The following is a 1033463-nucleotide window of genomic DNA, read 5'->3' as shown; positions in this document are numbered from 1 at the left end:
CTGCTTCCTTGGCATTTAGTTTTACACTTAGCATGGGTTATATTTATACTTTTTGCCTATTGGTGATGACCAACTTGGATGACCCACTTTGAGGTCACTCAAACAACCTAGGCATAACTGATTCAAAAATATCTTTAAAACAATAAATACATCACTGTATGAAAACATGAACACTTCTATTTTCTGAAACAACTATTCAGAGAACACCTTTACTGATAGCTAGAGGCTACATGGATGAGAAAATTATACCAGTGGGGTGGAGAACTCCATCATGAAACAAAAATAAACTTGCATCCCAAAACAGAATTCTACGACCCTTGATTCAGCCGTGTCTGCTTGAGTTTGCATGATTCAAAATGTAGATGTGGTAGTTCATTTACCTAAGGATGTCAAACCATCCTTAGATAAGTGGATGCATCACTACAATGCCCAGGTGAATAACGTGAGATGAAAGCTAGATATTTTTAATGCTTTTATGTTAAATGGGAAGGCTGAAGCATGTTTAGCACATTTAGCATCATGTGTAAAAGTGAGGAGAAGGAATATGATCTCCAAAGGGTAAAATGTGAACAGAAACAAATTATCTGTAAGAAAAGTGGAATGTCCTGGATGTGGAGGTTGGCAGCTGGTTCTCAGAGCCTGGGCCTGGGACCAGCAGCATCAGCCATACCTGGGAACTATCTAGAAAAACAAATTCTCAGGTCTCACCCCAGACCTGCTGAACCAGAAACTCTCTTGAGGGAGCTCAACAACCCATAGTTTAACAAGCTTTCTAGCGATTCTGATGCACGCTCGTGTTTGAAAGCATCTGAATTAGGACACGAAGACCCAAGTACAAGAGAGAGAAAAGCAAGACAGAGCGAACCATCTTCCCCTAAGTGGGATTATGAGGGCAGAACTTCAATGTCTCCAAGGAAAGAAACCGTAATGCTGGAGTCTGTAAATTATTCGAGTCTAACAATCTAAACAATGCTGATAAAGAGATGGAAACTCATTAAAGTAAACTTAAATTGTTTTTCAACTGAATGGGTGACAGACATGATCCCTGCCCTTGTGACATGTGCAGAATTTCTACAAATTCACTGTCAGCAGCGTTTTCATCCCCAAATTCTTAAGTGACTGAAATCAGCCTTGAGCCCAGGCAGCCTGAAGCTTTTGTGGTCTGGCAAGTGTTTGGTGTGACTCTCTTCACCTGAATCTGAGCATGTTCCCTCTGAATCGTTCACTGAGTGAGAAGAATTTAAAAAGGAGCTATTAAAATACCTTCTTTGTGGTTGGAAATTATAATATCCTCTGATCATGGACTGGCTAAGTCAGTACAAGCAAATGAGATGCAGATAAGAAACACACAACGCTTCTACATTGTGTTGTCTTTCTAATTATTGTACACATCTAGAGAAACTCCTAGCAGAGGTCACTGGTCAAAGGGCATGTTGAAGACATTAACAATTCAAGAAGGGAAAAACGTAGTAAACAAAATAAGCTTGAGTATAGAGTGAATGGGGTTTGTCCAACCTAAAGCTAAGTGCCAGACAGATTTCTTCATCCTCCTTACCACCCCAAATATTACAAGCAACTCTGGGATATTAACAAGAAAGGGTTTTATGTGAATGGAAGTTTCCTTTTTCTTTTAAGTTCTTTCATTTAGCGTAGATTAAAATGGCACTGGGTGCTTATAAAAGTGACATCCATTTGCTAGTCCAGTTCCCCCAGGCTAGAAAAGTAAATGGATGTTTTGGCAAAAAGTCGTAACTAACCCTCAAACTTGGTATACCAGTCATGTTTGAGAAACACTTTATTTAGTCAGTGTTTCCTATTTTGGAAAATGGTACAAGATTACATTTTGAAAAGACTGGGAATATTCTAATAAAATTTCTTTTTTGATATGCCTAACTGGTTTTCAAATATTATTGTGAATCTCATATCTCTCCCACAAATAGACATTTCTAAAGATCCTTCAAGAAAGACAACCAAGGCTGGGCACGGTGGCTCATGCCTGTAATCCTAGCACTTTGGGAGGCGGAGGCAGGTGGATCACGAGGTCAGGAGATCGAGACCATCCTGGCTAACACAGTGAAACCCCATCTCTACTAAAAATACAAAAAATTAGGAGGGCATGGTGGCGGGGGCCTGTAGTCCCAGCTACTCAGGAGGCTGAGGTGGAGAATGGCGTGAACCCAGGAGGCAGAGCTTGCAGTGAGCCGAGATTGCGGCACTGCACTCCAGCCTGGGCAACACAGACTCTGTTTAAAAAAAAAAAAAAAAAAAAGACAACCAAAGATGTTAGCTCCAGAGCCATCAGATCAATTTAGATCCAGAATACAGAAATTATTTCACTGAAAAACTAACATTTGCTCAGCCAGGCCCAAGAATCTATGAGTCCATATTCAATTTCCTCTGTACATTCTCCTTCCTTCCTTCCTTTCTTTCTTCCCTCTTTCCTTCCTTCCTTCCAAGGATGGCAGCCTATGGTCATATATCTGCCAACATTTTTGAGGGCACTGAAAAGAAATATGCAAAATTAATAATCTAATATTTTCAACCTGTAGCTATAATCCCCCTTTAGTATTGTTCTTATGCTGGCAAAACACAGATAATGCTTTAGATGAGCCTAAATTTTGTAACTTTCCCTACCATCTTATACTCACCACCAAGAACAGACAGAATTGTTTATCACTTGTTTTAAGATAATGCAATTTTACTCTGGGGTGCCATGTCATTTCCACAGATCATCAACCCAAGCTCTAGTGTAGTTCATTCCCCATGCTCTTCAAAGCTATATAATATGGTATGGAAACTAGTTCAGACTTTGCTAGCCTCATAACTGCTACTGATGAGAAGATCTCTAAGAAGCATCAGTCCAGAGGGCTGCTCAAAGGAATTCAAGAATCTGGCTGAAGCTAAATTTCCTTTGGGACTTAAAAAGTTGACCTGTTATTTGAGCTGGCACATAGCCAGCTTTGTTGTAATCTGCAGCAAGTAGCTTTGCATAGGGTTAAGAAAGTCAAATTCCTCAAACAGAGGAGGACCCAGGTACCTAGTGAGTCAAGACTATGTCACACACAAACACAGACATACACAGTCTAGAAACCCCGCATTCCTGTAGCACAGCATGTCTCCACCTCAAAAGCATGGTGCTCTTTTGTTTTGTTCTCTTTCTTTCCCTTTCAGCTAAATGGATTTTGACAGTGATGAGAGCCATGTGGGTGGTTGTCCTTCAGGTTTTGTCAGTTGTATAAAACTGACTTTCCATTGTTCACCTTCTTCTAAATTTGCACTTTTCACTATAGGCATGATGTATGTCAAACCTCATTACAATGAAAACCTTTGAAAGAGACATTTTCGTAACTCTTAACTATGGTTATGGGTTTTTTTTTTTTTTTATTTAGGCAATACACAATACAATAGGTTTTCCTTTTAACAAAATTATCTGGACAATCCTTGGGAGTTAATCTAAAAAAAAATTGGTAACTATAAGTAAGCACAAATAATTTTAGAAGAAACCAAGTCTTGTCACTGACATTGCACTTATTTTCTCAATATTATCCCAGAAGTTCTGCTTATCAGTTACTGATTTACATGGAGATACAATATATGGGAATGTTTCCATGTGAACCTCAATTTGCTTTCCTTACCATCTCCTGATTCCATCCCTTATTTAAACAAGTTATTTTACTTGGATAAACTACTTGTTATTCTTGTTTTGTTTTGTATTTACATGAAATGGATAGATTGTCTCTTAATTTCTTTGTCTAATGGGACCCAAATTGATAAAACATTCTTCTGAACTTGAAGATATCTATAGTGTCAAGGGGATGAGACCAAATTGGCCAACTAACTCCCTGGTGTAAAATGAGGCAATTGGCCAACTAACTCCCTGGTGTAAAATGGGGCAGTTGGCCTTTCTGTTCACTAAATTCCTTTCTATACCCTAAAATCTCTGATACTCCTCTGAAGGATCAAATATTCACATTTTCCAACATATTTCATGAGTTTTTTCTATAAGGTCCAAACTACTCCGTTTAATTCTGTTTAAACCAATTGATTTAATTGACTCATTTAACAAATACATATTGAGCATTTGTATGTTCCAGGCATTTTGCTAGATACTGCCCTTAAGAAGTTCATAGTCTATAATTTTACATATTTTATATCTGACATATATTTATGTTTTTAAAAGCTCCATATACTCTTATGTAGCAATTTCTCCATTTCGTTTATGTGTGTTAGTGTAGACATGCTCAACTAGGTCTAACACCCTTGAAACTACAGATATTTTCAAGTTCAAAAGAACGTTTTGTCAATTTTAGACCTATTAGACAAAGAGATTAAGAGACAGTTTCATATAAAAACAAATAAACCGATAATAAAAAAATAATTTATCCAAGCACATTAAGGGAATACTATAGCTATTTTTATTACATTTTTCAGGTAAGGTAGAAATCAGTAATTTAAGTGCCTGACTGTGAGTGAAGATGATTGGAATGAAATCCAAATGAGATTGGAGCAACATATTTTCCTGCAAGTTCTTTCTCACTAATTCTTAACTATATTTGCCTGGAAGTGCTATGTCACAAATCTTTAACCACTACCAATCATTACTTAAATTTGTACAGAAATCTAGTATAAAGTTAGATCAATCAGGCAAATAAATTCAGATTTTATTTCTGATTATATTTTTATCAAATTCTAATAGGCTTCAAAGCCCATTAGCTAGATTTAGAATTCTAATCCAATTCCTGTAAGATCCTATAAAGTGACCTATGAGTTACCAGTATTTCTAAGTATGCTAGACTATTATTTTACCATTGCTTTCCTTACTATATCTTAGAAAACACAAAGCTGTTCATAGGCGTAGACATTTTAATTACATCAGATTTAAGAAACACTAGACACATCATCATGCCTCTGAATACCTCCCCAACTGACAGAAAATCATATTCTGAATTTCTCTATTAAAGATACCTTTCTTGGGGTTCAGATGCACAGTTATCAAGAATGGCCTGATTACAATAATGATAGCTATTATTCGGTGTCTAGGCTGTCAGACATTTCTCAAAAGAAGACATTCATACAGCCAACAGACACATGAAAAAATGCTCATCATCACTGGCCATCAGAGAAATGCAAATCAAAACCACAATGAGATTCTTTCCGACTCATTTACAATTACATTATTGAGAATACCATCTCACACCAGTTAGAATGGCAATCATTAAAAAGTCAGGAAACAACAGGTGTTGGAGAGGATGTGGAGAAATAGGAACACTTTTACACTGTTGGTGGGATTGTAAACTAGTTCAACCATTATGGAAAACAGTATGGCGATTCCTCAAGGATCTAGAACTAGATGTACCATATGACCCAGCCATCCCATTACTGGGTATATACCCAAAGGATTATAAATTATGCTGCTATAAAGACACATGCACACGTATGTTTATTGCAGCACTATTCACAATAGCAAAGACTTGGAATCAACCCAAATGTACATCAGTGACAGATTGGATTAAGAAAATGTGGCACATAATTTACACCATGGAATACTATGCAGCCATGAAAAAAAGGATGAGTTTGAGTCCTTTGTAGGGACTTGGATGCAGCTGGAATCCATCATTCTTAGCAAACTATCACAAGAACAGAAAACCAAACAACCGCATGATTTTATTTCTTCATAGGTGGGAACTGAACAGTGAGATCACTCGGACTCAGGAAGAGGAACATCACACACCGGGGCCTATCATGGGGACGGGGGAGGGGGGAGGGATTGCATTGGGAGTTATACCTGATGTAAATGACGAGTTGATGGGTGCAGCACAGCAACATGGCACAAGTATACATATGTAACAAACCTGCACGTTATGCACATGTACCCTACAACTTAAAGTATAATAATAATAAATAAATTAAAAAATAAAAAAAAAAAAAAAAATAAAAAAAGATATTGTGATTCCCTGTATGTATCTAAAACATTCTTATAAAGTATTATCTCTTTTTTTCTAAGATAAAGGAAGTGAAATGAGGGTGGTCACCTAGATGGGATGTGGTGGACCCAGCATTTAAACCCTATGATCTTTCACTATGGCATCTTGGGTCACTCTATTCAGCCACCATCAGCTTTCAGTGGTCCATTGTAGAAAATTTTATTAGATTATTCTTCAAGATGTTTGAAAATAATGCCAGAAATATTTTTAATAGTAGAAAAAAAAAAACCCAAGTGATACATCTGGGAAATGGGGCATTTCTCAAGATGATAATAACTGAACTTGGTTCTCTAAATAAAGTTATTAGCTAGAAAAAGACACACAAGACTGCAAGATTTGGAGAAAACAAATATAATAATAACAGCTAGCATTCACTGAAAACTTACCATGTGCATCCACTGTTCTAAATGCTACACATATCTTAACTCATTTAAGCCTTTAAAATCAGAGAAATATACCAAATTTGGAGAAATCTCAGGGAAACAAGTAGACAGGAAAATAAGAACATGCCAAACAAACTCTTCCTACTTCAGGGACATTCCTTTGCCTAGACAGATACCTTGAAAAGTGACCCTGTAACTATCTGGACACATCACACTCTTCTAACCAAGAACCAACAATCTTAAATAAAGTATATTACCTATATAAGAAGCAGAGACAAATCCAGGTTTGCTGGGCTTAACAGTTATACAATTTGGGAATCCCCTCTCTAAGAAAAAGAGTTCAAAATTATGGATGCAAAAGTGGTTGTGAAAATACACAGTGTTTCTAACCGATTGCTAGTATTTCACGTTTTGAATTTTACAAGAACATATGATCACATCAATGCACCTCAAGAGCTCCTTTTGAGATTTGGAAGGGACCCATGCAAGTGAGGAGGTTTAAAGCTTGAGTTTCATTTACTTCACAGTATAGCTGCCTCTATCAACAAACAAGACTGACGTTAATCCATTTAGCATGATGAGGAAAATGAAGTCATCAATGAAGTTGCAAGTTTAGGATATCCTTCACGTTAACCACCAGTAGCCCAACTACTTAACTAAAGAAACTTTGTAATATCTGGACTCAGAAACTGAGATAAATGCCATAACCAATCATCCAACTGGAGACCGAGGTACATGTAATCAGGTTCAAAAGTGACTCTAAAGGTACTTGCCTGGCAGCATGACAAAGTGGCAGAAAAACTCCTTATACACTTTCTGAGAAGCCACAGTCACGTCTCCCTCCTAAATGTGTCCAAACACATCAGAGCATTAGACAAACAACTCAGACATTTACCACATTTCCATTCTTGTATATTGACCCAAGGGATAGGGAGGGACAAGACTTGGTGAGACAGAGAGCATCCTGTTACACATAACCCGCCCAAAAGTACAGAATTCATTCCTTGAATTGCTATGACACTCTGGGCCCCTTTGTTTCTCAATAATAAATGGACTCATTTTTCCTTCCACCTTATAAAAATTCCCTTAGAAGGAATTTAAATGCAGTCAGAGAGCATTAAAACATGCTTTAGTGGGTCCACCCATTCATAATGCTACCCTAGAAAAGATAAAGAAAAACGAAATCTAGATATAAGAATCAAAGGGATCCGATGAACAGGATCTTAATAACTTTCATAGAGAATAATCTAATGAAATGAACTAGCATGGTTTTCCTTTCAAAAGCAATCCTGAAATGAAAGAAAAATGTCTTATGTTGGGGTAAACATACATTTTTAGATGGTAGACACAAACTGAATTATTTGCACCCTTAGAATTTTTGAAGGCCAGAGAGATCAAACATTTCCCTGCTGTTTGTTTGATTTGGTCTGAGTTGAAGCCAAGAGATGTGGTGATGGAAGTTTGGAAAAACAATTAAAAAGAAATGTATGCAGTGGTTTTTCTGGGATCCTAATTAACTGGCCCATTTCTAGGTAACATTAGGGAAGTTGTGGGCTGTGATTATTATCTCTTTAAAGTCCTAATTAAAATGTCAAACTGTAAGGTAGAATGTCTTCAAAGCTGCATGTAATTTGATTGTGTTGGCTTATTGGAAAAATGGCCTTGGAAATACAAATAAACCAGCCACTAAAGAGATCCCAGAAGTCCAGGCTTTATTCCAGAAGTATAATCTGTTGAACCAATAGCATTTTATAACTAACCACTCACCAAGTGGTAGACATCCAAATGTCAAAGCCTGTTTCATAACATGGTAACACATAACATGCTGCAGAAGAATGCCTTTCCATTGCATATTTCAGTTTGAAAAGGGTGTTTGGGGTTAGTTCACCTACAAATGCTTATGTGCTTATCACCCAGACTTAAATGTTCTTACTTGGTGAGCTTCAGAAGTTGCCGGCACCCTACCCACTTTCTAAATTAGTCTGCTAGAGTTTTGTAACTCTAAAAGAATCCCTGCATACTGTGGCAGACTTCTGTTACTCTGAAGTGTCAAAATCTCAGCAGAATGAATTCCCTATCACATCTGTGCATGGCTATTAGAGAAGCTGCCCCTCACTTATAAAACTCAGGCAGATACGACACTTTGAGATGTTAATAACAAAAAAAAAAGCTGATCAAAAACTGGCTTAAACAACAAAGACACTGGCTGTCATATAGCAAGTACAGCAGTGAATACAATATCTCAATGACATCAAATGACCTACTTTCTTTCGATTTTTCCACAATGCCATTCTCAGACAGTCAGCTGCTCCTCTCATCATCACACCGTGGTTACATCAGTTCTAGGCATCGTCTCCTCATAACCATTTTGAAAGGGAGGAAAACAGGAATGTTGCCTCCCATGCATGTCCTTTTATCCTTTCCTAGAAACCCTTCAGCACACTTGCCACCACACTTCATTCTCCATACCTGTATCACATGTCCATGCCTAAACCGAACATGTTCTTTCAATGGCAATACTGTGACTAGAGAGCTAATCAAGACTCATCTCCACTCCCACGGCTAAGGGGGGATTCAGTCTCCCCTGATGTACATGCATGCCATACTGATATTGAAGAACAAATTATAAGTGTATTTGTAAGAAAAAAACGGAAGAAACACTGGGTAGGACACCAAGAGTGCCCACTCCAGTAAGTGGTAAATCTACTGCATCACTGTCAGTAGGTTCCAAGCATGGGCAGATTTGTATTGGCACATTGATCACAGTCTCTCTTCTATCTCCACTCATGGCCACATGTTAATAAAATACCTAGTCAAGGCCTTTGGCCATGAATAAGAGAAAAAATTATTTCCACCTTGAAGTCCCTTTATTCATTCACTTGTTTATTCACAAATATAGATTGAGCAGGCCCTGTACTAGACATAACAAGAAAAGCAAGACATGATCTGTAATAGGAGTCAGCTTATAGTCGAGTGGAGAGAATACATAAAGACAAATGGGCAGTGTCACATTCCCTTTGATGGGGAATGTACAGTACTCTAAAGTACTTTAATAGTAAAGTATCATAAGTGCTTTGATAGCAAAAGTCCTGGGGAACAATATAGATGCACATAGATGTACTTTATCCAGTCTCCTAGATGAAGAGATCACTGAGGTAAGAAGCCAAGATATAAGGGTGAGTTTTAAGTAGAAAGACTTAAAAGAAGACTAAAGGAATCCTCCAACCTTGGTGCTTCTCGAATTAACTTTGACTAATTTAGTTAACTTCTCAAGAATACCTATACTGCTAAAACAGGAATTCTTAAATCGGGGTACATGAATATAATTCAGAAGATGAGTAAACTTGAATAAAAAAAAATCCTTGTTTTATTAACACTTAACTGAAATTTAAGATTTTTTTTCAATAATAAAAATATTGGCAAATAATCAATCTGTCCTATAGGGTCCCAGACTTAGGATTTTACTTATACCAGGCTTGTGATTTTTCAAATTTCCAATGGTGCAAAAGCAATTTGCATTCAGTATTAACTATACTTCAAATTTTGAATTTTGATTTTTTTCCCCAGGCTAGCAATCCATAGTATGATACTCTGTCATGATTTTGAGCAGCAGTAGTGAGCCTCAGATTCCAGTCAGCCACACGATCATAAGGGTAACCAACTGATTCTCTACAGTGTACTATGTTCCCAGATGATTTTGCCCAACTGTAGGCTAATGTAAGTATTCACAGCATGTTTAAGGTAGGCTACACTAAGCTATGGTGTTCTGTAGTCTGGCATATAAAATGCATCTTAAACTTAAGATATTCAAATTATTATGGGTTTATTGGGACATAACCCCATCGTAAGTCGAGGAGCATTTGTATTATCATTACCCATGACTTTGTCAACAATAGAAATCATAGATATTTCATATTAAATTACAGTTGGTGCAGATATGTCAAAAATATTCAAACGTATTTCCCTTATAAGACTTACCACTAGATATTGTTCTTTAAACCATTAAATAACATTTTTTAAACATTTGGTTACTATATTCCAATATGATTTGTCTCATATTTTGTTTTCTATTTCTATATATTTCATTTTATTTTATGCATCTAAAGCAATAGTCAGAAAAGAGGTTGATACATCTCAGCAGACTGATAGGGATGAATTTTTTCCTCAGATCAGACATGAGGCATTTGGAAAAGGTATAAATTTACTTTTGTTATAATTAACCTGCCCAATTAAATTTTGTGTTTGATTTTTAGCATTCTTAGCTGATATGGTTTGGCGGTGTCCCCACCCAAATCTCATCTTGAATTGTAGCTCCCATAATTCTCACATGTTGTGGGAGGGGCCTGGTGGGAGGTAATTGAATCCTGGGAGCAGGTCTTCCCCATAGTGTTCTCTTGATAGTGAATAAGTCTCATGAGATCTGATGGATTTATAAAGGGGAGTTCCCCTACACAAGCTCTCTTGCCTGCCACCATGTAAGACATGCTTTTGCTTCTCCTTTGCCTTCTGCCATGATTGTGAGGCCTCCCCATCCATGTGGAACTGTGAGTTCATTAAACCTCTTTCCTTTATAAATTACTCAGTCTTGGGTATGTCTTTATTAGCAGCATGAAACTGAACTAATACATTAGCCCTGTGGAAATAAAATATTCTTTTAGGGGAGGAGTAGAAGCTCTCTGAGTCTATGAGTTTGTCATTTTCTTTTTATAAGAGATTCAGTGCTATCAGAAAATCCATTCCACATCAGAGTTCTTATAATTGTTGTTACTGCCATAATGGTCAAGTTCAGCAGCTTCTTAGGCAGTTGCCTTAGTAGGCACTCCATCACAATCACTAATAGTGGTAATTTGATTGAATGAGTTGCTACTACATGCCATAGATTACTAGTATATAATTTCAGCATTGTGTTCAAACCCAAGAACATGAAGAAACCAATTTTCAAATCCCATTTTGGAGTGTCTGTTACCTGAGATCACTTGTGGAATCAATTTCTATATCAGTCAGGGTCCAAGCAGGAGACAGAAATTATATCAGTTATTTGAATGGAAAGAATTTAATATTTAAAAAATTAGCTCAGTATAAACATGTTAACTAACAAGGCAAGACTGGAACACTGAGTTATTGTTCAGTAAACTTTGAAACAAAGTACTGTTAGCAAATATTTTACTATATTACTGATAGTAACTATTTTCAGCTTTGCAGTCATGTGATGTCAAGTACTGAACAAGGTCTGCAAAAATATCTCAAGCACTGATCTTAAATTTTACAACAGTGACGTTATCCCTAGAAGCAATCTGAGGAGGTTCTGAATCTTGCAGCCTCTGGCTACCTGACTCCTAAACTGTAATTTCCAATCTTGTGGCAAATTTGTTACTCCTGTAAAGATGATATAGCTCCCAGGCAGGAAAGGGGTTTGTTTTGGGAAAGGAGCTGTTATTATCTTTGCTTCAAAGGTAAACTATAAACGAAGTTTCTCCCAAAATAAGTTTGACCCACCCTCAATGAACAAGGACAGCATGGAGGTTAGAAGTAAGATGGAGTCAGTTAGGTCAGGTATCTTTCACTGTAATATTTGACTCAGTTATAATTTTTGCAAAGGCAGTTTCAGGATAACCCAACTCTGCAAGGGTTGAAAAAACAAAAACAACAAATGACTTCAGCTGTTGTTATGGGAAGGTATTGCTGCTGCAAATGTGAAGTATTGCACAGTGGGAAGACCGTGCAAAACAAACAGGAAGAAGAAAATTCCTTCTCCCTTTTCCAGCCTTGCCATCTTCCTGTAGTGTCCCCTTTTGGTAGAACCTAGCAGGGGCCAGCTGGCCATGCTGAAATGTAGTTTACAAAGTTCTAGCCCCACCATCACAACATGGAGTTTAGAAAGGTTGGCTTGGAGCTGAGAAACAACACGTTTATAACAGGCACACAAGTGGTTCGGGTGCTTCACTAAGCTACCAAAGGATACTCAGTGAATAAAAACAAGCTAAGAATGAACCTGCTCAACTTTTTCATGAACTGTGATTACTGAATAACTCCATTAAATAGTCTTCATGAACTGTTCTCTTCAGTATAGCTCATTTTTGACACACCTATGTTCTAAAAGAGTATTGAGAGTATAGTCTCCTTTCTTACCAGGTTGAAAGAAAGCAACTATAACTAATCAGTAAAAGCAATGGTCCCATTTGGGCCACTTTTGAAAGAGAAAAGGCCACCAAGACTGAGGCAGGTTCTCCTAGTATTATTATTACCACTTCTGGGCATACACAGATGGTTCTGTAATCTCTTCAAAGTCTCCTGGGAAATTAAAAGGAATACTAAATTAATTTAGCATTTTAAATAAAATAGTAATGTTTTTTAATGAAGTGCTTCACTGCTTTGGGTGGCAGAAATGGACTCGAGATGGAAGAGATGATAATTAGTAAGCTCTTTTATTTATGGAATCTGGTCCCTCGTCAGAAGGACCACACATTCTTTGCCCTTGGATGATTTCCACTATTAATAATTACAGGGATTCTGAGAAATAAAAGAAAATACACCACACTCCAGGTTAACATGCCATAGTTGGAGGGCTCATCAAATATTCCAGGTTCCAGTTTCCCTAGGATGTTTGCACCAAACAACACAGTGGGCCACATAACATCTGGAATTTTTCTTTCCTGTTGCTGACATTCTAAGCCTTTGAAAAACAAAGAAACAAAAACCTTTGCAAAACTATATTACCTTGTTTAGAAACTGTCTGACTAGTGCCATTCAATTCTTGATTATTTCCCTATACATTACATGGTTGTGACATTTTATCTTATTTTATCTTATTCAATATGGCTTCCTCTGTCGACAAGCATGTACTATGGGTTACTGCTTGGTGCCCAGTGGCTACCACTGTCAAAATGTTTACAATACAATTAGGAAAGCAGAATGGAAATATATGAAATACTGGATTTAACAGAATGTTAAATGTTAAATGAGATCAATTCTTTCTCAGAATCCTAGTTAATAGACTTATTCCTGGAATGAGAGACTAGAATATATCACTCCAAAAGATGACTATCAGTGACCTAAATATGCTATCCCAAAACAGTGCTCTCAAAATATTTTGTGCTGATTATTTTGAGAAACTTATTTTGAGAAGTTCTGAAAACAGAGTAGAAGTTTCTCTTTTGTAAAGAAAATATATATCTATAAAGGAAATCTCCATGTGTAAGGGTATCTCTCTCTCCGTACCAAGAAAAGGATGACTTTAAATTACTAAAAACTAATGTCAACAGAGAAGGCACCAACAAAAATCTGTGTAACAAACCTTGCCCTTGTTCACCAAGCTTTTCCTGATCATCTCCTCCTTACAGCCTCCCTCAATATGCTCCTTTCTTTGTTTTAGTTGAAGATGGTATTTCAGCCAGAACTCAAAGCCACTTCTTTAAGATTGACTTATTTTCCCTGGGTATCACCCATGTATAAATGAGGTATATACTCTAACAACTTTCTACGGGCTTTTTCCTTGTTAATCTGTCTTTTGTTACAGGAACTCATTCCAACTAAGAACTCAGAAGGGTAGAGAGAAAATTATTTTTGTCTTCCCCACACTAACAAAGAGAGAAAAAAAAAAAAAAAGAGCAGTCACAAGCTGAAGTATGTAGCCCAAGGTTTCCAGTTAAAAATAGAATGTATAATCTGTCCCCAGAATCAGAATCATTTTTTAATGTTTTTTAAAATTGATTTTTTAAATATAGAATTTAGACAGGGCCCTGAATAATAAGTAGAATCTAATTCAAGGGAAGTAGGGCTAAGAAAACAGCTGAGCAAAAGCACAGAAGCACAACTAAAAATTCTGACCTAGGTGAGGCAAGGTCTAAAGATTTGATAAAAGAACTATTAGACTGGTCGCGGTGGCTCATGCCTGTAATCCCAGCGCTTTGGGAGGCCGAGACAGGCAGATCATGAGGTCAGGAGATTGAGACCATTCTGGACAACATGGACAACTCCGTCTCTACTAAAAATATAAAAATTAGCTGGGCATGGTGGTGCATGCTTTTAGTCTCAGATATTTGGAAGGCTGAGACAGGAGAATCACTTGAACACAGGAGGCGGAGGTTGCAGTGAGCCAAGATCGCACCACTGCACTCCAGCCTGGGTGACAGAGTGAGATTCTGTCTCAAAAAAATTAAAAATAAAATAAAATAAATAATAAAAATAAAAAAATAAAAAATAAAAGAACTGTGAGCAGCAGAATGTATCTGAGACATGGCACTAAAGTGTGTTACCAGCAATGAATCTGTGTGGGTTTGTGGCAACCTCAATTCTTGCCTCTTCAGAAGAAAGAATGTGACTGAGGGGCATAAGACAGAAGGAGAGACTGAGGCAAGTTTTTAGAGCAGGAGTGAAAGTTTATTAAAAAGCTTTCGAGCAGGAATGCAAGGAAGTGAAGTACACTTGGTAGAGGGCTCAAGCAGGTGACTGTGCAGTGCACAAACAAGTGCACTGTTTGACCTTTTAACTTGAGGTTTTCTATGTTGGCATACTTCTGGGGTCTGGCATCCCTTCTCCCCTGATTCTTCCCCTGGGGTGGGCTGTCTGCATGTGCAGTGGCCTGCCAGCCCTTGGGAGGTGAGCATGTGCAGTGTGTTTACTGGAGTTGTACACAGGCTCACTTGAGGTATTCTTCCCTTACCTGTCGAATGTCCCTGCAAGTTCATCTACCAGTTAAACTCCACCATGTTGCCTCTTAATGTGCATGCTTGGGCCCACTCACCCAACTCCTGAGATCTTATCAGGAAGCTACTGATCACTAGTTTCAGGTGTTTCTATTGGGACACTGCCCTTCCTTGGCACCAGCTGTTACCAGTTGTTATTTTAACATGACACTGTGACAACTGCCTGACCATCACCTAATGGTCGCCTGAATTCCTGGCGGGGTGTGGGGAGCCCTCTCCTGCCCTGTTCATGCCTCATTAGCTACCTACTGTAACGGAACTGTATGAAATAAGGTTCGTAACAATTCATGAAACAGTTTGAAGAATTATTTATCTAGGGGCGAAAAGTATTTTTCCTCCCCCTCTGAAGGTTCCAGACTGCTGAAATGAACCAACGGACAGATTAACAGGAGAGAAGGCATACACATGTATTAATATGCCAAAGCACAGAAGCCACACAAAATGAGACTCAAAAAAGGGATAGATTGTGGAGTCTTAAATACCCTCTTCACGGTGGAGAGGGAAATAGGGGATGTAGACAATTGTGAGGAGTATTTAATGATTTTCAGGGGAAATGAATAGGCCCCAAAAGAAGACAATAGTTTGTAAATGATTCCCTTAGGAACCTTAATGGAACCTACAAATTAGAGAATGAGGAGGGACAGAACTGCATTGCAAACAAAGGTTGTCCTACCATACAGATGAAGTCTCTTGGTTAATCTCTTAGAGCTGCCTTCAGAAGAATAGATGAAAAGTCTGTCTGGGTGTGGTGATGACTAATCTTCCCTGAATTTTTAATGAGATTCTTAAGGAGGGTGTTTAAGACAATTGCATTTCTTTTGGATAAAATTTCCCCCATCAGGTAAGAAATTCCAGGGAGAAAGCCCCTCCCTGCATTAGGCAGGGAGAGGAACAAGAGATTTGAAGTCCATGGTTCTGAGGCAGCTTATAAGGTCTTTCAATTTCTTTTAATTCAAAGTGTCCTGCAGGCCAAAGCATCATACTTTTGCGTATCATTTGCTGAACCCCAATGTTAGTAAAGCATGAACTTGAAGTGGAACTTCAAGGAGGCAGAGTCAGCCAAAGCCGAAAGTGAGGTTTGCCAAGATCGATCATTGATGTAAAAAGATTAATCATCAGTGGTAAGAGGGCAGGCCCTGGAAGGGTTACCACATAGGGGTCTAGTGTGGTGGCCCAAGCATGGGTAGAAAATAATCCTACTAGAATAGCAGCCACGGAAATAAAGAGGGAGACTTTGTGAATTGAACAATTGAGGTCACAATGGAAATGACACACATATAGTTGATTAATAGCATCTTTCTCAGCATCCTGGATCCCCTTGAGAGACAGGACTAGCTGGATTTCCAAGGCCGACTAAGATTTCCTAAGCCTAGCTGGGGAAGATGACTGCACTCACCTTTAAAAAAGGGGCTTATAACTCAGCTCACACCTGATCAATCATACCAATTAGGCTAAAAGCAGGAGGTAAAGAAATAGTCAATCATCTATCCCTGAGAGCACAGAAGGAGGGACAATGATCAGGATATATAAACCCAAGCATTGGAGCTGGGAGTGGCAACCCCCTTTGGGTCCCCTCCAGCTGTATGGGAGCTCTGTTTCCACTCTATTAAATCTTGCAACTGCATGCTCTTCTGGTCCGTGTTTGTTCTGGCTCAAGCTGAGCTTTTGCTGGCCGTCCACCACTGCCGATCGCTGCCGTCACAGATCCGCCGCTAACTTCCATCCCTCTGGATCCAGCAGGGAGTTCGCTGCTCTTCTGATCCAGCCAGGCGCCCACTGACGCTCCCGATTGGGAGACAGTCTCGCCATTGTTCCTGCACCGCTAAGCGCCCAGGTTCTGTGCTAATGGAGCTGAATGCTAGTCGCTGGGTTCCACGGTTCTCTTCTGTAACCCACAGCTTCCAATAGAGCTATAATACTCACTGCATGGCCCAAGGTTCCATTCCTTGGAATCCATGAGGCCAGGAACCCCAGGTCAGAGAACACAAGGCTTGCCGCCATCTTGGGAGCTCTAAGAACAAAGACCGGCCAGTAACACCCTTCTAGTTCATGGAGCTTTGGCATGTCCCTTCCCAGCCTTACATGCAGATGGTGTCAGGATCCAAACAAAGATAGCACCATGCCCCTGGAGGAGGAGGATGAACTCTTTTGAGTGTTCCACTGCTCCTGCTGATCCATAGCCTTTAGCATTTTTTTCATTATGTTCCTATACTGTAAGGATTTTTAATTTTCTGTATATTATGATGTTTTGACATCTTAAAAAAATTTTGGGTTGAGAAGAGGCTGCTTTTTTCTGGGCTACCCAACTCAGGGATATAACAAAGGACCCAGCTGGGAGCATGTCTTTGATACACGAACTAAGCAGTTCAGAGCCACATCTTTATCTGGCCCATACTCTCTAGGAGGCAACATTCTTCTGTCTTAATCATGCCAGGGCCAGGTGCTAGGTAACTAAGGACCGCTCCTGTAGTTCAGAGCCCACCGAAATTATTCAAAGGAGTCAATCCTAAACTGTTGGCTCTGACCTGCCCTCCCTTTCCCTTGGAAACCTAAGGCTGTGGTCTAAGGACTCCCATTGCTCCTGTTTTCTGCCTCCTTACCACCCTGGTGTTTTTCCCATGTGGCTTTTTGTGGCATATCATACTACTAGTCTCTAGGACCTGTGAGCATAATAAAAAAGAATTTCCCCAGAGCTTGTCCTCTATCTCCCTGTGGCTGCACCTAATTTACCATATCACAAAATAATACAAAACCGTTCCCCTACCCGGTATATATACAGACCAAGCATCTCCTAAAATCTTCCTCTCTTTCTCTTGAACTGAGGAAATTAATATAACTCCTGCTTTATAATTTGATGGGGGAAAAAGGGGCATCTGAAATCATGTCTGACCACTTCATGCTTTCCTTTCAAGCCCCCATCTCATTCAGAATCTTTGGCTCCTTGCACAACATAACATATTCTTACTTTATCTGACTCCTCTAGTCACTGTGCCTGTAGCTCCTCGAAAACATCTCCACAGATTATATAGATATTCAATGTTTTGGTTTTGTCTTGGTCTTAAGCAGTTTGGATATATAAGGCTGCATAATAGATATTTGTACTATATCACTATAACCTTTTTTAATTATATTTTTATCTCACTACTTGAAATCTAAAATATCCAAGAACAAGGACTCCAAGCACTACATCCAACACAGTATTACCATTTTGCATCTCAATAAAAATTAACAAATGAGCTAATCTTTTGCATGTTTATAGTCCTTGCTAGGGAGCTGGAGATACAGATATAGATGTCATGATAAACTCTGAAATCTCTGAACTTTAAAAGGCATGGACCTAACAGTTGAGTGAAATTTCATAAAAGAGGTTATCTCTTTAATATATGCTAAGAGATAAATTGTGTATATACATAAAGTCCCCAGCTTTGAAATAGCACATCTAGAAACAGCTCTAACAGATTTCCTTGAAACACAACTTTAAAGTCAGAGTCCAGTATGAGAAAGATTTCGCTCTTTTTTTAAACAAAAAGTCATTTGTTCTTTAGCACAGTAATACACAAATAGCAATGTATAATATAGTAAACTCTCATAGGACAAAAGCTTAGATTCTTCACATTTAATAGGCATTATCTTTTCCTGTTTGTTCCACCTGGCACAGATCTCCATGAATTTTCTTTTGAGTCCTGTCATACTTCACATGTCTCCTCCCCTGTCATTCTTTAACTGGTCTTGTTCCTGATGTCTCCCGCCTCTGCAAACTGCCTACTAAACATACCCAACTTCTCAATTTGTGTGTATTTAGCTGCAAAATTTTATTGTTACTACCTGTGATGATTGTTTAGACAAGATGAAGATATTAACTCAGTCAGGCTATTAGTGTAAAAGCAGCTAAAATTTTTACTAACTTTATTTATTCGCCAAACCCCCTCATCTTTAAAGAATATATCCTTAAGGGCCAAGTTCCTGATATATACTTCTCTATCTCAAATAAAAAGCAGAAAGAGAAAGACGAAATATCTTTGATAATCAGACACTTACAGAAATAATAACTATAAAATAAAATTAGATAAAGTATATCAAAAATGTTTAATTTTATCTAAAGATGTGTGTGTGTGTGTGTGTGTGTGTGTCATTTTATATCATAAAAGCACAAAAAGGAATAGTTGGAATATCTTAGATATAATGAGGGATGTTTAAGAATAAATAATTTGTTGCCAAAAAAAAAAAAATTCTGTCCTTTAAATATTTTCCCTAAGCACCTTCAGGTGAATGGCCCTGTGTAGGTCCTGTGGAAGATACCCAAAAGCAAAATTCAGGTTCTACCCTAAAGAAGCTGACAATTCAGTTAGAGAAACAAAATAAGCAGAATAAAAATTAAATTGAATATGAAAATCTATCACATGGTGCATGCCTTTTGACTCAGATATGCTACTTCTCAGATATGAACCTAAGTAAAAAACTATGGCTATAACTACATGGGTTTATGGAATAATTTTTGGAATTACTAAACTTAGAAAAACAAAGAAAATTAATTTTAAAGGGTGGTCACATACAATAGACTAGCATGTAGCCAGTGATTAAAGTGATGTAGAAAATACTGTTTAATAGCATGGAAAAATGTTTGTGGTATACTAGGGGAAAATCAGGCTAAAAATTAGTAAGCTTGGTATGAACCCTTTGGTATCAAAAAATAGATACAAAAGGTCGCATATTAAACTCACAGTTAGCATCACATTTAATAGTGAATATCAGAAACAAAACAGGGATGTCTGCTCTTGTCATTTCTATTCAACATTGTATTAGCAATTCTAGCCAGGGAAAATAGGCAACAAAATTAAATAAAAGGCATCCACATTGAAAAGGAAGGAGTAAAGCTATCTCTATTTTCAGATGACGTGATCTTATATATAGAAAATCCTCTAGGAATCTGCTAAAAACTATTAAAACTAGTCAATTAGTTCAGCAAGTTTCCAAGATACCACATAAAAATGCAAATATTAATTATATTTCTATATAGTAGTAATGAACAAGCCAAAAATAAAACCAAGAAAATAATTTGACTTAAAATTCCATCAAAAAGAACAAAATACAAATAACCTTATCAAAGGAAGTGTAAAACTCATGTACTGAAAACCACAAAAATTATTGAAAAAAGTTAAAGACATAACTCAATGGAAAAATGTTTCATGTTCATGGCTCAGAACATTTAATATTGTTACAATGGCAATAATCCCAAAATTGATCTACAGATTCAATGCAATTCCTATAAAAATACCAGTTGACTTCTTTGCAGAAATTGAAAGCTAATTGTAAAACACATATGGAAAGGCAAGGGTTGCAGAATAGTCAAAACTCTCAAACAAAATTGGAGGACTCACACTTCCCAATTTCAAAACTTACAAAGCTACTGTAATTAAGACAGTGTAGGTCTTACCTAACATTACTAGCATAGGTGGAATAGGATTTAAAATCCTGAAATAAGTCCTTATATTTATGGCCAATTGATTTTCCAAAAATATGCCAAGCATTGGACCCCTCCCTCACACCGTACACAAAAATTAATTAAAAATGGATCCAAGAAAGACTTAAATGTAAAAGCCTAAATGATAAAGCACTTAGAGGAAATCATAGGTGTAAATCTTCATGACCTTGGATCAGACAATAATTCCATAGATAAATATGATGCCAAAAGCACATGCAACAATAACAAAATAAATTAGATATCTACTCTGATTTTTGTTGTTGTTGTTGTTTTCTGTTGTTCTCTCTGTTTCATTTGTCTTATCTTCCTGTGGATTTTTTTAACAGGTTTTAGAATTCCATTTTTTGATTTTAGTTGTGCTGAGTTGAAAGAATAGGGAAAAATACAGCTCCTGCATCTTCCCAGAAGCAGAAGTTCTATATATAAGTTTTACTGGGACATCTTTAAAAAGTACCTGAGGTTTTAAATTTTTTTCTAAGACTCTACTGTAAGCCAGAAATTCTTCCTCACCTTTGGTTGCTACTGCACATTTTTGTGCCTACTTTTGGGTAGAAGGTTTCTTCTCACTTAAAATTATCTCATAGGGGTTTGCATATTCCACCGTGTGTCTTAGAGCTGTGGTTTTCTGTCACGCTAGAAAAATGCTGTACTCCTATAGATAATAGAAGCTGTTACCACAGCTTAAAGTGTGTGTTTCTGGGTGGGGAGTAGAAAGTGTGTCCGCACCACACACTGCAAATAGTGCTTTTTATTTATTTCATTATTTTATTTTATTTTATTTTATTATTTTTTGAGACAGCATCTTGCTCGGTTACCTAGGCTGGAGTGCAGTGGCACAATTAAGGCTCACTGTAGCCTCAATCTCCTGGGCTCAAACGATCCTCCCAGCTCAGCCTCTCCAGTAACTGGGACTATAGGCATAAACCATCATGCCCAGCTTATTTTTGTATTTTTTGCAGAGACAGGATTTAGCCATATTGCTCAGGATGGTCTCGAACTCCTGGACTCAAACAATCCACCTGCCTCAGCCTCCCAAAGTGCTGGGATTACAGGTGTGAGCCACTGCACACAGCCAATAGTGATTTTTAAAATGAGCCTCTGTATAGTTGTACAAAACCTTTTGTCTGATCATAATCATCTCCTAGGATGTTGGCGTAGCCCCTGATTAAGATGCACTATAAGATCTTGTCTCATGAAAGAACCTGGTGGCCCATGTGTATTATTATGAGGTCATGCCCATCCACTTCCTTTGGCCATTGCCTTGGGTCGGGTTATATTGAAAAACCTAAAACAAAAGTTTGAATTTGGTGTGGAGAGGAAGGAGGGCTGGTGATGGCTTCATGATGGGCAAGTTGAGTTTAGACTTGGTTCGAAGGCCTTGATTAAGATTCCCAGGCCCCGAGAGTTGCATGGGAAAGTGCAACAGCACCTGTGGACTTTTAAGGGTCATGGTCTTCTTAGCAGCAACCAGAATGAAGCCCACAACCCAGAAAAGCCCACTTTGCTAAAGATTCCTTGCATGACATTTGTAATAGGTAAGGAGTCCCAATAATAACTCAGAGGGAATTTGCCACCATATCAGTGGTATTGGAACTTGGAATCAAATTTAATTTTATTTAATGAAAATAAAGCAAAATGTGTCTTGCCAACTTAGCTTTGTAAAACACAACTGAAACCCCTTATAATAGTTTTAAAAACTTTTTTAACCTAATTCTAGCAAGAGAACAGAAACTCTTGATTCCAGGACAATTATACTTATCCCTTCCCTTTTTTTTGTTCTCATTTGTTTCTTTAGTTCTAGATCACTATAGTCTTCCATGATAATGATAACGCTTATCGTTTTTAAAAAGACATCTAGCATAAGTCAGCTTTTTTTTTTTTTTTTTTTTTTTTTTAAAGGTAGTCAGAATTTTATTTTAATCTGCTGAGTGTCATGTAAAGGCTAAACACTGAATAGGAATTCCTTAATTGCAATATTGAAGTAGAAGAAAGATATTGAACTAAATTATTTCTAAGACACTTTTCTTTTTTTTTTTTAATATATATATTTTTATTATTATTGTACTTTAAGTTTTAGGGTACATGTGCATAACATGCAGGTTTGTTACATATGTATACTTGTGCCATATTGCTGTGCTGCACCCACCAACTCGTCAGCACCCATCAACTCGTCATTTACATCAAGTATAACTCCCAATGCAATCCCTCCCCCCTCCCCCCTCCCCCCTCCCTATGATAGGCCCCAGTGTGTGATGTTCCCCTTCCCGAGTCCAAGTGATCTCATTGTTCAGTTCCCACCTGTAAGTGAGAACATGCGGTGTTTGGTTTTCTGTTCTTGTGATAGTTTGCTAAGAATGATGGTTTCCAGCTGCATCCATGTCCCTACAAAGGACACAAACTCATCCTTTTTTATGGTTGCATAGTATTCCATGGTGTATATGTGCCACATTTTCTTAATCCAATCTGTCACTGATGGACATCTGGGATGATTCCAAGTCTTTGCTATTGTGAATAGTGCTGCAATAAACATACGTGTGCATGTGTCTTTATAGCAGCATAATTTATAATCCTTTGGGTATATACCCAGTAATGGGATGGCTGGGTCATATGGTACATCTAGTTCTAGATCCTTGAGGAATCGCCATACTGTTTTCCATAATGGTTGAACTAGTTTACAATCCCACCAACAGTGTAAAAGTGTTCCTATTTCTCCACATCCTCTCCAGCACCTGTTGTTTCCTGACTTTTTAATGATCGCCATTCTAACTGGTGTGAGATGGTATCTCATTGTGGTTTTGATTTGCATTTCTCTGATGGCCAGTGATGATGAGCATTTTTTCATGTGTCTGTTGGCTGTATGAATGTCTTCTTTTGAGAAATGTCTGTTCATATCCTTTGCCCACTTTTTGATGGGGTTGTTTTTGTTTTTTTCTTGTAAACTTGTTTGAGTTCTTTGTAGGTTCTGGATATTAGCCCTTTGTCAGATGAGTAGATTGCAAAAATTTTCTCCCACTCTGTAGGTTGCCTGTTCACTCTGATGGTAGTTTCTTTTGCTGTGCAGAAGCTCTTTAGTTTAATTAGATCCCATTTGTCAATTTTGGCTTTTGCTGCCGTTGCTTTTGGTGTTTTAGACATGAAGTCTTTGCCCATGCCTATGTCCTGAATGGTACTACCTAGGTTTTCCTCTAGGATTTTTATGGTGTTAGGTCTAACATTTAAGTCTCTAATCCATCTTGAATTAATTTTCGTATAAGGAGTAAGGAAAGGATCCAGTTTCAGCTTTCTACTTATGGCTAGCCAATTTTCCCAGCACCATTTATTAAACAGGGAATCCTTTCCCCATTTCTTGTTTCTCTCAGGTTTGTCAAAGATCAGATGGCTGTAGATGTGTGGTATTATTTCTGAGGACTCTGTTCTGTTCCATTGGTCTATATCTCTGTTTTGGTACCAGTACCATGCTCTTTTGGTTACTGTAGCCTTGTAGTATAGTTTGAAGTCAGGTAGCGTGATGCCTCCAGCTTTGTTCTTTTGATAAGTCAGCTTTTCTTACAGAGGTAGTGTTATACAGTGGAACTACATTAGCCTGGGCCCCAGTGTTCAAAGAAAATTTATCAAAGGAAACATGAAATTCAAGTGTGAAGTTTCTGTCACCTTGCACTGGAATGTCATCATGACTTTAAAGGTAAAAATTTCTCCTTTTATAAACTCAATTCCCTCTGTGGTTTAGGAAATACAGACAAGTTGAATCTACTTTTATAGCTTCACAAAAACAGTGAACATTATTTGTTCTACCTAAGATTTCTGGCATACCATGTATTCTTCCTAAGGCAGCATTTTCTATTGTTTTTTGCAGTGTCCTCCTGAGACCTCCTTCCTCCTCTTCCTCTTAAACTACCTTTTAAGCTATGCTTGCTTGCATTTTCTCCAATTATTTTCTGTTTTTAATTTACAAAACTGTTGGATGCCCAGTAGGTACCATAGCTATAAATGTACTCTTGATTTTCAGATCTTTATCTCTAGGCTAAGTCTGTCTCTTTAATGTCAAACCTATATAACTTCTACTACACATGGGATTCTTCCCTAGGATGTATATGTCAGAAGTTATTAGCAAGTTCTAAAATGGTAATTCTCCAAGTGAGCCAGCAGCTTAAGCATCACCTGGTGATTTGTTAGAAATTCAAATTCTAGAGCCCCACCCCACACCTAGAGAGTCAGAAACTCTAGGTGTGGTGGCCATCAATCTGTCTATTAACAAGATCTCCAGGTGACTCTGAGGCACATGAAAGCTTGGGAGAAACTGTTCTAAAGCCATGGTTCTCAAAACTGCTGCACATGAGAATCACCTAGGGGGGTGTGTACCTCTGTGCATGTGTGTGTTGTGAATGAAATGAAATATCTGTATCTCCAAAGTAAATATGTTGAAGCATTAACCCCCAGTGCAATGGTATTTGGAGGTGGCCTCTGAGAGGTTATTAGGTTTAGATGAGGTCTCAAGGGTAAAGACCTCATAACGGGATTAGTGTCCTTATCAGAAGAGAAAGAGAGACCAGAGCTCTCTGTCTCTCTCTCTCTCTTTGCGTGTCATATGAGGACACAGAAAGAAGGGAGCTGTCTACAAGCCAGGAAAGCGCCCCTCACCAGGAACTGAATCTTCTGGCACCTTGATCTTGGACTTCCCGGTCTCCAGAATTGTGAGAAATAATGTATGTTGTTTAAGCCACCTAGTGTATGGCATTTTGTTATAGCAGTCTGAGCAGACTAACACAGTGTGTGTGTACATATATACAGAGACACATACATTTATCTACATATAAATACATATATAGCAATCCTTGGTCTATCCTTAGAGATCCCGATTTAATTTGCACTGCACAAACACTGGCTTTTCTTGGCACCTGGAACGCTTGGGGCCACGTCTCAGAACTCCTAGGTTTTCTTATTGTAAGGAGCAGGTCTGTGTTCTGAAACCCACAGATTTTACTGTCCCCCAGAGTACTACATTACTGTTCATCTCTGCCCCTTATCCTTCACTTTTTTATTTTGAAGGAAGCATGGCTGGGATAAAAAGAATATGGACTTTGAAACCAGACTCCCACATCCTGCTTATATCCCTTGTGAGCTCTACCACTTGCTGGCTTTGTGAGCTTGAACAAGTCACCCAGCCTTCCTTAGCCTCAGTGCCTCATCCAATAAAAGAAAAGAAAAAGATAAAAGAAGGGATAACACCTACACTCTGGATAAGGCCATAATTAATTTTAATTAAATTAGAATTTGACATAAAGTCCTAGCATGGTACATATAGTTAAGCATATGCCAGTTATCTTTTAAAATAAATAGGCATTTCTCTAAAAGATTATATTGTAGACTGAAAGGTTTCCCCAAACTTTATAATAATAACAAAATAAAACAAGGTAGCTGTTGTCATTTCTGATGTGCATATTGAAGCAATAGAACATAGGGCATTTTTTGTTTTAGAGAGTATACTCTCTTCAGTGACACAACACGCAGAATATCTTCATATTCACTAACACATGATGTTAACCTTGACATCCAATGACAAAATATCAAGTGAAACAAAACCTAAGGTGATACTTTTAATAAAGAGTTTTAATAAAGAGTCTGAGACATGTTTCAAAAACAAAACAAAAAATCATGCTTTAAGATAGTCTTGCTCCCTTGGTGAATGATCCCAAGAAATTATACCTTGTGTTTATATTTCCCCTAAGCTAAGGACAATTTTGAGTCGTATTCTTGTTCATTTTGCCTTCTGATTTTGCCTCCTCAGAAAGGGACCAGAGACATGAGGCTGCGCTCTTAGTCAAAGTATAAATTACTCTCACTTTTATGAAAGACAATTGAGTTTTCTTTTGTAAATTTTTAACAATCAGCTTCTTTGAGGTATAATTTATGTACTATAAGATTCATACTATAGGATTCACCAGTTTTAAGTGAGCGATTTGATGAGTTTGGATAAATCTCCACAGTTATATAAATACCATACAATCTGGTCAGGCACAGTGGCTCATGTCTATAAACCCAGCATTTTGGGAGGCTAAGGCAGGAGGATCACTTGAGGCCAGGAGTTTGAGACCATCCTGGTCAACATAGCAAGATCCCATCTTTATGAAAAATTTAAAAATTAGCTGGGTGTGGTGGTGCGTGCTTGTAGTCCCAGCTGCCTAGGAGCCTGAGGCAGGAGGATCACGGGAGCCTAGAAGTTCAAGGTTGCAGTGAGCTGAGACTGTGCCACTGTACTCGCCTGGGCAAGAGTAAGACCCTGTCTCAAAAACAAAACAAAACAAAAAAAAAACACAGTCATGATAAGAATATTTCCACTACATAAAAAAAGCTTTCTTTCTCCTTCCCAGTTAAACCTCTCCCCCAAACTCCAGACCTCAAAACCCTAGATCTGTTTTCTATCACTGCGTCATTGCCTTTTCTAGAATTTCATATAAATAGAATCATACAGTCTTCTTTGTTTGGCTTTTACTAGCATAATGCTTTTGAGGACATTTGGTTTGTCTTCAGGTTTTGGCTATCATGGGTGAAGTTTCTATGAAAATTCCTGTACAATTTATTCTGTGGACATACGTTTCTATTTGTTTGGACACATAGGACTGGGATTGCTGGATCATATGGTGGGTACATGTTTAACTTTATAAGAAACTGCCAAACTGCTAACCAAAGTGGCTGTGCCATTTTGATTCTCACCAGCAATATATGAGAATTTCAGTATTCCATATCCTCACCAACACTTGGTATTATCAGTATCTTTTTATTTCAGTCATTATACTGTACCTGTATAGTATCTAGTTGTAGTTTGATTTTACCTTTCTCTGATGACTAATAATTCATTCATAAGATATGATATCTCTCCCTTTATGTAGATGTTCTTTAATATTTTTCAGTTTAAAGCATATAGGACTGGCATATTTTGTAAATTCATCCCAAAGTATTTATTATTTTTAGACTATTATAAATCATACTATTTATGTGACTCAATTTCCAATTGCTTATTGCTCATAGATTGAAATACAATTTATTTCTGTGTATACACCAGAGAGCTATCCTGCAACTTTGCCAAATTCATATTAGTCACTAATATTATGGATTTTTCCTTAAGGTTTTCTACATAAACAACCATGTAGTCTGAAAATATAGGCAACTTTACTTCTTTCTTCTCACAGCCACACCTAAAACTCATGTGAACACTTACATAATAACTTTGTTTAGCAACTCTTGAAGTTATATCACATTTTGGACAACCTTTTATCAGGTTTTTTCCCTCAAAATTAACTAAATATACAATAAAAAGTGATATTTTGACATTATACACTCACAAATTTCTTTGACATGAACATTTCTAGTCAAGGAATGGAAATAAATTTAAATTATGTCCCTAATTTGTATGAACTCCAAATGTTTTGCTTGGATACATCCACATACATACAAATGGTTTGCGTTTGCATATGCACACAAAGTGAGAGGGATGGAAAGGGAACATCTTCTACTACTCTTGTCTATACAAGTTGGGCACATGCTATTTTCACTTGTTTTTCAGTATTTAATCTTTATTTTGCCCTAATAATAGTTTTCTGTGCTATAACTTTTCAAAATGTAGTTTGATTGCAAAATAAGCATGAGCACCAAAGTACTGCAAATTGTTTGCTTCCTACCTGTTCCTGTTCCTATGAGCATTCCCCTAGCAGTGCATTTATCTTGGTAACAGCAGTTACTTCCTGTAACAGAAGTTGCATCCAGTTTTCAATTTTTCCAATACTTGTAGAGCTAACCTCATCACCCATCACCATCAGCTAAGCAGAGCCCCCTCACCAGAATTCTTAGTTTCAATACTACGGGTCCCTCCTTCCAGCTTCTAGGCTTTACAATTTCCAGTTTCCATGCTTTGTTCCCCCAGTCATAGCAATGGTGGCTGCTTCCTGCAGTTGCTACCTCCACGCACCTTCATGTTCTCTTTTGTTTTTTGTCTTTTTATTTTATATAAGTAATATATTTAGACATAGTTAATAATTCCATAAGTTAAATCATTTCTCTTTAAAAAACTGATGTGCTTTTTATTTTTGATGGACTCTGATATATATTTTCAAATTAGGAGATAGATGACCATCATACACAGTAATTGAGGCTTAATTTGGTCATTTCTTCGGCTTGCCTGAATGTCTAGCTACTTGCCAATGAGAAATGGATTAATCATGCACTGGCTTATGATTAATCAAGTATCACTTGGGATTGATTGTGGTGAAATGCCAAGTGACGCAGATCCTGGGGAGACTGAGCAGCTGCTGCTCTTCAGCACTATGGGAACAAAGATGACAACAAAGACTGTAGTGTGGAGAGGATTCTCTAAGTGCACTGGAACACTCACAGAGTGAAAATGAGGAACACTGTGAATGGATTCTAAGGGTGTTAGACCAAGCAGGCTGCAAAATAATTCAGAAAAGGGTCAAATGTATTGATGAAGCACTTACGAGTGTTTTTGCATTTAATATGTTAGCTGGAAATGGCTCCAACAGTTTACTTTGGTTGAACGACACTTGGACTCTTTGACAATCTATGTTTAATGAGACTAAGATCCTGTAACATCCTGAGTAAAATGTGGAAGAGCAGATCTAAAGGCTTAGGAAGGTAAGAATGATGGAGTGGATTTATCATGTGTGGCCTTCATTCCCTCCTCTCAACACTCTTCACCCAGCTACATTCACTGAAGAGCTCAAAGGACACTCCCTTTATATTGGTAAGGACAAAACCAAAATCTTAAGAAAGCTCTCTGGTTGCTGTCCTGCGTAAGCTAGTTATGAAAGTGGGAGATCTTTGGGAGGCCGAGACAGGCGGATCACGAGGTCAGGAGATCAAGACCATCCTGGCCAACACGGTGAAACCCTGTCTCTACTAAAAAATACAAAAAACTAGCCGGGCGAGGTGGCGGGAGCCTGTAGTCCCAGCTACTCGGGAGGCTGAGGCAGGAGAATGGCGTAAACCCGGGAGGCGGAGCTTGCAGTGAGCTGAGATCCGGCCACTGCACTCCAGCCTGGGCGACAGAGCGAGACTCCGCCTCAAAAAAAAAAAAAACAAAAAAAAGAAAGTGGGAGATGCTGTCATTAAGTGGACTTCCTGATTTCAGTTGGATCCTGCAGTTGCAGATTTGCAGAGGCCAAGTGACATATCAGAACTTAACTGACAAAGACAGTGTGGACATATCACCAGCTTATTCCTTCTGTCCATCATGGTAGAAGGAATGAACTGGTAATGTGTTCACATTGTCTTTGTGACCATAACAGGCAGAAAGAATCAACTGGTAACTGGTATATTTTTACTGCCATATTATATTACCTGCAGATATCTTTAGGTGGTAAATTGATTACAGTGTATCTAGGAATGAAATACACCGACGGTTTACTAAAAATGTTACTCGATCTATAGTAAGAAAAGTTCAGGTCTGCTAGAAACCAAATGTTAGTTGACACAATGTATTGTCATAGCCTCTCACCTAGTTTTCATATGTAAGCCTGGAACTCCTTGATCGAAGGGGAGGGGTTAGGTTCATTTGAGGATAGAGACTGATACATTGCCCCATATATATGCTAATAAACTTTCCTTCAAGCCTTCTTCAAAAGGACTTGTAGCCATTTATTAGTTTGATTGTGCTATGGGAAAAAAGAAAAGCCCAGATCTTTTAGGAACTGTAGGCACTGGCTTAACTTCTAGGAACCCTAAGTACCAGTTGGTCCACCAGTCATATTAGAGGTTTAAGGCTGCCGTGTCATTGGTGAGCTACAAGTGGTGTGCTGCAGAAAGATGTAAGTTGGAGATATAAATTTGGATATATATCCTAATGGCTCTAAATACTATCCATATACTGATGGTACTTAGAGCCCTGATACTGGATGACATCACCAAAAATTCGCATAGATACAGAAAAGAAGTTCAAGCATGAAGCAAGGAGACATTTCAAATTATAGGTATGAATGATATGAGAAGGAACTATAAAAAAGAGATTGAGAGTCAGTGGCCAGAAATACAGTAGGGATAACAGGTGAAGGTGATGTCCGGGAAGCCATGGAAAGAAACATGTTTCTAAAGGGAGAATAAGCAGCTGTGTGTCACATGCTGCTGATCAGGCAAGCCCAAAAAGGGCCAAGAAATGACAACTGGATTTTAGCAAAGTGGTTACCAGGAGTAAAAGCATTTCAGAACAGTGACTAGTGTAGAAGCCTGACTAGAGTAGGTTCAAAGAAATGAGGGGATACATTCAAAACAGCAAGTACAGACAACTTTTTAAAAGAGTTATGCTATAGAGGAAAAAAGAAATAAGGCAACAGCTAGGAGAAGAAGTAGGGTTGGAGAGAAGGTTGTTTGTTGTTATTGTTGTAATACGGTAGACAGAATAATATTTTTTCTATGCTAAAGGAAATATTCCAAAAACAAGGGGGGAATATGATAATGCAGAGAGAAGTACTGTTTGACAATAGTTTTGAGTAGGAGAAAGGAATACAATTTAATGCACAAATAAAAGGGTTACACTTAGCTCGGAGCACAGAGTTTATCCACAGAAATAGGAGAGATGATAGAAAATATTAGTACAGATTTAGGATACATAAAATTTTAATAATCTACAAACAAAATTTTTTGTTCCACTGGACACAGTAGTATGTGATTGTAATCCCAGCTACTGCAGAGGCCAAGGCAGAAAGATCACTTGAGTCCAGGAATTTAAGATCAGCCTGGGCAACAGAAAGAGAACTCATCCCCTCCCATCCCCACCTCCAAAAGTGTTGGTTCCTTGAAAACACTTACTAATAGAACACTGGCAAAGTTGACCAACTGAAGAAAAATAATGATATGATAAGCAAAATTAGGAATAAAACAGGGGACATAATTTCTTTAAAAGGCTGCAGAGATTTCCAAGATAATAAAAGAATATCACAACCAACTTTCTGCCAATAAATTTTAAAATAAATTATAGAAAAATGTAACAGCAAAATTTTCTAATAAAGAAACAGAACATTAATAGTTCTATAACGTTTTTAAAAAAGTGAATCTGCATTTTAAAATATTTCCTACTAAATACACTCACACTTAATGATGAAGTAATTAAATCAATTTCTTTCAGACAAGGAATGAGGGTAAGACAACAAACTATCACATTTCTATTTATCATTGTACTGGTGAACCTAGCCAAAGCAGTAAGGCAAAAGAAAGAAACAAAAGTTATGAGACTCAGAAAGACAGTACACATAAATACTTTCAATACCCTGAGAAGCTATTATTGCCTATAGAGATAATCTAAACAGAATCAACAGAATATAAAATAATTAATAAGAGGTTACTGGATTTATAAATGAATATGGAAAAATCAATTTCAGTTTTTACAAACAATCAGCAGTTAAAATCATTAATTTTTTTAAAAAATTATTCTAATAGTAATAAAATTATAAATACTTAGAAATGCATAAGACCTCTATGGAGAAAATTGTAACATACTTGAAATACAGTAGAGACCTAAATAAATAAAGATATACTATATTCATGGTTCAGAAGACACAATATCATAAAGATGTCTTTTGTTTCCAAATTCATGTACAGTTTCAGTGCAACTGATCAAAATCTCAAAGGGTTAGCATGTATATTTGAGCAGGGTGGGGGTGAATGTGCAGCCATGTATATATAATTGAAACCTGATAGCTATTTCAAACATCAGTGTAGAAGTGCAAGGTATAATACCCAAAATAGTCTTAAAGAAAAGAATAATAATTGACAATAGATATTAAGGAAAAGATAATAAAAGTTACAACCTTAAAAAATCTTCGAAAGTAGCCTATGAGATTTTTTAAAACAACTTTATTGAGGTATAATTGAAGTACAATAAATAATACATATTTGAAGTGTACAATTGGCTAAATTTTGACATAAGTTTATACTTGTGAAACCACTGCCTTCCAAAAATCTTTTTGTCCCCCTTAGTAATGCTTCCTCATCCCATTTCTAGGTGCTCATTCGATCTACTTTGAGTCACTATAGATTTATTTTCATTTTTCTAGACTTTTAAATGAATGGAATTGTACATAATGTTGTGTTTCTGTCTGGGTTTTTTTTTCACTGGAGATATATATATATATATATATATATATATATATATATATTTTTTTTTTTTTTTAATGGACTCTTGCTCTGTTGCCCAGGCTGGAGTGCAATGGCATAATCAGAGGTCACTGTAGCCTTGAACCCCCTGGCTTAAGCCATCCTCCTGTCTCAGCTTCCTAAGTAGCAAGGACTACAGATTTGTACCACCACACCCAGCTAATTTTTCAATTTTTTGCAGAGACAGGGTCTCACTATGTTGCCCAGGCTGATCTTGAATTTCTGGCTTCAAGTGTGGATATAATTATTTTAAAACTATCCACATCATAGCAGGCATCAACAGTTCTTTCCTTCTTGTTGTTGAGTAGTATTCCCACATGAGATTTAAAATGGCAACCTCCTGAAAATACGGGAAAGCAAAGACCAGGAGGATGACCTCCCATCTTGGAAATTCTCATACCAATGGACCTTCATGAATTTTCCTACGTTGGTCCTGATTTTGCTGCCCTACTTCAGAAAGCTGTGGTTTTAATGAACCATATTGTTCTCAAAGAACCTGTTGCTAAAAACCTTTTTTCCTCTTCACAGATTTTGATTATTTAGCTGAAAAGAGTACATTGCTACAAAACTGTAGCTATGAATGTATTTTCCCTATGGGACATTTAGGCTTTGCTTTATTCTATTTTTATACATTGTGCCCCTGTGCACCAGCTAGCTGATATGAGATGTTGAAGACAATTAGGAGGTTGTGGGTAAGTCAGCTCTTGGTCAAGCTACTACAAGAAACGTAGTTCAAGGGCAAGTTGACTGATTTTCAGGAAAACAACAAAAGTAGTAAAAATTTCTAATATATATAATTTAATGTGTTCAGGAGCAGTCATGATAGTAGCTAAAATTCACTTGAATGTTGTCTATGTACTCAGCACTGTTATAAGCTTTACAGGTATTGTCTCATTTAATCTTTAAATCCTAATGAGATTGATGGTATCAATTATTCTTACTTTATACAGAGAAAACTGAGGCATGGTCAGTAAGGTCAGAGAATAAATGTCATAACAGAGCAAAGCCTAGAGACAAAATGACCAAGACATATATATCTTGGTGTGAATTCCAGCCCTGCCACTAAGTAGTGCCTGGTTTCTGTTCCAGCTAAGCAGATATGTGTAAAATAAATTTCATAAACTAACAGTACCAGCTCATATGGTTGTTGTATGGCTTAAGTGGTATAATAATGCTTGAAAAGTACTTAGCACAAAGTCAGTAATAAACAGTAGCTATAGTAAGAATTATTATTATTATTACAATGACCAAGCAGTAATGCCTTCAACCATTATTACCCCGAGTCAATTACTCAAAAGTAAATTGTTTTTAAACCTAATAATAAAAAATGAGCTTACATCACTTCTAAATATTGGACATTTTGAAAGCATGGGAATTAATATTAATTCAAATGCACTCTGATTTTCTACCAGAAGTGTTGATTTATGCTATCGCTAAGTGTGTTTCCTGACAACATATTAAGACAACTCCTAATTTTCTTTAAAACACATCCAAAGAGAAACACACCTAATATTTTAATCCAGTGACAAATGTGTTTGCCACATGGGTATTATCTGAGAGTTAGCAATTAAACTCCTTGATCAACAATCCCTGCTTTACTTTGCTTAGTTCAGCCAACTCCCATTTCTTTTATTTTCCTCAGCACATAATGTGATAAATGTTCCCAATGCAACGTGCTTCACAGGGTAGCTGCGGGGTTGCCAAGGCACACACACAGAAAGTCTCACCAGGCAGAGATGAAAAGGAATGTAATATAGCAAGGCTGCCTATGACATTCTGGAATTCTTCATGGCTAGGGAATGCTTGGGGGCTTACTCTTGAATATGCAGTTAACCTCACTGTGATTTTTAGTGTGTGTCCCTCCCCATATATCTCAACATGACCAAAAAATTATAGACTCTTATCTTAGAGCATTTGGGGACCACCGACTTGCCACATGCCCTTGCATGCCACATGACAAAATTCACCTTGCCAATGCATCTCTCTCCATCCCCATGCCAGCTCAGGATTAGTGCAATGACCTTTCCTAATTAGATGGCACAAATTCCTATCGGGAGTCTTATTCTGAATTGTAGTTACCAGTCATATGACTGAAAGAAAATACTCCAGGCTGTTATCACCAGGCAGCTGGGGGAGAAAACCAGGGTAGCAATCCTCACTCTACAAAGCCGTCCTTGGCTCTTTGTAGCAGAACACAACTGGAAATACTGTCTGGCCTTGAGGGAAAATAAAGACAAGAACTTGGCTGTTACAGTTGTAGTCATCGAATCCTTCTGAAGTACCTACATGGAAGATTATTTTACTGATTTTGTTCTCTTCTTGGAAACAAGCAAGAGTTGGAAGCGGCCTTAGTCTAGACTTACCACTAGTTTGCATTAGGTTCATCATCCCAGTGATTTGCATTTAGGATCCAATGCATCATTTGCCTATCTCTCCTTCAGTAATACCCTCTCCTGCACACACAAACACCGAGACCCCAATACCATCTAGCAATACTGTGAGGACCCTTTTGTTTTCCATTCATTAAAAAGAAGTGTGCTCAACTCTGTACTCCCCTTAAATCCCTAGTTTCCCCATTCCCCTACCCCTCCCCTTGCGCTGAATCCTTTTCAGTTAATGACCTTATCCTTCTACTCCACACAGAAAATTGAAGCCTTCCCAATGGATATCCTACACAGTTTGTGCATTGATGGATATTGTATCCTTCCACAATGAGAAATAGATGGCCTCTTTATTTGAACAGATAATCCCTCCACCTGTGCTATGAATCCTCTAAAAGTCCAGCTTTTTAAAGAACCTAACCTTATGAATTTCCCCGTCTCTTTATTTTGTCTTTTTGTCTTCAACCTTTTTTTTTTCTCCTGTGGCCTCCTTGCCATCAACATTTAAACATCCTCAAGCTCCCCTTCCTCTAAAAAGAAAAAAATCTCCTTCAACTCTTTTTCTCCTATAAGCTACCTCTTTCTGCATTTTTAATTCACTGGTACTACTTCTATTGTTGTCTTTCTCTCTGTTTCATTAGCTCCTTGCCTCACCACAAATCCCATGAAACAGGTCTTGTAATGTCACTAATGACTTCTATGTTATCAAATATAATTAGTTTAGCTCTGCTTACCTGGCTTCTCTATGGTATTCAACATATTCCTTCCTGCTTGAAACATGCTCTAGTCTTGATTCCAGGAAACTGGTCTCCTGATTTCCTCCTACCCCAGACATTTCCACCTCTTCTCAACTTTCCCAATTCTTTCTGCTCTATCTGACCAGTACATGATGGAGTTTTCCAAAACTTAGTTCTAGGTTCTCTTTTCATGTCAAACTCTCCCTAGATGATTTCAACTGTTCTACACAACGTCACTTACCAGAAATACGCTATTAAATACAAATTAACTTTTCTGCTAGCCTTCTATGAGGCCCACAACTATACTTTCAACTGCACATTCATCTTTATTCGCCTTTATTCCAAAGGCATCTTGACTCTAACTTGCCAAACCAATGGGGAAATCTCACTCTATTTTCCAAAAGTAGCTCTTTTAAGTGTTCTGCATCTAAAAGCACTAGTACCTATCTGTTTGTTTATACAAGAGACTAGGGAATTATTCTTCAGATTTTCTTCTCCCTTAACTGCCACATTCAACCAACCATTAGCTTCTCCCTAATAGGAAGAATCCCTGTTGCCCTCTGGTTGTGCTGTCCAAAAGGAACTTCTGGCCCTAGGAGAAAATAATATTGAAATAACACTTCTAGTTTTCATTCCACTGGTCCTCTCCATATCCTCCTCTTTTATGGGGAAAGGGAAGGTATTATCTTATTGGGGAGTTTAGAAGGAGCCAGGCCATTATGCATTCTCTCTCTTTCTCAGTTCATTCTCCAGCAGTCCTGAAAAAGTGGCTCTACAGAATGAAATCTTCCTTTAGAGGTTCATTTTGAATCCTAGGCTTGGACAAAAGGCATTAGGAAACAATTGGCCACACACTTAAGCTTCCCCGGAATGATATTGTTCATAGGTCCACTTTTTTCAATTGATTCCAAACTCAAAGGTTAGAGAAAGAAGATAAATTACTACCTGTAGAAGCTCACAGCATTGCTTTTGTCTTCTGAACACCTCTCATGAACACCAATAGTAAAAACCATCTTTACTGTCACTATCTTACTCCAAGCCTGCATCACGGCTCACAATAAGATTATTAAATGGCTACTTTGCATACTTTCTCTTCTTTTCTTCTAATCCATTCTCTTAGATGCAGCCAGAGTGACCTTATCAAAACGCCAAGTGACATCATGTCACTCCCCTGATTAAAACTTCACTTTGTTTCCTGGTACTGTTGGGATGAAAGTTTTAAGTGTCCTGCATACAATGCCACATGTCATGCTCCATTTGAAACATTCCTCCTCTTGTTCATTGCATCCCAGAGTGCTCAAGCACTGCTTTTTTTGCTAGTTGGTCCTCCTTTTCCCTCACTCTTGACCAGGATGATCCCAGCATAGCCCAACAATCTCAAATTAAGCTTCATTTCCCAGAGATCCAATTAAAAGCAAGAAACTTGTTAACATTATGTACATTTTCTTTAGTGTCTTGTCCTTTTCTTTTGAGGTACTCAACACTATTTTATTTAATGTTAGTATTAATTAATATTATTCATCACTTCCAATCCCAACTGGTGCATTACTACAGCATTACCATTGCATGAGAGAAAGTAACTGAGACTCCACTGTCCCAGGCAGCCTTACTCCTACCAGAACAATTCTATGATAACCAAAAGAGAAATGCACCCTGGGAAAAGTGACACAGTTCATATGACTGCATGTTATAACATAATCTGGTATCCTCTGTCTGGTGGTGGAATTAATGGACAAAATAGGACTATGCACATACATATAAAATCAGATCAAAATAAGCTCATTAAAAATAGCCGTATTATAGAAGTTAACATTTTAATGATATATCTCATGATATAATAATAAACCATCCATTTATTTTTAATGATTGGAATCACCGAGTTGAAAGGGACTTCAAGATATTACTAATTTTTAAAAGTGATTTATATGGAAGTAATTTATATGGAAAAAATGTATAAATAAGCAGCATAGACAATGAAAGAATCTTTAAATTTGACTCCTGGCCTGGTGTGGTGGCTCACGCCTGTAATCCCAGTACTTTGGGAGGCCAGGCAAGTGGATCACCTGAGGTCAGAAGTTGGAGACCAGCATGGCTAACATGGTGAAACCCCATCTCTGCTAATAATACAAAAACTTAGCCGACATACTGGTGCATGCCTGTAATTCCAGCTACTTGAGAGGCTGAGGCAGGAGAATCACTTGAACCTGGGAGGCAGAGATTGCAGTGAACTGAGATCATGCCATTGCCTAGCCTGGGCAACAGCAGTGAAACTCTGGCTCAAAAACAAAACAAAACTTTGACTCCTGACTATGCCACCTTCTAACTGTGTGACCTTAGGTAACTTGTTTAACCTCTTTCCTCCTCTATCTCCTTATTTGTTTTAAAGTGATAATAATAACTCAATGGTTGTGAAGAGTAAGAGTAAATTATATTTGTGATGCAACCAGCACAGATGAATAGTAAACACAGTAATTTCTAGATTTGTGAATTACATGAAATATTTTTATAAGTGATACATAATGCATATTACATTAAACATATAATTTTAATTATATTCAAGCACACATATAATTGATTTTGGTTATATATATATTCAAATATGTATTCAAAGTGCACATGTAATTGATTTAGGTATTCAGTGTATATTCAAGTACAATATAATTGATTTAGGTAAGACACAGGGATATGATGCTGCTTATTTTGTCAAATATTATGAGAAAATCCATAGAACACTATTACTTTAGAAAAAGAAAAGACAGGTTAACAGCAAAGAAGTAGATCTTTACATTTAAATTGAATACATTGAGCTTTATGGAGCATTTCTCCACGGAAGGATGAAAACCTGATCTCAGACTATTACGGGTTTGTGAGCTGCACTTGGAGACTCACAATTAAAGTAGCTATTTAATAAATATTACTTGAATCTAAACCTATGCCCTGATATCAGAACATTGAGTGACTAAATCATTGAGGACCAGTTCTTTCCTGGGCTCTTTTTTTTGGGCGGGGGAGGGCGGTGGACTGAGTCTCACTCTGTCCCCAGCCTGGAGTGCAATGGCACGATCTTGGCTCACTGCAACCTCCGCCTCCGGGTTCAAGCGATTCTCCCGCCTCAAGCATCCCAAGTAGCTACAGGCGCAAACCACTACGCCTAGCTAATTTTTGTATTTTTAGTAGAGACGGGGTTTCACCGTGTTGGCCAGGGTGGTCTCGAACTTTTGACTTCATGATCCGCCTGCCTCATCCTCCCAAAGTACTGGGATTACAGGCGTGAGCCACGGCACCTGGCCTGCCTGGGCTCTTTAAGGTCTCAAGAGAAGACTCTCCTGTGCCTCATGGCACATGCAAATCCATAGGTTTAACTCTTCAAGTAAAGTTATGGTCATTTGTGTGTGTGGGTATGTGTGTTTTGTTTATTTGTTTGTTCGTTTCAGAGGGAGTTTTGCTCTTGTTGCCCAGGCTGCGGTGCAATGGTGCAATCTCGGCTCACTGCAACCTCCGCCTCCCAGGTTCAAGTGATTCTCCTGCTTCAGCTTCCCGAGTAGCTGGCATTACAGCCACGTGCCACCACGCCTGACCAATTTTGTATTTTTAGTAGAGACTGGGTTTCTCCATGTTGGTCAGGCTGGTCTCGAACTCCCGACCTCAGGCGATCTGCCCACCTCTGCCTCCCAAAGTGCTGGGATTACAGGTGTGAGCCACTGCACCCAGGCTGTTCATTGATTTTGATGGTAGAAAAGTATGCTTTTCTTTTGATTTGATAAATAATAATCACTTTTTCAGTTGTTCGGGAAAATTATAGCTAGGATATTTTACTCTGCCCAACTTTAAAAAATGGTTTGAAGGACTTTTAAAACTATGTATTAAGATCCTACATAATAAAACTGTAAATCTACCTACAGAATAGTTGAATTTCAAGACATTTTTTTTAAAAACGGCCACGTGTGGTGGCTCATGTCGGTAAACCCTGCACTTTGAGAGGCTGAGGCGGGCAGATCACGAGGTCAGGAGTTCAAGACCAGCCTGAGCAATATGGTGAAACCCCACCTCTACTAAAAATACAAAAATTAGCCAGGCATGGTGGCGCACACCTGTAGTCCCAGTTACTCAGAAGGCTGAGGCAGGAGAATCGCTTGAACCTGGGAGAAGGAGGTTGAGATTGTGCCATAGCACTCCAGCCTGAGTGACAGAGCAAGACTCCATCTCAAAAGAAAAAAAAAAAGGTTCCTCAGTGCTCTCATGGAATACAAATTGTATGACTTTTTGGAAAACAAGCTGGCAATAACACAGCAAAAATCTTAAATTATTTACACTTTCCAAAGCATCCTGTCTTTTCATATTTCATATTCCATATTTCAAATATGAAATTTAAATTCCAGTGCCCATAAATTAAGTTTTATTAGAACATAGCCAAGCTTATTTATTTATGTATTTTCTACAGTTGCTTTGGTGCTGCAACTGCACAGTTAAATAGCTGTGGCAGAAATTTTGTGGCCCACAGAGCCTAAAATACAGTACTCTCTCCTTGTCCATCTTTATCCATAGTGGATATGTTCCAAGTCCCCCAATGGATACCTGAAACCATGGATAGTACCAGACCCTATATACCCTATTTTTTTCCATACATTCATACTTATAATAAAGTTTAAGTTATAAATCAGGCACAGTAAAAGATTAACAACAATAACTAATAATAAAATAGAACAGTTAAAACAATATACTGTAATAAAAGTTAGGTGAATGTGGTCTCCCTCAAAATATTTTATCGTACTATATTTACCCTTCTTGTGATGATGTGAGTTGATAAAATGCCTATGTAATGAGATGAAGCGAGTGAATGACACATGCATTTGATATAAGTGGAAACTTCCAGAAATAATTCATAAGATTTAATTTGCCTGTTGTTCTAGGTAGGGTGATGTAACCTTGTGCCACCCCACTCTGTCCTGCTGGGATTGCCATTAGTCACGTAGTATCCCTCTAGGTTATCAGATGATTGACCATCACGGCATCCCAGTGTTTGTGTTCAAGTAACCCTTATTTTACTTAATAATGGCCCCAAAGTGCAAGAATTGTGATGTAATATTTTTGGACGTTAGTTGACTGTGGGTCACTGAAACCACAGAAAGCCTAACTGCAGATAAGTGACGAATACTGCATTTACTATGTGGCTTTTTACAAAAGAAAAAAAAATTGCTGACCCCTGTCCTAGAAAATAGGGTTATTTCAGGCTGGTCTGCTCAAAAGTTCCTTGCTCCATGCCACGCTGACCCTGATATGTATATGGGAAGAAGGTGAAAGGCAACACATAAAAATGTTAACAGAGGAAAACTATCTTTGAGAGAACAGCAACTAGCCCATTTACTTAATATTTTTTGAGTGAGTGAATGCATATATGACTACTAATGGATAGAGAGGGACTCATGTGGAATGTTCTTAAGAAGTCCTGTGTCATCTCTCCCTTGCCATTATCTATGGTGAAGTAGCCACTCAGTGAAGAAGCCAACAATCACTTGAAGGGGCCTTTGGGTTCTTTACTGTGAGAGAATATCCTGGCTTAAGAATTTCTAGAGTCATGGAATAACAGAGAAAGAACCTTCTCCTATTGCTGTCTGGTTTCTGAGAAGGCTGTTCTGATGTTACTGTGTTAGATAAGCCATTGGAATGAACCACGCTCAGGCCAAGGGCTATGAAATAGGAACTTCTGGTATATTAACTTGTGTCTAGACTGGTGCCACTAGTCACATGTGGCTATTTAAATTTATTCAAATTAATTAAAATTATGTAAAATTAAAATGTTAGTCTTCAGCCAGAACAGACATATTTCAGGTGTTCAGTAGAACAAGCAACTGGTGGCTTCTATTGTAGATGGGATAGAATATAACATTTTCATCATCATAGAAAGTTCGATTGGGCAATGCTGCTCTAGACATTGGTACAACTCTTTCACGCAACTGCTGTTATAGTGCAGGAGTTGAGTATTTTTGTCTTAAGTCATAAGCGTGCTTCGTCAAATTCACTTCCTAACCCAGTGTTTTACATCACAGTACATCCCTGAATTTAGAAATCATTGATAGGAGATTTGACTTCCAAACTTTTATTTTCTAAATTTCAAAAATCTGTGTGTACCTCTTTTGCTTAGGTTTGAGATCCAAAGATTAGGTGCAGGTCCATGCCTCACATTAAAAAGACAAGGGCTGATTTTTCACAGAGTAGAGTTCTTATGTAATTTGACATAAAAAGGCCTGTGGATGTACACTGCAATCATTTCTTTCTCTACTTCTCTGTAATGTGTTTAAAGCCTTTTAGGCTATGAATCAAGTAACTGATGAATGTGTACTGTCTTGCAACTTTACTTATAAGACTGTTCTCTACTCACAGTGCCTTTTATCCAAAGCTGAGAGTACTTTACATGTCCTTCCTTATTAGAACATCTCATTCTCCTGAATGGGTGACAGGGATTAAATCTGTTCACAGATGGGGAGACCAAGGGGAAAACAATTACAAGGACACTTTGTGACATTGACCATTCTAAGAACTGGATTTACTAAACCAACAATAACTGGACCCAGTGCTAATAATGATGCTTTGAACTTTGAAGAACATTCCTCATCTAAACATTTTATAGGATTTTTTTTTCCTGAAACTATTTTCTGAATCTGTAGAAAAGAGTAACTTTTCTTTTTCCCTTGCTTTTTTTCTTTACTTAGTAATTGTAAAAGTAGTAAATGCTAATTTGAAAACATTTAACAAGAGTAAAGAAGAAAAAATATCCAGGAAACAATTGTTTATTACTTCATTTTTTCATCCAAGTAATATTTGTTGAATGCTTACTACATGCCAAGCATCACCCTACTTGAAGACAACTTTCTCCTCTTGACCCTCTTGGTACTTATGTTTTTCCCAGTATACAAATCAGAGAGGTAGAACAAAGCAGTGGAAAAGCCATGCCCATCAGCATCACATCAACCTGGGTTCAAATTCTGGCTCTGACCCTTACTTGCTGTATGACTTTGGGTAAGTTATTTAAACACCCTGAACACAGTGGTTTGGCTCATGCCTGTAATCCCAGCACTTTGGGAGGCCAAGGCGGGCAGATCACCTGAGGTCAGGAGTTCAAGACCAACCTGGCCAACGTGGTGAAACCCTGTCTCTACTACAATTACAAAATTAGCCAGGCTTGGTGGCACATGCCTGTAATCCCAGCTATTCGGGAGGCTGAGGCAGGAGAATCGCTTGAACCTGGGAGGTTGGAGGTTGCAGTGAGCTGAGATCATGCCATTGCACTCCAGCCTGAGCAACAAGAGCGAAACTCTGGCTCAATAAATAAATAAATAAACAAACAAACAAACAAACAAACAAACAAACTCTCTGAGCTCCACTTCCTTATATGTAAAATCAGTATAGTAATAGCAGATCTACAGGTTTCTTAAAAGAATTCAAATAATCTTTGCTCCATTGGGAAGTATGTAAGCTATTTGGGACAGGGGCCCAAGAGCATGAGGTCTTTGCACAGTACCAATGTGGAGCAATACAAATCAGTAGGTTTACTTATTATTACTATTTTTTAATCATGAAAGGAAGGAAGGCAGGACCAGTGAATTGGGATATGGGCCACTGGACTTGGGGCCAAGATTTTCCAAGATCAAGAAAGGGAAGGCAGATATTTTCTTTCCCAGGCTACGCTTGTAAATTCCCAAGTATATCACCAACTATAAAGTACTCCATGTTAACACCATTCAGAGCAATGATTGTTAGGTTTTCAGGCAAACTTGTAGACTCAACACAGAAGAAGAGGTATGCAGGGCAAGTAGGGCTGTGTAATCTTAAATTATAGTGAGTTAAATGGGAGCCTTTGAGAAATGACTATGTTTATCCATAGTATTTGCAGGTCTCTCTTGCCAGCTTACATACTGCTGTCACAATGGGAATGAAGGAATCATGGAAGCTTCCATACAGCCTTGCCAATTCTCTTTTTTAGTAGGAAGCTGATTATTCAGTTTGGAAATAAACCCAGATTCCTTGTTTCTCTTTCTGCCTATTTTCCTCCAGTACTTTCTGATCATGTCACTTACAGAAGCTTTGCCAGAGGATAGAAAGGAACACGCTCAGGAAGTATTTAGTCAATGTTTCATTGTTTTCTGGTAACACAGATAAAAGTTATTTGGAAGACTATATTCCAAGACTATCCCTTACTCTTGATAATGCGAATTAGAGATCAATCAAAGCTCTAGTAAGATTATCTTGTTTTCTATACCAATATTCCACTCTTTAGAAGTGGACATTCAAGGACTAACCATCTCCTTTTTTCCTCATTACCATGGGTGAATTAAAATCTGGATGTAATGAAATTCTCTCAGAGGTTTTATATTTATTTTTAGCTAGACACATTGATCCCAAACTAGTTTTTAAAAATAAATTTAACTTTTGAACTGATGAGAACAATTTACAACATATTGAGCAACTTAGAGTTTTCATTGTGTAAGTCAACAATTAATATAGTTTAGTTTCCTGCCTTACTAGATTTTATAAAAAGTATAGTTGTTTGAAAATTTTTAAGAACATTATTTTCTAACCACCTTGCCACTATGCAATATTTATTGTTACTGTAGAGATTTTCTTTCCCCCTTAGCCCCAGCTTGAGATCATTTTATGCCCTAAAGCACATCACAGTATGCCCTGGAGCACATCTTGGGAATCAGAAGTGAGTCTTTAAATCACCTAATTTCACATCTCAGCAGCTTTGGTTTGGTCAATATCAGTGAAGAGTACACACTGAGGCAGAGGTTAAAAACACAAAGACAAAACTCCAAACTGAATGCAATAAATAACTTGCCTTCAAGTGGAAAAAGTCTATAATTTTGTTGATTTTGTCTTTCCTAAAATCTTTCTCAAAAGAGATGGTCACTTTCCTATCCACAAAACAACACCCTCCTCCCATCAAATTATTTTTTAAATAATTAGGCACTGTCTTTTTTACATGTGATTTGTCAAATAGAAGAGATATGTCTCTGGAATCAGCTTCTAAGTGATTTATCATTTCTGTTCTTTATTTGTTCAATTTGAAGATTATTGCTTTTCATACTGCCTGTGAGCCCTTCAGAATCCTTTAAAAAGGCTCAAATATACAGGTCCAACTGTGGCTAAATATATTTTCATTTTATTCTTAAAATTATAAAAGAATGTATATGACCTTTGGAGAATGACAAAAATTGCTATGTGATCTTCATTATCAGTTTAATTAGGAACAGCTTTTTCCATAAAATGGATTTACAAATACCCACTCCATAGGACAGTTGTGAAGTCTAAAGCAGTTCTCCTACGTACACTTCGCAGAATATTGCAGTTCATGTAAGAAGCACTCAAATATTCACTCTATAAGCAAAATTGAAGTTAGGTGAAGTTAGGTGCCTCTGAGGGAAAAACCTCAAGTTTTTCTGAGGTGTCCAGAAAACACTGTTTGGTTTTGGTTTTGGTTTGAGGTTCTGCTATATAGCACACATTAGGCTAGGTATTGAGCATTTAATTCTCTCTAGACTACAGCAATAGGGGCTGACTCCCAATTATCTATTCTACCCACAAATAATTGGCCCAAGCACTTAATGATTAATCCATACATCCTGTCTGTAATGGGTTCAGGAATAACTAATTCTGGGTAAAGAGGTATAGAGAAAATTTAGACAAGAGGACAACTGTTAAGAGATTGCCACATGATACAATAATTTTCCTCATATCTCTTGGTCATTTGGGGGCAAAAAGGTTAGCAATAAAGCAACTATCTTGCTACTAGCATGAAATAAAACTCATGAATGGGAGAGGGCACATCCTGATGACACCATTTAATTGCTGAAAAAACCAATCCTGGAGTATACCTGACTGCTGACCTTCTTAGGTATAAAATAATAAATGTCCTTGTTTAAGTTAGCTGGTGTTATTTTTATATTACTTGGACTTAACAGCAACAAGGAGATAGAAACAAAAACACCATTCTACCTAAAAATAGTGGCTTCCAAACTATCTCCTTGCTTCTACTCTTGCTTCTCATAGTCTATTTTCAGCACAATAGCCAAAGATCCTTTACACTCTTATCTTCCCCTGACTCAAAACCATCTAGTGGCCACCAGTAAACCTTAGAATATAATCCAAAATTATTATCAAAGCTTACAGCATCCAACACGATCTGACGTTTTCACTACCCCAGCATCACCTCTTTCCAGTCTGACCCTCTCTAGCTCAGCTAATGACCACAAAGGCCTTCTCCTTGAACAGCCATTTCTCATCTCAAAGACTTCATTCTTCCCTCTGCCTGAAATGTGCTTCTCTTAGTTTTACTTCATTCTATTCTCAGTTCAGTTATCTTCTCAGAGAGGCCTTTATCATCCTATCAACCAAACAGCTTGCATGCTCACCTAAACCCAGCTTTCTATTTCGTTTGCTATATTATTTACTTCATAGCATATATTACTCTCTACAATTGAATTGAAAGTAATGGCAAAAAAAATCTTCCACCTAACTAATATGTATTTGCTAACTTGATTTTATCTGTTGTCCACACTAAAAGGAAAACTTCATGAGGGCAGAGGCCCTGCCTACTTTGTTCACTCTTGTGTCTCCAGGGCCTTGTACAGTGCCTGGTGATGTAGTTTGGCTCTGTGTCTCTACCCAAATCTCATCTCAAATTGTATTTCCCATGTGTCAGGGAAGGGGCCTGGTGTGAGATAATTAGGTCATGGAGATGGATTTCCCTCTTGCTGTTCTCATAGTAGCAGGTGAGTTCTCACAAAATCTGATGGTTTAAAACTATGTGGCTTCTTCACGCTCTCTCTCTCCTGCTCAGCCATGGTAAATATGTGCTTGCCTCCTCTTCGCCTTCCACCATGATTGTAAGTTTCCTGAGGCCTCCCAGCCATGCTTCCTGTTAAGCCTGTGGAACTTTGAGTCAACTAAATCTCTTTTCTTTAAAAATTACCCAGTCTCAGATAGTTCTTTATAGTAGTGTGAAATGGACTAATACACCTGGCATGTAATAAGTACTCAATCAGTATTTGTTTAATGAATGGAAGGTAGAACTACTGTAGGGATAGGAGTACCTCAAAGCCTGAGATAAATAGAAAAAGACTGTAAGAAGAAGCAAAGTAAATAGAAAAACAAGATATTCAGGGAGGCTGAGGGAGGTGGATCATGAGGTCAAGAAATCGAGATCATCGTGGCTAACATGATGAAACCCCATCTCTCCTAAAAAATAGAAAAAATTAGCCGGGTGTGGTGGCGGGTGCCTGTAGTCCCAGCTACTTAGGAGGCTGAGGCAAGAGAATGGCATGAACCTGGGAGGCAGAGCTTGCAGTGAGTGCAGATTGTGCCACTGCAATCCAGCCTGGGTGACAGAGCGAGACTCTGTCTCAAAAAAAAAAAAAAAAGAAAAAAAAAACAAGATATTCAAAAGAAGCCTTGATTAAGTGATTAGAAAAATAAGATATTCAAAAGAAGCCTTGATAAAGTAATTAAAAATGGAAAAAGTACAAATAGAAACATGCAATACAAAACAAATGGCTATTAATATTGGTGACCAGAGGTCTAGGCCTGAGAAAATAAAAACTAATTGATGTTGCTTTGGTACAACAACAAATCTGAATATAAAGAGAAACATGTGACACGTAGTAAGCTAGTCTTCATCTTGGTCCAGTGGAGAAGTAAGCTCCACTGGCCCAGGAAGTCAAGAAGACCTGAAAGATCACAAATGTGAATTTAACTGTAGATAATAAAAAACTAAAATGTTTGAAATTGCATATGCCCTCACTTCTCTCTGGAAGAAAAATATGAAAGTGATATTAGCTTTGCCTCTAGTAAACTGCTGAAATCTTAGAGAAGCTTCAAAACATAGAGGAGCACAACCTCTAAAAAGTACCTCTTTACATAGTATTAGGATGCCCTGTGTGCTTTGGTATACACATAGAAAAAAATCAACAAATCCAAAAAAATAATAGGATATACAAGGAAAGAGATATGGAGCCACATGAAATGTAAAAAGCTATCTTTTCAATATAGCTGAAATTGAGTCTTAAAAAACTTAGAAATTAGTTGTATGGCAGTGAAAAAAAAAAGTGTTAGCTGTGATAGGAAGTAGCTAAAACTTGCTTGAAGGGAGTAACAAGATGCCACAACTTAGAAACACCTATTAAAAATATGTACAAAAAAGGTGTCAAGGAAGAGGTAAATTCAAAAACTTACAACATTGCAAGATTTCATTCAAATGAATGGCTGGCAAGAAAAAAGACAAAAGCAAAATTCTCATGGACTTCAAGCAATATGAAAACACTGAAGTTGGTTTTAAGGAAGTTTTCAATAATCTTTCTGAAGAGTTGGTGCTCCCAACCAGAGCCCATGATCTGTGACTCCACAGTTACACAAAAGTTTACCATTAAATCAAGGACAGCAGTATGATTATAAACAGATCAAGGGGGGACATGTATTAAGAACAGTAGTCTTCAAAAACAAACAAATAAACCTTAGAAAATGATATTTACCTGGCAGACTCAAGATGAGAAGAAAATAATAGAGCCATCTATGCTGACTGAAGATTCCTTAACTCTATCACTTGGTGCAGAGATCCTGGTCATCCTGGTTAGCCACAAGATTGGAGAATGAATTGTGAACAAAAGATAAGGAAGGCATTCCCAAAGGTAGTGCAGTATTGAAAATTCTAATCTTTTTCTTCCAAGTAAGACACTTGAGGTTATTCTGACCAAAATAATAATAATGGTTAACATTTGTTGAGGGCATACTGTCTACCAGACACTGTCTTAAGGATATTACGTAAAGCATTTTATCTAACTCTTATAATGATATTATGTTAGTCTCAATAGGATCCTTCAGAAAAACAACAAAATGACAACAGGAATAATTGCATAAAATGCACCAGAAATCTCAAGTGGCTGTAGTAATGTCTAACATGGCAGACAAGATGTAAAAACACACAAGGACAGTCATTTGGGAATGTGTTGCATATACCTGAGGCATAGCTTAGAGAGACAAGAGAAATAATTCAGCCTACTAGAAAAGATGGGAATTCTATAACTGGAGATACAAATGATAGTCTTTTCAAGGTAAGTACAACATTTTTTTAAAAAGGAAAATAAAAGAAATACTAACAAACATTGTTGATCCCTGTTGTATTTACATTGAATACTGGATATTCCATGGTATATGATTCTGCTCTGAAGGAAGTATCAAAAATTAAGGTAAAGCTAAGCGTACTAAAGCATGCTTTTTCTCTTCTTTGGAAATTTGTATAAACATTAACAAGAAATGTAACTTATTTTGTGTATGCTTGTTCTGGAATAAAGGATCATTCTAATCAGGACTTTGGTCTAATGAAGCAACTCTTTGCTGCAAGAACTGACAAAACTGAAATGTAGCATTACTTCCCAATGATATACAGGAAAATAATAAACAGGGTGACACAGGCTTTCAAACTGTGCTAAAAAGGGTACAGAAGAGGCCGAGACGGGCGGGTCATGAGGTCAGGAGATCGAGACCATCCTGGCTAACATGGTGAAATCCCGTCTCTACTAAAAATACAAAAAATTAGCCAGGCGAGGTGGCGGGCGCCTGTAGTCCCAGCTACTCGGGAGGCTGAGCCAGGAGAATGGCGTAAACCCAGAGGCAGAGCTTGCAGTGAGTCGAGATCCCGCCACTGCACTCCAGCCTGGGCGACAGAGCAAGACTCCGTCTCAAAAAAAAAAAAAAAAGGGTACAGAAGTGTAACCAGGTAGCGATTGGAGGACCGTACCTCTGAACACTTGGTAATATGTTGACAAGACGGTTGTTAAGACCATAATAACAAAAATTATATGTATTAAGAAGAGCACAAGGGAGGAGGAGGTGGAGCAAAATGGCTGACTAGAACCCTCCAGTGATTGTCCCTTACTGCATGAACACCAAATTTAACAAATATCCACACAAGAAAGCACCCTCATGCGAATAAAAAATCAGGTGAGTAATTACAGTACCTGGTTTTATCATTACATCAAGAAAAAAGGCACTGAAGAGGGTCTTGAATTGCCTACACCACTCCTCCCATATCCCCTGACATCACAGCATGACATGGAGAGAGAATCTGTGTGCTTGGGGGAGTGAAGTGATTGTGAGACTTTACATTGCAACTCAGTACTGCCCTGTCACAGTGGAAAGCAACGTAGGGCAGAATTCCACCAGTTCCCATGGGGAGAGCATTTAGAGAAACCCTAGCTGGAGGGGAATTAACCATCCCAGAGGTCAAACCTGAGTTCCCACTAGCCCTACCACCATGGGCTAAAGTGCTCTGGGGTTCTAAATAAACTGGAAAGCCAATCTAGGCAAAAAGGACTGTAATTCCTGGGCAAGTCCTGGTGCTGTGCTGAGCTTAGAGCTGGTGAACTTGGGGTGCAGGTGACTCAGTGAGACACCAGCTGGGGCAGCCACAGGAGTGCTTACATAACCCCTGCACCAACTCCAGGTAACTCAGCTTGCAGTTCCAGGAGGAGATGGAAGAGTAAAGAAGACTTTGTCTTGCAACTTGGATACCAGCTCAGCCACAATAAAATAAAAGCACCAAGTAGAGTCCTCAAGACTCCATTCTAAATCGTAGCTTCAGCATGACATTTCTAGACCAACCCTGGGCCAGAAGAGAACCAACTGCCCTGAAGGGAAGGACTCAGTCCTGGCAGAGTTCATCACCTGCTGACTAAGAATTCACCACCTGCTGACTAAGAATTCACCACCTGCTGACTAAAAAGCCTTTGGGTCTTGAATAAACATTAGTGGTAGCCAGGCAATAGTTACCATGGGCCTTGGGCAAGACCTAAAACCTTGCTGGCTTCAGGTGTGACCCAGCATTTTTCCAGCTGTGGTGGCCGTAACCCCTTTTGTTTAGGGAAGGGAGAAGGAAGAATTAAAAAGACTTTATCTTGCAGTTTGAGTTCCAGCTCAGCCAAAGTAAAATAAAGCACCGAGCAGATCCCCAAGATTCCAGTTCTAGGCCTTGGCTCCTGGAGGGCATTTCTAGACCCACCTTGGGCCAGAAGGGAATGTGTTACCCTTGTAGGAAAGGCCCAGGTCGGGCAAGACTCACCACCTTCTGACTAAAGACCCCTTGTGCCTTGAATAAACATCAGTGGTAACCAGGCAATACTCACCACAGACCTGGGATGGTGGTGGCCATGGAGAAAGATTCCTGCTTGAGAAAAGGACAGGGAAAAGTAAAGTGGACTCTTGCAACATGGGTACCAGTTTCACCCCAGCAAAATAAAGTACTAAGCAGATTCCTAAAGTCACCAGTCACCGGCCATAGCTCCTGAATGGCGTTTCTAAACTCACTTTGGGCCAGAAGGAAACCTGCTGCACTGAAGGAAAAGACTAACTTTTGGCTGAATTAATAACCTGTTGATTAAAGAGCCATTGGGCCTTGAATAAACATCAGTGGTAGCCAGAAAATAGTCACCACAGGCCTTGGGTGACACTCAGTACTGTGCTGGATTCAGTTGTGACCCAGCACAGTCCTGGTGGTGGTGGCCACAAGGGTGCTTGCTTCACAGCTCCCCCAAATGCAGGCAGCTCAGCATGGAGAGAGAGACTCCATTTGTTTGTGAAAAAGTAAGGGAAGAGAATAAGAGACTCTGCCGCATAATCCAGGGAATTCTCATGGATCTTACCTAAGACAACCAAGGTAGTACCTCTATGAGTCTCCAAGAGTCGCAGTGTTACTGGGCTTGGGGTGTCCCCTAATTCACTTATGGCAATTCCCTTTGAATAGTTGGAAAGTCTTCTCAAGAAGGATGGGTACAAACAACCCCAGACTTTCAAGACTACAATAAACACCTAACTCTTCAGTGACTCTTCAGTGCCCAGACACCACTGAACATCCAAAAGCATCAAGACCATCTAGGAAAATATGACATCACCAAACACACTAAATAAGGCAACAGCAATCAGTCCCAAAGTGACAGAGATATGTGATCGTTCAGAGAATTCAGAATGGCTGTTTTGAGGATGCTCAATGAAATCCAAGATAACACAGGGAAGGTATTGTCCTATCAGATAAACTTCACAAAGAGATTGTAATAATTAACAAGAATCAAGCAGAAATTTAGAAGCTGAAAAATTCAACTGACAAACTAAAGAATACATTAGAGTCACTCAACAGCAGAATGAACAAGCAAAAGGAAGAATTAGTGAGTTTGAAGCAAGCTATTTGAAAAATATACAGTCAGAGGAGTCAACAGAGAAAAGAAAAAATATAATGAAGCTTGCCTTCAGGCTCTAGAAAATAGCCTCATAGAGGCAAATATGAGTTATTTGCATGAAAAAGGAGGCAGAGAGAGAGAGATCAGGGTAGAAAGTTTATACAAAGAGATAATAATAGAGAACTTTTCAAACCTAGAGAATATCAATATTGAAATATAAGAAGGATATGGAACACCAAGAAGATTTAACACAAATAAGACCACCTCAAGACACTTAATAATCAAATTCCTAAAGGTTAAGAATAAAGAAAGGATCCTAAAAGCAGCAGGAGAAAGAAAAAAAATAACATATAAAGGACCTCCAATATGTCTTGCAACAGATTTCACAATGGAAACCTTACAGACCATGAGAGAAGTGCATGATGTATTTAAAGTGCTGAAGGAAAAAAACTTTTATCATAGAATAACATATCCACTGAAGATATCCTTCAAACATGAAGGAAAAATAAAGGCTTTCCCAGACAAAAGCTGAGGAATTTTGTCAACACCAGATCTGACCTACAAGAAATGCTAAAGTGAACTGTTCAATCTGAAAGCAAATAACATTAATGAGGACTAAGAAATAATCTGTAAGTACAAAATTCAATGGGAATACTAAGTACACAGACAAATACAGAATATCATAACACTTTAATTGTAGTATATAAATTACTCATATCTTTAATAGGAAGTCTAAAAGACAAACCTATCAAAAAATAATAGCTACAACAAATTATAAAGACATATTCAGTATAATAAGATATAAACATAAATAACAACAAGTTAAAAACTGGGGAGGATGAAGTTAAACTGTAGCGCTTTCATTATTTTTCTTTTTGCTTGCTTGTTTGTTTTTGCAATTAGAGTTGTCATCCATTTAAAATAATGGGTTATAAGATGTTATTTGCAAGCCTCATGGTAACCTCAAATCAAAAAGCCTGCAACAAAAAAATTTAAAAAGCAAGAAATTAAAATATACCACCAAAAGAAACAGCTTTCATTAAAAAAAAAGACAGGAAGAAGGAAGAAAAGATCACAGAATAACAAGGAAACAAATAACAAAATGATGGGAGTCAGTCCTTACTTATCAATAATAACATTGAATATAAATGATCTAAACTCTCCAAGCAAAAACACAGAGTGGCTAAATGGATAAAGAAACAAGACCCAATGAACTGTTACCTACAAGAAACACACATCATATATTTTCAATCTTGAAAATAAAAAGGGTGAAAAAAGATATTCCATTCAAATGGAAGCCAAAAAGAGCTGGAGTTGCAATACTTATATCGAACAAAATAGACTTCAAGACAGAAACTATAAGAAGAGACAAAGAAGGTCATTATATAATGGTAAAGGGGTGAATTCACCAAGAGGATGTTAACAATCCCAATACTGGAACACCCAGATGTATAAAGCAAATATTATTAAAGCTAAAGAAAGAGGTAGACCTCAATATAATAATAGACTTCAACACCTTGCTTTCAGCACTGGACAGGTTATCCAGACAGAAAGATCAACAAAGAAACATCAGACCTAATCTGCAGTATGGACCTAATCTGCAGTATAGACCAAATGGATCTAGTAGATATTTATAGAACATTTCATCCAATGGCTGCAGAACACAGATTCTTCTACTTAACACATGAATCATTCTGAAGGATACAGCATATGTTAGGCCACAAAACAAGTCTTATGACATTTTTTAAAAATTGAAAACATCATATCTAAACATAGTTTAGATATTTGTCACTGCCCAAATCTCATGTTGAATTGCAACTCCTAATGTTGAAGGTGGGACCTGATGGGACGTGTTTGGATCATGGGGGCAGATCCCTCATGAATGTCTTGGGCCACCCCTTTAGTGATAAGTGAGTTCTATTCTAAGTTCACATGAGATCTGGTTGTTTTAAAATGTGTGGCACTTTCCCACCTACTCTCTCTCTCTTGCTTCTGTTTTTGCCATATGATGGACCTGCTCCCCCTCTGCCTTCTGGTATGGTTATAAGAATCCTAAGATCCTCATCAGAAACTGAGCAGATGCTGACACCATGCTTCCTGTATACCCTGCAGAATCTTGAGCCAATTAAACCTCTTTTCTTATAAATTACCCAGTCTTGGATATTTCTTTATAGCAATGCAAGAATGGCCTAATATAATCAAGTATATTTTCTGACCACAATAAAACAAAAGTAGAAATCAGTAACAAAAGGAACTTTGGAAACAATATGAACACATGGAAATTAAACAATATACTCCAGAATGACCACTGAGTCAATGAAAAAATTAAGAGGGAAACTTAAAAATTACTTGAAACAAATAAAAATAGAAAAACAACATACCAAAACTCATGGAATACAGTAAAAGTAGTACTAAGAGGAAAGTTTGTAGCAATAAGTACTTCCATTAAAAAACAATAAAAATTCAAATAAACAACCTAACAATGCATGTTAAATAACTTTAAGTAAAGATTCAGAGCCAAGATGGTTGACTAGACAGAGCCAGAAAGAATATCTCCCATTGAGAGACCAGGACATTGGGAAGACTGACATTCTAAACAGCTCTTTGGAGGGAAGGCATCGAGAGTGGACAGAGGGAGGACACAGACCCTAGACTGAAGCAGGGAGGAAGCTGGAAACCCTGCACCCAGCTGCCAAGCACTGAGACTTATTCCTGGTTCCCAGCAGCTCCTAGGTGAAGGGGTGAGTTAAGCAGGTAAGAAGTGGCCCACTTATGTCACAGTCCTCCAGAATTCTAGTTACAGGAAACCTCTCACCCCCAATGGACACTTGAGCTGGCAAGCAGAGCTGCTTGAAGAGGGAATACCTCATTCAGAAAGAAAAGCACATTAATGAGCAATAAGAAATCATCTGAAGGTACAAAACTCACTGGTAATAGCAAGCACACAGAAAAGCACAGAATATTATACCACTGTAATAGTAGTGTGTAAATTACTCTTATATTATAGAAAGACAAAACAATCAACCAATAAAAAATAATAACTGTAACTTTTCAAGATACAGACAACACAAAAAGACAAGGTGAAACAACAAAAAGCTTTAAAGCAGGGTGAAAAGGTGAGAGTTGCTGTTGGTTTTCTTTTTCCTTGTTTGTTTGTTTAGGCAATCAGTGTTAAGTTGTCATCAGTTTAAAATAATAGGATATAATATGTTATTTGCAAGCCTCATGGTAACTTCAAATCAAAAAGCCTGTAATAGAAAACAATTAAAAACAAGAAATTAAAACATACCCCCAGAGAAAATAGCTTTTACAAAAAGGAAGACAGGAAGGAAAGAAAGAAGGAAGAAAAGACCACAGAACAACAAGAAAACAAGTAACAAAATGACAGGAGTCAGTCTTTACTTATCAATAATATCACTGAAGTAAATGGAATAAATTCTCCCATCAAAACACATAGAGTGGCTAAATGGATAAAGAAACAAAACCCAGTGATCTGTTGCCTACAAGAAACACACTTCACACACACAAATACATATAGACTAAAAATAAAAGGATGAAAAAATATATTCCATTCCAATGGAAGCCATAAAAGAGCAGGGGTAGCTATACTTATACCAAACAAAATAGACTTTGAGACAAAAACTGTAAAAAGAGACAAAGTAGGTCATCATGTAGTAATAAAGGAGTCAATTCAAAAGAGAATTACTAGAGCCAATGATACATACAGACCATCAATACAATAATAGCTGGAAGCTTCAATACCTTGCTTTCAGCATTGGACAGATTATCCAGACAGGAAATCAACAAAGAAACACTGGACTTAATATGCACTATAGAACAAATAAACCTAATAGATATTTACAGAATATTTCATCCAATGGTTGTAGAATACACATTCTTCCCCTCAGCACATGGATCATTCTCAAGGATAGACCATATGTTAGGTCACAAAACAGGTCTTAAAACATTCAGAACAGATGAAATAATATCAAACATCTTCTCTGAACACAATAAAATTTACAAATCAATAACAAGAGGAATTTTGAAAACTATGCAATACAAACACATGGAATTTAAGCAATATGCTCCTGAACGGCCAGTATGTAAAGGAAGAAATTAAGAGGGAAATACAAAAATTACTTGCAACAAATGAAATATTAAATGCAACATACCAAAACTTATGGGGTACAGCAAAAGCAGTACTAAATAGGAAATTTATAGGCATAAGTGCCTACATCTAAAAATAAGAAAAAATTCAAATAAATAACCTAATGATGCATCTAAAAGAACTACAAAAGCAAGAGCAAACCAAACCCAAACTAGTAGAAGAAAAGAAATATTTAAGATTAGAGCACAAATAAATAAAATTGAAATGAAGAAAACAATAAAAAATCAATGTAAAGGTTTATTTGAAAGGTAAATAAAATTGATAAACCTTTAGCCAGACTAACTAAGAAAAAAAGGGAGATGATCCAAATAAGTAAAATCAGAGATGAAAAAGGAGACATTACAATGGATGCCCCAGGAATTCAAAGGATCATTAGTGGCTACTATGAGAAACTATCTGCCAATAAATTGGAAAATATAGAGGAAATGAATACACTCCTAGGCACATACAAACCTACCAATATTGAACCATGAAGAATTCCATAACCTGATCAAACCAAAAACAAATAAAGAAATCAAAGCCACAATAAAAATCCAGTAAAAACAAGCCCCAGAAGTGGCTGGGCATGGTGTATCATGCCTATAATCTTAGTACTTTGAGAGGCCAAGGTGGATGGATCATTTGAACCCAGGAATTCTCAATCATGACCAGTATGGGCAACATGTCGAAACCCTGTCTCTCCTAAAAATACAAAAACAGCCAGGTGTGGTGACATGCACCTGTAGTCCCAGCTACTTAGGAGGCTGAGGTGGAAGGATCGTCTGAGCTTGGGTAATTGAGGCTGCAGTGATCTGAGATCATGCCACTGCACTCCAGCCTGGGCAATGGTAATGAGATGATCTAGAAAAAAAGAAAAAAAGAAAAAGAAAAGAAAAGAAAAGAAAAAAAAGGGAGGAAGGAAGGAAGGAAGGAAGGAAGGAAGGAAGGAAGGAAGGAAGGAAGGAGAAAAGAAAAGAAAAGAAAAGAAAAGAAAAGAAAGAAAAGAAAAGAAAGAAAAGAAAAGAAGAGAAAAGAAAAGAGAAAAGCCCATGATGCAATGGCTTCACTTCTGAATTCTACCAAACATTTAAAGAACTAATACCAATCATACTCAAATTACTCCTAAAAATAAAGGAGAAGGGAATACGTCCAAACTCATTCTATGAGGCCAGTGTTATCCTGACACCAAAACCAGATAAACACAAAACAACAAAAGAAAACTATAGGCCAACATCTCTGATCAATATTGATGCAAAAATTTTCCATAGAATACTAGCAAACTGAATTCAATAACACATTTTTTAAGTCATTCATCATGACCAAGTAAGATTAATCACAGGACAGAAGGATGGTTTAACAAACACAGATCAATCAATGTGATAGACCATATCAACAGAATGAAGAATAAAACCATATGATCATTTCCACTGATGCTAAAAATCATTTGATAAACTTCACCATTCCTTCATGATAAACAAAAACCCCTAGGATTAGAAGGAACATAACTCAGTACCATAAAAGCCATAAACAAAAGACCCACAGGTAGTATCACACTGAATGAGGAAAATCTGAAAACCTTTCCTCTAAGATCTGGAACATGACAAGGATGTCAACTTTCACCACTGTTATTCAACAAATAGTAGTGGATGTCCTATCTACAGCCATCTGAAAAAAGAAATAAAAAGCACCCCAATCGGAAAGGAAGAAGGCAAGTTATTCTTGTTTGTAGATAATATGATCTTCTATTTGGAAAAACCTAAAGACTTCACCAAAAAGCTGTTAGACTGATAAACAAATTCAGCAAATTTGCAGGATACAAATTCAACATACAAAAATCAGTAGCATTTCTATATGCCAACAGTGGACAATGTGAAAAAGAAATAAAAAAGTAATCCCATTTACAATAACTGCAAATAAAATAAGATACATAGGAATAAACTTCATCAGAGAAGTGAAAGATCTCTACTATGAAAACTACAAAACATTGATTCAAGAAACTGAAGAGGACACCAAAAAAAAAAAAAAAAAAAAAAAGGAAAGGCATTTTACAGTCATGGATTGTAAGAATCCAATACTGCTAAAATGTCCATACTACCCAAAGCAATCTACGGATTCAAGGCAATCCCTATAAAAATGCCAATAACATTTTTCACATAAATAGAAAAAAATGCAAAAATTTATATAGAACCACAAAAGACCCAGTATAGCCAAAGCCATCTAGAGCAAAAAGAACTAAACTGGAGAAATCACACTACCTGACTTCAAATTATTCTACAGTGCTACAGTAACCAAAACAGCATGGTACTGACATAAAAACAGACACACAGATCAATGGGACAGAATAGAGAACCCAGAAATGAATCCATACATCTGCTTTGTTTAACTTATTTTCAACAAAGGTACCAAGAACATACACTGGAGTAAAGACAATCTCTTTAATAAACGGTGCTGGGAAAACTGAATATTTATATGCAGAAGAATGAAACTAGACCCCTGTACCATGTACAAAAATCAAATCAAAATGGATTAAAGACTTAAACCTAGGACCTCAAACTATGAAACTATTACATGAAAACTGTGAAAAAACTCTCCAGGACATTGATCTGGGCAAAGACTTCTTGAGAAATACAAGCAACAGGCAAACAAAACAAAAATGGACAAATGGGATCATATCAAATAAAAAAGATTCTGCATAGCAAAAGAAACAATCAACAATGTGAAGAGACAACCCATAGAATTAGAGAAAATTTTTGCAAACTATTCATCTGACAAGGGATTAATAACCAGAATATATAAGGTGCTCACACAAATCTATAGGAAAAAAAATCTAATAATCTGATTTAAAAATGGGCAAAAGATATGAATAGACCATTACTCAAAAGAAGACACAGAATGGCAAACACGTATATGAAAAGGTGCTCTACATTACTGATCATCAGAGAAATGTGAATCAAAACTACAATGAGATATCATCTCACCCCAGTTAAAATGGCTTTTATCTAAAAGATAGGCAATAACAAATGCTGATAAGGATGTGGAGAAAGGGGAATTCTTGTACACTGCTGGAGGGAATGTAAAGTAGTACAGCCACTGTGAAGCACAGTATAGATGTTTCTCAAAAAGATAAAAACAGAGCTACTATATGATCCAGCAATCCCACTGCTAGGTCTATACTCCAAAGAAAGGAAATGAGTATATCAAAGTGATATCTGTGCTTCCGCATTTATTGCAGCACTATTCACAATAGCTATGGTTTGGAAGCAACTTAAGTGACCATCAACAGATGAAAGGATAAAGAACATGTGGTACATATATACAATAGAGCACTCAGCCATAAAAACGAATGAGATCTTGTTATTTGCAACAACATGGGTTAACCTGGAGGATGTTATGTTAATTGAAAAAAGTCAGGTACAAAAAGACAAACTTTGCATGTTTTTACTTATTTGTGGGAAATAAAAATTAAAACAATTGAACTCAGGGAGGTAGAGAATAGAAAGATGATTACCAGAGGTTGGGAAGACTAGTAGGAAGTGGTGTGAAATGGGGATGGTTAATGGGTACAAAATTATAATTAGATAGAATGAGAAAGACCTGGAACTTGATAGCACAACAGGGTGACTACAGTCAGCTATAATTGTTTTGTACATTTCAGAATAACTGCAGGAGTACAATTGGATTTTTCATAACCAGAAAGAAATGATGAATGCTGTAGGTGACTGAAACACCATCTACCCTGATGTGATTATTACACATTATATGCCAGTGTTAAAATATCTCATGTACCCCATAAGTATATACACCTATTATGTACCCATAAAAATTTAAAATGTTAAAATTTTTAAAAAGAAAAAAAGAACAGCACAAGGACTACGAGATATATTCAGAAATTTGTCAGAGTGGCCCCTACCTCTCTATCCATAGGCTAGATCCACCTAAAATGAGCACTTAAATTAGCATTGGCTGATGGTCTGTGTGAGCTTGGACTGACTGGATGACTAGCTGTGTAACCTGGGGCAATTTATATAACCTTTCTGGAATTCAGTTTTCAGCTTATATAGATGAGAAAACTATATAAGCCAGGAATTACATTGGTTGATCAGAGATGTTGCTTCCCATTCAGAAAACAATTCTGAATTGACTTCCAGCAAGAACTGGAAGAGTAACCATTGCAGGAAAGACCAGGAAATAACCAATAGGGCAAATCTCAGTGAAAAAGTCCAACTGCTGCAAAGATAGACAATTTCAGGACAAATATTTCTGTGCCACATGGTAGTCTTTTGCAAAAGTGACTTGTTGAATTTCAGAAACTCAGTTTAAAAACTATTATGAGATTGTATGAGTCAGGGCTCTCTAAAGGGATAGAACTAACAGGATATATATACATATGAAGGGGAGTTTATTAGGAGAACTGACTCACATGATCACAAGGTGAAGTCCCACAATAGGCCGTCTGCAAGCTGAGGAGCAAGGAAACCAGCCCGAGTCCCAAAACCTCACAAGTAGGGAAGCCAACAGTGCAGCCTTCAGTCCGTGGCCAAAGGCCCAAGATCCCCTGGCAAACCACTGGTATAAGCCCGAGAGTCCAAAAGCTGAAGAACTTGTAGTCTGATGTTTGAGGGCAGGAAGCATCCAGCACGGGAGAAAGATGAAGTCTGGAAGACTCAGCAAGTCTCTCTTTCCAACTTCTCCTGTCTGCTTTATTCTAGCCACACCGGCAGCTGAAGAGATGGTACCCACCCAGACTGAGGTTGGGTCTGCCTTGCCCAGTCCACTGACTCAAATGTTAATCTCCTTTGGCAACACTCTCACAGACACACCCAGGAACAATACTTTGCATCCGTCAATCCAATCAAGTTGACACTCAATATTAACCATCACTGAGATGATGAATATCACAGTCATAGTTTTGAGTACCTGTGAATTTTATGTGTTTACCAGTTTTAAGAATTATCCCCCAAGCCCCAGGATAGTCTTCCTTTAGCCTTAGGTTACCATGATGATATAGCAGCTTGAGACACAGGTTCTTCTCACAGCAATAACAAGATCTATTCAAGCTTTAACTGTTTTCACACACGCCACTGTTTTGGCCATTATATAGTTTGGATAATTGTCCTTCCAAATCTCATGGTGAAATTTGATCCCCATTGTTGGAGGTGGGGCCTAAAGGGAAGTATTTGGGTCATGGGAGTGAATGCCTCATGAATACTGTGGAGCCATCCTCATTGTAATGAGTGAGCTCTCACTCCATGAGTCCCTGCAAGAGTTTCCCCCTACCTTTCCGGAGAGCTGGTTGTTGAAAAGAGCCTGGCACCGCCCCCTCTCTCTTGCCATGTGATCTCTGCATAGTGTGGTTCCCCTTCGCCTTCTGCAATGAGTGGATGCAGCCTGAAGCCCTCACAACAAGTGGATGCTGGTGCCGTGCTTCTTGTACAGTCCACAGAACCAAATAAACTTTCTTTCTTTATAAATCACCTAGCCTCAGGTATTCCATTAAGCAACACAATGGGACTAAGACGACACATGAGATAGGGTCTATCAGCTCCAATCAACTAGATGGCTGAAGAGCAGCTCCAACAAGAAGAATGCTTCCCTGGAAAGGTATTGTTTCTGTTTGCCCAACATCCTTTCATTACAGCATCATTTATCTCTAATGGCATGAAGTCGTGAAGTGGTTTCAATGGCAGAACCCTGCCCCCTTAACTTCAGAGTCCATTTATTTTTTTTTCTTCTGGGAATTTGAATCTTTATTGGAAACATGCAGTTGCACGAGGCAGTTAAAAGAAGTCCTCCAATTGAGTGCCCTGGAAGGAAATATACAAACTTTCTCTTTGGTTTTCCAGCTCTTCCTTGACTCTATGAGCTACTTTGTGCCTAAACTAAACAGGGTCAGTTTCACTTGCTTTCAGACGAAGAATCCTGATGCCAAAATGCAAAAGTGGTGGTCTTTCCAATCAAGTTTCTTGAAAGGAAATGTCAAGATTGTGTTGCATTCCCTAGTCATTTGCTAAGGGGGAGAAAAGAGTGACTCAGAACTAGAACAGAAACCATCTGGCTTAACAAATTTTCCTAATGAGACAACAATTCCAACAATAAGAGACTGATTGGAGATCACACAATTAGTAATTGATAGACCCAGATTCAAAACACCTGATGATTAAGTCTGGTGCTTTTCTCCAACTATCAACATTTTTAATGGATAATTCACAAAATGAGTAATTATCTAATAATTGAATGCAGACTCTATTTCTAACATTAAAAAAATGTATCTCTATATAACAGCGGTTACTTTGTTTTTCAATGTTTTAACACATCCATGCAGTTTAAAAATGTATTTTTTAAATGCAGTATAGATGTTTCTCCCACACCTGCCCCACCTGTCCTGTCCCTTTCTATCCTAAGGTAACAACATTTATTCATTTCTTGTGTATGCTTCCAGGGTTTTATTATGCAAGTAAAAATATATATGTTTCCTTCTTTTTTTTTTTTTCTTCTAAGTCAGGGTCTCATTCTGTTGCCCGGGCTAGAATGCAGGGTGCAAACATGGCTCACAGCAGCCTCAACCTCCCAGGCTCAAGCAATCCTCCTGTCTCAGCCTCTTGAGTAGCTGGGACCACAGGTGTGTGCCACTACACCTGGCTACTCTCACTTTGGCCTTCTAAAGTGCTGGGATTACAGGCCTGAGCCACCATGCCCGACCTGTTTCCTCCTTCCTTACACCAAAAGGAGTATATCCTACATGCCTTTATGCACCTTACTTTTTTAACGAGAACTTTTATAAATTTTCCACATCATTACATGAAGAATAGTCTTACTTTTGCTGGTGCATTATATCCCACTATATGGACATATATTTATTTAAGACCTCCACAGTTGATGGATATTTAGGTTATTTTCAGACTTTTGCTGTTCAAACAATACCCTTGTAAATAACATCATTTCATAGCTAAGCAGTATTTCTGTGGAACAAATTTCCAGAAGTGTATTTGCTGAGTCAAAGCAGATGTATGAATTTGAAATTTTGATAGATATTAACTAAGTGCCTGCAAAGGGTTCATGTAGGTTTGTATGCTACGCCCATGAATCATCAGACCTGTTTCCCCACAGTTTTGCAAACAGTATATTACAAAAACAGTAATTGTCCAGTTCAGCTATGTAAGGAAAAGTAACTCAGAAGAGTTAATTTTTTTAAGTAGTAAAAAAAATATTATTTAAAGCAGCTTACCTGTAGCTTTTCTACCTTGGCCGTATAACAAAGAGAGTGTAATAAAAAGCTATCCTCTGCCATCACTCGTTGCAATTAAGAGATTTGCTCTCAGGAAAGGAAGCAGGATGCATTAGGTTAGCTGCAGAAAGCGTTTACCAAACAATAATCTCTTTTATGTTTAAGCTGACCAAGTTGAAACTGCTCAATAAAATGGACTTTTCGAATCTTGGCTCTTCCACTTCCAACTGCTGACCTTAGGCAAGTCATTTAAACTCCTTTTGCCCTATCTTCAAAATGAAGATTCCTGAGATAAAACATATAAATCACATAGAACAATGTCTGAACACATAATAAATGTTCAGTTCATACAGCTATTGTCATCATATAATTTGCATATCTCTCAGTCATCTTTAATGTGCCTGGGGATATGTGGTAATGAGAATGCCAGGGAGCATAATCTCAAATGCATTTGAAGGTATAGAGGGTGAAAAAGGAGAAGTAGATAACGTAAGGAACAGGAGGATGTATGACCTGTCCACTGCATTCAAATTCAAATTAAAAAAAAAATCTGTTAGGCAAACAAAACAATTCTGCATGCTAATTCTGCCTTGGAGATTGCAATATCAAAAATAATTTCAAGATCCTATTTAGCTTTACCATTCTATGGTTACTGAAATAGCCATTTTAGCCAGTAGTGCCAGCATTCAACCTGGACTTCACCACTTAGTCAGCTTTGACTCCCTTCTCCCTTGCTGCCTCTTTATGTGATCGTTCTTATATTCTCTTCATGCCCCCATTCAATGAGCCCTTAGCCCTCTTTCCAACATAATTTCTGAATGCTCCATATCTCTGCCCACTTCCACATCTGTATTAGTCAACTATTGCTGCAAACCTCGAGTTTTACAACAATAAAGCTATAATTTTCTTGCTCCCCAGTTTGAGGGTCAGCCAGGGAAGGATCTGCTTCAGTTTGTAGTTGGCCGGGCTTCGGGCTTTGAATCACAGTGCAATTTACATTATATGTCTCTCATTCTCCCTGTACCAGCAAAAGACAGGAGCAGAAGAGAGTGGACAGAAAAATACAATGCCTCTTGGGGTCTGATATGGTTTGGATTTGCATCCTTGCCCAAATATCATTTCGAATTGTAATTCCCATTGTTGGAGAAGGGGACTGGTGGGATGCAATTAAATCCTGGGGGCAGATTGCCCCTTGCCGTTCCCATGATAGTGAGTTCTCATGAGATCTGATGGTTTAACAGTGTGTGGCACTTCCACCTTTACTGTCTGTCCTGCTGCCATTTGAAGAAGGCACTTGCTTCCCCCTCACCTTTTGCCATGATTGTAAGTTTAATGAGGCCTCTCAGTCGAGTTTCCTGTTAAGCCTGCAGAACTGTGAGTCAATTAAACCTCTTTTCCCCATAAACTACCCAGTCTCAGGTAGTTCTTTACAGCACTGTGAGAATGAACTGATACAGAAAATTGGTACCAGAAGAGTGGGGCATTGCTATAAATATACCTGAAAATGTGGACATGACTTTGGAACTGGGTAACAAGCAGAGGGGAATAGTTTTGAGGGCTCAGAAGAAGAAAGGAGAATGTGGGAAAGTTTGAAACTTCCTAGAGACCTATTGCATGGTTTTGACCAAAACACTGACAGTGATATGGACAATGAAGTCCAGGCTGTGGTGGTCTCAGATGGAGATAAGAAACTCACTGGGAACTGGAGTAAAGGTGACCCTTGCTATGTTTTAGCAAAGAGACTGGTTGCATTTTGCCCCTGCCCTAGAGATCTGTGGAACTTTGAACTTGAGAGAGATGATTTAGTATATCCAGCAGAAGAAATTTCTAAGCAGCAAAGCATTCAAGAAGTAACCTGGCTGTTTCTAAAATTGTACTCCCATAAGCCTGAACAAAGAGATAATCTGAAACTGAAACTTATATTCAAAGGGAAGCAGAACATAAAATTTTGGAAAGTTTGCAGTCCAGCCAAGAGGTAGAAAAGAATAACACATTTCCTTGGAAGAAATTCAAGTCTGCTGCAGAAATTTGCATAAACAAAGAGGAGCCGAATGTTAATACCCAAGATAATGGGGAAAATGTCTCCAGGGCATGTCGGAGATCCTCACAACAGACCTTTCCATCATAGCCTCAGGGCTTGGTAGGAAAAAATGATTTTGAGGGCCAGGCCCAGGGCACAGCTCCTCTGTGCAGCTTTGGGATATGGTGCCCTGCGTCCTAACCTCTCCAGCCCCAGCGATGGCTAAAAGGGACCAAGGTACAGCTTCAGAGGGTGCAAGCCCCAAGCCTTGGAAGCTCCCACATGGTGCTGGACCTGCAGGTGGACAGAAAACAAGAGCTGAAGTTTAGAAATCTTTACCTAGACTTTGGAGGATGTATGGAAACACCTGGATGTCAAGGCAGAAGTTTGCTGCAGTGGTGGAGTCCTCATGGAGAACCCCTACTAGGGCAGTGTGGAGGGGAAATGTGGGGTTGGAGACCCCACACAAAGTCCCCACTGGGGCACTGCCTAGTGGAGCTGTGAGAAGAGGGCCACAATTTTTCATACCCTAGAATGGTAGATCTGACAGCTTGCACCATGGACCTGGAAAAGCCACAGGCACTCAATGCTAGCCCATGAAAGCAGCTAAAGGGACTGTAGAGCCACAGGGTTGGAGCTGCCCAAGGCCTTGGGAGCTCACCTCTGGCATCAGCATGCCCTGGATGTGAGACATAGAGTCAAAGGAGAATATTTTGGAGCTTTAAGATTTAATAACTTCCCTGCTGGGTTTTGAACTTGCACGGGGCCTGTGGGCCCTTCGTTTTGGCCAATTTCTCAGATTTAGAATTTAAGCATCTACCCAAATACCTGTACCCCCATTGTATCTTGGAAGTAACTAACTTGTTTTTGATTTTACAGTCTCATAGGTGGAAGGAACTTACCTTGTTTCAGATGAGACTTTGGACTATGGACTTTTGAACTAATGCTGAAATGAGTTAAGACTGGGGAACTGTGGATAAGGGATAACTGTATTTTACCATGTGAGAAGGACATAAGATTTGGAAGGGGCCAGGTGTAGAATGATATGGTTAGGATTTGTGTCGCCACCCAAAATCTCATGTCAAATTGTAATTCCAAATATTGGAGGAGGGACCTGGTGGAAGGTGATTGCATCATGGGGGAAGATATTCCCCTTGCTGTTTTCATGATAGTGAGTGAGTTCTCATGAAATCTAATGGTTTAAAAGTGTGTGGTACTTCCTCCTTCATTAGCTCTCTCTCTCTCTCTCTCTGTCCTATTGCCATGGGAAGAAGGTGTTTGCCTCCCCTTCTGCCATGATTTTAAGTTTCCTGAGGCCTCCCTGTCATGCTTTCTGTTAAGCCTGTGGAACTGGGAGTCAATTAAACCTCTTTTCTTCATAAATTACCCAGTCTCAGGAAGTTCTTTATATCAATGTGAGAACAAACTAATACAAGGTGTTAGCCTGAAACTGGAACACCATGACTTCTACTTATATTTCACTGGTCAAATCAAATCACATGGCCAGTTCCAACATCAGTAGGGCTATGAAACATACTCTATTTATTTTAGAGAAAGGTATTACAAAACCATATGGCAAAAGTTGCAAATATATAATTTGAATGAAAGGGGGACATAATTGTAAACAATGAATGAATCACTATGCCACAGCTTATTCTCTTGATCATAATTGTTCCTGTACTTACCACATCAAAAATACAATTAGCCCCTCCCCAAGACATCAACCACAAGGATGGAGAGATGTGGATTAGACCTAAACCCAAACATAACCCAGAGTCAACCCTAACTCAGGTGACCTGCAGCCCAAAATAGTCACTTGGCTAAGCCAGTCTAAATCAGCAGATCTACAAGTGTGAAATAAGTGTTTGTTGTTATAAGACACTGAGTTTGTTACATTACCTAACTAATAAAATGCATTTTCTCGTATTTGTTTCTATAACCTTGACATGACTTTATCACTTCCTTAATTTTCTCAAATCCTTCCTATGTCTCAGATTGATCCAAGTCTTCTTTCAGTGCCTGTTTCTTCATCTCATCTTCATTAATATATAGAGAGGAAATGCCACTCATTTTGTGCTTTCAACATTGATCCTCTATGTTTTTTTTTTGAAAACTTACTATTCACTCATCTTTCAACAAAGACTTTTGAACACCTACTGTGCGCCAGAAGCAATAACAGGAACTTTAAAAACAATAACGAAAAGAGAATCCATCCTCAAGGATTCTAGAGTTTAATAGGTATAAACAAGGAACAATTAAGAAGGGATATAAATGCTCTAATTTCCAAATTATTAATCTTAGCTCCTTAATTAAATCTGAAGCTAGGGTAAAGAGTTACAGGCAAAATTATTTTATTCTTTTTAAAAAATTTATTTTTTAATTTATGCATTATAGATGTACATAATTTCAGAGGACATGTGATAATTTAATTCATTCATATAATCTGTAAAAATCAAATGAACATACTTGTGATATCTACCACATTAAATATTTGTCTTTTCTTTATGCTAAAAACATTCAAATTTTTCTCTTCTAGCTATTTGAAAATGTACAATAGATTATTGAAAACTATGGTCACCCTATTGATCTATCTAACATTTAGGTCTTATTTCTTCTATCAAACTGTATATTTGTACCCATTAATAAACTTCTCTTCAAACACTCCTCCCCACTACCCTTCCCAGTCTCCCATTCTTTTTTGATCATTTCATAGTACCAAGCACAATGACTTGTCCAGAGTAAGTGTTCAATAAAGAGTTGATTTGTTTTGTTGTTAAATGACATCACAACCCAGTGGCCTTTGTGCTATGTCTAGCAACTGAGTATTTAGTCTATTGTTCCCAATAAACATTTGTATAGTGTGCCAAGCATTGTGCAAGGCTCAGATGTTCCTGGTTGTCAAGAAGAGCACAGTCTGGGTAAGACAGGTGTATAATTATGATAGCACTTACTGCACTATATTAAGATTCACGAGTGTACACTATGGGACCAAAGAAGGGTGGCCAACTCCATTTGGGGAAGCAACTTTACAACTTCATAATTATAATTGCAACTTTAAAACACATAGAAATTTTCCAGGCAGAAAAAAAGTGAGAAAGACTACTCCAGGTCACAGGAATATCATGTACAAAAGTACAGAGTCTTGAAAAAGCAGACGGGTTTGAAGATTAGCAAAGCATTAAGTATACATAGAATTTAGGCTGGTTAGGAGTTGGGTGATGAGAGATGAAGTTGCAGCTGAGGATCCTTGTATGAGGCCTAGGGGAGCCGATGAACTGAGATATTATTCTGAGGAGATCAAGAAATGAGTGGGAGTTTTTAAGCATGGGTGAACTGTAATTGGATATTTTATTTGAGGGTGACCATCTCATGACAGTGAGGAGATTAGAATAAGGAAAAATAATTTGAATATAGAAAGACCACTTAGGAAACAGTTGAAATGATTCAAGTCTAAAATGATAAAGGCCTGGCTATGATGGGCCTGGCTATGATGAGGGCTGGACTGGAAAGACGTTTTTGCAATAGAGTTCATAGGACCTGCTAAGTCAGTGGATAGAAAATGTAGAGGGGATGAAAATAAAGCAAGTCTGCACTTTGCCTAAGTTGGGAGCCCAATGGGAGCAGTGACCTAGAGTAGGAGAAAAGGCAGGTTCCATCTGCAAAGGACAGGGCTCTGAACTTGAGCCTTGTCTGTTCTACCCATTGCTCTGCAATCCTGAGTGAGATACTTCACTTTTCTGAAACACAGTTACACCATCCATAAAATGGAAAAATAATATCTACCTCATGGGATTGTTTTGAGATTAAATAAAAGTAAAAGATAAAACTGTCCAGCTTACTGCCTGGCCCATAGAAGCTGTTTGATAAATGTATTTTGAATAAAGCAAACAGAGAAATAGAATGAATAGCAGAGACTGGGGTTTAAATCTAGTTGGTTATATAATGTTGAGTGTGTTACCTAAATTCCTTGATATTCTGTTTCTTCATTTGTGAAATAGTGAAAATTTGAGCTGCCTCATTGGGTTGTTGGGAAGATTAAACCTGAAACCGTATGCAGAACCTGATGTACACTGACAGATCATAGGTACTCAATCAATGTGTATCGAACAAAAGTATGAACTAATTCAAATGAGCTTAGTAATCTTGTTTAAAGAAGCAGAAAAATATAGACCCCTTTAGTAAATATTACATACACTTGCATACACTCACTCATAAAAGAGGATGTTACATCTCTTTAAATGGTAAGTTTCCATTATTTGTAAAGTCAAGTTACTTTAGAAAAGGGTATTCTTCAATACTGTAAAAAAAAAAAAAAAAAAAAAAAAAAAAAAAAAAAAAAAAAAGGCAAGCTTCACTAATCTAATTGTATTGCATGAAAAAAAAAGTCAAGTACACAACGAAATCTTCCTGCAGAGTATAGGTGATCTGCATAACTTTTACCCCAAAGAAGTGGTAAACAGACTGAAAAAACTTGAGAACCATGATTTTTAAAGAACCCAAGTGTTACCAGCATTGACTGTCTAATTGTGTGTCTTTAATTTGTTGCTGATACTATTCCTGCTTGAATAAATGCATTGTATTTTGTATATTGTGGCTACTGTAGATACTGCTAGCTGCACCACACTCCTGTCTACGCTACTCTCTTTTAGTAATCGAGTCAATCTGTATCCAGTCTCCATCATTCCCCCCACCTCCCCACTTTTAGGAACATGGCCTCCCAGCTACAGACTACATTTACCAGCATCCCTTGAAGCTAAGGATGTTCATGTGATGAGATTCTGGGCAATGAATGAGGAGTGGAATTTATGTCACTTCCTTGAAGACACCTGCTCTGAACTCTTTCTCCAGCAGCGCTGAGGAGTGCGACATTCGGCAAATGGCAATGCGGCAGTAAGGAAGGAATCTGTGCCCTTTAATGACCTAGAAGAGTAGATCTACTTCGCCACCTGGACCAGCCAGACTAATGTGAGAAATACACTTCTGTCCATGTAAGCCAATACATTTGGGGGTTTCTTTGTAATAGCATCTCAACCTCTATTCATGGAATGCAAGGTTTTGTCTTATTTTTCAAGAAAAAAAAAAAAGTCATTTCAATGGTAAACTTTGCCTTTAGGACTTCTAGGACAGATGGATTTTTAAATGACACAGTCTGATGTGTCAGGCTGAAGTTCCCAAATACCCATTATCACACCAAGGTTATTACTAAGGGCCTTTCTATCATCTTTTATTTGATAATGGTATTTTGATTTTGAATGGGGAGATCTTATGTGCCAACTGGGTTGATTTTCATTATGATTGTTTTTTGTAATGAAGTAGCAGTTTTTCAATTTCTTTTACTAACCTTGCCAGTGAATGCTTGTTGAATAATACAAAGACTGTTCAAGTTGCCTTATCTCTGTTATTGGACTTGACCATAAATTAGATTTTTAAAAATGGAGGGTCTCAGAAGAGAATGTCTAAAAAATAAGAAATGGTTCATCAATTTTTAATTTTGAAAAAACAGTATCAATTTTGTGCACCATATTTACCAATTTCCGTCTGAAAATTTGTTTTGACTAACAGGCAGAACTGGAAATAGAATTTTATTATATTGTTTTGCCACTCTTGGCAATTGGGAGAAAATAGGATTCAAGATTCTAGTTCTACATACCTTTTGTAATAGGGTACCCTGCATCAGTACTTTTATTGCTAGTGTAAGAGGAGCTATGAGATTGTTTAGATGTCAAAAATAAGGTCAATAAAAAGATATGTAACATAAAAGAATGAGAACACCAGATGATGGTGGAGTATAACATAATATAGACAGAACATATCGAAGTTACCATACATGGCCACTTACACAACTTATCTGAATCACAGATAGGACTGTCCTGGATCAACTGGCCTGGAAAATAACTACACTGCTAATATTTCAGTCACTACAATTCTCAGATTCAGAGAAGCCAAATCAGTTTCTTCCCCTGGCTTTCCCAGTAACCACTGACAGCTGCTGTGGTGGAAAGAACTCCTGGCTGTGACTCAGGAAACTTTATTGCTAGTCCTGGCTTTACCACTTACTAAGCATGAATTTGGACAGGTCATGTAACCTCTGTGTAGAATGATTATGAACTTTAGAATAAGATAATCTATGGGAAGTATTTTGGAAAATAATAAGATAATCTATGGGAAGTATTTAGGAACTAAAAAGTTTTATGCAAATATATGTGTGTGTGTGTGCGTGCGCAAAATAACTCACATTGTAAATTCAAAGCCAACTATAAATTTATATTTGCTTATATATGAAAATATAGACATATGATATATATACACATACGAGCACAAATATACATATATATACACATATATATACATGACCACACATGTGTGTGTAAAAACACATTACCTAAATTAAAAACTTTTACTCCTTAGGATTTATGCCCTGGCTGCTTCTAAAATGACTCGAGGCAGCAGTTTATAGATTAACATGCTATGCAAAAGCACAATGAGAAGCTCTAAAACAAAACAGAGTCTATGTAGATGACATTTAAGGAGTAAGTACTTTTTAGTGGAGTCCTCCTGCTCTTTTTTGATGGCTAAAAACCAAGCATAAAGGGACTTCTACAGTGATAAAATAACAGTTAACTAATAACATATTTGTCTCCTGTGAATTTTCACCTTCCCCTTCCCAAATAAAAGCTAGAATCATAACAGTGACCTATGGTTTCACCCATATCCCATTCCTCTGTCTCTTGTTCCCCGGGTAATAAAGTTAATAGCCCAGTTCCACTAGAGTATTCAGGAAGTATGATCTGGGTGGTAAGTTCCCGTAGTGGAATAAAAGGCACATATTACGCTTGCACCCTAAAGTCAGTAGGATTGTTACAAGCAACATTTTATTGACTTTTTTTCTCAGTGATCATTAATCAAGAGATTAAGGAACAAGATGACAGTAATGAGAATAACCTGTCTTTCCTTTACTGAGGTCCCAATAATTTTCCCTCCTAAAAATAATTTTAAGCTAGTTACATTTTTAAAATACATGTAAGTAAATTAGGAATTAACTTCTTGGTGGGGTGGAGAGTAATACATATGCCTTTGATTCATTGGCTCAGACAATCGCATTCTATTCTGAAAACATCTCTCGGTTTCCTTTGCTCTTCATTGTAAAACAAACAAATGGAAAGCATTGCATTTTATGGCCTTAGTTCTCAACTTGAACACCAAATATATTAGACTATAGCTTTACTGGACAGTTTAGTATTGACAACGTATATTAATACGAAGATAACTCTCTATTTCAAATTAAAACTTGCAATCACTAGATTTACATTTGCACTAGCAAAGAATGGCATTTAAGAGATTTGCCTCTCCCCTATCTCTTTCTAAAATGATAATGTAAAATGTGTTAACAATCTCTGCACAGATAGCTTGGAAATAAAGAACAAGAGCTGATCACTGAATACCATTCGATACATTGTTCTAATGCTGTGGTTGTCCTCATCACTCAACCACAGCACCACTCCAGCGGCCCATGCATCTCCAGGCATTAGAAAATGCTCACAAGTGAGACAGGTCTTTCAGAAGCTGAAATTTATTCTTCTCCAGACCAACATTTCTGTTTTCTAAGCTTTACAAGAAAATGGTTTCTAGAGAAGACTGTATTTAATATTTGCCACCTTAGAACCATAATGTGCCTTTCTTCCAAGGGAAACCTCCAAAAGCAGTCTCTTGTTTAGTATTAGATAGTATACTCGCTAAATAGGCTGCGAAGAATGCCAGCCCTGTTTTACAAATGGAGGCCTAAGTGTCATGAGTCCCAGCCTCTCCCCATGCAGAAAGAGCAAGAGGAAGCAGTGGACTTGCACTCAAAGCCACACATTCCACTCATTTCTTAAATGTGCATTTGTGAGCTCACACATCAATAGCAGTCTTGTTAAGCATGTGGAAACAAATAGAATATACTGTGAACACTGGTGGTTGTGATAAGAATTTAACCTGTTTCATAAAGCAACTGCAATGGGACAAATTGTATGCAAGTAAAAACCATCTCATTGACGCCAGACTCACCTGACCCCTCTTGTCCTCTTGGAGTTGTAAATACCTTCCCAGATTGATGGAAATCTGCTAGAACAGACTATGGAGACAGAAGCCCCAAACTCTTAGTCTTTATATGCCCCTGTTCCTCTGTTCACACATCTCTTTTCACTCTGATTGGTTTGTGGCTCTCTCTCACTGCTCCTTGCCTTTGAAATCTTCTCTGGTCAGCAGTTCTCAGGGTTAATCTCTCCAACTTCCCCAGAGCTTCTACGCACATCCTGGGCATGTATGTGTATTTCCAGTGGCCCAAAGTGACAGTCTGTGGTAGATAGCTTCTTCCAACTCCTTTTCCTGGAGACTTGCTTCTCCTTTGCATGGCTTGTCTTGGCTCTTCTAACAGGCTAAGGGAGGTAATCTATTCTCTTTACCCACAAGTTATAAATCATAATGTGGTTCTGTTTTAGAGGGGTGGTCTGCATGACTGGCATATTAACTGCCAGAAAGAAATCTCAGGTTCCACATTTGAACCTCTACCTCATCTTTTAAGTGAAGTACTACCAAAAAAATATGATTTACATTATTGCCTTTTCTCTTTGTCACCTTCCTACCCATATTAGCAATATTTTCCATTCTGAATCAGATTTTTTTTCCTTTTTTCTTGTGTGTCTTGTATAGTTTCCTTTAACACAGTTCACACTACGGGTTGTTTTCTGAAAAAAAAAAATTCTTTTATTCTTCATTTCCCACACCATATAGGTTCATATTACAGAATGACCTTATATGATTTCCAAGGAGTAATAACTAGAATAATTTTGTCATTTCCACTTCACTTCTTGAGTTCACAAATGAATGCTTAGGTCAGATTCTGTCATAAAAGGCAAAGGGAGTTTCCAAGTTCCTTTATTTGTGTGAAACTTGATTTATCCATTATTGGGTAAAAGCAAGAGAGGAGGTTAGGAAATCTTCAGCTATGCAGAGCTTGCTGTTATGCTGTTATAGGATTGTTGAAGTGGCAGATATCCAATATGCCGTTTTTGAATGTCATCATGATCATTTCTGATCACCAGAAAGTGAAAGCATTATTACTTAACATGTAATTGAGCTTTATAGCCTTGGTCTATACACAGAAATGGCAAGAACATCTTCTTAAAATCATGTTTACTTGAGCTTAACAGATTTCTGCCTAACAGATAAATATCAGCTTTCCCTGAAGTTCTTCATTTTTGTGAAATTCAATTAGTGATGAGATTTAACATTTTCAACAATAAATTCATAACATCCTAAGTTTAATCTGTTGAAATCTTGAAACAGACTAACTCATGCCTCCTTCCCAATTTCTCTGGATGGAGATGTAGTGAATGTCCTCTCAGAATTCTCAAACACTGAGTTATTTTTGAGTCAGAACATTTCCACTGGTTGCCCTTGGGTAGATATGCAGTATTATCACATTACCTTTGAAATCTCTCTAGACTGTGACCCACATTCTCAGTAAGGCAACTATATATGAACACCTTGTTCTCCATCAACTTTTTTTTTTAAATGACATCTCCCTTGAGTATCTGGTCACTTTGTAAGGTCTCCATCCATTGAGTTGAGTACATGTGATACATATGTCTGTAAATTGGATGGATATTTTCTTTGCTCAATTTAGAAGTACCAAGAACTTTATTAATATATCCCCATATATTTCAGTTGTAAAGTTCACAATATTGTCCTAGAGAATTACATTTATCAGTGTTTCTTGTATTTTTTTCTTCTTACTCTGCACCCCAGTTATACATACGTACATGTTTTATATTTTATAGTTAAAAATATATTGTCTATCTATCTCTCTAACTCACAATTCAGGCTTTGATAAAAGAAATGCTTCACTTAAATACAAGATCTTGATATTCATCATTACTCTCTGTGGATACAGATCTTGGTGTGCTTGCTTTCTTTCTTTCCCTTCCCTCCTTCCCTCCCTCCTTTCTTTCTCTTTTTCTTTCTTTCTTTTCCTTCTTTCCTTCCTTCCTTCCTTCCTTCCTTCCTTCCTTCCTTCCTTCCTTCCTTCCTTCCTTCCTTCCTCCCTCCCTTTCTCTCTTTCTTTCTTTCTCTCTCTCTCCTTCCTTCCTTCCTTCCTTCCTTCCTTCCTTCCTTCCTTCCTTCCCTTCCTTCCTTCCTTCCTTCCTTCCTTCCTTCTCTCTCTCTCTCTCTTTCTCTCTTTCTCTCTTTCTTTCTTATGGAGTTTTACTCTTGTTGCCCAGGCTGGAGTGCAGTCGCGCTATCTTGGCTCACTGCAGCCTCAGCCTCCTGGGTTCCAGTGATTCTCCTGCCTCGGTCTCCCAAGTAGCTGAGATTACAGGCATGTGTCACCACCTCCGGCAAATTTTTTGTATCTGAAGTAGACTCGGGGTTTCGCCATGTTATCCACGATGGTCTCGATCTGACCTCAGGTGATAAGCCCACCTCAGCCTCCCAAAATGCTGGCATTACAGGAGTGAGCCACCGCGCCCAGCTGTATCTTTCATAATAATATTTTTCACATGGGCTGTCTGAAAAAAATCTTAAGAAGTCATTGTCTCATTGTCTTGTCCTACCATCTCCAGATGCCCAAACCAGTATTCAGAAGCGGGTTTAGCTAACAAAGGCTTCAAATGTTTTGTCTACCCCAAGATACCTTCCTTTTAATCAAGAATGAAACTAAATACATTTCTAAATGGCAGGTTTCCAGATACCCTTGATGGGACTGGGGAAATTGGGGTAGAAATATTGCCAGTGCTTTGAAAGGGACACAATGAAAGAGGCAAGATAGCTTGCAACTTTAATGACTGAAATTATTCCAATTAATAATAGTACTTTCATATATTTTTTCTAATATTTACCCTATAAGGTGGGTATTGTTCACAAATAAGGAAGCTGAAGCTCCCAGTTATTATGTGACTTGTTCAGGGAGACAGGGCAGAGAAGTGGTCAAGCCAGGTCTGTCAATGCCCATGCCTACCCACCTGTTCCTGTACAAAGACCCTGTCAGAAGGTGTTGAGGAAAGGATAAGGGAGAGCTAAAAATATCCAAGTATCAGCTACAAGTAATTTGAGATTTTTATAGGAAAAAAAGTTTGGACCAGAAAATATATCTGGAGAACCTAAAAACTCCCCTCTCAACATTTTCCTAAAATCTGAAAAAAGTGAAATAGTACAACAGAAAGAGCAGGGAATTAAAGTCAGAAAGCACTGCATCAAAGTCTGCTACTGCCTCTTATTATACTTCCTTGTACCTTGAGTAAAAATACATAGTGTTTTGTATCCATGTTCTCCCATTGAGTAAAAGAATACAATGTCAACTCCATAGGGCTACTATGAGGACTGAATGACGTAATTTATATGAAAGTCTCAAGATAAGTGTCCTGTTTATAGTGTAAACTCAATAAATGGTCTCTACCTCTCCTTTAATCCATTGTTATAATTTATTTACAACATTTTATTTTATATTATCTTATTTTTTTGAGACAGGGTCTCACTCTGTCACTTAGGCTGGAGTGCGGTGGCATAATCACGGCACACTGTAGCCTCAAACTCCTGGGCTCAAGCCTTAGCCTTAGCCTCCCAAGTAGCTGGGACTACAGGCATGCACCACCATGCCCTGCTAATTAAAAAAAAAAATTGTAGGCCAGGCACAGTGGCTCATGCCTGTAATCCCAGCACTTTGGGAGGTGGAGGCGGGCAGATCACGAGGTCAGGAGATTGAGACCATCTTGGCTAACACGGTGAAACCCCGTCTCTACTAAAAATACAAAAAATTAGCTGGGCATGGTGGCATGTGCCTGTAGTCCCAGCTACCCAGGAGGCTAAGGCAGGAGAATCGCTTGAACCTAGGAGGTGGAGGTTGCAGTGAGCCGAGATCGCACCACTGCACTCCAGCCTAAGCATCAGAGCAAGACTCTGTCTCCAAAAAAAAAAAAAAAAAAAAAAAAAAAAAAAAAAAAAAACACAAAAAACCACATTTGTAGACATAGTGTCTCATTTTGCCACCCAGGCAGGTCTCAAACTCACGGCCTCAAGAGATACTCCTATTTCAGCCTCCCAAAGCACTGGGATTTGAGGTGTTAGCCACCGCTCCTAGGCTGCAACCTTTAAATAGCTGCAAAGGAAGAGGCTTTTCAAGTCTGTAACTACATATACCTAAATGAGTGCTAGACAACAGCTGTACTACCTTGGTTAAGAGCATCAGTTCTAAGTTGTAGCTGCCAGTTCAGATCCTGGCTCCTCCCTTTACAAATTTTGTGATTGTGGCCCACTGGCTCAACACTACTGTGTGTCAATATCCTTAGGGAAAATACTGGCACTTAGGTAGTGAGATTTTCTGAGATTCAATCAAATTCATTAATAAAAGTAAAGTGCTTAGTACAGTAGCCAGAATTCAGTAAGCTCCATAAATGCTAGCTGTTATTACTAACCAAGCACATAATAGATTTAGAAGAATCATTTTAATAGGGTTGATTTTGCTCCCAGAGGACATTGAGCAATACCTAGAGACATTTTTGGTTGTTGCAACTCAGTAGGAAGCTGCTCCTGGACTCTAGATTGTAGAGGTCAGGGATGCTGCTAAACATCCTGAAATATACAAGACAGCCTACTCCACAAGGAATAATTCAGTCCAAAATGTCAATAAAGCTGAGGCAGAGAAATACTGAGCTAGAAAAATCACCCTTAGTCAACAAAGATCTTGAGATGTTTTCTCCATAGAGCATTAGATACCACTAACCAAACATTGCTGGCAAACTAAATAACCCTATGAAACTGTACCCCATCCAATACCAAGTAAGCTAATGCTGGAGAAAGTCAAAATGATAATTGGATATATGGAAGTATAACACTCTAGTATGTCTTAGAGTTATTTAAAAATACTCCTTTGAAAGAGTAATCTTTATTTCTAATTAGAATCACTTTTCTAAAGTTTATTGAATAGAATTCTGAGAGTGATGAGCAAGGATATAAAAAAGCTTTAGAGGTCCTGTCAAAATTAATGCTTGCAAATTCATCTAGATTTCTTCTCCCACAGGACCCAGCAAGAAAAAATGGTGTGCTTATAATGGATACTGGGTAGGAGAAAAAGTGGCCATGACTTTTCATGCTTCTTTATATTTTCATCCTCCTCAACCTAGCCTGGATAATTTTTGAGTGGTGGGATTATTTAAAGAAAGGTAAATGAGAAGGTCTCAAAGTATCTTTTTCCTTGCAGTCCTGATCTCTTAAATTTAGCCAGAGCTCTAGCTGAGAGGATTCCTTATCCATCCTTTCTATGAGCTTCTCTGTATCTCCTCCAGCTTGTGTGGAAGAGAGTATATTCTCCACTTGAACCAAAACCTACTAAGATCAACAGAAACACTTTCTTCATTAAAAAATAGCCTCTGAAGTCTGAAGTTCCATAAGGAACACATCATTGGCCCTGAACTTCATTACTTGAGAACTGATCATTGGTGCTCAGGGAACTGCTAAGTAACAGTGAGATCCTTTTCCTTCTTCAGTCTTGGTATGGAGGTACTGGTCAAACACAGAACAGGGTTCCGGTGATGACACATGAAAAGGTATGACTCCTTTCTTATGCTTGCAGGTGAGATTCACAACAGAGGCATATATATACACATATATATATATATATATATATGCATGCAGAATGTGCTCACTGTTGTCTACCATAATGTTAGAGGAGGACTCTATAATACACCAATTATAGTGGGCTTATTAATGGTGCCTAAAGAAATCATTCCTGTATTAGTCCATTCTCACACTTCTATAAAGATACTACCCGAGATGGGATAATTTATAAAGAAAAGAGGTTTAATTGACTTACAGTTCCATACAGCTGGGAAGGCCTCAGGAAACTTACAATCATGGTGGAAGGAGAAGTAGACACTTTGTTCTCAAGGCAGCAGGAAAGAGTGTGCGTGTGTGAGCGCAGGAAAAACTACCATTTATAAAACCATCAGATCTCATGAGAATTCACTCACTATTACGAGAACAGCAATAGTGAGTAGGGGACATGGGGGAAGCCACCCCCATAATCCAATCACTTCCCTTCCCTGACACTTGGGGATTATAGGTACCTCCCTCTACATGTAGGGATTACAATTTGAGTTGAGATTTGGGTGTGGACACTGCCAAACCATATTATTCTGCCCCTGGCCCCTCCAAATCTTGTGTCCCTTATACATTTCAAAACCAATCACGCCTTCTCAACAGTCCCCCAGTGTCTTAGCTTGTGGGAGTTCAGTCAGGCTGGTGGGAAAAATTTTAAAGATAGTTGTAAGAAAAAGACACAAACCTTCTTGGAAGGCAATGGGGGTTGGCATAAGCTCTAGTAATAGATCAGGCTGAAGGCAGTGTGATCCTTACCTTGAGTTAATTACTTAGGGTGTAGAGTAGTTTATCTGAATAGCTTGTTTACTCCGGTGGTCCTAAAACCATCCTTTGATAACTGTGGGTGCATAATTGCTCTCTACTTGGAAGGTGAGCAATGTCAATTACCCTCTAGTGGTGTTTACTCAAGACCTTTGTCATTTATGCTGAATAAAAGCAAGCTTCTTTGCTGGCTGATCAGGCCATGGCTCAACTCCTTACAGCACTCTCCTTGGTGTCTGTAGGTGGCCCGGACCCTTAGCTGGACTGACAGGCAAAATATCTGTGTCTGTGTAGGTTATTCATCTGTCATTGGATCTGGGTCTGGGGACAGACCCCCACAGCTGGCGTCCCATGTGAGGAATGCTGCAAAGGATCACGACGGGTGCCCCAAAAATGAAGGTGAAAAGGACCACGCAGTCAGTGAGTCAGTAAGTCAGTGGTGCCTGCTTGGCATTTCCAAGTTCGGGGAGGGGGGATTTGTTCAGGCTGAGGTTTCTTCACGGGACAACAATTATCAGCTCAACAGAAACAGTATATAAAAGTATTGAAATCGCTGCTTAAGGCTAGTGGAGCCAGGGTTTCGCAGGCTCAATTGAGGGACCTAATGAAAACTGTTGTAACCCATAATCCATGGTTCCCAAAAGAAGGAATGCTAGATGTAGAGCTCTGGGAACAAGTGGGAAGAAATCTTAAACAACATCAGGCATAAGGTCTATGGGTCCCAGTATCATCTTTAACATATGGGCCTTAGTAAGGGCAGCTTTGGTCCCATTATACACAGAAGAGCCTAAAAAGGCGAAGGAGGAGGAACCGTCACATACTTTACACCCCCGAGTTCCTCAGCCCCGCTACCACTGGGGAGAAATAACAAAGAGGAAACGGAGGTCTCGCCTGAGCCTCCTCCTCCAATAAATAGGAAAAAAGACAAGAGACACGCTCCAGCTGTGGGACCTTGTGTTAAGCAAGCAGCATTAGAAGGGGAGCTTTCAGCTGCCTGGTAGTGCAAGACCGACAAGGCAATCAGGAACATGAATCCATTTCTTGTAACGCTTATAAAGAGCTAAGAAAAAGCATTAAAGAAAATGGAGCCACTAGCCCATTTACAAAAGGAATGACTGAGGACTTGGTAGACAACTTCCATATGACCCCATGGGACTGGTCAATGCTAGCTAAAACAACCGTGGAGCCTAGCCAATACCTCCTTCGGAAGGCAGAATACAATGAGTTGTGTGACCAACAAGCCAATGAGAATCAGGCAGGTGGGCAAGACATAACAGCTGCTACGCTCCAGGGGAGGGGTCCCCATGCCGATGTACAACAACAACTGACTTTGATCCCCAGGCCTATGCTCAAGTGTCTTTGTGCGCTCTCAGGGCTTGGGACCGAATTCCCAAAAGCAGAGTTCAACAGGGATCTTTTATAAAATTCAACAAGGGCCTCAGGAGCCATGTGTTGAGTTTATCAATCAGTTAACCCAGGCAATTAAGAGACAAATTAGTCATGCCCAGGCCACCGGTATCTTATTGGTGCAATTGGCTTTTGAAAATGCTAATATGGATTGCCAGCAAGCAATGCAGGCAATCAGAGGAAAGGCAGCCACAGTTGGGGAACTTATATGAGCATGTCAGCTGGTGGGAACTGAGACACACAAAGCCAAAATATTGGCTATGGCATTAAGGCCTCCTAAAGTAAAAAGGGAGAGAAGCCAAAGTTGTTTTCTATGCGGAGGGCCAGGTCATATGAAGAAGGAATGCCCCCATAGTAGAGACCAAAGTAACTCAGGGAAAGAACCCCCTTCTATATGCCCCCAGTGTAAAAAGGGGAAACATTAGGCAAATCAATGCAGGACAAAATTTGATAAAAACGGAAACCCTGTAACTAACCGCATGGGAAACTTCTTGAGGCCCCGCTACAAACAGGCAATGCCAGCAGCTTTCCTCTGTCAGATGGAAAGCCCACAGTCCGCTCTCTCAGAGCAGGCACCACTGGGAATGCAGGACTGGACTTACTCTGCCCCAGTGAATTAGTGCTTAAAGAAGGAGAAGACCCTAAAAGGGCTGCAACCGGGATCTGGGGCCTGCTGCTTCTGGGAACAGTGGGATTAGTCCAAGGATGGTCTAGCCTATCCGGTAAAGGAATTAATGTGCTCATCGGGGTAACTGATAATGATTACCAAGGTGAGATATTGGTGATGATGGAATGTAAAGGTCTGCATATTCTTCCTCCTGGATCAAAGAGCTCAGGGACTGATTTTACCACACTAGGTCCCCAAAGCCCACAGAAAGGAAAGGGGAAAGGGAAGTTTTGGAAGCACAGGAGCCACAGGAGCATATTGGAATCAAATAATCACTGACCAGAGACCCATGATTACCTTAAAAATTGGAAATAAGAATTTTACTGGCTTATTGGTCACAAGGGCAGACATTTCAATTATTAGTGATCAAAACTGGCCAGAAACTTGGCCCTGGGTCAATCAGAAACAAAAAATTGTTGGCATTGGGGAAGTACACACGGCCAAGCAGAGCACGTGCCCCCTAACATGTTGCAATTCAGAAGGAAGAAAGGCAGTTATACAACCTCTAATCATGCCCATCCCTGTTAATCTTTGGGGAGGGGACCTATTAGCTCAATTGGGCGTCATTCTGCAGACCCCTTTCTAACAAAGGCCACTGTTATTATTCCTCCCCTACCCTGATGTGGCTCTTTCAAGATCCTATTTGGCTAGAACAGTGGCCTCAGAAGGGAGAGAAATTACAGAGGGCCCATGAATTAGTTGAAGAGGAATTAAAAGCTGGGCATGTGGAACCATTTAATAGTCCTTGGAATTCACCCATTTTCCTCATTCCCAAAAAGTCTGGGAAATGGAGATTTTTGCATGACTTATGTGCTATTAATGTCAATTTGCAACCCATGGGACCCTTTCAGCTGGGGCTCCTTTCCCCCATGGTGATTCCTCAAGATTGGCCTATAAACGTTACTGACTTAAAGGAATATATATATATATATATATATATAAATACTTTAAGTTCTAGGGTACATGTGTACAACATGCAGGTTTGATACATAGGTATACATAGGTATACATGTGCCATGTTGGTTTGCTGCACCCATCAACTCATCATTTACATTAGGTATTTCTTCTAATGCTATCCCTCCTCCAGTCTCCCATCCCCCAAGAGGCCCTGGTGTGTGATGCTCCTTGCTCTGTGTCCAAGTGATCTCATTGTTCAATTCCCACCTATGAGTGAGAACATACAGTGTTTTGTTTTCTGTCCTTAAAGGACTGTTTTTATATGATTTCCCTAGCAGAACAAGACAGAGAAAAAATTGCATTTACAATACCAGCTATCAATAATGAAATGCCAGCTTGTCAATTTCATTGGGAAAGTGCTTCCTCAAGGAATGCTAAATAGTCCTACCATGTGTCAGTATCATGTAAATCAAGCTTTGCTACCCAGTAGAAAAAAATTTCCTGATTGCAAGGTTATTCATTTTATGGATGATATTCTACTGGCAGCCCCAATGGATCCAATGCTTTTAAATTTATTTACCTCTGTCATAAAGAATACTCAGCTAAAAGGTTTAATCATTGCACCTGAGAAAGTATAGATGTTTTCTCCTTGGAAATATTGTGGGTACATACTAACTTCCCAGTCAGTAAGACCTGAAAAAGTTAAATTAAATATTAGCAACTTACACACCTTAAATGATGATCAGAAATTACTAGATGATATCAACTAGCTCCGCCCCACTCTGGGTAGATCTGTGGATAAGCCGCAACACCTGTTTTCTATCTTAAAGGGCAATACAGTCCTAGATTTTCCCAGATATTTAACCCCTGCAGCAAAAAAGGAAATAGAACAAACCATCTCTCAGAGGCAGCTAGATCGCATAGATCTAGTCTACTCAATTCAACTGTTTATGTTTCCCATCAAACACTCCCCTAAAGGGTTAACTGCAGACCCCAGGATTGTGCTTTCTAGAATGTTTTTTTTTTGCTCACATACCAGGACTAAAACACTATTTCCCTATATCCAGTTACTTAGTAAAGTCATCTATTCTGGCTGCAAATAATGCAGTCAGTTGCTAGGTTATGATCCTAATATCATCAGGATTCCTTTAAGTAAAAAGCAGTTAGAAGCAGTATTGCCCTTATCGATGCAAATAGCACTCTCCAATTACACAGGACAAATAGAGCATGTCCTTCCTGCTGATAAACTCAAATAGAGCATGTCCTTCCTGCTGATAAACTCCTTCATTTCTTATCTCATACTCCTGTGATCTTGCCTACACAAATAGTTCACTCCCCCATACCTAATGCTTTAACACTGTTTACTGACGGATCTGGTAAGTATGAAAAGGCAGCAGTCTGGTGGAGATGACATAATTCATTCACTTGATCTGGATTTACTAGCACTCAAAGAGCTGAGATTGGAGCCCTGGTATTGGCCTTGGAAACTTCTCCCACTCAGTCCATCAATATTGTTAGCAATTCTGCCTATTATGTTTATTTATTGCAGAACCTTGAAACAGCCCTAATTAATTTCACTCTGGAGCCCACCCTATGTGCTCTTTTTCTTTGACTTCAGCAATTGCTAGATTAATGTATACATCCTATTTTTATCACACATATTTGAGCCCACAGTTCACTGCCTGGCCTATTGGCTTATGGCAAGGATCAAGCAGACCTTCAGGTTATGATATCACTGCTTGACCAAGCCACCCAATCGCATCAATTTTTCCACTAAAAGTGGAGACTCTTATCTAAACAATTTCAACTTACCCAGAGACTAGCTAAACAAATTATCCTGCAATGCCCAGATTGCCAGCTCACAGGCACATCCCCACCTTCAACAGGTATTAATCTTAGAGGACTAGACCCCAATCAGTTATGGTAAACAGATGTTACACACATCCTTGAATTTGGAAAACTTAGATACATACGTGTATCCATTGATCCCAATTCTCACTTAATTAGTGCCCATGCTTTGCCTGAAGAGTCCACCCAATATGTCATTAAATATCTTCTTTTAACTTTTGCATTTATGGGAGAGCCCACAAAAATTAAAACTGATAATGGTCCAGTTTATGCCAGCTCACAATTTCAACAATGTTGTCACATGTGGAATATCCAATATTCCACAGGCATCCCATATAACCCCCAAGGACAGGACATAGTAGACCGTGCCCACTCCACCCTTAAAAATATGCTCAAAAAACAGAAAAGGGGGAGTATGGGTAAAGACCCTCCAACACTACTAGCACAAGCCTTATTTACCCTTAATTTTTAAAATTTAGATGACAAATTTCAATCAGCTATAGAAAAGCACTTTGCCAAAACCTCTCAAGACATAAAACCTGCAGTTTTATGGAAAGATATAAACAGTAACATATGGTGTGGTCCAAATGAATTATTAACTTGGGGAAGAGGGTATGCTTCTGTCCGCACCCCCTCAGGTCCTCTTCGGATTCCAGCCCTATGCATCAAACCATACCATGGCATGGCCAGGACCCAACCTGGTACCAGAAATGAAGGACCTGACCCACAGCCCCAGACGATGTGGCTTCCGTGGAAGACACAAGCCCCGGACATCACCTGGGGTATGCTGAAGGGGACAACTCAGGAACAAATTCTGCTCCAGACACAGACACCATTCACTTCAGATAATTTGTTTCTTGCTATGTTCTCTGTTGTACATTGCAATTCACATAGAGTATTGATCCTTTTTAGGCCCCCACTTTGTCTGTAACCTGCACCTGCTACACTCTATTGGGCTTATATCTTAGATCCGCCTTTCTTAGTCCTGTCACCTAGGCTTTAATAACTCGACTGCTTGGCTAGGAGGGATAGATTTACCCCTCTGTGGGATCCCTCACTAATGGCACACATTGGACCAAGATGCCAGATAACACTATGTATCACTCTGATATCCTCCCACTATGTGTAAGTTATAAAGGTTCTAACCCTTACTGTGTACCTGCAACACAATTTTGGCTACATCATGGCAAAAGAAATGCCTTAACAGTCTCAGCTGCAGGTAGCCTTAAACCGGGTAATGTAATCAGTGTTGCTTTCCCAAACATTCCTTCCTGTGCTCAAGAACAAAGCCAGGAAAGTAATGGATTCCACTTTAGCTGGGAGGTCTGTCACGGGGGACAAGCCCGTAGCCTCCAGTTAGGCAATGGTAACATCTTAGACTGGAGCCCTCATAGCCATTTGCAGGGCAGCCTTACTGATGTCCACATCCATCATGGCATCAGTCACAGTTTCATAGCCTTGTCCCATTCCCCTATGATTTGGGCCAATGGGGGGACGGGATATTCCAGACCTCAAGTAAAGTCCATGCCACCCCAAGACACTTTATCATGCCTGGGACATCTTAGTACCTCCTCTGACACTTGGCATGGGACATATCATAATTCCAGTAACAACTATACTAATACCTTTATTCACAATCACACTGATCAGTGCCTTATTTGCATTACCCATCCATATGTTTTCCTTATGGGAACTAATATTTCCACTACACCCCAAAACTCTGCGTTTGTGACCCAGGTGCAGGGACAGGCTTGGTTTGCCTCATGTATCACTAATTACAATATATCTAATTCAAATATTACTAGTGTCATGGTATTAAGGAGACAATCTGAAGCATTCCTATCAGTCAATTTGACATGTGATTGGCAAGGTTCCTCTGCCCTTGCCACCTTAGAACGTACCCTATCCCAGGTCAGACCCAAAAGATTCATAGGCACACTTATAGCCTTTACAGTCTCGGCCATAGTCATCCTAGCAACTGCTAGTGTGGCTGTAGCATCTATTACTGAATCAGTAAAAATGTTTCTGTAGATAGTTTGGCCAAAAATGTGTCTAATGAACTTCTCTTACAGCAGGGTACAGATCAAAAGATTCTTGGCCGGACGTGGTGGCTCACGCTTGTAATCCCAGCACTTTGGGAGGTCAAGGTGGGCAGATCACAAGGTCAGGAGATCGAGACCATCCTGGCTAACACAGTGAAACCCCGTCTCTATTAAAAAAAAAAAAAATACAAAAAAATGAGTTGGGCGTGGTGGCAGGCACCTGTAGTCCCAGCTACTCTGGAGGCTGAGGCAGGAGAATGGTGTGAACCCGGGAGCGTGAGCCGAGATTGTGCCACTGCACTCCAGCCTTGGTGATGAGTGAGACTCCGTCTCGAAAAAAAAAGATTTTTGCACGTCTGCAAGCCCTCGAGGCTGTCTTGGAATATGTGGGGGAGTGACAAGATGCACTGGCATTCTGTCAACAATTAAACTGCGACTGGGAGCATAAACATATCTGTGTCACTTCTCTACCATGGAATCAATCAATACATAGTTGGGATGAGGTGAAACAATACCTCTGGGGAACCTTTCATGACAATTTAACAGCAGATGTAAAGCAACTTAAAACTAAAATTTTAGAATTCCTTCACACAATACATCTACCCACCCAACAAACAGCCATATGGAAGGGTATGCAAGATCATCTCTCCTGGTTAGATCCCTGCTCCTAGGGGTTACTCTTTGACTGGAAAAGAATGTTGCTAATTATACTCATGATTGTCTTATGTTATTTATTTGCTAATACTAGGATGCAAAGCTAGAATAAGAGCAATGACCACCTCGCTAGACAGACTTGTTGCTGCACACATCTGTACTCTTCAGTCAACAGAACCCGATGCAAAGAACAGAAAAGGGAGAGATGTGGGATTTCAGACAGACTGGTGGTGTGTCTGGAATTTATTCCTTCTGGCGGTTTCTTGGTCTTGCTGACTTCAAGAATGAAGCTGCAGACCTTGGTGGTGAGTGTTACAGCTCTTAAAGGTGGTGTAGACCCAAAGAGTGAGCAGCAGCAAGATTTATCGTGAAGAGCAAAAGAACAAAGCTTCTATGGTGTGGACGGGGACCCAAGTGGGCTGCCACTGCTGGCTGGGGTGGCCGGTTTTTATTCCCTTATTTGTCCCCACCCACATCCTGCTTATTGGTGCATTTTACAGAGTGCTGATTGGTGTGTTTACAATCCTTTAGCTAGACACAGAGCGCTGATTGGTGCATTTTTACAGAGTGCTGATTGGTGCGTTTACAATCCATTAGCTAGACACTGAGTGCTGATTGGTGCGTTTTTACAGAATGCTGATTGGATAGGCAGAAAAGTTCTCCAAGTCCCCACCTGACCCAGGAAGTCCAGCTGGCTTCACCTCTCAGTGGGAAAAATTTTAAAGATAGTTATACGAAAAAGACGCAAACCTTCTTGGAAGGCTGGTTGGGGGCTGGTTTGCATAAACTCCAGTAATAGATGAAGCTGAAGGCAGCCTAATCCTTACCTTGAGTTAATAGTTTAGGGCACAGATACAAAGGAATGTAGAGTAGTTTATCTAAATAGCTTGTTTACTCATGTGGTCCTAAAACCAAACTTTGATCAACCATGGGTGCATAATTGCTCTCTACTCAGGAGGTGGGCAGTGTCAATTACTCTCTAGTGGTATGTACTCAAGACCTTTGTCATTTAATCTATACTGAATAAATGTGGAGCTTTGCTGGCTGATTGGGGCCACAGCTGCAACTCTACAGCACCCTCCTTGGTGTCTGTAGGTGGCCTGGACCCTCAGCTGGACTGACAGGCAAAATATCTGTGTCACTGTATGTTATTCATCCATTGTTGGGTCAGGGTCTCTGAGACAGACCCCCACATTAACTCATTCAGTATTAACTCAAAGGTCCAAGTCCAAAGTCTCATCTGAGACAAGGCAAATCCCTTTCACCTATGAGTCTGTAAAATCAAATATGAGTTAGTGCCTTCCAAGATACAGTGGAGGTACAGGCATTGGAAAATGCTCCCATTCCAAATGGGAAAAATTAGCCAAAAACAAAGGAGCTACAGGCCCCACGCAAGTCTGAAATCCAGCGGGGGACAGTCATTACATCTTAAAGCTCCTAAAAAATCTCTTTTGACTCCATGTCTCACATCCAGGGTATGCTGATACAAGTGGTAGGCTCCCACAGTCTTGGGCAGCTCTGCCCCTGTGGAATAATCAGGCCCCCTCCCAGATATTTTGATGGGCTGGCATTGAGTGTCTGTGGCTTATCCAGGCACACAGTGCAAACTGTCAGTGGATCTACCATTCTGGGGCCTGAGGGACTGTGGCCTTCTTCTCACAGCTCCACTAAGCAGTGCCCCAGTGGGGACTCTGTGTGGGTGCTCCAACCCCACATTTCCCTTTCCACACTGCCCTAGCAGAGGTTCACCATGAGGGCTCAAACCCTGCAGCAAACTTCTGCCTGGACTTCTGTAGCAGGTGTTTCCACACATCCTCTGAAATCTAGGCAGAAGTTCCAAAACTTCAATTCTTGACTTCTGTGCACCTGCAGGCCCAACACCATGTGGAAGCTGCCAAGGCTGGGGATGGCACTCTCTGAAGCAACAGCCTGAGCTGTACATTGTCCCTTTTTAGCCATGGCTGGATGCAGGGCACCAAGTCCCAAGACTGTACAAAGTAGCAAGGTCCTGGGCCCAGCCCATGAAACCATTTTTCCCACTAGGACTCCAGGCCTGTGATGGGAGGGGCTGCTGTGAATGTCTCTGACATGCCCTGGAGACATTTTCCCCATTATCTTGGCAATTAACATTTGGCTCCTAGTTACTTATGCAAATTACTACAGCAGGCTTTAATTTCTCCCCAGAAAATGGGTTTTTCTTTTCTATCTCATTGTCAGGCTGCAAATTTTCCAAACTGTTATGCTCTGCTTCCCTTTTAAACATAAGTTCCAATTTCAGATAATCTCTCTCAAGTTCAAAGTTCCACAGATCTCTAGGGCAGGGGCGAAATGCTGCCAATCTCTTTGCTAAAGCATGGCAAGAGTGACCTTTGCTCCGGTTCCCAATAAGTTCCTCATCTCCATCTGAGACCACCTCAGCCTGGACTTCATTGTCCATATTACTATCAGCATTTTTGTCAAAACTATTCAACAAGTCTCTAGGAAGTTCCAAACTTTCCCACATCTTCCTATCTTCCTCGGAGCCCTCCAAACTGTTCCAACCTCTGCCTGCTACCCGATTCCAAAACCGCTTCCACATTTTCAAGTACCTTTATAGCAGTCCCCATTCCTAGTACTAACTTACTGTATTAGTCTGCTCTTACACTTCTATAAAGATACTACCCAAGACTGGGTAATTTATAAAGAAAATATTTGATTCACAGTTCCGCATGGCTGGGGAGGCCTCAAGAAACTTACAATCATGGCAGAAGGAGAAGCAAACACCTTCTTCGCAAGGTGGCAGGACAAAGTGTGTGTGAGCACAAAAAAACCTGCCATTTATAAAACCATCAGATCTTGTGAGAATTCACACACCACCATGAGAACAACATGGGGGATACTGCTTCTATAATCCAATCGCTTCCCTTTCCCTTCCTTGAAACATGGAAATTACAGGTCCTCCCCTTGACATGTGTGGATTACAATTTGAGATGAAATTTGGGTGGGGACACAGAGCCATACCATATCAATTCTCTAATCCTTGGAATTTGTAAATGTTACCTTATTTGAAAAAAGGATCTTTGTAGGTATGATTAAGTTAAGGATCTTGAGATTTAGGACATTGTCTTGGATTATCTGTCTGGACCCTAAATAGCATCATTAATGTCCTTGTAAGAGGGAGATCTGACACACAGAGAAGAGTAGAAGGCCATGTGACCAGAGTTGCAGAGATTGGAGTAATGCAGCCACAAACCGAAGCTGGAAGCCATCAGAACTCGGAAGAGGCAAGAGATCGATTCTTCTATGGAGGTGATACCTTCATTTCTGTTTGGTGAAACTGATTTTGGACTTCTGGCCTCCAGAACTGTGACAGAATACATTTCTGTTGTTTTAACTCATCTAGTTTGTAATTTGCTTCAGAGGCCACAGGATGACTAACACAGTATACTGCTTATGACTGTGGATTCTCTTCTCACAGGCCTACATCACCCTAACCTGAAAAGGGAAAGAAGGATGTGAAGAAAATAATATAGGAGGAGGAAGAATGAAGAAACAGAGGGCAAGAAAAAGAAGAGACTAGGAAGAGTAGATGAAGCAAGATAAAGTGGAGGAGAAATCTCTTTACTGAATGGTAGGTCATATACAAATTATACTGGGGAAAAGTGAAATTTGGCCCGTAAATTCCACATCTACCTACATGGTGAACATTGAGGGTATGCCTAGGTCCTAAGAGGAATTTGTCTTTAAAAATCTTCATGAATCATTTAACAGTTTTAATGGTAACTGTGATGAGAAAAATTTCAGTAAGCTACATTAAAACTGTTAAATGATTTATTTAACTAAGGGGTCAAAACAGTGACCCCTTAGTCATCAAGCACTTAGGGTTGATTTGGCAATGCTACACATCCTTCAAGATTCTGTTCATAATCTACTTCCTCTATAAAATCTTCTTTGACCTCTACTTTTTCCATTTTCTGAATTTGCATTCCATGCACAGGAACTATGTCTGTTATTTCTGCTCTTCCAATAATAATAACAAAAAGCCCACAGATGCTGCTAAATATCTTAAAATATACAAGCAAATACTTATGATAGTTTTATATCTCCTCCAGCAGTCTGCATAGGGCAGGACTATAATAGAGTCCTTGTGGTGACTGATGGACTAACCACTATTCTGAGGCCAATAATACAGATGGTTTCATCTGTTTCATCTTGTATCTTCTACCTACATATCATACTGTACAATGATGATTGGTATTGAGAATTATATCCCTCAGGCATGCCAGGTCTAAATCATAAAAAAATAGATTGATAAAATTCATTGTCTTGCTAGTTGAGAAAAACTACATATATATTTTAGGAAGATTTCCAACTGGAAGAATTGAAGCCAGGATGCATTTCTCATCATCCTAATTTAATGCAATTAACTGCAACCCTCAAGTCCCAAGTATTCAAAGCATCAGAAGAATTGCTTTATTAACCAAAGATTCAAAGGGTTAGCCTATAAATATACCTGAAGGTACCTACTTTCTGGTATTGATTTCCCACTGTGTGGCAAGTCTTAGCGTAAACGTGGTATAAAACAAGCTTATTTTTTAGTTGATTATACGTTACCGGCTTCAAATTGCTCAGAGGAAAGTCAGGATTCGTGGGCTTGTTTATATTTTTTACATTGCTCATTTACATCCAGTGTAACTGAAATTGAAGTTCAGTTCTGTAAACTATCCCACAGTATGTACTCAGATAACTGCCCACATGCAAAACATTAGGTACACACAGGGCTAAATAATTTAGTCAAGAGGCTGGGCACGGTGGCTCATGCCTGAATCCCAGCAAGTGGATTACTTGAGGTCAGGAGTTCAAGACCAGCCTGGCTAACATGGTGAAAAGCCATCTCTACTAAAAATACAAAAATTAGGCAGGTGTGGTGGCACGTGCCTGTAATTCCAGCTACTCGGGAGGCTGAGATGGGAGAATCGCTTGAACTCAGGAGGTGGAGGTTGCCGTGAGCCACCTCCTGAGATGGTGCCACTGCACTCCAGCCTGGGTGACAGAGTGAGTCTCTGTCTCAAAAAAAAAAAAAAAAAAAAATTTAGTCAAGGACACACAACTGTTTGTAATCCTTCATGATTTTACATTTAATGTTTATTATTATTATTATTATTTTTAAGCATAAGAAAACCAAAGGCACATTGTTGGCATTCCTATCACATCAAAACAATGAATATAAATCACATCATACAAGTAAGAATCAGAAATATAGAGAATGGGAATAAATTATACAAGGAACTCATTAACATACCTCCAAACAGAAAACTAGGACCTAAAATAATGTAAACCTTAGTGAAACAACAGCTGCTCTTATGAAAATCCATATATTCTAATAGTACAGTATTATAGCCTTTCCCACCTTGGAAAAATTACATTATAGTTATGTGGCCCATATTAAGGTTTCTTTGGGCTTTTATTAATAAAAAAGTATTTCAAAAGGATAAGCTTTTGAAACTGGACATTTAGCTATCCACTAAGTCAAGTTGATTGAGAAAAACTTCCATTTTTTTTCCTCTGGCTCTTTTAGAATGTTCCAAAAGAATGATTCAGAGAAACTATAAATAAAAGAAATATGATCAAATTTGTAGAATGTAAAGCACCTCCCCATGTTATCTATATATCTAAACCATGATGCAGTAATGTCAGTCACTTGTCCCATGCATTTCTATTTTGATGACCTGAATTAGGCCTGAATAATGAGTATAACTAAAAGGCCCACACACTATGGAAAGCTTAGCAAGTTCTAAGCAGGGAGGGAAAGGTCCTTGCTTTGGCTGATTTTACCAGGTTCCTCTTTTCTACTTTCCAAAAAGAATCCAATAGGTCATAGTCTGTTTTTCTGTCTGTTAATGATAGTGTGCTTAAAGTTCTACTAGTAGTTTCTGGAACTCTTTAACCTCACAGTCATCCTGAGAGAACTCTGCCCCTGAAGGGGAAAATAATTTTTCTTCACCCAGGGCCTTTTTCCTTGTATTAATATTAATATCCCATGAGAATATTAGCTCTGGAGGAAAGAATTTGGTGGCAAAATTCCATATTTACTCATGAAATCCACCCCCAACTTCCACTCACACATTTTAATAGAACACTCAAAAGAAAAGCTCCCCATTCCTCCCTCTCTTCCTGGACACTTCCCTTCAGCTTCATCTGACACCCACGGTTTTCCCCCTTTTTCTCTGCTTGAATCAAAAAACAATTTTTACTAGCAGAGCCTTCTTTCAGTAGAGTGTACCCTGTATTTGATAGGGCAGAAAAGTATTTAAATTTTTTTTAAAAAATTGCTTGGCATTGGCTGGAGTGTAGAAACAGAAAATGGAGTCAGTTACTGCTTAAGCCCCCAGCATCTAACCCCACCTGGCTGCTCTTTGTTCCCTCTCTTGGGTCTCAGAGAAGATAGGCATAGCAAAACCTGACGCACCATCAAGGCTCCATGAGATTTAAGCAGTGTAGTGTGGTTGACAGCTGCCTTCCATCCTTCGTTTCCTGGAAATACTATTTAACACACCCTCTATGAGAGAGAGAAAAAGACTCATTGGTGCCATTGATTCTTTAAAATAATTTTTTAAAATGACACTTTGCATATGTAGCTGAGTGACCAAACATATGGATTCTAAAGCAACACATACTGTCCGCATTCCAATTTGGGCTCCATGCTTACCAAAATGTGATCTTGGGTAAGTTACTCAATTTCACTGTCCCTCAATTTCCTCATATAAGATACATTCTTGAATGAAAATGATAATAATATTAACCACATAGGGTTGTTGTGAGGATTGAGTTAAAATATTTAAAGCTCTTCTGAATACTGTTTGCATATAGAACATGATACTTGTTAGGTATAGAGTAAACAATATCCCATTTTTTGATACACAGGTAGATTTGAAGACATGCTTATAACAACATATCTATTTCTATGTATCTGAACTGGCATTCAGTAAATATTTGATGAATTAATGCAATCTAACAGAATAAATATGCTAATGCCAGAGTCCAGTGAGCTTTGTCACTCATTGTTCTACAGCTTCTGTGATTTGTTGCTGATTAATAAATAGAGACAGAACCTCAGAGTTTATGGATGAAGTGCATAAGGCCTAGATGGTAAGAAACATTTATGATGAGCCTCTGTGTGCCAGGTTCTAAGGCTGACACTTTTCATGAGCCATTACATATAAGTCTCCTAACAGCTCTTTTAAGGCAGATACAATTAGTTCCTTTCTAGAAATAAGAAAAATGAAGCTCAGAAATGTTAAGAAAATTATCCCAAATCACACAGTTAGTAAGTTGTGCAAGAGGAAGGATTCTAATCCTACACTATTTTTAAGCAAAGTATAACATGTAAAAAGGAGGTGGAGGGTAGATTATGCAAGTAAAATGATTTTACAGACAGGTCATTATTGAATAAAACATTGAAATACAAGGTATATTTTCATACTGCTGATAAAAACACACCTGTAACTGGGAACAAAAAGAGGTTTAATTGGACTCACAGTTCCACATGGCTGGGGAGGCCTCAGAATCATGGCGGGAGGTGAAAGGCACTTTTTACATGGCAGCGGCAAGAGAAAAATGAGGAAGAAGCAAAAGCAGAAGCCCCTGATAAACTCATTCAGATCTCATGAGACTTATTCACCATCACGAGAATATCACAGGAAAGACTGGCCCCCATGATTGAATTACCTCCCCCTGGGTCCCTCCCACAACACGTGGAAATTCTGGGAGGTACAATACAAGTTGAGATTTTGATGCGGACACAGTCAAACCACATCATTCTGCCCCTGGCCCCTCCAAACCTAATGTCCTCACATTTCAAAACCAATCATGCCTTCCCAACAGTCCCCAAAAGTCTTAACTCAGTTCAGCCTTAACCCAAAAGTCCACAGTCCCAAGTCTCATGACACATGGTAAGTCCCTTACAACTATGAGCCTGTAAAATTAAAAACAAGCTAGTAACGTCCTAGATACAATGAGGGTTCAGGTATTGGGTAAATACAGCCATTCCAAATGGGAGAAACTGGCCAAAACAAAGGGGTTACAGGGTCCATGCAAGTCATAAATCCAGTGTGGCAGTCAAATGTTAAAGCTTCAAAATGATCTCCTTTGACTCCAGGACTCATATCCAGGTCATGCCAACGTAAGAGGTGGGTTGCCATGGTCTTGGGCAGCTCTGTTCTTGTGGCTTTGCAGGGTACAGCCTCCCTCCCAGCTGCTTTCATGGACTGGTATTGAGTGTCTGTGGCTTTTCCAGGCACACAGTGCAAGCTGTTGGTGAATCTATTATTCTGGGTTCTGGAGGATGGTGGTCCTCTTCTCACAGCTCCACTGGACAGTGCCCCAGTAAGGACTCTATGTGGGGGTTCTGACCCCACAGTTCCCTTCTGCACTGCCCTAGCAGAGGTTCTCCATGAGGGCTCTGCCCCCGCAGCAAACTTTTACCTGGGCACCCAGGCATTTCCATCCATCTTCTGAAATCTAGGCAGAGGTTCTCAAACCTCAGTTCCTGACTTCTATGCACCCAGAGGCTCAACACCACGTGGAAGCAGCCAAGGCTTGGGGCTTCCACTCTCTGAAGCCACAGCCCGACCTGTACACTGGTCCCTTTCAGCCATGGCTGGAGTGGCTGAGCCCCAGGGCATCAAGTCCCTAGGCTACACACAACAAGGGGACCCTGGGCCTGGCCCGGGAAACCATATTTTCCTCCTGGGCCTCCAGGCCTGTGATGGGAGGGGCTGCCGAGAAGATCTCTGACATGGCCAGGAGACATTTTCCCCAGAAAATAGGTTTTTCTTTTTTATTGCGTAGTAAGGCTGCAAATTTTCCAAACTTTATGCTCTGCTTCCCTTATAAAACTGCATGACTTTAACAGCACCCAAGTCACCTCTTTAATGCTTTGCTGCTTAGTAATTTCTTCTGTCAGATACCCTAAATCAGCTTTCTCAAGTTCAAATTTCCACAAATCTTTAGGACAGGGGCAAAATGCCACCTGTCTGTTTGCTGAAACATAACAAGCGTCGCCTTTACTCTAGCTCCCAACAAGTTCCTCATCTCCACCTGAGACCACCTCAGCCTGGACCTTTATTGTTCAAATTGCTATCATCATTTTGGGCAAAGCCATTCAACACGTCTCTAGGAAGTTCCAAACTTTCCCACATTTTCCTATTTCCTTCTGAGCCCTCCAAACTGTTCCAACCTCTGCCTGTTACCCAGTTCCAAAGTCACTTCCACATTTTCAGGTATGTTTTCAGCAACGCCTCACTCTACTGGTAACAATTTACTGTATTAGTCCATTTTCATGCTGCTGCTAAAGACATACCCAAGACTGAGAAGAAAAAGAGGTTTAATCGGACTTACAGTTCTACATGGCTGGGGAGGCCTCGGAATCATGGCAGGAGGCAAAAGGCACTTCTTACATGGCAGTGGCAAGAGAAAAATGAGAAAGAAGCAAAAGCAGAAACCCCTGATAAACCCATTAGATCTTGTAAGACTTATTCACTATCAGGAGAACAGCATGGGAAACACCGGCCCCCATGATTGAATTACCTCCCCCTGGGTCCCACCTACAACATGTGGGAGTTCTCAGAGATACAATTCAAGTTGAGATTTGGGTGGGGACACAGCCAGACCATATCACAAGGCTTATAATTCAAAGATGGTTTGGTCTCTCTTAGCATTAGCTTTGCGAGATTCAGACTCTATATTGTCCGCTTTAATCCTGTGCTGAATGTTATTTTATACTTCAACAGTATATTCATAAACTATAGAAATGGAAAGTGACTCAGTTATTCAACTTCCTCAGTTAACAGCAAAGAGCCATGAGAGGTAAAATGGCAGGCTCAGTGTCACATCACAATTAGTGACAGACACAGACAGGATTTCTCTGGACCTAACACTAATCTCCTTACAGTAGTCAGGATAGCCAACCAGAGACTGCAGTTTTAAATCCATCCATTTAGATGTATGTAGATGCTAGTTCACCTTAAATAGCCGAATTCCTACTTTAGTATCTAAATCTAAAAAGGGTATTAGAGTAATTCTTAATATTATCTGGGATGACAAAATAAACACGAATATTCTCTAGTAATAAAAGTAGGTAGACTTAATACTTAGGAGCTTTTATTTTTAAAACCTGACCAAAATTCTGGTATAGCTGTTATCTTGTCAAGGGACAAAGAGAGTTAAATGTAGTTTGGGTGATAGAATACTTTTTTAAAGAAAAAGTGCCGCTCCTTTTTTTTTACGAAGAGAGGAGTTAAAAGCATCCTGTTTTTTCCAGATTGCATTCATTCACTAAATATTTATATTTACCCAAACAACTATAATAGCAGAAATGCTACATCCTTTGCACATTTTTCCGATATCTATTACAGAGCTGGGCTTTTAGTAGTCACCGATTGGTGGTGTCTTTTCCTATGTTTAGTATGTTGGATAACTTCAAAACAAAAGTCATTGATGTTATGTCAGCTACTACTGATGTACTGCTATAGAGACAAAGAAGCATATGGTTCTTGACTATTCCAATGCTTGTGTTGTCCAGAAACATGCAGTGTAGTATGCACTTTCTTAGTTATAATGTCATCAGTAACATGAAGTACAATGGCAGTTTCTTTCATTGTGCATGCACCAGAGGCTTAGAATGAATAGCACTCTTACCAGGCTGACAAGCATCAAGTTGCATTATGGTATCTATACTAAAAAACTGGCACTATCTAACTATAGCATAGGGCCTAGGAAGCTTTGTTAATATGAGTGACAAGACACATGAAAAGCACATTATCCACTGCTTCAACAACAGTGCATCACCCGACATATCAGCTGAAAAAGCCGAACCTTGGGAAGCTCAAACTTTATGACCTAAATTTCAAAATGTGCCAAACATCACTTTAGTAGAAAGGGTTGTGAATTGCAATGGCAATGTAGAGAGAGAGGAAATAGTAAAGGTAAAGAAACAAAGAGGGACAGAAGTACACAATTCTAAGTGATTTTCATAGCAGACACTTAGCCCAAGTAAGCAAATACATTGCTAAATGACAAGAAATTGGCATGTGAGGTAAGCAAGTTTCTCGAGCCAAATATCTTAAAATAAAAGATCACTGGTGGGATAAAGAGGCAACCAAACCACAACCAGCTTGTACATTAGCCAAATATTGGCAGGTCAAGAAGGCTCAGCAAAGATTAACCTGCCACATCCTATAGGGGGTGAAGCTCAACTTACTGAGGATGATATTGAAAAGTCAACGATCAGGGAACAATTGATGTTATTTATCATTATGAGTCTCTCCACTTTCCCTAAAAACCCACACTGCAAAGCCAACTTAGAATTTAAGGGAGCAACATTACAATCTCAGGATTTTGTTCCACATTAACCATCCAGTGGACAGTCCTGTGGAAGCATGTGATGATGACAGATATATATATATACACACACAGAAATCCACAAGTATAATGGCCGACACACACTCAGGCCTACAGCTGTAGACTTGCACAAACACAAAAGAGAAATAATGCATGCAATGACAGCACAGATACTCTACTAATATCTTTTAAGGCAAAATCAGCATATTTCATGCTCAGTAAATCAGTTATTAATAGTGGTGACATAGGGATGTTATCTGATTGGTGTGGTTATCATGCCATTCATGGCACTGAAGGCATGATTTAAACTATCACGCAGAAGTTCCAAGAACAACACTGTGATGTGAATTTAAATGAATACAATCAAGCTAGTGGTTCTGTGAAGTGCTGAAAGACTGCAAATTTGGCCACCAAAACCAGTTAATAAACACACTTTGCTCACTGTGGTCAGGAAAGATGGTTGGGAGTATAGATGGAGTTAGTTCAGTTAGTAAATGTATTTTGAACACTTACTGTATGTCAGCCACAGTACCAGGCAAAACACAATGCCTTTCTTCAAAGAGGTTACTGTCTAGTGAAACATTTTATAATTTAGAAATACAGTGACATGTTTGTAGCAGCTATATGTAATTTAACAAATAAGCTGCTTTCTAGGTACCATTAGTTATGTCTGGCAATTTTCTATGCAACTTTTAAAGCTTCAGATTCTGGATAAAATATTGATTGAAAGAGTTAAGAAGTTCAACAGGTGATGGTATCAAAACGATAAAACCCCTCATCTTGGTTCTCTTTTCTTTTTTTTTTTTCTCTGAGACAGGGTCTCGCTCTGTTGCCTTGGCTACAGTACAGTGGCACAATCACAGCTCACTGCAGCCTTGATCTCCAGGGCTCAAGCGATCCTCTCACATCAGCTTCTCAAGGAGATGGGACTACAGGTGTGTGCCACCATGCCCAACTAATTTTTGTATTTTCTGTAGAGATGGGGTTTTTACCAAGTTGCCTAGGCTGGTCTCAAACTCCTGAGCTCAAGCAATCTGCCTGCCTTGGCCTCCCAAAATGCTGGAATTATAGGCGTGAGCCACTGCACCCAGGCAATCTCAGTTCTCATTTATACAATTTTTTTCTATATGCTAGACCTCTGGCTACTAATTATAAAATGTATGGCAAATATCAAAGTGGTGATGATTTACCTTGATCAAACCTTACCAAGACCTGCTTGGGTTATCCATGTTACCACATGGGTCCTCACACAAATTATAGGTCACTTGGGAATTAGCTCCCATGATGCTATCAGCAGACGGTAATTATTCTGTTGGTAAAAGGCAGTTTTGCTTTGTTAAATTGATCAAACATTTATGTAAAGTCATGGTATTGATATCAGTATCAGAATGAACATGGATCTCACTCTGTTGATTGCCACTTTGATGGCATCAGTTATCACCTTAGGAAGGTGGGTAATTTCATACACATTTGAAAGGACGAAAGAAGATACCACTCACATCCATGCTTTCAACATGAGGGTTACAGCCCACAGGAAGATTTTAACTTATTCTCCTTTAGACTCCTTCTTTGTTTCCAGTTCACTTGTAATGACTCTCCAAGAAGAGCAATAAAGTATTGAACATTTAGCCTGAACATCTGTTGGAACGAATATTGCATGGGAAAGTTTTTCTATATCTGCTCTGTGGTATCGGTGTCTACAACTGCACATTCCTCTAAGAAATACAGTCCCAAAAGAGAAAGGGTAGAGAAATCTGACCTCAATTGTGGTCATTAGTGTGAGAAATAACACATTGTCTGCAGCTCAAAACCAGTGGAATCAAGGTAGCCCCAGGAAGAAGTTGGCAGCCATTGTGGACAGCTGTCCCTCAGTGGCTCCAGTACTGCGTTGTTCTCACGTGAGATCTGTCTATGAGAAGTTCAGTCTATATCCAGTAATGGTTCTGAGAATCTGAATCTCATCTTCAGTTAATACCCAACAAATGATACATTTTCACATACATATACACAAGATCCTTGCTTCTGGAAAGTAAAGGCTGCCCAAAAACAAAATGAGAAGAATCATTATTGGGTTGTATGGCTTTGCCTTTAGTATTTATCTCAAAATGGGTCAAGGATAACACGAGGGTCTTGGCTCTCTTATTTGATATTATCTCAATATACAGAACTTTTAGATCCCTCTTCCTTTCCAAAAGTCCAATTTCATTCCTTTTTCTGAGAAGAGCAATAAACAGTGAAACATGAATGAGTAATGAAAGTTTAGCATAGTCAAGTCTAGTTGTACCAAGTTCAAATTGTGTATAACTATTATAATTGCTATTAGGAATTATGAATTATGCATACTGAAACCTGTAGGTCTAGTTAACCAACTTTATCAGCATACCAAGTAAATAAGTTATACAGAAATTCTTAAAAATCACAAAGTTAAGACTGGTAATATATACTAGAGACTTTTTTAGCCAATTAAATAAGATTTGGCACATGATAGGTCCATAAGAATTTAGTGATGAATGAATAAATGGACAGATGATTGAATTAAGGGAAATAATGCTTTCTTGAGTGGAAGGCCACTAGTGCTGAGGAAACTTAGGAATTGAAGTATGTAATTGTTGGCATATGTGCCTGTTCAATGATGGGAAGTTTTTCCAAAGTAGATAACAGCAGGTGTAATAAAATGCATGTGTATATTCATGTAGGCTGTTTTTAAAAGACATTATCTACATTACCACTTGGTACAAATTCCAAACCATAAAATCACTGAAGACATTGTAAACACAGTTTGAGGAGCTATGCTGTTTGCTCCATTTACTTGGTTTTGTTATTTATGCAAGACCTGTACATTCTAGTACTTTAACCGTTGCAATTGGCTGGAAGGGTGGGGAGTCCTTAGCAAAGCTTCTATTCTTGAAAATATTTAGACATTTTCGAATCGGAAAATTCTGGGTAGGTTTTCCTGTAGTCCATTCCTAAACAATAAGGGGAGCGGCATCAACTTGATTACAAACAAATATTTCATATTATCAATTATATATAAGGGGGGTACACACTGTAAGATAAAAGGCCAAGACAAATCATATACGGCTATCAGCTATCAGTCTTTCAGGGACAACAAGATGGAAAGGTAGAAAAGAATCCCTGATCTTGATGTCGACATTGAAGTAAAGCTGGATGAGATTTAAATATCAAGGAATCATCAAATTAAAATCTTCCTTCACATGACAATGTCAAAGTCTGGAAATGTTACCCTGAAACACAGTGGTTGACTGTGAGCCACTGGTATAGAGAAGAAAAAATGAAATTGCATGTGAAATGTCAATGTGGAATCATTGCCCCAAATCAGGTTGCTCTGAAGTTCCTGGGAGAGAGAAAACAGAATTACAACTTGACTCTAAAGACATTTGCAACCTTTATAATCAAATACTACTTCTGTCCTTCAAACCAAACAGAAGAACTATACTATAGGCCTTGATTTAATTGGATGTCTTGATGATGATCCTGATGAATGGGGAGAGTCCTGGCAGAGTCTTTTAGAAGGAGGAGGTGGGAAGTAACTTCTAGTAGTTAATCAAGCATTTTTGGAAATGACTTTAAGACCTTCACTTGGGTGAGCCTCAGGACTGAGTCACAGCTCAGACACCTGGGAGAACACATGATACTGGAAATCAAATTAAAAAGAAAATACTCTTGTACTTCACCTGGAAAATAGCCACTTTCATATTTTTGTTTTGGGATAGGCACTAAAACTCAGAGAAGACTATAATAAAATGAATGTCAAGGCAGGGTTCTTGAAGTTGACCATTGATCAGAATCACCTGGAGGATTTGTTACAGCATAGATCGCTGGCGCCATCCCCAAAGCTTCTGAATCAATAGGTCTGGGGATAGCTAGAGAATATGTAATTCTAACAAGCACCCAGGTGATACTGCTGCTGCAGGTTTTGAGACCACCCTTTGTGAACCATTGCTTTCAGGAATCGTTGAACAAAAGGATATGTATCTTCCTCGCAAAACTATGATTTACCCTCAGTGGAATCCAATCCGTGAGTTTACACGCAGTTAAAATTAAGAAATGAGCAATGACCACCACTGTTAATTTGGAACAGTCAAACTAACCTCACAAAAGACTTCTCCAATGGAAAAAAAATGGGAAACTCTTTCCACGGTACACACTGGCTTTATTGGCTGTGGTCTTGGTCAAAGCACAGAATGAACCTTGGCCAGCAGCATGAGGTCTCTCAAGCTGCAGCTGTTGGGTGGAGGCTGCTCTGCCAGTGACTCTGGGCAGGAAGTGCCTCGTTAGAACTGTTGCATCTATTTTACTAAGGCCAGAGGGGGGAAAAGAAAGAAAGAAAGAAATCTGTAGGTTTCTCCAAACCTCTTTTAATGCCCACCTTCCTAAAGCCACCATGTTAGATGACTTTGCTACCCATCACTGTTTTATTTCTGGTAACTAACAGCTTGAGGTTCATTAAGATGGGAAGTTTCAAATATGCTAAGTCATAAATCAAGCCTGTATCTTCACTCACAGTGGAATTAATGACAGCATAAATAAAATGAAAATCCAAAATGACAGACAAGCACAGGGCACCCCGAATGAAAAACATCAGAAAGCTGATCACTTTGCACCCAGATCCAAACTGCTAGCCAGCAGTCTATAAAGAACATGAAGGATTAGCGCAACTTTCATCAGAAATGTGACTTTATAGAGCACATCAAGTTCAACAGGACTTCTCACAATGCTTCTTTCCAGGACCCTGCATCACATAAAGGATGAGGTGCTACCACAGTTTTTTCCTTCCAGTAAACAGTTTAAAATGTGTGTTATTAAAGGCAACCCAGCTTCCTCTGTGTTCATATCATTTTACAGAACTCCTGCCATCCTTCATTCCCTTATCCAGCTAAATGCTGAGCAACAATGGACAAACAAAATCTAAACTAGCATAACCACTACCCTAGGGATAACACTGAATAAGAGTTATGCAGTATGATCTGATAATAGCTGGCTTCAAGAGCTAAGAAGAAAAGGGAGGAAAGCAGCTTGTAAAGGGGATATATTTGAAATTGTAATTTTAAATCAAATGTGCAATTGGACACACATTTTGGGAATTGCTCTTTTGGCCATTAGGTGATGAAGGTGATATGAATAGGTTCTCTGATATATGAAGTACCTACAAATACTGTATTAAAAACAGCTGTGTATTATCATACAAGGATGAAGAGTAATGATCTTATTTTACCAAGAGAAGTCTTTCACACCTGGTTAATAGATCAGCTCACATCTTAAGAAAAATAACAAAAGTGTTTCATGTAATAATCTCACTAACTCCTTATGCTTGCGATTATCCTGTTATCTTAAAATACATGCACAGGGCAAGTGAGTATGACTCTAGCCCACAGGTGGGCCCTAAAAAAGGACAGAAAGTTGCTTCTAAAGATCACTGAGGAGAGGACTGGATACCGGAGAAGGATATCAAAGAGAGCCAGACTGGGAGAGATGAAATATTTCCAATAGAAATACAGTATCTCAAGGACAAAGAGATGCACTGTTTCGAAGTACAAATTTTCGCATTATTGGCAAAGTGTCTCGCACTTTTGAAAGCCATTTGAATGCTTGGTGGCTTCAAATGACTCACAAGTACACGTGACTCTCGGTTTAAAAATTTGTAAGAAAAAAAAAAGAAAACTGTATAATTTGATGGAAAACCTAATACTATCAAAATTAAACTTGGCATTTTTTTTAAGCAAGCATGATTTTAAGAAAATATTAAATCATTATGTAAAGAAGATTGTGAGCTAGTGATTAAGGAACATATAACATTATCCTACTTTCCCTCAGAATGTTTTTTTACTTTTAAATTGTAACATCCGAACTGTTGGTAGTTCAGTATCCACTAGTTTTGTTAAAATATATATATATATTGCCTCAAGCCAGTATTCTGATCTTTATTTCCAATGAAGTATACAGCTAAGATGACACAGAGTTCCAATATGTAAGGATAAATTGTAACTTTAATTTTATTTAAATAATACCAGTCAAACTGCTTCACTAAAAGTAATTAAAAATGAGAGGGCGACAAGTTGTGGGGTCATATGGGGCAACAGAAGATAGACAGCCTAGCATCTGTCTGTTTGAGAAAAAGAGAGCATTCGTCCAGAGAATGGCAATTGGCAACTGTGTAACTTCAGTTTCCTGAAACATAGCAAGTTATGTTGTAAGTACAGGTGATAGATATTGCAAGGCTCTGTTTGGACTATAGTAGCATTTCCCACCTCCCAACATTCTCATTTATATGCTCAGAGACATTAGGTTCTACATTATAAAAAATGGAGGCCATCAGATGATATATTGTTTCAAACATCTTCCTGAAAGGCAGCTAACATGTAGCTAACATGCAGTTTAGAAATCCAGTATATTCCTGTAGAGAGCAAGTTCACATCCACAATTATCACAGGGCTTTGCACCCACATCAGAATCCAGCTATGTTAGAGAAGAAAAGATGTCCAACCACAGAAGTATCCCTAGGGTTTTAGTCATAAGAATGGCCAAAGACATATGCAATATAAATCATTTCCTAATTTGCTACTTCTGAAAAGAAATGCAGGGGCTACAAACCCTAAAGTCGGCCCTTATAGTGTGGGTCGAACAGTTACTAGACTTCAGAGGTCCACAGTAGGGGCTATCCTGGTAGAACACTAAGGGTGACTTGTGCTGGGCTTGAATTTAGGTAGGATATGGCCATAGGTTTAGATATAGCAGGAGAAGCCAATAGGGGCAGATGAGGGCCAGATGAGGTTAGAACTAGAAGGTGCCGCTGGTTTCGCCAAAGAGCAGATTGGTTTACTTTGTTACTAACCAAAAGCTAGGGTGAATTTTCTGAATTTATTTGGGGGCTTGGAATCTAAAGTTCTGCTTTTCCATGTAAGCATTTCTTCCAGCCTTAAATTAGATGTGTCGTGTTTTGTAAGGAAATGAAACTAAATGGAATCTTTCGTGGTTTAAATTTCTTTTGTCAAATAGGGATAAGTTGATATGTTTCTATTGCTAAACATTTGAGAACTTAAACGTTGAAAGATGGAGCTATTTTCATATCATACTTTGGTGCATGAAATGCCTTTATATACAAACTTTCCCAAATTTCCTTTCCAGCTAAGGTTCATAATTTAGTTTTGATCCAAGAAAACCAGATGCTTTCGTGAGAACAGCTTCCTCATTTGAAGGCCATGAAAAATCACAAATTTTCTGTTTTGTTTTAAATTGAGAGAAAACACTGGAACAGTCTGTCTGGGGAGGGGGTGTAAGACTCTTGGAAAATTACTCAAAGATCATTCACATTCTTGGCTACCATAGGATGTGTAGCTGCATTTATAATAAGAACAAATCCTGAGTAAAACAATTTGAGGTATTTATTCCTTCCTAAAAAAAAAGAGTTTGCTAAGTAAATGTGCCATCTCCTTATATGTTAGAATTTGGTCCTATTTTAAACACGATGTGTTATCTAACTACAAAATTCAATACAGATTAGAGAAAATGCAACAACTACTAAATGGCTCTAAATGTACTTTGCATATCACTGAACCGAGACTCAAAATGAAAAATGCACTTACCATACTTGAAAGGAGAAAAATGAAGAAAAGTAGGTTCATTTTCTTAAGTAGGTAGGCATTTTTTATACATGTAAACTTTAAATGCTGTATGTGTACTATTTTATTAAGTTATAGATTTTAGCTCTTTATTAGTAAAAATAGGTAGGTAAACTATAACAATAAGAAAAGTTAGTGGTTCTGAGAAACTGGGTGCATAAAACGTTACATAACCAACTGGTTTTCAGCCTTCCAGTCAGACACTAGTCAAAGAAATAATATGACCTTAGCCAATGGGAAAAACATCAAGCCAGATTTCTCCCAGCTGTGTTTCTCCCCCTGTAGCCTTCAGCAACTTCAGTGGAAGTTCAGTGTGTTTAGGGAGAAAGATGGCCAGAAGAATCAAATTATTAAACCAAAAAGGTCAACCTTCAAATTAAGTATTGGACCAGGCTTACTGCAGAATAAGGTTTATCCTTCCCAGTGTCCCTGTGCTACAAGCAATATGGTGGACCAGCTACCATTCAAACAGGGCCGATATCCCATGTAATGGAGGCTATCCTGCCAAAAGGGTGAGTAAAGGAAAGAAGTTGTTGGCTTTAAGATGCACAAATCAAGCTATTAATGTTTCCTTGGCATTCTTTTTGATTTCCAACTCAAGGGTAGGGTAACTGCAAGAGATAGGAAAAATCCTCAGAGGAGACAGGTCCCTGGATTCAATTCTATATAAATAGGAGGCCAAGGAATTTTGAAAAATTATTGTTCACAAAAAGTTGACTTTGCCTTTGAAGTTCTTGTGTGTTCCATATTTAAGTCAGACACCTTCATTCATCCAACAGTAGCACAGGGCATTCAATAACATGATATAATGGGTTTTTTTTTTTTTTTTAGATTGAAAAAGTTATTTCATAAGATTCCTCTCCATTCTGTTATAAAATCACTGGCTACTATGTTTTCAAGGATTTCTCAAGTAAATAATTTGAGTTACTTTACATTTTCAGGTCTAATTGGTTTGGTGCAATTTTTTTTAAGTGAACACAGATGCACTAATAATGGTTTAAATCAGTTCTTATTGAAGAGAATGGACTGCATGAAGGCCCTACTAATACATAAAAGAAAAAGTTATTTAACTAACATTTATCCATAGGATTTAAATAAAACCTGTTGATTTTCCCTCGTATATTCTTCTCTGCTGGTTATTTAGGACCAGGGAGATAAAATATTTTGATGTTGGTCAAACCATCAATGGAAATAAATTCTCAATACTTTAAATATTACCATACAGTGATATAGTTTATATGGATCACCAGGACTGTGAGTCACACTGCATGGGATACTCCTAATAAATCCTCGTAATGCTCATTAGTACATTACATTGCTCTGAGAATTCCTGAAGTTAGATAAAAGAAAACCAAATCTGTTTAACGTTGTCTAACCCCAAATTTCTCCAGCTACCCTGAACAAATCACTCCTGTTTTCATGTAATTCCTAATGCCAACCAAACTTTGCGACGTGCATACCTGTTTTTGTATCTCATTTTTTCCTCCTAGCACAATGACTGGCATATAGTAAGAACTCAAAAGATTTTTAAAATGCATAAATGATAAAGATGCATAGCTATACTCTCAGGTTACATAGCTTGTGTTACGCAATTTTTGGATATGAGATATCTTCATGTTCTATAGGAAGAGTTGCATTCAATTTCATGGAAAGAGGTTGCCATTTTTTTCTTCAGTACCATCAAATACGGTAAGTTAGGACAACATATCTTGAGCGGAAGAATCTTTATGAAATGTGAGAACTCTAACGAGCAAGTGTACTTTAACGAACACAAAATAGTAATGCATATTACAAAGGTATTGCTTTATTGTCCTTGTCTGTGCAGAATCCATGACCCAGTAGGATTCAGTTCCTGAAAGTTTACTATTACTTAGCATTTACTATAAATCTTTCTCCACTAGGAGATCAGCACGTAAAGGGAATATGTTCTTAAACACTTTGATGAAAAAAGTTGGGATGGTAGAAGCAGATAGTACCAAATTATACAAGATTATATACATATCTCATGGACAAAGGAGTTTGGTGCTATGATTTTAGTCACAGTAAACCAAAGACGGTCCAGGATATGACTGAAGTGATCACAGTAGGATATTTGACCACAAAAAGACAAATAAATAAATTGTGCTATGAATTCTTCACAGTGCTCAACAGTTCAGATATCATTTATGAATTCTTTATTGCTATTAAAAATGGATGATTGGAAATAATTTTCAGCTACTGTATATAGTTGTGGACTGCTGAGATGATGGATATAAAAGTCCTGAGCATTTATAAAGTGGCCTGTCTAATGTTATATATGCACATCTCCATGACATGTTATAACACATGATAATTTATTAGGGAGAAAGCATTTTTCAAAAAATCAGTTGTATATAAATGCTCCCTGAATCTAAAGTGCTGGCAACTTTTGCCTCAAGGGTAACTCATTTTCCTTCTTTTTAGCCAGTAATTTTTGAAAGGCCTCAATTAGAAATCCAAATTTTGGTTGGGAAAATGTGACTGACCACACTTGAAAAAGGAAAATACAAAGTGAAAAAAATATCATTCTCTCTGTGCTAGTATAAGTTGCAAATAAATTAGCTGCACATCATTCATGAGCTGATATTATTTGGACCGGTTTACCATTTACAAGAACCAACAGTATTGTCACTTTTGTCAATGTTTGGCAATACCAAAGAGCCAAAGTTGCAGGTATGTCTGTTAGATAATCTGGGCCAAATTGCTGTAAGAATAGAGATGTTATTGTTTGTAAAACACTCATGTAAAATAACAAATTACATTTGTTTTTTTAGCTCTCATATTCCTCTTTTTTGGATTGTGAACTTGTTCCATTCATTGTGGCATCTTCCTTGTTTGAAGCTGAATCTGGAGCAACAGTTCTTTTGGTAAATGCTGGCAAGGTAAGAAGAAAAAGAGAAATAAACCTAGGTGAATATAAAACTGGCCTAAAAAATTAATTTTGCAGAAGGTAGTTAATGTATCATGGTATTTGATCTAGTTTTCTATAATTAAACTTCACAGGGACTAAGATACCTTCAACCTAAGAATAAATACATCCAATTTATGACATTTAAAAAAAAAAACACATGAGAATTAAAATTTTTCTTTTATTTGAAGAATACCTGAGAGTAAAAAGTGTGTGCTTCGTCAGGATACAATGATATAAACCACACATGGGTGCACGCACACACACATATGCACACTCGCACAGAATTTTAGAGGCAGAAATCTTAAGGGTTCCTTTTTATGGAATCCTCTTTGTTACAACTTCCAGTCTACTGAAAGTAACCTGGAGTCTGAGTGTACTATTCTTTTACTATCTCCTACCCCTCGTCTGAGCTATAGATGCCTGTATCCAACTGTCTGTGTGAAATCTCCCCTGTTCTCTACTCTCTGATGCCTGCTCATTCCTTACTCTTCTCCAACTTGAAAAATGATACGCCCATCTGCCCAGTTTCTCAAACCGTGGTTCCTCTCTTCCTTTGTCCTGTCCGACCCATCCATTCAGTTTAAGAGTGAGCTCTAATGACTCTCCCTACCAATTTCACCTGAGTCGTGATTCACACCATCCCCATTACTCTCATCACAGCCCCCAAGTCACCATTTTCTCTCTTTCTGTTTACTTCTTGCTCCCTTACGATCCTTTCTCCACACCACAACCACAGTCACCTTTCTGAAAAGTCAATCAAATTATGTCATTCTTCTGCGTGACTCCCTCAGCCTGCCCTTAATGGTCGCCCAGTGAACTCAGAATAAAATCCACACATCTGACTGTGGCTGCACCCTCTCCCTCACTCGCTCAGTAGCCCGTATCTCTAGGAGACCATGTCCCTTTCTTCTCCGGAGCTTTTGTACTTTTTGCCCCCACTATCAGGAAGACGCTTCCCATCCAATTTCAACTCAGCTGCTGCTTCTTGCCATTCGGGTTTCAGCTGTAACCTCCTCGGGAAGGCAGATCCTGATCATCAATCTAAATGAGTGCTACTGTTCCAGGTACCTTCTGTCATTTCACCTTGATAGCACCAATCACCGTTTTAAATTATTTGTTTACTTGCTCGCTACCTGTTTCTCCATGAGATGACCTTGCCTGTCCTGTTCACTACTGTATCCTCCAGAACTGAACACTGGACATAGCGCACAGCCTTCTAGTAAATACTGGTTGAACAAGTGAATATAGTTGAGGGATTTTAAAATGACAGCCAACTGGGGATTTTCTAGCTGGTTTCTGGAGTGCCTCTAGAGAGTACCTTGTCAACTTGCAAAAATCAGAATTCAGTTATTTAAAAATATCCGGCATTTAACCGATCAGTAAAAAATACCTGAACCACAGTCACATAAAATAAACCTGTAAAATGAGAGACACAGAGAGACTGCACTTTCAGAGAATTAAATCCTTTAATGGACAAGAAACGATTTTATTGCCTTTATCAGTGTCCTAGTGTTTTCATTGCCATTGATCTTTGGCATTTTATTCTACAAGGCTGAGGACAGGCTACATATGAATTATCTTCACAGTTAACCAGGTGGACCTTGAAGTATAACACAGAAACGAAAATAGTGTGCTATTCTTGCTGTGGATAAATTATTTTTCACCCCAGGGACTTAAACTACCATTAAGCACCTCAAAACACAAAGTGAGAATACTAACTTTTCTTTTGAGAGGAATGTATACTGAGGTAAGAAAGTGAAATAGTATTTTTAAGCATCTTTCATTAATTTGCTTTTCTAAGAATATCAAATTTAAATAATATGTAAAATTCACTTCCAACTCCTATACTAATCCTTAGATAACATATTTTCCCCATGAAGAATAACAATTCTTTCCTTTTTGGTTCATTTATTTTAACAAACATTATGTTTTGGAATAGTTTTAGATTTACAGGAAATTTATAATATGCATTTATTTTTAAAATCTGGTTTGGAGACACCAACTCCACAAAGATTAAGCATTTCAGTCTTAAAAACGAGAGATTTCTAGAAGTCGTCAGATTACTCTGGACCTCAGTGAAATCTGGTCTGGTCCCAGTCCTGGGATGTGATGGCTCTGTCCTGGAGTTGTGTTTCTTTAGTCTAAAAGGAGCTATACATAGTGACTAGTGGTCAGTTGCCACTTTTGAAAAGCAAAAATGACAGTTTCAAAAGCTGACATTATGTGTCTCTCTTACTAAGTCCCCACTGTCTACAGGCTGAAGGTAATGGAATCCAAGTCTTCTAAAAGAGTGTCCTGACTCATGGCCATAACTTCCAGCAAGCCAGGATAAATTTGGTAGTGATCATGGCTTTAAAGAATGGATTTCTGTGTTCCTATTTCCAATAGCAATATAAACTTACAATTTATACATTTCTTCCCTTCTTCCTGGCAGAAGGAATCTACCTTTTCTTGAATTGACCTGAACTACACAAAGCTGACATAAATTACTTCTTAAAACAAACTTTCATTAATGCTGGATCGCTTCAGAGACCACAAATTATGCAGTATTTTCCCATTTCCTTTGTTTTTTCCATGGTCAATGATTCTGTGCTTTAGTTTGGTCACAGTTTGACAGGGCATCTAAGTCAGCAGAATGAATGTCTTAGCATCTACAGCTTAAACGAAAGGGCCTCACTCAGTACAAATTCCGACTAGAGTAAGGAGCTGACTGTTCTGTGAGCCTAGAAACTCATGTCTGCCTAAGGACCTATGACTATCCACTCCCTAAGTCTCCATACAGATCTCAACTGCTCCAAACTCCAAACCCCAGCTTTCATGTTCCACCTGAAACTTAACAACAAAATTAGACATTTCCTAGTCAGACATAAAAGCTGGGGTTTTCTTAGTAACACTTGTCTTTGTAAGAATCATTTTTAGCCAAAGTGTATATACACATATCAGATAATACCAAAGGGTTACATAGAAAAGCAGGAGTTTCTTGTTCCACCTCTCTGATTTCCACAATCCCACTCCGAGAGTCAGCTCTGATGATCACCTCTTCTAGTTTTATTTTCTGTATTTATTTCATTTTTGTAAAACACGGAGAAGCTTATATTGCTATTTTTTGATTTATATTTTTAGACATTATCCACACTCACCCCCTTCTCCTCACCCCATACTCCCAATATAGTTACATATGAGCTTTTAGTTATGTGACTGTTTACATTATTATGACTAAATATGGCTCATGAAAACATAGTAAGTATACTATGAAAACATTTCTCTTCTTGTCCATTTTTTTCTCCTTGGTTTATTAACTGACTCTTGTTTCATTTCTTTTTATTTGCTCTTTCTCTGTGACCATCGTGCTTCTAAGTGCTCAGTTAGATCTGCCATATGTCCACTAGTAGTCTTTTTTCTTAAGTGTTCAATCGTATCAGATAATCTATCAGTTTTTAGTTTGTTTCCTGCAAATTTTCTGGATAGAATCTTTCTTTTCTTCCTTCACTATGGCAGAACTGAAAAATATGAGTGTCCAGATTAAAAGTAGCTAGAAGAATAAATAAAACAAGACCCACCCTGAGGCACATCATCACAAACTCACTGGGGCGAAAGAAAAGATCCTAAAAGTTCCTGGAGCGAGGAGTAGAAAGGATGTGGTAGGGTAGGAAGCAGGTGCAGAAGATGACTTCAAAGGAGTGACAGTCTCTATCTATGAATGAAGGATTTTTCAACAACACTGGATTTTGGAGGATAATTGTTCAATGACTTCAGAAAGAAAATCATTTTCAACTAGAATTTTATAGCCAGCTAAAATTTCAGTCAAGTGTTAATGGAAGAAATCTATTTTTAGAAATACAAAGACTAGAAATATTTACCTCCTTTTCTTTCTTTTTTTTTTTTTTGGTTGGAGTCTCACTCTGTTACGCAGGCGGGAGTGCAGTGGCATGATCTTGGCTCACTGAAACCTCTGCCACCCGGGTTCATGCTATTCTCCTGCCTCAGCCTCCTGGGTAGCTGGGTCTATCGGCGCCCATCACCACGCCTGGCTTATTTTTTGTATTTTCAGTAGAGATGGGATTTCACCATGTTAGCTAGGATGGTATCGATCTCCTGACCTCATGATCCTCCCGCCTCGGCCTCCCACCTCCTTTTCTTTTGTGTGCTGTAGAGGTAGGAGGTGGGACTAGACTCCAAAGGCAGGGCTTGGATACCTGCCCAAATTGAGGACTAGCTAAAACGGGTCTCAAGCAGAAGCACCTCCCCATAAGACACGCCCACAAGTGTGCCTGTCAGTTTATCATTGCCACGGCAACACCCGGAAGTTACTGCCCATTTTCCTGGCGACCACCCAACAACCTGAAAGTTACTACCCTCATCCTAGAAATTTTTGCATAAGCTGCCCTTCAGTTTGCATATAATTAAAAGTGGGTATAACTATGAGTGCAGAACTGCTTCAGGGCTGCTGCTCTGGGCACGCTGTCTATGGGGTAGACCTGTTCTGTAAGCGGCAGGACCTCTGCTGCTGCTGTACACTGACGCTTCAATAAAAACTGCTGCTAACACCACCGGCTTGCCCTTGAATTCTTCCCTGGGTGAAGCCAAGAACCCGCCTAGACTAAGCCTCAATTTTGGGGCTTGCTTGTCCTGCATCACTCTTACAAAAGAAAGGAGTGAAACAAGAAAGAGGAAGGTGCAGGATCCGGGCACATGGGCATCTATATAGGAAAAGAGCGAAGGAAAATCTCAGCATGGCCGCCGTCAGTGGGTGTTTGTTGGGTGGGCCTGGCCACTCCTGGCCTCTTGTTCTGTTTTCTCTGTTCTCTCAAGACTCACATTAATCATCTATTGTCCCTCCTGAATTGATTTTCTAAAAATTTTATCTTTTCTCTCTATTGTCCCATTCTTTTTCTTTTTCTTCTCCTTTCTTTGTGGTTATTTCACATTGTTTTCCACCTTTCTGGTTTTCTTTTTTCTTTATGGAAATTATATTTTAAAATTCTGACACTGCTTAGTCTGTGTTCCTTTTTCATAGTATTTTGCCCTTGTTAAATTTAGTGGATATAATATTTTCTCTTATCTCTGAAAGGGTATTAATGATATTCTTTAAAACATCCTCTGTTTCCTCTATTACTCATTTGCTGTAAGTTCTGTTTTCCTCTTTGTTGGTCCTGGCATCTCTTCTTTTTCATTTTTCAATTTAAAGGGAGATTAAAGAAAAATTACAGGACAATTTCTATAACTGAGCTGAAATTTTGCTACAAAAAAGAAGTACTCAGGGTAATCCTAATGTTTCTCACTGCTAATGTGCCCCATTATTAAAAACAGAAAACTTACGGCTTATCAGAAAAGCACATAAGAATAAATATGTTTTCTAGAAATAATTATAATTCAATTACTTGAAAGTAATTAATGACAAGGTACTTATGATTAAATTTTTTAAAGTATTTTTGAAAATATGGGGATAAGTCTGGGAAGAAAAGCATAAAACAAACTTGTACACGAGAAGAATAGTAAAACATAAGGCTATGGATTAATCAATTAATTAATTTTTTTACTAATTAAACTAATAAAGAGTTTTACTTTTTAGGCTAAATTTTTCAGTTAGATTTTACAATATAAACTATAATAAATGCTTTCTTTTTCAATTATGCTCTTGATATTTTTTCCTGTTTAACTTTCCTTTTCAGCCAGTGTATTTCTATAGAAACCTATCGTTGCTTGTGAGAACTGTATCTTAATTAAAGAAATGACCACAGTTGGTCATGAAATGCTAGTGTCAAAACCTAAATACAGGTTCTTTCACTGCCTATCATAGTAATAAATACAATTCCAAAAATCTTGATGTTTTCCATTTAATGTCTTCTAACCACTTCCCTCTAGGTGCCTTTCTAGGAAGGCTTATGAAGGTCATAATGGCAAAAGTAACAGCAGTATAACAAAGACCTCTGTGTTCACATCATGGTGTTGTTTATCTCCAGGCTCTTGAATGTCTTACTAGTTGGGACACTGTGATGTTTCATGGTGCTAAGTCCCTTCTTCCTCCTGCATGCTTGTTTATATTAGAAGGACTTGGAGAAAATTTTCTATTGCTAAATATGAAAGAAAAAGAAAATTGGCCTATGTGTATATCAAATTCTGAGGTGCCATAACCAACTTGAGGTCCATATTGAAGGGTGGTTCTTGGATTATGTAGATACAAAGTCACTAGGGAAAATGATTAGGACAGGAAGAAAAAATGCTCTGCATTTAGAATAAAATAATCATGAAATAATGAAAACCCAAACCATTTATCAGAAACTGATAAATATTTATTCAATGAATCCATGAATATAAACCAGCAAAAATGAGAGTTATCACCCTTGGATTTGACCTACTTCCTAGTGGCTTATTTTGGTATTTTATTTTAGAGCAATATAGCTATTTTAAATGACAGAATTATCAAATTTAATGTACAATCCTACAGGCCCATGGTAAACTGAAGAGTGAAATTATTTCCTAAATAAGAATCCATTAAATAACATTTGGATCCCAAAAGTTTAGATAAATGTGGACTTAACAAAAACAACTTACATGTATATTAATTTAATATTAATTGAATATTAGTTGAGTATTTACTATTTGCCAACTACTATATAGAGTGCCAAGGAAACAGTGGTGAACAAAACAGGCATTGCTCCTATCCTCAAGATAAAAAGAAAAATTGTAGCACACTGTGGGTGCTCATAACAGAGACTACACTTCAAACTGTGAAGCTTCTGTAAGGAAATTACATATAAGCTGAACCTTGAAGACCACATATAGGAGGGAATGGAGATGGCAGGGATAGATGGTGGCAGGTGGCATTTTGGGCCAATGGACTCATACCTTGTTGACATTGATGACATTTATCAAGATTTACAGAATATTCACAGAGTGAAATCTAGCAGTAATAGTATTCTTACTCTTTGTACAAGATTACATATTTCTCAACATTTATATTGCAAAGACCTTCAATTTTTTGATAATTTGAGTTTTATTATAAAATAACATTTTTTACTCACTCATCCATAGTTACTAGCAATCTCCAAACAAAAAATATGCCTAATTAAGATTTTTACCTTGGGTGGTTATTTAAGTTATTCTGAGAAGTATAAAGTCCAAAAAGGAGGGATTCTACATATTTTTAGTAAACTGTGTACTATTATGAATATCCTTGAACAATTTTTGTATGATTCATGAGGATTTTCTCAGACTTAAGAATATCACTATCATGTACTGGTCTTAAACTAATTTTTCCATGTGTTGCATTTTCTTAAATCTAATTTAAAAACGGGTACAGGACTTAATTACTTACAGTTCATGTATGAAAATCTTGGACTAGACAGGAAGCGACTGTGATCCTGCCAAGACGATGAGTGATCTAACCCATGAGTGTGGGAACCTTCTGGAAAGGTTCTGTCACCCTAAGGAAAAAAAGGCACAGCATTTCAATGATTACACAAGGTAAGGATCAAGACTCATTTAAATGTACTGAAGCTGAAATTAAATCTTAATATACAAGCTATGTTGTACATGCACAATTTAATATAACTATAATCACTGTAAAAATCAAATATGGGCAAGTTAAGGAAAATTTGGAAAAAAGGAGAAATCACCCATTGCTATAGCAGCATGACATATTTCTTTCCAGTCTTTTTTCCCCCATGAATAGAATTTATAAAACTTTGTGTTTAACTTAAACTTATGCCATAAACATTTTTGAAGTCATTATTTATCCTAACATTTAGCTTATGAGATACTCTTATACTATCCAGTGGATATACTATGTTTTACTCAGCCATATTTTATTGGCATTTAGGTGGTTTCCAATATTTTACCCATATACATGACACTGTGAGAAATATCTTTAGACATATAACCTTTTCCATATCTAGGACTATTCCTTATGATGAATTCTCATGAAAAAATACTGGGTCAATAAAAATAATTTTGATGTTTTAAAATACATTTAGGAAGACTGCTTTCTAGATTATATTCATCCTCTCACTCATTTAATAAATATTTAGTAAATGAAAATGAACCCAGAAAAGGTCCTTCTCCTTATGTATTATATGAATGTGTCCTTCTCCACATACCTCAGCTATAACGTTAAATAATTTTACTAATAAAATAAATAGATTTAAAATAGGTGTTTAATATACTTTCCTTTGATAAATAGTAAAACTGCACTTTCTTCCCATGAATGTTTCCTACTTATTTATCATACTTGTGATTTTTTTCCTTCTTTCACTCATTCATTCATTCACTCACAATAATTTATTGGGCACCTATGTGGTAGGCTAAGAGAAAGCAAGGCATTGGGGTCTACAGTCAGAAAGCCTTCAGGCTTGCAGAAGAGAAAGGCATTAAACAAATGACATGATTAAAAACTATGATAAGTGCTATAAAAACAGGTAATTACAGGAAGAACCAAGTTTAGATTTAGGATTCAGATAAGACCCCTCTGGGAGGTGATAGTTAAGGCAATGTTTGAATGTGGAATGTGAATCCACGAAATCAGCCAGGTGAAAATTTATTGGTGGGGCATGAGAAAGCGGAAGGTGAGGAGAAGGATCAGGGAGGGCAGTCAGGGAATAAAATTCCAGACTCAAGTAAGTGCAGAGGTGAGAAAGAGCTTGGTGTGTCTCAAGAACTGGAGGAAGGCCCCACAGCTTAGGTACACTGAGCCTGGAGGAAGAGATTACAGTGAGATCCAGGGCCATGCTCAGGATTTGAAACTTCTTTTTCTTTTAAAGTACAATCAGAAGGCAATCAGGACTTCAAAGGAGAAGGATGACAAACTTTATTTTTTTTTCCAAAGATTACTTGGGCCTCTGTTTGGAAAATGAATGGAAGCAGCACAGGATTGAAGTATGAATACCAGTTAAGACCATAACTGAGGATAACAGTGGGGTTCTAGGGAGATGAAGGCATCAAGAAATGTTGGCAAAAATTCCATATCTGTGGGTTAGGTGGCCCAGAAAGATTTCTCAAAATATGGTCCCCACATGGAGTAAGGCCTCATGTAACATGACCATCTGATGAATTAGCTGTCCTTCTCTATACCAAGTACCAACTATATTTTATTTCTGTGTCACATACAATGTACGTAAGTGCAAAAGAAAGGGCAAATATTTAAAAAAATGTTTTTAAAAGGTCCATATACTTTGAGCCAAAGGCACGAACATAATCCTCAGGTGGTTCAAGATCATTAGCTTTCATGTACCAAAGGGAGATGATATAGTTAGGGTATTTGCCCATGCCCTAATCTCAGGTTGAAGTGTACTCCCCAGTGTTGGCGATGGGGCCTGATGGGAGGTGTTTGGGTCATGGGGGCGGATCCCTCATGGCTTGGTGCCATCCTTGCAATAGTGAGTACTGGGGAGATCTGGTTTTTTAAGTGTGTGGCACCTCCCCTCACCTCTTGCTGCTGCTTTTGCCATGTGAAGTGCCTGTGCCTGCTTCACCTTCTGCCATGAGTAAAAGTTCCCTGAGGCCTCCCCCAAAGCCAAGCAGATGCCGATACCATGCCTGTAGAGCCTACAGAACCGTGAGCCAATTTCTTTGTAAACTACCCAGGCTCAGGTATTTCTTTATAGCAACACAAGATCAGACTAATACAGGAAGTTAGCTAGATTTAAGATGAAGACCCTGAAGTTTTTAACCAAGTGATTTTCAATTTTCACTAATTATGGGAATTTCATAAGAAACTTGAAGTCATTCACTGCAGGATCTCTAGAAAGGAAAGGATATACATTATGCCTCAAATGTATTCCAACAACTACTTTAGAATGAGCTGACATTGGGCAACTAGAGACAGGTAAACTAGCTACTGGAGTTCAGATGTGACATACTACAGGTGTGGCTGGAATTGGAAGATGTATAAATGGAGAAGAGGGTTATCATCTCAACCAATGCTAGAAATCTCCACTGAATCATGGTTTTGATATAAATCATGGTTTTGAAAGAGAAAAGCATAATAAATGGTTTCCCACTAAAAGATGCTTTGATGATTAGAGGTCAATAAGGGAAAGCAAACACATTTTACTCACTGATGCCACAATTGAGAAAGACAGTGAGAGGAAAAGAGTAGAGACACAGGTTTGAGTATCTTGTTGAAACAGATGGTGTCATGGTGGCCTCAAAATGTGCCTACCAGAGGAAGGATGAATTAAACAAAGATATTTAAATACTATTCATTCTTCCTAAAAGGCATGGTTTTAAATTTCTAAAACAAAGTCAACTGGCATCAAAGCATTGGTTATATATTTTCTATTTAGAGAAAAATAATAATTTGTTATTCATTTTTGTTCTCTTTTGTTTTTTTGAGACAGAGTCTTGCTCAGTTGCCCAGGCTGGAGTGCAGTGGCACAATCTTGGCTCACTGCAACCTCTGCCTCCCAGGTTCAAGTGATCTTCCTGCCTCAGCACCCCCAGTAGCTGGGATTACAGGCATGTACCACCATGCCTAGCTAATTTGTATATTTTGTATTTTTAGTTGGTCAGGATGGTCTCGAACTCCTGACCTCAGGTGATCCACCTGCCTTGGCCTCCCAAAGTGCTGGGATTACAGGCGTGAGCCACAGTGCCTGGGCTAATTTAAATTTTTAATGATAAAGCCAGCTACTTGGCATATGACAGTCAAAATATGGCACTGACATATTTCATTCTAGCAAATTTTAAAAATATGGGGAAAATTCTGGAGAAAAATCATTCAACAAATATTTTAAAATAAAAACTTATTAGCATAATTTAAGGATACATTTTCCCAGGTCTTACTTATAAATATCTGTTTATATGGAGATCACCTTCGTTGACAATTTTGTTTCCTATTTTTTCATAGGAATTTTCTCTATCATGATCATCGTTGTCATTATTAGGGTTATTTAGTATTTTAGTTTACTAATCTCATATTGTTCAAAATTTACAATTGATTTCAGTATTCTCTGTTATAAATAATGATTTGATAAACATCTTGGTATAAAAACTTTTGTCCATATTTTCATGTATTTAATATAAATTCCTAGAATTGAAATTACTGAATGATACATTTTAAGGCTTTAAAAAATACCAATTTCATTTTAGTTGAAAAATTTATTGGTAGAGTTATTCATAACATTTACTAAACATACGTTGTTAAAAATTATTTAAAACCTTTTTATGGGTACAAAATAGGTGTGTATATTTATGGAGTACATGAGGTATTTTGATACAAGCATACAGAGTGCAATAATCCTGTATTAGTCTGATTTCACACTGTGATAAAGAACTACCGGAGACTGGGTAGTTTATGAAGAAAAAAGGTTTAACTGATTCACAGTTCCAGACGGCTGGGGAGGTCTCAGAAAACTTACCATCATGGCGGAAGGAGAAGGGGAAGTAAGGGCCTACTTCACATGGCACCAGGAGAGAGCGAGCATGGGAAACTGCCACTTTGAAAACCATCAGATCTCATGAGAACTCCCTCATCATCACAAGAACAGCATGGGGAAAACCACCCCCATGATCCAATGACCTCCCATTTGGTCCCTGTATACCTAGAAGTGGGATACCTAGCTGGATCATCTAATAGTTCTACTTTTTGCTTTTCGAAACTCCTCCATACTGTTCTCCACAGTGGCTGTACTAATTTACATTCCAACCAACAGTGTATGGGGGTTCCTCTTTCTCCACATCCTTGCCAGCATTTGTTATGGCCTGTCTTTTGGGTAAAAGCCACTTTAACTGAGGTGAGATGATATCTTAGAATTGTGATTTACATTTCTCAATGATCTTGAGCCCATTTCCTACACCTGTTTGCCATTTTATATCTTCTTTTGAGAAATGACTATCCAGATATTTTGCCTGTTTTTAAATCAAATTATTAGGTTTTATCCTCTATGGAGCTGAGTTCCTTATGTATTACGGTTATTAATCCCTTATTAGATGGATAGTTTGCAAAAATGTTCTCCTATTCTGGGGTTGTCTTTTCATGAGGCTGATTGTTTTGTTTAATGTGCAGAATCTTTTTAACTTTATGTGATTCCAGCTCTCCAGCTTTGGTTGTCTGTACTTCTGGGGTATTCCTCAAAGTCTTTGTACAATCCAATATCCTGGAGAGTTTCTTTTTTCTTATAGTAGCTTCATAATTTGAGGTCATCTATGTCTTTAATTCATTCTGATCTGAATTTTGTATATGATAAGAGATATACATTCTAGTTTCATTTTTCTGCATATAAATATCCAGTTTTTACAGTAATATTTATCAAAGAGATTGTCTTTTCCCCCAATGTATGTTCTTGGAAACTCTGTCAAAAATAAGTTCACTGTAAATGTACGGATTTGTTTCTGGGCTCTCTATTCTGTTCTATTGGTCTATGTGTCTGTTTTTATGCCAGCAACCTGCTGTTTTGGTTACTATAGCTCTGTAGTGTAATTTGAAGTCAAGTAATGTGATTCCTCCAGCTTAGTTCTTTTTGCTCAGGATGGCTTTGGCTATTCTGGGTCTTGTGGTTCTATATAAATTTTTGGATAGTTTTTTCTATTTCCATGAAGAATGTCATTGATCTTTTCACATGAATTGCACTGAATTTGTAGATTGCTTTGGGTAGTATGGACATTTCAACAGTATTTTTACAATCCATGACTATAAAATATCTTTCCATTTTTTGTGTGTGTGTCCTCTTCAATTTCTCATATCAGTGTTTTATAGTTTTCATTGTGGAGATCCTTCACTTCTTTGGTTATGTGTATTCCTAGGTATCTTATTTGTGGGTACTGTAAATAGGATTACTTTTTTGATTTCTTTTTCACATTGTCCACTGTTGGAATATAAAAACGCTACTAATTTTTGTGTGTAGATTTTGTATCCTTCAAATTTACTGAATTAGTTTAACAGTTCTAATAGCTTCTCGGTACAGTCTAGATTTTTTCAAGTAGAAGATCATATCATCGGCAAACAAGAATAATTGACTTCTTCCTTTCCAATTTGGACGCCCCTTATTTCTTTCTCTTCTCTGATTGCTCTTAACTAGGACTTCCAAGGCTATGTTTAACAGCTAGGGAAAGTGGGCATCCTTGTCTTCTTACAGATCTTAGAGGAAGGGTTTTCAGTTGTTTCTTGTTCAGTATAATACTAGCTGTGGGCCTGTCATATATGACTTTTATTGTGTTGAGATATGTTCCTTTTAAAATCCCTCTAAAACCTGAGTTTTTTGAGGCTTTTTAATATGAAGGATGTTTAATTTTATCAAATGCTTTTTCATTTGAAATGATCATGTGAATTTTGTCCTTCATTCTGTTGGTATGATGTATGACACTGGTGGATTTGTGTATGTTAAACCATTTTTGCATCCCTGGTCTATAATGAATAATCTTTTTAATAGATTATTGAATTTGGTTTGCCGGAATTCTGTTGGAGATTTTTTTTCATCAATGTTCATCAGAGATATTGACCTGTGGGTTTTTTTTTTATTTTTATTTTTTATTTTTTTTTTTATGTGTCTTCTTCTGGTTTTGGTGTCAGGGTAATACTGGCCTCACAGAATGAGTTTGGAAGTATTCCCTCCTCCTCTATTCTTTGAAATAGGTTGAGTAAGATTGGTATTAGTTCTTTAAGTGTTTGATAGAATTCAGCAGTGAAGCCATCAAGTCCCAGGTTTTTCTTTGCTGGGAGCCTTTTTACTATGGCTTCAATCTCATTACTTGTTATTGGTCTATTCAGATTTTGGATGTTTTCAGGAAGTTCAATCTTAGTAGGTTGTATATGTCTAGAATGTATCCATTTTATCTAAGCTTTCCTATTTATTGGCATATAGTTACTCATTGAAGTCTCTAATGATCCTCTCTGCAGTATCAGGTGTAATGTCTCCATTTTCATCTCAGATTTTATTTATTTGGGTCTTTTCTCTCTTTTTCTTATTGTGGCTAAAGATTTGTCAATTTTATCTTTTCAAAAAAAACCTTTTTGTTTAGTTGATATTTTGTATTTTTTTCATTTCACTTTCATTTATATCTACTCTGATCTTCATTATTTCTTTTCTTCTACTAATTTTGAGTTTAGTTTTCTTTTGCTTTCTGGTTCTTTAAGATGCATCACTCAGTTTTTTATTTGCAGTTCTTCTGCTTTTTTGATGTAGGCATTTATTGCTCTAAACTTTCCTCTTAGTACTGCTTTTGCTGTACCCCATAGGTTTTGATATGTTATGCTTCCATTTTCATTTGTTTCAAGTAATTTTTAAATTTCTCTTAGTTTCTTTATTGACCCACTAGTCATTCAAGAGCATACTGTTTAATTTCCATGTGGTTGTATAGTTTCCAAATTGATTTCTAGTTTTATTCCCTTGTGGTCAGATATGATACTTGGTCTTTCAATTTTTTTGAATATTTAAAGAAATTCTTTTTTTTAAAGAAGTTCTTTAAAGAATTTTTAAAGAACTGTTTTGTGACCAAACATATAGTCTATCCCTGTCAACGATCCATGTGCTGAGGAGAGAAGAATGTCTTCTGCAACCACTGGATGAAATGTTCTGTACATATCTATTAGGTTCATCTGGTCTATACTACAGATTAAGTCTTACGCTTCTTTGTTGATTTTCTGTCTGGACAATCTATCCAATGCTGAAAGTGGGGTGTTGAAGTCTTCAGCTATTATTGTATTGGCATCTATCTCTCTCTTTAGCTCCGATAATATTGGCTTTATATATCTGGGAACTCCAGTGTTGGGTGCATATATATTTACAATTGTTATATCCTCTTGCTGAATGCACCTCTTTATCATTACATGATAACCTTGTCTCTTTTTATAGATTTTTGCTTTGAGATCTATTTTTTCTGACGTAAGTATAGCTACTGCTGCTGTTTTGGGTTTCTGTTTGCATGAAGTATCATTTTCCGTCCCTTTATTTTTAGTCAACATATGTCTTATAGGTAAAGTGTGTTTCTTGTAGGCAACAGACCATTGGGTCTTGTTTCCTTTTTCAATCCATTCAGTCATTCTGTGTCTTCTGATTGGAGAATTTAGTCTATTTACAATCACTGTTACTATTGATAAGCAAGAACTTACTCCTGTCATTTTGTTATTCATTTTATGTTTGTTTTCTGGTCGTCTTCTTCCTGTCTTCCTTTTTGTGAAAGCAATTTCTTCTGGTAGTATGTTTTAATTTCTTGCTTTTTATTTTTTGTGTATCTGTTGTAGGTTTTTTGATTTAAGGTTATCATGAGGTTTGCAAATAACATGTTATTTTTAACTAATAATAACACTTCAAGAACAAGCAAACTAACAAACAAGCAAAGAGAAAACTAATAAAAACACTTTAACTTCACCCCTCCCACTTTTAAATTTCTTTGTCTCTATTTTTATCTTATGCTATTTATGCCCTGAAGAGTTGTATTTATTATTAGTTTTGATTGACTTATCTTTTAGTCTTTCTACTGAAGACATGAGTACCTTATACACTGTAATTACAGTGTTATAATATTCAGATTTTTCTGTGTACTTACCATTACCAGTGAGTTTTGTACCTTCAAATGATATAGTATTGCTTGTCAACATCCTTTTATGTCAGACTGAAGGACTCCCATTAGCTTTTGTTATAGGACTGGTCTAGTGTTGATAAATACCCTCAGCTTTTGTTTGTCTGGGAAAGTCTTCACTTCCCCTTCACATTTGAAGTATATTTTTCCTGGATATACTATTCAAGCATAAAAGTTGTATTTCTTCAGCAATTTAAATATGTCATGCCTGTCTCTCCTGGCCTGTAAGATTTCCACTGAAAAGTCTGCTGACAGATGGATGGGAGCTCCTTTGTATATAATTTGTTTCTTTAATATTGTTGCTTTTAATTTTTTTCCTAATACTTGACCCTTGGGAGTTATATGTTTTGAGGTGGTCTTATTTGGGTTAAATTTACTTGGTGTTCTATAACCTTCTTGTACTTAAATATTTATATCTTTCTGTAGTTTTGGAAAGTTCTCTGTTATTATTTCATTGAAAGACTTTCTATTCCAATCTCTCTCTCTAGCTCCTCTTTAAGGCCAATAACTCTTGTATCTGTCCTTTTGAGGTGAAGACTAAGCTCTATTTTTTAATCTTGCCCAAATTCCTGTCTAAGGGGTCTGGGGAGTTGTGCCCTACAAACTATAAATTCTCATCAGATGGGTTTTATTTAATTCTATATATCATGACTTACTTTCCAATCTGACTCTGGCATAGCATTACAATACAAGGAAGAAAATAAAAATATTTTACCCCAAAACATGTTTTTCTGCCATATCTTGAAATGGCCCTGCAAAGCCATCCTTTGTGTGGGAAAAACTGCATTTGTAAAGAATCTCTATTAACATAGCTAGATCTTTTTCATCAGGCCCTCCCAATCCTGAAGAGATTAATTAAAAGTCTAGCACCCTTTAACGATCTGAATAGGAAATATTTGTCATCTATTGTCTCTAAGGGCAGCCACTATAAGACTTCAAAAAGACCTTGGTCTCCACAATCTTTTATCTTAACCTGAATATTTCCTTTCTATTGATCCCAGGTCTTTAGACAACCTCAACTAATTGTCAACCAGAAAATGTTTAAATTTACCTATAGCCTGGAAGCCCCTGCTTTGAGTTGTCCCACCTTTCTGAACCAAACCAATGTATTTCTCAAATGTATTTGATTGATGTCTCATGCCTCCCTAAAATATATAAAACCAAGCTGTACCCCAACCACCTTGGGCACATATTGTCAGGACCCTCCTAAGGGCTGTGTCATGGGCTAAGGTCACTCGTATTTGGTTGAGAATAAATCTCTTCAAATATTTTACAAAGTTTGACTCTTTTCATCAACAGAGGCTATTTTCTAGATCTTATTGGTATGCTTCATTATTTTTTATTTTTTTTTGTCTCCTCTGACTATATATTTTCAAATAGCCTGTCTTTAAGCTCACTAATTATTTCTTCTGCTTAAGCAATTCTGCTTTTGAGTGACTCATGCATTCTTCAGTATGTCAATTAAATTTTTTAGCTCCAGAATTTCTGCTTGATTTTTAAATATTATTTCAATCTCTTTGTTAAGTTTATCTAATAGGATTCTAAATTCCGTCTCTGTGTTATCTTGAATTTTGTGGTGCTATTTAAACAGCTATTTTTAATTCTCTTAAAAGTCACATATTTCTGTCACTCCAGGATTGGTCCCTGGTGTGTTTAGTTTGTTTGGTGAGGGCATGTTTTCATGGATGGTTCTGATGCTGGGGGATATTTGTCAGTGTCTGAGCCCTAAAGAGTTAGGTATTTATTGTAGCCTTGGCAGTCTGGGCTTGTTTGGATCCATCCTTTCTGAGAAGGGTTTCCAAGTATTCAAAGGGAATTGAGTGTTGTGATCTAAGTCTTTGGTCACTGAAGCTTTGTCTGCATTAAACGGCACCTGAAGCCCAGTATCACTGTGACTCTTGCAGACTTATAGAGGTATTGCCTGGTGGTCTTGAATAAGATCCATGAGAATTCCCTGGGTTACCAGGCAGTCTCTTGTTCTCTTCCTCTAATGTCTGCCAAATCAATGAACTCTCTCTCTCCATGATAAGCTGCCTGGAGATGGGGAAGAGGTGACAGAAACATCCCTGTGGCCATCACCACTAGGACTCTGCTGGGTCCATGTGACTAACTCCTGGCTACTGGTCATGTTCACTCAAGGCCTGTAGCTTTTCCAGTTAGCAGGTAGTGAATCCAGCCATGCTTGTGGCCTTTCCTTCAGAGCAGTGAGCTCTGCCCCAGCCCAGGGCAGATTCAGAAATGCCATCCAGGAGCCACGGTCCAGAGTTGGAAACTTTAGGGATCTACTTGCTGCTCTATTCTACTGAGGCTGAGCTGACACACAAGCCAGAAGACAAAGTCCTTCCTACTTTTCACTCTTCTTTCCTCATGAAGAAAGAGTCTCTCTCTGTGGCCACCATAGTCCCAGGCCCATGATGAGTACTGCCTAACTACTACCGATGTTCACTCAACAAACTGTCAACCAGATAATGTTGAGGGCTCTTCATTCAGCTTGTAGTGAATGCTGCCAGGCCTGGGTCTCTCCCTTCAGGGTAACAGGCTCCTAACTGGTCTAGGGCTATTTCAGAAATGTTGTCCAGAAGCCAAGACCTGGAATCAGCATCCCCACTGTGCCTGAGCTGTTGCCCAAGCTGCAAGACAAAGTCCCCTTTACTCTTCTCTTTCCTTTTCTCAAGCAGGAAGTCTTTCCCTGTGACAACTACAGCTGAGAATGTGCTGGGTCACACCTGAAGCTAGCACAGGCCTGGGTCTTACCTAAGGCCTGTGGCGAGTACTGCCTAGGTACCACTTAGGGTTTTTTTTTTTTTTTTTTTTTTTTTTTATGATGGAGTTTCACTTTTGTTGCCGAAGCTGGAGGGCAATGGTGCGATGGCAGCTCACTGCAACCTCCACCTCCCGGGTTCAAGCAATTCTCCTGCCTCAGCCTCCTGAGCAGCTGGGATTACAGGCGTATACCACCACACCCGGTTAATTTTTTTGTATTTTTAGTAGAAACGGGGTTTCACCATGTTAGCCAGGCTGGTCTTGAATTCCTGACCTCAGGTGATTCGCCCACCTCAGCCTCCCAAAGTGCTGGGATTACAGGTGTGCAAGACCTACAGGCTGCTCTTTAGTCAGCAGGTGTTAAATCTTGTCATGACTGGGTCCTTTCTTCAACAAAGCAGGTTCCCTTCTGACCCAGGATGTGTCTAGATGTGTTATCTGGGAGCTAGGTCATGGAATGAGGGCTTCAGGACTCTGCCTGGTACCCTATTCTACTATGGCTAAGCTGATACCCAAGTTGCAAAACAAAGTCCTCTTTACTCTTCTCCTTTCCCCAACTAAATCTGAAGGAAGGAGTGTCTCCTGGAGCTTTGAGCTGTATTGCCTTAGTTGGGGGATAGGTGATGCTAGCACTCCCTTGATAGCCCTGGCTATTGTCTTACTAGGTCACGCCAATGGCTCCAAGCCCAGCACGGTACCAGGCTTGTCCTTGTGGCTAAACTGCCTTTCAAGTTTATTTAGGATCCCAGAGAGCTTTAGTCCATAGTGATGGGTCTAGCTAGAACTCCGATTCCAACTATCAGGATGGATGATTCCCTTCTGGCTAGTGCTCGTCTAAATGCTTCCTCCATGGGCATGACTAAATTCTGACTTGTGTTGCTTTCCACTGTGACAGGGTAGCACTGAGTTCCCATGCAAAGTTCCACAATCACTGTTCTCTCTCTTCCCAAAACACACAGATTCTCTCTCCCACCACATGGCTGCTGCCAGAGGATGGAGGAGGAGTGGGGAAATGTAGGCAATTCAAGATAGTCTTTCCTACCATCTTCAGTGCCTTTTTCCTTGATATGATGTTAGAACCAGATGCTGTGATTGCTCACCTGAATTTTGATTCATATAGGAGTGCTTTTTTGTCTGGATAGTTAGTTGTTCAATTTGGTTTTCCTGAGAGAGAGATAGGGGGACAATTGCTGGAGGGTTCTATTTGACCATCTTGCTATGCCTCCTCCCCCTGATTATTCTTTTAATATCATTAGGAGCTGTAGTAATGTTCTTCTTTCATTCCTAATATTGGCCATTTGTATCTCTCTCTCTCTCTCTCTTTTTTTTTTTTTGAGACGGAGTCTCGCTGTATGGCCCAGGCTGGAGTGCAGTGGCTCGACCTCGGCTCACTGCAAGCTCCGCCTCCCGGGTTCAGGCCATTCTCCTGCCTCAGCCTCCTGAGTAGCTGGGACTATAGGCGCCCTCCACCGCGCCCGGCTAATTTTTTGTATTTTCAGTAAAAACGGGGTTTCACCGTGGTCTCAATCTCCTGACCTTGTGATCTGCCCGCCTCGGCCACCCAAAGTGCTGGGATTACAGGCATGAGCCACCGCGCCCGGCCGTATCTTCTCTTTTTTGTCCTAATCAGTCTGGCTAGAGATTTTTAATTCTTATCGATTTTTTCGAAGAATCTGCTTTTAGGTAATTTATTTATTTTTTTAATTTCATTGATCTTAAATGTACTGTATCCTTGCTTTTACTTACTTTGGGTTTAATTTGCTCTTGGTCTTCTAGTTTTTTACAATGGAAGCACAGACTATTGATTTGAAACATTTTTTCTTTTGTAATATACACATTTCATGTTACAGATTTCCCTCTGAGCACTTTTTAGGTGATCTCACAAATTTGGATAAATTGTGTATTAATTTTTATATAGGTAAAATATTTTCTAATTTTCCTTTTGATTTTCTTGACACATCCATGGATTATTTGAAGTATCATGTTTAACTTCTAAATATTTGGGAAAATTTTAGGTATCTTTCTGTTATTAATTTCTAATTTCATTCTGTTGTGGACAGACAACATATATTGTATAATTTCAATCATTTTAAATTTATTGAAATTTGTTTTATTGTTACTGGGGGGGGTCCTTGTTCTTAGAGCTCCCAAGATGGTGGCAAGCCTTTTGTTCTCTGACCTGGGGTTCTTGGCCTCATGGATCCCAAGGAATGGAATCTTGAGCCATGTGGTGAGTGTTATAGCTCTATTAGAAGCCGTGGGTCACAGAAGAGAACCGTGGAACCCAGCAACTAGCGTTCAGCTTGATTAAGATGAACCAGGATACTTAGCCATGCAGGAACAATGGCAAGACTTTAGCCTGATTGGGAGTGGCAATGGGCACCTCGTTGGATCAGGAGCGCAGTGGACACCCTGCCAGATCCAGAGGGGTAGAAGTCAGTGGCGGGTCTGCAACCGCAGCAAACAGCAGTGGTGGATGGCGAGCAAAAGCTCAGCTCCAGCCGTAACAAACACAGACCAGAAGAACATGCAGTTGCAAGATTTAATAGAGTGAAAACAGAACTCCCATACAATGGGAGGGGACCCAAAGGGGGTTGCCATTGCCAGCTCGAATGCCTGGGTTTATATCCTGAGCATTGTCCCTCCCCCATGCTCTCAGGTGATAGATGATTGGCTATTTCTTTACCTCCTATTTTAGCCTAATTAGCATTTTAGTGAGCTCTTTTTACTACCTGATTGGTCAGATGTGAGCTAAGTTGCAAGCCCCGTATTTAAAGGTGGATGCGGTCACCTTCCCAACTAGGCTTAAGGATTCTTAGTCGGCCTAGGAAATCCACGTAGCCCTGTCTCTCATTATGACTCAGAATATAGTCTACCTTGGGAAATATTCAATGTGTACATGAAAAATATGTGTAATTAGCTGTTTTGGGGGAAGTATTCTATAAATGTCAATTAAATTTACTTGGTTAATAGTATTGTTCAAGTCTTCTGTATCTTTACTGACTTTCTGCCTACTGTTTTATAAATTGCTGAAAAAGGAATGTTGAAATCTCCAACTATAATTATGGATTTGACTATTTTTCCTTACAATTCTATCAGTTTTTTCTTCATATATTTTGACACTGTTAATAGGAGAACGCACATTTATGACTGTTATTCCTTCCCTTTACAATTGTTGACTTATTCATGATTCAATCACTCACATTTCTTTCTTTCACTTTTGGAAAATGAGGAGGTTTAACTCTATTATATCTTTAAGTTCTAATATAAGTCTACAAAATATTGTCAGAATTTTTTATATTACCTCGAAACAAAACTAGCCAAGTTAACCCTAAAAGACTACCCTCAAATAAAAATATTTCAAAATGCTTTGAACAATCAACATAACAGAATATAAAAAACAAAACAAAACAAAACTGTCATCTCCTCTAATTCTATACTGATAATTAATTTGTGGAACTTCTATAAAAGTAAATTTTATAAGGTGACCATAAAATGAATGTTTCCAATTCCTAGCTATCTTTTCACCAAAAGCTTAAGTATTAAAAAGGAAATATTTGTTAAAAAGGAACATTCTTTGCAATTCTAATGATCTCAGCTTTTGCTTCTTACCAATTCTTATATACTTAGCACAAGGACCTATTTTCATTGCTGTCCTAAGTCTCAACAAACTAGTTAGCCAGAAATCTCTGCAAAAGTTCCACTGAGTGAAGGGACTTGCATTTTCTAATATTTTTCCTGGGTTTCTTCCACTTCTATTTCATAACCCACATTGTAATTGTTTTTTAAAAAGCTGTTCCAACCTGACTAAATGTCTTTGCTAAACTGATCTCTAATGATGAATATTTAATGATACCCACCAAGTATTTTTCTCTCTGGAATATTATAAGTTCAAAGTGTATGAGACAAATGATACATTTAATTTTTTAAAATTTTAATTTGTCCAGCCCTTCCCCTGGAGAGAAGGAACAAACACGTATGTATTTCAGATTCCCTGGCAAAAATATTTTCCTGAATTTGTCTCTAGCCTAATAATGCACTGTCCCTCCATTTCTGCCCTACTCTGAATTCCCAGTTCTCTATCAGTGCTCAAGAAAATTTAATCTCTTCCTCAGTAAACTACTTTATTCCTATCTGAAAGTTTAATCTGGGCAGATGTTTTACTTAAAGTCTGCCCTCCATATCTCCATCTGTGTGGCTGCTATTTTACATTTTAACTTCCAAAAGGGTGAGGCTATGATTGTCTCCATCTACCCATCTTTCCATCTACTCATTTTTCCATCTACCCATACAAATACTCCACAATTTAGCACTGTGCCATCTACACTAAAGAACTCAATAAATGGTCATATGATGATCATTTCTTGACCAAAGTGCAGAAATTAAAGTTTGCTGTGGTGGAAGCTGGGAAACAGGAGATTACTGCTCTGACATTCTCAGTGTCTTGATGTAAAAAAATTACGGGGCTGCACCAGATCATCTCTGAGTCCTCTCAGCCTTAACATTGTATAATTCTAATCTATCCAGACAGAAACAGTGAACAACCAGTACTTTTAACTATGCAAACTATGCAAATTTACCATTGGGAATCCAAATTGATACAACAATATTAAAAACCCAAAGCAAGCCAGACACAGTGGCTCACACCTATAATCCCAGCACTTTGGGAGGTGGAAGATCGCAGATCATCTGTGGTCAGGCATTGCAGACCAGCCTGGCCGACATGGTGAAACCCCATCTCCACTAAAAATACAAAAATTAGCCAGGCATGGTGGCACATGCCTGTGATCCCAGCTACCTGGGAGGCTGAGGCAGGAGACTTGCTTGAACTCAGGAGGCGGAGGTTGCAGTGAGCCAAGACCGTCACTGCACTCCAGCCTGGATGACAGAGTGAGATTCCATCTAAAAAAAAAAACCAAAGCAACACTCATCTACCATATTAACAGATTTATGAAAATATTCCTCTAGATAAATCCATTTGAGTCTCTTTGACTAGTTTTCATAATAGGACTAATATCTAATTGATGTTTTATTGTATGAAATTAGATATTCCTAGTGTGTCAATAATGAAAAGATTTTACTCAATTTTTTTTCTTTTTACTTACTTCAGACTTGGCTTCACATGACTTTAATCCATTTTCAGAAACCAAATCCACTCATAGTGGATAAAAATTTGCCACAAACAAGCATACTCAAAAAGATGTGCCATTGACATAAGAAATTAAAGGGAGGGGTGTGAAGATGTTTTTAATGATGGTTCATAGGAATCAGTGCTTAGTCTCTTAAAGTGACTTTATTGGTTTTTTTTTTTTTTTTTTCTTGAGATGGAGTCTCGCTCTGTCACCCAGGCTGGAGTGCAGTGGCACGATCTCGGCTCACTGCAAGCTTTGCCTCCCGGGTTCACCCCATTCTCCTGCCTCAGCCTCCTGAGTAGCTGGGACTACAGGCATCCACCACCATACCCAGCTAATTTTTTTTTTTTTTTTGTAATTTTAGTAGAGACAGGGCTTCACCATGTCAGCCAGGATGGTCTCGATCTCCTGACCTCGTGATCTGCCCGCCTCAGCCTCCCAAAGTGCTGGGATTATAGGCATGAGCCACCACACGCGGCCTTAAAGTGACTATTTTAAAAGAAACAATCATTGTTTGGATGAATATATCATGATGTTTGTTAAAAACTAATAAATTTAATTGGTTTTTCTTAGGTATTTAGTACCTAGAATTTTGAATTAGAGATGATTAAAAATGGCTTATATAGTTACATTTGTTCACAATCTTTCTTTTCTTAATATTTTTGTGGAGTAGATTATTGGGAAGGGTAAAAGCATGTGGCTTACTAAGGGAATTGGGTTTGATAAAGTGCGGCTCTAATAGGTTAAAATATTAATATGCTCATCTAAGTACCCATGTTGATTTCTGAATAAGCACTTTAGATCCATTACAAATTTCAGATTTTGTAACAAAGAAAAAAATACCAATTCAACTGGCAACCTTTTGTTTAATTTTTGAAGAGCAGGATGAAATTGACTAGTTAAATATGGCGAGCAGGTTAGTCTTGACCACTTCAAGAGAATAAACATATCTTCATATTTCAGCATGATTTGATTGCCTGTAAGGTTTTAAATGTGTCATGTAATCTTTACTGCAAAAATAGCAATTAAATTTTTGTTAGAATTTTAGAAAGGCTGAAACTAGAAAATGATTTTTTAAAAGTTTTTAAAATCACCAATTTAACATGTGTTGTACACTCACTGTGTGTTCTGGAGTCAAGGCAGTGCTTGCCTTCAAAAGCCCATACAATCTAGTAGAAGAGCATTTCCCTAACATCAATATTCACCTATAGTTTTACTACTGTTTTCTCTTACATTTACTTAAAAGTTAACCTTGCACTCTAAATCTCTGTATAGGAGAGGCTTAAAGGATGGAGAGAAGCACAGAGCTGTATTTGCATATTAGTTTACATATGACTTCTTATCAAAGCATGGAGTAGTTATAAATGAGATAACTGGAGTATTGTAGGGTTAATGCTCTCTCAAATTCTCCCATGGTTGCCACTACTATTCCTAAGCAATATCTGTAAAAATCAATGTAATAATCCATTAGTGATATATTTTTATAGTCATTAAAATAAAAATGTTTATACATCACCTACAATCTTGAATTGTACTAGGAATTATACATAGCATGCTTTAGAAGCTACTGTTGTAGAAGATTTAAGATATGTACAGAAATAGCTGACTTGAGAGAGAAAGTGCTAACAGCCATTAATTGCTGTGAGCAAGGTATAAACAAATCACAAAGATTCAATGAGAGAGAAATGAGTTCAAGGAACAAAAAATGTACTTATATCACACACGTGCTTACACTGAACAAATATGACAGGGCTTTGGCAAACTCTGCTTCCATGGACTCTGCCGAAAGCCATTATTAATGCTTCCTCACCTACCTCATCTTATCCCATAAAACATCTGTTTGTTTAAAAAGAAACTGTATACTAACTCTTCAACTACAAGTTAAAAATCATGACTTTTCTTTCAAGGGGAAGAAGAATGGAGAATAAACATGCCTTTTGCAATTTTACTAAAAAATTCCAATGTTAATTAAAACCATATATTTAGTATGGATAAAGGTAATAAATGGGGATGTCTTGGATAAAACCATGCTCCTCTGTGAATTCAAATTAGTGATGCTGTGTTACTGGCTGACTTTTGAACATTCTGTTCTATTTGAAACAGCTGAACCAGGAAGGAAGCCTGTATGTCCTACAGAAACCCAATTAGGCTTGATGAAAGAGAGGCCATGAAATGCTTTTCTTGTCTACCAAGACAGAGAAAATGTTGTGTTAGATTCAGCTTTGAAATGAATTCTAAATATAAGCTTTTAGATCAGGCTTTGTCCAGTTAGCTTGGTCAACTTAAGACAATATTACATTTGATGCTCTCACAATTGGGGATGATGGTCCTGCTCAAAATCCTGACAGGCTTCTAGAAAGCTGATCCTTTTTGTTCTGGTGATTGCCACAGGAATAAACAGAGGAGATGGCTCTAGCCTTGGAGTGATTGAAAGAGAACCTGACTTGCCCACTTCCTGCTAACCCTTCCCTACACCAGCAGTGTGGTCATGTTGGATGTTTCATTACCTTCTTACAACAGCAACAACATAAGAGAAGCCAGCTGCCAACACAGTCTGCTATTCCAACAGTTATTTGTCTGTCAACAGGAATATAGTCAGAATCTACAACTGAAATTCTAATAGTGATCCTCTCCCAAACTGAGATGTGGATAAATGTTTTCTTGTGCCTTGTCAGTATGAACCTCTTTTCAAAAGACTCTTGAGCATCTTTCTTTCCTCTGAACCCCCAATGCAGTTTACTGGGGCCACTTTTATGGGGCTATCTTTATAGCATTTAGCCCTTTTCTTTTTTGTGCCACAGTAATTTGTATGAAGGATTTAAATTCCTAAGGGTTGGTAATGTTTTTTCTTATTGTGCCATTCTCTTGAGCTCCTAGCACAGTGCCTTGATTTGCATTAGAAATCCAATAAATGTTTGATGAATTCTGTGTTTAGAAAAACAACAACAAAAACATGAATATTGTCCAATTACAACAAAAAAGTCAGAGATTTTTGCTTCATTTTGTTCACTGACGTGAGTCCCATGCACCTAGAAAGTTCTTGGCACACAACTGACACTCAATAAATATTTGCGGAATGAATAAGTATTATGACTTTCCAAAGAGCTTGGAGAGTATCTATTTGATTGGCAAATACAGAAAAGGAAATATGTCACATAATGTGTAAAGGAAGAAGTAGATTAGTGATTTCTTCTTCCTCTAGACCAGAGGTTGGAAAACATTTTCTATAGAGGGCCAGATAGTAAATATTTTAATCTTTGTGGGCCATATGGTTTCTGTAGCAACTATTCAACTCTACTGTTCAGTGCAAAAGCAGCCAAAGACAATATGTGAATAAATGAGTGTGGTTGTATTACAATAAAACTTTATTTACAAAAATAGTTGGCAGGCAAGAGTGGACCCATGAGCAGTTTGCCAACCTCTGCTCTAGAGCACCTGTGTCTGTTAGAATTAAGATAACTAGGTAAATATTCTCTCCTTTAATACCATGCTTTCTGCATCTTTACACATTTGTTCCCCAACCACACACCCACAGGTACTGTGATTTGCAACATGGTAGCTGTACAATATATGTTTGTTGCATTAAACTGAGTTTTACACTGATTCCCTGGAACTGTAGTTTTCAGTAGAACCAGTTAACTCAAGTCCCTGTAATTTGCCTTTTCTTTGAATTCTGTCTTAGCAAATGTGGGGAAAGTTAATAGCTGCTGAAATAATGTCTTCTGAAACTGATGGAGTAAGGGGCACATTCTCTCTTGAGTTCCTGTTTCTCTTATTTGAAGCATTTTCTTCAGGATGTCAATGAGGTATCATAGCTGGCTCTTCTGATTATCCATGAAGACAAGAAATGACTAACACACTTTCTCATTACTCATTTAAGCTCGCTGTTCTTTTAAAGCTGCCTTCTCTCTGTCTTTTTTAAAAACTTATTTTCATGAAAGGAGTATGAGAAAATGACCACTGGTATCTACAATTGGCAAAAATGTGTTCCTATATTTTCCTCTCCAATGACTACCAAAAATGTTATATTCCTGTGAGTTTTACGTCAGATTACTATATTATTTCAGGCCGGAACCTGTGACATATGGTGATAGTAGATATATCCATTGCTGAAATGTATCCGTTTAAAAAATATTTAAGTAGTATTAATGTGGAACAACGCCATCATAAAATGTGTTCTGCAGCTCTATCCTATATTTGCACTATCTACTTGCAAAATTTTCAAGCTTATTTTTCATTTTGCTAAGTGCTGGCCCCTCTTATGAACTAGGCCTGATTCCCTCTTCAGCTGCAAATGTAATTTTAAAAAGAACTCCAATGAGATTACTTGCTGAACATGTTAAACATTCATAGCTTTGCCATATGCTGTTATGGAAATTGCATTGATTTATAGCAATTTGGGTGCCACTAGATAGCACTGATTCACCTGATACCAACTCTAAGTGTACTGGAAAATAATGTTTTAAATGTTTCATTTGCATCTAGACCTCTGTTGAACTAAGAGGCATGTACTATGTTTATGCATTTTCGGAGAACACTGATTTTTACATATTGAAAATATATTCCTGTATTTGGTGACTTCTAGAAAAAATTAGGTATATAAGGTCTAAACTCATACTGTCATGGCACAGTGGTCAATGACGTAAATTACTAAAGCCAGGCAGACTTAGGTTTTAATCCTGATTCACCCATTTAATTACTCTACAGCCTTGCTTTCTTCAATGGTATAAAGGAAAAATAGTCATGCTTATCTGAGAGGATTGACGTGAATATTAAATATGATAATGTATATAAGGCATGTAACACCTACAAAAAGAGAAATGTCTTGTGGTTTGTTCTAAAATATGCTCAATAATCATTAGCTCTTGTAGCCTAAACTTTGTATTTCTGTTATAGATTAGCGGCACTCCTTTAAATGGTGGAGAAATGCTTGAGTTTGCAGGACCTGACTGGGAATGTTGGAAGATGATTTAGAGAACTTAAAAATTGCCATACGAGACAAGGTCACTACTATAGTGAATATACGGATCTATTAAAAACAAAGGTAAAAGGGAACAAAGTCACAGGATGTTCTCTTCACAGTAAGAGTATCAATAACCTGTCCTAATTGTGTTAATTTTTGTTTGGAAGGGAGGAAGTATAATGCTCATTTTAAGCATGCTAAGAAGGACTTATGGAAATGAACACTGTCTTTATATCCACTGAGCATTCTATCCAATTACATTCAGAGGAGGAAAGACGCTTCTTAGAAATAATTATATTTCACAGTAATAAGTGAATATATACAGTGTAATGAATATTCATACATATTCAAGTTTGTAAGAACACAAAAAAGCCAGAAAACCCTTAGCTTTTTTTTTGTAATTGACTTGGAGTGCACATTTGAATATAGATGGATTCTCTCTGGGTCAGCATTCTCAACAGAGGGCATCTTTGCCCTCCAGGGAACATTTGACAATGTCAGGAGACATTTTTGGATGTTACAACTTGAGATGGGAGATGTTACTGGCATCTAGTGCATACGTTTTAGGGATGCAACTAAATATACTGCAATGCATAAAACTGCCTCTACCACAATGAATTAACTGGCCCCAAATATCAAGAATGCCAAGGTTGAGAAACCCTGCTCTAAACTGAGAGCTGCCCAAGATCAAATGGATTTAAAATCACCCAGATCCCAGATGGATACTGGGTAGGCTCTAGAGAATGTATACTTTTTGTTAATATAGTTAAGTCTTCCCAGTGTTCTGTGCTGGCTCCATGGTAATGAAACAAAAGCTGAAGTATCAATACGGAGTTCATATCCCCTCTAGAAGAAAATGACTAGAATTCCAAAGTACAATACATTATCTGACCTACTGCAGACTTCAGTGTGGACAGCAGCTAGACTTATACATAGAAGAAGGTGAACATCACACTAAGACTTTGACCAAACAGTGACCAGGGGTTTCTTGGCTCTTAAGCAGCACCAGTTCCCGTGAACAAGTAACATATCAAGCAGTGATGGCATAGACTTAAGGCTTACTTCCCAGACAAAATGTGATAAGCACAAACTCTGGATTTTTATTCTCTATTTCCACAGAATTGAAAATCTATTTAATATATCAAGGAAAATATTTTCTTTCACAAGTGCCCTTACACAAACAGAGGCTGCTTAAGAGGTTGTAGCCTTAAACATGGATACTACTTAAAGACTAAAAATGTACATAAAGAACATTACTTTGAAACTTTTGGTTCTGTACTTGATGTCATCTTGGTGATGCTGAAGAGAATTTCTGCGAACTCTGTATTTAGAGTATCTTCCATCAGTTCTCTCAGATGAACTGCAGGAATCCTGGGGAAAAAAGCAAAGGGTCTGAACTGGTAGATGAAAGAAAATTGGTGCTTGAAATTAGAGTAAGAAAGAGTCTATATGTAGCTAAAAATGAAAATAAATAATTACAAAAATTTAGAGATATATAGGAGAATCACAGGCCACCATAGAGAAAGAAGGTTACATGCAGTGGCTCAAACCTGTAATCCCAGCACTTTAGGAGGCCAAGGTGGGAGGACTGCTCTACTCCAGGAGTTCAAGACCAGCCTGGGCAACATGATGAAACCTCACCTCTATAAAAAAATACAAAAACTAGTCAGATGTGGTGGTGCATGCCTGTAGTCCCAGCTACTCAGGAGGCTGAGGTGGGAGAAGGAGGATCGCTTGAGCCCAGGAGGCAGAGGTTGCAGTGAGATTGTGCTACTGCACTCCAGCCTGGGTGAAAGAGCAAGGCTCTGTCTAAAAAAAAAAAAAAAAAAAAAAAAAAAAAAGAAAAAGAAAAAGAAGAAAATTGTCACTGTGGATAAAACCATAAAAATACAATGCATCCTACAGTGGTTACCTGAATTCTTTTAACAACTAGTCCCTATGCCCATCTACAGTGACTGACACCCTTTAGAACAAGGTTCAAGCAGCAATGTACTGTCCAAAGATGTCATTAATGACACATGCCACATTTGGATGCTGTGTACTATCCCTTGGATTGGTACTTAGCGTCAATATATTCTTGTTTTAAAAAATTGCTACCTATAAAACTAGAGCCCTTTTACTTCACTTATCCATAAACAACATCCTACCTTTTAACTATTATGTCACGTAGATTTTTAAATTTAAGGATAGCTCCTTTGCCTTTATAAACAGAAAAAGATTCAGGTAATAAAAAAAATTAAGAAAACAAAAATTTCCAGGGCCTGCCTTTTTTTCTTTCTTTTCTCTTCATTTCTTGTGGGAAGAAGGAACACAGTAAACAAGTTACTCTAGACAATTATTTAGACATTTCTATTATTATTTAGGGAGAAATTAGAAAAACAATGAGGATAACTGATTTTGGTATGTAAAAAAAAATACATATAGGGATTTAGTGTCCCTCAACGTCACAAGAAACCTTAAACTTACTGAATGTTCAAGCTAGAAGGGGTATTATAATTCCAAAGTTCTCATGCTTAGTACAAAAACAAAACAAAACAAAAACCTCTAAAAACTAGAGCCCAGGGAAGTTAAAATGATTTGCCCAGGGCTGGACAATTTGTGGCAGTTTGGACTTGGAACTCAATGCTACTTCCTTTCCACCTAATCAAAAATGTAATGTTTAAATATGGAATTGTAGAGATAAAACAATTTTTTTTTGAGACAGAGTCTTACTCTGTCACCCAGGCTAGAGTGCAATGGTGTGATCTCAGCTCACTGCAACCTCTGCCTCCTGGGTTCAAGCAATTTTCCTGCCCCAGCCTCCTGAGTATCTGGGATTACAGGCATGTGCCACCACAACTGGCTAATTTTATATTTTTAGTAGAGATGGGGTTTTGCCATGTTGGTCAGGCTGGTCTTAAACTCCTGAACTCAGGTGGTCCGCCCACTTCAGCCTCCCAAAGTGCTGAGACTACAGGCGTGAGCCACCACCCCCGGCCAACAATTCTTTCAAAATAAATATGACCACATTTAAACAAGAATAAAGTCAGGCCATCCAAATAGGATAAGGTCTGTACTCACACTTAAAGTCATAGGATATGGTCTATGTATCAAGAAATACGTATATAGGAACCCAGAGATAATATTGTTCAAGTGCCTCGTCACATGAATGTGGACATATCTCCTGAGGCATTAAGTGATTTTTGTCTGGTGCATGAGTTTGGACCAGAACTTAGGTCTTTGTATTCTTGCTCACACCACACTGATTTTTAGAAGGTTTAAAGGGTTTGAATAAATATAATCTACATCTAATAATCTCAAGGCTTTATGTATTTCATTTAAGGCCATGTCTAGTCATTTTTGTTAAGTTGATTAAAATCAGCTCTTTGTAATCACATAGAGGACTTTAGAGTACATGTAGAATGGATTTTAAGCTAAAAGCAGCAGGGCGAAGCAGATGGGCTCTGCTGTTTTACACAGAATTAGATCCCACCTCCAGCTAGTTTATGGGCTCCAAGCTTCAGTGTCCTCATCTATAAAATGGGCGAAAATAATACCCATCTATAGGGTATCTCTGAAGATTAGGAAACATGTACCATAAAGTACTTAGCACCTGCTAAGTATCATGCAGTGTGTGCATAACACTTGCTAATTAAAATTAACTCTTTCCCTTTTCAAGCTAAAGGTTTCAATTTTAATATATTGGAAAGTACAATGCTGAACTCTGAAAAAGACCTTCCCCCAAAATTTCACTATTTAGGCATCTTCATATGTGAGTCTGTATGTATATGAGCTAGACTTGTAGATGATCACCAGCTCATAGGATTAAAAATAATAATAATTAGCCTTTTGGTAATAGTAGAGAATACAACTTTTAAACTGTACTTATGAACATTCAGTTCATTGTAGACAACTGGGGCAAAAGTGATCTGTCACTGGAGGTTACACTTTATATTTTTATGCTGGTATTAGACAGGTGTCTATTTCTCAGTGACGAGGGCCACCTGTTTCCCATACTTTCTCTTGTCTCCCCTTCATTTACTTGGATAATTTCTGTTAGCTACAGAGAAAAAACGAAAAGAATATGGATATAACATATTGCCTCCTAACACATCGGGTTGTTTAAGAGTAAACAGAAATTGCATTGTTTTGGATACTGGTTTCATAATTCTTTAATAGATATTTAAACTGCAAATATATAATCAAATTATGAGAAAGAATCAAAACTCAGTAAAATATATTTGAAACACTTGGTTTTGTTCAATTTGGGATAGTCTAGCTTTGTAGATGTGTCAGCTAAACTGGATCTCACTCAAAAATGTTAGTTACAGAACTACCAAAAGATGCTTAATGCAAGGTAATTTTAAGATAGTGTAGACCTTGGGAACCACATTTTATCAATGCTTCCAATAAATCAATATGGCATGATCTGGCTATTTTCCTATCCACTGTATCTTCAAATAATATGTCAGATCTAAACAGAATCTAAATATAACATAAGTTATATTTTAAGGTCAATGTGAAATATGATTACATGGTTGCCAAAAAGAAATCCTTCCCATTGTTAGCTTCAGCTATACACGGTCAATAAATTATAAATCATTAAAATTTTACATTGCATCTGCAGTCCTAAGGCTATATATGACATTCTTGGGACCAGACCTTGTCCGGCAGGACTGGCAACAGAGATATTTGTTTTGAGTATCTCCTCTACGAGGAATTTAAAAAATTACAGAAGGTAAATTAACACATGTAACAAATTGGCTTGATAATGAAATGCTTTGTGGTTAGAGGTCTATCAATAAATGGCCATGAAATACGAAATGTGAAATTTATGTGGGTTTGAGTTCATATGTCATAGTATAAAGATAACCTGGGAACTACCATATGTCTAAAACAAACAGTACCCATATAATTCACAAATTAAAATTGCTAATCAAAAAAGTTACCTACTGTCAGTGTAATGTGTAACTCCCTTTAATTCTTAGGCTTTTCTAAATTATTGTTAAAGCTTTAGGGGCCCAACTGAGCGTCTAGTAGTACAGTAAAAGTATCTTCCTATCTTGTGCCAATATATAAGTTGCACTTGTTTTCAATTCTAACTTCACAAATGTCAATAAACTCTGATAAGGTGGTATGTTAAAAGTCCCCAATGTTTTTTAGTCCTTCTTCCTTCACTATACTTTTCTTTGCACATCAGGAAGATGTCAAGTGTTCTCACTCAGATAAAATACTGAAAGAGACAAGCCAACTCTTTCTTACTCTGAAGTCTTTGAAATCTTCTAGTAGGCTCAGTTTCTCAGGCACAGACTCCAGATGGTCCAAGGCCACTCGGGTACTCTGAAATAGAAAACATAAGGAAACCAAACGTTATAAAAAATTGATTAATACTCTCAGAATCCACATACTAAAAGTCAGATGCACCACTGGAAGAAGCAGTTCAAGCTGTAGATTTAGACAGTCAAATAAGAACATATATAATAGTGTTTCCAAGATAAATGTATCTTTTGAAATCAGAAGAATTATTTCCTTTCAAAAACTATATGAGATGCATTTGCAAGACTGATTCAGATACAAAAATTCTTCCTGGATAATTGCTTTCAACTGATATGCTATGAAACTTTCTATAGACTATTTCATATTAATATTAATTTACAAACCTGCTTCAGTGAACATCAGAAATAAACCATGAGGTAATACTGAGAAATAGATGAATCTGCAGTTACTTATCTATGGAGCATACTAGAGATTCTCAAATGTTGCCATTATAAAGAAGAAAAGAGTTCTCGGCAATTATTTCAGTTAAAAGGGAAGGCAGAGTGGTTCTCAAGATTTGGAAGAAATATCTGAAATTAAACATTTGCTTCAGGGACACAAGATCCTGTGGATCATAAGTCAGTAACTTATTGCATAGTCTTTAATTAGCTGATCACTTACACCCACCTGTGAACATTAACAGAGAATGATCTGAAAATTATTTCAAAGCAAACATAAAATAAAAAGTTAAATGGTAAAATAACCTTAAGACTAGAGACTGCATATATATTATAAGCATCTCTGTATTCTCAGTTCTGTCACAAGGCCACACATCTTAGGCGGGTAACAGGTGCTAGCTCTTACATTTAAAATGAATTTTAATTGTTCAGTGAAATAAACCATAAACCCTATGGCTGACACATGGGAAGAAAGTGATGTGTCCTGCAAGAATCTGGACATGAATTTACACAAAGTTGCAGAGAAGTAAGTGTCCCCTCAGTATTCCATGTACTTCCCTACTTCTCCCCTGTGAAAGTTCTAAACAATGGATTCTGAGAGTGTCACTTCTGGAATGAGACAGTTGAACCTGAGCGTTCCCCCTTCTATCCCAGCCCCTGCCATGAGGACCCTGATGGCCACATGCTCCAAAAGGCATAACTACAAGATTAACATGAGAGCTGCCCACCATATTGGATTTCATGTGAGTCACACAATAACCTCTATTGTGTTAAGCCATAAGATTTCAGGGTTAGTTATCAATGCATCATATAGCATTAATTATCATAAATAATACCTACCCTGAGAATTAAATAATGAAATTGTAAGCTAAATAAGTAGTCAACTGGCTCATTTTGTGGAATGGGGAGTCTCTCAATTAAGAATATGTATTTTTTTTTTTTTCCGGAGACAGGGTCTCACTCTGTTGTCCAGGCTAGAGTGCAAAGGCACATTCACAGCTCACTGCAGTCTCAACCTCCTGGGCTCAAGCGATCCTCCGACGTCAGCCTCTGAGGACCTGGGACTACCGGCATACACTACCATACCCAGATAATTCTTGTATATTTTTTTCTCGGGAGGAGTTCATTATTTTCTCAGTTAACTTTCCTATTTGAAATCTCCTATTTCCCCGAACAGAGAGATGCTGTTCTCTACCTGGCATATCCAATCCAGAGCCTCATTGATGCAGGTTCCCCCACAGCATATACTTTACGTCTTTCACAGGGTTCAGGGGTAGAGGCAGTTATGGAGACAGAGGGCTGAGCGTCTAACCCTTCCTTACAGACACTTTCAATGTACCCATCCACCCCCTCCTTCAACAGTAACTGTGCTGATTATTCCCATGCAAAAGCCTTTCCAGAATTTTGCAGGGTGAATGATCTTCTATTGCTTTCCATTGCTATCCTCTTGGCAGGTCCTTGAGTTTCACCTTGTCTGTTCCGAGTCATTTTACTACTTTTCAGTGTTCTGTGACTTGGAGTTACAGATGTCTTCTAGTTTTGACAAGTGTAAATCAGTTTTTCTATTGCTTCATATCCTTATTTTTGTAATGAGATTTTTGAGAAGGGCAGAAACACCTTAACTCTGCTATTCCGAAAAGGAAATCTGCGTGCTGTTTCTTCAGGTTCATAAAGTTCTCTTTCTCAAGTTCCATTTAAAGGATTTAGTATTTTGTTCCTTCTGCTTTAACATTTATATTATTGTTAGTCTTTAGGCCACATGTACTCACTTACACTGCTGTGCGTTTTAGATGACTTTATTTAATTTTTTCATGTGTAGGAAAGATTCACCAAAGTGATGTGTTTGTTACTATAGGCCACGACATGTAGGCTTAGGAGCTTGCAGTTTTAGCCACTGTATATGCTATATTTATTTAAACAATAAAATTATAGGTTTTCTCAGGAATTATACTGACCCTTGAACAATAAAATACAAAGCAATGCCCTGATGATTTTAAAGCAAAATTTTATGCATTGCATAAAATCGTCTTCATAAACACACTCCAATAATATCTGTAGTATTAAAACTTTATTTCCTTTTTTTGCCCCTTATTTTTCTCATTTAGAAGTGATCTTCTGAAGCAAGGTTAAGTAAGTATGTAAAACTCATTTTGTGCTCAAAATAAGCAAATGATCTCTTGCCCTGCTGTAAAACGCAGCATGTTATGTAAATAGTTTTGCTTAAAATTTTCAATCAACCAGGTGACTACCTGAAACCATTCTTTTCCTTGCATGCGTTTACATACTATTTTTTGACTATTATGTTTTTGGATGTATATTCAAATGGCTATGTTTTTGTGAGTGAATTCTGAAAAACTCCTTAACTCCCTCTGTTCTCGGTGCAGTTATCTTTATTCTCCCCTCCCTTGCCTTCCCCCCCACCCCCATATCTCCATCAACCAATCTTTATACTTTCTCACTATTGATTTCACTTGTGGCTTATTTTATATTCCATTTATGCATTGCTTATAAATACTTCCTCAATATCAGAAACACTTTCTGGTACACATACCTTTCTTTTCATCCTTATATTCTAGTCAATTAACAACAATGTCTATCTTCGAGATCATAGAAAGATCCACAAACATAGACGGCATGGTTCCTGTTCCTCAGGAGCATTTAGCTTACCCAGGGGAGCAAAGGATGTAATAATTATACAAAGAAAAAAGTTATTTGTACTTATTTTAAGGGAAATGCATGCACAAATGCTGAACTAACTAGGGCATTTTCAACAAGAAGATAGATGTGAAGTAATGAAGATGATGAGTCCAATCCTACAGGCATCTCAGGTCTCATAATTTCATGATTAAGTGATTTTTTTTGGGAGAAAAATATATTTTCTGGCTCTTCTCTCTCTTTCTCTGCATCTATGTGAGTGTACTTAAAACTGCCACTTTGGCATACAGACTCAAGAACATGAATAACATTGCAACTTTTTCTTTTTTTTTAAATTTAAGATTGGCTGGGATTCTGTGATTAGAATCTTGTCGCATTACTTGAGATTTCAAAATTATTGTCACCCCAAAGCTCATAGCCAGAGAGACAAGATCCATTAGCAGATGAATAGTTCAAAATAAGGAACTTGCTGTATTTCAGAGATGTCATGAGGACCTATGTCATGTTAATTCCCAGGCAAATACTTTGTGCAGAGTCAGGGAAACATTTTGTCTTTTAAGTTGGTTAATTTTTTTTCTACCTTACGTTATCTAATGCCTTAAAGGGCATGGACAAGTCCCCACTGTTAAAAAATTAAGGGAGCAAAGTTTATTTCAATAATGTCACCAGCATATGACATGTGCTTAATTTGTCTTTAATTCTTTTCAAGAATAAATAAATCAGATGCTTACAAAGGGGTTTAAAATTAGAAAGCAAAGAAAAGTTCACAATTAAGATTCCACTTCATAAAGGGCCAGTACATTGTATATATTTGATTTATCTCAGAGGCTAGAAGAGCTGGATTTCCAGGGGCCTAGAAGTAGGGTCAAAACAGATGATCTGTTCATCTTAATCCTGTGTAGTAGCAAAACAAAAGACTGAACAATGAACACATAATTTGAGTTTGAATACACTTCATAATCCCTCACACCACCATACGAGGTAGGTACGTATTATTGTTATCATCATTATGCAGATGAGGCAACTGAGGACTGGAGAACATAAATAACCTCCTTACAGTCAGATGGTGGCAAAGCTGTGATGCAAATCCAAGCAGCCGAAATGCAGAAACGGCAAGGTTCTTATTAGGAAAATATTTTCATGGCAAATTGCCAGCTAAAACAGACTATATTGCAACTAGAAGCCGAAATAGTGAGTGCTTTATGTAAATTCCTAACCTCTCTCTAGCTATTAACTCTTAGCAGCTAGATTTTGAAGATGTGTCCTTGATAGGCTTATTTCTGAAAGAAAAGTTTTAAGATGAAACCATAAAGAATGTCATCTCACTGGTGTTAAAGAGTCTGTACTCAGGACCACGTGTCTAAACAGACTCTTGTGTGAGCAAATGCGCACGTGCATACACACACTCAGGGTCTGCAGAGTCCTTCTGTTGATTAGAGGATGTTAAATGTCAGAGGAGTTTTATGATACTAACACTGCCTTTTCTTTTTTTCATAACATTTAACACTAGTGAAGCATACTATCTGGCCGCTAAGAGGTGTTTCAAATAAATGTTGGCTGAATGCAGACAAAGGTAGACTTATCATGTTCTAATAAACTCACTGAATCTTGACCTCTTTATTAAAAACCCAGAAGCACAAGTTTGAAGTTTTATTTATTTCTTCTAGACTAAGGGCAAGATCAAGTGGTAGAAGCAACAGTGAAATCCAGAAATCTTGTCTAATAGGCCCTGTGGCCTTTGCACCTACAGATGTGTTTGGCTATCTGTTGACAAGGGCAAAGAGTAAGCTCTCAGTTTTGCCATTCCAAAATCTTCAACAAACACTAAACTCCTATGAAGCTGAGCTGTCTGTACTGTTCCACAGTACATTTTTCCTTAGGAGTTCTTTTATTTCTGACTGCAGGGAAACTAAATAATATAGTATGACAACATAAGTAGCAGCAATTAGGAATTAAAAAGGGGAAATACATTGCAATTCTTAGATTCCTGTCTCCTGTAGAGAAAACTTAAGGAACAGATTTAGCCATAAATATATTTTAGTATTTGTACTGCTCTTTGAAAAAAAAGGACATTTATTTTCTTATTAACATATAACAACTACCATTTTCTTATAGTGTTATTGAAATCATATGTGTTTTGAGGTTTAGATGATGAATAAATTAAAGGAGATGATATCTACATTTTTATTTCAAAAATAAATGTGTGAGTTTTTGGCACTGCACACATGTTAAATAAATAAGGCTATGAAGCAGTTTATTTGGGTTCAAAAATGCAATTCTATTTCATTTGGAAACAGATCCACTGCAAAACTTTCCTGACAAATGGCTGAAAGGTGGTAAAAGGACCTGAGTAAACACGTTTCTAGGAGAGGAAGGGTGAGATCATAAAAAGGATAGACTGTATGCCTTTTCACTTGGGGTAACTCGATCCAGCACAGCTGTATTGGCTTCATAGGGCCCTGTTTTCCAAATTGTATAAGACACTCACTGGAACCAAACCAAACAGTAGCAGAGAAGAGGCCAGCAAAGTCATGGTGCTGATGCACATCCTTTATGAGCCCCAGTGTTCAAAGTTGTGTGTATTTCTTGGGATATCAGAGGAGTCCTCTATTTCTAGACTGTATTTTAGAAGTAGTCTAAAAAATCAGATACCACCTTAGAAGTGTTTACATGTGTATTGAGGTAAGAGGGTACATAAGGCTTGTTAAGTAAAAATGCTTGTGAAGTTAACATGGCACTACGACATCAGTGTCTACATTTGGGCTAACATCTAGAAGAGTTTCTGTCAACAACAAATTCTATTTGTCTTCATATAACACTATTGTAGTCAAAAGTGGTAGAAGATCTTTAAAAAGCAATGATAAAATTTGAGAACAGGTAACATATCTTCACTGAAAACTGAGATACAGAACACTTTCTAGCTATTTTCCAACTCTCATTCACAGTATTTTTTTTAAGAGAGGAACTATATGAAACACAGAATCTGCCATTTCAGATTACTGCTTTCTTATTTTTTAGATATAACCAAATTACGTTACAGCTAATCCATTATCTTACTATTAGCTTAAAAAGATGTAGTGTTTTCTCCCAATGAGTGACTTGGGTTTTTTTTTTTTTTTTTCCTTTCGATAAGAAAACACCAAGAATGATTTGATGGAGAAGGGAAGACAGAGGAAATAAAGAATCATCTCTTCCACCGAGAACTCTTGAGATTGTCTCCTTTAATATCATTCTTGCCACTCCCTGATATAAAGAAAAAATAACAGACAAAGACAAACGAGGACTAGTTTAATGTTCTCTGTGTGCTGAACAATAAACTAGGCACTTACAACTGTTTTACAATGAGGGTCTTGAGATCTACAATCTACTTAATTGTAATCACTTCATTTCTTAAAACTGAACATAAAATGTACTCACAAGGGAAATAAATTTCAGAGAATTTGCAAAAAAACATTTTTTTTTAAGTGATTGCATGTTAAAAAATGAGCAAAGAGTGTAAGCCAAGGTTTCCTGGAAGATACTGTGTTTAGCAATTTTTGCTATGGTGACAGGTAAAGAAACTATGCTTCTAGATACACAGGTCCCAAACACGTGTAACCAGCTGCATGATGAACAGAGGTGGAAGATATGCTTCATTGGAAATCAGCATCCCTAATTTGTGGATATTCATAGTTCCAGTAATGTTACTTACTTGTGTTTTGTGATTTTTGGAATATGACTTTGCCCTGCCCTTCTAAGCTTCAGTATCTTACTTGGAAAATGGGGATCAATAATGATGGTCTTTATTATTCTACACTCACAGAATAATACATTCACATTCACTCTCTTACTTGTGACTATCAAGTACTTACTTGTGATAGTCACAAGTAGGAGAGTGAATGTAAATGTGCACTGAAAAGTGTCAAGTACTTTTCAAAGCAGATTTTTGTTTTTAAAGCTGAATCTCTGAGGTACCATCAACTCTAGTAACCTCTAAAAGGTGAAGAGGTCAGTGACAATCTAAAATTAGAGCTAATAAAAGCTAGTCAACAGAGCACAAAGCAGAAGCCAAACTTAATTAAAACTATATCTAATATTTAGAAATGCATTTACTATTCTACAGACATCATCTAAGATGTTAAAGTAATAGAAGTGTAATAGCACATAAATTACTTTTGTACATACTGTGCCTTCCATGGAGAATGTTCCCTCCAATTTCCTTATCTGGTTAACATTTTTCCCCACAATCCTATGAGCATCTTCAAGCATACAGGAAATGTGAAAGAAATTTACAGAACTCACCCGTATACCCACCACCTAGATTCAACTGTTAACATTATGTTTTATATTTGCTTTATCGTATATCAATCCATCTATCTATCCATCACTCTGTCTATCCTTCAATCCAACTTATTTTTGGGGTGCATTTCGAAGTACATTACATACATTAAAACACTAATTCAGCATGCATATCATCAACTCCACTCATTATGTTTTTAAATGTAGAATTTGCATCTAACGAAAAGTACAAATCCTAAGTGAACTGGTTAACTTTTATTTTCTTTCATATGTCAGCTTAGTCATCACTTCTTCAGGGAAGGCTCCCCGGCTTTCTCTGATACTGTGAAACAATCTCTCCATTGCATCATGAGCCTCACTATGGTAACACTTATTGGAGTACTAATATTATATTCATTTGTGTGACCGATTAATGCTTGCAGCAGCAGTGGGCAATAAACATTATGAGGGTAGGGAATGTCTGTCCCCGGCATTCCACCAAAGTGCCTGACCCAGGAGAGGTATTCAGCAAATGCTACATAAACAAATGAATGAATATTATTCGATGAAGGAAAGGTTTTCACATTTATTCAGTCTGCAAATATTTACTGAAGGCCTCACTGTTCTAGCAGTGAAAAGGTAAAAACTCTCTGTCCTCAAGAACAGAAATGGGAGAGAAACTAACATGTTCATAAAATGTGATGTCGTAAACACTCTGAAGAAGTGTAAAGCAGGGTAAAGTGGTAGTGAGTGACAGGGTTTTTATTTTAGACACAGTGGTCTGTGACAGCCTCTCTGATACAATGGTTTTGGAGCAGACGGAGTCATGAGCATTGCTAGAGGAAAGCAATGGGGACAGGATATGTTGTGGGAGGTCAGGGTCCCCAAATGGAGGGACCGGCTGGAGCCGCAGCAGAGGAACATAAATTGTGAAGATTTCATGAACATTTATCAGTTCCCAAGTAATACTTTTATACTTTCTTATGCCTGTCTTTACTTAATAATCTCTGAATCCTGTTATCTTCGTAAGCTGAGGATGTACGTCACCTCAGGACACTGTGATAACTGTGTTAACTGTACATATTGATTGTAAAACATGTGTTTGAACAATGTGAAATCAGTGCACCTTGAAAAAGAACAGAATAACAGCAATTTTTAGGGAACATGGGAAGACAACCATAAGGTCTGAGTGTCTGCAGGGTTGGGCAAAAAGAGCCATATTTTTCTTCTTGAAGGGAGCCTACAAACAGACGTGCAAATAGAAGAGATATTGCTAAGTTCTTTTCCTAGCAAGGAATATTAATATTAATACCCTGGGGAAGGAATGTATTCCTGGGGGAAGGTTTATAAACACCGCTCTGGGAATGCCTGTCTTGTGCAGTTGAGATAAGGGCTGAGATACGCCCTGGTCTCCTGCAGTACCCTCAGGCTTACTAGCGTGGGGAAAAACTCCACCCTGGTAAATTTGTGGTCAGAGCGGTTCTCTGCTCTCGAACCCTGTTTTCTGTTGTTTAAGATGTTTATCAAGACAATATGTGCACCGCTGAACATAGACCCTTATCAGTGGTTCTGCTTTTTCCCTTTGTCCTGTTCCCTCAAAAGCATGTGATCTTTGTTAGACCTTTATTAGCAGTTCTGCTTTTTGCCCTTTGAAGCATGTGATCTTTGTACCTACTCCCTGTTCTTACACCCCCTCCCCTTTTGAAACCCTGAATAAAAACTTGCTGATCTGAGGCTCAGGGGGCATCACAGTCCTACAGATATGTGATGTCACCCCTGGCAGCCCAGCTGTAAAATTCCTCTCTTTGTATTGTCTCTCTTTATTTCTCAGCCGGGCAACACTTGGAAAATAGAAAGAACCTCCATTGAAATATTGGGGATGGGTTCCCACAATAAGGATAAACTCAGGGCCAAGGCCCTAAGGAGGTCACCTGTCTGGCACTTTGCAGGAATGAATAGTGAAGAGTCTGGTGTGGCCAAGTAGGAGCTTGCTGCCAGGTGAGTCCAAAGATGTCTGGGGCAAGAGCTTTTAGAGCCTTTTTGGCCACAGTTAAAATTCTGTATTTAATTCTTATTGAGATGGAAGGTCTTTTGAGGGTTTGAGCAGAGGAGTGACATCCTCTTATTTACTCTCTAAATAAATATGAGGATGTTGTTTGGAGAGTGGACTGCTAGCCCCTCACCCCTAACCAGGAGAAGGTCTTGTGGAGTTCGGGAGTGCTGTGTGAGGGGAAGATGGGCATCTTACTCTTAGGCTGTGAACTTGCTGAACAGTAGCAGAAACTCTGAGACCCACCTCAGGGTGTCCTTGGCATAGAGCTCTGCGAAAAATTTACAGGGAGAATAGGCAGAATCCCCAGAAGGCCAATGGTGCCATACCAAATGCTCTTGATTTACTAAAAACACTCTCTCACCCCAAGACCGTGCATTTTGTCTGTAAACTTCTGAAAATGTCACGTATGTCCACAAAATGTTTTCTCTAATGTTTTTATTTGTAGTATCCTTCTGATTAAGGACAGGCAGCAAAACATAGTAAAAAAGATAATTGATAAGAAGAAATCAGGAGATACAAGGTTATAGCTCAGCTTTGACATTGCCAATTGTATGAACTTGGGCAAACAATTTACCCCAATTTCTAAGTCAGGAAGTGGGAAAATAGGATCTGAACATCTCTAATAACCTTTTTGGCAGCAGCTGTAGTCCACTGTAGCATTAACTTCTTCCTATAGCAGGTTAGGATCTGCTTTTTAAGCTTAAAAGGCTGGAAAGAGTATGGAGAAACAAAGATTTTATAAAGAGAAAGCGAACTAAGGAAAAAAGTAGATATGGGGTTCTTGGGGTTAATATTTACCCAAGTATACCTATGGGGTGGCAAAAGCTTCGCCCTTCTATGGCAGAAAGTGAAGCTAATGACTGTGTTAAAAAAAAAAAAAAAAAGGAAAAAAGACATTTTTGTTTCCTCGGGTGTTTACCCCATGAAATTACCAACTCCAAATATTTGTCATGGTGTATTTTTAGAAAAGATGCTTCCAAAAGTAGGCAATGAACTTGCTTTTCATTTTTTTCACTTTATAACTGGCCTAACTTAAAAAAAAAAAAAAAAAAAAAAAAAAAAAAAAAAAAAGATCTCACAATTTCCCCCTTATCTAAATACTGCTGATTAGCTTCTGGTTTTATTGCCACAAATGTTACTCCATACTTTTGCTTCTCTCCTGAAAGCTTCTATGCCATCGTGACTTTATACATGAAGGTCTATCTGTCTGTAATGTTCTCTATACATTGCTTAAATTAGCTCACTGATTCTCCTGCAAGATTGGGCTTGGTCACTGCCTCCTCTAACATGATAGTTAAGAGCTTGGGCTCTTGAGGCAGTCTACCTGAGTTTAAACCCTGGGTTAGTCACCTACTGGCTATGTGTCTATAGAAAAGTTCCTGATCCCTCTACAGTGGGACTCAGTTTCCTAATTTTGCAGAGTTGTTGTAAGGATCAAATACATTAACACATGTAAAGTGCTTAGAGCAGGGCTTGGCATGTGGTAAGCACTCAGTAAATGTTAGCTATTACTGCAGTGATAATACTAGTTATTATTCTGTGAGCCTTTCCTCTAAACTCTGGGTTAGGTGCCCATCCTTAGTATTTCCTGTGTGTATATGTACCTCCTATCCTGTGTGTAATTATTTTGTAATGTGTGTTTACTTGTCTCTGCAAATTCCTTAAAGGGAGGATGATATTTTTACCTATATTGCCAGTGCTGAGTACTTGGTATCACACACAAATAAATTTCAGTTTTATTAAATAAAACCTTCTTATAATGAACATACACAAAGATACATTTAGAACTTAGAAATATTGTGGCAAGAAAAATATTGCAAGATTATATTTTAAATGTGAATTTAAAAATCGACTATCTTTGAGGGACAGAGAATATTTCTCAACAGACTCAAAATTAAAGAAATAATAAAAACAAAAAACAGAACTGAAAGAAGAATGAGGGGACAGTAAAGTTCCCCATGACTTAAAGAGAGGAAGATGAGAACCAAGTCTTTTGTGGACCTAATGACGTGGCACAGGTGTGAGTGCTCTGAAGAGCAATGTGCTTCCTATGGATGAGTCGACAGAGCTTAGCCCTGAGGGACAATGATGGGGACACCCCACACAGGGCAGATACTGAGAAATGCTAATCATTTCCCTGAATCCTGCAAAGCCCTGGCCCCAAGTCCTCAAGTCACTCTCAAACAGGTAATCACATTTGTCTCTTCCATATTTAACCTGGAGCAGAGGGTCCTGATAAAGAGCTCTGATTAGGAATGATCATTGTTCTGGCTGAGGTAGGGCCCAGGTTGATTTATTTAAAAGCACCTTGGTGAGGTAAACATACTTAATCTTCTACATTCTCAAAATTAAGGGCTATTTTCTTTTTTAGAGATGTCCTGTGTTCTCAAAGAGAATGACAAAATAAATTAATCATTTTCCATTACTTCACACACAGCGCTTGGATGTTGAAAGACCATGTGAACAGCTAATCCCCCTATACGGATGAGTTTCTTGTGACAGGCAGATCAGATCTAAATAGAAATCCGGCAATGTATTTTATTTTTATCATTGCGGCATTGAGATTTATTTCAAAAAGAAGTAAGATCAACTATGCCTATATTTTTAAAGTTTACTTTCATAATTAATCCTTTTTTGAACACTCAGAAACACTCTTCTGGCTCTTGTAGCAAAGTGTTTCCCTGGCGACTGCTGCCAAAGCAGACAGAAGCGGAGACTATTAGGTATATTTTAAAACCTTCAAAAATCCAGCTGCACTATCTCAAAGAATCCTCACTACCAAACGATACTTAGTTAAAAGTACCAATAATCTGAAGTTAGAGCAATCTATTTTGACAAACAATTCATCTAAACGCTAATGTTAAAGGTTGACTTTAAGTATGATTGAGATGCTCTATTAGGCTATGTCCTAAATGGCTGAACAAAGGGTATTAAGAGGGTACATATGGAGTACATGTGAGCACATGTATGTATTTTTGAAGTTGGCCTAGTGCTGAATTTTCAACCACTGGCTGAGAAAAATGGATCATGAAAACCAATGGATACAATACAGCTGGCAATGTTATTTGGTGAACACATTCATCTAAGATTCGCCACAACCAATTGTTTTCCTGAAACTCCAATAGCTAGAAAGTCCTTCCCCTCCGCCCAAATGAAAGCCATGCATTCATGCAACTGGACAACAATGAAGCTTTGTGGCTGGTGGTAAGTAGGAAAAAGAGCTGGTCTCGCCAAAACAATTTCAAGTTTTGAACTCAAGCCCCCTCCCCTACTTCATTTTACATATTCAACTAAAACGAATAAGTCCTGCAGCCTTAGTACACATTAGTAACTAAAAGTAGCCAAAACCACACAACTTTGGACATTTCAAGTGTGCTATGAAAACTCTAGAAAACATGCAATACTCTGAAAATTAGGCAAGATTCCACAAAAGCTTATTAACAGAACTGGATACGGCATCCAGTCTTTCCTGTACTCAGCAAGCATTTACTAGAAACTACTATGTGCAAATGAAATCTACAACATCTCTATGCCAGACTTCATTCTGCTAAAGTTGACCAGATTCAGCTCAAGAACATTCTTTGGGTTTCTGAATGAAAACAGGTCAATAGAGATAAACATGTACATTATATCATAATTTTTCATTAGCCATCTTTTTTTTTTCCCCCATTAAATCGAAAACTCTTAAACAGAGGGACTATCTTAGTTTGGCTGCTAAGTAATAACATAAGTAATAAAAATACCACAGAGTGGGTGGCTTAAACAACAAACATTTTGTTCTCATAGTTCTGGAGGCTGGGAAGTCCAAGACAAAGGCTCCGGCAGATCTTATGTCTGGTGAGCACCTGCTTCCTAGCTTATGTAGACAGCCACCTTTTTGAGGTGTCCTCACATAGTCAGGAGAGAGACCATCTCTCTAGTATCTTTTGCTTCTTATATGGGCACTAATTCCATCATGCAGGCTCCATCCTCATGACCTCATCTAAACCTAATCTCCCAAAGGGTCTACCTAACTTGCCAGCTTGCAAGTTGGGCAAAATCTCAGACCCTCACGGATATACTTTGGGCAATACAATAAAAATATGAAGTATTATGTAATAGGGATTATTTAGCTCATTGACTCTAACATCCTTCTGTGTGATTCCACAATTCCTCTATTTTCATATTATTTTAGTTCTTTCTAGCACAGTTAGAAACAATTGATGAATAATGAGAAAATAATTTCCAAAATGATAAAATAGTAAAATACTTCAAGACTATGGGATCACCAAGATCTATTATGTATCTGCAAGACAGAATGGGACTTACTCTATTTTAAAAATAAGGAAAATCTCTATTTGTGTCTTCATAGAAGATCTTTTTAAAAAGGATAAATTTTTTTTTTTAAATCAACACTTAAAAAAACTTTAAAAACCAAGATTGGGTTCAATTGACCCTGATGGTAGACTGAGAAGTAAACTACCTTTGAAAAGCTCTCAACCTTTTACCATCATTCTCAGAGTCCTCTTCATCCTCTGAGTCTCAAGTTTCTCCTCCCTGTTTGTCTGCCCAAACCACTTCTATGGAGTCTGACAGAACTTCAAACAAGAAGTACTTGTCCCATGCCACCCTCCAGTGCAGTGCCTATAAGAAGGAACCACGCTTCCTACTCAGTCCATTGCATGGAGAAGTTGGTTATCACATGTTGAATGGAGAAATGAATGAAAGGCAATGAGTGTGATGCAACAAAGGATTAACACAAGAGTAGTAAGAGGAAAAATTAGAAAAGGAAGATGAGAGGGGCAGTTTACATAATCCTAATGTATCAGCAATTACACTGATTTACCATAAAAATAAAAAACAACCACTAATTTGTTTTTAACTGTTTATATAGTTTCCAAATATAATGGTTTTATAAATCAGTCCATTTGTTGTAATTTGTTAAAATAAGAGAATTTGTCATTTGGCGAGTTCATGACTGAGCAAACTGGTCCTTGAAGATAATTCCGACAAATTTTAATGTTAACAAAAGGCTAAAATTAAGCTCCCTAGATCCTTGGACAGTTATGGAAAATAATGTGTGAGAAAGAATCTTACAACTGTTGTTTCAATAGATTAAAAAGAAAAAATCCTGGGGAGAGAAGACATGATACTATCAGTAGAAAAGACATGAAATTAAGTCTGTGAAACTGAGTAGGACAAAATCCAACAGACAGGAAAGCAGAGTAACACCAGGTTTTAGGGGACACACTAAAGGCACATTCTTGAAGGACATGTTGAAGATGGCATAAATCAGTGATTCTCAGCCATAGCTGTACATTACAATCGTCTGGCAAGCTTTAAAAAATACTTGGTCCTACCCTGGGTCAACTGAATCTGGGGGTGAGGGTGTGTCAAACTAAAATTACTGGAGTTATTAAATAAGAACTCTAAATCTAAATTTCTTACAGCCCACATGTAAAATAACTGCACTGAATTTTGGAGGTAAAATTAATATAACACAGAGTGCCAAGGCACACAACCAGAGTGGCAATACTAGGACAGAATGCAAATGTCCTGATTATCGAGCAAAACCTTTCCAGTCCACACACCGCTCCGTGACTGGTAAAGGTAATGCATACATCAGGGAGGATTGTTTTTAAAATTTAGAAAAGGACTTTCCCATCCATTATCTCATCTGACCTTCGGAGCAAACCTATGACACATGCAGGATAAAAATTAGGCCCATTTCCTAGATAATAGAAAACAGGCTTGGAGAGGTTAAGTGAATCGCCCATGTGAAAAAGCCAGAATTCACAACCAGGTCTTCTAACTCCCATCCACCAGAGTTGGAGAGCACCAGGCTTTTGCCTTACCCTGTCACTTAATTCCTACACTTTTGGAACCAACGTACTCTTCTTCAAGCAAAAACTAATAGAGAAGTAGGAGCTTTGAAATATTTCACAGAAAAATGAGGTTTGAGTTAGAAAGTGTTAAAACGAAAATCAGAGGTTCTTGGAAAAGAAGATGTAAAGGAAGTACTTCACAGAATCCAAACATTTTAACTCAGTGAGTCTATCTATGTTTCAGTGGCTTTCTAAAGCCACTATATGGTTAATGCCTGACAGCAATCAACCAACCATGTCAAGGCCTTTGCTGTGGATAGAAAGCATAGGTAGCAGTGAGATGCGAGGAGAGAAAAACATTGCAAAAGCTCCAGAAAATCACTTACGGAAGACCAGCTAGCAAAATAATTAAGAAGTGAGCCTACAGAGAACAACGAGGGACAGGCTGTTTTGACAGTTTGGCCTTTTACTGTTTGATGTTCAAATATAATATAATTGGGGCATATGATAGGATGAAATCATATACTAGTGTTAAATAATTAACAAGAGAACACTTTGGGTATTTATATTAATAGTGCTAATAGAACAATTTATACTCTCGCCAGCCTTTCATCTGAGATCAAAGTTTAATAAAAGCTCTAAACAAACTTTATAAAATCTTGTGTAAGTGGTATTACAGCTGTTATGCAGATGCATAAAAAAAGGTCAACTGAGGTGTTTAATATCACTGACAAAGCTCAAGACATAACCAGGAATGCAATCTAGGGGCAGGCCAACTCTTCAACATTCAAAAGGAAGAAAACTAGATCAAAGTTGTTTCATGAAACTCCATTTACCAATGAGCTTAGGGCATATTATGACAATTTTAAATATGGTCCAAAAATGTCCATACCCTATTTCTTCTTACCCTGCTCAAGGTAAATATGGGATTTGATTGCACATGTTCTTCCTCTTCACTTTGTATCATTTAGTAGATACTTGCAAAGCGTTCCTCACACATATCTTCATTACTCTCACCAGTCACAAGTGGAGGATGTGGAATAGAAAGAATGCTGTGTTGCTAATCAGGACATCTGAATTTTAGCCCTAGTTTTGTCACATTTAGAAAATCATAAACTCCTTTGGCCTCTAGACTTCTCTTGAATAGTGTGAGGGGTTTTGACAAGGATTTCTAGCATTGAGTTCTAACATTATCTAAAATGTGAGAACCGTGGCAGCAGGAACCTCGTCCGCTGTATGCTTTATGACAGTGTTGAGACATGGTAGGGACTTAATAACTCATACATAATATAATATGATTAAACTAGGGTAAGTTGTTTGATAGTAACTATTGGCAACATAGAAATTTTGTGAAGACCCCAGATTTTTAATTCCTCCTATATTAGACTAAAGTCTACTAGGGAGAGGAATTTTGTTTTGTTTTGTTTTTTTGAGATGGAGCTTCTCTCTTGTTGCCCAAGCTAGAGTGCAATGGTGTGATCTCAGCTCACTGCAACCTCCGCCTCTCAGGTTCAAATGATTCTCCCGCCTCAGTCTCCTGAGTAGCTGGGATTACAGGTGCACGCCACCACACCCCGCTAATTTTTTGTACTTTTAGTAGAAACGTGGTTTCACCATGTTAGCCAGGCTAGTCTCGAACTCCTGACCTCAGGTGATTCACCCTCCTCGGCCTTCCAAAGTGCTGGGATTACAGGTGTGAGCCACTGCACCCTGCTGGGAAAGAAACTTTTAAAGATGATCTAGTCCAGCCCAATCATGAAAAATAATAATTGAAATTCAGAAAGGTTAAATAATTTGGCCAGGGTCATGTGCCTGGCTATGGTGGAGACATGACCAGTATCTAGATTTTCTGACTAATAATCAGATACTATTTTTTATCATATCACTTTCCATCATTTAAAACTAGTCATATAATAATTTTCAGCTAAAGACTGAAGGGAATTTGTTAAAATTAGATGCACAAAATGCAAATTCTCCATATCAGATTTTCATTAAAGACTATTTAAAATGTGTATAAAATATACTATTCTCACCTACTATATATTGTGAGTGTAATACAAATATCTTGTTTTATAGTTAAGTTAGGATCTTAAAAAAATATCAAATATACTATCATTACTCTGAGATTTCACCCAGATAGGCTTCTTAAAGAGAGCAGAAAGCATTTCTTATATGTGTTGTATTTTACAGAAAGATACTGCCATTGTGCTTTACAATATACATTCATATTATCTTTACAATATAAAGCAAGAGCTTTTACCAAGAGAATGCATTGTTCTTAATATTGTTTAGAAAAGGCCTATAAAACACATTATCAAGCAAGGAAGTTAGAAAGGCAGTATGACTACTTATCAGCATCAAATACGACGAGGTCAGACTGACCTCCAAACGCTGAGCAATTCAATAATACTAAATTCATCTGCTGGTGAAGTTGCATTCATTATGTAATTTCTCAGTGATACCTTTCCTATGTCATCATGTTTATGAAACATTTGACAGGGCTGTAGAAAACCATTTTTACAGGCTGAAAGAAGCCTCACATTTTTTAAGTTGGTCATCACCTTCTGCCACAAGGTTGTAACTCTGCATAAACAGCCCACTTGTTTTAGCAGTATTTTCTACATTTGACCATAAACAATCATGTTTCAGAAGCTTAACCCTTTGAAGATATCCCCATTACTGGAAAACGTACATAGCTTAATACTGACTAACATAGAATATGGGCTGTGTATTTTGGGACAGGGTGGAGAAAGGAGAATGTCTAGATTGTTTCACCCAAGATCCCTCATGAGAGATTCATGAGGATATTTCCGTTTGCCCTCGATGCGAATATACAGAAGGTAGACCAACATTAGAGCAGTGGGAAACTTGGCAGAACGGGCTAGGACAGGGTTTGTGCAAAACCTTTTTCCGGTTTCAGTTTGAATGGGTTCCCAGGAAGTGTCAAGTCTGAACAAATCCAAAATTTTACAATGTAGCTCAGCCAAAACTGCTGGGATTCACCTGATTCTGGGTCAAAACTGTAACAGAGCACACTGCGTTTTATTTGGTGTAAAGCCAATTGGACTGAACCTTTCAGGCAACTTCAATGAGAGGCTCATAGCCTTGGCAAAACCAAAAATGAACCTAGCTTGATCTTTGGTTTTAAAGCAGCAAGTTCTGGCTTTGTAAAGAGATAAAGGCAAGTTTTCCTTAGCTTCAAGATTCTTACAAATACTTAAGAGAGGCATTGCAAATAATTAACAGTTATTTGGCCAGATCTACATTATCAAGTCAGTTGTTTCCTGAGTTTAACAGTGGCACTTTAGTAAGTACTCTAACTCATTTGGGTCTATATATTCTTAAGTGCCCTAGAGCACAATTTAGTGTCCTAACAAAGAGTGATGGCTCTTCAACTGCAGTGCCTGTAGAGTGATTTGCACATGCAGTAGGATGAAGCACAATTAGTGTTAGATCCAGGGTAAAAAGGGAAAAAAATTATCTACTAAAAAAAAATACAAAAAACTAGCCGGGCTTGGTGGCGGCGCCTGTAGTCCCAGCTACTCAGGAGGCTGAGGCAGGAGAATGGCGTGAACCCGGGAGGCGGAGCTTGCAGTGAGCCGAAATCGCACCACTGCACTCCAGCCTGGGCGACAGAGCGAGACTCCGTCTCAAAAAAAAAAAAAAAACAAAAACAAAACTCCAACAGCAATTGTCTACTCCAACACAGACAGGTGAAGTAAGTATCTATGACATTACTTAGTCTGTAAGTTCCACAGACACATGGGCATCTTCTTATAATCTTGGACACCTAATCTTGAAGCTCAGCTAATGTGTACAGTTCAATGAATCTTTCAGAGATATGCTTCAGACTTTACAGTGTTTTTAAAAGAAAAGTCGTATTTCAAGAGTTTTCCAGTGTTTTGTAACATTTCTCAATATAGGCATATGAGTATATATTTTTCTCTATACAGCTTTAGGTTAGGATTTACCCCATTTTAAGTTGTGTTAGCTCTGTAAGTATATTTTGAAAATAAGGGAGATAAGATTTCTTTAAGTATTTGGGAAGCTGATTAAATGCTGACTATTTGCAACTACTAATTACACATTTGCTCTAAGTCAATGGTTTTCAAAATTAAGTTTTAAAGCTATGTATCTCTCTCACACACACGTTTTTAAGTTATCTAAATGTTTTTAATCATAAGCTTAAGTAGTTGCAAAGGATGACATTTTCTTGCAATATTGTAAAGAATGACGTTTTCAAATAAAACTCATTCATATAAATAATATAAACATATCTAGTAAACGTTAAATAACTCAGCAATTTGTTGCCACCATTTATCCACTTATGAAATAAATATGACCAGTTAAAAGAGATTTTTTTTCTGTTCCTTTTTTCCCTTCAGTTTATACTAATATAAAATATATTTATGTCCATAAGTGTTTTTATCATTTTGCTGTACTTCATCCTTCTCTGTAACAATGTATATATATAAACATAGAGAAAAAAAGTAGTTTTTAAAATTTTCTGAGACCATAAAGCTCTATGTTATACATTTTTATAGACTGGATTAGCATTATAATTAATATTAGGTATATTATAAATTTTGAGAAAAATTATTAAATGTGAAATGTAAAAAAAAAAAAATCCAAAGCTTCCAAAAAGTATATCTCTTAATGGAATAAATATAGCTTCCTCTTCTCCCACACTGAGTTAGTTCACATAACCCTAGCTGAATGTTAATTTTTGTTTGAATAAGACAGGGTTTCATTTCATTTCTATTCCTATTATTTCTATAGATTTAATCACAAATCTTGTTCACATAAAAAGTACATGAGAATGAAAGTTTTGTTATAACAATGTTACTCAATTCTTGAATGTTTTCCTACTCTTATGGTAAATATTACATAGTGATCTGTCATCAAAATTAATTTTAATAATCTATCAGCCCTACGAAGTTCTCTTTTGACTTTGTTGAAAGCAAAAAATGAGAAACCGCCTGACTTACCAAAGGACTATAATGCAGTTATTTAGACCATTTACTTCCTATTTCTCGAAGGTATGCCAAAAAGGCTTTATTTGTCAAGATTTATCATGTAACTGTTTTTCTTTTGTTTAACTCAACATATACAGGAAAGGTTGAGACAAATAAAAATCTTGCTAACTTTAACACTATTCTATTAGTGTAATATTTTTGATCTATTTATTTTATCTTAGCATTACATATGGTTCCATAGAAACCCCAGGCCTACAGATTGGCAAAGCCAGTCCTCGCTGTCAAACCAATCAGCCAAATCACGCTTGCTTTATGGTACAAAAAGGGTCTGACTTCATTTCTCAATTAAATGGAATGGTGTTAATGAGTGTCCTTGTGAAAACTGTCTCACTTTTGAATCAAAATTCTAAAACAGATAAATAGGTAAAGCATGGAGCTCTGCTAGAGTTTGTCACCTGGATGAAATAAGACACTGCTGCCTTTAATGATTTCTTATCAACACTCTCTTAGCTTTGATTTCTGGAGCTATACATCCTTTGATTATAGTAGAGTAGTGGAAGAGGTGAGGTTATTAAATAAAAATGTCTTCACCTCCCTCCCCAATAAACAGAATATATCTAATTCAGCACACCTCAACCCCAGTATCCCATGTATCAAATACAGCTCTTTGTTCTTAACAAAAATATATGTGCAACTAAGAAGGATAAGAAGTCTTACCTTGGGGCCTTGATTAAAGAAGGCCAGCAGGCACAGAAATCTTAAATTACCCCTTTGCTTGGCACCTTAAAATGTCTGGGGGAATTTGCTTCATGGAACTCAGGATGGGTGAGAAGTAGGCCTGTTTTTTTTTTTTTTTTTTTTTTTTTTTTTTTTTAAATAAAGTGGGAGAAAGTCAATTATGAAAGGTACGATGGCCTTTCAAAGCAGAGTCATTTTAGGAGAAAGTGTATCTAGAAACTGAAGCTATAAAAACCAATTCTCAGTTAGCTGGGCGTGGCGGTAGGCACCTGTAATTCCAGCTACTTGGGAGGCTGAGGCAGGAGAATTGTTTGAATGCAGGAAAGGGAGGTTGCAGTGAGCCGAGATGGCACCACTGCACCCCCAGCCTGGGTAACAGAGTGAAACTCCATCTCAAAAACAAAAAACTATAAGCCAATTCTCTTAAAACTATTTGTGCCTGACTACCTCTTGGAAGATCTCTGTATACTCCCAGGGTCATGCCACCCCAGTTAGAACATGCTGTTATTTACCAGCTGTCTTTGAACATTCCTGTTGGGGTCAGCATTAATCATTTTGCAGTAAAAAGCCTTTAAAAAGTTATACTAACATGTTTCAATTCCCTTTAGTTTTTAAATTTTTTTTGGTGACATATGTCATTGATACAAAATTATAAGTAAAATATATACATACAGTTTAAAGAAAATGACAATCGGTGGTTTTAGTGTCTCCCTGATTGCTAATGAAAAATGTCTTCTCGCATGTTTCTTTTTCAATAGAGATGCTTGCTTATGCCCTTTGACCTTCTTTTGTCCCTTTTAAAAGCTTGGATATCTTTTTCTAATTGTTTTTTAGGCAATAAGATTTGGACACAAATTGGTAGTCAGTTATATCTGCTACAAATATATTCTATGTGTGGCTTTTCACTCTTTTTATGTCATATTTTTATTTGGTTTAGAGAAGTTCTTAATTTTAACATGGTAACTTGAGTCACTTCTTTTATATGATCCGTTATTTCAATGCCTCGTTTGCCTTTTTTTTTTTTCTTCAGAAATCTCCTTCAGTGCCAGGGTTATGAAAATATTCAACAATTTTTTTTTGTTCTAACAATCTTATGGTTTGCCATTCACATTTTGGTTTTCTTTCTTTCTGTCTTTTTAAATTATACTTTAAGTTCTGGGATACATATGCAGAACGTGCAGGTTTGTTACACAGGTATACATGTGCTGTGGTGGTTTGCTGCACCCATCAATCTGTCATTTAGGTTTTAAGCCCCACATGCATTAGATATTTGACCTAATGCTCTCCCTCCCTTACCCCCACCCCACCGACATGCCCCGGTGTGTGATGTTTGCTCCCTGTGTAAATGTGTTCTCATGTTCAACTCCCACTTATGAGTGAGAACAATACATTTTTGCATCTGATATGAGATAGAGGTTCAGTTTAATATTTTTAATACCATCTATGGAAAAGTTCATCCTTACTCCGCCGATATGTGATGCCATTTGTGTCAGACATCAGGTTTCCACATGTAAGTATTTCTGTTTCTGGGTTCTCTATTCAATTACACTGACCAACTTATATATTCCTTTGCCAAGACAACACTATCTTAATTTCCATAGTTTTAATACATTTTGATATATGTTTAAGAAACCCCCCCCTCCTTACCTTGTTCTTCAGAAATTTCTTGGCTAGAGTGTCTTCTCTATAAAACACTTGTGACTCTTTTTAAAGTTTTTTTTCTCTTATGTACTTCAAATTTTTTGTTACTTTTGCGTTGGTATAGTGTTAATTACATTTTCTTAGTAATTGTTGCTTGGAGTTAGAAGTAAAATATACTGTTTTTTAATCAAAGAAATTGATAAACTCTATATTTTTTCATAATTTAACTATGAATTCCTTGGGCATTTTATATAAACAAGAACAGTATTTGCAAATATCAGTTTTACTTGCACTGGCTAGGACCATCTGCACAGTGTCTAACAGAAGCTGTGGAACAGCACATCCTTTGTTCCTGATCATAGAGGAGGATATCAGCATTTCGGTGCTAAGGTGATTTACCCATAGACTTTTTTTCATATGACCTTTATGAGATTAAGAAAGTTTCCCTCTATTCTTAGTTTAATAGAAGGTTGATGATGATGATGATGATGATGATGATGTTGATGATGGTGGTGGTGGTGGTGGTGGTGGTGGAATCAATGCTTCTTATTCATTTATGGGGATGGCCTTTTCAAATTTTATTTCTCCCTAACCTGTCACTATGCTATAAATTACATTGATTAATTTTCTAATGTTAAACCAACTTGTTTAACTCAACTGAACTGCTGGAACAAACTCAACTTGTTCATGATGAGTTATTCTTTTTAAACATTCCTAAATCTATTTCGCTAATCTTTTGTATAAATTTTTGCATTTGTGTTAATGACTAAGGGTCTACATTCCCTTACTTATTCTTATGCTTGGTTGTAGCACAAACGCTATGCTCACTCAGGATATAAATTGGGCATGTTCCCTCTTTTTCTAGTCTCTGGAAGAGTTTTGTAAAACTGAAATTATCTGCCCCTAGAACATTTGGTAGAACTTATGTATAAAATTATTTGGGCTTGGTATCTCTTTTCTGATTAAATTTTAATTGACTAAAAATAGTTGATTAAAATTATTTTTAAAAAATTTAGTCATGCTATTTCTTCTTCATTTTTGAAAATTATATTTTTCTAGGAATTTATTTCTCTAATTTATAATTAGAAAATTATTCAGAATACTTTGCTATGTGGTTAAATTCTCCAAGACCTATAGTTATATCCTTTTTCTCCAATCATAATGGACAATGGTCTTTTTTACTATGATTCGTTGGTCAAACAACAGACTTCACTTTGTTAGCCCTGTCTATTGCATGTTTTTTTCCTATTTCATTAATTTTCAGTCTTTATTTTTTCCCTTCTTGTGTTTTCTTTAGATTTTACTCTTTTAATTTTCTTTTAATATCTTAGGTTGAGTGACAAGCTCATTAATTTTTATCCCTTGTTTTTTAACATAAGCACTAAAGCCTTTACATTTCATCATAGATAACACTACTACTATATCCCATATATTTTAACACATTAATATTTTAATCATTCAGTTCTATACAAAATTTACCCTACATTTTTTGACCTGTGAATTGTTTAAAAGTTTGCTTTGTAATTTCTAAAAGCCTATGGTCTATATGGTTATTTTTTTGAATCTTAGAGCTAGATATGACTACGTCACTAAGTTCTGGTCCATGGATATGAACAGAAATGGTATGTGCAACTTCCAGTTTCCACTATTTTCAGTTTCCACTACAGGGGAGTTACATGCCCTCCCTTTCCTTCATTTTTCTAGTTAGTATGCAAATATAAGGGCAAGAGGTGGCATAGGCATTGGATAATGAGGACAGAGCAACAACATATTGAGGATCATGGTGCAAAAGACAGAAGGAACAAAAAGACAGAAGGAACGTAGTGTTCTAACACCATGGGGACACTATCTGCCAATGGATAGCTTATGTTTGGATTAGCACATGAGATAAATTAATTTTTAAGTTACTTAACCCACTATTATTTTGGGTGTTTCTCCGACTTTAACTAATACAAAGGTATGAGAATCAACATTATCATGGTATTAATGGAAATGAAAATAAAGACATATTTAAAGGGTGATATGAAAAACTGCATTTATATCACCAAAGTGAATTGCCTTACAATCCCTTTCACTTCCTGAAAGGACCCTTACTGTAGTATCTATATTTTCTTTTCCCCCATGACCTCCCACTTACTAAGTTTGCTAGTTCCTTTCTCTAAACAAGGGTATGCACTTTGCCTTTGCATGCACTCTGCTCTGGCACCAAACTGTCCCTACTCCTAATTTTCCAAGCACACTTCTAAGGCTGGATTCCCTTCAATGTGTACTTTCCCTCTTCCTGCTTGCAGTCTCTTCCTATTCCACACCGTCCTGCACACTGTCACTACATTTATAGACCCCATCCACCGCACCACGATCCCTCATTAAAAGCCACCAATGGCAGCCTATTGGTGTAATACCTATGCTCCCACTTTCTACCTCCCAACCTTGTAATGCAGATGGCAGAAAATGTAAGGTGATCACAGCACTCTTTCTGGAAGAGCAACCAGAAAAAAATCCTTCCCAACAGAATGTTTCAGTAACTAGTACTGACCAGTATGAACTAACATTTGGGAAGGACCTATTTAGATTCTGTTATAAAAGATCCCTGATGTAAAAGATATAAAACTCTGATATAAAAAAATCAAGTCTAAACTGCTTGGTTTGTATTTCAGAACACCAGAATGACCCCTCTTACTCTCTCAAACTGTTATCTATCTCTCTATACATTATCCCCTATGAACCTACAGGGAAAAAATGTGAAAAGGCTTTGAAATGGAACAGAAACTTACTGGGTATCTTCAGTGAAGACCTAGTTTTTGCCTAGCACACCTGTCTGGGTTTTCTGATTCTGTGGGATCTCTGTGCTCTCACCATCTTTGAGTTATTTATAACTCTATGAGTTGCAGATAACTGATAACAATACAAATAATTTTTGTTCACAGACAATAAATTTTGTCTGGTAGGGTACTATTGATTTTCCTTCCTCATTGTAGAAGAAGTCAATTTTGCCTTTATTTAAAACACATTTCAGCACTCTGTAGTGCCTATATATGTGTGGTTGTTTAAACGCTCCTTTAAGTCATTTGTAACTTCTTGTTCATTCCCTCATTAATTAATGAGTTAAATAAACACATTTGTTACAAGTTAATTTTATATGTGTATGGGAGTCATGACTTTACCTTAAAAAATCCTTTTAACAAACCCTTTTTTTATTACTGCCTTAGACTTTGATTACATCTCCAATATGAAAGGTCTTCTCTGGCTCTTTCTACCTGACTACTGATTCTTCATATTTCAGAAATAAATTTAAGCTCCTTATCATGTCCTCAAACTGCAAAATCTATCATTTTCACAATGAACCCAGATCACAATGATGCCTCAGTTTTCTTTACAATTATCTTTTCTTCAAAAATAGCTTCTGAAAATGCATTATCTTTTTCATTCATGGACTGTATTTTTTTGGTTATCTTTCATCATTAATTCATTTAAATGAATGTGTCTTCTTTACCTAATTAGAGTACAAATTCCTTGAAGGCACTGATCACAATTTACTTTCCTTTTTTCTTCCTTGGCATCAACACACTGCCTCATGTTGAGCCCAATACATTTCCACTGCTGAGTCCCATCCTTGGCCCATGAGCTGGGGCTCTCAATCAAGGTTTTTTTTTTTCCCATATAATCACTTAGCTTTATTTAGGGAATCAACCCATTCTATTTTGGCTGAAGGTGGTTCCATCCCAGTAAAATTTACATTAAAATTTAGTGAAGATGGTTAGAGCTTCTGTGAAACACCAAATATAATATAGCATTGACCGGGAATTCTAGGAAATAAAGAATATATTGCCATGCTTCTGGGGAATTTCTCACAACTATTGGACCAATGCTGTTTATTCCTTAGTACAGTCTTATGTGAGGTTGAGATACTTGCAGTTTGACAGTCATTCTTTCATTCTACAAATGTTTATTGATTGTCTACTATATATCAAACATTTTTGACACACCCTGGCAATGCATTTGCAAATAAAATGCAGTTTCTAATCCAAGGAGCTTACCTGCTATTAAAGAGAGGGAAAAGTTGAGGAAGACAGGGAAAAATGGGCATGGGACTGTGACCTAAGCAGATAGATGCTTAGGTGGCAAGCTAAATCAAGTTTCTTATTATGATGAAAAGGTGATCTTCTTTGCAGGTATTGTAACTATTGGACTGCTAAAATCAATCTACTGTAAATACTCCTAATGGAATGGTGAAATTTCAAACATTTGCAGATTGATAACACCATGATACATGCCCTACATGCAACACCTTCAGTACTGTTAATAACAACTGAACCAAATATGGACCAACAACATTTTTCTAAGTTTTAAGCCCTGACTTGGGAGAGAATAATAAATGATCTTGAGATAGCTTTCAGCATATTTGATTTTATGAACTATAAAGTATTTTATCAGTTGAATAGTCTAAACATTAAAATCTGTCCCTTAAAATGTCATATGAAATCAAAGGACTTCATAATATTTGATCATTAACATTATTACTAAGCATTTTAATTTTTATGGTTTTATTTATAATTATTTCAAATTGAAACTATCAAAAAACTACTGCTGTTTAAAACCTAGTCCATTTAATCAATTTTATTTTTCCCATGATGACTTTTTATTTTTAACTTTATTCTTATGGGAACTTTTAGGATAGGACATTTATGATTCTATTCCTATGTGCTTTGTTAGTGAAGAGGTTAGATAAAAAATATTAATAAATACAAATAGTCATTGTTGCTGATATAATTTTCAGTTTTGCATGGTATATAGGTAGAATTCAAATGATGAAATAAGAAGTAACAAGCAATCACATAATGGTAACAATAACATTTGTTTGGTCCTAAATATTTTCACATGTATTGTCTCTCTTAATTCTTAAAGCAACCTGATAAAATAATTTTAATCACAACCATTTTACAGATGAAGAAAACAAGAAAGAAGTCATCTGCTAGATGTTGCATAAGCGGCATTTTGTACACCAAATCCAGGTCTTCAAACTCAACAATTATGTTTTTGTTCAGATTTTTTAAAAAAGCATTTAATTCGCAGGCCAAATTCTGTTGGCAAGTCACTTTCTAAGGGTAAGTAAAATATATGTAGAAGAACACTAAATATTTTATTCACCAAGAATGTCATCATACTGAAACTGAGAATAGTGTACTTTCTAAATGGCCCAGTTAAATCTCAGGAAGAAGTTATTTATCCATAGGGTCTGGACACCGTCAATCAAAATCACTTGCTTGCATATTACTGAAATGTGGTCCATAACCATCTTTCCTCTCTTCATACTGACAAATAAACATTTCATTTTTTATTAACCTTATTATCTAAAGAATTTTTTCCTGCTTGTTAAAAATATAAAAAGAAAAAAAATCACCACTAAGATACTTCTAATATTTTATGTATTTTCTTAGTCTTTTTAAATGTAAAATATGCACATTTAATATTTTTATCACTCTTTATATATCTTTATATATCACTTTTTCATATATTAGCATGGTAATATTTACTTTTTTGAAAACCTGACATTTTATGGCTGCATAGTATTTCATCAAATACTTGAAAAACAGAAAGGAATAAAACTACAATCTATAATTCTTGTGTAACTAATCACTGTTGTGAGTTTTGCTTACTCTCTTCCATTCTTTTTTTATATGCCTTCATGTCATCATTAAAGTATACACAATTTTATATCTTGAAATTTTTTTCATTTAATATTATGAGCCTTTGCATAACCACTGTGGCATGTTGGGTGAAAATTCCATACACTACAGAACCATAATTTTATCGACAATAAGTTGGTTTCCCTTTACTTTTTTTTTTTTCTTTTTTTGAGACAGAGTCTTGCACTGTTGCACTGGAGTGCAGTGGTGTGATCTTGGCTCACTGCAATCTCCGCCTCCCGGGTTCAAGCAATTCTCCTGCTTCAGCCTCCCGAGTAGCTGAGATTACAGGTGCTCACCACCATGTCCAGCTAATTTTTGTACTTTTAGTAGAGACGGGGTTTCATCACGTTGGCCAGGCTGGTCTCGAACTCCTGACCTCAAGTGATCCGCCTGCCTCAGTCTCCCAAAGTGCTGGGATTATGGGCGTGAGCCACTGCTCCCGGCCAAAAATAATTTTTCAATGAGTATTGTACGCATGTAGTCTTTACATCTATGAGCTTGAAAAGTTATTTCTTAATAGTACATTCCTACAAGTAAGATTATTCAGAAAAAGCTGGCATGCTTTCATTGTTCTTTTTGTGACATTGGTGGGTGAAAATAATGTTTATAAAAACCAAGAATGTTAAAATCTTAGACATGAAAGAATAGCAACCTGATCTCAGTTTCTTACCAACCAATCCTTTTAGTGATTGTGAAATACAGTAAAAAATACACCAAGTATTGACTATATTTGATATATTTTTCATAAATTAGTACATCTTGACATGAAGAAGTACTGAGAGATGTGACCACTTAAGTATGCTCACATTTTTATTTAATTTTTTTCATTTTAAAGTCTATATCCACATACCTTTTAGATACAGTTTAGTTTGTTTTCCCCTTTGACATCTTAGATGTAGTTCTAGAAATGATTTCTGAAACTGCTTCCTTTGGTGTGCTCTGAAATCCACAACAGGAGACAGCAGTAATTCTGATACAAGGAGAAAGAAAATGCCCCAACTTACCGTTTCTAATGCAATTACACGGTCCTGCAAAGAAAGCATAATATATAATTATAAAACGAAGGCTGTTAAAAATTGTTTCAAGTTTACTTAATTTACAGGTATTCTATTTACCGTCTATTATTAATAATTTTTTAAAAAATGTAAAAAATTAGAACTACTCAGAATGATCTCTATAACAGAAAAACAGTCATCAAAGAATGACTGTACCTTTTTTCATCTCATTTAGTGTTAGGACTATAGGGTTTAAGAGTAAATACTACAATTCAATGAAAGGAATAGATCTTACCACTTTTGCAATGGTAAGATTATTTACAAGGATATAAAATGTTAGATTATATGAATCACAACTAGACAAGAGTAGTGATATAGACAAGGAATTAAGCACATATTTTAGCTCTTAATTAGGTATACAGTGAAAAAGGTGGTCTCCACAACAAGGTGAAATTCAGACATATCTTCATCAATTTAAATAAATGAGTAAATCATTATTGAAAACAAGGCAGGAAAATAAATCAGAAAGATATGGCACATGCAGCCAATCCTGAGCCCAGATAGGCCTTCATTGTCTACAGCATCTTAGAATGTTTATATGATTGGCTTTAAAAGGGGTCATTGATAACAGTGCATCAAAAGTTAAATGATTAAGAAAATGTTTGTATTCTCAAATCCATAGTTGTATTCTCAAGTCTTTCCAGAGGTGACATCTATAAACAGGAAGTCTTTACCAAATAAAGACTGAATCTGTAGGCCGGGCGCGGTGGCTCAAGCCTGTAATCCCAGCACTTTGGGAGGCCGAGGTGGGTGGATCACGAGGTCAGGAGATCGAGACCATCCTGGCTAACACGTGAAACCCCGTCTCTACTAAAAAAATACAAAAATTAGCCGGGAGCGGTGGCGGGCGCCTGTAGTCCCAGCTACTCGGGAGGCTGAGGCAGGAGAATGGCGTGAACCCGGGAGGTGGAGCTTGCAGTGAGCTGAGATCCGGCCACTGCACTCCAGCCTGGGGGACAGAGCGAGACTCCGTCTCAAAAAAAAAAAAAAAAGACTGAATCTGAGACAAAGCAGAGTGTGAAGATTTAACAAAATGAAAAATCATCCCTTTTAAGGAGGACCGAGGCCATTTGTCTTTGTTTTCTCTCATTTTAAGAACTGGAGGAGGACGGGTGCAATGACTCACGCCTGTAATTTCAGCACTTTGGGAGGCTCTGGTGGACAGATCACAAGAGGCCAGGAGTTCAAGACCAGCCTGGAAAACCTAGTGAAACACTGTCTCTACTAAAAATTTAAAAAATAGCCAGGTGTGGTGCTGCGTGCCTGTAATCCCAGCTACTCGGGAGGCTGCAACAGGAGAATTGCTTGAACCCAGGAGTTGGAGGTTCCAGTGAACCGAGATCATGCCACTGCACTCCAGCCTGGGCAACAAAGCAAGACTACAGCTCAAAAATATAAAAATAAAATAAAAGAACTAGAGGAAATATGTGGAATCTGGATTTTTAAAAATAATCATCTAAAGAAGCGTAATGGTTAACACTGAGTGTCAACTTGACTGGATACAAGGATGCAGGGTGTTGATCCTGGGTGTGTCTGTAGGGTGTTACCAAAGGAGATTAACATTTGAGTCAGTGGGCTGAGGAAGGCAGACCCACCGTTAATCTGGTGGGCACAATCTAATCAGCTGCTGGTGAATATAAAGCAGGCAGAGAAATGTGAAAGGGGAGACTGGCCTAGCCTCCCAGCCTACATCTTTCTCCTGTGCTGGATGCTTCCTGCCATCGAACACTGGACTCCAAGTTCTTCAGTTATGGGGCTTGGACTGGCTCTCCTTGCTCCTCAGCTTGCAGACAGCCTATTGTGGGACCTTGTGATCGTGTAACTTAATACTTAATAACTCCCATTTATATATATATATGTATGTGTGTATATATATGTATATACGTGTGTGTGTATATATATGTGTATATGTGTGTGTGTGTGTGTATATATATCTCCTACTAATTCTGTCCCTCTAAGAGAACGTTGACTAATACAAGAAGTAAAGAGAGAAAAATGGTGCACAGAATGACTCAGCCCAGGTCTCTTGCTGTCCTGCAGGGACCCCCATAGACCTATGACACTTAGAAGCAGAATGAACTCGGCCCCTACTGGCATTCTCTCAGTATCACATGAAATAGAGGGCTCACTTCTAAAGAGTTCTGCGAACTAACTTCCAGCAATCAGACTGGGAAACAGTTGAACATTTCCACCCTGTAAACATTTGGCTATGTGGACATGAATTAAATGAATACATTATGCAAAATTAGCCCAAAGCAGACTGTTTCTAGCAATATAATCTGTTTAATTGCATTTTGTTGGCATACTTAAGAGGGCCTCACCGTTACCCTCATAATTTTCATAAAATAACTGCTATTTTGTTGGTGACTTGTATATTGTCACATTTGAGCACTTCATAATACATGCGTATGATGCCTCAAGGGGGTTTTGATCTATTGTTGTCAGGCATCTTATTCATTGTGCATCTGGGACAAAAACCATTCAGCAATACTTTAACATCCTTTGCAGATTGAACAGAACCTCATTAGATGCCTTATACAGACAGAAACAGCCTTTGGGCAGTATCATATTTATATGAACCATCTTGGAAGGCTGAAAATATTTACAGCCCTATTTGGGCCTTAAGTTTTCCTTATACCATGGGTTTGTGGGTTGTTATTAGTTAAGATTAATGCATTTTAAAAGCATACCTAGAGCTGCTTTTAATATTTTAAATTTTCATATAATGTCAAAACAGAACAGAATTAAACTGTCTGTCCTAATTCATATCTTAGTGTTTAGCAAAAACAAACTGATAGCGTTTTAAGTTGTGTATGAGTCCCTTCATTTTACTTAATTTTTTATTTTAAAGGAAATATGTGCCTAGTTTTTGTGACTATGGACTCAAATGGTCAAGGCAACTCCATTTTGTTGAAATATGAAGGTCAAATATATATATCTACACATATACACACACACACACACACACACACACACACACACACACACATATATATATATATATATATATATATATATATATACACATACACTTTTTTTTCTTTTTTTGAGATGGAGTCTCACTCTGTCACCCAGCCTGGCGTGCAGTGGCATGATCTTGGCTCACTGCAAGCTCCACCTCCCGGGTTCACTCCATTCTCCTGCCTCAGCCTCCCGAGTAGCTGGCACTATAGGTGCCTGCCACAACGCCTGGCTAATTTTTTTTTTATTTTTAGGAGAGACGGGGTTTCACCATGTTAGCCAGGATGGTCTCGATCTCCCGACTTCGTGATCCGCCCACCTTGTCCTCCCAAAGTGCAATAAATAAATTTATTTGAATCCACTTTAGTTATGTTTGTTTGCCTATAACCTACTCTATTCCAAAATGGTACTGAGATAGCTTTCAATAAAAAAATCGTATGCCAAAAAACACGAGGAAATTAGAGAAATAGAAAATTTAGTTCATTAACCTGACTTTCAATAATTCCATATGCCAGTCAACAACAGCTAATAAGATACCAGCCATTGTAGTAAATTACTGATTTTGTCTAAATTACAGTTTTCAGTCTCAATTGTAGGCTGTAAATAAAGAGAAATTATTGCTAGTCTTTATGAACTTATTTGATTTTAAAATTTAAAAAATGCATTTTGAAAACTTAAGTGGTTATGGTTGACACTGTTTTACTCTCAATGGAAAATAAGCCTACAACAGTGTTCTTTTTTTTTTTTTTTTTTTTTTTTTTTTGGAGATAGGGTCTCCCTCTGTCATTCAGGCTAGAGTGCAGTGTCACAGTCAGAGCTCACTGCAGCCTCTATCTTCCAAGTGCAAGTGATCCTCCCACCTCAGCCTACCAAGTAGCTGGGAGTATAGGTGTGCACCACCACACCCAGCTAATTTATTTTTTACTTTTTGTAGAGATGGGATCTCACTATGTTGCCCAGGGTGGTCTTGTACTCCTGGGCTCAAGCAATCCTCCTGCCTCGGCCTCCCCAAATGCTGGGATTACAGGCATGAACCACCATACCCAGGCCATTATTGTAGCTTTGATATGCTTCATGATTAAAAAAGAAAAAGCCAGTATATGTCCTAGAATGAACATATAATTACAACAAAATAAATTATATCTCCATAACCTCTCCCATTTTACCCAGAGCTGCCTTTGTAATTTTTTCCCCTTTTTCTTTAATCTACAATTTTCATTTAAACAGATTTAAGTTCAACCTGCAGGTTCATTACTCCACCCACACTTCCAAACCACCAATCCCTGAACCCCACTCTCAACATGCTCCCAAGACTTAATCCTGAAAAGAAAAGCATTGCTAGAACAATGAAAGGGCATTAGGAGGTAGGAGAAGTAGAGAGGGAAGACCACCTCCAGGAAATAATGAAGATACTTCCATGCTATTTCAGATGGTTTTAATAAATCAGTGGCTCTTATTTTTGTAGTAATAGACTTTGAGAGTCTAATAAAACTTGACATTCTCCCTAGGAAAATGTACATTATATACAACACACATATATAATTTTATATATATTTTTGGGGGTAATGCAGACTCTTTGAAGCCTACCCATAAGCCTCCAAGTCTTTTTTTTGTTTTTTTGAGATGGAGTCTCACTCTGTCGCCCAGGCTGGAGTGCAGTGGCACAATCCCGGCTCACTGCAACCTCTGCCTCCTGGATTTAAGTGATTCTCCTGCCTCAGTTCCCAAGTAGCTGGGACTACAGGTGCGTGCCACCACATCCAGCTAATTTTTTTGTATTTTTAGTAGAGACAGGGTTTCACTGTGTTAGCTAAGATAGTCTTGATCTCCTGTCCTCGTGATCCACCCGCCTCGGCCTCCCAAAGTGCTGGGATTACAGACGTGAGTCACCGCTCCCAGCCCAAGTCTTTTTATTCCAAATAAAAACACCTACAATAAGACATAAGAATATTATAAAAATAAATTATTATATTACACTAAATGTATTTATTTATTCTTTATGAAACATGACTAGATAAATAACCTCAGTAACAAAGAAATAAACAATTATGACTATAACTAAGGGCTCTTATAGGGCAGAAGTAAAAATGTAAAATTCTAAGTAGGAGTGAAGTGTTAAACAAAAAACAAAGGAAAAATTTTCTTCAAATACTTGGAAGAAAAGAGCTTTCTGGGAAAAAGCCTGTTTTGCTGCTACTGTTTACATGTGATTGGATAGTCCCTTTTCTATTATTCTTTAGTTCTAAGAAAGGGAAAGTTCACGAAACACCTAAATTGACACAAATATTTTTAAAAATGTTTACTCTTGTACATGTAGTACAAGAGTACATGTAGTACAAATGTACATGTAGTCAGGGCATAGACATTGAATGACAATGGAGGGGCGCTAATAGCTGTTCTTACAAATAAGTGAATATTACACTTTCTAAGTAAAAATAATGTGGCTACACATCATGTTTTAATTTGTTCTGGGATTGACAGATCAGGTGAGGAGAAGCCATATGATATAGGTCTCCCTCAATATACAAATTATTTTGGGGGAAGCCTATAGCATGTATACTATAAAAAGATGTATTTTAACTTTTGAGGTTAATGAGGTTTTGAAACTACCTTTGCAAAATTATAACTGAGGAAATTATGACAGTGACAGAAATTAAACCTAACTGACTCTATCTTGCTTCTTTCTAACCCTTAAGCTGTCCGTGTTCATTCCTGGGTGTTGGCTGAACTAACTTTGGGAAGGAATTCAGTTCATGGTTTGACTCTGAAACAAAATTGATAACCGCCCTTTACCGAAAAGACTTTCTTCTTGCCTGGGGCCCACTCTGCCTTTGCAGGACTAACAAATTAGCTACAAGATAAGAAATTTAGGCCAGGCACGGTGGCTCACATCTGTAATTCCAGCACTTTGGGAGGCTGAGGTAGGCGGATCACCAGAGTTCAGGAGTTTGAGACCAGCCTGGCTAACATGGCTAAACCCTGTCCCTACTAAAACTACGCAAATTAGTCAGGCATAGTGGCAAGCACCTGTAATCCCAGCTACTCGGGAGGCTGGGGCAGGAGAACTGCTTGAACCCAGGAGGTGGAGGTTGCAGTAAGCCGAGATCACACCATTGCACTCCAGCCTGGGCAACAGGAGCAGAACAGTGTCTCAAAAAAAAAAAAAAAAAAAAAAAGAGAAATTACAATTTAGGGGTCATGCAGCCTCTGGCTTCCAGAGTCTGAACCTCCCCAAATTGCTCCTGTGGATAACATCATTATTGCATAAACCTAAGATCAGTGCTTGAGATAGTTTACAGACCCTGCACTGGATGGATCGGCTGACACCACCCACACCAGTAATCTGGCCCAACCAGTTCTGCCCTCCCACCCAAAAACAGAAGACATTAAGATAACCGAACTTAACCCCCTATGATTCCATCACCAGTCTGACCAATCAGCACTTCCCACTTCCCAAGTTTTTAAGGGTAATTTGGTGAGCCCCTACTCGCCAAATTATCTTTAAAAACTCTGATCCCCGAATGCCTGAGGAGACTGATTTGAGTAATAAAACTCCAGTCTCTTGCACAGCCGGCTCTGCGTGAATTACTCTTTCGCCATTGCAATTCCCCTGTCTTGATAAATAGGCTCTATCTAAGCACCTGGCAAGGTGAACCCATTGGGTGCATACAGTTTGTAACTAGCCTTAAGCTGTATATATTCATTTACTACCACAGTGAAGTGTACTTTAGAATTTAGGAATGGACCAAAGCAAATTCATTAGTATCACTGGAGATGAGCAAATATTTGTAGGCTGTTAGGAAATGAGCATTAAATGGATCATTTGTTATCAGAATATCTAATCATTAAAAGTTGATTTGATTCAGCTGAGCTAATCAGCCATATCGATTCATCCATCACATCTCAGAGATGAATTAGAAGCTCATAGGTCTAAATAATAAGAATTCTTCTGCTTCTGGTGAGTACAGTTGAAAGGTGTAGTGACTTTATTTTATCATAATCAGCATTTTCCAAGAATGCTTTAAATACATCATTAGCATATGAAAAAGCATAACACTGGCATAAAAACCTAACAAGAGTCTTCTACTTTTTCCAGGTCTTAGAAGTTTGAAGAGTATAGAATAATTCTGGCAACTTCTCTGGGACTTAGGGACCATGATGGACATACCCACATTGAGGACTCCCTACCATCACTATCGTAAAATACAAAGCCTGTCTTCTGGAAGAAAAAGCCACGCAGCTTCGCCCAAAGAGACCACTGCATGGCGTTCTTCCTTCCAATGTCAACTCTGTTTAATCCACACCCACACTTTACCTGCTACTTCCTAAATAAATCCTATAGAATGAAACACAAATATGTATATATTTTCTCCTCAGCATTTCCCCATGACAATCCACTACATTTAAAAAATTTGTCAGTCATTCTTAAATAATTAAAAGAGCTAGAAATCATTTTATTTGAAATTATTTGAATACATTTAAAATAGTATTCTTTGCCAAACTTTAAGATAATGAAAAGAAAAGGAAAAGGCTTTGATTAATCATCACACACAAAAGCTCAGCATTTCATATAGTGATTTAAAATTAAAACAAAACAGAGATAAAAATCACTATCTCAATGTAGCAACATCACAAAAGCTTTAAAATATAGCATAAGTTGGCTTTGAATATACCAAATGCATCTGTGATTTATATATAAAATTGCATGCTATCCATTACAAGTCAGTGAAAGAAGTTAGTCTATACATCAAATACTTCAGGATAGGTGGCATTGGAGCAGCTTGCACTGGTTTCCCAATCATCCTGTGTTCACTGTAACCATCATTAGATACCTGTAGTCAATTTCTGTTAATTCATTTCACTGGCTGCTTATGTGCCTTTTCAAACAACCTACTCAGCATCTAAAATAACACAACACACATACTGAAGAAAAAACAAAACAAAACAGCAAGGCTTAAAGATTTTGTCTGAAAAGTTATCAAGAAAAAAAAAAAAAAAACAACAAAAAACCCAACGTTTTGACTTAGGAAGAAAAGCCAATTTAAAGTGATATGTCATGTTCTAGCCTACAGGGAGGTTCTACAGTAATGGTTCTTGTTGCCTGATTTTCAACTTGGGTGTGGCAAATCTCTGATAGAACTAGAAGCAGAAACAATCACAGGATTTAAAAACAGACTCAAAGTGGGTGATCCACATTTCCAATATGTTCTCTCATTTACTACCGTTGCCTTGTCAGAGTCCTGAGGGCAGCCAGTTGTTCTTCTGTAGCTTTCTTCTGCTGTGTTCTCTGGCTGGTGTTTTAGTTTGTGGTTTTATTACGAGGAGATTACTGACCATTATACTTCAGTTTTGACATTGTTCAGGAAAGGCTGCGGTTGTATTTATATTGAAGTGGCATATGTGTATGGGTTTGTGGGGTGAAGAATGCAAGTGGGGTAAAGAAAGAAGATGAAGAGAAAGATACAGAAATGGGGGTCTATTGGTTTGCTTGGACAGATTTCAGACTGGAAAATACAGCCTGAGAGGCAAGGTAGGGTTTTATTTAAAATCCCTGTAAGTACTTCTAGGTAGCTGTATGAAACTGACACCAAAAATTCTGAGACTACCCTTTAAATTTCAAATCACAAAGCAAAGCAATGAGCTTTCTTTTTCTTATTTTCCTTTAAAATAACCATTTCAAGATTCTTCCTTTAAAGCACAATGTAATGTGCTACATAGGTGTGTGCTACAGAATATCACTACAGACAAAATGAAGGACAAGGGACAGAATTATCTTTCTCCAGGGACTGTCAAATTCTCCAGTGAAACTGCTCATAACAGGTAACAAAGGTGAGTGACATCTGGACTGGAGAACAACTAAAGATTATTTGCAGATAAAATAAAGACTGTAATGGTGGCTAGGGGCAATGCAAAGGACAACCAGTGCAATTTCAGATGCTAACTGTCCCCACAAAAAGATGGAGAAAGAGGAATTGAGGAGTACCACGAGAAGGCCAACAACTCAGAAACCGGCACACTATATTTTTCAAGGATTTACATTTAAAAAAAAAAAGTACACGATGCCAGTTGTGAGGTTAGTCATATATCAATGGAATATGCTCTGAACTACTATGCAAATCATATTGCAAGAGTGATTAGGGCCTAATTTACGAGCAGGCTTGTGTCATGCAGAACTTGTGGGAAATAAGAGGGTACGCTTCATTTTCAGGTACACAAAGCGTTCTGCATCTGACTGCCACTGAATATAGCTGGTCTAATGAGACTCCCTGAGGCTGACATCTCCTTTCTTTCCCCGAAGGGCACATATCTCCTGGGCTTCTAGGTGAAAGAGTTTACAGAGAAACCCATATAACCACAGAATCCTTCCTCCCACGCCGTGTTCTCCTGAGTCTTTGAATTACAGCACTGGGTTGTTGACTATGATGCATGTCACACAGCTGAGTCATTAAATGCTACAAGTAAATAGTCCACCTTGGGAATTAAATGACTTACCTTTGGGCAATTCCAGTAATCCACAACATAATTTACATGCAGAGTCATTTACAGGAACTAATGCACAAGGAACATTGTAATGGAGACTCTTTCTTTCCCGTCACTCCCATATTCTTTCTGTGTGCTTCTGTATTCAGTTACCTCTCAGCATTCTACACTAGAGGGACCGCTGATGAGGATGATCAACGTCGAAGCAGAAAGTCTTAAACTAATACAATGGCTGAGATGGGGTAGCTTTTTCTTGCTTCTTAATTCAGTTTGACTGAGATTGAAACTATTATTAATCTCCATTTCCCAACACACACGCACAGGTAAGAAGGGAAATGTAGCTAAATAATTTAAAGAAACTTCAGATTATCTGCCCTCTGATTATCAATGGTGCACTCTTCTTTCTAAGAACAACGAGGGAAAAAAACCCAACAACTTAAGTTTTTAGCTGCACTTCTGGGAAGCATACATGAAGGCTGACTTATCCTATATGCACTAAAATAAAGCAGATGTGTGTTAACTATTCAGTTCCAAATATCCTAAATATTCCTATGAAATACTTAACTGCTTTTTCTTCCAATTGAGCTTCACTCTGATTTCTCACTGCAGTCTGACTAGCATCTTCCCAAGGTGGAAGTTTAAACAGTAGCTTCGGCTGTTTGAGAGAGATGTGAGTTATGAAAAAGACTTGGAAAGCTCTATCATCTTAAAGTAATTGAAAATGTTATAAATAATAATAGCTATAAAAACAGCACTAATTTGACTATAATAATTTCAAACAAACTTCTAAATTTCTGCCTTTAGAGAAAATGATATGATGTAGTACTTTTAAAACGGTCCCCCAAATAATTCTTACCCAAATTAAAGTCACAAATTTTAGCGAAATTATTACTTTAAATTTAAAACATTTTACTTCTCAGGACTGTAAAGAGTAGTGATTTAGCTCAAAGCATCTTCAACTATATAGGTTTCAAAATCATCCCTGGAAGTAAGTGATCCTAAATTCCAAAGTCTATGAAATGAAGGAGTAAACTGGATGAGAGTTTGTTAACCGCTCCGCCTGGACAGTTTTCACTGGTAATGACAGCTACTCTCAGCACTCACAACCTTACCTGTGGATAATGGAATGCTGATACAGTGTGGTTGTAGGAGATCAGAAAAGTCTGATTACTCACAATTATAATTCCTTTCCTTTTACCAAATTATTTCAAATTCTACCAACAGAAATTTATTATTTGAGGAAAAACTCAAAAAATTATTCTCATTAGACTCTCCCTATGCCAGTTAACTGTTAAACTAGTTCATTCTAAAGCAGGTAAGCAAAGTCCAGGCAGGCACCTGTTGTTATAGGCCCATTATCTGAAAGTGGTCTTTACATGTTTATTTGGTTGAAAACCATCAAAGCAATAATAATATTGCATAACATAAAATTACCTAGACAGGTTGGTCAGCTTACATCCCTACGAAGAGGTAACATTTGAGCTGAAACCTAAAAGATGGAAATGAACCAGCCACTGAAAGAACTAAAGGAAAAGTATTACCGAGAGAGGCAGATGCAAAGATCTTGGGACAGGAATGGGTTTCTTTAATTTCAAGAACAAAAGGGACACTGGTATGTGTTATGCCTATTAATGAAAACATCCCTTTATCTGACTTATCTGATTTTTATCAGTACCATAAAAATCAAAACTATTTATTGTAAGTTTAATTGCCAAAATTGCAATTGGGTACTTTTAACATATGTTCTTATTTTTTATTTATTTATTTACTTTTTTGAGACGGAGTCTTGCTCTGTCACTCAGGCTGGAGTGCAGTGGCACGATCTTGGCTCACTGTAACCTCCGATTCCTGGGTTCAAGCGATTCCCCTGCCTCAGCCTCCTGAGTAGCTGGGACTACAGATGCGTGTCACCACGCCTGGCTAATTTTTGGTATTTTAGTAGAGACGAGGTTTTACCATGTTAGCCAGGATGGTCTTGATCTCCTGACCTGGAGATCCACCCGCCTAGCCTCCCAAAGTGCTGGGATTACAGGTGTGAGTCACTGCGCCTGACCCATATGTTCTTACTTCTAATGTTCACAAAAACTTCCAGTAGGAGGATATCATTAATTTCACTCATTTAAAGTCAGGAACATAGACTTCAAACACATTAAGTGTGTTGAAGTTCACGTTGTGATTAAATATGGGGGGTGGGGAGGGTGTGCTGGTCTGTAATCCAGCTCCATCTGACTCAAAACAGTCTATACTAACCTCAAAAACAAATTAAAAATCATGAGAGAGTGTGTGTGTGTGTGTGTGTGTGTGTGTATTTTTCTACTTAACAGCTCAGCAAAATGGAACTAATGGAAATACCATATGCATACAGTGAGGTTTTAAGAGCAAAGAGACAATAAATTCTTTTTTTTATTAGCATCAGGGCGATTTTGTGGTTTTGCATGGTAGAGGTTAGGGGATGCACTGGGTAACTGCTCTGGAGCCTCTTCCTTAAAGTATGCCAAAACAGACTTCCAGAACCTCATTTTTAACAGACATTAGGTAACAGTGTAATAAAACATACTGTATCAATAAAATTTAATGTCCAAATAAAAAATTATTTGTATACATTTTTATATTTATTTCACTATATAATAAAGGGGATATTATATTGTTGCCATATGCCTTTTCTAAGTAAGTTGCAACTCCTTACTTACTCTGGGTCTGACATCAGGGCAGCTGAAGCACATGCAGTCAATACCACTGGGAAAACAGCACAAGAAAGGATTGAGGAAAGCAAAGACCTAAACTTAATTAGCTGTAATATTCTGCAGCTAAATGACACCTATATTGTGCTGGTCCCTTTTTTTTTGGATCTGGACTGCAGGGGTTGAGATTCACCACTGAGACCATATATGGTGGCCTCTGTGCTTCAATCCCTGTTTCATTCGTGACCAATTTATTAGTTCTTTTCTCACAGTAAAATGAGAACTAGGGATTTCTATTACAACCAGAATGTAGTAAAGGCATGGAATCTCTTCTAGGTACTATTTTCTATTTTACTTTATGGGCAAATACAGAAATATTGCTAACAGGCATTACACGTTATTTATTAACATGCTAATAAGACTTCACACATTTAAAAGTAAACATTAAACTTCTAACAAATTAAATCTAGAAGAGTACGTGTAATGCAGAGACTCTAGAAAAGGAATGCACTTTAGAATCAATTTTTAAAAAGTAAAATAATCAACTGATTATAATAAAAGTAAAAAGTATAAGAGGAGATGCTTATTAGTCATTTTTCCAGCTCATTTTAGTTTTATCACTTTTTGCACAATTTAAAATTTATGGAAACATTCTAATGTTGCCTTTAATTTTTGCCAGAATATTTTGAACTTGGTTAAAAACTGAAATTGAAGAAGAAGGAAAAAAAAAAAGGAAGAAATTGAAAGAAAAAGAGGCCAGGATCTTAAACAATTAGAAACAAAAAAAAAAAAGAAAGGTGAAGAGATTCTGTTTTTCATTGCTCTTGAGTTAAGTATAGTAGAACAGAAGTCAAGCAAGTTCAAAAACAAGTACTAGTTCTCTCACTTACTGGCTGAGGAAGCTATGAGTCTCGGCGACATTATCCATAAAATTAGAATAGTAGTTATGGACCTTGGAAGATTGTTGTGAGTAATAATTTACATAAATTTAGCAGCTTTACCACAGTGTATGACACAAAGAATTGCTTGGTTTCATGTGTGACTTTTTCCCTCTCCTTTGACACACAGACCATCACCCTTTGGGCTGATTTAGCACAATCCTGACGGGAGTTAGCAAATGCTAAATAAGTATTTGTTAGTAGACTGAAGCATAAAATAAGTGAGTTTTCAAGATCCCAGACTGGGGAAATCCTCTGCAGTGTTTCTGTCTATTCTGGAAAATCAGCTAGAGATTAGGCAAGGAGATGGCCTTAGAAGTGAGAACTATAGTGTCTTTTAATCATATATTATTAGTACTTAGGATCTCAGAGATTTGTTTCATGAGTCAATGGAAATGTGTTTCAACCAGAAAGGTATTATTGCTGAGCATTTATTTCCAAATCTGTTGCACGCTGTAGTCATTACTTAGAATATTGCTTTTCACAATTGTCATTGTTATCCAGAGATAGACGATAAAATGGATTAACATGGATTTTTGCCCAAAGTTTGAGGTCTGTCTAGGGATGTGCTGTGACAGGTATAAGCAATGTACTGTAAAATATTATGGGGAATGATCTTGAAGTGATCACTTATGCTCTGCAACACAAATGAGATTGCCGCAAATTACAGGGTGCCCACTGACTCAAGACTGGCAAAAGCTCCCAGATAAACTTAAGACTGATACATCATACTGTGTTGAGATTTGGGAAAAAACCAAGAAAACATACGTTGCTATCTACATAAGCCCCAACGTCCACGAAGCCCAGAGCTCAGACTCTTGACAGCTGAACCAAGGTATGTTTTCTGGAAGCATTGCTTTTCCCAAAGTCAGCTGTAAAGGGGATAGTGTATGAAGATGCGTCAAATCATCTTCCCCCGGTGGGAGGAATTTACCAATTCTGTAAAACACACCTAGGTCACTTTGTTTGTTAGTTTATTTGTTTGTTTTGCTCTGTTGGCCAGGCTGGAATGCAATGGCGCGATCTCGGCTCACTGCAACCTCCGCCTCTCAGGTTCAAGCGATTCTCCTGGCTCAGCCTCCCGAGTAGCTCAGATTACAGGTATGGGCTACCACGCCTAATTTTTTTTTTTTTTTTTTTAAGTAGAGATGGGGTTTCACCATGTTGGTCAGGCTGGTCTTGAACTCCTGACCTCAGGTGATCTACCCACCTAGGCCTCTCAAAGTGCTGGGATTACAGGCATGAGCCACCTCGCCCAGCCTTTTTTACTGCGAACTTTTAAAATCAACTTTCTGTCACAGAGAAATATTTGGGCTTTTGAGCTCAAAGACTATGCTTTGATTTTGCATTTTAACAATGTTTCCAAATGATGTGTGTTTTTTTAGAAGCTTTTTTAGAAGCTTAATTCAAGGAGACTGCTGAGTCCTGGCGACTTGTGCTTTTCATCCCACTGGATAAACACAACCAGGCACGTTTTTATATTTCTTTTATTCTCAAAGGAAAATGACCCAGTCAATCAACTTCGATATATTCAGACACAAGAATACTTCTTTCACAGGGTATTCTATTTTTCAGTTTTATACTGTCATAAATTTGGGGTTAACATTAAGTCGCAAATTTCAGGTAAAACAGAGTGACACAGTTTAATGATCACTAAAATTTCCGTGGAATCCATTTTCCTGAGAGTGGGTCCCTGCTCTCATGAGGCTTCTTGACCCAGTAAATTGAAGGGTGTAAATCTAATTGGCTGAGACCCTGTTTGACTCCAAGGCAGACTGCTAATGTGTTCTTTCTGGTGGAACTTTGTACCAAATTGAAGGTTTGGTAAGTCTGTTCACCTTTGGAGAAAATAGAGATGTAAATGAGCTGTTAAGTCGCCTCTGCCTGAAAGTGGCAACGGGTGGCCCAACCTTCCATCCTCACAACACTATATCTTGTTTTGTTTATGCCATTGCTTAGAACAATTATTTTTAAATCACATTTCAGAAGAAGACATAGAGAAATGTAGTTATTTGCCTCGGCTTTGAGGAATGCACCTTCAGAAGAATACCTGGGTATGCATTACATTTTGGTTTCCAGAAAGATAAAAATTCTGTCATAACTCTCACGAGTCATCTTAGGAGTGGGTAGGGACTGTATTACTTTCTAGTTTAATGAAACCTTAAACAGTTAATCCCAATTTATCAATTTATTCAAATCAAGACTTCCAAAAATGTACTTTAGTGTCTCCCAAGAAAACGGGAATTTCTGGGGAAATGAATTACTTCAGTTCTTTCTGAGATCCAGCGGGAGAGCAGAGCGTTCCCCGCCACCCTCATCCTTCTAAAGCAACTCTGAGGGAACTCTAAAAGAGACTCGAAGCTGCCCCACCCTGCATTTCCACCTGCAACCTCTAAAAGTACTGGTTATGGGCACTCTATAGTCTGGCAGAAAGGACTGACAGCAAAAGCACAGAAATTATCCAGCTGGTCGATCCATAGCCCAGTTTCTCACATGGTTTCCTTACCAGGGGGATTAGCCATCTACTGGGTACTGAGAGGTTCATGCACTATCTTGCCAGCTTCTGGGAGGGTAATTTATTTGCTAATGACAGTCGCATTCTTTGGTGGTTTTTCCTGCCCAGTTTATCTCCAACTGTTGTGCCTGACAACTCTACACTGGCATTCTTTATATTATAATACCCTAATATTAATATTCATTAAGTTTGTTCCAAAAGAACCAAGAAGGTATATTCTATTTTTTCCCTTGAAACACTGTGTTGCCACAGGTTACTCCATAAGTAGCTGAAATAAATTATGCCTGGGGAAAAGATTCTCTTCTCCTTACTGCTCATTTCAAATGTTTTTGCCTAAGCACTATTGAGGTCACAAAAACAAAATCTAACACCTGTCCCTCTACAGTACTAAAAAGAAACAGTACTAAAAAGAAAATCAAACCCTTCAAGTGGGAGATTCCAGACTATTTTTCAAAGTCAACTGATAGAGAAATTAAATATGATTATGGGTCATCTGAAAAACAGCATGGCACTAATGACATTTAATATCCTTCAGGCAGAGCTTCTGGAATGTCTCAGAAAAATCGGTAACTTAAATATATATATTCAAGATTGTATATATTTTTATATATTTTATTATAGATTTATATAATACAATATTATATATAAATCTGTAATTAAAATCTATTATATATTATATGAAATATTCACATACATGTATATATACAAAATCTGTAAACCCATTGTTAAAAATTAAGTAAAGGATTAGTTCATTTCTAATAAAATTTCTAATAATGATACCAAATAATGGGTCCAAAAATACTTGTGACAACATTTAGATTACAGGTTCTACAACTAAAATGTTTCCCTTCTCCTCCTAAAATAATGAGATTGATATTCACATGTAGCCCAATAATCCATTTAATTATTGCCATATCATGACTTTTTTTTTTGATTTTTCTTTATATTTAGCAGCTGGCCAAAGACATAATACTACTTCCTTCAGCATAATCTGACGAAAATATGAATTTGAATTTCAGAGTTGACCATGGCAGGGGGAAGGTAAGAGAAAGGGCAAGGGTAGAAGGTGGCGGAAGAGGGAAGGAGGAGCCCAATGGGGGCAGAGACCTTCTCTGACTCGTTTATTGCCTTATCCCTTAGCATGCAGCATCATCTCTGACACACAGTAGGTGTAAACAGTCACTGTGTAGAATTAACATTTATTACAACCTGTCAGGCACCAAAATTTTCACATTTCTTATGGTAGCTAATCCTCTCAAGAGTCCTATGAAATCAGTATTATTATTATCCTTAATTTACAATATCTATATGTTGTGCTGACACAAAATAACCTACCAATGGCTTAGTATGAAAGGAAAATGAATAGTAAAAATTATGTTCATAATCATCTAGTTTTAACTCATTTCAAATAAAATGAAGAGAGATGACTGGAAGTTACTGAATGACTCATTTCAAATAAAATGAAAAGAGAGATGACCAGTAAGTTATCATATGAGTAAGGGCCATGAGTTTTGCAGATAGTCTGTTTAGTGACTGTCATAGGACCCACCGTGAAGCTTTCATAACTAAGCATGATACTAACTCTCCATGTGCGTTGCATTTGAGGATTTAGAAAGCAACATGGGGAAAGGTGAACCAGGTAGACTGGTATTTAAAAAAATAAAAACACGAAACAGCAGCAATACCTACCACTATTAGCCATCACCAGCAAGGTGTCAAGTCACTGAATACAATTCAACTAAATCAGGAAAAATGGATTACCTTGTGTGTCTATTTTAAAGTTTCGGCTGATCTTGAGAGGAATGAAAAAGGGATTTGCTTGTTTCAATGTAGCTCAAACTCATATGCAAATAAAACTCTGATACTGCACTACACATTTATAGTCAAAGACAATACTTTGTTTTTAAGAGGAGCAGTACACAATGTAACTGCAAATGAATGTCACACACACAAAAAGGAGCCAGACAATGTTAAGCTCCAATGAAGAATTTTGGTAATTCTTATTTTAGCTGTGTTGTAAAAATCACTGTCAAACATGTTTGTCTCCATTGTTTGTGATTCCCCTTAAGACTGAAAATGCTCTCTTCCCTGCGGCTCCGCTCCCTCTGTCGTTTTATCCTTTTCCACTGCTTACTACCGCTCATGTGAAATTACTCCTGCGTGTATATGTGTGTGTGTGTTTGTGTGTGTCTGTGTCTGTACAGGAATGGCAGAATTTGGATGTCTCTCCCTCAAAAATTTAAACAAAAAATGAACTCTAGGACAGGACAGGGATTGGTGGCGTTTTTTAATGGGTGGATCTTGAGGAGACCCGGGAATAGGAGCTATATAAATAAGAGACCAGTAGGGTGGCATTCATTTGTTTATTTAGTAAACAGAAAATTACTGAGTACCTAACTAAGATGAGGCACTGTGCTAAGTAGTGGACATCCGGAAAAGTGAAAGATGTGAGAGTTGATTGACAGGTATGATAGGAAATTACAGTTCATTGAAAGGTAAATTTTTGTTTTGAAACCTAAACCCCATAGCTAAATGGATCCAAGAATTTAACAAATATTTATTCAGTTCTGTTGATGATCTTCCCCTTGAAATATTCTTTTGCTAAACTTCATAGCACTATGTGTTCCTGAAATTATTTCCTTTATGTCTTAGATTCCTTTGCAAGATTTTCATCCTTAGCCTGTTGTTTAAATGTTGGTGTTTCCTAGGGTACTGGCCTAGGATTTCATTTCTCCTCATTCTAAATACTTCCCCTGGGAGTTCACATTCGCTATATGACTTTTAGTATCATTCCTATGATATGGATAACAGATATGATGGCATCAAATTCTGCATGTTCAGATCAAACACCTTCTGAGCTCCAGACTCATATGAACCAACCTTAACATTACCTCCTGGACATTTCAAAATATCAAAAACTGAACGGATCAACTTCCTCCTATATCACTGACGAGCACAACTATCTGTGAAGCTGCTGAATCGAGAAACCCAAGCATCATTCTTAACTCCTTCCCTTTTAGTTCCTAACAACCAGTCTCAAAGTTCCACGGACTTCATATTCTAAAACATAGTAAGAAGTCACCCACTCCTCTTCATGCTCTCTGATGCCAGCCAATCCAGGTCACCATCATCTCTTGCTGAGAGTCTCACAAACATCTGCTTAATTGGTCTCCCTGGTTTCAATCTTGCCTGCCTCTAATTATTTTTCACGTTACAGCCAGGTATCTCTTTAAAATGCAGACTTACCATATTGTTCTCTTATTTCAAACCCTTTTCCAATTTCTCATATACTGAAGGTAAAGTCCAAACTCCTCCACAAGGTCTTTTAGACCTCCATTTACTTAAAAAGTTCTCGTTTTGCTGCCCCTCTCTCAGATGCTATATTCCAATATACTGAACTTTCATTTCCTTAGACATGAAACTGCGCTCTTTTACCCTAGGCCTTCCCCTATCCTTTCCACTGCTGAAAACTTTTTTTTTTTTTTTTTTTTTTTTTGAGACGGAGTCTCGCTCTGTCACCCAGGCTGGAGTGCAGTGGCCGGATCTCAGCTCACTGCAAGCTCCGCCTCCCGGGTTTACGCCATTCTCCGGCCTCAGCCTCCCGAGTAGCTGGGACTACAGGCGCCCGCCACCTCGCCCAGCTAGTTTTTTGTATTTCTTAATAGAGACGGGGTTTCACCGTGTTAGCCAGGATGGTCTCGATCTCCTGACCTCGTGATCCGCCCGTCTCGGCCTCCCAAAGTGCTGGGATTACAGGCTTGAGCCACCGCACCCGGCGCTGAAAACTTTTATCTTCACTGTAAACTTGCCTAGCTAACTCCTAGTTATCACTCCAACATTGGCTTTCTCTGGGAAGCCTACTTGGATTGCCACCCCACTCCAGTTTAACCTACCTCAACTGTACTTAATTCCCTTTCAGTTCTGTCAACCTACACTTACCTATGACAAACAAGGACAGATGTTCTTATGATATGTTCCCACAGTCACTTATACTTTTCCTTTAATATGATTTTTGAGCATTTTATTATAAAAACTGATTTTTATAGTCTTCACTAATTGTAACATAGAGGGCAAGAAGCCATCCAGTATACACAGCTTACCTTTGTATCCCTAGCACCTAGTACAGTGGTGTGCACAGAATTGGTGATGGTAAGTGTGTGTTCAATGAGTAAATAGAGTACCTCATTTATAGGAAATTTTAAAGGGTTTAGAGCTAAATAAAATACCCCCTACCCCTAAGGGGAATAGCATAAAATGCAGAATGTCTGTTATATGTAATTATAAGATGATAATGAGTAAATAAAATTGACTCCAATTTGGATACATGAGGATGTGCTAACATTGTAAATTGGAATTAAATATTTAGCTCTCCCTTCTGGGATCATCTAATCCACACTAAACACTTCCGGAAGACAATTTTATGATTTTCTATTACAGATGAGAAAATAGGCACAGCAAAGTCAATTGAGTTATCCAAGGTGACCCAGTGAATCAGAAACAGAGCCAGGTACTATTGTGTCATTGTAGGATTTCAGCATGTATACTTGAATAGTATTCTCCAAACTATCATCTCTGATATTCATATGTGAATACAGAAATCAGGAATATCGGCACTTTTCCAAGGATTTTCCTCTAACCTTTAACATTAAAGGCTTTCTGTGATATGCTTCTGTACTCTTGTACATTCCGAGAGTTCCTTCTTTATTCATAATAGAGTGTTAATATCAGGCACCAGTTACCACTACAAAGTGTCAACATTTAACTCTTCTGCTCTGGGACATCAAATTACACATTCTCCAACTATAAATGTCCATAGCTAGTTGGCTGGTGCATACTATTGCACTGGATGGACATTTCAGTAGAAAATGCTGCCAGTATTTAATAAACGTTTGAGAAGCAACATAGGCTATTAAATTTAATGAGATTACTAGTTCCAACATTTGTACTGTGAAAGAAAAAATTACTTGTGCTGCCATTTCAAAAGGCCAGATATACACTTAATAAGTATGTTTATATATGTTATTCTGGGTAAACACAACACATAACCACAATGCCTAAAAAGACTTTCTCAATATACACATTTAGTGTACAAAGAGCTACGCTTTTTGTAACAACAAGCATTGCTGATATAAGTTTCACAGAGATAGGCAGGTCAAGTATACACTTGAGATTCTTCCTAGCCCCAGACTGGACCAACCAATGCTCTTTTTTTTTTTAACATACATATACCTGAATATAGTACAAGATGTTAAAATAATCTAATCTGTACAAAACCGCAGTTAACATGTACCATTTTTATTAGATGTATAAACTATGCTTCCTCTGCATTTTCAGATCAATTATATAATTTTCTCTTAATGGATATACCATCAAGTAGAAGAATCCCCAATCACAGAACATTTCCCTTGCTCTTTGGACTTTATGTGGCCTATCTTTCATTTGCCAAAAGCAAAAATCTTTACCCTTAAAGCACTCAAACCAGCTCATTACATCACTCTCCAGTCTTGCCTTGTAGCTCCAGGCCAATGAAGAACTCTAAATGTCCAAAGTATTTACTGTTCTTAATCCCCAACGTGACATTAAGTGAATTGGTTCTGTCATGGGAATATAACTGATTATGTTCCCCCTAATAAAGACAGACACTTGAGTTAGCCATTTGTAAGTTAGCCCAATGTGAAGGGAAGAGAGAACTTCTGTCAGATGTCAACTTAACATCCATTGCTCACGGAAGTGTCAATTAAAATTCGAGTGGAATCTTTCTAACACAATTTTCCAGCCCAAGAAATGTGAATAAACCTCTACTGAATTGAAAGGCTGTATAAGGCAATCTTAAGCTCTATTTATGTGTTAATTGGTTGGTCATTGGTAGATGACACCCATGGGGTCAGAATACTTTTGACTTTCACTTGAAAATGTAGATTCCATGAATTCATCCTCATTCATCAGTCCTGTTTTGAGGGAAATGACTATGAAGGCATACTGTCTTCATTTCCTAATGCTGCAGTTCCTGTTATGCTATACCAAGGAATAAAATTTCCTATCAAAAGTAGCATAGATGCTGATTTGGCTTCCTGCTTTAGATCACTGCTCTCAGAAGCACTGATCTAAAGGAAGCAAATTCCAACTTTATAGTTCTGACATTGTCCTTGTCACCCCATTTGCTATACCAGCATGAATGTGACAACAATAAAGGATAAAAGAGCAGAAAACAAATGTTTTCATACCAAGGAGTCTTGCCCTATTTAAGAATTTACCTGCAGAGATCCCATTTCTTCATCTTTTCTTTGCGTCTCTTCCAGTAGATCTGTAATAAGAAAGTAAAATATCCATCAAAATACAATGTAAAAATGAGTTGCCTCTTATCATTAAATGCAGTTCAGCCAGTAGCTTGTATAAACTGTTGCCTGAGAAGAGAACTGGATGTTGAAGTGTGAGAAGCAATGTAAAAGAAACACCCTCTAATCCCAACTGATGACATGCAGAGCGCTGGAGCCTGCCAACTCCAAGCTAGCTGAGAAGCCCTGGGACGTCTCTCAGCTTTACCTGACATACCAAAGGATAATAGTAAATCAATTAAAAATCTGTAATCATACCAATATTTTAGGAATTTTGGTCTCATGCTTGTATAACTAAACGCTACATAAAATTTCCTTTAGAAAAAAAAAGAAAAGCCTTTTTCTTTTGAAAGAAAAATTAGAAACAAACCATTTGCCCTTAAAATAAGCTCCCAAGCCAAGTTCCGCCCCTAGAGTCAATTTTTATAACCAAATTAAAACACCCTGGAATAATAAGTGTTATTAATGGAAGTGGAACACCACCTCATCCATAAAGTCTTATTAATTGTTGTTTCACATTGAGAGGGTGGGATGCATTGAAGATACATTTGACTAAGAGTTTGGCACCATCCCACAGAAATTAGTAGTTGGAAGGGAAGGTCGTCAACTGAAGAGAGCTCTGTCTTAATGCATGTATACAGCCACGGTGTCTCAGTGCCCTACGTTAATTTATGACCTTGTTATTAAGAAAACATATTTTCTGCCTGCAGCTATACCACCTTGTGCTATGATCTTATTATATCTCACAAACCTAAAGAGGACTAGGTTGAGTCAGAACTTGGATGAAAACTGGCAAGAAACACCTACAGCAGTGTATATTAATATGAGTATTTGCCTTACTGTCTCTTTGATATAGCTTACCAAGAGGCTGTTACATAAAAGGAAAACATAAATTAGAGAAGCCTAATATGTATCCCAGAAAGGCAAACTCAAATGTTTTAGCAAGTGCTATACTAGATATAGCAGGAAACAGTCATATAGTAGAGTGACAAAGTCATGCTGGTGTGTTGTAACTGTGTGTACACCAAAATTTCAGGAGACCTGGCAGATGACAGAACTGACGGTAATGACCCTTTGAGGCCGCACAGCTAAGAGGGTTACAGACGAGAGGTAAGCAATCTCCCAAAGACACAATATGCTGGGATTAAGGATAAGAGATTGTTTCTATTTTGTATGCTGTAGAGGAACTGACTTTGCTCCCAAAACCTCCTATAATCAGGTACATCAAAAAGTAAAAAGAGCAGGCCAGTGTTTTAGGGTGTATTTTTAAAGGGGTTTTGATTGGCATATCAGGTTCTTTAGCTATAAGATACAGAAACCAACTTGGGGTATGGAAGATTGTTTAAGTGCCCTCAATCATTCCTCTTCCTGCATCCTCACTCATTTGCATTGCAGTTTTGTAGCTACTTCCATCAAGAGGCCATGCACATCTGCTTCACTTCTTGCATCTGGGCTGGCCTCCTGACTTGATTTGGTGAGTACAATATAGCTGAGGTAACTCTGTTTCAGTCTGGACTGAGGCTTTAAGAGACCTCACACATTTCCACTTTTTCACTTGGAACCCTGTCACTGACATCTGAATAGGCCCAGGCCAATCTGCTAGATGACAACAGACACATGGTCTAGGACTCTTCCCACCTCTGTCACCCTGCAGGTTGCCCCAGCTGCCAGCCAGCAAATGCCCAGAAGCAGAGTTGCCCAGTCGATCTCAGGATGACTACAGATGACTGAGATGGAAACCCAACTGAGCAGACAAACTACCCAGCTGAGCCCAGTGTCAACTCCAACTCACAGAACCAAGAACTAAATAAATGGAATTCTGGAGTGGTTTGGTACCTGGGACTTGCCAGCTGATAGCAGTGAGTTGCTAATTGAATAACATGTACTTAGAAGTTATTAGAAGGATATAGAGGTAACAAATAGATACACTGGAAAAGAGGATCCCAAATCTGAAGGGAGTAACAACTAGAGCAGGTCTGGCTGGGTCGAGATGTGAGCAGGATGAGCTGATGAGCTAATGAGTATTTTATTCTGGGTTCCTCTAAACTTTATGTCATTCTACTCAAGATGAAACTGCATAAAGAGAACAGCTACCAAGCCTAGCTTAGATCTCTTGCCTACTGCTTGGCTAGGGGAAAGTATGGAGTACTTTCATTGATAATCCCAAAAGGAGTGGACTAAGAATAGAAAGAATAGTTTCCAAATGCAAAATTAGGGTTCTGTAACAGAAGGAACAACGGACATCAGGCAGGCCAACAAAACAGAGTTCTACACCACCTGGTTTCAGTAAACTGTGTCCTTACCCCAACTCTCTTCAATATTTGTGAGATATAAGATCACTGCTGTGTTCCTATGAGGATGTGGCTACTTAGCTCCATTATTTCTGGATATTAGGAGGTTCTCAGAGCTGGGCCCTTTGTAATGAATTACATTGTTTAATGGTGCAGTGTAACTGGAGTAATACATAGTGGGGTTCATCAATCACAAAAGAAAACTAATCTTGTTCCTCCAGAGTCAACTTAGTATGGCAACTCCAAACACCTTAGATAAAACTTACTGGATCAATAATGAGTATCAGATCTTTTATGCAGCCAAACACAACTCACTCATCTGATAAAATATAGATAGAAGTCCAGTCTACTCACAGAACTTCATAAAATTATAGGAACTTAAAAATTATGTTCTCAGTTTTCTCCAAATACATACGGGTCATACTACTCTTCTGACAAATCTGATGCCAATGACAATGCTTGATTTGGGATAGCTGAATAAAAACAACCAAAGAATTCCTAGAACTGGCATTTTAAATATATACATTTTAAATTTTAAATAAATATTCTCCCTGACTGGCCATCTTGTATAAACGGTATAAGCAGACATCTGTTTTGGGTTTTTTTTTTTTTTTCTTTGTGCCACATATCTTTCCTTTGATAACTCCTGTTCTTCTTTTCCATGTGATTTCCATGAAACTTTTGGTCAAGAGGCCTAACTAACCTTTCCTGCTGTAGGTCATGGCCCAGGCTAGCAAGTCAGAGCATCTTATCCCCCTGAACATATGAGCTAAGCAACACCAGAGGTGTCCTATTAGAGGATTAATATGGATGCCAGGAGAGAAATTGTTTCCTTCTGAAGCCACAGCTTATATTACCCTGGCGTTTCGAAGTCTGTATTTTCTACTATGTTGAAGAAACTTATTAAGCAATGAGGCCGGCAAAGAAGAAATGAGAGCCAAGAAACAGAATTGCTTGAGGACTACATCCACCCTTGACTGAAGCCCACAAACCTCCTGGACTTTCAATACATAATTCTTCCTCTATTCTTTTTCTTAAATTAGCTTTTGTTGGATTACTGCCATTTTTTAAAGTCTCCAGGGATGTGGTTGTATTGAACCTTCTTATCTCTATTCAGAAACCTAGAGAACTTAAGAGTTGAGAAGAACTTTCTAGTCCACCTTAAAATGTTTCATCCTACAACAAATATATGAAGACATGAGACTCAAAGAAATGCAGGTGGTTTGGCTGAGATCACCTAGTTAGTACAAAGCCACTTCTAGAGCTTTGCTCTCCTATCATCCTGCTCTGTTTAATCATGCTCGCATTTGTACCTCTCAATACTTAATTGCACCCTTCTTCATACTGACTTAAAAATAAAATACACACTTGTCTGTATTCTTCTGACCTGCTTTAAAAGTTCTCTGACGTCAAGTCAACAATCAGGGCGTCCATGACTTTTTTTTTTTTTCTTTCTTCAGACAGTGTCTCCTCTGATGCCCAAGCTGGAGTGCAGTGGCGTAATCTCGGCTCACTGCAACCTCCACCTCCTGGGTTCAAGCGATTCTCCTGTCTCAGCCTCCTGAGTAGCTGGGATTACAGGCACCACAGCCAGCACGCTGTGCTACTTTTTATATTTTTAGTAGAGACAGGGTTTCACCATGTTGGATGGACTGGTCTTGAACTCCTGATCTCAAGTGATCCGCCCGCCTTGGCCTCCCAAAGTGCTGAGATTACAGGTGTGAGCCACTGCCTCTGGCCCATCCATATTTTACATCCATGTTCTCCTTAACTACTGCCTTTCTATGTTTGATATTTAACTGATATCCCCAAAATTGCTCACTCCACCTACACCATTGTTGTATGCCACTGCTCACTCGTTAGGTGCATTGTTCAAGTACATGCATTTGGAATGATGAACAGGGTTATTAACCTGTGCTGATGAAATATGGCTACTGGGCATTGCTGAGAAGCACCACTCTACTGCAAACAGACAAAACACGAGAGAATATAGGTGAGACCCCTAGATAGTTGAAGTGACTTAATACTGTGATAACTGAGTGTGATTAGTATCCCTCATTATAATGAACAATCTTGTTGTTTGTTCTTATCAGCATGGAAAGAGCTGAAGGGCTGCTCTGCTCCCTTGCTCACCACTGACATGTTCGTGTTTTCTTTTATTATTCTCTGGTTTGCTGTTCCATACAAATAGCAACTCAACTACTATGCAAGTTGCTGTGGTGAAATTTGCTTCCATCAACACTAGTTAATGAAAGACCTTTGGTAAAAAGGACAGCAGTCCTGTGTATTTTCCTTGGATTGGTTCCTTTTTCCTTTTTTTTTTTTTTTTTTTTTTTTTGAGACAGAGTCTTGCTCTGTTGCCCAGGCTGGAGTGCAGTGGTGCGATCTCGGCTCACTGCAAGCTCCACCTCCCAGGTTCACATCATTCTCCGGCTTCAGCCTCCCGAGTATCTGGGACTACAGGTGCCCACCACCATGCCCGGCTAATTTTTTGTATTTTTTAGTAGGGAAAGGGTTTCACTGTGTTAGCCAAGATGGTCTCGATCTCCTGACCTTGTGATCTGCCCGCCTCGACCTCCCAAAGTGCTGGGATTACAGGCATGAGCCACCGCACCCGGCCCCAATTTTTTAAATGAGCTGATACTCACTCATTATGACATAAAGTCATTAGAGGGAGAAAAAGCCATATAAAAAAGCAGAGCATCATGAATGAGAATTGGATAATCCAGTTGTCCTGTTTTTTCTTGTTTCTGCTTTACATTTCTCTGGCACACGTAGGGTTAATATATCACAACCATGTTTTTGGCTAAGATAGTTTTGTATCTCTTCCTCTGCAGTCTTTGCAACCAGTGATCTGGCTGTTAAAGGAGGTTTGACACTTTTTAATGTTGATTTTGGTTTCTGGTAACCAAGAAGCAGATAGATTGTTTGTTTATTTTTAAAAGGTGAGTCATGTCCAGGTGTGTATGAGCAACTCACCCATCTAGTAACTTGAACCTTCCTAGGAAGACTGAAGATCAAACTGGGAAATGACTATTTTTTTCTTTAATCATTCCTATAAAATGCCTCATCCATATTATAACTCAGCCCAGCTGATAATGGAGAGAAAGTTATAGAAACAGGGGCTTCTGACACAGCAACATTTATAACAACAGCACTGGACAGAGTAACATTGGCAGCAGAACATGTTGAGTTACTGATTGCAGTTTAGAGAAAAGCATTTAGCTCTGGCTCTTGTAACTTACTGTAATTCAGTGCTCCTGTCCAGTGTTATTCTATGTGTCCCGGAATTTACTAAACACAATAGATAACGCAAATTCTCCAAATAATTCAATATTTTATTAAAAAGTAAATTTATGCTATTTCTACTTGTGAGTGGCAGTCATATAATTTCATATAATGAAATTCATCAAATAAAGCAGCACATACAACCCTTACGAGCCTATAAATGATGGACTTAGCCTTCTACCATTCCATTCCAGATACTCAAGACATTAGCTACATGCCAAAGATAATGGTCAGTTTCTCTTTTTCTTCCTTAGCTACCCAGTTATTGGAATCATTGACATTTTAGAAACAAGAGAACACAGAAATAATCTAATCGTAGGGTTCCTTTTTTTCCCCTAAAGAAGTACAATTCTGTCTTATAAGTGAAAGCATATATACTTTCTAATGTAAATTATAAATAGATAATTTAAAAAGCCGAGAAGGAGCTGCTTTCAAGGAAACAGAAGTGGAGAGCCTGGGGACCAGCCCACCAAGCTCCTTCCTATCCTTAGGTAGACCCCTGTAGTGGCATGGTGAAGCCGCAAAGCTCCAAATAATCCTAACTGAAAGCTACTGATCTAATCTAGTGTCCTGGGGTTACACAGTGGAGGACTGAGTTCCGAGATCAAATATCTCTGTCAATGTCACATAGCTAGTTAATGGTGCATCAATCTGAGCCCAGGGCTTTTGAATTGGACCAGGGTCGAGTACTTTTTTTTTTTCTTTACACAAAAGTGACTGCCGTGCTTTGACTCTCAAGATTTGTATTGAAATGACACAGTATTCCAATGCCTATGTATTTTCTAATGCCTCTCCAAACAGAAACAGAAGAAAACGTCATTAAAGCACTTGTGTAACATCAACAATCTGTGGGAAGACCTACAGTTACCAACTGTCCATGTTAAGATTCCTCAGTTTTCGAAGACAACATCTAAAAACATGGCTATGATGGAAAGCAAACACCTAGACACTTAAGAAGACAGTTGTTTCAGCAAGATATATTCAATATAGAGCATACAGAAGATTTCACAAAATCAAACAGCAACACAAAATCTGTTTCAATGAATGACAGTTAGTTTCTCAGCTTAATATAACATTTGCCAGCAAACGTTTTTCCTGTTTTATTGTACTAGTAAAGAAAAATAGAATAAAGGTATAACAATATGACTATATTAGCTCAAATACCTAAACAACAATCAAATGTGTTGGGCTTTCAGTTAATATTGTAAAACACTTAAAATAGTGCTTGGTATATAAGAAGCATTATATATGTATTTGCTCTCATTATATTTTTAAATCACATTTAAATATCTCAGCTAAAATCAGGAAAATATGCAAAACAAACAGTTGTAATTTAAAACAAACAAGCAAAAAAGGCCTATTAGTAAACTTCTTTTAGACGTCATCCCTTATAAGTAGCTACATTATTTAGAACTCTGCCATATCTACTGCCACCCACTGGTACATATCTGGATATACCACAATGAGTTAAGAGTTTTCTCATCCAGCCTTACCACAGAAAACACACAGGTTAAAATGAAGAACAACATTCAAAAAGTATGGCTATCCCTTGCGGTTTGTCTCAGACACTGAAACAACATGCTGGTCTACAGATGGAGCCCAATTGGTCCAATAAATGAAAGGTTTATAGTCCACTGTCTGTCTTGGGTATGTGGTAAAACATCCAAATACAGGTACTCATGTTTTTCTTTGATGTTAATTCATTTCTGGTGAAACTTTCCACTTCGACAGCCTTAGAGATTTAAAACCTCTTGCCACAAAACTGCTACAGTACAGAAAATAGCACAATAATCTACCCCATTCCACCTCATTCTTGAGTCTGGCACTGAGAAACACCCTGATATAGAATGAAAATTCTGACTCAGTCAACTATTAAGTTTTTTTGTCATTTCTATCGGTAACATGAGCAGAGAAAGTAAGAACATACTCATTAAGAAACACATCAGTGTTCTAAATCGGCCTATGGGCTGTCTTGGCCAACATGAGCAAGAGAAGTTTATGATCTATTATAAACATTATTTCAAGAATAAGTTTCATATGCTGAAATCCAGGCATAAAATCGTTTTTCTTCCCACATGTACTCTGCGTTACGTTCACATAATGGGAAGTTTGTTTTCATTTAAATTACTTGGGCTGGGAGAAAGTTTATCCTATGCTCTGTTCTTGTTCTAGATTCATAAGGTCAACTGGGTATACATTTTGGGGTTCACAGAAGTGCTGGGTATTTGACTTACTCTTTCATCACCTCTTCTTTACAGAAGCTACAAAAGTTTGTGCTGGTTTCTTGAGGTACCTACTTGAGGAACCAGATCTAGGCTTCTCAGGCCTTGTAGATTCCTGGGTCTACTCTAGATCAAAACGAAATTTGAAATTTTTAGTGATTTTTTTTTTCTAGTTTTTGCAATTCTTATATTCTAGGAGTAAAACAGCCCTCAGAAGTGGAATAATGGCATGATATATATCAGTGATGTGCACTTAGTTACAGAGTACAGCTCAATGTCAAACACCAACTGTTTCCTCTGGTAATTCACACACAGACAGTATGTACCCATGTATTTATATCTGGTACATCACAATGTAAACATATCCTGGGCTTAAATAGAGACAATTTATTTTAACTTATTCCTCATAAATGTCAGTATTTCCTACCAAATTTGGCCTAGTATATTGATATATTCCCTCAGGGAAGTAATGATTAGAGAGTTTTAAGGTGTATATGACATATATACAAAACATTTGACAGTAAAGGAGATACAACTGAAAATTTTGAAAAATTCTGAAATTTAAATCTTCAGTTTTAAACCTGATTGGTCAACAAATCTTAAACTACTAAAAGAAGTCCAAGTTCAGATATATGGTGTTTAATAGTTGCCCCATCCCCTCCCTACTTTGAGGCCATTTAAAATATCAATTATTACAGCTCAGTTCTATTCAAAGTGTTTGTATCTTACAAAATCCTTTCCTTAAAAACTTAATGTTAATATTTCTACATAAAAACATTATGTTTTCATTCAGTGAGCTTTCAAAAAAAGCATGGGACTTTTACTAAATTTTAGAAGTATTTTTGCTATACCTCCAGGTAGGCAAATGACTTAAATCCTCTTTGTCTCAGTCTCCTCATCCATAAAGCTTCAAAACACATTGAGTCTTATCTCACTTCATGAAGTAGCCATGAGGAAGAAAACGGGATAAGAAAGAAAGTGGGAATTAAGGTAGTTAATCAGATATCTGTAATATAAAGATTATCCTTAATTACACATGTGGGTCCAATGTAATAAAAAGACACTGTGAAAAAGACTCAACTGGTCCTTACTGATTTTGAGTATGGAGGAAGGGGGCATGAGCCAAGGGATGAAGGAAACCTCTAGAAGCTGGAAAAGGCAAGAAAACAGACTCTTCAAGAGCCTTCAGAGAATAAGGCAGCCTGCTGACATCTTGGTTTTAGCACAGTGAAATCCATTTTGACTTCTGACCTCCAGAGGTATGTTATTTTAAGCCACTAAATTTGTAGTAATTCATTATAGAAAACTAACACACCTCAGAACATTCATTAAGTGATAAATTCAACTCTAAGCAAATTTAAGGGTTCACAACATCTACCCTCAATTCTGGTATCTGGTAATCAAAATGTACTATACATGGTATATGGCATACCACATTCAGTGAAAGCCTTGTGAAGAAACCTGTGATTAGGTAGGAACAGTGAAGAGGAGGTCTTTCGTGGCAAAACTTGAATGTAACATGTTATAAGCTGTGACTCCAAATTTGTTAGTTTCCTCAGTGAAAGAGTCATGCACACCTGCATTTAGCTCCTTAAAAATTTCTTACTGAGTTGCTTAAAATTATCCCCACTTCTGCACCTAGGCTGGAGTGTAATTATGTAGACCAAGCTGTAAAGTTTAGTCATCCCTATAAAAGGCATGTGCTGATATTAACATTCAAGGTACAGTTTGGTATGCAATACCCCAAGGGTAAGAACTGTTTACCACTATATCCTCAGTGCCTGGCAAATACTATTTCTCTAAGTATTTTTAAAATAATTACAATATCTATAAGAAACTAGATAATAACTGTCTGACATGCAATATGATGTCATCTACCAGACTGTAGATGCCAATAAATTAGTTTAATATTACCCTTATTAAATTTTTTTTTTCTGGACTGAATTTGAAAATTCAGGTAACAAGCATTTTACAATTCTCCTTCACACAGTGGAAAAGAATGAGAATTCAGGAATCTGCTTCACATATAAAGAGCAAGTCCAGGATAATACCCAGTAAGTAGGCAGTAATGAGACACAAGAATGATCAGCTGCAGCATGACTTAGAGTAAATCTGTGTTGTACTGAAGCAAGGACGTGAATCCTCACAGAACTGGGTATTCATCTTGAAATGGCAAGCATGTGTTTACATACCTGAAAATTTCCAAACTTTGATAAGAGACATAACTCTTGGATTGAAGAACCTATGTGAACCCGAAAGAAGATAAACATAAGGAAATCCACGTGAAGGCACTTCATAGAGTTCTAAAAACCAAAGGCAAAGAACAAGTCTTGAAAGCAGTAAGACAGAAACAACAACTTAGTTATAGGGGGAAACAATTAGAATAATAATGAAATTCTCATTAGAAATCACAGAGGCCATTAAAAAAGTCACATTTTTAAAAAATGCAAAAAAACAAAACTGACAACCCAGAATCCTATATCTAGTGAAAATACCATTTAGGAATAAAGGTGAAGGCAAGATATTCCTAGGAAGAAAAATTAAGATAATTTATGGCCAGCAGACCTATCCTAAAGAATGACTAAAAGAAATTCTCTAAAAAGAAAGGACATGATAAGAGAAGGAATTTTAGAAGAGGAGAAAAAAAAGAAGGAAGACAAACAAAAATATAGATACATACAATAGAAATCTTTTGAAGTTTCTAGATTATGTTTGATGGTTGAAGCAAAAATTATAACAATATCTTATGTGGTCCTAAAAGTATTTAGAGGGAACATTTAAGACTAACAGCAGATCTCTTGGCAGAAACCCTGCAAGCCAGAAGAAAGTGGGGCCAATATTCAACATTCTTAAAGAAAAGAATTTTCAGCCCAGAATTTCATATCCAGCCAAACTAAGCTTCATAAGCGAAGGAGAAATAAAATCCTTTACAGGCAAGCAAATGCTGAGAGATTTTGTCACCACCAGTCCAGCCTTGCAAGAGCTCCTGAAGGAAGCACTAAATATGGAAAGGAAAAACCAGTACCAGCCACTGCAAAAACATACCAAATTGTAAAGACACTAGGAAGAAACTGTATCAACTAACAGGCAAAATACAGCTAGCATCATAATGACAGGATCAAATTCACACATAACAATATTAACCTTAAATGTAAATGGGCCAAATGCCCCAATTAAAATACACAGACTGGAAAACTGGATAAAGAGTCAAGACCCATTGGTGTGCTATATTCAGGAGACCCATCTCACATACAAAGACACACATAGGCTCAAAATAAAGGGATGGAGGAATATTTACCAATCAAATGGAAAGCAAAAAAAAAAAAAAAAAAAAAAAAAAAAAATTCAGGGATTGCAATCCTAGTCTCTGATAAAACAGACTTTAAACCAACAAAGTTCAAAAAAGACAAAGAAGGGCACTACAAAATGGTAAGGGAATCAATGCAACAAGAGCTAACTATCCTAATTATATATGTACCCAATACAGGAGCACCCAGATTCATAAAGTAAATTCTTAGAGACCTACAAAGAGACATAGACTCCCACACAACTATAGTGGGAGATTTTAACACCCCACTGTCAATATTAGACAGATCAATGAGACAGAAAATTAACAAGGATATTCAGGACTTGAACTCAGCTCTGGACCAAGCAGACCTTACAGACATCTACAGAACTCTCCACCCCAAATCAACAGAATGTACATTCTTCTCAGCACCACATCACACTTATTCTAAAACTGACCACATAATTGGAAGTAAACACTCCTCAGCAAATGCAAAATAATGGCAATCATAACAAACAGTTTCTCAAACCACAGTGCAATCAAATTAGAACTCAGGATTAAGAAACTCACTCAAAACCGTACAACTACATGGAAACTGAACAACTGGCTCCTGAATGACTACTGGGTAAATAATAAAATCAAGCCTGAAATAAATAAGTTATTTGAAACCAATGAGAACAAAGACACAACATACCAGAATCTCTGGGACACAGATAAGCAGTGTTTAAAGGGAAATTTATAGTGCTGAATGCCCACAGGAGAAGTGGGAAAGATCTAAAATCGACACCCTAACATCACAATTAAAAGAAATAGAGAAGCCAGAGCAAACAAAATCAAAAGCTAGCAGAAGACAAGAAATAACTGAGATCAGAGCAGAACTGAAGGAGACAGAGACACGAAAAACCCTTCAAAAAAATCAATGAATCCAGGAGCTGCTTTTTGAAAATATTAACAAAATAGACTACTATCCAGACTAATAAAGAAGAAAAGAGAGAAGAATCAAATAGACACAATAAAAAATGGTGAAGGGGATACCATCACTTAGCCCACAGAAATGCAAACTACCATCAGAGAATACTATAAATACCTCTACACAAATAAACTAGAAAATCTAGAAGCAATGGATAAATTCCTGGACACATACACCCAAGAATAAACTAGGAAGAAGCCGAATCCCTGAAGAGACCAATAACAAGTTCTGAAATTGAGGTAGTAATTAATAGCCTACCAACCAAAAAAGTCCAGGACCACATGGATTCACAGCCAAATTCTACCAGAGGTACAAGGAGGGGCTGGCACCACTCCTTCTGAAACTATTCCAAACAATAGAAAAAGAGGGAATCCTCCCTAAGTCATTTTATGAGCCCAGCACCATCCTGATATCAAAATCAGGTGGAGACACAACAAAAAAAGAAAATTTCAGGCCAATATCCCTGATGAACACTGCAAAAATCCTAAATAAAATACTGGCAAACCGCATTCAGCAGCACATCAATAAGCTTATCCATAATGATCAAGTCAGCTTCACCCCTGGGATGCAAGACTGGTTCAGCATACACCGATCAATAAACGTAATCATGTAAACAGAACCAATGACAAAAGCCACATAATCATCTCAATAGATGCAGAAAAGGACTTCAACAAAATTCAACAGCCCTTCATGCTAAAAACTCTCAATAAACTAGGTATTGAGATAACACATCTCAAAATGATAAAAACTATTTATGACAAACCCACAGCCAATATCATACTGAATGGGCAAAAACTGGAAGCATTCCCCTTGAAAACCAGCACAAGACAAGGAAGCCCTCCCTCACCACTCCTGCTCAACATAGCATTGGAAGTTCTGGCTATGGAAATCAGGCAAGAGAATTCCAGAAATAAATGGTATTCAAACAGGAAGAGAGGAAGTCAAATTGTCTCTGTTTGCAGATGACATGATTGTTTATTTAGAAAACCCCATCATCAGCCAGGCAAGGTGGCTCACACCTGTAATCCCAGCACTTTGGGAGGCCAAGATGGGCGGATCACGAGGTCAGGAGATCAAGACCATCTTGGCTAACACGGTGAAACCCCGTCTCTGCTAAAGAAAATACAAACAAATTAGCCAGGCATGGTGGTGGGCACCTGTAGTCCCAGCTACTTGGGAGGCTGAAGCAGGAGACTAGCATGAACTCAGGAGGCAGAGCTTGCAGTGAGCCAAGATCGCACCACTGCACTTGCACTCCAGCCTGGGTGACAGAGCAAGACTCCATCTCAAAAAAAAAAAAAAAAAGAGAGAAAAAGAAAAAAAAGAAAACCCCGTCATCTCAGCCCCAAATCTCCTTAAGCCAATAAGCAGCTTCAGCAAAGTCTCAGGATACAAAATCAATGTGCAAAAATCACAAGCATTCCTATACACCAATAATAGACAGAGAGCCAAATCATGAGAGAATTCTCATTCTTAATTGCTACAAAGAGAATAAAATAACCAGGAATACAACTTATAAGGGATGTGAAGGACCTCATCAAGGAGAGCTACAAGCCACTGCTCAAGGAAATAAGAGAGCACACAAACAAATGGGAAAACACAAACAAATGGAAAAACATTCCATGCTCATGGATAGGAAGAATCAATATCGTGAAAACAGCCATACTGCCCAAAGTAATTTATAAATTCAATGCTATACCCATCATGCTACTATTGACTTTCTTCACAGAAGTAGGAAAAAACTATTTTAAATTTCATATGGAACCAAAATATAGTCCATATACCCAAGACAATCCTAAACAAAAAGAACAAAGTGGGAGGCATCATGCTACCTGATTTCAAACTATACTACAAGGCTACAGTAACCAAAACAGCATGGTACTGGTACCAACACAGATATATAGACCAATGGAACAGAACAGAGGCCTCAGAAATAACTCTACACATCTACAACCATCTGACCTTTGACAAACCAGACAAAAACAAGCAATGGGGAAAGGATTCCCTATTTAACAAATGGCGTTGGGGTAACTGGCTAGCCATATGCAGAAAACTGAAACTGGAACCCTTCTTTACACCTTATACAAAAATTAACTCCAGATGAATTATATACTTAAACATAAGACCTAAAACCATAAAAACCCTAGAAGAAAACCTAGGCAATACCATTCAGGACATAGGCATGGACAAAGACTTCATGACTGAAACACCGAAAGCAATGGCAACAAAAGCCAAAATTCATAAATGGGATCTAATTAAACTAAAGAGCTTCTGCACAGCAAAAGAAACTATCATCAGAGTGAACAGGCAACCTACAGAATGGGAGAACATTTTTGCAATCTCTCCATCTGACAAAGGGCTAGAATCCAGAATCTACAAGGAACTTAAACAAATTTGTAAGAAAAAAAACAAACAACTCCATCAAAAAGTGGGCGAGGGATATGAATAAACACTTCTCAAAGGAAGACATTTACGCAGCCAACAAACATATGAAAAAAAGCTCATCATCACTGGTCATTAGAGAAATGCAAATCAAAGCCAAAATGAGATACCATCTCACACCAGTTAGAATGGCAGTCATTAAAAAGTCAGGAAACAACAGATGCTGGAGAGGATGTGGAGAAATAGGAACACTTTTACACTGTTGGTGGGAGTGTAAAGTAGTTCAACCATTGTGGAAGACAGTGTGGCAATTTCTCAAGGATCTAGAACCAGAAATAGGACAGCATTAGGAGAGATAAGTAAAGTAGATGATGGGTTGATGGGTGCAGCAAACCACGATGGCACCTGTATACCCATGTAACAAACCTGTATGTTCTTCACGTGTATCCCAGAATTTAAAGTATAATTTTAAAAATTAATAAACAGGAAGGTAAAAAACATGAACAGAAAGTTTCTACATTTCAATTTGATGATACTGTGATATCACACAGACTGTGATAAGCTAGGTGTATATAATACCCAGAGGAACTACTGAAAGCTTATATAGAGTTTTACTCAAAAACAAACGATAAATCAAAATGTAATTCTAAAGACTATTCAGATAACCCAAAGGAAGGAAGGTACATTAGTCTGTTCTCACACTGCTAATAAAAACATACCTGAGACTGGGTAATTTATAAAGAAAGAGGTTTAATGAACTCACAGTTCAACATGGCTGAGGAGGCCTCACAATCATGACAGAAGGCAAGGAGGAGCAAAATCACATCTTACATGGCGGCAGGCAAGAGAGCTTGTGTAGGGGAACTCCCCTTATAAAATCATCAGATCTCATGAGACTTACTCACTATCACCAGAACAGCATGGGAAAGACCTGTCCTCATGATTTAATTATCTCTCACTGTGTCCCTCCCACGACAAATGGAAATTATGGAAGCTACAATTCAAGGTGAGATTTGGTTGGGGACAGAGCCAAACTATATCAGCAGAGGGGGGGAAAAAAGAGGCAGGGGAGAGAAAATGCAGAACATAGAGAGAAAAAAGGCAGACTTAAATCCTAACACATCAATAATTATATAAAAACGGTTTAAATATACCAATCAAAAGACGGAGATTGCTAGAGTGAATTAAAGAACATGCCCCAATTTTATGCTATCTACAGAAAACTAAACTAAAGTGTAATGATATGGTTATTATATCATGAAAGTAAAAATAAATCATGTAAATATTAGGTCAAATTCAAAATTAGAGTTGGAAATTTCAATATTACTCTCTCAAAAATTGACAGAAAAACTTGACAGAAAACCATCAAGAATATGTAGAAGCATAAAAAAACCTATAAATAGTTAGAAACTAAATAAACCCTTCTAAATAATCCATGAGTCAAAGAAAAGGTCTCAAGAGAGGTTTAAAAATATCCCACAAATTGGATAAAAATGAAAACAGTTAGGCACAGTGGCTCATGCCTGTGATCTCAGAGCTTTGGGAGGCTGAGGCAAGAGGATCACTTGAGCCCAGAAGGTTGAGACCAGCCTGGGCAACACCGTGAGATCCCTTCTCTATGTAAAATTGTAAAAATGATTAGCTGGGTGTAGTGGCTTGCACCTAGAGTCTAGTCCTAGCTACTTGGGAGGCTGAGGCAGAAGGATCACTTGAGCCCAGGAGTTGGTGGCTATGATCCTCAGTGAGCTGGTTGAGCCATTGCACTGTAGTCTGAGTAACAATGGGACATTGTCACAAAAAAAAAAAAAAAAAAGGAAAAGAAAAAGAAAATATCACAAAAATAGCACATATCAAAATATGTAGGACAAAGCTGATGCAGTTCTGAGAGGAAAATTTATGAAACTAAATGCATGCATTTGAAAAAAGGAAAAGTCTTAAATGAATACTCTATGCTCCTACCTCAAGAACCTTAAAAAACAAATCAAAACAAAACAAAAAAAAAGACCAGCAAACACAAGTAATAAAGATAAGAACAAAAATCAATGAAATTGAGAACAGGAAACAATAGAGAACAAGAGGGAAAAAGTCAATGAAACAATGAGCTGGCCCCTTACATAGTTCAATAAAATTGACAAACTTTTACCAAGATTGACTGAGAAAGAGAGAGGGGGCAGGGAGCAATGGAGAGTGAAGAGAGAACACAATTACCAAAGTTTTGAATGAAGACATTCCTATAAGTCCTGCTGATATGAGAAGGATTTTAAGGGAAGACTGCAAACAACTTTACAAACATAAATTTGATAATTTAGAAATATGGAACACAAAGTAACATAACTTACCCAATGTAAAATACCTAATTTACATAGCCTTGTAACTATTTAGAACAATAGATGTGTAATTTTAAAACTCACAGAACAAAAATCTCCAGGTCTGATGGTTTCACTAGTAACTTTTACGAAATGTTTAAAGAAGAATTGGTAGCAGTTTATACAATTTCTTTCAGAAAACAAAAGAAAATGAACTATTTCCCATTTATTTTATTTAGCCTATTTCACTGATACCAAAAGCATACAGACAATTGTCCCACAAAAAAACAAAGAAAGAAAAGAAAAAAACTGCAGCTTTCTCCTGAGTTTAGAAAAAACATCTTTTTTTAATACTTAGCAAATAGAATTTAACAACTTAAGAATTACGTAACATGACCATGCTGCATTTATTCTAGGGATAAAAAGTTTGTTCAGTATTTGAAAATCAATGTAATCCATCATCTTAACAGGCTGAAGATTAAAAAAAAAAAATCACAGGATCATATCAATCAATGAATAACAAGTATTTGACAAAATTCATTGACCATTTATGATAAAAATAAACTCAGGAAAAGGAACTAGAAGGGAATTCCTTAGCTACAAAAAGAAAGAAAGAAAGAAAGAAAGAAAGAAAGAAAGAAAGAAAGAAAGAAAGAAAGAAAGAAAGAAAAGAAAGAAAGAAAGAAAGAAAGAAAGAAAGAAAAAAGAAAAAGAGGAAGAGGAAGAAGGAAGAAGGAAGAAAGAAAGGAAGAAAGGAAGAAAGGAAGAAAGGAAGAAAGGAAGAAAGAAGAAAGGAAGAAAGGAAGAAAGGAAGAAAGGAAGAAAGGAAGAAAGGAAGAAAGGAAGAAAGGAAGAAAGGAAGAAAGGAAGAAAGGAAGAAAGGAAGAAAGGAAGAAAGGAAGAAAGGAAGAAAGAAAACCCTATATACTACCAAAACCCCTATATACTACCATTATACTAAATGGTGAAAGACTGAAATGTTTTCCACTTAAGATGAGAAGTAAGACAAGAATATCTACTCTCAAAATTCTTATTCATCATAGTACAGGAAGTTCTATAATACAATGAAGAAAAGAAAATAAAGGCATAGAGATTGGAAGCAAAGAAAAAAAGTGTCCCTATTTGCAGATAGCATGGTTGTCACCATTAAAAAAAAATCCCAATGTACAAAACAAAACGACAATAAAACCCCACCTCTAACAACCAATAAGTGAGTTCAGCAAGGTCACAAAATATGAGCTAAACATACAAAAACTATGACATTTCTATATACTAGGAGTGAACATGTAGACATCAAAATTTAAAATTATTATACCATTTAAAATCACTCCATTTGAAATGACTCAAAAATGAAATATATAAGTATAAATTTAACAAAACATGTAAAGAATTTGTTTGCAGAAAACAAAACACTGTCATGAAAGGAATTAAAGGAGACATAAACAAATCATAAGACATACTGGATTCACAGATTGGAAGACTCACATAGTAAAGACATCAGTTCTTTCCAAATTAATATGCAAGTTCCAAACAACTTCTATCAAAATACTGGCAATAATTTTTTGTAGCTAACAAGATTACTCTTAAATCTATATGGAAAGGAAAAGGAACTCGAATAAGTAAAACAATTTTTAAAAATTAAGAATAAATTGGAAGAAATAAGTATACCCAATTTCTAGACTTATTATGAAGTTAGAGTATCACGACTGTGGTTTTGGTGGAGGGATATGCTCATAGGTCAATAGAACAGAATAGAAAAGTAATTGAGTGGAATAGAAAATCCAAATTATAGAAATGGAGAACAGATGAGTGACTGCCAAGGTTTAAGAATGGAATGAAGGTAGAAGAGAAGTGGATGTGGCTATAAAAAATATAAAAACATGGTAGATCTTCATGTTGATGGAAATGTTCTATATCTTGACAATATCAATGCCAATACCCTGGTTGTGATAATGTACAAGGATTTTATAAGATATTTCCACTGAAGGAGAATAGATAAAAAGATCTTTATGTATTATACGATCTTTCCTATTATTCCTTACTTCATGTGAATCTAACAATAACCTCTCAAGTTTAATTAAAAAATTCATAAGTATTTTAGGCACAACGACAGATAATGGATCTTAAATTTTAATTGGTTAATTAATTTTAATTAATTACCCTTTGAGGTTAACACCTCAATACTTGCCCTTCCTTGTGCAGTTCACTGCAACTACGCTAGTTCAGAGTCTTTTTTTTTTTTTTTTTTTTTTTTTTGAGACAGAGTCTTGCGCTGTCACCCAGGCTGGAGTGCAGTGGCATGATCTCAGCTCACTGCAAGCTCCGCCTCCCGGGTTCAAGCCATTCTCCTGCCTCAGCCTTCTGAGTAGCTGGGATGACAGGCGCCCGCCACCACGCCCGGCTGATTTTTTTTGTATTTTTTGGTAGAGACGGGGTTTCACCGTGTTAGCCAGGATGGTCTCGATCTCCTGACCTCATGATCCGCCCGCCTCAGCCTCTCAAAGTGCTGGGATTATAGGCATGAGCCACCGCGCCCGGCCGAGTCATATTCTTTTTTCTAGACTACTGCAGTTATCCATATTTCTAAAGCAAAATACATAGTTAGACACTATACTACTTTAAAAAAGAAAGAAAAAAACTTGGCCACACCAGAAAGCCCTGATGTTAGAATTAATACTCAAACACCTTAAATAGTTTATTTTAAATATCTACAAAAAAACCTAAAGGAAATCAGACCTTTAAAACTGAGGAAAAGTATGAGAATGATGTCTTGCAAAATAGAGAACTTTAATAAAGAGATCTAAAAAATAACCAAGTAGAACTACTGGATTGAAAAGCAGAGAAACTGAAATTTAAAAATAATTAAAGGGGCTAGGTAGCAGATTTGAGCAGGCAGAAGAAAAAGCCTGAAGATATTTGTGTTTTCTTTCACACACCATGAAATACAGAGGTAGGAGCTACAGGGGTGGGGCAGAGACTCCATGATGTCATCAGCACCCCAGATTCATTCTTTTTTGTTATCATGTCAACGTCAGAAGACAGGAGCCTGAAGAAAAATGAACAGAGACTTAGAGAGCAGTGGGACACCTTCAAGTATACCAACATATGCATAATGAGACTCCCATAAGGACAGGAAAAAGAAAGTGGGGAAGAAAAATATTTAAAGGAATTATTTGAAAGGTAAAAATCCCCAAATTTGATTAAAAACATTAATCTGCATAACTGATAAGTTCAATGAATTTCAAATAGGATAAATTCAAAGACATTCACACCGAGATACATCGTAATCAAATTCTCAAAAGTGAGAGAAAAAGAGAGAATTTTGAAAGCAGTGAGAGAGAAGTGACTTATCACATAGAAGCATTTTGTATCAGAAATCAAGGCTAGAAGGCAGTGGTTTACATATTCGAAGGGATAAACAGAAAAAAGAGAGAGAAAAGAAACTGTCAGTGAAGAACTTTACATGCAGCAAAACTGTCATTCAAAATAACAGAGATATTAAGACATTCCCAGGGTCCTTCACGGTGAAATGAAAGTACACTAGACAATAAGTCAAGTCCATACAAAGAAATAAATAGTACCAGTGAAGGTAACTATATAGATAAATATTTTAAAAACAGTGTAAATGTATTTTTTTCTTTGTTTATTTTAGATATTTACAAATACCTAAACATAGAGAAAATTTACTTTTTTCTTTGTAACTCCTTTTATTTCCCTACCTGATTTACAAGCCAACTATTTAAAGCAATAATTATAAGTCTGAGTTGATAAATATACAGTGTATGATATAATCTGTATCACAATAACAATACAAAGGAAATGTAAGGTAATAGAGTCATGGAAGAGCAAAAAAAACTGTATGCTATTGAAATTAAGTGGATATTAATCCAAACTAGAATTTTATACATGAAGAAGAAAACTGAAGAATATACATGAAGAAGATATATGAAGAAAAATCATTAAGGCAATCCTAGGGCAATCATTAAGAACAAACTCAAAAAAAAAAAAAGACAATAGTATACCGAGAAATTTCTATTGAATATCTACATACTTAATATCTAAATACGTATTTAACAAAAGAGAAGCCAATTATAAAGAAATTGAGGGAAAAAAGACATAAAACAAATACAAACAACTAGCAAATGGCAGATGTGTTTCCTTGTAAGTGTGTAAGTCGTGCATTGCTTAATGATAGGGATGTATTCTGAGAAATGTGGTATTCTGAGAAATGCATTTTTAGGCAATTTCATCATTTTGCAAACACTGTAGAGCAGGGGTGTCCAATCTTTTCGCTTCCCTGGGCCCCACTGGAAGAATTTTCGTGGGTTACGCGTAAAATTAACACTAATGACAGCTGAAACAAAACAAAACAAAAATCACACAAAAAAACTCATAATGTTTTAAGAAAGTTTACAAATTTTGGGGGGACCACATTCAAAGACGTCCTGGGCCACAGGTTGGACAAGCTTGCAATGGAGTATATTTACACAAAGCTAGATGGTATAGCCTACTGTACTCCTAGACTATATAGTATAGCCTATTGTTCCTAGGCAACGAACATGTTTGTATAGCATGTTACTGTACAGCATGTTACTATATTGAATACTATAAGCAAATGTAACACAATGGCAAGTATTTGTATATTTACAAATATCTAAACATAGACAAGATAATGCATTGTGCTATGACATTACGATGGCTATGATATCACTAGGCAATAGAAATTTTTCAGCTCTATCATTAGCTTATGGAAACACTGCCATAAATGCATTCTGTCATTAACCAAAACATTGTTAAGTGGCACATGACTATAATTACATTAAATATAATTAAACTCTCCAATTAAAAAGAGGAGATTGGAAGATTTATAAATGCATATAATTCAACTTTATGCTATCTATAAGAGAAACTGTATAGATTCAAATACAAAAGTAGGTTAAAAAAGGATGAAAACAGTAAACAAAGAGAGCTAGAATAATTATACTAATATCAAACAACAGAGACTTTTAGACAAAACTTGTTCTGAGACAAAGGATATAAAATATAAAAGGATCAATCAATCAGGACTATATAACAGTTATAAGTGTATATGCAAATAACAATAGAGTCTCAAAATACATGACAGAAAAATGGACAGAATTGACGGTAAAGAACACTACAATAATAGCTGGAGACTGTAACAATACCCCACCTTCAATAATACCCAATTTTCAATATAGGATAGAACAAATAAACATTTGAAGAAAGATCAGCAAGGAATGAGAAGGCCTGAACAATAGTCTAAACCAACTAGACCTAATAGTCATCTATAGAACACTTGATTCAACAACAGCAGAATACACATTCTCCCCAAAGGCATGCATTCTCCAAGACAGACCATATGATAGGCCATAAATAATGTCTAAATAAATAAAAAGGAGGCTGGCTGTGGTGGCTTATGCTTGTAATCCTAGCACTTTGGGAGGCCGAGGCAGGTGCATCACAAGGTCAGGAGATTGAGACCATCCTGTTTAACACAGTGAAACTCCATCTCTACTAAAAATACAAAAAAAAAAAAAAAAAAAAAAAATTAGCCAGACATAGTGGCATGCACCTGCAGTCCCAGCTACTTGGGAGGCTGAGGCGGGAGAACTGCTTGAACTGAGAGGCAGAGATTGCAGTGAGCCGAGATCGCGCCACTGCATTCCAGCCTGGGTGATAGAGCAAGACTCTGTCTCAAAAAAAAAAAAAAATAAATAAAACAAAATAAATTAAAAGGAATGAAAGTATACAAAATATATCCTCAACATAACAAAATGATTTTAGAAAGTAGTAACAGAAGGAAATATGGGGAATTCACAAATGCATAGAAATTAAAAAACACACTCCTAAAAATCCCATGGTCAAAGAAGAAATCAAAAGTGAAATTAGAAAAAACTTTGAGAAAAATGAAAACAAAAACACGACATACTAAAATGTATGGGATATAGTGTGCTTATTAAGGAGGACCAGAAACTTCACTTTCCAAAGGTCTTTTAAACTTAATGGGAGGAAGCAATTCTGCCATTTCTGAATGAGGCCTTTCATTTGTCCTGGCTCTGGAGTGTGGCCTCAGCAAATGAGACAATGGCCTTTCTGGCCAGCAGCATTATTCATGATAGCTAAAAGATGGAAACAACCCAACTGTCCATCAAATGATGAATAGATAAATAAAATGTGGTATTTCCATACTATATTATATCATTTTATTATATGAAATGGTCAGAACAGGCAAACCCATAGAGACAAAAGTGGATTTGTGGTTGCCAGAGGCTGGAGGGAGGGATATGGAAGTTAACTGTTAGTAGTTACGAGGTTTCTTTCAGGGCTGATAAAAATGTTCTGGAATTAGATAGTGATAGCTGCATGACCTTGCGAATGAATACACTAAAACGTATACTTTAAAAGGCTGAGTTTTATTTTATGTAAATCCTATCTCAGTTTATTTAGAAAACATGGGAAGACCACTATTCCTCTTATAAATGGAATACAGAGCATGGACTCTGGGATCAGTCACACGGGTCTACAATCTTGTCCATGTACTCCTCCTTCCTCCACTCTAAAATAGACACAATTAATAGCAATCTCTCAATTAATAGCAATTTTCATCATTATTATTCCATCATCCCTGTAAAAAGATACTGTAATTATTATCAATTATGAATACAAATTATATGTTGATGATTAGAGAGCCCTGCTTGCCAAGAGAGAAAATAATTGAGTAGAATCCCATACTGCTAGAATAAAGACCATCAATATTCTCTCAGGCATTGTCTTCTGTTCCAAAAAGTGAGATTCTATAGTACTATTGCTTCTCCCTCCCCATACCTTATAAAGTGGAAATTAAGTCCTCTCTTGCTAATTTGAATATTTAGGAATCAATTCAGTGAAATGTCGTGAAATGATGCTTTTGTTATATCTCAAAATGAATGTTACAGTTAAAAACAGAAAGTTATTACTAAAACTTTCAAAAAAGCAGTATTTTCTAGTTCTATACCTTCTACTTATAAAACATCTCTTGAAATTCTCCGCCAAATTATTATAGCAGCATCCTGTTGGTGTTTCCTACCAATGTTTCCCTTACAGTGCCCAGAGTCATGAATCTGAAATAGATCTGCTCATGTCCCTCTTTGTTCAAAGACATTCTGTGACTTTGAACTGCTTACAGAAATGGATTCCACCTGTGTTGATACAAGTGATTGATTGGTCATGGTTTGCTGAAGTGTATATGGTCAAGTATTCTACGGATATGCCTAAGTTGAATGAAAAGACGTTCTTGAATTCAGTTTTAATATCCTCAATGGATATGGGAATAGAGGAGAAGACTGAAATGTAGCTAGTGTTTCCCATGCTGAGATAAAGGTCAAACTCCTTAGCACATGCTTTAAAAAGGGTCTGTCAACAAATTTACTTCCAAGAGTGTTATCTTCTGTTATCATTGTAACGTCTCCTAGCATTATCTGCAATGTCCTTCCTGGCCTTCACTACCTAGACAATATCTAACATTATTCAAATCTCAGCTTAAAACGTATCCTCGGTTAGCTTTTACAAACCATCCCACGCCCAAACACCACTCATATTCCTGGAGATATTGCTGCTGCTTCTGTGTTTCCAGATCGCTTTGTTTCTACTTTTATTACAGTATTTATTCTATTATACTTCATTGTTATGCATTTGGATCTACCACGATATTCAAACTATTTGGTAAGTACCATGTTCAGGAGATTCTAGTTCAGAATATTGTATATACTTTTTCTGAAAGGTTAGGACTTCTGTTTCAAAAGTAGTTATCCTCTGGCAAAAGTCAGAAGACTCTAGACAGAACTGAAATTCAGATTAAGTTGATAATTAGGACAAAAAAGACAAAACTCATGGCTACACAAACCAGTCAGTAATATTCAAGTTTCTGGACAAGTTTCTACCATGCCCATCCAAAGTATACAATATGGTGAAAAAATATCAGAACAGAAGTTGGGAGACCGGGGTTCTCGTTCTTTCTCTGCTATTAGTTAGCTAAGTAGATTTTCAAAGATGGAAACTTAATCTTTCTTGGCCATAACGATCATATCAAGAAAAAGTGAGGTTCTATTATCTGCTAAATTATTGCAAAGATCTCCCTAGCTCTGAAATTTTAGGCACTGTATTTTTCTAGGTTGCTGCAAGGTCTCTAAGTGTTAGTTGTTGTCTCTTAGTTGAACGGCTCAACGTGTATGAGTAATAATTATTCAGAATTAATATGTATAACAATTATCTCCCTAAAATTTTTTAGGAATCCAAACAGATTTTTAATTTAAGTAATTATTCTCATTGTTAGGACTGTTTATAGATAATGAAGATGTAACAAATTCATTCTCATTCACCTCGAAAATCTGTTTTCTTTTACACCCAGGATAAATACACTTTAGATAATTGCAAATCTTCCCTTTTTGTTCTTCAAATCCTTACAATTACAGTAATTCTTCTATATCTTCTTATTCAGACTCTTTTTAAATTCCAAGAACAAATTAAATTACTCTATCATCTGGAAGTAGAAAACAGAACAAAGTGGATTTTTTCACAAATGGATTATATAACATGAATATTTTCATTTGTCAGATCACTTTCTTTTCCTGTCAGTGTCAAGGCAAAAAAAGGCCAAGAATGTCTTCCAAAAGACAGCTTTTCCCCAAACCAGACATCAGACAGACCTTCCAAAGGGCAGTCAAGCATATTAAATCCAGTTCATGAATATGAAGGTTTGGGATTTTAGTGGTTTTAATCCCTTACTATTAATGAGAATTAAAAATGTGTGTCTCATTTAAACAGAAGGGATTCAAAAAGAAACCAACTGGGAATAGAAAAATAAAACAGTTTCCAATAAAAGATTATAGTATAACATTAAAAAAAATATTTTTTATTTTATTTTTTTATTATAATTTTATTTTTATAAACTATGAAAATTTTAAATGAGTGTTTTCTTTGGTCTTATGTTCCAATGGCAAATGGTTTTCATGGATAATCTCATAGGTCATTGCTTCTTTTAATTAGTAGCTTTTGCTAAACATAAAAAAATTCTCAAGTAATTTTTAACACTGATTACAACTGCCTAGTCCATTAACAAATTGTCATATTAACACTGGCCACATTGTACAGCCTATCTTTAAAGTCTACTTGTTTCATTTTCATAGATTTTAATTAACTTTTCCTTTCCTATTAGAGTTGACCATTAAGCAGCAACAAAGGCATTTTGCCTTTTTTGCTTCTGGATATGCAGCATTTTGACTGAAAAAGAGATCCAGAAAATGCAAAAAATATAGATACCAAAGTAGATGGTGGTGAGACTTGCAGATACAATCAAAGAAACCAGGCTCCGTAAACACTACCAGCACATTGATTGAATCAATTTCATGTTGCCACAATACTTCTGGAAGTCTCTGAAATTTCCATCAGCAGTGTCTCTTATTTGCATTAGCTGGGAACAGTACATATAATCATAACTGACAGGCTAAAGGGAGTTTAGGCTTATGAAACAGAGAAAGGAAAGGAAAATGCTCATTGTTTAGATTCCCTAAAGTAGAAAATGTTATCTTTGTTTGGGAAACAGAATGTACTGTACTTGCAGTCTAATCCCTAAGGTTTAGGAAGGTCTACAAGTTTGGAATAGACCTCAAAGGTTCTCTCAAACAATGACCTCTTTTCCCAGCACTTTCAAATGTGTGCGTGTGTGTAGACAGCAGAAAAGCCTGGATCCTGAACAACATGTTATATCATATATAGGTAATATATACAATATAAGCTCAAATATCACTCTATCCAAAAGGACTTCCCTGATCTAAAATGATCTAAGATACATACTCTTCCCTTTCATTATTACTCTCTAAACTATTACCTTGTTTTGATACACACACATATACATATATAAACATACATGTACATATATCTTCATACATATATTTCTATAACACATATATGACACACATATATACATATATGTACATATATGTGTGCATCAAATGTATGTGTTATATAAATATATGTATGAAAATGAGCTAAATGTGTTTATCTTTAGAGAAAGACTTTGATATTGTTGATAAATGTGTTAAGTACATATTTACATAAATCTATATCTATATAGACATGTCTAAAGACAAATACATGTAACTCATTTTCAAAATAAGTATGTACTCTAAATAGGTATGAATTAATAAAGACTGAAGCTACATAATAAATATGACCAACTAGTGGGTAACCAAAATACACAAAAAAGAGAGAGGAAGGAGACAGACTGAGAAACAAAAGCAAATGTAAAATTAATAAGAAGAATTCAAAATAAAATATAGGCTGAATTCCAAGAGAAAGATCCTTTTTGGACACAATTTATAACCTTTCATCTTTCAAGGGAAGAGTTCAAAGTGTTCACATGCACAAAGCTGGTCTGACCAACTACCCTAGGTGTGTTACAATAAATGTAAAGTCTTGCAAGTTCCTTAACCAAATTCTACATGGATCAAGATACTGTTAATCTTTCAGAGAAGCATTCAGCAACTTAACCATGTTGGGCATAGTTCCAAAAAGCTTTCAGGAACTTCAGTGTAAGAACATTTAGGTCTAGTACGACAGGAGCAGGCAAGTTTGAAAAGAAAGGAAGACTCTTTCACAGGCCTAGCTTCTTCTCAAATTTACTGGTAGAAAAGGCTATGGAGCATCAACTAACTTTTTAACTAATAGACTTTCAACACCATTACTTTTTATAGATTATACAATAGCTTCCCCCACCTTCTCCTATAGTTGATTTCAGTTTTAAGTCCTACCCTCAGATATCCAACCAACCTTTCCATACCACCAGTAGTATTCCCTCTGCTGTCACCTATTACAAACTCCTCTGTGCAGTCTCAGCTCCAGTCCTGCTGGCTTTCTGCTCTTCCAAGAGCCTGTCATTAACATTGCCTCAGGGCCTTTGCTGTGACTAGTTCTTCTGCCTAGAACACACTATTCATTTAATCCTTCACTTCATTTATGTATCTGCTCAAAGGCCATTTATCAGAAAGGACTTCCTTGATCTAAAATGATCTAAAGTCAGCACCAGCACCCACATGTGTCCCTTCTACCTTACTCTGCTTTGATTTTCTTCATAGTACTTTTTGACATGAAGAACATTATCTATATATTTGTTTAATTGTTTTGTCTTTTCACCTCCACTAGGATGTAAGCACCATAATGTTGTTGAGATACTTGTTCAGGAACTAAATATCTCAGGCACCTAGAAAAGTGCTAGGCACATAGGAAGTGTTCAGTAATACATGTTGAATAAATGACTCAAATTCTATTATTCCTGCTAATGTAAAATTGAACTTTATACAACACGGACCACATCTCATTTTACATCCTCACTGTCCTCTAACACCAAGCTAGTCTTGCTTAAAATCAATCATTTCCCACTGCTTTTAGACTATAATCTACATTCCCAGCAGGACCCAAAAAGCTTTTCATGGATTCAACTCTGTTTAATTTTCTAGTCTCACCTTTCACCATCCCTTTCCCATATTCTAAATTCTGATCATACTATACTATTTGCAGCTCTTAAATGTATCATGCTCTCTTGAACCTCTAAATCTACATCTGTTTCTTCTGCCTGGAATGCCCTGCCTACTCTATTTACCCTGGCTAACTCTTACATGTCCTTCAGGATCCAGCAAAGCTTTCCCATGTGGGGGGTTAAATACTGTTAGTAACTGCTCTCACAGTCAGTACCCTGTGCCTTGCTTTAACGCAGCACTGTCACACTATTTCTAAAAATAATAATGGTTTCCTTATTTACCTGATCTCCCTCCCCTATTAATTGAGAGCTCTTTGGGAACCACCAGGCATCTCTTTGCACATATTCAACACAGTACCTGGAACTAGTAAACACTTAATAAACATTGAGTATAGGAATGCATATTAAAAATGTATATTAAAGATTGAAGTATATTACATTTTTTGAGATTTGAGAGATTTCTGAACCATGACTTGGGACTATTAGAGACATACTAATGATATTGCAAAGACTAAGATTATAAATTTCTACAGTAGAGCTTTCGTTTTCAATAAATCACAGAATCAAATATTTGTTATATGTAATTTCAAATATAAAGCTGAGATATTTTAAACTCAGTAAAAGCATTTGGATAAGTAAATATTATGTAATTGGGAAGGGCTAGGCATGACTCATTTTTTTTTTTCCAAAAAGTAACCTTGGTTAATATTTCAAGATTTGCTTATAAACTGAGCCTCCTTGTCTGTAACTGACTTTGAACCTTTTAAAACCAAAACATTAAATTAGGTATCTTGAACTTTCTGCACATATATAAGGAATTCTATATTATTAAGATGTGAATGTAGGGATCCCATTATTATAGTTCCCTCTGGCCCCCACCCCCATCCACTGGGCATTTGGGTGTCCATTTTCCCACATGGTAATGGATTTGCACTTTGCTTCATCAGGTCTCCCTTGGGCCAAGAACACATTTTAGCCATAATTATTGGAGCAGTCTGTGGCAGTGGAAAACCAAAGTTAACGGAACCACATGGAAATAAAACCCATGTCATTGGTGTCATTACCAGTACACCCTAACCAACAGAGTTAACCTCAATGTAAATAGCAGGCAAAAATAGCAAGACACTCCATCTTTTGGAGAAATCAGTCCGTTTGGAAAGAATGCAATAAGAAGGAAACACCTGAACTCATTTACTTTGGACTAAAAGGAGATACAAGTATTGATTTCTTTTTAAAAAAAATTATATATGTATGTGAGTCAGAAAAATATCAAACAGTTGGAAAAAAATGTTCACAGTGAAAAACATTCTTCACTCTCCAGTACTCAACACTGGCTGCCCATGTTTCAGGTACCCTCAAGAGTCAATCTCTATTACCACTATCTAAATTTTATTTCCATCTCAGTGTACTTGTTTATGATTATGCTATGTGTGTGTGCATGCATGCAGTCATCTCCCTTTCTTTTAACAAATGGTAGCAAGTTATATACCTATTTTTAAAAATAATGTATAAAACTTTCATCTGAAATTTATTCTGCTGAAAGCAGCACAGTATGAATAATACTTTATCTTTTTTTTTCCCAAATAAATGTCTATTGGTCAAAACCATGTATAGAATTATCAATCTTTCCCCAACTTATTTGAAATAAAATCTTACTGGGAACTAAGCTCTGTATATGTTTGAGTATATATCCAGGAATGCTACTGTTTTTATAATCTCTTTTTCTGGTCATTTACTACTATCACTAATTTAACACTGTTTTATGTTTTGATAATTTAGAAGAGGTATAAAGACTAACATATCATGTAGTAAGTGACATAGATTGTTAAGTGTGGTGCCATTTTATAAATACTAAAAACTATAATTCACAGGGCATTTTCATCAATATTGAACCTTAAATATTAGCACTTAATATGAGGATCAAACCTTTGGCTTAACAATCAAGTAAAAAGCATGAAGACAATATTGGTATTATATGGGAAAACATTATTTTCATTCACTCTTAGTAGGAGCATAAATCAGTATCTCATGGGAGAACATTACACAAACCCTACCAAAATTAACAATCTGTGTACTCTCTGACTTACCAATTCTACTTCTAGGAATTTATTCCACAGCCATACTTTCACTAGTGCAAAATGACTGACGTATGTTATTATTCACTGCAGTGTTACAGCAAAAACTGAAGGCATCTTAAATTTAAATCAGTAGGGGAACTTGTTAAATAAATTATAGTATATTCATACAATGGAGTTTCTACATAGTTATTAAAAAAGAACGAGGAAGTTCATTATACATTAATATAGAGAAATCTCCAAGAAATGGTAAGTAAAAAGCAAGATATTGAACAGTGGGTGGTATGCCATCATCTAGGTAAAAACGAATAGAAAAAAATGTATTCTTATTTACTCATATATGTACAAGTTATTCCTGGAAGGATACATATAAAAATAGGAACATGCAACGGTACAGCAAAGGAATAGAACTGAGAGTTCTATTTATTTTTCAGTAAATCTTTTAATGTATCATTTTAGTTTTAAATCTTGGGATTAACAGTAAAACATATTTATTGAGAACCTATTATGTTTGAAAAACTATAAGATGTTTTCACTTTTGTTTTAAATTATTCAATTAAGCTTTATTAAACATTCAAAGACTAAAGAGAAAATATTAAGAACCTCACATTGCCACGAATTATTGAAGAAAAAAAAAGCAAACTAGATACCAGCATCAAATAACAAAAAAAGGTGATTAAAAAAACTCAAAGGTCATTTTGAGTTTGGAATAAGAAAAAACAATTCATGTACTATAGATGATGGCCAACTTGAAATCAGCAGTAAAATCTAGCAAAAGATAACTCAATGAACTACACAGATAATTCAATTTAACACAAATGTGTTACAATATCGCAAATACCACAAATCTTAGATTATGGCTCTTTGAAAGTAAAAGAGATGAAAAGGATAGGAGGGAACTCGAGAGAGTATCATCACACAAGCCAAAGAAAAAGTTAAGCCTCCAGTATAGGAATGTGGATAGCAGTGTCAAAGGCTACAGAGATCTTAAATTTAAATCAGTAAGGATTAAAAATTATAGCTTCACTCCAAGTACTTCCCAAAGTTAAATGATAAAGAATATTAAACATGTTAAACATAAGATAAACCAGTAAATATTGTTCTTAAAAACGTAGATAGGCCAGGTGTGGTGACTTACACCTGTAATCCCAGCACTTTGGGAGGCTGAGGTGGGCAGACCACGAGGTCAGGAGTTCGACACCAGCCTGGCCAACATGGTGAAACCCTGTCACTACTAAAAATACAAAAATAAGCCAGCCGTGGTGGCCTATGCCTGTAATCCCAGCTACTTAAGAGGCTGAGGCAGGAGAATTGTTTGAATGCGGGAGGCTGAAGGTTCAGTGAGCCAAGATCCCACCACTGCACTCCAGCCTGGGTGGCAGAGCAAGACTCTGTCTCAAAACAAAACCTTAGATATACCAGTACCTGCTAATAGGACAGTAATGCTGTAATAGTAAAGCATGTATGTAGTACGAGAAACAAAAATGTAGTTTGCCTTTTAATTATTCTGAAACATAGTGTTTTTTGTCAACTATTCTTGATAGATTCAGAGTTCTTTCATTGTCTCTGATGAAATTATGTTAAAATCATCTCAGAAATCTCAAAATGATTTGGTAAAAGAGGTGAAAGAGAAAAGAATGTAGACAGATATACAATGAAAGGATGAAAATGAAGGATTCTAATTCTATTCTAATATTAGGAATAGTATGAACAAATACAATGATCGTGTTAATCTGACCAACATATTCTTATATAGAGATTCTTGTTTATTCCATTAGATCTTACCAGATCAGAACATTATAATTCTTATTCACTTGAAAATGCCATGAATTTTCAATTCAAAGTTAACCAGAATTTCAATTCAAGAATATCAAAGGATAATCACATTATTTATGAGTAAATGAATTACTTAATAATACTACATCTTGGTAACCGAAAGAAAACAGGTGTATCAAAATGCTAGTAATCAAAACTAATCTGAAGAGGGAAAATAGACTTAGCAATAATATTAGTGAAATTTAAAATAACAACACATTCTGAGTTATAGTTGACAATATTCAATTAAACTGAATCCTCCAGGCTAAACCTCCAATAGGTCCAATCACATTTTAAAGTAATTTATAAAATCCTTAAAGATCTCAGAAACCAGAAACAGTGTTTTGTTTTGTTTTTGTTTTTTTGTTTTTGTTTTTGTTTTCATCTCGCTCTGTCGCTAGGCTGGAGTGCAGTGGTACCATCTTGGCTCACTGCAACCTTCACCTCCCGGGTTGAAGCAATTCTCCTGCCTCAGCGTCCTGAGTAGCTGGGACAACAGGTGCATGCCACCATGCCCAGCCAATTTTTTTTTTTTGTATTTTAGTAGAGACGGGTTTCACCATGTTGCCCAGGCTGCTCTCGAACTCTTGAGCTCAGGGAATCCGCCCACCTCGGCCTCCCAAAGTGCTAGGATTACAGGCGTGAGCCACTGTGCCCGGCCCCCATTGTTCTTCCAAAAGTTTAGAAATAAAAGTACTTGCTAGGTAATGATGGTTCTGATCTCATAGTTATGTGTAGGACAAATATACAACTGCCATCTGCTCAAAACTCAAACAATGGAGAGCATTTTTAAAATGGAAAATTATATTTCCAAAATTATTATCCAAATGATGCTTTATAAGATATGGCCTTTTCCCCATCTCCCTATATGTACATATGCTATTTGTATTTCTAAATGTAAATTCTAACTTTGATTCTAATTTTGATGAAGAGTCATTATGAATTAAGATAGCAAGCTACCAAGAGATAAGACTAGAGTGAAACAAGGGGCAGAAGACAGCAAATAGGGCTTTCAGGAAATAAGAGTTCTTTATGATGGGCAGGTTATATGGAAATATAAATATGTCTATTTACTCATCATAATAAGGAAATTGTAAAGGAAGACATTTAATGATTTATGTAAAAAGATAATACCATTTAATAAAGAATAGGTGATTACAAAAATATTTTATGCATAATTTTGCATACTAAAATTATCTCTTTCATATTTGACAAGACTAAATTTTTAAATAACAGAGGGGAATCAGGGACAAAGAGAATGAGATATAAAAATTAAACAAGCAAGATACACAAAATATACATACAATTGGAAGAAAAAAATCGAGGTAGTTAAAAAAGAATGGAAAAAAAGGGCACCGACTTCCAAATGATAAAATGACTTAGAAGTATTATAGCTCATTTTGTTTCACAGAATTATATTATCATTATCATTACATAACTTCCATATTGTTGAAGCCAGTGGGCACTCTTCTATTTGTGTCTTATTTGGGATCTCAGAAGCATTTGACACTGCTGACTACATTCCTATACTCGAGGCTTACCCCCTTCCTTTGGCTCATGTGACAACACTCTCTAGAAGTCCCTCCTATTCTTTTTATCATTCCTTCTCAGTGTCTTTTGAGAATTCCCCTTCTATGGCTAAATATCAAATACTTCTATGAATATATCTTGGGTTCTGTCCTTTAACTTTTCAGTTTAACACCTAGCATCTCTGTAGATTTGGTTTCAGAATATAAATTGCCTAATTTCTGCTCTCATGTCCTGCCTCCAACCATACAAAACCCTATCCCACCTAGGTAGCCTGCTTTATGAGACTGTATTTTCATAGTGCTGCTCTTTCTTTTCTGAATGTCTTTCTTTGCCCAGATACCTTCTACTAAACCTTTGAAATTCAAATATAGGGTCATCTCCTCTAAATATTTTTTTCATAAATTCCAAGTGTACGATGACTTTTCTCTGTGCTTCTCCAGAAATCTGCTCATGTAATAGCATTCATCGTCTTGCTTTGAAATCACTAATTTACATGTCTGCTTTCATACTAGACTATAACTCCAGGTCAGACCACATCTTTTCTTTCCCTAAGAATTATGAAATGCATATAGCAAAGGTTATCAAATGTACAGCTCAATGAATTATCACCAAATATATATATACCTGTGTAACTAGTCCCAGAAAGACTGTATCTTATTTGACTTTGTATCATCAGTGACTCACATATAATAAACACTTAATAAATATATGACAAATAGTAACAAATGGTATTAATTGGGTTTGGAGTATGTTAATCATTGCAAGAAATCAGCTCAGTGCTATGATCCAAAAACCAGATTTTAGACACCAAGATCAAATATCACCTATAATGGGAAAACTCTATAGTCACACAAACTAGTGACAGTATAGAAATGAAATTTGCAATAAAAAATATGACATTAAATAACAATCTTGCTAGGAAACCAAAAATATAGAGAGCTTGGCATTAAAACCCAGAGAATGATAAGGGTCCACTACATGGTATTAATTTTGCCAGCAGATGATCCTCTTGGCTACCCAGTCAACATGAGATGGTGGTAGAGTATCTCCAAAAGTAAAACCCAGAGACAGGCAGTCTATCAGCAGCTAAGCAACTCAGCTTCTTAGCAGTGAACATGTGAAAAGGATTGATGCAAATGGAACAGCTACAAATCTGCCTCATGGTGAATGGTTGTGAAAGACTGTAATCCGGGGCAGTGGGGGGGAGGGGGGCAGGGAAAAGGCTACAAGGCCACAGACAACACAACTCCAAGAATAAATTGCTAAGAAGTGACGGTATTGGGAGGCCGAGGTGGGTGGATCACCTGAGATCAGGAGTTCAAGACCAGCCTAGCCAACGTGGTGAAACCCCATCTCTCCTAAAAATACAAAAAGTAGCCGGGCATGGTGGCATGCGCCTGTAATCCGAGCTACTCAGGAGGCTGAGACAGGAGAATCACTTGAACCCGGGAGGCGGAGTTGCACTGAGCCAAGATCGTACCATTGAACTCCAGCCTGGGCAACAAGAGTAAAACTCCATCTCAAAAAATAAAAAAAATAAAAATAAAAAAATGACAGCAGCACCAAGGTCCACCAGTGTACAAGATTGAGAAATAGATTATCTCGATTTATATCAGCACAGTCTGTGGCCTGGGAGGCTAAACAGCAGAAGGTCAAATACAGAAAGACTATCTAAGCAATAGCAGCAGCTGCTAACCAGTGAAACTAAAACCACATCTGCACTTTACTTACAAAAGGCTAACGGTCTCCAGTGGCCTGTTGGATTTCACTCTTGCTGATAGGGAGCTGCGTCTCTCATCTAATTATTTAACAAAACTTAAACGTTTGCATTCCATTTCAATATTACATTTTTACTTGCTTGCTAGTTGATTCAGTGAGAGTTATAATACAGAGGAAAGATCCTTAAGAGGAATCATCATAGTGACAATGACAATAATAACAGCTAAAATGTATGAGTGCTTACCATACCTCTAGTCACTGTGTGAAAGGTGTTCATGCATTTTCTCATTTAATCTTCAGGTAATTATACAGAGATGATTATTTTTCCCATTTTACAGGGGAGGAGGCAAGCTGAGAGAGATTGTTTTTACCACTGGGAAATAGCAAAGTTGGACATCAAATCCAGGTCTGACTTCAGAACCTGCACTTTTCTTGGTTAGGCTAAATTACCCAAATTCAACTATTTTTTTTTTTGATATGTGAATTTTTTAAATCAGGTGTTCTCATTTCTAGTCATGATGAAGGATGCTAATAAGATTCTTAAGAAGCAAATAGCAGGAGGGTCATGAAATATGTCCAAAGTTACTTTAATTCTCCCAACATCAGTAGTGATGTTTCAAATTTGCCTTGCCATACTTCAGAAAGTAGTATACGGAGTCTCAATCTGGGAAAAGTAGAAAATTTTAAAACTGTAGTTTTAAAAAATAAACCATTATGACTACTGGTATTGAATTAGAATAGCAGAGCTATATGGACATTTAGAGATCGTGTAGTTTAAAAACAAAAAAGAGAAAGCTGAAATGCAGGGAACAGAAATGATACACTAGAAGTCCCCACTGTCTAGTCAATCACGGAACAAAAACTACTGCTATTAAGTAGACCATAAGCCAATGATTCTTTCTCTTATATCACATGGTCCCAGCGGAAATTACTCAGTCCTCTAAAGAAAAAAACTTCTGATAGTTGGGCTGGCAATTCTGCAAGCAATAAACTGTATTATAACCACAGAGGAAAACATTTGGAACTAAGTAAACCAGCCCAGTTGCCATACAAAGGATGATTTGGCAAATTGCAGACTTGGGTTTAAGTTCTACTCTCTGATCCATTGGGGCAAATCACTTAACATATGTGAATATCATTTTTTTTTTTTTTTTGAGACGGACTCTTGCTCTGTCACCCAGGCTGGAATGCAGTGGCAGGATCTTGGCTCACTGCAAGCTCCACCCCCCAGGTTCACACCATTCTCCTGCTTCAGCCTCCCCAGCAGCTGTGACTACAGGCACATGCCACCACGCCTGGCTAATTTTTTTTTTGGTATTTTTAGTAGAGATGGGGTTTCACCATGTTAGCCACGATGGTCTCGATCTCCTGACCTCATGATCCACCTGCCTCGGCCTCCCAAAGTGCTGGGATTACAGGCGTGAGCCACGGCGCCCAGCCGTGAATATCATCTTTTAAAGAACAGAAGGCTGGGGGTGGACTGGTAATAACTACTCACAAGATTGTTGTAAGCATTAAATAGAAAATAGGTGAAAGTGCCTAGTGTGACACAAAATGCTTGTTTTTGGCTGGGAGCATTGGCTCATGCCTGTAACCCAGCACCTGGGGAGACCGAGGCAGATGGATCTCTTGAGCCCAGGAGTTCGAGACCAGCCTGGGCAACATGGTGAGACCCTGTCTCCACAAAAATAAAAAATAAACAACAAAAAAAGTTAGTTTTTCTTTTCTAAAAGGAAACATGTAGTGTACTTAGTTAAACTATTAGCTCTATTGGGCTGCATGGGTTCAAATCCCACTTCACGTAATAACCTGGTAAGTTAGGGAATTACTTACCTTCTCTGCACTATAGCTTTTTCATCTATAAAATGGGGATGGACTATTTTAAAGGATTTAATTAAATAACGCATGTAAAACACTTAGCTTACATTCGAAGACATGGTGAACATTCTTGAGGAGAATTACCTTGATTCCATTCTGTAGCATGTAAGAAACATAAGTATGCAACATTCCCATTTATTTTATATTTGTATAAGATACTATGTCAATACCTTTGCTTCAATATTTTTAGTTCAATTACCTTTCCATCAATTTTATTCCATATCATTTTTTGAAGATTTAAAGAACCTGTGATCATCAAGCAATCATGGGAGATATTACAACAAACAATCTATTATAATATAAAGAAAACAGAGAGCTACACACCGTTCTCAATCTTATTTTCAAATTTAAAACAAATCTCAATGTACATTCACTATTCAAGATAATATCAACACACAACACGAACAATTTAGCTAAGGCCTTCTGGCAACGACATGACTCTATGCCAGAAGGCTTCTTACAGTATACGTCTTGAAATGTGGGATAAAACAAATACATAGTTGAATTCACAAGAAAAAGGGAGGTTCCTGGATGCTCAAACAGCCAAATGAAAATGCACAAACAAGTTATTGTTGCAGCAGACTGTGAATGGAAACAGGACTGGGGAAGAGAACTATGAAATGTAAAGATAGGCCATAACTGCTAGAGTTTTAGATCTTAATATCCACTTAGTGACAGAAAATAAGGGCTTGCATTCCTTTTGAATGAGACAGGACACTGGAACCGAGATTCCTATATGAAGCTGGGACCCTCTCTAAAGCCATAGTACCCAAACTTTAGCAACCATAAGAATCACTTGGAGGGCCTGTTAAAACCCAGGTTCCTCAATCTAGCCCCAGAGATTCTGACCTAGCAGATCTGGGTATTTGTATCTCTAGTACATTCCCAGATACTGCTGATACTACTGGTCCATAAACCAAACTGTGAATAGTGTTGCGCTAGGTAAAGGCTGCATCATTAGTGAAAAGGGTCCTAAAAATTATCTTCCCTGATCCAAGGAGATGATAAGAAACATACTTTTGACAAGGACTCCTCCATTGTGTACTGGTTAGGGGTAAAAATGAACACTGCCCGCATAACATATGAGTGCTAGCCTAAGGAATTAAAACTGAAAAATCGGGCCTGGGTTGAAGATTCCTCTGAGGCATATGGAAAATGTAAACAAAAGACTGTTCTGCAGGAAAACTTTCACAACCCAAATTATGTGCAATCCCCATTTAGATAACTCAAAACCAATAATTAAGAAACACTCAAGGAAATGTTTATGAGCAAGAGTCTACAAAAATAATAGACAGACAGACTGGTACAACCAAAACTTAAGATAACAGAACAATTGAAAGCACTTATAAAATGTTTTAAATTATTTAAAGACGCACACACACACACACGAAAATAGAAAACAGGCCTGGCATGGTGGCTCACGTATGTAATCCCAGCATTTTAGGAGACTGAGGTGGGTGAATCACCTGAAGTCAGGAGTTCGAGAACAGTCTGCCCAGCATGGTGAAACCTCATCTCTACTAAAAATACAAAAAAATTAGCCAGGTGTGGTGGTGGGTGCCTAGAATCCCAGCTACTCAGGAGGCTGAGGCAGGAGAATCACTTGAATCTGGGAGGTGGAGGTTGCAGTGAGCTGAGATCGCGCCATTGCACTCCAGCCTGGGCAACAAGAGCAAAACTGTGTCTCAAAAAAAAAAAAAAAAAGAAAGAAAAAAAGAAAATGGAAAACATAAAAAATAACTTCTGGAAATAAAAATAATAGTCTTAAAATATAATAGCCTTTGCTATAAAATTTCAATAGACAGGTTTTAGGTGAGGCACAGGTAGGATGAGTAGGCCAGGTGCGGTGGCTCACCCCTGTAATCCCAGCACTTTGGGAGGTCGAGGTGTGTGGATCACCTGAGGTCAGGAGTTCATGACCAGCCTAGCCAATGTGGTAAAACCTCATCTCTAGTAAAAATACAAAAATTAGCTGGGGATGGTGGCAGTTGCCTGTAACCTCAGCTACTCAGGAGGCTGAGGAAGGAGAATCACTTGAACTCGGGAGGTAGAAGTTGCAGTGAGCCAAGATCACACCATTGCACTCCAGCCTGGGTGACAAGAGCAAAACTCCATCTTAAAAAAAAAAAAAAAAAAAAGAAACTGGGAGAGCAGACTAGGGAAATCACAGAGAATGTAGTGCAGAGGATGAAAAGATAAAAGGTACTAAACAGCTATGAAGTTACATTAAGGACAGGATAAGAAATTCCAACAGGTTAGCCACAGTTTTTGTGGTTGACTAAGGAGAGAATAGAGAGAAGCAATTTGAGATGCTATATAATGACAAAAAAAATCTTCTAGAATTGGAATCCTAGGAATAAAGAATTACAAAGAGAACCAAGCAGAATAAGTAAATAAGTCTATACCAAATACATAAAATAGTAAGACTGCAGAATACCATGGGCAAAAAGATCTTAGGAGAATTTAAAAAAAAAAAAAAGATAAGACAATTTATTTGTAAAGGAATTAGAATTTGGCTGACAGAAGATAGCAGCAACAACAGAGACTCTAAGATAATAAAATATCTTTCAAGTGTTAATAAAACACAACTGTAGTCTTAGGATTCTCTACCCGGATAAACAATTATGTAATAATGAAGAGAAAATAAAGATATTTCCAAGACACAGAGTTTACCACTCATTGAAAGAACCAGGAAATGATGATTTTCAGTCCAAAGGAAACTGATCCTAAGATCCTCTTAATATTTGAGGGTAGAAATATCGAGGCATTGTACACTTTAAGTCAGGTAGATATGCTATAGTTTTAAGAGTGTCTACTAAAATCATACAAATAGTATGTACTTTCAAACATGTAGCAATGTACATACAAATAATATGTACTTCCAAACACGTAGAGATGAAAAGTGTGCAGAAAATTCAAACAAGTTATGGGTACATACACAATAGTAAAAGTATAAACACGCACAGCATGATATATACCAAATTCAGGATAACTGTCACATCTAAAGTCTGAGGGAAAGGAAAGGAATGTGCTTAGGATCCTAGCAATACACAACACCAACATTTTCATGCAAATAAGGCAAAATGTTACCATCTGCTAAATCTGAGTGGCGCATATATGACTTTCCATCATTTGATTTCTGTATATGTTTAAAATATCTCATTTTTTCATGTTAAGAAGGTAAGTAAGTTTAGCTAAGCCAAAGAAAGAAGTTTAGTTAGTTGGAAAATTACCATGAATTCATTTTCCAAAAGAAGTCAAGAGCAGGCTAAATTAGTCAGGTAGCAGGCCCAATAAAAGCCAGGTTTTTAAAAAGTCTAATATGTATTGTCTTTCCTCTTGAATCTGTTTGGTTTGTCTAAGATTTTTTGATTGTGTAAGAACTTAAGATAAAATCTATATATAACAAAACATTGTGTTCTTATTCTAATGATAGTTTTGTTAATGGTTCAAAAATGGAGGCTAATGAATAAGAGATGATATTAAGTGAGACTTAAAGGAAATTCTACAGATAGGGCAAAACGTTGTAAAATCATTTGAAGGGCTACAGTAATATACTAACCAGCTTAAAATATACACATTAGAAAATTAGAAAGACTAAAGCGGGGGTACAGTCTAGATTAGTCTTTGAAAATCATTAGCTTTCTTTTTCTCAAATGTCAAGCTCCAAATCAGCTATGATATATTTTTGGCTTTGGCTTCAAAGGATCTCTCTAACTTCACCATTTTTTACCGATAACTCAAGTCCACTCCTGTTTGTAAGGGGTTTCTTGTTTCATTTTCCACTCATCAGATGAAAATCATGCTTGTTTTTAGTGACTCACATCTTACAGTATGTTGCTTATTAATTGCAAAACAATTCCTGTTAGTGACTGTTAAGACAGCCCCAAGAGAATGAAGGCTAAAATTAGACCTTTTGGCTTTTGGTTTGTTTATGAGCAGGTATACGCAGGCTGTGACCTATCCCCTTTACATCTGCTCATTTCTTATAAAGCAGCAGCATAAGGGCAGAAGTCAGAGAAATGGAATTGCCTCCCTAACTGTTAGCATTGAAGCAGACAGGTATAATGAAGTGAAAGAAAAACATGAATGCACAGATGTGGGATAGGCTTTGGGGAGCTGTGTTTAGCATTCTTTTTTTTTTATTATTTTTTATTTTTATTTATTTATTTTTTTTTGAGACGGAGTCTCGCTCTGTCGCCCAGGCTGGAGTGCAGTGGCCGGATCTCAGCTCACTGCAAGCTCCGCCTCCCGGGTTCACGCCATTCTCCTGCCTCAGCCTCCCGAGTAGCTGGGACTACAGGCGCCCGCCACCTTGCCCGGCTAGTTTTTTGTATTTTTTTTTTTAGTAGAGGCGGGGTTTCACCGTGTTAGCCAGGATGGTCTCGATCTCCTGACCTCGTGATCCGCCCGTCTCGGCCTCCCAAAGTGCTGGGATTACAGGCTTGAGCCACCGCGCCCGGCCGTGTTTAGCATTCTTTATGTGGCTTAAAATAGGTATATGTACTGGAGTGTTTTTGTTTTCTACGTTTTCTACTTTTAGACAAAAATGGCATCTTCGAAAGTTTTATTTTTCATTGAGATGAACCTCTAAGCTGTCCTCTCCCCTGCCAGCCTCATTTATTCAAAATTTAAAGCATGGTTTCAGGTTTCATCAGCTCTGGTCAGAAATAAAAAATGTTATAATTTATATTCATATTTTATATAAAAATATATATTTGCCAATGTCATAAAGCAAAAAAAAAAAAGGAAATAGGTCCAATTACTATTCCTTCGAATCGTCAATATGTAAAAGCAGTATCATTAAAGAAAGCAAGTAACTTAAAAGCTTGATACTCTAATTAGCACAAAGTGGATTTTTTAATGTAAAAAAAGTAATTTCCTTCCAGAAGTAAATTTTTCCTTTTTTTTCAGTTGACATGTAATAATTGTACATATTTATGGGATACAGATATGTATCCATATTCTGACACATGTATACAATATGTAATGAGCAAAGCAGGGTAATTAGCATATCCATCATCTTCAACATTTATCCTTTCTTTTTGTGGTGAGCATTCAAAATCCTCTCTTCTAGTTTTTTTTGAAAATATACAGTAAGTTATTGTTAAACATATTCACCTGACACTGCTACAGTACTTTACAATTTATTCTTCCCATCTAGTTGTAGCTTTGTCTGTTAACCAACCTCTCCCCATCATTCCCTCCCTCAATCCTTCTCAGCCCCTAATAACCACTATTCTACACTCTACTTCTACAAACTCAAATTTTTTAGTTCTCACATATGAGTGAGAACGTGCAGTCTTTATCTTTCTGTGCTTGACTTACTTCATTTAACATAACGTCCTCTAGGCTCATCCATGTTGCCAGGACTGGCAGGATTTCATTCTTTTTCACGGCTTCTTTTTTATGCCATTGTGTATATATAACACATTTTCTTTATCCATTCATCTGTTGATGGACATTTAGGTTGATTCCATGTCTTAGCTATTATGAATAGAGCTGAAATAAACATTGGGGTGCAGGTATCTCTTTGATATACTAATTTTTTCTCCTCTGGATAAATACACTGTAGTGGGATTGCTTGATTGTAAGGTAGTTCAATTTTTAGTTTTTTTGTGGAACTTCCGTACTGTTTTCCATAATGGCGGTATTAATTTACATTCCCACTAGGAGTGTATAATAGTTGCCTTTTCCCCACATCCTTGCCAGCATATGTTATTTTCTGTCTTTTGATGATAGACATTCTAACTGGGATGAGATATTTCACTATGGTTTTGATTTGCATTTCTCTGACGATTAGTGATGTTGAGCATGTTTTTCATATACTTATTGGCTCCTGTGTGTCTTCCTTAGAGAAATGTCTACTCAGACCCTTTGCCCATTTTTTAATGACTGTTTGTTTTCTGTTGAGTTGTTTGAGTTCCTTATATATTCTGGATATTAGTCCTTGTCAGATAAATGGTTTGCAAATATTTTCTGCCATTCCACAGATTATGTCTTCACTCTGTTGATTATTTCCTTTGCTATGCAGAAAATTTTCAGTTTGATATAGTCCTTTTGTCTATTTCTGTTTTTGTTGTCTATGGTTTTGAAGTCTTACCCATGAAATCTTTGCCTAGACCAATGTCCTGAAGTATATTCCCTAGGTTTTCTTTCCCTGTAGTAATTTTATAGTTTCAGGTCTTATGTTACAGTCTTTAATCCATTTTGAGTCAATATGTTTTGTATATGGTTAGAGACAGAGGTCTGGTTTTATTCTTTCACAAATGGATATCCAGTTTCCCGAACTATTTATTAACGAGATGCTTTTCCCCAATGTATGTTCTTGGCAGCTTTGTTGAAAATCAGTTAGTTGCAAATGTGTGAATTCATTTCCGGTTCTCTATACTGTTCCATTGGTCTGGGTGTCAGTTTTCATACCACTATCACATTATTTTGGTTAATGTAGTTTTGTGGTATATTTTGAAGACAGGTAGTGTTATGCCTCTAGCTTTGTTCTTCTTGCTCAGTAATGCTTTGGCTATTTGAGGTTTTTGTTCATGCTTCTATATGAATTTCAGGATTTTTTTCTATTTTTATGAAGATATCATTGGTATTTTAATAGGTGTTGCACTGAATCTGTAGATTGCTTTGGGTGGTATGGTCATTTAAAAATATTAATTCTTGCAATCCATAAGCTTGGGATGTCATTCCATTTTTTGTGTCCTCTTCAATTTCTTTCATCAGTGTTTTGTAGTTTTGTTATCGAGATCTTTCATCTCCTTGGTTAAATTTATTCCTATAAATCATTCTTTCTTCCTTCCTTCCCTTCCCCTTCCTCCCTCCCTCCCTTCCTTCCTTCCTTCCTTTCCTTCCTCTCTTTCCCTCTCCTCTCCTCTCTTTTCCTTCCTTCTTTTCTTCTTTTTTCTCTTTCTCTTTCCTTTCTTTCTCTTTCTTTCTTCTTTTTTTTCTGTTGCTCTTGTACAGAAGAAATTTTTACCATATCAGATTAGTTCTCTCATTCATGCCAATATCAAGTGAGCCTGTATTACTCTTTAAAAAGTCATAAAATACTAAATAGTAACACTGGTATATTGAATAATCAGCCCCAAAGATAGTCAGATTCTAATTTCTAGAACATGTGAATATGTAACTTTACAAGGCAAAAGAGACTTTGCAGATTTTAAGGATCTTGAGATGAAAAAATTATCATGGGTTATTCAGGACATCCCTAAATGTAATCACAACTGTCTTTATTAAGAGTAAGCCGGGAGAGACTTGACCACATACAGGAAAATGCAATGTAGTGACAGAAGCAGAGATTGGAGTGAGAATGGAGGAAGGGGCCACAATCCAAGGAACACAGATAACCACTAGAAGCTGAAAAGGGTAGGGGAAAGAATTCTCCCCTCAGAACTTTCAGAAGCAATCAGTCCTGCCAACACCTTAACTTTAGGCCAGTGAAGCCGATTTCAGATTCCTGACTTCAAAAAAATAAATCTAGGCCAAGATGGTGAAACCTTGTCTCTACTAAAAATACAAAATTTAGCTGGGCACGGTGGTGGGCACCTATAATCCCATCTACTCAGGAGGCTGAGGCAGGAGAATCACTTGAACCCAGGAGGCAGAGGTTGCAGTGAGCCAAGATGGCATGCCATTGCACTCCAGCCTGGGTAACAGAGCAGGACTTCATCCTCCCATCACCACCCCCAAAATAAAGCATACATTTTATCCACAGTTGAAATCCTCGGGATTTTCTCAGAAATTAAAGACTTTTCTTTTTTTCTTTTATATTCCATACAGTCCCAACAAGATACTTGTTAGACCCGTAGTATATTTAGCAAAATAAGTTACACATGGGTACATGGAGATTCCAGGAAACTGGTAACAGAAAATACCCTGATTTCTACAAGAAGCAACATCACAGAATAAGGAAGAGAAGAGACACAGAAAATGTTAGAGCATGGTAGCTTAGAATCAATTGTGCAAGAGCAAATAGTGCTGTATTTCTAGTTAATGCTGAGGACAATTATTGCATTACAGTACAATCATCAAGATTGAGCACAATTGTCCCAAGTCATTAAATAAGTGCTCATCATATTCTGCTTAAGAATGTAAGTGAAAGTAAAGAAATGTAAGAACCTGTTGGAAGACTCTTAGACGTGATTAAAATAAATACCCATGCTCAAAGATGTAAGCATGCATCATACGAAGTGTCCACCTATGTACAGCACTTCATTACTAATGCTGTTGGCATGACACTGTAAGGCCCATTGTAGATGTTCAATTAACATTTGGTGGCTAACTTCATGAATGAATAATACATTAAATGAATATAATCTGCTGTAGATATACTGCTAATAAGGTCAGTAAGTTACATGTTTATTTAGATTGTACACAAGAGAAATATTTAGAAACTATTCACAGGCAGGTTTGGAAGAAGAATAAAATGAGATATTAAAATAGTAAAGCAATTTAGAAAGTTCGTTTTTAATTAATTAATTATTATTTTTTGGCTCAGAAGGTAGAACGTCCATTTTTAAAAAGCCTACTTAATGAAGTAAAAACCAGGTCTGCTCACTGAGGTTTTTGATGTTAGATGTAATGGAGCTAGAGCAATAACCTCACTGGGCTATAAAACGAAAGTCCCATACCAGAGATTGTATTCTATTTCCCTTAAAAGATTTTCAAGTGACCTAACACATTTATCTCACTCAGGCTGTGTGTGTGTGTGTTTAAAACAGTTTGAAATATCCTCAGCACAGCTCTCTTGAAGGCAGTCTAGCTTCAGGAGTAAGCGTACTAGTGAAAAAGCTTAAATTGCAAGAACAGAAAATTCAGAGAACTTTATACTATTACAGACCCATACGGTGGTTTGACAGATCAAACTAACCTCCAAAGGGAAATTTCCATTTGAATAATAAGTAGATGACTTCAGACATGTGCTTGAAGTTTTATTTAGAAACACAGACTAATGCATCTGTTATCCTAAAGAGTGAAATGTGACAAAAAGTCTTTCCTTTCCTATACTTAGAAACATCCCATAGAGCAATTTGTTTATCAGTTTCCTCACTTTTTAAAACACTACTGTACATTTTATTAGCTTGACTGGCATATCTTTAGAGTGTCAAGTATCAAATTAGAAAATGGACTTTGCAAAATTGGTTACATGCAGTAAAAGCTAAAGAAATGAGAGTGTCTTTTATCATATGTAAACTAATTTCAAACTATGAACTGACATGACTTTAACAAGCTAAATTACAAACATAATATATAGCTAGAATGGACATTTGCTGTTTTTGCCTGTCCATTTCCCCCTTTCTCCTAAAAAGCATCTGCACAACTACCCTTCTCCCTCTCTCTCATTATGAAGTTATTATAGGGCTAAATACACTGTCTATTTTAGCTTTGGACAAATGACTGAAACCTGGTCAACGAGAGTAACACAACCTCTTGGCAACTGGGAATGGTTTAAGGGTAACATACATGATTAGGTAAGTCAAACAGCATCAACCCTGGACTTTCACTGGAGCTACTGGTAAGTAAGCTCTTGCTAGCTAAGATAGGATGTGAGCCTATAGCTCACATATATATGTATGGGGCCATGTAGTCACTTCTTACAGGCAGCATGGGAGAAAACGAAGTTTAAGTCAAGGAAAGCTTTAAATACAAAAGGGCTAACAGATGGAGGGAGTACGCATTTTAGATGCTACAAATGAATTTTCTTGTGCCACAGTTAGACTATATTGGTATTTTTAGTTCCTAAGTGAATAAATACCTCCCTTACTCTCCCTTTTTAAGCTCAAGCCAGTTTTTAAAACAAACAAACAAAACAGGTTTAACTCACTTAAATCAAGATTTCAGGCCAATACAATAGCTTCTACAATTCACTACTTTCTTTCCAAATGACTTTGCCATTTTATCATTTAGCAACAATTGAAAAAATTGAGCTGTGTCTTCTCAGTGAGGGCTTGATTCTGATACTGGAGTTCAGCAATGTGAGTTGCATGGTTTCTGACAAACTAAGTTTTCTGAGACTGGTTTCTTTGTCTGTAAAATATACATAAGAATTTGTATCTTGCAGAGGTGCAGTGAAGATTAACAGTGTGTTAAACATCTAGCAGGTAAACACTCGATGAATTGCATTTTCTTTTCCTTTGCGGAGAAGAAGAGGGCTTTTATGTATTTATTTATATTTCACGGGTATGAAAATGACAAAAAGTTCCTCTGAGAAAGTTCTCAAATTCAAAAGTCAAAAGTAATCCTTAACACTCCAGTAAGATTTTTTTTTTCCTTTTAAGGTAGGAATACCCTTTGTTGGGAAACTGACAAACAAAATTTTAGAAATAGGTCATTAATAAAGGATCTAAGTAAAATTCTTTCACAAAGTAAAGCCTTTTAAATGTACACTAATATAAGGTGTAGTCTCTATAGGCCTAGGGTTTGCACTGAAGTTGTTCTATGTGGTTTTTATTGTTTGTTGATTTTAATGGGCTTGAGGTTTTTGGCCCTTGTTTTCATCTTTTCTTTTCCATCAGTGACTTACTCAATCTGACTTTCTGTAACTTTTGAGTCACATATTTCTGGGATACTATAGTCCTAGAAATAACTTGAGAATTAGGTGCCCTGGTAACAAAACATTTTGAGTTGGTTTTAAGTAGAAAAATCTATTTAAGAGAGAATTGAATGTGTATAAGTCATGTGGTTTGCTATCCACTGACCCAACAAACTCCATGATGAATTCATCTAGCTTGTAAGTTCCTAAAATCATGCCATCTAACATAAAATTTTAGGATATTTTGATTTTTCTTTTTCCCTTGAAACCCAATCTAGATCACATTATAACTGTTATTTACCTTCTGCTTTGTTCAATTTTGTTCTAGTAATGGTCAATGTAGACATATCGGTTACATTAGTGGTTTAAAAGTTGATAAAAATCAACTATCACTGAAATATTCACATACTTTTACAAACTAAGGTGGATACTTTTCTTACATGACATTAGAAAAATAATGAATGAAAATTAGAATCTATAAACTCAAAGCAATTCATTGTAAATTAACCCACTATTTTGAAGAAATCATAAAATTCTGTAAGTAAATACAATTGAATACTTGTCAAGATTAAGTAGTATGGTGATGTGGCATAATATTTAATATTTAAAATTTTATAGGCATTAGAGTTTATACTTAGATGTGAGGTAAATTCATTAAAATAGTATTTATGGGTAGTCAGCGTAATGGTTTACATTATGAAAGCTCTTTAGCAGAAAAAGAAGCTCTGAAAAAATACCCCAAAGTCTATCTTGGCAGGAAATTAGGTCATATGGAAAAAACCACAAGTTACAATAGAAGTTCACTTGATACAGTAATATACATATTCCTTCTGAATTGTATAAGCAAAAAAACTCCAGCTCCCTAAGCCAACAACCAAATATTTCTGTTAAGTTCACATGATTTGCTTTCAGAGCAGAACCTCTGCAAGTTTTTATAGCGTAAGGACTGACCAATATAATGAAAATTAGTTATCCAATGTAGATGCAAAAAGACAAAGTCATATCTAATATAGAATCACAAAAAGTCACCATCAGTGCGCATTGTAATATGTTACTTTGTGTAATATGAACAGAAGGTAAACTTACAAACACTGTCAAAATAATTATCCATAACATGTTTTATTTGGGCTTCTATTTTTTACTCATGGGCAACTGTCAAAGAAAATATGCAGTGCTTACTTTCTGAAAGGTACTTTTTTATATTTGTATTAAGAAACTAAAAAATACTCATGTTTTTTGAGTCAATAATTCCACCTGGATGAATGTAATCAGAAACGTATAAAATCATATATGTGCAAAGACTGTCATTCTATTGTTATTCATAACACGATTTTTTAAAGAATTTAATGCTCATCAACAAATTAGTCACCATCTCTATTGAGAATCTGATGAACACTAAGTAGAGTCTTTAGCCCAGAAATATCCACCTATGCTTCATTTCTATAACACACACATATGCACAATATAAACATGATATAAAAATTACATTGCCATCTAACTTTGAAAACTATTACGAGAGTCAACAATTGCATGATATATAGGAATGACTTTTAGAATGATGGAAGGAAGAGAATGCAGTTATCAGAGAAGTAAAAAAATGCTGTACATTTACTGTTGAAATTAACATGACTGGTCTAAAGAACTTAGCAAGATAGCAGATAAAATTCAAATATTACAGGCTACAAAGAGTCTTATATACCATTAATCATGCTTATTCATTTCCATTCTTTATATTCAAAGATAACACTGCTAGTTTGTTTCTATATGTGATTCAGTATCTGCAAAGATCAATGAGTGAAGAAGTGCTAGAAGTCTAATCTTTGATTTGATGTTGTAACTGATCGACAAAGCCTGAAGCAATTTGTCTTTTCTCTTGTTCTACCAAAGTACAAAGTACCAGGCATTTATTCATGTAATATAATTCAATTTCATAAACATTCTCATCAATTCAATTCCATAAACATACCTACTTTGTGCCAGACTTAGGTGTCAGATATTAAAAAGATGAATAAAACACAGATGCTGTATTCCAGGGACCTCACCATATTAAGGATAATTCTTAAGAATTTATTTTCAATAGTTAGAATGTATACTACATGAGAACACCTTTTTTTCCCCTCAGTGATATATCCAAAGTACCTAGAACAATTACACAATTACTAAGAGACAGGAAGAATTTGAACTAAGGTTGATCTGACTCTAAAGTCCATATTGTTAGCTGATGTGCTATTTAGTTCTTCTGTACTCTGAATTCTTGCCAGTCTTCTGATTAAAAAGTTGATGCTTCTATAATGTATAAAATCATATACCTGAAAATCTATAGCAAGTATATTCCATAATAATTAACACAGAAGAGTCACAAAATAACTAAATACTATGAAAACTATCGCTCAGTATTTTTCTTCTTGGTTTTCTATGTATGCACATATCACCAAATAATACATTGTTTCATTTTCCTGTCTTTTAGTATTATATACATAGAATTATACTACTATATGTGTTCTTCGTTGTCTTGCTATTTACATTCAAAATAATACTGAGACTTTACCATGTTAGTGAGTTTATATATACTAAGCATATACATTTATAATATACTCTGTATATGCTGTATATAGTATATATGTTATATAATATGGTATATATATGAGTATATTATTGTATATGATACATATGATATATAGTATGTATATTATACAGATTACATATATAATGAAAATTGCAATGTTCTCCTTCGAGTCATTATATATGATATATAAAATCTATTATCTATATAACATACGCTATATATATTATAGTGCATTCACTATAACAGTTTTTTAATATTCTGTTCTGTGAATATATCCTAGTTTTCCTATTCTTCTATAAATGGGCATGTGGATCATTTCCAATTACTCTGTAATTACAAATGGTGACTACTTATGTGCATATCTCCTAGTTCGGGTGTGTAAGTTTGTCATGGGTGTATGCCTGGGAGTGGAATTGCTGAGTCAAGTTGCAAGTGCATACATTCAATTTTTAAAAATGATATGAGTTATTTTCCAATATTCTTGCACCAGTTTATAAATATGCACTAAGAATGAGTGAAAGGGCTATTGTTTTACTGCTCACTACATTTGCATTTAAAAATTAAAATAGGATGGGGGTTGGGGTTCACACCTGTAATCCCAGTACTTTGGGAGGCTGAGGTGGGAGGATCACTTGAGCCCAGGAGTGCGGGAGCAGCCTGGGCAACATAGTGGGACTCCGTTTCTACAAAAAAAATTAAAAATTAGCTGGGTATGGTGGTGTGTGTCTGTAGTCCCAGCTACTCTGGAGGCAGAGGCAGGAGGATCGCTTGAGCCTAGAAGGTCAAGGTTGCCTTGAGCTGTGATTGCCACTACTGCACTCCAGCCTGGGTGTCAGAGTTAGACCCTGCCTAGAAACAAACTAACAAACAAAAACAAAACAAAACAAACTAGCTTCTTTTGAAACTTTCCTCAAGAAGAATAATATACATTGGCACAGGGGTCTTATATGTCAATAGTAATACTTTTCATTGTAAATATTTCATATCTCTGTCCTGCTTAAAGCATAAAAGGTGTCAATCACAGTGGCCACATGATCAAGTTAATACCCCTTGTAGGGCTCACAAGTTCTCCTGTTTCTGTTATAACCTGCCTTCTTCTGCAGTGTCTTCTGCCACCTCTCTCTCTCTCTCTCTATTGCTTTCCTCCATCTCTCTCATATATGCCAGGGCCAAACTGAAGTTCCTTCATTTCTCCAACAAGATTTCCAATCTTAGCAATCAGTCCATCTGCGTTTTGCATTCCTATTCCCACACCTAGGACAAGCAAGACTTCCCACTATGTATTCCCATCCACAGTTTGGACTATGGATTTTTAAAAGTGAGGATCAGACTTACCTCATTCACCACTATATCTTCTTTGCATAGCTCATTGTCTGGTTCAAACCAGGTCCTCAACAAATAATTAAACAAATGGCTACCTGTTTCTAGTTAAAATAAATGTGTGCCCATGGGAGGTGTCCCATCCATTCTTGGTACTAAAAAAATGTGAATCCCTATGTCTAAGTATCAAACCTGGACCACAATGAATTCATCAAGGGCTATGTACACAGCCCTCTTGGACCACAGTCTTTCCTGGGTATTCATGCCTGAGGTAGGAAGTACCTAAGCCATGCATATCTTCCTTAATATTTGAAATATCAACAATTTCCCATGACTGGAAAGCCATATATGACGTCCTACAGAAAATGAGAATTACTATAAGATTTAAGTTTAGACAAGTCATGATTAATTGGTGTTTAAGATATACTTGTTCGACTGCTTTCAGAGGAAAAACTGTTGAGAAACAAAGATTCTTGCTGGAAAGCCAAAATGCCAACTTTCACTTTACACTCACTACATTCTAATAGATGAGTGAGTCTTTAATGTCTTCCTCTTGACAACATTTTTTGGATTGATGCCAGATTCTCGAAGGGCATTTCTGGATGGAAAGTTTTAAAGCAATAAAAATATTCTCCAAGGACATAAGACTATTTTTAAAAGTTTTGAAAGTGATACTAATATCAATATAGATGTTTATTGGAGACACAGGTAGAAAACAAGAAAAGCAAAGTAAAATTTTGAATATATTTTTTCAATATTTTGTATTTCACAATTGGTGAATTAAACTTAGTAGGCATTTTTTCCAGGTTGTATAAATAAGAAAACGTAACTCAAATGTTATTCTCCCTTTAGCCTGGTAATCATTTTTTCCCAACTTCTAGTTTGGAGAAGCCAACCTCGTAAGTTTAGTTAATTTTATCTCTGTCTTTTGCCCCCAGTTTTCCCTATTCTCCTACAGTTGTCACTCACATGTCTTTTTTTCCATTTCCACAGATACCACTTTAACTTACCTCTCAATGCCTGAATTATAACAAAGCCTTCCAACAGTTTCCTTCTCTACATTTTCTCTCCTCTGTGGTATATTCCCAAGACAGCTGTCATGATAATTTCCCTTACATAATTTTCATCACATTTTCTCTCTCAGATAAGAACCACCAGTTGCTTCCCACTGCCTGGTTTATCAGTGTGCACTCACCACAATGTCTGTGGTAGGCCACTAATATACGACCTTGCTCCCAGACTACCAGGCCTCCAAATTTATAACTTAGTTCAGTGTCTTCTAAAATATCTCCTCTTTTCATAGAAGCCAGTTCTCTCTGATCACTCCCTTCATTTGGCTTGCTCGTTCTAGCTACCTATAATGCCTGCTCCTAAAGAGCCTTACAGAAATGATTCTGGCTTTATCTCATACACCGCTGATCACTTCCTCAAACTGTCCATGAAAATTCATTACAATGTTCTCCTTGGAGCCCATACTCAATCATAGATGAGACACTTGCTAAGTGAATTTCCCTTTGATTTTGACCCCCTACACAGAATTCAATGCACAGTACATTATAGGATGAATTAACATCATCACTATCACGCAGCCCCACTGCATCCAAATGCCAACTCCACTGGGGGTAAAAAAAAAAAAAAAAAAAAAAAAAAAAAAAACCCAAATAAACAAAAAACTAGGTCCTTCTAGTGTCATCCCAGAACTGAAACATGATTCTGTTATTGCATTTGTTAACTTGTTATATAGTTTTTGAGGCTAAAATTTACGCTGCAAGAACAGTTTCTTCTTGTGCGGAGGAGACAGTGCCACACAATACAATGACTGACATTAGTAGGTTTTCAATAAATTAATCCATCCAGTTAAGGAGTATACATTATGTGTCAGGTATTGTCTTATGTAAAGCAGATTTATCAGCCAACAAAGGAACTTAATTCTGGTGACTTACCAGGTTCCTCCTAAAGGTTGAGCTTCCCTACTGTAAACATTTAAAATCCAAAATGCCCTAAAATCTGAACCTTTTTGAGCACTGACATGATGCCACAGTGGAAAATTCCACACCTGACTTCGGTGATAGGCTGCAGTCAAAATGCAGGTGCACAAGACACAGTTTATTCAGTGTCCTCAAGGGAAAAATACAGCTATCTTCAGGCTATGTGTATAAGGTATATATGAAACACAAATGAATTTTGTGTTTAGACTTGGGTCCCATCCCTGAGATTTCTCATTATGTATATGCAAATATTCCAAAATCCAATTAAAAAAATCCCAAATCTGAAACGCTTCTGGTTCCAAGCATTTTGGTTCAGGGATACTCAATTGTACTTATTGCTACTTATTTTTTCACTTGTTTTCTGAAATATTCTATGGCTATGCCTCCATCTTATGCTTTTTTGATATTACTCCACAGAATGGGAGCTGTTTGCATACGTGGTAGTCAGCGACTATTTGCTAAACAGTTGCATGGAATGTTAGAAAGCTAATGACTTAGTAAAACTTAAATAAGTGAGACTGCTACCTCCTAGCCTAAAATTCATTCCCTGCGCCCACTCAACATCACAGTTCTTTAGGAAGACAAGTTGTTCTATAGCATAAAGATACAACCTATTTAGATAGTCTAAAGATTCTCCTCTGTTTCTCAAATACAGTCAGTTATGCAGCTCTTACTCCAAAACGTCTCTCATTTTCCTGCTCTTTTTCTTCTACTATTGTTGCCTCCAGGCTTTGCAGAAACACATGTTATTCTCCCCCTAAAATCTGTTCATCTTCTAGTTTTCTTTCTGCCAGCAATTGCACCAAACAGTCTTTTAGTTTTGCACCAGAGGATTAGAGATGAATCCCTCATCTCTAATCTATCACAAGTTTCCTGTGATTTAAACTCTCAAATCAAGATGTTTCTCACCATTTCCCTTACCATCGTCCCCAGCTAATATTATATTCTTCCTGGGACTAGAATTAGTCTCCTAAATAGCCTCCCCATTTCCACTTTCCCCTCCAACTCTTCTCCACATTACTGAATTTTCCATAGAAAATACAAATTTGGCCAGGCGTGGTGGCTCACGCCTGTAATCCAAGCACTTTGGGAGGCCAAGGTGGGTGGATCACCTGAGGTCGGGAGTTCGAGACCAGCCTGACCAACATGGAGAAACCCTGTCTCTACTAAAAATACAAAATTAGCCAGGCATGGTGGCACATGCCTGTAATCCCAGCTACTAGGAAGGCTAAGGCAGGAGAATCGCTTGAACCCAGGAGGCGGACATTGTGGTGAGCCAAAGATCAGTTCATTGTACTCCAGTCTGGGCATCAAGAGCGAAACTTCATCTTAAAAAGAAAAGAAGAGATAAGAAAATACAAATCTGTCCACGTATTCCCAGCCTGCTTAAAATCCTGCAATCAGAGCTCTTAGAATAAAACGAAAATATTTAACATGGTCCATTCTACCCATGGTAGACAGAATTTTGGCCCCCAAAGATATCCACATCTCTGGAGCCATGATATGTTATATGCAAGGGGATATTAAGGTTGTGAATCAGTTGACCTCCAGATATGGTAACTGTCCTGGATTACCCAGGATGACCTAATGTAATCAGGAAAATCCTTAAAAGTAGAAAAGAGAAGCAGATGAGCCAGAGAAGGAGATGTGAGGACAGAAAAAAGATGAGTCCTTGAAAGGAGAATTCAATCCATCTCATTTTCTCAACTTTCATCTCATTTATAAATTCTATAAAGTTAAGGGCTGCGTTTGCTTTTTTGCCTACCAATGTATCCACTGCAGACACTCAGTAAACAGTTTCTAAATGCATAAAGAAACTATTCCTGATAAGAACTCTTACATATTTATAAGATAAATTTCTGTATTATTTAAATATGCTTATCTTTCTTATAGTAAACCGAATGGTGGCCCTAAAAAGAGACCAAGTCTTAAACCCTGAAACCTGTGAATGTTATCCTACAGGTAAACATCTTTGCAGATGTGATTAAATTAGGGTCCTTGAAATGAGGTTATCCTGGATTATCCAGTTGGGCACTAAAAGTCATCCCGATGTCCTTATAAAGGAAAAACAAAGAGATGATACACAGAAGAGAACACAGTGTAACAAGAGAGGCGGGTATGTGGACATGGCCACAAGTCAAGGAATGCCAGCAGTCACCAGATGCTGGAGAGGCAAGAAAAGGTTTCTCCCTTAAGGTCTTCAGAGGGAGTGAGGTCCTGCTGACACTTTGATTTTGTCTCAGCAAAACTGATTTCAGACTTCTGGCCTCCAAAATCTATGACAGGATACATTTCTGTTCTTTTAAGCCAACATGTTTGTGATAATTTGTTACAACAGCCACAGGAACTAAACGAATACACTCTCCTTTGGATTTCTAATCATCTCTTTCCTTTCTGGAATGCCCTTCTTCCCTTCCTTCTCTTCATATTTCAATAAATGGCCAAATCTTATAGTTCCTCCAAGTGCCATTTCTTTCATAAAGCATTCTCTGAATACTTCAGGCCATGTAAAACTCCCCCATCTGTGTGTAAAGATAATTGTTATATAATTTTGCAATCTGGGACTTGTAAACCCACTGGTATATTTTTCTTATTATCCCAAAGAAGCAATGCTGTGTTTAATTTTTCCTGGTGTCCCTCAAACTGTGCATGGGGCCCAATCCATGGGTACAGAGGACCTGGAATGCTCTTCTCCCGGATGTCCATAGGGCTCTGTAGTTCACTTCCTTCAGATGCTTGCTCCATTATCAACTTATCAGAGAGGACTTTGCTGACCCCTCATCCCTCTACTTTCTTACCCTACTGTATTCTACTCTAGTCATACCACCTGATTTATATTTTATATACGATGTCTTTTACCCTTCTACAATGAGTTGGTGAATTCCAATAGGGTAGGGGCAGTGACTAGCATATAGTAGGAATTCAGTTAATGTTTATTGGGTGAATCACTGAATATAAGGAAATGCCTAATATTTATCTTTCTATTGGCATCAGTTGACTAAGTAGTCTGAACACAGATCATTAAAATGGTAGCTCCTAACATTTCAAATACTATCTTTGAGCTTGATCAAGACTCAGAATTTCAACTCCAGTAGCCCCTTTATTAGGTTTTGGAAGTCAATGACTCATTATGAAACCATCAAGGTTAAAAAAAGAAGTCTTTCTTTTTCTTTCATTTCGTTACAAGGAAGTATTGAAAGTTGAGATGAGAAGAATAAATTATGTAATGCAGCTCCCTAACTCTCTAATATATGTATGATTATGTTTCAGACATACATTGCTTAACACAATGTTAAGCAATAACAAATCAACAGTGGAGTGAACTAACTTAAAAAATGGTATTTAACCAAAAATAATCTGTATTAATATTATATTCTTCATTCTATTTTCACAAATGAGATTCAAATTCATTTTACTTTCAAATAACTAAAATGTTTGATTGTGAAGTTATTGTACAAAAATAATTCAGATAATCCTCATTCTGGCAGATACGTACAAGATGGGGCTCAGAAGCTGAGTTCAGACAAAACAATTTTATGCAAAGGCTAACAAACATATGGGATAAGTTACCAAAAGAGAATTGCTGAAACAAGAAACACCAATACATTCCACTGAGAACAAGGAGGGTATTTACAAACAATCCAAATGAGGGGTGTGGAAGAAGAGTAAAATAAAAATTTAAGACCGCTGGAATTCTCCCCAGCAATGTGTGCCTGCAGTAAACCAATTGTCTTTACTATAATTAAAAGACAATGAAGTGTTCTATGCCCTTCTTAAATATGTTTATTGTTGACACTTGTTAGATCCCTTATATTGAAATCTGTGGACCACCCAAATCCTTTTATTCTAATATAATTTGTCTAAAATGAACACATTATTGAAAACCACATTCTTAGTTTGTACATCTTAGAAACAGCTGATTACCCTCTTTCTATGATGACTAGTCTTTACCTTGTGGGGTACAAAAGAGAAATTGAGGAGATAATTCAAACTTCCCCACTCCTTTGAGCAGAATTACAATCTTAAATGGAGCAACAGTTTGTTTTGATGAAGGAGTAGGTAAGAAGGTTGACTAGCAATTATTTCATGCTGTCAAATTTGAAGAACAAAAACCAAGTTAAGCTCAGTCTCTCCAAAAACAAAGGCAAATAACACATAATCAAATTCTTTCTTATAGAAAGTGACTTTTCCATGAACTGAGACCAAAGAAAGCACTCACTGAATGAAATTTATAGTAACCAGAAAAACAAAGCATTGTTTCAAACTTTCATCCTTTGGAATATGGAAAAATTCTTATTATTTTACTTTGAAAGAATATTCGGTAATGGAACTTTATTCTAAATGCGAAAGATCTCTCTGTGATTAGTTAGTTCAGCTGGCTAGATCAAAATGCAAGTAAGTCTGAATCAAGTCTATAGGACACACTCTCATCTTTCTTTTCTAGCACATAAAATACGTCATTAGTGATAGGTAGGAACAAACCAGAGATGAAGGGAAAGCTATTTTTTTAATCCATCATCATTATTGCTAAAACAAAAAAAATAAAAAGTTCACGATCTATTAATAATAGGTGAATACTATTTTATTCAAATATTATTTTGACTATTTCATTCTCTATTAATTCTTCAAGCTACTATAAAAGGGCTCTCATTTATTCTTAAAAGCACCATTTCCCTGCCAACTGTTGAGTCCAATGGACATTTTAAATTACTTACCTGACTTGACCTGTCTGCTACACAGAATACTATGAACCATATCCTCAATTTTTCTATTTTTTCCTCTCCTTTTACCTCTCCAATACCTCATTTCTCTATATGCTTTTCTGGTTCTACTTCTTTTACCATCCCCTTAAATGTGAATCCTCTCCAGGGTTCTATCTAAAACTCTCTTCTTATTCCAGACTTAACCTCTAAACAACAACAAATATGAAAATGGCTCTGACAAGTACCCATATAAAAACAACTCCCAAATTGGCCCTCTCTAAAGAAATCACCCTTTTGCTGATTTTATGTCCAAAATTCCAACAGTTCATTAGAAAACTTGACCCACATATCTTAAGGGTACCTCAAAAACAGTATCTAAATCTAAACTTCTTATTTCCTTCTATTTTCCCAGAGATTGAAGAGCATGAGTTTTGAAGTCAGATAAATATCCAGCTCTGTCACCACCTAGTTATATAGCTTTAATTAATGCATTTACATTCCTTGAGAATTGCTTCCTAGCTACTTTGAGGGGACATTATTATAAGAATTAAATTTGGTTATATAATGGTCCTTCACAAACATGTTCCTGAATTTAGTTTTCTTTTTTTGTAGACCCTCTCCAAGGACCTTAGAGTCATTCCAGAAATTTCTACTTCTCTCTGCATCCATAACCAATAGTAACACAATCTGAACCATTAATCATCCGTCTTCACATCTCCAGCATTTACCCCTTCTGTATAACTACTGCTCTTATTTTAGGTGGACTCCTCCTCATTCTCTAATGCAACTGCCCATGTATATCCCTTCTTCTAACTGAATCTTTAAACTACTCCTCTGAAATAAAAAATACTGTGACTTCTTGATGTCCAAGGGCTAATATTTTATGTTCTCAACATAGGGCCAGAGTGCCCTTTCTATTTGGCCTCCACTTGCCTTTTTCAAGTTTTATCAAGTCCCAGTTTCCCTGGTACCATATGCTACAGTCACCAACTGTTGATGTTGTATGTCCTGTGCCCTGTCAAAGGTACAGAACCTGTCTTTGCACCTTTCTCCTACAGTCTGATACAATGCCTGGTAGAAAGTATGCACAGAACAAATGCTTGCTGAATTAAAAGTCTCTACAGCTTAATACTGATTTTTAAAGTATTTATAGCTGCTGAAAGAGTGCTTTCTGAGACCTAATGTGAATGTAATATTAAAAGGTCAAAAAAGAATTTTTTTCTCCTTACTCAAGACTAATTATCCCAACAATGAAAGAAAATTCTATTACAAGTAATTAAAATAGCCATATCAGAACAGCTTAGTAATACAATTCAATTCAATTAAGTAATATGTTAGGGATGGACAAAATATTATACAAAGAGAGAGAGAGAGAGCCCTTCCTTAAACCTAAGCTACAAACTGCTGTGATTCCATCAGCCTACAGACATTTGAGCAGTAGTTACAGGGGGGACTGACAAGAAGCAGTTTGCCTGAAAGATGGAGGAGACTCCTAGAAACACCTCATTCTAAGAAAAGAGGGGATCAAGTTTTGTTCGGTAATAAAGCTTTAGCATTAATGAAAATGAATAATCCTTAGTAGAACATGGGATGTGTAACTAGGATTCATTGACAGTCCAGAAACAAAGGATATCAGTGACTTAAGAAAGAGAGAGACAAGGCTGATGCTGTGGCTCTCACCTAAAACTCCAGACTTTGAGAGGCCAATGCAGGAAGATTGCTTGAGGCCAGGAGTTCAGGACCAGCCTAGGCAAACACAGTGAGACTCTGCTTGTATAAAAAAATAAAAAGACTAGCCAGGCATAGTGGTGCATGCTTGTGGTCCCAACTGTTTGGGAGGCTGAGGCAAGAGGACTGTTTGAGCCCAGATAGTCAAGGTTGCAGTAAGCCTGGGCAACAGCTGAGACTCCATCTCTAAAACAAACAAACAAAGAAAAACAGAGAGAGATTTGAAATAAACTTGAAAGAAATGTTTCATTAAAAGAATTTAAAAGTTGTTTCATTAAAACAATTAAAAAGTTATTAGAAAACTTGACTTTTTTTTTTTTTTTTTTGAGACAAGAGTCTCGCTCTGTCACCCAGGCTGGAATGTAGTGGCATGATCTTGGCTCACTACAACCTCAGCCTCCCAGTTCAGGCAATTCTCCTGTCTCGGCCTCCCGAGTAGCTGGGACTACAGGCACACGCCACCACGCCTGGCTAGTTTTTTGTATTTTTAGTAGAGATGGGGTTTCACCATGTTAGCCAGGATGGTCTGGATCTCCTGACTTCGTGATCCTCCCGCCTTGGCCTCCCAAAGTGCGGGGATCACAGGCGTGAGCCACCGTGCCCAGCCGACCCACATATATTAAGGGTACCTCAAAAACAGCATCTAAATCTAAACTTGTCCATCCCCGATTATTGTCCAAAAGATTGAAGTGCATGAGTTCAAATCAATCCTCAATCTTTTTAAATTATGAGGAAATCGGGTGGCAAAAACAGTGCCTTAAAACCTAATTTCACTGGATAAACACAAACAATGCCATGTGGTTCCTTAAGTTTCTAATGCATCAGCAGTGGCACCAGTGAGGAGTACACAGCCCTGTGGGAGATGGGCCATGCCCATCAATAATGGAGGCCAGTGGCACCACAGCAGTCATCAGGGACAGCTAGGAGGCCTCTGCAAATGTGGAGTGCAGCACAGCTAAGCAATGAGGCTTAAGAATAGTGGTGGCTGCTCAGGTGCGGTGGTTCACGTCTGTAATCCCAACGCTTTGGGAGGCCAAGGTGGGTGGATCATGAGGTCAGGAGATTGAGCCTAGTCTGGCCAACATGGTGAAAACCATCTCTACTAAAAATACAAAAATTAGCCAGGTGCGGTGACGAGCTCCTGTAATCCCAGCTACTTGGGAGACTCAGGCAGGAGAATTACTTGAACCTGGGAAGCGAAGGTTACAGTGAGCTGAGATCGTTCCACTGCACTCTAACCTGGGCAACAGAGCAAGACTCCATCTCAAAAAAAAAAAAAAAAATTGTGGTGGGACTTGGAATACACAGCAATATACAGCCAAAATGGCACTGGTCTCCAACAGAGGCAGCAAAGCCTGGTGGGAGAAATCAACATACTCCAAGCAAGGATCAGATAGTTCAGCTCACACTAAGTAGCTAGTGACTAGTGACTAGTGACTAGTGAACTCCCAAATTTCACGTCTATCTAGAATCTCAGAATGGGACTTTATTTGGAGATAGCACGAGTCAAGGATTTGAAGATGAAATCAGCCTAGATTTTGAGTGAGTCCTAAACCAGGACTGGTGTCCTGGTATTTTCTCATATGAGAAAATAGAGTTTTAGATGCAAAGACACAGACATACAGAGAAGTCCATGTGAAGACAAAGGGAGAGAACAGAGTGCTGCAGCTGCAAGCCAAGTAATGCTAAAGATTGCCAGCCACCACCAAACGCTGAGAGAGACAAAGAAGCACTCGTCCCTACAGCCTGCAGAGCAAGCATCGCCCTGCCGACACCTTGGTTTCTGAGTTTTAGGCTCCTAAAACTGTGAGAGAATAAATTTCTGTTGTTTTAAACCACTCCGTTTGTGGCGCTTTGTTATGGTAGCCCTTGGAAACTAATATACCATGTTTTTTTGCTAATTAGGCACCTGTCATATGCACATTGGAGATAAACATTTAGTACTCCCCTAAAATACTTGCAGTGGCAGGAGAAAAGACTGCTGAATAAGTGGGGCCTGCAAAAGCAAGGAAGGCCACAAGCCAGCAAGACATGGGTGTTATATTATCAAGAGAAATATATTCCACTGAGATTTGTCTGCATTTTTCTTCTAATACTTGTTTCTGTTATTTTTAAAAGAAGATAGTGTTGATTTTCTCAGAAATCCCACTGATACAGAATAATGAGAAATCAAAACTCAAATATCAAAGAAGTGGTTAGTAATAACCATTATTAACATTAGGCTTTTCTGTTAATATTCAATTCAATGCAACAACAAAATGCATAGTAATATAACACCTTTCTTTTAAGGTAACAATTTAACTACTCTTTATTTCTATAAAATTAAGCTCATTGGAAAGGAAAAGAATTTGAGTCATGACAACTGGCCTTAATGTTTAATGTGAATTAGTTAGATAATAAAGACACAAAAAAAAGCACAATAGCATGCACTGCTCATGTTATTTTAATGAAAAAGAACATATTCAACACTATGTTCTGAAATTACTAATTTGCATTTTCTAGGAAAAGAATCCACTCTCATGGAACAAATGAATCATATCTCATTCAGTACAAATGAGAGAACAATAGCAGTTTTGAGGAAAGACTACAAATGTTGATAAATGAGACATACTTAATTCTATGTGATCTGGGCCAGATTATCAAAACATTCTGCATCCCAGATTTTTCATCAATAAGTTGAAAGGTCAAGTAGGTTCCTTTTGACTCTGACAAGTCACATGAACTAACTAAATATAACACTATTTCACCTACTATACAGTAAAAGTGAAGAAATGGGAATATACTAAGGGTACATAACCAAAAGGTTTTTACTTTTTAAAATGGTTTCCATTTCAAAACATAATCCCATGTTTTCATCCAATAAATGTTACTGTTTATATCTGTGGAAATGTATTAGGGTATTATACCTTGTGTAGAAGAATGGCTCCTATCATCAAAAGGTTAATGTTGTAATAGGAGAAATAAGACTCAAAGTTAGCAGCATACATTAAGTCTAAATGAATGGCAAAAATAAAGATAATCATTGTATGGAGTAGGAAGGTATTACTACTTAGTGTGTTATGACAATATTATATAAGATGCAGTGTCTTAATAGGATATGTAAAACGGAAAGGAATTAAAATAAGCAATAATCACCCCACCAAAAGCTGGTGAGGATGTGGAGCAAAAGGAAATCTCATTTATTGCTGGTAAAAATACAAGGTGATACAGCCATTTTGAAAGATAGTTTGGCAGTTTCTTACAAAATTAAAGATATTCTTACCATACAATCCAGCAATCACACTCCTTGATATTTACCCAAATGAACTGAACATTTATGTTTACACAAAATCCTGCATATGAAGGTTTATAGCAGCTTTATTCATAATTGCTCAAACTTGGAAGCAACCAAGGTGTCTTTCAGTAGGTGAGTGGATAAATACACTGTGGTAAATCCAGACAATGGAATATGATTCCATACTAACAGAATGAGCTATAAAGCCATGAAAAGACACAGAGAAAACTTAACTGCATATTACTAAGTGAAAGAAACTAATGTGAAAAAGGTACATTGCATGATATTCTGGAAAAGGCAAAAGTATGGAGACAGTAAAAAGATCAGTGGTTGCCAGGAGTTAGTGGGGAAGGAGGGTTAAATAGGTGGAGCTCACAGGATTTTTAGGGCAGTGAAACTATTCTGTAGAATATTATAATGGTAAATGCTTCATTACATATCTGTCAAACCCTACAGAACGTAAAATGCCAAGAATGAACTCTAATGTAAACTATGAACTTTGGGTGTTGTGTCAATATAGGTTAATCGATTGTAACTAATGTACCACTTTGGTGGGGGATACTGATAATGGGAGAGGCTGTGCTTGTGTGAAGGAAACTCTCTGTACCTTCCACTTAATTTTATTATGAATGCTCTGACAAATGAAGTCCATTTTTTTTTTTTAAAGCAATGCTTAGTGGAAGAACTTGGGAGAAAATGTATTCCAGGTAAATACAAAGCTATAAACAAAAGAATGGAGTTAGAAAAGGATAGTAACTATTAAGGATTCAAATGAAGGTCAGATTGGGCAAAACATGCAGTTCTGAATCAATAATAGAATCTTTCTTTAATGAATAGTATGATAAATAATTTGCCTAAATCTGTATATATAACATGTATATGTACACAAACATTATACATACTTATGAAATGAGATACTATACTTTCAATACTAGATACAATACATAACTTTTAAAAAATGTGCATATCTACTGTTAGCATTAACTAATCCTCAATGTTATCACTAAAAATGGATATATTAAAATTTCGATTAAATACATTCATGGATGTATTCAACAAACTTACTGAGTATCTACTGTGTCCAGGGATGGTTTAGATGCACCATAAATTATTCAGCACTCTAATTCTATACTATGGCCAATTATGTTAATTTTACTTGATTATTATCATAAAACTGAAATGAACATTCACATATATAAATTTCTCACACTTAAAAAATGTGTTTTTCAAAGAGCAATTTTTTAGAAGTAGAATCCTACGCCAAAAGGTGCTTTTATTTATAATATACATGTGTGTGTGTATATATATGTGTGTGTGTGTGTTTATATATATATATATACACCTTCATAAATACACACACACAAACACATACACACACACACACACACACACTGCATTCTAGAAACACTGCATGGAATGCTTAAGAATGCGTATGTCACCACCTCTTACAAACACAATGTATTATCACCTTAAAACATTTCTGTGCCCAAGTTTCTTGCCATCTGCTTTTTTCTACCTTTTCACTCCATTTTGCTGTTTTGTTCCCTCAGCCTGTTTTCTCTATAAGACTTTCTAATACCATTCTCTAATCCCTCTCATCTGAGGCCTTGCATTCTGTTGAGTACTTCAAATAGTCTAATAATTTTTTTTCTCAGAACCCTACGTACATACATAGTTTTGAAAGCTGTGCTTTTCCTCTGAGTTTTCAGGCAACAGCTTCTTTCCCTGAACTATAATATTTTTAAAATAGACTCTATTTTGATTGTTTTTCTTCTTTACTGATGTTTAAATAAGGCAATGGCTATCAAGACTCAATCATCTAAATTTGAGACCTACTGTTGCAGTGGTTCCCAACAGGGGAGATTTGACAAGGTATGAAGACATTTCTGAACTGGGGAAAGGAGGTTGTCTGGTGAATAGTGACCAGGCATGTGGTTAAATAGCCTACAATGTGCAATATAGCCCCACAAAAACAAGGAATCATACAGTTCAAAATATCAATGGTGCTGAGGCTGAGAAACTGCGTTAAAGGATTAGGTGAGTTGATATTCACTGCTTCACAGCTAATTCACATTTTGCTTGCATTAACATAATGCAGTTCTACTGGCGGAGATGTTATGCCTGATCACACTGCTTGGTTCTTAGACCCTGTAAATAAGCAGAGTATATGGAAAATTATATTTCACAACTTCCTATTTTCCAAACTTAACTCCAAGGTTCTTCTAGGCTCTACTGTAGAGAATACAGCTTAAAATAAGCACATTGTCGCAACCAGTTCACCTCTTTGGTCCTCACGAAGTATTTTCTAGAAATTATTGCTTATAAATTGACAGAGAAATATGGCTTCTCAAAAATCAGCAGCAACTTTGTGGAATGAAAGCTTACCAGTTTAATGTTGTTTTCAGAACTTGGATCTCTGAGTCAGAAGAGCAGTTGGAGTTTAAGCAAAAGTATCTTTCTACCTCTTTTCTGGGGATCTCTGATTAATGAAGTAAATCCTGATTTGATTTTCCTCAATTCTGTTTCACCTGCCTTATGGAATATCTATCAAGTGGCTTGATAGATATTTTGGTAGAATATTGAGAAAGGATTCATTAGTGGCTGCAACTAATCTACAATTACAAATCATAGTGTAAACTATGGTTTTCAGTTATCAATAATAATGGATGCACTTAACTAAACTAATACTACTAGCCCTCCTTTGGTAGACTTCACTTCTTTATTAAATTAACTTCTACTCCAACCTTTCCCTAAAGTAGAACATAAGATGGGTAGATAAAAATAAAAGTATACTAATAAAAATAGCATTAATTTTAATTAATAAAGGAAGTCTATAGAAGAATATCTACATATTTGTAAACTTTTGAAACTGTGAAGGACATAAGAGTAGTAGAAGTTCACCTGTTTATTCATTTTTTCACTAATTAATTAATTCATTTATCCAACTTTAATTAAACACTAGTTTAAAAAGCAAAGTGTAGCAAACACTAATAAATCAACATAAAATGGACACCATACTTCTTGCCTCTGTGACCTTATAATTTTTGTGGGGAGAAAAGGTAACACCTAATTTCAGCAACTAGGGAACAATGTTAAAGTAAAATATAAGCAAGTTTACAGTAACGTATAGATAGTATCAAATGGGTTTCCCTCATAGATTAGAACTTCTAAAAAAGAATTAAAAGAATTTGGGATCAAAGGTGCCTAGGTAATCTAACTGATGTAAGAAAGTAAAAAATACTGACCTTAATTATATTAACTGCAACAAATAATGAGTAGGAAAGGTTAAGGTTTATATAAACTTGTAGAAGAAGAGGCCTGGCAAGCAGGCAAGATGCTGCAATTGTTTCCTGAACATGAACAGGAGTGGGGAGAAGAAAATGGGGTGCACTCAAAAGGCAAGCATAAAGGACAGTGCTTCAAATTGCACCCTTCAATTTTATACCTTCATCCTCCTCCCCACCCTCCCTTAACTTGTGGGTACACAAAGAAGTGCATGTGCTACATTTGTCTTCTGAGGTCACTCACAATCTCACTTGTTAAAGAATGCCATACCTAGAGAGCATGAAAAAATTACAGTCAGCTGAAAAATGAAACCTGAAAAAAATAGAGATACTAGTGCAATAGAGAAAACTGCTTGGTGAAAAGAATGCTGAGTGAATAAAAGAGAAAAAGAGATAAAAACGGACAAGAAGCAGGAGTCCCTGGAACAGCATAAAGAAAGATAATGCCAGACATGATCTCCAGGTCACTTACATGGGGATTAATTGCGGTACTTGCTAAACAGCTGATTGATTCTATTGCCCCACCTTGGAATAACAAACTCAGAATCTCTTAGGGATGGGGTAAAAAAAAAGTTTGCATTTTAAGAAATCCCCCAAATATTTTATTAACATTTGGAAACCACTGGAATTGAGGATGAATCTAGTCCTGATGGAAAAGCAATTTTCTGAGGCGTCCCTTCTGTTCCATTGGTCTATATATCTGTTTTGGTACCAGGATCATGCTGTTTTGGTTACTGTACCCTTGCAGTATAGTTTGAAGTCAGGTAGCTGTGATGCCTCCAGCTTTGTTCTTTTTGCTTAGGATTGTCTTGGCTATGTGGGCTCTTTTTCGATTCCATATGAAATTTGAAGTCGTTTGTTCTAATTCTGTGAGGAAAGTCAATGGTAGCTGGATGGGGATAGCAGTGAATCTATAAATTACTTTGGGCAGTATGGCCATTTTCATGATACTGATTCTTCCTACCCATGAGCATGGAATGTTTTTCCATTTGTTTGTGTCCTCTCTTATTTCCTTGAGCTGTGGTTTGTAGTTCTCCTTGAAGAGGTCCTTTACATCCCTTGTAAGTTGTATTCCTAGGTATTTTATTCTCTTTGTAGCAATTGTGAATGGGAATTCACTCGTGATCTGGCTGTCTGTCTACTATTGGTTTATAGGAACGCTTGTGATTTTTGCACACTGTTTTGCATCCTGAGAATTTGCTGAAGTTGCTTATCAGCTTAAGGAGAGTTTGGACTGAGACGATGGAGTTTTCTAAATATACAATCATGTCATCTGCAACAATTTGACTTGCTTTCTTACTATTTGTATACCCTTTATTTCTTTCTCTTGCCTGACTGCCCTGGCCAGAACTTCCAAAACTATGTTGAATAGGAGTGGTGAGAGAGGGCATCCTTGTCTTGTGCCAGTTTTCAAAGGAAATGCTTCCAGTTTTTGCCCATTCAGTGTGACATTGGCTGTGGGTTTGTCATAAATACTTATCATTTTGAAATATGTTCCATCAATACCTAGTTTATTGAGAGTTTTTAGCATGAAGGGCTGTTGAATTTTGTCAAAGGTCTTTTCTGCATCTATTGAGATCATCACGTGGTTTTTGTCATTGGCCCTGTTTATGTGATGGATTACATTTATTGATTTGCTTATGCTGAACCAGCCTTGCATCCCAGGGATGAAGCCGACTTGATCGTGGTGGATAAGCTTTTTGTTGTGCTGCTGGATTCAGTTTGCCAGTATTTTATTGAGGATTTTCGCATTGATGTTCATCAGGGATATTGGCCTGAAATTTTCTTTTTTTGGTGTGTCTCTGCCAGGTTTTGGTATCAGGATGATGCTGGCCTCATAAAATGAGTTAGGGAGGAGTCTCTCTTTTTCTATTGTTTGGAATAGTTTAACAAGGAATGGTACCAGCTCCCCTTTGTACCTCTGGTAGAATTCGGCTGTGAATCCGTGTGGTCCTGGGCTTTTTTTTATTGGTAGGCTATTAATTACTGCCTCCATTTCTGCCTCAATTTTAGGACTTGTTATTGGTCTCTTCAGGGATTCAATTTTTCCTAGTTTAGAATTGAGAGGGTGTATGTATCCAGGAATTTTTCCATTTCTTCTAGATTTTCTAGTTTATTTGTGTAGGGGTGTTTACAGTATTCTCCAATGGTAGTTTGTATTTCTGTGGGATCTTTGGTGATATCCCCTTTATCATTTTTGTATTGCATCTACATGATTCTTCTCTCTTTTCTTCTTTATTAATCTGGCTAGCAGTCTATCTATTTTGTCGATATTTTCAAAAACCCAGCTCCTGGATTCACTGATTTTTTGAAGGGTTTTTCGTATCTCTATCTCCTTCAGTTCTGCTCTGATCTTAGTAATTTCTTGTCTTCTGCTAGCTTTTGAATTTGCTTGCTCTCGCTTATCTAGTTATTTTAATTGTGATGTTAGGGTGTCGATTTTAGGTTTTTCCCACTTTCTGATATCGGCATTTAGTGCTATAAATTTCCCTGTAAACACTGCTTTAGCTGTGTCCCAGAGATTCTGGGATGCTGTGTCTTTGTTCTCATTAGTTTCAAATAACTTAATTATTTCTGCCTTAATTTAGTTATTTACCAGTAGTCATTCAGGAGCAGGTTATTCAGTTTCCATGTAGTTGTGCTGTTTTGAGTGAGTTTCTTAATCCTGAGTTCTAATTTGATTGCACTGTGATCTGAGACACTGTCTGTTATGATTTCCATTCTTTTGCATTGGCTGAGAAGTGTTTTACTTCCAATTATACAGTCAATTTTAGAATAAGTGCGATGTGCTGAGAAGAATGCATATTCTGTTGATTTGGGGTGGAGAGTTCTCTGCATGTCTATTAGGTCTGCTTGATACAGAGCTGAGTTCAAGTCCTGAATATCTTTGTCAATTTTCTGTCTCATTGATCTAATATCGACAGTAGGGTGTTAAAGTCTTCCACTATTATTCTGTGGGAGCCTGACCATCTGATCTTTGACAAACCTGACAAAAACAAGCAATGGGGAAAGGATTACCTGTTTAATATATGGTGTTGGGAGAACTGGCTAGCCATAAGCAGAAAACTGAAACTGGAATCCTTCCTTACACTTTATACACAAATTAACTCAGGCTGAATTAAAGATTTAAATGTAAGACCTAAAACCATAAAAGCCCTAGAAGAAAACTTAGGCAATACCATTCAGGACACAGACATGGGTAAAGATTTCATGACTAAAATGCCAAAAGGAATGGCAACAAAAGCCAAAATTAACAAATGGGATCTAATTAAACCAAAGAGCTTCTGCACAGCAAAATTCATCAGAGTGAACAGGCAACCCACAGAATAAGAAAATTTTTTGCAATCTATGCATCTGCCAAAGGGCTAATATTCAGAATCTACAAAGAACTTAGACAAATTTACAAGAAAAAAGCAAACAACCCCATCAAAAAGTGGGCAAAGGATATGAACAGACACTTCTCAAAAGAAGACATTTATGCAGCCAAAAAAATATGAAAAAAAGTTAACCATCACAGGTCATTAGAGAAATGTAAATCAATACCACAATGAGATACCATCTCACACCAGGTAGAACGGCGATCATTAAAGAGTCAGGAAACAACAGATGCTGGAGAGGATGTGGAGAAATAGAAATGCTTTTATACTGTTGGTGGGAGTGTTCAACCATTGTGGAAGACAGTGCGGCAATTCCTCAAGGATCTAGAACTAGAAATACCATTTGACCAAGCAATCCCATTACTGGGTATAAACCCAAAGGATTATAAATCATTCTGCTATAAAGACACATGCACACGTAGGTTTATTGCAGCACTGTTCATAACAGCAAAAACTAGGAACCAACCCAAATGTCCATAAATGATAGACTGGATTAAGAAAATGTGGCACATATACACCATGGAATACTATGCAGCCATAATAAAAGATGAGTTCATGTCTTTTGCAGAGACATGGATGAAGCTGGAAACCATCATTCTCAGCAAACTATCGCAAGGACAAAAAACCAAACACCGCATGTTCTCACTCGTAAGTGGAAGCTGAACAATGAGAACACATGGACACAGGGAGAGGAACATCACACTCTAGGGCCTGTTGGCAGGTAGGGGGATATGAGAGGGATAGCATTAGGAGAAATACCTAATGTAGATGATGGGTTGATGAGAGCAGCAAACCACCATGGCACGTGTATACCTATGTAACAAACCTGCACATTCTGCACATGTACCCCAGAACTTAAAGTATAATAATAAAAAAAGTTGGAAGCTAGCAGAGGTCAGTTGATGAGGTTTAAGAAAAGAAGTGGTCTCTATAATACAAAAATGTAAGGTGAAGATCAAGTACCAATTGAGAATCTGCAGCAAGTTATCCAGAAGATCTAGCTAAGATATGTGATGAAGGTGGCTACACTAAACAGATCTTCTATATAGGCATATAGCCTTATGTTGAAAGATGATGCCATCTAGGACTTTCATAGCTAGAAAGGAGAATTTGTGCTTGTCTTCAAAGTTTCAAAGGACAGGCTATCTTGAGAGGGGCTAAGGCAGCTGGTGACTTTTAAGTTGAAGCCAGTGCTTATTTTCCATTGCAAAAATTCTAGGATCCTTAAGAATTATGCTAAATCTCCTCTGCCCGTGTCTATAAATTAAAAAACAAAAAACAAACAAAAAAAGCAATATTCCAAATCTCATCTAGAGAGTGTTTCAAATTGTGGGATGTGACCCATTAGGATCATTATATCAATTTAGTGTGTTCAGTAAGTTTCTTCATTTTGTAATGAAACAGAATGGCAGAATACAGTATTAAAAGATTATATCCTAGCATTAAGGAAACTATTGTTTCATGAAACTTTTGTGTCAGTCATAAATACGTGTGCAGTGTGTGTGTGTGTGTGTCCATTGCTACTCACATGTACTAGATTATGACGTACATTTCTTACAGAAGGTCATGGTCAAAAAAATGTGAAAACCCCTGCCTTATAGAACATGAATGAACATTCACGGGCCGTAGGAGGCTTGAGGAATTCAGTTTTGACCTCAGGAGGAAGAGATAGGCATTTGTGACTGGTGAATCCCTGCTGAGTGTTATATAGGCTTGTCATGATAAACCGAAAGTGTCATATTATATGTGACTTGATAGCTTCTAAAATCCACTGGCTGGTATTCATTATTTCTGATTCATGTGGCCATGAAGAATACAGTCAGGAAAAAAACGGAATATATCTATAGTGACTCTGAAGACCAAGATAGGAAGATGAAGGGCTCGGGAGATACAGTTTTTATTTTGTCTTTTAGCTGAAAGTCAGGACATTTAAACAGAGAGAGGGATATGGGAAGTAAAGAACTAGCTACATAGATAATATAGGACAAAATGGATTTAGTTTTCTGAACCAAGGATACGAAGCCAAAATGGATTTCTGGCAGGGAAAAGAAATTTTCTCATCATTCTTGAAAGAGTAAGTAGCGCTTGATGTTCCTACTTCATTCACCTATTTAATTCCTGTAGTTTGGCTTCAAATGGTCTCTCCAATATCATTAGTGACCTAATTGCCAAGTGCAATGTCCTTTCTTTTTTCTTAATCTTCATCTTAATGTTCTTGAAGTATTTTACCAAAACATTTTCTCTTTTCTTTTTCAAACACCTTTTGGCCTTTTATCTTTCTAATCCCCTCCTCCACTTGTTGGCTTGTTTTCCTCCTGCTTTCATTCATTCCTACTATGTGAAATTAACTCAAATCTCTAATCATCATCTCAATCTTCATGGGCTTTAACACATCCTTTATAGGCTACAACTGCTCTTCCAGACTTCACTGTCACAGTGCAGCTACTGTTCTAATTGTTCAGAGAATGGAACTGGTGTAAACAATCATGTAACTGACACCAAAATCATATCTTTTCTCCAAATATCGTAACTCTCAGTCACAGTTTGTATGTCCCTTTTTTTCTCTCACCCTTGTTAGTTAGATGGCAATTCCTTTTAATTCTTTGTTCACACTGGCTCACATCTGATCCCTTAGGTAATGTAATGTTTCTACCCCTGTTTAAGCTCTTATTGTTTCCTATTTCATATCTAGACTCTGACTGTCAAACCCAGGCAGTGGAATGGAGAATACAAGAGATTATACAGTGGAATTCAGGAATAAAATATTAAAACTTCCTTATTTATATCTCCATCCCTATCTATTTATATCTATCCATCCATCCTCTTCATGTTGCTACCAGAGTGACCTTACTAAAATATATATTGAGTATTGTCACACCCTATGTACCTCCATTAATTATGTATTTTATGATAATGTGCAGAATCCTTAGCTGACATGAATTCATAATCTGGTTACTTTTCTCCACTAATAGCCTAGCCACTCACCATGTGCCGTTCTCTATAAGCATATATATTCCTGTATAATTCTCCTACTCGCTTCCTCTCTGTCCCCTTTCTTTGTCTGCCTAGCATCCTCTTTAGGGGATCCAGTGGGTGAGTATATGATGCAGGTCTTGCCATTCAGAGAACAACCACCTCGGGCCAGAGTGACTGGTTCCCAGGAAGATAGCTGATTGACGCTGAGTTAAGAAGTATCCGGGTAACTTCTGTTACAACCTTCAGGAAAGAGGCACCTTCCCTTTGGGGTTGTTTGGCTGGTAGAAAGATAGATGGGTGCTGGTGGTGGTTATCTTTGCCACTACTTGGGAGGAATCTGTCTGAGGAAACACAAAAGAAAATGGAAAAGAGATAAAACCAGATCCCTTGTTCAAAAACCTCTGCTGGCCTTTTGAGTTACAAGAGCCAAAGGAAGTCCTTTTTCTGTTGTGTTTTGTTTTTTGTTTTATTTCACTTAGGCTAGTTTGAGTTTATCTTCTTTTTATTGCAACTAAAAGTGACGTACTAATAAGACCTACTCTAGGAAGGCTTTGCTGACCTTCTAGTCAGCTTTACTAAATCTCCTTCCGTGTTGAACATTGTTGCTCCTCCATTCCCAGTATTCTGGATCTGGTCACAGAGGTAGATGAAAACTGTCCTTTCAAAAGCCTATTAAACAACAGAGGAGAAACTGTACATCTTTGGCAAAGTCCCAAGTTAATTTCCTATAAGGAAGTTCTCCATCAAATTTAATGAGTTACATAGAAGAAAAAAAGGTCAATTGAAAGCGAATGATCCTCAAGTATTTCTCTCTCTCTCTCTCTCTCTCTCTCTCTCTCTCTCTATATATATATATATATATATATATATTTATATATATAGACATACACACACACATACAACTAATTCAAGCCAACAGCCCCCATGCTTTCAACATTCTTCCTATAGCTTGAGGTACAGGATGCTTTAGGTCAACTTCACTGAAAGCAAGAGCATGCCACCAGGATAGAATATGAAAGCCGTAAGTAAAAGCAAAGAGCACTGAAAAGATTGAACTCCTTTTTGCTTTCTCCACCTGAAAAGTTCATATCCCTCTTAACTGTGGTGTCACTCAGAAACTAAATGTAGAAAGTTCTAAGTTGCCATTGCAGAATATCAAATTTAGCTCTAGTCTACCTAAATCTAATGAGAAATTTGTAAATAAGCATTCTTAAAACAAAATCAACAGAAGACCAAATATAAATTTACCATTTTATGATCAAGAAACAGACCAGAATTAATATTTTTTATTAGTTACTAAATTTCCCTCCTCTGGTCACCACCTGAAATCCAGGATTGCAGTTTTTGCTGGTCATGGGTCCAACTAAGTTCCCTGTTCAGACCTTTCTTATCTTGGCCTAACCCTAATATGACATATACAGAACTGAACCAGATATACTAACAGAACATCTAGTCAGGTTTGACTAGTTGGAATTCCATTCATTTTCTTAGAATAAATTGCACTTTAAAAAATGGTGGCATGGGGGCCGGGCATGGTGGCTCATGCCTATAATCCCAGCACTTTGGGAGGCCGAGGCAGGTGGATCGCAAGGTCAGGAGTTCAAGACCAGCCTGGCCAAGATGGTGAAACACAGTCTCTACTAAAAATACAAAAATTAGCCAGGCGTAGTGGTGGGTGCCTGTAATCTCAGCTACTTGGGAGGCTGAGGCAGGGAATTGCTTGAACTGGGGAGGCGAAGGTTGCAGTGAGCTAAGATCACACCACTGAACTCCAGCCTGGGCGATAGAGCCAGACTCCATCTCAAAAAAAAAAAAAAAAAGGTAGCATGTCATTTTTCCCAAAAGGAAGAAATCTATTTTGGCCTCATATTTAATGGTCACTAATAAATGGAGATTAAAACCTCTCAGGGGGCTGGGCATGGTGGCTCACGCCTATAATCCCAGCACTTTGGGAGGCCAAGGTAGGTGGATCACCTGAGGTCAGGAGTTTGAGGCCTGGTCAATATGGCAAAACTCCATCTCAACTAAAAATACAAAAATTGGCTGGGCGTAAGTGGTGCATGCCTATAATCCCAGCTACTTGGGAGGCTGAGTCAAGAAAATCGCTTGAACCCAGGAGGCAGAGGTTGTGGTAAGCTGAGATCACACCACTGCACCCCAGCCTGGTTGACAGAGTGAGACTCTGTCTCAAAAACGAAAATAAAAACCACCTATCGGGGGATAACGTAAAGAAGTAGCTCCATTTAGTGTGTGATTTCTACATGTAATTCCCATTAATACTAGAGAACAAACATGTAAAAGCTTTATAGAAGGAAGAGAGGAGAAAATTTTTGAAACTTTTTACTAAGGCAACCAAAGATCAATTTTGAACAAGAAAAAGAAATCTTTTGTAACCAAAAAGACTAACAAGGTAACATGTACTGATGTTGGCAGGACACTAAAACGTACCTTTAGAAACCTTTTTTGAAGGCAAGAACTCTTATGGAAACCAAGTTTAAACTCCATTGAACATCTACTCTACTTTGGTGATAGTGTTAAAAAAAAGTATAAACAGTAATATGAGGCCTGTATTACTGTTTACAGTTTTTTTTTAAAGCTATCACCAGAGTAAAGTACTTTAGATTGATAATTTAGATCTTACAGAAACATGGAAAAAATTAAGAGTTAATTGGTTTTTAATTCACCTAGTACAAGTTTTAAAAAGGTAATTTGTCATTTCTGATCTGACATCGCTTATGGGCATGGCAACTACAGAAGAATTACGGTACGGGATATAGAAAATGATAGGGAGAGGAAATTGGTTTTGAGTCTTCTTAGATTTTATATCAACATTCTTTTGTTGTTGTTGTTTGCAGGCTTTACTGCCCTATTCATATTTATGCTTGTCAGCAAATTTCCCTTGGCTGCATTCAAAAGGCAGCTGTTCATCCACACTCCTCAGTGAATAAATATATCAAGTCAATTCTTGGCCTGGGGACATGATCTGATTTCTAGAAGAGTTGCCAGCTTCCTTCTTTTAAGAGACTCAGTATATCACTTGGACCCCAGCAGCTTACATACTTATTTATTTTTAAGTTAACTATTACTATATTCCAACAATAATACTACAAAAGTAGGGTAATCAATGTTGAGATGCCAAGGCTCAAAGAAACAAGTAATGCAATTAGTTAACATCTTAAAATAAGAATGATGCAGATTCCTTCCTAAAAGTTTATGACAGGTACAATTAATATGGTACCCTTATGAGAAGAAGTCTGGTTGATCAAGAATTTGAAACAGGCACAAGCAACTAGCAGAACCTGTCTCATGAGGTCCATCAGTGCTATTTTGAGAAGGGAACACCATGGGCAAAATCATATTAGCTACAAAGCTTTTCTACCACCCTAGATGAGCATTTAGCTCTCACAGCAATGCTTAAAGTTACATAATGAGACTGCTGACAGGGCACAGGGAGCAACCAGACTGCACAATGCAACTTTTGTTTCGATGTTAAGTGACCCACATGAGCAGAAAGTATAATAAACATGGCTTGTGAATACTAGAGGAAACAAATTTAGAGACATGTTTAGAAAGACAGTAGAAAGAGTATTGTGTCAAGTGGTAAAATGTTTTCAAAGGACAAAGTTATTGAAAAATCTAACTTCCCATCAAGGAAGTGGCAAACCTTTCACCTGAAAACAAAATTTGCTAATTAAGATAAAACTGTAAGGTACAAATAGGTCATAGTCCAGTTGGAAAAGAACATTCTAGAGAGAAAAGTGGCAAGAATTGGTAATAATTTTTTCCTAAGGCAGGAAAGCAGTCGGAAAAAACAGTTTCTAAAGTGGCCCTCTCTGTCTCAAAATAATTTATCTTAACATGCATTAAATTTCATCCTTATTACCTGCTTAAAGGTCTGGGTTTTCAACTGGAGTGTATGTTTCCTGAGTGCATGGAGCTTGGCACATAACAAGGGCACCGTATATATTTGTTAAATGAATAAATATGCATGCATTGGTATGCAAGTAGAAAATCACAGCATTAATGCCATCATTTATGGCTTTCCTTCACTTACATGCCTTACTGACATCTATAACTCCGTGGTTTACTCAGTTGAGAGTTCGCCTACTTTAAAAGTTTGAAATTATTACACCAAGTAAAATGAAAAGCACTAATCCAAACAATATGGTATTACTATAAAACCATAACAATGACATTTATATTTTAACCAATAGCAGAGGCCAGTACCAACTGGTTACTCTGGAAACGAGTGACTCAGGTGTGTAACATTAGCAGCATTTGCTTTTTAAGAATTTCTGTAAAACTATTCTAAATAATGATGACACCCAATTTCCAAGTCAGATGTGCAATTACATGACATATCATCCATACTTATAATTTCTCAGTTATTGTGATGGATTCTGACTACCCATGCTCCCTTATCAGGGGGTTTGGGAGGCCTTTTACTGAAGTACAACCCTAGATTTTCTTGGAATCCAAGTTCATTTAACTGAAATGTTCTCAGAACGGAACAGTAGGTGGTAAAGGCTATGTTGACCAGGGATTGTAGACCTGATGGCATGTGGCAAATGCTTACAAATGGATAGGTAGGTCTTCTGTGTACGCAAAAGTATTAACACTATGAATTAGCTGGGTTATACCATCATAAGTTTATTTTATCCCCTCTTCCTTTCTTTACCCATATACTCTAAATCTCTCAAAGATAGAACAGAATCTGATTTTGAGATACGAAAGGATTTAAATAACAGGACAGAGCTCATCGCACTTCAAACATGTCACTGTATTTTGTCTTTGTAAAATTTAAAGCCTTTGGCTTGTACATATTACTTGAATTAACATGTCGGTGTATATGTTAAATATTCTTTACTTATTGTATTAAATCAATGAGTTCTGAGATATAAATGGCATAGCTTATATCAATATAATAATTGTTAATCTTGAGCGAGTCATGTGGCATTTTCTACATGATACACTTGCCAATGATAAAAAATATAAAGTTACATCTCTTATCAGATCTTACAACTGCAGTGATAAACCTGGAAGAGCTTATAACTAATATAAATACAGCCTACGTCATATTTAGGTATAGACATACACATGCTAAACAGCAACTCAAAAGAATTACCAGAGCATGACCATGTTGACTGAAGTGCTTCCATGACAACGTTGATTAAATACTATTTTCAGGTACTATGCTAAGCACAGCGAATTCTCACAATAGTCTTATAAGATATTGAATATTATTATTTTCCATGTTTTATGCATGAGAGGAAACTGAGGGTTAGAAATGTTACTAATATGTAACATTCTCAAAGTCACATAGCAAGTGCTACACTGATTTGGCTATCTCAGCCATTTGGCTATCCGGCTTCTTCAGCACATTCTTCTTATATGTATACCCTGAGACATTCAGCGATATTTTATCTACACTACCAATTTTACTCTAAAAAAATTCTACTCAATAGCATTAGCTGAGTCACTGCTTTGCTCATAAAAACAAAATTCATATTCTTATATACTGCCTTACTCAGGTCTTTCCACAGACCCTTCACCACCTGTACTAGAGGAATCCCATAAAAGCCAGTACAGTGCTACACAGTCACCCAGCGTTAGTGAAGACATCATTGCTGAATAAAAGTTCATTTGCTTGAAGTTGGGGGTAGCTACTCAATGAAATAGAAATATGGGATTAAGCAATGCAACTCGTCAGTTTTCTGAAAGGAATAGTTTAAAATAAAACGTGCTCCCCTCACAGAAAAAGCAACAGAATCCGTCTTTCCTCTTCTGCTCCATTTTCAACAATGCCATGGCATTATTTGAACATTTAAAACCAAAAGAAATCTACTGGTTTGTTGTGCTATTAATGTCATTGCTGGATCACCCCTAGATCTTAAAGTCATCATCAATATACTTCAAGAGTACTTCAAAGATACAGGAGGTCCTGGCAACCACGGTGGAAGCAGGAAGCTGCTCTTAGGTAATGAATCTTTTTCACTGGAGATACAGTTCCGGTTGTGATAGAGACTAAACTGAAGCCTCCCTCTTAAGAATAAAAACAACAAAAATAGTCGAAATTGTTTTCTAGGAGAATATGCGTATAGTTGAGATGCCAAACTATTTGTAAGAACTTCAGATGCATATTTTACCTAGATACAATATAAATAAACTGTGAATACAGGTTAGCACTGCCCTTTATAAAAATATTCTGAAATTATAATCCTTAGCTTTTCATTAAAGCAGGTTTTGGCTAGGCAGTTGGACTTCAAATAAATATATGTATTAAGCAATATAAGTACTTTTTCCTAGAGTGCTTTATGCTTTATAATTCAAAATTTTCATTAATGTTGCCTCTCAACTTCAATTAATGAGATTTTTAAAATGATCAGAATAACTGACAAAATATGAATGCAAAGTAGTGTTGTGGTGGGTGAATAAAATTGCTTAATGGACTAAAAACATCAATTGCTTAATTATACAGAATACATTGAGCTGAAACAATATCACTCAGTTTCTATTAAATCTTCCATCAGCAGAGATAGAAGCTTCCTGGCTGCTTGGAGAAACATTTTTTCCAGATCTGGGAGGACTACACAATTTTCAGATACGAGCAACGTGATCTCAGCTGAATGCGTGGGAAACATAGCACTGAGAACATTTCAAATGACCCTGTATCAGAGTACATTTGTTGAAACACTGATGAAAAATGGGTATGTACATCATTTGTGAGCACTAAAATATTTAGGAAAGTTAGTCTAATTAGTTTATACCATGAAAAGTGGCTGATTTACATGCTTTATAGTGGTAAATCTGCTTGTTTCTCTTTAGAATAGAAAATATCAAGCACACTTTTAAACCTTTAACTTTAAAGTCTAAAATTGAGTTTATGCCTAAGAAATAACATTGCAGTTTCTAAAGACACCAATTTACTATCCTTCTTAATTATTGGCTAACTACAATTTTTTTTTAAATCAACTGTATTTGAAGAATTATTACTCATTGTAACCTCAGTCTTTGCAAGAGTGAAGACAGACTATAAAAGCCAATCTCTACCTTGTTCACTCAACAATATAAGCCATGTATCCAGCCTTTAATTTGACAGTGCACAGTTAAATAGAAGATTTGCAACACTGCAAATCAAGAAAAATAGAAAATAAAGAGTGGTCTATGTAGCTATATTCTGTAGCTTAAAATATAACGACTATTTTTGCATACATAATAATTAGATGGCAGATGATGGGATAACATATATTTTTTAAAACTGAGAGAGGAAAAATAACACATTAGACATGCTCCTTGAGGTAAAAGTAATCTCATGTAGGTCTTAGGGACCAGCACTTTACAACAGAACTTTCTGCAATGATAGAAATGTCCTATATCTGAGCTGCCAAATACAAGAACCATTAAACAAATGCGGCTACCAAGTACCCGAAATGTGGCCAGTGCAACTGAGACACTGAAATTTTCATTTTATTTAACAAATAGTCACAAGTGCCAGTTGCTTGTATACTGGAAATGCAGTTCTAAACTTCTTTTTGTACCATCCTTGACAATGATACTCTTGAACAATTCTATCACTATATTATGTTTTGTGACAGTAATAAACAATCCCAATGTGTAATTAGAAATTATTTTTCACCATGCTCCTTGCAGTCTTCACTACAGGCCCCAGGCTGAGAGAGCAGCCTCTCTGGGATATTGTCAGCCTCATGACAGAGGCAAAGAAAAGAGAAACTGCAGGCTGCAACTGGCCTTAACAGTTTCTGTTTAAAGGTAATTCATGTCACTTCCACACGTATTTTACTGATTAAAGCTAGCATGACCTCTCTTAATTTCAGTAGGATGGAGGCTAACGTCACCTGGCCAAACGGTTTTCAACGGGACCAGGCAATATGATCCTCCTCCAGGGAGAAGTGGCAACAGTTTTCAAAATAGTACAATCTACCATAAGAATAAAATTTTGATTCCAGTCAATGAACACATCTTAGGTTGTAGGATGCTTTGCTTCAAACTGTTTGCCAGATAGGATATAAAATGACCCTAGAGCTGATAATTCGCTATTTTCCAGCCACCTTTCCAATAATAATAATAACCACAATGATATCAATCACAATAAAAACAGCAGTAACAGAAATAAGAAGAGGAGCAATAGCACCAGCACTCACTGAGCCTCTTCTCTGTGCGAGGCACTACCAAAGATGCTACACATAGATGAATGCACTGAATTCTCACAACAACTCCATGAGGTTGGCATCATTTCCCTTACCCCCCTTATGAGGGAGGAAGCTGAGGCTCAGGCCTGCAGCCAGACAGCTAGGAAACTGCAGAGCCCAATTACAGTCACAGATGGTTCACACAGGATTGGCCTCAAGTCTTGTCCTTATTCCACAATACAGCACTGGTACCCCAATGCCTGGCATCAGGGTTGCTCTTTATTAATTGTTACACCAGTATTTAGAGGCAGCTCCAGTGTCAAATTTATCTACTAACCCTTACCCTAAATTGCCCAACCCCTACATCTCTACACTTCCAAAATTCTTAGCAGCTCCCAATATAAATATCACTCATATCTGCCCCTGGCAGGAAGATACTAAATCAATTTTCTCACCACCTTTCTTGGAAAATGTGCACTTCTAGGGCTCATGTGACACCTCACATTGCGGTTCAGCCTGGAATATGGGTTGACGTTAATTATGGACAATAATCTAGGTAATACCTAAAAATCAGAAACAGGAGATGCCCTCTGGTCTAGATGTCCTAAAAAAGATGGTGAGGGGATGGCCTCAAGGCCTTCTGGCAGCAGGTATCAGAAGCAATAGACAGAGTTCACATCAAACTCAACCCTTTGCAGGGCCTGAAAACAACCAAACTCACAGATTCTAAGGAAACCAGTGCATCAGAGAGCTCAGCAAATTAGCTATTTTGACAGTGAGCAAGCTGAGAAAGAGCTATCAGAGGGACGTAGCCAGCAAGCTGATGTTCTGACTAAATAAGAGGTCACAACGCAGAGATAGAATATGAGGGCAAAAAAAAAAAAAAAAAAAAATACTGTATTAATTATTGACCACGTAGGACCCTGTGCTGAACAACTACTTACAATAGCTCTAAGAGATGGGCATTATTTATCTTCATTTTGCAAATGAGGAAACTGTGGCCATGGGAGGATAAATTCATTGTCCTAGTCACAAAGTTGTAGAGAAGGGATTCAGTCAAAGCTAGGTCTATCTGACTTCAGGAATGAATGCTTGACTATACTCCATCACTTGACTATAGTGTGACTGCAGGATATCTCAGTGTATCTTAACATCATCAGTGACTCATCCAAACCTTAAAGGAGGTTTACTTTAACAACTGGAAACCAATGAGCAAAGGCCTAAAACCTGAGAACACAGTGAAAATCCACAATCCTAAAATGGATTTGCTCTAATAGTGCAAACTTCACAAAAAGTCAACTCAAAGTAGATTTTAGGTCACTTTAGATCATATCCTGCCACAAAAGGATATCTTACTGATCTTTACAAATGCCTGAGTTGACTCCTTTCAACTTTAATTATTAAACATTCTATGTGAAAATAAAGAAAACATAAATTTCTGATCCAGAATGCTGATTCTAAGAATTATTTAGGTGTCAAGTGCTTGAAGAAATTTGCCCCCATTTTAACGTGTCATATAGGATATACCTACATTGTGCAAGTAGATTGGGAGCAGTGCTGCTTTACACGACTAGGGGCCAGTGGGGTATGTGGTACAGTACTGAAACCTGGCCATAAATTAGAACAGATACACAAGAATTTCCTGATAGCACCAATAGTCAAAACTACCAATATGAGACTCCCTAGGCTAAAGCAAAACAAAATCTAATTAATTGGTGATGGCTAAGAGACATAGAAGTTAATTAACTTGGGAGAAAAGGCATAGGGCAGAGACTGAAAGGGAAAAGAGGAATGCTGGATTTAATTGACTATCCTGGCTTCAGCTCTAACCTCTTTATTGTCAGGCACTTTGGCTTGTGATGAGGTATAATCAAACTCACACTACCACACACACATTTTTAGCCTTATGTGGCAAGCAGCAGAAGTAAAAGTTTCAAACTCCATAAAAAGAAAAAGGGGATAATTCAAAGGTTAAGCATAATGAAAACATGGTAGTAAAACCGTCTTCCAAATGACCTGAATCACTGTCTAAACAACTGCTTTTTATTTCTAATCTCTCTTGGGGAGAAATTTATAGACAGGCAGATATAGAAAGATCCTTTTCTGAAAAAAAAATTGGTTTAATTAAGTGGAAGAATTGAATCAAGATGGCTGACTAAGAAAATGCACATTTCTCTGCTTCAGGTATAGACTCAAAAAATGACAGTTGTGAAATGAAATAAGTTAAAAAAAAAAAACATGTATACATATGTAACAAACCTGCATGTTGTGCACATGTACCCTAGAACTTAAAGTATATTAAAAAAAAATACAGCTATACCAGCACTAGAAACCAGAAAGGATGCCGCAGAATGACCAAAGTGTGAAAGATTATTACAACTTTCAAAGCAGATGGAATTGGAATTACGGAGAAAGAAGGGAGCAGTAAACATTATCCAAAAGGGAGAAGAGAAAATTACCTTTGAGGTATGAGTAATTCCAGGGCTTTTCCAATGGCAAAGTCAAACAGTTATTTAAAAATCAGGAGAGGACAACCACCAGGGTAGTTAATTTTACAACTCTATTAAGCTGGTTCAATCAAGTTTAGTTAAAATCAGCAGCAGAGGGATGTTATGTGCCCCCAGAATAAACCTCTAAGGAACCATTTTAAATAAAACAATAGTATGAAAAGAATAAAGAAGGACAAGCATAGATTAGATATATAAATTCTGCTGACAGTGGAAGAAGAAACCAAGGGAGGGAAATGCCTGACTCTAGCCTATGGGCCAGGACAAAGCCTGAAGCTGCCTTGTGCGAATGGAGTTCTAACACCAGAGAAACACACTTTTCATGAAACAAAATAAAATAGGCCTTCCTAATTTCTGTCCTTTAAGAAGTAGGAAAGAACTTGATTCCCAGGAAATCAGCAACACTCACAGGCCTCTGGTCATGGGCCCCTTCCCCAGTCAGAACCACTATTCCTTGAAGAATTATCATATCATATTCTAAAATACACATCACACAGAAATGCAACAATGATGACTCAACTCGGGAGAAAAACACCATCACTCATTCATTGATTCTACAAATGTCTGTTGAGAACCTACTGCATAAATAATAGAAACTTTCTTTTTAAGATGTGAGGGATATCGCAACAAACAAAGTACTGTACTCATGAAGCGTATATTCAAGTAGGAAAAGAGAGAGACAAAAAAAAACAACAACAACAAATAAACACACAAAATCAATAAACCATGAGTCCCAGGAGAAAACTAAAGCAGGGTAAGAGGGATAGGAAGTAACAAGTGATGAAGAACAAAATTAACTTCACAAAAGACAGAAGATGAGAAATAAAATAGAAAAACCTCAGCACTAATAAACTTCCAATCAGAATTGCATAGTAAGTTCAGGCTTTGACTGTCTGTCTTTGCTTCAAAAACACAGCAAGAATAAATACTATATCAAAACAAGAAGCCAGAAAGCCATTTCCAGGACCCCAGACAAAGCAAACATCTTCATGAACACAAACCCTCACGGACCTCCGAAGATGAGCATGGCTGGACCTGCTTGGTTCCAGATTGTGATGCAGTGGACAGGGCTTTCAGCGCTCACAAGATAGGGAGACCCAAAATGCTCATTCCAGTAGAGAAAGGGGCCCAGGATCTTTGGTTAAAGCCAGGAGCTTCAGGGAAGCGTACAGACATTAGAAGGCAGGCTGATGAAAAAAGCTACCTGAGACCAAGAGGCTGACTGAAGCTGAAGGGCAGCTACACACCTTAAAAATGGGAACAACAGTGTGGCCGAGGGGATCAATAATTGGATGTGAATCCAGCAAATAAACTCTCCAAAGGAAGCCAGAGTCAACTATAAGAAATGAATTAGAAATGTGGGATAGAAGTAACTATAAAACTGTTAGGGAGTGGGGAATCCAGAGTAAGAAGGTGAAAACCCAATAGCAATAACTAAACAATAAAAATGAGTTTTTGAACCCAAATTCTAAAATAAAACCTAAAAAATGCTAAAAAGCCAGCCAACGAAATCAATACTCAGAAATGAATTTCCTTCAAATTAAAATGAATTTTATACGGTGCTATGATGAAGACTTTTAAAAATAATACCCCACCCAAAGTACTGATAATGATGATGATGACACTGATGATGAAAACAACAGTGATGGTGATGATGGTGTCATTTCTGATGACAATAGTAAACAGCATTTAAAAACTTACTATGTGCCCAACATTATTCTAAGCAGTTTACATAAAGTAACACACTTATTCCTTGCATGATCCCCACAACAGTCTGTGAGGTAAATGTTTAAATTAGTCTGATTCTATCACTGAAGAAACAAAGTCACAGTCAAGTTAAATAATAGCCTAAAGAAACACAGCTGCTATGTGAAGAGCTGGAATTCAAACCTAGGCAGGATTCCACCAGAGCCTGTAAATTTATCTCTCTGAAAGAAGAAAGAAAATATGCTAAACATTTTGAAAGAATAAGAATTGTAAAACACAGAGGCATATATAAAAAAAATTTTTTTTGGATATAAAGAGAAACATTAGAAAATGAAATAGAAAACTATTCAAATAAAAATAAAATATGTGTAACAAATTCTTGGCTGAACAGTAAATTACAGAATTAGAAAATGACAAGGTTGGGGGATTCATTTTGAATACAGTACAGAGATAGATGGTTAAAAATAACATGAAACATCAATTATGTCACATGAAGAATAGATTGAGAGGTCCCAATAATTGTACATTAGGAGTCCCTGAGGAAGAGAATAAAGGAAATGCTTGACACAATACAGGATGAAATAATGGGTGAGAATCTTAAAAATTACAGAAAATTTTGAGTTCTCAGATCCCAAGCTGGCCTGAAATAGAAGGTGGGTGATATGGTTTGGCTGTGTCCCCACCCAAATCTCATCTTGAATTTTAGCTCCCATAATTCCCACATGTCATGGGAGGGACCTGGTGGGAGGTAACTGAATCATAAGGGTTAGCCTTTCCTATGCTGTTTTCATGATAATGAATAAGGCTCACAAGATGATGGTTTTATAAAAGGAAGTTCCCCTGCACAAGCTCTCTTGCCTGCCACCATGTAAGACATGCCTTCATCTTTCCTCTTCTACCATGATGGTGAGGCCTCCCCAAACGTGCAGAACTGTAAGTCAATTAAACCTCTTTTCTTTATAAATTACCCAGTCTAGGGTATGTCTTTATTAACAGCATGAGAACAGACCAATACCCTGGGAAAATTGGATATCCATATGCAAAAGAGTGAAACTGGACTCGTATGTCTCACCACATACAAAAATTAACTCAAGATGGATCAAAGACGTAAATGTAAGACCTGAAAATAAAAATAGTAGAAGAAAATCTAGGGAAAACTCTTCTGGACATGGGTCCAGGCAAAGAATTCATGACTACAACCTCAAAAGTATAAACAACAACAACAAAAATAGACAAATGGGACTTAATTTATAAGCTTCTGCACAGCATAAGAGAAATCAAAATAGTAAGTAGACAACCTGCAGAATGGGAGAAAATACCTCTAAACTATGCATCTGACAAGGGACTGATTGTCAGATTTACATGAAAGTCAAACAACTCAACAGAAAAATAAAACAAAACAAAACAGAAATAACCTCATTAAAAAGGGGGCAATGGACATGAATACAATTTTTAAAAGAAAATATACAAATGGCCAACAAGTATATGAGAAAATGTTCAACAGCACTAATAATCAGAAAATGCAAATGAAAACCATAATAACATACCATCTTACAGTAGTCAGTATGGCTATTATTAAAAAGTCAAAAAATAACAACGTTGGCAAGAATGTGGAGAAAAAGGAGCTTTTGGTAGGCATGTAACGTAGTACAATCTCTATGGAAAAAAAAAGGTATGGAGATTTCTCAAAGAACTAAAAACAAGTATACCATTTAATCCAGCAATTCCATGAGTAGGTATCGATCTGTACGCCATTCTCGCACTGTTAAAAGAAATACCTGAGACTGGATATTTCATAATAAGAGAGGTTTAACTGGCTCACAGTTCTGCACGCTGTACAGGAAGCACAGTTCTGCAGGTTGTACAGGCATCTGCTTCTGGGGATGCCTCAGGAAGCTTCTAATCACGACATAAGGTGAAGGGGGAGCTGGCACATTACATGCCAAAAGCAGGAGCAAGAGAGAGGAGGGGAGATGCCACATATTTTGAAACCATCAGATGTGGTAAGAACTCACTGACTATCATAAGGATGGCATCAACAGGATGACACTAAACCATTCATGAGAAATCCACCCCCATGATACAATCACCTCCCACCAGGACTCGTCTCAAACATTGGGAATTACATTTCAACATGAGATTTAAGCAAGGCAAATATCCAACTATATCACTATCCAAAAGAATCGTTATGTAAAAAAGATACCTTTACTCATGTGTTTAATTGCTGCACTATTCACAATAGCAAAGATGTGGATTCAACCTGTAGCCATCAATGGATAATTAAGACACAGTGATCTGTCTGTCTGCCTGTCTACCTACTTGCCTATCTACCTACCTACCTATCTATATACACACACATAGGAATACTACTCTGCTATAAAGAAGAATGAAATCATGTCTTCTGCAGCAACATGGATCAAATGGGAGGCCACTATCTTAAGTGAAATAACTCAGAAACAAAAAGTCAAATACTACATGTTCTCACTTATAAATGGGAGCTAAATAATGTGTAAACATGGACATAGAGTGTGGAATAATAGACATGGGAGATTTGAAAGAGTGTGAAGGGGGTGAGAGATGAGAAATTACTTAATGGATACAATTGTGTATTATTTGGATGATGGTAACATTAAAGGCCCGGACTTCTCCATGACAGATTATAGCCGTGTAACAAAACTGTACTTATAACCCCTTAAATTTACATAAATTTTAAAAAGAAATAAAAATAAATGTTAAAGAATGTATTTTAGTACACAAAAAAAGGAAAAATGAAGTAAGTCATGGAATGTAAGAAATGGAGGATGTTTTTTATCAGTGAGAGAGATTTTATACACACTTTGTATTCTTTATATACATTTGATTCAATGGTACTAATAGTTACCTCGATCTGTAAGAAAAGTATCACATTCAGTTGTTTTTCTTTCTTACTTTTAACTTCTGCTAAACCAGAGAATCCTTACTTAAACCAAACAGTCATCAGGGGAATGAGTACAATCATTTGGTGATTCTCTAGGATGTTGTAGATAAGTAGATCAAACAGAGATCCAGAAAGAATGCAGGGATATGCTATAGATAAGGACCTTCATTTTGTCAGATGGTAAGTTATCAGATATAACACATTAAAAGCTAGAAAGCTAAACATTTCCTGAAATAAATAAAAGCAAATAGATTTATTAAAGGTAGCCTATTAAACTGATTAAGTCTTTTTGAATTAAATATAGGGAATAAGGCTGACAGGTTACCTCTTTATAGTTAAATGGCCTTGGATTGTAGGTAAGATACTAGCAGTGTCAGACAATTTATGTTCTCTGACAGACTTCCTCATCAGTTATACATGTGTCATCGTTAATAAAAATGTCACAAGACAGACATCTAGGGAAGAGTATCAGGCTAAGATCAATTCAGTTATTCTCAAACCTTGTCTCATATCAAACCATAACACAATATAAGCTCATAGACCCTTCTATTCTTCATAAATAATTAAAAGTTAAAATCCCTTTTCTCTGTCAAGGACAAGCCATGGGGAATGAACAGAAATAAACAGGCAATCTACTAATAACAGACACAAAAACTTCAGATATGTATACAATTCAAACTGAAATTCACCACTCTTTTTGCAAGCTGGGTAAATAGGATGCTTTCCTTTAATGAGCCATGGAGAAAGACTGATTACAGAGGATGTTGCTTTATGGTTTACTGTTCACAAATCACTGATCTCCTTATTGTATTGTCTATATATAGTAATCTGTTTTCTCCTTCTTGGGTTTTTTTTTTTTTTTTTTTTTTTTTTTTTTTGGTCGGTGTGGGGGTGGTGGGTGGCAGGGAACGTAGAGGGGACAGGTGGGGGAGAATTTTGTATCTTCAAAATTATCCTCACATATCAAAACTGACAGGCCTCTGGAGTTTAAAAGCACCTTTCCCAATTCCAATTTGGTAAAAGCAAAAACAGAGATTTACACCAAAGAGATGACACATATAAATTCTGACCTTGAAGCCTGGGGCCTGCCAATTATAAATTACAGATTTCTAGGCCTATTTTTCTTGCAATATCAATAGGACATAAAAGCTAGCTATTGGATGTAAAATAAACAAATCTATACAATTCATCACAAATAAACTCAAGCAAGCTGGGGAAAATATTTTTAAAAACAGTCTTCACAAAAAGCATAGAAGTCTTCTCTTGTTTCTCTCTGAAATTCACATTATCATTAAACAAATTTTGAGACACTTATTAAGCCAAAACAAAAAAGGTGAACTGAAAGTGAACAGAAAAACATCTTTAAAAAAAAAATCACAGAATTGCTGATACTATACTCACTATATTAAAATACTAGTTGAAATCTAATTTCTATAAAATGCAGCCAAAAAGTTAACCAATCAGCAAACAAAAGTGACATAGCTAAGTCTGTTTAGGTAGAATATTCAGTTACAATGTGCATGTGTGCGTAGGCATGGAAGCCATAATAATTTTGAACCAAATATATCTTAAAGTTTTGATGTTTTTAACACTTTTCTAGGTCGCTTGTTTTTCATTGTCAACTACAGACATATATTCATGCCTATTAAATAAAGACATATACATATGGTTTATTGTCACATTTCTTTGAAAATTTCTTTGACTTCTAAATGAGTTGGTTAGGTTTGCTTCATCAGAACAGCCTGTGCTTTCTAAATAACAAATATTTATTTTCTAATTTAAAACTACTATAATATCTGGGGATAATAATACATTTACATAAAAAAATAAGCAAAAGTCAAAAGATAATATTTTAAGCATAATCATCCCATTAAAATTTGTGAAATTGAATTAAGTAAAAATTGTCAATGACAATTTAATTCCAATCTTTTTATAAAAATTATTTATTCTCAATCTTAAGGTTTAAAACTTTTGTCTCTAAGATTTTCAACATTAAAAAAAAAAGTATGTGATGGTTAGAAATCATCTGAGAAAAGACAAGTAAACATTTATGTATAGTAAGACCTATAGAACAGTACTTTCTCATATTTAGAGAGTTTTCTTCCCTGAAATGTATTTTAGGACCATTAGTAACAATAACAGGAAAACTTATAGTCTTAGCAAAAATGAGAAGATTTACATAATTATAAAGCATTTTAAAACAACTCCATTCTGAAATCATAAAATACGTCTTTGTGGTATTTGTTTGCTCTATTAAAGAAAGCCAGAGTATTTATTAAAAGAAATATATTATCATTTCTTGCCTCAGTAAAACAATTGTTTCATTAGAGTTGATGAGCATTTTTAAAATGCACTAAAGCAAAGGGATATCACACTCAGAAACGTAAAACCGCTTACAACCTATAATCCTGGTCTACCTTTGGTTTTCCTGAAGGAGATATGAACGCCTTTTCTTTTCTCTCTCTCTCTCTCTCTCTCTCTCTCTGTTTTTAGCATCAGAATGCTACAAAGATAAACTTTCATAAAGTCCCAACAACTAATTAATTCAAGAATATGCTATCTTCACTGCAGAAATAATAAATAATGGATTTTGAATCATTGGTCCTTTATAGGAAATTGTACCTCTGATTGGCAAATTTTGAAGCAGCTCACCAGAGACAATAAAATAAACAAAAAGAAATAGGCTTCTGAGAAAAAGGCCAATTACCTTTCTTTTCTTAGACAAAAGAGTTTTTCAGAGTTTCTTGCATACTAATTCATAGTTTTGTTTCTTTTTTCATTTGAGAAAATGCACAAATTTTTGGTACAGAGAACTGGTAATGAGCAAAGTTTTAATCTGAATACCTGGGTTCCAATATTGGTTTTGACAAACATCAGTTGTGTGATCTCTGAACCCAAGGAGATAATATCAAAATAAGGGACAACTTAAGGATTACTAACAGCAATGAACACTATGCTTAGTGTATAATAAGCAGTCCATGAATAATGTTAATATAATAAATATTCCTGCAAGTATTCCCTATCATCATCATTCTTATTATAGAGATTTTAGAGATCACATCATTATAATGCTTTCCATTTCTGCTTACTAACAAGTGATTCTTCAGTGCTCAAACTCTGTGACATATCCTATGATTTCTGCAAAACGTATTATGAGGTTCTGAACATATTTAAAGTCAAATGCAAAACATACTTTAAAACAGGTAAGAGAAAATGTGTAAGGACTTAATTTTCTTCTTATAAGAACATTTCTTTATTGAGTTTTAGAAAATCTCTTTACAGTCTTAAATGAAGAAAAACGTGCCTCAAAAATGTGTGTATGTATACACATATATATATATATATATACACGTATATATGTATGCATAACAGTATATGTGTTAATGAAATAGAAAAAAGACAATATTTCGGCCCATCTAACTTATTATTATTTTATTTACACCATATATATTGCCACTGAACTAACTCTATTACAAAGAAGACATTAAGGTAAAACAGTTACAAATGGCTTAACCACTAGAGATCTTAATTCATACTTTTCCCTGTAAAGTAACCCAAACATCTTGCTCCAATGCATAAATGCAGCATACAGATATATTCCATTAAAACCACCCGGATAAACTTATAAAGCTCCTACTCTCTATAGCACATTACTTGCATCTTGTTTAAAGTAAGGACCTGTTTCAAGGGTCTAATGGGAATTCTATTCCTCTGTAAATAAACGATTAAGCACAGCCATTTTGCTTTAATTGCACAATCACCTCGTCCTTTTTAACCTCTCCTATTCCCATACGTGAACCTTTTAATTTCAACCATTCATTCTTGATTTCTCATTTACAGAAAATGTCAAACATATACAAAAGCAGACAATATAATATAAGGCCTTGCTTTTCAAAGTGTGTTGATGTACATTTGAGTTCTTTTCTGATTTTTGTTATTATCAGTGTTGTTTCTAAGAATATTCTTGTACATACCAATGTTAGATACATGCAACAGATTTTCTTGGGTAAATACCTAAAAGTAGTATTACTGGAACATATAGTATGTAAGTATTCAACTTTATAAGATGATACAATGTTTCTTAAGAGAAGTAGGCCAGGTGCGGTGGCTCACGCCTGTAATCCCAGCACTTTGGGAGGCTGAGGCGAGCGGATCACGAGGTCAGGAGAGCGAGACCAGCCTGGTTAACACGGTGAAATCCCGTCTCTACTAAAAATACAAAAAATTAGCCGGGCGTGGTGGCGGGCACCTGTAGACCCAGCTACTTGGGAGGCTGAGGCAGGAGAATGGCGTGAACCCGGGAGGCGGAGCTTGCAGTGAGCCGAGATAGCGCCACTGCACTCCAGCCTGGGCGACAGGGTGAGACTCCGTCTCAAAAAAAAAAAAAAAAAAAGAGAGAAGTCACAAAAATTTACACTACGCCAATTCATGCAACCTTGGTGATCCATAACCTTTCAAACACGTGATGCTATAAGATTGAAATCTATACTAACTTGGTGTAAAAATGGGATTTTATTGAATTACTAACTTGAGATTATGTCACATTTCTTCCTAGGATTATTGGGTCTATGTGTCTTCTATGAAATGTCTTTAGCTCATTTTTGATTGAATTTTCATCTTATTGATTTGCGGGAAATCATTTGTTCTTGATACTAATCATAAGTAGGTTACATTTTAGAATTAATATCTGTAATTGGTCTCTTTCCTTTTTTTTTGTTTTTGAAACACGTTTTGATGAACAGAAATATTTAATTTTATGATAGTCAAATCTTTCCATGAGGGAGGCATACTTTTAAATATTTCTCCATACGGATAAAATTTTCCCTACCCACTTACTGAAGAGCCCCTCTACTTCCCCGTCAATGTTCAATGGAAACTGTTATATTTCAAGCTTTTACATATATTCCTGTGTTGCTGTGATTGTTATTGAATTGTTTATCCTTGAACCAATGCCACATACTAGTCTTGATAACTAAAACTTCACAATCAGCCTTGACATTTATTAGCATGAAATGCCATCTTTGTTCACTTCAGAATTTCTCTAGGATATTTTTTAATCTACACATTCCTAAATATTTTAGAATCAACCTGTTAAGTTCTATAATAAGTGATGAGGGTATTTTTATTAGAAATTTGTATCACTGCATCTATAGGCTCATTTTGAAAGAACTAAGCATCTCTAGGATGCACGGTCCTTCTATTCACAAACAGAGATAGATCACCTTTTATTTACTTTTTATTTAAAGTATTCTAAATATTTCAGTAGTTTTATGTAACTACACATTATACATCTTTTGGTAAATAGCTTCCATGGTACTTTATCATGTTTTCATTTTTGAAGACGGAATCTTTTAACTTATGTTTCCTAATTGTCTACTGCTAGTAAACAAATGTTATTGATTCCATATATTGGGTTTTACCTTCAGAAACTTGCAAACTTCCCTTATTTCTAACAATTTGTAAATTCTTTTTTAAAAACAAATAATCAGATCATCTCCAAAGCATGGCAGTTTTATTTCCTCCATCCCAATGTTTATACCATAAATATCTTTATCTTAGTTTACTGCACTAGCTAGCAGCTAAGACTAGTATATAGTTGAATAAAAGTGGTGATAATGAGTACAGTTCCTCAGTTCCTTCTACCTGATTTTTTAATGCTAGTATCTTCCTACTTAAAATGATGTTTCAAAGATTTTTTTTCCCACAGATACAACATGTTAAAAAATTCCCTTAATTTATTAAGATTTTTTGTAATACGAATTTGTGTTGGAATTAATCAGATGTTTTATGCAACTATTAATGTAATCATGTGATGTGTCTCATTTAATTCATTAATGTGGTAAATAACATCAATTTTCTAATATTAAATATATATTTGCAGGTCTGGGACAAAGCCAATCTGACCATTTTATATAATTTTTATACAATATTAGATATTCACATTTATGGTTGTGAATGAAATGAGCCTAAAATGCTCACTTCTTGTCCTCCTTTGCTGGCTTTGGTATCAGAATGCTATTGGCCTCACATTTCAGAATATGGGGAGCAAAACTGAAAAAGCATTACATCTAATGGAAGGCTTTTAAATAAATGCAGTAGATCTATCATCCCATGATGTGTAAAAAGTTTACTTCAATATTTCTTCAAACTGCTATGTGTAAGGAGGGGAGTACATACGTGTTTCCGTCTGCTTCTTGTCTTCATAACCTGTGTCTTATCTACAGATATATTAACGGTAAAAAGAACTAGGCCAGGCACGGTGGCTCATGCCTGGAATCCCAGCACTTTGGGAGGCTGAGGCGGGCAGATCACTTGAGGTCAGGAGTTGGATACCAGCCTGGGCACCACGGTGAAATGCCATGTCTACTAAAAATACAAAATCAGCCAGGTGTGGTGGTAAGTGCCTGTAGTCCCAGCTACTGGGGAGGCTGTGGCAGGAGAATCGCTTGAACCCGGGAGGCAGAGGTTGCAGTGAGCTGAGATCGCGCCATTGCACTCCAGCCTGGGAGACAGAGCCAGACTCCATCTCACAGGGAAAACAAACAAACAAACCAGAAAGCTCTTCTCCCACCCAGGTGGTTTTAATAAAATGCAGTCAAGTTTAATGGAAAATATTCAAAGTAATGCTACTTAGGTCAAAAAAAAAGAAACAACCACTTCAGGAAGTTGTGAGTTATAAAGAACTAGAGCCTTTGAAAATTTAAAGGAAGAAGTACTCTTCTTCAAGTAATCATCTAGAATTGGTGAAATGCATACCTTACCCAAGCGTGTTTCAGCCTAGTGAAAAGGGACTGATCTAGAAATAAATTAAAAGAAAAACATAGCAATATTATTTATCTTACAATAAAGCCAGAAAACCTCAATTGTAATTGGAGTATTAGATTGGCATTAAAACCAGAAATTTAGGACTGTGTGGACAAAAAAATTTGAATGTTCAAAAACATGTTTAAGAGACATCTTTCATATGTTTTAGAATTATAGAGCTGAGTACAGAAAACTTCAGTAAACTAACTTATATTTTTCAGATTTTCTTGGCTTAAGAAAAGATTATTTCTCAATTGCTATCCACCCTCTACTTTCAACATGGACAGTTACTCTGTAAAATATGTATGTGCTCAAGGAAACATGACACAGTAGCTGAAGTTATGAAGAACTGCCCATCTGTTACGCATATGAATTCCTGAAGGTAACCTGAGAGCCCTCATTTCAATTAAAATGAAATGGAACCGCATGTATACAGTAGATTCAGACTTTCTATTAGTTTTTTCTTGCATGTAGCCATTGGGGATAGTCCGTAATTTCACTGTAAAATAAAATAAATTCAAAGGGTACCTTAATATTAAAAGATCATCTATCAAAAATATCAAACACACCTTGACATTGCTTAATCCAAAATGTTCTCACTCCATTCCTTTAAAAAAAAAAAAAGAGGACTCTAAATCTGTATGAGAATGATCAAATACTTGTTTGTTTTTTTCCCCCAGAATGGCAGATTGAGGCTTTTAGCATGCCTCGGCCACTTGGAAACAGCAAGAAAGTGCATAAAGATCAACTCTGTGAGCTTTAATTCCAGAAGGAAAATGGGAATCCACTGGAATCCTAAAAGATACCCCAGATCCAGAGAAGAATGCAGACGAACAGCCCTTTTGACTCATCCAGCTGGTAACAGTGAGTGAAGTGCCATACATGAAAGAGACAGAGAGCTTCCCTCTGTGACTCATCTTTCCACTGGGGTCAATGGAGAGAACAAGCCCTGGAGTTAACACGGTGAGAGGCTTAAAGACACTGACAGGGAAAGACACCTGGAAAAGCTGTAGGCATTTTCCAAGACTCAGGACCAGGAGCAGGATGCGATTTTTAATTTGGGTCTATACAAAGTCAGCCAGTCTGTGTGGCAGCGTAGCTGCACGTGCAATTTAGTCTTGAGCCAGAGATTGGAATGCCTGCTCTGGAGCTGGGTAGGGGCCTTTGCAGGCAGAACAGAACTGTGGACAGTGCCCCAGTAGCAAGCGCCGGAACTCTGCTCTCCTCTGCAGCAGGCTTCGGGGTGGGATGAGAGCTGCTACAGCTGTGGTTTCTCCTAGGTGACAAGACTTGCAAGCAGAGCCAGCTTGGGGACCTGGAACCAATCTGCATGTGCCATTTCTAGGTGTCCAAGCACGCTCCCCTCAGATCATGGTAAAGTGGGACCTTCTCTGCTCCACCCTGAAGCAGAAAGCCAGGTATCTGGAGCACCCACTTGCCTAGACCAGCATCCCACCCTTCATGGATATAGATCCTAGTGAGCACAGCCCTCTGCGCTCCGTGCCCAGGAAGATCTCCAGGTATTCAGAGTGCTCGCTCACCTGGTTCAGCAGCCTGTGCAGCCCCATCCTTCCTGGACATATATCGTAGTATATATGCTCCACACACAGACAAATAGCCAGGCATTTGGAGCACCCACTCACCTGGATTAGCAGCTTGAGCTGTCCTACCCACCCTGGGCAGAAATTGTGGTACAGTAGGACCCTCTGCAGTCCATGCGTATACATATCTCCAAGCATCTGGAGGATGTACTCTCCTAGATTAGGAGTGTAGGCCACCCGTCAACACCCCATCACCATGCAGAGAAATTGGGGCTGAGGTTTCCCAGCTCTAACACTAGGCACACCTCTAGTTGCTTGGTGACCACACACTGGATTCTCTCCTAGCACTGGTGCTTGTGTTTACCATTGGGGGACCTGTATGCCTACCCAGTCTGGCTCTGCCAGTCATGCCCACTGAGCAGGGAGCTCAGACTACTATGCACCCCATGGCTCATCCCTTTGCCTGAGACAACAGGGACTCTCTCCCAATAAACAAGAATCAAGTATATATTACATGTATATACCATGCTGGCTATAGTTGACTCTTTCTCTTAAACACCAAATGCTACCTTGTAGGTCAAACTGCACAGCCAATATAAAATCTGCCAAAAGAAGTACATAGCACTATAAAAGCAAAGCCAAGACACCCTACCCATGATCCTGTACATCCACACTCCCTAGTGAGGCAGGGAAAAGGTAAAAAGAAAGAAAAAAAGTATTATAGGGCAAGGGAAAAAAAGAAAAAAAAAAATCCTACCTGCACAAAAATAATTACAAAAAGTAGAAATGTCAGCATCTCCAGATGAGAAAGAACTAGTGAAGGAATACTGGCACCATGAAAAAATCTGAATGTAGTGACACCACCAGTAGATCACATTAGCTCTCCAGCACTGGTACCTAACCAAAATGGAAACTCAGAAATAACAGACAAAAAACATTCAAAGGCCAGGCGTGGTGAGTGATAAGGTTTGGCAGTGTCCCACCCAAATCTCAAATTGAACTGTAGTTCCCATAATCCCCACATGTTGTGGGAGGGAGCAGGTAGAAGGTAATTGAATCATGGGGGTGGTTTCCCCCTGTTGTTCTCAAGAGGTGATGGTTTTATAGGCAATGGAATTTCCTCTGCTGGCATTCATTCTCTTCTCCTTGCCGCCTTATGAAGAAAGTTTCCCCTTCCCCTTCCACCATGATTGTAAGTTTCCTGAGGCCTACCCAGCCATGCTGAACTGTAAGTCAATTAAATATCTTTTCTTTATAAAGTACACAGTCTCAGGCAGTTCTTTATAGCAACAAGAGAACAGTCTAATACAGTGAGTCATCTCTATAACCCCAGGACACTGGGAAGCCAAGGTGGAAGGATTGCTTGAGGGCAGGATTTTGAGACCAGTCTGGGTAATATAGCAAGGCCCTGTCTCTATGAAAAAAAATTAACAAAAATAAGCCAGGCAGGGTGGTGCACACCTGCAGTCCTAGATACTCAGGAGGCTGAGACAGAAGGATCACTCGAACCTAGGAGATCAAACAAGGAGTTAGCTATGATCATGCCACTGCACTCCAGTCTGGTTGACAGAGTAAGACCCTTTCCCCCCACAAAAAGAAAAAAAGAAAAATAATTCAAAGCATGGATTGCAAGGAAGCTCAAGGAGATCCAAGAAAAGTTTGAAAACCAAATCCAGAAACTTCTAAAACAATCCAGTAAGTGAAGAAAAAGATAAGCTTCTTAAAAAACAATCAGAACTTCTGAAATTGAAAAACTCAAAGAATGTCAAAATGAAAGTTTATCAATAAACTGGCCCAAGCAGAATAAAAAAATTCACAGCTTGAAAATTGGTGTTTTCAACTAACCCAGTCAGACAAATATAAGGAAAAATGAATTTTAAAACATGAACTAATTCTTTGAGAAATATGGAATCATGTAAAGTGACCAAACTTAGGAATTATTGGCATTCCTGAGAGTGAAGGAGAAAAAGTAAATAACCTGAGAAACGTATTTGAGGGAATAATTCAAGAAACTGTTACTATTCTTGCTAGAGAAATAGCCACATACAGAAAACCTAGAGAACGCTTGCAAGATACTATACAAAATGAATGTCATCAAGTAATATAGTCAGCAGGATGTCCAAGATTAATGCTAAAGAAAAAGTCTTAAAGGAAGCTAGAGCAAAAGGGTACATCGTGTACAAAGGGAACCCAATCAGGCTAACAGAGGACATCTCAGCAGAACCCTTACAAGCCAGGAGAGACTGGGGCCTATGTTCAGCACTCACAGAGAAAATAAATTCCAAAAAAAAATTTCATTTTCTGCCAAACTAAGCTTCATAAGCAAAGGAAAAATAGTATCTTTTCCAGACAATCAAGTGCTAAGGAAATTTGTTACCACTAGACTAGCCTTACAAGAGAACCTTAAGGGAGTTCTAAACATGGAAACAAAAGAATGATAGCTAGTTCCCCCACCCCTCCGCCACACACACACACACATACACACACGTATACACACAAACACACTCACTTAAGTACATAGCTCACAGACCCTATAAAAAAACCATACAATAGAAACTACAACTTCACAACAGGATCAAAACCTCAAATATCAATATTAACCTTGAATATAAGTGATCTAAATGTCTAACTTTAAAGGCACAGAGTGGCAAGCTGAACAGGACCATCCATCAGCTCTTTTCAAGAGACCCATCTCAGAAGTAACAACACCCCTGAGCACAAAATAAAGGACTGGAGAAATAATATTATTTGGCAAATGGAAAACAAAAGAGAGTAGGGATCACAATTCATATATTAGATGAAAGAGACTTTAAACCAACAGTGTTAAAATGACAAAAAAGGATAGTACATAAAGATAAAGGGCTCCATCCAACAAGAAGACTTACCTATCCTAAATATATACACACCACCCAACATTGAAGCATCAAGATTAATAAAACAAATATTTTTAGACCTAAGAAAAGACTAAGAGAACCACACAATAATAGTGGTAGACTTCAACTTCTACAACATTCTGACAGCATTAAACAGATTATCAAAGCAAAAAACTAACTAATTCTAGAATTAAATTCAACACTACCAATTAGACTTAACAGACATCTACAGAATAATACAGCTATCAAACACAGAATATGCATTCCTCTCTTCTGCAGATGAAACACACTCCAACACTGACCATATGCTCGGCCATAAAGCAAGTCTCAATAAATTTAAAAAAGATTAAAATTATGTCAACCATACTCTCTGACCATAATGGAATAAAAATAGAAATTAATACAAAGAAAATCTCTCAAAACCACACAATTATACGAAAATGAAAAAACTTGCTCCTGAATGACTTTTGGGTAAAAAAACAAAATTAAGGTAGAAATAAATAAATTCTTTGAAATAAATAAAAATAGAGACATAACATACCAAAACCTCTGAGATGTAGCAAAAATAGCATTAAGAAGAAAGTTTATAGCACTAAACACCTACCTCAAAAAGTTAGAAAGATCTCAAATTAACAATCTCACATCACACCTAGAGGAGCTGGAAAAACAATAACTAAACCCAAAGCCAGCAGAGAAAAAGAAATAACTAAAATCAGAATGGAACTGAATGAAATTGACACCCAAAAATCCATACAAAGAATCAACAAAAGGAAAATTTCGTTTTTTGAAAGGATACACAAGATCGGTAGACCACTAACTACATTAACCAAGGGGAAAAAAATAGAAGATGCAAATAAGCACAATTTGAAAGGACAAAGGTGACATTACAGCCATTCTCACAGAAATACACAAGATCTTCAGAGACTATTATAAACACCTTTATGCACACAAACCAGAAAATCTAGAAGCAAATAAATAAATTCTTAAAAATTCAAAATCTTCCAAGATTTAATCAGGAATAAATTGAAACCCTGAAAAGAACTATATCGAGTTCCAAAACTGAATCAGTAATGAAAAGTCTACCAACCAAAATAGCCCTGGACCAGATGGATTCACAGGCAAATTCCACCAGATGTACAAGGAAGACCTGGTACCAATTCTACTAAAACTATTCTGAAAAATCGAGGAGGAGTAACTCCTTCCTAATGCATTATACAAAGCCAGCATAGCATCATTCTAATACCAAAACCTGGCACAGACCAACAAAAAAAAATAACTACAAGTCAATATCCCTGATAAACACACAGGCAAAAATCCTCAAAAAAATACAAGCAAACTGAATCCAGGAGCACACCAAAAAGTTAACTCACCAAGAAAAAGAAAGCTTCATTCCTAGGATGCAAGGTTCGTTCAACATATGTAAATCAATAAATGTTATTCACCACATAAACAGAATTTAAAAACACATACGATCATCTCAATACATATGGAAAATACTTTCGATGTAATCCAATATCCCTTCATGATTTAAAAAACCCTCAAGAAACTAGGCATCGAAGGAACACACCTCAAAATACTAAGAACAATTTATGCCAAACCCACAGTCAACATCGTGCTGAAAGTAAAGTTTTGGTATACAAACCCAATGTGCAAAAATAAGTGGCATTTCTATAATCCAATAACATTCAAGCTGAGAGCCAAATCAAGAACCTAATCCCATTTACAGCAGCCATGAAAAAAAAAAAAAATACCTAGAAATAAATCTAACCAAAGAAGTAAAATATTTCCAAAAGAAGAACTACAAAACACTGCTGAAAGAAATTACAGATGACACAAACAAATGGAGAAACATTCCATGCTCATGAATTGAAAGAATCAATATCATTAAAATGGCCATATGGCCCAAAGCAATCTACAGATTCAATGTTATTCCTCTGTCAAGCTACCAGTGTCACTTGTTCACATAACTAAAAAAATTAAAAATAAAAAAAGATTCTAAAATGCACATGGAACCAAAGAGAAGCCCAAATAGCAAAAATAATTCTAGGCAAAAAGAACAAAGCTGGAGATATCACATTACCCTACGTCAAACTATACTATAAGGCTGCAGTAACCCAAATAGCATGACACTGGTACAAAACCAGATACATGGAACAATATAACAGAATAGAAAACCCAGAAGTAAAACTGCACTCCTAGCACTATCTAATCTTCAACAAAGTCAACAAAAATTATTAATGGGGAAGAACTCCCTATTCAATAAATGATGCTGGAACAGCTAGCTAGGCCATATGCAGAATAATTAACTTGGACTCCTACCTAATAACCTATATAAAAATTACCTCAAGATGTATTGGAGATTTAAACATAAGACCTTAAACTATGAGAATCCTAGAAGAAAACCTAGGAAACACCATTCTGAACATCTGCCTTGGGAAGGAATGCATTAGAAGCCCTCAAAAGAAATTGCAACAAAAACAAAAATTGATTGTGGACTAAATGAATTAACTTTTGTGCAGCAAAAAGCTATCAAAAAATTAAACAGACAATCTACAGAATGGGAGAAGATATTTGCAAACTATGCGTCCGACAAAAGTCTAATATTCAAACAGCAGACCCCTCAGCAGAAACCCCCTAAGCCAAAAGAGATTGGGGGCCAATATTCAACATTCTTAAAGAAAATAATTTCCAGTCCAGAATTTCATATCCAGCCAAACTAAGCTTCATAAGAGAAGGAGAAATAAAATCATTTTTAGACAAGCAAATGCTGGAGGAATTTGTCACCACTGGCCTGCCTTGCAAGAGCTCCTGAAGGAAACACTAAATATGTAAAGGAAAAACCATTACCAGTCACTACAAAAACATACTGAAGTACACAGACCAATGACACTATGAAGCAACTACATCAACAAGCCTGTAAAATAACCAGCTAGCATCATGATGATAGAATCAAATCCACACATAACAGTATCAACCTTAAACATAAATGGGCTAAATGCTCCAATTAAAAGACACAGAATTGCAAGCTGGATAAAGAGCTAAGACCCACTGGCATGCTCTATTCAAGAGACCCATCTCACGTGCAAAGACACACCTATGCCCAAAATTTAAAAACAAAGAAAAATCTACCAAGCAAATGGAAAACAGAAAAAAGCAAATGTTGCAATCCTAGTTTCTGACAAAACAACCAACAAAGATTCTTGTTTAAACCAACAAAGATTTAAAAAGACAAAGAAGGACATTATATAATGGTAAAAGGGTTCAAAACAACAAAAAGAGCTAACTAACCTAAATATATCTGCACCCAATGCAGGAGGACCCAGATTCATAAAACATGTACTTAGAGACCTCCAACGAAACTTAGACTCCAACACAATAATAGTGGGAGATGTTAACACCCCACTGTCAATATTAGACAGATCATCAAGACAGAATTAACAAAGATATTCAGGAGATGAACCCAGCTATGGATCAAAGGGATCTGATTCTCTACCCAAAAACAACAGAATATAAATTTTTCTCAGTACCACATGGTACTTACTCTAAAATCAATCAGATGATTGGAAGTAAAGCACTCCTCAGCAAATGCAAAAGAACAGAAATCATAACAAACACTCTCTCCGACCACAGCACAATCAACGAATGGTTCTACCAAGAAGATTTTATATACTCATATGTTCATCACAGGACTATTCACAATAGCAATGACATTGAATCAACCTAGGAGCCCATCAATAGTGGACTGGATAAAGAAAATGAGGTACATACATCCCATGGAATATCATGCAGCCATAAAAAACGAATAATGAAATCATGCCCTTTGAAGCAACATGGAAGCAGCTAAAGGCCATTATCCTAAGCATATTAGTGCAGTAACAGAAAACCAAATACTGCATATTCCCACTTGTAAGTGGGAGCTAAACAATTGTTACTTATGGACATAAAGATGGTAGCAATAGATGCTGGGGACTACTCGAGGAGAAAGGAAAGGAAGGGGAGAAGGGTTGAAAACCCTACTTTTGGGTAGTATGCTCACTACTTTGGTTACAAGATCTATCATATCCCAAACTTCAGCATCATGCAATATACCCATGTAATAAAAGGGCATGTGTAACCCTGAATCTAAAATAAAATTTAAAAGAAAGAACAACCTGTCAGAAGTCGAAAAAGTAACACTGAACTCTCCGTCAAAATGAGATTGCACTCATGCATGAAAATAAACAACTGACGACTGAATGCCTAATCTTACCTGATAAAACATCTCACTCTTTAAAAACATAAATACATATTAGACTTTTTCCAGGCGCCAAAAATAAAATATATAGTCTCAGAATTAATAACAATTTGTATCCCTCCATTAAAAGCATTACGTCATTTATTTACTTCTCCTTTTTTCTGATAGTTGCTTCATGTTAATCTGGCTTGACTTTTAATAGAACAAGTTTCTATCTGATTACCTGAGTCTAAATATTCCTTAGCTCTTTTAGAAGACACATCCTTGCTACGGTCCCAATTTCATATCATTATTCAATATTTATCCTCTACCAAACTGCCTAAGTCTCTAAACTCTATGTAGGATAGAAAAAAATTATATATTTTATTAAATAGCAGCAAAAAATGTTCCCAGATGATAGTAACCCCTTAGTCAGGTCTTAATAATTTCTTCCAACCATTATGCTGACTGGGTTTTGTAGTCTGGTCCAGAATCCATACCGACCTTAACACTCTGCTCCCTGCTGCATCGTCTTCATTTTGGAAACAGCCTTGCCAACAAATACAAAGAATGTATAAATTCAGTTATTCACTAACCTATTCTGTATCCACATAACAAATAAAAATAAATGAAATCAGTATTCTTTATTCTGACTTATTAAATAGCATCAAGTTTAGCAAGAAGCTCATTGCAATAGTTCCCAAACCTAGATAACTAACATTATACTAAAACAAATTTTCACGTTGTTGCATATTTTCCCCAAATTGTTATAACAGATTAAGGCATCACCTAAAAATCTCTTGGAAGCCCACATTCACTTTGCTGTGAGTTGATGCCAGCTATTTCAAACATGGGTCAAAGTTCATTTAGAAATAATAACAATGTTACCATTCTCTATAGAAAAATAAGTGAGAGGAATCCTTGCTTGCCTCATACTCCATTTGAATAAAATAAATCACAGAACATTAGTAAATTTATTAGAACTATCTGAAAAGTGTTACTTTGTTATAATTTTACCTATACATTCCCTTACCATCAAGTCTGAATTACACCAAGTCCTTTTGGGGGCAGACATTAAATTGGGTACAAGAAAAGAAACCAAGACATAAAGATGAGGGAATCAAACGGTTAAGTTTTTCTAAGCAAACCTAATTATCCCAAATTTTCATCAGGAAACTCTTATATTACCTCACAATATAATACACACTAGAGATACAATGATGAATGAGAAATGCATCTTTATGGCTAGGCACGGTGGCACCCAGCACTTTGAGAGGCCGACGTGGGCGGATCACTTGAGATCAGGAATTCAAGACCAGCCTGGCCAACATGGTGAAATGCTGTATCTACTAAAAATACAAAAAAAAAAAAAAAAAAAAAAAAAAAAAATTAGCAGGGAGGCAGAGGTTGCAGGGAGCTGAGACTGACTCACTGCACTGCAGCCTGCATGCAGAGCGAGACTCTGTCTCAAAAAAAAGAGAAATGCATCTTTATCCTCAAAGAGCTTATAGTCTAAGTAGGAGGAGATCAAGCTACATCAAGCTAAAATTGGAAGGAACTGTTAGAAGAAACTGAGAACATGAACCTAAAGGGACCATAAATAGGAAACAAAAGAAGCTGGAGACAAAGAGAGCAAGAACAGTGGCAGGAATTCTAGGTTACCAGAATTACTAGTATTAATATTTCAAATTAAGTTCCACTCAGCTATATAGAAGTTGTATTATTAATCCAACTGTATTTAAATAATAAAATTGCTTGAAACTATGCTGAATATATGTTAGACTCAAAATATACACGTTATAAAGACATTAGGCTCTGAAGAGTTTAAACAATACTGGTGCATTTTGTGTGTGTGTGTGTGTGTATGTGTATACATATATACACAGACACACATGTATATGTACAAAATTTGTGTATAACAGGCTTATTATTTTAGAGGCCAGGGAAGTTCTTTTTAATGGCTATTACATTAAAATATTTCAAAATAGATTATCAATTAATTTTAGTGATTCACAAACTAATATCTCTTATGGAAACAATACAATAACTTGAGGAAAGGACAATAGAGGAAAAGGTACCAAAGTAAGCAAGTAGATCTGTGAGTAATTCCCTGCAATAATGGATATAAGGCATGGCAATCTTGAAAATATCAACCACCTATCCTGTTCTAATCCCTTCCACTTGCTATTGCATTAGGAATATGGTCTTGTTACTAAATTGTTCCAAGCTTAGTTACTCAAGAAGACAGTTTGGGCAGTGCGTGGTGGCTCACGCCTGCAATCCTAGCATTTTGGGAGGCTGAGGTGGGCGGATCACCTGAGGTCAGGAGTTCAAGACCAGCCTGCCAACATGGAGAAACTCTATCTCTACTAAAAAAAAAAAAAAAAAAATTAGCTGGGTCTGGTGGCACATGCCTGTAATCCCAGCTACTCAGGAGGCAGAGGCAAGAAAATCGCTTGAACCAGGAAAGCAGAGGTTGCAGTGAGCCGTGATCATGCCATTGCACTCCAGCCTGGGCAACAAGAGTGAACCTCCATCTCAAAAAAAAAAAAAAAAAACAGAAAAAAACAAAAAAAGAAGACAGTTTGATACTAACTAGCTAAGAATTTGATGTTAAGTATAATAGCTTAGCGTTCTCACAATAATAGGTGCTGACATTATCACAAATGCACTTATTCAGGATATTTAAAGAGAAATATAAGAAAAACTGTATCACACCATATACCTGTGTGACAAGAAAATATATTTCTTTTCATATGTATGAAATTTCAAAATAGTGTATAAAGACTCACTTCAAATTTGCTATTAAGGAATCCAACTATCTATTGCATATTTAAAACCTTGTTAAACAACTACTATTTAGTGGCTTCTCCACTCCCTTTACTGAATGACATCTCTTCAGCAAGAATCAACTTTGGAACACAAAATCATTTCATTATATAGTATCCTGAAATACTGTCTTAATAAATAAAAAATCCTAAATAAGATGAATTAATAGCTCAGAAATATTTTTTTCTTCAATTCATTAAAAATAAATACTCAATGTTAGGAATATAAATTTAGTTTAAATATTTGCCACATAAGTTAATAATACACCAAAAAACACAAATATACTTGTAATAATATCTCCGAGAAAATGACAATATTATAACGTTTTTCCTATTTCTCCATCACAAATCTATCCTAAAAGTAAGGTATTAAATAACCTCACAAATTTTTGTATATTCAATAAGAACATGCATTGTAACCTATGAATACTTGAAGTAGAGTCACATTTTGAAACCAGTATGTTAATTTTATGCTAAAATCCACAGACCAATAAATACAGTTATAAATAATTCTTATGTTCCTGGCCTTTCCAATACATTACAAATAACTTTATTTTCTTTTCCTAAATGTAGCAAAATTTACTTTAAAATTACTATAAACTGACCAAAACAAATGATATTAATCAGAAGTCAATTATCCTTTTAGGGAGAATAATGATGTGGTGATGGGGTGGGGTGGTATCTGGAGAGAAGAGAATTGGTAATCCCAAATTTCAGTTATACCACATTCTTCTCCCTGCTATTGGGGTTAGACTTTCGGGGGAGGATTAATCTCTGAAATGACAGAGAGACCTAGGACTATCACCTTACCAGCAGGTCTCAGCAACGAGTCAACAGCTGATTGGGGCTGTTAGGCAGGAAGAGAAAGAAAGAAAGAAAAGAAAACTGGCTTCTTCTCTCACAAACAATCCAGACTTTCCTAGATTTATAAAATTTCAACTTTAAAAATATCCAAGTAAAGAAGAATGAAAAGTAACTTATTGACTAAATTTTCATGAATAAAGGGCCAATGGACTAACTGCACACCTCTAGAGTTGAACCAAATGAAATTGCAGATTTTGGAGATCAAACAATTCAACCTAAGTTACAAGAAGCTTAAAAATTAGAAGATGATAATTAAAACTAAAGGAATTTTAAAATATCTTGTATTTATTACTGAGATATATTAAAATTGTAAAGTGTTCCACACCTACAAATATTTAATAAAATTTTGTAACCATCTTGAATCAGGAAGTATCATCCAAAATTACAAAGATATTTTGATAGGATAAAAAGCAAAGAAAAAATGCAACACAAATCAAGTAAGTAGGACACTCCCCTCTGGAACACGGACAGGCTGGATGCAAGGGGCACCCCCCAAAATTGTTACACATGATTACCCAGGAAGATGGGTTTTGGGACAGAAGGTAGAAATTCAGTTGAGGATTTGACAGTTTGCTGAAACAGAAAAATTGTGACTAGTTGTCAGGAAAGGTCAGCATCCAAACTCCAGCCAGAAAGAAGGATCAGCATATTGTTAAACTGAAAAGAATAATAAAATATTTATAAGAGTTGGTGGAGTGAGCAAAGCAGTAAACGGAGAAGTTTAGTTGGGTAAAACATTTTGCAAGAGTTAAATAAAGATCATGGCTCTAAATCATATCCAGAAATCAACTTCTATTGGTCATCTCTGTATTAGCTTACCTAAAAATCAAATTAACATGCTGAGTTCAATTATTGAATGCAATGGCTATAATGTTAGATGACAGCAAAGGAAGGATGTATGCTGTGAATGTTAAAAATACAAGCAGATATAATTCGCATGAAAACTGGAAGTAACAGCAGATTTAGAAGAAGTGCCAAATGGTGTGGTAAATATGGAATTTGGGGAACAGGTAAAATTAAAAACATAGCGTGGGATGTCCTCCATTATATCTCCTTAGTCAGTGGCATTAATTATTCTAGACTATATTAAGCAGATTACAACCTCAGCCAACAACAAATTTTATTCAATAAATATTTAATTTTACTGTTGGGGGCTTTAGGTTTCTAATTATAAAAAGATAGAGTTGGATTAGATAATCTCTAAGAATCCTTTTATATTTACAACATGATTCTGAGTAAGACTCCACAGTTTTCTCCAGACCAGCTTACTCTACCCGGGTTTTCCTTTAGATGAAGAAAGGTTGTTCACGTGGTGCTGTGGAAGTTCCCTGAATCCGTTTTACACAAAGCCTTTGCATCTTTCTCCAGTTAGGGAACATTATATCCCCATGGTCTAAGTCAGTGCTTCTCATACTTTAATGTGCATTTAAATCCACTTAGATCTTGTTAAAATATAGATTCTAATTGAGGAAATCTGAGAGGAGACCTGAGATTCTACTTTTCTAAAAAGCTCTCAAGGGATGCAAATGCTACTGGCCCACAGACCACACTTTTGAGTAGCAAAGGTCAAAGATACGCGGGGAGTATCAGTGGCTTTGAAAAAAGCAGCAGCAGTCTACACAAGCTTTCCGAAAGTCTACAGACCAATACCTTGACTCACATTATAGACAATATCTAGAGGATATTTACTAGTTTCAACCTGTTTTCAAGTCCCCTGTAAAAAGGTATAATTTCCTTTCCACTGCTAGTATTTCAATTGATGGTCATAATTTCATGATATTTCTTGGAAAGAAAACAATATCTACATGTCATTCGTGCAGCAGTTCTGAGAGAATAAAGGCTGTAAACATGTATGTTCTATTTCAGAAGTGATAATATTGTATTTGGGATTCACAAAAAATTGACTTTATTCCTTAATGAGACATAGAGTGATCTTTCAAATCTCAATCAAAATCTAATTTTTCCTATATTAAATTTATTTTGAAAATTAAAAATAAATTGCCATAACCATTTGCTTGAAAAAATAAGTTATCAAATATCTTAAAGATATTTTATGAAGCAAGAATTAGAGGCCATACTTCTTTATTTTATAAAAGAGAACAAAGAAGTTTCCAATACTAAGTTATCTAAAAATTTTAAAAAGTGTCATAAAGAGGCAGTTTCCTATATATGAATATGTTTAAGAGTATCTGTAAGTCAGTTGTCTGACCGAGTTAATAATGACACTGTCTCTTAGCTAGATCACCATGAATAATCAAACTTATAATTTGGTTGAAAGTTATGTTTGCCTTGTCAAAATAGATATACATCTGAAAAACTCACTAATAATTTAAAAGAAAAATACTGCAATTGAATAAGAAATCATTTTCAATTTCTTAGATGTTAATCCTTCAAAAAGGATGTTTAAAATGAGGATGAGTAGGGACAGAGCAGAAATTTCCATGTTTTCCGTCAAAAGTGTTTTAGGTTCTTCCTGATACATCACATCAGTTTAAAACTTCATTGTTTTCCAAATTTACAAGAAAAAAAACAACCCCATCAAAAAATGGGCAAATGATATGAACAGACACTTCTCAAAAGAAGACATTTATGTAGCCAACAAACATAAGAAAAAAAGCTCATCATCACTGGTCATTAGAGAAATGCAAATCAAAACCACAGAGAGATACCATTTCACATCAGTTAGAATGGCAATTATTAAAAAGTAAGGAAACAACAGATGGTGGAGAGGATGTGGAGGAATTTTTATGCTGTTGGTGGGAGTGTAAATTAGTTCAACCTTTGCAGAAGACAGTGTGGCGATTCCTCAAGGATCTAGAACCAGGAATACGATTTGACCCACCAATCCCATTACTGGGTATATACCCAAAGGATTATAAATCATGCCACTATAAAGACACATGCACACATATGTCTATTGCGGCACTATTTACAATAGCAAAGACCTGGAACCAACCCAAATGCCCATCAATGGTAGACTGGATAAAGAAAATGTGGCACATACACACCATGGAATACTATGCAGCCATAAAAAAAGAATGAGTTCATGTCCTTTGCAGGGACATGGATGGAACTGGAAGCCATCATTCTCAGCAAACTAACATGGGAACAGAAAACTAAACACTGCATGTTCTCACTCATAAGTGGAAGTTGAACAATAAGAACATGGACACAGGTAGGGGAACATCACACACCGGGGCCTGTCAGGGGGTAGGGGGCAAGGGGAGGGAGAGTATTAGCATAAATACCTAATGAATGTGGGGCTTAAAACCTAAATGATGGGTTGACAGGTGCAGCAAACCACCATGGCACATATATACCTATGTAACAAACCTGCACATTCTGCACATGTATCCCAGAACTCAAAGTAAAATTAAAAAAAAAAAAAAAAAAAAAAAAAAACTATTTTCCTTAAAACCAGAGATTTAGGTTCCATGATTTCTGCACATTAACCATAAATAAGAATAATTTGTTGCTTAAATTATTAAGATGATCTTATTAGTAATAGCTTATGAATGAGAAGGAAAGAAAAGGAACTACAGTGGAGATGTTTCCAAGGGAAAACCCTGGAATAGAAAAGAAAGAATAAATTTTTTGCAGGGATTGCATTTGTGCCTATGAAAAAGAAGTTGCCCATCATGGGAAAATGTGGAATGAAAGTAACAGAAAATTAAAAAAAAAAAAAAAACTTTGTCCCGTAAAGAAGAAGATATGTTTTGGGAAACATCTCAGAAATTTCTCCATTGGTCTAGAGAGAGTAGTTGGAAACCAAGCAATGTTTCAGAAAGTAGGTATATGTTGAGCTTTGAGAAATAATTAGTTCACCGTCAGTTGAAGATGGAATGTGAAGCAGAGGAAAAGCACTTCCAAAGAGTCAAGATATGAAATTGCAGGGTGTGGCCAGGCATGGTGCCTCACCCCTGTAATCCCAGCACTTTGTGAGGCCAAGGCAGGAGGATCACTTGAGGTCAGGAGTTTGACACTAGCCTGGCCAACATGGTGAAACCCCATCTCTACTAAAGATACAAAAAATTAGCTGGGCGTGGTGGTACATGTCTGTAATCCCAGCTACTTGGGAGGCTGAGGCAGGAGACTCACTTGAACCCGGGTGGCGGAGGTTGCATTGAGCCGAGATCGCACCATTGTACTCCAGTCTGGGCAACAAGAGACTCCATCTCAAAAAGGTAAAAAAAGAAAAAGAAAAAGAAAAAAAGAAATTGCAGGGTGTGTTCAGGTAATATCAAGCAGTTTGGTATTGCTTGTGGTCAAAGTGCCTAGGAAAGTAGCAGTATTAATAGACTGTCAAATGGTCCATAAAAGACTTAAAGGTATATATAACATTACTTCTTACGCATCAAAAAAATTTTTTTGAAATAATTTTATGGAAATATTTTAAGCAGAGGTAAACATATTCCAATTTATTTATGAATTAAACTCAAACACACACTCTGGCATCACAGAGAACAGATTGGGCGATAGCAAGACTGGAAACAAGAAATGTGCCCCGCATGGAATGTGTAAAGTCTGAACCTCCGTCCATTAGTAACTGGAAAAGAAGCTAAAAAGCGGTACAGGAGGTGCACTTTCAAGATTTTCAAGCTATGAGGAAGTTAAATTAGGACCAATTAGTGACTATTTGGTTACTGGGTTGAGAGGGCTGTTGGAAGGAGACTGGAAAGACCTAGAAGTGTCTAGATTGGTTGAGTGAGTAAACAAGGAATATCGTAAGACAAGTAGGATGTAAAATAAATAATAGGCTAAAACACAATACATTTGAGTGACTTATAGGACATCCAAGCAAACATATTTGAGAGACGGTAAGATCTCCAAATCTGAATTCTGAGGAAGATGTTTCAGAGGTCGTGAGCATTTGGATGATACTTAAAACATCAGGGTAGATTAAGTCTCTCAGGTAGAACATGAGATATGAAAAGATAAAGGGGAATGAAATCTCTATTTAGGAAACACCAAAATTTAAGGAATAGAGTAAAAAGAGCTGATAAAGGAGGTTGGAAAATGTTTAAAAATACACTTAGTAAGTAGAAAAGAGTGTTGTCAAGAGAGTTCAATGAGAAGAAAGCAGCCATGGCTATCAAGTGTCACAGAGAAATAAAACAGCAAGTAGACGAAAAGTGACCTTTGTATTTGATAATTAGGATATCATCAACGATCTCAGTGAGAGTAGTTTCATAAAAGCAGTAAAATGACACATCAGATTTCACTAAGGTGAAGAAAGAATGGGAGAGTTTAAACAAACAAACAAAAAATGGTGAGTGAGATGGTTCTTCTGTGACCTTTAAATAGGAATAAAATAAAGTAGAACCTAGATGGAATATAAAATTCACAGAGCCTTGTTTGTTTGTGTTTGCTTGTCTGTGTTGCGACAGAACCGACCTGAGCGTATTAATCTGCTGAAGAAAAGAGAAGTGTTAAGAACATGAGTATGAAGGAACAAGTTTCCAGAGGAGGTAAGATGTAATGCTTAACAGCAAAGACTAAAGATCAGCCTTCAAGTGAAATCCTGTTAGTAGACAGCGTACATCATCTAGATTCAACCTACAGCCTTACTCCTTGATATTAGCAGTTTCTTTGAACTTAAGTCATATCAAACTATTAAATGTTAGCAACTGAAATTTAAGAAATTTTTTAAAAAGTTTTCTAAACATTAAAAGTAAAAACTTTATAAATCAATTCGGCCTCTCAGAGATATAAAATTTCCTTCTCTTATTTTAGCTTTAATAGAAAACATCTTATCCATGAATTAAAATTATAATGGTTGTTCTCCTTACACAATAAAAAGAATTTACAGGTTCTAAAGGGCAGGTAATGGATTTTCTATTTTCATGCCATGATTATGTATCCCAAAATATATCTAACAGTCATTCAATTGAATACCTCAAACATATCTTTAGAAATATCTGAAATTGGGAATTCTTCATAAAATACTGCTGCCTGCTTTTCATTATTTAAAATTATTATTATTGAAATCACATTTGAGAAACCTCACAATTGATTTTATTCTTAAAATAAGAAGGCACAGCAATTTCTTTATTGTCTGTATATACATTTTGTTTTTAATAACTCAGGCTAATTTTAAAAATGCTGAATAGAAATCAGGCTAACAATTTTAAATAGAAAAATAGAGGATGTTACACTGTAACATCTGTTCCATCTGCTTACCTCAAAATGTGAAGATATGTTAAATCAGATTTTGTATGTCCTTTGTTTTATTTTATTAAACCAGAAGTTTAGGAAAGATTACCAGAAGATTCACTGAACAATGGGTTGATAAGCCAAATGCAGAAAACTAGATACACTTCAACATTTTAGGAGGTATCATTATGGCATTGAGCATAAATATATGTATGTGTGTATATGCACACATATATACAGATATATATATAAACTAGCTTATAAGAAATCTGGGCCCAAAAAATTCTTTCAGAAATTTTTGACTCTTTTATTCTAGCTTCACAAAATAAATATAAAACATAGACCTTAAAGTTAATGATACCCCATCTTTGGAACTGTGACTTTGTATTATATTACATTTATCATCAAATGTCTATTAAACTCTTAAAAATGTTTATGAATCATTAATTTTGGCTATTTTAAAAATACTTTATTTCAATTATTTTATTTTACATTGTTGGAATGGACATAGTACCTAACTCTGAGGGTTAGTGAGAGTAGTTTCTTCTTTCATCTTTTTGTTGTTGTTGTTGTTGTTGAGACAGAGTCTCTCTCTGTCACCCGGGCTGGAGTGCAGTGGCGCCATCTTGGCTCACTGCAAGCTCCGCCTCCCGGGTTCACGCCATTCTCCTGCCTCAGCCTCCAGAGTAGCTGGGACTACAGGCGCCCACCACCACACCTGGCTAATTTTTTTTTTTTTTTTTTTTTTTTTTTTTATTTTTAGTAGAGATGGGGTTTCACCAGTTAGCCAGGATGGTCTCGATCTCCTGACCTCGTGATCCACCCGTCTCAGCCTCCCAAAGTGCTGGGATTACAGGCATGAGCCACTGCGCCCGGCCTCTTCATTCGTCTTTTAAACATTGAGCACAATGTACTACTCTTACTAGGAATTAGACAGATTCATACTTAAGAAACTATTTACCTAAATATGCAAATATTACAAAATAGGATCCCTAAACAAATAATATCAAAAAGTGCATTGTATATTCCCAAATAGGGAAGATGTCTACCATTTGCCAAGCTCTATGAAGAGCATATGAAATTCTTTAAATTAATACTGATCACAATAACCCTCAGAGGTAGGTACTATGTCCATTTTAGAAATGTTTAAGAAACAAACTTAAAGAGGTTAACTTACCCTATAGTATGCAGCAGAATCAATTATCAGCCTCAACTACTGAACTCAAAAGACTATGAAAAATGCAAATACATAGATATTAATTATTGACTTCTTCATTCAGCACTTTTCAAAAATTAAAAGAGTCATTTGAATGCAGCCTAGTTTTCCTAATTTCCTGTTTTCTGTGGAGCACGTGGGAAATTTATAATAAAGGTGATTTCTAAGATTAATAGAGATAAATTTAGACCTATCTATATTACTCAAACCCCATTCTGAAAAAAAGTAAATATTAAAGTATCAATGACATTTAAGTTAAGCATTATATAATTTTTCATTTTCTCTTTTGTAAAAATGAAATTTTTTTCAAACAATAAGATGAAATCCTAATGTCATTTCATTCCCATTCTGGATTACTAGAGTGGCAGTAGACCTGAATGGCCTCAAAACAATGCCTAGACTACTCTCAAAGAAAGGTGATACTTGCCATAAAAGGCTTTTAACATTGGATATGGAATCTTGGGAAGAGAATGAGAGGGAGAGAAATAATGTCAGAGCTCTACTTGTAAACATAAAATCTGACAGACCTGATACTCAAACGGAAATTACTTTCTGTCGGAGCACACATTCCTGTCGGAGTACACCTTCAGTACAATGCCTTAGGGATACGTCAGCCTCTGCCACAATCTAATCTATAAGTATCTATGAATCTCGCCATTCCTTGTCAGCCATGCTGACAAGATGTGCGGAGCATGAAGTAGTGGGTTCCCTAGGCCCATCTCCAACTCCTCCTATCTCTATTCGAGTAAAAAATAGTGTCTCCCATTACCGCCCATGCACTATAGGCCGTGGCCATGAAAGCATTTTCCAAGATGGTGTGTAAAGCCTTACCTTTATACCATTGTTTAATGTCCTTACTTTAAACCAGGGAGTTTCTTTTTGAATCTCCCAAGGACACAAGTACTGCAAAGAGAGATAGATATATTCATTTCTACTAAAGTATTTCAACTCTTTCCTCTAAATTATGAAAAAAATTATTGACATTGTAACTTCATTTAGTATATGTCACCATTTAACATAGGTTTGTATTAATCAGATTATTAGAACCACACCTAGCACCTTAGGTGAGTATGCTACATCACTGATAATATAGAGAGAGATTAAACCTGAGCAAACGTTTATTTCTACCTCCTTGGTTAAGATGTCTAGAAATCTACAACTTCCCAGATTGCTATCTTAGGTGAAGAGAAATTCTGTGATTTATCTGGAAGGTAAGCCTTCTTTTACAAGACTGGACTTTCTAATTTTCTCCCAGGAAATGCTAAAATCTAATTCTACTTGAAGACCTAAAAGAATGGGGGTAGTTCCAAGCAGGGTGCTAACTTACGCCTGCAGCATGTCTCCATTAGGCAAGGAAGTAGTACATCTTCAAGCAAAGAGCTAACAACCTCTACTACAGGGACCAGTAGTACTACAGGGACAGGCAGGTGCTTCTAAGAACACAGAGGGCTTTAAGTGGGGAAGGATGGAAGTGATACCCAAACCTAAGTCCTCCCACAGACTCTTCCAATTCTTGGGTATACGTGACTTTAAAGGGAAAGTGTAAGTTGTGAACTTGAATAATGATATACTTCAGCAGGCACAGGATCAGATTTTCTGAGTTTAGTCTTTGGGATCACTGCTAAAATAATGCAGAAGGAAAAGTATATTTCATGAGCCACCCCTACTCTGTAATGAATCCCATCCCTCCATATTTACTCACTCAGGATGCAAGGTGTTTGGACTAAGCTGATGATTAGCTGGGCTGGTCACTTATCTTGCAGGAAAGACTCATGGCTTCTGCAACTGTCATAGTGCAGGGTGATAGGAAAGATGGGTGTCATTAATAGGTAATGATTCAAAAAACAAGACTAAACTGCAAACAGGAAAGAGGGGATGGTAGAAAATAAACTAAAAAGCCATATTTCAGAGACCATCTATGTTATGCTTAAATATTTTTAAATCAGTAATTTTTCCTTTTGTCTTTCTGAGTAAATGGGCTTTGTCCTAGTCATTCCAACTACCTATCTGAGTGGGAATTATGTGATTAGTAACTAAGAGTTTTGTTTTGGGTTAGCAATATAGGATTCTGTGACATAAGGAATTCAAAGAGAAAGAGCAATGTAATATTTAGCTTCTGGCATTCAAAATAGGATTTATCAAGCATAATAGGCTTGTAAACTAGACTATCAACTTGAGAAAATAATACTGTTTCTTTATATCCCATTTTAGCAAATCAACAGACAAGCTTGTTTAACTGACCGTATAGATTTAATATAAGGGATACCCAAACAGGAATAGGATATGACATACGGGAGAGTCTGCTCCTTTCGTGTCTCAAAGGAGGGCAGGGAAGAGAGAGGGAGCAGAACAAGATTGTTTGGCCTGTGAATTCATTTTCCCTTCTCTATGCTCAGCGTGGAGAGGAAGAAGCTCATTAGATTAGCCAGGGTAAAACTAAAGGCAGAGCAGGGGTCTAGCTTCTTGGCTCTTGTTCCAGACTCAGAAAAGAGACTGTCTCTGAGGCTGCTCCTGATGACAAAGCCCTATCACCTTGGCAGGAAGGAAGAAGACTCAAGATGTAATCTGTGGATAAGCCTTTGGTTCCTGTGTAGTCTGCAAGGGAAGTAGAGGCAGCTGGGGCACCTACCAGAGAGGCTGCCATAACTCTGCTGTGAAGGTATGGAACAGACCCTCCTGAGGAATCACACTGGACACACACCCAGGCCTCAGAGGAGTGAAGATCAAGCTGGTCAGTGCTACAGGGAAGCGCTGCCCAAGATGAAAGGCAGCAGATGTCACTTTATAGTGGCTGCAGACCACAACCAGACAAACGCCAACAGAACAACCAACAACCAAATGGATGGACTTCACTCAGTGGCAGAGGAGCCAGGGAACCCAAGACTTCTCTCCTGCCTCAAAGATGCATAAGCTGTCCTCTTCCTGGGCATCAAGGAAGTTATTTAAGAAACTAAGCTTTCTTGGCCCAAGACAGACTAAAAGTGACTGCCTGAAATTTTAAACTAATTCCAACATTTAGTTCACTTTTTCCTACTGATTTTCTTTCCTACTCCATCAGTCTTCCCATCTTAAACGTGGGATTTCTATGTTTCATTTGTTCAGGCAGAAATTTTGTCATCATCCTTGACTCTTTTCTTTCTCTCAAACCCCACAACTACACTCCTCTTGGCTCACCCTGCTCCAGCCACACTGGCCTCCTTGTGGTTCTGCAAACATGCAGGATATATTACAGCCGCGATGCCTTTGCATGGGTGGTTCTCTCTGGATCGGATGCTCTTCTCCAAGATGTGCACATGAATACATTCTGGTGCTCACATTCTTTCATTCTTGGCTCCCATGGCACTTCCTCAATGGAACCTATTCTGAACTTATTTAAAATTACACTTTGCTTTCACTGGCAGCTCAGCCCCCAGAAGCACCTTCCCTGTTTTCTCACCAGGGCAATTATTACCTTCTAACATACTCTATAATTTATGTATTTGTTTTTGTTTATTGTCTGTCTCCTGCCAAAAGAATGTAAGCAACACGGCTACAGGGATTTTTGTGTATTTTATTCACAGTTACATTTCCAGTTTCGAAAATAGAGCCTGACATTATAGTAGGCACTAAACAAGTATTTCTTGAAGGAAAGATTAATCAAAGGTTCAAGATTTAGAAGGAAAATCAGATTTGCTATAGACCAAATTGAAGAAATTACATTTTCCCTATACATCCATTTGCCCTTGACGTTACAGCTGCTCAAAGATGATTTATTGATTCCTTGTGTGTGCATTCCTGACCATATTCTTATTGTCACCCTTCCCAGTTTCCCAGTTCACACCCTGGACTGAGTGATGTCTAATGAGAGTAAATCCAAAATGATGACATTTGTATAAAAATAGCAATTAACATTTACTGAATACTTCCCAGATACTGTTCAATCCCTTTACATATATCAGTTAATTTGATACAGCCACTTACCGGGTAAACAATATTATCAACCTGCAAGAATAAATGAGGCAACTAAGGTACAAAGAGGTTGGGAAACTTACCCAAGTTGATATTATGGTAGAACCAGGACTCAAACCTAAGCAATGTCACTTTAAAGTGCATGTTTTTAACTTCACCCTGAGGTTTGTGTGTTTCCAATAGTTGCTTGGACACCTTGCAGCAACTGCCTGCTTATTTTGTGAACTCTGCTATATTAAGAGCTACTTCAGAATCAAGCAAAACAAAATTTCTTCAAGACATAAGAAACACAAATATATAAAGCAAAACACTAAACAAAATACCTAAGCATGGCACGGTTTTTAAAATCATATAAATGGCACCAACTAAAAATGTATGCTATAAAAAGATTATGTATGTATGTATATATGTATGTATGTATTTAAACTATTTTTACGGTAAATTTGGAGAGAATGGAACTAGTGAAAAATAAAAAGTTCTAAAGATAGGAAGTAAAAGTACACAGATTGGCAGATGAGGTAGGAAAAAGAAGGCCAAAGATAAAAGGTAGGCAAAATCAATCACTGTTGTGTTAAAAAACAGTAGAACCTTGGAAAAATCACTTAACCTTTCTGGGTCCAATCCTTCATTTGTAATGAGGTTGTTAAGAACAAATAAGTTATAAAAGGACCCTTCTCAGCTCTAAAAACTATGTCTCTAAGTCTAAATTAAGTATTGTCCATAAATTCTATAGCATCTTCCAGCAGACTGCATTCTCTTTAATATTCCATCCAGTTAACAAGCCTTCAGTTATTTAAGAGTTGTAACAAAATTTATGTTTTCATGGCACATTTAAAGGACTCTCTGCAAAGAAATATGTTTTTAAGAACTCATTCAAGTTCTACTCTAATTTAAAATTTTTTATTAGAAAAAAATGTGTTTACTATTTTACCTGTTTCCTATCTGATTTTCTTATAATAGTAATTTCCAATTCAAAAATATTAAAACCAATGTCACTTTTTAAGCTTATTATTGTGAGATAATAAGAAATAATAGAGATCACTTATATCTTTTGCTCATTTTCTCCCAATTGTACCATTTTATCTAACTGTCATTGGATATCACATTTAGAAAATTGACATTAATATAATCCACTAGCATTATTTGAATTTCACCAGTTTTTACACACACTTGTGTGTGTGTATAGGTGTATGTGTGTGTGTATTTAATTTCATGCAATTCTATCATTTTATCACATGTGTACTGTGAACTACAACACAGTCAAAACAACAGTTTCATCACAAAGATCCCTCATCCCACTAATTTATAGCCACAGTTACCACCCTTCCTCCCTATTTTTCTTTAAAATAAAGAGAAGCGAAGAAAATTATATGGGCAATAGCACCTTAATTTAGATTCAACCCACAAAATGGTTATTGATAAAACTTTAAACCACTAGAATTAAGAAACTATTGAGATTAACAAGAAAGATACTTATGTAATGAGAAAAACACACTAGAAATAACATCATTATCTGTTCCTTACCACACAATTAAATTTAGAATGAAAGCATCTCTGGGAAATAATTTCAATTATGTAGTCCTAGATCATTAGAAGATTTTACTAAGATTAAATTTGAACTTAAGCAGCCAGTATTCATTTGGAGAGCAACAAAAACAACAGAGTAAACATTCTAGCCAAAGAGTTAATTCTAGCCAAAAGACTATTCAAACTAAATTTTCCAAAAGAAGAAAAGATGCAACATATTCTAAATAAAATGGAGGAGTTCGTTAATTTTTTTAAAAAATGTTTGTAAGTGTAAAGTAAATGAAATGTCAAAGAAGACGTATATGCGTTCTCATATTTTCTATATATAAACATCATGTGTGTAGAATATATACACATTGGAATTTTAAGGCTCTAATGCAAATTTATATGGTTTTTCCACCACATCTGTATGTTAACAAATGCAAGAGAATGTATTTTAACGGAGATTTTTAGGACTATTCGTCATAAATGAAAAAACCACAGAACTACTTTAGGCTTACATTTTTACGCTTGAAACATGAAGAGCTGTGCTGACTATAATATTCTATAAAATTAGGATGGTAACAATAGTGAAGTATGTCAAACTTTAGCCTAAACTGAATCTCTCTCCCTCCTCCAGCCCTTTCCTCATTCCCTTCTTCTTCATTGCCTTCTTCTTTCTTTCTACCTTTCTCCCTCTTGCCTCTTTTTTCCCTTCTTTTTTAAACTCTTTTATTATAGAAATTTTCAAGCCTATTCAAAAACAGAGAAGTAGATCAGTATGAGCTGATATATACATTACTCCAACCATCATCAATGCATGACCAATCTTTTTCACTTGTATCCAAAGCCACTTAACTGCCCCATTCCAATAATTCTGAAGCAATTATCAAACCATATCATGAATCTGTGTTTGAGGATGTATTTCTAAAATAAAATTATTCTTAACTTGTAAACATAACTATAATGCCTTTATCACATCAAAAAAAAATTCCTTAACAGTATATCATGGAAGAAGTAGTCAGTATTCCTATTTCCGAAAATTTTTAAAAGTTTGTCTGTTTGGATTGGAATTATGCAATGCAATTTCATGCACTGAATTGTTTGATAGGCCTCTTAAATCCCTTTTCATCTAGATTCTCTCTCTAGCTCCTTTTATTCCATTTGTGTGTTTTTTTTTTTTTTTCTTAGTTGAAAACAGACCTTTTTCATGCAAACTTTTCCAGTCCAAATAATGATTAAAATGATTCCTATGTATTCATGAAACCCAGAGCTTTGATCACATACAGGTTCAATTTTGTATGTATAGGTGAGAGAGAAGTAGTCAGACTAATTCATAAAGAATGTGGTGGCTTTATAAACATTTGAAAATCTTCAACGCTTCCTCCATCAAGAAGTTGAAGAAAAGTAGGGCTACGAGTGCGGGATTCTGAGGAGACCAGTCCTTTCCCCTTGAACGTGGGTAGGCTTACGACTATTTTGTAACCAATAGAATGCAAGGAAGGGATGTTGTGTGACTTCCTAGGCTAGGTTAGAAAAGGCAATGCAGATTTTGCACTGTTGCCAGGGACACTTGTGCTTGGAGCCCTGGTGCAGCCGTCCTGTGAGGAAGTGGTGCCCTATAGAGAGCCATATGTGGATTCTCTGGTGGGTAATCCTAGTCTTCTTGTCATCCCTAGATAGGCTCCAGATGGGTGAGTCAATAAATTCTCAGATGATTCAATTTTTCAGGTGTAGAGTCAGCCCCAGTCTTCAAATCTTCCAAATTCATAGTAATAAAATGGTTAAGTCCTTAAGTTTTATGATAATTTTTGGTAATAGTAATGACAGGTATAGGGATGTTGTATAGTACCACAAGCAGGTATATATCATCTACATGCTTCTATTTTTGCATTAGCAGCTACTGATATCCATTAGTAAATTAATAAATAAGGAGTTGCAAAATAATGATAATCAATTTCTATAATAAATTGTTCACTTATTTATTAGTTGGAACTTCTAGAAGAAGAAACTTTCCCTCATCAGCTCTTTGGTTACTATAAGACAAAAAAAAATCACATAGAAAAGCAAGACAAATGATTTTTAATCTTAATCTACCAGTTTTCAAAATAATAAGGTGTTTCCATAACATCTTCCAAGAATGAACAATGAAATCTTACAAAAAGATCCCTGTACACTTTGCCCAGTTTTCTACAATGGCAACTTTTTGCAGATACATTTACAATATCACAATTAGGATATCGACATTGATATGATTCACTGATCTTATTGAGTATTCCTCAGTTTTACTTGTACTGGTGTGTGTGTGTGTGTGTGTGAATATGTGTGTGTGTGTATGTGTGTGTGTGTTTTAAGTTCTACACAGTGTATCACCTGTGAAGCCTAGGCCTCTATGATTTCAGATGAGAAATCTTCTATCATTCAAATTGCTGTTGCCCTATTAGTAAGCTGTCATCTCTCTCCGCTGTCAATACTTTTTCTGTATCTCCAGTATTCAAAAGTTTAATTATGACGTGGGTCTTTTAGGGTTTATTCAGCTTGGGTTCACTCAACTTCTATAATCTCTAGTTTTGTATATTTTACCAAAGTTGGAGCTTTCAATCATTATTTCTTCAAATATTCTTTCAGCACAACCTTCTCCTCTCCTTCTGTGAATCTGATGGTATAAACATTGAGTCTTTTGTTACTGCCCCTGGGGCTTTGTTCTTTTTTCTTCTTTTTCAATTTATTTTATCCCTACTGTTCAAATGAGGTGACTTCATTCCTCCAGTTTGTTGATGCTATCCTCTGTTATCTCATTCTACTACTCAACCCATCAGTGATATTTTTTCTTTCTGTTGTTGTATTTCTCATTTCCATAACATCCATTTGGTACTTTTGAATAACTCTTCTTTGTCGAGATTATCCATTTGTTATGGAGATTGCTCAGGAATTTTTATGATTCCTTCTTTAAGTCCTTGTTGATATTTCCCGTACCTGATTTATTTTAATGTTGGTGGCAGAGGATTGTTTTATTCATTCTCATGATTCTTGGTATGGAAAGTGATTTTTAAAATCATATTCTAGACACTGTCATGTTATGAGACTGTGGGTTCTATTTAAATGTTTTATTTAAGCAGGCAATCACTCCAGTTAGGTTTATCATGTGGGTCTTGACCTACTTTTGTAGGCTATGGTTCTAACGATAGTTTAATTTTCAGAGCCCTTGTAGTGTTGTTTTGTTCAGGTTGGTTTATCTGCTGGATATCCCACTGGCCCCTGCTAGAGCTGCCTGAGGAAGATAAGCCTAGTTTTTGATAGCTTCCTTGGCTTCTGAAATAATAAGGCTTTCCAAGTTTGACACGTAAATATTTATACCTGATCAGAATCAACCAATTCTCCAAGGAGTTTTGGGGATTCTTTTTCATGGCAAATGGTATTTAAATATCATAATCTTGGTACTATAGATACACTCATTGACAACTGCACTGGTCTCTGTTTGTGAAGCTGTACACAGTAGTCCCCACCAATCCCAAAATTTATTTAAGATAAAATCCAACATGAGGTCATACTGATACAATTGAAATTTACTACTACATGATTTTTACTTAACCTTAGTAATCTATCCATAAATCTCAGTTTTCAATAATACCTATATAAATAATCATTTGATTCATTCCTCAAGACAAACATAATTGTCTAAAACACCACCAATACCACAATAAAATACGCTTTTTAAAAATCTAATTTTTTTGCAATCCTTTTTGTCATTAAAGTACAACCCACTAAGGATATATAGCTATCTTGAAATTTCTTCTGCTCAACATTAACTTTGTTTCAAAATTACATGAAATGTTTACATTGTTCTAAAGTCGAAAATAGGTATATTCCTCTCATTTCTTAAATAGTAGCATATATGTCATTTATCTCATATTACAGTATATCCTGTAGATTAATGTGCCATTTGATGTAGAAATATTTGCATCCTTTTCATTGCTGCATACTACTACATACTCTGGATGTACCATTTTTTTCTTCAAGTCCTCTAGTGATGGACATTTGGGTTATTTCCAATGTTTGCTATTAAAGATAGTGCCACAATAAGAAGCATTATTTAATGGAATTTTGTATTGTTTCCACTGTATCTTTTGATATACATTCCTAAAAGGGGAACTGAAGAGTCAAAAAATGCTTATGAAAATTAACTAGATTCTGAGTCACTTTCAGAGGATTGCACCATTTTTGCATTCCTACAAGCAATGTTTGAAAGGGTCTCTTTTCTCACAGTCCCCAGCCTCACAGACACTGTCATGCATTTGGATTTTTTAATAAGTTGTTTATATATTAGGGATATGGGAATATCACTTCTTGTCTGTGATCAGACTTGCAAATATTTTTCCCATTTTGTAATTTGTTTTTGATTTTGCTTATGGTAAAAACGTTTTGCCATTTTTAAAAAATTGCTATGCAATCAAATTAGTCCATCCTTACTCCCTGATTGCCTCTGAATTTTAGCTAGTAGCCATGTAAATTTTATCTGTAGCCACATTATAAAAGCATTTGCTTCTTATAGTATTTGAATAATTACATTTTTTACATTTAAACTTCTGGCCAATTTAAAATTATACTGATGAATGGTGTCAGAATAGATCTAATTTTTATATTTTTCCATATAAATATCCAGTTGTCACAGCACATTTATTTAAAGGTATATCTATCTCCACTGATTTCAAATACTAGCTTGATTGTAAACTAAATTTCCTTAAGTATTTGGGTCTATTTAGGGAGATTTTCTATTCTGTTCTAGTGTTCCCTCTAGTCAATTTTTTAACAATTATAAGTTTTAGGCTGGGCGTGGTGGCTCGTGCCTGTAATATCAGCACTTTGGAAGGCCAAGGCGGGTGGATCACCTGGGGTCAGGTGATCAAGACCAGTCTGGCTAACATGGTAAAACCCAGTCTCTATTAAAAATACAAAATTTGCCAGGCATGGTGGCACATGCCTGTAATCCTAGTTAATTGGGAGGCTGAGGCAGGAAAATAGCTTGAACCTGGGAGGCAGAGGTTGCGGTGAACTGAGATTACTGCACTCCAGCCTGGGCAACAAGAGTGAAACTCTATCTCAAGAAAATAAAATAAATAAAAACTGTAAATTTGATATTATTATTAGTTTTAGGGGGTTTTTTTGTTTTGTTTTTGTTTTTTTTTTTTTTTTTGTTTTTTTTGAGACAGAGTTTCACTCTTGTCACCCAGGCTGAAGTGCAATGGCATGACCAAGGCCTCTGCAACCTCTGCCTCCTGGGTTCAAGTGATTCTCCTGTCTCAGCCTCCCGAGTAGCTGGGATTACGGGCGCCTGCCACCATGCCCAGCTATTTTTTTTATTTTTAGTAGAGACAGGGTTTCACCATGTTGGCCAGGCTGTTCTCTTTCCTGACCTCAGGTGATCTACCTGCCTCAGGCTCCCAAAGTGCTGGGATTACAGGCGTGAACCACTGAACCCAGCCAGTTTTATATTATGTTTCAATATCTGGATTAACTTTTTCATTGGCTCTTCTTTTTCAGCATTTTGCTGGATATTCTTGCCTTTTCATTCTTCCAAATGAGTTTTATAATCAACTTTTCAAGATATATTTAATACAAAAAAATCTGACTGTTTGTGGATTAAGACTGCATTAAATATATAATTTAACTTAGAAATAAATGATATTTTATGATGTTTGAGTCTTCCTATTTAAGGAAATATGTCTCTCAGTTGTTCCAGTATACTTCTGTATCTTCACATGTGTATTTCAGTTTTCCTCATATGGGTTTTGACATTTCTTGTTAAGGCTAATTACACCTAGGTAGTTTATTTTCTTTATCAATAAATGAATGGGGTCTTCTTTTGCATTTTATCAGCAGGTTTTTTTCTGATTGGTTCAGTTTTCATTATTAACAATTTTGATAGTTTGCATATGAAATGGCAAATGAGTAAATTGTTGTGTTAATATAAGAAATCTAAAAACTAGGAGAAAAATTAAGAACAACAGAGTAGCCAAAAAAGGAACTGTCTTAAAGAAAAAGCCAGCACAACAATTTGTATTGAACTAATAACTGATTTTGAACCCTGGGCCTTTTGAGGATATGAGGATAGAAACAGATATTCTATACCTACAACTATTTGCAAAATAGTGCTATTTGTTAAGGACATGTATGAACAATCTAATAATGAAATCATGCCATAAATTGGTGCAAACATAATTCCCATTACCAAAGGGGTTTACAATAGAGGCCAGTTTATCTGTTGTTCACATATCCCTCACTGGATATATGTTACTAGATAAGAGATATTATTGACTGTTTTCTCATGAGAAATCTCACAATTATAATATGATATATTGAGTATAGAAGAGAAGAAAAGTTAAGAAATTCAGATTAAACACTTGAAAAAGAAACAAAATATATTTATTTGCATCTACTTGGGTGTCAACGGAATTCACACGTCTCACCACCTATCAAAATGATAATTAAAATATACTGTGAAAACATAACAATAACTTATCAAATTCATAAAACATAATTTGTTAAATTCTTCCACAAGTTACTCTGGATATTTATAAGTATTAAAGAAATAGATTTACTTTATTTAAATACTTTCATTAAGTACTATACAACTGAATAGAAAATAAAACAAGTGACTTATAATTTAAAGTTCTCCTAAAAAATGACAATCAAATTAACCCCTTGTTGTTTGATCCTACATCAACCTGTCCAAATGGTCTACTAACTGGTCAGGAATTTTAGAGTATATGCATTCTATTGACTTTAATTGGATATTTTCTTGAACAGAATAAAAAAAATCAAACATGATTTAGAATAACAAGAACTGACAATGTGCAAACTCCAGCAAAACATTTACCCAAAACAATTTCAAGACCGTAATATGATTTTGGAAATAAACCATCTGACATTCAAATTGTCCAATAGTTTCCTCTAAAGTGACACAAAAAATTGTCGTCTGAAATCATTAACTTGCACACTCTGGAGCATTAAAGTAAATCTTGATAAGTTATCAAATACAATGAACATCCATCCTTTTCAGAGAAACAGTATAGTAGTTAAAAACAAAGCAGCTTTTTGGCTTACATGAGAAGCTATCTAATTTTGTTTGTTTTTCTGTTCTCAAGAAATGGTTTTCATTGTTTCTATAGATTGAGTTAAATGTTGGACTGAGGCAATATAACACAATGAATCCACTTAGGAGACCTTTCCAGTAACCACTCTAAAACAATCCTGTATTACTTGCCCTTTTTCTTCCCAGTGAAGAAAAAAACCACTCCCTCTAGAGTATGGTCTACAGACTGACATATAAGAACATGCTTTATGTGTGTGTACATGTGTGTGTGTCTGTGTGTGACTGTGTGTGGGTGTAACCACACTAATATGATACTTACATAGTATGAATTAACATCATAATAACAATCACATCCTCTTCAAACATACATAAGAGGCTAGTTTATAAGAGATAATACATGTAAAATTACAGTAGTAACATCTTCGTTATTTGCAGTAGTAAACAGCAGGGAGAACTCATGTAGATAGAGAGCACAAGGATGGTTACCAGAGGCTGGGAAGAGCGGTGTGGGGGTTTCAGGGAAAGTGAGAATAGCTAATAGGTACAAATACATATATTTAGAAAGAATAAGACCTAGTATTTAATAGCACAACAGGGTGACTATAATCAATAATTTAAGTAAACATTTAAAAATAACTAAAAGATTATAATTGAATTATCTATAACACAAAGGATAAATGCTTGAGGAAATGGATACCCCATTTACTATAATGTGATTATTGCTATTATATGCTTGTATTGAAGTATCTCATGTACCCCATAAATATATATACCTACTATGTACCTAAAAATTTTTTAAATTAAAAAGAATGTAAAAAATAAAAAATTCGAGTGAAAATAATTTCAATAGTGTTTACTTATTCAACTATTTGCAAGCCAATTCACTCTTCATTATTTTTTTCTGCTACAAATGTAAGTACATGAAATTTATTTGTTCCTTCTAATCTAATTTCAATGACTACATGTGGCTATCCTAGGGAATTAGTACTTAATATCATAATTTAATAATTATCTTTACAAACAAATTTTTAATTTGAAATTTTAAGAAATTAATTTAAGAGGGTAAGAAGATTTGAAAATATGAACACTAATGTTAGGATCAGCCTGCAACACAATAGGGAGTTTGAGATGGCAAACTGTAAGAAAAAGGAATACATTCATTATTTAAAGAGTTCTGTATTGGAGCTTCTTAATCATTTCAATTTGCATACTCTCAAACAACACTATTACTTCCAGGCAGGCTGTCCTTAATATTGTCAGGGTAGAAATATGTCCCCACAACCAGTGACCTTCTCATCTCACCCCAGGCTCCATCCAACACCATACGTGGCTCAAGCATTGAGTCCAAAAACACTGTACACATCCAACCCCTATTACTCCCTCAGACAACTACACTTCAGCTACCTCTTGGGCCTACGGAGGTGTTCACACTGTCCCTGGAAGGACTGACCTATGGAAGGGCCACAGATATTTGCTGCACATGGGCTCTGGCAGCTAGGTTGGGGTATTCCGGGGTCCTGGGTACCCAGAGCATGATTTAGAAAAGAGAGACTGTGGCTATCAGCTGGTAGCCACATATCTGTAGACGGAGGTATTTATTCCATTTGTAGAAGGCTTATCTTAAGTGGGAGATCCAAGGCAAGCACTCTGGCAGCCCCATCAAAGTCAGCTGGAGGTGACAGTAATCATCTCGAAGTTCTGCCAATAAGCCTATCTCTTTCAGAAACACATCAGCTATTTTACTGTTGATATAGTGAAATAAGAAATAACCAAGTCAGTAGCTGTGGGTGGACTTTTCCTGAGGCTTGCATTTCCCCATTATATCCAGCTTAGGCTGGACCAGAATTCTCTTCCAAATGCCATAAGCCAACTAACTCTAATCTGTAAAATACAATGTTGAATCAACCCCATCCTTAGATAATACCCTGACTGATCTGGGGGAAAAAAAACAATAACAAAAGTTGAATCTAATCATATCATAGACAATCAAGGCAGACACAGGCAGGCTACGAAGTTAAATGTTCCTTGTTACCAATAACAATAAAATAGTTATCAAGAAGGGCACTTTACATGGGAGGCATTGCAGGTAAAAAGCAGCCTCCCCATTGCTCCTAGCATTATCCTACAAATAAAATGAAATACCACACTTACTTACTGGAAAGCATCTGGTAGTTAATATAAAAGATTCTTTATAATCTAATACCAGACCACATTTCCATGGTGATCTTTTCTTATTCTTCCTCTCCTACTTCTACTTTGTTGAAATATACTACAACTTCTGTCTTTGGAAACAATGTTTTATTCTTGCCTCCTTGAATTTCTTCCTATCTCCTGGTCAAGCATGACCTTTTCAAAACTCTATGACTTTGTGTAGGCTGTTTCCTTTGTCTACTTCTTCACCTGGCAATCTCCTATTTAACCTTCAGAGTCCAACTTAAATATTATCTCTTAGTTCCCTGACCCATCCAAGCAGAGATGGTGCCTCCATTATCTGTATAAATAGCACATCATTAATATCTACAGCAACACATACAAAGCTGTATTAAAGTGAGTATCTACACTAGTGGACTGTAGCACATTCTAAGAGAGGGACAAGGTCTTACTGTTCTTTAATCTCCCGTTTTGCATATAGTAGATTGATTGTTGTGTATCCATTTAAAGCATAAATTTTTTAAGAATAGAATAACTTCGGTTTAGCATTACTTACAAGTACTGAGTAAAAGAGAAGGTTGGAAACAATGATAGTGATTTTATTTTTAATTTTATATAGATTGTATTTATCATTCTGCAACTAGCCTACTTGCACAAAGAATCAAGAGTCAGCAGCATGAAAAATATTGGTTATTAGAAACTATGTAAAAGCAACTGGAGCCTAGCCATCCAATGCTGCAGTTTCCTATTTTATTTTTCAGTATCTAGTGCTTATCTTGCTCATTCTGCTGAGTAGTAAAAAGTTAGGATAATCCAATTCTCTAAATATTATTGACGCACAGGGGATCCAATTGAATATTTGGAGAAGATAAATCTGCTTGGAGGAATATACTGAGTATTGTATTCTTTTTCACTATAGTAGAGGTGAGCAATTATCAAAATGTAGATTTCAGACATCTAATTGTACGATACACCACTCACTAAACAAGGCCATGTTTTCATTAGGGCTTGGATTAAAATTCCAATTGTGCATACACTTGTAATTTTAAAATTTCCTCATGAGTCCACATAGGTTGCATCACCCATTCAAGGCAAAACACACACACACACACACACACAAACACACACACACACACACACACACTTGAGGCTACTTTTCTCATTTGGGGTATAAACACCACCATTCTGAGCTGGGAAAGGCAGAAGAAAAGTAACAGAAGGGAGGCTGGGGCTAAAAGGCCATTATGTAAATAGAGCAGAAAGGTGTGTTTCTGTGTATATGTGAATATACACACGAGTGCATGTATGTGTTTGTCCAACTAATGAAAAGAACGCATGACTGACACTGCAAAATTTCTCACTGCCAACCAAAAATCACCTAATATCAGACAAGAACGGATCTAGAAAATTACCCAAGCTCTCTAACAGGCAAACCTCAAACTTCCACATTGTCTCCATGCTAACAGCAGCTATATCATGTCAAAGCCCCCATGAAACCAACAACCAGGAACTACTCTCCCCTCCACATCCCATACCCAACAATCATAAAACCACATCCTAAAAGCAGCAGATCAAGACTTAAAAAAAAAAGAAAAAAATTAAGAATAACAGTATTGCCCAATCGCTCAAATATCATCTTAACAAAAAGCAATTTCCACCCTAAACCAACTGAAGGGCAGGCACCATAACACTTAGAAAGACATCAATTACATGGAATTATTTTATTTTCATAAAAGTAATTATAGGCCAGGCATGTCTGTAATCCCAGCACTTTGGGAGGCCATGGTGGGCACATCACTTGAGCCCAGGAGTTTGGGACTGGCCTGGGCAACATGGTGAAACTCCACATCTGCAAAAAATACAAAAATTAGCTGGGAGTGGTGGTGTGCACCTGTGGTCCAAACTACTTAGAAGACTGAGATGGGAGGATCACCTGAGCCTGTCAGGTCAAGGCTGCAGTGAGCTGTGACCATACCACTTCCCTTGAGCCTGGGTGACAGAACAAGATCCTGTCTCAGAAAGAAAAAAAAAAAAAAAAAAGGAATTATAATAAAATCTGAAAACCATGAAATTGTGCTTACAATGAGTCTTTAATCAAGACATGCAAATAGTCTTCCTACTCTGAAAATAGACCTCAATCATAATTTGAAAAATATATAAAATCCTATTCTCCCACAAGTCAATCAGGCAGTAAACAAGTGTTTTCTTGAAATCCTGCTATTTGCCAGGCATTGTTCTATTAGGCAGTGGGTGAACGCATATGCAATTAAAACTTTTAAGATAATTGCAAACACTAATAAATGTAATGAAGAAGTATGAAAATGTGAGAGCAAGTTCGAGTTATTGAAGAAGGCCTCCCTGTGAAGGTGACATGGAAGCCAAGAACGATGAGAAGGAAAAAAACCATTTCAAACAGAAGGAGCAAATGCAAAAGGCCCATGGCAAAAAAAAATGAGCCTGATACAGTGGAAATTAGTAAAAAGGAGGGAAAAGGAGTAAAAGTCATTAGAGATCTTCAAGCAAAAGGATGCCTTGATCTGCTTTATGTAACAGCCACTTACATGTTAAGTGACCTTGGATGAATTACTAAGCTCACTGTACCTGAGTTTCTTCATCGATAAAATAGGGATAGTAATAGCATCTACCTCACAGGGTTATGGTAAGGACTGAGTAAGTTAACATGTTAGCACTTAGAACAATGCTTGGCACAATAAATTGTAAAATGAGTGTTAACCACTGTTTCATTAGCATTAATACTTTCTGTATCATCACCAGTAAAAAATAATCACTTGCTGGCAGATGAAATAAATAATTGGATGAATATAAGAGTAGAAACAAGGAGACCACCAGCTAGCAGGCCACTGCATTAATGTCTGGGCAAATGATGATTTTGAACCAAGATTACAGAATGGGACAGATTCAAAATATATTTTATTAAGTTGATAGGACCATTCAATGAATTAAATATGCAGAGTGAACCAAAGAAATTAAATGAGACTCCTGGTTTTTAACAACTTAATTGAGATAAAATTCACATACCATACAATTTATCCATTTAAAGTGTACAATCTAATGGCTTTTGGTATATTCACAGAGGTGTACAACCATCACCACAACCAATTGTAAAACATGTTGTTACCCCAAAAAGAAACCCCATATCACCCATCACGTTGACTCTTGTAGTCACGCAGTTATTTATTTCATCTACCAGCCAGAATCACTATTTTTTAATGATGATATAGATAGTACAACCATCAGTATCTAAAGATTTAACTGTTAAGGACATTTCATATAAACAGAACCATATAATAATGTGTTCCCTTATGATTGACTTCATATGCATAAAGTTTTCAAGGTGCATCCATGTAGTAAAATTTATTAATACTGCATTTCTTGTTGCTAAATAATAATCCATTGTATGACTATACCACGTTTTATTTATCCATTCATCAGCTGATGGACATTTGGGTTGTTTCTCCTTTATGCTATTGTAAACATTTGGCTGCTATATATATGTGTGTACAGGTTTTTGCGTGGCAAATGTTTTCATTTCTCTTGGGCATAATTCTAGGTTATATATAACTCTATGCTAAACTTTTTAAGTAACTGACAGACTGTTTTCCAAAGTAGCTGCACCATTTCATATTCTCACCGGAAGTGTATACAGGTTCCAATGTCTCTATATCTTCTCCAGCAGTTGTTACTATCTTTTTTATTACAGCTGTCCTGGTGAGTATAAAGCACTGTCTCTTTGAGGCTTTGCTTTCCATTTCGCTGACGGCTAATGTGTTCATTTTCATGTGCTCATTAGCCATTTTACATCTACTATGGAGAACTGTCTATTCAGACCTTTATCCATTTTTTAATTGGGTTGTTTGTCATTTCATTATTGAGTTACAGGGGCAAAGCAAAGCATCTTAAGCAAAGGCAAGGTTAATTTAGAAAGAAATAATGGTCCAATCTAATAGGTATGGTAGTGCACACAAGTTGTTAGCTCTTAAAGGCAGAGACTCAGCTATCATTTACTTTAAGTAATATAGTTGTCCCTTTCATGGCACCTAGAAGAACTGAAATCAAATATTGTAAAGAACATATGAAAATACTGGAATACTCTCAGAAAAAGTTGTTCTTCAGTTCTAATAGAAGGCTATAACATTTAAAACTAATTTCCTGCAGAGATTAACAAATGAATTTCTCTTCATGGGTCAATTCAAATCAGTTGGCAGTGACTACCTAGAACAGTGTTTTCAGAGTGATAATGAAGCTGTGGCTGACTCAGAAGAAACTAAGTATAATAACATCTTCCATGAGCATCAGAAGGGGTAAATGGGGGCATTTGTGGTAGAGCACCATCCCAAAGAAGGTTTATATATTTTGAAAATATAAAAGAAACTAAAGAAGATTGTTAAGGTGCAAAGGTTAAAAAAAAAAAAAAAAACTTGAGATATTTAGAGTACACACTTAATATCAGAAAATGATCAAATAAAATGCAAAGACTGTGCTTCTACCAAAATACTTACTTAGTGACACTTTCAGAATCAGAATATTAGATCAAATAGATCACTGATCTAACTCAGTATGTCATTTCACACATACCCAGAGCCTCTATCTAATAATCCTCTTTTTTTTTCTTTTTTTCTTTTTTTTTTTTTTTTTGAGACAACTTTATTGCCCAGGCTGGAGTGCAGTGGCACAATCATGGCTCACTGCAGCCTCGACCTCTCAGGCTCAATGGATTCTCCCACTTTAGCCTCCCTAGTAGCTCTGACTATAGGCATGCACCATCACACTCAGGTAACTTGTGTGTGTGTATGTGTATGTGTATGTATATGTGTGTGTGTAGATATGTTTTGTTTGTTTTGGGTTTTTTGAAGAGAAGAAGTTTTTCCATGTTGCCACGGCTGGTAATCCTCATTTTCCTATGACTCAACAAAGACAAAATGGTGAGACTTACTTTTTCATGTAGTTGAAGGTGTGAATGACATGAGGTGTGAATAATATCACCAACAAGTCTTACACAATTCAGTAGTAATGAAAGTCTGTATAAATTATCAATGTCAATTCATTAACTCTAATATAGAGATGATTTCACATTATAGGTATATACATCACATTTCATCTTTTCAGCAAAAGTTGCATAACATTTGCTTCTAAATACTACTTTCAAACTGGTGATTCAGAGAAAAATTTAAACAACTAGTTTTAATGACAGACCTCAAATATATATGGCATAAAAAGACAACAATTTTAGCAATTAAATCATATAGTCTACAAGTTTACAACTATTGTGTGTTATACACATATCATATATAGATATTTTACCTCTCTAGGTTTTCAGAAACCAAAAGGATGGTGAGAATTCGGAATATAGAATACACAGTAGCTGCAGAAGTAGAGCCACCATTTCCAAACTACACAAACTTAGTTTCACAAAATCTTGTAGTGATACTATTTTTTAATTTATCACAGGAAAGCAAAACGGATTCTGACAGTCCCTTCTGTGTGAAGTAAGGGATGTGACTGAGACCATTAATCTGTCAGGACTCTGTAGGGGAACAGCCAAGTCTAACCAGTTTAAACCAAAACAAGAGGGCATGAAAAGCTGTATCTGATCAAGAAGAGCGTTGCCATCATAAAGCAGGCTAAATGGGTACATGGGCTTAACACCAGCAAATCTCTCATTTGCCTCGCGTCTTTGTTTTTTCCTGAGTGTTGGCTTAGTTCTCTGCTATCACTGACAGTTTCCTCTTCTTCACATGAAATATGGTTTCTGACAGAAAATTTTTATAACCCTTTGATGAAGGAGATGGGCAGGACTTGTCTTCTGGACTTGTTGCTCTGTCAGGATTTGGTAAAGTGAGGCAAACAGCAGGAACTGGCAGATGGCAATGAAAGTGATTCTTAGCTGCCCTCATTGCTCATTGGCATAAGACACTCCCACCAGTGCAATGACAGTTTACAAATACCATAGCAATGACCCAGAAGTTACCACCCCTTTCCATGGCAACAATGCGGAAGTTACTGCCTCTTTCCTTAATTTGCATGTAATTGAAAGTGCCTTTAAGGAGTATACAGTTGCCAAGAGCCCATTCTTTAGACTCTGGGTGCAATGCCTATAACTTAGCCCTGCACCACAAGGAGCAGTACCGTTTAATAAAAGTCTGTTAACACCTCCAGCTCACCTAGTCCTAGAATTACTTCCCAGGGGATGCTAAGAACCCTTTTGGGCTAAGCCTAAATTTTAGGGCTCACCTGTCCTGTATCAGTTTCAGTGCAATAACCAAACCTTTAAAAAGATTATCTTTCCTATTTTCGACTTTGAAATTTTTTTACCAAGGAGGGACTAGGAAAGGCCCAGACTAGATCACATCTCTTGAAACAATCCCTGTGGTAAAATGAGTACTGGGCCAGATTAAGCCTGATTATAGCTATCCATGTGGGTGAGGAAACAGAATTCATTAGAAGAAAGAGGGGACATAGGACTAAAAAGTCACCCCAATGAATATTTATTACAATTTGCCAATATTAGCATATGAAACAGAGAAGTGAGAAAATGAAGCTAGGAAGAACAAGTTGGAAAGAAATTATGGCATTCCAGGAACTAAAAGACAAGTATTTGTTTTCAACACATAGTAACTATGCACCACCACAGCAAGGGTAACAGATATGGTTCCTTAGAGAATTTACAGTCTAATGGGAAAGATGGACAATATATAAATAAATACACGAGCATATATATGCAAATAAAATTGTAGTGCTGTGAAGTAAATTAATAGGTTGCAAAGATGGAAACACAGAAAAGGACCTACTTAGATTGGGTAATGGAATAAGGTCCCTCTGAGGAGGTGACATTTCAACTGAGACCTAAAGGAGGAAGCCAAAGCCATGTGCATAGGGAGGTGGGGGCTGCAGGGGAAATGAGGTGGGGACAAAAAAACTAGTGTGACACTTGTGAGGCAGAAATCGCCCCAGTATATAAAAGAAACAAAAATAAGGCCAGCGTAAAATGTGTCAGAACATGAAGGGCTGTTGAATTTTGTCAAAAGCCTTTTCTGCATCTATTGAGATAATTATGTGGTTCTTGTCTTTGGTTCTGTTTATATGCTGGATTATGTTTATTGATTTGCGAATGTTGAACCAACCTTGCATCCCAGGGATGAAGCCCAAAAACGCTCAATAAATTCGGTATTGATGGAACGTACCTCAAAATAATAAGAGCTATTTATGACAAACCCACAGCCAATATCATACTGAATGGGCAAAAACTGGAAAAATTCCCTTTGAAAACTGGCACAAGACAGGGATGCCCTCTCTCACCACTCCTATTCAACATAGTGTTGGAAGTTCTGGCTAGTGCAATTAGGCAAGAGAAAGAAATCAAGGGTATTCATTTAGGAAAAGAAGAAATCAAATTGTCCCTCTTTGCAGATGACATGATTGGATATTTAGAAAACCCCATTGTCTCAGCCCAAAATCTCCTTAAGCTGATAAGCAACTTCAGCAAAGTCTCAGGATACAAAATTAATGTGCAAAAATCACAAGCATTCTTATACACCAGTAACAGACAAACAGAGAGCCAAATCAGAAATGAACTTCCATTCACAATTGCTTCAAAGAGAATAAAATACCTAGGAATCCAACTTACAAGGGATGTAAAGGACCTCTTCAAGGAGAACTACAAACCACTGCTCAGTGAAATAAAAGAGGACACAAACAAATGGAAGAACATACCATGCTCATGGATAGGAAGAATTAATATCGTGAAAATGGCCATACTGCCCAAGGTAATTTATAGATTCAATGCCATCCCCATCAAGCTACCAATTACTTTCTTCACAGAATTGCAAAAAAACTGCTTTAAAGTTCATATGGAACCAAAAAAGAGCCCGCATCTCCAAGACAATCCTAAGTCAAAAGAACAAAGCTGGAGGCATCACGCTACCTGACTTCAAACTATACTACAAGGCTACAGTAACCAAAACAGCATGGTACTGGTACCAAAACAGAGATATAGACCAATGGAACAGAACAGAGTCCTCAGAAATAATACCACACATCTACAGCCATCTGATCTTTGACAAGCCTGAGAGAAACAAGAAATGGGGAAAGGATTCCCTATTTAATAAATGGTGCTGGGAAAATTGGCTAGCCATAAGTAGAAAGCTGAAACTGGATCCTTTCCTTACTCCTTATACGAAAATTAATTCAAGATGGATTAGAGACTTAAATGTTAGACCTAATACCATAAAAATCCTAGAGGAAAACCTAGGTAGTACCATTCAGGACATAGGCATGGGCAAAGACTTCATGTCTAAAACACCAAAAGCAACAGCAGCAAAAGCCAAAATTAACAAATGGGATCGAATTAAACTAAAGAGCTTCTGCACAGCAAAAGAAACTACCATCAGAGTGAACAGGCAACCTACAGAATGGGAGAAAATTTTTGCAATCTACTCATCTGACAAAGGGCTAATATCCAGAACCTACAAAGAACTCAAACAAATTTACAAGAAAAAAACAAACAACCCCATCAAAAAGTGGGCAAAGGATATGAACAGACATTTCTCAAAAGAAGACATTCATACAGCCAACAGACACATGAAAAAATGCTCATCATCACTGGCCATCAGAGAAATGCAAATCAAAACCACCACAATGAGATACCATCTCACACCAGTTAGAATGGCGATCATTAAAAAGTCAGGAAACAACAGGTGCTGGAGAGGATGTGGAGAAATAGGAACACTTTTACACTGTTGGTGGGATTGTAAACTAGTTCAACCATTATGGAAAACAGTATGGCGATTCCTCAAGGATCTAGAACTAGATGTACCATATGACCCAGCCATCCCATTACTGGGTATATACCCAAAGGATTATAAATTATGCTGCTATAAAGACACATGCACACGTATGTTTATTGCGGCACTATTCACAATAGCAAAGACTTGGAATCAACCCAAATATCCATCAGTGACAGATTGGATTAAGAAAATGTGGCACATATACACCATGGAATACTATGCAGCCATTAAAAAGGATGAGTTTGTGTCCTTTGTAGGGACATGGATGCAGCTGGAAACCATCATTCTTAGCAAACTATCACAAGAACAGAAAACCAAACACCGCAAGTTCTCACTCATAGTGGGAACTGAACAATGAGATCACTTGGACTCAGGAAGGGGAACATCACACACCGGGGCCTATCATGGGGAGGGGGGGGGGGGATTGCATTGGGATTTATACCTGATGTAAATGACGAGGTGATGGGTGCAGCACACCAACATGGCACAAGTATACATATGTAACAAACCTGCACGTTATGCACATGTACCCTACAACTTAAAGTATAATAATAATAAATAAATTAAAAAAAAAATGTGTCAGAACATAATACTCAAGTTGAAGGGGGAGAACGGGTGGAGCTGGAGAATGGGCAGAAGGGATATTGCAAATCATGGTAAAAAGTTGGGATGTTTCCCTAAGTGCATGGTCCATTGAAAGGTTGAAGGAGAGTAGTTCAATGTCACAAAATGAATACTGCAAGCTGCTGAGAGGTGAATGACAGGAAAGGGCCATGATTACATGTGGACAAGGAAATACTGTGTCATTCCCTGCATTCCCAGCCAAGTCACATTCTACAAAGAAATCTCTTCATTATCTATGGATTCAAGGCTTGTTACTTGAACTCTGTAAGTATTAACTTCCCCCTTAATAAAGCGGGAATAAAAATATCTACATCAAATGGAAGATTATCTGAGAAATTATGTAATGCAAGACTTGGTACATGGTAGGTACTCAGAATATATTAGGTCTCTTCCCACTTACTTCCTGTGTAGCTAATGAAAGCTCTTCCAAATTCATCAGCAGGTGCTAAGTTTTTCAAAATAAAAAACTAGACCCAGACAACTTGGTCTAGGCAGCGGAAACAAAGTGTCTAAGTAATGTAGACAATCTAGCCTGAATGGAAAATAACCTTGAGTTGATCAAAATATTTACTAACCTCTATATTCTCAATCAAAAATCTGAACTATGAATTTAAGAATAAACTCTAAATTCAACAACCATCCAAATTCTCTCCCACAATCTATACAACACAGAGAAAACCTAAGTATGAAGGTAAACAAATGGCCTTGAATTGTTCATCTTTCTAATTTGCTCGTTATCTTTATCTGCTACCCAGGTGCATAATTGTGTTATTCCCCACCTTTTTAAAAAGGTATATAGAAAATTTAAGAATTCAAAGAATCTATGAAATAATTTCTATATAGCTTTAATTTCTCTTCTTACATATTGGTATTATGGCTATAAATTGTCTATATTGTAAGATCCCTTAAATGATTTTTACGTATAAAAGATGTTCTCATAAATAGGATTAATATTAGAATATATGAGCTTCGGGTTACATTTATCATCTTGGACTTCCCAAAGAGATCTCAACAACCCTGGTAATCACACTACAGATGATTATCTTATAAAAAGAATAAGACCAAAAAATGGCCAGTATAGATGATCCTCTAGGGCTATGCTGTTCAATATGTTAGCCATGAGCCACATATGACTATTAAACATTTGAAATGTGGCTGGTTGGAATTCAGGTGTGCTCTAAGGGTAAAATACATGCCAGATTTTGGCATCTCAGTTGAAAAATAAACTGTTAAATAAGTCAATAATTTTTCATATTGATTATATGTTGAAGTGATCATATTTAGGATATAATTGGGTTACATAAATACATGATTAAAATTAATTTCACTTTCTTTTTACCTTTTTAGTAGTATTTTATTACCAGAAAATTTTAAATTACACATGTAGCTCGTGTTTGCCTTGTTATATTTCTTTTATATGGCACGGCTCCATAATTTTATACATTTTAAATAAAATCAACTGCATAAATCTGTTATAGAACAAGTCAGTATATAAATAAATAAGCAGGTGAATTCATGAATAAGTGGATAAAGCTCATGATATGATATCTCTGTTTCAGTGATTTCAAAACGTTGTTTAACAATTGTTTGAGGAAAGTGATAAGCATAGATAATTAGGTAAGTGTTTAAGTTAGTATTACATTTTGTCTGATGAATAAACATGAATTAAATTAAATGATAATGGGTCACATACTGTGCTAGTCATGGAACACCTATATATTTAAGACAAGGCTACTGCTATCATGCGGTTTATAGTTTTATGGAAGGATATAAACAATAAAACAAATAAATGCATTAAAATGTTTTTGATGCTGTGAGAAAGGCATTTAGTAGTTCTCTAAAAGAAATGTAAGAGGGTATTTTTCTTGTTTCAGAGCATGGACACTAATATCCATTTTATCATTTGGAGCCGAGGATAGCCAAATGTCCTTCAGTGTGTAGGGGTGGCCTGAAAAATCAAGGATGTTCAGTTCAAATTATTCATAGTGTCACTACTGAGAAACACCCAGCGTCATGCCATGCTGTGAACAGGATCACCACTGTAGAACACAACACAAATATCATAAGTATTTTCTGATGCTGGTTCCTGAACACTGTGGTGACTCCAGAGACTGGTTAAATACTGTGAGACACCATTCTAAGAATGCAATCAACATACGATTATACAAAATCATCTCTGTTCCTTAATGTGTAAAATCCATACACATATACACTAACATATGTATACGTGATATATGTATACATATTTATATATTACAGACACACATATATAAATACATATTATATATAAATGTAGCATGTATCAATAATATATTTTGCCATTTTCAACTGAGAAAAGAAAAACTAAGTTTACTGAAGCATTTAACAGTTATAAAACAGAATGTTCATATATAAGCTTCTCCTTAAACTTTTTCCTTTACAAATTCTTTTGTCACTGAAACAGGAATACCAATCTTGTCATTCTTATCTGATACCCAATTGACAATCAAGCAAACAGAGATGATGAAGAAGTCAAGGAGGAGAAGGAGGAGGACAGCATTCTGTCATCTGGCAGCAGACGTTACTCTTTATCTTTTAAACATTACTAAGAGTACTGCCAATCTAGAATGGTAGAGTGAGCAAAAGACAGCCCCCACGTAATACAAAAATGCCAGAATCCTTAAAGGTGAAATGAGTCAAACTACTACCAATAGACATTAAAGTAATCACTATTTGATAACAATAACTTTGAAGTATGTATGAAACCTATAAACGTGTCATACTTCACTGTCCAACCTGCTCATCGCTTTCACCCAAATCAAAGAAAGATCCTTTAAAGAACTCACATTCTAGAATAGTATTCAGGCTGGAGACCACAGAAATGTTTTAATCATTGCTTAAACCTAGGGTAGTAAAGTTATTTGCCTCAAAAATAACGGTGTAGTACCCTTTTCAAAATGTCTTACTACATAAACTTAATTGGCTCTATAAGAAGTGAAAACTTTGAGCCATAAATTATGGAGGGAAATCTAGCATAATGGTGGAATAGTGTCCAAAAAGTGATACCCTTTTTGCATTAAAATATTCAGGGCTAATTATGATTTTAGCACTTGTTTTTATCCTTGCTTTGTTCATTGGCCAAACTTAAACACTTCTCATCTCCTTCAATGAAAAGTGGTGCTATTATGTTCCTGGAAGCATGAGCAGGGTTCCTCAAAGCCTAATTTTAAGGTCTTAATTGGCTGAGGCAATGGGAGACCATACAAAGCCCACTTCACAGAGAAGGGCACGATTGCCAGGTCACTTGAGAACAGATGAAGAGCTAACTGGAAGCTATTGCTGAAACCTTACACAGTGTTCTGGGAAGTTTTAGCAAATAGTAACTTACACAGAATGGAACACAATCATCCATCATCATAAAACAGAACCCAGAGGGGTTGAAGTTAGCTTGTAGAAACAGAACAGTTAAAAGATTAAAACCGTTATCCTCATTTAATAATTGAGTACCATAATGAACCAGACAAGCCTTATGGAGATTGGGTACTGTGACTGGTTCTGTGGTATGCTATTGCTTTCAAATATTTGGCCTCCTCATGACCTTTAAGTCTCAGGAACCGTGTGCTCACAATTAAACAGGGTGGCTATTTACTAACATTTTTGTTCATTTGGTATTACTGGACCCAAAGTCTACTTTAAAATTTGGAATGCTGAAGAATAATTCATTCATCCGTTTATCCACCCAACATTTGTGGTGTGTTATGGAATAAAGGACACTTAAGACATTGAATAAAATCATCTCAGTCCTCAATCAGTTCAATACTTAATAATAATAATAAATAATTTATCCAAATATATACACTCTAAGAACAGCCGATCTGGAATTGTGTTAAGTAAATTATTTCCTTTTTCATCACCCCTAACCACTGATGACAGGTTCCCAAAACAAACAAAACAGAGAAGACCAAATTTTATTTGTGAAATTCAAGACTCTATGGGAAAAGAAAAGGTAAAAATCTGGAATTAACCTCTGAAAAACTTTTAAATTATTCTATGTTTACCTTAACAATAAAGACACATACTAGAAAAAGATATCCAATAATAATTTACACATCTGGGGTTGACAGTAAGACTTACTACTGATTTCCATATACCGTCTAGTGTTCAACTGAAAGCTCAGACACTCTTCTTGAAATTTCAGTAAGATGTTTATAAATGTGTTTTACCTTACTATTACAAAAATATATGAGAGGCATAATGTATTTTTTCTTTTTCAGGATAGTTCCTATGCTACTTCTGACTGTATATTCTAGCCTCCTCTCCTTGTTGTTTGCTCCTTTGTTCATTCACTCATTACTTAACTAAACAACTATCTATTGGGCACCTACTATATATATGTATGTCGGTGTTTGGAAAGAATAAGGAAAACCTCCATCTGCCCCTATCACACATCAAGGTTGTTTTATTTCTCTGTTTTTCTCCTCTATTGGCAACTGGAATTCCATTCTCAGGTTTAGGTTTACGCTTTGTCATTCTTATTTTCCCAATTTTTTTTTTTTTTTTTTGACACTGAGTCTCGCTCTGTCACCCAGGCTGGAGTACAGTGGCACAATCTCAGCTCACTGCAACCTTCACCTCCCAGGTTCAAGTGATTCTCGTGCCTTAGCCTCTGAAGTAGCTGGGATTACAGGTGCCCACCACCACGCCCAGCTAATTTTTGTAGTTTTAGTAGAGACAGGGTTTCACCATGTTGGCCAGGCTGGTCTTGAATTCCTGACCTCAAGTGATCTGCCCGCCTCACCCTCCCACAGTGCTGGGATTGCAGAGGTGAGGCACCACGCCTGGCCCCCAATGTTTTTTTCCTACAGATAATTTACTCTGCCTTTACCTCTATTAACTATTCCAGAACACAAGTGCCCTCTATTTCATGTTATCCACAACAAGAATGACCCACAATTGATGAAAATTTAATATCCAAGCAGGAAAAGTTATCTGACTCCAAGAATTATAATATGCTAGAATTTTGGTACAAGAGGAAGTTCATGCTGATTAGAGAAGAATGTAATTCACAAAGTTAAAATCCTGAAAGAAAAATCCCCTCCGGAGAAAGTATGCAGTAGAAAAGATCTCAAACTCTTAAATGATATTAATTCTAACTAATTAATTTATATGGAATAATCAGGCTTTGGTATTTTTCAGCTACATTGGTAGATCTTTCAGAAACCACCAATCGAGCAAATGAGATCTGAAAATGCTTTGTTTCCCAAAACCACATCTTCCCCAGTAAATGCTCTAACCATTCAATCATTACATTCCTTTACCTTGAATAAGAAAACGGAACAAGTAGTATAAGGTACTATCTATAAAAATAAATAAGTAACCTCTATAAGATCCTTTTGGTAGGCAACCAGAATATGTCTCACCCTTTCCTTCCCAATATCCAAATCCCCCAAAACAGAGGTACTTGTTACCTTCCTTTGTGATGTAGAAACAACAGACATCTCCTATCTCTGATGACCATGACGGCCATGATGTGCCTGATTTAGCCAAGGCTTCAGGAGCTTATAACGTTGTATTAATAGGGAAAATTCCTATTAACAAAAAGCATGAAGAAAAACTTTTCTTTATGAGTGATCCCGTAACCTGCAATTTATATTCCCTCAGAGTATTTATAGCATTTCCTAGTCATAAAAGACAGAAGGCAAGATCCCTTAAGTGGTTGCTTCTTTGAAAGCACCAAACCTACATCAGAAAAGAAATGTAGAACCAACAAGAGCTACTTCATCAACAACCCCTCCCTTTTGAAAAACATGCACCCACATCTATACACCCCTTTTCATAACTTTATATGTAAATATTTGTGTACATTCTTGTCTTTTATCTGAATTAACATTTTAAATTATCTAAAATCAAATATTGTCATCTTTCATATATGGAATTCAATGGAATGTCACACACTCCAAAGACACTAACAGGTAGTCTTTGAAAATAAGTTGCTTTTAGCTTGCCTATGGGTTGCCTGTGCAAGACAAGTGCTTGAGTCAGCACAAACTGAACTTAAGGAGAAAAATGTAAGTCATCCAATCAAATGTGCATTATATACTCATGGATCTCATTTAATACTTCTGCCTAGCTAATAAATAAGTGAATATTTCAAGGAAAAAGAATTTTAAAAGAAAGAGAATATAGTTGAATGAGTACATAATTATTAATATTTTACAAAATAAACTTTGGAAGTGAGTTGCTGGAAGGTGAACAAAATATTTGAGAACTGGAAATTTTAAAAGGCAGTGGCAGAGGCAGACATTTCCAGGTGCTCCTGGTAGAAAACGGACCTGAAAAAAGATTGCATACAAATTGCTAATGAAAAATAAACTAGGTATTTGGGTGGAATTAGAGCTGTGGAAAAGAAATAAGATGATTAGTCACCTGAGCATGGTTATGGAGGCATGGAAAGTGAAAGGGAAGTATAATACCACTGTGAAAGAGTTCTGATTGCTTTACACAGAGAAATGTACCTGAGGCCAAACAACAGGTATGCCTTGTCTAACATCGACCTTATACCAGGACTTAAACAAAAATAAGGTTACAATTCGACCTAGCAGGGAGGGGAATCATAAAGAAGTAGTGGAGTATCTTACTTTAACGTGAAAGAAAGATCAATTTACAATAAAGTAAAAAAAAGTAATAAATTTTAAAATTTTGCATTTAGAAGCCTCAGGGGAAGCACAGATATCCATGTCACCTCACTCCAGAAGTCCGAGGGAGTTACAGAAGTGGAGAGGCCAAATCTTACTGTAATATTTTGCCAGAAAATATGAAACCAAAAAAGAGCCCAAATAACCAAGGCAAAGAGTGCATGAGTAAGTCTCCAAAAGCAATTGCAATGAAAACAAAAATTGACAAGTGGGACCTAATTAAAGAGCTTGTGCACAGCAAAAGAAGCTATCAAACAGACAACCTACAGAATAAGAGAAAATATTTGTAAATTATGCATTCAACAAAGGTCCAATATCCACAATCTGTAAGGAACGTAAACAAATCAACAAGCAAAAATAACCCCATTAAAAATGGGCAAAGGACATGAACAGATACTTCTCAAAAGAAGACATGCAGCCAACAAGCATATGAAAAAATGTTCAACACCACCAATCATTAAAGAAATGCAAATCAAAACCACAATTAAATACCATCTCACACCAGTCAGAATGTCTATTAAAAAATCGAAAAATAACAGATGTTGGCATGGTTGCAGAGAAAAGGGAATGCTTACACACTGCTGGTGGGAATGTCAATTAGTTTAGCCACTGTGGTAAGCAGGCAATTTCTAAAAAAACTTAAAATAAAACTGCCATTCAACACAGCAATCCCATTACTGGATACATACTCAAAGGAATATAAATTATTCTACCAAAAGACACATGCATATGTATGTTCACTGCAGCACTATTTACAATAGTAGACATGGAATCAAGCTAGATACACATCATTGGTGGACTAGATACAAAAAAAAAAAAAAGTGACATGTAAACACCATGGAATACTATACAGACATAAAAAGGAATGAAATCATGTCCTTTGCAGCAACATGTATGCAGCTACAGGCTGTAATCCTAAATTATCCTAAGATAATTAATGCAGGAACAGAAAACCAAATATTACAAGTTCCCATTTATTAGTGAGATCTGAACATGAGTACACATGGACACAAAGATGGGCAACAGTAGACACTGGGGCCTACCTGAGGGTGGAGGATGGGAGAGGGGTGAGGATGGAAAAACTAACTATTGAATACCCTGTTCACTACCATGATAACGAAATCATTTGTATATTAAACTCCAGTGACACGCTATTTAGTCATGTAACAAATCTGCACATGTAACCCCTGAACCAAAAGTTGAAAAAGGAAAAAAAAAAAAGTACATTTTAAATGTTTGCTCCACAAATTCCAAAAGGAGGAGGAAAAGGGTATACATTGCTATGGGCTCTGTGTAAAAAGCGTTTTTATTGAATTTGAACCTGAGAGGTTGAAAGATATTCCAAACTCTTATTTATTGGTTCTTATTGTTCATGTATTTCAGCCAAAACTTTTTAATTCTCTCTTAATAGATTATGTCTCTGTCTGGATTAAGAGAAGAACCAAAAAAGTGATCATGTGTAGCAGTAATAACTATATAGGCAGAACATTATAAATATACTAGACCAAAGTTGCATTTTCTAACAAGATGTAACCACATATTAAATAGCTATATTTTTCCTCTTTTAACAGCTTTTTTGTCACTTCCATGCTGCCAAAGCAGAGGCACAGAATCTGCAGGTTCACGCTGAGCCCTTTTGGTTAAACACATCACTGAGGCAATCAGAATCTCCTTTTGCTGCCCTTTCAGTGGGAACAGCAAGTTCTGCCCTAGTCCCAGGCTGGGCCGGTGTGTGTGTGTACCCAGTGTTTAGTCTTTCATCCCTCACCCCTTCCCACGCTTTCCCCCAAGTCCCCAAAGTCCACTGTATCATTCTTATGCCTTTGTGTCCTCATAGTTTGGCTCCCACTTACAAGTGAGAACATACAATGTTTGCTTTTCCATTCCTGAGTTACTTCACTTAGAATAATGGTCTCCAACACCATCCAGGGTTGCTGTGAATGCCATTATTTCACTGCTTTTTATGGTTGATTAGTATTCTATGGTGTGTATATATATTATTTACATATATATGTATATACACCATATATATACACACCATATATATGGTATGTATATACACACACCATATATATACACCATATATATACCATATATACACACCATATATATACCACACGCATACACATACCACATTTTCCTTATCCACTTGTTGATTGGTGGGTATTCTATGGTATATATATATGTGTGTGTGTATATATATACACACACACACTCACATACTTACCACATTTTCCTTATCCACTCGTTGATTGGTGGGTATTTGGGCTAGTTCTATAGTTTTGCAATTGCAAATTGTGCTGCTATAAACATGCATGTGCAAGAGTCTTTTTCATATAATTTCATAATTTTCATAAATTCCCTCTGGGTAGATGCCCAGTAGTGAGACTGCTAGATCAAATGGCAGATCTACTTCTACTTCTTTAAGGAATATCCATATTGTTTTTTATTGTGGTTGTACTAGTTTACATTCCCACCAGCAGTATAAAAGTGTTCTCTTTTCATCACATCCGTGCCAACATCTATTTTCTTTTTGATTTTTTAGTTATGGACATTCTTGCAGGGGTAGGTATCACCAAATTTTGCATGAAGAATATTTGCTTGAAGATAGGTATTTAATTGAAATTACATTTACTTCTCCTTTCCTCCCTTAACAAACACCATTATGATAAACACATTTGGTGCAATATTTATGAGAACTGGTGTGTTTAGGGAATATCTCAGAAGACACAGTACATACTGCAGCCATTTTCTCTTCCTTGAACTGTCAAGCTAATCTCAGCATGAACAAAGATAGAAATATTAACTAGTACCCAACAGAGGCCTCACTGGCCTCTGTGGAAGAATAAGAGATGGTATTACTTAGATATATACCTCTTTAGAATGTACATGTTGAATAGCCATAGTCACAGCAGGCTTGGAAAATAAGAGCAGTCTCTTATTTCAATATGAGCTTACAATTGCACCTTAAGAAAAAATAAGAAAATGAATTTCTATATTTGTTCATAATCATTGGCATTTCATTGCAACGAAATCCTACTATATAGAGGTCTCCCCTTCTAAATATCTTTTAGGAAAGGAATCCTTCCAACTGCCATAAACATTTTAGTGTCTATTAACCTCATAGTTTCAAAGTATGCATTCTTACACCTTAGCTACATCCTCCCAACTGTAATTTATATCTCTTTTCTCAAGATTGAAAGTGCGTCTTAGTTAAGTTATATTGGGTCATTTTATACTCAGAATGGAAGAGGGTAAAGAGAAATGTTTAACGTAAGGGCAACTGCTGTACCATTGACAGACCCAGCTGAACTTCTAGCTGGAGACATGACTGTTTTAACAGCGAAAAGGAGGAAGAAACTGTGGATCATATATTATATGTACACCTCTTCTGGCCCCAGTGAACTTTGAAAGCTTTGCAGAGAGACAAATATTTCATGACCACAAAAGTATAAGTTAGTCAGACACAGCAGTTCTTGGAAAGAGTTGTTTTGTGGAATTTATGTAGATGACTACAAAAACTAATTTGTGCTCTTGAAAACTATAGTATCCATTAATCACTGTGAATTTCAAAAACAATAAAAAGGTGTGGTCTTGAATGACTGATTAGAATGTAGTTCTCACTTTCATGGTGGAGGCCCAAGAAAGGAAAGGTTTGATCTTAGTTTCCTCTTTATGGTAGAGAAAGGTTGTATACAATAATATTAGAATTAAATCCATTAATTGGGCCTTGAGGCTTGATGTTCCTGTGAGCTATTCAAAAACTTATAGGTTATCACATACTAAAATAATGTGAAAGAAAATTTTAGAAATATTATAGCTATCACAACGAAGGAGTTAATATCTAACAGTAAAACTACGGTTTCTGGATAAGAATTTCTAATGGTATAGTCATTAAGACAGCCTAAAGACTTTGAAATTTTGACAATTCCATTTTCTTTCAAACATTCTTAACAAAAAAACTTGATCTCTTTAAAAGTTCAGGGAAGAGATCCCAAGAAAGCGAGGAAAGCCAGGTTGGTTTCAATTTAAAAGGCTCATTGAGGTTGACAGAGTATTGCTGGTTTATTTTGATATGTTATATAGTAGTACAAACAAAAAATCGAGTTTCACAAACTCTGCTCCCATCTGTAACTCCCTATCAATCCTGGAGAAGTAACCTGCCCCCACTTCCCTCCCAGCCTAAGCTACCTCAACTGTTAAACGGGATTAATAATCTCACAAGGTTATTTTAAGAGTTACATAAGATAATACATTTAAAACCCGCACATTACCAAACCCTCAAGAAATGTTAGGTTCCTTCATTTCCCTAATGGTCATCTCAAGGAATGAGAGTAAGCAGCTGAACATTAAGATCTAATGTCACTTGTATAGGACTGTGGGTAGTGACCTTGTCAAAATACAAAATTACTTTTAAATATTGGAACAATAGGGTCAGTAGTCTCAACAGGGGAAAAAAAAAAAAAAAGCAAATCTATAATCTCTCACGGTTGATACAATGAAACTGTTTATCTGATCCAGGAAGGAGAGCATGCGCATCAAAACCTCTCCAAATACTATGAGGGAGAACTTCAAGGGCTTTACACTGGACAGATAAAAAGGGAAAAGATTCTTTGTTGCCAAGTATACTAGTTTCAAAAAATACATTGAAAACAGCTAAGCTAATAAAAAACATTATCAGACTAGTTTGGTGATAATTTGGAGTTATTCAATTCTTCATATTTGCTCCTGTGTTTTGAAGAAGCAGAAATAAGAATAAATCAATAAGGATATATGTTTTCTTTTTGGTTGATACAACAGACCTAAGTGTTGGGTGTTTTCTTTTTGGTTGATAGAATAGACCTGGTTAGAAATTACAGGGCCGTATAGCTTCTGTTGAAGATACCATAAAAATGGAAAAAAAGAGGTAGGAGGGAAATCTGTACCATCCATTTATCCATCCACCCATCTATCCACCTGCTCCCACACACAAACATCCATTAAATACGTTTATCTTCTGTTAAACATAAAACATGGTACCAGATGCAATGAGGAAACAAGAGATTAAAACCTAGTATTAAATAACATATATGCAGATAACCAGAGGAAACAGCAATAAGTGGCAAATGTCACGGAACCCTACCTGAAAGTTTTAATTGCAATGGAGTGGTAAAACAAAACAAAACAAAAAAACTGCACTAGCAAACATGATAAAAAAGGGCTAGAGTTTATATAGAAAGAGAAGAGGGAAAAAAATGGTAGGGCTTTTGTAACAAAATTGAACTTTATTTGTTTAGCAGTGGGAAAACCACTAAGGTTTCTAAGCTGGAGAGTCATGGGATCAAAGCTGTGTTTAATGAAGATTCATCTGGCAAAACTGATTAGAGCAGTTGAGTGTGTGTGTGTGTGTGTGAGTGTGTGTGTGTGGTTTCTCCAATAAAACCTGTTAGGTAGAGGTCAATTGTGGGTGTGTTGTCAGTAATTTATTACAAAACCAAAATTGGTGATTTACTTTTTTGTATTAATTTGAGAGTATTTGAGGTTATTTCTGTAAGATGTCACTCTTACCAAATGCTTTATTAAAGAGCAGATTAATGAATGCAGAAACAAATAGCTGGAGCCCCCAGGGCACAGTGTGACCTTGAAACACACACCAGAGTGTTCCTGCTTGGAAAAATTATCTGTGTTGGGCTTTAGCAGGCATATAGGTGAGGACAAGTCCAGCAGAAGACACAGATCGCAGGTTAGGAAGATCATGCAAGTAAGATGTTTCTATAATCCTTGTAGGTATGAAGCAATAAAGAGCTAAATAAGACAAAGTTGGTATAAATGTTAATTTTATATGTCAACTTGACTGGGCCACAAGGTGCCCAGATATTTGGTTAAATATTATTTTGAATATGTCCGTGAGGGTGTTTCTAAATTATATTAACATTTGAATCAGTAGACTGAAAGAAAAGCATATTGCCTCCACAATATGAGTGGGCCTCATCTAATCCACTGAAGGTCCCAACAGAGCAAAAACACTGAACAAAAATCACTCTCCCTCTGCATGAACATCTTCAAACTAGGACATCAATTCTCTCTTGCCTTAAGCTTGAACTCAGACTAGAACTTACACCATAACCTGTCTTGGTTCTTATAGCACTGGACTAAGACTGGAACTATACCATAGGTGCTCTTGGGTCTCTGGCCTGTGGACTACAGATCTTGGGACTTCTCAGTCTTCATAACTACATGGGTCGTGTGTGTATGTGTGTGTATGTGTATTTGTGTGTCTGTGTATAGAAACACACCCTGTTGCTACTGTTTCTGGAGAACCCAGACTAACACAGGTGGTCTAAACAGAAAGAGAGGAATGAATACATGACAAACAGTTAAGAAAAACTTTGTAAAGTTACCAGTTGTAGTGGACAAGGAAATGGGAGAATGTAATCTATTTCAAATCATAAATATAAGAGAGATTTTAAATGCTTTCAGGAAAACTCTCAAATTGATAAATTTTTTAAAAATTCCCTAAAGATTCAAATGGAAATTTCATGGTTATAAGGCATATGTGAGTTTCACATAGAATATGTTGGTGTCTTGTATTTTTAAATATTTCCATTTTATATTTCATGACATGCATATGTTTATTTTCAGCAACTACATCTAGTATGTAAACCATTCTGGACCCCAGTGTAATCAATAATAAAGAATAATTAAACTTCAAATACTTAAAATTCAATCATAAATTGAAGTTTAGAACCTACTAAAGGTAGACTAGGCATATGAAAATTCAGTCTGTTAGAGGACAGAGATAATTTTATTAAATTTACTAAGTGCAGTCACAACCTTTTCGTTTGCACTTTAATTTCCTTATTTCATGTTTCAGCCAAGTTCTTTCCCACTTCAACCCTTCATAAATGCTGTTCCCTCTGTTGGAATGGCTATGCTCATCACCCTTACCTGGCTAAGGTCAGGCATCACTTTCTAAGGAAACCCTGACTTCAACATCTTCCTCACCCATACTCTGTGAAGTTAGATCCTCCATATACTCTTAGAGCGTAACCTACACCATTACAAAGGACAACAACTCTAGTAGACACAGTGTCGATGGCCAACATGAAAATGTTTTAATGTATTTTAAAACAAGAAAAAAGAATATAATAATGAATATAGAATAATAAAACTAGCCTGCATTATTTGTGTCTTCATACTAACATAATCAAAAGTTTAATTTTTTTAAGGGGGGAAGGGGCCCACAAAAGCGAAAGTCTTTAGGATCCACAAAAGTCATAATATGTCACTAGCTACTTTGTATTATTGCTAAGAAATGACACCCTTTTTTTTTAAGCTGGATGATAGTACCTACCTGAAAATTAAATAAAATTATAAATAACTTAAAGCACTTAAACAGTGTCTGGCACATAGCAATAAATGTTAGATGTTATTACTGTTTAAAACAATAACTGAGAGCCAGGTGCAGTGGCTCACGCCTGTAATCCCTGCACTTTGGGAGGCCAAGGTGGGCGGATCACAAGGTCAAGAGATCAAGACCAACCTGGCCAACATGGTAAAACCCCATCTCTACTAAAAATACAAAACTTAGCTGGGTGTGGTGGTACACACCTGCAATCCCAGCTACTTGGGAGGCTGAGGCAGGAGAATCGCTTGATTCCAGGATGCAGAGGTTGCAGTAAGCAAGATCGCACCACTGCACTCCAGCCTGGTGACACAGCAAGACCCCATCTCAAAAAAAAAAAAAAAAAAAAAAAAAAAACAGTGACTGAAAACATTATTCATTACACATTACATTGCTTACAGAAAGATCTATATAATAGTTCCTCTTGAATTTAGTTTTCAAAATAAGTTTGCTTCTCCCAAGCAGTTTCTGTGCTCCATTTAAGATAATAAGAACCGTGTTACCTAACAGATATTCCTCCCAGATGTCAGAAAACTGAGAGCTAAATAAAGTGATAAACCAAAACAACTCTTTCTTGGTGCCTAGGACACTATTTCTCTGTTTCTTAATTTTTTTTCCTGGTTTTTATTTTTAGATTTCCATCTATGTCCATGTTAACACTATAGTACAAGTCAAAATAAAAGGATAAAATTTGAAAATATGACTACATAACATCAAGGGCCTTACAACAGCCTAAGCCAATATGGACTGTCTGCATTTCAGGTTCACTCATAATCCACGTAACTTCTTTGAATTTTCATAGCATATTTGAAGAATATCAAATATGTATACATAGGCATAAGGAAATCATACTCATTTTGAAAATACCATATTTCACACATTTCAAGAACTATCTCAGTATATGCCAAGGTTAATAGAGTGAAAGTAATTTATGAATATTCCTAATTTTCTGACAAATGTCCAAAAATGGATGCACATTTCCAAAGAGGGTCAAGCAGGTTGGAAAATTTCTTGATATACAGGGAATCAAGTAGCAGAGAACCTATTACAGATCTCTAATTTCACTATTTTATTGGTATATTAGTTTTCCATAGATGCTGTAACAAATTCCCACAAACTTAGCGCCTTAAAACGATGCAAATTTATTATGTTACAGTTCCGTACGTTAAATGTTCAATACAGGTCTTACTGGGCTAAATCAACTGTTAGCAAGGCTACCTTCCTTTCTGGAGGCTCTGGGGAAGAATGCATTTCCTTGTCTTTTCCAGGATCTAGAGGCTGCTCATATCCCTTGGTTCATGGTCCCCCTCTTCCATCTTCAATAAGCAATCTGCAGTTGAGTCTTTCTCATATTGAATCCTTCTCTGCTTCCCTCTTTCACTTTTAAGGACCATGTGATTACATTGTGCCCCAGATAATACAGGATAATCTTGTCTCTAGAACCTTAATTTTTTCCAGCTATAAAATTCCTTTTGCCACATAAGGTAACATACTCACAGATTCAACCCTGTATCCAACCCTGTTAGGTTGCGGACTTCTTTTGGCAGAGGAGGGAGGGAATAGGCAGGCATTATTACCATTTTGTATGCAACATTATAGAAAAGACAGATAGTACTCATTACAACACACCATCAAAGCAGAAACACCCTCCCAGAAATCCGTATCTTTAACAATAAATAGTTAAAATGTACAGTTTCCATCTGCATTTGTTTTAAGGTAGTTCTAATATAAGGCTTAAAAAAACAAACACAGCAAAGATATGCTTTGAATTTAATGAAAGCTACTTAGTAACCTAAAAGCTCAAATCAAATCTATTTTAGCACAAGGAGCTTTACCTTACTCATCTCCCTAAGTGTGCTCATGATTCAAGTTTAAGGAAGAACAGCTTTGCTATACAAATAATCTATAAGATGAAGAAACAAGAAAATCTAAGAATTCACATAATATATTTAATGTTTCTGAATTTTCCAGAATATATTTCAAAATACACACACACACACACACACACACACACACACACACACACACACACACACACAGTCTTTCTCCTCAATATTTTGGAAGAGGAAAAATATAAACTTTAAATATTTAAACTCCCCACTCAATCAATACTGGTCTGTTGCCAACTGAATATATTACTGGAAATATTGAAAATCTTTATCTCTAAAATTAGGTTCATCCAATAGAAGTATTATAAATTTTAGGCCCATTACACAAGAGGTGAAAGAGGGAGGGCTCAGAGATATTTACAGTTAACTAAAGAATAATGAATCATAACTTTCCATTGCCCATTTACTGACTAAAGACATGAATGTTGATTTCACATTCAATCACAGTTGACATCTGCACAGATCTGTGTATCAGCATCCCTAGGCATATCATTAATTTAATTCTGGTCCTAGGAATATTTAGCCAATGTAGTTTAATTTCAATCCCTGTTGACCTAGGCTGGATTTCAATTCATAACAGAAAACATATGAGAAACAAAATCACTGTAATGAAATATCTATAAGCAAAAGAAAATAAGAATAAAACATATTTCTTAAAAAATTATGATTTGACTCTAATCGTGGGCATAATTTTTTTAAAACTATTCTTTCTCAATTGGTTGTTAAAAACAATTATAGCCTGGGTGCAGTGGCTCACGCCTGTAATTCCAGCGCTTTGGGAGGCCGAGGCGGGCGGATTGCAAGGTCAGGCGTTCGAAACCAGCCTGGCCAATACGGTGAAACTCCTTCTCTACTAATAATACAAAAATTAGTCAGGCGTGGTGGCGCACGCCTGTAGTCCCAGCTACTTGGGAGGCTGAGGCAAGAGAATTGCTTGAACCCAGGCGGCGGAGATTACAGTCAGCCAAGATCGTGCCACCACACTCCAGCCTGGGCAATAGAGCAAGACTGTCTGAAAAAAAAAAATTATAAAGAAACAAGAAAATAAAAGAAAGGGTAACTTCATGTTAAATAACTGCCAAATTTCAATAATGTTTTCAATTTATCAATGAAAATAATAGTTATTTTAATTATCTCTAATGATCTACACCACTGAACTTTTGAACAAGCTGGTCACAATGTAAAAATAAGATGCTAAGGCCAGGTGCACTGATTCATGCCTGTAATCCCAATAACTTGGGAAAACAAAGTCTAGGATTATTTAAGGCCAGGAGTTTGAGACTAGCCTGGGTAACATAGCAAGACCTCATCTCTATAAAAAATTAAAAAATAAAAACATTAGCCAAGCATGGTAGCATCCACCTGTCATCTCAGCTACTCAGAAGTCTAAGATGGTAGGATAGATTGAGCTCAAGAGGTCAAAGCCACAGCAAGCCAAGATGGTGCCACCACACTCCAGCCTGGGTGACAGACCGAGACCCCATTTCAAGCAATCAATCAGATGCTAAGTCCAATTTTTAAAAATTAACCAGAGCACAAATAAATAAATATTACATTTAGAAATCATCGCCTATGTTACTTCAGCATGTTTCAATATTACACTCCAATATGGAATAGAAAAAATGGCTTCTCCCTATTTTTGGACTAAAGGACACATCTATGAGTATGATGATTGTAAATTATTTCTTCAATAAGACAAACCTGAAAAACTGTGCGAAACGACTTGCAGAATAAGTAATAGACAACTAAGTGACTGGGTGACTAGAAAAATAAACCAATATATAAATAATGTATAAGCACAACATAAAGTATACAATCCTAAGTCTAAACTACGTGTTAGAAAAGATGTCTACAGTTCAACAGTCCCTCCATCATTTCTGTCCCACAAATAAATTATAAGAAATTACCCTCTGTTAACAGCAATTGGCCACCAGCTGTAGACGTAGCATAGAAATTCAGAGGATGAGCAGGGAAAAGCAGCTTAAAAGCTGAAAAATCAGCTTAAAAGTTTCTCAGAACACTGAGAATGATGAAACCAAAAGAATAAACCATTAAAAGGTTGATAACACCATTGAAAAATCTAAAATCTATCAAATTACATTAAAATTAGATTTTTAGATAGAAAAAATCTAAGTCATACAGTTGTCTCCTCCCTTATCCACGGTTTCAATTTGGTTTCAATCACTGCCTGTCAACTGCAGCCCGAAAAGAGGAAAGTACAGGACAATAAGACATCTAGCGACAGAGAGAGAGAGATCACATTCACATAGCTTTTATTATACTATACTGTTATAATTGTTCTATTTTATTATTACTGTTAATGTTTTATTGTTTCTAATTTATAAATTAAGTTTTATCATGGGTATGTATGTATAGGAAAAAGCAGTGCATATAGGAATTATATAGGGATTGGTACTATCTGCAGTTTCAGGCATACACTAGGGTGCCTAAGTCCCCACACATAAGGGGAGTCTACTGCATCTCTTTATGTAGTAAAATAACTCATGCTCACAGCCATGTATACGGCCAGAATAATCAGTGCATAGTGTGCCAGATTCGTCACTAAGGTGGCTCCAATGCTTTGGATATCCATCATATGACAAGTTTTATGCTTCGGAAGCAGGTTGCCAAAAATACAGATTTGCCAATCTGGCTTAAACCACTCCTAAGACATTACCAACACAGGTCATGCCAAAGTTTTACATTGTAAATCCAGTGGCTACTTCTCATCCCTTCTCTCCTTTTCTCCAAATACTCATCCTTTCTTTGAGTATATACAAGGGATAGGGAAATAATATATCTTTCCTCCACTGCCTACTTCTAGGCTATGTATATGTTCATCCTTTCTTTGAGCTTACATAAGGCAAAGATCAATTAGACTCAATTACAGATGCTGAGAAGCTAACCGTCAAAATAAGAAAACCACTACAAAAATTATTGTGATAAGTGAATCTGCCAAATATACTAGCATATTCAAAACACTGAAAGGATATTAAAACAAGAAATCCCTAACTCTTTTGCCCTTGTTCTTTCCAAGATTCACTTCTCTACCTTTCCTTTTTTTAATTTTATTTACTGTGTGTGTGTGTGTGTGTGTGTGTGATGGAGTCTCGCTCTGTCGCCCAGGCTGGAGTGCAGTGGTACGATCTCGGCTCACTGCAAGCTCCGCCTCCCGGGTTCACGCCATTCTTCTGCCTCAGCCTCCCGAGTAGCTGAGACTACAGGCGCCCGCCACCACGCTCGGCTAATTTTTTTTTTTAGTATTTTTAGTAGAGACAGGGTTTCACCGTGTTAGCCAGCATGGTCTCGATCTCCTGACCTCGTGATCCGCCCGCCTTGGCCTCCCAAAGTGCTGGGATTACAGGCGTGAGCTGCCGCGTCCCGCCTCTACCTTTACTTTGGACCTCATCCACTCATACCTTCTGGGATCCTGCTATCCCAGTTAAACTTCCACCTGTTCAACCTCTCCCATTAACAGCCCCTTCTACTGAACATATATAATCAGGCTCAAGCTTTTCTATGACTAGTAGTACATAGAGAATCATACTCTAAAAGTTATAGTCATTCTACTCTTAAAGACTGAGACTGTTTTAGACACACACACAGTTTTAATATTCTTTTTTTTATATATATATTTAGGTATTTTGAATTTTTTTCACGTGTTATACTAGAGAGTTAACTCATAGTACACAATGGGGCTAGAATTAATACTAACAATGTTATTGTGTCCCTAAATGAATGAGGAAGCTCTTAGAGAATACTGTCACGAAATGAATAAAATATAAATTATTTAAACATTGCTACCATAAAATGTAATACATAACTGAAATATTAGAAAAGACAAATACTGTTATCTAATTCCAGAGTGTCATAAACAATATGTAAACAACTCTAATTAAATTACTTAATCAACCTCTGCCAAATATTTGCTGATTTTTATTTTGGTTAAGCAGAGTTTAATAAGTATCCAATAAATTTCAAAACAGGGAAAAATAAATAAATTTGGTCCAATGGCAAGATATCATCTCTTTCTAAATCTAAACTTTGGGGAAAAACTATGCTTTCTTTCACAACAGTGATTTTTTTTTTTCACTAAATGTTAATATTATGGCTCCCCTATTAACTGTGCTCCTTTAGTGTTTTCATTAATTCCCTTATTCATTCAGTTGTGCAACACATATTTTACATGTCTACTGTGCACCAGGTTCTTTCTAGGCACTGAGATACAGCATTTAGCAAAACATTAAAAAATCACTGCCTTCATAGAAACTCTATGCTAGGTGATACATATTAGAAAACACATTTCTCAACTGTGTGCCTGTCAGAAATTCATTGAGACAAGAAATAAAGTATTTTGGGCCAGGACAGGCCACACTCACAGCCATTACTAGGGTGAAACTTCAAACTAGTTAAATGTACACACACACACACACACACAGAGAGAGAGAGAGATTCGTATCTGTATCTGTATACAGATATAGATAGATAGACAAACAGACCCATAGAAATGATGTATATTTCTTTCACTGCCTACTTTTTGGCTAAGACACAGGTGTTAAGCAAAAACAATCTGGGCATTCGTTCTCTGCTGCAAAGGCATTATTTTCTGAAGAGCTGGAAGACCATTTTCTTTCTTCTTCATCCTCTTACCTGTAGTACTTTCCCTTTTATAACTATTCAGAAAAGATAACTCCCTAACAAAGAAACTTTGACAATGGCTTATTTCACCCTTAGATGTGCATTCTAACAAATGACACATGACAGCAAGGGACAGATTCAGGAAGATTTCGTACAGTACATGCTGCTGGGAATGACTATTTTCTATACATTGTACTTACAGCATGAGGACAGTGAGGAATTGGTGAAGATCCCACCTAATAAAACAAAGCCAAAAGAGTATAGCACCTACCCCAAACTGGAAATAGTAAGTAAATCAAATTTCATCTTTAAGGTAAAGGAATTTCAGGCCATGTCAATTTCTGATTATTCCAAGAAGGAAAGCTATGTACACATAATAGCCAAAACCACAACCACCCAGTGCCTGGAAAGCAAGATCCATCACCTGTTTAAAAAAGAGGCACTATTTCAGTTTCAGGAAAAAATAAGAAAATCGCGTTCTATATTTGTTCATATTCACTAGCATTGTGTACACTAAGAATACAACTATACTGTAGAAATGCCTCTCCTTCTGAAAACTTTTGAAAAATTCCTTTCAATTTCCACATAAATTTTAAGTTTTAGTAAACCTGATAGTTTCAACCTATTCTTATGTTATACCTAAATCCTCCCAGCTGAAGTTTACAGCTCTTTACTCTTGTCTTTGTTACCTCTTATAACTGAAGAATTTCTCAGTGAATAATTACTAAACTTCTAAGAGGTTCCTGACATTAACCCCTTAATAAATTTCCTCTCCTACAGGAATCTCCAAATTCCAAATTTCCAGACTTACAGGCCCAGAATACCCCAAAAGTGTATGACAACTCAGATCTATGAATATAGCAGCAATCAGTGGTGGAAACTCCTTGTCCCAGGGCCTCAGTTAACCTGGCAAATGTCACTTACTATGACGTTAAATCGAACTAAAAATATTAACTCTGAGATGGCATTAATTCTAGCCAATAGAAAGTGTATCTGTCATATTTCACTTATAGATAGGTAACTTTGTTCTAGTTAATAGATAAGTTTCTAAGATGGTAAAGAGAATCACCTATAAATTTGTATTAACAATTAACTTTGATGTCTCAGAAATATCTAAACTTAATCACTGCTGCCTTTTACCTTCTCTATGTGTACCACTGTAAAAAAATATGTTTAAATCACCAGGCAGATAAATTCTGCAGAAAATCTCTCTTCCTCTCTTCCTTATGGAAATCCTGCTTTGTTTTTAAGATCAAAATAAAGTGACATGCCCTACAAAAATGTCCCCACAGGGACCCCAGCAGAAGTAATCAAAACTCTTTTTACCAAGAGCATGTTGCTTATATTTCTAGTAATTAACTTGTTTATAAGTCCTCAACTTTAACAGTATTTGCTTGATAGCAGACTAAAATGTTCATTGCATCCAAATCCACCAGGCAGTACTTTTACAATATTTTTCACATACCAGGCAAAAGATTAAAATATCTCTTGTGACAAAAGTTTGGGCCTTCATAATACTTTTTTTTTCTTACAGTTTTGATTTTAAGAATTAGGTAAAAATGCATGCCCTCTTTTTCTCCCACCAAATCAACTACTTCCTGACTTTCCTCTTACAATGGCAAAACCATTGAGACCTTCGAATCTCCCGTGAGTCCTCTCTCTTCCTCACCTTGGGCTGGTCCTCCACAACGTCTTTTGCATTTGTTGCCTGTTTTCCAATTCCACAACCAAGGTCCTTCTTCAGTCCCTCTTTTCCTTTTATAAAGAACATATCATAGGCCTCTAACTGGACACATTGCCATAACCAATGCTAATAATTCAATAACAGAGTTCCAAAATATGTGAAGCCAAACTCTTCTTCCTTTACTCTACTGCTTCCTCCACTGTGATTACAACCTTCTCATATATTATATAATGTACCTATTTGTAATATTTATGTCTCCACCCAATAAAACATAAGCTAAATAAGGGTAGGCGGTTTGTTTTGTTTTTGTTTTTGTTTTCCGCTTTATTCACTGATATATCCTCTGTACCTAGAATAGTGCATACTTGAAAATGGGCACAAAATATGTATTGAATGAACTGAGGGGTATTTTGCTGAAGTAAATGTAAACTTCAGCATTTTACTAAGACAGAAGCAGTATGTCTTATCAATTAATTCCTGCACACAGCCAGTGAATGCAGGTATCACATACACAGGAGGAAAGCTGTGGCTGAAGAGTTTTCTCTTCTAATCCCAGAAGTGAAGAAAGATAAGACGACAAAGACAAGAAAAGGAGATGGGCTTGGAAACAGTTCAAACTGAATGCAATAGGAGTCGGTTTTTTCCAATCCTAGGATTAGGATTCCATAAATATAAACAAAGAAAAAGGAAAGAACAACTAACACACCTCTCTTCTCACGGTGTATTTCATCCAAAAGCTGCTCCTGCCTTTCTATCTGTTGGAAGAGACACTGCAGCTCAGATTCCTTGTGTTCAGTCACATTCCTGACTTGTTGTCTGCAGAGCATCAGCTGGTGTCGCAGATTTTTCTCTCTGTTTTCTCTCTCTTTCAGTTCCTCACAGAGCCACTGAAGTTTAGTCTAAAAAACGACATGTATATCTAATGGTTAAAGAAACCCAGAAAAAAGCAGCGTTTCAAACCAGGAGGAAAAAAATAAGTGACGTCACGATAATTTGAACACATACAGATAATTAACTAGCAAATTTTTGCAAAATTTTCAAATACCCATGTTTAATTTGCATAATGGTCTATATCAATCAAAAGCTGGTTCAGAAATTAAGCCATGATATTCGGAGATTTTTATAAAATCCCTTTAGAAAGACAAAGTTTGGCCTATTAAACTTTCAATAATATGATAGGTAATCCTCTGATTTGATATACAGGGCAGCCTAGTATAGGTGTAGGAATTTTAAAAACAAATACAGCCCAGAATAGAACCTACAGACTTTCTATAAAAGAAGTATTCCTTCAGAGAATTTTTTAAAAGAGAAAATTCCTAGCATGACTTCTAAAAATGCATATCCCCATTGATCTAGCTAATTAGGTATGAGGAGAGATTTTTTATTGACTAGAAGATATAGAGTTAATGTTTATGCTTCTAAGACACAAGAAAGGTGAATTCTGGCTACTCTTCTTCACAGATCTGGCAACTCTTCTTCACAGATTCTAACCTCACCTATCTTTTTTTCTTTCTCTCTCTCTTTTTTTTTTTTTTTTTTTTTTGAGACATAATCTCACTCCGTCGCCTGGGATAGAGTGCAGTGGCACTCTATTTATATTTCTAAATATTGTCCTGTGGCCATACAGCAAATGAAGAAACATTTATTCAAGAAAGTCTAGTTAACCTCATTAAAGTGGCACTTGAGGCATAACTGACTCCCTCCTTCTACCCTCAGTGTGACAAAAGCTCCACTCCTCATTCCAGAAAAACACTGCCAAGAAAACAGGGTTTTCTCTTTCTCCAGTTCACAGTCAAGGTACACCATAGCATACTAGATGGGCAGATCACCAGGATTTTTCAGCCTTGCAGCTCTGATTTGCATAGGCTAAATTCCTGGCCAAGTGCAGCAAGATGTTGAGAATCCCTTGCTCCCCCAATGTCCCACTGATAGGATGGTTACTCTCTCCAAGCACAGCAGGCTGAGAATACTGGGGTCCCAATTGCCATTTCCCCAGGCCACTTATAATAAAGCTGTACTTATGAATATGCCTGACGAATACAGATTTTTTTTTGAAATCCTCGAGAAAATACTAGCAAACAGAACTCAGCAAGCCATAAAATGAACATCACGATTAATATGGTTTGGCTCTGTGTCTCCACCCAAATCTCATGTCGAATTATAATTTCCAATGTTGGGGGAGGGACCCAGTGGGAGGTGATTGGATCATGGGGGCAGTTTCCCCCTTGCTGTCCTTATGATAGTGAGTTCTCGAGAGATCTGGTTGTTTAAAGGTGTGTAGACTTCATCCTTTGCCCTCTCTCTCTTGCTGCCATGTGAAGACAAGACATGCTTGCTTCCCTTTCACCCTTCCACCATGACTGTAAGTTTCCTGAGGCCTCCCCAACCAAGCATCCTGCACAGCCTATAGAACTGTGAGTCAATTAAACCTCTTTTCTTTATAAATTACTCAGTCTCAGGTAGTTCTTTATAGCAGAGTGAGAACAAACTAATACAATGATCAAGTGGAAGTTATCCCATGAATGCAAGGTTTAAGAGATATTAATGTAATAAACCATATTAATAGAACTAGGGACAAATGATATCTTATATAATTATATCAAAAGATACAGAAAAAGCATATAATAAAGTTAAACATTCCTTCATAAAAAAGACACTCAAAAAACTACAAATAGAAGAGAACCTCCTTAATATGATTTTTACAATTTCTATGGAAAACCCACAACTATTATCATACTTAATAGTAAAAGTCTGAATGCTTTCACACTAAGACCAGAAACAAGAAAAGGATAACAGCTCTCACCACTTCCATCTAACATTGTATTAGAGGGTTATGAAAAGGCAATTATACAAAAAATAAAAAGAAATTAAAAATATCCAGATTGAAAAGGAAGAAGTGAACGTATCTCTATTTGCAGGTAACAGGCTTATGTGCAGGAAAATCCTAGTAATTCCATGAAAAAAATCTATTAGAACTAATAAAAGAGTCCAGCATATTGCAATACATAAAATCAATACAAAAATTAATTATATTTCTATATATTAATATTTGCAATGAGCAATCCAAAAATAACATTAAGATAATCATATTTGCAATAGTATCAAAAATGAAGTATTTAGTGATAAACATAAAACTGCAAAACTTATATCTTAAAACTACAAAATGCTTTTTAAAAAACTGAAGACTAAGTGGGAAGATATCCTAGATACATGGATTGAAAGAGAATATTATTAAGATAGCAATACATCCTGCCTAATCTACAGATTTAACAGGATCCCTTTCAGAATCCCATCTGGCTTCTTTAAAGAAATTGATGAGTTGATCCTATGTTTCATATGGGAATTCAAGGCAAATTTCCAAAATAGCCAAAAACAAAAGATATTGGAAAAGAAGAATATAACTGGAGGATTCATACTTATCTATTCCAAAGCTTACTACAGAGCTACAGTAATCAAGATGGTGTGGTATTGGCATAAGGACAGATATACAGACTGAAGAAACAGAAGTGAAAGTCTAAAAATAAACCCTTACATAAATGTCAATTGATTTTCAACAAAAGAGACAAAAAAAATTTAATGGAGAAAAGAATAGTCTCACCAACAAATGGTGCTAAGACAACTAAATATACAAACACAAAAGAATTCATTTGTACCCGCTACTTCACACCATATACAAAAACTAACCCCAAAAGGATCACAGACCTAAATGGTTTTTTTTTTTTTTTTTTTTTTTTTTTGAGACGGAGTCTCGCTCTGTGGCCCAGCCCAGGCTGGAGTGCAGTGGCGCGATCTCGGCTCACTGCAAGCTCCGCCTCCCGGGTTCACGCCATTCTCCTGCCTCAGCCTCCCGAGTAGCTGGGACTACAGGCGCCCACAACCGCGCCCGGCTAATTTTTTGTATTTTTAGTAGAGACGCGGTTTCACCGTGGTCTCGATCTCCTGACCTTGTGATCCGCCCACCTCGGCCTCCCAAAGTGCTGGGATTACAGGCGTGAGCCACCGCGCCCGGCCGAGACCTAAATGTTAAGAGCTGAAACTATAAGATTATTAAAAGAAAACACAGGCATAAATCGTTGTGACCTTGACTTGGCAGTAATTTCCTAGGTATAACACCAAAAGCAGAAGCCATCAAAGAAAAAAAGCTGATAAATTGAACTTCTTTGAAATTAAAATTCTGCACTTCAAAGGCCACCACCAACAAAGAGAAGAGACAACCTGCTAAGTGGGAGAAAATATTTGCAACTCAATGTCTAATGAGGGAATTATATGTCGGATTCATAAAGAAATCAATAATAAAAAGACAAATGATGCCGTTTATGAAACGTACAGAGGATGTAAATAGATATTTCTCCAACGAAGATATACAAATAGCCAATAAGCACATGAAAAGATGCTGAACATCATTAGCCATCAGGAAAATGTAAATCAAAACCACAATGAGACTCTACTTCACACCCAGCAGGGTAGCTAATATCAAAAAGACAGATAATAACAATTGTTTGCGTAGATGTGGAGAAACTGGAACTCTGACATACTGCCGGTGGGAATGCACAGCAGTGCAATCGCTTTAGAAAATAATCTGACAGTTACTCTATGGGTTAAACATAGAGGTACCATACAACCCAGCAGTTCTACTCCCAGGTAAAACTCCAAGAGAAATGAAAAACAAATGTCCATGCAAAAACTCGGACAGAAATTACTCATAGCAGCATTATAACAACAGCCAAGAAATTGAAACAATCCAAATTTCCATCAAATGATAGACAGATTTTAAAAATGGAATATATTCAAACAATCAAATATTATTTGGCAATAAAAAACTGAGGTCATGATACATGCTAAAATGGATATATCATAATATAGATGAAACTCGAAAACATTCTGCTAAATGAAATAAGTCAATCACAAAAGACCACATATTATATGATTATATTTATGGTCGGGGACAATGGCTCACGCCTGTAATCCCAGCACTTTGCGAGGCCGAAGCGGGCAGATTATGAGGTCAGGAGTTCGAGACCAGCCTGACCAACATAGTGAAACCCCGTCTCTACTGAAAACACAAAAATTAGCCAGGCATGGTGGCATATGCCTATAATTCCAGCTACTCAGGAGGCTGAGGCAGGAGAATTGCTTGAACCCAGGAGGCGGAGGTTGCAGTGAGCCAAAATTGCGCCACTGCACTCCAGCCTAGGCAACAGAGCAAGATTCTATCTCAAAAAAAAAAAAAAAAATTATATTTATTTAAAATGTCCTGAATAGACAAATCTACAGAGACAGAAAGATTAATGGCAGACTAGAACTGGTGGTTGGATTTATAGGTGATGGCTAAGGTGTCCTGATTTTCTACTTGAGGTGATGAAAGTGTTCTCAAATTAAATGTGGTGATGACTGCACAATTCTGTAAATACACTAAAAAGCATTAAATGGTGCATTCTAAATGGATGAATTGTATGATATATGAATTATATCTCAATTAAGCTGTTATTTACACACACAAAAAAAGGAAGGGTAGAGAGTAAGTCAAGACAGAAAAACAAAGCTAAAATTATACATCTATGGATAAATGAAACCTGGCTTTAGTACACGCTATGGAATCTATAGGCCTCTGTCTTGTCTGGATGTCACTGGCTAAATGTAGGAAGTCTGAAAATTAAATTGGGCTGTGCACTTCCAGTTGATTGCAGAAATTTAACAAAGCCTACTTCACTTCTCAATACTCCCTTTGAAACATCCATGCGAATACAGAACAATAAAAAGCTTCCATAGGACAGAAAACCAGGAAACAGGGTCAACTCTTTGCCAGATAAAATAAGTACTTTCTATTATAATTTTCTGCTGAAGCACTAATGGAGAATACAGGAAAAATATGAGATGGTATACCAACATCCTCCTATGACAATCAAGGCAGCAAATTGGGCTATTTTTAGAAAGTGTTTTCTACGCAGAGTATGAAACACATGCTGAAGGCTGGAAATCAAGAGTTTGTTATAATACTCCAAGCAAGTGAAAATACAAAGGGAAGAACCAAAGTGTACATTTTTGAGATGTGGTAGTTCCTCACATGTTAGGGTTAGAGAGAGAGATCAGTAACGGTCAAGACATATAACCCATAATACCCATGTTTCTAACTTACAAAACTGTGAGACAGGCTTTAGGTGTAACCCTGTGTGCTCTCAGCTGAGGTGGGCACAAAGAGATACACCTTCTCCTTGATGAAAGGAGAGGGAAGAGTAAAAGAAACTTTGTCTTGCAACATGGGTACCAACTCAAGCCACAGTAAAATAAAGCGCAAAGTAGACTCCTAAAATTCCTGACTCCGGGCCCTATCTCCCAGGGAGCATTTCTAAACTCTGCCTAGGCCAGAAAGAAACGTGTCGCCCAGAAGAGAAACACGCAAGCCTGGCTGGCTTCACCATCTGCTGACTAGAGAGCCCTTGGATCTTGAATAAACATCAGAAGTAGTCAGACAATAGTCACCATAAGCCTTGGGAGAGACTCAGTACTGTGCTGGCTTCAGATCTGTCCCAGCATAGTCCCAGTGGTTGTGGACGCAGAGGCGCTTGTTTCAAACCTCCTCCAGCTCCAGCCAGTTCAGCACTGAGAGAAACACTGCGTTTGTTTTGAGGGAAAGTAGGGAAGAGAAAAAAAGACTCTACCTGGTAACCCAAGCACTTCGGAGAACAGTATGGAGGTTCCTCAAAAAACTAAAACTAGAGCTACCATACAATCCAGCAATCCCATTGCTAGGTATATACCCCAAAGAAAGGAAATCAGGATAGCAATGTCTGTGCTCCCACATTTGTTGTGGCACTAATCACAATGGCCAAGATTTGGATGCAACCTAACTGTCCATTAGCAGACAAATGGATAAAGAAAGCCTGTAATCCCAGCACTTTGGGAGGCCGAGGCAGGTGGATCACGAGGTCAGGAGATCGAGACTATCCTGGCTAACACGGTGAAACCCCGTCTCTACTAAAAATACAAAAAACTAGCTGGGCGTGGTGGCGGGCGCCTGTAGTCTCAGCTACTCGGGAGGCTGAGGCGGGAGAATGGCATGAACCCGGGAGGCGGAGCTTGCAGTGAGCCGAGATCACGCCACTGCACTCCAGCCTGGGAGACACAGCGAGACTCCGTCTCAAAAAAAAAAAAAAAGAAAGTGTGGAAATGTGGTGCATATACACAACGGAGTACTATTCAGCCATACAAAAGAGTGAAATCCTGTCATTTGCAACAACATTTATGGAACTTGAGACACTATGTGAAGTGAGATAAGCCAGGCAAAGAAAGACAAACTTCACATGTCTCACTCATTTCTGGAAACTAAAGATTAAAACAATTGAACTCATTGAGATAGAAAGTAGAATAATGATGGTTACTAGAGACTGGGAAGGGTAGTGGGAGAGGGAGGCAGTGCATATGGTTAAATGGGTATATATAGAATGAGTAATATCTAGTATTTGATAGCACAACAGGGTGATTATGATGAACAGTAATTTATCATGCATTTTTAAATAATTAAAAGAGTAGAATTGGAATATTTGAAACACATGAGAAACAAGTGCTTAAGGTGATAGATATCCCTTTTATAATGATGTGATCATTATACGTTGCATGCCTATATCAAAATATCAACTTTTAGCAGATAACAAATTAAACAATTTTGGCAAACAAAAGAAATATATAAGCACAGGATAAAATTTAAAACAGACAAACCTGAAGGAATACATTTAAAAAAATGGCAACAAGAACATGGACTCATAAAAGATATGACGTTTACAGTTGACCACAGACTCCACAGGAGTGAAAAAGAAGACAGTTTTTCAACCTCCTATCAATAGAAAGACCACCTGTTCTAGGAACAAGTCACTATTAGACAATATAGTAGGCTTTAATCTGGTTGGTATGCACCATAGATGGCAAATGTGAGTAGTTACAAGCGCAAGGTAGAAAACATCAATAAAAGAAGTTGATAGAAAATACAGAAACGTATCTGTTTCTCTTAAATCTACTTTAAGAAAATTAACAGAGCAAGCATAATGATAAAATGCAACACTTTTCCCCCATGTTGGAAATGAATAAAGAATGGAGGGGACTATGTCAAACCATAGTGTAGTTGTCCCTGCTAATGTGGTCAGGTCCATGGTTTTTCTCATTTCCAACTGTTTTCTGCCATATACGAATGAAACTCTACTTTTTTATCAGATCTTCTGATGTTTCCCACACAAAACTTCCATATTGTATTTATGCAATTGTCTGCTTTTTCAAATGTTTGCTACCAATTCAATTTTTAATAACCCACGTGGTCCAAACAAAATGGGTCCCAGCACAATCCTCCAGTAATCTCTTCTAACCCAGTGATTTAATTGCAAATTTAAAAAATCACTTCACATTTCCTTTTCTCCAATGCTTTTCCACCTATTCCATCCTAGTCTTTCACCTTTGTGTAATTACTACCTATGGTCACTGCTACTACAAGAGATGGTAATGGAGAAACAATAAATCTGTTTTGTCCTAACAATAATACTAACGGTTCTGGGGAAAAAACAAAAAAAATAACAACAACAACAACAAAATCCCTAACAAGGTATTAGTCAGATTTGATATGTGTTATGAATTGAATTCTGTCCCCTCCGACTTCATATGTTGAAGTTCTCACCCCACGTGTGACTGTATTTGGAGATGGGGCCTTTAGGGAGATAATTAAGGTTAAATGAGGTCATAAGAGTGGACTCTATCTGATAGGAATCCTGTCCTTACAAGAAGAAGAGATAGCAGAACACTCTTTCTCTTCCAGCCTCACAGAAGAAAGGTCACATAAGCACACAAAGAGAAGGTGGCCATCTATGAGCCAAGAAGAGAGGTCTCGCCAGAAACCAAACCTGGCACCTTGATCTTGAACTTACAGCCTCCAGAACTGTGAGAAAATAAATTACTGTTTAAGTCATTCATTGTGTGGTATTTCGTTATGGCAGCCTGTAACAGATTAATATAATATGACCTATGGCTTCAGTCTATTCTTATGAGGCCTTTATTCCATTGTCAAACAAAATTAAAAATAAACTATAGTTAGGAATTTTTTATGAATTGAATCTGTATGTAGAATATATTATTAATCCTACAAAATAAAATATCAACCTATGGAAATTTAATCAATCAATAATCAATTATGAGAATCTGTGTTTGTTGGATAAATACCCAACATCTGCATTAAGTATCTTGAGGAAGCAGCTTGGAACACTATATAGAAATAACTTTAACAATTCCCAATAATAATTAGCTGACAAGGCTATTAATCACAGAGCAAAAACCATTCTATTAACCACTCACCGGAGTATTTTACAGATTACATAATAGGATCATTTATTTAACTACATCAACAAGTATTGCTAAATAAACCAAGATAGAGAATGAATTTGTAAATATGTCTGTTTTGCTTTTTTTTTTTTGAGATGGAGTCTCGCTCTGCCGCCCAGGCTGGAGTGCAATAGCACAATATAGGCTCACTACAACCTTTGCCTCTTAGGTTCAAGCAATTCTCCTGCCTCAGCATCTCAAGTAGCTGGGACTACAGGCTCCGGCTACCACACCTAGCTAATTTTTGTATTTTCAGTAGAGATGGTGGTTTCACTATGTTGGTCAGACTGGTCTCAAACTCCTAACCTCAGATCATCTGCCCACCTCGGCCTCGCAAAGTGCTGGGATTATAGGTGTGAGCCACCACACCCAGGTAATGGCATTTTGTTAATCCTTCGTAGTTTAGTTGATAGCTTCTGATTAGGTGAAAATATTCATAAGTATCTAGTAAAACTACCAAGATGATCTTTTTAATCTGTGAGACTCTTCTACTGAGTCCTAGGGTAATAATATACTAAAGGCACTAAGAAATGACTCAAAGCTAAAAATCAAGGACCACAGAAAATTTAAATAAAAAGATTATAGCTTATAAAGGTAACAGTAATATTAGGAACCAGAATTTTGCTCCTTTAATTTCTGTGCTTCTTTTCCCAAACCTCTAGAAACAATTTTGAAAGGAAACATTTGTATAAGAACCAGAGATAAAGAGGATGGCAATTTTTTAGAACGTGGTCAGCCATCTAAACAAGAATTAAATTAGAAATGCAAGAGTCAACAAGTCAATACAAGTCAACCTAAAAATATGTAATTTTTTCAGTAATACTTTCTTCACCTTTTAACTAAGTTATAAATATAATCAAGAAAAAAGCAAACTAATCTCCACAGTAGTACATATATTTTTGCTCAATTAACTGAATATATTCCACGTAAATAATCTAAAGAGTATTTCCAACAAATCAGTCAAGATACTGAGTGTAACATTTTCCATTCTATATCAGAAGGATAAACTATTAGATATTTATCCACATCTATCAACAAGAATTAAGTACACTGGGCCTAATACTTCTCACACAATGTTTTAAAAAATCCACATCAATAAAAAGACAATATTTGTAAATGTAAGGTTTATATTCAAGTGTGGATTACACAACCAAGGGAGAAAAATGATGGAACAGAGTTCTGAGGCCAGAGGTCTAAGCCCTTCTCAGTAACTAATTAGCTTTATATCCTTAGGTAAAACTAAAAACATCTTGGGCCTCAGTTTCTTCAGTCTACAAAACGAGGCAGTCAAACTACATGATCTTTAAAGCTACATCACTTAAACAGTGTGGAAAAGCAAATGTTTGTCAATGCCTAGAATATACAATACTATAAAAAGTGTAACTCTTTGGCGTGATATCGAACAACACAATATAAAAAAATCTTCTCCCTAAAATTGGAAGTGTATTTCTTACCCATCTAATCTCCAAGTTTATAGCTATGATCAAATAACACCAGTACTGAGGAATTAATATATTCACTGAAATCTCATGTGCTTGTTATTTATTTTTCTATAATATTTAAGTTGAGGAAGTGCCTCAACTGGGAAAATGTAGCATGCCCAATATAATTACTCTTTTAAAAAATATTTATTGAACATTTAGCCAGGCATTGTGATAAGTGCTAAAGATGTAGTAAGGAACACGATAAGCACAGATCTTCCCTAGTCACATTTACAGACTAAAGAAACAGAAGCAGATGGGGAATTTCAATACAATGGGGCAAAGGCCAAGAAGAAAAAGTATAGCTTTACACCATCAAAAAAGTATATAAATTCACCTTTTTGTTTCTTAAGGGAATAAATACTGGATCCAGGAATTAAATGTGTTCTTATATGAACACCAATGCACTCAGGATCCTGCCTGATGTGGAAGCACAGCTAATACCAGCTTTTCTTTATTCTCTGTCACAAAACAATAATGTAACGTGGACTCACCAGTGATTCTCTCTAGTAGGTGAATCCATCTTGAGAGTGCTGGCCCGTGCTAGATATGACATGCTGTCCCTACCATCTCCATGTGAATATCTTTAGTACTTCTCACTTCTTGCCATGATGTGAACAAAAACTGTGATCTGTGTCTTTGTCCTTGCTTCTCTTGGGGCCTTCCTGTCCAACTAGAAATTTCTGACTATCAGTCTCCCTGGTGGAAACTCTTTCAATACTGCCACGAATTTGCCTGTCTGGGAGACTACCTGTTCATTTATTCAGATACTAACCCCTGACTGGAGTCTTCTACTTCGGCTAGAAAATCCTGGAAATTTCTTTCTCTATCACCCTAGAATACAACATCTCTCATCACGGGTATGCTGTCAACAAAATCACTCCAGTCTGTCCTTTCCTCTGAATGTCTGAACAATTTTCTTAATTCAGACTCTCACTCTAAGCTTCTTAACTGGTCTCTCTACCTCAAATCTTACCAACTCTAATCTACCTTTCACTTCACTACCAAAATATAAATATAAGCAATGCTACTCTATCCTGTTCAAAACTCCTTTGTGATTCTCCATGCAATGTAGATCTGAATCCAGGATCCTCAAAATGGCAAATAATGCTCTACTGGATGAACCTAATCCTAATCCCTCTGGAGCCCCATCCCCTGCCATTCTCCATGTCATATGTTCATATTTTACTATTGCCAAATCATTTGAGCTTTCTTTGCATTCATCAAATTGCTTCTGTTCTGTGCCTTTCCTAGAACTTTGTTCTTTGCATGGTTGCTCTTTGCTCTTTACCTGGATGGTTTCAATATTCATCTGGGAAATCAGCCTCCATGGTAGCTTCTGCATACTTCTATTACAGCTCTTACTTATAAGACTGAAATTATCTGCATATACGTCTGTCTTTTCTAAACACCAGGACAACGTCTTGGTTTTTTTCTGAGATGAAGTCTCGCTCTGTCGCCCAGGCCAGAGTGCAGTGGCGCGATCTTGGCTCACTGCAACCTCTGCCTCCCGGGTTCAAGCAATTCACCTGCCTCAGCCTCCCGAGTAGCTGGGACCGCAGACGCATGCCACCATGGCCAGCTAATTTTTTGTATTTTTAGTAGAGACAGGGGTTCCCCGTGTAAGCTAGCATGGTCTCAATCTCCTGACCTCGTGATCCCCTCACCTTGGCCTCCCAAAGTGCTGGAATTACAGGCGTAAGTCACTGTGCCTTGTTCATTTTTTTATGCCCACAGCATGTAACAGCCTCTGAGACATAGTAGTTTCTCAGTAAATTCCATTAAGCTGAAGAAAACATGGCCTTACCATACCTTGTTAGAACTTATTACAAAAACATACCCCTAATCTATGGAAACTGCTTACCTGGCATTCCTTAATGACCATGTGATGGTTAATACTGAGTGCCAAATTGATTAGACTGAAGGATACAAAGTATTGAGCCTGGGTGTGTCTGTGAGGGTGTTGCCAAAGGAGATTAACATTTGAGTGGATGGGCTGGGAAAGGCAGACCCACCCTAATCTGAGTGGGCACAATCTAATCAGCTACCAGCATGGCTAAAATATAAGCAGGCAGAAAAATATGAAAAGAGAGACTGGTCCAGCCTCCCAGCCTACATTTTTCTCCCGTGCTGGATGCTTCCTGCCCTTGAACACTGGACTCCAAGTTTTTCAGTTTTGTAACTTGGACTGGCTGTCCTTGCTCCTCAGCCTGCAGATGGCCTATTGTGGGACCTTGTGATCGTGTGAGTAAATACTTAATAAACTCCCCTTTATAAAGAGATCTATTCCATTAGTTCCATCCCTCTAGAGAACCCTGACTAATACAGACCATCTCAACCCTCTTCCTTCCTGTAATTTCTTATTACCATTCATTAGCTATTTTACCTGTAAGTATAGTCCAACTCTCAATTGGACTTCATACTTTTATTATGCCACCACTGCCAACAAAGCAATTGTGATGCAAACCCCACCCAATCCTTGTTTTCTAGAATTAATACTAACAGAACAAATTCACTTGGCAGATTTATGAAAACAATTACTGAATGCCCTCAGAGGTCCTTCTAATACTGCAAGATGTCAGAATGGACTATCTGAAGAGCAATTCTGCTTTCCATATAGTATTTTGTCCTCTGACTTAGATCTTATCTTCAATACTTATAGAGCTGTCCAGTCGTAGTTCATGGGAATTACAGTATTGTAGCCCATCAATAACTTAAGCCATCTTTCTAGTAAATAGATTCAATTCCCCCTTAGTCAGTTGGTCAGTGTGGTATTTTTTATCACAACCCGTTTACACTGTAGAAGGAACTGTTGTCTCATGCAGTATTAGAACTGGTCTGATCAGAAGTTCAATCCCATTAAAAGATAAGGGAAAACTGCTCACTAGCTCCCAAATTAAAGAGCTATGATTAAGAGTCATCTCTGACTCTCATAATTTAACTGAACTACAGCAGTGAAAGCTTTCTGTTCAGAAATGATAAAGACTTTAACTTGGAAGAAAATTCTAAGTACATTCCTCTTGTTGTCAGAATTGTGAAGTTGAGAAAAAGAAAACTGAGAAATGCAATATTAATGCACAACAGAAGTTTCTGGCCAAAACATTCTGAGGCAGCAAAACATTCTAAATTCCCTAATTCAAGTGGCATAAATATAAATTTGTATTTGTTTCTATCAAAAATGGCTAGAAATGCACAGGTTCATTGTTAAAGTTCAATGTTCAATCACTATACTTTCATTTTCTTGTTAAGAATGCTTTGTTTTAGGAGGCTTCCCTAATGTATAGTTGACCTTCAAAGGTAAACCTCATCTTTCCATCACCTCCCACCCATGTCTTACTCACCAATCTCAGGGTATTATCTGTGGTTACTCAAATATTCTCATCTTCATGTCATTGTTCTATCCATAACTAACTAACTTGAGAACTACATATTTTTGTAAGGCCAAGTTTAAATATAGCTTTTTTCCAGGAGCTGTCTATGACATGCTGGTAGCATCATACCCTACCTTTCTGCCAGCACAAACAACAGAATTAGTTCTTCCTTCTTCTGTGTTCCCTTGTCAATGTTCACATATATCTATAATCTGCTTCTTAATATTTCAACAGTTTTACTTTCCTTTATTCTCTCATTCTAGGCCTACATATTTAACTTTTAAATGTTAAAATAAAAAACATAGAGATTCCCTAAACGGACTGGAGGGATTTCTTCCCCTGCAATTAAGTATTATAGCTTCAGGTGTTCAGTTACATGACAAAATAAATGGCTAAACCAAATAGGATGGCTTAAAGATCATAAATATTACAATAACTTTAGGATTCAAAGATCAATTACCTTGCTTTCTGCTAACCAGCGATGTGGGTCATAATGTATATCAGGACCAGATGAAAAAACCTACAAAAGATAAAAGAGTCTATCAGAAATACATTTTTCTCTGACATAAATATATAAATGAAATTCTTCACCACAGCATCCAAAAGTATAGTCCCCCAATTTAAGGATTTGAAAAGAAAAATGTTTGCCCCAAATACTCAACCAGTTCCAAACCAGCATTCATTTACATGCCTCTTTATGTATGTATTCATTTATTTATGTATTGGCAATAAATATTGTTATGGAAAAATCAACTATCAAGTGCTATCATTGCTAGGATCTGTGGAGGCTGATTCTATGGAGCTCCATATGGCAAACAGTTTCAATTAAAGTCAGGTTACTTCATTTCTGTTTGTTTCCTTTCTTCAGCCTTGTTCTGCATAATGTATTTCAAAGAGGGTTATATGTGATTACATGGAAACAATCCTTTCTCTCATTTATCCTTAATTTAATACTAAATTTAACCCTAATTTAATACTAAAAGGGCCATTTTGTCTTATCAATGATTGTCAATAGACACAAACTCATCAACACGACTTCAAGCAAACATTGCTTTGTATTTCAAAATAATAACAAAATTCTACAATAATAGTTCACCTATACTAGCTGCTTTGACTTCCTTCATGCCAACTAATTTATAAAATCCCTTGCATCTGGTTTTGTCATATTACTAAACTGTATTCAAAGTTGGCAATGATTTTATAATTGTAAATACAAAAGTTTTTTCTCAATTTGTACTTTTGTTGAACTCCGTGCTACAAATAATATTTTTGAAGACCTCTTTCTCAAATTTGCCTGTTTAAAAATACCTTATCCCTCTACAAAGAGAAGTCTATTCCTATTCTCAAATACCTCTATACCTCCTGAGCTGTGTGAACATTGCTTCTTTGTCAGGAATATCATTAGTTAACTCATTTAGACAAATGCTGAAAGCATACTAAGTGCCTACCACGTACCACATACATGAATATTGTATTCCTATATCCAATTTTCTCTCATCCACCTTTCTATCTAAATCTCACCCAATCTCATATCCTCCCTGCCTTTTCAAGGAAATTTTCCCTAATCACTCGAGTTCACAGTATATTCTTCCTCTTCCAATTCTCTACTACATTGCTGAATATTTGCAAACATCCATTTGTCATTGATTAGAATGCACTTTTATTATTTTCTTTCTCATTTATGAATGTCATACATGTCAATTAAATTTTCTGTGGCCTAATAAAAATATTAATGTTTAATATCAAAGTAAAAGATAATTGGATACAATAAGTACAAGTAATGTTCACATTTTATTATTTGCTTTACAGAAATATCTATAGCTTCATGTTTAAGAAGATAGCCTTAACTGGGCGGGTGTGGTAGTTCACGCCTGTAATTCCAGCAGTTTGGGAGGCCAAGGCTGGTGGATCACCTGAGGTCAGGAGTTCAAGATCAGCCTGGTCAACATGGTGAAACCCTGTCTCTACTAAAAATACAAAAATTAGCTGGGCGTGGTGGCACATGCCTGTAATCCCAGCTACTCAGAAGGCTGAGGCAGGAAAATTGCTTGAACCCACGACACGGAGGTTGCAGTGAGCAGAGATCGCGCCATTGCACTCCAGTCTCGGGGGACAAGAGCAAGACTTTGTCTCAAAAAAAAAAAAAAAAAGAAGAAGAAGAAGAAGATAGCCTTAACTATTTAACAAATGGTGTCAGCACAGTGTCTGGCACAGAGAACACAATAAACCCCTGTTACTGGATATCAAGATGTCACTATCAATAAATAGGCTTCAAGGTCTAAGGTCTACTATGAAAAAAGCACTATAACAGGCATTTGTCATTACAAACATAAAGAAAGAGAAGCCATATGTATTTGTGAACATATTACCAAAAAAGGCAATACAAAATAATGATAGGTAACATTGAGTATCTACTAAGTGCAAGATATTTGACCCTATAATATGCACCTTCTATATCTTATCTTACTTTATCTTCTCAATGAACCAACTTATAACTGGGGACATGAACTCTTAGAGAGGAAAGAGCTTACATAACTTATCCAAGGTCATATATTAGAAATTTGCAATGACTTCCAATGTGAACCTATACCTGTCTTGATCCAAAGCCCATCATCATCATGCTCTAAAACTGAATTAATACTCAGACCAGCCGGGCGCGGTGGCTCACGCCTGTAATCCCAGCACTTTGGGAGGCCGAGGCGGGCGGATCACAAGGTCAGGAGATGGAGACCACGGTGAAACCCCGTTTCTACTAAAAATACAAAAAATTAGCCGGGCGCCGTGGCGGGCGCCTGTAGTCCCAGCTACTCAGGAGGCTGAGGCAGGAGAATGGCGTGAACCCGGGAGGCGGAGCTTGCAGTGAGCCGAGATTGCGCCACTGCACTCCAGCCTGGGTGACAGAGCGAGACTCTGTCTCAAAAAAAAAAAAAAAAAAAAAAAAACTCAGACCAAGTGTTATGGAAAGAGAGAGACTAAAATAAGTGCAGTGCAGAACTAATCTATTTACCTGAGCTCTTGAATTATCAAAAACTGGCCTGTGAGAATGATATATCTTTAATTCAGACACTTTCCTAATTGTTTTATAATTGTAGTGTACTTCTGTCCTTCATTGTCAAACACATACATTAACTAAAGTGGAATAAGTAACAAATAAATAAGTAACAAGTACAATGACTTGAAAAAGAAAAATGTAACTAAAAATAACATCAACATTCCCAGGACTTTTCTCAAACTCATTTATTACATATCTATGTTCTAATCTATTCCATAGCACTGCTACTCTTTACATACAATGGCTGAAAATCTCATCAGCAATATTTCAGGAATCAATAAATGACTAAATGGAATTATTTCTTTTTGAAAACATTTTACATACTTATTCCACACACTGTCAGAACTATAAACTATAAAGCAAAGAATAAATTTTATCTTTACCACACCCCTGGGTGGTTTCTTGAGTATGTTTCTTGAGTGCTATGTTCTTGAGCACTCATTTTTTTCACAGGTTTATAGCAATAAAACAGAAGTTACTAATGAAAAGAGGCCCACAATGAAAAAAATGTAGACTCTTAAAAAATTAATAAAATTTCCTTTCTTTTAGATTTATTTTCCACCCAAGACTTGGATTAAATTCGTCTTTCTCTAGGGGAAGAAGTGTAAACTACCACAGTCACTCCATGTCTGAAAGCCTATAAAAAATTGGATACTTTTTGGAATATTTTGGAAGGATAATTTGTGACTCATAAAGAAATAAAATATTTAAGCAATCTGCTATCTGCAGATCATGTATTTGCCTGCAATTGCCCATAAAAAAGTGTGCATATATACACATGTATGTGTGTGCATATATGTGTGTGTGTGTGTATATATATATATCTTACAACATGATCCAAATGTTTCCATTTTACCTTCCCACATGATTGAAAACAAACCATCCTGTTACAAATATTTAAATACAGAATACATATTGCATTGCTAATATATACTTCTTTGAGATAAAAACTATGATCTTCAAGGCTCCATATTCATTAAATAAATGCAAATATGACAAGTCTTAAATTTAAAAGCAGCATTAGACGGGAAAAAAAATAAGTCAGAATTATCACAGGCCCTACAATAGCTCTAAAAGAGTTAGTTTTCCCCCTAAAGCCAATTATTTCTCATATTAGACTCATAGTCCTTTCAAACTAATACTTGAACTTAAATAAAAACTGTAAATGGGAATACACATTGTAAAAATTCCATCAACTCTACCAAATTCTATTAGTTAAAATATTTCCATTAAAGACAAATTCTATAAACGACTTGACTGCAAGAGAATAACAGTTATATTTTCTTTTAAACACAATTTAAGATAGAAGAAAAGGCAGAAAGAGTACGAAAAAAGAGGGGAACATAGTAGTATGAGAAAGGAAGGTCATTCTAGAGGAGGAAAAAGACAAATGTCAAAATCAATAGTAGAAACTTCTGAAAAGTAAAAATCATTTCAGCATAATATCAAAATGTGAGTGCCATCATATCACCCAACGCAGTAAATAGAGGGGTAAATGATGCTAAACTGTAATGTATTATGGTTACACATATCAAAGCAACGTAATGCTCTCTGTATGTAAAATGGCAGCATAACCTACAGTTGACAGAAGTGCTTACCTGCAAGAAATTCAGAGCATCCATGATCACTTCTGTTTTTATTTATCATTTTACTATGACTCTAAATTGGGTAGCAGTATTCCATTTGTTAAAATAGAAAAACTACATTAAATATAGTTGGTTTAAATAGGGAAGGCAGATAACATAGTGGTTATTAATTTAGGTTCCAGCGTTAGACTCCATAGGTTTGAAGTCCTAGTTTAGCATTTAACCAGATGTACAGCCAAGGGCAAGTTACTTAAACCGTCCAAACCTCCTTTTCTCTTAAGTGGGTTTAATCAGAGTAACTAAAAGATAGGGTTGTTTCAGAGGATAATGGAGAGACTAAAGCACCATGCATACTACATACAGTACCTATACTAGAGAACTCAATAAATGTTAGCTGGTAATATACTAACAACAACAAAAATAGCCTGTGATAGTGAAAACTCAAATTCCAGGCCTCTTGAATCCAAGAGATACCTCTCTTATAAGGCTTTTTTCTTTTTTTTTTTTTAACAGAGTGGGACACGGCAATTCAATGAAAGAACACCATTCGTTCTCTCACCACAACTGTGCAACAGATCCAGTGCCTTGTTCTAAAAAATGCAAAATGTTATTTTGTTTTATAAAATTTTACATAATAATAATCTGACTACCATACATTAAAATCCTACTATAATTATATATTAGGAAACTAACTGAAAATATAAGGCACAATGAGAATTCATAATTACTTTTAATTTCTCCATTGAGTCCTTGGAGAATGTTTTACAGGCTGCATCAATTTCCTTTCCTATCACACCAAGAATGGATTCCTGTTCAGTCTCCAAGCAAAGAAGTTGATCCTTGAGCTGCAATCTGGCCTCTTCGGTCCTCCTTAAGTGCTCTTCTTCAATGCTTATATGTTTTTCCTAAGGCATTGACAAGAAATTAAACAACGTGATTACTATTAAGTGGAGGCAAGAAATACTTATAATATCTGTTCAACCAACTAGCAGTGGATTAGAAAAGAAATCTGATTCCATCAGTCCCCTTACTTTACCAAAATAAAACACTTTAATCTACTCATTAACTGAGGTAAAATTGTAGAGTTCCATCGTAGGGCAGTTTGGGAACTGGTGAGCAGATATTTGGCAAACAAAATTATAATTCCCTAACCGAAAGAAAAAAATAAGTAGAAAAAAGAACCTTTTCCCATTTTAATAACATATTCTCACTAATGAATGAGAGTAAAAACTGGTATCAGACACTGACTTCAAGCTTTCGCTGAACATTAGTAAAACACCAGAAAATATAAACTGCTAAATATGATGCTAGTTTCTTCAATTGAGGAAAAAAATAAGTGTTACCACCTTTATCTCATCAAAATATAGTTTCAGAAAAATTCTAAGTTTTCAAATGCAATTATACCACATAAATGCTTCTGAGTCATGAAAATTTGATAAGAGAAAGATGAAGGTACTTTTCATCTTGTCATTGTATACTTAATGAAAAGGGGTTTCTAAGGAGCCCTTTAAGAGATTACAAGGACTTGGGGACCCACTCTAGGCAAAAACAATTCTAAATCATTATGATTATACAGTTACATTACTAGAGAAATTGCAAATCATAGGGCTTGTAATAAAATAACAAAATCACTAGAACTATATGTCTAAATGCTGGACCAAATCTATGATGGCTAACTATAACACCTTCAGTCATCACACTGTAACCTAATCATCTTCAACTGGCCTACTAAATACAACAAAACCAGGAAAATTATGTGAGCAACAAACCCAACCTGAATTGAAAAAAAAAATAACAAGGAGATCCACTCATTAAGAATTAATCATTTAAGCTAGAACGATATTTTACTAAAAGAAACATACATGATATTTCCTTTCAATTCAACTTACTTTAAAAACAAATGAAACATCCTCTGCCAGAAAGGACAGACCCTTTCATAATCTATCTTCTGCACTTCTCTCTTGCCTCACCTTCCTCCTTTCCACCCTCTCGGAATTTGATTACTTACAGCATCTTAAATCCACCTACATATGTCTCCCCGGACCACATCTGACTTGTACAACCCTGCTTGAAGTTGTGCTACTTCAAAATGGGGCTAGTAGCCAAGAGACATTTATCTCGAGGAGTTCATCTTAGTCCATCATCCTGGTCTGGATCTCAGCTTTTTAAAACTAGGAACTGGAATTTCTTTTTGGTACTCAAGAGTGGTACTTTCAGCAGCAGAGTAACATTAAGCTCACAAGAGATTAATGTGTATGAACTAGAAAGCCACTAAACGACATTCATTTACGATGAGAACCATAACTACCATATGAATCGGAATGTCCATGTCAGCATAACCAGTACCTGTTCTCCCTACAGACAGATCTAGATGGGAAGGCAAACTATAATCAGACTATAGGTTAATGAATAGGAAATTAGAGGAAGGGGAGTTTGTTTTATGAAACAATGTTTAAATGGCATCCTGCTAATGGAAGTCCAGCATGTTCACCACACATCAGGAATTTACAAACCACAGTAACAGGATCTCCATTCTTCTAGGTAGTGTTTGCATGAGGGTACTGAGATGCATCTCCCTAACTTTCTTGTTTTTCTACATTGAGTTTCTGTCCAAACTCTCCCTACCGATTGATATTAATACATCATTTCTTCAGATTTATTAATATTTTCCCAAGTCTTGCTCGCATCTAGGAGTTTTCTGAAAAATTAACATCCCAGCTCTGAAGAGTATTTGATAATTGTATCATTGACTCATTAGAAAGCAACATTATTACTAAGTCTCTAGGTGATATTTGCCTCCCTACTGTTCCTATGTATCTACTACCTATACCTTCTTATCCTTCAAAAGTTATCCTTTAAGATGCTGCGTCCTTTCTTCCTGAACTCCCAAAGCAAATCATTCCCCTAGTATATTAGGTATATCATAATTTTTAATTTTTTTCAAATTGTAATATAATTATTTGCTTGTGCACCTATCTCCCCAAATAAACTGCTAACTTCAGGGGTCCACAAAGCATGCTTGTAATCATCTTTAAACTCCTCCACTTTGCTGAATAAATGATTTAAACATTTTTTGAAGACTCAAATTCAATACGTTAAAGATGATTTCATCAATTACCATGCACAGCTTATAACCTTGGAGGCTACTGAGGTGCGCTAGGAGGTTTCTTCCCACACATACATAGGGCCTCCTGATGGTGCAGTATTTTCACAGTCTGAAAGTAATAAAGAAAATAAATACCCTATCAGGGTATTAGAAGACTGCCCATATTTTAAGCAATTCAGAATAATGTTATAACTGATCTTTCTTTTCTCACTTCCCTCAAAGCCAACTCTCTTTTATCCACTACTACTTTTCTGTGGTCTCCATTACTGGTCTCTTATTAATAAGAAGACAAAACTATTTCAATCTTTTGATATTCCTGAGAATGTTGATATTGTCAGAAAAACCTCTGTAAGTTCAGTCTCTTTAGAAAACATAGAAAATTTCATTATCCACTTCACTATCCTCTGTGGGACAGTTGTATGCTATGTCCAAGCTCCCTTTGAAGTAAAAGCTGTAGGACTATGAGCTCACATGGATCTTAAAGATCAGTAAATTCAACTACTTGCTCCTTCAGGGTTCCCTTTTTTGGCATTTTTGACAGTTGAGTCATCCAACCACTAAATGAACACAAGTGTCCAGGAACAGAGTACCTGACAAAGCTGTAAACTTTCTCCATCAGTGTCCAAGCTATATGCAACAATTAAAGTAAAGAAACAGATCCTCCTCCCCCACTAAGGCTTCTAAACTTCCAGGTTAAGATTTCTGCTCTTTTCCCCTGTTTTTTATTTGATTAGGTTTCAGATGCATAGTGGTCTCCATTGTCTGCATGTACTCCAATACCCTAAATCCAAGAGTTAAGTAAGCTCTTCCATACCATACGTCAGCAGTTATAATTTCATTCATTCATTTGTTCGTTCATTCATTCATTCCCTCATCCAACAAATACTTACATAAGTCCTACTCCAGACAAGACATTCTCAGCCGGGCACGGTGGCTCATGCCTGTAATCCCAGCACTTTGGGAGGCCGAGGCGGGCAGATCGCAAGGTTAGGAGATTGAGACCACCCTGGCTAACACAGTGAAACCCCGTCTCTACTAAAAATACAAAAAATTAGTCGGGCGTGGTGGCTGTAGTCCCACCTACTCGGGAGGCTGAGGCAGGAGAATGGTGTGACCCCAAAAGCTGTAGTCCAACAACTTTTACTACAAAGAGAGCTTGGACATAGCATACAACTGTCCCACAAAGGACAGTGTAGTGGATAATGAAACTTCCTATGTTTTCTAAAGAGACTGAACTTACGGAGCTTGCAGTGAGCTGAGATCGCGCCACTGCAATCCAGCCTGGGTGACAGAGCAAGACTCTGTCTCAAAAAAAAAAAAAAAAAAGACATGCTCGTGTCCACTAGAGATGGAGTAAGTGATTGCTTCTCAGCCTTTTGGCTAAGATCAAGTGTGGAGATAGAGTAAATGACACAGACAGGTAAGCTCCTGCTCTCATAGAGTCAACAAATACTTGCACGAAATGTCATTACTTTTGCCCCATTCGTCTGGTTTGGGCATATTTATTTGAACACTAATTATGGTACCCAATGAATTAGTGCTTTCTCCCAGTTTCATGTTTTAGAAACAGATGTGCTGACTAAGCAAACACAGCTAATTCTGGGGGAAGGTTGGGGCTGGAAATTGGCCGAAGTTAATCCAAGCATCCTGTTAGATTTAGAGGCATTCAAATAAGAAAGGGAAGATGATAACATTTAGGCACTATTAAGGCTATTCCCTGGTCTTCTAGTCAATTCAGAGGGGTCAATATCCCCTGATTCTACAAGATTAACAAAAGGCTACCAAATTTCTAGAAAACCAGAGGCAAAATGTGGTATTTTCGAGAATGATTAGAAATATGGAAGACACAATCTAACTTCAATGATTCAGGGTGAATGGACACAGATGCCTGGAGCCAGGGAATGTAGGTTAACTTCTTTTGGAGGGTAGCGAGGACGACAAATAAAGCCGACTACAGCAGTCTATGAGATCCAAGAAGAAAGATATCCTAGATAATGGCTGAGTTTGAGAAAGAACCTCAGAGAATAAACCAACCCCTAATTTTACATTTTAGATAACCAAAGCTCAGACAGACTACATAACTTGACTAAAGTGAAAGAACTTATTAAATACAAGCCCATAACCTGATCCCCTGACTAGTATTCTCTCTTAAAATGCCAGAAAGGTCAAGGCCTTAACAAGAGAATTTAGAAAAGCAATGTGAAAAATTCAGAAAAGTTTTCAGCAGGTTATGTGAGGACTAATGACCTAAGGTAGAAAGGAGAAATCAAAAATTAAATTCTGAATGAGCCTTATTATAAATGAAAATATATGACATACTGACATATTCAGAATAGACCACAAAATCAAAAGCACACTGAACGTGCATAATATCCCAAACTTTTAAAAGGGCTATCCATCTGCGCTGAAGAAGTACCTGTGTACACAGAAAATCTGCTTTAGTCCAATTTTCAAAAGTGTGCTAATCACGCACTGAACAAGGTATACTTCCATCATCAAGACAGGAAAGGTTTTATGAAGCTTCTATTTTAGGACAAGAAAGTCTCATATTGTTGACACTTAAGTATAAAGAAAACATAAAATAAAACTGCTGACAATCTCATGATAAACACACACACACACTCTGTTGACTGGTTTGATGAACTGTCCTATAATTCAAAAGATAAGAAATGCTGTTGTAATTATAGATTTATGTTTCAGCATGCTCGTTACAACTCAGTGCATTCACTTTCCTAGAGGCTTTAAAGATTATAAGGAGACAGATCTTATCAGAAATATAAAAGTTTCAATAACACAAGAGCATGTCCAAAATAGTAGCTCTTTGGTAAAAGGTTATGAGATTCCTTCAATGTCTTAAGAGTTCCAGAAATGCCACTTTATTTACAATATGGCTATTACACGAAGTAAAAACGGTTCATCAAACACCTTAAACAGAATATTACGTTAAATAAAGTACACTGACGTGACTAAATAAATCATTAATTTACAAAGGTAATAGTTTTCCTTAACTGAAAACTAACTTGAGTCAACAAGTGTGACAATATTTCAGTCCCAAGGGCCATCTTTACATACATCAACAAAGGGTAGGGGGAGAGAGGATAAAAGGTAGAGAAAGAGAGAAATCAAATAATATTAAAGGTTGAAATAAAAACTAATGCAATTTAAGCAAAGTTACTGGAAATACAGCTTGTTGAAACTACCAACACGCACACATCCCTTAAAGAGTTTTGAGGAAGAATATTTTCATAACTCAAGATAACTGTTATGTCTAAGCTTTAAATCCAGGACACCAGCATTACAAGGGAAATTATGAAACTATCCTGAACAAAAATTGGATCTGTCTGGAAGCCATTTATCTGACTCTCTAAAGAAGGTTCACATTCTTACACCATCAGTTGACTCAGCTGCAAAGAAGTTAGGATACGACATGAAATGTCAACCAGGGCAGAAACTACAAGGGCAACTAAAAAAGAAGATATCTGCAATGGATACTATAGGAAACTTGGAAATAATTTAAGCTGGAAAATTACCACACAGCAGTTTCAACTGTCTTACAAAATGGCCAAAATAAAAAATAACACATCAAGTACTGGTCACACAATCACTTTTTTCAAGCTTATTTCTTACAATTAGATTTTTACCTATGGAGAGCTCCTTAAACTCAAAATGTGTCTATATATGAAATATCGAGACTGATATCAAAAAATAAACAAGGCAAAGCAAAAATAACTCTAAAATCAAGAGTTCAGATGAGTTTGAAAAATCTCCGTGGATTTACCCTACATATATCATTTGCCCTCTGGGAAACCAACTCTCCTCAGGAATATACAGGAAAAGGAAGGTGAATTCCTAACTCATTATAAAAGTCTAACACACCCCTCCTTCCTCACCCATACTGTTGTTGTAACAATGAAAGATTACCTGAGTTCTTGCACAGGAATATTAGGTGCCCCTTCTCTGTGCTACCATAAGAAGTCATGATTAATAGTGCATTAAAGCATGCGAGAGCCTTAGTAAAACAATAGAGCTAATAGAAAAAAGGAATGGAAAATGGAATCACTGGCTGTATGACTGATGCAGGTTAATACTTGGGTATGAAAGGCTTTGCAATCTATAACCTCTTTTAAAAATGTCTGCTCTGCCACTCACTACTCTACGTGTCTTCTATGCCTCTCCTCATCAGACTGTGAGTACCTCTAATGTGAAGATCTTATTCTTCTTTATTTAAATATCCTGGCCCCTACGAGACTGTCTCACATAGCAGTCATTTGATTAATCTTGCTGAAACATAAATAAGCTTTTATGTTCTACTCACTGACAAGCATTTTTTGAGCATATTAAATGTGTCAAGCATACAACCAACAATACAACAATGTTTTAAAATCACAGTGTTCAAAAAATGTAATCTCTGAACTCAAATAACTTCTTGTGCTACAATAAGTTAGTTTTCTTTTGTTGCCACAGTTAATTATTTAATTCATTGAGGACAATCATCTTGTCAGTATCAGGCTATTGTAACTATCAAGACAAGACGATAGCACAATAATGAGAACCCTGGAAGTGGTAAGAAGTATTCAGATGCAGAATCAATTTTAAAGTACAGTCAGTAAGATTGGCTGATGAACTAAATATGGGTCCATGTGTGAGAGAATGAGCTGGTTCTTACATGTATTTAACAAGCAAAGGAACACGGTGATTTCTACTCCAAGATTGGTTTCTAAAACAAAAATGCTACCATTTTGTGGGTTAGATACACTCTCTTCCTTCTCCTCTGATAAGCAGAGGATTGTTTTATACTATTTCCTCCAAAAGAGGGGAAGAAGTTATGATTAATAGCGTGTTAAGAGTATGCAAGAGCCTTAGTAAAACAATAGAGCTAATAGAAAAAAGGGATGGCATATTGAAACACTGGCTTTAAGAAGATTTGAAGCAGGTTAAAATTTGGGTGTGAAGGACTTTCCAATCTATAACCTGGTCTTAGGCAGGCTTACAAAGGTTTGTTTCCATTAACCAGAATCAAAAAATTGGAAATTCTAATTCAAACTTTTAACCATATTTAAAGAAATTATTCTGCCTCAGGCTTTTCAGTATCTTTTTCTAGGAAAGTATTGAGCAATACAAAGATGATTAACAGCATAATCAAAACGTGTTAGGATATGTATTGGATACACTCCTAGAAATTAATATTCAAAGTTGAAATAACAAATACCTTCTAAATGATACTTTATGCATTCATTAAGTTTTATTCTTATTACATATTTCTCTCAAGACAAATGCCTGGAAATAGAAATAACATCCATAATTTTAAAATCAGCCACTTTTGATGCATTTCTATTTCTGAAATGAAATATGGACAAGGGAACAAACAACTAGAGTTTCAAATTATGCACTTGGGATGAACATTGTTTAATTTTCAAAAGAAAAAAATTATCATTCATCTTAAGAGAAATGTTTATAAGGTTACAGTATCTTTAATAACCACCAAGATTTCTTCCTCTCCTCTTTCTTTTTTTTCTTAAAGGATACTGAAGCTTGCATTTATTCTTATGAAAGAATATTTTGTAAACTTTGAAATGAATGTCCAAACAAAATAACCTGTATATAACAAGCACCTCCTAGGTATTTTTTCTAAAATTCATTGAATATTGCTCGTTCAACATTAAACAACAAAATGAATTGAGTCAATAACCAATTTAAATGCTGATTAAAGAAAAACTCAATGAAAACAAACCCAGACATTCGCTTTATATTCCCTTTTAGGATCAACAAAGGCCAGCTAAGACTGCTGAACTGCAAGCAAAGCACTGAAACAGATGTGATACAGAACTTTCATGTTGCCTATTCCATTGGCTTTTTACACCTCAACCAATGGTATACACCATTATTTAGCCTACGGGGATCACTCACAACTTTGGAAGTAAATGAAATCAAGCTAATAGTAAAGTATTTTAATGGAAAGTGCAGAACATGTTTGCTTTCTCCTCTAGAACCTTGTAGTTATCAACCCCACAGTGAGTTAAGGATTTAATGGCAGGCCTCTCAATCAAGTCCAAGTCAGGGGTGGGTACAATTGGTAAACTTTGACTTTACTCCTGGAATTCACTTAAAATCAACCTCTTTGATTGTAAATAGTTGGTAGTAAAGTCATTGCCCATTGAATAATTTCAAAATGGCTTCATCATAGCTGTGTTTTAATTCAGAAAGTAGAAACTGGAAGTACTTCTATCCACCTTTATTTTTTTCCCTTCTTTTTGCCACAGCTGCACATATAAATGCATCCTCTCCCTTCCCATTGTATATTCACTTCATTTCTGCATTCCAAACTGTTTTCTTAACATCTGACATTATGTTTCATAAATGGGAAGCACTCTGTTATTTCAGCCTATTCTCTAGAAAAGTCAAGGACTACTCTGAGCTTAATGGCTACATGTGATTCAATTAAACATACTTTAAATGAAAACTCCTACAAATGTATCATTTGCCTTCAACCATTTCATTATTTTTATTATTGTTTTTATTAAGAAGATGGGAATCTAACAGGAATTACTCATAACATCCTAGTTAGTGTTTACTTAGAGTATCTGGTTTAAATTTGCTTCTAAATTAATGTGTGGTAACTAGAACTTTATTCTACTCACACAACTTAAAATAGCTGTAGTACCAAAAAAAAAAAAAAAAAAGACCACAATCTGCCTAAAAATGGCCTAAAGTGTAAACATTAAAGTAAATGCTAGGAGTCAACAGCTAATTTGCTTCTATTTTTCTGATTTCTCTAGAAAAATCCGAAGTCAGAAAATTCTGTCTGCTACCAACAAATACCTCTTAGCCAAAAATGTGACAATGTGACTTTGCAAAGTAGTGAATACTTCATAGAACAGACATCTGACAATTATATATATTTTTCCCCATCATCAAAAAATAGCAATCCTAAACAGATGGTTAAATTAGAACTGAAACACAAAGTTTAAAAACACTGATTCACTTTTTCCTCTCACAGATAATCTTTTATGTGGAAAGTTCAGGTTTTAATTAGATTTTTCTAACAAAATCATTGATGACTCATATTCCAAAATTTGTCAGACTAAAAAATAAAAGAGAATATGGTAATTTGTTGAATGCAATAACCCTAAATTTAAATTCAATGCTAAGAGTTCAATGAAAAGACACAAATGAGAGTCATTTTGCTGGCAATAAATAAAGGAGAAGAATACAAGGATGGTACGCTTATATCCTGTTTCTACCATGTTTCTATGCAGTGTTGAATAAGTCACTATATTCTCTCAACTTCTGTTTCTACCATCTGTAAAAATGGGCACCATAAGTATGCTTGCAAATGTGAATTATAATTAACATTTTTTAAAAGATTCATATGTTGTATAAGAAAATGATTTCAAGTGTTTTTATCCAACATAATGATAGCTTTAAAATGTGACTAAGTGTCACTTTATAGATGACTTAAATAAACCTTTTCATGGGAAGGAACAAAAATGCATTTCTGTGCATCCTGATCTATTCAACACAAGTTCCTACAAATTGCTATAGCCTTAGATGTCTCATAATTTGTGGTCCTAAAGTATCTCTTAATTGTTTCATTGAAGTTTTTCTCATCTTCTGAAAGAATTAACAGCAGAAAATAAGGTCCTCTAAAGAGAACTAAACATAGCTATTGAAATAAGTATTAAATGAGATAGCTGAGTGTCTCCAATTAACATTGGCCAGAAACAGTTCTTACTGATTCTGATCAATGGAAAGAATGGGACTGGTAACCCTGAGTCCTATTTCCATTTCTACCCAAGGATAGCTGGGAGCTCTTGGGTAAGTCAGTTAACTCTTTGGGCCAGATCCTCATCTATAAAACAAGGTATTGGGAGCTGACCTTCTGTTTAAGATCATGTTTAAGCTGACCTTCTGTTTAAAATTCTTATAAACTTTAACACTGATACCAAATGTTTTTGGGAATTACTGATATGGACAGTACACAAGGAAATACAGGGTAGAAGAGGGCAGCCGCCTAGAAAAGGCCACACCCTCTAGGCTGGAAACCCATGGCCCTAAATGAGAACAAAAATTCCTGTTTTGGTGCCCAAAAGTTGCCTTTTGGCCCACCCATCCCTCTATCTGGTACCCATATAAACCCCAAACCCCTGGCTCCACAAGCGAAAAGAAGATGAACAGAAGGGCAGAAGAATGGTGTGACAGACAAAAGAGAAGGAGCATCTGAACATGGAGAGGAGTTACAACAGGGACGACTGGAGAGGAGATCGGCTGCTGGATGGTCAAATTCCAGGGGAAGATCATCTTCCCACCTCATCCCCCTTCCAGCTCCCCATGCATCCTGCTGACAGCCACCTCCACCACTCAATAAAACCCTGCATTCCTCCTTCAAGTCCATGCGTGAATTGAGTCTTCCTGTATGCCAGACAGAACCTGGGTACCAAGAGAGCACTGAGCTGTTTAACACTTAAGTCATCTGCAGATGGCAGGGCTAAAAGAGTGCACTGTGACACCTGCCTTCTAGGGTCTCAGGAGTCACAGACACCCACCCCTGGATGCTGCTGTGGGGCTGGATCCCAGAGGTACTTGCCCCAACTCCTGCACCTGCCTGTCTGTGGGCTCCGCCTCCCGTTAAGAGGTTTCAGTGCGCATGGCAGCCCAAAAGACAAGCCACACCCCTGTCACATGTCCTGCAAGGGGGTCAGGGAACTCTCTCCTCTCATTAACAGCTTTGCCTCAGTAGTTCAATGCTACTGTGTAAACTCTGAGAAAAAGCTTGTTAAACAAAAGCTAATGCAAAGATTTTTCAGGGGCAGAAAACCTGAAAAACTCATGAAGAATCTCGCAACATTGTCAAGGCTAACTAACAAAAGGCATAAGACAGTATCTTTTGTAACAGAGGAAGCTCCATGTACGGAGGTGATTATGGGTGGATTAAAAGAGAAAAGTAAAATGAGGGTGGCAGGTATCTCAGACTTCCTCCAGGTTTGGGTACCTAGTAACAAGAAGCATATTCTCATAATTCTGCCAAGAATATCCAAGTAGAAGATATTCTCTATACCTATAATTTCTCAGATTCTTGTATATATAAAATGAAAACCATCAGTTGTTTCGGGAAGTCAGGGACCGCAAATAGAGGGACTGGCTGAAGTCATAGCAGAAGAACATAAATTGTGAAGACTTCATGGACATTTATTAGTTCCCCAAATTAATACTTTTATAATTTATTACGCCTGTCTTTACTGCAATCTCTGAACATAAATTGTGGAGATTTCATGGACACTTATCACTTCCCCAATCGATACCCTTGTGATTTCCTATGCCTGTCTTTACTTTAATCTCTTAATCCCGTCATCTTCATAAGATGAGGAGGATGTATGGCGCCTCAGGACCCTGTGATGATTGCGTTAACTGCACAAATTGTTTGTAGAGCATGTGTGCTTGAACAATATGAAATCTGGGCACCTTGAAAAAAGAACAGGATAACAGCAATGTTCAGGGAACAAGGGAGATAACCTTAAACTCTGACTGCCGGTGAGTCAGACGGAACAGAGCCATATTTCTCATCCTTCAAAAGCAAATAGGAGAAATATCGCTGAATTCTTTTTCTCAGCAAGAAACATCCCTGAGAAAGGGAATAAGCCTCTGAGGGTAGGCCTCTAAAATGGCCGCTTTGGGGGTGGCTGTCTTTTATGGTTGAAGACAAAGGGATAAAATAAGCCCCAGTCTCCCGTAGCGCTCCCAGGCTTATTGGGATGAGGAAATTCTCACCTAATAAATTTTGGTCAGATCGGTTGTCTGCTCTTAAACCCTGTCTCCTGATAAGATGTTATCAATGACAATGCATGCCCAAAACTTCGTTAGCAATTTTAATTTCACCCCGTCTTGTGGTCCTGTGATCTTGCCCTGCCTCCATTTGCTTTGTGATATTTTATTACCTTGAAGTATGTGATCTCTGTGACCCACACCCTATTCATGCACTCCCTCCCTTTTGAATATCGCTAATAAAAACTTGCTGGTTTTACATCACGGAACCTGCCAACATGTGACGTCTCCCCCAGACACCCAGCTTTAAAATTTCTCTCTCTTGTACTCTTTCCCTTTATTTCTCAGACCAACTGACACTTAGGGAAATAGAAAAGAACCCACATTGAATATCGGGGGTGGGGTTCCCCTGATAATCAGTAAAATTAAATTATTCCTTCACTAATACTGGAAAATAAATGTCTTTATGATGTTTATCTTAGACTTAGAAAAACAACATCATAATATTGCTATCATTTTCTTTTTTTCTCATTGTATATAAATTTTTCTCATTATATATAAATATATCTGCACAAAATATTGTGCATATTCTTTGATAAAACAGCCAAATTTATAAAACATAAGGATGAAAAAAACATATGTAGTATAAAAAGAATAATTTATAAAATAATGTCAATTTTCAGTATCAGCTATTTTAAAAATATACAAACATGTTCAAAATTAAAATCAATCTTTCTTTTAATATATCTACTACCAAACTACCTGACTTTACGAAGATAGCTGATGTCATTTATAAACTCATAACTATTTGCATATGAATTTTCTTTTAATTACATCAGGTGCAGATCCATATAGATCAGGCATTTAAAAAATTCATTATGTAAACTTAAATGCTGACTGGCTGAGCAAAAATGATGCAATTATGCAGTAACACTTGTTGATTGGCAGATTCCAGTGAAACTAATAAAAGTGTATTTCTGATAGAATAAATAGGTAAATGTCATGAAAATCACAAGATTAATATCAGTAAGATTCTTCTGAAAGAAAAGAAGAATCAAATATTTCACTGTAAAATGTAAACAAAAGGAACAGTAAATTAATGATACTATGGATGGGAGAGTATTCTTTCCATAATATTTCAGGGTAGCTTTTTTGCCCCGGTTAGAAGCTCATAATAAAGTACCAAATGAATACATAAAAATCTGTGGTTTGCATAACACGTGTTCTCTTTTGTTCTGTAAAACTGAAAAATAACATTTGACAAAGCAAAATCAGATGTTGGAAAAAAAATGCATTTTAATACCACATATCACCACTGAATACATGAGGAAAATATGCTAAAGTCAGTTATTCTGTAGATATTTAGCAACGGCAGTGTTCTACCACTGATTAATGTTACCATTGGTGCTAATGATTTATATGAATTTTGATGCAGTTTCAATATTTCTTAGCTTACCAGGTAATAATTACATGACAAGAAACACAATCTAAAACCACACAGTCAAAATAATAGCAAGGCTTTAAAAAAAGGTTGTGGGTATTGGTAGCCTCAGTAACATCACACATTGACATTGGGGATAGGCATGTAAAAATACCACTTTGTTAAGCAAATTAGAAAGCCACCCCCCAACCCTCGCCTGCCCCTTTTGATTGTAGCAGAGCTGTCCCTTCAACCCATAGGGCCTCATTTATCAAATTCATGGCATTGCTTACGTTGTAATCTTCAGGCTACTAGTCATTGGGTTTTCCCTCATTGAAAACATATTTTTATTTTGTTTTCTTGCTTTTATCTGCCCCAGACTGGCCACCTTATACATGTGTGTATGTGTATCCATATTTCTTTACATATATACATATGTGTGTGTGTGTGTGTGTGTGTACACACATACCTCTTTGTCCATAATTTACTTATAAATTACCTACTATGTGTCAGGCTCTATGCATGGTCTTGGAGATGGAAATATGACCAAGGTGTAATTTGTCTCTTCAAATATCAAGCATAATTATAAAAGTGCCCACCTGTTTGGTTTGCTTAACGCATGTGCCTTCAATATCACTTGCTGATGAACCTGCCAGCTATTTTCACATGTGTGCCTCCTCTGTTTCAAATGATTCAACATAGTCTGGTTCTAAACTTCCAATCAGCAAAGTTCTGCGGCTTTATGATTAGGGAAATCATAGGCACAGTATTTTAATTACTAACACATCATTAGGCTGACCGCAGGCAGTCATTCCATATACACCAATTAGTTGACTGCTTGATTGAACCAGTAGTCAGCATATATTTGGAAACATAACAATAACAAAATAATGGCAGCTACCATTAACTGATATCTTATTAGATACCAGATGCCATGCCAAGCACTTTACATACATTCTCACACTTAATCCCAATAAAGGTATTATTATGCCCATTTAAATGATGATAAAACTGAGGCTTTGAGTTTTAAATAACTTGCCTAAAGCCACACAGATAGAAAAGAATTCAAAGTTTTGCCCATAATCCTATAGCTATACTACCTCTCAAAGAAAAAGTCCCTATCTGAAGTTGGCTCAATACAACGTAATTTTGATTCACAGCTAACTATAAATGGATCAACACAAACAGCTAAATTGACCTAAAGTACATAGCAGTCATGTATATGAAAAATAAATATTAAAGATTAGAAAGCATATAAACTACATATATAAGAGTGTGTGTGTGTGTGTGTGTGTATCTTTAAGATTATACGCCATTTTAGGCTATAGAGACCATGTTTTCTCTGCATTAGCACCCATTGTCAGGACTTGACTATATAGTTTTAACAACTGAAAGAGATTTTATTTTTAAAAATCCACTATGTGTTAGCCAACAATAAACCTGTATCTTATCTCTGTCCTATCCTCAACATCCAGCACAATGCCTGCCACATAGCAGATGCTCAATACATAGCAATATTCAAATAAAATCATTAACTCTTCAAGCTCTGTTCTAAAGTGAATGCTCTACTTATATGAACGTGTGATAACACATGCACCTGAAATATAATAAATAGAATCTGTGAAGCAGCATTTATTCATTTTTTTATTTATTTTTTTAATTTTTTGAGATGGAGTCTTGCTCTCTCGCCCAGGCTGGAATGCAGTGGCACAATCTCAGCTCAATGCAACCTCTGCCCCCCAGGTTCAAGTGATTTTCCTGCCTCAGCCACCTGAATAGCTGGGATTACAGGTGTTCGCCACCACACCCAGCTAATTTTTGTATTTTTAGCAGAGACAGGGCTTCACCACGTTGGCCAGGCTGGTCTTGAACTCCTAACCTCAAGTGATCCACCCACCTCAGCCTCCCAAAGTGCTAGGATTAAAGGCATGGGCTACCATGCCCAGCTGACATTTTCAACATATCAAAATTTTCACCACTATTTCTTAAATGAAGCTATGGAAATATAAAATACATTAATGCAATCTTCTGGCTAACTTCATAATTTCATACAATAGAATATTATTATGGAAAAGGTGCAAAATTTAGCATTATCACCAGAGCAACTACAACCTGGCAATAGATACATTAAATACATGTGAACATTAGACACAATCAAAACAAAGCATGACATAGAACTAAATGACAGCTGTTTTCAAGACTGTAGGCCTAAATTTAGCAACATAAGCACATTTAATCATAAACTCCTAACTAACTTACATTTTATTTCCTTGACTTTACCAATTACTAGAGAATTTATATATATATATTTAATTTTATATTTATATGTAATTTTTAATACTATCTCTATATATTAATATATATTAATTATACATAATATATATTAATAGTAGCAACATTTTATACACAACAAAAAGCAGAAATGTAAGCAAAGCACTAAGAAAGTTTCTTCCTATAAGTTTATGAGTAGTTTTATGACAGCCCACCCAGTGCTAATTCCTTTCATCATAGATTTTAGTAACCCTGATCAAGCACATACGTGCATTCATTTGGCCCATGTATATACTGTCTTATCCTATTAACCATATTTTGATGGTAATTTTTTACATTTGACTTCTATTACCTTCGATTTCAAATCCTTTTAGGAAGTGGGTGAAAGAGAAAAATTTAAATATTCTATTATCTATTCTTAGTTGACTTTTTGCCACAAGAGAACCTCAAAAGCAGTGACTTCTAAAAATATTTACTATTCTATCCAACACATGATATATGAAGCCACTCAATAATTTTACACATCTACTCAAAGGAAAGCAGTGAGCCTGGTGGAGATGTACCAAAGTTACAACCTTCTTACTATAAGAATTAATAGTTACAGTGTCTAGCACATAAGTGAACATTTAACCATCAGGTAATTTGAACCTTAGTTTTGTCACAGATCAAAAGCGATCAATAAAACCTAATTGCTACAGACTGAATGTGTGTACCCCAAAATTCATAGTTGACCTAATCTCCAATGTGATGATAATTGAGGGTGGGAGGTGATTTGGGAGGTGATTAGTTCATAAGGGTAGAACCCTTATGAATACGATTAATGCCCTTATAAAAGAGACCTCAGAGAGCTCTCTCTCCACTTCCGTTGTGAAGACACAGCAAGAAGAAGCATCTGTGAACCAGAAAGGAGGCCCTCACCAGACACTGATTCTGCCAGCACCTTGATCTTGGACTTCTCAGCCTCCAGAACCATGAGAAATAAATATTTGTTGTTTTTATTCTATCCAGTCTATAGCATTCTGTTATAGCACCTCAAACAGACTAAGACACTAAGCCAAAGAGTTGTAGCAATTAAATGACCGGTAGACACAGGTAAACCAGTTGGCATAAATATCTGACTTATAGTAGATCCTCAGTAAACCATCCTTCCTTTTTTTTCTACTTCATTTCTAAATTTCTATTTTAAGACACAGAAAAAATTTAAAATCAACTTTTTACACTTCAAATGTATTAGAAGCTGAATGGGTGGCTGAAAGAATAAAAATCACAGCATTCTAATAAACTGCCTTTTTTGGGGGGGGCACCAACACAACTTTCCTGTGAAAGACTACAATTATCATTTATTAATATATAAAATATGTTCTAGAGGAAATTAAAATTGAAATTAGAATTTGAAATTAGAATTCACTCATATTTTTACCCTTTCTTCTAGTTGATCCTTCAAACATTGATATTTTAGCTTCAGTTTTTTGTTCTCATTTTCATTCTGGGTTAATTCCTCTGTCAGTCTGTCACACTGTGATTTCAATTTATCCAGCTGACCACGATGAACTTTAGCCATATTCTTCTCTTCTAAACTTTCAGCCTGAGAAAAAGAGAAGGAAAAAAGAGAAAGTCCACTAGCCATAGCCAAAATACACCAAACACATTACACATTTTATCAGTGGAAAAACACTGCAAGATTTTAGCTCGTTCAAAGCATTCATATATAAAAATTAAAATAAACATAAGGGAAATGTTCTTTGCATTTATTCAATCGCTGATCAGTATTCACCAGCATTTATGAAGTGGTAGATACTGGACTAGATGCTAAAGATAACAGATATGAATAGTAAAGAGAGTCAGATGCAATGATCTATTTGACAAGACTGAATGAGAAGTACTTATCAAAGGTGTAAGCTGGACATTTTGGAAATTCAAAGAAGAAATACCAGCTCTGCTGAGGGGAAGGAGTTATTAGAGAAGTATCCCAAAAAGGAAATACTATGAGATGTTACTAACTGATAAGTTCCCTTGTCTATAGACGGGGCTTAACATTCCTGTTTGACTTCACTCCTGGTTTCTATGAAATAATTGTGTACTTTTTATGTAAGTCATTATCAATACTACTCTTATGGGGCTAAAAAAACATTATGAAGTATAACAACCAAGAAACTACAAACTTAATATGAAAAAGTTTACCAGTTATTTTTTCAACATCAGTAGTGTAGTAAAATATCTATTTATTGATCTTTATATAGGGTATAACCAGAATCAGCTTTTAAAAAATAAACTTTGGGAATAATCTATTCTATACAGGAAATTCAGTAAAGATTTGTCAGGTATGTGAACTTAAAGAATTTTGAAATAACAATAATGTAAACACTATGTGGCGGACACTGCTCTAAGACTTTTTGTATACAGGTTTTCCTCATTTCATCCTCGCAACAACCTGTGAGAATGAAATAAGGTATTATTATTGTACTGATTGCAATAATAATAAGAAAAAAAGCAAGCTAATCACTTTCCCAAAGATACACAGTGAGTAAATGCAGAGTCAGGATTTGAACCCAGGAATTCTTTCTAATGTCCATGCTTTCAACTACACCACACTGCCTCCCAAAAGGTACAATACCACTAGGTTTTAAAAACCAACTGGGTGAAACTAGGAAAACATGAAACACACCTACCAGTTGCTAAGAGTCTGTAAGCAATCACATTTAATCTGTTTGAAATATATGTTTTAATGCCTAAAATATGTTTCTTTTATTTTTATAAGTTTATTATATGAGTTTAATTAGGTATATAGGAACACAATCAATGGAAACAATCTCCTGAAAGAAGTTTTGTGAGTTTTAGACAAAATCTATATTTTATTTACCTCACAAAATTTACCTAAGAGTTGATGCCACATTAAATTAACAAAGAAATTGATTTTTTATGAGCAATCCTATATTCACAGCCCAAAATAAATTTACAAAATAAAACCTCTCATCAGGAAAATTGTTCAATTACGATTTTAAGTTTCAGTAGAATGCTTTTACTTTTTTTTATGTCCTAACAAAAGCATAGGTAAATACAAAGAATTCCCCCTAAGGTCTGTAGTGTGCTGCAGCCAGCTCATAGACACTGTCAAAAGCCAACTGGCTCTTCTCTTCCCAACTTCACCCCTCTCCAATGATATCTCATTTGATAGCTTGAAATCAGCCAAGAAAGTGGTATTCAGAACTACCAAACTTGGCGAATGCTATAAATCAAGGGTTTTCCACCCACCGGAAGCTTGTTTTCAAATATTTATCAGCACACCAATGCTGAAGCCTGACTAACAACTTACTTATTGTTGTGGTTTTTATTACATTTATATTTCATTTCAGAATTTACAAACTGATGTTTGTGCACAACAACCCAGTGATATAGAAGGACATTACTATTCTTATTTTAACAGTGAGGCATAAAAAAGTGAAATAACTTGGCCAAGATCAAATGGTCAGCAAATGGCAAAAACACAGAACTCCAATCCTGCATCTTTTGATTCCAAAAAAAGGCTCTACAAAATGATTTTGTTGAAATTGCAATGAGGTAATAGACCAATATCCTGAGAATATTAATAGCAGAGCATGTCATTAAAACATTTTAAATTTAAATTTAAAAATAGGTATGAGAGGGGTGATTCTAGATGGAGGAAAAAATAGAACTAAAGTGTACAGAGAAAAAAATATGGATGACTTATCAGAGCTTATTAGACTCAAAAATGTAGTAAGTTAAAATGAAGCTGAAAAACACAGAAATATAACATTTGTAGAGCTATTTGTCTAAAACTCCATTGTGTGCATAATTCAGTATATTACATCTCCTGTGATGGCCTTTGCTATCAACTCATTTTAATTAATATAAATAAGTAAAAAGTATGGATATATTAATAAAATAGCATGAGGTGGCGATTGTTCCTTAAGGGTAAATTGTTTGGTTTCAAAGGAAACTGCTGGGCTCACACAATCTCTGGCCATTCTTCCAATTCTAGAGCAACTTCAATACCACACATTAGGGAATAGCTTTAACACCCCTCCCAGATCTCAATCTTTCAAATTTAAAAAAAAAAAAAGCCCAAAGGACTTAGAAGATCACCAGAATGCTTATAAATTCTAAATTCTTTACACATAGGGAATTTAGTAAAGCTTTGTTATCATCTCACAACAAATGAACTCAAAGCACTTCCTCAAAAAAAATGAGGAAATCAATTTTCCCACATTACATGGAGAAATCCAAACGAAACAGATCATAGAGCAAGTCAGGAGCAAATGCTCTGATTTCTACCTTTTTCAACATTTCAACTTATATCCACCGAGTATCTTCTGTATGTCTGGAACATTGTGCTAGACACCATAAGAGGATACAAAATGGCTTAGATCTAATGCCTGTCCCTCTAGAAACTTACGCACACTCAACAAACCAAAATAAAAGGCAGCCTAAATGTGCTGTACCTGAGGCACCAATAAAGACCTATGGACACACAGTGGACCAAGAGATTAGCCCCACCTCAGTTGAGATTTATTCCAACTTTAGTGGATCCATAAAAGAAGTAAAAAATTGGGCCTTAAAGGATTTGGCAGAATTCTTCTTCCTGCAGACTAGGAGGCCAATTCAGATAGAGAATGAGCAGTCAGAAGTATGCACAGTGATCTGTATTTGTACGAGGAATGTTGGAGAGCATAAAAAGGTAATGAATGAGCCGGACACAGTGGCTCGTGCCTGCAATCCCAGCACTTTGGGAGGCCGAGGCGGGTGGATTATGAGGTCAAGAGATGGAAACCATCCTGGCCAACACTGTGAAACCCCATCTCTACTAAAAATACAAAAAGTAGTTGGGCATGGTGGTGCACACCTGTAGTCCCAGCTACTTGGGAGGCTGAGGCAGGAAAATCGCTTGAACTTGTGAGACAGAGGCTGCAGTGAGCTGAGATCACACCACTGCACTCCCGGCTGGTGAAGAGCAAGACTCCATCTCAAAAAAAAAAAAAAAAAAAAAAAAAGGAATGAATGTACATGAGTAAGGTAGAATCATTTTAAGGGGGGTGCTGGGCTGGGCTGGAGGGGAGACTTTATTACAGAGACAGTAAATAACTAACAAAGGTTTTTCAGTAGAAAGTGACACACTCAGATATATATTTTGGGAAAGGAAATTAGAGAGTATCTGGGGGAATAAAGGGAGGGGTTGTGGGTAGAGAAAGGAACTAGAGGGAAATAGGGAAATTACTTAGAAGTATGGCTAGGTTGCAAGTTAGCAGTCTGCATTCTGTTTTCTAGTACAACATGATATATTGTCCATATGCCAATGTATCCATGAGCAAAAGCAATTACTATTTCTCATTGAAGAATGCATATCTGAATGTGAGAATTATGGCCTTATAGAGATGACCTTGAACATGCTCTAACTGAAAAAATTATTACTAACTCCTGCCATTGTGTTATTATACAACCTAAATAATGGTGATAAGACATAAGTACTAATGAGAAGGAAGGTTCTAGTTTCAACAACAGTCTCAAGAAAACTGCAAGCTTCTTAAAACAAACCATTGCTCTATGCCATGCCAGTTTCTCCCAACAAATCATTACATGCTTGTCCTCATGCAAAAACCCTGCCTTCCTTTCACATCACACTATTTCTCATCAACCCCCTCTACCTTGCTGTCAACAGCTGACTGATCAGTCACCCTCTTCACTGTGGTTTTTGGCATGTGACCAATTAATGCCTTCACAATATCTTAAATATCCAAGTGTCCATCCCATAAGATAGCTTCAAAGTTATTTGACCTGTTCTTTCCCAACTACCTACACCAACATTACACAATAGCAACCACTGCATGACCACACCTTAGACCTTAACTCTGAAAACTTTTAGATTGCACTGCAATATAAGAATTCCTGACCAAATCAACAACCTCTGACTGCAGATTTTTATCCTTCAGCTTTCTCATTCCTTTGCCCACAATCTTTGTTCTTCAATGTTAGCCACATGGAAGTACTTTACATGCTCCTAGACTAGTCTCGTTCAGTTTGTACCAGTCTTCATACCAGTTTTCATCTTCACTGCTCCTAATTTCTTGCTGCACTGCTGTCCTATTCTACTTCAAAGAGAAGAAAGGCTATCAGTCAAGATTCACATCAATTTCCCCAGATCATCCCTACCAACTTACCCAGTCTTACTGGTTTCCTCCAAATCCTTCAGAGGAAGGAGACCTTGTCTCCTGTTGAATGCTATATACTCTTATTTTTTTATCAAATCCCCTCACATCTCCTCATGTACTTTCTCCATCAACCTCTGTTGAATGGAATGAAGGCTTTTTATACTTCTTCTTTCAGCTTGCCTGTCACATTTATCATTCTTGATTATAACTTTCTTAAAATGTCTTAGCTGGATTTCTAAGATATCATTCTCTTTTGGTTCTCCTCCTATCTGTCTGTCATATGGTCTTTTATTTTCATTTGCTAGGCCTTTTTAGTAAATTCTTTCCTTCAAACATTAGTGTTTGAGAGTCTCATCCTCTTTTTATTATCTGCACAATCTCATCCAAATCCCATGACATCGACTACCACCCAAGAGTTAACTGGCTCCCAAATATTTCACTCCAATCTCAATTTCTCCCTCAACTCTTGACCCTACTAATTATTATGTACTAATTATGTGCTAATCTGTTCCACCTAGACTTTCTTGGTTAAGCTTAAAATTCCTCCCCCTAAGACAATATGCTAAAAAATAACAACAACAAAAACAAACTAGATTTGCCACTGTTCTCTTCAAATCTTCTATTCTGTCTGTATTCTCTATATTGGCAATAGCATCATTATCCACCTAATCACCCAAAGTCATTACCTACCCATCCTTGAGTCTAAACTTTTTTCCAGCCTAGCAAAGCAGTTAAGAACACAGTCAGTTAATTACCTGAGTTCAAATCCTTTCCCTACCACTCTCCTGCTCTAAGGCCGTGGGCAAATTACTTAACCTTCTGTATCCCAATTTCCTCATCGGGGAGAAAATAATACCACACAATCTGCAGGGGGAAGTGGGTATTAAATGATTAACACTTGTAAAGTTCTTAGAGCAGTGACTGGCATAAAGTGTTGAAAAACTGTTTGCTGGTAGTATTGTTATTGTCATAGCCAATCAATCACCATGTAATATATATTTTATTTTCTATAAGATCAGCTCTTCTTCTCCATATCCCTAATTCTACTTTTGTTTATATATTCATCAACTCTGAAAGATTATTATTCCATAGTTCATCAAAATTAAAATGTGTATCTTCCACATTTTACCATCTCTGACCTGGGAGTTCTTACACTTGATGACATATCATGGTTTCATAGGCAGGAGGCAGCATTTTTATTTCTTAGGATGACATGCATCTAGTAATAACAGCAATGATGCACCTGACAAGGTGTCTTAGGTTTAATGAAATATAGTAAGAGCCTCTTACCTATTTTAGCTTCCATTCTGACCCACCAACCCCAATTGAAGACCCCAAATCTTCATGCCAGAAGGCTATCTAGGACTGGGGAAGAACTCATAGACTAGCTACATCATTTTACAGATGTCAGTTGTTTCAATATCATTTCATCTTGCATCATAAGCATTTTCAAAATAGTAGTTGCATTTCAAAGACTTTTGAAAAACATTATAATAATTAACCTTTGAAGATTTATCCATTCATTCATTCACCTATTCAATAGATATTTACAATGTTCCAAAAAACTGTTGTAGGCACTGGGAATATAGCTAGAAGCAAAACAGACTAAAATCCCTATCCTCAGAGAGTCTTCATTTCAATAAAGGGAGATTAAAAAATAAATAATATGGAATCTATATCATATGATAAGTGTTATGGGAAAAAAATAAAAAGATGGGAAGAGGAACAGATTTATCACACTCCTGACAATCATGTTATAAAACGATTGCCCTGCATGGTGATAATGCTAATAACATTAGGCCTTAGAAACATTTCTTCAAATCCAAGATCCCAATTAGGCATTTACCCAGGCAACTTTGATTTGGAAAAGAAGGAGTAAATCTCAAAAGCCTTGGGTTTACACAGCCCATAAGCTGATCCACTTTAGTTACCATACTAATAAGGACTGTGGTTATAGCTCCTCTGGCCTTGACGAGTCTTTGCCTTTTATATTTTAGGAGGTCATAAATGTTGAATGAGGGCACGTTTCAGGTCCACGACTTACTGCCACCTCTGCCTTTCCTGAACTCCCCAAACAGCTAAACGTTCTTTATAAAGGGCTTCAATGCTCTGAAATAGGTGCTCCCAGGTGGCTGTTATAACTCATTTCAACCTGGCCGAACAGGCATGAATAAGCCTCTTTATTGTTGGTTTTATCTTTCCTTCAGTGCTTGGGAATACAGAATGATCTCTAAAAGTTTACGCTTTATTAACTTCATGAGCCACCAGAAAAATTCCTTCAGTATCATCAGGATAATTCAACAGAGGTACCTTCAGTGTCCTGATATGATTCTCAGCCTCACTCTTTTCTTTCTTAAAGTGCTTCATAAGCTCCTGGATATTCTGTTCATGTTTTGTTTTCACACTCTGCAATGATGATGTGAGATCTTTCAGCTCCCTCTGGTGCACATCTCGTTCCAGCTTTAACTGTGTGATGATTGTAGCTGTTTCTTCATCCCTGGATTTTGCCTGTGCAGTGAGGTCAGAAAGGTCCTTAAGCACTGCTTTCTTGGCTCTCTCTTCCTCGGCCAATTTATTAGCAAGATCTGCTCGGATGGCACTCAGGTCCTTGATGGACTCTTGCATCTCAAGAAGTTTAGCTTTGTCCTGGGCCTGGCTCTTCTTGAGCTCTGCAATTTCTTCCTCCAAGTGAGCTTTCTCAGCTTTCATTTGGCTTTGGATCTTACTCTGCTTTTTCAATTCACTTTCCAGTCTATGGATGGTATCCAGGGAATTCTTGACTTCCAATTCAAGGTCAGCTTGATGAGACTTAATATCACGTAGTTTCTCCTCCTTGGAGTGAAGCTCCTCCTCCTGAAGGGCACGCTTTGTTAGGACATCATTCAATTCCTTTCGAAGATTCTCTATTTGTTGTAATGCTGCATACATCTGGGTTTTCAATTCATCCTTTTCTTTTAAAATCTATCAGGTTAAGAACATGAAGCAAAAGAAAAAAATAAAAGTTACTGTAAAATTCACCATAGACTGTGCCAGTCAGCAAAATAAAGCTTAACCCACAAGGAGAAACAAAATTCATCAAATAATTTTTGTATTTTTTCCATTTTGTAATAAAAATACTTTTAGGCTAGAAAGCGGAGGGGCAGGGGGCAATATATAATTGTCCTGAAATAGCAACACACTGAAATATATATTTCAAATTTTCATCACCAAAACTTATTTCAATCCATGGTTACAAATAATTATTTAAATGTTAGATAGAATTGAGCAAGCAAATGTGGAAAGCAAAGACTCCCATTAAAAAGAAAACTTACTAGAGGTTGAAATAATACAGTATTACCTAAAATAATAATGATGTGCATTCCAATGATACACTTTTAAAAAGGAGAAATCCCAAAACAGAGATGGAAAATAATATAGGGAAGCATGCAGATACAATATAAGAAAGTTTACGGTACATTCAGCCATTATTTTCAAAATATCAATGGTGACAAAAAGTCACCAATATGCAACTGGGAGCCTTGAAGCCCACAAAGATAGAAATGAGATTAAGTCAGGGAAGGTGGGGAAAGGGCTCAAGTGAAAAGTCAAGGGCCTAGAAGTCCATCATTCTATGCCAGCCTCTCTACGATTTACATTGAGGGACAGAGGCCAAGGGTTAACTCTTCTGGCCTCTAATTCTCACCACCTAATCATTGCAAATAAAATAGTGGGCAGCCAAGGGAGCCAAGATTGTTTTCTATACAACACTGGCACCAAAGATAATCTCCGTGTCTACTTACTGATGCCCACACCATGTCTTGAAACAGGTGGGGGAAAAAAGGAACCAATTAAGACTCATTTCAGAATTACAAATAATGAGTTAAAATGCAAATATTTGCAAGACATTTCTATACTTCACATTCTATACTGCAGTGTAAAACAATTTATGATAAAAATTTAATGAGTCAATCACTCCAAAAAAAAGTTTCCCCAATCCCTCTCAGTTTTAACTGAAAGAAAGAAAGAGCACAAAGATAACATGAGAACTAATAAAAGGAGGTGAATAAGCAGTTGAGCTCTGACCAGAAAGAAGCGAATTTGATTCTCAGTTCAATCATGGGCAATTCTATGGCCTCAGAGAAATCATTTCTCTTGCTAGAGAAAAGAATAATAGCTATTTCATAAGACTGTGATGAAGATTAGTGAGAAAGGGGAAACAAAAAGTTGGAGTAGAATTTAAGTTCAAGGAGGTACTAGGGTCTCGGGGAGGTGTTTATGCAAGGTAGTGATCAAAACTGTAAAAAGAGCCAGGCCCAGTGGCACACACCTATAATCCCAGCTATTTGGAAGGCTGAGGTGGGAAGATAGCTACAGCTCAGGAGTTCAAAACCAGCCTGGGCAACATAGCAAGACCCCATCTCTACTGTGAAAAGACAGGATAACTGAAGGGAAGGAACTCTGAAACACAGATGAAGGAGTTCAATTTCAAAAGAATGTAAGGTAGGAGAAATATAGATGAGCCTAAGGGTAGATGTATTATTTTTCTACTGTTTCATAACAATTTCGAACAGACTTAGTAGCTTAAAACAATACACATTTTTTATCTCACTGCTTCCAATAGGTCAAACAGCCAAGCAAGGTATTCAGTTTAAGGCCTCCTAAGACTAAAATCAAGGTATCAGCTGGCCAGGGCTCTGGTCTGGAGACTCTGAGGAGAATCCATGTCCAAGTTTATTCAGGTTTCTGATACAACTTGTTTCCATACAGTTGTAGGACTTTGGGTACCCATTTCCTTGCTAGCTTTTGGCCAGCGATTATTCTGAACTTCTAGAAGCCAACCTTGTTCCTTGGCTTATGGACTCTGCCATCTTCAAAGCTTGAACAGCTTGATGAATCCTTCCCAAGCTTCAACTCTCTCCGACGTCCCCTTCTCCCAATAGCCAGAAAGAAAACTTCTATTGAGGGCTCATGTGATTAGATTAGGCCCATCCAGATAATGTGATCACAGGAGTAATGTCTTATCATATTCATGGATTCCAGAAATTAGAGTAACTTCTTTGGGGAGGGTCAATCTACTTACCAAACTAGAGAGCACAAAAACTGATAGAATCAAGTTTGGGCTGTAAAGATGGCGTGGGAGGGACTGAGCAAGGGTAGGGGCCTTCAGTATAGTGATATCCATTTGAAGCAGATAACTTAGCCCCCTTGGCATGAGTTGAGAGACTTATAGGCAGTGCTGAGGATTAAAATCATATTTTCATAATGAAGTCATACCATGTAAAGTGTCTTTAATTATGAAATATTATATCTTCCTGAAATTGGATTAAAAAGCAAAGGTATTTCTTTTTCTCACATAACAGGAAGTCCAGAGATAGGGTCGTTCAAGAAGAATCCCTCAAAGCTCAGGCTCTGCTACTCTATAACTCTCATCTTTTGCTGTCTTTGCAGTGTTCCAAGCATCACATCAATTCCTGACAAAGGTGACAGCCACAGGGCAGACCGTCACTGACCTTGTGGATCAAGTTTATAATATCTTTGGCAATACAGATACTAAAAACTAAGCTCTGTCAATTTGCTTCCGGTTAATTGCTTGCCTAGTAGCCACAGCTTAAGATTTTGTCTAGACATTTCTTTGAGTCTGAAAATGTCTTATGTCTTTACTACCATCTCAATACCCTGGACATACCCAGGGCCCTCAATTGAGTAGCCTTTATCTTGAGGAAGATCAGAACAGTGGAACTGGGTCCCCTTTGTCTGGCCAGGAATGCTTAAGTACTTGAAAGGATCCTGAGAAAAAGGCTTGATTTTTAACTCTTTTTTTTTTTTCTTGCTGTTTCCTGCTTCCCTCTTATGCTTGCACCAATTTCAGTTTGGATAAATAATTTGGCTTTTCCAAGCCTAAAGGATTCCAAATTATCAGACTCATAGTCAATATGGATTATAGATTGCAGACTTCAGGCTCCTCATCTTAAAAAAGGAAACAAACAAACAAACAGAAACGAACAAAACTCTGCTTTTAGACAGACAAGTTTCAACCTAAACTTGTCTTTCTCTTGTAATACCTTACTGAAGGCTGAAATATGCACACAACATACTCCAACATCCTAAAGTTTTCCTACCAGTCACTTAATACTATCCTCTTATTCACAGCATCAATGCCCCTAAATATGATTTCTCTTTAAACCAGTTGCTTCCAACCACATAGCAAAGTTTACCAACTTTCCCTTTAGAACAATATGATCCTCTCTTGCCCCTTACTCTATTTCTCCTCTCAGCCAATCCTACAATTTAGGTTATTTTGCTTATAGCTCCTTATTGCTAGAACTCAAAGTTTACATAAACGTGAATTTCTTCTGCTGAGGGTAAGAGAAAATCCCAATCCAAACTGGTTTAAACCACAAGAAAATCATTCCAGGCAAAACCACTCCAGAGACAGTATGTCAAAGCTCTGGCTCCACCTCTCTGCAATTCTGTACCTAGTGATGGTCTTGCATTAATTATTGAATGGAATGGATAGGGGGAGGGAGGAGGTAACCATGAATACTATAGAAGCCAACTGCTATTTCTATGGAAGTTTTGCTGTTACTGTTTAGGAGAAGGAATGGAAAAAGTGGAAAGTCGGGTTGACTCCAGATTAGAAATCGGTAAAATGTATGAGGGAGAAGAAAGAAATTGAAGATGTGATGAGAACGACATCAAAGTAGCTTTCGATGAAGTCCAATGTGACAGGAAGAAAACGGAAGCCAGGAACTGGATAGTAAACCAGAAGAATATAGAAAGATCAAAATTGGGTATTAATAGTTTAAAAAGCTAGGTGGTAGGGAAGAGAAGAATTCTGAAAGATCAGACACTGAGCTTTGGAACGGAAGGCTTGAACATGGAACAATTACAGATGAAGATAAAGTTTAAACACAGAAATTCGACACTGAAGTAGAATTATTTCAGTGAAGGTCACTATAAAATAAGACATTCGTGAATTAGAAGGATACAGACTTCAGTAGGTTGAGGACTTGAACTCTGAAGTTACTAAGGATGATGGCAAGAATTACATGACATAAAACAGGCTGATGCAAAGCCAAGCTAAAATCCTTGAGAAATGTAGGGGCATAAATGAAAAATAGCCAGCAGTCAAGAGCAAAAATGGGAAAAGAATGTTCTAACCAGGCAGTCCAAGCTTCCAAAGAAGGGGCAAAAGAAAAGATTATTGAAAAAAGGCCTTAAAATAGTTGTGTGAAGCCAAAAGAATAATACTATCTAAAACCATGGCGATTATAGAAACAGACGCCAAGTCCTCAAAGACCTGAACACAAAGTATTATATATACAGTTTGGTTTTGTTTTTTGTTTTAATTAACTAAAAGGTAGATGAGGGGATTACTCAATGTTTTTGTTTTGTTTTGTTTTGTTTACCTGCATGTGAGAGAAAATGCAGGCAGATGGCTGAATTATACTAATACATACTCTAGCATTTCTTGAACTGTATGTGATAGGACTGTATATGCATTCAAAAAATCGTACACTTTGGCACTTCTTACTTTCAACCATTCAAAAATTCAGATTTTACAAGATAGCATATATTACATATAACTCTTTTTTTGCCAGCAGGAGGGAAATATGCAGAAGGAATATATGGTAATTTAAGCTTCTTGAAGTCAAACACTATCAAGCAAAAAGCTCAATACATAAGCAAGCCAATTATTCTGCCAATTCAGCAGGGGGAAAAAAAAACCCTGGAAAGTATTCCCATTATCCATATTAAAAAAGAATATGAAAAAAATTGGAAACATTCAGAAAAGCATATACTATGATCAGAGTCCAATCTTTTCCTTTATCGTTTTCAAAGCACCCATACAAACCAATGATTTCAAACAGTACCTTAAAAGAAAAAGAGAAGCAAAAATACCACAACTTACAGCTAGATTATTTGTATCTATTAAGTTTTCGGTCTCCTAATATGTGTTACCTACATATCCCTGAAGTACACCACAATTCCCTGATGTAAATATCCATTTCATTGTCTTTGAGGAAAGTATACAGTTTGATCTGTCTGGGTTTTTTTTTTTTTTTTTTCTGCAGTGATATGCGATTTGATATTACACATCATTCAGTCATGAAGTAGTTTTGTAATATGATATCTTATAATCTTACTAAGATTCCAGAAATGTAAAAAGCAGGAAAAAAGAAATAAATCAGAGAAGTTTTTAAGAGAAAAAAAGCCTTTTGTCATTTAGTATATTTTTTAAGTGACAAATCTTAAAGCAGAAAATAAATTATGCTAGAAAAAGAGAACTGGCGGTAGACACAGAACCATACTGCAAATATGAGGAGAGCATCATATGAGCATATAAAATGACTCAGTAAGGGTACTTATTAAGTAATTTATTCTTTAAGCCACCATATGTTATATTTGTAAATCAGTATAATTTTTTTATTTTAATACACCCTTCCAAAATACCTTGGAGTCAGTTTTTGAAAATAATTAGCCCTAAAAATCAAAAAGAAAGTAGCCGTATTACAAATGTGTTAAGGTGGCTTTGTGATTTTATTAAGAATTAAATATCCCTTTGAAATAATATTCAGTAATATATTTTTTTAAAATTTTTCCAAAATTATTTACCATGTATTTCCACATCACAGATTTACTGAGCACATTTCTTACTCTTTTTCCTTGAAAAACCATTGCTCTAACTGCAACATGCTGCATTAATTTTTAAGGCTTTTAAAGGAGAAATTACAATGCCTGCTGTGATAATTGTGTTACGACCTTAACTGTGGCAATCACTTTAAAATTGCTTCTTTGCTTATCATTAGTAATGCTAAGTGATAAAAATAATTGGAAGTATTCTGGGAAATGATTGTTAAACAATTTTTAATATTCTGAAAACTCAATGTAGAAAAGTCTCAGCACCATGGACGGGAATACTGTATGATGACATGGACCCTTCTAAATCTCTTCTAATTAAGTAAAATCTCCAGATGAGATTTTCAATCAGTCAATTCCCTCAACCACTCCTCTTGCTAGCTACCTACCTACCTTACAGTCAGGCTCACTGAGCCAGTTGCCAGATCAGGCTGACAACAGAATAATCAAGATAGAGCAATTTCCTGGGATCAGATCAGTTCAGGCACAAGTCTGAAAGCTTTAGAACTGCTTTACTTCAGGGCAACCAGCCACCCAGTATGTGTCAGATGGGTTAAAATGAAAAGCAATCTGCAGTGAGTGCAAAATGATCATTTTTTTCATCTTCTATATGTCCGAGAAATTCATATGTAAAAGAGAGTATCTTTTCCATGACAGCTCATCTGAAATAAGCATCTGTCACTCTTAAAAGCTGAAAATTGATTTTATAAATATAATGCCCTACATTTTGTTTTCTTTTCAAAGAAAGTCAACTTATCCAAATGATTATTCTTTTGGAATGTACAGAGTTCTTGACAAGTGACAAATGACAAAGCACAAATGATAAACCAAGAATAAACATGGATAAAAATCAATCACGACTTTCCTGCTTATTATCTTATAAACATCTGGGTTTAATTCAACCCAAAGATATATCAGATGAGAATCAACATAGGAGCATAAAATCCATTTAAAGTAACTGATTATACAAGAGAAAAGTTAATGTGAAATGCATACATAGATGAGTGAAACGCGTTTTGTTGCTATCAAAAGGGCATAAAAGCAAAGTCTTGAAGAGGGTTGTGATCCCATAACACTGTTCAGTCAGTGAGATCCTCAGCGTACGCATTTAAGTAAGCCCATTACAGTTGCTGCCAGTAAATGGCCCTAGTAACTACTGCATTTTTTAAATGCTTCTTTCTAACCAATACCTAGTTGAAATATATAAATAAATGAGATTTTAAAATACATGCATTGGGAGGAAAGTTGTGTGAAAATAAGGAAGATTTAATAATTTTCTTCCATTGGAATATTAGGAGATTAAAGAATAATTCAATTTAGGAAACTTACACCTAAACTGGGGCAAGGGGTACATCTATTGATGGGCCAACTCCGAAAAGCCACATAATATTAAACTATGTAAAGGCTTAAGTAAAAAATATTTAAAAATTAACTTTTATACTTTGAAACAGTCAACCATAAGGATTCTTCTATCAAGGGCATATTGATTATATGCACAGTATGGCACTCAAGTGTTTTTTCAAAGGACAGATGAATGAATGGATGGGTCACATTGAAAACCATTCCTTAGGAATGTGGCTTTTATACCTGATTATTCTTGCCTGTCAGTTCATCAACTGTTTCAGATTGTTTCTCCAACGCTCGCTCTAACTTCTTATGTTTAAGCTTCCACTGCCTAATGGATTCTTGAGCTTTCAGTTTCAGGTCTTCCCTCCTCTTCTCCGCCTCCTCTTTCAGGGCCTCTGACTGCTGGAGCTCACTGAGGTACTGCTCAGCCTGCTTGGTTGCATCCTCTGCATGGCGAGTCAGCTCTGAGATCTGAAGGTCAGCATGCTTACGCTCGGCCTCACATGTGTCAAAGTGATTCTGGATCTCCTTAAGTCGATCCAACATCTGGAGTTGCTGTTTTTCCCCATTCTCCAGTTCACGTGTTAAAATCTAAGAATAAAGCATGTGAAACATTAGGAACAAATGCTTGTCAAAATTAGATGTGTAGCATATCATCAAACAAGAATCTCTAATGTCACTGAAATGGAAATCATCTGTATTAAAATTCATTAGCAATCAATTTAGAAAATATGAGTCATTTTCTTTGTATTTTATAACCACATTAGTTGGGAACAATTTTTTATATAAATATTCCCTCTTTTTTGGACTATTTTATTGTCCAAAAAAGGAAAATATGGGTTTCCAATTGACTGTCACTAAAATAGAAGGCACTTTTGAAGAAAACAATGTGCATTATTTTAGTAACAACCTAGTGTTCTGTCCAACTGAAGAAATATTAATGTTTTAAAATTTGTCAGGTTATCAGAGAACTATTAGTAGCAATCATATATAACATTTTGCTTTCTGGCAGCAAAACAAAATTATAATAAAAAAATAAGTAACAATAAAGTGACAGAAACATCAGCATAGATAACACTATATTAGGTTCCCAATAAAGTGCTTATACATTGATTATTTCCAGATAAACCAACATAATATTATATGTTGAAGCACTTATCCCAAGCTGATATGAATCACTACAGTACACATTTATAAATACATTTAATTTAACTTTATTTTGAATATTTCTCTAATCAAGAAAAAAAACCTTAAGTCTAGCTTCCCTAAAGCCAGGATGGTGATTATATATTTGGAAATTACACTAAATCATCATGATTAATACATATTTTAAGAATAAGTAAACATTTTAAGTTTAAAAATGAGAAGATATTGTTTTAAGTAAGTTTATACAAATAAAATAATCATTAACATTAAGCCGTTAAAGAATCATTAACATTAAGCCACTTTTGTAAAGCTTTGTAAGAAAGTGATAAATTCAGAAATAAAGTGCTTACAATGGGTCACATAAGCTGCCCCTCCTGAGCCTTACTTTCCAAATACTTAGTGGCAACAATGGTAACATAAAAATGTCATGTGTCCAAATAAGAATGGGTTCAAGGGGCTAGAATGAGGCTGTGAGTTGGATAAACAATAAATAACATCTCCACCGAACTAAGGCCCAGACAAATGAAACTAGAAACATTTACCAAGCTCCTTTGGCCCCAACAGCAGAGTTTCCAGGTCCAGATTCCATGATCTATGGCTCAAATAAGGTTAAATATAATCTCCCTCATGATTAAAATCATAGTCTGACATTACGGCAAACATTTTTTTAAATGCCTCAAAAACAAACTTCATTTTCTAGGCAACAGGTTCGCATTTGTCCAGTTTGCTAAATTCAAGGCAGCCTGGAAGACACTGCATCCACCCAAATGGGAAATTGAGAACTGTGTACTTGTGTGTGTAGAAAATTCTACAATAAGATCAGAAAAACCCCTGTAATTGTGGTTTACCTTTTGCTCTTATTCTAAAAGTATTACCAATATGCTAGAAATCAACTTGATTAACAAGCAGCAATCAAGTGATTCCTCATCAAAAGAGAAATGGAACTTATTTTTCTTTTCAACAAATCCTTGGAAAGAAAGTGGTTACACTTCCTGTTCATCAGGCATATGGTTTATAGAAAATTAATAGGACACAGTCTTAATACCAGAGAAGCTAACTCTAATTAGGGAGGTATTTTCATCAACCACTATCGTAGATAGTCCTAGGTGCTAAAACATGATGGAGAGTTACCTAAAGGCGTCTATAGTCTACAGTGTGGCTGCAGACAGTCTCCTATAGGAGGTGATGCATAAGCTGAGATTTAAAAGAAAAGGAGCAATAATAATCAAATAACTATGACTGTGACTGAAATGCATTGAGTTCTCAAGTTATACCAAGATTTAATGCTTTATATGAATTACCTCATTCAATCCCAACACAAATCTAAAATGAGACACTATTATCCCCATTTCAGTGAAAAGTAACCAACATTTGCTGCAGTTAATAATTTGTTCAAGATCACATACCTAATAAGTAAGGGCATAGGGATTTGGACCTGGATAGTTTGCTTCTAGAACCCATGTTATCAACCTATTGCTAAACTTCCAGATTCTCAGATGACCCCAACTCCACGCCTCTTCAGTCACCCACTGCCACGGTTTTATCTAGGTGTTTTTATCAGAACTGCCACCTTTAAAGCAAGAGGTTCCTCACTCCATCCTCTTCCCATAACTCTTGGATTTAATTACGAATCTAATCAGCTATTACACCCTCTTCCTTCTGTGTTATCTGTGCTTCATAGTCAAGGAGATGACCACTCCCTTGAGATTTCTTTTGCTAGTTTTAAATCCTGGCTTTCTAACCCAAACACTATTATTTTTTCACTTTAGCCAATCTCTTGCTTACACTGAGCCTCCCTCTTTAAACTGTTCATTTACTAAACATTACCAACAAAACCACCAACTCTAGGTGAACTTAAAAAATTACTAATTCCTACGTTGGGTTGAGTCCTGTAAGAAACATCACACAGGACTATCAGTTGATGTGACCACACACTGAGAGTCAAACTCATTGGCACCCAGAAAGTCTTCCACATGCCTCAACCCAGCTCACACAAGGGCCATTATTACAAAAAGTCTCATCTCTGACCCTCCCATTTTTACCCTTGGTTTTGGTATGTACTATAGTTCCTCCTTCAAAAGTAAAATTGAGGCAGGCAGTTAATGCAGGATACCCCAAATATATCCTACTTGTATTTTAAAATTTACCAATGGTCAATTTCTTCTCTTTTCCAGCCTCCAAGGAAAGGGGATTCTTCCTTAGACAAATAGCCTATCTCTGTGATTTTCCTACTTGACTATTCCACTTTACTTCTCTCATCTCAAAAACTAACAGTAAAGATTTTTAAAAATAAAAACAAAGAAAAACACCAGCAACAAAAGCACTTTTCTCAATCCTACATTATCTTCTACCAAGTACCATGTACTCATCTACCTCTTAAGCCAAGCTCCTGGAAAGAGTAGTTCATACTTGATGCTCCCACAACCATATTTCAGTTCTCTTGGTTCACTACATCTGGTTTCCATCATACTATGAAAATAGCTCTCATCAAGATGCCCCAAGATCACCTACAGCCAAATACGAAAACTCTTTCAAAACCTTACTTTGGGAGGCCAAGGTGGGTGGATCACTTGAGCCCAGGAGTTCGAGACCAGCCTGGACAACACAGCAAAACCCCTGTCTCCTACTAAAAACACAAAAATTAGCTGGGTGTGGTGGCACATACCTGTAATCCCAGCTACTCAGGAGGCTGAGGCACAAGAACAGCTCGAAGCCAGGAGGTGGAGTTTGCAGTGAGCTGAGCTTCTGCCACTGCACTCCAGCCAAGGCCACAGAGCAAGATTCAGTCAAAACAAAACAAAATAAACAAAAATTTCCTTCACTTAGTTTCCTTGTAGCATGTGACACTGTTAATAACCCCTTGCCCATTCTAACTCTCTGCTTCCTTAACTTTCACAATACCACTTTTCACTAGCTCTTTATCTTCCTCTTCTTCTTTCATAATCTCCTTTCCTGAGTCTCTTCTACCATTTAGCCTCTTAAATCTAAATAACTCTATAAAGTTCCAATATTATGAATCATCTCACCTACACAATATCCTTGGTAGATGAGTATTTAGGTAGACAGATATTAGTAGGTATTAGTGAGTCGTACATTCAGAAGCCATACTAACTCCTCATCTCCAGACTTTCAAATATCTAATGGCTTCATATCGGGGGAACCCCAACCCCGATATTCAGCATGGGTTATTTTCTATTTCCCTAAGTGTTGGCTGGTCTGAGAAATAAAGGGAAAGAGTACAAGAGAGAGAAATTTTAAAGCTGGGTGTCCAGAGGAGACATCACATGTTGGCAGGTTCCATGGTGCTCTCTGAGCCATAAAACCAGCAAGTTTTTATTAGCAGTTTTCAAAGGGGAGGGAGTGCACGAATAGGGTGTGGGTGACAGAGATCACATGCTTCACAAGGTAATAAAATATCACAAAGCAAATGGAGGCAGGGCAAGATCACAGGACCACAGGATGGGGTGAAATTAAAATTGCTAATGAAGTTTCAGGCACGCATTGTCATTAATAACATCTTATCAGGAGATAGGGTTTGAAAGCAGACAACCGGTCTGACCAAAATTTCTTAGGCAGGTATTTCCCCGTCCTAATAACCCTGGGAGTGCTATAGGAGACCGGGACTTATTTAATCCCTTTCTCTTCATCTTCAACCATAAAAGATAGCTGCCCCCAAAGTGGCCACTTCAGAGGCCTACCCTCAGGGGCGCATTCTCTTTCTCAGGGATGTTCCTTGCTGAGAAAAAGAATTCAGCGATATTTCTCCTATTTGCTTTTGAAAGAAGAGAAATATGGCTCTGTTCCACCCGTCTCACTGGCAGTCAGAGTTTAAGGTAACCTCCCTTGTTTCTGGAACATTGCTGTTATCCTGTTCTTTTTCCAAGGTGCCCAGATTTCATATTGTTCAAGCACACATGCTCTACAAACAATTTGTGCAGTTAACACAATCATCACAGGGTCCTGAGGCGACATACATCCTCCTCACAAAGATGACGGGATTCAGAGATTAAAGTAAAGACAGGCATAGGAAATCACGGGAGTATCAATTGGGGAAGTGATAAATGTTCATGAAATCTTCACAATTTTTGTTCTTCTGCCATGGTGTCAGTGAGTCCCTCCGTTTGGTGTCCCTGACTTCCTGCAACAGCTTCATAACTTTCTACACTTAGAAATCTCACAGGTGTCTTACATTTAGTAAGTCAAGAAGTAAACTTATCTGAGGACCAACTCCTAACAAAAAGGCAGTCCTTCTAAAATGGCAGGAAAGTAGCTCTCTGATGAGGGAGGACGGAAATGAGTTAAATTGTGTATTTTAATAGTGAGAAGATCTGAAAAAATCACTGTAGGAAAAGAGGAAATGAACAACTGATAGACGTTTAAAAGATGACAAACAGAAATAAGGTTCTAGTTAGATAGTCTCAAATTGATAATGGGCCCAAGAGTATACCAAATTCTTTGGATTTCTCCAGCAACTCACTTGAACCCAGAAGGAAAATAAGTTCAGGGTTATTTATTCTTCTGTAATTACAGAGCAACAACAGGGAGCACAGGATTAACATATTCAAGCCCAGAGCTTATGCAGACAAACTCTTTTGTTCTCACATTTTAAAATGGCAGACTCTTATATTAACATGCTATGTGCAATAATTCACTTTGAATAACATTTGAAAAGATCATGTCATTGATTGGGTATGTGAGTATAAAAGGACAGAAAACGGTATGGATCTTCTTGTAAATAATTGTGATTTTCACTAATCAACAGGTTTGAATTTGTCCTAGATGAACACCTCTTCTAACTGCCCTGAGTCTGGAAACTATCAGTAGCTACACCTTTGCTATCAGCCTGTGTTATTTTTAAGGTAAAATTCATTATAGAGGTCCTTCCTATATTCTCCTAAGGATCGTATTCAGCCATTGTTTTGGCATTTCTTTAATCCACCTTCCTCAAATAATCAATCAGAAAAATCTAACTGTAATAAATATTTATCCCACATCAATCAAAGGACTGTACTACAGAACCCTCATATCAATTCCCAACACACATACACTCTCACTCACATACACATGCACATATACCTAGAGCATGTAAGTGTACAAACACATAATAAATCCATGCATAAATGTTTTCAGGATATTTATAGTAAATATTAAGGCACAAGTAGTAAATATTATCTTCCTGATGCACTACAAGAAATGCTAAATGAAAAGCATTTTTCTTATTTATTCCATTATAATGATTTTCAGTTCCATTATTACTATTACATATTCCTGGAGGCATCTTCTACACTGAAGAACTTTTTATATTTAGATTGTGTGAAATTATCTCAGCCACTAAAGCAGAATGGTTAAATTTTGTATCACTTAATTAAGTCCATGTTTATTTCCGCTATATAAGCAGTGTCAAAAAAAGGAACAACTCAAAAACAGAATTATCCATATTACCATACATTTTTGCCCATACAATGCCAAAAGGCTTATAAAAGCTCCCTCTAAATCTAAAACGTTATACCTTTCAATTCCCCTTCTTTTCTCTTTCTTTCTTCAGGTGGGAATAAATGTTGATGGATAGTTGTGTTGAAGGTCTCAGGTTTGCTGGTAGTTAGAAGGATTTATAGGACTCAGCATAATACAGTCATAATTATGTTAAGATTTATTAAAGAGGAGAGATACAAAGCAAAATTAGCAAAGAGAAAAAGGCACATGAAGTGAAGTCCAGTGGAAAATAGGTGCACACTCCAAGAAATTACTCCCAGTGAAATTACACAGGGCATGTTCAATTCCTCCAGCAATGAATTCTGACAACACATATAAAGTGTTATCTATCTGGAAAGCTCATTGTGTCCAAAGTTTTAATTAGGGGCTGGTCACTTGGGCACCAGCTACCTGTATGGAGCAAAATTTTAGACTCTCAGAAATCAGGTGGTCAAAATAAACTATATTTTTTGTAGTCTGGACACAATGAATTCTCCTTATTATTATTTAAGTAAAACTTTATTTCAGTGTAGAAAACTGCTTATCATCCAAGTTCTCAAATGCCAGAAAAGAACTGTTAAGCCTGCATCTAAAACATTTTCCATGAGGGTTTAAGAGACATAAAGTAGACTACCATATAGGTGGCAACAATAACTACTTATTTGTTCACTGATGGAACAAAAGTATAATATAATATAATGCAATTTTTCCTCTACTAACACTTGACAGTGAACACACACAAGAGACTGGGCACCTTGGTGAACATTTAAAAACATATATCAAAAATGGAAAATCTACCCCCAAATAAGCCAGGATACTCTAAACAATACATATTTTAAATAATCATTTTCATTTATAGTATTTATGTACTTTGTATAGAAACTTGTAAGGGTAAGTGAGAAAACTGCCAGACTGTAATGACTCAAAAGTCACATCTCTCGGAAGACACTGGCATATCATGGAAAGAGAATGAGTCACTCAGGCTTGCGTTCAAATCCCAGCTCTATCCTGTGACCTTAGAAGGGTGCTTACCCTTCGTGAACCAAAGCAACGTTGTCGTGGGAAGTCAGGGACCCCGAATGGAGAAACCAGCTGGAGACGTGGCAGAGGAACATAAATTGTGAAGATTTCATGGACATTTATCAGTTCCCAAATAATACTTTTATAATTTCTTATGCCTGTCTTTACTTTAATCTCTTAATCCTGTTATCTTCATAAGCTGAGGATGTATGCCACTTCAAGACCACTGTGATAATTGTGTTAACTGTACAAATTGATTGTAAAACATGTGTGTTTGAACAATATGAAATCAGTGCACCTTGAAAAAGAACAGTGTAACAGCAATTTTTAGGGAACAAGGGAAGACAACCATAAAGTCTGACTGCCTGCGGGATCAGGCAGAAAGAGTCATATTTTTCTTCTTGAGGAGAGCCTATAAATGGACGTGCAAGTAGGAGAGATACTGCTAAATTATTTTCCTAGCAAGGAATATTAATATTAATACACTGGGAAAGGAATGCATTCCTGGGGGGAGGTCTATAAACGGCTGCTCTGGGAATGTCTGTCTTGTGCAATTGAGATAAAGACTGAGATACGCCCTGGTCTCCTGCAGTACCCTCAGGCTTACTAGGGTGGGGAAAAACTCCGCCCCAGTAAACTGTGGTTAGACTGGTTCTCTGCTCTTGAACCCTGTTTTCTGTTATTTAAGATGTTTATCAAGAAAATATGCACACTGCTGAACATAGACCCTTATCAGTAGTTCTGCTTTTGCCCTTTGCCTTGGGATCTTTGTTGGACCCTTATCAGTGGTTCTGCTTTCTCCCTTTGTCCTGTTCCCTCAGAAGCATGTGATCTTCATTAGACCCTTATTAGTAGTTCTGCTTTTTCCCTTTTGAAGCATGTGATCTTTGTACCTACTTCCTGTTTTACACCCCCTCCCCTTTTGAAACGCTTAATAAAAAACTTGCTGGTTTGAGGCTCAGGTGAGCATCACAGTCCTACCGAGATGTGATGTCGCCCACGGCAGCCCAGCCGTAAAATTCCTCTCTTTGTACTCTTTCTCTTTATTTCTCAGCTGACCGACACTTATGGAAAATCGAAAGAACCTACGTTGAAATATTGGGGGTGGATTCCCCCGATACAACGTCACTTATAAAATGGACTCAACACCACCAACTTCCAGAGGAATGATAACCTACATGAAGATAAAGCACCCAAAAGAGTAACTGACACATTTTAGAAACTCAATAAAGAGAACTTTTTGTATCTTGCTAGCAACAATGTTAGAATTAGTGACATAATCCAATGTCTTTATTTTACAGATCAGGAAATTGAGGCACCGGAAGAGTAATCAATCCAAGACAAGGTAGATAGTTTTTGGCAGAGAAAGTACTAAACACAGGTCCCTAATAGTCAATCCAATATTGATTCCACTTCACTATGTTAATGGCTTGGATACTATTCAAATGACCCCTTTAATAACTAAGTTGCCATGTTCCTTCCAGACAAGAGGAACTCTTGAATAGGAATCATACGTCCTTGATGCAGAGGTTTTTCTGAAATGTTTGTGAACTGAAAAAAACAATCACAGGATAAGGTTGACTTGTGTTACAACTAAACCAGGCATAGACTACTTACTTACTCCTTTCTATGTTAAAGACAATAGGCTAGGCACTAAGGAAGTACTTCAGTACAAGTACTGATTGGGGTGAATATGAATGAGCAGGAGAGAACAGACATTGCTGTTAACTAGTAGAAACCAGACTTAAATTAGTAGGTTTCAAGAGAAACTACTCTGTTCAGCAAGACCTCAGAAAGAAGAGAAATGAAACATGAGAAAGAAGGCAAACTAAAATGTGAAGAGAAGATTGGGTCACTTATGGAAAGAAATGAGCATTCACTACCATAAAAACGCACGAGCAACAGATTTCACTATTGGTAGCTGATTATGACAATAGCTTGAGAGGGCTAAAGAGAGATTTAAAAATAAGGTCAGGTTGCTTATCAGTTCAAGGGCTTTTTTGGCTGAGATGATGGGATTTTCTAAATATAAAATCATTTTGTCTGCAAACAGAGACAAATTGACTTCCTCTCTTCCTATTTGAATACCTTTATTTGTTTCTCTTGCCTGATTGCCCTGGCCAGAACTTCCAAAGCTATATTGAATAGGAGTGGTGAGAGATCTCCTTGTCTTGCATCAGTTTTCAAAGGGAATGCTTCCAGCTTTTGCCCATTCAATATGATATTGGCTGTGTGTTTGTCATAAACAACCCTTACTATTTTGAGATATGTTCCATCAATACCTAGTTTATTGAGAGTTTTTAACATGAAGGGATGTTGAATTTTATCAAAGGCCTTTTCTGCATTTATTGAGAAGGAACTTGAAACATATTTACAAGAAAAAAAACAACCATATCAAAAAGAGGGCAAAGGATATGAACAGACGCTTCTCAAAAGAAGACATTTACGTGGCCAACAAACATATGAAAAAAACCTCAACATCAGCCGGGTGCAGTGGCTCACGCCTGTAATCCCAGCACTTTGGGAGGCCAAGGTGGGCGGATCACGAGGTCAGGAGTTTGCGACCAGACTGGTCAACATAGTGAAACCCCGTCTCTACTAAAAATACAAAAATTTAGCTGGGCACAGTGGTGGGTGCTGGTAATCCCAGCTACTTGGGAGGCTGAGGCAGGAGAATCGCTTGAACCCGGAAGGCAGAGATTGCAGCCGTGAACCAAGATCATGCCACTGCATTCCAACCCGGGTGACAGTGCGAGACTTCATCTCCAAAAAAAAAAAAAAAAAAAAAAAAACAAGCTCAACATCACTGATCATCAGATAAATGCAAATCAAAATCACAATGAGAAACCATCCCACAACAATAGATGCTGGTGAGGCTGTGGAGATACACGAACACTTTTATACTGTTGGTGGGAATGTAAATTAGTTTGGCCATTGTGGAAGACAGTAAGGTGATTCTTCAAGAATCTAGAACCAGAAATACCATTTGGCCCAGCAATCCCATTACTGGGTATATACTCAAAGGAATATAAACCATTCTGTTGTAAAGATACATGCACACGTATGTTTACTACAGCATTATTTACAATCGCAAAGACATGGAATCAGCCCAAATTCCCATCAATGATAGACTAGATAAAGAAAATATGGTATCTATACACCATGGAATACTATGCAGCCATAAAAAGGAATGAGATCATGTCCTTTGCAGGGATCTGGATGAAGCTGGAAGCCATTCTCCTCAGCAAACTAACACAGGAACAGAAAACCAAACACTGCATGCTCTCATTCATAAGTGGGAGTTGAACATTGAGAACACATGGACACAAAGAGGGGAACAACACACACCAGGGGGGCCTGTTGGGGAATGGGGGGTGAGGAGAGGGACTTAGAGGATGAATCAATAGGTATGGCAAACCACCATGGCACACATATAACCTATGTAACAAACCTCCATGTTCTGCACATGTATCCTGTTTTTTCTTTTTTTTTTTTTTTCCAGAAGAAATAAAGAAAAAAAAAGAAAAGTAAGGTCAGAAATTGACTTAGATACTGAAATCCAGTTTAAGCTTTCAAAGGTTTTCCAGCAGGAGAATAACATGATTAGGTATGTACTTGAGAAAGATTAATCATCAAAAGACTTTATGCTAACACTAGGATATTAAATATTATGGTAACATTAAAAATAATTGAACATAATCCTTTTAAACAGGAATGGACTTTTAGAACCAATTCTTCTCTCATCTGAATTGAATTTCAGCAATCAAATTCAATGGAGCTGGCTTATCACACATAAGAACAAACTGTGGCATTTGAAAGACTGGAAAAGAACACATTTGTCAGTTTTTCTGAAGACAATACACATTTTCATTCAATTCAATAAATATTTACTGCACTCAGCAATATCCTAGTTGCTGAGACATGAAGATGAATAACATAGCATATTTCTGTGTTCTATTGCTCCAGAGAACTACAGGGCCTAGTAGGCAAGACAGACATCTCTCAGTTATTTTTAATAAATGTGATATATATGAACAATTCTTTGGGATCTATTTCAAATCTTGCCTCTCTTCCAAATTTATGCTGCCTACTATATGCTAACACTTCATTCCTGAGTGACTTTATCTGATTTTATGGTGAAGAAAGAAATGATACTTTCTTCAAAACAACAGCCATACGTTTAAAAAAAAAAATAGGTAGTGGCTAAGGAAACAAAAGAAGTTAATTTAACAGTTACTACAGAAAGTATTAAAGAGAAAAAGAGTGGGCAATGGGGAAAAAAGAGACAGAAACAGAGGTGGAGGAAATAAAATGAATTCCCATGCCAGCCAATCCAGGAAGTGACACAGCTCCCAACACCACTCATGCCAAAGTATGCCTAGTACTATCTTCTTTCATGATCAAAGCTCCCTTAACACCAGTGTGAGTAAGGGAAAGGGGCTTGAGAGGAAAATGGTAAAGAGGAAAAAGATCAACATGCAAACCTGATCAACAAGACGCGGCTCCCAAATATTCACAAGTAAAGCTTTTCGTAACACTGCAAACAAATACTGCACACAAAGCTAAGAATCACAAGGCCCCATTTAATTTTTTTTTTAAGAGATGAAGTCTTGCTCTTTCACCCAGACTGGAGTGAAGTGATGTGAACATGGCTCACTGCAGTCTTGGCCTCCCAGATTCCAGTGATTCTCCTGTCTCAGCCCTCTGTATTACTCCATTTTCACACTGCAGATAAAGACATACCCGAGACTGGGCAATTTAGAAAAGAAAGAGGTTTAAAGGACTTACAGTTCCACATGGCTGGGGAAGCCTCACAATCATGGCAGAAGATGAAAGGCACATCTGACATGGTGGCAGACAAGAGAAAGGAGCTTGTCCAGGGAAACTCTGCTTTACAAAACCATCAGATCTCACGAGACTTATTCATGATCATGAGACCAGCACAGGAAAGACCTGCCTCCGTGACTCAAATACCTCCCACTGGGTACCTCCCACAACACATGGGGATCCAAGATGACATCTGGGTGGGGACAGAGCCAAACAATATCATTCCGCCCCTGGCCCCTCCAAATCTCATGTCCTCACATTTCAAAACCAATCGTGCCTTCCCAACAGTCCCCCAAAGTCTCAACTCAAAAGTCCAAAGTCCAAAGTCTCATCTGAGACAAGGCAAGTCTCTTCCGCCTATGAGTCTGTAAAAGCAAAAGTTAGTTAGTTACTTCCTAGACACAATGGGGGTCCAGACATTGAGTAAATACAGCCATTCCAAATGGGAGAAATTGGCCAAAACAAGGGGGCTACTGGCCCCATGCAAGTCTGAACTCCAACAGAGAAGTCAAATTTTAAAACTTCAAAATAGGAGCAATGTGAAGAAGAGGCGAGAATGACCCCCTGACCGACCAAAGTCCATGCGCCACAGCATCCAGCGTCCAGCGCCTATATCCCGCCACCATTGCCACTGTCACCATGCCCAAGAGAAAGGCTGAAGGGGATGCTAAAGGAGATAAAGCCAAGGTGAAGGACGAATCACAGAGAAGATCCACGAGGTTGTCTGCTAAGCCTGCTCCTCCAAAGCCAGAACCCAAGCCTAAAAAGGCCCCTGCGAAGAAGGGAGAGAAGGTACCCACAGGGAAAAAGGGAAAAGCTGATGCTGGCAAGGAGGGGAAAAGCCCTGCAGAAAATGGAGATGCCAAAACAGACCAGGCACAGAAAACTGAAGGTGCTGGAGATGCCAAGTGAAGTGTGTGTATTTTTGATAACTGGGTACCTCTGGTGACTGCACAGTTTGAAATACTATTTTTTATCAAGTTTTATAAAACTGCAGAATTTTACTTTCTTTTTTAAGCTATGTTGTCAGCACACAGAACACTTCATTATTGGTTTTTGGGGGAAGGGGCATATGTCACTAACAGAAGGTCTCCAAAGCTGCACTGATGTGGGGAAAACACCTTTCCCTTCTAGTTCTGAGAGAATTCCTCTTGGTTCCCAGGGGGAGGGATTCCCTGACTTTGACACACATGGCCACCTTGGCACAAAAGCCTTGTGCTATGGAAAAACAAATTCATTTCTATGTCCTCTTCTCCCTTTCCATCTTTCAGCATAGACTTAACTCCCTTAAGCCCAGACAGCTACTGGGACCTGACCCCTAGTCACTGGTTACCAGTGTGTCAGGCAATCTGGACTTTCCTTCGATGCCGCTGAGATGGCAACTGTCAAAAGAGCAGTGGTTCCGTTTCTAGATTGTGGAATTCAGATAAATTCTCCCACTTTTATTTCACTTCCTGAAAGTCAGGGTCGGCATGTGAAAAGTTGTTAAACAACATGCTAAATGTGAAATGTCAACCCTTACTCTAAACTTTCCCTGTTCAGATCATCAGATGAAGACTTCGTTGGGTTTTATAGTGGCTTCTGATTTTTGGTAGTACATTGAAGAAGGGAGTTTGAAAGTTGTTGTATACTGTTAACGATTGTCTGCCCATGTCCTGCCTGAAATACCATGATTGTTTATGAAAAGTATCTTTAATAAAGCTGGATCAAGTTTGGCTTGGAAAAAATAAACAAAAACTCCAAAAGGATCTCCTTTGATTCCATGTCTCACATCCAGGTCATGCTGATGCAAGAGGTCGGCTCCCACAGCCTTGTGTAGCTCTGCCCCGGTAGCTTTGTAGGGTAGAGCTCCCCTCATGGCTGCTCTCGTGGACTGGCATAGAGTATCTGAGGCTTTTCCAGGTACACAGTGCAAGCTGTTCATGGATCTACCATGCTGGGGTCTGGAAGAGAGGACAGTGGCCCTCTTCTCACAGCTCCACTAGGCAGTGCCATAGTAGGGATTATGTGTGGGGGTTCCAACCCCACATTTCCCTTCCACACTGCCCTAGCAGAGGTTCTCTACAATGGCCCCACCTCTGCAGCAAGCACCCAGGCATTTCCATATACCCTCTGAAATCTAGGTGGAGGTTCCCAAACCTCAATTCTTGACTTCTCTGCACCCATACACTCAACACCACATGGAAGCTGCCAAGGCTTGGGGCTTGCACCCTCTGAAGCCACATCCTGCACTCTTCATTGGCCCCTTTCAGCCATGGCTGGAGCAGCTGGGATGCAGAGCCCCAAGTCCCTAGGCTGCACACCACACAGGGATCCTGGGCCTGGCCCACGAAACCACGTTTTCCTCCTAGGCCACTGGGCCTGTGATGGGAGGGGCTACTGCAAAAGTCTCTGATATGCCCTGGAGACATTTTCCCCATTGTTTTGGAGGTTAACATTCAGCTCCACATTACTTATGCAAATTTCTGCAGCCAGCTTGAATTTCTCCCCAGAAAATGGGATTTTTTTTCCTATTGCATTGTCAGCCTGCAAATTCTCCAAACTTTTATGCTCTACTTCCCTTATAAAACTGAATGCCTTTAACAGCACCCAAGTCACCAGTTGAATGCTTTGCTGCTTAAAAATTTCTTCTGACAGATATCCTAAAACATCTCTCTCAAGTTCAAAGTTCCACAAATCTCAAGGGGAGAAGCAATATGCCACCTGTCTCTTTGCTAAAACTTAACAAGAGTCACCTTTACTCCTGTTCCCAACAAGTTGCTCGTTTCCATCTGGGACCACCTCAGCCTAGACTTTACTATCCATAATGCTATCAGCATTTTGGGCAAAGCCATTCAACAAGTCTATAGAACGTTCCAAGCTCTCCCACATTTTCCTGTATTCTTTTGAGTCTTCCAAACTGTTCCAACCCCTGCCTGTCACCCAGTTCCAAAGTCGCTTCAACATTTTTGTGTATCTACAGCAGTTCTCCACTCCTGGTACCAATTTGCTGTATTATTCTGTTTTCATGCTGCTGATAAAGATACACCCGAGACTGGGCAATTTACAAAAGAAAGAGGTTTAATGGACTTACAGGTCCACGTGGCTGGGGGAGCTTCACAGTCATGGCAGAAGGTGAAAGGCATGTCTTACATGGTGGCAGACAAGAGAAGAGAGATTGTGCAGGGAAACTCTGCTTTATAAAGCCATCAGATCTCACGAGACTTATTCACTATCATAAGAACAGTACAGGAAAGACCTGCCCCCATGATTCAATTACCTCCCACCTGGTCCCTCCCACAACAGTGGGGATTCAAGATTAGATTTGGGTGGGGACACAGTCAAACCATATCACCCCCCAACTAACTGGTATTACAGGCACATGCTACCACTCCCAGCTATTTTTTGTTATTTTTTGTAGATATGGAGTTTCACTATGTTGCCCAGGCTGGTCTTGAACTTCTAAGCTCGGGCAATCCACCAGCCTTAGCCTCCCAAAGTGCTGGGATTATAGGCGTGAGCCATCATGCCCAGCCCTATTTAATTTATATGTAAAAAACATAAGGCAGAAATTATTATGGTTTCAGAAAACAAAGAAACTTGAAAATAGATATCTTATTTCTAAACTGTTTTACTGACATTCAAATGACAAACTAATGTATTAATAAACACAAACTAATTAGTAATTAGTAATAAATACAAACTAATGTATTAGTAATACATTCAAGAAAAAATTAAAATATTCAGTCCACTTCTGCATTCTGACTTTGTGGAAGTATCCACACAACTCAAAGAGTTAAAGAAAACAGAAAAACTACTTTTCTTCATAATTCCCAAAATTCATTTTTTCATACAGATGAAAGATCTGAGAATTAAACCAAGTCTTCTAATAGGTATAAAGGTTTATTTAGTTATAGGGTTTTTACTTGCAGAACATCTCGGCCGGGCATGGTAATCCCAGCACTTTGGAAAGCCAAGGCAGGTGGATCACGAGGTCAGGAGTTCGAGATCAGCCTGGCCAACATGGTGAAACCCCATCTCTACTAAAAATACAAAAATTAGCCAGGCCTGGTGGTACATGCCTGTAATCCCAGTTACTCAGGAAGCTGAAGCGGGAGAATTGCTTGAACCCAGGAGGCAGAGGTTGCAGTGAGCCGAGATCTCACTACTGCACTCCAGCCTGGGTGACAGATCAATATTCTGTCTCAAAAATAAATAAATAAATAAATAAATAAATAAATAAATAAATCTCTGCCAATAGTCATCTTTGTGAAAAATACAGAAGTATGGAGCATTTAGTAATCTGCCCACAAATCAGAGTAAATTTGGTTAATAACAGAAATAGACCTCCTTTCCACTAGATGCAATAACTTTATTAATAGCTTCTCTCTACAAAGTTGTGGCCAATGTTTGTGGCCAATGTTTGTTTTCTTTATAATCTAATCTAGGTATTAAAAATTACTTCCTATTCAGGTAATAGCATATTTTACAATATGCACTTAGATAAGGAAAAAATTAAGATTTTAAAAATGAAGTAGAATATGAAATTACAACCAGGGTAATTAAGGTCTCTAAAGTCTCTCTTTGGTCTCCAAAGAGGGTTTAATCTCATTATTAAAAGTAATATTGAAGCGGGCATTGTCATCGTACAGTAAAATGGTCAGCTCTATGGAAGAAATGCATGAATCAAGAGTTTATACTAAAAGAATCGTAACAGAAACAACCTTCCTTCTATTTGTATTGTACTAATCATAAAAATAAGGTATTATTGACTATCCTTTCTCTTTTCCACCATCCTCTTTTTTAAACAAATTAAAATTTCCCATTATAGTCTCAAGTTTCTGCTAATGAATTATCATGTCAGTTGTCACTCAATTATCACTTTCAACATTTAATCTAAATTATGTTCAGCACCTTTTTTCTTTCTTTGAAGTTCTTCCTTGAATTTAAAAGTCAAATATTTTTCAAGAAGAGTAAGTTGATGGAAGATGGAGGCAAAGATTAAATCAGGGGAAATCATTGATCAAGGATGCTTGGAATTCTTATGAATACAAATAGGCTATCAAAGTTAATGAGGTTCAACTTGAGTTTAGAAGAAGGGAAAAGTGTACTTAGTATTTTCTATGCATATACAGATTTAAGGCCTTAGGTACAATTTAAAAGGTAAATTATGCAAACTCAAATGTAGCTTCCTTCCATTGTTTTTTTAAGAGCCATTTTTACTGTTTTTCTCTAATGTAAAACAACTGCTTGAAATACATATTCTGGATCAACAAAAACTAATGCAATTAGTAAGATATAGATAGCAAAGGTCCTGTTAAATACTGACAAATCTTCCAGAAATGGATGTGCTTTTAAGAAATGACTAGAGAGCAAACATTAGCTTTAAAAAAAACCATAAACTTTTTACAACATATTATTTCATTCAACAAATACTAATTAAGTACCTAGTATAGGTAAGACTGTGTGGGAACACACAAGGACACAGAGATAAAACTTGGTTCTTAACCCGTTTATAATCTGAACAGGAATAGAAGCTTTAAATTCATAAGTGGCTCCCAGAATGCCACAACTCTGAATTATAACATCAGTGCATACTAGTAAGTGGCCCAGAGCAAAATCTGTGCACGGCAACATATCAAAAGAAAAATTAAACATTAGACTGAGCATCAGAGTGAAAGCATAGAAGATTGCTGGAATGAGAAGAGATGCCAGTTCAACACACTCCAGAAATAAAGACATAGAATCTAGCTGAAGTAAACAGTATCTCTGGTTAGAAGGACTCTGTAAAAAGGGAGGTGGGAGGTTGAGAAGTTCTACTATAACTGATTGGTGCCCTGCATAAGAGAATAATATTTTCATATCCGTATAGGACTCCCACAGGGTAAATCAGTGAAGTGGTACTCTTTTGTATATTAGGTCAGTGCAAAAGTAATCTCGGTTTTTGCAATTACTTTTGCACTGACCTATACTTCTCTCTTCTGAGTTTCACTGTTAATATGAGCCAGTCTCCTGGGTCACACACAGAAGACTCAAGTTTCCAGATATGAGGACAAGACCTTGAAACATGATGTCTCCACCAAGGTAAGGGCACCAAAGTTCACTCTGTCTTGGTGACAGTGCAGCTGGCTTTTTTCTGAGTCTCCTTTTCTACTTTATTTTGGCCCACTTGGCATTTTTATTTTTTTATTATTATTATTTTTGAGATGGCATCTCTGTCACCCATCCTGGAGTGCAGTGATGCAGTCTAGGCTCACTGCAACCTCCGCCCCCAGGTTCAAGCAATTCTCCTGCCTCAGCCTCCCAAGTAGCTAGGATTACAGGCACCTGCCACCACACCTGACTAATTTTTGTATCTTTAGTAGAGATGGGGTTTCACCATGTTGTCCAGGCTTGTCTCGAACTCCTGACCTCAGATGATCCACCTGCCTTGGCCTCCCAAAGTTCTGGGATTACAGGCATGAGCCACCATGCCTGGCCCCACTTTGAAATGTCTAACAAAACATACCCAGATTACTTCAAGAGACTATGAGAAAGGTGCCATAAGTATATTAGTGATATGGACAAAAGGATTATTCAGAAAGAATAACGATCACTTACAGCTGATATAATCCAAAAAGGCTTCATGGTGGAAAAAGTTTAGGATTTCCACAAAAAGAAAAGACATGCAAAGTTGTTCACAGAAACAATGAACAACTGGAACAAAGGAAAAAACAATGGTGGAACTGAGTAGGGAAGTTTAAGAAAAAAGGAATTATTTGACAATACCACATATGAGGTTCTGTAGGAGAGGTGTCAGAAAATGAAGGTTAAAAAGAAAGACATTAATGATTGAATAAGTCATAAGAACTGTTACTATATATATGTTCTTGGGCCTGACCAATGATCTCATTTTGTGCATCTTTTTTATTCATATTTGGTCTGTGAAAAGCAACTAAAGAAGAGTAATCTCTCTTTTTTAATAGAATGTATAAGGCAACATCTTCATACTACCCAATATTCTCTAAAAATAAAGCAGAGACAAAATTTCAAGAAAAAATTTCAATTGTTAGAGGTTACAATCAAGTAATCTATGACCTAATATCTCACAAAGTCTGCATGAGACATCACTTTGAGAATAGCTTGGGAACAAAGATATTCAAATGGCCTCCAAAAGGTGCCATAAGAACATTAGTGATACGGACAGCACACTTGTTCTACCTTAATAGTTCTTTTATAATGAAAAACAAAGCATAATCAGAAGTGTCACTAAATCAGAAACAATTGCAAATTTAGTTAACTATTTTATTCTTCGAAACAAGAAAATCAGAAAAAATAAGACTAGTTAATGTTAATGTCTTACAGAGATAAACACTGTCTTTGTGATGTCCTTTGCAATGGCAACTGGAAAAAAAAAAACTTTCATTCTCAAAAAGAAATTTATTCTTAGAAGCAAGACAAACTCAAAGAACTTTCTGCATCAATTTTATTTTTATTTACTTATTTTTTAGAGACAGAGTCTTACTATATCGCCTAGGCTGGAATGCAGTGGCACAATCACAGCTCACTGGAGCCTTGAACTCCTGGCTCAAGCAATCCTCTCACCTCATTCTCCTGAGTAGCCGAGACTACAGGCACAAGCCACTGCTCCCAGCCTGCATCAATTTTAGATCCACTGTGAGAAACAAGGAATCGGCTGCATTTGTGTTCTTTGCTATGTTGCCAGCACCTAGAACAGTGTCTGGCATGTAACAGGCAGTCAGTAATATTTGATGTGTTGTAAAGACCTTTCCTCCAATTGTTTTTCACACCCAAACTCTATACAACCAAACCAAACTAACCCAAGAGGACTCAAATTCTTCCCCTGACCCATATGAAATTGAAAAAGAACTATTCAGTTAGGACAAGGAGAAATCCAGGAATCTTGAATAAGAGCATTATTAGGCTATTATAAGTAATTTTTTTAGTGCTCACATATTTGAGATTTTTTTCCAATTTATATCACGATGGCAAGTGAAAAGAAACAATATGAAGGAAGGAAAGAAGGGAGGGAGGACCAACGTGTGGTTATGAACATAAAGCAAAGGGATTTTTCTACCTTTTAGATCTAACCAGCATAGTTTTTTTTTTTTTAATACGTGACTTCAGCAAAATAATCATATTTTAGCATTTTCATCAGCAAGATCAAGGGCTAAAATAATACCCATGAAGAAAACTTTAAAAGTTGTATAATTACCATTGCTCTGAGACAATTTCAAGTAAGTCTTTATTAAACATGTAGAGGGCTTTGTAAAGAGTATGTCAATATTTCATTATCTTTACAATCTGAATCTTGAACTAAATTTAAAAGACATTTTCTACTGATGTGCTGACAAGATGAAAGAGAAACGCAGCCGAGTAACATTAAATATTTCCTTTGGGTTATATAAAATTAGGTGCTTTTAACACCAATTTTCTACCTTTCATTTTAATGTTGGAAATACTTCAAATTAGAATACAACTTCACTCATAAAAACAGATATAGGGATGACTGATACATATCTATTTCCAAATGTGTCATCCATGTTTAATCTAATATAATTGTAATTTGAATTAAACCATTTCCTTTTATGAGGTCCTTTCCTTTGATTTTTAATATATACCAATAATTACCTCATCTATGCTAGATAAAAGCAGGAAATGGTAGCTGCCTAGTTATACTTCATTCATGGTTACCACATCATCCATGATTGCTACACAACTCTAAATTAATGGAGGCATCGCAATTCCACCTCATGCACAACAACTAGAGGTCTGAAAACCTTTATGGTTCCAAAGAAGAATTATCAGTAACACCTTTTCACTATGCATTATGCAAGTTTCACCCACAAAATAAATAATAATTCACTGTTCTCTCAAAGAAAAAATGTCCCTTCTGTCTATAGAAAGGGTTCAATTGCTATTAGAACAAAAATATTTTCAAATTTAAAAATAGTAAAGGATTTCTCTGTGAAATAATAAAGGAAAATAATCCAGGTTCCTAGCTTTGGGGTCCTGAATGAAAGAGAAATGAATACATAGGAATTTCTACATATAAGTAAATTAGCCATTAATGTAACTTTATATTATCAATGCTCAAACTAGAGTTCATAAAATAACACATCTTTATATTAAAATTTCATTACCCAATTCCATGAGATAAAATTAAAATACTTCAAATATGACTTAAAAAGAGCAAAGTCACCTCTACTTGTGATGCCAAATGTGCTTTCTCCTTGTCTTTTCTCTCCATGCACCGTTTCACTTCCTCTAACTCAGATGCCATTGCACTGAAGTTCAGCTGCACTCTCAAATCTGACATTTGCTTCTCCAGGTCCTGTTTTTCCCGCTCAACCCCTTGAAAGACAAAACGGAAGTCTCAACAGTTGTTCTTTATTCACAGAAGAATGTACTTTCAAATAGTACTGAGACCTGATGTTTCAATATTCTAGCTATCATAATCCACTTACTGACACTGTTATTCAACAGACTTTGCCAGCCTGTTGTTTCGAGTTTTATAACTTTCAAAAACATATACATTGCTATGACATCAAATATTATTCCAGTTTGATACTAAAACTTAAAATGTTACCTGATTTCTACTGCAATTTATTTCAAGAAAATCATACACATTTTTAAATTTAATTTTCCTCACATCTCTACATTATCTCCAAACAGTAAAACAAAAATACAAAAAGTTTTCAACAAAGCCACTTCATCTATAAAATAATTTTCTTGCAACATAAACAACAAATGATGCTATTAAATCTCTGATTGTGTATGGCCAACCAATTTACTAATCCTTACTAATCTGGAGATTACTACCTGAAATTAATATATCATTTAACAATATAAGTTGACTTAGTATTTAAATCAGCGTGAAATACTTGATCTATGATACACAGGGGACCTTCTTCTAATATAAGGACAAATAATATAAAAATTCATCCTCAATGAGATTACATCCTGATGTAATTTGGCTCTGTCCCCACCCAAATCTCATCTTGAATTGTAGCTCCCATAATTCTCACATGTTGTGGGAAGGACCAAATGGGAGGCAATTGAATTATGGGAGCAGTTCTTTCCCATGCTGTTCTCGTGATAGTGAATAAGTCCCATGATATCTGAGGGTTTTATAAAGGAGAGTTCCCCTACACAAACTCTCTTCCCTGCCACCATGTAAGACATGCCTTTGCTTCTCCTTTGCCTTCTATCATGATTGTGAGGCCTCCGCAGCCATGTGTTACTGTGAGTCCATTAAACCTCTTTCCTTTATAAATTACCCAGTCTCAAGTATGTCTTTATTAGCAGTATGAGAACAGACTAATACATATCCCAATAATAGAGACAAAATATAAATTACTTTATGGAGTCTAAAATGTCAACAATTGGAACATGTACTGTCATTTAAAAACTACTATCTTTCTAGTGGTTTCCTTTCCAGAAAAAAAAAAAAAAAGAAGGGAATGAAAGAAGAAAACACTAACAAATTAAATTTATACATCATTCGTAAAATACATTCCAACTTCAGAATACTAGTGTTCAAAATTGTATGTATTAGAAGGGAAAACATATGGGCATTTCAATAGGATGATAAGAGCATTGATAGATACATGTGGATTATACAGAAACAGTACAAACAGTAAAAGGGATTAGCGCTGTCTCAGTGAGGAACTAAGGTAGGAAGAACTGAGAACTAAGTCAGACTTAAAGAATGAATACAAAATTTCACCAAGCAAAGGAGAAGGAGTTGGGGTGTTTTTAGGGAAAGCACACACCTAGCATACAGGTACAAAACTGAATTTAACATTCAGGTAACTGCACACACAGTAGTTTTAAGCAGCCAATACATCTCATATGTTATAAGGGTGGGAGGGAGTGTCAACAGAGTTTATGTGTTGCTAGGAAACTTAGAATTTATCCTACAAACCAAGCATCAGCAAACATTTTCTATAAAGTATCAGATAACAAATATCTCAGCTGTATGATTTCTGTCACAACTACTCAATTCGACCATTGTATTGCAAAAGTAGCCTAGACATTGCATAAACAAATGGGAGTAGTTGTGTTCCAATAAAGTTTATTTACAAAAACAGGTGGCAGTCTGGATTTGGCCCATGAGCCCTACTTTCCCTACTTCTGATAGGTATCCAACCTGCAAATGTACATATTTATCTATTTGTAAATGTATTTGTTTATTTTATAAATATATGTATTTATAAAATACACATATAGTATACGTAATGAAACATTTCCCAAAGTTAAAATATTTAAAACAAAAAGTATAAAATATAAACAGCATTACAAACACTCGATTTTAGAGAATGTTTGGTCAATATAGGATAGCAGTTAAGATCTCAAGTTTGGGGAAAAAAAATTGGAGTCTGCTACTTCCCTCATGTGTGATCTTGGGCAAGTAACTCAACCTCCTTATTCTCAGGTCCTTTTTTTAATCATTAATATAGAAATAAGAAATAATAATAGTGTCCTTTAGTAGTAGAAAAGAAAATAGATTTCAGAGAGGCCAGAATAGGTAAGACAAGAGAGTGCTACATGTCCTATACTGGCCCAAGCATGCTTAAGCTGGGGGAGTGGGAATAAGAAAGAGAATGTTGCAAATTCAAGAGATATCAGGATGTATAAATAGGCATGAGGTAGAAACAAATTATATGGAGGAGAGAATAAATAATTTCTATGTTCTTTGTATTTTAGACTTGGATGTCTGGATAGAAGATGATGCCATACACTGAGAAAGGAAAGGAAAAACATGTTTTGAGGAGACGATGAATTCAGCTGTGTATCAACATGCATTCTGAGGAACAGCATACAGAGATAACCAATGAGCAACTCTATCTGGAGGGCCAAAGGTTAGGAGAGCAAATAGAGCTAGATTTAGGAATTATCACCTATAGGTGATAATTTTTAATCAATTCCCAGGCAGAAATACTAAGTAACAAAAGCCATGAATAGGATAGTGGGCAAAATCAACATTTAAAAGACACAGTGAACACAGCAAAAAGATTCTAATACAAAGAATGTAAATAACTAAGGCAGAAGAATTAGGAAAGGCAAGGAGCATGGAAGTCAGAGGAAGACTTTCAAGAAGGAAGAAGAAATAAGCAGGTAACAGTAAAATAAGTAATGAAATGATATCCTTGGAATTGACAGAGGAGATTGCTAGCAAACCATGCAAAGTCAATTTTACAAATAGAGGTGGAACCCATTTTGCAGTGGGCAGAGGAAGAAATACCAGCTGAAAATGTGGTAAGTATGATTTCTACTGTAGAACTGTCTTTAAATAATATAAGTATTCTGTAAAGAATGAAAAACTCTACAGTTGTTAAAAGGTGAAGAAGTCCATTATCACATATACAAAAAAACTTCCGAAATTTTTTTCGTACCTGATAAGTAGCTAAGAAAAGCTCAATATTTTAAGTCCTCAAAGACTTACAACAAAAATAATTACATTTTATGAGGTATCAAAACATACAACAAATGTGTTGGTCTTTTTTCCAACAATTCCCATGTACATCTTTATGAAATTTGATGAAGAAGCTAACAGCTTAGGATTGTTTAAAAATAAGTGATATTCTGGGTCAAATGATACTTACATTATATCACACGGAACTTAATGAAACTTAATGGCATACAAATAAAAATATGCTAAGGTTTGGATATAGTTTATTTGTCCTCACCAAACCTCGTGGTGAAATATTATCCCAACTATGGCTGTTAGGAGATGGGGCCTAGTGGGAGGTGTTTGGGTCATGGAGACAGGTCCCTCATGAATGGCTTGGTGCCCTTATTGTAGTAGTGAGTGAGTTCTTGCTCTCCTGAGGCTGGATTGGTTCTCAAGGGAATTGATTATTTCAGACAAGAGTGAGTTTTCAGAACTCCACGACATCCCTTAAATTTGGTCCCCCTTTACACATCCCCACTCCCCAATTGACCCCCTTTACATTGTTTTGATGCAGCACAAAACTCCTCCCCAGAATTCAAGCAGATGCTAGAGCCATGCTTCTGGTACAGCCTACAGAACTGTGATCTAAATAAAGCTATTTTCTTTGTAAATTATCCAGCCTCAGGTATTCCTTTAGTGTAACACAAAACAGACTAAGAAAATATATTAATTAGAGGCCAGGCGTGGTAGCTCACGCCTGTAATCCCAGCACTTTGGGAGGCTGAGGTGGGCAGATCATGAGGTCAGGAGATTGAGACCATCCTGGCTAACACGATGAAACCCCATCTCTACTAAAAATACAAAAAAAAAAAAAAATTAGCTGGGCGTGGTGGTGGGAATCTGTAGTCCCAGCTACTCAAGAGGCTGAGGCAGGAGAATGGCGTGAACCCGTGAGGCAGAGCTTGCAGTAAGCTGAGATTGTACCACTGCACTCCAGTCTGGGCAACAGAGCGAGACTCTGTTTCAAAAAAAAAAAAAAAATATATATATATATATATATATATGTATATTAGAATAGGTTTGCCAAAATTTGTCATCCATTGATGATTTTCTGGCAATGTGGAAATTCTAGCTTAGGCAACATATGGAGATGTATTTGGAAAGCCTGGGACAATATTTACCTTCCCTGAATTTAATACTACATCAAACACTTAAAAAAATTTCACCAATATTTTGAGCATTTGAGTAGGAAGCCTCATTATTGGAATAATATAGAAGCTGAGCAATGTGAACTCACCTAATAGAAACCATTATATAATCTCAATATTATCAGTATTAAGCCTGAACATACATCCAGTCATTAAATTCCATAATTTAAATTAACACCTCCACTGAGAAGGTATCCTAATATTTTTCAAACACAAAGTGTTCCTAATCCACATTAAGAGCCAGTGATACAGCTCATGGCTACGACTGAGTTGTAATTAATTTTTGTCACCAACTCCAGATCACAAAAAAGATAGGGTATTAACTTTAATTTCTCCTATATTGAAAACTGAGATAAGAGAATGTGAAAGACAGAGCAACATTTACAGTGTAAGTACAAAGACTGGTACATACATACACATAAGCACATATATTTGGGCATGGGAATAGGAGGCTGGAAAAACTACTGCTTTTGCAGGCTCCTTCTAAGTGAAAACCATCCATGGTTAAGCAGGTCTAATAACCCAAATGGGTTTGAACCAAGCAGGGAAGATATTAAAATGGGATGATGCTAAATTATTATCAACTTATCAGAAACTTTTTAATAGATCAAGAAACAGTATGACATGAGCATCACAAAGGAACGCAATTTCTGAGGATGAAAAGTATTTTCTAAGAAAGACCAAAAAGCCCCCACACAAATTATCACATTATTAGGTACAAATCTACATTTTACCTCTCCTAAATCTCCAGTCCTCCCCTTGTTCATCCTGATAGTTTGACTGTTGCTTGGAAATCTGAGACACTTGATGCTGTAAACCCTTTCGATCACCCTCTGCTTTCGTAAGTTGTGCACGCAGTTCTTCTACCTAAACACATCGTCAAAAATCAAACATCAGTTTTCACAATCAGTAAAAGACCTACTTCAAATGGGCTATTGTAAACGCAAGTTGAATCCAGGTTAATCTCCTTCCAAGCATAGTGGAACGGTTTCCTGCTCCATTTCCTCATTCCTCTCATTTATTCCACAAAGAATAAATGCATGGTTTTTCCTTCTCTGTGTCCATTGTGGCAAAGAATGTGATCGGATTTTTTTTTAATCACTTATTTTGTCCTCAGTCTACTCCATTACTATTAACCCAAATCAACTTCAATTAAGTATTATACGTTTTTATATTTTTCTATTTTCACCCATTTGCTTTCATGTGAACATGGTCTATTGGTTGTCAAATTCAAGATAAATGATCATGATTTAGCATATTTTGATATTAAAATAATGCTCAAAATAAATATGTAATAGATGCTGTTGAATAAACTCTAAACTCCTTGAAGTCAGAAACTGATTTATCTTTCTATCCTTAGACTGCCAAATTACCTAGCCCATAGCAGGTACTTCCAAATGACCATTAAACAAGTTAACAGTGACAAAAAGATTCAGCTAAAATCACAATGACAACCTAAACAAAGAAATATCTTGCTTCCATAACTGAAACTGGAGATTATAAGTCAGAGTTCCAAACAAATCAGAATGGAATTAAATACAAATATAAACTTCTAAAAAGGAAAGTTTGAACTCTGCCAAAATTAATTCCATGTGACCACTGGCTGCAGAACAAAGTCAGCGAATATTTTCAAAGATTTTGTAAAACAGGTGCTATCTTGTATTTTCAGCACCAATTGTCAAAATGTAATACTCCTTCTGAACATCTATAATGCCTGACATCTTTGCCTACCCCTAGCATATTCTGAAGGTGAGTTATATAACACACACTTCAAAACAGAAGGAAGTGTAATTGCAGTTTGTATTACACACAGACAGAGAGGCAGTTAGAAACCCATATGCCCTTATTCAATGTATGTAAGATGGTTATTTAAAGTTACTGAACTTTAAACATCAGAAGCACCAAACTCCCATTATGGGCTGATGGAATGCAAAATGTTATACTTAATAATTAAGCCTTATCGGCCAGGTGTGATGGCTCACACCTATAATCCCAGCATTTTGGGAGGCCGAGGCAGGGGATCACGAGGTCAGGAGATGGAGACCATCCTGACCAACATGGTGAAATCCCGTCTCTACTAAAAAAAACCAAAACATTAGCCAGGTGTGGTGGCGCATGCCTGTAATCCCAGCTACCGGGAGGCTGAGGCAGGAGAATCACTTGAGCCCGGGAGGCGGAGGTTGTGGTGAACCGAGATTGTGCCACTGCAGTCCAGCCTGGCAACAGAGTGAGACTGCGTCTCAAAAAAAATAAAATAAAATAAGCCTTATCTTTGGTTTAAAAGGGTCAAGCAGTATCTTGAAAACATGAATTAAAGACAATAATGTTATTCAAAGTAACATAAACATGCAAAGGTCTGTTTTATGTAGTTTACTTCTTCCTTTACTTCCCAATGCCTCCTGGAATAAAATTAAGCTCCTGGGAAAATTTTATCTTATACATTCAGTCTTACTTTTACACTGCTCATGCTAAGAGAGATAAGTAGTAAGTTGTAGCAGCAATCAGCAAGATACACCAACACAGTGGGGACTTTGGCTGATGTTTGTACTAGCTTTCTCTGAATTTCCCTGAAAGAATTTTATCTTTTGCTTAGTGTGCTAATATACATTCCTTAGGAACACATTTTTTTCTAGACCTAGTTTTTTTTTTTTCCTTTCACAAAGACATTTAAATAGAGCTACTCAATCCTGATTTAATGTAAAAGTATATTATAATAACTTGCACAGACTTACCTGATGCAAAAGTGTTTCTCGGCTGCCTTCAGATTGATTCAATAACTTTCGAGATAGCTCCAATTCCTGTTCAAGCTAGAGTTTCAACAAAGGATAAATAAAAATGTCCAATGGAATAGAAGATAACTAAATTATTACGGGCACAGTTTAAAAGGAGAAAAGTGGAAAAGTTTTCAGAAGACATTTACAGCTAACATAAAAGAATAAATCTCTCACTATGAACATATATCAATACTTCCATTAAAATAACGTTAATCGGCCGGGCGCGGTGGCTCAAGCCTGTAATCCCAGCACTTTGGGAGGCCGAGACGGGCGGATCACGAGGTCAGGATATCGAGACCATCCTGGCTAACACGGTGAAACCCCGTCTCTACTAAAAAATACAAAAAACTAGCCGGGCGAGGTGGCGGACGCCTGTAGTCCCAGCTACTCGGGAGGCTGAGGCAGGAGAATGGCGGGAACCCGGGAGGCGGAGCTTGCAGTGAGCTGAGATCGGCCACAGCACTCCAGCCCGGGCTACAGAGCGAGACTCCGTCTCAAAAAAAAAAAAAAAAAAAAAAAACGTTAATCGTACAACATGAAGTGAACTAGACCAGGCCTCAGGAAGTCAGGATCTAGTACGTTTCATCTCAACTGTGAGTCAGTCCCAGTCTCTTCTCCTTAGGCCTCCGTTCTGTCATCTCTAAAATAAAAATTTTATATTAAACAGTCTCTGAGATCCCTTCCAGTTCTAAATCACTTTAATCTAAATTCTAAGGCAATTTTTTTCTTTAAATTAGAAAATGTAGTGTCAAATTAACTAAATTAGAATAAAAACGGCAGGGACCCAATAACTCAAAAGTTTCATTTAATTGGTGATTTCCTACATTCCTAATATTTCTAATATTCATAAGACATTCCTTAAATTTTTAAATGTCTAAATTCAGAATGAGACATTTAAAATTTCCTTAATGATACTGCCATGAGATAAATATCAATAAAAAATGTGACCAGTTCAGGAGATCGAGACCATCCTGGCTAACATGGTGAAAACCCACCTCTACTAAAAATACAAAAAATTAGCCAGGCGTGGTGGTGGGCGCCTGTAGTCCCAGCTACTCAGGAGGCTGAGGCAGGAAAATGGCGTGAACCCAGGAGGCGGAGCTTGCAGTGAGCCATGATCGCGCCACTGCACTCCAGCCTGGGCAACAGAGCGAGACTCCGTCTCAAAAAAAAAAAAAAAAAAAAATGTGACCAGTTAAGTGACTAAATATTCTACAAACTCCTAACATGCCTAGATGATTTCAAGCTGAAATATGTAATAGGATAGAACACAAGTTTCTTAAAAATTTAGACCTTATATGTGCTAGACTTATTTGCATTCTGTAACATTAAGGTAGTTTTATAAAAATCGCACATTTATATTAAGACGCTCGTAAGTGCTTAGATTTGTAGTACTTATTCTAAATTATCATTTCAATTGAACAACTGCTATCTGTATATTAATCCTTTAATAATTGCACATGTGGTAGGCGTGCTTATGAAAGAACATGAGAGAGTCTTGTGGTGATGGAACAGTTCTGTATCCTGATGGTGGTAGTGGTAACAAGAATCTATACAAGATAAAAATGGATTGAACTTCACACACACCCACACACACACACACACACAAACACACAAAACACAAATGAGTATATATAAAGCTGGTGAAATCTGTATAAACTAAGTAGATTGCACCAACAACTTCCTGGTTTTGATATTGAATGGCAATTATGCAAAATGTTACCACTGAGGGAAACTGGGTGCATGGGACCTCTCTGTGCATCTTGTTTTACAATATCCTATAAATCTATAATTATTTCAAAATATATCTTTAAATCTCAGTATATAATTTTTTTAAAATTATACATGTGGCTCATAAAACAAATGTCATATTTTTAAAAAAGTAAAGTATATGTGGGGATCACAGAATCCACATAAAATACTGTCTGACCTATTCTTTAGTCTCTATGGAGAAATAGAGTGAAGAAATCATAATTGAAGCAAAATGACTTTGAAATCAACCAAAGCCCATATTGGTCATAATCCCTGTGTAATTTCAACATCACAACTCCCAAAGGGCAAATTTGATGACCTAACATACTTCGCTTACCCTGAAAGCAGCAGGGAAGCTGCCTTTACATGAATTGGTGAAATAAAATAAAAGAGGCAATGGTAGGTAGAAAAAAGCAATATGGAGTAAAGAACAGGGCAAATTTTCACTTCATCTTCCATTACTTTGAGCTCATCCTTAAATCTACTTATTCACAAATTAAGGAAGAGTTGTTTGGCCTCTGAATTCCTTTCTAACTCTAAAGTGCTAAGCTCTACGTGCTCATAGACATGAACACCCAGTTCATAAACATGAACATAGGTCAAAGGTCGTTGATATTTAATTTAATTGAATAGAAATAGAGAATGCTTTCAGAACTGGGCTGCTTACTGTATCTGTCCACTATAATGAAAATGAATATAACCAAAATATTCAGTCTCCAAATGACAGGTCTTTTCTAACCCTGCAACAAAGTCAAGTTCTTTAAATGTTTCCAACAAGAAAAGGTAAAGTTTAATTCACCTCTCAGAAGGCAGAGTGGTCATAGATGACAAGGTAGCAAACAACTTGCTTCTCTGTTTCCAAGAGTAAGTCCTAGCAAGCAGAAGAGCTGTTGAACCAATTGACTCCACATAGAAAGATAAAGAATTCACAGTGTTCTAAAGGATCCGGGGGACACTTTTCAAGGCACTCAACAAATACCACTGGCCCCAAACCACTTTATTCTTTGAAAGATAACTTTTAAAATCTTACTTGATTCTTCTCAGTTTCAGTTTGTATTAGCTTATTTTTTATTGCCCCCTCATGCTCATCTGCTTTAGCTTCTTGTTTCTTTAGTGCCTAGAATGAAAGAGGTGGGAAAAAAAAATTATTCCAAAATATGTACAAAACTGAAAGTCACTACTAGAATTTATTATGTATTAGGGCTGAGGAAGACATGGATATAAGTTACACAAAATCAATAAATTACAACCTGCTCATTCACTGTAACCCTAAGAACACTTCAGTGGGAACAAAATATAAACAATAAGCAATTCCTGATCATCCTAATTAATATTCACTTAATTTCCTTTTTTTCCCCATCTTTGGGAATTTTATTACATTATTTAGAGGGCCTAGATAGCTAATGGAAACAAATATTCTTTTCTACAGTTTCCCCTCTTTAATAAAATGAGGAAAAAGAACTTTAAGAAAATACACATTTCAAAAGTTAACTATAAAAGTGTTTGGTTTGTTTCTACGTTAAAACAAAATTAAACTTAAAGGGGAAAATTATACTTGGAACTGTCTTTCATAATATCTGAAATGCATTCCATTCGCTTAAAAAATATTTTTAACAATTTTAGTGTTTAGACTTAGCAAGGGGTATGTGTAAAGTCCATACGACTTGTGAAAAGCCAAGTTGCCAGAAGCTTTTCCAACAAGATCAACAGAAAACCAATTTTTAGGCAAACAGCAAAATATGTTAAAAAGTGCTTTGATGCAAGTATACTCAATCAATTTCAGCTCCCTCTGCCATAATTCCTACTCTCAAATAGAAATTGAGTAATGAGGCAGAGAAGCATCAACAAAATGAAAAATAATTTTGATTTGAGAATAACAATATTATCACACTTTTACAGTGTTTAGTATGTCCAGGCATTCTTCTTCTCCTTACATATAATAAATAAATATATTACATATATTCAAAATATACATTTACTCCTCATGATGATTCTATGAATTATTATTATTCCCAGCCCATTTTATTAAAGGGGAAACTGGAGCACAAGGAGTTGAATCATTTGCCTAACGTCACTCACCTACTTAGTGACAGAGACAGGACACAGATTATGGCTGCCTGCCTCTTAACAACTGAGTATACTGCTTCTTCATATTGATATAATAATACAAAACTTAAAGGGTAATGATGAAAACTCAATGGTTTGAAATCTGTAGAGCACATAAAGCAATGTCTGGCTCCCAGCAAATGTGCAATAAAATGCAACTATTATTATTGGTAACAATAATAGACTGGGTAACAGAGTGAGATCCTCAAAAAAAATTAAATAAAAAAAGTCAAAACTTCTATATTTAAGTTGGTTGAATAAAAGAAACTCTAATTCTCTTGGATACTTAGAAATTTGCTAAAATAATATTGTGCTACTCCTTTCTTCCTTGCTTTCCCCTTACAACATCTAATAAGTTATTTATCATATTGATTTTCCAAAATAATGTACTTTTCTATTATAGCTCTACTTGCTGCCTAAAACTGTATTTAATAGTCTCCTTTTTTCAATTTCTCCTTTTATTCTAAGTATATATAAGTTTTAAAAAATTTTTGTGAATGATAACTTAAATTCTATTGTTTTCAATAAGGAGCAAAAGTGAGATACTAAGGAACAATCCAAAGCAAATTACTACATTTCCACTATATCATCTAGAAATGCCATTAAGTTTGAACACTAGCTCTGCTTTCTATATACCATGAGTCAGTAAACAAGTAAACACAAATGCAATACTCTAGCCTAGAATACTGAATCGGTTTTTCTACATTATTTAGTTTAAAACGAAAGACAAGGAAAAGCTAACACTTAAGGCCCATTAAATATATGTTGATGCACCTGTAAACACTGAAAACACAAACAATACTCAAAGAGAGACATTTTTAAATTAACCAAATCAAAATTACAAGCCATTTCTTTAAACCTTAATAATAAACGTTAACTAATTTACTACCTTTTTTTAAGGGTGTAAGCCTGCACTGGATTTCTTTTCCATTTGACTTAAAACAAGCAACTTAGAATTATATTAAAACTGACCCAGTAAAAGCAGTTATAAAAGAAGAAAAAAAATTCACATGTCAATGAATTTCAATAATTACGTTATTTTGTTCTTGAAAGCTTGTTTGTTTCCTAAGAGCAGTTTAGCTAAAAGCTATCATGTGCCCTGCTCCAGGATTTAGATTGTCTTTTACATGTTCAAGATCACAGCAACAACACTGAGCCTTAATAGAGGATCCCCGGGGCACATTTAAATCTTTAATAACAACAATTTTTCTTCTTTCCCTTAAGTGTGTCATATCGTGTATTGTACTACTGCATTTCCTTAGAAGTAGGCGATTCTAAACTCTCATAGTTATATATAGTTTAAAAAAAAATGTAGCTTTTCCTTTCAGAGAGTAGTAAAAAGGGGAAAAGAAAAATGTTTGTAGACCTCTCACTTAACCATAAAAATCTCTACCACATTGACAACAAGCATGTTTATCAAGAGGCTCTAACAGACAACACACTCCAAGATGTAGAACAAATAGGGAATTAAAGGCCCTTTGTCTGCTTTAAATGGACCAGCAAGCTTGGTTAAGAATGATGGCATGGGAATGAAATAAAAATCACATGTTAATTCCCACACAGGCCAATGAAATTTCCGGAGAAAAATTATAAACATAACCTATCCCAACTTATCCTAATCACTCAGCAGTGCTACAATTGCACGCCTTTGGTCACAAGGGCAAGAACTTGTAGATCATTTACTGGTAAACTAACAACACTACAGAAAAACAAGTATGTGCTCATATTAAACAGTCAACATCATTTACTTGAAGGTACAAATTATCAAATCAGATTTTTTTCCAGTAACAATAAAAAATGAAGAAGTTATATCACTAAACACTAGAAAATCATTGTTCTTACTATATTTTGTAATTAAACTCTTCACATGGGTAGAAAATAAAAGCCAGTGGACAAATATTTTAAGCTTAACAGAATATAATGTGATTCCAATCCAAATTAGACCACATGAGCTATAAACTGAAGTTATATGTTGTTTATATTTATGTATATTAAAATTTTAAGGTAGCGTTAAGGACACTTTCAATCGAGCAAAAACTCCATTAACTCTAGTACTGAGTATGTATAAAACACTATCATGGAAACTTTATTTAATTAAAATTTTTTTTAAGATGGAAATCTGATGTTTATCTCAAAAATTCTTTTTGGACTTTGCCGAAACACAGGTCCAAAGGCATCAAACATTAATAAAATAATACATATATTTAAAAGGACTCTATATGCATAATACAGCAGGATTTTATTGCTCAGAACATGTACTACTCATTTATATTAACACATACTTTTTTTGTCATGTTCTTTGAATTTCTAAATTATGTTTTTCCCAAATCAAGTTAGAGATTCCTCCCCCATGAGAACTAGCTAAAGTAATGGAAAATTTTAGCCTTTAAGTTCATCCAGTTGGGGATTATCTGTGCCAACAAAAACCAAAACAAAAAAAATTAAGTTTCTTTTCAAGGCAAAAAAAAAAAAAAAAAAAAAAACAATGCATTCATATTCTAAATCCCTGAACCAATATCTAATTTAAAAATAGCTAAGTGGATATTACTTAAATTGTTCAAAGAAATTTATTTTTCAGCCATGACCAAGGAAAGGAAATTCTACAACAACTACAACTAAAAAAATAAAAAATAAAACAAACCACACACACCACACACTTTGGTAGGTGAAAAGTAGAAATGCTTGATAGAAGTCCAAAAGGAATTCAATACTGAAACTATTATGATACCACACAAACTTAAGGGATATCAAAGTAAGGAAGAAATTCAAAAATCTTGGTATGAATTGAACTGTGTGTATTTTCCAGATGGAAATGGTAAGCACATAAGTCACAAAACACAACAATTCCTCTTGTTCAAAGGGTAATATCCAATATCATGTAGTTAAGTAGGATCGATCATAAGTTAAATACTATTTCTGATAGTAATAGTAATCCTTAATAACATTCCTTAAAGATACCTGTGGTATTTAAACATAAAGCTCAAGGTTTTATTTTAAGAATGGCTTAGATTTTTTTTTCTCTCTTCTAATAAGATGTTTATTATTTCAAGAATCCCAAAAATACACAAGGGCTCTTATAGGAATTATCTTGGTGGAAGAGATGGATGCTTTTTACTGACCTATTTTCCCCAGTGAACAAACAAACTTCTTGGTTCCACTATGCCCATACCTACGGAATCTACCACTGTTTAGGGCACCCAGTGTCAACGAACCCAAACAAGGTCAAGGGTTCAGTCACGTGGACAAAATCTTTACCCTAAACCTAGCCAAGGGCCTCACAGAAGGCTAACTAGACCAGAGATTATGAATGAATCTGCAAAAATTCAATACCATGACTACAATAATAACTCAAAGATAAAACCCCTGTTGACTAGTGTCAGGATTTCATTCTTCAAATGTTGTAAACTTGCCAATCTGCAAAACAAAACCTTAATTACTTCATAAAAAAGCCAGTATGCTAAAAAGACATACAAGTCTTTTAACTTCTTTAATTCAAAAGCAACAATGGTAATGAGTATTATTCCCTAACATGCCATTGCTTTTACTGGAACAGATTATATTTTTATGCAATCTTTAACTTCATAAAAATCTTGCAAGTAAAGTTAAATGTGAGCCCAACAAGTGCACTTTCCAGGATTTCCTTCAAAATCAAAAAACAAATGCTCCTAGTAGAAGGTCTGTTTTTATCTGAGTAGTTTGCTCTCAAAAAGAGATGCATAGTTTTATTAGAAATCCACAGTAATATAATACTTCATTTGACTTTCTAAATGCAGGACCACTGAGTTAGGATTGTTGACAAATAGAAGATCATAGATAATCATGGAAATTTAATTTAGAATTTCTCAAGTTGTGTATCTTTGAACAGAAAGCTCTGTAAATATACAACATCTTTCAGTGTCCAGAGTTAGAGGATGTTATTTTATGCCTTTGGATTTAGGAGGATTTTTTTGTTTTTCACTATTTTCTAATAAAAATAAAACAGTACTAAGTCAATGAATAAGTCTATCTGTAGCAAAATGGTTTTTGTTTGTACAATATTACTATGCACTCAGTAGTTGCCCAATAAATATTAATTGATAATGATGGAAATGGGCTTTATAAACAGATGGCCTAGCATAAATTCACTGAAAACATAGACAGAAACATTCCACTCTTCAAGAAAAGCATAACATAGAAATTGAACAAGTCCTGCACACAGAAAATCTCAGTCTATTGTCAGGCAGCTGTTCAGTCAACAGGAGCAGCAGACATTTTTCATCATCATCATAGCATTAACAGCATTAAATGTCTATTTGCATATGGTGCTGCAAAAAGTGACTCACACAGATTCATGCTAGTCTTATTTGTTATAATTTACAATGACAATATTGGCAAGAACATATAAGTACACATAGCAAAGTAGAAGTGATTAAACATACTTTGAGATATAGTAATATGTGGTATGAACATAAAATATGTGTCAGGCTTAAACACAACTCACAGTAGCAATAAGAGTATTTATCTATCATATAAACTTCTACTATTCCCCAATAGAATTACAAGTGCTTTACAAGAACACTTACACATATGCTGAAATACTAAGTAGAATAAAGAAAGAAGTCAGAGGCCATAATAGAATAAGTAATGACTCTTCGAGAACCCAGAAAGTGAATATAATCCCAGTAGTTACCAGTGGGGAAAGAAGAGAGAAAAGAAGAACAAAAAAATCATATGGGGACTAGCTCATGGTTAATAGGATGGTAGGATCAAGGAACCTATAAGCAAATTTATCAACCCAGGAAGACATCCTGAAAAACACACATTTTACAAAAATACTTAAATAAGAAAGTGTAAGATAACATACATGGTAGAATTTTGGAGAAAGACCGTTAAAATGAGGAACTGAATGGAGCAGAAAGTACACTGCAAGCATTTAATAATTAATAGCCCTTAGTGTTATTTTCTTAATAAAGTAAAAAGCTTCAGAAGACATGACATGTTAATTATATAGAAATCAGATAATAAGAACTTCACGACAACTTACATTTATACATCATCTCATAAAACTGTACCCTTCAATGAATTCAAAAGCTAACAGCTGGCATGCTACTACTTCTATGATGTAGGATACATTTCTAAACTTTCAACTATTGTTTTATCATTATTCAATACTAGGCCACTGAAATAGATTATGAAACTGGAATATTCTTTAATCCAGCCAACGATTTCCCAATACTAGAAAGATAATATAGCTTGTGGAGACACTCTAAAATATCTAAGAAGCTAGCTTGCTCTGTAAATGGAAATTCAAATATCAAGTACAAGGTTGAAAGAGACCTCCTCCAAGGTCTCTTCAGAATTCTCTTCTATAGAATCTTTGGGGGGAAAAATGTCTTTCACTGAAAAAAATATTAAAAGTGTTTTAGTGTCATCTGTAAGAGGTGGAATAAGGGGGCAAGGATGGAAATCAAGAAAAAGACTAAAAAGGCGACTGAAGAGCATGATGTATCTCAGACCTGCATGTTTCAAGCTGTGTCAAATAGCATTCAAACGCCTTTGAAAACTAAATCCTATAATAGTCAATCGTTCTTCACCATCCATTTCCTTTTTATCAGCATGTTGACATTAATGGCTCTCTCACAGTCTTATAGAGAAGAGAGAACAGCGTTTATTTCATCCTTGCAAAGAAAAAAATTGTTATTTGTTACCACAAGTAACAAATACAAAGAAGAAAATAATTAGCATGATGTATGATGATAGGACGAAGAGCAATAGTTTGAATCAAAATGATAGTCAAAATTTATGTTTCAGCCATTGACTGGTAAAGTGCTTGACATGTAACAACAAGCAATGGGGCAGAATCACATTCATGAAGAATTTCCTAAAATAATGTAAAAACACAGTCTTAGCAAAAATGCCACCTCTCTCACCCAAACGTTTCCCAAGGGGCCATGTAGAGGTAATTATTTCCCCTCTGAGATATTCTATAGACTACACAAATGTGGAATAATGCCCTTACTGCATTACAATGACAGTTAATATCTCTATTTCCTCAACTAAACTAGGAGTCCCTAAAAGGTGAGACAGTATTTTAGGTATCTTTAAATCCCTAGTCCCCAGCACAGTACCTGAATGTATAGGTATTAGGTACATGATAGTATTGGCCAAATGAATATTTTACTGAATGAATAGTTACTATATAGTATGCAATATTTATTCATTCATTCCTTCAAGAAACACTTACTGGGCCCCTACTCTATGCTAAGCACTGGTCTTGGTACTGGGGATACAGCAACGAGCAAAACAGGTAAGTCCCTACCTTCATAAAGCCTGCATTCTGGTCAAGGGACAGACGACTGACAGATAACGAAAGTGTTAAGAAAACATACAACAGTGCAAGGGGCTCAGGAGTGAAGGAGTATTTTATCTATGATAGTCAATAAGGGCTTTCTGAAGTCGAGTTCTGAACATGAGGGTACAAACTGTACAATTGTTTCAGAGCTGAAAATTCTTAGCTGTGGGAACAGAAAGTGCAAATGTCCAGGAGGAGGAGGTACCTGGTATATCCATGGAAAAGCAAGACAGCCAGGATGGTTGGCCTACAGTTGGCAAGAAGAACAACGATAGAAAATTAGGAGCTAGGCGTGGTGGCTCACGCCTTTAATCCCAGCACTTTGAGAGGCCAAGGCGGGAGAAACACTTGAGGCCAGGAGTTTGAGACCAGCCTGGTCAACATGATGAAACTCCATCTCTACTTAAAATACAAAAAAAAATTAGCTGGGTGTTGTGATGCATGCCTGTATTTCCAACTACTCAGGAGGCTGAAGCAGAGAATCGCTTGAACCCAGGAGGCAGAGGCTGCAGTGAGCCAAGATTGTGCCACTGCACTCCAGCCTGGGAGACAGAAGGAGACTACATCTCAAAAAAAAAAAAAAAAAAAAAAAAGGAGGAAAGAAAGAAAATTAGGGTGAGAGGAATTCAGAAACCAGATCAGAGGGGCTCTATTTCTATACATAAACCATTGATTAGCCGGACATTGTGGCACATGCCTGTAATCCCAGATACTCGGGAGGCTGAGGCATAAGAATCACTTGAACCCGGGAGGTGGCGGCTGCAGTGAGCCAAGATCATGCCACTGCACTCTAGCCTGGGCAACAGAGTGAGACTGTCTCAAAAAAAAAGAAAAGAAACCATTGAAGGGTCTTGAAGAAAGATGTGACATTATCTGATTCTGTAAAAGATCACAAGGAGGTAAGAATGGAAGCAAGGAGGCTATGGCATTAGCCCGAGCAAGAGAGGAGATGTAGTGGTAGGAGATGAATAGTTTCCAATTTAAAAAAATATTTTTAAAATAGAGCTGACAAAATTTAATGATAGACTTGGTGTATAGAACAGGAGAAAAGGAAAGGCAAGGACATAAAGGAAATATATAAAGGTTTTAAAATATAAAACAAATTATTTTATCAAGATGGTTATCTAAATGTTTAAGAAGAAATACATGAGCTACTTATTTCAATAAACCACACAAAAAGGGTAAGATTTTGTACCTTCCAAACAAGTTCACAGGTCAGGAGGAGAAAGAACTGGAAACTGGGAGCTCCAGAGACCCAAGTTCGCCCACACTTTGTGGCTTTGAATCACAGCATCACTGTAACTTGATTCCCCATCCAAGACTAACACTGGTGTGGAAAGCTTCAGGATATCATTCTCGCATAATAAACATAAAACTGTAACTTTTTCTCATAACCATACAAGATCCATTAAATGATGAGATAATAAGGTTATAGTTCTAAATACTATCCTAATACTTGACCACAGTATGGACAAACGTATATTAGAAATAACCTTAACAGTTACTCGTTTTTTGAGCAATAAATAATTAATACCACAACTTTAATATTTTGTAAAAAGGGATTTGGGGTACTTAATAGAAATACAAATTAACTAGAAATGCAATGAGTCATGAGAGCTATAAAAAATGCTTTTCTAACAACTAAAGAAAAAAACAGGCAAAGGATATTCTATCTGTTGGATAAACTATCTGACAGAACACCAATAGAAAATAAATACAATTGGGTGGGTGGACAACAGTGTACAAAAGGAAATCACCAGCAAAAACAAGAAAATAATAATTAGGAGAAAGAGGTTTAGGTCTATATAAGATGAATATTTAGAGAAAGCATCTTTTGGAAAATGCTGCATGCACAGCTTCGAAATATTAAAAGTGGAAAAGGGAACGGGAATATATGATTCCGTGAAATAAATGCTCATATCAAATTATAACCTGTTTTACTAGATATAAATAGTTTTCTTCCATAGAGGGAAGGAGGGAAGGAGGAAGGAAGAAGGGAAAAACCTGTAACCCTGAAGAGGAAGCATGAAACTATAATACAAAGGCACAGAAACGACAGTTTTCACGATAAATACAGCAGGTGTCTTCACATAAAATACACAATGTGTCATACTTTTTAATAGTGGAGAGTAACGCCGTTTCAAATTTAAATTTTTAATAACGGATAGTTAAATAACTAGATTTTTTTCATTTCTGAGGCTAGTGCCAAGTACACTTTCAGAAAGCCCTAAGAGTTGAGAGTATACACACTGTAAATAATTGTTTTTCAGTAAACTTGGCCAACTTTAATAAACACTGCCTACTACGTCACAATTAATGGTTCAATACTGACGACTAGTGGTCAAAACATGTAGTAATTCCCTATCAAGTATTCTATGACTTGTATCTATTTATTTAAAATATTTAATGCAAATTATGTGGAAACCTAAATTAAAAGAGCTTGCCCTTACAAGCATTCAGAAAAACACACACAAAAAAGGAATTGTATCTGCAAAGTCTTTTTAAAAATTCTTTCTGTCCATTATTTGCAGTGTCTCAAAACCAAAGTCAATCAGCATTTGCTGTCAACTTACAAAGGGAACAGTTCCATGAAGTGTCAGTTTATCCACGCTCACACAGCTACATTAACACTCTTCAGAAATCCATAATTAATATTTCACAGAGGCCTACATGTACAGTGCATGTATCTGGGCATCTCCATTCTAAATTTCTTTTTCAAACTTTGTTAAACACAAAGATATCAAAAATCCAGCTGTCTTTATTAAGTTGTCAGTATGGTTTGAAAACCAGCAACCCACTGTACAAAAACGTTATTTTTATAGAGTTGAATTATGTTTAATTTAACTACGATTGAATTCTTGAAGAATGTTTGTGGAATTTTGATTATATCATTGTAACTACTATATAATTAAACTTCAAATAAGTTAAAATTGTTTAACTTTTACTTTCTGTCTTCAGGAATGAGAGCAGTAGAGTAGCACAAGGTATAAAACTCTTGGAGTGAAATTTATCAAGAATGTTATATGCAGCTGAACAATCATTTACATTTGGAAACATCAATTTCCTTAGCACCTGTTCAGTGAGCTCTGTGTGATAAACACTGTACTACATGTTGCAGAAACCAGGGTAAACGCGATGCACAAAGCCCCTCCAATGGAGTCTACATTCTTTGGCAAAGGCATATAATAGCACAAGTACACAAACAATAATTATAGTTTGTGTTAAATGCTATTTTTAAAAATAGAGTAATATGATACATGATAGTGAGCAATGGAGCTGAAGGGGCAATTTTAGAAGGGGAGGAGGAACAGGAAAGTTTTCCCTAAAGATGTGACAATTGAGCCTGAGGAATGAGAAGGGAGAAGTTATACCGAGTCAGAAGAAAAATGTTCCAGTAAGACACTGAAACGAACACAATGTAGCTGGAACATAGATATCTTAGACTAATAAGTACTGTATGTTTAAAATTTTAGAACAGCTATCAAAAGAACAGAAATATAATTTACAGCTCCAAAGCAAACAGAAAGTATCAAAATGAATATATAACATATTCCATTCCAAATAGAAATGGGAAAAAGAAACAAAAAGAGAAATTTTAAAAAATAATATGATAAAAACACTTTAAAATATTCCAATAATCACAGAAAGTATAAAATGACTAAAGTAACCATTAATTTATAAGATAAAGTTATTTTTAACTTAAGCAATAAGGTATTTTGTAAGAAACATGGAAAAATGGAAATACTAAGGAAAGATTAAAGGGGGAAAATAATATGCCATGAATAAGGTAATCTTAAGAATGTTAAAATCAAGAGGCACACCAGGTAATATTTTTTAAATAATTGACCAAGAAATAATTTAATTATACATGAGATACCACACGCACAAAACAGATAAAAGAAAACTGACACAAATCACAGGGAGAAACTGATAATCTTTATAATTATGAGAAGCTTTAGACTGATATATTTATTAAGAAAACAGAAGAACAGAACAACAAAATTCACAAATGATCTATTAAATGTATATGTGTGTATGTATGCATGTACGACATGTACAAGCACATAAAATTCTGCATCCAAAACACAGAAAAATATTTGTTTCTTACTCTGGAGTACTTACAAAAAATTGATCATAGACTTAGGTCAAAATGGAAGTTTCAACAACTTTCAAAAGAGTTAAATTAAAAACAATAAAGAATTTAAAAATAAGCATACATACATTTCTGAAAATACCAAAAGACATTCCTAAATAAGTCTTGAATTATAGAGAAAATTGTAACAAATTATAAAAGATTTTGAAAAAAAACTACCATAAAAGTATAACAAAGCATATGTTAATTTGGTTAAATTTTCATTACTTATTTTAAAAAACAGAAAAATCAATCAAGCATTCAATTTTCAAGCCTAAAAAATAAAACAGAATAATCCTTTAGATGAAGAGAAAGAAAGAGTAATGGAGTTAAGAGCAGAAGTTAATGAAGCAATAAACAAAGCTGGTCAAAAAGAAAACTAATAAAATAATACTATTTCTAGCAAGACATTAAACATGAATTACCAAATTGTCTTAATAAACAGGCTATACAAGCCAATAAACATTAAAAAAATTAGGAATCTGCTGCATCAAAAAGATAACAGGCACAAAGTTTCAACAAACATTCAAGAAATAGACAATCCCTCTCTTACACAAAACTAAACCACAAAATAGGAGAAGAAGGTTTCCACCTAATTCATTTTATGAGACTAATGTCACCATGCTTCTAAAACCAAAAACGTCAGTGCAAGGAACACTGATCTCAATCATAAACACAAATATAAAAATCCTAAGAAAAAAATAGCAAATTAATTCAGCAATGTATTAAAAAAACAAAACATTATAATCAAATAAAGTTCTCAGTAATGCAAGGAGGGCTCAATATCTATTGATGGAATCAACCATATTTAAATCAATATATTTAAATATCCAAAGTTAAGTGCACAGCAAGAATATTTGAAAAATTTCACAACCCATTCATGATTTTTAAAATAAATAAATAAATAACAACAAACATCTCTTGGCAACCTAGGAATAGAAGGCAATGTTTTTAATGTGACAAAGGTTAGCACTAAAAAGTCAGGGCAAACACCACACAACAGCATTTAACACTTAAGAATCATATAAATATGGAAGTAACACAGAATTCTTGCTATCTTTGCTTCCATTCAATACTAGACTTCAGGTTCTAACCAGTGTAATAAGATTAAAAAAAAAAAAGAGAGAGAAGAATTATAAAGAAAGAGACTAAATTGCCTTTAATTTCAAATGGTATGATTATCTATACACTAAGATAGTATGTCAGTAAAGCTATTAAGAAATTATAAGAATAAGGGCACTGAGCAAAATTGTTGGATACAAGAACCACATATAAAGCCAGTTGTACCCCTGTATACTATAAATAACCAATTAGAGATGCAATTTTTTAAAAAATCCCATTCCAAATAGAAAGAAAAGCCATAAGTACCTAAGAATAAGTCTAACAAAAGAGATCTAAGAAATTTATATAGACAGTTATAAAACATTATTGGAAAATATTAGAAAAGACCTCCTCTTTAAATTAGTCTGTACTTAATACAATCGTAATCAAAATGCCAGCATGATTTTTCATGGAATAGGACAAGAGATTTTCATTATCATTTACCAAAAGATAATAAAACCTATAATCATTAAGAAAGAGTGATATTATTATAGGGATTGACAAGCAAATCAATGGCAAAGCATGTAGAGACCAGACAGATATTGTAGGAAACTAGATATACAACAGATGTGGCATTTAAATTAGAGTGGAAATAACCAATTTTTATTCAAAAATGCTGCTGAAGCAATTGATGAGTCATATAAAAAGTGAATTAGATTCCTTCCTCTCTCCTATTAAAAAAAAAAAATCTCCGGAGGAAAGAGAGAAATCCCAAATGATCCAATATTTTTAAATGAGCAAAAGTCATACAAAGTCATGCTTACATACATGTAAGCACAAATGCAAACTGCCAAGAGATGTGTGAATAGACACTCAAATTCACTAGAGAAATGCAAATAAACATAAAAATGAGTTAACAATTTATACTCATCAGGTGGCAAAAACTTAAAGAGTTATAACCACTACTTCCGGTAAGAATGTGGGGGAAAGAGCTACACTCAATCATTGTTGGCAGAACAAGATGCAGTTTCAGAACCTCTGGAAAAACAAGATCTACCAATGGCAATAAAAGATTACATTGGAACCACGTCAGCTAGTTGGATGAATTTCCAGAAAGCGCTGGTGAAAAAAAGGAAAAAGCAAGAAGCGGAAATGTATACAAAATGTGATCTCATTTTCTAAAAACGAATACATGACCAAAAAGTGCCCATATATGCAAAGGTGTATATAGTCTATATACATCAGTCCAGGTAATTAACAACAAAAAGAAAAATATAAAGGGATACCTTCCAGGCCATCAACACTAGTTTCTTTTTTTAGGGGATAAAAGAAGTGGTTCATGATGAAAGGACAGAGTTGGAAGAGATGTAGGAAAAAATCAGCCATGTAAATAAATAAATAAGCCTGTATTGTAAGAGAATGTTTGAATATTTCACATGATCACATTTAGTTATGTTAAAAAATGCTTTTATACTAAATATTTAATAATGAAATGTTAAAAGAACTACGTGACAAATAAACCTAGTTAAACATAGGACCAAAACAGTGTATTAATATGGTCACTACTTAATGTATTAAACAAATATTTAGTAAGTGTTATCTTCAAATACTAGAAATGCAAAGTGTTCAAAATAGGTAAAATAAAAAGAGACAACATATCAAGAATCAGTAACATAAATAATCGGGGACAAAACTCTCACATAATATGTATTACCAGAAACCGGACAGTGAGAGAAAAAAAAAAAAATGCCATCTTTACAAAAGAAGAAAAATAGTCTGTGGCATTAGAGTTGGTTAAAAGAATAAAAAGTGTGGCTCAAAATAAGCCCCGATTTATACTACACACACAACTTTACCCCGTGAAGAATAAACACTGGAGTAGGAGTTTTAGGATTTTCACTTGCTACACGCATTTTCCAACGAAGTAGTACATGTGTGGTTGTCCTGTTGTGATAGTGCTTTCAGTCTCTTGGTGGTTTGAGGGCTCTGAGGCCTTGCCTGTGTTACTCTCTGCCTACCGAACCCCATGGGGCTCACACAGTCCTGCCCAAGGACTCAATTCTAGAGCTTATGTCCTAAGAATAAGAACAATAAAGTACATCCTCTGAGTTTTCCTCCTGCTTTCCAAAGGATTGTGTTTGACTTTTAAACTCTCATTTACTTATAAAATCTATTGGTCTTTCTCAAAGATTAGAGAGGCTGCTGGGATGATTAACGTGAGGGTGATTTTAATGGGCACTTAAAACATCTAACAATATCATAGGAAAGAAAAACTTAGGAATAACTGTATGCAAAATATGAATATGAATAACTCTATGCAAAAATGTAGGAGATGACTACAAAAAAAGGGGGCACTGGTTATGAAAACAAGAGGGAGGCAAAGTGAATGATCAAATGAAAGTTTTACAGTTGAACCCTGAAAAGGTAAATAAAGGTAAGTCCAAGATCTGCCAGTCTTGGAAAGGCCTCCCCGACTCCAAACAAAGTAGGGGAGTGTGGAAAGGAAGTGCAGGAAAAGGGGTAAATGAAGCCAGGTTAGAATATTTGCCTGACTAGATTCTCCCCTGCTGTGTGATACTCGAAATATCACAGAAGCCTCAAGGGAGACGCAAAAGCTATGAAGAACACATTAGAAAAATATCCTAGGTTTCATGGAAGCTTCTCCCTTAATGAGTCCAAACTAAAAACATTAATAAAGGGTACCTGAGGCTTTTCTTAGGTGGTATCTGTACTACTCAGTATCTCTGGGGTCACAATTACATTTCTGGACAAAAATGAATAGCTACTTCATCATTAGGTTTTTCAAAAAAAAAAAAGTGAAGAAAAATGTTGGAAAAAAAGTATCGATTAATGTTTCTTCATATGGCCTTATTTTATGGATGAGCTTCACATAACCCGGTTGTCCCTCAGAACAGACTAAAAGCCACTAAGCTGAGCTCCTAACTTAAACACTTAATTTATCACTTCATCTTCACCATCGTCTTTTAAGATTCCATGCCCTTGCCTATCCCACAGACTTCCCCATGAGACATCCCTTAATTTTAAGGCATCTAGATCATATGTAGGCATAGAATATTGTTGATGCAGATAAGGGAGAAACTAGTGACTTAATATGCTATAAAATGCTCGGAAGAGGGCCAGGCATAGTGGCTCACACCTGTAATCCCAGCAGGTTGGGAGGCTGAGACAAGCGGATCACTTGAGTCCAGGAGTCTGAGATCAGTCTGGGCAACATGGCGAAACCTATCTTCACAAAAAATACAAAAATTAGCTGGGTGTAATAGTGTGCCCTGTAGTTCCAGCTGCTTGGGAAGCTGAGGTAGAAGGACGACTTGAGCCTGGGAGGTTGAGACTGAGTGGGCCATGATCACACCACTGCACTCCAGTCTGGGCGAGTGTGACCCTGACTCAAAAAAAATGCTCTGAAGAGTGTGCGTGTGTGTGTGTGTGTGTGTGTCTCCAGCATTTATCTCATGTTTTTCTTTTTCCTTTTTTTTTTTTTTTTTTTTTTTTGAGACAGGGTCTCACTCTGTCACCCAGGCTGGAGTGCAGTGGTACAATTCCAGCTCCCTACAACCTCTGCCTCCCAAGTTAAAGTGATTCTCTTGCCTCAGACTCCCGGGTGGCTGGGATTACAGGTGTGCGCCACCACACTAATTTTTTTTTCTTTCTTTTCTTTTTTTTTTTTTGTATTTTTAGTAGAGACAGGATTTCACCATGTTGGACAGGCTGGTCTCAAACTCCTGGCCTCAAGTGATCTGCCCACCTTGGCTTCCCGAAGTGCTGGAATTATAGGCGTGAGCCACCATGCCCAGACATGTTTTTCATTTTAAGTAATTCCACTCAAGATGAAGAAATAACATTCAATGTATATGAAACAGCCAGTAAAAAATGAGTCGGGAATTTTCAGGATGCAAATCAGGAGTTTAAATTTTTATCTAGGATTTTATGTAAATATTGGACCTGCAAAAAAGTGGTTTTAGCTTGTGTTTACAGTCTAAATACCTCTTTCTCAACACTAGCACCCACCAAGCCTACCCCTACTCCACTAAACTAACCAATCAAAGCTAGGATACTATCAAGCACCTCATCAAAAGAATTTATAGTGAGATCATTTGCCTCAATGTTACATACTTGACTGTGTACATAGAAAAGGCTGATGGGTATAGGCTTAATAACACTTGAATTTAGGTCAGGCATGGTGGCTCCCTCCGGTAATCCCAGCACTTTGAGAGGCCAAGGCAGGCAAATCACTTGAGGTCAGGAGTTTGAGACCAGCCTGGGCAATATGGTAAAACTCCGTCTCTACCCAAAATACAACAAAAAAAAATCAGCTTGTCATGGTGACACCTGCCTGTAGTCTCAGCTACAAGGGAGGCTGAGGTGGCAGAATCTCTTGAACCCAGGAATTCAAGGCCGTAGTGAGCCGAGATCATGCCGTGGCACTCGTGGGCAATAGAGTGGCCCTGCCTCAAAAAAAAAAAAAAAAACTTGAATTGATTTAGTAAAGTTCAAAGTATCATCTACAATTTTAAAAAGATAATATTAAAAGAATATTATTGTCACAAAACTCATATAAAATACTCATCTCTCTTAAAGAAGAGACTTCTATGAGATACCAAACCAGGTTGTTTAAAATACAAGATATGAAGGTCCTTACTAAATAAAGAAAACCCTGCATTCATGTGACTTCAATAGCACATGAGTAGTTGAGGCTCAAAAAAGGAAGTGGATTCCTGAGCGTTCATGGCCCTTTTGTTCAAATCAGGATAAGAAACAGAAATGAGTGAACACTTCTTTAAAAACTCTAAAGAAAAGGAAAATGGCTTTCCCTTGATCAATTTCCAATGATTAACAACGTGCTTTTTCATTAAATGCGAAGAGGTAAAGCTCTGAGGACCTAAGGACCCATGAGATGACTAAAAAGCAGCAGGTTTTTGCCGAAATCACAGACCGCCTCCCTGTAATATACTATACCTTCAAATCTCTGCATCCTGTAATTTCAAATGAAAACTCTTAATGTCTTAAGTTTTAAATGTCATATTTTTCATCAACATTGGAAGATACATTTTAAGAAGGCAAAAGAGCACAGTGGCTAAAAGTTCAGGCCCACCTGCTCATCTATGGATTTAATTTCTCACCATAAACAGGAAAAAAAATGCATCAATTACTATTATCATATGGTATAGGAATTTCCATAAGTATTTTTAATAATCAAAAAGAAGGGAAAGTATTTCCTCTCGTTAAACATGACCTTTCCAGAACAGTCTAAGCCATTTAACATGGGAGCAGGAAAATACATCAGCTTAATCTTTCCTAGTTTCCACTACTGTTTATAATCTAAAACCACTTTGTAAAAATGTATAGGTCACTGCTTATATTAAAATGACAAAATATGAAATTAAACAGTTCTCATCAATAGTGATCTCCTATTGTATTGTCAGAGATGGAATTCCAAATCACAGCTGAAGCTTTTAGTCAAATTGACAATTACAATGCAAATACCCAGGCTCTGGTGTCTTAAGAAAAGGGGTGGGAATCAATCTTTCGCTCCCTCTTTCTTTGTAATTTTGTGCATTCTGCAAAGAGAGAAGAAAATAAGTACAGAAAATTTCTCTAATTTTCTCTTGCAGAAAAGAACAATTGTCTCTTTAGTACTATTCTTATGCTCACCAGATGTAATTTGCTTTGAGAACAAATGTATAAAAATCAAGGTTAAAAAAAAAAAAGCCTACCCACATGCTGTATCTAATTATTCAACAACATATCCTCTTCAAAGTAATTACCAACTTAAAAGATAATGAAATGGAAGGAAATGGAATTTCAGAAAACAAAAGCAGATTTTTCTATCAGCTTACATTAAATTTCAGTGTTGCAATTTTTGTTCCTAATTTTCAATTAACAGTGAAAAAAAAAACTTTTAAAAAATCTGTCGATTAATAAAGGTTAATGATCTACAAGCACACACAAGTATATTTTTAGAACTCTTAGAAAAATCATTTCATAAATGAAAATAATTTCCATTTGTTTTGAATCTTTTGGGTTTCTTGCTGTTTCTACTTTTTATATTTTATGTGTAGACCAAAGACACATTTAAAGGGAATTTCAACAAATCAATATTATAAATGATAGTCACAAAATATAACCAATATGATAAAATAAGAATCCATGAGTACACATAATAAAAAGTTCTTTCTTAGAGTAGGATTCTATAAATGTAGAACGAATCATATTAAATCACTATCTGGCACTACTTATAGTAGTAATTGTTTCAGATGAGTCAATAATAGATGCTAAAATTAGTGAGCAAAAGTACAATAGAAACAGGATATGTTGAAGTCCCAAAGAGTTATCCTATAAAATAGATAATTTTAAGAGAACAATTGTAACTTTACAGTGGATAAACCCACCCAGTAGGCAACACGATAGCCAAGTGTTCAGTTTTCACCAGTAATGTAACAAACCAACATTCTATGACTCCTAAGATGACACTATGGGAAGGACATAACTCCAATTATCTAAGTTTCAAGCCAAAAGTCCATCACCTGAATCTAGTCATGAACAAACATCAAGAAACCCAAAATGAAAGCCATTCTACAAAATAGTTTACGCCCTGAGAAGTCATCACTCATGATGACTGAAAAACCGTTCCAGATTAAAGGCAACTAAAGAGACATGACAACTAAATGCCATGTATGAACCTATATTTTATCCTGAATCAGGAAAGGACACTACTGTAGTAGCAAAATTTGAATAAAATGTATAGATTAAGCCATAGTATTTTATTGACTTCAATTTCCTAATTTTGATTGTTATACTGTAACTACAAAAGAAAACATACATATCAAATTATTTAGATGAAAAACAATTTATTTTTTAATCAGTTGACTTTAAGATTCACAGATAAGTATGTATATCATGTCTGCAAATTAAAAATGTTTCACAAAAAAATTACATATATGTGGATGTATCTAGAATAAATGATGAAACAAGTCTGGTAAAATATGAATAATAAGGGAATCTAGGTAAAGGTTGTATAGAAATTCTTTATTCTAAATTTTCAACTTTATCTATGTCTGAAATTTCACATTAAAAAGAGTACCTAAAGGGTAACTATTCTCCATTTTAAATTGGTTTGATAATAACCTAATTCAGGAGTTGTCAAACTTTTTCTATAAAGGGCCAACCTGCCAATACTTTAAACCTTGTGGGCCATATATTCTTGTGGGCTACAACTACTCAACTCTGCCACTGTGTCACAAAAGCACCAACAGACAATATATAAATGAATAGGAGTGGTTGTGCTCCAATAAAACTATTTACAGAAATAGACGATGGGCCAGATTGGACCTGTGAGCCATCATTTAATGACCCCTGGTCTAGTCTATGCCCAGAAAAATTAATCAGAATAATTATACTTTCAGTTAACATTTTCTGAGCATATGACAGACAGTATGTTAAGAGCTTTACTGGCATTAATTCATTTATCCTTGCACTATTCTAATTAGGTCAATAGTATTATTATTTCCATTTTCCACAGACAAAACTAGCACCTAGAGAAGTTAAGAAACTTGCCCAACTAATGTCACATGGACAGCAAGTATGAAACCAGGGAAGTCTGATTCTACACACTGAACTACAACCAATATGTGATATTAATACTTCTCAGATGGGTTGAATTATACTGTCACATGCAATAACCATTTTAACATGGCTAAATAAATATCCAAATTCAAGATTTACATTCCATGAAAGTGCTTTTCACAAACCTCCTGTAGCTGCAGGGACATGAGTCCCAGTTGATCCTGGCGTCTTTCCACCAGCTCCCTTTCTGTGCGCATCTCTCTCTCTAGTTCCTGAAGCCGCCGCTCCACCCGATCTGAAACCTTAATAAGAATTCAGAGAAACAGCAGCATTACAGAGCTAGCAAGCAAAACAGACTAAATTGAGAAGATAGTTTTATAGCAGATACACTACTGCTTGAAGCATTTAAGACTGTTTTGCTTGCAAAGCCCTGTCTAATGACACTAAAATGAAATAGCTGGCCAAAAAACTTATTGAAAGTTAGAAAAGAAAGTCATCATTGATCTCCAAATGATCTACATCTGGATCCCAATAACTGGCTCAAATTTTTTGAGGTATGAGATAATATTCAGTAGATCAGAGTTAAAAGCAATACACTAGAAAAGAGTGCCCTCTGGTGAGGTAGAATGAAAATACCAATTATGCTAAAAATTGCATTTGTTGGCCAATTAATGATAAATTGTTCGATCTAATTAGTTCTTTTCTACTTTTATTATCCATGAGAATGACCTGCCTATGAAGGTACTGATGTTTATTTGTAGTGAATAATTAAGAGGGCTTTACATTAGCTTGTCAATCTTTTCTACTGTGATCTGCTAAAAATAAAACAAGCTATAAAAGATCAAAAACTAAAGTCAAACTGAAAATGTTTAATTGGGACTCTCTAAAATAAACATGAAAGAATTTTTCTCTCTGACACAAAATTTTCCTTACTAAAAGTTGCATAAATTCAAACACATCTCATGTATTTCATTATACAGCCCACTAAATAAAATTTACACTATTGACAATGTCTATATTTCGTACAGAAGGACAAAGAAGACATTTGTATTCATATAAGAGAAGCAATAAACACAGCTCTGTTATAAGAAATCTTTTGTCACCAATTATTTATACGAGAAAGAATCAAGAAAAGTCCTGACAAGGAACCTTATTGGGGTCATGTAAATGTTCTAAACTGAATTAGGGAGGTGGCTGGATAACTCAGTAAATGTACGAAAGAAAAAAGTTATTAAATTGTACACTTAAAGCATTAATTTTATGGTGCATTATAGCTCAATCAAGTTTTTAAAAAATAAATAGATAAACATAAGTTTACTTAGGTGAGCAAAAGTTTAGTTTACTTTTGAACAACAGGGATTTTAACTGCAAAGATCTACTTATAAGTGGATTTTCTTCTGCCACTACCACTGCTGAGAGAGCAAGACCAATTCCTCCTCAGCCTGCTCAACTTGAAGGCAGAATACCTTTTTGATGATCAGCTTCTACCTAATGAATGACAAACATATTTTATCTTTCTTATAATTTTCTTAATAACTCTTTCCTTTAGCTTACTTTATTGTAAGAATACAATATACAATACATATACAAAATATGTGTTAATTGACTATGTTATTGTTAATGCTTCCTGTCAACAGTAGGCTATTAGTAGTTAAGTTCTGGGGGAGTTCAGATTTATACTGTATCCCCAGCCTCTGCCTTCAATAGCTTGCTATCTACTGAAGACTGACAATAAATGAGTAGTTAAAATTTCTCTGATTAAATTCAATGAGTTAAATGACTTCTATATTTCAGAAAAGAAGGCTGTTCTTACTAGAATCCTATCAAAATTAAAGCAGTCCAAGTAACCACATACTGAAATCAATATCCAAAAGTATTTAGACATCAGCAACTTTGCTACCATAGCTAATACATGTGATGATACAGAGTTACTATATTTGGAAGATTGTTTCTCTATTTTTTTTTTTTTTTTTTTTTTGAGACAGTCTTACTCTGTCACCCAGGCTGGAGTGCAGTGGCGTGATCTCAGCTCACTGCAATCTCCGCTTCCCGAATTCAAGCAATTCTCCTGCCTCAGTCTCCCTAGTACCTGGGATTACAGGCACCTGCCAACACGCCTGGCTAATATTTGTATTTTTAGGAGACATGTTGTTTCCCCACATTGGCCAGGATGGTCTTGAATTCCTGACCTCAAGTGATCCACTGGCTTTGGCCTCCCAAAGAGCTGGGATTACAGGCGTAAGCCACCATGCCCGGCCTTTGATTCCTTCTAAGTAACAGTTTTATTGAAACATAATTTCATGTATTAATATACATATACATTGTGAAATAACTATAGTCAAGCTAATTAACATATCTATCACTTTACTTAGCTAACATTATTTTTGCCAATACTATAGTCACAATTCTGCACATTAGCTCTCTAGAACTTATTCATCCTACATAAGGAAAACTTTGTACTATATATCCCCATTTTCCTGACCCCTCCCAACTCTGCCCTTTCCCTAGCAACCACCATTCCATTCTCTGCTTCTACGAACTAGACTTTTTAGAGTCCACATTTAAGTGAAATAATGCAGTATTTTATTTTTGTAACTGCCTTACTTCATTTAGAATAATGTCCTTCAGGTTCATCCATTTATTGTTGCAAATGACAGAATTTCCTTCTTTTTAAAAATTGAACAATACTCCATTGGGTGTATATATGTGTGTATGTGTATTTCTTTATCTGTTCTTTGGTCAACAAATACTTATATTGTTTCCATATCTTGACTACTGTGAATAATGCTGCAATGAACATGGGGTATGCAGATGTCTCTTCAAGACACTGATTTCCTTTGGATATGTATCCAGAAGTGAGACTGCTGGATCATTTGGTAGTTTTATTCTTAATTTTGATATTAATGTTTCTCTTACACAACTTCTGACATAGGTCCCAATGATCCATGCTTCTTGGTATTCATGCACCTGTGTAATCCTCTACCCTTGAGTGTAGGCTAACCCTCTAATAAAGAGAACACTACAGAAGTGATGGGGTGTCACTTCTATTATTAGGCTGCAAAAAACTGACTTCCAATTTGCTAGCATCTTCTCTCTTGCCAGTCATCTTCTTGTCTGTTTGTTCTAATAAAGCAGGCTGCCACGTTATGAGATGTTCTACGGAGAGGCCACATGTCAAAGAAACAAAAGAAGCCTTTAAACAGGTCGTGACAAACTGAAGTCTCAAGTCCAGTAACCTACAGGGAACTGAATCCTGACAATGACTTGTCATTGCAGTCAAGCCTTGAGAAGAATGCAGCCTGCAAGTGACCCAGAGCCAAAGGACCCAGCAAAGCCACACCTGTCTCTCAACCCACTGAAACTGCTAAATGAAATGTTCTTTTAAGCCAGTAAGTTAGGGGAAATATGTTACATTAAATGCTAACTGTACATACCCAGACGCCATGACCATCCTCTATGGACCCAGTATACAGGCCAGCCCCACAGATGCAGGCACCAGGCCTACCTCCAGGAACTCAGGTTCCAGGTGCATCTCAGTACTAGACTGGCCCCTGTAAGCACAGGCTCCAGGCCTTCCTCCATGGGCCCAGGTACCAGGCCCATCCCAGTACCAGGCAGACCCCAACAGACTTAGGCTCTAGTCTCACCATAGTGCCAGACCAGCTGCTATGGGCATAAGTTCCAAGCCTAGCCCTAAGAACCCACGCACTAGGGACACCCCTGCAGACCCAATCAAGTTGGCCCACACCAGTAGACCCTGGTGCCAGGCCAGCCCCAGAGGAGCCAGGATCCAGGCCCCCCAACAGATGATCCAAAGTCAGTGTCTGCCCCAGTGAATACAGGCTCTAGGCTCAAACTCATAAACTCAGACAACAGGCTAGCCTCTGGGACCCAGATACCAGCTCAGCCCACCTGCTGACCCAGTCACAAGGCCAGCTCCCAAAAAGACACCAGCAGCAAAGCTCATTAATGAACCCTGCCAGAGAGCCTACCAAAAATCTCCGCATAGACTCATTAAGTAAAGGGAATCCCCTGCCAAAGCCAGTCTGTAAAGTCTGGAAGAAGCGTCTGCTTCTTCAAATGCACAGAAACTAAGGCCATAAGGATCATAAATGATCAGGGAAACATGATCACTAAGAGAATAAAATAAAGCACCAGCAAACAATCCCAAAGAAATGGAGATCTTTAAACTGCCTAATAAAGAATACAAAACAATCATCTTAAATAAGTTCAGTGAGCTACAAGAGAATACAGTAGTCCCATTTTACTCATGCAGTATACACTGCACAATTCCCAGCAGATGCCTGAAACCAAGGATGGTATCAAACCCTATAGATACTATGCATAATTTTTCCCTTCACAATTTCACAGAGAGTAAATTTGTTCATATCACAGAAATTAAAAATCTCAGTGTACGTTTTTTTTCTTTCCTTATTAAGTTGAGACTTTCACATTTTCACTTAGAAGAAACACTTTATCCTTCTCTTTGGCATTGCCAAACTGTCAACATCACTACTCTGTACTTTGAAGCCATTATTTAGTAAAATGAGGGTTACTTGAACAAAAGCACTATCAGGTTACTGAGACAGTGAACCTGATAACTGACATGACCGCTAAGCAACTAATGGATGGGTTGCGTCTATGGCATGGATATACTGAATAAAGGGATGATTCATGTCCCAGGAGGGATGAAGTGAGACCACCGAAGATTTCATTACTCTACTCAGAATGGCATGCAATTTAAATCTTATGAATTGTTTATTAATGAAATTTTTCATTTACAATTTTTATATTGCAATTGACCACAGGAAGCTGAAATCATATAAAGCAAAACTGGGGGAAAGGACAATCTTCTGTACACACACCAAAATCAGAAAATTGTTGCATGAACAAAATTAGAAATTCAACAGAGATAGAAACCATCAAAAAGAACAAAATAAAAATTCTTAATCTAAACAACACAATGACTGAATTGAATAATTCCACAGCAATCTTGAAGCAAACTAGATCATGAGCTCAAAGACAAGTCATTTAAAATTGCCCACTCAGAGAAACAAAAAGAAGAAGAAAGAAAAAAAATTAAGAGAAACTATGGAATTTATGAGATACCATCAAGTAAAGAAATTTACTCATTATGAAAGTCCCAGAAGGAGGAAAAAAAGAGAAGGAGATGAGAGGAGTTTACTTAAAGAAATAATAGCAGAAAACTTCCTATATCTGGAAAAAGAACATCCAGATCCTTGAAGATCAAATAACCACAAATAGATTAAATATAAAGAGATCTTACTGAAACACACAATAATCAAATTCTCAAAAGGAAAAAACAAAGAGAAAATGCCAAAAGCAGCATGAGAACAACAACTCATCACATACAAGGGAACCCTTATGAGACTATCAGTGAATTTCTCAGCAGAAACCAGGAGAAAACGAGATGATAAACTCAAAGTCCTGGCAGGAGGTGGGGGGAGGGGGGTGCTGCCATCCAAGAATATCATCACATTAACTTGCCTTACAAGAAATATAAAAAGCAGTTCTTCAAGACAAAATGAAAGAATGCTAATAACACAAAAGCATATGAAAGTATATAATTTCTTATATTCACTGTAAAAGTACTAATATATTCAAATTTAAAATACTCCAATACTTACAATGGTAGTGTTTCAGTTACTTTTAACTCTAGTTTAAAAGTCAAAAGACAAAAGTATTAAAAATAACTATAGCTACAATAATTTTAATGGATATACAATATTTAAAGAGGTAAACTGTGATATCAATAATGTAAAATGGGAGGGGAAGTTAAGTGTAGACTCTTTGTATGCAGTCCAAGTTAAGTTGTTATCAGCTTAAAATAGATTCTTACAAGATATTTTATGTAAATATCATGGTAACCACAAAGAAAAAACCTGTGCATATTTAAAAGACAGAGAAAGCAGCCAAAGCATATCACTATAGAAAATTATCAAATCACAAAGGAAGACAGAGAGAAAAAATGGAATGAAGAAACTATAAAACATTCAGAAAACAATTAAGAAAACAGCAGTAGCAAGTTCTTACCTATAAATAAATGCTTTAAATGTAAACAAATTCTCCTATCAAAAGACATAGAGTAGCTACATAGACTTTTTCTAATGACCCCACTGTATGCTGCCTAAAGAGACTCACAAATAGACTTTAGAGACACAAATAGACTGAAAAATGAAGGGATGGAAAAAGATATTCTACACAAATGGAAACTAGAAGAAAACAGAGGTAGCTACACTTATATCAGAGAGAATACACTATAAGTCAAAAAATCTAAACAGAAACAAACAAGGTCATTAAATAATTATAAAGGAGTCAATTCATCAAGAGGATACAATAATTGTAAATGTATATGCACCTAATCAGAGCACCTAAATATTATAAAGCAAATCTTGATAGAGCTGAAGAAAAGATTAAACAGAAATACAATAGTAGTATTGTGGACAATGGACACACCATCCAGATGGAAAGGCTATAGAGAAACATTAGACTTGATCTACACTTTAAAACAAATGGACCTAACAAACATATACAGAACATTCCATCAAACAGCAGCAGAATACACATTCTTCTCAAACATACACAGACCATTCTCCAGGACAGACCATGTTAGGCCACAAAACAAGTCTTAACATATTTAAGAAAATAAGTATCTCTTTAGAGCGTACAGGTATAAAACTAGATATAAATGAACAGAAAAATTCACTAATAGGTGGAAATTAAACTACACAATTCTGAATAATCAATAGGTCAAATAAAAAATGTAAAAGAAAATGAAAAAATACCATGATACAAATACAAACAGAAATACAACACACCAAAATTTATGGGATGCAAAAAAGCAGCTCTAAGATGGAGTTTTATGGCAATAAACGCCTACATTTAGAAAAAGATCTCAAATGAATAACCTAACTATACCCCAAAAAACTAAAAAACAAAACAAAACTAAGCCACTGTCAGTAGAAGAAAGGAAGTCACAAAGATGGCAGCAAAAATAAATGAAATAGAGACTAGAAAAACAATAGAAAAGATCCATGAAACTAACAGTTTTTTGAGTTTTTTTTAACTTTTCTTTTAGGTTCAGGGGTACATGTGCAGGTTTGTTATATAGGTAAATTTGTGTCTCAGAGGTTTGATGTACAGATTCTTTCTTCACCCAGGTACTAAGTCTAGTACCCAGGAGTTATTTTTTTCTGCTCAATGTTAGTTTTTTGAAAAGATAAACAAAACTGACAAAATGCTAGCTAGACTAAATAAGGGGAAAAAAAGAGTCATGACTCAAGCAAATAAAATCAAAAGTAAAAGAAGAGACATCACAAATGATACCACAAAAATACAGTCTTGTAAGAAAATACTATGAACAATTTTATGCCAACAAATTGGATAACCTAGGAGAAATGGGTAAATTCCTAAAAACCTACAACTTACCAAGACTGAGTCACAAAGAAACAGAAAATAGAAACAGAAAATCCAAACAGACCAATAATGAGTAAGGTGATTGAATCAGTAATCAAAGACCTCCCAACAAAGAGAAGTCCAGAATCTGATTACTTCACTGGTAAAATCTATCAAACATGTAAAGAAGAACTAACGTCAATCCTTCTCAAGCTCTTCCAAAACACTGAAGATAAGAGACCATGTCCAACTTCATCCTATGAGGCCAGGAGTACCCTGACACCAAAGACACTACTAAAAAAGAAAATTACAAGCCAACATCCCTGATGAACAGATGTAAAAATCCTCTGCAAAATACTAGCAAGCCAAATTCAGTAGCACATTAAGAGAATCATTACCACCACGGTCACTTATAACTTATCCCCAGAATACAAAGCTGTAAATCAATAAGTGTAATATACCGCATTAACAGAATAAAGAATAAAAATCATGTGGTCGTCTCAATAGAAGCAGAAAAAGCATTTAATATAATTCAACATCCTTTCATGATAAAAAGAGAAACTTCCAATAAATGAGACATAGAAAGAATTTATTTTAGCATAATAAAAGCCATATACAACAAGCCAACAGCTAACATAGTACTCATAAGTAAAAACCTAAAAACATTTTCTCTAAGATCGGAAAAAGCCAAGGATGCCCACTATGAACACTTCCATTCAGCATAGTACTGAAGGTCCTGGCCAAAGCGAGTATGCAAGAAAAAGAAATAAAAGGCATCTAGATGAGGAAAGAATAAGTTAAATTGTCCCTGTTTTCAGATGACATTATCTTATATATAGAAAGCCCTAAAGAGGCCCCTAAAAAAACTGTTAGAAGTAATAAATTAAGTAAAGTTGCAGAAATCAAAATTCAGGATACAAGAATCAGCAGCATTTTTATATATAACAACTCAAAAAAAAAAAAATCCTGTTCACTATAGCATCCAAAAAATACAAAGAAATAAATTTACCTAAGGAGATGAAAGATTCGTTCTCTGAAAATAATAAAATATTAAAGAAATAGGAAGTCAGCAATGTAAAATCTTGGGAAAAGAAAATAGCCAGTGGAAAAAAAAAATCAAGATATACAGAGAAAGCCACATAATGTAGGCACTATAGACCATGGTAAGGGATTTGGAATAAAAGAAACTCAGGGAGGATTTTTAAACCTGGAGGAATAATTAAACATAATGACAATTAAAAAAAATAATTTGCCTGCAGTGAGAAGCACAGATAAAAGCAGGTATGGGAGCAGAGGAACCAACTTCAATGGACGCCACTGCAGTAAACCCACTGAGAAGAGATGGTAGCTTGAAAAGTAGTATTAGAAGTCAATGTAATTGAGCAAGATTTCAGAAATTAAAGGGGCAGGATCTTGTAACGGATTGGAGGTATGGTGTAAAGAAATGGATCTAGGTGAATCCTTGGTGACCAGCTTAAGATGCTGGATGGAATGCGATGCCATTTCCTGAGACAGGGAAGACCAAAATAAGTAAAAACAGCCCTAAATGAAGGTTGTGGACCTTAACCTAAAGACATATATTTATAGCTTTTTGAGTGATGACATAACTCCTAATAAGAATTATTTTAAAGAAAGCGTATTTTAGTACTTATTTTTTCTTTCTCTGAGACCTAACGGAAAAATGTTAAAAATGTAATCCAATACTAAAAAATTCATATTTATCAGGATACCATTTTCAACTACGTTTAATACTAGAATACCAAAAATTCCTAAATCTCCATATTTGGTTATAAAAATAGCAGAATAACAAGAATAAAAATTAGAATGGCTTTTAAGATTAGTAGTTAATGAAAGGTCAAACAAAAGAAAAAGCATTCTGTTTAAAAGATTGTATTATCACTTTTCAATATGTTGATTCCTCAGATCTTTAACAATACCTGGTGCTTCAAAGTCCACTTAAAGAAATATGTTACATATTTATATATATAACTGCTGCTGTAATCTATGCAATAATCATGTTATTCTAAATGCAGTATTCACAGAATTCTTAAAAATTCTATTAATGGTCAACCCTCTCAAAAACAGCTGGATCAATGTTTACATTTTTATTCTTTATAGTGACCCTACTACAGAAAACTAAAATAGAATTGACTTTTTCCTCCATAAGCAATCAAACAACATGCAGTCATATCACACTCAACTCAATAAAATCTAGACAACTAATAAACTGAAATTTCCCCCACGGAATAAGGCCTATGCAATATTGATTGCTTATCACCACAATTAAGTGTTAATAGAAAATATTTTCCATGACATCATACTATAAATGATAACTCTTCCCTTCCAGTGGGCAATTTGACATAAGCAAAAAATATTTATGATTCACAAAAGATTAACACATCAAATGTTGACATATATGACAGCAACCAAAACTTTTTGTCTCTCAAAGAAAAATATGTTCCACAAGCTTTCAAGATATATTTTAGTTACTGAGAAAATGCATGATAAACAACTGTAGCCTCAGAATAATACACAATAAATGTGATTAACAGTGCTTACCAGTAGAAAGTGAAATTGGCGAGAAATAGAGGCAGCCATTTATTTTCACTTTATATATGTACAATATTTAAGTTTGCCACAGTGAATGTGCATCATTTTGTAATTTTATTTTAAATTTAAATCTGAAGTGGGGGAAACAGCTGCAGTCTCTGAGAAGCTTAACACTCAAATAATGAAACCATCTTCTCTGACAGCAGGTTATGAATTCACAAATACAACACAACACGTCAACCAGTCATAAAACATGAATGTTGACTTCAATTGGAAGAAGTGAGTCACAAAGTCTATATTAAGCCCTGGAAACAAACATCAGGCGGCCTTCGGAAGACCTTCTTAATTCCAACAATTGTTATTAAGTTTTGCTTTGGACATTTTTTTCTTAATCAGGACCATACACACCCACAAGAAATTTGAGATGCCCTTCATGCAATTATGAGACAATCTTACTTTGACAGCAAATTCCAGAAAGCACAAAACAAGGTGTAACATCACAACTGATGTAAGGAACTGGCAATGAGCAATTCAACTGAGTGCACAATTATGTGGGCACAATTTTCTGGGTTGAGACAATACAAAAGGCTGTGTCCTCAGGAGCGGGGCAGAAGGGATAGTTGGGTAAACTAGCAAGTTTTATACAGCAATTACACCAATGAGCTGGGCACCAGGGAGGTGTGACAACCAGTTGCACTTTATGTGATGTAGAGTCATTCTTGATGCATGGCAATAAAGATACGAAACTTTGAGCTCTCTCTGAACTCAGCTAACTGCTAACTTTTTACTCAGTGGGTATATTTTAAACACAAAGTAAAACTGTAGAATGTATATAGATGATACTTACTAGTTTTATTTGCTATGTGAAAGAAATCCAAATAAAATGATAACTGTTTATTACAGGTTCTCTTGTCACATGGCGAAAGGTGAAACAATAAATGTAATGTGCACTATGCAAATTAGTACTATTAAACCCCAAATTGAAAACATCCCAACTATCTAACAGTTTCAAAAAACAGCATGACAGTAAAACTGGATATGACCATGGCTCACTCAGGTCTACAGGGACCTCAGTAGAATATTAAGGATATCCAAATTTAGATCAAAGCCCATTTACAAGTAATATAATAATTTGGCAGTGTCCCCACCCAAATCTCATCTTGAATTGTAACTACCACAATTCCCACGTCATGGGAGGAACCCAGTGGCAGGTGATTAAATTATGGGGGCGGGTCTTTCCTGCACTATCCTTGCGATATTTTTAATATCACAAATATTTTAAATAAAATATTTTAAATAAAATAAGAATATTTTAAATAAATTTGTTTTAAAAATGGGAGTTTCCCTGCACAAGCTCTCTTTTTGCCTGCCGTCATCCATGTAAGATGTGGCTTGCTCCTCCTTGCCTTCCGTCATGATTGTGAGGCCTCCCCAGCCATGTGGAACTGTAAGTCCATTAAACCTCCTTCTTTTGTAAATTGCCCAGTCTTGGGTATGTCTTTATCAGCAGCATAAAACCAAACTAATACAACAAGCATGTTCATAAGATGTATATCTAGGTAGCAAGTGAAAGAAGCCTCATGCAACAGTTGAAAAACTTAGTAAAATCTTGTGCATTAGAAACCATAGCCTGGGTGCAGTGGGGTGGCTCATGCCTATAATCCCAGCACTTTAGGAGGCTGAGGCAGGCTGATCATCTGAGGTCAGGAGTTCGAGACTAGCCTGGCCAACATCGTGAAACCCTGTCTCTATTAAAAATACAAAAATAAGCCAAATGTCATGGCACACACCTGTAATCCCAGTTACTGAGGAGGCTGAGGCAGGAGAATCACTTGAATCCAGGAGATGGAGGCTGAGATCACACCACTGCACTCCAGCCTGAGTGACAGAGTGAGAATCTGTCAAAAAAAAAAAAAAAAAAGAAAGAAAGAAAGAAAGAGAGAGAGAGAGAGAGAAAAAGAAAGAAAGAAAGAAAGAAAGAAAGAAAGAAAGAAAGAAAGAAAGAAAGAAAGAAAGAAAGAAAGAAAGAAAGAAAGAAAGAAAAAAAGAGAGAGAGAGAGAGAGAGAGAAGGAAGGAAATAGCAAAGATAGTAATGACATAGGATATGTAAAAAAGATTAAAAGATTAAGGAGTTTCACTTCCAGAAATAACAGACTAGATAATTCAGATGAAGGTAACTAGAAAGTTAGAAAGAATATTTTAAATATAATTGTTTTTTAAAACACTGGGAAGTTAAAAAGTAATAAGGAAATATGAGAATAATACGCAGAAGAAAGAAACCCAGAGAGAATGGTCTATCCTTTGAAATCACTTTTTCCCCTGAAATATCAGCTCATTTCAGAAAAGGCAGCTGAGACACTGAGAAGCTGAACAGAGTTTTTACCAGATTCTTAAGGTTAAATGAGAAAAAGAGTTGAGTTGAGAGACTTGCAAGTAATGGGTCCCTGATTAATCACTCTCTTAGCCTTTGGACTGGAATCCTGAAGGGCTATACACACGCAGTAAGGGTGAATCAGAAATACTCAAGATCCAGTACCAAAGTTTATTAAGTATCTCAACAACAAATAATAAGATAATCCACGATTGCTACTGACCCTAGTCTATAACAAAAAGTAAATGTCTATATTCTCATACATAACAATGTCCTAGGCCTCAAATTATCTATTCAAATTTTGTTGGCAGAAAATAAAGTAGGTTTTCTGTCATCAAACAACAATAACTAGAGAATCAAAAGTAAATAGTAGGACAAAGCAATGTGATCAAAGTCCAAGAAAAGCAAGGGATAATAGACAATCGAAACAGACACATAGAAGATCTAGGTAATGAAGTCATGAGACACAGATAAACAGATTGATGATTTTGATAAACAATTACAAAGTTAAAAACAATCAGATGACAATTCTAGTAGTGAAACTTGCAATGATTTAAAATGAAAACAGTGAGTGGGTTTAATAGGCTTGCCTCAGCTGAAGAGAGATTAAGTTACTAAATAAAAAGTCAGAAGAAAATATTCAAAATAAAGAAAGAAGAAAGAATTAAAACTGACAGAAATGAGCATAAGAGAAAAAGGGGATAAAGTCAAAAGTTCAAGATTATATGTAATGTGAAGTCCTAAAAGAAGAGACAAAGAATAAAAGTAATTTTTGAAGAGATAATGGTACTATAAGCATCAAGCAACAAGTCAAAACACACACACACACAAGTTTATCACAGTAAAACTATAAATAAAAACAAAGAAGAAAAACTCAAAAGCAATTAGAGAAAAAAAAATCTATTACACCTTTAAAAAAAAGCACTAGGCCGGGCACAGTGGTTCACGCCTAAAGGCTCAGCACTTTGGGAGGCCGAGGAGGGTGGATCACAAGGTCAGGACACCAAGACCATCCTGGCTAATATGGTGAAGCCCCGCCTCTACTAAAAATACAAAAAATTAGCCAGACGTGGTGGTACACGCCTGTAGTCCCAGCTACTTGAGAGGCTGAGGCAACAGAATCACTTGAACCTGGGAGGTGAAGGTTGCAGTGAGCCAAGATCGTGCCACTGCACTCCAGCCTGGGCATCAGAGCGAGACTCCTATCTCAAAAAAAAAAAAAAAAAAAAAAAAAAAAAAAAAAAAAAACCATCAATAAGACTAATATCTGATTTCTCAAGAGAAACAATGAAACCCCCAAATGATTAAATTTCTTTAAAATACAGAATGGGGGGGGGGGGATGGCTTATCTAGAATTTTATATCCAGTGAAAATTTCTTTCAACAAAGTAAGTGAAAGACATTTTCAGATACACACAGAGAAGATTTTTCACCAAAGCACACACTCTAAAGGAAATTATAGATGGGACAATTTCAGGCATATGCATGCTCACCCTAAAGGAAATTTTTAAATATGTTCTTAAGGTAGATGTACAATCTGAAAAATGCAAAAAAGAGTGAAGAACAAAAAACAGTAAATCTAGGGGTAAACCTAAATAAACCATTATTGCATAAAATAATAGTAATGTCTTCTAAGGCTCAATTAAATACAAAATTAAATAACAAAATAGCATAAAAGTGAAAAGCGAGGTTTATGGAGTTGAGGTGCAGTAAGATCTTTGCATTTTCTGAGAAGAGGTAAAAGAATTAATTTATATTAGTTTTGAAATATCAAAGACACATGTTGTAATCCCTAGGGTAACAATGGAATAACAAGATATAATTAGAAGCTAATAGATGTGCAATACAGAAAAATGAAAACTAATAAAACTAAAAAACACACACAAAAGAAGGAAATACAGTAAGTGGGACCAAGAGAAAGCAAATAGTAAGATGGTAAATTTAAATAAATGAAATCAACATTTACATTAAATGTAATACAGCAAATCCTCCAACTCAAAACAGTGTTATACTGACCTTTAAAAAAAATTTAATGATACCCTATAAAATAGCATGAAAGATATCAAATTCAAGAAATAAATTGTATTAAAAATGTATAAGATATAAAACTTCTTAGAGTGACGTCAGCAAGCTGGCCAACTAAATGCTCCTAGCACTTTTCTCCACCACAAGAAAACGCACACACACACACACAAAAACCACATTTTGAACCAAAATAACTACAGGAGAGCAATGAGAACAGCAAAGTAGCAACAGAAATTCTATAACAAAAAGCCAGAATGGCTGCACAGGGAAGGAAAGGAATCACCTTGCTCCACTACCTCATCCCCCCGTTTGGGGATCAGCCCTACCACCTAGGGACAAGCTACTTCAGAGTCACTGCGTATCCCTATCTCAGTTACCGCTGTATCCTCCCCTTAGGACCAAGCTGAAGGGATGCCCCACTCCCAGGGAACCAGAGTCTTCAAGTGCTGGAACAGTCTCACAACAGGTGCCAGGGCCAACGCATACCCACCCTCCACTCCAGGTACCTCAGGCCTTAGGCACACTGGAGAATTTATGCCTCTAGAGCCACAGCAGATGTGGCACCCTATCACCTGGGTACCTCAGACCTCCTACATACTGGAGAAGTGGCACCCCTCATGGCACAGCCAAGGTAGTGCTCTGCCACACAGGGACCTCTGGCCTCCTACACACCAGAGAAGTCTCCTTCAACACCATGCCATTGGTGAGGCAGCAGACCCTCCCCCTGCAGGGACCCTGGTCCTCCAGCATATTGGAGCAGTCGCGCCTCCCAGCACACAGGTGACATGACACCACATAGCCAGGAATCCAGAGGCTCTACTGACTCACGTAGCTGCACTTTAGCAGTGCCTCACATACCAGGGAATAAGAGCCATGGCTGAGCTGTGCCACCGCACCCTGCATGCCCAAGAACCACAACACACCCCATCTACCTGGAAATAGATTAGCCGTCTACTGTCTAATCTACTAAGGCACCTCATCTCTTCAAGGAACGGAGTCATCTCTGTGCTTCTCTCCACCACTTGAGACCCAAGCCACAGCGGTATATTGCCATTCCTCAGTCCTTGCTGCTGTTGCAGCTGGCCTCTTAAAGCTTGGGTTACTGCCATATCCCACCCACCATCACAGAGTCCAAAGTCACCACTGCATGGTTCCTCATATCCTGGAGTCCAGAGTCACCACTGCATGGTTCCTCATATCCTGGAGTCCAGCCTTCTACTGTGCCCTGTTGGTTTTAGGTCCCAAATTGTAGTTGTGCCCAACCCCAGGGCCTGAGCCTCTGGAGCACCTCTTCCTCGTTGGAGCCATACAAGTGTGGTACCCTGCTCCCATGGGTAAGAATCACAGCTGCTTCCCAACCCCCTGGGCCTGAGCTACCAGGTTGTCCCTTAGAGCAACAAATCTTAGCTTACTGGAAGAACTGCATCCACTCATGCCTTGGAGAGTGATTCTGTACCTCAAGTCCCAGGTGCTACAATAGTTTCAGAAGACAATGAGTACAAGAGCCTGACCTCATGACCACTCTGAGCATCTGTGCTGTGGATCCCAGTGCCACTGTAGCAGCCTGTGAACCGTGTCAGATCCAACTTCAAGAGAGATCCTCTCAGCTAAGAATCCCCACTCTAAGGAAGACAAAAGCAGGAGAATCCCTAAAACCCTTGCTCTAATAACCTACATAGCCACTGTCACTAACACAAATTCCTTCAGCCTAGACCACTGAGGCTCTGCAGGTATCACTAACATTAATCACAAATGAAAAAGCTTCACAGAGACTACAACGCTGCACTGACACAGAAGTAGAGCCACCACACTCTGCCACAGCAGAACCCTCAGGCCCATCTGCAGCTAAACATTTTCCCTTACAAAAGCCACTCTGTAAAGTTTGGAAGGAGTGACTGTACCACCAGATAGACAGAAATTAACACAGCGACACAGAAAAAAATGATAAAGCAAGGAAATATGACACCACCAAAGAACCACAATAATTATACAGTAATTGATCCCAAAGAAACAAAAATTTATAAATTGACCCAAAGGAATTTCAAAATAACACCCAAAAAACTCCAATGAGATGCAAGAAAATACAAATAGACAATTCAATAAAAACAGGAAAACAATTAATGATCTGAATGAGAAATTCAACAAAGAGATACATGTCGTCAAAAAAAAGAACCAAACATAAATGTTGGAGCTGAAGAATTCAATCAATGAGATAAGAATAAAATTGAGAGTTGCAACAGCAGAGTAGATCAAACAGAAGAGAGAGTTTGTGAATTTGAGATGAGTATTTTGAAATGACTCAACCAGAGGGGAAAAAAGAATGAAAAAGAGTAAAGACTTATAAAAAACCATCAAGCAAATAAATGTTCACAACTGGGAATTTCATAAAGAGAAAAGACAGAGAAAAGAATGTTTACTTAATGAAATAATTGCTGAAAACCTCCCAAGTCTTGGAAAAGATACAGATATCCAGATCTATGAAGCTCAAATGTTCCCAAACAGATTCAATTCAAAGAGATCCTCTTCAAGTCATATCATAATCAAACTGTCAAAAATCAAAGACAATTTTTAACAGCAGCAAGAATTAATATCAAAATTTCTTACACTCTGCCAAAAAATGGAGCTAGAAGAAATACATTAAAACACATTATCACTTTGAAACCTAAGCCAGATAAAGACATCACAAGAAAAGAAAGCTATGACAATCTTTCTGATGAACACTGATGGAAATCCTCAATAAAATATTTGCAAATCAAAGCCAACAACACACCAAAAAAATTATACACCATGACCAGATAGGATTTATTCCTGGCATACAAGGCTGATTAAACATATGCAAATTGATGTCATACATCATATTAACAGGACAAAATATAAAAACCACATTCTAATCTCAACTGATGGGGAAAAAAAAACCATTTAACAAAGTCCAACATACTTTCTTCATAAAAACTGTCAAAAATTTAGGCATATAAAGAAAGTTCCAGGCCGGGCGCGGTGGCTCAAGCCTGTAATCCCAGCACTTTGGGAGGCCGAGACGGGCGGATCACGAGGTCAGGAGATCGAGACCATCCTGGCTAACACGGTGAAACCCCGTCTCTACTAAAAATACAAAAAACTAGCCGGGCGAGGTGGCGGGCGCCTGTAGTCCCAGCTACTCCGGAGGCTGAGGCAGGAGAATGGCGTAAACCCGGGAGGCGGAGCTTGCAGTGAGCTGAGATCTGGCCACTGCACTCCAGCCCGGGCTACAGAGCAAGACTCCGTCTCAAAAAAAAAAAAAAAAAGAAAGAAAAAGAAAGTTCCTCAACATAATAAAAACCATTTATGAAAAGCCCACAGTGGACATTATAAAAATGAAGAAAAACCGAAAGCTTTTCCATTGAGATCCAGAACAAGGCAAGGATGCCCCCCTCCTTCTATTCAACATAGTACTAAAAGCACCAGCAAGAAAAATCAGACAAGAAAAAAATAAAATGCATCCAATTGGAAAAGAAGTAAAATTATCTCTATTTGCAGAGGAAATGGTCCTACACATCAAAAACCCCAAAGATTCCACACACACACAAAAAAAAAAAAACTATTACAAAAAATAAGCTCATAAAGGATAGAAAATCAACACATAAAAAGTACATTTTTATACACAACAATCTAACTGAAAAAGAAATCAGGAAAATAGTTCCATTTATGATAGCACTAAAAAAAAAACTGAAGAAGCAAGAATAAACCAAACCCAAAATTAGTAGAAGAAATAACAAAGATCAGAGTAGAAATAAATGAAATTGAAATTAAGAAAATACAAAAGATGAATGAAATGAAAAGTTGTTTTTTTGAAAAGATAAGTAAAATTGACAAACTTTTAGCCAAACTAACTAAGAAAAAAATAGAGAATACCCAAACACATAAAATCAGAGGTGAAAATGGAGACATTACAACTGCTACTGCAGAAATTCAAAGGATCATTAGTGGCTACTGTGAGTAACTATATGCCAATATATTGGAAAATCTAGAAGACATCTAGAAAAAAACTCCTAGACAGACACAACCTGCAAAGATTGAACCATGAGAAAATCCACAAGCTGAACAGACCAATAACAAGTAAAGAGATAAAAGACATGTCTTCTAGCAAAGAAAACCCTGAAATCCAATGGCTTCACTTTTGAATTCTACCATTTAAAGAACTAATACTTATCCTATTCAACCTATTCCAAAACATAGAGTAAGAAGAGTAATAGAGTAATATTGGCCATTTTACAAGGCCAATATTATCTTAATACCAAAACCAGATAAAGACACATCAAAAAAGAAAACTACAGGCCGATATCCCTGAGGAATACTGATGCAAAAACCCTCAACAAAATACTATCAAGATGATTTCAATAACACATTTTAAAAAGGTCATCAAGACCAAGTGGGACTTAGCCCAGAAATGCAAGGATGGCTTAACACATGCAAATTAATCAATGAGATACATCATATAAACAGAATGAAGGACAAAACCATATGATCATTTCAATTGATACTAAAAAGGCATTTGATAAAATTCAACAACCTTTCAATGATAAAAAGCCTTCAAACAACTGAGTATACAGGAACATACCTCAACATAAGAAAAGCCATATACAACAGACCCACAGCAATGATCATTCCAAATGAGGAAACAATGAAAGCCTTTCCTCTAAGATCTGGAACAAGACAAGAATGCCCACTTTCACCACCATTATTCAACATAGCACCAGAAGTCCTAGCTAGAATAATCAGACAAGATAAAGGAAGGGCATCCACACAGGCACAGGCAATCAGAGCAAAAACAAACAAATGGTATCACATCAAGTTAAAAACCTTCTGTACAGCAAAGGAAACAATCAACAGAATGAAGAGACAACCCACAGAATGACAGAAAATATTCATCTGACAAGAAATTAATAATCAGAATACATAAGAAGATCAAACAACTCTATCAGAAAAAAATCTCATAATCCAATTTAAAATGGGCAAAATAGCTGAATAGATATTTCTCAAAAGAAGGCACACAAATGGCAAGCAGGCATACAAAAAGGTCATCATTGATCATCAGAGAAATACAAATCAAAACTACAAGGAGATATCATCTCACCCCGGTTAAAATGATTTATATCCAAAAGACAGACAGTAACAAATGCTGGTGAGGGTATGGAAAAAAGAGAACCCTCCTACACTGTTGGTGGGAATGTAAATTAGTACAAGCACTACGGAGAATGATATGGGGGGTCCTCAGAAAACTAAAAATAGAGCTACCACATGATCCAGCAATTCCACTGCTAGGTATAAACCCAAAACAAAAGAAATCAGTGTATCAGACATCTGCATTCCCATGTTTGTTGCAGCACTATCCACAACAGTCAAAATTTGGAAGCAATCTAAGTGTCCATCAACAGATGAATGGATAAAGAAAATGTACTTATACACAACGGAGTACTATTCAGCCATAAAAAGAATGGGATGCTGTCATTTCCAACAACACAGATGGAACTGGAGGTCATTAGGCTAAACGAAATTAGCCAACACAGAGAGGCAAACATCACATGTTCTTACTTATTTGTGGGATCTAAAAATAAAAACAATTGATCTCATGGAGCTAGAGAGTACAAGAGTGGTTATCAGAGGCTGAAAAGGATAGTGGGAGGATGGGTAAGAGGAAGGAAGCTTAATGGGTATTTAAAAAATACAGTGAATAAGACCTGGTATTTCACAACACAAAAGGGTGACTACAGTCAATAAGAATTTAATTGTACATTTTAAAATAACTAAAAGAGTATAACTGTTGTTTGTAACACTGAGGATAAACGCTTGAGGTAATGGATACTCTATTTACTCTGATGTTATTGTTATACATTGCATGCCCATATCAAAACATCTCATGTACCCGTAATTATATACGTGCCTACTACCTACCCACAAAATTTTAAATAAAAAATTTGTTTAAATAAAATAAAATAAAGGCGGAATCTTTGAGAGCAGGGAAAAAAAGAAATAAAGGGCATCCAAATTGAAAAGGAAGAAGTCAAATTAATTATCTTTGTTTGTAGATGACATGATCATCTATTTGAAAAAACCCAAAAACTCCATCAAAAAACTGTTAGAACTGATAAACTCAGTAAAGTTACAGAATACAAAGTCAACATACAAAAATCAGTAGCATTTCTATATGTCAACAGTAAACAAACCGGAAAAGAAATCAAGAAGGTAATCCAATTTACAATAGCTAAAGATAAAAATTAAATACTTAAGAATTTAAACAAAAAAGTGAAAGATCTCTACAGTGAAAACTATATAAGATTGATGCAAGAAATTAAAGAGAAACTATTAAAAAATGGAAAGATATTCTATGTTAATAGATTAGAAGAATCAATATTGTTAAAATGTCCATACTATCCAAAGTAATCTACAGATTCAGTGCAATACCAATGACATTCTTCACTGAAATAGAAAAAAATCCTAGAATTTATCTAGAATTATAAAAGACCCACAATATTCAAAGCTATCCTGAGCAAAAAGAACAAAACTGGAGGAACCACATCACCTGACTTCAAATTATACTACAGAGCTATAGTAACCAAAACAGCATGGAAGTGGCATAGAAACAGAAACATAGACCAATTAAACAGAATAGAAAACCCAGAAGCACATCCAAACAACCACACCAAACTCATTCTAGACAAAGTTGCAAAGAACATGTATTGGGAAAAGGAACAGACATCTCTTCAATAACTGGTGCTGGGAAAACTGGATATGCAGAAGTGTGAAACTAGATCCCTACCTCTTGACAAAGACAAAAATCAAATCACACAGATTAAAGACTTAAATCTAATACCTCAAACTATGAAACTATTACAAGAAAACACTGGGGACCAAACTCTCCAGGACATTGGAGTGACCAAAGATTTCTTGAATAATAACCCAAAAAGCACAGGCAGCCAAAGCAGAAATGGACAAATGGGATCACATCAAGTTAAAAAGCTTGCACACAGCAAAGTTAACAGTCAACAAAAGGAAGAGACGACCCAGAAAATGACAGACAAGTTTTGCAAACTATCGACCTAACAAGGGATTAATAACTATTATACAGAGAGTTGTCAAGACGGTTCAATAGGAAGAGCTCCAGTCTGCAGCTCCCAGAGAGACCAACACAGAAGGTGGGAGATTTCTTCATTTCCAACTGAAGTATCCAGTTCATCTCACTGGGACTGGCTAGACAGTGGGTGCAGCCCACAGTGAGTGAGCAGAAGCAGGGTTGGGCATCGCCTCACCGGGGAAGTGCAAGGGGCCGGCGAACTCCCTTCCCTAGCCAAGGGAAGCCATGAGGGACTGTGCTGTGAGGGACTGCGCTATCTGGCCCAGACATTATGCTTTTCTCATGGGTTTCGAAGCCCACAGACCAGGAGATTCTGTTGTGTGCCTCTACCACCAGGGCCCTGGGTTTCAAGCACAAAACTGGGCGGCTGTTTGGGCAGACACGATCTAGCTGCTGGAGTTTTTCTTTTGTAGCCCCGTGGTGCCTGCAACCCCAGTGAGACAGAACCGTTCACTCCCCTAAAAGGGGGCTGAAGCCAGGGAGCCAAGTGGTCTCACTCAGCGGGTCCCACGCTCACAAAGTCCAGCAAGCTAAGAACCACTGGCTTGAAATTCTTGGGCCAGCATAGCAGTCTGAAGTCGAACTTGGTGGTGGGAAGGGCATCCGCCATTACTGAGGCTAGAGTAGGCAGTTTTCCCCTCATAGTGTTAACTCTGACTGTGTGTAACACTCACCACAGCAGGGCAAAGCACCTGGGGCCAGACTGACTCTCTAGATTCCTCTCACTGGGCAGGACATCTCTGAAAGAAAGGCAGCAGCCCCAGTCAGGGGCTTATAGACAAAACTCCCATCTCCCTGGGATACAGCACCTGGGGACAGGGGCAGCTGTGGACGCAGCTTCAGCAGACTTAAATGTTCCTGCCTGCTGGCTCTGAAGAGAGCAGCGTACCTCCTAGAACAGCACTTGAGCTCTGCTAAGGGAAAGACTGCCTCCTCAAGTGGATGCCTGACCCCCGTGCCTCCTGACTGGGAGACACCGCTCAGCAGGGGTGAACAGACACCTCATACAGGAGAGCTCCGGCTGGCATCAGGCAGGTGTCCTTCTGGAACGAAGCTTCCAGAGGAAGGAGCAGACAGCAAAATATTTGCTGTTCTGCAGCCTCCGCTGGTGATACCCAGGCAAATAGGGTCTAAAGTGGACCTCCAGCAAACTCCAACAGGCCTGCAGCAGAGGGGCCTGACTGTGAAAAGGAAAACTAACAAACAGAAAGCAGTAGCATCAACATCAACAAAAAGGAGGCCCACAGAAAAGCCCCATCCAAAGGTCATCAGCATCAAAGATCAAAGGTAGATAAATCCATGAAGATGAGGAAAAACCAGTGCAAAAATACTGAAAATTCCAAAAATCAGAATGACTCTTGTCCTCCAAATGATTGCAACTCCTCTCCAACAACAGTACAAAACTGGACAGAGAATGAGTTTGACTTTGACAGAAGCAGGCTTCAGAAGGTGGGTAATAACAAACTCCTCTGAGCTAAAGGAGCATGTTCTAACCCAATGCAGGGAAGCTAAGAACATTGATAAAAGATTATAGGAACTGCTTACTAGAATAACCAGTTTAGAGAAGAATATAAATGACCTGATGGAGCTGAAGAACACAGCACAAGAACTTCGTGAAGCATAGACAAGTATCAAAAGCCAAATCGATCAAGCAGAAGAAAGGATATCAGAGATTAAAGATCAACTAAATAAAATAAAGCATGAAGACAAGATTAGAGAAAAAAGAATGAAAAGAACAAACAAAGCCTCCAAGGAATATGGGACTATGTGAAAAGACCAAACCTATGATTCACTGGGGTACCTGAAAGTGACGGGGAGAATGGAACCAAGCTGGAAAACACTCTTCAGGATATTATCTAGGAGAACTTCCCGAACCTAACAAGACAGGCCAACATTCATATTCAGAAAATACAAAGAACACCACTAAGATACTCCTCGAGAAGAGCCATCCCAAGACACATAATTGTCAGATTCTCCAGGGTTGAAATGAAGGAAAAAAATGTTAAAAGCAACCAGATAGAAAGGTCAGGTTACCTACAAAGGGAAGCCCATCAGACTAACAGCAGATCTCTCAGCAGAAACACTACAAGCCAGAAGAGAGTGGGGGACAATATTCAACATTCTTAAAGAAAAGAATTTTCAATCCAGAATTGCATATGCAGCCAAACTAAGCGTCATAAGCTAAGGAGAAATAAAATCTTTTACAAACAAGCAAATGCTGAGGGATTTTGTCACCACCAGGCCTGCCTTACAAGAGAGCTTCTGAAGGAAGCACTAAATATGGAAAGGAAAAACCAGTACCAGCCACTGTAAAAACATACCAAATTGTAAAGACCATCAATACCAGGAAGAAATCGCATTAACTAGTGGGCAAAATATCCAGCTAGTATCATAATGACAGGATCAAATTCACACATAACAATATTAACCTTAAATGTAAGTGGGCTAAATGCCCCAATTGAAAGACACAGACTAGCAAATTGGACAGAATCGAGACCCATCTCACATGCGAAGACACACATAGGCTCAAAATAAAGGGATGGAGGAATATTTACCAAGCAAATGAAAAGCAAAAAAAAAAAAAAAAAAAAAAAAAAAAAGCAGGGATTGCAATCCTAGTCTCTGATAAAACAGACTTTAAACCAAAAAGATCAAAAAAGACAAAGAAGGGCATTACATAAAGGTAAAGGAATCAATGTAACAAGAAGAGCTAACTATACTAAATATATATGCACCCAATACATGACCACCCAGATTCATAAAGCAAGTACTTAGAGATCTACAAAGAGACTTGGACTCCCACATAATGGCAGTGGGAGACTTTAACATTCCACTGTCAATATCAGACAGATCAATTAGACAGAAAATTAACAAGGATATTCAGGACTTGAACTCAGCTCTGGACCAAGTGGACCTAATAGACATCTACAGAACTCTCCACCCTAAATCAACAGAATATACATTCTTCTCAGCACTGCATAGCACTTATTCTGAAATTATCCACATAATTGGAAGTGAAACACTCCTCAGCAAATGCAAAAGAATGGAAATCATAACAAACAGTCTCTCAGACCACAGTGCAATCAAATTAGAACTCAGGATTAAAAAACTCACTCAAAACTGCATAACTACATGGAAACTGAACAATCTGATCCAGAATGACTACTGGGTAAATAACAAAATTAAGGCAGAAATAAGTTCTTTGAAACCAATGAGAACAAAAACACAATGTACCAGAACATCTGCGATACAGCTAAAGCAGTGCTTAGAGGGAAATTTATAGCACTAAATGCCGATATCAGAAAGTGGGAAAGACCTAAAATCAACATCCTAACATCACAATTAAAAGAATTAGAAAAGCAAGAGCAAATGAATTCAAAAGCTAGCAGAAGACAAGAAATAACTAAGATCAGAGTAGAACTGAAGGAGATAGAGACACAACAAGTCCTTCAAAAAATCAATGAATCCAGGAGCTGGTGTTTTGAAAAGATTAGCAAAATAGATAGACTGCTAGCCAGACTAATAAGAAAAGAGATCTGAATCAGACAGACACAATAAGAAATTATAAAAGGGCTATGACCACTGATCCCACAGAAATACAAACTACCATCAGAGAATACTATAAACACCTCTATGCAAATAAACTAGAAAATCTAGAAGAAATGGATGAATTCCTGGACACAAACACCCTCCCAACACTAAACCAGGAAGAAGTCAAATCCCTGAATAGACCAATAACAAGTTTTGAAATTGAGCAAGTAATTAATAGCCTACCAACCAAAAAAAAGCCCAGGACCAGACCAATTTACAGCTGAATCCTACCAGAGGTACAAAGAAGAGCCGGTACCATTCCTTGTGAAACTATTCCAAACAAGAGAAAAAAAGGGGACTCCTTCCTAATTCATTTTATGAGGCCAGCATCATCCTGATACCAAAACCTGGCAAAGACCCAACAAAAAATGAAAATTTCAGGCCAATATCCCTGATGAACATTGATGCAAAAATCCTCAATAAAATACTGGCAAACCAAATCCAGCAGCACATCAAAACACTTATTCACCACGATCAAGTTGGCTTCATCCCTGGGATGCAAGGCTGGTTCAACATATGCAAATCAATTAACATAATCCGTCACATAAACAGAACTAATGACAAAAACCACATGATTATCTCAATAGAAGCAGAAAAGGCCTTCAACAAAATTCAACAGCCTTCCTGGTAAACACACTCAAGAAACTAGGTATTGAGGGAATATATCTAAAAATAATAAGACCTATTTATGATGAACCCATACCCAATATCATAATGAATCAGCAAAAGCTGGAAGCATTCCCTTTGAAAACCAGCACAACACAAGGACGGCCTCTCTCTCCACTCCTATTCAACATGGTACTGGAAGTTCTGGCCAGGGCAATCAGGCAAGAGAAGTAAATTCAAATAAGAAGAGAGGAAGTCAAATTGTCTCTGTTTGCAGAGGACATGATTGTATATTTAGAAAACCCCATCGTCTCAGCCCCAGAATTCCTTAAGCTGGTAAGCAACTTCAGCAAAGTCTCAGGATACAAAATCAATGGGCAAAAATCACAAGCATTCCTATACACCAGTAACAGACAAACAGGGAGCCGAAACATGAGTGAACTCCCATTCACAAGTGCTACAAAGAAAATATAATACCTAGGAATACAACTTACAAGGGACATGAAGAACCTCCTCAAGAACTACACCCACTGCTCAAGGAAATAAAAGAGGACACAAACAAATGGATAAACATTCCATCCTCATGGACAGGAAGAATCAATATCATGAAAATGGCAATACAGCCCAAAGTAATTTATAGATTCAATGCTATGCCGATCAAGCTACCATTGACTTTCTTCACAGAACTAAAAAAAAACTACTTTAAATTTCATATGGAACCAAAAAAGAGCCTGCATAGCCAAACAATCCTAAGCCAAAAGAACAAAGCTGGAGGCATCACACTACCTGACTTCAAAATATACTACAAGGTTACAGCAACCAAAACATGGTACCGGTACCAAAACAGATACATAGACCAATGGAACAGAACAGACGCCACAGGAATAACACCACACATCTACAACCATCTGGTCTTCGACAAATCTAACAAAAACAAGCAATGGGGAAAGGATTCCCTATTTAATAAATGGTGCTGGGAAAACTGGCTACCATATACAGAAAACTGAAACTGAACCTCTTCCTTACACATTATACAAAAATTAACTCAAGATGGATTAAAGACTTAAACGTAAATCCTAAAACCAAAAAACCCTAGAAGAAAACATAGCCAATACCTTTCAGGACACAGGCATGGGCAAAGACTTCATGACTAAAACACCAAAAGCAAAGGCAACAAAAGCCAAAATAGACAAAAAGGATCTAATTAAACTAAAGAGCTACTGCACTGTAAAAGAAACTATCATCAGAGTGAACAGGCAATAAATAAAAAATGTTGGAAAGGGTGTGGAAAAAAAGAGAACCCTCCCACACTGTTGATGGGAATGTAAATTAGTATATGCACTATTTTGAGAACAGTATGGAGGGTCCTCAAAAAAGTAAAAACAGAGCTACCACATGATCCAGCAATCCCACTGCTAGGTATATACCCAAAACAAAGAAAGTCAGCATATTAAAAATATATCTGTACTCCCACATTTATTGCAGCACTATCCACAATAGCCAAGATTTAGAAACAATCTAAGTGTCCATTGACAGAAGAATAAATAAGGAAAACGTGGTGCTTATACACAATGGAGTACTATTCAGCCATAAAAAAAAAAAAAATGAGGTCCTGTCATTTACAAAAACATGAATAGAACTTGAGGTTATTACGTTAAGTGAAATAAGCCAGGCACAGAAAGAAAAACATCACATGTAGGAGCTAAAAATTAAGACAATCAAACTCACAGAGAGTACGAGGATTGATTACCAGAGGCTGAGAAGGATAGTTGAAGGGTGAGGAGGAGATGGAATGGTTAATAGGTACAAAAAAAAAAAAAAAAAGATGGAAAGAATGAATAAGACCAAGTATTTGACTGCACAACCATAGTCAATGAAAATTTAATCATACATTTTAAAATACTTAAAAGACTATAATTGAATTGTTTGTAACAAAGAATAAATGCTTGAGGTGATGGATACCCCATTTATCCTGATGTGATTATTATATATTGCATGCCTGAATAGAAATATTTCATGAAATATGTATATGTTTATACATATGTCATGTCTTAAAAATTAAAAAACTGAAGAATAAATTTAACCAAGAAGGTGAAAAACCTGTACACAGAAAACTGTAAGATGGTGATGAAAGAAACTGAAGACAAAATAATGAAAAAATAAATGAAAAGATATTCCATCCTCATGAATCAGAAGAATTAATATTGTTAAATTATCCATTCTACCCAAAGCAATATATAGGTTTAGTATAATCCCTTTCAAAATCCTAATGGCATTCCTCACAGGAAAAAAAAAAAAAATCCTAAAATTTGTTTGGAAACATGAAGACCCTAAAACAATTCCAAGAAAGAAAAACAAGGTTGGAGGAATTATACTTCCTGATTTAAAAATTATATAACAAAGCTATAGTAATCAAAACAGTGTGGTACTGGCATAAAAACAGACACATACACCAACAGAACAGAACAGAGAACCTAGAAACAAACCCAAACAGATATGGTCAACTAATTTTTGACAGGGGCACCAATAGGACACCTTGAGGAAAGATGAGTCTCTTCAATAAATGGTGTTAAGAAAACTGAAATTTCACATGCAAAAGAAAGTGAACCCTTATAACATACATAAAAATAAGCTCAAAATGGATAAAAGACCTAACTGGGAGACCAGGAACTATAAAACTCCTATAAGAGAACATAGGGGAAAATCTCCTGGGCACTGAAGTTGGCAATGATTTTTGGGTATCAAACCAAAAGCTCAGGCCACATAAGCAAAAATAAATAAGTGGGACTACTTCAAACTAAAAAAAAAAATTATACCTTTTGCTGCTCTGTACAGCAAAAGATAAAATCAATAAAATGAAATGGCAGCCTACAAATTGAAAAAAATATTGGCAAACAATATATCTGATGAGGTTAATACCCAAAATTTACAAAGAACTCATACAACTCAATAGTAGAAAAACAAATAACCCAATTTTTTCAACGGACAAAGGACCTAAATAGACATTTCTCCATAGAAGACAAAAATCACCAACAGCTATATCAAAAGGTATTTAACATCATTAATCATCAGGGAAATGCAAATCAAAACCACTATGAGATACCACATCACAGCTGTAAAGGTGGTTATTATTTTAAAAAGTCAAAAAATAACAAATGTTGACAAGAGTATGCAGAAAGAGTAATTAAAAATAGAACTACCAAATGACACACGATCCCTCTGCTGAGCATATACCCAAAGGAAATAAAATCATCACCATGTAAAGATTCTACATTCCTATGTTCATTGCATCATTATTCACAATAGCCAAGATATGGAAAAAGCTAAGTGTCTGTTGATAGAAAAATGAATAAAGAAATTGTGGTACATATATACAATGAAATATTACTTAGACTTACAAAAGAATGAGATCTTTTCATTTACCACAACATGGCTGGGTCTGGAGGACAATTATGCTAAGTAAAATAAGCCAGACACAAAAAGAAAAATATTGCATGATCTCGCTAATTAAATATGGGATCTACAAAAAGAAATCAAATATACAGAAAGAGAGAACAAAACAGTGGTTACCAGGGACAGAGGGGTTAGAGGGGATGAAATGGGAAGATACAAGTCAGAGGATACAAAGTAGCTGATGTGTAGGATGAACAAGTCTAGAGATCTAAAGGACAACATCAGAACTATAGATAATAAAACAGTACTGTATATGGGATTCATGCTAAATAAGAACATTTTAGATGTTCCTGCCACAAAACCAAAAAAACAAACAAAAAAAAATGGGTAACTGTGAAAGGACAGATATGTTAACTTACTTCAATGTAATAATCTTTATACTATCTACGTATATCCCATAACATCATGTTGCATAGCTTAAATTTACAAAATAAAATTTACTAAAAAAAAATAAGTAAAAGGATAGTTACATTTAAACTTGAGTTTTAGGGGTAGGGAAAGGGCCAATCAGGGCAGGGTGGGTAAGAAATTTTGGGGGGTGATGGGTGTGTCCTTATCTTGACTGCGGTGATGGTTTCACAGGTAACACTTATGTCAAAACTTATCAAACTGTACACTTTAAATATGGGCCATTTATTCTATGTCAATTATACCTCAAAAAAATTGTTTAAAAAAAATCTTTTTAACTTCTAGATTAAAAAAACCATAAAATATTATTGGAAAGATATACTATGTTTATAAATTGGAAAACTTGATATTATAAAGATTTCAGTTCTCTTCAAATTGACCTATAGAAACAATGTAATCCAATCAAGATCCCAGATTTTTAATAATTTCATTTGCAGATTTCAAAATATATATGGAAATGCAAAAGGCAAAGAACACACAAGACAAGTTTGAAGAACAACATGAAAGGAGTTACTCTATCCCTACCACAACTAAATATAAAGCAACAGTAATCAAGACAGTGGAATACTGGCACTTGGAGAGACAAACCAGGGGATCAAAGAGTCCCGAAACAGATGCTTGTGCATATGAACATTTGATTTATAACAAAGATATGACTGTAAAGTAGTTGGGAAAGAGTAGTCCTTTTAATGAATAGAACTTAATTAAACATTCATATAAAATGTATTCCTCCTAATTCATATCACAAATACCAATTTCAAGTAAATATCACATCTAAATGTGAAAGGTAAAACCATAAGCTTCTAAATGATTACACAAGAGAACATCTTTGTGATCTAAATATAGGGAATGACTTCTTAGGTCAAACAAGTACTAACCACAAAAGAGAAGATGGAAAATTAAACTGGATTAAAATTCAATAGAAAGTCCCATTAAGTACAATATAAAAATGAAAAGAAACAAGCTGCAATATGGGAGATGATACGTGCAATATAAAAAACTCACAATGTGCTCATATAGAAAATATATAGGCCAGGCGCAGTGGCTCATGCCTGTAATCCCAAAACTTTGGGAGACCGAAGTGGGTGGATCATCTGAGGTCAGGAGTTCAAGACCGGCCTGGTCAACATAGCAAAACCTCATCTCTACTAGAAACACAAAAAAATTAGCCAGGTGTGGTGGTGCACGCCTGTAATCCCAGCTATTCGGGAAACTGAGGCAGGAGACTCACTTGAACTCAGGAGGCGGAGACTGCAGTGAGCCGAAATCGTGCCATTGCACTGCAGCCTGGATGACAAGAGCAAAACTCCATCTCAAAAAAAAAAAAAGAAAGAAAAAAATATATAAAGACCTCCTACAAAACAATAACAAAGAGACAATCAACCCAATTGAAAAGTGGACAAAAGATGCAAACTGGCACTTCAAACAAGAAAATAACCAACAGTCTACAAACATATGAAAATATGTTCATCATCAGTAGTAATCATGAAATGCAAAAGAAAAGAAAACCAAAATGTGACACCATAAACACCTATCATAATAGCTACTATTGAAAGGACAAGTAATAGCAAGTGTTGGAAAGAAGAAGAGCAACATGCATTCTCATACACTGTTAGTGGGAGTGTAAATTAGTGCAACCACTTTGGAAACCTATTTTTTGGTGTCTACTAAATTTGAAGGCATCTAGGATCTGCACTGCATGTTATGTACCATCAGAAATGCATGCACATGTACACTAAATATTGAATAAGAATGGTCATAGCAGTATTATCCATAGAAGCCCCAAATTTCAAATAATCCAACTATCTATCTGTAGCTATAGAATGTTAAAATATATTGCCATATATCAATACAATGGAATACCAAAGAACAATAAAAATGAATAAAATCCAAGAACCTGACACAACACCCATTACAATCCTAATGATTAGCAAAAGAAGTCAAAGACCAAAAAAACTTGTCCTATATGGTTCCATTAATACAAGGAGTTCAAAACAGGGAGAAATTATAGGGTTAAAAGGCAAAATAGTGATTATCTTTAGAAAGCAAGGAGTTAGTGATTGGAAAGAGAAATTAGAAGTTTTATTGAATACTGGTAATATTCTATTTCTAGATCTGGGTGGTGAGGGTATGTTCACCTCATGATAATTCATCAAGCTATACACTGATACATGTACTTTTCTGTATGTATACTTCCGAATTTTAAAATTTTTAAACAAGTGAAAAAGAAAAGAGAGCTTCAGCAGCTTCCCTTGTCAAGTAACAGGTTCCACTCTGGAATTTATGAGATGAGACAGAATATTATTTGGTAAGTTAAAGAGGACCTTACAGCAACATTCTTAAATGTGTACTTCAGCTCTTGTTTAGTACATAAATCAGACAATAGCACAGATTTCGTACTGTGTGAACTATTGCAATTAACTAAGAAAAGCACCAAACTGTTTATCTCAGAAAAGTCCTTTTTTGGAAGTATGTGATGTTTTAGATATTTTAGACTGGTACAGTTTAAATTGAAGGTACCCTTAGTACGTCTGAAAAAATCTAGAACTTTATGCAAAAAAATAAATATATCTTGATATTACACATTAGATGCCACATTGCCACACATTAATTGCAAAAATGTTGTCTACTTCAGCAGAAGACAGGCATTGTATCTTCACCTTTCTAAGGCTCTTCACAAAAAACTTAATACCAAAAACACAAAAGAAAAGTATTTTCATGTAGCCAAGTGTTTATTCATATTTTTAAAATAAGCAAATTTCACTATAAGAGAAATTTTCAAATACCGTATTTTCAAAAAGATCAACTTCATTGATCTTTTTATCTCTTAGCACATTCAGCCAATAAATTCAAACTCCAAAATGAACTCAACATATCTATGTAAGGAACTGTAAACAAATTAACAACTGGAGAAAAATTTACTAGGAAACTTTCAATTTGAATAAAATATATTAAGAAAAAAATCCTGCACACTTTCCTTATCTTGAAAAAAAGGTATTATGAGAAATGAATAAATGAATAAATACACTCCTGAAGTTGACAAATTCACAAGTTTAGTGACCATTAACCATTTCCTCCTAAAAAGACAAACTGATAATATAAAGAAATTAACACTATATAGACTGTATTTTTTTAACCTTAATTCCACCAAGGATAGTGATTTGATAAAAATAAATCACTGAACAGTGAGTGTCAACAATATGACTTTGAGATAATAAAGCTTGGGAATTAGGAGTATTTTCAAATGGAACCATATCAGACAAAAACAGACAGCAAAGAGGTCTTTCTAGCAATTGTAACTACATACATGAGACAAACTGAAAATGGGGGTGCTACAAAAACACTATGAAAAGCATTCTGCGCAGGAGGCTGAGGCAGGAGAATGGCGTGAACCCGGCAGGCGGAGCTTGCAGTGAACTGAGATCCGGCCACTGCACTCCAGCCTGGACGACAGAGCGAGACTCCGTCTCAAAAACAAAAAAAAGAAAAGAAAAGCATTCTGCACTTCTCAAATATCATTTCACAAAAACTACAAAACAATCAGAGCCAGTAAAACTTAAATTATCTTTCAAATAGTCATCATAAACTCTAACCTAGTTAAAACAAATGTTGACTCTATCTCTAATATGCTAATACTATTATATAAATCCCTAAATGTAAATGCCAAATAAATATACCCTAAATATAAATATACCAAATATAAATACCCAAAATTCATGAACATTTTATAAGAGCTACAAGAACACACTTTTAGACAAAATGGGACTTACCATCCAAAAGGTTAAACTCTACTAAACTTCACTGTGATTACGGCCAGCCCACCCATCCTCTATATGTGAAATAAAACTTTTTATTAAAAAAGAGGTCTCACCACTTCTTGTTTCTGGGCTTCATTAAGTTTTTCAGTCAATTCTTCCAAAGTCCTTTTTGTTTCGGCGTCCGACCTAGGCCACAAAAAAAGATTTAAACTTGGATATTTAGAAAATACACAGAACTAGTGAAATGCATAACATGATAATTATGTTATTACAAAATATTCTACTTTAGTGGTTCTCAAATGTTATAAAATCTGAAACATCTGGAAGGCTTGTTAAAACGCAGACTGCTGGTTCCTGTCCCCCAGATTTCAAATCAGCAAATCTGAGATGAGGCCCAAAAATGTGCCTTTCTAAAATTCGTAGGTGATGCAGGAATAGAGGTCTGCAGGTCTGGAGACCAAACTTTGAGAACTGCTGCTACACTGGAACATCACTCTCAGTAAACAAACATGTTGCAATATCTCCCATTTTAAATTAAGAAAAAAGGAAGAGAGAGAGGGACAAAAGAGAACAAAAACTCTCAATCTTACACGCTCTTTCTAGCAATTCATAAAGAAATTACCTCAAAGTGTGCTGTGCAAACTCTATCCTCAGTAACCGACCTCCCATTACCTTGTTTCTCATCAAATTAATAACATACATGATAGGCTGAGTGTGGTGGCTCACGCCTGTAATTCCAGCACTTTGGGAGGCCGAGATGGGCGGATCACGAGGTCAGGAGATCGAGACCATCCTGGCTAACACGGTGAAACCCCGTCTCTACTGAAAAATACAAAAAACTAGCCGGGCGAGGTGGCGGGCGCCTGTAGTCCCAGCTACTCGGGAGCCTGAGGCAGGAGAATGGCATAAACCCGGCAGGCGGAGCTTGCAGTGAGCTGAGATCCGGCCACTGCACTCCAGCCTGGGCGACAGAGCGAGACTCCGTCTCAAAAAAAAAAAAAAAAAAAAAAACATACATGATAAATGAACAAATCGTACAGAAAGATTTACAAAGAAAAGAAAAAGCCTTTCTGTCTTGCACTGTCTTACTTCTGGCTGCACTTCCCTCTGTGAATCATGCACAACCATTTCCATTATTAATTATTTTGCTAGTTGCCTTCATCATGTTCAACTCAAGACATTTTCGATTGGCTGTTTTGAAATATTTAGCTCATTCTCTAATTTCAGATTATGTTATTACCATTTTTGATTCTATTGGACCTGTAGAGTTTTATGTAATACATTTATACGTCTTATGAATATTGTGAATTATTCCATCCTATGAAATTGATGGAATTGATGCTTTGTGCTCACATTCTGTCATGCTCACATTGTAGTCAGCTTCACACTTGAATCATAACTTTCTTGTGTTCTTGTCTTTTCCAAGCTTTCTCATTATCTTTTGGCTTTATATGGGCCTTACTTATCACATCATTGATATTTTCCTCCCACTTCTTACTGAATAGTCAACAAACCATCTATTTCACTCTTTTTACTTTCCTGCTCTAGTGTAGAGTGAATACTTCCTGGGCCTGCTCCATGACTGTCATTCCAGGGTTACTTTCACTGAATCCCCAGGTTAATTTTACTATTTCTTAACATTTTTATCTTTCTATTTCTTGGTTACAATTTTATTTAACTAAATTTTCGAAGACTTTAAACCTCTGAAAATGTCTTTCTGTATGTATGTATAGAATGTTAAAATATATTGCTGTATATTCACACAGTGGAATACCAAAGAATAACAAAAATAAGTAAACTGCAAGAACCTGACACAACACCCATAAATATTACAGCCCCTTTCTTGGCTTTTGTGGCTCTATGCTGTCTGGAATTTCCCCCATCTCACTAGCTATTCCATCTCAGGTCAGCTCCTCCTTCTATCATAAGATTCCTAAATATTACCACTCTTTGCAACTCAGTCCTGTCCTTGATATCCTCCCTATAGTTTCTCTCTTGTTATTATCCATTTCCATGGTTCCAAATGACATTTCTCCATGCTGACCACTCTTAAATTTTACCTCAACTTAGACTTTTCCTTTGAGCTCCATAGTAAATATCTATCTGAATATTTTACTTTCCATTTGAATGTCTCACAGGCATCTTGAACATAACATATTCAAGGCCAAACTCTCTACACCTCACCTACCCAAACCAGTCTTCCATATCTCAGGAAGTGGAATCACCATCTACTTATTCAAATTGAAAATCTTAGAGTCATCCTTAGTTTATTCTCCCTCACCCACCACTACCAAATTCTGTCTCTTTGATTTCCAAAAACAGTATCTTCAAACACATCCCTGTCCATCTCTCTGCTGCCATAATCCTGGGTCAGGTGATCATCAACTCTCATATACTAGTGCAACAGACTTCTACCTTGCCCTCCTCAAATCAATTTTTTTTTTCCTTTGTGATAGGTTTCACTCTGATACCCAGGCAGGAGTGCAGTGACTCATCTCAGCTCACCGCAGCTTCAACCTCCTGGGCTCAAGCAATCCTCCCACCTCAGCCTCCCAAGTAGCTGGGACCATGGGCATGTGCCACCATGCCAGGCTAATTTTTCTGTATTTTTAGTAGAGACGGGGTTTCACCATGTTGCCCAGGCTGGTCTCAAACTCCTGAGCTCAAACAATCCACCTGCCTCGGCCTCCCAAAGTGTTGGGATTATCGGCCTGAGTCACTGCACCTGGCCCAAATCAGTTCTTCATATGGCATCCAAAGTAGGTGATTTCTGAATTAAACTTTACTTAATCCTTTCCAAAAGCTTGCTTCCCAGTGTACTTTTATTATTCAATGTGTGTTTTGTAATAAATGTCAAAAATGAAAAATCAGTAATTAAATGAGAATACCAACCTTTCAACATCAAATAGAAAGTTAAACTTTTTAACTCCCTGTCCATTATTTTTATAAACATGAAGTAAGAATTTGTGGTACAAGTAAAGCAGAACAGCATCCAGAAATTTTACACATTCACAAAGGTAAGCCACCTCATTTCCCAAGAAACCTAACTCCTATTTTGGGTTAAACAAAGTTTTCTGCCTCACACATGCCTCTAGGTCACAAGGCTATTACCAGATGGTACCAGCCTATAGATCATAAAAACTATTACCAGATACTAAGAGCCCAGTCCAATATTGGTTATTTAAATGACCATTGAAACTATACAACTAAATCATCCCTGCAACTTCCCCTGTGTCTCCTTACAAGGCAACTATTCCCTTTAACTCATGTTCCCAGTGCTTAATTTATACCCTTCCTTGAAATGGGTAATGGTTATGTAATAAAACCATTCCTACAATACATTAAAGTGTTAATGTCATTTTGTTAATTTTATCAACTTGTAAAAAAAAAAAAAACCTAAATATTAAATAAATATTACCAGTTTAAAAGGTTAGCAATATAGCTCAATAATATATCTCACGATCCAGGAATTTAAATGCTTTATTTGTATCAGTCACATGTGAAAATGATTTTGAACCACCATACACTGTAAGTGATAAAGAACATAAACTTTGGGGCCTTACTGCCTGGATTTTAATTCTGACTCCACTACAGCCCTCCTGTTGGATTTCCAGAGAGCTGAGTTATTTCATCTCTCTCTGCCCATTTCCTCATCCATAAACTAGAGGAAAAATTAATGATTACCTCAAAGGGTAGTTACTAGAGTTAAAGTTAAATCATGAAATAAGGGCTCAATAATATTAGCTAATAGCACTAGTAATAATGGTAGAATCTTTCATTCTCATTACAGCCTATACTTGATATTCATAGATTTAACATTTATAGTTTTGACTATGTTTGTTGCAGCGACACAGAACTAGTGCGTGGTATGATTTAGATAGCTGGAGTCAGCAAGCAAATATCGTAAACAAATTTCAATTCAGCTTTATTGTTCCCTAATCATTGCTGTATATGGATTGCAATTCTTAGGAAGGCATAAAAATCTTTGTTTTTCAGCAAAACATGGCCTCCAAAAGAAAGCCACCTGCCACTGGTGATGACAAAAATGGACAGAGAGTAAAGAAGTTTAAATTAAATAACAGCTCTTGGGGACTATCCAGATTGACAAAATTGCGAAGATGGGGCAGATGTTAACCACTAACCCTCAAAGAATTCAACTAAAAGCTAAAGTATTGCATTCTGCAATGGTTTATGTTCATTGACAAACTTCATGTTACACTTCTTTTTTGTGTGTGCAATGCCAAGTCAGTCAGCTAGCGAGTCAGTCTTTGTGTCTCTCTCTCCAATGGTATTTGCAAATGTACCTCTTTGCAAAAGTCTCACAATGTATCCCTCCATAATGTCAGCATTCCATTGTATTAAGTTAAAGTGTTTTTAGAAATAGGAAATTAATTTGTCTAACATTGAGTCATGATATATTCTAAATTCAAAGGGCTGTAAACTGTTCTGTTAATAAATTTTCAGATACTGTATAAAAACAACACTTTTTAAAAATCTAGATAAATATGTCAATTACAGAAGCTAATTTATTCTCCTCATAATTTATCCCTCTCATAAAAACCATAGGCTGCTTTTACCGGCTCCTTCTGGAAAGCTCCCTGTTGAAATCATCTCCAAGGCGAATTTGTTCACTGCTGAGGTCTCGAAGAGACTGATGAAAAGCATGAAGCTAGCAAAGGCAAAACACAGTTATCCATTTAGAATTCTGTTGAATTCTTCCATGAAGATTCGCCAAAGGTAAGAATAAGATCTTGTTCTTTGCAATAATAACCAGATTCTGTAATATTATTATGAAAGAAAACACCTATTTTGAAAGAAAAAATTTCCAAGAAAAACAAATTTTTAAAAGCTTTATATAACATTTACCATCACATTTTCTAGAGTACAATTCTACTCCTTCAGAATTCTACCCCTCTAGAAGGGGTCTGTTTCTTCCTTAATCAGGGTAAAAGAAGAAGAAAAAAGAGAGAGAGAGAAAGAAGGAGAAAACCAGTCTGCCAACTTTTTCTGTAAAGGGCCCAACAGCGACTATGCCAGGATTACAAGCTGTACGGTCTCTGTCACAGTTAATATTGCCACTGTAGCACAAAAGTAACTATAAACAAATAAGCGTGGCTGAATTACAATAAAATTTTATTCTATCAGCCTACAATGCCTTACTTTGCCAACTCCTGCTGTAGAGAAACTCTTGCTCATGTACACTTGGAAACATGTACAAGAAAGTATGGTGCAGCATTATTCATAATGAGAACATGAGAAACCAAATGTACACCAAGATAAATAAATTGTAGTATATTCCTCCACTGGAGTATAATATAGCAATGAAAATGAAACAATCAAAGATACCTACGCGTTAGTAAAGTTGAATGTCAAAAACATAACATCAAGTAAAATAAGAAGTTACAAAAGATTATAGTAGTATCCCATTTACATAAAGTTTAAAGGCAAGCAACACTAAATAAGATGTAGGTAGTAAAAATTTAAAAAGTAAAAAAAAAATTGTTTTTTAAAGCAGAAACAGTGTCATGACATGTATGAAGTCAGGATAGTGGATACCCCTTGGGAAAAGATGGAGTATAAAAGAGGCTTGGGGGTATGATAATGCTTTACTTAGTGGCCTGGGTGGGGATTATATGGTATTCATTCTCATTATTGTAACTTTAACTGTAAATATATATGCTGAATATAAATTGAATGATTTATAATAAAACTACGTTAAACAGACTTGAAGAAACAACAAATTGATTCATTTCAACAAATGCACATTAAGCAATTTATCAGTGCCAGCTACTGAGAAGTGGTTCACAATCTGATATGAGAGCCAGATATGTAAACAAACCACAAATTCTTTACGGGGGCATTAAGAAAGTACACAGTCAAGTGGAGCTAAGGGTAATTTTGAGAATGAACTTAATGAGGAAGAACCATAAAAAGAAAGGAGTGAAGTAGTATAGCAAATGAAAAACTTAAGTTTTGCAATCATGATTTTCCAATTTAGCAAACCAGCATCTGGGGATGCATCCTTGACACTTCCTTTTCACTCACTGCTACATTCCCCACATGGCTATCTAATTTTCAAGACCTTTCCATTTTATACACTAAAACGCCTTTAATTCTACCTCCTTCTCTCCAACTCCATCTATCCTAACCCAAGTGACCATCAATTCACATCCAGAGCACAGTAAAATCCTTCTAATTGGTTCACCCACATTGACTCCATTTTCCACACTACAGCCAGAGTGATCTTTTCAAAATAATTTTGTCAGCCCTGTTACACAGCTCTACAGAATCTCATCCCTTCATACTTGTTTAGCCTCGTGGGCCTTCTTTAAATTGCTCATAGGGGCTATCTTCTCTCCTGCCAAGCTATTTGTTCTACCTGGAATAACTCTTACTCACCTTTCAGATCTCAGCTCAGTCAGCCTTTCTTCAGGAAGCCCTCCTTGCCGGGGCATGTCCTCTACCATACAATTCTGTAGCCCTATGCATCTTTTCACTATAGCATGCATCTCAGTTCATAAATAAGGTTGTATTTATGTATTTATTTAATATCTAGCTCCTCCTCTAGATTATAAATGTATTAAAAGACAAGGTTTCTGCTCATCACTGTTTCCAAGTGTAAGCATTATCCCAATAACAGAGACATTAAATAAACAGAAGGAAACAGTAAATGAATAATGTTAAGATATTGTTCTCTGTTCTGGGCTTCATCATATAGTCCATGCTTGCAAGGTGCAACTATCAAAAAAATAACATTGCCAAGGAAAAGTTTCCACAGGGTGTCTTCTAATACATTTGATTTTTTGTCTCTTTATGCAGTAACAAGTGAAAGCTACAGAGGAATATCTTAAGATACACTTTGAGTACCTAATCCTAAAACTACCAAAACAGAAAGGTCAAAGTGCAGAACTCCCCCAGCCCTTTTCAATTTAATTTAGCTACTTAAGACAACAAAAGGAAAAATTACAGCTCTGCAGAGAACTTTAAAGAAGCAGAAAAAGATTTCCACAAAACTAGTACTTCAGAAATCTTTAGTGAATACATAAAGTATGGAATTTCTTACTTAATAGCAAATGGCTCTATCAATGATTCAACAATCAGAAAAACACTAACGGTAGGAAAATCAGTAGATCAACCACACAAAGATTAACTTGGTCATACTAAACCAAACTTAGTAAAAGAGAAAGTAGCTGACTTAGCAGGGATTACGGAAAAATGTGCTGAACAAGAAAGGAAACAAAACGTGTCCAATTAAGCTCATCTTTAAATGTTCTGCAAGATATAATCCTCCATAACAAAACTCAAAACAAAGGGAAGATGATTTGTACATTGAAAATAAACTAGTTTACTTGAAAAATCCTATATTAACAATCTTATATTCACATAGAATGACAAAAGACCCCATGTAGCCAAAACAATCCTAAGCAAAAAAGAACAAAGCTGGAGGCAGTATACTCCCTAATTTCAAAACATTATAAAGCGCTTGTAATCAAAACAGCACGGTACTGGCAAAAAAACAGATGCATCAACCTATGAACAGAGGCGAAATCCCAGAAATAAACCCACACATTTGTGGTTAGCTGATTTTTTATGAAGGTGCTAAAAACACACAATGGGAAAGCATAGTCTCTTCAATAAATTGTGTCGGCAAAACTGCACATACATGCAGAATAATGAAATTAGGCCCTTATCTTATAACACACAAAAAAATCAACTCAAAATGGATGAAACACTTAAATACAAGACCTGAAACTATAAAACCACTAGAAGAAAACGTAGGAGAAAAGCTCCATGACTTTAATTTAGACAATGATTTCTTGAATATGATGACCCCAAAAGCACAGGCAGCAAAAGCAAAAATAGGCAAACGGGATCACATCAAACTATAAAGTTTCTGCATAGCAAAGGAAACAATTAATAAAGTGACAAGACAATCCACAGGATGGGAGAAATATCTGCAAACCATATGTCTGACAAGGCATTAATATCCAAAATATACAAAGAACTCAAACAACTCAATAGCCAAAAAAAAAAAAAAATTTTAATGGGCAAAGGACCTGAACAGACATTTCTCAAAAGAAGACATAACAATGGTCAATAGGTACATTTTTAAAAATATTCAGCATCAGTAAACTTTAGGAAAATTCCAATTGAAACCACAATGAGATATCACCTCACACCTGTTAAAATGGCTTTTATCAAAAAGATGGAAGATAAGTGTTGGACAGGATGTGGAGGAAAGCGACCTCTTGTACACCCTGTTGGTGGGAATGTAGATTAGTACAGCCATTATGGAAAACTGTATGGAGGGTCTTCAAAAACTAAAACTAAGACTACCATATGACCCATTAATCCCATTTCTGGATATATCCCCAAAGCTACTAAAATCAATGTGTCAAAGGGATATCTGCACTCTCATGTTCATTGCAGCATTATTCACAATAGCCAACATCTGCAGACAACCTAAGCAGCCATCAGTGAATGAATGGATACAGAAAAAGTAGTATATATACACAACGCAATACTATTCAGCCTTTAAAAAGGGAGAAATCCTGTCATTTGCAAAAACACAGATGAATCTGAAGATATTATGTTAAGTAAAAAAGGCCAGGCACAGAAAGACAAATACTATATGATCCCACTTGTGTATGAACTCTAATAAAGTTGAACTCATAGAAATATAGAGGAGAATAATGGTTACCAGAAGGTGGTGGGGAGAGGGGGTGAAGAGGGAGAGAAAGGGGAGTTGATCAAACAGTCCAAAGTTTCAGACAGACAGGAGGGATAGGTTTTGAGATTTATTGCACATCAGGGTGACCAGTGTCAATAATAATGTACTATATATTTCAAAATAACTGACAGAATAAATTTCAAACGTCTCACCATAAAAAATGATAGATAAGCAAAGTGATAGATGTTAACTTGATTTAATCATGCCACATTGTATACATATATTAAAACATCTTATTATACCCCATAAATGTACACAACTATGATTTTTCAATAAGAAAAAAATAATAAAAAGTAAAATAAAGTCATTTACTTGGTTCAAAATCAAAGGGATCAGTATAAAGTTACTAATGATCAAATTGGTTAAAATATAAACTTAAGTTCAAGTGTTAGTCATCTATATACAATAGAAACATAAGGAAATCCTGCACACAAATTACAGAATTGTACAAAGTACCTGAGTCATATCATCAGTCTCTTGAACAAAGCGGACACCAGTTCTTGATCTGGTATTTCGTTTAATACCCAGTGGATCCCCATAGTCCTTGAGAGGTGAGGTAGGTGGAAAACGATGGCTCTCTTCACAAGTGAAAGAAAAGGGAAGGTATTAAAACACTGCATAGAAAAGACAATCTAAACTTTTACTCAGTACAAACAAGGCAGACATGGATATACATATACATATGTCCCTAACCCAGACTATTTCCCAACTATCTTGCTATGGCTATAAAGTTCCACCAAATTAGCATTAATTGTGCTCTTAAAGCAGATAAAATGAAAAACAGAAATAACCTGGAAATAGAACACTCCAAAGTTTCAATTTGCTATACTTTCCAAAGAAGCAACATATTTGCTCATATAAAAATAATAAATTGCTAAATAAAAAACTTGTATGACCCTTTAATATAACTTAATACTAAAAAACACAATTTTTAAAACTACGTAATCTACAATCTGAACAGCATATAAAAATAAAAACTAACTACAGAAAAAGTACCCAATTTTTAATCATTTTGATCACAATCAACAGTAATATTAACAATGTAAGGTACCACTGTTCAATTATCTAAATCGTCTCCCCTTACTGCAGGCTTTTCAATTCAAACATGAATCTCAGTGCTATACAAAAGTGTAAGTAAGATTAATTAGGACAAACGGTCATAACCTTTAAGCTAGCCATTCATATCCACCTGCATGCCAAGACTAAAATTCATCTGGTCTTAACAAGTATCACAGGATATTTCATAAGACATGTGAAATGTATTATGCTAGGACAAGATACTTAACCTAAAAAGTGTATCACATAGTGAATCTTATTTATGTATTTGTTTTGATTCTTTGGCAGCAGACAATTAAATCCAGGTTTTTGTCAGGTAAAGCTCTAATGTGGTCTACAGAGTCTGAGGAAAAAAACAATATAACAACAAAAATCCTTTAATATATTTCAAATTATGTACTATAAAATCCTGGACAACTAAATGTTCTATCATCCAATCTGCGTGAAGTTATGCATGGGTCATATTTCTCCAAAAATTAAATGTATTCAATATCTACTTCAAAAATATTTTTAAAACAAAAAAATGTTTTCCAGAACATTTGAAGTGTTTACCTGGCCCAGTGCCACCATCAAGGTCACTTGCACTCAAACTTGTAACAGAAATACTTCTCCCTCCTGAGTTTCTCAATAAACGTTGACTCCGGAGTTGGTCGATTGATTGTTCCAAGCTTTCTTTTAACTAAGTTAAAGAATATAATGAATGAAGCATTATTCTTCCTAAACACCTTCCAAATACAAATAGACCAAAGATTTTCAAAGCTATTTCTGAAATATCTGGGTTCTCCCCAAAAAATATATCAGAAAATGTTAAACTATGTTTAAAATATAAAAATAGTAAATACAAATATTTTAAGAACCAATACTAAAATCTGGTTTTAAAAGGCATCTGTCACTACCTATTCCATTTTTTATTGCCAGATGTGGAAAAGACGTCTACTGTGCAAGGGCTTACAAAACCAAATTGAAATGTCTAATTGGTGCACCACTCATGTGAAGAAACATAACAAGGTCAACACAACTGAAAGAAGACAGAAAACTTTCCTCCCTTCTAAACATTCCTTCAGAAACTCCAGGTCTACAACGAATAGGAAACTAAACAGCTGTCACAGTGACAGCTGCTACTGAAACAATGTACACTGTCCAACTCTATTATCAGAATACCTCTTTCAGTCATTCAAAGGCTTCAAATCCCAGAAAATGATTGGGTCAGATATCAGACCGCCAGTACACACTAAAAACTACACCTGTCCAAATGCTTTATTCAGTTTATTAAGGAGTCGGCCAACAGGGGACGTACAAAAACATATCTTTAGACTTAAAGAGCTACATTAAATAAAAACATGCTAAATACTGAGAATAATGTTCAGAGCTGTAAACAATTACAGACCTGAGAATAGGATTCGACTAAGACCTAAGGGAAAAAAAGAGTAAAGCGGAAGAAAATCCATACATCCTGAATTGCTGGGAAACTTCGGGTCTAGATATCTTATTCAAGGATGAACAGAAAGTAATTTTAAACATAATGCATGGATCCATGGAACAAGTCAACTATAACTATTTAAACAGAATTTGACATTCTATATAAACCAAACGATTCACTGAGAAGACAGGGTTTCCTAAGTATAGCCAGTGTTAAAAGGTAGAACACCATTTATGGGGAGAACAAGTTGCTTTACTTGGGGAAACGAGCGGAAAGAAAGGAGCCTCAACTGAAGGAGAAGCACAGATGAAACAGAATACGAGTCACAAACAAAGCAAATCCTTTTTCAGTCTGGCTGTTTGGATTTGGCTGTTCTGGAGAACTAAAATTGAAACAATTTGTATTAAAAGAAGTAGAGTTAGAATTTCAGGAATCTACTTCTTTTGTCCCTCTCATTTCTGTAAGAAAAAAAAAAAAGAGGATTTCCACATCCCTCTGTTTCCTCCTTCCCTAAACTGGGATATGTACGATACCATCCTGCCTTGAGTATTCACCAGCCAGCTATAAGACTCAGCATTGGCTGGGCGCGTTGGCTCACGCCTGTAATCCTAGCACTTTAGGAGGCCGAGATGGCTAGATCACTAGGTCAGGAGTTCAAGACCAGTCTGGCAAACATGGTGAAACCTCGTGTCTCCTCAAATACAAAATATTAGCCGGGCATGGTGGCGGGCGCCTGTAATCCCAACCACTCGGGAGGATGAGGCAAGAGAACTGCTTGAACCTGGGAGGCGGAGGTTGCAGTGAGCTGAGATTGCGCCACTGCACTGCAGCATGGGTGACAGAGTGAGACTCTGTCTCAAAAAATAAAAAAATAAAAATAAAAAAACAACTCAGCATCAATCCACAAAACATACTATGATGCCCAGGAAAATCAAGGTTTACCTTCAGAGTAATTTACACATACGTAAAATAACACATAAGTGGACCAGAGATCTTATGCAGTGACCACAAAGTAGTATATCAGTAATCTATGACAAAATTATCAGAATAAAACTAAACAATGTTAAAGCTTAAAAGCTCAAATTCAAACTGTAACATGAGAAACAGACTAGAAATATAAAGTGACTTTAGATCATACAAATTAGTGTCAGAACAAAAGTATAAAATCAGCTCTCTTAACTTTTGCTGTGTTTATTATTTCCATCTTTCAAGCTAAACTCAATTTCAGTATCCTTTTGAAAGCAGAGTCAGCTATCATTTCTTACTACTGCTTCTTTTTGAAGGTAATCTGCCTTTTTAGCTCTGGCTATTTTTCAGATTTTCTCTTTACCTTTGTCAGTGGTTTTATTACGTATCACTATGTACAGTTTTATTTGTATTTATTCCATTTTTGATCCACAGAGATCAGAAAATCCATAGCTTAATAAATTTCATATGTTGTAAATTCTCAGGCATCATCTTTTCAAACATTGTTTTTGCCTCATTCTCTCTCCCCTCTCCTTCTGGAAATGCAACTGCGTTTAAGTTATACCTTTTTACCAAATGCTGTATGTCTTCTTTTCTCTTTTCTATATTTTTTCAATCTTTCATTCTTCCAGTCTTTTTGGATATCTTATGCTGGTTTGTCTTTCAATTCATGAATTCTCTTTCAACTATACACAAGCTATTGTTCACTTCATTCATTAAAGGTCAGTTGGTTATTTACTTATGTTATTTTTCAGTTTCTGAAATTTTCATTTGGTTCCTTTTAGTTTTCAATTATTTTCCAAATCTCTTAATTCTTTTAATTTTTTAAACATGTTATTCATGATTACCTTATAGTCCCATATATTTTTCTATTGTCTGCTTCTTCCCTTGGTTTTCAGATACCTTTTATATTCTCTTATGTCTGTGTATTCTTTATCATGTGATAGACATTTTACATGAAAAGCTGTAGAGATAATTTAAAGTTCAAGAGGATGACATCTTTATTCAGAAAAATCTGGTTCTGTTTCTAATAGAAAGTCAGGTTAGGGTCACTAGCAATGTCAAATCACCTTAATCCACTTAGGAATTGAGTGGTTCAAGGACAGGCTTCTGTTACTATGAAGGCTGTTCTATTTTCAGTTTATCACTTCTCATTTCCAATTCACCACTTTGCCTATACTGTCACCCTTTGGGGTCTCCATTAAAGCTAAAGGGCTCCTGAACTCCAGTTTTGCTCTTCCAAGCCTCTTAAGTTGATTGATAACTCTGATCCTAGCCTCTCTGCTTTTAATCCGCCTCTTTAGGAATCAGCTATCACCTTGAAGGAGGAAAAAAGTCCCAAATATAAGACTTACCCTTCTGGACTTACGTTTTTTGCCAGATCCTGACTACAAAATTCCTTACTGCCTTAGTAGTTTTTTGATGGATTCATAATATTATTTTTTTACTTTTTTTTCATGTTTCTAGTTGTTCTCAGTAGAAGAGTTGATCGAAAATAATCTTATCTACCAATGCCAAAAGCAGATCTTGCCAGCATCCTTTTTATGTAGGCTTATTTGCTAACAAATCCTAAGCTGTAACTAAAAGCTGAGAAATAAAATGAATTTTCACACACACACACACACACACACACACACACACACTCCCTGCCACCAAAAGAAAAAAAGCTACCATGAGACATACAGAAGAACATTAAAGAACAAGAGAAATGAAACATTTCCCCAAAATCTAAGAAGAATAAAAGATGTTCAAAAACTATTTCAAAAATACAAAAATTACAAAAACGATTTGTCAACTCCATTTTAAAACTCTAAAAAGATATATCCAAAGCCATTGAAGATGAACAGGATGATTTATAAGGTCCAAAAAATAAAATTATGTAATGTAAAGGGAGATGAATGAAATAAAGGCTATTTTAAATTACTCTTCCAAGCATTATGGCAAAAACAATTCTTGCATCTAAAACATAAAACTAAAAATGTAATAGAATTAAAATCTACACTTGAAGTAGTCACAACACAACACAACAGACACTGCACAAAATTTAATGATGTATGGAGCCGATTTGGTAACTCCTAAAACACAAAAACCAAGAAATAAAGAGATAAAGTATGAAGTCATAAAAATTGTTTTAAACTCTTTCAGATTATAACACCTTACTAGGTGTAAAGCCGAACCAAACAAAATTAAATAAAAACAAAATAATATTAATAAAACTCAATCTAACATTAATTTTCTATGATGGATGATATTATTTTCCTAAAATTAATCAATCTCACCCAAGACTGTGGTACTAACTACAATGTTGTAAATTCTTTCGAGTCTAGTAGGACTACCTCACCGGATACCAAATGATGATCCTATTTTCCCCCACTTTCCCCTGTCTGAAATACTGTAAAATGGACATCACAGAACATAATATAATGTATATCAATACCTCACTTGATATAAATGCATTATTTAAAGATTAGGTCTATTCTTTCACCCTCTGTTCTTTTGATATTAACCTGAAACAATGGAAACTACTGTGTACCAGTACAAATGTAAATAAAATTTGGGCACTGGAATTGAATGGCTATGGTTTGGATCTGTGTCCTCACCTAAATCTCATGTTCAATTATAATCCCCAGTGTTGGAGGTGGAGCCTGGTGAGAAGTGATTGGATCATGGGAGCAGAGTTCTTCTGAATGGTCTAGCACCATCCCCACTTGGTACTGTACAGTGAGTGAGTTATCATGAGATCTGGTTGTTTAAAAATGTGTAGCACCTCTCCGCTCCTTCCCATGCTCCTACTCTGGCCATGTGACATGTGTGCTTCCCCTTTGCCTTCTGCCATGATTGTACGTTTCCTGAGTCCTCCCTAGAAGCTGCTTCCTGTACAGCCTGTGGAACCGTGAGCCAATGAAACCTTTTTTCTTTATAAATTACCCAGTCTCAGGTAGTTCTTTATAGCAATGCAAGAATGGACTAACACAGGTAGTTTATCCAAATCATCAAGACATGCTTTTTCAGATTTAAGCATGTAGTAGGCTTCCTCTAGCCAAAGACAAAACAATTTGAGCATAAATAAAAACATTAACTGCAATGGATGAAAACACTTTAAATATGCATAAATTATAAGTTAATAATGATACTCAAGGGGTAAAAAAGTCATTGGTCACCATAAGAAGATGTAGGAAATCAATTATTTTGGAAACTGATATATAAATGAATTGAAAAATAACTGTAGATGCTTTTACATTACCATGAAAATAAAATACTAAGTTTTAAAATTGTCACAGAGATCTCCGAAAGCCTTTTGATGTCTCTATTTGGAAAAACTGATTAGAAACAAAATGTAACTCAAGGTTAATGAACTGAAAAAGAATGCATATAAAACTCAAAAGGATTGACTACATTGCAACCTAAATCTATGAAAGGAGATCATCTGGGCAACAATGGGTACTCCAAAAAACAGAAGTGATCATTAAAAACATTATAATTCAGGCCGGGATGGTAGCTCACGCCTGTAATCCCAGCACTTTGGGAGGCCAAGGCAGAAGGATCACTTGGGCCCAGGAGTTCAAGACCAGCCTGGCCAACATGGTAAGATCCCATCCCTACTAAAAGATTAAAAAGTAAAAAGTAGCCAGGTGTGGTGGTACACAACTGGAGTCCCAGCTACTCAGAAGGCTGAGGTGGGAGGATTGCTTAAGCCCAGTAGTTCAAGGTTACAGTGAGCTGTGATTGCACCTCTGCACTCCAGCCTGGATAACATAGTCAGACTCTGTCTCAAAATAAGTAAATAAATAAAAATTTAAAAATAGAAATATTGTGATTCAGAAGGACCAAAGAAAAGCTTCCTTTGCTTTCCTCTGCTGTACTACTTTCACTTCTGCCCCCACTCCTGTCTGCATCTTTCACATCCCATCAGATAACTTTCTTACATGTTTTATTTTGTGGATGAAATAAGATAATCTATGTAAAACAATTAGAACAGTGCCTGAGGCAGATTTGGTTGTTCAGTAAATGACACTTTTTATCATTATGATTAAAGGCAATGACAATAAAAGTAAAAAATAAACAGAATGATGAAATAGAATGCTTTAATCAGGAGAAGGTATTTAAAAGAGTTTGTCATCCCCTAAAAATGTATTTACAACTCAAATGGAAATATCTGTTGAGTTTATTTACGTCCCATTTATAAAACCACTCCCGGGCAGGACGCGGTGGCTCAAGCCTGTAATCCCAGCACTTTGGGAGGCTGAAGCAGGCGGATCACGAGGTCAGGAGATCGAGACCATCCCAACCAACATGGTGAAACCCCATCTCTACTAAAACTAGAAAAATTAACTGGGCATGGTGGCATGCGCCTGTAGTCCCAGCTACTCAGGAGGCTGAGGCAGGAGAATCGCTTAAACCTGGGAGGCGGAGGTTGCAGTGAGCTGAGATCACGCCACTGCATTCCAACCTGGTGACAGAGCGAGACTCCATCTCAAAAAAAAAAAACAAAAAAAAGCTATTCCCTCAGAAAGTTCAGCATTATTCAACTCTAGGCCTACCAAAGAGACTTGATGACAATGGGTCCCTCACTGAAAATTGCTTTCTTAACATTACAGTATTTACTGCTATGGAATATATCATATCTAAAATTGGGTATACATAATTTAACTTCCCAACTGCCCAATTCAAAGGAAATTTGATACCCTAAGTAGGGATCTAATACTCAACTTTACAAAGGAGGACTATACTCTGCTAATGGTTAACAAGAATGTTTTCAATTTTTAACTAATAAATTAAAAAGCAAAGACTCAATTCCCATTATTAATAAGGTAATGAATCTGAAACATTTCATGAGCTACTCAAATATAACAAAGTCTATAGAGCTCCATTAGTCAAGTACATCATAAATCATAAAAATGCTGTAAATACAAGGATGTCCGAACTCATTTTCTAAATAAAAATAGTAGAAACCCTTATGAGGGAAGATATGTTTCCCTACACCCAATTAGCTTGCAATTACAAGTGATTAATGATGACTATACCTTTACTTTGTAAAAAAACAAAAAACAAAAAAACAAAAAAAAAAAAAAACAAGTCATCAATCACAACTTCGGAGTTACGTGACAATTCAATACAACACAGGTATGTATAAAACAATCATTATTCCTTCATGTTTCCAATGATAGCTACACATACAATGTGATTTTAGTGTTTTCATTACATTGTATATATACCCATCATTGGAAACATGAAGGAATAAATTTAATTGGTTTTCCAAGAGTTTACAGGATAGAAGTAAGCAATTCCAAAGGAAAGAAAGGTAGAAGATAGAATTAGCAACACATTAATTAAAAATACATTATTAACTTTATTCCAGAACTCTGGAGTACATTTCTTTCTTACATCCCCATGTAAAGTAAGTATAAACTGGAACATCCTTGAAAGGGCAATTTTGAAATATCCAGCAAATTTTTAAATGCATATATCCTTTAACCCTGCAATTCTACTTCTAGCAATCCTACAGGATTACAAAGACATATACATGGGTGTGTACAATAATGGTCATTGCTATATGTTTATAATAAGAAGAAAAACTAGATACATTCATACTATGGAATACTGTATAACCATTCAAAACAATCAAGTAGTGCTACACAAACTTACATGGAAAGTGATACGCATTATTAAATTTTAAAACGTTGTATAACATTATATTTAATAAGATTCCATTTTTAAAGCAAATCGTACATATGCTTGTAAATACATAGAAAATGTTTGGAAACATGAAGATCTCAAAATTGTTACCTCTTTTTTGAGTGGGGCTCAAAGGGAGGCTGGATAGAATTGGAGGCCATTATCCTAAGTGAAGTAACTAAGGAATGAAAAACAAAATACCACTTTTCTCACTTATAAATGAGAGCTAAGCTATGCGTATACAAAGGGATACAGAGTGGTATAATGGGCCCTGAAGACTCAGAAGGGAGAAGGCTGGGAGCAGGGTAAAGGATGAAAAACTATTGGGTACAATGCACACTCTGTGGCTGACAGGTACACTAAAATCCCAGACTTCATCACTATACAATTCATCCATGAAACCAAAAAACCATTTGTTCCATTAAAGCACTGAAATTTTAAAAAATTAAAAAGGGGCTTTGAGAGAGGAATATTTCATTTTTTGTTTTAACAATGAACACTTATTACTTGAAAATAAACCATTCTTGAAATTCTTAACTCTGAATGAGGGGTTTCTCCACGGCCCAAGTTTACCAAGTCTCCATTAAATTCAGGTCTTGAATTCCTCTCTCTCGCTCTGATGTAAAGCTTTCAAATTCAATAGAATCTAATTTATATAAGCTAGTTAGCAATCCATCTGACAAGCTAACCTAAATTTAAACTATAAAACAATAAATTAGTTTAAAATCTAAAGCGCTTCACAATGGTTATTTCCTTTAGCTCACATCCCCATTCCCCAAAACACTTCATTCCCAAAATGTTGGGTAGGAGAAAATGCAAACATATGTAGTTTCTCACATGTTCTATCGCACCCGCCTGTCCATTACTGTATTCTCGGTATCGTCCAAGCATCTGGTCCACTTGTCGCAGGTTCCGACTGGTATCCTGAGAAAGAAAATTGACTGAATTAATTATTCCAAATACTTTTTTTCCTAATCAATCTTAGTAGTATGTCAATCAACTAAGTCAACAGTTTGTATAATGTATAAATTTTATCATGGCTAAGTTGAATATCAATGTATTTCATACATATTAAGTAAATCTTAACACCACTGAGAGAAACTCAAATCCGACTGCAATTTACTTGTGTAATATCTGCAGCACATAATGTAAATCATTATTCAAGGTTCCCTAGTAAGTTGGCAACAAACCATTAATTCTTAGAATCACAATTTTCAATTTGTGCCCCTCAACCAATTCACACTCTCTTTATAGAAAAGGAATCCCGAAACAGCAAATCTAGTAGACTATATGCGAGAGAAGAAAATCATTAAGATCAATGTTATTTCAACTATTCTTTTACCTCAGAACTTGATGAGAAGAAAATTAACAAATTTAATTTTCATCACAATAGAAATGGTTCTCATCTAAATATGCTAGATTTTACCTGGGAGATTAATCAAGATATTTCCTTCAAAAATATATACCTATTAATGTGTCTCATTGTTGGGAAAGTACAAGAATTCATACTGCAAAATTGCATTGTTATCTTACTTTACTTACATTTTACTTACTTTACTTTACTTACTTACTTATTGATCAGAAAGGGTCTTGCTCTGCCACCCAGGCTGGAGCAAAGTGGCATGATCATGGTTCACTGCAGCCTCAGCTTCCTGGACTCAAGGAATTCTACTGCCTCAACTTCCTGATTAGCTGGGACTACAGGTACACAGCACTATGCCCAGCTAATTTTTTTTTTTCTTAATTTGTGTTTAGACAGAGTCTAAGTATGTTGCCAAAGCTGGTCTCAAACTCCTGGCTCAAGTGATCTTCCTACCTCAGCCTCCAAAAGTGCTAGGATTACAGGCATGAGCCACCATGCCCAGCCCAGCCCATGATGTTACTTTAAATAAGTTTAAAAAGGATAGGTCTTCTGGTTTTCAAATCAAAGCATGGCTTCGCCACCAAAAATTATCTTCTTCTTATCTAAGCATACTAATCCAAAGCAATTAAAAGCCAAAATCCATGCTTAGCCAGACTAAGGCAAAGGTAAGGGATTTATGAGTAGGAAATACATTCTGAGTTTTCTTTTTTCCCATATAGCTATGTTACCCTTCCCCCACCTCTTTTCTATAGCCCTTTCTAAGAAAAAGCAGCAAAATGCCTTAACTCAAACCTCCAAATGCTGGCAAAAATTAGTCTCTACATCAAAATGGCATCTTTTTATTTTCATCCACAAATAATCTACCTCACCAAAATGAGCAATTTCTCTAAAGGCACATGCCCATGAGAAGCTAAACTATCATCATTTCTACTGGTTTCACTCCCATAATATTTTATTTAGAAATACTGCTTTATCCTAAAACACTCTCCATCACCTATCACATATTTCAAATATCTTTACCAACTGTCATAGGCAGAATAATGGCCCTCAAAGATATCCAAGTCCTAATCCCTGCAACCTGTGTATGTATACCTTACACGGCAAAAGGGATTTTGCAAATGTGATTACATTGAAGACTTTTAGATGGAGAGGTTCTCCTGGGATTATGGGGTGGACCCAATGAAATCATAAACATCCGTAAAAGAGGAAAAGGGAGGCAGGAGAAGTAAAGTCATAGGATGTGAGAAGGGCTTGACCCTTCCAAACCTTCCCTGCTGGCTTTGAAGATGAGAGAAGGCAGCCACAAGACAAGAAACGTGAGCAAGGCCGGGCACGGTGGCTCAAGCCTGTAATCCCAGCACTTTGGGAGGCCGAGATGGGCAGATCACGAGGTCAGGAGATCGAGACCATCCTGGCAAACACGGGGAAACCCGGTCTCTACTAAGAAATACAAAAAATAGCCGGGCGAGGTGGCGGGCGCCTATAGTCCCAGCTACTCGGGAGGCTGAGGCTGGAGAATGGCGTGAACCCGGGAGGCGGAGCTTGCAGTGAGCTGAGATCCGGCCACTGCACTCCAGCCTGGGCTAGAGCGAGACTCCGTCTCAAAAAAAAAAAAAAAAAAAAAAAGAAACGTGAGCATCCTCTAGAAACCAGAGAAGGCAAAGCAATAGATTTTTCCCTTAGAGCCTCCAGAGAGGAACACATCCCGACCAACACTCCGAGACCCAATGAGACCAGTGTTGACTTCTGACATACAAAACTTTAAGATAATAATTTGTGTTGTTTTAAGACATTAGCTTTGCAGTAATTTGTTACAGAAGCAAGAAAACTAATCCACTGACTGAAACTATTAAGCAGCTCAAACTATTTAAATACTATTAAATGCAACCATTGTTAAACTAACCTGTAAGGTACTTGTTATAGTGTTGACCTTCTCGGTAACTTCTACTGTAGGAAGACTTCGAGTTCCCCTGTGAGTTGATCTGGCAGCCCATGGACTCAATCGGTCACGATAGCGAAAGTGATCTGATTCGCTGGATGATTCTGCCATTGATGTACACAAATCCTTTTAAATAAATATAAGTCAAGGTTAATGAAACAGGAAAAAGCATAGAAATAAAAGACCAATATAACTGTTTACTTTTGATCTCTTGTCTATGTTCAACCCATTAGTTATTTTGTACACTGTAATTTCTACATACATAGCTTAAAAACACAAGAAGTCACTTCCCCATGTAATTCTCCCTCCTTCGTTTTCTCTGCTTTAAGGGAGCAATTCCTCAGATATGATTTTGGTCATGTTTACAAGTCCAGTGATAATAATCCCCTGGATTCATGCAATGCTTCCAAATTATTAGTACCTCACTTAATCCTACCAACAACACCGTAAGGTAGATGAGAAAAACACAGATAGTCTCTAAAGTTAGGACCGGCAGGTATCTTAATATTTGCCTAATGTCCATTCTACTATAAGAACATAGCAAGACCTATCACAAGACGGTCTCATTCAGTGTACACTGACAAATCTCATGCACCTTGATTTAAAATACGGTAGAATTAAACAAATGCTGTAATACAGGTCCAAATTCTACAATAACAGATACGTGAGAAGGTGGCATCTTCAACATCTCCACCAAAATAGAAAGCCGGACATCCTGAGTATAGGCATCAGTAGATAATTCTCTAAACATGCTTTTCTTCCATCCGTACCTCAGTTTTCTATTTAATGCATTAAAAAAAATTATTTCATGCAAGGGAACCTCAAAAGTTTCAGGAAACCTTTTAATAGAAGTTGAAGAAACTAAATAAGTTCAGAACAAAGAAGCATCAGAGAAACTCAACTGATAAAAAGTGAAAGTGTATTGAGTATCCCAATAATTTCATTTTCTACTTAATGGTGGGTTAATGTTACTTTAACATTAATTGCTAGAATCTTTCTAAAATCTACATGGCCATTTTGCTGGCTGATTAAATACAGTGTGATAAAAACATTTCTTTTTTTTGTTTTGTTTTTTCAGATGGATCTTACTCTGTCACCCAAGCTGGAGTGCAGTGGCACGATCTTGGCTCACTGCAACCTCTGCCTCCCGGGTTCAAGCAATTCTCCTGCCTCAGTCTCCTGAGGAAACATTTCTTGAATAATAGAGTATCTTAGACTTCCAGGATCTTTATTCTGAATGCATCTGGAAGTACACTGATCATACATTTAAGGAGAAAATAAAGAGAATTTGCTAAACGTGTACATGTCCTAAAGCATTTAATGAAAGCAATTGTGCTTTTAAAATATTAGATGAAATATAACTAAACAAATAAACAAGGAAGAAACCTTGCCATAAGCTTAGGTTTTTTTTAATGAAATATAGTCTGTTACTGCTGTATCAAAAAAAAAAGAATCAGCGAAACATCCAGCTTCTTCACACTAGCTAAGACACGGTTAGAGAACATCCTGTCGGAACACCCATGCTTCTCCTCAGCCCAGAGCTCTTAACTTCCTTCTGCATTTGTCTTCTCTGGTTCTTGCCTGTCTTCTCTTACATGTAAGTACAAAGGTATAGTACCCATGATGTCAGTCCCTCCCACCATAAGGAAACATGAACAAGAAATTAAGACTGAAGCAACTGTTTGGCTTTGCTTTTTCTGGCTCACAATGCTTAAGTCCAAAGGAAAAAAGTATTTTCTTTAGAAGAAAAGACATCTTACATATAATGTTCACCTTTTAAACTTAGGAAATGACTTGTATGCATCTCATAAATCTATGCCACGTAACCTAACATCTTTTACTCTAAGTTACAGTACTTCCCATCAAGCGTTTTCCATTAGTGAAGGCAGGAAAAGATCAACATTTTGTAAGAACTTGCTATTCTGCCAGTTACTGTGCAGATGCTTACATAAGGCAACCCAATTTAATTCTCATAACAACTTATTAAAGCGAATACTATTAACTCCCAATTTATAGAGGATATGCTACTGCTAAAAGATATAAAATAACATGCAACTCCCTACAGTAATTATAAGTAGAATTCAGCTGGCTTTCTCTGTCCTCAATACTATGTTCTTCCCACTGTGCTCTGCTGTCCGTTTATCCGAAGAGTTAACAATCTTAACAATTAACAAAAAGTGCTAAAGACTGCAGGTGCAGGCCAGAGCCTACATGTGTCTATAGTCTCCTCAACTCCCTTTCATTTAACGTTAGCATAAAAATATCAAGAAAAAAGGGAACTATCAAGTAATAATATAAAAATCTTAACTAGGCACCAGGAAAAAAACTAAGTGACATATCTATACTAATACATTTAATAAAGCCCTGAAACAAATCAATCCATGGGTCCCAGATAAAGGGATTTTTGTTTCCTTATTCCTTTTAGCCCTTATATAAGAGAAAATAATAATTATGTCTGGCATCTGTCTCTTTCATATCAAAATTCTATTGCTTAAAGCATAACAATTTTCATTTTAACAAGTCATAATTGTGGAAACTAGATTGAAGTTAATAAATCACTGAAGATAAGAAATCAGGCAGAATAAAAAGTTAATATTGAAAAAGCCAATGTGCTTACTATAACAGTTGTTAATGAGAACAAGAAACAAAATAACTGTTTTTGAGACGTGATATTTCTAAGACTATCAAAATTTTAATAATAATCAGTTATCTGAAGACAACTTCACCAGATATAAATGGCACGTCAGACGCTTCTACTATGTAGACAATTTAAGTTTCAAGATGACTAAAAATAATTATAACTGAAATTTGGGGATAATATTTAAGATATAAAACAGTACAGACTAATAAAGTAAATATGCATGTATCTACCACCAAGAACTAATAAATATTATCATTCTGACAGATGTACCTTTGAGAGTTTTTAGTAAAATATTTAGAACACTGTAAATAAAGTCTTAGTACCTTCCAGCCACCCCTCCTTCACCCAGTACTACTCCTGCCCCATTTTCCCAGGGATAATCACCAGCATGATTTCATGTATAACTCTCCAGGCTGTTTTTATACTATTCCCACAGGCATGGGTACCTCAAAGTCTTTTTTTATAAAAAACACACTGCACTGAATTGATAAATATTAACAAGTAAAGATATGGGGGCATCTGAATTTAACTCTAAAGCAGAAAATCTGACTGGTATAAAATAAAATTAAGAACAACATAAACATAAATTATCTCCAATTGTCATATAATACAAGAAAAAAAAAATGATCTCTCACTTACCCCCACTAGGATTACATACTTTTACTAAGACAGAATCACACGTTCCGGCATGAGTTTCACTAGCACACACACAAAGTCTTCAGCTATAAAGTTAAGTTACTGTAAGCAATAAAAGATGTTCAAACTCCTGCATCTGATGGAACTCCTGCAGAGACATCAAGATTTAAGATGAGATATATCTGAGAAATTTGCATGGCTCTTTTTAAGCATATGAAACATTCAGCAACTATCTAAGGGCTTTAATTACATACGCTTCATAAATGTTAAACTAAGTAAAATTTTAAAATCTCATTATAATAAAAAATAGAAGTTAGATTATTTTCATTGTTGATAAAAATCTGGCATTTTCTTCCACTATTACTGACAACACAAGGTCAAACATGATTCCCACAGCTAACTAACAGAGCACCTAACTAACCCTTCATGCCACAACACAGAAGGCAGCTATAGTGGCAGAAGTCCATCCTTACCAAGAGTCACCAATCTATCATCAGCCAACACCACTACACCCCAGACACAGGACTGATGGAGGGAGAAGCAGATGAGAATGGAGTGGCCGCTGAAGTTGGCAAGAGGCTCACACCACATAATCAGAACCTACAGCAGAATACATGGGAGGCCAAGAAAATCCTGAGAGCCCCTTAATATAACTGACTCAAAAAGAAAAGTACAAAGCAATAAGCGTCAATTATACACTCTTCTTTCGTCATTAACAGTGTATTATTTTACACTATAATTAAAAACTAATTTTATAAAAGAATGGTAAATAGTAATATAACTGGCATTAATGAAAACTGACCAGGCCTCTGAAAATATTTTCCTCAATTAAAGTTTGCCTATTATTTCATTTCATGTCAATAAAAACATATTGAGAGTGGTCACATAAGGAAACAAATATTCAGGGCCATGAAAAGACATTTAACCTAATAATCTAAGAAATATAATTTAAACAATAAGATGCTTTTCTAGACTATGTAATTGTTTTCTGTTAAATGGTAACGTCTATGGTTAGCGAGGTTGTAGGGGAAGGAGCACTTCTACACTTTCCTAATGGGAACATGCAAATTTGAATAACTTGCCTGGATGTCAGCAGGTAATAAGTATCAAGAAGAGCTTATAACTTTGCCCTGGTAATTACACTTCCAAAAATTTCTCCTAATAAAATGATTTAGAATACATATAGAAATTTATATACAAAAATATTTACTGTAATAGAGGCAAAATAAAAACAACTCAAATTCTCAAATTTCAAAATACAAGAATGGTAAAACTAAGGTATACAATGAACAGACATTAAAAAATTTGTTTCTGAAGAACATTTAATGACAAAGCACGGGATAAAGGCATGAATTCCAATTTCATAATAAATGTTATATGTTATCTGTATGTGTGTATAAATGACCAGTTCTATGGTTTGAATGTCCCCTCCAAAATTCACGTTGAAATCTAATCCCCAATGAGGCAGTATTGAGAGGTAAGACCTTCAAAAGGTGATTGGGTCATGAAGGCTCCTCCCTTATGAATGGATTAATCTATACACGGAGTAATGGATTAGTGGGCACTGGTGGTTTTTTAAGAAGAGAGACCAAATAAGTACGCTTGGCCCCCTCACCAGGTGATACCCTATGCTGCCTCAGGCCTCTGCAGACAGTCCTCACCAGTAAGAAGGTTCTCACCAGATGCAGCCCCTCAACTTTGGACTTCTCAGCCTCCGTAACTGAAAGAAATAAAGCCCTTTTCTTTATACCAGTTTCAGGTATTCTCTTATAAACAACAAAAAATAAGCTAGGACAACCAATGTATAAATTTAGAGGTGTGGGGAAGGGCAGAGATAAAGGGGGAGTAGGGAGAAACGGAACAAAAATAGATTTACTATCCAGAGTTTATAGCTGATTTGCTTTTTCAAAAACATTCCGGCCGGGCACAGTAGCTCATGCCTGTAATCTTAGCACTTTGGGAGGCCAAGGCAGGCGGATTGCCTGAGCTCAGGAGTTCAAGACCAGCCTGGACAACACAGTGAAACTCCATCTCTACTAAAATACAAAAATTAGCCAGGCATGGAGGCATGCAGCTGTAATCCCAGCTACTCAGAAGGCTGAGACAGATGAATCACTTGAACCCAGGAGGCAGAGGTTGCAGTGAGCCGAGATTGCACTGCTGCACTCCAGCATGGGCGACAGAGCGAGATTCCATCTCAAAAAAAAAAAAAAAACCTACATTTCATGAATTTTCTACAGTGATTTGCACTAATGTATAATCAGAGAGAAAACTATAATGTGTGCTTAAAAGAAACAAAAACAAATTAAACAAATTTAAAGATCTCTACAGAGATAGCAGATTAATAGGCTGACAGCAGATTAACAGGCTGTCAACCCAGAAAATTTAATTAAATAAAAGCTCTATATTCAGAACTTCCATTTTCTTGGTAACTGTGTCCTTTTCCTCCCTGGCAACTTCTTGACCTTATTTCCTAGTCCCCTGGCATCTACCTAGGTAGGGCCATGCCACTAGTTCTCACCAACTGATGAGCTGAAGAAATGAGCCGATCACAGGGCCAATCTCTACTATTTCACACTGAAGAGCATTCACTGACCAAAGGAAACATTTATCATGAGTTTATGAATTAAAAGAAAATTTCCTTTAATTTATATTATTTTCTCTTTGTAGTTTTACTGAAGTGCAGTCACTAGATTCAAAGATGACTCACTTAAAGAAACATTCTAAAATACTAGAATGAACGCAAAAATTGGAGGATATAAAAATATCCTAATGTGTAGCAACATCACCTGTGCAATCAAATTCTACTTTGGAAAACAAATTAAAAATGGTCCACAAGTTATATTTAATCACTATTATAATTTGAAGCCCAAAGAAGAATTATTAAGACTAGTAGAAAAAAACATTTATGTATGCTCAAGGAAAATCTTCATCATTGCCTTTAAAGATTTAAAAGAAAAAAGTTCAATTAGATAAGAAATTTACCCTCATTATCATAAGAAATTTCAGCATCACACACTGATGAAAGAAAAGGAAGAACTGCTAAATTTGAAGAATGACCAAACTCTTGAATAACAATTTAAAGAAACAGAAATACCTAAATTCTGGTTAAAGCTGAGAAAGGTATTTCTTTCAACTGGAGAAAAAACAGTAAACACTCTTCTGCAGATTACTACCAGCTGCTGGTGCAACAAAATTTCTTATTAATAAGAAAGCAACAACATTTGTGCTGTCTACTTTTCAGACGTGAGCTTTTTCCAAATCTCTAGAGAAGACTAAGACGGCTGACCTTGGGAGAAAGTCTGGAATCTTAGAGCAAGCTCTGGGTCTGATATTACAATTCTTAGAATAGCTTATTTAGCTGCTCCCAACAAATCAGTATTTAAAGGCATAAATATTGTTGCTTCTGTCTTAATGAACCTTATAAAGAAAAAATACAGCCACCAGAGCAAATAACGAATCCTCATCAATTCACTCCCACTGAGGATCTATCCATCTAAAACAAATGCCCATATGCAAACTTGAATACTGCAACTAAAGAGAGTAAAACTGCATTCAACCCTTGTAATAAGAGGATTGACAATGAGCCTTTACAAACTCAAGTCCACCTCTTTTGTTATTTGACCTAAAGAGCCATCAGATTGTCTTCATTATAATGATGCACATTTGTATGTATGAGAGTTGTAATTTATTGATTCCCAAATCTCTTTGCCTCTGAGCCAGTTTAAAACAATTAAGATTTGCAAGCTGTTCCATAAAAGATAAGCACCCAGCATCAGGGGTGATATTTCACAAAGACTGACTAGTGCATGTTAATTAAGTAGGTGATTGCTTCTGTGGCCTCCAAGTGCCTCAGCTGTCCCTGTCCAAGGTAATCGTCCTCAAAGAAGATGTTCAAGGTAATTGTGTTGATATGTAGGGGGTAAGGGAAAATTGAGAGTGTATTTTACGCTTAATCATTAACAAAGTTCAAATTTTAGAATGTATTTCTCACTGTTTCTGATATGGTTAGGCTTTGTGTCCCCACCCAAATCTCATCTTAAATTGTAATCCCCATAATCCCCATGCATTTAGTGAGAGACCTGATGGGAGGTGACAGGATCATGGAGGCAGTTTCCTCCATGCTGCTCTCATGATGGTGAGTTCTCACAAGATCTGATGGTTTTATAAGGGGCTCTTCCCTCTTCACTCCTCACTCTTCTCTCTCCTGCCACCATATGAGAAGGTCCAAGCTTGCTTCCCCTTCACCTTACGCCATGATTGTAAGTTTCCTGAGGTCTCCCCAGTCATGCGGAACTGTAAGTCAATTAAACCTCTTCGTTTATAAATTACCCAGTCTCATGTCGTATCTTTAAAGCAGTGTGAAAATGGACTAATAGAGTTTCAATAGCTGTAGGACTTGAGAGCTTTGCCTCATCCTTCAAGTGAAAAAGTTAACAAGCCAGCAGACATTACCATGTAGAAACAGTTAACAATTGTACCTGTCTTCTTTACATCGGTGCTCTTCTGTAACTTCATCTGCTCAAAGCCTTTTGGCAAATTTATAAAAGATCAAAATCAAAAACTGTCCAGTCCACCAGTCAGTTCTGTTATGTTAGTGAACATAATACATTAGGAAACAGAATCAGATACTTAAATTGATTTTTCATCATTTAATGAGTTGTCACTACATTTAGAAATGAAAGATGAAAGTAAATAAATAAGTCATAGTCTTTGACAGGAGAGAAAGACTTTTAAGTGTATTGTAAATGGTGAGTTAAGTAATACAACAAAATCCTTGGGGAGTCAGGTTAGGATTTTTCCACTCTTCTTGAAGGATGCACATAAGTTTGACAGGTGTATGAGACAACGAAATGGAATTCAATTAAAAACTGTCTCAGAGAAAAGTAGACAGGATCCAAATAAGCTCAGCTCTTGCATCCTTCTACCAGGGAAGTTCTGCCCTCATCTGATTTTCATGCTATGGTTTCATGGGTTTTTTTCAATGATTCTACTATTTTCAAAAGAAAATAAAAACATTTGAAAGCCACTACTATAACTAAAGAAAAAAAACTGAAGAATCCTGAGTGGAGAGTAACACGGTAATAAGCACATCAACAGCAGAACAGCTGGGAGGCTGTTGCAATCTATTAGGTAATGAATGGTGGGCACCTAAGCCAGTGGCAGCGGAAATGAAGTGTAGCAGGGATGAATTAACTCTGAGGGCAAGGTAAAAGAGTAAAAGATGAATCACAAGTTCCAGGTTTTGGTAGCTGGATGGATCCTGAACTAGTAAACTGAGCAAAGAAATCAATGAAAAGAAAGAGCTTTTAGGAGAACATATGTTCTAAATTGAACTTGTCTAAGCTTCAATTATAAGGAGAGGATCAATTTGTGTTTCAGGGAGGAAATACCAAACTAAAGATGTCTAATAAGCAACTGGATATGTGAGTCTAAGGAAATATTTGATAGTCATCAGTATAGGGGTGGATAAGATCACCAAGAAAAAAATGCACGGTGAGAAAGGAAGTAGAACCAAAGAAAACCCCAGAAGAACTCCAATATACAAAAGGCAGACAGAGGAGGTGGCAAATGAGATTGAGAAGAAACATGAAAAGTAGGTGGAAAACTAGGGGAAACTATATAACAGAAGTTATGAAAAGAAGGGTTTCAAAACAGCAAGAAAAAAAAACTTACAATTTCCCAGTAATCATTGAATTGCCTTTCAACTCCAAATCCATCCTTCATTGTCTGCTCTTCACAAATAGAGCTGAGGCCTTTAAATATTTCTCCTTTGTAGCTAGCATAATGTTAAACTTTGTCATAGAAAGTGTTGGAAGGGTTGTTTTTTTGTTGTTGTTGTTGTTTTTAAATCCAAGACGGTGCAATGGAGGCATCGTTGGCATGCCTCTCCCACTTGGAAAAACAAAATTGTGTGCAGAAAGTCATGCTACGAATTTTCTTCCAAGAAGCAACATAGGAACTTAAAAACACTGAAAGAAACCACAAACCCTTTGAAAGAAGCAGTGGGCAGTAGTCTACACGATAAACCAGGAGGAAAACTGGTAGTTGCCAGAGCATGAGTGGGGAGAGACTGCCTCCATGATACACTCTCCCACTGGGGAGCCAAGCAATCCAGGCCACAGGAGAACACCTTAACCCTACCCAGTGCTGGTGCTGACTTAGGGAGCAGTGAGGTTTTATGAAAAGGAGCAGCATCGAACCATGTTTACTCCCAGACCCAAGCAGGGACAGAGGGAAGCCATTCGTGATCCTACCTCACAAGGGACCTCACCTGAAGTCTGCTGGTTAACTGAGACAGTGGTCACAGGTTGAGAGAAGCTCCCAACTGAGACCTGTGATATAATCTTTAGTGGGGACAAACGCCCTTGGTCAGAACCAAGGAGTGGGCAGAAAGTATGCTAGAGCTGCAGGCACAGGACCTGGGAGCCTCTACTTCACGGGCTGACCAGGAGGTGCACAACCTAAAAGCTGGTTTCTGTGTCAGTTGGGAACACTTACGGCTTGGGAGTTTTGAGGGCTGCCTGGAACCCACCTAGCTACTGCTAGCACAACACCGTGGGTATGAGACCTGCCTTGCCAAGTTCATGGGAGCTGAGTGGGGCTTACTGACACCTGCTACCCCATCCTTCCCCTTGTGGATTCTTCGGTACAGCAGAGGTAGCTGTGTTCCTCCCTGGAACATTACCCCTGTGACCAGGGAACTGTCCTCTAATCCCCACTGGGGCCACTGTTTGCACTCAAATGTGGGGAGCCAGACTGTGGACTTGCCTGACCCAGCTCCGACTAGCTTTGCCCATCCACCTACTCTGGTAGCCTAACACGACAGAGACTTTTGCATGCTTCATGGCCCCACCCATTGCCTGAGACACCAGAGTACCTCCCCTGGGTAACAGAAGGCAAGCACAATTCCCACCACTAATACTGCAACTGGTGCTCTTTTGCAAGCACCACCTACAGGCTGGAAGCAAACCAGCACAGCCCATTACAATATCTGCAGGGACATCATAGCGCTCAGGAAGAGAAAACGTTATGCATGACCTCAGCTACCACCATTGCCTGCAACACCCTGGTTAACCAGGAGGCCCTGAGTCTGTCCACAGGCCCAGTACATTGCAACTACAGCTGGCATTTGAGAAAGCCAACACACTAAGGCTATTTATAACCAAGGAAATCTCACAGAGTGTGTCATTCTCCTCTCACCCCCATCAGAGCCATGCTAGTACTCACTGTTGGGAAACTGGAGGATAGTTCACAGCAGTGGATCCCTTGTAGACATTCTCCAGCACCAGCCTAGAGTGTGGCAGCCCCACGAGGTGGCTAGACCCAGAGCAGCAGCAAGATTCACAGTAGTCTGGCCCTGAGAAACTGCTACTCCTAGGGTAAGGGGGAGCATACCACATTAAGAGGGCAGACACTCCGTCGGACAAAAGAAACCAGACTGCAGGCTCTGAGTCCCTGAACTTTCCACTTGTGGGAAGTTTCTTTCAGCAGAGGCACAGGTGCAGTGCTGGGCTCAGTAGGGGAAGTATGTGGCTCTACCCCAATTGTCAGGCAGCCTTGGTGCTCATGAAGGATCTTGGAGAAGGGGACTTTTCTCCCCCTCACTCAGCACTGCAGACACAGCTGGGGCTCCTCCCACAGGAGCATGGCATGGGTGCATCTGTAGACAGCCTTTCCATAACACTTCAGGGTGGCTGCATCCCCACAAGAGGAGTGCCCTCCAGGTTCAGACTTGCAAGAGAGCCAGAGTCACGATCCCCCTCTACACAGATGAAAAGAGGTGCCTGTCTAATGGGAATAGTCAGACCACTTCATGCAGAGTGTGACTAGGAGATGGATCACTTTCCTGGTGGCCCAGAAGGGAGGCTGTGGTGGCTCCCTCCCTTGCCCACAAAAAGACCTCAGTGCATTTCACTGAGAGCTTCCCCAGCCATCTCTGTCAAGGCTGTGACCTCTGCCCACCACTGGGATACCGCATTTACCCAACTGCTTTAGTTGTAGCTGTTTTTTACCATGGGTACCTCCTACTGGCCTGTAGCCTGAACTGTTCAACCCAGTAAATAAAACAATAGAAAAAAAAAAAAATTAAGTGCATACCACTGAGGAATGAGGTAAGCATCATAAGATTTCTCACTCCAGCCCCACAGGAGAGAGTAAACCTGTTCACACACCCAGCACATTGCTACTATAACCAGCACCAGAGAAAGCCATCACACAAAGATTTTCTATAACCAGGAAACTCATACAGAGTCTTTGGCATTGAAAGTACCCAAAGCCAAAACTAGGTGACAATCAACTATAAACATTAAAGTCATATCCTCAAGGCAGGGCAGGGGGGAGAAGAAAGTTCTTTAAAATCCCTATCCAATCAAAAACAAATTCAAAAATAATTAGAAGAAACAGTCTACCCAAATAAGAAGGAAACTAGAAAAATCATTCTGGCAATATGAAAAAAGAGAGTTCCATAACACTCCCAAAAGATCACACTAACTCTCCAGCAATGCATCCAAACCAAGGTGAAATTTTTGAAATACTAGATAAAAAATTCAAAAGGTTGATTATTAAGTTATTCAAGAAGATAAAAGGGAAAGGTGAAAACCAACATAAAGAAATCAATGAAACAATTCAGGATATGAATGAAAAATTTTCTAAAGAGACAGACATTTCAAAGAAAAAAAAAATGAGAACTTTTGGAAGTGAAAAGCACATTTAGGGAACTACAAAATGCAGCAAAAACTCTTAACACTAGACTAGACCAAGAAGAAAGAATTTCAGAGCTCGAAAACAAGGCTTTCTAAGTAAATCAATCAGACAAAAATAAAGAAAGAAGAATGAAAAGATACGAAGAAAATCTCCAAGAAATATGGAATTATGTAAAATGGCCAAACCTAAGAATCATAGGTGTTCCTGAGAAAGAAGGTAGATTCCTGTCTCTCTCCATATACAAAATTAACTCAAGATGGATTCAAGATTTAAATTTAAGACCTAAACTTATAAAAACTTAAGAAGAAAACCTAGGAAAAACTCTTCTGGACATTGGCCTAGGCAACAAATTTATGACTAAGACCACAAATGCAACAAAAACAAAAATAAACAAATGGGACCTAATAAAACTAAAAAGTTTGTGCACAGCAGAAGAAATAATCATCAGAGTAAATAACCTGCAGGATGGGAAAAAATACTTGCAAATTATGTATCCAACAAAGGACTAATATCCAGAATCTACAAGGAACTCAAACATATTGGGGGGAAAAGTAATCTTCTTAAAAAGTGGGCAAATGACATAAATAGACATTTCTCAAAAGAAGATATACAAATGGCCAACAAATATGAAAAAAAAAGACCAGTATCATAATCAGAGAAATCCAAATGAAAACCACAATAAGACAACCTTATTCCAGCAGAATGGCCATTATTAAAAAGTCAAAAAACAACAGATATTGGTATCGATGTAATGAAAAAAGAATGTTTATACACTACTGCTGGAAATGTAAATCAGTACAACCGCTACGGAAAACAGTACAGAGATTTCTCAAAGAACTGAAAGTAGATCTATCATTTGATTCAGGAATCCCACTATAGGGTATCTACCCAAAGGAAAATAAGTCACTATGTCAAAAAGACAGCTGCACATCTATGTTTATCCCAGCACAATTCACAATTGCAAAGATATGGAATCAACCTAAATGCCCATCAACTGATGAATGCATAAAGAAAATGTGGTACATATGTATACCATGGGAATACTACTCAGCCATAAAGAAGAACAAAATAATGTATTTTGCAGCAACTTGGTTAGAACCGGAGGCTATTATTCTAAGTAACACAGAAATCAGAAACCAAATATTTCATGTTCTCACTTATAAGTGGGAGCTAAGCTATGGGTACACAAAGACATACAGAGTGGTAGGATGGACACTGGAGACTCAGAAGGGGGCAGTGTGAGAGGGGGTTGAGAGATGAAAAGCTACTCATTGGGTACAATGTACACTACTCAGGTGACAGGTGCCTAAAATCCCAGACTTCACCACTATACAATTCATCCATGTAACCAAAAACCACTTGCACCCTAAAGCAGGGGTCTCCAGCCATGAGCCAAGGACCACTACCAGTCCATGGCCTGTTAGGAACCGGGATGCACAGCAGCAGGTGAGCAGTGGGTGGGTGAGCAAAGCTTCATCTGTATTTACAGCCGCCCCCCTTCACTTGTGTTACCACCTGAGCTCCACTTGCTGTCAGATCAGCAGTGGCATTAGATTGTCCTAGGAGCACAAGCTCTACTATGAACTGTGCAGGCGAGGGATCTAGGTTGTGTGTTCCTTATGAGAATCTAATGTCTGATGACCCAAGGTGGAGCTGAGGTGGTGATTCTATTCCTAGGGAGCGGCTGCAAATACAGATTACCATTAGCAGAGAGGTTTGACTGCACAGAGACCTTAGTAAATCCATGGCTTGCAGACTCATATCAAAACCCTATCAGTGAGTAGCAAGTGACAAGCTGCATCTGGCGGCAGGCTTTAAGTCAGAATCTGATACTTACTTCAGTCTACACATGGCCTGCCCATTCTTTTATTTACCACTTCTGTCCATACCTCTTGCCTGCACTATGTGCTTGTCTCAGTCACTGTTTTGGTAAGCCCACAAGCTAACCCTAGCCAAAATGAGTAAAAACCAAACATCACTGGAGAGCTTCTTTGAAAAGGGGGAAAGATCCAATGACGGGACAGCAGAAGATGCTAAAAGTGCCAACAAAAAAGAAAACTACATTTAAAAAAATTACCAAGAGTCCTACTTAAAGTAAGAGTTCATTGCAACAGGTGATTCACCTTCTCCAAGCCTGCTTTGTATATGTGGTGACCAGCTATGCAATAAAGCCATAAAACCTTCAAAACTGCTTCACCACATGGAGACAATGCACCCTGCATTAAAAGACAAGCCTTTGGAGTTTTTCAAAGGAAAAAAACATGAACACGAAGAACAGAAGCAATTATTGAAGGTCACCACTTCATCAAATGAATGTGCACTGTGAGCATCATTCTTAGCAGCTAACCACATTGCTAGAGCTAAGAAGTCCTTCGCTGTTGGTGAAGAGTTGACCTGCTTGCTGCTAAGGACATTTGTCATGAACTTTTAGGATAGACTGCAGTTCAACAGGTAGCACATGTTCCTCTTTTGGTTAGCACTATAACTAGATGAATTGATGAATAACAGAGGATACTGAGGTACAATTGTTAAAGAGGATTAATGAGTCATTGTGGTATGTAATCCAGGTTGATGAGCCTATCAATGTTGACAATAAGGCACCAATGCTTGCTTTTATGCGATATATTTTTCAGGAGGATGTGCATGAGGACACCATATGTGTACTTTTGTTGCCAACCAACACCACAGCTGCAGAACTACTAAAGTCTTTGAATGACTACATATCAAGAAAACCAAATTGGTCATTTTGTGTCGGTATGTGCACAGACAGAGCAGCTGCCATGACTGGATGGCTTGCTGGTTTCACTACTCAAGTCAAAGAGGGTGCTTCTGAATATGAGTCTATGCACTGTGTCATCCATGGAGAAATGCTGGGTAGCTGAAAAATGTCACCTGAACTTAACAACGTTTTGCAGGATGTGATTAAAATTATCAGTCACATTAAAGTACATGCCCTTAACTCATGTCTGTTCTTGCAGCTCTGTGAGGAGATAGATGCGGAGTACACACGTCATCTCTTATACACAGAAGTGAGATGGCTTTCTAATGGTAGGTCACTGGCCAGAGATTTTGAGTTACAAGAGCCGCTCCAGAGAGCTCTTTTAGAAATAGTCACTACTGGCAGCACATTTCAGTGACAAATGGGTTGCAAAACTTGTTTATTTGTGTGACATATTCAAATTCAACCTGCTCCACAAACTCAATCTGTCCCTTCATGGGAAAACGACAACTGCGTTCAAGTCAGCAGATAAAGTGGATGCATTCAAAACCAAAGTAGATTTATGGGGGCAACCAGTGAACACTGGGAGTTTTGACATGTTTCAAATATTAGCAGAGATTTTGAAAGAGACTGAGCCAGGGCCTCCTTTCTCCCAGCTGGTGTATGATCATCTATCTCAGCTTTCAAAGGAGTTTGAGCATTACTTCCTGATATGGTCTGGCTGTGTCCCCACCCAAATCTCATCTTGAATTGTAGTTCTCGTAATACTCATGTGTCGTGGGAGAGACTGGTGGGAGGTAATTGACTCATGGGGGCAGTTACCCACCATGCTGTTCTCGTGATAGTAGTGAGTTCTCACAAGATCTGATGGTTTTATAAGGGGCTTTTCCTCCTTTGCCTGGCATTTCTCTCTCCTGATGCCATGGGAAGAAGGACGTGTTTGCTTCTCTTCCACCATGACTGTAGGTTTCCTGAGGCCTCTGCAGCCATGCAGAACTGTAGGTCAATTAAACCTCTTTCCTTTATAAATTACCCAGTCTCGGGTATTTCTTTGTAGCAGCATGAGAGCAGACCAACATACTTCTCAACCACCAAAGATCCCCAAATTGGGAAGAAATGGTTCCATGACCCACTTGTAAATAAACCAGGTGAATCAACTTTGTCCATGCTAGAAGAGGATCAACCTCTTGAGACTGCAAATGACTCTGGCCTTAAAAGTATGAGACAACTTCAAACCTCTGTATGTTCTGGATTTAAGTCAAGGCAAAATATCCTGAGATTGCCCTTGTGCACCAAAAAGCCTGCTTCCATTGCCAACATCCTATCTTTGTGAAGCAGGGTTTTCTGCAGTGACAGCAACCAAAATGAGACTACAGAGTAGAATGGACTTATGCAACACACTTTGGGTGTCACTATCTCCCATCACCCTGAGATGGGACTGTCTAGTTGCAGGAAAAAAAAGCTCAGGGCTCCCACTGACTCCATGGTTGAGTAGCATAATTATTTCATTATATATTACAGTGTAATAAGAACAGAAATAAAGCGCACAATGAATGTAATGCACTTGAATCATCCCAAAACCATCCTTCTCTCTGCCTCCCAGTCCGTAAAAAAATTGTCCTCCATGAAAAGTGCCTCTGGTGCCAAAAAGGTTGGGGACCCCTGCCTTAAAGCTATTGAAACCAAAAATAATAATCATCATAATAATGATTTTTTAAAAGGACACTGCAGGAGGAAGGGGCTTCTCTTTCTGGTTCCACGTTTCCCATTTGTTGCATTTTCATTTCAGCATCCTGTGTGAGTGATATCCAGTGGTACCCAACTCCATCAAGTGTCAGCAGTACCTGCATTGGGCAGCTTCCCATCAAGTTTCAGTAACCCAACCCCTACTCAGATTCTTAGTGAATCTGACAGACACCCTCACAGTCAATCCCTCTGCTTCACCCTACCAGCATCCTGGAGAGGTGTTTCCTGCCCATCATTTGTGGTGCGGTTCCCTGCTTTCCAGCATCACTCCGCCTTTAATTAGGAACAGTGTCCCCTCCTTGTCCAGCAACTGCGGATCAGCTATGGCCCAGTAACTCAGCAAGTCTCTCCACCATTTGGGGGCTATAGCCACACCTTCTCCAACAAGGTTTGAATCCCAGCCTTGAAGAGAGCCCCCTCCCATTTATACCTCCTTTGGGCACTCTCTCTCAGCCCAGGGGATTCTTTAGAGTCATCTCTGTCCTTTTACTGATAATCCCCTTATAGTTAATTATAGCAGGAGTCAGCAAACTTTTTTTCTCTGCCACAACTATTAGCCTCTGCCAGCTGTAGCACAAAAGCACAGACAATTATAAATGAATGGGGTCGCTTGATTCGACCTGTGGTAGGCTAAATTTAGCCCATGGGATATGGTTTACCAACTGCTGCTGTATGTTAAACTTTCCCTGTTAAAATTACTGTGGGACATCTGTCTCGCCTGTTTAGGGGCAAATGCTGACTGAACTCTAACTGAGAGATGAATGCAACAAATATGCCAAGTAGGAAAAGGAATAGAAAGTATCCTTTGGAAGTGCTAGTGACTGTATCAAAAGCAGTCTCAGTAAAACAGCTTGGGTGAGGATGATGCCAGGTTGTGGAGAAAACAGGAGGTGAAAAAGCAGAAGCACTGTGTATAAATCATTCTTTTAGGAAGTCTGGATATGTGAAGAAAGAAAGAGATTAGTAGCTAGAAAGGAATATTTATGTGTGGGAAAGAAGCCTCAGATTGCAAAATAGTTGAGGTTCTGATGCCAGGCAGGTCCAATATACAAGAAATAAGATGGCAGACTTCAGACAGGCCCTATCTACCATTAGGATCCATGCAAGCAAGGCACTTATTGTTGAGAGTCCTGTGCAACCACCGGCTGATAGTTTGCTACACTTCTTTCCTGCAAACACTGTGACATACTTTCCCTACCCTCTGCAGTTAATTCCCAGCTTTCAAGCCTCCTGTCTTAATAAGTTATACAAATAATGGCCTTCATCCTGAAACTGCTTTGCAGTACCAGATGGTTCAGCAAACTATGGCACAGCCAATTTTAAGGGTCAGGAAGAAGATCATGATTTCTTGCCTAAGAACTCAAAGACCATCCTTTAGCAAAAGTTTATTGAGCAGACCTTAAAATTAAAGGTATCGATAGGAAATGTTTTTTAAAACATCGATAAAGTAGAAACATACTGGATTTAACGATTGGCGCACATAGCTGGAAATCAGAACATCAGAGGTACAAACGCAAGAATCACCATTTCCTGAGCACCTCGGTATGAAAGGTACTTTGCATACAGTCAAGTATCTCTGCAAAGCGTGGCTTAACCTCAGGCCAACCTTACAAAGAGGATTTCTAACCTCCCCAAGGGCACATACTAGCTCTTGTTTATCTATTCCCAGGCTCCAGAATAGTGTCTTAGTGTTTGGCACATTCAATATTTACTTCTTAAATGAACAAAGTAGTCCCTTTTTGGCAAATGAAGAACTACTAAGGCTCCCAGTAGTTAAGCAGCTAGAAAAGCCTGGATTCAAACCACACCTTAAAGCAACCTTCTAAATAACTAGGAGACCGCACAACTGGAAACATATATAAACCAAGACAGAAAAGAAAATTTGTTTAGTTTGCTTTTCTGTAAAATTATGAGACTATGATATATTACTTGCTTACATTTATACAAAGGCATAATAATGTTCAACTTTATTTAAATAATAATAGCTATTGATTTATGGTTTTCTATGGACTAATTTCTGTACTAAGTGCTTTACGTATGCTCTCTCATTTAATCCTCATAACACTATTATTATCATCCCCATTTTATAGAAAAGAGAACTAAGGCTTAAAGAAGCAAAGTAACTTAAGTGGCAGAGCCAGGATTCAAATCCAGGCAAGAAGACTATTTCCAAAACTCAACTTTTAAATCAATACACTTGTTACATGTAAATGGCAGTGGCGAAAAGGCAAAAAAACAAAAACAAAAAAACAGGTGTACCAGTGAGTAAAGGTACTCTTCCCTAAAAGCAAAATAAGCTGATAAGAACAAAGGGCTTGGGTGGGCACAGTGGCTCATGCCTGTAATCCCAGCACTTTGGGAGGCCGAGGTGGGTGGATCACTTGAAGTTAGGAGTTCGAGACCAGCCTGGCCAGCATGGTGAAACCCCGTCTCTACTAAAACTACACAAATTAGCTGGGTGTGGTGCTGAGCACCTATAATCCCTGCCATTTGGGAGGCTGAGGCAGGAGAATTGTTTGAACCCAGAAAGTAGAGGTTGCAGTGAGCCGAGATTGTACCACTGTACTCCAGTCTGGGTGACACAGTGAGACTCTGTCTACAAAAAAAAAAAAAAAAAAAAAAAAGAATAAAGTACTTATTGTTGTAATTAAGGCTGTGAGTCCCCCCAAAAAAACAGAACACACATGAGCTAGCTTAAGTGAAACAGAAATTAATCATTTTTAAAGAATACAATAATGATGGTAGTGGTGGTGGCGGTCATCATGGTAGAAGCAATAATATTAATAACTCAACAATTAAATGGCCCGTTTCTGTGCCAGGCCCTGTTCTAAGCACTTTACTTGTATTAACTAATTTAACCCCAACAACAGCCCTGTAGAGTAAACATAGCTGTAACCAATATCACAGGTAAGGAAACAGCTTCCAAAAGTTAACTTGCCCAAACTCAAAAAAGTAGAAAGCTTTCTTCCACACAGACATCTCTATTCCACAACCAAAACCTAGCAGGCTCAGTTCCAGGCTGTATTTTTGCTCTGATTTCATCAGGAGTCCACCCTGGTCCAGCACCTCAAAGCAGGAGGCAGAATCAAATGGACCAGTGCCTGGAAGCAGAGAATTAAAGCTCATCCATTCATCCATGAGCACATTCATTCACAAGCACTTATTCATCCATTCACAAGCACCTGTTTCATAGCAAACCCTGTCGGCAGAGTAGATTCTAAATGTTTATCAAGCCAGGCACAGTGGCTCATGCCTGCAATCACAACACTTTGACAGGCCAAGGTGGGAGGATCACTGGAACCCAGGAGGTCGAGGCTGCAGTGAGCCAAGATCACACCACTGCACTCCAGCATGAGTGCTGGAGTCGAAGGAAGGAAGGGAGGAAGGGAGGAAGGGAGGAAGGGAGGAAGGGAGGAAAGGAGGAAGGGAGGAAGGGAGGAAGGGAGGAAGGGAGGAAGGAGGGAAGGTCTTTATCAGAATGAATTAAATGGATTCATGTAACCACAAATATTCCCATCTCCCAAATACTCCAAGCACCAGCATTATAGAAATTTCAGAGAGGTGTACATATCTGATAAAGGCCTGATAAGCCTCTTCGGGTCATTCATAATTAGTGACAACAAGATACCAGAAACAAGATTTAAAAACTAAAAGAAAAACTCACAAAAATAGTTGCGTTATATGGGAACCAAAGGGTTAATCAGCTCTTTCAAAAACACAAGAAAAAGAACAGTCCGGTTGTAAAAGACTCAAAAGATATATAAACAGACAATTCACAGAAATCAAATGACCTTAACAAATGCTATTTGTTATTTCACTAAGTAATTGCAAATTAAAATAATAAAATGATATTCTTGTCTATCTGTTTTACACAGATGAAAAAAACCTCTCACAGGGTTAGCAAAGTTATACCTTGTTGTAAGAGTATTAACTATAAAAAACTATATTAACATGTATATCTACTATGTACCCACAAAAATTAAAAATTTAAAAAAAAAAAAAGCTACATTAGCTTTTCTGGAGAAAAACCTGGCAATACAAGTAAAAATAAATAATACAGGCCAGGCGCAGTGGCTCATGCCTGTAATCACAGTATTTTGGGAGGCCAAGGTAGGAGGACTGCCTGAGCCCAAGAGTTCGAGATGCACCTGGGCAACATAGTGAGACCTTGTCTCTACAAAAAAATAAAACAAAATTAGCCAGGTGTGGTAGTGCACACCTGTAGTCCTAACTACTCGGGAGGCTGACGTGAGAGGATTTCTCAAGCCTGGGAGGTAGAAGCTGCAGTGAGGCAAGATCGCACCACTGCACTTCAGCCTGGGTGACAGAGTGAGCCCCTGTCTCAATCAATCAATCCGTAATATACATAGATGTTGACCCAGAAAATCTATTTCTATGACTATTATCCTAGGAAGATAAAAGAAGATGTTTATATAGATATATTTTACATATAGACATATGCATAAGAATTTCACTGTAGAAATTCTTCAGAAATTTTAATTCACTCATCCATTCATCCATGAGCACATTCATTCACTCCACCCTGGGCAATAGAGTGAATGAATTTTTTTATACTTGTAAAAGAGTAAGAAAAAAATATAAATCCACTGGATAAGAATACATTAAATGTATCTAATCACTGGGATACTATGTATCTGTTAAAAGAGACAAGGTTGAATCCTAAGTGCTGACCTGTAACACTATGTTGTTACAAAAAAGAAAAACACACTATGTGACAGTATGAATGTATTGAAACTACTTCATATCAGATTCAACCCAGAGACATTACATGGATAGTGTATTCTATAATATACATGCTAATATAGTTTTTAATAATCTCATAAATCTAGATTATTTTTATATTATTTCCAAAATTTCTGGACCAAATTATCCTAATAGGCCCCCCATCCAGCTCTAAAATTATTTAATCCTAATTTTTTTTTTTTTTTTTGAGACAGCATCTTACTCTGTCACCCAGGCTGGAGTGTAGTAGTGTGATCACAGCTCACTGCAGCCTCGACCTGCTGGGCTCGAGTAATCATTCCATCTCAGCCTCCTGAGTAGTAGGGACCAAAGGCGCATGCCACCATGCTTGGCTAATTTTTTTTTTTTTTTTTTGTAGAGAAGGGGTCTTGCTATGTTGCCCAGGGTATTCTCAAATTCCTAGGCTCAAGTGATCCTCCTGCCTTGGCCTCCCAAAGTGTAGGGATTACAGGCATGAGTCAATGCACCTGGCCTAATCCTATAAAGTTTGTACACCATTGATCTCATACACAGTGTTAGTATTCTTTTTTTTTTTTTTTTTTTTTTTGAGACAGAGTCTCGCTCTGTTGCCCAGGCTAGAGTGCAGTGGCGCACAAAGCTCTGCCTCCCGGGTTCACGCCATTCTCCTGCCTCAGCCTCCCAAGTAGCTGGGACTACAGGTGCCCGCCACCACGCCCAGCTAATTTTTTTGTATTTTTAGTAGAGACAGGGTTTCCTCGTGTTAGCCAGGATGGTCTCGATCTCCTAACCTCATGATCTGCCCGCCTCAGCCTCCCAAAGTGCTGGGATTACAGGTGTGAACCACCACGCCCCACCACACAGTGTTAGTATTGCAAGGCCACAGTGTGTCTCCCCTCTATGTTTCAGAACCTTTTATTGAAGCACAATATGAAATCCAAAGAAAGGTCCAGAATTTTTATATCTATGTTGTAAATTTAAACTTTTAACATTACATCCTTAATTATCAATTATAAATTCATGTTGAATTTATTTATGGAAATCACAAATTATAATGATCTCTTACCTCAATAATAATATAAGGACCACTATATTTAAAAAAAAAAAAAAAAACTAAGAAAGATAATACAACTTTTTGAACATTGAAAGAGATGAATCAACTACACACTATGCCATATATGGTACACTTAACCCAAAAATGTTGAATATGAATCAAACTCTATTAGAGGGCACTTATAAACAGCAATGAAGCCCCTTGGCAGTGGGTGGGACTGAAATTTGGAGTCAGAAGACCTGGAAACAATGACCACTCTTTTGGCTCCAGAATCCCAAACAAATCAAATAACCTGCGACTCAACTGCCTCCTTTGTAAAAGCATGATAAAGGAATTATATAATGCCTGTAAAAGGTGCCTGACAGAGTGCCTGAGACAAAATAGGTTCTCATTTTCTTGTTTAATAGAAACAGCTGCATCACTGTTGCTTTTATTAAGGTTAAGGACATCTCAACTTAACTAGTTTGTTCATCTGAATGTTTGAAACATTGTATACACAACCATTCTATACTTTATTTTTATACTATATATTAGAAAGGGGCTTCTTGTTTCCAAAACTCTATTTGTTGGCATAGTCTTTTCCACCATAAATATGCAAAAACATGTGTTATCTCCGAAATTCAGGGAGAAAGCATACTTACAAAGCACACCCCCAAAGCTCCGAGTTGCTCTTCTCTGAGCTCAACGCTCTTTTTAGGCACATATGTCTGCCTCCTATCATTTCTTCATGAGGTTCAGGGCAAAGGGCCTAGTCAAGCAGATGATCTTTGGTTGCCCCTAGACTTTCCCCAAACCACCTACAAATAAACAAAACAAGGGGTAAGACATACCTACAACTTTAAACATTTTTAAATAATGAAATATGAAAATTAGGTCCCTATGTACAGACTATGGCATAACGCAGAACAGAGAAAATGCTCCTAGAATCATTCAAAAGCCCAAGTGACCTCACTACAATTCTTCACATCCAAGTGCCCAGTCAACATATTGTTACTGGCGACTCCCATCCATGCCTGGTCATCCCTGGGGCTTGCCAGAGAGTTCATGCTCCAGTGTGAACCGCAGCCCAAGTCTAGCCAAAAGTACCACGCCATGAGCATGTCTAAAAGTTGGTAACTAAGTCAGGTAATACAGTTAACTTGTTACTTCTGAGTGTGGTGACCCAATGGTACTTCTAAGCCAGTCTAACACTCCTAAAGGAAATATTTTATAAGCTGTCCAGTTCTTCCCATACTAAGCTACAATTAAATAAATAAAAGTAAAATGCCTTTGGTTGTAGGAAAGAGCTATGGATAGAAATGTTTTCAATTATTTGTGACTGCTTTCGAAGCAATCTCTAAGAATCCACAGGAAGTGATCCAGAGAACTGGGAGTTGTCTACATAAAAGGTAGATCTGGGAATACATCTATAAACCATTTCAAGGAAAAAAAAAAAAAAGGTATTCTGAAAAAGCTAATCAAAATAAAACTGTCAAGAAACAGTTCAAAGAGACTCAGGTTATGCAATGGCAGACAAGATATGCTGAGAGAACATACGTACACTGCACACTTCATTCTTCTAACAAAACAGCCACCATAACCCATGAGTCATAGGCACAACCAAATTTATGTATGCCAATGTGAAACTGCCGAAGTTTAAACCTTATCTCTGGGCTGTCCAGTACAGTAGTCACTAGACACATGGCTACTGAGCTCTAGCTCCAGCCAGGTCAAACTGACATATGCTATACACGTAAAATACACACCAGATTTTGAAGACTTAAAGTATTTTTTTTTTAACGTATAGACAGGCATGGTGGCCAGCTACTCCGCAGGCTGAGATAGGAGAATCGCTTGAACCCAGGAGATGGAGGTTGCGGTGGGCCCAGACCGCGCCACTACAGTCTAGCCTGGGCAACAGAGCCAGATCACGTCTCAAAAAAAAAAAAAAAAAGTAAAACTCCCAATAAGTTTTATATTACTCCATTGAAAACATTTTTCTATATTGTGCTAAATAAACTATTAAAATTAATTTCACCAGTTTCTTTTTACTTTTTTAATGTTGGTACTAAAAATTTAAATTCACCTGTGTGGCTCACGCCGTATTTGTATTAGACAACACTAATCTGCATAATTAATAAAAATAAAAAACAAATGCTGAGCACTTGCAGGGTGCCAGGCACTGTGCTAGATACTTTACATAATACTCAAATCAATGCTGCAATTAATGGCAGAGTTTTACCAGATGCCTACATAACAGATTGGCTCCATCAAACCAATAAAAGATGCAGCTGGGATTGAATGTCAGGTATTTTTTTACGAAATAATTCAATTAAGGCACAGCTAACAGCTAAGGCTGGGGCAATTCCCATGATGGCACGGGAAAAAGAGCTCACTAATACAGCGTTCCCGAGAGTAGCAAGCTTTTTGTGACTACAAAACAGGTATTTAAAAAAAAAAAAAAAATTAAGTTCCATAGCAGGACAGGCAAGCAAATGTCAGACGGTTCTCTGAAGGACCTACCGAATGAGTCCAATCTCCTGTCCCTTAAAGCTTCACAGATGCTAGCGGTAGAGCAAGCTACTCCCAAAGGAAGGACAATGCAGTCCAGATTCGCTGGATAACCTGGCCAGGACCTGACCGCGGACACCCCTGCCGAGGGAGGGAGGCCTCGGGATGACAGGCGCGCCGTCTCCCCTCACCTCTGCACACACTCCACCCATCCACGACTCCACCCCAGATCCTGCGCCGCTCCGAGGTCCCCACCCCTGGGACGAGGGGAAGCGGGACTAAAACGTCTACAGTAAGACGGGGAAGTGGTCGAAAAAGGGCAAGGGGGAGGTGGGCGCAGGTACCTGAGACGGAGGATGACCCCAGCTCCTTAATGCCGGATCATCGCCTAGGCCCCACCCGGCTCCCGCGGCTACCAGTGACCCAGAAGGTGCAACTGACCAAACGCAGCGACTCAACCGACTCTGCTCTCCCCAGACTCGCAGCTATGGCAACTTGAACTAGCCGCCCAGCCACAGCGAGAGTACAAGACCCCGCTGCCGCCGCTTGGCCCTCTGGGAGTTGTAGTCCATCTCGGCCTCACCATCAAGGAGTTACCAAGGGAGAGGATCCGGAAAAGGAACTACAAATCCCAGGATGACATACAGCTGGCCTTCGGGTAACTTTCCCGGAAAAGAAGCCTGATCCCTCGGCCGCGCCCTCTTGCCCTGCTGTATTTTTTTTTTTAAAGGACGAACCTCCTTTGTAGGAGGCAAACTCCAGATAGAAAGTGAATAAAAACGCTTCCTTAACCTTGACTGTAATTTTACTCCCTGGGGAACAAAAGGAGTCCCCGAGGACTACGGTAAGATGGGGAAGTGGTAGAAAAAGGGCAAGGGAGCGGTGGGAGGACAGGGAAGAACAATTTCTAGCACTGAAATGTAAAAATCTCCTTAATACCAGCGTCCAGTATATTGTTCCAAAGACTCACAAATTCTTAGAACCGGACGGGAACAGAGAAGATTATGTAGTCCAACCTGTTTGGCCTGGAAAGAAGAAGGGACTTGCCTAAGATCCTATGGCTCGTTCCCGGCACACCGAAAGTAGATATGAGGCTGTCAGCTCATTACTGCTGCTACTTCAGTCTAGGTGTCATCCCCTCACTCTAGAACATAAAAGAAATGTTTTCCACTCAGGGGAGTTGGTTTCAGTCACGAAGAGAATGAAAACTTCAATAAAAAAACTGAACTTTGGAAAAACTAAGAAGTAACAAATTAGTCATGTAAATTGCCCTTCTTCTCCGCCAAAAAGACCACTTCCCCTTCCTTCTTTGAGGCTAAACTCAAGTATTACCTGATGTGTGAAAGCTTTCCTGGCTACGTGAAGAAGAGCTAGATAATGTTTAATAACAAGCGTTCCTTAATGTAATAATTCTGTGCTCTATACTCCATTTACCAGTTGGTCTCCTCTATTAGCCCTTCAAAGAGACCTAACCTTTTTTTAAATTTTCATCTTTCTTCTCACCCTTTCCTCACTTGCCCTTCTCCGTTCATATCCCCCTCTCTGTCTCTTTTTCTCTCTCCACCTTTCTCTCCTTCCGTCCCTCCTTACCCCTCCCCCGCAACAGGCAGAGTCATAAATAATTAGCACATAAATTTGATAGAGTCGAATTATTCGAATATTTTTGTCTATCCAACACTGAGACATAAAACTATCTCATATTGGTTTGAACATAAAATAATTCTTCTAAAGACCTCCTATGCATTTGCAATTTCAAGCTGCTTATTTGAAATTGTTCCTCAAGAATACACTCCACCGGACAGAGTTTAAGATAATTCAGAACAGCCATAAAATTGCCGCATACGCATGCAGAGGCATAATAATAACTGTTTATTTGTTAACATTTTAACTTTTAAAACAATTCTATTCATTCATATAATTCAGTAAATGTATGCTGGATATTTCCAGGATCCAGACATTGTTTTATACACTGAAGGTGCAGTGAAAATAAATAAACATAGACCTTGCTTTCAAATTGCTCAGAGCCTTGTGAGAGAAAAAGACTAATAAATGACTACAAATCTCTGTGTAATAGAATACTGCATAGGTTTCTATGGAAAGACATAAAAGAGAAACTTTCTGAAGAAGTGATAATCAGATCAACCGCAGGAGAAATGTCTACCAAAAGAGCTAATGTAATCCTGAGCTACATTAATAAAAACTGATAGTCCACAGTTTTTCCTCCCTGGTTCAACGATATTTAGAGAATTGGATTCTTTTATAGAGGCTTTATTTTTCAAAGTGATATTAACCAAATAAACATCACAGGACACAATTGGCACCAAAGGGTTAAAAAATCAGTTTTTGTTTTGTTTTGTTTTAGTTCATTTTGATCAAGAAATGCTTAAATATGTTATCAAATTCATAGCAGCTGTTTGTCAGCTATGGTGTGCTCTTGGTCAACAGATATGGCATCCCAAAAAAATGTAGTGAAGTCAGGGTGGGGGCGCTGACTCAAGCCTGTAATCCCAGCACTTTGGGATGCCAAGGTGAGCAGATCACGTGAGGTCAGGAGTTCGAGACTAGCCTAGCCAGCATGGCGAAACTTCGTCGCTACTAAAAATACAAAAATTAACCGGGTTTGGTGGTGGGCACCTGTAATCCCAGCTACTCAGGAGGCTGACGCAGGAGAATCATTTGAACCCGGGAGGCAGAGGTTGCAATGAGCTGAGATCGTGCCACTGCACTCCAGCCTTGGTGACAGAACGAGACTCCATCTCAAAAAAAAAAAAAAGTAGTTAAGTCACATCACTGAATCTTTGTTTTTTGTGTCTTAACAAAATAGACAAAATGAGTTAAAGCCAACAAAATAGATTTTACCTGAAATTGTCTCATAACTCTCAAAGATATGTATTACTTTTAATCAATGTGGCCAACACACATTATGCAAACACAATACCATAATCAAGCAGAATCATCTGAGCTTAGATTTGGAGAAACCTACAAAGAGTATTGATACGGTCTGGCTGTGTGTCCCCACCCAAATCTCATCTTGAATTGTAATCCCCACATGTCGGGGGAGGAATCTTGTGAGGGATGATTAGATCATGGGGCAGTTCCCCCATGCTGTTCTCATAATAGTGAGTGAGTTCTCAGGAGAGCTGATGGTTTTATAAGAGGCTTTTGCCCACTTCTCTCCCCTGCCGTCATGTGAAGAAGGATGTGTTTGCTACCCCTTCTGCCATGATTGTAAGTTTCCTGAGGCTTCCCCAGCCATGCAGAACTGTGAGTCAATTAAACCACTTTCCCTTATAAATTACCCAGTCACAGATAGTTCTTCATAGCAGGGTGAAAATGAACTAATACAAGTATCATTTGCAGTACGCTTTGCAAACCATGTATTATAAGTAGGGGCACACGGAGGTTACATTATGTATTCGTTTACTAGGGATTTGATTAAATACCACAGAATGGGTGACTTAAACAACAAAAATTTGTTTCTCACAGTTCTGAAGGCTGCAAGTCCAAGATCAAGGTGTCAGCAAGTTCAGGTTCTCCTAAGGTCTCTGTCTTTGGCTTCCATTTTTTTCTCTGCATCCTCAAATAGGCTTTTCCCTGTATGAGCACATACATGGTTTCTCTCTCTTCTTATAACAACACCTGTTATATTGAATTAGAACTTCATACTATAGCCTAATTTAACCTTAACTACCTCCTTAAAGGCCCCATTTTCAAAAACAGTAACATTGGGGGTTGAGGTTTCAACATGTCTTCCCCAAAATTGTACCTATTCAGGATTAGTGTCATCAATGATCTTCTCATTACATAATACCTGGATTGAGGTAGCTGCGGGAGATATTTTTGATATGCCTCACCCACATCACCCCTTAACTGGAAATGATTCTACCCACAGTGTTGGGCCCCCATGGCCTTGTTTATATTATACAAAGCCCCTACCTGTCTCACCGTGGCTGATTAGACAAACAGTAGACAGACACCTGAGACCATTTGGGCCAATTGGGCTCTTTATCCTTTGAGAATTGAAAATGGGGACTCAAGCTCCCAATTTGTTGCTAGAATAGTCTTGATGTACAGGTAAGAGCTGAGGCTGCCACAGAGAGGTGACCATCTTCAACTGTGTTCAAGAAGCAGCTGATAATGCTAACCTGCAGAGACAAAGAGAAGTGAGTAAAGCAGTGAGAGGAAATAAACTACACAACTACGAGGAAATAAGCCCAAGAGAATACAGCCCCGGTTCCTGACAACTTCCAAGTTCCTGGATTCAAGCCTTGTTATTCCTGCTTGTATTTCCTGTACTTGTTTTTTCACGATACACTAGAGGCAACTGGAGGTGGTTAAATGCACCGATTCTGGACCCAAACCACTTGGATCCAAGTCCATTATAGTACCTATCAGCAATGTTACTTCACACAAGTTACTTAATCACTCTGTGTCTTCATTTCTTCCTCTTCTAAATGTGGACAATAAAAATAGTACTTCGTTTGTCGTTGTTTGGGGGATAAAATAAATTAATGTGTGTAAAGCACTAAGCCTAGTGTCTAATTCATGGTAAGCATTATTGAATGTAAGCTGCCCTTATATGTAAGCTGACAAATACTATGACATCCTAAAAATGTTAGTTCCATGAATATTGGTACTCTATTATTTTGTTCTAGAACAAAGAATGTATTAATACCTTGTTGCCTCATGATGATTTCCGTTTTGAAGCCTAAGGTTCATTCTGTTGATTGAAATCTAAAGAGCCTTGACTAAGGTTACATTAATGAGATCACCAGCCTGTAAGATCCAAGATGCTAATTCTAGATATAGTTTCTTGAGCAGTTTCATCAGAAACACTTTTGAACCATACAAAACATTAAATGCCTAGATGAGCTAGTCAATAAAAGGGTTCTGGAATGGGGCTAGTCATTGACCTGAGCATCCTAACCCAACTCATCTAGAATGAATAAATGTAGAGAAGGGAAGACAGCTGTTATGTAAGAAGCTGTGGGTGGCAGACAGAGGTAGTGCTGTTTCAAGGAGAAGGGACAGAAGTTGTATTTCACCAATAACTTCCAAATTTATACAACTATGAAACAACAACAGCTGATATGATTTGGTTCCGTGTCCCCACCCAAATATCACATGGAATTGCAATCCCTAATGTTGGGGGTGGGACCTGGTGGGAGGTGATTGGATCACAGCAGTGGATTTCCCCCTTGCTGTTCTCATAATAATGAGTGAGTTATCACAAGAACTGTTTTTTGAAAGTGTGTAGCACTTCCCCCTTCACTCTCCCTTTCTCCCACTCTACCATGTGAAAAAGGTGCTTGCTTCCTCTTCACCCTTCGAAGCACCATGATTGGAAGTTTCCTGAGGCCTCCCTAACCATGCTTTGTGTACAGCCTATGGAACTATGAGTTAATTAAACCTCTTTTCTTCATAAATTACACAGTCTCGGGTGGTTCTTTATAGCAATGTGAGAATGGACTAATACAACAGCACACTATGTCCATGTGACACAAAACTATATTTGAAATACCAAAAGTTTCCTCAAATGTTTATATTTTTTTTCACCATGGCTCTCCCCTTATCTCCATTTCTGTCAGCTACGTTGTTCCGCACTTACGGCCTTAGAAATGGGATGTGACCACAGAAAGCAGAAAGGGAGAGGAATTGAGGAAGAAAAAGAAGAAGAGAATACTTCATTTTCTTCCTGGCTTATGAGTATTAAACACAAACATTCTCAGATAGGACAGGCTGTGTAATTTGTTGTAGGACTCTGTGAAAAATGAGTATGTTAAGCCTTTTTGCAAAACTGATTAAAATGTCAAAATGGCAACAACACAGCATTAAACTAAGCACTGGGCCTTGCTGAATACAGGGCCCTGAGTGATTGCACAGATCACAAACCCATGAAGCCAACCCTGCTGTCACAAAGGAGTCATGCTATAAACAAATGATTTGGAAAGAAATACCATGGACAAAAGAAAAGAGATTCCCCGCAAAAGAAAAGAGATTCCTGACTGGGAATGTGAGAACAGAGAAGAAGGGGGTCCTGGAAAGGGAGGAATAGGAGCTTGGGGAGGCAGACCTGCAGGTGTAGGGAGAAAGCCTATGTTGACAGAGTGCCCAGCCTCCACTCAAGCAAGTGCTATTTACAGCATGAACCTACCTGTTTTGCCCATAGGCATCAGAGGAGGATGTTACTTCAAAAGTAGCCTGCATTGTTCTTGGTGACTGTCCAGCACAAGTGATGACCACCTACATCATTGGATTTTGCTTTGTTCCCTCTAGCCAACACAGATGGTCAAGCTCCCTTGTAGTATCACTGCACAGTTATAAGTCGTAAGACAGAAGACACCAAGTATGATGTCATAGATAAGTAAAAGGGAAATCCCCCAAATCTTGATTACGTGGGACTAAATGGAACTACACAAAATTCTCTCTCAGTCAAGTCAGTGGTGAAATTCATTCTCTTTACATAGACAGAAAGCAATCATAAATTGTTGACTCTTTCTATATCAAGTTTGCAAGTTACCTTCAAGTCTAAGAAGAGTCAAGATAAAAAACAAGATATTGGGAGGATAATATTGCGTACTGCTCAAAGAATCATCTTTAGCCATTCATTGTGCTGAAGCTCTGTTGATCCCATGAAGTTCTTTTCAGCCACACACCTACTAATTATAGATAATTATCACTGCCAAGAGCATCACAGATATAAAACACAGCAATTTGTATGCATTTAGGTCAAAGTGAGCCACTAGTAATGTACTAAACCAAAATTGCAAAACATTTCTGTAGTTAAGCAATATAGCTAATCAATAAAGAGGTTCTGGAATGGAGCTAATAGAATGCTTCACTTTAATGGGTACTTTTTGAAAAAAGATAAAACACACAGAGACATAAATTGCCTAACACCACTTTCTAATATTTGAACCATGCTAATAATTCCTCTATGAGAAGGAAAAAGTAGTGTTCTATAGCCATTCTCATTCATTACATTTGAAAGGATTTTGTGTGTGTGTTTAAGGGACCTGAGTGCACTTTTCTCTTTAACCTGATCACAAAGATTGATCATCATCTCGTCTCATGTGTTTATTTGCCCCATTTTAAAGGTTATACTAAAGAAAGAAAATTGTCTTATTAATTGTCATAGCAATTTGCTGAGCAATTTGTTGAGCAGACTATGAGAACATGGTTAGCCCTAAGGCATGTTCCAATTTGCTGAACTGAAACTGTAGGCATAAGAGTTTTTGCCTACATTATAATTGCCACTAAGCCAATTTCATGCTGTCTAAATCTTGATGTAAAATATTATGGATTTCAGCGTACCACTTTTGTTTCCAGCAAAAGTGGAGTAACAGAGACCAGATTTACCCTCCCACCAGAATTATACCAAAAAAACAGGCGAGATATATGAAACAATGCTTTTCAAGGCAGTGGTTATCATACCAAGAAGGACCATGATCCCTGAAAGACAGGAAACAAATAAAGCAAGGCTTATGATTGCCATAACTTACTGCCTTGAGAGAGTTTCCAGGTCATGGTGCAAGGAGAGGGAACCCAGGCAGAGCCCAGTGGGTTCTTTATACTGGGGAGACAAAGCTGGGAGTTTGGGAAGATGCAGGTAGGTAGAGTTTGCAGGACAAACTACAGGATGTAGAGAGCTTTGTAGAGAGAAAATTATAAAGGGTCTCCATGGAAGATTTAGCAGAGCACTAATCCTTACACACACGTGAAAAAAATGAGGCTGGAGAAAAAAGCAACTAGCAAGATTGGAGGTAAAATTGTCTGTTGCTCACAGGGGACCAGGAATAGTGACTCTTCCCACCAGCCAGATTTGAAATACCTCATAATTCATGGAACACTGTGTAATCAGAAGGGTCTTGCCTAGGGAATGAGAATAATTAGCCCTAGATTATATGTTTTGCTAGTCCCACCTAATAAAGCTCAAAACCGAGGTCCACAAATCCCACATTCTTTCAAAGTAATTTATATCTGACAACAAATCTCAAGAATATTTACATGAATGTAAAAATTCCAGCGCCCAAAACGGGTAATATTTACAATATCTGCCATCCAAACAAAAATTATCAGGCATGTAAAGAAACAGAAAAATGCAACCCATTTTCAGGAGAAAAATCAACCAATCTAAACTGACCCAGAATTGACAAATATATATATATTTTTATATATATATTTGTGTGTGTGTGTGTGTGTGTGTGTGTGTGTGTGTGTATATTCAAATTATCAAACAAGGACACGGTTGTACATTGAGTTTTGTACCCTAGAAAGATATCTTGAAATTCTAATGCCCAGTATCTGTGAATGTGACCTTATTTGGGAATAACATCTTTAACGATATTTAAATTAAGTTGGGGTTATAATGGATTAGCATGGACCCAAATACAATGACTGATGTCCTTATAGGAAGAGGGAAATTTGAACACAGAGACACACAAAGAGAATGCCTGATGATGACAGAGGAGAGATTGCAGTGATATAATCCAAAGGATGTCAAGGATTCCCGGCAACCACTAGAAGCTAGGAACAGTCAAGGAAACATCCACCCACAGGACTCTCAGAGGAAGTATGCCACACCAATACCTTAACTTTAGACTTCTAGCCTCCAGAACTGTGAACAAATTAATTTATCTTGTTTTAAGCCATCAAGTTTGTGGTACTTTGTTACAGCAGCCCTAGAAAACTAATATAGATATCAAGGCAATTATTGTGTTTTAGATAGTCAAAAAGTATTATACAAAGAGACATGGAAAATATGAAAAAAGCCACAAACTGAACTTCTGGAGACGGAAATCCAATTTATGAAATAAAAAATACATGGGATTAGTGGCAAAGTAAATATTATGGGAGGACAAAAAAGAATACTGAATTTTAAGATATAGCAAAAGAAACTATCCATAATCAAAGACAAAAAGAAAAATAATTTTTTACTGAGAAAAGCATCAATATTGTCTTTGTGAGACAATTTCAGTTAGCCTAATAAGTGCAATAATTGGAATGCTCAAAGGAGAGGAAAGTGATGAGGGGAAAAAGGCATATATGCAGAAATGGAGAAACAATGGCTAAAATTTTTCCAAGTTTGACGAAAACCATAAACACACAAATCCAAGAATCTCAAAATACCCCAAGCACAGGAAACTTGAAGAAAAGTACATCAAGGCACATTACAGTCAAATTGCTCTCAACCAGTGACAAAATCTGAAAAGCAGCCTAAGTAAGAAAAAAAAAAAAAAAAGCAGATTATAAAGGAGCAAAGAAAACTTTGATATGAGATTTGTCCTTGTAAACAATGCAAGCAACAAGAAAATGAATCAATGTTTTTAAAGTAGTGAAAGCTAAAAATAATGCCAATCTATGATTCTATACCCAGAAATGATATCCTTTTTAAAAAAGAAGACAAAATTAATACTTTTTCAGACACAGAAAAGCTGAAATAATTTATAACCAGCAGATATGTATGACAAAAAAATTAATGAATATCATTCAAGCAAAAGGAAAGTGACAGCATTGGAAAATATGGATCAATACTAAGGAATGATAAAGACCAGAAAGGGTAACGGTCTTATTATTTGAATCCCTTTAAAAGATAATAACACTGTATTATGGGATTTATAACCTATGTATGAGTACGATGTATGGCAACAGAAGCATAAAAGTTAGGCAGGAGAGGAGAAATGGAGTATAAACAAGCATTCAACAAGTATAGTGCTGAAGGGTTCTTTTAAACCATGTATGAATTGGCATAATATCAACTGAATGTAGACTATGATAACTTAAACATACATGCTATAAACCTTAAAGCAATGAGTATAATAACAAGAGTTATACCTAAGATTCAGCAAAGAAGATAAAATGGAATCGTAAAAATTCCTTAATTAATCCAAACATGCATTTAAAATAAAAGGAGAATTGGATCAAATAACAATGGAGAAAATAGAAAACTAATAGCAAGATTATCCACTTAAACCTAATGTGAATAATGACATTAAATGCAAATGATCTATACAATCCAAATGAAAGGCAGAGATGGTGAGACTGAAAGCAAGACTCAACTCTATGCTGTTTATAAGAACTGCACATTAAATATAAAAACTCAAAGAGGTTAAAGTATGAAAAAAGCATACCATGATAACACTGATCAAAAGAAAGCTGGATTGGCTCTACCAATAACAGAAAAGTAGACTGAAGAGCAAAGGATGTCACAAGGTATAAAGAAGGCCATTTAATAACAATGAAGGGAACAAGAAAATAATAGTCCTAAACACGTATTTACCTAATAATAGAACTTCAAAATACATGAACTTCAAATTGCATGAAGAAAAACCTTATAGAAATGCAATAAGGGGGGGAAAAAACAAATCCCCAATTGTAGTAAAAAATTTCAGTACCCATATCTCAACAATTAATAAAACAAGTAGACTTTAAAATTAGCAAAAATACAAAAGACTTAAACAATATTGTCAACAACTTGACCTAATGACATTTGTAGAACACGCAATTCCACAAATGCTGATCACACATTTTTTTTCAAGTACACACTGAACATTTTACCAAGATTGACCATATTCTGAATCATAAAATGAGTCTCACTAAATTTAAAAGGGTTCAAGTAATACAAATGATTTTCCCTGTGTGTAATAGAATTAATTTAGAAATTAATAACAGAATATCTGAGAATTCATCAAGTATTTGGAAACTAAATAACATGCTTCTAAGGAATCAAGGAAGAAATCTAAAAGAAAAATTAAAAAGTATTTTAAACTGAGTAAAAATGAAATTAGAAGATATCAAAGCCCGTGGTATGTCTCTAAAGTAGTATAGGGAAAGTCTACAGCACTACACACATACAATATTATACAAGAAAAATGGCCTCAAATCAGTGACCTCAGTCTTAAGAAACCTCACCTTAAGAAGTAAAGAAAAGAAGAGCAAATTAAACCCCAAGTAAGCAGAGTAATAAAATAATAAAGATCATCATATATAAAGCATATATCAATAAAATAGAACGTGAAAAAATAATAGACAATGTACGAAACAAAAATTTGCTTCTTTAAGAATATGAATCAAATTGATAAACCTCTGCACAAAGTACTTAGGAGAAAAAAGAAGGTACAAATGATCAATATCAGGTATGACAGAGTTGACATTAGAATAGATAATAAAAATATAAGATGATAAGAGAATATTATGGACAAACTTATGCCAATAAATTCAACAATTTAGATGAAATAGACAAATTCATTATATGACACAAACTGCCCAGGCTACCTCAAGAAGAATTATATGACTTGAATAGCCCTAAATCTATGTTTAGAAATTGGATTTGTAGTTAAAAACCTTCCAGTAAGGAAAATGCAAGGTTCCAACAGCTATACTGGTGAATTCTACCAAACAAGTAAGAAAGGAATAATATGAATAATATCAGTTCTACACAAACTCCTATAGAAATTTAAAGAGGAAGGAATATTTCCCAACTTATTCTGTGATGGAAGAATTCATTGCACTCATACCAAAATTTGACAAAGAAGTTACAGAAAAGAGAATAACAGACAACTATCCCTCGTGAACCTCTGTGTAAAACTTTTAAACAGAATTTTAGCAAATCCAATGAAAGAGTATATTGAAAAGATGATAGGGCCGGGCATGGTGGCTCACGCCTGTAGTCCCGGCACTTTGGGAGGCTGAGGCGGGCGGATCACGAGGTCAGGAGTTCGAGACCACCCTGGCCAATATGGTGAAATCCTGTCTCTACTAAAGATTCAAAAAATTAGCCGTAAGTGGTGGCGGGCGCCTGTAGTCCCAGCTACTCGGGAGGCTGAGGCAGGAGAACCGCTTGAGTCCGGGAGGCAGAGGCGGCAGTTAAGCCAAGATCATGCTGTTGCACTCCAGCCGGGCGACAGGGCGAGGCTCTTCTAAAAAAAAAAAAAAGATAAATCAATCATGATCAAGTGAGATTTATCCCTGTAATACAAGGTGGGTTTAACATTCAAAAATCAATCACTATGATTCACCACACTAACAAACTACCGTGGAACCATCACCACAAGCAAGATTTAAAACAATTTTATTACCCATACAATTATCTGGTGTTCATTTGTAGTCAGCCGTACCCCAGGCCTTTGCAACCACTGATCTTTTTCCTGTTCCCATAGTTTTGCCTTTTTGAGAATGTTATATAAATGAATCATTAATAGGAATAATTACATATAAATACATAATATTTTGAGTTTGGCTTCTTTCACTTAACATTATGCATTTAAGATTCATTCCATAACAATACCATGGTGATTAAAAAAAAAAAAAAAAAGGCCAGGTGCGGTGGCTCAAGCCTGTAATCCCAGCACTTTGGGAGGCCGAGGCGGGCGGATCACGAGGTCGGGAGATGGAGACCATCCTGGCTAACAAAGTGAAACCCCGTCTCTACTAAAATTACAAAAAAATTAGCCGGGCGTGGTGACGCATACCTGTAATCCCAGGAGGCTGAGGCAGGAGAATCGCTTGAACCCAGGAAGCAGAGGTTGCAGTGAACAGAGATCACGCCACTGCACTCCAGCCTGGGCGACAGAGCAAGACTCTGTCAGAAGGAAGGAAGGAAGGAAGGAAGGAAGGAAGGAAGGAAGGAAGGAAGGAAGGAAGGAAGGAAGGAAGGAAGGAAGGAAGGAAGGAAGGAAGGAAGGAAGGAAGGAAGGAAGGAAGGAAGGAAGGAAGGGAGGGAGGGAGGGAGGGAGGGAGGGAGGGAGGGAGGGAGGGAGGGAGGGAGGGGAAAAGAAAGAGAAAAAAAAGATTTGTGCACGTTGTATCAGCAGTTCATTCATTTTTATTGCAGAATAGTATTCCAATTGGAGGTATCAGAGTTTCTTTATCCATTATCTAGTCATGAGATATTTGGTTTGTTTAGTGGTTATGAATAAAGCTTCCGTAAAATTTGGAATACACGTATTTTAAGTGTACAGTTTAATGAATTTTGATAAATGTATACATCCACTTAACCTCCAGCTTAATTAGGATATGGAAACCATGTGTGTTCCCTCCTGTATTTTTCTAGTCAATCTTTCTTAACCTTTATTCTGATACAGTTTAATGAGTTTTGATAAACGTATACATCCACTTAACCTCCAGCCTAATTAAGATATGGAAACCCTGTGTGTTCCCTTCTGTCTTTTTCTAGTCAATCTTTCTTGACTTTTATTCTGATTTCCATAACCACAGCTTTTTCCTTCCTGTCCTAACCAAGTTCATGTAAAAGGAATTATGCAGTATAGAAGGAAGTGACATTCCTTTTATCCCAAGAGGGATAAGTGATTGAAGACGTTTAAGAAGGAAATAGGCACAATCTGATTTATGTTTGTAATGATCTTTTTGGCTGCTGTGCGAAGAATAGTGAGTACGCCACATAAGTATTATTTTTCTTCCCATCTTCCAGGGGGAATACGGTTCAATAAAATTCTCAGGTCGACCAGAATTTCCATACTGGACCCATTCAGGGAACCTGGAACTATTTCTGCCATTCCCGATTCTTCCCAGCAGATGGCCCCAAAGTCCAGTTACTGAACTGCCTCACGGAGCCGCGGGCTCCAATGTGAGGCGGCCGCTGCCCGTCAACTCCAGCATGAGAGTGGCAGCTGGAGTTGGGGAGCTGCGAGAATCCTCTAGGGGTGCAGGGCGACGGCTTCGGCCGCACCGCGGGCTGGCCAGGGCTGCGTGCCCGTCTCTGACTCTCAGCAGAGGTGTCTGTGGCCAGGAGGAGCTGAAGTTCGGCAGGACATTGGTCCGCCCGGGGACAGTCCACTCCGCGGGGACTTTGTCTGGATAAGGAGTGCGTGCGAGTGGGTCCCAGGCAGACAGGGTGTCTAGAAGGCTACTCGCGAGGGAAGGTGGCTCCTTGGATTTAAAGACGAGGAAAGGAGGGGGAATCTAAACTAGGCTTTGGAGAGAACTAATGGGAGGGGCGCGGGGTGGGTGCGGGCTGGAAAACAGAGGGGACAGCCAGGACTGGTGTTGGGTGTCAGGGAACAGACGGAGCGGACTGCGTGGGTCCAGCCAAGGAAAATGAAGCAAGCAGGCTTGTTTGGGTCGAGGTTGCCTAGGGAAGCGGAGAACTCAAGTGCCTCTTTTCCCCCTTCTCCAGCCTCCTCTAAAGTGGTGAGGTCACAGCCCCTTGGAGCCCTCCCTCTTTCCACCTCCCGCTGCCGGGTCTCCTTTGGCCTGGGGTAACCCGAGGTGCAGAGAGCTGAGAATGAGGCGATTTCGGAGGATGGAGAAATAGCCCCGGGTCCCGTGGAAAATGAGGCCGGCAGACTTGCTGCAGCTGGTGCTGCTGCTCGTCCTGCCCAAGGACCTGGGCGGAAAGGGGTGTTCGTCTCCACCCTGCGAGTGTCAACAGGAGGAGGACTTCAGAGTCACCTGCAAGGATATTCAACGCATCCCCAGCTTACCGCCCAGTACGCAGACCCTGTGAGTACCCGGGAGAGATCAGGGGCGGACCCAGAGACCAAGGGCACCTGCGAAGGTGGCCCGAAGTGCACAAAAGCAGCTCAAGAACAGCCCGAAGTTGTGTGTGTGTGTGTGTGTGTGTGTGTGTGTGTGTGTGTGTGTGTGTGTAGATGTGTGTGTGCGCTAAAAACTTAATCGCCCACACTTGGGAAGGTATCATTGTTGACATCCTTATTCCTAACACAGGAAAAGGTTACAAAACTTTGATGTACAATGACAGTGAGAGCTGTTCTTTCCAACATGCTGCTATTGGGTACTTTGCCTAACCCTGGTTGAATCTGTCTCATTTGAATTAATAAGGATAATGGCATTTCAGGAACTGACCTTTTTAATCTTATCTTAGGTAATAAAAATTGCAAAAATATGTATTTCTCCTTTTTGTTTCTCTAGATGGGAGATTATCTTAGCAGTTCTGCTGATTCATTAAATTGTTGAAAAAAGTTTAATCAGGGGCCCTTTTTAAAATGAACTGTCTATACAGTATTTATAAGTTACTTACTCAAATGTGAACTGCCAGTGAACTAGTGCGTCCAGAACCCTGCTTTGTGATGGGCATGATACAGGTATAAAGAAATGAAATTTCATAAAAGTATAGTGCATTTATCTGCATGTTAAATGTTACCAAATTAGAAATCTGATGTTAAATAAGATTATGCACACACAACCTGTTTCTTAACAGCAATTTAAATCAGTAATCATTGAAACTGTAGACAAATCCAAGGGAATAAAGTCTCTCTTGATTGGTTATAAATAGAACAGAAAGCAAGCACAGTAAAACAGCCTAGGCTGGTTTAATCCAGTTAAGGTAAGGAAGTGCAGGTTATTAAAGAAAATGTTGATAGATGAAAAGAAATGAGAAAGCTGCACCTCTAGATTTTCTCAAGAATTTAGCTCATGAAGACTATTTAACAGTAGATGAATATTTCAGCACAGAGATGTATTTCTGTGCTCTGAGATATCACAGTTTCTCAGCACACCTGAATTAATTAGTTCAATAACCTCCAAACAGTGTGGTAGTCATTCTCCATGCTGCCACCACAGAATAAAATGTGTAAAAGGTTTAATAGCCTCTTGATTACACCTCTACACGGGTTGCTTGTCACCTCTAGAATAAAACTCTTTTGTGCAGCCTACTAGATCTTTCAAGACCTAGTCAAGTCTTTCCAACCTCATTGCTCCTAATTCCTTTAACTTCCCCCTCCTGCTGAGAAGAACTTCTGGCGCTGCCCCAAAGGTCCCTGCTATTACAGCTGCCCTTGCCTTTCTTCCCACACTCTGTCCCCTCTGCCTAAAGCACATTTTCCCCGTTTCTTCACCTGGCAAATGCCTACTCCCAGATCCAGATTCTGGATCAACCCTGCAGGAAGCTTCTCCTGACCCATGACCTTTAGGCTGCGTGAGCTATACCCACTTCCCAAAAGCGTTCTGTGCACGAACCTAACCCTAGTCCTTAGACATTGTCTGCTTTCTTGTAACTTGTTATTTATTTGCATGCCCACCCAAGCAGGACACAAGCTTCTCTAACATAGGGACACTGTCATTCAACCCTGAATTCCTGAAACCCTGGAACTACTCAGACACTCAAAAAAAAAAAAAAAAAAAGCTTATGTGAATAAATGAACAAATGAATATGCCAGGTCTCTGAATGTCCACTGTGTGTTGGAGAGAAAGAAATCCAAAGACATCACTTCTTCAGAGACTTCTTTAACAGTGGCAGAAATTCAAGTCATTGAAGAGAGATGTGGCTCTGACAGTGAAAAGGAACTAGTAGACATCCTGTTTAAAATTCCACCAAGAGTTGAGAAAGAAAGGGTAATAGAGAATGAGCAATGGAACAGGAGTCAGGAAACCAGCATTCTCTTCAGTCCTTCTTTACTAACCGTGAAATTGTGTAAGATGACTGATTTGGAAGCAGCCAAATTTCCTTCTGAGTAAAAGAGAAGGTTCAACTAGGTGCTTTCTAGGTGATGACATGTTGCTGATGAAAATAGTCTGAGGGAAGGCACTGAATCACAAGAAGTAATTGTATAAAGACAGTGGCAAGGAGGATCTGACCTTGAGACTAATGGAGAGGGAGGTAGTATGTTCTGAAGAATAAAGTTATTCTGAGATGGAAAAGAGAAACTTGATGAAAACTATGGGTAAAACAATATGGTAGTCTCCTTTGAACAATGACTACAACCATCTACAACAGTAGAAAAATGATTTTTAAATCTTTTTGGGGCAGTAGAACTCTTCTGTTGAAGAAAAGCATATAAGAGAAGTAAAACATGTAAAGCTAGCAATTATATTTGCAAATCTTTTACTTATGTTGAAGAAAAGCATATAAGAGAAGTAAAACATGTAAAGCTAGCAATTATATTGTGTTTACTTATGGGGGGGCGGGTCCTGTTCTCAGCACTTTGCATGAAGTCACCCAATGAATCCTCACCGAATCCAATTAAGTAGGTGATGTTATTATCCTCATTTTATAGATGAGGACATTGAGACACAAAAATAAAATGAAGTAATTTGCTCAATGTTGCACAGCTTGTAAGTGGTAAAGTCAGGATTTGAAATATCGTATCATCAACTATGGAGCCTGCACCCTGATGCCACCACTCTCAGATGAAAAGTGTGTCTCACCATACCAGTTTTCCCCTGATGGTCATAGGCTTCGGAGAAAAAAGTCTGAAAACAAGTCACATTCAGTAAACCCACTGATAACCTCAGGGGCTATTCATCAGATAAAAGAACTCAGAAAGCAGGAGGTTAGCAGGGAAAGGAAAGAAGAAGGGAGAGAAGAAAGAGAGAGTGGAAGAGAGGGAAGGAGGACAAGAAAGATCTAGATCTTTGGTTATAAATAGAACAGAAAGAAAGCATAGTAAAACAACCTAGGCTGGTTAAATCCAGTTAAGGTAAGTTAGATCCAGTTAGATCTTTGTCTAGATCTTTCTAACTTCTAGACAAGAAAGATCTAAGTTATAGAAGGTATTCCTGGCTGAAATAAACTAAGTTTTTGTCATTAAAAAGCCATTCTGGGTGGTGACCTCTTTTTGGAATCTACTTAAATTATACAGAATCTACCACTGAGACATGTTCTCTCTCACAAGTTTTATACTATTCAGAGTGTACTTCTTTTTAAAATTTTTGAAGAGCTTACACTGGTTTAAAATGTAAGGTATTTTGTTCTTAGAGAGTTATTTGCATTACTTCTGCAACCTTCATCAAGATGCTGTATAACCACTTCTTAGACATTTTACAAATTATCATGGTGCTGAGAACAACTCTTTCTAAACTTTATCTTCTACTCATAGATTATTGTTCCGAAAAGTGAACAGCTCTCTTGCCCTACTATCCATATCCCAGCCCCGTGCTCTTATGGATGGAGGGGAGATAGTTATGGACTGTGGCTGTCACTGAAGAAGTGATGCTGTATCTTTTCCTCACTCCTCCCCTCCAGAAGGGTATGATGCTTTACCTGAGCGGAAGGTGAGGGAGAGCTGGAATGCCTACTTCCCCCACTGCCAGAGGAACATTCTAGAATCTTTGATGTGTAGGTAGTTTGAAAAAAATAACTCTCTTCAATTGAAAATTACTGATTTAAGGACACTTAAATGAAGCAAGAGAATAAAATTAAAAATATAAGTGTTGGCATATAATTATAGATCATATTATCTCAAAAGCAAGGATAACAAGATTGACCCATCACCCTCTCTTACTCAGAAAGTTGCCATTTGTTGCCCCTGTGCATGAGAAGATCCTTCCTTCTCTGAATAAGGAGGTAGAAAGGATTTGACAACCATTCTGGACGGTTCTATATATTTGTGCGGATTCTTCCTCAAGAAAGTGCTGACGTGCCTTACTATGTTCTTTTAACCTACTTGCTTTCAGTTTCATTATGACAGTAATTGCCACATCTGCCTTCTCCAACCCCACTGCCATCTGTGGTCTTGGGTTTATCCGTTTGTGTGCCTTCAGATATGTTTCTGAAGGAGCTGTTGTTTTCAGGTTCTGTTTTTACTCATTTGCATTCTGCATCTGTGGCTCTAATTGATGGACTCTCCCAGTGTTTACTAAACTGAAGACAATCATTCATCATCTTTGGCATTTGTACCCTGTGTTCCATCTGTGCGGTTATTTACTCAGTATTTTTAAGTTGACTCACTTCTCTAACTGAAATTTATTTAGAAAGGTTACAAGTGGAAAATTAGCAAGACTTGGTACAAATAAAAGGTAACCAGAAAACTAAAGACAACAAAAACAAAAATATAATTAAATTCTAGCTACAGACTATTGTCTGTGAATACACTGAGCTTACAGCTGCCTTGTCTTTGTTAAAAAGGAAGCGAAATAAGTGTTAATAAGTATTAAAGAGATAACAGTCTGGCATGGTGTCCTTTGTAGTATCGAAAGGATGGAAAGACAATAAAAAAAGGAATTCCTGTCTCACTGTGTGATTCACTGTTATTTAATGCCAGGTGGGCACTCCACCTAAAATAATCTCATATATCTCCAAGTCATCTTTGTTCCACACTTAAGGAAATGTGGATGTTTTGTATATTTCACAATGGTTTTAGTCACAATCAGTGGTTGTAATCTGAATAACAATTGTTTCCAACCTAAAGAGAAGCCCTCTGCTTCCACACTCACATGCTTCCCAAACACAGCCCCACACATATAAGGTGACTTCAGTTCATATATCCAGGCTCTGTGAATTATTCTCTTCCATTCTCTCTCTCCTCTCCCATACATATGAAACAGTGTTCTAAGAGGAGTGAAGAATTCTGACCTGAATGTTAAAGGGGTTTGATTTATTCACATGAGATGAACATAATAATAGACAATAAAATTTGTCCATCATATATATATTATATATATATGAGAAGGAATATATCTATATACCTATATGTATATATATAGACAGATATACATATTCAGATATATATATATATTTAAATCAGTCAAGGTTTCTGATGATAAGTAATAGAAAACCCATTCTGTTTAGGTTAAGGAAGAAAAAAATTTTTTTGAAAGAACAGCATGTAATTTACAGAATTACTGCAGGACCAGGCTTTGAAAATAGGCCAAGGCCTACGGTGGGCAAGGAACTGGAGCTACAGTGAATCATCTGTTTAGGACAATTCCATGGGCAATATAGAAACCACAGCCACTGGACATCTCCAGTTTTGTAGCTGCCAGACTGTCTATGTGCTGCCGTCAATAATTTCCCAACCGTCCCTGTCTCTTTAAATATCCTACCAGAGAGTGGTATCCTGTATGGGAGCATTTGATTGACTGGCTATAGGTAGGAAGAGGAAGGAGATCACCCGCCCACTTTTGGTGTCTGAAGTAGGAGACGCAGAACTGGGTCCTTCTAATATTCCGTACGATGGGGAATTCCCCACCAAAGAGGGGCCATATGCACTCTACATTGCTCATCATTTCCTTCATTCTCCAAATCTTTACTAAGGACTGACTATATCCCAGACACTGTGTCACATTCTGGATTTCATAGAGAACACCACCAACATGTCCCTGTCTGCAGGGATCTTACATCCCTGCATAGTATGGGAGCTCCATATTAATCAAATAATTACATAAACACAGTTATAATTGTACACAGAGTTATAATTGTGTAAGTGTGCTTAAGTGTGCTTCAGTGTGCTCTTAGTAGGGATGAGGGATACTTACTTAAACTGGGGTTCAGGGAAGGCTTTGAGCTACCTCCTGAAGAACCAGTACAAGTTGAGTGTAAGAAGTTTCAGGGGAGCAGGTAGAAGGTGGAGACATGGTGTTCCAAGAGCTTTGAAGAATTCTGACCTGAAAGCTGAAGGGGTTTGATTTATTCACTTGGGATGAACATATTAATGGACAATAAAATTTGTTACTACTCCCTTCATAACTCAGTACAGGTCGAGGTGAATTCTGATGTCCTTAGGAGCAGTTTCTATGCACACACACACACAAAACAGTTAATGGGGTAGCTGCCTTCGTAAATTAATATTTGGTTTGTTAAAGAAATAAATGTAAAACCTAGTTCTTTATTGAGTTTTCTATGTATTTATTATTTTATTTGGAAATCTAATCATAACAATTACTTTGAGGACTATTTTATCATTTAATAATATTTTAATAACTGATTTCTCATATAGTTTAATAAAATAAATAAATGAAAACGAATTTAATGTATTTTATTTTAAAGTACTTGAATGCTTGATGAAACTTTCCCAATCCTTAGAAAATTTAAAAGCATCTATTATGTTAAACTTTATAAGTACCAAGAATCCTATGTTTTTAGACAGCCAAGCTCTGGAATGAGATCCTCTGGGTTGAATGCCTTGGTCGCTATTTCCTAAATATGCTTTTAGAAACATTGCTTAATTCCTCTGGGCCTCAGTTTCCCCATCTATTAAAAAAAGGTAATAATAGTCCCTGACTCACCAGATTCCTGGGTGGTATGAATGAGTTAATACTGTCAATGGATAATTTTCAAAGAAAGGTAAAATTGTAACTCTCATACACCTATAAATTGAACACATGTTAAAGATTTTAATTAACTCACTGATGAGTGTATATGAGTTGCCTGAGGTTGCCATAACAAAGTTTCACAAACTGGGTGGCTTAACACAACAGAAATTTACTCTCTCACAGTTCTGGAAGCTAAAAGTTGGAAATCAAGGAATACCTTGATGAGGCAGGGCACATGCTTCCTCTGAAGACTCCTGGGACAAATCCTTTCTGGTTCTTCCTAGGGGCTGGTTACTGCTGGCAAGCCATGGCATTCCCTGCATCATTCCAATTATTGGTTTTAGGCCCACCCTCATTCACTATGGCCTCAACTTAACTCATTACATCTACAAAGATCGTATTTCCAAGTAAAGTCACATTCTGTGGTTCCAGGCAGATATGAATTTTGGGGGGATGCTTTAACACACCATAATGAAGAACCTTGTAAGATATTACAACTGGTTTAAAGGATAACCCACAAACTAGACATATTTATAGATTAGGAATATCAGAGTGACTATGCAGAGGGAGGCCAAACTAGCTTCTTCCCCAGCTGGGGAGGGAAGTTCATAGAAGCTCTTCCATATGGGACAGAATTTACAATCTGTAGACAAAATTGTTTTGTATTGCTACAATTATGTACAATCTAGAAAGTTGTAAAATAATTCCCATAGAATCAGACTGAGAAACTTGGAAAGGTGTGCTCTAGTCAATACAGAGCTTTCCGTTGAAACACATTTTTCCCCAGTAATACATGCAAAATTATAGAAAAGTTACCGCCTCCTAGTGAGCACTGTACAGGTAAACTTATTAAAATCTCTAATTCCCTTTTCAACTTAAATCACAAGTCAAAATAAATTACTCAATTATACATTTTAAATTGGAATAGCAAGACCAATCTATTAGATATTCCAACTAGGTCAACAGCTTCTGTTAATACAAATACTCAAAATACCAAATGTATATTGATTATTCTTAAACTCAACACAAACACATTAAAACTATGGGTCTGATTTGGATTCTCATTTCTATTGTTAACTCTAAATTTTCCCATACTAAAACATGTTTATTAATTTAATAAATTAATCTTCATCCCCTAATGAACTCCAAGTTCCTTATGGAAACATCCACTGGTTTCCAGGTGCCATACAGTTAGGGTTGCCCTATCCAAACGGACCCTCCTCTTACACCTGTAGGGCACAAAATATCTTTTCTTTACCCATCTTTACATGGTGCATGGCTGAGACCCTACAACAACAACAAAAAACAGATTGACAAGAAAAAAACGGTAAACAATTAAGTTTTACATGACATGGGAGCCGTCAGTAATAAAGACCCAAAGGAACAGAGAAAACTATGTATTTTTATGGACAGTCGTACAGATTGTAGGACAAAAGGATATGATCAAATGGTAATAAACTGTGGTCGGTGGGGTGGATCTTAGCAAGTCTTATTTGTTCAATTTCATCTTGGTGTCTCTGTGTCTTCATTCCTTTTCTCCTGGTGTAGGGAGAGCTCCTCTGAAATGAGGGTCTTCCTACTTTAGGGGAAGACCAGAGAATTGTTTTACCACCTGATTCAGGGGAGAAGGGCAGGAAAAAGTGAGAGAGACCTTCTGCTGCTGCTGTTTTCTCAAATGCCAACGTGTCACATTTAGGGATAGAATGTCTTGAACCCCATTACATCTGTCGTTAATGTAGTTAATAGCATTCCTTTCACTCTCAAAGGTGTCCCAATTTGGGGGCTAAATTACTAATATTAATAGATCTTCCTATTAGACCATGAAGTCCAGAGGCCCATGGGACATGCTCAGCCTTGTGTTTCATTGTCGTAGGTGTGATTGTAGATAATTGTAGCAACCCACTTAAAAGAGGGTTGGTCTCAGCTGGGCACAGTGGCTCACGCCTGTAATCTCAGCACTTTGGGAGACCGAGGCGGGCAGATCATGAGGTCAGGAGATCGAGACCATCCGGGCTAACATGGTGAAACCCCGTCTCTACTAAAAATCTGAAATTTAGCCGGGCGTGGTGGCAGGCGCCTGTAGTCCCAGCTACTCGGGAAGCTGAAGGAGGAACATCGCTTGAACCCAGGAGGCCGTGGTTGCAGTGAGCCAAGATTGCGCCACTGCACTCCAGCCTAGGTGAAAGAGTGAGGGTCTGTCTCAAACAAAAAAAAAAATAAATAAATAAAGAGGGTTGGTCTCTCAGTACCACCTCAAAATCTGCAAGCCCCGCATAGATAGTAGCAAAGCTCCTTCACTCGTTCAGTTAAGATTTGCAACTCTTTGGCTCTCTGAAGACGCCTGAAATGCCTTTCCTTCTGGCTTACAGCAGGAGCCTCTTAGCTGATCTGCTTTCACTTTTGTTCTCAACAATCTATTCTTCACACAGCAACCAGACAGATCTGTAAAAACGTACATCAGGTCATGTCCTGCCGCTACTCGGAACTCTCCTGGTTATCTCAAAGTAAAAAACGAAATCCTTACCGTGGCCCCAAAGGCCCTACTTGATCCAGATCTTCTTTATTTTTCTGATGCTATTTCTTACTGCTCTCCCTCGGTAATTCCGCTTTCATTTCACCCTCTTTGCTGGTCTAACACGTGTCAGGCTTCTCACATTTGATTCCTCCCTCTGGCTGGAACATTGTTTTCCCAGACATCTGTGTGGCTAATTTCCTCACCTCCTTCAAGTTTTTGTTTAATTGTTATCTTCTCAATTAAGCCTTTCCTAATCACTTTATTTAAAATAGAACACTCCTGCTTTCAAACCAAAATTATCCCATAGCACTTGTCACCTTCTAATATACTACATAATTTACTTTTATTTTTTATTTATGTCTTTTGCCACAAGAGTCTTTATGTATTTCCCCCTAAGAGTAAAAAGGAAGCTTTTTATTTTGTTTTATTGTCATTAGTCTATTTTGTTCGGTTTATGAACTCCAAGTGCCCAGAAAGAGGTTGGTATTTAATAGGTAGTCAAAAAATATTTGTCTAATAGAGGAATGAATGAACGAATGAGTAAGTGAATGGCCCTCAAGGTACTTTAGTATCATTCCATTGGATCCCTCACACCCTTTTATGATTCTATTATGATTCTATTCCAAAAAGTCCTTGAGTTTTTTTTTTTTTTTTTTTTTTTTTTTTTTTTTTTTTTTTTTTTTTTGAGACAGAGTCTTGCTCTGTCGCCCAGGCTGGAGTGCAGTGGCCGGATCTCAGCTCACTGCAAGCTCCGCCTCCTGGGTTTACATCATTCTCCTGCCTCAGCCTCCCGAGTAGCTGGGACTACAGGCGCCCGCCACCTCGCCCGGCTAGTTTTTTTGTATTTTTTAGTAGAGACGGGGAGTCCTTGAGTTTTATTGCTATGTTAGGATAGATGGAATTCTGCCCTTATGTTTTTCCTTATTATCTGGGATGTTAGTTTTTTAGATACTGAAATGACATCTGATGGAGTTCCCCTTCTTTCACTGCTTGTGTGGCCCTACGCTTACATTACTAAAACCATGTTAAAGGCATTACTCTGAACAGCCACCTTCAAGGAATATTAATTTTACCAATGCTTCCTAAACTTTCCAAATGTAGTACTGCTAGGGAAGAGGAAAGGAGAAGAGTTCCCTATGATAGCTGGGGCACCTAGAAGCATTCCAGAACAAGCAGGGCTTTCCTTTGAACTCTCCAGTTGTTTTGTTTGTTTGTTTGTTTTTGTTTTGTTTTGTACCTACCAAAAAATCACAAATAATTTTTAACAAGAAAATTACAAATTATTTTCTGTTATGTAACTGTTTTTCATGCAGCTTCTACATACCTTCCTGAAGCATTTTTCTGCCTTCCTGGTAACATCCTTTTGAATTTGCATATCTTGACCCAAAGGGGTGACTTGAAGACCCAACATGCCAGGCACAATACGCCAGAGAAGATGTTTTTGGGAGGCAACACTGAGTGTGTTTAAAAGTCCAACCTCAACAATCAGGTCAGTTTTGATGAGGCCAAGCCCATTCAGACATGATATCAGATGCCTACACCCAGAATGTCCAGTTATTTTCATCTGTGTAAGCAAATTAGCTATCCTGGGCCCTAAGTCTATTTTCTTAGATCACCTCTGATGAAGTAGTAAGCATAGAAAATTCATAATGCATAAAACATATTGTTAAATGAATTAGTTTTGTCTAAATTTATCAGTCAATTTACTAGAGTAGTTGTTGCTTTTTGTCCAGAGCTGAGAAATTTAAGTTGAATTGATCTATCTGATTATTTCAGTGTTTCCTGGTTGTACAAAGTGTGTTTGTTACCCTTCAGACTAAGGTTTATTAGACAAAAGTTCATGGACCTCCTAGGAGTTCATGGTTGTGCTCTTAGGAATCTGTGGTTATGTGAAAATTTGGCCCCATCAGTGCATTTCTGAGACTCTATAACTTTCCTTAGATCTTCAAAGGTGTCTTTGACCCCTCACAAGTTAAGAAATTCTGCTTTGGAATAATTTGGCATTTTGTAAGTGTACTCACTATGACTCAATTTTTTTATTCTATTACAAACAACCCTAACAGATATATTTTAACAATAAATGAAAATCGCCTGACCTTTGTATGGCAAGCTGGCACAGTTAGTTACTACTTGAGACCATCATCACGACAGTTACTACTGTTACTACTTGAGACCATCATTACCACATTACTACTGTTACTACTTGAGACCGTCATTACCACATTACTACTGTTACTACTTGAGACCGTCATTACCACAGTTACTACTGTTACTACTTGAGACAATCATTATGAGACTGAACAAAGGAAGGAACATAGAAATGAAAACGTAAGACAAAAGAAACTGTTTTAAAGGACGGGTCCAGGGGAAGAAGAGAGATCCCTGCTTCTAGTGAGCAAAGGCAGCCCCTGAGCTTCCACAGCCCTTCGTATTTATTGGGTAGCAAGAGCAGGGAGGAGGAGGTAACGATTGGTCGGCTGCTTAATTGATCACAGGCTCATATTGTTACTAACAGGCTTCAGATGTGCCTAATTGCAAGAAACACTGCTCTTGGGGTGTGACTGCCCTCAGCATCCCTTCTGGGTGGCGGATGCAGTTTGTCGGTTTGCCAACATTCTGCATTTATGAGAACAGTTTGCTGTTTACCCATATAGCCTCCAGGGGAATAGTGAGTTGATCACGACCCTCACTCTTTCAGCCTGCAACACCTTTGAATGTGATGGTTTTTCTTCTGAACATATTATTATGGTGATTACTTTCTTTATGGTTCACACTTAGCCTGTTCCATGATAGGCTCTTCACACAGAAGTCACTGAATGTTGCCACTTTTTCAAGTCAATAGTTGACAGATTTTTTTCAAGTTTCTAATGCCTACTACATGATGTTAAATTCTTCATACTGACTCTGTTTCCATTTTTACTGAAGCTGGTCAACATACTTAATTACTCTCTGCCTTTCATTACATTAATTAAAAAATAGCATTTGAAAATTTTAAGAATGAGCAAAATGGTCCCATTTGTTCAAAATTACAGGTTGAGTTTTAAAGTGTTCCATTTAGATGTCAGACCCTACTTACTTGACTTCATTTCTGTATGAACCTTTAAGAACATTTAGGGTATTCCAGAAATTTTCAAAACAATTTTTTAATTACAAAAGTGGCACTTGTGATTTTTAAGACATAAGTATTGTTCTCTTATATGAGGTGACAGGTATATGTACCCTGGATTTTTATGGCACAGCCCCATTGAAAAGACTTCCATGAGAATGTTCCAGAAATTCAAATATTTCATCATCATTTTAATCTAAACTTCCTACATTACTCGTGCACCTGGAAAGAGCTTCCTTATGTCCAGATTTTTCTTTCAGAAAACATGATCTCTGTATTTATATGATACATGAAGCTTTTGGCTTATATTTTGTAGGCATTAACTTAATCTTACCCATGCCTGTGTGTTCTCATAATTATGCAACTCCAGAGAGGAGACTGAAATTGTCTCCTCTTATTGCCAGGTACCGTCACTTTATATTTTGTTATTTCAATCATTTTTTAAGCCAAGAAACTAGAAGGCTACTTTTAGGGAAGGGCTTTGTGCATGAGAATAAAGAGGATCTAAGGATGGGCATAAATGAGATACTCTTCCATGAGAAAGTCTTTAGTTTTTTTCATGGAAAGTATCTCATTTATGCCCGTCCCTAGATTCTCTTTTTTTACGATGTTTTACGATGGCAGTATTTCTGTCTCAACACCCTTTGCAGTTATTTCTGGGTTTGTGGACATGGTCCACAGATTTGAGATGACCAGAAATACTACCTCTAGACAGGTGGCATTTTATTGTAAAATATTCTCCCTTCTTTCCTTTTTTATATTTTAAATAAATATTTATTGATCACTTCTTATCTGGAGTAAGATACAAAGCTATTAAGGATTTTGAGCCACACACACACAAAAGCAAGACCTGACTTACTTTTTTTTTTTTTTTTTTTTTGAGACAGAGTCTCGCTCTGTTGTCCAGGCTGGAGTGCAGTGGTGCGATCTGGACTCTCTGCAACCTGCACCTCCAGGTTCAAGCAATTCTCCTGCCTCAGCCTCCCTAGAAGATGGGATTACAGGCATGTGCCACCAAACCTGGATAATTTTTCTATTTTTAGTATAGATGGGTCTTCACCACGTTGGTCAGGCTGGTCTCGAACTCCTTACCTCAGGGGATCTGGCCTCCTCAGCCTCCCAAAATGCTGGGATTACAAGTGTAAGCCACCCCACCTGGCCTTGACCTGACTTACATTTTAGTAGGATCACCCTGGCTACTATGTTTCTTAATCGGGTGAGAGATGATACTGGCTTGAACCAGTTTCGTTGCAGGGAATATGGTAAGAAATCTCCTGGGCTTATTTTGGAGGTAAATCCAATAGGATTTTCTTTTTTTTTTTTTTTTTTTTTGAGACGGAGTCTCGCTCTGTAGCCCAGGCTGGAGTGCAGTGGCCGGATCTCAGCTCACTGCAAGCTCCGACTCCCGGGTTTACGCCATTCTCCTGCTTCAGCCTCCCGAGTAGCTGGGACTACAGGCAGCCGCCACCTCACCCGGCTAGGTTTTTTTTTTGTATTTTGTAGTAGAGATGGGGTTTCACCGTGTTAGCCAGGATGGTCTCAATCTTCTGACCTCGTGATCCGCCCATCTCGGCCTCCCAAAGTGCTGGGATTACAGGCTTGAGCCACCGCGCCCGGCCCCAACAGGATTTTCTAACAGACTATGTGGACTTTGAGTAAAAAAGAGGAATCAGTGATATCTTAGCCTGAATTCTCCAGAAAGCAGAGCCCGTGTGAGAATTCTTGTTGGGGAGTATGATTCCAGGAACGGAAGGTAGGATGGGGAAGTGAAGCGGGGAGAGAGGGAGAGTTTGCTGCTGCTAGAAACAAATGGTTGCTAAAACCCCTGAGACCACCTGAGAATTCAAATGACTTGCATCTCAGGACCCTTGCTTTGGGAAGGAGGAAAGATAAAACATCTATCCATCAGTTCCTGGCTTCCATGAGTCAGGGAGTTAATTCTACTGACCTTCCAGGTTTCTTGTGCCTGGGTGATGACAGAATTTCCTGATATTAACAAAAAAAGTCCCCAGGTGGGAGATGAGAGGTGTGTGGTGCAGGGCTGAGATGCAGTACTGTTGAGTTGTACCTGTCTGAAGCTAGTCAGAGCTCATACAGAACTGGTAGCTGCAGCAGGGCTAGTATAAGAGGCATGCTGAGAGAATCTAAAATGATGTATAACAGGTATCCAGGGTCGGTTAGCCTTTGCAAAACTCAGATCTGCCCAAGCTTTTCATTATGTCTGGCTCCCATAATAAACTACAGGGCCTCTGATTTTGTAAGAATGAGATGTCCTTACTTATTTTTTTTTTTTACAAGAAAGGGGGATACAAGCCCCATCTTCCATAGAGATTCCTTCAAGATGCAGTCTTTGCAAAGACATAATGCCAGAGGGTTTGTGAAATAAACTAGTTTGCCCTGCTGCAGCTGATCTTAAGGATGCCATTGATAGTCCTCGTATCTCTTTGACTCCAATCCTAGATTTGTGTCACCCTTGCCCAGCACTCTGACTGGTTGAGTTGATTGCCCGATGGAAAGACCCAGACTTCAGCTCCAAGGGTTCTGAAAGCTTAGTTGCCTTGTTCTTGTCTTATATAGCTGCTGTATTTTCTCCTTCACCATTGTCCGTGGGCTCAAAAGAACCAAGAGATGCCCCAGTGAATTCCCTGCATTCTAGGCACACTCCTCCCTCTTCCTAATGTGTAGCAACTGCCCTAGCTTCCCATGGTAAAGAGGTCTTAATATTCCTCAAAAGAGAAACTCCTTTATTTACCTATTTGTCCGCTAGCATGAGGAGCCCAAACGACCAGGTGGTCATTATAGTATTAAGCTCCCTGTATTTTTTACTTGGAAGAAGTAATCTTTCTACTTAGGAACTAGTACCTTTAATTGGGCAGGAATAGACACAGGAAGATCAAAATTGGAATGTCAGGTTACTGGGGCGATGGTGAGATGAACCAATTCTACCATTGCCCCTGGGTCTTCAGACACATGTATCCTAGCTACATAGAACACAATAGCATATGTTGGCTATTGATTCAGCTCATACCCTTTCTTAGGTCAGATCCCCAATCCTGCAGGGCTTTGTCCCCAAGATGGCACCTTAGCTAAGTCTTTAATTCATTCCACCATTCTCATAGGCAGTCTGGTTCTTCATGACAGGGTACATAGTGAGACTAATGGATATAGTGTTCATATGCCCTTTGTTGCACCTTCTCTGCCATGAAATGCATCCCTTGGTTGAGGCAATGCTGTACACGTTTTCATACTGGTAGATCAGGCATTTTATAAACCCTTGAATGGTGGTGCTGATGGAGGCATTGAAGTCAGAGAAGGCCAAATCAAAAGTAACCATGATGTTTTAAGTGAATTACTATTTCTTACAGGGTGGAAAGGGTCCAGTATAATCACACTGCCACCAGATGTCTGGCTGTTCTCTTTTAATGTGCCTTATCAAACGTGCAGCATTGGACTATATTGCTGAAAGGTTTGTCATTTACAGGAGAAGTATTTTGATTAGACTTGATGAAAAGGAGCCCAAGCCATTGGGTCCATGCTTGGCTTCCATTCCTGTCACCATGGCCACTTCATTCATGTTCATTTCCCCAAAACTAGATGGCATTTATAAAATGAGTCATCTAGTCTACTTGGGTGTTGAGATTCACCGTAAACGAGAGTAATCAGTGCATACTCTGATGAGCAGTAACATGAGACACAAAGGTACACAGAATTTGTTCCCACTCCCATAGATACATCCATGTTTGTTTCCTAGACTTTCTCATTCTCTATTTTCCAGTAGTAGTCTTTCTAGGCCAGTGGTCAACCAGGTAAGTTACTTGCTACTTCTTTGTAGCTAGTAACCTTGCCACGGTTCTTTCTCCCTTCATACAAAGAGAATGATTGCTGTAATGCTCACAGATCGACTGACTGTGAAGATTTCCTTTCACCACTATCCTTTAGGGCCACCCTTGAGTGGGGCCATAATGCAGCAGTAGTTCATTTTTTTGGTTGGCATTAGCTTGTGCCAATCTGTAAAGCAGGCACCAACCTATGAACTCCATCAAGTGGTCATATGGAGCTCTCCATGAAGCCAGTTTCAGTGAGACTGCAGCAGAGATAAGTGAAGTGGGAGTCTAGACCACCTATTCATGAATCTACCTTCCCTTTCTAGACTTTCTTGATCCAGAATGTAAAATTTTTATAATAAAATTAATTGCTGCTGTGCTCACCTTATTTTATGACTCAGTAGAACTGACAATACCCAATTCACAATGGGCAGCTGTAGTCACAGAGTCACTTGGTGTCTCATTGAAGAGATCTCAGTCTCTACTAGGACAGACTAGCATGCAAGGAAATATTTTTCACATAAAGGGCATTTCTGTCCTTCAGAAGGAAGATCCTTGCTCCAAAAGCTTAAGAGCCTGAGCTTTGATTCTCTTCTTGGGACCTGCTGGTGAATCTACAGAACATCCTTGTTCAGGATGGACATCTGTAGTGTTGTAAGACCTGCTGGGCTGAGCTGTGTGGCCCACATGGCAGGGAAGCTGGTATTTCAGCCTGAGTCTGTTATAGACTCTTGTAGGTCCTACCTGAAACCGGCAGCCTTCTGAGTTATCCGATAAATGGGAAAATGGGTTACACTGCTGCCAAAAGCCAAGATGCCCAGCAAGTGCTGTACTTCTTTGTAAAAGATAGAAAGGGCAAGATACACCTATGTGTCCTATTCCTTAGAAGGGATTTTCTTTTCTTTCTTTTTTTTTTTTTTTTTTTTTGAGACAGGGTCTCACTCTGTCACCCAGACTGCAGTGCAGCAGTAGTTCATTTTTTTTGGCTGGCATTAGCTTGGCTCATGGCAACCTCTGCCTCCCAGATAGTCAAGCAATTATCCTGCCTCAGCCTCCCAAGTAGCTGAGATTACAGGTGCATGCCACTACTGCCCGGTTAATTTCTGTATTTTTAGTAGAGACAGGTGGCCAGGCTGGTCTTGAACTCCTGACTTCAAATGATCCACCTGCCTTGGCCTCCCGAAGTGGTGGGATTACAGGCATGAGTCACCACACCTGGCCAGAAGGGATTTTTTAGAATGCCCCAGAATAAGCATGTTGCTAATGGAAGAGGTCCCTGAATCTTTGTGGGATTTATCTGCTACCCCCTGACCTTCAGATTTCTTACTAGAATATCTAGGCTTCTTTCTACTTTTTGCCCACCAACTCTAAATAGCATATCATCAGGTAGCAGACCAGTACGATGATGTGTGTGATGTCCAGACTGTCCGTCCCCGCAAACTCTTATGAAATGGAGCCCCCGATGGGGCAAAGCAGTGAATCAGTATTGCTATTGTTCCTAGATAGAGGTTTACTACTTTTGATTCTCCCTATTGATAGGCATCAAGAAGAGAACACATTCACCAGATCGATAATCACATAGAAAGTGTGCTGATGTGTTCCAGTGAAGACATATCTGGCACAGCAGCTATGATAGAACCTACCTATTGGTTAAATTTGTTAAAGTCCATTGTTATTCACCTCAATCTATTTGTTTAGGGTTTTTGTTGGTTTTGTTTCTTATAGGGGGCAGACAGGTGAATTGAATGAGGATATAAAGCAGCCACCATTCTGCATCCTTTAAGTCTTTCAAATTGACACTAATATCTGCAATTTATCCTGGGATATAGTCCTATCAATATAAGCTCAAATCTTGTATCCAATAATCTTTAAGAAGTCTTGGATTTCTGTTTACCAGTCGACAGTTACTTTGGCAAATGGCCACAGGTCCCCTTTAGGAACGATTGGGAACATTAACCAATAATGCTTGTAGTGGTATACTCTTCCACTACACTTCCTTAGGGGGATCCAGTGACACTTTTAATCAATGGATTCCTGGTTCCTGAGACATTAAAGTTTTAAAATATGTGCCTCTTAAGATGATGAAATATAGTAACTTGATGTGGTTACTATACATAGTACTAGAGGGAAGAAATTTCCATAACACAAATTTTTAGATTTAAATTCACAATTTGAAGCCAGATAAATGAAGTAGAAACTATGATTACAAAACACCTAGCTCTTCAGTGTTTGCATTTATGAAAATTGCCATGATTTTTATCTATTGTGAGTTATTAATCCGTTATTTTTATTACATTTTAACAGTTTTAGCTATAACATAAATTACAAGGGTTTTTGTGGTTTTTTTTATACTACCTTAAAAACACCTACCATTGTTCTGTGGGGTTTTTTTTTTTTTGCTTAGTTATGTGTTTGTATCAACTTTGTGCCTAGACCCATACTATATCTTCACATATAATATCTCAGTGCTCACAGTGGTCTTCCTTGGGAAGTGTTTGACTCTCAGTTAGATACAGAAACTGAGACCCAGAAATGTCATCTTTTTTTACTTTTATGTCACAGCCAGTAAGTGAAAGAGTCAGAATTCAAATTCATGTCTCCTAACTCTAAATGCAAAGCTCCTTCTACTACTCCATAGCTATCTTCCTAAATTTGGTCTATTTTCTCTCTCTCTCCCTCTCCCTCCCCTCCTCCTCTCTCAGTTGATGTGAAATTCACACAACATAAAATTAACCATTTTCAAGCATACCTGCCATTCAGTGTCATTTAGCACATTCACAATGGTGTGCAGTCATCACCTGTATCTAGTTCCAAGATATTTTCATCATCTCAAAGGGGAGCTCATGCTGATTAAGCAGTCATTCCCCATTCCCCACTCCCCCTAGCCCCTGGAAACCAGGAATCTGCTCTCCATCCCTATGGGTTTACCTATTCTGGATAGTTTATGTAAACAGAATCCTACCATATGTGACCTTTGTATCTGACTTCTTTCACTTAGCGTAATGTTTCCAAGTTTCATCCACATTGTAGGGTGACAAAGAGTATGGGCAATCAGACAAGTGACCCAAAGGGAAAACAGATGTAAACAGGCCTGGCTAAAGCTTGCAGCAATTTTTGGACAGGTTCATTTCCAACACACCAATGTAGACAGCAGCCCCATTCCATGCTCCAATATCTTATACCTTAGATACAAAAATCTGAACATCAAAAAATCTGTGTACTTATTCTCAGAGGCTTAGAGCTACAAAACTACTTTCCCATGTCGAAAGGTTTTAAGAGTTCCCGTCTTGTGAAGGAGGCTCTTTCTAGCCAGTTGGCAGAGGAACACTATGCATTTATCCCTTCTGGATCTCATGGCAATCTTAGGCAACATTTCTAGAAAGTGGTGACTTAATAGCAATGCATGAAGCCATAATTCATAACTCTTTTATGAGTCAATATTCATTCAAAGGGCTTTTCTCTGTTGTAAGGAAGCTGAAGAACAATTCTAACAATATCCTATTTCTATCGATGTTTCTTGTAATAATATTGGCTTCTATACCTTATTTCTTAATCTCCATTAACAAATGTAACCAACATGCCAAGGAAGAAAATTTGCTGTGAATTGGAAAATGTTTAAATGAGAGACATAAATTATTCTTCACCTTATGGTTACCAGAGCTTACTTCTCAGTTATTTTTCCCCAATCTGCTTTAGATGTGGAGGCAGAAGAGGTGTGGTCTAATTCTTATCTCCTATAATCGCCCTGTGTGGGACATTCTATTTACACAATTCACAGAATAAACAAACTAGTAAGATCTGTAAAATCTGCTCTCCCCACATTGAGTGATTATACGGAGCTCATGAGCTAATGCTGGTAGCATGAATGTAACAGAATACACCTTGATCACAGGTTAGCTACTATTACTACTCCGGTAGTATGTCTGAGAGCCTGTCAGATGTGACCTGATTTAACCCTCGGTGTGAGCATTATGTCAATTTGTGGAGGGCAAGCTTCCACGCAGGGACCATCCAACAGCTGTTTGGCATCAGGGTTGTGCAGCTTTATTAGGAAGAGCAACACTTGTCTACTTTTCAAAGGGGACATTTTAAACACTTCCAAGAGTTCTTATCTTCTTCCAGGTATATTCATTCCCAGTAGGGTAAAGGGACTGAAATTCTAACTAGAGGGTCTCTGTGCCAATAGAGCCCAAAAATCTGTAAGGATTTATCTGTTCCGTGTCAGGGTTTGGCCGAAAAGCCTGTTAGTATTGCCAAACCCTCCAGATGCCCATATTTAATGCTTGGTTGGCCTTATGTAGCATAACCACATTGCCATTTCACAACCACCCTCAATCCCTGGAATCTAAAACAACAAAGCCAGAAGCTCTGAAATGTGCTTTACGAAGCATGAAAGAATCTTTTAAGGCTCTGTCTGATTCAGTTCTGTGTGATTATAGAAGATCTAATGTACTTATGAAGGATTCCTTTTACTCATAAGAAAGTTGGCACTTTACAGAAAGCATGTATTTCATGACCAAAAAAATAGGGTGGCTTGGACGGATTGTGCTTTCTTTTTGTATTGTATCCAATATCTTCACTATCAACAGCAGCAAAATAGAGAGGAAAATTATCTGGTATAAAGCTATGTCAGCTAAAAGTCGTGGTGAAGAGCAGAGGACAGTTTTCCACTGAATTCAGGGAAATTACTGCATGACTATGTGAAAGGACTACTTACACAGTAAGAGTGGTAAATAGAAATGGACAGTGGAAGTCAGGAGACCTTCCACAAGTCCTAAGCATCTTAGCAAGGCACTTAATCATTCTGTGTCTTAGCTTTTGTATCTATCAAAGGAAAACCATAAGATGGTCCTGTCCTATTTCAGGGAACTGTTAGGAAGACCAAGGACATCATTGTTCAAATGTTCATGGAGCTCCTCCTTATTCAGAGACAATCTTCCCCATTCAGCAGAGTAAGACTATGGGAGGTTATTGTTTGTCACATATTTTGAAGAAAACAAATTTATGATATAGGGATTCTGAAAGAACTTGACTATTAAAACAAAGCAACACAAATGAAGTATTTCATTTAAAAGCGTCTACACCCATCCTTTTCTTCTCCACTTTTATAGCAATACAAGATGAGTCCCTCCACCTACATCCATGTTCTTTTGGTTTCCTCACCCTATTTTGACTTTTTTCTCCCTCTCCTACTCTCTCAGATGCTTTTTCACAGCTATCTAAACACACTCAAGTATCTTTCCTCTAAAAAAATTTCACTCCATAGTTCTCACATTTGCGTCCACCTACCACTCCTTCCCTGCCTTTATCCTTCCCTTCACAGCTAAATGTTCAAACTCTTCTGATATTTTTACTCCCCATTCACCATTTAGCTTGGTGCAATCTGGCTTTTGCCCCCATTACTCAACTGAAAAAGGTCTTGCCAAAGTCATGTTAACAACCTTTGTTGCAAAATCCAAAGAACATTTTAGATCCTTTCCTAAGTTGAATGCTCAGTGGCTTTTGTCACTGCTGACTGTTTCCCTTGGTTTTCTCCACATCAGCTCCTTGATTGCCTGGTGCCTTAGTTCAGGTCTTCTGAGCAGCACAGGAGGCTGGGCTGCTGTTGCATAATGGGGAGGATACGGAGCTGGTTAGGTGTGCCAACTGCACTCCTTGCAGCTTAACAGCAAGTGCATTCTTAAACGGAGCCCTCACTTCCACAACAGCCACAGCCCACCCCTTGTGCAATATAGATCTGCTTCTCCACATACACTTGGGGAACAGATTATCCAGGGTTCCAGTGGGCCTGTCTTCCTGAGGAGAAACTTGAAAGAGGTAACTTAGGGAGCAGTCTGACCCCTATTGCTGCAGTTGGTCTGTCTGGGATCACAATTGGTACTTTTCATCCCTCTTCCACTGTTCATTTTAAATTCCCCCTCAGCTTTCACCTCTGCTGGTCTTGATGACTTATCTGCTGATATGATCAAAGCTTCCATTTTTGAGGGCCTGAACCCATAGTAACCACACTTTTCTTAAGCTGAGGTTATCGCACTTATTTGTCTATAGTCACAATTGAGCAAGTATGTCCAACTGGATCATCTGAGTTCCAAATATATTTCTCCCTGTCCTCATTGTGTAACAGCAGCCCTGCTTCTTCCTCCTGACCAGGGTCAGTTACTCCTAAGAAGATATTGACTCCTCGTTCAGCCTGCTGGTCTCTGTATACAAGAATTCCTGAATGCCCAAGTGGCAGTCATAGCCTGAGTTCTCCACAGAGCCTAGTATTATAGGAAGAGAAAACACAGACTCTTTCAGTGAATCATTGAATGTGATAAGTGGACTCTCTCCTGCTTCTGCCCAATGGTTCCTAGACCCATATATTCTTCCTAATTGGGATAACATCCATATAGAGGTTTGTGATTCAGTGTCTAGCCTTCATGATGATACCGCACCATGGCAGATGCCAAGATGTAGGCAATTGCCTACAAATTGGCATTCCAGTTGTGCCTTTGGTAGGCTATTGCATTGCTCTGTAGAGCTACCTGCCTCTGGATTCTGTGGTATGTGATAAAACCAGAGGATCCCATGGTCACAGGCTCACTCGTCTCCTCCTCTGTGAAGTGTGTCTCTCATGGTCGGATGCTGGGTTATATGGAATTCTATGTCTGTGGCTCACTTTCAAATCCTCCAGCTAGTAGTGCTGCCTGGGACTTTGTAGGTAAGAAAAGCAAACAGTTATCTAGAATAAATGTTTACTACCATGACAATAATTCACAGGCCCTTCCAGGAAGAAATGGCTCAATGTGTCATAAAGTGGCCATGTGATCCCTGTTGTACTGCTCAGGTTTGATCCCTGGTGTACCACTTTCCACTAGACAAATTGCTGCTGAGTCTGAATGACATTCTCACTTAATGTGTTCCACAGAGCTCAGCTCACAAGCGGCAGTTTAGAATGCATAGTTACTGGTTTCCATGGTCAAATATTCAGTCTCAAACAGGGCTCAGTAGCACCCCAAGAGGTGCTTTTCTGCACTGCAGATGGTGTGGCCTCACTCTAGAACGCCAAAGTACTGTATTTTGATTCTTCTATGAAGGCTTGCCATAAACTCCACACCACACTACCTCTTTTTTCACTTTTCACTCTTCTAACACAATAGAGTCTATTAGATCATATGGCCCAAGAGGCAGGGCTGCTTGTACCACAGCCTGGTGCTGCAAAGTCCTGCTCAGGCCCTATTCCAAGTTGCCAGATTTCCATGTTAACTGATACATGGGCGAAGCAATCTTTCTACAGTATTCGATTCAATGAATAAATCACAACTTATTTGTCCATTTTCTTAGATATAAACAAAAGTAAACTCTGAACTGTAAGTTCCGAGTTTAGTCTTCAGCTCTGTCTAATATTCCCCTGGACCAGACATAGGCCTTCTCATACAGTGTTCAATTGTTTGTCAGTTGCTGGCAACTTTATCTCAGCATTAACTGTCTGTGGTAGCTTCAGACTTAACAAAAATCCAGCTAATTCCTTCATCCTTGTATTCATTGTTTTCCTTCATCTTCCTTGCCTCCTCCTCAACATCCCTCTAACACACACACACACACACACACAAACACACACACACAGACACATGCACTTTTCTAAAGCATGAACATTGCACAGGCCAGGAAAGTTCTCTCACAGAACTTTCTTCCAAGCCATCATTGATTAAAGATTTAGTAATTGGACTGCCACCTTGTGCCACAGACTATCTGTGCCCCCTGTGCCACCCAGAATGGGATCCTCATTACCAGCTTTCAGGAAGTGATCTGCTCCCATTTTACCTCCTGCTTTCTCAGACCAATTCCAGTACCAACTGTATCAGTTCAGTTATTCTGGGAAGCAGATGCTGAGACAGAATTACGAGTGCAAGTGGTTCATTGAAAGATAACATCTGTGAAAGATAAAGAGGGAGAGCCCCAGACTGTGCCACAGATCTGACAAAGTCTTGGCCAAACCAATGGGGAGCTCCAGAGCAAAGACTGCCTGTTAGAGGAACCCACATTGGGCATAGATGCCAGGCTCTAGCACCACTACCTTGCTCAGCCCTGGGCTGTGGGCTTCCCAGGAATAGTAGAGCCTTGGTTAAAACACTGTGACAGTTCCTGCAGGTGCTGCAGATGGAGGCTTGCAACTAACTGCCTCCTGACAGTTACACAGAAAGCTGTTTCCTGGAGGGAGATCTGAGTGGTGCATCTCTGTGGCTGCCATACCCATTTTCTTTTTCGTCTTCTCTTGTTTGCACATCTGCCTTTCTGTACCAGCTTCTCTTTCTTCCTCTACCTGTCATTTAAATGATGCTGGATGGTTTTGAGGTTCTTATCTCATGCCACTCTTCTCCAGCCTCACCTACTCCCATTCATACATCTAATGAGATTCTAATTAATTTTAATTTCGGATCTCTTAGCCAGGTCTCTTTTCTGAGCACTAAACTTGTATCATCCATTTGCCCACTTAAATATCATACAGACTCCTTACATTTAACATTTCCAAAGGTGGCACTATTATCTTCTTGGCCAAAACTATCTGTATACCCATCTCAGTGAATGGATCCATCAGTTACCCAGATACTCAAAACAGCACAGTCATCTGCAACAACGTGGATGAACCTGGAGGACATCATGTTAAGTGAAATTGGCCAGACACAGAAAGACAAATGCTGCATGATCTCATGCATATGAGGAGTCTAACAACATTGATCTCATAGAAGCATCAGGCATATGTGGAGTCTAATGACATTGATCTCATAGAAGCAGAGAGTAGAATAGTGGTTACCAAAGGCTGTGCAGAGGGTAGGGGGAGGAAGAAATGAGGAGAGGTTGGTCAACAGGTATAAAGTCACAGTTAGGTAGGAGGAATAAATTCTGATGTTCTATTGCACAGTAGGGTGGCTATGTTAACAACAATGTATTGTATATTTCCAAATAGCTAGAAGAGATGATGTTGAATGTTCTCACCACAAAGAAATGATAAATATTTGAGGTGATGGGTTTGCAAATTACTCTGATTTGATCATTACACAATGTATACATGTATCACAACAGCATACCATATTCCAAAAATATGCGCTATTTAAAAATAAGAGAAAAACTAAAAACATAAAATCAGTATTTAAAGACAAACAGACACATAGGTTTATTCTTGATACTTTCTTCTCACTCATCCCTAATATCAAATCCATTGTTAATTATTACTAGTCTAAATATATCTTGAATCTGTCTCCATTTCATTTGTTTTCATCTGAGTTCTCACCACTAACATTTTTTTTCCACCTGAATGGAAATGGAGTTTCTTTTGTTCTTGCTAAACACAGCAGTCAGGGTGATCAGCCTGTACTGCGGATGGGGTCTCGGTCTCTTGAGTAAAATACGTTATTGGCTTCCATTACTCTTCAGAAAATTTCAGACTCTTCACATGGTTTATGAAGGCCCCGTGATCTGGCCCTGCTTGCTTCTCTTTTCAGGCAGATCCTTTACTGGTTTCCCTCCACGTCAGTCACTTCTATTATTTCAGTCACTTTGAACCATTTTTATATTCTAGAATTTTATTTCAGCCACTTCGAACTATTTTTACATCCTAGAATGTGCCATTCACTCTGCTGCTCTTATTGCTTCCACAAGCTATTCCTTTTTATGGGGACGTTCTTTATTTCCACTCTTTTTATTTCTATAATTAACCCTTTCCCATCCTTAATGCATATGAAAGCACAAAAATAGCAATACAGTTAACTATGTGTTACCATCAGAATTAACCAGAAGTTAACAATTGGCTTTAACTTAGCTTTCTCTTTTATTTTTTAAATAAATAAAATGTCACAGAAACGGTTAAAGCTCTGCCACTATCCACTTTTTCCTTCTATCCCCACTCAGGGATTAAGATAGAATTCTATTGTTTTGTACCCTCTCTTGCTGTTAAGAAATCTGCCACCAGCTCAGTTATCTTTCTCTTGATGTTTTCATCTTTGACTTTTACTTGCTGTTAAGGTCTCTTTGTCTTAAAGTTTAACAGTTTTACTGTAATGTGTGTAGATGTTGATGAATTTTTATTTACCCTGCTTTGAATTCATTGTTCTATTTTGAATGAGAAGTTCTTAGCCATTATCTCTATAATATTGTCTGTCCTCATTTTCTCTATTCTTTTCTCATGTGAGTCCTATTAGATGTAAGTTGGATCATCCATCTTTCATTCTTGCCTTTTAACTTCTCTTTTGTGTTTTCTAATATGATATCTCTCTGTGCTACATTTTATCTAATTTCTTAGCTTTACATACATTTCCAGGCCACTATTCTTCAGTTAACTACTCTTCTGTCTAATCCATTTCTGTTATATTTCAGTTGTCTGTTCTGTTTCATATATCTGTTCCTTTTTGTGGTTTTGATAATATCTTTTACGTCTTGAATTATTTTAAACAAATTTATTTTACAGTCACTTTGAAATCATTCTATTCCCTGTAATTCTTGGGAGTATCAGTTTGATAATTGTGAGATCTTAATGGCTCTTTCATGGTGAATTGTTACATTTTATTTTATACTTTAGGATTATAAACTCATTTATCATTGAGAAAATGGCTTACGGGGAGTTCCACATTTGTTTCCAACAGCAACATCAGGTATTTCACTGCTCAGGGATATATTTTATGATACGATCTCGGTTTGGGAGGTGTCTCAGCCATCCCGTAGTTAAAATGCCAACCAAAACACGCAAGTTTATGGGCAGGTGCGTGGTTCCAGATTCTCAAGAAGGCTTTTTTAAAAATAGAATATTGAGTTTGATGCAGTGGCGTGGGGGGCGGGATGCCTCTTTGCCATTCAGATTGTGGGGAAAGCAGTGGGAATCCAAGTGAGGAGCAGCCAGAGGAGAGGATGGGGAGGCTGATGACCTGGGCCCTGGGCCTGTGAAGGCTGTGACTTTTCTCTAGCTAGAGGACTCTTCTTTTGTGGGAAGGATAGCATCTCCTGAGGACCCCTGCTATATGAGCAGGCTGACATAGGTGGTGATGAGGTCTGTTCCTTTCTAGGTTCCTGTAGAGATCTGTAGGTAGCTGTTCACTAGGAAGTTAACTAAGAAAGAGAACAAAAACTATTCATTTGGATCCAAGGTCCATCTCCGCTGGGGGCTGTGGTGGCTTTGGATTGTCGGAAGACCATCAGCTTCAGCAGGTCTGCACTAGGGAACAATCACTCTTCCCTAGCCCAAACGTGCCTCTGCCCTCTGTATCATTGACAGAGGCTGCATGTTTGGAAAGAGAACATAGTGACTGCTGAACTGAAAGTTGACTTGAACTCTTGCTACCAAGTTTTTCCCTGACCCAGTGAAAGAGTATTAAGACATCAACCTAGGACACATTGAGAACCAAGGCCAAGATGGGACAGGGCCATATAACTGGGCTTCAAACCATGACTGGGACTAAGAATAAGACAAGAGCTCAGGCCAAAACTGAAAAGAGTCTGCTATACAAGCTAAAGCTGGAGAAGAGAGGGAGGCTACTGGTGTGGTTAGGCCTGTAGCCAAGACCTGGGCCAAAGCAAAAGACAAGCCAGAGTCTCTGACAGATGCAGTGGCAGAGATGAAGGCAGTGTCTAAGAACAAGGTCGTTGCTGAGATGAAGGAAGGAGCTCTGTCAGAGCCTAAGGCTCTGGGCAAAGCCATTGGAGATTTCAGTCCCAAGGCTAGGAATGAGTCCACCAGCTCCACCTGTGAAAATGGGGCTGGTGTTGATGCCTGAGTCTGGGCTGAGGAAGAGGCCACTATCAGTTCCTGGTTCTGAAATGCAGAAGAGGCTGGTAATCATTCCAGTGCTAAGAATGATAAACCTGAAATTGGTGCTCAGGTCAGTGCTGAGGAGTTGGAGCCTGTGGCTGGGGCCAGTTGCAAACCTAGGTCTGGGGCTGAGGAAGAGGAGGAAGAGAATGTCATTGGGAACTGGTTTTGGGAAGGAGATGGTACTAGTTTCGACCCTAATCCTAAACCTGTGAGCAGGATAGTTAAACCTCAGCCTGTGGATGAAATTAATGAAAAAAAAATAGCCCAAGGACTGTTCTGAGGTAACTATCTGGCCCAAAAGCCCTGCTGTAACTCCAGCAGTGTTCGAATTAGATCCCAGGCATCTGAGGCAAGCCCTCCTTCATATATTGTTCTGGGCTTAGCTGAAGAAATTTCCTATTCTTGGCCTGTGGCAGCAGCCTGCCCTTCTAGGAACACTTGCTCATGCTCACAGCCTGTCCCTGAGCGTCCTTTTTGTTCTGACCCTTGCATCCAGACCATAGATGAGATTAGACACCAAATCAGGATAGGGAGGTAAATGGGATTAAGCCATTTGCTTGCCCTTGCAAAATGGAATGCTATGTGGACCTTGAGGAATTTGAAAAACTTGTTAGCTTACTTAAGTCAACTACTGATCCTCTTGTTCATAAAAGAGCACAGATTGCAATGGGTATCCATAACATTCACCCATTTGTCCAAGAGTTTATTAATGAAATGGTATAATGACGCTTATTGAAAGCTTGCTCAGTTTTCTCTCCACAGAAATGAGAAAATTACTAATTTTCTTATGAGTAATTACTCTGAATCCTCCTTCTGGGGATGAAAGACAACACAAAATTGAATTACATGTTAAGCATATGTGTAAAGACACCACGTCATTTCCTTTGAACTCACCCGGACAGCAATCCGAATTAAAGATACTGGGGCAACTGACTATGGATTTCGTCCATCACTACATTGTTGCCAGTGACTTTTCAGAGCTTTTTCATTTGCCATCCTCGGGAAAGTACAAAGCCAGAAATCTTGTTTTGAAAGTAATTTTAAATATGCCTGAAAATCCAACTGCAGCCAGAGACACGATCAATATGAAGGCATTGGCAGCCTCAAAACTCATCTTTAACCATAAAGAGGCAAAACCAATCTTGTTAGTGGTGTGGCCGTATTTATTAACATAAAGGAGCATATCAGAAAGGGCTCAATTGTAGTTGTTGATCACCTGAGTTATAATACGCTCATGGGCATTTTCAGGGAAGTTAAAGGGATTATTGAAACAATGTAAAATGAACCAGAGATAGAATACTTTGAACCATCTCCAAACTCTAGCAGGCTGTACATTCCCAAAGAGCCTTGTATCGTGTTTGGTTATTACAGTGTACAAGTTATACATTGCATCTTTAACACAAAGTTACCTGTGAGAAGCTCTAGGTTTAAGCTAAATTATTTTGGGGATATCAGATGAAATCATATCTTGGGCTGAAAATGTTTGTTGATTTTTATCTTGTCTAGATTGGCATATTTTTCCACATTTTATTTAAGATAGTGAACCAGTTCATTGTAAGTAAGCTAACTTGTTCATTGTATCTGCTTAGATCCATCTGCAGCTTAAAATGGCAAAAAAAAAAAAAAAAATCCTTGAATTTGTATTCTAGTTATAGAAGTAAGGCATACACACACACAAAAATAACTAACAATACCTAGAGAGAGAGTGAGTGTGTGTGAGAGTGTGTGTGTGTGCACATATACACTCATGGCCAAATGTGCACTCTCTACATAAAGGAGGCAGGGGTTACTATAGGCTGTTTAATGTAAGAGAAACTACTGTCTTTCTCCTATTCCAGCTGTATCAGATACTCATTCCGCAACACAGAAATGACCCAGAATTTCAGACAAAATGTATTATTTGTTCAATTTTAATTTTGCTTCTACATTTATAACTCTTAAATTGTCAGGCTGTTTCATTTATGTCAGTCATCTCACAAAAGAGAAGGGTGGAAACATTTTGTGAGTGCCTATTCTATGTCAGATACTGCGTTGGCACCATATTTTGCAAGTTTATTTTTTTCCTCTATCACAGTGATCCTGTGAGCTAGGTACTTGTATTTTTATTAGAACTCATTAGTCTGGGTACCCTCCAATGAGAATTAGAGAGGGTAAATACTTTTTCCTAGATTCCCACAGCAGGCAGGTGGCATAGCTGTTTTATCTGACACCAGAACCCATCTCACCATACTACTTTACAGTCCTCCTGAAGGACATTTTGAGGTGACGCCTTCAAAGCTCAGAGACTGGTTTTAATAGTTTAATTTTGCAATGGACGATGTCCATGCCAGGTGTAACAATTCTTAACTTCCTCCACATGCATGTGTCCATTAGACATTTGGCTGCATCTGGCTGGAGGTCAGGAGAAAAGTCTGAGATGAATAGATGGATTTTATCTGGCAGTATCAGAAATAGTAGATGCCCCAAACTTTGTTCAGTGAGTAAGATGGAGATCTGAAGTCATCAGCAAGGGGAACTTGTTCGATGTCCTTTGTATCGTTTTCTGTCCATTTGTACTTTATCTTCCCCAAAGAGCTGAAATCATCCTGTACATTGTTTTATACCCTGAATTTAAAAGGTAATTGCTTTTTTCCTCCTTGCAAAATCATGCCTTAATTTTTTTCTCATTTATGATTTATTCTCCTGTGTGTCCTATGAAAGGCCAAAGGGCTTTATCTTTTACTAGTAGAAAAGACTGGGCATTTCTGCATTTGTACCAGCTAACAGGACAGAACAAACATAATTGGAGAAATTTAGACCCAGAATTGCAGCTTCCACAATACAAAACAGCAAATCTGGAAGAGGCTGCTATACCAGTCTACAAGATAGTGATTCTTGGTCATTGGTATGGACCAGAAAGCATACCCAGAACGTTTAGGCTATGGCTGAGTTTTCTAAGACTCATGGTGAGAATTATAATCCTTGATCTGAGCTGAAATGAAATTGTCTATGTGTGAAAATATGGGGTAATATTCTTTGAGGTTTTCTGATGGTTAAGAAGCTAAAACAAGATCATACTGTAAATATGTATGTAACTTGCTTCCCCCAGTTGTATATTGTAAACATCTTTGCATGTCAATAAATATGCCTCTACAACAACAACAACAACACAGAGTATACACAAGGGATATACAAACTTTGGTCAATGGGAAGATCTTTGCTGACTCACATTTTCACTAAGTGTACAGTACTTTGACATTCCTAATTTTGTAGCAATATCTGAATTCCAACTCTGCCTGTCACATGTGCTGCCATCTCTTCTTACCTAGTGTCAGCATTAAAATCCACACTCCCAGGGTCCTGAGGCTGGCGATTCCTTCCCCATGATCATCTTTCTACTTCTTGAGCACTCACAGAGCTTGTTACTCTGTTTTCAGTTCTTTCATAATATCTGGGGAGTTCTTGGATTTCTAGAGAGTTCAGCTATCCGTTTGAAATAATTGTTATGTTTTATCTAACATTTATCAGTGGTCATAGTGGGAAGGTTTGGGGATTATGTAGACTTCCAGGAAGTCTTCATCTTTCAGTTCCTAGATTACTCATTGTCCAGATATTTATTGTCTTGGGGACTATATTGGGTATTGAAGAGAGGTGGTAAAAAATAGAGATAGAGATAGATCCTACACTATTAACTTTACATTAAAATTAGACATAGGTTTCTCCAGGAGGTTTTCTCTAACTTTTCTCAATCTCAAAATTAGCTATTATACATAGCTAACTCACTGTATATGTCCTCGTTCTATCATTCTTTTTTTTTTTTTTTTTTTTTTTTTTTTTTTTTTTGAGACAGAATTTCGCTCTTGTTGCCCAGGCTGGAATGTAATGGCACAGTCTCGGCTCACTGCAACCTCCACCTCCTGGGTTCAAGCGATTTTCCAGCCTCAGCCTTCCAAGTAGCTAAGACTACAGGTGTCCACCATCACTCCTGGCTACTTTTTGTATTTTTAGTAGAGATGGGGTTTCAACATGTTGGCCAGGCTAGTCTCAAACACTTGACCTCAGGTGATCTGCCTGCCTTGGCCTCCCAAAGTGCTGGGATTACAGGCATAAGCCACTGTGCCTGGCCTCATTCTATCATTCTATCACACTATTTTAATTATATGTTCATTTGTATCATCTTCAAGATTATAAGCTCTGAGAAAATGGTAAAGCTTGTCCCTCTGATTAGTTATTCCACAATGTCTTGCACAAAGTCCACCACATTGCAGAAACAAAATCATTATTGCTGAACACAGTTGCTTCAGAAAGTACTTGAGAATTTTCAGTATCTTTTAAGAAAATTCAATTATCAGTCTATTTTTCCCAACATTCATGCACTATCTACCTTTCCTTTTTCTCAGGTTTGTTCTCCTCTGTATGTAAATTATCTCAAGCCTCCTGTATCCTTAGAAACAAAGAAAAAAAAGGAAACAGTAATACCTCTCTTAGTTTCCTGAATCTAAGGATTGTGTTCTATATCTCCTTCTGTCAAATATTGCAGTTTACCATTCCTGCATTTATAAGCTTTTTTAAAAGCCAGCCAAAGCAATCCTGGTGCTTCCCAGATGCCAGTTCCATTGGAAGATTGGTTCCCCATGAGGCAATTTGCTAAAGCACTCTGGCTCTTGCCTGATGTCTGCACTTAGGGCTCATGGCTAATTTGATTACTTCCCGGTGACTCCCTGAATCCTTTGCTTATTTCTATACTTCAACCCTAGTTCAATTTTCTTACATTAATTATGTTTTAAGCTTGATTCAAGTCTTATGCTGCATCCCACACTTTTTAAAAAATTAAAAAACAAAATCTTTTTATTGCATCCCATGCTTTTAATTGACAGCTTGATTCACCCGGGATTTCTCCATCAGGTCACGCAGCTCTGAAAGCTCTCTATTGCCCCCTTCTGGTAGCTGGCAGACTAGTGCCTCAATTAGCTTACGTAGTCAATGCTAACCTTGTTGCTTGATGTTGCTATGCCTCAGATACTAGCATCTTCCTTTCTTTCTTATATTCTTCACTGCCACTGTTTCTTCATCATCTATTTATTCCTCATTCCTTTCAGACTGACTTCTGCTGCCTCCAGCCTTCTACCAAAACTTGCCATCCCATTGATATAAGGCCCTCTCAAGTCTTCTGGATGATCTCTGTATATGAAAGTATCGCCCTTCCCTTTCCTACTTAGCCACAATACCTTTATTCTAAGAACTTGGAGTTCCATTAGAAATTATCTACTCTAGGAGTCTTCAAATTTGACAACAGATTAAAATTGCCAGGACAACTTAAAAATACTGTTTCCTGGGCCCCTTCCTGAAAATTCTCACCTTTTAGGTCTGAGGTAGAGGTCGCTTTTGACCTATTGTCAGCATTAAAATCCAAACTCCCATTTGAAGTTTAATTTAAATGTATTTATTCAGTTAGATAAATCATGCATTAGGTAAAAATTTAAACAATACTTAAATCCACCCTTCCTGTATAAGTCTGTTTTTACAAGCTATAGAGAAATACCTGAGACTGGGTAATTGATAAAGAAAAGAGGTTTATTTGGCACAGAGTTATGCAACCTGTACAGGAAGCATGATGCTGGCATCTACTTGGCTTCTGGGGAAGCTTCAGGAAACTTACAATTATGGCGGAAGGTGAAGGGGAAGTAGGCGTGGAGGAAGGGAGTGGGGAAGTGCCACGCACTTTTAAATGACCAGATCTCATGAGAGCTCACTCACTATCATGAGAAAAGCACTACAGGGGATATCTGCCCCTCATAATCTAATCGCCTCCCACCAGGCCCCACCTCCAACACTGAAGATTACAATTTGACCTGAGATTTTGGCAGGGACACAGATCCAAACCATGTCACTTCCCCTTAGCTTCCTTACATTTCCTCTCCTAAGGCAATCCTTGTTAACAGTTTCTTAAGGATCCATGTAGACACAAATTCCGTATTTTAAATACATGTCTCAACTGATTTGGATGCATTTGGTCCACTAAGCTTGAGGAGCCTCTGATTTAATTCACTGCTCTCATCTTCCTTGAAATTCTTTCATCCCTCGACATCCTTTGTGCTGGTTATCGAACATCTCTGATAGTTTGACTCTGTCTTCTTGCTCCACACCTCCTACTTTTTCTGACTGTTTAATGTGGGCATTTCCCCAAACTACTCCCCTTGATCTTCTTTTCTGTCTGTTTTCTTTCTTGACACATCTCTCCAGACCTATGAATCACTCACAGAATATACTCATATCACTTGCGCCAACATCTCAAGCTAGCCACACGCCAGTAATTTTTCTACCAGTTAGACATTTCTGCCTGGTTGTCTGGGAGCACCTCAAATTCAGCATCCAAAATGAACTCACCTTTCTGTTAACAAAACTGCTTCTGCTTCTTTTTTTCCCATTGTCCTTACTTCTGTTATCATTGACTCCTCCTCTACCTCTTTTATGTTAATTGCACCTTGATATGCCCCACACTTCCCTTCCCTCTACTTCAGTTTCATTTGTTACAGCATTTTTTACACTAGCTTCACTTGTGATTACCACTTCCCTGCCCACTGCTGATAAGCCCCTTGAGGATTCTTGAGGGCAGCAACTATATTTTCTTTATTTCTATGTTCTTGGCACCTCACCCACTCTCTGATAGTAGGTGTTCCATAGACATGTTGGGTCAATGAATACCCGCTAAATCTCAAATTTTTAACATGGCAGTCGACATCTTCCATTTCTAATTTACCAACCTCTTTAATTTAGACAACTTAATTTACGCCTTGCTTCAACAAAACTGGACTATTCACAGCTCTCCTGAATGCACATTGCAATCTTCCTTTTACACTTCTTTGTTTGTGCTTTTCTTTCTGCTTGAAATGCTCATCTGCTCTCTGCCTATCAAAATCTTACAAATCTTTCAAGTTTCAGATCAAATGCCTTATTCTTCCCAAAGGCCTCCCAAGTCCTTAAGTCCAGGGTTCCCACAGCATGTGGATTGCAGTTTAGTCTTACTTCCATTCGACTACATTTATAAAATCATAGGATTTTAGTTGTGGAAGATACATTAGAGGTTACCTAAGACAACCCTGTATTTTACAGCTAAGGGAACTGAGATCCAGAAAGAGTAAATGTCTTGCTCAAGATTAAATATCAGCCAGCGACCAATGGAGCCAGACCTAGAACCCAACTCTCCTGAATTGTTTTCCAGAGCTACGCTGCCTACGCAATTGTTTTAGCTTCTCTTCTAGACCATTAGTGCCAAAAGTCAAGGATTAAATTTTATTCAACTTTAATTCCCTTATAGTATCCAATATGGCGTCTTTCATATAGTAGGTTCACAAAAGCTATACTGGATTGAAATGAACATTTAATATACTGGTTAATAGGTAATTTTAGCCAGAGTTCCCTGGAAAACAGTGTGAGGCAGAGATTACTTGCTGATGTGAGAGTAACGAGAAAGAAAAGGTAGGAAGGGCTAAGGGGCAATGCAGTGGCTACTGCTTCCCAGGGAACCTGGAAACCCAGCAGGTAATGTGGCAAGTGGTCTCTACATCCAAGCAAGGTATCTGTGGACAGGCTGTATGGATCCATGCCTTGGGGCAGTTCATAAGAAGCAACGTACTGTCCCCATATCTTCTCATATCCTTTTTCCCATGATCAAAGTTACTCCCCTGCACTTCCAGTTCTGTCATTGGGCCCTTTGATGGCTCTTTGGAAAACCAGATTCCATACCCTGTGGAAGGTTCCTCAGTTGAGTCCAGAGTGGAAGAGAATGCAAATAAGATATGCCCAATAAAAAAAGCTCTGAACCTACACCTGTTACTTAACCCTGTTACTTGAGATTGTTACTATGTTGATTTTTGAAATCCATTGATGTTGGAAACACAAAACTGGTGGTGGCTTTCCTTAAGAGACAGGCTGAAACAGATAATTTTTTTTTTTTTTCAGATGGAGTTCCACTCTTGTTGCCCAGGCTGGAGTGCAATGGCACAGTCTTGGCTCACTGCAACCTCTGCCTCCTGGGTTCAAGTGATTCTCCTGCCTCAGCCTTCCCAGTAGCTGGGATTACAGGTGCCCACCACTCCTGGCTAATGTTCGTATTTTTAGTAGAGATGGGGTTTCACCATGTTGGCCAGGCTGGTCTCAAAGTCCAGACCTCAGGTGATCCACCCACCTCGGCCTCCCAAAGTGCTGGCAAGAGTCACTGCGCCTGGCCGAAACAGATAATGTTTAAATGTTTTGTGCAAGTTAACAGTGACATTCATGAAGAGAATGATTAAAGTACAGCTTGAATAAGTTCTGATTTTTCTCTCTTGAGAATAATGTGCAAATCCATATACGACTTTTAAAAATCATCAGATTTCAGTGTTTTCTCATATGATGTTATGATTCTACATTAAAAGATCTATAAACTCTTCTAATTAAATTACTGAAGATAGTGCAAAAGAATCCATGACTCTTTGTCCTCAGATATAACTCATACCCTAAATGCAAGTTGTTCACCAGTGCACATGACAAAAAACACTTAAGTGGGGGGAAGAATTCTTTCTTTCAGACGAGTGGTTTTACTACTTAAAAAAAAAAAAAAGCCTTGAAAACTTGGACACCCTTCAAGAGCCTCTGAATATTTTTCTTCAGCAGAAATTCCAGCCCAGATGTTCAATAACTCAGGTTTGTTTTGAAAGAGGAAATAAAGAAACAAATTTTTGTAAAGAAACGGCAAAATTTGAAAGCAATTAATGGTGACATGTCCAAGAATTTTGCTTCATTTTATTATTAGCGCAACCAATCTTACGAGATTTTATTGTCAGATATTGGAGAAGAGAGGGGAAAAAAGTCTGGGAATTGGAGATAAAATTCAACATAAAGGAGACATTTTAAAGCCCAGTCAAGAGGAAAGGAAGAGTGATGGCTAAGCTGACTGCCAAAAGACATTGTAAAGTTACCAGAGAACAACAAGTGATAATAGAGGGCCCTAGGTAAGTTCTGTTCATAGACTTCAAACTTGCAAAGGTGTCCTGCAGACCAAGACCTGCTGACCTAGCAGTGGCAAAGTTGCTTTAAATGAATTCACAACAACAAGCCTGGAGGGATTATGTCTCTTGATGCTAAAGTGGTTCAGTCATACATATCTGAGGGCACTAGGTGAAATTTCTGGAGAATTTTGGAAAACAAATGTGGGACCAGAAAAATAGGATCACTTTTTTCTGGTTTTCTTAAAAAGGATAAAAGGTACATTTCATTTGCTGGGTCACTTAAATGCTCTAAGCCTCTGGTTCTCCTATAAATTGGGGACTATTTGCTAGCCCCATTTATCTACCAGAATTGTTTTGATAATTTTTAAAAAATATATATGCAAGTTAATCATAATTTCTAAATCAATATAAAAATGGGCTGGGCACGGTGGCTCACGCCTGTAATCCCAGCACTTTGGGAGGCCGAGGCGGGTGGATCACAAGGTCAAGAGATCGAAACCATCCTGGCCAACATGGTGAAACCCCGTCTCCACTAAAAATGCAAAAATTAGCTGGGCATGGTGGCTTATGACAGTAGTCCCAGCCACTTGGGAGGCTGAGTCAGGAGAATCTCTTGAACTTGGGAGGCAGAAGTTGCAGTGAGCCGAGATCACACCACTGCACTCCAGCCTGGTGACAGAGAGACTCTGTCTCAAAAAAAAAAAAAAAAAAAAGATAGTGGCTATTTAAATCTCTTTCTTCTTTGCATTTTCATTGCACTTTACACATACTACTGTTGTAGATCTTACTGTGTTGCATGATGGAGAGGTTTATGTCCAGTTTCCCAACTGGAATGTGAGATACTCAAGAGGACAGACTTCAACTTATTTTTCATATGACCCCCCCAAACCCAAAACAAGGATTAGCATTTAATGAGTGCTTAACAAATACTTACTGAATGCAGCAAGATTAAAAAATAATCTCAGCAGACTGTGCTGCAAAACAGAATTGCAAGATGATACCTGATATAAATATAAACCCTACATTTGACTCTAAATCATAAATTGCACAATTATTGGATTGTAAAGTCCTAGTCCAGAGGTCATGGTAAAAACATCTGAGAACTGTAGTTAACTATAAAAAGAGATAAGAGACAGGTGAGGTTTCTAAAAATATTAATATTAACTTATTAATAGTAGCATAGAATCATGGGAAATGATGGGAACCAAAAGAAATGATAGTCTCATTGCGTTCCTTACAGGTCAAATCACATTTTAAGAGGAATTGATAAACTAGAGTAAATTCAGGTGACTGCCATCTAATAGGATAGACAGTACCCCATGCTATACTAAAACGAGTTAAAAGAGCCCAAGTAGAGCTCTGGGGAAGAGAAAAATAAAATATCGATTTGAGTTGTCTTCAGTTATTTAAAGGAGATCCAGTGTTGTCCCAGTAGGCAAAACTTAGACCAATAAAAATTGTACTCCCAAATTTGATTATCAAATATCAGATTTGGATTCAGTAAGAAGAACTGTTCTAAAGATCACAGCTGTTCAACAATGGGATGGACTCCTCTGGACGGTAGAGAGATTGTGTCACACAATACCTGTGGCTTAGACATTTCTTGTAATCCTGTCTGTACTTAGCCTAGTTCTGGACACACAATCCATAGTCACTAAATATTTTTCACAGATTGATGCCAGGGAAAATAATAATATTTAACTATGAGTATATGTCTACTCTGCTCAGTAATGTTTAGAATTGAACCAGAGATCTAGATTAGTGATCTCCAGATTTAATTCATTGCATACTCCTATCAGTAAAGTTTTTGAACAGGTATTCCTAATATACACATTTATTTATAAATTCTATACTATACTACTCTACTAATCATCACATCAAATACATATTTATAAAACATGCAAATAATGTAAAGGCAAAAATATGAGATAAAGGAAAATAAATGTTAATGTGTTTTCTTTTTGCACACCAGTGGATCATGATGGCCACCCCACTTTGCAGAGCACTGGTCTATAATTAAGGGGCTTAACATATGTCTCAAATACCTGGATATTTTAGGCCCTTCTGAGTCTGAATGATCCACATATCAATCTTAATTTTTTCATTTCTCTTTTCCCATGTAGATAAAAACAGGGTTTAAAAAAATAGGTTAAGTGATGTTCTACCATTTTATACAGTTGACCCTTGAGCAACAGAAATTTGAACTTCAAAGGTCCATTTATACGAGGATTTTTTCAATAAAAGCAACACTGAGTATGCTGCCTCTTCTGCATCCCCTTGCACATCCTCCATCTCTTCTACCTCTGACACACTGAGTCAGCAAGACCAACCCCTCCTCTTCCTTTTCCTCCTTAGCCTACTCAACTTGAAGATGACAAGGATGGGGACCTTTTTGATGATTCACTTCCACTTAATGAATAGCAAATATAGTTTCTCTTCCTTATGATTTTCTTAATAACGTTTTCTTTTTTCTAGCTTACTTTATTGTAAAAATACAGTTTGTAATATATATGCAAAAAAGTCTTCATTGACTATGTTATCAGTAAGGTCTCTAGTCAGAAGTAAGCTATTAGTAATCATTTTAAAAAGCCACTTATAGATTCAATGCTATTCCCATTAAACTACCTTTCACATTCTTCACAGAACTAGTAAAAATACTATTTAAAAATTTATATGAAACCATAGAAGAGACCAAATAGCCAAGGCAATCCTAAGCAAAAAGAACAAAGCTGGAAGCATCACACTACCCAACTTCAAATATACTACAGGGCTAGAGTAACCAAACAGCCTGATACTGGTAAAAGAACCAATACATAGACCAATGGAACAGAATACAGAACCTAGAAATAAGACCACACACATACAACTATTTGATCTTTGACAAACCAAACAAAAGCAAGCAATGAGGAAAGGATTCCCTGTTCAATAAATGGTGTTGAGGTACCTGGCTAGCCATATGCAGAAGATTGAAACTGAACCCTCTCCTTACACCATATACAAAAATTAACTCAAGATGGATTAAAGACTTAAATGTAAAACCTAAAACTATAAAAACCTTGGAAGACAACCTAGCCAGTACCATTTAGGACATAGGCAGGCACAGGCAAAGATTTCATGACAAAGATGCCAAAAGCAATTGCAACAAAAGCAAAAATTGACAAATAGAATCTAATTAAACTAAAGTGATTCTATTTACTTTGTTGAGAGTATAAAAAACACTATCAACAGAGTAAGCAGGCAACCTACAGAATGGGAGAAAAATTTCGCAAACTATGCATCTGACAAAGGCCTAATATCCAGCATCTATAACGAACTTAAATTTACAAGGAAAAAATAAACAACCCCATTAAAAGTTGGGCAAAGGACATGAAGATATACATGTGGCCAAAAATCATATGAAAAAAAAGCACAGCATCACTGATTATTGGAGAAATGCAAATCAAAACCACAATGAGGTACTATCTCATGCCAGTGAGAATGGCTACTGTTAAAAGTTAAAAGAAATGCTTTTACCCTGTTGGGAGTGTGAATTAATTCAGCCATTATGAAAGACAACATGGTGATTCCTCAAAGACCTAAAGACAGAAATACCATTCGACCCAGCAATCCCATTACAGGATGTATACCCACAGGAATATAAATCATTCTATTATAAATACATATGCATGCATATGTTTATTTCAGTACTATTCAGAATAGCAGAGACGTGGAGTCAACCTAAATGTCCATCAATGATAGACTGGATTAGGAAAATGTGGTACATATACACTGTGGAATACTATGCAGCCATAAAAAAGAATGAGATCATGTTCTTTGCAGGGACATGGATGAAGATGGAGGCCATTATCCTCAGCAAACCAACACAGGAACAGAAAACCAAATCCCAGATATTCTCATTTATAAGTGGGAGTTAAATGATGAGAACACATGGATACATAGAGGGGAACAGTACACATCAGGGCCTTTTAGAGGCTGGAAGATGGGAGGAGGGAGAGGATTAGGAAAAACAACTAATGGGTACTAGGCTTAATACCTGGGTGATAAAATAATCTGTACAATAAACCCCCATGACACAAGTTTACCTGTGCAACAAACCTACACTTGTATCCCTGAACTTAAAATAAAAGTTTTTTAAAAAAAGAATAAAGGGTAGCAAACACACCTTCTTGCTACAAAAGAAAAAAAAAAAACAGTAGGCTATTGGTAGTTAAGTTTTGGGGGAGTCAAAAGTTATATGCAAATTTTTGATTATACAGTCGTCAACACTCTTAAACCCCTGCATTGTCAAGGGTGAACTGTATATGTTTTTGTGAATCTTTTTATGAAACTGTTTTTAAACGTCAGTTTTTTGTTGACCCTGCATGACTGTGATAGAATTTTTCTACCTTGTGTCCCCAAAACAGATGTTGTTCCCTTATAATTATAATACATTTTACAAAATCGCCACTGTAGAGTGTTTTGTTGAAGTGATCATCTTACATGAATGCATGAGCAGTAACGGGATCAATCATTCTTACTCCTGTCAAGCTTTCAATTACATTCCAGAGTCCCAACACAAACCTAGCAGCTTGTTGGAATATCTAGATGCCTTTTGCTTCCAGGTCCTCCTTCTTTCCTCCCAGATTTGGATTAACTTTAAATGAGCTATTATCTGATATGATGCCACAGTTTCCATGATTCGTATTCATTTTTTTAAAACTTTCGTCTATGATCTAGAAAGTGACAATGATTGATTTATTGCAAAATTTTCTGAATCGCTTTGCTCTGTCACATTAAGCTTTCAGCTAACCAGCAGAGGGAGCACAAAGAGATACATTGGTTTCATCTCAGTGTACAGGAAGTCTAGTTACTAAGTGGATGAAGAACTCCCACACATTCAGATCTGGTTCTCAATGGCAAGAAGCATTGTTCGGGTAATCAGGAAAACCTGGGCTTTAAGCAATGGTATCACTACGAATTTATTCCTCTTGCCTAAGATTACTTGGAATTCCTATAGTAGTGGGGGAGGGAGGACTCTCTTTTGCACTAGTTCCTCCTTAAATTTTAAAGAAATTGACCCTGTGGACTGAGGTGGGTGCGGATGGTGGGATGGAGAGGAAACAAAAATTTCTTCTCACCTAGCTTCCACTCCAAATCTGTTTCTCCCAGAGCAAATACAGGATTTAGCAGTGGTGTATGAAGTCTCTTGCTGCTTTATTCTCTAGGAAGCCTAATACGTCACAGTGTTCACAAAGATCAAATGAAATATGGAGATAATTATGACATAAGTAAATAATATACAGACAAATATAGTTCTATTCTGAGATTATCCTGGATTAGAAACTAGGTTATGTCTGACTTCTGGCAAAATTACAGGACAGGACAGGTTAGTGTCTAATCTGCCTACCTCCCAGTCCCCAGGTAGCTGTTGCCTGGAAAGGCATCAGAAGATACTTAAGAGATAGGAGATTGTTCATATTTACTTAATTTTTTGGATGAGGCTGTTTGTCTGGACTGTCCCATGAGGTGGTATTTACCTACTTGGGAAGCTCATTCTCCCATTTGGAAGTTGGAAGCATTCTCATTGTACAACAGTGAGAGCTGGAATGCCAGATGAGTTGTTATTACATCATTATGAACCATCCCAGTGCCCATTTGATATAGTTAATAACAAGAATTAATGAAGTAATGTAAAAAGAAAAAATAGAATCCTTGCCCTGATCCAAGATAAAGGGACAAAAAAATTATTTCTGAAATTTGAGTGAAAAAAATGTTGGTTGCTTCTATTCTTTTAAAACACTGCCTGAGAAAAGTCAGAGTGTGTGTGTTATGTGGGAAATAAGAAGAGTATTGGAGGGGCAGGCAACCATTCATCTGATAGAGTTCTTTGTTCAAATCAATATTGTTTGAGTGCTAACACTGTGCTAGGTGCTGGCAATGGAATGCTGAATAGAACAGGTAAGTTGCCCACACTTTCATGGAATTTGCACTTTAGACAGTCAACAATGATCAAATAATTACGTTTGGTGGGTGTTACAAAGAAGAAAAACAGAGTTCCATTATAACATCTTATATAATCATACTGCAATATCTTGAAGCTACTACTTATAAAGATCAAGCAGAAGCTACTGCTGCATACTAGAGAACTTTAAATGATTTCCAACATCGAGAAACTTGAATTTCTTAAGTAGTAGTTATTATAAAAAGAAACTGGAATGGCTAATATTGGCTGTCTCTCTAAAGCCAATATAAAGAAAACGAGTGATATACTACATTATCTTGACCTCACTGACAACTAGACAGCCTAAGAAACAGTGTGTGCAATAGAGCAGAAGGAAGAATCAAAGGACATATTTTATAAGGATAATGAGTTCTGCTTTCTTTTCCCCTTCTGAGCTATGATAATTTTTGTCTCTTTTGTAATCATACCCTCTTGGAAAGTCACTGGCTTGGACTGATTTATGCCTACTACAGGTTTTTGTTTCCAAAAGTACATCTCCATGACTAAGGAAATGGGCTGTCTCAGGTTGGCTGGTTCCATCAAGAACACTTAAAACTTGATTGCCCAATTGTAAAACCAACAGGGGTCTTAGCATCCACTTGCATTTTCTCACTGGCGTCTAATTTTGAGGATATCATATTGCTTGGAGAAGAAAGAGACAGTAGTAATTATAATTTTCATGGACTTACAGAGTTTTTGGAGACTTGGATATCATGTACTTTAACTTTGCACCCAGTGTAAGAATCTCCTATACCTGATTCATGATATTCATCTTTTGAATACATAGGGTAAAAAGAGCTTATTATCTCATTTTTGAAGAATTCCATTATTCTTTTTTGTATTGGAGACAATCTATGACCATTAGTCTTAAGTGTGTTCACCAGAGCCCTCATGGACCAAATCAGAAGGAACCATTTGTACTTAATGACTTTCTTCCTCTTCACCACTAACAAGTCTTTTCTCTTCCAGACTAAACATTCCAGGTTTTTCCTCCATTCTGTATACAACATGATCCTCCAAATTGTTCCCACTTTGGATGATGGAGATTGAGGAGGTGGAGGATCAAAATATGAGTGTGTTTTCTAACGTATTTGCTATTTCTCTCAGTTTTGTGACATTAGCAGGTTTGATCAGTATTTCACCTGTGCTGCAATTCACATTGATAATTAAACTATACAGGGCTACTTTAATTATAAAGCTAAAAGTGGATTTTTTTTTCCATTAACCTTGCCAGACATGATGACTTGCCAACTCATTCTCTTCGGGTCTATAAAATGCCCAGTGAAGTCATATTGACTCTAAAATCAAGCTCTGGATTTGAAGATGCTGCCATGCTGTTGAGTCAAAAGAATATATTATTTTTGATTTCTATTAGACCAATAATTTTAGTAACTTTGGCAAAAGCAATATAAAAACAAGCAATCTCCAACTTGTAGGGTTGCATTGCAGAAGTCAATTGTTTGGAATGTATTTCACATGAGTATTAAATTTTCGGGCAAGACTCCCAATTTTTATTTTTATTTTTAGACAGAGTCTCACTCTGTCATTCAGGGTGGAGTGCAGTGGCGTGATCTTGGCTCACTGCAACTTCCACCTCCCAGGCTCAAGTGATTCTCCAGCCTCAGCCTCCCGAGTAGCTGGGACTACAGGCATATGCCGCCACGCCTGGCTAATGTTTTGTATTTTAGTAGAGATGGGGTTTCATCATGTTGCCCAGACTGGTCTTGAACGCCTGAGCTCAGGCAATCCACCTGCCTCGGCCTCTCAAAGTGCTAAGATTACAGGTGTGAGCCACTGCACCCGGCCAACATTTTTAACTCCTAAGACAACTGACATTGTAATACCACCCCAGAAATCAGTTGCAAACCAGAATGTCATACCAGGTTCTTTAACTTAACATGTACCACAAGCACCACTAGAAATATTTTGACATCTAGCACGATGTTTAGCAATGTTTTTCTGGATTCGGATGACCAGGATCACTGCTGGGAACACCAGGAATATTTTCATGCTTTTATTCTCCTATCCAATTGAGTTAATGATCCCTGGCCCCACGTCTGCTGAATAAAGAAAACTGGGATCCTTGTGGCCTGAATCTGGTGGTGGCTGGGAAGGTAAGACAGTGATGATAGATGCTACAGAGCTTCTGGAAGAAAGCCTGCCTACCACTGGGGTTTACTCCTCAGTCTTCAATGGGTCCCAGTTGGACTCCCATTCTTTCTTTCCCTCCACGTCGGTCTGATTCATGGCCTCTTCATACTCAGTCTCTCTCTCTCCTCCTATTCTCTCTTCCTCGGGGGTCATGGCAAAATCTTTCAGTTTTGTTTCACTTATCCCTTGAGCACTCTTCAATGCTTTAACAGTTTTCTGAGGTTTGTTTCTCCCCTGCTGGGTAGCTAAGGAATTAACTAAGAAAGGAATATTGCTAGTTGCAAAAGGGAAGTGGGGGGTCTATAAAGCATCTCTCCAGTGGCAGCCTCTGTCTCCCAATCTCGCTCCCATTCTCTGTCTCAGTTACAGCTGGCAGGGATAGGCAGAATCACCTGCAGACGCTACTTGGGGACTGAGTAAAATGCACCAACTTTTCAAGGGAAAGCAAGGACAGGCCTTAAGGGGAAAGATAGTGAGGTAGGTCTGACTTCTGACCTTTGATGAGAACACAGAATAGGGCTTCTTTGTGGGAGTTGGGAGTGAGAAGTTGGGAACTAACTTTTATTTTTTTTTTTAACTCTTAATTGCATTTATTTTATGCTGAATTTATTCCCATGCCATAAGTTTTTGTTTCCTCAGTTTCTTCTGAGATATCTTTTTTTCCTTCTGTACAACAGAAATATCATATGTTGCAGAAATATCAGCACTAAAGAAACTGACTGAATCCTTACTGAAAAGGAACAAATTGTTCTAGGTTGCTCCTCTTCAGGTTTAGGAACAATTTGTTCCTTTTCAGTAAGGATCATCTTGATGTGGCAGGGAGAGTGCATGTGTGGGTTAATCCGACCATGAGCTCTATAAGGCCAGTAGCAAATCTTAGGTGCTTTATTCACCTGGATATGTTCAATGACCAGAGAATCTACATCTGCACCCTTAAGTTTGGCATTTCTCTCAGCAGTTATAAACATGTGCAGCAAAAATTCAGCACTCATTTTGGGCCACCAACCCTGTGTCCAGCCCCACTGCTTGGCCTGGGCACTACCAACTCCCCCATTGTAATGTCAGAATGGTACACGCTCTTTCTGTGAAGTGACATCTTTCAGATACTTGGTGACTTTTCGTATATGCATACCCTTGTTGGCCTGGGCAGTTTCACGAGTGTTCTTAAAGGAAACACAAATATTTGAAACTCTTGATTTGCCTGATTTTGAGAGATTTTCTGGGTCAAGTGAATAGCAAACCATTTTCACAGATCACCTCAGGTCACTTAGGGGAAGGGTGGGACTAACTTTCTTGATCTTGCTTTTGCCTGTCTTCTCTTTTCACAAAGGAACAGATGATCTCAACCCTTCCCAAGGCCAGTCTTTCACTGTCATTCATTTTTCTTCCTCCCCTTCTAAGACATACTTGGCTATTGCAGAAACACAGTTCCTTAAACACAGTCCAAAATTCAACCAGCTCTGAACATTGAAATTTTTGGCAACCTACATTGCAGCAGAATTTGACCCAAACTGACGTGAGGTGATATCGTCTTTATTTACTCACATATTTACTACAAAAATATCAATTATCAATGTGGTTGTTTCAAAGTACAGCCCCAGATCCTGCTTGAGTATAATCAAACATATGTGTACTACCTTTCTGAAAAATCTGAAAATTTTTGAATTCTGAAATAATCTGGCCCCAAAAGTTTCTGGGTAGGGGATTATAGCCTTTATTTCCTGTTTTCCTACATCTTTCTCTTTCCAGCTAAATGAAAAAGAGCATAGACTCTGGTATCCCTAGCTGAATTCAAATCCTATCTCTAATATCGGTTGTGTGTGATTTGCTGTTTACTTAACCCGTCTGTGCTTCAGTTTCCCCATTTGTAAAATAGGGATAATAATATTACCTATCTCAATGCTGTTGTGAAGATTTAATTGAGTTAATCTATGTAAAGTGCTTAGAATAATCGCTAGCACATAGTAGGCACTATAGGTTTGCTATTATCATCAACCTTAATCCTTCACTGTACCCAAAAATATTATGTCCCAATTATAAAATCCCTGCTCTTCACCCTATTCTCTCCATAGTTAACCCTCTATCCATTTTCTTCCACTCATGCCATAAACAGAAAACCATTTGTCATTAGTTACCATTGACTACTCCTCAACTGGCTGAAATCTGGTTTGCTATCCTATTTCTCAACTCTATGGTAATTTCTCTCTTTAAGGTCCCTAATGCCTCTTAATTGCCAGTTTGAAAGACTGCTGTTTAGTTTCTTTTGTGCTGATATTTCTGCAACATATAATATTTCTGTGACAAATAGACTCAGTTCTCCTTCTACTTCATTTTCATTCTACTGCTCCGGTGACTTGCTCATTAAAGGTTGACCTCCCCACGTATTTCATCCTTTTTGTACAGTACACATGCTCCTTAGAAAAAGTCTCATCCAATTTAAAGTGCCAGCTATCACCTGGATAATAATGACTGCCACATTTTATCATTAGCCCTGACCTCTCCCTTGTGCTTCAGACTATATTTCCTATTTGCCTCCTGCGTCCAGCACCACTACTTGGTCAGGGCACTACCAACTCTCCCATTGTTATGTTGGAATGGTGCATGCTGTTTCTGTGAAGTGACATCTTTCAGATACTTGGTGACTTTTCGTACAGGCATACCCTTGATGGCCTGGGCAGTTTCACAAGTGATCTTAAAGGAAATGCAAATATTTGAAACTCTTGATTTGCCTGATTTTGAGGGATTTTCTGGGTCGAATGAATAGCAAACATTTTCACAGATCCATCTCCACTTGGATGACCTGCAGGAATCTCAAATGTAACATATCCCAACAAAATGTATTATCTGTTCCCTGACATCCTGCCCCTAACCCCCATTCCAGCCCTCAGAAGAATCGCACAACATGTATATTTTTTTCATTTTTAATCTAAGTTTTAATGGCATTGCACACTTCACCTACTAACTTAGCCAGAGATGTTGAATCGTCATTTGTCTTTCACTTCCACATTCAATCAGTCACTAAATCCCACCAATTTGTTTTTAGTAACATCGCCAGAACCTGCCTACTGATTTACTCAGGGCTTGTACTAACTATCATGTGGACCAGTGGCTTGACCTTTTTGCCTGTAACCCATGGTATAAAATATATTTTATATTGTGCCCTGGGATATAGACATGTTTATATACATCTGTGCTCTCTTTTATTTTATTTCATTTCGTTTTTCTAAAATTGTGGTTATGATACCCTAAATTGATTTTACAATCTACCAATGGGTTACAACCTGCAGTTTAAAACACCCTGACCTAGAATAACAGCACTTTACTCATCTCCCCACTCCAACCCCCCTATGTCTGTAATGGTGGGTCAATAGATAACACTTCAAAGGGTGTGTACCAAAACCCTTAAGGGCGGGGGTTGTAATCTGCCAAATAAAATGCTCCCAAGAAAGTGATTCTGATATCTCCTATATGTTCTACTCAGTTATCAAGACAATACTGAATATTTCTTAGACATGTACTATACATAAAGCACACAGCTGTGGCTCAAATAAGCATGGCTCACTGATTTGGCACTCACATTTACATGAGCTTGGAACCCTCAAAAGCCCTTAACGCTCCATGTATTTTCACACCTCCATTGACATTGCACATACTATTCCCCTTGCTTGGAGTGTCCTCCATACTCCCTTTCATCAGGCAAACGCCTGCTTGTAGCAACGTATATGAAAATCTATTTATTTACCAAAGACAGTTAGGTAGCAGTGGGGTAGTAGTGGTACTGGGCCCAGTTTATGTGCCTCTCCAGTTACTCTGTTTCCTGGTCACGATGGTCCCCGCAACCGCCATGGTCATTACTACCAGCTCACCCCACAAAGTCTGTCACAACAGCCTGCCCCTCACTCTTTGATTTGCTCTGACTCAGAAATACTGGAAGTCACGTTCATGGTTTATTTAAACAAGGAAAAAGATATGTCTGAGCAGGATGCCCCACAGGTGTTACAACCACATGGCCTTGTGGTTAAGAAAGTTTCCGGCCGGGCGCGGTGGCTCAAGCCTGTAATCCCAGCACTTTGGGAGGCTGAGACGGGCAGATCACGAGGTCAGGAGATCCAGACCATCCTGGCTAACACGGTGAAACCCCGTCTCTACTAAAAAATACAAAAAACTAGCCGGGCGAGGTGGCGGGCGCCTGTAGTCCCAGCTACTCGGGAGGCTGAGGCCAGAGAATGGCGTGAACCCGGGAGGCGGAGCTTGCAGTGAGCTGAGATCCGGCCACTGCGCTCCAGCCTGGGCGACAGAGTGAGACGCCATCTCAAAAAAAAAAAAAAAAAAAAAAAAAGGAAAGAAAGAAAGTTTCCATCTCAAAAAAAAAAAAAAAAAAAAAAAAAAAAAGGAAAGAAAGAAAGTTTCCATCTCAAAAAAAAAAAAAAAAAAAAAAAAAAGGAAAGAAAGAAAGTTTCCATCCTTGGATACTCACTGTTTTCTCCTCATTTCTCTCCTACCTGGGAAATATATGAGGAAGGCACTGTTAGGATCGCCACGTTAAGGGTGAGGGAACTGGGCCAGAGATTGAGTGATTATTGCAAGGCACTTAACCAATATGTAGCAGAGCATATAGTTTGAAAACATCTCTGGAGATGAAAATATGCTACTTTTCTCTCCTATAATATTTAAGGGAAAAAGACTACAGATCCAATTTGTACTTGTCTATGCACTTGTCCTGTTTCTCCTGCCTTCTCATGGAGGGGACTCAAACCTTTGTGTGTGTGTGTGTGTGTGTGTGTGTGTGTGTGTGCGCACGCGCGCGCGTATCTCCGTGTGTGTACTCTCAGCACTCAAAAATATATTGGCACTCTGAAATATATGTGTATGTATGTATGCATGTTTTATAGGCACATATTACTGTATAATATACCATGTAAATTATAAAACAAACACACAAAAACATAAATTCAAAAAGCATGAATTTTTTAAATTATAAGAAAAAGTTCTGATATTTTTGCTGCACCCCCAGTGTATTACCTTGGATACTGTATTTTGGAGACCTGCCATAAAGTATCATACTTAGTAGAAAAGCATATTTTCTTTCATATACAGGAAAAATATTGATTCACAATCAATATTGTTCACAGGGCTGCTTCTCAAGCTGTTGTGCTGTCTGAATGTCATATCCCCCAGGATGCCATTCAAGACAAGCATTTGCAGTTTGAGATGGCTAATTCTAATTAGGAAAGCAGACTGCCACCACAGGTTATAATTTGACTAATGTGTTCTTGGAACCGCGGAGCTACTGAAGTTTTCAGGTATGATGTCAGTAAGGAGTGATGAAAGGAGGACCAGATTAACAGCAGATAAAGGTTCTAAATAATTTGACCTCTGCCTAAAATAGTGATGGGCCTTGAACAAAACATTGAATAATAACGGGTCCTTTGATTAAATTGCTTTTGCGTGTATTTAATATTAATTCCACTGATATGATACTAACCCTAAGAAATAAGCATGGCTGGTACTAGCCCTTAGTTTTATATCATAAATGAGCAAAATCTTAAAGAGAGTAAATGACTTGCCCACACAGTAAGAGGCATAACTGGGCTTCACAATGGTATTTTTGACTCATCTATTATCTCACCTTGCTTAACCTCTTTCGGCTTCATGCCTTTAAAATAAACTTTCTGTTTTAGAACAGTTTTAGGTTTTAAAAAAATGTTGTGAAGATGGTCCAGGTAGTTCTCATATACTTTACACACATTTTCCCCTATATATTCACTTGCTAAGGCTGCTGTCACAAAGCCCCACAGACTGGGTGGCTTAAACAACAACAGTTTATTTTCTCTCTGTTCTGGAGGCTGCAAGTCCAAGATCAAAGTGTAGACCAAGATCAAGAGGCTTTTCTGGGGCGTCTGTCCTTGCCTTGCCCATGGCCTCCTTCTTGCTGTGTTCTCACGTGGTTGTCTCATGTCTGTGTTTTGTCTCTGTCCTGATATCCTCTTCTTATCAAGGACACCAGTCATATTGGATTAGGGCCCACCCTAATGACATCATTTTAACTAAATTATCTCTTTAAGGGCCCTATTTCCAAATATAGTCAACTTTTTTATTTTTTATTTTTTATTTTTGAATCTTATTTTTATCATTGTTATGTATTTAAATGTTTGCATCCTCCCAAAATTCGTGTTGAAGTTCTAACCCTAATGTGATGCTATCTGGAGATGGGGTCTTTGGAGGGAATTAGATTTTCATAAGGTCATGAAGATTAGTGCCCTATAAGAAGAGGAAGAGAAACCAGAGCTTGATTTATACTGACACCTTGATCTTAGACTTTCCAGCCTCCAAAACTGTAAGAAATAAATGTCTGCTGCTTAAGCCATTCAGGCTGTGGTATTTTGTTGTGCCAGTAGACTAAGATAGTCATCAGGTCTCCCTGAGCAACTCTTGAGTCTGACAGTCTTACAGTTTTCTTGTTTTTGGTGACCCTGAGAGTTTTGAGGAGTACTGGCCAGATGTTTTGTAGAACGTCCCTCAATTGGTATTTGTCTCTCTTTTTCTCATTAATAGACTGGGGTTGTGAGTTTTAGGGAGAAAGACCAGCAAAGGTGAAATGTCATTCTCATCACTTCGTATCAAGGGTTCATACTATCAGCACGTCCTATCACTGATGTTGTTGACAGATCACCTGGCTGAGATACTGTTTATCTGGTTTCTCCACTTTCTCCCATAACATTACTCTTTTCTCCTCCTTTCCATACTGTATTCTCACTTACAGAGTGAGAAGTTATAGGACTTCACATATGTTATTTGTAAAACAGCAGGACTGGATCAGTCCATTTCTAAGTCAACTCTAGTTTGTTCCTTATAATCAATGAGAAGTACTGTCCTGATTGAAAAGGAAATCTGTATTCACAGAACAGGGTGAGAGAGCAGGATCACTTAGGTTCAAACCCTTAGTTTTAACCTTCTTAGCACTCTCTCTGAACAGAAGGACTACAAAAAAACATTGTGAATGTAGCAATTTAATGATCTACTTTTTTGCAAGTTGGCACTCATATTATGTATTGATCAGCCTTGGACAGATCACTGTGTCTGACTCAATTCTGAAAACTTGTGGAGGGTTGGAGAGCAGGGGTATGTCTATTCTTCACCTTACAACACTGATGACACTGTTGGTCATATAGTAATACTCAATAATTTTGTTGATTGCTGATCAGTTACTTCAAGTACAAGAAACTTGTAAAACTTGTAGACCATTTTCTTTCTTTTTTTTTTTTTTGAAACGGAGTATCACTTTGTTGCCCAGGCTGGAGTGCAGTGGCATGATCTCGGCTTACTGCAAGCTCTGCCTCCCGGGTTCACGCCATTCTCCTGCTTCAGCCTCCTGAGTAGCTGGGACTACAGGCGTCCCCCACCACGTCTGGCTAATTTTTTGCATTTTTAGTGGAGGCGGGGTTTCACTGTGTTAGCCAGGATGGTCTCCATCTCCTGACTTCATGATCTGCCTGCCTCAGCCTCCCAAAGTGTTGAGATTACAGGCGTGAGCCACTGTGCCTGGCTTTGTAGACCACTTTCTAGAACCAACAGGTAAAATTTACTAGAAATTTTATCTTGCACATGAAGTCTAGGTAGTTTGCATTTCTTATTCTGGCATATAGTGCATGCATTGAGATTCTACCAATATAAATATGTAAAATAAGGCAAAATAAATGAATGTCAAAAGGAAATTAAGGTCTTTAACCTTTATGTGAATTATTCTTAAAATGTGAAGAATTGCTAGCTGTTTTAGATCCAACTTCTTATTTCCTACACCAGTTTGAAACAAACAAATGGAAGAACATTCCATGTTCATGGAGAGGAAGAATCAATATCGTGAAAATGGCCATACTGCCCAAGGTAATTTATAGATTCAATGCTATCTCCATTAAGCTACCAATGACTTTCTTCACAGAATTGGAAAAAACTACTTTAAAGTTCATATGGAACCAAAATGGAGCCCGTATTGCCAAGACAGTCCTAAGCCAAAAGAACAAAGCTGGAGGCATCATGCTACCTGACTTCAAACTATACAACAAGGCTACAGTAACCAAAACAGCATGGTACTGGTACCAAAATAGTGATATAGACCAATGGAACAGAACAGAGCCCTCAGAAATAATACCTCACATCTACAACCATCTGATCTTTGACAAACCTGACAAAAACAAGAAATGGGGAAAGGATTCCCTATTTAATAAATGATGCTGGGAAAACTGGCTAGCCATAAGAAGAAAGCTGAAACTGGATCCCTTCCTTACACCTTATACAAAAATTAATTGAAGATGGATTAGAGACTTAAATGTTAGACCTAAAACCACAAAAACCCTAGAAGAAAACCTAGGCAATATCATTCAGGACATAGGCATGGGCAAGGACTTCATGTCTAAAACACCAAAAGCAATGGCAACAAAAGCCACAATTGACAAATGGGATCTAATTAAACTAAAGAGCTTCTGCACAGCAAAAGAAACTACCATCAGAGTGAACAGGCAACCTACAGAATGGGAGAAAATTTTTGCAATCTACTCATCTGACAAAGAGCTAATATCCAGAACCCACAAAGAACCCAAACAAATATACAAGAAGAAAATGAAGAACCCCATCAAAAAGTGGGCAAAGGATATGGACAGACACTTCTCAAAAGAAGACATTTATGCAGCCAACAGACACATGTAAAAATGCTAATCATCACTAGCCATCAGAGAAATGCAAATCAAAATCACAACGAGATACCATCTCACACCAGTTAGAATGGTGATCATTAAAAAGTCAGGAAACAACAGGTGCTGGAGAGGATGTGGAGAAATAGGAACACTTTTACACTGTTAGTGGGACTGTAAACTAGTTTAACCATTGTGGAAGACAGTGTGGCGATTCCTCAAGGATCTAGAACTAGAAATACCATTTGACCCAGCCATCCCATTACTGGGTATATACCCAAAGGATTATAAATCATGCTGCTATAAAGACACATGCACACGTATGCTTATTGCGGCACTGTTCACAATAGCAAACACTTGGAACCAACCCAAATGCCCATCAATGACAGACTGGATTAACAAAATGTGGCACATATACACCATGGATACTATGCAGTCACAAAAAAGGATGAGTTTGTGTCCTTTGTAGGGACATGGATGAAGCTGGAAACCATCATTCTCAGCAAACTATCGCAAGGACAAGAAACCAAACACCGCATGTTCTCACTCATAGGTGGGAATTGAACAATGAGAACACTTGGGCACAGGAAGGGGAACATCACATACTGGGGCCTGTTGTGGGGTGGGGGGACGGGGGATGGATAGCATTAGCAGATATACCTAATGTAAATGACGAGTTAATGGGTGCAGCACACCAACATGGCACATGTATATATATGTAACAAACCTGCACGTTGTGCACATGTACCCTAGAACTTAAAGTATAATAAAAAAATACACACAAAAAAGAAATTCTTAAAAGTTTCCAATTACTGTATGAATAATAGAAATTTTTCTCTTTAAATAACTAGAACATTAATTTGTTGTTCTTTAACAGGATTTCCTTTTTAAAGATTATAAAAGCTCATCTGTCCATGATATAGAGCAATGTACCCATACAATATGAAATTGTATTTTACCTATAAACAGTCTTCAAACAAGACACATTATTTTCTTGCTTACTGGCTAATTAAAATAAAATGTAAACCCACATTAAACTTGATTACATTGTCAAAACACCCACATTTTTAAAGGAGAGGCCTACAGTGTTAATTCAGAGAGAGTGATTCTTTATTCTTCAGCTAATAATAGCTTCAGTATTAATAATAACTTCAGCTAAAAATAGCTTCAGTAGTCTCAGACTTTTAGAATCATGTCAACGTAATCATGCTTTTATGTCATCTTCATTTGTGGAAAAGGAAACAAATGATTTGTCGTATGAATAAGAATATTTTTTAAAATGAAGTTTCTAGGGTTTCCAAGTTGGCAAAACGTTTGTCAGTATCATCATTTGGTTTGTAGACCACATTGATTCATGTACTGGCTATATTGCATATTAATTGCAGTTTCTTTATTATGGAATATTTAAAATGCACAAAGATATATAGTGTACTATAATAAATACCCCTATGTGCCCACCTCTAAGAAAAGTAATGTGTTTTTTAAAAATAAAACATCATACTTGCCTCTTTGTTTCATGTTCATTCTCTTTCTTCCTCAGAAGTTATCAGTGTGCTACAGTTGATGTGCATTTTACTCTTTGTTTTATCACATCTGCCCACAACCACAAATACCATAGGATTGTGTTTTGTATTTCAACATTTTACTTAAATTGTATCATATTTTGTGTATCATTCTATAACTTACTTTCTTGACTCCATATGTGAATTTAAGAGAAATTAATGTTGATGCATATAGTCTAGTTTATATTTTTGGCTATCTAGTATTTCATCATGTAAATAAATCAGAATTTGTTTATCCATTTCCCCTATGATGAGCTTTAAGTTGTTCCACAAAGTTGAGTCTTGCAAAGGCTGCTAGACTGAACATCCTTGTGTATTCTTGTATATGTCAACTGTGCCAGTTTCGGAGGGAGTATATACCTAGAGGAGGACTTGTTGGGTTGAAAAACATAGTTAACTTCAATTTTACCAGATATTTCCAAATTACTCTTTGGAGTGATTGTAGCAGAATTCAGTCCCAAGTAAATGAAAATTTCTGTTTCCAAATATCCTCACCATATCCTTAGACATTTTAAATATTTACCAATCTGATAAGTATTCTTCTTGGTCTCATTTTTCTGATGACTACTGAGATTGAGCTCTTTTCATGTTTTTTCTTATTTCACTTTACCTTCGATTTCTGTAAAGTATTTGTTGCCTTACCTTTTTTATTGCTTCATAAGAGTTATTTATATATCTTGGGTATTAATGCTTTCGTATGCAACTGGTAAATATCTCTTCCCAGTTTATCACTTGCCTTTTAATTTAATTTTTAAAATATGTGTTGACTAAGAAGTTATATACTAGTCATTTAACTTTGTTCATGTAATCTTTTATTCTATAGATAATTTAAATTTTGGAACAGCCATATATATGTCTAGTTTCTTTTCATTTTGTCTTTCAATCAGCTCTAATAATTTTCTCAACTGAGATCTTGTATGAGTTTCATTTATTTTTAACTATATTATAGTTTTTGTTTTTACTTTTTAATGAGCTTTTTAAATTTACATTTTCTAAATGATTTTTCGCTGGTATATATGAGCACTATGGATGGTTGTACATTAATCTTTATATGCAGCAACATTGCTTAACTCTCTTGCTTTTCCCTAAAGGAAAATATATAAAAATAACATTTTTTTCTCCTTTTTCAAAATTAATTCCTATTTTTTGTCTTATTACATTCATTAGAAACCCCAGTACAATGTTGAATAGCAACATTCTGTCTTCTTAACCTTAAAGACAATACTTCTAGAGTTCCCCTATTAAATATGTAATTTGCTATATTTTTTGGTATGTGGCCAAAAGATGTACATGTAAGATGTATCAGTCAAGATTTAGATTTGGAGGTAACAGAAACTCACCCCAACTATCTTAAACTGAAGTTGGGTAAATCTGATTCTTTAGGACGCTGCTGAGAACTCCATTTCGGACATCACTGCTTCTTGGTACTCAGCACTAGTTCCATCATGTTCTCACTTCCATAGCTACCAGAAAAACTTCTCCGCTGTTCTTATATCTTGTTGTCGCTCTCTTGAGAGTCAAAGGCCTAGATGACAGCATTCAATTAGCTGGAGCTAGGAACTAACATGATTGAGTTGGGTTTTTCCTTTCTTGTACTATCCAGGCCCAGTTTTGGTGTCAAGATTGTACTAGCTTCATAAAATGAATTGAAGCACTTTTCTTTTTCCTTCCCTTCCTTCTTTCCTTTCTTTTCTTCTTTCTTTTTTTCTGATATTGATTAAGAGAAAAAGTATCTGTTTTTTGAAAGTTTGGTAAATTGTAAAACCATTCTGGCTGGTGATTCTTTAGGGACAGGGAAAAAAAGATGGACAAAAATAAATAATTTATTCAATTATTAGCTGTCCAGGCTTTGCCATTTCTATTTTAGTCATTTATATTTTCTGGATTCATCAGTTTCTTTTAATTTTTAGAAGCTTTGAAGATAAAGCTATTCACAGTATTCTTTTAAGTTATTTTTTCAAATTTGTACAGTATTTATAGTTGTAGCTTCTTTTTCATTCCCAATACAATTATGTATTGTGCCTTCTCTTTTCTCTTGCCTGATCAATTTTGCTAGATGTTTATCTATTTTATTAGTTTTTTTCAAACCAGTTTTTATACTAGTTCACCAGGTTTTAAAAATTATGGTACAATATTTATGGCCTAAAAAGAATAGTAATTATAATTTTTAGTCATATGTAGTAACTACTAGGAAAAAGTTTATTTTTCTGTTTTAATTACATTAAAAAGTCCCCTGGAAAATATGAATTAAAAGTTTTCTCCTGCAGAGATTGCAGTGAGCTGAGATCACGCCACTGAACTCCAGACTGGCGACAGAGTGAGACTCGGTCTCAATAAATAAATAAATAAATGTTTTCTCCTATCTAGTTTTTACAAGGAAAATCTTAACAGATGTACACAATTTTTGAGACATATAAGTAGGTTTTTTCCCCAATAAACTGATATTTATAAAGGATTTGTACGTACCATGATGATAAACTACAAAGATAAATACATATGCTCTGTTCTCTAACAGTTTTCAGCCAATAAAAATTTACAGCTACTCTTTATTGTCCACCATATTCTGTTATGAGCCATGGGCTTTGGTAAGTTCTCATGACATTGGGCACTGACTTCCAGGGAGAGTAAGTGACGCACCTGGACCCCACAGCCAGTGAGCATTAGTGCTTATATTCCATCCTCCAAAGCTCTTTCTTCATACCAGACCACACATGTGGCCCAAGGAGGGATATTTACTCTGTACTTTTAGAGTTCTAGAAAACATTGTTTAGTGGTCTGGCATCATCTGTATTTGCTTGGCTTGATTTGGGATAGAGTATAATCCTAGTCCTTGACGAAAGGATTTTGATGAGTTAACCTTATGGGGTGATGGGATTTATGGGATTATTTCCACCCTTAAAACGATTTGTGGGGAAAAAAAGTGTACTAATCCCTAATTTAGGATTAAGACAGATATACCCATGAGATATGGGTCTATAAAATTCATCATAATTTGAGAAATGCAACAAATAATCACTCTAAAATATCTTGTTGATTCAGTTATTTTAGTCCAAAAGCCAGCTGGAGATCTGTTCTGTATCAAGGGCTCCAGCCCTTGAGCTGTTTTTTTCATTTGCTTGTAGTCTTGAAAAGAAGTAAAAACAATGTCAGGGACGGTCTCCTCAGAACCCTAGAGGGTCTGCCCTTAAGGAAGTGCTTGTGCCCTCAGAAACGAGAAACCAGATGAGCTGAGTTTAGGGGTCAGACCAGAGGAAATGGCTGGAAATTAGAGGTCTCCTGGCTAATATGCATGATGCCAAATAACAGTCTTTCTGTTGGGTGTCAGAATCCAGAAAGGTGGGAAATTTGTGTCTAGGGGATATAAAAGAAAATGAATGAGATAATATATGCAAACAGCTGAGTAGAGGACCTGAAATACAGTAATAGCCTTCAGTAGATTCCTTCTACAATTTCACCTCCTCTCCATCTCAGGTTTGGCTTTCCCCTGGACCTGTCAGTATAAACGCTGAGAGTTTGATTGAACAATGGCATCAGATGGTCAATGCTACCAGACTCTTTAACATGCCTTGTTTACCACAATTTCATTGAATGGGAGCAGAATGGCAACCAAACCAAGGCTAACAGACTTTGTCCTAGAATTCCCACACCAAGTAGGAAGCATAAAATAACTTAAAGACCTGTTTACAGTTCCTGCAGCTATTAGTCACGGTGTGTTAGTAGAACCCAGTCTCAGAAAGTTATTTCCTAAATGCCTTCCAAAGCCTTCGTACTTCATGCAGATAGTTTTGGCCAACTGTAATGGCAGTGAGAAACTCAAGAGTGTCCAGAAGAGCAGAATTTATGCTTTAAGTTTAACTTTGTTTTGGATTGAGGGTTCCTTAAAAATAAACCTTCACCTGATTCTTATTTTCATTTCAATTCCATGGGCTGGTGATTTGAGTGTCAGGGATAGAGTTCTTAGAATCTGTTTATGTGGTGTGAATACAGAAATGGTCTGATTCTGAGTATTAGGATCATGATCAGAGTTTAGATATAAACTCAAAACCTTGCTAAGCCACGTGTTATTTTTTGAAGCATAGAAATTGGACTTTGCAAACAACCTAAATCTTTTTGTTTGAGAAACTCTAAATAAGCATTGAGTTTTCCTGCCATGAAGTTTTACACTGTGTCTAGAAAGTTTCTTTGAAAAATTCCTCTGTAAACCTAAGGCTGACAAAGAAGTTGGCTAGTTGAAGGGAAAAATGATAATTATGTTTTGTGGCAAGAGGGAACAAAAGGAGGGGGAAAAGTAAATACTGTCCATTTAACATTTTATATTAAATTTCTAATGCACAGTTTTCAAGACTGGCAAGAGTTTTGGTTTGTTTTAACCAAATATAGTTACAATATTAGATACATGTTCTAATTCCAGCATGTGAATATCACTTCTTTAAAAATTTTTTAATTTTTTAAATTGACAAATAAATATACGTATTTATAGTGTACATGATGCTTTGAAATATGTATATATTGTGAAATGGCTAAATGATGCTAATTTACATATGCATTACCTTACATACTCATCATTTTTTTGTGGTGAGAGCACTTAAAATCTGCTGTCTTAGAAATTTACAAGTACACAATGTTATTAACTACAGTTACCATGTTGTACAATAGATATCTTAAACTTATTCCTCCTGTCTAACTGAAATTTTGTATCCTTTCACCAACATTTCCCCAACCCCTCATCCCCCCACTCCCCACCAGTAACCATCATTCTACTCTCTGCTTCTGTAGTTCAATTTTTTTAGATTCTGCATATAAGTGAGATTATACGGTATTTGTCTTTGTGTACCTGGCCAATTTCACTTAACATAACCTCCTCTAGTTTCATCCATATTGTTGCAAATGACAGGATTTCTTTCTTTTTTAAGGCTGAATAGTATTCCATTGTGTATACATGCCACTTTAAAAAAATCCATTCATCTGTAGATGGACACTTTGGCTGATTCCAAATCTTGACTATTGTGAATAATGCTGCAATGAACATGGGAATGCAGATACCTCTTTGACACACTGATTTCATTTCTTTGAATATATACCCAGAAGAGGGATTGTTGAATCACATGGTTGTTCTATTTTTAAGTGTTTCAGGAGCTTCCATGCTGTTTTCCATAGTGGCTGTTCCAATTTGCAGTCCTACCAACAGTCCACAAGTGTTCCATTTTCTCCACACCTTCACCAACATTTATCTCTTCTCTTTGTGTTGATAACCCTCCTAAAAGATGTGAGATGATCTCTCACTATGGTTTTGATTTGTGTTTCCCTGTCGACTAATGACGTTGAGCATTTTTAAATATTCCTGTTGGCTATTTGTATTTCTGTATGTCTTCTTTTGAGGAGTGTTTCCAGGTCCTTTGCCCATTTTTAATGGGTTATTTGTTTTCTTGCTATTGAGTTGAGTTTCTTATATATACTGGATATTAGCCCCTCACTGGATATATAGTTCACAAATATTTTCTCCTTGTCCATAGGCTGCTTTTTCATTTTGTTGTTTCCTTTGCTATGCAGAAGCTTTTTAATTTGATGTAATTGCACCTTTTGATTGCTTCCTTTTACTGCCTGTGCTTTGGGAGTCATATCTAAAAAGATTATTGTCAAGGAGCTTTTCCCCGTTGTTTTCTTCAAGATCAATGTCAAAGAGGTTTTCCCCTCTGTTTTCTTCTAGTTTGAGGTCTTATGTTTGGATTTTTAATCCATTTTGAGTTAATTTTTGTCTGTAGTATAGGGGTCTAGTTTCATTGTTTGGTATGTGGATATACAGTTTTCCTAACACCACTTATTGAAAAGACTACAAATTTATTAAAGAAAAGTTTTTATTTGTTTTATCCAAACACAGTTATAATGTTAGATGTGTGTTGGAAACCAGCATGTGAATGTCACCTCAACAAATTTTAACAACAGAGGGGATGGGAACAGCAAGGGGATGAGGAAATAAACAGAACATAGCATTTAACAATCAATGGGATATTAACACATTTATGCCTGAGGTTGCAATTTCTTGAATTTTTGCAATCAGAACTTGGCAGTGACCTTTGGCAGTAGGATACAATAACTCCCACATGCTTAGCGTTCCAATAATGGAACACTAGGCATAAATGGGTTTAAGGGTACTTGGTGTCACAGATGTAAGCTTAGAAGGGGATTAAATTTGGGCACTGCCTTGCTTTTGCCCATTTAAAAAATTTCAACTAATTCTGATGTTCTTCTAACATTCTGTGATTACAGGACGGTAAGTTTGCATGGTGGAAGATGAGATTGGGCACAGGATAATGGCCACAGGAAACTCATTAGAGCTCCCAGTAACTCATGGGCACCAGGAGGAAGTAAGGAGTGGAGAGAGTACACAAAGAAAACCCTGACCCACTTCATAATTTAAGTTCAGGTCAATCTGCCTGGCACTTCAGAGTCTTATTTCTTAAAACGTGGCCCCAGAACAGCATGCACCCAAATTCCCTGTGGGTCTATTAAAAATTTAAGTTCCCAGAAGACACTCTAAACCAGTGGAATCAGAACACTGGGAATGGGGTCTGAGAAGATGCATTTCAAACAAATAGCCTAGGCAATTCTTAGGTACTCTCATGATTGAACCTCTGCACCAAAGAGTGGAAAGTATAAGTTAGAGAGGAATTTACAAGCACCATACACAAAAATAGCCACGGCTGAGGCCTCCATATTTCATTTGTGCTGTCACTTCCCCTGGGAAGTTTGATCACCCCAAATGCCATATTGAATAATTTTTTTTTTTTTTTTTGTGATGAAGTGTCGCTCTGTCGCCCAGGCTGGAGTGCAGTGGCTTGATCTCGGCTCACGGCAACCTCCGTCTCCCAGGTTCAAGTGATTCTCCTGCCTCAGCCTCCCAAGTAGCTGGGATTACAGGTGCCTACCACAATGCCCGGCTAATTTTTTGTACTTTTAGTAGAGATGGGGTTTCACCATGTTGGCCAGGCTGGTCTCAAACTCCTGACCTCAAGTGATTCACCTACCTCAGCCTCCCAAAGTGCAGGAATTACAATAGTACTTAACACACTCTATTGAACTGCTGGCCTTTCTTTCTCTTTAGCCCATGTAATCCAGTGCCATTTATCTCCTCTGCTTAACAACAAGCTTAGTTCATGAAAGCCGCCAATAAATGTTCTTTAAATTAATAAATGACTTCATGTCTTGCTGTTCCAAAATATACTCCTTAACCTGCCTGAATGCTTTTACTTCACTTTGTCTATGATTTCATTGGGTATATCTGAGAATTTTAGTTTAAATAATGAAATCAGTCAGTTATCCAATAGGGTCAATTAATTTCACTTTCACTTTTCCAAAGATTGTAGAGCAACTACACACAGAGAATGAGGAAGCAGTGATGGAGGTAATTTTGAAACACAATTTTTAGAGTTAAATTGGTTCTGGATGCAGACATACAATAAATGGGTAAGTGCTGTGTGGGGGACACTGAGCACCGAAGAGTTGGAGGCAAGGCCCCAGGGAGCTATGAAAGGCTGTACAGGGGACAGGGAAGTAAAGGAAGATGTAACCTACTTATCTGAAAATTTTACCTAGAAATGAACCTGCACTCAGGGTCATGGTGGGAGAAAACGCTCCTCTTCCTTTGATAGCTGTGACCTCCTCATAGTTCCTGAACACAGTGCTCAAGCTGGTCCTAGTCCCACTACATGAATAAGTGAAATAGGCTTTGAGGATATAGTCTGAGAAGTTGATCACCCTATGAAAAAATGCATGCAAAATCCCAGAAAACATTTCAAAACTTTTGGAATCCAACCAACTCAGAAACTGAGCAAAGCCAAGATTAGATTTGTCTTGCAAATCAACTTAGTGAAAGCAGATGTTACTCATGAAGACAAAGGTCAGGACCCTAGAGACATAACAAGAGATATTTTATGAGAAGGAAACTAAATGTGGATTGAAAGGCAGAAGAAATGAACAGAAAAAGGCACATGGACATTTTTAAGCAATTGTAACAGAATGACCAAATTTCCTGAACCCCAGACATAGTATAAATCATATAACATGAATAGGCCCCCTCCAAACTGGTGGCATACAACATGGCAAAACCCAAATAAAAATACAGAAATACAGAAAATACAGAAAATACAGAATCAGCTAGGTGTGGTGGCGGGCACCTGTAGTTCCAACTACTCAGGAGGCAGAGACAGGAGAATTGCTTGAACCTGGGAGGCAGAGGTTGCAGTGAGCCAAGATCATGTTACTGAACTTCAGCCTGGGTGACAGAGCAAGACTTCATCTCAAGAAAAAAATTGTTTGCATGAGCAATATATAGTAATGGTGACTCCAGTTTTGCCAAGATACAAGCAAGATTGAACAGGCACGAAAATGTGGATATGTTAGTGCAAGCTAATTATCAATCATCAATTCTTTTACATATGTGTGTGTGTGTGTATGTATATATATGTATGCATGTGTGTGTGTGTGTGTATATATATATACTCTTTAAGTTCTAAGGTACATGTGCAGAATGTGGAGGTTTGTTACATAGGTATACATGTGCCATGGCTGTTTGCTGCACCCATCAAGCCATCATCTACATTAGGTATTTCTCCTAATACTATCCCTCCCCTAGCCCCCAACCCCTGACAGGCCCAGGTGTGTGAGATATTCCCCTCCCTGTGTCCATGTGTTCTCATTGTTCAACTCCCACTTAAAAGCGAGAACATGCAGTGTTTGGTTTTCTGTTCTGGTGTTAGTTTGCTGAGAATGATGGTTTCCAGCTTCATCCATGTCCCTGCAAAGGACAAGAACTCATCCTTTTTTATGGCTGTATAGTATTTCATAGTGTATATGTGCCACATTTTCTTTATTCAGTGTATCATTGATGGGCATTTGGGTTGGTTCCAAGTCTTTGCTATTGTGAACAGTGCCACAATAAACATACATGTGCATGTGTCTTTATAGTAGAATGATTTATAATCCTTTGGGTATATACCCAGTAATGGGATGGCTGGGTCAAATGGTATTTCTAGTTCTAGATCCTTGAGGAATTGCCACACTGTCTTCCACAATGATTGAACTAATTTACACTCCCACCAACAGTGTAAAACAAAATAACATGTATTTATTAAACATATGTGTCTCTGTGTGTGTTACACTTAGGCACATAAAAGATATTTAATAAACATTGTTGAACGGATAAGTGACTGAATGAGCAGCTACTATGTGTCAGGTGCTAGAAATAGCCAAAATGCTCTAAAAGACTGTGAGGAATTAGCAATTCACTTTAGAACAAGGGTCCCCAACCCTGGGGCCATGAACCAGTACCTGTCCGTGGTCTGTTAGAAACCGGGCCACACAGAGGAAGTGAGTGGCAGGTGAGCGAGTGAAGCTTCATCTGTATTTACAGCTGCTCCCCATTGCTCACGTTGCCACCTGAGCTCTGCCTCCTGTCAGATCAGCAGTGGCATTAGATTATCATAGGAAAGTGAACCCTATTGTGAACTGCACATGTGAGGGATCTAGATTGCGTGTTCCTTATGAAAATCTAATGCCTGATGATCTGAGGTGGAACTGAGGCAGTGATGCTAGCACTCAGGAGCAGCTTCAAATACAAGTTAACACTGGCAGAGAGGCTTGACTGCACAGAAACCATAATAAATCAATTGCTTGCAGACTCATATCAAAACCCTGAAAGTGAGTGGCATGTGACAAGTAAGCTGTATCTGGTGGCAAGCTTTATAGTGGCAAGTGAGTTGATGTACTTCAATTGTACAGCTGCATCTGGTATCCTTAAAAGTATGTTTCAGACAATTTCAAATCTCCATATGTTCTGGATTGAAGTCAAGGCAGAATATCCTGAAATTGCCACAAAAGCGCTGAAAAGCCTGCTTCCATTTCCAACATCCTATCTTTGTGAAGCAGGGTTTTCTGCAGTGACAGCAACCAAAATGAGATTACAGAGTAGAGTGGACTTAAGCAACACACTTCAGGTGTCACTGTCTCCCATCACCCACAGATGGGACCATCTAGTTGCAGGAAAGCAAGCTCGGAGCTCCCACTGACTCCACATTATGGTGAGTTGCATAATTATTTCATTATATGTTACCATGTAATAATAATAGAAATAACATGCACAATAAATGTAACATGCTTGAATGATCCCAGAACCATCGCCTCAACCCCGCCAGTCTGTGGAAAAATTGTCTTCCATGAAACTGGTCCCTGGTACCAAAAAGGTTGGAAACCACTGCTCTAGAATGTTCCCTTTGGCTGATGAGTCCCTGAGCAACCACTGAGGTTCCGCTTAAGTGTTTCCTCCCCTGTAAAGTCTACTATCACCCTAATTAATTACTATTGCACTGAAAACTCATCCCACCATCTTACACTGGTTAGATGTTTTACCTGCTTGTCTTCTTCACTAGGATAAGGGGGAAAAAGATTCCGGGTTTGTTCCATATTTGTTTTCCCCAAATCTACTGCTTGTATTAGGGAAAGGGAGAAAGGAAAGGCGTAAGAAAGAGAAGAGTGGACAGTAAGCAGGGAAAGAAGGAGAGTAAGGTGATGTAAATCTTGTTCTTTTGCCCCTAAGGAAATTATGTTGCATGGTAGGTTTGTTGTTAGATACTGAGACCCTGATTCTACCTTATATTCAATGGACATTGTTTAATTACATTTATTGTTTTACCACTCTGGAAAGAAATGTATAAATTTAAAATGTTTTGGATCAATTCTAATTCTCTCGTTTTATTATAGTTCTTACAGCTTATTGAAACCACTCAGCACACTTTTAAATATGTAAAATGTATGATCTGAGTCACGATAAAAAATAAATGTTATAGGTAACAGCATCAGTAAATATGTGGCTGCACTTTCAGTGCTGACCTACCTTTGTTCTTTTCTGAGTTTACAATCTCAGTTATCAACAACTGACATTACTCAATAGCTGACACATGGCATTGAAAGTAGCATGGACCTGAAAGTAGGCTTAAAAATTACAGTAATTGGCCAGGCGTGGTGGCTCAAGCCTGTAATCCCAGCACTTTGGGAGGCCGAGGCAGGCGGATCACGAGGTCAGGAGATCAAAACCATCCTGGCTAACACGGTGAAACCCCATCTCCACTAAAAATACCAAAAAAAAAAAAAAAAAAAAAAAAATTAGCCAGGCGTGGTGGCAGGTGCCTGTAGTCCCAGCTACTCAGGAGACTGAGGCAGGAGAATGGCGTGAAACCAGGAGGCGGAGCTTGCAGTGAGCCTAGATCACACCACTGCACTCCAGCCTGGGCGACAGAGTGAGACTCTGTCTCAAAAACAAAAACAAAAACAAAACAAAACAAAAATTACAGTAATTACTGTGGGCATGATAATTGTATGTGTCAACTTGTGTTGTGTGCCACAGGGTTTCCAGATATTTGGTCAAAGAGTTTTCTGGATGTGGTTGAGGAGGTGTCTTCGATGAAATTAACATTTGCATCAGCAGACTGAGTGCTGTGATTTGAACGTTTGTGTCCTCCTCTCCCCAAAATTCATATATTGAAACTAACCCTTAATATGAGGGTATTAAGATGTGGGGCATTTGGGGCCAGGCACGGTGGCTCAGGCTTGTAATACCAGCACTTGGGAGGCCGAGGCAGGCAGATTACGAGGTCAGGAGATCGAGACCATCCTGGCCAACATGGTGAAACCCCATCTCTACTAAAAATACAAAAATTAGCCGGGCATGGTGGTGCACACCTGTAGTCCCAGCTACTCGGGAGGCTGGGGCACAAGAATCACTTGAACCCTGGAGGCAGAGGTTGCAGGGAGCCAAGATCACACCACTTCACTCCAGCCTGGGCAACAGAGCAAGACTCCATCTCAAAAGAGAAAAAAAAAAAAGATGTGGGACGTTTGGGAGGTGATTGGGTCATGAGGGTGGAGCCCTCATTAATGAGGTTATTAAGGAGATCACTGCCCTTAGAAAAGAGCCCAAGAAGTCTATGTGCACCTTCTGCCACCTAAGGACACAGCTAGAAGGCACCAAAGAGCAAGTCCCCACCAGACACTCAATTTGCTGTGTGCATGTGGCGATCTCTTGGTGCCTTGATCTTAGGCTTCCCAGTTTCTAGAAGGTGAGAAATACATTTCTGTTGTCCGTCAATTACGCAGTTTAACATGTTCTGTTACAGCAACCCAGTGGACTAAGATACTGAGTAAAGCCGATTGACCTGAATAGGCTACAAATGGAAAGGAAAACTCTTCCTGCCTGACTGCTTGATCTGAGACATCAGTCTTTATCTGTCTTCCGACAGATAAAACTAAACATCAGCCCTTTGGGGGTCTCAAGCCTACTGGTTTGAGATAAGGGGAAAGACCTGCCCCCATGATTCAATTACCTCCCACTGAGTCCCTCCCACAGCACATGGGAATTCAAGATAAATTTAGGTGGGGACACAGCCAAAGATAAATTTGTTTGGGGGCAAGTAGACCACTTCAGCACCTTCAGTGTTGAACTCATGGAGTTCTGGGTGGCCAGGGGCATTGTTCAATATCAAAAGAACCTTAAATGGCAGTCCCTTACTGGCAAGGTAACTCCTGAGTTGAGGGACAAAGCATAAATGGAATCAATCCAGAAAAAGGGTTCTCATTGCACAGTCCTTCTTGTAAAGCCAAAAGATTGGCAAGGTAGTGTTTAACTTTTCCCTTCAAGGCTCAGGGGTTAGCTGCTTTATAGATAAGGGCAGTCCTTATCATAAACTGAACTGCATTTGCACAAAACAGTAGCGGTAACCCATCTCTTCCTGCCTTAAATCCTGGTGCTCACTTCTTTTTCTTACTAATAAATGTCCTTCATGGCATTTTTTTTTTCAGAATAGGGTACCTTTATTTGCATTAAAAACCTATTTAGTACACCTACTATGTAACCCCCAAAATTTAAAAGAATTAAAATCTATTTAGGCAGATACTCTTCTCAGTGATTTTCTTAATGGTGCCTGGGAACTCATCTGCTGCCTCTTGGTTGGCAAAAGCTGATTCTCCTGTTATCGTCAAATTTTTAAAACCAAACATCTTTCTAAAACTATCACACCATCTTTTGCTGGCATTAAATTCTCCAGCTTTAGTTCCTTTACCTTCCTTTTGCTTTGTTATATGACTTGATTTTCTTCAAATAATAATAGAGTCTTTAGGCATGCCTTTCTTTGTTTTTTTTTGTTTGTTTTTGTTTGTTTGTTTTTTGAGATGGAGTCTTGCTCTGTCACCAGGCTGGAGTGCAGTAGCGCGATCTTGGCTCACTGCAACCTCCACCTTCCAGGTCAAGTGATTTTTCTGCCTCAGCCTCCGGAGTAGCTGGGACTACAGGTGCACGCCACCATGCCTGGCTAATTTTTTGTATTTTAGTAGAGACAGGGTTTCACCATTTTGGCCAGGATGGTCTCGATCTCCTGACCTTGTGATCCGCCCACCTCAGCCTCCCAAGTGCTGGGATTACAGGCTTGGGCCACTACACCTAGCCAGGTGTGCCTTCTTATAGCAATTCTGCACCCACATAAAAGCTCCATTTTCAATATGAGATGAAAAGCTCCATTTTCAATATGAGATGAAAAGGTATTTTGCAAAAAGTATAAGTTTTTATGCCTGCTGGTGTAGCTGTAGTGACAGCCTCATGAATTTTCTTTCTTTTTTAACAATGCACCTTACACTAGATTCATTCATCTTGAAATGGCAGGCAATCCTAGCTGCAGACCTCAATCTGTGGTAAATATTAAGCAGTTAAACTTTTTCTTGTCATGATTTTTCTCGCTTCTTGGAGCACTTTCGGCAACACTAATGGGACTTTGTATAGATTCCATGGTGTTATTCAAGGTTTAGAGGGTTGCACTAAATACAACGAAAAATACGTGAGAACCGTGACAGGTCACTTTTTACTGTAATATGGAATTTACTGGAGACACAAACGGCTTATACAGAGATAATTAGTGACATGAAATTTTAAGCAGATACTTGCAGCGCCTGAGCTTAGCACAATAGCAATAGGAGGTGGCTATGAAATTTTTGCAGTACAGTATGTACTACAGTTAATTGTATGCAGTAATGATTTAATACTTTATGTTTGCTCACATTTCTCTTGACTGTGAATGGCACATGTGCAGTCTGTATTTGCGTTTGAAAGTTTTGATAAATTTGAACTTTTTATAATAGATTTGTATGTGTTTCATCATAATAAAGGATAAAATAGACTAGTATCTACCTAGTTTTTTCTTAATTTTTAAAAACATTTCCAGGCCATATAGCTCAACTGCAAGTTTTTTAAAATTGTTGCAAATCTCCAAAAAGGGTTTCAATATGTTTATTTTTTAAAATTATGTATAACTAAGCTTGCAATTCAAAGGTAGACTTGAACTCTAATTATTCCAATGGATAAATCAGTATAAATACGTAGTTATGTTGTTTTTTTTTTTTAACATGAGAAGAGATGGGAAGTTGGCTTTGGACAAATCTGAAGCTGTTTCTATGACTAAATCTATAATATTGATTTGTTTCCTTGATATTGATGTATCTTTCACATAAAAATAAAATATAATAGACAATACATTAAACTGGGAGCACAGAAACTTCGGTTCTAGGATGAAATTTTTATTAAAGATTATACGTGAGACGTTCAACAAATCACTGAACCTCCTAGGCTTGAGTTCCCTCACTTTGAAAGTGAAAGGATGAAATATTTAGTTTCAGGATACTAAAGACATTTTGATCCCTAAACTGCTTTCTGGAAAAAAGCCAAAAGCAACAAGGAAATTTAGCAATACACACTCCCATTTGTAATGATTAGAAACTCTTCATTAACTTCAACTGTAATATATATGAAGAAAGGCTGGCAAGTATAGTGAATCTGGACCAGAGAGAGAGGCAAGAAACTGACAGAAGATGGTTACTGGAGCTCAAAGGATGACAGTGCAGAGGTCTTTGAAGTAGGCGATACACATCAAGGGGTAAGACATGATAGAATGAGATGGATGACCTTAGGGAGCTCCTGAAACCCCACAAGAAACCCCTCCAATGCAGGGAATGTGATGACAAATGAAGACACATGCAGACAAGCTAACTCTGCAAGAAACTATCTGTTTGGAAGACCAGATGAGGAACTGAATGATAAGCAGCTTGAAGCTGTCAATTTTTAGCCCCCATTGAATGTAAACTCCACGGACGCAGAAACTTTTTTTCTGATTTATCTGTTGCTATATTCTTCAAACCTAGAGCGGTACCTGGCACAAAGGAGGTGCACAATAAATATTTGTATGATGGATGGATGAGTAAAGAAAGATTACAACTAAACCACACAATCGACATACTTGTGTGTGTGCATGCACACACATGCAAACATAGACATCCTCATATTATTTGAGACCTTGCTATGAACTAAAAAAAGTCTTTCTACTATCACACAGCACCTCTCTGCCCCTTCCATATTTTCATGCATTATTCTGTCACCTCCAGAGAAAAATCCCCTCATTATCGAAAAGTAATCAGCATAGGATTTATGCAGAAATTACTCTATTTACATAAAGAAGAAAAGCAAAAGAATAAATAAAAATCATAAAAAGGACAACCACCAAAAATATTTTTATTGCCCTAGAGCAGATAAAACTTGTGACTGAAGTTATCTGTGAGTTCATGAAACTTAATGAATAAGGTGACCTTTCTGAATTAGGACTCCAAAGCTAATATATAAAGTCTCAAGTTTAAAAAAAAAAAAAAAAAGGTAAGGCAATAAAAATTTTTCAAACAAATTATTTCATAGATCTTGGGATAGAAGTAAAAGAGCAAAATAAAAGCATCAAAGAAATAAAGGCTTTGGGTCGGGCACGGTGGCTCACACCTGTAATCCCAGCATTTTGGGAGGCTGAGGCAGGTGGATCACCTGAAATCAGGAGTTCAAGACCAGCCTGGCTAACATGGTGAAACCCCGTCTCTACTAAAAAAATACAAAAATTAGCCAAGTGTGGTGGCATAATCCCAGCTACCGTAATCCCAGCTACTCAGGAGGCTGAGGCAAAAGAATCACTTGAACCCAGGAGGCGGAGGTTGCAGTGAGCTGAGATCGTGCCACTGCACTCCAGCCTGGGCAACAAGAGTGAAACTCCATCTCAAAAAAGAAAAAAAAAAAAAAAGAAAGAAAGAAAGGCTTTGATGGGAAAAGCAACGTTGCCCATGTTGAAATTATAAGTCAAGACAATCATGACATCTTGAGAAAGCGGAGCAAAATGAAATAGAAAAGAATAAAGACTAGAGTAGGAAAAACTTGTAGATCTAGAGCACAGAAGAAATTGAACAGGTACAAGACATTGGATTTTTATTAGAAATTATATGTAAAACATTCAACATTCTTGTTTTTAAAGACAAGAACAGAACAAATGGAGAACAAAAATATCCAAAGTTATATCAAAAAGCCTCCTAAAATAAAAGATTTGAAACTATAGAATTAAAGGACACACAATATTCCAGCAGATATAAATATTCATTAATTTCCATGCATAATCTAGTAAAGTTAAGGAACTTCAAAGAAAAATAGGGAACCCAAGAGTACCTTAAAAAGGTAAGGGCATAAATATCTTATCTGAAAAGCAAAAGAATTAAGCTAGCTTCAAATTTATCTACATTCAGTGCTAGGAATAATGAAATCATCAAGTTCTCAGGGAAATAAAGTGTGACCCCCAAATTATATACCCAGACACACCAGGCTTGTTTATTCTGTCCATCTGTGCAATAACTTTTTCAAATGTGCAAAATGTAGGAGAAAAAATCTACATGAGCTTTTAAAAAGCTGTTAGCCAACTAGGTCAACCAAGATATAAATGATGAGCAATGAGCATTAAGTCATTTTACATTTAAAAGTAAGGTTAAAATGACTTCAGGAATGTAGGGTTTACAGAACAGAGTAGAAATATAATAAGTTATCCCTTTATAAAAATAATATAACTAACAAAAATCAGGAGCAAGAGGGAAATGAAAATGTGAGGAAATTTAAGTGCCGATCTTCTCATTTTTAAAATATATTGTTTAAGGCTGATCTGAGACTAAGGCTGATCTAAGATTAAGCACATAACTAACCAAAATACTGTAGCCAAAAAGAAAAGCAAGAAGATGTAACTGGACATATTCTAAAAACATCATTCAGAGTAGGAAATTAAACTGTTTAAAGGAAGAGAGACCTTGCAATATTACATAAAGTTACGTCTTACAAAGTAACAAAGAAATTACTAGAGGAACTCAAGTAGATCATAAGCCTTTCATACTCTGAAAAATTGACCTTAGAAATCACAGACCAATGGTAAATATTAAAAACAAAGTATAATGAACTTATCCTTCCAGGAATGCTGGTTTATATCAGATAAACCACTCCTGGTAAGAAAAATTAACAAAGTAGGATTAAAAAATCTTTTAAATCACAAAATAGTAAAGAATTATGAAATAAAGGGGAGAAAAGGGGAAGTCAGAGAGGTAAATCCTAGGAATGTGATTCTGGAGGAGGTAATCAAAGGAATAGTTGAGCAGAGGTTTGGCAGAGCTATAGGGCTAGGCAGTAAGAAAAAAAATCTATGAAAAAGGGATCTTTGATAAATCCCCTACATTGAGTTGGGATCCCATAGGGCTCCATCTAGTAGTAAGAGGTAGTGGGAAAAAAGACTTGGGACAGAAGTCTAGCATTCAACCATCTTAGCTCCTCTAATTGGACTATAGTAATATAAGATTGCTAGTGCCCCTAACGGCCATGAGCAAATGGAAATCCTCCCAGCCAGGAAATATAATTTTAAATATAATTTTAGCTTCAAATGATTTCAACACTTTTTGTATACAACGTCTTGCACACAATAAAAAGTAACAGATAAATGAGAAGAGAAGATGATGTAATAAAAAATTGAGAGAAACACCAGTTAAAGAAATGAATGCACAGGAGATTCAGAATATTAATTATCAGACATTTTATAATTTTTAATAACTAAAATTTTTTAAACCAAAAATGGATTATTTGGTTTTTTTATTATTATTATACTTTAAGTTCTAGGATACACGTGCACAATGTGCAGGTTTGCTACATATGTATACATGTGCCATATTGGTGTGCTGCACCCATTAACTCATCATCTACATTAGGTATATCACCTAATGCTATCCCTCCCCGCTCCCCCCACCCCATGACAGGCCCCAGTGTGTGATGTTCCCCTTCCTGTGCCCAAGTGTTCTCATTGTTCAATTCCCACCTATGAGTGAGAACATGCGGTGTTTGGTTTTTTGTCCTTGCAATACTTTGCTGAGAATGATGGTTTCCAGCTTCATCCATCTCCCTACAAAGGACAAGAACTCATCCTTTTTTATGGCTGCATAGTATTCCATGGTGTATATGTGCCACATTTTCTTAATCCAGTCTATCATTGATGGGCATTTGGGTTGGTTCCAAGTCTTTGCTATTGTGAATAGTGCCGCAAGAAACATACACGTGCATGTGTCTTTATAGCAGCATGATTTATAATCCTTTGGGTATATACCCAGTAATGGGATGGCTGGGTTAAATGGTATTTCTAGTTCTAGATCCTTGAGGAATCGCCACACTGTCTTCCAATGGTTGAACTAGTTTACAGTCCCACCAACAGTGTAGAAGCATTCCTATTTCTCCACATCCTCTCCAGCACCTGTTGTTCCCGACTTGTTAATGATCGCCATTCTAACTGGTGTGAGATGGTATCTCATTGTGGTTTTGATTTGCACTTTTCTGATGGCCAGTGATGATGAGCATTTTTTCATATGTCTGTTGGCTGCATAAATGTCTTCTTTTGAGAAGTGTCTGTTCATATCCTTTGCCCACTATTTGATGGGGTTGTTTGTTTTTTTCTTGTAAATTTGTTTGAGTTCTTAGTAGATTCTGGATATTAGCCCTTTGTCAGATGATTAGATTGCAAAAATTTTCTCCCATTCTGTAGGTTGTCTGTTCATTCTGATGGTAGTTTCTTTTGCTGTGCAGAAGCTCTTTAGTTTAATTAGATCCCATTTGTCAATTTTGGCTTTTGTTGCCATTGCTTTTGGTGTTTTAGACATGAAGTCCTTGGCCATGACTGTCCTGAATGGTATTGCCTAGGTTTTCCTCTAGGGTTTTTGTGGTTTTAGGTCTAACATTTAAGTCTCTAATACATCTTGAATTAATTTTTGTATAAGGTATAAGGAAGGGGTTCAGTTTCAGCTTTCTACATATGGCTAGCCAGTTTTCCCAGCACCATTTATTAAATATGGAATCCTTTCCCCATTTCTTGTTTTTGTCAGGTTTGTCAAAGATCAGATGGTTGTAGATGTGTGGTATTATTTCTGAGGGCTGTGTTGAGTTCCATTGATCTGTATCTCTGTTTTGGTATCAGTACCATGCTCTTTTGGTTACTGTAGCTTTGTAGTATAGTTTGAAGTCAGGTAGTGTGATGCCTCCACCTTTGTTCTTTTGGCTTAGGATTGTCTTGGCAATGAGGGCTCTTTTCTGGTTCCATGTGAACTTTAAAGTAGTTTCTTCCAAGTCTTGAAGAAAGTCATTGGTAGCTTAATGGAGATGGCATTGAATCTATAAATTACCTTGGGCAGTATGGCCATTTTCATGATATTGATTCTTCCTATCCATGAGCATAGAATGTCCTTCCATTTGTTTGTGTCCTCTTTTATTTCGTTGAGTTGTGGTTTGTAGTTCTCCTTGAAGAGGTCCTTCACATCCCCTGTAAGTTGGATTCCTAGGTATTTTATTCTCTTTGAAGCAATCGTGAATGGGAATTCACGCATGATTTGGCTCTCTGTTTGTCTGTTATTGGTGTACAGGAATGCTTGTGATTTTTGCACATTGATTTTGTATCCTGAGACTTTGCTGAAGTTGCTTATCAGCTTGAGGAGATTTGGGGCTGAGACGATGGGGTTTTCTAAATAGACAATCATGTCATCTGCAAACAGGGACAATTTGACTTCCTCTTTTCCTAACTGAATACCCTTTATTTCTTTCTCCTGCCTGATTGCCCTGGCCAGAACTTCCAATACTATGTTGAATAGGAGTGGTGAGAGAGGGCATCTCTGTCTTGTGCCAGTTTTCAAAGGGAATGCTTCCAGTTTTTGCCCATTCAGTATGATATTGGCTGTGGGTTTATCATAAATAGCTCTATTATTTTGAGATACGTTCCATCAATACCGAATTTATTGAGAGTTTTTAGCACGAAGGGCTGTTGAATTTTGTCAAAGGTCTTTTCTGCATCTATTGAGATAATCATGTGGGTTTTCTCTTTGGTTCTGTTTATATGATGGATTACATTGATTGATTTGTGTATGATGAACCAGCCTTGCATCCCAGGGATGAAGCCGACTTGATCATGGTGGATAAGTTTTTTGATGTGCTACTGGATTCGGTTTGCCAGTATTTTATTGAGGATTTTTGCATCGATGTTCATCAGGGATATTGGTCTAAAATTCTCTTTTTTTGTTGTGTCTCTGCCAGGCCTTGGTATCAGGATGATGCTGGCCTCATAAAATGAGTTAGGGAGGATTCCCTCTTTATCTATTGATTGGAATAGTTTCAGAAGGAATGGTACCAGCGCCTCCTTGTACCTCTGGTAGAATTTGACAGAATCCGTCTGGTCCCAGACTTTTTTTGGTTGGTAGACTATTAATTATTATCTCAATTTCAGAGCCTATTATTGGTCTGTTCAGGGATTCAACTTCTTCCTGGTTTAGTCTTGGGAGGGTGTATGTGTCCAGGAATTTATCCATTTCTCTAGATTTTCTAGCTTATTTGCATGGAGGTGTTTACAGTATTCTCTGATGATAGTTTGTATTTCTGTGGGATTGGTGGTAATATCCCTTTTATCATTTTTTATTGAGTCTATTTGATTCTTCTCTCCTTTCTTCTTTATTCATCTTGCCAGCAGTCTATCAATTTTGTTGATCTTTTCAAAAAACCAGCTCCTGGATTCATTGATTTTTTGAAGGGTTTTTTGTGTCTCTCTCTCCTTCAGTTCTGCTCTGATCTTAGTTATTTCTTGCCTTCTGCTGGCTTTGAATGTGTTTGCTCTTGCTTCTCTAGTTCTTCTAATTGTGATGTTAGGGTGTCAATTTTAGATATTTCCTGCTTTCTCTTGTGGGCATTTAGTGCTATAAATTTCCCTCTACACACTGCTTTAAATGTGTCCCAGAGATTCTGGTACGTTGTGTCTTTGTTCTCATTAGTTTCAAACAACATCTTTATTTCTGCCTTCATTTTGTTATGTACCCAATAGTCATTCAGGAGCAGGTTGTTCAGTTTCCATGTAGTTGAGTGGTTTTGAGTGAGTTTCTTAATCCTGAGTTCTAGTTTGATGGCACTGTGGTCTGAGAGACAGTTTGTTATACTTTCTGTTCTTTTACATTTGCTGAAGAGTGCTTTACTTCCAACTATGTGGTCAGCTTTGGAATAAGTGCAACGTGGTGCTGAGAAGAATGTATATTCTGTTGATTTGGGATGGAGAGTTCTGCAGAAGTCTATTAGTTCTGCTTGGTGCAGAGAGAAGTTCAATTCCTGGATGTCTTTTTTAACTTTCTGTGTCATTGATCTGTCTAATGTTGACAGTGGGGTGTTAAAGACTCTCATTATTATTGTGTGGGAGTCTAAGTCTCTTTGTAAGTCTCTAAGGACTTGCTTTATGAATCTGGGTGCTCCTGTATTGGGTGCATATATATTTAGGATAGTTAGCTCTTCTTGTTGAATTGATCCCTTTACCATTACGTAATGGCCTTCTTTGTCTCTTCTGATCTTTGTTGGTTTAAAGTCTGTTTTAACAGAGACTAGGATTGCAACCCCTGCCTTCTTTTTTTTTCCATTTGCTTGGTAGATCTTCCTCCATCCCTTTATTTTGAGCCTATGTGTGTCTCTGGACATGAGATGGGTCTCCTGAATACAGCACACTGATGGGTCTTGACTCTTTATCCAATTTGCCAGTCTGTGTCTTTTAATTGGAGCATTCAGCCCATTTATATTTAAGGTTATTATTGCTATGTGTGAATTTAATCCTGTCATTTTGATATTAGCTGGTTATTTCACTCATTAGTTGATGCAGTTTCTTCCTAGCATCAATGGTCTTTACAATCTGGCATGTTTTTGCAGTGTCTGGTATCAGTTGTTCCTTTCCATGTTTAGTGCTTCCTTCAGGAACTGTTGTAGGGCAGGACTTGTGGTGACAAAATCTCTCAGCATTTGCTTGTCTGTAAAGGATTTTATTTCTCCTTCACTTATGAAGCTTAGTTTGGCTGGATATAAAATTCTGGGTTGAAAATTCTTTTCTTTAAGAATGTTGAATATTGGCCCCCACTCTTTTCTGGCTTGTAGAGTTTCTGCCAAGAGATCCACTGTTAGTCTAATGGGCTTCCCTTTGTGGGTAACCCGACCTTTCTCTCTGGCTGCCCTAAACATTTTTTCCTTCATTTCAACTTTGGTGAATCTGACAATTATGTGTCTTGGAGTTGCTCTTCTTGAGGAGTATCTTTGTGTTGCTCTCTGTATTTCCTGAATTTGATTGTTGGCCTGCCTTGCTAGGTTGGGGAAGTTCTCCTGGATAATATCCTGCAGGGTGTTTTCCAACGTGGTTCCATTCTCCCTGTCACTTTCAGGTTCACCAATCAGACGTATATTTGGTCTTTTCACATAGTCCCATATTTCTTGGAGACTTTGTTCATTTCTTTTTACTCTTTTTTCTCTAAACTTTTCGCTTCATTTCATTCATTTGATCTTCAATCACTGATACCTTTCTTCCAGTTGATCTAAATGGCTACTGAAGCTTGTGCATTCGTCACGTACTTCTCGTGCCATGGTTTTCAGCTCCATCAGGTCATTTATGCAAGGGGTTCAAACTTCCTCCTTTAGCTTGGAGAAGTTTGATCGTCTGAAGTCTTCTCCTCTCAACTCATCAAAGTCATTCTCCATCCAGGTTTGTTCCATTGCTGGCAAGGAGTTGCGTTCCTTTGGAGGGGGAGAGGCACTCTGATTTTTAGAATTTTCAGCTTTTCTGCTCTGTTTTTTCCCCATCTTTGTCTTTTATATACCTTTGGTCTTTGATGGTGGTGACGTACAGATGGGGTTTTGGTGTGGATGTCCTTTCTGTTGGTTAGTTTTCCTTCTAATAGTCAGGACCCTCAGCTGCAGGTCTGTTGGAGTTTGCTTTAGGTCCACTCCAGACCCTGTTTGCCTGGGTATCAGCAGAGGAGGCAGCAGAACAGCGAATATTGCTGAACAGCAAATGTGGCTGCCTGATCATTCCTCTGGGAGCTTCATCTCAGAGGGTTACCTGGCCGTGTGAGGTGTCAGTCTGCCCCTACTGGGGTGCCTTCCAGTTAGGCTACTTGGGGATCAGGGACCCACTTAAGGAGGCAGTCTGTCTGTTCTCGGATCTCAAACTACGTGCTGGGAGAACCACTACTCTCTTCAAAGCTGTCAGACAAGGACATTTAAGTCTACAGAGGTTTCTGCTGCCTTTTGTTCAGCTATGCCCTGCCCCCAGAGGTAGAGTCTACAGAGGCAGGTAGGCCTCCTTGAGCTGTGGTGGGCTCCACCCAGTTCGAGCTTCCCTGCTGCTTTGTTTACCTACTCAAGCCTCAGCAATGGCAGATGCCCCTCCCCCAGCCTGGCTACTGCCTTGCAGTTCGATCTCGACTGCTGTGCTAGCAATGAGCAACGCTCCATTGGCATGGGACCCTCCGAGCCAGATGCAGAATATAATCTCCTGGTGTCCTGTTTGCTAAGACCATTGGAAAAGCACAGTATTAGCGTGGGAGTGACCCAGTTTTCCAAGTGCTGTCCGTCACAGCTTCCCTTGGCTAGGAAAGGGAATTCCCTGACCCCTTGAGCTTCCCGGGTGAGTTGATGCCTCACCCTGCTTTGGTTCATGCTCGGTGGGCTGCACCCACCGTCCTGCACCCACTGTCTGACAAGCCCCAGTGAGATGAACCCAGTACCTCAGTTGGAAATGCAGAAATCTCCGTCTTCTGTGTTGCTCACACTGGGAGCTATAGACTGGAGCTGTTCCTATTTGGCCATCTTGGAACCGCCAAATGGATTATTTGAAAAGACTAATAAAATTGATAAACCATTGGTAAGGTTGATCAAGTAAATGAAGAATCATAAATTAAAAAGGAGTCTATTATCACAGAGTCTATAGATATTTTAAAATTATATTATTTAAAGATATTAACTTTATGTCTCTAAATTTGAAATTTTTAATAAAATGGATAAATTCCTATAAAAAACAATTTACCAAAACTGACACATGAAGAAATAGAAAATATGAATCATTTTGTAAACTTTGAAGGAATGAAAAACCATAATAAAGGCCATCGTGATTTCCCCAGAGTTATTTCACTCCCTTTTCCCATGTAAATCTTAGTTCCAAATCTTTGAGAAGGTATTCCTTATTTCAGCCATAGGTATCGTCAGGGTTTTTTTTTAATTATAAGGACATATTTTCCCTTCCTCATCTTATTTAACTCAGTGTTATAAAACTGTTCTATGATTTACTTTTGAGGGTTATATATATTAGTTTCTCATCTATATTTCATACCCTAGGAGTTCAGATCATATAGCATGATAGCAAAGGGAGAAAGGGAGAAAAGAGGGAGATGTGGAAGGGGAGCAAAAAGAGAGCTATCCTGATTTGGATTGTTACAGTTCTGTATCTGCACCCTGAGCAGTTTATTTATGATGGAGAGAAAATAAGTAAAAATATATGTGACTTGATTTTCAGTTTTAAAATGTGTTAACGAGATAAAAACTCAAATCAGCCTAAATCTTTATGCTTACTTTATAGAAATAAAAATTTTCTGTACTATGTGGTAGAAAGGAATGTGGGCCATTCTTGGAAACTGTTCTTCAGACTACCTGGTAACCTATCAGTTAATCAAAGCATTTGACATTTTTTCTAAAGAAAACAGGGTGAAAGAATAACTTGACCTTTCTTAAAAAAATATATACCCATGGATTCTGCATCCTTGCCAGTTGTCTATTACATAGTTTGTTGAGACTGTACAACAACTTCTGGAATTTCTAAACCTCAGCACTCTAAAAATAATTCACTAGAACTGCCTCAAAATAATTTATATTCTGTAATTACTTAACACTGCACTTTGAACTACAGTATGGGATGGATGTGCTAGGAATTGTGCTGGGTTCAGTGAGAGTTCTGCACAAAGCCTCTTTTGCCATAACTACCAGGCTCTTGATGTTTAAGAAATTGTGTTGATAGGCCCTAGAAACTTTGGACCTACAAGTACTGGAGCATATTTATTGTAGCACAGAAGACAGTTGATGGTGACTGATACAACGTTGGTATAAACAAGGTCACCAGTGTTCCAGTATGAACATTCAAGAGCTCTTAGGGAAAACAAAGAAATCACTTTCACAAAGAACTTTCAATTGCCTGCTCTCTGACACTAAATCAGAATTTAAGAAATGAACCGAGTTCATTTTTTTCCCCTTGTCTCTTGGCTAAAAGACCACAGAAAATTGATCCTTCACTGAATTTCAAGCAAAAATTGTATTGCTTTTGGTGAAATCCATTTTTTACCTCAAGGATTGAGCTCCAGGTTATCACATCAAAATAGATTTTCTTTAAAAATCTGAAGTTTGGCCTTGAATTTTAAAGTAAATTCTACTTGAATTATTATATGGGATGAAATATTTGAGTATTAATCCTTTTCTCTCTCTTTCAATGAATTAAGACAAATACAAGCACCTTTTAAAAATCAGGCAGGGAAATAAATGCTAATTAAATTCTCTTACCAATAGTATTTCATTTTGTGAAACAAACTTTTCTAAATCAGATAGACTTCACTGAAGAGTGTTTTTGATAATGCTGAATGGAATTGAGTATGATCTCCCAGATACAGATGCATTTCTCATCCACTTAGTCTTTTTCATTCAAACTGGAAAATCATGTGGTTTCATTTTTATTATTTTTTTAATTGAGAGGATTGTCAGGAGAAAATGTCTATGTGGCTTTATTTTTATTTTAATCAACAAGATTGTCAGTAGGAAATTCATTCTGAATATAGCACACATGGAGCAAATATTCCTTTTTGGTCATGACATTTTTTCATTATGATGGGGGTTTGCCAGGGCATATACCATGTTTTAATGCCTTTTACATATAAAATCACAACATGATAAGACTTTAGATCTCTCTGTAAAAGTTGAGGTATAATGGGAACTAGCATGCTCTGACTGGCTGCCTCAATTAATAAAATAATCAGGAAATCTCTAAGGTTTGGGTATCCCTTGATGACCTGCATAAACCCTAGTTCTTATAAATCTGTTCACCCTTTTGCATCGGGGGAAGGGGAGAGGGAAAGCTGGCCTGTTGGTGACATACATAGCATTATGCTTAGAAGAACATGGGTTTCTTCCATGCTACCATCCTACTGTTGGCATGAAATCATAATCCAGTTTGTGAACCTACAGTCATACATTTGAAGGAACTACACACATAGGAGACAGAGTGACCCTAGGCTCTGACTGAGTATCTTTGTTTATATTTTGATAAAGAAGTTTATGGAAAAACGTATTTTTAATTGAACAATAATTTGAGGCATGGTAAAAAAAATATTATGTATTGTCTAGGAATTATTATTTAAGATTTAGGAAAAAACATGAGGCTTTAACTTGAAGAACTAAATATATTTTCAGGGCAAATCTATGTTGTTTCTTATTTATTTACACTTTGGTACTCTAGAACACCATTAGGATGTCTTGTTTCAGATTTTAAAAGTAGGTATTATGCCTTTGATCCCTTCATGTGCAAACTAGCTTAGCAACCTGCCCCCAGGAGAGTAACCACAGAGCCAGTGGATCTATCCCATGCTCCCTTGCATGAACCAGCCTGGCACTTTGCCCACAGGGAAGCAGCGCCAGAACCAGCAAACTAGCCACACAAACTCTAGCAGCCTAGGTCACAGAGACACTTGTAGGCATCACTGACATTGACTACAGAAACTTCAGACAGACTACGCTACTGTCCTCACCCAGAACCGAAGCCAGTGCACTCTACCCAAGTGACTCCCTAGGATACATCTTCAGGTGAAAGTCTTTCCCTCTGGAAGCTACTGTATAAAATAGGAAGAGGCAACTCTTCCACGAGATGCGCAGATATCAACAGAGGGACACAAGGAACATGACGCTACCAAATGAGCACAGTGATTCTCCAGTTACTTAACACAAAGCAATAGAAATTTGTGAATCTTAAGGAAACTCAGAGAGATACAAAAGAACACAGACATTTCAAATACATTGGGAAAATAATTTATGATCTGTATAAGAAATTGAACAAAGAGATAGATATCATTAAAAAGAACCAAACAAACTTCCACTTGAGCAGCCTGAGACATCCATGGATGGGGGCAGTTTCTCTTTCAACTGCTCCTACCACAGCCTTTCTGAGATTTTTCCCAGCGAGGCCAAGAGGGTCTTTGAGGAAAACTGCATCTGGACATGCCTTGAGGGAAGGTGTCAAATGCAGAAGCATGGAAAAGAGTTACAATTTGGATATGAAACCATTTTTCTAGCTCACCTTAGAGAAGACTGTTGACACACTAGTCGAAATGGTTCCAATCGCCTACCTTGCAAGGCACTTCAGGTTCAAAGAATTTCCTTTGTAAAAACAACAAGGGAGGTGTCACAGTTTTCCATTTAGATCAACAAATTCAAGTTCTTACCATGGAAAATTCAGAGAAGACTGAAGTGGTTCTTCTTGCTTGTGGCTCCTTCAGTCCTGTCACCAAGATGCACCTCAGGTTGTTTGAACTGGCCAAGGACTGCATGAATTGAACAGGAAGATATAGAGTTGTCAAAGGCATAATCTGTCCCGTTGATGATGCATACAAGAAGAAGGGACTCATTCCTGCCCATCAGCAGGTCATCATGGCAGAACTTGCCACCAAGAATTCCAAATCATTGGAAGTTGATACATGGAAAAGTCTTCAGAAGGAGTGGACAGAGACTGTCAAGATGCTAAGACACAATCAAGATAAACTGGAGGCTAGTAACTTTGATCACTGGCAGAACTCACCTACACTAGAAAGGCCTGGACGGAAGAGGAATTCCATGAGCTGAACAAAGACAAAATTCTAGTCAAAAGAAATCCCTAGAGCCAAAAACAAAAGGTACACCAAAGGTTAAGCTGCTATGTGGGGCAGATTTACTGGAGTCCTTTGGTGTTCCCAATTTCTGGAAGAGTGAAGACATCACCCAAATCATGGCAGACTATGGGCTCATGCATTACTCAAGCTGGAAATGCTGCTCAGAAATTCATCTATGAAGCTGATGTGCTACGGAAACACTGGAGCAACATTCATGTGGTGAATGAATGGATCACTAATGATACCTCATCCACAAAAATCCGGAGAGCCCTTAGAAAGGGCCAGAGCCTCCATTACTGTACTAGATCTTGTCCAAGAATACATCAAAAAGCATAATTTGTACAGCTCCGAGAGTGAAGACAGGAATGTTGGGGTCATCCTGGCCCCTTTACAGAGAAACACTGCAGAAGCTAAGGCATAGAAATTCTACAGCATGATGTTTTGCACTTTCCTTTTAGGGTTTGAAACAATCTGGGTGTTAATAACTGGGAAAAGAAATTGTGGTTCTGTTGCATAAACTAAAGATTAAAAGTTTAGTAAAAATCAGTGGTAAGTTAAAATCAGGGTTTTTTCTTTTTTGCTTTTTATCAGAAGTTGCTAAGATGAATGTTTTCCATATGGTCTTTTTCTGAAAAAAAAAAGTGTACAATTCTCTTTATCTTTAAAACAAGAGATTAGCAGCACACAAAAACCAGAAGAATTTTCAGTGAAACTAGCTACAGTCAAGAAGTCAAAAAGTACAGTCTAGCTCTACCACATAAAAGAAGCAAAGTGTGAAAAGTAAAAGCTCATTTAAAATTCTAACTTAGGTTATAAAGAGAATTGACATTTATGCATGACTGTTGTGAGTAATCTGCAGCTAGGGTAGACAAAGAAAGGAATTCTTACAGTGGTGATCTTGTAAAATGCACCATTGATAAATCATCTCCAGTTTTGCAAAATAAAAGTTGTGCATACGACTGGCAGAAACATTGTACCAATAGTTAGTTCTCTGTGGCACACATCACAATTGCTGACTAAAGTTTGGCAAGACCTATCTGCCTGGAGCTTCATCTTTGGAAGCAGGGATTAAAGTCCAAGCCCTCATATGTTTAGAAAGGTACGCAAGTATTTCTGATGCCCACCAGAGGTAGACAGCTGCTGCCTTATACTTTATACACATTCACTTTGCTGTGTTATGGGTCATGCTCTAGCCTTGGTCATCTGCCCTCTCTTTATCTTCAGGAACAACTTCAGGGTTGACATCATGCTACCTTGAATTGAGAGAAACACTGAGAATGAGAAGTCTATTCAAGGATTTTATGACTGAGTGCTCTTAGCCTTTATTGATAGCTTAATCAGAAGATCTAAGTGGGTTACAGCGGCACATGCTGTGTAGTCCCATCTACTTGAGAGGCTGGAGCAGAAGGATCGCTTGAGCCCAGGAGTTTGACACCAGCCCAGGCAAAATAGTGAGAACTCATTTTAAAAAACTCTGAAGTTTCTGAAGGGCCCTGCTGTTTCTGTTCCAGCCAACTATGATTCTGCCATTTGTGAATTTAAGCAGAAAAAGGGTCTGTTTTCTCATATTTTTTTCTTCTTGTTCTTTTGCATGAAGTTTAACCGAAAGTAATATTCTCGAATAATTAGTCATAGCTTCATGTTAAAAACACATGCTTGTTACATGGTTTTCTACTGATTAAAATTTTGTGGAAGTTTTACCACTTGCTGAAGCAGAAAGACCAGAAATAGCTTTTTGTAGAATCATTTTGGTGTTTGTGAAAATTGTCCTATGATAGAAACAGGACTAAAGTTAAATTTCTAATGAAAATATAATAATTTGCCTTTTTGCAATTTCTTTCATTCCTACACCACCCCAGATGAAGGCTTTGTAACTCCAGAAGAAAAAAAAATACTCAGATATGTGCAATTGTATAGTCAGATCTGAATCTATGGTTTAAAAAAGAAAAATGTTAAATAAAGTTAAGCAAATATATGTGCTTAAGCTCCCAACTTACTCTTACTAAAGCAGGGAGGGTGCAAAGCCTGACACCTAGCAGCTTTCAGGATCCATCTGCCAAGTGAATGAAAGGTTGGAATCTCAAATCCTACAGATGAGAGTCATTTTTCTCCTCCGTAGCTTCTTGGAGTTTAAGAATTGAAGCAGCCCTGAAAAGTAGTGATTGAGCAAGAAGCAGCTATAAGAATTGAACTCTATTTCTTCTGGGTAACTATACCTAGTTTATCTGAAGTGTTGTGTGAACTGCAAAAGGTTGCAATGCTGGAAACTTCTCTCATACTGTCATGCCTTCCTACTTAGAAATGCCCATGCTCTGCTTAGCTATGACTCTACTGACCTCAGGACCTCATTGGACAAGGCATGTGGTGACCCTTGCAGGAGACGTGATAATGGTGAAATGATTCTATTGTTATATTATTTATGGAGCAGCAACTTTGTGCAGAGAACGAGCTGTGTGGCTTTTTCTTCCAGTGCTGAGGATGCTGCCGATGCTGCCATGTAATAGCATACTTTTGGGTGTCCTCAAGGATAGAACTTCCCCTTTGAATGATGGAAATTAGAACAATGAACTTCATAGGGGAATAAATATTAATGACTGATGTGAAGAAAATATGCCATTGTTTATTCCCTACCACATCATTTCCATAACTGGCTGTTGTACTGTGAATTTAGAGGAAATGTGTAGTGCCGGTGTTTTGTTTTGCTTGTTTGTTTGATGCTGGGGATTTTATGTGTTGTACAGTTTACCCCTTACATTGTGTAATTTGAATGCAGCAAACAAACCCACAGTAAAAGTCCTTTATTGGCATCTTCATTCAGATAAATGGAGAGCCTTTGTGGCACTGTCAAAAAAAACAAAAATAATAAAAATAAAAAGAATGAAACAGAAATTTTGGAACTGAAAAATTTAACAAAATGAAGAAATACAATTCAGAGCTTCAACAGCAGACTAAATTAAGCAGAAGACAAAAATTTGTGAACTTAAAGGCAGGTCTTTTCAAATAACCTAGTCAGAGATCAAAAAGAAGAAAGAATGAAAAAAACAACCAAAGCCAGTTGGACTTCTGGGATACCAACTAAGCAAACAAATATTTGCATTATGGGATTTCCATAGGACAAAAGATGAAGAGAGACACAGAAAGGTTACTTAAAAAAAATAGTTAAAAACTTCCCAAGTCTTTGGACAGATATGTACATCCAGCTCCGTGAAGCACAAGGGACCCCAAACAGATTCAACCCAAAGAGGTTCTCTCCAAAACACATTATAATCAAATCCTCAAAAGTTAAAGACAGAATTCCAAAAGCAGTGAGAGAAGAGAATCAAGTTACATACAAGGGAATCCCCACTAGACTATCAGCAGATTTCTCAGCAAAAACCGTGTAGGCCAAGAGAGAACCAAATAATAAATTCAAAGTGCTTAAAGAGGTGAGGTGAGGTGGGGTGGGGGGAGGGGGGGAATGTCTACCTAGAATACTATACCCAGCAAATTTATACTTCAGAAATGAAGAAGAAATAGTGTTTCTAGGCAAGATAGAGCTGAGGGAATCCATCACTGCTAGACCAACCATATAAGAAATGCTAGAGAGAGTGCTTCAACCGGATGTATTAGGAAAATAATTACTAGCATGAAAAAAAATGAAAGTATAATCTCAGTGGTAGAAGTAAATTTATTATCAAATTTAGAATACTCCATTACTGTAATGGTGGTATATAAACGTTCAGTTGTCTGGTTTGAAGATTAAAAGCTAAAATGGTCAATGATTACTATGGCTACAACAAGTTGTTAAAATACATACACAATATGAAAAGATACAAAGTAAGCAACAAAGTTATAAATTTGGTGGAGGAGGCCAGGTGCAGTGGCTCATGCCTATAATCCCAAAACTTTGGGAGGCTGAGGCTGGGGGATCACCTGAGGTCAGGAGTTTGAGACCAACCTGGCCAAAATGGCGAAACCCCATCTCTACTAACAATACAAAAATTAGCTGGTTGTGGTGGTGCGTGCCGGCAGTCCCAAGTATTCAGGAGGCTGAGGCAGGAGAATTGCTTGAACCTGGGAGGCGGAGGTTGCAATGAGCCAAGATTGCACCATTGCACTCTAGCCTGGGTAAAAAAGCAAGACTCTGTCGCAAAAAAAAAAATTTAAAAATAAAAAATAAACAAATTTGAGGGGTAGAAAGTAAGTCTAGAATATTTGTATGCAGCCAAAGTTAAGTTATTATCACTTAAATTGTCTATTATAACTACACAGTTTTTAAAATGTAAGCCCCATGGTAACCACAAAAAAAAAAAAATTACAGCAGATACACAATGAAAAGGACAAAAAAATCAAAGATTATCACTACAAAAAAAAAAAAAATCACCAAACCACACAGGTAAACTATAAGAGAGGGAAAAAGGAACAAAGGAAATACAAAACAACCAGAAAATAATTTAACAAAATGTCAAGAGTAAGTTCTTACCTATCAGTAATAACCTTGAATGTAAATGAATTAAATTTTCCAATTAAAAGATATAGAGTGGCCGAATGGGTAGAAAACAAAACTCAACTATATGTTACCCACAAAAGATTTACTTTACGTATAAGGACACACATAGACTGAAAGCAAAGGGATGAAAAATGATATTCAATGCAAATGGAAACCAAAAGACTACAAGAGTAGCTATACTTAGATAACAGATAAGTCAAAAATTGAAAGGGGAGACAAAAAAGGTAAATCTGTAATAAAGGGGTCAATTAGCAACCAATTATAACAATTCTAAATAGATATGCACCCAACACTGGAGCATATATAAAGCATCTAAAGAGTGATACAGACTGCAATAGAATAATAGTAGGAGACTTCAACACCCTACTTTCAGCAATAGATAGATCATCCAAACAGAAAATCAGCAAAAAAAAAAACCCACTGGATTGTACTGCTCTCTAGACCAAATGGACCTAACAGACATTTGCAGAACATTTCACCCACCAGCAACCTACAGAATACACATTTTTCTCAAAAGTACATTGAATTTTCTCCAGGATAGATTATATGTTAGGCCGCAAAACATGTCTCAACAAATTTTTAAAAATCAAAAACATATTATTTTTCTGATCACAATGGAATATAATTAGAAATTGATAACAGGACTTGGACTCTGGTAGGGGAACATCACACACCGGGGCCTATTATGAGGAGTGGGGAGGGGGAAGGGATGGCATTGGGAGTTATACCTGATGTAAATGACGAGTTGATGGGTGCTCACGAGTTGATGAGTGCAGCACACCAACATGGCACAAGTATACATATGTAACAAACCTGCACGTTGTGCACATGTACCCTAGAACTTAAAGTATAATAATAATAAAAAAGGAATTGATAACAGGAAGAATTTTGGAAATTGTACAAATACATGGAAATTAAACAACATGCTCCTGGAACAACCAATTGACCAATCAAAACATTTAAAATGAAAATTTAAAATTTCTTGAAACAAATGAAAATGGAAACACAACACACTCAATCTATGGGATACAGCAACAGCGTTCTAAGAGGGAAGTTTATAGCAATAAATGCCTACATCAAAAAAATAGAAAGATATCAAATAAACAACCTGACATTGTAACTCAAGGAACTAAAGAAAGAAAAAACGAGAACAAGCTAAATTTAAAATTAAGAATGAAGGGAATAATAAAGATCAGAGCAGAAATAAGTGAAACAGAGACTAAAAAATACAAAACATCAATGAAACAAAGAATTATTTTTAAAAAGATAAAGTAAATTGAGAAACCTTTAGCTAGACGAAGAAAAAAGAGATAAGACACAAATAAATAAAATCAGAGATTAAAAAGAAGACATTACACCTGATTCCACAGAAATACAGAGAATCATAAGAGACAATTATGAACAACAAATTAGAAAATCTAGAAGAAATGGATAACATATAACCTGGACACATACAACCTACCAAAATTGATAATAGAAAATGTGAACAGACCAATAATGAATAACAAGATTCAATCCATAATAAAAATTTCTGATCACGGAAAAGCATGGGACCTGATGGCTTCATTGCTGAATTCTACTGAATATTTAAAGAATAATTAATACCAATTCTTTTGAAAGTATTCCAAAAAGCTGAAGAGGAGATAATTCATCTAAATTCATTCTATGAGGCCAGCATTACCTTGATACAAAAACAAGATAAGGGCACAACAAAGAAAGAAAACTACAGGCCATCTCCCTGATGAATATAGGTGCAAAAATCCTCAACAAAATACAAGCAAACCAAATTCAACAGCGAATTAAAAAGAGAGTTCACCATGATCAACTGAGAGATGGAAGGATGATTCATCATATGCAAATCAATAAGCATGATACATCACATTAATAGAATCAATGACAAAATGGATGCAAAAAAAAGCATTTGATAAAATTTAAAATTCCTTCAGGATAAAATCTCTCAACAAATTAGGTATAGAAGGAACACACCTTAACACAATAAAGGCCAAATATGATAATTCCACAGCTAACATCATACTGAACAAGGAGAAGTTGAAAGCTTCTCCTCTAAGATCTGGAACAAGACAAGCTGCTTGCCCACTTTCAACACTTTCATTCAACATAATACTTAAAGTCCTACCCAGAGCAATTAGGCAAGAGAAAGAAATAAACGCTATCCAAATGGAAAAGCAGGAACTCAAACTGTCCCTGTTTTCATATACCATATTTTTATATATAAAAACCCTAAAGACTCCACCATAAAACTATTAGAACTAATAAACAAAATTAGTAAAGTGGTAGGATACAAAATCAACATACAAAAATCAGTAGCAGTTTTATGTGCCAATAACAAACTATCTGAAAAATAAACCAAAAAAGCAATCCCATTTACAACAGTTACAAGAAAAAAGATACTTAGGAACAAATTTAACCAAGAAGGTGAAAAATTTCTACAATGGAAATGATAAAATGTTGATGATGAAATTGAAGAGGACACAAGTAAATTGATAAAGATATCTTGCATTCATTGATTAGAAGAATTAATATTAAAATATCTGCACTACTCCCAAAGGATCTACAGATTCAATGAAATCCTTATCAAAGTTCCAATGACATTTTTTCAAAGAAATAGAAAAAAATCCTAAATTCATATGAAACCACAAAACATCTTGAATAGCCAAAGCAATTTTGAGTAAAAAGAACAAAGCTGAAGGCATCATACTAGCTGACTTCAAGATAAACTACAAAGCTATGGTAACCAAAACAGCATGGTACTGGCATTAAAATAGACACACAGACCAATGGAACAGAAGAGAGAACACCGAAATAAATCCAGGCACTTAAAGCCAATTGATTTTCAAAAAACATGCCATGAATACATATTGGGGAAAGACTAGTCTCTTCAAAAAATGGTTCTGGGAAAACTGGATATCCACATGTAGAAGAATGAAACTAGACCCCATCTCTCATCATATACAAAAATCAAATCAATATTGACTAGAAGCTTAAATCAACCCAAACAATAAAATTACTAGAAAAAAACATAGGGAAATCCCTTCATGACGTTGACCTAGGCAAAGTTTTTTTTATAACATCTGAAAAGCATAGGCAACAAAGGCAAAAACTGATAAATGGGATTACATCAAACTAGTTAACAAAGTGAAGAGATGACATACAGAATGGGAGAAAATACTTGCAAAGTATACATCTGATAAAGGGTTAATATACAGAATACAAAAGAAACCTAAACAACTCAATAGCAAAAAAAACAAATACAGTCATGTTCCACATAACATTTTGGTCAATGATAAATGGGATCTAAGTAAACTAAAGACCTTCAGCACAGCAAAAGTAACTATCAACAGAGTAAACAGACAACCTACAGAATGGGAGAAAATTTTTGCAAATTATGTATCTGACAAAGGTCTAATATCCAGCATCTATAAGGAACTTAAACAAATATACAAGAAAATAAACAACCTCATTAAAAAGTGGGCAAAGGACATGTACAGAAACCTCTCAAAGTAAGATACATCCAGCCAATCAATCATCATATGAAAAAAGGCTCAACATCACTGAGCATTAAAGAAATGGAAATTAAAATCACAATGAGATACCATCTCAGACCAGTCAGAATAGCTATTATTAAAAAGTAAAAAAAAAATAACAGATGCTGGTGAGGTTGTAGAGAAAAAGGAAAGCTTTCATACTGTTGGTGGGAGTGTAAATAAGTTCAGCCATTGTGGAAGAAGATGTGGCGATTCCTCAAAGACCTAAAGACAGAAATACTATTCAACCCAGCAATCCCATTACTGGGTATATACCCAAAGTAATATAAATTATTCTCTTATAAAGACACGGCACACATATGTTCATCGCAGCACTATTCACAATAGCAAAGATATGGAATCGACCTAAATGTTCATCAATGATAGAATGGATAAAGAAAATGTGGTAAATATACACCATGGAATACTATACAGCCATAAAAAACAACAAGATCATGTCCTTTGCAGGGACATGGATGGAGCTAGGGACCATTATCCTTAGCAAACTAATGCAGGAACAGAAAACCAAAGACAGCATGTCCTCAGTTATAAGTGGGAACTAAAGGATGAGAACACATGGACACACCAAGGGGAACAAAACACACTGGGGCCTATTGAAGGGTGCAAGGTGGGAGGAGGGAGAGGATCAGGAAAAACAACTAATGGATATTAGGCCTAATAACTGGGTGAAGAAATAATCTGTACAACAAACCCCCAAGACCCAAGTTTACCTATGGGACAAACCTGCACTTGTACCCCTGAACTTAAAATAAAAGTTAAAGAAAAATTTTGGTCAATGATAGCGTATATAAAAGTGATTCAATAAGATCACAATATTGTATTTTTTGTGCCTTTTCTATGGTTAGATATGCTTAGATACACAGATATTTACCATCATGTTACAATTGTCTACAGTATTCAGTACAGTAATATACTATACAGATTTCTAGCCTAGGAGCAATAAGCTATACAGTCTAGGTCTGTGTAAGTACATTCTGTGATGTTCACACAATAACAACATTGCGTTACAATGCATTTTTCAGAATGTATTCCAACCCTTAAGTGATGCATGACTGTAACCTGATTTAAAAATGAGCAAAAGACCTAAATAAACATTTCTGAAATGGCCGACAGGTATATGAAAATATGCTTAACATCACTGATCATCAGAGAAAAAGAAATAAAAGTCACAATGAGATAGCACCTTGCCCCAATTAGAATGGGTTTTCTCAAAAGACCAAAAAATGACAAATGCTAGTAGAGATGTGGAGAAAAGAGAACTCTCATACACTTTTGGTGTAAATTAGGACAGCCATTATGGAGAACAGTATGAAGTTTCCTCAAAAAATTAAAACTAGAATTATCATGTGATCCAGCAAGCTCACTGTTGTGTATATATTCAAAGGAAATGAAATCAGTATGTCAAAAAGATATCTGCACTCTCGTGTTTATTGCAGCACTATTCATAATAGCCAAGATATGGAATCAGTCTAAGTGTTCATCAAGAGACAAATAAAGAAAATGTCACAAATATACACAATGGAATGCTATTTGGCCATAAAAAAGAAGGAAATCTTGTCATGTAGGGTAATATGGATTAATCTAGAGGATGTTACGTTAAGTGAAATAAGACAGGAACAGAAAAACAAATACTGTATGATCTTACTCATATGTGAAATCTAAAAAAGTTGATCTCATAGAAGTAGAGTGTAGGGAAGTGGTGACCAGAGGCAGAAGAGTGTAGGGGTAAGAGGAGGATGGGGAGAGATTAGTCAACGGGTACAGTTACAGTTAGATAGGAGAAATAAGTTCTGTGTTTTGTTGTACAGTCGGGTGACTATAGTTGATGATATTGCATTGTATATTTTAAAATAGCTAGCATAGAGCGTTTTCAATGTTCTCACAACAAAGAAATGATAAATGTATAAGGTGATTGGTATGCTAAATGCCCTGATTTGGTCATTACACAAGTACACATGTACTGAAACTTCACCCTGTACCTGATAAATATGTACAATTACAATGCGTTAGTAAAAAACAAAACAAATATAAGAGCCATATATGACAAACCCACAGCCAATATCATACTGAATAGGCAAAAACTGGAAGTATTCCCCTTGAAAACTGATACAAGACAAGGACTCACCACTCCTGTTCAACATAGTATTGGAAGTTCTGGCAAAGGCAATCAGGCAAGAGAAAGAAAAAAAGAGTATTTAGATACAAAGAGAGGAAGTCAAATTATCTTTGTAGATAGCATGATTCTATATCTAGAAAACCCCATAGTTTCAGCCAAAAAGCTTCTTAAGCTGATAAGCAATTTCAGCAAATTCTCAGGATAGAAAATCAATGTTCAAAAATCACTAGCATTCCTGGATACAAACAACAGGCAAGCAGAGAGCCAAATCATGGATGAACTCCCATTCATATCTGCTACAAAAGAATAAAATACCTAAGAATACACCTAACCAGGGAGGTGTAAAGTCTCTACAAGGACAACTACAAACCACTGCTCAAAGAAATCATAGAGGACACAAACAAATGGAAAAACATTCCATGCTTATGGATAGAAAGAATCAATATTGTGAAAATGGTCATACTGCCCAGAGTAATTTATAGATTCAGTGCTATTCCCATTAAACTACCATTGACATGCTACACAGAATTAGTAAAAACTATTTTAAAATTAATATTAAATCAAACAGGGCCCAAATAGCCGACAATCCTAAGCAAAAAGAACAAAGCTGGAGGCATTACACTACCCAATTTCAAACTACATTATGAGGCTACTTTACTGAAAATAGCATGGTACTGGGACAAGAACAGACATGTAGACCAATGGAATAGAAAAAAGAACTTGGAAATAAGACCACACACTTAACAACCATCTGATCTTCAACAAACTTGACAAAAACAAGCAAGGGAGAAATGATTCCCTATTTAATAAATGGTGCTGAGAGTCCTGGCTAGCCATATGCAAAAAATTGAAACTGGACCCCTTCCTTACACCATATACAAAAATTAACTCAAGATGGAGTAAAGACCGAAATGTAAAATCCCAAACTAAAAATCCTAGAAGAAAATCTAGGCAATACCATTCAGGACGTACACATAGGCAAAGATTTCATGACAAAAACACCGAAAGCAATTACAACAAAAGCAAAAATTGACAAATGGGATCTAATTAAAGTAAAGAGCTTCTGCACAGCAAAAGAAACTATCATCAGAGTGAATAGACTACCAACAGAATGGGAGAAAATTTTTGGAATCTATTCATCTGACAAAGGTCTAATATCCAGAATCTACAAGGAACTTAAATTTACAAAAAACAAACAACCCCATTAAAAAGTGGGCAAAGGACAGGAATGGACACTTCATAAAAGAAGACATACATGGGGCCAACAATCATAAGAAAAAAGGCTCAATATCACTGATGATTAGAAAAATCCAAATCAAAACCACAATGAGGCCGGGCACAGTGGCTCAGCCTGTAATCCCAACACTTTGGGAGGCTGAGGTGGGCGCATCATGAGGACAGGAGATCAAGACCATCCTGGCTAATACGGTGAAACCCCTTCTCTACTAAATATACAAAAAATTAGCCGGGCGTGGTGGCACATGCCTGTAATCCCAGCTACTCAGGAGGCTGAGGCAGGAGAATTGCTTGAACCCGGGAGAAGGAGGTTGCAGTGAGCCGAGATGGCGCCACTGCACTCCAGCCTGGGCGACAGAGTTGGACTCTGTCTCAAAAAACAACCCCACAATGAGATACTATCTTACACCAGTTCAGAATGGCAATTACTAAAAAGTCAAAAAGCAACAGATGCTGGCGAGATTGCAGAGAAAAAAAAAGAATACTATACACTGTTGGTGGGAGTGTAAGTTAGTTCAACTATTGTGGAAGATAGTGTGGTGATTCCTCAAAGATGTTGAGGCAGAAACACTATTTGACCCAGCAATCCCATTACTTAGCATATACCCAAAATAGTACAAATCATTCTATTATAAAGATATGCACACGTTATGTTCACTACAGCACTATTCACAATAGCAAAGACATGGAATCAACCTAAATGCCCATCAATGACAGACTGAATAAAGAAAATATGGTACATATACACCATGGAATACCATGCAGCCATAAAAAGGAAGGAGATCATATCATTTGCAGGGACATGGATGCAGTTGGAAGGTATTATCCTCATCAAATTGATGCAGGAACAGAAAACCAAATACCACACGTTCACACTTATAAGTGGGAGCTAAAAGATGAAAAAAGAACTGGGCTTGTGTCCATGTCTGATTTTGGTAACAGAGTAATGTTGGCCTTGTACAATGCATTAGGGATAATTGCCACCTCTTCGATTTTTAAAAATACTTCGGGAAGATCGGTATTAGTTTGTTATACTTGGCAGAATTAAAACAAATTTTTAATGCAACAATAATCATGTATTTTCCAAATTTGATAAAAACTCTAACCCCATAAATCCAAAAACCTCTGGATGAATCTCAAAAAGAATAAATATAAAGAAAATGATACCAGGATATATCATAATCAAATTGCTGAAAATGAGTGATAAAGAGAGTATCTTAAAAGCACTTTGGGAGGCCGAGGCGGGCGGATCATGAGGTCAGGAGATCGAGACCACGGTGAAACCCCGTCTCTACTAAAAATACAAAAAAAAAAAAAAAAAAATTGGCCAGGCGCAGTGGCAGGTGCCTGTAGTTCCAGCTACTCAGGAGGCTGAGGCAGGAGAATGGCGTGAACCCGGGAGGCGGAGCTTGCCGTGAGCCGAGGTCGAGATCGCGCCACTGCACTCCAGCCTGGGCTGCAGAGCGAGACTCTGTCTCAAAAAAAAAAAAAAAAAAAAAAAAAAAAAGGAGCCAGATTAAAAAAAATACACATTACATACAAAGGAATGAAGGTTAAAAGATGAACGGGAATTAAATTAGAACTTAAACACTTAGCAATATAAACTATCCAAAATTAAGCCCAGAGAGGAAAAAAATTAACAAGAAAAGACCCATCTGATCCTGGGCTTTTCTTCAATGAAAGAATTTTTATTTATTTTAAATTTGGGGATACAGGTGTAGAATGTTCAGGTTTGTTACATAGGTAAATGGGTGCCATGGTGGTTTGCTGCACCTATCAACCTGTCAGCAGCTAGGTATTAAGTCCAGCATCCATTAGCTATTCTTCCTGATGCTCTCCCTTCCATGGCCCGCAACAGGCCCCAGTGTACATCATTCCCCCTCACATGTCCATGTGTTCTCATCATTCACCTCCCACTTGGTTTTTTTTCGTCATCACTGCTGTTTCAATGAAAACATAAATTCAAATCAATTTCACGTTTACTGAATAATTATGGAAGCTAGAAACCCACAGGGTAATTACAAAAATATAAAATTCCTACCTAAATAATATCAGACATATACTGGGTATTTTGGTTACCTATAGCTACGTATTTACTGTGAAATATAAAAGTAGAGAGAGTATTCCAAGAGACTCAGATGAAAGCTGCAAGGCTTCCTCTAATGTAACCTCAAAATTTCAGAACACACTTCTACCACATTCTATAATCAAGCAGATAATCAAAGTCAGCCCAGATTCCCAAAGAGGGAAATTTGTGACCATGTTTTTACTTCCATAGTCAGGGAATATGATCCAGAACAAAGAGAAAAATGAGTTAGTAGCAGCAGACCCAGAATGACAAAGATGATGTAATTAACAAGAAATGATATTAAAACATCTATTATAAGTCTTCTAAACAACCTCAAAAAAATAAAAGAATGCATAATCATAATGAGAAAAGTGGAAGACATAAAGAAGATCTAAAAGGAACTTCTAAAATTAAAAATATAGAAAATGAAAAATAAACTGGATGAGATTAATGTCATTGAATACTACAGAAGAGGAAAAAATTAGAACTTAAAGACTTAGCAATAGAAACTATCCAAATTAAGCCCAGAGAGGAAAAAAATAAAAATAAAAAAACAGAAAAAATTGAGTGCATCAATGATCCACATGACAATATCAAGTGATCTATCTTGTGATCTATCTTATACATAATTGGAGTTCCAGAAGGAAATGAGAGAGAAAAAAAAATAAAGAAAAATTTTAATGCAACAATAATCTTATATTTTCCAAATTTGATAAAAACTCTAACCCCATAAATCCAAGAACCTCTCTATGAATCTCAGGAAGAATAAATATAAAGAAAATGATACCAGGACATATCATAATCAAATTGCTGAAAATGAGTGATAAAGAGAGTATCTTAAAAGTAGCCAGATTAAAAAAATACACATTACCTACAAAGGAATGAAGGTTAAAAGGGGAACAGGCTTATTGTCAGAAACTTCACAGGCTGGAATACAACAGAATAACATCATTAAAGTATTGGAAAAAACCTGCCTACATAGAATGGTATATCCAGTAAAAGTATCTTCCCATATTAAAAGTAAAAATACTTTCTCAGATAAGCAAAAGTTGAGCAAAGTCATTTCCACCAGACCTGTACTAAAAACAAAACACATTAAAGGAAGTTCTTCAAGACAAAAAGAAAATAGAAATTTGGATCTACATAAATGAAGGAAAGAAACAGGCATGGTGGGTAGAAAATATGTGGTTTTAAATCAATGTATAATAATTGAAACACATACTGAAAGGAAAATTAATGCAAGAGTGTTGACACCTGAAATGCAAATTAAGAATGGGAAGAACTCACTCTTTGGCCATTTTTCAAACAAAATTATTTTTTTCTCCTAAACAACAGCACAAACAACTGGCGCAAATACACACACACACACACACACACACACACACACACACACACACACACACACACACACACACACACACATCCCTCCCCCAAAATGTTTGACTATGGTATTCCATGTGTCTGAGTAGAATATATAGGTGATAAATACATACATACTATTTTTGAATGTCTAGCCCATTGTTCTGACTGGGTTGAAAATGCCTTAAGACAATTAGGTCTTTTCTCCTTGAATAAAATTCACTGACAACACTATGAAATTTTAATGATAGATGGTGAATTTATGAACTGCCAAAAGGCATGTGAGAACCAAGAAAAAGAGTTACCCTGTGCCAAAGCCCACATTGCCAATTGTAAGGACAGCTGCTTTCCAGAACACTGGACAGATGACATATGTTTGTTCATTGGCCTTTTTTTTTTTTTTTTTTTTTTTTTTTTTTTTTTTTTTTTTTTTTTTTGAAACAGAGTCTCGCTCTGTCGCCCAGGCTGGAGTGCAGTGGTGCCATCTCGGCTCACTGCAACCTCCGCCTCCCGGGTTCGCGCCATTCTCCTGCCTCAGCCTCCCAAGTAGCTGGGACTACAGGTGCCGGGCTAATTTTTTGTATTTTTAGTAGAGATGAAGTTTCACCGTGTTAGCCAGGATGGGCTTGATCTCCTGAAGTTTCACCGTGTTAGCCAGGATGGGCTTGATCTCCTGACCTCATGATCCACCCGCCTCAGCCTCCCAAAGAGCTAGGATTACAGGTGTGAGCCACCGCGCCTGGCCTGTTCATTGGCTTTTATGTAGAAGTATTAACTGAATGCCTGCTATGTTTATGGACAACATTGTAGCTAAGACCCCATATATTATAATTCCTGACATTCACTCAGGACTTTGCAGTAGATAGTTCGCTTTTATATCTACCTTGCTCTCTCTTCATAACAATAAATGAGGAGGATGGATATTATTATCCCTTTTTCAGTTGAGGTTAAGAAAGCCCTGACTTTCAACTCATCACCCTACTTCCTTCACTGAAGTTGTAATATCCTTTAGACTCTGTCATAAACAGAAGTCTTCAGGTCTCAGCTGAATTCAGTTTTTTCAAGAGGACTTCTCATATACAGCAGATCTTCCAGTAAGGTCATTTTGTTATAATGTTGATGAAAAAAGAAACATTGATTCCTGGCCGGGATCACTGTCCGTGGGAAGTTCACACATTCTTCCTATATCTAAATGGGCTTTCTTCTCTTACTGTTAATACGGTTTCCTTCCACATCCCAAAGATGGGCATGCTAGGTTCATTGGCATGTCTAAATGGTCTCAATCTGATGAGTGCAGGGGTATATGTGCGAGTGTATCCTGTAATAGAATGATGTCAAAGGCTGGTTCCTACTTTGTTCCAAGTTGCCAGGATGGGCTCTGGCCACCAGTGACCCTGAGCTGGAATTAAGCAGGTTGGAAAATGAATGAATGAATAAATACAAGTTATTGTAAAATAAAAACTTTTAAAGTACGTGATAATCATACAATAAACAATGCAGTATGAAAGTGCTTAGTGAGCTCACTGTATTTGTGGTTTGTTTCTGAACTGCGTGGTGGTAGGAGGTGCTTCTGACAATGTTCATTTTGCAAACATGTATTCTTTGATTGAATCTACCACCACTAGGATTGCCCTCACTCTCTGATTCACCGAAAATTGAGTAAATAATTATCTTGTTTTTATTTTTCTTTCTTAAATGTATATATAGTTCACATTTATTTCAATGTTTAATAGTATAAGTGTTTTGGTCTTTATTTAGAAGTTTGGTGATGTTTTTGTGACCAGAAATATGCCATTGGAATTTAACTCTTGTTTATATCCATTATCCTGTCATAAAATTGGTTTTGTTATACATCATTTTCTTAAAAGTTGTAGTTTCCAAGAACCTAACCAGGACATTAAGTGAGGATGCACTGTACTCACATAGGTCTTGTATTATTTCTTCATAGCATATAGTTATTAAAGTGAGATTTTAAAACAAAGTTTGGCTCCCACATTGGTCTCAGCTTCAGGCAGGCAGAAGCTTTGACTCTTTACCATAGCAACCCCAGCACTCTGCATAATGCCTGGAACATGGTAGGCACTCAATATATGTGGTCTACTAAATGTGTGTTGGTTCCTGAAATGCTTCTGGATCACAACTGCATAGCAAAGGAAGGAATCTATCTATGGCTATGTAGTTTTAGAATACCATATCTATGTGTACTTTATAATGAAAAGCTTGCAGGAAAATTGGCTAGTATTACTTTATTAAATGAATTTGAGTCACTCATCCTCTCTTCAGATTATTCATCCATAAAATAATAATGTTTGAAAATCATATAGGTATTAAACAGTGCTCCTCAAAGCCCAAATGGTTCTGTGAGGGGTGAGGAAGAGCAAAGAGATACATTTAAATTTTTTTCTTTTATTTACATACCAAGTAAAAGCACTACACGTATTAAATGGCAGTCCAAGGCTAGGTTTGGTTCTGTGTCCCTACCCAAATCTCACCTTGAATTGTAATCCCCACATGTCAAAGGAGAGATCTGGTGTGAGGTGATTGGATCATGGGGACGGTTTCCCCCATGCTGTTATTAGGATAGTGAGTTCTCACAGGAGCGGATGGTTTTTAAAGTATTTGGCAGTTCACCCTTTGTTCTCTCTCTCCTGCTGCCATGAAGAAGGTGTTTGCTTGCCCTTCGCCTTCTGCCACCTTCTGCCATGATTGTATTTCCGGAGGCCCCCCAAGCCATGCAGAACTGTGAATCAATTACCCAGTCTCAGGTATTTCTTCAAAGCAGTATGAAAACAGAGTAACACAGTTTACAATAAAATACTCCCAATAATATTGAAGGTGCACTATAATTCTCCCTAAGAACTTAGAAACAAATGAAATCAAGTAAATTTTTAAAGTAACACACACGGATCATAATAAAGACATATAAAATCTCTTAAGGGAAACAGAATAACACTCTACAATATGAAAAAAACATCCATCAGGCAGGAGATTGATCAGCAATAAATGCAAAGGAAAAGTGGAGTCAGAGATGAGAACTCTGGAAATTCCCAACCAGTCCATGTCCAGGAGAAAGGAAACTTAAATCAGTGTTCAGACCTTAAGGCAAGGTCATTTCTTGTGTAAAACAACAATACTATGCTCTCTTAGCCTGAGAACATTTTAAAAAATGGGTCCATCTCCTGTTTTGATTGATTTCATGATCTTCAGGCAAACTTCTGAATATTTCATGGTTCCCTAAAATAGTCTGCTGAAAAGAAAAATTGGTCATACCATCACGAATATTCAGATCTATGTGACAGTTGTATTTCTCATCATCAAGAAATTGGTGAACTGATTTATATGTTTTTGTTTAAAACATCTAGTGTTCACTATGTTCCTAACATTGTTATAAGTGCTTCTAATAATAATTTATTACATCTTCATAGCAACTCCATGTGGTAGGTACAATCCTATAAAGATAAAAATAGTAAAGTAATGCACTTTTTCTGTTAAAAATTATTAATTTTTAATTGACAAATAATTCTATTTATTTATGGGGTACAGCATGATATTGTGATACATGTATACATTGTGGGATGATCAAATCAGGCTAATTAACATATACACCACCTTACGTATTTCTTTGTGATGAGAACACTTAAAAACCACCCTTTTTTCAATTTTGAAAGATTTGGAAGATATTATGGGTTCCTTTACAAGCCATCACAATAAAGTAAGTCGCACAATTTTATTTTGTTTTCCAGTGCATATAAAATTATGTTTACACCACATGGTGTAGTCTACCAGTGCTAAGATCTCTCTGTGGCATGCAATGCTGTTTCATAGCATTTTATATGCAGTGGAACTTCTTTCAAAATTGCAGTCAATCTTCTCAAACCCTGCTTCTCCTTTATCAACTAAGTTTACGTAATATTCTCAATTTCTTTCTTGTCATTTAAGCAATGTTCACAGCGTCTTCACCTAGACTAGATTCCATTTCAAGAAACCACTTTCTTTGCTCACTCATAAGAAGCAACTCCTTATTGAATAAAGTTTCATGATGAGTTTGCAGCAATTCAGTCACATTTCAGGCTCTACTTCTAATTCTAGTTCTCTTGCTATTTTCACCACATCCGTAGTTACTTCTTCCACTGAAGTTTTCAACCCTTCAAGATTATCCATGGAAGTTGGAATAAACTTCCTCCAAACTCCTGTTAATGTTGAAATGTTGACCTTCTCCCATGGATTACAAATGTTCTTAATGGTATCTAGAATCATGACTCTTTTCCAGAAAGCTTTAAATTTACCTTGTCTTGGCGACTGTGAATACTGCTGCAGTGAATGTGGAGTGCAGACGCTTCTTCAGCTTACTGATTTTTATTCCTTTGGGTGGCATAGCTGGATCATATGGTATTTCTACTTCTAGTTTTTTAAATAATCTTCATACTTTTTTCCAAAATAGTTGTACTAATTCACATTTCCACAACACAGTGTGTGAAGGTTCCCTTTTCTCTACATCCTTGCCAACACTAGCTAGCATTCACCTTTTTGATGATAGCCATTCTTACAGGTGCAGGGTGATATCTCATTGTGGTTTAATTTGCATTTCCCTGTTGAGTAGTGATGTTGAGCATTTTTAAATATATCTCTTGGCCATTTATATGTCTTCTTCTGAGAAGTGTCTAGCCACATCATTTGCCCATTTTAATAGGATTATTTGCTTTATTGAGTCGTTCAATTTCTTAGAAACCATTGTAATCTTATTCTAGTTTTGTATTTAATTTTATACACTTATTTACTTTTGAACACGGGCTAAACTCAAAAAATTTTAGTCAGTGAAAGTTACAGTTTAGACCCATATTACCTAAAATCTTACCATAAATATGCCCACAAAATATTTGCCTTATGACAGCTCTATGAGTAAGACTATCTTTAAGCTTAAACTCAGTTGCCTTGGGTGATACTCAACAGGTGTGTATCTTTTGTTTTCCTTTGGCATGGCCCAATTTTACACAGAGATTTTGGTAGAATGACTTGTTCTTCTCATATCTTTTTAACTTCAGAATCTGGATAACTCAATTAAGGAAATATAAGTAGGAGGCCTTCAAAGGAGAACAAGTAATTTATGGGACCTGAATTTCTGAAATAATATTAAGGCAATATTGGGCTTCATGGCGAAACACCAGAGGTTGGAAAGAGCTGAAGATTTACTCTTTTGTCATTCACATCACCTCCCTCCATCCATTTTAATAGGTCCTTTTACTAATTAATTTGGTCTTGCTGATGCTTTGATTAGGCAAGTTACAGATATATTTTAATCGTTGCAAAAAGGAATAATTCAAAGAAAGCATAGACCAAGGAAATAGATTGTTGAGAAGTAACACCTCAGCTTAGAGAAGAAAAAATACACAATGTTATTCTAATATCTATAAATGAGGTACTAACTGGATGGTGTGTGATTACCAGTGTGATTAAATGGCAAAAACAGACACATGGAGAAGCTGAGTAGTGTTTAAGGCATTGTCTTTTTGCCAAGTTAATACACTATGCACACTGTTTTCCATACAAGATTCTCAAGTAGTAACTATAGTAAAGAGCATAACTCAAAAAATGGAGTGCCTAGGTGGAGAGGCATACTGGAATGCATGAAGGTGTTTCATTATGTATAATGAGAACAGTCTTCACCTTCTGAAGAGTCTCCAAAAAAGCAAACTGGAGGAAAAGTCACACCTTTAAGGTGCAAATCCAACAAAGATGTCTTAAGATTCTGAGGAAGAATTTGCTCCTTGCCAGTCAGTTATTTCCAGACTGCAGCACGTAGATGATAAGATCAAGATATGATTGAGGAGACTTTTACTTGTGTGAGAAGGGAGTAACCATGCCACTATTTTTAACCCTTAAGATTTAAAACATGCATTTAATTCTTTTTAATATGTACTTTATGTATATTCTGATAGCATTCCAAGACATTTCCATTGACAAGTACATGTTATAAATTCAGTAGTCTTAATATACTTATGAATATATTGTGTTGTTCACACGAATGTTCATTGCAGCACTTTTCACAATAGCAAAAACATGGAATCAATCTAAATGTCTATCAGTGACAGATTGGATAAAGAAAACGTGGTATATATGCACCATGGAATATTATGCAGCCATAAAAATGAACAAGATTATGTCCTTTGCAGGGACTTGGATGGAGCTGGAGGTCATTATCCTCAGCAAACTGACAGAGGAACAGAAAACCAAATACCACATATTCTCACTTATAAGTAACAGCTAAATGATGCGAACTCACGGACAAAAAGAGAACAGAGAGACACTGGGGCCTACTTGAAGGCAGAGGGTGGGAGGAGGGAAAGGAGCAGAAAAAAGTAACTATTGGGTACTAGGCTTAATACCTGGGTGATGAAATAATCATTACAAAAAAAAACCCTGTGACACGAGTTTACCTATATAAAAATTTGCACATGTACCCCCAAACCTAAAGTAAAAGGTAAAATAATCACGTTTTTCAATTTAATAAAAAGACCCCCAAGAAATCTTGCCCTTCAGTTAACAAATAAAGTATGATGCGAGGCAAGACATATTAGTTTACTGCTAATTCATAGATGAGGTTTGATGATTTATTTTCTGCATCTGAATCTCACACTCAATTCTTATTGGGAGAAAAAATGTATATGTATGGTTCTTTGGTATGTTTGTTGAGTTTTTTTTTGTTGATTATGTGTAAGGAAACATATGTAAAAACTGTCATGCTTTTTAATAATGTGTTTTTATAATTAAGGTGAATTATTAGAAAGGCCCAAAGATTAAAACTCTAATTGTGTGATTGTTATTTTCACAGGAAGCTTATTGAGACTCGCCTGAGAACCATTCCAAGTCACGCATTTTCTAGTCTGCCCAATATTTCCAGAATGTGAGTTTTTTTAAATATAAAGAGAAGTTTGCATTTGTGATATGTTATTCTCTAAATGTGTCCTATCAAGAAAAATACTCGCTATTATACTTGCATAAATCAATGGCAGTTACATTTTCAATGTATATGACAATTTTATGTACATAATTTTTATTTGATTTTGCTATATCTCCACTCCCTAATTCCTATATGATTTTTTAAAACCTAAATCAAATTTAGATTAATTTGGTTTTGAGAATTTCATAATTCTCGATGTATTTTAATATATCTTGGGATGTGGCAAAACCTTAGCTGTAAATCTCTCCTATAAACATCCCATAGTTTATAAGCTAAACATATACACAGACAAACATCCATCTGTCCTAGTCACCAATTCTTTCACTACTAATACAAATATTTACATTTTATTATAAACATAGCCAATGGTTTCAAATCTCTCTCGCATTAAAAGAGAATTAAAAATAATTCTAAACCTTAAAAATTGAATTGCTATCCCCTTAGAGTGAGGAGAAAATGGATTTTCCATATTGGGTGGACAAAGAGTGAATGAAATGAAGCAGATCTTTATTTCATTTAATTGATTTTGACAGGCAATCCAGATAATTCAGGCATGCGAAATAATATAACCAGAAGCAATCTGTACAGTTTTTGGCTAAATGCACTCACTCCGTGGCCATTTGGTTAGTGTTTCTGTCATTTCAGTAGTTCTCAACCACAGGCAACTCTACCCCTATAAGCATTTAGCATTTTTGGTAGAGACGGGGCTGCTACTGGCACCTAGTGAGTAAAAGTGAAGGTTGCTGCTAAACATTCTACAGTTCATAGGACATTCCCCATAACAGAATTATCTATTCCAAAATGTCAGCAGTGCTGAGACTGAGAGACCATCCTATTGAACATCTCTGCAGTTTTTTATGTTGCTAACAAGTCCTTCCTCTTTCAGATTCTTGCCTCTTTGTTTTCCTTCATATTCCTCTTTCATTCCTCTTCTTGTCTCACCCGGCTACTCTTCCTCAGTCTCCTTTTCTGACTTCCTATTTTAATTTTGCCAGCTACTTAATTACCAGCTCTTTCTTTGTATATTTTGTTCTAATTCCTCTATACCCCACTCTCCATGAGTAAACACTCCCATTCCTTTGGCTGCACTATTTCCTAACACAGCTAATTTCCAAACATTACCACTTTGATGTCTCACAGGCTCTTCAAAACCAGCATATCCAAAATAAACACATCATCTTCCTCCCAAGCTATCTCTTCTCTTTTAACAGCACCACTTTAGCATCCTATAAGCTAAAAACCTCGAATTCTCTAGCTCTTCCTTTTCCCTCATCTACCTTATACAACTGCCTATTTGGTGTCTCTACTTGCATGTCCTAGCAGCTTGGCCATTACTTCATTCATTCAACAGATATTTATTGAGCCCTCTTTGTGCCTGGCACTTTGCTAGATGTTCCGTGTGTAACAGTAGACAAAACTCACAGAGGTTCAGTTTTATTCCTAAGAGAGTGATGAGTGTCATGATGGGGTCAGTTATTGGGTGATATGGAAACTCACATAAGAGGTCTATTATCTAAACAGGAGCAGGGAGAAGAGTTGGAGAAGACTTCCTGAAAAAAAAAAATCGCACCTGACCTGTGATCTGCCTTACATAGCAAAAAGCAGAAGGGAAAATCCTGGGCTTTCTGAAGAATTAAAAGTTTCTTGGAGGTAGAGCTTACGCAGGGAGGTGGGCAATAGAAAAACATAGAACTTGGGTCTAAGTTAGTACTGGGTCTTGTAAATCATGTGAAGGAGTTTGAAATCTTCCCTAAGGGCTGAGCCATTCAATGGTTTTAAGCAGGCAAGTGAAACGGTCAGATTTTCATTTGAGAAACATTCCCTTGGCTTTGCAGTGGAGTGATGGGTGGAAGTGGAGCAAGGCTGTAGGCAGGAAGCTAGTGAAGAGGCTGATGCAGCGCCCAAAGGACGGGATGGGAAACTGAAGGATGATCATTGAGTGGGAATAATGCAAAAGGATAGAGATTTGAGACATAAATAAGGGAGGGCTGATAAACTTCAAAGTTGTCTGATTTGGAGATGGTGGGAGATGGAAAAGAAATGCATACAAGTTTCTGATTAGGACATCTGTGTGGTTGATGAGCACATTCATTTAGGCAGAGAAGTGTTTTGTATATTTGCTGTGGAGGGTCAGGGGGTGTGTTAGGAATTCAATCTGGGGCGTATGGCGTTTGAGGTGCAGATCGAGTACATATCAGGACATAGACAGAATTTTTTCATTCATTTGACAAATATTTGTTTAGCCCCTACTATGTGCCAATCACTGCTCTGAGAGCTGGTGATACATCAGGGAACAAACAGACAAAGATCCATGTCCCCATGGAGTTTCCATTTGAATGGGAGGAAATAGACAATGAACGAAAAACACAATAAATAAGCAAATTAGATACTAATTTAGAAGGAAATAAGTGTATGGGACAAAGAAAAAAATAAATTAGAGTAAAGAGGATTGGGAGTTCTGGGTATATAGGGGCACACAGGGAGAGATTCAGGTAGAGATTAAGAGTCACAAACAAATGGGTGTAACTGGGACCAGGAGGAGGCATCCATAGAGAGGGAGAAGCTAAAGAGAGTGAAGAAAGAACAATTTTAAGAGCATGTGGTCCCTGAAGAGGCAGGGGGGGATGAAATCCAAATAGAGGGATTGGCCTTCTATAGGAAGATGGTCACATTTTACATCATAACAAGAAAGTTATGTTGTAGGACTTTCTCCTTAGTTCAGCTAAAAGCCAGGTTCTTGTCACAAGGCCATAAAATATTAGGCTCACAGACACTTTGCAAAGTGATAAAAATAGAATTTATTGGGTGAAAGGGGAAAAAAGGGAAACAGGGACTCTCAGCAAAGCGCCTCACAGATTGAATCCCAGGTACCACCTCAGAACAGGAAAGGCCAGGCTCCTCCCCACTATAAATGAACTTCCCAAAGCTCCACCCCAGTACATACTTCTCCCAGGGCACAGGCAGTTGAAGGTTCTGCTACGGAGCCCTTTTCTACTTAACTGTCTCAGTTGTAGGAAAAGATGGGACAGATGCAGGTAAACTAACAGGCTTATTGGTTGGGAATTCAAGGCATTCTCATTTAAAGTTTCAAACATTTCTATAACTTATCAAATTATTAAAAGACATCTAAGAAGATGGAAGATGGAAGTGGCAGAGTTAGAAATTTGATGAGAAGATTTGAAATAAAAGTGATGAGCAATAAGAAGAGGGTTGGTTGACTGAGATATAGGAGACACCCAAACAGATCTGAAGGCTCCACTGAGGCTTCCCCCAGGAAGAGTGCTGGATTCTCCAGTCTGGGTTAAGTGATAGGGTTCCCTGAACTCTATCAAGCACTTAACACCTTGCGTTAATCCCATTTACCTTGTATGTTAATCTGTATCTCTGAGTACTGTGAGTTCCTTGAAGGTAGGGAACAGGCCTGTTTTGTCATTGTCCAGAAGGATGTCTGTCATACAACTAATGTTCAATACATATTTGTGGAATAAAAGCACATATACATACCTGAATAATAATTAAAGATTTGATATATCTTGGGGAGAAAAAAGAGATCAATAGGATGAAGCTAGGTTTGTCTGAGATGGTTCAAATTCCCACTTGGTATTCTGGCATAATTGTTAACAGCACCTTGCTTTAACTCACAAAAATAGCCCAGTTTGAATGATAAATCATATGATGATTGTAATGATTATATGATATTTACATATGAAGAAGAAGTAGGATCTGATTTTTCCTAGTTATAGAATGGGGTAAGTAAGCAGGGAATAGCAATTTTTATCCCACTGAATAAACGATTCCTACCAGTTGTCTTCACAACCAAGCTATCACAGCCCTTCAAAGAGGTGTTATTAGGTTGGAGAAACTGGAACTTCCATTTGATAATATGGGCCAAGTGACTATCCTTCTGGAATCTTAAGAAAGACTCATACTTCTTAACGAAGAAATTCAGTAGAAGATTTGGAGCAACGGAAAAGATGCTTAGGAAAACCAGTTGGCAGCCTTGAAAAATGAATCTTGCTCTGCTAGCTGGCTCAGCTTCATCCATGATAAATCCCCACAGTCTCTACATGGCACATTAATTCTTTTCAATCTGTTCCACTGTTTCCTTTATGTTAGAAATATATTTGTATCAAAAAAATTCATATGTTATTATCCACAAGAGGCAAAGGGTTAAGAGACTGGGTAAATCAAAGGATAATTGTTTAGAGAACGAGTAGTTCAAAATAGAAAGCACAGAGCCATTAGAATACTTGTAATAACCAAGACAAAAACTCAGAATGGAACAATCAGCACTCCTCTTGTAAACATTGCATTGTTGAGGATATTTTATGGGCAGATTCAATTCACACGTTAGGCCAGTGGTTCTCAACACTGCCCACACATTAGAATCGGCTAAGAAGCTTTTGAAAAGTAAAAGACTCATCCCTCATAAACTCTGATTTAATTATCCTAGACCAGGTCTTGGACATTTGTGTATTTTAAAAGCCCTTCAGGTAGTTTAATTGCATGTCCAGGGTTGAGAATCTCTGCTATGGCTATAGCTGGAAACCAGCTGTCAATTGTTCATTTTCACAAATGTCATAGAAATACCTCTCAACAGAAAGTGGTCATTGAGTTTGGCCGCATTAGTTATTCTCATCACAAGATGGAATTTGAGGAAACTATTTGAAACATTCCTTATATGTTCTTGACAAGTTGTATTTAGGAATTTCTCTTCCTTTTTCAGTACTTGAAGCTTTTATCTGAATTACTTTTTGCTTACAAAGTTTAAGACGGACCTTGAATTTTCAGTTTCATTTAAAATCACGAAGAGAATTCTTAAGTGAGTATGTAGTCACCCTGTGGAATGCTCCTCTAGAGAACTGCGGTTTTCTCTTCATCTTTGAAACTACATGTCTAATTCCATGTTATTAGACATTCCATTAAAAATGCTTCTTATTCACTCTAGTGTTCCTTTCTGATGCTCGTGGGGTTTTTTTTGTTTGTTTTTTGTTTTTTGGGTTTTTTTTTTTTTTTTTTTTTTTTTGCTATTTTGAGGAACTCTTCTATTCATTCAGTCGCTTAATAAGAGTCTACAACATGCCAAGCACTCTGAAAGGCACTCAAGAGTCAGTGGCCAAAAACAGACACAGTTCTGCATTTCAGAGAATTTACAGTCTAGTGAGACACCATAAATATCACCCAAAGAATGGGAAGTTTGCACTGTGATAATTAGTGAAAGGAGTCTGTAGTGATATATAGTGATATCTCACTATATATATCCCTGTATATATACCATATATATACATATGTATGGCAGATTCAATTCAAACTATAGGTCAGTGGTTCTCAAAATTGCCTACACATTAGAATCAGCTAAGAAGCTTTTGAAAAATAAAAGTACTTGACTCATCCTTCATAAACTCTGATTTAATTATCCTAGACCACGTTTAGACATCTGTGTATTTTAAAGGCAATAGAAGAGTTCCTTTAAAATGGAAGAGTTCCTCAAAATCGAAAAAAAAAAAACAAAAAACAAGAAAACACAAGCATCAGAAAAGAACACTAGAGTGAATAAGAAGCATTTTTAATGGAATGTCTAATAACATGGAATTAGACACGTAGTTTCAAAGAAGATGAAGAGAAAACCGCAATTCTCCAGTGGAACATTCCACAGGGTAACACCATATGTATATATATCCCTATATATACATATGGGAAATTTTAATCAGGGAGTTTGGGGAAAGTTTCTGAAGGAAATGACAGTTAAATGAGAACTTAGGATAAATAGGAGTTAACATACAGGAAGAATTCAGGTATCACGAGATCTGAAAAAAAAGTAGTAAGTAATTTTAACATAATTAGGCAGAATCTATGAGGGTTATACATGTTGCATGATCTGGGAAACCCATAACAAAAAGTTACGTCAAAAATAGTATGTTTGGGCCGGGCGCGGTGGCTCAAGCCTGTAATCCCAGCACTTTGGGAGGCCGAGGCGGGCGGATCACAAGGTCAGGAGATCGAGACCACAGTGAAACCCCGTCTCTACTAAAAATACAAAAAATTAGCCGGGCACGGTGGCGGGCGCCTGTAGTCCCAGCTACTCAGGAGGCTGAGGCAGGAGAATGGCGGGAACCCGGGAGGCGGAGCTTGCAGTGAGCCGAGATCGCGCCACTGCACTCCAGCCTGGGCAACAGCGTGAGACTCCGTCTCAAAAAAAAAAAAAAAAAAAAAAAAATGTTTGAAGTTTACAACCTTATTAACTTTCTATTTTGTCTTATTTTTTCTGACATTCAGCTACTTGTCTATAGATGCAACTCTGCAACAGCTCGAATCACACTCCTTCTACAATTTGAGTAAAGTGACTCACATGTAAGTACAAGGAAAAGTGCAGCATAGACCTAAGCCACAACCACTCTTGACTGATAATCTTGGGGCTCCAGATGGCAGTGGGAGCTGGTTTCTAGATTGTGAGTCAAAACTTCCGTCTATGATTAAATTATTAACTTGTTCTCATTCTCAATTTATGTTAATTCATCTTCATTATACCTCAATTCCATAGTTGGAAGTTAGACAACATGAAAAGTTCTGTTCTTGAACCACTATCTGTTCTATTACTACTGTGTCAGCATATTTTGTTGATGTGAATGTCAGTGAGACAATAAGTACTTACTGAGTAACTACTTGATTCTATGGTCTGTACAAGATTCTACAAAGCTGGCATATTTTCCTTAATTCGGAAAGAGAAGAGTTGCTTAGTGAGATTAGGACAGTAGGGAATTTAATAACCTTAGTTCTGGGGTGGGTCAGAGTTGGATCTGAACACCAGCATCTCTGCCTACTCCTTATCTCGCCTTGGACAAGTCATGTAACCTTTCCTAGCCTCATTTGCAAAATAAGTGTAATAAGAGTTGCAACTTCATGTTTATCATAAATATTGAATTATATCTAGCAAATGAAAACCAGTCAATATACCTCAGAATAATTTTTCTATTTCTCTAGTAGATTACAATCTATTAAAAGTGTTACATAAATAATCACATTGCATTATTTTAAGCAGCTATGTATTAGCATTATTTTAAGCAGCTATGTATTACTAATCATTAACTCGATTTTCTTGATGAAGAAACAAAAATACTTATCTATAAATACTTAGTATATCCTACCATTACATTAAACATTGCATGAATGTTATTTGTCTGGTTATTATTTAACCCTTAAAACAACCCTGTGAAGCAGATACAATTATTTCCATTATTTATATAAGAAAAACATAAATGCAGAGAGGCTAAATATGTTTTCCTTGGTCGAACAGTTACTAAGGGATAGGGCCAGAATCTTTATACCATAAATGTATTACTTAAAAATTATTCCCTATCCACTACATTAAGTTGCTTTCAAGAATATTGAGGCCCAAGATACTGCTTCCAAGTATGGTAGGCTACCTTACATCAGATCAACTATTTGTCTGAGAATAGCTTAAGGAGCTGAATCTTTTTTAAAATGTTTGAAAATATTAGAGTGTTATGAAAACAGTAAGAACTCAATGGGCAATAAGCAAATCCCAAAAACATCATTTGGTTATTTTTCCCCTTCAGGTATTTCCTGAATTGTAAGCAACAGCTTAAGGGCTAAGAAGCTGACCAGAGGTTTAGCATCTATTAGGGCTAGGAAAATCAAAATTTGAGTTCAGGGCTTGCTAAGAAAGATTGTTCCTAGTAAACAATCCAGGGTTTTAGTTGAGATCACTGAAGAGCTTCATCTTAGAAGTATGGGAAAACTGTGAATAGATCAGCCCTTGCAAAGACTAAAACCTAGCTTTGAATCAATCAAAAATAACTCAAAAGTTTGCGGGGCAAAAAAATCAAGAGAAGAAGATAGACAACAGAAAATGATCCTTAGGAAGTTCAAATATTGGAGTTATCAGACACAGACTTTAAAATAACTAGCATGTTCAAAAATTTAAGTGACAAGAGAGAATTTCAGAATAAAACTGAAAATGATAAAAAAGATCAGTTGTAAACTCTAGAATCTAAAAAGTCAATAACAAAAATCTAAATACATGAGTTTAACAAGAGATTAGACAGAGCTCAATGGAGAATTAGTAATCTGGAAGATAGGTCAGAAGACTATAATCAGTCTGAAGCATGGAGAGAAAGAGAAAATAAGAAATATGTAGCACAATAAAAAGTCTAGCATACCTATGATTAAATTATTAACCTGTTAGATCCCAAGAAAAGAGAGAAAGAATGAGAGAAGCAATATTTGAAAGAAACTTTCCAAAACTCTTAAGAGACACCAAGTCACATATGTTAGAAGTACTGCAAACCCCAAAAGGATAAATATGAAGAAAGTCACATCAAGCCATATCATAGTAAAATTGCTAAAAAACAAAGACAAAAAGAAAATTATAAAAACCAGCAAGGCTGGGTGCAGTGACTCATTCCTGTAATCCCAGCATTTTGGGAGGCCGAGGCGGGTGGATCACAAGTTCAGGAGATTGAGACCATCCTGGCCAACATGGTGAAACCTCATCTCTACTAAAAATACAAAAATTTGCTGGGCATGGTGGTGTGTGCCTGTAATCCCAGCTACTCAGGAAGCTGAGGCAGGAGAATCACTTGAACCTGGGAGGTGGAGGTTGCAGTGAGCTGCACTGCACTCCAGCCTGGGCAACAGAGCGAGATTCCATCTCAAAAAAAAAAAAAAGCAGCAAGAAAATAATAAATAATACTTTCAAGAATGTAACAAGACTAATAGCTGACTTTTCAACAGAAATCATGGAATTTATAAAACAATAGAAAGGTATTTGTGAACAACAAAACAGCAAATATCTGCCAGACCAACCAGAAGATTATTTAAAATTAGAAAAAGATAGATACTTCAAGCAAACAAAAATTGAAAGAATTTATTACCATTAGACTCATATTAAAGGAACTACTAATGGGAATTACTAAGACAAAAGTAAAGCGATTCCACATGCTAACACATTTCTGTGCAGGAAGAAATGAAAAGCAACAGAAAAGGTCAATATATGGGTAAATATAAATGAACCTTGACTGCACAAAATGAAATAATGTCTTAGGGGATTTAAAATACTGTTCTTTGCTCTGCATGATAGTGTGGGATCATAAAATTGTGCTAACTGAAAGTGTATTAAGCAATCTTAATAATCAATAAGAAAAATTGTGTTGTGACTTCTAAAAGCTTTTATGAAAACATTAAAATTTCTCAGTTATAAATAGGAAAAAATAATAAAACTAATATTTCACATACTGTAATTGTCAATATTAGAAACACTTACAAGTAAAATGCTTTACTGCTTTGTAAAAACTTACCAAGAGTAGCTTAGACAGTGCTTGACCTTTTATCTTTATTATATAAGTTACAAGAGAATATCTTTTCAATACCCTGGGAAATTGTCATACTTCTTTCTAAGTCTAGATTAGCTTCCATCATTTTATCCTTTGCTTTTTAAATATTATAAAATATTTTCAAGTGTTTCTTTAATGTGAATTTTTTTTTTTTTACCGTCATTGTATCTTTTGGGACATCTTTATCCTTTGCATCCATTTTTCTCCCATCACTAAGTTCCTCTGATTAAATATCTAGAGTTTCTCAGCCAGCCTGGACAACATAGTGAGATCCTGTCTCTACCAAAAAAAAAAAAAAGAAAAACAAAATTAGCTGAGCATGGTAATGCAAACTTGTGGTACCAGTTACACAGGAGGCTGAGGTGAGAGGATTAATTGAGCCCAGGCATTCAAGGCTGCAGTGAGCTATGATCACACCACTGCACTCCAGCTTGGATGACAGAGCAAGACCTGGTCTCTAAAATAAATAAATAGTCTCAGATGGTGGTATCAACTTTTCATGCCAGTGATTTATTCTATGATTCCATTTGGATTTCCTTTCAGTAACATTACATTTCATTTCTTTGCTTCATTTTCATCTTTATTGGTAAATTCACTCTTTCAATTAGCCATTTTTAGGCAATGTCATATGAGGTGATTACTGGGAAACACATAGGAAACACAATGACATGCTTTATTGTTTGTGAATGAACTGAGCAAGAGATGCCCAGTGAGCAACCATCAATGACTTTGAAAGAGAGATGTAGTTGGTCACCTATTATAATGCGCATCTGTTATTTACATAGTGATCTGTGGACTGAAGAGCTGGCAACAAAGTTTGTACTTTATTCAGTGATTAATAGTTAATATACTATGGCAACTGAAACTTGAGGGATGTTGTTGAGGACAGTTATCATTTACATTTGATTAAATCATGGTAACTGAACTTCATGTGTATTGGAGCCATGCAAAGTAGAACTGCTTGTATGCATAGAATTAAAATATGCAATAGCTTTTTTAAAAAGTCTAGGACATTATAAATAATGTTAAAGTATTCTAAGCATCTTTGAATTATTTGAGAAGTGGTGAAAGTACTAACTGAAATTAAACTTTTATAAATCATAAATAAATATTTTAACTCACAGGGCAGCTACTAAAATGCTTGTAGAAGACTGGATAACTAATAGGCTAATAGTAGTGGGGAATGAAATAATGAAATTAATTAATTAATACAAAAAAAGCAAGAAATTGGAAGAAAAAGAGAGTTTCTGGAATAAATAGTAGATTTAACTCCAAATAATCAGCATTTACATTAACTGCATTAAATGTATAAGGACTAAATACTCTTAAGTAAAATACAAAGATTGATTGGTTAATTTTTAATACTCGCTGTATGCTGCTTACAAGAGACATTTTAAACATTATACAGAAAGGTTGAAAGTGAAAAGAGAAAAATACATAAAATGCAAACAGTAACTAAAAGAAAACTGATGTAAATATACATATATATAAAGCATAAAGCCTTACTCTAAGGGAGTAGAGTAATTACTTCATAATGATTAAAGGAATCACTATATAAGATATACTGATTCTAAATTTAATGTCTGTAAGAGCATAGCTTCAAACCGTATAAAGCAGAAACTGGTAGATCTAAAAAGATAAACAATAATTGGCAATCATAGTGAGAGCTTGTTTTAATATAGTTTTATCAATAATTGATAGAACAAGCACACCAAAATAGTAAATATACTGATAAAAATTAAAAGATTTGAACATAATTTACAAACTTGATTATATTGACTTATAAAAAATATTGTATCCAACAACTGCAGAGTATATATTCTTTTCAAGGACACATGGAACATTTGCTAAAATTGACCGCATGTGGGGCCATAAAAGTAAGTCTCAATAGATTACAAAAAAAATTAAAATCAGCATGTAAATAACCTAACTTCTAAATAACTCTGACTTCTAATTAACCATAGAATTAAGGAAGAAATCATAATAAACATTAGAAAATAATTTTAACTAAATGATAATAAAAATATGACATATCAATACCTGTGGGATGAGTCAAAGTCATGCTCAGAAGAAAACATATAGCCTTAAGACAACATATATTAGAAAAGAAGGCTAAAAATAAATCATTTATGTATCCTTCATAAGAAGTTTATAACAGAGCAGTACATTAAAACCAAAGAAAGTAAAATAACACTGAGACCCAGGAAGGCTGAGGATCCCCAGCACAGTAAAGACAACAATAGTCTACAAAATTGAAAACCAAATCTTCTGACTCCAAATGTGATATCCATTTATCAAACCATTTTGCTTCTTTGCCCCCTCACCAAAAATAAAATCAATTAATTTGTAGTGAAGTCCTATATAAACCCTACTGATCTTAAAAGCAGTCATTTCGTTGTTGTTGTTGTTTTGTTTTTGTTTTTGTTTTTGAGACAGAGTCTCGCTCTGTCACCCAGGCTGGAGGGCAGTAGTGTGATCTTGGCTCACTGCAAGCTCCGCCTCCCAGGTTCACGCCATTCTCCTGCCTCAGCCTCCCCAGCAGCTGGGACTACAGGTGCCCGCCACCACTCCCGGCTAATTTTTTGTATTTTCAGTAGAGACGGGGTTTCACCCTGTTAGCCAGGATGGTCTCGATCTCGTGACCTCATGATCCACCTGCCTTGGCCTCCCGAAGCACTGGGATTACAGGCATGAACCACCGTGCCCGGCCTCATTTTGTTTTTATTATGACCTTTTTTCTCACAAAGATTCCAGTTGTTATTTATAAATTTTTTTAAGTAAATATTCAGTTGTCTACTCTGAGCAAAAGTGTTAACTTCCTAAACCAAAGGAAACTATTAAATACAGTAATTAAAAAGAGAATGAGTTTAAAAATAAATTATTAAAAGACCATTTGCTTATATACTTGAGATATTGAGAATCTAATATCTTAAAAATTTAAAGAATAATGTACCTTATATTCTTCAAATGTTTCTCATATGTATCTGACATTATTGTCTGCAAATGGTTTTGGTCAATAGAAAAGATTAGTGAAGATTTTTGCATGCATGTCACCCAAATGTTTAATACATTTGTTTTATAATCATTTATTAAGCAGTGACTATATACAAAGCATTATAACTTTCATGAGAAAAATAGAGCTGAAAGATCACTCATCTTTGCTCAAGGAATTGAGAATGGTTTTGTGGGTATAAGGCATGAAACTGAGTATCAGTATAGAACGATTTGTTTAATTTATACACCACATAAGTACCATCAACCAAACTTTCCTGGGATTCCTCAGTATAGAATTAAAGCCCTCAGATTTGTTTAGGAAAGAGAGCTCTTTATTGTGTTGGATTTGCTGCAAGAATAGATATGTAGGTACTAAACTTATGAATAGACATTTCAAATGCCAATGCATATTGCCAGCATTTATTGAAAAGCTCCAATGAGGACTACATCAGCAGTAAAATAACACAATGTTATTCCATTTCCTAAGTGTGTTTTCTTTCTAAGCTGCCCTTCGAAACCGACTTTTTTTGGTCCTGTGATTTGGTAAATAGAAAGCTGAGCAGTGCCACTTCTAATTATCCCTGCCAGTACTTGTCCAGTCTTACGGAGCTCTATATACATCCTCTGAGATGGCTTCCCAATTCACATTTAGATTTTGTTCTGTGATATGAATTAGAGTATTAGAACGTAAGCACTCTTTAGTCTAAAGCTGCCTCCTTGTAAATTTGGCCTAAAGGCCTCTCTGTACACAGTGAACTATAACCTAACTGGGTATGCGAACAGACCACAGACAATAACTTACTTTTTTACCAATCACTGAGTTTCTGCCAATCACAGGTGACCAATTGTTCAAACAATGTTCAAATAAGGCAAATACTGAGCTATAACCAATCCAGCTGCTTCTATACCTCACTTCTGTTTTCTGTATATCACCTTCTTTCCACTCCCACCTCCAGAAATTCTCTATCACACAGCAGCACCAGAGTCTCTCTGAACCTATTCTGGTTAGGGGGCTGCCTGATTCATGAATTATTCTTTGCTCAATTAAACTGTTAAATTTATCTAACATTTTCACCTTAACAGTACTGACATTAGGTCTGTGACCTAGAACTGTCACTCCAAAACCAAAAAGCTATTCATTCAATAAATACCATATGTTTAACACAGTTAAACCTGTGACCACTGCATCTTAAAAGGCTATATGCAAGATTCAAAATAGTAGATCATTCTGTTCTTATTCATACCCTCTTCCCTTGGCCTCTGTGATATCACAATCCTGGTTGGACTCCTACCATGCTGGTCAGTCTTTCCTATCATCTTTTGCTGGCTGCTTCCCCTTCCCAACTTAAAATTATTGGGTTTTCACATGGCCCAATCCTGTGTCATCTTCTCTTTTCACTCTACCTTCTCCTGCTATGTGATCTTATCTAACAATTCCCAAATTTATATATCTAGTTCAGGCCCTCCTTCTTAGTGTTGGTATATACCTATTGGTCTATTTGACCTCTCTTCCCAGACGTCTTACACATATCTCACATTTTATATCCAAAACTGAAATCTTAATGGTCCTCCTGAAATCTACTACTCCAATGTATGTTGCATCAATAAATGGCAACTTCCTTCATCCTGATGCAAATCCCAGATACCTGAGAGGTATCACTATACCTTCTTTCCTAATCACCCACTTCTACTCCTTCACCATGTCCTGTTGATTCTACTACCCTAATACACAGAAAATGTATCATCTTCCTCTCCACTGCCACCAACCTTATTTAAGCCACCATCATCTCTTGCTTGAACTATAATAATTTTATATCTTAACTCCAATTGAGTATTTCCAGTTGATCTCCTCTAATTCAGCATCTTCACAGCAGCCAGAATGATTTTTCTTGAATAAAATCCAAATATCTTAACATCCAGGCCCACAAGTTCAGCTGGTTCCTGCCCACCTCTGGGTTCTCATCATGCTCCACTCCTGCACACCTGTGTTCTTTGGTTTTATAAACAATCCAAGATCTTTCTCATCTCAGGGTATTCACATGCTTTTGCCTCTGCCTAGAAATCTATTTCTCGCCCCCTCTCTGCCTAGTTAACTCTACTGATTATTTTTTCAGCCTAATTATGACCTACACAGAGACACATACCCTTCAGGCCACTCCTGCATTTAAGTTAGATCCCCATTTGAATCTATCCTTGAATGCTTTTTGGCTTAGAACTTACTAAAATTTATTACGACAATGCAGATATTTGATTATAAGAAGTCTCCATAAGGCAGGATGCTTTGTGTGCCATTCACCTACACCAAGCTGTGAGGAAATCAAACTAAAACGAACAAAAAAGTGAAACAATGTATTCTGAACATGGGTTTTAACAATAATGAATTGGAAGAGTAGGCTAGTCTGAATTAATGAAAAATCTGACAGAATGTTTAGTATATGTGTGTACACACACATATGCACACATATATGTTTAGCCAACCTTAATTGAGCATTTGCCATATCCCAGGCACTACACTAATTGCTCAACACATATGTACTCATTTAATCCTCACAACAATTCTCTAAACTAGTTACTATCATTTTACAGCCAAAACAACTGAGATTCAATAACTACATCTTTATATTTAAAATGCATTTCATGTAAACATCACAGAATTGGATCTTGCTTTTATATGCAGCCTGAAAATCTCAGCCTTTTAATTGGAGTGTTTAATCCATGACATTTATTGTAATTATTGATATGGTTGGATTTCAGTCTACCATTTTCCTATTTGCTTTGTCTTCTCTGTTCTTTCTTCTTTTATCTCTCCTCTGTCTTCTTTTGGATTAATCTAGTTGTTTTTGGTTTTATTTATTAATATTGTGATCCATTGGCTTTTTAGTCCTTTGCAAATTTTTTTGATTACTCCAGAAATTACGATATGCATCCTTAACTTATCACAGTCTACCTAGAAATAATATTATATTACTCTGTAATCATGTAAGAACCTTTAGAAATTCAAATTCCATTTACCTTCTTCCATCTTTCATGCTATTGTTGTCATATATTTTATTCCTATATATGTTATAAACCTCATAACACATTATTATGTTAACTTTAATTTGAGTAAAGAAAAAAATAGTCATTTATGTACACTCAACATATTTAATATTTCCAGTGTCCCTACCCTTCTGTAGGTCCAATTATTTCCCTTTAGCCCAAAAACCTTTTAGTATTTCAGTGTGGTTCTACTGGCAGCAAATTTTCTGAGGTTTCATTTACTGAAAATATATTTTATCTTAATATTTGAAAAACACTTTTGCTGAGTATAGAATTCTAGCAAAGCCATTTTTGTTTCAGCCCTTTGAAAATATCTTTCAATGTCTTCTGGCCTTCTTTTTTTCTGATGAGTAGTCATATCCATGTTGTTATTCTCCTATAGGTAAAGTGTTTTTTCCCCTCTGGTTACTTGTAAAACTTTTTCTATATCTTTACTTTTCAACTGTTTAATCATAATATGCCTAGGTGAGTTTTTTTTTATATTTATTCTGCTTAAGGTTTGCTGAACTTCATGGATTTATGGGTTGCTGGTTTGTTTAAATTTGAACATTTTTTCTAATATTTCAATAGAGTATGTTAGAAGTGATACAATGCCAGTTCTAGTCTCAGTCTTTAAGAGAACTGGCAGCTTTCACTTTATATCCTTGGAACCCTGAACAACCATGTAAGATGTCCAACTGCACTGATGGAGAGACCATGTGGGAAGATCCTGAGATCCTGGGATGGAGAAGAGCCTAGCTGAGCCTAACCTTCTAGCAATTCCCATCAAAAAGCCAGGCATAGAAGCACACCCTTTTGGACCCTCCAAATTGTTCCAGACACCAGCTGAATAACACCCAGTGATCCTGGTGGAGGCTACATAGAGCAGAAGAATCACCCAGCTTAGCACTGCCTGGCATCCTGATCCACAAAATTGTGAGCTATAATAAAATGTTATTTTAACCACTTAATCTGGGGTAATTTGTTATGCACCAATAGGTAGCCAGAGGAAGTAGCAATTATATATCAGTTAACAATGGGTAAAGGCATTGAGGATTTGTAAGAAAAAAATACAAGAATGGTAGGCTCTCCATGAGTTATTCAGGATCCTAAGTGGATATAAATCATTTCCCCTGGGTTGTAACTTCAGCGAGGATACTGTTTGGACTGAAAAGTATGCATGTAATAAAGATTTATATCTGCAAAATGATGAAACATTGGACAATTTCATTTTCTGTTGTACTTTCTCTATAAGAAAGTCAATAACATACAGACTGCTGCTGTTGTTACTCCTAGTAATAATAGTTACCGAGTTCTGAATGCCTTTTGTGGGCCCACACTTCACGAAAAGTACTTCACATACACTGTCTCACTAGTTTTTACCAAGCCTTAGTTTCTGCTATGTGAAATGAAGATGGTAATACATACCTTGCAGAGCTCTTTCCAAAGTTTTCTTAGCTAAGACATTTCAAACTGAGAATGTGAACCAAAAAATGTCTGCCTCCAAAACCACTACAATGCCATAAAATCTCCTTAATTAAAATAACTGCAATAATTAAAGAAAATGCTGGCCAGGCGTGGTGGCCCACACCTATAATCTCAGCATTTTGGGAGACTGAGGCGGAAGGATGGCTTGAGCCCAGGAGTTTGAGACCAGCCTGGGAAACACAGTGAGACATCATCTCTATGAAAAACATTTTTAAAAATTAGCTGGGCACAGTGGCACTTGCCTATAGTCCCAGCTGCTCAGGAAGTTGAGGCAGGAGGATCACTTGAGCCTACAAAGTTGAGGCTGTAGTGAGCCATGATCATGCCACTACACTCCAGCCTGGGCAACAGAATGAGATCCCTATCTCAAAAGAAAAAAAAAAAAAAGGCAAAGAAAAAGAAATGCTGCCCTCAGAAGAATGTTTTTACTTTTATGTGAGTGTTCTTGGGGTTTTTTGTTTTTTGGTTTTTGGGTTTTTTTGAGACGGAGTCTTGCTCTGTCACCCAGGCTGGAGTGCAGTGGTGCAATCCCGGCTCACTGCAACCTCCACCTCCTGGGTTCAAGGGATTCTCCTGCCTCAGCCTCCCAAGTAGCTAGAACTACAGGTGTGTGCCATCATGCCCGGCTAATTTTTTGTATTTTTAGTAGAGATGGGATTTCACCATGTTAACCAGAATGGTCTTGATCTCCTGACCTCATGATCCTTCTGCCTCAGCCTCCCAAAGTCCTGGGATTACAGGCGTGAGCCACTGTGCCCGGCCTATGTGAGTTTTTTTAAATAAAAAATAAGTTAAAAATTTTACAACTGGGATAGGTAAAGTGTATGACTTATGCCTATAGTATAATAAGACTTCATTTTGCTGATCCACTAAGTTGAATCAAGTGGATTCATCAGAGGTTTCAAAATCACCAGCTTTAGCACCAATCCTTAAATAATCGTGAAAGTAGCTGTAGGCACCTGCCAGGCAATTTAGAGAATCACTTCTATAATGTTCTACTTTTAGTGGAAAATCTGCTGATAATTTAAATTTTCTTCAATCTGCTTCAAAAATCTGAATACTTATAAACTCTCCTCAATATCACTTATTTTTTAATTTCTCAATAAATTAAAAGATACATCAAATCATGAATATTGCCTTTCAGTTATAGATTATTTCTTTCCTCCAGTTACATTTGAAGTGTTAACAATAATTCATTAATAATTATCAAAGAATTAAGACTTCTCTCATTGAAAATCCTTGATAATGTAGGAAATAATTTATTCTGTGAACTTTCATATTATAGATTAATATGAAAAGTAAGTGCCAGTCTAACAAGCAGGCCTTTAGAAGCTAAGGATCTAATGTATACCAAGAGCTTTGACAGACTTTTAACTTTTCACCCAGTAATTCCACTTCTATACATTTTCCCTAAGAAAATAGTGGAAAAAAGTTAATGTAAAAAAGCCATTTGTTTCAGAGTTAATTATTTATAATAGACAGAATTTGGAAAGGACTTAAATGCTTAGGTAAGAGAATGGTCAAATATGACATACCAGCCAGGTGTGGTGGCATGAGCCTTTAGTCCCAGCTACTTGGGAGACTGAGGTGGGAAGGTTGGCTGAGGTCAGGGATTTGAGGCTTTAGTGCACTATGACCCTGCCTGTGAATAGTGATTGCACTCCAGCCTGGGCAGCATAGCATGACCCTAACTTGTAAAGAAAAAATCTGTTGCTATAGACAATTTAATCACATAAGGAAAGCTTTTGTCATTATGTTATTTATATATATGTGTGTGTGTGTATATATATATATGTATATACTTAACAGACAGAAAAAAATAGTTTTTCTCTGTATTATCAAATGATGGGAATTTTTTTTTTTACATTTAACAACTTATTATAGAGGATATTACAAAAGATAGAGACGAAGATTTGCCTAGGGTGAAGTATGGGGGAGGGGCGCAGAGCTTCCACACCCTCCCTTGGCACACCACCCTCCAGGAGGATGGTCAGCTGTCCGAAAGTTCATTTCCTTTTTGTATGAATGTGTTTCCAAGTTTTTACAATAAATATATATTACCTCTATAGTCAGATGAAATAAACTTTTTAAAGATCAATATGCATTACACTTGAAATTAATACTTGATGTTAAGATACATCAGTAATGTATTATGTGATAGAACCTGTCCTAAAATCGTTACCTTAAAATTAATTTACCTATTTATTAGTCTCTGTTTTCACCTGGGGATTGTATAGCACTTAAAGAATTTATAGTAACAAAATGATGGCTTGGGCAATGTATATATACCTTGTTTTTAAAATAAATAGCAACTATTTCCTTATACCACCCACAGTATGCAGTAAAATGCACCTAATAGATGGCCAGTAATTATTCACTTATATTCTAATTAATCTCTTCCCACTCTACCCACTTGAGTGAGCAAACCTAGGCAAAATCAAGGTGACTGCCTTCCATTTTTTTGAACTATAGGTGAGGCAGGAAATTAAAGAAAAATAAAATTAAAAAGAAAGAGAAATAAGCTTTCCTGTATTAGGCTGGCTTGTTCCAGAGGCAGCAACAGGCACAGCCCAGACCCAGGAAAAGTCTTGATAATACGGTCTAATGTGCTCTAGAGACTCTCCCAGCACTCCCTCAATATAGGGAGAAGAAAACAAACTTTCCTTTGTTTCATGGAATAAGTTTATGGATCCCTGTTCTCTGTAACTATTGACTTCAAGTATTCTGTTTTATCTGAGAAATACAATGAAAGTCATAGGAAGCCTGAGTAGGCCTGAACTACAGCTGCCTGGGCACCACAGTGAAGGTTATGAGAGAAACCAATGCAAGGCTCTTTAGAGCAAATCTTCTAGATAATGAACATCCAGGTTGCTTGGCAATGGTCATGTGCAATCCTGAGTTTGTCCTGCCTCTGTATCCCCACTTTCATGCCACTGTAAGCTTGCTTCAAGCTAGCCCACCCTGTTTTGTGAAATGTGTATAAAAGTCAAGTGCTGTCTTTCTTCTAGGCCCAGTCTTTGGATATCAAGTCTGCTAGGTCTGAGTGCACTCAATAATAAAGATATCCTCCTAGATATACCCTGAGATCTCTCTCTGGTCCTCCTGATCCCACAACATAGGCACTTAAAAGTAAACAGGAAAAAAATTGAAAATCAAATTGAAACAAGAGTTAAAAAGAAGCTGGGGAGTGGTGAAGAGCTAGGCTTTTGGCTGATATTCTTGTTCAATTTATTGTTTTAGCTAACAATAAATTGGCTGTGGCAGCTTCTCTTCTGACATCTGAGTCTAACTGAGTCTCCTTGGTTTATGCTGGTCTGAAGTGTTCTCATCTCCTTTGGTCCCATCTAATTTTGCAGATGAAATGTAAAGTTGGCTTTTTGATTGCCCTCAAATTGTTGCCTGGCTTGGCATGCTTCTCACTCATGGACTGGGGCAGTTTAGGGTGTGGGGAAATATCTCCAGGCTGAGGAGCACAGTCAAATGCCACAACCCAATGCCTGTTGAATAACTGAGTTGGAAGGGGGACACTAGGAAAATGGAAGGAAATTAGTGGTTGGAAAAAAGAAGTCTTCCTTAACAGAAGACTTTAAGTCTTCTTTTCCCCTTCTTCTGTTCCTCATTCCCTCACCTGAGAACTCCCTTCTCTCACCCTGCCGATTTCCCATATACTGTATGAGGGGTGGACGCAGGGACTGAGTGCCTGCCGCAATACTAGTTGTAACAGGAAAGCCAATTGTCCTGTGCCTGGCTTTTATTGAGAATTAATAAATGTTTCTTAGAGGAAGAAAAAAAAACCCAGAATGTAGACATGTGATTAAGTGAACCTAAATGCATGCTGAATTATTGATCTGTTGATTTGTGAAAACTGAACATTGGACAGCAGTGTTACACTTTTCATTTAAATGTTTATTTTATTTGAAATCTAATGAAGGAGAATTAGACAATGAATATTTACATATATTTTTAGTTCTGCCAGATGATATCCTTGAAACATCATTAAAAAAAAAAAAAAAAAAAGGCTGTATTTGAAGTCATAAGTTCTAGATAAAGGCCCAGTGTTGCCTCTAAGTGTATAACAGGAGATTATTCACTTGCCCTTTCAAACCATGTCTCCATAGTTTTGTCCGCAAAATCAGGATGATCCTTACCTGCATCACATGAGTCAGTTATGTTATTCCCTCACTAGGAGGAAATTCACACCTTCCCCCAGGTGAAAAAAAAGTACACTGTTTCTTTTTACCCTTTAATCTTCTGTGTTAGTTTGTATTCATGCTGCTATGAAGAAATACCTGAGACTGGATAATTTATAAAAGAAAGAGGTTTAATTGACTCAGTTCTGCATGGCTGGGGAGGCCTCAGGAAACTTACAATAATGGCAGAAGGGGAAGCAAACAGGTTCTTTCTCACATGGCAGTAGGAAAGAGACGTGCCAAGCAAAGTGGGGTAGAGCCCCTTATGAAACCATCAGATCTCATGAAAACTCACTCACTATCATCAGAACAGCATGGGGGAACCACCCTATGATCTGGTCACCTCCCACGAGGCCCATCCCCCAACATGTGGGGATTACAATTTGGATTACAATTCAAGATGAGATTTAGGTCCCTCCCCTAACACATGGGGATTACAATTTGGATTACAATTCAAGATGAGATGTAGGTCCCTCCCCCAACACGTGGAGATTACAATTTGGATTACAATTCAAGATGAGATTTGGGTGGGGACACAGAGCCAGACCATATCATCTTCCAAAGCTGAATTTTTCTAATAAATATGCTTTAAGAGCCTTGCATATTTCCCCAACAAAGAAAAAGAGCCTTGTTCCATAAAGGGCAGCGCATACTTAAGCAGCCTATCTGGGCATATATTTTAATGTTATTTTTTATATAGAATATATCAAGCTTTACTTTTTTGTTTTTAAAGTTTGAGATTTTTTGCATCCTCTTTATTACATTTTTTTGATTGATATAAAATAAAAAGTGAAAATTACACATTCCTTCTTTTTAAACCTATCTACTAGACGTGACCACTGTGAACTGAGTACTCTATATTTTTGGAATTTTATTTATGCTTATTAGTTTGGGCAGGTGAGTTACTATAAGAAATAGACAAAAATACAGACATGTAATAGCCCTAAGTGAGTGAGGTTTACTTCTTGCTCATGGGACAGTACTGGATGGATGAGTGGGTGTGCAGAGCAGCCACCTTCAGGCAATCATCACTCAGGGCCTCAAGTTGCTTGAGGCACAGCCATCTTCAGCTCTGGAGGGCATCTCCATTCCTAGTGTGCTGAATTACAAACCGCTTTTCTTGCTTCCAATGTCTCCAGTTTTCTGGCAGCATAGCTAGCCTCCTGCACACTCAGGCCATAATTGCTTAACTCAGAATGGTGTGATTTAAATTCACCCTCACAGGCATGCTTGAAGACATTCAAATTTGAACGCTTCTTTCACCCTTCTCTGATTAGATGTTCTTTTGTACTCACTTCTGCCCTTCCTTTCCTCCTGTCTTTGAAAAGATTTTACTAGCTGCGTTTGCTTCTTATGTTACCTCTCTCGATTGATTGATTGATTGATTGATTGATTGAGATAGAGTCTTGCTCTGTAGCCCAGGTTGGAGTGCAGTGGCACAATCTCGGCTCACTGCAACCTCTGCCTCCCGCGTTCGAGTGATTCTCATGTCTCAGCCTCCCAAATAGCTGGAATTACAGACATAAGCCACCACGCCCGGCTAATTTTTGCATTTTTAGTAGAAACGGGGTTTCACCATGTTGCCCAGGCTGGTCTTGAACTCCTGACCTCAAGTGATCCACCTGCCTTGACCTCCCAAAGTGCTTACAGGCATGCACCACCGTGCCCAGCTGTTATCTCTCTCCACTTAGCTAAACTACTGGCAGTCTACGACCACTCCACCCCTTCTCTGCTTCAGGAGATAGTTTTCAAAAGTCACTTGTAAGCAAGTGGTGAGCTGTTGCCTTACCTCAGAAAGCAGCTTCTTTTCCCTGCTGTTTTCTTGTGAGGTCTCTGATTCATCTTTCTTCTTTGTAGCTCCTACATTTCCTTCCAGAAATCCTCTCCTCTTTCATGTTTCCTTCTCTCTCCTTGCTGCCTCTCCCACATTTCTCCTCTTCCAGCCTCCAGGTAAGTTGCCAGCCTCATTGAATCAACTGTTTCTAGCAGCTGCATTTCCTTTCCTTTTTATTCTCTACCTTTTCAGCTGACCCAGGTGGGCTGCATTTTCTTTAACCGTGATGTTCTCTCGGACCACTCACTCAAGACTACTTGTTCAACCGTAGTCCCTTGTGGAGCAATTTTCCCGACTGCAAACCCAGCTCAATTTCCAAACTCCCACACCTGGTTTACATTTGTTTGTCTCTGACAGAAGTTCAAACCCTCCTCCCCCAGTGGAAAGCTCTGGCAAGGAGTTTATGGCTCACCCTGGAAAGAGTGAACCACCTCAGCAGAGACTGATAGTCTCTAGAGGGGCAAGGTGGAAAAATTATGAGATTTTGGAGTAGGGTGGCCAACTGTCACACTTTGCTCAGGACAGAGGGAATTCCAAGGATATGGGCTTGCATTTTAAAGCCAGGATAAAAAATGAAAGATTGTCTAAAGAGGGTCTTTCCATGCAGGGTCTTGTTTGGGTAAAAATCATGACCTAGTAGTTTAGGATTTGGAAGTGAGGAGTTTTAAGATCTTGCGGTATAAACTGTTGCTGCTTTCTGTTGAAGTGTTGATGGTTCTTTGTTTCAAAAACTCTCTGTAATGAACAATAAAGCAATTTGCCTGGGCAAGAGTCTCCTGGAATAGTAGTTATGTTAATGAGGACAATGGACCAGTAAGGGTATATTATTATAGACAGTAAGCTGTGTGTGTAGGGAGGACAGGGGTAGGTGATTTCTGTTCTCAGAGTTAACTCCATCCTGTCTTTTCCAAAGTCTATTTCATAATCAGTGTCCTTAGTTGAAATATCTAGTTGAAAAAAACTAGAGGGCTTTTTCTAATTTTGCAAGAATGTCACAACATCTCCAATCCCAAGTCCCTGATGTCTGTTCTAGCTTTCATTGCACTTATGAAAATAGCAATAATAAAAACATTATTTATAGAGCCCTAACTATGTGAAGGCCAAACATAAAATCCCTCATGAATATTATTTAATCCTCACAAGAGCCCCACAAAAGAGGTGTTATTCATTGTTCCTGTTTTACAGAGAGGAAAACTCTCGCTCAAAGAGGCCAAAAAACTTGTCCAAGGTCATATAATCAGAAGTGGCAGAGCCAAGATTCTATCTCAAGTCCATCTGGCTATTCAGAAATAAAAGGGAATGAACTACTAATTCATGTTACAACATGGATGAACCTCACAGATATTATGCTAAATGAAAGAAGGCAGACACAAAAGACTACCTGTTATATGATTCCATTTATATGAAATGTCTAGATAAGGCAAATTTATAAAGACAGAAAACTGATCAGTGGTTTCTAAGCATAAAGGAGCAAGTGGAAACTAACTGCAAATGGGCCTATGGTTACTTTTATCATGGATAGAAATGTTCTAACCTGTGATGATGGTTTCACAGTTATGTAATGTTACTAAAAATCATTGAACTGTATGCCTATATACAATGTTTGAAGTTTATAGAATGTAAATTCTTTTTCAATAAAACTTTAAAAATTACAGAGGTCACATTCTAAGCTTTCTGATTGGCACCGCCAATGACTGGATGCTGGTTCCTTTAGGTGCCATTCCTAAGGAGAAATGCTAAAGGTTTACTGGGTTCTTATATACTTTTCAGGTAAGCATAAGGAATGCCTTAAACTCTTTTAGCCAATCAACCTATGTTGAATATGTTTAATTTAACGAGTGAGAGTTCATTTCTAGCAGTCACTTATTTCTCTAACTCTAACTGTGCATTCTTGCTCAGCATTTATATAAACCTAAGTATGTAAGTTACTGACACATGATATCACACTATACATGCAGAAGAGTCTTAAATTGCTGACATGACAAAATAAACACAAGTGAACTGTGAAGACGTACCACTTCTGTACATCTGGTGTGGCAATGACAGAGCCTCACTGCCCATCTTGCTATGCTGTGATTCAGCATAAAATTCCCTCAACCTCCCACTCCAACACTCATTGTCTTGGCCAGAATACTTATAAATAATAAAGATATTTGTCTTCAACTCCTCACCAAATCATTGGAGGGTTTTTTCTTTTTTCTCTAAATCTAAAAGAAAAAAAAAACTGATACTACAATTAAGAAAAATGCAGCCCATAAATTAAAATGGGTGGAAACCAAGCCAATGACACAAGAGAGCTGACCAGCCATTGGGTCCCCATGAGGAGACAGGAGTAGTTTGTTGTTGATGGGACCCCTGGCAGCTACAGTCCCTGTGGTACCACATAAATGCAAATTTTTCTCATGAACATTTGTTAAAACTGATTTATGTTGTTTTGTCTTTGATAAGAACAGATACGGATGTAATATAGTGACTGTGTTCCTTGTAACTTATATAGAGAAATTCGGAATACCAGGAGCTTAACTTACATAGACCCTGATGCCCTCAAAGAGCTCCCGCTCCTAAAGTTCCTGTAAGTATTAAATCCTCTCCCATCCTACTTTTTTGAGGGGGGGGGTAAGATTTAATGCTGTTGTCTCCCAGGAATCTCCCTAGGATGATGTGGTCCAGGTTCATTTTAATGGTGTATAGCCTGGGTCAGGGCAAGGTATCGGGTGAAACGGTCCACATTTTTAAAACCTATTCAAAAGTCAACACATAGTGCTGGGACCAGAGACCCGCTCCAAGAAACAGGAGAGAGAAAATGCTATTGTGTATATGTGGTCCTTAAATGTAGTATTTCAGAACAAAACAAAACAAAACTCTGAGAGCCAGTTGGTCAATTTTGTTTGAAAAGGGGTATCACAACAATATTAGAGGGGCTGTTACACAGGAAAGAAAACCACAAAGGGCAAAATGCACTTTTGTGGGGAGTGGAGGGAAAACAGAAGGGACAACATTTTCAGCCTCCCACTTCAATTGCTGGAGTGGGAGTAATAATCACTCTTCTTATCACTGCTTTGCTTTGATAACACCTTATGAGCTAACCATAAGCTCCATGAATTCAGGGACCACAACATTTTTTTCCCTGTTGAGTCTTTACTGCCTAGTACAGAGTAAAATGTGTTCAGTGGATGTGTCTGTATGACCTCAGGTCCTCTGGATACCAGGTGGAAGAGTCCTTTATCCTGCTTGCATGCATTATAAAAATTAGAAAACAAAAACAGTATGAAGAAGAAAAATTTTTAAAAACTTAATCCCAATACCCTAAAATAAGCCCTACTAACATTTCAGTTCATCTTCATCCAGACCTTTAAAACAAACTTATGTAATCATAGATATCTTATGAGATATGCCTTTAAGGATGAATAGAGGGTATCCTGAACAAGAATGGGGAGAGATAGAAAAGAAATTTAGTTGAATGGAATAGCATGATAAAGACACAAAGACAGGGATCCACAAAGCTTCTTTGGTGAACTAAAAACAGTTGCTTTTTTTTTTTTTTCTGAGATAGAGTCTTGCTCTGTTGCCCAGGCTGGAGTGCAGAGGTGCGATCTTGGTTCACTGCAACCTCCGCCTCCCGGGTTCCAGCGGTTCTCCTGCCTCAGCCTCCTGAGTAGCTGGGATTACAGGCATGCACCACCACGCCCAGCTAATTTTTGTATTTTTAGTAGAGATGGGGTTTCACCACGTTGGCCCGGCTGGTCTCGACCTCCTGACCTCAGGAGATCCACCCGCCTCAGCCTCCCAAAGGGACTACAGGCAAGAGCCACGGCGCCCAGCCAATAGTTGCATATTGAAGAGGTGAGTGTGAGAGATGCTAAGGGAATAGAAGACACTGATGGCATATGGAGATGAAAGAATGTCTGGAAAGCCATGAAAACATATGGGACAAGACAATCACTCTTCTTATGGACTCTGAGTTTCAAATAATATAATAACCCTTTGATGTGATGATCCCCCACTCTATGCTCTGTGGGGAACATACAGGTTTCTAAGACATTGTCCTTGACTGCAATCTCATTGGGGAGATGTGTATGAAATTGAAAAGTGCCTCTCCTACAGAAGAATAATAGAAAGTGACAAAGGAGAGACATATACAGTGTTTGGGGGTTGAGGTAATTAGAGAAGACATCAGAAAGAAGACCCACAGGATGGTTTTAAGGGATTTGTTTGAGGTTTTTGAAGACTAGAAAGGTCTTGGTCTAAGTATATGGACCCACTTGACTCTTGGACCTTTTTTCCTCCTACTATTCTTCGTGAGCAGTGATTACAATTGAACTAGTTTGTTTACTGTATTTCAAATATACCTTATGGAATCTCACCTCTCTCCTTAGTTATCTGGAATGTCCCTCCCATTTGCTTGTTTTGAGACCTCTGGCTCCTGCTGCCTCTTCAAATCCTATGCCTTCTTCTCTAGAAGGAGTCAAGTCTGAATTTGCCTCAGAAGGTGTATCAATAGATATGGTTTTTCTACCAGAAGACTTTCCCTAAGCCTTACTGGGTAGTGTCTAGGTTTCGCTCTATGCCATGCCAAATTCTCAACAAAAAAAAATTCTAAATAATTCAAGTAGCTGCAGCAAATGTTAAACCAACTAAATCTGGGAGGCATCAGGAGCCTGAGAATTTTTGTGTGCATGGTGTTTTATGCATGTCTTTTAATCTTAACATTTTTCTGCAGATAATATAAACTTTGGAAGGTGAAGACATTGTGTTTAATTTGTTCCCTTCCTTTTCTGGACACTTTCTTTTTTGAGATAGAGTCTCGCTCTATCACCCAGGCTGGAGTGCAGTGGCGTGATCTCAGCTCACCGCAACCTCTGCCTCCCAGGTTCAAGCGATTCTCATACCTCAGCCTCCCAAGTAGCTGGGATTACAGGCGTACGTCAACACACGCAGCTAATTTTTGTATTTTTAGTAGAGACAGGGTTTCACCATGTTGGCCAGGCTAGTCTTGAATTCCTGGACTCAAGTGATCCACCTGCCTTGACCTCCCGAAGTGTTGGGATTACAGGTGTGAGCCACCGTGCAAGGCCCTCTGGACATTTTTTTTTTTTAATGGTACTGCTATAATGGTACTCTCAGGTTACTGCTGTAGGAAAGCTATTCTTGGCAAAATAACAGCACAATATAATGTAGAGCTTGAAAGATGAAGCTGGCTTAAAGTCATATCTTCCTGTCCCATCCTCTTCTTAGCCCTTCACAAACGCACACATAATTTTTTCCAATTAAACAAGAAAATCACACACACACACACACACACACACACACGAAAACTGAATTTATATTTGTAGTAATCACAGTTAAAACAATCTCCAGAGTATTCTAAGCCAAGCAGATGTATTGACATTGGTGGACTGGATTAATGATTGTGCCTTGGGGGAATATCATCTCATCCAACCATCAGAATTTGCCCATAGTAACTCAGATATTTAGTGAAGAATTTGGGCATTTGACTACAGGCTGACTTCAGAACCCATGCTTTCAGCTATTACATCATTCTTCTTCCTATGTGTTGATGTTTTTACCTAAATTCTATGCTTTTTTTTTCCCTCTTTTTTTCATTAATTTAGTGGCATTTTCAACACTGGACTTAAAATGTTCCCTGACCTGACCAAAGTTTATTCCACTGATATATTCTTTATACTGTAAGTATGCACACGTGCCATGTTTGACAATATTTTGTTTGTCACTGACAAGAACTAAAATACAGTCATGGGGGTTGGTTGAAGCTAAGTAAAGCAATTGTTTCAAGGAGTAAGCAGTGATCACCTGTGACTACACTGGCATGAAGTAAGGCAAGGACTGAGAAATAACCCCTGGCTTTAGCAATGTGGGTTGTTGGTGACTCTGCCAAGAACAGTTCCAGTGGAGTGCTGGTTGGAGTGGGCTCAAGGGAGATTTGGGTAGAGAGAATTAGAAAGAGTTACCATAATTAACTCCTTTGAGAGGTTTTACTATTAAAAGGAGCAGAAAATAGCTCAGTAATTGGAGGATATTGAGTCAGGAGAAAAGATTTTGTTTGTGTGTTTTTGTTTTTAAATGGAAGAAATTATGCGATGTTTCTTTGCCAATGAGAATGGTTGAATAGAAGGAATATTTGATGATAACTATGATACCTTACTTTTCATATAGTTTTAATAGTTTTTTAAATACTTTCCCCACACATGACATTTGCTCCTCTCAGTCACCTTATAAGGTATAAAACAAAGTTATTGCTTTTCCATTTATGAATGAGGAAACTGAGGAATAGAAACCTCAAGTGAGTTTGCCTGAGCAGTGTCTCAAAGGACAGTCAGGGGTGGTTACTCAAATTACTGCCTGTGACCTTTGATTGGCAGCCGTATGCCCTTTTTCAAAGCTGGTGACACGGGTCAGTTGTCTTACTAATTGTATAGGAATGAAAGGACATAGGGCAGAGAGAATTACAAGTTGCGTTTGCATCAGAAAGTCAGCAAAAGGTAGAATGATAAGCTTCAAACTCTTGGGGTTTTGCTAGAAAAGAAAAGTGATCATACTTCTTTGTTGCAAACGAGCTCAGTTCAAAATGTAAGCAATATTCCAGAAACTAGGATGGCGTAGAAAGGTTCTCCAGGAGCCTGGCGAAGTTTGGCAAGTGAAGGACATTTTAGAAATACTCATTAGATGAAAACGTTTAATCCTTTTATCCTGACCTTCTTAAAGGTCCATGCATGTAGAAAACTCTAGTTGTTGTGGACAAAGTGTTGCAGATTCAGGAGAAGCCTCTGAAATCCATCTGCCTCCCTCGAGATGAGGATTAAGTCAGGGACCTCTACCCACACCTAAAGCTCTCGCTTACCCCACACTTGGGCTCCAGGTGCATGTCATCTAGGACAGCTCTCACCACCTCACCAGACCTCTGAGCCACTAGTGGTTAAGAAGGGTCAGTGAAACTTAAAAAGAAATAAGATTAAGCTATATTGTGTCCTGTTATTTATTTAAGTGCATATGTGCAGCAAGACTCCTGCTCCAGGAGGAAAACATTTTTTCATTAAGTGTTTTTGTCCCTCTCTCGCAGTGAAATTACAGACAACCCTTACATGACGTCAATCCCTGTGAATGCTTTTCAGGGACTATGCAATGAAACCTTGACACTGTGAGTATTACCAGTTCTACTCCCTCCATCAACTAAATTCTATTTTGAGCCATTTTCATATGTTTACAGACCATCCAAGAGCCGTACTGCCGTATCATATATATTCTATAGAGTACAAAGTGTTTTATATAATTAAATAAGAGTATTGTCTTGTGGGATGGTACTCTGTAGACTACAAAAGAGTTTAGGTAACAAGATAAGAGGATTCCATTAGGGCAGTGGTTGGTGCATTTTTCACGTGAAGGACCAGTTAGGCGTTACAGACCATGCAACCTCTGTAGGAACTGGTCAACTCTGGCACTGTGTGGCAAAAACAGCCGTACTCAATACATACACTAATGAGCATGTCTGTGTTCCAATAAAACTCTATTTATAGAAGCAGGCAGAAGTGGACTAGATTTGGCCTGCAGGTCTTATGGAATAATCATCTGTATCCAAGTATCCCCATTCTACAGAAGAAGAACTGGGGTTTAAGCAAATTGAAGTGACTTTCCCAAGATCACTGAGTTAAAAAAATGTGGTGCCACTAAGGGCTTTATAAATTCTGCACTCGCACTTTTACTCAGTAATCACAAACTGTCATTAAGCTCCTGTAAGGGAATATTACATAGAAAGCACAGTGCTGCTATAGGTCAGCATTTTTCCAGAGCTTGAATGGGGGCAAAGCCCTTTAGATGGTCAAAAATAGATGCTTAATTAGGGATATTCACAAAATGTTCTAAAGGAGAAGATCTAACAGAGGCATAAAGGATAAGTTAATTCTCTAAGCTGGTAGAAAATTCCTCTCTCATTGTATAAGCCACAAAGTAGAGTTGGAGCTACCTCTGTGGGATCTCCTCTCTATTTTCAGGACCACTGCCCCAGTTCAAGCCTGGTGAAGTTTTTGCCTGGATTGTCACCCCAGTTTCATTTCTCTGCTCACACTAAAGTTGGGGTGGGGGTCTTTATCAGATAAAATCTGATGAAATTACTCCCCAGAAAAACGGATCCAAGCTTCACACAGTTCTTCTAAGGGGCTATTTTCTGAGCCATTCCTAGTTTATCAATTTGGGCCCAGTGAAGTTGCCTCGACTTTGGGAAAAGGGAGCATTTTGGCTGCTCCTTCTCATCACAACCTGGTGAGAGGTCTCTTGAAAAGACAAACGAAGTTCCTTCTCGGTCATAATTTCTTCTTAATATGCAGCAAAGGCCGGGCGCGGTGGCTCAAGCCTGTAATCCCAGCACTTTGGGAGGCCGAGACGGGTGGATCACGAGGTCAGGAGATCGAGACCATCCTGGCTAACACGGTGAAACCCCGTCTCTACTAAAAAATACAAAAAAAAAACTAGCCGGGCGAGGTGGCGGGCGCCTGTAGTCCCAGCTACTCGGGAGGCTGAGGCAGGAGAATGGCGTAAACCCGGGAGGCGGAGCTTGCAGTGAGCTGAGATCCGGCCACTGCACTCCAGCCTGGGCGACAGAGCGAGACTCCGTCTCCAAAAAAAAAAAAAAATATGCAGCAAAGATCCAGGCTTTTAGCCTGCTCAGCCACGAACCTCAAAGCCATTTACTTCCTCTGTAAAGCTTTCCATTGTGCCATATGGTGCTCATCATAGGAAACTCCTACATGCAAACTTTTTCTTTTTCTTTTTTTTTTTTTTTTTTTTTTGAGACGGAGTCTCACTGTGTCGCCCAGGCTGGAGTGCAGTGGCATGATCTTGGCTTACTGCAAGCTCCGCCTCCCAGGTTCATGCCATTCTCCTGCCTCAGCCTCCTGAGTAGCTGGGACTACAGGCGCCCGCCACCACACCCAGCTAATTTTTTGTATTTTTACTAGAGACGGGGTTTCACCATGTTAGCCAGGATGGTCTCGATCTCCTGACCTCGTGATCCGCCTGCCTCGGCCTCCCAAAGTGCTGGGATTACAGGTGTGAGCCACCGCACCCGGCCTAAACTTCTTTATAGAATATTACCTCTACCCCTTGACACTATTTTTCTAAAACCCCCATATCTCAAGCACCCCCCTCAAGTGAAAGCTCATTGTCCCACACCCAGCATGGAGCCCAGCTTGTGTTTCCAGACACATCTGAGTGAGGGAAGCCCATATTTCCTAAAAGTGGAGGAGAGGACAGCATGGATTATTCGTGATCTTTTCAGATGATTATTTCTACATTTTGGCAAAAGTCCTTGCTTCTTCGAAGCTCAGGCTCAAAAAACTATCACAATGAAAGGATACATGTTCCAACAGCTGACTTTGTACCATATTCCTGGTGGGAGAAAGTTTCAATCAAAGTTTGTAATTCTTTTGTCTTTCTTCACCATGTTCCCTTTTCAAGCCTGATTTGTTCATTAAGAATTCTATTTAATATCTGAAATGCAACTCAAACAAGTACTTTTAGTGTCCAGGACTCTCAACAAATTTAGGAAAATAAAAATGCCAAATGCACAATTCTCACATCTTCATGAAAGAGTTCTAGTTTAGAAAAAATTAACTTATCCACAGAGTTTTCTCAGCCATTGTGCTTATATTCCTGGGATACTGCAATCCTCACCCAGGACATGTTAGTAGCTAGAATTAAACTCACTATGTAATTATTTAAGATGAAACAAAAACAAACACATCAACAGTGACAATGAAGCCATGAGAATCTTGCTCAGTTTCTCACAACTATATAGGATAAATCCAAGTTTTAGGATACTCCTTTCATTTATTTTTTTTTTAATTATTATTTTTTTCCAAGACAGAGTCTTGCTCTGTCGCCCAGAGCTGGAGTGCAATGGTGTAATCTCGGCTCACTACAACCTCCGCCTCCCAGGTTCAAGCAAGACTCCTGCCTCAGCCTCCCGAATAGCTGGGATTACAGGCACCCGCCAACTCCTTTTAAGATGGTCACCTAAAAAGTGTTCCTCACTTTGTTAAATATATAGTTATTTGATCCTCTCTGCAACCTTTTGATTGGGTGTTATATTTATGTACTTATTTATCATATTTTTCGAGATAAACTGAAGTTAAGACAGGTTGATAAATTCTCAGGATCATCCAGCTATTAAGTGGCAGAGCCAGGTCTAATTCCAAATTTGAACTTTCCTGTGTGCTTCTTAATGTGTTCCCAAAGTTCACATGTGGTAGATTACTGTAGTTTTCAAAGTTCCCTTACAACTGCCACTAGGAGTTCTCACTAGCCGTGCCTGAGTGTGGGTATAGCTGTCTTCTCTTATCTTCATGCCAATAACCACCAATACCCTCTTGCATTCCCATATAGCCCAGAGATCTCAAGGCTGGGGTTCCTTCTCCTGCAGAAAGAGGCGCTGCTTTTGGTAGGTGGAAATAATTATATTTGAGGTCGGCCAGGCGCAGTGGCTCATGCCCGTAATCCCAGCACTTTGGGAAGCCGCAGCAGGCATATCACCTGAGGTCAGGAGTTTGAGACCAGCCTGGCCAACATGGTGAAACCCTGTCTCTACTGAAAAATACAAAAATTAGCCAGGCATGGTGGCGGGAGCCTGTAATCCCAGCTGCTCAGGAGGCTGAGGCAGGAGAACTGCATGAACCCGGGAGCAGAGGTTGCAGTGAGCAGAGATCATGCCATTGCACTCCAGCCTGGGCAACAGTGCCAGACTCCATCTCAAAAAAAAAATTATATTTGAAGTCAGGGACCCTAAGTCTCAACAGTCTTAGACCAATGTGTTTTTGGCAAGTCACCTTCATGTTTCAGTAACTTCAACAGGAAATAGAAATAATAAGATTTCAGAATGGCTCCCTGAATCATTGAATGAATTAATTAGTCACAGAAACATAGCAACAAGTTAAAACATTAACATTTCCAGCCCAGTGGCTCACACCTGTAATCCCCAGCACTTTGGGAGGCTGAAGCAGGCAGATCACTTGAGCCTGGGAGCTCGAGACTAGCCTGGGCAACATGGTGAAACCTCATTTCTACAACAAATACAAAAATTAGCCAGGTATGGTGGCACATGCCTGTAGTCCCAGCTATTTGAGAGGCTGAGGTGGGAGAATGGCTTAAGCTGAGAGATTCAAGGCTGCAGGGAGCCGTGACTGAACCACTGTACTCCAGCCTGGGTGATAGAATGAGAGACCCTGTCTCAAAAAAAAAAAAAAAAAATCCATAAGAGGACATGGTCTGTCTACTTTCTTAAATTCATCTATGAGGTTTAATTTAATTCAGCCCATAACCCTTAAATATTTAATCTATGATAAGCTCTGAGGATAAAAAGATAGATAAAATACAAAGGTGAAATAACATTTAAATATTAATGGAAAAATAAAAACATGCGCATTTAGATGAATGTCTTTCAAAATGTTTATCTTAAGAGACTGCAGTTGCACCTCCACTATTGATATTGGGTTAACTGTTACCTCAAATCCCTTTTTCTGAATGTATATGGAATATTCTTTTAAAATCTTTAATGGTAACAAGTTTGTTACTCAAAGCAAATATGATTCTGAGAAAAAAACTTAAACATACTAGGAGCTAAGTCGGGAGAATGAGCATTTAAACTGAGAAATATTATCTTGTTTCCAACAACTCGTACTGGAAAATTTTCTCGTGGGATACATATGTGGGACCTGAAACACCTTTATGCACATTTATGACACCAAAGAAATATAGTCCAACTCTCCAGAAACAGGCCAGCACCACTGCTCACCAGTCACTGATTTCTCTTCTCTCTGTTGGTTGTAGGAAGCTGTACAACAATGGCTTTACTTCAATCCAAGGATACGCTTTCAATGGGACAAAGCTGGATGCTGTGTAAGTCAAGGGTAGACATGAAAACTGTCACTTCTCCTTACCCTAAGAAGAACCACCCAATGGGGCAGAATTCTGTTGAGAGATAGGTTCTACCAGAGCATCTTCCGTCCCAGGGTTAGTGTGACCAATACGGAAATGAGGTCAAGGAACTTGGCAGGGGCCCCCTTTAGTGGACACTTACATTAGTTCCAATGGTAAGTTCCAAAGCTCTTCTCCCTGGTGTGTGTGTGTGTGTGTATGTGTAAATGGTCATCTATTATGTACATGAAGTAAAAGGGTATCTTTAATGAAGCTCAAAGCTGTTCAGAAAATAAGGTGATTTCTCTTTTAGTCCATTCTGACGTGTTTTTGGGAAAGATGTCAGTTTATATTTGATTCACTCAGAAATAGCTAAAAAATCATATCCAACTTTTGCCTTTTCAAAAAATAAATAATTCTGGGAACAGCTGAAACAGCAAACAACAGACTTTGTGTTTGATGTGTTTTATAACACTTTTTGAGTATTTCTTTACAAATGATACATTTTTTCTATTTGTTGTTTTTTCAAATTTACTTGCTCATTTTTGGTAGTGTCTTGTTATGTATTCATTTTTGTAATTCTATATTTTTTTCACTTTAAACATTTCATACATAGTAATTTTATATTCCAGAAGTGATCCCTGCAAAATCTGAAGGACTTATGACTTGAAATCTGTTGTGTACGGGGCTTCTCCAACTTTCCTGGGCATCAGACCCTCTGAGGGGTCTTATCAAAATACATAGTCTGATTCCATAGCTCTGGATTTGGCCTCAGGATTCTGTATTTCTAACCAACTCCCAGGTGATGCCGACACTGCTGTCCATAGACCACACTTTAAGTAGCAAGGGTGAGGTCAATAAGCTGTCTAACCCTATGCAGCGGCTCTGGATGAAGAAGAACACGCATGTAGATTAAGTGATTTTGGTTGATGTTCTGGTTTAGGGGTTAGGTGGTAGGTTCTGGAAAAATTTCATTTTTAAATGGTAAATGGAAAAAAAATGTTTGAACTCATTACACGGAGGCAAGGCTCCCTGAGTTCTGTTGAAGTGAAGTCTCACTCTTTGCCAGCTTTTGTGCTTCCTACCAGTCTCTATGAAATGAAGAGTCATAGTACCATTCTCTCGATTGTCTGGTTGTGGAGTCATAATGGTTCATTTCCATTATCTTTTTTAATACATAATTATAGGTGAAGTCTAAAAAGACTCGCTAGAGTAAGATGATACTTACCCCCTCAAATTTATTTACAGAATTGGAGAGACCCTCTTTCCATCTTTTTATGATACTAACTTCTTACAATCTTTCATCTACCTTTCAACATATTTATTAGACACTTGCAATGTACCAGGCCCTGTGCCATTCACTGGGAAAACAAAGATGAACAGGAGCCATGTGCTCACTCCCCACACTGAGCGTACATTCTGGTGGGGTCAGCTCAAAGGCAGCAATATCAAAGGTCAAAGTACATTAGGGAGAAGTGTACCCAGTCCAAAATATACATCTCAGATAGAAAGTAACTGAAGCCTAAATATTGAATAACATTGCCTTCCTTTTTTGGAGATACAAGCTAGATTTTTTCTAGATTTATCCCATTGTTTTTTAAATCATTATCAAAATTAATGTTTTAGAAATGAATTACCCTGTATTCCAGGTTTCAAGTTCTTTTTCTAATCCAGCATTCTGGAAAGGTGGTATTTGATTTTAATATTGTATGAATTTCACCAAATATTTTCCTCTTTGATTCAACTATTCCTAGAAAGCTATGACTCTCAGGGTGATGATCTTCAAATTCAAATTTTCTATGAATGGAGTATGGAGACTTCTTAAAATAATGAAGATAGTTTGTAGGTACTTAGGGTTTAAAGATTTCAGATGACTGTCACACAGTTCTAGACAAAGAGTACATCAAAAGTTTAGTTGCATTAAGGCAACAAAGACTCATATTAGCAAGGGCAGGGATAGGAAAGAGTAGGAAATCTTCAACCAGGGAAACCAGAGCTGTTAATATGGCTCCTGAATTCAGTGTGCTCAGCTGACTCTTGCCTGAACTAAAACTGCCTTTCCAGAATGGTGGTTAGAAAAAGAACCTGAAACCTGGGATATAGGGTAATTCATTTCTAAAACATTCATTTTTCCACAAGCAAAAGATTTTGGAGCTCAAGATAAGAATCTATGCTTCAAATTATCTGCCTGTTTTTCCTGCCATATTTAGTCATTGGAAGATATGACCCTCAAACACTATCATTTATTAAAGATAAAGAATAAAATTCAGACCTTAAGGTCCACAGGACGTCACCCCAACATGGGACACGACCACACACACCGCCACACTCACTCAGACTGGCACCATCTAGACACACCAAGGAACCTGACATGCACATCTTTGGGGTGTGGGAGGAAATTGGAATACCTGGAGAAAACCCACACAGCCATGGGGAAGGTGTGCACACTTCACACAAACAGTAGCCCCAGCCCGGAAAGGATTTTTTTTAATTAAAAGTAAGCAGGCTGGGCGCAGTGGCTCACGCCTGTAATCCCAGCACTTTGAGAGGCTGAGGTGGGCGGATCAGGAAGTCAGGAGATCGAGACCATCCTGGCTAACATGGAGAAACCCAGTCTCTACTAAAATACAAAAAATTAGCCAGGCATGTTGGTGGGTGTCTGTAGTCCCAGCTACTCGGGAGGCTGAGGCAGGAGAATGGCGTGAACCCGGTAGGCGGAGATTGCAGTGAGCGGAGATAGTACCACTGTACTCCAGCCTGGGCAACAGAGCAAGACTCTGTCTAAAAGAAAACAAACAAACAAACTAAACAATAGTGAATGAGACAATATTATTAGAGGATATGCTGTATATATAGAGACTCTCTGTACCTTCACACCAGCTTTCTCCTCAGACCATATCATGGATTCTGTGGGAGGCTTAGCTGACAGCAGAGATATTCTGTCAGTGACAATGGATTTTCAATTCACTGGTGCCATGACTTACTGTCTAACTATCTCTTGCAACACAGGAAAGAAATCAGTGTACTATTTCACAATACTTTCTTGACATTTTTATGTTAAGTATTAAAGTTATTTGGAAGAGATTAACAAATGTGGAAACTATTTCTTTGTTAAGAATCTTTCGTGTCTTGGTTTCTAAAAGTCTAGATCGGGGTCAGCAAACTTTTTCTCAGAAGAAAATATTTGGGGCTTTATGGGACATATGGTCTTAGTTGTACTACTTAAGTCTGCCTTTGTAGTGTGAAAGCAGCCATAGACAATATATAAACAAATGAGCATGGTTATGTTCCAATAAAACTTTATTTACAAAAACAAGGACAAGGCAGGATTTGACTGAAAAGTCATAGTTTGTAGACCTCTGGATAAAAGTATTCAGTGAGGATGACTATTGTGTGGCGAAATATGTAGTCTGTTTCTCTGAATTTCTGGTAAAGGTTAAAGGGCAAGCATGGGATCAAGATAAAAAGTATCTGGATTAAAATATTTGGCATTAGAAAGTGCAGATCCAATCATAATAGAAAACAAAGATTTTTTTAATCAGTATTTTGAATCTAAGCTGGAAACTGCCCCTGTTATAAAACAAGACTCTATCATTCTACCCTAAGTTTCTGATTCCTAGTCAATAGAAATTTATTCTTTCCTAGATTTAAGCACTTCAGTAAAAGGTATCATGTAAATCCAATGTAAAATCAAAATGATGGTTGTGATAAGGAGCCCTGGGACTGGAGGAAGACAAGGATTGAGCTATAGGTGAAAGAAAGAGAGGTCAAGGTTCCATAGTAATAATAAAATAGTATTCACATTGTGTTTTTAACATAAGGATATTGCTTTTGGTCTCATTGCTAATTGTGATTTTAAACTAAGGCAAACACATCAATCTCCTGTAATTATCTTAATAGTGTTCAAGGATTGCACATGACATGTTAGCAATTTGGTGATTTCTCTAGAAGTTTGTCCAGATATCATTAGGTTCTCATTTAAACAACGTGTCATCCAAAAGAGTAATCATCCCCCATCATTCCACTTCATGACAGTTTACTGAAATTAGCAGATTGACTTCATTTACACTCATTTTTTAAAATGTAACTGAATAATACAATTACAGCCAAGTTGGACAAATTCCACATTGAGTGCAAGTGCTGATGCCGCAGCAGCAGTCAAGTAATTAGTTAGGATTTCATGAAAATGATGGCAGATGTGTAAAAGCACATTGTCCTATGACTTCCTATGGTGCCAAGAATGCTGTCATCACTCAGAGGTGAAGGTGAAATTAATAATAATACAAGCATCCCTTGCTCAACAGAAGTTGAACTGTACTTGGTCACAAGTTAAGTCACACATTCATTGTTTGGAATCGCTTTTCCATCCTCTTTCCACACAATCTGCGTGGGGATATGTTGCTTCTCACAGAACGTCTGATTCCCTGTATCACATTTCCTTCCGTCAAACTCTAGAAACTAGCTACTATCTGACAGTAAAAATTTAGGCAGGAATAAAAATGCCATTTTGACCTGCTAAGAGCCCACCAATACACTGATTATTATAAACAGAGTCAACACAATTAATGCACTAATTAGCATCATGCATTAGCTGATTCGAAGTAAAATACCACATCTTGGCACACTGGGAAAAGACAATGATAGAGAAGATTATAGGATTAAGAAGGCTATTATTTATCATGGGGTAAGTATTTGAACAGCTTGCAGGATATACTCTAAGGCTGACTTTTCCCTCTGCCTATTGAAAGCTTGAGTATTTTCTCACAGGTTACATTTACAAACAGGTGTCCTGATTTCTGCTACAAAAGGATTTCCATAGAGCAATCCAGCTTCTCTTTAAACTAACATGAGAGGTAGGCAGGGGGTTCGTTTAATTTTCTGAATTACCAACGCTGTGGGAGGAAAACATGGTTCCCCACAGAAGTGTTCCCATGAGAGTACCACAACATAATCAGGGGCCAGCCCAAGTTCCCCCTAAAGGGACTGTGGAGGCACAGGCTGAAATCCCATCTTGGAGCTGAAATGTATCCTAAAACTCCCCAGAGAGCCAAGTTCAGCAGCAATAGCAAATTCTCTTACCACGGCATCACACTCCTCTCTCTGGCATTGATCACGTTTTTCTAAACCTGGTGTAGAGGGTGCCTCTTTCTAGGAGTCACCCAACAATCGGGCTTTCATTCCTTCCTCCAGCAAGTCTTCATTGAATGGCCACTATGTGCCAAGAGTGAGTCCAACAGAAAAGGGCGTACATACACACACATATTGTACACATAATACACATAATACTGACTTTGTCAATTGAATATTTTCCTCAGCTGAGTCCTCACCACCTTCATTTTCCTGACTGCCTTGGTCTTCCCTAAGTGTGAACTATTCACAATCTTAAATCAGGGCAGGGCTTCTTAACTCCCTGTATGGAAAAGCTGACATCTCTTTTCTCAGAAGAACTTCATTTCTTCCAACAGCTTCTCAAAGAGGAATAAGCCCCAAGCAGTGAAAAGCTGTTGAACACATAGAGTGTAGCCCTGTCTATCTTATTCTTAAAGGAAATACCAGTTCTTTTCTCATAAGCCCTTTCCAGTGTAAATATTTAGAAACCCTGACTTTCAAAAAGTATTTCCTTTCATCTACAAGCCTTTTGAGTCTCTTTTAAGCTACTTTATGTTCATCTTCTCCTTGCAAGGGGTAGTTTTTATTATCACTCCCCTCTAAAATAATCACTGTCTAGAGTAGGCTAACCAGAGAGCCTACCAAGATTTGTGAATGATTTATCCAAGCTGGGTACGGATGTCGATTTCAGAAGAATCAAGGTAAGTCATGGTCAAGGAATCAGTTTAACTAGACTGATAATCCCAGGAAATATCATGTGATAAATGAGGTTGATGGAAGCACTTTCTTCCTGGATATCAAGGCTTCTGTATATGTATTTTCCCTCCTCACTCTCTTGACTTCAGATGGAAGGCAAGAGCAGCAAGCTGAAGCAAGGTTAAAAAGCCAAATGAGGCAGCCCTCAAATCTGCTGAAGGCAGAGTGATGGTTTCACTTTTAAGCATCTAATTATCTCTAAGAGGTAAAGTACCCAAACGGCCATGCTGGTTTTAGAGAGCACAGTCTCCGGAAGTGTCCGTTCATCTCCGTTCAGCTTGGCCGGGGCTCCTCTGCATCCTCCTCCTCCCCTCCTGGACTCTGGCTGGCTTTTCCAGTCTGAAGTCTTCTGCAGAGTTTCTGGTAAACTGCAATGCTTATCAACCAGGCTCCTTATCCTCAGGAGTATATTAAATATCAGATGAAAACACTGCAGAATTGGACAAGCAATAATTTAGTTTTACAATAATTGCTAATGATTAGAAAGAACAAGCTGAATTTCACTTGCAGCAGTTAGAGATGAAGAGGAAAAACTGAGATGAGTTCACCGGCTCTTACTTGATTTTCAACAGCCTGGGAACAGAATGTGATCTGTAAGCTGCATTGTCCAGAGAATACAAAAAGAGATGCAAGCCATGCAGCCCTTGTACTGAACTTAGTTGTCTTTTTACAAAATCATGCTGTTCAATATCTTCTCTGCAGTTGTTGTTTTTTTCCAAGGTGGATTTTGCCCACTCCAGGTGTCACTGACCAAAGGAATTCCATGGACATAGTGGGTTAAAGGAGAGTCCAACAATGATCAAGTGAGGACTGTGATTGAAGCCACTGGGCAGGCACAGATTGGCTGCTTAGCCAGGTCTCTGAATGTATTTGAGACTTATTGACTCTCCCTATGTCACACTTAACAATGCCCTGAATACTGGGTCTTCAGCCCAGAAGAGGCCAAGTTTGGGCTATACCCTTGAGGTGTTTGTAAACCAGATGCCTGAAAAGTCACTACCTCAGGAAGAACAGTTGGTCAAATGCCACCACACCAGAAGCCAAGTCTTCTATTGTTTCACTTTTCATTATTTTTTCTTTAAAGCAATCATCTGTGTTACCCTAAGAGTTTAACACCGCCCATTTTACTGTCGTGATGAAAAAGTATATTGATTTATTTTCTACTCATTCACACATTCATCCAACAAGTAGTTGTAGAGATGGTGAACTTGGCACTGGATAGACATAGAACTTTCATTCTGGTTGGGGAGACAACCAATAAAGTAAACAAGTAAATAAACAAGGCAATAATTATGGATTGTGATAATGCTGTGAAAGAAATAAAGAGTGTATGGAGGCAAAATGGTAATAAGTACCTTAGATTAGGTAGTTCTCAATTTCTATTTAAGAATAAAATTGGACTGGCGCGGTGGCTTATGCCTGTAATCCCAGCACTTTGGGAGGCCGAGTCGGGCAGATCAATTGAGGTTAGGAGTTCGAGACCAGCCTGGCCAACATAGTGACATCCTGTATCTACTAAAAGTACAAAAATTAGCTGGATGTGGTGGCAAGTGCCTGTAGTCCCAGTTACTCAGGAGGCTGAAGCAGAAGAATCGCTTGAACCCAGAAGATTGCAGTGAGCAGAGATCACGCCACCGCATTCCAGACTGGGCGACAGAGTGAGACCCCATCTCAAAAGAAGAAGAAGAAGAAGAAGAAGAAGAAGAAGAAGAAGAAGAAGAAGAAGAAGAAGAAGAAGAAGAAGAAGAAGAAGAAGAAGAAGAAGAAGAAGAAGAGGAGGAGGAGGAGGAGGAGGAGGAGGAGGAGGAGGAGGAGGAGGAGGAGGAGGAGGAGGAGGAGAGAGGAAGAAGAAGAAGAAGAAGAAGAAGAAGAAGAAGAAGAAGAAGAAGAAGAAGAAGAAGAAGAAGAAGAAGAAGAAGAAGAAGGAGGAAGAAGAAGAAGGAAGAAGAAGAAGGAAGAAGAAGGAAGAAGAAGAAAGAAGAAAGAAGAAGAAAGAAGAAGAAGAAGAAGAAGAAGAAGAAGAAGAAGAAGAAGAAGAAGAAGAAGAAGAAGAAGAAGAAGAAGAAGAAGAAGAAGAAGAAGAAGAAAACTGAAAGACCCAAAAATATATACCAATTTATGACATGTCATTTTGTGGAGTCCCAGCACTTACACATCATTTAGTGATTCCCTCATCCTGCCCAGAAAGAAGAGACTTTTTCAGCACTGGTGATTGGTAACTCTTCTTCCTCCCATGGCGCCAATGAAGACTCATGTCTGGGTCCAGTTAACCAGGAGGGAAGTTTCTCTGTGAGGGCTCTGGAGAAGAAATCTTTCTGACTGAAGGCTTAATATTATTATTAACCATTACCCTTAAAAATGTTCCACCATGAAGAGCAGACCCCATAAGCAGAATAATGGAAGCATTAGCCATATCTAAGCAGACCTTCTAAGGGTCTCTGCTATATTCTTTTGCATCGACAAGTGGCCACTCGCTGATGTTTAAGTGGACATGTGCTATGCTTCTTTTTAGATAATTTTGTTGTGTAATAAAGTTATGGGGAAACGGCCAGTTTCAAAATCCTGGGACGCTTTTATCCATTTGGAGGGAATTTTATTTCAAAATCACTTTGTAACTTAAATTGCTCCAAAACTATGTTACCCTCTAATGCCCGGTGTGTTTTTAAAATGGCAAGGCCAGTGTGCCCATCAAAGCTCTTCCATGGAAGGTCGATGATTAGATTACACAGTAATCTCAAGCCACTGGGAAGGCACAGATTGGCTGCTTTAGCATCTTAGCCAGGTCTCTGAATGTATTTGAGACTTATTGACTCTCCCTGTGTCACACTTAACAATGCCCTGGATACTGGGTGTTCAGCCACTACCAGAAGAGGCCAAGTTTGGGCTATACCTGGCACAAAGAAGATTACAGAGTAATCTCATAAACACTCCTCATACACACTATCGGGTTGTCAGATCAAATACAGGCCACCCAATAAAATTTGAATTTCAGATCAACAACAGATAACTTTTAATATAAATATTTTTTAAATTGCATGGGGAATATTTTTACTAAAAAATTATTCGTTGTTTATCTGAAACACAAATTTAACTGGCATCTTGTATTTTTATTTGCTAAATCTGACACCCTTACCCAAAGAAAAGATCTGAATCTCTGACAGTCCTCAGCATCACTCACCACCCTCACCATCTTCATTCCATTCCTTATTTAAGCCTAGTCTTCGAAATTAAATGGGAATACTAATTAATACTAAGAAACAAAATTTGGTATTAAAGAGGATTGCCATTAAAAAGGACTAAAAAATACAATTGCCACTGGCCTGGAAAATAGAGAATTAAATCAACTTTTAAGAAATTTAGGTATGCAAATTAGATCATAAACATGCTCATTTTCAAAAACTTCTGCCATAATTAATGTGTATAAACTTTATACAATTGAAACCTAGAATGTTTTAAGTGCTTACGCCAGAAGAAGATAAAGTATCTTCTAAATTCTTGAAATCAGTCAATACTATGGTCACATTTTATTCTGATATTTGTACTAATTTGGTGTGATTTCTTAAAATCACCTAATTCATTCTCTCTCTCTCTCTCTCTCTAGTTACCTAAACAAGAACAAATACCTGACAGTTATTGACAAAGATGCATTTGGAGGAGTATACAGTGGACCAAGCTTGCTGTGAGTCAGACATACCAAAGAATATTTTAGTCTTTTTTTTTTTTTTTTTTTTTTTTTTTTTACTTTTTTGGAATAGATGGAGACATTAGGGGAGAACCTTATGTTCGGGGTAGAGAATGTTGCTGTCTTGGGTAAAGGCTTCGGCAAGTCCCTTTTTTCCTGGCTGCATAGGCTACCTCTTGGAAGAAAGTCCTTGTCCTTTGAGACTCAGAAGGCCCCAAGCTCCACTATGCCATCCTGATGCCTGATAAGGCAGCCACGTTGGTGTTCATGCTCACAGGGGTTCTGTTCATGGAGCAGATTCTGTTTGAAAAATTTTGAAATGCAAGGTCCACAACTAGATGGAAGGCACTCTAGTCTTTGCAGAGAAAATATACCTGAACGTGCATTGCACAATGCCTGGCACAAAGAAGGAAGAATATAAATGATAGTTTGACTCATCTCTGGAAGAACTTACAATCATGGGGAAAGATGGAATAAAAACATTTTTTAAACAGCATGAAAACATACCTATTTGTGCATTTCCTTTGATTTACACCCCCGCATCCGATCAGTGATCAGGTTCTACTGATTCTGCTTCCCTGAAGCCTCTGTATCATCGCCACCTTCCTCATTCCCTTGGTTTTGCCTCAGTTTAGAATCTCACCATTGAGCATCCACTTTAGTCCCTGCCAAAGTGGAACACAGCACCGTAGAGATGCACAAGATAATCTGTTAGGGGCGAGAGGAAATATTAGAGGTCCTATTTATACTTATTTTTAAATAAGAACAAATTAAGTTTTATTAATCTTTTATTTATAGATAGCCACTGTCCCTCAGGTGTCAGGTAGTGGGTGGATGCCTCCTAGAGAAGAGTGAGTGATCCACAGTCCTGAGCACTGGGTACCTTCACTCTTTTACCTTTAACAATTTCATTTCACTTTCAGATTGAATGCACCCAGGTAAGTGCGTTTAAGGTCCTGTTCTCTTAACACATAGGCTCCATCCATATAAGAGGTCAGAGTGATCTTGAAAATCTGCTGTGCTACGTGGGGGTTCACTGTTAATTCATGGCAAAGTACTTAAAAGCATTATGCATTTTTCTTTTTACAAGAAGACAAGTGGGGAAAAATGTATTAACCTTTTCTGTGATAAAGTCCATGTCAATAATTTTTTACCTGGAAGATATTTTTCAATAACATTTTTATATCAGCTTCTTCAAGATTAAAGTACTATTTCACCAAATAATAAGAAAAGTCATTGCTTTTTGAAAGAAATGTATGCTTTAGAGAAAGACTTTAGAAACAAGTATTTGGAAACATTCACATATTATATGATTTTCCTGATTAAAAAATGATCATGCCATAAAAATTCTGTTTGGTTCAAATCAGAAATAGAATTTTAACCTGTTTTAAATCTTTCAAATTAAGTTTGTTATGAACTAAACTGTTTCTGTCTTCCTAAGTTCAAATGCTGTAGCCTTAACCTCTAGTATCTCAGTATGTGACTATATTTAAAGATAGGGTCTGTAAAGAGGTAATTAAATTAAAATGAGGCTGTTAGGTGAGCCCTAATCCAATCTGACAGGTGGCCTCATAAGACAAGGAGATTGGGATACACAGAGAGACACCGGGGATGGGCACTTACAGAGGAAAGGCCATGTGAGGCCACATCAAGAAGGTGGCCATCTGCAAGCCAGGCAGAGAGGCCTCAGGAGAAGCCAAACTTGCTGACACTTTGATCTTGGACTTACAGCCTCCAGAACTGTAAGAAAATATATTTCTGCTGTTTAAACCAGCCAATCTGTGGTATTTTGTTACCATAGCTCTATCAAAGTAATACAGAGTTGTAATAGGTTTAAAATCCATGTGTATAAAATGTGAAAATGAAACACCTCCAGATCACTTTGCAAAAACAACTGATTGACATCAGAAAATATAAAATGTCATTAAAACATGTATTTAATTACTGGATTAGATTGAAAAATGAGAATCTTAGTTTAATAAACGCAGTGAAGCCTGCTCTATTCTTGGTGAAATACCTGTCTTTGGTAATTTTTTCAACTAGGACAGCCATTTAAACCAAAATCAAAATAAACTGAACCAAAAGCAGACTTTGAACAGCCATAGCCAAAAGGGTTAAAGATAATTTTCAAAACTAATTAAGCATATTTGATAACATTGCTTTTGCTTTTGTGAAACTTTTAAAAATATGTATTACTTATCCTCATTGCATTATATTAAAATGTATGTTTAGTGTGTTATGGTATATATAATATAGTATTACGAAAATATATGTATAGGGTTCATGACTATTTGTATGTCAGTGGTACATACTCAGATATTTTTTACTTATTAATATGTGAGATTGAAAGAATTTGAAGACCAATAGTGTAGACCAGAACCACTCGAAGTGAGTTCATTGCAAGGTAAGTGGCTGTCCAGGACGTACAGCAAAGCACATCTTCTTTTTTGGAGAAAGGCTTGTCATGAAAATGAAGTCAACCAAACTCAACAGTGTGTTTAGTTGAAGTAGCTGGGTTACATCCAGCATACGCTTCTTATACTTGGATTGGTGAGAAGCTATTGGCCAATGGGCACCATACTTTGAGTAGCAGTAGTCTAGATGATTAGCGTCTCCAAATCTGACTCCTGCCTTTATTTAGTCTTGGTTCCTCTCAAATCCACCCTCCCCAAACCTCTTTGGATTCACATGCAAATAGAATCTTAAACCCAATACTGGCCTCCCATTCCTCTTAGGACAGAGGTCTTGGTGTGGCATGCAAGGCATTGCCAAAATCTTCAGCTTTGTCTTTTACACTGCTTTACACCTCTGATCAATGGTCCATCCATATCGAACCTCTTAGCTCCCTTAATTCTCCAACCTACTTATACTGTTATGCTTATGCTTATACAATATACTTCTATAATATGCTTATGCTTATACAATATAGTTATACAATTCTGGTTCATATTATAATGCCTGAAACACAGTATGAGCTTAATAAATATTTGTGACATTAATATGGTACTCAAAAAATAATTAAAGCACTCTTCTGTAAATACTATAGCATTTAAAGAGCAATCATATTTTGAAGATATTTTAGTCTGTTGTCCTCAAGCGAATGTATCCATTTCTACTTCTTTGGAAGTGGTCAAACTATCTGCTTGTACCGCCTAGAGGTTGTTTTTTATATTTATGGCAAGATATTCTACAAGACTCTCCCACTAAGTTACGAGCATTTGTGCAACTGCTTGAAAATGCTTTCCCTGCCTCTTGGTGGCATTCCAGGTTGTGGAAAGTGACAAAGATGAGGAGTTATACCTGGAGTTGACTCCTAGCCCCATCACTTACTAATTGTAAGACCCAAGTCTTACTTTTCTCATCTGTCAAAACAGGATAAAGTAAACTAATAAAGTTTAAATAAGATAAGAAAGGAACTAAATATGTCCTCAATAATGTTAGACATTATTATGATTATTTTCACTTCTTCTTGAACTTTGACACTTCATTCTTCTGATTTGTTCTAACCTCTCTGATCACTCCTTCCCCATTTCTCTCCTTAGCTCACTGCATCATTCCTCAAAATGGGGTTCCATCCTGGGTCCTGGCTCTTTCTCCTCTGTATCTTCTCCTTTGGTTAAATCATCTGTTCACAAGTATCATGAGAATGTGAATGATTTCTAAGTTTGGGGTCTCATATCTTAGTTCTTATTTGGCCATTCACCCAGCTGGAATTCTCTCCTTGCTCCCCCTCATTCCTATCCATTCCCATCAATCTGGTTAAACTCTCCCTAGCTAACCTTTGAAAATGTACAATAAGCATTTACTGATGAGGACTTGCTAAGCTTGGGATTCTTCACTGGGTGCTGTCAATAGGGGAGGGTCACTACGTTAAAGAACAGTGAGCGAAAAGCCTCATCAAGAAGGTGACAGTTCAGAAATTATCTGAAAGAAACAAAGGGGCAAACCTGGGGACAATCTGAAAAAAGCATTTTAGACAAGTGCAAAGACCCCCAGGTGAGAATATACCTGGCGCATTTGAGGAATAGCAAGGACGCTATTGCCGCTCAAACAGAGTGAAGTAAACAGGGATGAAAAAAGTAAAAGCTGTGATCAAAAAGATGATAGGTTTCAGGAGCAACTTGCGGATGGTCTTAGAGGCCATCATCAGGTGTTTTGATTTGCTCTTTAGATAGAGGGGAAGCCATAGGAGCATTTTGAGCATAGGTGTGTCACAATCTGACTCAAAGTTTCACAGGAACATGCCGGCTGTCGTGTTGAAAATAAACTGTAGGGGACCAAGTATGGAAGCAAGAAGACAACTTAGGAATATGCCAAAATAATATAGGCATGAGATGAAAGTAGCTTGCACTAAGGCAGTAGCAGTGGAGATGATGAGAAATAATCTGATCCTTACTATACTTTTTAAGGTAAAGCCAACAGGACATGCTGATGGATTGAATATGGTGGATGAGAGAAAGGAAGGAATCAAGGAGAACTGTAACGATTTGTGACTGAGCAGTTAGGAGAATGAAATCACCATTTCCTCAGTTAGGGAAAGTTAGTTTGAGGTCCCATGATGCATGCAAGCAGGCAGTGATATATGGGGGTTCAAAATTCACAATAGAGGTCAGGGCTAGAGATACATTTGAGATTCTTTGGAATATAGCTGGTGATGAGGGTATACAGGTATAGAGGAAATCTCAAAAAATGAATAGAATTGAGACTTCTGAACTCTCCCTACTAATGTGATTTTCCCTGATCCCTTTTTAAACAACATTAAAAGGCCAGTACTTCTGAGAAAATATAAATAAATTAAAAAGCATGTATTTTTAATGACAAAGAGTAGGAAAGGTGATCATGTGAGTAAGTGATGAGTGTCTTCAAAAATCAAGAGAGAGCTGCACACTAAGTACTTGCATGGGTGAAATCAATAAAATGCAAGCTAATTCAAATCACAAAATCTAGGAAATATTTTATCAATTAAAGCTTACGTGTTCTGCAAATGAGAATATAGGTGACACTGAAGCTGGTTGGTCTCATTCTGCACACTCAAGCACTACTTCTTACTCATCCCAGAAAAAGACTAGAATTTTCTTTTTGTTAAAATGTCATCACCAAGACTCAAGGAGAAAAAGCACAGTTGGGGTTAGAAGGCAGGTACTGTTCTGAAAACAGGATTATATGAAAATTTACATTCCAAAATGTAAGAACAACAAACCTCTTATCCACTCAATTCATAGAATATGGGCATCAGAATGTATACCCTCCAAGTAAGAGATGAGAGTACTGAGGAAGCTGACAGGCCCAAGGAAAAGAAAAAAAAAAAAAAACCTAAAAAAAGAATCACTGATAGTCTCCTAAACTCACCATAGTAATGCCCACCAGCCAATAAGCTTCCACACATAGAGCTTCCCATAGGCCTCTCTTACAAACAAGAACAGACATCCAAGAACCAGCAGACCTTTGAGGAAATCCATTGACATGAAAAATGTCAATGTCTTATAGTTTTCAGTGTACAGATATTTCACCCCCTTGGTTTAAATTTATTCCATTTTTTGTTTTGTTTTGATGCCATTATAAATGGGATTGTTTTCTTTATTTCTTTTTCTCATAGCTTATTATTTGTTTATATATAGAAACACAACTGATTTTTGTAGGTTGACTTTGTATCCTGTAACTTTACTGAATTCATTTCTTAGTTCTAACAGTTTTTTGGTGGAGGCTTTAGGGTTTTCTGTATAAGATAATGTCATCTGCACTCAGAGACAGTTTTCCCTCTTTCTTTAGGATTTGGATGCCTTTTATTTGTATTGCCTAATTGTTCTAACTAGGACTTCCAGTACTATGTTGAATAGAAGTGGTGACATGAAAAACAAGGACTAGAATAAACAGAAAAAGGAACTTGGAAGGAACAGAGACGATGCAAGAACCAGAAGAAACTTTCATAAAAGTTATGACAAATATCCTCAGAGAGACAATGTTCTACATGCACAAAATAATTCCTTATACAGGAATATTCGGAAAATAATAAAAGAGCTTTTGAAAATTAAAAACATGAAAGCCAAAACCAAAAAAGTAAGCAGAAGTTGTTAAAGATAAAGGGAAAAACAGCACTCAGTAGAGATGGCAAAAAAAAAAATATGAAATAGAGGAAAGAAAAAATACGAAAATTAGAAATTCAAGCCAGGAGGTCCACAACCCAGCTAACAAAAGTTTTAGGAAGAAAATACAAAAACTAAAAAAGAAAATAGTGTAGCAGATTTCCCATTAATAAAGAAAATGAATTTTCAGAATAAAAAGACCCACAGAGAACCCATATGGCAGAAAAAAAAAGTGGGAAGGCATGAAGGTACATCATAACACATGAAATCAATGGGATAAAAATAATAAATTAAAGGCATCTAGACAGAGAAATCATGTGACCTGTGCAGGCTGGAGAATCGGAATGCCATCAACTTTCTCAATGGTGACATTGAAGAAGACCATAGATAGAATACACCTTTTGAATTCTGAAGGGAAAGTCATTTCCAAACTACCAATCAAGTATGATTGATAAAATAAAGACATTTTCTCACATGCAAAGTCTCAAAGCCTTGATTTCCTATTCGTCTTTTCTTGGAGCATAAACCAGGAAAGAGAAAAATGAGGACTTTGTTAAAACAGTGATCAACACAGGAAAGAAGCAAATAGAAATCCCAGATGACCACAAAGGGAGGTCCTAGGAGTCTTGAGAACATGACATCTACATCAGAGCTGAAGAATGAAAACTCCTCCAAGAGGAAGGTCTTCTAGAAATAAAAGAGGGTTGGCTGGGCACAGTGGCTCATGCCTGTAATCGCAACACTTTGGAAGACGGAGACAGGCGGATTACTTGAGGTTGGGAGTTTGAGACCAGCCTGGCCAACATGGTGAAACTCCGTCTCTACTAAAAATACAAAAATTAGCCAGGCATGTTGGCACATGACTGTAGTCCCAGGTACTCGGGAGGCTGAGATAGGAGAATTGCTTGAACCCAGGAGGCAGAGGCTGCAAGTGAGCTGAGATTGCACCACTGCACTCCAACCTGGGCGACAGAGCAAAACTCCGTCCCAAAAAAAAAAAAAAAAAATGGGTTGATAGATTATTTGATGGAATTCATTGTGTGAAAAACTGATTTGAAACAGATTTTCTTTTCTTTTCTTTTCTTTTTTTTTTTTTTTTTTGAGATGAAGTCTCACTTTGTCACCCAGGCTGGAGTGCAATGCTGTGATATCCACTCACTGCAACCTCCACCTCCCAGGTTCAAGCAATTCTCCTGCCTCAGCCTCCCAAGTAGCTGGGATTACAGGTGCCCACCACCACGCTTGGCTAATTTTTATATTTTTAGTAGAGACGGGGTTTCACTATGTTGGCCAGGCTGGTCTCAAACTCCTGACCTCAGGCGATCTGCCTGCCTAGGCCTCCCAAAGTGCTGGGTTTACAGGCGTGAGCCACCGCCCCCAGCCTTGAGAGGTGTTTTAAAGAACACTGGAGCATGCAGAAAACTTAGCAAGAGGTTTGTTCAAACCAAGACACCCAAATAAAAAGAGAGAGACAGATGGACATCTTATGAAAAAATAAAAAATAAAAATAAAACAGTTACATGACAAAGGAAATGAAAGCACAATATGCAAAGTTGCAATAACCAAAGTACTGACTATGGGTTTAACCAACTATGTCACAAAACTATTTCAGGAGAGTAGAGGAGTGTGTCAGGAGAGGAAATGTGTGGGGGTGAGGGATGATAAAAGAAAGCCAAATCCTCATCTTCTATAGTAGAGTAAAATCTAAATCTATAGTAGATAAAATCTAAAACCAATAAATCAAGAAATAATTACACTTATGGAAGGAAATAGCAGAAGTTAAAAGGGGTTACTTCTGGGACATCAGACACCAGACTGCAGGGAAGGGCTGCCTCTTGTATTATCAAGATTCCAGTATAATTTGCTTTTTAAAAATAGGTCCATGCATTATTTTAATAAAAATTCGGCCGGGCATGGTGGCTCATGCCTGTAATCCCAACACTTTGGGAGGCTGAGGCGGGTGGATCACCTGTGGTCAGGAGCTCAAGACCAGCCTGGCCAACATGGTGAAACCCTGTCTCTAATGAAAAATACAAAAATTAGCTGGGAGCGGTGGCAGGCACCTGTAATCCCAGCTGCTCAGGAGACTGAGGCACAAGAATCGCTTGAACCCAGGAGGAGGAGGGTGCAGTGAGCCGAGATTGCACCATTGCACTGTAGCCTGGGAGACAGAGCAAGACTCCGTCTGAGGGAAAAAAAAAAAAAAAAAATTAACACTTAATTTAATAACAAAGCCACAAAGCATAGGAAGAGAAGACAATGGAGATGTCAGCATGTGAGAGGCCAATAGGAGAAAAGTAAGAAATGAACAAAGAAGAGTCCAGTCTCATTCCTGAACTTCCAAGCATAACTGTTGTCTGAAAATGAATTTGTTAACTAATCATGCAAGGACGTGTGACATCTCTTTAATTCTTGTCTTCATCTTTTGTCAAAATCTCCATTATTTTTTCCCACATATCTTCTTTCCATAATTAGACTTTAAGATTCTAGAGGAAATAAGCAGTGTCTTATACTTTTTATAACCTTCCTGCCTCAAAACAGAAGACAGAAAGTGGTCAATAAATATTGGATGAATTGTAGCTAAATATCAAATAGCCATGATTTCATTGTCATTTGTTGTAAAAGCCAAACTTGGAAAATCTTAAACTCCATCTAAAGAAAAGAGAATCAGATGCCATATATATTTCTGCCTCATAAAAGTTTTTATATACAAGGTTTATATAAAGGTTTTTTTTTTTTTTTTTTTTTTTTTTTTTTTTTTTTTTTTTTTTTTTTAAAGTCTCGCTCTGCCTACTGGCTGGAGTCATGTCTAATGGTCAACAAAAATAAAACCAAACTTATCCACTCAATCAGCGTTTTTCAAGGTCACTTCTCAAACGATAATCTAATTTAAAACAGGTGCAATATCTAGAGTCAGAAGATCTATTATCCAATACTTGTTGTTTTTCAAAAAGACTTTTAAATTTAGTTTGGAAGTATAATGTTTTTTGATTGATTTTTAATCAAGATATGCAATCTCATTTTCCATTTTTATACTTTCCATTTTTGATTACCTTGTTTTCTTTTTATCTTATTTTGAAAGAGAATCTCTTGGTGTTTTTAATCTCAAAGAAAAGAACACACTGAAATGCAATGCCTTTCATAATAATCAGAGTTCTCTAAATTCTAAATTATGTAACCCACTTTAATACAGCATTTAGCATATTGTTGAGTAAGTACCTCCTAAGAAGAGGAAATCTCTGTAATAATATCCTTGAGTTTGCATTACAGGTATCAACATAAATAAACTTCAAAAATAAACTTTTCTTGGTTTTAGCTGATCAAATTAATTCAAGGGTCATGGCACACTCATATTTCTTGTTTTTTTTTTTCTTTCTTTTTTTTAAAACTCTTCATGATCTTCACAAGATAATACTAATAGGTGGCTGAAAATTTGTGGCAGAGTCCTTTCCTGCATGCCTGAAGAACACAGGTGAATACATGATTTTCTAGGATGATCCTGAGCAAACACGTTTTAAATACAATATGTGTTTGCATACAATAACATATACAGTTTTTTAAGTGTGCAGATTGATGCGTTTTGACAAAGCTATATTACTCTAGCCTGGTTAAGACTTGGAACATTTTCATCATCCAGAAAGTTCCCTCATGCCTCACCCTACCTCCCATAGACATGCTATGTTTCTAATATAAAAATTTAGTAGTAATTGACAGGTAATAGGATAGATGTATATCTCTCTATATATATATGTCTTTACGTATACTTTACAGGAAACACTGCTACGCTGCTTTCTAAAAGGGTTGTCTCATTTTCTTTTCTCACCAGCAAGGTATGAGCATTTTATACTGGCCAGTGCTTTTAATTGTCATTTTTTTAAATTCTAGCCATTCTAGTGGGTCTCTCATTGTGGTTTTAATTCATGTTTCCCTTACTATTAATGATGTTGAGCATCTTTTCAGGCACTTGTCAGCTATTTGTATATTTTCTTTCACCCAGTTTCTGTTCAAATTTTTCGCCCATTTTTATTGGATTTTTGTCTTTATATTGTTCAATTGTGTTCCAGAATAAAATTTTTGACCTAAATAAAATCAGTTTTGGTCCTGACCACCAGCTCTCTGCCAACCCTAGTAGAAATGGTCCATTTACTCACTTATTCCACAGGCATTTCACTAAGCACCTATTGAGGTCCAGTAGTTAGAAGGATAAGACACAGCCTCTGCTTTGAAAAGGTTACAGTCAAATTTAGGAGAAATGTGAATAAGTAACTGTAACATAAGTTTAATGTAAAAAGAGCCATAGGAGATATTTAGAGACTGAACACGCCATTTCTAGTTAGGGTGATCAGCGAAAGCTTTATTGAAGGAGATAGTATTTGAGATGAGCTTCAGGTGAGGGGCAGAATTGCAACAGTGATAGAGTTATGAGAGAAAACAAAGCCACGTCTATAGGAAAATATGGGATGTGTTCAGAGGGAAAAAAATAACATAATTCAGGCGAAAGGATAGGGTTGGAATGGTGTTTTGAAATCGTATTATGGACAACCTAATCTGCCTCAGCAGGTAAGGATGGCCCCTGTGGAAGTAGTAGTAACAGTTGTATAACAGATTAAAGTTTGTGGCCCTCAATTCACCTCAGCCCTGACTGTATTATTCCTGGATACCTCTGTCACAGCCATTGAGCTGGGACTGCTAATCTGTACTTCCTGGCAATTTGACAGGGACTGGATCTCCCTCTGATGGGAGGGAAATTGAGCTCCAAATACCTCATCAGCCTGGAGCTCCTTGACTTTCTTTCTGTGCTTACCAAGTGAAGCTCTTGGTGCAGCTCCCTTGGAGAAGGGAACCTCTTGCAGACGCAAACCCAGGGGAGGCTTGCACGCTAGGCTGCCCTGCTCACTGACTGTGAAATGAGTTGCAAACACAAGACAAACTGACATCTTGCACTGCCTAGCTTGGGCACCAAGCCAGACCCATGTCAAAGGACCTGAGTTGTTAGGGAAGCAACTGAAGTAGGTCATCCCTCCTAAGTCACACGCCCACATCCCCAGAGGCACAGCAAAGGGGCTGTGAGGAAAATCATGAAAGAATTTGAAGAGAGAGAGTAGGCAATGATCTTTCCAGAATGGTGTGCATGCTGACTTCTTGACAAGAACAGGGAATGGTCTACTTCAGCCCTAGGAATTTTCACATTGACAACTCAGGATGCTTGGTTTCCCCAAAATCCTAATTTATTGATCGGTAGCATCTCCTACTACCATAGCCACTATTATGAGAAAAAAGAATTAATATATTAAATCACAGCAATCTATATTGGCAATGTGACTTTCATAACTATTGGAGAAATTATTTGTAGAGCTGTCCCCAACTAGTGGGCTGCCTGCTGGTGGGAGAGGGATAAAGCAGTTAGTGCAAAAATCCTCAAAATCATACAAACCTTTGTACTTCTTCAACTGACTAACAGTGCAACTACTATCATCCCCGAAAGATTTTTACTTTAAGTAAAAGTTCTCCAAAACACCGGCAGCCACTGTCTAGAGCAATGGCCTCAAATGGTCATGCATTTTATATCAGGGGATTCAGTCTGAGTAAATGTTTCCTATCTATGCCAGGCCAAAAAGTAAACTAGAGTAGCTTTTCTTCTCTAAAAATAATTCATAAATTCATAAAATATTTCTTTAGCATGGTTTTGCTAAAGTTACTTATTTAAGTAATGGCTTTTTACCTTGATAAAAACTGGTAGAGCATAAAAGAATTTTTGCTGAGAATGAATCCTAGGAAAACAACACTGCCAAAATGTTCTAAACCTTGTAAATTCTGAACCATTTTATTAACTAATTATCCCTCCTTAACCAGGAGCTCTTAACAGTAAAGAATCTGAAGTTTGTTCTTTGTTGAGCAAGTAGGACAATAATTACTTCTTCACTGTTCCTTCTTTGCAATTTTATGTATAAATAACTCTACCTGTTAGTGAGTACCTGCTAGGCTCTGTGCTATTTTTACATAAATTTGATTTCAGCCTTCCAACCCCAAAAGATTCTGACTTCTCCACACCACTCTTCTCAATTTTGGGTGATTTTGCCCATTTCAAGTCTCAATTATCTGTATAACGAAGGAAGTGAAACAAGATTGCATAGGACCAAATAGTAAAGCAAAAGCCATACGTACTATGTTCTGTAGCAGGTTTTACTTGTGATTTTACAATTAATTAGAGGATGCTGGCAACAGGCTAAATAATGAGAGGTATAAATCAACCTTGGATTAAATTTTTGAATAAATAACCTACAAACAGAAACACAAAAAGCAGTTTTTAGCATGTAGAATTAGGCACACAGTTCTTCCCAAGTAAATGTGGATGGGTAATAAATGTTTTCACTCTTCTGGGAGTTCACTCCTGGAACAGGTGGGAGGAAATAATGAAGCATTGTCATATGACACACTATCTCTGCCAGGACATGGAAATCCATCTTGTTAATTACATTCTGCCTCTGAGTCTAAAAGAAATAAACACTTAAAAAAAAGTGGACCTTTTATCTCACACAAGTAGCATTGAGCCTGACCCTTTTGCCTCTATGATGATGATCATTTTGGGTGTGGTTAGGGGTTGTGAGGTTGAGAAGGGAGGGGATTCGACATTGAGGAGGAGGCTATGCTTGTGTTTCAGCATCTGACTATTGGCTGTGTCCCCAACCAAATATCATCTTGAATGGTTGCTCCCACAATTCCCACATGTTGTGGAAGGGACCCAGTGGGAGATAATTGAATCATGGAGGCGGTTCCCCTACACTGTTCTCGTGGTAGTGAATAAGTCTCACAGAATCTGATAGTTGTATAAGGGGTTCCCCCTTTCACTTGGCTCTCATTTCCTCTCTTGCATGCCGCCAGGTAAGACGTGCCTTGTGCCTTTTGCCTTTTGCTTTGTGCCTTCCGCCATGACTGTGAGGCAGGAGGCAATGTGGAACCGTGAGTCCATTAAACCTCTTTTTCTTTATAAATTACCCAGTCTCTGGTATGTCTTTATCAGCAGTGTGAAAATGGACTAAAAATTGCCCTGGTTTCCGTTTGTCACCGTGTGGTAGAATGCTGACTCACCAACTTACAGTATATGCCAGTTTTCCGTTGCAGAATCCATTATGTTGCAATAGTAAATGCTGAAAGAGTTCATAGATCATGGAAAGTAGAGGCTTATAAGAAATGATCATAGTAATATCTGAGTTACAAAGCAATTTTATTTGTACACATAGACTTTGAGAAATGATTCATAATTTCTGATCAATTTTCTGAATAGTCAGACAGGAATTTTCTTATTAATAATAAGTCATTTTTGAGCATTAGCATTGTGCTTGGTTCTTTACAGTCTATCATTTTGGGCCTAAGTATTCAATAGAAAGTATTCTTATTCCTATTTAACGCATAAGGAAACTGGTGCAGAGATATCAGGTAAGTCCCGCGAGGTCACCTGGCCGTAAGGGAAATACTAGGATAGATATTCAGTATTAACTAACTCTAAAACACAATCTCTTCCTGGTACATCACGTCAACCCCTTTTATGTAAGATTATTCTTGTACCTGTTGTAATTCTGCAACTTTACTTAATCATTTTCTTAAGTTTCTGCTTAAAAGCCTCCAGTGGTGGTTTATCATCTTCATTTTTAAAGAGACGAAGTCCTCACAAACAGCCTTCAAAGACCTATGCTGTTTGTCGCGCACCCACGCCACGTAGTCTCTCATCCTACCTCCTATTTCTTTCCTCTTCCTGGTTCTACCCCAGCCACACTGAATAGGATACATGGCATGTTCCCACCTTAGGGGTTGGGCACTAGTTGTTTTGTCTCCCAGAGAACCCTCTCCCCAGATATCCATAGCTGGCTCCTTTGCCTGATACATGTCTTTGCTTAAGGGTAAGTTTCTCATTGAGGTCTTCCCTGAATGCGCTATTTAAATTCGAAAGCTGCCCACCACTCTTCATCCCACTCCCCCGTTTTATTTTTGCCCATGATGCTTATTACCATCTGACGTTCTAGACATTTGCCTACAGTGGTACCCCCTTTAACCATGGAGGATATGCTCCAAGACCCACAGGGATGACTGAAACAGAGGATAGTCCCTAACCCTATATACACCATTTTTTTCCCTCCAACACTGCTCCTGTCCTAACTTTATTTATTTCAATATCCACATGGATTATCTTTCCTATACCTTGACTTCTGAGCTCCACTCCCACAACAAGCCTGCCCTCCACTGTACTTCCAGGCTTCACTAGACCTGTCATGACCAATGACTACAGAGCCTCCATAACCTTAATCTTAAACATCCTGCTCTCTTTCTATCTCTTTCCTTAGAATACATTAATCCTTCAATTTTTTGGTTCTGCCAGGATCTACAGTCTGTTACTAACATTTCACTGTCTCTCACCTCCCTCATATCCTCACTCTTTCCTTAGGCAGCTTAAATGCCATGTTCCATCATTAAAAACACTGACTTGTATACACAGCCAACTAACAACCTTGCCTCTCTGTCTCATCAGCCTCTTCTGGCCAAGTCCAACCCTGATTAGGTCTAACCACCCACCTGCTGCAGGCCTGGGCTTTTGCAGCTGAACATGGCAAGTGGTTTCACCTTAAATCACTCACCCAAAGCAGGCTCTACCTGCTGCACAGCGATTACATCCCACTTCCCCATTCCCTCTCCCACTCTATTGGATGACCGTGTCCTATGGCCTCCCCTCTCTTCAGTTCTCTAGTCCTCTTCCTCATTCTCATGTCCACTTGATCACCTTGATTTCCATTTCACTGAGCATAAAATCAATCCAAAGAGAACTCCTCATGTCCCACTACCACATCTACCCATCTTCCTGCATCTACACCCACATCCTTTCTCCTCTTTTCTGTATTTTAAGTCACTTTTTAAGGCTGGCCCCTTCACTGGGGCCCTAGATCCCATCCCCTCTCAAAAACTCAAGGGCATCGCTTCAGCAATCCTCTCCCTTCTTTCCTAATCATCTGTATTTCCCTCCCTACTAAATTATCTCCCATCAGTGTGTAAACATGCTGTAGTTTCTTCCATCTTAAAACAATATTTTGTGAATATGGATTAAAAGACACCTAAGAGGCATCAATTGGATACCTTTTCTATATCTATTTGGATCTGACTTAAACAAGGTAAGAACTACCTTGCCTTTCTTGGAAAACTGATTGACTATTACATGGCCTTAAAGAGTTATTGTTTTAGATTTTATTTCTTTTAAAAAGATTACTTAATTTTTAGGAAAATACTGAAATATTTATAATTTTAAAAACCCCTTCCTTTATATCTGCTTCCACCTACTGCCCTATTTATCTGTGCCTTTTTGCAGCAACTATCCCAATTTCTGTTATGCTTACTCCAATCAGGTTTTCACTTCCCACCATGCCACTAAAACTCTCTTTACAATGTCAACAGTGACTTCCACGGTTGCTAAATCAAATGGCCAATTAGTACTTATTTCAGAAGCATTTGACTCAGTTGCTGACTCCATCCTCCTTGGAATGTATTCTTCTTTTGGCTTCCAAGGCACTACTCTCTCTTGGTTTTTATCCATACCTCTGATTGTTCCTTCCTACTCTGTTTTTCTAGCTCTTCCTCTTCTTCCTGATCTCTTAAAGACGGAGTGCCCCAGGGCTCCATCTTTGATATTCTTTTTATCTATATCTTTATTCACTTCCTTGGTGATCTTATCCACTTGTATGGCTTTACCTAAAGCCTATGATACCCAAATAGAAATCTCCAGTCCAGACAATTCTCCCAAATTCTATGCTCATCAAACACCACTTGCCTGCCGTCACCATCTGGATGTCCAATAGGCATCTCAAACTTGACATGCCCAAAAGTGAACTTCTGATCATTCTCTCCAAACCTACCTCACCTGCAGCCTTCCCCATCACAGGAAATGGTAACTTCATTCTCCCAGCTGCAGACTAGAAATCTTGGAGTCATTCTCAACTCTTCTGTTTCTCACATACCCCATATCCAATCCATCAGAAAGTCCCAATGGCTCTACTTTTCAAATACCTACAAACTCCAACCATTTTCAGTGTCTCCACTGCTACCACCCTGGTCCAAAGCACCATCCTCTCTATTTTTGGTCTCCCTGTTTCTACCCCTTGCTCACTCTGGTTATTTTCAAAGCAGCAGCATGATCCTTTTTAAATAAGTCAGATTATACCATTCCTCTGCAGCCTTTTGATCTCACTTCCAGGAAAATGCAATGTTCTTTTGACAGCCTACAAGGCCACTGGCCTCCTTGCTTCCTCAAACATACCAGGTGCACTCCTCACAGTCTTTACACTGCTGGTCCCTTGGCCTGCAATGCTTTTGCCCCAGGTATCAGCTTGGCTGTCTCCCTCACCTCCTTCAGACATTTCCTCAACTATCTCCTCAATGAGGCCTTCCCTGACACTGTCCCCTCATCTCTCATTGTGACCCACTCCTGGTCTCTGCCTTTTCTCTTCCCTGTTTTCCTTTTCCCCATAGTGCTTATCATTGTCATCTAACATACTATGTATCTTCACTTTTTAAGAAAAAGTTACCTTTCTCTCCACTAGAATGTAAGCATGAGGACAGCAGGAATTTCTGCCTGTTTAGTTTACTGCTATAGCCCTAGCTTCTAGAACTATACTTGAGACCTAGACAGCAATCAATACATTCTGTACTTGCTAAATAAATGCATATTGCATTTCTAAATTATTTAAACATATTAATAGATAAGCTCACTGTCTTCAGTGTATACCTTTTAAACTTCTTTAACTTATTTTTCAATTCAGTATTCATAAATTAATTACATTGCATTTTAAACAGTAAATTAATCTTTCTGCTCTTAGATGCATTTCATCTACCAATTTACAGATGTAACTGCACATTTATAATGGAGCAGCTTCTACATATTGACCTTTGGGAAAACTTACTTTCATGACAAGCAAACAGAAAAGCCACTTGCAATTGCTGTTGGAACACTGGCAAGCCAATTAGCGCTTCTTTAATTTGCAATTGAGTTCATCATAAGTTAATCTTAAATAATAATCAATGACCAAATATCTCTCAAAAAATAAAAATAGTTCCAATGTTTGGGGATACTAGAGTACATAATTGCTTTTGAGGTGCAATTTGCTCTTCCTATGACATTAAACATAGTTAGCTCTTTTTTTTCCCTGGCATCATTAAAATCTCATGATATTCTTCTCTGTATATAACACTGCAGGACTCACTCTCTCCAAATTCAGGTCTTGTTACTTTCATTAGACACTTAACTCGAGATTATTCCCACGACCTAGGCAATTAGACTTCAAACCATCTGCCAGACTCAGCTCAGCTGCATTCTGATTTACAAGTAAATACTTGCTAGAGACAAATTCTCATGGAGTTCAATGCCCATTGCTTGATGAGCTCTTTGAAGAGAGTGCCAGAGTCAACAAAACAGAGGGAAGCCCTCCAGCTTGTAGGTTTCTATCGATATGGCTACATCCATAAGTGATTTCAGACCCCTTCATCACCCATAACAACTCTTTATATTCTTCTTACTCAGAAAAAAAAATACTACGTTGACAGGTTTATTTTAGGAAAGAAGGTACATTATTTAAAAATCCTAGGCGGGGCACGGTGGCTCACGCCTGTAATCCCAGCACTTTGGGAGGCCGAGGTGGGCGGATCACGAGGTCAGGAGATCGAGACCATCCTGGCTAACACGGTGAAACCCCGTCTCTATTAAAAATACAAACAAATTAGCCAGGCGTGGTGGCGGGTGCCTGTAGTCCCAGCTACTCAGGAGGCTGAGGCAGGAGATAGGCATGAACCCGGGAGGGGAGCTTGCAGTGAGCCGAGATCACACCACTGCACTCCAGCCTGGGCGACAGAGTGAGACTCCATCTCAAATAAATAAATAAGTAAATAAATAAATAATAATAAAAATCCTGGATTTGAAGTAATCAAACAAAACTTTGGGTGAGTAGGAAAAAATACAGCCTCAAATAACTTAAAATGATTCCTGACTTGTTGAGTTTGAGGATCTCTTCAGACTGAGATTTATTCTCCAACAACTCCAGAATTGGGAGACTATCAAATGTGGCTCAGTACTCAACAAGTATTTGTTCCAAGCTCTTGCACAGTTCTGTGTGCTAAATACAGTGGTGATTAAAAGTTACAATGAAGCATTAAACCTAAGATTTTATTTTCTCTCCCTCCTGAGATCCCCTTAAAAAGATGAGAAAGGAATTTTTCCTATTTATACAACCACAAGAATTTTTACTATACATACATTCACAGAAGACAGGTGAGAGCCCATCCATGGCCTGAAGAGCTACAGAATTCAGAATGAAGAAAAACAGAAGAGAAGGAAGGCAAAACTCACAGTACTCAGAGGGAGCATAGTCAGAGACTGCTGTCTTGCCCTGTAAAATCTCTGGGAGGAATGGGACTTAGAGGTGATGGGTACGGCATGTGGTAAGAGTAAGACATGGGACTGAAAACAGAAGGGTTAACTGAAAGTTTATATCTGGAAACATTAATCCTCCACTCTATTTATGCAGAATTCTAACAGCTAAGTACCTCCTCAATAAGCTGAAGAAGTTGAGAAATCCTAAAACAAAAAAGACATTCACATTCTGGCACTTTAGGGTCTACCAGCATAATGGCCAGCTCCCTACACAATTACCCTAAAGCAAAGTCTGCCAACAGAAAAGCATCCTCTTAAATATGAAGTGTGCAACCAGAGATCACCAGTCAATGAATGCTCCTAACACGGAAGATCAAAACCAAGATACACAAAGCGGGGGAAATAAGCCTGGAGAAATCAAAGACACCACAGAAATGAGAAAGAACCAATAATTAAGGACCCGAGATAAATCTGAGAACACATTTCATCCCTATTACTATAATAATCATGATAATAATAATAAATATATAATAATAATAACAGCTAATATTTATTGAGAAGACACTAAGAGCTACTGTTCAACAAACTCAAGGAAACTGCAGCACGCAAAGTTTAAGTGACTAAAAGTAAGTGCAGAAGCCAGGATTTAAGTCCAGATGGTGTGAATTTAAAACCCATGATCCTAAACAAAGGGGTATGCTTCCTCAAATATGCTGTTTTTATTTTATTTAATTTTTTATTCTTTTATTTTTATTTTTATTTTTAGGAGTTTCACTCTTGTTGCCCAGGCTGGAGTGCAATGGTGCGATCTCAGCTCACCGCGACCTCCACCTCCTGGGTTCAAGCGATTTTCTCCTGCCTCAGCCTCCCAAGTAGCTGGGATTACAGGCATGTGCCACCATGCCTGGCTAATTTTGAATTTTTAGTAGATACCGGGTTTCTCCATGTTGGTCAGGCTGATCTCAAACTCCCGACCTCAGGTGATCTGCCCACCTCGGCCTCCCAAAGTGCTGGGATTACAGACGTGAGCCACCACGCCCGACCAAATACGCTGTTTTTAAAAGGAACAGAACACAAGAAAGTTCTCTTAAAAATCTATTCAAGTATTTGACAAGTACATATTGAGAGTCTTCTGTTGGCTAAACACCAGTCTAGGTACCAAAAATATGGCAATAAACAGAGCAGGCAGTATTCCAGCTCTCATGAAGCTAAAATTAAAAATTTAATAGAAGAGATGGAAGATGCACTCAAGGAATTTTACCAGGCAATATAATAAAAGTAATAGGAGAAAATTCCAACAAAAGATGGAGATATGTCTGAGGGACCAGGAGGTGACTTTTCCTCTTATTAAGAATTCCAGAGACAAAACAGATAAAATGAGAATAAGTTATCCCAGAAACAATACAAGAAAATTTCCCAGAGGTGAAGAACAAAGGTCTTCAGATTGAAGGGGCCTCTCTTCCCCCAGTGCCCATTATAATAAATGGAAAAAGATTCCTATCAAGGTACACTTTCATGAAATGTCACATCAGGGATAAAGAGAAGGTCTGAGAAGCTTCCAGAAGTAATAACAAGTCAAAAGACTCAGAAAATATCTCCCTCACACGGCCTAAGAAATTACTTGAAAACGTGCTCTAGAAGAGAAAATCAAGAAAAAAGATGACACAAGATTCAGAAAGAGACTCCCATTGGGGAGGGGGGGAAATAGTCTCCTAGGAAACTTGAACTTCAATCTGTAGATATTATAGGAGGCATGGATTTCAAGCTGGAAAGCAATATGATAAGATCTGTGTTTTAGAAAGGACATTCTTTCCTAAGTCTTTCCTAATGTCCTTTAGAAAAAACATTCTTTCCTGAGTTCCTAAGATCGGAATAGTGGAAGATTTCTGAGACCAGTCACGAAGTTTTGGCAAAACTCAGGTGAAATATAGTTCAGACCTAAACTAAGGTGGTAGCAATGAAACTGTAGATGTGCAAACAGCTGGGCTGACATCTGATCACGGGGTGGGGGAGTTCCAGCACAATTTCATGTTGTTGTAAATATTCACAGCATGAATGTAAGGCAAGGGCAAGAGAGACTCCACAAGGACATAGAAGCTTTAAGCCCTGGAAAATGATAGATGGAAGACAAGAAATAAAGAAATTCCAGTAGGCTTCGAGGCAAGAATCATTATATTTGAGATATTTTGGGTGGACAGGCAGTGCTAGATCCATAGGAAAGTATAGAGGATCTCCTACCTTTCTGTCTGATAGCAACCAGACTGTCTGATTAAAACTGCAGATCACTGCAAGGGTGGTTAAATCAAAAAAGAAAAAAGGCGGTTGTTCCCCCGGCTTGACCCTGTAAATGCAGAGATAGTGTGGGTGGAGTGCACAGGAGCACTTAAGGTGCAGCATGCCTAATGGATACTTAGAACTATGACAAGTGAGGATTAAGATGTCTTCAAGTATAATAGATTCTAATTTTGCCTGTAAGTGGCCTTAGAGCTCTGAGATGAGGTTACAGAGGTAGTCCAGTGCTAGATCTGCAAGAGCTTAAAGGGCGTGGCAGGAAGCACGGATGTTATTCATGGTACATTGAGAAGTCACTGTAGGCCTTTAAGCAGGAAAGTGACATTACTCACTTCACATTTTATGATTATTCTGGCTACTATGTGAGGAATGGATTGAAAAAGAATAAAACTGGACAGGAAAGATATTGCAGTAAGACATAATGTTAGCTTGGACTAGAAAGCTTACACTGGAGATGCAAATACATGGATTTGAGATTCCTTTGGAGTGTTCAGAATCATAGGTGTTTTGCAAGATTAAAGGTGGATGGGACAATGGTCTTGAGGAAATCCAACATGTTGTAGTGATTCCAAGGTTACTAATTTGAGCAGTCAAGTGGATGAGAGTGTCAATTACCATGTTGGGGGGAAATAGAGGAGGAGCAGGTTGATCTGAGGGCAAGGGATGAAAAGTTAAGTTTTGAAAGGACCTATTAAGTTGGAGATGCCTGTGAGGCACCCAGGTGGAGATATCAAATAAGCAATTGGATCTACAAGTTGAGGTCTGGACTGGAGCTGTATTTGCCAACTTCATTGCTTTTGGCTTGAGCTCAGATAAACTTCAAATTGGGACAAGGCGGAAATTAACAATTACTGAGGACCTACCATATGCCAAGCACCCACTGTGTGATAAATGTTTTTGTCATAAGTTTTATCCACATTTCCCCACACGTACTTTCTCCTTGCCTGAACAAGCACCCTCCTAGTTCAGCCCGAGTGGGACCTAACTTAGAGGCCACCTGGGATACATCATTACACATACTCAGACAAACTTTGGAATCAAATCTTCCCTCCCATTTTCCTAATGAGTCCATAGAGAGTTACTGCACCTGGATCTGTGTTCAAAGACTCCAAAGACCTGAAAGTGAAGTCTAGTTCCTGGGACACTGAAGCTGAGTTCTCTAGACCCAAATGATAATTATGACGCCACCCTTGGCTCACTGTATCTCTTTGGACACAAAGAGATATTTCTTTGTCTGAATTTTAGTATCTGCCTGCTTCATAAAAATGCTTTGAGAATTGAAACCAGCTTCTGAATCACCTGGAGAGCATCTTAAGTAATACAGATTCCCAGGCTCCACAAACAGAGATTATAATTCATTCGGTCTGGGACATGTCTCAATCTGTATTACAAATGATTCTGATGCTGGTCCAGAGTGATCCCTGGACTAGAAATGCTGATTTGCAGAGTGATAAACTGCCAGTTTTTCCCCAAATTATCTGCCTCAATGCTGTCTCCATCACTTAGATCATTAGGGCAGTTTTACAAGAAGGCACCGAATTCTCTGACACTCTTCCCATTAAGAGGTGGACTGTATGTCCTCTGCCCTTGAATTTGATAGTTCTCTTAGAATCTGGCTGATGTAATGTGGGAAGATCAAGCCACCTGGAGTAGCCACAGCAACAGTCTCAGCTGATCTCAGTCTTTGAGTCACCTCAGCCCTGTCACCAGACATGCCAGTGAAGGAAATTGCGGATAATCCCAACCCCCAGGCATTGAGTCATCCCAGACTCCAGATCTTCCCAGCTGATGCCCCAGACATCACAGAACAGGGACAACCTATCCCCACCATTCCCTGTTCAAATTCATGATCCATAAAACTTATGCTCATAATAAAAAGATTGTTGATTTATGCCGCTTAGTTTTGGGGTGTTTTGTCATGCAGTAACTGAAATAATTACTAACATGTTTTCTCAAGAAATAATGTGTTAAAATGCAAGCACATTACTTGGATCAACTCTTTCAGATGAACACACACAATCAGTGTATCTAGCAGACAACAAAGCAAGGAAATGAGCCACGAGATGCTCTGACATGAAAGCATCACTGGGAAGAGCAACCTAAGATGCTTCCAGAAAGCTGGAATTGAAAGATGGCCACACCTTGAAGACAGCATGGCTAAAAGAGAAAGACATGCCTCAAAAAGGACAGATGAGGCAGGAGAGCAAACCCAGCTTCATTTGCTTCACAACTGTGCTTAACTCTGGCTCAAAAGTCCCTCCACTCTCTCACTAACTGCAAAGGTGTTTATTTATGCCAGTTTATAAATGTCTAATGTTAAAAATCACCTGGGGATAATACAGAAACAAGAGCCAAGGGTATTTTTTGTTATTGTTGTTTTTGAGACAGAGTCTCACTTTGTCACCCAGGCTGGAGTACAATGGCGTGGTCTCAGCTCACTGCAACTTCCGCCTTCCGGGTTGAAGCGATTCTCCTGCCTAAGCTTCCTGAGTAGCTGGGACTACAGGCACATGCCACCATACCTGGCTAACTTTTGTATTTTTAGTAGAGATGGGGTTTCACTATGTTGGCCATGCTAGTCTCGAACTCCTGACCTCGTGATTCACCCGCCTTGGCCTCCTAAAGTGCTGGGATTACAGGCATGAGCTACCGCGCCCGGCCGCACCAAGGGTAATTCTTACCACCAGTCAAATTTGGGAAATGCTAGATTATATATACTTTTTAATTAAATACAAAACAAAATAGCAACCGCACCAACACTTTCCTCACAAGAGTGACAGCCCTGTGATGAGAATGGGGTTAATACATGAGCTTCATGTTCTGAAGGCCTTGAACCTTGAGAATGTAAATCCCAGCTAAGTCCAATGACAGTGATGTGGGGGAGAAATTGAAAATAATGGAATTCACTCGCTAATCGGATACTATTAATTATATTAAATATTTTAAATGGAATTATCTTCTATGAGGAATATTTTAATTGACAAAATATAAAATAGGAGGGATATTAGGTTAAATATTCATGGATTTATTCAAGCTATTAATGGTGCCAATAAAAATGATGGAGCAAGACATGGAACCTGGACTCTTTGGGATTCAGAAAAGAGCAGAGAATGCCACACTAATGCCATGAATTCATTCTACTTTAGTAACTAACACTGATGTCTACACTGTTCCCAGCCTGACCGCCACCCCCTACCCCATTGTTCTCGGAACTGATTTGAATCTGATTTCACATTGTTAATATCAACATTTGAGTTTTCTTTCCAAGAATTGATTTATAGTCTTCTAAAGACACTGGAGGGGTGGGGGCAGGGGAATTGTTTTCAGTCATGAATTCCCAGTGTAACTGGTTATGACTCCGAGGTCTGCATCATTATCAGATTTTCATGGTACTGATGTTGATTCATATCAGTGATCAGTTTATCAGTCCCCAAACTCTAGTCCCCACAGCGGCTGATAGCAAGGTAGGCCCCTTTGTCTTTGTTCTACTTTATTTCTCTCGCCTCTTGAGACCCTTTCATAATCACATGGTGGCATGTTGCAGAGTAAAATTGACATCTCTCTCTGATTCCAAGGGTTTGTGTGTATTGTGATGGATAGAATAAAATGACCGTAGAAATAGCATTTGTACTGATGGATACTGGAATTCCAAGGAGTTCCTGTAACACAGACTTAGGAGCCTAATATCCATCCCTCCTTAGACCAGGAGCTCAGCTTCTGTACTCAGTATAAGAAAGGAGCATGTCATCTCCCCATTTACCTCAGGCCTGTTTGACTTTCTGGCCAAGGCTGAGAAGGCCCTGGCTGCTCACTACCTCTCTGCATTTTTCTGTTCTCTACCTCCCAGGGACGTGTCTCATACCAGTGTTACTGCCCTTCCATCCAAAGGCCTGGAGCACCTGAAGGAACTGATAGCAAGAAACACCTGGACTCTTAAGAAACTTCCACTTTCCTTGAGTTTCCTTCACCTCACACGGGCTGACCTTTCTTACCCAAGCCACTGCTGTGCTTTTAAGAATCAGAAGAAAATCAGAGGGTAAGTGGCAGGGACCCGGCATAAGTGACAAAAGACCTTGGTGGAAGTGGAATTCATTTCTTGGTTTTGGGGAAGACGCTTCCTGGTTTGAAAACCAGGTGGAGATGATATTGGAAGCATCCACATAAAACAGGAGATCCATGGGACACAGGGACCCTGAGGACCAAAAGTGGGTACAGCTGAGAAATAAGGCAAATGTTGCTGGATAGCTGTAGAGCAGAAGAGGTGACGGATAGCACAGGAGAGAGAAACACAACCAGATCTCACAGAATCTTGTAGAGGTTATGCAGACATGATTTCCGGTTTCCAGGTACAATTCATAATTAGATACTGCAATACATATTAGACTCCAGACACCGCAACCATGAGAACAGACTTATAAATAACACAAACAGTTGGGTTACCTGATCGGTTTGGGCCTCGCAAATGTCATAGCTCACTGGTTACATGCCTGCAGGCTTTGGAGTCAGCTGGGTTTATACCGCAGCTCTTCCATTTTCCAAGTTGTGTTATCCCAGCCTCGTTACTTAACCACTCTGAATCTTTGGGAATGGAGATCGTAATGCTATCATTCATAGGAGTTTTGAGAAGATTAAATGGGAAACTGAATGGAAAACACTGGAATGGAATGGCCTGGAATATTATAAGATCTTCATTAATATTAACTATGATATATAGTATGTGCACATCAGGCTGCTTATGAGCCTGTGAAGGAGGGATGGCCTTTATTTTCTCTGCAGGCTTTCTCTGATTCTTTTACTTTTTCACTTTTACTCTGCATTATTTTCCCTGTTGTGTCTTCTACGATCTGTCCTCCTAATCCACCTTGATTATCTCTATTCAGTCCTCCTCAGCTTCTATGTATTTACTGATTGACTTACTACACACATAATTGCAGTCAGGAAAATATCAGATCAGGTGTGAGGGCAGAAGCTAAAACAGCCATACAAAGAAGGCCAATCTGGCAGCCGGGCACAATGTCTCACGCCTGAAATCCCAGCACTTTGGGAGGCTGAAGCGGCCAGATCACCTGAAGTCAGGAGTTCGAGACCAGCCTGGCCAACATGGTGAAACCCCTGTGTCTACTAAAAATACAAAAAACAAAATTAGCCGGATGTGGTGGCAGGTGCCTGTAATCCCAGTTACTGGGGAGGCTAAGGCAGAAGAATCGCTTGAATCCAGTAGGTGGAGGTTGCAGTGATCCGAGATCATGCCAGTACACTCCAGCCTGGGCGACAAAGCAAGATTCCGAGACTCCATCACACACACACACACACACACACACACACACACGCACACACACACACAAAGAAGGCCAACATGGGCATCATAACTGCAAAAAGCCAGGAGTGGGGTAGAGGATGGTGATAGTGTGATAGTGGACTCTACACTGATGCCATGCGACACTGAGAAGGACTGGACAAGGGCTGGGTGGGAGGCTTAAGTGGACCTCAGGGACAGGGTCTAGCTTTCTCCTTAGCCTCCAAACAGTTGAGAAGATCAAGTCCATTGGACATTTTAACCAGAACCCAAGAGATCAATCAAAATCTGCTCAACAGCTGAGGCAAGTTAAAGAATCCCTTTTGCTGTAAGTCTGGTGAGCAAGGAAAAAACTAAATCTTATTTCCACAAGCATGCCTGTATGGTAGTGTCCATTCGTTCATTTGTTAAACACATATTTACTGAGCACCTTCTATGTGCCTGGCTGTTGTGAATAGAACAGACAAGAATTCCCTCTCATATTTTACTTACTGTCTAGTGGAGGAAGTCAGAAAATAAGCAGGCTGGCCAGGGGCAGTGGCTCACTTCTGTATTCCCAGTACTTTGGGAGGCTGAGGTGGGTGGATCACTTGAGGTCAGGAGTTCCAGCTCAGCCTGGCCAACATGGTGAAACCCTGTATCTACTAAAAATACATAAATGTTTTATTTTTAAAATATTCAGTTTGAAACTAAATAATGATGAGTAGAGGGAGCCATGTGTTTTTCAGGCAATGGGAACATAGGATTTTGGAGCTTTGAATAGGAATAATAATAATAATAATAACAATAACCACCATATGGCACTTACAAAGCTATAGGTGCTATTGTAAGAGCCTTAAAAAGATAAATTCATTGAATCCTTTAATAACCCTATATGAAATAGTCACTCCCATTGTCCCATGTTACAAATGAGTTAACCAAACTTCATGGGCCTACCCAAGCTAGTCAATAATAAAGCCAGGTTCCCACCACGGCGACTGGCTTCAGCATCCACATCTTTTTTTTTTCTTTAGACAGAGTCTTGCTTGCCCTGTTGCTACTCAGGCTGGAATGCAGTGGTGCAATCTTGACTCACTGCAACCTTCACCTCCCAGGTTTAAGCGATTCTCCTGCCTCAGCCTCCCAAGTAGCTGGGATTACAGGCATGTGCCACCACGCCCAGCTAATTTTTGTATTTTCAGTAGAGACAGGGTTTCACCATGTTGGCCAGGCTGGTTTCGAGTCCCTGACCTCAAGTGATCCGCCTGCCTCAGCCTCCCAAAGTGCTGGGATTGAGTCACCGTGCCTGGCTAAGTACAGGCGTGAGCCAGCACACCTGGCCACTTTGTTGGGTTTTTTTGTTTGTTTTTGTTTTTCAATCACTGTTCTTGAAGTGGTTGCAGAAGATAAATAAGACCAATGCCACTGGATCACAGTAGGGGAGGGGAGGTCATAGAAATGATGTCACAGAAACAGGCCTGCCCAGATCCTGTAGAACCTTACAGAATTATGTACATCATAGTAAGTAGTTTGCATATTTTTGTAAATGTGGGAACCATTCATGGGTTTTAAGCAAGCACTCTTTTTTTTTTTTTTTTTTTTTTTTTTTTTTTTGAGACAGGGTCTCACTCTGTCACCCAGGCTAGAGTATAGTGGCCTGATCTCGCCTCACTGCAGCTTTGACCTCCCCAGGCTCCAGTGATTTTCCCACCACAGCCTCCCAAGTAGCTGGGACCACAGGCGTATACCACCGTGCCCGGCTAATGTTTGCATTTTTTATGGAGATGGGGTTTCGCCATGTTGCCCAGGCTGGTCTCAAACTCCTAGGCTCAAGCAATCCTCCTGCCTTGGCCTCCCAAAGTGCTGGGATTACAGTCATGAGCCACCGCGCCCAGCCTAGCACTGACTTTTTTGTTGCCTTGCAGAATCCTTGAGTCCTTGATGTGTAATGAGAGCAGTATGCAGAGCTTGCGCCAGAGAAAATCTGTGAATGCCTTGAATAGCCCCCTCCACCAGGAATATGAAGAGAATCTGGATGACAGCATTGTTGGGTACAAGGAAAAGTCCAAGTTCCAGGATGCTCATAACAATGCTCATTATTACGTCTTCTTTGAAGAACAAGAGGATGAGATCATTGGTTTTGGCCAGGAGCTCAAAAACCCCCAGGAAGAGACTCTACAAGCTTTTGACAGCCATTATGACTACACCGTGTGTGGGGACAATGAAGACATGGTGTGTACCCCCAAGTCCGATGAGTTCAACCCGTGTGAAGACATAATGGGCTACAAGTTCCTGAGAATTGTGGTGTGGTTCGTTAGTCTGCTGGCTCTCCTGGGCAACGTCTTTGTCCTGCTTATTCTTCTCACCAGCCACTACAAACTGAACGTCCCCCGCTTTCTCATGTGCAACCTGGCCTTTGCAGATTTCTGCATGGGGATGTACCTGCTCCTCATTGCCTCTGTAGACCTCTACACTCACTCTGAGTACTACAACCATGCCATCGACTGGCAGACAGGCCCTGGGTGCAACACGGCTGGTTTCTTCACTGTCTTTGCAAGCGAGTTGTCGGTGTATACACTGACGGTCATCACCCTGGAGCGCTGGTATGCCATCACCTTCGCCATGCGCCTGGACCGGAAGATCCGCCTCAGGCACGCATGTGCCATCATGGTTGGGGGCTGGGTTTGCTGCTTCCTTCTCGCCCTGCTCCCTTTGGTGGGAATAAGTAGCTATGCCAAAGTCAGCATCTGCCTGCCCATGGACACCGAGACCCCTCTTGCTCTGGCATATATTGTTTTTGTTCTGACGCTCAACATAGTTGCCTTCGTCATCGTCTGCTGCTGTTATGTGAAGATCTACATCACAGTCCGGAATCCGCAGTACAACCCAGGGGACAAAGATACCAAAATCGCCAAGAGGATGGCTGTGTTGATCTTCACCGACTTCATGTGCATGGCCCCAATCTCGTTCTATGCTCTGTCAGCAATTCTGAACAAGCCTCTCATCACTGTTAGCAATTCCAAAATCTTGCTGGTCCTCTTCTATCCACTTAACTCCTGTGCCAATCCATTCCTCTATGCTATTTTCACCAAGGCCTTCCAGAGGGATGTGTTCATCCTACTCAGCAAGTTTGGCATCTGTAAACGCCAGGCTCAGGCATACCGGGGGCAGAGGGTTCCTCCAAAGAACAGCACTGATATTCAGGTTGAAAAGGTTACCCACAACATGAGGAAGAATCTCCACAACATGCAAGATGTCTATGAACTACTTGAAAACTCCCATCTAACCCCAAAGAAGCAGGGCCAAATCTCAGAAGAGTATATGCAAACGGTTTTGTAAGTTAACACTACACTACTCACAATGGTAGGGGAGCTTACACAATAACAGTTTCTTGAATATGCATTCCAATCTCATGACACCCCCAACACATAGCTGCCCTCACTCTTGTGCAGGCGATGTTTCAATATTTCATGGGGCAAGAGTTTATCTCTGGAGAGTGATTAGTATTAACCTAATCATTGCCTCCAAGAAGGAAGTTAGGCTACCAGCATATTTGAATCCCAGGTGAAATCAAAATAATCCATACTATCTAGAAGACTTTACTGATACCAAGTCCAGCGATGACATCGTGTAGGATGTTCAGTAAATATTAACTGAGCCATGTCAATATAGAGCTTCTCAGTTTCGTATAGCGTTTCATACTAAAGATTCAGCAGATGGAAAACGCTATTAATTTGGTTGGTGACCACAAGATAAAATCAGTCCCACGTTGGCTCAGTTCAACTAGATGTTCCCTGATACAAAGAGAACTTGATCACCTTAAAACTGAAAAGCCAAACACAGCTAGCTGTCATACAAGAAACAGCTATTATGAGACATGAAGGAGGGAAAGAATTTGCTTTAAGTTTTGTTTTGCTTTGTTTTGTTTTTTTAACTCAACCTATTAATCATCTCTTGACAAGAATCCACCTGATGTGAGCAAGCTATGATGTGTTGCCTGGAAAAACTGGCAAGATTTCAGCTTATGTGGCCTAGCAAACTAAGAATTGCTCTTCTTGGCCAGCCTCACAGCATAAAAGATGTGAACCCTAGAAAGTCTTTCTAAGTGGCAATAAGTGGGAATTATGGGCAGAGCACACTCAATCCCCTGTTGATTAATAAAACAGGCTGGACACTATGGGACTTTGGGCAAATCACTGGACCTCAGAAATCTGTAGAAATGAAGGAGTCCAATAGTCTCTTCCAATTTTAAAACTCTAGTACAACCCTTTCCCTCAAAAACGTATTTCTAAGATAAAGAGAAAGAACAGCACTAAGTAAGTAGAATCTGTTTTTCCTATTTTGTAGGGCTGCTGTCTCCTAGTCCTTGAAGCCTTGACATATGACCCAGGAAATTTTTCCTTTGTTTCACTTTTGATTACGATGTCTGAACCAAAAATTCAATTGAGTAACCATATTCGCCTGGATCTGAATCATTCATTTAATTACTAGATCTACCCAGCTATAATTATCAGGCCAAAAACAGATTCGTGTTTATATAGAAGAATAAACTATGGTTGCAAATTTTGGTTATTTAGAGTTGCCACTTCACCATGAAGAGTCACTTCAAAACACTTCGCTTGTCTTTAGGGATGGGTTTTGCCATTTCCAGCCCACAGTATGATACTAAAGCTGTCAAGAGAGGTTTCTTCTTTTCTGAAACTGCCAGCTCTTTCCAGCCCTATTTATCACTGGACATAAAACCTCTTTTCCCCAGTAATTCTTCTTTACTTAAAATAGTCAGGATCTTTATCTACAGATGTACTCTCCAGGTTACCTGTGATGATAGCCCTCTAACGTCCTGTTAGAAAAGTCTCCAAGCAGAGATGGCATTACTTCTGAATGCTCATAAACCACACCATGAAATAAAAGCTCTTTGTTGTTTTCAGATTGTGGAGTGTGGTTAATGGGGCCCCACAGATGGTCCCTGCTGGACTCACCTGGAATCTCTCCACAGCCATACCCATTCATCACTATCATTGAGACTTGCACTTCTTAATAAAACTATTATAAACATCTAAAATCATGACTTACCTAGAAGTTCACTTGTAACTAATGAAATTAAACAAATGTGTTGCCTTTTGTCATATGTTTCTCTCCTGTGACATTTCAAAATATCACATCTTGATAGATAGTGTGTTGCATCTTGAACAGCTGAACTAATGCTTTGGAAACAGAGTCCCAGAAAAGTGACTTCAACAGAATTGTTACTAAAATTTGCACTCACAACATGAAATAAATTTTCTTCCTATGGAACAACAGTGCCAAGTCCTAGAGTGTTGTTCTTTTTTTGTTAACCTGTGAGTTTCTTTGGGGGTTACTATTGTATGTGTTAAAACTGAAGACAAGGAAAATAATTGGCACATTTGCTAATGAATCCATATTAATAAATAAAGTGTTGACAGCCAATTAATAACTTAAGTATAACATTCTGTCTTGATCATAAGTGGTTTTTATGTGAAAAACTTACTCCTGGTGAATTGAATTATGATTAATTGACAGGGATCACTAAGAGAAAAAACAATAAAACCAAATATATCAAGTAAATGATTGGTATTGACACTAGCAATTTAAATAGTGTGCTAATGAAGACAATAAACCTCTAAGTCCTGTTCAGAGTTCATGTTATCTAGCACCTTTCAATTATCTGAAGATAAACCCAAATCATTGAGGATAAATGGCCACAGACTAGTCACAGTGGAGGTCACACAATTCATTCTCTAAAGCTCATGCATGTTTCTCAAGAGAGTGTCTCTTAAAACACCCCCAAAATTTATTGACTCCTGCTTTAAAGATAATCTACTGCATCAAAGAAGCAGCCAGTGAGGAGAGGGTATTACAAGGCAGCACCATGAGAGTGGCAATAAAGAAAAAGGGCAAAAAGAAGAAAACTGTAACCACAATACTTTTTTAAAAAACAATAAAAGTTTGAGAACAGATGCTCTTACTTTGGGAGAAAACTGTTTCATAACATAATTGAGTGATTCTCATTCATTCCGAGTACCTAAGGGGCGCCATAGAAACTTGTTGGCATCAATGCATTCTGTTTTAAAAGCTATAAAAGTTCCAGTTCCTAGTGGTAGACTGACTTTCTTTCAATTCCCACTGACATGACAGGGAAGAAATTTAAAATGAGACCAAGCCAAAACTGCATGGTGAACGTGAGAAATAGAACCACCAGCAAAGCAAACATGTTGATAGCTTTCTGAAAGATGAAAGGTCTATGGCCTTGAGTTGAAGGTAACTCACTGTAGAGGAGGTTACAGCCCAGAACATACTGACAGGGTAAGGCTGCAGCTGCAGAAGGATGTACTTCCCTGCAGAGTCCCAGTGAGCTTTCCAAGCCTGAAGGTTACAGGATTGAGGGTTAATTAGGGCAATTAATTGAAAGTCTGTGTCACTTGGACCCTCCCATCTACCATCACTTCATTCAGTTTGAATAACTGACATATGCAGGGTTTGCTGCAATTAATATCTCCCAAAGAAAGTGAATGATTCCTGTAAACAGGGAACTCCTCCCACTGGCCCACTTCCTGCCCTCACATATAAGTGAAGCCTGATCATTGAGGCGTTATCATCAGCAACCCCCGCCACCCCCACATGAAGTCAGGGAGAAACATCATGGGGGAAATGATCTACACAATCTGCTGATGTTAGCCATTCTCATTCTTCACTCAAAAATGTAAACAAGACACAAGAATTGCCAGATATTTGAGAGAAATAAACTGCACATCAATAGCACACAGACACACACAGACACACACACACACACACACACACACACACAAACACACACGGCCAGAATGAACAAAAGAATATTTCTCCAGAGAAAATAGATCATCCATAAACAGAATATTGTTGTTTAATTTCACTAAATAACTTCAGAGAAATTGGAGAGACTATCAGACCCCAAAACAATAAAAATTACTATTAAAACAATAGTAGTAATCAAAAATTAGAAAGAGTTTTGGAAAATTTTAAATGAGATTGCCAAAGTAAGAGATTTACCTAAAGGAGTGGAAGTTAAAGTGAGGAAATTTCTTGGGATGTTGAACAAGTAAACAAAGTTGTGAAATATCAGACAGAAGTTAAAAGATGTAGAGGATCCATCTCCAAGCCAAACATCTGTCCAAGAGGAATCCTAAAGAAAACATACAAGGCATAAGCATCAAGGAAACAGAAGGAGAAAGTTTTCCGAAGCTGGTAAAGAGTGATAGGGCCCACTTAGTGTGAAAGGTGATGAATGAAAAGGCACATGGGCAGAACAGTACTTATAAAATGTCAGAACACTGAAAGCAAACCTTAAATGCTTGAGGGAGAATCAAGAAAGAAAAGTAGACAATGGAAAAGATATTAATAACAGTATAAACTAGAAGACAATAGAGCAACATCTTCAATGCCTCTAGAATTAAAAAAAAAACAAACTGGAGTTGAAGATCTGAATACAACTTTTCATCCCCCCAGAAACTTAGCCACTAATAGCCTACTGATCACTGGAGGCCCTGCCAGTAACGTAAACAGTTGATTAACACATATTTTGTATATGTATAACATACTATGTTCTTACAATAAAGTGAGTTAGAGAAAAGAAAATGGTTAAGGAAATCATAAGGAGAGAAAATATATTTTCTCTTCATTAAGTGGAAGTGGATCACCATAAAGGTCTTCATCTTTGCCTTCACACTGAGTAGGCTGAGGAGGAGGAGGAAGAGGAGGGGTTGGTCTTACTGTCTCGGGGTAGCGGAGATAGAAAAAATCTGCCTGTAAGTAGACTGTAGTGTTCAAAGGCCAGTTGTAATTTCCTAATCTTCACTATATGCAGCCAAAAGATATGTCTAAATATTTATTGTTCAGAAAACAAGTACATAAGTATATAATACAATTACAGTGACTAAAATTAGAAAATGGCTTGAAGTGGTTTTCTCTGGAATTTGGACTAGGGATTGAGTGATATCAGGACTGAGTTATGTCTCCTTTAAATTTATATGCTGAAGCCCTAACTCCCAATGTGACTGTATTTGGAGATTGGGCCTTTAGGGGAGCAATTAAGGTTAAATGATGTCACAAGGGTTGGGCTTTAAACCAGTAGAATTATCATCCTTAAGAGGATGGATACCCCAATTACCCTGATGTGATTATTACACATTGCATGCCTGTATCAAAATATCCCATGTACCCCATAAATATATATACCTGTTATGTACCCATAATAATTGAAAATGAAATTTAAAAAAAAAAAAGAAAGAAGAGTTGTCCCTCCTCCCCACTCCCATGCACACAGCAAGAAGGCAGAGGTCAACAAGTCAAGAAGAGAAGTATCCCCAGAAATCAACCCTCACACAGGACATTGACCTTGAACTTCTAACTTCCAGAACTGTAAGAAAATAAACTTCTGTTGTTGAAGTCAGCCAGGCTGTGGTATTTTGTTATGGCAGCCCAAGCAGACAAATACAAGTACAAACTTTTCAACTGGCACTCTTCTGTACTGCTGATTTTTAAATATGTACATACCTTTTAAAAATACTGGACTGGAAATTATCATAATAATATTATGTTTTAAATAACAATAAAAGATGTGGCATTTAAATAAATTTGCAGAATGGCTAATTGAGTTATCGTGTATTTAGCGCTATAGTAGGGAAGGCAGATATCACAGTGATGTGACTTGAATAATAATCAGGCTATTATGAAATATAGATTTTTTTTGGGATGTGATAAATCTAAGCCAGTGAGTTGGGCTGTTTTTTTTTTTTTTCCAATAAGTTATTGGAGTGCAGGTGGTATCTAGTTACATGAGTAAGTTCTTTAGTGGTGATTCGTGAGATTTTAGTGCACCTACACTGCACCATATTTGTAGTCTTTTATCCCTCACCCTCCTTCCACTCTTCCCCCCAGTCCCCAAAGTCCATTGTATCACTCTTATGCCTCTGCGTCCGCAGGGCTCAGTTCCCACTTATCAGTGAGAACATACGATGTTTGGTTTTCCATTCCTGAGACACACCACTTAGAATAATAGTCTCCAATTTCATCCAGGTCACTGCAAATGCTGTTAATTCATTGGCTGCATGGTATTCCACCGTATATATGTACCACAGTTTCTTTATCCACTCGTTGATTGATGGGCTTTTGGTTTGCTCCCATGATTTTGCAATTTTGAGTTGTGCTTAAGTCAGTGAGTTTTAAAGTGCTTATCTTGTAGCAACATCTGGTAAGCTGAACATTAAGAAGTTGAAACCCCTATATAATTTACTCCATTGGGCAGCATAGTCATATTCTGTCAGAATACTTGTTTCCCATAAATGCATAGCTATAAGTTGCATAAGGAAAATTAAGCAACTAATTGTTGTTTTTCATATGAATTTAGTAAATAAAAAGTTTTCAACAGAATAGAGAAAAATTTCTTTGTATAAGCAACTTCAAATCTATCACCTTCAATCACTTAGTATAATTTTGAAATTTCTCCTGGAAATTTAGAAATATTTTGGAGTATTCTGTTTCATTTGTTGAAGTATTTTCAATGGAGAGGGCTTAAGAAGGTAATAGCCATCATTATTTAACAGCACACAATTAAAAGTCTATATATATATATATATATATATCAGTCCTATGCCTGTTGGTCTTAAAAAAGCAATAACATGGTTCTTTGTAACCAATTTTGGGGGGATTCAAGTCATGAAGCACTATAGAAACAGCTCCATGGTATGGAAACCATGTAATGATGTATTAATAATTCACCATAATGGGATTTTTATTCTCTATTTTATTTATTTTTTGAGACAGAGTCTCACCGTGTGGCCCAGGCTGGAGGGCAGTGGTGCCATCTCTGCTCACTGCAGCCTTGACGTTCCTGGATCAAGCAATCCTCTCACCTCAGCCTCCCAAGTATCTGGGAATACAGGTATACACCACCACTCCTGGCTAATTTTTGTAGAGACAGTGTTTCACCATGTTGCCCTGGGTTCAAGTGATCTGCCTGCCTCAGCCTACCAAAACGCTGGATTACAGGCGTAAGCCACCCTGCCCAGCCTGTAATGGAATTTTTTAAATTTTATATTATTTTAATTGGAAAATCATACTAGATTTACACAGTACAATGTGGTGCTTTGATGTATGTATGCATGTGGAATGGTTAAATCAAGCTAATTAACATATTCATCACTTCACTTACTTGACATTTTTTGTGCTGATACATTTGAAATTTACTCTCTTACCTATTTTGAAATATACAATGCTTTATCATTGACCATAGTTACCCTGCTGTGCAAGAGAGAGCAAAGCATATTTCTCCTGCCTAGCTGAAACTCTGTACCCTTTGACCAGTAACTCCCCATTCCCGCTCCCTCCGCCCTTTCCCCCAGCCTCTGGTAACCATCATTCTAATCTCTACCTGTATCAGATCAACTTTTTTTAGATTCCACATATAAGTGAGATCATGTGCTATTTGTCTTTCTGTTCTTGGCTTATTTCACTTAGCATAATGTCTTCTAGATTTACTCATGTTGTCTCAAATGACAGGATTTTGCTCTTTTTTAAACCTGAACAGTATTTCACTGAGTAAAGATTAAAGATAGCAAGTGTTGGTGAGGATACAGAGAAAAAGGAACCCTAGTACACTGTTGGTAGGAATGTAAATCAGTACAGTCATTATGGAAAATAGGATGGAGGTTCCCCAAAAAACTAAAAACAAAACTACCTTATGAGCCAGTAATCCCACTTCTGGAATATATTGGAAGGACTTGAAATCAGTATGTCAAAGGGGTATCTGCACTCCTATGTTCATTGCAGCATTATTTACAATAATGAGGTTTCAACACAGAATTCTAGTATTTAGGAAATTTGCTGTCAAGGCTGGGCGCAGTGGCTCACGCCTGTAATCCCAGCACTTTGGGAGGCTGAGGCGGGCAGATCACTTGAGGTCAGGAGTTAGAGACCAGCCTGGTCAACATGGTGAAACCCCCGTCTCTACTAAAAATACAAAAAATTAGCCGAGCATGGTAGCACATGCCTATAATCCCACCTACTCAGGAGGCTGAGACACAAGAATAGCTTGAACCTGGGAGGCGGAGGTGGTTCCAGTGAGCCGAGATCGTGCCACTGCACTCTAGCCTGGGCAACAGAGTGAGACTCCATCTGAAAACAATAATAATAATAATAATAATAATAATAAATAAAAAGAAATTTGCTGTCAAGAGCAGCACTATCTATCTGCCTATTGGAAGAGAAATATTTTGACAAAAATCTCTTCATAACTTATTCCTTCCTGTGACTCAATTTTCTCTTTCACCATAGACACTGCAATTTAAAGATTGACCCCAAGGGCAGCTGCAAAAAGTCCAAGCCTCAATTCTCCAGGAGAATTTTCAAGTTGCTCAGCGAGAGCTATATTAAAGAAATGAGGTAAAAGTTTGAGAAAAACAAGACTAATACCACCTCTGTTTCTTTTTAGCAAATCCCAGGTTTAAATTTTATTACATTCCATTTCAGTTCCCCTGACATCATGTGAAAAAGACCTCTGGAATGATAGAGGACAAATGGAGACACTTACAAACTAGATATTGACACAAGATTTGTAGATCCGTGGGAATATGGAACTCCCGTGATTTGTTATTAATAACGAAGAGAACCATTTCACATTATTTGCTCTCAGATATTTTTCTGATTTCTCAAAGTGTTCTTCAAGCGCTCTGACAGGAAAGAAACTGGGGGAAGTATTAATAGCTTCAGCAAATGTTGGAGAAATGAGATTCCCTGAGCAACCAATGCCATGGTCCGGATGAAAGAGGAGATGCCTGACATCACAGCTGTTTTCATCATCTGCAGGCCAACTCTGGCGGGAAGGAAAGAGTGAGCACACACCTTTGGCTCTCAGAGGTCTTCCCAGACATCCAAGTTGCTACTTGATTTCATTTTAATTAGTACAGTTGAACCACTCATGGGAGCAATACTTGGAGAAAGTTGAAGTATTTTCTCCTGCTTCTTTAACTATTTGCCCATCCAGCCTCTTTGGTATCCATCAATTCTCCTCAAACCCACTCACCCTGCAGCCACGCCCTGTATTACATCTGGAAGACACTCAACCTACACCAACGCCTCCATCTTATTCTAATCCCAATATACTTTGTCCAACCTATTCCATTCTGTCCCTGTCCAACTCCTAAAAAGTACAGTTTCTGTGCGCCCATTGCCACCATCAAAAGGGAGAAAAGGGCCAGTGGTGGTGGATGCTGCATCTAGGATATATTGAGAAACTTTTCAAGAATCATCATCATAGATAGGATATGAAACAGAGAATAGGTGCAGAGTATAGTGGTAGGAAAGTTGGAGTGATTCAGGATTTAGAGATGGTAATCACACAGAACCAGAAAGAAACCTGTGGCTGGTGATGCTTTTCATCTGTCCCAGTCAGCTGAAAAGGAAACGTAGGGGCTAAGAATTACATACGTACATAGCTAACTCTTAGAGCAATTGCTTAGCATTATCCACGAGTTCTAGAGAAAGGTTCTATAACTTTTTCGTAAGTTAACAGCGCAACAAAATCAGTGGTTGAAAGAAATGTCCAGAAACATCTAATTCACTTATTTTCTTAAGATTTTATTGAACAAAGCTTCTCAAATATACCTGAGGCAATCTTCACCTTTGTCTTACACAAAGTACTTTTATGTACCTCTCTTAAGATGTACTAAATTAAATAGCAATTAATTGAAAAATGAAGCTCAATTCATTCATTTATTCAAAATCTGAGCACAGAGAGACACCAGCAGGCTGGAAAATCAGTCGATTCTCTAATGTTGGTCTTAATTCCACAGGGATGCTTGGAAACCTCTTTTGAAAAGTCTGCTGAGAACCTGATTACTGTTTCTATGATTCTGCCTTTTCTTCTCTCTTTTTTTTTTTTTTTTAAATTTTTTTTGAGACAGAGTCTCACTCTGTCGTCCAGGATGGAGTGCAGTGGCACGATCTTGGCTCACTGCAAGCTCCGCCTCCCGGGTTCATGCCGTTCTCCTGCCTCAGCCTCCCGAGTAGCTGGGACTACAGGCGCCTGCCACCACGTCCGGCTAATTTTTTGTATTTTTAGTAGAGACGGGCTTTCATCACGTTAGCCAGGATGGTGTCTAGATCTCCTGACCTCGTGATTTGCCCGCCTTGGCCTCCCAAAGTGTGGGATTACAGGGGTGAGCCACCGCGCCCGGCTGATTCTGTCTTTTCAATTACAAAGTCCTCTGAGAGTTGTCAACAAAAGGTTAAATTGAAACTTGTAAATTGAATGATTTAACCACTGATTTGACTGGGTGTGGTGGCTCATACCTGTAATCCCAGCACTTTAGGAGGCTGCGGGCAGGCAGATTGCTTGAGTCCAGGAGTTCGAGACCAGCCGAGGCGATATCGCAAAACCCCGTTTCTACAAAAAAAAAAATAATAATAAAATAGAAATAAAAAGCCAGGTGTGGCACTCACATGTAGTCCCAACTAGGAGGCAGAGATTGTAGTGAGCCAAGATGGTGCCACTGCACTCCAGCCTGGGCAACAAAGCAAGACCCTGTCTCTTAAAAAAAAAAAAAAAAAACAATGATTTGTTTCCTAGTAACCTATATTTCCTCTGATTGTGCTTGTTCTAAACAAACTAAGAAGGAAAAGGAGGATGAAATGGAGAAACTGGTATTAGTGATACATACAGAAATATTTTTTAAGGGAAGAATCATTGTCGACTTTGTTGCTAATAAAATTATGGATAAATAAGACTAATGATGATAGCTCTATGGTCAGTAAAATGATACTGAATGCCTCTGTTAGGGGGAAGTTTAATGAAAAGGAAAATCAAGTTATCAGGTCAGCTTCTTTAACAGAAATGGGCCATACAATCCATCACCAAAAAGGCCTTGTAAATTCTAAGGTTGCAAGCAAAACTGTAAATTAAACATTAAAAACTTTTTACAGCTAGTTAGTCTAACTGGATTGGAGTATTTTTATGTTATGTGTATATAATACACCTACTGTGATTATTGTAGACATTGATGTCCATTTCCTAGTAAAGGGAGTATAGATTTCCCTCTTTGAGGTATTATAAAATAATAAAGTTACTGTAATTGGATTCTCCTTTTTATATGGTGCCCCCAATCAGCATACAAACGTTTTTCTCATGTTCAGAAAAAAAAAAAAAAAAAATCTTGGCTTGATTTCACTCTTCCCCCATTATTTCTTTGGCACCTTTGCAACAAAACTAGAAAAAAAAAATGGAGTTATCTTTATTCACTTTTGCAAAGTACTTCCCTTCCGTTCTCTGTTAAATCCATTCTAATTAGTTTTCCAATCCCATAGCTCATGGAAAGTGATCTTATTAAGGGCATCTGTGAATCTATATGGCTAAATCTAATGGTCAGTTTTTAGGCCTTATCTTACTTATCAGCAATACTTGATCCAATTGTTCACTCCCTCCTCATTGACATCCTTTCTTCCCTTGGCTTTGAGGACACAACAGTATCCTGGCTTTCTAGTTACCTCACTGACCACTCCTTCTCAATGGCCTTTGCTGCTTTCTTCTCTTTGCATCAACCTCCTAAAATACTCTGGGATTGAGTCCTTGGTTCTCTTTTGCCTTTTCTATCAACACTTATTCCCTAGGTGATCTCATGCAATCATAAGACTTTGAATGCTATCTACACTCAATGCTTCCCAAAAGTCTTATCTCCAGACCAGACCTTTCTCCAAACTCTGGGCTTGTATATCCATCTGCCTCCTCACCAGCTTCACTTTATTATCCAATAGGAATCTCATAATCAACAAGTCCAAAACCAAACTCCTAGTCTTCTACTCCAAAACTCACTTTGTCTACTGCCTTCTCCATCTTGGTCAATGGCAATACATCCTTCTAAGTGCTCAGACCAAAAATCTTGAAGTCTGCCTTGTTTCTTCTCTTTCTCTCACACTCCACATCCAAACCATCAACAAATCTTTTTGGCTTAACCTTCAGTATATATTTAGAATATGGCCCCTTCTTACACAAGCACTGCCATTATCCTGGTCTGGATTACCACCATCTCTTTTCTTTGGATTACTAAATAGTCTCCATTGTTCTCCTGTCCCCCTACAATCTATTCACGGGGTTGACAAACTACTCCCCAGTGGCCAGACTGGGTTCACTGCTTGCTTTTGTACATCCTAAAAGCTAAGAATGATTTTATATTTTTAAAACAGTTGGAAAAAAAATCAAAATAAAAAATCTTTTGAGGGACATGACAATTATATAAAATTTCAGTGCTCATAAATAAAGTTTTAATGGAACACAACCACACTCATTCATTTACATATTATGCATGGCTACTTTTGTGCTACAATAATTGAATAGTTGTGACAGAAACTGTATAGCCCACAAAGCCTAATCACTCTAGCCCTTTACAGAACAGTTTGCCAACCTCTGGTGTATTCTCAACAGGTCAGTTACAGTGGTTCTCTTAAAACTTAAGTCAGATAAGGTCATTCCTCTGCCCTCCAGTTTTCTCATATCAAAAGTCAAAGTCGGCCGGGCATGGTGGCTCATGCCTGTTATCCCAGCACTTTAGGAGGTCAAGGCAGGCAGATCACTTGAGGCCAGGAGATCGACACCAGCCTGGCCAACATGACAAAAGCCCATCTCTACTAAAAATACAAAAATTAACTGGGCATGGTGGTGGGCACCTGTAGTCCCAGCTACTCCTGAGGCTGAGGCAAGGGAATCTCTTGAAGACAGGAGGCGAAGGTTGTAGTGAGCCGAGATTATGCAACTGCACTCCAGCCTGAGTGACAAAGCAAGACTCCGTCTCAAAAACAAAAAGCCAAAGTCTTTAAACAAGACCCATATGATCTGGTCCCAGTTGCCTCTCTCTTTCTTTTTTTTTTTTTTTTTAATCCCCTACACATCTTCTCCCTGCTGACTTCTTCTTGATGCTCTGCCTTCCTGCCCTTCTTTGGTCATACTTATGAACTCTCCAACCAGACCTGTGACATTGGCTCATCACTGTCTGGAATGCTTTTCTCCTGGATAGCTGTATGGATAAATCCCTCACCCCCATCAAGCCTTTGTTCAAATGGCACCTTTTAGTGAGGCCTGTCCTGACCACCCTAACTTAAATTTGTTACTTGTTCCATGCTGTATTCCTGGTCCTCTCACCCTGCTCTATTTTCCTCTTTTTTTCTACCGTACTTATCATTTCCTAATATACTGTTTATTTATCATGTTATAATAAACATAATGGGACATAAGCTCCACAATGGCAGACATTTTTGTCAGTTTTATTCACTGGTGCATCCCAAGAGCCTAAAACAATCCCTGGCACATAGTAGGTGCTCAATAAATACGTGCCTGGATTTGAACTGAATTTCTGATATATTATTTTTCATGTCTATGATATGTTTAATTGATGCTGAGCCCTTAAAAATGTATCCTCCCTCAAACCAAACATCATATGTTCTCACTTATAAGTGGGAGCTAAGCTATGAGGATGAAAGGCATAATAATGATATAAAGAACTTTGGGGACTCAGGGGGAAGGGTTGGGAGGTGGGTGAGGGATTAAAGAGTACAACGGGTACAGTGTACACTGCTTGAGTGACGGGTACACAAAGATCTCAGAAATCACCACTAAACAACTTTTCCATGCAACCAAACACTACCTGTTCCCCAAAAACTATTGAAATTTTAAAAAATGTATCCTCTCAAATATAATAGCTTATCCCCGTTAGAGCATGAACATTTGACAATTTTCTGCTTTATGATATAGTCATCCTCTGTAGTTAAAAATTAGACATGGCCTTATATAAATTCTTACAGATCATAAAAAAGAGTCCACCGTCCATCATTTTCTCTGTAAGAAGCCTATTCATTGAGTCATCAATATTACAGTAAGGAAGTACTTGTGGTTACAAGCTAAAAACTCCTGTAATTCAGTAAAACTCAGTCTCAACTTCCCATTTAAAAGCCCAGAGAACTAGTCATCTACATGCAAGAAAGTGTTTGAATTGAGCATTTGTTTGACTTGTTATTCATTTATTGAGTACCTTCTGCAAGCAGAGCATATACATCAGAATTTTTTTTTAACTGTGTCCCAGACTTTAAAAAAACTTTGAATCTAGACAGGAAGATAGATGTGTCACTGCAGTATAAAAATCATTGCAGTTTCTGAATGTTACTATAGAGCAGTGTTACTCCATAGAAGTCAATCCTAAGCAAAAAGAACAAAGCTGGAGGCATCACACTACCTGACTTCAAATTACACTGCAAGGCTATTATAACCAAAACAGCATGGTACTGGTACATACAAAAACACACATGGATCAATGGAACAAAATAGAGAATCCAGAAATAAAGCCACATACCAACAACCAACTTATCTTCAATAATGCTAACAAGAAGTTACACTGGGCAGAGGACTCTGTTTTCAATAATTGGTGCAGGAAAAATTGGATAACCACATGTGGAAGAATGAAACTTGACCCCTATTTCTCATGCTACAAAAAATATTAAGAAGGATTAAAGACTTAAACATAAAACCTGAAACCATAAAAATCCTAGAACACCTAAGAAAAACTCTTCTAGAAATTGGCCTACACAAAGAATTCATGACTAAGATGTCAAAAGCAAATGTAACAAAAACAGAAAAATGAAACTTAAACTAAAAAGCTTCAGCACAACAAAAGACATAATCAACAGAGTAAATAGTCTACAGAAAGGGAGAAAATATTTGCAAAGTATGCATCCAACAAAGGACTGATACCCAGAACCTATAAGGAAAAACTTAATAAGAAAAAAAGCACTTGTATTACAAACCCAAAACCCCTGCCATTCACTAAAACTCAGTGTCAACTTTCCATTTAAAAGCTCAGAGGTCATTCATATGCAAGAAAAACTGTTGAATTAAGCCTTTTTTTTTTTTTTTTTTGAGACAAGGACTTATTCTGTCACCCACTGCAACCTCCACCTGCCAAGTTCAAGCAATCCTCCCACCTCAACCTCCTAAGCAGCTGGGACTACAGGAGAGCACCACCATGCCTGGCTAATTTTTTGCACTTTTTTGTAGAATGGGGTTTCGCCATGTTGCCCAGGCTGGTCTCAGAACTCCTGACTCAAGCCATCCATCCGCAGCAGCCTCTCAAAGTGCTGGAATTACCGGCATAAGCCACCACGGCCTGCCTGAATTGAGCTTGTTTGGCTCAATTCAACAAGAAAAAAACAAATAACTCCATTTAAAAGTGGGCAAAGGATGGCTAGGCACGGTGGCTCATGCCTGTAATCCCAGCACTTTGGGAGGCCGAGGCAGGTGGATCACCTGAGGTCAGGAGTTCAAGACTAGCCTGGCCAATATGGCGAAACCCCATCTCCACTAAAAATACAAAATTAGCCAGGCATGGTGGTGCACGCCTGTAATCCCAACTTCTCTGGAGGCTGAGGCAGGAGAATCTCTTAGAACCGGGGAGGCGGAGGTTGCAGTGAACCGAATTCATGCCACTGCACTCCAACCTGAGCAACAAAGGAAGACTCTGTCTCAAAAAAAAAAAAAAAAGTAGACAAAGGACGTAAACAATGATGAATAGACATTTCTTCAGACACACAAGCAGCCAACGAACATGAAAAATGCTCAACATCACTAATCATCTGAGAAATGCAAATTAAAGCCACAATGAGATACCATCTCATGCCAGTCATAATGGCTATTAATTTAAAAATCATAAAACAGCTGATGTTGCCAAGGATGTGGAGAAAAGCAAACGCTTATACACTGTTGGTGAGAATACAGAAAAAGTATGGAGACGTCTCAAAGAACTAAAAGTAGAACTACCATTTGACCAACCAATCCCACCTAGTACCTACTCAAAGGAATAGAAATCATTCTATCAAAAAGATGCCTGCACTCTTTGTTTATCACAGCACTATTCACAATAGTGAAGGCATGGAATCACCCTAACTGTCCATCAACAAATGACTGGAGAAAGAAAATATGGTATGCATACATCATGGAATAATATGCGACCCTAAAAAAGAATAAAAGCAGGTCTTTTGCAGCAATATGGATGGAGCTGGAGGCCACCACCCTAAGTGAAATAACTCAGAAACAGAAAGTCAAACATTACATGTTCTCACTTGTAAGTGGGAGCTAAACAAGGGATACACATGGACATATAGAGGGAAATAATAGATACTGGGGAGAGTCGGAGGGGGCAAAGGTCACAAATTACCTATTGGGTACAATGTTCAGTATTCAGGTGATGGGTAGACTAGAAGTGCAAACCTCACAATTATACAATATAACCATGTAACAAAACTGCACATTAATCCTGAATCTATAAGAATAAAAAAAAATTTAAGGCTAAAAGAAAAAAGTGAAAGTTGTTTTAATAATATACTTTAACTCACTATTATAAAATAATATCATTTTGATGTGAAATCAATATGAAAATTATTAATGAGATATTTTACATTCCCTTCTGTTTGCTCAGTCTTGAAAATTCCATGTATACTTAAAACACATGGCAATTTGGAAACTAAATTTTCTTCAGAAATACTTGAGCCGTATTCAAAGTTTGTAAAATGTACACTTGAAAAAAAGGACTTACGAACCCAAATTGATCTAAACAGACTTACAAGTTTTTCATAACTGAATTGAGTGTTTTGTTTTGTTTTGTTTTGTTTTTTGAGACAGAGTCTCACTGTGTTGCCCAGGCTGGAGTGCAGTGGCACGATCTCGGCTCACTGCAAGCTCCGCCTCCCGGCTTCATGCCATTCTCCTGCCTCAGCCTCCCGAGTAGCTGGGCCTACAGGCGCCCCCCCACCATGCCCGGCTAATTTTTTGTATTTTTAGTAGAGACGGGATTTCACCGTGTAAGCCAGGAAGGTCTCGATCTCCTGACCTTGTGATCTGCCCACCTCGGCCTCCCAAAGTGCTGGGATTACAGGCCTGTGTGTTTTTTTTAACTTGAAATTCAATTCATAAAAATGAAGTAAAAGTGAAAATTCAGTTTCTCTGTCTCACTACTCACATTTCAGATGTGCCGTAGCCACACATGGCTCACAGATACCATAGTGAATAGCACAAGTTTAGAGCAGGGACTGTCAAATATTTTCTGTAAAGGACTAAAGAGTAAATATTTTGGCCGGGCATGGTGGCTAACACCTGTAATCCCAGCACTTTAGGAGGCCTAGGCGGGTGGACTGCTGGAGCCCAGGAGCTCGCCACCAGCCTGGGCAACACGGTGAAACCCCGTCTCTACTAAAAAATACAAAAAAAAATTAGCTGGGCATGGTGGCCTGTGCCTGTAGTCCCAGCTACTTGGGAGGCTGAGGCAGGAGAATTGCTTGAACCCAGGAGGCAGAGGTTGCAGTGAGCCCGTGCCACTGCACACCAGCCTGGGTGACAGAGAGAGACTCCGTCTCAAAAAAAAAAAAATGTAAATATTTTAGGCTTTGCAAGCCATAGATGTCCCTGCTCTAGAGGATTCTGCTTGAGGGATCAAAGAAATCTTTAAGAAGGTCACCTCTAAGCTGGGATTTTAAAGATGAGTAGGATTTCAAATGTATAAACATAGAAGGGTGCAGGAAAGAGCATTCCATTGAGGCCTGAGCGTGAACAAAATGACAGAAGTGTGAGGGCTGTGGTACTGCTTGGAAAAGGAATCAGCATACAGGATGAGAGGGCTGGAAGGAGGGAAGGCAATGTACCAGTTACTCTCCCTGTGACTGACCCAATTACAGGTATTCTCCAACTTTTCTGCCCTGCAGGGACTGACCACTATAGACTGCATCATGCATGCCCTTTTGTCCTCTGTGTTCCAATGGGTTTGGCCACAGGGGCTCTGGCTTGAGATCAGACTACAAGGGCAGAGACAGGTAGGTGAGCATTTATCCCTGGTTCCCTCCCTGCTTCTTGGCTGCTCCGGCAGTGTTAGCTCCATAGTTACAGGTCCTGTCTTCTGTGACTCCAAGTTCCCTCTGGGGTTCAGTATCATTCCCTGTTTTTTCTGTTCTTTCAGCTTTAGGAGTGGTAACCGCTTTGCTGTGACTAATTCCTAAGTGTTTCACCATCCCTGATTGGTTCCTGTCACCCCACCCACCTCTTTGTAAATCGTCTGTACGTTTTCCTCAGTTAAACCCTTTGAGGAGACCATTTGTTTTTGGCCAGCCTCTTCACTGACTCAGATAGATTGAAGCTGCATCATCATCAGAGGGTCTCACATGACAGGCTATAAAGTTTGACCTGTATTCAGTAGACAACAGAGAGCATCAAGGCTCTTAGCATAGAGTTGTGTGGGTTGTGCACTGCACAACTATATATGGAAACCCTGGCTCTTAATAGAGAGAGAGAGAGATGATTAAAGAAAATAAAAAAGGAGGAGGGCTTGGGAGGCAGTTCAAGGAGAGAATCAGCATAACCATGTCATCAGTAGCTGAGAGTATGTCATAGGCACACAGTGCCAGCACTGGGAGGAGTAAGAGTGGCCTGGTCCATTTTAGAGACTACCACAGCTGCTGATAGCTCTGAGTTAAGCAGCTCATATTCTGTGCTATGTTCCAGAGCTGCTCTTTGCAGCAACCAGTGCTGGTTCACTGCAGGGTCCTCCATGACTTCCAGCTTAGAAGCCAGTTGTAGCTCAGAGTTCTTCAGCAAACATTTTTCCACTTCATCATTGTGTAATATTAGTGTGTGCTGGTTCCAGAAACCACGTATAAGGAAGACCACACATTTCCTTCAAGATATCAAACCCAAGTCCTTTGTAAAGTAATATCTTATAGCAGTGCTCCCCAAATTTGTTCACATCATGGCATTCTGAGAATATAATCATATTGCACACACACTAGGTAAATGAACAAGGGTACTCCCAGCCACAGGTGACAAGTACAGAGGCTCTGGCTTCCCCAGACCTTGGCCAGCTTCCTCAAGGCACACTTGCAACAAACTTGAGACTTAGAGCTCAAAGTGTGAAGTTCTGCCTTAGAGCTCCAACTCCATCTGCACAAGAGTCTCATCCTGGTGGGACTCTCCCATGAACTATCAGTGACCTCAGGCAAGCCCTGGTCCCCCTTTAACATTTGACCCAATTACAGGCATATAACTCATGCCTGTAATCCTAATGCTTTGGAAGGCTGAGAGTGGAGGACCACTTGAGGCCAGGAGTTCAAGGACCGGCCTGAACCAAACAGTAACACCCTGTCTCTACAAATAATAATAATAATAATAATTAATTTAAGAATTAGCTAAGTGTGGTGGCATGCCCCTGTAGTCCCAGCTATTCAGGAGGCTAAGGCAGGAGGATCGCTTGAGCCCAAGGGTTTGAGGCTGCAGTGAGCCATGATTGTGCCGCTACACTCCAGCCTGGGCCACAGAGGGAGACCCCCGTATCTTTAAAAAAAATTTAAAAACCATTTGACCCAATTACAGGCATATAACTCCTCTCTGATTCTCTGAAGTCACAGCTAGGGTCACAGCTAGCCCATATCGAATCTTTGCACAAATTAGAAAAAGGTGCCCTTGCCCTGGATGGACATTGCCCAGCGCCGGGGTACAACAGCCACCAGCTGTGATTAAGAATATTCAAAAACTCATGGGATTCTAGAATAAAGAGGAAGTGACACCACTAAATACTTGGTCTTACAAAATGCCCTTAGTCACACTTGGGGTATTGGGGCCCACATCAAGTTTGCCTCCTTATCTTGCTGGGAACCTTTCTAGCTCTCCTGTGAGTCACTCTGTCCTCATGACTCTTTAGCTGGGAAAGGGACTGTCCTGTCCTGTTGTGATGTGTTTCCAACCTCCAATGTTATACGGGACTTAACATCTGTCTTGGTGATACCCAATATCTCATGGAAGTTTGACCAGTTTTGTGATTTTCTCTCTTGAAGTTTCTACGTGTACTTCTGTATCTGGGCCACCATCAGCCAGTAGCTAGGTTAAATCCCATTAATCCAACAACACAACCCACTAACCATAATATATAGTGTCAGTGCCCTTATCAATGTCAATCCCTTGCCTTCAAAGACTGGCAACAGAGAAGATTAGAAGGAGAAGATTAGAAGTTCAAGTTTTAAAGTTTAGGTACCCTTCTCTTTATGGAGTGTAGTTTCTTGGCCAACCTGAATCTGGGCCTGATTTTGTTAGTAAATCAACAGAGAATTTTAGTTTTTACTTTGTGTAAAGTAAGCGTAAGAGGTTCTCCCATGAGTCAGATACACATGCCTTCACACTAGGATTGAAGTTATTAACATGAATATCGGCCAGTTACATGTTTTATCTACATACGTCTATGTTCTCCCCTGAGACCTAGATAAGTCCAGTTGTTGGGCAGCTGAGCTCTGCAGTAATGGCCCAAAATGGACAGAGCAGACTCATCCTCAAAGTCAAAACATGGCAAGGGACAAACCTTTCTTTTGAATATGAGGCAGGTTAACATGACCTAAAACCAAAGCTCTTCTGTTCTTTGCCAGATAGAAATGACCTTCCTGTGAAGAATTAAAAAAAAAAAAAAAAAAAGAAGCTTAATGAAATACACCTGCGTCATTAGGTGCTTATTACAGACACTTAGTAAATCTGTTAGGTCAGTGAGTGAGGCCAAGAATCTGCCAAACTGAAGGGTCATTGTCAACCAATGGAACAAAACAAATGGAGAAGAAAGAGGAAGAAAGTTAAGTAGTTTTGATCTGAGACATGAGGCACAGCCTCCTTCTTAGAGCTGCTTGAAAACCTATCTTTCTCCTTTTTCCTCTTGCCAGAGACTTAGGGCCCACTCGACATACTCATAGTTGACGATGCCGCACTCTAAATCCTTACCTGAGGAGCAGTGTCTCCCTCTACAGGCAGCACAGCTGAAACACAAGGAAGGCCTCTCTCCGCAGCAGTGCCCCTGTAACTGACATGTCCCTGTACCTCTCAGTCAGCACATTGTGATAATGACTCATTGCTCTGCTCCTGTTTCACAGACCAGGGAATACAAAGACACTGCCAGACAATGTGTGGGCCTGGAACTTGGTCATGCTTCTTTACCTTTTTGCATTAGTCTCTAATGTAGGTAACATGTCATACACATCCATGTTGCTTTGGATTTAACAATGCTTGGGCAAAGGAGATCAGTATACAGATAGGGGACAAGAAGGGTGGTGTCAAAGGGAGGCTAAATCATTGGTTCTGGCTTCATCTAAGGAATTCTTATGAGAAATTGAGGGAGAGACTGTCCTGGGAAGTCTGATGAAACACGTAAGTTAATAGGTTGCAAGAATCATTTCTATCAGCTATGTTTCTTTCCTTACATTTATTTCTGCTCCGTGACTGTTCCCAAGGTGACTTGAAATCAGATGGCCCTATCCTTTTTGAAAAGGATACAACCAGAAAACACCAACTAATGGAATTTTCCACATTCTATGGGTCCCAGCAGCACTTTTTTGTTTTAGTTAAAACTCTCCAAGATTGCTTGTCCCATTTGATGACGGTTAAATTGGAAAGGGGTAGGCCATGTGCAGTGGCTCACGCCTGTAATCCTAGCACTTTGGGAGGCCGAGGTAGGTGGATCACCTGAGGTCAGGATTTTGAAACCAGCCTGGCCAATATGGTGAAACCTTGTCTCTACTAAAAATTTAAAAATTAGCTGGCCATGGGGGCGCTTGCCTGTAGTCCCAATTACTCAGAAGGCTGAGGCAGGAGGATCACTTGAACCCAGGAGGCAGAGGTTGCAGTGACCCAAGATCGTGCCACTGCACTCTAGCCTGGGTGACAGAGTGAGATTCTGTCTCAAAAACAATTTTTTTTAATTTTAAAAATTAAAAAAGTAAAAAGTTGGTAAGTGGTAGATTGTACCACCTCCCTGCCCTCTCACCATTACAAACTACTCAGGGGACTGAAAACAAGCTTCCCTTTTCAAAAAGGATAGGGCCATCTGATTTCAAGTCACCTTGGGAACAGTCACGGAGTAACAGTAAACGTAAGGAGAGAAACACACCAGACAGAAATGATTCTTGCAGCCTATTAACTTACATGTCTCATCAGACTTCCCAGGACAGTCTCTCCCTCAATTTCTCATAAGAATTCCTTAGATGAAGCCAGAACCAATGATTTAGCCTCCCTTTGACACCACCCTTCTTGTCCCCCATCTGTGTATTGACCTCCTTTGCCCAACCGTTGTTAAATCCAAAGCAACATTATTCTAGGAGGTGCTGTCACCACCCGTGAGAGTAGGCAGACGTGAAGAGTTGCTCTACATCTGCTTTGCTGGATAGCCTTCTTCATTTATGAAAGCTCAAAGTCAGAGTTCAAAGTTCATAGGTAGAAGAACTTAGCACTGCCAACATCCAAGTGCACTCCCCAGGCCACATGGAGGAGCATAAAGTGTTTGTAAATGGTTCGGTCTCTATTAAAGAATGTTATCTGTTTAAATACAGAGTGGAAAATGATACAAACTTATGGGTGAATTAAATTTAAAAGACAAAATGTTGACAAACTTCCTCAACTAAAATAATGCAACATTTATTCTCTTCTCATCATATAAATAAGAAGCAAGCTGCACATTAAAAATACATATCTATGAGGCCAGACACAGTGGCTCACAGAGGCCTGTCATCCCAGTGCTTTGGGAGGCCACGATGGAAGGGTCACTTGAGGCCAGGAGTTCGAGACCAGCCTGGACAATGTAGGGAGACCCCATCTCTACAAAACATAAAAAATATATGAATTGTTCAAGTATATAAATAAATGAGATAATGTTTAGGCCACAGGGCTCATGCTGATAGCTATCAAGAATTCACAGAAGTAATTAACTTGGAAAAACCATCAATGATCAATTATAAATGTGACCATGGCTTATTTTATCATTCATGTTATCTTTTTCATACTTTTCATACTTACAAAACAAAATCATGATTAGCACTCTCTCTCTTTTTTTTTTTTTTTTTTTTTTTTTGAGATGGAGTCTCGCTTTGTCGCCCAGGCTGGAGTTCAGTGGCGCAATCTCAGCTCACTGCAAGCTCCTTCTCCTGGGTTCATGCCATTCTCCTGTCTCAGCCTCCCAAGTAGCTGGGACTACAGGTGCCCACCACCACGTCCAGCTAATTTTTTTGTATTTTTAGTAGAGACGGGGTTTCACCATGTTAGCCAGGATGGTCTCGATCTCCTGACCTCGTAATCTACCCACCTCAGCCTCCCAAAGTGCTGGGATTACAGGCGTGAGCCAACACACCTGGCCAATTAGCTCTCTGATAGCAAACACCAGCATGTATACTCACCAAACCCATTTTCCCTACATCCTGGGCACACACCTACATATTCATTCCCCAGCTTCCCTTTCAAGGAGTGTCACATCCAGGTCCTTAAGACTTCTCACACAATCCTCTTGTGCTTTCCGTCTTCCATATCTGCCAGACAGATGCAAAGGATCTCAGAGAGAGGGGAAAAAGAGTATCTGAAGACGCAGGGAAAAATAAATCACTAGATGGAAGAAACCTGTGTCTCTGAATTACTGCATGGAGAAGAGCCATCCATACCAACCAGCATTGTCCTGTGACATGCAGAAGAAGCAGACATCTGTTGAGTTAAGCCACTGAAATTTGAAGTTAAATACATATTACCTAAGTTTACCTTCCTGAACTCATTCACAGTCTTACATTGTATTCTTTCCTTTTACTTCAGAAGTTGAGCAACTATGGACAATTCATGTTTATTTTTTCCATAGTTAGAGCATACTTTAGCTCTTTGTCAATGTTACTTGACTTTCTTCTGTGTCAAAACAACTTGACCGCAGATAAGTAAGACAGCTGTGCAACCATCTTTTACACAGTCCTTTAGGCAATCATGCTATCTCACAGTGCTAAGATGGAATAAAATACATAAAACCCAAATATTAAATCACTGAGAGAAATCTTTAAAATAGTCCTAGATTCCTTCTTTTTAATAATTCCACGATGGCTGGGTGTGGTGGCACACACCTGTAATCCCAGCACTTTGGGAGGCTAAGGCAAGTGGATTACTTGAGACCAGGAGTTAGAGATCAGCGTGGCCAACTTGCCAAAACCCCATCCCTACTAAAGATGCAAAAATTAACCGTGTGTGGTCATGCGAGGCTGTAATCCCAGCTATTCGGGAGGCTGAGGTGGGAGAATTGCTTGAACCCAGGAGGCGGAGGTTGCAGTGAGCCAGGATTGTGCCACTGCACTCCAGAGCAAGACTTTGTCTCAAAACAACAACAACAAAATAATAATTATTATAATTCTATGATGGCCATTTCATGAAAAAATAGAATTTATCTTCCTGTAATACACATTACTGTCAATAAACATGCCCAAATTACACAGGAAATCACTGTTAATGCCTAATGTACAAGAAAAGACAATAAAGAACCTTCAAAACACCTTTTTCTTAAAAGAAATAATTCTAACATTTTTGACACCTGTATTAATGCTATCTCACTAATAAAATTATGAGAATTACCTGGACTAGGTCGGGCACAGTGGCCCTCGCCTATAATCCCAGCACTTTGGAATGCCGAAGCAGGTGGATCACCTGAGGTCAGGAGACCAGCCTGGCCAACAGGGTGAAACCCCATCTCTGCTACAAATACAAAAATACAAAATTAGCAGGGCGTGGTGGCACATGCCTGTGGTCCCAGCTACTCAGGAGGCTGAGACAGGAGAATCACTTGAACCTGGGAGGCAGAGGTTACAGTGAGCCGAGGTTGCATCACTGCATTCCAGCCTGGGCGAGACAGAGCGAGACTCCATCCAAAAAAAAAAAAAAGGAATTACCTGGACTAAATCAAGCCCAATTACTGGGACTAAATCAATGAATACAAGTCAAAATGCATAAAGAGAAATGAACACAGTCTTTGTCAGCTATAGATTTCCACCAGTGCAGGATAAAACAACATAAATGAAATAAGCAAAGTGTGCATTTTCCAAGTAGAATCAACTTGGGTTAGGAGATTAATAATAGTGGCATCAACAAAGAACATTTTTGGCATCGTTTTTTGAGTTTTTGTTCTATCCGTATAGGTAAGGAACGTTTTTGGGTCATTCCTCTGAAGAGAGACAACTAAACTGAAATAAAAGCTTAATGATGTCTTTGTTTATTTAAAGGATACTGTGATGCTGTTATTATTGTGTGTTTGTGGTTTTACATAGGTTTCCATTCATGTTCCTGGCTCATAACTCCAATAGCTCTTGGTATAATGTTGGAGCACTTTAGGGCTCAGAAGCAGGCCTGAGAAAACAGAATCTCTCTCTGCTCCCCTCCTGCCCTCCTTGCACCTGCTCCTTTTTCTCTCCAAGTGAGGAATCTTCCTTGTCTTTCTATCTTGGCACTGGCCATAAAGGAATTCTCTGACCTACCTTGTCTGACTTGGGACGTAAGACCCTCATTTCAGAAGACCCTCATTTCAGACCCAATTTCTTGCCCCATATCTTAAAAGAAGGAGTTCTACACAGAGGGGCCAAAAGGAATCTGAACAGACAGGCCTTACTGGGTTTCCCCTCTCAGTCTATGAGTATTAGACCATACTCTTTTTGTCCAATTACATTTCTACACAGTTGTCAGTCATGCCTATTCAATGATGTTTCCACGAAAGGCTCAAGCAAGAGACCAAGGTTCAGAGAGTTTCTGGATAGCTGAACACATGGAGGTTCCTAAAGGGTGGCATAGCCAGGGAGGTCATGGAAGCTCCATGCCCCTTCTCCCCTACCTTGCCTTTGCCTCTCTTCATCTGTATCATTTCTAACATCTTTTATAACAAACCAGTAATCATAAGTGTTTCCCTGGGTTATTTGATCCACTCCAGCAAATTAATTGAACCCAAAGAGGGAGTTATGAAAACCCCAACTTGAAGCTGATTGGTCAGAAATTCTGGAGGCCTGGAGTTGCAACTGACATGTGAAGTAGGGGCAGTCTTGTGGGAATGAATCCTCAACCTGTGGGATCTGATGCTATCTACGGGTAAACTGCAACAGAATTGTAGAATTTGTTGCTTGCTTAGTGGCAGGAAGAACACCTCCAGCCCAATTTGGTCACAGACATCTTTTGTGTTTATTGTTGTTGAGAGAGAATGGAAAAAACACTTTGAGTTTGAGTGTGTTTTTTTTCCACAGAGGTCCTTATTGTCTACAATTCATGAAGAAATTTAATGTCGTTATATGTTATATTTGTTTCACTGTCTTTTAAAACTTACCACTCTAATTTTTCTCTTACAGTCAATATTTTGACCTGTTCATGCTTACCAATTTCTTTGTTTTCCATTTCTTCTTTCGTCCCCTTTTGAATTTCCATAATCTTTTTTTCTAACGTTTATTGTTTACTAGGTTTTTCTGCCTGGCTAGGACTTGTAAATAATAAACACTTTTAGTTTGTATTTTAAAATATCTTTATTTCATCCTGACTGAAATAATATTTTTAGCTGAGTCTAGGTTCCTAGATTGAATTATTTCCCCTTAGCACTCTGAATACACTAACAAGGCCTTTATCCTCATTTTTAATGAGGAACCTGCTCTTAGTAGGTAAGTAGTCATCTCTCTCAGGGCCTTTCAGGGAAGGGTGTGGCCTGTCTGCAAGCCTTAGCCTCCGCGGAGAGAGCCCCACAGTTCCGAACACCCAACAAAGGAAACGTAAGTGCAGCTCCAGTAATTGGAGGGGGCTCCTCTAAGGGCCAGGAGAGGACTTGGCAAAAGGATCATCTCTCCCCTGAATATAGAGCATGGCTGTGAATACAAAATACCAAAGCGCCAGCGCTGAATGAGAGCCTGCTGGCCATTACACTTAAGCGCCCTCTACTGGTTTGCAGCCGAAATTACAATGCCAAAAATACTACCCAGAGCAAGAATCTAGCCACAAATAAAGATCCCATACAGAGCCTTGGCCCTCTGAGTGTATCCAGAAATGAAGCCAATTGACTCTACTCAGTATATATCACAGTTAAACCCTCAAGGTAAATGAATAATATAAAAACAAGAAGACAGAGGTACACCAGCCCTCTCAGAAGAGTCAGCACAAGAACTCTGGCACTTCAAAACATCAGAATATCCCCTCACCTCCAAATAAGCACACTAGACCCCCAGCAAGAAACAAAATGTCTGGAATGACAGACATAGAATTCAGAGTCTGGATGCCAAAGAAGCTTATCAAGATTCAAGAGAAAGTAGAAACCCAATCCAAGGAATCCAGTAAAAATGACCTAAGAATTGAAAGACAAAATAGCCATTTTTAAAAAGAACCAAACTGAACTGGAGTTTAAAAATTCACTATAAAATTTTCATAATAGTGTTGGAAGCATTAACAGAGGAATAGATCAAGCTGTGGAATCTCAGAGCTCAAAAACTGATTATTTAAATCAACTCAATCAGACAAAAATAAAGAAAACATTTTTTAAAAATATACAAATCTGCAGAGAAGTATGGCATAATGTACGACTCATTGGCATTCTTGAGAGAGAAGGAGAGAGAGTAAGCAGCTTGGAAAACATATTTGAGGACATAGTCGATGGAAAGTTTCCCAATCTCGCTAGAGAGGTTGAGATGCAAATTCAAGAAATACAGAGAACCCCTGTGAGATACAAGATGAGCTTCCCTAAGGCATGCTATCATATTCACCAAGGTTAGTATTAAAGAAAAAACCTTAAAGGCAGCTAGAGAAAAGAGTCAGGTCACTTACAAAGGGAATCCCATCAGGCTAGCAGTGGACCTCTCAGCAGAAACATCACAAGCCAGATAAAACTGGGGACCTATTTTTATCATCCAAAAACAAAAGAAATTCTAACCATGAATTTAATATCCTGCCAAACTAAGCTTCAGGAGCAAAAAAGAAATAAAATTATTTCCATATAAGCAAATGCTAAAGGAATGCATTAGCACTAGACCAACCTTACACGAAGTCCTAGGGAGTGGTAAACATGGAAATGAAAGAACACCTGCTATCACAAAAACACACTTAAGCATATAACCCAAAGACACTATAAAGCCACTACACAATCAAATGTACAAAACACCCAGCTAACAACACAATGACAGGTGTTGTTAACATATCAGTGCTAACCTTGAATGTAAATGGTCTAAATGCCCCATCCAAAAGGCATTGACTGGCAAGTTGGAAAAAAGACAAGACTCAAATGCCTGTTGTCTTCAAGAGATTCATCTTCCATGTGATGACATCGAGAAGCTCAAAGTAAAGAGATGGAAAAAGATATATCATGCAAATGGGAAACAAAAAAGGGCAGAAGTTGCTATTCTTACATCAGATAAAACAGACTTTAAAACAACAACAATCAAGAAGAAGAAGAACAAAGAGCATTACATAATGATGAAGGGTTCAATTCAACAAGAAGTTTTAACTATCCTAGACATATATGCACCCAGCATTGGAGCACACAGATTCATAAAACAAGATCTTCTTGACCTACAAAAAGACTTAGATAGCCACACAATGATAGTGGGAGGCTTCAATACCTCTCTGACAGCATTAGACAGATTATTAAGGCAGAAAACTAACAAAGAAATTCTGAACTTAAACTCAACACTTGAACAATTTGACCTAATAGACATCTACAGAATGCTCTACTGTACGACTAAAGAATATAAATTATTCTCATATCCACATATAATATATTCCAAGATCAACCATGTGCTCAGCAATTAAGCAATAAATTTTTTTTAAAAATTGAAATCATACCAACCATACTCTCTAACCACAGTGCAAGAAAAATAGAAATCAATACCAAGAAGATCTTTCAAAACTACACAAATTATATGAACAACTTGTTTCTGAATGACTCCTGGGTGAAGAATGAAATTAAGGCAGAAATCAAAAAATATATATTCAAAACTAATTAAAACTTACCAAAATCTTTAGGCTATGACTAAAGCGGTGTTAAGAGGAAAGTTTATAGCCCCAAATGCCTATATCAGTAAGTTAGAAAGATCTCAAATTAACAATCTAACACTGTACCTGAAGAAACTAGAGCGAAAAAGAGCAAACCAACCCCAAAGCTAGCAGAAGAAAAAAAAATAAATCATAAAACAACTGAACAAAATTGAGGCACAAAAATGCATTCAAAAGATCAATAAAAGCAAAAGTTGGCTTCTCAAAAGAATAAATAAGACCAACAGACTGCTAACTAGACTAACAACCAAAAAAGAATTCAAAGAAACACAATACAAAATGATTAAAATGGCATTACAACGAATCCCACAGAAATATAAAAGATCCTCAGACTATTATGAACACCTCTATGCACACAAATTAGAAAATCCAGAGGAAATGTAGAAATTCCTGGAAACACACAACATCCTAAGATTGAACCAGGAAGAAAGCAAAAAACATGGACAGATCAATAACAAGTTCCAAAATTGAATCAGCAGTTTAAAAAAGTACCTACTAACAGAAACAAACAAACAAACAAAAAGCCCTGGATTAGATGGATTCACAACTGAGTTCTACCAGATGTATAAAGAACTAGTACCAATCCTTTTGAAACTATTCCAAAAAATCAAGAAAGGCCTCCTCCTTAATTTATTCTACAAAGCCAGCATCATCCTGATACCAAAATCTGGCACTGACCCAACAACAAAAAAAAGTAACCTCAGGCCAATATTCCTGATGAACACAGAAACAAAAATTCTCAACAAAATACTAGTAAACCATATCCACCAGCACATCAAAAGTTAATTCACCACCACAAAGTAGGCTTTATTTCTGAGACGCAAGGCTGTTTCAACATATGCAAATCAATAAATGTGATTCACCACATAAAACCATATGATCACCTAAATAGATGAAAATAAAGCTTCTGATAAAATTCAGTATCCCTTCATGATTAAAAAAAAAAAAAAAAAAAAAAAAAAAAACCTCCTCAACAAACTTAGCATCAAATGAACATAATCCGCAGCCAACATTATACTGAACAGGCAAAGGCTGAAGTCATTCCCCTTGAGAACCAGCATAAGACAAGGATGCCCACTCTTAAACACCTATTCAACATAGTTTTGGAAGTCCTAAGCAGAGCAATCAGGCAAGAGAAAAAAAAAATACAAGACATCCAAACAGGAGAAGAAAAAGCCAAACTATTTCTCTTCACTAACGATATGATTCTATACCTAGAAAACCCTAAAGACTCTGCCAAAAGGTCCCTGGAACTGATAAACAATTTCAGCAAAGTTTCAGAACAAAAATCAATGCACAAAAATTAGTAGTAGCATTTATATACCAATAACATTCTAGCTGAGAACCAAATCAAGAACACAATCTCATTTACAATAGCCACACACAGAAAAGAAATGCCTAGGAATAAATCTACCCCAGGAGCTGAAAGATCTCTACAAGGAGAACTATAAAATACTGCTGAAAGAAATCAGAGATGACACAAATAAATGGAGAAACATTCCATGTTCATGGGTTGTAACAATCAATATTATTAAAATGGCCATACTGCCTAAAGCAATTTACAGATTCAGTGTTATTTCTATCAAAATATCAATATCATTTTTCACAAAATTAGAAAAAGCTATCCTAAAATTTATGTGGAACTAAAAAAGAGGCTGAATAGCCAAAGCAATCCTAAGCAAAAAGAACAAAACTAGAGATATCACATTACTTGACTTCAAACTATACTACAAGGATACAGTAACCAAAACAGCATGGCATTAGTACAAAAACAGACACATAGATCGGTGGAACAGAATAGAGAACCCAGAAATAAAGCGACACCCAACCACTGGATCTTCAACAAACTGAAAAAAATAAGCAATGAGGAAAAGAATCTCTTTCAATAAATAGTGCTGGGATACTGGCTATCCATATGCAGAAGAATGAAACTGGACTCCTACCTATCACTATACACAAAAATTAAAAAGATTTAAATGTCAGACCTCAAAATCTATTGGGGGAGCCCACCCCTGATAGTTAACATGGCATGGGTTCTTTTCTATTTCCCTAAGCGTCAGCTGGTCTGAAAAATAAAGGGAAAGAGTAGAAAAGAGATAAATTTTAAAGCTGGTTGTCCGGGGGAGACATCACATGTCGGCAGTTTCTGTGATGCTCCCTGAGCCATAAAACCAGCAAGTTTTTATTAGTGATTTTCAAAAGGGGAGGGAGTGCATGAATAGGGTGTGGGTCACAGAGATCACATGCTTCACAAGGTAATAAAATATCACAAAGCAAATGGAGGCAGAGCGAGATCACAGAACCACAGGACAGGGCGAAATTAAAATTGCTAATGAAGTTTCGGGCATGCATTGTCATTGATAACATCTTATCAGGAGACAGGGTTTGACAGCAGACAACCTGTCTGGCCAAAGTTTATTAGGCAGGAATTTCCTTGTCCTAATAAGCCTGGGAAAGCAACAGGAGACCAGGGCTTATTTCATCCCTTCGGCTTCGACCATAAAAGACAGCCACCCCTAAAGTGGCCATTTCAGAGGCCCACCCTCAGAGGCCATTCTCTCTCAGGATGTTCCTTGCTGAGAAAAAGAATTCAGTGATATTTATCTCTCCTATTTGCTTTTGAAAGAAGAGAAATATGGCTCTGTTCCGTCCAGCTCACCAGCAGTCAGAGTTTAAGGTTATCTCTCTTGTTCCCTGAACATTGCTGTTATCCTGTTCTTTTCTCAAGGGGCCCAGATTTCATATTGTTCAAACACACGTGCTCTACAAGCAATCTGTGCAGTTAATGCAATCATCACAGGATCCTGAGTCAACATACATCCTTCTCAGCTTACAAAGATGACGGTATAAGAGATTCAAGTAAAGACAAGCATAAGAAATCAAAAGGGTATTGATTGGGGAAGTGATAAGTGTCCATGAAATCTTCACAATTTATGTTCAGAGATTGCAGTAAAGGCAGGCATAAGAAATTATAAAAGTATTAATTTGGGGAACTAATAATTGTCCATGAAATCTTTACAATTTATGTTCTTCTGCCATGGCTTCAGCTGGTCCCTCCATTCGGGGTCCCTGACTTCCCACAACAAAAATCCTATAAAAACATCCTACAAGAAAACCTAGGAAATACCCTTGTTGACATTGGCCTTGGCAAAGAATGTGTGGCTTAGTCCCCAAAAGCAACTGCAACAAAAACAAATGTTGGTGAGACTTAATTAAAGAACTTCCGCACAACAAGAGGAACTACCAAAAATATAAACAGATAACCTACAAAATGGGAGAAAATATTTGTAAACTATGCATCTGACCAAGGTCAAATATCCAGAATCTATAAGGAATTTAAACAGTTGAACAAACAAAAAACAAATAACCTCATTAGAATGTGGGCAAGGACATGAACAGAAACTTCTCAAAAGGAGACTCACAAGCAGCCAAGAAACATATGAAAAAATAGTCATCATTAATCATCAGAGAAATGCAAATCAAAACCACAATGAGATACTATCTCACAACAGTCAGAATGGCAAAATCAAAACCACAATGAGATACTATCTCACAATAGTCAGAATGGCTTTATTAAAAAGTCAAAAAATAACAGATGGGGACCAAGCTGTTGGGGGCATGGGGGAAGGGACATTTATACACCGTTGGAGGGAAAGTAACTTGGCCCAGCTAATGCAGAGAGCAGTTTGGAGATTTCTCAAAGAACTAAAAGTTGAGCTACTAATCAACCTAGCAATCCCATTACTTGGTATATACTCAAAGAAAAACAAATTGTTCTACCAAAAGGACACCTGTGTGTTCATTGCAACACAACAGAAAAAACATGGAATCAACCCAGGTGCCCACCAACAGTGGACTGGATAAAGAAAATGTGGTACATACACACCATGGAATACAATGCAGTGATAAAAAAGAATGAAATCCAGCCGGGTGCGGTGGCTCATGCCTGTAATCCCAGCACTTTGAGAGGCCAAGGCGGGTGGATCACGAGCTCAGGAGATTGAGACCATCCTGGCTAACACAGTGAAACCCTGTCTCTATTAAAAATACAAAAAAAAATTCGCCGAGCATGGTGGCAGGTGCCTATAATCCAGCTACTCGGGAGGCTGAGGCAGGAGAATGCCGTGAACCCGAGAGGTGGAGCTTGCAGTGAGCCAAGATGGTGCCACTACACTCCAGCCTGGGCGACAGAGCGAGATTCCGTCTAAAAAAAAAAAAAAAAAAAAAGAATGAAATCCTGTGAATTAATGCAGAAGCAGAAAACCAAATACCACGTTTTCTCACTTGTAAGTGGGAGCCAAACATTGGGTATGCATGAACATAAAATGGGAACAACGGATACTGAGGATTACTAGAATGGGGAGAGAAGGACAGGGGCATGGGTTGAAAAACTACCTGTTGGATACTCTGCTCATTACCAGGGTGATGGCTTCAGTCATACCACAAACCTCAGCATCACACAATATAATACCTCTGTAACAACCCTGTACATGAACCTGATGATCCTAAAATAAAAGTTGAAAAAGTAAAAAGAAAAATCATGATTAATCTCTCTTCAAATATTGCCTTTCTTTTATCTTTTTCTATGGGAACTTCTAATTAATGTGTGATTGCCTTCCTTACTGTAATCACCATGCAGCAACCTCTCCTCCTTTTAAATCTTTACTTATTTGTGCTGTATTTTAGGTAATTTCCTTAAGACTAACTCTCAGTTCACTAATTCTCTTTTCAGTTCTGAGTAATCTGTTGCTTAACACAGGACTTTTTTGTTGTTGTTGATTTTAAAGACGTAGATTTTCAGGTCTTTATTAGGGTTCTCAGAGAAACAAAACTAATAGAATATATATATATGGAACTTAATTGAACAAGCAAAAAAACAAGTAACCCCATTAAAAGGTGGGCAAAGGACATGGACATTTCTCAAAAGACTAACAAGAGACCAACGAACATATGAAAAGTGCTCATCATCACCAATCAGCAGAGAAATGCAAATCAAAACCACAATGAGATACCTCCTCACAACACTCAGAATGGTTTTTGTTAAGAAGTCAAAAAATAACAGATGTTGGTGAAGCTGTGGAGAAAAGGTACACTTATACACTGTTGGGAGAAATTTAAATTGGTCCAGCCACTGGATCAATCACATATACAGACAGAAAGAGGGAGAGAAAGATAATCGGTTTATTATGAAAATTGGCTCATGCAATTATGGGGACTGAGAAGTCTCACAATATGTTGTCTGCAAACTGGAGAACCAGGAAAGATAATGGTGGAATTGAGTCTGAGTCCAGAAGCCTGAAAACTGGATAAACCAATGGTATAATTCCCAGAGTCTGAAGGCTCAAGAACCGGGAGCTTTGATGTTCAGGGGCAAAAGATGAATATTTTATTTAGCTCAAGATGAGAGAGAGAATTTGCCCCTCCTCTGTCTCCTTATTCTATATGAGACCTCCTCTTCATCCTGTAAGTTTCACCTTAAATGTTATCTCTTCGGAAAAGACTTCGTCAGCCACATTTCCTGGAGTAGTACTCACTCCCCTGTACACTGTATATTTCATTGTCCTTCTCTGGTCTCAATTGCACTTATCATTTATGTATTTATCTACTTATTTAATTTTAAATTTTTACTTACTAATCATTTGTCTTTCCCAACTAGAATGTAAGCTCTGTGAGAGCAGGGGCTTGGTCTGTTATGCTCTCCACCATATCCCTAGCACCTAGAATAGTGTCTGTCACATTGTAGGCTCTTGGTAATTTGGATACACTGAATTGGCAAATGAATGAATGAGTGAATAAAAGAAACTGCAACTACTTTTGCTTTACATGTTCTTTCCCTGATGTGGTCCTCGTCAAGTTGACAATAATGGCGTGTACCCTGCCTTCTTTGGGTAGAGGTAGGCATGTGACCCAACTTGGGACAATTCTTGGTATGGTTTGGCTCTGTGTCCCCACCCAAATCTCACATGTAATTGTAATCCCCATGTGTCAGGAGAGGGGCCTGGTGGGAGATGATTGGATCATGGGGGCGGATTTCCCCCTTGTTGTTCTCATGATAGTGAGTTCTCACGAGATCTCATGGTTTAAAAATATAGCACAATCAACCCAAATGCCCATCAATGATAGCCTGGGTAAAGCAAATGTGAGATATATATATATATATATATATATATACACACACACACACACACACACACACACACACACACACACACACACATATATACACACACACCCCCCAGAATACTATGCAGCCATAAAAAGGATGAGATCATGTCCTTTGCAGGAAGGACATAAGCTGGAAGCCATTATCCTCAGCAAACTAATGTGGGAACAGAAAACCAAACTCTGCTTAGTCTCGCTTATAAAGGGGAGCTGAACAATGAGAACACATGGAAACATGGGAAGGGAACAACACATACTGGGGCCTGCCAGGGGAAGGCAGGAGGGTGAGCATTAGGGAAAAGAGCTAATGCATGTTAGGCTTAATACCTAGGCAATGGGTTGACAGGTGCAGCAAACCACCATGGCACACGTTTGCCTATGTAACAAACCTGCACATCCTGCACGTGTACCCCGGAACTTAAAAATAAATAATAAAATAAAATAAGTGTGGCACTGCCCACTTCGCTCTCGCTCTCTCCTTTTCCACCATAGTAAGATGCACCTTGCTCAATTGTAAGTTTCCTGAGGCCTCCCCAGCCATGCAGAACTGTGGGTCAATTAAATATCTTTTCTTTATAAATTACTCTGTCTCAGGTAGTTCTTTATAACAGTGTGATAATGGACTAATACAATTATGAACCTACACTCTTTTGAATACAGTGATTAGTCCAAGGATTGTCCACAGGTCCAAGCCAGGCCAATTGGTGTACTTCAACAAAAGTTTCAAAATAGAAAATTAAAATAAGAAATTCTCATGGCTCACAAACTTTAAGGATATGTATGTAGGGTCATGGGTAGCCACCATCTTCTTTTGAAGCATTAAGGGTCTGTCAAGGGTAGACAAATGTGAGATTAAAACTTAAAGTGAAGCTGGGCTAAGAGATGTAGCTAGAAAGAGCGCCTTGATAACTTCAGTTAAACCTGGTTTCCAGTCTTGCTTGAAACTGGTATTGCAGTTCAGTGAGTCACTACATTTCTATTTTTGCTCAAGCCAGATTGAGTTGGGTTCCTGTACCATGAAACTAAGAGTCCTGACTATGAGTAGGTGCTTCACAGTTGGGTTCCTGTACCATGAAACTAAGAGTCCTGACGATGAGTAGGTGCTTCACACAGGTAACTCCCAAGCTTTCTGCTCCTGTCTGCCAAATGAAAGACTAAAGTATAGCAACACCAAGCAACAGCCATGGCATTTGGCAGTTCTGCCATCCTGGAGTGCAGTTCAAAAACTGAGCTTGAGAGAGGACAGCTACAAGTCTACTCCCTGTTTCAGAGCAGCTGCATGCTGCTGAGAGGTCCTGCTGCAGTTCCCTTTCTTTCACTCCTCATTAAGCAACAAGGAGCAAGGCTGATGGCCAATGGAGGGTAGCTTTTCTTTCTTCCACCCCAGACCCACTCTGAAAAGATCCCTTGTTCCAGATCAGATCATTAATAGCACTGGCAATGGCTATGACCCTTCCTCCCTTTCCACCAACCCCACTCCTCCTCCCAATGTCCAGGTCCGGATGAGAAGCAAATTGAAATCTTATGCCAAATCACAGAGCTGTGGCTGGCTTCCTTATTCTACTCCTTTATGAAAAGAAATAGCAATGATATCAGTAGGGTTGGTTGTGCCTGGCTGGTTGCAAAACAAAACCTTTTCTGCCAAGGCCAGAGTCAGAACAATTCTTAATGAGTACTTTAAAGCTCAAAAGAGAAACTTAGCAAAAGGCGGCAAAATGTTCAGCAAAATTCATACAAGAGAGGTGAAGTCCTTACCTCTCCACTTAGCACTTGACTGGGCCACCTGGCCTCTCACTCTAATTCATCATTTTCTTGAATATGCTTATAACCTGTCAGGGATCTATTCCTTTCCCTTAAACTTCCTCGCTTAGGGACAGCACCTCCCTCCAGAGTTCTCACCTTCTCCCCATGTGTTCCCTTAAGTCCAGGGTTCATCAGAAAAAAAAGACCTCCTCATATGCAGTGAAGCCATTCCCGTTCATAAACTTGATTTCTGTTGCTAAGACCTAGGGGCAAGAAAATACAGAAATTGAGCAGCTTCCGAAGTCTAACCAGTTCTCAGAACCAAGTAGTGAAGAGAAGACTGAGAACCAAAATTTATTCTATTGTTTTAAGCCACCCAGTTTGTGGTCATTTGTTATGGCAACCATAGGAAACTAATGCACTAGGCCATGGCACGCCTGCTCTGTGCTTAAACCTGTGCTATGTGCTCTGCACTCCTTATTCATGGCAAAAACATCCTTACAAGGGAGGTACTGTTATCCTTGTGTAACAGACAAAGTGCTTAAATGCCTTGTCCAAGGTCTGCTGAGGAGAGTGGAGCCTGAATTCAAATTCAAGTCTATCCAATTCTAAAGCTCATGCTTTCTCCACCATGCCACTATTTCTGTAGTTAATAAAATGTTTGTTTTCAAATAATTAAAGAATACGATCTGGCCAGGCACGGTGGCTCACACCTGTAATTCCAGCACTTTGGGAGGCCGAGGTCGGTGGATCACTTGAGGTCAGGAGTTCGAGACCAGCCTCGCCAACTTGGTGAAAACTTGTCTCTACTGAAAATACAAAAATTAGCTGGGCGTGGTGGTGGATGCCTGTAATCTCAGTTACTCAGGAGGCTGAACCAGGAGAATCACTTGAACTTGGGAGGTGGAGGTTTCACGCAAAGGTTTCAGTAAGTCTAGATGGCGCCACTGCACTGTAGCCTGGGTGACAGAGTGAGACTCTGTCTCAAAAAAAAAAGAAAAAAAGAATAGGATCTGATTCCGATTCTCTGATTTCCAGTTTTTAGCATATTTGATATCCAGAACATTTCATTTCTTAATACTTCTTCCTCTCTTATATGACACAATTATTTTCAGTAATAATCATAAAATGAAATGAATGTATTTCATGTACGGACCAAAATTTACATTTACCAAACAAAATGATTGCACTTCACAGTCCACGCATTTGTTTCATAATTAAGCAGAAATAAAAATTCCCAGTGGTCACATAGAAGGATGTAATTGAAGAACTAAATTTTGTTTCTTTCCTTACAGCTGTTGTGCTCCAACTCTTCCTTTTTATTCTGCTGCTTAAACACAAAAATAGACACTACCACAGAAGTTGGAGGCGTGAGCTGAGCCATAAGTGAGTAGAAACAATTCTAAACCTACAAGAATCTACTTTAGAAACAAACTAATGTGGCTGTGCCCTTTGGAGTCTGACTATATAACTGGGAGTTGTCTGAATTAACTTCCACACTGAACACAACATTCACTAAAAAATATGTAGGCCAGGCACAATGGCTCACACCTGTAATCCCAATACTTTTGGAGGCCGAGGTGGAAAGATCGTTTGACCCCAGGAGTTTGAGACTAGCCTGGACAACATAGCAAGACCTAATCTCTACTAAAAAAATAAAGAATTAGCCAGGTGTGGTGGTACGTACCTGTAGTCCCAGCTTCTGTGGAGGCTGAGGAAGGAGTATCACTTGAGCCCGAAGGTTGAGGCTGCAGTGAGCTATGATCATGCCACTGCACTGCAGCTTGGGTAACAGAGCAAGATGATGTCTCAAAATAATAATAGTAATAATAAGCTTTTCTTCTTTTACTACTGTAGTAAAAACAAAAAACACACACAACATAAAATTTACCATCTTACCCAATTTTAACTGTACAGTTTAGTAGTGTTAAGATCATTCACACAGTTGTACAACAGATCTCCAGAACTTTTTCATCTTGCAAAACTCAATCTCTATATCCACTGAACAATTCATCATTTCCTGCTTTCTCCAGCCTGGGGTAACCATTATTCTACTTTTTGTTTCTAAGAATTTGATCACTATAGATAACCTCATTTAAGTGGAATTATGTAGTATTTATCTTTTTGTGATTGACTTATTTCATGTATGTGAAAGGTAAAAAAAATGAAGTTAACAAATATTTTATTATAACTAAACATTAATGTGTTTCACGCCACTGAACTGTACACTTAAAAATGGCGAAAATGTTAACTTTTACATATATTTCATCACGGTAAAAAAAAAAAAAATGGAAAAACACTCAACACTAACTGTAACAGACCAGTTAGAACAAAAAAATCATTTCTTATGGAAAGGTGTTCTATCATTGACATAGTTTAGGATTGCTGGCACGTTGTAGTAATAAAAAGCACACTAAATTTAATCAATTTAATTATGATTGTGTTTATATTTTTGGCCAGCAGTTCACTTCCTTATTGCCCGTCCCTCAGGACTGACTGCCCCCCTCCCTGGGCACAACACTACTGCAAAATATGCCAAGAGCAGGATCTGACAGCTTTACCATGAGGCTGTCCAGCAATGTGGGCTCCCATGCTCACATATTTAAAGTGGGGTTTTTCAGTAACTGTCTTAGTCAGTTCAGGTTGCCGTAACAAAATACCATGAAATTGGTGGTTTCTAAACAATTGGCATTTATGTCTCACCGTTCTGGAGACTGAGAAGTCCAAGATCAAGGGGCCAGCAGATTTGGTGTCTGGTGCGAGGCTGTTCCTTGTTGCACCCTCACATGGTGGAAGGGGCTAGCTAGCTCTCTGAGTCTCTTCATAAGTGCATTATGCCCTCACTGCCCAAAAACACCCTCTTCTAATACCATCACCTTGGGTTAGAATTGCAGCATATGAATTTGGGGGGGTAGAAACATTCAGACTATAACAACAACCACAGGACATTTGTCTCCAAGTTTCTATATTCTTGATGCATCCCGCCATGAAACCGGCAAAAGCCATGCTCACTTTAATTGCATTAGGGAGCTCTCTTAGGAATAAACTTATTTCACCATCAGATTCACCAGAAGAGAAGTGATACGAGGTGAGGCTAAACAGATCTCCTTCAGGCAAACAAACATACTGATTTTTGTGTGTGTGTGTGAAAACATTCTTTTCCTTTAACTCATTGAACTATTAGGAGAGGGTAAAAACAGAACTGACTACTTTGCCAATCCCCAAGTCTTCACTGAATGACTCTTCAGGACTTTGCTGTCATGGTCCCAGCCAGTGTTTTTATTTGTCTGTCTTTTCAGAGTGGTGAGTATGGACAGAATATCTCCTCTGAATAGAAACAAGAGACCAGGTTGCTGCAAGGCCACAGCCTCTTATTAACAGTATCTAAGATGGAAACCATTCGTTCCTGGAAACTGAGGTGATGAAAAGACCCATCCCATCCTAAGCTAGGGATGGAGTATCTTGATCTCACTCTGCCAATCTGCCCTAGCTTCAAACTATAGTCTCACTGTGTGGCCTTAGGCAAATTACTTGGCCTCCACACAAAGCTCCATCAACTCATCTGTAAAATGAAGATAAAAATAACTACCCTCAAGGGTACTGTGTGTATTTGAAAAAACAGACAATGCATTTGGCACTCAAGAAGTATTTATTCCGAGTCCCCATCCCCCTCTTCTTCATACTTGCTGCATACTTCAAAACCAGTATTTCCAAACACTTCTCTCTGTTCCACAAAAGCTGTGTCTAAAATCTTTCAGTGTCCTTCTTCTACCTGTAATGCCCTCCTTGAGAACAGGAACTCTTGGTTGTGGGAGACGAATTCTATGGAAAGGCTCCAGAACACATGTCAAAAAGGAAGTTTTAAGAACATGAAAATAACACTAAGTATATATAGCACACACCCTCTTTATAATGTAGAACTTAAAAACTGAGTGCCAGCTCAAGACAGAGCACAGGGTCCTTATATATTTCACACCAAGGAGGAGAGGAAGTCTTGGAAAGTAGATCAAAGCAGACTTGTGCTAGAACAAGTTCAGGAAGATGTCAAGGACTTTGGAGTCTCTGTGCTCTTTCAAATCCTACAAATGGACCTCCAGTGGCCTCATCCAATGAGGCCCAGATTGGCCCCCCAGAGAGAGGCTATGCAAGGGATGAAGAATCTTGAAGGGACTCTGCCAATTCTACCAATCAGTCACTTCATGAACACTGTACTGGGTTTGAATATGGGTCTAGTTGTCACGATACACATAGTAGGTACCCAAGTATTTGCAGAATACATGAACGACAATATATAATGGGCTTAAATGTAACAAACTCCTTTATGTTCCAAGGTAATCAGCCAACCACAATTGTGATGCTGATATTACAAGTATTGCTATTTTGGTAATTCACTGAAGATTTTTGAATAGGATATTGAATGCCTAATTGGAAGAAAGGGCTAATTGTGAAGGCAAGACTCCTACAAGGGAAATGTGATTCTTAAGACATACTTTGCATGAATAATGCTTTTTCTTGGTTGCAAACAATAGAAAGAGACTCTGATTATTTTAAGCAGAAAAGGGATTGGAAGGGTACAGTAGTTTGCAGCAAAAGTCTGCTCAGAAGGTTGCCAATAGCCCTCTTGCCCCAGTCACTATCACACCACCAGACCTGAACATACATAGGACCTCTGATCCTGCAACTTTGTTTCATGCTCTTAAGACTCAAAGTCCTGAGTGTAAGCATCAGTCTGACCACTTCTCAAGATTTTGGTCCCTGTTTCTGGATCCAGTGATGGGTGACTTCTTACTTGCTATTCTACTTCCATAAAGAGGTATATATTACCCTCCATTCTTCTTGGTATGAAGCAAGACAGTAAGGGTATTCTGACACTGAGAAGCCAAAACAACAAATGTCCCTTATGCATCCCTGCTGAAAGTAAACAGCTCTAAAGAGCTTTACTCTCAGGCGGGCATGGTGGCTCACGCCTATAATCCTAGCACTTTGGAAGACTAAGGCGGGTGGATCACGAGGTCAAGAGATCGAGACCATTCTGGCTAACACGGTGAAACCCTGTCTCTACTAAAAATACAAGAACAAAATTAGGCAGGCATGGTGGCGGGTGCCTGTAGTCCCAGTTACTTGGGAGGCTGAGGCAGGAGAACGGCGTGAACCTGGGAGGCAGAGCTTGCAGTGAGCTGAGACAGTGCCACTGCACTCCAGCCTGGGTGACAGAGTGAGACTCAGTCTCAAAAAAAAAAACAAAAAAAAAAAACCCCAAAAAACCTTTACTTCTTCATCTCCGGCAACTAACCTGGGTGAACTTTAGTTTTCCTGGTCCTACTTGCCCCACTCAGCAAAGCCACCCTAACCTATGCATCATTAGCATGGAGGTTCTGTCAACACAGAGAAGTCAATATGCCCTTTTCAAAGTGGAGGAGACATTGTGAGAATCAGTGATGTATCCGTATCTTCAGTGTTTGGCAACTGTTTTTCTCCCTAAATTAACTGGACAGACTCCGTTAATATTTGGAAAAGTCAATTTTTAAAATGATAGTTCTATCATAGTTTTAGCTTTCAGAAAATTCGACTTACTTAGACATATATAATCTAGGACTTTTTTGGCAGGGGGAGAGAGGGAGCTTAAAAGCCCTCCCACTGTTTCATTACCCCTCTCCCATACCCAGCACTCAATTTTCTTCCCTCTGACACTTTCTGCTGTAACCAGATGCATTGTTTCACCAACTTACCCTCCCAGGCTTGTTTGTGTTTCACTGACTCTCAATTTGTTTTTGCTACTTTTGATCGTTAATTTTTTTTCCTGGTGCACAAGTAATTTTAAATTATGCAAATAATTATGAAATTAAGCAAATAATTGTGACATCTGAGTGCTGACCATGTACTAGGCACCAGCCTAAGAGCTTTACATGCATCACACCTCATTTCATCCTCAAAATCTTGTCATTTTACAGATAGAGAAACAAAAGCCAAAAGCTTAAGCTTAATCAAAGTAGGAGCTTCAATTAAACTGCAAAATACAAGATTTGCTGGCAATAAATAAGATATCTTTATTATGATTACGTTAATAGTTAAAATTTGCATGTTTTCTAGATAGTCTGTTAACAGGATAAAAAAATACAAAAAGGTGAGGTTCTTAATGATTCAGCTGAATTAACTATAAAATTAAAATACCTGCTAATTATTTAGTATCTTCTAAAATAACACAAAATATATTCAATATGCAATACAAACCTCAGTAACCCAATTCTCCTAATATGCAATTATTTATAACCTCTGAACTAAGAGGACGTGGTTTGGCTAAACAGAGAAATAACAATGTTTTTATCCTAGGTAATCTATACTTTGGAGTAGAAATACTCATTTAATACAATATGTTAATTATTAATATTTCACAAGGAGTAATCTTTATTTTTAAAAACAATGTTAATTATACCAATTTTTAGTTATAATTTGTTAATGTGAATTTGCCCAACCTAAATTCCTGTGTGCCTGGAAAATACAACTTTTTAAAAGCTACTATTAATAATTTGCAACACAGTTTACTAATTCAAATTGACATCTCAACCTACTTATCTTTAAGGTACAGAATTTAGCATCTTTTTGTTGTTAAATGGAATTCTCATTAACAATGTAAAGCATTTTCCTTTCTAAATTGTATTTTATTCAATTATCTATAACAATGCCATATACTAGTAAGCAAAGCAAGCAACATTACTTTTTTTAAATAACATCTTTAATTAAAGTTTTTGCAAAGGTAGAATATTAAACTTAAAATAGGTCTTAGTACATCAAAATACTAAGTTCTCTAATTGTATTCCAAGATGGTCTTTAAAACATAATATCCCATATATCACAGAAGAGCAACCTTGATCTGCAATGAATTTTACAAACATAATAAATATATTTACGCCATTACACATAACAGTATGTACAACAGCAGTTGACAATAGTAGCTCAGAACAGCAAAAAGGATTAGCCCTGCCCCCCAAATCATAGTCCTGATGCAGACTGGACTTATTAAGGAACCTTGACTGAAAGAGTAATTACTAACTCAATGTGTAGTAACTTCCCTTAAAAGAGAAGAGAAAAAGTTTTTTTGTTCCTCAAAATAAACAAAAATGTTAGTTTGGTGTGTTCTTCATTAAACCATAGACAATGACAAAAGACAGAGTAAGGCAGGCTTAAAAAGGGAAGAATATAAACTTCATAATCATTTCCATAGCATAATAGAGGACTAAAATGCAAAGCTATTTAACAAACTCATGAGGAAACAAATAAAGCAACTATTTTTTAACTAAAGAATTCAAAATCTGCTATAGCTGATTCTGACAGGTAGGTGGAAGAAAGACATGAAATGAAAATGTACAAAGATGGATCAACAAACTATTACATTGCACAAAAGCTCAAAAAAAAGTTCAATATGAAATAATCGGAAAAACAGGAATTTTCTCAAGTGGAAGAAAATGCTAAGTCATAAAGAGAACTCCCAAGAGGAAATTACGTCTGTTTTCCTATACAAGGGGTATTCACCCTCTGGTAAGAATGGTGACATTATTGCTATGAGAATCAAAAATTACTCTTAGAGGGAGACAACTCTTTTCATTCCTCCATAAAAGCCAGGAAAAAAAAAATCTTTGATTTTCACTACAGCAAAAGAAAATATTCATATAAAAGCTATATGTTATTTCCTAAAACCAGAATCTATTATGCTCATCAAGCATACATTTTAATTACTACACACTGCTCGTCTTGATGTAATCTTAGAACAGAGTGGCTTTGCTTTTAAAAGAGGCAACAGTGTAAATGTGACATTATGATGGCATTTTAATTAACAGAAAGAAATGTGAACATTTAAAAAATAGAAAAGCCCAATATAAAGATCCCCCTCATATAACAGACATTTTACTCTAGAAATTAATTGCACATTAAAGAGTTGTTTTAGCCATATGTGGCACTCCACAGAAATTAAACATGCTCTCAGGCATTCAAATGGTCTGATTACACAAATGACCACCAAGCAAGAGTTTGTATACTGAAAGGCACACATTTCCATGTTTTATCTTGTAATTTTGGGTAAATTTTCTTTAGCACTGTTGATTAATGTTTTTTTAAGTAAAAGGTGCCATCACCATCTGTGCAAATCTAAACAAATCCTCTCCAGAAACCATTACTTATTTTCATAATACCAAGTCTGAACTATTTTCTGCCTTTAGATAAACATGCTACTTTCATTTTAAAATTCTCAAAGTGGAAATCCCTTGCCTTTTCAAAGGAATGACATTTCAATGGAACCTAATACGAAATGATTTGTTAAATACAATGTTAAAAGCATGATTAAGAATTCAAGTACAATAAAAGATAAGCAAGTGACATTCTTACAGCAAAAGCTACTATAATAAAACTAAAACATGCTATTTGATTAAAAAAGACACAATGCAAATAATATGTAAGAGCACAATTTGGTATGCAATGTAGCTTGGACCAGCCTTCAGAATTTTCACAGGTAAAAGAAAAGCATTTGCCAAGTATACCATAATTAATATGCAATACACAGGTGCAAATACAAAGGGTTATTTCCTGCTTCAAAAATAACAAAATAACCACTCTGAAAGCAGTGGTTGTTAATATTTGAAAAATAAAGTTATAAAAACAGGCCAGTAAACAATGCTACTATGAATACGAATGTTTGTCTACAGAGGGCCCAAGACAAGCTGAGTATCATACAGTAATCCAAGTTTCAGTAGCATAAAAACTACTAGATAGCCAAAGGGTTTCACTTAAGCAACACTGCAGCACTGCTGAATTTTTATAGGTAGTTCAGGTCACTGACGTAAGCTTTATTGAGTAAATACAAACCTACTAGCAACTATATTAAAGAACAGTTGAACAACAGGACTTCTGTGATGTTACTCCCTCCCATTTCCTCTTCTCTCAGTCTCACTAATAATAATATATATTCTAAAACCTCTGTGTGCTTTGAGAGTCGCAGAATAAACAAACTTCCCCTCAAAAAACTAATTAATATAGTCAAAATAAAAACTGTATTACCAGTTATGGCAGCTAAATAAAATCTAACTACTAGCATGCTAGACACCACCATTTACACCAAAGTTTAGAACATAATTTAAAGAGATCAAGGTGGTAAGCTGGGTGGGAAGTTGAAAAAAAATTTTTTGCCTTTTTTTAAAGTTAAAAGGTTTGTGTTAAAAAAGGAATACTATATAATAGCTCACAGTTTTCTTCTTTGTAATGTACTTTAAAAAGTGTTTATGTGTTACTTCTGAAAACACAAAGGCAAAAGGAAGACAAAAACTGAAGATTAAAAAAATATATCAATATACAAGTAACCTAAACACATGTAAATTTTGTCAAGATAAACCATGGAAAGTTGAATTCGTTGTAAGAACACAATGGTGAAGACAAGCATTCCTGCAGTTCTCCCAGGCAGCGAATTCACACTGAACACAGCAGTGCCATATTGTTCTTCAGAGCCCCTTACAGAATACAGACCTATGCATTCTTAATATACATATTACATTTCTATTATTTTTAATATACAAGTCAAATTTCTATGCTTTCTTCCCGATGTGCAAACTGGAGCCAACGTCTTTATTTTCAATGGCCTGGAAGGGCCACCAAATGAAAGAGAGGTAACTTAGTGGCCCACCCACCTCTTCCCCCCAGATTTTCCCCTCAAATTACAAAGTTGATTTTAAAAACTTGTTGAATTAGAATAGATTTTTAAAATTCTTTACTAGTAAACACAAGAAACTTTTATAATTACTAAATTGTTTAATAAAAATCCAGGTCCTCACCACCTGCCCTATGCTAATCAATGCACAGACTGTTTACTGGATGTTTAGCTTAAAAACTAAACACATTTATAAGCACACACTTCAGCCCAACAGGAAAAGTCTACATATATTCATGTGTATACAATTTCAGCTAGATGGTATGCTTGCAAATAAAACTATATTCCTGAGGAGCTAGTTTGGGGTTTCTTTTTAAGGTGTGGCACTAAAAGAAACAAATTAAGTTTTTCTGTAAGGAAATTAAAGTTGTCGTTTCAATTCCACTGAACTCCGACAAGACCCAAGTCTTTAATTACATTTAATAAGTATGAAAACCTAATTAAAATAAATATTCATTCCTGGGTCAAATTTTATCTCCAAACTATGATCACTGATAACTTTAAATCTTAAATAGATGTTTCATAAAGCTGGAAAGGAAGAGGTATATATCACTGAGGGAGAATAGCAAGTAAAAATATTTAAGACCTACTATGAGAGTTTTAAACTGTTTTCTTATACAAGTGAATTAAAATTCAACACAATTCTTACCCTTTTGTAAAAAGCTCACACGCAACTTTTACCAAATATAACCACATACAATAAGCAGTTTCAGTTCAATCTATCAAAACCGAAGTTTCTTCAGTTCATTCCAACAAGTATCTTCTGATTGAACCCAAGTTGGAGGAAGGAATATAGACAAAGCTTTACATGCTAATTACCGGTGGCAGGTACCTGTATTTAAAATCAACAATTATGGTTTTCCTACACAAAACCCCAACCCTCCCACCCAACAACCCCAGGTGCTACAGTTCCATGGCTTGCCAGTAAGTAGTGTCTATGTTGTCAAGGTCTATCTTTGTTCCAGTAGCTTTGCTTCTACTGCACTTTTCTGACATGCAGAAATGAAGTTTTGGTTGGCGTATGCCCCAAGTTTCAAACTGTCCGCTTTAAACTTTTTTTAAGTTTCTTTTATTTATAAAAGAAAAAAAGCAACTCTTCACCATTCTGCATCTCCAATGGCTTTGGAAAATATATAATCTCTTCCATTAAGATTCATAATGCCATCCTTGAGATGAAATTTCCATTTGTTTTTACTTCTGTGTATCTAAACGAAAGCAAAATTTAAAAAATTGAGAGATACAATCAGAAAACAGAGAAAACAAGTAACAAAAAATCCATACATACACACACACACACACACGCACGCACACCCACACCCCCCCCACCTCAACAAAACAGTATTTACAGTATTGTATTTACAAACTGGTTTATTCTGTTTTTGCAGAGGCAGGGTCTCCCTATGTTGTGCTGGCCGGGCTCGAGCTCCTGGCCTCATGTGATCCTTCTGCCTCAGCCTCCAAAAGTGTTGGGATTACAAGTGTGAGCCACAGCACCTGGCCTAAAAATTGGTTTCTTAATAAAGTTTTTCACCAAAAAACAAAAACAAACACACACACACACATACCAAAAACAAACAAACAAACAAATGAACAAACAAAAAAAAAACCTCACTAGGTGGGTTTAAAAACAAATTTATCTGTAATTAGTACTATTTTATAGCTTTTAGTACTTGTGTTCATTAAAATAGTTAAAAAATATTTCTTTACAAAATGTCTTCTCTCTCTACCAGGTTTGCATATTTTCAAGGTCTACCTCCAAAAGACTATCCTCCACAAAGTTTTCCCAAATCTTACCAGCTAAAACTATTCTTTTCCACTGTTAAATTCCCAATGGTATTTTCACTGACATTTCTTACATTATTTGTTAAGTAATACAAGTATGGACTCGCTTCTTCTACCAAAATAAAACTCCTTATAGCGCTCTCAAGACCTAACGTGGAACCTTATACATAGCAGTATTTTAAATATACATCTAAAGGATGCTAATCATCCAGTCACTTACAGCAGATTTCAAAAACTATGTACATCCACAGTTAAACAAAAAGAGCCGAAGGGCAGGCTCTGGGCACTCCCATCTTTGCCTTCACTTATAGTCCTTAGTTGTTTGTAATTCCATGGATTTGGTGGGGGAGAGGAGTTGTAAAACTTAATGAACTGAAGTGACCTTTCTTCCTTTTCCCAGTAAGTCACACTAATTATTTAATGTTCAGTTCAAGTTCCACATCTTCTGCAAAGAAGGCCCCATGGTTCTCCCTATTCTATGATCTAAAGGTACCTAAAAAAAAAAAAAAAAAAATCAACTAGTTCAGGCTTTCATTTTCAGAAGAAGAAATGACAGCTTGGATAGGGTTCAATGGCTTGACCAAAGGTATACTGCTACTAAGTGACAATCATGATTTTCAAGTCTTGGTCCAGTACTCTTTTTACTAAATCAGTCTGTTTCACATAATAATGCAGAAATGCTCAACAGGTACAGATATTTTCTTTTTCTTTTTTTTCTTTGAGACAGAGTCTCACTCTGTTGCCCAGGCTTGGAGTGCAACGGTGCGATCTCAGCTCACTGCAACCTCCCACTCCCAGGTTCAAGTGATTCTCCTGCCTCAGCCTCCTGAGTAGCTGGGATTACAGGCACTCACCATCACACCTGGCTAATTTTTGTAGAAATGGGTTTCACCAGGTTGGCCAGGCTGGTCTTGAACTCCTGACCTCAGGTGATCCGCCCACCTTGGCCTCCCAAAGTGATAGGATTATGGGTGTGAGCCACTGCGCCCGGCCAGGTACAGACATTTTCCAAGATCTCATTCCTAAAATTCCATGGCCTAACCTCCCAGTGCAAACATTCTTTATGATATATTCCTGGCAAATGGTTGTGCAGTATCTGCTTAAATACGATTAGAAACAGTAAGCAAAGAATTTCAAATTAAGTTATTCCTTTTTGGAACAGCTCTCTTGTAAAATCTTTCAGAGTTTACCCTTACTGAAATCTGCTTCTCCAACTTCCATTTGTTGATCCCAGCTCTGCTTTTTGAGACTTAAAAAAAAAAAAAAAAAAAATCACTCTATCAAACAACCTTCATCTTATTTGGAAACCACTCTCATGTTCTTCTTCTGGATTCAAACTTTTCTTACTTATTAAAGCAAAACAAAGCACAATAAAGGTAAAACAGCAGGTAGGGCAGAGACTGCTGGACTAAGAGCTAATTATACCTCTGGTCTAAATACACTACGTAAATGCTAAATGTAGCATCTTAAGATTGATGACTTGAATGTCTAACAGACATACCAGACTTGGCATGTCCAACCAGCTCCACATGCAGCTTTTCCTCATCTGAATTGATGGTATCACCATCCTTCTTTCAGAATCCTCATCAAAAAATCTTGAGAGTCATTCTTGATTCCTCTTTCTTTTCTACCACACATCTCAGAGTCAAGAAATCCTGTTAACACTCTTCCTTCAAAACAAATCCAAGATCCAACTAGTTCTCACCAACTTTAATACCATCACCATAGGCTGAGTCACCATTATCTCCCATTTGATTATAATAATACCCCCCTAAATAGTCTTCCTTGTTTCAGCAACCTCTGCTTCCTCCTCATATTCTGCTCTCTACAAAGAAAGCAAAGTAATCCTTTCGAAATTTAAATCAGTTCATACCATTTGTCTCACTGAAACCTTCCAGTAACATTCTAATTCACTTAAGAGTAACAGCCATGTCCTTACAAAATCCTTACCATCCACCTTCCCTTACTCTACCTCTCCACCTACTACTGTACTCTCCCCTTCCCTCACTCCAGTCCAGCCACACAGGCCTCCTCGCTGTTCCTCACATACAACAGACTCTGCCACCAGACAATAGGGCTAACTCTTTCCAAGTCTTTGCTAAAATGTCATTTTCTCCAAAGACCTATTATGACTATCCTATTTAAAACTGAAACCAAACCTGTCCTCTTTCCCTGATCTTTATTTTTCCATACCAATTATCAGCTTCTAACATAATATATTAATCTTTTATTATGCTTTAAATAAATAAATAAATAAATCCTAATTTATTATGTTTTAGCATCTATCTCCCCTGACTGGAGTAAGCTTCCCAACGGCAGGGACTGTTCTGTTTTGATCACTAGTGTATCTCAAGCTCCAAGAATAGTGCCCAGGGACATCATAAACAGTAAGTATTTGTTGCATGAAAAGACCTCTGTCTCCTCTTTTTCTTTGATTTCCTATAAAGTAGTATTTATCCTACAAACGTGTATATAAATGTATTTCCAGCATGAACCAAGTGACTGCAACCAGAAAGACAGTGGGCTTAACTAGCCAAAAACAAGAAAGTGATGAGCAGCCAGGAAATAGAGATTCTACAGACAAGTAAAGAAATTGACTGCATTTTGTCACAGGACAGGACAATTTGCAAAAAATAAATGTAGGAAAGTTTCATGGGCCAAATAATCCACACAGTTAACAATGAAGTCATGTTGGGTAATAAATGAAAAATATTTTTATATTAATAGAAGTACAAAGTCACAACTAAAAAAGCAATCCATTTCCTGGCCCTGAGCCCTTCATGAGGGAATGTTCTTAAAGCCAGGGGAAAGCCCTCTTAAATTTCCTAATTAAAAATGTGTTAAAGCAAGTTTACCTACATCTGATGCTATTTTTGCCAAATGCTGTATCAGCCCTTATCCACCCACATGTAAGCAGGAACTCTGCCATATTATTAGCATTTAACTAAGATTCTCATTTGATTGGCAATACAAGCTTTATTATTTCTTCTATGATCTCTTCTAAAATTCACTCATTGTTGACATTCTAAAGTTTAGGCTTCAAAACTACATTCCTGAAATTCAAGTTGGCTCAAACAATATCCAACCTCATTTTATGCAGTCACAGAACACTGCTATTCTTTACTATTGGCTAAAGACATCAAGTCACCACTCCCCTCCAATCTCCAGAGCAACTCATTTGATTCTCAAAATTAGACCTCTGCAAATTTTAAAATTATTTATCATTCAGCACACTATTTAGAGCTATTTTCCACTTATTAATTTAAAACACTAAAGTAATGTCTCTGGGAGCAAAACAAACCAATTTTAACATTTAAACTACTATAAGTACAGTTTGTGCCAAAGGAGAATACAACCATTGTCTTAAAGTAGGAAGACACTTAGAAGTATATTCTTCAGTCAGGCTAAAACAAAGGTCCTCTGTTGCCTGATAAATCTGACATCTCATCATGAAATTGTGTTCTGGATAATTTGGTTGCAAGGAGATCCTCTGAGACTTCCTAACAATAAAGATTTAATGGTATCTCTTGTTTTAACCTCATAGTCTTGCTCTATGTGTATCTAACAGGAAATTACACTTGTTATAATGCGCATGGTATATGGTTTTAAAAATAGTCTCTCAGAAGTCATTATGCACAAAAATGAACGCTGTAAAACTCTCAATGACCTTACTGTCTTTATTCTATAACTTCACTGGTAAAAAACTAGTCTAACTCCACCTTTTTATTAGCAAATAAGAACCATAGTACTGGCATTCTCCCTATAGATCTGTTTGAAGTAAGCACGGCTACTTATCACATTCATTTCCATAAATGCAACAGAATTAAGATTTTCTTCATCTATAAAGGAAACTTCATGCAGGGCACGAATTTTACATGTTCATAACTACATCTCCGGGGCCTAGAATAGTGTCTGGTACATTTCTGCACTCTATAAATGTTAAATAATAAGCTTCTGTTAGAATTTTCATCATGTGGTAAAAATCTCTACTAAAATTATAAATGCAACGTAATATTTGCTGTATTATAAATTTAATGATTGCAGTAAAAAAAAAGTATTCCAGTTTAAATGTCTTAAAAACAAAAATCTCAGAAGTAATACAAATAAATCTAACAAAAATACTTAGAAAGCAGCACCCTGTTTAAGAATTAAGAACATAAGGAATCAATGGCTAGTTTTCACGGTATCTGTTTTAAAAATTCCTTAATGTGAGCAAACTACAGCAAAGTTAAATAATATTTTAAATGATTTTCAGTAAAAATGTATCTGTTTTTAGTACTGTTCATTGCCTTAGTCTTCTCCTTAATAATAACAGTTATAGAGATTCAACTGAACCCTTCTAGTTTTGAGATAGTTGAGGCTAAATAGAAAACAGAATTATCTCATTGAGTGAGCTATTACCATAAAGGACAACCTCAAAGTGGCTGTTTACTCTGCTTACAAGTTGAAAGACTGTCTAAATAGAAAAAGATCGTAGCTCTTTTCATTTCATTCATAACTTATTTTTCAAAGGTAAAGCTAAGAAATTAATCTTTCATTCTATTAAAATAATCCACAAAACTCTTTAACAGTGTTTTCATACTATTCATAATGAATTTAAGAGGTATGAATCAGCTGCGCAAATGTTTCAGTAAGGCAGAAAGAATAACGTAGGGAAGAAATTACAACACAAATAACGTCAGTAATCTGAAGATGATATCCTTACCTTATCATATTGGCATACAACAACATTTTCTGTGTCAAAGAGTTCCTGTCCTTCCTCATCACTCACATCATCTTCACTATTGAGGGGCTCCTACAAATAAAAGGAGAGTTTATTTATGTATTACTATAAGAAGGCCTAATACTCACTGAAAAAAAATATAGTGACCTTGATGTTCTTTGAGAACCAAACGCCAAATGCATAATATGTACGTCATGAATTTAATACTGTCAAATCAGCTGTTTAACAGTTTGCCAATATTACTGAAATCTTGTAAGAAATTAAATATAATTAAATTAGTTAAGCTACGTAATTCGTAAGTCTGAAAAGATGTTTATGTTTATTTTCGTTTTTCTTTTTTTGAGACAGAGTCTTGCTCTGTAGTCAGGCTGGAGTGCAGTGGCGCAACCTCGGCTCACTGCAACCTCTGCCTCCCGGGTTCAAGTGATTCTCCTGCCTCAGCCTCCCAGTAGCTGGGACTACTGGCACGCGCCACCACACCCAGCTAATTTTTGTATTTTTAGTAGAGATGGGTTTCACCATGTTGGCCAAGATGGTCTCGATCTCTTGACCTTGTGATCCACCTGCCTTGGCCTCCCAAAGTGCTGGGATTACAGGAGTGAGCCACCACACCCGGCCTATCTTTATTTTCTTTATTCTTTAAAAACAGTTCAAGAAGATAATTCTCCACAATAACTGTTTAAGATGCCTAGAAGAGGACCTAATATGAAGGTTCAAAGAAGCTAATGGCACTTTGTACTACAAATCATATAAAACAGGTTAACAGTGGAGAAATTAGAGGAGAAAAGAAGGTCAATGCAATAGGCTAACAGTCTATCTTGTTGTCTTTACGTTAAAGAACCTGGACTCTAAATACAAATCAGCATGTTTAGCATGATGATGGTTATGGTAGAGGTATGAAGCGGAATTAAGACTCAGACTTTTTTTTTTCTTAAAGGCAGAAAGTAGGAAATCTCAGCATTAAAGAGAGTTAGGGGCCAAGATAAAACCTAACTAGAGCATAAAATAACCAACCATGTTAAATTTTGCTTCAATTGAGACAGAAGATAAAAGATGTAACTGAGATTTCTAATAAATGCAGAAAGAGAAGACAAAACGAAAGTAGAGAGGACAATAATCAAGACTATATTATGGACAGGCACAGGGGCTCATGCCTGTTAATTCTAGCACTTTGGAAGGCCTAGGCGGGACAATCACTTCAGGCCAGGGGTTTGAGACCAGCCAGGGAAATACAGTGAGATGCCATCTCTACAAAAAAAAAAAAAAAAAGCAAGGTATGGTGGCATATGCCTATAGTCCCACCTACTCAGGAGGATGAGGTGGGAGGATTACTTGAGCCCAGGTGGTTGAAGCTATAATAAGCCTTGATCACACCATTGCACTCCAGCCTGGACAACAATCTGAGACTCTATATCAACAACAAGAACAACAACAACAAAAAAGAATTATGTCTAGATATTCTTTAACTTAAAATAGGTATCATCAATGTAAAATGAAAAAAAATTTCTAGGCCGTGTGCGGTGGCTCACGCCTGTAATTCCAGCACTTTGGGAGGCTGAGGCAGGCGGACCACGAGGTCAGGAGATCGAGACCATCCTGGCTAACATGGTGAAACGCTGTCTCTCCTAAAAATACAAAAAAATTAGCTGGGCGTGGTGGCAGGTGCCTGTAGTCCTAGCTACTCGGGAGGCTGAGGCAGGAGAATGATGGGAACCCAGGAGGCAGAGCTTGCAATGAGCCAAGTTTGTGACACTGTACTCCAGCCTGGGCGGCAGAGTGAGACTCCGTCTCAAAAAAAAATTTTTTTTGAGGTAAAATTCTTGTTAACAAAATTCACCATTTTAGCATTTGTACATGTACAATTCAGGTGCAATGAACATTTATAGTGTATATAACATTCACCACTACCTAGTTCCAGAACATTTCATCACTCTTACCCATTAAGCTGTCACTCCCCATTCTCCCTGTCCCCTGGCAATCTATAATCTGCTGTCTGTATGGATTTGCATTTTTCATATAAATGGAATCATATGATATATGGTGTTGTGTGGCTGATGTCTTTCATATAGCATGTTTTCAAGGTTCACCCATGTTGCAGCATATACGAATACTTCATTCCTTTTTATGGCTAAATAATATCCCACTGTTATCAGTGCATTTATCAGCTGATGAACATTTGGGTTTATACCATTTAGGTATCATAAATAGGGCTGCTATGAAGAGTCATATACAAGTTTTTGTTGAAAAACATATTTTCAGTTCTCTTGTGTATATAAAGAGTGGAACTGCTGGGTCATATGGATAATTCTATACTTAATTTTTGAGGACTATCAAACTGTTTTCCACAGCAGCTGTACCATTTTACATTTCCACCAACAATGCACAAGGGTTACAATTTCTCCAAATCCTCAGCTACATTTATTTTCTCTTTCTTTTTTGAGTATAGCTATTCTAGTAGGTGTGAAGTGGTTATCTCACTGTGGTTTTCATTTGCATTTCTCTAATGACTAATGATGCTGAGCATCTTTTCACATGCTTGTTGCCTATTTGTGTATCTTCTTTGGAGAAACGCCTATTCAAGTCCTTTGCCAGTTTTTAACTGCGTTATCTTTTTGTTGTTACACTGTTTAAGAGTTCTTTATATATTCTGGATAGTAGATCCTTATCAAATACATGATTTGCAAATATTTTCTCCCAGCTACTCAGGAGGCTGAGGCAGGAGGAACACTCTAGTCCCGGAAGTCAAGATGCTGAGGCTGCAGCGAGCCACAATCATGCCACTGCACTCCAGCCCCAAAAGAGTGAGATTCTGTCTCAAAAAACAAAGATAAAAAACACCTTTTTAATCTACAAAGTCCACTTTTTCTTTGATTGCTTGTACTCTGGGTGTCATGTCTAAGAAACTGTTGCCAGCGGCTGGGCACGGTGGCTCATGTCTGTAATCCCAGTACTTTGGGAGGCTGAGGCGGGTGGATTACAAGGTCAGGAGATCGAGACCACCCTGGCTAACATGGTGAAACTCCATCTCTACTAAAAAAAAAAAAAATACAAAAAATTAGCCAGGCATGGTGGCAGGCACCTGTAGTCCCAGCTACTCAGGAGGCTGAGGCAGGAGAATGGCGTGAACCCGGGAGGTGGAGCTTGCAGTGAGCCGAGATCGTATCACTTGTACTCTGGCCTGAGTGACAGAGCGAGACTCTGTCTCAAAAAAAAAAGAAACTGTTGCCAAAGCTATGGAGATTTATCCCTATGTTTTCTTCTAAGAGTTTTATAATTTCAGCTCCTAGATGTGGGTCCCTAATCCACTTTGAGTTAATTTTTGTATATGGTATGCCATAGGGGTCCAACTTAACTCTTTTGCATGTGGATATCTAATTGTCCAAGCATAATTTGTTGAAGACTATTCTGTCCCTACTGAACAGTCTTGGCTGATGTAAAAGTTTTGCAACAAATAGCATAAATAGCAATATTCTACCTTAAAAAGATAAACCTAAAGTTTACAGATCCAAAATGTTTGAAAAGTGAAAGAATGAAAAAAGCTGTACCTGGCAAATTCTAACCACAACAAAGATGGTACAGCTCTATTAGTATTACACAAACAGACTTTATGGTTAACAAAAAAATTACTAGCAATAAATTAAGACATATGATCATAAATGGTTCAATTCACTGAGAAAAAAACAATGAATGTGAAACTTACATGCACCTGTTTTGAGGCTCAAAATATAAAAAGGAAAAATGGCAGAAAAACAAGAAGAAACGTATCAACTACCATAGTAGGAGACATGAACATATCTCACTCAGTAGTAAAAAATGGATCAAGTGGCCGGGCCCGGTGGCTCACGCCTGTAATCCCAGCACTTTGAGAGGCCGAGGTGGGCGGATCACAAGGTTAGGAAATCGAGCCCATCCTGGCTAACATGGTGAAACCCCATCTCTACTAAAAATACAAAAAATTAGGGGGACGAGGTGGCAGGCGCCTGTAGTCCCACCTGCTCAGGAGGCTGAGGCAGGAGAATGGCATGAATCTGGGGGGTGGAGCTGCAGTGAGCCGAGATCATGCCACTGCGCTCCAGGCTGGGCGACAGAGCAAGACTCCGTCTCAAAAAAAGAAAAGAAAAGAAAAGAAAGGATCAAGCACACAAAAAATATCAAGGATACACAAAGAGCATCTGAGCAAACCTACTGCCAGTGTAAAAATGTAAGTCTAACAGACACATACAAGTACCAAACAGGTGCAGAAAACACATTCTTTTCAAAGCATATACAAAAACCAAAAACCAAAAACTGACCAAATCAAGCAAGTCTCAAGCAATTTCAAAGGATTCACACATCACACAGATCATATTCTTTACAAACAAAACAGTTAAGTCAGAATAGAATAGAAAAGAATAAAATGGGAAAAACACACTAGAGAGAATAAAGCTAAAAGTTTAGTCTTTGAAAACACTGATGAAATCTACACACCCCTGACAAGACTGAACAGGAAAAAAAGAGATGGCACAATAATTATATCAGGAATGAAGATGACAAAGGATTCTGGCATCAAAAAGACAATATCATGATTCACTTTATGTTAATCAACTTGAAAATTTAGATAAATATACAGAGAGTCCTAGAAAAACATAATTTATCAAAAAGGTCTCAAACGGAAACAAAATACTTGAAGGGCATGAGATTACTAGACCCAGGTATCTGTAGTGGCATGTTTTAATAAATATCAACAGAAGAATAAAATACAATCTTTGAAAAAAAAAAAAGAGCTCAAAATAGAGGAAACATGTCCCCAAATTCATTTTATAAAGCTAATGTAACCTGAAAACCTCATAAGAGAATGAGAACAGAAAATCACAGACAGTATCTATCACTCATAAGTATCTACAAAAAAGGCCCCAACAAAATGAATTCAGTAATTGATAAAAAGAGAAATATAAAATGATCAAGTTATGCTACCCCAGGAATACAAGATTGGTTTACAAATAGAAAATTAATTAATGAAATTCATTATAAATAACATTACAGTGAGAAATTACACAATCAATCATCGCAGAAAAACTGTTTAATTAAATGCAACATCCGCTTACAGTTTAAAAAACAAAGCAATGCAAAGAAGGGAATGTACTTAAACCTGATGAAGATATCCATTTTAAAAAAGAAAAAAAAAAACCCACAATGAACATTAAATTTAACAGTGACGCATGGCAAAGATTAATTTTCAGTTTCAGAAGAAGAGAACGGTGCCTGCTATCACCATTTCTAATCAATATTGTTCTGGAAGGCTTAGCCAACAAGCCACAAAAAAACTGCCATTCTTCATATAAGATGTGAATGTCTACACAGAAGACACAAAAGAATCTACAGATACATTATGAGGACTAACAAAAGACATTAGGAAGGTGGCTGGTTCAAGGATGAATATTAAACGCTCTACATATTTCCATACTACCAATAAACAACTGGAAAAGGTAATAAAACATGTTACTTAGAGTAGCATTCAAACTATAAAGAATTTAGGGGGGAATATGGGCAAGAGACCTCAATAAGCACTTCCACACAAAACACAAATATCAAATAAATATACAAAAAGAGGCTAAAACTCCTAAGTGAGGAAATGCTAACTAAAACCAAAATGAAATACTATTTTCTACCTATCAGACCAGCAAAAATTAGGAAGCCTGACACTATTAGGTATTGATAAGGCAGTATGGACATCTGCACAATTATGTACTGAATGGCAGAAGTGATTTGGCATTTTATTGTAAAGTTGCAGAAGTGCATGCCTTAGGAGCCAGAAGTTCAATGTTTAGGTATAAAATTTAGAGAACCTCTTGCATTTGTGTCCCCAGAAGACATACACTACAATATTTTATAACTGTTTGTAACAGTAAACAATTAGAAACAATCCTGATGTCCACTGGATTAGAAAAATTGATAAATAAAATTATGATATATTCAGCAATGAAAATAATTATAGCTATAAGCAACAACTTGGATAAACCTCAGGAATATTATTTTGAGGCAAAAAAACCAACTTGCAGAAGAATACATAATTACTTCACTTACGTTATAAACATGCAAAACTAAACAATAAGCTATTTAGGAATATAAATATATATGGTAAAATATAAAAGCAATTAATAATCAACACAAATGTATGAGCAAAGGTACTTTGATGGCCTAGGAAAGAATATGGGATTAGGGAGAGGCACCCAAGGCGCTTTAAATAATGGAATTTTATTTTAACCAGATGGTGGGCACCAGGATGATTTTTATCTTGAAACATTTCTATTCATTTGTGTCTATTCAATATTCAATAATAAACTATGTTTTCTTTAGAAAAAAAAAATTACTTAATTTAGAAGAACTTTGTACTAAGAAACAAGAAGACTGCATTTTAGGCTAACAAAGGCAATTAAAATGAAAACTGTGGTGGGACAAATAGTTTTTGGAGCCTAGTAACTAAGCTGGAATAGTGAGGAAAACAAAGGCATACTTACATGCTTCTAGAAGAACACAGACATTAAGGGTACATGGGTTTTTAAGGAAATGGTACAGAACATGGACCAAAAGGTTTTAAATATTTAATAAATTTGTGACATTTGGTTCTTGAGTTTGCTCTCTCCCCAAATGTTGCCATGCTTTTTATATTACTGAAGCAAAAGCTTAACCACATCTATTTATCTACCAATGTCTTATGTTTAAGCCACATTATAAATGTGTAAGCCAGAGTTAGAATTACCTGTACTCTTTACTACACATATTAATACAATTTAATTTGTTATAATTTATTACCAGCTATATGAAATAGTTGTATTTTATGAAGATAAATATAGCCAGAATATAAAAACCTTACTAAAGTTAAATCAATCTAACTTTATCTTTAAAATCTTACGTTGTATAGCACCTGTCTCTGAAAAAATAGGATATAATTTACCAGTTTTGCACCAACTAAAAATGGAAATAATCAAGTAGATTATCATTGTAAGTATTTTACTAGAAACTTACTTCTTCCACCTGCCCATCTTCAGCTCCATCTTTCTCTTTGTCTTCCTCCTCATCATCATCATAGTCTTCTTCTTCATCTTCATCTTCTTCAGACGATGTATCCCCAGTTCCATCAACTTGTAAGACCAATGGAGCTTGTGTTTGAGCAGGCTGGGCCTGCGGTTGCTGCTGGCCAGTTGCAGTTATCTGTGCTTGGGCTGGTGTAGGTGCTGCCACTGTCGTAGGTATAACTTGAGTCTTATTTCCTGTAAATAAGATTTGCTGAGGCTGGATGATGACTCCTGTCTGTGGTGAAATCCCTCCAGGAAGAGGAGCCAGTACCTAAAGCAAAAGAAAACCACATAACAGTAACTAGTTAAGAGGATCAAGTACGGTACACAGAAATAGGAACAAATGCTGAAGAATCACCAGAATGGCCATATTTCACACACAGTTAAAACTACTAAAGTACAAAAGCAATGTTTAACTAGTGTAGTGACCCACTAAATTTCCACTTTATCAAATTTCTGGAAAATAAGGATTTTCTAAAGATAACTGCTTCATTCACTGAGCACATACTATGTATATGCCAGATACCAGGCCAAGAGTTATACACTGCCTTCACATGAAGAACACGGGACTGAGAATCTGAAAACCTGGGTCTACCTTTTTTTTTTTTAGATGGAGTCTCGTTCTGTCACCCAAGCTGGACTGCAATGGTGCAATCTCAGCTCACTGCAACCCCTGCCTCCTGGGTTCAAGTGATTCTCCTGTCTCAGCCTCCTGAGTAGCTGGGACTACAGGTACATGCCACCATGCCCAGCTAATTACGTATTTTTAGTAGAGAAGGGGTTTTACCATGTTGGTCAGGCTGGTCTCAAACTCGTGACCTCGTGATCCGCCCGCCTCCCAAAGTACTGGGATTACAGGCATAAGCCACCGTGCCTGGCCAACCTGGGTCTACTTTTGTCTAAAGTCAGACATAAATACAGTAGCAAGTCATTTAACTTCTCTTGGCCTCTGCCATTTCACTGTCAGACTAGGATTAATGGTTCTCAACCCTGGCTGCAAATAAGAACCACCTGGCAGCTTAAAAAGTACTGATACCTTGGTCATACCACTAATATTCTGATTCAGTGTGAGATAAACGCTAATTATTTTTCTAAAAACCACCAGATCAGATTTCTAAAGTTCCTTTCCAGGTTCTGCATCTAAGATTCTAAAGTAAGCCACAGCTTGAAAAAATATACACTAACAAATATTAACTATACATACTATACGTATTACAATAAAAGAGGAGGACTGGATGTTTGATGTTTGTTACTTGCCATTAGGTTCAAGGAATGCAAAAATAAGACACAGAATTTCCTTTAAAACGCTTACACATGGTGTAACAGCACAAAAGACAAAAAAAAAAGGTAAAATAGACAAAGCACTAACAACTCAAACAGAGACAAGACGTAGTACAAATATGACATAGTGTTATGGGAACACAAGAGAGTGTACCAAATTCAACTTGGGGGACAAAGCATGATCAAATATTACTTATATTATTAGTAAATAATATTTGAGTTTCTGTTTGTGCTTAAAAGCAGCGATCCCCAACCCCTGTTAGAAACCGGGCTGCACAGCAGGAGGTGAGTGGTGGATGAGCCAGCATTACCATCTGAACTCTGCCTCCTGTCAGATCAGCGGCAGCATGGGATTCTCATAGGAGCAGGAACCCTACTGTGAACTGCACATGCAAGGATGGAGGTTGTGCACTCCTTACACCTGATGGTCTGAATTAAAATTTCATCCTGAACCCATCCCCGCTGCCCAGTACGTGGAAAAGCTGCCTTCCGCAAAACCAGTCCCTGGTGTCAAAAAGCTGGGGGACCGCTGCTTTAAGGAGATTAGCCAGGTTTTTCTATTTGTTTAGGGGAAGTGCAGGGAGTTGCCAGACGGCATTCTTAAGAGACGCATAACATCAAGTGAAACCCAGAAGTGAAAGCAGTACATAATTTTGGAAAGATGTAAATAAACTGGATTAATATTACTGATCTGATCTTGTCTCTATCGTCATACTATTTTACTGACATTTAAAAAAGAGACAGACACATAAACAAATAAAGTACATAAGTTCCTCAAGAAAATAACCATTCCTCTTTCATTTGTGCTCACAGCACAAGAATATACCACAAGTAGATCCAAGTGTTTATTTTGATGTAAATGCAGCTAAAGAAAATACCTGGGAGTATGGCAAGAAATAAACCTGGAGACTTCAAAGAAACAAGATCCACAAAAAGATCTTATAAACCATGTTGAGTTGTTTAGGCTTTTCTCAGTAGGCAATGAAAAGTTGTTAAAAGGTTTTAAGATTTTTAGAAAGACAGGCCAGGCGCAGTGGCTCATGCCCATAATCCCAGCACTTTGGGAGGCCAAAGAGGGCAGATCACCTGAAGTCAGGAGTTCAAGGCCAGCCTAGCCACCATGGCGAAAGTCCGTCTCTATTAAAAATACAAAATTTAGCTGGGCGCAGTAGCGCGTGCCTATAATCCCAGCTACTCAGGAGGCTAAGCAGGAGAATCGCTTGAACCCAGGAGGCGGAAGTTGCAGTGAACTGAGATTGTGCCATTGCACTCCAGCTTACGCGACAGAGCGAGACTCTGTCTCAAAAAAAAAAAAAAAAGATGGCTATAAATCAGCCAGGTTAGGAGGGCATAAGATAAGAGGCAGAGAAACCATTAAGGAGACAATACAGCATTTACTGACAAATTATGGACACTATGAACTAAGGAAATGAAAAGAGAGGCTGAGAAAAAAAAAACAGTGTCAAACATATTAAGGGACTGCAACCATGGCAAAACTGCAGTTAAAGAAAAAAAAAGGCCACGTACAGTGGCTCACGCCTGTAATTCCAGCACTTTGGGAGGCCAAGGCGGGTAGATCACAAGGTCAGGAGACCATCCTGGCTAACATGGTGAAACCCCGTCTCTACTAAAAATATAAAAAATTAGCCGGGCGTGGTGGTGGGCACCTGTAGTCCCAGCTACTCGGGAGGCTGAGGAAGGAGAATGGCATGAACCCAGGAGGCAGATGTTGCAGTGAGCCAAGATTGCGCCACTGCGCTCCAGCCTAGGTGAAAGAGCAAGACTCCATCTCAAAAAAAAAAAAAAAAAAAAAAAGAAAAGAAAAACTATTAACAAGAATTGGTAGGGCTTGATACCTTGGATATTAGAGGTAAGGAAAAGGGAGGATTCTACACACCCAGTTCCAGAAAACAGAGTAAGCACCATAAAACTAGAGTCATGTCTGCCTCATTCACTCCTAAATCTCATGACCCTTATAAATAGCCCGAGACTCAGTAACTGCTTATTGAATAAAGGCCGAATGAACAGCTTAGAAGGCTGGAAGGAGAGTGCTGCCACCTTTGAGGGGATGAAGAAGGATGGGCACAGACAACAGTAATTTTTTAATACATGTTTAATACATGTTGAATCTAAGTTAAGCTGTATACAGGAGAAATTAGAAACAACTGGGTCTATAGCACTGAAGAACAGTCTTTTGTGCATATAAGAAGAGGGAAAGTACCCAGGGAATACATACAGAAGAAAACAGAACCCCATACTGATCATAATAGAAGATTATTTTACCTGCTGTATAACAGGAGCTTGTACTCCACCAGGCTGCATCTGTGGTATAACCTGTTGTTGTAGAACCACTGACTGCTGAGGCTGAAAGATATATTGGGCACCATTGGCTGCTCTGACCACCTGAAGAAGCTGGCCTAAAGCAAAAAGCATGCATTCCAAGTTATCATTTTAGCAGTGACCATCTCAAAAGAAATGAATTCATATTTACTTTCATACCACCAAAGGCACAAGAAATTATCAAGAAAACTGACAATTTTATTAAAGACTATCATTCATACACAGTATGCATAATCCTCCCCTTCTCTGACTTCTCGCCATGTTCAAATACATTCCTTAAAATGTTTTATTTTTTATATTTACATCCTCATTCAGCTATTTCCAACAAGGTTTTAACAACAGATTATGAGACTTGACTAAAGCTTACATTATCTTTGCTAACCTTAGGAGTCAAGAAAGAGCAATAAGATCAGACACTTTAGGAGCTGTTCATTTTTAAAGTTTTAAAGGAACAAAAGCTTAATAGCTCATTTAATATCTTGAACCAAACAAAGTACCACAGAACTTTGCTTCAAAATTGGTAAAAGCAATAAAAGTTCGCTAACCAGTTATCGTCATACAATTCACACAGAATCAAATTCCCTCAATATGTTCCTTTAGATGACCCAGAATCTTGAATTGATTAAAAAGCAAATTACATCTTATTAAACATGTAGCAAGATAAGCCCCTAATTTCACAAATTTACAATAACAAAAATAACATACATACATAGAATAGAAAATAAATAATAACTATATAATCAAGATTACAGGGGACACTTAAAATCCATGTAAATAAATTTTTCAAGTACTAATATGCCAAAACACATGAGCTAGACATTGGTCTTTTGTCAATGAAGAGATACTATGTATAATAATAGCATACAATAAATTTGCTCTTAATATGCTCTAGGAATTACTTTCATATCACAAGTTCAAATAACTTTAATACTCACTTGGCATGGTAAATGTGTTTAATAAAAAACTAAGTAAGCATTTTTATATAATCATACTTCAATAAGAGAGTTATCATGCACAGATCAAAGGTTCAAGTACAATCTGCATCTTCTTTACTGTATCCTCAACAACGATTACAGTTGTATGTGTTACAGCCCTCAAATAAAGTTATTTTAATAACCTAAACCAAATGGTAAAAGAAATATTAGTATTTTCCATCTTTCAAAGAAGACAAAACCTAAGGGCTAGATAGTACAATTTTCTGAATTACATTTTAAAATGGTTCCATCATTCCTAATTACCTGAATTTGTTAATATCTGCTGAACAGGAGTCACACCTGCAGGGAGTGCTAAGGTAGCAGCCGTAGCAGCAGCACTCTGAAAAAAACAAAGAAAAAATATCAAAACCACATACATATATAATACTATCTGTTTATCTCTAGCATATTTTAATAGTATATGAGACTTTTTGTTTAGAATATATCAAAATTTTAAGAATCTAGTAAGGCTAAATCCCATTTTATAAAATGGTACAAGAAAGATCAACCTAGCCTAAACAACCTACTAAATTATTTTAAGTCGTTAAATACAACAATATCATTGGGTTTTTTCACCTAGAGAAGGTGTTCTAAGTAAATCTCACAGGTACTGTAGCTCTCTTTTTCCTTCTCGTCCCATCAATCTTCTTTAAGGTACCAAGCTTTCCTATACTTGATCTAACCTATACACTTTTAGACAATACCCACATTAACAATGCTGTACAACATATGAAATAGCTATTTCATTACTGCTTCCTTTCCCACTGTTTCCTTATCCCCATTTCCTTGAGGTAGAAGTGTAACTGTCTACTTTTTAGAATTCTTAACTTTTAAAATTTCTACTAAATCAACAGATATCTATAAAGAACACTATATCAGAAGACTTCACTGGGAGTATAGCTGACAATTCTTCTAAGATGTCATATTAGCAAAGAAAAAAAGGGACATATTGGCATTATATTCTAGGTGAAACATGTATTAAGAACAGATTAATACAAAAATTCTGTAATTCTTAAGAAAAGCCACACCAGGCACAGTGGCTCACACCTGTAATCCCAGGACTTTAGGATGCCCAGGCAGGCAGATCGCTTGAGCTCAGGAGTTTGAGACCAGCTGGGGCAATATGGTGAAACCCCATCTCTACAAAAAATACAAAAATTAACTGAGCGTGGTGGTGCACACCTGTAGTCCCAGCTACTTGGGAGGCTAAGGTGGGAGGATGGCTTGAACCTGGAAGGTGAGGTTGCAGTAAGCTGAGATTGCGCCATTGCACTCCAGCCTGGGTGACAGTCGCAAACTTTAATTTCAACATTTTGAAATGAAGTTAGCATGTGACACTTAAGTTATAAAGATATACATGGGATTATATTATGAATTTCTTAAAATCCAGGACAAATTCTTGACTTCCTGGAGAGTTCTGGAGAGTTTTCTCCTCCTGTCCTCCCACAAAGAATTATGCCATTCTCTCGCTTTCTATTCTGTACTTTAAGTATTTTCCTGTATCCCACTAGAGCTACACATTTTGGTAGTTTTTTCCCTCTCTTTTCAATCTTCTTTGGGTACCAACCATTCATATATTCAATCTAACCTATACATTTTTAGAACTACCCATATCTAGAAAAGCTTAAAAAAATAACTGCTTTGGAAATGCTAGTGTCAGAGAAGTCAACAAACTTGGAAAATTATTAAACCAAGTTAATAATTCAACTACTGTCTAGTCTGGGCTCTAGGTATATAGCTTTCCAAGAAAATAAACTTGTTGCCACTTGACAAACCTAAGTAATTTCTACAACTTGGGCCTAAAATGCCCACTATGTCTCCAGAATTTAACGATAGCCCACCAGGTTGATCCATGTTTAAGTTGAATACTCAATTATCCAATTTAAGATAAATCTTGTCTATATAAGCAAATTAAAGGTTATCTAAGTTTAAGGGAAATATTAACCACCACATACTACTAAGAAATATTTAAAAACAAAAAAACAACAAAAATATTATTTAGAAATATCAAGGGCCTATAATTCGTATTTTGAAAGATAACAATTCTTCCTCTACCAGCAAACCGACATAATAGTTTCTATACAGAATACATGACCCAGTAACTACCTGCACACCACCCCCCCAAATTCAAGCTGCATAACAGGTATTTGCTGAGTCACGTACCATACACAAACCACCTTGTACTTAGTAACTATTAAAATTTCTTCTTGTATTCCACAAAACAGCCCAAACACAAATAATGCATTAGACCAATCATTTCATAAAAATGAACTGAAAACAATGGTTTAATAGAAGTTCCCTGAAATAGCCTTCCACTATTATTATCTCACATTTTTATGATTAGTTCATTTCTAAAGCAAACAGAGCCATTAGAAAGAACAAATGTATTTCTGCTGAATATTTCTGAATCAGAAGTAATAATGCAAAACCACAAAAACCTAAAACACTTTCACTGGTACAAAGCTTATACTGATTATGTTCAGAAATACATGAAGGAAACACTGACTAAAAACAATAGAGTAAAATGTAAAATATACAGAAATGTTAAATCAATTTTTCCTGAATAACTGACCTACAATTTGTTTAAATACATCTGCTCTTTAGAATAAAGGAGATTTAACCAGTAGTAGAGATGGACCACTAATTTTTATCCCAGAAATAATTTATTAATTCAAAATTATCTTCCACAACATTTAAAAATCTTTTAAATGTTAAAGGAGATTCTGCCAAAATTTGTTTTAAAATAATGCGAGTTATTCCCTAGGATATAGTCTTAATAACATCAACTGCAATATGCAACATATAGTGAGACTTTTTTTTTTTTTTAAGGGTGGAGGTTAAAAAAAATTGGGGCCTGAGACTTAAAATGGAGTTTTTTTCCAATAAAAAATCTTGTGAGAAATAACGGGCATGAAATTTATTCTCATGTAAACGAAATGATTCTAGTAACTATAACTACAAGTACAAACAGAGATCCTTGATATTTGTGAATTTAAAAACTGCAATTTCTACTATCATGTAGAAACTTTCAATTCTGCCACAGTATGAATTTGTGAGGCTGGTAATGTGTAGGAGGAAGTCATTTGCCTAGTGGTAAGCCCTCCTCATCTGGCTTTTACCACAAATGAGCTTTGTGATTCACTATCACTTGCAAAGTAGAACTGATCTTTTCATATAATGCTTTTTTAAAAAAAACTTTTTGAGGCTGGGTGTGATGGCTCACACCTGTAATCCTAACACTTTGGGAGGCCGAGGTGGGCGGATGACTTGAGGTCAGGAGTTGGAGACCAGTCTGGCCAAAATGGTGAAACCCTATCTCTACTGAAAGTACAAAAAAATTAGCCAGGTTGGTGGCATACACCTGTACTCTCAGCTACTCAGGAGGCTGAGGTAGGAGGATCACTTGAACCTAGGAGGCGGAGGTTGCAGTTAGCCAAGATCGCGCCACTGCACTCCAGCCTGGGTGACAGAGCGAGACTCCATCTCAAAAAAAAAAAACTTGAACAGAAAAAAAAAAAAAAAAATCTCATTCCTAGTACTAACTACTTACGTAGGCTAAAAGATCTTTTTACAAATATTGATTCTTTCTCCTTTAAATAAAATTTTGGCTGAAGAATGAAATGTAAGAACTGTATGTAAGAACTGGGTCAACACTCAATGAAATTAACAGTCTGTATTTTTTAAACAGAATAAAGAAAAACCATTTATAAGGAAGTATTGAACTACTCTGACTGTATTTTAATGTTTCATCCAAAAAAAAAAAAAAAAAAAAAAAAAAACAACTTCAAGCATATAGGTAAAGATTTTCTAAGGATCTGAAGAGGTTCTTTCAAGTTCACAGTTAAACTATACTACATTTGTTGAGAAATATTATATGTCTGAAATGTAATTTGAAAATGAGTGAGGACTTGTAAAGTTTAGTGGATAGTCCTCAGAAATATAAAACTTCTAATGTTACTCAACTGGTTAAAATGTATTCTATGGTAATTTACACACTATAATGACTTATTAGACTATACTATGGTTAAGTCAAAGCAATATTTTTAAATGCTTGATTTTAAAAATAGTTATACTGAACTATCCAAACAGTTCATCTTCATTTTTTAAAAGTTAACAATTCTTAGCCTTCCCAACTTCTTGCAATTACCAGGTCTCCTGAAACAGAACCATACTTGGCATTATAAGTTTGGCATTATAAACTTTTTCGGACATAGTAGGGAATGGAGTAACTCTCACAAAGCACCATTCTTTTAGTATTCTTAAACAATTCCATAATTTTATGAACCTTAATGTCTAGGTACCAAGCTAAACTTCAGATCCAATATTCAGGAAACTAAAATAGCTGTTCTGCCTGAGTCTTCAATAAACTTCAAGTTGTTAATATATAACATATATAGGCATAATCACAATTTGAGTTAGAATTAAGTACAGCCAATCAAACTGCTACATTCTGAGTCTTACCATGTTTGATGCATTCATATGCTGTATCAACTTAGAATCTGGAACAATAACTTGTGGTGCTGTGGCTACAAAAAAACAAGTACACATGTAAACAAGGAACCATGAGGCTATTTTCTGATCACAAGAACATTTTACATACAATGATGAAAACTTTTTTCATGTTTTCCATGTTTTCTGCACTCAAATGCTTTCAATCATTTGCTCTCAGGACAGTATAAATTTATACGGCAAATAACAGCTGTGATATACCCACCCTATACTAGAAAACACAAATATTTAAGCTTTGGGAGGCCAAAGCGGGCGGATCACTTGAGGTCAGGAGTTCGAGACCAGACTGGCCAATATCATGGTGAAACTCCGTCTCTACTAAAAATACAAAAAAATTAGCTGGGTGTCAGGCTGAGGCATGAGAATCACTTGAACTCGGGAACTGGAGGTTGCAGTGAGCCGAGATCATGCCACTGCACTCCAGCATGGGTGACAAGCTCCATCTCAAAAAAAAAAAAAAAATTTTAAGTGACAATTCCTAAGGATGCAAGGGCATTTAGGAACATGAAGTAGTGAGTTACTTAACACCTAAACATACACACATACACAGTTCTATGCATTCCTAAGTAAACTGGATATTTTCAAACATAATTTTGTCTTAACTCAAGGTTAACTGTTTTACTGATACAATGATACCACTGTTGCAATGAGTTACTAATCCAATAAAAGTAAGCTCAAAAAATTGTGACTAGTTTTTGAAACCTACATAGTCCTTTTCTTCCAACATGAAAGTTGACAGACTCATGCTACTTTCATCGGCTGTTTAAAAAATACAAATCAGCCGGATGCAGGGATGCATGCCTGTAGTCCCAGCAACTCAGAAGGCTGAGGTGGGAGGATCGCTTGAGCCCAGGAGTTTTGGGCTATAGTGCGCTATGCTGATTGGGTGTCCAACTAAGTTCGGCATCAATATGGTGGCCTCCTGAAAGCAGAGGACCACCAGGTTGCCTGAAGAGTGGTGAACGGGCCCAAGTTGGAAAAAATACAAATCAGAAATAATGGCAATGTTACTTAAGCATAAAAGGAATTAAATGTTTGATTCCGCAAATTTCAGAGAACAGACGGATAACTCCATTATCCTAATATTCTCTGAGTGAAGAAAATCAAATTTTAATTTATGATGACCTAAAATCCTAATGCCAGGTCTGAAGGCAACAGGAAGAACAGTCATCAAAAAATAATAAAGGGATAAAATTATTTGATACAAAGTATACACTAAAATTAGGTATGAAAACTACCACTAGACGTCAACAGTAAAATAACCCAAATAGACTCTTCTACTGTGTATCATTACCAATTTTGAGACACATATATATACTGTCAAATGAGGCAAATAAGTAACTAAATGATTACATTAAAATGAACTTTACATCTACTTCTAGTGTCCTCTCCCATAAAAGCAGATGCACTGAATTAGAATGCTCAGAAAGTTTTATAACTGAATAGACGTGTGTCATGAGAGAAAATACAGATCAAGTTTCTTAGCGTTTTCTGGGCTCAGATTTTCCTCAGCTGTGAAACTGAGCCAAGGGCTATTTTACAAAGCCCTTGTAAGGTGCCAATGAAACAGTATCTATAAAATGACTTGCAGAGTACAAAGCACTATGGACACAGTCTACGAATATTTGCTTTTTCTTAGCTTTAATCCAAGAAATATAAATTAAGATATGTTATATATCCACGCTTAACTTATAATAAATCTAATTCAGTCCGTTTAGGCTTACATAAATTACTATGGAACTGAATTTTCAGATTGCCAAAGTATACAAAAAACTCTAGAATTTAAGATATATTTTAAAAACTAATCTGAAACATGTCTCTGAAAGAACATGTTTCATAGAGAAAGCAAATAACTATTTTACCATATAAAATAATAAAGTCCTTAGTAAATAAACCTTTTAGGTTTAACTTATTTCAGGAAATCCATCACTACATAGCCTTTTCAAAACTAAATAGTAATACAACTTAGGCTTTCAATTAGTAAATTACTTGTCTACCATTACTCTACAGATACAACCTACATTTTATACAAATTTATATACATTTACATACACCCACACCCCTCAGCCAAGAGAAAGGGGAAAAAAAGCCCAAAATCAACATAGGGGTTTTTGTTTGTTTATTTTTAGGTTCTCCATGCGCCCCTTAAAAGACAAGATCCAAGAAATGTAGAATATTTCTCTTCTTTCATGATGACAAACTTAATTCCAAGTCATAAGTAGGAAAACAAATCCAGTCTCACCTTGCTGTGATGCAGGAATAAGGACCTGCTGGGTCTGCGCTTGCTGAGGTACTGTCTGCTGAGGCTGAGCTTGCTGATGGTGGTGATGGTGGTGATGCTGCTGCTGCTGGGGTTGATGCTGCTGTTGAACTTGCAGTAGAAGCTGCTGCTCTTCTGAATGAAATCCATCTACTGCCCTGGACTGCATTAGTTTGTTTTCCCATAACTAAGGCAAAGAACATTAAAGATTTCTAAGTGAAAAATAACTCTGGACAGACGAACACAACAGTTTTATTAATCTCTTTATAAAGTTATTCCATTTTAAAAACTGATACAGACACAGAAATACAACAAATCTATAATTCTAACCCAAGTGTAAACAATAACAAAAACAAAATTTTAAAGTATCAAACCTCATTTTTGCCACATCAGAGTACTGGAGATTTTGTTTCTTTTTCTATCTTCAATAAACTTTCTATAGTAATTCCTTAATCAGCAACTATTATTTAGCAATGAGTTTCATATAAGCTACTTCTTTAGTAATCAAAGATTATCCTTTATAATATCAAAATCATTACTAAATTATTTTTATATGGAACTTTTTCCTTATAAAAATACAAAATATAAAATTTTCTGCTTCAACATGAAAAACATAAATTCTCAAATAACATACACAATATAAATTCATTTAGCACAGTGAGAAACAGAGATAATCCCCCGAAGAAGAAAAGCCTAACTTTCCATCTGTCCAATCCTACAGAAAGAAAAAGAACCGGCGATGCCTGAAGGTCTTAGTAGTTATCGCAACACTTCTTGAAATGTCCTTCCTTCTTCCATTATGCCAATTGGCAATCCTTTTCTGCTCAGCCATTTCTATTTTCTCATTTCACCTTAGGTTCTATGATGGGAAAAATCAGAATGGACAAAAAGAAAGAAAAGAAAACATGTGCAACGATTTCATTCTTCTACCTAACACATTTCCTCTCTACCAGGTTTAGTGTTCATTCTGGAGCCTTAACCTTACAAGAAACTGGCCAAAAAGTCACAAACTATTCCCTGAAAATGCAGATAAAACTTCATTCAGTCATTCTGCACACAAGGCTCTATACATACTTTGTCTTCTCTTCTAGGATTTGCTCTTGGGATATTGCCTAATTGACCTTAAGCTTCTATCATATCCTTCAAGAACGTCCCTTTGCCATACTCACAGAGAGTTTTTTATCTTATTATTATTATTGTTTTTTAATTTAAGAATTAGAGACAAGATCTCACTATGCTGCCCGAGCTGGTCTCAAACTCCTGGGCTCAAGCAATCTGCCCGGCTTGGCCTCCCAAAGAGCTGAGATTACAGGCATGAGCCAACATGCCTGGTCATACTCCGTAGAGATTTTTTATAATCTCCTGACCCTTCCAATCATTCCAGACATTCTAGATTTGTTGTCTTGATGCTAGTAACAATTCCACTAAATCTCTAATGGCTTACTGAAAAAGCAAATATTAAGCTCAATTTCCTAGGGAATCCTACTGGCAGGCACAGTATTTAGATTTACTTGAAGTCTATTCTTAGAGAGATGGTAACAAGATCTATCTCACTGGTTGTTGAGAGGATTAAATGGCATATCTATGTAAAACAATTATCAGTGTTACATAAAATTGGTGATCAAAATATATTATTATTGGTGGCAATGGTGGTGACATTAACTGTTTAATAAATCCTTATACCAGAAGTCAGGAACCCAGTTAGTCCTGGTTTGGCCACTTACGTAACCTAATCATTTATCTTTCTTAGGCTTTTTTTTTTTTTCTTTTTGAGACAGAGTCTCGCTCTATCGCCTGGGCTGGAGTGCAGTGGCCAGATCTCAGCTCACTGCAAGCTCCGCCTCCCAGGTTTACACCATTCTCCTGCCTCAGCCTCCCGAGTAGCTGGGACTAAAGGCGCCCGCCACCTCGCCCGGCTGGTTTTTGTATTTTTTTAGTAGAGACGGGGTTTCACCGTGTTAGCCAGGATGGTCTCGATCTCCTGACTTCGTGATCCGCCCGACTCGGCCTCCCAAAGTGCTGGGATTACAGGCTTGTCTTAGGCATCATCTTTACCCAAAAGGGGAACCAATCGGATTAGATTACTTCTAAACTCACTTCCAGTGAATAAATTTAAGTCTCTGCTAATCCCAGGCGAAAGACAGCTAGCTTCTTCCCGTAGTAACAAGCACTACTTTTTGAGAGCCCATGTTGTGTCTGATTCATCTCTGTAAAGTGGGCATCTAGCATAGCGCACCATCAAAATAGATACTCATATGCTAAATAAAACACATTATGACTAATGTATTATATATAGTAAGGCTTCCAAACAGTCTGTTATCACCCAAACCTTCTACATCTTCTCCTCTCTTCCAAAACAAAACAAAGCCTGTTTCTTGTGAGCCAAAAATCAAGGTGAAAAAAAGTCTTATTAATGTTTTGTTTAAAAAGTGTTTTAAATTGTAATTTTCTAAATTTTATGCTTCACTTTTATCACCTACAATTGGTTTACCCACAGCAATCTGGACCCATCACTTCAACGAAGCTCCTATGATAATGGCAAGTATTAATGAATATACATTATGTGTGGCTAAGTACTGGGCACCATGACTCACCTAGACTCCCGTGTAAATGACCTAGGAGTCACAATCCACCCCAACAGTCCACCATTACCGTCTATTCTGATTCACTGTTCCAATGTATCTCTATGACGCGGCCCTGGTCCCTTCTGCCCAGCAGTACTGCAAACAGTAGTAATGTAGTGACTGAGCACTTGAGTTTCTTGCATCAAGTCATACAGTCCACAAATAATTATGTCCTATATGCCGAACACTGTTACAGGCATTGAGAAGATACTGTGAACAAACCTGAGAAAAATGCTTGACCTTACAGAGCAGACATTCCAGTGTACGCTTGCCCTTCCAATCTATCCTCTATAAATCAGTGATCCTCAAAATGCGGTTCTAGACCCAACATCAGCATCACCTGGATACTTGTTAAAAATACTGAATCAGCAGCTCTGGGGGTAAACCAGAAATCTAATTTAACAAACTGTTCATTCAGGTTATTCTGATGGATGCTAAAGTGAGAACTGTTTTAAAATCTAAACCGATGTTTTTCAAACTGAGGACTGCAACCCACTAGTGACTCAAAGTCAATTTAGAATTTTCTTTGTAGCCCTCTCTCCTTCTCTCCCTTTCCTCTTTCTCTCCCCTTCCCTCCCCTTCTCCGTCCCTCTCTCCCTTTCCTTTCTCCTTCTCCCTCCCTCTCTCCCCTAAGGATGTTTTCTGTAAACAAAATAGAATTGAAAGGAAAAATCAGACTGTACTGCACTGAGAAAAAACTTTTGCAGATTTGTCACTCATATACTTGTGCATATATTTATTCAAAATGTTAAATACTATTAATTCTTAAGGAGAGTCCTAGTCAAGAAGTTTGAGAAACACTGTTCTACACTGTTATCAAGGTGAATTTTTTTAATTTATAAATATATCCTCTGTTTAAAAACTGGAACCACAGAGCAAAGTAATTTATTTACCCACCTACCTACCTACCTACCTACCTACCTGATATGGTTTGCCTGTGTTCCCACCAAAATATTAACTTGAATTGTATCTCCCAGAATTCCCATGTGATTTGGGAGGGACGGGTAACTGAACCATGGGGGCTGGTCTTTCCCATGCTATTCTCAGGAGACCTGATGGGTTTATCAGGTGTTTTTGCTCTTCCTTGTTCCTCATTTTCTTTTGCTGCCAACATATAAGAAGAGCCTTTTACCTACTGCCATGATTCTGAGGCCTCCCCAGCCATGTGGAACTGTAAGTCCAATTAAACCTTTCTCTGTTCCCAGTTTTGGGTATGTCTTTATTAGCAGCATGAAAACAAACTAATATAGTAAACTGGTACTAGTAGAGTGGGGCATTGCTGAAAAGATACCTGAAAATATGGAAGCGACTTTAGAACTGTGTAACAGGCAGACGCTGGAATAGTTTGGGCAGCTCAGAAGACAGGAAAATGTGGGGAAGTCTGGAACTTCCTAGAGACTTGCTGAATGGCTTTGACGGAAATGCTGATAGTGATATGAACACGGTCCAGGCTGAGGTGATCTCAGATGGAGATGAGGAATTTGTTAGCAACTGGAGCAAAGGTGACCCTTGTTCTGTTTTAGCAAAGAGAGTGGCAGCATTTTGTCCCTGCCCTAGAGATTTGCGGAACTTTGAACTTGAGAGATGATTTAGGTTATGTGACAGAAGAAATTTCCAAGCAGAAAAGCATTCAAAAGGTGACTTCGGTGCTGTTAAAAGCATTCTGTTTTAAAACGGAAACACAGCATAGAAGTTCAGAAAATTTGCAGCCTGACAATGCAGTGGAAAAGAAAAAGCCACTTTTTGAGGAGAAATTCAAGCTGGCTGGAGAAATTTGCATAAGTAGCAAGGAGCCTAATGTTAATCTCCAAGACCATGGGGAAAATGTCTCTAGGCCACATCAGAGACCTTCACTGCAGCCCCTCCCATGATGAGCCCAGAGACCCAGAAGAAAAAAGTGGTTTCGCTGGCCAGGCCCAGGGTCCCCATGCTGTGTGTAGCCTAGGGAGTTGGTGCCCTGTATCCCAGCCACTCCAGCTGAAAGGGGCCAACATAAAGCTCAGGCTGTGGCTTCAGAGTGTGGAAGCCCCAAACCTTGGCAGCATCCATGTGGTGTTGAGCCTGCGGGTGCACAGAAGTCAAGAATTGAGGTTTGGGAACTTCCACCTAGATTTCAGAAGATGTATGGAAATGCCTGGATGGCCAAGCAAAAGTCTGCTGCTGCAGAGGCAGAGCCCTCACGGAGAACCTCTGCTAGGGCAGTGCAGAAGAGAAATGCGGGGTCGGAGGCCCTACACAGAGTCCCTACTAGGGCACTGCTTAGTGGAGCTGTGAGAAGAGGGCCACAGTCCTCTAGATCCCAGAATGGCAGACCCACCAACAGCTTGCACCGTGCTCCTGGAAAAGTCGCACTCAATGTCAGCCCGTGAAAGCAACTGGAAGCAAGACCACCCTGCAAAGCCACAAGGGTGGAGCTGCCCAAGACCATGGGAACCCACCTCTTGCATCAGCATGACCTGGATGTGAGACCTGGAGTCAAGGGAGATCATTTTGGAGTTTTAACGTAAGACTGCCCTGCTGGATTTCCGGACTTGCGTGGGCCCTGTAACCCCTTTGTTTTGGCCAATTTCTTTCTCCCGTTTGGAACAGCTTTATTTACCCAATAACTGTACCCCCTTGTATCTAGGAAGTAACTAGCTTGCTTTTGATTTTACAGGCTCATAGGCAGAAGGGACTTGTCTTGTCTCAGATGAGACTCCAAACTGTGGACATTTGTGTTAATGCTGAAATGAGTTAAGACTTTGAGGGACTGCTGGGAAGGTTATGATTGGTTCTGAAATATGAGGACATTAGATTTGGAGGGCCAGGGACAGAATATGGTTTGGCTATGTCCCCACCAAAATCTCAACTTGAATTTTATCTCCCAGAATTCCCACATATTGTGGGAGGGATCCAGCGGGGAGGTAACTGAATCAAAGGGCCCGGTCTTTCCCATACTATTCTTGTGATAGTGAGTAAGTCTCACGAGATCTGACGGGTTTATCAGGGGTTTCCGCTTTTGCTTCTTCCTCATTTTCTCTTGTCGCTGCCAAGTAAAAAGAGCCTTTCACTTCCCATTATGATTCTGAGGCCTCCCCAGCCATGTGGAACTGTAAGTTCAATTAAACCTTTTTTTGTTCCCAGTTTCTGGTATGTCTTTATCACAGCAGTGTGTATATGTCCTTATTAGCAGTGTGAAAACTAACTAATACACCATCTAACAACCTGGAATACTTATTTGCAAAAGATTCCTAGGTCTCATTTTACTACCCCTATCAAGCCAGACTCTCTGGAAAATCCAAAAATCTGCATTTTAACTAGTACCCCAGATAATCCTCACTCTAAAGACCAAGCTCCTTAGTATAGCATGTTACCATATACCAATTGCTACTACAACTTGAACTCTATTTTCTCACAGTACCAAATTACTTGGAGGTCCCTGAATATATCATATGTAACCTTAATGAACTATTCCTTATGATCAGCAGTTTTCTCCCACAATTCCCTATACAAAACAAATGCCAAAGTCTCAACAGCCTCAAAGAAAAGGCATCACTCACTGCCTCCACGCATAAGAGATATTTCTATTTTGTACTTACCACACAAAGTCTACGACTTCTATCAAAGTATGAATATCATCTAGGCAGCAACTGTCTTATTCAGGATCTAACTTCAAAGAGGGAAAACAAAACTATTTGTCTTCCAGAATACTGTTCCTATATAAGGATGCTACTGACATTTTGGGCAGGACAATTCTTTATCATACAGAATGGTCCCACAAGAAATATGCAGGAATTGCAACATTCCTGGCTGCTGTCTAGTAAATGCCAAAAATCCTCATGAAATGTTGAACATGGCCCCAGAGATTTCCAACAGCTTTGGGAGAGGCGGGTAATCTACTGAAAATCATTATGTACAAAGTACTATAATACTGGTTCTAGGTAATGTAAGACATGCAAAAAGAGGATCAAACAAGTACTTTGTATTAAGCTTATAATGCCAATTACCATAAAGTTCAAATTAATTTAATGTCTATAGTTTCTCTACAATTCCATTTTCACACAATCTTTATTTATCAAAATATTAGATATCAACTATTTAAAATGAACAATGAGGCTGGGCGTGGAGGCTCATGCCTGTAAACCCAGCACTTTGGGAGGCTGAGGTGAAAGATCACGAGGCCAGGAGTTGAAAACCAGCCCAACCAACATAATGAAAATAAAATAAACAATGAAACACTATTTTGGCAATAGTAATCACACTAACATATTTCTTTCTTCTTTTTTTTTTTTTTCTGATGTGGAGTGTCACTTTGTTGTCCAGGCTAGAGTGCAATGGCGCGATCTCGGCTCACTGCAACCTCTGCCTCCTGGGTTCAAGCAATTCTCCGGCCTCAGCCTCCCCAGTGGCTGGGATTACAAGCACGTGCCACCACGCCCGGCTAATTTTTGTATTTTTAGTAGAGACGGGGTTTCACCATGTTGGCCAGGCTAGTCTCAAACTCCTGACCCCAAGTGATTCGCCCACCTCGGCCTCCCAAAGTGCTGGAATTACAGGCAAGAGCCACCGCACGCAGCCTCTAATACAGTATTGAAAACAATCAGGAATACTAATCTTTGCAAGGTATCTGAAATTAGATGGAGAAAATTCATCTTCTGTACCCAAAATGATTCACGTGTACATTTGTATATCGTGTTAACCAGACTGGTAACTAAAACTTACTAAATTCTGTGTACTTTATAAACACATGTACAGACTAGTTTTTTCACAAAAATTCTGTAAGATAGATATTATTATGACTTTTTACAGAAAAAGAATCTGATGAGAAAGAAGTTAGGTAGCTTATCCAAGATCGCTCTAACTAGTGGCAGACAGAATAGGGATATAAACCAGGTGGTCTGACTCCAATGTCCCAGTCAGGGCTAGAGAGTGAATGTCTCTTTGTATTCTGCACCCCAGGACCCTCACTTGCCTCCCTTTAATCCCAGTACTAGTTCAAACTCCTAGTCTCTAAACTGGACTGCTGCTATCAGAGCAGGTCGCCAACCCTCAAAACCATCTCAGGTGCCACCCACCAACAACCCAAGATCTAGTCAAAACTCTCTTACCTTCCTTCCTACTGCTAAGTACTGTATATGTCACATGGATGCAAAAGGGCTAGGTTCGTGGCTCTATCATTTATTAGCTAAATGACTTTGTCAAAGCACATTCCAAGTCTACTTGGAATATAAAATCATGAGATTTTATAGATAAGTGGACTTACTGCTCCCCAAGTTAATCCCCTTACTGCTTCCCTACTGTTAATCCCCAAGACCATGGAGAAAATGTCTCCAGGCCATATCAGAGACCTGCATTGCAGCCCCTCACATCACAAGCCCAGAGGTTAGGTGGCTAAACCTGGCAACATGGTGGGCTAGAAATTCTGAAGGATTCTCCTACTTTCACAAAACATCTAGCTCCTGGATAAAATGTATTACACTTCTGGGTTCCCAAGAAACAGTGCTGGAGAAACAGAGCTTTCCCTAAGAGTAAATGAAATGAAATAGTAGATTATCATTCAACATATGGTCCAAATATTTATATATAATCAGAGTGTATCAAGTACTTTTTATGTATACAGCTAGAGTATATTTAGAATAGTGGTTCTCAGCCAGAGGTGATTTTGCCCCCCAGCGACATCTGGCAATGTCTAGAGACATTTCTGGATACAACTGAAGGGTGCTACTGGCATCTAGTGGGCAGAGGCCAGTTGTGCTGCTAACATCCTACAATTAATAGGACAGCCCCTGCAACGAAGAATTAACTGGTGCAAAATGTCAATAATGCCAATGTTGAGAAATCTGAACCAGAGGCAGATAAACTGAATTTCAGATATACTTCCAATTGAGGCAACTCTTCTCATTTCATTTGTTTTATTAAAAAGAGAAAAAATGTTTTATATCTCCCACAGAACTTGATGTCTGGACATAGGCAGGTTGGAAAATCTAGAAATCCGGCTGATTTTATAATTCACTTTGAAGAGAATTTCTACAGTGTCATTCCCACCCATAGACACTCATCAATCCAAAACACATTTATATTCAAATATAGATTTACTGAAAACCAGGGCTGTATTTTATTGTTTTTTCTACCTCTCATAGTTTACACATTAACGTAGGCCCGCAGTGGTTCAAGAGATAACCTCGACGACTGGGTTGAAATATTCTTATCATCTCCCTTTCTGCATTACCTCATTAACCCTCAAATTACATGCATTCTCATCATTCATCTTTGTCCTCAATCTAATTCACCACTGCCTCCTTTATAGCCTTATACAAGCTTTTGATAAGTTTGTAAAATGGCCCCAAAAAGTGGGGAGAGGGGCTAGAGCTAATAATGCCAGTGTTTCTAAACCATAAAATACGAAATTAAAGTTCGTTTTATTAAGCAAGAATGTCTAAACCTGAGCAGTCCAATATGGCAGCAATCAGCCATATGTAGTGATTTAGGTTTAGATTAATAAAAATTCAGTTGCTCAGTTCCACCAACCACATTTTGAGCGCTTAATAAGCACATGTGGATAGAGGCTACCCTACTGAAGAGCACAGATATAGAACACTTTCATCACTGCAGAAAGTTCTATTGGACAATGCTGGCTGTCCAGCTGTTAAATCTAGGGCATATTCTAGAAATTCTAATGAGATCCTCAAGAAATTCAGTGCAGAGAATTAAAATAAACTCATTTTAGTCTAACAGTTTTATTTTTAACTTCAATACAACCCAGATAGAAGAGTATGGCCCATTTAAAAACAACAAGAATATTACACTATTTTGTTCAGTTAGATTCAGGTGCCATATCTGTTATCAAATAGTTCAATCAAATACTTACTGAATGCCAACCACATATGCCCAGACATTGCGGTAGAAGCTGGGGATTCAAAGTTGAGTAGGTCACATTTTTTGCCATTAAAACCTAAGTATTAAACTAAAAATCAGTGTGTTACCTATAAAATATGTACCAAAAAAGTCATATATAATAAAAATGGAGGTGGAAACATTTGGTCTCAAAGATAGCGCATTCTCTTCAAGAGAACGTCTCGATTCTACTGTTAAAGATAGGAAAAATAAATTCTCCAGATTTTCATTATGAAAAGCAAGAGTAGATAACAACCCAGACTGACCACTAGAATTTGACCTAGAGAAAATTACCTAACATCTTTAGAACTGATTTTCTACACCTAAAAATGCTGCATTTTCTATACAAGGTCACGAAACCACAAGGACAACCATTATAAAAGTATAACATAAATTGCAAAAATCTCATTCCACGTTACACTAAGGAAACAAAATAAGCTTGTTTTCTAATTATTCACATCCCTCAGTTACTTCATGCTACTTGAACAATTTATATTGTTCTTCTTCCAACTCATGTCTCAGAATTAGCACTCTTACACTTGTATTTTTAGATACCTACTCTTCACTATTAGTAACCCTTACATTTTTCTCAAGGTAAATACATATTTGCTCATCTGTTTCACACCTATATATTTTTCTTAACTCACACAGGTATACTCTTGTTTTTGTTTTTTTTCCAAGACAGAGTCTTGCTCTGTCACCCAGGCTGGAGTGTAGGTGGCACGATCTCAGCTCACTGCAACCTCCGCCTCCTGGGTTCAAGCCATACTCCTGCCTCAGCCTCCCCAGTAGCTGGGATTACAGGCACGTACCACCATGCCCAGCTAATTTTTGTATTTTTAGTAGAGATAGGGTTTCACCATGTTGGCCAGGCTGGTCTGAAACTCCTCACACAAGAATATTCTTATTGAAAATTCTAGAGAAGTTTCCTGCAGATATCTATTAATAAATACATCAAGACCTACTTCATCACCACAATCAAGGTGAGATTTGCTTTACGTAAAATAAACTGGTTGCCAAGCTGCAGCCTCTAAACCTATGTTGCATAAATGACACCACAACAAATGTTCCTTAACATTTATTAACTGTGATTATTTATTTGTACATAGACTTAAAGGAGCTTAATACTCAACTTCTAAACCAGCAGTTCTAAAACTCTTTCACCTCAGGATGCTTTATCACTTTAAAAAATTACTGAGACCCTCAAAGAGCTTCTCTGTATGTGAATTACACCCCCCTATATTTATAGTAACAGAAATTATAACAAATGTTTAATGCTTACTAATTTGTTTAGAAATAATGGATCCATTATATGTTAATATAAATAACAGTTTTCTGAAAATAGTCATATTTTAGTAAATAAAATTGAGTGAGAATGACAAACGACTTAAAGGAAAATAGCTAGATTTTCATATCTGCCTGTGTTTTCGCTTTGTTTTGGTTGAGGTATACAAAGAAAATCTGCCTTCCTACAGTTAAGTAGTTAGGAAAAGAAAAGGTACTTTTAAGTGATAGTTTCTTACAAGTTAGTTACAATGCAGAATATGAAACCATATAACTATGAACTTTTCATACTGTTAAAGTTCATTAATTTATCTTGCATTTTGAATGAATTTTCCAACATTATGCATTGGACATTCAGAAAATACAAGTTCAATGAATTATATGGATCTTTCGAATGTAAACACACTTCATTACAGAATATCAAACAATCAAATTTCTTAGTATCAACACTGAGTCCACATCTTTTTAATATTCAGAAATGAGAAGTATGCATACAGCATTTCTGCTGCTTATTTACAGTTATCTCAAGGAAAAGCATCTGTGTGCTTGAGTTATGAATTTAACTGGCCACTTTTCTCACAGAATACAACTTTTACTTGAAAGAATGAAGGCAAACTATGATTTTCCAGACTTGAGCATTTAGTCAACCTTGTGGACCCCTGGAAAGAACCCTTGGGGAGAACCCAGGACTCCATGAACTATATACCTTGAGAACCACTATTCTAATCAACAGGGCAAAAATAGTCCACAATTTCATGAGTCATTACACTGCAAGGAAAACACAACTGCCAATAAAAAAACTAAATATTTCTGCTTAAATCCAAGATACAGAAAACCAGCTCTTAATGTAAAATATATTTAAAACATTTGGCCTACATAAAGGGTCTACTTCAAGAACCTAAAATTCTTTTATCAAGCACTTACTCCCTACAACTTAAAACACACTTAGAATACAGGTACATTAAGACCATTAAAAAAAGGCAAGATTAAAGCTGGGCACTGTGTCTCACGTCCATAATCCTAGCACTTTGGGAGGCCGAGGCGGGAGGATCACTTGCAGCCAGGAGTTCGAAAGCAGCCTTGACAACATGGTGAAAACCATCCCTACCAAAAATACAAAAATTAGCCAGGCATGCTGGCATGTGCCTGTAGTCGCAGAGGTGGGAGGATGGTTTGAGCCTGGGAGGCGGAGGTTGCAGTAAGTCCAGATTGTGCCACTGCACTCCAGCTGGGCGACAGAGCCCAAACCTGTCTCAAAAAAAAAAAAAAAAGAAAAAAGAAAGAAAACTCTTCCAGGCATGTCAAGTAATTAGACCCTAAAATGTAGAATGTTAACTATCCAATAATAACTGCTAATGCTACTATCAGGCATTGTGCTAAGATTTTATATGGTTATTCCATTTAATCCTCAAAACAAACCTATAAGGTAAATACTACCAATTTCCATCTTACATGTAAAGAAACTGAAATATAAATGTAGCCTGCCTAAGGTCAGAGGAAGAATGCATGGTACAGTTGGGATTTAAAACCAGCACACTTCACTAAACTATACGTTCACCCTACAGAAAAATTACAGATTCATCTCTGACTAAAGAAAATGATTTGGGGCCGGGCGCGGTGGCTCAAGCCTGTAATCCCAGCACTTTGGGAGGCCGAGACAGGCGGATCACGAGGTCAGGAGATCGAGACCATCCTGGGTAACACAGTGAAACCCCGTCTCTACTAAAAATACAAAAACTTAGCCGGGCGAGGTGGCGGGCGCCTGTAGTCCCAGCTACTCAGGAGGCTGAGGCAGGAGAATGGTGTGAACCCGGGAGGCGGAGCTTGCAGTGAGCTGAGATCCGGCCACTGCACTCCAGCCTGGGTGACAGAGCGAGACTCCGTCTCAAAAAAAAAAAAAAAAAGAAAATGATTTGGGGTGAAAAGGTAGGAATATTTTTAAAAAGACAAACTTACGGTTTTCAGTTCCATCAGTACTTGTTCATCCACTCCATCGTCCAGAAAGATGTCTCTCACGTCATTAATGACATCTTCAATCACAGATCGGTATAATTTAGGCTTTAAAGGAAAAATAAAAGACTTGATAAAGACAGTTTTTCACAGGTTACAATGTATAATTCAAAACCAATATAATAGTCATTTTGCCAACTAACTACATATGAATTTAAAGATACGACCACCATGATTTGCCATAAACTGGATTTGATGACTGCATACTTTAATAAAAATTTTAAGATTAATGCAATTCATAAACAGAAGGTCCCTATGCCTACAAGGTCCATACAATTTTCAATTATAATTTCCTATGTTATAGTCAAAATACCTAATGTAATGTTCAATAACAGCTTCAGGGGTTGCTTACGTCTGGCTTCTACTATTCCATGCTTGGTTTGAACTCTGTTGTATGTTTTACTACCTCACCACTAAATCTTAAGACTTTGGAGAATCTTACGTCCGGGAGTCATCTGCCTGGTAATAATCTGCAACCTAATGAACATTCAGGTTTAAAAATCACCTAACTTCTGTTGTGTGACCCAGTCTGTACTTTCAAGCTACACCATTAAACTACTCACACACCCGCAATGACAGGTCTCAAGGTCCCAAAGAAACAAGGTACACTGATTTCCTTCCCAGAATTTCTCCTCTACTACTGCCCAGATAATGCTATGAAACATTATAATGAACATAAACCCTCTAAACGTTTATTATTATTATTATAATTAGCACTGTTGGTATTACTTGGAGGAGGAGCGGGAAGTAAAGGAGCTGGCTTCTAGAAGGTTGAATGGTAAAATGGGCAAAATGAGAATAGATGTGAAAGAACTTTCAAAAAATAAAATTTTTTAAAAACTACAAGGTGGGAGATAGAACAATTAGCTCAATCCATATCCTATTTTTAACCTGTAAGACAAAAGGAAGTCATGTCAGATGACAAAACTAGAGCTGCCTTGACAAAACTAGAGTTGCCAGGTTATAAATCCTACCCATTATCAGAGAGTTATGGTTAACAAGCTTTCTAGATGTCTTCTCATTACTTGTGTTTCACACCTTGCTTAAGGTTAAATGGCTACCAAAAAAAACTAAGTGTTTGTTCTCATGAGCAAACTTCAAACAGAAATATGTGTTTCACTACCATCTCTTATCAGCAACACTGTGACACAGGGGAACTGCTAAGAAAATGTGTCCTTGTCTTGTGAAAACTACAAATAATGAGGCCAGATGCAATGACCTGTAATCCCAGCATTTTGGGAGGATCGCTTGAGCTCAGGAGTTCAAGACCAGTCTGGGTTACATAGTGAAATTCAGTCTATACAAAAAATTAGCCAGGAATAGTGGCACGTGCCCGTAGTCCCAGCTACTTGGGAGGCTGAGGTGGGAGGATGGCTTGAGCCCAGAAGGGAAAGGATGCAGTGAGCCAAGATTGTAGCACTGCCCTCCAGCCTGGGTGACAGGCCCAGACCCTGTATCAGAAAACAAACAAAATACAAATGAGTTTGTCAGTACAATTTACCTCAACCATTAAAAACTATTTAGTCCTTCTCATTACAAGAAAACCAATTCAAATATCCGGGTTCTTGCTTTACTGTTTCACTCACTAACCTGCTTTATTTTGCCAAATCCTCCTCTTGAAGTTTGTTCATCTGTAAAATGCACATTTCTATAGTCCCTACTTTAACATTCTAATTCTATATATAAGGAAAGTATATCTGACTATGGACATCATCTTGCCTAAAGTGACTTAACTGAATTACAAAAGTATCTCTGTAAAGTGTGTGTGTGTGTTTTAACCAACAATGACTCCTCAAGACATTAGGAGGGCAATATATTTTAAATTGGGAATATCAATCTCAAATTGACAATATGTATGCTTTTCAGTAAACTAGACGGTGTTTTGGTGTTTCTGAAGTCAGTTACCTCTAAAAACCTGTTGCTTGGAGATCCAGACACGTATAGGTATAAATCTGCTTTCTTCTAGTACTCTCTACTTAATGAATCATTATTTAAGATTTTATTTTTGTGTCTTAACGAACTCACAACTTGACCACTTAACAGCTTCATAAGCTCTATAGTTGAAGGAAGGGAAATGTGTACTCTTCACAAAATACATGCCTAATAAGTAATTTAGCAGAATTGTTCACAATTTGAAAAGCTCTCAAGATAATTTTTGAAAAGTATGTGGGCACATAGTTAGTATTCGAAACAAGAAATTTCTAAATTATTACTTAAAATTCTACGCTATATTTCAGGCAAAGTTTCTATCACGAAATACAATTCAGGTTTATCCTGATTTTTAAAAAACAGGTTATTTCAAACTTAAGAACTGGTAAATAAGAGGGCCACTAGTGGCATTAAGTGATTTGTTAGAAGGTTTCCTTCAAAAATGTTAATTCCCTGATGCAATGCTGGAAGATAAATTGGAATAATTTTTACACCGGATATCCATGTTAATATCCAAGGCAATAAAGTTCTACTTAGAATTTTTTTTAATCCAGTTTGCAGCATGTCTCTTCCCTCTAATTACTCATGATTCTCATACACATAAATGGTCCTATACTGAAGCTTTAGGTACTTATCTATTTCTCTGAAAAGCCTCGTGTCTTTTATATTTACTATAGGAAAACATAATGTAATATTGGGAGCTATATTTCTAACATATTTCTTGAATACTTAAACAAAACACTACCAAAACCGAGTCCTCTGCAGCTAACACTTTCGTGTAGAAAACAGTTTTTTAAATTCCCGAAAATAATGCACACAAGAAAAACGGCTAGACCATCTTATCTAAAACTCTTTGTTTTAAATTATAAATTTTGAAAACTGTAAACAAAATAAAAAGGGACAGCGATTCGGATATATTTCCCCTAGCAAACAAAGAAGGCAAATCCTGGCTGCTGCTAGGAACAAAACCAAAACTTGGGGCTCTGAAAGCAGCCCCCGACGGATGAGAAATTACAGCGTGAAAAAAGGACCTAGAAATAAATTGAGCTCTGCACGCGTCTGGCTCTCGCCTCGGGAGCACGCACCTCCCAGCCCCGCTCTCAGCAGCTCTCACTATTTAAAGCCGGATCTGGTGTTTAAATGGAGAGGCGGTGACGTAGTACTGAAAAGCACCTTCCCATCCTGGCAGAGTCTATATTAGAGAGCGGCAATGGCTCTATATAAACAGGGCAGCCAAAGGGAGGAGGACCACAAGGCTCAGGGACTGAAAAGCAGGGTAAGCGGCCGCAGCCATGATGGATCGACCCGAGTCGCCAACGGTACGGTGTCGGGCGGCCGCGGGCTGGTCTGCGGCATTTGGGACAGGGCAAAAACGTGTTTTATTGTCATCATAAAAATAAGAGTTGGGTGGACTAGTGATCACATTGCGTTGGTGACTGAAAAGGTTATTTATGTGACTGCTTTTTGCAAACCTACGTGATCTCAAGTAACCAAAAAGGGACCAACGGGAAGAAGTAGGTAAATTTCAAGGCGAAAGCGGGGACACTTGGACCACTGCAGGCTTTTTTTGTTTGTTTTGGTGCTTCTGCTAGTCGAAGATACGATGGGGGTCTTCCCCTTCGCCATTTTACCCATTCGGAAGGAACTGAGATAAGTGCTTTTCAACCAACCTTCCTCCTTTTTTTAAACATAAAATGGCCCCAGTGAAGGTTCCCAAAGCACAACAGCCAGAAAAAACCTAAGTAACCCCCAAAGTAATCATTATTCTTCCACTGCATTAAAGTGGATCACGGTGGGTCTCGGGGGTTCGCCCGATTCCCCAGACACGGTTTTTGTTCTGCAGCCGCTCGGGGAGCCCTCGTCAAGACAGCACGGACGGGCCCCTCGCGGGGAAGCGGCGGCTCCCCTCCCGCCCTCCCTCCCGGCGGCCGGGTTCTGGGGCCGGGGCTGCACGCCCGCCCGGGCCCAACCGCCTCCGCGGCCCGGCCCGGCCCGCGGCTGCCCCAGGCCCCGCCGGCGCCCCCGCCCTCCCCGCGCCGCGAGCCCTCGGCGCCCCCCCGCGCCCGCCGCCCGGCGCTCCGGCCCGATCCGCCCGAGGCGGGAAGCGGCGGCGGCGGCGGCGGCGGCCGCGCGGACGGCTGAAGAGTCGAGGCCGGGAGTCGCCGCCGTCCCCGCCCCCGCCCGGTCCGGCCGTTGCTGCCGCCTGAACGAAGCCCCCGCCGGCCACCGAACCACGTCCTTACCACGGTGTTTGTATTTGCCGAGTTCGCCATTTCCACACACAACACAAACAAGAGGGGGCAACCCCAAGAAAACAAGATAAAAACAAAACCAAAAAAAAAAAAAAAACTAAAACACCCGGAGGGTGACCCAAATCACCACAAGATTGGGGAAAAAATTTTAAACAAAATCAATCCTGAAGGAGTAAGGGAGAGCGGAGAGAGGAGGAGGGGGGCACTCCTCCCGCAGCTAAAAACCTCGAGAATCGCCTTTAAAAAAAAAAAGCCACGACCCTTTAGGGGTCCGGGGGGCGTTGCCCGCTCCCCACCCCGCGCCAAGGAGGGAAACCACCACCGGTCGCCGCTCCCTGCGCCGCCGCTGCCGCCACCGGCTGCAGCTCCAGCCGTCCGGTCCGCCCGCTTCTCTCCTTTATATAGCGAGCCAACAAGCTGCGCGAGCCGCCACCGCCGCCGCCGCCGCCGAGAAACAGGGTGAAGGGGGAGGGAGGGGCGGAAAGGGCGGGGGCAGATGTGGGCGGGGCTGAGCGCGAGACACCGCGAGAGCCGCGTGCGCAGGCGCGCCGGGGCGGAGGCCGCCGCGAGCCGCGTTGTCACGCGCCGTGGTGGGTGCTGGGCTGGCGGAGCCCGGGGAGTGAACTAGTGTAATCGGACCTACGCCTCTCCAACGCTCGCCTGATCACGTGGTTGGCACCCAGGCGGAAGTCTGCGGCAGTTCTTTGCGGTGAAGTACTTGCAAAGCATTGCTGGAAAAGACGCGAGTTCTAGTGACACTCCGAAGCTAGGTGGGACCGCCTCCTGTCGCACGTTTCCGCCCGGTCCCGCGCTGTAGGAGCTAGGAAATGTGACAGAGGCGGTGCCTACTGCCTCACTAGGAATGGCCGCGGAGGAGGATTGGTCACGTGGCGTAGCTTCCGGCCTCTGGCGCGTTCCTATTCGGGAAGGTTTTAAATGCGGAGTCATCTCTTGATTTGTCAGCGAGGCTTTGACTATAAGCTTCTCGGCTTTCGCGCCTCACCAAGGGTGGGTCTTTCGCGCGCAGAATTGTATAGGATTTCCCAAAGGGAGTAAACGCCGATCGGGGCCCACTTTTAACATTCCAGAATTAGTAACCTCTGATTCGTTTGTTTCCACACTGGGTACGCTGCGAAGACTAGGCTTAAGTTGCCCAGAGGTTAGTTCTCTACTAGCGCACGTACTTTAATTTATCACGCTAGTGGAGATGCGGTGGGGAAGAAAACCCCACCAGCCTTTGGATTATAACAGCACAGTAACTTTCCCTGGTTTTTAAAAATATTGCCAAAATACTGCGACTCCGCATGGCCAACGTATAGTGACTGATCACATTGAAATGCATGCCCTTGACCCAGCAACTCTCATGGCCTCTCGCTATAAGAGAGCAAGCAGGCTGTGTTCCATGTGCAATTCAATAAGCTTTTGACCTATTCTGCCCAAGCAAATCCTGCCTTTATATCGACATTGCAAGCGGAACAGAGAATGCTGTTTGGAAGGCAGAATTCATAGTACCTAATTTTCTTGTCCCTGGGAATTTTGAGGGACTTGAGATGTCGCTTGGATGAGTGAGGGAGTTTGTCTTCCAGAGACAAAGCAAAACGAAATGTCAAAGTTCTGTGCTGGTGAAACCGGATTTGAAAAATATCAAAGGCGTCTTACCAGAGAGGGAAAAAAAATGAATCCTGCCAAGACTTGAAGAAAGGGATTAGAGAAACCAGAGGCCTTGAATACCCAGAAAATGGGAGATTGTGAATGGGTGTAGAGAATATCTATGAACCTTGAGATTTCTTTTCACACCAAGTTCGTTCGCCTCTTAACCCTTAGTTGCTTCCCAGTTTCCTGTACAGCTTCATGGTCTGGGACACTTAAAGAAAAAAATCACAGGAAATCAGTATTCTTGGTGTATTATATAAAATTATGATTCTATCAACATTTGTAATTCATTTAATATTCAAGTGACAAACCGAAAAGTTACACTAAACAATACCATTCCTGGTAAGTTTTACTACGTATTGAGAGGACTTCTTGCTTCTCTGTATACGTACTCCCAAACGCTTTGCACCTGGAATCATTCACTTTCCACCTAGTTTTCTTCCCTACTACTTGGTATTCTTGACTAAATGGTTGAGTAGTTTTGCCATCAATTAAAGTTAAAACCACTGCAGACAGGACATGGAAGAGAAGCTATGAGGTTTGCTCTTCACAGATTTAATCTGTGAAATAATGGAATGTAGTTATTGGATTAAAATGGTGGAAAACCCAGTCTTGGCCTCCTTAAGACCATCAGACTCCCTGGAGACTCTGAGTTGGCATCTCTCTTTACACCTAGATTGCAAAAAGACCTAAGCACTTGGTTAATATTTACCCAGGAACTTAGATTGCTTGTGTGTCTGGCATCTAGCCATCATGGATTCCATTCCAATATATTGGTTTCCCAGTCCCTCAACAGCTGTTATATGCCTTCATTGCAACATATGTGTGCCATCCCGTTTAGTTTCAGAAAGAAATATTTTCTGTTCTTTCACGAAAATTGTAGGACTGAATACTTAGAAGCTGCAGCCTTTTAATTCACAAAACTGAAAATTTGTGAGAGAAAACTCCCAAGTAAGATTACATTTAGCATCATATGTAAATTGTTTCTATCTGAACTTTTTATTGTTGGTCTCCTACAGCTTGAATGACGTTTTTAACTTTAACAGCTCTTTCTACTATATAAAACATTTATACAGGATTTGCTGTTTGATCTCATACTTTGTAGCAGCGATGTACTTAGATAGATACATAACAGTCCTCTCTTTGTGATGAATGTTTGTGTGTGTTTTTGTAACTTCAAAATGATTTATATTGGGAGATAAAATGTTGCGTCTTTCTTTTAATATGCAGCCTAAACAGTAGATAACTGTAAAATAAGAGAAGAAAAGGGAAAAAAATCAATGTATAAATTTTGTTGTACCATCCACAAAATGACACCAAACCTTCTATGTCCAAACATTTAAGTATTTAACTGTCCAAATGACTCTTTTAGCAACAATGCCAAGAAAGAACAGAGTCTAAAAAGATTGTGGAAATTGGCTTAAACTAAAATCTCGTGATTTCCCATCAAACTCCATTTTCTTAAATAGTGAAGAAAGAAAAAAACAAAACTAGTTTTGAAGCCTATTTAGGTCCTCATGCTCAGTAGTATTGGGCACTTTGGGAGGATACAAAATTGAAGAAGAAAGATGCCTCGAGCTTACTAATCATTTCTTTTTTTGTCTTTCTTTCTTTCTTTCTTTCTTTTTGAGACAGAGTCTCGCTCTGTCATCCAGACTGGAGTGCAGTGGTGTGATCTCGGCTTACTGCAGCCTCTGCCTCATGGGTTCGAGTTATTCTCCTGCCTCAGCTTTCCGAGTAACTGGAATTGCAGACTCACGCCACCACGCCAGCTTATTTTTGTAGTTTTGGTAGAGACGGGGTTTCACCATTGTTGGCCAGGCTGGTTTCGAACTCCTGACCTCGGGTGATCCACCTGCCTTGACCTCCCAAAGTGCTGGGGTATAGCTGAACGCCACCATGCCCAGCAAGTTTACTAATCTTAATGAAAGTTCTTGTTTTAAAGGGTAGTGCATAGTCATAGCATTCATTTAAGCTGCTGAAAGCATACGTATTTCAGTCCTACCAAAAAAAAATTATACTGCATTCAGATTTCACCTATGTTTCTGTCAATTTTCAAAGAAACTGCCGATTTTCCCATGCACAAATTTTTGGTGGTGGCTATAAGAAGAAACTGGTGACCACACAAATCAGTTCGATACATGTGATGAAGAGATTTTAAAAAATCTTTTTAAATTGTCTTTGTCTGTTGTAAGTTAGTTTGAAATTGCTACTTCATGCCTTAAAACACCAACCAGCTCTAAGTTATTTTCTGTAGAACGAAGTGGAGACCAGTTTGTAGTTTTTAGCAAAAATAAGTTAACTTGGTGTGGAGTTTTGGTGGAATCAGGTTTGACTCTTGCCACTAAATTCCTGTGTGACATTGTGCCATGATTCTCTCTGTGTCAATAAGGTGAAATAATCACCATCACCTATCGTTGTTGGAAGATCAAAGGTACTAGGAAGTGCTCTGACAAGTATTTGGTGGTGGTTTTATTATTAATGGTAACTGTAACAGCTACACCAGTATCATCAAAGCTGGGGAAAGATGTTCTTAACTCACTTTGTAGAATACTACCATTACATTTTAATAATGATGGCTATGTGTTGTGGTTCATGCCTGTAATCCTAGCACTTTGGGAGGCTGAGGCAGGCAGATCACTTAAGGCCAGGAGTTCAAGACCAGCCTGGCCAACATGGCGAAACCCTATGTCTACTAAAAATGCTCAAAATTAGCGGGGTATGGTGGCATGTGCCTGTAATCCCAGCTACTTGGGAGGCAGAGGTTGCAGTGAACCAAGATCGTGCCTGGGCACCAGAGCTGGAAACAGACTGTCTCAAACAAACAACAACAGCCAGGAGTGGTGGCTCACATCAGTAATCCCAGCACTTTGGGAGGATGAGGTGGGTGGATTACTTGAGGTCAGAAGTTTGAGACCAGCCTGGCCAACATGGTGAAAACCCATCTCTACTAAAAATACAAAAATTAGCTGGGTATGCTTGTGCATACCTGTAATCCCAACTACTCAGGAGGCTGAGGCACAAGAATCACTTGAACCCAGGAGGCGGAGGCTGCAGTGAGCCAAGACTGCACCACTGTATTCCAGCCTGGGAGACAGAGCGAGACCCTGTCTCAAAAAAAAATTTTTTTAAATAATGATGTCGGTGGCCAATGCTTACTTTACAAGAAGCTTAGCCAAATTTTGATAACTCAGGTGGTAAATATGTAACAGCATCCCAGCCTCACAATGCATTTTAAAACTTTTTTTTTTCTTGCTTGCTTGCTTTCAGCCTTGAAACATACTTTGAAACTTTGTCCCTTTCTCACCAGCCCCTTCTGAGAACAGGGCTCACTTATCTTACTGATGTGCTTGCTTAAAAATTCCAGGGGCCAATTTTGAAACAAACTAGAGGTAGAGACCCCAACTGCAGAATCCTCCTGCTCAAGGGGGATTAGGAACCATTAGTCCAGCACTACCAGCTGAGGTCATATGATGTGAACTGGGCCTCCAGGCAGGCAGTCACTGAAGATGGCCATCAGAAGAAGGCACACAGACCTACACCTTCCTGCGCTACTCCTGCATATTTCCTACACCTTTTTGCTTCTTAAACCCCTTCACTCAGCCCAAAAAGTTGGAGTGATCTGTTAAAGGCATAAGCCTGTCCATCCTCCAACTGCTAATATTTGAATAAAGTTGCTATCCTTTCACTACATGTCGCTTCTCATGTTTTCAGCTTCTGAGCAATGAGCAGCCAGACTTGAGCTGGTTATAAGTACACAGCGTTTGTTTTTGTTTTGAGATGGAGTCTTACTCTGTTGCCCAGGCTAGAGTGCAGTGGCTCGACCTTGGCTCACTGAAACCTCTGCCCCCTGGATTCAAGCAATTCTCCTGCGTCAGCCTCCCAAGTAGCTGGGATTATAGGCGCCTGCCACCGTGCCCTGCTAATTTCTGTATTTTTAGTAGAGACGGGGTTTCACCATCTTGGCTAGGCTGGTCTTGAACTCCTGACCTTGTGATCCACCTACCTCGACCTTCCAAAGTGCTGGGATTATGGGCGTGAGCCACCGTGCCTGGCCCACAGCATAATTTTTGTATGTTAATATAATGAGATGATTCCTTAAGCTGAAAGCTGATTTATTGATTAAATATATCAGATTGCTTAGTTTCACGTGTGCCCAACTATATGTAGTAAAAGTTATGAATGAATTTGCCCATTGACCTAGCAATGCCAAATCTAGGACTCTGTCCCACAGATACATATATCTTTTCTTATCTTTATAAGAAAAGATATATGCCCCAGACTATTCATTGTAGGACTGCATTAACACCCATCCCACCCCCCAAAAAAGTAAATATTTTATATAAGAAGATTATATGATATGTCCGTGTCCCACATGTCCATATAAGGAGGCTGGTTGAATAAACTATAGTACATGCACACAGGTGAGTACTATGCAGCTGGAAGAAGAAATAAGGAATGTATATATATACCCACTATGGAATGATCTTTGGAATATAATGCTGAATGAAAAAAGTTAGATGTAGAAAAGTATTCTTTGCCTCCATTTAAGAAAAGAGAAAATACAAAAAAATGTGTGTAATACACTTGCTTACTATTTCTTTTTTTTTTAAAAGGAAATATGGCCAGGCATGGTGGCTCACATGTGTAATCCTAGCACTTTGGGAGGCTAAGGAGGGCAGATCACCTGAGGTCAGAAGTTCAAGACCAGCCTGGTCAACATGGCAAAACATTGTCTCTACTAAAAATACAAAAATTAACTGGGCACGGTGGCAAGCATCTGAAATCCCAGCTACTTGGGAGGCTGAGGCAGGAGAATCACTTGAACCAGGGAGGTAGAAGTTACAGTTATCTGAGGTCACACCACTGCACTCCAGCCTGGGTGACAGAGCCTGACACCCTCTCAAAAAAAAAAAAGGAAATATAAACCATATGTATATATCTTTAAAGGTTACCTATAAGGACTGGGAGAGAAGAGTGTGGAGAAGACAGAAAAAAAAAGAGTTATTTAAATGTACTTTTGTTTTTTAGATTTGACTGAAAACACATACTTTACTTAGTTTTTAAAAACTTAAATTTTGAAAAACAATTCCCCAATCTAAAAATTAAGTAACTTAACCAGATGTTACGTAACGCACAAAGAACTTTTTCAAGTGACTTTCAAACACAATAATTTGACTAGATACCCATAGTGGGATATTTTTAAGGATAAAAAGAAATGTCCAAAAAATTTTAAGTGTTGTTAGTATTTGCACTGTTGGTGATGATGTTTGGAAATATATTTTGGTAATTTTATGTGAAATGTGGGTTAAAGAATATGAGTAATTATATTATGTTCTAATTATCTAATCCCAATTGTTCTTGAGAACCAGGCCCTCAATAGATTGGATAAGGCTTACCTGCATTGTTGAGGGCAATCTTATTTACTCAGTCTCCTGGTTCATAATGCTAATCTCTTTATCATATGGAAGAAAGAAGATGCAGATGTAAGGTACAGGAGGATAAGTACAAATTCTGTAGTCCTGAATTTGAATTAGAAGTATCTTGGTGAATTTTGTCAAAATTCCCTTCTGGCTCTGAAGAGGCCTAGAAACAATGACCAGCACGGTAGTAATAAGTACACTAGGTACCTAAATTATAAGATTTCAAGACCAGTGCTTTGTGGAGAAATGTCTGATTCTGATTCCAGGTCAAGAGCAGGAAATGTCTTTTCTTAACAACCACCACCACCACCCAAACTCAATGTTTGATCTTATAAAATATATTTGTCCCCAGAAAGCTAAAACAAACAATGACCAGTCCAGTGCTCCAGTATTTGGGAGCACCTCTTGCTCCCAGATCATTATCTTGAAATTCTATTTTCCAAGGAATAATGACTCTAGGACTGGGATAAAAAAACGTTTAAACCAAGCAAAATTACCAATTATTGACTAAAATAAGACAAAGTGACTCTAGAATATCTTTTCATGTGGATAACAAGGAAGGTGTATTTGTTTCCCAGGGCTGTTGTAACAAAGTGCCACAAACTAGGTAGTTTAAAACAACAAGAATTTGGCTGGGCGTGGTGGCTCACGCCTGTAATCCCAGCACTTTGGGAGGCCGAGGCAGGTGGATCACGAGGTCAGGAGATCGAGACCATCCTGGCTAACACGATGAAACCCCGTCTCTACTAAAAATACCAAAAATTAGCCGGGCATGGTGGCAGGCACCTGTAGTCCCAGCTACTTGGGAGGCTGAGGCAGGAGAATGGCCTGAACTCAGGAGGCGAAGCTTGCAGTGATCTGAGATGTGCCACTGTACTCTAGCCTGGGGGACAGAGCGAGACTCCCGACTCAAAATAATAAAAAAATAAAAAAAATTTATCGTCTGACAGTTCTGGAGGCTAGCAGTTTAAAACCAAGGTGTTGGCCGGGCACACCTGTAATCCCAGCACTTTGGGAAGCCAAGGTGGGCAGATCACAAGTTCAGGAGATCGAGACCATCCTGGCTAACATGGTGAAACCCCGTCTCTATTTAAAAAAATGCAAAAAAATTTGCCAGGCGTGGTGGCACACGCCTGTAGTCCCAGCTACTCGGGAGGCTGAGGCAGGAGAATGTCCTAAACCCAGGAGGCAGAGGTTGCAGTGAGCCAAGATCACGCCACTGCACTCCAGCCTGGGTGACACAGTGAGACTCCATCTCAAAACAAACAAAAAACCAAGGTGTTGGTAGGTCCATGCTTCCCCTAACACTGGGTAGAATCCTTATGTGATAGTTAATGTTACGTATTAACTTGACTGCGCTAAGGGATGCCTAGCTAGCTGGTGAAACATTACTTCTGGGTGTGTCTGTGAGGGGGTTACTGGATAATATTAGCAATTAAATCAGTAGACTGAGTAAAGAAGATTGCCCTCACCAGTGCGGGCAGGCATCATCCAGTCCATTGAGGGCGTGAATAGAACCAAACATTGAAAGGGTGAATTCATTCTCTCTGTTTGAGCAGAAACATCCATCTTTTTCTATTCTTGGACATCAGCTCTCCTTGTTCTCAGGCCTTTACATATGGACTGATGTCAGTAGTCCCCCCCTTATGCATGGTTTTGCTTTCTGAAGTTTCAGCTATCTGCAGTCAACTGAGGTCCAAAAATATTACATCATCACTCTTGCGCTTTGGAGCCATTATTAAGTAAAATAAGGATGACTTAAATACAAGTATTGTGATACTGGGCCAGTTGATCTAATAACCTGTATGGCTAAGCGACGAATTGCAATTGGGTGGGACAGAGCAGGACAGTGTGAGAGTTTATCGTGATATTCAGAACAGCATGTAATTTAAAACTTACGAATTGCTTATTTCTGGTAATTTCATTTATGGCACAATGCCCATGTTATTCATGATATTCAGAACAGTGTGTAATTTACAATTTATGAATTGTTTATTTCTGGAAATTTCATCAGAAATTTTATAATCTCACATCATAACACGAAGAAGATAGGTGAGTATATAGTACACTATGATAATTTGAGAACAAGCACCCACAACCATACCTGGCTAATTTTTTGTATTTTTAATAGAGACAGGGTTTCACCGTGTCAGCCAAGATGGTCTCGATCTCCTGACCTCGTGATCCGCCCGCCTTGGCCTCCCAAAGTGCTGTTGTGGAGTCTTGTTTGTTTGTTTGTTTGTTTGTTGTTTTAACATATGATATCACCTGTGAACTGTGACAATTTTACTTCTTCCTTTCCAACTGGGATGCCACATATTTCTTTTTCTTGCCTAATTGTTCTAGCTAGAACTTTCTAGTAGCATGTTGACAGAAGTGGGAAAAGTGGGCATCCTTGCCTTGTTTCTGATTTTACAGGAAAAGTTTTCAGTATTTCACCATTGAGTGTGATGTTCACTTTTTTTTTTTAAGTATATGGCTTTTATTATATTGAGGTAGTTTTTATTTCTAGTTTGTTGGGTGTTTTTATTATGAAAGAATGTTGAATTTTGGTAAATGCTTTTTCTGCTCTAATTGAGATAATCATGGGCTTTTTCTTTGTTCTGTGAATGTGGTGTATTACATTGATCAGGATTTGTATGTTGAACCATCTTCACACTCCAGGAATAAATACCATGTGGTCATGGTGTATTATCCTTTATATATGCTGCTGAACTTGATTTGTCAGTAGTATTTTCTTGAGAATTCTTACACCAGTGTCCAGAAGGGATAATGGTCCACAGTTTTCTTGTGCCTTTGTTTAACTTTGGTATCACAGTAATGCCAGCCTCATAGAATGAGTTACAAAGTGTTCCCACCTCTTCATTTTTTTTTTTTTTTGAAAAGTTTCAGGAAGACCGAGTGCGGTGGCTCACACCTATAATCCCAGCACTTTGGGAGACCAAGGCAGGTGGATCACCTGAGGTCAGGAGTTTGAGACCAGCCAGGTCAACATGGTGAAACCCTGTCTCTACCAAAAATACAAAAAAGAAATTAGCTGGGTGTGGTGGCAGGTGCCTGTAATCCCAGCTACTCAGGAGGCTGAGGCAGGAGAATCGCTTAAGCCCAGGAGGCAGAGGTTGCAGTGAGCCGAGATTGCACCACTGCACTCCTGCCTGGGCAACAAGAGCAACACTCCATCTCAAAAAAAAAAAAAAAAAAAAAAAAAAGTTTCAGGAGGATTGGTGTTAGTTCTTCTTTTACTGTTTAGTGCAATTCCCCAGTGAAACCAACAGCAATTGTACCATTTTACATTCCCACCAACAGTGCACAAGGCTCCAATTTCTCCATATCCTCATTAACACATTATTTTCTGTTTTTATTTTGTTTTGTTTTATAGTATATATAAGTATTTCATTTGGAGGTGTTAATGTAAATGATACTGTATTTTTACTTTTAAATTTCACTTGTTCTTTGCTGACATATAGGAAAGTAATTAGCTATTGAGTATTAACCTAGTATCATGTAACCCTGCTATAATCGCTTATTAGTTCTAGGAGATTTTTTTGGTCAATTCTTCCAGATTTTCTGCATAAGTAATCATGACATCTACAAACAAAAGCAGTTTTATTCCTTTCCAATCTGTAGATATTTATTTTCATTTTCCTGTCTTATTGCATTAGCTAGAACTTAATAATTGTTTTTTAATGTATTAACCTCTTAATACATGCAGAAAAAAATGTAGTTACAAACCATAGTTACAATAACACTATCTTTTAAAAACATTTATTTTTCTGAATTGACAAAAATTGTGTATATTTATTGTGTACACCATGATGTTTTGAAATATGTATACATCATAGATGGCTAAGTCAAGTTAACATATGCATTACATCATATACTTATTATTTTTTGTGGTAAGAGCACTTAAAATATACTCTTAGCAATTTTCAAGGATATAATACATTATTATTAACTATAGTCCTATAGATCAACAGATCTCTTAGACTTATTCCTCTTAGCTAACTTAAACTTTGTATCCTTGGACCAGCATCTTTCCAACCTTCACCATCCCCAATCCCCTGTTAACCATCATTCTACTCTCTGATTCTATGAGTTGAACATTTTTAGATTCCACACATAAGTGAGATCATATGATATTTGTCTTTCTGTGCCTGGCTAATTATTTCACTTAACATAAATGTCTTCAATACTACCTTTTTCTTTTTTTGAGACGGAATTTGGCTCTTGTTGCCCAGGCTGGAGTGCAATGGCACAATCTCAGCTCACTGCAACCTTCACCTCCCTGGTTCAAGCAATTCTTCTGCCTCAGCCTCCCAATTAGCTGGGATTGCAGGCATGTGCCACCACGCCCAGCTAAGTTTGTATTTTTAGTAGAGATGGGGTTTCTCCGTATTGGTCAGGCTGGTCTTGAACTCCCAACCGCAGCTGATCCACCCGCCTCAGCCTCCCAAAGTGCTGGGATTACAGGCATGAGCCACCACGCGTGGCTAATACTAGCTTTTATAATTGCCCATGTATTTGCCTTTAATGAGATCTTTATTTCTTCATATCGCTTTATGTTACTGTCTTGTTTTCTTTCATTTTAACCTGGAGGACTCTATTTAGCACTTCCCGCAGGCCAGGTTTAGTGATAACAAGTTAGGTAAATAAAAGCTCTGTCAGCCTTTATTTATCTGGGAATGTCTTAATTTTTCCCTCACTTTTGAAGGACAGTTTTGCTGAATATAGGATTCCTCTTTGACAGTTTTTTTTTTTCTTTTAGCACCTTATGTATATCAGCCTCAAAAGTTTCTGATGAGAAATCTGTGGATAATCTTACTGAGAAACTCTTGTATGTGATAAGTGGCTTTTCTCTTGCTGCTTTCAAGATTCTCTCTTTGATCTTTGACAGTTTGACTGTAATGTATCCTGGAGTTGCCCTGTATGAGTTCATCCTATTTGGAGTTTGTTGGATGTTTACGTTCATGTTTTTCATTTAATTTAGAATGTTTTCAGCTATTATTTCTTCAAATATTCTCTCTATTCCTTTCCTCTTGTTTTCTCCCTCTGGAACTCTTACAGTACATATGTTCATCCACTTGAGTGTGCCCCACAGGTCCCTTAGCTCTGCTCACTTTTCTTCAGTTCTTTTCCTTTCTGCTTCTCACGGTCAATAATTTCCACTGGCCTATTTTCAAGTTCACTAATTATTTTTCCTGCACAAATCTGCCTTTGAATGCCTCTCCTCAATTTTTTATTTTAGTTTTGTACTTTTCAACCCCATAGTCTTTTCTTTTCTTTTCTGGTTTCTTTTTAGCTTTTCTGCCTCCTTATTGATGTTTCCCTTTTGTTCATACATCATTCTCTTGACTTTTCTCCACATTTTCCTTTAGTTCTTTTGAGCATCTTTAAGACAGTTTTGTTACAGTCTTTTTGTTTTGTTTTGTTTTGAAACAGAGTTTCACTCTGTCACTCAGGCTGGAGTGCAATGGCGCAATCTCAGCTCACTGCAACCTCCGCCTGCTGGGTTAAAGCGATTCTCCTGCCTCAGCCTCCCAAGCAGCTGAGACTCCAGGTGCATACCACCACGCCCAGTTAATTTTTGTATTTTTAGTAGAGACGGGGTTTCTAGTAAGCCCTGTTTCTACTAAAAAAAAAAACCCATGTTGGCCAGGCTGGTCTCAAACTCTTGACCTCAAGTGATCTGCCTGCCTCAGTTTCCCAAAGTGCTGGGATTACCTGAGTGAGCCACCATACCTAGCCAGTTTTGTTAAGGTGTTTGTCTAGTTCCACCACCATTAGCTTTTTTCAGGGACAATTTCTGTTGATTTTTTTTTTCCCTTGAATGGGCCATACTTTCCTATTTCTTTGTATATCTTGTAATTTTTCTTTTGGTTCAAAACTGGACCGTGGAATCTAATAACGTAGTAACTCTGGAAATCAGATTCTTTCTCTTGCCCAGAGTTTGCTGCTTTTTAAAATTGTCGTAGACTGCCTCTGTGTCACGTGTCAGTCTGAGGTGTAAACTTAAGGTCTTCTCAGATCTTTTCTAAGCTTGCACCTTTCCCTGAGCATACACGATGACTTTCTAATTTCTCCCACATATGTAGTTGCTTTTGAATGTCTAGTCATTAATATATGGCTCTGAAAAAGGGGGGAAAAAGAAAAATAAATGGAGTAGGGGGTGCCAGCCCTTTTAATCCCCTGGAAGTAGCTTCAGCTGGAGGAGGAGGGGCATACAACAGTTGGGAGAGGTCAACAATGGCTACCTGCCTCTTTGCACCTTTGTGAGTCAGAAACAGCAATCAATGATTAGAGTCCAGATCCCTGATATTTGGAGGAAAGGGTCCTTTTTACTCACCCTGGCATCTGCAAGCTATATGAAAGCTGCTCTTGGAATGTGTGCATGGCTGCCTGCCAAAGGGTTGGGTGGTGGGGAATGGGTAGCTGCTACTGTGCTAAGAGCTGACTGGAATTAACTGCAATTTACCATCCAAACCTTCCCTGCAAACTGCAAGCCTTCAATAGACACTAGAGTTTCAACATAGGTAAGACAGATTCCCTCAGTGCAGTTGTTGTCAAGTTGGAGAGACAGATTTCAGGTGCTCTCTACTCTGCTATCTTCCCAGAGTCCTCTCTTCTAATAATTTTTTGAAGGTGGGATTTATTAGAGACTATTTCCTAACTGTTGGAAATAATCCAACAGAAAATCAAAACATAGTACAAGAGAAACTGCTTATTACAGACATCTGTCCTTGAGAAAGGCTGAAGATAGGCTTTAGAGGTGTTCATCTTTGCTAGGAACAAGGAGCTTCTGTGTACTGTAAAGGGAGAAAAAAATGTGGACAAAGTAAGTCAGAATTGAAATGAGAAAAGAATGTTAGAATGGGCTAGTAGATTTAGTGGGGAAAGAAAAGTAAGTTCCTGGGATTGCTTTCACTTTTTCTATTCAATACAAGAGAAAGTTACCAGCTGAGAGTGAGGTGTAAAAGATACTAAGGGATTGTGAGAAGTTTGAGAAAAGAGGAGAACATACAAAATAGCCATTTCTTGAGAGTAGAAGTTCAAATGTATTAAATACGTGTATAAGTTTGTTATGTAGACTTGATAGCTCACTTGAGATTTGGAGTGAGAGTCATCATGGCTGCATACTTTCCTCTGATCTGTTAGTTACTTGTGGGAAAGCACAGACTACGTGGGCATTTAGGCTTAACTAATGTGCAGACATCACTAACTGTCCCCAAATAGTCACATCCTCTTTTCTTTTAATATAGAATGCCCTGAGTTTTAGCAAGTTGTCTTATTTCATCTGTGCTGCTACAACAAGATATCTGAGACTGGGTGATTTATAAAGAACAGAAATTTACCTTTCACAGTTCTGGGAGCTAGGAGTCCAAGATTAAGGAGCTGATAGGTTCAGTGTCTGGTGAGAACCTGGGCTCAGCTTCCAAGATAGCATCTTCTGGAAGGGAGGAATGTCGTGTCTTCACATGATGGAAGGAATGGAAGGGGTGGAAAAGAGTGAACTTTCCCCCTTCAAGTCCTTTTATAAAGGCATTTATCCATTTATAAAAGCAGAGCCCTCATTATCTAAATAACTCCCCAAAAGCCCCACTTCCCAACTGATCCAACAGGATGCGAAATGTGATGTGTGCCACTCCTCAGTCATCTTCATAAAGAGGAGACCACTTGCCCTGATCTCAGTGAGTGACTATGATGATAGCCCATTGAATCTAAGGGGTTCAATGGGATGTGTGTCTTTGAAAGGGCAATAGATAATGAAAAAAATAATAGAGTCGGTGAATTGGAAATTGTAATGAAATAAAATTTTGAAGTGAAATATTAGATAAATCATTTGAAAGATAGGGATAGTGGTCAGAGAGTGAAGTGCTTGGATCAAAGAGTATAATTATTGGGCAAATTTATGCCCATAGAAGTGGGCAGCTGATGTGAGATTTGAAAAAAATTATTAGAGTTGAGGAGGTCAAGGAACTAAGAGGCCTCATTGTTGATTTGATCATACAACAAGATTGGCGATGTGAACCCTGACTGAGACAGGCCTCAGTTAATTTAGAAAGTGTGTTTTGCCAACACTGAGTACGCGTGCCCATGACACAGCCTCAAGAGGTCCTGATGACATGTGGCCAAGGTGGTCAGAGCAGTTTGGTTTTATACATTTTAGGGAGACATGAGACATCAATCAACATATGTAAAATGAACATTGGTTCATCCAGAAAGGCAGGACAACTCGAAACAGGGAGGGGGTTTCCAGGTCATAGGTAGATAAGAGACAAATGGTTGCATTCTTTTGAGTTTCTGATTAGCCTCTCCAAAGGAGGCAATCAGATAAGCATTTATGTCAGTGAGCAGAGGGGTGACTTTGAACAGAATGGGAGGCAGATTTGCCCTAAGCAGTTCCCAGCTTGGGTTTTCCCTTTAGTTTAGTGATTTGGGGGCCCAAAGATTTATTTTCCTTTCACAGTGACAGGAGTAGGGATGAATAGGAAGAGAGCCAGGTGCTAAAGTCCTCAGTGAAAGAGGAGAGGCTTAAATGTCAACAGTATGTCAATATTTGGGGTTGTAGCATCTGATAGCATAAATTTCAAAGGATCTAATTTTTTGAAGAGGAAAGAGAACAACTTATGAAGCTGCAATAGGAATCAAGAAGGATACTGGTCTTACCTCTTATCTTCAAGCCCAGAGGTGCATGGTATAAGAGAGAAAAAAAAAACCCACATTCCTTGCAGAGGACTGAGGAGCATGTAGGGCAACCAGTGCCCTTAGGGAACAATTGGGTTTCAGTCAGGGCATGAAATGAAGGGAAAGCTCGGAGAAAATATTATAGATGTTGATAAGAGATCATGAGTCTCAGAGGGCACAGGAAGTGTTCAGGCAATTAAGAACAAGTGGGAGATGGGGCCATATTCATGGATCAATTGAGGTAGAATGGTGAGAAATGTTTGAACCTCTACTGGTGCAAAAGGCAAATGGAGATGTGAGACACGTTGATATAGTGATCCTGAGGGCCAATTAGAGGAGTGTTGGAAATTGGCTTAAGACAAAAAGCCCCATCACTCTTGCAGTCAGTAGTGGTCTGGCAGATAAAGGGATGAGTAAAGATACCTGAGATGTTGATCTGTCAATGGTAAGGCAGCCGTGGCAAGCTCCAAAAACAGTTTCACCAAAAGCTCTAGGAATTCCATAAACTCATATGATTTAAAGCCTCAGTTTACTTATCAATGAATGAAATGGATATAATAATGATAATTGATAATTATGAAGATTAAATATGTGATAAAGTAATGGCTCCAATTCTTTTTTAATTTTAATTTTAATTGACAAATAATTGTATACAGTCATGGGGTACATAGTGAAGTTTTGATACATATAATGTGTAGTGATCAGATTAGGATAATTAGCATATTCATCATCCCAAACACATATTATTTCTTTGTGTTGGGAATGTGTTTCAATATCCTCCTTCTAGCTATTTCAACCTATATACAATATTATTGTTAACTATAGTCATCCTGGATGACTATAGAACTTACCCTTCTATCTAGCTGTAATTTTGTATCCTTGAGCAAATCTCTTCCTTTCTCTCCCTTCCTCCTACCCTTCCCAGCCTCTAGTATCCTCTGTTCTACTTTTTACTTCTATGAGATCCACTTTTTGTAGTTTCCACATATGAGTGAGAACATGTGGTGTTTAACTTTCTCTTCCTGGCTTATTTCACTTAACATAATGTCCTCCAGTTCCATCCATGTTGCTGAAAATGACAGGGTTTCATTCTTTTTTTCTTAATCACTGAATAGTATTTTATTGTGTATGTATACCACATTTTCTTTATCCAGTCATTGAAATTTATTCCTAGATATTTCATTTTTTGTAGCTATTTTAAATGGGTTTGCTTTCTTACTCAACTAGTTCATTGTGTATAGAAACACTACTGATTTTTTATATTCATTTTGTATCCTGCAACTTCGCTGAATTCATTGATTAGTTCTAAGAGTGTTTTGGTAGAGTCTTTAGTTTCTTCTCCATATAAGATAATGCCATTTTCAATTTCTCCTTTCCAATTTGGCTGCCCTTTATTTCTGTCTCTTGCCTCATTGCTCTGGCTAAGACTTTCAGTACCATATTGAGTAAGTCTGGTGAGAGTGGGCATCTTATCTTGTTCCATTTCTTAAAGAAAAAGCTGGCTGGGCGCCGTGGCTCATGTCTATAATCCCAGCACTTTGGGAGGCTGAGGTGGGTGGATCACCTGAAGTTGGGAGTTCGAGACCAGCCTGACCAACATGGAGAAACCCCATCTCTACTAAAACTACAAAATTCACTGGGCGTGGTGGCGGCACATGCCTGTAATCCCAGCTACGTGGGAGGCTGAGGCAGGAGAACTGCTTGAACCTGGGAGGTGGGGGTTGCACTCCAGCCTGGGCAAAAAGAGTGAAACTCTGTCTCAAAAAAATAAAAGAAAAGAAAAAGCTTTTAGCTTTTCCCTGTTCAATAAAGACCTTAGCTATAGTTTTGTCATATATGTCGTTTATTATGTTGAGGTACTTTCCTTCTATACCTAATTTATTAAGATTTTTCCATCATAAAGGGATATTGAATTTTATCAAAAGCTTTTTCTGCGTCTATTCAGATCATCATATGGTTTTGTTCATCATTCTGTTGCTGTGATGTATGACATTTATTAATTTGCATATGTTAAACCATCCTTCTATTCCTAGAATAAATCCCACTTGATCGTGGTGTATTATCTTTTTGATATGTTTTTGGATTTGGTTTTGCTAGTATTTTGTTGAGGATTTCTGTGTATACATTCATTGGAGTATTGGCCTGAAGATTTATTTTGTTGTGTTCTTGTCTGGTTTTGGTATCAAGGTAATGCTGGCCTTATAGAATGAGTTAGAAAGAATTCCTTATGGTCAATTTGTTGAGGTAGTTTGAGAAGAAATTATATTACTTCTTCTTTAGATGTTCAGTAGAATTCAGACTACTTTTGTTGGAAGACTTTTTATTACTGATTCAATCTTGTTACTTGTTACTGGTCTGCTCAGGTTTTCTTTTTTTTTCTTTTTTCCTTTTTTTTTTTTTTTTTTTTTGACATGCTTCCATTATAGAGGATGTTCAAGTTTTCTGTTTCTTCTTGGTTCAATCTTTTTAGGTTGTTTGTGTCTAGAAATTTATCTGTAATCTCTAGGTTTTTTAATGTATTGGCATGCAGTTGTTCATTGTAGTCTGTATGATCCTTTGTATTTCTGTAGTATCTGTTGTGACATCTCCTTTGTCTTATCTGATTTTATTTATTTAGGTCTTCTCTCTTTTTTCTTATTCTCGCTAATGCTTTGTTGATTTTGTTTATCTTTAAAAAAACAGCTTTTGGTTTTGTTGATATTTTTTAGTCTCCATTTTGTTTATTTCTGCTATTTTTATTATTATTTCATTCTATGAATTTTGGGTTTGGTTTGTTCTTGCTTTTCTAATTCCTTGAGGTGCATTTTTCAGCTGTTTATTTGACATCTTTCTATTTTTTTGATGTAGGCATTTATTGTTATAAATTTGCCTCAATACTGCTTTTGCTGTGACCCATAAGTTTTGGTATGTTGTGTTTCTATTTTTGCTTGTTTCAAGGAATCTTAAAATTTCATTCTTAATTCCTTCCTTCACCCCTTGGTTGTGCAGTAGCATGTTATTTAATTTCCATATCTTTTTATAGTTTCAAATGTTCCTCTTGTCAGTGATGTCTGGTTTTATTTCATCATGACCAGATAAGATACTTTATATGATTTCAATTTTTAAAAATTAAAAAAAATTTTTTGAGACTTGTTTTGTGTCCTAGCATATGGTCAGTTCTGGAGAATGTTCCATGTGCTGATGAAAAGAGTGCATATATATATATATTTTCTATTTTTTAAGATGGAGTCTCGCTCTGTTGCCCATAGTACAATCTTGGGTCACTGCAGCCTCCATTTCCTGAGTTCACGTGATTCTCCTGCTTCATCTGCACAAGTAGTTGGGACTACAGGTACATGCCACCGTGCATGGCTAATTTTTGTACATTTTTAGTAGAGTCAGGGTTTTACCATGTTGGTCAGGCTGGTCTGGAACTCCTGACCTCAAGTGATCCACCCGCCTCGGCCTCCCAAAGTGCTGGGATTACAGGCGTGAGCTACCATGCACCAAAGAATGTATATTCTACAGCAGTTGAGTGAAATATTCTGTAAATGTCTGTTAGGTCCATTTGGCCTATGGTGCAGTTTAAATTTGATGTTTATTTATTTTCTGTCTAGATGATCTGTCTAATGTTGAGGGTGGGGTTTTAAAGTCCCCAGTTATCTATACTGGAGTCTGTCACTCCCTTTAGATCTAGTACTTGCTTTATATATCTGTTGGGTGCATATATATTTACAATTGTTATATTCTCTTACAGAATTGGTTCCCTTATTAAGATATAATTAATATTATTCTTTTTTCTTTTTACAGCTTTTAACCTGGAGTATGTTTTATCTATTGTCAGTATAGCTACTCCTGCTTACTTTTGATTTCCAGTTACATGGGGTGTCTTTTTCTATCCCTTCACTTTCAATCTTTGTGTGTCTTCACTGTTGAGGTGGGTTTTTTTGTAAGTAGCATATAGTTGGGTCTTGTTGTCAATTGTTTTAATCAATTTCTCCAGTCTATATGTTTTAAATGGGGGAATTTAATCCATTTACATTCAAAGTCATTATTGGTAGGTGAGGACTTACTTTTTTTTTTTTTTTGCTTAAACAATAGAAATTTATTTCTCACATTTCTATAGGCTGGGAAGTTCAAGATCAAGACACCAGCAGATTTGATGTCTGGTAAAGCCTGTTTCCTCATGTATAAGTGGCATCTTCTCTCTATGGTGAGGACTTACTTCTATCATTTTATTGTTTTCTGGTTATTTTATATGTCCTTTGTTCCTTCCTTTCTTTCTTATTGTTTATTTTTGCAGTTGGGTGGTTTTCTGTAGCAATAAGCTTTGATTCCTTTCTTTCTCCTGCATGTGGGTAAATAATGGTGGTAGTTGTGTTTTCACTTCCAGATAGAAGATACCCTTGAGTATCTCTTGTAAGGCTGGTCTGGTGGTGATAAAATTCCTTAGTTTTTTTCTTGTCTGTGAAAGATTTTACTTCTTTATTTTTGAAGAATAGCTTTGCTACGTATAGTATTTTTGACTGGCAGCTTTCTTTTTCTTTTAGTACTTTGAATATATTGTCCTATTCTCTCCTGGTCCATAAAGTTTCTGCTGAGAAATGCTCTTGTTAGTTTAATTGGGATTCCCTTACATGTGACTTGATGTTTTTCCTTGGCTGTTCTTAAGATTCTTCATCTTTGACTTTTGACAGTTTGACTATAATGTGCCTTAAAGAAGATCTGTTTGGGGTTCTTTGATCTTCCTGAACCTAGATCTCTGTCTCTCTCCCAAGAATGTTTCTGTTTATTATTTTATTAACTATGTTTTGCTCACCTTTTCCCTTCTCTTTTCTTTCTGGAATGCCCATGATACCCATAAATTAGGTAGACTTTCTTCATTCGTTTTTACTCTTTATTCTTTATCCCTTTTTGTTTTTGTCTGCCTATGTTATTTCAAAATATCTGTTTTCAAGTTTAGAAATTCCTTTTGCTGCTTCATCTAGTCTGTTGTTGAAGCTCTTAAGCATATTTTGTATTTCATTCATTGAATTCTTCAGCTCTTGGATTTCTGTTTGCTTCTTTTTTTTTTTTTTTTTTTTTTTTTTGAGATGGAGTCTCGCTCTGTCGCCCAAGCTGGAGTGCAGTGGCATAATCTCAGCTCCCTGCAAGCTCTGCCTCCTGGGTTCACACCATTCTCCTGCCTCAGCCTCCTGAGTAGCTGGGACTATAGGCACCCACCACCACGCCTGGCTAATTTTTGTATTTTTAGTAGAGACGGGGTTTCACCATGTTAGCCAGGATGGTCTCGATCTCCTGGCCTCGTGATCCACCCACCTCGGCCTCCCAAAGTGTTGGGATTACAGGCGTGAGCCACGGCGCCCAGCTTGTTTGCTTCTTTTTATGGTATCTATCTTTTTGTTGAACTTCTCATTCAAATAATAAACTGATTTTTGTGATTTCATTAAATAGTCTATCTGTATTATCTTGCATCTTATTGAGTTTCCTTAAGATTATTATTTTGAATTATTTTTCTGTCATTTCATATTTTTTTTATTAGAGTTTGTTACTAGAGAAGTATTGTTTTCCTTGGAGGTGACATGTTTCTTTGCCCTTTTCATGGTTGATGTGGTCCTACATTGATTTCTACACATCTCATGGAAAAGTTATGTTTTCCAGTTTTATGAAGAAGGTTTCATAGGGAAACAATTGTACCAATAATCCTTGGATTGTCAGTTCAGTGGGGTGCATTGACCTTGATTCTAGATATGTACAGTAGTGTACTCTCCATTTAGTTTCTTCAGCTGTAATCGATATTAGTGGCATTTGTGAGTTTCTCAGTGGTCTAGGCTGAGAGAGTTTGTGATAATGATGTGGCTTTGCCAGAGTTGGGCTTCCCAGGCTGTTTCTCAGGCCTGGTGTGTGTGTGTGCACCCAGTGGGTCAGCCAACTTGGGGTATGGCTCACTGGGGTTTAGGCCACAGGGTTGTTACTCTGGCTGGGAGCATGGACACATGGTTGCTCACTTGGCCTTGGGGCGTGCCTGCCAGGAATGGTTTGTGGGACTTTCTTCAGCCCGGGATGTGGGCACACAGCTGCTTGGCTGGCCTGGGGATGTGTCTGCCAGGGGTGGCCCACAACATGCTTTCTTCGGTTTAGGATGCAGGCATAAAGCTGCTTGGCTGGCCTAGGATGTGTCTGCTCTGGGTGATTCACAGAGTTTCTTAGGCCCAGGACACAGCTGCCCAGTTTCTCAATTGGCCTGGGGGCATGTTTGTTGGGGGTGGCCCCCGAGGTTTCATAGGCTCAAGACATGATCGCATGGCTTCTTGGCTGGTGTGAGTACATGTCTGCTGAGGATGGTCCACGGGGCTGTTCCTTTGGCTCAGGATGCTGGTACACAACTGCTTGATTGGCCTGTGGACATGTCTGCCATTGTCAGCCCATGGGGCTGCTTTTCACACCCAGGATGTGGGCACAAGTCTGCTTGACTGGCCCAGGGGCACATCTGCTGCGGGTGGCCCACAGGTTCTCAGGTCCAGGGCATGGGTGCATGGCTGCTCTGCTGCCTGGGTTGGGCACAAGGCTGTTTCTCAGACCTATGACATATCTGCATTGCTGGTCAAATGGCCTGGGGGCATTTCTGTGGGTGGTGGCCCATGAGATTGTTTCGTAGGCCTGGGCAAGGAACATAGGACTGCTTAGTCAGCTTGTGGTTGTGTCTACTACAGGCAGCCTGCAGGGCTGTTTCTCAACCTAGGACATGGACACACAGCTGCTCAGTTGTCCTGGGGGATGACTGTCAGGGACAGCCCACAGGGCTGTGTCTTAGGTCTGGGATTCAATTGTATGGCTGCTCAGCTGGCTCAGGGGCACGCCCACAAGGGGGCAGCCTGCGGGGCTGCTTTTTAGGTCCGGGATATGGGCTCTTGGCTGCTTGGCTGCCCTGGGGACGTGCCACCAGTAGTGACCTACAGGACTCTCTTTTTTTTTTTTTTTTTTTTTTTTTTTTTTTTTTTTTTTTTTTTTTTTTGAGACGGAGTCTCGCTGTGTCTCCCAGGCTGGAGTGCAGTGGCGTGATCTCGGCTCACTGCAAGCTCCGCCTCCCGGGTTCACGCCATTCTCCCGCCTCAGCCTCCCAAGTAGCTGAGACAACAGGCGCCCGCCACCACGCCCGGCTAGTTTTTTTGTATTTTTAGTAGAGACGGGGTTTCACCATGTTAGCCAGGATAGTCTCGATCTCCTGACCTCGTGATCCACCCGCCTCGGCCTCCCAAAGTGCTGGGATTACAGGCTTGAGCCACCGCGCCCGGCCAGGACTCTTTCTTAAGCTCTTATCGGAGACACAGGCCCACTGGGCAGGTCAGGAGCATGACTGTTGGGGACAGGGGTGCCGCAGGGCTAGTTCTAGTGTAGCCACTCTACTGGCCTGGGGCATGTCAGCTCCCATGTGTGGGAGGACACACAGTGGTTTGGCTAGCTCACTTAGTTTGCCCTGGGCAGGACTGGCAGACTGTTTCTCTAGCTGAATATATGGTGGTGGGAATTGGTTTCCCTGCTTTGCAGGACCAGAGTTACAGCTGATCCTGGGCCCAGGTTCTGCGCAGCTAAGGCTGTGGCATCCAGACACCCTGGGCTTGGCGTAATGAAAATGGAGCCCCAGTGCTGGGGTGGCTGCCGACCCTGGGCAGAGGGTGCACTCCACAGGTGGCTCTGCTCTCAAGATGGGGCTGTGCTGCAGCAGCTTTGCTCACAGGGAGTGGGTGGGGGTGGGGAGTGCACACCATACACTCCTAATCCAGGGCAGTGCAGCTGCATAAATTCCTGGCAGCTCTCCAAACTGGGCTCAGGGCTTGTGAGAACTGTGGGGTTCTCCTGCAGAAACGACAATAGGTATTTGTCAAGACCATGAAGGCTGGTGGGGATCTGCTTACCTTTTCTCCACAACGGGAAGTCCCTGTGTCTTCAGGCTAATCCGATTTGGGAAGAGCAGATGGGGCTGTAGAGGCTGGGTGTCTCCACGCTGCTCTTCCGGATTTCTATCACCGCAGATTCATCCCACTCCCCCACTGTACTCCAGTGCTCTCCCTTCGATACTCCGGTCAAAGTGAGCTATTTATTCATTGCCTTGGGCCTTTCTTGTTGGGAGGGACAAGCAGCTGCTGTCTTTAGTCAGCCATCTTGCTGACATTACTCCTGGCTCCAATTCTTATTTATTTGTTTGTTTGTTTGTTTGTTTGTTTATTTTGAGATAGAGTCTCGGCTTGTTGCCCAGGCTGGAGTGCAGTGGCACAATCTCAGCTCACTGCAACCTCTGCCTCCCGGGTTCAAGTGATTCTCCTACCTCAGCCTCCAGAGTAGCTGGGATTACAGGCGTCTGTCACCATGCCTGGCTAATTTTTTGTATTTTTTTTTACTAGAGATGAGGTTTCACCATGTTGGCCAGGCTGGTCTTGAACTCCTGACCTCAGTTGATCCACCCGCCTCGGCCTCCCAAAGTGCTGGGATTACAAGCGTGAAGCCACCATGCCTGGGCCTGGCTCCAATTCTTTACCCCTCCCTAAGTGCATACTCTTTCCTTGTGACTTCATAGTACATTATATAACTGGAGTATGTTTTCCTACCTCTTTAATCTGGGTCTGGCCATGTAACTTGATTTGGCCAATAGAATGTCACAGAAGTGATAGTGTGCCTTTTTTTTTTTTTTTTTTTTTTGAGATGGAGTTTTGCTCTTTTTGCCCAGACTGGAGTGCAATGGCACAATCTCAACTCACTGCAACCTCCGCCTCCTGGGTTCAAGCAATTCTCCTACCTCAACCTCCCAAGGAGCTGGGATTACAGGCATGTGCCACCATGCCTGGCTAATTTTTTGTATTTTTAGTAGAGATGGGGTTTCACCATGTTGGTCAGGTGGTCTCGAACTCCAGACCTCAGGTGATCCACCCACCTCAGCTTCCCAAAGTGCTGAGATTACAGGTGTGAGCCACCATACCTGGCCAGATAGTGTGCTGTTTTGAAGCCTGGCCTCAAAAGTTGTATGTGTTTCCACTCTCATTCTTCCCCATGAAAGTGACATATTCAGGCAAGCCTGCTGGTTCCTGGAGGAGGATGAGAGACACAAAAGCAGATCTGTCCTAGCTTAGATGCCCCAGCCACGCATGGCCTGGAGCAGAGCTGTCTGCCAACACTTAGACACCAGAGTGAGCCCAGCTTAGGTCAGCCAACCCCTAATAGATTCACAGATGTGTGAACTATAGTAGAGAAATACCTGTTTTGTAAGCTACTGAGACTTGGGGTGGTTTGTTACACAGAAATAGCTAACTGCTATAAAATATAAGACATCAAACATAGAACATGGCATATGGTCATTACTCAATTGATATTAGTGTTCCAGTTACTATGGTTACGTCACAAATTACCCCCAAAATTGTTGGCCTGAAACAACCAGTTATTAAGCTCACAGATTATGTGGATTGGCAATTTGGATAGGGCACAGAGGGAATGGCTTGTCTCGGTTCTTTGGTATCTGGTGCCTCAGCTGGAAGACACTAAGTCTGAGGGCCGAATCATCTGCAGCTTCATGTACTTATGTGTTTCAGTCGATTCTAGCTGTCAGCTGAGACTTTCGCTGGGACTGTCAACTGGAACACCTACATGTGGCCTCTCCATGTGGCCCAGGCTCCCTCACACATGGTGGCTGAGTTCCAAAGGTGAATGTGCTAAGAGAGAGCCAGGCAGAAGCTATATCCTTTGCGACACAGACTTGGAAGTCACATAGCATCACTTCCACTATACTTTCTCAGTTGAAACAGACATAAACCAGTCATAACCCAGATTAAAGAGATGGGGAAAAGACCCCACCATTTGATGGAGAACAGAAGAAATAACATGTGAAACTGAAAATACTGGTGTTGATTGCATTCATTTTGGGAGAACAGTCTGCCGTAGTTAGGCACTTTTATTATTTCCGCTAGTCTTGTCAAACAGATCTACTAATTTTCTCTAAATCCACCACTTACATTGAAGTCTGCCTCCTTTACTTACTTACGTCATGGTGTTCTCTCTACTGGGAATGTACTTCCTTCCTTCACCCTGCCTTGCTCTGCCTTTTGAAGTGGCGCCCTTTCCTTTAAGAGCTAGCTGAAAGCACGTCCTTTCTCTCAGTCTTTCCCCTGGTTGTAACAGGTCATTTGATTTCTGCCTGCTTTTCCAAAATCCATAATTTTAGCACCATTTATTTAGCACTTGTTTTCTATACCTTGCATTCTTCTTCTTCTCCTCCTCCTCCTCCTCCTCTTCCTCCTTCTCCTTCTTCTTCCATTTTCCTTCTTCTTCCTTCTTCTTTCTTCTTCTTCTTCTTCTTTTTTTTTTTTTTTTTTTTTTTTTGAGATGGAGTCTTGCTCTGTTGCCCAGGCTGGAGTGCAGTGGCACAATCTCTACTCACTGCAACCTCTGCCTCCCAGGTTCAAGCAATTCTCCCCACCTCAGCCTCCCGAGTAGCTGGGATTACAGGCACCCATCACTAAGCCCGGCTAATTTTGTATTTTTAGTAGAGATGGGATTTTGCCATGTTGGCCAGGCTGGTCTTGAACTCCTGACCTCAAGTGAGCCGCCTGCCTCGGCCTCCCAAAATGCTGGGATTACAGATGTGAGCCACCACGCCTGGCCTACATTATCTTCTTAAATGTAGTTCATTTTGAGGGCAAGAAAGACAATATTTTCAAGTTTTAATGTGTACTGCTTAGTAGTTAGACTAATTATTTTGCTAATCTTAAGAATTCCCTAGGCCAGGCACCATGGCTCACGCCTGTAATCCCAGCACTTTGGGAGGCTGAGGTGGGCAGATCACGACATGAGGCATTCGAGACCAGCCTGGCCAACATAGTGAAACCCGGTCTCTACTAAAAATTAGCCAGGCATGGTGGCAGGTGCCTGTAGTCCCAGCTACCCGGGAGGCTGAGGCAGGAGAATTGCTCGAACCCAGGAGGCAGAGATTGCAGGGAGCCGAGATCGCGCCACTGCACTTCAGCCTGGGTGACGGAGTGAGACTCCATCTCAAAGAAAAAAAAAGAATTCCCTAAATGATTTTTGTTTTTGTTGATGAGGGTAATATTACAGAGTGATCAAGAATACTGTGGCCTCATGACAAATGCAGCTTTATAAGCAAAGGTGAAATAGTCATTGCTGGAATATGCAAATATGGCATAGCGTCCCAAAGTCATTCCTAGGAACATTTCTGTATGTGCTTGCTTACAATAGACATATTACATTTTCCTAAAGTTTCAAGATTAAGGCTGTGCTCATTCTCTACAGGGTCTTCAGTCATTTCCTCTTTGTTGGTTTTGGTTTTCCATTTGTTGCTCCTCTTTTTTTCCTCTCAAAAACTTTATTGTTTCCCACAGGCTTATCTCTTTTCCTACCCTTTATTGATACTGGGATTAAAATGAAATAGTAGAACATTCCGTCACTGCTCCTATATTTTCTAACATATGGATTCATGTTTCCATAAATTCTATGCTTCTAATATTTTCATGCACATCTTTAAAGAATAGATCTCCACAAGCTCATAATTTGGGTACCAACGATAGAACTGAAGATGTCACATACTGTTGTGTAGTTTTCACACTGCATAAAAGGACTCTTTTATGAAGGTAGAGATGAAATCCAGCTTTTTTTTTTTTTTTTTTTTTTTTTTTTTTTTAAGACAGGGTCTTGCTCTGTCACCCAGGCTGGAGTGCAGTCGCATGATCTCGGCCCACTACAGCCTCCACTTCCCAGGCTCAAGGGATGCTCCCACCTCAGTCTCTTGAGTAGCTAGGACTACAGGCATGTGCCACCACCATGCCTGGCTAATTTTTGTATGCTTTGTAGAGATGGGGTTTCACTATGTTGCTTAGGCTAGTCTTGAACTCCTAGGCTCAAGCAATCTGTTAACCTGGGCCTCCCAAAGTGCTGAGATTACAGGCATGAGCCAGTTGGCCCAGCAAAATCCAGCTCTTGATCTACCTGCAATATTCTCTCTGTTGTGGTGTGAAGCTTTATCAGCCAGAAAGTGGGGTGCCCTTTTGTAACTCAAAGGGGTCGAGTGTGTTGCTCTTGGCTCTGATGGTAGATTTGCTATCAAAACTGTCTTCTGAATGGGTGCTTCTAGAGAGTTGGGACCATATCTCATCTCTATGCCCTTTCAACCTCTTGGGGGGCTTAAAGACATTTATTGAATTACTACTATATTGCTTAGCAATTTTTCCTAAAGATGACAGAGTGCTTCGAAAATGCTAGTTATAACTGTCGCCTGAAATGGAATTGACTCACTCACAACCTTCCTGTAGGTGGCAGAAAACCAGAGATGAGAGCATAAGCAAAGAAGCAGAGATAAAGACAGTTCCACCATTATCCTTATGACCGTTGGGCAAATTAACCAACCTTCTATGCTTCGGTTTTGGTTTTTTTTATATATATACCTGTAAAATGAGGATATTTACAGGTATAAAATGTATAGTAACCCGACTTCGTAGGGTTATTACAAGGATTAAATGAAGTAATGCATATAAAACACAAAGCAGAGTGCTGGCCATTGCTGCTGTCACTGTTGAGTAATGTAGAGGAAAGCACACTGAGCTAGCAAAGGAACTCACAGGCTAAATGTTAAATATGTAAAATGTATTTGATAAGAGGTTTTGTAGTGGAATGTATATATTTTGTGCCTTATGTTTAATTAGAAGAAATAAAATGTGTTAAGAGGAGAGACCAGTTAAAAGGAAGGCCAACAAGTTACTATGATGATGAGGGTGATGCTTATTGTTCCCAGGGTCAACTTTTGGAGGTACTGTCTCCATATCTATCAGGGCACATTAAAAATACTTCTCACCAGAAACAAGTACTTCCAAAAATTTACTGCCAAGATCTAGAAGACTTTGTATTTTGTATTTTGTATATATCAGTTACTGCTGTTCCTAGTTCTCTCTTGTCTGAGGTGGAATTCCAGAGACAACACCATTGGGAAGCTGAGTTAGCTTTGCCATCATTGAAGCATTAAATGGTTTATAAAGAAAAAGTCTCAGAGCACAGATAACTCAATTCTGGGTTGCAGAGATGAGAAAAGCATTGCCTTCAAAATTCCATCCCTATTTGACCATGCCGCCTTGCCTCAGAGAACATTCCCCAATGGAAGCACTGTCTATCTGCAAATATAAATCCTATTACTTGAATATTTTTGGAAAGGGGTCAAGGACCTTGAGTTTAGTGAGGTCCTTGCATTCATTTAGAAGTGTCTTCACCTTTGTGGCATGTCCTGGAGTTTTGCTCTTATTTTTCTTTGGTTGTGCAGCTTTCAATTTTTTCAAAATGTTTTTATTGACAAGCCTTAGACTTTCTTGTTAGCTTTTCCTAACTCAATTCTGGTTTGCAGAAATGAGAAAAAACATTGCCTTCAAAATTTGATCCCCCATTTGACCATGCTGCCTTGCCACAGAGAACATTCCTTAATGGACGCATTGTCTACCTGAAAGTAGAAATCCCATTACTTGAATATTTATGGAAAGGGGTCAAGGACCTTGAGTAGAAATGAGGTCCTTTCTTTCATTTAGAAGTAAGTGTTGGCCAAGTGCGGTGGCTCACGCCTGTAATCCCAGCACTTTGAGAGGCCAAGACGGGCAGATCACAAGGTCAAGAGATTGAGATCCTGGCTAACATGGTGAAACCCCGTCTCTACTAAAAATACAAAAATTAGCTGGGCATGGTGGCGCGTGCTTGTAATTGGGAGGCTGAGGCAGGAGAATCGCTTGAACCCAGAAGGCGGGGATTGCAGTGAGCCGAGATCATACCAGTGCACTCCAGCCTGGGCAGCAGAATGAGACTCCATCTCAAAAAACAAAACAAAACAAAACAAAACAAAAAAAGAAGAAGAAGTAAGTGTTTACCTTTGTGGGGTGTCTCGGGGTTTTTCTCTTATTTTTCTTTGGCTATGCAGCTTTTAATTGTTTTAAATGTTTTTATTGACAAATCATAGACTTTCTTGTTAGCTTTTCCTAAACTGAGCAGCAGACTAATGTCTTGGGTACTCATCAAGTTCATAATTTAAAAATCTTAGGAAAGGATATATTGGTATAGAACTTTTTATTTGGTATTTTGTTAGCAAAAACTTTTTCAGGAAAACATTAGGGCTTCTGATAGGCTACTTATAGGATAAGCATGACCAGGTTCCGCATTTCTGAATCATGGATTCTTTCTCCTTTGTTCCACCATTCAGTCTGGTCCCTAAGTTCCTACATTCTTCCTTTACGCCGGAACTTTTCTTTTTCATTGCAATTGTCATTCCCTTATTAGAAGTTGTGATATTGTAAAATAAATATTGGGCCTTCTTCCTGTTTCCTGACATACAGCTTCTAAAACCCTTAGAATCTCTGGACTGATAAGGGTATCTTTTAGATGCTAACGATATGACTGGTGGCTGGGGGCCCCTAGATAGCTTCAGGGTGGGGTCTGGTTACTGGAAAGACTGAGACATGATTAGAAGGTTGAGACTTTCAGCCTAATACCCCAATCTCAGAGGGAGAGAAGAGGGGCTGAAGGTTGAGTTGATCACCAAAGGCCAACGATTTAATCAATCATGCCTGCATGATGAAATTCCCATAAAAACCTAAAAGGACTGGATTCAGAGAGCTTCTAGATAGCTGAACATACAGAGGTTTCTGTAGGGGAATGGACGCTCTCCCCTCCTTCTTCTACACTTTGCCCATACATCTCTTCCATTGGGTTATTTATCTGTATCCTTTGTAATATTCTTTATAGAACATGAGAAAATAGTGTTTTTCTGGGTTGTGAGCTGCTCTAGGAAATTAATTGAAACCCAGCAAGGAGTACTAAAAACCCCTATTTATAACCAGTTAGTCAGAAACAAGCACAGGCCACGATCCATGGCATCTGAAGTGGAGAGCAATGTTGGGGACTAAGCCCCTCAACCTGTGAGATCTGATGCTATTTCCAATTAGATAGTGTCAGAATTGTCTGTTCACTCCAGGTGGATCGTGAACTGGAGGACACCCGGCTGCTGTCCACTGGAGAATCTGCTGCAGAATTCACTGCAGAATTGCTTGATTTGTGGTGAAAAACTCCCACACACCTGGTGCCAGAAGTGCTGAGTGACTGTGTGAGAGTAGAGAACAGGAAAAATACGTCTTGTATTGTTTTTTTCTATTTCTAGAGTTGGTGTCAGAACTGTTGCATTAAGGAACCGAGTAAGAATGGGGAAAAGTACTTTGGTGTTTTTCCTAGTTCTCCTTACAGAAGTGTACTGAGTAAAAGAGGATAGATTTTTTTTTTTTTTTTTTTTTTTTTTTTTTTTTTTTTTTTTTGAGACGGAGTCTTGCTCTGTGCCCCAGGCTGGAGTGCAGTGGCGCGATCTCGGCTCACTGCAAGCTCCGCCTCCCCGGGTTCACGCCATTCTCCTGCCTCAGCCTCCCGAGTAGCTGGGACTACAGGCGCCCGCCACCTCGCCCAGCTAATTTTCTTGTATTTTTAGTAGAGACGGGGTTTCACCGTGTTAGCCAGGATGGTCTCGATCTCCTGACCTCGTGATCCGCCCGTCTGGGCCTCCCAAAGTGCTGGGATTACAGGCTTGAGCCACCGCGCCCGGCCGAGGATAGATTTTTTACAGCCAGCAAATTAGAAGGAAACATGCTTGCAGCAATCCTGACAGCACTAACCTTGGAGTTGCAAAGAGAAAGAAAAGCAACAGTAAGGAGAAGACTTTCCAGACTGCAGATCCCCAGTAATGGAAGCAGGGGATTGACTTCAAGCGATTACAAGAAAGTTTTATTAGAATGCAAAATTAAATTTCAGTCATTTTTAATTGCACATTGATTTGTGTTTGCTGATTCATATTATTTTTGGTGTACTTTGCCACACACTGAGAAAGCCAGTTCTCTTAATTAACTATTGCTTTTTTAATCAGGAGGGCAAATCTAATAAATATAAAACATTAAAAAGCAGCACACAAGTATTAAAGGCAACCAGTGAGATATGCAATAGGAGTGTGGGTGAAAAGCAGTCGACCTTGGCAGATAGAATTGGGGACTGTTTCAGATCTCTAAGGTATGTCCCTTTCTCTGCTGTTGCCACCAGCTTAATCTAGGCTCTCAGGACTTCATGCCTGTTAGTGAAGAAGAGAAGAGACAAGAGAGAGGGTAAAGGAAGGGAGAGGAAGAGGGGAGAGAATGTCATGACCCATTGGGTTTGCTCTCCATAGGTGGAGAATATCTTGTTCCTGTCCGTTGACCTAGACTGTGGCAGGGCAGGAAAGTATAGGTATTTTGACCTTAATGCTTTCTGAAAATTTTATCTGTAACTTTTGGGACTGCTAAGAAAATTGTGAGTTTTTGTTAGCTCTTTTTTGGAGATTTAAGGCAGACTTCTCTTCTGTTTGTAAAAATTCTTCAATGGGTCCATGACGGGATAAGATGGAATGAACTAAAAATTACTTTGCATAATAAAGGTGGCGTATAATGGAGACTTATTTTACCTCCAATCAAGTTATTTGGTCTGCCATTCCACTCAGTGGGTCTGTAAAGGATGATGTCAACTCAGAAACAGTCAATTCATGTTGGTAAAACTCAGAATAATTGTGGGAGTCATTTTACTCACTTCCCCACACTAACCAAGAACTGGAACACATTGTTCAGGTGGCTGGGATCTTGGTTGGTGATGACTCTGTCAATATCAAGGAAGAAACTGAAAAATTAATTGAGGGCCATAGAGCGATAAGGTTTGGCTCTTGTGTCCCCACCCATATCTCATGTTGAATTATGATCTTCAGTGTTGGAGGAGGGGCCTCATGGGAGGTGATTGGATCATGGTGGGGGTATTTTCCCCTTGCTATTCTCATGATAGTGAGTGAGTTATCACAAGATTTGCTTGTTTCAAAGCGTGTAGCACTTCCCGCTTAGTGCTCTCTCCTGCTCTACCATGCTAAGACATGCTTGCTTCCTCTTTGCCTTCTGCCATAATTATAAGTTTCCTGAGGCCTCCCAGCCATGCTTCCATACAGTCTGCTGAACTGCAAGTCAATTAAACCTTTTTTCTTTATAAATTACCCAGTCTCAGGTGGTTCTATTTTTTGAGACAGAGTCTCACTCTCACCCAGGCTGGAGTGCAGTGGTATGATCTCGGCTCACTGCAATCTCTGCCTCCTGGGTTCAAGTGATTCTTGTGCCTCAGCCTCCTGAGTAGCTGGGATTACAGGCATGTGCCACCACACCCAGCTAATTTTTGTATTTTTAGTAGAGATGGGGTTTCACCATGTTGGCCAGGCTGGTCTTGAACTCCTGGCCTCAAGCGATCCACCCGCCTCAGCCTCCCAAAGTACTGGGATTACAGGTGTGAGCCACTGCGCCTCACCTCAGGTAGTTCTTTATGGCATTGTGAGAATATACTAATAAACAGAGCAACTTTCATTAAGGAAGACTCCGTTAGTCTACTTTATGGGCAATTTATGTTATTTTCAATAGTGTTAACTTTAGAATTTAATCCCCATTAAAGAGATTTCCAGAAGAGTTTTCAGTTTTCCTCTGGCAGTTAAAGAGACAATGATCTGGAACTTGAGGAGTTAGCCCATTTACTCAGGCTAGGGCCAAAGCAGAAAGATGTTTGACAGGGATTTTCTCTGTAAGGTATGGTCAATGAACTTGAGGAGGAGGAATGGGGCTGGGCATGGTGGCTTGCCTCTGTAGTCCCAGTACTTTGGGAGGCCAAGGTGGGACGACTGCTTGAGCCCAGGAGTTTGAGACCAGCCTGGGAACATAGTGAGATCCCCATCTCTACCATAATAAAAATTAAAATTAGCCAGGTGTCATCTGTAGTCCCATCTCCTGGGGAGTCTGAGGTGGCAGGGTTACTTGAGCCCAGGAGGTCAAGGCTGAAGTGAGCTGTGATCATGCCACTTCACTGCATCCTGGGTGACAGAGCAAGACTCTGTCTTGAAAACATTTTTAGAAATAGTAGAAAGAGTAATGTCTCATATTCAGTTAAAAAAAAAAAAACTTCAACAGTCTTTTGTTACCAAACTAGCACACGGTTAACTCTAACCCAGCTAACAGCAAAATAGCATCAGTAACAAGATCAAGGATGGAGGTGCAGGAACAATAAAGACTGTCTCCTAAAAAACAAATTGGAGGCTGGGGGCAGTGGCTCACGCCTGTAATCCCAGCATGTTGGGAGGCCGAGGTGGACGGATCACCTGAGGTCAGGGGTTCAAGACCAGCCTGGCCAACATGGTGAAACCCTGTCTCTACTAAAAATACAAAAAATTAGCCGGGCATGGTAGTGTGCACCTGTAATCCCAGCTACTTGGGAGGCTGAGGCAGGAGAATTGCTTGAACCTGGGAGGCAGAGGTTGCAGTGAGCCGAGATCACACCACTGCACTCCAACCTGGGCAACAGAGAGAGACTCTGTCTCAAAAAAATAAAATAAGATAAAAAACAAATTGCGAAAATATGTACATATTTGCGTATTTTTTTAAAAAAACTAAAACTTTCCAGTGTTGCCGAAAAAATATCCCAAAGTGATTGCAGTCCACAAAAAACAGCATTTGGCAGTTCGTGCTTCCTTAAAAACTCCAACTCAAGATTACTCTAGGAGAAGCTCACCCCCACATTTAAGAAAAATCCCTTTTCTCCTCTTCCTTGTTCAAATTCCACTGCTTATTCCGTAAAACAACCGAAGAATAACAAGACCCAGGTCACTTTTCTCAGCCCCTATCTGTTAAGGCTCATACCACGGACTTTTCCTTAGGAAACTTCACCTCCCCTACAATTAGGAAATTGAGCACCAATTTCTGGGCTAGATTTCTGGAAACCTGCAGAACATCCTCATGCTTCCTTTATGGAGGACCTGAGGGCTCCTTGAATGATCAAGTGGGCAGTGTGCTGGGCTGGGACTGGAATGCCAGCCAGGCTGGGGAAAGAGTTCCTTTCTTTCTTTTTTTTGAGATGGAGTCTCGCTCTGTCACCCAGGCTGGAGTGCAGTGGCGCCATCTCGGCTCACTGCAAGCTCCGCCTACCGGGTTCACGCCATTCTCCTGCCTCAGCCTCCCGCGTAGTTGGGACTAGAGGTGCCCGCCACCACGCCCGGCTACATTTTTTGTATTTTTTTTTTTTTTTTTTTTTTTTTTTTTTTTTTTTTAGTAGAGATGGGGTTTCACTGTGTTAGCCAGGATGGTCTCGATCTCCTGACCTCGTGATCCGCCCGCCTTGGCCTCCCGAAGTGCTGTGATTACAGGCGTGAGCCACCGTGCCTGGCCATTGAAAAGGGTTCCTTTCTAAGCAAAAGCACCCCAACACCTTGTAACTGGAAGTCTAACCAGGCAAAACCTAGTAGCAGCAGGTACAATACTAGGGCTGTACCAACAAGTGCAATCTCCCCGCTTAAACATAAAACTAAAGGTGGTAAAGAGAGCCAAGTGAATATTTGACCTCACCTGTCTTCTGAGAAGTTTGCGTATTTTGGGCTGAAGCCATGGTGCAGAGAAAGACATTTGGTCAAAGAGGCGCCTTTGCTGTGTCTGGCTGGCTGAAGCTGCCATTCCTGGACAGCCTGCTTCACGGCTGCTTTAATGGAAGCTTTGCCCCCTTATGCAAAGTACTTACGGGTTAATTCAGAAATGTTCAATTCGACTTCGTAAATGACAAATACTTTAACAGCAGCTTCTCAAAAACCACGAGTGGAGACAGACCACCCCTTAGTTGAGGATCACAGCTCCTTCTAGTCTGTGAACTTCTTGCTGGACTTCTGCAGCAGCTCATTGGTCCTGGAATAAGTGTCTGCATCCAAAGAACTCTCTATACACCAACAACCAGAAGAGAGAAGCCACCCGCAGTGCATAGTGCCACCTCCTATCAATGGCACTGCCCTCCTCCTGAGTATAAGAGCCCACAGCAAGAAGACAAGGCCATTTAGTTTGGATTTAGCCAGGACACAACTGCATTGGCAAATGCTCCCAGCCTCTCTTAGGAGAATTGGCTTGATGGGTCTGCACAGTGAAGACAGGGAATAGAACACCTTTTTTGGCCCACCCAGATAAATCTGCATGGCCAGGATGATCCAAACCATCTGTCTGTAGGCAGCTCTTCATAAATGTTTTCCAAACTAGGCAGAGGTCGCACAGGTGTTTAGACACTAAAGCAGCATCGTGGGCTTGATGGGGTCTGTGATATGGGTCCTATCCCAGGATGACAACCTTAACACCTCCTATGTCACATATCTGGGTCCAGGTGAAGACTTAGTGTTGGGGAGGATAAACAGTGTAATGTTTTCTTTCTTCTGCAACAAATCCCATTCGTTTTATAGAATACAGTTTTCCGAACTCTCCATTGAGGTGTTTCTTCCAGCTCTCACCAAAGACCACAGGCATGGTGTGGGCCGCGAGCCTGAGTAGCGCCGCAGCCTTAATTGTCTGGATGTGGAACAACTGTTCCCGGCTCAGTGGTGAGGGCCGCATGCCTGGCTTGGGACTGTGGGAATGTCGCTCCCTGGTGAGGCTTAGGAGAAGAAGTAGAGGGTCTCTGGGTCTTCTGGCCGATCATCCTGGAGCAGAGGAGGAGCAAATGTGCTGCCCAAAGATCCGCGAGGCTCGCGTTGGGTGTGGCCCTCAGCAATTGGTGCAAACCATGATAATCAGTTTAAAATTCATTCTTATTTTTGTGCTGTAGATGTTCATCAGTGATTGCTAATCTTCAGTAAGTATCTGTTATACCCACAGCCTTGAATTATTAGTGCCTTGCAGAATGGAGAGGGAGCTACCTTTACTAAATAATATGCCTTAAATACTTAGTGCCAGTGGCTGCCCCGGAGTGTATGCGTTATGTAAATGTTAGCTAATATTATTAAATCTGGGGAAGAGCGAAATCTGCCCCAGATCAAGGAAGAGAGAGGTGATAGTTGGAGGAAATCAAGGAGGAGATGAGAGGAGTTTGGAAAGAGAAGGGACAAATAACACTGGGGACATTTAAACTCTCATCTTTACTTCCTCTGGCCCTCAACTTGCCCTACCCAAATCCTGAGGAACACTGGGGTGCATGCCTGGCTTCAGTCAGCTACTCAGATAGTTATTATCCTGGGATATTAAAGGAAAAGGGGACCCTAGAAGACCAAAGCCTTGTGACAATGGGGAACCTAGGTAATTAGTTCTCACAACTTGTTCAAGGGGACTCTGGACAGGTAAGGATAGAAGAATAGTGGGAAGGAGAATAGTCTCCAGAATATCCAACTTAATATTATGCTCTTATTTGGCTAGTATCTCTTTTGTGTACCTGATACTATGTGATCTGGTACTGACTAGGCTAGACTCTTCTCCGTGTTCTGCTAATGACAGAGATCTCTTGAAAGCAGGAGGCCACTGACCTGGTCTGAGTTCTCCCTTGTACATGATTGTATTTTACAATAAAATATTTCCGGTTGCTTTGAACTAAATAAAACACAAAGCTTTGTTTATTTTTTGCCTTGTTTACTCCAAAAAAGCTATAAATTATTTTCCTTGCCTTTAATCTTTTCCTAAAGTCCAAAATGCTCAGCATGGTATTGACAGACTAGTTTTTCTAGAATAATGCTTTACTGCCAAGATTCAAAAATTGCTTCATTGCATTTAGTAGATTGAGTTCCACCTGAGGCTGGATACATCCCTACCATAGCTTGGCTTAACCATCAGTTTTATCTCTGGATGTTCATGAATCCTTCACCCAGGTCAATCTGATCTCCTGCTAGCCCAACATACCACTTTTACTCTTTTTTTCCCCCACCCTACATTCCCTTCTCATGGCTGAGCCAAATTTTACCCCACCTCCAGGTCTCAGCTGACGGCCATCTTTCCTGTGAAAATTTCCCAAGTGTTTTAGTCCATACTGATTTTTTCCCATGCAAGTTATGTTGACATTAGTAATCTGGATTCATCAATCAATTGAACAAGTATTTGTTAAGCACTGACAATATGTCAGGAACATAATGCAAACTTATTATTTGATTATGTGCTCATTTGTATTTCTCACTTATATGTTTATGTATGTATCTCCAAGAAAACCTTAAGGATTGTAATCATTTTTATTTGTTTTCTCAGAATCAGGCACAAAATTGGAATGCAAATAAACCTTTTTTTTTTTTTTGAGATGGGATTTCGCTCTTGTTGCCCAGGCTGGAGTGCAGTGGCGTGATCTTGGCTCACTGCAACCTCCGCCTCCCAGGTTCAAGCGATTCTCCTGCCTCAACCACCCGAGTAGCTGGGATTACAGGTATGCACTACCACGCCCAGCTAATTTTGTATTTTTAGTAGAGATGGGGTTTCACCATGTTGGCCAGGATGGTCTCGATCTCTTGATCTCGTAATCCACCCACTTCAGCCTCCCAAAGTGCTGGGATTACAGGCATGAGCCACGGGGTCCAGCCAACCTATCTTTAATTGACTAAATTATATCTATGATAAATTTAAATAGGATAATTAAACAGGTCATTTGTTAATTTGTCAGTTTATGATCACTAACCATATAAGCTGGGTGACAGGCCTTATATTAATAAGCATTACTCTTCATATGTCTGACCTCATTAAATTTGGCATAGTGACACTTTGTTCAAAAATTTATTAATAATTCATTTTCATAGCTCAAAAAAGGACATAATCAGTAGAACAACTAAAAACAAAACCTCACCTCTACAGAGATAGCCAGTGTGTAGACTTTATTACATAGGCACATATTAAAAAAAAAAACTGGTTTTACATAAAATTAGCCACAATAGTGCAAGAGGTTACACTGAATGAGGATGGATGATGAGTGATGGAAAATGCAAGGCTTGGATCAGCTGAATCATTCACTGGATCTTGGGTTCATTCATCCTGACACATTGAAATTTATTACAGACATTACAAGAATGAAGGGTGAGGAATGGTGCTTCTCTGTCACCACCTGGCTAGACCACTGATTTTGATTAATCTCTTGAATATGGTAGTTTTCTCCAGGTTCTCTTGGCAAGTAGATATAAAAGTTAAATGAATGCTGGCTTAAGGTCAGAGGAGTTCATATCCTTCTCTTCCTTCACCCCTATACTTTAGAACTCTCACATCCAACAGTTTGCTGTTGGGACCTGACTGTACATATGCTTTCCCTGAACTGCTCTGGTAGAACACCACTGGGGTTGCTGATCCAAAGCACAAGGAGGCGCAACAGTGCTTGAGGCTTCAGTCACAGTGTTGTGCTAGATGGCATCCCCAACTAGAATTGAGTGTTTGATCTGTGGGAGAACACAAGCAAACAGGAAGAGGATGCTGGAATTCCTTACTCTGTCCAGCTGGAATCAGTCCAACACATCTGACTACCACAAGGACAACCAGAAAAGAAACTAAAATTATACACTCAAACATACCACAAAAGAGATGCTATTTTGTAGCTTGTACATAGGTTTTTTTTTTTTTTTTTAACTACAATTTGATGTTACTAAGAGACAATGAGGATGAGGAGGGGACTGTCCCTTTTCTCTCATCTGGTTTTGCCATAACTTACAACTAGTCCCAGGATGTTTACTGAGTGTCTTCCTTCAATTTTCACAATATTTTATACAAAATGACATATATATATATATATATATATACCTCATTGATTATCCTAGCATCCCCAGAACCTGGAGGGTTAGACCTACTTCTGTGTCAAGTAGCACCCAAATCCTAACATCCATTTTGGAGACCTGTCTGTGCCTCTTCATGCTCACACCATTGTTCTGATGGATGATGCCGGTGGAACTTCCAAAGACGCATTCCACCTGATCTTCACCACCCTCTTTGATCCTCTTTTTAAATCTGTGTGTGGAAGGCAACTGCAAAATAGAGGATTTGGAAGGTTGTCTGTTTCTGTTGTCTGGGGAAATTATTTAAAAAAAAAAAAAAAAAAAAAGATGTGAAAAAGAAAAAGATGGACCAGCTGAGTTTTCCAACCTTCAAAATTTAAATTTCTTGGTTCTTATAAACATAGGAATAGTCATGAAAGGTGGCACCAACGGATATTTTGTAAAATAACCCATAACTTTAGAGCTGGAAAGGACTTGAAGAAACAATTAATCCAACTTCCTCACTTTTTTGTCTCAGGTAACTGAAGCCCAATTGGGAAAACAGCAACTTACTTAACATAGTGATTGTCTCCATGGCTATGTCCTTTAAAGATTCACAGAAACCCCAATTTCCCCTTAATAAATCCATTTGGCATGCCTATGAGTGACTTTATATAAACAATCCTCAATGTCCTCGTATCTAGCCTTTCCTCCTTTTAGAGAAGCTGGCTGCTAACATAGCACCTGACCAGAGTAGACACTTGATAAATATTTGTTGACTTGAATTAATCCTGCCGTCTATCCCTTTTTACTATGCAATCTTTATTTTTTCCTAGAGCTTCTTACTTTTAACTTTAACAGATGGCTTCTAGTTCAAGTATTTTGAGGCTTGGTACCCAATGCTGATTTGTCATCTCTCTAGATTTTACTTTTTCATATTGAAATTATTTTTTTAGTCTGTTCTCTTAATAGCTTTTGTTACATCCAATGATCATTTGCCTTTCTCCAGGCACTACCAAACTTATTACTATGGATAGTTTCTGCCTTTACAGGCTTCCAATTGCCAAGTAGAGAGACATTTTTTTTTCAATTCTTAAAGCAACTAGACTTTCTCCAGCAGATTTGCTAAGGCACACTAGAAGAAATGTAAAAATCTCACGTTCTTGTTTTAGTTAATACATGGGAGAATATTACTAACATGTACATTTGCTCTCTACATCTGTGGTTGCCTTATACATCTCCTTCTCCTTTAATTCCTTAAACACATAAATATGAGTCATGATATCTAAAGCCAGTCTCATTTTAAAAAGATAAGAAATGGTGATTTGTGGGGAATTAGCACTTAGACGTTGGTAATGTTTAGAAATCATCTTTAGGAACTTGGTGAGAATCTTCTCATTTTATGTAAAGAATTGTCATGGTTCGAATGGGACTTGGTAGTAAAGTGTGTGGACAATGCATTTACCAAATGATATTTTTTTGTGGATTTAATTTTTTGTTAGTTTTGTTTGAAATTCCTGTTAAATTGCATTCTGGACATGACCTAAGGCTAGCTTGTCCAACCCTTGGCCCATGACGGTTTTGAATGTGGCCCATGACAAATTCATAAACTTTCTTAAAACATGCTATTTTGGCCAGGCACAGCAGCTCATGCCTGTTATCTTAGCACTCTGGAAGGCTGAGGCAGGTGGATCACCTGAGGTCAGGAGTTCAAGACCAGCTGGCCAACATGGTGAAATCCCATCTCTACTAAAAATATAAAACTTAGCCAGGCGTGGTGGTACATGCCTGTAGTCCCAGCTACTCGGGAGGTTGAGGCAGGAGAATCACTTGAATCCGGGAGGCAGAGGTTGCAGTGAGCCAATATTGTGCCACTACATTCTAGCCTGGGTGACAGAGTGAGACTCCGTCTCAAAAGAAAAAAAAAGAAAAAAAACACTAGGCATGCTTTGAAAGCTCATCAGCTGTTGTTAGTGTTAGTGTATTTTATGTGTGGCCCAACCAAGACAATTCTTCTTCCTATGTGGCCCAGGGAAGCCAAAAGATTGGCCATCCTTGACTAAAGTCTAGATATGCTGGAATTAACATATAATCCTCGTTTTTAGAAGACTTACAGTTGTCATTCCAACTGGGAGAATTTCTATAAGTAGGCTGGATGGTAGTGCTTCCTACTTAAACCAATTTAATATTCCCAAGGCTTTTAAGAAAAAACTTCAGCTCATTCTGTTTTCCCACCACTAAACTTATGGTGGAATATATATCACTTCTGAAATCATGATTTTATCTCACAAATTTCAACCTTACTATCTCAGACCTCCATCTCACTGTGGTGACAAATGCACAGTAATGGTCAGTGGTTAATGCTGGAAGAACAAAGACCTAGTGCATGAAGACTGGTTGTGCACTCTTATCAAATGCTTTCTTTTCCTACTGACCATTGAAATGGGCAAGGCCCAGGCTCATAGATCTGTTTGACTTGCAGGAACAAAGCAATCAATCACCGTGACTATGGACAGCATCTATGCTACTATGCTTTTGGGCACAAAAATGTTTTTCAATGTGAATGAGGTACATTGTAGTTCAAATTCAGCAGCATATTAAGTGCCTAAGTGCTGACAGGTTTTATTACTCGACTCTGGAGGCAGGAATAAAAGGAAAGGAAAATTATTTAAGTCCTTCAGGAAATAAAAGCATGCTTGCTGGCTTTATTATGAGTAGCTGATGATAAGGGTTAAGTAGCCTTAGAGTCTCAGGGTCAGTATTCTTTCAGCCAACATTTATTGAATACATACTCATTTTCTTTTATTTCATGAGGATACGTTTGCCCTATTGGCAAGCATTTAAGGTGGCTGAACCCTATTACATTCCAAGCTTTGTGCTAGGTGTTGGAAACACAAAAAATTATATACATTCCTTGCTTTCATGGATCCCATTTCTCAGAAACATAAGTTTCTAGGGAAATAAACTCTTACTCCCAGCCACTGGATTTGAATAGAAATCAGTCTCATTTCAAATAAAAAATATTTTAAATCAAACAGTGTTCTCAAGGATTATGAACCCTGCCAATAATGCAAGAAGGCACAGTCCTAAGGGAAGAGCCAAATAGAAAAAAATGAAACTGTCCAGATAATATTTAATATGAATGAAACGCAAACTTTTGATAAGGAATAACTAGTACTATGTCTGCAAGAGCAGGCAAGGGGGATCTAATGGTATCCCCACAAAGTGCCTCACATTGTCTTGTCTGACATGTCAAAATGAGTACATTTCTTATCTTTTTGCTATAAAGTCAAAAAGCAGGCCCTAGACTCAAAAGAAAGCACAGCTCTTGATACCATGTGATATCGAATTTATGTTCTAAGAGTAATACTATATACTGGTAAAATGAATTCATTTTTACTATTTTCACATTATTGATAAAGATTGTGACCACAAAAGGAAAATAAAAGTCCAGGTTCAGGGTGGCAAAAGTAGAATCTGCACATCCACTGGTAATTTGCCCAACTGTTTTCTATGTAGGCTATTACATAGCCCACTTGTGTTTTCTATAGAAGTTATTTAAAACTAGTAAAACACTCCTTACATCTAAAAATATATAGTATTATAATCCCCAAGCCCCTAAATGCTACCCATAATCAGTTTCCTAAAAAACAGTAGAGGGAAAACAAATTTGATGAAATTAAGATGTTAGGTTTTTAAAAATTAATAACAATTTATGGGTCCGGTATGGTGGCTCACACCTGTAATCCCAGAGCTTTGGGAGACTGAGGCAGGCTTATCACCTGAGGTCAGGCATTTGAGAGCAGCCTGGCCAACATGGTGAAACCCTGTCTCTACTAAAAATACAAAAATTAGTGGTGCATGGTGATGGGCGCCAGCTACTCTCAGGAGGCTGAGGCAGAAGAATTGCCTGAACTCGGGAGGCAGAGGTTGCAATGAACCAAGATTGCACCATTGCACTCCAGCCTGGGCAACAAGAGCAAAACTCTGTCTTAATAATAATAATAATAATAATTTGCTTGCAGAATATAGATAACATAGAAGGATTTTTCCCAACTCTTGGTTAAAAAAAAAAAAGTCCAGGTGCATGTACACCGGAAATGAGAATTTACCATGGCGGGGGAAAATAAGTTCCAACAAGCAATCCACATGTGATGCTAGCAGATGAGGCAGAGATCTTGACGGAGTGCTAAGCCTTAGTGACTAAGGAAGGTGCTGGGATGAGCTTCATTTCCCTTGCCAACTCTCCAGTCCATTTAGATGTTCTATGAGGAATCAATCTCAAAAGCCTTTAGTACAACAGGGGAAGACATATGCTTTGAAATCCCTTGATAAAAACCTCAAAGGAACTCCACTGTATTTCAAAGAGCATGAAAAACCACTTCTGAAGAAAAAGACAAATGAAGTTAGAGAGTCTTATTACTATTGAGACTAAACCTATATTTAGAAGGAATCTTGGTAGACATATAGAGCAAATCCAATGTAAGATTGCCTTTCACAGCACGTGGGATAGGTGGTTATTTTAACCATTGGGCATTCACAGGAACAGAAAATTTTGCTAACTTGAGTCTATTCCTCTTTAGAACAACTCTTATTAGAAAATTCTTCCTTATATTGAAGCAAACATTTGTCATCTGTGAAGTTCCTCTTTGTTCTTATTTTTGCCCTTTGAAGCTACACAGAATAAGTCTAATTCCTCTTCCTTTTTATAGCTCAACAGAAATTTCGAGGCAGCTATTATATCATTCCCTCCTTGTCTGCACTCCCTTTCCAGCTATACCTTCTGTTCCTTCAGGGAAGCTATCCCTTTGTTCTTGTATCATCAGACCCTTTACAACCCTGGTCACCTGCCTGTGGACACAATCAACTTATTAATGTCTGTCTTAAAATATGATACCCATAATTGAAGTCAACCCTCCATTTAGATATGGACTAGAGGGAGGGTTAATGAAAGCATGCAAGGCTTTTATTAACACCAGCTGAACACATTAGCTTTGTGAATAGCCATGATGTATTTCTGAGTCAACACTGAACCTCCATTTCTGTAAGGAAATATTTCTCTATAAAGTACTGTGAAACCAGGTCTTCCTAACACTATTCCTTCCCATCAACACCACACACATCCATAAATACACACTCCACTCTGTACTTTGCATTTAAAAAACCCAGAATATAGGGTTTCTCATTAATGCCTATTCAATCATTCTTTTACTTTCAGTCTTAGTTCAGATATTTCATAATACTGTAACTATTTCTATATCCCAGTGTCAATACATATTTAGAATCCAATCATTGTTCATTGAATACATTAATCTTGAATCCATCAGCCAAAAACTGGAGATATTGTTCATTTCTGCATCATCTACAAATCTGACAAAGTGTGCTTTCTGTCCCCCCACTCTATTCTTCATGGGAGAAAACACCAAGATACAAATAAGAAGAGGTGAGTAGGAATGGATGAAGGAAAAGATTAAGTGTCCCAGAAACAGATGAAGAAAAGGAAGATGGAGTGAGTGTTCTGACTCTTGGAATCAGGATATAATGTTCCCAACATTAGAAAAATATGGCTTTTCCCTGTCTCTATCCTAGAGATGCCTTTTCAATCCATTACAATACTGTGATTATCAAACTCTGAATTTTGGGGGAAAGCTCATTCAAGCTTAATTTTAAAACAGCTTTAAAAATTATCTTTGCAGCTTAAATTTCCTATAAAGTCTGGGTTAAAGGGACATGCAACTGTTTATTGGTCACGAGGTATAAAAAGAACTCCCAAACACCCCTTACAAATGCCTGAGGTATTATAGATATTTGTTTCAGGAATCAGAAATGGACTGTATTTTTCAGTGTGAATTTGGGAATTCACTGAGATTAAATCTACCTCTTGAACTGAACATCATCTTACATTTAATGTCTCTTTTCTCCAGAATGAAGAAAACTAAGCTTAATTTTGGCTTCCCCTCAACAGCCATTTTGCAGAATGTGGGTCCATTCACAGAATTAAAAAGTCTCCTATTGTGCCTTTTTCCATTGTCTATTGTGACTCAGGATAGCAAATCCTGTGACTGAAACCTTAGAGAGATGGAAAAAGTGTTCCAGTCTAAACAATCTAGAGCCAGAAGGGAAATGTCTTGGAAACTCAACATTTAAAGAATGGAGACACCTCAACAAGGTCTAGTAAGACCCAAAGAGGAAATTTGTTTTGCGCCTTTTCTGAGCCTTTTCTAGACGGAGTGAAAGAGATGGATGCTTAATTAACTTCTCAAGACTGCCTTTTCCGGAAACTTACGCGAGTGACAGATGCACATCAGAAGGGAATCGTGCTGACACTGATGTGGGAGGTTCTTTTCCTGACTGTAACAGTCACAACAAACCACATACCAGTGCTGTGAGATAAGCAGAGACAAGACAAGGAGGCTTAATTATACAGTAAGCTCCAACAGTCAGGTGAACCACGTGCTTTAGGCATGACCAGAATCCAAGAGCCTCTCCACAAGCCACCATTCTCATGGTTTCCTGGTAAAATACAAGTAACTGCAAACAGGAAGATCTGGTACACTGTTCCCAACATGGAGTGGCCACAGCAGGTATTGACTGAAACTTCAGCTACTCAGGAAGACACCCTATCATGACCCTGGGATTAGGATTCCTTCCCGCAAGGCTTTGTCACTGCACTCCACACTCCTTGGGATTGTCCATTTCATCTCCTTCAAAGTCTGGCTTCAAACTCTTTTTTTGCTCAATTTCCACCTGCCAAGAATAGAAGTTGGAGATAAAGATCAAAAAGAAGAGAAAAGCATGCAAATAAATAAATAAACCAAAACTCCATAGGTGCTTTGAGATTTCTTGTAAGTTTGCTAACGTTTTGGGTTTTAGCCACATTGGAGCTACTGGCCCTGAGTATATCATGTCTCTCTCTTTGTACATGTTCTTTGATTGGTCTGTAATTCCCTTTCCCTCATGGTCCACCAGGAAAATTCTTATTCTTTGCCTTGTACATTTGGTCAAAGGTCACCCCTTCTGTGAAGCTATTTTTGACTTACTGAGTAGAATCAGGTACTTCTCCCTGTGAATATCTCCACTGTACCTTGCACACCTGTCTGGCTCTACTATACCATGGGCTCCACAAGACAGGCAGGATCTTGTTTAATATTTTATGCAGTAATGTAGGAATACAGTGGGCAATCGACAAAGATTTATCAAATGAATTAATTCCTTTGTAATTGACTGTTTGCACCCCCTCAATACTTGTTTTTTTGTTTGTTTGTTTGTTTTTTGAGACAGGGTCTCATTCTGTTACCCAAACTAGAGTGCAGCGGTGCAATCTTGGCTCACAGCTCACCCACAACCTCCACTTCCCAGGCTCAAGTGATTCTCCTGCCTCAGCCTCTAGAGTAGCTAAGATTACAGGCACGCACCACCACGCCTGGCTAATTTTTGAATTTTTAGTGGAGACAGGGTTTCACCATGTTGGCCAGGCTGGTCTTGAATTCCTGACCTCAAATGATCCACCGGCCTTGGCCTCCCAAAGGTCTGGGATGAGCCACAGCAGCTGGCCACCTCCAATACTTTCTCTCTTTAGAAAACCTCCAAACTGATAAATACTGGAGTGTTTACAGTTCTACCATATCTTTTGCAACATACTATCGCTGTAGTTATCAATAAATTAATAGATTAATCTTTGAAAGTAATACATCTCAACGGAAATCTTTGACAGCTCAGGCAAGGAGTTCTTCGAGTTCAGGGTTCAAGTTGCTCCTCTCAGCACCACTTTGGATATTTATGATGTTTGACCTACATACAGGGTAATGATTCAACACTCAAGAGTCAGGTTTGAGGAAAGTGCTATTTTTTTCCTCGCCACAAGATGGGGTGTTTGTTCCTTTTGGTAGTTAAATATTTTAGCCCACACAACTAAGGAAACATTTAGAGGAACAATAAATCACCATATAAATCCAAGGATATTATTATAAATAGAAAACCACTTTGCAAAATCCTTCTTTAACAAACTCCCTTTCCAATCGGCATTTAATCGCCTATTGAATTTCTAACTCCCCAGGAATGTATCGCTTTCTGTTTATGTCAGAAAACTCTAAGTTTCATGATTCCTTCCACAGCCCTGATCCTGTTACTATTATAAATGTTTGCTTGGCTTTTGAGTTTTGTCCTGTTACAGCCCAGTACCCCGGTCATACGTGTCCTAACTTCGTTCAGGTCCACTTCATCAACTCTAACTGAAACATATGCTTTGGGATAGCGCTTTCTCTCCTCTACTTCCAAGCTCACTACTCGGTAACATCAATTATATCGCAAATGAATAATAACTTTACCCCATTATCCTTTTTCTTTTTTTGAGACACAGTCTGGCTCTGTCACTCGGGTTGGAGTACAGTGGTGCAATCACGGCTCACTGCAGCCTCAACCTCTCTGACTCAAGTGATCCTCCCGCCTCAGCCTCCTGAGTAGCTGGACTACACGCACATGCCACCATGCCCGGCTAATTTTTGTACTTTTTACTTTTACATGTTGGCCAGGCTGGTCTTGAACTCCTGAACTCAAGTAATCGGCCCACCTCCACTTCCCAAAGTGCTGGGATTACAGGTGTGAGCCACTGTGCCCGGCCCCCATTATTCTTTTTGTTGTCATTGCTCATAATGACAGAAAGACATTATATTCTCTTTGATGAGCCTCTTTATTTTTTTCCAACCTTTCTCTCATCCACTAGCCAGATGATGCATTTAAATCAGAGCAGACGCATCCACAGCTATGTAGGGGGAACTTTCTCTAAGGCAGTAAGAGGTTACGAGGCGAGCACACAGGAAGCATGGCTAAAGGAGTAAGAGAGGGAGGGTAGTGGGGTGAACAAATGGACTTGGAAGCATTAGCCAGATGCTTCCCAAGGCTACCTGGTAGCTGTAGTGTGCAGAATAATTGACCCACTTCCTGACATCAGTCTTGTCTTCCACGGAGATAGATCTCACGCTGGCCTTGGAGGCAGAAGTTGTGGGCATGCTGAACTCGACATTCACACGATTGGCAAATCTGGAAGGCACTTCCCGGTCAGAGCCGAGTTCAAGGTGGCAAAAGAAACAGTGTGGGTGACCGGAAGCTATGAAAGAAAGACAATCGAGAGATCAGATTATTTGGGGAGAAAGTGGAAGGAGCAGCCAAAGGAGCCACTTCAGTAATAAAGGAGGCCTGTGGGCTCAGCACCTGGCAGGCTTTCAGCGGGTCCAGTGTTGAGCAATAGGATCCGCCCGGCTCAGCAGAATTCACGCTCTGTGTGCCTCAGCCCCTTGATATAACTCCATCGGATTCTAGCAGCCTGGTATCCCAACAATAAAACCCAAGGCCTGAGAAACAGGGGCCATCCTGCCTGCTCGGGTGAGAGTGAGATGTGAACACAGCCCAAACACTAAGAAATAAGGGGTAAGGATGTAAAGAATGGAATAGAAGGGATCAGCACTTGGCACCTAATAAAGTATCAATGACAGCTTCCTGGAGCAAATCATTGCTTTCCTTTGACGAATGAACTGATTTTCTTAATAGCATTTCATAGTTTCAAAATGCTTTTGGCACGCTTTTGTGCGTGAATGATATATGTAAATGACAGACTTTATAAATAGCACACAGATATTAGCGAGGCATATGGAACACTGGGCAAAACACCAACCAGCAGAACACCTGGGTTGGACTTCCAGCTCCCCTACCAAGCAGCAGAGCTTCTGCCCTCAAGTCCTTTAGAGTCTCCAGGCCTCAATTCCTCCTCTGTAAAGTGGGGAGATTAGGGTACGAGGAAACAGTACAACATGGTGGACTGGACAATGCCAGGCACAGTCCCTTGCTGCTCCTTAATTCTATACATCTATGGGTAATTCCACTATACTCGTGATGGCAAACTTCGATTTGATTTCACTCGAGAATTGTTATTGAGATTTTTGAGGAAAAAGAGTCAGAGCTTAGTTCTATGACCATAACCACTGAAAACACCACTGTCATTCATCTGCTGTATAGGAAGCATTGAAGCATCCTATGACTCGTTCGATGTTAAATCTTTTTTTTTGGAGACGGAGTCTCACTCTGTCACCCAGGCTGGAGTGCAGTGGCGCGATCTTGGCTCACCTGCAACCTCCGCCTCCTGGGTTCACGCCATTCTCCTGCTTCAGCCTCCCGAGTAGCTGGGACTACAGGCACCTGCCACCATGCCCAGCTAATTTTTTGTATTTTTAGTAGAGACGGGGTTTCACCATGTTAGCCATGATGGTCTTGATCTCCTGACCTTGTGATCCTCCCTCCTGGGCCTCCCAAAGTGCTGGGATTACAGGCATGAACCACCGCGCCTGGCCTCAATGTTAAATCCTTTACACAGATTCTCTCTTTGAGTCTTCATTAGGATCCTTTGAGGTCAGAATGTTACCTTCGTTTTATAGTTGAGGAAGGTAAGGCTTAGGGAGGTAAAATGAGCTACCCACAGTCACAGCTAGAAAGTGGCAAAGCTAAAAACTGAAACTAGCAGGAGGCCGAGGTGGGCGGATCACAAGGTCAGGAGATTGAGACCATCCTGGCCAACAAGGTGAAACCCCGTCTCTACTAAAAATACAAAAAATTAGGCGGGCGTGCTGGCAGGTGCCTGTAGTCCCAGCTACTCAGGAGGCTGAGGCAGGAGAATGGCATGAACCCGGGAGGCAGAGCTTGCAGTGAGCCGAGATTGCGCCACTGCACTCCAGCCTGGGGGACAGAGCGAAACTCTGTCTCAAAAAAAAAAAACAAAACTGAACCTAGCAGTCTGACCCCAGAGTGTTCTTAACCACTTTGTCTGAGTCATAACCTCATGGTCCCCAAAACACAAGACCAAGTTTGCAGGGTGACAGGGGTAGAGGGGGATTGAGCTGTAAGAACCCCCATATTGCAACTAGCTATAGATAAACAACATGAAATGGCCTTGCCTTAATTATGTAACTGAAACAGCCCCTTAGTTATCCCAGTTTCCACAAACAAACAATTCCTATGTTCTTTATTGGTCTGGCCAGGACTTTTCAATCTCAGAGAGTGAGGACATACACACCCGCTCTCCAAGGAAAACATTAGATAGTGAAGTTATTTGTTTTGCTCTGTTTCACAGACATAACATATTTCAGTGGTTATTTCTAAAGAGTAAAGCTTTGGAAAATTGAAAAATGTGCACTAATTTTAGGAAAAGAATTTAAGTAAGATACATATAACAGTAAAAATTAAATTACTTGAAAATGAATCCATTCAATGTTTTTAAATTGTGTGCCACAGATGTAATGATACAGCTATCATTTATGGGACATTTTATTACAGGCCAGATACTGCGCTAAGCCCTTAAAAGCATTATCTCATTTCATTCTGAATGAACTAGATATTAATAACCCTATTTTATAGATGAGAAAAATTAGGTTTCTCTGAGAGGGTTAAGTAAATTGCCCGAGGTCACACAGCCATTAAGTGGTAGAGCTGGAAATAAGATTCAGAGATGACTCTGCCTTCAAACTATGTCCTAAATTCTTCTCAATATATTGCTGTGAAATTAGATCACAACCAAGTATACAGAAGCATCTCTTAATTTAATAGCAACTTGGACAACTCTTTTAATCTAATTACACTTATTTTGCACATTGTTGGAATATGGAGAAATCTTTCCTTTCTACCCAACTGATTCCCTCCTTTTACTCCACCAAAGTGTATTCACAGCAAATTCTGAAAGCAGCATTCTTTCCTAGAATCCTAGCATCAGCTCTCAGATGGGTGAGGGTGGTAGACAGTTAAGGAAGTTCAATTTTGAAAGCTATTGTGGTTTAATTCATAGTAATGCATTAAATAAGTCCACACATACTGTCATTGTCCTTGATGAGGTTGAGAAAATTCAACACAAAATTCAGATGTTTAAAATTTCCCATACAAGGATGATCATATTGGGACTGTTTTCCCTCTACCAGGTCTAATGAGAACGGGGGGTTCCTGCAAAGAAAGCCACGTATGCAGGACAGAATGTTTCATTTCCTGGCGATGATCTGTGGAAGCAGCACGACTTATGTTGGTGCCTTCTAAGATGAAGAAAAACTCCCAGCACTTTGGGAGGCTGAGGCGGGCAGATCACGAGGTCAGGAGGTCGAGACCATCCTGGCTAAGATGGTGAAACCCCGTCTCTACTAAAAATACAAAAAAATTAGCCACGCGTGGTGGCGGGTGCCTGCAGTCCCAGCTACAAGGGAGGCTGAGGCAGGAGAATGGAGTGAACCCGGGAGGCGGAGCTTGCAGTGAGCCAAGATCGTGCCACTGCACTCCAGGCTGGGTGACAGAGACTCCATCTCAAACAAAAAAACAAAGAAAGAAAAACTCTTGGGATGAGGGTGGGCGGGGTCCTTGGAGAGCTCAGAGAGGGGAGCTGCCCACCTATGTGGCTGGGCTGGGCCAGGCTGGGCTCCACCAGCGGGAGTCACGTTGGAATTCAAAGGTGGCTGCTTGGTCTCTTGGTGGCTGGGAATGGGACAAGCCTGCTGTGGCTATAGGCTAGGGATGCCAGCAACACAAGGGTAATGACCTGCTGGCCTCTGTTGCCTGGGCTCTGACTGCCCTGCCCACTGGGGCCTGGGAATGCAGGGCCACGGCAGGCAGGAACGTGTGAGGAGAGGTAGGCTTCCAGCCAGCCGGGCCTTTGACTTCAGCTGAGCCCCAGCTTCCTTAAAGAAGGTTAAGGATTATAAAAAATAACCTGTACAAAGCATCTTCCCAGGGCTGTCTGAATACCTAGACAGACGAGCCCAGGAAAGGGCTATTACTAAAAGATAACCATCAATTCTCTGGGCTCCCGGATGAACACTGCCAAGGAGGGCAGGAGCTGGGCACACTGAATACCAGCAGTGGGTGACAACTTCCATTCTGCCTGGAATTCAGATCCTATACACCGCAAGTTTCCAAAAAGGGTGCTGTCCATTTCCCGAACGGGTATGGAAAACATCCCACTGACCAGAGAAGTAGAAGAAGCCTCTTTTTGGGGTTTCACTATTGAAAATATTGTTATATAACCATGACAGCGAAAGCAGTAATGGGGCAAGGCTGTGAGGATTTAAGTAAGAAACATCAACAGATATCCTTATGCTGTGCTATATTTCAAAAATCTTCCACAAACGAGGTTCCACAATCTGGAAACAGATATGTAAAACAGCATATAAGCTGCGTTTACTCGCCCTTGAGCCAACAGAACACTCTCCACTGGGAATCATTAAGGAGAGTGTTTGCTGAAGGCCTGGTTGTGCTTTTTCCCTGTCCTGTATCCATCCTCCCTCTTTTCTGGTAGCAGTCTTTGTCTTTCTCTCCTTTTGGGAAATAATCTTCCCCAAGGCTACATGTTGTCTTGGTGGTCATGTCAGTCAAAACACACTCCTCTCCCCTAGTCTCTTGAGCCAAGCTGCAAAAGAACAAAAAAATAGGGCCGGGGGCGGTGCCTTAGGCCTGTAATCCTAGCACTTTGGGAGTAGGAGGCAGGCAGATCACCTGAGGTCAGGAGTTCAAGACCAGCCTGGCTAACATGGTGAAACCCTGCCTCTACTTAAAATACAAAAATTTAGCTACTCAGGAGGCTGATGCAGGAGAATCGCTTGAACCCAGGAGGTGGAAGTTGCAGTGAGCCGAGATCGCGCCACTGCACTCCAGCCTGGGTGACACGGTGAGACTTCATTTAAAACAAAACAAAACAAAACAAACAAACAAACAAAAAACAAAAAATAGTCTGTGATGATCTGTCCTAAGGCTACACGCTGAGGAGATATCCATTAGTCTCTATGACCAGAGCTACTCTACTGCTGTCTTTGTAAAGTCTTCCGGATCAGTCTTTTCCTCAGGTCTCTGAGCTATCCCATCCAATAATTTGTTTTGTTGCTTAAGGTAGCCAGTAAGTCTTTGTTACTTATAATAATAATTTAAAAAAACCTTTATGCAGTACTTTTAAATGTTTGGGAGAAATCCCTTTGAAACAAATAGATACGTTTGTACTCATTGGAAAAACTGCAAATATCTGTTCTTCTGGTGGAAATTATTTCAATATTTGTGTCTATTTGGCTCCATCTATCAGGAGACACCGGTGACAGATTGAGAAAAGGACCCTGGATGTGACTGCATGACTCTCTAGATGCGTCACATCACCTTCCCGACCTTAATTTTCTCATCTATAAATAACCTGAGTTATCCCCAAGGTCCCTTCCAGCTTGAAAACGCGGTAATTCCATGGTTGTCTCTTTCCAAGGGCTTCCATGTCAGAGGAGAGGTCCGGGTCTTCTCTCTTCCTCTGTCAGGTCAGAGGCGCCCCGTGGATAAGGTAGAAGTTACAGTGCTGCCGCCAGCAGAAGACAGTGCTGAGTTCAGGGGAAATGAATAAGCAGGCACAGAGAGGAACGCTTGGTTTTAAAAATTCTGTCAGTTTAGAAATCCAGCCTCAAACACAGAGGTCCAATTGTCTCTTCAGTTTGCACAGCTACACCCAGTGTCTGATACAGAACGCCCTGGTGTGTGTCCATTCCCTGGATTGCCTGGGGAGCTGGCCAGATCACATTGCCGTCTGCCATCACATTGCTTTACACTTAGGATATAATAATACTGCCACTTCACACTCAGAGCGGGACAGGAAGACTCTGAACACACTGCTAGGATTTATAGTGAGAATGGAAGAAAGGATTGCCACATAAGAGAAAGCCATTTGAATCAAGAGTTTTTCCAAACCTTATTCTTTTTGCTCAGCTAGCATATCCACTTTTGTTAACAGATGGGCAAAATGTATTCTAAACAAGAAAAGAAGGGATTTAAAGGCTTACAAGATCATGGGCTTGCTGCCTACCACTGGGGTCACCCAGACATACTCGAAGAAATACATGTATTAGTGCTGGTTTGACTGCTCCCTCACTTTGTCATTTCACTAAATCTCACTGGACCCATGGGGGAAGTAATTGCCTTCTGCATTCACTCAAGCACAAAAGCATCCCTGATAGCTGTGAGCAGCCCAGCTCGGGCTGGTAAGCATTTTTTGTTTGTTTGTCTGTCTAAATAAAACATTCTTTTCTTTATATTTTGTCTGCTAGAATTCTGGCCCTTTTAGAAATTCATGTCCTAGCTGGATCTTCAGTCTGATTGAAGGCCACTTTTCTTTCCCATCCCCCAGTCCCAGAGCCAAACTCTGAACTTGAGATATTATGACTGACAGGCCTTGCACGGGGTAGCTGGAGTCATAAAATTAACCTCTCAGTGTATTGTCCATGACTGGCCATAAACTGGCCCTTTTACCTACATCGAGGGCAGTGTGAGAAAGATGTGTCTTCAGAAGCCATCTAGAAATGAATCACTTCCAGCACCACAGCTAATACGTTAATGAGTCCCCAAAGAATAGAAATTCAGAAGCTGCCCTGAAGAGCTGCTTAGCAGCTCAGCTGAGAAGAAGAATCCCTAGTTTTATGGAAGATGTGTGATAATGAGGGGGTGAAAAGACAGAGTGAACTGGGACACTCTACGCATTACTTACCTTGCTCAATTATTTTTACTTTTCTGGTCCCACTCCCCCTCCATCACCACTCCCATCACACAGTAAAAACAAGCACTTCATACAGGATGTGGAACTTTGAGCTCAGCTTTTTTACAACTGTATGTTTGTTTTCACAGAAGAGGAACCACCACCCACCTGAGTTTTTGTCGGGCAGTCGGTTTATCCTCCACACAATGGAGTTGAAGGCATGCTCATACTTGGCAGTTCCCAGCGTTACTCTCATGACAGGCTCAGAGCCAGAAACACTAGTGGAGCCAAAACTTGCCCCCCGGTTCACTTTGGCTTTCAAAGACTTTTCCCCCAGGACACTTTCCCTGCGGAAGTTTTTCACCCACTCACTGGGCACAGGGTAACGGATCATCACATTCTCACAGGGAACCTGAGTGAGGGGGTCACGATTGGAGGAGAAGCCAGTTGACATCCTCAGCCAGCTCTGCACCTCCACCTCTGCCCCATTGACGCTTGCGGCTGTCCTGAGTGTGAAAGGCAAGGTCTTCTCAGCAAACACTGTCCTGAACCGCATTAGCTCAAACCGGCACGCATCCAAAGGGTTGAACAGAATGACCCGCGAGTTGTGGAATACATCCTCATCCACACACCCGTGGAAACGGCACTCATGAAGCTTGATCCACTTTGTGGTGGTGGTGGGCATGATGTCCTGCCTCAAAACTATTTCATTCCCTTTGACGAGGACATCATTGAGGCCCAGGCGGCACTCTGCGAGCCCAGACAGGAAACTCAGGATGTGGATCCGCGTCAAGACATGGTGCTGGAGAATCTGGTTGTCTCCTTTGCTCACAGTGCCAGAGAATTCATCTCTGACATCCACTGTAATCTCCTCTTCAAGGTAGTTCAGGCCAACTGTGCTCAAATCCATTGACAACACTGGCAGATCCATGAGACGGTCCTGAACTGCATGGATGAAACTCAGGAAGTCATCGTAATTGGTGGTGCCCAGCTTAATCACCTGTTCCCTCTCTGCTGTGTGGGCCACAGCAGGTTTGGGCTGGTATTTCTTCTTCTCCTTATAGGTGACACGGTCTATCCGCAAGCTGTGGATTCTGCCATTCTCATCATAGTTTTGAAGCCGGGGTTCTGAAATCTCGTGACAGATCTCCAGCTTGAACTCACGGAACGGTTTTTCTAGGCCCTGCTCATAATACAGCTGCAGGTAACCAGCATCTGTCAGTTTGACGTAGATCGGTCCCCAGTGCCTGGAGGACATGATGTTTTTCTTCTCAGGGATCCTCAACATCATTGGCCACCCGTCACGGGGCTGGGACCATGCTGATCCAGGCGGGTGAGCATCTAGCTCAATCCAGGCTATCGGGTCATCATCAGGTAGAGTTGCACTGCCGAAGTGATCAGGGTCATCAATTTGGAGTTGTTTGAGTTTTTCAACAGCATCAGAGTGTGACTGGGTTTTGCTTGAATCATCAAAACTGATGGCATCCTGGTAGATGACAATGAGGGAATCTCTTTGGCTTTTGCCCGTGGTACTGGAAATGGAACTGTTTTGGGAGCGCCTCTCCTGTTCCTCAAAGAAAGCACTGAAAGGGTTGATAGGGGAGGGCTGTACATCCTGCAGAGTCTCATTCAGGAAAGGGTTGGTTGCCCTCCAAGGTGGAGCCTCAGCTACAGAAGGCGTGCGGTTTAAAGAGGAAATGTCCAGCTTCTGAACTTTGGAGAAGTTCATCAAAGTGCTCTTGGGACGGTCCCTCTTCTTAAATGATCCCATTGAATTATAAGGTACATCTGGGATCACAGATGCACTTAGTGGAGTATTTGGCTTCAGAGGAGAGGTGATTGGTGCTAAAGGGCAGCTGACTTCATTGTCATCAAAGGTGACCCAGCTGGGAAAACGAGCAGAGGTCATTGGAGGGGCAGGGTGCCCATTCATGGCCGGACTGCTGGCCTGCCAGCTGATGGCCTCCATTTCTACTTCTTCATCTTCCTGAAGCGAGGAGGAATTGTCTAAAACGAAAAGGAGAACGTATGAGCTACTGTTCAGGGGCTCTAGAGGTAAGGAAAACTAAAGTATGGGAATGAGGGATTACTAGAATTTCAACTGGAATCCAGTACATTCCAAAGCAGCTCATTACCTGTTTCAGGTGCTTAGTCTGGGCATAGATCTCACGTATTTGTAATGAGTACCCCAGAGGAGCTATCGCATTAAGTGCAATAAGAACACAATGGCTATAGCAATACAGAAGTAGTGACTGGTAGTACCAAGGTCTCTTGCAATTTATATACTCTCCCTTGTTTTAAGCTTCTGGAATAGATGTTTTCTGTACTTAGCTTTAAGAAATGTATTCTTAATTTTTAAACATTGAAAATCATCTCCTATATAAAATTATATAAGCTCATCTCACTGAAAAAAAACAAGTTATCTTCTGTAAGTGATAATATGATTACAAATAATATTCTTGGAGGGATTTTAGCCTAAACACAATGAATAAATATTAAAGACAAATGGTCAACCTTCTTAATTCACTAAGTTCATACATGTGAATAAGAAAAACACAAAAACCCCAATAGAAGTCTGAGTAAAGAACATACACAGATAATTCATGAAAGAGAAACGAAAAAATGTCTAATAAGTATGTGAAAAATGTCCATTCTCACTAGTAATAAGAAAAATGGCCGGGCGCGGTGGCTCATGCCTGTAATCCCAGCACTTTGGGAGGCTGAGGTGGGCGTATCACGAGGTCAGGAGTTCGAGACCAGCCTGGCCAACATGGTGAAACCCAGTCTCTACTAAAAATACAAAAAAATTAGCTGTGCGTAGTGGCGGGCACCTGTTATCCCAGCTACTTGGAAGGCTGAGGCAGGAGAATCTCTCGAACCCGGGAGGTGGAGATTGCAGTGAGCCGAGATCGCGTCAGCACTCCAACCTGGGCAACAGAGGAAGACTCCGTCTCAAAAATGAAAAATTAAAATTAAAAAAAAAAATCAGTGAAGATTCTGAAAGATTTTAGTGCTCAATGAGGGTAAGGGTGCCATAATAGGAGCACTACGTAGACGCTTAATGAAACTGTAAGTTGCAACAGATCGCCTGAAAAGACTGGGCAATTTATATTAAGGACCTTAACACATGTTCATAAACAATGACTTAGTAATTCTACCCTAAGAAAATAAATCTAAATTATGAACCAAGTTGGAAGAACAGAGATGTCCATTTTGGCATTATTTATAATAGGGAAAAATATTTTAAATATTCAACAATTGGGTAAGTGTTAGGAAATTGAAGCCTACAATAAAATAATACCCACCCACTAAAATGTTTACAAGTATGCCGTATATCATGAGGAAATGCTCATGATATAATCTTTTTTCTCTAAAATATTTTTTCCATCTTGAAGTTTATTTTTTATGATAAAAAGGTTATTACAAATAAAACTCCACTTTAGCAGGGCCTTCCAGGAAGGAGATATAGGACTTGGGTTTGATGAGGGAAAGATCTAAATTTTTTCAGTAACCTAAGGACCGTGGGTATCTGCTGGGGCTGTGGGAAGGGAGGGGAAATGAGGCTTTTAGCAAGGAGGAATGAATTCTGATGAAGGAACAGCACTGACAACAAATGTGTGCATATAGTAGGTACTCAATAAGGTTTTTTGATAAAATAAGTGAGAAAATAAACTTTGCTTTAGAGTAGCTCTTCCATTCTCTACGTCTCTGCAGGAATGTGTATGAGAGATCTCTGCTACCATCCCACCCACTGTTTCGATGGCCAGTCGTTTGGAATCAAAGGGAAACGGATACTCGAATGATTGAGTTTTCTGACCATCTCACTACGCCTTCATGCGTATCACATCCAACCACACCATCAGCAATGCTGCACATAATTGCACATGCAATTATACAAGGATGGGATGCTGACTTGTCATCCGTCTTTCCAAGTAATTTATTCAAACAGATAGCAATTCTCTCAACTGAAAACGTCGGTTTGAAAATGTTAGGCTAGGCCGGGCACGGTGACTCACGCCTGTAATCCCAGCACTTTGGGAGGCCGAGGCAGACAGATCACTTGAGGTCAGGAGTTCGAGACCAGCCTGGCCAACATGAAAACCCTGTCTCTACTAAAAATGCAAAAATTAGCTGGGCGTGGTGGCACAAGCCTGTAATCCCAGCTGTTCGGGAGGCTGAGGCAGGAGAAGCGCTTGAACCTGGGAGGCAGAGGTTGCAGTGAGCCGAGATGGCGCTACTGCACTCCAGCCTGGGCGACAGAGCAAAACTCTGTCTCAAAAAAAAAAAAAAAAGAAAAGAAAAAAGAAAAGAAAATGTAGGCTAAACACGAGTATGCATATACATATACACATATCCATACCCACCCCAGAAACATAATGAGCAAAAAGCATTTTCTATATATACAGTGACTAAAAAGGATTCTAAAACATTTTTAAATTAAAGATGACAATCTCCTTCAAATTAAGCATGAATCCAGTTTTGTATATACATAAGTGATTTATTTTCTGAAAACTGAAGGGAAAACGGTCAGGAAACAACCTACACTCATAGTTTTTATATTTTATTTATCATTTTGGTAACAACGTCTAAAAGGAACATTGTGGTCCTGAGTGAAATACAATCACTTCCTTGGAATGGTTCTTGATCCTGTCTAGAGAACGGGAAAGGGGTACGTCTCAAAACTCATCAATTTCTAATGAGGCAGCGCTAGAGAGTCTTTGTGATGTAGGGTTTCCACCCAAACAATCTCTACTGGCCCACCCCTGGCATCAGGGTTATCTTTTTGTCCTGGCGCTCACTCTCTAGTTTAAAACAAGCTGAAGTCCTTTTTCTTTGCAGGGGGGCTTTCTGCCAAAGCTGTTTACACTTGCTGCCAAAGGATTCCCTTCTGTTGGGAATCTTGTCCTCAAAACAGCCCTTCTCATCTTCTCCTGAGCCAGAAATGAAAAGAGAAAAAAGGGCCTTTGTCCCTACTGAAGATCATTTTCTTACAATAAATTCCTTTTCAAAATAAGTTAGTTTAAATCACACCAAGTCCTAAACATTTTTGAAACATTAGCGTTATAATACAAACTAAATGAGTGTCTTTAAATTTGAAGGGAAATGTTTGAATTCAATTAATTTCTAGGGATTCTGTTTTCTTTTTGACAGTCATTAAAAAATATCAAAAGACTTCGACAAAATTATCTTTCCTTTGACGGTTTCATGTTCCATAATTCCATGAATTTTTAAAACTTATTCTCTGGGATGGTAGCAGGGCATAGGTGAAATTTCTGAAATTGAGTTTTTCTTTTTCTATGAAATAATTTATTTAAAGAAATCCGAGAATTTTAGGAAATAAATTATAAGAGTTTACTCTAAGGAAATAACAGGACAAGCATGCAACGATGTACACAGTGATGTTTATTACGGCAATGTTTCTATCACAGAAAAACATGAAAAAACCTGAATGCCCAACAATGGGAGACTAGTTACATCAGTTGTTATATCCTTAAAATGAAATTCCATGTAGCTGTCAAGATGATGCTCTGATGCATGTTAATTCACATGGAAGCTGACTAGGACATATTGTTGAGTGAATAACAAGAAGCACCTAAAATCTGCAGTCAAATTGCTTGGGTTTCAATTCCATACCTATAGCATTTTAGATATGTGATTCTAGGCAAGTCTTAAATTTCCCTCTATCTCAGTTTTGCTATATATTTAATTAGGGAAATATTAAATTCTACCAGACAAGCAAATAATAAATGCTCAGTAGATGTAGGCTGTTCTTATTACTACTACTACTACTACTACCACCACCACCACCACTACTACTGGAATGATAATGTAGTATGTATGTATTAGAAAGCTTTGGAATATAATAATCTCATAATATTTTGGTGTGAAAACAAATCTCTCATGGGATAAGAGGTGATTTAAAAAATTTGAAATCTGTATTCTTTCTTTCAAAAACTGTGATGTTGCTTACAAAAGAAAGCAACATACCATTATAATAGAAGTTATAATAAAAGTTCAAAACATCTCTTTATTACTACTACTAATTAACCTTAGAAAAAGGAAATAAACTGCTTAGCTGTAGTCTGTATTGAGAAAGCAGCGGTTAGATCTTTCCCAAGACAATTATTGCCGGTGTGGCTGGGACTGGAAACAACGAGAGGGGGAAAAGCTGGCAAATTTCTCCAGCAAGAAATAGGCAAAAACCAAGTATCTTGAACACAAAACTAATTCTTCTCCACAATTCAATTTACTGATTTATTAAAATAAAACAAAAAACTAAACTCCAGCATGATTTCAATTACTGTCTCTTCCACTGGCTACCTCCAAATTGTTTTTATTATGAGTTGGGCTGCTGCCAAACAAAAGCCATGTGTAAGGATTAGGTTCTCATTCTATAGCACAGGGAAAATTTCCAGTACCTAAGAGGTTCCTAGTGTCTTTACTGATGCCAACTGAAGAGAAGTGGTGGATTCTTTTAATGTTAGGCCACAATCTATTTCAAGTTCCTAAAAGATTAAATTAAATAAAGTGATTTCAGTAGTCATCAAAGCCACTAAAACTGAATAAAAAGTAAGAACTCTGGGAGGAAAATTAAGTGTCTATATTTTGAACATAGAGACTCTACTATCTTCTTTCCCTTATTTGTTAACCTAATTTGTTAATGCAGTGACAAATACAAAAAAAAAGTATTGATAAATGTTCATTGGAATTTATTAGGAGTGGCAAGAACAAATGTTCTAAGATCACTGCAGGCTTCTAAACATGCAGTAGCAGTGACTGTTACATAATGGCATATAAAGGCATACCTCGTCTTTTTGCACTTCACAGATACTGCATCTTTTATTAACAGAAGATCTGTGGCAACGCAAAGTCTGTCAGCACCATCTTTCCAACAGCATGTGCTCACTCTGTCTCTGGGTCACATTTTGGCAATTCTCACAATATTTCAAACATTTTCACTATAAATATATCTGTTACCGTGATCTGTGATTTTTGATGATACTATTGTAACTGTTTCGGGGCACCATAAACTGTGCCCACATAAGATGGTGAACTTAATCAATAAACGTGTGTGTTCTGGGCTGCTCCACAGTCTCGCCATTCCCCTCTCTTTCTCTCTCTTCAGGCCTCCTTATTCCCTGAGACACAACAATATTGAAATTAGGCCAATTAATAATCCCACTATGGTCTCTAAGTATTCAGATGAAGAGTTATATGTCTCTTACTTTCAATCAAAAGTGAGAGTTGAGTAAGCTTAGTGAAGAAGGCATGGCAAAAGCCGTGACAGGCGAAAAGCCCATGCCAGTTAACCCAGTTGTGAATGCAAAGGAAAACTCCTCAAAGGAAATTAAAAGTGCCACTCCAGTGAACACATGAATGGCAAGAAAGTGAAAGAGCTTGACTGATGATATGGAGGAAGTTTTAGTGGTCTGGATAGAGGATTAAACCAGGGACAATATTCCTGTAAGCCAGAGCCTAATTCAGAGGAAGGTCCCACCTGTCATCAATTCTATGAAGGTGGAAAGAGGTGAGGAAATCACAGGAAAAAAATATATAAATAAAACTAGCAGAGGTTGGTTCACGAGGTTTAAGGAAATAAGCCATTTCCATAACATAAAAGTAGAAGGTTAAACAGCAAGTGCTAATGTAGAAGCTGCAACAAGTTATCCAAAAGATTTACCTAATATAATTGAGGAAGGTGGATACACTAAGCAACAGATTTTCACTGAAGATAAAACAGCCTTTTACTGGAAGAAGATGCCATCTAGGATGTTGATAGCTAGAGAAAAGTCAATGCCTGGTTTCAAAACTTCAAAGGACAGGCTGACTCTCTTGTTAGTGGCTAATGTGGCTGGTGACTTTAAGTTGAAGCCATTGTTTATTTACCATTCCAAAAATCTTAGAGCCCTTAAGAATTATGCAAATCTACCTTGCCTGAGATCTATAAATGGAACAACAAAGCCTGGATGACAACACATCTGTTTACAGCATGAATTACTGAATATTGTAAGCCCAGGTTGAGACCTACTGCTCAGAAAAAAGAGGTTCCTTGCAAAAATATTACTACGCACTGACAATGCACCTGACCACCCGAGAGCACTGATAGAGATGCACAAAGAGATTAATGTTGTTTTCATGCCTGCAGCCATGGAACACAACATCCATTTTTTTTTTTTTTTTTTTTTTTTTTTTTTTGAGATGGAGTTTTGCTCCTGTCGCCCAGGCTGTAGTGCAATGGGGCGATCTCGGCTCACCGCAACCTCCACCTCCCAGGTTCAAGCGATTCTCCTGCCTCAGCCTCCCGTGCAGCTGGGATTACAGGCATGTGCCACCACGCTTGGCTTATTTTGTATTTTTAGTAGAGACAGGGTTTCTCCATGTTGGTTGGGCTGGTCTTGAACTCCCCACCTCAGGTGATCCGCCCGCCTTGGCCTCCCAAAGTGCTGGGATTACAGGCATGAGCCACTGTGCCCGGCCCACAACATCCATTCTATATCCCATGGATCAAGGGGTAATTTTGATTTTCAAGTCTTCTTATTTGAGGAATACATTTTGTAAGGCTGCCATAGATAGTAATTCCTCTGATGGATTGGGGCAAGGTAAACTGACAAACTCCTGGAAAGGATTCATCATTCTAGATGCCATTACAAACATCTGTGATTCATGAGAGAAGTTAACCTTCACAGGAGTTTGTAAAAGTTGATTCCAAGCCTTGTGGATGACTTTGAGGAGTTCAAGACTTCACTGGAGGAAATAACTGCAGATGTGGTGGAAACAGCGAGAGAACGAGAAGTGAAACCTGAAGATATGACTGAATTGCTGTAATCTCATAAGAAAACTTTTCTTTGGTCTTTTTTTCCCTTTTTATGGAGAACGGGGTCTCACTATGTTGCTCAGGCTGGTCTCAGACTCCTGGGCTCAAGCTATCCTTCTGCGTTTGCCTTAGTGCTCAGATTACAAGCATGATCCACTGCACGTGATCTCATGATAAAACTTCAATGGATGAGAAGTTGCATCTTATGGATGAGAAAATAAAAGTATTTTCTTGAGATAGAATCTACTCCTGATGAAGATGCTGTGAACGTTGTTGAAATGACAGCAAAGATTTTAGAATATTACATAAACTGGGGCTGAAAACCTACCGATTGAGTACTATGCTTACTACCTGGGTGACAGGATCATTCATACCCCAAACTTCCATGTCATGTAATAGGCCCATGTAACAAACCTGCACATGTACCTGCTGAATCTAAAATAAAAGTTGAGGCCAGGTGCAGTGGCTCACACCTGTAATCCAGCATTTTGGGAGGCCAACGTGGGCAGATCACTTGACGTCAGGAGTTCAAGACCAGCCTGGCCAACATGGTGAAACCCCATCTCTACTAAAAATACAAAAATCAGCTGGGCAAGGTGGCAGGCACCTGTAGTCCCAGCTACTCAGGGGGCTGAGGCAGGAGAATCACTTGAACCCAGGAAGTGAAGGTTGCAGTGAGCTGAGATCGTGCCACTGCACTCCAGCCAGAGCAACAGAATGAGACTCTGTCTCAAAAATAAATAAATAAATAAATAAATAAATAAATAAATAAATAAATAAAATATAACAAAATAAATGTTGAAATTATTTTTAAAAAGAATATTACATAAACTTAGTTGATAAGGCAGCAGCAGGATTTGAGAGGAGTGACTCCAATTTTGAAAGATATTTTACTGTGTGTTAAATGTTATCAAATAGCATCGGATACTACAGACAAATCTTTCATGAAAGGGTCAACTGATGCAGCAAATATCATTGCTGTCAACTGTCACAGCCATTCCAACCCTCAGCAGCCACCACCCTGAGGCTGTTCACCAGAAAAAGATTATGACTTGCTGAAGGCTCAGGTGATCATTAGCATTTCTAGCAATAAAGTGTCTTTAATTAAAGCGTGTACATTGTTTAGACATAATGCTATTGCACACTTAATAATATAGTGTAAGCATAAGTTTTATCTGTACTAGGAAACCAAAAAATGTGTGTGACTTGCTTTATTGCAATACTTGCTTTACTGCAATAGTCTGCAACCAAACCTACAGTATCTCTGAGGTGTGCCTGTGCTTAAAACTGTACAACCAGCCACAGATACACAGTAAGCATTTCATATTTATGGAGTAATTTGTTAAGTGAAAAGAGGAACACGGAATTTTGGGGTTTGGAGAGATTTCAGAAATAGTAAAACTTGACCTCTTCATTTTACAGAGAAGCCTGAGGTCAGCAATTTTAAGTAAACTGCCCAAGATGAGATCAGAAGTCAAGTCCTGCTTTTAATTTTTAGTAACTCTAGTATTTCCTTAACGCTTGTTCGTTAAGGTAAAATCTGGTTAATTTTTCCCATTACTTTTTGAGATTGGCAAGAGTTATCTTGACACAACTTCTTAGGAACGTTTTTCAACAGGGAAAATAAGTTAATTAAATAAAGATTAACATCCATTGACATAGAGAAGTCTTTGTGCAAAAGGTCAAGTGATGTCATGCACTAATGTGGAAATGCATAGGGTGAGAGAAGGGAGTTAGTCATCTCAAGCTTATCAAGGGTGCTTCTAATGTGTGTAAAATATGCTGGGACCTACTTAGTCATCACGAAATACTATGATAAAAGGGAGAGCTGGAGGATGAGTCTATGCTGGGACCTGGTTAGTCATTACAAAATACTAATGATAAAAAGGACAGCCAGAGGATGTGTATTCACCTGGCTCAGCACTGTCCAAGACAGAGGATGCTTCAATGCTGGTAAAGTACCCCGTCAGAGATATCCCCGAAGTGAAGAAGCCAGTTCATCAAACTACCACTTAACATTACTTAACAGAATCTTTATCAAGACACCACATTCTCATTTTTACTTACTAAGGTGACCTATGAAGCAGTACTGCATACATTCTTCAAATGACTGGTCCAGCCTGCCCTGCCAACTCCCTCCCTGCTATTAGGACAGGCTGACCCAACACATTCCAGCTTTCTTTTTTTTGCTCAGAAAAGCAAGCATCAGACTTTAAGTCCGTTGACTGGTCCAGGACTATCCCCAGTTTATTCCATGTTGGTGGGGTATAGCCTCACGTGGTGACCAAGAATATCTTTTCTCTCTGGTTCTAAACTTCTGCCTCTGTTTTACCACTGCCCACTTCCCCATGCCTTCCCCAATACTCTACCTTTGGATCCCTACTTTTGGCCTCTTCCTCTAACAACCAACTATGACTCAATTGGCTTATTGGTTCCCTGCCTCCATGTGCCTTTCTGATATCAGTTTCTTGGGTTGTCTTAGATGAGGGCTCCATTCTCCAACTCAGCCTGGGCAGAGACTCCACTACGACACCTTGCTGTGGTCTGACAGGGCCAACACCAGTTCCCCTGCAGAGGTCTCACGCTGAGGGCAGGGATATATTCTGGCATCTATGGTAAACTGAAAAATCAGTATTCTGCTTTATAAATTAATTCCTTAACATTTTATATAACAAGGTGTCTTGAGTTAACTAGTGATAGTGACACCTGCAGAGACCCTAAGCTGTGTTTTATTTTATTATTGCCATAGCAAAAAGTACCTGTTTCCTTCCTATTTTCAAATATAGTCATTTTCAACTGTAGAGCATATCCCTGTTGTTGGTTAATGACAGGAATGTATCCTGAGAAATGCAACATCAATGGTGATTTCCTCATTGTGGGAACATCATACATAGAGTGTAGTTACACAAACCTAGACAGTATATCATCATAGAGTGTAGTTACACAAACCTGGATAGAATATCATCATAGAGTGTAGTTACACAAACCTAAATAGTATATCATCATAGAGTGTAGTTACACAAACCTAAATAGTATATCATCATAGAGTGTAGTTACACAAACCTGGATAGTATATCATCAGAGAGTGCAGTTACACAAACCTAGACAGAATATCATCATAGAGTGTAGTTACACAAACCTAGATAGTATATCATCATAGAGTGTAGTTACACAAACCTGGATAGTATATCATCATAGAGTGTAGTTACACAATCCTGGATAGAATATCATCATAGAGTGTTACACAAACCTGGATAGAATATCATCATAGAATGTAGTTACACAAACCTAGATAGTATAACCTGCTATACTCCGAGGCTATATGGTAAAGCCTATTGCTCCTAGGTTACAAACGTGTACAGCATGTTACTGTACTGAATACTGCAGGCAATTATAAGCATTTGTATACCCAAAGATATCTAAACATAGAAAAGGTACAGTAAAAATATGGTAGTAGAGTCGTACAAGACCACTGACATATACATGTTGTTGTTGACTGAAATGCTATGCAGTGCATGGCTGTACTTATGAGCCCATCAAAGAGAACTGAACAGAGGAGTTTGTAGGAGCTCAGCCTTTTGGATGTGAAGCTCTGCTCAATGGATCATCAAACACCTCTATGGTATGAAAAGAAGTGAAAAGGGGGCTCTTTCGGTTTAGGAGGTTAAAAGAGAAGGCGTCCTATATCTAGAGGTTACCATAAGGGAGAACGTAGCATAGGAATAAGGGAAAAAGGGGGTCTCCATTCTTACCGATTTTAGCACACTTCTTATACCCATGCCAGGGCTGGGGAGCCATAAAAAGTACTTCCTGGAGGAGCACTGGGTAAGTCCCCAGAAGCAGTGGTAGGACTATAATGCTCATGCTCTTACTGTGACCAGGACAGGTGACTCATTAGGACTGCCCTCTGCCACAGATGTCTCACTCATGTGCACCTCCACATCCTCACTATTCACCTGCTCACCATGTGAACACACCCCACCAACAACGCAGGATGCTTGTAAGATCCAAGAAGCCTCTGGACCTTTGAAGGGGTTAGGAACAGTTACGTTCCTGGATGCTAGTGAAGGGCTAGGCTGTATCAGTATACCCTAAAGTGGAATTAGATGGGACTGAACCTTGATGTTACATTTGGTCAGAGATACCCATTTCTAACAATCATATCACTCTTCGGTGAGCAAGTAAAATCAGTTTCAGACTTTGTAAGATGATTCTCAGATCCTGGAATTGCCAAGGAAGGTAAAGGCTCACTGTTGCAATAGTTAGAAGACAGAAAAAATGACCAGATTTATAAAAGATTAGGGAATGTGTGGGGGACAGGTCAGAGTGGTGGGAAAAACTATAGGGGAAAGGACGCAAATCTGCTGAAAGGTCAGAAGGTTCTGCAGAGCCCCAGGGGAGAATAGCTGAAGACAGCATTCTATAACCCTGAGGCAGAGGGCAAGGAGTAGGTACAAGGGAGTGTGGGGGAATTTATCTTAAACAGGCTTATTTACTTATGTCGACCAGGAACTGACCTCTATCATCTGCGCGTGTGACATTCCCTGAAAGTGGAACAATAAATGTTAATTACCCGCAGGTTGTGTTGGCTTCAGGTTTTCGGCATTGTGCCTGCACTGAATAAAAAGCAAGCAGCTCCAGCTTCTCGGGACTGCACTTTGACCACTAGAGCCAGCCAGTCCCCTAGCTGCTCTTACACTGCATACCTGTGTCTGAATACTCATTTCATCCATCTGTCTGTTGGCCAGGGTTTGTGGGACAGACCCAGCAGGAATTATACAAGGGCAAGGGCTTGATTATCCCTGGTTATGTTGGTGAATAAGAGAAAGCCACGCTATGCCTTATAGAGCATGTCAAGTGGCCAAATGAAATAAACCTAGAGGTTGCAGTCTCACCAACAGCTCTGTCTGTTAGCTCCCTCACTGCTTCCTTCAATATATGGGTCTACTTTTAATATAGCACTAAAGTCCTACTGATCAGTAATGCCCCTGCAGAGCTGGTCCTCATCAGCCTCTTTATATATAATACTTTTATATTCAGTCGTATGGGCACAGACCCAGGCCTACTTATTCTGAGAGTGGAGCTTGGTAGTCTTACTAGTCTCACCTTATCAGAAGTCTTTTAGCTTCATGAGCAAATATACTTTAAGCACAAACAGCAATGTCTTCACTGTCACAATCCTGAAACAGTTATAATAGTGCCATTCTACCAGATTCAAAATCTGATAATTTTGAACCTTAGTGATGAGAATTTCTGCTTCACTCAAGTTGGGGATTCTGTAACTTTGGTCAGGGGGCTGGTGGTATGGGCAAAGAAAGACAGCTGAGATTTCTTGCATGTTATTATGTGTACTTGTGTACATGTGTCCTGGGAAGGAGAAGAAGATGTATTCTGAGTCTGTATCATGTCGATCTTCTGTTTGTTACCTTTGCTGTGCTATAATATCATTTCCAGGAGAAATTCAAGAAGTCTGTTGGGGGTGAGGGTACAGTCAGATGACCAGCATCACCCACAGGAATGTTAGGGGCAATTACTGCAAGCTGAAAGGATCCCTACAGACGACCCCTTTCATCTGTATTACCCAAAGCTCACTGTTCTTTATGTGGACTTTCCAGCAATGACACTGACAACAAAATAACCAAATAGCTCATGTATGCAGTAGGCCTGTCTTTTCAATTGGATTTGGAGTTGGTCATTTGTCTTTTCAATTGGATTTGGACTTGTCCAACTCGCTTTTAGTTACCAAGATCAAAGAGGACATCCTTATAGACTGATGGTAGATGCAATCTATAAAAGTGTAAACACATCAAGTTAAGACAATCTCTTAGAAAAAGAGGAAAACAACTAATTCCCAGCATATGCCTGGCCTATAGCTCAATAACTGTTAGCTCTCACAGGAAGAAAAAATATGTATGTATTATTCTCATTTCGAAATTCTTAAAGCAGCAAAAAACAGAATAGGAGGAAGTAGGGAGGGAAAATGCCTTTGAAGTTATATTAGTTATCAATCCAACAGAGAAAAAAGGAAAGGAGGCAGGAAGAATGAAAGGAATTGGAAAAAGAAAGAATATATTTGTTACAGGTTATGATTTCCATGAATCCAAACCTTTCCATAATTATTGTAGAGATAAACTTCAAAGACTTGAGAACTACAAGGGATATGAAAGTCTATACTTCAGGTATGAAGTACAACTATGAAGACAGAATGTATATGAAGACACATACATTCACAAAGCCATTATGGATATACCAAAGAAGTACAGGAATTCACCACATAAAGGAAGTATTAAGTCATGAATACACTTTGATCAAGACAGAATGTTCAACTTTCTATTATCCCTCTGGTACTGAGAAATGTCTTTGTAATTGTTGGGCAGGTATAAAATGTTTTAGCAGTCTAGACAAGCAGTCCCCAAAGTGGAAGAGTAGACTTAGGAGATACTCAGTTGATCCACTGGGGTATGGAAAGAAAATATTTTACAACTTCTATTTTTGTTCACTTTTTAACCCATCTTTTCAATGTTTCTTCTTTTTATTTATTATATGTTACAAAACATTAACTAGTATGTTTGTATGTTTATTAATTTATTGGAATAAACTAATTTATTAGTTTTAGTTTATTAGTTTATTCTAATAAATTAGTTTATTAGAATAAAGTAATATATTTATTCCAAATATATTAGACGATCATGATTAAACCTTTGTAGAAACTTGATCAAACATCTGGAGAAAATGCTTAGTGTACTAGGCATGTTTCAAATACTTAGCATGGGTACACATACACACACACACACACACACACACACACAAAGATATCACCTCTTCCCTATCCTTTCTAAAAGCAGGCTATTATGATCAGAAAAATGGCCCTGGTTTTCAGTTCAAAGGGAAAGGTATTTTGGTAAATATGAAGGATCTGTTATGCCTTTAAACCTTTCTATTATTTGGGCAATAATTCAATCTTAAGTGCTCTAGCTCCCTGGTGACAATGGTAACAGCCTATCTTAGGCTTTCCCTGTTGACTGGACTTCAGCTAAATGTCGACTTTATTGCCATCCCTTCTTTATTTCTAGAAAGTCTTAAAACCAGCATTCCAATTCTGCACACATTCTAAAACTGATTTAAACAAACAACTGCTGGAGTTGCTGCCAGGGACAAGGATCATGTGATCTCACATCAGAACACCAGTCCAGTCCCTTTCTTGGCTATACACTTGGTATCCAATAAATACACAGCAATGACAAAAAGAGGAGATGTCGGTGAGATCTTGACCCATGCCAGGTGATATGGTTTCGCTGTGTCCCCACCCAAATCTCATCTTGAATTATGGTTCCCATAATTCCCTCTTGTCATCGGAGGGACCCGATCGCAGTTAATTGAATGATGGGGGCAGTTACCCCATGCTGTTCTCATGATAGTGAGTGAGTTCTCATGAGGGCTGATGGTTTTATAAGGGGTTTTGCCCACTTTGCTTGGCACTTCTCCTTCCTGCCACCATGTGAAGAAGGATGCGTTTCGTTCCCCATCCATCATGTTTGTAAGTTTCCTGAGGCCTCCCCAACCCTGCAGAACTGTGAATCAATTAAACCTCTTTCCTTTATAAATTACCCAGTCTTGGGCAGTTCTTCATAGCAGCGTGAGAAAGGACTAATAGCACCACTAGCTTTATAACAAGTGTCTTTTGAGTTGAATATTTGAAATCTTCTGTTGTTCAAGTAATATGCTGAGATTACTACTTTTGCGCTTAATAAATTCTTAAACCTACATGGTTCGAGGGAAAGGACTAAGTCAATACAGTGAACAATACAGAGAGAAGGAATATTGTATTGCCTTCTCTGCATCACTCCACACTAATCCGGGTAACAACTTCACAACTGTCCTTTTGGGGACTCCTCCCTCTTGCTCAAGTCTTCACTGATTGTCACCCAAGGTGCACCATCCATGATGCATATAATTCAAGCACAGTGAGATTCTTTTTGGAAATCTTGAATGGACTGACTAACGGCAGGAAGATAGTGGGGGCTAAGTTATTCAGACGGAGGCACCCTAGAAAGCCTTCACCTTAGTTCTTGCTGACTCATGTCCTTTTTTTTTTTTTGAAATGGAGTCTCGCTCTGTCATCAGGCTGGAGTGCAATAGCACAATCTTGGCTCACTGCAACCTCTGCCTGCTGGGTTCAAGTCATTCTCCTGCCTCAGCCTCCCAAGTAGTTGGGACTACAGGCACATGCCACCATGCCCAGCTAATTTTTGTATTTTTAGTAGACAGGGGTTTCACTGTGTTGGCCAGGATGGTCTCGATCTCTTGACCTCATGATCTGCCTGCCTTGGCCTCCTAAAGTGCTGGGATTACAGGCGTGAGCCACAGCACCCGACTGGTGACTTGAGTCTTAAAGGTGCCAAGGTTCCTGGCCATCTATGGGAGATAGCAAAAATGGCCACGGATTGTTCCTCCTTCTCTATCTGCGCTCTTGGGCAGCTCCCTCCCACTCTGACTCTGAGCTTAGCTGTGTGATTTGCTTCAGTCGAGATTAAATACATATATCTCGAGCAGAGACTAGAAAAGTGCTTGTGCATTGGGGCTTGCCTTCTTTCACTATACTTGGAACTCCAAGACCATCATGTGAGTGACCCTTCCAGGGGATGAATGACCATATGGAGAATCAAGACATAGTAGCCAACTAGGCTACTCATGGGACTGCAGACCCATGAGTGAGCCGCAGATGAGGTCAGCTGAGCCTAGCGCAGGTAGGGGAATGCTCAAGCACCGACCAGATTGCTGATTTGCAGAATCATAAGGTGAACAAATGGTGGGGCTTTTTCTTCAGCTACTAAATTTTGAGGTGGTTGTAACACAGTAAAAGCTGATACACCAACTTTCTGAAGCCTGAGTATTCAGCTTTTCTTTTGATTCTGTAAGCTACTATGTCTTTAGAATAAATTGTTTTTGCTCACAGTAAAGTTGGCTTCTGTTACTTGCAATCAAAGCTCCTTAGCAGCCAGACAAGAGATAGATGAAAAGATCCTTGCAGCAACCATGGCAGATATAAATTCCTAGAACCTTCCAATCTTGTCTAACTATTGAGCAAAAATATTTCAGTTTTATTATGCCTCTTTACTCTCCCTGATTCTTTCCACAAGGAGATAGGACAGTATTCTTACTGCTTAATATAAGACACACACTTCTGTAAGTTTGGAGAAAAGGAGTTTTAGGACCCTTACCAGAAAAATTTCCATCTTTGGCCTAGGTCAACCTAGGCATAAACAGGTGGGAAGCAGACAGGACTTACCGCATTGTCAAGTGGTTAAGAGCATGGACTATGGCTCTATGCTGGTTCATCTCTTGGCTATTCCAACCCACTAGCTCTGCGACCTTGTGTAAGTTACTTAAATGTACTAGGCCTCTATTCCCTCAACTAAGGCCTATTGAGATAATAATAGTACTTACCTCTTACATTGTCATGAGAACTGAGTTAATGTATATGAAGTATATATAGCAAACATTTTATTTTTGATATTGTTATTATCATGATTATTCCTTAGAGTCCCTGTATCCCTGGGGAAGATCTTGGAAAGAGACATCTGGAATTGTGGGGCCTTTGATAAAGACATGGGATGAAAGGTTTTATTTCTAGTCCTGGCTCTACCACAAACTCATTGAGGTCTAAGGCAAGCCTCTTTGTGCCATTTCCTCACGGGAACATGAAATAATCCTAATCACTATTCTAGTTCACAGGGTCGTTTGGAAGCAAATATGAAATAACACATGTGAACATGCTTCTAAGCATTCAAAAGTGCTCAACCACTGTACGATAAGGCCTACAATTGCTATTCAGACACTGAGGTAGTTCTAGGTTCTAAATAAATCCTGAATTCCTCATGCTGTTTAAGTGGGTGCCAGGTGGGCAGTTATTGCATTTTAGAAATAGAAGATTATAGGGCTAGGCATGGTGGCTCACGCCTGTAATCCCAGGCTGAGGCAGGAGAATGGTTTGAACCCAGGAGGCGGAGGTTGCAGTGAGCCGTGATTGTGCCATTGCAATCCAGTCTGGGCTACACAGTGAGACTCCATCTCAAAAAAAAAAAAAAAAAAAAAAAAAAAAAAAAGAAAAAGAAAAGAAAAGAAAAGAAAAGAAATAGAAGATTATAAATATGGAGAAAGCATTCTTGGAATACTTGAATACATATTTACAGCTATATTAAACCAAAACTCGTCTATACCAACTATGGATCTGTGTTAAAAGTCTTGGTTATGTATCAGATGAAAGAGGTCATGGCTTTTCAATGCTCTCCTAAATACCAAAAGAACTTCTGAGAAAGGAAATGGCATCAAGTAACAACAGAATAGGGGAACGTGGAAAGGCTAGAACATTCTTGCACCTTTATATGTCCTGAAGTGACAGATGCCACTTAAGTGACTTGTCCCCCACTGTCCTTAGGGCCATAGGGTTAAGTATTCTTTGCCTCCAATGAAGATGACTCAAGATTTAAGGCACACTGAATCTAAGGCACTCACATATGAATTCATTTCAAAGCACATTGGTTTTATAGATGTTCAAGTCACCAAGTTCTAAAATAAGTAACAGTTTGTTTCTATAAATATCAAGAAATTAAATTTCTTAATAACTTTAAGGAACTAGTTATATGTTGGAAAATTTGGAAGGTGCAGAAGCACATACAATTAAAAGCACCTAAACCTGCTGCTACCCCAGATAATCAATGTCACCATCATAATGTGTGTTTCCTTCAAGCAGTCTTACTCTATGTACACATTCATAAACATAAACAGTTCTACAACATAAGGATTATTCTGCATATCCAGTTATAGAGCCTACATTTTTTCCTTAGTATTTTGGGATGAGAGTTTTCGTAGGACAATATTTAAAACAGGCAGTGTGGAAGATAGTAAGTACAGTAGTTGTTGGCAACGTCTAACCAAGCTGTTAGTATGAGCATTACGTATGCTAAAACAGTTTGGAGGGCAGAGTATTAAATGCATTTAATTTTAGTACATATATGCAATGTCTGGCTGCCTCAGCGTGGGGAATACAGGATATGTGAAAAGTAATGAGAAAATGTGGTGCTAGATAGAGAACGATCAATGCTGATGATTTGCTTCATGAAGTAAATTTGATTCCTGTTGACATTTAAAGTCAGGGACTTCAGTAGACAAAAATGAGGTAATGGGATTAAGACTTCTATTTTCAAACCTAAAGTTTCCTGCCTGGCTGTGACACACCATGAAATGTTGACAAACATGCTGCCCTGCACTCTAAAAATAGTAACCTTTGTGTCCTTCATTGAGGGCATTTCCCAGGGATAGGCTCGAACCTCCTTTGCAGCTAGACACACAGCGGACCAGCACATGTCTCTTTTTCTCTTTGTCTCTGTTTCTCTGCATATATGAGAGAAGTCAAGCAAAAGACGTAAAGGTGGAACTGTCTCCCCACTCATGGGCAAAAACCTTACTTAACTGAAGGGCAGGCTGTACAATATAAAACACAGAGAGTTGCTTCCTCAAAGACTTTAAGAACATGTATGGCATAGCACAGGAATTTCTATCCTACTTCAAGAGCAGACTGTGGCAAATACACGAGTCAGCATGCATTTGATAAATGTTGATGGCAAATAAAGAACAAATACTCCCTAAAATATTTAGAGAGGAAGAATGTAACAATCCTATCTAAAACCTTCTTAAGCTTTCTGATTAAAATTGTGTAAGAGGAAATAAGCACATACCATCTTCAGCCGCCTGGTAAAATTGAGCCAAGGAAAAAGATCTTTATGGTAGGAGTTTTTCTTTAAAGCGTTTAATTTGGGGTTGGATTCTCTAACCCTACAGGGCACTTGGGGACTTCTGGAGCGTGTCGGGCACTTTGGTGACTCCTGGAGTTGACTTCAGGTTTCAAGGCAGGAGAGGTAGCCGGAAGGACTGAAGGATAAAAATCTTCCACCACTGCCTCCAAGACAAATAGTGGCCTGGCTGACCCTCACCAACCAGGAACTGTATGCCAGCTGGTCTGTCTACAGCTGTATCAAAATGATCTCATTTGATCCAAGAGACATCTATATGAGGTAAGTCTCCATGACCTCTATTTTAGTGAGGGGGACATGAAGGCACAGGTTAGGTGACACGGCCAAAGTTACAAAGCTAGTAAGAGGAAGAGCTAGGATCTGAACCCAAGAGGCCTGAGTTCGCAACCCTTAGTCTTAACCACTCTGGTATACTGCAGCATTTGGATTGTAGCTCTACGTTGTTAGAACTGTCCAATCTTGAGCAAATTTCTCAATTTCTGAGTCTGTTTCCTCACTTTTAAAGAGGATAATAATATTTCCTATGCCCCACAATATGGTTGTGAGGATCAAATAAGACATATGAGTGCTATTGTAAAATATGGCATGCTATACGATTCAAATGATTTTCATTATTACTGGTAAAAAATGAGAAAGAAGGAGCACTTATTCATTCATTTTGAGGTTTGAGGTTTGTTTTGCTTCGTGTAGTATAAAACTTTCTAACTTTAATTATCAATAGAAAGTAAGAAAATAACTGGCCAGCCGGGCACAGTGACTCACGCCTATAATCCCAGCACTTTGGGAAGCCGAGGCGGGTGGATCGCCTGAGGTCGGGAGTTCAAGACCAGCCTGACCAACATGGAGAAACCCCATCTCTACTAAAAACACAAAATTAGATGGGCTTGGTGGCGCATGCCTGTAATCCCAGCTACTCGGGAGGCTAAGGCAGGAGAATCACTTGAACCCAGGAGGCGGAGGTTGTGGTGAGCCGAGATCGTGCCATTGCACTCCAGCCTGGGCAACAAGAGCAAAACTCTGTCTCAAAAGAAAAAAAATAATAATAATAACTGATATTTATTGCCATGTACATTAAGTACTGAGAAAGAGGAGAAAACATTCCTTCTATCAGGAATCTGTAATTAGAAAGAAAACAAGTAGTCAAATAGAGCTTCTTGTGGGAGCCCTAGGATTCTAGCGATGAAGCCTATTCTCGATGCGGGTGCCCTTCCAGGAAGGAGAAATGAGCTATCAAGAATTTGTGGCTCTCCAGATAATGACTTCCTGTTCCACAAAAACAAAGCACAGCAGCTGGAAATAACAGTCTATCTCCGATCCCTATTCCACATCCTACGGCTGTCATCCACAGACTAGTCTGAAGGAGGCTTCCTCTAGCTCCAGACCTTTAAAGCCTCAACTGCTTCAGATGGAAAAAAAAAAAAAATCACTGAATTTAAAAGCCAAACTTACTAAGAATTACCCCTGAGCAAAGTCACCCTGGACTCAGACTCCATCTGTTGCAAGTCATTAAATTCCCAAGCACGGCTGAAGTCCCTGATCTATACCACTGTCATAACACACACAATCTGTTGGTGTTTCTTTTCCTGCTCTGGTAAGTTCCTAAGGAAGACAAACTAAAGAAAAGCATGTTGAACAGAACCGTGCTAGGAGTTTCATCCAGGAAACTGAAGTTGGGGCAGAGGGAAAAATGAGCACCTTCTAAAATTAAATGATTAAAGGATCAACAGAGAAGTCCTTAGTCACCCACCACAAAATGGTTTGTGAATATGTTGCTCTCAGAGATTTAAGAAACACCCATATCCAAGCAAGGTGACTTGGATATACTTTCAGAAAGACTTGGTAGAAATGCGTTTGAAGTGTATTAATCTGTAATCTAATTATACAGAACTTTAAAACTTTTTTAAACACAATTCATCCATGTCACTAAAGAAAATTTAGAAAATACAGGCAAGGGAACGAAATAAAAAGTACCCAAAGTCCCACCTTTACCACCAAAATAAGAGACATCTGTTTTGTTAAGAAGGTTAATAAAGGAAAAACTGAAAATAGCAACAACAGCCCAAAATGCTCATAAGTTAGCCACAGGGCTCAGGTGGAGATCAAGTGACACCAAACTGTATTTGGTACTAGAATCATGGTGGTCATTTTAAAATACATGCCTGGGCTTCTCTTAGGCAACTCTTCTGCATCCACCAGGAATATTGCAGAAGTTACCCATACATGCACAGAATTAATGTGTTATATAAAAAATATGTGAGACTATGTAGAAAAAGTATGGTAAAATTTAACTCACACTAGCTATAATAGGAACACTATTATCACCATACTAAGAATGGAAGGGAACTTCCTCAACCTGATAAAGGGCATATACAGGAAGAAAACCTCAGCTAACATCATAATGGTGAAACATTGAAAGTGTTCCTCCCAGTCTCACCTATTCAGCGTTGTAATGGAGTCCTTAGGCATTGCAACAAGGCAAGAAAAAGGAAAAAAAAAAAGTAAAAGAAAGAGATTGAGCCCTGTGGCTAACTTATGAGCATTCTGGGCTGTTGCTGTTTTCAGTTTTTCCTTTATCAACCTTCTTAACAAAAGTAAAAATAATTGTAAAAGTGAATATAGCAAGGCCTCAGGATACAAAGTCTTTCTTTAAAAACTCAATTATATGTTAAAATACTAGTAACAAGTAACTGGAAATAAGCCCTCTAAAATATTGTTTACAATAGCATAAAAATATCAACTACGTAGAAGTAAATTTAATAAAAGATGCATAAGGCCTCTTCACTGTTGAGAGAAGTTAAAGAAGGCCTAAATAAATGGAGAGATTTCATGTTCATGGATTTGAAAACTCAAAATTGTTAAGATGGAACATTTTATGAAATTGATCTGTAGAATCAATACGATTCCAATAAAAACTTCCAGGCTTAAAAAACATTTTTTTGATAGCTGGTCAATTTCTATCAAAGCCATCAATTACCAAGACAATCTTGAAGAAGAAAAATGTTGTAGGACTCACACTACCAAATTTCAAGACTGACTATAAAGTTTCAGGAATTAAGACGGTCTCATAGGAAAGACAAATAGGTTAATGGAACAGAATGAAGAGTGTAGAAGTAGACCCACGCATGTAAAGTCACTTGAGTTTGGGCAAAGATGCCAAGGAATTCAACGGGAAAAAAAAGTTCTCAATAAAATGTGCTGGAGCAACTAGGTATCCATACAGAAAAAGTAGATCTTCGCCCTTCCTTCTCTATCTAAAGATTAATCTGAAAGGGATCACAGATCTACATGAAAGCCAAAACTATAAAGCTTCTAGAGGAAAACATAGAAAAATATCGCCATGACCTTAGGGTAGGCAAGAATTTCTTAGGACACAAGAGGCACTAACCATAAAAGAAAAATATAAATAAATTGTACTTCATCAATTTATCAAGACATCATCAAAAAAGTTAAAAGGCAAGCCACTGATAAAAGACTTGTATCCAGAATACATAACTCCCACAAATCAATAATAAAAATACCAACACCTCAATAGGCCACAACGAAACTATGTAAATGGCTAGATAGCACATGAAAAGGTGCTCAGCATCATTAGACACCAGACAACTGCAAATTAAGCTATAATGAGATCCTAAACACTCCCAGGATCATATCAAATGTGAACAAAGGTGTGCAGCAACTAAGATTCTCATGCATCACTGGTGAGGGTATAAAATGGTAAAATCACTTTTAAAAATGGTTTGGCAACCTCTAATAAATTTAAACATTGACCTACTTTATGACCCAACAATTCCACTCCTATATTTGTTCTCAAATGAAAAATATGTCTACAAATAGACTTGTTCAAGAATGTTCACAGCAGCTTTATTCATAATAGTGAAAACCTGGAAGCATCCCAAATGCCTATCAATAGGAGAATGAATAAGCAAACAGTATCATATTAATATAATAGAATACCACTATAGCAATAAAAATAAATTGACTATTTATATATGCAACAACATGATGAATCTCATAACCATTCTCTGAATCTCAAAAGTTACTATTGCACCATCATTTCCCCAGGTTTGATTCAGTCATTTAATCTCACACCAACCCCATAAGGTAGATATTTTTATCCTTCAGCTTTAATAATAGAAATAATTAACAGAGAAAAAATAATATCCAAGATTATACTTTCTCATTCAATATTTATTGAACATATACTATGTGTTACTAGGCAGTAAAGTATGTCCCAAGAACATAATGTCAGCCAAAAAAGATGCAAGATTTAAACTCAGTCCTTCCACACTACACAACACTGCCAGGTCCTATGACAAGCTAAATGTAAAAGAAGGAATAAGACTTTGTCACTGCCTTTAAGAAGTTCAGAGACTAGCAGAGGGAACAGGCAAATAAACCAACAACCACAATATAGCAAAAGCAATTACAACACAAAGTGTTCTTATGGGTACATAAAAAGTGCTGTGTGAACCCAAAAGAGGAAATGATCCGTAATTCTGTCTGGGATAGTTGACCAAACTGGGAAAGGAGCTGACATTTCAGTTGGGTGATATACTAGCAGAGAGAATGTCTGAAGACATTGAGACAGATTGGAACGTGCTCAAGATTTGGAAGTCAATACACCTGGTTGGGATGCCAGCTCAGTATTCACATTTGTGAAATGTGAATAATTACTCAAAAACTTGAAGGGTTGTTGTGAGAACTGGAAAAAATACATGTAAAGAACTGAGCCCATGCAGAGGAAACTCAATTTTTAGTAGCTTTTAGTTTTTGAACAAATAACTGTTATTAGTCATATTGCCAATATACGTCTCCTATTGTAAATTTGTCAACCCCCAGAAATGCTTGCTTCTCAATACAATAATATTAAGTTTCTGAGGCTAAACAGCTTAGGCCTAGATCTTAAGCCCATGGTGATTTGCTGGCTTTGACCTCCCTCCTCACTTGAACGTGACTCGAGCCCCAACGCATAACATGACACTGTGCACTGAGGAGAGCTGGCTGTCCCCAATCAGAGTGGTGTATTAGAAGGCTGGAGACAAGGACACAAAAACATCAGGACTAATAGGAGTAGTAGCCACTCTGGACTGTGCCTGTCTGTGAAAAACCATTTAGAACAGCATTTATAAGCATGCACCATATCAGCTGCCCTCTCTGTGCCCAGCTTACAGCAATACTCACTGTAATCAGCATCAGATACCCCTATCTGTCGACAAATTTCTGGAACGGAGGCTAACAATAAGTGTTAAAGTTGTCTGAGAGAGACAGTCTAATAAGGAAGGCCCAAAATGGCAGAACTTTCTCAAAACACACAGGCTCTTCCTGTAGTGATGGAAAGGCTCACTTGGATCCGAGATTTTAATAAAGATAATGAAATAGGCTCAGTATCCCTTCTGAAGGTGCAGCAGGTTAGTGCTTCTAAATGTTAAAGCATTTATGCAACAAATCAGAAAGTGTTTGCAAGGCTGACTGGTTCTTTACTGACATTTCTAGTCAAACTACACTCATTTTAGTAAGAGAATGACCATGGTGTCAGAATCCATGGTGGCAACTTCCGCTAACACACAGTTTTGCATGTAAAGTTGATTGCATGACAAACTGATGCAGAGGGTGTTCACATCATTTAATCATCAGAGACGACACTGCAAATGGCTCTACAAGGAATACGACACGTCAAGAGACAGCAGGCTTGTGCTGTGCCACAAACAGGCTGTGGGGGACAGTGGGAAAATTATATAAGATCTGTAAGCCTCAAGTCCCTCACCTACCTATCAGACGGGATAATGATGCCCTGCAGGATGTTGTGAGAATTACACATGATGTGGGCAAGTACCTGACATGGTGCCGTACCCAGAAAGAACACTTCATGACTGTTTCTGCTATAATTAATGTCAGGCACTGCCATCTATAGTTTGGAGGGGCAGGACCAAGTAGAAAAATATTTGCTATGAGTTGATTGCTTTTGTTAAATGGCTTTTAGACTGATTATATAGAATGGAGTTCAGTGAGGGTGTGTGTGTGTGTGTGCGCGCACGCGTGTGTGTGCGCGTAAAAGAGATACAGAATGAATACAAATGAGAATGAGAATGAGAGAATGAGGAAATGTGTACTGGGTGAGCAGAGGATAAGCAGAGAAAAAGAAGGGAGGAGATGGGGGGAAAGTAGCTTTCAGAAGAAACATGACTACCTTATTATTAGACCAAAATATTTGAAGTGCAAGTCTTCAATGTGTTATGTTGTTTTACTTTTACTCTGTTTTTAGTCATTATTATACGCTCCGTCAGAGCCTGACACACAGCAGGCACTCAGTAAATATTTACTGAGCGCATACCTGGATCAAGCATTGTGTGCACTTGCAGGTGTGGCTATGACTAAGCACAGAAAAAGGAAACCAACAGTGGTGGTGTGGGACAAGTGTCAAGCAGTGGCCCTGACAGGCAGAAGTGCTCTTTGCCCCGGTGGCTGAGTCACTGCACCACCACAGTGACACACTGCGGCAGGTTCCATTCACAACATCAATACTGACACGAGGTCATTCTTCCAACAAAGCAATGAACCCCAGAGAGAGGCTCCAAATCTTAACACAGGAAGGCTCTGCCTCTGTTTGTCACCCTCTTCCTCAGTGAGCAGATCAGGTGCATGAAATATTTTACTGTCCCATCCTGGACTGGATTTTGCCTTCATTAACCCTGTGACAACCCAAGGGGAGGTATATTTACAGTTTATAGGTGAGGAAAATGAAACTCAGAGCTTATATAACATGCCTATGGTTAAACATCAACCAGGTTTCGAAACCAATGCCCTTTTAACCTCCTTGAAGTAGAACACGTATACAGAAAAGTGCACATATCGTAGCTCCATGTATTTTCACAGCTGAGCACATGCATGTAACCAGCACCCAGATCAAGAAACAGTTGCCTTTGTGCTCCTGACCAGCCTCTTCCCCGACCACGAGTAACGACTATCTAACAACTGCATGAGTTTTGCCCAGAACCCTCTAAACTATAGTAATCGCTTCTTCCACCAAATTCCTCTGATTGTCTTATTGGTATCACTCATTTGGAATTTCCCAATACTCTCTTGTAGGGCCAAACAGTTGTTCTTTTACATATCTCATCTTTCTAATTATGATGAAAACCTCCTGGAGGCCAGGGTTTTGTACATTTTTAGATTCCCCCACACACCTAGTATGGAGCAGCCACTATAAAGTGTATGTACTTAAGAGTTATATTCTGGTTACTGTGTATCTGACAACTGTTTCAAGCACTTTACCTAGATTATCTCCTTTGATCCTTTCAACAACCCTGTGAGGCAGGTACTGCTATTATCTCCCTCTTACAGATGACAAAACTAAAGCACAAAAAAAAGCAATTTGCCCAAGCTCACGCTGTTAGAGATGGAATCAGGGCTGGGCATGGTGGCTCATGCCTGTAATCCCAGCACTTTGGGAGGCCAAGGTAGGTGGATTGCTTGAGGTCAGGAGTTCAAGACCAGCCTGGCCAACATGGTGAAACCCTGTCTCTACAAAAAATACCAAAAATTAGCTGGGTGTGATGAAACGGGCCTGTAATCTCAGCTACTCAGGAGGCTGAGGCATGAGAATTGCTTGAGCCTGGGAGGCGGGGGTTGCAGTGAGCCGAGATCATGCCAGCCTGGGCGACAGAGTGAGACTGCATCGCAGAAAAAAAGGAAAGAAGGGAGAGAGGGATGGAATCAGGATTCAAACCCAGGCACTGTTACTTTAGCCTTTCTTGTTATTCTGTTCTTTTTTTGGCAAACATTTTAAAAAGTATAAAATACACAGAAAATAACATAAATCATAAGTTTAAAGTTCAACAGCTTTTTACAAAGTGAAGACACGTAGGTAATTCACTATCTCAAAACACAGATCCCCAGAAGACCCCCTTGTACCCGCTTCCAATCACTAACTCCTCTTCCCCCAGGGTAACAATTCTTCTGATTCCTAACACCATACGGTAACTTGCTTGTTTTTGAACTTAGGTAAATGAATTCATATAGTATGTTCTCTTTATGTTCATGAGATTCATTCATTTTATTGCATGTGATGTGTTAATTTGCATTTCTGCATTGTATTCAATTGTGTGAATGTGACACAGTTTATCCATGTTAGTGTCGATGAACATTTGAGAGCTAGGCTTCTATGAATGAATTCTTGTACATGCCTTTGATGCACACGTGCTTGCTTTTGTCTTGGGTACCCAGGAGCAGAATTGCTCTGTCACTGGATATGCAAAGCGACTATACCAATTTACACTCCCACCCACTGTGTATGTGTGTTCTGGTTGTTCTACATTTTTACCAACACTTGATACTGCCTGTTATTTTCATTCTAGCTATGACGATGGGTGTGTGGTGTGTTATATTGTGGGTTTTACTGAACTTTCACTGATGAATACTGAACGTGTTTACCTTTTCATATGTTTACTGGCCATTTGGATAGCCTCCTTCGTGAAGTACCTTTTCAAGGCTTTTGTCCATTGGGTAGTCTGCTGTCTTCTTGTTGATCTGTAGAAGTTTTTTTATATATTCAGAATATGATTTCTTTGTCATTATGTATTTATTGCAAATATCTCCTCTTACGCTGCAGTTTGCCTTGAACTTTCTTAATGGTAGCTTTTGCTTAGCAGATATTCTTAATTTATATGTGGTTTAATTCATCAATTTTTTCCTTTCTGGTTAGTCCTTTTTAGGTCTTGTTTAAGATGTATTTTTAAGGGACTTTCCTCATTAGAGACTGACTGGTGGGACTGTCAGTCAAGGTTCCCCACCCTGATGTAGTCACATGCTAACCTAAATCAATGCAAAAACTTTTTGCCTGGAATTTGGCTCTTTTGGAAAATGAAAATGAATCTGAAAATGGTTGCTCATTCATGAAGGTAGTGGTACTCAGCAGAAACCAGCTACAAGTGCTTGCCTGAGACCCAAGAGCTGCTCTAGCTCCAGCTTTTTCTGAGCTTGGCCTTTCTGCTTGATTATTTAACTTCCCCTTCAACTCTGTGAGCAGCCCCCACCCTCAACTTGTAATACACTCTCCTTTTTAATTTTTTTTAATTGCAACCAAAGAATCCTATTGATTCTTTTAAATCTCTCTCTATATATATATATACACACACACACACACACATTATTTTATATATATACACATATATACGTATATATGTATATATGTGTGTATATATACACACATACACACGTATATATATACACATATATATGTGTGTGTGTATATACATACTCTATTTTTTAAAAAACAAAGTATATATATACACACACATATTTTAAAAATATATACTCTTTTTTTTTTTTTTTTTGAGATAGAGTCTTGCTCTGTCACCCAGGCTGGAGTGCAGTGGCACGATCTCGGCTCCCTGCAACCTTCACCTCCCGGGTTCAAATGATTCTTGTGTCTCAGCCTCTGAGTAGATGAGACTACAGGCGGCATATTCTCTCTTTTTTTTTTTTAAGAGATGGAGTCTGTTGTACAGGATGGAGTGCAGTGGCAATTCACAGGTGTGATCATGGCACACTACAGCCTGGAACTCCTGGGCTTAAGTGATTTTCCTGCCTCAGCCTCTCAAGTAGCTGGGACTATAGGTCTATGCCACTGTGCCTGGCTGATGTTCTCTATTTTAATATATGGTACTAAGCACAGACTTAAAGTCTGATCAGTCACACTGTCCAAACAAGAAATTTCACCTGCATGGAATTCAGTCCTCATCCTTTCACGACTGCAGGATGACTTCCTGACTTCCCCAGAGATGGTTCTGCCTTGACACCACATTAGGAAAAACAATGGCATTTTCATCTCACTGGCTCTTAGGGAAATAAAGAAGAGGAAATCCAGTTAAAATGGAGCATCGTCCAATAAAGCAGACAATTAAAAAATGCAATAGGACATTAACCCTTTAACAAATTAGCAAGCAAAGTCAGCTCTGCAGCTGTGCCCAAGCAGGATAATTACTATCTTTTTTTAGCTGGCACTATAGCAGCAAGCACTGATTATTTAAATGAGGAGCAAACAATAATTTGGGTGGAATATTATTTAAATAATGAGCACTCCTAAAAATCAAGTTTATCATGAATAGCAAGCATGGGGAGGTGCACACCTATAGAAACTCTGACTGCTATAAATGGAAGGGTGTTTGGGGAATCATCTCAGTGATCACTCCCTTAGATCTTCTACATTTCATAAGATATGAGCACAGGCCAGAATTAACAAAAGAGATTTAAAAAACAAACAGAAGGAAATTACACCTTCAAGTGAGTCTGAGCTGGTGAGCCGTGCATAGATTGCACTGATGCAATTATAACATTAGGCACTTCCGGATTGCATCTTTTGGAAGCATTTCAGAATGGGCAGTGGTATCTTCAGCAGGAACTAAGCAGTGGAAAACCTTCATTCCTTGAGGTTGATTGAGTGTAATTTTTCAAAACAGTCAAAACTCACTTGGACTCAAAGCTAGTGAGTAAATTTCTATAGATTTATTTTCTTTCTGAAAAAGGGACAATACAAAAGAGCATGTAAGAGCCTGGGCTTCAGAGTTTTTTAGAGAAATCTGGAATCCAGTGACATTGGCTGGTATGTGATTTTGAATAGAAAAGCCTGGTTGAGCCTCCATTTTCTTATACATGAGAAAGAATTAATAGTCTACAGTTGACCCTTGAACCACACAGGTCTGAACTGCACTGGTCCGCTTATATGCAAATTTTCTTCTGCCTCTGCTACCCCAGACAAGCCCTCCTCTTCCTCAGCCTCCTCAGCGTGAAGGAGACGAGGATGATAATCCACTTACACTTAATGAACAGTAATATATTTTCTCTTTCTTATGCTTTCCTTAATAACATTTTCTTTTCTCTAGCTTACTTTACTGTAGGAACGCAGTCTGTAGTATATATAACACAAAAAAAATATGTGTTAATCGACATTTTATGTTACTGGTAAGACTTCCAGTCAACAGTTGGCTATTTTAGTAGTTACGTTTGGGGGGAGTCAAGTTATATGTGGATTTTCTACCACGTAGGGGTGGCATTCCTAACTCCCGTGTTGTTCAAGGGTCAACTGCATCTGATGGGCATGGTTAACAATCAGGTAATATATCTGAAGCTGTTTTATCTTTATCTTTTATTAGGAGATAGAAGCTAAAGAAGAATGGTTTTTGTCTATTCAATATCAATGGGTTCTGAAAGGACTTCCCAAAGAGAAACGTATGTTTGAAACACTGTCATCAGACTTACCTGCTCTGGATTTATGCAATCTAGCTCAGAATCAGAAATTATTATTCTTTTTTTTTTGAGACAGAGTTTTGCTCTGTCACCCAGGCTGGAGTGCAGGGACACAATCTCAGTTCACTGCAACCTCTGTCTCCTGGGTTCAAGCAATTCTCATGCCTCAGCCTCCCAAGTAGCTGGGATTACAGATGCCCACCACCATGCCCAGCTAATTTTTGTATTTTTAGTAGAGATGGGGTTTTGACATGTTGGCCAGGCTTGTCTTAAACTCCTGACCTCAGGTGATCCACCTGCCTCAGCTTCCCAAAGTGCTGGGATTACAGGCATAAGCCACCACGCCCAGCCTAGAAATTATTTTTAAAAGAACACTGAGCAGACAAAACCTAATCCCAGAATTCTACGTGCTAAAGGTGGGGCATTTATTCAAGGGTGTCCCTCTTGGTGTCTAATAAGGCCTGGCCACTCATGCTACAACTCGGGAGCAAAGAAGAGAGGGCAGCTTTTGGTGCGAGGGAGAATGAAAGAACTGAGGGAGGAAACAGAAATTCTCAAAAGACAACCAGATTCACCCAGAGGACATGGTTTTACCCATAGATATATAAACACTGAAGGGTTGTCGGAGGATTACAGACAGAAAGGCTGCTTTAAAAGGCTGTGTCTTCAATATTCTAAAGGGCAGGCCAGCTAGGGCGAACAGGCTGGCCTTCTGATAGGAGTGCTTTATTTGGTTCAGCAACTGGAATAACCTTTCCCTGGTGTTTGCCTAAAAGCTTGCTTTGCCCTGCTTCTGTGAGAATGGAAATAGGTTGTCAAAATTCTAAAAAAGAAAAAAAAAATCTCATTACTTTGACCCCTGAGCCTCAGTATCCTTATCAATAAATGAGGGAAATCATACTTAACTCACAGTACTGTGCAAATTAAACAAGATCTCATGAAAGGCATTAATTACACTGGCCTATGGCAGTTGCTTGACAGCTAACAGTTATTGTTATTATTGGCTTTAAACAAACAACGAGGTACCAAATATTAGATCTGAACTATTAAAAAAAGATAATCTATAGATAGAGAAAAAATTTAGTCTGTATAATTCTAGAGTTTGCTAAGTCTTGGTTTGAACAATAGCTATTATATCTTGAATGTATATTTATTGTCTCCAAATACTTTCTCTATACCTTCCCATTTATTTACATATACTTTAAAGTTTTACTTAGTTATGAGAATTTTTTAAATCACTTAATTATCCTTGAGAAAATCTATTAATAAATCCCTAGGTCTAACACTCTGCAAATCTGACCCTTCCTTGGAATTGCAGAGCTAGAGGATGACGTTTCACTATGAAACCCTCTTTGTAGGCAATCCCTAGAGCCATGCATGTAGCTTGCGAATCTTCTTTTGTTTTGATCATGATTATGTATCTAAGGGCACAGGGTGTGGGGAGGAGCTATCCTAAAGAGGGAAAAAACAGGAACCATTCTTTCTGTCATCACTGCCTCTTCCAAATAATAGACAAGGCATGTATTTCCTGTGGACAGTTAGGGATAACGTGCCAAAGACAAGAAGAGACTGGGCCAGAGGTGGTGGTATCTTATTTGAGAATCCTCTGCACAGATGACCACTCTTCTATTTCAAAACAGCAGCTCTCAAACAGTTTTATGTTCATGGTCACTTTAGAAGAGTAACGGGTTAAGAGATCATATACATGCAGGACTCTGAATTAGGGCTGGGAGACCTCCCCTTCTGCCACTCAGAAAATTCATTATTTAATACCCCAGGAATCGATGTCCACATTTTAGACTGGATTAGATGATCCTGAATTCATCCTGTCTTCAAAACCCTAAAATTCATATATATTCTCCTTCTACTTTATATAATGAAAGACAACAATGTAAGTGACTCAACTTTGGCCAGGATGAATTAAGAATATTATACTGCTTTTGATAAGACACAAATAAAAGAAATAATAAAATAAAAATTCACATTAAAGATAAAATGTATATAAATATAGTGCCATCCTGCAGTCATTGCCAGGAGACCTGCCTGCTTGTTTTGTGATATGCCTGCTTGTCATATACTTTTTCTCTTGCACAGAACAGTGTGAACCCTCAAAATAGGTCATTTAATTTCAACCTGTGAATAATTAAGACAATCTAGAGGTGCAGATAGATGGACCAGTGTGAGTAGCATCTCCTCCCCATTCAATGTGGTCACCATGTGAGTGGCTGGCAGCATTAGGAACAGGCAGTAAGGTTTATGTAGTACTGAGAAGTCTAACTGCCCTCCAAATAGCTGAGTATCCAGATGTTATTCATGAACTAATTGTGGCTAACATTTATTGAGGACTTACTATATGCCAGGCCCTAAAATGATGTTTTATATACATATCTCATTTAATATTCAATTTTCTCTATTTTGTGTACCAGGACACCCTGCTGCATTGCACTGACATCTCTTTTACAGCAGAGGTGGACAGGAAACCTCCTGTTTCCTCTCCCCTGTGCCCTCTTTCCAGGTCCAATGATTCACATTCCTTCCCTTCAAGCCTGAAAGTCCAGAGGGAATGGAGCGTTTAGGAAGTTTGGTATTTGACCTGTTCTTTGACTTTTCATAGGTGGTATCCTCTAAGTGCAAAGGATTTGAGGACTACTTCTCTGTCTTCTATGGTGAGTCAACGGGTGCCACTGATATCCCTCGAGTACTTGTTCCCTATTAGGCATCAGTGCACAGGGTAGGTTTGAGCTAGAATTGGAGCTAAACGGTAAGTATATGGACTTGGAGAAGATGGGAAAGTAAGGCTGGGACTTAGATAACCACTTCTTGCACAATAGAGCTGAATTTATATTCTTTTTTGTATTGCACCTAGTATTATACCCAGCCACCAACAGGTTAAGAAGCAGTATAATATACCAGAAAGAGCAATGGAATAGGAGGCAGGAGAAGAGTATGGCAATAGGTCTCTACCACCCTCATTCCTGCCTAATTATCTCTGCTGTGCTCTGCTGTGCTCGCCTCTCCTCCTCACCGAGGCTCCTCCTATTCCAACAGAACCCCTGGTATTGAGAAGTACCAAATGTCACAGGGGTGTTCCTAATTTGAGAAGGGTAAAGGAGAAAATGCTGAGTATCTCTGGAAAGGTATCTATTAAATGCAGTAACACTTTAAAAAATCATATGATGAACCAGGTACTGTCAAAAAAAGATTTCTTAGATGATCTTATTTCCTTCTCACAAGAATCCTATGACAGAGACATTCTATTAACTCCACATAAAATTGAAGAAAATGAGGCACAAGGGTTAAGTAACATGGCTGCTAGTTGTACAGTTAGGAAGTGGCAGAGCTGAGATTTAAGAGAGGCTTTGCCTCTGAAAAGAAAGGGGTTTACTTTGTAAATAATTCTGTTGAAATGTTATTTATGTCCCACAGCTCTGGAAAGAAGCAGATCCCTAGAAAACAAAGAGAATGCTTATAGGAGACTTACTCTGGAAATGAGTCAGGGACATGAGACAGGAAAACACCATATTCATACATATTACTTATGTTTTGCATATTTTTTGTAAATGAAGGGTTGGCCAATTAATATTGCCCAATGAGACATGTGAGTCTTATGGTTTGGCTGCTTGTCAACCCAACACAATTACTTCCTGGTCTTTAGCCAACACGGCATGTCTCTTCATCAGTAAGTGAATAAGCAGAATGGACCTGTGTGTGTGTGCACACGTACACGCTTGTGTGTGTAGCATGTGCGCAGCATAGGTGTAAAGCCTGCAGGCACACCTTGCATTCTTGGCTAAAATCCCTTCTCCCTCATAAGAAGAGAGATTATATGATTGTCTTAGTCATTTTCTTTTCATGAAATGGCTCTGGGACGGATAGAGTCTGCTGGGATCTAAGCTCCCGACTGGACCAGGCAAGCATAAAAGGGCAGGCTACTAACACCCGCCGTGTCTGTGGGTGCCGGCAAGAAGGGACCTCTGACTACTATGCAGAGAAAGCCTGTCTTTGGCCATTAAAGCTAAGCTCTTAGGGAGAGGAGTCAGAAAAACTTTTACTGGTCTTACCTGCCCACACTCTCTCATCTACACCTGTCCTCAAGGTAACGCAGCAAAGAGGCTGCTTCACTTCTTGACGGCAGACAGCTTATGCTTTCTACTGAAACTTAATTTACGTAGTAAAACTCCCCTGAACTACTTCCTCTATAAACTGCAAACCCAGAAAGAATAAAAGAGGTTGTACCTTCTAATTCAATCAACTTCCCCTCAAGTCTCCTGTACCTGGCAGATGAACTCCAACCTAAGGAATTCTCCCTCTTTCCTCCCAGCATTTACACTTAGCCTTACTGCTTAAAATCAAATTGCCCTTCATTGTTTAAACATAATGGGTATAATGGCTAGCTCTGGTTTCGTGATGCATTTGCTTTTGTATTGACCATAACTACTGGTTTGCAGGAACCTGCCAATCCTTTTGAAAATTAGTAATTTTTTTAAAGCAAAATACTTTATGCAATGCAGACCACTTTTTGTGTGCATATAACCATCTTTTGGTAGCACACTCTTTGTGCTATTACACAACACTGCCGGTAAGAATTCTATTTAAGAAACATGTCCTTGCTTGTAAGGCTTGGCAGTCAAACAAGAAGGACCCTTACAGGCAAACTAATTAAAAGGGCAAAGCCCCATGTTTTCATTGCTCTTCTTGTCATCGTCCTCCAGGTACTCCTCTCTTCCTACCATTTCCATTGTATATACTATCTACTATAATCTCCTTCCAGGGCCTGGCCTCATTTCATGGTTTCTGTCACAAAAGACTCATCAGTCCAGTCGAGGAAAATCAAAACCTATCTAGTGATCAGATCAAAGACAAGAACCCAGGGAGTTTTGTTTTGGTTTAATTTCCATTAGCATATTTTGGGTCTGAGGGGTAGATAATAAAGGAAGAGAAGAAAAACAGAAAGTAAATCTTAAGATCCTTGAGGACAGAGACTGTGATATAATCATCTTTAGACCCTCCATAAAGCCTAACGCAGCACCTTCTGTCGTTTAGTGACTGTTTACTGCACGACTCCTACATGCAGATACTATAGCGAACAAAACAGACTGGGTACTTGCTTCACAAGTCTTCAGTCTCACAGTGAGAGAGAAAATTGATTAAAAAAAAAAAAAAAAGTCAGGCCGGGCATGGTGGCTCATGCCTGTAATCCCAACACTTTGGGAGGCCGAGGCAGGTAGAACACTTAAGGTCAGGAGTTTGAGACCAGCCTGGCCAACATGGTGAAGCCCCATCTCTACTAAAAATACAAAAATTAGCCAGGTGTGGTGACGGGTGCCTGTAATCCCAGCTAACCAAGGGGCTGAGGCAGGAGAATCGCCTGAACCCAGGAGGTGGATGTTGCAGTGAGCCAAGACTGCGCCACTGCGCTCCAGCCTTGGTGACAGAGCGAGACTCCGTCTCAAAAAAAAAAAAATATATATATATATATACACACACACACATACGCGCGCGCACACACACACACACACACACCCCAATGAAACAGATCATTCATTACAAAGTGTGGTTAAGTATGATGAAAGAAAATAACAGATTTATTAGGGAACATACACTGGGAGTCCTGATCTAGCCTGAGGTTCGAGGAAGGCTTCTCTGATGAAGCAACACTGAAGCAGAGAGGTGATGTGGTGTGTGATTAAGAGTTAGGGAAGAAGCAAGCGACAGAGCCTTCCAGTGACTTGCAAATTATAAGACTTCAATGAAGCAAAGCCTGTTCTACTTTTAAAACAACTGGAATTCTGCTTTTTCGCATGTAGGAAGAGATGTAAGACAAATCCTGGAAATCTCATCCAAGTCTTTCATTTTACATATAATGAAATTAAAATCCCCATATGAGCTGGCCAAGGCCACTTCCTGGTAGGACCAGACGTCCAGGCTTCTGGTGTCCAACCCAGTGCCCTTTTGACTACACTGCCACAAGAACGGCAGTTTCAGTGGCCACACAAACTTCAAGGCAGTGATGAGGGCCCTTGAAACTTACACAAGATGAAAGGGCTTATCCTATATTCAAATGGGATAAAGATAAAAGCTTTGAAAAATTGAATTCTGTGCTGTGTGTGAAGAAAGGCTCAATACGTCCAGGTATTTTTGACCAAGATGTATTTGTAAACCAGCAACAAAGAGTGAACCAGGCAGATTTTCCTGCCAGCATGCTAAGTGAAAGCAAGATGGAGATGTGATCATGGTACTGTGGCAAAGTGATCCATCAATCCAAAGTGACAGTTAAGGCCTACTGATTCCATGCATTAACCCAATTAGCCCTAAGCTCTGATTATCACCACACCTGAGCCTTCCCTGCCACTTACAGAGATCACAAGAAACAGGCCTGAGTAATAGGCCAGGCATTTTATTACATGCTGTGAAGCCCCCTGGGAACTTAATACCGTTTAAGCAACTTTCCTCTGTAGCTTCCTCATGTTCATCTCTTTACAACACTGCTACACCAAATAAAAATAATACATCCTTGTTTTTTTGTTTTGTTTTTGGAGTGTTACTCTGTTGCCCAAGGTGGAGTGAAGTGGCATGGCTCACTGGAGCTTTGAATTCTTGGGCTCTAGGACCTCCCACCTCAGCCTCCCAAAGTGTTAGGATTACAGATGTGAGCCACCACGCCTGGCCTAACACCTCCATTTTGCATTCTTGGTTAACTTTTCCTTCTCAGTAAACAATGAAGATACAGAGTTGGTTAGAAGAATGGTAAATGCAGAGGAAAACCTACATTCTGGTCCATTCTGGCATCTCCAAATTTAGAAGTGAACACAGGCAAGAGTTTTTACTATCACTCTATTTGCTAAGCAATAATAGTAAGAGAAAGTTTGTGAAATGTTGCCAGGGTTACATCTCAGAAGAGAGGCCTCGTTTAGAAGACAGAAAAAGATGCTACCGACTACAGATGAAACCTTAATTCCTTCCTCATTCAACACCTCTTTCAAGGGACAAAAGACTGGAAATGTCCCTCCAATAAAAACAAGATCTCTCTCTGCCTTTCCATGATTCTTAGCCCCTGTTTTGTGCTGTCTCTTTGTCTCGAAAAACAAGCTGCTTTATTGAAACATCACAGAAAAAACAGTTGTCCCCCCAGACAATGAAGTTGCCTGCATGCAGGCATTTCCAATGTAGGCAGGCGACAATACTGGCAGAATTCTCAACCTGTTGCTATAGTAGCAGAAAGAATGTGATTCCAGCAGCTCTGCTGAGATCCATATCCAAATCCCTCCTGCTCCTGCAGAGAACATTAACCCTTCACTGTCCTTCCTCAGGGGCAGAAACACCTGGGAGGAATCCCAAATTTTTCTTATGAGCTGGGTGCTGTAGTCTTAGCGTTTGCTCATTCACTCTTTCAGTACCTACTTAGGCTCTATTATGCTGGCTCCCAGGTTTTAAGTGGTAAATAGGGCAGACATGGCCCTTGGCATTGAGCAAGAAGAGGAGGAGGATATGAAATTATTGCTCAAATAACAATATATTATGTAGCATCTGTGTATACGGGAGACACATGAGATTTACAGCAAAAACATCACCAGAAAGGTGACAACCTATCCAAGATAACCAGCTTATCTATGAGTTGTAGCAGACCCTATATATTCTGGGCCATTACAATTATTTGATTGTTCGCATGTGTTAATTGGAGAAAAATACCATTAGAAATAGAAATGCCTGCTCCAATCATATCATGTCTCCTACAAAACATTAGTTAAAACACGTTGTTTAACTACACCAATTTTTCCACATAAAACAGAAATAGTATAATCTGTCAGGGAACCACTGCTGAACATGAGGTTATGATCCCTCATTTATAGTCACCAGGCAACAGAAATGGCAGGTGAGGGCTCAGAAAACATGTAAAAGCAGCACAGTCACAAAGACCCTGTGAGAACTTCTAAACAGTCTCCTCACAGTCTATTTCTGTGGTCAGGGCAGTAATGAAGAAACACCAGGAAATGCAATTTAGGAGTGACCTATAATCCAGCTTACTTTCTCTAACACTGTGGTATGGAAATCTCATATTGTCAAACACCTTCCTGCTAGATTTCCTTTTTTCCCATGGAGCACAAATAGTAAGGAGGCGGGGTTTCTTAGGAAGATCAACTCAGTAAGTAATGCTTGTTTTGGGAAACAAGGTACTATCAGCAGATTGCCAAGAAAAAGCTGAAAAAACAAGAAGACAGGTGTCTAATCTCAATTGGCCATTAGATGTCATCTCAGGAAGGTTACATTATCCTTTGTACTTCAGTTTCCTCACAGGTCAATTTGATACACCATAGTGTTAGTTCATTTTGCATTGCTACAAAGGAAGACCTGATACTGGGTAATTTATAAAGCAAAGAGGTTTGGCCAGGCGTGGTGGCTCACGCCTGTAATCCCAGCATTTGGGAGGCCGAGGAGGGCGAATCACGAGGTCAGGAGATCGAGACCATCCTGGCTAACACCGTGAAACCCCGTCTCTACTAAAAATACAAAAAATTAGCTGGGCATGGTGGCGGGTGCCTGTAGTCCCAGCTACTTGGGAAGCTGACGCAGGAGAATGGCGTGAACCCGGGAGGCAGAAGTTGAAGTGCCTGAGATTGCGCAACTGCACTCCAGCTGGGCAATAGAGCAAGACTCCGTCTCAAGAAAAAAAAAAGAAAGAAACGAGGTTTATTTGGGCTCATGGTTGTGCAGACTGTACAAGCAGCACAGCAGCAGCATCTGCTTTGGGTGAAGCCTCAGAAGGCTTTTACTCATGGTGGAAGGTGAAGGGGGAGGAGGCAAGTCACATGGCAAGAGAAAGAGCAAGAGAGATGCTAGGCTCTTTTAAACAACCAGGTCTTGAGTGAACAAATAGATGGAGCACACACTCATTAACACAGAGAGGGCACCAAGCCATTCATAAGGGATCTGCCCCCAGGACCCAAACCTCCCACCAGGCCCCACCTCCAAAATAGGGGATCACATTTCAACATGAGAATTGGAGGGGACAAATACACAAACCAAACTGGCCACATACATTGAAAGGCACAGAATGATCAATAGCAAAGCCTATAAATTGGTGGCCTAAAATAAAGTGCTTTATTCTTCTTCTTAGTGACACCATAAAACATAATTTCTGCCCTGGAGAATATCTGAGAATCTCAATCATATGTGACAACACTGATTTCCTGTCTCAGTGAGAGAGGCTTAGGCACAAGCCTTTCACAAAATAAATCAGGGAAAGATGTGCCCTCAGGAAGGGACAGTCTCACCCAAATCTCTTTTAACCACTTCAATGTTGGCCTTGGCTATGGGGAAAGGTCCCAGTGTTCAGAGTAGATGGCAACTCATACCTTTTCACCTGAGAAAAAGGGGATGACAATAAAGGGATATCATGTGATCTAAAGTAATGGCACTACCCACATAATACCCCTCCTGGAACTGGGAAGTGGATAACCAGACACAATAAATAACCCATAATCTTCACATTTTAGAGGATACAGTGGGAATGGAAACGGAGGCATTCTATAGGAATTCCAGTGCCATCTCTGTAGCTATCAAGTTTGAGATATCTTCAGCAGTTTCCTTCTCTTTTTTTATTTATTTTTTTTATTTTGGGGTTGTGTTTTTGAGGCAGAGTCTCGCTCTGTTGCCCAGGCTAGAGTGTAGTGGTGCAACCTCGGCTCACTGCAACCTCCACCTCCTAGGTTCAAGCGATTCTCCTGCCTTAGCCTCCCGAGTAGCTAGGATTACAGACACGCACCACCATGCCTGGCTAATTTTTGTATTTTCAGTAGAGATGGGGTTTCACCATGTTGGCCAGGCTAGTCTCGAACTTCTGACTTCAAGTGATCTGCCAGCCTCGGCCACTCAAAGTTCTGGGATTACAGGCGTGAGTCACTGCATATGGCAGGAGTTTCTTTCCCTTCAAAATTCCATTAGAGAGATCATAGCAGCTATGAGTCTCCTGCTTACTTCCACATCACGAGGAGCAGAAGATGGCTCCAAAGGACGCATACTTCTCTGCCTCTGGGTTATTCTAGGGTCCAGCTAGGACTTCGGGAGCCTTCCAAAGCAGGAAAAAATGCAACTCCCTCCTCATACGCCATTTTCCCACTGGGGAAGAGTATTTTAACGGCTCTATTTCTTCACTCTTCTCCATATCCATGCCCTTTGCAACAAGTATTTGAAGGTTCTCACACTAAAAAAGTGAAAAAGGCCAGACCTGGTAGCTCACACTTGTAATTCCAGCACTTTGAAAGGCCGAGGCAGGCAGATCACTTGAGGTCAGAAGTTTGAGACCAGCCTGGTCAACATGGTGAAACCCCATCTGTAGTGAAAATACAAAAATTAGTTGGGTGTGGTGGTCGGTGCCTGTAATCCCAGCTACTTGGGGGTCTGAGGCACAGTAATCACTTGAACCAGGGAGATGGAACCTGAGACCGTGCCATTACACTCCATCCTGGGTGACAGAGTGAGACTCTATCTCAAAAAATATAATACAAAATTAAAGCAAATTAAAAAGTGAAATACATTTCCCTACCCTTTGACACTGTGCTTGGTCATGTGATTTTCCTTGACCAATAGGATGCTAACAGATTAATGACATTATCAGAAGCTTAAAATGAGCTTGCACACTGTGGCTTGTACCCCCATCTCTGCCATCTCCATGAGAATAATATGCTAAAGCTAGCAGCTGGTGCCAAGGGAAGGATGAGAGATATGTGGTAGAAAGCTACCCGCCTCTGAGCCCAGCCTAGAATCAGCCGATTGCCCCCCTCAAACTACAGACACAGGGGTTAGGAAATGCACATTGTTGTATAAAACAGATTTTCTGGTTGTTTGTAATGCAGCATTACTGTAAGCACCAACTGGTACATACACCATAGTAAAATTTCACCTGAAATTTATGGTTAAAATACTGCTTGCTTTGTTTTCTTGATACATTATAAGTAATTTATACCTGATTTTTTTTGTTTGTTTGTTTCATTAGACTCTAAGATCCTCAAAGCAAGGTCCTATTACATTCCCAGTGTCCAGGATTTATTCATGAGTCTGCATCGTGTTCTAAACCCTAGGCAGATACAATGGTAAACAATATACATCCTAGCCATCAATCTGCAACTGTAGATTTTTCCCATCGAGCATCTGGGTTAGTTTGCTTTTGGCCACAGGTGATCATAAAGTTTACTTCTGCAGCTAGAAGTATATCAGGTCAGTAATGAACTCTGAACCACCTGAGTGTTATTTGCTTAAGTATAGATGAACTGGAATCACTGCATCTTTCAGTAATGGAAGGGACTGACAAGACCATTGAATTATTGGGTTTTAATCCTGGCCAATTACCAGAGCTTTAAAAATTACAGGTTCCGAATCTTCATCTACAAATATTTGATTGAATCCTCTAGTACAAGGCCTAGGCATCTGTGTTAAAAATGTCTCAGAGTAATGCTGACAATCGCAAGAATTGAGGGCCCACCACCCCCATTTAGTAGAACCCCTCCATCCAATGATTGAATGTCTTCTACTGAGTTGAACTAAGGGTTTATAACGACATTAATAAACCCCACAAGGGGACCATGTCCAGGGAACTACATGTATCAGTTGGCTATGTTAGTATAACAAACCATTCCAAAACTCAGTAGCTTAAAACAATAAGCATTTATTATTGCTTATGAGTCTATGGATCTGGATGGATTTGTCTGATCTCTGCTGGGCCCACTGAAGTGTCTGACGTTAGCTGGCTGGTCTAGAATTGCCTCACTCACGTGGCCAGTGTAAGGTCACTGTCACCTGCGGTGATGGGGTCTCTGGGCCACAGCAAGCAAAACCATGAATGTCTGTCTACATTCCAAGAGAAGCCAGATTCTAGGAGAGCAAGCAGAAGTGTGTGAGTGAGCCTCTTAAGACCGTGGCTTGGGACCTGGGCTTAGAACTGACATACCCACACACCTTCACTTCTACGAATTCTGTTGGCCAAAGTAAGTAATAAGGCCAAGCCCACATTCAGGGGCTAGGGAAAGAGACTCCACCCCTTGATAAGAGGAGCTACGAAGTCCTAGCTCAAGGAAATAGGTTTAAAGAGAAGAATAATTGTGACCATTTTTATAATTAATCCATGACACAGCATAACATGGGAGAGAAATAGCACTTCCAGCCAAATGTGATTTCTAAGTGAGGGCTGAAGTTTTCACCCCATCTCAAAAATTACGAAGTCCACAGGTTAAAGCTTCATCTTACATTCATTATTTCTACTCCTGCCTGCACACACACACATCTTACTTAGTTCTGAAGATCTCAGTCTGAAACTAAAGCAAAAGCAATCTATTTACTCTCAGCACTATTTTGTATTATCCTTTGGGGTTACGAAGATGGGATAACATGCCCCTCTTATGAGGATGTGTTCAGGACAGGTCTCTGTGATGTCTCTTCCTGGCTTAGGATGTGCCTACAGATGAAATGTGACAGTGATCATCAGAGCCACACCCTCTAAAGGACCCCAGAGCATTAGCATGAGGAGCACCAAAGCATAAGAAAAAACATTACAGGAAAAGATAACACACAAGACCAGCAAATAACCCCAAGGAGCAGGAAACTGGAGCTCCTTGAAGACTACAGGCTGATGCTAATTAGATTTTATTCACCAGCTGTTTTCTAGGCCCTCTTCACTCTACCGCCCTTCTTTACTTACCCTTGCCAGACTGTGATCACTTAGAAAATGCACTCACATTGCAGGGCCTGAATCCACAACTATTTTCCCTGATCCAAGCTCCAAGATGCATGCAGCCTGTCTAGGATGTCGCAGCAGTTATTCTAGCATCTCTACAGCTAAGGTGCTGCTTTCTATTTTTCAGAAAAATCACCATGACCTTCTGGATAGCTCCACTCAAATTCTTTAAATGTTTACGTGTGGGCCAGGCATGGTGGCTCATGCCTGGCCACCATGCACTTTGGGAGGCCAAGGCAAAAGGATCACTTGAGCCCAGGAGTTCAAGACCAGCCTAGGCAACAAAATGAGAGCCTGTTTCTACTTTAAAAAAAAAAAAAAGAATTCCAGAAACCAGGAAACACAGGATGGTAGAGTGGTGGCCACAGCTGGGTATTGTCTGAAGGCTTTTTGGAGGTGATTCAGCAACTGGTAAGGAGAAAGTACATGTTGCTTAAAGGCAAGGCTATCTCAAGTCCATAGTTAGGTGCCTCTTTATAGATACAGTCTTCAATCTGCTTGGTAGGATCGCTGCTTAAAGGACTAAGCAACAGGAGTAGATGAAAAACACAATGAAATAAAAAGAAATGCTAAATTCACCATACGGTTGCCTTGAAAAGCCAAATTCAAGCAGATATTGCATTCAAAGTGCTTCATGAAGAAACTCCAGGAAGTTCTAAAAACATACCAAACAGGCCATGAATGGGAGTGTATGACAGAAGCACCTGAATGTGTTCAGAGTTCTGAGCTAAGGATTCTGGGAGCAACCAACCCAAAGATCCATTCCTTATCCATGAGGAACATCTGAAGCCCCCATCCCATCCCATGGAACCTGGACCATACAGCGGATCAAGGCCTTTTAATTTGGGTCAAATGAAGGTTGCCAGGTGGAGGTTAGGGGGAGGGGGTTAAGTGAAAATGCTATATAAACTGCATGTTTTTGCTTTTCGTAAGTGGTTGTGGTTTTCCTGTTCAGCCTGCTGCAACTGGACCGTCCCTCTACGTAAGTCACCCCTAATAAAAACCTGTCATGTTTGCTGGCCCTGGGTCTCTTCTTCCACCTCTTGAATTGGTGCCATCCCTACTGAAGTTAACAGGGGCCTGGCACTACATGGAGGAAATGTTGCCAACACTCTTCTAACCTGTATTCTATTCCTGAGCACTGATTCTGGGAGAGAAGCACGTTTGGGGTGGTGATGGTTTTGTACCGTAACGTGTAGTATCCAATGTACAAATGCCTATGAGAGTCAGGATGGCTATCAGTGCCGTTAACTGCATGGGCGACTTAGAGTGGCTTCTGTTTGTTTTTTAATCATAACTGAAAAGTCATAAATTGGAACCAGCAGTCTCTAGGCAAAATCATCATCATGGCTCCGACCCCCCACTTCTTGCTCACTTGGCCTCCAAATAAGTGGCATTCTTGGATTGTCTTCTAATGAGCTGGCTGATGGGGCTGCAAGCAATCTATGCTTTCGATTAATCAGCCAAGGGGAAACTAGAGCCGCAAAAAAAACAAACTCCTGGCATTATCACCACAGGAACACTGGGCATGACAATGATGAAGTATTGCTGATTTACCTCCAGCAAAAGACACACTGCACTTTCCTGGAACTTAGAAGAGGGGCATTCACCCTAAGAGAGAACTTTTCACCCTACCTGTGACCCTCCCCACTCATACCCTCACTCACAGCCGACTTCATAGACTTCTTATATACCAGAAAGTTCAGATGTGCCATCTTGGTACACTGTGTTTCAGGGTGATTCGCTGCAGCTCTAGAAACCTAGACATGTTAAGCATAGGCTGCTCCGTACAGGGAATCCTGAAGTTGCCTGCACAGAGTTGCCTAAAACAAACCTGTGCTGCATATTCAGAGTCATCTGGCACAGGTCAAACCTTCACAGGTGTCATGGCAGTACCTCTGGTTTGGGCAATTTCTATTGCATTTCCCATACTGCTCTCCTATAAAACCCCTTAGCTCAGCATCCTCACACTCTGATATAAACACGATGTAATTCCTCAAATTAACTTTACATGTAGCCTCGTCTTTCCTACATTTTTATGAATATCTTGCCAGGTATTAAGTTTGGGCTAGGCCAGGAACCAGAGGCAGCAACTTTATTCCTTCACATGTCAGTGCAATCAACGGCTTGTGTTTAGAATAAATATTTGAGACACAGAAGCCTGTTAACAATACAGCGCTTGATTACTTTGAATTACTCTCTCACCCACAGCAACTGAGGGAGAGGGCCTTGGCACCAGCTCCCTGCACAAAACCTGCTTCCCAGCCTCCACCATTTGCCTCCCAACCATTCTCTCAAAGAATTCTCGACACACTATACAAAGATCTCAGTTTTCTCCCTTAAATGCCACCCAAATTCCACATTGAACACAGACTTTTTTCTTCCCATAGCAAGACAGATTTAATTCAATACCTTCATGTTCACAAATATTTAATGGGACTTACCTTGTAACTCTTTTCCTCAAACCCCACCTTGCATCTTTCGGTCAACACTTAACTCCTTTAAATAAAGGGCCTTTTTTGTTTGTTTGTTTGAGACAAAACATCATCTTGGTCTATTACAAAGCTATCGTGACACTTCAGCTTCATTTCCATTAGTCAGAGGTGCCTATCTACTAAAATGTCCACAATCCTTCGCACTTTTTCTTCCTCAAAACCTATTTGGTAAGCAATATGGTGTTTTGTTTTGTTTTGTTTTGTTTTTCTACAGTGCCAAAAGGGTACGCTGTACTAACTAGAGGTAATTAGTAGGTTAAGTTTTCTTCCAAGGCCAGGCTATCGGGTTACAGCTTTCTAATAAACCCTCCTGCGAAAAGACATTTCTTTGTCTTGGGACCACCGAGAACTCACCAAACAAAACACCTTCAATTGTCTCAGAAACTCTGCCATCTAAACACAATCAAAAAGAAAAGCCAACACCAAAGCAAATAAAATGAATGAAGTGGTCCTGCTGCGGGCAGCCCTTACCATTGGGAGCGGAGGCCCCCTCCGGACCCTCGGCGGGGTTCTGGCTCCTCCTGGGCTGGGGTGAGGGTGGTGAGGGGTCCAGGCGGTGGGTGTGGGTGGAGGTATGCTCCGAGCATGCTTGAACAGGACTCACTGCCGTCTGCCTGCCTGTCTGCCACTCGGTCCTCTTGTCTGGGTGGGAAGGGCCAAGATGAAAAAAAAAAATGTGCAGGTTACTCACTGGCCTTCTCGGGCAGGCAGACACACCCAGGAGGAGGGAGAGGCCAGGCGCAGACAGGAGACTCTTCAGAGGCTGAGCCTGAGATCTCCCTTCTGATTTCCTTTTGTGATTACTTCCTGAACTTTAAGCTCGGTCTGCATGGGCATGGGTACTCAGAGAGGCAAATAACACTTGGGTAATTAGATTCTAAGGGCTTAATGCAAAGGTTACTTCGAAAGGCAGTGCTTCAGCACACATCCTTTTGCATTTCACTCTGAAATTTGTTTCCTCTGAGTTGGAGTGTTAACACTGGCATAGGAAATGAGAGTGAAGGGTTACTCTGGGGCAGGAGTCTGGAAGAGCCTGGAGCAAGCAAACCTGGATGTGATTTAAACAATGAGTTTCTGGAGTCCCACTTTTAGATTGAATTTTAGAGAAACAGGATTCTCAACAGTCTCCCAGTGCCTATGGACTTTGCCTTGTCCAAGAGGCACATTCCTGAAGTAGGTATCTATAAACCAAGATGTTAGAAATGGATTCACATTGTAAATGCAAGAATTTGTTATTTGATAGCCTGACCTCTGATTAATCCTGAAATGAAGCCTTTCACAAATGGATACTAAGTTGTTGGTTTGGGAGGAAGCATGGGTGTTCATAAACAAAGGCATGGCAGTAATACAGCCTAGCAAGATGGAGCAGAGGGTGAAGGAACAGGTACTTGCCTCAATTAACCCTGAAAATGCACTTCCAAAGGAGGATAACTGTTCCTCTTTCACATGTGAGCACACTGAGACCCAGAGGTTAGGGAACTTGGCTCATGCTGGGCCAGCTAGTGAATGGGAGACCCTGGATTTGGACCCAGGTTTGCCTGAACCCAAGACCTGGTATCCTCCCACCACACAGCTAGGAATGCCTTTCACCACTCCAGCACTCACCCTTCCTCCACCTGCAGCTGACCTAAGGCTAGATACCTTTCCTTAAACTTTTATAACTTTTCCAAAACTGATATGCCATGAAACGTAATTCCGTGGGTTTTTAATAAGTGCAATAAAAGTGGAAAAATGTACTACGTAGGTTTCTCTACTGTCGCTTCTCATCGCCTTTCGTATGCTAATATATACACTGTGACTCTCCAAGTTCGGGACCTACAGTGTGCCACGTTCCCCTTTCCAAAGGGAAGGGATCTTCTGAGTTTGGGAAACAGTATTATAGAGATGTGTTGTTCTTTTCTCCTCTTTTTTTTTTTTTTTAACTTATAAAAAAATTCATTATAAAAAACTTCAAACAGTATATAAGGGCATAAAATAAAAAGTAAAAAATTCTCTGTTATTCTTAACAATCAGTCCCATTCCCTAGAGGTAACCACTGTTAGCAATTTCTTATGTATCTGGTTCAGAAATGTTTATGTATATAAAGCATATATGACTATCCTCTTAAAAACAACATAACTGGGATTAAAGGATACCGTGATGTGTTATTTGGCACTTAAAAAAAAACTTAATGATACGTTTGAGATTTTCCATATCAGCATATAGAATTGCTTGGGCAAGTTAGAGTCAAGAAAAGTAAAAGTTAGGTCTAAAATATTGGCTTACCACTTTATAGAAGCGTCCACAACATGGGCCACAGTACGCACAGAGGGGCAGACTGAGAAGGGAGAAAGAAGGGGGACTCACACCCCTTTAAACATGATTACAGTTGAATAGATACTACACGTTTTACTCTATGGGTTTAAAAAAAAAGTGACAGAGAAACGAATTTCTTCCCTCTCCCAGCTCTGACTGTCACCCCAATGTATTAAATGAATAAAGCCTTACCCTCGACAACCCCAGCAATCAGTTGCTACTATTATCCTCATTTTACAGATTGAGAGAGCCATCTCAGAGTATGTACCCAGCACATGAGAAGGGCAAAATAAATGCTTGACATTTTATTAATGAAGCAAACATGACATTGGCCACCCTGATTTTTGCCACACTGTGTTCCTAAAAGCCACACTATAAAGTGGATCCTATTGTCCCTTAGGAACAATGTTGTAATTGCAGGTTGTGTTCCAAGACTTCACGTTGTTTTCCTATAAATTCAAGACATAATCAACAAACTCTTGTAAAAACAGAGATACAACAATAAATCTCATAATCGTGTAAAATAGTAAAATGATGTTCCATGACTCATATTTTGTGAGATTGGCTCATACAACCCCTCCTTTTTACCGATGATGGAAAGAACATCCAGAAGATTGTGTGGATCTTCTCTAAAAGTATATATCTTGTTACACTGTCTCAGTAATGAAACAATTTTAAAATGTGCCCACATTTGAAACCTGCATTACACAAGGAACTCCTCATACTCTACAGTGTACATACAAACATGTTGTATCACAAATTTGACACAATATTAATATACAAGTTAGAACAGGCATTACTCATTTAACTAGAAACAGCTGACCCTGCCTGCCTCTTTAGAATTAAAAGGTCATTTGAGGAATGATTTGACTGACTCATTTCTTAGAAAAACTGTCGAGGGATAATGCGAATCAATACTTTCCTATTTTCCCAGTATATTTTTCTGTATAAACCAGAGGCTTTCAACATCATTCCATGGGTTTTATCCCTGCTAACACAGTTGCAGAAGTGTCTTCATAGCTTGAGATATTACTGGGGACCTTAGCTTGATTTGGGATGTAGAGCTTTGACCTGATCCTCCTGTCCTCCTGCCAATTCTTTCTTTTTTATTCCTCCCCACCCATTGTCCTAAGTAAGGAAGCCAACTTGGCAAAACCCCGTCTCTACTAAAAATACAAAAATTAACCAGGCGTGGTGGCACGCGCCTGTAATCCCAGCTACTTGGGAGGCTGAGGCACGAGAATTGCTTGAATCTGAGAGGCGGAGGCTGCAGTCAGCCGAGATTGCACCATTACACTCCAGCCTGAGCAACAGAGTGAGACTCCATCTCAGAATAAAATAAAATGTGAATTATAATGATTTAATATTATCCAGTATCCAGACAGTATCAAATTCCTCTAAATATATCCAATATATTTTTTTATACTTTGTTCAAGTCAATACTGCAATTGGTTCATAGGTGTTGCCATTTTATCTAAACATTCTTTTTCCATCTTTATTTTTTCCTTGCAATTTATTTGTTGAAGAACCTGGTTCTTTGCCAGAAAATGTCCCACAATCTACATTTTGATCATGGTATGATTTAACATGTCCCTCTCCCTTTGGAATTTATAGTTAGATTTTAGGAGCTTGATCGCATTTAGATTTGATTTTTGGACAGACTAGCTAGTTGAAAGGCAGTCTTATGTGCTTCCATCAAGAGGCAACTGGCGTTTGATACGTTCTGGTATTTGTGCACTTAGCAGCCACCGAAAATCAATGGCTTGGTATTATTTCCTAGGGACTGAAAAATGATTTTCTTCCATTTCTTCCCCATTTATTAACTGGGATGCTATTAATACTAAGGTTTATACTTATCTAAAATGAAAGCATACATTTCCCATTTCTGTTTTGGCCATGATATGTTAGACAGCATATATTTTTTCAACCTACATATTTCATTAAAATCTATTTTACTGAGATTATTTGCTTTAATAAATAACTACTCAGATTTCTGTAAAACAACAACAACTGGAAAACACCATTCAGAAACCTTCAAAGAGTGGTGAAGGACTGGTCCACAGCACACCACTCAAGTTCAAACCTAATTTTGTCACTTGTGAGCTCTAAGACTTAGGTCAAAGCTTTTCATCTTCTCACCCTGTTTTTTTCATCTATAACATGGAGATAATAAAGCCTACATTATAGTTTTTACGAGAATTCATGATAAAGTATGCAAAGAGTATGTTTCAGTGTCTGACAAATAGTAGATACTCAGTAAGTTGTAATCACTACTAGTTTCATCATGGTTTTCCCCCACACCAAGCACAGTGCCTGGCAAACTGCAGCTGCTCAATCAATATCAAGTGAATAACTTCAGGGATGATTGGCTGTACTTTGTCTCAAGCTGATGGTGGCTTTAATAGTTCAAGATACTGGGAATATAGAAGTGAACAAAACAAAATCTCCATTCATGTACTCACATTTAATTGGCTGTAGGAATGGAAAAGGGCATGATTTGCTCCCAGGTTCATTTATCCCAGTCAGCTATTTTGAAAATAAGTACTACTGGTAAGCCACGGTTGAGGAACATTTTACTTCTACTCTTTAAAAACTTCTCTTTTGGGGAAATTCCTGGGAAGAAGGCATCATTACTCAGATATTAAAAATATCTTACCGTATGTTCCCCACATGGGCTTCAGTATACTAAACGTACCTCAGTGCCTTGAACTATATCTACAGAGAGGTAAGAAGACATCAATTTTCTCCAAAGGAAAGATGTACCAGCATTGCTATCACCTTGACTTGGCCTGAGGTGCTTTGAGGGTTCACTCGGTGTACTGAGTTAAACTGTGTCCGTTGAAAAACAGGCTGATGTCTGCTACAGTTTGGATGTTTGTCCTCTCCAAATCTCACACTGAAATTGGATCCCCAGTGCTGAAGGGGGGTGGCTAATGGGGGATGTATGGGTAATGGGGCGGATGCCTCATGAATAGATCAATGCCATCCAGGGGGCAAGTGAGTTTTCATTCTATTAGTTCCCACCAGAGCTGTCTGTCAAGAAAAGCCCGGCACCTCCCCTCTCACTCTCTCACAGCCTCTCTCACCATGTGACTTTTGCGCATGCCAGCTTCCCTTGTGCTTCCTACCATAAGTGGAAGCAGCCTGAGGCCCTCAACAGATGCAGATGCCAGCACCATGCTTCTTGTACAACCTGAAGAACCATGAGCCAAATATCTTTTTCTTTATAAATTAACACAAAATGGACTATGATGTCAAAGTCCTACTTCCCAGAACCTATGAATGTGACTTCATTTGGAAATAGGGTGTTTACAGACGTAATCAAGTGAAGACGAGGTCATATTGGATTAGGGTGAACCCTAAATCCAGCCACTGGTGTCGTTATAAGAAGAGACATAAAGACACAGGGGAAAACATCATGGGAAGATGGAGACAGAGACTGGAGTTACGCTACCACAAGCCAAGGAAAGCCAAGGACTGCCAGCAACTAGGAGAAAGCCCACTGGCATGTTGACTTTAGATTTCTAGCCTCCAAGACTGTGAGAGAATACATTTCTGTTGTTTTCAGTCATCCAGTTTGTGGTAATTTGTGACAGCAGCCCTAGGAAACTAAAACATACAGTCAACTCAGACCAAAAGTATGGATCAACCAGCCTACCTACGGCTTAAACCGTTTAGTGGGAAAGACAGAGAAGGGGTGGGGGAAATCCTAGACAGGAGAACCTGAGTCAGCTTTAATTTGTCTTAGACCAGCTGGGCCCACAGCCGACTCTTCAAAGCTGCACAAGTACCAACAGGTAAGCCTGCTTTACCTGAAAATCAGGCGGGCAGAAACCACAGGACTTGTTGGCGCTGATATGTTAGGAATGAAAATGCCCTTTGTAGGGTAAGGGTAATCTTCCTCCACGGGAGGGAGAGGGGGAATATTAACACCATCCCGTGTTGGGGGAGAAGTACTTTATCCTAGATATCCACCTGTCTATCCTGTCGTATCTCAGGGAGGCTCTATGGCCTAATAAAAACATCTGCACACTCTGACGTGGGATGCTCCTTAGCACTCCCCCGGTTATTCAACCATGCCAAGCCTCAGCATACCACCACCTCCTCTCGGCACTGTGAGAAGAATTCAATGCAGTAAGGCAGTGGAGAACCTGGCATGTGAGAGGTGCTGGTCTGGCACCCTTTACAAAGCTGTATCTGGATACTTGTGATGGTAAACAGTCGTGGTGACCACTCACAAACACTCCCCTTGTGTACTAGGCACTGAGCTGGACACTGTAGAGACTCAGTTATGGTCTTTGATAAATGAACTGTGTAAGGGCTTTAGGATTTAGAGATGGTGTCTTTTTTCTTTCTTAAAATTTCATTTACATTATGGTAGTGTTTTATAATAAAATGTCTTAAAATTCTGATCTAATATTTTTAAAAAGAAGTGGGAAAAGCTGTCACATATTTATTAAAAATGTATTTTTTACAACATGGCTCAATTGTTCAGCAAGGCACAGCTGAATCTTGCCAAAGCACCAAGAGAGCCAGTGTCCACCCTCAAATTTCCCCTCACCCACACTGCACTCCAACACTGTCAGTAGCACACGATTTAGCACTTAATTGGTGGCTAATTATTGCAGGTGTGCTAGTTTTATTTTCCTAGCTTAGCTCCCTCAGGGCAAAAATTACCTCCTTTCACACCATCTATTAGCACCTACTCAGAAGTCCTGCATGACCAAGGATTAGCTGGCCTTACAGTCAGGACTATGCAATAGACTTCTCTCTACCTTTCTGGAGAACGAGCCATAACAAGCTGCTTAGTGATTAAGTTAGAGAAAGGAATGAAGCAGAAGAGACTATGACTAAGAGCTGTGCTCACATTTGGGGTCTGCTAAATAATTTCCCATTGGTCCACTCTGAAATGGCACCACCAAAACCATGGGGCAAAACATGCAGGTGGTACTCAGCGATCCAGCTATGGGTCAAAAGCACCTGAGAAACCGGTGTATATGTGTGCAGGCTTGTGTGTGCACGTGCAGCGGCATGTGTACATACCTCAAGGCTAAAGCAATTCAAGCTTTTCTCTTCCTGAGATAAAAAACCAGCCTTTCTCAGTGACTGCTAGACTGTATTATTTCTTTATGACTGCCACAGATGCTTTGGGTACTTGCTGGAAGCAAGAAAGAGACTTTAGCCCCATGTGTCTTTGGAAACCGTGGATAGAAGAATTATGCGCCAGACACTGCGCTAACTTCTTTACATTTGTTCTTTTAATTATTCCACTCAGAGGTTCTAGGGGGTTGGACCAACCCCATTTCACTGGCTGGAAAACTGCCTAGAAAAGGCAGAGCCAGGACTGGATCTGATGTGTCAGTGACTCCAGCACAGACTTCTGCATGACCACAGTTCAATACTATTGGGAGGGAGGGGACAGAGCCACGAACCAGTATCAGGCAAAGTGTTGTTAGACCCTAGACATTTTCCTCCCATACCCTCATCCGCTGCCCACCAATAGAAACAATGAACTTTCACTGGAGACCCTCAAATCGCTTCACAAAGAAGGCCTCTAGGCCTAAATCCAGCCATGGATAGAGGGGGGAAAAGAGAGACCCATACTGAAGCCGTTGGACTTGGGTTAAAAGCTGCATTGTCCCTCCTCTCCATGCAGAGCAGCTAATTGAGGTTAGAGCCATAGAAACCAAACAAAAGGCTCTGAGGGGCTCACACATCCTAGCCTAACTGCTGCCAACCACTGTGGGAAGGGCCAGAGGAAACCCTGCTCGCCCTCATTCCTCAACAGTTTAATGAAGATTTGGTCTGTCATCTTCCCAGGGAACAAACTCCTGCGTGACTGTCTGAGAGAAACTGATTTTTATTCTCAAACAAAACAGTGGATTCTCCTTTAAAGCCAGAAGTCGGCAATAAAATGGTCCATAAACATATTTATGGGGTTATAACCCCCTCAGACTAGGCACTTGGATTTCTCTCCCAGCCCCTGGGCCTGCCAAAACCAAATTCCTGGAGAAGTTCCTGGGCATCATGGCTGGGGAGCGGTGGGAAGGTCGGCAGAGGCTGGGGGCCTCCCTGAGCCGCTGCCACAGATGGGCACTTTTCGGGCCAGATCGTCCATGGTCTCTGAAAGTTATGAGGTTATTCACCCAACACCATCTATCAGCAAATGAGGATATCCAGCTTGCTTTGTACGTTCGGGATGATTCTGAAAAAAGTCACACTTGCATTTCAAAATCTCTAAGATTTTATCACATAAATGACACACAAAAAAGCAAAATTTTTTTATGCATCATAAAGCAAGGATTACCTTTGAGCCGGCAAAGAAAAACCCAACCATTTTCCTTTTAGACTTATTTTACTTCTACTCTTTAAAAACCTCTCTTTGGGGGATAGAAATTCCTGGGAAGAAGGCATCATTACTCAGATATTAAAAACATCTTACCGTATGTTCCCCACGTGGGCTTGAGTATACTAAACCTACCTCAATGCCTTGAACTTACTGTCATCTACAACTTTTTGCCATTTCCATAGAATTAAATTGACAAGCAGACTATGTGGGACTGAGGACTTTAGCACTTTTCAAACAGGGAAGAAGTTGTCATATGATAAAAAGGTTAGATTTGTTCTTTACGGATTCAAGACATTGTCATAATAACTATAATAATTACAATAATAATAATAAATTGTTGGAAGAGCTGACATCTATCCATTAAGCATATTTATTATATCGGTCATTATTTTAAGAGCTTTTTTTTTCCACATGAAAGTTTTTAGTTTATTAACCTTCCTGTGAAAAATCCACAATGGCCACAGATAACATCATTGCAATGCCTTTACCCCTTCAGCTGTGATCCAGTCTCCAGCTCACTGCTAGACACTTCATTTCTTTTTGGCGACACCAACATTGGCCTTTGCAGTCCCCCTGACTTTCCTCATTCTGTTCTTGTGTTCCTCTCGTTGCTTTCTTGAGGTCTTTCTCTTCTCATACAGACCATGTCTTGCAAAGCCATGTTTGGATTCATATTTCTTTGCACAATGCCAGAAATCATAAATCATGCCAAAGAAAGTTGTCTTGCCACCACCAAAATGAGTTCTGAACCCAGGTACAAAGATGACATCCAGTGTGGTCTTGTACATTTTGGCTAGTTTTTCCCGAATTTCTGTCTTAGGTATGGTACTGTTGCCTTCCCGGGGTGAAGGACATCAATGAACATTTGTTTCCTCTGAAGTCATCGGTTGGTCATGAACTTTCTAGTTCAGATAGTTACCATGTCATTCATGATGGCAGTCTATCCTCAGACAGTCAGGGAGTCTACTCTAAGAGCTTTAAATACATTTTTTTTTCTTTCAATCTTTTCAACAACCCTATGAAATCATTACTGTTATGGCTCTAATTTTGCTGATGAAGAAAACAAAGCTCGGAAAAGTTAAGTGTTTAGTACTGATTTAAACGGCTAGTAAGTAGGGAAGCCAGTATTCCAATCAGGCAGTTTGTTGCCACAGGACTAGTTGTTAACCGTAACATTGCATGAACATGGAATGAGCTTCCTCTCTAGAGAGCAAGTCCTTTAAGACGAGAGGCAGCCACTATGGTACAAGAACTTGAGCTTCACTTGGGATATTGGCAAGTTACCCCATCATGTCCCTGGTGACGCCGAGTTCATATTCCATTATATTAAGCTACTTGGTATCAACATGATTTTCTAGTTTTGAATAGTTCTATAGTTGTATTTTTCATTTGTGTCAGGAAGTTAGTGTGCCATTTAAGAAGCAGAAGGGAGATCAGCTTGTCATGGCAGGTGGCATTCAGATTTCTAAGGAAAACATTTAGATTTGTACACCTGTTCGGAAACCGCCTCTATTTCTTCGTAGAGGCAGGTGGTTAAATACATGCCCTTACCAAGGTTTCTGCTCTAAAGCCAAGAGGCTCATCCCTGAGGCAGATGCTACACAGCACCTGCAGCTTGCCCTACTCTTAAGCAAACCCAATGAGAATGGATGTCAGGTTCAAGCATGGCAATAAGGCCAGAAGCGATTCTGATGCTGAAAGGCCAGATAGGATTCCATTAAATCAGCCTTCTCTAAGTCACTGGGCCACCTCCAGGGCACTGGCAATTGGCCAGATCTAATACCCACCTCCGCTCTGCCAGAAGTGAGGTGCAAGAAGCACCTATAAAGAAGTGAAATATTAGATTTGTGGAAAGACTGTTCATTTTGTCTCCCTCAACTACTTTTTCCCTTTGCTTCATTTACTATTAGGATACAATTCAAGTTCCATCACATACAATGGAGCTTACTTACAACACAAAGGAAGTGGGTAATGTATTTGGTTCATCATCCAGCCTTGAATCATTAAGAGGAAAGCTTGACCAATCTTCTAGAACCTCTAAAACAGTGACAGCAAACCCCTTTTATTATTCTGAGGGCAAAGAACTAGAATTCTAGGCCTCACGCAAGCTCTTCATATCTTTCTCTCTTTCTACTTCCAGTTCCTCTTAGCCAACTGTCTCCAAAATGCCCTTTCTGGGCACGTGGAAAGAAAGAGGGACATGTCCTTTTGTAGGGTATGAAGCACATTGGCTGTTGTTACTTCTCCAAGTGAAGCTGAGCAGAAAACTACTGGCAAGTCTAAGGCAGAAATGGGGCAGAAAGAAGACTGGAAAACAGCAAGACAAGGAAAGAGAAATGTCCTATCATAGTCTGGTGTGTAATAACAGGGAGCTGGCTGCTCTTTGGACCAATGACTTGCTACCAATTTTATTTATTTAGCAACAGAGTCTCATCACCCAGGCTGGAGTGCAGTGGTGTGATTTCGATTCACTGCAACCTGCATCTCCCAGGCTCAAGTAATCCTCCCACCTCAGCCTCCCAAGTAGCTGAGACTACAGCCACATACCACCACGCCTGGCTAATTTTTTGATGTTCTTGTTGTTGTTATTATTGTTGTTTTTTGGGTGGAGACAGGGTTTTGCCATATTGCCCAGGCTGGTCTCAAACTCCTGGGCTCAAGTGATCTGCCTGCTTCAGCCTCCCAAAATGCTGGAATCACAGGTGTGAACCACCACACCTGGCCTACCAATTTTAAACATAAGAATTGGCACTAAAAACGGTGACCCATTCTTTATATAAAGACTGGCCAGTGACAGTCTCAAAGACACTATTCGAGAATTAACTCTGTGGTAATGGCAAGAAAAGAAAAAAAAAATGAGAAAGAACTAGAAGAAAGAAGAAAAGGTAGAGAGAAGGAGTCTCAATGTATCTTAATCATGACCCTTTCAAAAACAACCAAGTATATCCTTCCCCACCGCAAACACTTCCTGTCATTTCCATCTAATGGAATGTGCAGGGATGGTCTGAAGAGATGCATTCAACAATAAAGGAAGCTGCCGGGTAAGAATATCCAGGCTGTCACCTCTCAAGAGTCATCGTTTTTCTTTTGGTTCTGGGGACACAGCTGGACTGTCAGATACGCTGCCACAGGAAAAGGCATGCACCTACAAGGGAGACAGAGGAAAGGGCTGAAGGGAGAGACAAAGACGGAAGCTGAGAGAAGACCCAGATTTCAGAGTATCTCTATGGGTTCTATAAGTTTAATAAATAATATTCTTGGATTTACTATGGAGTCAGTCCTGCCAAAACCTACACTTGGACTTGAAACCTAATTGAAGAAAAGTCATTCAAAAATACCAAAATGAGTGAAAGCACGACCAAAAAAAATTATTTTAAGAGTAAGAATAGGCCGGGCGCGGTGGCTCAAGCCTGTAATCCCAGCACTTTGGGAGGCCGAGACGGGCGGATCACGAGGTCAGGAGATCGAGACCATCCTGGGTAACACAGTGAAACCCCGTCTCTACTAAAAATACAAAAAAAAAAAAACTTAGCCGGGCGAGGTGGCAGGCGCCTGTAGTCCCAGCTACTCGGGAGGCTGAGGCAGGAGAATGGCGTGAACCCGGGAGGCGGAGCTTGCAGTGAGCTGAGATCCGGCCACTGCACTCCAGCCTGGGTGACAGAGCGAGACTCCGTCTCAAAAAAAAAAAAAAGAGTAAGAATTAATGGAGCATATTTAGGAGAGAGAGAATTTAGGAAGGGGAGAGAGAGAGAGACAGCTATACACACAATATTAAGAGGTGATAGAAGTGGACCCTGCTGGTCTGTGGAAAAATGTGGAAGGATGACAGCTCAACATGGCAAGAAAGTCACCATGGGGAAAGGAGACTATCCCAGTCCTTCCAAGGTTGAGGGAATTAGGGCCACAAGGAGAAGAAGGGAAGTCAGGCGACTTTAAGGAATTATATGGAGCACAAAGTACAGGTAGAAAAGGTAGGACTATCTCCTCACCATTAACAAGGATTTGAAGGATACAAGATGGCTCAGGATTGAGTGAGTGAATGAATTAGTGGGTGAATGAATGAAAGCCAAAGACGCTGGGCAGAGAGGCTTTAACCTCAGATGAGTGATCAGCAGGAGCAGGGATGAGGATGACCATGGGTAGAAAAGAGGGTGGGAGCTACAGCAGTGACAGGAAAGGAGGTAGCTGTTGGGGAAGTTGCAGAACTTTTCCAAGGTTCTTAGTCTTAGTCCCAAGGTTCTAACTGTAATAATAAATTTGAGGATGTGAAAATCACTGTGAGCTTTAGAGAAGACAATGTATACGAAAGTGTCTGGCAGTGCCTGGGAAATGGTGGGTGCTCAGCAACCTCGGATTAAAACAGAAGTCAAGTCACATGGACCCTGGGAAATGTGCTCTTCACTATTGACCTCTGTGTTTCAATCAAATATTTACTGTATACTATTATGGGTAACATGTGGGAAGTGATCTAATAATGAATCAGATATTGATATTGCTCTTACCCTCCGGGCACATCTGATACAGATTACAGTGTAATGTGGTAGTAAATTCACCTGTTCAGCAGATAATTATTGAGCATCTACTATGTGCCAGGCACCAGTGATACGCCAAGGACAACAGAAAGTCCCTGTGCACATCGAGTTCATGTGGGCGCAAAGGACAATCCAAATCAGACAAATCATTTCAAGTGGGGTTAACTGCAATGGAGAAAGACAAAGGAGAGTAAAGAGGTAGAGAAGAAAGAGGGCACAGGAGACCCTATTTTACTCATGGGATGGTTGGGGAAGACCTGTAGGAGGAGGTGACAATTGAGCAGAGACATGAACGGAGTGAGGGAGTGAGCCGTACGAAGATCCTGAAGAACGACCTTCCAGACAGAGGGAACAGCAAGAGAAAAAGCCTAAGACAACAGAAAGTATGAACATGAGAATGCAGGAAGTGGTGACTGACATAGTGCAGCTGCTGAGATAGCAAAGAAGTCAGTCTTACTTTGTGGTGTCGCTTTATGTATATGGGGGTGTCACATTATGATATAATAGGAAATATAAATTAGGTACAGTGGTATGTGCCTGCAATCCCAGCTATTAGGGAGGCTGAGGTGAGAGGATCACTTGAGCCTAGGAGTTCAAGAACAGTCTGGGCAATATGGTGAGACTCCATCATAAATAAAAAAAGAAAATAAGATTTAAAAAAAGAAGATAAAAAGAAAAAGAAAAATATGTTTGGTTTCTACCCCAGGTTCCTAAGACAGAACTCCTAAATCTCTTGTAGATACAGGTGACAGGAGAATCTTCTGTTCTAATACTTGGTTGTTGACCCCGATTCTTGACACAGACATCTTAAGTTCCCTGGAATTTCTTGGGTGAAAGGAGCACCTTTTGTCCTAATGAGGCAACCCTTGGTGGACTTTTGAACAATGTCAGGATAGGAGCTGGTTGCCGGGGGAACCAACCATGTGATTAAAGGATTGGAACTTACAGCCTCCTCCCCAACCTAGGAAGGGGAGACGAGTTGAAGGTTGTGTTGATCCCCGATCAATGGCAAATGATGGAATCAATCACGCCTATATAATAAAGCCTCCACAGAAAACCAAAAGGACAGGGTTCAGGGAGCTTCCAGGTAGGTGGACACACGTGAGTGTCAGAGAGGGTGTGGACGCTCTTTCCACATGTCTTGCTCTGCGTGTCTCTTCTGTCTGGCTGTTATCCTTTAAATAAATAACCAGTAAATATAAGTACAGTGTTTCTCTGAGTTCTGCGAGCTGCTCTAGCAAATTAAATTTAAAGAGGGAGTCATCAGAATCCCAGATGTATAGCTGAAGCAACTGGTATCTTAAGAGGGGGATAGTCTGTGGACTGAGTCCTCAACCTGTAGGGTCTGACACTATGTCCCGGTAGATAGTGTCAGAATTGAGTTAAATTATAGAGCATTTCACTGGTGTCTGCTGGAGAACTGGTTGTTAGCAGGAAGCAATCCTCACATATTTTGGTGACCAGAGGTGAAACATTCTGTATTGAGGTTAAGAGTGAGAGAAACACTTTGGTTTTTTCGATCCTTAATGGGAGGTATAAGGAATCAAGGAAAACTTCCCGGAGGTGCTGCCAATTGAGCTGAACCTGGACAGAAATGCAGCATTTGGTTCCACAGCAAAGGAACACTGAAAACCAAGGCCCAAAGGAGGAAAGCAAAGAGTGTGTGTAGGGAGCAAAGAAGAGTTTGGTTTGGATGAAGAGGACATTTGATAGAGGGAAGTGGTGGCCAATCAGGCAGGAAAAGTGGAGGGAAGTAAGAAAGGGCAGGAGGAAAGAAAGGGCAGGAGGAAAGAAGGGGTAGAAGGAAAGGAAACCTTAATTTTTGAAAATGTATTATCTACTAGGCACCTAGTTAGGTTCTTTGTCTTATTTCATTTAATAAACACAGCTACCCTAAAACATCCCCATTGTAATAGATGGCAAACTGAGGCTAGGAAAGGTTAAACCCCGGAGTGAGTTATGGATGTCAGCCTAAAGAAGTCAGGGTTTGGCCTGGTGCGGTGGCTTACGCCTGTAATCCTAGCACTTTGGGAGGTCAAGGCGGGTGGATCACGAGGTCAGGAGATCAAGACCATCCTGGCTAACACAGTGAAACCCAGTCTCTACCAAAAATACGAAAAAATTAGTCGGGCGTGGTGGCGGGCGCCTGTAGTCCCAGCTACTCGGGAGGCTGAGGCAGAAGAATGGTGTGAACCCAGGAGGCAGAGCTTGCAGTGAGCCGAGATTGAGCCACTGCACTCCAGCCAGGGTGACAGAGCAAGACGCCATCTCAAAAAAAAGTCAGGTTTTAGGCAGGGGAAATCATTGAAGGTTTGTAAATGCAGGAGGGACACAGGCAGAACAGTACTGCTCTGGGATTAACCTGGCACACAAGGTGGATGGCAGCTCAGGGGTAAGTGACCAGCAAAGACAGTGCAGATCTCCAACCATCACTGTGGGGAAGAACCATCTTATTTCTTTCACATTCCCAAGGCCCTGAGGTACAGTACTAGGTCGATATCAGGTGGCCAGCACTTTTTTAACAGACTACCCAATTTAAAGTTCAGAGCCAAGAACAGCATAGTTCCTGTTCAATCTAATCTTCCTTTTCTTGTGACTAGGGTCATGTATGAGCCAAAGAAGGCCAGGCTAAATTTTTAGCTTTTTCAGACTGTAAGGTAAAGTATCAAGAAGCAGTCACTTACTTGCTCCTCAAACACTAAAAAGTTGCATTTGATTTTTTTAAAAATAAAATAAAACAGAGCATTCCGCTGTAACACTACGATGGAATACTACCCATCGAAAGAAAATAATTGATTACTAGTACACATAACAATATAGATGACTCTCAAAATAAGCTGAGTAAAAGAAGCCAGGCAAATCAGAGAACCTACTGTATGATTCCATGTACACAAAATTCTTGCAAATGCAAACTAATTTGTAGTGACAGAAAGCAGAGTAGTGGGTGCTTAGGAGTGGGGTGGGGGACAGAGAGAGAGGAAGTGATTATAAATGCACACGAGGAACTATTGGGGTTGGTGGATACGTTCATTATCTTGATTATGGTGATGACTTCACAGGTGGGTACATGTGTCAAAACTCATCAAACTCCACTCTTGAAAGCTGGAGAAAAACACAATGGCTCTATAGATCTTAAATAGGGCCCCTAAAATCAGGGGAGACAAGCATTAAAGATTTCCTCAGCTTTTGGGACAGAGATGTCTTGTGAATATTTGTGTTCTTTCAGGACGCAGAGCTGGACCACATTTTCCAGCCCCGCTGGCAGTAAGCTGTGGCCAGGCCCTGAGTTCTGGCCAATAGATTGTGCACTTCCACGTCCCACCCACCACCTAGATGACTCTGAGGACACAGAGTAGCCTGGGTTCCTGAACTCTGGAGCACGGCACACGGACACCAACTCGCACTAACGGTTGCTTGAATGAAAAATGAACTATACTGAGTCACTGAAATCTTGGTTTTTTACAGCAGTTAGCCTCCTGGATAAGGACATTATATAAATAATCTACATACTATTAATATATATCAACATATAATATATAGAATATTATATAACATATTAATCACTAATGGAATATTTTACATAATACATGTTAATATATTAATAATTGGTATATTAATATTCTGAATACCAATATTAATACCAGTAGAACAGTGGGCAAATCATTGAAACTTAATAAGTCCTAGTCTCATCCTCTGTAAAAAGGAACGGCATTTTTCTGCTTACCTCACAGGCTGTAATAAAGGATGAATAAAATCATGTATGTGAAAGCTTTTTGAAAACAGATGTACTTTTCACATACAAGATAATGATCATAACTGCTATTACAAATGTCTGTATCTGATATCCTCAGGCCAAGTTCACAGTTTCACTTCCAGTGAGCACCAGATGACTTTTGTTCCAAGTCAGAAAGACCTCACTCTTAGCTCCAGCAACTCCCTTCTACTTTATATGACCTGAAAAGCATTCACCAGGACGGTGCTTGTTGACACAAGAAGGGAGAGGGTTTGGTGGATATGTTTAATTGTAAATTCATAGATAAGGGATACATTTTGCAAACTAAAAATAAGATCAGCTATGCTTCTTGCTTTATATTTCCTCATTTTATAAGTTTTTGTTTTGTTTTGTTTCCAAAAGTCTGGCCCCGAATCCTATTTCTGGGAGGTCACAAGGGAAGCAAGGCAAGATGGATGTATTGCTAACCTAAATCATCACTGCTGGAAAAAGGGCCTCAAAGTGCATTTGAACACTAGCAATTGAGAAGGCACAATGGGAGCAAGGGGGCGTGTATGGGGCACATACCCACTCACCCAGAGCTCCAATTAACTCCTGGGATTCCTTCCAGACTCTTCTAGATAGTGCTAGTCCACCTACTATAACAAAAGTTCTGCCAATACTATATTTTAAACAGGTGAAGTTTTCCATGAATGTCACTTTTTCCTTTTGGAATCCATAACCCTAAACTAAATTATGCCACAGTTACAGATTATCTCAGAATCTTCATGTCGTAACATTACAAAGATTTATTTTTCCCATTTATACCCATCAAGGGTCAGCTGCAGCTCTGTTCCTCATCTTGATTCCAGGGCTCAGGCTGAAAGAACAGATCCTGTCTACAGCATCTGACTCATCCCTGGCATTCACAGGTACTGATCTAGGAGTTCAGATGCTGGCTCACATAATACATGTCTAAGCATTTAAAAGTATAAACCACGCTAGACTGTTAAAGTATGTGTTATACTCCTTGACCAATATTATGTTCATAACAACCCAGAAAGCCATAATGGAGTTTTTTTTTTTTTTTTTTTTGGAGACGGAGTTTCACTCTTGTTGCCCAGACTGCAGTGCAATGGCACGATCTCGGCTCACTGCAACCTCCGCCTCCCAGGTTCAAGTGATTCTCCTGCCTTAGCCTCCTGAGTAGCTGGGATTGCAGGCACCCACAACCACGCCCAGCTAATTTTTATATTTTTAGTAGAGATGGGCTTTCGCCATGTTGGCCAGGCTGGTCTTGAGCGCCTGACCTCAAGTGATCCACCCACCTCAGCCTCCCAAAGCGCTGGGATTACAGGAGTGAGCGACTGCGCCCATCCCATGATGGACTTTTGATTTCTGACTCCTTGGAGCTCCACACAGAAATGTCACAGTGCAGGGCAAGGTAGCCCCTGGCCTGGGGCCTGCTCCGTTCCCTTTCCCTGCTCCCTGCACTGCTCCAGCCTGCACTGTGAAGGCCCTGTGTGCTGTGTGGGGCCCTCCTGATCAAGACATCTGAGCTCTATTCCCGGTCCCCATAAGTCTAGGGGTACACAAGAGCAGCTTGGTCCACGCTTAGGTGCACAGATCTTGGAAGAGGCCATAGAAGAGAGTCAGGGGCTGTCAAGGTAGAGGATCCTGGAGTCCTGGGTACATGAACCACGGTCTAGAAGGTGGGGCATGGGGACAAGTGAAGCCAGAGAGCACCAGAACAGAGTCCAAGCCAGGATCTGAGGGGCAACCTGTGAGCAATAATGAGTGGTTTTGACAGAGGAAAAAGAGTGGTGGTGGAAGCACGGAGAAATCTGCACTGGAAATGTCACTTCCACCTGCTTTCCACTGGCCCCAACACAAGTCAAGTGGCAATGCCCATGTCAGTGAGGCAGGAGAGCCATCCTGTTATAAGTGGGGACTACATCCCAGGAAGGGTAGGGCATGCTTCCTCCAGGAATATCATCTTCTTTCCTTAGATACCAGTACCGAGGGTTTAGGAGAAAACACATACGTTGAAAATAAAGGTTAACAGCTCACAACAGGTAGCTTTCTAAATGTGGTGAAATGACACAGTGCCTTGCAAATAGTAGACACTGAGGGAAACGGGGAGAACTGGATTGAAATATGCCAAAGTGGAAAATGCCCCCCAATCCCAGCATCCTCTGTGGGAAAAGGACAATAATTTGGCAAAAGAGAAAGCAGTAAGTCTCCTGGGATACATTCTGGATCAAACTAATAATGTGTTGCTTACGGCAACCAATTTGTATAAACAAATCAGTCCTGGGGAGCAGGAGAGGGGAGGCAACTCATACAAGTAAATCTGGCAGCATCTCCCTTCTCCCACCCTACCCTCCCTCCCATCTCTTCTCACGAAAGCTTTTCTTCCTGATTCCAGTTCTGCAGCAAAATGCCATAGACACAAGCATTTCACAAAGCATGTCAGGTTAGCCCACCCTTCAGTCAATGAGAACTGAAAGAATAAAAGAAACCGCATTTATGAAAACTAGCCAAGGATATCAAATGAAACTTTTTCTAGTTAGATGTAGCTGTTTTTCCACAACTTTAAAAATATTTCTTCCCATTCGCTAAGTCTTAGCTTTAAAATATAAGGAATTCTGAAAAGTACATTATATTGTTATACTCATAAAAGCTACTCCTTGTCATATTCCAGGCATTTTATGTACCTGGTCTCACTTAAACTTCAGAACAAAACTGCAGTTCAATATTGTCATCATTATTATTATTTCCATTCTACAGTTGAGGAAACTAAAGGCTACTGAGGTTAAATGATTTGCCCAATATCACAGAGCAGGGAAGTGTTACAGCTGATGTTTAACCCTGGTCTGTCAAACTCTGAACACTACGGCTTTCCATTATACTATACCTACGTCCTGTAAAGAATAAGGAACTAGCATTATGCTAGTGAGAAATTAACCACTAGCTCATGGCTCTTTCATACCGAAAAGACAGAAATATTTGAAAGACTATCCCTCCCCAAAGCAAACAAGCCAGCTCCTAGCCCCTGAGCAAATAGGCCAGCCTCTAAACATATCTGTCATAAAAGACATTTAAAAATAGTCCCAGTAATATATTTAATTTTATTTCTAAATAGAAATATTTTCATTCTATTTTTTTCTGATTTTTTACAGTAATGTATGCTTATAAATAATTCAAATTATATAGAAATAAATGCAGTAAGGAATAAAAGTCCTATATCCTCTAGATAACCACTATTAGCAGTTTGGGATCTACTCTATCAAACTTTTTCCTAGATATTTAGAAATATACATATACACACACACTAATATAGCAAAATTAAATAGAGGCCCATATAGCAAAATGATTACACATTCTATTCTGTAACCTACCTTTTCAATTAACAATGTAATTGGGCTACTTTCCATGACTGCGTAGTATTCCACTGTATGTATGTAACATACGTTATTTGACATTTGGTTAGATATCTGGGCTTTGTTTTTGCTAATATAAACACTGCAGTACTGTACACACAGCCACATGTCTAATTATTTCCTTGGGATAAACTAACAGTTAAAGAATATGACATTTAAACTGACACTGACTCCAAGAATGCCCTCCAGAAAGGTCTTCCCACAATTCTCACATGCAAATTCCCAATTCTCCACTCACTACTAGATATTTTCAAGCATTTTAACTTTACCAAGTCAACAGACATTATCGTTTAATCCACACAGCTGATTATTGGGATTAAATGATATTTTTCATACCATTTCTTTGGAGTTTTTCTTTTACGAACTAATGTAGTATTGACTTTTGAATTGGCGTGTAAGCCAATGAGAGCAGTGGGATAAACTAACCCCTTGGTGAACCACCAAGTCATTCTGTAGGTAAGCAGGTGAAAAGGCTGATTGAGCATAAACAACTCTTATTATTAAGAGTTAATTATAAGCATAAACAACTCTTTCCTCATTACATCTGTGGGAAGTAAGCTATAAATGCTGGATCCAAAATCCAGCTCCTATAGCTTGTGGCAATGCATATAATGGCTCCAGAAATACTACACAGGTTGGGCTTACAGTATCAAATTGGTTTTCTTGGGAAGGGTTGGGAGGAAACTTCTGAATTGTAGTTACATAGTATTGTGGGCTGAATTGTGTCCCACACAATACATGTTGAATTCCTGGCCCTGGTACCTTAGAATTGTGACTGTATCATACAGAGGTATTTAAGATGAAATGAAGTCATTGTGGTGGGCCCTAATCCAATATGACTGTCTTTACAAGAAGAGGACTTTAGGATACAGGCACCACAAAGGGGAGACCACATGAAGATACAGGGAGAAAACTGGCCGTCTCCCAGCCAAGGAGCGGGACACTTCCAGGCACAGAATTGTGATAAAATATATTTCTGTAATCCTAGCACTTTGGGAACCTGAGGTAGGAGGATGGCTTGGGCCCAGAAGTTCGAGACCAGCCTGGGTAACATGGTGAAACCCTCCTGGGTAACATGGTGAAACCCTGTCTCTAGAAAAAATACACAAAAATTAGCTGAGCATGGTGGCACATCCCTGTAGTCCCCAGCTACATGGGAGGCTGAGATGGGAGGATGGTTTGAGCCCACGAGGCAGAGGTTGCAGTGAACCAAGATCGTGCTCCTGCACTCTAGCCTGGGCAACAGAGCCAGAATTTGTCTCAAAAAAAAAAACAAAAAAACATTCTGTTGTTTAAGCCACTTAGTCTGTGGTACTTTGTTATGGCAGCCCTAGGAGACTAATACATATAGGACTCCACACAAGCCTAAGGAAAAGTCAACTATCAATTTCACAGAAGAAAAGACCAATGAGCATCCTTGGTACTGCCACTGGAAAGGGCTGACATCTTGTTGATAGCCCTGTTTGAAACACTTGTTTGAGTTTCCCGATGCATCACAAAGTGGTGATGTGATTTGTTCTTGAGTCTCATGGCAGATGTGCTCAGCAGCAGTAAGTTCTATCAAAGAAAGCTGCTCTTTTCCAGTAGCTCAGTCTCCAGAACTTTTTATGATGTTTCGTCCCTTTGACCCAATGTAAAGTTGTGAAGTCATTCTCTCCTTTGAAGCTAATATGAAAAATTAACTCTCATTTTTGGGGAAAACTTATCTTAGTATCACATTGAAGAGGAGCTTTTTTTCCAGAACCTGAGTAATTTGAGAATAGAAGGAAGAGGTACCCCTGAGGCAGTGAGGTGGGTGCAAATGGATCTCTAATATGAAGAAGAATGTCAGCACAACTTCGATGAGAAGATGGGCTACAGGTCACTATAAAAGAGACCTCAAGGAATTACAAAGACCCAGGCCTTTCCCCAAAGGACTTTGGGATCAGAGAAAAAGATGTATGACCTAAAACACATTAGCCTAGACATTAGGACGCAGGCACCACAAGGGAGGCAAGAGACTTTCTATAGCCACATCTCATTACAGTGTCAAATTTGTTGTTAAGAAAATAAGAAGTGGATTTAAACTGCACTTCAGACCAAGTGAACCTAACATATATTTACAGAACATTTATCTAACAGCTGCAGAATACAAATTATTCTCATCAGCACATGTAACATTCTCCAGGACAGACCATATGTTAGACCACAAAACAAGTTCAACACATTTTTAAAAACTAAAATCATATCGAGTATCTTCTCAGACTACAGTGGAATGAAACTAGAAATAAATAATAAGAGAAACATTGGAAACAAAGCAAATACATGGAAATTAGACATGCTCCTAAACAACAATGGGGTCAACAAGAAATTTAAGAAGGAAATGAAAACATTTGTTGAAACAAATTGAAATGGAAACACAACACACTAAAACCTATGGACTAAAAGCAGTGCTAAGAGGGAAACAATAATAAACATATACATCAAAAAATTAGAAGATTTCAAATAAACAACTTAACAATGCATCTCAAGGAACTAGAAAAACAAGAACAAACCAAACTCAAAATTGGGTAAAGGAAAGAAATAAGAAAAGATTAGAGCATAGCTAAACAAAATAGAACCAAAAAATAAAACAAACAAACAAAAAGAATCAACAAAACAAAGCTGGTTTTTTGAAAAGATAAAGAAAATTGATAAACCTTTAGCTGGATTAACCAAGGGAAAGGAGAGAAGTCCCCAATAAACAAAATCTGAAATGAAAAAGGATACATTAAAACCAATAACACACAAATAAAGAGGATCATCAGAGATTATTATGAACATCTATATGTAAACAAATTAGAAAACCTAGAGAAAATAGATAAATTCCTGGACACACATAAAACCTACCAATATTGAACAAGGAAGAAATAGAAAATCTGAATAGACCAACAACAAGTAATGAAATTGAATCAGCAACAACAAGTCTCTTAACAAAGAAAAGCCCAGGGCCAGATTGCTTTACACTGAATTCTACCAAACTTATAAAGAAGAACTAACATCAATTCTTCTCAAACTATTACAAAAAATTGAAGAGTAGAGAATTCTTCCTAACTCATTTTATAAGGCCTGCATTATCCTGATACCAAACTGGACAAGAAGACTGTAAAACACACACACACACACACACACACACACACACACACAAACTACAGGCCAGTACCCCTGATGAACATAGATGCAAAGATTCTCAACAAAAAACTAGCAAACTGAATCCAAAAACACTAAAAAAGTGAGACCCCCCCCCCATCTCTATAAAATACAAAAACATCCTGGGCATGGTGGCACATGCCTGTAGTTCCAGCTACTTTGGAGGCTGAGGCAGGAGGATTGCTTGAACCCAGGAGTTTGAAACTGTAGTAAGCTATGATCGTGCCATTGCAACAACAGAGTGGGACCCTGTCTCTTAAAAAAAAAAAAAAAAAAAGATAAAGTAAGAGTAATCCCAGGGATTCAAGGACGGTTCAACATGTGCAAATCAACAAAGATGATACATCACATCCACAGAATGAAGAAAAAAACATAAAATCATCTCAATAGGTAAAGAAAGAGCATTTGGTAAAATTCAACATTCCTTGATGATAAAAACTCTCAACAAATAAGGCATAGTATGAACAGCTCTCAACATAATAAAGGCCATATGTGACAAACCCACAGCTAAGAATGAAGAAAAGCAGAAAGCCTTTCCTGTAAGAACTGGAACAAGACAAAAATGCCCACTTTCACCACTCCTATTCATCATAGTACTGGAAGTCCTAGCCAGAGTAATCAGGCAAGAGAAAGACATAAAAAGCATCCAAATTTGAAAAGAGGAAATAAATTGTTCCTCTTTACAGATGATATGATCTTATATAGAAAAACTTAAAAACTCCACTGAAAAACTCTGAGAACTAATAAATTGGGCAAATTGGCAGGATACAAAATCAACATACAAAAGTCAGTAGCATTTCTACACACCAATAATGAACTAGCTAAGAAAGAAATAAAGCAATCCTATTTACAATAACTACAAAATTAGTCCCAGGAATAAATGTAACCAAAGAGGTAAAAGACTTCTACAAGGAAAACTACAAACCACTGATTAAAGAAATTGAAGAGGACACCAAAAAAATCGAAAGACATCCCATGCCTATGGATCAGAATAACTAACATTGTTAAAATGACCATACTACCCAAAGTAATCTATAGAGTCAATGTAATTCCTATCAAAACGCCAATGACATTCTTCTCAAAATTAGAAAAAACAATCCTAAAATTCGTATGAATCCACAAAGGAGCTCTAATATCCAAAGTGATACTGAGCAAAAAGAATCATCTGAAGGTATCATACTACCTTAACTTCAAAATATTCTTCAAAGTTATAGTAACTAAACAGCATGGTAATGGTATAAAAACAGACCCATAAGGCCAATGGAAAGAGCGAAGAAATAAACCCATATATTTACAGCCAGCTAATTTTCAACAAAGGTGTTAAGAACATACACTGGGGAAAGGACACCTTCTTCAATAAATTGTGCTGTGAAAAGTGGATATCTACATGCAGAAGAATGAAACTAGATCCCTATCTCTATCCATATAATCAACTCAAAATAAATTAGACTTAAACCTAACACCCGAAACTACAAAATGACTAGAAAAAAAGGTAGCAGAAACACTCCAGGGCATTGGTCTGGGCAAAGATTTTATAGCTAAGACCTCAAAAGCATAGGCAACAAAAACAAAAATAGACAAATGGGACTATGTCAAACTAAAAAGCTCGTGCACAGTAAAGGAAATAATAATAGTGCAAAGCGTCAACCTATTGAATGGGAAAAAACATTTTCAAACTATTCATCTGAAAAGGGACTAACATTCAGCATATATAAGGAAATCAAACAACTTAAATGCAGAAAACCAAATTTCCCATTAAAAAGTGGGCAAAGGATCAAACAGACACTTTTCAAAAGAAGACACACAAATGGCCAACAGGCATATGAAAAAAATGCTAAATATCACAAATCATCAGGGAAATGCAAATCAAAGCCACAATGAGACATCTTACCCCCATCAGTATGATATTATCAAGAAGACAAAAGATAACAAATGCTGGTCAGCAAAGTGAGAAAGGGGCAATACTGCTGGTGGGAATGTAAATTAGTACAGCCCTTATAGAAAACAATGCGGAGATTTCTCAAAAAGCTAAAAATAGAACTACTATATGATCCAGCAATACCATTACTGGGTATTTATCCAAAGGAAAGGGTACATCAAAGGTGTATCAGCACCCCCATGTTTATTTTATCATTATTTACAATAGCCAAGATATGGAATCAACCTAAGTGTCCATCAATGGATGAACAGATAAAGGAAATGTGGCATACATATACAATGGATTATTATTCAGCCAAAAAAGAATGAAACCCTGTCATTTGCAGCAACATGGATGGAATTGGAGGACATTATGTTAAGTGAAATAAGATAGGCACAGAAAGTATGTTAAGTGAAATAAGATAGGCACAGAAAGACAAACGGGCAAGTTCTCACTCATCTGTGGGAGCCGAAAAAGTTGATCTCATGGAGGTAGTGAGTAGAATCATAGCTATCAGAGACTTGAAAGGGTATGTAGAGAGGTTGGTTAATGGGTACAAGCATATAGTTAGAAGGAACAAGTTCTGTTTGGTAGGATGACTATAGTTAACAATAATATACTGTATATTTGAAAATAGCTCGAGAGAATACGTGAAATGCTCCCAACACAAAGAAGTGATAAAGGTGACAGATACCCTAAATACCCTAACTTGATTATTATACACTGTACGCATGCATTAAAATATCACATATACCCCATACACACGTACAAACATTATGCATCAATAAAAAAATTGTAAGAGAAAGAAAAAATGTTTTCTAGGCTCTGAGGGCCTCCATCTCCATTGGCTCCACTGCTTTTAACTTTCTGCATGACTGAATTGAATCCTTAAGAAAGGCAGTCCATTGTTTAATTCAGAGGAAGAAAAAAGAAAAAACTTTCAGAGAGGAATGAAATGAAAAATAATCAGTTGTGCCCAGCCAATCTCTTAGGTTTTTAAACAATTCACAGAATGGGTGGGAGGCAAGGAATTACAAGGCCTGGCTCTGCTCCTAATACTTCTAGGCCTTGGCTTTCTTACCCGTAAAATGTGGAAATTCGACTAAATAATCTCTTAAGTTTCTTCTAACTTTAAAGGTCTGAGATGCTTAAAGAAATCAAAACTCATTATGAATCTAAAACCAAAAAGAAGACTTATTTCCAGAGGCTTTAGGGTTACTAAAGTAATAATAAACACTGGCCGGGGTACTTTGTACCAGCTACCATGGCTTGACCACTTAATGTCCATTGATACTTTGTTGAGCGCATGTTAACATTTTATCTTTAAAAAGCATAGCTCATAAATCTTTTTGAAGCCCTGACTTTGCACAAGAGATTCAGTGAGCAATTTCTAATGTCATTTAAATCAGTGGTGTTAAATTACTCATCTGGGAAACTACTTAAAGCTAGAGACACCATCTTTCATGGGTGAATCTGATGATTATTTGAAATGCTATTTACATTTAAAATATTCAGTAAAACAGTTCAGAATTATGACCAGAGGAACTACTTTCCATTTTTCTCAATTCTCTTTCTAGACTCAAGTGCTTGAGACTAAGGTATTTTGAGGTAAGCTCTTTTTTTTTTTTTTTTTTTTTTTTTCTGGTGGGAGGCAAGGGACAATGCTGATGCAATGTGGGAAAAATGGGAAATGTAGCTTTACAAAATTCACTGGACACCTCCCTAATTCCAAGCATTATGCTGAAAACCAGACTGTGAGGACAATCCAGAAATGAAAACATCACTACTGCCCTGGAGGACTGAAGCGTTAGTTAGGGAGATAACATCTATGCCAAGAGCTCTCCTAAAATAAGAGGTGACAGGAACTGTGACATGGAGCAAAACTCATGAGAGAACCTGCTTGGGATAGCTTACTTTGAATTTTTTCTTTAGGACTGTACTTGGCACAAAGTAAGAACTGTGTGAGAGAAAACGTTATTTTAATTTGATCTTATATAATCAGTAGGTCTTTGTCATGTGGACAAAAATGGAGTTATTAAGGTGAAAGCAGCAGTAGAGGCACAAAGATGCAAATTTTGAAGGATAATGGGGGAAAGAGTTTGATACAGATTCTGTCCATTCAAAATGCTAAATCCCTTTTAAATCTGCTCAGTTTTTTTCTAACCTAGTCCAGGTCCCCAGTCCAGGCCACCATCTCTCTTGCCTGGATACTGCCCTGACCTCTAGCTGGTATGAGGTTCCAGCCTAGTGGCTGGAACATAGTAGTTCCTCATTTCTTGAATAAATGAATAGTTGGCATTAGACATTAGATCCACAGAGTCTGTGCTTCATTGTATAAGCATCAGAGGTGTATAAGCAAAGCAGGGATTCTTGGCTGTTTTGTGCTATCGACCATTTGTCAGTCTCCTAAAGCCTAGGATGCCTTCTCAAGACAATGTGTTAAATACATGAACAAATACATATGACTTAAAAAGAAAGTATATATTAAAATACTTATCTAATATTAAAAACCAACTTCATGAGTTTCTGATATAACAATATCAGCACTTCTTTATTAACATATTAATACTAGGCCGGGCGCGGTGGCTCAAGCCTGTAATCCCAGCACTTTGGGAGGCCGAGGCGGGCGGATCACGAGGTCAAGAGATCGAGACCATCCTGGCTAACACGGTGAAACCCCGTCTCTACTAAAAATACAAAAAACTAGCCGGGCGCGGTGGCGGGCGCCTGTAGTCCCAGCTACTCGGGAGGCTGAGGCAGGAGAATGGCGTAAACCCGGGAGGCGGAGCTTGCAGTGAGCTGAGATCCGGCCACTGCACTCCAGCCTGGGTGACAGAGCAAGACTCCATCTCAAAAAAAAAAAAACATATTAATACTATTATAATTAATGGTAGTATTACCATTATAACAACCATAATAATGCTACCATTATTATGGCTAATACTACTACTAATCCAACCATTAATACAGCCAAGAACTACCATGATTTCCAAGTGGCAACGGTAAAAGATAAAGGCTATCTTAAGATACCTATCACAACTATAATGTGCTATGGAGGCATCTATGCTTTCTGTTGGTGACTAAGTGGAAGGTACTGCTAACGTTACTGGGGTTTGTTGCCTACATCCATAATGGAGGGACATGCTCATCTCATTAACCTCCCTAGGGGCTGGAGACCATAAAGATGTAAATCATCCAAGTTCATGGGCCCTCTGGATTCTAAGTGGTTCCATATCTAGTTTGAATCACCTGATTGGAACTGAAAAAACACAGCATCTTAAACTCTGCCCTATAGGATTGGGAACAGAGGAGTGATCCTTCCCGAGGGCCCAGCCACAGGAGGGACAGAGCTGCATAGTGCTGACAAGCCTGAATGTCAGTCTTAATTTTAGCACTTGACTAAATTGTGACTCTGGGCATTGGTGTCCTCATCTGTTAAAGAAGGATCATAACACTAAAAAGAACATCACAGAAGATAACCAATAAAAAGCATTACAGTTGTCACCTCCTCTTCAGTATAAACACATTAGCAATTCTGAAAGGGACCTGCAACAATCTCTGGTTGGAGACCACAAGTTTTTTATTAAGAGCTTCTGAAATATCTCGTTTACACCACCCTTTTGGAACACAGCATCTTAAACTCTGTTGCTCTTTCTTAGACTTTGCTCCACACAGATGGTTCAGTAACCACAAGAATATATTTCAATATCATGGAAAAGCTTTCCCCAAGTCACCATATTTGCAGTCTTTGAGGTGAATAAATAGGGAAGAAAAATATGGTTATTTTGGTCAAAGAATGTATAGAAGAGTAACATTCTGAAATATGTAAACTTAGAGAGCATTCTTCCACTGCACCTCCACACATCTACATGTATTAATTCAAAAAAAAATTAAAAGATGACAGTAAAATTCAAATAAGAACAGGAAAAAAATGGAGACTATTGGATACTAGTCTAACATTTGAAAACATGGGGAAAAGTTTTATTTCCACACTAGTCACATCCATGTGTTCTCTTAATTCCTACCAGTCATGAAAATACATTTCAGTGAGCAAATACACTTAAGCCTAGGTAATTGGAGAAAAGGTTTGGAAATGAAGGTCTTCTAGCTCTATATTAGAAAATTGAATCTAGGACATTAACAAGATGACAGAATGGGAGGTCCCCGCTTCACTACCCCTGACAAAGAGTTCAACTAGCAACTATCCACAGACAGGAACACCTAGGTGAAACCCCGCAAATTGGAACAAATCTCAGTCACCTACATGGTCCACAGGATGAAATGAAAACCTCATGGAAAGGGTAAGAGGAATAGACTCACTTTAACCACTTCACTCCTCCATCTCCCCCCAAGTTGGCACAGGGCCAAAGAGAGGATTCTCCTTGGGACCACGTTTTCTACAGAGGAAAAAGAGAATCAGAGGCAGACACCCAGCTTCCCTAGGATACTCAAACACTTCCCAGGAAGCCCATGGTCATTTCAACCTCCACCAAGACCTGTGTCCAGAAGGAAACCATACATCTAAAACACCCGGGGTCAGGTAGAAACAAAGCAAGAAGGCAGAGCCCACAGCAATCAGGATGTAGACCTTGGTGGTAGCTCTGTGTACTTGCCAGTGGTGGCTCCCTATCAGAGTTACTAGCTAACAGCACAGCCCACCCACAAAGCTGATCTGCCATACCTAAGAGTTTGAACAGTTTTCAGCCCAGCCTCAGAGCCCACCCCAAGGCCCCACATGGCAAGGAGGCAAACCTCAACTATGTATTTACACTGAGAAAAGCAGAGGAAAACAAAGCAGCTTGTCCTATCTTTCCTGATTAGAAACTCTACCTGATCTCTGGGCTTCTCCTGCAACTCTGTCTAGCTGCTAAACTCAAAGAGTGGTATCACCTGGCCAGGGAATGCACCCTGTGGCCTGGCCCAATCTGAGGTGACTACAGGGTCCATCCAGCAGCTCACCCTGACTGCAGAGGTCAGCCAGTGGTCTCACCAGGTACCGGAGCCCAGCCAACTACCCCATCCAAATGCAAGACAAAGGCAGCAGCCCAGCCATCTAGAGTATCTGAAAGCATGTTCTTCCCAGGGTCCTTACCAGCTGTCCTATCAGAATCACTACACAGTGAAGGCCTACCTCTGCAAAAGAATACCTGTAACAGCCAGAAAAGTTGGCTGCATCCTCAAATACGCAGATATCAATGCAAGAACACAAGGATTACAAAGACTTAGGAAATCATGACACCTCCAAAAGAAACTAACAAAGTTCCAATGATCGGCCCAAAAGAAAGGGGGATCTATGAAATGACAGACAAAAAATTCAGAATAATCCTCTCTAAAAAGTTCAGTAAATGACAAGAATATATAGATAAATATGAAATAAAATCTGGAAAATAATACATGAATGAGAATTTTGACAAAGAAATAGAAACAACAAAAAAAAATAGAAATCCTAGAGATAAAGAACACAATTACTGAAGTGAAAAATGCAACAGAGGCTTGGCATGGTGGCTCACACCTGTAATCCCAGTACTTTGGGAGGCCGAGGCGGGCAGATCATGAGGTCAGGAGTTCAAGGCCAGCCTGGCCAACATGGTGAAGTCCTGTCTCTAATAAAAATACAAAAATTAGCTGGGCATGGTGGCGTGTTCCTGTAATCCCAGCTACTTGGGAGGCTGAAGCAGGAGAATTGCTTGAACCAGGACCCAGGAGACGGAGGTTGCAGTGAGCAGAGATCACGCCACTGCACTCCAGCCTAGGCTACAGAGTGAGACTCCGTCTCAGAAAAAAAAAAAAAAAATGCAATAGAACACTTCAACAGCAGGCTTGACTAAATGGAAGAAAGAATGAGTGAACTCAAAGACAGAACATTCGAAATTATCCATTCAGAAGAGAAAAAAAAAAGAATGCAAAACAATGAAGAAAGCCTACAGGACTTATGGATGAGGCACCATCAAGACACCTAACCTTCACATGATAGAAATTCAAGAAGGAGAAGAAAGAAAAGGAGCCAGAAAGCATATTTTAAAAAATAATAGTTGAAAATTTCTCTAACCTGAGGAAAGATGACAACATCCAGGTACAGGAAGTGTAGAAGTCTCCAATAAAATTCAACCCAAAGAGGAGTTCACAAAGACACATAATCAAATGATCAAAAATTAAAGACAAATAAAAAATTATGAGAGCACCAAGAGGTAAGAAATACATCACATACAAAGGGGTCCCAATACAACTATAATCAATTTCTCAGCAGAAACTCTGTAGGCCTGAAGAGTGGGATGATATATTCAAAGTGCTGAAGTAAGAAAGAAACCTGCCAACCAAGAATGCTTTGCTCAACAAAGCTGTCTCTGAAATGAGGGAAAAATAAAAAATTTTCCAGACAAACAAAAGCTAAGGGAGTTCATTGCCAGTACTCCTACCTTAGAGGTACTGATAAGTGAAGTTTTTAAAAGTTGAAGCAAAAAGCTGCTGCTAAGTAATAAATAATGTAAAAATTATCAAAGCACAAGACCCAATGGTATAAGTAAAGCAGAGTCATATTCAGAATACTCTAAATGTATTATAATGATGATGTCTAAGTCAATTTTATCCCTAGCAGTAAGGGTTAAAAGACAAAACTATTAATAACAATTATAGCTAAAATAAATTGTCAAAGGATACCCATTACAAAATAATATAAATGCTGACATTAAAACCATAAGGTGTGGGGGAAGGGAGGAGTAAACATGTAGAGTTGTTATATACAATCAAAGTTATCATAAACTTGAAATAGGCAGTCTGAAGTACAAGATGTTCTATGTAAGCCTCTTGGTGATCACAAAGCAAAAATCTTTAGTAGAAGAGCAAAACAAAAGTACAAAGGATCAAAGCATACCACTACAGAAAACCATAAAATCACAAATGAAGTCAGAAGAAAGATAGGAAAATAACCCACAAAACAACCAGAAGGCAATTAATAAAATGTAACGGTAAGTTTTTACCTATCTATACTTACCTTGAATGTAAATTGATTAAATTACTCAATAAAAAGACATAAAGTGACAGAATGGATGAAAAAACAAGACCCAACTATATGCTGGGTCACCTCCCTTTTAAAGACACACATAGACTGAAAGTAAAGGAATGGAAAAAGATATTCCACACAAATGGAAACCAAAAGAGTGCTGGGATAGCTATACTTATATCAGGGAAAATAGACCTTATGTCAAAAACTGTAAGAAGAGACAAAGAAGGACATTATATAATTATTAAGGGGTCAATTCATCAAAAGAATACAATGATTATAAATACATATCCACCCAATATCGAAGCACCTAAATACATAAAACAAATATTAAAAGATTGAAGGGAAAGACATATTGCAATACAATAATCATATAGGACTTCAATACTCTATATTCAATAATGGGCAGATCAACAGGACAGAAAAGTAATAAGGAAACATTGGACTTGAACAACACTTAGGCCAAATGGACCTAGCAAACATACACAGAACATTCCATCCAACAGCAACAGAATGTACATTCTTCTCAAGCACATCCAGAACATTATCCAGTATAGATCATATGGTGGGTCACAAGACAAGTCTTTTTAAATTAAAGAAGACTGAAATCATATCAAGAGTGTTTTCTGACCACAATGTAAACAAATAGAAATCAATCACATGGAGAAGTTCAGAAAATTCACAAATATATAGAAATTAAACAACATGACTCGAACAACCAATGGATCAAAGAAGAAACTAAAAGAATTTAAACATATCTTGAGACAAACAAAAACAGAAATACAATGTACCACAACTTATGGGAGTGGTAAAGGTAGTTCTAAGAGAAAAGTTTATTGCAATGAACGCCTACATCAAAAAAATAAGGAATATCGCAATTAGTAATTTAATGTACACCTCAAGAAAACAGAGAAAGCTGAACAAACTAAGCCTGATGTCAACAGAAAAAAGAAATAATAAAGATCAAAGCAGAAATACATGAAGTAGAGACTAGAAAAATACAAAAGATTAATGAAACTAAGAGTTGATTTTTTGAAAAGATAACATGGATGAACTTTTAGCTAGACTAAGAAAAAATGGAAGACACAAGTAAAATGAGAAGTGAAAGGGGAGACATTACAACTGATCACAGAAATACAAAGGATATTAAGAGAATATTATAAGTACATGCCAATAAGTAGGATAACCTGGAAGAAATGGATAAATTCCCTAACAAATGTAATCTACCAAGACTGAATCACAAGGAAATACAAAATCTGAGCAGACCAATAACCAATAAGGAGACAGAACCAGTGATTAAAAAAAAAAAATTTTTTTAAAAACTTCCATCAAAGAAAAGTTCCAGGGCCCAATAGCTTTACTGCTGAAGTCTGCCATTAGCCAGGTGTGGTGGTGCACACCTGTTGTCCCAGCCACATGGCGAGCTGAGGGCAGAGGATCGCTCAATCCTGGGAGGCTGAGGCTGCAGTGAGCCGTCTTCACGCCACTATACTCCAGCCTTGGCAACAGAGCAACACCTTGTCTTAAAAAAATTGTTTTTAAATAAAGAAGAACACCAATCCTCACAAACTCTTTAAAAAAATTAAAGAGAAAACACTTCGGCCAGCATAGCTCTTCTTATAAGCCAAACAAGGACATTGCAAGAAAAGGAAACTATAGCAAAGGATCCTTCATGAACATAAATTCCAAAATCCTCAACAAAATACTGGCAAACTAAATTTAATAGCACATTAAAATAATCATTCACCTATAATTAAGTGGGATTTATCCCTGGGATGCAAAGATGTTTCAATATATGCAAATCAATAAATGTGATAATCACATTAACAAAATAAAAGACAAAAAACATATGATCATCTCATTAGATGTAGCAAAAACATTTGACAAAATTCAACATTCTTTAATGATTAAAAAAAAAACAAATTAGGTATGAAAGGAATGTACCTTAACACAGTAAAGGCCATATGTGATAAAAACACAGCTAACATTATATTTAACAGTGAAAAACTGAAACTCTTTTCCCTAAGTCCTAGAACAAGACAAGGATGCCCACTCTTGCCATTTCTATTCCACATAGTATTGAAAATCCTTAGAGAAATTAGGCAAGAGAAAGAAATAAAAGGCATCCAATTAGAAAAGGAGGAAATGAAATTGTCACTGTTTGTTGATAACATAATCTTACATATAGAAAACACTTAAGATTCCACCAATAAACTGTTATAACTAATAAATATACATAATAAAGTTGCAGGACACAAAATCAACACACAAAAATCAGTACTTTTTCTGTATACCAACAAATATTCTGAAAAAGAAATCAAGAGAACAACCCCATTTACAACATCTACAAAAAAGGAATAAATTTAACCAAAGAGGTGAAAACTATAAAACACTGATGAAATACATGTAAGAAGATACAAATAAATGGAAAGATATCTTGTGCTCATGGATTAGAAGAATTAATATTGTTAAAATGACGATACCACTCAAAGCAATCTACAGAATCAGTGCAATCCCTATCAAAATTCCAATGTCATTTTTCATTGAAATAGAAAACAATCCTAAAATTCCACATTGACTTAAAAACAAAACAAAACAAACACCAAATAGCCAAAGCTGTCATAAGCAAAAACAACAAAGTTGGAGGTATCACACTACGTGACTTGAAACTATACTACAAGAATATAGAAATTAAAAGAGCATGATACTAGCATAAAAATAGACTCATTAACCAATGGAACAGAACAGAAAGCCCAGAAATGAACCCACATATGTACAGTCATTTGATTTTTGACAAAGGTGCCAACATCTTAGGAAAAGAATCATCTCTTCAATAAATAGTGTTGGTAAAACTGGATATCCACATGCAGAATAAAATTAGACCCTTATCTCACACCACATACAGAATCAACTCAAAATGGATTAAAGGCTTAAACATAAGACCTGAAACTGTAAAACTATTAGAAGAAAACATAAGGGAAAAACTAGACAATATTGGTCTAGGCAATGTTTTTTACATTTGACAAATGGGATTAAATCAAAATAAGTTTTTGTACAACAAAGGAAACAACAGAGGGAAGAGACAAACTATGAATTTGGAGAAAATATTTGCAAACCACACATCTGATAAGGGATTAATATCCAAGATACGTAAGAAACTCAAACAACTCTATAGAAAGAAAACAAATCATCTGATTTTAAAATAGGCAAAGGACCTGAAAGACATTTCTCAAAAGAAGACATACAAAAGGCTAACATACAAATATATATATATATAAATATATATACATATAAAATATGCAACATCAATAACCATTAGGGAAATGCAAATTAAAACCACCATGAGATATCACCTCACACCTGTCAGAACGGCATTATCAAAAAGATTAAATATCAGTAGTGTTGGTGAGGATGTGGAGAAAAGGGAACCCTTGTATAATGTTGGTGGGAATGTAATTTAGTACAGCCATTATGAAAAAGGCTCCTCATAAAACTAAAAATGGAATTACAATATGATCCAGCAATCCCAGTTCTGGGTTACTCAAAAGATTTGAAATCAGTATGTCAAAGGGATGTCTGCATGCCCATGATCACTACAGCACTATTAAACAATATACAAGTTATGGAATCAACCTAAGTGTCCATCAGTGGATGAATGGATGAAGAAAATGTGGAATATATACACAATGAAATACTATTTAGCCTTTAAAAAGAAAAATATTTTGTAATTTGCAACAACATGGATGGACGTGAATAACATTATGCTAAGTGAAATAAGCCAGGCACAGAAAAATAAGTACTACATGTTCTCCCTTATATGTGGAACGTAGAATAACCGAACTTGAAAGAAGCAGAAAGTAGAATGGTGGTTACCAGAGCCTGGGGAGATGCAGGGAATGGGTAGATGCTGGTCAAATGGTACAAAGCCTCAATTAGACAGTAGTAATAAGGTTTTTATTTCTTGAAAATGTATTACACGGTGTGATGAATACAGTGACTAATACTGTATTTTAGACTGGAAAATTGCTAAGAGAATACATTTCAAGTCTTCTCACCACAAAAAATAATAAGTATTTAAGGTGATAGATACGTTAATTGATTTAATTGTTCCATATTGTATTAAAAAATCATAACATAACTTTGTACCCCATAAATACATACAAGTTGTCTACTTACAATTTTAAAATTTTAAATTTAAAGAAAGATTAATTTATTCCACAAAGATCCACTGTGTAATTTCAATGTGCCAGGCAACATGCTGGGGATATACAATGGAGGTGGTTCCTGCTTCCACAAAGGTCTCGGTCCAGCAGAGGACTCCTAAACAAAGTATTGCAGTCCAGTGAAATAAGCACATGAGGGGGGTTTGTATATTGCTCCTGGGAAATGCAGCGGAGGCAGCACTGCATCTGGGGAAGGCTCTCTATAATTGCTCCTTCCAGCAAGCGACTGTGTTCACAAACACCAGCCTCCCACAGTACACCAGGCACAGGGCAGGATGAGCCCAGGAGAGACTTGGGTTGAATCCCAACTACTTTTCTATCTGTGTGACTTTTGACAAATCATTTAACCTCTTGAGCTGTTAGTTCTGAACTCATAAAATGGGACAGCAATATGTACTTTTAAATTGTGAAGATTAAATGAGATAATATACATATAAAGTATATAGGACATTCCTGGCACATAGTAGAAACAATTACACATAGAAACAATTTTTTAAATTATATATAAATATCCTTTTAATGGCAAAAAAAGCTGTTTGTAGATTATCACTTCCTCATGGGAAAATACCACAGAGCTTACTTTTCTCCGTATTCTCAGTAACTGATAAATGGTAAGAACTCAATATATGTGTTTCTGAGAAACTTTTGAACCTCCTGGAAAAAGCTTCAAACAAAGCAATCATTAGCGTTTCTTGGTTTTAATAAGGATTAAAATCTAAAATGCACAACAAATGAAGATAAAAATACATGAGAACAGGAATGATGCCAAATTTGTATTTGTTAATGAAACAGTGAAAAGATGTGATTTGTTTAAAAAAACTGCTCTGCCGTTCTTCCATTTTAAGGAAGGAAAATATTGTTCAGGAAGAAGATGAGTATCTCTGACTTTTGTAGCTAGGAGAAAGAATTTTAAAAATTAGTTAACTTGTTTTTGTTTTCCAAGCAAGATATATTCAAGGTTAAAAAATATCATAAAATAGAGATGTGCCTTAAGAACGACAAAAATCTCCTGTAATCCCATCAAGCACAATGGTAATTACTGTTTACCTGTGAATCTGGGCCCCACTCTGGTTTGGAGCTCTATGAGCTGCAGCAGGATGACAGCAAAACAGGCAACAGAGAAACATGTTATATCTTGTACAGAGACATGCAGCCCAGGTGACGCTCTTAATAAATAACAACAAGAGAACCTTTCTGAGCGTCTAAAAAGTAGTTGTCACAAAAATCTGAGGTTCCGCAGGCCACAACTCTCTACTCACTTTGGGAAACCACTTTGGGACACCCTTTGGGAAATGCTGGACTCTAAAATCCAAATGGAATACAAACACTTGTTTCTGAGAAAAAAACTGAGTTCAAAATCTCTAGGGATATCCTACTGCTCTGGCAGAAGTCCAGCGTGATCCGTTAAATGCAAATGAATCAAGAACATCTGGTCTAAATTTGTTTTAAAGCCTATGGGGGTTTAAATACAAAGAAAGTTTGGCAAAATATAGTTTTGGGTCTGTTGAATCTAGAATTTTATATTTTTTTAAAAGGCCAAGAGGTTTAGCAGAGCAAGAGACAAAGTAAGGCTAACTTTATAAAGTTAACTAATACAGGTAATTTGTCAAAATATTTCTTTCTGGTTTCTCTAGCTCTCTAACACTTTAGCAGTGTTAGAAAACACAGCTAAAATGGCCTGTACTTCCAAGTCACGTTTGCCAATTTATGTATGTTTGGGTTTCTGAACACCACTATCTGACCAAGGAGGCAGTAGAGGTTAATGAAAACCTAAACGTATATATGTGTGTGTGTGTGTGTGTGTGTGTGTGTGTCTGTATACATTACATGTATATAAATATAAATTATACATCTACATACATATAACTTCAGGAATTTTCAAAGTCTTTAATAAGCTAATACATGTTATAAATCTCCAACAAAGGGGGCACAGCATGACCTAACATGCTGGCCCCAGCATCTGGATCTTTTTGGCTTTCTGCATGGGACACACTTTGGGAAATGCTTAAGTTCAAGTGGGATACAAATGTCAGGGATGCAGACGATTTTAGCCACCTGTATGGCAAATCCACCTGACAGCAATAACATAAGCATAGCCTGAGAAGGACCCCGTATGGCAGATGCACATGAATGTGCGTGTTGAGCTAAGGAATCCTGGCGTAGCCAACTTGGGGATTTGTTCCTTGTCTATGAGGAACATCTGAGCCCCCAGCCCATCCCAAGGAACACAGGCTATACAGTGGATCAAGGTCCCAAGTTCTGGGTTGAATAAAGGTTGCCAGGTGGAGGTTGTTAGCAAAATGGTGCTAACTGAAAATGCTATATAAACTGCATGCTTTTTGCAAGTGGTTGCTGTTCTGTTCAGTCTCCCGCCACTGGACTCTCTTCCCTGTATGTAAGCCTCCAGTAAAGGCCCATGTCTTGTTTGCTGGCCCTGGGTCTCTTCTTCAGCCTCTTGAACCTGGTGCCATCCCCACTAGAGTTGACAGGGGTTTGGCACAACACCACCTGCAATCTCAAGGATATATTAAACAACTATTAAACACCTGCTATGTGCTTCATCCAGTCTTGACATGCCTCAGTTTACACATATCTGAGCATTCTAATCCTACACTTAAATCTATACTTTTCTTATGCGTAAAAGAGAACTTGGACAGGCACAGTGGCTCATGCCTATAATCCCAGCACTTTGGGAGGCTGAGGTGGGCAGATCACCTGAGGTTAGGAGTTCAAGACCAACCTGGCCAATATAGTGAAACCCCATCTCTACTAAAAATACAAAAATTAGCCAGACATGGTGGCACGTACATGTGGTCCCAGGTACTCAGGAGGCTGAGATGGGAAGATCACTTGAATCCAGAAGGTGGAGGTTGCAGTAAGTCGAGACCATGCCACTACACTCTAGCCTGGGTGACAGAGTGAGACTCTGTCTCAAAATAAAAAAATAATAAAAATAAAAATAAAAAAGAACCCAACCAAAGCCTACTGCTTAAGAGCAGCTTGTGTGCATGCATTTACGTATTTTCTCTTCCCTTGTTGGAATGAACTTCAAAGGCACAAGATTTGCTTTTATTCCCTCAACCCTCTTACTGTTCACCAACCCATGTGAACCTAGTGGCATTACAGAGCTACCCTGACTGGTGAAAATGGCAGGGTGTGCCCACCTTGTCTAGACAAAGGAGACCCCTGTGGAGATGAGAGGTAAGAGCGGAGTGAAATGTTGTTTGGGATCTTCTCCTGCCATCTGCTCTTGAGAGCAGACCTCAGAGCTAACCTCAACACTACTCTCCAGCTCTGCCCCCCGCACCCTGTGATTTAACCAAGGTGAGGGGATTTGTTTGCCTTCCTACTAATTATCCCCTCGGTGAGAAAATGAGAAGAAAGTGTAGGCTGATCACAGAGTCTTCCCCTCCACGATTACACTGGGAATTAGATTGCCCTGCGGGGCTGCCAAATCCCTGCAGAACTCTGCCGCAGGTGACAGGGAGGAGGCTGTGGCTCTGCTCTCGGCAGCCCACTACCGAGCAAGGGGCCAAGGCACATAGGCTGGGCCCAGAGCACCATAATCCCTCTCCAAACAAGAGGTGACTCACAGAACATGAGGTGCCCAGTGTTTACCCTGACACACTGTGCTCTCACCAGGAAGAGCCTGGCTCAGCCGAGGGAGCGCCAGATGAGGCTGCAATTCCAAGGAGCTCTTCACCCTCTATCACCCTCTGCAATGCTAAAGGGCACGGGAGGAGGGGACAATGACAAACATCTCCCCAAGGCAGTTCCTCCCAAGGTTCCCCAAGCACAGAAACCAGTCATACCGAACTCCCCACAGCGTCTCTGTATTTACCACTTGCTACTGAGAAATGCAAAGCCCTTCTCAGATCTCATTCCACATGCTATAGTTGGGGTAACAGCTCTCTTTGGGGGTAATAGAGGAGTGGACAGTAATTATCCTTATGTCCCATATCAAATGGAAATGAGGCAAAGAGATAATAAATTAACATTTTTTTATTCCTACAGCACTTTGCACTGTACGAAACACATTCATATATACCCTGTCACCCTGACTGAGCAGGATCGCTCCGTTCCATTTTACAAATAAGTAAGTAAAGCTCTGAAGAAATGACTTACCTGGAGGACAGACTGATAGGAATCTGCGCCATAACCCCAGGGGGATTCAGTTTCCCCAACCGGAACCATCCAGCCTCAAAGCAGGGCACTCCCAGAGGTTGGCACTGCCACAAGCCTGGTGCCAGGCAGAGGGCAGGGCATCACCTGGCTGGAGGAGCTCTCAATAGCTCAACTGAAAGCATTTTTTTCTTCCTTTTTTTTTTTTTTTTTTTTTTGAGAGCAAGTCTCACTCTGTCACCCACGCTGGAGTTCAGTGGCACGATCTCGGCTCACTGCAGCCTCCGCCTCCCGGGTTCAAGCGATTCTCCTGCCTCAGCTTCCCAAGGAGCTGGAATTACAGGCACGCCACCACGCCCAGCTAATTTTTGTATTTTTAATAGAGATGGGGTTTCACCATGTTGGTCAAGCTGGTCTCAAACTCCTAGCTTCGAGTGATCCACCCACCTCAGCCTCCCAAAGTGCTGAGAATACAGGCACAAGCCACCACGCCTGGACAACTGAAAGCATTTTTAAATTCCCTGCTACTGGAGTAAATGGAGAAATGTCACAGGTTGAAAAATACTTGTTCATTCTCCTAAACTTTGTCTTTCCTTCTCCTCCTTCTATTCTGGGACCCAGGACAAGTTAAAGACTTTTCAAAGCCAGAACTCTACCCTGTTTGCACACGTCAGGATGTTCAGGAAGAGCCTCATGGGTCACCACAGCTCAGGATGCATCCAGACACTGTCTCCACGGCCTGCGGAGCTGCTCTCTGAGGACTCACTTCACTGCCTCTCCTTTCCCAGGCTCATGGAGATATACCACCTGTCACCTCTGGGCCTGGAGGGCAGATGGAGGTGAGATGTGAAGGAAGACTGCGTCATCAAAGCAGATGGAAGCATTCCCTAGCACCTGGGCCATCCTGGGTCCTAGCTTGATTACTAAAGAACAGGGAGATTTCAAAGTAAAATGTCCAGCAACTTGTTTACAGAACATAATACTGTGGGCACACAGCAGTTATCTGTAAGCATGCATATCTGTTAAGGACATATGAACTTTATCCTCAAGCTCTGCCTGCTACACATCTTGTTTTAAATCCCTTGTATATATGCTCGTATGCATCCTCTATACACATCTGTACAGAAAGTCTGGGGAGTAACATAGCAAATAAATTAACTACGGTGACTTGAGGCACTGCCAGGTTTGGGAACTGGCTGGAAAAGGGTTTGGAAGTTTCACTGAAATTTAGGTCATCCATTTCTCAGCGGTGTTCTCTTAACAAGTTGCTTTACCTTTCTCAGACTCAGTGTCAACTAGGAAATGAGGAGAATGACACCGGCCTCGCAGGACTGCTGTGAAAGCCAGAGATCATACACCTCATATGCTGGCACACAGCAGACACTCAGTAAATGCTATCTATAACTAGTATTACTGTAAAAGAGGATGGGGCTGGGTGTGGTGGTTCACACCTGTAATCCTAGCACTTTGAGAGGCCAAGGCAGGCGGATCACCTGAGGTCAGGAGTTTGAGATCAGCCTGACCAACATGGCGAAATGCTGTCTCTACTAAAAATACAAAAATTAGCCAGGCTTGGTGGCACACACCTGTAATCCCAGCTACTCGGGAGACTGAGGCAGGAAAATCACTTGAACCTGGGAGGGAGAGTTTGCAGTGAGCCGAGATTGCACCACCAGACTCCAGCCTGGGTGACAGAGTGAGACTCTGCCTCAAACAAACAAAAAAGAGAATGGTTGCCAAAAAGCCATACCTCTAACCTCCCTGTAGCCATGGAAACTGCCTCTTGTTGAATAAGAGCATCCCTCCTCATTCTCCAGTCCCAGATTTGCCTTTGAGTCTCTGATATAGAGACTGGTGCAGGGGCCAGTTAGTTCCTCATGAGGACCATGTATGCTGGCTATTCCAACACACCTGTTCCCCACTTGCAACCTCAGATCCATTGTATCTGTTCTGGTGACTGACCTCTGTGGGCTGCTTCCCCAGGGTTTCACGCCCTTTGGCATCAGGCTAGGATCTGCCAGTTGGAAACACCAGCACCAGATCTGGGAATTTATTCTTCCCTATCTCCCTGCTTGGTCAAATCTCTGCAGTGGCTTTGTCCTTTCTGTCGCCATAGCTCCTGTTGGGCAGCCCCTCTTCTATGATTCCAGCGCTTGCTTCCTCTGTAGGTGGTCCCTTCATTAAGCTCTCTCCAGAAAAACATTTTTAGGGCACCATCTGCTTCCTGCCAGGACCCTAACCAAAACAGGGGAGGAGGTTTTCTTGATGCAAACTATAACACTGTTAGAATGACTTTAGATCAAGGAGATGTTAAAAATAATGATAAGCTGTGGAGGCAGACTAATAATGTCTAGTTCAGGCTAGGGCTCTGATTTTCATTACTTGAACCTCCAAGAATTAAAGCAACTTTCATCTAATAAGAAAGTCGAGAAGACAATAAAAAACAGCCTGAGCCTAGAGATCTTGTCTTTTCCTTCAGTGAGGGGCCCGTTTTGCAACTCTCCAAAGCAACAAGAACCTTGCAGCAGGAAAGAGAACTTGTTTCATCCCTGATGGACACTTACTCTGTGTCAAACATCATGTAAGCTATTCTATATAAACCGTCTCATTTGGAGCTGATAACAACTTGGTGAGGTATACCCATTTTTCAGAAGAGGAAATAGAGTCATAAAGATAGTAAGGACCCTGTTCGAGGTCACACAGCTGGCCAGTGCAGAATCAGGGTTTGAATCTGAGAAGTCTGGCTCTGGAGTCTGGGTAGCCTGAACCAATGCTTAGGTGCCTCCTCCCTGGAAAGGGGGCCGAGAGCAATGAAAAGTGAAGCAGGGAGGCAAGCTCAGCCTCTCTTCCTAACAGCCTTAGCCGCTGAAGGTGTGCTCGCATCCATGAGATGCCCCCACTGGGGAAATGGGGCTGTGGGGGCATATTTCAGCCACCGACCAGGATCATCAGCCACAGAGACAAACCAGAAGTGAAGGAGTGTCTGTGAAAACAAAACTATAAAGAACCACAGCTTCTGAAGACAAAGTGGGTCCATGATAAACTAGGATTCTCTGCAACATTATCCAGTACCAAACTAAATCCTGCCTGAACCCCTCAGTCTGCAAGACAGATCCCTCTTTATACCTGTAAAATTCAATGGCACATAGCATGAGGGCAAACATCCAAAGCTTAAAAATGACCTAGAAACTCTGAACAACATTGAGAAGGAAGAACAAATGTTGTCAACACACTGGGTAATTTCATCCACAGAGAAACAAGCAGTAACTTCATCACTTTCAGAAGAAACCAATCTCTTGGGCCAAATAACCAAAACACCAAGAACGTCTTTCCAATGCCAAGAATCTTTCCAATGCCATTTCCAAACTGTGCCTGTAATTCAGCACTTGTTAACAGACCCATATTCCACCTGCAAAGAAAGCCAGCATTCCGTCTTATGCCTACTGGAAAGTTTAATAAATGAGGTATAGTGCATTGCCGATTGACATATCACTCAACCAAGGCACAACAGAATAAACACTTAACTGCAAAATGATTTGTAGTCTGGATACAGTGGCTGAGTCTTGATTCTCATTCTGTTTCACATAACATTTGCTTTTTTCTGCTTAAATCTACCTCCCTCTTATTGAAAACGCAAGATGAGTGGGTAGTAGGATGAAAGATTCAGCCTTGTGCATATTTACACATAGTTCAGTAATCCCAGGAGAAAATAAATTGACAGAGAATGGTATTTATACCAAACAGTCAGAAAACAACATATTAAGATACACTGTCAAATGGTTACCCAGTATGAATGATCTGCCAACCAAGGATCCAATTTGTGTATACATCTTCCCCAATGCAATTTCTAGCCACTTTGGGTTCTAGTTTTTTGACTGGATAACAACACCTGAATTCATTCTGCAAAGCAAGCCAGCTGCAGCGATTTTTTAAAGGACTTTAAAAGTGGGCTTGGGTACACCAACAGTGATTTGCAAAGCCCTCTGGCTTAGAGTTCCATCTTACCAGTGGAGTCAGCCCCAGAAGCCTGACCACTCGTCTGCTCCTCAGCATTGATGAGCTGCAGGTCTGTATACGAACATCCAAAGCTAGGACTGCTGGTGTCTTCAGAATGGGTGGTCCAGCTGCTCTCAGAAGTCAGAGGGCATCTCCCCAGGGAGTCAAAGGAAGGGCATGTCCAGCAGGGTATGGTCAATGGTAGGGCTGGGGAGAGACCAAAAACCAAAAGCATACAATACAAATAGTTGTACTTTGTCTTTAGTGCTTATCTTACTTTGACGTTGCTCACATCCTATGAAATCTCAACAGTCACACAAGGCAAGGAAGTCTTGTATGGAGAGTATCACTCATGACACAGACAGAGAAAACTGATTGACTGAGACCCCATGGTGAATCAGTATCAAAACAAGTATGAAAAGTAAGGTCCCAGTTGGGCGCGGTGGCTCACGCCTGTAATCCCAGCACTTTGGGAGGCTGAGGCGGGTGGATCAAGAGGTCAGGAGATCAAGATCATCCTGTCTAACACAGTGAAACCCCATCTCTACTAAAAATACAAAAAATTAGCCGGGCGTGGTGGCGGGCGCCTGTAGTCCCAGCTACTCGGGAGGCTGAGGCAGGAGAATGGCGAGAACCCAGGAGGTGGAACTTGCAGTGAGCCAAGATCGCCCCACTGCACTCCAGCCTGGGCGGCAGAGTGAGACTCCGTCTCAAAAAAAAAAAAAAAAAAAAAAAAAGAAAGAAAGACAGAAAAGTAAGGTCCCAGGACTCTCCAATCAAAGAAAATCTCACTAAAGGAACACAAGTTACTTCAGGGTCTAATTTTACTTCTTAACTTACATTTCAGCTTATTTCAAGCCAAAACTACAGGAATCTTGCAGTTCACCCTTACTGTTACATTTCTTCCATTTGTAGTGGCACAAAAAAACTCACCAATTTACACTGAAACATTAGAGCCAGTTTAGGTTAAAGGATAAAGAGTAGACATATAACTATATATGAACATGTATGTGGCATGCCCCTGCTTGCTTTGAGTTGACTGTAACTGGAGATTCTGCTGACTGTCACGTATACAAATGGAGATTTGCTGAGGCTGCCAACCTGCATGCAATACAATGAAAAATACCTTTAAGGGGAAAATGGACAAAGCTCGGTTTTATCTCCTTAGCCTTGAGAACCAAATCAGACTTTATAAACTACTTTAGAAAGGTTTTTTAAAATCTTTCAAATTTGAAACTTTCAAATTCTCCTAATTTGTCTTTAGTTAATTTCCTATCACACGCTGTCTCCACGGTGCTGCATAAAAATCATATCATTACGGCCAGGCACGGTGGCTCACACCTGTAATCCCAGCACTTTGGAAAGCCGAGGCGGGTGGATCACCTGAGGTCTGGAGTTCAAGACCAGCCTGCCAACGTGGCGAAACGCCGTCTCTACTAAAAAAAATACAAAAATTAGCTGGGCATGGTGGCGGGTGCCTGTAATCCCAGCTACTTGGAAGGGTGACGCACAAGAATCACCTGAACCCGGGAGGCGGGCGTTGCAGTGAGATTGTGCCATTGCACTCCAGCCTGGGCAACAAGAGAGAAACTATTGCAAAAATAAAATAAAAACAAAAAAAGAATCATATCATTGCAAATTTACCAACAGGTACTGAAACAAGTGCTGAAAATAGCCTAGATAAGACAGGAAGAATGAAAACAAGAAAAACTACCATATATTGAGTACCCATCAAATGTCAGGTATTTTACAAATGTCTTGTTTCATCCGTCTATCCTGAGAGATAGGCAGTAGTCTTATTTTAACTCAACGACATTAAGAAACTTGCCCAAGATGATAAAGTCAGTTCTCCTGCCAGGAAAACTAAACAAGTAGAAAAAGAAAAATTGAGATTTAAGAGAGAAGAAAGCATAAACATCAATGCTTCCAATAGTATAAAACTTTTCATTCCTTATTCTCTTAGGCATTTGTAAAGCATTTAGGTCCTTTTTCTGGAGTGCTCATCGCTCATATCCTCTTCTTTAAAAATGTCACCCTTTCTGCATATTCCTGAGCTAATTGTCTCCAAAGAAGCAAGGTCCCTTTCCCTGCTTTATTTCTCCTTAGTGTTATCACTGTCTAATGTGCTACATGCCCATGTCTTCCATACTAGAATCCAAGTTTCTTGAGGGGGCAGGGATTATCTATTATGTTCACTTCTATAACCCCATTCCTAGAATAGTACCTGGTATAAAGCAGACATTCAACAAATATTTGTTGGTTATATCAACAGAAGCACCACGAATCATTCCATAACAGTCTATACTAAACACAGAATATTAAAATTGGACTGGTATCTATGACCCTCACCCCAAACACAGAAAAACATTAAAATACTAAAAAAGAAGAAAAAATAAAATTTTTTATAAACCAACCAAAATTAAAAAGCAAAGCCAAATTTATAAAAGTTTGCTATATGATGCCATTTCCTATAGTATGGTGGTTTAGATACTTTAAACTACTATGGAAACAAAATTAAAATATTTGTGAAACGTAATAACATTATTTAAAATACTTCACAGGGTGAGCAACAAAGTAAAGAATCATCAGAGGCGGAGTGAAAGCTGCAACCCCAAAAGAGTAAACAGAGGACACAAGCTGATTTTCACTCTCAAGATTTTGAACAAACCAGACTCTTGAGTTTTCCAAACCTCTTATGAAGAAGGCAAATGATAAAGAACCTAGGGCCAACCGAATATGGGGAACAGAAGAGCTGATGCATAAAGTGAGAATTCCTAAAAGGCTTACAGGGTAAGTTAGAAATAACCTCCACCCCCTAGCTGGAGATAGCAAAGAAAATTGTCTAACTTAGGATTGCGTGAAGAATAGAGGAAAAAATATCTCCCGAGAATTAATAACCACAAATTGTCTCACACAGGGGTGTGCAGCTAAAACTACTTGTGTGGTCTGAAAAACCTCCAAGTTGAGACTAGTTTAAGTATTTCCTGGTTAGTAGCCTCAGGCATCCAGGAAAAGCAAATACTATAATAATGCCTTTTTTTTTTTTTTTGAGACAGAGTCTTGCTTTGTTGTCCAGGCTGGAGTGCAGTGATGCAATCCCAGCTGACTGCAATCTCCACCTTCTGGGCTCAAGTGATTCTCATGCCTTAGCCTCCCAAGTAACTGGGACTGCAGGCTCCTGCCACCATCCCTGGCAAATTTTTTTTGTATTTTTAGTAGAGACAGGTTTCACCATGTTGGCCAGGCTGGTCTCTAATTCCTGACCTCAAGCGATCCATCCGCCCACCTCTGCCTCCCAAAGTGTTAGGATTACAGGAATGAGCCACCACGCCCGGCCAGTAATCCTTTCTGGAAGGAAGATACCTTCAAACCAGCCTCCTCAGACAGAATGTTCCAAAGTTGATGTGCACATAATAAATAAATAAATCACAAAATGCATAAGAAATCAAGTTACCATGAACAAGAACCAGCAAAGCGTGTGAGTGGGTGGGGTGAAAAGGCAGAAAGAGATCTGCGAAGAATTTTCATACACTAGAATTGTTGAGCAAAAAGCACCATTATGTTTAATCTGTTTAAGGAAATAAGAAAAGAAATTAAAAATATGAAAAAGGAGCTTGTAGAATTGAAAAAGAACTAAATAAACTTCCAGAGAAGAAAAAATATACTACTGTAAATACAAAATTGAATGGATAACATAGACAAAAAGATGAGAATATCAAAGAGAGATTGAGACACATGGAGGGCAGTGTGAGACAGTCTCATAGATACCTAATCTGAGTTCCTAAGGAGAGGAGAAAGAAAATGGTAGAGGGGCAATATTTGAAAAAAATACTGGTTGCAAATTCCCCAGAATTTATGAAAGATTTTACTTGTCAGATTAGAAATTCCAAGGCATCTCAAGCAAGGTGACTAAAAATAAATCTACAAATAGACACCAAAACTACATAAGACCAAAAACAAAGAGAAGATCTTAACAGCCATCAAAGAGAAAATATACATTACCTTCGAAAGAAGAATGTTTAGACTGACTACCACCTCTTTCCATAGCAGGAGAAGCCAATGTGCACTTCAGTGTATAGACAGAAAAATAACTATGAAGTTAGAATTACATACCCAGTGAAATATCTTCACAGAACAAGGGAAAAAATAAAGACAATTTAGACAAACAAAAACTATAAATACCCCTAAAGTAGGAAAGAAAGGTGAAATAAATGGAATGTAAGATGTTAGAATTAAAACTATATCAGTACTTAAAAATAAACATAAATGGACTAAACATTCCAGATAAAAGAAAAAAGACTGTCAGGTTGAATCAACAAATGAAATTTAACATGGTATGTACAAAAAATATATCTAAAACATAAATGATTATCAATGATGGAAAGTAAAGGGATGGGAAAGCCATATAAGACAAAATGTTAATGAAAAAAAGCTCATAGAGTTATAGATTACGGATGGACTTTGCAACAAAATAACAAAAAGCACAATCCATCAGAAATATAATAATTCTAAACTTGGATATATTTATTAACATAGCCTCAAAATTATTAATGCAAAAATTGACAGAACTGTAAGAAAGTAAGAAATGTCCATCATCATAATGGAAGATGTTAAAATACACCTCTCAGTTACTGACATGTCAAGCAAGCAAAAATATTAGCAAGCAAACGAAACTTTAAACAACAAAATGAACATGCTGATCTAATCTAATGATCATAGAACACTACATTCAACTGGTGAAGAATGCATATTTTTTATAATAACACCAAGAATTTTTATGACAAGTGATAACATGCTATCACTTGACATGAGGCAAGCTGTAACAAATTTCAAAAAATTGGTATACAGACCACAAATACTGGTCACAATAAAATTAAGTATCTAGTTATCTAACTAGTTGTCTGGTTAACTAGTATCTAGATTTAAAAAAACTGGAAAATTTAAAAATTAAGAAACAGACTTCTAAATAATTCACTGGTCAAAGAAGAAATCTTAATAAATATTAGGAAATATTTTGAGTCAAGCAATAATGAAAATACTATATGTGAAAATTTTAAGAATATATGTAAGCAATATAGTCAGCTTATATTAGAAGACAACTGAAACTTAATACAATAAGCTCCCAACTTATTAAGATACAAAAGTAGAACAAAATAAATCAAAGAATGTTAGAAAAAGGAAAAAATACAAAAGCATAAATTATTAAAAATTTTTAAAACACACAGATAAAATGTTCTTAGAGAAGACAAATAGAATTAAAAAGAGCACAAATAACAGTAGGAATGAAAAGGGTACACAATTACAAATACTATATTTACAAGGCAATGAAGGGAAATAATAATTGTCTTTATACCAGTACACAAACACAGATAAAACTATAGAAGTCCTAGTAAAACATAACTTTTCAAAACTGATTCAAGAAGAAAGTTAAAAACCTGACTTGTCCAGTAACCTTGTAATTAAGTGAACCAAGACTTAAAACCTTCTCACCAGAAAAAATTCTTTTCATCTTCCACTAACTACTCCAGAGTATACAAGAAGAAAGGCCACTCATCTACTCATTAAATTTATAAGGTTAGCATTTGCAAGGTTAGACACCAAAACCTGACAATAAATACCCAATTTATATGTACAGTCTCTAAAAGGAGAAATACAGAATAATCTCAATCATGGACACAGATAAAAGAATCCCAAACAAATTATCAAAGAGAATCTAGTGATTTATGAAAAGGAGAATTACATAATGACTAAACTGAGTTACCCAATTTATACAAGGTTGGTTTAACACAGTGTTTCTCAACCTTTTTTTCATTATCGTCCCCCTAAGAAACCTTTTTGTACATTTTTTTCCCTAATCACTCTCTCTTGAACTCTCCTCCTCTAATACATTACAATCAGAAAATTGACATTAATACAATTCACCAATCTTATTCAGATTTTCCCAGTTTTACATGTACTCATGTGTGTGTATCTAGTTCTATGCAATGTTATCAATGTGTAGATTCATGTATCCACCAGTCAAGATATAGAACAGTTCCATCACTGCAAGGATCTTTCATGCTGCACTTTTATAAGCATGCCTATTTCCCTCCTAGCTTGCCTCCATCTCCATGCTCTGTTCCTAACCTTTGACAACCACTAATCTGTTTTTCATTTCTATAATTTTGTCACTTCAAGAATGCAATATAAATGGAATCATGCATTATGCAACTTTTTAGGACTGGCTTTTATTACTCAGCATAATGCCTTTGAGCTTCATCTGAGTTGTTGCATGTACCAGGAGTTCATTCCTTTTTATTGCTGAGTAGTATTCCATGGTATGCATACACCACAGTTAGTTTCCTTCTTTCCCCATCAAAGGACATCTAGGCTCCTTCTGGTTCTTAGCTACTATAAATAAAGCTGCTATAAACATTTGTGTACAGGTTTTTGTATGAACATAAGTTTCCATTTCTCTGAGATGAAGTCCAAGAGTGCAATTGCTGGGTCATATGGCAATTGCATGTTTTGTTTTATAAGAAACCGCCAAACTGTTTTCCAAAGTGGTTGTACCATTTTATATTCCCACCAGCAATGCAAGAATGATCCAATCTCTTGGCATCCTCACTAGCATTTAGTCTTACCATTACTTTTTATTTCAGTTATTCTAATAGATGTGCAGTGAAAGATCATTTTAATTTGTATTTCCCTAATGGATAATAATATTGAATATTTTTTCATATGATTACTTACTATCTTGATATATTCTCTTTGGTGAAACATATGTTTATTTCTTTAGCTCACTTTTTTCTTTTTTTTGGAAGATGGAGTTCCGCTGTTATTGCCCAGGCTGGAGCACAATGGCATGATCTCGGCTCACCGCAATCTCCACCTCCTGGTTTCAAGCAATTCTCCTGCCTCAGCCTCCCAAGTAGCTGGGATTACAAGCACATGCCACCACGCCCGGCTAATTCTCTATTTTTAGGAGAGACGGGGTTTCACCATGTTGTTCAGGCTGGTCTTGAACTCCTGACCTCAGGTGACTGCCTACCTTGGCCTCCCAAAGTGCTGGGATTACAGGCCTGAGCCACCACACCCGGCCTAGCCCATTTTTTTAATGGGAACTTTTTACTGTTGGGTTTTGAGATTTTTCTATATATTCTAGATACTAGTCCTTTTGTTTTTATTCTGAGACAGTTTCACTCCGTTGTCCAGACTGGAGTGGAGTGATGCCATCTCAGTTCACTGTAACCTCCACTTCCCAGGTTCAAGCGACCTACCCACCTCAGCCTCCAGAGTAGCTGGAACTACAGGTGTGCACCACTATGCCTAGTTAATTTTTCGTATTTTCATAGAAATAGGGTTCCACTATGTTGCCCAGGCTGGTCTCAAACTCCTGGGCTCAAGTGATCCACCTGCCTTGGCCTCCCAAAGTACTGGGATTACAGGCATGAGCCACTGTGCCTGGCCTGATACTAGTCCTTTGTTGGCTGCGGTTTGCAAATATTTTTTCCTAGTCTATAGCCTGTCTTTTCATCCTTTTCACCAAGTTTTTGCAAAGTAAGTTTTTGAAATTTTAATGCTACATATATATTTTATGTTTACTTTTGTACTGTATATATATATTATAGGTATTCTGTATACAACAAAAATTACAATTTATTTGCCCTACTCAAGAACCATTTTTAGCCCCCTTGGGGATAATATCACCCTGTTGAGAATACATGGGTTAATAATAGAAAATCAATTAATGTAATTCACTGCAATAACGTATTAAAAGAGAAAAATCTTACCATCACAATAGATATAGAAAAAGCACTAAATAAATTTTAGTCTTTATTCATGGTAGTAATTTTTAGCAAATTACAAACAGAAGAACTCCCTAAACCTAACAGAAATACCCCCCAAACCCCACAGAGAACATCACATAAAGCTAATTAACCCTTGGAGATTCCGATCAAGATGGTGATGTTCATTACCCTCACTTCTGTTCAACATCATATTTATGATCAGATCCTGCACAGTAAGGCAGGAAGTGAAAAGAAGTGAAAGAAACAAAACTGTCATTATTTGCAGATGATATTTTTGTATACGTAAAATAACCAAAAGACTTTACCAATAAGTTAGCAAATTAATAATGTTAGCAAGGTATGCCTGTTAATTAAAAAATCAACATATAAAAATGAATTGTGTTTCTGTAAGCCAGCAAGAAATATTTAGAAAATGAAATTTAAAACAAGACAGCATTTATAACAGCAACAAAAAGTATGAAGCATATATAGTATCAAACCGAAGAAAAAATGTGCTAAGGCCTTAGAGGAGGCATTTCTAAAGTTTATTAACAGACCATAAAGAAGATTAAATAAATGGAGAGATATACATGTGGAGATAATATATACATATGGAGATACAGATAAATAGATAAATATTTAGAGATTGAAAGATTTAACATTGTAAAGATGTTAATTCTCCCCAAACTGGTTTATACATTTACTTCAATGTCAATTAAAATTCTAGTATGGCAAAACAATCCTAAGCAAAAAGAACACAGCTAGAGACATCACACTACCCTTTTCAAACTACATCACAAGGCTACAATAATTAAAACTGCATGGTATGGTATAAAAACAGATACATAGACGAATGAAACAGGTTAGAGAACCCAGAATAAAGCTGCACACCTACAACCATCTGATCTTCTACAAAGCCAACAATAACAAGCAACGGGGAAAGGACTTTCTATTCAATAAATGGTGCTGAAAAAACTGGCTAGCCATTTGCAGAAGATTGAAAGTGGACTCCTACCTCTCACCATATATAAAAAATAACTCAAGATGGATTAAAGGCTTAAATGTAAAACAAAAAATTATAAAAACCCTAGAAGAAAACATAGGGAATACCATTCTGGACATTGGCCCTAGCAAAAACTTCACAACAAAGATTCCAAAAGCAATGCAGGAAAAACAAAAATTGACAAGTGGGACCTAATTAAACTAAAGAGCTTCCGCACAACAAAATAAACTATCAATGGAGTAAATAGACAAGCTACAAAATGAGAAAAATATTTGCAAACTATGCATCTGACAAAGGTCTAATATCAAGAATCTATAAGAAACGTAAATGAACAAGCAAAAAACAACCCCATTAAAATGGGCAAAGGCCATGAACAGACACTTCTCAAAAGAAGATAAACATACAGCAAACAAGCATATGAAAAAATGCTCAATATCACCAATCATTACAGGAACGCAAATCAAAACCACAATGAGATACCATCTCATCCCAGTGAGAATGGCTATTATCAAAAAGTCAAAAAATAACAGATGCTGCTGAGGTTGCAGAGAAAAGAGAAGGCTTACACACTGCTGGTGGGAATGTAAATTAATTCAGCCACTGTGGAAAGCAGTCTGAAGATTTCTCAAAGAACTTAAAACAGAATTACCATTTGACCTAGCAATTCCATTACTGTGTACATACACAAAGGAAAAATGACACACGCACGCCTATGTTCCTTGCAGCACTATTCACAATACCAAAGATGCAGAATCAACCCAGATGCTCATCAACGATGGACTGGATAAAGAAAATGTGCAACATATACACGATGGAATACTACACAGCCATAAAAAAAAAAAAAAATGAGCTCACATGTCCTTCGCAGCAACATGGATGGAGCTGGAGGTTATCATTCTAAACAAATTAACCCAAGAAAGAAAACCAAATACCACATGTTCTCACTTCTAAAGGGGAGCTAAACACTGAGTACACATGGAAATAAAGAAGAAAACAACAGACCCTGGGGCCCACTTGAGGGTGGAGGGTGGAAGGAGAGTGAGGATTGAAAAACTACCTATTGGGCATTATGTTGATTACCTGGGTGACAAAATTATCTTCAGACCAAACCCCCACAACAGGCAATTTACTCAGGTAACAAACCTGCACATGTACCCCCTAAATCTAAAATAAATGTTGGAAAGAAAAAAAATTATAGCAGGGCTTTCACCTATATTAACAAGCAGAATCATACTATTTAGATATGAATGAAGCTGAGTTTTGAGTAATATATTTATAAGTATTTACATTAAAATAAACACAACAACAAAACAGTATTGGAAAAACTGGATATCTACAGGAAAAAGTGAAGCCAGACCTGTACTTCAAACTGTACAGAAAAACCAATTCTAGCTATACTGAATGTCAACGTGTGAAGGCTATATAAGAAACATTTTAGAAGACAATCTAGCCAAATGCATTCATGACTTTGGAGTAGAGAAATATTTTCTTTACCAAGACACAGAAAGCACTAATAATAAAACAAACATTGAAAAAAATTATGTCATTAAAATAAATAACTTATTTTTGCCAAAAGACATAAGGAGAATGAAAAGACCATTCACAGGATAGGAGATAATATCTGCTACACATTGAATGCACCAGGAACTCCTAGAAATCAACAAGAAAAAGGCAGAGACACCAACAGGAATATAGCTGAACAGGGATTTCATGAAAGAAAAATCCAAATGGCACCAAAAAAGGATGCTCAAGGCCAGGCGTGGTGGCTCACGCCTGTAATTCCTGCACTTTGGGAGGCCGAGGCAGGTGGATCACAAGGTCAGGAGATCGAGACCATCCTGGCTAACATGGTGAAACCCCGTCTCTACTGAAAATACAAAAAATTAGACAGGCGTGGTGGAGGGCGCCTGTAGTCCCAGCTACTCGGGAGTCTGAGGCAGGAGAATGGCGTGAACCCAAGAGGCGAAGTTTGCAGTGAGCCGAGATGGCGCCACTGCACTCCAGCCTGGGTGACAGAGCGAGACTCCGTCTCAAATAAAAAAAAAAGGATGCTCAACCTTGTTAGTAATCTAGGAAATGCAAATTAAAACCACATGAGATACTAAGATCCTATTACCCTTCCCCCTTTCTTTCTCCACCTCCCTGATGACAAAAATAGAAAAATGTAACAATCCTAAGTGCAGCTGAGGAAGAGGAGCCACAGTGCCTTTCATGTACAGCCGGTAGGATAACTAGAAACCACTTTAGCAAATGGCTCGGTGTTACCTGATTAAGCTGAATATGAACACATCCTACAGCACAGCAATTCCCATCCTATTTTTTTATGCAAGAGAACCACCTGCACATGTTCACCAGGATACAGGTTAAAAATGTTCATAGAAAGACAAAAATAATGCTCATGGAAGTGCATTATCATCTTAGAAACAACCCAAATGAGCCAGGCATGGTGGCTCATGCCTGTAATCCCAGCACTTTGGGAAGCCAAGGCGGGTGGATTACGAGGTCTGGAGTTTGTGGCCAGCCTGGCCAACACAGTGAAACCCCATCTCTACTAAAAACACAACAGATTAGCTGGGTGTGGTGGCAGGCACCTGTAATCCCAGCTACTGAGGAGGCTGAGGCAGGAGAATCGCTTGAACCTGGGAGGCGGACGTTGCAGTGAGCCGAGATCGTGCCATTGCAACGTCAGCCAGGGCGACAGAGCAAGACTCCATCTCCAAAAAAAAAAAAAGAAAGAAAGAAAGAAAAGAATCCAAATGTCCATCAAAAACAGAATGGATATATGGATTGTAGTATATTACTATAATGGAATACAGAGTAATAAAAACTAAAAGAACCATAGCTACAAGTTCTTTTAGTTTTTGACATGGACAATTCCCACAAATAATGTATCAAAGGAGTAAGCCACGGAGTAATGCAGTATTATTCCATATATATAAAGTTCAAAACCAGGCTAAATTATAACATTCTTGATGCATGTGTAGGTAGTAAAACTGTCAAGAAAAGTAATGTAGTTATTATCATGAAACTCAGAAGGTGGTGATACAGAGGGGAGGGAAGGGGATGTGAAGAGGGAGGAGGCTGTGATCAGTAGGGAAACACGCAGGGCCTCTGGCGATGACAATATTCCATTTATTAAACTGGGTGATGGGTTGTACTGCTGTTCTTTATAATTTAATACACATTTTAAAATGTTGTTTTGTATTTATTCAATAGGTAATAAAACTTATTAAAACCACATATCAAAAAAAGACAGATTACTCAGTAAGAAAGCTATTTCACTTAATGGTATTTGCATATCGGCTCCTTACATTTGTGAGATAAAACGCCAACGTTTCTCTTGAAACACAAACTCGGAACAGTGCATCTGGGAGAGGCAAAGCTCCTGACTCTCACAAACTGTTCTCATTCGTTCTAATACGCTTTGTTTATTTTTCGGCTTAGAAATCTCGGATGAGTTATTTTATTCAGGTTCTTAATTGAATGTCCTCAGGCCACAAGCTTAGCTGAAAGAGAGAAAGTACTGGGCCTGGAGCTGACTATGCTCCCAGGGGCCAGACCTTTGATGTCCGGGCCAGGTAAAAACAGGATGCTGCCATCATGACACTTCAAGCCACATCCATCTAGCTTGAAGGAATAAAGTGAAGGAAAGATCAATATCTGCCTCTCCTCCTTTCCTATGAGGTTAAGACCAGGGACCCTGGATCCAGACTGCCTGGTTTGCATACCAGATCCAGCCCTGTAACCTGGAACAAGCTACTCAAATTCATTTGTTCCTCGTTTTTCTCACCCGTAAAATGCAGCTGAAGAGAATATAAACCTCATAAGGGGATTAGGTTAATACTGATGAAGCACTTGCAAATCCGCTTGGCACAATAAGAGTACTCAACATGGGTTAGGTGGTGATGGTTATTATTCTCAAACATATTCTTTTGTCCAAATCAACTTGACATCTCCATTTGGGTCTCTAACTTTACATGTTGAAAACTAAGCTCCTATTATTCCCTCCAAAGCAGCCCCTGCATCCTTTCAGCTGCTCAGAACAAAACCATCAAGTCATCCTTGATTCTTCTCATAGTTGGTCCATCACAATTTTTGTTAGTCCTACCTTCAAAATACATCTGGAATCCAATCACTTCCTGCCTTCTCCAAGCTACCCCCCTGCTGCAAGCCACAACCCTCTCTTGCCTGGATGGATACAGTGGCCTCCTACCCTGTCTCCTTGCCTCTACCTCTGTCCTCTCCTCCCAGTCTATTCTCAGCTACACCACCCTCAACCGCTACACCAGAGCTGCCACACAGTTTTAACAGAACTACTGTTGAAACTCAAGTTGGATCAGGCCACACCTCTGTTCAAAACCCTCCGTTAGCTTTCCATCTCACCCATAAAAAAATCAAGGTCCTCACCATGTCTGCCAAGGACCTGTGTGTCTGAGTCTCTGTAACCTTTCCTCCTCACCTCCTTCTCTTCTCCCCACATTCACTCCACTCAGGTCACACACCAAGAACACAGCTGCCCCTCAAGGGCTATTCACTTGCTGTTCCTTCCACATGGAAGGCTCCTCCCCACTTTCTGCAAGGCTTGCTGCCCCATGTCCCCCAGGTCTTCACTCACATATGCCCCTCAGTCACTCCCTGGCCTTAAGGAAAATTTCACATCCTCCTCATCATAGTCCCTTCTTTTGCCTCATTTTTCTCTCCTTCCCACTTTATTACCTAACACACTTATTGTATTATTTTTATTTATTTATTTATTTGGAGACAGAGTCTTGCTCTGTTGCCTAGGCTGGAGTGCAGTGGCACAATCTCTGCTCACCGCAACCTCTGCTTCCCTGGTTCAAGCAATTCTCCTGCCTCAGCCTCTCGAGTAGCTGGCATTACAGGCGCCTGGCTAATTTTTGTATTTTTAGTAGAGAGGGGGTTTCACTATGTTGGCCAGGCTGGTCTCAAACTCCTGACCTCAAGTGATCTGTCCACCTCAGCCTCCCAAAGTGCTGGGATTACAAGCGTGAGCCATCGCGCCCAGCCCCTAACACACTTACTTTATATTTACTTCTTTAGTGTGCTTCTGGTGTGAATCCCCTGTCGCCCCGCAGAATGTGGGCTCCATGGGGCAGGAGTATGTGGCTGTATCCACAGTGCTGAACATGACTTGAACGTGAGCCTAGAGTGGGAGGTCAAAATAACATGGATTATGTGAATAATAAATCTACACGTTGTTGGCTAATACAATATTTTTCTTTCTTCTTGTCCTTCGGGATCCTGGGTAGATTAAAATTTTAAATACATATATTTTGATGTCATGTCCTTTATATTTTGATGTCTAATCACTAAGTTATAGGATTTTTTTGATGCTGTCAATGTGCCCATCCGTGCGAAGAAAATGGATCTAACTCCATTCTTTATCTGTGGCTCCTCTGCTTTTTCGTAGTTGGCAATAAGAAGCAGCCACTGCTCCCAGGACTAGCTCAGAGGAGCTCTTGTTCACTCCCCAAAAGCTCCATTAGTAACAGACTGCCCAACTGTTAGGCAACTTCAACGTGGGGAGAGCAGGGACTGTGTCCAGCTCTCCCATAATTGTATTCCCAGCACCTACATTTTTTTCTGCATGAATGAACTAGTTAATTCATGCATGCTTGGGTAGTTTATTGTGTTTTGTATCCCACACCAAGGGTGAGCTAGGCCACATGGCCTCTCTGGGTGAGCCTGCACATTCTCTGGAAGAGGAGAATATTGGAGTTTTAATAAAATATTTTGTTTCCTTTTAGATACTGGAAAGAGTTATCTCTGAGAGCACTTCACCATCCTCCGTGGCATGATGACACTTTTAAATACAACAGAACTATTGCTTTTAAGTGTGCCTTTTAAAACAGCCCCCAGGAAAAAAAATATAGGTGTATTTGTGTATGTATATGTCCATGGTGTGTATACACCCATGTATGCACGTACGTATGTGTGTGGAACAATGGGAAATCATAACCCGATGACAATAGCTGAAAAGAAGGGGACAGGATGGGTGAGAGGCCAGTTTCCTTGTCTATCTTGTTTAAAAAACAACACGCTGACTTCACCAAGGGCGCCATCCTTCAAGTTCGACCTAACAGCTCATTAGCCCCACAAATGGGAGTCAGTCACTTAGTCGTTCTGCAGGAGAGTTCATGTCCATCTTTTCTCTCTCCTTCCACTAGTCCAGCAAATCCTGGGTGGGCACCGACTAAGTTCCTCAAACCATATTCTGGAATAAAGAGTAAAGTAGATAGACAAAGACCTTCCCTTTATGGAGAAGGGAGATAATAAACAAGTAAACTAATGCATATTTGACCCAATTGCAGATAGAGGCATGAGCTGTGAAGACATTTGAAGCAGAAAAAAGCTAGAGAGTGGAAGCGGAGGGTTCTGGCCCGCCCTGCAGAGGCGATGCTTGAGCAGAGTTTGGAGTGAAAATGTGGAGGAAAAGCTCTCAGGGCACAGAGAACAGCCTGGACAGCAGTGAACCGGCCTGGAACGGCGAGAGAGGCAGTGCAATTACAGCAGACGGAGCCCAGGGGAGAGGATCAGAGACAGTATCAGCCCTGAGAAGGAAAGGCTCTGCTGAAATTTATTCCTGGGTACAGCGTCCTCTGAGACGGACTGCACAAAGGTCATTAACTACATTTAGAAGCACAGAAGAACTGAAGGTATTAAAAAAAAATAAAGCCTCTTCTGTTGCAGGGGGAATTACATATGCATGCAAAATGCAGTGGGCCTTGTCCACATATTCACCAAAAGGGTTGGGATATCTTATTCCACCCCCACCCACCACTCACCACCCCCATTAGCCAGAATGAACAACATAATAGAAATTAACGGCTGGGCTAGTCTTCTTCAGGATGAAGCCTCTCAGCTGTCACCCCTGCCTCCCTCTTAAATGGCTGACGTCATCTCTGATCCTCCCCCAAACAAGTGGCTCTTTCTCTGGTCCCAGATAATTAGTTTCCCCAGACACAATGGGAAGGCCTTAGCCCAAGCTTTTAGGGAAGACGTTTGAAGCATAAGGGAATACTAGTGTTTGCCTGGGCTATGGGACAAATGTTCCGGAAATGAAAGGGTTTTTTTGTTGTTGTTTGTAATTATGCACATCCTGCAGTATCTGCATAATGGGTCCAATTCAGCTCTGGCCTTGCAGATAAATTACCATGTCCCTGGAGGAAGGTCAGCGTATGAGTGAACAGGAAGCTTCATGCTGACAATAGTGCCTTAATTTTTTTTTTTTTTTTAATTTTAAGGATGAACTTTGCTCTTTTAGTCCATTTATCTGCAGGCATTTGCAGACATGTTCTAAACACACCCACACTTGTAAAATGCACATACTTAAAATCAGCCTTGGCTTTGAGAGAACAGTATAAAGATTTTAGATGGTAGATGAGCTGACTGCTATATTCTTCCTGGTACCTGATGGAATTTTAAAGCCAGAGGAAGCTTTATATGTTAGTCAAACTTTTTGTAGCTAGAGAAAGTCAGGAACACTATTGGCTAAAGGACCCAACGTGAATAAGACATGAGATGGGTTTAGGTTCATTTTCAAAAAAAATTTCTTTAGAGAACTATACAAAATTTCATTTTGATTTAAATACATTCACCGGAAGGTTTTTTGTGTGTGTGTGTGTTTTTTTTTTTAACACTCTGGTTCTGCTCACGGTTTTGTAGAATATCTTATGCATCTGGTTCAGAGTTCAATAAATGAGTTTTCAGTTAAATTTCTTGACATTTTTCACCATACAACCTTAAATCATATGGCAACCTCAAACTGGAGATGTGAACAGTGTTCTTGTGGCTAATTTACATATTTGACCTTAAAGGTTCCAATAAAAATCTTCTAAAGAGATCATTTATCAACATGGCCCGACCCAAAGGGGTCTTACGAAGTCAAAGAGGTATGAATCCCTCATTTGGCCTCCACCAAATTTCAAGGGTTTTAATGTTGAACACAATTTTCATAAAAGAGTCAAAAGGAAATGATTCTATATGTTTCCTCATTCATAGTAAACTCAGGTCCTAAGAACTAATGCTCTCTTTCCATATATATGGTTATACAAAGGCTTTTGTCAGTCAGGGCGCGGTGGCTGACGCCTGTAATCCCAGCACTTTGGGAGGCTGAGGTGGCTGGATCACCTACCTGAGGTCAGGAGTTCAAGAACAGCCTGGCCAACAGAGTAAAACCCCATCTCTACTAAAAATACAAAAATTAGCTGAGCGTGGTGGCGGATGCCTGTAGTCCCAGCAACTCGGGAGGCTGAGGCAGGAGAATCGCTTGAACCCAGAAGCGGAGGTTGCAGTGAGCTGAGATCACACCACTGCACTCCAGCCTGGGTGACAAGAGGGAGACTCTGCTTCAAAAAAAAAAGACTTTTGTCACTATCATTTTATTTTAATCATATTTTTCTTTCTTTCATTTTTTTTCTTTTTTTTTGAGATGGAGTCTCACTCTGTCATCCAGGCTGGAGTGCAGTGGCGCGATCTCGGCTCACTGCAACCTCCGCCTCCCGGGTTCAAGAGTTTCTCTTGCCTCAGCCTCCCAAGTAGCTGGGACTACAGGTGCCCGCCAGCACACCCTGATAATTTTTGTATTTTTAGTAGAGACGGGGTTTCACCATGTTGGCCAGGCTGGTCTCGAACTCCTGACCTTGTAATCCACCTGCCTCGGCCTCCCAAAGTGCTGGGATTACAGGTGTAAGCCACCACACCTGGCCAATTTTAATCATATGTTTCCAAAGGAGACTGTATATCTCCTTTTTACTCTGGCCAACCATGATGGCACTTATTCACTTCAAATCCTGCCCTAATTAAAGTCCAAGACAAAGTGGTTGCCTTGATGATTTAAGCATTTCTGGAGTCGTCTTTCCTACCAGCTGTTGCTCCTGGTTATCCAATCAACCTTGGTATGCTTCAATGCACAATAAAGTAAGTAGCCAGGTCACTAGGGTGAGGACTAACAACTCCTTGGCTTCTCTAAGGTTCCCAGTGCAGCTTCTAGCCATTTAAATACCATAAAAAGTAAGAGATGTACCATTAGTGACAATTTCTTTGTACCTAACTCCACTGTGCCTACAGCCTTGTGGCATTTTAATTAGGGAAATAGTACATTCCAATTCCAGGCGGAAGTCCAATGCTCGCTTGGCTTTATTCTTAGGTGGCACAGTTTAAAAGATGTATTCTTTTGTTTTTTACTCTTCATCTGCCAGAAAAACTTCAAAGAGAGGAAGAAAGGGAATTGGGGGATGGGAAAGGAACATCCCGGATAACCTCACCACTCCCTCTGTGTGTGTGAGTGTGCTATTCTCTTTCCCAACTTCTCTCTGCAAGCCAGGATGTTCAGGTACGAAACAGCTGGCTAAGGAAGGTTTCACTTTTTCTTCTGGAAATTAAAACTAGGAACAGCACTGATCAGTTCCACTTCTCCTCCTCCTTCTCCTCCCACCACCTTTTTCTCTTACGACCTTCTCACAAAACAACATCCACAGAGGGTTTGCATGAGACAGGTACCAAGATAAACATTGTTACATCTCTCCCGACATGAAGACATCTGATCAGAAAGTATGGGCTCTTAATGGAAGTAAATGGAGTATGAAGAGTAAAACGGGAAGAAGCTAAACATTACAACTATATATTATATATAGGAAAGAGTCAGCTTGTTCCGGTGATGCTGATGTGATTGGGAAAAGGGTTAAAGCCAAAAATTAGTTTCCACTGATCCTTTTTTTTTTTCTGGCTGAACTTTTTTTCTTGCATGCACAGAGACACACCTACATACTCCAAACTTCACCAAAGGTTCCAAATTTTTGCATTTAAATACAGCACACCAAACATCTCTCTTGCCCTAATTCCATTTCATTCTTGTGTTATCCATGCTAAAAAGAGTTTGCTCAGTCTACATGAGTGAAGCTATAGCCCAAAATAGATCTAACATCTGACTGATGGAAGTTAATAAACTAAGAAGAGCATTTTAGAGTAGATAAATGAGAAATTGATGGGCAAATCATTTCTCTGTGGTCAGATTAGACAAAAAGCACGAGAGGGCCATTTTGTCTAAGTTGGTCACCTAGCTGTGGGCAAAATGGGCACTACTTGGCCCACAGCTAGGTGGCCAATTTAGACAAAAGTTTATCCTAGGTCAGTAGTGCCCACTTTCTCCAAGTGAAGAAAACAGGATAAAACTGAGTAAGAGCTTTGGAGAAGCCCCAGAAGTAAATGATAACTAACAAGGGAAGTTGCTTTAAATTCTGATTTTTACCCTTCACAGGAAGAGACAATAGAGGCACCTGTCATAAAATGAACTGCTCAGGCAAGTAACTCTCCCAGCATCCACTTCTTTCTTTGCTTCCTCAGAGCCAGTTCCAAATTCTCAGCTGTATGAAATGAAAAATGTAGGCCAGCCACGGTGGCTCATGCCTGTAATCCCAGTACTTTGGGAGGCCAAGGAGGGCAGATCATTTGAGGTCAGGAGTTCGTGACCAGCCTGGCCAACACAGTGAAACCTGTCTCTACTAAAAATACAAAAATTAGCCAGATGTGGTGGCACGTGCCTGCAATCCCAGCTATTTGGGGGCTGAAGCAGGAGAATCACTTGAACCCAGGAAGGCTGCAGTGAGTCGAGATTACGCCACTGGACTCCAGCCGGAGTGACAAAGCGAGACTCCATTTCAAAAAAAAAAAAAAAAACTTAAAAACAAAAAGACAAGTGGTGGTTGAAAGACAACCACAAGAGATGGTAATCGCAGGAGCACAGGTTGGCTCTGGTTTCCTACTAGAGGATCCAGAAAGAAGCCCAATGGATTTCTGCTCAATTCTGAGCGCTGTGCTATGTCTTTGAATATCCACACCTAGCAGAACTATACAGACAGAGGAAGTGCTTAGTAAATATCTGGTGACTCAATGAGTAAATTATAAGGAGCTGCAAGGTTTAGGGACCAAGCACAGTGACATGCACACATCTCCTTAAAAAATACACTGCATCATGAGCCGAGATGGGGCCACTGCACTCCAGAGCCTGGGCAACAGAGCAAGACTCCATCTCAAAAAAAAAAAACAAAAAAAACAAGTCCTCCATCATTACAGATGCTCCCCTAATTCAGACTGACTCATTCTCAGCCTTATGCAAAGGGTTCCATTTTAAGATTTTAGAGACTTAGTACATTAGTTTTCTATGGCTGCTGTAACAAATTACCACAACCTTGGTATCTTAAAACAACAATAATTTATTCTCTCATAGTTCTGGAGGCCAGAGTCTGGGATGAGAATCACTGTGCTAAAATCAAGATGTCAGCAGAACTGCACTCCCCACAGAGGCTTTAGGGAAGCATCTGTTTCTTGTCTCTTGCAGCTTCTGGTGGCTGCCAGCATTCCTTGGCTGTGGCTTCGTCACTACATCTTTAAGATCAGCATTTTCAAATTTCTTTCTGTTTCATCTCCACAGTGCCTTCTCTTCTGTGTAAGCAAAATCGCCCTCTGCCACTCTCATAAGGATGCATGTGATTGCAGTTAAGGCCCACACATAATCCAGGATTATCTCCCCATCTCAAAATCCTTAATCTCATCTACAAAGACCCTTTTCCCAAACATCATCATATTTATAGGTTCCAGGGAGGACAACCTGATGTCTTTGGGAGCCATTACTCAGCTTAGTATTGCCAAAACAACAGAGCAGGCAGCAGTGATTGCAGCAAGTCTCACACGTCTCTACTTGCTGCAAACATCTGTGTTATTTCTGCATAATGCCTGCAGCTACATAGGTGGTTATTATTGCAGTATACAGCACATGTACTCAAACATTTTAGATTCAAATTAAAATCTGAGCTGCACAACAGCCTCCAGAATGGAATGACTGTGTAACTTGGGGAATGTCTATATTATCCATTATGTGGGGGCAGGAGGCAGGGGCTAACGCCTAGTCTCTCCTGTGTAATTGGCCTTAGCTCTGCCAATTACTCTATCCTTATTGTCAAACACAATCTATGGGAGGAAACCCAAGAGGGAATTAGCTTATGTGGGAGAGGCTACTTTGGGTAATAGGAATGTACCCTGCAGCTTCTCATTCAGTTTAGGTTCATTGATGGGTCAAGTTGGGTATTGGCAGAAAATTTGGAACTGGACCCTTGGGTTTATTACCATTTTCTTTACCACTCTAATGCTGCGCACCATCCCCTACACTCCTTGGGTTTCTTTTTTTTTTTTTTTCTTTTTCTTTTTTTTTTTTTTTTGAGACGGAGTCTTGCTCTGTCGCCCAGGCTGGAGTGCAGTGGCCAGATCTCGGCTCACTGCAAGCTCCGCCTCCCAGGTTCACGCCATTCTCCTGCCTCAGCCTCCCGAGTAGCTGGGACTACAGGCGCCCGCCACCTCGCCCGGCTAGTTTTTTGTATTTTTTAGTAGAGACGGGGTTTCACCGTGTTAGCCAGGATGGTCTTGATCTCCTGACCTCGTGATCCGCCCGTCTCGGCCTCCCAAAGTGCTGGGATTACAGGCTTGAGCCACCGCGCCCGGCCCCACTCCTTGGGTTTCTAGGTTAGAAACACTTCTTGAGGTGGGGCCGGCCCTACACATGGTTTATTTCTGCTTCTTGCCTACAGACTGGGCATCAAGTCTGCTGGGAACCCATCCTACAGGACCCTCCTAAGGTAGAGAACTCCATCTCCACAGGGTTGAGTTAAATTTTCACACATATGAACAGATGGAATTAGTCATACTTGAGCAGTTTTCAAAATTATGCTTTCATGCATTTGAACACTGTCATTTCTTGATTTATTCTCTGGTAATATTAATAAATCTTAAATTCTTAGGACAATGCAGGGCTGAGATTGGGTTAAGGCAAGTGACACACTTGCCTCGGATGTAAAATTTAAGGGGGTGCCAAAAAACTCAGTAATGAAAACAACATTTTAACGCAGTATATTAAAAATATCAAATCAAAATCAAAGCAGCAAACCACGGCTCACAGGTTGACTATTTCTGTAAATGAAATTTTATTAGAACCAGTGAGACAGCCAGCGGGGAGGAGGTCCCCGGAAAAACTCCAACTGGCCTGTGCACTGGGGTGGAGCCGTAGCAGTTTGTGCCACTTGCAGCGGGGAAGAGCCTGGCCCCTCCTCTTCCTGTGTGGAACCTGGGATTTGAGGTGCGGGCTGGAGGCGCGCTAGATGAATTCTGGCCTTGCTCAGAGCCCCTGTTTCCCCTCTTTTTTCCTTTTCACCCAATAAAACCCGCCTCACTTACCCTTCAAACCATCTGCGAGCTTGAATTTTCATGGCCGTGGGATGGACAAGGACCCCACCTTTAACTGAACTTTAGGAAAATTCCTGCAACACCAGGTCCAGGATAAGGGTGGGCCAAGTGTGGCATAGTCATGCAAGTGTTAGTTGGATCTTGTCTTTAAAATACTGATATTTTGTTCATTAAGAAATTTTTGCATTACGTGATTTTAATAATTTTAAAATAACTTTAATTTTTAAACTGAATTCTTAAAAATTAAAAAAATACCTTTTTTTCAAGACAATTATTACGGTTTGATATGGAGCAAAAGTGTTTCACGTATTTTTTCCCAATCTGTCACAGAGAATGCTAAAAAGACACACTCAAGAATCACAATTTTAAGAAATTCATAATTTTTACTGCCTCATCAAGGATATTGTTGGGTGAAATAGACATTTTGCTTTACTATGAGTAGACAATGGCCAACAGTTTTATCTGCTGTTACTTTTTTACCATCAATGCAAATGTCAAAGCAGTGAAAAGGCAAATAACATCTTAGAATTAGAATGAAAATGATTTTAACCTGAAAGACCCCTTGAAAGGATCTTAGGAGACCCCAAGGACTATGGGCCAGATTGTGAATTGCTGCCTTAAAGGGTAAAGCTTTCACAATATATCAAAAGCATTGTCAGTCACAAGATAAGATCCTCAGTCAGATGGGGGCAACATAATTATAACTAATCTCAAAATTAATTTTGGAAAAATCAGTGAACAACTGAGCAAATTGACTATCATATAAATAGTTTTGAGCAATCAGGAAATCTTTGAGGCTAAAGATAAGATGTGAAAGAATCTGAATGCCATGAATATAATCCATGACCTGAAGGCATGGCCATTTTAGGGCAGCCAAGTGGAGAAACAGCACCCCAGCCATCACTTACCTTCCATTCCTTGCCCCCACTGCCTCCTGGGTAATGAGGGAGCAGAGAGTACTACAGCAGCAGCAGCAGCAGAAGAGTGAGGCAAACGAGAGGAGAGCACAGGGCATCCGAAGGCTGCTCCAAGACTTTGGGGCTGGTTGGCCTGGTGCGGAAGCTCTCCTGCCATTTCCTAGCACACAACCTTGGTTGAATTCCCAAAGCACTGTCTGGCTGAGTCTCCTCCACCATAAGTAATATGGATTAATATAAATACCTTCCTCATACAATTGTTGTAAAGAGTACATGAGATGATCTAGTTAAGGCACTGAGCACAGAAACTGAGACAATAAGTATGCAGTAAATGTATCATATTAAGCAGAAGGAACACACTTCTGTGCTCATTCATTGCCCAGTGTTCGGTAACTTTTCCCTACATGCATCAACGCTTAGCCCAGGGCCTTCTCAGAGTTAGGTGTTCAGGAAGGGAAGCCTGTCTGGGCCTGTCACTTCTTCTGTGCTGCACTGAGAGTCATGACTCAACGACAATTCATGCAGAAATCTGATGTTTAGGCTGGGCACACTGGCTCACACCTGTAATCCCAGCACTTTGGGAGGCCGAGGCAGGCGGATCACCTGAGGTCAAGGAGTTCGAAACCAGCCTGGCCAACATGGCGAAACCCTGTCTGTACTAAAAATACAAAAATCAGCCGGGCGTGGTGGTAGGTGCTTGTAATCCCAACTACTCGGGAGGCTGAGACATGAGAATCACTTGAACCCCACGGGCAGAGGTTGTAGTGAGCTGAGATTGTACCACTGCACTGCAGCCTGGGCAACAGAGCAACACTCCCTCTCAAAAAAAAAAAAAAAAGGAAATCTGATGCTTAAATATGAAAAAATAGACATAAATGTGCAAATTATTACATAAAAATATAAATGTTTGTAACAGAATTGTTTTATATTTTCTTAAAATCATTTTTATTGGTATTGAAAACACATTGAAAAACAAAGGAATCAGGCTTAAAAGTGACACTAGCAAAACATTTAACACACCAACAGAAAAATATACCAACCCTGTTTTTGCTAGTAGGTCTCTGTGGTAGAGAGAATAATGCCTCCCATTCCACCCCAAGATGTCCACATCTTGATTTCCAGAACCTGTGAATGTGTTACTTTATATGGCAAAAGAACTTTACTGATGTGATTATGTTAAGGACCTTGAGATGGGGACATAATCCTGGTGAGTCCAGTGTAACCTTTAACAGAGGTTCTTAATGCCTGGTGAGCCCAATGTAACCACAGAGGTCCTGAATGGAAGATAGAGGCAGATGTCAGGGAAAGATGTGACTTCAGAAGAAAGGCACAGAGAGATGCCACATTCCTGGCTTTAGAGACAGAGGAAGGGGCCATATGCCAAGGAATGTTGACAGACTCTGAAAGCTGGAAAGGGCCAGGAAACAGACTCTCCCCTAGAGCCTCCACAAAGGAACGCAGCCCTGCCAACACCTTGATTTTGGCCCAGTGACACCCATGACGGACTTCTGAAATACAGAATAATAAGATGATAAACTCATGTTGTTTAAGCCACTACACTTGTGGTGACTTGTTACAGCAGCAAATAGAAAACTAATACAGTCCCAAAGCTTATCCAAATCACCTGTGGCATACTTCAGTGCACAACAAAGAAGTAGCTAGGTCACCAGGGTGGGGACTAACAACTTCTACAGCTTTACTAAGCTCCCTAGTGCAGCTTTTGGCCATTGAAATGCCACAAAATAAGAGATTTCTCATATACAACCACCCCTACCCATAAGGATTCGGATTCAAGAGTTCTGAAGTGTGAGAATATCCATGTTTAACAAATCCTGTTGGTGACATGCTTAGACATGGTCAGTGGGTCAGTGGTCCACACGTTCACACACATTCATTTCTCTTTTTTTATTTTTTGGAGACAGAGTCTCGCTCTGTCTGCAGTGACAGTGCTGCAGTGCAGTGGTGCGATCTCAGCTCACTGCAACCTCTGCTCTCAGGTTCAGCAATTCTCGTGCCTCAGCCTCCTGAGTAGCTGGGATTACAGAAGTGCGTGACCATGCCCAGCTAATTTTTGTACTTTTAGTAGAGACCGGGTTTCTCCATGTTAGCCAGGTGGGTCTCAAACTCCTGACCTCAAGTGAGCCATCCATCTCGGCCTCTCAAAGTGATGAAATTATAGGCGTGAGCCACCACACCCAGCAGAAACATTCATCTCTATATGTAAGGTGCTTACAATTTAGGGGCTGAGTAAATATAATTCCAATCCCTAACAGAAAAATATATATGCATTATTTTAAAGACAAGTCAACAGCCAGGGACAAGAGTAAAGGTCTAGAAATGTCCTAGAACACATAAATTCTTTTGTATGCTTATGTCAACAAAAACAAGATACAGAATTAAACCAGATGAGAACTCCGTCTGCTCTCTCCTGTGCAACTGGTGCTTCAGGGGCAGGGGGCAGGTGAAATGGAATCCTGGCAGCCCTACAGACCTCTCACTGAAAAGCATCCCTGCTGAGCACATAACCAAGCCAGGCCCTTCCTACCCCCTCACCTGTCTCAGCTGTTCCCTGATGAGGTGGAGATGTGCTGGCCCAGGGCGTGTCGTCTTCAAACTGAACCCAGCTGCTGATGGCCGAGGCCAGGTCAGGTGGGGGCTGCTCAGGGCTCCCAGGTGGGGAAGCTGCTTCAGAGATGAGGCCCATCTTTTCAGAGGAGTCATCCTGCTCTGAGTGGGAATGGTCTTGAGAGCCTCCATCCACCACATGGTTCTCCCCAGAGGAGCTCTCAGACTGGTCTGGGGAAGATGACAGTCCTGGGAGGTGCTCTTCCGTGCCCCCTGAAACAGATACCAGACGCCACCATCATGTGAGGAAGGCCGCTCTTCAGAGCCATCTCATGGAGGCAAAAACTAAAGATGGCCATGGGGTGCCAGCATGACTCGCCACTGCAGTGAGTGGGGAGAAGAAACAGCCACACCCATCTGACTCTATGTGAAACGACTGTTTCCCCAGTCATGTGTAAACGCTGTAAGCTCAGCATGTCTCCAGTCAGTACCCTGGCAGGCAGAGACTAGCAGCCTTCTTCACTATTCTTATCCCAGCATCTACTCCAGTGCTTGGGGGTCACAAAGGAAAGTGCTTACAGAAGTCAAATAAGAAATATACCTGCATCAAGTGGGACAAGTGAAAGGCAAAAGGGACTGGTGGAGACTGTGGCTAAACAGGAGCACTTTTGTCAGAAGACATTCAAATTCAAATTTCAAACTCTTTGCAGTCTATGCTATACACAGCCACAGGACACCAGGTGCAAACCCGTGTGCACTAATGACCAGCTGAATGTAACCTAGAGGCTATTCCTGTAGCCCTGTATCACTTGATTGGCCCTAGAAAATTTAACAGACTTCAAATTTTTTTTCTGAAAATTAAAAAAACTGGCCAGGTGTGGTGGCTCAAACCTGTAATCCCAACACTTTGGGAAGCCGAAGTGAGTGGATCACCTGAGGTCAGCGGTTCGAGACCAGCCTGACCAACATGGCAAAACCCCGACTCTACTAAAAATACAAAATTAGCTGGGCGCGGTGGCACATGCCTGTAATTCCAGCTACTTGGGAAGTTGAGGCAGGAGAGTCACTTGAACCCGGGAGGCAGAGGTTGCAGTGAGCCGAGATTGCGCTACTGGACTCCAGCTTGGGCAACAAGAGCGAAACTCCGTCTCAAAACAACAACAACAACAAAAAAAACTATATCCTGATTATGGTGGTAGATATACAAATCTATACATATGCTGAAATTCATCAGCTGTACAACAAAAGAAGTCAATTTTTCTTTAGAAATTTTTTAATCAAATAATTAATATAAAAATCTTTTCTCCCATCACTAGCCAACTGGTCCATCTGCAAGTACTCAAAGCCTCTACAGCTCTGTCAAACAGAAATAAAATGTGAGCTATATATGTAATTTTAAATTTTCTAGTAGCCACATGAAAAAAATTAACCACAACAGGAGAAAGTATTTTAATAATATACCTTTCAACCCAATATGTTGAAAATTTGTAATTTCAACATGTAATAAATATAAAATTAATTAGCTATTTAATTTTTTTCTTAAACTAGGTCTTTGAAATTTAGTGTAGGTATTTGATGCTTACAGCACATCCCAATTCAGACCTGTCACATTTCAGGAGCTCAATAATCACATGGCCACCATATTGGAGAGCAGACCTGTTGACTCACACTTCCTAGGTGTTATAAATGAAGGTGGGATGACTTCAGTAGGCACTGGTAGCTGCAGTAGAACAGAATCAACTGACATGTCTCTGCAAATATCTCCTGGATCCTACCTTAACCTTCATCCCTGAGCACAAGTTCTCTAAAGTCAATACAGTCATCCTCCTTATGATCAAGTATGACCGTACTGAGCTCTTTCCACATGCCAGGCACTGCTCTAAGCACTTTTATGTATGAATTCACTTAAGCCTCACAACAACCTGTGAGATAGGTACTGATTATTCCTACTGTACAGATAATGAAACTATGCTTGGAGAGGTTAAATAAATAATCTACCCAAAAGTATATCATTCATTCCTGGTGCAACAGGGCTCTGAACCCAAGCACTCCGGTTCCAGAGCTGTCATTTTTAACAACTACTTTTAACAACTACATTTTAAAAGGGCTGAAAGTAAAGCACTTGGTAAATATTAGGTTTTTGTTTCTTGGGAGAAAAGAGCCAATACTTTTGGTGTTTCCAAGCTTCTTTTTAGGGCCCTAAGGTTCCAAGACGCTTCTTCAGTGTGTAAATTCTTCCACTTAGGATTCTAAGATCTCAAGAAAGAAAGTAAGAAACTGACTCTTTTTTCTATATTAAGATCCCACCCAAAGAATAATCAAGTAGAAGCCATAACAGATAGACATGGTTGTTTGACAATCTCTTCGCTTTAGGAAATGAAGGCACTCCTTACCCTGCGAGTGGGCAGGAAAGGGTGGCTCTTCATTGAAGGAGACCCATTCTGACTGGTGGGTGGCAATCACATGGTCCAAAGTCGTCATGCTAAAAAGGCACTGGTCATCTTCACACTGCTGACCTCGGGTGAACCCCAGAATACTGTCTGGGGTGGGCTGGGGTAGGGGTACGGTAGTACGGTGGACTTGGGTCCAGGGTCTGTTCTAGGTGTCTTGCCAAGGGCAGTACTCAGAATGTAGACAGATCAGCCCCTCTTGCCGTTGGTTAATCTGCCAGGCAGAAACCTGTTTAACAAACAAACAAACAAAAAATGTAAAAGGATAACCATCACGTTATACTGAATCCACATAGGTCTAGGGCTTTTAGCGCTGCCCACAAGGCGGCCTGGGGTGGTTTCCAACTTGCCTTACTTCACTCTGTTCCTGTCATGCCCTCAACTTTTATATTGAAATGTCTGTCTTTAGCATCAAGGTTTCTAGGTAAGTCTTCATATCACACTTGTAAATAATTACACAAATTTCAGCAATTAGATTCTCTAATTTCCCTAATTATTGTATTTTAGAAATATTGTCATCTATAATACTATCATTGCAAAACAAATATTAAAACTTTTCAAAACACTTTCACTTTCTTTTACCAGCTGGCAAAATAAAAGCATGTTCTTTTTCTATTAAATTAGTCCAGTCTCTTGCCTTAGGCAGGTAACTCTTTGTAAGTCTGATTTAAATCTTTGGCAGAAATGGTACCTCTAAGCATCATTTATCAATCAAGAAAAATAGAAATGAAGTGATCTTATTCATTTGTAGTAAGAGGATAGGGGATATCTGTTCTAGTGAAAAATGTGAGTTAGAGAAACATTTTCAATCTAGGCCTATTTAAATTAGTTACAATGGTCTAGCCTTTGCTCACACCGCAATTATCTTCCAGGAATATAGAAAGATTCTTAATTGACATAATTTTGTTTATGATAATAACATCTTCTTACAACTTGAACCTAGTTCTTGATCTAATAATGAATTAATAAAATCTGAATTTATCCAAAACGAATGTGCTTCCACAAAAGAGCTACTATATACCTTGAATATCAGTTCTTATTAACTGAATATACACAATATTCAGATAGTTTCTAGAACAACTTAACTCACAGCCTTCCAACTGGTGCACAATGAAAACTTTAGGAAATTTTACTATAGGTTATCATCTGCAGTAAATAATCTCTATGTGGGAAAATCAGTAGAAACATTAATAGCTTTTGCTTTTTTGTTATTTAAAATAATTAGTTTTGGCACACGATGCTTTCTAAAAACCACTAATGTTTATATAGAATTTATAATTTTCAGAAACACATTTTCATACCATACTTCACTTGATTCAATAGACATTTTGTTGAGTAGGACACGTAGTACTCTAATTCTTCTATGGATAAAAAAATTGGGGCTGAGAAAAATTAAGTGACTTACCTAACACTTTTAGTGTTTCCAGGCCCTTTTGGTATTCTAAGGTTCTTAAAATGCTTCCTCTAGGCTCCTAAATGGAAGAGCTTACAAATCTCAGCACAGTGGCTAACTGACTTTTTTTCATAATAAGGTCTCACCCAAAGAATAATCAAGCTGAAGCCATGTGTGTTCGATGTTCCCTGTGTAAGGTCACTCCTATCACTCCAAGAAGTGATAGATCCAACCCTTGAGTCCAGGTCTTCTGCAGCCAAAACACTCTAACCCTGGGGTCACAGCCACAAAAAGGTACAACAGAATACGGTATCCATAGGCTATCACCCAACTTAAGTACTTTACAAATATCAATTACAATGGAACTGTAATGAAATGTCCGGGAAACTCCCCGTGTGAAAGTTTGCCAGCACACCCCAAGCTATATAAAGGATGGAAAGCCCAGAAGCCTCTTCTCCAAGTCCCTCTCCTAAGATCCTTGCCAACCACAAGGCCAGACATATGCAGACAGCCTGGAGAGAGCAGGTCTCCCAAACCAGATCTTACCAGAGAGCAGCACAGGGTCCACAAGCACGAAGAGCTGATTCCCACTGGCTTCTGCCTATGATGCCTTTCTCAAGCCCTGTCAAATGTGTGTCAATGTGGTAATGGCTGCGGGCCAAGATAAGGCAGTAAAATTGAAGAGTCAGATTCCTCCTCTTTCAATGACAGCAGCATGTAAACCAGCCCCACTGCAGCCTCAAAAACACACACACACACACACACACACACACACACAAAAAACAAGTCCCTATGCTGACACATGCAGTGTCATCACTCAACAGGGAAAACATCCTGCCGATCCTGTGATGACGAACCCAGCAAACGTCATGGATAAGTGGCGTAGGGAAGCAAATAGGGGAGGAAGGTGAAGGTAAGGGGAAAATATTTAAAAATTTTAAACTGGAAGGTTTTAAAGATCAACAACTACAGGTGTTATGAGAAAATTGAGGCCCAAGGAAATCAAGTGCACCAATAGAGATTGTGATCATGAGCCCAGAGTTAGGTTGTTTGGATTTGAGTCCTATACAGTCTTGGAGTCCTTTACAGTATTGGACTCATAACTCAACCTCTTTAAGCTTCAGTTTACCCTTGTACAGCAAGAATTTAAAAACTCACTCCATAATTCTGAGGATTAAATGAGATAATGTACGCCAAGTACTCAGGACTGGATGTAATAAACCCTCTGTAACAATGACAATGAAAACAGTAGGTGACCTTACAGAGGGCTTACTGGGCCCCAGGCTCTATTCCAAACCCTTTATGAATGTTAGCTACCGCCAGCACTGCTGCTGCTGTTAAATGACTCGCCCAAGGTTGCATAACTTGTTCGTAGAAGTCCTGGGACTAGAATGCAGGTTTCATGAAACCACTCCATTTCTGTCATGTGCAGATTCTGGTTTCAGTCATTGTTCAAGAAGTTCTAGATACTAAGTAGACTCACTTGCTCAGCTACAGTGCCCAGAAGGCAGATTCTAAATCCTCTTCATTATAGATATAGGTGCACTCTGGCCAAGGAACCAAGACCATTCCTCAGAATGTATGAACGAAAAAAGAGCCCCAAAACTTTATCTGTCTTTCCTTCACATGTCCCAGACCAGACATGGGCTGGTGACAGACAATGACTGGTCCCAATGAAGACTGGTGGAAAAAATTGATCACATGGAACCCCCTATCATATTCTATACTATAAATCCATAAAATGGATTTTAGGTATTTGCCATAGAAGAGCCACACCAATAAGCCATAAGAAATTAGACCTTGAAAAGTGCTGTGCTAGCAGCTGGAAACCCACAGAAGAACACAATAATTGTGAGGTTAAGTTCATACTGGAATTAGTTTCTTGGTAAAAACCTCACCCCATTTTTAGAATGTGAATCATAAAATGAGGTTTAGAATCACCACAAATGAGTGGTGACTCAGTATCAGCAGGAGGATTGACCAACAGATGTTAAAAGTTTCAATGAAGTCTTGGAGTTGCCATTTCAGAGAGCTACTTCTTTCTCAGCATTGCTTATATACAAAAATTTGTAGAAGGGAGAATGCAATTGTCTGATAAGATGGGGGTCACAGAAGTAGTTTTGTCTTATGACAGTCCTCTAATTGCTTTTGTGAGACCTACATGTCTGGAAATGTACCAGTTACCCTTGAGACAGCAACCCTCAAGCAGCTCCCAACACAGCTGAGGAAAAAAGGATCCAGAGAACAGAAAATACAAGTCCAGAATAACTGCCCCAGCTAAAGGACATGCTGGGAGTGCCACAATTTAGCTGTAGGGAGATCTCTGAGGGCTGGAACCATATGGGACTGGGTGGGTTTCTGAGATCTGAAGGATGTCCTTGATTCTGGACCAACAGAGGGATCAGCGAGGGAAGCCTCTGGACAGGGGATCACCATGACAGTAAGAATCAGAAGCAGACCTTAACGAGGTGTGTTTCTGTCTGAACAAGCCTCTGTCTGATGACAGCAGAGGTATCTACTGGGGGAATATGGAGTGAAAGTATTGATTGACCATAGAAGCTAAGAAGAGTTCAAGGGGAAATGAGAAGCTGTGGGAGGTTTAAAAGCAGAGAGTGACTCAAGAAGTGTGCTTAAGGGAGATTAGCCTTCCTCAGACAGTGCTGGACAGGAGCGTGGTGATGGAATTTTTCAGCCATCAGTACCTCTGGTGTGTTACACAAAGCTGGGGGCGAGAGTCTTCAGGAACATGTACTGTTTCTGCCCATTCTAGGGCCTGAGGGTGCAAGGAAGAACAAAACAGCATCTCTGCCCTCAAGCAGCTGTCAACTGCAGGGAGATACGACAGCAACCTCAAACAATAACCTCTGCTCTCTATCCTATTCTGGCAGTTAGTCACCAAAGGTAGGACAGCAGCAAGTAAGAGTGTTAAGAGACTTCTGAGAGCTTGAGCTATAGGTGGTCTTGAACTGTACCCTAAGCTGGAAAGGAGGGGTCTGAGCAAAAGAGCTGTGGGGCACAGGCATTTAGGAAGGGGGAGCAGGAATGGCACGTCTAGCCCACAGTGAGTTACACTCTGCTCATCTGAAGAGGGTGTCAAGTGCCCTGGAAAAGGAGCTCTAAGTTTCAGAACGAGTTTGAGCTCTGGAGCCTACCCTCTCCATTCCCACTGCCAATGCCTTAGCTCAGCCCCTCATCATCTCTCACGCAGACAGTTACAAGTCTCCTACCTGTCTTCCTGCCCTCAGTATCACCTGCTCCAACCTACTATCCAACCTGTCATGCTGGAGTGATCTTCCTAAAACCTGAAAATGGCTATGCCACAGCTCTGCTTCCAGCTCCTCAAAGGCTCCTCACAGGATAAAGTGAGGTATGAGAAATGAACAAAGGATTCCTGAGAGCAGGGGTTGCATGCTATACCCTCAGCATTGAGCACAGTGCCTGCCACGTGTTAGAAGCTCAATAAAAATTGTTGTATAAATGCAGGCACTTTGTGAATCCGGCCCTGATCCACCTCTCTAATCTTATGTGTCATTCTCTCCCCTTGTGAACCCTATATTCCTGATGAACTGAGTTATTTGAAAGACTGTGTTTTTGAATATACTTTGTCCTTTTTGATCACTTGTTCATATATTAATTTAATACATTATTAAATATTATCTTTAGGATACATTTTCCCTACATTTTTATTTCATGAGCTCCTGCTCACCTTCAAGTCTTAGCTCAATCATTATCTCAGGCTTGGTTCAACAAGCATTTATGCCAAGTGGCAATCACTGAATGCAAAGATAAAGAACACAAATTATTTTGCTATAAAACCTTTATAATGTGCATGCTCATTGTTTTTTGTCTGCTCAACACCCAAAATCCTTTCTTTTTTGAGAAAAAAAAATTATCTTTCCATCCCTCCTGGTAATTAATCCAGGCTTTGTCAACGGCTGCTAGAATATTGAGGGAATGCTAAAAGGTACAAGGGCCTTGAACACATGCAAGAGTGGCATGGCATGCGAACAACAGAAACTTGATGCAAGCCCAGAAGCAGGCACAACCTAATTCCGTGAAAATGGTGACAAGTGTGGCATCCTAATCAGACCCATGGTGTGACTCTGGCTTTGCTCACTGCTGGCTAGGTCCTGTGGCTCCTACCTATTTTCCAAGCCATGTTTGACAGTCATCTGGCAATCCAATGAGCTCTTTTGTACCTTTCAATAGACTTGTTTCCTGCTTATATTAGCCAAAATTAATTTCTGTTGCTTGCAATCAAGAACTCTGATCTATGGTGGTACTCCTCAACTTCCAGTAAGTAAAGTACCATACTTCCCACTGGTCCTTTATCCCCCATATCTTCTGAATGCTGATACTATCTTAACCTACACTCATTTACCAAATTATAATGAAATTATTTGCTAATGTGGCTATATGAGGAAAGGGACTTGATCTTTTGCTTCTTGATGTCTTTAACTCTTAGAATAGGGTATGGCTCTTAGTAAATGTTTGTTGGGTAAACAGTGAATGAACGAATGAATGAATGAATGAATGAATTTGCCTTAATATACAGTAGGTAGCCTCTTCAGCTCTTCTGAGATGTTAGTAAATGTTTTAGGAAGGTTAATTTAAACACTCTGTGTAAAAGAGCTTTGGAGGAAATCTGCATATAGGGAAATATGTTCATTTCCCCTTCTCTTTGATCTAAAATTATATCATCCAATTCCAATACAGTAGACACTAGACACAGGGGCTACTGATATGTGGCTAATCCGAATGAGTTGTTCACTTAAGTGTAAAATGTACACCAGATTTTGAAGAGTATAAAAATGTATAAAACATCTAATAATTTTATACTGCTTTCATGTTAAAATGGTATCTTGGATGTATTAGCTTAAGTAAAACATACTGTTAAAATTATTTTCACCTGACACTTTTAATGTTTTAAAATGAAACTACTAAAAAATTTAAAATCATACATAAACAGCCCATGCTATATTTCTTCCTTTTTTAACGGAGACAGGATCTCACTCTTGCTCAGGCTGGAGTACCAGGGCACTATCACGGCTCACTACAGCCTCAACCTCTGCAGGCTCACATGATCCTCCCACCTCAGCCTCCTGAGTAGCTGGGTCTATAAGTGCACACCATCACACCCAGTTAATTTTTTAAAATGTTTCCATAGAGACAGGGTCTCACTATGTTGCCCAGGCTGGTCTCAAACTCCTGGGCTCAAGCAATCCACCCGCCTCAGCCTCCCAAAATGCTGAGATTACAGGCACAAGTTACCACACCTGGCCTCATAGCATATAGACAGCATTGCTCTAAAGCAGTCCATCTTTTATTTCATCCTTGATTTTGAAGACTACTTTTCACAAGACACAGAATTCTTCCTTCAGTATTTTGCCTTTTGATCTGAATGTTTCTAAGGAGCAGTTGATTATATGTAATTACTCGTGCTTATATAATGTGTCTTTTTTCCTCTAATGGCTTTCAAGATTTTCTCTTTATCTTTCATTTTCAGCAACTGCATTTGGATGTAGTTTTCTGTGAACTCATTTTACTCAAAGTTAGTGGAGTTTCTTGAATCTGTTTGTCAGTTTTTTCATTAAATTTGGAAAAATTGAGTCAGTATTTCTCCAAATGTGTTTTTCTGCCCCTTTTCCATCTCTTCTGTTAGTCTGCCCTTGCGTTCACTGACTCTTTCTCTTCTCACCTCCATTCACCCACAAGCTTATCCTGTGAATTTTGTATCTTAGTTATTCAGCTTTTCCATTCTAGAATGTTCTTTTGTAGTTTCTATTTCTCTGCTGCGATGCCTTATATATTCACTCATTGTGACAATATTTTCCTTTAGTTCTTTCAACGTATTTATAATGGCTGCTTTAAAGACTTTGTCTGCTAAATCCGACCTTTGGACCATTTGGGATTAGTTACTATTGACTTTTTTGGTTTGTGGTTTGTTTGTTTTTTTTGTGTTTTTTTGTTTTTTTGTTTTTTTGATTTTTTCTTGACTATGGGTAATACTTTCCTAAGGTTTTTTGTTTGTTTGGCTTTTTTTTTTTTTGCTTTCTTTCGTTTTTCTGCACACCTAATAATTGTTGGTGATACACCAAAGACCTTCTGGATTTGACTTTCCTCTGCAGAGTACTGATTTTTGTTCCAGCAGGCAGTTTGACCAAGAGCTGCTCACCTAGAGCTTGTATAAAGCTTCGTCTTTTACTTCATTGGATTAATTTGTTTCCCAAGGCCCTCTAATTGCTGTAGGACTCAATTTCTAAACTCTGTCTCCCCTGCAGATCTTGACAGGGTATGATGGTTAATATTGAGTGTCCACTTGATTGGACTGAAGGATGCAAAGTATTGTTCCCAGCTATGTCTTTAAGGCTGTTGCCAAAGGAGATTAACATTTGAGTCAGTGGACTGGGAGAGGCAGACCTACTCTCAATCTAGGTGGGCACCACCTAATCAGTTGCCAGTATGGCCAGAATAAAGCAGACAAAAGCAAGTGGAATGACCAGACTTGCTGAGTCTTCTGACCTTCATCTTTCTGACCTTCATCTTTCTCCCACGCTGGATGCTTCCTGCCCTCAAACATCAGACTCTAAGTTCTTCAGCTTTTGGACTCTTGGACTTACACCAGTGCTTTGCCAGGGGCTCCTGGGCCTTTGGCCATGGATTGAAGGCTGCACTGTCGGCTTCCCTACTTTTGAGGTTTTGGGACTCAGATTGGATTCCTTCCTCCTCAGCTCGAAGGACTGGATTCCTTCCTCCTCAGCTTGAAGACAGCCTCTTATGGGACTTCACGTTGTGATCAATACTCCTTAATAAACTCCCCTTCATATATAAATCTATCCTATTAATTCCGTCGCTTTAGAGAACCCTGACTAATACACAGGGCTTGGTTCTAGGCTTTGCTAGGGTAAGTTTAAAGTAAATCTTACTCTAGAGCATGGGCTGGCAAACTACAGCCACAGCCTAAGTCTGGCCCTCTGCCTTTTTTGGTAAATAAAGTTGTATTATTAGTATATTTACCAGCTACGCTCATTAGTTTACATATGGTCTATGGTTGCTTTTGATCAACAATAGCAGAGTTGAGTAGCTGTGACAGATACTGTATGGCTCACAGGGACTAAAATAATTACTCGTCAATAATAACTACTGGACCTTTATAGAAAAAAATGTACAGACCCTCCTTGAGAACATGGTCCTTATCCCTAAGACACAGGCTTTCTATATCTTGGTTGGATGCTTGAGATGTTAATAAGACATTAATGAGCTCTTTCTACTGTAGCTGGGCTGGACCACCAATGTCCTCCACTACTGCCTGATGTCCAGTATCTTTGTCCCATTCTCAGTCCTCCAGCAGCCACTCCATTAAGCTCTGTATGGTTTCAGTATGCACCTGTGCACTCTAAATTGGCCAAGGGTTCTCTGGGTACACCCAGACATACTTCTGCTCCTCTCTCCCCATCCCCATGCTCTCTGCTCCCCAACTCTCTGCCCTCTGGTGCCCTGTCCTACAGATTCCAGCTGCTTCAATTGCCCCAAACTCTGATCTCTGTTTTCTTAGCTCAGCAGGACTGCTGTGCTTGGCTTAGACTCCAGCTGACTATGCTGCAGTCAAGAAACTCTTCCCTGGAAAAGAGCCAAGGCGAGTGTTGGGCTCACCTCAGGATAGAAAATCTTGTACTGCCTGTTGACCGAAGCCTGAAAATAGTTGCCTCATAGATGTTGTTGTTTTGTGGTTGTTCGCTGCAGAATGGCTAGTTACCAATTATAACCAGAACTGGAAGTCCTCCTCTGGAACATTACTTTCTGACTTGTGCTCACTTTTAAAGAGAGACTAGTTCAGACATCTAAAATACAGGTCATTTCATACTAATGTCCTGAAAACTAATCAGAAATTTTATAAATCATCTGAGAATAAAAGGAAGGTTTCACTCAGCCATATAGATTAATTCCATTGCTCCAGAGCTGGGAAAATGATTTATTTTGTTAGGTTAGCTATGCTATATAATACAAAAACATTACTTGTGCCTGGTTGGTGGTCCAAAAGGGGTTGTTAAATCTTTAGCCATCTTCCCTGTCTACCTGTTTTTCATAGGTATTCAGCTAGGCGGCATCTTTGAAAATCTCCACATCCACTTTTTGGGTTTGAGACTACTGGCAACCACTGTCCAGCCATCTGTTTGGAGTTTATGCAGAAACACCTTCAACTGGATCCTGGTGTCCACTCCAAACCCACAAGTAAGGCCTCAGTTTTCTCTTAATCAAGGACAAGCAACTAAAGATCAAATCAAAAGCTACAAAGAAAGGAAGAATGGGAAAAACAGACTACATAAATTCTATATATTTCTTTACAGCGTTCTTCTAACGCAAGATATTCAGCTACCTTATTGAGCATCTATCTACTATGCACTCAGAATTGTGCATGGCACAATGACACAAGATAATATCAAGCTTTTATACACTGGTATCTGTGTCACAGTGGGCTACAGGAGCCATAGAAGCTGAATCCGAAAGCTGAAATAACCCTGCTGCTTGTTTCATAAGTTGCTAGATCAAAGAGAAGCCTGGAAGGCCCCATTACCCTGTGAGAAAGACTAAATCAGATTAAGGACTTGAACAGTGCTTCTCTTCCCTTTCCTTCTTTCACATTCTTTTCCTTGATGAGGGGTGTGAATTCTCATTAAGAAAACCTGAACAGAGTTCACTGAAGAACACACACACACACACACACACACACACACACACACACTCTTAATTAACAGGTACCTTGATGCTCCTAAAAGAGAAAATGAGTTGAGTGATCCTGGTTGTTTGCTCTTATTATTTCAACTTATGAAAAATTTCATTCTTTCATGTAAATATTTTATTTTTAAAAAACAAAAGGAAACCACCCAATCTTCTTCCAATTTCCATTGGAAACTGGGAAACAGAATGAACACCTCAGCCTCAAATCAAACATGTATGAGAAACAAGTCCAAAAGGAACAAATGTCACATTGTGACCAGAGTTAGCATCTATCTATGATTCTCCATAAGTGAACTCCCTCTTCTTTTGTTTTATAATCACACACAGCATAATCTCCTAACCCTAGGTGCCTTCCCTTCTCTAAAGTCATATTACTTGTGTGTATGGGTGTGTGTATATGTGTGTATACATGCATATACATAAACACACACATTTATGTACGTACATACATATATGTATATCCCAAAGTTATAATTACAAAATACTCTATTGTGTGATTTTCCTTCAAAATAATCAATCCCGATGGCTCTGCTATCTAACAATTCCATGGTCCCACATTCAGAGTCAAGAATCTAAGTTACACTTGGCTTGAAAAACTGGTTAGGCATTGCCTCTGATCTTTGGTGCATTCCTGAGGCAGTGACCTTGACTGACATCCCCAGGTACCTGAGCAGTGTATTACATTAGCGAATGGCTCTGGTAGGAGGTCAGGCTTTAAAGTTTGCAAAACATTTTCCAGTTGCTTGAACTCTCAGAAGATATTGACTTATTCCATCTTCGTACATTCATCTTGGTTTAACTCTCCTTCATATTTTTTTTGAAATGAGAATACTAATATTTTACCTGTGTGACAGTGGGGAGCTCATGTGGATAATTTCTTACCTATATTTTACAGTCATACATAAATTAGATTTACAATTAATCTAATTTCAGAGAAGATAAAATATTTTTTAAGGCTGGGTGCAGTGGCTCATGCCTGTAATCCTAGCACTTTGGAAGGCCAAGGAGGGTGGATCATTGAGGTCAGGATTTTCTGACCAGACTGGCCAACATGGTGAAACCTTGTCTCTACTAAAAATACGAAAATTAGCCAAGGATGGTGGCATGCACCCATAATTCCAGCTACTCGGAGGCTGAGGCAAGAGAATCACTTGAACCCAGGAGGTGGAGGTTGCAGTGAGCCGAGTGCGGTACTGCACTCTAGCCTGGGCGACAGAGTGAGACTCCGTCTCAAAAAAAAATACACACACACACACACACACACACATATTTCTTAGAATCAATGAAATTGTCTTATTTTTTACCAGTTTCCAAAAAGTACAATTAGTATATAGTTCCAGAATGGAAAGAACTTCATGGGTTATTTCAATTCATTTTTACAGTAACCCTGAGATAAGTAAAGAAAATATTTCTCCCAATCTCTGGAAGACCTCCTGACTCTATAAATTCTGCACTCTTTCCACGACAGCACATTCTGCCTTCCAGAAATGAGGTATAAGTGACAGTGTTCACTGCATCATCAGCATCCATTTCTTCTCATCATCCTGGTTTAAGCCAATCACTATAATTCCTATTCCTGCTTTCCTGTCTTCACCTAGAGGCGGCAACTTCACCAAGTTCTAGCTAGTTAGACATAAATGGAGATACGGTGAGAAATATAGTTCTAAAAAGTATTTTTTGTCTTGGTTTTGTTTTGCTGTCCCAATGAAGGAGACAGATGTAGTTCATGCAGCTCTGATCCTTCTCATGTTCTCTTTTTTCCCAACTTGAATATGGTCTTAATAGCTGGAGTTGGCCGGGCGCGGTGGCTCAAGCCTGTAATCCCAGCACTTTGGGAGGCCGAGACGGGCGGATCACGAGGTCAGGAGATCGAGACCATCCTGACTAACACCGTGAAACCCCGTCTCTACTAAAAATACAAAAAACTAGCCGGGCGAGGTGGCGGGCGCCTGTAGTCCCAGCTACTCCGGAGGCTGAGGCAGGAGAATGGCCTAAACCCGGGAGGCGGAGCTTGCAGTGAGCTGAGATCCGGCCACTGCACTCCAGCCCGGGCTACAGAGCAAGACTCCGTCTCAAAAAAAAAAAAAAAAAAAAAAAAAAAAAAAAAAAAAAAAATAGCTGGAGTTACAATAATCATAGGAAGGACAGGCTAAGAGAATGACAGTTATTGGTCCTGATGTCACTAAGCCACTGAACTGATATCAACAATTATTTGTTTCTCTATTTTTTATGTGAAAAATTATATTTTTGCTTAAGCTATTAGAATTAGACTTTCCGATGCATGCAGATGAATGTAACTCTAACCAAAAAAAAAAAAAAGAGATCAATGTGGTAGGCAGAATCCTAAAATGACCCCATTATATCTGAGCCCTGGTATTACTCTTGTGGTTATGCTATATTGCATGGCAAAACAGATTTTACAGATGTAATTAAGGTTACTACTTAATTGACCTTAAGACCGGGAGATGATCCAGGTGAGCCAAATCTAATTAATGAGCTCTTTAAATGGGGGCTTCAGTCCCGCAACCACAAGGAACTGAACTCTGCCAACAATAGGCCATAGCCTGAAGGGGACCCTGAGTTCCAGTGAGACCACCACTGGCCAACCCTTGATTTCTGCCCGTGGTACCCTAAGCAGGGAACCCATTCAGACTATGCCAGACTTCTGACCTAACAAACAGTGAGGTTTCAACACATATTTTGTGGTCCTGTGATAAACACTTACAGAAAACCAATATATAAACCAAGAAAATCTCTGATTGTCAACGAGATTGTAAAAGAAAAAGGGAGTATAACAGTAAAAAATGGGAGAACATACTCCAGAGTTTAAAATCTTGGGAGTCTAGGCAAAGCCTTCTTTAAATAATTTCCCAGTATGGGTAAGGGACTAACTTCAACTAAAATCAACCATTATCCATAATAGAGAATAAACAAAGGCAATGCAAAACAGCAGAAAATACAAAATTACATGTCACACTTTGAAACATACTACTTGGGTATTCTCTCTCCAGGTTTAATTTCTTTTTTCCTGCCTTGTTTATTTAGACCACTGCAAAATTAGGTTGCCTTTTCAGAGACATGGGGCAAGGCTGGAAAAGTGATCATTTTTAGTGGAGAAAGTTAAGGAAAATTTTGGGGTATGCTCCCTGTCTACATCAAGAGGCCTCTGCATCAGGAGGCAATTCAACCAGTTTTCCGGAGCAGGAGTGATCATTACACACCAGTGATTCTTCTTAACTGTGAGGGATGTTAACATTTTAGAATGTTTTGAAGGCGGGATGAGGGGAGAGTGAGGAAAAAAGGAAGGAAAGAAAAAGTAGACTCGATTGTGGCATCTTCTCTCACACTCTTTCCTTAAATAGGATATTTATTCATTCATCCAACAAGTGGTTATTAAATACCAGCTAGATGTTCAGGGTACAAAAGTAAATGAGGGCCAGGTGCAGTGGCTCACGCCTGTAATCCCAGCAATCTGGGAGGCCAAGGCAGGTGGATCATCTGAGGTCAGGAGTTCGAGACCAGCCTAACCAACATGGTGAAACCCTGCCTCTACTAAAAATACAAAAATTAGCTAGGTGTGGTGGCACATGCCTGTAATCCCAGTTACTCCAGAGGGTGAGGCAGGAGAATCGCTTGACTTGGGAGGCAGAGGTTGCAGTGAGCCGAGATCACACCAATGCACTCCAGCCTGGCAAGGTTTTGCAAAAGGAGCGAAACTCCGCCTCAAAAAAGAAAAAAAAAAAGAAGTAAATGAAATAGACATAGACCGTGCCTTCAAGGGGCTTACATCATGAGGGAAAAGGAAGTAGGAAACAAGTCAACCAAAAACAAAAGACCTACAAATAAATAGAATGAAGACAACGAATAACAAGGAATCTTATACATAGAGTGACAGAAGATGTCTCTGAAGAGGTGACACTTAACTATCATCCCAAAGATAAGAAGAAGCCAACCACCATGGGATGAAAAGTGAAGAGGACTCAAGGTAAAGGGAACCAAAGACACAAAGAGTGTGAGATGAGAAAAACAAATAAACAAACTCAGAAAAAACTTGACCTGGGAATAGAGTAGGCAAGAGGCATGAGAGGTTGTAAAGGTCATGAGTTTTTAGAACTACGAGGTCTTGTGATTCAGATGAAGATGTTTACCTTTTATTCCAAGCATGATGAGAAGTCACTGAAGAAGTGTAAAGAGGAGCAACAAAATTTGCTTTGCCTTTTTCGAAACTCAGCAAAGAAGAGGATGGAAAGGGAAAGACTGGAATTAAAGCGAACAATCAGGAGGCTGTCAAAACAGTTGAGAGAAGAGATGATGGTGGCCTGAAACAACCCAGGTGTCCGACGATGAACGGGACGGATAAGCAAAATGTAGTATATACATGCAGTGGAACATTATTCAGCCTTAAAAAGAAAGCGAGTTTTGGCCGGGTGCGGTGGCTCAAGCCTGTAATCCCAGCACTTTGGGAGGCCGAGACGGGCGGATCACGAGGTCAGGAGATCGAGACCATCCCGGCTAATATGGTGAAACCCCGTCTCTACTAAAAATACAAAAAACTACCCGGGCGAGGTGGTGGGCGCCTGTAGTCCCAGCTACTCGGGAGGCTGAGGCAGGAGAATGGCGTAAACCCGGGAGGCGGAGCTTGCAGTGAGCTGAGATCCGGCCACTGCACTCCAGCCTGGGCGACAGAGCAAGACTCCGTCTCAAAAAAAAAAAAAAAAGAAAGAGAGTTTTGATACATGCTACAACATGAATGAACCTTGAGGACATCATGCTAAGTGAAATAAGCCAGTTACAAAATGACAAATACTATACGATTCCACTTATATGAAGTACTTAGAAGAGTCACATTAACAGAATAGAAAGTAGAATGGTGGTTGCCAGGGGCCCGGGGAGGCAGAGGAGTTAGTGTTTAACAGGTACGAAGATTCAGTTTTGCAAGATAAAAAGAGTTCTGGAGATGGATGTGGCAATAGTTGCACAACGATGTGAAAGGACATAATGCCACTGAACTCTACTCTTAAAAATGGTTAAGATGGTCCATTTTATAGTTGTAATTTAACAGAATTTTAAAAATTAAAAAAAAAATTAAATGACCATGCAAGCTGAAAGTATGTAAAGTAGTCTTCGCAAAGGGGAAAATATGATTGTTTTGTGACCTTTAAAACTTTCTGTCAAACATTAAAAGCTTTCTTCTTAGATGCACCACGGCTTCGGCAGCGATGGCAGCTCCAGCCGGGCGATGCTAGCACCTCCCCAGGAGACCGCTGCAGTCGGCTAGCCCCCTTCTCCATGGGTAACCACGTGTGACCAAAAGGCCGTGATCAAAAATGCGGACATGTCGGAAGAGATGCAACAGAACTCGGTGGAGTGTGCTACTCAGGCGCTGGAGAAATACAACAAAGAGAAGAACATTGTGGCTCATATCAAGAAGGAATATAACAAGATGTACAACCCCACATGACATTGCATCGTGGGGAGGAACTTCTGTAGTTATCCGACACATGAAACCAAACACTTCATTTCTACCTGGGCAAAGTAGCCATTCTTCTGTTTAAATCTGGTTAAAAGCATGGACTGTGCCACCCACCAGTGGTCTATCCAGAAACAAGGACTGCAGCCTAAATTCCAAATACCAGAGACTGAAATTTTCAGCCTTGCTAAGGGAACATCTCGATGTTTGAACCTTTATTGTGTTTTGTACAGGGCATTCTCTGTACTAATTTGTTGTGGTTATAAAACAATTAGCAAAATCGCCTACATTTGTATTTATTTTCTATTCCATACTCTGCCTCACATTGTTTTCTCTCAAAATCCATTCCTTTAAAAAATAAATCTGTTGGCCGGGTGTGATGGCTCACGCCTGTAATCTCAGCACTTTGGGAAGCTGAGGTGGGCAGATCAAGTGGTCAGGTGTTCGGGACCAGCCTGACCAACATGGTAAAACCTCATCTCTATTAAAAATACAAAGAAATTAGCCCGGCGTGGTGGCATTCATCTGTAATCCCAGCTACTTGGGAGGCTGATGCAGGAGAACTGCTTGAACCCAGGAGGTGGAGGTTGCAGCGAGCAGAGATCACGCCATTGCACTCCAGCCTGGGCGACAAGAGGGACTCCATTTCAAAAAATAAATTAATAAATAAACAAATCTGTTGCACACGTGAAAAAAAGGCTTTCTTACTGTTGTAATTTAAAACATTAGCAACATTTAATCAAACATTAAAAGCTTTCTTACTGTTGTAATTTAAACTATTAGCAACACTGAGAATAAAGTGGTTTATTTCTGTATAAAGAAAAAAAAAGATGATGGTGGCCAGAGTCTGGATGAAACAATGGAGACAAAGAGAAAGACATGTCATCTGAGATATATTTTAGAAGCAGGGTCTTCAGGACTTACTGATGAATGTTACATGGGAGGGAGGGCAAGGAATTCTGGTGGAGAACAGGGTAGGTGATAGTGCCATTGACCGGGGTAGAGAGAAAGAGTTAGGATTTGGGAGTAAAGTAAGCATTTCTTTTTAAATACGATACATTTGGGATGCTCATTAGACATCCAAGAGAGATGTCAACTAGGTGCATGGACTTTTGAGTTTGAAGCTTGAGGCTTGAGACACAAGTTAGGACATGATCGTCAGACAGAATGGATCCAGTTATCCAGGGAGAATCTGTAGCAAAAGAAAAGAAGTGGCCAATGCTCTCACATGCCAGAACAATGTGGATGCTCACACTTAGAAAGCTCCATCCAAGCTTTAGAACCCTGTGACTCCAAATGGACAGAAAAGATGGTGGAGTCCCAGACAGGGAGTGCTGCTGTGCCCTGCTTTTCAATACAAGGGCATGCATGAGTTAGAGATCCTGGACCAAGCAGCCCACTCTCTATCTGGCCACTTGGAAACAGAAAAGTTTGAAATGAGGCTTTTCTCCATGAGATTCCTTAAATACTAGATGTGAAAAAAAAATGAAGATGTTGCCAAAGAACTCAGTAAATACAAGAACAGATATCCTCCATGATAACTCTGCCATTAGGGGAGGAGAAGGTGCCAGGAATGATATAACAAGAGCAGGAATTTCCTGACACCGCAGGCCATTTAATATTGATTAAAAGAGTAATTATTAAATGAGATAATAATTATAAATGAGATAATGTAAATTATTGAGATAATGAGATTATTACCTCATTTAATAATGTGAGTGAGAATGCCTGGTGGACTGATGTGGGTGAGGATGCTTGCTGGACTGATGTGGGTGAGGATGCTTGCTGGACTGATGTGGGTGAGGATGCTTGCTGGACTGATGTGGGTGAGGATGCTTGCTGGACTGCAGAGTGTTATTTAAAACGTAAGATCTGCTCATTGTTGCCCATCAAGTGGCAGAATGTGGAAAGGGGCTAAGGGCCCTGGGAACAAAGTCAGGTGCTTTGGAGACTCTCCTAGGATCACCAATCCTTCTTCTCTATAGCTGGTTGGGGACACGAAGGCACAGAGAAAGGAAGCAGCTGGAGTGGCTCTCGCTTTGCTGACAATGATGCCCATGACCTGTCTCCTACCACCCCTGCCCTGGACCCAAGCACTGTTCATGATAGTCTACTTTTGCCATCCTATAGATGAGGTACATTACCTCCTTTGTTCCTCTTATCAACCTTATGAGGTAGGTACTATTAATAACACCAGCATTTCAGAGATGACAAAAGGTGAGGTCAGAGAGGTTAAATATCGTGCTCCAGGTCAGAGTAGTAAAGAGTAGTCTGGGATTCTAACTAAAATCGTTCTGATGTCTGAGACTGTTCACAGACAATTCACTGACTCATTCATTCAATCAACCAAGACGATTTTAGAGCCCCCAATGTGCCAAGCCCTGACCCTCTGCTAGATGTTAGGGATAAAAAAACAATCCAGATTCCAGAAAGGCCAATTAGCCAACGATCGCATACTCACAAAGGACTTCAAGTATTACACCAAAAGGACTGATACAAGATGTGCCTCCTACAACCTTAAATTCATGTCCCAATATCAGGTTATTCTGCATACACAGTTCAATAAATATCTTTTGTGGCCAGGTACGGTGGCTCACGCCTGTAATCCCAGCACTTTGGGAGGCCAAGGCAGCTGGATCATGAGGTCAAGAGACCGAGACCATCCTGGCCAACATGGTGAAACCCCGTCTCTACTAAAAATACACATATTAGCTGGGTGTGGTGGTGGTGTGCACCTGTAGTCCCAGCTACTCAGGAGGCTGAGGCAGGAGAATTGCTTGAACCCGGGAGGCGGAGATGGCAGTGAGCCAAGATTGCACCACTGCACTCCAGCCTGGCAACAGAGTGAGACTCCATCTCAAAAAAAAAAAAAAAAAAAATTATACTGTAACGCCTATAGCTGCCTTGCACATAGCAGAATTATATTAATTGTGGGTTTCTATGTATATGGTTATAAATTTAAGGTTTTAATTTGGTCAAATCAGAGAAGAAAATATATCCAAAAAAATCATAATAGTTTTCTAATCCTGTCTTGGAGCTTCTTCAGTTTTTAATATTCTGGGAACTCAGAAAAAGCAAGGAACATAGGTCTCTTCTCCACCACCTCTAAGAGGCCCTGAGCTTGCATGACAGCACAGGATACTAAGGAGCATGATAAAAGGTCAGGGGCAGGGTGTGGGGAGCCCAGGGCGGCTTCCTGGAAGAGGCTGTATCTAACCTGCATCACAGGAGGATGCCTAGCATACCCTTCAGAGCACAAGCTCTTCAAGCAGCAGGCCAAGTCCCCCATTGCTAACCCTAGTCATGGAACATCTGTCTCTGAAATGCTCTAAGCCTGAGTTTCATCTAGTATTATCTACCTCAGAGATTCTGTAAGATGCTGCAGGTAAACCTTTCCATGAATAATAAGCGCTCAGTCAATGCTATCTATTACCAACGTTATTTCTACCCATAAAGGTTGGGAGGAGTTAGCCTGGTCAAGAGAGAGAACAAGAACTTGCTGATTTCATTCCTGTGGTCATGGCCTTCAGGAAGTGAAAGTGCAAAGGAGGAGGAGACCTTAGAAATTTGGGGAAAAAAGGGAAGCAGTGGTGTGAGCTTCAGCCTGAGACAGGAAAGAGCCTAGCTGGCTCAATGCGAGACATCGGTTGGCCTGGAAATGAGCAGTGAGAGAAGGTACCGGAGGCAGGGTCACCAGAGTGGACAACTTCAGGGCACATTCCCATGGTCATCTATGTGAGCCATGCTCACGAAGAGTGTGTACCACACAGCCTGTGCAGTGGAAGGTGGCAACCTGCCTGTCTGGGTGCTACACAGGCCCCTGAACAGAGGACACTGCTACTATAAGTATCAGCCAAGGTGTCCTACTGCTGGTGTGGCCAAGTCATCTGGGCCATTTCAGTCAACAGGAGGCAGCACTGTGACCAGAGCTATGACCAACCTCTTTGGACCCTAGGAAAACCATATCCAAGGGAGTCCAGTTGTGACATGAGAGTGGTTTTATCCTAATTTATCAATATAGCTGCAGGCACACAAAACCTTTATGTTTAGAGCTCCTGCCAATACTCTCTATACCAAGAATAACAAGGATTAGAGGAAAACAGAGCTCCAGGCCACAAATCTCAGGCTTGGTGGGTAGCTCTACAATGAAGTCAGCTCGATGCAGATTTGTCTAGAAAAACACAGGGTTTTATTCCCCCAGGTAGATGACGCAGAGGAAAAACTATTTCCCCCTTCCTCTTTTGTAAAACTCAAACTTTCCTTCCGGGTTGAACTGCCAACTCCCCTCAACTTGTTCCTGTCACTCAAGCCTTTGGCATCCCAGAAGGACTCAGTGACACTCCATCCCTTGCATGCTTACATGTCCACAGCACTGTGTTGCACAACTCCAGGAGGTGCCATTCACATACGATGCAATATAAACCAGGTTCTCTTATCTGACGCTGCCCCAGAGCTATTCACTCCCATGTCCTACAACAGCGCAGGCCCTCCCACATCACCATCCACACTGTAGAAAAGCAAAGAAATGTTGAATGTTCAGGAGAAAACCTTGACTGGGCAAAAACATGAAAGTAGAGAAAACACCTATAGCCATAGGAATCCTTGGGCTTGTTCTTTACTCAACAGAATACAAGAAACAACAGTGAAGGGAAATAGCAATTAAGCTTGGGCAATAGAATAGTACTGCCATGGTAGCTGAGGTAAGGGCAGAGAAGACCTCAACACATACTCTAAGGAAACTAGGAGTGGTCCCTTAAACTGTGCAATTAATTGGGGACAGGATAGGAAATAAGTTTTTGGGATATGTTGAGATGCAAAGACTGTGAAAATGTAGATTTGGTGCCTAGAGAAAAATCACAGGTAAAAAGTTAGATTTTAGAGTCATCCAAGAAAAAACAATGTATGAAGCCAAGGGAATGAATAGGTTATCAATAGGGGAAGTAAAAAGATCTAAGAAGATGACTGACTCTTGGAGCATGCCTACATAAGGGAGCGGGGCTGGGAAGGGGGAAGTTAGACTCTCAGGTGACACAGCCAGGCAGAGAGAGAGAGAAAAAAACCAGAGGACTCCAGGTGATGATGGCAAGAGGGAATTTTGAAAAAGAAGAAGTTTTCTCTAGTGTCAAATGCTGAGGAGAGACATAAAGGGCCTTGGTGGTCACTGGTGACTTGAGAAAGCTTGCAGAGTTTAGCTTATGGAGGGATGGACCGTGCCCTTCCTGGCAGCATTTCTAGTGCTCAGTGCCATTACACAGAAGAAAAGTGTATTAGTCTGTTTTCATATAAAGACATACCCAAGACTGGGCAATTTACAAAAGAAAAAGGTTTAATTGGACTTACAGTTCCACGTGGCTGGGGAAGCCTCACAATCATGGCAGAAGGGAAGGAGGAGCAAGTCACATCTTACACGGATGGCAGCAGGCAAAGACAGAGAGCTTGTGCAGGGGAAACTCCTCTTTATAAAACCATCAGATCTCGTGAGACTTATTCCCTGTCATGAGAACAGCACAGGAAAGACTTGTCCCCATGATTCAATTACCTCCCACCGAGTCCCTCCTACAACACGTGGGAATTCAAGATGAGATTTGGGTGGGGACACAGTCAAACCATATCAGAAAGTGACAAGCATTTGTGGAATGAAGTAGAACAGTTAAACTGGAAGCTTGATTGTAAGGAGTTAATAATAAACCCAGATTACAGTTCAAAGCTTAATGACTCTTAATACAGCTTTGTAAAAAAAGGCAAAAAGTTACCAGCATATACATTGTTAATCCTGATTATGTGCTTCCCTGGAGGAAGTACTTTTCTGTTTACCTGGCACAGATTGAAGCTCGCCTCAGGTAAGGGGCAAGAGGCTAGTTCCTGGGATCTTCTCTACCACAAATTCTCTGAATGACCACAGCAACACTGTAAAATCTTTCTGCTTTTGTTTCCACAAAATTTATTAATTTGTGACTGATATAAAGTTATTTACAAAGAGCTTAAAAATATTTGGAAGATAGGAAATACACTTATGTAGTCTCAAGCCCTACGTTGTTCTCACACATTTCCAATAAAACAAAATACCTGGCAGGTAAACACCACTTCCGTAGAAACTTTTTATCATGCCTTCTCACCCTTTTTAGCAAGATTAAAACTGGGTCTGAGATTTTGATTCCCTAGAAAAAAGTTTCAGACCAACAAAATACCTCTTAAAATCAAAATAAAACCTTTCTAAGCTCTACAAATTAAAAAAAAAAAAAAAAAAAACTCTAAACTTAAATTTGTTTACTATACCAGGATTAACACTGTATCATTCTCATATTTTATTTTAAAGAGAGAATATTACTAACTATAACTAATATCCTGTGAGTGCTTACTCTATACAGTACTGTGTTGAGGCCTACAAATGCATTATCTTGTCCCATCTTTACAACAACGTCCTGATATAAGCTGTTATTATTAATGACTCTTTTCCAGTTAAGGAAACTAAGGCTTGGCCTGGCCAATTTTCTCAAGGTCACACAAGCAGTAAGTGGCAAAGCTAGGATTTAAACCCAGAATGTATCACAAATATTGGTAAGGATCCATTTTCACAGCTGTATCACTGACATAAAAGTTTTATATATATATATGTATTTGATTTCTTAAATTGGGATTTTTAAAAACAGGAAATTATGGAACAGATGGTCAGCCTGCATAGGAACAAGTTCACAGGTTCCAAATGATGGATCTTTTTCTACTAATGCATCCATCTGCCCAATTCCCCTAAATGAGGGTGGCCAACACCACTCACTTGCACAGCCAAGGACAGCGGATGCATGGCTGAGGCCTTGAACTTCCAGGCAAGCTCCGCTGCATACAAGCTCTAAAGACCACCTGATGCATAGTGTTCTTCCCTCTTCCACCTCCACTGGCCCATGATTCTCTAGGGAAATACTAGCAGGTGTGAACATGTCTTAGGACAGATTCCTTAGGAGGCAGAGCCTGAGGCCAAGCTTCTACGCTAGTGTTTTACAGCAATCCCAGGGAAGCCCAAGTAAGAGAAGAGAAGAGAGGTAGGGAAAGCAAACATAAGATGGAATGGGCCTAAACTGGCCATGGCTTCACAAGAATCAGCTTGTTGCTGAGTCAGAGAGGCTGTTGGGAACTATGGTACCTCAAAACCTTCCATTGGAGGGGCCGGTGCTAGGACAGGAAATGTACCTGCCAGCTCCCATCTCTCTTATTCCCCTTTGGTCAGAGTTCACACCATGCTGGCTCAACTCCCCACATTTTGGGGGTGCATCTTCTAGCTCCTTTAGCAGCACATGAGAAATCCAGATTCCACACCCTTCAATGTAGTACTTCATGAGTTCCGAAGTAGTGAAAGGACCTGCAGTAGTAGCCTCGGATGGCAGAATGATTCAGTCCAGTGGTCCCCAGATAGGCAGGGTTAAGAGGGTTTGAGATGTGCCTAAGAGGTAGCCAAGACGGTAAGTTAAAATCTGGATAAGAGTCAATGCTGGTATGCAATGCCATATGCGTAGAATATAAAGAGATGATGTAATAGGTCTTGTTGGACTCTGGGTTATTTATGCTCGTGGAGCTTCTGCAGGTTTTTAGAAGTCTGTCACAGAACATCCCCCATTCATTCATTCATTCAATAAGCATTTATTCAGCATCTCCTATTGCTAGGGATGTTCCTGTGAAATTCGAAGAACAGAGAGAGGACTAAGATCCAGCCCCTGCCTTGGAGAGAGAGACAGACAAATAAATAATCACAGTACGGTGTGATCAGGGCAACTTCAGGAGAATGTAGCTATGCCATGGGTGCACAGGAGTGACACCTAGCCCAATCTGGGGTCAGTGAAGAGTAACAGGGAAGGTAACAACTGGTCAAAAGATGAATAGAAATTAGTCCTGTGAGGCAGGGGTCACTGGTGGAGAAAATGGACATTCCAAGCTGGCAGGATGGCATCTGTAAGAACAAAGCATGACAATACCAGCTGGTCACTCAGAGGGTACCATTGCACTTAGCCATGCTTAACCAGTCATGTTAACATGCAAAACTATTGTTTGCCACCAAAGGGTGTATGCAACCTCCCTGATTCCTACGTCCATCCCCAGACCTGCCCCCTCCCTAACCTCATACCCGAACATCACCCATCACCGACCCCAACCCTTGCAGTGTGTGTTACAGACACGGTGGGATCTGGAGAGATGAATAAGGCATGATGTGAAGGGAGGATGAGAGGCTCAGAAATAGGTTCATGTTCAAGGATGGCCTGAGATTCAGCATATTTGTTAGAAACAGGTTAGGGGGCAGGGAGGGAATGAAGCACTGACGTGGTGTGAAGATGTCTTTTTGTTACCCAACTCGGAATGTGAAGTGTAATAGTGTTTTCAAGGCCTCCACTCAAAAGAGCTGCATTAAAAATGTAGTATGCCCATACTGAGTTCAGAAGATGAATGAAAAGATACGTTTTCTGAACTATAGGTGATTTACTTTGACGAGGCAATGAGCCAGAAGGAGAAGAGAGACAGAGGAGGCTGGAGAGCTAGCAGTCAGGTCAGACAGGGCCCCAGTAGGCACGCCAAGAAGGCTGGGTTTTGTCATAAATGCAATGGAGATCGATTAAACAATTTAAGCAGGGAAATAACATGACCCAATTTGTTTTTTAGAAAAAGGTTATTCTGGAAGCAATGAGGGAGATCAACTGGAGAGTGAGAAGACCAGCTAGTAATTAGAGTGATTAGGCATCGCAAGATGCGGGATAGAGAGGAAAGGTGCTTTTATAGCCATTTAGGACGTAATGTCATCAAGATATGGGGAGGGAATCTTTTTTGGACTCACTGAGATTGTGGAAGTAATGATGTGGTAGGTAGATGAAAAAAACCTTTGGAAAACTGAATCAATTTCTGTACCATTCGCCAAGATAAGGACTTCAGGAGAAAGAATGATTGGGAGGTAGAAGGGAGGTGATGAGTTTAGCGTTAGGCCCAGCGATTTGATGGGCCTGTGGGACAACCACATTGAGATGTTGTGTTTAGGACCCATTAAATAGGCAGATTTAGAGCTCAGAGGAGAGATGAGTGCTAAAAACACAGACTGAGAGGCCACTGGAAGCTAGGGATTTGGACTGGGTCACTCAGAGAGAATAATAAGAGGAAAAACAAGAACCAAGGTTGGAAACCTGGGGAAGGTCATTTGTGTTGGGCACAGGGTAAACAGCCACTTGGAGGAAGTTCCTTATAAATGTGTTATCTTGTCACTATCATGAGGGCCTGGATTATTTCAGAACTCAGCAGAAGACCAGGTGCTATGATTTGGACATGCTTTGTTTGGCCCTTCCAAGTCTCCTGTTGAAGGCTGATTCCCAATGTGGGTGTTGGGGCCTGGTGGGAGGTGTTTCGATTGTGGGGCCAGATCCCTGTGAATGGCCTGGTGCCATTCTCACAGGAGTGAGTTCTCACTCAGTTCCCATGAGAACTGAAGTTGAACCGAGCCTGGTACCTCCCCTTTTTTCTCGTTTCTGCTGTCTCACTATGTGATCTCTGCACACCTGGGTCCCCTTCACCTTCCATCCTGAGTGGAACCAACCTGAAGCCCTCACCGGAAGGAGACGTTGGTGCCACGCTTCTTGTACAGCCTGCCGAACTATGAGCCAAATAAACCTTTTTTCTTTATAAATTACCCAGTCTCGGGTGTTCCTTAACAGCAACACAAACATGCTAAGACACCAGGTAAAAGAGATATTTGTGTTCATTCCAACGAGTCAGTACTATGATAATACAGAATATTAAGGGAGCTCTGAGTAGGCTTGAGAAAGGAGAGAATAGGAGGCATTAGGACAGAACTGCAGGGGTCCCAGATTTCTAGATTCCCAGTTTTCCAGCATTTGAAGAAGTGAAACCTTCATCTTTCTGCAGCATGGGCTTCAGTAAGTGTATGGGTTTCTGTGGGTCCACCTAAGATTTTTAGATTTCCACGCCAGGTGCGGTGGCTCATGCCTGTAATCCCAGAACTTTGGGAGGCTGAGGCGGGCGGATCACGAGGTCAGGAGTTCAAGACCAGCCTGGCCAACCTGGTGAAACCTGTCTCTACTGAACATACAAAAAATTAGCTGGGTGTGGTGGTGCACACCTGTAATCCCAGCTACTCAGGAGGCGGAGGTAGGAGAATCGTTTGAACCCTGGAGGCGGAGGTTGCAGTGAGATGAGACGGTGCCACCGCACTCCAGCCTGGGAAACAGGGCAAGACAGTCTCAAAGAAAAAAAAAAAAAAACGATTTCTAGATTTCTAGCTTGCCAGCACTTGAAAAAGTGAAACCTTCTTCATCTTCCTGCAACACGACCGTCTATAGGTATACCTAAGGTGCTTTGCACACTTTTCTTGATATTATCACTACATACACGAGTCACCAATCAGAAAGAGTTCTCAAGTTAGGGCCAAGATCAAGATGTACAACTCAGACTTGAAGGCCTCTCCTTGAAACTGGTTCTCAGCCTTTAAACAAAAAATTATAGCTCTCTGAATCTCCGAGTTATAATTTAAGCCAGAGACTCTCATCTCTGGAAAAATACAAGTACACGCAACATTAATTATAATTTAAGGCACTTCGCAGACACACTTCTCAAAGTCCTAGGGATCTGTGGACTCCCTGTTAAAAACTGTCACCCTAGAACAATTTATCTGGCTCAAGTTGCTTTCGAGCCTTTCAAGACGAAACAAAATCATTCCAAAGGAGCCCAACAGAAGGAAGCCAGGCCCTGTGGCTTCTACTGACCCTGAACTGATAATTCCTTATTTCCGTTTTCAGCAAAGCGGAGGATATGTCCTTCCTTTTTCTGAGAATCATTCCCCTCCCTCTTCCCCCAACAAAACTGATACATGGGCATAAAACCAAAACAGCCCAGCCAAAGGCTAAAACGCAGGCTGCTGCAGTGGCCTCATGGGGCAGCTGCATAGGGGCCCCAGGCTGATCGTGATGTTATCCTTGTGAACCAGGCCTCTCACAAACAAGAAACAGACGCATCCCAAGTTTGTGTCTGCTGACTGAAGGCAGGGGCGTGTGGGTGTCTCCAACTGCCAGGGACAGCCACAAGGAACCAGGACACGCTGGGTGGGCTTGGCACAGCGTGAGAGTCGATGTCTGTTGAGTGAGGCTTGGCTGCTTTGGTAGAGTGGAGTCTGAGGTTTTGATACATGAAATGCCCTACTGACATCCCCTACGTTTAAAGTAAATTCTAAATGTGGACAGCAGGTATGCTATGAAATGTTACAGCTTGCAGGACAAAAGAATTCTCACATTATAAAATGTGAGCAAATGAGCACCTTTCAATGTGACAACTCACTCATTCCCACATTCCTAGTTTATTTCCTTCTTTCAAATTTATTTTTCCTAATCGGGCGCGGTGGCTCATGCCTATAATCCCAGCACTTTGGGAGGCCAAGGCAGGCGATCACTTGACGTCAGGAGTTCAAGACCAGCCTGGCCAACATGATGAAACCCCATCTCTAATAAAAATACAAAAATTAGCTGGGAGTGGTCGCACCTATAACCCCAGCTACTCAGGAGACTGAGACGGGAGAATCGCTTGAACACGGGAGGCCGAGGTTGCAGTGAGCCAAGATCACGCCAGTGCACTCCAGCCTGGGCGACAAAGCAAGACTCCGTATCAAAAATATATATATTTTTTCGATTTCTGTTTTTATTATAAACAGAATATACTCTCAATAAAAATAAATTGGAAAATATAGAAAAGTAAAATCACTTCTAAAATGTATCTGATTTTTAAAAATTCCATCAGCATGCATTTCTTCAACTTCTCAAGGGCACTTCTATTATTTAAGGGTAAGGCATTTCTTGTAGGGGGAGGAGAGACTGTCACCACAGACAAATGGGACAGGATCCTTTGACCTTGTGACTTCCTGGGCTCTCATCTCAGTGGCTAAGAATTATGTATTCTATTGTTTTTTTCAAGTTGATGGAAATTTCCCACCATTTATGCCTACTCTCCTTACTTCCTCAACCTGAAAGACCAAAAGAAAAATTTAATCACTGGAAGCTCCTTCCTATTAATGTTTCTGCTTTGATGTTTCTGAAGTTTTTTTCTTTCAGTCCTCACGTCACCCACAACCATCTAGAGATGGTTTCTCAAAAGCCACAGTAGGGATTTAGAAACACACCACACTGTTACATACATTTGGTCCCGACACCACTAATAGCAGTATTTCTTTTGGTAGCCATCTCACTGACAGTAACCCTTGTAAAACAGAAAAGCTACAAATTCAAAGCATATAAACCACAAATGCAAACACAGCAGACATACTAATTAGAGGATGGAGTGACAAGATTTCAGAATGTGATTCTCCACATCTCTAGGTTCTTATTTAGCTTTGAGAGTGAGAGTTTTTTAGAAACAGATTCAGAATATTATTATTTGCTGAGTGAAATAAAATGTATTAGAGGAATTTTCCAACCAAGTGTAAAACTTGGATTTAAAACAGTAGAGAAGGCTGGGCTCGGTGGTTCACACCTGTAATCCCACCACTTTGGGAGGCCGAGGAGGTGGGGTGGATCACTTGAGGTCAGGAGTTCGAGACCAGCCTATCCAACAAAGGGAAACTCCATCTCCACTAACAACACAAAATTAGCCGGGCATGGTGACTCATGCCTGTAATCCCAGCTACTTGGGAGGCTTAAGGAGGAGAATCACTTGAACTCGGGAGGCAGAGGTTGCAGTGAGCTAAGATCATGCCACTGCACTCCAGCCTGGGCGACAGAATGAAACTCCACCAACAACAACAAAAAAAAATGGTAGGGAAGATTGGTCAGTATCTTAGGGAAGAATGAGAGAAACCTCTTAACTGGCTCATGGTGGCAAAGAGCAAACATGAGGTTATTATATATAATACTAAAACACTGTCAACCAGTGGTATCTCTTTTGTTCTGTGTTTCAGTTTTCATATCTCTGAATGCTTGAGCATCTGTGATTCTCGTAGCAATTACCATATACAGAGGCCAGATCTGATCACTGGATGTAATGTTTCAATTACAGAGAAAACATAAGTCGCTAGCATATGTGTGTAGTTACTTATAGTATCTCCCTGACCTCTTTTACTTTTTTAAAAGAAGAAAAACAGTAGCAATATAAGTTGAATTAAAATGTGGATTTCAGCTTAGGGCAAATTCAAAGGGCTTTAAACATGTATGACTGTCACCACTCCTCACTTTCAACAAATGTAATGAATGGTGAGAATCTTTTTTTTTTTTTTTTTTTTGAGACGGAGTCTTGCTGTGCCGTCCAGGCTGGGGTGCAGTGGCCGGATCTCAGCTCACTGCAAGCTCCGCCTCCCAGGTTCACGCCATTCTCCTGCCTCAGCCTCCCGAGTAGCTGGGACTACAGGCGCCCGCCACCTCACCCGGCTACTTTTTTGTATTTTTTAGTAGAGACGGGGTTTCACCGTGTTAGCCAGGATGGTCTCGATCTCCTGACCTCGTGATCCGCCCGTCTCGGCCTCCCAAAGTGCTGGGATTACAGGCTTGAGCCACTGCGCCCGGCCGAATGGTGAGAATCTTTCAAGAGATAAAGTGGTGAACAGCTTCATAGCATCAATGTCGCACTAACTGAGCCCTCATACCCATGAGATGGGCATTTTTAACCACTAGTTCTCATCTCACAGGCAAAGAAACTGAGTCTCAGAGAATAAGTAACTTGCCCAAGGGCCCAAAGATAGTAAGAGGTCAAATGGTATCCGACCCTAGTCTTAACTCAGGCACTTAACCATGGCATTATAGAGCTCAATGATAAAACCACCCCAAGAAAATGCCAACGGGTCCATACCTCATTCTACACTGGCAAAGTGAAGAAAAGCACAAACTAGAAAACTCGAGCCAGCTTGACTTTCCCAATAAAGCTAGAATGCCCCCTGATTCAATCCTAGGACCCCTTCTCCAGCTGTTAAATACCTTCATTCCTTCACAGCTTTAGATTCCATCTACGAGCTAGGGATCCCCACACAGATGCTTCCAGCCTTGACTTCTCACCTGACTTCTAGTGCCCACTGAACATCTTCACTTCAACGTCTAACAAGACGCTCACCCCTAACACATCCAGATTTGACCAGCGACTCTCCCTCCCCTGAAACTACTGCGGCAGAAACCCCTCCCATCCAAGATGATGGCACTCTACCTCTCCAGTCTCCCTTGCCCGAAACATCCAGTCGTCCAACCTTGACTTCTCTCTTCCTCGACACAGTTTCTCTCATGTTCATTTTACAAAAAGGCAGTTTACAAACATATTTCTCACATGATTCTTTAAAATGGCTAGTTTCCCTAGGACACTATCATAAGATGCCATTTGAGCATAACTGACCATGAGTACCTTAACTGAGGTAGTCATGTAAGCTTCGTCTAACACGGCACTGTGTAACCTACATACCATGATGTTCACCTATCGCTTTATTTTTATGTGTTATTTGATAAACACTTACGTAATACTTCTCATCTCTCAGACATTGACGTCAAAGTGCTTTACCGCTCATTTAATTAAATTATCATATAATCCTCATAACCCTATGAAGTAGGTTCCCTTTATAGAGATAAGGAAACTGAGGCTCAGGGAGATTAAATAACTTACCTGAAACTGCACAATTCATACCCAGGCAGTCTGGCTCCAGAGTCTGTACTTGTAACCACTTCGCCCTGCTCCATCCATGAGATGTACTTTTTTGCCTCGTGAGTTGTTTTCCTATGAGTAGAAACATACGTGTATAAATGAACCTGCCCTCTTTTCTGGCTTTCTTACAGCCAGGACCCACCTCTGCAAAGTGCCTGACCTGACTGGGTGCATATTCTCTACCCTCTTCATAGGAAAATGGCAACCAAATCACAGAGAGACCACAGTCCCTGGGCCCAGAGGAGCACTGTGCTGTGACCAGCCAAGTCACCCAGACCAGAGTCTGATATGCAACAGCAAACAACTCTGACTCCTTGGGACTGCCTCCTCAAGGCCTGCTCAGGGATCGGGAACTTAAAATCAACCGGAAGCAGAGCATGTGCGCTCCAGGGTGCCTGAGTGTGATGGATGGCACAGCTGGAGGAGCCTGCTGTGTTGCAGACAGCACAGCTCCGCCTATGCCAATTAGGTTGATGGGTGGTGACTGAGAAACATGCTGGATTTACTCAAACAGATCCTCACTCCCTACCTTACCACCTTTTTAGAGATCGTAACAAAAATAATAAGGATGAGTTAGGAAAAAAAAAGAGAGAGAGAGAAAAAAAAAGTGCGTTTCGACTGCCCTACTGATACTGTGAACTGGCCCTGCAAAAACAAAAGCAGTTTTCCTCCTACCAGCCATCTCCCAGGGCGTGGCCAGAGTGCACAGATAGCCCCTGTTAACTCTTTAGAGCACATTTCCTTTTGCTTCCAGATACCACCGTGACTCAGGGCATAGCTTCTAGATCTCAGAGATGAAGAGAGGTAGGTTTAAAGCCCAGCTCCATTACAACCTTTGACAAAGTACTTAGCTCCAGCCTTTGTCTCACTCCTTAGATGAGATGCTACTCCTCCTGACCTTACAGCGCAGAGGTGCAAATTAAGTAAGATAACATGGTATAACCACTCAGCAGAGGACGTAAAACTCAATGCATGATAGCTATTGATAGTGTTTTTGATAATTTCAGCAATGATAAAAGTTTTCCGCCCTTCAACGGTTCAAAGTCTGAAGTGGAGGGAAATGTAGGGACATGGAATGATTTAGAAAAAAATGAATATTTTATGTTTGGCAAGGATGGGGAAAAACACAAAGTATATTTTTGACAGCTGTGAGTTCACATGATAGACAACTTTTAAACAACATCTACCAAATATGGATCACCCCAGCCTTATCCACTTAACTACGGCATTATCTTTTAAAAGCTTAAGACAAATGGTCCAAGCATGGTGGCTCACGCCTATAATCCCAGCACTTTAGGAGGCTGAGGCAGGTGGGCTGCTTGAGGCCAGAAGTTTGAGACCAGCCTGGCCAACATGGCGAAACCCCATCTCTACTGAAAATACAAAAATTAGCCGGGCATGGTGGCACATGCCTGTAGTCCCAGCTACTCGGGAAGGAGAGACATGAGAATCACCTGAACCCGGGAGGCGGAGGCTGCAGTGAGCTGAGATCCTGACACTGCACTCCAGCCTGGGTGACACAATGATACTCTGTCTCAAAAGAAAACAGAAACAAAAACCAAGAAAAACTTAAGACAAATGTTTTCCGTTTCTAAGGCAAACAGTGAAATAAAGTCCGTTTTCATTTAAAGTATCCCATTTGGTTTTTTAAACCAGTTAGCTGACTTCAAAGGGCAGCCAACGGAGGGACTATCAAGCTGGCAAGGGTCTAGTGTCTACCTTCAAAGTTCAGGTAGATAGAAAGCCACTGATGGTCCCACCATACTTCTCGGCATTTGGCCTGGAAAATGCTTCAGAATGCCCTTTCATTCAGATGCTGTGTTTGCATGGACACATAGCACTACAACGGTACCTTCTTTCAATGAAAGCGAGGGAGAAGCCTGACAGAGAAGGATACAATGATCTCACCCCAAGCTCTCCCGTCTCAAAAAAATAAATAAATAAAAAATTAACAAGGACCCTTTGGGGTCACAGCTGAGAGCCCCCATGGGGTATAATATGAGTAGGAGAAATGCTATATAGATGACAAGGGCCCTAGTGTCATCTTAGTGTCATTCTTAGCGTCACTAACCTTATGGAGATATATGAAGTGACTTAAGCTAGACACTGCCAAATGTCAGGGGAAGCGGGGTCAGTTATTACAGAAGCACTAAGCGATTTCTGCATGACTTTCCACAAGTCATTTGACCTTTCCAGGTTAGATTGCAAATGGAGTAGGACCAACTGCCTGCAAGTCTGACAGAGTTTATAATAGGATTAGATTTTATTTATATAGATGTTTGACATCCTTAGCTCCAAAGTGCTTTCCTATTAATACATTGAACACGTTAAGAGGGCCAAATGAGAGTCCAGTGTTATTTATCTACTAATAAATCACTGAATGGCTTCATTTGTAGGAGGTTATGCGAGTCACTCAAATTAGTGCTTTTGATAATTTCGGCAAAGATTAAATAGTCCGATGACAGTCAAGAAAGGAAAGCTTTAAGAAGTCATCTAGGTCCGGCGTGATGGCTCACACCTGTAATCCCAGGACTTTGGGAGGCCGAGGCAAGTGGATCACCTGAGGTCAGAAGTTTGAGACCAGCCTGGCCAACATGGTGAAACCCCGTCTCTATTAAAAATACAAAAAATTAGCCAGGCATGGTGGCAGGAGCCTGTAATCCCAGCTACTTGGAAGGCTGAGGCAGGAGAATTGCTTGAACCCAGGAGACAGAGGTTGCAGTGAGCCGGAGATTATGCCACTGCACTCCAGCCTGGGTGACAGAGTGAGACTTTGTATCAAAAAAAAGAAAAAAGAAGTCATGTAGCTCCGACTTCCCTTCTCTCCCACTTGACCCCTTTACTTCAGATACAGTAGTCCAGTGAATAGACCTGAAAAGGCTTGTGGACCAGGGCAGGGACACAGTTCACTTAGATCCATTCCTCCCCTAAAGACTACGGTTCCCACCTAGCTAAATCCTACTTCTCCATCCAGTCCGGAGTAGCTGCTCCTCCCTGAACCTTCCCAGCCCAGCACAATCTGGGAAAGACTCACTGTCTGAATTCACAGCACTTGATAGCCCATTGGATTATTTGCCTACTGTTGGTCTCGCTGTGGTTTAACTACCACTAATTTTATATAAATATTATGTCTTTTCTCTCTCAGCATAGAGGCTGTGTCAGAGACTGAGCATAATACTTCTCTGAATTCCTTGTAGCGTTTTCCTTAAAGCCTTGCACTCAGCTGATGGTCAATACCTTTCAAGTGAACATAACTCCCAAAGGTTTCCCTGAGCCATTAGCAATCTGCAAAGCGGCTTCACACTCCTCGTTGTGACGAAACATCACAGGGAACATTGACCACCCCTTGCCAGTCAGTGAGGCCACTTCAGGGCACCACTCCAAGTTAGTAGGCAGCCAGCTGGGGTGACAAAGATTGTACACTATGAATGAAAAATTCAAGTTTCAATCCTGCCCTACTACTATCTATCTATAGAATTTTAGCCAACTGTTTCTATCTTTGTTATTGCATTTCAGAAAGACAGCAATAACACTAAAAGTCTACCTCCTGAAAGTGCTAGAGATGTGAAAAATATATATATGTATATGATATATAAGCATTTAATATAACTAGATAATAGAAGATAATATTTTTCTATGATTTGACACTTAACATTTCTTAAATATCAAATTGCTGGGTAAATGTTATCCAGTGGGGATGGCAGCACCTTCTAATGAATTGTTCAGCATTTTAAATCCCCCTGGCTGGTTTAAGTGTCCCTTCTCTCACTGGCTCTCAGAGTAACATCCACAGTTTTGTTTGCTGCAGCTGCACCTTTTGAAAATTTAGGCCAGGTTTCCTGGAAACCTGAGCTGGAGGGAACTGTGGTAGTTCACCATAGAGTAGATCAAGTGAGGGCAGTACTGAGGCCACGAGTGCACGATTGTGAAAAACTGCTGGCTCTCCAAAATGACCTGGAGAGGGAAACAGTTGGCTTCAGGCCTCTAGGACAGAGGTTACAGTTCTAAGCTTTCTCATCCACCTCTGGGAAAGTACACAGAATCCTGGGAGAATTTCTCCTGTTTCAGAAAGCACACCTTCAAGGTATGGCTTGTCTCTCAAATCTCAGTTGGAATAAGGATCTTTTCAAATCTCACTCACTTCATTTTATAATATGAGCTCATTATAATATTTATTTTATACACATTTAATATGCATATAGAAGGCCAGATGCAGTGGCTCACACCTGTAACCCTAGCACTTTGAGAGGTCGAAGCAGGCAGATCACTTGAGGTCAGGAGTTCAAGACCAGCCTGGCCAATACAGTGAAACCTCATCTCTACTAAAAATAGAAAAATTACCTACGGCCAGGCATGGTGGCTCACGCCTGTAATCCCAGCACTTTGGGAGGTCAAGGTGGGCAGATTGCCTGAGATCAGGAGTTCAACACCAGCCTGACCAACACGGCGAAACTCTGTCTCTACTAAAAATATAAAATTAGCTGGGCACAGTGGCGCATCCGTGTAATCCCAGCCACTAGGGAGGCTGAGGCAGGAGAATTGCTTGAACCCAGAGGTTGCAGTAAGCTGAGATTGCACACTGCACTCTAGCCTGGGCGACAACAGCAAAACTCTGTCTCAAAAAAAAAAAAAAAAAAATTAGCTGGGTATGGTGGTGGGCACCTGTAAACCCAGCTACTTGGGAGGCTGAGGCAGAAGAATTCCTTGAACCTGGGAGGTAGAGGTTGCAGCAAGCTGAGATCATACCACTGCACTAAAGCCTGGGCAATAAGAGCAAAACTCTATCTCAAAAAAATAAAATGCATATAGAATTTCTAGAATTTTCTATTCACACCCCGATGGATAATTCTGCACTCATCCTACCTTGAAACAAATATCCTAATCTGGTAGCCAGCACTTAGAATGGTGATCCTAGAAGTATTTCATGCATTTACATGCTCTCTGTCACACGGTGGCAAACCACTGGTTTATTGCGACCCTAGGTCAAGTTCAAATTTGTGCCATGCTTACGAATGAGAAAAAATATAGTTAAAAAAAAGACACTCTCACTGTGTTTTATTTCCTGTGTCACGTTACACACCCCAACATATTTGCTCCTTTACGTCCATTTCTGGCATGCCCTGTTGTTACAGGAGTGGTGAGTCACAGTTAGGGGGAATTGTAGTAACTTGCTCCATCTCTTAGTATAAGCCAAACCACGGACAATCTTGAGTTCTCAGGGGGTTATTTATCTTGGGAGTGGGGGGGACTGATCACAATCTGTATGACCACATGGCACAGATGTTTAATTATGATAGTGACCTCAAGTAAAGCAAGCAATTTCTTGGTCTGACTATATCAAAATTCAGCCAAAATGTCCACCCAGTGGGAAAGCTAAGCTCCAGAAGAAATTATAGCTGGAATGACAAGAAGTGTGATGGATCAGGATTGGAATATGTGGACAGGCTTGAGTTAGAGGTCTGGAGCCAGACAAAAGGGTGTGTGCTAGATGATAGGATGGGAAGTCTGGGCAAAATTACAAAGGGATGGGACAAAGCAGCACTTGTATGTTTCTTCTCTGGACCCAAGCTTTTTTCATTTTCTCACTACGAGCACTGCATCTGCAATTTAATATACACCTAGAGGCTCAGTTACTCTTACAGAGCCTACTGTTCATGGCCAGAGCCAGCCTTCAGCAAAACTGCTGCATGGAGAATGCTGAGACCTTCCAGCCCTTTTCCTCCTTCCGTTGGACTCTTCCATTCTGGTATTTATCTCAACCACATCTTAATGTGTCCCCTTAGTTTAGTGGTTTTCAAAGTGTGGGACCAGCGGCATCAGTATCACCTGAGCACTTGTCAGAAATACTCATTTCCAGGCCTCAGACCAGATGGACTGATTCTGGAACTCAGGGGGCCGGGCCCAGCAATCTGCATTTTCTCAAGCCCTCGGGGTGATTCGGATGCACACTAAAGTTGAGATCCACTGCTTCAGGTGACATAAAATAACAACTTCAAGATGAGAGAGCATGTGCATTTTAGGAGAGAACTTGTGAAGAAGGCAAGCTGCTCAAGAGCCAACTAAATCAGTTTCCAGCAGTGGAATTTGAAGTCATGTCACAGATGGTGAGAGAGAGACTGGAGGCCACGGTATTTGCCCTGGCCCTTATCACCTCTTGCTTTTTAGCTCACCTATTTCAATCTTCTCTCCACATGGCCACTAGAAATGTGGGTTCAGCTGGAAAATCTGACCCTGTCAAAGCCCAACTCAACACTCTTCAGTGGCTGCTCCCTGCCAATGGATAAAGGCCCAATCCCCTGGGACCCGACCCAGGGTCCTTCATCATCCGCCACTGGGCCACCTCCTGACCTTGTTTCCTTCAGCACTTTTCCTCCTGCTCAGCCATACCTCGCGGTCTGCAGCTGGTGTAGACTTCCCCATACCACGGACAGCAGACTTCCCACATGAGTTACCTTGACCAAGAGCAGGAGAGCTGAAGTGACAGCTGCTACTTCTGAGCAGACTTTAGATGCTATCGTTTTGTTCTATCATGTCCTTTTTCCCTTTGTCATAAATAAGATCCACATTGTCCCAGAGAGAGGCTGTTTCTTAAGCCTCAGTGGGTCCCAGAATGATGATAAATGAGGGGTAAAATTATTCCTGACTTACACTGGACATGCAGCATGAGAGGGAACTAAATTTTGGTTGTTGTAAATTACTGAGATTTGGGGGTTTCTTGTTATTTACCGTAAGCCAACTGTAATAGTACTTTTGATCACTTCTCTCAGTCTGGAATGTCTTCTCTGCTCCACCTTCTTTCCAATTCCACCTCACCCCTACCTGCACAAGAGACCTGCTCCTCATTCTACACTCAGCTCAAGTGTTACCCTTCGGTCAAGCTTTTTGTGTCCTTCCCAGGTATAACTTTTAAGATATTCTCTGGATGCTACAGACCTGTAACCACATCCCTGGAACTGTGCCAGGGGTCCTCCATTTATTAGTACTATACTTAGAACAACCTCTAAGAAAAAATAATAAAATTTAAAATTCAACAACTCATGTTTTAAAGCAGAAGCCCAGCTCCGAAAAACAAAGCAATTTGTTGAAGTTTCCCAGAGTCAGTCACACTCTGAGATCTCAGGAGGTGGGAGTCTGGCTCTGAACTCAGGAGTCTTTGCCCCGCCCAACACATCTCTCTTACTCCCCCCCAACAGCAAGCGTTCAGATCCTCCCACGCCACCGGAGAGAGGAAAAGTCCCCTTATCAACAACTGAAAGGGCTGCCATGCTAATCTGAGACTTGAAAGATTGCATCTGGAAGTGGGCTTCTTACCCCCTGAGAAGATAAGCATTTCCTCTAAGTCAATGTATTCATTCTAAGGCTCCTGGCAAAAGCACAGGAGACCTTACAAGAACTGGGGCATTTTGTTTGCATCCTTTCCCCAGGTCCTCACCTATGGGTTGGAGGGCAGGGGGTAGTATGGTGTGGTAAGACAGATTCCCATTGACATCACCCTAGAGAAGCTTTGAGAAGGTTCTTTTGCATTTGTCACAGGGTAGGAAGCAAGTGAGCAGGGGGTTCAGAACTCCAAGCAGATCTGTTACATGTCGAGATATTAAGTTTTAAAAAGAAAAATAAAAGGGGCCAGTTATTTGACTTTTCAGATTAACCAAGAACAGAAAAGTGACACAGTGAAAAGAATTAAACCAGACCACCCAGGTCAGGCATAGGAAAAAAACACCTAAAAGTAGCAACTGCAATTTTAGGTTTCTATGAGCCACTGGAATTTTGTCGTGTGGTTGAGTCTTTTTTTCTCTCTTTCTCCCTCCCTCTCTTTTTAATTTTACCTTTTTGTTTATGCGAGGAGTAAAAGGTATAAAACTTTCAAATACTTCCCCCAAATCAGTCATGCTAATGAAAGGTGAACATTTAACAAAGTACCATGATATTATTTTCACACAATAGTCATACTAATTTTTTCAAAGGTCACAAAGCTTTTCTCAGTTACTAGTTGGAATGCATTTATCTCTCTCACCATTCCAGCGGATCGGTTTTTTACCGCCCCACCCCCCAAAAGGATATGCTACCTTTAAAGAGATCATCAGTCTCATTAATAATAGCATTTTTTTCCTTTCAAGTGTAGAAAGCTGTTCAGAGCTGCAAAAGGTTGCTAGGCCAGTTTGGACACGTCTGATTTACTCTTTAAAAGCCCATCCACTCCGTATAATAAATAATAAGAGCCAGTATTTATTGAGTGCTTAGCGCTGTGCTCGGTGTTTTTCAAGCATTGGCTCATACAATCCTCAAAACAATGCTATCAGGCCGGTGCAATCATTATCGCCACCTTACAGATCAGGAGAGGGAGGCACGGAGAGCAAGAAGGACCAGCCCGAGGGGGAAACGGGGAGCGTCGGGAGAGGCGGGGAGGCAGGCAGAGGCCAGAAGCTGCACAAAAGCACAGTTAATGATTCACTCACAGCCCTCAGGCAGCTCCTTCCAGTAGAGGTTGCACCAGAACACACGGACGCACACACACACGCACGAATGCACACACACACACGCACACGCGCGCGCACACACACTCTCTCATCTTCAACTCTTCATCCCAGCGAGAGGCGGGTGTCCGGCAAATTGCTTGGCAACGCGCAGAGGAAACTCCATCCAAGACCCGCTTCAAGGCCGCCTCTGGGCGCTGTCCAGCGGGCAGAGCGCCTGAGGCCAGGCTGGGGTCCTGCCTCCCGACACCCCGAAGGTGGAGCGCGGCGCCAAGGCTGGGGTTTCAGGCGAGGGGAGTGTAGGGAAAGCACCGTCCCCAGGGACACCTGTTGTCGCCTCCCCACACGGGCCAATGAAGACACCCTGGGAGTCCCAATCTCGAAAACACCCGTCGGCCAGAAGTGCCTGTGTATGGGGCCGGGGGTCGCAGGAGTCCTCCTCCACCCCCACCTGCCTTAAGCAGAGTCCCCTCTTCCTCTCCCACCCCGGGACGCCCGCGGCTGGTGGAAACGCCGGGCCTCCGCGTGGCCCGACCGGACAGGCTCGGGGGGCGCCAGGGGGCACCGCGGCGCTAGGACCTCGCGGCCGGCCCGCCCCCCGCCCGCTCCACCTGCGGGGCCACTGTCAGGGGGCGCGTTCGCCCTCCTGCTGCAGGGCGCGGGGTGCAGTTACCTGCGCCGCGGTCCGCAGGGTCCCCGGCGTCCGCCGGAAGGTCGCCGCGGGAAAGCCGGCTCCTCTGGCCGCAGGATACCCACCCGGCCGCGCTGCTCTCGCCAACCTCCCGCCCGGCCGCAGCGCCGCCGCCGGCTCCAGACTCTCTGGCTCGCTCTGCGCCCGCCGGCTCCCGGCGCCGCTCCCGCCGTTCCTGATTGGCCGCGGCGCGCTCCCGAGCCGCGCCCTGATTGGACAGCCGGGGAGCCGGGGCGGAGGGACGGGACGGGCGCCGCCGGGATCTGCTGGCCTTACTTTCCCGCGGCTCCCTCAGTCCCAACCAGACCCCGAAGACGGGATCCTTCCCCTCTGCGCCGAGTGGGGCCGGCCGTCCAG

General features: G+C 38.3%; 6 protein-coding genes, 1 non-coding gene and 5 pseudogenes across 24 annotated transcripts; 6 read left to right on the top strand and 6 right to left on the bottom strand.

Moving 5' to 3' along the window:
* The first annotated feature begins 70253 nt into the window (after positions 1 to 70253).
* LOC126959600 (endogenous retrovirus group K member 19 Env polyprotein-like) lies at positions 70254 to 138941 on the top strand. Of its 3 annotated transcripts, XR_007727576.1 has the most exons (5): positions 70254 to 70431; positions 80135 to 80268; positions 109167 to 109274; positions 116649 to 116770; positions 137611 to 138941. XR_007727576.1 is itself a non-coding variant. In XM_050798938.1 (2 exons), exon 1 carries the CDS (start codon positions 85740 to 85742, stop codon positions 86688 to 86690), a length of 951 nt encoding a protein of 316 aa, XP_050654895.1. In that variant the 5' UTR covers positions 84067 to 85739; the 3' UTR covers positions 86691 to 87660; positions 109167 to 109246. The 3 variants fall into 3 exon arrangements, 2 of the variants coding, with proteins under 2 accessions (XP_050654895.1, XP_050654896.1); XM_050798938.1 differs by lacking the exons at positions 70254 to 70431; positions 80135 to 80268; positions 116649 to 116770; positions 137611 to 138941 and adding an exon at positions 84067 to 87660 and having other exon boundaries at positions 109167 to 109246; XM_050798939.1 differs by lacking the exons at positions 70254 to 70431; positions 80135 to 80268; positions 109167 to 109274; positions 116649 to 116770; positions 137611 to 138941 and adding exons at positions 84067 to 87660; positions 90510 to 92390.
* CEP128 (centrosomal protein 128) lies at positions 92468 to 538391 on the bottom strand. Of its 7 annotated transcripts, none has more exons than XM_050798933.1 (28): positions 538166 to 538264; positions 535973 to 536128; positions 516388 to 516532; positions 513072 to 513233; positions 510643 to 510729; positions 502296 to 502422; positions 501144 to 501265; positions 496534 to 496625; positions 492070 to 492142; positions 458853 to 458969; positions 438504 to 438590; positions 435680 to 435754; positions 433682 to 433814; positions 428545 to 428696; positions 407139 to 407489; positions 399243 to 399893; positions 392189 to 392353; positions 374941 to 375117; positions 370035 to 370094; positions 356072 to 356264; positions 194069 to 194118; positions 182246 to 182335; positions 172189 to 172212; positions 142919 to 142996; positions 138935 to 139048; positions 116622 to 116730; positions 109153 to 109266; positions 92468 to 93893 (listed from the first exon to the last, which is right to left on the bottom strand). In XM_050798933.1, exons 4-27 carry the CDS (start codon positions 513216 to 513218, stop codon positions 109163 to 109165), a joined length of 3378 nt encoding a protein of 1125 aa, XP_050654890.1. In that variant the 5' UTR covers positions 513219 to 513233; positions 516388 to 516532; positions 535973 to 536128; positions 538166 to 538264; the 3' UTR covers positions 92468 to 93893; positions 109153 to 109162. The 7 variants fall into 7 exon arrangements, with proteins under 7 accessions (XP_050654890.1, XP_050654892.1, XP_050654891.1 ...); XM_050798935.1 differs by lacking the exon at positions 92468 to 93893 and adding an exon at positions 101166 to 102089; XM_050798934.1 differs by lacking the exon at positions 92468 to 93893 and having other exon boundaries at positions 108973 to 109266; positions 538263 to 538391.
* Positions 420003 to 420275, top strand: LOC126959602 (non-histone chromosomal protein HMG-17-like). The gene has a single exon (XM_050798940.1). The coding sequence runs from the start codon at positions 420003 to 420005 to the stop codon at positions 420273 to 420275; it is 273 nt and encodes a 90-aa protein (XP_050654897.1).
* Positions 538392 to 551424: 13033 nt separating the features above from the next.
* TSHR (thyroid stimulating hormone receptor) lies at positions 551425 to 732986 on the top strand. 4 transcript variants are annotated; one of them, XM_050796237.1, is made up of 11 exons: positions 551425 to 551643; positions 551956 to 552281; positions 657156 to 657227; positions 663561 to 663635; positions 682659 to 682733; positions 685774 to 685848; positions 687240 to 687317; positions 691997 to 692065; positions 701550 to 701627; positions 726256 to 726444; positions 729609 to 732986. In XM_050796237.1, exons 2-11 carry the CDS (start codon positions 552112 to 552114, stop codon positions 731020 to 731022), a joined length of 2295 nt encoding a protein of 764 aa, XP_050652194.1. In that variant the 5' UTR covers positions 551425 to 551643; positions 551956 to 552111; the 3' UTR covers positions 731023 to 732986. The 4 variants fall into 4 exon arrangements, with proteins under 4 accessions (XP_050652194.1, XP_050652193.1, XP_050652196.1 ...); XM_050796236.1 differs by lacking the exon at positions 551425 to 551643 and having other exon boundaries at positions 551802 to 552281; XM_050796239.1 differs by lacking the exons at positions 551425 to 551643; positions 726256 to 726444; positions 729609 to 732986 and adding an exon at positions 701799 to 702136 and having other exon boundaries at positions 551802 to 552281.
* LOC126958122 (protein BHLHb9-like) lies at positions 579525 to 581276 on the top strand (annotated as a pseudogene).
* Positions 634787 to 635989, top strand: LOC126958123 (nicotinamide/nicotinic acid mononucleotide adenylyltransferase 1-like; annotated as a pseudogene).
* Positions 732987 to 773507: 40521 nt separating the features above from the next.
* On the bottom strand, positions 773508 to 821917 carry GTF2A1 (general transcription factor IIA subunit 1). Of its 3 annotated transcripts, none has more exons than XM_050798643.1 (9): positions 819716 to 821917; positions 814838 to 814939; positions 802083 to 802287; positions 799793 to 799857; positions 795596 to 795671; positions 794301 to 794434; positions 790687 to 791007; positions 783664 to 783753; positions 773508 to 778381 (listed from the first exon to the last, which is right to left on the bottom strand). In XM_050798643.1, the coding sequence occupies exons 2-9, from the start codon at positions 814850 to 814852 to the stop codon at positions 778274 to 778276; spliced, it is 1014 nt and encodes a 337-aa protein (XP_050654600.1). In that variant the 5' UTR covers positions 814853 to 814939; positions 819716 to 821917; the 3' UTR covers positions 773508 to 778273. The 3 variants fall into 3 exon arrangements, with proteins under 3 accessions (XP_050654600.1, XP_050654599.1, XP_050654601.1); XM_050798642.1 differs by lacking the exon at positions 819716 to 821917 and adding an exon at positions 819064 to 819528; XM_050798644.1 differs by lacking the exons at positions 814838 to 814939; positions 819716 to 821917 and adding an exon at positions 808303 to 809196.
* LOC126960437 (small nucleolar RNA SNORA79) lies at positions 800870 to 801013 on the bottom strand. The gene has a single exon (XR_007727984.1). It is a non-coding gene; the product is annotated as a small nucleolar RNA SNORA79 (small nucleolar RNA).
* A 31943-nt stretch (positions 821918 to 853860) lies between the features above and the next one.
* On the bottom strand, positions 853861 to 857300 carry LOC126959486 (uracil-DNA glycosylase-like; annotated as a pseudogene).
* A 183-nt stretch (positions 857301 to 857483) lies between these two features.
* STON2 (stonin 2) lies at positions 857484 to 1033233 on the bottom strand. 4 transcript variants are annotated; one of them, XM_050798638.1, is made up of 10 exons: positions 1033089 to 1033210; positions 1023903 to 1024013; positions 1014639 to 1014789; positions 993640 to 993925; positions 991235 to 991519; positions 965748 to 965945; positions 921452 to 921622; positions 874055 to 875893; positions 867273 to 867475; positions 857484 to 865116 (listed from the first exon to the last, which is right to left on the bottom strand). In XM_050798638.1, exons 4-10 carry the CDS (start codon positions 993725 to 993727, stop codon positions 865033 to 865035), a joined length of 2868 nt encoding a protein of 955 aa, XP_050654595.1. In that variant the 5' UTR covers positions 993728 to 993925; positions 1014639 to 1014789; positions 1023903 to 1024013; positions 1033089 to 1033210; the 3' UTR covers positions 857484 to 865032. The 4 variants fall into 4 exon arrangements, with proteins under 4 accessions (XP_050654595.1, XP_050654596.1, XP_050654597.1 ...); XM_050798639.1 differs by lacking the exon at positions 1014639 to 1014789 and having other exon boundaries at positions 1033089 to 1033233; XM_050798640.1 differs by lacking the exons at positions 921452 to 921622; positions 1014639 to 1014789.
* Positions 930040 to 932623, bottom strand: LOC126959487 (40S ribosomal protein S24-like; annotated as a pseudogene). The gene has a single exon (XR_007727545.1). The product of XR_007727545.1 is annotated as a 40S ribosomal protein S24-like (transcript).
* LOC126959122 (dynein light chain 1, cytoplasmic-like) lies at positions 1008172 to 1009393 on the top strand (annotated as a pseudogene).
* Positions 1033234 to 1033463: the final 230 nt, after the last annotated feature.

This window comes from Macaca thibetana, chromosome 7 (assembly GCF_024542745.1).
Source record: "Macaca thibetana thibetana isolate TM-01 chromosome 7, ASM2454274v1, whole genome shotgun sequence".
NCBI classification, from domain to species: domain Eukaryota; kingdom Metazoa; phylum Chordata; class Mammalia; order Primates; family Cercopithecidae; genus Macaca; species Macaca thibetana.
Note: the sequence above shows the minus strand (reverse complement) of the source record. Positions and strands in the feature narration are given on the sequence as shown.

Coding starts and splice junctions, on each gene's coding strand:
- LOC126959600 (XM_050798938.1), top strand. CDS start 85,740: ATGCCAGATAACACTATGTATCACTCTGATATCCTCCCACTATGTGTA.
- LOC126959602 (XM_050798940.1), top strand. CDS start 420,003: ATGCCCAAGAGAAAGGCTGAAGGGGATGCTAAAGGAGATAAAGCCAAG.
- CEP128 (XM_050798934.1), bottom strand. CDS start 513,218: ATGGCAGAATCATCCAGCGAATCAGATCACTTTCGCTATCGTGACCGA. Junction 492,143..496,533: donor GAGCTTTCCAGAAGGAGCCG/GTAAAAGCAGCC, acceptor TTTGTGGCCTAG/GTCGGACGCCGAAACAAAAA. Junction 392,354..399,242: donor ATCATATCAGGACACTGAAG/GTACCTCTGTTG, acceptor TCTTTTTCTCAG/GCTGAAAGTTTAGAAGAGAA.
- TSHR (XM_050796237.1), top strand. CDS start 552,112: ATGAGGCCGGCAGACTTGCTGCAGCTGGTGCTGCTGCTCGTCCTGCCC. Junction 552,282..657,155: donor CCGCCCAGTACGCAGACCCT/GTGAGTACCCGG, acceptor TTATTTTCACAG/GAAGCTTATTGAGACTCGCC. Junction 682,734..685,773: donor CTCCCGCTCCTAAAGTTCCT/GTAAGTATTAAA, acceptor TCATTAATTTAG/TGGCATTTTCAACACTGGAC.
- GTF2A1 (XM_050798642.1), bottom strand. CDS start 819,093: ATGGCGAACTCGGCAAATACAAACACCGTG. Junction 795,672..799,792: donor ATATGAATGCATCAAACATG/GTAAGACTCAGA, acceptor TGTTTTTTTCAG/AGTGCTGCTGCTACGGCTGC. Junction 794,435..795,595: donor GCAGATATTAACAAATTCAG/GTAATTAGGAAT, acceptor TTTTTGCTTTAG/GCCAGCTTCTTCAGGTGGTC.
- STON2 (XM_050798639.1), bottom strand. CDS start 993,727: ATGACGACTTTGGACCATGTGATTGCCACCCACCAGTCAGAATGGGTC. Junction 921,623..965,747: donor TTCTGGGGCTGACTCCACTG/GTAAGATGGAAC, acceptor CTTCCCACCCAG/ACAAGAGGACCGAGTGGCAG. Junction 867,476..874,054: donor ACTGCCCGACAAAAACTCAG/GTGGGTGGTGGT, acceptor TTTCTTTCATAG/CTTCCGGTCACCCACACTGT.